Genomic DNA, 1153433 nt, shown 5'->3' with positions numbered 1-1153433 from the left:
TACCTCCACCAAAGTTGGACAGCTCGAAGAGAGGACCGTTGGGTCCACTTCAGTCTACCACCCGTGATGCAGGATCCACGCAGCTCAGCAGGAGAGGGGATCAACCGAACTATTGTGGTTGGGGCCTGCAGAAGCAGGGGAATGACTCCTTCACTCCCAAGGAGGTTCCTTCTTCCTTCTGATGCAGGCTGAAGATGCACAACCGGGGAAATGTTGCATTTGCTGTAAGGAGCCGTGGATACAATGTTGCAGGAGACTTCTTGCTTCTTTGTTGCAGCTTGTCGTGTCCAGATGCAGTTTCTACGGTCAGAAGTTGAAGTGGAGGTTGCAGAGAAATCCTGCTGGAGTCTTGCAATCTGATTCTGAGGATTCACCCAGGAAAGAGACCCTAAATAGCCCTGAAAGGGGGATTGGTCACCTAGCTGGGTGACCACCTATCAGGAGGGGGCTATGACATTACCTGCTAGCACTGCCCACGCAGATGCTTCCAGAGTTCCCTGCCAACCTCAAATCTAAGATGGCAAAACCCAGGGACCCTTTGGAGAAGCTCTGAGCACCACCCCTGGGGTGGTGATGGACAGGGGAGAGGTTACCCCCATTTCTTTGTCCAGTTTCATTCCAGAGCAGGAACTGGGGGTCCCTGAACTGGTGTAGACTGGTTTATGGAAGGAGGGCACCAAATGTGCCCTTCAAAGCATTTCCAGTGGCTTGGGAAGGCCGCTCCTCCCAAGCCTGTAACACCTATTTCAAAAGGGAGAGGGTGTATCACCCCTCTCCCAAAGGAAATCCTTTGTTCTTCCTTCCTGGGCTTGAGCTTCTCAAGCAACAAGAGGGCAGAAATGTGTCGGGCAGCTCGGAAACCATCAGAAGGATGTAATGGCAATACTGGGGGTCCTGTAAGGAGCCCCCAAAGTGCATGGAATCATAAACCAATGCTTACAAAAGCATTGGGGTATGATTCCAACATGTTTGATACCAAACATGCCTATGTTCGGAGATACCATTATGTAGCTGGACATAGTATTGACCTATGTCCAATAAACGTAAAATGACATCCACGCACTCATGCTGTCCGGAAAAATGGGCCTGGAGTTCATGGGGGCACCTCTGCTAGTGCAGGGGTGGCCTCACATACAGGTACTTTGCACCCTGCCCTCTGGGCTTGAAGGCCTGCCTTTGGGGTGGCTTATAAGTGACCTGGTGCAGTGAAAAGTTGCTGTGAAAGGGTGCTTGCATCTTTTCACGCAGGCTGCAATAGCAGTCCTGCAGAACCTTTTGCCTGGATTCCACATTGGTGGCAAAATGTATGCTGCAGCCCATAGGAGTCCTGGAACCCCCAATGCCCTGGGTAGCTAGGTATCATATACCAGGGAGTTATAATGGGGCACAAGTGTGCCTATTGTGGGATGAAATACAGAGTTTTGGGAGAGAGAGCATAATCACAGGTGTCCTGGTTAGCAGGATCCCAGTGAACACAGTCAAACACACTGACATCAGGCAAAATAAAGCGGGTAACCATACCAAGAAAGAGGGTACTTTCCTACACCAATCATCTGCCTGATCAGCAGGTATCACATTTTTCACTACAGCTATCATGTGTGAAGCATTTCCCCCGGACCTGCAAAGTTTTGCACAGCATGAGCCTGTCTTCCACTTCTTTTCTTATATTTTCAAGACCATCATCAATGTTGTTGGCCTCTGTTCGAACTTAAGAGCTTTAGTTTGTAGCAATTTTGCTTTGCTGATATTAAACAATGATGTTAAAAATGTTAAGACAACATCAGGCATTCTTGTTGACTCCCATGCCCTGGGGCTTCACAAAATTGATTGCCACCATTCCACCAGCACCGCAAGGCAGCAAAGACAGCCACAGTCATGAAGCAGCACAAACAGGCCAGGAGAGCCTGTGTTTCTGCTGGACTCATGAGACTACACACCCCCATGTCTCAGCAGGTGGAAACAGACAGTATAAAGGTAGACACTCACTTGCAGGCAGCCTTACACATCGGGTGCCACCATGGAGCTTATCGCACACATCTGGCCGCAGCTGCAGATAATCGAATGTGCACAAAATCCATGCCGCAATGGACTCAACTGACTAAAAGTACACACCTACCTGTGTCATTATGCTCTACAACAAATTGTTGCACCGTCATCCACATGATATGGGGGTCACGTTACGGGCATCGAGTACACATCATTGTGCTCCTGTTCAGAATAATTCACAAAGAAGAACACATTCACAGTCACAAAACACCTTCTTTGGGCAGGTCACTCACATTGCACAGTAACACTACACAAAAACATATGTCTGCTCATCTCAGGCACAGGGACAGTGAAGTGTACACAACAGTATGTCACACAACAGCAAACATAGCAACATCACATCTACGAAAACAACTCTCACAGTCACATTGCACACATGCCATGGACTGCTGTCACATTCAAAACACATATGTATGGATGTATCATGGAACACAAGCACCTCTCCCATAAAACAGCCCTGCAACAGACACACACCTTGCAGCACAATGGAAGGGAAATGGAATGCACAGTAGTCACAGAGACAAATATACAAAGATCACTATGCAAACAATACCTGTACAATAGGATAGGGTACCAGGAGCATTCAAGGAAGGATGCTGCACAGGGACATAGTAAACTTTGCACACGCCCCTAAAAAAGCATTTGCACAGAAACTGGCCCTAAATGTATCTCTGGGACAAATAATAATAGAGTCAAGGGACATGTCAATCTGCAGAATGTGGAAGTTCAAGTCAACAAAGCAAATACAACTCCAACTGCATGGAACATACATCTATATGAAATAGCTGCAAGGTACACACAGCTAAATGGACACATTCGCAGTCAAATGAAAACAAAGGTAGCACAACTGAGTACCCTCTACGTCTGCACTATGAAAACTGAAGCTGCCACACATTAGATTAATCTACAATTCATATCAGGGGGACAAGTCTAATACCGTACATGCTCACATTGGACAACACAAGATGAAATATTTACCATACCAAACAGACCACAGTGCTATGGCACCAAAGTTGCATTTATACAGGCATAGCCATACAATCAACATCTACTTTTGTCTTGGGTGACACCAGCAATACCCAAACAGTCGGATTTTGCAAACAACAGGAAATGGATCAGCAAGCAGGCTGAAACACACACAATGGTAGGCAGGCAACACACATTAAAGAGGAACAACATAAAGGAAGAAAAGGAATTGCAGGACAAATGTGTATCCAAAAAACAGACAAATGTTTGGGTTTATTTTAAACACAATGTAAATTGTTCAAGGACATTGACCAGTCGATATTATAGCTTTCATAGCCCACCATTGATTCTTATTACTGCCAGGGAACCTCCACAAGAAGGGGCATCAAGTGAGCAGGAAGGCTCTTCAGAGATCATCTGTGGGGTGTCAGATTTGGGATGCGTGGGTTTGGGTTTGGGAGGGGGGACTGCTTCTTTGGAGGGGTGGGCTTCCTTTTGGAGGAGAGGTATGGGTGCTTGCAAGGGGGTAGCGTGACAGCAGAGGACTTGGAGGCGAAAGGGAGGGGTTGGGATGTGGTTTGGGGCCTCTTGGGTTTGAGACACTGGAAGTTGGGAACGGGGCAAACAGCAAATGCAAACAAAAAATATTTCTTAGGAATACGGGATGGCCAGAGTAAGGCGGTGGGGATGTGGAGACCGAACGAATGGTTGTCTGTTGTGTCGGTGTGGATGTCTTGGGTGTGTGTGTGAGAGGTATGTTATTGTTTGGGTAGTGCCTGTTGTATGTGTGAATGTGGGTGTTTACATGTCTTGGGGTTGGAAGGTGGAGGTGCTGGGTGATGTGGGAGTGATGGATGTGTGTGTGTCTGTTGATGTGGGTCCTGCAGGTATTGTGGATGTGGTGGAAGTGTGTGTGTCCGTTGGGGTGGTGTCTGCAGGTATGGTGGATGTGGTGGATGTCTGTGTGTCTGTTGGGGTTGTGTCTGCAGGTATGGTGGGTGTGGTGGAAGTATGTGTCTCTTTTGGGGTGGTGTCTACAGGTATGATGGGTGTGTCACTCCCTGTTGTATTGGTGCCTGTGGGTATGCTGGATTTGGTGTGTGGGCCGATGGTGGTGGTGGGATTGTCTGGGGAAGTGGTGGCTGATGCTGTGTGTGTTGGTGTCTGTTGAGTGCTTGCGAGCCGGTTTGTCTTGTGATGTTTGTGTTGTGCTGCTTTTGTGCATTGCAGTGGGTGAATGCGTATTTGTCTCTGTGCTTGGGATAGGTAGGGGAATGGACGATTTGGTTTGGGAAGAGGGAGGTAAAGGGGCAATGGAAAGTGGGTGTAAGAAAAGGCCTCTTTTTGACATGGTTAGCCTCCACTTTTTGCCTGATGTTTGATGCAACCTAGACGTTGAAATGCCCAGAGCCCCTGCCAACCAGGTCCCCTGGGCCAGAGCTCTTTCCATAAACTGTTGTGATGCATTGGCACAATTAGATACACCCTAAACTACCACTATAAGTCCTAGTTAGTGGGTACTTATCTGCCCAGGGCATGAGGCACCGGGGGTAGGTCCCTGAGGGCAGCAGCACTGATTGTGCCATTCTCTAGGGCCCTGCATCCAGATGCACCCAGCACTGCAATTGCAGGCTGAGTGTCCTGGTGCAAAACTAAAACACCAACACCAATCTGTGTCTGTGTGCCAGGTCCATCATACACTGCATTTACTACGGGTAAGACACCCCTCTGGCAAGCCTCACAGCCCTAAGGCAGGGTGCTCCATATTACATGTGAGGGCATATCTGCATGAGCAATACACCCCCATGGGTCCTAGCCAAACCTGGGATATAGAGAGAGAACAGAGCAGCCATTTTAATACATTTGCTGGACACTGGTCAAAACAAGTTTCTCAGCTACATGATGACCACTCTGAACCCTGGGTTGTTTGATATCAAACAACTCAGAATGACAAATCCAAACTGGTACCAGTATTGGACTTATCCCTAAATGTACCCAGGAGTCACCTTAGATATACCCCCTGCAAAATCTAACCATGCTGGCATGGTTGCTGACTGGTTCTATCCAGCATGCCACCTCCAGACAGCCAATATACAAACCTTGGGGGAGAGCCTTGTCTCCCTGGTTTGCAAAACAATGCCCTTCCTGGGTGGAGAAGCTAACACCCCCTCTCTCAGGAATGTGCACTGCCCTGGCGGTGGGCTTCAATGGGATACCACTCTTGAAACTCGACCCCCAGGCCATTGGTGGGACCCCAAAATGTATGATGGCCATCTTCACATTACATCTTCACATTACAGACTTTAGTAAGGCACCAGCACCCGCCATACGCTGAAGACAAGTAGCCTTTGGGTGGCAGATGCCAATATATTAATTTCACCAGACACATGTCTTAGGTCAGTGATCCATCACTACCTTTATACACAGCCATATGTTGGCATTTGAGAGTGAATTGCTTGTGTATTGTACACAGTTGTGTCCTAACTCCTTGGGGGAATAGGAAAGGCACATCAGTATGCAACACATGACATGTCTACACAGACAATCACTCATCTACTGTGTTGCACATGCCTAATTTCTAATCGTCAATGAGAGCTGCCAGACCTAACACATTCACTTGGCAATGTGACGAGCATGAATATGCCCTGTACGCGCCCCTTGTGGCTGCTGTGCTGTCCTCAAAAGTCCATCAAGGTCTGGGTTGGCCACTGCCAGAATGTGGGTCGATAGGGGGGTTATGGTCCGACGTGTGCCCTGTCCACTTTGGGAGGACATTCCCAGCTGGACCTCAGTGACCTTCCGGGCCCAGCATTTCAGATCCTCCTTCCTCTTCTGACAGTGGGTACTCTGTGGGCTGTGGACCCCCAGGGTCTCCATAGCTCCTTCTTCTGATGGGCGTTGGCCTGAATGCATGCAAACGATGAATTGAGAGATTATAATGACAAGTTTTGGCATAAATGGTTGAGTCACATACATGTCAGGAACACCAAGCTAGAACATTTACATTTGTGAACACTCCACAAGTGTGAAGAACATAATCCAATAGGTACAGGGACATGACTACAGACATGTATTTCTATCTGCAGCCTAACCCACTGCCCTGCCCTGGGCCTACAACGACCAAGCAAGCTTACTGAGATCAGGTAGCCCATGCTCCAGCAACCTGTACTGTGATGTGAGCCACATTGAAACACTACACTACTTATGAAGGGTAAACTCCTTAGGCCTGAATGGACCAACACAATCACACTTTCTGAGAAACACTGCATACAGTTCCTACAGGCAACTGCCATAGTACACACTTAAATGCACATATGGACTAGTTTAATTATTTACATCTGTACCCATTCCTTATCTAGGGAAAGGACTATGGGGATCATTCCGATCTCGGTGGGGCAACCTGCCGTGATTGGTGCTGGCGGTCAACAGGAGACCGCCAGCGTGCTGAACCGCCTGCTGGCAACATTAAGAACATCCAGTTGTGCCAGCAGGTGGAGACAGTGTTTCCGCCTGCCGGCCTAGCTGGATGTAGGGCCTGAACATTGACGCTGGCTCCAAATGGAGTTGACAGCAATGTAGTAGTGCGGTGGGAGCAGCAGCACCCGCCGCACATTTCACTGCCAATAAATCAGGCAGTGAAATGCGCGATGGGGATGTGCATGATGGACCCTGCACTCCCCATGCCAATACCATATACCACCAGGGAAAGGCTGGTGGGATCTGACTCATTATCCATTGGGCAGTGCTGCTAGTAGCGCTGCCTCGTCGATTCAGAAACCCCCGCCACCGCCATGCTGCCTGGTGGCGTTTCAAACTTGGCTGTACAGCCACATTCATTATATGGCGGTCTGGACCGCCATGCCATTGGCAGCAATTACCGCCACTGCCCGCATGGTGATCCAGACCGCCATATACATAATGAGGGCCTAAGTCATTCAGGGCAGGTTTTGCCACTAGAGCATCAAATTGCCCACAAGCCAGAATCTGCTGGTCTACAGGAGGTGGGCATAGTGCTACAGTTGCATAGCCATAGTGACTCTCCAATAGCCTGGACTAGGTCCCATACTGGGAAATACATTTGACAGGCCCTGGTCTCTGCAGGCTGAGCAGAAAGAACATACATGACACTCCATTAGCAATTTGGCCTGAAGTTTGTATCTTAAGCTAAAGGGCAGAGTGTCTCATGATATGCCTTCTACACAACAGTTTTGCAAGGCCAGATTTGGCTTGAAAGATCTGTGCCACTATTCACATTGAGCACATGATTTTCAAAGGATTCATACAAGATACATACACAGCTCATGCTGTCATGGACATACATGTTGTCCAACATTTACAACAATCATGAAGAAATAAATATCATTGGATGGCAGTAATGTCTCCTTACCTAGTTATGTGCATCCATCACAAGGAGAGTCTAGGACCCCAAAGACTTTACAAAACACAATGTGACTGAACCTAACATATGGTACTGGCCACCAATACCTGCACATTGTACATCCCACTGATGCTACACAGACTGCAACAACAGGCAGACAAGAAGTCTATCTGGCACACAGGGGCAAAGTGTAGCATGTGAGGAGGAAAAGGATGGTGAAGTACAGAGACAAATGTGCACATGAGGTACTTACCTGCTCCTCTGGTGAGCCATACTTCTGTTCATACAGGGGTAGTACCTCATTAACAAGCCTCTTCAGCTCCTCAGGAGAGAAGGCAGAGGCCCTATCACCTGCTGGATGTTGCGTGATTGATCCCAGAGGCGGCACTCAGCCGCTCAGGGTGTGGATCTGTTGCCGGCAGCAGTGTCAGGTGTCAAGTGAGTGACTCTGCACAACATAGCGGTCATGTCCGCCATGCACAGAGTCATCAGCGCTGGTGGCCACAGTCATTGGGCTGTGACCGCCACTGGCAACAACGTTTGCCTATGCCTGTGTCCACCATGGTTTCAACTGCCTACTGCCATGACAACTTCGACCAGCGGCCACGGGCGGTTCCTATTGTCCAGTAGAGTAGGTCAGGCAACCGCCATTTTGGCAGTCTGGAATTCTCTATTGGGCTTTATAAACTGTGTCACACATACAAAATATATTTGGGTACTCCACAAACATTCTTATACTGTCTTTTTACATAGGGCCTTCTACTCAAACACCATTGTTGTATGTTGCAGGGCAAAGATGGCATGTAACGGTAGTGCACAGTCCGCCCCCGCAGATGATCATTTTGGCAGTCAGACTATACAGACACATTTAAAGGGGCAATTGTGTGGCACGTCTTAGAGTTTGGTACAAATCCATGTTGTGGACACTTTGTTGAAAACCATAGGGGTCACTTGTGACCCATGTGTAGGTACCAGGTGTGATGTTTACTGGGTACCATGTCTATACAGTCATAAATGCTTTTTCACATTATGTCATTGGTATGCATCATGTATGTTGCTGTGGACACACTGACTAACCTTACAAGTCATGTCTTTTTCACACACAGGAATGCAGGGAGAGGGAGTGTGCAACAACCTCCTGTCTACTGTCCACTGCCAGACCTTCAGACCATGGAGCAATGCCACATAATCAAGTACTACCCCCTGGATAGGAAAACAATAATGGACTTATGTTACCACTTGGAGCTAGATATGATGCCAGCTATTAGTTATCCAAACAGCATACCACCCATTCTACAAGTCATGTCATTATTGCACTTTATAACCACAGGGTCCTTCCAACATATAGTGGCCCTATTAACTGGTATATCACAAACTATGTTCAGTCTGGTGTTGAAGGATGTCCTCTCAGCAAAGTTGAAACACTTTGACAGCTATAACTAGATTTAGCCAATGTGAAGGCTGACTTTTAGGGGTTTGCCTTCCTCCCACATTTGGTGGGGGCCATTGATGGCACACATTTTGGCTTTGCGCCACTTCAGACCAATGAACACGTTTATCATAACAGAGAGAACTTCCATTCCATCAACGTGGAAGTTGTCTGTTTTGCGGATCTCTACATATCACGTATGTCCACATTATTCTTCCTCAGCCCATGATTTCTTCATAATGCAGAACATCACCATGCCCCAGCTGATGTCACAACAGTACCCAGAGAGGGCCTGGCTGGTTGGTAAGCCACATCTGTTCTGATTGTGTGTGTGTAATGTCAAGTGCTACAATCAGTAAGTGAGTGACTCGTTGCACATATGTCCCATTTCTTCCCAGGAGATACCGCATATCAAAAATGTCCTTGGTTGTTGACGCCACTTAGAAATAATCCAACTACGCCAGGGGAAGTCTGCTTCAACGAGGCCCATGGGAGAGTACGGCGGATAGTGGAGTGGGCTTTTGGGATCCTGAAGGCCAGATTTAGGTGTCTGGACGGGACTGTTGGAGCACTCCTCTATTCACCCGGGAAAGTGTGTCAAATCACAGTGGCATGCTGCATGTTTCACAACATTGCCCTGCGGAGCACTATCCCCTACGTGCCATAGGAGGTGGAGCCTGTAGTGTCATTGGGTTATACCCCTGAAATGCCAAGTGAGGATGACAGTGGTGAAGATCTCATCAACAGCTACTTTTCACGATTGTAAGTATGTCATGTGATAAGATGACTCTGATTGTACAATGAACTATAGTTGCGAGAATGTGTGGAGTTTATTGTTTTAAAAACAGCTAGGAAGATGATACTTTTCAATATTCAGCCAAAGGCTGCTTGATAAGACAGCTTTTGACACATCTTAACCTTGATGATGTTGTTCTGTTTGTGTCATTTTCTTTGCGAGGTAAATTGTTTTCCAGATGTTTGCCATGTGATTTGTGTCATAGGTATGTTTTCAAGCCTATACTCCTTGTTTTGTTTTTGTACAGGTACCTTCACCATGACATCTTCATGAGGGCATTTCAGAGTTGTGACCGTGGCAGGTATCTGATGCTGTTCTGACATACAAAGTGGACATGGATTGTCCCAGGTAATGTGGAACACAGAGTTTGGGTGTATGAGACCTGTGCCAAGACAGCTTGCAGAGTTTGGGAGGAAGGTCAGACATGCCCATTCGACTTGTTTTGTGTGCTGTGATGGGCTGTTTGCATCATGTGTGTCATCATGTGAGCATGGAATATGTAGTCAAAGATTTCAACCAAGTCATTTTACCTTCACATTGGCTAAACGTTTTTGTATGACTGGCATGTAGCTGAAGATGTGTTTCATCATTGTAGGCCACAGTACCTGTAGCACAACACCAATGTATTTTTGTGTCATACCACCAGATACATGGTCATTGGATTATGATTGGCCTGTGCTCACGGGACTGTTGTACTGCCATCTGTCTGTATTTTGGATTATGTGACTTTGGATTACTTTGGAGTGGCATGTGATAAGGCTCAAGCTGGTGACATCATCCACTTTAATATTTGTCTACTCCACAGGACAATGTCTGGCAAATCCCTACACTCCGTGGTCGGGAGGTCTGTACCTTGCAATATGTACTTTGACTCAGTATGAGTCACACATTCTTGTTTCTAAAAGTCCAGACATATAGACAGCCTATGTGCTGTACCCTGGAATAGAACTTTTGATTTGCCCATACACATGTGCTAATGTGTTTGTGTTTAATGGTTGTGATCCTGACCAGGACATTGTGTACTTGTTACATATCCCTGCTTGCACAAGTAGTTTGTGGCTTCATCATATGGTTAACGTAGCCTTACATCTCAACATAGCAAAATGTGAAAGTTAAGCAAGCAGACAGTGAGTTTCTGATGGATGAATTTACTACAGTGCTAATGCGGAAAATACAATTTCAACAGAAAGGAACAAAAATGATAATTGAAGGTGTCAGGCACGGTGAATGAAATCAATGGAGTAGATGCCACACCAATCGGGGTCCAAAGTCCAGAATACTCCTCCCATGGAGTCAACAGAGTGAATATATGGCACACAAAGGAGGTCCTTTAGGAAGAGGTCACTTGCTGGCAGTGGTAGGTATCTTGCCATTCGCACCTCCTGAATTTTTTGCTGGATGTCCCTGCTTTCATTGGGGAGGGTGGATCTGCTGCTACAGAGGCAGGAGTGTCTGAGTCTGACAGGGCCTTTCTTCCAGTGGCAGGCACTGATGTTGATGTGCCTGCTGTTGATGAGCCAAAGTAAGGGGAATATTGGTTTTGAAAAGCCCTGCTCAGGACTGTGTGTATGTCCTTCATCACCCCTGTTAGGGCAGCCATGTTGGTACTGTGGGTCGCCATCGGTTCTCGCATGTCCCTTGTAGCTGCTTGATTTCCCGGAGTTCGGTCAAGACCTGGCCCATCATGCCTTGGGACTCCTGATAGAGCCCCAAGACATGGTCTGATGGTGTATTGGCAAAGAGCAGCTCAAGTAGGCTCACCACAGTGGCCCAAGGCATCCCTCCCATGCACCCTTTCCCCACAGGCCTGTGTCCTTACCACCAGGTCCCACTGGGTCCTGGTTCTCATTGTCAGAAGTGCTGCGCTGCAACTTAGGATCCATGACTGGGGGGCACAAGATGGTATACACTGTGCTCTGTGCTTGGAACACAGGTTGGGGGGTGAATGGCTGCCTCTGATTTTGAGACTGGGCTGGGAGGTGTGATGTGGTCACAGTGAGACTCACTGTTGGTGTCTGACCAGGTTGCTCAGATAGGCCACAACTGTTCTCCATGTCCAGACATCGAGGAGTGTCTTCTTCACTAAGGGCTTCATCCAGGTGCGTGTTGGCAGTCTCTTCTGTGGCCTCTGTGTGCCCAGTGGCAGCTTGACCTGTTGATATGAATCAAACAATGTTACTGGTTGTGTTGTAACATCTACCTCTAAGTTTAGTGTTACAATATTTGACCTTGTCCAAAGTGAAGTTGCAGTTTATCCAATTGTGGCAAGTGCCCATGGTATTGGTTGTATTGACATGATATTAGTGTAGCATGCCAGATCTGTTTGATTGAAGCAGCTGCGGAAATGTGCAGATCATCAGTACTTGCGAGGATGGGCTTAGAATTACATCTTGTCACCAATGCAGGTAAAACAGTAGCTAGGCATCACATGGCTTTGCCTATTTAAAGGCCTAGTTGAGTGTGATGCAGCCAGGCCCAGGACTTTGTTTTACATGTGACTGGAGTCATCATGTGCATAGTGCATTGTGAATGTGTCTGCTGCCAATACCAATCTGGTGATGCATCTTGAGGCCTTAGAAATACTTGTTATACACACTGGGTAAGGTGTCATTCCTATTCTCAATAGTTTCATCTTGGATAAGCAGGTCAAGATGGAGCTAGGTATTAGACATATCTCTGAGTTGGGCATGATCTGTATCTTGCCTCTCCCAGGTGAGTAAATTTCAATTGAAAGTTAGCAAGCAAGGGTCTTTGGACATGTGAACACTGGTCTGGTGTTTGGATTTAGAGAAACAGTGCCTCTTGGGAGTTGCAGTTATGTCCCTTTCTATACTATACACACTTGACAAATGTTATCCTCACAGGTGAGTAATCCTCATTTCAGAGTTAACTAATAGATGGATTTGAGCAAGGGGACACTGGGCTTGTGGTTGGAGACAGAGAATCAGGGCCTACTGGGCTTTGCACTTTTGGGCTTTGCATTCAGGTCACTCGCTCTACTTCTCACCACTGTACACATAGTACTCTCCCATATGATTAAACTTCAATTGAGAGTTAACATATATGGGTATTTGGGCATGTGAACACTGGGCCTCTGTTTGGATTTACCGAAAGAGAGCCTCCCGGCCTTAGCAGTCCTGTCACTCCCTCTACTTCACACACTTGATGGATGTTAGGCCACCAGGTGAGTACACTTCATTTGTGAGTTTCCAAACAAGGGTTTTTGGAGACGGGAACACTGGACTTGTGGTTAAAGTGACAGTAACAGAGTCTCCTGGGATTTGTAGTCATGTAACTTGCTGTACTGCACACACTATACAAGTAGTATTTCTCCAGGTGAGTAAACTTAATTTGGAACTTGACGAACAGGGAAATATTGGCAAGTGCACACTGGGCTGGTTTTTGGAGTTACAGAGACAGGACCTGCTGGGAGTTGCAGTCAGGTCACGACCTCTACTTCCCAACACTTGACAATTGGTGTAGTCCCAGGTAGGGGAAAAGCATTGGAGAGATTACATACACAATGCCTGCTGGCAGTTGCAGCAATGTTACTCTCTCTAGTACACACACCATACAAATGGTATTCTCCCAGGTGAGTACATTTCAATTGAGAGTTACCAACAAAGGTACTTAGACAAGAGAACACTGAGCTGGTGGTTGGTTTTACAGACACAGTGCCTTCCTGGCCCTAGTAGTCATGTCACTCACTTTACTTCTAACATGTCACAAATGGTATCCTCCAAGCTGAGTACACTTACACTGAAAATTGCCACACAGGGGTCTTTAGACAATTGAACACTGTTCTGGTGTTTGGTGTCAACAAACCAGTGCCTACTGTGAGCTGCAGTCAGGTTATTCCATCTACTTCACACACTTGACCAATGTTATCCGCTAGGAGAGTAAGCATCATTTGGGAGTTGACAAACAGGGGTCTTTGGACAAGAGTATCCTGGGCTAGTGTTTGGAGTTAGTGAAACGTGACCTGCTGGAAGTTGCAGTCATGTCATCCCCTGTACCACACACACTTGACATATGTTATCTCTCCAGGTGTGTACACTTAAACTGATAGGTAACAAACAGGGTTATTTGAACAATTGAACACTGCTCTGGTATTTGGAGTTATACAAACAGTGCCTGCTAGAAGTTGCAGTCATGTCATTCTCTGTACTACACACACTATGCAAATGTTATCTTCCCAGGCGAGTACATGTCAATTGAGAGTTGCCAAATTGAGGTCTTTGGTCTGGGGGACAGACTACCAAACTCATAATGAGGCCCTAAATCTTTCACAGCATCTCTTAAAATGGTTATTACTTCCTGTGATCCTATTATGGCAGCAGGAACATCAGGAGTCAGATCAACTGAGAACACCATAGGTGGCTCATTCTATTTTGTTAGACTGACAAAAACTAATTCTGCCACTGTACATTCTCACCAGAAAAATATTAATTTCATTATTATGGATTGTTAGACCTGGCATCCTTGGTGTGGTCTCCCCTAACTTTTTGCCTCTACTTGCCAAGTTGTTGCTGTGTGCTGGACTCTGTTTTGTTGTTTTTATTTCTCTGGGTACTTCACCACTGCAGTCCAGTGCTAAAGTGCAAGTGCTTCCTATGTAAAATTGTATGTGTAATTGGCTTTTCCATAAATGGCATATTTGATTTACTAGTAAGTCCCTAGTAAAGTGCACTACAGGTGGCCAGGGCCTGTAAATCAAATGCTACTAGTGGGCCTGCAGCACTGGTTGTGCCACCCACATTAGTAGCCCAGTAAACATGGCTCAGACCTGACACTGCAGTGTCTGTGAGTGCACTTTTAAACTACCAATTCGACTTGGCAAGTGTACCCATTTGCCAGGCCTAAACCCTCCTTTATAAATACATGTAAGGCACCCCTAAGGTAGGCCCTAGGTAGCCCCTTGGCCAGGGTGCAATGTTTGTTAAAGATGGGACATGTACTAATGTGTGTTATGTGCCTAGCAGTGAATACTGCTATATTCAGTCTTCACTGTTGCAAGGCCTATCTCTCTCATAGGTTAACATGGGGGCTGCCTTTACATATTAATAAAGTGCAGATTACCTTTGAGAGAAGATAGAAATTTGGAGTTTGGGGTACCTGAACTCACAGTTTAAACATACATCTTTTAGTGAAATTGTTTTTTAGATTGTTTGAAAATGCCACTTTTAGAAAGTAGGCATTTTGTTGCTTAAACCATTCTGTGACTCTGCCCTGTGCCCCCTGAAAGGTGAAGTTGGCAAACAAGAGCTGAAAATTCACGCACAGAACACGGTGCAGGGAAATTTATAACGCACCATCTGCAACCTGGCTAATAAATGACGTGCTGCCGGCTTTGCGGCTAAAATTGACAATCTATCTGCATCTCAGGTGGGAGATTGACGCATCGTGGCTAAAGAAGCGACATGCAACACCTGCTTGTGGCTGCTGATAACAATACAAACCCCACGCAGCACGGTTTTCTGACACTGTGTGACAGGATTTTCCAAGCATCGTCTTTGGGCGTCAAAGTCAACCTGACTCTGCACGGATCTGAGGTGCCCCTACCGTAAATTGACGCATCGCTTTCTTGCAAGGGAGAAAAATTATGCATTGCCGACCCGACTGGAGAAGAAATGGTGCTAGCCCTCCCTTGCGAGGAAGGAAATGACGCATTGCTGCCTTTCCTACGCATGCTCACCTGTGTGGCTTTAATTTTTACAATAACCAGGTACTTTGTACAAAATCATAATTTCCATTGTTTTCTATGGAGAAAGACTCTTATTCTTTTCAAAATTCAAAATTTTTACTTGTGTATGTTGGATTATTGTAGTTTTGGTCTTGTTTGATTTAGATAAATATTTCCTATTTTTCTAAACTGGTGTGGTGTCCATTTGGTATTGTTTTCAGTGTATTACTATGTGTCTTGGTACAAATACTTTACACATTGCTTCTGAGATAAGCCTGACTGTTTGTGCCAAGCTATCAAGGGGGCAAGCAGGGGATATCTAAGTGTGTTTCTCCATTTCCCTGACTAGAGTGTCCTTGCTTTGACAGGGGGCAACCTGACTGCCAACCAAAGACCCCATGTCTAACACTGGCTAATTGTCTGCTGTTTTTATTTTCACATTTAGCCATGTAGCTATATCAGAGCATATGAACCATATGATGGCAATCCAAGCTACTTATTATAAGATAGGATATGTTGCATGTATATAATGTCCAGCTCAGGATTACAACCATTTTACACAAACACATACATACAAGTGTCTGTTCAAAGAAGAACTTTTATTACAGTGTTCAGCACATAGGCTTTCAAGATGTCTGAAACACTGGAAATCATAAGTGATTGAATTGTACTGAGTAAATGAACATTTTACAGGTACAGACCTCCAGATCATGGAAGCAAAGGATGTGTCATACATTGTCCTGTAGAATAGGCAACATTGGGGTGGTTGATATGATCAGCTGGAGCCACATCACGTACCACACCAAAGTAATCCAACATCATAAAATCCAAGACTCATACAGATGGCAATTCAAAGGTTTCGGAACACAGGGCATTATAATCCAGTGCACACGCATCTGGTGGTATGATACAAACATATGTTGGTGATTTAGCACAGGCACTGTGGCCTACAATGATGAAACACATCAACATCTACATACAGGTCATACAAAAAGAGTGTTTACCATTGTGAAGGGTAACTGACATGGTCATATTTTCTGACCACAGTATGACACATTATGCATCGGGCCACCACAGGACATGAAGCAAGTCCAATGGAGTTGTCTAAACTTCCATCCTAAGATTGTGCAGGGTGTCTTGGCACAGGTCTCCTACACCCAAAGTCTGAAACCTACATTGTGTGGAACAATTAATGTTTCACTTCGTATGTCAGAACAGCTCCACATATCTGCCAAAGTCACAATTCTGAAATGCCCACATAAAGATGTCATGGTGAAGGTACCTGTACAAAGAACAAAACAATGGATCTAGGCATGAAACCATACATATTACACAAATCACATAACAAGCATCTGGAAAACAAAATCTGACAAAAACAAAGCAACATTATCAAAGTGGAGATGTGTCAAAAGCTATTTCAACAAACAACCTTTTGCTGTTCTTGACTGAATATCAGCTCCCTAACTATTTACAAAAATAAACTCTACATATTCTCACAGCTACAGTACATTGTACAGTCAATGTCATGTCATCACATGATATACTTCCACTCATGAGAAGAACTGTCAATGAGATCTTGTGGCAAGTCAGCTCCTGCCTCTTCACCACTGTCATCTTCAATTGGCATTTCAAGATTCTCATCTGCTGACACTGCAGGCTCTACCTCATCTGGGATGTACTGGATACTTCTCAGGAGGGCAATGTTGCAGAGCATGCAGCATGCCACAGTGATCTGACACACTTTCCTGGGAGAGTGTAGGAGTGCTCCACCAGCCCTGTCCAGACAACTAAATCTAGCCTTCAGGACCCAAAAGCCTGTTCCACTGCCCATTGTGGTCTTTGATGGGGCTCAGTGAAGCAGACTTCCACTGGTGTAGTTGGATTCCTCAGTGGTGTCAAAAACCAAGGATGGTTTGGATATACTAAGCCTCCTGATAAGGAATGGGATTTAAGTGCAACAATGAGTACTCACTTCATGATTGTAGCACCTGACATTTCTCACACACAATCAGGACAGATGTGACTTACCAACCAGCCAGGCCCTCTCTGGTTGTAGATGTGACATCAGCTGGAGCATGGTGCTGTTCCGCATTGTAAAGGAATCATAGGCTGACCCAGGGAAATGGGCAGATACATTTGAGATGTAGAGATCCACCAAACAGCCAACTTCCGCGATGATGAAATGGACATTTTTTCTGCAATGGCATCAAGCCAACATTTGTGCCATCAATGGCCCGCACATATGGGAGGCGGACAAAACCATAGAAGTTAGCCTTCACATTGGTGAAATCCTCACATCGGGGAACTTGATATGGCTGTCAATGTCTTTCAACATTGCTGAGGTGAAATCTCTCAACCCCATACTGAACATAGATTGGGACACACCACCAGATAGGGCCACTTCATTCTGGAAGGACCAAAAAAGGTCTCCACACCAATTCAGGAAAAAGGTTTATATTTATCTGAATAAAATAGGACCTTACAACAAAAATCCAATCCGCACAAGTCAAGATATTACTTTTTAAAGGTATAAATGAGCCTCAATCCTTAAATATCAGTGGTTGTATCCTTGTAGCACGCACTACCTGGGAAGCACCAAAAATAACGACGCAGGGGGGCTGCAGAAGAGGAGATGCATTGAAAAATAAAGCACTGTATCAGATTTTCTGGTGTGCACAGATGATGCGTTGTTTCTTTCCACGCTGCCAGGTGATGTGTCGATATCCAGGAGCACAGCCTTGGTTCCTCACTGCGATGTGGGGATATTTTGACATCCAAGAACGATGCGTTGAAAATCCTTGATGTGCTTGTAAGAAGGAGCAGGCAATGCATTGATCTGGTAGGCAATGCGATGATTTTTCAGCCACGAGGCAGCGCTTTGGCGATTTTTAAAGTTTTGTGTTGATTTTCCGATGCATGGGGATTTTCTTCTCCTTTGTAAAGTCTTTGTGACCCTGAGACTTCAGAACAGGAAGCAAGCTCAATCCAAGCACCTAGAGAGTACTTTTAGAGATGCAGAATCCTCCCAGTAGAGTCAGGGCCAGCAGGCAGAAAGGCAATATGCAGGGCAGCAGTCCTTCCAGCAAAGCTGTCCAGATGAGTCCTTTGGGCAGCCAGACAGTCCCACTGACAGAGTCCAATTTTAGATCCAGAAGTGTCTGATTTGGTGGGGTGCCAGATCCAATATATATACCCAAAAGTGCCTTTGAAGTGGAGGAAACTTCAAAGAGTGTTTTTGAAGTGTACAAGTTCCCCTTTCAACCCAGCCCTGTCTGCCAGGAGCCTTGTCGGAGGGGGCTATCAGTCCTCTGTGTGAGGGCAGGTACCTGGCCCTTGAAGTGGAAGAGAGAGTCCCCCCACCCTTCCTGCCCAGAGAAACCCATCTTTAGGCAGATGAAGGCATATACAGCTGAGTGTCCTGTGTTTAATGCTGTCTGGGTGGAATACGCAAGGAGAGCTGTCAACCAGCAGAGACTAGACATGGATTGGAATCAGTCTGTAAGGAACAGATGTCGGTAAGTGCACAGAAATGCTTACTTTCTAAACGTGGCATTTCTGAAATAGTAATGCAAAATCTAACTTCACCAGTAAGTAGGATTTAACCCTACTACACCAACCCTACCAAATTTGACAAGTCTGTTCCTCTCAGATCCAAAATTACCACTTGAAAGCATAGAAGGGAATCTCTAGTGATGGCCTATGAGAGGAGCAGGCCTCAAAGTAGTGAAAAACGACTTTGGGAGTTTTTCACTACTAGGATATGTAAAACGTATAAGTATGTATCCTGTCTTTTACTTACATAGCACCCTGCCCTAGGGGTTACCTGGGGCCTACCTTAGGGGTGATGTGTAAAAAAGGGGAATTTAAGGCTTGCCAAATATTTTTGAATGCCAAGTCGAAGTGGCAGGGAAACTGTCACACATGCCTTGCAATGGCAGTCCTGAAACATGGTTAAGGGGCTACATATGTGTGTGGCAGAACCAGTGCTGTAAGCCCACTAGTAGGATTTAAGGGCACATGCAGTGTACTTTACCAGGCCCTTACAAGTAAATTAAATATGCCAATTGGGTATGAGCACATGCACATAGCACTAGTAAGGTGTCCAGAGTCCTAAAGCCAACAAAAATGAGGTCAGAAAAAGAGGAGGAAGGCAAAAAGTTTGGGGTGACCCTTCAGAGAGGGCCATTTCCAGTAGAGGAGGTCCAGCTGGGGCTGTCCTCCCAACATGGGCGGGGTGTACATCGGAACATGACCCCCCTAATGGCCTGCATTCTGCTGGTGGCTTGCCTGGAGGTTGCTGAGCATTTGAGGGGAGCACAGCAGCCACTAGGGGGTGAGTACAGGGCATATTCCTGCTTGTCACATCACCAAGTTGATGTGTTAGGTCCTGGCATCTTCCTCTGGCGATTGGGGGTGGGCCATGTTTGACACACAAGATGAGTAACTGTTTGTGTAGGTATGGAATTTGGTGCATACTGACGTGCCTTGCCTATTCACAAAAAAAAACCTCCAGGGACAATACAGAACTGTGTACATTGATCAATCAAGTAATGTTTCTTGTTGTAATGGATCTCAATTCTATGCAACAAACCACTAATCCTCAGTGTTACAGCCCAAAGAATAAGAAGTGATGGATCACTGTCCTCAGCCATGTGTCTGCTCAAGTGAGTAAATTGGCATCTGCCCTCCCAGAGGCCACTTGTCTTCAGTGTGTGACGAGTGCTGGTGCCTCACTAATGTCTATCATGTGAAGGTGGCCATCTTACAACAGACAGAGCATACATTGTTCTTTGGGGAGAGCTACAGATGTATACTTTCCCTTGATAAGTGAGGAATGTCCATTGACGTGATCTTTGTGCTATCACTATTGGCAACATTCTTTGTGCCTACATGTTAGCATGTATGCCTTTCTCTTTTGGCAAAATGTGCACATTGGTGCTTCAGCCATGGTCTACCTGTGTTCATTGGATAATTATTGTATTGAACATATGTAATGGGGCTACATTTCATGTGGTGTCACAGACAGGAGTGGATCACCATTGATTGTTGGCTCACACATACCTTCACCCGTCATCGCATGTCAATCGGCATGTACAACTGCAGTAGCAATGAGGGACATGACAGGTAGGACTACAGTTTCTACCCACAATATGCATTTCAATGCCATTGATGTGGTGTCATGTAGCAAAGCGCTCTGCACATGTAAAATGTGAAACGCGTGTTACCTGACTGTTGGCATGCATCATGGAGTGACTTGCAGATATGTAAGAATGATATGTGATTGGGTATAACCTTTCATCCACAGGTATTTGGGTTTGCAGGGCCAAAACATGGAGACACTGCTGTAGCTTACCATTGGACAAAACGTTGAGGGGCTTTTACAAGTACCTGAGAATCACTGCAAGGACCCATACCCCTTCCCCAAGGAAGAAGCCCACACCTCTGAAGAAAAAGCCCCCCTCCTAAACCCAAACCCACCCATCCTTAATCCCCCCTCCCCACCCAAGCATGATTCCTGAGGTGCCTAACTGCCCACTTGATGCCACTTTCTGTGGAGGTTCCCCAGCAGTGATTAGAGTCAATGTTGGGCACAGTACTGTGCATGGACTCATATGGACTGGCCAATAGCCTTTGACCTACATCATCTGATGTTGACCCCTTCGCTGCCAGGCCTTTTCATCCTCCTGTGCCAAGCCTTTTTTTGGCTATTTGGGGAAGTTCGCGCTTAGGCCCTTATAACTTTTTGTTCACATAAGCTACCCACGCAAAATTTGTGTCCTTTTTTTCCAACATCCTAGGGATTCTAGAGGGACCCAGACTTTGTGGGTTCCCCAGAAGGATGCCAAGAAATTAGCCTAAATACAGTGAAAATTGTGTTTTTTTTAAAAACAAATTGAAAAAGGGGCTGCAGAAGAAGGCTTGTGGTGTTTTCCCTGAAAATGGCATCAACAAAGGGTTTGCGGTGCTAAAATCACCAGCTTCCCACCTTTCAGGAGCAGGCAGACTTGAATCTGAAAATCTAATTTTTCAACACAATTTTGGCATTTCACTGGGACATACCCCATTTTTAAAAAAATTTAGCCCATATTTATACTTTTTTTAGCGCCGCATTTGTGTCGTTTTTTGACGCAAAATCGGCGCAAACTTACAAAATACATTTGTATTTTGTAAGTTTGCACCGTTTTTGCGTTAAAAAGCGGCGCAAATGCGGCGCTAAAAAAGTATAAATATGGGCCTTTGTGCTTTCAGCCTCCTTCCAGTCAGTGACAGAAATGGGTGTGAAACCAATGCTGGATCCCTGAAACCGAACCATTTCTGAAAAGTAGACAAAATTCTGCATTCAGCAAGGGGTAATTTGTGTAGATCCTACAAGGGTTTCCTACACAAAATAACAACTGAAAAAAGCAATATTGAAATTGAGGTGAAAAAATCTGCAATTTTTCTCTACGTTTTACTCTGTAACTTTTTCCTGCAATATCAGATGTTTTAAAGCAATACACCGTTACGTCTGCTGGACTCTTCTGGTTGCGGGGATATATAGAGCTTGTAGGTTCATCAAGAACTCTAGGTACCCAGAGCCAATAAATGACCTGCACCCTGCAGTGGGTTTTCATTCTATACCGGGTATACAGCAGTTAATTTGCTGAAATATAAAGAGTAAAAAATAGCTATTTCCAAAATGGGCACAAGATAAGGTGTTGAGGAGCAGTGGTTATTTGCACATCTTTGAATTCCGGGGTGCCCATACTAGCATGTGAATTACAGGGCATGTCTCAAATAGATGTCTTTTTTACACACTCTCTTATATTTGGAAGGAAAAAATGTAGAGAAAGACAAGGGGCAATAACACTCGTTTTGCTATTCTATGTTCCCCCAAGTCTCCCGATAAAAATGATACTCACTAGAGACCTAGGGGAATCCAAGATGGGGTGACTTGTGAGGCTCTGACCAGGTTCTGTTACCCAGAATCCTTTGCAAACCTCAAAATTTGGCTAAAAAAAACAAATTTTCCTCAGATTTCGGTGACAGAAAGTTCTGGAAACTGAGAGGAGTCACAAATTTCCTTCCACCCAGCGTTCCCCCAAGTCTCCCGATAAAAATGATACCTCACTTGTGCGGGTAGGCCTAGCGCCTGTGACAGGAAATGCCCCAAAACACAACGTGGACACATCCCATTTTTTGACAGAAAACAGAGGTGTTTTTTGCAAAGTGCCTACCTACAGATGTTGCCCTCTAGCTCAGCCGGCACCTAGGGAAACCTACCAAACCTGTGCATTTTTCAAAACTAGAGACCTAGGGGAATCCAAGACGGGATGACTTGTGGAGCTCTGACCAGGTTCTTTTACCCAGAATCCTTTGCAAACCTCAAAATTTGGCTAAAAAACACATTTTCCTCACATTTCAATGACAGAAAGTTCTGGAATCTGAGAGGAGCCACAAATGTCCTTCTAATCAGTGTTCCCCCAAGTCTCCTGATAAAAATGGTACCTCACTTGTGTGGGTAGGCCTAGCGCCCACGAAAGGAAATGGCCCAAAACACAACTTGGACACATCCCATTTTTTACAGAAAACAGAGGTGTTTGTTGCAAAGTGCCTACCTGTAGATTTTGGCCCCTAGCTCAGCCGGCACCTAGGGAAACCTAACAAACCTGTGCATTTTTTAAAACTAGAGTCCGAGGGGAATCCAAGATGGGGTGGCTTGTGGGGCTCTGACCAGGTTCTGTTACCCAGAATCCTTTGCAAACCTCAAAATTTGGCTAAAAAAACACATTTTCCTCACATTTCGGTGACAGAAAGTTCTGGAATCTGAGAGGAGCACTAATTTCCTTCCACCCAGCGTTCCCCCAAGTCTCTCGATAAAAATGGTATCCACTTGTGTGGGTAGGCCTAGCGCCCACGAAAGGAAACTAACGCCCACGAAAGGAAAGGGCCCAAAACACAACGTGGACACATCCCATATTTTTACAGAAAACAGAGGCGTTTTTTGCAAAGTGCCTACCTGTAGATTTTGGCCCCTAACTCAGCTGGCACCTAGGGAAACCTACCAAACCTGTGCATTTTTGAAAACTAGAGACCTAGGGGAATCCAAGATGGGGTGACTTGTGGGGCTCTGGCCAGGTTCTGTTACCCATAATCTTTTGCAAACCTCAAAATTTGGCTAAAAAACACATTTTCCTCACATTTCGGTGACAGAAAATGGTACCTCACTTGTGTGGGTGGACCTAGCGCCCATGAAAGGAAATGGCCCAAAACACAACGTGGACACTTCAAATTTTTTCACAGAAAACAGAGGTGTTTTTTGCAAAGTGCCTACCTGTGGATTTTGGCCTCTAGCTCAGCCGGCCCCAGGGGGGGCAGAAATGGCCTAAAATAAATTTGCCCCCCCACCCCCCGGGGAGTGAACCTTGCCTACAGGGTCGCTCCCCTTGCTGACGGCGCAAAAAAAAAGATCCCTGGTGCCTAGTGGTTTCTGCCTCCCTTGGGGGCATATTGACCTAAAATCGGCCGATCTGCCACCAAAGCAGGCAGAAATGGCCTAAATACAATTTGCCCCTCCAGGGGAGCAACCCTTGCCTAAGGGGTCGCTCCCCATCTCTAAAAAAAACAACCAAAAAAAAATTTGCCCTGGCGCCTAGAGGTATCTGCCAGGGGGGGCAGAAATGGCCTAAAATAAATTTGCCCCCCACGCCCCCGGGCGGCGACCCTTGCCTACGGGGTCGCTTCCTTGCGTGATTGCGTGACAGCGCAAAAAAAAAAAAGATCCCTGGTGCCTAGTGGTTTCTGCAGCTTTTGGGGGCAGATTGACATAAAATCGGCCGATCTGCCCCGAAAGCGGGCAGAAATGGATGGAATACAATTTGCCCCTCCAGGGGAGTGACCCTTGCCTAAGGGGACGCTCCCCATCTGTAAAACAACAACAACAACAAAATCCCTGGTGCCTAGTGGTTTCTGCCCCTTTGGGGCAGATCGGCCTAATTAAAATAGGCTGATCTGCCCCCCTGGGGGGCAGAAATGGCCTAAAATAAATTTGCCCCAAAGGGGAACGACCCTTGCCTAAGGGGTCACTCCCCTTATGTGAAATTCATGACCAAAAAAAAAAACTCCCTGGTGTCTAGTGGTTTCTGTCCCTCTTGGGGGTAGATTGGCCTCATAAAAATAGGCCAATCTGCCCCCAAGGGGGGCAGAAATGTCCTAAATATAATATGCCCCCTATAGGAGCGACCCTTGCCTAAGATGTCGCTCCCCACCTCTAAAACAAAAAACAAAACAAAAACAAAACAAAAAAATATATATATCCCTGGTGCCTAGAGGTTTCTGCCCCCGGGGGGGGGCAGAAAAGGCATTAAAAAAAATGCCCCCCCCCCCCGGAGCGACGCTTGCCCAAGGGTCACTCCCTTATGCCAATTTCCTTTTTTAAATAAAAACCCTGGTGTCTAGTGGGCGTTTTGAAAGCCGGATTGCTTTCAATCCGGCTGCCAAAACGCAGAGGGAGACTTCAAAGGGAAGGAAATAACTTTCCTTCCCTTTGAAGCCTCTCTCGGCCTCCCCCACGTGATCGGAAGAGAAATGCTTATCGTGCGATCGCGCGCTGACATCACGGGGGTGGGGGGGCTCGGGTTGGAAGGGGAAGGGCTTCCCCTTCCATCCCTGCCTTGTGGGGCTGGGGGGTAACCCCACAGAGGGAGCGCTAGCGCTCCCTCTGGGCTGTGTGCCCAGGACGTAATGGTTACGTCCTGGGCATGGCAGCACTGTGCCACAGGACGTAACCATGACGTCCACAGCACAGAAGGGGTTAATAAATCTAAGTTGTTTTGTTTGATACACATTTGTCCAGCCATTACTACCCTTTGGTTGTTCCTCAGTAACTTGCGTTGTATGCCTACAGTTGTACATGTTTCACCCTGATTGCTGATCCATTTGCAATTGTTTGCAATGTTTGATTTTGTGGGCAGTGCTGGTGTCACCCAAGACAAGGGTAAATGTTTACTATATAGATATGGGTGGTAATCCAACTGGGGTGTCATTGCCTTGTGTTATGTTTGCTATGGTAAATATTTCATCTTGTGTTGGCCAATGTCAGCATGTATGGTGTTAGAATTATCCCCCTGATATAGATTGTACATTTGTCTCATGTGTGGGAGCTAGAGTTTTGTTTTCCACACATGGAGGGTGTTCAATTGTGCTACCTTTCTTTGCATTTGTTTGACCATGCGTACCTTTTGATATGTGTACCGTGCAGCGACTTCATCCAGATGTATGGCCCCTGCTGTTGCTGTTGTATTTGCTTTCTTGACTTCCACTTAATGACACAGGTATGTGCATATTCTTGGCATCGGTTGAGTCCACAGTGAGGTGGATTTTGGACTCCATCTATGAGTAGTGCCAGGACATGGGTGATGGGCTCCATGGCAGCAGAGGACATGCAGTGCTCTCTGCAGGTGAATTGCTTCCTTTATATTCTCTGTTTCCGTCTGCTGGGGCGTGGTGGTTGGACCGCCACAGTCATATTGGTGGTAGGCAAGATCATAATGTGCCCATTAGAAACACTAGTTCTGTCGGCATGTTTGCCTGCCTCGCCACTGCGGTGGCCTGGGCTTCCTGGCTGTGCCAGAGGGACCGCAGCATTCTTTCCTCTATGGGACCACAAGCATCATAATACGATAGTACAACAGTCAAGCCGATGGTGGTCAGACCACCGCCACCACCATGGCAGTCCATGAACCACCAAACTCGTAATCAGGCCCTTTGTGTATTCCTGCAGCCATAACCACTGGGCAAATATACACTACATTCAGCATGAAAGTAGAACTTTACTCACAAAATATTCATTGTATGACTGTTGTAAATTGCATCAGTTGTTGAGATGTTAGCATTTAAAAAATGTGCATGTGCTTTGAAGGGTTAAAACGTTTGTGTGAATCCAGAGGCTCAGAGCTGTCTAGCCGCCAAAGAAAAATGTATCTTGCTGTCACCATTACAGGACACCACCCACAGTCCCTTCATCCAAAAATTAATGAAAGGACCAAATAAAGGGGCAGAGTGAACTCACCCCAATATGGCACCCATAGTCTGCTGGCTTTGTACAATGACCATGGACTAAGATAATCTTGGATCTTTGCTGAGTCTTCTTTCACAGTTGGTGGCCTTGGTGATAAGGCAGTAGACTACAGGAGCGATTTTGGGTATGTCAAGACCACAACATCAAGTAAGCATTAGCAAAGCCAAGAGGTCTCACCTATGGGTGAGCTATTGGCTTTGGCAATCAGATGAGGGTGGTCAATTGGGGGGCAGGTGTTGGTGGGTATGAGATGGTTAAAAAATGTAACATTAAGCAGGCAGCATTGGCCACTTCATAGCTTTTTTTTATTTTTGTCATTGGGAAGGGGAGAAGAGAAATGGACCAGAGGAAAGGTGATAGGGGTGCAGAAATGGGACTGGATGGTGGAAGAGAAACAGGAATTAGAGGGATAAGGAACAAGATGGGGCAGGTGGTGGGGTGACAAAACATAATGGTGGGTGGGGGTGGAAGAAACATAGAAAGTAACAAAAAAGCGCCATGCTGTGGCCAGCATTGACTGCGTCATAGCATTTTAAAAAATGAAATAGTATCTGAATCAAAGCACAAGAAAGGATGGCCCATGGAGGGACACTTATTAAAATCAGTGCTTGGCCCACTCACCACCGACAGAAAAGCAGGTGATGCATGGCAGGCGCTGCCCAATTAGAAGTCAACAAAGAAGAATTGCAATGCTGATAATGAATATTAAACAATGGGCAGGCTTCCAGACAAGAATAAAACACAAAACTCTTGCAAGCGACATTATATGCATTAGACCTAAAAATACTTCACAGTTTACCAATCTATTTAGGGATCATATAAACTTTAAATACTTGGCTTTGGCATCATAAAATTGTCACCCAAGGTGTGCCCTGTCATAAGTTACAATGTTGAGAGAGTTGCCCAGAGTGAACTCAGCTTTTTTTGTTGCATTGAGTCTGAGGTCTCTATTGTGAGACTACAAACTCATCAATCCTAGCAACGAGGGAGGACTTTCTCTGTTGTCCAAAGGCTTTCAGAGTATTTCTCAAAATAAAGAGCATTTCATGCTTTTCAGGTACCCTTCTACCGCATCAAAAATAAACTCTTCTTTGGCAACAGGAGGTGCATCCACCATATTGTGATAAGCTGGAGATTCGAGAGAGACTGCTGTTGTATAGCTGTGAACCACAGCAAACAAGGATATTCCTGCTAAACTGGACTAGGAAAGATGGATCAGCAGAAAGTCCCAGTTCTCCAGGCCCGTCTCTGGCAAATGGCTATGGTAGTAATACAATGACCTTAGAGAAGTGGGGGGAGAAGGGAGAGGATACCAAAGCTGATTGTCAGTGTGTGCTAGTTCAGTCACTTGCTTATCTGGCACAGGGTCCTTAGAATTAGATAGAGCATTGGTGGGGAAAAAGATGCACAGGGTTAGAACCAGCGACAAGTAATAGCAGTATGTCAGTGTATGGTAATTTGAACTTATGATGCACCCTGGTACCATCCAGGACTTGGCAGAGAACCCCAGAATGCCAAGGAGTGGTAAACCAGAAGCTTAATAGTACAGGTTGCAGCAGAGACAAAAGCATAAACAGAAAAGTGGGTGCTGAATGCGAAGCAGGGAAACTGAGCTACCCGAAGAGGCAAATTAAAAAACAACAACATAATATCAGCTAGCTGCGTGGTCTTTCTTTCAAATCCATCCCAGACCATTTCTCCAAGGCTTTTACCTCCTACCCCGGCTTAATGAATGGCACTGAAAAAGATACTGCGATCAGGATGACATATTCTCTAGCACTGCCTGTTCCATGCATGTATTTTCTGAATCCGCTTATGCTACTGATGTGCAGTGTTAGAAATGGGGTCTTTGGTGGGCAGTCAAGCATGGGACATTTGGGATCCCCCCTCACATGACCCATCTGGTCACATGCATAACACTTGTGGGGACCCCCCTCTGCAGGTTTCCCTTTAGAAAACCATGGCTTCTTCTCAACTGGGGGCTGAGAATCCTTACTCTGGGAACTAGGTCAGGGCCCTTTAGAGAACTACTCCTGTATACCCATACCCCCCCACATCTTTTGAGAGGGACCCTGTCCAACCCTGGTGTGGTCTCCCCCATACCTCTTTTGGACCCTGGTGCTCTCCCAACAGTCTGCTTCTTGTGAAAGCTTCCTGGGGGCAGTCAGCTTGCTGTCAATCAGGTGTTGGTGCAGCTCTGGAAAACAAAGACTGTACAAGTGCTCCAAAGCAATTAAGTTGTAAAGCCCCTCATAAGTTGTAACCTTACTGCCCTTCACCCAACCATCCGGTGACCTGCAGTAAGAGTCAAAACATTCTAGCCAAGTTTGGGATTTTTTCTTTTTGTAGGACCTGAACTTATGCTTATACTGCTCATGGGGGAGACCGTACCTTGTGAGTAGGGTGTCTTTCATGATAGAGTAAGTGAGCCCCTGAGGATCCCCTAAGGATGTCAGAGTATCCCTCCCCTCTACCTCAAAGTGCTTCCACAGACCCACTCCCCAATGTGCTTCAGGGACCAAGTTCATGTGGAGAGCAGACTCATACCCCTTGAACCACAAGTATATGTCATCCTCCCTCTTGTAATCCTTAACTAGGTCTTTGGGAATGTGCACTCTCCTCTCAGACTGCACTGCTGTACTGCTGCCACCATCTCTACTAGTCTGGCTCCTCTGATATAGTTCCCTCAAACTAAGCTCATGAGCCAGGAGCATCTTCTTCTCTTCTATGGCCAGCCTCCTCTCCTTCATTTCCTTTTCCATTCTCATCCTCAACCTCTCTAACTTCAACTGGTGAACCTTCTGTGCCTGTCTGTCCTGCAACTCTTCAGGAGTCAGACCCTTGAATGACACACTGCTACCTGCCCTGAAAACCCTCCCCCCAGGCATAACAGGTCCATCCGCTACCACATTATGGACATTTTACACCTCCTCACCCTCATCCTCCCCCTCTAAGTTCCCCTCAGCCTCCTTGGCTGCCACCAAGGCCCTCAGTGCCTTTTGCAGCTCCTCCTTCCTGACGGAGCGCCTAATGGAACAGGCAAGATCCATAATGAACTGCTTCAGTTGAGCAACCGTATAACTCTCCAGATTCTCCAACTCAAAAACAGCTCCAACTGGTGCATCACCAGATTGAAATATGATGACAAATCAAAAAAAGTACAAAGTACCAAGGCAGAACAAAGAGTTCCCAATGAGAAGTTCAAAAATCAAAAGTAATGGAAGCAGATGAAGTCCAAAAAGAGAAAAAGCAAAAACAACAAAAGAAAGATCACCAAAACCAGTGGTATATGGTTACGTAATGGTCTGCACTGGAAATAGTAGTGTACATTTAATCACTTTATGCCAAGTACAAATACAAGTTCAGTCCTCACTGCTGATCACCAATGTTAGAAATGGGGTCTTTGGTTGACAGTAAGATTTCCCCCTGTCCAAGCAAGTATCCTCACTCTAGTCAGGACAAAGGAGAAACACACCTGCTTAACCCTCGCTCACCCCCTTGGTAGATTGTCACAAGCAGAAAGGCATAAACCAGAGGCAATGTGTGAAGTATCTGTACAAGCACACACAGTAATGCAGTGAAAACACTACAAAATGACTCAACACCAGGTTAGAAAAATACCCGTTATTTATCTGAGCAAAACAATACCAAAACTACAAAAGTCCACAATACACAATAAAATATATGACTTTAACAAACAAAAACACAGAAATAGTGGCTAGAGGCACAAATGCTGCAATCTGATGTTAAACCAGCATCGTGATGGAGTTGTTTCCCATAATGTGACGCCACTGGTGCCGTTTACGGAGTCACACGGACCCCTAGGTACAGTACCTTAACAAAACGGGTGGAAAACAGGCCGGTGCACGGAGTTGGGAAGCGAGGCATCACTGGATCCGATGCGGTGTTGGTTTTGGTGCTGTGGGGCGAATGAGCTGAGCCGTCACGAAGAGGCCTCGGGTCCTTGCTGCGGAGCGGAGGAGGTGAGGTAGTGCAGTTGCGAGGAGTCAGCCTCCGGGCACCTCATGAAAAGTCAAAGTACGGCAAAGTCAAGATGCTGCATGACGACCTCACTGGGTCGTGATACGTCACAAGGTCACAGGCGCTACGGTGGAGTCGGGTGTCACAGATGTCGAGTGTACGACACTCCAACTCACGAGTTTGTGTGGATGTCAGTGAGCAGCGACATTTGGCCTACATTGATAGTGAAGGCGTGCCTCGGCGGGGTCCACGGATTCAGGTGTAGGTGTAGGTGGTTGCACGGAGTTGTCCGGCGTGGTTTCACATGATTTTCACCAGAAATTCACCTCCAGGGTCCCAGGAACTGAAATGGCACCCTATGGCAAGCTAGAGTCCACAGCTTGCAGACTCAGAGACTGGTTGGTGAAGGTTTTGCTATCCCTGCTGCTTCAAAAACAGGAGGCAAGCTCAGTCCAAGCCCTTGGAGATACCTCGCAAGCAGGAATGCACAACAAAGTCCAGTCTTTGCCCCCTTTCACAGGCAGAAACAGCAACTGCAGGACAGCCCACCAACGCACAGGTCACAGGCAGCTCCTCAGCTCTTCAGCTCTTCTCCCGGCAGAGGTTCCTCTTGAATCATTGAAGTAATCTAAAGCCTGGGGTTTGGGTCCAATACTTATACCCCTTTCTGCCTTTCAAGTTCCCCAACTTCAAAGAAAAGTCTCTGTTGTTTACAGGATCCTGCCCTGCCCAGGCCTGGCTTCAGGCGCAAACTAGGGGGTTGGAGACAGCTTTGTGTGAGGGCAGGCACAGCCCTTTCATGTGTAAGTGACCACTTCTCCCACCAGCCTAGTCCAGATGGCCCATCAGGATATTCAGGCTACACCCCTGTTCCCTTTGTGCCACTGTCTAGTGGAGATTCACAAACAGCCCAACTGTCAGTCTGACCCAGACAAGGAATCCACAAACAGGCAAAGTCACAGAATGGGTTAAGCAAGAAAATGCCTACTTTCTAGAAGTGGCATTTTCAAACTAACAAAATAAAAACCAACTTCACAAAAAGATGTATTTTTAAATTGTGAGTTCAGAGACCCCAAACTCCAATTTTCTCTCTGCTCTCAAATTGAAACTGCACTTTAAGGATATTTAAAGGCAGTCCCCTTGTTAACCTATGAGAGAGATAGACATTGCAACAGTGAAAAACGAATTTGGCAGTATTTGACTGTTAGGACGTGTAAAAACATACCAGCACATGTCCTACCTTTAACATACACTGTACCCCACTCATGGGGCTACCTAGGTCTACATTAGGGGTGCCTTACATATATAAAAAGGGAAGGTTTGGGCTTGGCAAGTGGGTACACTTGCCAAGTCGAATTGGCAGTTTAAATCTGCACACACAGACACTGCAGTGGCAGGTCTGAACCATGTTTGCAGGGCTACTCATGTAGGTGGCACAATCAGTGCTGCAGGACCACTAGCAGCATTTGATTTACAGGCCTTAGGCACCTCTAGTTCACTTTACGAGGGACTTACTAGTTATGCAAATATGCCAATTATGGAAAAGAAAAGACAATTTCACATAGGGAGCACTTGCACTTTAGCACTGGCTAGCAGTGGTAAAGTACCCAGAGTAACAAAAACAGCAAAACAGAGTCTAGCACATAGGAACAACATGTGAAGTATAGGGAAAAGAGTAGGGGAGACCACGCCAAGGATGCCAGGGCTAACATGCAGCAGTATAGCATCTGAATGGAGCAGATTGAGGCACCAAAAAACATCAACTGTGGTGTACGCTATGGTGTGTGTGCATACCATAACTGGTATACAGAATTTTTGCATCACAATTACATTGTACTTACTTGCCTAATCTGAACCAAACATTGCAAATTAAAATACAGAACACTCAGTTCATAATTCTAAATTTGATATAGATTGTTTGGGAGATTTCTAAGACACAAACTAAGTTAAAGACTCAACAACATCTGAACAAAAATGTTTGAAATGTGAAAAGCCATGCAGGAAAAGGCTTTATTCAGCGTGTTTTCTGTTTAATTTTGAGGAATTTGATTCAGGTGTTCACGGGGCAAAAATAAAAAATGCACCTATGCACAAGTTAAAGATGCGATACTGCTTTGGAATTGGGGCAGCAAAATCAATGGAGAGTCCCGCTGGAGATGATCCCTTGTACCGAAGTTTTCCGTGGAATCTTTCATTACTTAATATACAGCAGACCACAGACCGAGGGCCATATTTACTAATAGTTCACGCAACTTAGCCCAACAAACAAAGTTGCTGTGCTGCATAGCGTGAATGGGCCACAGCTGAACAGCACCATATTTTTCAAGAGATGGAGCTGTTCAACTTCCTCTATTCGCTTGCACATTTGTGGCTGCCTAGCACTAACTAAGGCACCCTTGTGCCATGATGCAAGGGTGGTTGGCTTACGGCATGATGTTTTTTGTGTAGGAATGGATTTCTTCCTACACAAAAACAATCCTTACAGGCATGCATTCTTCTTTCTATGTGCGTTGTAGAATACCAGCACACACGGAAAGGGGAAATAACAAGTAGAAAAGAAGATATTCCTTGTTTAACCTTTGTCTGGGAGGGCCGCCATTTTGGTGCAAACCCTGGTTTATAATTATTTGTAAATACGGGTTTGCATCACAATACTTGGATGGATGTATGCAGGCTTCACCCATGTACCGCTGTTCCAACGCAAAATAACGAAAGGCAGTGCTATAGGTTGTGCTGCTTCACTTTGTATTTACTAAACCATGCAATGCCACCCGCTTTTGCATGGCTTAGTAAATACCAAAGTGGAGTTTGCGTCTGGATGCATCCCAAATGTGAGGCAACCTAGATGCAAAATCTTAGTAAATATGGACCTAGGTGCCTTAGAAATAGAATGTCATTCTTTGTTTCAAACAGTGTGGAAGTCCTTCATTATTGTGACTCAAAAGAAGATGCTTTTAATGACAATAATAAAATATACAGATTTGAAAGTATTTTAAACATGCGTTTTCTGTTGTCTCGCATCTTTTGACACACTCATAGCCCACTCTCACTTCCCTTAGTTATCAGTGAGGACATTCGATGCCTTCCAATGTTCTTTTCATCCAATTCCCGATATAGGTTTGGCTGTCTGACGCTGGACCATTTGTCAGTTGTATTGATGTGATCAATCTGTGGGAAATCTGAATGAGGAAAACGATATGGATTGTACTGAGACTATGGGCCAGATATACAAGAAAGTGGTGCATCAGCTTCGATGCGCCACTTTTGTTGCACCCCCCCAAGAATACCGTGTGTGCACCGTATTTGCAATACAGTGAACCATGGCGCTCGTTTCCACAATAGTGGTGTAATTTATGACGCTATTGTAGCGCTTTGCTGGAATAGTGCCATAAATTATTGCGCACCTGCAGCAAAGCACTAGGGAGGTCCGTAGGCTACTACGGGCCTAGCATTTTATCGCCTGTCCAGAGCAGGCATTAAAAATGATTGAAAAATTGTCATAATGAAATCTTGTAGATTTTACTGCACCATTTTTTGCGGCCACCATGCATGGGAATGCCCCCCTTGCAAACATTATATGTGACGCGGTATAATGTGGCGAAAGGGGTTACAAAGTGGTGCAATGCTAACATTGCTCCACTTTTTAATTATGGTGAAGGAGAATGGCCTCTTTATCGCCACATTAGCATAAACAAATGACGCTAGTGTGGCGCTAAGAGGCGCTATGGCCTTGGAAATCTGGCCATATGAGTCTGAACAAGGCTTCGTTGTTCAAGTAAGATTTCTTTTGAGGAAAACATTTTTTAAATGATTCGGTGCACCTTGTTTGCTTCTGGATAGAAAAAAACGGTGCAGTAGTACTCGAAGTCTTTCACTGTTTTAAGGTACATCTGCATTGCTGAATAAAAGAAAAAGAAGGGCAACTGGCTCAGTCATTAGCTTATACCACCCTCTACTAATGCATGCCTATTTGTGTGATGCATTCGTACGAGGAACAACGTATGGGCTCACCGCACATTTTCCAGGCTGTCAGTTAACCAGAACAATTGTTTGCACAGTAACCCTCCGAAATAGTTTTTTTCTGCGGACTGTCTTAATATAATGTAGTTGATTCCCCTTGCCACCTGCCCTTAAAACACAAGCGGACTTGAGCACTGCCCTCTGCCAGCATTGCTTCAAAACTGGGAGCTTTCCCCTGCCGAGCCATGATTTTCTCCGCGTTACAGCCAGAGTAACTAGATTTTTCCCAGCAACTTCACGGATGACAGCTGACAGCCGGTTTGCTTTGCCTTGACAAGTTGTTCACTAAGTCGGCAAATGCGTCTTCACACATATTTCTGGCCGTGCAGAAGATATACACACATTTCCTCGTCTAGATGTGAAAAATACTGTCTCATTTTTCGTGTTATTTGGGTGTGGGGCACCTGCTGCTGACCTGTGTTGTCTTGGCTTGTGAAGAGTTCGAATCAGTGCAAAGCCAGAACAGTCTTTGCTTATTCTAAGGTTGAATTTGGGAACACAAAGGTAAAATCTCCTATCTTAAACCAAATATAACTCAGTATGAAAGAACTAGTTATTATCAACATTATCCTCACGTGAACATTAATGAAAGTTTCAATATTGGTAAAACATCTCTATTTTGGGACCTCGTTTGACAAGCACTTGAAAATTTCTGATATTACCATGAATCCATAACTGTTACCACAAACGTAGCTTTCAATTAAGAATGTGGCTTATTTTCAAGCCCCGTGGCGCAGGGTAGCTGGCTGCTGCTCTGCGCCACAGGGAAAGGGCAGAAATGTGCTATATATACAAGATACACCGCATATCTGTCCTCTCCCCCTGTGCGCCATCCTCTCCATCTGCACTGCCCCACAATTGGCTGCCTAGCGCTGACAAAGGGCACCCTTGCGCCCTGGGACACCCTCCTGCACAAAAAGTCCATGGAGGCTTTTTCATCTTTTTTTTGTGTCTGCAAAATGCAGCACACATAGAAAGCGGGGAAAATTGAGAAGAAATAAAAACATTTCTCCACATTGTGCCTCCCTTGGGGAAGTAGTAAACTTTAGACTCATTCCCAGATTTACAATGCCCTGTAAATTTGGGAACACTAAACCCATGGGTGTAGATTGGGGAAACCACCGCAATACCCATAGAACAAGTCCCTGATGCAGTGTAAGGCAAGCAGCAATTTGCGCTGTGTTGCCTTACACCACACCTACAAGACCATAAAAAGCCACACAAAGTGGCTTTGCATGGCCTTGTAGATATGGGCCAGCACAATGCGTCTCCAGAGCGTCATGAAGACAAGTGAAGTTACCACATTACAACAATTAAATTTAGAAATAACCACAGAAAAACACAGAAACGAGTTAAACGATCCGTGATCTGATTATTACACATCAGATGAGACTCTTTACCCTTCCGTCGCTCTCTGACTGAGGGATAAATAAAATGAATATGCAGTGAACACTTGGATTCAGAAAGCAGTGATCAAAGGATTAACAAAAACTGTAAAGCTGAAATGTGTTGCTTTTCGCAGTGACCTGTAAAAAACATACTACTTCAGCAAGTGATGACAGACTGTGAATGCCTAGCAGCGGCGTAAACTGAACGGGCAGTCGCCATCTCAAGAGTTGGTTTAATCACTGAAACAGTAGATGACAGAGCCGTTTTCGTTCACTCTCTCCATTCTCACAACTTTCGTCCTTTATCAAATTGTCCAGTTTTTGATTTATTTCACCATTAATTATCATGGAGCAAAGCTAAGCACAAGGTCAAATACAGATTAACAATGTGTAGCCACCATAGCGCTTTGAACTTTCATCGCATTCACGTTTACCCGTCTATTCACCCGTCCCTTCTCTTTCATTAATATGCAGCAGGCTTCCTCAACGAGTAGGTCGTAAGCTCCGGGTAGCCCTCTAGCTACCTGTAAGTAGTTCTCCTGTATGCAGGCCAGTCTACTAAATTAGAAACTTTTGCATAGCTGAGTTAATATATAGATATACCAAAACTAAAAAGTGGGATACAAATGTGTGTTTTTTCAGAACCCGTAAAATGGTTGAATTTCTGAAACATGTTTAAGGTTGAGTGATGAATCCTTTGGCACTGGGTAGTCTTATTGCTAATAATATATATATTTTACTTTAATATGTTTATTTGAGGATACAGGTATGAATGTGATAATCATGCCAAACCACAGAAGAAAAATATTATTGTGTGAAGAGCTCAATTAAAACATAGGAGAAATACAATATGATTGAATCTAGAAGAATGTAGTGCCGGAAAGGAATTCTATGAAGAGTAGATAAGTAGAAGGAAGAAAAAAGACAGAAAGAAAGAGAAAGAGAGGGAGTAACATCAGAGAATAGCCTTCATAAATAAATAACTAAAAATCTAATAGATTATTATAAAAATATCACAGACAAGCAAAACCTGCAGTAACACTATACTAAGGAGGGCTAGAAAATGACTAGTAGAGGTGAAAAGACGTGAGGAATTACAACATTAGAGTGATTATTACTGAGAGGTGATCATACAATACCTCGTTTTAACAGACAATGCAAACAAGTGTAAATTGCATCTATCAATTCTATGATCATGTCATACTAAATTCCAATATTGTTGAATGTTGAGATTGTCTGTAGATTTCCAGTTGGACGTAGTCCACAGTGAACCAATTGCTAATAAAGAATCCACTAATTTATCAATCTAGCTATCATCTAACCATATGAAATGTAATACACTAAAGAAAAGGGTGCAGAACTTCAAGTAATACCCACAATTGCATCCCATACCTGAGACCAGATAATAGATACATTATGGCAATGAAAAAATATATGAACATAGGATCGAGAATGGGAGTTGCAGCACCAACAGGTATCTTGCTTGAGAAGCTTGAGTTTAAACATATGAGCTGGAGTGTAAAATAATCTATTATAGAAGTAGTATAATGTTTGAGTTAAGTTGTCTGCTTGATCAGCGGAGTGAATTTTTATCTAGAGCTAGTCCAAAATAGAGAGAGGCCAATTGTTTTGCGAATCAGCTTCCCACAATGTTTCCTGCTTGGAATGAGGTCTATCATGAATGGGTGTAATGCTTTTTTTGTAGCTAACTGAAGCTGTAGATGCTCGGTTTGGTGAATAAACAGGAGACTGCTTATCATAAGCTCAACCGAAAGAGTGAGAGAAGAGCTTAAGAACATTTAGACAAAGATCTTTCAATAACTTGCTAACGAATGTAGATGGCAGATTAAATGAATGAGAAAGATTCGAAAGGAATAACTGAATTATTTAAGATAAGTTGTGAGATAGTAAAAAGACCTTTATCAATCCAACTTTTCCACATGAGAGGCTTCCTCTTTAATGTGAGTTGCTTATTATACCAGATAGAGTTTTGGAGAAATTGACGAAATGTGGATTTATTTGAAATAATAACTGGTTTATTGAGGAAACAAGAACACAATATTAATGATTTGAACAAAAACCTGCAGGGTTGGGACATGAAAACAATATATTTATGAGAGAAAGTGAATATCATTAAGGATTACAATACGAACCCTGATTTAGAGTTTGTATTACTAGCGTGGAAAAGGAATACTAAATAGTTTGTTTTAGAGAAGGAAGTCTGTAAAAATAACACCACCAGCAGATTTGGGTAGATTAGGTGTATTTCTTGGAATTTGAGATGCTTTTCTATCTATAGGAATTTAGATAAAATGTTATCCCAAAAGTTAAAATATTTCTTGGAGATCTTTATGGGTAATATCTGGAGCAAAAAAATCACAATTAGAAGTAGCATCATCTTGATGGTATCTAAATTACCCTACCAAAACAAGAATAGAGTTGAACAACCCTGGGTGAGATGAGTGATCCCAGAGGTCACACTTTCCATGATGATCTTTTTTTAAAACCTTTAGTTTTGGTTTTCGAATAACAGCAGGCGGCAGTTAGAGAAACACTATACACAGTACAAGATAGTTTATGGTGGTAGGGACCTGACTTCAGCCATTGCACACACTGACGGACAGTCTCCAGCACCCTAGTTTGCATAGTGAAACACCTACCATGAAGGCAATCCACACTGGCACTTCAGCACTTAACCATTTCCTCTATCTGGATTTATACCATCATTCTCACTTTCATTCGAGCCTCATGTATACCTCCTCTGCCAGCACCCATACTTGGACATCCTTGTACCATAGCTCTACTGTGGAGGCTCTCTGTCTGATCCATGTGATGGCGACTGGCCAATACTAACACCAGCTGTTGGAATTTGTAGATCATCCTGCGGCCCTTTGTTTTCTTAACACGAGCCAGTGTGCAGTGTAACAGCGTGCAGTCTATTCGTATAAGTGTAGTCCTGTTTAAATCTGTTGCTACATGTTCCCAGTAGTCCTGCACAGCCCAACATTGCCAGGCTAGGTGCATGAAGTTCGACTGTTGGCATTGCAGTGCAGACAATTATCCTGATCTGCGGGTGTTATCCATTTCACATTATTTGTGGGTCTAGTATGTTCTCTGGAGGACATTGTAGTGTACTAACTTAAAGCGAGCATTACAAGACACTGTGCGCGTGAGCCTACAGATATTGGTCCACTGTCTGTCTCCTACTGGAAATGCTAGATCTGGTGGCATGTGTGTGGATTGGGTGGCCTTTTGCATTGTTTCTTATTGCCCTGTGCAGGAGTATTATTAGGTGTCGACCTGACCCGCAATTCATTAGGATCTGCAATATGTCCATGGTTCATGGCGTGTCTGGGTAGGTAGGCAAGGTCCCTTTGGCCACCTATGTGAGCCCAGCATAGTGCAAGTAGTGCCCTGGTCCTAGTGCAAAGTTTTCACAGGCTTGCTCGTATGTGATAAAACATTTGCCAGGGTGTAGGTCCCTCAATAGGGCGCAGCCGGCCTGCCTCCGGGCCTGAAAGGAAATACACTCCATAATTTTGCATATAATCATCAGTATCCATATCAGGAGTTCTCTGTGAAATAAGGGTCTCTTCAGGGTCACTTCAACAAAGCCTTGCCATATTTTTGCTGTCTGACAGACTACTTAAGGCCGGTCTCTGGATAAACGTGCTCCTTCATTAGTATCACTGGTAGTTGGTCATGGCCATAAAACCTGCCATGAGTCACTTCTCCCAGTTGTCCCCAATGTCTAACCATTTTGCTGCATGTTGTAAGTGTGCGGCACAATAATATAGATCTAACCTCGGCACCTCCTTCGTAATGTCTTGTTAGAGTGGACAAGGCCACTCTACTGCGGCGGCCCACCCACAACAGTGAAGTAAGTATAGAATTTAGCCATTTAAAAACCTGCTTGGGAATAGGGCAAAGCGTGTTCTGTATTGTATACAGACATCTAGGTAGCAAAACCATTTTGGCTATAGCCATTCTACCCATAAATGATAGTGGCAACATGTTCCAAAAGGCTAATGATTTCTGTAGAGCTCCTAGGATATGTTCTATATTGAGACATAGCTGCTGCATCTCAGTGTGAGCCACCAGCATCCCTAAGTATCGAAAGTGCACTGTTTCCAAGCGTAGTCCCAGGGGTGGAAGGCAATCCAGCGTGTACCTGCCAGGGCAGCAAGGGGGAATATCAGAGATTTATTATGGTTGAGGCGGAGCCCAGACTGGTCCCCAAACTTTTCTAGGAGTTGCAAGAGTATGGGCAATGTAAAATAACACATTGTCTGCATATTGGGATATTATATGGTGTGTGGTACCCAGTCGATTGCCCCAGTCTCTAAGTCTAAGGGCCGCCCATATAGCCAAGGGCCCCATAGCTATTGCAACTAGAAGGGGGACAAGGGGCAACCCTGCTGCATCCCACCTTCCAGTACCCATGGTTCTGATCAGGTTTGATTCATGCACACTTTCACGGAGGGATCAGTGTAACACTGCTGTATACATTCCCAATAGTGGGATCCAATTCACATAACCCTGAGCACTTCGAGGAGGAAGCCCCAGTCCACCGTGTTGAAGGCTTTTTCTAAATCTATAAAGACAAGTGCCTGCTCCTCGTCGCTTGACTCCACTTCATGTAGGACATGAGCGAGTTGCTGTAACTTCATGCCAGTGTTCCGACATAAGATAAATCCGAACTGGTCCTCGTGCACCAGTTGAGATATGTTTGGTGCCAGTTGGTTGTCAAGACATATGTAAGGTATTTTTACATCCACATTGATCATGGAGAGCAGTCTATAGGTGGAGAGATGTGATTCATTGCCACCTGGTTTAGTGAACATGCATATTTATCACCCCCTCAGAGTAGAAGGTAGAACCCCGCTTTCGTGTGCCTCCAGGAGACTGCAAAATGAGGCCCTTACACTTGGAACATACATGACAAAATCACAAAATCATAATAACGTACATGAAGATGTACAGAGTAGAAAGTAGAGCAGGAGAGAAGAAGAAAAGAAAGAAAACTATAGGGAGAGAAGAGAAAAGAGGAAAGGAAAGATAAAGTGGTAAGGAAAAGATCACACAGTGGTAATAAGTGGCAATTCTGGAAAATGAGCCTTAATTGTGAATGAAATAGAATGCCTAATGAAGATGAGCCAAACCTGGCTACGAAAAAACAAGAAAATAGATACAGCTGTTATAAGAATGTAATAAAAGAGAGGTAATGGAACTTGGACGAGGAGCAGAAATAAAGTGGTAAATTGGACCATCTAAAACAGGAATATGGCAATCAAAGGAATTGGACTACAGACTTACCAATATTGACAAAGACAATTGGTGGTAAGGGACAAGACTGGCACAGGGATAACGAGGACAGGTGTGGGGTTACCCAATGTTGTCCAGCGCCAAACAGAATGGGAAAAAGAACAGCAAGGGTCAACAATGACAGCCCAGATAATCCAACAAAGGGAAATAAGGCGTTTGGTTAATTAAACAACATGGAGAGAGAGAAAGAAAGAAAGAACATAATCAGGTTTTAGCATTTGTGACAGTCTCCATATCTTCTTGACTGTATTGACGAAGACAATCTTGCAAACAATCTGGGTCTTTGAAAGTATATGGTTTGTCATAAAAAGTAATTTTAAAGAAACACGAATGAACCAAACCATATCTAATGTTCATGGGGTTCAGCTGAGGACGCATCTCAAGGAAACATTTCTTTCTAGTTCCAGTTGTGTTGGGGACATCTTATGAAAAGAAGACTCTGCTTCCTGACTAATGTAAAGTACCACGTTGCATGGTTGCTGACAAAATTTGCATCCAGTCAGCAAACTGTAGAAAAACAATTATGAATGTGAGAAAAGTGTTGGTTTGGCGCCTATCTAATTTACCCCTTGAATGCGACTAGGTGCGTGGGAATGCCAATGAACAATTGAGAGAATGAACTTAGCAAGAAAGCAATTATAATAGAGCCTTCTGAGTTTTCTGGTATGCAATAGATCCTGAGGTTAGTCTGATTCCTATATTCCAAATCCTCTTTGTTTTTTTTAAGTTGTGTAATTTCTTTTACAAAGTGAGAAACATTTCAAATGGAATATTCACCTCACTGACCTGCTGTTCAATGGCAGAAATGTGATGGTCATGAGAAGGCAATTTTTCTTCAATACGCTGCAGCAAAGCACAATTCTCAATTAGAAAGGGCTTTAAGGCACTTGGGGCCAGATGTAGCAAACCGTTTGCGAGTCGCAAACGGCGAAAATCGCCGTTTGCGAGTCGCAAACGTGGGTTTGCCATGCAGAAATGCATATTGCGAGTCATCACCGACTCGCAATATGCATTTCCGACTCGCAAATAGGAAGGGGTGTTCCCTTCATATTTGCGAGTCGCTGTGGGATGCAATACCATTTGCGACCGCGTACGCGGTCGCAAATGGCATCGCAGTTACCATCCACTTCAAGTGGATGGTAACCCACTCGCAAATTGGAAGGGGTCCCCATGGGACCCCTTCCAGTTTGTGACTGGACCCAAAAATATTTTTTCAGGGCAAGGAGTGGTCCAAGGGACCACTCCCTGCCCTGAAAAAATACCGAAACTAAAGGTTTCGGATTTTTTTTAAGTGCAACTCGTTTTCCAGTAAGGAAAACGGGCTACACTTAAAAAAAAAAATCTGCTTTATTTAAAAGCAGGTCACGAACATGGAGGTCTGCTGACGTCAGCAGGCCTCCATGTTAGCGAGTGCCTATACTCGCAATGGGGCCGCAAATTGCGACCCACCTCATGAATATTGATGAGGTGGGTCATTGCGACCCCATTGCGAGTCGCAGTCGGTGTCTGAGACACCGTACTGCATAGCAAATTGCGACTTGCAATTTGCGAGTCGGATGGACTCGCAAATTGCAAGTCGCAATTTTGCTACATCTGGCCCTAATTTCCTGCATAATAGCCCCCAAAGTGAAGGATTAAGGTGACTTAGAGGGAGATTCTACATCTTTTTTGGCCGTTTGACTTATCCAGAGTTTTTTATGGGTGAGTGTAAAGCGCTCCGTCCCATGCTGTAATCACTATTTGGACTTCTAACCACACCTATGTCACGTCAGTCACTTTCATTGGTTCATGGGCTTGCCTTTTAAAATCTGCTAGCTTTCATTTGTGAAAGGCATGCATACGTCATGACTTTTCCAGTGTTTAGCTCACCTACACTGCACCGGTAAACTACTGAAGCCATTCGAGGCTCGATGTTTTCAGCATGGTTTCCGGCCTACTTTATCTTTTTATTTTCCATGCAGTGTGACCGTGCTGGGGTTTAAATAGCGTAATCATGTTAAGTTTTTCCGTTTTCAATTTCAACACGATCACGCTGCATTTCACATAGCGCGATCACGCTGTGTTTTTTTCTTGTAATTTGTGTGGCAAGAAAAGTCCGGTTAGGAGTTTACAACGCTAATAGCTCTAACCCGAGCAAATGTGAGAACCGTTGCATTGCAAATACTCGTTTTAGATTTCTCCTCACACAGAGGTAGGAGAGGACCCTATGTAATAAGAGTCCCCTTCCATGATGGCTGATAGATATTCCGGGAAAGGTTTTTTTGATAATGAGATTTCCTGATTACCGGTTTGGCTGTAGAGAAGTACAGCTTTGTAACACTCTTCAGTCTGTGAGGCTTACCAATGAAGAGCCAAACGACTGTAAAACATTATCAGTACAAACCATAGAAATACTTAATCAGTCGCTGAATGAGAGAAATAGGACTGCCAAAATTGACTGCTATGAAAAAGATGCTGAGAAGAAGTAGGTATGACTGGGAATCTCATCAAAAGCCACTGAGAACAGGACGAGAATGGTAAATTTATTCCGTTAAATCCAAAATAGGGGGCCACCTGTAGTCTGCCTGACTGTAAATCACCTTCCAAGGATGGAAATAAGACAACTCGTAGTGAACTTGTCATTTGATTGAAGCACCCAGGTGAGCAAGTCATTAAAAGCATGGACAAATCACAGCTGTACTTAAAAAAATATTGGCGAGGAATAAAGAAAATATTGGTAAAGTGTGAAGGCGCAGCGTGACAATTACCTCATAAAGAGTGATTGGGCACCAGGCAGGATGTCAGCCACTGCTATGTGGACCTCCATGTGAACCATCCAGGCTCCAATGTTCCTGAAATGAGAGTGGATATCCAGTGATCTAGAGGAGCGTCTGCATGTCCCCGCCAAGTAAATCTCCTTATCCGAGGAGGGTTCCTAGAGCTGTAGCCACCAGAGGAACTCCCTGAGAATCCATAAATTTTAAAACTTGGGGGCCAAATTTACCAGAATTTGGTGCAGTGCAGCAAGTCTACTTGCTGCGCCGTCCTGCGTCAAAAGGAAAGGCAAGAAAGCACTGTGTCTGTGATAGAGCACATTTCTGGCCCTTCCAACTGCACTGGTACACTTTTGGGTGCCTAGTGCCAATGCAGGAACCATTGCACCATGGAGCAAAGGTGTCTGCATTGTCAGCAGGATTGTTGTTATGCAGGAGGTTGCACCTTCTTGCACAAAAACAATCTCAGGAGCCTTTTCCTCTTTCTATGTGTGCTGCAAAATGCAGCACACATAGAAAGAGGAAAAAACAATGAGAAAGGAAGATATTTCTCCTCATTGCGCCTCTCGTGGGAACGCCTAGGCCCATATTTATGGGAAAATTATGGAACACGACACTGTGCCAAAACGGGCAGCACCGTGCTCCATCATTTTCACAATGCAGGGATGCGCTGTATTTAATTGAATACAGTGCACCCCTGTGTTGTCCCGTGCACTGGCGCAAAATTTAGCTGCCAATGCAGGCATCCTTGCACCATCGTGCAAGGATGTCTACGTTGAGGGGTGTGATTGTTTATTTGCGGGAAGGTGTCCCTTCCTGCACATAAACTGTCACTAATGGTGATTTGCCACTTGTGTGTGTCCTGCAGAATGCAGCACACACACAAGTGCCAAAGCGTCATTTTGAAATGATTGTTTATATGTAGGAAGGGACATCTTCCTGCCCATAATCAATCATTTCTGGCATTTTGCTCTTTCTGTGCATGCTGCAGAATGCAGCACGCATTGAAAAAGCAAAAAACGAGGAGAATTAAAAGTATTTCTCCTCGTTGCACCTTGCTAACGCCATTCCCAGGGTGGCGTTAGATTTTGGAGCTGCCTCAGGTTTGCAAAATCTTGTCAATCCAAGGCTGCGTCAAAATGCAATGGGTGTTGCTGTGGTTTACCCACAGCAACACCCATTGCACGCCCCTTTGACTCAGAAAACTGGGTCAGAGAGGCCCATATTTACAAGGAGGTGTAATGCCACAAAAAGTAGCATTACCCCTCCTTGTAAATATGGAGCAGAGGTTAGCGCCATTGAAGTGTCACATAAAGTGACATTCCAGTGGTACTAGGGGCTCTTAAATACGTCCCCTAATGTTTTGGCTCAGTCCCAGGTTTACACTCTTGAAAATCTGCAGATGCGTCAAAATGCAGTGGTGTAGCATGGGAAAACCCACTACAATGCCCATGGAATGCCTTCCTGATGCACAGTAAGGCAACACAGCAATTTGAGCTGGACTCCATATCTATGAGGCCATTCAAAGTCAAGCAAAGTGGCTTTGTGTGGACTCAGAGATTTGGCTGAGACATTTGTGCCACCACTGCATCAGTTTTCTTGATGCAACGGTAGACCAAGCCTCTCATAAACATGGGCCTTTGTCGCTAGTTGGCAGAGGCATACACGTTGTTCAAGTAGGGACCACAATCCTAGTCGGGGTAAGTCAGTTGCACACCATAAATTCAACTGGTCTCACCTTCTGGTAACCTGGCACTGAGCAGGCAGGCTTAACTTAGGAGACAATATGTATAGTATTTGTTCAGCACTTAAGACAGAAAAACAGTGCAAATCCCACACAAAAGGGTCCCACACCCAGTTAGAAAAATAGAGCTTCATTTAATGAACAAAACAAGACCAAAATGACAAGAACCCAATAAGTAGAAGTTGAGATATGAATTTTTAAAGACTACCTGCAAATATAGTGCTTAAAAGCATAAAGCTCGACCTGGGCTATCTGGTCATGCTAGACCAGATGAAACCTGAAAAGTTGGACAGACCACGATGGAGTGTTGGTCAGATACAGGGACCATCCTTGTCCTGCTGAAAAAGTACCTTGTTGCGCCATTGGTGGGGCCCGATGCATGGATTTTGCAGTACTTTATACCGACTTCTCAGGGCCCAGAACTAGATTCACTCACTTGGTAGGGCAAGACTTGCAGCAGGCAAAGTCCAGGTGCTGTTGCAGGATGGAGTGAAACATTTAATGTCCATGACACATTAGAACAGGACACATGTCAGCAAGCTATTGGAGTCACTTTGGTTCTGGGGTGTTTTACCTGACAGCCTTAGGGTGGACACCCCTAACGTTTTGCCTACCTCCCTCCACTTTTTGGACACTGTTTTTGCTGGTTTTCAGTCCCTGCACACTTTTCCACTGCTAACCAGTGCTAAAGTGCATATGCTCCCTGCCTTTAAACATGGTAACAGTGGATCATACCCAATTGGACTATTTAATTTACTTATAAGTCCCGAGTAGAGTGCACTATATGTGCTCAGGGCCTGTAGATTAAATGCTACTAGTGGCCTGTAGCACTGATTGTGCCACCCACTTAAGTAGCCCCTTAACCTTGTCTCAGGACTGCCCTTGCAAGGCCTGTGTGTGCAGTTTCACTACCAATTCGACTTGGCATTTAAAAGTACTTGCCAAGCCTAAAGCTCCCCTTTTTCAACATATTTGTATTATTCTACATATAAGGCACCCCTATTGTATGGCCTAGGTAACCCATAGGGCGGGGTGCTGTGCAGGCAAAAGGCAGGACATGTACCTATGTAGTTTACGTGTCCAGGTAGTGTAAAACTCCTAAATTCTTTTTTACAGTGCTGTGAGGCCTTCTCCCTTCATTGGCTAACATTGGGTCTGCTCTCATACATTGTTTGAGTGGTAGCTGCTGATATGAAAGGAGTAGGAAGGTCATATTTAGTTTGGCCAGAATGGTGATATAAAATCCTGCTGACTGGTGAAGTTGGATTTAATATTACTATTTTAGAAATGCCACTTTTGGAAAGTGAGCATTTTTCTGCACTTAAATGTTTCTGGGGGTCATTCCGACCCCGGCGGTCCTTGACCGCCGGGGCCGGGGTCGGCGGGAGCACCGCCAACAGGCTGGCGGTGCTCCTGAGGGCATTCTGACCGCGGCGGTATGGCCGCGGTCAGAACCGGAAAACTGACGGTGTCCCGCCGGTTTTCCGTTGCCCTGAGGAATCCCCCATGGCGGCGCAGCTTGCTGCGCCGCCATGGGGCATTCCGACCCCCTCACCGCCATCCTGTTCCTGGCGGTTTCGACCGCCAGGAACAGGATGGCGGTGAGGGGTGTTGTGGGGCCCCTGGGGGCCCCTGCAGTGCCCATGCCAATGGCATGGGCACTGCAGGGGCCCCCGTAAGAGGGCCCCACTTTGAATTTCAGTGTCTGCTTAGCAGACACTGAAATTCGCGACGGGTGCTACTGCACCCGTCGCACACCTTCCACTCCGCACGCTCCATTCGGAGCCGGCTTCCTCGTGGAAGGGTGTTTCCAACTGGGCTGGCGGGCGGCCTTTTGGCGGTCGCCCGCCAGCCCAGTGGGAAACCCAGAATGACCGCCGCGGTCTTTTGACCGCGGGACGGTCTTCTGGTGGTCCCAGCCAGGCCGGCGGCTACCTCCGCCGGCCGGGGTCAGAATGACCCCCTCTGTGTCTTAAAATCCACGTCTGGCTGGGTTTAGCTCACAGCACCTTGTTCATTCACTCAGACACACCCCAAACACATGATACTCAGCCTCACTTGCATGCATCTGCATTTTGAATGGGTCTTCCTGGTCTGGAAGGTGGAGGGCTTGCTCTCACACAAAGGACTGCTACACCCCCTAATAGGACCCTGGCAGACCAGATTGAACTGAAAGGGGACCTGGTGCACTTCTAAGCCACTCTTTGAAGTTTTCCTACTTCAAAGGAACATTTGGGTATATAAACAGGGCCTCTGCCCTTTCCAACTCTGACACTGCCTGGAGAAGAAACTTGTAACCAGAACCTGCATCATGCCAAGAAGAACTGCCTGGCTGCCCAAAGGACTCACCTGACTGCTTTCTGTGAAGGACTGCTGCCTTGCTATTGCCCTGCTGCCTTGCTGCTCTCTGGCTGTAGTGAAGAAGTGCTCTCCAAAGGCTTGGATAGAGCTTGCCTCCTGTTCCCTGAAGTCTCAGGACCAAAAAGGCTTCTATCTTGCAAATGGACTCCTTGTGTAGTGAAAATTCGATGCATAGCTTGCTAAGAGCGACACACAGCCTGCCCCGCAGTGAGAAATTTACCGCACATCGACTGGAACGACGAAACGTGACTTTGCAAGGAGAAGATCGAAGCGGCACCTGCGTTGCGACCGGAACTTCGATGCGCGGCCCACCCGATCGATGCACAGCCGACCTGGGATGATGCAGCCCGACTTCCAGAGGGGAATCAACGCAGCGCTTGCCATGTGGGAGAAAATTTCACTCCACTACCACCGGATCGACGCATCGCTTGTGGCTTCGCTCTGCAAGCCCCAGATTCCACGCACAGACACCGGGGCATCTGAAAACCCCGCAACCCAAAGAGGATCATGACGAGCGGCAGAAAATTGACGCACAACCATCCCTGTGTGGAAATTAAACGACGCATCGCTGTGTGTGGCCCGAGTAATCGACGCACACCCCTTTGTTTCCACGCTTCTCCACCTCTGCAGCTCTTTGCGGAGATTTTTCACGCAAACCAGGTACCCTGAGCTTGAAGGAGACTTTATTTGCTTTAAAAAGACTTAAGACACTTTATATCACTTTTCAGTAATATCTCTACCTTTACTTATTGCATCTTTAATCGTTTTGACCTGCAAATATCCCGGTAAATATTATACATTTTTCTAAACACTGTGAGGTGTACTTTTGTGGTGTTATTTTGTGTTATTGTATGATTTATTGCACAAATACTTTACACATTCCCTTCTAAGTTAGGCCTGACTGCTCAGTGCCAAGCTACCAGAGGGTGGGCACAGGATAATTTGGATTGTGTGTGACATACCCTGACAAGAGTAAGGGTCCTTGCTTGGACAGGGTATAACCTAACTGCCAACCAAAGACCTCATTTCTAACATGGGGACATAGAAATGCAGGTCCAGTCATTCCCACTCCCAAGCAAGGAGGGCAGCAGGGCAGGCTCAGCAGAGTCCAGCAAAGTCCAGCACAGTCCAGCACAGTCCAGCAGAGTTACTGTCCTTTTAGCAGCACAGCAGTCCTCGTCCTAAAACTGTTCTTAGGTCCAGAAGTATACTGAGTTGGTGGGGCCTGGGGTCCACTTCATTTACCCAGTAGTACCTTTGAAGTACGGGAGAATTCAATGGGAGGCCTTTGAAGTGCACAGAGCTCCAGGTCTTTCTGTTCTGGCTCCAGACACACTACAGGGATTTATGCAGCCCATTTGTATTGGCTCAGGACACAATCTATTCAGGTGCGTCAGCTTCTCCTTCCCATCCTGCCCAGGATGAGTCATATGGATGTTGATGGTCCACCAGTTACACCTAATCTCCCTTTGTGTGTGGCTGCCTGAAGGGTATGTACAAAAGCCCAGCTGTCACCCAGTCAGATGTGTAGACAGGTAGAAAGCACTAGCTGATTTAAAGTAAGAAAATAGCATCTTTCTAAAAGTAAAAACAACAAGGTAATGGATGGAATGCTTGTATTAATCTCTGCCACTGGCAATTGCTCTGGCCGCATCTCAATCCATTGTTTCTTTGCCTGCCATGCCACCCAAGTTTGTTGCCTGACATATGCAAATCATTCTTGACCCTGCACCACATGGGAACATTCCAGTTCCGACTGGCAGGCCAGGTCGTTCTGGACCACAAGAAGAATCCTGGGACTGTTTTCTGGGTGTCATTCCTCATCAGCCAGACTAGCTGAATCTTTAAGGCACAGTGAATTTAGGACTCGCATCTGGGCATACCTGGTGCACTTAGGGTGGCAAATGCAAGAACAACAAGGTGATGGATGAAATGCTTGAATTAATCTCAGTCATTAGCAATCGCTTGGGCCGCATCCCAATACGTTGGTTTTTTTGCTAACCATGCCACCCCAGTTTGTACCCAGCCACATGCAAATCAGTCTTGACCCTGCTCCCCATGAGAACAGTCCAGCCTGAACTGCCAGGTCAGGTCCTCCCTGGACTAGAAACAAGCATCCTGGGATGGGTTTCTGGGTATCACTCCTCATCAGCAGGCTAGCTTGAATCTAAAGGCACAGTGAACTCAGGACCCACATCTGGGCATACCTGGTGCACTTAGGGTGGCAAATGCAAAAACAACAAGGTGATCGATGGAATGCTTGAATTAATCTCAGTCATTGTCAATCGCTTGGGCCACATCCTAGTCCATCGTTACTTTGCTTACCATGCCACCCAGTTTAGACCAAGCCATATGCAAAGAAGTCTTTACTCTGCTCCTCATGGGAACAGTTCAGCCCGAATTGCCAGACCAGGTCCTCCCTATGCCAGAAACATGCATCCTTGGACCAGTTCCAGGTATCATCCTTCAAAAGTGATTGACCGAAAATACTCCATGAATGTTGTGCCCACCTTCTGTCAAGAGGATCTGATTCAAGTTACTAAAAAAAATATTGACAAAAGGAGCCACCCAGGAGCTTTAGTGAATGGCTGTCATCTTGCGTGGTGTCCGCTCATGTCCTTTTGCTGATATTATTAACTTGGTTCCATGGGCATTGCAGCAATGGCTATTATACATTACCCAGGTAGAGACATACCATAATGACAATGGATTTTTAAAATTAATGCTGGCAATCGTGCTTGATGCACTGAAGTGAGAACTGCTGATAATCTTGCAAAATCTAACCACTAATGTAGTCTTGTCTCATGTGGTAATTGCTACAACTGTCATAACATAAGCAGCTCGGGATGCTTTTTATCTGACATAATGAGGTCCTATTTAGGAAAAGGTTGGGGTCCCATATATACAACACAAAGATGTAGCAGAAGTCTACTGTGCTGTGTAAACTACAGGGAGAGGTTAGTGTTTAGGGCTAAAACATACCAAGCAGGGTAGAGGTGATAGGAGGGTTTGAGACACTTATTTGGCAGTTTAGAGAGCAGTCTGCTTGAAAATGCTTCGAGGGGCTATCAAAAAGATAGTTTAAAACAAATCACGTATCTAAGTAAGTCTGTTACTGTTTTTTTAGTGCATGTATGAAACTGAATTAAATCTATGGGACAGAGAAAACTGGCACAAATTGTTACTTAGCTTCCACAAAGACAGATCAATCACTTTCCCTTGAGGTAACTTAGTTTCTCTAAAGAATTCCTGGCTCACCTTTGATAGGCTAGCATAAGGGAGAAAGGTTTACCTAATTAGGTTCAACAACATCAAAATATTTCTACTCATTCTGACCCTTCTGAAATCTCTAAACGTTCTTAGAGTGGAGACAGAGATAGAGGCAGGAGCTTACTTTTGCTTCTACTAGTGGAGTTTTTTGTGTGGGTCATAGAAAGGGAAATATAGGTCTAATCTTGCTAAATTGATCAAAACAATTAATGAAAACAAGCCCAACAACCAAACAAATCTGGGCACACTGCACCATCAGAGCATAATTCTTTAACACTTTGTTGCACATTGTGTCGGCCCATTTTACATGGCCATGCAAAGCCACCTTACATGGCTTTGCATGGCCTTGTAAATATGGACCCTTTCTCGTGTTACAGTGCGTTAAAGGGGCATTCCATGGGTGTTGCTGTGGGTGTTCTAACACAACACCCAGTGAATCTGATGGAATATGATGCATTCCCAGATTTACAAGTCTGGTAATGCATCAGATTCTTAGGTGCTAAAGTGGTGCAGAAATAACATTATTTCTCACTGTTTTTTCAATTTCTATTTATGATGCATTCTACAGCACACAGGGAAAGAGGAAAACACTATTAATGATTGTTTATGTGCAGTAAGGTGTACATTCCTGCACATAGAGAATCATCCTTGCAATGCAGGCACCACTGCACCAGGGTGTCTGCCTTGGTGCTAGGCAGCAATTTGTACACCAGTGCAGTGGAAAATGACAGGAACGGACTGTATCTTATGGATACAGTACACTCCTGCCCTTTTGTTTTGAAGCAGGGTGGCACAGCAATAAGGCTAGCGGGCTGCTCCCTGCAAAAACGTAGTAAATGATGCCCTCAATGACATATGTGTGTCAAACTAAAAACATAGGGCCTTTCCAGGAAGTGAAAACTATGGGGCATATTCAGAAGGTAAACTTGCATGTGCTGGAATACTCCTGTGTAATCTACTCCTGCAACAAGATGAATGTCTAAACGTTTTCTCTATTTATTATTTCTAAGTGTAGATTTACACCTAGACATAGCCTTATATGCCCCCACCCTCTCATGTAAGGGGGTGGGACCTCGTATAACAGGAGTTATTACTGTAATAACTTTATGACCATAATTCATGTTCCACCTACTTGGCAGACATGTCTGGCCCCTAGGCTCAGGCCTCCACATGTGAGTCAGGACCTCCTCCATCCACAGAAATGGAGACCTCGGAATGGAAGTAAAAAGTCAAATATACGCCTGACCCAAATAACACACATTTTACACTCATTCACTTCGACACACATAAACACAGAGCACATCCTATAATCTGTCTTTTACCTATTGAACTACATGACTCTGCAGCCACTTGGAACCACATCCAGCTTCCAGGATGCAGACCACTCTCAAATTAATGTGGAATTTTACTGATGGTTGGACAGCCCTTGTTGTAAAATGAAATGCTAAAACATTTCATACAACTACATGTGCTACCTCTTTTTTCCCTCAGTGGAGCACAGAATGTAGCCTTGTGGCAGGAGGTCACAAATGTTAACGCATTGAGGCAAGAGCCACACACTCTGGGAGGCATTATGAAAATATGGCAGGATGAGAGAAGGTGGGTCAAGGAGCAGTTCTCAAGGATTCAGCTGACAAAAACTATTACTGTAGGTTCCCTCCAGGATCCCTTCTGTCTCAACCCCTTTGAGGATGAAACCCTTTCCACAATGCACTCTCACATGATTTATTGGCTTCCTGTTTCAGACAACCAACACTAATGTTGTAATCACTCACCCAGCCCTGTCCTTCTCCAAACCTACACATTTAGCACACATCACTTTTATTTCCCTCAACCAAATACCCTTTAAATCAATGTCAGTATTTCCATCATTTTATTTATTCTTCCTTCCTCTCATACACTCACCATTTCAAGTAAACTCATTGCTACAGCTGAGACAAGAGTAATTCCTAGGACGCAATGGCAACACACAGGATGTGTCTCTAAGCCCAATTATCACAGTTATGTCCTTAGGCTGGTAATGTCACTAACACACTTGAGCAGATTTCTATAATTTTGCTTGTTGAACCCTAAGAGTAGTATTGTGTTTTCTTTGTACTAATAACTTAAATCATCTCAGACATCCCATTCACCACATGCATCACCTCTACTTCTGCTTCTAGTGGTGCACCAAAACCTAACCTGGCTACACAGAGTAGATGGATGTTAGAGACTGGTAAGTATTATGTCTGTGCTTTTGAGTTTGGTTCTAAATTATTTGTAAGTGATGAGACCTCCGTAGAAAAATTAGGAAAATAAAAATCATAAATACTAATAAATAATATGAGAATTAACTGCTAGGCCCTCAACTGTTGTTGCTTAAATGTTTAAAATAATGCTCTGAATTTTGCCTAACCCGTGCTGCATGGCTTGAGAAACTTGCTAGGCTGCCACAATTTTTTTAATGTGTCTACTAGAACCCTTTCTTGACTTGTGAACTGATACATATTTTTCTTTAAACAACAGAACCAGCATTGATTATGCTCTTATTTGCTTACTAAACTGCTTTGGAATGTGCTGCTATGTATTTAGAAAAGTAACATTGCATTACGATTGGAAACATTAAGTTACATGAATGGTGTGAATTACGTGGGTGTTATTCCTATGTATTCAAAATTGTTCTTTCAGAAATAGAGCCACATGAAAACATAAGCAAATGTATCCAAACATTGCCATCCAACAAGACGTTGCATTGTCCATTGTTACAACATCTCCTGAATATTTTTCCATTATAAACAAATGAATGAATCAATTAATTGTAAAAAGTGTCCTAGGGAAAGCAGTGTGTGGTTCCAGAATCAGAGACTAGAGAAGACGGAGCCATGCTGTGACTACTGAAGAGAGATTGAGAGACGACCACTGTGCCCCTGGAGCCACTGTTTTTTGCTGCTGCTGTTGCTGAGAGATATAGGTGACTACATAGACTAATGAATTAATGAGAGATTGACGATTTTAGAGATAGATCATACTGATTTGACTAAATTAGTTTAGGGAAATAAAATTGAGCCTGGAGTACATCATTTGAATTTTCCAGTCACTGAGCTATTAGATACAACAGAGTTATTCCCTTGGCTGCAAAGATTGTTTTAGGTCTTAGAGAGAGTTGATCAACTGTTTTGGAATAATAGGATAGCTGTAAGCACATGAGACAGATAAACATGAGAATTGTGTGCAATGTAACAGATTGAACTTTCTTTTCCCATTTTCACAGACTGCGAAACAGTGTTATTCAGACGCATTAGATTTTATGGGACGGAGACGAATACAGTAGGGACAGATTCAGGACACTCTTTGTGTGTGATAGGAATCAAAATTTACTATTGCATTACTAGCATGCGAGTTAACATATGGCAATTTATAAATCTTCCTTTAAAAGCCTAATAGAGAAAATCACAAAAAATTTAAAAACATGCACGTTTGAACTATGCCTGACATTGTGACCTCCATTTGTTTTGGACATCGCGTTTGCCATGAAAAATGTTGTGCATTTATAGTCAAGCGGATTACTGACATGAATTATTAGGCATTATTTTTAGTGAAAGAGTAGAGATGACAAGTATTTTATGAGCATTACATGAACATGAATTAATCATACTTTTATTCATTTTATAAGGTTTTATTAATGCAAGTTACATATGTGCAGCAAAATAAATGCATGTTTAAACTGTTCCTAATGTCGTATATAATGATTGGAATTAAATAACTTGCTTTACATATTTGATTTAAATTGTAAGGTGTGCAGTAGGATTTACGTGTATTAACTACATTCATATGTATTTAGGCTTTCTTAGCTAGACTAGGCCTGAAGATTCACTTTTGAAGCAGTAGAAGAAAAGTACTAAGTTATTCTGTTCCCTTTGACCTGATTTTTCTTTTGGTTGCTGATGTGTTGGTGAATGTAGCATTGTATTAAAGATTGAAAACATGTTTTATTCAGTAACAAATGTAAAAGTATTTGTTCGAGCTGTCAAACAAGACAGAAAGTTTTGTTAAATACACATGAGAACTGTCAGAATCATCCTGTGTACTGTGAGAAAGAATTGTACAATTACAATGGTTGGATAAGTGTCATATTTTGGCGGAACTGATTGAATTCATCAAGATGACTTTGTACCCTCCCCGAGAAAAAACGGAATAGTTGCAAACTTGATGTTGTCAACAATGTTCTAATGGACATTGATCAATTTGTGCAAGATGAGCCCAGATAGTCAACCAAACAGAACTTCATGGACATTTCCAGTTAGGAGAGATGTTTGAAACTTAGAGTGAGTTCTCCTTGAGTGTTTGAGCTGTAATCTTTTGTTCCTCTCCAGGTCTTCTGCCACTTTTAGTCTTTAAGTTATAAGTTTCCCTTTAGCCTATGTTCCACATTTTCTTATGCTGTTCAGTTCTAATATGCTCAATAAACTCTGAACTCGTGTTGTGCACTACCCTTGATGCTGCTGTCTACTGATGCTGAGGAGCTGTGAACGGTATGTATCAACAAATGTTTCCTGTCTGCTGTCCCATAAGGAGAGGTATAACCTGAAATGTGGTTTCTTGTTTCCTTTTGAGCTCAGATGATTAAACCAGTGTATTTTTATATTAAGTTACCCTAGTTAGATGATTTTTTCAAATTAGTTTTGTCTTTTCTTTTGTTTTATCTGCATGTGTTAACCCGCCTCCACACATGCAGGTCCAAATTCATATTAGGGATAAGGATGGCCCAGCCCCGATAACTGATCGTTATGAAGGAGGTGTCTGCACCACCTGCACTGCCACATCAAGAACATCCCGACCGCAAATTACGAATCACAAATCAGCACCTCAGTCTTAGCATGGTGTCATTCCAGGAAAAAAGCACCTCCACCAGAACACTGCACCGCATTGGACAATACCAGTACCCTACACTTGATACACATACACACACCTGACCATAGCACTACAAAACACCCCCCCACACATACCCTGAAGCCTTTGCAGCCAGAAAGATTGACAGAGTGAGGCAATAGCACACTGAAAGAAGGCACTGCACCTAGATATCACAGGCACCATCACACTGAACACGCATCACACCACACTCAAAATCAAGAGAAACACAACACGCACATCACCACATCACCACTGCACACAAACACCACAAACCACATGCACATCCTATTATCCAAACTCACACCAACAAACAGCACACCCAGCATCCCGGAACAACATACACCCCACCACCCACAGCACAACCACCATGGCACCACAAAATAACACGATTCACAGACGAGGAGCTTAGAGTCAGGTCGATGAAATTGTCAGAGTGAAGCTGCAACTGTTTGGAGCACAGGCCCAGCAGACAACCATAGCCTGGAAAAATGACTTATAGCAGAGGATCATCATCAGGGTGAATGCTGTGGGGAACCATCCACGCACAAGGGAGGACATCAGGAAGAGGTGGAATGACCTACGGGGGAAGGTACGGGCCACGGCTTCCAGGCACCAAATCTCCCTCATGAGGACTGGTTGTGTGCCCCCACCAACTCTCCCAGAATTATCATTGTGGGAGAAGAAGTTTTTGGCAATCCTACACCCAGGGGGGAATACATAGTAGTCTGGACACTGGTAAGTTAATTACATTTCTTGGCCATCATGTCCCTGTGCACAGCATGTACCCCAACCACCCTCTCCCACCCTCACACCACCTTAACGTGCACAAACCCACCATGGATCCAATACCCACTCTTGCATGTCACAGGTCCCTACTGATACCATTCCTTCACAGGCCCACCTAGTGCATCAATACCCCACACTGCAGCAAGTACTACAACTACCACAATGCAAGACTCCCTACCATTGCATGACTGCTGCATCCACTTCACATCTCTGCACTTGCACAAGCAGTAGTCTAGTAACTGTCAATGCCATTACTGCCCTGCAAATCCAGTCAATGATGACATACAACCATGTGTATCACTTGTACAATACCATCATGTGACACAATACCTCTTATTCCACAGGTCTCCCAAGTACTGCCACACAGCACATGATGCCAGTGACAGAAAGCCCAGGTCTGGAAGCAGGTCCAATAGTGGAGGAATCCCCAGGATGTCTGGATAAGGATGATGCTTCTGGCCCATCAGGCATGAGTGGTCAGCCACCTCCACCAGACTCACCCTGCCCACAACTGAAACTACCTCCCCTGTGGCATCCATTGCACAGCAGAGTGTCCCAAGGTCACATCAAACATCAATGTGCCCCACAGTCAACAGTGCAATTCCAAGCCAATGACGGTCCTGGTGACCCTGGGAGGGGGCACACTGCCCCAGGAGCACAGGAACAGGGTGCAAGGGCCAGTGGGAGGATAATCGTGGACCAAAGGACAAGGCAGCGACAGGACATGACTGGCCAGGAGGCTGACTCAAGAGTCCTGGGAGCCTACCAGCAATCCCAGGACAAGTTGGCTAGATACTCACCACCTTGCAGGAGACCCAAAGTCTGCAGGGGGAATACCACCAGGAGGTCATGCAACAGTGGCAGGTACCCAATGCCACCATGGTCTCCATGTTAGGGGAGTTCAAGGAACTCAACAATATCCTGTGGACATCCTCCACCCAACAGCAGGCTCTATCCAGTTGTTACACAACACCAATGACCTCTACATCAGCACCTGCTACTGGAATGAAGGCCCAGCAGGAGAACCCACAGGCCACCAGCACCCCTACCCCTGCAGCTGAGGCATAAAAAAGGTCAGCCATCCAGACATCCTGCAGGACCTGAGGCAAAGACCAATCCCCCCCACCAGGAAGTGATCTCTCTCCTGAACTGTCACCCTTGTGTGCCACTGTTACACCGTTGGCTGTCTAATGTCAAGATCCCATCATCCCATGGCTAATGGATACAGGACCTGTGGAACAAGCATTTGTACCAACCACTCTGATCCTCACCTTAACTAAGTCCACTCCTCTAGACTGTGATGTAGTATATTCAATAAACACCAAGTTGTACAAGTAACGGTGCATGTGTCTTCCTTCATTGTTTGAAGTGACAATTCTGTTTACAAGCAACAATCATAAATACATGTCAGCACCACAATAATGTCAAAGTGACAGATGTAGCAGGAATCTGTAGCAGGTGTGTAAGTACATCTATACTGTGGTAACATCCAGTGTCAATGATGCCAACAGGCAAATCAGTAAGCAACTTGCAAACAGACATCTGACCTGAAGAGGGAAAATTACATTAAATTAGGCACAATGTTCTAAGGCATGTTCTCCATAGTCATACATCAACAGCAGTTGAAAACAAACACAGGATGACTGCCCAGGCAGTTATGATACCACATATGTAAGGGTCTGCATTGTCACTCACACACGTATGAAGGTAAGTAAAGATATCACAAAGGTAACATCCTCTACTGTTCACCTCCCAGAGAAGCCAGGAACAGGTAGCTGCCACACAGCAGCTGACAATGCAGCATTATAGGCCTATACAGCAGGACAAGACTGATAAGTCCCCCTTAGATTTACCCAAACAGGCAGACTGACAACCATAAGGATGTTCCGTTATGGCACCAGCATTTCACACATATCATTGGCAGCAATGCATTTCCACTACCCCTCATGGTAAGTCAGCTACACACACCTTGATGCATGCAAAATCTGGGAATAGACTGGTTTTACCAATCTATAGTCCAAGTACAGGTGACATACAAAACACACAACTACCCATTCATCATTGAAAGTAGTGATGAATCATGTTAGTCCTGTTGTCATGTATGTATTGTATGTTTGTACTGGGTATTTTTAGAGCGCATTCCGCAGCTGCATCGAAGCGCTAATCTGAGCAAGAATACTGAATTCCCAAACCTCCCCACCAGAAGAAGAAGCCCCTCTATTGAGCAAAAAGCCAGGTCTTCAATTTTTTCCTGAACATGGCATTTGACTCTATTTGTCATAGCGAATCAGGGAGGGCATTCCATAGTCTGGCCCCTTCCACTGTGATGGCTCGGTCCCTCCATCTGGCCCTATGCCAACGAGGGACAGCAATCAAATATTTAGATGAAGATCTAAGGGATCTAGGGGGCTGATAAAAATAAAATGCCGACTTTAAATATTCACAGCCCTCGTCCTGGAGAGCTTTATGTGTTAGGCACAAGGATTTAAATTTAATTCTCCTCTCAACCGGAAGCCAGTGTAGCCGATTCAGGCAACTACTGGCTGAGGAGTCACGGGGAAGATTCAAAATAAGACGAGCTGCAGTGTTCTGAGCCATTTGGAGTTTGTATATTGCGGTTTTATTCGCTTTTAGCAGCAATGCATTGTAATAATCAAGTCTTGACATGACTAAGGCCAAAACACCTGGAATTCTAAGATCTTCCTCCAAAAGAAGGAGGATTTTCCTAAGGGTTTTCAAAGTCCAAAAACAGCTTTTGACCGTGTTATTAATTTGTGATTCAAAGGAGAGAGCACAGTCAAAAATGATGGCCACATTTTTAACCGAGGGTCTGGGTAGGTTACAACCCCAACATTGTTCCAGCCACCAACTGGCATCCCAGGGGATATTATTGCGACCGAAGCAAAGAATTTCGGTCTTGTCCCCGTTAAGTTTAAGCCAGTTGCTGGCCATCCAGTTGTTAATAGCTTCCATTCACTGCCAAAAATTCTCCCTAGACTCTTCCCAATTGTGGGCTATAGGAACGATAAGCTGAGTATCGTCAGCATAAGAAACAATGTGAACGCCAAAAGATCGTACCAGATTGGCCAAAGGTGCCACATACAATTTAAAAAGGGTGGGACTAAGGGAGGAACCCTGAGGTACTCCGCAGGACAGTTGGAAAGGAGAGGATCGCTGCTCACCACATGACACCGTGCTGGTTCTGTTGGTCAGAAAAGAACTAAGTAATTTTAGAGCTTTGCTCCTGACACCAGCCTGATGCAGACGATGTAACAGGATGTGGTGTGAAATGGTATCAAAGGCAGCGGATAGGTCAAGTAAGACCAGAATGGTGCTTTCTCCTTTATCAACTCTTCTGCGGATCAGATCTGATGTGGATAGTAGAGCAGATTCTGTGCTATGCCCGCTGCGAAAGCCATGTTGGGAAGGGTCTAGCTTTCTGTTAACTTGTAAAAAATCCTCTAGCTCACTATTAAGATGTTTTTCTAAACTTTTAGCCAATGTTGGTAGAAGCGAAATTGGCCGGAGATTAGACAAATCAGCCGCCTCTTTGCTGGGTTTTTTAATAAGGGGGATGACAATAGATTCTTTACAGCTTCCCAGGAAGCAGCCATCTTCCAAAATTTCAGCAAACACAGGTTCTAAAGCGGAAGCAATGAGATTAGGCGCTAGCTTTAGAATACATGGTGGGCAAGGATCATTAGGAGAGCCAGATTTGGTCAGCATTAATAGATCCAAAATTTTGTTAAATGTAAGGAGCTGAAAGCCATGTAAATGCTTACTCTCATCCAAAATCACACTAGGCTCCACCTCGATTTCTTCCAAGTCCGAGGGAGAGGTCCAAAACGTTGCCTTAAGGTTAAGAACCTTACCTTCAAAATGGTCAGCGACCTTTTGACAAAACATAGCCGAGTTCCCCAAGACCGGAGATCCCGTATTAGAGATCAAGGCACGTACTGTCTTAAAAAGTTCTTTAGGAGCATTCATGGCTTCTCTAATAGCCTTGGAAAAGTAATTAGTTTTAGCCAGCCTAATCGCCGTTTTATAATTTTCCAGGGTGGCTATGAGTTTATCCTTTTTTAGCTTTGATTTATTCAATAGCCATTTGCGCTCTTGCCTGCGATATCGTCTTTGAAGATTTTTCAAATCATCGGAGAACCAAGGTGCAGAAGGATGCCGATGGGCCTTCGGGTTTGACCGAGCTGCTGGAGCTAAAAGGTCCATGGCCGTTTTCATCCCTAGATCAAAACTCTCTAATTGTGTTCGGTTCTCTACTTTCACCTGCTCCCAGCCAGCTTTAAGTGCCAAGGGCAAATTGCGCAAATTAATCTTGTGCCACGGTCTCTTTAATTGCGCCTTGTTAACAATTTTAGGAGCTGGGTCTTGGCTGACCAAATTAAAGGACAGTAAGTGGTGATCGCTCCAGATCACAGCCCTATTATCTAAGCAGATAATTTGCCTTGATCTGTGAAAAATACCGTCAAGAGTATGGCCAGCCGTGTGGGAAAGAACTAATGGACCCACTTGTCATTCCAGACATAACATGGAGCTGAGAAAGTCTGCTATTATAGGATTTGATTTGTCTTCCAGATGCAAATTAAAATCCCCTAGGATAATTGCTTTCTGAGACAAAATCAGAGGTTCAAGAATAGTGGGCCAAGCTGACATAAAGTCTTTCGTCGGTCCAGGAGGTCTATAAAGTAACAGACCTTCAAGTACGATAGTGTGTCGGTGATGGATTTAAAAAAAAGCCCCTTCACACACCAACTGCATGATGTTGAGCGTCTCCAGTATGCAGCTAAAATGATTTTTAAAAATAATAGCAAGGCCACCACCTCTCCTCTCTCCCCTGTCCTGTCGTACAGAGGAGAATCCAGGTGGGGTAGCAATTATAAAATCAGGAGTGGAGTCCTCTCTCGCCCAGGTCTACGTAATAAAAAGACCATCAGGATTGGACGCTTTCATTAGTTTTCGAATTTCAAGGGCATGTTTAACTAGGGCATGTAGATCTAGCATTAATAAGCCCCCAATTAGTCCCTTTATTTATCCTGAAATTCGTATCCCTAACCGATACTTTGTTACGGCTAGTAGGGTGGGAGGTGCTTCCCCCTAAGGAGCTATTGTAGCTCTAATTTCAAGCAGCGCAGACGGAGACTTTATTCCCCGATGGCTCTAACCTAATACACTTTTGACTTTGAGTACCACAAGTCAAAGAGAGAAGTTAGTTTTTCGGAAAAGGCATAACACTGGAATAGCCTCTGATTTGGGCAGGGGGTCTTGCCCCGGGCCCCGACCGGTCGCGGATGGGCTTGCCTTAGGCACACCTTCGGCGAGCCATCGGCACGCCAGCTGCGTGCGTCCGTTGCGCGGCCTCGTCTGAGTCCTTATTTAAAGGAAGCAGAAATGGGCTATAATACGACGTCAGCCGACAACTAGACTGCTGACCCTAAGTGTGGCCCCAAAATCCTCATATGTCTCCTCCTCAGTATCAAAGTCACTGGCCCCAGACACTGCTCCAGCATCAATTCCCCCCTCCTCCAACAGTGGAATGTGCCTTCTGAGGGCCAGATTATGGAGCATGCAGAATGTAACAAAGATCTTGCAGACTTTCCCTGCTCGGTATTGTAGGGCATCACCGAACACATGGAGGCAACAAAATCTAACTTTCAAGATGCCGAAAGTCCACTCAATCAATCGCCTCATTCGGCCATGTGCCTCATTGCACCTGTTCTCCCCTCCTGTAACTGGATGTCTAACAGGTGTCAGGAGCCTGGGCAGGTTGGGGTATACAGAGTCACCTGTTTAGAAAAGGAGATATGACCATAGGTAACAATGCTAGGCAGAGTGTAGACTGTGTAGGTAGGGGTATCAAACGTCTGACATGGAGAGCAGTACACATACCTATTAGCCAGGCCCTTTCTCCCTGTAGCTGAAACATCAATGCAGGGACACTGCTGTTCCTCAGGACATAGGAATCATGTACCGATCCAGGTAATGTTACGTTTCCATGTGTTATGTACTCGTCTGCAAGACACACCACTTGTACATTGAGTGAATATGTACTCTTCCGGTTTCTCTAGACCTATTCATTAGCCCTCAGAGGTACCAAGACAATGTGAGTCACATCAGTGGCCCCTATTACATGTGGGACGTGATGTATTGTAGAAGGCTGCTTTAACAGTGGGCAATTCAGCACATTGTGGGAACCTAATGTATCTGTTCACATGCCTGGTTAGGGCATCCAGCCCATCCTGTAACACCTTACTGAACTTGGGCTCTGACATCCCTGCAGCCAGTCCCACAGTCATCTGAAATGAGCCACTCACCACAAAATGAAGGGCTGCCAACACCTGGACTGTTGGAAGGATGGCATGGGATTTCTCAAAGTCGACAGGAGATCTTGCTCCAACTGGGCAACCAGTCCCCTGATGTACACACAGTTCAGTCATTAGGTCAGGATGATGTGGCGCTCTTCCATGGTTTCAAGATCTACTAGGGGCCGGTAAACTGGTGCATTCCTCATTACTCCATTTTGGCAGCATCTAGGCAGGGAAACAAACAACAATCTGGGTACCTCTTACATGGTGTGCACCAAGCATGGCATACGACAATCACAAAGTATTGGTCATGTAAGTTGGCTGTCATGTTGTGGAAAGACACATTACTCCACACTCCATTCCTAGCCAGACAATGCCAGACAATTACTGTGACAAGGAACGTGTACAGGATATGTAAACATACACCTTCCATGTGTTCCACCATACGGATTGTCAATACAAACATATGTAGTGACAAGTGTGGTGATGTCACCTGACACACACTACATATGTGATTATCCACAAAATGTAACCTACATGAATCAATTTGTGACGATATGCAGGTAATGACGCATTGTGAACCCAGGATAGTCATGTAACATACTAAAGTGGTATCCCCATGTCCTGCATGCATTGGACAGGTGGAAGTGACCTCATTCCACCTGCAGCAGTCGTCATGGCGGAAGGCGGCTGGAACCTCTGTGCAACTCCTCATTGGATAACATTGACGTCTACGGGAAACAGGGACCAATGACGATCACCACTAGCGCTGATGGTCATGACCGCTGCGGAATGACCGCCATTTTGTGTGGGCAAGTTCACTTGACTTCTGGCATTCGGGCAAGGAAGACCTCCACTTCATGTGTTACTGTGTCCTGAATCTTGGAGCAACTATGGCACGCCCTGCAGGGGGTAGGGACCCAGCCTTCACAGCTGAGCAGCTGAATAAACTGGTGGAAGGGGTCCTATCCCTGTATGGGCGGTTGTATGGGGCTCCAGGGCAACAGGTCAGTACAGCATCTTTGTCCCACATTTTGGGTGGTGTTTGACGATGAATGTGTGTGCACATGACTGATGACTGATTTGGGGTTTTACATGCACATGATGTGTGTGGTATTATGGCAGTGTGCATGGTCCATGTATGTTGTGTGTCACCAAAGGTTGCAGCTGTATTGGTATCATTTACATCATGTCCCCCATTTTGGAACGTTTCCCATGCAGGTCAGCGCCCACCACAAAAAAGGGTTGTGGAGAGCCATCGCCAAGGAAGTGCTGCCCCTGGGGGTCCATAGTCGGTGGAGCACCCACTGCAGGAAGCAGTGGAAGGACCTGAGATGCTTGGCACGGAAGACCACAGAGGCCCAGCTGGTGACAGCCTCCAAACGTGGAAGGGGCACCCGTCGGACCCTGACCCCAACGAATGGCCCGCATACTGGCAGTGGCCTACCCAGAGCTGGCGCTTCAGGGCAGCACAGCAGTCACAAGGGGTAAGTGTAGACTGTTAGGTGAATTCTGCATGGGTGTGTACTGTGACCTTCACTGGACTTGGGATTTAGGTGGTCAGATGAAATTTGGTGTGTGTACAGTCCTTGTTATCACACCAATCATGTAGGAGTGTGACACATCAGCTATGTAGAGCCATGCGGTAACAGAAGTGGTGGTACTGTAACACACATTCTACTGTATATATGGGTTGCTCAAATGTTCAGGCATTTTACTGGCTGCATACTCCATCTCTGCAGATACTGTAGTAGTACAGGGTGATCTTATTGGCATTGAATTTGAGTAATGACAGGTATGTTTTGTTAACATTAAAGTTGATTCAAATGCAACCTCAATGGACCTCTGAACCAAATGTACTCCACACATTTCTGTAATTTAGTTTGTGAGCACAGTTACTCTGAGGTCAGATTTGTTACATCCTGTCATGACTGTCATTTGGTTGGGTATGTTTATGGGTTGAATTGTTGGATCAGTCATTTAGCCAGTTGACAGTCATGTAGGACTTTTCAGTCAGGTGTAAAGGCTGCAGCGATGAGGTAATAGGTGATGAGTTTGGGTATGGCTTGCAGGACTCTATTGTTCATGACTGCAAAATGGTCTCTTGTTTTCCCGACAGGGGCAAATGTATGTATTATTTGTATGTGAAGTGGATGTGTAGGTTATTACCATTTCCTCCATTTCTTTTTCTCCCACCCTCCTTCTCTCTCCAACTCTGTCTATGTGTGCATTAGCATCATCTGGCGATGGAGGAAGGGCACTGGCGAGTGGGGATGCAGCAGCCCACGGGACCCAGGAGGCTGGCACCAGCAAAGCTGAGGGGACCAGTGGGATGGAAGGCGAGGGGAGCACCACGGGGGAGACTGGAGCTACCACTACATCTGATTTAGATTCCTCTGACGATGGCAGCTCCCTGGTGGTGGCAGACACATCTGGGACCACCCAAGAAACAATCTTGTCCTCCACCCCTCTTACCAGCACCGCCCTCCCTGTAGCTTCCCACCCAGTTACCCGTGCCAGCTCAACCAGGAGGGTGGGCATCTCCTTCGCCACAGGCACCTCTGCCCCTGCCCCAGTGAGCCTTGCTGTCCCCCTGAGGTCCATCTCTGTGGGGCAGACAACCATCATGAATGCCATCCAGGGACTGGGATCCCGGATGCAGCAGTCCAATGCCTACCTGCAAGGCATTCACAGTGCCTTGTCAGGCCTACAGAGACCGTTTCAGGCTCTGGCCTCCTTGTTAAAGGCAGCCAGTGTTCCTTCACGTTTCGTCGCCCCTCCAGATACCTGTTTCTAATCCACAACACCTCACCCTAAACCTGTCCAGGACACACCTACAGACCATCATACACCCACTACAAGCAGGCAAGGTGTGCAAAGACAAACACCACAAACGAACCCACAGGCATGCACACACATAACACACATCAGCATACACAATAACAGACACTTCCAACACCGTCTTCCTTGCAGTCACATCACCACTCACACCTGCCAGCACTGCATCATCACACACTGGTCCTGCTAGCATTCCTGTCATAGCCTCAATCACCACAATAGCAGACTGACAGACACCTGCCCCACACATCACATCTGCACTCACCACAACCACCTTCTCTGCCACCTGCAGCACATCCACTTCACTTGCATGCACCACCCCAAGATTCACTCACATCTCCCATTCCCTCTCTGCATCTCGACCCCCCTCCTTCCAAGATATGTGCACGTACCCACTCACCCACCCAACATACACCCATCAGAGACATGCACACATTGCAAACACCAGCATCCACGTTCAGCACACCAACATGTCGAACAAGCACACCCTCTACCTCCTCTCCCATCATTCATGTGAACACCCTGTGTACCTAAAAAAGTCTTACTTGCTGCCCTCTTCCCTACTCCTATCCCACCTTGTGCTACCCCTAAATGTTGTGTCCCCTGTGCCTCCCAGGCCCTTCCACCTCCCATTCCTTAGGTGCCCCCTCTGGTGTTTCCCATGCTGTTGTCCCTTCAATATTTAGATTCCCTCTGCTCCTCCACCCATCAAAAAATCCATCCCTCCCAGAGCAAAGTACCCCCTCTCAAGCCCAAACAGAGACATCTCCCTTCCAAGTCCAAGCCACCACCACCCCGAACCCCTGAGGTGCTTGCATTACCAATTGATGCCAGTATGACGTGGAGGCCTATTTGCTGTCAGGAGTCAGGTTAGGGCCATGATGTATGGACAATGTGCCCTGCATTTCTGGACATTGGACTTGCCATTGTGCACACTTTGTATATAGTCTTTTTAATTGCATGGTTCCAAATACATCTGCCCACGTTGCTGTGGTTGGCAAGTTGAGATGCTTGTTCTGGTTTCCTTCTACATGGTGGTGTGACATCCGTGTGCAATGGTGTGTGAGGTCTGTGTATGGGTTGTGTTTGTGTTGTTGCATGCGCTGGGTAGATGGGTTGTGTCATGTGCATTTTGTTATGTGTCTGACTGCTTGCTTGTGGGATTGTATGTGGTGTTGTGTGCATCCATGTGTATGGTGCTGCATCTGTGGATTTCCTTATATTTTAGTTGTACGTGATGTGTCATTGTTTGGATGTGTGTTCACTGCTATTGATTGTGTGTCATTCCTACATACAGTTTATATTGTGTGTGGATGTGTGGTGTTTCACAACGTGCCTGTCTATGCCTGCGTTGAGGTGTTTGTGGTCTAGTTGTCGTTGTGTGGTTATGGGGTGTTGTGTATGGATGTGTATGACTGTGTTGGTGGTGTTTGTGTGTGCTGTGCTGTATGGTTGGCACATATCTGCTTGGCTTTTTGTGTGTATTGAGTACTTGGCTTTTTACGTATTTTGTGTGTGCGTGTGTGTGTGTGTGTGTGTGGATGTGTGTGCTGTTATGGTACATTTGTATGAGTGTGTTTGTGGCTTCGCTGTCCATGCCAGGAATGTGTGTTATGTATGGGCATGTATCACTGCCATTTCCTCCACTCTGTGCTAGGTGTACTTACTGTTGTCATCTTCATCGTTGAAAGTATACGGCGAGATACAACGCTGGGAAGACTTGCAGTTCATTTGCCATGATGGCAGCCAACTTGTCTGTGTACCTGGAGGTGAGTGTCTTCTTTTGGACTTTCTATTTCTGCCAAGATTTTCATTGTGACCAGCCCACCCCGGATATCTTGGTGGTCAGGTGACTCATAATATAGTAGGCGGATATTGGTTCCTGCCAGCCTGCAGTTGCCTACTGCTGCTGGATGCCGCTTGGCAGCGGTGGGGGTACTGATAGTAAGTTGGCTGTGTTGCGTTGGGTTCACCGCCTTACTTATTATGTGGTGGTCGGCACAGCCACTCTGGCAGTGGTCCCAATGCCACTGCTGGCGTGGTGGTCAGGTTGCCACCAAACTCGGAATGACTACCTCACTCTCTTACCCAGACACTCTCACACCCACTCTCACAACCAGACACACTCACACCTAGACACACCCTCCCAGAACCTGTCTCAAACCAAAACATGCACTCTCACACTCAGAAAGACACTCTCACACACACTCTCTTACATCAGACAACTGTGCATGGCCTAAGGCCAAAGGCCATGCACAACATGGGATTGGGGGGCTATAGGGGTTGGTTGCAGACCCTGTGGCTATGTGTGATGGTGGCTGGATTAACGTATAGTAATGCAAATTACTTTACATTAAAAAAAAACATAGAAATTCACTGAAAAACACAAAAACTATACCTTGCACACTCAACATGCACTGCTAATTTCCTCACAAAGTACGGCTACTCATGACATCTTTGATAACATCACTGATAATATTAATGTAATATCTGCAGTAAAATTATGGAGGAACAAACTGTGCATGGCAGGGGCACGAGTTATAGTTACTTGCAATAACTCTAAGTATAACAGGTGAATTTCTATGGCTTTGTACATTTAAAATGTGAGGATGTGAACCTAACTATAACATCCCTGTAACCTTTGTGAGCCTAACTATAACATCCCTGTAACCTTTGTTTTTTAAGTGAAATATGTATATTTATATATCCATCAATCTCGCTTTCCTTCAGCATTCACCGATATCGGGGTGTTCCCACAAGGAAAAACAGTTGAGACCACTTCTCCTCTGATGCAACTTGTGTTTATTTTCTTAATGGTGCCGAAACAACCCAACGTGTTTCAAAGAACTCCTCTCCTTAATCCCGGCTAAACTTCTACGTGTGTAACAAATAAATCAAATACCCAATGTGCACTAATAATAACTTACACAAACAAAGGACAGCAATATGCATATGCAAAAACACTCATAGTGGCAGCGCAGTGGCCATCTTTGCCTGGAGAAGCAGAATACTACATCATACTTATTATCATTTTATATACATTACATTGATTGGGTTTACAGTGGTATTTGTCACTTTGAAAATATATATATATAGACCTAATAGCAAAAGACCACACAGTACCACCTGGTTTTGCACATGACATTTTAATCGTGGTGTTCTTTGCACTCTAAATTGATGCTCTAGCCAAGCTCACTGGTATCTGCACATGTCTTTTTGACTCCACCGCAGCTTAGTTCTTTGACTGCTTAATAACTTAATTTGGCAGCATGCCCTTTGAATCAGGCCTGTCTGTGGCTGTCCTGTCTAAAATGCTTTGGTCCACATACTTGTCAGGGTGAACTCCTTCTTACTATATTTTTACCTTGAAAGCACTTGTTTTATTAATTTTCTGTGTTTTGTATTGATTTTAAGTTATTAGGCAATAAAGTGATTCATTCATTCATTCATTTGAATAACTTTCGATTTTATTATGGTTTATTATATATCTCTGGCATATTTCTCTTTACTTTGGCATCATTAGTTTCAAATACCATATATTTATTTTGATTCATAAACCTTTATTTAACAATAAGCATTAATCTTTTCTCCAGCTCTTGAGTCAGGGGTTACTTTATCAAATCCAACTTTAATGAGAGTGGGTAAGCATCTGACATCAAAGGGGATCATTTAGAAAGGAAACAGCTGGAGCCAATGAGTTGGTATTGTACACATGTAATATTTGTATATATGAATTCGTTCTTGTGTTACTAACTTAAATGGGAAATTATTTCTTAATTTACTTTGTTAAAGTACTCTGTAGAAGTATTGCCAAGCAATGTTTTTATGTATTTCAACTTTGTTTTCATTTTAGTTTTTTTAGGTACAAGGGACACTGAACCTTATGAGGATGCTGCACTATCCACCAGTGAAGGCTGATGGGGAAGCTGAAGACAAAAATCCAAACCGCCTCTAAGCACTTAGCTCGGAGACTTATGCTGCCCAAAAGAAGAGGCAGAGGACGATGCAAAGGACATTGTTGCTGTCATGCAGAAACCTCAGGCAAGACCTCTACATGGCAGGGCAGCAGTCTTTCTCCAAGATCGTTTTTGAGGATTGCCAGCTCCCCGCGACCTGCTAAGCAGTCATGTATGCTTGTTCTGCTTACGCAAGACACACCTCAAAACAGTTTCCAATGTGCAAGCCAACACCAGTCTCTATTTCCTGGGTGCACTGATCTACTGGACCAAGAGCGCTGCAGACCCTGGAAGGATTCTGGGGGATCTCTCTGTCTCTCTGTTAAAGGGAAACTCACATAATGCCTTGTCTCAAAGATACATCTCAGGTCTTTATTAAGTATTAATTACTGGAGTTTATAGATGTGCTTAATAATTACACAAATAACAGGGCACAGAAAAGTGATTAATCAATGGTCAGTGTAGTCACTGTGCTAAGCCCAATTACAGAAGAGTTTATAGATGTGCTTAATAATTACACAAAGAACAGGTCACAGAATCATGAACTCAGTAAAGTGTCAATGCAAAACCAACAGAGATTTGTCTTCTAAAGATGGGGAAAGGGTCTCCTCCCCCACACTGTAAATCACACTCTATTTATAGGGTTTCAGACAGACGTTTCAAACATTCATTACATTAGTACATGGTTCTCAAACTTATAACTAATGTGAATCAAGCAAAAAGAAACATTTGCAAATGGTTCTTTATATTCAGAGAGCAAGAATGGTAGGGTGCTCCTTTGGCCTAAATGTGGCCAACTGTGAAACACTCTCCTTCTCACAGTAGGGCTCATTGATAACGAAATGATCTCCAGAAACACCTAAAAACTTGGCTGTTTGACAACTAACCCATTCAGTGCATGAGGGGCAGTCTATGTTGCAGATGCTAGTGCTTGGATGCCCTAGGGTACCCATGCTCTACACAATGTACATAAAATAAAATAGAATAGAACCATACCATGTTCACCACCATCAAGTCAACCATCACCTGCTCTACCATCTCAACCAACACCAACTTGATCACCAACAACTGAAGCACTACTAAAAGCAGACTCACAATAAGATTCCTAGCCAGTATTGCATGTAATACAGATAAAACCCCTGGCAATACATTTTAAATGTACATATCCACTACACTTTTAATAACAACAATCAAACACTCAGTTAAGATACAATTTGTATGCACTCTTCTTCAAGTTAAGTGTGTTTAAATGTCATCTGTACTAACTTTGAAATTAAACATAATAAAAAGTAACCTAAAATAATGTAAGTATTTATTATTTTGTGCCTTTATAAGAGCTGTTAATATAAGTTGGTGTTAAATAAAAGCAAAACACCATCTGGAGAACTAAACATTTCCTAATCATGCAAGAACTTGCATTAAAACTCCATCAAAAAGAAATAAAGACAAAAATCATATTTTAGTTTCTTTATTTTGTATACCCAAAAATAAAATATGTTTTTTAGAAGTAATTGCAAACCAATGAGATGGAGCAAAAGGAAATACTAAGGCCCCCATTATGACCCTGGCGGTCGTGTTAAAGCAGCATTAATACCGCCAACAGGCCGGCGGTAAAAAAAAAGTGATTATGACCACAGCGGTAACTGCCAACACAGACAGCCACTTTAACACACCGACCAACAGGGTGGTAACGGCCGCTGGGCTGGAGACTTCGGTCACACTTTGGAGTCATTCACGCACTCATTCAAGGCGACCCGCATGCACGCATACCGAAACATACACCCCCACACGCACACAGCACCCACCACCCCCTCTCCTGTCAAAGGACCTGACTTACCTGCTTGCAGGGTGTCCTTCAGCTGGAGATGGGACACAGCGCTCCTGTCAGCAGGAGCGTCTGCCAGCAAAACACCACCAGCCCATATCATTTCTCATGATACGGTTGACGGTGTTTTGCTGGCGTGGCAGTGCTTCTGACAGCAGCGCCACCTTACCGCCGTCCGTCGCCATGACCGTCAGCGGTATTCCGCCAGCCCTCTGGCGGAATACTGTGAACGGTCATAAAATGCATGGATGGCTGTTAGCCATGGCGGTGGTATGTTGGCAGCCGTCACCGTGGGGGTAGGCGTCAGTTACCGCCAATGTCATAATGAGGGCCATAGTGTCTTTGAAAGTAGGGCATTGTAACTGTCAGGGACCAAGTTAATGCACACAACAAAAAATTGGGAAAAATATATGTTTAAAACAGTGTGTGCCATAAGTTGTTCATAAAATAATGTAAACATTCAAATGTCAAAAGAAGAAAAAGATCATTCCCCCAAGCCAAAGGATGTATCAGACAACTGGTTCTGGCTTGGGTGCAAAAGTTCCTGGCCGTCCTCAGTCTCACTCTTTATAACCACAATGTTAATATCCTCCTCTGAGGTGGCTGTTAAATGGCTGGGCTGGCCAATGCAGGTCCAGACAACCTTGGGAAATGTGATACACAGAGGTTTTTAGGGAAACGAGTATAATAGATGAACTGGTAGAAGTCACTACAGAAGATGGGGTGGGCTGTGGTGGAAGGCAAGAGGTTATAGCTGCTCTCAATGAGGTCTTGAGCTATGTAGAGGACAATGCTGTTTGGTTAATGTGCCTCTGAGTGTGTTAACTGAACCTATAAACTCTCAGACATCCTGAGAGAGTGAAAGTTGAACAAGACCTATGGGCCTAAGGACCTCTTTGAGAGAAGTCACTGTCATAAGCAGGAGGAAGGGAGTAGGCAGCACATGAGCTCCCAGGGGTGTCATGATCGAAAGTGTCCATCTATTGCTAATGTGCCAGCTACAGGTGTACGCATTGTAATAAGTCTTATTAGAATGGTGAAGCAAGTCACCAATATTAATTGTTTTTAAAGTTACTCCTATCTATGATTAGTCCCTATACACTAAAGAGAACATAGCAGGAGTACCCATGTGCCAGACCTTTTGTAATGATCTAATCCCTTTGCTTTGGTAATCTGTGTCATGAAGCCAGCCTCTGCGCATTAACGATAGCACCCATCTAAGGCTCTAATTATGAGTTTGGCGGGGAAAAGGCCACCCGCCAAACTCTTGCGGTCAGGAGACCGCCAGTGTGGTCTCCTTCCCGTGGCCCATTCTAAGAGTTTTCCGCTGGGCTACCGAGCAGAAACACAGTTTCTGCCCACTGGCCCAGATGGAAACGCACAATAACAATGACGTCGGCTCATAATAGACCCGTCACACAAATCAGTGTCTGCTAAGCAGAAGTGATTTGCACAGCGGGGTTGGCCAAGGGGGGCCCCCGCACTGCTCATGCCAAGTGCCCCTAGCATCCCATCTCCAGTGCTGAGAGGGATCATAACCCCCAGGGCAGTGCTGCTTGGGACCGCCAGGCAGTCGGGTGGCCAAAAAATGGCGGTGCCGGAGGTACGAGTTCCACGGTTGTATTGTCACCATCAGACTGCCGTTTTGGCGCCAGCCTTGTAATGAGGGCCTAATTGTGCAAACCTTCACACCTTTCTTTGCACGGCTATCTTCGTTCATAAGGTGAAGTTCAGAGTTAGCAGGGCTGCACCTCAGTTACCACTAACAGCAGTTCCATGATAACTTCAGCGAGAAGTGCTCCCCTCATCGAACTTAACAGGGATGCTGTTCATATATTAAAATTAAGTATTCTTATCATACTGTCAGAGGTGCAGAACAACATCTTTAATTAGCATAGGGACAGTTGTCTTCCATGAGCACTAAAAATTTAACAAGGTCATCACATTCTGATTGTGTCACCCTGGAACTAATTGTGCAGACTACAGGGTGAAAATGCCTACCAGAAATAAATGTGTATGTAGCACATTCTCATGCTAGGGGAAAACATGTAAAAAAACACCATCAGGAAAAAGGGCAAGTTAAAAAAGAAAGCTAAACTGGAAACTAAACGCTGGCTCTACATCAAAACAAGTGTCCTTACCTGATGTTGCCCTGGCCATGGCTTACTAGCATCCCCTAACATAGAGGGAAACGCACACCATCCAACTGGGGCTGCTACATACTGATGTCACAATGCTGCTATGTATCTGGGAAATGGAGCCCTGTGTACAAGGGGGCTCTTGTTTTTCTCCCCTAGTGACCAAACAAATTGATTATCCAAATTTATACTGAATTTATATCCTTGCTCAGTGGTAAACAACTCATTTTGCTAGGTATCTTTCTTTTTGAAAGTAGAATGTGTTGTTAAAAACATATATTTTATCAATGAAGTAACAAAATATACCTTACCTAAAGCTACTGTTAAGGTAATGTTAAAAGATTGAGAGACAATGTACATGTATTTGGCAGTACAGGCAGAGTCTCCATAAAAGTCTAAAGAAGACTCATTTGTCAGACACATAATACACACACACACACATAATAAATTTGCATGTTGTTTTTGTAACTCAAAAGGTCATCTTCATGTGAAACACAATGTGAGTGCCTACTACCTTGTCGTTATATTGAATCTGAGAAAATGACATCCATGGTATGTCATCATTAAGTTCATATCGGTTAGTGTGCAGGTGTTTAACCCACCTTTGTTCTCTAACAAAAAGTAACTGTGAACATTTAGTTCCTCAATGAACACTTTCAATAATTCATTTTCTGTGCAATTCACGGTTAAATCATAGTCAGTTTGACAGTGCTACGTTTGCATCTTATGTTGCTTCTGTGTTCGCAAGTGCAAACAAGTACCTTGCTAGTCATTGTGCTTACATAGAGCAGGGAGCATGGACAAGTAATTAATGATTTAAATCAGTTCCTCACTATTGCAATAAGTGAAATTCTATAGCTCCCTTGGAGTATTTCGGCTCAGATCGATAGATGTAGGTCTCATAGCAAGATGGCAAACTGGAAATTATCCGCAGGGAAAATGCCAGCATACTTTTAGGAGGCCCCAAGCTTCAGTTTGTGTGGTTACTTGTGTCTTCTCCGGTCATGTGTGGACCAATCGGTCTCGGAAATTGCTACTTCTCTTAAAGGCAAATAAAGGTTTCATAAAGCTATGTTTTTCCATGTACAGGATATGCCAATGTCTATTCAGAGCATCTAGAGTATGTGCTCACCCACACCATTTTGTCTTTAGGAGTTTTGGGAACAGAGTCCTACAAGGCTTCTCTACTAGTGTTCTTTGCACTTATATGTGCCTTGCAAATAATATGTTCTGGATAAGATCTTTGTTGCATTTGTTTGTGTAGAATTTCAGAATGCATGATAAAATATATTTTGACAAGGTTTTTCATTCGATCAAACCTGCTTGTGTATTATTCGTCAGATATGTTGGCAGCTAGTTCTTTTGTGGTATTGTCAGTGGCACATAGGCCTTCATTATGACCCTGGTGGGTCTCATACACGCATTCACCACAACACTCATACTCGCACTCACCACAACACTCATACTAGCACTCACTCCAACATTCATACATGCATACACACTTACATTCATACAAGCACTCACTTCTACATTCATACACACACTCACTTCTACATTACTGCTCATTACATGGCTGGCGGAGTCCTTTTGGCGGGGCAGTGCCGGTGGTGGTACCGCCCCAGCACCTCCGCGTGCCAGCTTGGCCTCTGCTGGATATGCAGCAGTACTCGTAATATGGTGGGCGGAAGACCACCAGCACTGGTGGTCTTCTGGCACCCGTGGCTTTGGCAGTCTTGCAAAAAGACCGCCAAAGTCATAATGAGGGCCATAGTCTTGAAGAGGTGAAAGTGTGCCATCTAGCATAGGGCTTGTATTGGAAGCATACCCTTCCAATATAAATTCTTATGCATTGGCGAACATAGAAGAATCCCTTGAACTGGATGTGTGCTATGCATTTCTGCACACATACAATGTGAGGGACTTTTTGAGAAATGAAAAGATATCTCTGTTAGCATCTGCTTCATGGGAGCATTTGTTTTTTGAACAGGAAGCCTATTTATGCTGTATTAGTAGATTGAATTTTGCATCAGAAACTATGGGTGTTTACACTGTAACAATCATCCTTGGTGCAAAATGAGGCAAAGAAGAGCAAAACTCTGCTTGTCCTGCAAAAGATGGTGCGCACCTTTATGTCAGCATCATAATTCTTCTTCAGTGAACGTGGGGGTCTATCCTCTTATCCCTTAGCCACGTTGGGGGTTTAGACTAGCAAAGGAGCATCCGATTGAAGGAGGATGGTGTTCTACCTACAGGGTGGCTCATAATACCCATAACATAGCTGAATTCCAGTCCTGCATATAGTTTCCTGCTTGAATCAGTAGGAAGAGCTATCCACCCTCAGAACAGAGGCCTCTACCCTGCATGTAAGCGTGGAGACCTCCACAACCCAATAGGAGCTTCCAATGTACAAAACAAACAGTGGGATAAGACATTTAATGATAAAGGGAGTATTTTGGACATGATTTAACAAGAATTGAAGGTGTGAAATGCTATGTTGAAATACTAGTTCAGAACATGTGAGTGATTACATTTTGATATTCCAAGGCAAACGCATTGAATGATTGTGAAAGTGAAGTGTAAGTATAATAATAAATAGAGCATAGCATGTTTGATTGTCACATTATTTTAGTAAAACAGTATTGCCTTATGACATTATAGGTGGACTTTTTACTAGTCCACCACGCATTAAACCCTACACATAGTTAAATTAAGCAACCAAACTAGCTTCTCAAGTTAGAATAAGTTAACTAGGTAATCCTTCACCTTTATACTCTAACCTCTGCTCTATGCACTTACCTGAGAACGTGGATGTGGTTGTATGTTATGTGACGTGTATATGAAAGCTCTGTTGCATGGTGATGTTGCGCATTACTCAACAGGCTCCTGTTTTCTTTCACAGAGCTTCTGGGGAGTACACAGAAAACCTCCCTGTTCCGGCAAGACATCTTAATTGAGACTTAAGGTTGCCAGAAAAGCATTTAATGATGAGTTGTGCACATATGAGTGTTCATTATATCACTGTGTGGTAATGTGGTTAGCCATTTGAAGGGTGAGGAGATTGGTAGGGATAGCTTATCCAGCATCACCTGTAACAAAGACTTTAAAAAAAAAAAAAGGTGTTTGTATTCTAAATGTATTGTTTAATGTGTACATCCATGCATTGGCTTCTCCCAGTCTTCACCCATGTCAAGTATCACTTTAGGCGAGAAGCGGTTTTGGCAATGACTTCTTACATTGCCAAATATGTTGATCATTTTCCTATAAATCCTCTATGCCCTCCTCAACTAGCTGTTCCTCAAATTGAGAGTCAAAGCTATAAAGACATTAATCAGCATACTGAAGGCCAAACAAATAGTGTGCAACTTAATTTCCAAAGTTAACACTTCCTCCTACCTTCCACCACATTTCACAACTGTTGTAAGCCTTATTGTAAACATGTTAAAATAAAAACAAACACAATAAAAAACAAACAAAATAGAAATTTAAACCTTGAAAGGCGAAAGGCAAAAGTTATCATCTTGTTTTAACTTGTTGTTCCCTGTTATTACATTGTACGTCCATCATTTTCAATGGGAGTGTGCTGCTAAACCAGTGAGTGGCTACGCGTGGTGCTTGTACTACTCAAAGGTTTGGTGGGGGTACATTAGAGCATGTATTACCATGTTGCTGACTGTAATAGAAGTGCAGTGTTTAGAAGTGCAGTTTGTGAATAGTGATGGTCAAAATATTTAGTTGGTGTTTCTACTAGCATGTCCATCCCTAAATCCCTCCTTACATTTTCTTAAGTCTCCCTGTGAGAAACTGGGGCTGATTGCAGAGGCCCCCTAACTTTTTGCCCCCATTTTCCACTTTATGCTGGTGTTTTCCTGACTCTGATGGTGCCCTGGGTACTGCTAACCAGTCCCAGGGCCTGTGCTCTGTGTAAAATGGATATGCAAATTAGGCTAATTATAATTGGCTAAGTTAACCTACCTATAAGTCCCTAGTATATGGTAGGGCATGTAGGTTTAGGGACCACAGCATAGGTGGTGCACACCTAGGTGCATTGCTGAGGTGCCCAGTGTCATTTTAAAAGCAAGCCTGCCTTGCTGCCTGCTTTTAAATTAAAGTTATATGCAAATTCGACTTTGGAATTAAAGGTACTTCCAAAGTCTTAAACTACCTTATTTTTACATATAAGTCACCCCTAAGGTGTGCCCTATGTGCCCCTAGGGCTGGGTGCCATGTAACTATAAGCAGGGACTTTATAAAAATAGATTGATAAGCCCTGGTGAGGTAAAAACAGCCAAATTCGTTTTTCCCTCATTGAAGTAAATGGCCTTCATAGGCTAGAATGGGCAGACTTTATTTTAAATTTTAAAGTCTCCTTAAATGTTACATACCAAGAATTTGGTATCAAATTGATTGTTATAATAAATCCCACAACTTCCAGTTGTTGGATTTAATATAACTAGTGCAGGTAAAAAGTTTAGACTTTACCTAAAAAGTTGCCAATTTCAGCTCTGCATTGTTTTTGCTCCTGTGCTCTGATTGGCCAGCCTGCAGCAGCTTCTGCCAGGCTACTTTAATGAGGTGTGAAGTGGCCTGACTTCACACAAAGGAATGTGCTTGGGGGAGAGAATCTCCCCTCAGCAGATGGGGAAGCAGGAAGGGGGAGGGCTGCCAAACTGGTCTTCAAAGGCAGAGAAGGACATCTGGAGCACCCAGCAACACCCCCACATCCTGCAACCCCAGACAGCTAGGTGCCCCCTTGATTAGATTAGGAGAGGGCAGGAGAGGGGTGTGTTTATGATTTTTAGCCACACCAGTGGGTGGGCTCAGCCAGATCTCTCCTCCAAAAATCAGATTCATCCATTTTGGATTTTTAGAGACTATTGCCTTCTGGGATGGATTTTTGCCACACTTCCCAGGAAGTGGTCATCACAGGGGGACGACCCTGTCCCTGATTGGAGGACCAGGACCCCCCTGCTTTTCACCCAGGAGCAAGGATAAAACTGGCAGACCTGCACCCACGCCTCAGATCCCCTCCAGAATTCAACAAGAAAGGAACTAAAGAAGAAGAAGGACTGCCCTGCTGGACCCCTGGCCTGCACCTGGACCCTGCACTCAGAAAGACTGCACCAGCTGCACACTTGGGCTTCACCACAAGAAGGACTTTGCCTGGCTTCCACTGGTTCAAGGAGGGACTCCCTGTTTGCTACAGGTGAAAAATTGCTAACCAGAGTCCCCTGCACCAACTCCTGAAAAAGTGACCAGCTGACCACTGCCCAGTGGCCAAAAAGGAGTTTGCGCCAGGTGCACTCTGGGAGTTGAAGTCCGCACTTCCCAAGGACCATCACAGAACTTCTGGACCCTTGGGGTGAGCTGTGGACCCCAAAAGAACCTTAAAAGAACATCTGGGTGAAGCCCCAGAAGTTTGGAAAAGATTGGAGAAATTTTAGAAAAAAGCTCCATAAAGTGACCGACTCGACGCGGAAATTCTAGCCGGCTTGCCTCAACCGCGACCCGGCCTGACTTCGTGGTTCGTCCCGGTCAAGAAAAACATCCGAAAAAGAGACTAAGTCCGAACGTAAAAAGTTGACCGGGACCTTCCAGCCATCGTATCCGAGAAGGGCTCCACGGACGTCGGATCAAGATCCAGGTTTACCCCGGTCGAAGGATTTTCATCTCGAAAAAACGACTAAGTCCGAAGGTAAAAATCACCACCGAGGAAACCGACTTCGCGTATCCGGACAAGGGCTCCAGGAGGTCGGATTCAACTGACAGGTTCGTCCCGGGGAAGAAAAACATCAAAAAAAGAGACTAAGTCAGAAGGTAACTTTTTAACCGAGGCCTCCCGCGACCTGTAGCCGAGCAGGGCTCCATCGCGGTCGGCCTGAAAGTTTGACTTTGTCCCGGTCCTGGTGCAACCAGATGACCCGATTGGCGCTTTTTGTTTCTATGCGCTAGAAAATAATAATACTTTAAAAATTCATATCTCCGGTTCCCCTGAACCGATTTTAATCGTTTTTGTGTCATTTTAAAGATAAAAATATAAGCTATTTTTATAAATTGGTTTTGGATTTTTAAACTGTTTCCTGTGTTTTATTTAATTACTGTTTTGTGATATTTGAATGCTTTACACTTTGGCCCTCATTCTGACCCTGGCGGTCGGCGGAGAGACGGCGGTCGGACCGCGAACAGACCGGCGGTATTAAAAATGGCATTCTGACCGCGGCGGTCCCCGCCGCGACCGACCGCTACTTCTCCACTCCGACCGCCACGGCGGTCATGACCGCGGGGCTGGAGTTTGCGCACTCCGGCCCGGCGGTCGTCCCAAGACCGCCAAGGGTATTATGACCCTGCCTACCGCCGCGGTTTCTTGCGGGCGGGAACCGCCGTGCGAACCATGGCGGTAAGCACTATCGGGGCCAGGGAATTCCTTCCCTGGCACTGATAGGGGTCTCCCCCACCCCCCACTACCCACCCGAGTCCTCCCCCCACACCCTCCACCCCCCTGCCACCCCCCAGAGGTGGTACGAACCCCCTCCCCACCCCCACCCCGACATGCACATACATGTACCCCGACATGCACACACCCCCAACATGCACATATACACGCCCCCTACACACACATACACAACGGGGACACATACCCGCACACATACATGCCGACATGCGCACCTGCCGAACAGCACACATTACCCATAGACACAGCAGCACCCCCCGCCCGCATACACGCACTCACACACCCACTCTACACACTCACACGCACACCCCCATGCACGCCCACATCACACAACACCCCCCCACCCCCTCCCCTCACGGACGATCAACTTACCTTGTGCGTTGGTCCTCCGGGAGGCGACGGGAGCCATAGGGACGTGACCGCCAACAGAAGACCGCCAACAGAAGACCGCCACACAGAAATGTGGGTCGTAATTCTGTGGGCGGTGTTCTGCTGGCGTGGCGGTGGAGGTTGACCAGTCTCCACTTTCCCGCCGACCGCCAGTGTGGCTGCTGGCGGTTTTCCGGCGGAACGCTCCCAGCGGTCAGAATGCGCACAGTGGCACACCGCCGCGGTCGGCGGTCTTCACCGCGGCGGTAACTCAGCGGTCTTGCGAAAAGACCGCCAAGGTCAGAATGAGGGCCTTTGTCTCCTAAGTTAAGCCTTGACGCTCGATGCTAAGCTACCAAGGGTAGAGCTGGGATTAATTTACTGAGACCTAACTGTACTTTTGTGGAGGTTTGTGGCTTGTTGCTAGGTGTAGGTACCTACCTGCCCTACCAATAACCCATTTTCCAACACTCCCCCATTTACTTGTAAGTATTTACCATTTCCGGACTACTCTGTCTCTCTTTCACCCATTTGCTATGAAAAATGTATATCTAAATGTGTGGAACTACATATGGTATTCACCGATTCTATATATATATATATATATATATGTAAAGGTGGGATGCCGACACACATTGTGTTGGTGTGTCTATGTGACATCCTTATATTCACTACACTATTCATGTAGTATTATACAGCTGGGATATGAGAAATAAAGGTAGTATGGGTTGTATGGTGTGCTTGGTAGGTTGCTACTTTTGGCAGTTATGCATTGCTCGACTGTTCCTACCACTGGATACCTGGATTTCTAATGCTGATTGTTGTTGTCAAAGGCAAACACGGATCATGCATGTATGCCAATCTCAAGGATTGCGGTCATTTTTGGACTGGGAGGGGTACCCAATCTGCTACCTCATTGTGTTGGATGGCTACACCTGCATCAGGAGCTAAGCAGCATGACAGCGAGAGTGGCAGCATCCCTTGTAGTGATTAGTAGGAGAGAAAGGTCCTTTTAAACTGTGTCACTGGAGTGAGGCCTACCGGCTCACTCACTTTTGTAATGTTCTGCTACGGCATGCTTAACACATCTTTGGCCTACATCAGGTTGGTGTGAAGAGCTGTGCAGTGCAGAAGTGTTGTATCTGAACTGGGTGTATGTGTGCCTAGTAATGGTGTAGTATGGAGTAGTTAGTGCATGGTGTATGAATGTGGTGGATTACATATGCCTTTGGGTGGTACCATACCTGAAAGATGTAGTGCTGTACAGTGCTTGCAGGATAAAGGTATTTATTGGATGTATGTGTGCCTGTGAGTGGTACAATATGTGAAGGGTACAGTGCATAATTATTAAATGGATATGCTAGATGTATGAATGCCTATGAGTGCTACAACACATAAGGGATACACTGCTGTTCATTTTTCGCATGTTAGATGCAAGGGCTGGATTTATGTGTCCCTCTGAATGGCACAGTACATGGAGGATACAGTACTGTGCAGTGCATGTATGTTGTATACCTGCACTGGGTTTATGTGTGCCTGTGAACGGTACAATGCGTAGAGGGCCCTGGGTTCAATTTTGGGAGACCCAGCATGCCTGTTGAAGACATGAGGAGTAGAGGAATCCCCCAGATAGATCTGTGTACTGCTGCAGTCCTGTGAGCTGTGTGATACACACTGGAGAAGGAGGGGAGTGAGAGAGACCCCCTGTACACTTCAAATGGTGTTCTTTGATTCAGTGAGAGATCACAAAGAAGGAGGATGTACACATCTCAGAAAGGAGATGGAGGTGATAGGGATATCATAAATAGTAGGGTTGGGGGTCCATGGTGAACCTTTTGATGCACCTATCATTGTGACTGCCTTCCAGGTTATAACTCCCATGACCTGTGTTGTGGGACTACCAGCTCTGGAGACACTCTGCATGTGACAGACTGCTTTTCAAGAAGAAGAGGTAGCAGGCAAGCATGTATTTCAAAAGAAACATAACCCTAACATAAAACTTAAAAGACTCAGACCCTAAATCACATTTGGCATCTGAACTATAAGAAGGAGCGCTTGAGACCCCAAAAAGTTACATCTACCAAGCAGCCTGGGCTGTGTGAGGAGGGGAAGTGCTGCAAAACTTCTGCCTGTGAGCAGCCAGAGGGCCAAGACCTACTAGTCTCCCTGCTGGGTGTGGAGATATCACCCAGGGAACCCAGGACCACCTGCCCTGGTGCCTGGAGCACCACCACCTGCCTGCTTGCTAAGACCTGTGAGGAAGAGAAGAGCACTGGAAGGTGCAAAGTCTTGTGTGGAGCCTTGGTGAGTCGACTCCAGGGTGCAAGGTCTAAGGAAACAGCTGCTACACTGTTTGGGTTATTGCACTTTGCAGGGCTGTGACGGTGACCTCCATATGCAATGAGGGGGCTGCTGCCAAGATAGCCATGTGAAACCCTGCTGTGGAGTAAGTGCTGAAGTCTTGAGCATTAGTGGTGTGATGACCCTGTATTGCAGAGATGGCCACCGAGAAAAGACTGCTGTGCAGAAAGGACTGAAGCTAGTAGTGGTGTGGCCATCCTGGATGCCACGAGAAGCCACTGTGGGTAACTTCACCATGCTGATTGGGCCGGAGCCTGTGGACAGTTAGCTGCTGTGACCCTGTATGTAGAAGGGTGTCAAAGGCAGCTCCAAAAACTGTGATTTGTTCTTTCCACCCTGCCAGAGAAGTGAATACACTGTGGGAGTAACCCTGCACCTTCACTTCGGTGGGGGATGCCAGATAGGATCATAGTAGCTATCCCCTAGGGGAGCCAAAGGAACATTTACACTGCAGAAGGAGCTGCAGAATACCACCAGTCTCTACAATAACATGGGGGAATCTGCATCAGCAGAGTGCAGCCACCTCGGCCGCATATGGCCATCTTACTTGAACTTGGCTGCAACAGCTGTTAGCACCAGAGGATGCGGCACACTCCAGAACTTTGGACATTCCACGCCTGCTGGTGCGTGTAAGACTTGTTTTGGGCCTGATTGCCCTGGGGGAATTTAATGCTATCTTGAGTGGGTTTGCACAGTAAAATTATTGGCTTTACATCAGATTCATAGCAGACTCTTGAGGCTTGGACTACTAGTGCAGCATACCTTGAAAGTCACCAATAGAATGGGGAATAACCACGATCACTAACAGAAGGAGTGATTGGGACAGGGAACTGCTAAGGAAACACTAGTTCCCCAACCTCAAGGGACGGTTGTGTAATGGTTTGTGAATGTTGTATTTTTTGTTGAAAGCAGTAGAAATAAAATACTTCTCTTTTTTCCTACAAGTGAGTACTTGGAAGAAAAATGATTTGTTGCTGCTGCATGCATGTTGAGTTGTGAGCCTGTCTTCACTAATCTGTATGCACCTCCAACCCCCTTAACCTCCCCAAGGGAGTCTTGGACTGCTTCGACCATGCAATCCTGAGAGTCAAATGCAGAAGGGGTACTTGGTTTTATTGCTCAGAGTTCATAGTAAGTCAGACCCCAGGACATCGGGAGAAAAAGGCCTCAACTACTATTGTTGGACCCAGTAATCCCTGGCCCTCTGAAAGGGGTTTTGACACTCCATATAATGGTTGGCCCAGGTTTTAATGTAGCATTGGTTTGGGGAGATTGGTCCTGAATACCTTTGGCTCCTGCAAGTCAAGTATTGTTGCACTGTACACAAAAATGGCAGACTGCAGTTGGCGGTCTATTGGTTACATGACATCAAAACAGAAAGACCAGTGTGTATTGTGTACATGTAATTGATGTTATTTGTAATGATGCATGTTACGTACATTACTAAATAGTAACAATTATGTGTAAATTAATTCAAAAAGTTAAAACATACAAATCTCAATGTACAGAATGTGTGTTTGACTTAAAAATGCTACCTAGAATAAATGCGATTTCTTCATTTATTAAAGAAAGAAGGTTAATCATTATGAAGAATAAGGATATATGTCAAAATTAAGGCATCTTTATTCAAGAATACATTTATTAAAATGAAAAGACAACCTTTGTGCCACAAAATATACTTATAAAATATTAATCTTTTTTTTTTTTTAAACAGATGATTTATAAATATGCATTGCCGAATTCCTGTATGCCATATCCTGTTAGTTCTTGTGGGTTAAACGTGGCTGTGACTGCTGATTTCTCCACCAACATCACCTGCAACAAAGATTTGGAATATTTGTAATTGCTCGGAATGGGCATCTCTGAAGGGACAAAAGAAAGATTTCGAAAACCTACCATTTATGCCTGCACCCTCACTGCCATCCTGACTCACAAAGGATCTGAAACAGACGAAAAAGACAAATGTTAAACATAGTTAAAGCATTAACATGGAAACAAGAATGTGAAAAAAGACTCCTGTTCTTTCCACAGGAGGCGGAACAGGAAGGAGAGGCTAAATTGTGATGGAAGTCAGACAACAGAGATACTTTGGATGACAATGCAACAAATAGAGTGGGATTGTAGACAGGTGGAGAGAATGTGATGAGTAGAACGAGCTTCTGGAGGAAGATCCTAAGGACTGGTTCAAAGAAGCGAGAAGGTGAAGTCCAGCGTCGCTAGGCAATAACTTCAGACAAAGCACCTCCCAGCAGTAAGATTGCCTGGAGGGGTGCCTGGCTATATCCATTCTCTCCATGTTACGTGGCTTATGCTAGTTAGTGCCCATATACATGAGTGGCGAAGGTGGCAGAGTGTAGTGAAGAGTGGGGCAATAGGGCGGAGGTTCAAAGAAGACCTTATCGAATCTATGAAAAGGCTTTAGTTCTAATGAGGAAACTCAGGTTTGTGTTTTTCTTTGAGTTCAATGTGAAGGAAACAATTGATCATCTCTTTAAATAGTTTTTCAGAAAATAGTGTCAGTCAAAACCTCTGAATGAAATAAACGTTTGTGTTGTTGTTTTCTTGTTATTTCATCCAGATTAGGGAGAAGAAAATTGGGTAGCCCAGGACTCTAGTCCAGATGGAGGTCTATCTTAGCTAGGAATCGGTGAAGCCTTCAGTTGACTTAACCCAGGATAAGGAAGATAATGGAAGACTAGAAGCCTGTCACTATAGAAAGAACAAACAATGAATAGCAAAATGTTGACGCTATTGTGCTAACGACTGCTATGGTGCACCGTATTATAAATATGCCGCAACCATGGTGTCGTTAGGTGCCGGTAAGGGGGGGGCGCAAGAAAAGTTGCACATCAAAGTGGCGCATCATAGCTGATGCACCACTTTTTCTTAAATATGGTCCATAGTATTTTTAAACCTGGAATATATATAAAACTTCATCTGCAAGGGGATTTAGCAATGTTTATCAGTAAGACCCTACCATTCAATATGAAACATGAATGTTCATCTACAGAATGCACAATCATGCTCCTTAAGGCTTCAAAAATTACAATTTATTATGGCATAGTAAATGTTCTTTACCCCCTTATGCACATGATTTGACCAGGACTTCACAAATGTCTAGCCATTATTGGCATGTTTTTCCTCAAGATATGATGATTCTGATTTAAATGCCAAATATCTGAATTTTAATTTACATGCTCTTTTTTTATTTATATTTATATTTTTTTATTGAGATTCAAGGCCAGAGCAAGAACAAATTTTAACCAAAGGTTTATATTACACTAAGAAATGGAGAGCATATAGTCAACGGAATATAGCATCCATAAATACATCACAATTCCATATCCAATATACCACTTTACAATGTCATATTTCATTGCCTAATACCATCACTTAGCGGCCAAGACATAAACAATCCATAGTTCTAACAGTACTATTTCTCAGGCACCAACTCCTAAGCTATTTTGATATCCTCTGCTGTCTCTATAAACTCTCCCCAGGTTTGGGAGAATCTCTTGATACCACCACATTTCACTGCATACAACCACTCCTGTTTCCTTACTTGTTTCATTTTCATTACTCATTTGTCAAAAGTAGGAATAGCCGAGGTGCGCCAGTTTTGCAGTAAGAGAGATATAGCCACTGACATAGCAATATATACTAATTTTACAAATCTGGGAGGTAAATTCCTCCCAGTATTGTAGCCCAAAACTAACAGCCAAACACTAGGTGCAATTTCTATCTGTAAGGCTGTGTCTAAAAACCTGAATACCTTGCCCCAGAATTCTTGAATAGGCCCACACCCACCTATAATGTGTGTCCAGTTTGCTATGACCCCCTTGTGACATCGAAAGCAGTGGCTAGGCCAGCTGGGATTAACCTGGGCTAAGAATTGCGGAGTGGGGTAAAGCAGCCATTTGCTAAAATACAGCATTCTGCACCAATTGGCTCCTCTCAATACGTTGAAATTAAACCAATTAATTTCCTCCCTGATTTATTTGGTTAGTTCTAACCCTTCATATTTCTCCCATTTTCTGGCTGCTTTCAGAAAGAGATCTGGGACCTTCCACTCCATAAACTGCCTTTTCCATTCACCTGCTTGTCTGTCGCCCTCAGGGACTACTAGGTCTCTAACTGTAGTTTGGCTGTCCCGTATTTGGCCACAATCCAGTACAGTGAGGCTTGTTCTATAGGATTCCAATTTCCGACAATTTTTTCCACCGGTCACCCACTAACAAATCCCCAACTCTCCGGAATCCGGTGCGCTCCTACTTCAGGATTACATCTAAATTAAGCTGAAAGCCGGAACCCAATGTCAATTCAGACATGGGGTAAAGGTATTAACATAGAGAATCGCATATCTCTGGCAAAAATTTAATCTTTTTCTGAAGAACCACCTCAGCGTCTTGCATCGCACTTTCTTGGGGGATTTTGTTAACTTTGCAGTATCCCTTATGCCATATTCTATAAATATAAATTCCTAAAAGTCTTGCAAAAATGAACTGCCAAAGTGTGGCGCTACACTAAATCTAGCCATGTATTGTGCAAACAATGCAAAATAATAATCTTTGAAATTGGGGAGTGCCAAGCCTCCCATCTCCAAGTCAGCAGATAAAGTGCTTAGTGAAATTCAAGCAGTTTTGTTATGCCAAATAAAATAAATGAATAAGGATTCCAAGTTTTTTTAAAAGGAGGAGGTTAACACACACGGAATGGCTGAGAATAAAAATGTGAATAGCAGCAATATTGATAGGGCAACTTTCCAAAGAATAGTTAAAGGAAGTGATCCCAACCTTTGCTAGTAAAGTTTGAGTATTACGAAACAGGGGAGCAAAATTGAGATCGTATAGATCTTCTATATTTGAGGAAAATCTGAACCCCAAGTACCTTTTAGGTCGAGTATTCAAATAGGAGATCAGTTCCAGAAACAATCCATCAGGGCTGCAACCACAAAGAATAATTTCGTTTTTTTTTTCAAACAACGCAAAAGTCTCAAAGGCTTTTTCTTGAGAGCTTCTGTTGTTGTCAGGAAATAAGACAATATAACCGTATACAGTTTAAACTTCCCCATCTGCTTAATGGGGGGACAGATCTTTAAATTCTATCTAATTGCGATAGCCAATGGCTCAATAAACAAGGCAAAAAGTATAGGTGACAATGGGCATCTGTGCCGGGTGCCCTGACAGACTTGCAGATTACCTACATCTGCAGAATTAATTATTATATTGGCTTCGATATTCTGGTACATCTTTTGCACTAACCCTGTGACCTGGGAGGGAACGCCAGATATTGCTAAAATATCAAACAACATATCCCAAACTACGAGATGAAAGGTTTTTATGCATCCAATAAAAGTATAACGGCAGGGATATTATTAATCGCAAAGTAATCCAATGCTTCAGCCAAATAGTGTGTGTTAGTGGCTGACGTCCAACAATAAATCCATTCTGATCAGGATGAATCAATTTGGCAGCTATTGAATTGAGACGATTAGCCAGGAGCTTCATGACGATTTTATAGTCCATGTTTAAGAGCGTAATTGGTCTATATTAGTTAGGATCTTCTCTGTCTTTATCTTTTTTAAAAAAGCTAACTAAATTTCCTATATGGAATGATGTCCGGCTAGAGCTCCCCTTCAACATATTATTAACTACCAGAAAAAAATAATCTGCCACTACTTCCATGAAGGATTTAAAAGATTCTGCTGGCAATCTAGCGGGGCCACACACCTTTCCATTTGGGAGGTTCTTAATCACCTCTACAAGCTCCGTGTTTTAGTGAGCGGGCAGGAGATGGTTTCCCTGTCTTCCTTGGATAAGGTAGGTATAGTGAGCCTAGCTAAGAATTTCCCAAAGAGGTCAGAATCAACCACTTGACTCTGACTATATATTCATCTATAATATTCTAACATAATTTCTCCCAATTTCCTATGCTCTGTGTATCCTACCCCGAGGTTGGACATTTTAGAGTGTGTATCATATTACTAGCCACCTTCTCGCGTGCTTGCCAAGCTAAAAGCTACCTCTAAAATTGCTTTCCTCATATACTTTTTGCCTCTGAGCCTGATATATCGCCTCAGACCTGCTATAATACTGATCAGTGAATGCCTGTTTAGCCTGATCTAATTGTTCTTTATTCGTTCTTGAGGGATACTTTAGAAATGTATCTAGGCTATTACGAACCCCCTCTTCTAAAGCCTGACTTTGTTGTCTAGAAATACGGCTATTAGCAGCATCCTTTCCAATTACAATCCCTCTCATATAGGCTTTCAATGAGTCCCAAACAATACTGGGAGCGGCTGACCGTGGTTCCTACTGAGAAATTCTCTAATCTCTTTTTCACATATCTGCACCCATCCTTCCTCCTGAAGATTTTGTTTATTAAATATCCACCTCCTAGGACAGAGCATGTCCCTTTCCAGGGACACTTCCAAAATGATGGTTGCATGGTCTGAAAATCCACTATAAAGTGAGAGTTGTCCCTTAAAGGTCAAAGTTTTAGTTGACACTAAACAATCAATCCAAGAGGAGCTATCAAATTAGCCAGAGAAGTATGTATAATATCTCTTAGTTGGGAAAAAGCCCCTCCAGGGATCGGCCAATATCAGCAATTTAAGATAAGTCTGGCAAACACTTGCGACTCTAGGTTTCAGCTGCTTCTTCCTTTTTATTGAAGAGTCCATATGCGGATCTGGAAGAAAATTAAAATCCCCTCCAGTGATGATTTCTCTTGGTTCTGGGGTGTAAAACTTTCAAAAGTAAGTATTTTAGAGAACACAGAGCAGCTCACCCAGCACCAGCATCCAATTTTATGGCTAACAAAGTCTAACACCCAAGCCCCAAACCCTTTAGCCAAAAAAACTGCATTACCCATGTGAGCTGCTGGACCACTGAAAACCCCCTATATTCTGCCCAGTTTTTAAACATGGATAATTCCCCAAGTTTTTTAGCTGACATGTGGGTCTCTTGTAGTAAGACTACCAAGGGATTTTCAGCTTTGCCACACCCTTCAGTTGCGCCTCTTTTTTTCCTATTATTTAGACCATTGACATTCCAGGAGACCACCTTTAAAGTAAAATGTAATCCTGCCATTCAAGTAAGTAGACACTAAAGCATGCTTCAAAGATGATGAAAGCTGGGTTAATCAACAATAGAAGTAGGCCTACAATATCACGCACGTAAGAGAAGCTACAATAACAAGCCAGAGGCAATAACCTAGGGTGTCTTAATTGAGTCCCATGTGCCTCCCCATGAATAGTTTTAGAATCTGGCACGATTTATATTCACCAGCCTCCTCCTCCATGCCACTGTATACTTAGAGTTATTCGTCTCTGGCATATCATTTATTACCCACAACTAATTAGTCTTGTACCAGCACACATTGGACTTATTCATCTTTGGGATCTCACCTCTTTCCCCCAATAATTAATCCCACCCCCTACCACTCCCCCACTCTGTGTGCCCCTATTCCCACCCTCCCCTTATTAACCTCCTCCTGAGGCCCTACTGCCTAGGGACTCTGAGGCCACTCCCCCCTCTAGTGACCCTGCTTCAACCTATCTCCCCCATTGACCCTAAAGAGGTGCCTTGACATGGCACCCTGATCGCCTAGAGCACCAGAGAGGAATTAATATAGTGATTTTTGTGACTCTTTTCACTGTAAGTGAGCCACAGGCGGCCCCCTATATCACCACCTATCATAGTTACTTATTCTGCTGCCCAGCCCCCTCACTGGTATTTCATATTGGATGCAAAAGAGTTTTGGCTGCCTCAACTGCATGTAATATATTTGACCGACCCTTAAAAAAAACTTTACGTTTTGATTGTTGCACGAGACTTGCTGAAAATCAGGAATCAACTCCTTAAGTTTGTGCCTCCTCCATGCTGCAACTGCCGACATATCAGAGACATTTTTAATGTATAGTCACCAGGAATCTGATGTGCCTTAGCTTTAATTGCCTTTGAAAGACTATGCTCCTTAATAGCATAGTCCCCAAAGTTCACCAGGATCACCCAGGATATTTTACTAGGGGCCTGAACTGCAGGAACTCGATGAGCTCGTGTTATAGTAAGGTCCAGGTTTGTATCTGCTGATTTTGGAAGGGCATGCTTACTTATAAGGTCTGAGATGAAGTTAATAACAGATTGCCCTTTTTCACAGCCTTCCGGCACGCCAATAACCCCTTAGTTAGATCTGAGTGATCGATTTTCAGCGTCATCCATTCGGATCTGTAGATCCAGCAGTTCTGATTGACATTTGGAGACTGATGTTTCCAGGTGAGTCCCCCATCCTCTAAGTCTGAATTCCGCTGCTTGACTTCCTTGACACAGGTGCTTAGCTGCTGCATGTTATTGCTTCTATAATTTAGTTGTGCTTCAGTCTTTCGATTTGCCTCTTCCTGTGACAGTTTTAAAGTTTTGTACTCATTCAGAATTTGGACAAGCAAACTCCGCAGGCACGTCAGCATTTTCTTCTTTTTCATTTTCCTTCCGGGTTGAATTACTTGGCGGGGAATGCCCCGAATCCTCACATGGAGAGATAGCCATGTTTCCAACATCCTGCTGTGGCAGCTGACTTCCCGTCGAGGCACTACAGGATATAGTTAGTGCCAAACCAGAGGATCCAGCGGGGTTTGAGCAGCTCTGAGTGTTGGGTTTAGAGCTGTCTACAAGTGGCACTGATTTATGACGATCCAGCCTGTTTTGTACCACCATCTTGCGTGACTGAGTTGTCTTGGCAGTTTCCTTAACCTCTTTACATCCAGCAGCATTAAACAATGGGTAGGTCAGAGAGTGTCCGCTCCCATTCTCCTGGGGATCACTGAGACCGGAGCTGGGCCTGAAGCTTTGCCCCGGGTGCGGGGGGGGGACCTTGCAAAGGGTCAGCAGTCCTATCAAAGTTCATGGCCTCACTCCCCATTCAACTGTCCTCTACCAACTTGCAACCCCCACGATCCTCCAAATCCAGATCCAAAGCTAGTCCATTACTTTGAGAACCATATATCAAAGAGGTAGGGGTGGAGGCCAAAGGAGAGATAGAAGTGATGGGTAGAGCCATCTGGGGGAGATCTCTCACACCTCTACCTAACCCTGAAGATTTATCAAGCATAGTCAGATGCTTACCCCTCAAATTGCATGCAGGTTTGGCAGATTTAACCACAGCGCAGCTCTTGTTCTTTGAATCTCATGGGGACCTTTCTGCTCTGTATGCATTTCAGTCTGGACAACAGACCTACTCAGGTGCCATTGCTATGTGTGACAAAGCCAGAACACTCTGAGATCAAATGTGGCCAGAAACCAGTATTTAGTAGGGTGCCATTTTTCTTATGCTGGGTGGCTCAAATAGCCTCACAGAAGTGTAGGCTACGAGTGTTCATGAAAAAAGGCACTTATTCAATATGCAGTTTAGTGGCACCAATTGTTGCTGCTGCTGAATAAGTGTTTGGATGAATCACTCAGCCGCCAGGCCAGCGATAATGTTGATTAGGAGGGGAGGGAGAGAGAGAGGGTCGCAGGCCAAGGGGTGAGGCACGATAAAAAAAAAAAGGGACAAAAAGAGAAAGTTTTCTGTTTGTGGTGGCGGTTAGAGGAAATGGTGGTACCTTAAAGGAAGGAATTAGGCTTGCATCATCCCTACCATGCCTCTAGCCAATTTTACATGCCGCCGGTCAACTCTCGAACTTCACTGAAGCCCGAACTGAAGCGCAGCGTGTCTTCTCCCTCCTCGCGTCATTATTCTCTGAGCCTTCAGTGTCTCAGCCACGGGGCATGATGGGTGCTCCTACGAGGCCGCTAAGCTCTCTCCAGCAATTTACATACTCTTTTTGCATCTTTTAGTCTGCATTCACAACTGGTTCAATACCAAAATCAATAGGCGAAATCCCGCCTTGATTGCAGTATTGGATTGGGGAAGGGATTTGGCAAAATGTGAATTTGTTCCAATGGGTCAGTGTAGTGTCATAGATTTATCCATAACACATTTCATGTTTGCATCGCTATTAACATGACTTTTGGTTCATCTGAATTCTGGCATAAGGTGTGTTACTCTATATTTGTGAACAGATATTAAAATGACAATCTTCCCCAACATTTGGAATTGGTTTTAGAGGTTAGTCCTCTCCACTAGATTTTGAGACTCGGGCGCAGCTGGCCTTGTTATGAACATTTATCATGGGCACTTTTCTTGATGCCCTCCTGAAAGGGTTAAGGGCTGGCTGCTGAAAGAATTTTACGGTGGCAAACACACTAATTAGGACTTTTTGCTGCACAAATATTTTTTTTCAAATGTACTAATCACATTTTAGGTGTCAAACTTTTTTGACTAAATTTGGATTGCAACCCCTCATACCCAGTTCTTGGAAAGGAGGTGCTGTAGGTGGCTCTTCCAAATACAGAATCGGTATGACATTTATCAATGTTTTGCTGCCGAAATTGAGTTGTTAGAAAAATGTTTAAAAAAACAAATGTTGACTAGGGCTGGTAAGCCATTTGCAAAATATAAATGGCCCTTTGGGGACCGGTTTGCCATTGTGAATGTTAGAAAAAGGGGACGAAAGACAACTCTCAAACAAGCTAAAAAAAGTAAACTTTTTTAAACATAGCTCTGGTTCCTTCAAAAAAGACATTACGCATTTTTTTTTAAAAAGTTCATTAAAAGTTGATCACAGAGTTGGTAATGTGCTGTTCTAGAAGGCCACAATCTCTGAAGTGTCCACTTGTGAGAAAACAGGGCTGACTACAGAGGCCCCTGACTTTTTGCCCAAATTTTTCAATTTTTGCTGGTGTTTTCCTGACTGTGATGGTGCCCTGGGTACTACTAACCAGTTCCAGGGCCTGTGCTCTGTATAAAATGTTTATGCAAATTAGGCTAATTATAATTTGCTAAGTCAACCTACCTATAAGTCCCTGGTATATGGTAGGGCATGAAGGTTTAGGGACCCCAGCATAGGTAGTGCACTCATAGGTGCACTGCTGAGATGCCCATTGTCAATTCAAAGGCAGGCCTGCCTTGCTGGCTGCTTTTAAATTAAACTTACATGTAAATTCGACTTTAAAATTAAAAGTAGTTCCAAAGTCTAAAACTACCTTATTTCTACATATATGTCACCCCTAAGATGTGCCCTATGTGCCCCTAGGGTTCGGTGCCATGTAACTATAAGAAGGGACCTTATAAAAATAGTTTTAGAAGCCCTGGTGAGGTAAAACAGCCACATTTGTTTTTCCTCATTTTAGTGAATGGCCTCCATAGGCAAGAATGGGGTGACTTTATTTTATTTTTTCAAGTCCCCTTAAGTAACAGATACCTCAAGTTTGGTATCAATTTAATTGTTATAATCAATCCCACAACTTCCAGTTGTGGGATTTAATATAACTTGTTCAGGTAAAGAGTTTCAAAATTTACCTAAAAAGTTGCCAACTTCAGCCCTGCGGTGTTTTGCTGCTTTGCTCTGATTGGCCTGCCTCTGGCAGCCTGGCCAGGCTGCTTGATGAGGTGTGAAGTGGCCTGGCTCAACACAAAGATGTGCCTGGTGGAGGAGAGCTTCCATCAGCAGATGGGGAAGCAGGAAGGGGGAGGGCTGCCAAACTGGTCTTCAAAGGCAGGGAAGGACATTTGGAGCAACCCAGCACCTCCCTCACATCCTACAAACCCAGACAATTAGGTGCCCTCCCTCATTAGATTAGAAGAGGGCAGGAGAAGGGTTTGTTTAAGATTTTTAGCCAGACCAGTGGGTGGGCTCAGCCAGATGTAACCTCCAAAAATCAGTTTCAGTCATGATGGATTTTTGAGGAATGGTGCTCCCTGGGATTGATTTTTGCCACACTTCCCAGGAAGTGGTCATCACAGGGGGAAGGACACTGCACCTGACTGGAGAACCAGGACCCCCCTGTTTTTCACCCAGGAGCAAGGATAAAACTGGCAGACCTGCACCCACACCTCAGATCCCCACCAGATTCCAACAAGGAAGAACTACAGATGAAGAAGGAGTGCCCTGCTGGACCCCTGACCTGCACCTGGACACTGCACTCTGGAGGACTGCACCAGCTGCACACTTGGGCTTCAACACAAGAAGGACTTTGCCCGGCTTCAAGTGGTTCAAGGATGGACTCCCTGTTTGCTGCAGGTGAATAAATGCTAACCAGAGTCCCCTGTACCAACTCCTGAAGAAACTGACCAGCTGACCACTGTCCAGTGGCGAAAAAGAGTTTGCACCAGGTGCATACTAGGAGGTGTAGTCCACACCATCAAGGAGCATCTCAAAGCTTCTGGAACCGTGGGGTGAGCTGTGGACCTCACCAGAACCTTAAAGGAACACCTGGAAGAAGATTCAGAAGTTTGGAGAAGTTTGGAGAACTTTGGGAAAAAAGCTCCATAGAGGCACTGACCCGCCGTGGCAACTCTAGCCGGCTTGCCTCAATCGCAACCCGGCCTGACTTGAGGGTTCATCCTGGTGAAGAAAATCTCAGAAAAAGTGACTAAGTCCGAACGTAGGAGGTTGACCGTATCAGAAGAGGGCTCCAAGAACGTCGGATAAAAATTCAGGTTTGCCCCGGTCGAAGGATTTTCTCCTCAAAAAAACGACTTAGTCTGAAGGTAAAAATCTCCACCAAGGGCTCCCGTGATGCATATCCGAGGAAGAGTTCAAGGAGGTCAGATTGGACTGGCAACTTGGTCCCGCTGAAGAAAATCTAAAAAAAACGACTAAGTCTGAAGGTTACCTTCTGACCGAGGCCTTCCGCGTGCTGTAGATGAGCAGGGCTCCATCGTGGTCAGCTTTAAACTTTGACTTTGCCCCAGTCAAGGTGCGACCAAATGACCAGATTGGCGCTATTCGTTTCTAAGCGCTAAAAAGCATTAATTCTTTAAAAATTCATATCTCTGGTTCCCCTTATCAGATTTTATTCGTTTTGGTGTCATTTTAAAGCTAATAATATTTCCTATTTTTATAAATTGTTTTTGAATTTTTTAACTGTTTCCTGTGTTTTATTTAATTACTGTTTTGTGATATTTGAATGCTTTATGCTTTGTCTCCTAAGTTAAGCCTTGTTGCTCGGTGCCAAGGTACCAAGGGTTGAGCTGGGTTTAATTTATTGAGACCTAACTGGACCTACGTGAAGGGTTAGTGGCTTATTGCTAAGTGTAGGTTCTTACCTGCCTTTACCAATAACGAATTTTTCAACATTTGGTGTACAGTGGTGGGATCCTGTACTTGTGTTCAGTATCATGTTACAGTTTAAGTAAAGAAAGTTAAAAATCCTCTAAGTTGACCTAGATGTCAGAGTCACCAGATCCTCGGGGTCTGCGCACGTTCCCAACACGTCCACCACTGAACAGCTCCAAGACTCTGATAGATAAATCACAGAAGCTAAGAGAGTTCAAGAGGGGAAGAGGGGATTAGGAAGGGAACAGCTGGGAAGGAGACCTGTAGTAAGAAAAAGGTTAAAAAACACAATATGAAAATTACATCTCATGAAATCAATACTAGACTATGACTCTAAGCCTAGTCATTCAGAAAACATGAACAACCTAAGAATTAGGCTTAAAATAACTAAGTTTCAAGATGGCCGGATACCTGTAAGGGAATCAAGATGGATTAAATGAAACTTTCAAATTCAAGTACTTTCCTTTACATGAGAATCAGGAAAAAACATTCTGAATAAGTTCTAAACCAGTCATATGAATCCTTTTTTGAGAATGCATACTAGGACCATGCAATATTGCATCTAGAAACTCTGGTCTTCTGTGTTCTCTTGAAATGTTTCAACACGAATTGCGCACATTGCAGGTTTTCATATATATAGTAAACACCATAAAAGGATTGTGCACCATGAATAACACAATATGGATTCAGGAAACAAATCATACAACTTGTCAACTCGAATATTTCCTAATAAATGTCTTAGAATAAATGGCATACAATGAACAACATGAATTAAGCTCGAAGAGAGAATCGTGCGTCTTGCTGATTCGAGTGACACCATGTAAAATGTCAAGAAATGGTAGCACGCAATGAATATCAAGGTTAAATCACCATTAAACGAATCGCGCGTCTTGCCGATTCGTAAGCCACGATGTAAATGCCAAAAAATAATAGCGTGCAATGAATAACAAGATTAAAGCACCATGAAACAAATTGCGCGTCTTTTGCCGATTCTTAAGCCATCATGTAAATGTCAAGAAATGGTAGCGCGCAATGAATAACAAAGTCAAATCATCATGAAACGAATCGCGCGTCTTGCCGAATCGCAAGCCACCATACAAATGTCAAGAAATAGTAGCGCGCAATGAATAACAAGATCAAATCAGCATGAAACTAATTGCGCGTCTTGCCGATTCGCAAGTCACCATGCAAATGTCAAGAAATGGTAGCGCACAAAATAATCTATTAATCATCAAAGAATTAGGCCAAGAATATGAAAGTTCTCGATAACGGCGTCGGGAGGTCAGCCCAACCACCGTTTTACCTCCCAGAACAAGGATCACCAATGAAGATTGAAGGGCAGAGGCCTGGAAGATCAAATAGGACACCGGGACAGGAGCTCAGGAAGTAGCTGCTGCTCTGCACTGGGACCTCTGAATAGTGAGCACTTGGAGCTGGGCTGGCTCCCTTTTATAGAGTCTTGGCCCAGCCCACAACCACACCCAGGCATGCTGCAGGGAAAGTCTCTGGAAGGCCCTGGAAAGGGACCACACCCTAACACACTCTGAAAGCCTGCAGCAATACATTGCAAATGAACAGTATTTGTAAACACATAAAAAATAAGTCTTCAGGATTAAACTCTGCAATGCAAAAGGTTAAACAACAACATATCAGCACAATGCATAAATTACGTTGTTTTGAGAGTGCTGGGTTTTTGCATTCTAATCGCCAATAGAGCACGCACTGCCCTGGTGTTGACAGTAGAGCAAAAGTATTTTTGATTTTTCAAATTTAGACTAATTGTTTTATTACTTCATTTTTTATTTTTCTAAATTGTTCTGATCAATTGGTGCCAACTTTTTTTTTTTAAGTGACACTAAACTTAAGGGAGGGCATGGAGCTTGATCTGGCGAGCCTACCCACATTTACTGCAGCTGAGCTTAGGGTGGTGTGTAGAAAGAGTGGATTACCTGTTACTAACAACCTGAGGAAGGCTGTGATGGTCATGTCCCTTGAAGCCTGGGTAGCGCAGAGAGAGACAGAGAAAGCTCAGAGGTAGGAAGGGAGAGGGAAGATGTCCTCTCTGACCTCCAGGAGGAGGAGGATAATTGCCTCACTGTGATCTCAGCAGCTAGGGCCCCATCCAGAGCTAGTGGGAGGGTCGTGTATGTGGTATCATACAAGGAGGAAGCTTTGGAGGAAGAAAAGTTGGTCCTAGAGAAGGAGAAGTGGGCAAGAATTCAATAGAAAGATGGTGGTAGCAACAGAGAAGTTGGGGTGTCCATGGATGAGAGCTTTTGTCCCGGACTACCCAAGGGGTGGTTCCTGCTTATGTAGAGGGGGATGATATAGACAAGTGGTTGGAGGCCTTTGAGAGGGCACTCTGAATGAGAAGGGTTAAGCCTCAATACTGGGGTTCACTTCTATGGGAGTTGGTCCCCAACTCTGGGAGGGATAGGCTTCTGACCTAAAGTGAGGAGGAGGCAGATTCATATCCTAGTATGAAGAGGTGCTTAACCAAGATGTTTGGGCTCTATTGCGGTCAACCTTAAACTTTAACTTTGCCCCAGGAAAGGTGCGACAAGATAACCAGATTGGCGCCACTCGTTTCTAAGCGCTAACAAGCATTAATTCTTTACAAATTCATATCTCCGGTTCACCTTATCCAATTTTATTCATTTTGGTCTAATTTTAAAGCTAAAAATACTTCCTATTGTTATAAATTAGTTTTGGAGTTTTAAACTGTTTCCTGTGTTGTATTTAATTACTGTTTTGTGATATTTTAATACTTTACGCTGTGTCTCCTGAGTTAAGCTTTGCCGCTCGATGACAAGCTACCAAGGGTTGAGTTGGGTTTAATATATTGAGACCTAACTGGACCTAAGTGGAGGTTAGTGGCATATTGTTAAGCTTGAGGTATGTTAAGAGGTCAAGATAAAAAAAAAAAGATTTTGTACTTAATATCAGAGGACTGATTAGGTAACATTGTGCTTTTTTCAGGGGTGACTTTCATTAGTGGTACTCTTGGCTTGCTCCTGAATTCCGTGAATCAGTCAGAAGGATTTCTGACTTGCTTCTGGACTGCAGGAGTAAGTCAGTAGGAATAGAGGGGAAGTCACAGCAAAATCTTTGTGAATCAGGCCACTTGTCTTCGATTACTACCTTCCTTCTATATTAAACACTAAGGGCCATATTTATACTTTTTGACGCAAAACTGCGCTAACGCAGTTTTGCGTCAAAAAAATTAGAGTCAGCTAACGGCATTCTGAAGCGCCATGCGGGCGCCATATTTATTCAATGACGTTAGCCGGCGTTAGCCGCCGGCGCTGCATGGTGTGCGTGAAAAAAATGACGTACACCAGGCAGCGCCGGCGTAGGGGAATATGGAGCTTGGCCGCCAAAAAATGGGGCAAGTCAGGCTGAGGCAAATTTTTCGCCTCAACCCGATTTGCGCCATTTTGTTCGACTCCCAACCCCCATTGAAATGACTCCTGTCTTAGCAAAGACATGGTCTTTGGGCATAGTGGCATGTAGGGGGGCACAAATCAGGCCCCCCTATGCCACAAAAAAAAAAAATGTATTACTTACCTGAACTTACCTTATGTTCCCTGGGATGGGTCCCTCCATCCTTAGGCGTCCTCCTGGGGTGGGCAAGGGTGACAGGAGGGTCCCTGGGGGCATGGGAGGGCACCTCTGGGCTCCTTCCGAGCCCACAGGTCCCTTAACGCCTGCCCTGACCAGGCGCAAAAAAACGACGCAAAAGCGGCTGGACGTCATTTTTTTTGACCCGCCCACTCCCGGGCGTGAGTTTTGCCTGGGAGTGTAAATACGGCGCACATGCCTCGGAGTCAATTTTTTAGACGGGAACGCCTACCTTGCATATCATTAATGCAAAGTAGGGGTCCACGCTAAAAAATGACGCAAACTCCATGGACTTTGGCGCTAGACGCGTCTAATGCCAAAGTATAAATATGGAGTTAGTTTTGCATCGGAATTGCGTAAAAAAAAACGACGCAATTCCGGCGCAAACAGAGTATAAATATGGCCCTAAAGATCTGGAAGGTAATATTCAAACCACCACCTTTCATTTACAGAAATTATTGTTTAGTGCCAAACCATCTTTAATCTCAGGTCCTGATGGCCCAGGAAAAGTGGGATTTAAAATGAGTACAGATCATGGGTTTGCACTCTTTCCAGGCATTTCAATAACTATGTAGAGTATTTAATTGTCACAGGCTGTAGAATAGGCATTCTTGTAATGCAAGTTTATATTGATGCATAGAGTTATGAACCAGCCTCCCTGCAGAATGACTACTGGCTTAGATACAACATGCACCCTGTTTTTTTAATTTGTTATTGCCCTATTAAGGCTAGGTTATGTAAAACTGCAGGCTGTGGGCCCGATTCACAAAGGTAAACTTACACTTTTGGTCTAAGTTTAGACCAAAAGTGTAAGTTTATGACTGCTAGGTATTCACAAAGGTAAGTTACAAGTAGTATCTTTATGTCCACACTCGGGGGGATCATACGCATTCAGGCCAGGTCATCTGCACTCAGGGTGGATCATCAGCACTCGGGTCGGATCATCTGGACCACAGCCATAATCAATGTAATCAGATGTACATGCACATAATCAAGTTCACCTGTAACCCAGACCCCGAAATAGAGAAAAGCAGCACACAAGCAGGGCTCTGGTTTCCCAAGAACCATGCTGTGCCTGCCTGTGCTGTATATCCTCAAGCCATGCCGCCCACTAGGAGGAGACCACTATCATCGTGAAATTCATTGTGAGGAACTACAAGAGATTGCTTGATCACTCACCTTACAGCAGCAGATCCTCACTGAAGGCAGCTTCAATGCAGCAGTTGGCCATGGCAGTCACTGTATTGGGGGAGGACATCCGGACCATGAATGACATCAAGAAGAGGTGGAAGGATGAGAAGAGGAGGGTGAAGGAGAAGTACACCAGGATAGAGGTAACAAGGGCTCTCCCAGGTGTACAAACTGGACCCGCCTCCAAATCACCCCACTTGAGAGGGATGCCCTCTCTACCATAGACCCCCAGCTGCTTCATGGGCTGCCTTTGACTGATGACGATAATGTGGTGCCAGGTATTTAGCAATGTAACTAACAATGACACCAAGTGACTAATGTTTGTGATACTCATTAAATGTGCCCATGAATGGTGTCCCAAATAAGTGCTATCTGCATGGTGACTCTGCCCCTCATGTATCGCAGCTAGTCCATTACACTTCAAGTACCAGAACCCTTTGTGATGGCAATTGAAATTTACAATAACTCAGTCCCAAACAGTGAGCCATCACTGCTGCCTCATACACTTCACACTGGTGAATGGCAATAGAAAAGGTCCCTCATACTCTCTGCTGTTGTTATGTAGATGCAAATGCGTAGTCATGTCATATGTTGCACATAACCAAATATTTGTCTGTTCTGTTGCCACATACAGTCAGGGAACAATCACATACTGGAACACAGGTCCATGCACCATCAGTGAGGCAACATCATGGAGCCAAACAACCCATATCATCAGTACAAACTGGTATGTAAATATGGCTAGGGGAAGGCATGCTCCAATACACTGTCACCAGCCAATTCATAGTTAATCTACATGGAATGCTTGAACTGTGTCAAAACTGTGAAGTGAACTATGTATGCTTGTGTTTCATGTGCCAACTAACATGTTAACCGAAAACACACATATTATTGTAGGCTATGTGACGTTGTCCAGAAAGGTACAGCCTGCAGTGACCTCTGCAACATATATGATTTTGACTTCTTGCCTGACACCAAAAGCTGGGCAGATGTCAGACACTAGTAAGGATACATGAAAATGGTTTCACAAAAAGCTTTCACTCCTAAACTCTGTTGTAAATGTCAGCAGTACATGGTGTGTGTCTAATGTCACTGGTGTCACTCATCCCCATATGCTCATATATGGCTCATAACAGTATGCCACACACCAGCATGACATGTTGGCCAATGATAAGTCTACCAATTATGTATGTGTATATTACTTACCTTAGGGCCCTCACGTAGGTTTATTTTTGCATGGGTCAGTGTTGGAGGTCTACATGTGGCAAGTCACAATGACTCACCTCATGGGGTGTAAAATGCTCGTGCCCTCCTAGGTATACATGGCTCTGCCACTCTGGGGAACTGTCACAAGTGTTCCCATTCTTCAAGGAATGTCATTCAAGTGGAGAGTGAGGCAACACAGTGATTGGTTCACTCTTGACACACTCCACGCAGGCGACTTCAAGCCATACAAAGGGACCCACTGTGGCTTCATACACATGATTCATTGGCGTGTGCAGCTGGAGCAGTGATCCTCTGGAGACTTGAGGGGCTCATTAATTTGTCCCCAAGTACATCACGGAGAGGTGGTGCCACAACCTGTTCCTAATTTTCTGGCATGGATACTTGATGACAAGATGCCAGGGAGCAACTGCAAAAGTCATGTTGTTGGTGAGGGGTGTACTGATACCAGCACGCTTGCATTTTGGGAGTGTGGTAGGGGTGAGAAGTTGGGTGTAGAGGAAGGGAAGACTAGACATTCCGTGGTTGAACAGCACATCGTGAAATCAGTAAAGCTGGGGAACAGCACAGCTTTTCCACTTGAGCAAGATGTGGGCTCCTTTCAATCTCTCTTTTCCAACAATATCACAAATAATTGAACCTCTGAATAGAGGACCACAGCATGTGTACTGACCATGACTGTATACAGTGTCAGGTAACAGAGAACATGAAGCTAGAAACACAGGCCAAAGAGTAAGTGCACAACAGAGATGGCTGTCCTCACATACATTATTAGCAATGTGGTCCTGTTGGGGGGGGGATTAAACAAATGTCACCCATACGTTGGTTGATAATTTTGTACATCAAACATGTACCTGTCAATGTACTGACAAACTCTGATGTGCAAAATTGCTCAGCTCTGCATGTTCGAGAAGACTCCATTACAAGTTAGCAAATTAGCACATACCACATCATATTTAGGATGCCTAATGCCAATGAAGATGTAGGCATGTCCAAAGGTAGCCAGTGCAGGACACCCAAGTCATCCCTGTCCTATAGCTCTCAGTGACATCCAATTACATGTTTGCCTATAAGTGTTGAAAATGGTTCATCAGGGACTTGGTGTAACTTGTGGATCACTGGCCCAAAGCTCTAACATTTACATGTGGAACCAACATTCTTTGCTATCAGTAATGGATATGTATGTTACATTACAGCTGCCGCCAGGACAATATCAGCGATAAGGATGACACCATCCAGGGGTTTAGCAGACATCCTGGCTGCAGCAGTCAAACCCACTACCATCCATCGTCAGGTAAGCGTGCCATATGGTGTGGTAAACTATTGATACCCCACCCTTGAACAAGAACCAATTCCTTGTGGATGTGGATGAGCAGATATTACCATTTTTTGATCTCTCCTGTAGTTGGTGTGCAAAATGCACTCTAACTGTTTTGTGATGCTTATGTCAGTTGTGCTTAACCACATTTGATACATGGAAAAAAGTAACCATGCTGTCACCTCTCTAAAGCTGCTGGATCACAGACCAGTTCTTCTACTACACACTCAAGGAGCCCGGTCCAGCAGCTGACATCTACGGGGAGCTCAGTGCCACACAGACCTTTAGTTGGAACTGGTAAGTTTACTTATGCACTTCACATCTGCATTGAACATCTCAATGACACAGTGTGAGCTGTCATGTGTATGGGTACACAAACCAGGTCACATGTGGAACATCCATTGAATTGAAGATATTTTTGACCAATCAAAAATTATAGTTGCACTCATCATGTTGTACACCACATACTTAGCCTGTTGCAAACTCTGTCTCATAGGTGGTGACGATGAAGATCTGAGTCCAGATGAGAGAGCAACTACCAGTGCTGAATGCCAGGAAACCCGACTGGCAAACCCACTTCTCTTCCAAGTTGCCTTGTCAGCTTCTAGAACAGCACATGAGGGGGAGAAGGAGGAGGTGGACATAGAGGAGGAGGGAGATCAGGGGTAGAATACAAGTGATGTGAAGGCCAATCCCATGACCACTTCATCTGGCCCATGCAGCTCACACAGAAAGCCTACATCTGCTGTGTATGGCATGGTACCTCCTTCTACAACCCAGAGGATTGCCAATTCCCACCAACACACATTCCCTCTTCACAACCCTCCATATCCAGGTCAGACATGTTGGTTCCCCTACACACTCCTACTCTGACAGTGTCTTCCAGGCATCACCCCACCATCTGCTCATGGACCTGCTGTTGGTATCCAAGGGCTTCCAAGGTGGGGAGGGCTGGCCGATATACATGTCAGAGAGTGAGAGGAAGATGTTTTCCAGCAGCAGTCAGATGTAAGGCAGGATATTTGTGACATGTGGGCTACACCGTCTGACATGTCCTCTTCACTGCAGGACATGTGCCAACTCCCACAGTTGGTGCACAGAATTACCCAGGTGTTGGAGAGGATGGATACATCCTGGCAAGACCTGGGGGAAGAGGCTGAATGACATAATTGCCATACAGAGGGAGGAGAGTGGAAGACACCAAGAATTGGCTATGAAGATGATGGAGAGCATACTCAAAATGATACCAATTCCTTCACAGTAAATGCATGGAGGGGAGCCAACACATCTACCTGCAACATCCTACCTCCAACTCTGGCTAGGCAAACTGCACCAGCTCCCCCCCCCCAATCCACTATGGGTACACTCACCTTTCACACACCCTCTAATGCACTGCAGGTCCCTGTACAGGCTCTAAGTATCCCCAGTCCAGGCAAACCCCCATACTGGACAGGCTCAGACACCCACTGTCAAAGCAGACCCCCACACTGGACAGGCTTAGACACCCAGTATCCAGGCAGACCCCTATACTGGACAGGCTCAGACATCCACTGTCCAAGCAGACCCCTACACTGGACAGGCTCAGACACCTGCTGTCCAAGCAGACCCCCACACCAGAAAGGCTCGGATACCCGCTGTCCAAGCAGACCACCAAAATGGACATGCACCCCTCCCACCTGCAACTAAGTGCTCTAGGAAATGTACAACATTGCAAAGGTTCTCACTACCAAAACTGAGAGGGCACAGCCAAGATCCCCTATGAGCTCTGTAACATATGGGTGCACAGCTCTATGTGAAATAAAAGTTTGCATGTTTGAATTTGTCATTAGTTGATGATGTTCAAAGGCTTGATATGGCTGTAGGCCATGTATGTGTTCATAACTAGTACCATCTGTATACAGTGCCATGTGGAAGGCATAGCTAACCAACTCCAGATGTAGAATTCCATACAGTGGTTTCAGCACAGACAGTGAACTACACAACACACTTTCTCTTTTTTCTTATATGGATAAATGTATTTGAAAAAACACAACCGTCCATTGGTAAAGGGAGAAACGCAAATAATTATTGTTCTTCACAGAGTAAGGCCAGCGGACATGGAGGGAGTCAGGCAAAATTATTAAGCGATGTCAGGAAAAGTAATTGAAAACAGTATATTCACATGGGGGAAAAAGAAATGTCCAGTCCAAATGAAATGTCCAGTCAACAGTAATTCTGGTCATCCTCTTTCTTTTTGAGAATAGGATCCCCTGCCATTGTGGCATCTTCCTGGCTGGCCATAGGAGGACCTGACACCCCATAGGACTGAGACACACGAGAGGTATGAGCGGTATTGGGGAAAGTAGAGTGGGAGGAAGGACGGGGATACATGGACGGTAGTGTGAGAGGGATGCTGAGACAAGTCGGAAATCATGGCTGCATCCAAGGAAGTGAGGGTGGCATTGATGGAATTCAGGGAGCGGGTCAAGCCCTCTTGGGTCCCATGCTATTCTTCTATTAACTGCTGCAGTTGCCAAGATAGGATGACCTGCCCTCCCTTAGATGTCACCACCCCTTTCTGGGATGTGGCCACAGGATTCACAACACAGGGAGGGGTTTGGGTAGCACAAGATGGATGTGGGGTGCCAGGGACAACAGAGCTCCCAGTGGGACTAGAGAAGGCACATGGAAGGGGACTGGTGGCAGGGGTGGTAGCTGGGTGTCCTGTTGGACTGGGGGCCTCATTTTCTAGGTAGGGGACAGAGCCAGCCACAGATGTAGGAGATTGCAGCTCTGGGACTCCTCTGGCTGATCAAGATCTTCAATGTCTGGGGGAGAGTTGACATCCTTCCCCCCCGGCCAGAGGTGTCCATTTTAAGGTCCCCCCTACAATCTACACTGCCTTCACCCAGGCATTGTCCTCAGAGTCCGTCCGGATAGGAGCATTTACTCCATTGATGCTAGAGGTCATGCCCTCTGTCTTCTCCTTGGTCTTCTTGGCCAGCTGGGTCCACTGAAATGGAAGGGATAACATTATGTAGTTGGTGTCCAAATAATGGCAGGGCACATGAGTATCTGAAGCAAAAGCTGACTTTTCCCACCTTTGATCTCACTGACCAATTCAGCTGACTTTGATACTATCACTGAGATGTACAGACATGACTCACACATTGACATCTGTCACAATTGTGGGTGGTATAACCTACTGTAGTGTCAGTGCCTAACGTTATGCAAAACCTAATACTCTTGCCCTGATTCTCAATGGCCATAAAAGCAGTACATGTGAATTATTGAACTGAAGTTCAAGTTACCCAAAGATATTGGGACAAGTGTTTTCAGTCCTTGCCACCTACACTTGTAGACAAGTCAGTCTACAAGTAGAGATCGAAAACAATCTGGATGGAGCTGCCCACCCCAAAATCATGGGCCTGAATCACAAAGGTAAACGTAGAGCAAAAGTCTAAACTCAGACCTGAAGTCTAGGCTTACAAAGAGTAAAGATAGACTTTAGGTATAAACTTAGACTCGTGAGGCCCGATTCACAAAGGTAAACTTAGACTTAAAGTCCAAACTTAGACCAAAAGTCTAGACCTAACATCTAACTTTACTCGTAGTACAGTTTGACTTTTGGTCTAAGTTCACCCATGTGTATTGGGGCCCAAGTGTAAAAAAAATATAAAAGTTTGGTCCAAGTTAACCTTTGTGAATTGGACCCCATTGTCAAGGATCAACCTGCCAAGGGCAAACTTGGTAGCTACAAAATATTGCATGTAATCTGCTGTGAAGCATGGTCTGATTCCATATAAATGCTTGAATGGGTGTACAAGTAAAAGCCAGCCCTTGTCCCTCACCTTTGTTAAGTTGTGAGTACATGCATTGGAGGATGTCTGAAACTATCTGCCAAGCTACATAGCATGTGCCACATTTGGCAGTTCAGGATTGTCTGTTGGTTCTGCACACCAGTTGGCACTGGTGCAAAGTTGGCTCAGCTAGTTAGCTGTGAAATGAAACAGACAAGCCACTGTTGTATGGGCAGGTGCATTCGTTCAACCATGGGAATTCCAGAACATATGAGACAGATATTCCAAAGTCAGCCATTACGCCAGGATAAAAGATTTGATTTTTTACATTGATGATACACACAACCAAGGCATGCATGTCACAGCGTCCAACACAGGAGATGTGACCACTTGACCTCACACTGGACAGAGTCCGGCCCATCCATTTGGCATTGCACCCAGCAGTGATAAGGACCTTGCTTCCCCAGTATTGGTGGAGGCATTGCATGTCTTCACATGAAAGCATGAGTGATGGCTATTTCCCCTATAGTGTCCAGCACACTACAAGTCCCAGCATGGACTGTGGGCAGTGCTCCCTAAGTGATTCCATGGGGCATTGGCCTTATGACTGCTGCTGAAATAGCTGTGATTTTGTGTGAAGAGACATGTGAGGCACAGAAAGTGCATGCATGTCACAGCATTCGACACAAGAAATTGGACCACTTGACCTCTCACTGGACAGTGTCTGGCCCATTCATTTGGCATTGCATCCAGCAGTGACAAGGCCCTTGCTTCCCCAGTCAAGTGGAGGCATTACATTTCTTCACATGAAAGCATGAGTGATGACTATTTCACCTATAGTGTCCAGCTCACTACAAGTCGCAGAATGTACTTTATATTCAGTGCTTCCTAAGTGATCCCATGGGGCATTCGCCTTTTGACTGCTGCCGCAATAGCTGTGATTTTGTACAAAGAGACATGAGAGACACAGAAAGAGCATGCATGTCACAGCATTTGACACAAGAAATGTGACCACTTGACCTCACACTGGACAGTGTCGGGCCCATCCATTTGGCATTGCTCCCAGCAGTGATAAGGCCCTTGCTTCCCCAGTCATGGTGGAGGCATTGCATTTCTTCACATGAAAGCTTCACTGCTTCCAATGTGATCCCATGGGGCATTGGTCCCATGACTACTGCAGCAAATGCCCAGATTCAGCACATGATGACATGTGATACATGTTTATACAGCTCTGTTAACACTCACCCCATGCTACCAGACACAGCATGCAAGCAATACACTCACCAGATCTCTGCTGCTCCAACTCCTGCAGCTGAGCATGGAGGGTCGGCCAGGCTGTACTCATGACCCTCCTGTGCAGTGGCATGAGGCGGGACCGGTGCACGTGGGGCTGGGAGCACTGTCCCAGCAGTTCTTGGGCCCCCAGATGGGCACAACATTTCAGGTCCTCCCATTGCTTGCGGCATGTCTTGGCCCACAGGTGATATACGCCCACTGCACTGCATCACTGCGCAACCTGCTCCCAGATACAGGCAAGCGCTACATTGCTCAAGTGGTCCTCAGGGGCCCCATGTATCTAAGGGTGGTGGTCAAGCACTCCCCTAGCTAAGATGTGCAGGTCCCTTTCACTGAAGGGAGTCGTGTCCTCTCCTCAACTCCCTCAGCCATGTTGGGGGCAGTAAGGATGAATTGAGCAGCAGGATAGCAAAGGATCCTACTTGTTGCAGAGAATAACTCAGAATGACTAGAAAATGGCTGCCTGCAACTTCTTGTAAGGAACTTTCTGCCTTGCATTTCCTCTATGTCACTTTCTGTTCATTATCATTGGGTTCTGGCCTGTCGCTGTATTCTGTGCTCCGAGTGTAGATCATCCGCACCCGGACTGTTCGCTCTGCATACGGAGCATTGGATCTGCTTGGGGGGCATGGCACGGTCATCAGAATAGAAAAATAAATAAAAGAAGTGACAAATGGAAATCAAACGTGACATATGCAAGTGTGTAGGAAGGGCAGGTATAGTGAGAGAGGAATGGAATGTTTTGTGGTTACACTTTGCACTACATAACTTCCCAGCATAGCACACAATCCAGGCTCAGGTTGTGATGTCAATCCCTGGACACATAGGCCCTCATTATGACATTGGTGGTAAATGCTGCTTACCGCCGCGGTGACGGCTGCCAACCCACTGTTGAGGTGGCAAACATCCGTTCGCCATACTATGAGACACACACATCAAACCGACAGAATACTGCCACAAAAAAATGTCTGCTAGCCCAAAGGTCAGTGTTAGAGTGTTGGTACAAATACCCATACCGTTATGGCAACAAAACAACTCCCACCACATTATGATCCATGTATCACCACAGCGGACATTCAATGGCGGTAAACCATTGGCGGTACACACTGGCATGTTCAGAATGGACACCCAAATACAAAACAACACAACATTGGCCAAAACGAAAATCAGACACCTGACATTCATACACACACCACACACACCCACCACAGCACCATAAAACACACACTCTCATTACCCACAACCCTTTGTGAACACTAAAAACTGCCACGAGACAGACACGAAAATCACAGAGACAACTATACACACACACCACAAACACCCATTCATCTGTCACGCACCCCACATCCCACACCCCACCACATTACTCAACACCCTCTGCACAACACACACCACACAACACCCATGTCCCCACTAAGGCACCCCCGTTTCACCGATGAGGAGTTGCAGTCATGGTGGAGGAAGTAGTCAGGGTAGAGACACAGCTGTTTGGAGCACAGCGTCAGCAAATATCCATTGCCAGGAAAGTGGAGCTATGGCGCAGGATCGTGGACAGCGTAAACTCCATGGGGCAGCATCTAAGAACAAGGGACGACATCAGGAAGAGGTAGAACGACCTACGGGGAAGGTACGTTCTGTGGCAGCAAGGCACCAGCTCTTCATCCAGAGGACTGGCGGTGGACCCCCACCTCCTCCCCCACAGCTGACAGCATAGGAGGATCAAGTCTTGACAATCCTGCATCCTGAGGGACTCACTGGAGTAACCGGAGGACTGGACACTGGTGAGTCAATATTTACTACTTATCACCCCCATACCTGCATGACATTTCACCTCCTCACCCTGACTGCCATCACTCCACTAAATCCCACACAGTGCACCTACACATATGACTAACCCCAATGCCAAGCCCTGCATGCCAAACCAATGCATGGACAACCCTCCCATTCCTGCATGTACACCCATCACAAAAGCATGCACAGCATAGAGAACTAACAATCCCACAATACATCACCATACACAAACCAAGGTGGCAGGTCAACAGCAACGATAGAGGGGAAGCTAGGGACGTACAGTATGTCACAGACATGAAGCATAATACATCACTTACACCCCCACAGGTGCCCCAGCCAATCCCAGCGGCGAGGAGGTGCCACAACTATCCAGTCCCTCAACAGAAGACACCCCCAGTGATGACAGTAACTCTGGACTTCAGGATCTGGATGAACTACCTGGCCCATCAGGGACCACTGGTCTGTCTGCCACCCCAGCCCACTCACAGTCCACCACAGAGCCTCCCTGATCAGTATCCAACACCACAGCACCCACCCAACATCCCCACACCTCTGTCCCCAGGACACGTCAATCAGCAGTGTGCCCATCGAAACAGGGATCCTAGTCCACACCTCACCCCAAGACAATCAGGGACCTGGGGTCAGTGGCAGTGGGCACATCATTCAGGATACACAGGCACAAGGGAACAGGGACACTGGGAGGACAGCTGTGCACCAGGAGGAGGACAGGCCCAGGGAACCAGCTCTCCAGGAGACACTCACTAATGTCCTGGAGGCTTACAAACAATCACAGGACAAGATGGGTCAGATCTTTACCAACATGCAGGAGAACAAGCGGCTGCAGGAGATCAGGGGAGACTTGCAGACCCTCTACACCACCATGGTCTCCATAGCAGGGGTGCTGGTAGTTATGACCAACATGATGAGGGAATGGACAGCACACCAGCAGGCACCTACCACTAGCCAGTCTACTGACCAGCCCTCCGCTTCTGCTAAAGCTAGTGGACAGGAGGCCCTGCCACAGGATCCACAGGCCACCAGCACCCCACTCCGTGCAGAAGGTGAACCACCCCGTAAACGTTCCCTTCTACCCAGACAGAAGCCAGAGACACTTGCCAAGACCACCGCCAGGAAATGAGACTTTACTGATTGTCCCCCTTGTGTCCCACTCTGTCACCTTGTCCACTCTGAACTGCTTCCCTTCCTATGGCCCCTTGGACACTGGACCTGTGCTACAAACAGACTGGGCCAATACCCTGGACTTACCTCTACCATCACCCCATTCCAGTGTACCTTACTGTCTATAATTTGCACTACAATAAACACCCTTGAACACAACTTGAGTGATAGTGTTTTATGTTATGAAAATGTGCAATTATGGAAACAGTCACATCTAGTGCAAATGATCTAAACACTGTGATAGCATACACATGAAGACCTGTAGCTGTCTGTAGTCATCACAGTTGTTATAACATCAACATCTGCAAAATTAGAAGGCATAGGTGACAGTCAGTTGAGATGCACAGGAAGTGAATGCAATCCTTCTACAGCCACACAGAAAAACATCAGTAGTCAGAGGAATGGTCACATTCTGTCACAGTCACTCTGTCTCACCTGTGTGTCATTGGAAGTATTGACCTAAAACTTATGTTCTACTGTCCACATGCTCGTCCTCTGCCTCCTCATCCTCGTCGTCCTCACAGTCCACTGCTGCCACAGGGGCATTTCCAATCTCCTCCTCCTGCAGATAAGGCACATGTCGTCTGAGGGCCAAGTTGTGCAACATGCAGCATGCTACTAGTATCTGGCAGACCTTCTTGGGTGGGTAGCACAGGGATCCACCTGTCAGATGGAGGCATCTGAACCTGGCCTTCAGGAGACCGAAGGTCCTTTCAATAATTCTTCTGGTTCGCCCAGGTGCATCATTATACCGATTTTCAGCCCCATTCCTGGCATTCCTCACAGGGGTCAGGAGCCACAATAGGTTTGGGTAGCCAGAGTCACCTGCAAGTATTGAGGGACAAACATTAGCCTTACACAATGATATGGGGTTAACTCCTGAAGACATACACTGACACATTGGGTGGGGACTCAGGCTCCCTTATTGCCCACTCCCTGTGCCCCTGTAAATGTGCCATCACATTTGGGATGCTGCTATTCCTTAGGACGAAGGCGTCATGTACCGACCCAGGATATTTGGCAGTGACGAGGGAGATGTACTGGTCAGCTAGGCACACAATTTGCACATTGAGTGAGTAAAAACTCTTCCAATTTCTGAACTCCTGCTCTTTGTGGCATGGGGGGACAACCGTTCTATGTGTTCTGTCAATCGCCCCAGTAATATTAGGTATGTCCCATTGTATAGAATACTACCTTCACAGTGGCCAAATCTTCCACCTGGAGGAAAGCAATGTAGCTGCACATGTGTCTGTCCAAGGCAGACAAAACCCTTGCCAGCATGATTGAGAACATTGGGTGTGACATTCCTGCTGCCAAGCCCACTGTCACTTGGAAAAAAACAGTTGCCAGTAAATGGAGCACAAATAGAACTTGCACAAGTGGGGGGATCTCAGTGGGATGACGGATATCTGATATCAGATCAGGCTCCAATTGAGCATACAGCTATGTGATTGTGGCCCTGCCCAGTCTATAGGTCAGTATTATGGCCCTCATTACAACCCTGGTGGTAAATGCCACTTACTTCTGTGCTGATGGCAGCCAAGATACCATGAGCATGGCGGTATACCACTACCGGTGTTATGACCCACACAGAGAAATCCGCCACTATACAGACACCCACACAAGTCCGCCAGCCCAAAGGTCAGTGATAAATTGGTGGTACCAAAACCCACACCGTTACGCCAACAGGAATACGCCCACAGTATCAGAACCCACAAATCACCGCAGCGGTCTTTCAACCGCGGTAAACCATTGGCGGTACACACCGCCGCGCTCAAAATACACACACATTTAGAAAACACCACCACATTGGACAATTCACACTACACACACCTGACATAGACACACACACCACACTCAGACCACTATAAAACACACACCCACATTACCCACAACCCTTTCAATGAAAAAAAAAAGATTGGCAACAGAGAGAGATACAAGCCAGGAGCACCCACTCAATCTGAGCCACAGAACACCATCACCCATACACCATCCACACACCTCACAGCACCCACCACATCACCCCACACATCACTGCACACATCCTCACACATATCACTCAAACCACATCCATGGCACCCCAAAGACACCCCAGGTTTTCGGAGGAGGAGCTAACAGTCATGGTGGAGGAAATCATCCGGGTAGAGCCACAGCTATTCGGAGCACAGGTGCAGCAGACGTCCATTGCTAGGAAGATGGAGCTATGGCAGAGAATCGTGGACTGGGTCAACGCCATGGGACAGCACCCCAGAACAAGGGATGACATCAGGAAGAGGTGGAACGACCTACGGGGGAAGGTGCATTCCGTGGTTGCAAGACAACAGGTAGATGTACAGAGGACTGGCAGTGGACCCCCACCTCCTCCCCCGCAACTAACAACATGGGAGGAGCAAGTCTTGGGGATCATGCATCCTGAGGGCCTCGCAGGATTAGCAGGAGGACTGGACTCTGGTAAGTCATATCTTTACTACTATATCCCCCACCCTACCTGCATGCCATCACAAACTCCTACCCCTACCCTCACCCCCATCACTCCACCACCTCACATATACCCCACTATCACAACCCAATCATCCCAAAACCAAGCCCTGCATGCAACACCAATCCATGGACCCCATCACAGATCTGCATGGACACCCATCACACAGCATGCCCATTAGAGAGAATCACCTAGCCCACAAAATCACCATGCACACAAGGCAAAGCTAACAGGGCAATCACAACCAAACAGGGAAACACACCCATGCACAAGATGGCACACGCAGCTACAATAACACTGCATTTTCATCCCCACAGGACCCCTACTCAACGTCACCAGAAAGGAGTTGCCAGCAACATCCAGTCCCCCCAGAGGAGACCCACAGTGATGACAGCAGCTTGGCACGCCTGGATCACGATGACCAACCTGGCCCTACAGGGACGTCTGGACAGTTGGTTACCCTGCCACAGTCCCAAACCACCACAGACCCTCCCCACTCAGGAAATACCGGCACAGCACCCACCCAGCGGGCCCATGCCACTGTCCTCAGGACATGTCAATCAGCAGTGTGTCCACCACTGCAGGGACCCCAGGCAACCCCACAAACATAGGACAATCAGGGACCTGGGGTCAGTGGCAGTAGGCACACGGTTCAGGGGACAGAGGCACAGGACAACAGAGAAGCTGGGAGGACTGCTGTGCAACAGGGGGAAGTCAGGCCCAGGGAACCCACTTTCCAGGAGGCACTCACCAACATCTTGGGAGCATACCACCATTCCCAGGAGATGACGAACCAGATACTGTACAAGTTGCAGGAGACCCAGCGGCTGCCTGGGGATCAAGGAGGACCTACAAAACATCTACACCATCCTGGTCACCATTGCAGGGATGCTGGCTGACATGGGCAACACCATGAGGGAGGCAGTGGCACAACAACGGGCCCCTGACACTAGCCAAACCGATGAACAGCCCTCCACCTACGGCGCTAGTGGACAGGAGGCCCCGCCAAAGGAACAACAGGCCACCAGCACCCCACCCCCTGCAGAAGGAGAACCACCCCGCAAACAGTCCCTGCAATCCTGGCAGAAGCCAGAGAACATTGCCAAGACCCCCGCCAGGAAATATGACTCTCCTGATTGTCACCCTTCTGTTCCACTCTGTCACCCTGTCCACCTTGAACTGCCATTACTCCCCTTCCTATGCCCCATTGGACAATGCACCTGTGATACCAAGAGACTGTACTCTAACTGTACATTCCTCCTCCATCACCCCAGCCCACTGCACCCACCCCCTCTACGTATGAGCACTTAAATAAACACCCTTGGAACAAATACAAATCTTGAGTCTGTCAAATGATTGAAATATGTATTAGTACAACATTCTGAAAACATTTCAAGTCATATGTACAGTTATATGTACATTGGTATGACCTTTAGTGGGCAGCAGTAAACATACCAGGAGCCAGAGTGGGCCACAGAGATCTGAAAATAGAGATGCCAAAGGGTACAGTAAATGGCCATAGACATAGGGAAATCAGGTGTACAATATCCACCACAAAACGTAAAAGTAAAGTTACAGTGTCTTACCTGTGTGTCACTGGAAGTGCTGCTGTATGATAGTACTTCTGTTGTCCACATTTTCTTCCTCTGCCTCCTCTTCCTCACTGTCCACAGGCTGCACCACTGCCACAAGACCATCTCCAGGCTCATCCTCCTGCAGAAAAGGCACATGGAGGGTCATTCTGACCCTGGCGGCCGGTGGCCGCCAGGGCCACCGACCACGGGAGCACCGCCAACAGGCTGGCGGTGCTCCAACGAGCATTCTGACCGCGGCGGTTCAGCCGCGGTCAGAAGCGGAAAGTCAGCGGTCTCCCGCTGACTTTCCGCTGCTCGTGTGAATCCTCCATGGCTGCGGAGCGCGCTCCGCAGCCATGAGGATTCTGACCCCCCCTACCGCCATCCTGTTCATGGCGGGAAAGCCGCCATGAACAGGATGGCGGTAGGGGGGGTCGCGGGGCCCCTGGGGCCCCTGCCGTGCCCATGCCAATGGCATGGGCACGGCAGGGGCCCCCGTAAGAGGGCCCCGCAAAGTATTTCAGTGTCTGCCTTGCAGACACTGAAATACGCGACGGGTGCCACTGCACCTGTTGGAAAATGGGTTATTGGTAGGGCAGGTAGGTACCTACACCTAGCAACAAGCCACAAACCTCCACAAAAGTACAGTTAGGTCTCAGTAAATTAATCCCAGCTCTACCCTTGGTAGCTTGGCATCGAGCGTCAAGGCTTAACTTAGGAGACAAAGTGTAAAGCATTCAAATATCACACAACAGTAATTAAATAAAACACAGGAAACTGTTTAAAAATCCAAAACCAATTTATAAAAATAGCGTATATTTTTATCTTTAAAATGACACAAAAACGATTAAAATCGGTTCAGGGGAACCGGAGATATGAATTTTTCAAGTATTATTATTTTCTAGCGCATAGAAACAAAAAGCGCCAATCGGGTCATCTGGTTGCACCAGGACCGGGACAAAGTCAAACTTTCAGGCCGACCGCGATGGAGCCCTGCTCGGCTACAGGTCGCAGGAAGCCTCGGTTAAAAAGTTACCTTCTGACTTAGTCTTTATTTTGAAGTTTTTCTTCACCGGGACGAACCTGCCAGTTGGATCCGACCTCCTGGAGCCCTTGTCCGGATACGCGAAGTCGGTTTCCTCGGTGGTGATTTTTACCTTCGGACTTAGTCGTTTTTTCGAGATGAAAATCCTTCGACCGGGGTAAACCTGGATCTTGATCCGACGTCCGTGGAGCCCTTCTCGGATACGATGGCTGGAAGGTCCCGGTCAACTTTTTACGTTCGGACTTAGTCTCTTTTTTGGATGTTTTTCTTTACCGGGACGAACCACGAAGTCAGGCCGGGTCGCGGTTGAGGCAAGCCGGCTAGAATTTCCGCGTCGGGTCGGTCACTTTATGGAGCTTTTTTAAAAAAATTCTCCAATCTTTTCCAAACTTCTGGGGCTTCACCCAGATGTTCTTTTAAGGTTCTTTTGGGGTCCACAGCTCACCCCAAGGGTCCAGAAGTTCTGTGATGGTCCTTGGGGGTGCGGACTTCAACTCCCAGAATGCACCTGGCGCAAACTCCTTTTTGGCCACTGGACAGTGGTCAGCTGGTCACTTTTTCAGGAGTTGGTGCAGGGGACTCTGGTTAGCAATTTTTCACCTGTAGCAAACAGGGAGTCCCTCCTTGAACCAGTGGAAGCCAGGCAAAGTCCTTCTTGTGGTGAAGCCCAAGTGTGCAGCTGGTGCAGTCTTTCTGAGTGCAGGGTCCAGGTGCAGGCCAGGGGTCCAGCAGGGCAGTCCTTCTTCTCCTTGTAGTTCTTTCTTCTTGAAATTTGGTGGGGATCTGAGGCGTGGGTGCAGGTCTGCCAGTTTTATCCTTGCTCCTGGGTGAAAAGCAGGGGGGCCCTGGTCCTCCAATCAGGGACAGGGTCGTCCCCCTGTGATGACCACTTCCTGGGAAGTGTGGCAAAAATCCATCCCAGAAGGCAACAGTCTCTAAAAATCCAAAATGGATGAATCTGATTTTTAGAGGAGAGATCTGGCTGAGCCCACCCACTGGTGTGGCTAAAAATCATAAACACACCCCTCTCCTGCCCTCTCCTAATCTAATCAAGGGGGCACCTAGCTGTCTGGGGTTGCAGGATGTGGGGGTGTTGCTGGGTGCTCCAGATGTCCTTCTCTGCCTTTGAAGACCAGTTTGGCAGCCCTCCCCCTTCCTGCTTCCCCATCTGCTGAGGGGAGATTCTCTCCCCCAAGCACATTCCTTTGTGTGAAGCCAGGCCACTTCACACCTCATTAAAGTGGCCTGGCAGAAGCTGCTGCAGGCTGGCCAATCAGAGCACAGCAGCAAAAACAATGCAGAGCTGAAATTGGCAACTTTTTAGGTAAAGTCTAAACTTTTTACCTGCACTAGTTATATTAAATCCAACAACTGGAAGTTGTGGGATTTATTATAACAATCAATTTGATACCAAATTCTTGGTATGTAACATTTAAGGAGACTTTAAAATTTAAAATAAAGTCTGCCCATTCTAGCCTATGAAGGCCATTTACTTCAATGAGGGAAAAACGAATTTGGCTGTTTTTACCTCACCAGGGCTTATAAATCTATTTTTATAAAGTCCCTGCTTATAGTTACATGGCACCCAGCCCTAGGGGCACATAGGGCACACCTTAGGGGTGACTTATATGTAAAAATAAGGTAGTTTAAGACTTTGGAAGTACCTTTAATTCCAAAGTCGAATTTGCATATAACTTTAATTTAAAAGCAGCCAGCAAGGCAGGCTTGCTTTTAAAATGACACTGGGCACCTCAGCAATGCACCTAGGTGTGCACCACCTATGCTGTGGTCCCTAAACCTACATGCCCTACCATATACTAGGGACTTATAGGTAGGTTAACTTAGCCAATTATAATTAGCCTAATTTGCATATCCATTTTACACAGAGCACAGGCCCTGGGACTGGTTAGCAGTACCCAGGGCACCATCAGAGTCAGGAAAACACCAGCATAAAGTGGAAAATGGGGGCAAAAAGTTAGGGGGCCTCTGCAATCAGCCCCAGTTTCTCACACAACCCCCCCAGCCCACACGCCCAGGAGACTCAGCCCAACCCTGGGAGAGTCTTCCTGGCTTGTTAGGCGAGGAAGACAGTGAAGAAAACTGGCTGTCCCTTTGCAGGGCCTACTCTGCCTTATATCCTCCTGTCAGGGTCACTCCCTCTGGGTAGTGAAGCCATCCCAACAGTAAAAGGACCCAACCCAAACTGAAACTTCCCTCTAGGGGGGTCTTCCTCCTCTCTCTCTGCCAACTTGGGTAGTGAGGTGCCCACCTCCCCTACTCCTAACTTTGCTAGGGCAAGACCTAGCTTACCCAAAGAGGTCACCCAACACTTGAGCAACCCCACCATGACCAACAGGGTCAGGGGGCCTACTTTGCTATTGGCCTTGGGGTCTGCCTCCCAGGCCAAGTACAGTGCTGCCAGGAAGGCTAGCACCCAGCAGAGGCTACTGACAGCTGTCAGTACCCAGAACCACACCCTAAGCTCTCCACTGACAGGTGGCTGAGCTGCTTTAGGGGCATCTTTGGGGTCCTGGCACCCCTCTTGCTGTCTAGAGTGGGGGGCTACCACCTCCTGTGGCAGACACCCTCCTTCCACTCTCCCTTCTGTCAGTGCAGGGGCAACACCTTGCATCTGGACAGCTGCCTGACTACTCAGGACTTCCTTGGGGTCAGGTGAGGCCTCACCAGTGCCAACTCTGGGCTCCCCCCCTACTGGGGCAGAAGGCCTTTGGCTCCCTGGAACTCTCTTTAAGAGTGGCCTACCCTTCCTTTTCTTCTTTCCTTTTCTTGGGGACCCCTGTCTCCTAACTGTAGGGACTGACTCCCCAGGACTTTGGGTTGGGGGGGCGCCCTGGGCGACCACCCCATCTGTGACCAGACTCACCTCTGGGAGGTCATTGCCCAGGATACAATCTAGGGGAAGGTCAGCACTGACTACCACCCTAATCCAGTCAAGGATACCCTCCCTCTCTAGGGGCACTATGGCTACAGGTTTGGAGGTGACCTCCCCTGTGGCTATCCTGACTTTCTTTGTCTTTCCTGGGACATACATGTCTGGGGTCACTAACCGGTCACTCACTATAGTGTGACTGGCACAGGTGTCTCTCAGGCCAGTGGTAGGGATCCCATTCACTTGAATGTGGTGGAAGTGCCTACTCCCACCCTCAGGGATCACCAGCTTACCATCTGGTCCTGTCTCCCAGCACAATGCTAGGAGGACTTCATCATCTGAGGAATCCTCCTCTATGGCTACACTGGACAGCCCAGTGCTAACCACCTTCTTTGGACAGGCTGCATCTCCTCTGAAGTGACCTGTCTGCTGACAGTCAAAGCAAGCCCTACTGTCCAAGAGTTATTTTAACCCTGGGTCTCCCTGTCTCTGCTGGTCAGAGTGGGAGTGGGATTTACTCTCCTCCTTTTTAGGGTTCTGGGGTACAGAGGGAGTCTCTGTGGTGTGCTTACCACCTCCCTCCTTAGGTTTTTGGGGACCTGTCCCCCCCTTCTTGGAGTCTCCCCCCTGGGACTTGACAACCACCCTGGTTCTCAACCACTCATCAGGTGCCTCCCCTAGCTCTCTAGGGTTGGTCAGCTTAGAGTCCACTAGATGCTGGCGTAACCTTTCTTGGATACAATTGGTCAAGATGTGCTCTCTCATGATCAGATTGTATAACCCCTCATAAGTATTTACTTTGTTGCCAATAATCCAGCCCTCTAGTGCCTTTAGTGAGGTGTCCACAAAGTCAACCCAAGACTGGGTACTGACCTTCTGGGTGTCCCTGAACTTCATTCTATATTGCTCTGGGGTCAGACCAAACTTCTTGGCTAAGCACCTTTTCATACTAGGGTATGAATCTGCCTCCTCCCCCCTTAAGGTCAGAAGCCTATCCCTCCCTGAGTTGGGGACCAACTCCCACAAAAGGGAACCCCAGTATTGAGGCCTAACCCTTCTCATTTGGAGTGCCCTCTCAAAGGCCTCCAGCCACTTATCTATGTCATCCCCCTCTACATAAGCAGGGACCACCCCCTTGGGTAATCTGGGGCAAACTCCCCCACCCATGGACACCTCAGCTTCTTTATCGCTGCTTCCATCTCTTTTTTCTTTGTATGCCCACTTTTTCTTTTCTAGGGCCAGCTTCTCTGCTTCCAAAGCTATGTAGGCTAGCTGGGCTTCCAGCTCTCTTTCCCTGATGGATGGGTTCTCTCCTCCTGAAAGGACCCTCTTCCTACCACTAGCTTTGGGTCTGCCCCTAGTGACTGTATCCATTGAGGACCGTTCCTCCTCTCCCTCACTTGGGGTCTGATGCCTTCCCTCCCCTGAGTGGTTAGAGTTAGCATCTTGCTCTTTTTCTTCCTCCTCTGGAGCTTCCTCTGTCTCTACCTCTTGGGCCTCAGCCCATGCTGTCAGGGATTTAATCAGGATTTGCTTCCTGAGATCAGGGGTTGCAGGCAACCCCCTCTCAATAAACAACCCCCTAAGCTGGACTACTGTCAGTGTGGGTAGGCTAGCCAGATCAAGCTCCATGGTTCCCTAGTTTTGTGTCAACAAAAACTTTTAGCAAAAATTGGAAACAAGAATTTAGAAAAATTACAAAAATTCAATAATTGAAATTAATCCAAATTAATTTAAAAAAAAAATTTAAAATTAAAAATTAAAAACAATTTTTGCACTAGGACAATTTAAAGGATTTTTAATTTGTTTTATCTAAAACTGTAACGCGATATTGAACACAAGTACAGGATCCCGTCGCTGCTTCCAATTATGTTGGAAAATGGGTTATTGGTAGGGCAGGTAGGTACCTACACCTAGCAACAAGCCACAAACCTCCACAAAAGTACAGTTAGGTCTCAGTAAATTAATCCCAGCTCTACCCTTGGTAGCTTGGCATCGAGCGTCAAGGCTTAACTTAGGAGACAAAGTGTAAAGCATTCAAATATCACACAACAGTAATTAAATAAAACACAGGAAACAGTTTAAAAATCCAAAACCAATTTATAAAAATAGCTTATATTTTTATCTTTAAAATGACACAAAAACGATTAAAATCGGTTCAGGGGAACCGGAGATATGAATTTTTAAAGTATTATTATTTTCTAGCGCATAGAAACAAAAAGCGCCAATCGGGTCATCTGGTTGCACCAGGACCGGGACAAAGTCAAACTTTCAGGCCGACCGCGATGGAGCCCTGCTCGGCTACAGGTCGCAGGAAGCCTCGGTTAAAAAGTTACCTTCTGACTTAGTCTTTATTTTGAAGTTTTTCTTCACCGGGACGAACCTGCCAGTTGGATCCGACCTCCTGGAGCCCTTGTCCGGATACGCGAAGTCGGTTTCCTCGGTGGTGATTTTTACCTTCGGACTTAGTCGTTTTTTCGAGATGAAAATCCTTCGACCGGGGTAAACCTGGATCTTGATCCGACGTCCGTGGAGCCCTTCTCGGATACGATGGCTGGAAGGTCCCGGTCAACTTTTTACGTTCGGACTTAGTCTCTTTTTTGGATGTTTTTCTTTACCGGGACGAACCACGAAGTCAGGCCGGATCGCGGTTGAGGCAAGCCGGCTAGAATTTCCGCGTCGGGTCGGTCACTTTATGGAGCTTTTTTAAAAAAATTCTCCAATCTTTTCCAAACTTCTGGGGCTTCACCCAGATGTTCTTTTAAGGTTCTTTTGGGGTCCACAGCTCACCCCAAGGGTCCAGAAGTTCTGTGATGGTCCTTGGGGGTGCGGACTTCAACTCCCAGAATGCACCTGGCGCAAACTCCTTTTTGGCCACTGGACAGTGGTCAGCTGGTCACTTTTTCAGGAGTTGGTGCAGGGGACTCTGGTTAGCAATTTTTCACCTGTAGCAAACAGGGAGTCCCTCCTTGAACCAGTGGAAGCCAGGCAAAGTCCTTCTTGTGGTGAAGCCCAAGTGTGCAGCTGGTGCAGTCTTTCTGAGTGCAGGGTCCAGGTGCAGGCCAGGGGTCCAGCAGGGCAGTCCTTCTTCTCCTTGTAGTTCTTTCTTCTTGAAATTTGGTGGGGATCTGAGGCGTGGGTGCAGGTCTGCCAGTTTTATCCTTGCTCCTGGGTGAAAAGCAGGGGGGCCCTGGTCCTCCAATCAGGGACAGGGTCGTCCCCCTGTGATGACCACTTCCTGGGAAGTGTGGCAAAAATCCATCCCAGAAGGCAACAGTCTCTAAAAATCCAAAATGGATGAATCTGATTTTTAGAGGAGAGATCTGGCTGAGCCCACCCACTGGTGTGGCTAAAAATCATAAACACACCCCTCTCCTGCCCTCTCCTAATCTAATCAAGGGGGCACCTAGCTGTCTGGGGTTGCAGGATGTGGGGGTGTTGCTGGGTGCTCCAGATGTCCTTCTCTGCCTTTGAAGACCAGTTTGGCAGCCCTCCCCCTTCCTGCTTCCCCATCTGCTGAGGGGAGATTCTCTCCCCCAAGCACATTCCTTTGTGTGAAGCCAGGCCACTTCACACCTCATTAAAGTGGCCTGGCAGAAGCTGCTGCAGGCTGGCCAATCAGAGCACAGCAGCAAAAACAATGCAGAGCTGAAATTGGCAACTTTTTAGGTAAAGTCTAAACTTTTTACCTGCACTAGTTATATTAAATCCAACAACTGGAAGTTGTGGGATTTATTATAACAATCAATTTGATACCAAATTCTTGGTATGTAACATTTAAGGAGACTTTAAAATTTAAAATAAAGTCTGCCCATTCTAGCCTATGAAGGCCATTTACTTCAATGAGGGAAAAACGAATTTGGCTGTTTTTACCTCACCAGGGCTTATAAATCTATTTTTATAAAGTCCCTGCTTATAGTTACATGGCACCCAGCCCTAGGGGCACATAGGGCACACCTTAGGGGTGACTTATATGTAAAAATAAGGTAGTTTAAGACTTTGGAAGTACCTTTAATTCCAAAGTCGAATTTGCATATAACTTTAATTTAAAAGCAGCCAGCAAGGCAGGCTTGCTTTTAAAATGACACTGGGCACCTCAGCAATGCACCTAGGTGTGCACCACCTATGCTGTGGTCCCTAAACCTACATGCCCTACCATATACTAGGGACTTATAGGTAGGTTAACTTAGCCAATTATAATTAGCCTAATTTGCATATCCATTTTACACAGAGCACAGGCCCTGGGACTGGTTAGCAGTACCCAGGGCACCATCAGAGTCAGGAAAACACCAGCATAAAGTGGAAAATGGGGGCAAAAAGTTAGGGGGCCTCTGCAATCAGCCCCAGTTTCTCACACAACCCCCCCCCAGCCCACACGCCCAGGAGACTCAGCCCAACCCTGGGAGAGTCTTCCTGGCTTGTTAGGCGAGGAAGACAGTGAAGAAAACTGGCTGTCCCTTTGCAGGGCCTACTCTGCCTTATATCCTCCTGTCAGGGTCACTCCCTCTGGGTAGTGAAGCCATCCCAACAGTAAAAGGACCCAACCCAAACTGAAACTTCCCTCTAGGGGGGTCTTCCTCCTCTCTCTCTGCCAACTTGGGTAGTGAGGTGCCCACCTCCCCTACTCCTAACTTTGCTAGGGCAAGACCTAGCTTACCCAAAGAGGTCACCCAACACTTGAGCAACCCCACCATGACCAACAGGGTCAGGGGGCCTACTTTGCTATTGGCCTTGGGGTCTGCCTCCCAGGCCAAGTACAGTGCTGCCAGGAAGGCTAGCACCCAGCAGAGGCTACTGACAGCTGTCAGTACCCAGAACCACACCCTAAGCTCTCCACTGACAGGTGGCTGAGCTGCTTTAGGGGCATCTTTGGGGTCCTGGCACCCCTCTTGCTGTCTAGAGTGGGGGGCTACCACCTCCTGTGGCAGACACCCTCCTTCCACTCTCCCTTCTGTCAGTGCAGGGGCAACACCTTGCATCTGGACAGCTGCCTGACTACTCAGGACTTCCTTGGGGTCAGGTGAGGCCTCACCAGTGCCAACTCTGGGCTCCCCCCCTACTGGGGCAGAAGGCCTTTGGCTCCCTGGAACTCTCTTTAAGAGTGGCCTACCCTTCCTTTTCTTCTTTCCTTTTCTTGGGGACCCCTGTCTCCTAACTGTAGGGACTGACTCCCCAGGACTTTGGGTTGGGGGGGCGCCCTGGGCGACCACCCCATCTGTGACCAGACTCACCTCTGGGAGGTCATTGCCCAGGATACAATCTAGAGGAAGGTCAGCACTGACTACCACCCTAATCCAGTCAAGGATACCCTCCCTCTCTAGGGGCACTATGGCTACAGGTTTGGAGGTGACCTCCCCTGTGGCTATCCTGACTTTCTTTGTCTTTCCTGGGACATACATGTCTGGGGTCACTAACCGGTCACTCACTATAGTGTGACTGGCACAAGTGTCTCTCAGGCAAGTGGTAGGGATCCCATTCACTTGAATGTGGTGGAAGTGCCTACTCCCACCCTCAGGGATCACCAGCTTACCATCTGGTCCTGTCTCCCAGCACAATGCTAGGAGGACTTCATCATCTGAGGAATCCTCCTCTATGGCTACACTGGACAGCCCAGTGCTAACCACCTTCTTTGGACAGGCTGCATCTCCTCTGAAGTGACCTGTCTGCTGACAGTCAAAGCAAGCCCTACTGTCCAAGAGTTTTTTTAACCCTGGGTCTCCCTGTCTCTGCTGGTCAGAGTGGGAGTGGGATTTACTCTCCTCCTTTTTAGGGTTCTGGGGTACAGAGGGAGTCTCTGTGGTGGGCTTACCACCTCCCTCCTTAGGTTTTTGGGGACCTGTCCCCCCCTTCTTGGAGTCTCCCCCCTGGGACTTGACAACCACCCTGGTTCTCAACCACTCATCAGCTGCCTCCCCTAGCTCTCTAGGGTTGGTCAGCTTAGAGTCCACTAGATGCTGGCGTAACCTTTCTTGGATACAATTGGTCAAGATGTGCTCTCTCATGATCAGATTGTATAACCCCTCATAAGTATTTACTTTGTTGCCAATAATCCAGCCCTCTAGTGCCTTTAGTGAGGTGTCCACAAAGTCAACCCAAGACTGGGTACTGACCTTCTGGGTGTCCCTGAACTTCATTCTATATTGCTCTGGGGTCAGACCAAACTTCTTGGCTAAGCACCTTTTCATACTAGGGTATGAATCTGCCTCCTCCCCCCTTAAGGTCAGAAGCCTATCCCTCCCTGAGTTGGGGACCAACTCCCACAAAAGGGAACCCCAGTATTGAGGCCTAACCCTTCTCATTTGGAGTGCCCTCTCAAAGGCCTCCAGCCACTTATCTATGTCATCCTCCTCTACATAAGCAGGGACCACCCCCTTGGGTAATCTGGGGCAAACTCCCCCACCCATGGACACCTCAGCTTCTTTATCGCTGCTTCCATCTCTTTTTTCTTTGTATGCCCACTTTTTCTTTTCTAGGGCCAGCTTCTCTGCTTCCAAAGCTATGTAGGCTAGCTGGGCTTCCAGCTCTCTTTCCCTGATGGATGGGTTCTCTCCTCCTGAAAGGACCCTCTTCCTACCACTAGCTTTGGGTCTGCCCCTAGTGACTGTATCCATTGAGGACCGTTCCTCCTCTCCCTCACTTGGGGTCTGATGCCTTCCCTCCCCTGAGTGGTTAGAGTTAGCATCTTGCTCTTTTTCTTCCTCCTCTGGAGCTTCCTCTGTCTCTACCTCTTGGGCCTCAGCCCATGCTGTCAGGGATTTAATCAGGATTTGCTTCCTGAGATCAGGGGTTGCAGGCAACCCCCTCTCAATACACAACCCCCTAAGCTGGACTACTGTCAGTGTGGGTAGGCTAGCCAGATCAAGCTCCATGGTTCCCTAGTTTTGTGTCAACAAAAACTTTTTGCAAAAATTGGAAACAAGAATTTAGAAAAATTACAAAAATTCAATAATTGAAATTAATCCAAATTAATTAAAAAAAAAATTTTAAATTAAAAATTAAAAACAATTTTTGCACTAGGACAATTTAAAGGATTTTTAATTTGTTTTATCTAAAACTGTAACGCGATATTGAACACAAGTACAGGATCCCGTCGCTGCTTCCAATTATGTTGGAAAATGGGTTATTGGTAGGGCAGGTAGGTACCTACACCTAGCAACAAGCCACAAACCTCCACAAAAGTACAGTTAGGTCTCAGTAAATTAATCCCAGCTCTACCCTTGGTAGCTTGGCATCGAGCGTCAAGGCTTAACTTAGGAGACAAAGTGTAAAGCATTCAAATATCACACAACAGTAATTAAATAAAACACAGGAAACAGTTTAAAAATCCAAAACCAATTTATAAAAATAGCTTATATTTTTATCTTTAAAATGACACAAAAACGATTAAAATCGGTTCAGGGGAACCGGAGATATGAATTTTTAAAGTATTATTATTTTCTAGCGCATAGAAACAAAAAGCGCCAATCGGGTCATCTGGTTGCACCAGGACCGGGACAAAGTCAAACTTTCAGGCCGACCGCGATGGAGCCCTGCTCGGCTACAGGTCGCAGGAAGCCTCGGTTAAAAAGTTACCTTCTGACTTAGTCTTTATTTTGAAGTTTTTCTTCACCGGGACGAACCTGCCAGTTGGATCCGACCTCCTGGAGCCCTTGTCCGGATACGCGAAGTCGGTTTCCTCGGTGGTGATTTTTACCTTCGGACTTAGTCGTTTTTTCGAGATGAAAATCCTTCGACCGGGGTAAACCTGGATCTTGATCCGACGTCCGTGGAGCCCTTCTCGGATACGATGGCTGGAAGGTCCCGGTCAACTTTTTACGTTCGGACTTAGTCTCTTTTTTGGATGTTTTTCTTTACCGGGACGAACCACGAAGTCAGGCCGGGTCGCGGTTGAGGCAAGCCGGCTAGAATTTCCGCGTCGGGTCGGTCACTTTATGGAGCTTTTTAAAAAAAATTCTCCAATCTTTTCCAAACTTCTGGGGCTTCACCCAGATGTTCTTTTAAGGTTCTTTTGGGGTCCACAGCTCACCCCAAGGGTCCAGAAGTTCTGTGATGGTCCTTGGGGGTGCGGACTTCAACTCCCAGAATGCACCTGGCGCAAACTCCTTTTTGGCCACTGGACAGTGGTCAGCTGGTCACTTTTTCAGGAGTTGGTGCAGGGGACTCTGGTTAGCAATTTTTCACCTGTAGCAAACAGGGAGTCCCTCCTTGAACCAGTGGAAGCCAGGCAAAGTCCTTCTTGTGGTGAAGCCCAAGTGTGCAGCTGGTGCAGTCTTTCTGAGTGCAGGGTCCAGGTGCAGGCCAGGGGTCCAGCAGGGCAGTCCTTCTTCTCCTTGTAGTTCTTTCTTCTTGAAATTTGGTGGGGATCTGAGGCGTGGGTGCAGGTCTGCCAGTTTTATCCTTGCTCCTGGGTGAAAAGCAGGGGGGCCCTGGTCCTCCAATCAGGGACAGGGTCGTCCCCCTGTGATGACCACTTCCTGGGAAGTGTGGCAAAAATCCATCCCAGAAGGCAACAGTCTCTAAAAATCCAAAATGGATGAATCTGATTTTTAGAGGAGAGATCTGGCTGAGCCCACCCACTGGTGTGGCTAAAAATCATAAACACACCCCTCTCCTGCCCTCTCCTAATCTAATCAAGGGGGCACCTAGCTGTCTGGGGTTGCAGGATGTGGGGGTGTTGCTGGGTGCTCCAGATGTCCTTCTCTGCCTTTGAAGACCAGTTTGGCAGCCCTCCCCCTTCCTGCTTCCCCATCTGCTGAGGGGAGATTCTCTCCCCCAAGCACATTCCTTTGTGTGAAGCCAGGCCACTTCACACCTCATTAAAGTGGCCTGGCAGAAGCTGCTGCAGGCTGGCCAATCAGAGCACAGCAGCAAAAACAATGCAGAGCTGAAATTGGCAACTTTTTAGGTAAAGTCTAAACTTTTTACCTGCACTAGTTATATTAAATCCAACAACTGGAAGTTGTGGGATTTATTATAACAATCAATTTGATACCAAATTCTTGGTATGTAACATTTAAGGAGACTTTAAAATTTAAAATAAAGTCTGCCCATTCTAGCCTATGAAGGCCATTTACTTCAATGAGGGAAAAACGAATTTGGCTGTTTTTACCTCACCAGGGCTTATAAATCTATTTTTATAAAGTCCCTGCTTATAGTTACATGGCACCCAGCCCTAGGGGCACATAGGGCACACCTTAGGGGTGACTTATATGTAAAAATAAGGTAGTTTAAGACTTTGGAAGTACCTTTAATTCCAAAGTCGAATTTGCATATAACTTTAATTTAAAAGCAGCCAGCAAGGCAGGCTTGCTTTTAAAATGACACTGGGCACCTCATCAATGCACCTAGGTGTGCACCACCTATGCTGTGGTCCCTAAACCTACATGCCCTACCATATACTAGGGACTTATAGGTAGGTTAACTTAGCCAATTATAATTAGCCTAATTTGCATATCCATTTTACACAGAGCACAGGCCCTGGGACTGGTTAGCAGTACCCAGGGCACCATCAGAGTCAGGAAAACACCAGCATAAAGTGGAAAATGGGGGCAAAAAGTTAGGGGGCCTCTGCAATCAGCCCCAGTTTCTCACAGCACCCGTCGCACCTTCCCACTCCGCCGGCTCGATTACGAGCCGGCATCCTCGTGGGAAGGTCGTTTTCCCCTGGGCTGGCGGGCGGTTTTTCAGCAACCGCCCGCCAGCCCAGGGGAAAACTTGTAATACCCGCCGCGGTCTTTTGACCGCGGCGCGGTATTTTGGAGGGCGGCATCCTGGCGGGCGGCCTCCGCCGCCCGCCAGGGTCATAATGAGGCCCATGGTGTCTAAAGGCAAGGTTGTGCAACATGCAATGATGATCTGGCACATCTTCTTGGGTGAGTAGTACAGGGGTCCACCTGTCAGATGGAGGCACCGGAACCTGGGCTTCAGGAGGCCAAAGGTCCTCTCAATTATCCTGCTTGTTCGCCCATGTGCCTCATTGTACCGTTCCTCTGCCCTTGTCCTGGCATTCCTCACTGGGGTCAGTAGCCATGAGAGGTTGGGGTAACCAGAGTCACCTGCAAATATCGAGGGACAACTCTCAGACACACACTAACCCTTAGGGACAACCCCATACCCAGACACCAACATATAGTGGATGGGGACCTTGGGCTCACCATTAGCCACACCTGGTGTCTCTGGAGTTGGCCCATCACATATGGGATACTGCTATTCCTCAAGATAAAGGCATCATGCACAGAGCCAGGATATTTGATTAGTGGAGAAGTGTGGCACAATGGTTAGAGTGGCAGACCCTGGTGCAGAGATCTGGTCCAGGACCAAGATTCAATTCCCTCCTTGGCGGGTTTTGGGCTCAATTCCCTTGGACCAGATCATTCTCACCTGGGTGCCTAATCTAATCAATGGGTCCCACTCTGGGCAATAGCTTGCTTAATCTCCACAATGGCCCTCCCAGCACTTGGATGCCTGGCTTCACCCTGGGGCTGTCCAGGAGTGAACGCCTGACAGGGAAAAGCCAGGCGGGGTTCCACAGTGTTTTGCGTACAGTGCCTTGAGACCCTAACGGGTGAGTAGTGCGCTATACAAGTGCGAAGTTTACAGTTTTTACTTGGCATTCACATGGGAGATGTACTGGTCTGCCAAACACACCATCTGCACATTCATAGGGTGATATCCTTTTCTATTCCTGAACACTTGTTCATTACTCCGGGGGGTGGTCAAATGCTACATGTGTACCATCTATTGCACCAATGATGTTTGGGATATGTCCCAGAGCATAAAATACAGCTTTCACTGTGGCCAGATTCTCCACCTGGGGGAATACAATTTAGCTGCGCATGTGTTTAAGCAGGGATGACAACACTCTGGTCAACACATTGGAGAACATTGGCTGAGACATCCCTGATGCCATGGACACTGTTGTTTGAAAGGAACCACTTGCCAGGAAATGGAGCACTGACAGGACCTGCACTAGAGGGGGGATACCTGTAGGCTGGCAGACAGTTGACACCAGGTCTGGTTCCAATTGGGGACACAGTTCTTGGATTGTGGCCCGATCAAGTCTGTATGTTAGTATAATGTGTCTGTCCTCCATTGTCGCAAGGTCCACCAGGGATTTGTACACAGAAGGATGTCTCCATCTCATATTCATCCTCAGCGGTTGAAGCCTAGGGAGGAAAACGGTGAGCAGTGGGTCATAATCACACATCAATTGCAATAATGATGCATTTCTTCCATTACAGAACCAGTATGTGAATCCGAGAGTCAGTAGCTGTACCAATGTCTGCTGTGACACAGTTAGGTGCCATGGCCTGTGCCCCCCTGAAATGGCAGCTGCCTGACCTGTGAGGAGGGACAAGTGGAAATGAGGTAATTCCGCGGGCATTGTGCGCCGTTGCGGTAGGCTGTCGATGACCGCCACGCAACTTCGCATTGGTTATCATTGGGCCCTATGGGTTCCAGGAGCTAATAGCGATGTACGCCGGCGGTGACGGTAGACGTGACCACCATTTTCTATCTATTCACTCACTTGCTACCTGACCTTCAACAGGAGAGGACCTACACTGCAAGTGCTGCTGTGACCTGTGTCTGGAAGCGGCAATGGCTCATGTGTCTGGGGAAAGGGCCCCTGCCTTCACTGCGGAGGAGTTGGAGAGACTGGTGGATGGGGTCCTACCCCAGTACTCCACAGTCCTCCAGACAAGCAGGTGAGTACACTGTGAGGCGTGGGCCACGAATGTATGGAGTGCTGTGTATGTAAGCCACATGTAAGGGGGGCTGAGTGGTCCTGGCCAGAGTGCTGCATGGATGGTGGTCAAGGTATGTGCGTCAGGGCATGTGAGGGATATGGTGGGCCATGAGTGTGACGGTCCGGACGGTTAACTAATTCCCTTTTCTGCTGTCTTTTTCCTGCAGGTCAGCACCCATCAGAAAAAGGGTATTTGGCGTGCCATCTCCAAGGAGGTGTGGACCCTGGGGGTCTTTGACAAGCAGAGCACCCAGTGCCGCAAATGGTGGGAGGACCTGCGCCGCTGGACAAGGAAGACAGCGGAGGCCCAGGTGGGGCTGGCATCCCAACGAGTAAGGGGTGCCCGTCGCACCCTGACCCCCCTGATGTTCCGCATCCTGGCTGTGACCTATCCAGAGTTGGATGGGCGCTTGAGGGCATCACAGCAGCCACAAGGGGGTGAGTACAAATTCTGATTCACTACTTTGCGTGTGTTAAGTTTTTACCTGGGTGGGGAAGTGGACTGTTGGTGCCCCTAGGCCAGGGTGAACATGGCAGGGTAGGTCCCTTGTTGGGTAGGCTCTGAAGCACTTCAACCCCAATAGTGTTAGTGGGCATCTACTACTGGTCAGGGCCCTGTTTGTTTCAGGTGTGCAGCTGATGGTGTTAGGCATTGTACCCCATGGGATGGTGAATGGCATTGTAACTGGTAGTGCATGGAATAGTGCATAGGGCTGTTCCCTGTGAGTTGTGTATGCCAACGGTAGTGTTGTTGCTGGCATTGACCAAGTGTATCCTCTGTCTCCCCCCCTTTTTGTTTTGTCAACCTGTCCTTGTGTGCATTAGCATCATCTGGCGGAGGAGCAGAGGCACCGGCGACGGAGGGAGCTGCATCCCACATGGGCCTGGAGGCCAAATCCACCATCGGCGAGGACACCAGTGGGACAGAGGGTGAGGGGGCACGGGGACACCACAGACAGCGACTCCTCCTCCAATAGAAGCTCCCTGGTGGGGGCAGACACCTCTGTGCCCACCCCAACAACAGGTACAGCCACCCCCACCCCTATCAGCACTGCCCTCCCTGCAGCCCCTTAGCGTGTTTCCCGTGCCCATTCACCCAGGAGGGTGGGCATCTCCTTCGCTCCAGGCACCTCAGGCCCTGCCCCAGTCAGCCCTGCTGCCCTCAGTGACGAGGCTATTGACCAACTGAGATCCCTCACTGTTGGGCAGACAACCATTCTGAATGTCATGCAGGGTGTTGAGAGGCATTTGCAACAAACAAATGCATACCTGAAAGGCATTCACCCTGGTGTGGCGGCCCAACAGAGAGCATTTCAGGCTCTGGCCTCCGCACTGATGGCAGCCATTGTCCCTGTATCCAGCCTCCCCTTCCAACTTCCTCTACCCAGTCCCAATCCCTTCAACCCCAGCCTATCCCAAACACACAAAAGTGGCTCAGGCAAACACAAACACCACACTTCATCTCACAGGCACTCACACAAGCACCATCCCTGTGCAGACACACCAACATCCACTGCCTCCACAGTGTCCCCCTCCTCGTCGTCGTCCACCTCCTTCCTAGTTCGTCTCCACTCACACCTACATGCACTACATCCTCATCCACTACCTCCATCACCAGCACGCCAATCACTACACACCCCTCACTGGCAGTCACCACCCCCACATCCATGCACACATCCCCTGTGTCCTCTCCTAGTCTGTCTGTGACCCCTCCTCCCAAAGTACACAAACGCACGCACCCACCCACCCAATACCCATCCACCTCACAACAGCTTCCAGCCCATGCACCTGCACCCAACCTCAGCAGACAGACACCTTCTACAACCACTCCCTCTTCCTCCACTCCCAGACCTTCTCCATCTTCCTGCCCCATTGTCCCTAAGAAGATTTTCCCTTCAAACATTGACCTCTTCCCTACCCCTACCCCCGTCCTTCCCCTCCGGCCAGGGTGGCCAAAACCCAGCCCAGCACCTCAGCCACCAAGTCCACGTCCGCTGTGGTTCCTGCAGTTGTCAGAGTATCAAAGGCAATACCCGTCCGCCCAGCCAGTGTGCCACCAAACCCTGCCAAGGCAAAATCCATTCTGCCACCTGGGAAGGCGAAGAAGGGGACAGCATCCAGCAAGGGGAAGGAGCCACAACCACCCAGCAAGGCACCTCAAAGACTCCAGCTTCCAAGCCCAAGGTGACACCACCATCTACCAAGGTGAGGAAGGGGCACAAAACAACAGGCAAGGGACTTCAGCCGTCCGAGGCTGCAGGTGAAATGCTGGTGGCTACCAGCACAACCGCCAGCACCACCACCTGCACCGTGGCCAGCACCGCCAGCAGCCCCACCATTAGCACCGCCACAAGCACTGCCACCTGCACTGCCACCTACACCGTCGCAAGCACCAGTACTGTCAGCAGCAGCAGCCCCAGTGGGCAGCCATCCGATGTTGCAGTAGAAGGGCTGGAGCCTCCCCCCACCACTGGCAGCACCTGCACGATGGCCAGCACCACCACCTGCATCGCCACTAGCACCGCCGCAAGCCCAGCCACAAGCCCCGCCACCTACACTGCTGACAGTAGCACCACTGCCAGCAGCAGCAGCCCCAGTGGGCAGCCGTCTGAGGCTGCAGGAGAGGGGCTGGAGACTCCCTCCACCACTGGCAGGACCCCCAGCGGCACCGGCACTTCCACCACAGTGCAGACATAGCTGCCGCCGGATGGACTCTAGCCCTGCCTTCATGGACTATCATGCATCCTGGTCGCTGCAAATCTCGTGGCTCAGACACCCAGGTGAGGGACAATGAACTGCCACTCCCCAAGTGTTGCATCACTGGGCACAGAGCCCCCTCCAGAACCAGTGGAAAAAGGCATCCACTCACCCTATCCTTGGCAGAATGAAGCACACTGGGCACCAAGCCCCCTCCAGAACCAGTGGAAAAAGGCATCCATTCACCCTATCCTTGGCAGGATGAATAACACTGGGCAGCAAGGAAAGGCATCCATTCACACTATCCTTGGCAGGATGAAGCACACTGGGCACAAAGCCCCCTCCAGAACCAGTGGAGAAAGGCATCGACTTGGGAGTCTGTGGCTTTGCACTCCCCAGGAGTAAGCAGTGGGTAAACCACCCACTTGAGAGACTTGGGAGACTGTGGCTTTGCACTCCCCAGGACCAGGTAGTGGGCAAACCACCCACTTGGGGGACTTGAGAGACTGTGGCTTTGCACTTCCCAGGAGCAAGCAGTGGCCAAACCACCCACTTGTGAGACTTGAGAGACTGTGGCTTTGCAGTCCCCAGGAGCAAGCAGTGGGCAAACCACCCACTTGGGAGACTTGAGAGACTGTGGCCTTGCACTCCCCAGGAGCAAGCTGTGGGCAAACCACCCACTTGAGAGACTTGAGAGACTGTGGCTTTGCACTCCCCAGGACATCGCTGTGGGCATGGAGCCCCATCCAGGAGCAATGGCATTGTCCCATCTTCCAGCTGAGGTGCCCCCCACCTTCCCCGTCCCCCTGAGGTGCCTGTGTGTTTTTGACCTGATGCCCTTGCAGCGTTCTCTCCGTATTGTGGCAGGAGTCAAGTGTGGGCTTGGCCTATGAGTTTTGGCCCAGTGGCCCACGGACATTTTGAGTGGACAATGTACCGCCTTATGTACATATTGTACATACTGTTTTTGAGTTTGTAATGTATATCTGACTATTTCTAATATGACACTCATTTGACTCAATTCCTTTTGTCCTTGCATTGTTCCAGAGGGCTACGGGGTGTATATTTAATGTTGATGCATGTATTAGTGTGTATGGTGTTGGGGGTGAGGGTGGAGGTGGGGGTGTTGCATGTGTGTGTCTCTCTCTTTTTCCTCCCCGCCTCCCCTGTGTGCTAGGTACAGTACTCACGTGGTCATCGTCGCCGCTGTTCATACTCCTGGTAGATGAGAAAATACACCAACATTGGTAACACCTGTAGTTTGGGCTCCATGGCGTCCTGGTTCTTCGTTAACTGTCGAGAGGTGAGTGGGTTCCCTTCTGTGTACTGTTTCCGCTGTGCTTTTGATGGCATTGGTACTGCCCCGGAAAAGCTGGCGGATGGGTGGGTTGTAATGTGGTGGGGGGTACACTGACTTCCGCCTGTCTGTTGGCGGTTACCGCCGCGGTGTTTGTTGCTACTGCCGTGGCAGTCAGAGTGTTAAAGTGGCTGTCTGTTTTGGCGGTTTCCGCTGTGGTCGTGATTCAATTTTTTTTACCGCTGGCCTGTTGACGGTATTACTGCTGCTTTAGCACCGACCACCAGGGTTGTAATGAGGGCCTATGTGCCTGTCCTCCAGTGTAGCCAAGTCCACAAGGAGTCTGTACATGGGGTCCTGCCTCCTCCTATTCATCCACAGTGGTAGGTATCTAAGGGACACAAGAGTGAGTAGGGTGTCACAATTTGAACAATGGAACCGTCACCTCAGTGTTCATTGAGCATTAATGTGTTGGCACTATGAGAAAGGCAATGTATGTGCAAATCATAGCAATGATGCAGTTCTTGATTATCTGAATGTTGTCCACCACCATAAAATGGCGAACGCATGTCCTGTATGTAGGGACAGGTGGAAGTGAGTTAACTCTGCCGATGTTGGGTGTCATGACGGAAGGTGGTCTTGCACCACAATGCTATTCCTCATTGGCTAATATGGGGCTGTATGGACTACTGTGGCCAATGGTGATCACCGTCAGCGGTGATGGTGTTCACCGCCGCAGACATGACCGCCATTTTCTATCTATGACCTCACTTGATTCCTGACTTTCCACAGGACAACACCTACACTGCACGTGCTGCTGTGACCTGTGTCTAGATCCTGCCATGGCCAGTGTGACTGGGGAAAGGGCCCCTGCCTTCACTTCGAAGGAGTTGGAGTGCTTGGTGAATGGGGTCTTACCCCAGTAGGGACAGCTGTATGGGCCTCCAGACCAACAGGTGAGTACACCATGGGCATGATGCATGTGACAAGATTGCATGGAGATGTGTGTGCAAGCATCGTGTCATTTGGGGGGTGGTATGTCTGGTGTTAGTGTACATGGTGGGCGACGGGTGATGTGTATGCCAATGGAGATGGGAATGGGATTTGTGGGCCATATGTGTGACAGGCTGGATTGTATGTATAATGGTGTCCTCCTGTCTGTGTTACCACTGCAGGTCAGTGCCCATCAGAAGAAGGCATTGTGGCATGCCATCGCCAAGGACATGCAGACCCTGGCAGGCTACAGCGGGTGGGGCATCCACTGTAGGAAAAGATGGGAGGATCTGAAATGCTGGGCCCGGAAGACCGCAGAAGCCCAGCTGGGGATGCCCTCCCAACGAGGGCAGGGTGCCCATTGGAACCTGACCCCCCTGATGGACTGCATACTGGCGGTGGCCTACCCAGAACTGGATGGGGACTTTAGGGCATCACAGCAGCCACAAGGGGGTGAGTACAATGGGCGTTACAACTATAATTGGTTGGTGGCATAGGATCCTGGTGGTGGGTGTCAGTTAGTGGGTGACCCTTAATGCTGGGTCAGAAATTGCAGCATGATCTAGCTCAAGGGAAATGGGTGTGTTGCAAAATCTGGTAACCTACCTAGGTTGCATTCCATGTCAGACAGGGCTTAGGGGGTCCCAGGAGGGGTCCAGTTGGCGGTGTTTTGCTCTCATCTTGCTGTGGTAACTAGCCAATGGAATGCCAGTGCAATGCATGGTAGTCAATTCTTATCCCTGTGTGTGACGGTAATATGTATGCCATCTGTGGTGTTGGTGCTGTAATTGACCCAGTGCTCCCTTTCACTCTCTCCCCTCTTTTTTCTTCTGTCATCCTGTCCATGTGTGTATAAACATCATCTGGCAGAGAAGCAAGGGTGACAGAGGGAGCTGCATCCCTCAGGACTCAGGAGGCAGAGTCCACCGATGCCACGTGATCCAGTGGGATGGAGGGCGAGGGGAGCACCACGGCGGAGACAGGAGGTGAAAACACTGACTCTGATTTCTCCTCTGATGGAAGCTCCCTGATGGTGGCGGACACCTCTGGGACCACCCCAGCTACAGGTACAGCCGCCATCCCCATACCAGCACCGCCCTACCAGTAGCCCCTCACTGAGTTGCCCGTGCCCGTTCACCCAGGAGGGTGGGTATCTCCTTCACCCCAGGCACCTCAGGCCCTGTCACAGTCAGCCCTCCTGCCCTCAGTGAGGAGGCTATTGCCCTCCTGAGATCCATCTCTGTAGAGCAGTCAACCATTGCGAATGTCATCCAGGAGCTGGCATCACAGATGCAGCAATGCAATGCATTCCTGGAGGGCATCCACAGTGGATTGGCGGCCCAAGAGAGATCGTTTTAGGCTCTGGCCTCCTCTCTGATGGCAGCCATCTTACCTGTTGCAACCGTCCCCCCTCCAACTACCACTTCTCAGTCCCAGTCTCCTCAACCCCCACCCATCCCATGCACACATACAGACAAGCATGCACACAAAACATCACACAAGCGTGGCACAGACAAATACAGACAGCACACTTTAGGCCACAAGCTCACACAAACAACAGACAGTTGCACACACAACAACATCCACTGCCCCACTGTTTCCCCCTTCTCCTCCTCCTCCCTCACAGTCACATCCGTATTCCCACCTGCATGCACTGCATTAATAGCCACCACCACCACCATCACCACACTAAGCACCACACACACCTCACTTTCAGACACCTACACAATATCCATCCACGCGTGCATTAGCCATTACTTTCTGTATTCAGTTTAGCCGCCTATGGGCTTTGACATTGCATTAGCCATTACATTCTGTATTCTGCCTATTGGCTTTGACATGCTGTATCCAGTCTAGCCGCCTATTGGCTTTGACATTGCATGCCTATTGACTTTGACATGACATTGCATTTTGTATTCAGCTCAGCTGCCTATTGGCTTTGACATGATATTATATACATTGCATTTGATATTTAGGTTAGCTGCCTATTGCCTTTAACATGACATTGCATTTGATATTTAGGTTAACTGCCTATTGCCTTTAACGTGGAGTTAGACATTGCAGTTGAGAATCCAAGCTGTATTTTTCCAAGCTGTGTTTTTGCACCAGAGAACCAAGATGTTTTTCTCACAGTAGACTAGACATGATAAGAGAGAGTACATGGGTGTTGTTTTTCTTCGCTTGAGCTTGGGAACAGGAGTAGTCTTGGAGACCTGGCCAGTCTCCAAAAGGCTTGCTCAGTTTCCCAGGTCTGAGAGGAGGGGGCACACCTTTGTAACGAATGTAACAGGCTGCAGAGAGTCAGATTCGAATCTGCCGGACCTCGTGCTGAAGCTTGGCGCCAGCTGCCAGCAATCCCGTGTGGGTAGATGAATCTCTTTCTCGCGGCTGACAGGGGTCATCAGCTTGCAGACCTTAGAAAGATGAAGCTGTAAATAGTTTCCCACACGGTGAAGTATTTGTTTTGCTTTGCATTCAATATCGTAAAATATAACCTGCTGTGTATATTGCAAACTGATATATTTTGTTTGATTAACGCGGGCTTGAAAGCTACTAATTCGTCATTCATAAATATTGTGGTTGGGGAAGAATTAACAACAATAAAAGCCTTCTTTGACCTCAGAAGTGCATTTCTGGTGTTTTATGTATGTGCTTAGAAACTAGATAAGAGGAAAGCACTACAATTGGTACCAGGAGTGGGGTTCGGTCATTAAGAGGTGATTAAGAGGGTGTTGACGAGTTGGTAGATTTCTAAGTGCACACTTTAAAAGTGTAATTGTTTTTGTTGTTTGGAGAATTACAGAAATTGTTATTTTTTTTTTTTGGGAGAATCACAGTAGCACGGCAGACCATGTCTGAGAATGCATGTGTTGTTAAACTGCCCGATGGTGCTAAGAAAAACTGTGAATTGTTTTTTGTCTGGAGAATCACAGTAGCACGGCAGACCATGTCTTAGAATGCATGTGTTGGTAAACTGCCCGATGGTGCTCGGAAAAACTGTGAATTGTTTTCTGTTTGGGGAATTACAGATAGTGTTTTGAGAAATAATTTCTGTTGTACATATGTAGAAAAAGTGTCTTTTGGAAGTAATGATGACAGAAAGGTCTGGATACCTTTATCTGCTTACAGAGAAATGCAGGAGAAATGTAGGAAGTTGGAACATGAAAATAGTAATTTACGTGAGCAAATTAGCCCGACTGAAAGTTATAAAAAGGCTGTTTTAGAAGAATCTTTCTTGTCCCATTCCAGTAATGAGGGGGTTAAGAAAAAGAATAGCCCTCATTTGAGTGAAATCCTAACACTTTTGTATATGGTCAATGTGAAAAATTATATGCAGCTGCGCGCTTGTGATTTGGCAAATGAAATAATGCAGACTTTAGGTTTTTGCGCAGTGCAAGAAGGAAATACTTATGTACATGTAATTCAAGAACAAGGGAAGAAAATAGTGCCCCTAGCTAGAATCATACAATGGATCTGGTACTTGCAAGACAGGGCTAGAGTACCACAGGTAAAAGAGTTATCAATGAAGTTGAGTGCACCATTTGAACTCGTGTCCACTGAAGATAAAAAGCATGTTTGTTTTACTAATGATTCATTGACTGAAATGTTGTTTTCTGGCACAGGAGAAGGAATGGAGTTGTATAATGTGTGTCAGATTTTAAAGCAAGAGCTACGTGAGATGTGTCATTTTTACGCTGATTTTTGGTTCATTGCTAATGTTTTAGCACCTAACTGGTTCAATTACCTTGCAGAGGTTAATGAGAAAAATTCAGAGAGAGAAGTGTTCACCCAGAATTCTGCCTTAGTGCGGATGGCTAAGTGGGTGCCCCAGAAATGTGAACAGCTGAGAGAAAAGGCCACTTACAGGTGGGCAGAGATGAGAGAGATGCACATTCCCCTAGATTTGATAAAAACTGTGCAGCACGCACAAAAGCAATCTGTCATGCAAGCAGTCACAGAGCAGTTGGGGAGAGGAAAGTTACCAGAACAGAAATGGCAAATTGATCAGGTTTTAGGGAGAGTGATTGCTGCAAATTACCAAGGAAAAATCGAAATTATGCTGATACCTAGAAAATAATCTGATTCATTCATACAAATTGGAGACAGAATGGCCCAAATTGACAAAAGTGCAGTGAATGGAGGTTTGGTAAAGAAGGAGTCTGCCCCAGCCCTTCTGACAGTGCAAGAAAAGGGAAGCTGTGGTGCAGCAGATAAAAACCTCAGTGCTGATGTGTGGGCTGAAGCCCCAAGTGATCCTCTAAAACCTGCAGAAATTATAACAAAGGGCCCCAAAAACGTCCTGCTGATTATAAAACAGGGAAAGAAAGAGGAAGGGTGCAGTTTAAATGAAAAATGTTGTTTGCAAGAAAAGTCATACTTGTTTCTTTTGCAGATCCTACCACGTTTCGCCACTGTCCCTGAGTGTGCTGTGTGGTCCCCCTTCCGGTGTGTGCGTGTGGGGTCGGGGAAGGGACCGAATCCCCAACCTGAACCTGGCTGAGTAAAGTGCCAGCACCATGGATCCATTTTGCGCAAACTGCGCCTTCAGTTCAAGTTCAACTTGTTTGATTGCATTCTTCCACTGGAACTAAGCTGTGTTTTTTTTTTTTTTCCCTCTCGTACTTTTGCTTATCTTCCAGAAAACCTTTCAGGTGGACCGTGCATCTTTACATGAGTAGAACTCATGCCACATCAAATTGCTAACACTGTTGAATTAGAGACTCATTCAGAGTACAAATTGCCCAGTCTTTTCTATGTAGATGTATCTGATGTGAAAGGTTATGAGATCAATGTGTTAATTCACTTCTATTGCTTTACAGGGATTGCTTTGATCATTCAAATCTGATTTGCTGATAATGTTTTTTTTTGTGCTGATGTTTTTTTGTTTTTGTTTGAAACAAGAGATATGTGAAACAAAAATTCATTGGTCAAAGGGCGGAATGTACTGCCATTTGATAAGTTTTGTTTTGACCAATGACTTTGTGTTTCACCACTGCGCATATTAGTTGCTCAATGTTCACATTGTATGTTTTGTTCAGTTTAGCCGCCTACGGGCTTTGACATTGCATTAGCCATTACTTTCTGTATTCAGTTTAGCCGCCTATGGGCTTTGACATTGCATTAGCCATTACATTCTGTATTCTGCCTATTGGCTTTGACATGCTGTATCCAGTCTAGCCGCCTATTGGCTTTGACATTGCATGCCTATTGACTTTGACATGACATTGCATTTTGTATTCAGCTCAGCTGCCTATTGGCTTTGACATGATATTATATACATTGCATTTGATATTTAGGTTAGCTGCCTATTGCCTTTAACATGACATTGCATTTGATATTTAGGTTAACTGCCTATTGCCTTTAACGTGGAGTTAGACATTGCAGTTGAGAATCCAAGCTGTATTTTTCCAAGCCGTGTTTTTGCACCAGAGAACCAAGATGTTTTTCTCACAGTAGACTAGACATGATAAGAGAGAGTACATGGGTGTTGTTTTTCTTCGCTTGAGCTTGGGAACAGGAGTAGTCTTGGAGACCTGGCCAGTCTCCAAAAGGCTTGCTCAGTTTCCCAGGTCTGAGAGGAGGGGGCACACCTTTGTAACGAATGTAACAGGCTGCAGAGAGTCAGATTCGAATCTGCCGGACCTCGTGCTGGAGCTTGGCGCCAGCTGCCAGCAATCCCGTGTGGGTAGATGAATCTCTTTCTCGCGGCTGACAGGGGTCATCAGCTTGCAGACCTTAGAAAGATGAAGCTGTAAATAGTTTCCCACACGGTGAAGTATTTGTTTTGCTTTGCATTCAATATCTTATAAATATAACCTGCTGTGTATATTGCAAACTGATATATTTTGTTTGATTAATGCGGGCTTGAAAGCTACTAATTCGTCATTCATAAATATTGTGGTTGGGGAAGAATTAACAACAATAAAAGTCTTCTTTGACCTCAGAAGTGCATTTCTGGTGTTTTATGTATGTGCTTAGAAACTAGATAAGAGGAAAGCACTACACTCCCTCAACCTAAACTCCCATCCCTCCTCCCTCATCCCACGCCACCGTCCCTAAGAAGCTTATCCTTGCCCAACTTGACCTCTTCCCTCCCCTCGACCCTCCCATCCTGCCCGTAAGAGCAGGGTCCCAACGACCCAGCCCAGCACCTCAGCCAAACAGTCCACCCGGACAGTGGAGGCACCTCCTAGTCATGGAGGCAAGAAAAGGAAGGATCCCACTCCACCACCCAAGAAAGTGAAGGATCCCACTCCACCACCCAAGAAAGAAAAGGATCCCATTCCACCACCAGATCCCACACCACCACTCAGGAAAGGGAAGGCCCCCACTCCACCACCCAGGAAAGGGAAGGTTCCCACTCCACCAACTAAGAGACAAGAGGCCCCCTCCAACAGCAGTGAGCAACGAGCCCTCACCTCCAGCAGAAGCTGGCAGGGTTACACCTCCAACAGCAGTGGGCAAGGAGCCCTCACCTCCAGCTGGGACACAGCAGCCATCACCTCCAGCTGGGACACAGCAGCTCTCACCACGAGCGGCAGAGGGCATGTAGCCCACCCTTCAGGGATTGTTGTAGAAGGAGCCCCCTCAAGAAACAGTGAGAAGTTCCCCACCTTAGGGACTGTGACCTTGCACTCCCCAGCAAAGGAAAATGGGCATGGAACCCCCTCCATAACCAGTGGGCAAGTTCCTCACCTCAGAGACTGTGACCTTGCGCTTCCCAGCAAAGGAAAATGGGCATGGAGCCCCCTCCAGAACCAGTGGACAAGTTCACCACTTCAGCTGAGGTGCCCCCAGCCCCCCTCCCACTGAGGTGCCTGCACTTTTCCAACATGATGGCCCTGCACAGTGTAGTGTGGATATTGTCAGGGAACAAGTGGGGGCTTGGAATGTGCCCTGTTGCCATGTGAGCCTTTTGTACTTTGGACTGCCCATTGGCCCTTTCTGAACATTTACTCCAATTTATTTTATCACATGGACAATATAGTGGCTGTTGGCATCAAATTACACTCTTCTTTTACTCCCTCCCTCCCTTGTGTGCTAGGCTGCTGTACTCACCATTGTCATCTTCATCGGCGTTAGTGTTCCAGGTGGAGCATGGCAAAGAACAGCATTGGGAAGTTACAGTACCATGGCGGCGTTGATCTTCTCTGTGTCTCTGATGGTGAGTCTTTTGTCTTCTGTGCAGTGTTTCTGCCAGGCTTCTGGTGGCATTGGTACTGCCCCGGAAATCATGGTGGTTTGCTAAGTCATAATATGGTGGGCAGAACCTTGGCTTCTGCTTGGCTGTTGATGGCTGCTGCCGTAGTCAGTGGTGTTCACATCCTGGCGGTTGGTGTGGTACATTGTCTGTCTATGGGAGTTCTCACCGCCTTGGTCATAATTTGGTGGTAATTACCCCCAGCCTGTTGGCGATATTATCACCACTTTAACAGTCACTGCCATTGTCATAATAACCACCATAGTACCAAGTACACCAAGGACCAGAGGTACAGTGTAAGAGCAGAAAACCATTGCAGCACTGACTAGTTTCTCACACCAGCCACAAACTACAAGTTCAAGTTGTGGATCATGCATGATTGCTGTTTTCTAACTGGTTGCATAGATTGGCAAGCTAGATCTGTAACAATGCACCATGTTGAGACCTGCCCCGTCCCATCCAATGCCCGTGACGAATGCCCAATACCCCCCTGGCTAGTCAGTACATGCCCACGACCTACACACTACTGGCAGTGGCCCCTCAAACACAGGCGTTACAATCACTACACTGCAATATCTCATGGCAGGAAAACCCACCTTGGTTACAAAGATAGACCCCCTGATGTGGCACCTTCACCCTAATGGGCAACCACCGTTGTGACACAGAGGCGTCTTGTGATATAATCTAGGGAAGTCTCACACATGCTGATCTTTGATCCCCAGAGCTAATGAGGCATTAAATGACGTTTGTCACACAAGTCCATGACGTGCACATTATAACATGAACAATCTTTAGACTCCTGGGGACAGATGTTGTACACAGACATCATGTATGAGTCGCAAAGTAGTCTCAGGATGGCATATGCAGACAGTGTTAAATGTTCACCAGTCATAATGACAACAGACTGCAAGCCACATAAGGCCATGACACAACATGTTCCTCAGGTGAAAAAATTGTCAATTGCATTTCCCCTCACGTGGAGGGGGTGAGAGAAGCATGAAAGGAGAGAAAAGGCCTTTCCTCTCCTTCCAAGTCTCTCTCAGCATTTCTGCTGCCCGATCGCGATCAGGCAGCAGAAATGCCACTAGACACCAGGGATTTTCATTTTTTGTTTATGGCATAAGGGGAGCGGCCGTTCCCCAGGGGGGCAATTCATTTTTATGCCATTGTAGATCGGCCTATTCTACTTAGGCCGATCTGCCCCCAGGGGAGCAGAAACCCTAGACACCAGGGATAATTTTTTTGTGTGATTTTTCTTGTTTTATGTATGTGGGAAGTGACCTCTGGGAGCAGATTGGCCAATTTGTATTAGGCTGATCTGCCCCCAAAGTGAGCAGAAACCACTCGGCACCAGGTTTTTTTTTTGTGGCAATTTCACACGAGGGCAGCAACCCCTTAGGCAAGAGTCGCTCCCCTGGAGGGGGCAAAATTATTTTAGGCCATTTCTGCTCCCCTTGGGGGCAGATCACCCTAAACCACGCACCAGGGATTGGTGTGTATGTATGGGCAAGGTTTACTACCCATGGGGGACACATTAATGTTGGCCATATCTGCCCCACCCGGGGCAGATCGGACTATTTTTGGAAGGCCCATCTGCCCCCAAGGGGGGGGGCAGAAAGCCCACCAGAGACCAGGGAAGATATTTTTTCCAAAATAAGAGGGTGGGGTTATGGCCATACCCTCACCCCAAATAAATGGGGCCAAAGTTGTTTTGCCCACCGGTGGGCAGATGGGGCAATTACCCTAGATCCACTCCCCGGGGGGGGGGGCAGAAAGCATTCTGCACTTTTTGGACTTTGGGCCCTGTCATGTAGAAAACGCCACAAGACCTAGACACGTCTGAAAATGAAACATCTGGGTGATTCCAGGGTGGTGTGCTTCACATGCACACCGCACCATTTTCTTAACCACAATGCCCTGCAAACCTCCAACTGCTTGAAATCATACATTTTCCCCACATTTTTGTGATGGAGCCTTCTGGAATCTGCAGAAATCAACTAATTTCCTACCACCCAGCATTGTCTCATCTATACAGATAAACATTCTGCTGCACTTGTCAGCCTACAAATGTTTTTTTTCAAACTGCTCTTTTTGACCCGCTTTGGTTCCCCGTCAATTTCAATATGTTTTGGCTCTTCCCTGTCACAGGCACTTGGCCCACCTACACAAGTGAGGTATCATTTTTACCGGGAGACGGAGGGGAACATTGGGTGGTAGGAAATTTGTCCCGGTGCGGTGATCCCACACAGAAATGTGTGAATTATTATTTTTTTTTAGCTAAATTTGAGGTTTGCTCAGGGTTCTGTGTAGGAAAACATTGGGGGATCCACGCAAGTCATACCTCCCTGGACATTTTCAGAAATGTCTGGGTTTGGTAGGTTTCCCTAGATGGCTGCCGAGCCCAGGACCAAAAACGCAGGTGCCCCCCGCAAACACTGGCAGTTTTGTATTTGATAATTTTGATATGTCCAGATAGTGTTTTTCTTTTGCGGGCACTAGGCCTTCCCACACAAGTGAGGTACCGTTTTTATTGGGAGCCTTGGGGGAATGCTGGGTGGAAGGAAATGTGTGGCTCCTCTCAGATTCCAGAACGTTGTGTCACCAAAATGTGAGATAAAAGTGTTTGTTTTTTGGCTAAATTTTGAGGTTTGCAAAAGATTCTAGGTTTCAGAACCTGGGGAGAACCCCACAAGTCAGCCCCTCTTGGATTTTCCTAGGTGTTTAGTTTTAAAAATGCACAAGTTTGGTAGGTTTCCTTAGATGCTGGCTTAGGTAGACGCCAAAATCCACAGCTAGGCACTTTCCAAACAACAGCTCTGTTTTCTTTGGGAAAATGTGATGTGTCCATGTTCTGTTTTGGGGTATTTCCTGTCATGGGCGCTAGGTCTACCCACACAAGTGAGGTACCATTTTTATTGGGAGACTTGAGGGAAGGCTGGGTGGAGAAAATTTGTGGCTCCTCTCAGATTCCAGAACTTTGTGTCACCAAAATGTGAGGAAAAACTGTTTTTTTGGCCAAATGTTGAGGTTTTCAAAGGATTTTGTGTAGCAGAACCTGGTGAGAGACCCATAAGTCACCCCATCTTGGATTCCCCTAGGTGTTTAGTTTTCAAAAATGCACAGGTTTGGTAGGTTTCCTTAGGTGCAGCTGAGCTAGAGTCCAAAATCCACAGCTAGGCACTTTGCAAAAAATAGGTCTGTTTTCTTTGGGAGAGTGCGATGTGTCCATGTTGTGTTTTGGGGCATTTCCTTTCGCAGGCACTAGGCCTACCCACACAAGTCAGGTACCATTTTTATCGGGAGACCTAGGGAAATGCTGGGTGGAAGGACATTTGTGGTTCCTCTCAGATTCCAGAACTTTGTTTCACCGAAATGTGATCAAAAAGTGTTTTTTAGTCAACTTTTGAGGTTTGCAAAGGATCCTGGGTCCCAGTACCTGGCGAGAGCCCCACAAGTCACCCTATCTTGGATTCTTCTAGGTGTCTAGTTTTCAAATATGCACAGGTTTGGTAGATTTCCCTAGGTGCCGGCTGAGGTAGAGGCCAAAATCCACAGCTAGGCACTTCGCAAAAAACCTGTGTTTTGGGGCATTTCCCTTCGCGGGCACTGGGCCTACCCACAGAAGTGAGGTACCATTTTTATTGGAAGACATGAGGGAACGCAGGGTAAAATGAAATTTGTGGCTCCTCTTAGATTCCAGAACTTTGTGTCACCGAAATGTAAGGAAAAAGTGTTTTTTTAGCCAAATTTTGAGGTTTGCAAAGGATTCTGGGTAACAGAACTTGGTGAGAGCCCCACAAGTCACCCCATCTTAGATTCCCCTAGGTGACTAGTTTTCAATTATGCGCAGGTTTGGTAAGCTTCCCTAGCTCCCGGCTGAGCTAGAGGCCAAAATCCACAGCTAGGCACTTTGCAAAAAATATGTCGGTTTTCTTTGGGAGAATGTGATGTGTCCATGTTGTGTTTTTGGGGCATTTCCTTTCCCGGGCGCTAGGCCTACACACACACAAGTGAGGTACCATTTTTATTAGGAGACTTGGGGGAAGGCTGGGTAGAAGGAAATCTGTGGCTCCTGTCTGATTCCAGAACTTTGTGTCACCGAAATGTGAGGAAAAAGTGTTTTTTTAGCCAGATTTTGAGGTTTGCAAAGGATTCTGGGTCCCAGAACCTGGTGAGAACACCACAAATCACCCCATCTAGGATTCCCCTAGGTGTCTTTTTTCAAATCTGTGCAGGTTTGGTAGATTTCCCTAGGTGCCGGCTGAGCTAGAGGCCAAAATCCACAGCTGGGCACTTTGCAAAAAACAGGTCTGATTTCTTTGGGAGAATGTGATGTGTCCACGCTGTGTTTTGGAGCATTTCCTTTCGAACGCTGGGCCTACCCACACAAGCGAGGCACCATTTTTATTGGAAGACTTGGGGGAACGCAGGGTAAAAGGAAATTGGTGGCTCCTCTCAGATTCCAGAACTTTGTGTCACTGAAATGTGAGGACAAAGTGATTTTTTAGCCAAATTTTTAGTTTTGCAAAGGATTCTGGGTAATAGAACCTGGTGAGAGCCCCACAAGTCACCCCATCTGGGATTCCCCTAAGTGTCTAGTTTTCAAATACGTGCAGGTTTCCCTTGGTGCCGGCTGAGCTAGAGACCAAAATCCACAGCTAGGCACTTTGCAAAAAACAGGTCTGTTTTATTTGGGAGAATGTGATGTGTCCAATGTTGTGTTTTGGGGCATTTCCTTTTGCGGGCACTAGGCCTACCCACAAAAGTGAGGTACCATTTTTATCGGGAGACCTGGGGAAATGCTAGGTGGAAGGAAATTTGTGGTTTCTCTCGGATTACAGAATTTTGTGTTAACGAAATATGAGGAAAAAGTGTTTTTTCAGCAGAATTTTGAGGTTTGCAAAGTATTCTGGGTCACAGAACCTGGTGAGAGCAACACATGTCACCCCATCTTGGATTCCCCTAGGTGTCTCGTTTTCAAATATACACAGGTTTGATAGGTTTCCTAAGGTGCCGGCTCAGCTAGAGGTCAAAATCCACAGCTAGGCACTTTGCAAAAAACAGGTCTGTTTTCTGTGGGATAATGTGATGTGTCCACTTTGTGTTTTGGGGCATTTCCTTTTGCGGGCGCTAGGTCTACCCACAAAAGTGAGGTACCATTTTTATCGGGAGACCTGGGGAAATGCTGGGTGGAAGAAAATTTGTGGTTCCTCTCAGATTACAGAACTTTGTGTCACCGAAATGTGCGGAAAAAGTGTTTTTTTAGCAACATTTTGAGGTTTGCAAAGGATTCTCGGTTGCAGAACCTGGTGAGAGCCCCACTAGTCACCCCATCTTGGATACCCCTAGGTGACTAGTTTTCCATTATGCGCAGGCTTGGTAGGTTTCCCTAGGTGCCGGCTGAGCTAGAGGCCAAAATCCACAGCTAAGCACTTTGCAAAAAATATGTCTGGTTTCTTTGGGAAAATGTGATGTGTCCACGTTGTGTTTTTGGGGCATTTCCTTTCCTGGGCGCTAGGCCTACCCACACAAGTAAGGTACCATTTTTATTAGGAGACTTGGGGGAAGGCTGGGTGGAAGGAAATTTGTGGTTTCTCTTATATTACAGAATTTTGTGTTAACGAAATGTGAGGAAAAAGTGTTTTTTTAGCAAAGTTTTGAGGTTTGCAAAGTATTCTGGGTCACAGAACCTGGTGAGAGCAACACATGTCACCCCATCTTGGATTCCCCTAGGTGTCTAGTTTTCAGCAAAAAGCAAAAATATTTATGGTCTTAAAAAGCACACATTGCCACAGTAGTTCCTGACAGTAACCAAAGCTACATAGTGTGCCAATATGGTCCTTGTGAAACAGCACAATGCTGGCACTCATAGTGAAGCCAGCCAATAGACAGAGACAGAATTGTAATAAAATCAAAAGGTCTTGGTTAATGCTGGGCCCGATCTGGGGACCCAATTCTCAAAAAAGGTCACAAACGTGCATCTATGGTATACATTCTTGCATTAGTGTAGCTTTACGGAAGAAGGCAAAGAAATGGAAATTTCTAAAAAGCTTTGTGAACTGCATTTTAGCTCAGGCAAATATGTGTGTATAGATTTGCTCATGTGAAAATCTTTTGAGCATGTACAAGTTCACTTTTTCTCCAATTACTTTTTCCCCATCTATTAAGAATACATTTCCAAGATTTCTCAGTATGGGAAAAGATTAGAGAAGAGCTGGAAAGCCCCCTAAAACATGCAAGTTTGTAAGTTTGCACAGACTCAAAAGGGTATTCCAACTAAGAAACTACTGCTGCCTAAAGCCTCAGTATGTACATCAGTAGTATTCAAACCCTACTATAGTATGAGCCCTGCCATCATCGGGGAGGCTAATATTAGAGCCCTTACATAATGAGAATGCTGCATAATTTGTTGCCGCTCTACATGGCACCAAAGGGACAGTGGATTTTGTTACAGGACAAGTAGACTTATAAAGCAATCTGCCTCATTGACAAGTAGATATTTTAATAAATTCCACACCCCTGCAAGTATCACCTAAGGTGTATTACTCTTGCTCTTGTTGTTGCTATGTGGATCATAATTGGCACCATTGTTTTATTAGTATTTTTAGTAGTAATAGGAGCAGTGGTACTAATAGTAGTTTTTTAAAAAAGCAGTAGTATTGTATTGTCATTCGTATTCGTATCATTGCTATAGTTGTTATTTTTATTTTTATTGATTCAACAGGCCAGCATGCAATGGAAAAAAAGGTGTTGGAAGTAAACGTTAAAATAATACTGAATTGAAATAGAATGATAAATACGTTTATAAAGTGTAAGTGCTACAAATGTAGGATGTGTATGATTCACACTGAGAACATGTGTGATAAATTCCAGCAGAGGTTCTGGTGCAGTGGCTTGATGAAACATTGGAACTTTACAACAGGAATTATGATGCGAGGTGATAACTTTCCATCGACGTCCTGGAAAGGTGCAAATACATACACACAGCAAGGGAGTGAAAGGTAGCCTCCGGAGGAACATCTGTGCAAAAATACGCGCTGGACATTGCAGTATTCCAACAGGCAGCTGACATTTCACTCTAAAACTTTATAAACCTTTGGTCCTGCTCTTGAGACCATAGGCTATCATACATTCCAACACTTCTACATACGAAGTGACAATCCTTGTTAAAAACTGCAGCTCCGTTTGTGCCTATAATCTTTCAAGTAATTGCACAGTCCTGCCACTGCAGGCCTTCGTCCTCGCGCCATACTATCTGGGTGTCCATTCCAGTTAATGTAACTAGACTGCTTTGCGTGCACATCGAAGAAGATGGCTGCGTGCACAGCCTCTGCTTTGCAGGTGGATGCACTGTGCACTGTGATCTACATATCCCCCTATCTCCTTTCTAGTTTAGGTAAACATACCGCTTGACGTTGCCTTTACAAGTATTTCGAGCTTTAGTCAAAACACATTGAGAGCAAGCAGCAGCCAACTCCTAATTAATATGGATCACATTTCATGGCGCACAGGCCTGCGCAGTGTACCGGCTTAGCCAATCATGTAGAAGTTTAAGAACTGCAATTTATAGTTTGCAGGCGCAACCTTCAGCGTATTAAATTCAGGCGCCGTAAAAATGATTTCCTCTTCTAACAGTGTGATTAATCTCCAACAATCACTGAATATTACAGGGAAATCTATTGAAACAACTAGATTTACAGCGGTGTAGTTTAAGACTATTGAGTGAGGAAAAGAAGTACTTGCATCCTGTGCGAATACAACACTCAAGTGATGTACTCATTGAACACAAGGATGCAAATCTACTAAGACGGCGACAGCGCAAAGTCATACAAAGTCACACAAAGCAGTTCAAAATCAGGGACAGTATTTATTTTCCGGCGCAAAGGATGCACTTTTCTTAGTGCATATTGTGCTATATATGCTGCTTTGTGTCACTTTGCGTCATAAATGCACTTTACATGAGTGGTAATTGAATAGATCAGCACAAGCGTCCAGTTTTTGGTGCAAATCCCAAATTAGTAAAATAGTTGGACTAGGCTTGCTTCAAAAATAACATCTGAAGCAGGAACTAAGTGGAAAAATGTTTGAATTTCTCGAAACAGTAGTGGCACAATGAACGTGTGCTACACCGTGCAGCACACATCCAAAGTGGGGAATGTTAGTAGTAGGAAGGGATACCTTTAATCACCATATTAAAAGTGACAGTTATCCCGCCCCGGATATGACGTCATATCCGGTGGCTGGGACTTCCGTTGTCCCTGAAAGCCCTCCCCGGAAGTGACGTGTGTGCATGGGGGTGTCAATTGGGATGGGCCCTCATGGTGTCACGTGTTAGCCCCCCTTTTTTTTTTAAATGTTGCATATAAGGAGCTGGTTAGAACCGGCTGTCAAACCGCGAACCAGGGCTGAAACAGTTTGGCAAGGTGCCATGAAGAGATACAATCCGATCGCAAGAAAAGCCGCCTCCTCAGGGGCCCTGAACACTATTGGTAGATATTACCGGACCCTAGCCCCTCTTACGATGGATGAGAATGCACAACAGGGTGTCCCTGCCACCCAAGATACCGATGTTACCGGTTTTGAAGAGGAACTTTGCTACCGGCTTGAAAAGCTCAACCTCAAGGCTGTGTCGACCCAGATATCCCCTATTAAGGGGACCGACAGCGACAGCAATGCCTCGAAAGATGAATTAAGTGTTGCATCTAACTTCATAGACATTGAAGATGTTGAAGAATGTGTAGCACCACCGAATTCGCCCATCTATGAAGACATGGGCGTCCAGGAGGCCACTGAGTCAGAGGCCGTTATTGTACAGCCATCAGGTGTAAGCTCCGGCGATGTTTCTGCCCCAATGGACCTCTGCGACTCCCAGGATTTCAGAGGAGCCTCTGAGTGTGATGCGAATATGGAGGTTGGTAATGACAGTTTTGTTATTTTTTTTTATTTTTATTTTTTATGTCTGTATACTCTAATGTCATACATTTAACTAATAATGTGCCTTGTGCTTTCTGTTTGAACCCTAGAACGTAGCTGAAGAAAGTGAGCCTCTAGAAGGGTCAACTCCAAAGGTTAACGCCGTAAATTTTTACTGCTTATGCTGTTCCAGACAGTCTGGAAGTGTTACAAGCCAGAACAAAGAGCCTCGTAAGAAATGTGTCTGCACCTACACTAGCCGCGATTTTGAAAAGGAAGCTCCGGGCGTACCCTGGGCCACCATATGGCCAGTTAAAGGTTTTGCAGCGGCCGCTGTGAACGCTTGTGTTAAACGGGATTATTATGATCTTTGTTACGGGCACAAAATTAATGCGCCTCAACAGGAGGCTCATGAATGTTTATACGATGCATACACAGCAAGAATAATTCGCCACATTTGTTGTCGGATAGACCCTCACCGGGTATATAAGTTGTTAAGGGTTGTGTATGGGCTGTCTGCTGTGAAGAAAGGTGTCCACAGTGATATGATTAAGGTCTTGGCTGCGGCTGTCAATGAGATCCGATACGCTGCTGAGCCCTGCTCAAAACTCGACCGCATGCATGGTATGTGTCCCCACTTTGACATAAGTATGTTAGAACGGGTTATAAAAAGACGAATGTGTGACATTTATTATAAAAACAGAAGAATGAAGTCTTTAGCCCCACGAAAGCTGTTTTAGAAAAATAAAATAAATAAATTAATGTAAAAAAAAAAAAGTAGACCATGAATGTGTTACTTAACGCTCCATACTTACTCACTTTTAGGCGGGGAATCCGGGTATCGAGATGCAAGATGCCTATGAGTTACAACCGGGCTACATCTGTATCGGGAGATTGATTTTTGTGCTGGTTAAAGAAAGAATAGCTGAAATACATCCTATGACTCTGCGGTATCTGAACATTTCGGAACCTTCAGCCTTGTTGCAATGTAGCAGTCATTTGTGTATCGCCAAGTGGTGTATCAATGGGCGGCTAAACGCATCTGTTGAATGCCAGACCTCGGACAAAGACCACATTCGAGAGTTAAGACTTTCACCTGAGACGGGGATACACGAGGCGTTGGTGAACATGACTGAAGATTATGTCACAAATAAAGGTTCGGAATGGTCCTGGTTAGAACTGTATGAACTGTTGAATTCTGTCAGTATCCTGAGTGTTCAGAGTTATAGGCGTGGGGAGCGGGAAGTCCTGTCTAGAGCTATTGAGAGTATAGCTATAAAAATATCAAAGTTTGTGACGCTTAGCGTTTGTGAAAGGCCATACTCTGAGTAACATGTGTAGTGGGTGTTGTACTATGTATACGTTTGTAAAAAGACCACAGCGGTCCAGCGTTATGACATCTATAAACTCAGTAGCACAAAATGTCAAATACACGTTGGTTGTGTAGCCCAGCCGCATTTTTATGTTTTTCATGTTTAATAAAATTACCTTACACAAAACAGGCGTCTTACATTTCGTGGTGTTGGTGGGAGACAACATGACGGATGCGGATTTAAGGAAGCTTTATTACGATAAACATGGGGTTGGAAGTTTCGGAGGCTCCGAAGCTCTATTTAGAAGGGCTCGAGCTGAAAATGAATCTGTAAAACGTGCCAGTGTGAAGACTTGGTTAGCTGGGGAAGAGGCTTATTCGCTGCACAAACCTGCCAGGAGACGCTTTAAGAGGCGGGCCACCGTTGTTAACGCACAGCTCGATTATCAGTGGCAGGCCGACATAATCAGTCTTCAAGATCTAGCAAAACATAACGATGGCGCCATGTATATATTAACCGTCATAGATGTCTTGTCCAAGTACGCCTATGCAGAGGCATTAAACGATAAAAGTGGTACCAGCGTTACAGCTGCTTTTAAAGACATCTTCGCTAGCGGGCGTGTGCCCCAGAAACTACAAACAGACGCCGGAAAGGAATTTTTAAACAAACATTTCCAAAAATTATTAGACCTGCACGCTGTTCAACATTTTGTAACGCACACAGAGGTAAAGGCTGCTGTTGTAGAGCGTTTTAACCGTACTTTAAAGTCGAAGATGTGGCGATATTTCACCGCCAACAACACCTACAGATACGTGGATGTTCTAAAGGCTTTTATAGATGTTTATAACGCCACCTACCACAGGACAATCAAAATGGCCCCTGTTAAGGTAACAAGGGATAATTCGTTAACGGTGTGGAGAACGGTGTACGGTGGGCGTCTCACGCCGAAGGTCAAGAAACCGAATTTAAAAGAAGGGGATCATGTCAGGGTTTCAAAGTTGAAGGGGGTCTTCACCAAAGGCTACCAGCAAACATTCAGCGATGAGATATTCATAGTGGAAAGTGTGCAGCTTAAAGAAGGGATATATATTTACAGGTTAAAAGACTACGCTGGGGAAGAGGTATCGGGTGTCTTTTACACCGAAGAGTTGCAAAAGGTGCCCTACGATCCGAACAGGGTGTACAGGGTTGAAAAGGTTCTGAAAAGGAAAGGGAGCGGTGCCCGGAGCCAGGCGTTGGTCAAATGGCGTGGGTGGCCCGAGAAATTTAACAGTTGGGTCCTGGCCAGCTCATTGCACGGTGTGTGAGGTCAAGCTGTAAGCGCCATGATGGAGAACTCCCCTTTTTATATCACGCTGCCATCCAATGCTTCGAAGGACATGTTCCCAGACAATCAGATTTCGATTTATACGGTGAAACTTGCAAAACCAGTGGATTTGAAAGGTCCGTGGGAGGTGGCACTAACGGAAATACAGTACCCTAGAACATGGAATACCTTTACAAAGGCCGATGTTAAATTTCATATAAAGCGCCCTCAGGATACCCTGACCTATCACCTGTCTTTCCCACACGGCTATTACCCCACCATAGCGGCGGTAGTCGAGGCCATCAACAAAACTATAGGCAGCATCGAGACGTATGCGAATATATATCTGGTGTTGGATTACGTTAGAAGAAAAGTGTTTCTTAAAGCCCCTGAGCTCAGTACTGTGTTTAAATGTAGTGGTAAATTACAGCGGGTTTTAGGGACCGTACAACATCAACAGAGGCAGGTGGATCCAGACCCTACATGTCCCGATATTAACGGAGGCTTTTATACACTCTACATTTATAGCGATATTGTAGAGCCGCAGAGGGTCGGGGACAGTTATTCACCTTTGTTGAGGTGGGTCCCTGTGCAGGGCGAAAATAACACAATGGTTAATATACAACATCACAAACTCGACTATGTTGCAATTTCTAAAAACCATTTTGACACTATAACCATCATGGTGTACAACGATCAGTCGGAGCCGGTTGCCTTTAAATACGGGAAAGTTATTGTCAAGCTTCATTTAAGGCCACGGCGCGAAGGTGACTATTAGACAGCTGCAATGGTCATCATGAAAACCTACGGGGATCCCTCTATGTACAGGGACTATTATAGAGTTCAGGCGGGGTATGGAGGCCCCCAGCCCTACTTTCAAGGGGCTCCGGTTATGTATGGGGCGGGATTGGGTGGTTTCTTCCGGAGCATGTTTAGGAGAGCCATGCCCTTTTTGAGAAGAGGGTTCGAAATTGCAAAACCTCATGTTAAAGCGGCTGCTACAAACATCGCCCAGGATGTCGTGGGTAGTGTAACGTCTGCGGTAGCTGAACGCATGAATAGACAGCCCCAAGAAGGAGCGGGGTTGCTGTATAAAGCGCATGGTGGTGTTAAAAGGAAGCGCAGGGCTTCGAGGCGTAGGGGTCCACCAAGGCCCTATAAGAAGCGCCGGACTACTTCAAAAGGCCCTCACAAAAGAAGAGCCGTAAGACGGAAGAGATCGACCAGGAAGAAGAGAACTCGTTCTAGTGCGAATATTTTTTAAAACATCGATCATGGCCTTCGTACACTGTGCATCGGGTGAATGCGCCAAATCTGAGTTAGATCTGTTTTCTCTCAAACCCACACAGACTAGCATTGAAAACAGTTTTTTCATGGAAGTGTCGCCGATGGCCGCTCTGACACCCCTAGCACGATAGAGTTTTATGTGTCGGGGTCCACGGATATGTACCTTGATCTCAACAACACTCTCCTGCACCTTGTCTGTAAAATAACCAAAGCGAACGGTGACAACATCGAGGATGATGCTAGAGTTGCCCCGATAGCCTATCCCATCGCAACAATGTTTAATCAAGTGGACATTAACCTAGGCGATCGCCTTGTCACACAGAGTGATAACATGTATGCCTACAGGGCATACATAGAGAGTATTCTAAATTATAGTCGCGATGCGCTGGACACACATCTTTCAGCGGGGCTCTTCTACCGAGATACCGAAGCGCATTTGGAGAACACGGCTTTGGACGGTGACAATGAGGGATTTAAAAAAAGAGCCAGCTTCGTCGCCGGCAGTAGGCATTTTGACCTCCTGGGACGCGTACATTCAGACCTTTTCTTCCAAGACAAACTGTTAGTCAACGGTATCGATCTTAAGATCAAACTCAATCGTAACAAAGACGCTTTCTGTCTCATCAGCGGTGATGCAGAGCAGTATAAACTGGTTATATTGTCAGCGAGCCTGTTTGTAAAGAGAGTGAAAGTGTCCCCAAGTGTCAGACTGGCCCATGCTGAAGCTTTACAATTATCGAACGCCAAGTATGCCATTGAAAGAGTTGCTCTGAAGATATTCAGCATCCCCGCCGGAACCCGATTAACGCAGCAGCAGAATCTATTTCTGGGGCAATTACCGAAACTCATCATCATAGGGTTTGTGGACAATACCGCTTTTAGTGGCGCCTACAACTCAAACCCTTTCAACTTCAAACACTATGATATCAACTATGCTGCTCTGGTTCACGAGGGCGCAGTGATCCCCGCAAAACCTTTCACGCCGAATTTTGGAACATCAAATTTTGTCCGGGAATATCTAGGACTGGTCTCGATAACGGGGAAACAGCTGAGGGACTCTGGAGTAGTTGTTTCAAGAGAAGGGTATGCTGCCGGCTACACTCTGTTTGCGTTCGACCTGACGCCGGACATGGAAGACGGCGACCATTACAACCTGATCAAAAACGGAAATCTAAAAGCGGAAATACGTTTTACACAGGCGCTGGCGGCCAATGTGAACATGGTTGTGTTCTCGGTATTCGACAGCGTTATCCAGGTCAACCACGCCCGTCAGCTTATGTTTGACTACCATTGAAAGAGTGTAAAATAAAAAAAAAATATATATATATTTTTTTAAATATATAAAATGGACACTACGGAGATACGGGACTTCTTAAGTAGACATAAACATGCTAAGAAATACTTTCTAGGGGTATACCCTAGCGATGGACTACCTGAAAAGATAGGTCCAGAAAGGCCCCGCACCCTCGTCTTTAACACCGATCCCCATTACAGGGGTGGTGCACATTGGGCGGCTCTGTTTCTGGATGTGGACAAGGTTATAGTGTTTGATAGTTTAGCCGAATTCCCTGAGCATAGTATTTATACAAAGCCGATATTCAAATATGTAAAAAAAGCATCACCCACTGTTGTGTATAATAAACTTCGGGTACAGGATCCTATGGCCATCACATGTGGGGAACATTGTATATACTTTATTAGTAAAATGTCTGAAGGTATAACGTTTAGAAATTTTTTAAATCTGTACTCAGACGATCTAGTAAACAACGATGATGTTGTTATGAAATATGTGAATGAAAACTCCAGGACAATGTCGCACGTTGTTAAAGCAGAATATGGTCTTTGTCAAAAGTGTAAGGTACTGTAAAGCTGTTATTTGTACTTATGTGTGCCTAAAATATAAAAAAAAACATCTTAAACATACTTTCATCCGTGGCATTTTTTTTTTAAGTCACACTGCGCACATTTTCAAAGCATTTATAAACAAAAAGATGGCAGACTCCTGATGAAAATTTAAAAGTGTTTATTACAAGCATGTTTCAACACTAACATTTACAAGGTTAAACATATAAAATGAAGCATAATTTTTCGAACCGTAAAAACTTTTAACAAAAACTGTACAAGTGTGCAAAATTAGAGCGGTAGCCAGGTATTCATTTTGAATAGGCTCTTTTTAGGCTCCATAGGAAGAGCAGCACGGTTCCGAACGGGGGTTAGTTGTGGAAAGAAAGGTGATGTCGATATAGCGGGCTCCTTGTAAAAACAGCTGGGGCCGGATCTTTTAATCTTTCAAGCTTACGGCGATTCTCTGCATTACCGATAATCGTGGAGGGAATGTTGAGTTCCGCAGCTGCACTTAGGAACTGCTCCCAGCCTCTAGGAGCGTCTTGTGTCGATAGGGTTTTACCATGTGTGAGACCCCGGACCAGATCATACATATGGGAACCAGCAATCGGCTGCCCTTTGTAAACAAATTCGCCCCGGTCGTTCCAGGTGGTCAAATCTTTAGTAGTAGTCATTTTACTGAGCAACATTTGAGCAGCCCCTCTATATTTCTGACTGATATTTTTTAAAAGGTCTAAGACAAAGGCATCCGTTGTGGTTGTGTGGCCTATGTCTTGAGACACCATAGAGGGTCCTGGCTGCTGTTCAGCATCTGGGGTATACAGCGTCAGTTTGTTTTTTTCAGAGGTTAGCTGCTTGTAGTATTGTAGAAAGTTTTGAAGGGCTCCTGAGTAAAGCCCTGCTTTGTCGTGGGGTTTTAAATCAGTTCGGTTCAAAATGGCTTTGATTTCAGCATCGAGACGCTGCGTTTCGTTTTTGCGTATGTCCCAGACATCCGTGTTAGAAGGGCCAAGATGTTCCAGTTGTTGCCGTGGTACGAGGTACATTTTGTGGGCGTGCTCCATCAGGACCTCAACAGTAACCCTGTGATTAGGGGTATAGCTATACCTAACAGCGACCCTATAAAGCCTCCTGACTGTTTGAACAGTTTTCTTTTGGAAAGGAGCAATGCCCTCTTATTGCTGAGCTTCTTAATAATGTGGCGCTTCTTCTTCAGAACGCGGAACTGGCTCGTTGATATCGGGACATTACCTTTTAGGGTGTTTAGGGCTATTTCTGAAATGGCGGCCACTAGGTCATCCGAGGCAGCGCAAAGGATTGCTTTTCTTTTAGAGGGGCTGGCTGTGATCAACATTTTTAGAAGGCCTAAATTACGCCGCAACCTCGCAGACATTGTGGTGTCCTTATATTACAAGGTTTAGAGTGTAAATGTTATAAACATCTTTTTACTTGTTCTTTTTATAGGTTTTGGGCATTGTTTTAGGCGTGTAGGCGACTGGGAAGTCAGGTGGTAGTATGCCGGCTCGTAGTCTGTAGTCTTCAAGAGTGTTGGGTTTCAAATCCACCAGTAAGTAACCATGGGGTTTTGCTGTAGCATCGTTAAAGGCCTCCATGAAAAACGGGGTGTTTCCGGGGTACATTTGTTTAGCTATAATGGAGATCTGAAGTTTGTCTCTGGGGTTTTTAAATAAGACCAGGTATGAGGCGTTGAGAGTTATGGATCGGCTGCTCTTGCCCTTGTAAAACAGGTTCTGCACTATATAGCATATGCTCAGATTACAGTGGTGTGAATATTGCGTAAAAGCCCGCTCAATCTCGGGGTGGTCCCCGCCTTCACGCATGAGGTCATCCACCACGACCATGTTTACAAGTTGTTTTGGTAGCAAATCATCGTCGTTGAGATTATCGGGGATACCCTCTATAAACCGAATGTGGGGGAACTTTAGGGTGAGCTCCGTGTAAAGATCCTGCCAGCATGAATAAAGCCACACAATGTTGTTTGGGGTCTGAGATAAAACACCGGGAGCATTTTCTAGCAGTTTCTTTATAAAAAAACTTTTACCGCTGTTGGAGGGACCTGCTAAAACGCAGGAGAATGGGTGTTGTAGTCTAGTGTCCATGTCTGGGTGGAGTTCGCGCCTCTAATGTCATTTAGTAACCGTAAGGCAGTGTTTTGTAGTCAGATGTGGGGACCCGTTTGTCAAACACTACTCTTAAGGTTTTATACATCGGTTGGGTTGTAATTTCCCATTTTTTCTTGGACCTGACAATGCTCGGGTGGTTTACAACAATGGCTTTGCTATTTTTGTGATCGCTCGAGGCAGAGTATTCGTGCACCAGACCCTTCAGACTGTCAAAGTTTATTTTAATCGTATTGTTGACGTTTAAAGTGATACCTTTGACTTTCATGCAAACCTTGTTGTTTGAGGTCTTATTACTGTACGTCTTAGGGCCTGATGAGGTAAATTCCTGTATATACTCCCCCTTTTCGAGCTCGCTGGTCAAATCCCCTAGATAATCACCCAGCGGAGGATCTTCATCACCCTCTTTACTCACAAAGATAACTGAGTCAGTGTCATGGTACAAACACCGTTCCTGAAGCTTGTCCAGCAACCTGTAAAGCTCTAGCCTGGCGTGAGCGGTTGTGAAGCAGGCTATAAAGATGTTTATATTGTTACACGTTGTGGGGTACTCTTTGGCGTATTTCCAGCATAGAACGGCCGTCTCGTCGTCAATAAATTCACAACTGGATATGTCATAAACAGGTGTGAATATGTACTTAAAAAGCTCATCTGGGTCTGTGACGATGGAAGTGTTTGACAAATTGGTATGTTGTGTGAACTTTCCCCACAAGGAATTGAGACAGAGCTTAGCTAGCTGACGGCGGGCGGGGTTAACCTTAATGAACGCCGGTCTCAGTTTAATACCCTCGCGAGCTTTGTAATCAGCGATATACTTTTTCTTTGAGGGCTCATCGACACACCATTCTGGATACCCCGAGGCCTCCTGCTTGTCTCTGAGAAACAAGTTGATGTACTCAGAAAAGAGCTGGGTTGTTGTGTTTGGAAAGTGCCAGACTTCCAGGATTTTACCTAGGCGATACCCTTTCTCTAGGGCCGTTTGCACCTCGATGGTGCACCATGTCCCCTCCAGCACCCTCTGCTCATCACTATGCCGACACTCGCTAAGCTGTTTACTTTCAGCGCGGGTACGGCATAGGGGGAACATTAGCTTACCCTCGACTCTATAAGGGAGCACCGGAAAGTAAAGTTTCCGCGGTGGGTGAATCTGACACTTAATGATTCCAAAGTACTCTTTGAGAGGTTTAAAGTTCTGGTATATGATTGTAGGATGGCCCATAGGGTACAACTTCACCTTGTTCACAAACGGATACAGACTTGTGAAGTCGTAGTAATGTATTTTCTCACCAGGGCCAGCTACACGGTACAATTGAATGGCGTTTGTACGCCCACCGAATAAGGCGTCACGGGGTTCCAGCGGTGAAGGTAACTGCTGGCTCTTAATAAAAGTGCTCAGTTCACCATCTTTCGATAGCTCAGTTACCCAATCATGTTCCCATAGAGTTCTCAAAACAAACCCACAACTCTCAATATACTGCGCCTTCGCCATAGTCCTGCAGTGCAGATGTTCAAACGAGGTTCCCTGCAGTCTATTAAACTCATGGGGCTTGTAACACTGAGGGCAGCCATGGTAAAAACACCCGTTGAACTCAAAGGCCGTTGGTACGCCGTTAATTAATGCATACCCGTCTAGATAGTAGCGACCCAGCCGGTATTCGCCGCCCTGCAGAGCGTGCTGAATGAAGATGCTCTCACTCGCAGAGACGTACATGAGCCACTGAATAGAGGGGGTGGAGTACCGTTTCTGCTTGCCGTTATAGAGGTCGGGTGGTACTAATGCGATAGTTTCAGGCAATAAAAACATGTGTTTATAAATAGACATGCACATTGAAGCCAGAGTAATGTTTTGAAATGGGTCCAGGTATACAGTTATTTTTTTTTTACTCTTGAGTGATTCGGTTTCAACAAACAGGACCCGCTTTGTTATCGCCACCACAACATCTCTGAAAAGGTTGCATGCTTTTCGCAATATCATAACATCCGCCTGACAGTATGCTTTCAATTCAGTTTGAAAATGAAACCATTTTTCACGGTTTTCATCGTACCACTGTAGAAAACTCTCTTTTTCAGAGGGCATCATGTACTCGCAACCATAACTGTCGGGCGGAGGCATAGGGCCGCTGTAATTCTGATTAGCCCAGGTGTTAAAAAAGTGAGGGAAATAACCTTTACAGCCTTCAAACCCAAAGGCTTTTGGCAGTTTTCTCAACTTCATGGGCAGAAAATTCAAGGTGTCTATGAACCTAATGTCAAAAGGTACAACCTTAAGCAGCATTAGTTTGGAACCTTGGGTTATGAGACTAATGGGCAACTTTTCATGTATCAGGTCACGGATAATGAAGAATGAGTCATATGCTTTGGAGTTGTGAGCCAGAAATGTATAATCCTGGTATCGAGGTTGCATGAACGTGATGAGGAAATCATTCACGCATGACCGTCCTTCAAACTCCCAGCTCTCATCACCTGTTAGATGGTGGGCGTAAATATAGTTTGGCTGGTGCACACCCGTCTCTTGCGTACACTCTATATCAAATACGATATAGTCTTCTGTTTTTTTTGGGTAGTGACTTCTGAGCATGTAACACTCATGTGTTGTTCCGGCTATAAAAGCAGCGGTACACCTAGGGCATTCCATGCCTTTTCCATTAATGGGCGACAGGTTTATAGCGACCGCACGCCCCACAGTCGGCTTTAAGAACACATTGGGCTAGGCCGATGTGCGTGATTAAGCAGTCTTGCGACCGACAAAACAGCTTACACTTTGTGCAGTTCACTTTCTGAGCACTGTCAATGACACAACCGTCCCTCTGACACATTTTACAGTGAAATTCACACTGGTGTTTGGTCCGATTGTTGTATATATGATCGCAATGCTCGCACACATACTTGGCCCCTAGAAAACCCTTCAGGTTCAAGACACCGTAAAAGTGGTTTTCATGATGCAACACATACACGGTCTTGTTTTTCACACTTTCATTGGTAGTGAAGTACTTCCAAGAACCGGCATGGTATAGAACTTTAACCGTCACGGCAAAGTGGTTCTCAAAAAGGCCCAGATCCCCAAAACCGACCATTTTGTCAGTCGGTATCTGAAGTGCCTCATGTGCCGCTACAGCCATCGACATAATGACGGCGTCTGGGGTAGAGCGGTCCATCAATAAGCCCGCAATGCTTGCGGCCAGACACATGTTGGTAGCTCCGGTATTAAAATCGAGCAACCACCGAGATTTCTTGCCAATGATTTTACTGTACATAACGCTCTTTAAGGCTCTGGAAGCACCACCCTCGCGACCCCTAACAACGAGGGCGATGATTCTAAAGGACCCGTACGCCAATAATTCAGCCTTGCTCTGTAAAAGTTTAGATAGGTTTTCTAAAAACGTTACAGCGTCAAACACATCCCGAGATGACCGTCTGGTGAACAGGGGACTATTGAGACCCTGTCCCTGAAAACGCATCTGAAAGAAATCATTAGGACCCACATCGTGTAACAATCGTTCGATTAGCGCTTGCACAGCCTGTTGTATAGCTATAATGCCATGATCTGAGGAGTGTAGGCGATCTAGGTTAACAAACCTAAACTCCTCATAGTGCTCTGTAGCGTTAAACCGCTCTACAACTCGACTATACCGTCTCACACTTTCCATAAATACTGGTTCTGAAGCCTCAGTTTGAGAATTACTGGTTGTTGGAGAGCTCACAGGGGTATGGTTAGATGTAGATGTGTTTTTAGACCTTCTGGTAACGCAGAGTCTGGCTTTCTTTAACTTTTTTATTACAGCCTTGCGTTTTCTAGAGCTACCAAGCCACTTTGGCTTCTTATGGGCCCATCTGGTTTTTGGTAACTGTCCCCCGCCGATCTGAACAATATTTGTGTTGTTTACAAATGGTGAGACTGACCCTACACCTACTTCGGATGGGGCTCCTCCAGACTGCTTAAGGCTGAGACGGCTCGGACCGCCACCCCCAGAGGACCTGTAAAGACCATCAGCACCTCCTAACTCTATATTTTGAGGTCTTATGGGTGCTGGTTTTGGGGGTTGACATGACCTCTGACTATTGAGCGCTCGTAAAACTCTTAGAGCTCTACTAAGTAGGTGCTGTGGCTTCTTTTCATATTTAGACCTATGGCCCATTGTACTGGTAAAGGTACCTCTAACATTCCCAGTGTATGTACGCGCGCCTAGTCATGATGGTATGGTACCCATGGCTATAACTGTTGAAGCGCAAGTTTGGGCCATTGTGTTTCTACACCGAGCCATCAGCTGTCCTAAAGCCTTTATGCTAGCTCTGGATGCCGCTATATTACCGCCGTTCTTACACAGTTTTAAAGTTTTTAGACGGAGCTGGCATTTTAATTGTCTGAACGACTGATGGATTTCTTTAATGTAGCTGTCTAGAACTCTAGCACAGTTTGAAAGGTTGGTTTCAAGGCCCGTACTTATGACATTAGAGGTATGATTGCCAACTCCCTGAGCCACCCCGGTTATAGGACAATGGCTGGCGTTATCACCACCACTCACTGTTGCCGGACCAGGGCTGGACTTAAAAACAGGGTTCCAGTGTGAACACCCAGGAGTTTGAGAGTCCTGATCATCGCTCGAGGGTGTTCCAAAACTCTGATTTTGCGTTCCGCTACACCCTATACTGCTGTCGGGGTATATTGATGAGGATGGTGAAGACCACTGCGCACGGGCACTTGGCGCAGGACTGGTGGGGTCGTATGCCCCCGGGGGTGTATCGGGGGACATCAGACATGGGGATGCCGGGGCTTCAGAACTTTGGGTAGTACTAGCTAGAGCCTTAAGAAGCTCTATACAGTGGGAGTAGGGATCCTCTGCAGGGTGATCATTTTCCAAGGAGGGGTCATATAACACAGAGGGGATAGTTGTACACCCTGTAGGGGTTAGGGTGTGGCCAGACACCCCGGTATTAGAACTCTGGGCCCTAGGGGGAGCCGGTTGTACTTTAACAACATTTTTAAAAGACAGGTCTAAAGGTCCAGATTGCAGCTCTGGGGTCTGGAACTTCTTCCTACGACTCTTTAAGGATAACCGATTTATTTTAGGACTGCTGCACTGTTTTGGGGACCCTCCAGAGACCTCACACGGTACAAACAGTTGGGCGTTTGGTGTTGTACGATTGATACTGTCCGTTTGTCCATGCCCCATCCCCGGGATAGCTGTTGCAGAAGTGTTCGCTGTACTAGGCATTCCCTTTATGACGGTTGGTGTGGGGCCGTTAAGAGTTGTACCTGGACCATGATCGGTGGCGGTAGAGAGGTTGCAGGGTGGGTCTTGATGTTCGGGTTGGTTCACGTGTACCGATGACGCGGTGGGGTTTTGAGCAGTCCCAGTGCAGACCTTTAAAGACGACATCCGCTGCTTAGGCTGAGGGCCGACGTCTCCGGAGCTCTGGGGGGATGATTCTAGGATGTAAAGATAGCAAAATACATATTAGGGTTAGTTATAGCTGGTATACCGGTGGGTGTGAAAGACGTTTAGTCACACTAAGGACAGTATACATCAGACTCTACATTTTCTAAAAAATCACCTTTGGTTTTTTGTCTTGAGGGGCCCTTCTTAATGGGCGGGCCGTCCTTAGAACCAGGGGACTTCCTTTTGCGGGGCTGGCTTTTAAGCTTTGCATCCAAATTCCGGATCGCTTCATCCACAGGGACCCCTCGGGATAAAAAACATAAAAAATAATGTTACACATACAAGATAATAAATAGACTATACGAACTCACTATGATGACCAAATATAGGTCTGATTGTAGGGCTTGTTAGGTTTTCAGAGGGGGTTACAAAAAGAACCCTAATATTTACCTGCAGAAACGTTATCCTGTGACAAGGAGTTTGACCCATCTTGAACATGAAGGATTTGTTGGAGAGAGGCAAGCGCACACCTGAGTTCAGCATCATAACCTATGCAAGCACATGGGTTCCCATTAGCAGTAAAATAAAAATAACATTCCTGACAACGTCGTTCAGAACGACCAAGGGCCTGTAACTCACCTTGCTGCACGGTCTCCATTTGCACATGGGGTTCCCCAGACTCTTGACAGTCCTGTGTACAAGAGAGACAGATTTACCTTTAAGCACCCCACAATTCATCTTCTAGGGCAGAACCCTTCATAAAAGCACACCGAGTGTTGAATTTTTATTTTATTTTTTTTAAATTTGAAAACAAAAACAAAAAAAAAAAACAAAAAAATTAAAGAAATTTATATATATATACATATATATATCAAGATTCAAATTGTTGAATCCCTATGTTCTGTAAGTATAAATACATATTGACAACTGTAAAACTTTTCTCAAAAACTATACACGGTTTAATAAACAAATTCCACATGGTGGCGCTCTTGCATAATACGAGCTCAAAGATTGTCTCTATAAGACATAGCCAGGAAACTGGATCCTAGGAGCCATGCCTGGTTTTCACCTTAGCTGAACAAGGCTGTGAACCATGTGTGGGGGCGGAGCTCAGTCTAAACTCCTACCTGAGCCAATTCCAACACCACACAGTCTTTGTTTTAAAAAAAAGAAAATGGCCGGATGTGGATGCAACATGTGTGAGGTCCTGGGTTTTTTCAAGGCAACAAAATCAGATCCAATGCCATCCTGAACTACGGTGAGTGGTGTGGGGTACTTGAGGGGTCTGAGGCTCCCTACCAGGGATAGTTATTTTTTAATCATTATTATTTTTTATTTATTTCAACAGCTTTTTTTTTTTTTTAATTTATGTGATTTTCTATTTTTAAAATGTTCTAGACTTCAGGGTCTCCTAAACCCCTTGTCACACTTGCAACATTTAAAAAAAAAAAAAAAAAAAAAAAAAAAAAAACAGGCCCCCTAGGAGACCTGTGGTCTCTGAACCCTGTGCTCAGGGCCCTCATATTTGTATTTAAAAAAAAAAAAAAAAAATGCTGCCCTAAGGGACCCTGGGAGCCCCAACCCCAAGGCCCCCAAAACGCTATTCATTTTTTTTTAATTTTTAATTTATATATATGTGTATGGGCCTCTAGGGCCCTAGCGCGCGTGGTCAGGGCCCCACAGACCATGGCCACGCGCCATTAATCCTCCTCTTTTAAAAAATAAAAAAAATAAAAAAATGCCGCACCATGGCGGCAAGCGATCGGATCACCGAGGCCTCGGTGAGCCGATCGGATGGTTTAATTACAGAGAATGCCGCTTTGAAACAAACACTGCATTCTCTGTATTTAAACCATCCAGGCGGCTCTCAGAAGCCGCTAGGGAACCCCCAGCGGCTTCTGAGAGCCGCCTTACTCCGGGTAGGCCACATGGGCCCCACCCAGGGACCGGTGTAATTATTCATTAAAGCTGTAATGCTCGCAGGGACCGCGGCGTCCCTGCGAGCATTTTAACATTAGTGAATAATTACAGAGGGTTCCCGGGCGGCCGCGACCGCCCGGGAGACCGGCTGGGATTATTTACTAATGCTCAAACGCTCTCAGGGACCGCGTGGTTCCTGAGAGCGTTTCAACGTTAGTGAATAATTACAACGGGCCCCTGGGAGGCCGCGGGAGCCAGTTGCTTTCAGAGACCATTCACTAATGTTAAAATGCTCTCAGAGACCATGCGGACCCTGAGAGCATTTTAACATTAGTGAATGGTCTCTGAAAGCAGTTTTGTTGAGTTAATAACGCTGGGCCCCAGAGCGCAGTATGGCTCTGGGGACCAGCGTTATTAACAAAACAAAGCTGCTTTCAGAGACCTGGAGGTCTCTGGGAGCAGTTTTGCTGAGTTAATAACTCGGGCCCCAGAGCGCAGTATGGCTCTGGGGCCCTCGTGATTAACTTAACAACGCAGCTTTCAGAGACCTGGTGGCCTCTGAGAGCAGTTTTGCTAAGTTAATCACGAGGGCCCCAGAGCTCAGGCCTGCTCTGGGGGACCCTTGCTATGAACATTTTGGCGAGGCTCTCATGAGGCCTCGCGGTCTCTTGATAGCCGCGCCGAAAAGTTCATAGCATGGGCACCCCAGAGCTATGGTTGACCCCCTTGGAGCGTAGTTATTAATTTTAGAGCTCTACACCCCGGAACTCATTGCGCTGAGCTCTAAAATGAACAACTACGCCACCCCCAAAAGCTCACCACTTAAACACACTATTGCGGCCATTAGTTGTGGGAGCATATAATACTGGCCCATACCATAAAATACACATAAAAAAATACCTAAAGAGCCCCATAACATTTCCTGTACAAATTAAATACAGCCCCACCACTAATACCCTTAGCTACACAACCCCTGAACCACGACGTACACAATAAGCCCACCATACAGCCATCAAAATAAGTGCAACCCCACAAAAATACCGGCCCTGACATAACACAAGACCCCACATGTACTAATTAAGCATGGCCCGCCGCCCCCAAAATAAGTGCAGACCCCCAAAAATACACGCCCATACACAACCCCTGAAACATCAAGTACAATTTAAACCATGGCACCACTCCACAAAACAAGTGTAGCCCTTCAAAACTACATACAAATGCATAACCCCAGAACCCATAAGTACAAATTAAGCATGGTCATCAGCCCCCAAAATAAGTGCATACCCTCAAAAATACATGTCCATACATAGCCCCAGAACCACCATGTACATATTAAGCCGACCCAATACACCCCACACCGCAAGTGCACTAGCGCTGAAATACATGCCTATACATAGCACATAACCCCCACAAGTACCAATTAAACAACCCCGACCCATAAAACAAGTGCAGACTTTAAAACATACCTACAGATACACAACCCCAGAACCAGCCTGTACAAATCAAACAGTACCAACACAATCCCCCAAAATAAGTGCGCCCCCGCAAAAATACCTACAAATACATAGCACAAGCCCCTACAAGTACCAATTAAACAAAACCAACCCATAAAGTAATTACAGTATCTCAAAAATACACTAATAGCTTTTAAATTTGTATTTGTTTTTATTTATTTTTTAAAAGCAGGCATTTTACATATCTATGTATAGTTAAACAGGTTGGGGCTAATGTCATTGTTAAACTTTAGTAAAACACATACACACACCACACTGTTACAGACCTTAAGTAGAAGATGTTCAGCATCACCAGTCTGAGCTCTGCCCTTCATGTTTCCAGCCATGATGTCCTGATACAGCCCTGCTTGCCACAACTGTCAGTATGTAGTTCAGAAAAAAGAGGTCTGTGAAGGTGGGGGGTTCTTATACCATGCTCACTGTGGTAATTATGCCTGTGCTCTATGATTGGTGGGACCTGGAAATAGACATCTGTTATAGGTTAGCAATACTAGGCCTTTGTTGTGTTTCAACTTTTAATTACTGGGTCTGTTTTCTAATTTAACCCCCCTCTGTCACCCCTGGTATGGCTCTGGGGCCCATCTCTGTTTTAGATTAGCCATGCCCCTCAACCTCTGTTGTGTTTCAAACTTTTAATTACCGTGTCAGTTTCTAATTTAACCCCACCTCTGTCACCCCTGGAAAGAATGTAGGCCCATCTCTGTTTTAGATTAGCCATGCCACAACAACCTCTGTTGTGTTTCAAACTTTTAATTACCGGGTCAGTTTCTAATTTAGCCCCCACTGTGTCCCAGGGAAAGAATGTAGGCCCATCTCTGTTTTAGATTAGCCATGCCACAACAACCTCTGTTGTGTTTCAAACTTTTAATTACCTGGTCAGTTTCTAATTTAGCCACCACTGTGTCCCAGGGAAAGAATGTAGACCCACATCTGTTTTAGATTAGCCCTGCCCATCAACCTCTGTTGTGTTTCAAACTTTTAATTACTGGGTCAGTTTCTAATTTAGACACCACTGTGTCCCTGGGAAAGAATGTAGACCCACATCTGTTTTAGATTAGCCATGCCCATCATCCTCTGTTGTGTTTTAAACTTTTAATTACTGGGCCAGTTTCCAATTTAGACCCCACTGTGTCCCTGGGAAAGGCTGTAGGCACACATCTGTTTTAGATTTACCTCTCTAAATTGATAGGCTGGCTCTAACAAAAGCAGCATTTGACCATTCCCACTTTTTTGGATTAGCCAACAGTGTGGAGGTTTGACCAGACCGCCCACTTTGCAGCCCTATGCAGAGGCACCCTAACAGTCACTTGGGCATGAATGTCTGACATGTCCAGACCTGTCCCTCTCAAGCTCTGAAACCACGTGCACATCACTAAGTCATACTTTTTACATATCTCATAGGCCAAAACCCAGGGGCTAGGACCCAGACACAGGGCTAACACGTGACACCATGAGGGCCCATCCCAATTGACACCCCCATGCACACACGTCACTTCCGGGGAGGGCTTTCAGGGACAACGGAAGTCCCAGCCACCGGATATGACGTCATATCCGGGGCGGGATAACTGTCACTTTTAATATGGTGATTAAAGGTATCCCTTCCTACTACTAATGTTATAGAAATTGTCTAGGTATGGGATTTTTGTCTATGCATAGGATTTTAGACTGGAAAGGTGGAAGGGTATACTTTCAGTACAAAATCTATGCTTGATCTCAGGCACTCACATTTCCACCATGGTGCAAAGGTTGTATGTGGTGCTAGGCAGCCCGCTTTTGCGCTAGTACAGACTATCAGAGCAGCACCAGACCATTTGTGATAAATATGGTGTCGCGCTGCTTTCTTCCTCTTGTGCAACACCAACTTTCGTTGCTGTATTGGTTTAAAAATAATTAAATCTATCCCAAAATGTGATACCTTATTACAGTGAGAAGACATTATTATCACCCAATGTCACTGTGGGCAATATTCAGTAGGTGTCAAACTATAGCGATTAGACAAGAATACCCTTATTGTAATTATGAGCCTCACTATTAAAATATTGACTCCCAAGAATAAGCGTGTCACGATTTCCTATGTTGTTTCCTAGTTTGTTAACACAATATAAACATGCCAGCAACAATGATTTCACTGATTTGTCCTGTCAGAAATCTAGCCTTACAGTGCTTGTTAATGTACGCCTTGCTACTAAACATACATTATCCTATCGCGCATATAGTCAGGGCTAACTTGTTTGAAAGAAACCTCGATCTGGAAAATCAGAAATTGAAACCTAAAAATGTACCTTTTCCATTCTCCACTCGCATTGGAGGTATAATCTTGTTTTTTAGTGTATCTGCAGTATAACCAGCACTACATTACAGAAAATCATCCTATAGATTAATGAATTAAGTTTAAAAATTAATAAATCTCTGCTTCTATTCTGATCAGGTTATGGAAACGCTGTGCTAGTTCTAAAATCCAACTGGCTCCTTTCACCTTCCCCCTGCATGCAGCAGCCCTCTGATAACTTGGTTGGCCTTTTTGATCAAAAGTCCTGCAGGCTTGCAGTTGAAGTTAGACTTACCTACAAAATTGCTTTTATAAGCTCATCCCCCTGACGTTCTTATTATGTGGTCAAGAAAGTAAGGGGCATATTTATACTCTGCGCCGGAATTGCGTCGTTTTTTTAACGCAAATCCGACGCAAAGCTAACTCCTTTGGCGTTAGACCCGTCTAGTGCCAAAGATCTTGGAGTTTGCGTCATTTTTTTGCGTGGACACCTACCTTGCGTTAATGATATGCAAGGTAGGCGTTCCCGTCTAAAAAATGACTCCAAGGCATGTGCGCCTTATTTAAACTCCTGTGCAAAAATGACGCACGGGAGTGGGCGGGTCAAAAAAAATGACGTCCAGCCGCTTTTGTGTCATTTTTTAACGCCTGGTCAGGGCAGGCGTTAAGGGACCTGTGGGCTCGGAAGGAGCCCAGAGGTGCCCTCCCATGCCCCCAGGGACACCCCCTGCCACCCTTGCCCACCCCAGGAGGACGCCCAAGGATGGAGGGACCCATCCCAGGGAACTTAAGGTAAGTTCAGGTAAGTATTTTTATTTTTATTTTTTTGTGGCATAGGGGGGCCTGATTTGTGCCCCCCTACATGCCACTATGCCCAATGACCATGCCCAGGGCATGGCCATTGGGCAAGGGGGCATGACTCCTGTCTGTGCTAAGACAGGAGTCATTTCAATGGGGGCTGGGAGACAAAAAAAATGGCGCAAATCGGGTTGAGGCTAATATTTTGCCTCAGACCTGACTTGCCCCATTTTTTGACGCCCAAGCTCCATTTTCCCCTACGCCGGCGCTGCCTGGTGTGGGTCATTTTTTTTGACGCACACCAGTCAGCTGCGCCGGCTAACGTCATTCCATAAATAAGGCGCCCGCACGGTGCTTTGGAATGGCGTTAGCCGGCGTTAACATTTTTGACGCACAACTGCGTTGGCGCAGTTGTGCGTCAAAAAGTATAAATATGGCCCTAAGGGCCTTATTTACAAGCCCTTTGCACCACCGCTGCATCATGTTTTTTTTAATAGTGGTGGCGCTAGCAGTGCACTATAGTGCTCCAAATATACAAACTGACAGATTAGGCCCAGTGTGTCAGTTTGTAAAACTCTGTGTCATATTATACCTGCGCCAGGTATAATGTATGCAGGGCAGGCATTCCCATGGGAAAAGCCACGCATAACGGACACAATGAAATTTACATTATTTCACTCCGTCAGTCTGTCACTTCACTGCATCAAGGTTTTATCTCCTGCTCAGAGCGAGACGTAAAGTTGACAGAGGGCTTTTTCCTATGGGAGACTTCTCGCTTTGCTGTAGTTGCATCAGTTTAACAATGCTACTCCAGCAATGCATCAGTTTAGCACCAGCAGATGCATCAGAATTTCTGATCCATCTGTGAAAATGAGCGACATTGAGCTCTGTATTGTAAACACAATGCATACTTGGTGTTGTTAAGGGAAGTGTGGGAAGCACAAGAAATCAGACACATCGATGGTGATGCATCAGATTCCTGTAAATGAGGCCCAAAATATCTATGATGGTTCTTGTGAACTCCACAGCTCTGTTCTTTTTACTTGTAACTCTGATTTTCAATGACAAAAACACTTCTAATCAATCTTTCACTGGCTGTGTACCAAAACCTGGAATTTCCTCCATCATGTCATGTTCACTAATAAATACATACCTGCTTTAAAAAATTAGCAAAATATTTTGGACTTGTTGCACGAGGCCATTGTGTGGCGATAAAGCCCAAGATTCACAAAATCACAGTGTGTGCGACTGCCAAATGGCTATTTGTTCTGTACTAAACACAGTTTGTGGTTTGGTACCAGGTTACTGAATCACAAAATAGGTTTGGAAATCCACCACCAACCGCTATTTAGGATTTAGGTGGGATGTGTTTAGAGTGTCCCTTCCTGACAACAACTGATGTATCAGTGTTTTGTGAACGTATTCTGATAGCAAAGCATTGAATACGTACGGACTCCCGAATTGGTGTGATAACACATTTGAAAAAGGTAAGTGGTCCCCTTCCCCTTTGTGAATGTGAAAAAAAGCTCGTTGGAAAGTAGGCAGTGGTTAAGGGGACAACTGTCAACTCTCAAATAAACTTTAAAACAATAGTACAGTTTTCTTTTTCAAAACAGTCCTGTTTCCATTAAGGAAAATGGGCAGAATAGAAATTGTTTTCTTTATTAAAATCCAGTCACAGACAAGGTGGTCTCCTGGCCCTACAAGGCCACTGTAGGAGGCTGGCCTGGTTTGTAGTAGGCACCGTGGGTACTTATACATTATACCAGGTCCAGTTAGCCCTTATTAGTGAAATGTAGTAGTGTTCTAGCAGCTTAGGCTGATAGAGGTAGCTATAGCAGAGCAGATTAGGCTGAACTAGGAGACATGCAAAGCTCATGCAATACCAATTATAGTTACACAGTACTTATACACAAGTAAAGACAAAACTCAGTGTTACCAAAAATAAAGGTACGTATTTGGGTGACACAGTACCAAAAATATCTTAGAGACAATACTCCTTCTGGAGGTAAGTATTATACACAATGTATACACTAGACAACAAGCATTTGCAATGCAATAGGCCTCGCATTTGCCAGAGTTAGAGCTATTGGCATTGTAAATGGCAATGTCTTTTACCTATGCGTTTTGGTTTGGAGTTTAGTGGATGTATTTGATGTGGAGTGGAATTATATGGGTTGAATTGGAATTGCTAGTTGTGGAATTGTGTGGGGTGGAATTGCATGGTGTGGAGTACATCTGTGCAGTGGAATAATGTTGCATGGTGAATGCATAGAGGTGAGAGCTGCACAGAATAGATAGGAAGGAAGATAGAGAGGGGTAGGTCGTTTGTGCAGGAAGTGGTGAATGAACACAAGACAGAGGAGCAGAAAGAGTGTGCGAAAGAAGGAGAGTGCAGTTCATAGATGCATAAAGAGGAAGGATTTTTGTACGCAGAAGACACCCTAAGAAGAGGAGGAGAGCGTGGGTTTGAGGGACTGAAACCTCATCATAATTCTTACTCACATGGGTTGCAAATAAAATGAAGTAAGTTCTGTTCTTTTCCCAAAGCTTTCTTTTTATGCACGAATGTTTCACTTGTTGCTTTCAAAGGCAGAACTATTTGGTTGAAATGTTCACACTGCTTCTAGTGTGTCTTTTAAGATTATTGGTAATGGAATAATTGCATAAACTATGAAAGTAAGAAAGTCCACCTTAAATTCTTCAAAGGAACACCAAGGTTTGTTCTTTAAGGATAGATAAACTGAAATATTTTTAGTAGTTTTGTAAGATGAAAAGTCTAGGCTCATGCCAGAGCAAAAAATGATAGGCAAAAGCCCAAGATATATGTGGCGGTATTGCCTGAAGGAATGTGTTACATAGTTTTGGCCCTGGTATTCCATACAACTGCTATGCTCCCACTATAGAAAACAAACATGCTAATGCAAAGTCTCCTGCTGAGCTTAAAAAAAACATATCTTTCTGAAATTCGCTTCAATTTAAGAAGAGTGCTACAACATCATTGATTAAGGACTCTTGGGGAAAAATACAGAGGTTAAAAAAAGAAGAGACAGAGAAGCAATAGGCCAAAAAAGTGTCAATGCTAAGCTGGCACATCTCGTGAGTCCCAGATCTACAAAGCACACATGCAGTCCCCGTATCGTAACAACCTTCCACACACACCACAAAACAGAGCATAGAAATTTAAATTCTGTTGGGAAAATTTCTGAATTTTGCACTACATTAAGTTTGTATTATGTAACATTTCGTAATTTTGACCTGCAGGATACTGGTTTGCACAGCAAATGTTTAACAGAGATATTTTCTACTAAAAGCACTCTCCAGTGTGTATCTCATGTAACTTCTTCATGCAAAGTATGTCATCACATGAGATACTGGCAAATGGCATTTCGTGCTAAAAGTGCAATTTTACAACATTTCCGTTAAATTTCGCATAAAAAAATAAACAATTCCTAACACCCTTATGCTGATGCTGTGCAAAAGCAAACCACTCATCCCACAAAATTTGAGACTTGCTTAATTTATTTAAACACTGTTTGATACTCTGTCCGGCATAAAAAGATAAAAGAGGAATTAAGTGGAAGATAATAAAACAGTTCACCTGAAACTCGTGACAAACTTTTCTATTGCACTATTCCAAAGTTTTATTTGGTTAATTAAAAAAGCATTCCAGTCATTTCTGTAGATAAACGTTTTTTTTTTAATGACCGATTGAAGTGAAGTGCAATGGAGCTAAACTACAAACTCGTCTAAATACAAATCGTGGGTAATAAGAACGGAATAGCGTCTAAAGCGAAACCCTTACAGTCACCGAGGTATGTGTTGTCTACAGCAGAAACTATCTTCTTTCTTTCAGCCAGATACCTCCTTTGTGGCATTAATCCTCTCAATTATATCTTATTTTGTGATAAGAACCCATGCTGTGTACTTTAGACACAAGACAAAAGCTTTTGGCATGCAGGCTGCCAGGTAACGTGGCAACTGGGGCTGCAGACCCTGCCTCTATGCCATTCAGTTTCACTGCCGACCTTCCACAGCGTGCTTGATATTCTTATCGTGCTAGTACTATCTCCTAATATCTCACTGGAAACCAAAAACCTACAGCAAACCAGTCAGCTTCACACCTTTGCCACTCTGATGAGGCCTTGCAGTTGTCTCCGTGTGAACGCGAGGATTGTAGAGAAAAGCAGTCAATTATTTATGACACGCCCATCCCTGACTGAACAGTACCCTGGCGCGAGGCTGAGTAAAGCAGCTCAGAACTGGGGCACCAGGCAAGCAGGGGTTAACAAAACAAGCATTTGGAATGCAATAGTCTCGTGTTTGCTCGAGTTAGAGCACATAGCGTTGTAAATTACTGACTGGACTTTTATTTCCACACAGACTGAAAACAAAACAAGCATTTGAACTGCAATAGCTCTTGTGTTCGCTCGAGTTTCAGCTATTAGCGTTTTCTTGCCACAAACTGAAAATAAAAAGTAAAACAGTTGACATAAGCAGCTGGTTCAAAGCGCTGCTGAGAGCTCGCAGAGACAGACAAAAGGAACAAGCATTTGTAATGCAAGAACAGAAAATGTGCGAGGTAGTGTAATGAATGGAATAAAAAAAGTCACACATCACTGCAGATGAAAAGTAAGTAATAGACTAGAGCCCTGTTAACAGAAACAGACTGGGGCCACTGAAGCATCCAGCGCTCTGGTCAAATGCTATTAGCCTTTGAACAAAGTAATCCCTAAGCACATGCTTCATAGGCACAAGTGAAAGGGTACAAGTACTAGGGCCATGCTCCAGGGGAGTGTACAACTGTGGAAAAGGTGGGACAAAGAGCAAGGATTGACCACTAGCAAGCAAGGATTTTTTAGAAACACTGAAACAAACCAGTGAAAAAGCAGAGACCCACAAAGAAGTATAGAAGTATATACTAAAGTATATACAAGAGGCCTCGAATGCTCGACCTAACAAAATTAGACAAGTAAATAGTCATTGAACAACGCAAACAGTAGGAAATCCTATAGAATGCAATGGGAGAAAATAGGTCTAGGGACAACGCAAACCATACACCAAGAAAGTGGAATGCGAATCAAGAATTCCCCCCTAGACAAGTGTAGTCTGTGCAGAATCACTGGAAGAGTAAGAATACAGTAAAGGTAAATAAATTACCCCACCCTAGAGCTCAAAAAAGCAGGAGTAAAGTACTGCAAGTTTCCTTAGGACACACTACAACTTGTTTTTGGGATTTTGCAGCAGCCAACCAAGTCTGCAAAGAACAACTGCTGGATTATTGGACCTGAAGACCTGCAAAGGAAGGGGACCAAGTCCAGAAGTCAAAAGAAGTTCCAGGAAGGACAGGAACCCCTGACAACCCAGAAGAGGGTGCAAAAGAAGAGTCCCTGGTTAGTCCAAGACTGCAGGAATGCACTTTAGGAAGATGCTAGTGGGTTCCTGCATGATGCAAAAGAAGTCCGACGGCGTGAAGATTGTTGCAGATGGAAGTTGCTAACAAGCCTTGGCTACGACAAAAGTGCATTTTGCATCAAAATGGCGCTGGATGGACCCAGGAGGGACCTGGGGGCCTCAACTCTGTGTGAGGAGGAAGAAGGGGTTCTCAGCACTTTAGAAAGCCCTCAGGATGCCATCCAGAACCCCCAGGAGCTGCATGGTCCAGGAACAAAGGAGATGCAAAATGCGGTTGATGCAGCACAACAACAGAAGGTCCCACGCTGACAGAGAACAACTCACCGAGTTGAGCATCGCAGGATGGAGTGCTTGGGACCTGGGCCAGGCTGTGCATGAAGACATTTTGCAAAGAGTGCACAGAGGCCTCAGGAGGAGAAGAAGTACCATAACTCTTGGGGAAGGCAAGGTCTTACCTCCTCCAAATTGCATCAGCAGGACCTCAGGACAGTCTATGTCGATGATGTCCACCCTCTGTGTCCTTAGGAGCACACTCGTTGCTGTGAGAGGAGTCCCAGGGTACCGGTCGTTATCTTGGAAGGTGCCTGCTTGGAGCAGGGGAGTGACTCTGTCACTCCACAGGAGATTTCTTCGGTCCTTCTGGTGCAGGATGAAGACAGGGAGTCCCCAGAGTGTGCACACAGTGGAAACTGTTGCAGTTGCTGACTTGGAGCTGAGGTTCCTGAAGAAAAGTGTCTCTTGTAGACACTTTGTTGCAGTTACAGCATTTCTTGGAGCAGGCTGCGGTTGATCCGAGGTCAGAAGAGTCTGAAGTTGTAGCAGAGGATTCCTGAAGGAAACTTGCAAGCAGTATCTGTAGAGAACGCACAGGAGAGACCCTAAATAGCCCTAAGAGGGGGATTGGCTACCTTATCAGCTAATGACCTATCAGGAGGGGTGTCTGACGTCACTTGCTGGCACTGGCCACTTAGAGCCCTCCAGAGTGCCTCCACACCTTGCAAAGCAAGATGGCTGAAGTCTGGGACACACTAAAGGAGCTCTGAGCGCCACCCCTGGGGACTTCCCTTTCTTTTGTCCAGTTTCACACCAGAGCAGGGGAGAAGGGGTCCCTGAGCCACTGTAGATTGGGTTATGCAAGGAGGGCACCATCTGTGCCCTTTAAAGCATTCCCAGAGGCTGGGGGAGGCTACCCTTCCCCAGCCTTTAACACCTATTTCCAAAGGGAGAGGGTGTAACACCCTGCTCTCAGAGGAAATGCCTTGTTCTGCCTTCCTGGGACTGGGCTGCCCAGACCCCAGGAGGGCAGAACCCTGTCTGTGACTTGGCAGCAGCTGTAGCTGCAGTGCAAGCCTCAGAGAGCTGGTTTGGCAGCACTGGGGTCCATGGTGGAGGCCCCAGGATGCATGGAATTGGCTCCCCAATACCAGATTTGGAATGGGGGACAATTCCATGATCTTCGACATGTTACATGGCTATATTCGGAGTTATCATTGTGAAGCTACATATAGATATTGACCTATATGTAGTGCACACGTGTAATGGCGTCCCTGCACTCACAAAGTCCAAGGAAATGGCCCTGAACTATGTGGGGGCACCTTTGCTACTGCAAGGGGGCCCTCACACTCAGTAACTTTGCACCTAACCTTCAGCAAGTGAAGGTTCGACATATAGGTGACTTATAAGTTCTTTAAGTGCAGTGAAAATGGCTGTGAAATAGTGTGCACTATTTCATGCAGGCTGCAATGGCAGGCCTGTGTAAGGGATTGTCTGAGCTCCTTATGGGTGGCAAAAGAAATGCTGGAGCCCATATGGATCTCCTGGAACCCCAAATGCCCTGGGTACCTAAGCACCATATTCTAAAGACTTATAATGGGGGTCCAGTATGCCAATTGAAATTGGTAAATGAAGTCACTGGCCTACAGTGACAAATTTAAAAGCAGAGAGAGCATAAGCACTGAGGTTCTGGTTAGCAGAGCCTCAGTGACACTGTTAGGCGCCACACAGGCATACACATTAGGCCATAAAGTATGAGCACTGGGGTCCTGGCTTGCAGGATCCCAGTGAGACAGGCAAAACACACTGACATATAGGTTTTTTTCTATGAGCACTGGGGTCCTGGCTAGAAGGATCCCAGTGACACAGTAAAAACACACTGACACACTCACAAACAGGCCAAGAGTGGGGGAACCATGCTAGAAAGAGGCTACTTTCTGACAGCCACCATCCCTGTATTTCATCAAATCATAGTGAGTCACAATTCATAAGTCATCTCATGAATATTGATGGAGTAGGCTGCATTGCAGCCCGCTACGCTTCAGAATTTTGTGAACAAGCCTATTCATACATTGGCAGACTTAGAAAATGATGTTCTAGTCGCAAAAAGTCAGTGCTCAGTTGGTGCCCATTTTTTGCTAATGGAAATATCACACATCAAGCCTTTTACTCCTAATAATTGCTTCTTGCCTTCCTCGTTCCAGCAGAGTCCCTGTTAATTATTTTATGTACTACACCTTTATGCTTAATTTCTTTATTTAAAGGTCCTATGTTTTAGCTGACCAATACATTGATTGAATGCACCTCTCTTCTAATGCAAATACATTCTACTGACAATCTTGTGTAGGTCTGCCATCACAGAGCTTTTGTTTCAGATAATTTAGAACATGTATATGTTCAGAATAATATATTTCTATGCTTTGATGCCTTAGTGTCAAACACTAACTAACCAGGACTTAGGTTGAAGGCACAGCACAATTTATTACTATTTCGCTGTTCCTGTATATTGGTCTACAGTAGTGCATTTGTTTGCTTGCGCTCACTCTGTGCTATGTAAAGCTCACTGGTGAGCTATATAAAATCTTCAAAGAAATACACATGCATATTTTTCTACTGTCATGTGACTTTACTGGGTGGTCATTAGTGGGTCTTTAATCTATACTGAAACGTCTGAGCAATGCTCCTTGCTTTTATCCCTCACAGAATAACTTGAAATATAAGCGTTTGTTAGTTGTTGTAACTCCTTTCTAAATAAGTACACTGCAGACTCATGTATTCCGTAAACAACGTTTCTTTGTGTTTCTTTTTTAAAGGCCAAGTGGTCAGTCCTTTGAGCTATAATGTTGCTTATTGTAATGCCATCTCAAGTTCAAAATTGAAAATACTTTATTCAATTACGTAACTTTCTATAAAACACGACATTTCATTACAACAAATGCATAAAACATGCAAAAAATACGGATATAAAAAGTATTCATACATAGATTTACGGTAACTTCTTTTTTTAAAAGCTGGAAACAACAGAGCATGTTTTCTGGTCATTAAGAGTTTGTAAGGGAATAACAGCTGGCCTGCACAACCAAAATTGTGCAATTTTGATTAAAAAGGTAAACTGCAGCAAAGTTTGATTTGATAGTTTATCACAAAGACAAGGCAGGTAGCTGTCTTTCCCATAGCAACCATACCGAAAACTAAAGGTGTAAATAGTGCCAGTTCTAAATATCAACAGTTGGGATTTCTCCCACTGATTTAGATTATACAATAAATAAGTAGGCTTCGATTTCTGTCGCTGTTTAAAGAAGGTGGTACTTTTTATTAATTTCCGTAGTGGTTTTCCTGAGATATCTCTGGTGACACCTTTTTAGCCAATTTTATCCAGCTTCAATATGCAGGTAGGGTTTATAAACAGATCCGGCCTACCTATTGGAGAGGAACAATTGTTCACTTATGCTAACCAGGTTATATTCGGCCCCGTTTCCTATTTCAGGCATTCATTAATCAACTGCTGGTTAAATTGGGCACAAGAATTGCTTCACATAGATAGCCAAAGCATTAAGGCGCATATTTATACTTTTTTGCGCCACATTTGCATAAATTTTTGATGCAAAAGTGGTGCAAAGTTACAAAATATAATTGCATTTTGTAAGTTAACACTGCTTTTGTGTAAAAAAATGAGGCAAATGCGGCGCAAAAAAAGTATAAATATGGGCCTAAGAGTGCAAGCTTAATATGGTCTACAGTGTAGGCAAGCCCTAACTCCTCGCAGCAAACAAAACTAGGACAGCTGGGGGCTGAGATAAAAACCTCCTACAAAATCATTTTTCTACTATCTGAAAGCTGTTGACATTGGCATAACCCCAAACGCCTGACTATATGTTGCTGTTAGGACATATTGGTCCTCCTTATGACATTGGCGGTAAGTGCTGACGGCCACCAACTTTCCGCAGCGGATATCCATTCACCATATTATGGCACACACACACACCAATCCAACAGAATTCAGCCACATACTCAAATCCGCTAGCCCAAAGGTCAGTGATAAAGTGGAGGTATCAAAATCCACACTGTTACGCCAACAGAACAACACCCATCACATTATGACCCACAAATCACCACGGTGGACATTCAATGGTGGTAAACCATTGGCGGTACATACCGCCGCGCTCAGACTGGACACCCACATACAAAACAACACCACATTGGACAATTCAAACAACACACACCTGACACCCATACACACACCAGATCCATACACCCACACCACTATAAAACACACACCCACATTACCCACAACCCTTTACGATTACAATTGATTGCCACCAGAGAGACACAAAGACCACTGAGACAACTAGAGCCACACACTACTCACACCTATACACCACTTACACACTCCACATCACACACCCCAACACATTACCCAACACACCCTCACCAACACACCTCACATAACACCCATGGGACCACAAAGACAACCCCGTTTCACAGCGGAGGAGCTAATGGTCATGTTGGAGGAAATTGTCAGGGTAGAGCCACAGCTATTTGGAGCAGAGGTGCAGCAGAAATCAATAGCCAGGAAGATGGAGCTATGGCAGAGAATCGTGGACAGGGTCAACGCCGTGTGACAGCACCCCAGAACTAGGGATGACATCAGGAAGAGGTGGAACGACCTACGGGGGAAGGTAAGTTCCATAGCAGCAAGACTCCAGCTCGCTATCCAGAGGACTGGCGGTGGACCCCCACTTCCTCCCCCACAACACATGACATGGGAGGAGCAAGTCTTGGCGATACTACATCCTGCGGGCCTGGCCGGAGTTGGAGGAGGACTGGACTCTGGTAAGTCAACTTTCAACAATTATCACACCCCTACCTGCCTGCCATGACATACCCTCATCCTCACTCCCATCACTCCACTACATCCCACACTCCACCATCACATCTCACTTATCCCAATGCCAAGCACTGCATGCTGTACCAGTGCGTGGACACCCCCTCACAGTCATGCATGGACACTCATCACTAAAGCATGGACAGCATAGAGAACTGACAATCCCACCACACACTAACATACACAAGTGAAAGCTGGCAGGGCAAATCCATCCATAGAGGGGAAGCCATGGGTGTACAATATGTCATACACATCAACCATAACACATCATTTACATCCCCACAGGTACCGCATCCAATGTCACCGGAGAGTAGGTGCCAGCAATATCCAGTCCCCCAACAGAATAGGCCCACAGTGATGACAGTAACTCTCGTCTTCAGGATCTGGATGATATACCTGGCCCATCAGGGACCACTGGAAAGCCGGTTACCCAAGCCCAATAACACACCATCACAGAGCTTCCCCCATCAGGAAACAATACCGCAGCGTACCCACACCTCTGTCCCCAGGACACATGAATCAGCAGTGTGTCCACCTCTACAGACCCCAGGCCACACCTCACACCCAAGACAATCAGGGACCTGTTGTCAGTGGCAGTGAACACATGGTTGAGGGGACAGAGGCACAGGCCAACAGGGAAATTGGGAGGAGTGCTGTGTGCCAGGGGGAGGACAGATCCAGGGAACTAACTTTCCAGGAGGCACGCTCCCAGATCCTGGTAGCCTACCAACATTCCCAGGACACAATGGGCCAGATCCTTGACTACGTGCAGAGAACAGGTGGCTGCAGGAGGGACAGTACCAGGGGATCAGGGAGGACTTGCAGGCCATCAACGCCACCCTGATCTCCATAGCAGGGGTGCTGGCAGACATGGCCAACATTAGGAAGGAGGCAGTCTCACACCAGCGGGCCCCTGCCCCTAGCCAGGCATCTGAACAGCCTCCAACTTCCGCTGCTGCTAGTGGCAAGGAGGCCCCACTACAGGACTCACAGGCCACCAGCACCCCTCCCCCTGCAGAAGGTGAACCACCCCACAAACATTCCCTGCGATCCATACAGAAGCCAGAGACACATGCCAAGACCTCTGCCAGGAAATTAGTCTCTCCTGATTGTCCCCCTTGTGTCTCACTCAGTCAACCTGTCCCCCTTGAACTGCCATTGCTCCCCTTCCTGTGTCCCTTGGACAATGCACCTGCGCTACAAACAGACTCGAACAATACCCTGGACTTTCCTCCATCATCACCCCATCCAATTGCACTTTCCCTTCATATGCTAGCACTTCAATAAACACCCTTTGAAAAATAAATCCATTTGGAGTATGTCATGTATATCAAATATGTATTTTTTGAAACAGGTACAAACATTGCAAATGAACTGTACATAGAATGAGCATAGATTAATGACCTGTAGCTGGCTGTAGAGATCACACCAGGAGTATTTGTCAAATCACCAACATCTGCAAAATTAATTGCCAGAGGTAACAGTAAGTGGGCATAGAAGTGGGAAAGATCAGCATACCATTGCCACACAGATTACAACCAAAGTCATTGAAATGTAAAGTTAAACTGTCCTACCTGTGTGTCAGTGGAAGTATTGACGGATCACAGATGTTCTGTTGCCTCATCCTCATCCTCTGCTTCCTCATCCTCACTGTCCACAGGATCTACTGCTGCCACAGGGGCATCTCCAGTTTCTTCCTCCTGCAGAAAAGGGACGTGGCGTCTGAGGGCGAGGTTGTGCAACATGCAGCATGCCACTACTATCTGGCAGACCTTCTTGGGTGGGTGACACAGGGATCCACCTGTTAGATAGCGGCACTGGAACCTGGCCTTCAGGAGGCCGAAGGTTCTCTCAATGATCCTTCTGGTTCATCCATATGCCTTCTGCCCTTGTCCTGGCATTCCTCACAGGGGTCCGCAGCCGTTATAGGTTTGGGTAACCATAGTCACCTGCAAATATTGAGGGACAACATTTAGCCACACACTATCCTATATGGCCCACAACATACCCATACACCAACATACACTGGGTGGGAACCAATGCTCACCTATTAGCCACACCCTGTGCCTCTGTAATCGGCCCATCACATTTGGGATGCTGCTATTCCTCAGGACAAAGGTATCATGCATTGACCCAGGATACTTAGCATTGACATGTGAAACGTACTGGTCCACCAAGCACACCATCTGAACATTCATGGAGTGGAAACGATTCCTGAACACCTGTTCATTCTGCTGGGGGGTGGGGGAACAAATGCAATACGTGTACCATCAATCGCCACAATTATGTTGGGGATATGTCCCATTGCATAAAACTCAGCCTTTACTGTGGCCAAATCCTCAACCTGGGGGAAAACAATGTAGCTACACACGTGTTTTATCAGGGCAGACAACACTCTTGTCAGCAAGTTTGAGAACATTGGCTGCGACATTCCTGCTGCCAAGCTCACTGTCATTTGGAAAGAAGCAGTTGCCAGGAAATGAAGTACAGATAGCACTTGCACAAGAGGGGGGATCCCAGTGGGGTGACGGATAGCAGATATCAGGTCAGGCTCCAATTGGGCACACAACTCTGTGATTGTGGCCCTGTCCAGTCTATAGGTGAGTATAATGTGTCTGTCCTCCAGTGTAGCCAAGTCCTCTAGGGGTCTGTACACAGGGGATGTCTCCATCTCCTATTCATCCGCAGCGGTTGCAATCTATGGGGCAAAAGAGTGATGAGCCAGTCATAATCAGTACATTGTAGCCACTGCTGTTCAATGCATGATGTGATTTTATAATGTATTAGTGGCATATGTCTTGAATATACAATTGTGATCTGTGACGCAGTTATGATCCATGGTCTACCCCCCCAACCCCTGAAATGGCGCCTGCCTGTCCTGTATGGCAGGACAGGTGGAAGTGAGGTAATTCCACTGACGCTGTGCGCCGTTGTGGGAGGCGGTCGGGATCCACTGTGTAACTCCTCATTAATTATTATTGGGCCCTATGGGGTACAGTGGCCAATGGTAATGTATGTACCTTCAACAGGAGAGGACCTACAGTGCATGTGCTGCTGTGACCTATGTCTGGAACTTACCATGGCCTGTGTGACTGGGGAAAGGGCCCCCACCTTCACTTCGGCAGGGTTGGAGAGACTAGTGGATGGGGTCCTACCCCAGTACGGACTGCTGTATGGGCCTCCAGACCAACAGGTGAGTACACTGTGAGCACGATGTATGGGGCATGAATACATGGAGTGGTGTGTGTGAAGGCCTCATGTGGGGGGGGTTGGTTGATGGGCCATGGGCAGCGTGCAGCATGTATGCTGGGCCATGCCTGTGCGTAAGGGGATGGCAGGGCTATGGTGGGCCATGAGTGTAACAGGCAGGACGGTCGAAATAATACCTTTCCCTGTGTATATTTATCTGCCGGTCAGAGCCCATCAAAAGAAGGGTATTCGACATGCACTCGCCAAGAACGTGTAGACCCTGGGGGTCTACGGAAGGCGGAGCACCCACTGTCGGAAACAGTGGGAGGACCTGAGACGCTAGGCATGGAAGTTAGCGGAGGCCCAGTTGGGGATGGCCTCCCAACAAGGAAGGGTGCAGCCCAAATGCAACAGTCCAATGCATTTCTGGAGGTATTCACACTGGCTTGGCAGCCCAACACAGACTCTGGCGTCCTCTCTGATGGTAGCCATTGTCCCTGTTTCCACCCTCCCCCATCCTCTACCTAATCACATTCCCCTCAACCCTAACCTATCCCAAACACACAGACAGACGAGCATGCACACAAGACAACACACAAGAGTGGCACAGGCAAACACAGGCACCACACATCATCCCACAGGCACTCACACAAACACCATCCAGATGAAGACATACCAACATCCACTGCCTCCGCTGTGGCCCCCTCCTCCTCCTCCTCCACCTCCTTCCTAGTTGTGTCGACACTCACACCTGCATGCACTACATCCTCATCCACTACCTCCATCACCAGCGCACTTATCAGAACACACACCTCACTGGCAGTCACCACCCCAACAGCAATGCACGCATCCCCGTGTCCTCTCCCACTGTGTCTGTGCCCCCTCCTCCCAAAGTTCACAAACGCAAGCACTCAGACACCCAACTGCCATCGACCTCACAGCAGCATCCAGCCCATGCACCTGCACCCAAACGCAGCAGACAGACACCTCTTACAACCACTCCCTCTTCCTCCACTCCCAGACCTTCACCCTCTTCCCGCCCCAATGTCCCTAAGCAGCTTTTACTCTCTACCATTGACCTCTTCCCTACCCCTCCACCCCCCCATCCTTCACGTCTGGCCATGGTGTGTAAAACCCAGGCAAGCACCTCAGCCACCCAGTCCATGGGCCCATTAGTGTCCCCAGTGACTCGTGGTGGGAGGGATCCCGGGCACCAGGTAGCCGAGCAGAAAGAGTGCCTGCCCCAAGTGCTGCCAGGAAGATCAAGGTGCCACCCCCAGCTGCTACCGTGAAGGTAAATGTGCCACCCCCAGCTGCTACCGTGAAGGTAAAGGTGCCACCCCCAGCTTCTGCCAAGAGGAGCAAGGAGCCATACCCAGCTGCTGCCATGAGGAGCAAAGAGCCATCCCCAGCTGCTGCCAAGAGGAGCAAGGAGCCATCCCCAGCTGCTGCCAAGAGGAGCAAGGAGCCATCACCAGCGCTGCCAGGAATGGCAAGGGGCCTGCACCCACAGGCAGAAAGGGCAAGGGATCTGGTTCTGGGACTCACTCAGTCAGAGCCCCAACCACCAACCATGGTGGTGCACCCGTCCGAGGCTGCAGGGGATAGGCAGGAGCTTCCCCCCACAACCAGCAGCAGCAGGACCACCACCAGCAGTGGGCAGCCATCCGAGGCAGCAGGGGATGGGCAGTAGTTTCCACCCTCCACTAGCGGCAACATCACCATCACCACCACTGAGCAGCCGTCACCGCTGGCGGACAGTGTACAGTCCTGTGTCCATGGACTGTTGTGCGGGCTGCGCCTGCAAATCCTGAGGGATTGACACCCAGCTGAGAGACTGTGACCTTGCACTCCCCAAGACCTGCATCACAGGACACAATGCCCCCTCCAGAACCAGTGGTGAAGCCATCCACTCACTCCATCCTCCCCAGGATGAAGATCACAGGGCATGATGCCCCCTTCAGAACCAGTGGAGAAGACATCCACTCACCCCATCCTCCCCAGGATGTAGATCACAGGGCACGATGCCCCCTCCAGAACCAGTGGAGATGTCATCCACTCACCCCATCCTCCCCAGGATGAGGATCACAGGAAACAATGCCCCCTCCAGAACCAGTGGAGAAGCCATCCACTCACCCCATCCTCCCCAGGATGAAAAGCACAGGGCACGATCCCCCCTCCAGAACCAGTGGAGAAGCCATCCTCTCACCCCATCCTCCCAGGATGAAGATCACCGGGCACAATGCCTCCTCCAGAACCAGTGGAGAAGACATCCACCAGAGAGACTGTGGCCTTGCACTCCCCAGGACCAAGCATAGGGCATGTTGCTCCCTCCAGAGCACGTGGGCAAGTCAACCACTTGAGAGATTGTGGCCTTGCACTCCCCAGGACCAAGCACAGGGCATGTTGCACACTCCAGAGCATGTGGGCAAGTCACCCACTCGAGAAACTGTGGCCTTGCACTCCCCAGGACAGCACACAGGGCATGTTGTCCCCTGCAGGACCAGTGGTGTTATTCCATCTGCCAGCTGAGGTACCCCCATTCCCCGTCCCCCTGAGATATTTTCGAACTGATGCCCCTGCAGTGTTCTCTCCTTGTTGTTGCAGGAGTCAAGTGGGGCCTTGGACTTTGTGATGTGGCCCTGTGACCCACGAACGTTGAAGACTAGGCAGTGTCCCTTAATTTGTAAATCTGTGTATACTTTTAGATTAGATGCATGTATTACTACTTTATTTATCTTATTACAATCACTTTTATCTAGTCGTGTTGTCCTTGCATTTTCCCAGTGGGGTACGGGGTTGTTGGACCTGGCTTTTTGACAGGGTCATCCCCAAACTTTTTGCCTCCTTCCTCCTATTTTTTCTGACCTGTTGTTGTTGGCTTTTGACCTCTGGGCACTTTACCACTGCTAACCAGTGCTAAGGTGCTATGCTCTCTGTGTAAATTGCACTATTGATTGGTTTATCCATGATTGGCTATTTAATTTACTTATAAGTCCCTAGTAGAGTGCACTATATATGCCTGGGGCCTGTAGATTAAATGCTACTAGTGGGCCTGGAGCACTGGTTGTGCCACCCACTTCAGTAGCCCCTTAACCTTGTCTCAGGCCTGCCATTGCAAGGCCTGTGTGTGCAGTTTCACTGCCACTTCGACTTGGAATTTAAAAGTACTTGCCAAGCCTAGAACTCCCCTTTTTCTACATATAAGTCACCCCTAATGTGTGCCCTAGGTAACCGCTAGAGCAGGGTGCTGTGTGGGTAAAAGGCAGGACATGTACCTGTGTAGTTATATGTCCTGATAGTGTAAAACTCCTAAATTTGTTTTTACACTACTGTGAGGCCTGCTCCCTTCATAGGCTAACATTGGGGCTGCCCTCATATTATAAAAGTGGTAGCTGCTGATCTGAAAGGAGTAGGAAGGTCATATTTAGTATGGCCAGAATGGTAATACCAAACCCTGCTGACTGGTGAAGTTGGATTTGATATTACTATTCTAGAAATGCCATTTTTAGAAAGTGAGCATTTCCTTGCACTTAAATCTTTCTGTGCCTTACAATCCACGTCTGGCTGGGCTTGGTTGACAGCTCCTTGTGCATTCACTCAGACACACCCCAAACACAGGGTACTCAGCCTTACTTGCATACATCTGCATTTTGAATGGGTCTTCCTGGGCTGGGAGGGTGGAGGGCCTGCTCTCACACAAAGCACTGCCACACCCCCTACTGGGACCGTGGCAGACGGGATTGAACTGAAAGGGGACCTGGTGCACTTCTTAGCCACTCTTTGAAGTCTCCCCCACTTCAAAGGCACATTTGGGTATAAAACAGGGCCTCTGCCCTACCTCATCAGACACTTGCTGGAGAAGAAACCTGAACCAAAAACTACATCCTGCCAAGAAGAACTGCCTGGCTGCTCAAAGGACTCACCTGTCTGCTTTCTCCAAAGGACTGCTGCCTTGCTGAACTCTTGTCTGGCTGTAAAAGTGCTCTCCAAGGGCTTGGATAGAGCTTGCCTTCTGTTCCCTGAAGTCTCAGGAGCAAAAAGACTTCTCTTTTTCATTTGGATGCTTTGTGCGCCGAAAATTTCGACGCACAGCTTGTTCCGCGGCGAGAAAAACGCCGCACACCGACGCTGATCGACGCAATGCCTTCGGGCGACCGTAACTTCGACACACGGCCTAGCAAGGACAACGCCGCCTGACTTCCAGAGAGGAAATCAACGCAACGCCTGCCGTGAGAGCGAAACTTCGACGCACAGCCCGGCGGAACGACGCGGAGCCGGAAAACAAGCAGGAGAATCCACGCACAGACCCCGGGACATCTGGTAATCCCTGCGACTCACAGAAAGAGACTGTCCGCGTGCCAGAAAACAACGCACGACTTCCCCGCGTGAAAAATAACGGCGCAAGTCGATGTGTGCTGGGGAGAAATCGCCGCACACACCATTTTTTCACGTATCTCTTCTTCTGCGGCCCTTTGCAGAGATTTTCCACTCCAAACCAGGTACTTTGTGCTTGAAAGAGACTTTGTTTGCTTTTTAAAGACTTAAGACACTTTGGCCCTCATTCTGACCTTGGCGGTCTTTTCGCAAGACCGCTGAGTTACCGCCGCGGTGAAGACCGCCGACCGCGGCGGTGTGCCGCTGTGCGCATTCTGACCGCTGGGAGCGTTCCGCCGGAAAACCGCCAGCAGCCACACTGGCGGTCGGCGGGAAAGTGGAGACTGGTCAACCTCCACCGCCACGCCAGTAGAACACCGCCCACAGAATTACGACCCACATTTCTGTGTGGCGGTCTTCTGTTGGCGGTCTTCTGTTGGCGGTCACGTCCCTATGGCTCCCGTCGCCTCCCGGAGGACCAACGCACAAGGTAAGTTGATCGTCCGTGAGGGGAGGGGGTGGGGGGGTGTTGTGTGATGTGGGCGTGCATGGGGGTGTGCGTGTGAGTGTGTAGAGTGGGTGTGTGAGTGCGTGTATGCGGGCGGGGGGTGCTGCTGTGTCTATGGGTAATGTGTGCTGTTCGGCAGGTGCGCATGTCGGCATGTATGTGTGCGGGTATGTGTCCCCGTTGTGTATGTGTGTGTAGGGGGTGTGTATATGTGCATGTTGGGGGTGTGTGCATGTCGGGGTACATGTATGTGCATGTCGGGGTGGGGGTGGGGAGGGGGTTCGTACCACCTCTGGGGTGTGGCAGGGGGGTGGAGGGTGTGGGGGGAGGACTCGGGTGGGTAGTGGGGGGTGGGGGAGACCCCTATCAGTGCCAGGGAAGGAATTCCCTGGCCCCGATAGTGCTTACCGCCATGGTTCGCACGGCGGTTCCCGCCCGCAAGAAACCGCGGCGGTAGGCAGGGTCATAATACCCTTGGCGGTCTTGGGACGACCGCCGGGCCGGAGTGCGCAAACTCCAGCCCCGCGGTCATGACCGCCGTGGCGGTCGGAGTGGAGAAGTAGCGGTCGGTCGCGGCGGGGACCGCCGCGGTCAGAATGCCATTTTTAATACCGCCGGTCTGTTCGCGGTCCGACCGCCGTCTCTCCGCCGACCGCCAGGGTCAGAATGAGGGCCTTTATATCACTTTTCAGTGATATCTTTACAAATTCATATTGCATCTTTGATCGTTTTGACCTGCAAATACCCAGATAAATATTATATATTTTTCTAAACACTGTGTGGTGTATTTTTGTGGTGCTATATTATGGTATTGTATGATTTATTGCACAGATGCTTTACACATTGCCTTCTAAGTGAAGCCTGACTGCTCGTGCCAAGCTACCAGAGGGTGGGCACTGGCTAATTTTGGATTGTGTGTGACTTACCCTGACTAGGGTGAGGGTTCTTGCTTGGACAGAGGGTAACCTGAGTGCCAACCAAAAACCCCATTTCTAACAGGGGTGTATATGTTTAATTTCTGCATCTGCTTGTGTGTATGGTGTGTGTGGGGGGTGTGTGTTGTGCGTGTGTGTCACTCTCTTTTTCCTCCCTCCCTCCCCTGTGTGCTAGGTGGCTGTACTCACTGTGGTCATCTTCACCGTCGTTCTTGTTCGTGGTGGAGCAGGACCTAGAACAGCATTGGAAATATATATATTTCAGGCTCCATGGCAGCGTGGTTCTTCCCTGAGTCTCCAAAGGTGAGTAGTTTCCCTTCTGTGCAGTGTTTCCGCCAGGCTTTTGATGTCGCTGGTACCGCCCCGGAAAAGGTGGTGGTTTCCAGGGTCTTAATATGGTGTGCAGAACACTGACATCCCCCTGGCTGTAGGCGGCTATGACCGTGATGCCTGTTGTTTCCGCCCTGTGCTAAAGTGGCTGTCTGTCTGAGCTGTTTCCGCCATGGTCATAATTTGGAGGTATTTACCGCCAGCCTGTTGGCGGTATTACCACCACTTTATCACCGACCGCCAGGGCTGTAATGAGGGCCTCTATGTTCAAAGTAATTTTATTTGCTGAAACAGGGTGTTAATCCAAATGTTTATTGAGACAATTCACAACCTTATTTTTTATAGTCAGAAGCTGATGAGGTACAGGCCTTCTCACCAGTGTAGCATTGCGTTTTCTGACTTCTGAAGACTGTTGACAGCAAGGGCGGACAGTTGGAGTTCTCGGAGTTGCTGACACGGGTAGTACAGCAATGGGGGTGGAACTAGTTCACCTAGTTACCTCTTCTTGTTTAACTGCTGGCCTCAGGGGAGCTGCCAGTGTAAAATTTGATTTGGCCTGATCTCTAGGAGCAGTTACACTATCAAGAGCTAACTCCAAACGGTCCAGCTGTCCTAGTACTGGTTGGAGGAGCAAATCTAGTAGTAGTAGTTATTCTCTTGAGACGATGATCTTCTATTGACTCTACAACAGCAATGCTGCGGCTCTCAATTTCTCTGATAGAGCCCTTGTCACAGTTAGCAATCAGGTATTTTCCCCATTCTTTCTTTTCACCACTGGTTCATCAATTTGGGGCTGTTTGCTTGGAGTACAACTTGGTAAATTAGGGAGAGTCGTAGATAGGTACTAGTTGATAATGCCACAGTTGTGGAACTGGCTCACTTGGCTGATGCTTCAACCGCTTCCTGAAAAAGGTCCCCAGTAGTAGCTCGCCTTTCAGCTTGTTTAGTCTCCTTGTTTAACACCCACGCTGCATTGTTCTTGGGGGGATGAACATGTATTACTTAATGCCTTCCTCTTACCCTTTTCAACCAGGGACCTTGTCCGCAAGTGTTATGATGCCACTTCCACTACCACAATGACGTTTAGTGAAATTATGCTAATTTTGGTGGTCTTTTCAATGGTCAAGCCTCATCATGATTCTCTTTTTAAGCTCTTATGACGTAATTTACAGGAGGAAATACTAAATCCTTAGGAGAAAACCATGACAGAATTTCCTTCTTAGCCAACTTTTTTAGTGAAAAATTCAGTTGGAGAAGTCTTTTTCCTGTTTAACTCTTCTTCACAGTGTGTTAGCTACGTTGCTACTGGCAGAAGTGCAAGCAAGGTAACTGGGCCCACTCAATAGGGTGTCAACTGCCCCCTACACTTCTAAACCTCCTTTGACAAAGTCTGCATCTGCCATTTGAGAACTACTGTGCTTCACTGCAAGAAGGACTGCTGCTCTGTGTCCCTGCTGCCCTCCTACCTGTGTGAAAAGGACTGGACCTGCATCTTGAACTGAGGACCACCAGAGTGACTTCAAGGGTTAGTTGGCTTGCTTCATGATCAGAACTTCAGGGAAAGCAAATGCTTCAACCACCTTGAATCCAGTGCCTGGACTCAGTCTGCTGTGAGTCCTAACCTCCAAGTTGTGCCACCCCAGTTCTGGACCCTTGGAAGTCAGCTTGAAGGTACTCTGCCAGGGCAACAGTGGTCTTGTGATCTGAATCGATGCAGAGCATCGCGTCTCCTTGCAGCTGCACTGGAATCACTGCTGTGCAATGCATCCCCAATGTAGAACCTATCTTTGCAGCCCACAACTTCATCGGAACCTCAACTGCATGATGCACCTTCGACACATGGCTTTGCATCGCAAGCTTGTCATCAAAGGCAACATCAATGATGGCGCAGGACTTCATATCACAGCCCCACAGCTTCCTCTGAACAGCCTCTACATGAAGCATTCTCAATGCAGGACTTCGCATCTCAAGCTCCGCATCAATGACATGCTCAACTATGATGCAGGACTCTGCATTGCAGCCCTGCAGCTTCATTAAAACGTCTACTGGGCAACACATCTTCAACACGGGATCTCACAAAACTCTGCTACAAGGATTTAAGGTACTTTGTTCAGCAGACCTAGCTTTATCCCAGTATCTGGGCGGTGCTGCATCGTGGCTGGCCTGAACTTGTGAATTTGTTATGCTTCAGTGTGACCAGATACGTGCAGTTGGCTCTTTGTGCTTCTAGGGCCTTTTTTTACTTAAAACTTTAAAATTGGATATCTCCTTTTTTACTGATTGGATCTTGCCCACAAAAAATGTTTTACATGTTACTTTATTTTTCTAAATTGCTGTGTGATTTTTCCTGTGTTGTGTTTTGACTTTATTACTGTTTGAAGTGCTAAATAAAAGTTTTGCACATTGCCTCTAACTTAAACCTGACTTCTATTGTGCCAAGTTAGCAGAAGGGTTAAGCAAAGGTTAATGTGGGGTTTATTTGTGTTTTACTGAAAAAAATAATTGTGATTGCTGCTTGAGTAGAGTTAAACTCTCTTAATCAGTAACACCATTTCCTATTAGCATATTCTAAAATAAAGAAAAAAAAAATGAAAAGTTTGAAAACTAAATTTGAAGGGTATGTACTTCAATACAAAAATTAAAAAGTAACACTTTGCAATGGCTTGCCATATTGGAACATGATAGAGTATATAGAATACTGTGCTAAGTGGTGTTGTATTTTGTAGCTTGCAGCAGTTATGCCTGGTGCTCTGCATAAGAGTGTTATGGTCCAGTAGCAATGACAACAAAGTTGCTAGCATTCCTGTTAATCAGATAGCAATAGTTTGCAGTTGCAGGTTAGCTGCTTCAAGTTAAATTAAAATAAATATCTACAGATGTTGGACTTCTGTCAATGAAGAATAATATAGAGTAAACAAACAAAATACTGTTACTCAGAGTACCTGACATCCTAAAGAAAACTGTTGTCTCCTATACTGAGCCAAACACTTGCAACAAAGCCAGTGATTGAAGCGGGCTGGGCCAATGCCCAATTGTGGGTATGCTGTTCCGAAGCGCTGAATCAATACGTGAATGGCACTCTTTCTAAGAAATAATTAAAGAGGGCTTACCCATTTTCTCATAGTAAGACTATGGCAGTCATTATGAACACGGCAGGAAACACCGCCGACCGACATGGCGCCGGTGAACAGAATCCCGCCATTGGCAGTGAATGGAAACCCGCCATATAATGAACGACAATCCCATCCCCACCAAAAATCACCAAACCACCACTCCCCGCCATGACCTTGTCGGCGAGAATCACGGACCTCCCCACCCCGCCACCACCAAGCACACCCACATCCCGCCTTCCAAATAATGATGCACAAATCACTTTGGCGGACAGTGGAGGCCGGACGACAATTGGCGGCTGCGACTGCCACAGGCGGCAAGTGGACTCAACAACAAGAGGGGCACACGTTGGATAGGCGAATGAGCCACACACCTGACACACATCCACAACACCATAAAACACCCCCAGACATACCCCACAATCTTTTGCAATGAAACCAGGACAAGAAGACGGAGAGCACTAGAGGCAGACAGCAAACGCCAGCATACAGGAGACGTACACTGACCCACAGCAGAGCACCCTCACCTCGTTCCCAGCCCCGACACCAGTCACCACAATAACCATGTCACCCCCCCCAAACATCCACACTTCACCGAAAGGGAGTTAAGGACCATGGTGGACGAGATCTTGAAAGAGGAGCCACAAATATTCGGGGCCGAGGCGCAGCACACACCCATCGCAAGGAAGATGGAGCTATGGCAGACCATTGTGAACAAGGTCAATGTAGTGTGACACCATCCACGCACCAGGGACGACATCCGCAAAAGATGGAACAAGATACGGGGGAAGGTCAGGGGCATGGCATCAAGGCACCACATCGCAGTGCAGAAAACAGGGGGAGGACCACCACCAAGACCTGCAGAATACACCGACTGTGAGGAAAAGGTACTGGCCATCCTGCACCCTGAGGGACTCACTGGACTCACTGGAGGAATGGACTCAGGTAAGTCATCAACATATACCCCATATACACCATACCTGTAATGCATGCACCACCCCACCACACCCTCACCCACCAGGACCTACACCCCACCCAGGCATCAGCCACTAAATCCACCTCCCCTGCATGAACACAACCCCACTAACAGGCCCACATCCCTCCCCCTGTGCACAGGCACCTACCCCTGCACATACCCACAATGGAATGACACCCCCCACCACAATGCAATCCCACACTGGAGCCAAATGCAATGTCAACCTCACAAAGGCACCCTGGGAGGTCACTGAAAGTAACACCAGCATAAAATATCACAGTCCTGTTCACCCCAAATGTTCATGCAGCTGCTACAGACATGTTTATGTCCCCCAACAGGCACCACCACCCATGCACCCCTAACTGACAGGACAAGGACTGCCAGTGCTCCCCAGGGAGACAGAGGCACCGCACAGGACACTGGTGAAGGATCCATGGACACCAATGAGCAGGCAGGCCCCTCACACAGTCCTGGACTCTTATAATGCAGCAGCCCCACCCAGGAAACCACTGCCACCCCTACCACCCAGTCAAGATCAGCAGCCCAGGGCAGGCATCCCCACACCAGTGTATCCAGGCCACAGACTGGTGGAACACAGGTACAGAGGCTAGAGTCTCCCACTCCCAACATGCTGGAAGGCGAGGGCCCCAGTACAAGTGGTACTGTCAAACCTGTGCAGGGGACACAGGCACAGGGGGCTAGGGCAAGTGCAAGGGTGGCAGTGGGCCAGGGGGGAGGCCACAGGATGGATGCAGCAGCCCACGACGTGATATCAGAGGTATTGGGGGCCTACCAGCATACCCATGACAGGTTGTGTCCACCCTGGAGCACAGTCAGAGGATGCGGAACGAACAACACCAACAGGCCATGGAGCAGTGGAAACAGCACAACGCCACAATGGCAACAATAGCAGGAGCACTGCTGCCGCTGGTCAAAAGCCAGTCTGACACCCACACAGGACAAGAAGCCCCCGCACCGGACAACCAGCATCAGCTCATCCCATCAGCAGAAACTTCCCAGGAACTACTCTAGCAGGAAACATAAGGGTCTACCATGTCATCCCCTGAAAACCAACAGCAGGCGCCCAAACGTTCCCTCAGGCCTAGATATGGCACTAGAACCCCAGCAAAGAAAAAGGCCCACTTCAAAAAGTGACTCTGCAACAATATACACGGCAACCATCCCACCCAATCACCAACCACACATTGCTAAGAGGCAATATGAACTACTGTAAGACAAGATGGACCCATCATTAGTACCAACAAGGCTGCCACCATGTTGGTCTTGAGGAACCCCCCCAACCACTTGCCATCACTGTAAATAGTACTATTTACTCACTGCAAATAATAAAACAGAGATCACACCTGTAACACTTCCCCCTGTGTTAAATTGTGAACAAAATGAAGTATGGATGCAACTGGCTGAGAACTACTTTATTGTCAACTCTGTGCATGAAGGGAGTCCTGTGTGCCAAATTGGTGGCAATGAGGAAAAGCATATAATTTCAATCTTTCTCATGCAGACGTGGGCCATGTATCGCATATCATTAGCAACCCCCCCAATATGACTGACCACACTGACAGTCTGTGTCACAAGCCCCAATGTCGGGCCCAAGTTCCACACAGTTACTGGAAGTAGAGTTATATCAGTTGGTTCCTGGAATTGACATATTCCCCTTCCTCATCAACACCATCACTCTCCTCAACTCTCTGAGGTGGCTGATCAGGACCTACATCACCCTCCACCTCCAAGAGGGGGATAGAATGTCTCACTGCCATGTTGTGCAGCATGCAGCAGGCCACCACTATTCTACACACCTTACCAGGCCCATACACCAGGGAACCCCCAGAGATATGTAGACAATGAAATCTAGCCTTCAGGAGACCTATAGTTTGCTCTATCACCCTCCTAGTACGTCCATGGGCCTCATTGTAATTTCTCTCTGCATCCGTCCTGGGATTCCTCACTGTTGTCAGGAGCTAATGCAAGTTTGGATAGCCAGAATCACCTAGAAAATGGTGCAATACAGAGTTGTAATTGTTATGGCCCTTAGTCAGACAGGCTGCTTCTCTGCAATGTGTCAGTTAGTGACAGGCACACTTACCTATGATCCACCCTCTGTCCTCTTGGAGTTGTTCCATCATCTGTGGCACACTACTGTTCCTCAACACAAAGGAATCATGGACTTATCCTAGGAACATGGCATTTACACGTGAGATGTACTGGTCTGCAGTACATACCAATTGAATGTTCATGGAGTGAAACTTCTTTCTCTTTCTGTACACCTGCTCACTCACTCTTGGGGGGATGATCGGTGTGTGGGTGCCATCAATGGCACCTATCACATGGGGTATGTTGGCAAAGGCATAGAATTCAGACTTGATGGCAGGGATGCTAGTACTTTGGGGAAACCTCACATAGGACTGCAGATGTCGTACGAATGCATTCAGAAATCCTGTCAGTACCTGGCTGAACATTGACTGTGAAAATCCAGCACCCATGCCCACTGTCACTTGAAAAGAGCCCGTAGCCAGGAAATGGAGTGCAGAGAGCACCTGCACTTCAGTTGGGATGGCATGTTCATTACGATTTCCCGGAGTTAGTGCAGGATCCAGTAAAGCACAAAGTTCCTGAGTTGTTGCACGTGTGATTCTGTAATGATGATATACGCTCCACCATGGTCCTCATATCCACTAGTGGTCTGTACATCGATGGTGCCCTTCCTCGCCACAAGGCTCGGTACCTATGAGTGGTTTAAAAAAGGTGTGATGAAGACACATACATAGGCACACATTTCATCTTTTGTGCACTGCATTGTTCATTGTAGTGTCTCTACATTAACTGCTACCTGACAGATATATATGTACATCACAAGGAGGGAACAGAGCATTTCATTTGTGCTACAATACTGAATGGACAGAGGCCTAGGTGCTTCATGTGGCTAGTAGGGCCTGCATTGTGAGAAGTGTTTAATTTTCGATTCGCAGGTCACGGCAAAAAGTCTGCCCACTGTAAATCTGCCCTTTCGTTGTGGAAGTGACCTCATACCGCTAGTGGTTGACGTTACAGCGTACGGCACCCTCATTGGTTAACATGGATGCCAATGGGGAATCCTGGCGTATCATGATTGCCGCCGGCAGTGAGGGTGCACACCGCCGCGGAACGTACGTGCGTTCGTCTTAGTTTATTAACTTGACTCCCTGATCTCGTGCGGACAGGTAGTCCACTGTGTGTACTGCTGTGGCCTGCCTCTGGCTATGGATGTGCCTCGTGTCGCAGGGGAAAGGGCCCCAGCCTTCACCCAGGAGGAACTGGAGAAGCTAGTGGATGGAGTCCTGCCCCTGTACGCAAAACTGTACGGACGGCCAGAGGTACAGGTGAGTCTGGGTTTGGGGGGCAGTGTGTGTGTGTAATGGATGGTGTTGATTGGACATATGTGTGGACCTCTGTGCCTGCATGGGCCAAGGGGCATGGCATGCTGCGTGCGTATGTCGTGTATGTCTGACAGTACTGTCTGTCCCATAGTGGACTATTAGCCAGCTGTTCCTATTGTGCAAGTGCCTGACCTCTGTGTTCCATTTCTGTGTCACCCTTTTTGGTCAGCGCCCACCAGTAGAGGGCACTTTGGCATGCCATCGCCAAGGAGGTGCGGACCCTGGGGGTCTATAACCAGAGGAGCACCCACTGTCAAAAGAGGTGGGAGGACCTACGGCGCTGGGCGCGTAAGATCAGTGAAGCCCAGTTGGGCAAGTCCTCCCAACGTGGAAGGGGTGCCCATTGGGCACTGACACCCCTCATGCGATGGATCCTGGTGGTGGCGTACGCAGACCTGGATGGGCGCTTGAGGCCTGCACAGCAGTCACAAGAGGGTGAGTACTCATTTCACATACTTCAGTCTGGAAGGATGTCTGGGTGTACATTAGGGTTCTTGCTGCTTAGAGGAAGGGGCTCTGATTGGTGTCCATCAACTAAATGGTCCCCAAAGGGTGTATGGCTGTCTTTGCCAGGTCGCACATACGTCGCATCCTTAGGTATTCCAGGGGATGGGTGTAGAGCAGTACTCTGGTCAGAAGTCAGAAGCATGGCCATGGGCATAGTGAACGGTGCTGCCTGTTGGGTGTGTCTTCTGGGTGGGTATATGTCTGGCCATTATGTACCTCCATTCAGCTATTTACAAGTGTCTCTCCTGTTTTGTCTCCCCATCCCTGTTGTCTTGTGTTGTTTTGGAACAGCATCAACATCTGGCGAGGGAGCTGAGGCACCGTCAAGTGGGGAGGCAGTGGCCCATGGATCCCTTGAGGCAGAGACAACCGACGCCCAGGGGACCAGTGGGTGGGAGGGCGAGGGGAGTTCCACGGGAGAGGCAACTACCACAGGAGGTAGTGACTCTGAGACCTCCTCCGATGGGGGCTACCCGGCAGTGGCGGACCCTAGTGGCCACACCATTACTGTGACATCTTCCGCCACCCCCCATTCCATCACCGCCCTCCCTTCTGCTCCCCACCGAGTTGCCCGTGCCCGCCCATCCAGAAAGGTGGGCGTCTCCTTGGCCCAAGGCACCTCCTCCTCTGCCCCAGTCAGCCCTGCAGCTCTCACAGAGGAGGCTATTGACCTCCTGAGAACCATCTCTGTAGGGCAGGAAACCATTGTCAATTCCATCCAGGGGGTAGCATCAGAGGTGCAGCAGACAAATGCCTATCTGGATGGCATTCACGGTGCCGTGTCTGCCCTACAGAGATCTTTTCAGGCTCTAGCCTCCTCTCGGATGACAGCCAGTTTCCATGGCCATTCCATCCCCCCTCCAACCTCCTCAACCCTTTCCTACACCCCACTCCCTTCACCCGTCCAAGGCACAAATTCAGACACACAGTCAAGCACATCAACACACAAGAAGCACACTTCTAAACACATGCACCACACCTCCCACCGCAAGCATTCACACAGCCAACAGACACATGCACACACAACAAGATCCACTTTTCCCAGTGTGACCACCTCTTCCGCCTCCCTGTCTCTCCCCTCTACATCCCCACCCTCATGCACTGCATCTTCAGTCACTGTTGCTGCTACTCTTCCTTCACTCACCACAATAGCAGACATCCATACATGCACCCCATACACCACACCTGCACTCACCACCACTACTGTAGTTGACACATGCAGCACACTCACCAGACTTGCAGACACCCACACAACATACATACACACTAGTTGTCTGTCTTCTCCCACTCTGTCCACCCCCTCCAAAAACACACAAACGCACCAAGACACCCACCCATCAGACATCCATCACACCACAGCATACTGTCCAGTTACCTGCACCCCCTACACGCACCCCTACACCACATACATCCACACCCTCTGCCTCCACTCCCACGCCCTCATCCACGACCACCCCAATTGCTCTCCAAAATCTTTTCCTCTCCCGTGCTGACTTTTTCCAACCCACTGGCCCACCCCGTCTTGTCCCCAAACATGCCCACCTCCTTGTCCTTTCCACTCCTTCCACATCACTGCCCAGCCCTGTCTGCCCTTCACATTCCCGTGCCCCTTCCCCAGATAAAATAAGTCCCGGACTGAGCCGAGTCCATCTGGGTCCACCCGATCAAAACAGCCCCCCCTTCAAAGGACAAACCCACCCCCCCTCCACATTCCAAACGAAAGTCCGAGGCCCACCCCCGTTGCAAATCCCCACCACCACCTGCCCCCGTTCCGTGAGGTGCCTGGATGCCCATATGTTGCCCCATTAGGTGGAGTACCATGCACTTGTGGGAGTCAGGGTGGGTCCGTTGTAGCCCATGGCGATTGTAGCCATACAGACTGGCCATTGGCCCTGTTCGGACTGTTTGGCTCTGTGAGCTGCAGCATTACATTTCTGTGTCGCCTGTGTTTTGGCGGCACGCCGTTGAACCCTGGTCTTTTGTTTCATTGTTCATGGGTGTGTGGTATTTGTGTGTACAATGGTCAAGTTGGATTAACCTTGTGTCGGGTAAGTACTTCTTGCTGTGGGGTGTATGACGTGTGCTGATGTGAAGGGTTGGGGGGCGTTGCAGGGTGGGTGGGCATGTGTCTTTGCCCTTTCTTCCCTGGTGTCGTAGGTTGCGGTACTTACCGTAGTCGTCTTCGTCGGCGGTCTCGGTTGTGGAGGTATATGGCAAGGAGCAGGGCTGGCATGATCTGCAGCTCCCTATCCATGTCTGGTTCGGCGCATTGTGATAACCTCCGGTGAGTGTTTCCTTATATTTGGTTCATTTCCGCTTGGCTTTGCGAGGCGGTGGTTCCCGCCCCAGAACTGGGGCCGGACTGGTGGTTCATTATTTGATAGGCGGGTTGGGCCTTTCCGTCGGCCTGTGGGCGGACTCTGCCGTCGGCGGCTGCACTCCTCTACTGGCGGTGCGTGGTTTGCAGGAAGCCTGTGTTTCGTTTGGTTAATTATTTGGCGGTCCAGCCCGCTCCTCTGTTGGTGGTTTCTGCCGCCACCGCCGGCAGCACGGAACAGACCGCCATGTTCATAATGAGGGCCTATGTATTATTTTTGAGCACACAAGAGGATGTTGAGACATGTAAAACAGTCTTTCGGTCACACAAAACCCACAGAAAAATATAAAACACAGGAAGCAGCAGCTCAGCAGGTCCTTATCTCAAATGCATAAGACATGCAGCACAGGTCAAGAGCATTACAATCTTTCCTGAAAGACATCAAAACAAGTGTAGCAGTGCAGAACCAGTGCAAATGTACTTCAAAGACTAGACAAAAGTGTTGTTTTGCAGTGCCAGCCAGAGGACACTTCCTTCAAAGCCATAGAACAAGTGTGGCACTGCAGGATCATTGCAAGTTTCATTCAAAGACATGGAACAAGTGTGGTACTGCAGGGCCTGTGCATGCTCCCTTCAAAGACATAAAACAAGTGTGGCACTGCAAGGGCAATGCGAGCTTCCTTTAAAGACATGGAACAAATGTGGTACTGCAGGGCTACTGCAAGTTTCATTCATAAACATGGAGCAAGTGCATTACCTCAGGGCCCACTGGTGCACACTTCGTTTAAAGACATGGAACAAGTGTCGTACTGTAGGGCCAGCAACTGCAAGCTTCCTTCAAAGACACACAATAAGTATGAACCTAGTCAACACCACTTAATGCCTCCTTTAGATACCATGAATAAACGTCATTTCTGATTTGGTACAAACTTAAAGAACAGCACTGGGTTGTGTGAATGCAGGCTTCACTCAAACGCATAGCAAGATGACTAGGTACAGCACTGGCCAGAAGTATACACTTCCTTCACACTCATATAACATTTACCAATCTGGTCCCAAACAATATAAGCTTCCCTCTTATGCACTGAAAATGGACAGCATCTGCAGCAGCAGTCCAAGTCTCTGTGTAAACACATACACAGGATTTGTTGCATTTGGCAGCAATGTAAGTTCCCCTCATACACAGCACAGGTGCAAAATGGTCAGCAGCTGTGCTAGCTAGGATATCCTCACATACACAGTAGGCATCAATGACACTGTCAGCAGCATCTAAGCCTATTTCAGGCACGGAATACCTAGATTAAAGTATGGAGATGGGTGAGCCACTGAAATCTCTGGACATATGCCAGGCTCTGGTTCAGCTCAAAGTCGTCGTGATCCCCCAAGCCCAAAATGTTCTGGGCTTTCGTGTGGCATCTGTCTGCTGCCCACACTCCAAAATCATGCACCAAGAATGAAAGACAAAGCCTTAAACTTTGATGTCAACCAGGAGCAAGATAAGGATACCAATCTAGTGGCTAAACTAAACAATGTGAAACAAGAAAGCCTGTGATCAATCCCAGCTTTGCAACTTGACTAAATTGCATGATCCTAGGCAATTATTGTATTTTGTTTTATTTTTATTATTGCACATGAGAAAACCTTGAAATACTTAACAATGTGTTCTGTACAAAAATCTCTCTTGTGATTGACCTAGTGGACTAGAATGTTGCTCTGTGTAAAATAAAAATATAGCCCAAATATAGGGTGCATATGCCAACTGACCTGCATCTTTGTTCGCTAATGGTATTGTTACTGTGCTGGTGGGGGGGGCATACATGTTTCTGATTTCATAGTTAAAAGTATCACTATCACTTTTAATAACTGCCTCTCAATGTAGTGATATAATCTGATGTACTAAAGTGAAAGCTTGTGAAAACATTTTGAGGAAACTTCATAATATTTTTACATAATATTTGTTGCATGATTTCCATGTCAAATGTTGCAATGTCTCAGCTCATGCATGGGTTCTTAGAGCCAAGACAGATTCTTAGCTCAGCTCTCCCTGTTAATTTGTCGGCTCACCCATTCCTACTACAGTACTGTTTAAAACAGTTGCTGGAGCACCCACTCCCAGTATCTCGCTCTGGTTGAAGAAAATCATGGTTCTGAGATTCTGGATGGTTTCCATGGTTTTCAGTAGAATAACTATTTATACTTCCAGTTTGATAAGAAAGAATTGCATATTAGTGACCCCAAGCAGTTGTTTTAATGTTACCTGTGCTTTTTAGCATAAGATGAAACAATCAAATAATTATATTTCCCTGTTCCAGCACTTTATCCTAATCATCAATATACTTCTACTAACCAGCATCATCTGCTCCCCTACCGTCAGGCTGAATGCAGTGATTACTGTGACTGTCATGTCTTCAGACTGCTATGCAGCAACATGGGGATAACTCCTTCTCTGACCTCTGCTGGCAGAAGACAGCCATAGTCGAATGGCATGCTTGTCATTTACAAAAGTGAGCATGCGCATTGCTCTGCCATACGGTGTGCGTAATGAAGCCTTCACAGTGCCCCCGCAGGTGCATCAGTGAATGTTACTGCTTGGAGTTTGATTCCTGCATTAGACAGAACTAGCAGCAAGCTCCCAGGGGTGTAAGAACTCCTGTGGCCCTAGTGGTACTGCAATATCTTTGACTGTAGGTGCTGTCATCAGTGTTACATAAATTAACTCATAGGGAGTCTAAAAATACAAGCATTACCCAAAGAGGAAGTGTAACTGTGTATTACGTAGCTTTGGTTACATCTAGGAGCACACTGTCAGATTTATATTACTATTGTAGTACGTTGTTATTTACTGACACCAAATTTCCATTGAAATTGACCCCTACATTTGCACAGGCATGTAGTTTTTCTGATAAAATGATATATTTCACAAAAGATAATGTGTGGCCTTTGGCTTTTAGGAATATTTGTCATTTGCGCATCACCTAGTAAAGTGTCTAGATGTGTTTTGATTCTCGTTTGAACTTTGTTCAGATTTAGAAAAAAGCTCTTCATTTGTGCTTTCCTATCCGTCTATTTATTGTAAAATATTTGACAGCTCTTGTATAGGTAATTACATTTTATTGAGTACTACAGCCTTTCCTTTCACACTAGCAAGATTGTCACATAGTTCAGTTTACAAAATATTCATACTTTGCGGTAAGAGAAAAAACAAGTAAACACGTCTCCCTGTTAAAAGAATAGGCAATAATTTGCTGGATGACTAGACTGACATTTGACACATGCCTTTGAACACACATCAACTGGATTAGATAAAACCAAAATTTTAAGTCTTCTTTGATACTCAGTCACCTTCAGAACCCCAGCATGATTATTTTGGGAGTGCTGTGGTATTCCCACTTTCCAGCGGCTATGGTCCCAGTTGTGCTCTCAGGGCTCAAGGGGCTATTGTAGTTGGGCCTCCTTCTACCTCTGACGCCTGGTGCATTGCACCGGCGGCATCACTGGTAAATACGATTCTTAAGAAATCAGAGGATTTCCACGTTATTACTCATCTTTATATCATTACTTATACTTCAAAGGGTGGAGTAAACATTTGAATTGCATCGCATTTGGACAGCAGAATCGATTGTTATGCTAGGGCTGTTTTTTGAGTGCATAGATTGCCAATGAAGAAGGAGGGGATTAGGATTCGGTGAAGTGGGTGAAGTGGAAATGTGTTTCACACGTAAAACGAACCATTTGACTTAGGCAACAAATGCTTATTTCAATCTACGAAAGCCTTAGGATTAGTCAAGGACGAACACACCGAAGAGCTGTGTAATTATTCTTGACCTCATGTGCATAAACTCCTGGTTCATCCATCCCCAACTAATCTGTTTCCTGGAAGTGGAAGTGTCCCGGCTTGGAAGTGCACAGATTTCAAGCCCTGTGACAAACCAGTGACTGCCACATGAAGTCTCTTGCTTATTTTGTTTTTCAAATGTTTTATTGTTAATCAGATCAATTCCTATGATTCTACTATTTAAATGAGGAGTCATGTTTACCTTAACGCCTGTTACAAAAAAGACATTTTGTTGTAGAACCTAGGACATTCTTCAGCAACGGATCACACCACAGTAGGGGCCTGATTTAAGAGACCCTAGCGCCACCTTAGCGCAACCATGGAGTCATTTTTTTACGCTAAGGCGGCGCAAAAGTGGCTGTTTACACACAAATTTTTTACACAGTGGCTCAATGCATGCATTGCACCACTTTGTAAACCCTTGCGCCACATTAGGCCTGCGCCAGAAATAATGTATTCAAGGGGGGGCCTTTCCCCATTAGGGAGGCTGAAAAAAACGCGCAAGGAAATCAAGAGATTTCCCTGCACCATTTTTTTCCAGCACTTTTAATGCCTGCTTAGAGGAGGAGTTAGAAGTGGGCATGCCATTGAATACAATGGGCCCCTATGTACTTTGCAGGAGTAGCGCCAAAAGTTTGGCGCTACACCTGCAGAGTACATCAATAGCGTCAGGAATTCTGACACTATTGCCCTGTGCCCTGCGCCATCATGTGCCATATTTTAAAAACAGCACATACATTGTGGCGGTAGGGGAGGGCTAAGGGGCGCAAGGAAAGTGCCACTGGGTGCAGCACCACTTTTCTTAAATCAGACCCTAAGCATCTTTATTGCTTTGCTGAAATATCACTATTTTCTCCTTAACAAGTAAAGTTAGTTTAATGTTTGGACCAATGGCAAGTTTTCCTTAAAACTAAAATGAGTAAAAAAATAGATTAGAATGTGAAATTCCTAGCAGAAGGCTATATCACTTGGTAAGAAGACACGAAAGGCAACATTTCACATAAGAAATAGCCCTTGCACATGAGGAAATCTATCTTAGCATGTTTCCCCGATTCTTTGTTTTTTGAACGTTGGAATTTCAATAGCTGTGTGGACACAGGACTTGGTTGACATACTACAGCCTCTCTTCTGAAGGCCTGGTCTGGGTCAATATCAGCATTAGACTATCATTGAAACGTTTCTATTCATGACCAGACGATTATAGGATAACAACAATGGCAGTGGGAAGCCTGTCCTATTACCTATGAGTCTGTTATGGAAACTGGGGAGCAGGGTATTTAATCCCTACACTATGAAAGAACATGGCATTCAGCTAAAGAGATGATGACCTCTGAAAGCAGTGCTGCAGAACTGCATCTCTGTCACATAAATGTTTCCTAAGGTGATTTTTGACGTCAAAGACTTGCCTGCTGTTTGTTGCCTGTATACACGGCCTTCCTGAGTTAGGACTACGCCCCCAGCACACCCTGCACACCCTGCACACCTTGTGATAGAGGAATGGCTGGCTGCACGAAATGCCCTATGAAAGTGCTTGTCAACCCCTGCGGTGCAGGATGTCAAATACTTATCCGTTGTTTGTTGCCTGTATCCATGGCCTTGCTAGGGTGAGACTGCGTCCCCTAGTACACTCTGCACACCTTGTGATAGAGGAGGGGCCGGCTGCACGAAACATGCTATAAAATCATGTGCCAAATCCCGCGGGGCACCAGGGACCCCTCTTAGCTCGTCATAGACCGACAGAGACTGGGGTGGACTGATTCTTTTAGCTCTTTGGTTTTATGTCTCCTTCTGCCTGGAACATCTAATTGCCCATCCCTGGTCAAGTACTGTGAGACTAATGTTATCATTCTTTTTTTGGTTTATGTGTTCTTTTTTCGAGTTATCTTGTGAGAGCTAATATGGGCAAGAGGAAGGCTGTTCCTGGGTCCTCTATGGTCCTTCAGCAGTCCTCATGTATCTCCATAGATAGCATTCTGATGCGGGCAGTGAACTTGGTCTCTAAAGAATTTTAAATGGCAGAGCACTGTCTTTCACTTACGGCAGAGGACCTGGAATTATCATCTCTGCCCGTCACAATTTGTCTCCCACCTCTTTGCGCAGTGATGAGCCCATCATATTGAATTACCCTTCTGCTGCCTTGCCAGTTTCAAACATGCTGGGGTGTGGAAAAGTGAAGGATCTTGTTTGTGTTGGATCAGAATATGGTGCTGTGCTAACCATGGGCTCCAAGATAAATGTTGGTTTGCCTGACCCCGGCACAGTGCCATCAGCTAAATGCAGGAAAAAGACTGAAACAACAAATCGACTGGATGCTAAAGGTAAGTCAATGGCACAAAGGGTGGTTGACACAGGTGTTGTGTTTCCCACAATTGCTGATCCCTGGGGAAATTTGAGCACGCATTAAAGTGACCTATTGGATGTTAAACTGAGCCCAGTTCTTGATCAGCTTGTGCTTTCGAGGGTAAATTGAGCAAATAGTCCAGATTGGGGGTGGGCAGGCTCTGTTTGTCCTTTAAAACCACAGAAACTTCCAACCCTGGACTACATTTTCCGACCACTTCTGTTGTGCCATCAATGCAGCAATCGAAACATAATGAACACATAAGGAGCAGAGGTGAAGTCTTCAACCAATGCAACCAATATAAGACTATTGCCCCTTGAATAGCCCTAATTCTACCTCCTCAGGATGAATGTCCTCATTCTGATTTATTCGTGGCCGCCAGGCCAGATGAAAGAACCTATTCAATCTTGGAGCCTCTCTCTGTGATTGATCCTCCGTCTGTCTCATGCCCTCATGTAATTGTTTGAGCTAATGTTCCTAGCATGACCGCCGGCTCACAGGAATCAACAGAGGCCCTCAGGAATAAAGTAATAAGCTGGTTCAACAGCAATGTGAGTGGCCAGTGGATGGGGAGCGGTCGTCTTTCTGCGATGAGTGGGGGGCATTTTGTTGGATGGGGAAGCAATTTCCTAGTGATATAATAATCATCAATGTCCTCCATCCGATGGTTGCAGGCAATGTTTTGGCTTCAGTCAGAGCCAGTATGGTCAGAAGTAGCTCAATTAAGATCCTGCCTTTGGGCTTCTTCCATGGGAATTTGGCCCTAGTTATTTGAAGCCATAAAGGAGTTCCAGCCCCTACTCAGTTGTCTGACAGGTCACAGTCACATTTGCACCCTCTTCTTGCCATGCAAAATAGATTCAAGGTTTTAGCAGGTCTAGATGGGAATGACTGACATCAAGCAAGGGAGAGTGTGTGTGCTTCTGGTGTTGCGGGTTGTGGGGACTGAATTTGTGTGTCCCATAGCCATTCTGTCTGTCTGACTGCTCTCTCGGTAGTGGTGACTTCTGGTTTGTTGTGTGCTGGCCCTGTTGTTGAACTCTCAGTGTTGCCCGCGATTTCTCAAAGGCGGAGGTCTGTGATGTTATCTCTAGTGAGAGAAATACCAATATTAATTTTCTTAGTTGGAACGTTGCTGGTTAGGCTTCAAAAATTCAGAGTGAGGGCTGGCAATCCTACCACAAACATTACAATATTATATTAATAATATTGCATTCGATGGGTTTATGTGTTTTAATTTCCCTGCTTTGTCTTCTCCTGCAGGTCGCATTAATGCAGGTCTGGTGGCTTTGTTTAAGGTTGACATCAGATGCACAATTTATTCTATTACAACTGACATGGAGGTGGCACAGACCTTTGACCTTCATTGAGGTAACAAATTAAGGTTTATGTGGTGAACATTTACAATGACGATTTTACAACTAAGGGTAATTTACATTTGCAGGCCATTTTTCACTGATTGTCTCTCTGTCTGAGAAGGAGTCATAGGATGGCAGACCACTTAATCTCCTTTTGGCAGGCGACTTTAACGCCAAATTGAGTTCTGTACCATCTCTTTCACCATTATTTTTTTGATCCTCTTGGCTCGGATGTAGATCTTGATGATATGGATGCCAGGGGACGTCAACTGTATTCCTTTTTGGTTACCTATGACCTCATAAATGTGGTCCCTGTTCCATCTGCTATTCCTACTTTTATAGGGAAGGGATACAGGTCTACTAGTGATTATGTTTTTATCTCACGGAGCCTCCATCCTCCAATCTCGGGGGTGAGGTGCTTGCCTCAGTGTATAGCGATCTCCTCTAGTCTTAAAGGAGCCAGGATGCTGGCCATAGACTGGTCTGGCGCAACGCTGACATGAAACAAGTCATGAATAATATATTGAGCAGTTGTATGGATTTAGTGAACCCTTGTGCTTCGGCCGGCCAAGATCCCACTGTAGCCCCAGGCTACTTTGTGGATCTCATGCTTCGTGTCAAAGGCATGCTGAGTAGAATGTGGGTAATGCCCCACCCCATGGTAAATCATGGTTTGATAAAGATTGCAGGGTGGCTAATGTTAGTCTGCGGAAGGCCTTAAAACAAACCCCTAGGGATCAGAATCTGATATCAGCCCCCATAAAGGCCTATGTTTTGGCACTGAGAAATAGGAAGCTGGCCTTCAAGGATGAGAAATGGAAGACCATTGTGACCGCCTGTCAGAACAAAGACTCCCAGGCATTCTGGAAGGTGGTTGAGCTGGTCACCAATTTTGCCTTCTGATAAAGTTCTGAGGTCAGGACCAAGCACTTCTCTGTTGTTTACTCCTTCAATATTGTGGTCTCTGGTGAGTGTCCAAATGAGGAGTCTATTTGCAAGGGTCTTGTTTTTGGGGCAGAGGAAGCTCTCAAAGCTATCTATGATAGTCCCTGTAAAAAAGCGCCAGGTCCTGAAGGGGTGCCTCTGGATTTATTTAATGAGGACCTTGGGTTTTAGGCCCCTTTGATAACCAGCATGTTTAATTCTGCTTGTCGGGAGGGGATTCTACCTTCCTGGCGTATGTCATTTATTGTATCAGTTTTCAGAAAAGGTAATGCCCATGACCCAAGGTATTACTGTCCGATATTGCTGCTTGATTCTACAACTAAAATAATTGGCAGAGCCATATTGGAATTGCTCTCCTCTTGTTTAGGAGAAAGCAACATCTTTTCACAGGTACAATATGGATTTTGGAAGAGGCTTTGGACTATTGAACAGTGCCTTAATCTACATCTTATTATTGGCCAAATATAAACAGGCTAAGGAAACCCCTATCAGCCTTGCTTTTATGGACCTATTGAGTGCTTTGGATTGTGTGAACTGCTCCAAATTGTGGGCTATCCATGTATTCTTGGGGCTCAAGGTGGGCTTGGTTTCCTTTTTAAGACTGCTCCATCAGGATCTCATGGCCTCAGTGAGAAATTGGAAGGCTGGCGATCGCACTGCACTTTTTAAAGTGAGGCATGGAGTGCACCAAGGCTATGTATTAACCCCTATTCTTTTTTTACTTTATGTAAATGATCTGGAGATCATGCTGGTGTCTGCAGGGGTGGTTGTTCTGCGGTATATTTTTTTGCTGATGGCAAAGCGCTTCTTGCTAGAACGTCCAATGGCTTGAAGATTTTGATGTCTAGTTTTGTGTCATTTATGAAAGGTCTTGACCTGGAGACTAATTTCTCCAAAACATTTATATTGGTGTGTGGCCCCAGAAGCACCAAAACCCAAACCCTCAGTATTGAAGGGAAAAAGGTGGATAGGATAAGTTAATTCCAATATCTTGGATTGAAATTTTGATAACACTTGTACCCGGTCCATGTGCCATAGAAACAGAATTACCTGCTTTTGCGGTGCTGTTGGTTTTACTTTTTCCCTTGCTGTCTCTATTGGTAGAAGAATTGTTGCCTCTGTGCTAGAAATTTACAAAAGGAAATTTCTTCCAACTTTGAAGTACGACATGGGGGCATGGGGCTATGTAAATGTTTGGCCTAATCAAGCGGAAGAAAACTAATTTTTCCAATGCCTGTTAGGGGTCCCTCCTTCGACCCCTCACTTTTCCCTGCACAAAGAACTAGGCCTAGAGTATGTTCAAGATCTTATCAATGTTGCCCCTTCAGTCCTCTGGTGTTTGATCTGGGCGAACGAGGAAGCAGAGCTCAGTTGGGTGGTAATAGGAGATGTCTTTTGTGCGAACATGCGCTGAATATTCTGTGGCTAAAGTATATAAGAGACAACAACCTTGGCCTTGGGCTGTGCTAATTGTTTGAGTACCCAGATACTATTACCAAAAAAGATAAATTCTGGGTTTAGGGTTCTTTTTTAAACATAGGCAGGAAACTACGGAGGCAGTAGACATGGTGAAGCAGTTTGTAAGGGACTATTGTATAATCCAGACATCTGCAAGGATCAACCCAAATTTACATTTTGCGCAGAACATGTATGAACACACTTTTGTGACTCATTTTGGTTATGTTGGTTGTTATGTTTTCCACTTAGGCAATACTCTTCTGCTGACATGTATTTGCCCCTGTGATGGGCGCTCGTTGCAGACCCTACTGCATTTTGTTTTCTTCTGCAATTATTATCTTCCCTATACTAGTAGATTTTTACTGCCTTTGGTGCATGTACAGAAGATTACAAAGTGCAAAGCTGCACTGCTTTTCTTAAAGCACCTCAATAATTGTGACACCTGTTACTTTGTTTCTTGAAAAGCATTTTAAGATAGAGAAGAAATATGCTATTTTAAGCTATGGATTTTGATTCCTTCCTGTACTTTATGTCTCTTTTCTAAATTCTCTTTGCATAAAATGTATTTGGAGATTTTATATTTTATGTTTTACTGGTGAAAATGTGTAAACTATGTATTACATTCATGCCATGCCTTTTTAGGATATTTTATATATTGTATTTATTTATTTTTCTTTTTTTTTACATGTGTTATTTTGGAATGTGTTTATCTTTTATGATCAACTTGATATTGACAGGGGCAGTTTCTCTTTTAGGGCCCCTGAAATCCCTACACATTTATAGCAAAACATAATAAATAGATCAATTAGTTCAGAGATGCAATCGTAACAATGGTAACTCTAAACAGATCTATGCATTTATGTCTCGGCTGTCTGTCCCAAGATGCCTAACCTGCCTCGTCTTGAAACAGAAGATGGAAGCCAGGGAGTAAATCAACTTTCTACACTTTATGCACAAAGCAGGGCTGACTGCTATAAAGCCCTTTCTTTCCATTGTGGTCTACGGCATTATTCACTATAGGCCAGCAATGCTTTTTGCATCATGATTTTGGGTGCTCAGGAGCACCAGTCTTCATCCCTGCATGAGGGCAGCCACCTGTCATCCACAGGCATAGATCCCACCCTTTCCCCACTCGTCAGGCAGTAGAAGTGGATGCAAGCATGTGTGATTTAGTGCCTTGTCTTCGGTAAGTTTTATCATGCTAATATTGTGTTATTTGTATTGTACTAAGACCCCCTGTCACAATAACCTCCCCCATGTGACACCCCAGGCCCTAGCTGCAGATCACTGTTGTATTTGCTCCCTCATTAAATTGATCTAAAAGACGAGCAGGGTTCTTGATCCAAATGTCAGACTCAAACACAAAGGGATAAATATGTGTTTACAGTAAAGACACTTATCTGCTGTAAGTTTTAAAACTGGCCCGATCATCATGTCATAATGCCAGAAACTTGGATTGATATGCAAACAATGAATGTTAAAAAAGTGATTTAGTTCCACTCTTATTTCACTTTTTACTTAATGTTGCATTCGCCAAGAGAGTTTGCTGTTTCATCATGCTCTGTTTCTGTATTTTTTTCATGCATTTTATTACTCTTGCATAGTGCACATTTTGACTCATGCTCAGGCGGAAGGTAAAGCAAAGGGCCTGCCACTGTGTTGGCATCTCTGCAGAGCACACATAGCAATGGTCAAGTATTCCAGTTACAATTGAAATTCAGTGTAAATGCGTGTGAAGGGCTGCACACAGGTCAAAATATTTAGAAGGCAAAAGGAAAAGGAAATAAAGTGCTTCAATGTAAATGAGTGCTGTGTAAGTTTGGGGTGGTAAAATAAGGGAGATGCGAGGAAGTGCATTCAGGGTAGAGGGTGCTGAAGAGGAGAGAGGAGGTTGAAAATGTGCAGATGAATGAGATGTGAAGAGAAAAAGGGCAAACCTATGTAACATAAAGCACACATAACTGAAGGCCCTACTCCTTTCACATTCCTCAATATTGTTTAATTCACAGTCTCACAATTTCAGAATTGAAAAATTTCCAATATTAAATAGTTATAACTAATCATTGTTGTTACTAATCTATCTTAAACAATTAACAACCATTGACAAAGCCAACAGTACTGACAGGTTTTAGGTGTTTGTCAGTTGTCATGTTGTATTTCTGGATGCAATAACGTCTCAGAGAGAAACCACACTATGGGAATCAAAGAAATGTATTTAGCATGTTTCCATTTGGAGAGCCCCCACCTTTTTCATCCCACTTAAAGACCTGTCTGCACATATTTCTGTATGACTCATTGCAGCCAGCAGCTGTGGGTGCTTCCTGATGCCTGATTAGAGCATTTTCTTCCAAAGTTGAGGCTGCATGCAGTGCACTGGGTAAGCACACACTTTAAAGGGCCTGAAGGTATAGCAGTGTACAATTCGCACATTAAAGTCAAGGGTAACATAATAATGTAGTACGATATGGGGAAGTTTTTAATGTGGTTAAGATTTAATGACTGTAGGTTCCCACAGCTTCATAAACCTTTATTTCTCACTAAGGACCATATTTATACTTTTTTAGCACTGCATTTGTGTAGCTTTTTGTTTCGCTATTTTGTAAGTTTGCACTGCTTTTGCGTGAAAAAAAGATGCAAATGCAGCGCTAAAAAAGTATAAATATGGGCCTAAATTTCTTTCCTTCCAAATGCACCATTTGTCAATCGTTTTTCATTTTTTTCTTGGGAGGAGGACCCACCCTGGACCCGACGTTTGTCCATTGGGCTTGCTTGCTTCACTTGCTAGATAAAAGTCATACCGGACTTTTACGCCCCACCACTATCAAATATTACCAGTCTCCACTGTGTTTTGATCGAATGAAGATTTGTTGATTTGACTTCTGTCACAACCTTTGAACTCCTTGCTAAATGTCATTTTAATTTTCTTATTTCATTTTTCACTTTTTCCTCTAATGTTCATTAAGATCTCAAGGTTCTTTTTTCATTAGAAATATTGCTTGATTATGGTGGAAGACATAACACCTAGCACATTTTCAATATGGGCTGATTTGCCTCTCAACTCCAAGTACCAAAGGTGAGCCAAATTAACTTTAGTGAAACATATTTACTTCTGTGGATCGGTCTATTAGCAAGTGAGGTACTAGAGTCACAACTCCTATCAAGATTATTACTTCCATTCCCGATTGCTCACCAGGCCCTTTTCTATTCTATGTTTTTCCAGGTCACCATTACCTCAATGTTGATAGAGTATTTGAATCTGAATGCACAATGGAAAATATTTCTAGTGTGCATTTTATTATGTATGTAAAGTTGTGTCACAAAGGAACTGTCCACTTGGCTTCAAATGACAGGCAACGTATCCTGACTGAGATGATTTTTCATCTAGCTATTGTTATTCTTTTTTTCCTGAATGGGAAGGAGGAGAGGTATAACCATGCAGTGGTGGTCAATGGGTTATAAGACCACAGCTGCAAGAGATATCATACACACATTGCTATCTATTGAAGTATGTATTGCTGGCTTCTCATTTTTGAATTATTTTAGCTGTCTCTAGTTTGGCAAAAGTCCCAAACAGACAAGACCAGATGATATATGAGTTAATATGCTAAGTATTCTCAAAGTATCGCTCTATAAGGATGTCATGACCTGTGAGGATCATTGAGAAATCATCCGTATGGGCCCTGATACAAACTGACCATTCTCAACCAGACGATATTTGCAGACTCTGAGGTAAATAAACCAAAGCCAATGGGATCTCATAAGGGCAAGTGGGGTGTGGAGGAGAAAGTAACAAAATGCTGTAGACTTTGGTTCCATCTCTGGGATGTTGCAAACTCATGCTCACTACTTGAACAGGAAAGGGTTGTAGTTGTGTTAATGCTCATGCAGACAGTACCGCAGATATGAACAGTGAAGCAAACACACACACACACAGAGTGATTATACACAGAAGTGCTCCTTTAAAGTGATTATAATGTAAGCCTATTAATCGTTGCAGCTGACCTGATGCTCTGATCTGAAAGCCTGGTAACAAATACAGGGAATATCCAGAGCTCAGAAGCACCAAACACTGTTGTAGTCAGGAGAGTGGTTTTGGTTGAAAACATACTGCTGACTGCCCTATGCAGACACAAGGACCATCGTCAAGGTAAGCAGTGATAAAAGGAGGAAATACAAGACAGGCAAAGAAAACAAAGGTAAAGAAATCCCAAAAAGGTGAAAGAACTGAATAAGCAGTAAACTAATGATATTTTTGTGGATACATTAGACGCCATATTGTTTAGCCTGCTTAGTCCTCCCCTTTTCTGACATTCCCTGCCTCATCTTTCTGCTTGACATGCCAAAACACAAATTCTCAATCTAGCTAGCTCAGCGTGCAAGTTTTTTGTAGTATCTTTTCTCAAGGTCTTTTGCACTCATTCCATTATCTGAAATCATTTTTGGTTTTCAGTCACATGCATCCTCCTGTGACTGCCTATGTGAAGAAAGTGTATGCTGGGGATATGTGGTGTTTGGTTAGCATTAGATGGTCAATGCTTGGAGAGGCAAATCTCTGTCCCTCTGTGCTGGGATAGATTATCGTTGCTTGTTTTGCATATTAAACATTTAGGCCCATATTTATACTTTTTGATGCAAATCAGCGGTAGCGTAGATTTGTGCAAAAAGTTTAACGCCGGGTAACGCCATTCTAAGGTGGCAGCCAATTGCCTTATTTATGGAATGATGGTAACGTTGCAGCCTGGTTAGCTTCAAAATAAATGACGGTAACCGGGCAGCGGAGGCGTTGGGAAGACTAGGGGTTGTGCGCCAAAGAATGGTGCAAGTCAGGTTAGAGTCAAAAATATTGGTTCTAACCTGACTAGCGCCATTTTTTGACACACAACCCCCATGGAAATGACTCCTGTCTTAGCAAAGACAGGAATCATGGCCCCCTGCTCAATGGCCATACCCAGGGGACTTCTGTCCCCTGGGTATGGCCATTGGGCACCGTGGCATGTAGGGTGGCCCAAGTCAGGCCCCTCATGCCACTTAAAAAATGATTACAAAAATACTTACCTGCACTCACCATAGATGGGTCACCCCATCCATGGGTGTCCTCCAGGGGTGGGCAAGGGTGGCAGGGAGTGTCCCTGGGTACAGGGAAGGGCACCTGTGGACTGCTTCCATGGTCTCCCACCATGGAAATGAGCCCACAGGTCCCCTAACTCCTGCCCTGACCCAGGCGTTAAAAAATGGCGCAAATTCGGCTTTGCGCCATGGTTTAAGGCCCACCTCCTCCTGCGCGCCATTTTGACGCCAGAGGATAATTAAGGCGCACATGCCTTAGAGTCATTTTTTGCACGGGAACGCATGTCTTTAGCGCAAGGTAGGTTTTCACATACAAAAAATGGCGCACATTCCAAAACTTTGGCACTAGATGGGTCTAGCGCCAAAACATAAATATGGAGTTAAGTTTGCGCTGAATTTGCACCAAAATAAATTACACAAATCCGGCGCAAACAGAGTATAAATATGGGCCTTAGACTTGTAGCTACTTCTCTTCCACAAAACTTGGGGCCATATTTATACTTTTCGACGCACAACTGCGCCAACGCAGTTGTGCGTTGAAAAAGTTAACGCCGGCTAACGCCATTCTGAAGCACCATGCGGGCGCCGTATTTATACAATGACGTTAGCCGGCGTTAGCCGGCGGAGCTGCCTGGTGTGCGTTAAAAAAAATGACGTGCACCAGGCAGCGCCGGCGTAGGGGAAAATGGAGCTTGGACGTAAAAAAATGGGGCAAGTCAGGCTGAGGCAAAATTTTCGCCTCAACCCGATTTGCGCCATTTATTTTGACTCCCAACCCCCATTGAAATGACTCCTGTCTTAGCAAAGACAGGAGTCATGCCCCCTTGCCCAATGGCCATGCCCAGGGGACTTATGTCCCCTGGGCATGGTCATTGGGCATAGTGGCATGTAGGGGGGCACAAATCAGGCCCCCCTATGCCACAAAAAAATAAAATAAAAAATACTTACCAGCACTTACCTTAATGTCCCAGGGGTGGGTCCCTCCATCCTTGGGTGTCCTCCTGGGGTGGGCAAGGGTGGCAGGGGGTGTCCCTGGAGGCATGGGAGGGCACCTCTGGGCTCCTTCCGAGCCCACAGGTCCCTTAACGCCTGCCCTGACCAGGCGCTAAAAAACGGCGCAAAAGCGGCTGAAAGTAATTTTTTTTTACCCACCCACTCCCGGGCGTCATTTTTGCCCAGGAGTGTAAATACAGCACACATGCCTCGGAGTCAATTTTTTAGACGGGAACTCCTACCTTGCATATCATTAACGCAAAGTAGGTGTCCACGCTAAAAAGTGACGCAAACTCCATGGACTTTGGCGCTAGACGCGTCTAAAGCCAGAGTATAAATATGGAGTTAGTTTTGCGTTGAATTTGCGTAAAAAAAAAACTTCGCAATTCCGGCGCAAACGGAGTATAAATATGCCCCTTGGCACCTTTTGGCAGGAACCACCTAGTCTTGGCCTGAAGGGGGAAGAAAGCTGGCCCAGAATCCACAAGCCAACCCAAAATTAAGAGATGCATTTCTCCATGGGAACTGGGGTGATGTGCATTACATCACTCATCCCACTGATCAGGTTAGACAGCAGAAGTGTGGCTAAATTGAAAATTGTGAAGCCTAAATATGTTTATTTTTATTCTGCTTTGCCCGTTTATCTGGGTGTTTTAAAGGTTGTTCACTGGGTGAGAGACAACTGGTTAAGACTGGTTAAGACTGGATGGGTAGGCAGCAGGGGTCCCTGAAAGAAATACATGGATTAACTCCACTGTATAAAGCAATCTAGCTGTGGAATTTTGTGAAAGGGGAGGATAGGCAGGAGAACCAGTACCCTTGGGAAAACCCTGTACGAAGGCATGTGAGTGCAAAAAAGGCTCACTGATGCAGCATCCACGGCCACTCCAATAGCCTTATGGCATTAATTGGTTACAACCCAAAAACAAGGGGTCAGTGTGCATGAGTTAAAGGTCCTGTCCTTTCTCCCTCCACAGAAACAGAGAAATAACTGCAAGGTACCTATTTTCCTACCTCCTTATTTACCTCCTTGGATCTATTGGATGAGCTGCAGCACAAGACATGCAAAAACCCTAACGGTGTCTAGAAAATATAAACAGCAAGAACCACCTTAAAAGAGAAACCCCACCAGGGGAGGCTCCTCCATTAGGGCGGAGGAGCATCACCCCCACCAGCAGCAGAACCTGCAAACCTTTCACCAAGAAGGTGTAATAAACTAGGTTTATTATCCCTTTGTGGTGAAAGGGACAGGGCCATGCAGGTGACGAGCAGTGAGGGGAGTGCAGAGAGCACTCTCCTCAGAGCGCATGTGTGTGTGGCCAGCCATCTTGAGCCAGTCAAACACACATGCGCAGTAGGGTCTCTCCAGCCTGGCACTGTGTTGCCAGGCTGGATAGAGCCTGCACAGGCTTCCAGCCTGTCTGGGCAGCATCAGGATTGGCTGCAGGGCAGGCTGGGAGCCTGTGCCTGCATGCAGCGATGACGAGGGGTTAGAGGAGCGGCGTGGCAACGGAGGAGGTGAGGGTTTTCTTTTAAAAATTATACCCCCCCAGGCACGTATGGAATAATCACACACAGATATCTAGTGAAGGCAGAAAGAATTCCTTTCCAGAAGAAGGATGATCAAGAATGTTTAAGTAATTTGAGATGATTACTGAAAAACGATAAGAACTAGGTAAAAACGGAATAGAGGCCAGCATTTTTGAATAAGCAAATAAATGGAAACACAAGTCTCAAATCTGTGGGAAGAAGCAGACCCATGAGATACCTGAATACCTATCAAAGAAAAGACCTTTACACAGCTCTTCAGGCAAATACAGAATACAAATTTATTTGGGAAATGCCCAGGTAGTGTGTTAACTGATGGGCAGATTCCAGTCAGTCACCAGAGTACAGCTGAGACTGAAAAATAGATAAATACCTATGGTCAGCATTCATTTGGTTAACTGTAAGTCGAGCCGTGAACAAAGAGAAAGCCTCAGTTACAAGGCACTAGCAACAGACTGCACCACTGGAGCGTCATTTTTTTTAATGCTTTGGCGCTGCAGTATGCTGGCCCATACATACAAAGCCTTGCACAGCCGCCTTGCCAGGATTTTAATGGCCTTGTAAATATGGCCCCCTTTCACGCATAACACTGCATGAAAGGGGCATTGCATGGGTGGTGCTGTACGTCTTCCTCTGCAACACCCATTGAACGTGACAGAATCTGACGCATTCCCATTTTTGCAAGGCTGGGAATGTGTCAGATTCCACGACACCTCAGGGGTGGCATTAAAATGACACAATAGGGAGAAATAACATTAGTTCTCCTCATTTTCCTCTTTCTATGTGTGCTGCATCCTGCAAGTAAGGACCAGGAGGTCTCCCCTTGGAGGAGGAGACAGAGGGGGCACTCAGCAACACGGGGAGGCCATGCAGAAGCAGGCAGCACCCGCAGAAGCACTTGAACAGGCGTTCAGAAGATCTGAGCACAACGGTAAACTCAGCACAACAAAAGAGGGTCCCACGAAGTCGGAGTCCAACTCAGAAAGTTGGGCAATGGAGGACGGAGTGCTGGGGACCTGGGCTAGGCTGTGCACAAAGGAAGTCTTGCTAAAGTGCACAGAGGCCCAGCTGCAGTTAACGCAGTACACAGGATTACTGTCTGGCGTGGGTAGGCAAGGACTTACCTCCACCAAATTTGGACAGAAGGGCCACTGGACTGTTGGGGACACTTGGACCCAGCTTCTGTGTTCCAGGGACCATGCTCATCAAGATGAGAGGGGGCCCAGCGGACCGGTGATGCAGAAGTTTGGTGCCTGCGTTAACAGGGGGAAGATTCTGTTGACCCACAGGAGATTTCTTCTTGGCTTCCAGTGCAGGGTGAAGGCAGACAGCCCTCAGAGCATGCACCACCATAAAACAGTTGAGAAAGCCGGCAGGATGAGGCGCTATGATGTTGCTGGTAGTCTTCTTGCTACTTTGTTGCGGTTTTGCAGGCGTCCTGGAGCAGTCAGCGGTCGATCCTTGGCAGAAGTCAAAGAGGGAAGTGCAGAGGAAATCTGGTGAGCTCTTGCATTCGTTATCTCGTAAGATACCCACATGAGAGACCCTAAATAGCCCACAGAGGAGGATTGGTTACAGAGAAAGGTAAGCACCTACCAGGAGGGGTCTCTGATGTCACCTGCTGGCACTGGCCACTCAGAGCTGTCCATTGTGCCCGCACACCTCTGGGTCTGGGACACACTGGAGGAGCTCTGGGCACCTCCCCTTGGGAGGTGCTGGTCAGGGGAGTGGTCACTCCCCTTTCCTTTGTCCAGTTTCACACCAGAGCAGGGCTGGGGGGATCCCTGAAACGGTATAGACTGGCTTATGCAAGGAGGGCACCATCTGTGCCCTTCAAAGCATTTCCAGAGGCCAGGCAAGGCTACTCCTCTAAGGCCCTTCACACCTATTTCCAAAGGGAGAGGATGTAACACCCTCTCTCAGAGGAAATCCTTTGTTCTGCCTTCCTGGGACTGGGCTGCCCAGGCCCCAGGGGGGCAGAAACTTGACTGAGGGTTGGCAGCAGCGGTAGCTGCAGAGAAAACCCCAGAAACTTAGTTTGGCAGTACCTATGCTGGAGCCCCGGGGATGCATGGAATTGTCCCCCCAATACCAGAATGGTATTGGGGTGACAATTCCATGATCCTAGACATGTTACATGGCCATGTTCGGAGTTACCATTGTGACGCTACATATAGGTATTGACCTATATGTATGGCACGTGTGTAATGGTGTCCCCGCACTCACAAAGTCCAGGGAATCTGCCCTGAACAATGTGGGGGCACCTTGGCCTCACACTAAGTAACTTTGCACCTAACCTTCACTACGTGAGGGTTAGACACATAGGTGACTTATAAGTTACTGAAGTGCAGTGTAAAATGGCTGTGAAATAACTTGGACATTATTTCACTCACGCTGTAGTGGCAGTCCTGTGTAAGAATTGTCTGAGCTCCCTATGGGTGGCAAAAGAAATGCTGCAGCCCATAGGGATCTCCTGGAACCCCAATACCCTGGGTACCTAGGTACCATATACTAGGGAATTATAAGGGTGTTTCAGTGTGCCAATCAGAATTGATAAAATTAGTCACTAGCCTGCAGTGACAATTTTAAAAGCTGAGAGAGCATAAACACTGAGGTTCTGATTAGCAGAGGCTCAGTGATACAGTTAGGCACCACACAGGGAACACATACAGGGCATACTTTATGAACACTGGGTTCCTGGCTAGCAGGATCCCAGTGACACAGGCAAAAACAAACATACATACAGTAACAATGGGGGTAACATGCCAGGCAAGATGGTACTTTGCTACATGCAGACACCCTTGCACCATGGTGCAAGGGTGCCTGCTTTGGCACATGCAGCTCATTGTGCACCAGCGCAGAGGAAGAGGACAGAAATGTGCTGTATCTTTTACATATTGCCTATTCCTGTCCTTTTTCCTTTGATGCAGGACAGCACAGCAAGAATCCTTGCAGTGCTGCCCTGTGCCAAAACCTCATAAATGAGGCCCAGAGTGTTATATGTCTTGACAGGTGAGTGAAATAAGCAAGTCTTCCTTCTATTGGAAACAGTTCCAGCTTCTCAAGATACAATAATTAGCAAGGTGCTTAACTTTAGCCTTCGAGAGTGATACATGACAAGCAAAGAGCAGGGACAGCAGATGTCTCAAAGCAAGAAAGGGCTTGCTTGCATTTTCCAGGGTCCAGAAAGACAGAGAAGTGGCCTGAAAAGATAAATGAGACATGAGTCAGCAGGTCACAGGGCACTAGATTAGATCTGCACATATGTATTTTTCTCACTATGGGCATTGTTGTGTTTTTCACATACCAAACTAGTCCCCTGAGGGACAGGGGTATAGGACTTGTATTTGTACTGCCATGCCTATTTCCAGAAATCATTGAAAGCAGAGAGAAAGTAAAATACAAATAAAAAAAATTCTAGATGTTTTACATTTTCCTATGCCATTTGGAAATCCTGGGGCCACACCTGTGCATGATGCTGGAAATTGGGCAGTGCTGGCTGTACAGCCAATAAGAGGGGCACAAGAAAACAACCCACAAGTGTGATTAGTGAGTGATGGACAGCCAAGTGTTAGAGAATTGTGCAAGGTGCCTAACATGTGAGGCAGATTTCACCACTCAACACCCCCACCACAAGTCTGCTCTATACCCGCTAGGGGATGGACAGGACCGGTCCGTAGCCCATATTTTATCAGAAATACCATGAGAGACACTGTGGGGTGTATAACCAGAGATTTAGCAAGGGACAACCATGACAATCAGTGTATCCTGATGCCAATAATGTGGGGCCTACCTGGTTTTCCCTGTTGGCATTTTCCCTTTCAGAGACTACCCCAACCCCAGAGGTAAAATAACAGACCATGGGCCCGATGTAGCAAAAACCTAATTTGTGACTCTCAAATTGCGAGTCTGAGTGACTCGCAATTTGAGAGTCGCAAAACGGGATGCTGGATGGTGTCCCTGACACCATCTGCGAATCGGAAGGGGGTCGCAAAGACCAACCTCATTAATATAAATGAGGTGGGTCGCAATTTGCTACCCCCTTCCGATTCGCAGCATTCACAGGGATGGTGGCCTGCTGGAGACAGCAGACCACCATGTTTGTGACTGACTTTTAAAAAAACAGTTTTTATTTTTGTATTGCAGCCCGTTTTCCTTAAAGGAAAACGAGTTGCAACACAAAGGAAAAAATGAAACGTTTGTGTTTCATTTTTTCAGAGCAGGCAGTGGTCCACAGGACCACTGCCTGCTCTGAATTTTTTTTTTGCAGGGCCATTCACAAAGGGGAAGGGGTCCCCAGGGGAACCCTTCCCTTTTGCGAATGGGTTAGCACCCATTTCAAATGGGTGCTAACTGCGAATTGCTTTGCGACCACTTTCGCGGTCACAAAACAATTCTACATCGCAATGCGAATCGCAAATAGGAAGGGGAACACCCCTTCCTATTTGCGAGTCCCATTCCCATTGTGCGAGTCGGTAACCAGGTTACTGACTCGCAAAATGGGAATGAGCATCGTGATGTGCTTTTTGCATGGCGCAAATAGCGAATTTCGCTTTTTGCGCCATGCAAAAAGCATTGTACATCTGGCCCCAAATCCCTTAGTCCTCTGTTGACCTGATTACCATAAAGAAACAGTTTTCCAATGAATGTCATAATTCCAAGAATTACTGACGGTATTTGAAGTGATTTACCCGAACTGGGTGTCTAACTATCATAATTGGTTATGATGGCCAATCACTTGGTGACGATGCAAGAAATGAAAAAGGAACTAAAGAATCTAAACTAGTGGCTTCACAGACATGATTGATTTGACAAACCGTCCATGGAAGGGGAGCCCAAAGCCAAGGAGGAGAAGGGGTGGATAGAAGGTGTTCTGACAGTTCAAAATAATAGAGGAGGGAGACATGAGCAAACCCCTCAGCAGGGTCATGTTTAAACTGTGTGTCACACGGGGCATTAGAAAAGAGACTGCCATTACCTAAAGTCAGGAATTCCTTCCAAGTTCGATCCTCCTGGGTTTACTCAGATGACACAAAACCACTATCCAGACTACTAGTACAGTCCAAGAGGTGCTAACTGTTCTGTGATAACCATAATCTTGGTTGATCAAAAAGGCCTTGAACTGAAATTTATAATTGATGGCAAACGTACATCTTGTCTCACTGATACAGGCTAAATACGATTTGGCATGAAAACCCCTGAATTTTCAGTTTTACCTCTCCCAGTCTATTGATGCTGTTGGTATTTAACACAAGTTCCCCACCATATCACTGATGCCAGCTGTGTCACCTCAGTTCCATGAGTAGTAAACATGCCTTTTTGATGAGCCCTACGTCGCCTGAAAATTTGTTGCAAGGAGATTTGATGAGTAAATTGAATTGTATTGTATTGTGTACCAGCAAAGGGGTGTTCCTATACATTCTGCAAACTAATGAAAATATTGGTCCTCCTTATGAGTCTGGCGGACGTCCGAAAGCCACATTATGACGGTGGCGGAACCCCTGCTGTCCGACCTCTGACACTGCCAGTCTCCCACCAGCCTGTAGCCTGGTGGTCCCGGAAGTTTCAATCTACCAGGGCAGTGCTGCAAGCGGCCCTGCCCTTGGGATTATGAGTCCCCATACCGCCAGCCTTTCCATGATGGTTACACTGCCATGGAAAGGCTGGTAGAATGGGGGCGTCAGGGGGCGCCTTGGGGCCCCTGCACTCCTCATCCACAGCTCTGTCGCACATTCCGCTGCCCAAATTACGGGCAGTAAAATGCGCAACGGGTGCTTCTGCACCTGGCACACCATCACATTGCAGCCAGCTGAAGTGTAACGCCCCTGTTTCCCGCTCGCCCGGCAGGGAGAAACACTGTTTCCGCCTGCCGACCAAGTGGGAAACTCAAAATAGGGTCGACGGGGTTTAGCCCACAATGGCGGTCTAGTGGCGAGTTTGGCCGGCGGTCTCCGCCAGCCGCTAAACTCATAATGAGACCAACGTTTTAGCTTTGCTATGTGAATTTGAGAAACAAATTTTTTAATGCAAAATACAACTGTCAAAGTCTAATAAAAAGCTACTTGAGCAAGCCCCTCCTATTGTGTGGTCTGAAGATGCAAAATGACATTGAGTGTATCCTTTCAAAAACACAAGTCACATCAAGGTGAAACAATGTTAGTGTTTTCTTCAGTGTTACCACCATGTCTCCTTATGGACAGTGTGTGTGTGTGTGTGTTTGTCATCGTTCTCCATTTGTCTATGTTTTCCATGCCATGTGGCCACAAGCCATTTTGTGTAGTCTATGTCCATAGGCTTGCATGTGTTCTTTGTTCTCCATGCCCTCTTCCTCCTTGTTGTAGTTGTTTGAACATGTGTTTGTGGCCATTATGTTCACCTATCCAGTATGCCTTTGCCATAGGCTTGCATGTATTCTTTGTTTGCAATGCCTCCTTGTTGTTGTTTGATCATGTGGCTGGCAGCCACTTTGTACATCCATCCAGTGTATCTTTGCCATAGGCGTGCATGAGTTCTTCTTTGTTATCTATGCCTCCTTTCTCCTTGGTATTGTTCCTTGACCATGTGGCCGATGGCCATTTTGTACATCCAGACAGTGTGCCTTTGAAATAGGATTTCATGTTTTCTTTGTTCTCTTTGTTCCTTGTTGCTGTTGTTTGACCATGTGGCTGGCGGCTATTTTGTGCATCCAGCCAGTGCGTCTTTGTCATACGCTTGCATGTGTTCTTGTTCCCTATGCCTCTTTGCTCCTTGCTGTTGTTTGACCATGTGGCTGGCAGCCATTTCGTTCATCCGCCCAGTGTGTCTTTGCCATTGGCTTACATGTGTTCTTTGTTCCCCATGCCTCCTTGCTCCTTATTATTGTTTGACCATGTGGCTGGCAGCCATTTTCTCCATCCAGCCAGTGTGTCCTTGCCATAGGCTTGCATATGTTCTTTGTTACCCACGCCTCCAATGCTCCTTGTTGTTGTTTGACCATGTTTGACCATGTGGCTGGCTCATTTGTTTATTGTAAGTTTATATTGTAATATTTTATTATCATTTTGAATTTGAATTTGTTATCTGATTTTTACATTTGTTTATTTTAATTTTTTTATTTAGCTTTTTATTTGATTTTAATATTTACATTTTAATTTTTTTATAAAATTGTTTTTAATTTCTTGTTTTTATTTTAATTGTTACTTTAGTTTTCTAATTTTTTTCAAATGTTCTTTATTTTTATCTCATTTTTGATTCAATTCTGCATTTTGCCTTTATCCATTCGTCCATCCATCCATCCATCCAACCATCCATCCATCCACCAAAGGCACACAGCTACACTACATCATTCAGTTTCTTTAGGTGTATTCCATTCGCTCCTGGTATCCTGGCTATGGTGCACTGCAGACAAATCAGCATCATAATTCATTTTTTAATGATTATTAAATGTTTTCCTGGACCATTTACCACCATAGGTTTTGTAAGGATTATTCCATTTTTCAATGCATCTTTCTCTTCCTACCACAGGTGTCCCCTTTAAAACAGATGGAGATAAAGCAAAGAGCGATATCTGCATGTTGTGCTGCATGATTTGAAATTAAATTTGATGGTGTGCTTTGACTTTACTATATTTGATTAAATTGGTCTTTATCACATAAGTAACCAACTGCACTAATATTGTATTTGCCTGTACTATTTCAACCTGCAACAATGCCATGTTTCACTAACTACACGTTCTACTTGCTTGGGTGCTTTTATGTGCACAAAAGAAGATATGTCACATCATCCGCTGTACTGCCAAAGAGAAGCCCTGCACAGTTATTCTTCCATTCTATTCAACTTGTGCATCTTAGTGCCACTGCCAAATAGGAGCTTTAAGATGTCCCTAAATAAAGTTGCTCCCAAGTGGTCAGTGAGAAGAAGCATCTTCCCACCAGTGGCATGCCGACTGCAACCTTTTTTGGGAGACGTGTGCCTGCCACACCGGACTCCGGGGAGGAACCTGTGAGCAGCACTCCTTAATCTACAGACACCACCCCAACCTAAGCCCAAGACCATGTCTGTCAGTGAGGCAGCCACTGCAGTCTTGGTGACACCGACAAGCAGTGATGTTGAATTGGATTAGTCCCTTTGGCAAAGTAATAACCATTCATTTCATGAAAGAGAGCTAAGTGAACAGCAACCGCAGCCAGCAATAATAGTTGGGGCCAAACAAGAGGTTGAGCTTCCTGCCAAGCTCAAACCTCCTCTTTTAGAATAAATGGCTCCCAGATCTCCAGCAAGAAAAAGGAAGAGTACTGCTCCACAATCTTTGCCAAGCACCACTTCTGATGACAATGATAGCGACATGGAGGGGATCCCGGCAGAGTCCGGGAGATACCAGAAGAAGCAAGGGAAAAGAAAAGTTCCAGAAAGCCTTAATATCATGGAAGGGGATGATAGTGAGGAGGATAATGACAATGAGTCAGTTATTGTGGAAGCTGGCCCAGAGGAGTCAGACATTGATAAGCAACCTACCCTGAGGGATATGGCACAGGCAAGATCGCCAGCTCCCATATTTGTAAGGCACCAGCAGAGACCTGCACCAACCCATACCTTAGTAGAAGGATGCACTGCAGAGAGGCAATTGACACTCCCACCTACTTCCAGTTCTTCTTCAGGCTTTGGCAGTGGTCCAGTAAGGAAGTACTTCTCCCCAGTTTGGGTCTTTTTTACGATCTGCAAACAGGAGGAGAGCATTGCGATATGCTTCATTTGCCACACAAGTGTTCGTTGAGTTAAACCTGGTTTACATTATGGTACTGGAGGCCAGACGACCCAAATGAAAAACTATTACGCAATCCGGTGGGAGTAGCACCTTAAACAAATTGCTAAATGTAGTTACGGTGGTGATGGTGAGGAGAGCCAGGAAATAGCTACAACTGGTCAAATCATGGTGGAAGGTGAGGAAGAAGAGGGTGACATCCTCATACAAAGCAGCCCTGTTCCCAGCAGTGTGCCAGAATTGTCTGCCTCAGCAACCTCACAATGGCACAGGAAGACTTGGACTCAGATGGAGGCACCACAGCATATGGTGACTACACCACAATGCACATTGAGTTTACCAACACCTACATCTCCAAAGTTATCTGAGTCAGTGGCCCACCAAAGGAAGAAAATCCAGACTACCATTAAGGGCATGTTTAGGCAGGAGGGGCTCTATGATCGCAACCACCCTTTGGCAGGTTTCTACAATGGGAAGCTGGTAAACATTTTAGTGCTGGATCTCCTCCCTTTTTCTTTTGTGGAAGGAGTGGGATTCTTAGAGCTTGTGGCAGCTATTTGGCTGAAATGGAAGGTTCCAAGTTGGACCTATTTTGCCAGAGTTGCTGTTTCAGAGCTGCATCACAATGTGCTGCAATTGGTTGGACAAGCTTTGCAGCAAAGCGTTGTGCAAACTATCTACCTGACAACAGATATGTGCAACAGTTATCAGACTATTGATTACATGTGCATCACTGCACACTGGATCTCTTTTGTGGAGGTAAAGCTAAAGCTATCTACAGGTCTTGGTCCTGAGGACATTTTTAAGAGTGTTTGGTGGCATGCAACAGTAGCCATGTTCACTGTAGAGAAATCACATGCAGCTACAAACATCATAGGCAAATTTAATAGCAAGGAGCAAGGTGTCTGAATGACTGCAACGCAGAGGTCTATGAACTGGATTTGTTCCACGGACAATGGCAGTAACATAGTCAAGGTCACGGCAGGCAGTGGCTATTTCAGAGTCCTTTGTTTGGCACACTGCATCAACCTGGTTGTGCAAGACTTTCTAAAATAGAGACATAGGGGGTCATTACAACCTTGGCGGTCTTTGACCGCCAGGGTTGTTTTGGCGGATTTCACCGCCAGCAGGCTGGCGGTGAAATCCTTGGTATTACTTGCTATGCAGACAGTGAAAAGCGTGACGGGTGCAACTGCACCTGTCGCACGTCCGCAACACCGGAATGGAGCCGGCTCCTGTGTTGCAGCCGAGATCCCCGCTGGGCTGGCGGGCGGAAACCAGGTTTCCGCCCGCCGGCCAAGCTGGGATCTCATAATGGCCGTGGCGCGAGTGCGGCCGCATTGGTGGCCGCCCGCCAAGGTCGTAATGACCCCCATAGTCAGCAATATACTGACCACCTGCAGATGTATTCTGTAGTTATTTCAGCTATTCTTTTAAAACCTGGAAGCCGATACGGTTTATTCAGGGTGGTAACGGAGTACCAGTTAAAGCCCTGATACAGGAGGTGTCAACACATTGGAACTCAACCTATTATACATTGCAACTTCTGTTTGAGCAGTACAGACAGATCAATGTCTATGTCATTCTAAGAGGATGGGATGCAATTGGGAAAACTATGATCATGTGTGTGGACAAATGGGGTCTAGTCAAATGCCTGACACAGATGCTGCTCCCTTCTGAGGTTTTCACACTGGAAGTTAGCAAGGAGGACAACACAATGGGCCAAGCTATTTTGTTGTTTCATCTGCTACAGGAGCAGCTAAAGAAGGTGTCTGAAAGGTTCACACTTGGAGATGTAAATGAAAACTCAGAAGTGCAGTTCTTGGTTGGGAGGCTATGTTATCACTTGACTTGCAATGCAAGGCTGCAAAATGACATTATAAAGTCCAAAGAGTATATCTGTGCCATCCTACTTGATCCACACTACAAAACAATTCTTCCCATGTACCTTTTTCTGAAGGGGAAGTTTCAAAGTACAAGAGGTAGATTGTTGAGCAAGCCGGAGAACTGGGGTAAGAGCGGCTGCAACTTAGAGTCCCACTCCGCTTTTCTCGAGTGCTGCCTTCAATTTCGAGAGAGGGTAGTCTTGTCTCACAGTAGCCCACACCAGCAACATCAACACTGACAATACTAGTGGTGGGTGGCTGCTGCATAACTCAAGGGGAGGGGCAGGTCGTGGAGACGAGGTGAAAATAAAAAAATAAGTAAAAAGCACTTGTCTCTGTCCCTGCCACCTTGCACATCGCTCCTCTTGTGGGATCTCATCATTCACTGCTGGGGAAACCACCACAGGCTCCCCAGCAATCCTGATGCCGCTTTCATGCTAAACTTATCATGCAAGCTGCACCAGGATTGGTCTGAGCAGCTGGGACCTCTGCTCAGACACAGCCCTGGAGTCTAAGTGCGCATGTGTGTCTGGCCAACCTCAGGTAGCTGGCCAAATACACATGTGCACTTAGGTGCACTCTCTTCTCCTCCCCTGTTGTGTAGCTATTTTAGCCATGTTTTAAACATGTTGTTTTAGCTAACTAGGCCTGCAGCTGTGCACATTAACACAGTCACGTTTTTTCAGTGTTGCTTTATTTTTCTAGCAATAGCTACTTTAACGGTGCTGTTTTATTTTCTCTATCTCATTGTTCTTTCACCTAGGAAAGCAAAATATTCTTAGTAGGTCATTTATTTCACTTTCTGCTTTCTTCAAGGCTACAGTCAGATAGAGTTGCCGACAAACGTGGTATGCTATGTCTCCAGCACTCACAGAAAAACACACACTCATATGTGGGGACTATTTCATGGAATGTCAGCTGTTTTATTAGAAAAACACCTCCTTGTCCCAGACATGTTAGAGGGAGATTCCAGCCAGATGACCACGACTGTATGCTGATTGCTGCAAGCTTCACTACAGCTACTCCTTAGATGACCAAGCCCTGATCCAGATGGGGACGGTGTCTTTTTAGACTTCAGGCCTTTTCTTCAGGTATGAGGGATAATGTTGTCACAGGAGGGAAACCCGAAGGGCAGATAAGGCTTAGTATGCTGTGCTCAAACTTAGCGTAGGTCATAGATCCTCTCCCTTGTTTAGACAACATGGTAGGACTGTTTGTGCGTTTTACATTTTTAGTCACATGCCTGCTCCTATTGTTTCTATCATTCTTGTTCTTGCTATGCATAAGCTTCTATCTAGGATACAGATATTATAATAAATGCTTATTTACATATATTCTGCCTCATTTGTCTTTGCCTGAGTGACTTCTTGGTAACTGAGAGAAAGGGATGCACTCGGATGTACCAAGATTCCCTGGGGAGTCTATCTTACCAAGAGCCTGGTTGCCACAATCATCTCGGTCAGAGATGGGGTGTTGCTAGTCAGCCGGAAACCCCAAATTAAACCAATAGGTGTCACCTGGTGTGGAATTTTACCCAGTACCCACAATCCAGGTGATCCTTCCGCCCAAATCCAGTAGCCTCATTAACCTAATGAAAACCTATGTGACATTGTACCCAACGTGGGGCGCCATGTTGCGTAGGTTCACATTAGGGTAATAAGGCTACTGGATTAGGCCAATAGGTGTCACCTGGTGTGGAATTGTACCCAGTACCCACAAGACAGCGATCCTACCGTCCTAATCCAGTAGCCTCATTACCCTAATGAGAACCTATGTGACACCCTCCTCCCACCTTCCATGACCTTGCCCCGCCTCTCCCTGCACTCCTGGCTGTGCCAGAAGCAGAAAAATGGAATGGTAGAAAACTATCATTTTATGTTTTTGCTTCTGGCTCAGCCAGTTGGGCGACACTCCAAAGCAAAGAACACCCCCCTGGACAACACCAGCATCAGAAGACTCGGACCCAACCTCTGCATTGCCTTGGTTTCAAATGGCAGGTCTTAACTCCATTGAGGCTGCAAAGGCAAAAGATGTCGAGCAAGTGGGTGCACCTATGACACTTAGATGTTCCAGGAGTATCTGGATTACCCAAAAGATTTGTATGTGGATCAAAATGCATTATTGTATTGGTATGGGAAGATGCATGAATGGCCAAAGCTCAGCAGGCTGGCGATAAAGTATGTGGCTTGTCCTGTGGCCAATGTGTCTGTTGAACAGCTTGCACAGTTGTTACAGTTAGAATACCATTCTCTCATCTCAAAACGTGGAGAGATTAACCATAATCAAAATGGACCAGCATTTTATACCACCTAATTTCACTGTTCCCAAAACCCCACAGGAAGAGAAAGAAAGTGATTGGTCAGAATCACGTTTGTTTGCTGACCAACTTCTGAGTGAACTACCTGAGTTTGAGGACAAACTCTAGTTCCTCAACTAAGTATGCCTGTGCCACCAACTTTACAATTATTTCTCATTGAACTTCTTTCTTTATTTATTTCTTTGCAAAAAATAAAAAGAACATTGTGTGTGCCCCACCATTTATAGTACTCACATATTTGGCCAGATTGTATTTGGATCCGTGTGCTGTGAAGAATCCCCCACACTCCCTTCAGGACAGTCAAGAGAATACTTGCCTCCCTCACATGCCACTGCCCATCCTTTTTTTATTTTTAAATCATCTAGCCTGCCTGCCTCAGCAGATCATTTACTAAAAGACTACTAGTACCAATGCCAAAATCCAATGTGTTGCTACTATCAAAGAGGAGATAATGCTCTGTGTTACGCCGCAAGCCATGATTCACCCCACGGCTCACCCATCTCATTCCCGCACAGTACGGGGCACTTCACAGCAACCCCGGATTGTCTCCACAGCGTCCCATGTCGTACAGTGGGATGCTCTTTTCTCTCACTTGCAGCCTGAGGAGTTGTGGAGGTGGAGGCGCGAAGGCCCTTTCATGGTTTTGCTGAGCATCTGGCATGGAGGCATTTTACTCCCTGGTGGCCATGTTCCTCTTCCTTGTAGTTCTTCCTCCCACAGTGCATCCCATGCTTTTTTCTTTTGCTTTTGCCTATCCACAATTATAGCTTGTCTTTGGTTATATAAGGACCAAAACGGTCCTTTATCTTTGCATTGCTATACTCTCTTTGCCTGCTGGTGTGTTTTTACTCTTTTGCTGGTTACTCGCTGACTCCTCATTTATGTTGCCTCTGCCCTCTGCCCGGTGGTTCTGATTCCTGTGTCCTGTCCTGATTCTTCCCATGGCCTTTCTTGTCTTCTACTCTTTAGTCTTGATCTAGCATTAGATTCTTCATTAGTTCCAGCCATCTTCAATATCCTGGAGTCTCCAGTTATCATCAGAGATTTTTTCCCTTTGGGGGGTTTCTTCTGGAAGGCATCATTTGCTTAGGTGTTCCATTGTCAGCAACACCGTTGCTACCAGAAAAGGGTCTCCCCTTACCTCAGACTGTCAAGAACCATCAAGATCCAGAACCGTGAACCTTCTTTTCGCACCAAGACCAAATAGAAGAGTCAGTTCACGAAGAACCTGACAGTTTTGTATCAGCCACCATGCTTGGATTGGAAGAGGTAACTACCAACTATTGCACCAATGAGTGGTGATATATTGAGGGATTGTGAGTGATGACTGATGATGTATGTGGTGGCTGACAGTGAGGGAGGGAGTTAACAAATTTGTAAATTTGATTTTGATGATTTGCAAAGTTTGGGGGCTGATGGGTGATCATTTTTAGGTCGAGCATAGCAGAGCGCAAGTGCTGCTTTTCCGATGTCTTGGTATCTATGTGGGCTTTTATTCATGCCCACCTTACGCCCATTACTATCAATCGTTCCTGAGCTTGTCTTTTAAAAATCATTTGCATTGTTGGTAAATGCCTTACGTTTATCCCTCCTTGGGGCGGTTTTGTTACCGCCTTGGAGACCGACCTGATATGTTTGACTGCAAGCGAACTTAGGCCCATATTTATACTCTGTTTGCGCCGGATTTGCGTCATTTCTTTTGACGCAAATCCGGCGCAAACCTAACTCCATATTTATACTGTGGCGCTAGACCCGTGTAGCGCCAAATTTATGGAGTTAGAGTCATTTTTTTACAGTAGAAACCTACCTTGCGTCAATGAGATGCAAGGTAGGTGTTCCCGGGCAAAAAATGACCCAAAGGCAGTTGCGCCTTATTTATACTCCCGTGCAAAAATGAAGCACGGGAGGAGGAGGGCCTTAAAAAATGGCTCTAAGCCTGTTTAGAGTCATTTTCTAATGCCTGGGTCAGGGCAGGCCTCAAAGGACCTGTGGGCTCCGACCATGGAAGCAGGCCACAGGTGCCCTTCCAGGGACACCCCCTGGCACCCTCGCCCACCACTGGATGACACCCATGGATGGGGGACCCATCTACGGTAAGTACAGGTAAGTAGAGGTAAGTATTTTTGTTTTTTTTTAAGTGGCATGGGGGCCTAACTTGGGCCCCCCTACATGCCACTGTGCCCAATGGCCATAACCAGGGGACAGAAGTCCCCTGGGCATGGCTCCTGTCTTTGCTAAGACAGGAGTCATTTCCATGGGGGTTGTGCGTCAACAAATTACACTAGTCAGGTTAGAGTCAATATTTTTTACTCTAACCTGACTTGCACCATTCTTTGATGCATAACCCTCAGTCTTCCCTACGCCTCCGCTGCCCGGTTAGCATCAATTATTTTGACGCTAACCAGGCCGCAGCGCCGGCTGCCGTCATTCATTAAATATGACGCCCAGCTGGCGCATTGGAATGGCAGTAGCCGGCCTTATACTTTCTGACGCAAACCTGTGCTAGCGCAGGTTTGCATCAAAAAGTATGAATATGGGCCTTTTTTTTCCTTTTGTGTGTCTCCCTTGCGCACACGCTCATGGCGGCCGTTTCGCTTTGAATAGGCTCACTTATGTTTGTTATGTTATGTTTTACTTTTGATTTTTTCTTTTGTGTGTCTTTTAGAGTTGCCAGACTGTAAACAGTTGTGCTTTTTGTATGTTTCATTAAGTTATTCACACTAAATTGGCCGGCTAAAATGCTGAACACTGCATATGTTCCATGTGCTTAGTGTAGTCAAGCAGGTTGTAAATAGTGCTCTGTCTGTCTCATAGTTGGTGATGCAAGCCAGCATGAGGGGAAACACTGCCTGTTTGTACAGTGTGTTTAGTGTGGAATGCCACATCACAGGCAGAGACACTGGACTATTGTATGGTGCTTAGTGTAGGCAGGCAGAGACTATAAACACTGGGAAGACACAGACGGGGAAAAGCACTGACCACAAGCTCTTCACGGCTTTTATAGTGTGCTTAGTACTGGCAGACACTCAGAAATGAAGCACTGCACTGTTTGCACCATGTCCTTAACATGGACATGTGCAATGAAAAGCAACATAGGCTGCGCAGCTTGCACCATATTTCTTAGTGTGGACAGGCACACAGGGATGAAACACTACACTATGTGCACTATGTTAATATTGGCAGGTAAAATGGACTGAAGGAGGTAGTGTGAAGGTTACACCAGGGACTTAGTCAAACAGGCAGACAGGGAGGAGACACTGCACTGTGTGCACAGAGCTGTTATCTGCAGATATAATGGACCGGAGGAGGCAGTGCACAGGTTGCACCATGGGATGAAAAATCCATCTTTAGCATGTGCCACATATTTATGGCCATGTGAAGTGTTTCCAAAATATATTTCATGGTTTCCCATAACAGACTATTTTTATGCCAGTTCAGATTTTTCACTTTAGTTTTTCATCTGTACAGTAGCTAAATAAGCCACAGCGTAGGCACATGATGAATGGATGATCAGTGACACCTCTCTATTTTATAGCAAAAGCTGTTCCTACCCACCTAATCCCTCTGCCTGATTTGATTTCAAGTTTTGCATAAGGTATACTTTGTGATGAACATGCCAAATACAATCTATATAGCCAATTCTTTTCCAGCTTGTGCAGTACATCATTTTCCACACTGTCTACTTATGGCAGACAGGATAATATATTCGCATTTTACACGTGATGTGTGTGATGTGGTATCTTTATTATTCATCTGCCTCTCTAGAGTCAGGGTAGAAACTGAAAGAAAGATATTTGGAGAAGAGCAGGGCCATTGGAATTAAAGATAGATAATTGTACCCTACAGCTGCCCCAGCTGAAGACAGTTTCAAAGTACACGAAGCGCTGGCTAGCATGCCTCCATTACTTTGGCACAACAACTTACTCCATAGTGCATAATGCCTCACTTATGAATGACAGGTAATCTATTTTTATTTTTTTACTAAAAGTGTCTGTTTAGTTACTAGAAAAGCCTTCCTAAAAAAAATCACTGTTATTTTAATCTGGTGTTATTCTGCCTTAAATCTTTTCTACCACATTCAGTGCTTTTTTATGTGAGGGTTGGGCTGGGAGAGGGTTGATAAATGATGATGGTCGGGATACATATCTGCCTCACTTAACAAATACAGTATGTCAAGGGATTAGAACACAGATTCAAATACCCCCCACCTTGAACCAGGGCGCTGATAACCATAAAACAAAGTAAGCGAAGAAGGTGAGCAGCATGCCCTCTCCAGAAGAGCTCCCTTGTTTATCAGTCCAAGCAATTATTCCACCATCCTCTCATTCTTAGTACTATATTCACCCACAGTCACCATGATTTAAGCTTTACCTTCTCTCATCCAGTCTTCCATCAAATTTTCAAACCATTATCCATTCATTCAGTATCCACCCTTTCAATCATCTTTTCACTCATCTATCGATTTACCCAATACTCACTCAGGCATCCTGTCACCCACTGAAGCATTCTTTCCTTTCATTCATTTCATCCATTCTTTCTTTTAACCTTCTGTTCTTTTCCATTTCCATGGCACTGGGTAGGGTAAAGAAAACGAAAAGGAACAGGAGAAGGAAGAAGGAAGGAAGGAAGAAAGGACGAAATAAGGAAGCAAATAAGAATACAAAATCATGAAAAAAATGAAAGAACGTAAATACACAGACACAAAAACACACATTGACATAATAAATAAAAATGAGAGGTAGATCAGTGAGGAGGGTGGAGGATTGAAAAGATATAGAAGGTTTAAAAAAAGAGGCCCAGCACCATGAACAGAGTAAGAAAAGCAAGATAGCTGCACCCATGCAGACCGAGTGGTGCTCTTTGCTGTCATTAGATCTGGGCGGATTTTGCAGAGTCATGGGGCCATATTTATACTTTTCGACGCACAACTGCGCCAATGCAGTTGTGCGTCAAAAAATCTAACGCCGGCTAACGCCATTCTGAAGCGCCATGCGGGCGCCGTATTTATACAATGACGTTAGCCGGCGTTAGCCGGCGGAGCTGCCTGGTGTGCGTTAAAAAAAATGACGTACACCAGGCAGCGCCGGCGTAGGGGAATATGGAGCTTGGGCGCCAAAAAATGGGGCAAGTCAGGCTGAGGCAAAATTTTCGCCTCAACCCGATTTGCGCCATTTTTTTTTACTCCCAACCCCCATTTAAATGACTCCTGTCTTAGCAAAGACAGGAGTCATGCCCCCTTGCCCAATGGCCATGTCCAGGGGACTTCTGTCCCCTGGGCATGGTCAATGGGCATAGTGGCATGTAGGGGGCACAAATCAGGCACCCCTATGCCACAGAAAAAAAAAAAAAAATTACTTACCTGAACTTACCTTATGTTCCCTGGGATGGGTCCCTCCATCCTTAGGCGTCCGCCTGGGGTGGGCAAGGGTGACAGGGGGGGTCCCTGGGGGCATGGGAGGGCACCTCTGGGCTCCTTCAGAGCCCACAGGTCCCTTAACGCCTGCCCTGACCAGGCGCTAAAAAACGACGCAAAAGCGGCTGGACGTCATTTTTTTTGACCCGCCCACTCCCGGGCGTCATTTTTGCCCGGGAGTGTAAATACGGCGTACATGCCTCGGAGTCACTTTTTTAGACGGGAACGCCTACCTTGCATATCATTAACGCAAAGTAGGTGTCCACGCTAAAAAATGATGCAAACTCCATGGACTTTCGCGCTAGACGCGTCTAACACCAGAGTATAAATATGGAGTTTGTTTTGCGTCGAATTTGCGTAAAAAAAAACGACGCAAATCCGGCGCAAACGGAGTATAAATATGCCCCTTAGTGTGGTCTTCCCCCACTCTTTTTGCCTGTTTACCTCACCATTTTGCTGTAACATTTTATTGGCCTTAGGACTCTAGGCAGCTTACCACTGCTGACTAGTTCTAAAGTGCATGTGCTTCTCCCCTAAATATTGTAACATTAATGTAACCACAATTGGCATATTTAATTTACTTGTAAGCCCCTTGTAAAGTGGTATACCATATACCCATTGCTTAAACATTAAATGCGACTAGTGGGCCTGCAGCACTGATTTTGCCACCCATTTAAGTAGCCCTCTAAACGTGCCTTAGGTCTGCCACTGCAGAGCCTGTGTATGCAGGTTTACTGCCAGTTTGACTTGTCATTTTAAACTTCTTGCCAAGCCTTATTCTCCTCTTTTATTGCATATATCACTGCTAAGGTAGGCCCTAGGTAGCCCATAGGTCAAAGTGCTATGTAAGAAAAAAAGGAACGACATGTACTTTAAGCTTTACTTTTCCTTGTAATGAAAAACTCCCAAAGTCATTTTTATGACTGTGAGACCTACTACTCTCATAGGCCAGCATTGGGAATACATTAATATACTTTTTAGCTGTAATTATTGGTCAGAAAGGAATAGCCACATCATGTTTCATATCATTGGAATGGTATTGATAAATCCTCTGTAATTATATATTCAGATTCATCATAACTAATTTAGAAAGAGTGCATTTCTCTGCTCTGTGTGGCTTGCAGCCTGTCCCTAATACACATCTGGGCTGGTCACAACTACACTCTGTCAATTGTCCCAAACAAACACAGGAAGTGTGGGTGTGACAAAGGACCCATCTGCATTCATCTACATTTTGATGGGCCTTCCTGGACTTGAAGGGTGACGGAAGCTCACACTCTTCAATAGGGAAGTGCCTGTCCCCACACAAAGGGCTGATTTTACATCCTACTAGTAGTCTGGAGCGCGGGCTGGGATCAAGAGGGTACCTGTGCACTTCAAGGAGGTGCTTTGAAGTTACCTTCACCCTCAAAGGCACTTTTGGGTAGAAGTACTGGGTCTCTGATCCTAGCAAATTAGATCACTCCTGGACTTGGGAAGAACTCTGCTGGAGTAAAGACTGCTGTGCTGTAAGGATTGCCACTCCGCCTGGACTGACTGTTCAAAGGAACTGCTTCCTTGCATTACTGAGCTGCCTGCTGACCTCTGCCCTGCTGATGACAAGTACTGGATCCATCTTGCTGACCTAGCGTGTCTCCAAGTACTCGCTGGCTGGCTTTCCCCTGTCCTTCTGCAGTCTCAGGGACATCAAAGATTGCTTACAACTCTCCTGGTGCTGTTGGACTCTGCTGAACTCTGCTGTCCGTGAGTCCTACCCTTGCCTCAGGTGCCCCATCCAGTCCTTGGCCTCAGAAGTAGGTTCTACAGCTGATCTCTGCAACAACCAACACATCACCTCAAGTGCATGAGAAATTCTGCTGCATCGCTCCTTCGGCGCAGGGACCGATTCACAGCCTGCGCAGCCTGATGACGACGTTCTGCACGGCTCGACCAGAACGCATTGCATTCACTTCAGTGGAGCCCTACGATGACCCAGTGACCTGACTACATGGAAAATACCAACGGATCGTGTCCTTGACGTCACCCAGATGCTCCATCAATGTACTGTTTCAGCAGAGTCTGCGTGTGGTCTGTAGCTGGCCTACCCTCTATTCCGGTCCAGCTGAACTTTAGATTTGCACCGGTCCCTCACAACCTCAAGTAAACTTAAATCACTACTTTTGTTTTAATCTTTAAAAATGTATATGTCAGCTTCTACTGATTGGATTTTTATTGTTTTGGTCTTATACTTGTTTTACTCAGATGAATATTCTCTATGTTTCTAAGCTGGTGTGGAGTTCTTTTTGTGGTGGTTTCATTGTATTACTGTGAGTGTGTGTGTGTTTGTTGCGCAAAGACTTTACACATTGCCTATTAAGTTAAGCCTGCCTGCCGCCTGCTCTATGCCAAGCTACCGGGAGGGAGTACAGTTTAATTTAAAGTGTGTGTCTGATGTACTCTGACCTTGGACAGGGTGCATACCTCTGCCAACTAGAGACCCAATTTCCAACATGCACTTTTTGGGGAATGGTAGGAGATTGTAGACATAAAATTATGAGATTCGCTGCCAGGGTACAACAAATATATCATGAAGGATACCCCAGAACCATTTGTGAAGGTAAAGCAAGCACTAGCTTCTACACCAGCACTTGGGCTTGCCTTTTACAGGAAACCTTTCTCACTGTAATGTCATGAAGGAAAATGGTACACTCTTGGAGTATTGCAGAAAGGTCATAGGGATTCCTCTGTTCTTTACATGTACGATTTTAGCCTTTCTTCTGCTCTGTTATACAGAAGCATACCTTGTACAAACTTCAAAAACTATTGTTTTGAATTCCACTCTTATTTGATGCATTTCCTATTCAGTAGCTGCCCTCTTCCCTACCTAAAAAATGCAAAATCTGTCTCCTGACCTATCCAACTGACCCAATATGGAATTCTGATGTTGTCAGCCTCACATGTCTCCATGACCCAATGTCCTGCATTGAACCTGCCATATTTGCTGCCCACCTCTCAGGAGGGTGGCCCCACTAATTACCTAAGTGTAGGAAGGGACCATCTTCCTTGGCATGTTACCCCCATTTTTACCTGTATGTCAGTATGTTTTTGCCTGTCTCACTGAGATCCTGCTGGTCAGGACCCCAGTGCTCATAGTTTATGGCCTAATGTGTGTGTCTGTATAGTGCTTAACTGTGTCACTGAGACTCTGCTAACCAGAACCTCAGTGCTTATGGTCTCTCTGCTTTTAAATTTGTCACTATAGGCTAGTGACTTCATTTACCAATTTCAATTGGCACACTGGACCCCCCTTATAAGTCCCTAGTATATGGTACCTAGGTACCCAGGGCATTGGGGTTCCAGGAGATCCATATGGGCTGCAGCATTTCTTTTGCCATCCATAGGGAGCTCAGACAAACCCTTGCACAGGCCTGCGTTGCAGCCTGCGTGAAATAGCGCACATGTTATTTCACAGCCATTTTCACTGCACTTAAGTAACTTATAAGTCACCTATATGTCTATCCTTCACTTGCTGAAGGTTAGGTGCAAAGTTACTAAGTGTGAGGTCACCCTTGCACTAGAAAAGGTGCCCCCACATAGTTCAGGGCCATTTCCCGGGACTTTGCGAGTGTGGGAACACCATCACACGTGTGCACTACACATAGGTCAATACCTATATGTAGCTTCACAATGGTAACTCCGAATATGGCCATGTAACATGTCTAAGATTATGGAATTGTTCCCCCATTCCCTATCTGGTATTAGGGAGCCAATTCCATGCATCCTGGGGGCTCCACCATGGACCCCCAGTACTGCCTAACCAGCTCTCTGAGTCTTGCACTGCAACTACAGCTGCTGCCACCTCACAGACAGGGTTATGCCCTACTGGGGTCTGGGCAGCACAGTCCCAGGAAGGCAGAACAAAGCACTTTCCTCTGAGAGCAGGGTGTTACACTCTCTCTCTTTGGAAATAGGTGTTACAGGCTGGGGAGGGGTAGCCTCCCCAAGCCTCTGGAAATGCTTTGAAGGGCACAGATGGTGCCCTCCTTGAATAAGCCAGTCTACACTGGTTCAAGGACCCCTTCTCCCCTGCTCTGGCACGAAACTGGACAAAGGAAAAGGGAGTGACCACTCCCCTGTCCATCACAACCCTAGGTGTGGTGCCCAGAGCTCCTCCAGTGTGTCCCAGACTTCAGCCATATTGCTCTGCAAGGTGTGGGGGCACTCTGGAGGGCTCTGAGTGGCCAGTGCCAGCAGGTGACGTCAGAGATCACTCCTGATAGGTCCATACCTGATAAGGTAGCCAACCCCCCTCTCAGGGCTATTTAGGGTCTCTCCTGTGGGTTCTATTAGGATTCTGCTTGCACGTTTCCTTCAGGAATCCTCTGCAACAACTTAAGCCTCCTCTAACCTCGAATCAACCGCAGCCTGCCCCAAGAAACGCTGTAACTGCAACAAAGTATCCACAAGAGATACTTCTCTTTAGCAACATCAGCTCCAAATCAGCAACTGCAACAGTTTCCACGGTGTGCATGCTCTGAGGACTCCCTGTCTTCATACTACACCAGAAGGACCGAAGAAATCTCCCGTGGGGTGACGGAGTCACTCCCCTGCTCCAACAGGCACCTTCCAAGACGACGACCGGTACCTTTGGACTCCTCTCACAGCGATGAGCGTGCTCCTAAGGACACATAGGGTGGACATCATCGACATAGACTGTCCTGAGGTCCTGCTTTCACAATTTGGAGGAGGTAAGACCTTGCCTTCCCAGAGAGCAACAATACCCCTGTGTACTGCGTCTTCTTCACCTCCTGGGGCTCCTGTGCACTATTTGCAAAATTCCTTCATGTACAGCCTGGCCCAGGTCCCCAGCACTCCATCCTGCGATGCTCAACTCGCTGCGTTGTTCTCCGGGTGGGGTGGGACCTTCTTTGTTGTGCTGCATCAACTGCATTTTGTACCTCCTTTGTCCCCGTGTCCTGGGACCTCTGGGGTGGTAACTGGCAAACTGAGGGCTCTCTAAAGTGCTGAGAGCCTCCTTTTCCTCCTCACACAGAGTAGACGCCCCCAGGTCCCTCCTGGGTCCATCTAGCGCCATTTTGACGCAAAATGCACTTTTGTCGTAGCCAAGGCTTGTTGGTGACTTCCAACACGAAATCATGTCTGCAACAATCTTCACATCGTGGGACATCCTTTGCATCATTCAGGAATCCACTGGCATCTTCCTAAGGTGTATTTCTGCAGTCTTTGACTAACCGGGGACTCTTCTTTTTCACCCTCTTCCAAGTTGGCAGTGGCTCCTGTCCTTCCTGGAACTTCTTTCGACTTCTGGACTTGGTCCCCTTCCTTTGCAGGTCTTCAGGTCCAGGAATCCAGCAGTTGTTCTTTGCAGACTTGGTTGGTTGCTGCAAAGTCCCAATCATGAGGTGTAGTGTATCCTAAGGAGACTTGCAGTACTTTACTACTGCTTTTCAGGGATCTGGGGTGGGGTAATTTCCATACCTTTACTGTATTCCTACTCTCCCAGTGATTCAGCACACACTACACTTGTCTAGGGGGGAATTCATGATTCACATTCCACTTTCTTAGTATATGGTTTGTGTTGCCCCTAGACCCATTTTCTCCCATTGCATTCTATGTTTGCATTGTTCTATGACTATTTACTTGTCTAATTTTGGTGTCTAATGTATATATTGTGTATAATACTTACCTCCAGAAGGAGCACTGTCTCTAAGATATTTTTGGTACTGTGTCACCCAAATAAATACCTTTATTTTTGATAACACTGAGTATTGTCTTTACTTGTGTAAAAGTACTGTGTAACTATCAGTGGTATTGCATGAGCTTTGCATGTCTCCTAATTCAGCCTAAGCTGCTCTGCCATAGCTACTTCTATAAGCCTAAGCTGCTAAAACACTACTACTTCACTAATAAGGGATAACTGGATCGGGTATTAGGTGTAAGTATCCAAGGTACCCACTGCAAACCAGGCCAGCCTCCTACACTAAGGAATTGGGATATTGGTTGAGGGTGATAAAAACAGTACTCAAGCAACCACCATAATCCTTGTCAGATTGAACAATAAAGGCCACTACATTAAAGTGTTCTTAACCCTCTGGTAGCTTGGGTCAGTAGCAGTCAGGCTTAACTTAGAGGCACTGTGTTAAGTATGTATGCAGCAGACAAACAGCTATGAAGTGAAAACATATCGCAAGAAAAACCATCACACAATCTAGAAAAAGAGAGAAAAAAATGACACCAAGATGAATCAAATCTCATCAGTAGAACTAGAATTCAGATTTTTTTAAGTTTTAGTGAACAGTGGTGCTTTAAAGATCAAAGCGCCAGTTGAGGGTATCTGATTGCACGATACGGAGCAAAAAAAAGTTGAGGCTGATCATGATGGAGCACAGTGCGGAAAAAGCTCTAAGTGGGAGAGACGGTTTTCCTGGCCGAGGAGAATGTCATCATTGATGGGGAGCCTATCACCGTTGAGTCCAGTTTAAAAGTTGAAAACCTCTAGCAGAATAATCAAGCCTTAGCCAAAGAGGGCTCTAAGAGGCCAGATGCCATTGCTTGGGGGCCGTCTGAAAAGGATTTGCTGCTGTGGAGAAGAATGTAGTAGGAACTATCAGAAAGTCAGGTCAGACGGTGACAAACCTTGGATGGATTAGCTGGCAGGTCCTGGTGTTCTGTTGGTTATTCTGACACTTTGTGGTGAAAATGTTTCTAACACACAATTTGTTGGGTTAGGCAGTAGCAGCACCTCTAGCACCACTTCAATGGGTCCACGACCTAGGGGGTCCACTTGGAGGGCTGGGTGTAGAAACCACTCCAGCATAGACCAGGTGCAGGGTTCAAGGTCACTGGAGCTCATTATATCCTTTTAGCTTAGACATGAGGTCAGCCATCTAGCCTCTGGAGTCACTCTTGTAGGCCTGGGTTCAAGGAGATGGTCCTCTCTCCTTCAAGCAGCGGAGGAGGGCTCAAGCAACAGGGCAGACCTCTAAAAAACAACTGAGGCAACAAGCTCCATGGCTCACCTCTGGAGGTCAAGGCAGTCATTCGCAAGTCTTCCACAGGGTCCAGAAGAGTACAGACAAGTTATTCTGAGGGTTCAATGCTTATGCTTGGCACCGTACTTTAAAGTGGGGGTAACTGACTGGCTACCCCACATCTAGTTCTGGAAAGTTCTTATCTTTCCCTGCCAAGGCTTCAAGGCGTCTGGCTTGACAAAAGATTAGTGTTGGGTTCCTTTGTGTGTGTTCTGAAGGCAGCTCTTTGAAATGGAAGTGGGACAAATGACAGCTCTACCCCAGCGATCTTTGAATGGCTTTGGCATATATTATATAACATTATGTGCACCAGGTCCTAGAATGGGAATTAGAATGCTGTGAGGTATGCAGCTTTGAACCGCCCGCTTTGTCTTCCTTGTAACGCATGTTTCATGCATTTTAAAGGAGGTGACTGGCTCCTACATGGGTGCCATCTTAGAAAGGATCTATATAATTTTTCAATCATTTTATGAGTTTGTTTTCTCTCCATTATTTTACATTAGTTTAATTTACCAGTATTTATCCTTCCCCTGGGGGACTGGTGAGTGGATAATGGGGTAGCTGGACCATGGTTAATGTATCATTTGTCCCACCTATTTGGAATCGATCGCGCTGCAAAGCGCAGGTATTTTGGCCATGCCCACCTTGTCCAAGGGGATTTCATGAAGCAGGAAGCTGTTCATGCAGCTCTGGTGAGCAGCTTTATACTGCCTACCTTGTTTTCCTTCTAATGCATGTTTCATGCATTTTAAAGGAGGTGCCTGGCTCCTACATGTGTGGCATCTTAAGAAGGGTCTATACACTTTTTTGATCATTTTATCGGTTTGTTTTACCCGTTTTAATTTGCATTAAATTCTTTTACCAGTATTTAACCCTCCCATGGGAGCCTGGTTAGTGGATAACTGGGTAGCTGGACCCTGGTTAATCTATCATTTGTCCCACCTGTTTGGAATTGATCGTGCTGCATAGCACTGGCATTTCGGCCACACCCACCTTCTCCAGAGGGGTTTTCATGAAGCAGGTAGTGCATCCGCACAGCTGTAGTGAGAAGTTTTTAACCAAAGGCTTTGTTTTTGTTGTAACATGTTTTGTGTGTTTTAAAGGAGGTGCCTGGCTCCTACATGGGTGCCATCTTAAGAAGGGTTTATACCCTTTTTTAATAATTTTATGAGCTTGTTTTCTCGCTTTTAATTTATAATAATTTAATGTACCAGTATTTATCCCTCACAGGGAAGCCTGGTGAGTGGATAACAAGGTAGCTGGACCCTGATTAATCTATCACTTGTCCTACCTGTTTGGAATCGATCTGGCTGCAAAGCACAGGCATTTTGGTCATGCCTACCTTGTCACAAGGGGATTTCATGAAGCAGGAAGCATGTCCACGCAGCAGGTGCGCCGCTGGCATGCTGAAGGAGCACCTCATGCAAGCCCTTCAGCACACTGATCGTGCACAGCATGAGCAACCCTGTCTGTTTTAGTCCCCATCTTCCACCAAAGATAGCCTATGCTGGGAATGGTCTTCATGTTCTGAACACCAAAGATAAGTCTCAAGGTTGTCTATGTTTAGACTCTCAAACTAGCCCACAGGAAACTGTCCATGCTTGTCCTAACTGCGATGCCATTTTAAACTGGGTGGTGTCCAAGTGCAATCACAGACAAAGCACTAGTATTAATTCCATTGACTCATTCATTAGTTCCACCGGTAAAATCAGATGCCCCCTTATAAATGCGAGGTCACTGATAAAACATCAGATAGAATTCTCTGACATTATGGATTGTCAGCAACCAAATATTGCACGAGTTACAGACACTTGGGCTGATCGCTGCAGCAACCCCCCTAACTTTAACTTACACTGGGTTGAAGGACCAGTGAAACGAGATGGAGCATTAGCCATGATCCATAGGGATACCTTGACAGCCATTATCAAACCAACATCTTTCCCAGAGTGTGAGGCCTTTAAGTTAAATATTGAACATTGTAAAGCACAATCCTTTAGAGGAGTACTATTTTACTACCCTCCTGGGCCAAGGATTATTTTATACTAAAAACTAGCTGCCCCTCTAAAGGAGGTTTTATGAAGAAAAGACATTACTTTTCTTGAAAATTTAAATTTTCATTTGGGAAACACTCTAGATAGCAACACATGGGCCCTAACCAAGATTCTCAGAGGCTTTGACCTGTCCCAACTCGTTATTGATCCTACCCATTTAGCGGGACACACACTTGATGTGCTTTTTACTAACAACCCTCAAATGATAAGAAAAGACTCCCTTCCAGTAGCCTGGACCGACCATCATGCAGTCATGTTTGACATTATACTAAATCCAAAGGTACTCCTGAAAAGCCTCTCCATCAGTCTTTGAAATCCCATGCCTTGCATAAAGTGCATAAAGGCGTATTAAATCTAACATTAGCAGACACTTTGTCCACACACATTGAAAATGTGGACAACAAATTCTGGAATTTCATTGAATGGCTAAACTCAGTCTTGTCCATTTCTGCCCCATTTAGAGTAGTACACTCACGAAGAAGTAACCTTCAGCCCCTTGTTTTACCGAGCACCTTAGACTACAAAAGCTAGTCTGTAGAAGAAAAAAGTGGAAATGTAGGACAGAATATAATAAAAAGGAAAAAGACAAGTATACAAACTGTATGGAGAACTATAGAGCACTCCTGCTCAAAGAAAAAACACTTATTTTACTAAAAAAATTGAAGTGCCCAAAAATCCCCCAAAATAACTTTTTTTCAGGTTGTGTCCAAATTGGCCTCATTCCTTAGGAATAACATGATCAATAGCAGTCAGGCGTTTTGTGATATACTCACAAATTTCTTTCTGGACAAAGTGGTCCAGATTTTAAACAAATGTGACCAAAATAGTACTACCAAACATAATTCAGCCTGCCTCTCATGAGGGTTTTCCCAAGTTTACAAACATTTCTCCTCTTCTGGTAAAACAAGTAACTTTGTTAAATTAGGGTAGCAAATCTGGCTCTCCTATGGATGCATGCCCTCTGGCAGTCATCAAATTAGCAGCAGAAACAGTGGCTACCTATTTGACTAGCATTTTCAACTCAATGTTTGATTCTGGATGCCTTCTTACCCAATCAATGGAAGCGTCCATTCTACATCTACTATTAAAACCTAATTTAAGTCCCAAGGGCCCTAATAATTTTCGGCCTATCTCTCGACTACCTTTATCAACAAAGATCATTGAAAAGGCTGTCAACCAGTAGTTGCCACTGTTTTTGCTGGTCAACCAATTTGGGTTCAGAAGGGATCATAGTACTGAAACAGAGCTGATAAAGACAACTGACGAGGTTATAACAATAGTAGATGAGGGTGGCAGTGCAGCACTTGTACTCCTTGATTTATCGGCAGCCTTAGACATGGTTGACCACAAGATCTTAATCAACCATCTCTGGGCTTTTAGAATAGAGGGGAAAGCTCTGGCACTGCTAGAATCAATTCTATATGAAAGAAAGCAAGTGGTGACATTGGATCATTTTCTGTCTGAGCCGTTTTCTTTGCCATGTGGGGTTTCTCAGGGATCCTCACTAAGTCCCACCTTGTTTAATGTTTATGTTAAATTACTTTTGGGTTTGATCTCATGTGTTATGCTGAGGACACCCAAATGGTGGTAGCTATGACTTCTTCTGACAATAGTGCAAGTGTGAAATTCAATGACTATGGCAGTAATTGGAAATTGGATGAACCAAAACTGCTTGAAACTGAACTCTGAAAAAACAGTTCATCCTTTTTGGGAATAACCCCAAACTCTGGTCCCCTTCCTGGTGGCTAGAAGAAATACGCACCCTGCCCTCTCCAGTTAGCAATGGGTAAGCAATTTGGGAATAGAAATGGACAATAGCCTGGCATTTGGACAGCAGGCCAATGCAATCATGTCCTCTGCTATGTACACCTTAAGGATGCTGAAAAAGATTCTCCCTTTCATTCTTTTAAAGGCTCAAACAATGGTGGTAACTGCGCAGGGTCTATCTAAGATAGACTACTGCAATGTCCTGTACCACAATATGCAACACTGACAACTCAACAGGCTACAAGTCCAGCAGAATGCTCCTGTTAGTGTGTCTGACCTTTATAAGTAAACTTACAAGGGGACGCAAATAGGTCGTTGAACCTTTTGACTCACAATTAAAATGTTGCCACCATAACTCCAGTACATGCAGATCAATGATCAATAATGAATCAATATCATCAACAATCAATGATATTCAATAGCATTAGTAATCAATGAAGTCAGTAATTGTCACACCCCATGACCTCTAAGTCATGAATAACCACACCCTTTAGTAAAAGTTAGAACATTTATTTCCCTATATTAACAATGCTAATGTCACGTAAGATAATCTCAAATTCAAATGGTACACATAGAGAAACAACACTCACTCTCCAGACCTGCAAAAGAAACGCAATCTAATCAAAGCTTGAACTACTATGCATTCTAAGGTTACAGTGCAAATAATAACAAGAACAACTGTGCAAATGATATCACATACATTTAGATTCAGCAAAGAAATACATCAATGTTATTCCCTATCGCAGACTTTCATTCGCGAGAATTCCTTAACTAACACCAGATTATCATCAGCATGTTGGGCTTCATGCTAAACAATTTAGCAAACACAAACCTGGAAAACATCTAAGTATGGCTCTATCAAAAAGTGCGGTTGGGACCTAGAAAGAAAAAACAAATATGCATAGCAAACACATGGATACAAGAATACCTCTCCTCAACTGGATCGGCAAGCTAAAATAATCTTCATCATCGGGACATTAGTTCGGTGAGCAAGGCATCAGGATTCAGCATCAAAGTTCAGAAAACGCAAAGTCTTTAAGTAACTCGAAAGAATAGAGGTAAACCCTCAAGAAAAGTAGAGAAAATGCTAATGCGCAATGGCAGAATGCACACTGCTGGTTTCTTCTCAGTGCAGTCCTGTTAAGTTAAATTCCATAAACCTACTTCCCAAGGATTGCATGTTCACGATTTGTCCACTAAAACTAAATCTTCAAATCTATGAATTCTACCACTACTCCTTTCACATGTCACTGATTGGCTTCTCTTGTAATGTTTGTAGGAGGCTGGCCTGGCTTGTAGTGGGTATCAATGGTACTTACACCTTATGCCAGGTCCAGTTATCCCGTTATTAGTAGAATATAGTAGTGTTCTAGCAGCTTAGGGTGATAGAGGTAGCTATAACAGTGCAGCCAAGGCTAAACTAGGAGACATGCAACGCTCATGCAATATCACTTATATCACATATGTCCTATATCATAAGAAAAACAATACTCATAGTTACTAAAAATAAAGTTACTTTTTTTAGTGACAATGTGCCAAAAATATCTCAGAGGATATACTCCCTTAGGAGATAAGTAACATACACAAAATACACACAACTAACCAAATCAGGTAACTAAAACAGTCAGAAAGTAGTGCAAACACTGTAAAACAATGGGATGCGATAGACCTGGGGGCAACACAAACCATATAATAGGAAAGTGGAATGCGAACCACGAATGCACCCCTAGGCAAGTGTAATGTGTACAGGGTCGCTGGGATTGTGAGAAAACACTAAGGGTGTAAATGAGACCCCACCGCAAGACCCTGGAAAGTTGGAGTAAAGTACTACTATTTCCCCAAAAACACACTAAAGTCGTGATAAAAGATTTTGCAAGGACCACAACAGACTGCAAAGCACTGAAGATGGATTCCTGTACCTGAAGACCTGCAAAGGAAGGGGACAAGTCCAAGAGTCGCTAAAGTGTCCAGGGGGGGCAGGAGCCCACTAAACCCCGGATGAAGGTGCAAAATGGCTGCCTCCGGTTGGAAGAAGCTGCAGGTTTTGCAACAACAAAAGGAGGTAGGAAGTTCATTTTTGTGCAAAAGATGTCCCATGGCGTGCTGGAGGAGGCAGAGTTGTTTCCTTGGCAAAATACCGCAACACTGCAAAGAGAGGTCCCACGACACCGGAGATCAACTCAGGGTGCTGAGCATCACAGGACGGAGTGCTGGGGACCTAGGCTCAGCTGTGCATGCAGGATTACTTGGAAATGTGTACAAAATCTCTTGTAGCTGCAGATCACATGGTGCAAAGGATTACTGTCTGGGGAGGGGAAACAAGGACTTACCTCCTTCAAATTCAGACAGTTAGACCACTGGACAGTCTGGGTCACTTGGGTCCACCACATGTGTTCCAGGGGCCACGCTCGTCAGGATGAGAGTGGAACCAGAGTACCTGTGAAGCTGAAGTTTGGATGCCTGCTGGAGCAGGGGGAAGATTCCGTCAAGCCAAAGGAGATTTCTTTGTGGCTTCCAGTGCAGGGTGAAGGTAGGCAGCCCTCAGAGCATGCACCACCAAAAAACAGTCAAGAAAGCTGGCAGGATTAGGCGCTACAATGTTGCTGGTAGTCTTCTGGCTATTGTGTTGCAGTTTTTCAGGCGTCCTGGAGAAGTCAGTGGTTGATCCTTGGCAAACGTCGAAGAGAGATGTGCAGAGGAACCCTGATACATTCTTGCAAGTCGTAATCGGAGGAAAAGCCCACTGGAGAGACCCTAAATAGCCCGCAGAGGAGGATTGGCCACCTAGTCAGGTATGCACCTATCAGGAGGGGTCTCTGACATCACTTGCTGGCACTTGCCACTCAGAGGCCTCCAAGGTGGCCCCACACCTCTGAATACAAGATGGCAGGGGTCTGAGATACAGTGGAGGAGCTCTAGGCACCACCCCTGGGGTGGTGATGGACAGGAGAGTGGTCACTCCCCTTTCCTTTGTCCAGTTTCGTGCCAGAGTAGGGACTGGGGGTTCCCTAAACTGGTGTAGACTGGCTTATGCAAGGAGGGCACCATCTATGCCCTTCAAAGCATTTCCAGAGGCTTGGGGAGGCCACCCCTTCCCAGCCTGTAACACCTATTTCCAAAGGGAGAGAGTGTAACACCCTGCTCTCAGAGGAAATGCTTTGTTCTGCCTTTCTGGGACTGGGCTGCCCAGACCCCAGGAGGGAAGAACCCTGTCTGTGGGGTGGCAGCAACTGTAGCTGCAAGGAAAACCCCAGAGAGCTGGTTTGGCAGTAGTGGGGGGCCCATAGTGGAGCCCCAGGATGCATGGAATTGGCTCTCTAATACCAGATTTGGAATGGGGGGACAATTCCATGATCTTAGACATGTTACATGGCCATATTCGGAGTTACCATTGTGAAGCTACATATAGGTATTGACCTATATATAGTGCATGCATATAATGGTGTCCCCACACTCACAAAGTCCGGGGAAATGGCCCTGAACTATGTGGGGGCACTTTGCTTGTGCAAGGGTGCCCTCTCACTTAGTAACTTTGCACCTAACCTTCAGCAAGTGAAGGTTAGACATATAGGTGACTTATACGTTACTTAAGTGCAGTGAAAATGGCTGTGAAATAACATGTGCGTTATTTCACTGAGGCTGCAATGGCAGTCCTGTGTAAAGGTTTGTCTGAGCTCCCTATGGGTGGCAAAAGAAATGCTGCAGCCTATATGGAGCTCCTGGAGCCCCAATACCCTGGACACCTAGGTACCATATACTAGGGAATTATAAGGGTGTTCCAGTGAGCCAATCAGAATTGGTAAAATTAGTCACTAGCTTGCAGTGACAATTTTAAAAACAGAGAGAGCATAAACACTGAGGTTCTGGTTAGCAGAGCCTCAGTGATACAGTTAGGCACCACACAGGGAACACATACAGGGCATACTTTATGAGCACTCTGATCCTGGCTAGCAGGATCCCAGTGACACAGGCAAAAACAAACATACATACAGTAAAAATGGGGGTAACATGCCAGGCAACATGGTACTTTCCTACAGAGTGCTCCTAAGGGAGAGGAATGTTTGAACTATGCTGGGCTAAGCATGGAAGCAGGTGAGCTCACTGAGGGAACTATGGGTATGAACAGGTTAGAATCCTACACAGAAGCAGAGTTGAGATATTTGTGCCTGAAGATTACAAGGGAGGTGAGCAAGGTGAATCAGAAGCTAGCAGACCTGGAAGAGAAGTATGGCATTGAACTAGAGAAAATGAAGCATTTAAAAAGGAGTTACAGATTAGATTTCAAGACTAAAGATTTTGAACACATGAGATCTGCCGGATTGGAGGCACACCTTAGGGAATTGTTGCAAAGTGCCAGACCTGGGGAGCACTAGACAAATGAGAAGGCAGATAGGTAAATAAAAGAGACAAAATAAAAAGGGATTCTGTGGAACTGTCTGCAAATGTGCAGCAAGGCCCAGATCCAGTGAAGATTTTGCCAACTAGAGAGGTTCCAGGAGGGAATTTTATTCATGTACCTTGGAGCAGAAGTGACATTCTGTCATTTATGAATGATTATCTAAAATTGAGAGAGAAGCCAGTGGAGTGGTATCAGCAGACAGACAGGTTTGTGAAACTTGCAAAGTCCTGTGGGAGGACTAGAATACCTTAATAGAGATAGTGATCCCAGCTGATGTATGGATAGAGTGTAAAAGAAGTATAGATTGGCCAACAAATGAACCAGAGAGACATAAATGTACAGGTGCACCGTCTCCTCCTGAGGTAATGACATATTACTATGAGGTGAATGAATTTTTGAAAATGAGAATTTTGCCCAAGAATTTTGATTGACAAAGAATTAACAGCACAGCTCAGGAAGCAAAGGAGTTGATACATGTGTATTATTATGAGAGATTGTTACAGGCGTTCATGCTTTATAGTGGTACAGAGACAATTGAGGCGAAAGACACGATTAATTTTGTGTTCGGATTTGTAAAAGGATTGAGACCTGAAATTAGCCAGATGATTAAGAGTTATTTGATTTGCTGGCAAGCAAAGCTGATTGATGAGGTGTTGCAGTATGCAAAGTACTGTAGTGATTAGATTGAGCTGAAGCAGTGACACAGGACTGCCACTGCAGCCTGAGTGAAATAACGTCCACGTTATTTCACAGCCATTTTACACTGCACTTAAGTAACTTATAAGTCACCTATATGTCTAACCCTCACTTAGTGAAGGTTAAGTGCATAGTTACTTAGTGTGTGGCCACCCTGGCACTAGCCAAGGTGCCCCCACATTGTTCAGGGCAATTTCCCCTGACTTTGTGAGTGCAGGGACACATTACACGCGTGCACTACATAGAGGTCAATACCTATATTTAGAGTCACAAGGATAACTCTGAACATGGCCATGTCTAGGATCATGGAATTGTCATCCCAATACCATTCTGGTATTGGGGGGACATTTCCATGCATACTCGGGTCTCCTGCATAGAGCCCGGGTACTGCCAAACTAACTTTCCGGGGTTTTCACAGCAGTTACCACTGGTGCCAACCCTCAGGCAGGTTTCTGCCTTCCTGGGGCCTGGGCAGCACAGTCCCAGGAAGGCAGAACAAAGGATTTCATCTGAAAGAGGGTGTTACACCCCTCTCCCGTTGGAAATAGGTGTGAAGGGCCTGGGAGGAGTAGATGGTGCCCTCCTTGCATAAGCCAGTCTACACAGGTTCAGGGATCCCCCCAGCCCTGCTCTGGTGCGAAACTGGACAAAGGAAAGGGGAGTGACCGCTCCCCTGACCAGCACCTTCCAAGGGAGGTGCCCAGAGCTCCTCAGTGTGTCTCAGACCTCTGCCATCTTAAACTGCAGAGGTGTGAGGGCACAATGGACAGCTCTGAGTGGCCAGTGCCAGCAGGTGACGTCAGAGACCCCTCCTGATAGGTGCTTACCTTTCTCTGTAGCCAATCCTCCTCTGAGGGATATTTAGGGTCCCTCCTGTGGGTATCTCACCAGTTAACAAATGGAAGAGGTCACAAGAGTTCCTCTGCACTTCCCTTTTCAACTTCTTCCAAGGATCAACCGCTGACTGCTCCAGGACGCCTGCAAAACCACAACAAAGTAGCAAGAAGACTACCTGCAACATTGTAGTGCCTCATCCTGCCAGCTTTCTTGACTGTTTCCTGGTGGTGCATGCTCTGAGGGCTGTCTGCCTTCACTCTGCACTGGAAGCCAAGAAGAAATCTCCCATGGGTCGACGGAATCTTCCCTCTGCCAACGCAGGCACCAAACGTCTGCATCACTGGTCCTCTGGGTCCCCTCTCATCCTGACGAGCGTGGTCCCTGTAACACAGAAGCTGGGTTCCAAGTGTCCCCGACAGTCCAGTGGCCCTTCTGTCCAAATTTGGTGGAGGTAAGTCCTTGCCTCCCCATGCCAGACAGTAATCCTGTGCACTGCGTGAACTGCAGCTACTAGGGCTTCTGTGCACTCTTGCAAGACTTCCTTCGTGCACAGACTAGCCCAGGTCCCCAGCACTCCGTCCTGCATTGCCCAACTCGCTGAGTTGGACTCCGACTTCGTGGGACTCCCTTTTGTTGTGCTGAGTCAACCGCCGTACTCAGATCTTGTAAGTGTGATTAAGATGCTGTTAAGATGCTTCTGCGGGTGCTGCCTGCTTCTGCATGGGCTCTCCGTGTTGCTGAGCGCCCCTTCTGTCTCCTCCTCCAAGGGATGACCTTCTGGTCCTTCCTGGGCCCTGGCAGCACCCAAAACCTTTAACTGTGACTTGCAGCTAGCAAGGCTTGTTTGAAGTCTTTCTGCGTGGAAACAACTCCGCACCTTCCAGCACGCCGTGGGACATCTTCTGACTGAAGGAGAAGTTCCTGGCATCTTCCGTTGTTGCAGAATCTTCAGCTTCTTCCACCCGGAGGCAGCCCTTTTGCACCTTCATCCGGGGTTTAGTGGGCTCCTGCCCCCCTGGACACTTGTGTGACTCTTGGACTTGGTCCCCTTCCTTTACAGGTCCTAAGGTCCAGGAATCCATCTTCAGTGCCTTGCTGTCAGTTGTTGTCTTTGCAAAATCGCCTATCTCGACTTTACTGTCTTTCTGGGGTAGTAGGCTAACTTTACTCCTACTTTTCAGGGTCTTGGGGTGGGGTATATTGGACACCCTTAGTGTTTTCTCACACTCCCAGCGACCCTCTACACACTACACTAGGCCTGGGGTCCATTCGTGGTTTGCATTCCACTTTTGGAGTATATGGTTTGTGCTGCCCCTAGGCCTATTGTGTCCTATTGCATTCTATTGTGTTCTACAGTGTTTGCACTACTTTTCTAACTGTTTACTTAACTGATTTGGTTTGTGTGTGTATATTTTGTGTATATTACTTACCTCCTAAGGGAGTATATCCTCTGAGATACTTTTGTCATCTTGTCACAAAAATAAAGTACCTTTATTTTTAGTAACTCTGAGTATTGTGTTTTCTTATGATATAGTGCTAGTGATATATGTGGTATAGTAGGAGCTTTGCATGTCTCCTAGTTCAGCCTAAGCTGCTCTGCTATAGCTACCTCTATCAGCCTAAGCTGCTAGAACACCTCTAATCTACTAATACGTGATAACTGGACCTGGCACAAGGTGTAAGTACCACAAGGTACCCACTATAAGCCATGCCAGCCTCCTACACTAACCATTCAGCCAACTCCTGAGCTGTCAACCCTTGCCTCGAGATGTTACTGGCTTGGACCGGTGGCACCTGCTGTGCAACTGCATTCGGGATCTGCGGTGTCAACAATTTCAAACTGTGGCTAATATTTGATCCTACCATAGTATGTGGAAATACTCTGAATGGACTAAGGTCCAACAGTGATCTTTATCTGTCAAAAGTCTGTCCCACAGGAAAGACTGCTCGAGTATTTTTGTTATGTCCTGCCCATTACATTCTGTGTCATGGCACCCTGTTCACCTAAACCAGGTTTCTTCTGTGCAAATAGGGGTACAGCTGGACCAACAGTAATAGGTAAAGATATAGCATCTAGGGTTGGTCTGGTACTTAAGTTCTGTGGCAGAGTAACTCCCATGTTCTGATTCATCACTGGAGACATTTCTGACTGTGTCCCTGTTACTGGAGTGAATCTCGGCATGACTTGTGGCTGCACTTGGGGCAGTAAAAGTGGAGTTTGTTCTGTCTGAACCAACATCAGTCTAGGAAAAACCTGTTCATAGGCACTATTAAGTTCGAAGTCGTTTCCATAATGGGCACATCAGGGTAAATTCTCTGAACCGGTGGCGGTTACACCTGCTTAGTAGGAGTAGTAGGTGCGTTAAGCTTACCCCTTATTGGGCTCTGTGTCAGGCTTGTAGTAACCTACACTGGACTCACTATCCCGTTAACCTGTGTTCGAGCTGTAGGATTAGCTCTGGTGCTCGGATCACTCTCACGTGCTGCATATGGTGGTGGGCGATTTGTCAATAACTGTAAAGTTTTGAAGACTTTCTAGCCTCCCTATTTTCAGACGGGCTTCTGTTAGTCTTTCTAGTAGCTTTCCTTCCTTCCTTTTCATTGTCCTGAGTAATCGCTGGAAATAACTCAATTACATGCTAAGTTTCCATCCTCCAAATTCTCTGAGCACTGTCCCATCTAGCCTGTTAAAATCTTTTTAGCATTTCTCATTCTCCTCTTGAATTTCTGTTGCTTTTGCTGTCTGTCTACTAGCTCCCAGATCGCTAATGCCTCGAACTGTGCTGGTCTTGGAAGGGGTTTCGATTCATACAGCACCATCTTTAAATGCTCTAAACCCTCAAATTGAACATCCCATGAAATGCTAAGTTCCCATCTTTCTCTGTCACTTTGCACCATTGTTTTAGCTAAAGACAACACGCAACACCCTTCTCTTCCATTACCATCTAAGCTGGTGTACCTTCTTGCAGTATAGCTTCGCCTATACTTGTTGTAATGTACGTATCTCCCCTTAAAGCACTTTTTAAAGCTTTCAAAAATTTAAGCTTTTCGACCATTTTGTTTTTCAAAATCACATTAGGAGTGACTTTTAATCCCAGAATTCTCTTCACCCACTTTTTAACCTATTGCCCCTCTTGGACAGCTGCCAATCCGTGCGCAACCCTTCTCACTAACCGACCTATCCCAGCATGGGTCCAATGACATCACACTCAGACGTACTGTGGCGGACAAAGTCTTGCGGCTTGTTCTCCTAAACGTCAATCCACACAAAACTAATGCAAAGATTGCGGGCACTTATCAAAACCAAAAACCAAAATCTGCTGGTTTCCTACAGAAAAGGTAACACAATCACTTCAGAAACTTTACGGATTTTTCACTGACGGCTCTTGCTCATGCAGCTAGTCCTTCTTTCCCAGTTTCCCCGATCCGCAAGCCAAATTCGACCTGCAAATTTTACTCTCAAGTGGTCAGTGGGTCTGTCCTGGTGCACATAGGATTCGCCAGATCTCAGTCAAAAATTATTTCAATATAAAAGCAAGTGTCTCATACACTTTTCAATATACTCTGGAGTCTTAGACCACGCAGGGTCCGTACATCAACAACCACATGACAATTTTTTAGCACAAAGCGCCACACACATGTGAAGTTCGATGACTTCCCTACTCACACTGCAGAGTATGCACACTCCTTCTACAACTTCATTTGGAATACGCAAACTCCCTAAACTCTCACAAACCTCACAATTCACCTGCGATTTGCATAGGCTGTGCAAGCACAAAACCCTGCTTCATTCACACTATCCCTAGAATGCCGAGAACATCCTCAAACAACCATTAGCAATATCTGAGATTCTGGGAAAGTCATTTCTGGACTTAGGGGAACGCTTTCTCTCCAATTAGCATCATTGAAAAATAAAATCCAAATTTATGTAATAATGAACTCTCAAAAGACCAAATCATCAAGATACTGCCATCTCTGGGAACACATATGATGGGCTCACAAAGAGACAAACCATCAGTCTCTGCTATCGTCTCTGTTAGTGCCTGTTACTCTGTTCTGGACATCTATGATGGGCTCTTAAGGAGACAAATCATCGGTTTCTGCTACCATCTCAGTGCGTCTGACCCTAATAATTAAACTTACAAGGGGACGCAAATAGGTTGATTAACCTTTTGAGTCACAATTGAGATGTTCCCACCACAACTCCAGTGCATGCAGATCAATGATTAATAATTAATCAATATCATCAATAATTAATGATAATCAATAACATTGTTAATCAATGGAGTCAGTAATTGCCACACCCCATGACCTCTCAGTCATAAATAACCACACTCTTTAGTAGAAATTAGAATATTTATTTCCCTAAATTAACAATGCTAATGTCACGTGAGATAATCTCGAAATTAAATGGTGCACATAAAGAAACAACACTGACTGTCTAAACCTGCAAAAGAAATGCAATCTAATCAAAGCTTGAACTACTACGCATTCTAAGGTTACAGGGCAAATTAATAACAAGAACAATTGCGCAAATGATATCACATACATTTAGATTCAGCAAAGAAATACATCAACGTTATTCCCTATCGCAGACTTTCATTAGTGAGAATTCCTTCACTAACACCAGATTAGCATCAGCATGTTGGGCTTCATGCAAAACAATTTAGCAAACACAAATTTGGAGAACATCTGACTATGGCTCTATCAAACAGTGCGGTCGGTAGCTAGAAAGAAAAAGCAAATAGGCATAACAAACACAAAGGTACAAGAATACCTCTCCTCAATTGGATCAGCCAGTTAAAGCAATCTTCGTCATCAGGACATCAGTTCAGTCAGCAAGGCATTAGGATTCAGCGTCAAAGTTCAGAAAACGCGAAGTCTTTAAGCAACTCAAAAGAATAGAGATAAACCCTCAAGAAAATTAGAGAAAATGCTAATGCGCAATGGCAGAATGCGCAATGCTGTTTTTTTCTCAGTGCAGTCCTGTTAAGTTAAATTCCCTAAAACTATTTCCCAAGTCCCTATTGGTCAAGGGATCGCATGTTCACACTTTGTCCAATAAAACTAAAACTTCAAATCTATGAATTCTACTACTACTCCGTTCACATGTCACTGATTGGCTTCTCTTGTAATGTCCTCATCAGCCGGCTCGTATTGTTATAGTTTATACTCCAGTCAGTGTCTCCATTGTTCTCCTCCTGGGAAAGTCAGTCTCACACACATTACACTCATAATGTTACATTTCAGCAAGAACAGCATCTTCTAGCAATCGGTTCTCATGAGAAAGACTTTCAGCTACGAGCACATTTAGACAATACAATGGAAAATCACAGTTTAACTCTCCGAACAGCCAATTTATTAATCGTTAAGAAATACAGCTTGACATGAGGCCGGGCAACTAGGCCAAGACCTCCGCTAAGTTAAGGCCTACAATTAATATAGCCAATACATAATGTATAATTCTGAATATGACATATTACAACATTAATCTAACATATGTTGAACAATTCATATTAATAAACTATTAATAAGTATACTTCGTGAACATTGGCGGCCATTCATTGTGATCACATTTTCAAATGTGCATGTTATTTTTCTACGGTATTACATTTTCTACACAAATCCATTAATCATAGTACAAGAACACTCATTTAATCATTTTTATTAAAACACCTGCGCTAGCACTCCCACTAGACCATTGGCAGACATTCCCAAACACATGTCCGTTTTGCAAGCCATCAGAAAGCTGGATCCCTGTCACATAGTGCATCAGATTCAAAGCCCTTTGTCTTGCCCACAGATCTCTCCTGGTATATGCTGAAACTGGTGGTTCCCTGGTTCAAACGGACCAATTGGGGATGAAGAAGTTTTTTCACATCGACCACAAATGAATGGAATCAGCTCCTTCTTCGTATTAGAACTATGCCTAACCTACTAGCATCCAGGAAGGAGTTTAAACCCTGATTATCCGCCAGTTTAGGTTGTTTCAATGTTTGTCTCACCAGAGCTAGATCCTTGACATCTCCGGGTACTTTTTTGCTCTTTAAAAGTCTCTTCAACATAACATAGGATAGAGTGGAATGTAGAGGAAGGACAGCTGAAGAAGACTGAGGGCTCGTGGTGGTTGATGAGCCTGGAATAAAGACACTTCTTACCTTGGCCCTGGTTCTTGTCATCTTTATGAAGGAACATGGCATTTTGAAAAGGAGGAGGCCGATAAATGAGCACCAGGCACCTCAACATTGGTGGGAAGCTCTTTGCCCGTGAGCACTAACAGCCACACGAAAGGGTGAATGCAGAGAAGGGTCGTCTGTGATGCAGAGTCGGAATGTGTCAGTGTGGATGGCAGCGCAACGGCAGAGGAGGCTTTGAGGAGTCTGGAGGTTAAAAATAAGTAATGCAAAAGAATTAATCCTGTGTGCGGAAGTATCAGTGGAGGCATTTGTGATGAGGGACAAACACAGATATGGAGTCAAAGTACGAGCATCTCTGCTGAGGGGCACCAATGCACAGAGTCAGAGTGAGCCTGCTAGTAACCAGCAGTCAGTGAAAGCCTGTTAACGCGTACAGATATCGCCTGCACTCATATTGCAAACCAGCGGTAACCAGCTGCGTCTTGATGCAGAGATGTCAGCAGGGGGAATACATTGGGCCACGTTAAATAAGGAGATGGAGTGTGCTTATTTCACAAGTGCATATAGATTAGGAGACGTCGGTGGAATGAAATGTTGTGGCTGTCTTGTTTTAATTCAAGAAATATCAAAAAGAACTATCATGGATATTTTAGTTTTGGAAGAGTGGATGGGTAGACTACTTTATTCTCATTTATCCTGTTTTTTTCAAAAAAGCATTGTATTTAAATTTGCAGTGACACAAACTCCATCTGCAAACAATAGGTCCACTGCCAGTATTGAGGTGTTGCTTTATGTGTAATTATTTATAAACGGAGTAGTGTGAAATGCAGAATGTTACTGCACCACCGTTTATTTTACTCTCTCCTGGGAAACAATTTTCAAATGGAGTAAATGGAAGAAAGTATTTGGAAATTGTTCACAAGTTTGTGAAACAATTATCAGTAATGAAAGAAAGAAAGCCCCTTAGTTACACTGTTTGGGAGCAGAGGGACAAGACGTCTTGTACAATCTACCTGAGCTAACTCTGCATGAAATGAGAGATCTAAATGAATATGAAATATCTATTACTAAACTTGTCTGACATTATTTGCCAAGAGTGAGCACAATACTTGAAAGGTATGCTTGTGGTTTGAGAGGTCAAGGAAAAGATTAATCCATAGTGGAGTTTATCACCAGTCTTATGAAATTAGCCTCGAGCTGTAAATTTGGAAGAACTTCAGAAGAGCGGTTTAGAGACCAATTTGTACTGCATTGCAACAGTGACAAGGTCCGGGAGGAACTCTGGATAAAAGGAGAACCACCATTAGAGGAAGTACTTTTGGTAGCAAAACAAGTGGAATACATGTTAAAATGTGTAGAGGACTCAATGCCAAAAAGGGAGGTAAATCGATCATAGTAAAAGACACACAGTTGAAGTGTGTGTACTGAAAACCAAGGTTCCACAAAAGAATATTGATACAGAGTTCAAACGGACTTGTTTTAAGTGTGGTTTGGGAGGCCATCGTTCCATTGATACATCATGCCTAGCCTGGTTTAAGACATGCAGTGATTGTGGTGGTGAGGACCATTTCAGCAAGTGCTATGATAATTTTGAAAAAAACTAACACACACAAAGGATGGTTTAGGTATGATATGAGGGAAATATCTTGGGATAGGTTTACCAAGGTAGCTTAGGAGTAAGCTTAAACCCTAACAAAGTAAGCAGGCTCAAATTGAGGAAGTTACTTCTGGGGATGACAAGTTTATTAAGGAAATTCTAAGTCTGATTTGGAACCGATTTGGAAGACTGGTTGAGTACAAACACAAATGAACTTAAGGGAGATTGCCCCTGTGGTGGCAAAAGTAAGGCACATTCTGTTGAGCGTACAGGATGCAGTAACAGAACAATTACAGAATTAGTGTGAGACAGAGGTTATTGAACCAGTGTAAATGATGGAGTGGTTGGTTCCCATTGTCTTGGCACACAAGGTGAAATAGAAAAATTTGCCTCAGTGTTCACCTTTGTTACAAGCACTGAACAAAGAAGTGATTGTAGACAGATTTCTGTTGTCAAATGTTGAGGAAATAATTTCAGCCTTTTCAGCAAAAAATTATTTTACAACACAAGATTTGGAATAAACATACTATCAGATAGGGCTTGAAGAGGCATCACAAGATCTCCAAGCTTTTGTGCCACCTATTGTAGTGTGTCAGTTTCAAAAACTGCCTATTGGTTTCACCTCAGCAGCAGCTGTTTTCAATAGGCAAGGATGATAATTCTAAGATATACTGATTTTAAAATGTACTTCTGATGTCAAATATTATGAGGATGACATTTTGATTTTCGTATCAACGATAGAAGAGCATGATGAGATGATCTGAGAAGTGCTGAGCAGATTGCATGGTGCTGGAGCGACTTTAAAGGCTGAAAAGTGCGTTTTTGGTGTCAGAAAAGTAAACTACCTTTGTTATAAGATTTCAGGTGACGGTATCCATTCTCGTAATGAGTTGGTAGACAGAATGATGTTGATGAAGGGAGCAAAGACTAATAAAGAGTTATAATCATTTCTTGGAATGGTTGAATGATACAGAAAAAAATGAGATTTTTTTTAGTAACAAATACAGTACACGAGGAGACTGTTAAAGAAAAAAAGTTAAATTTTTCTGGGGGCGGGAATGAACTGAGGACTTTAAGTGGGTTAAGGAAGAACTGAGCCATGCCCCATCTCCACATGCATATGATTCAAGATGTGACATCAAGGTGGTCTGTGATGGGAGTGAAAAGGACTTACGGGCCCTTTTAATTCACATGTGAAATGGTCAGGAGAAACTCATTTCATATGTTTCTTGAGCCTTAAGAGATACTGAATGTTCTGATTCGGTCATAGAAAGGGAGGCACTTGGATATTTGTGAGCTGTTACCAGATTAAAACAGTTTTGCAGGAAACTAAATTTGCAGTACAAACAGAGCACAAGCCGTTGGTAGATGTTTTCTTGCTTAAGGGTCATGATTGTATTTTCTCCTGCATTGAAGGTGACTTGTGGGTTTACAGGATGCAGTGGAAGGACAGTTAAAGGAGACTGTTGGTTGGTGGTGGCTGAAGTGCCTGGCATAAAGACACCTCTTACCATGGCCCCGGTTCTTGTCATCCATACAGAGGGACATTGCAATGGCCCATCCTGCCAATACCTAGTCCCTTTTTGTCTGACTGTCTAGGAGGAATACACAAAAGCCAACTGCTAAGCTATTCACTGTCATGAGACACAGGACACAGGCAGGAGGCAGCAAATGGCTGGGACAGGAACATTTTAACGTTTTAAAAGTGGAATTTTCAGAATTGTGATTCAAAATCTGACTTTGTCATTAAGGAGAATTTTAAATCACAACTCATTTGAGTCCAAGCATGACGTCCTTATATATTCCTAATCAAAAGGCAGCACTTATTAAATGTGACAGGGTATCCCAGTGTTATCTAATGGGAGCAATAGGCCTTTAGGTGGTGAAAAATGAATTTAGGCGTTTTTCACTACCAGGACATGTACAAATTAAAAACAAATGTCCTATTTGTTAATTACAATTCTCTTTGCCCTATAGGTTTTGAGGGCCTACCTTAAGGGTGACCTATATTTGTTACAAAGAAAGGTTTATGACTGACATAAGGTTTATTTTGCCAAGTCGAATTGGCAGTTTAGAACTGTACAACAGGTGGAAGGCTGGAGACATGTTTTAGGGTGGCTCTTAAGTGGGTGGCATAATAAATGCTTCAGCCCCACTAGTAGTAACAAGGATGACAGATCTAACACCTATCAGTCACCGAATAATTAACCATACCTCCCTTTCATCTGTCAGCTGCACCAATACCCAACAGTTAACTGTTTTATTTTGTAGGTGGATCATACACCAGAATTCATTCTGGAAATCTTATTGCTAGATATGCTGCTTGTACCCTGCATGAAGTTGTGAAGAGTCATTGTTTACCTCAGGTTCACTCAACCTAAAAGGCTCAGTGCATTGCCTTACCCATGCCTATTTAATGGTCAAGAAAAAAGGTTATTATTATGTTCACTGTCTCCCAATACACTTTTGAAGTGGTCCTTGATTTCAGGTTTCTGCTGGGACAGCTTTTAAAATGGCGTGAACTGCCAAAACCTTTTAGATGCATTCATGCTACCATTTCAAGTTGCTATTGTCAAATCTGCTGCCCATCAATCTTGACAATAGAAAGTGTCCCAAGAAATTGTACTTCGGGCCCAAGCCTCTAAGAAAGCTGCCTTCTCTTCTGATGTTAGAATGTATGGTAAGCAAACTGCTGAATTTCTTGCAGCTACTTTGAAGGATTTGTTTATTTTATAGGAAGAGAAAACAAACTTGGTTTAAAGTGAATTGTAAAAGGGTCCTGATGGATTGTGGAAGGACGTATTCCATGTATCATGGGATAGCTCAAGTCGGATGGGAGGGTCTGATTTGTGGTGCGGTGACCCACTGGTCTGCCCCCATCTCTCCTTTTAATAATAAATAACCCCATTAACCCCCTTCCCCACCTCCAGTGGGCCCTTTGTCCATTTTCAGATTGGGATGCCCAAGTATTGCTTCTACTCATTAGTGCTTGTGACTGTCTGCAAGTTCTCAGGGTGGGTCAAAGTTTACCTCTGCTATCCTTCAGATGCTGTTACTTTAGCCAATAATTTATTGAGGGACTTCATTCCCTGGTTCATGATGCTGCTAAGGCTTTCTAGTGACAGGAGCACTAACTTAATTTCTTCTGTTGTCCAAGATGTGTGCTATGCGGTGGGAATCAGTCAACATTTTCACTGGGCTTAATCCTATAATCCTTTGAAAAAGTAGAAAGTACAACCCCACTTTAAAGAATAAGATAGCCAAAATGTATTCAGAGCTCAACTGATATACCTGGTTCTCTGACCTTGCCACACTGGTCAATCTGAGCCACTCCATTGCAAAGGACTAAATGGAGCCCTTATAAAACAATAATGAGCCGAAGGATGGTGCCTCCTTCAAATCCTCCAACTTCACCTGCTACTTTAGAAATGCAACTAAATGATGATGTAGTATTGCAATATTGGAGGCAATTTATTTGCTGCCTCTGCAATTCCATTCTCAGGTTCAAGCTGTCCTACCTCACTGACCCACCAAAGCTGTCCACCTCTTGCAGCCTGCCAGCTGGGTTTTTGTGAAGATTCATCAGGAAAAGCCAGCTATTCAAATCCATTGGAAGTGACCCTATTGCCACCTGCCTCTGCAGTTCCATTCTCAGGTTCAAGCTGTCCTTCCTCACTGACCCACTGCGGCCTACCACCACTTGCAGCCTGCCAACTGGGTTTTTGTGAAGATTCATCAGCAAAAGCCAGCTCTTCAAATCCACTGGAAGTGACCCTATTGACCACCTGCCCTCCCCCCCCCAGCCTGGAGTGGAGCAATATGGCTCCTCTGCACATGCCAGGTGTCCAGCTTCAACTCAGCTATCGGTTTCTGGACCTGCTCCAATGAACCAATATAGTCCAAGGTTTCAGTGAGGAGCTCCAGTACCTATGCCTTCACAGCTTCAACCGAGGCATGATGCTGCTGCTCATTTTCACTATTATGAACTCCATCCACAGCGACTGGCTGATCCCCTGTTGCTGGATCCCGCTGTGGGTCTGTCCATCCATCTTTACCACTAGCTTGATCCTTTGGTTCTCCATATAGTTCCTAGACAAGGTAAGGAGCAAATTGTGTGTCAAAAGTAGCTGCTTCTTGCCTATTGCCCACCAGGGGCCTTAATCACTAACTAAAATGACCACAGCATACTCAATAGTACCAAGGGAGTTAGCACATGGCTGTCTATCGGAGTGCAATAGTACCTAAGGTCCTTAGGTTTCAATGGTAAATATGAGTATACACCATGAGTATTGTCTAGTGCTGTGTGCCCATGAGCCTGAAGAGACAGTTTCGAAGCATGTAACACGTTGTGGAATGTAGAATGATCTAGCACAGAATGTGCTTCCCTTCTATTCTCTAATGAAAGGAAAACTTGTCTGTATTGCTTGAACAGGGTTGGTGCTAGAGTGAATGAACGTGAGGTATAGTGTACAAAGTTTGGTTTTGTGTGATTATCTCCAGTGTGCCCTCTCACCACCTAGGGAATAAAGTAACAATTGCTACTGGTTAGTACAGCCTAATGGATGGTGTACATTTGTAATTCTCCAGCCCTTAGTAATGGGTCTGGTACCTTCCTCTGGAGCTTTGAACAAAGAAGACGAGCTCCCAGTGCTTGTAATGTGGTTGCTGTTAGTTAAGGTTTTGCTTTTGAGCAGCATAAGTCCGTCCGCTGTAGGGAGACAGCATGCAATCTCACATGGACTAGAGTGTTGTAGAACACCTTATTCGTCTTCCCTTCCTTAGTATAAAATTAAAACGTATCCATTAGTTATACAAGGTTTGAACACGGTGAGAACGGCTTGGTGGGTTACGTACTCTGAGTCTTTTTAAAGTAATGCTGTAGGCCGGCCGCACATCAGGACTCGTTTTTAGGCCAATTAATCTTTTGACCCAGTTGAGAGACATCTTAGGACGAGATAGCTAATCAATATGTCAATCAATACGTCAATAATGTCATCAATATTTATTACAACAATACATTTCACTTTAGTCAAAGTCATTAATCAATTCAAACACTCCCATGACCTTGTAGTCATGAATAACCACACCAGTTTAGTAAACGTTTATGAGTTTTATTCCCTATTGTTTACAATTCTAAAAGCAGGTGCGTCAATCTCAAAACCAAGAAACATAATAGCATAGTCACGATATGGCAACTTTGGTAAGATTTCATTAAGGCGAAAATCACCAACATCAGTACATAACATGGTGTTAACATAGATCAATTTAGCAGAGTGTCAATAACGCGTCAGTTCAACAAAGCATTGCTTTGGTCGTTTGTCTATTTACTTCAGTTTAGTTGTCACGTAGGCTCTCATTATCCTAATGAGACTACTGGATTTTTGGGCAGCAAGATCGTTCACAGTGTGGGGGACTAAGTCTAACCCACGGTGATGGACCCTTGTCACCCCAAATCCGGGTTGAGCTCCGTCTAACTAGCAGTGCCTCATCTCTCCCAAGGGGAAGAGACAATTGGGCAGCCGAGCGCATGACATCTAGTGCTTCCCAGGGAAGTCATGGTCACTCAGATCCCAACCAGTTCTCTCATACACAATGTGGTCTCATATATAAATGACAAAGGCAGTTTGAGTTTTAAAGATTGGTTTAATAAAACGACTGCATTTTAGATAACAAGGCGTGAGCCGCAATAACCAGAACCATACAACACAGTAGGATTGAAATAGTGACGAGAAGAGTGAAACATAAGAATAACGGTATCATAGTGCAACTAGATTACGTTCTCTCTTCTAAGGTCTATTTTGAGCATAGCATGTTAAGCTCTAAGCCTGCCTTTCAGGTTCCCCCGGGATGAAATCGACCCTCATACCTGAGCAAAGGCCTGTGATCGGGATCAGCATCTGCAACAGGGCAGTCAGCGTCTAGTTGTGGGTTCCTGGTCGGAATCTCCCTCTCACGTGTACCAGGACTAGGAAGTGTTTTTATAACTAACACGCCGGTGTTCTAAGAAACGTCCCTACGTAAGAATGTGTACTTTCTACGAACCTTAAAGACTAAACTTCTACCACGTCTATCGGCAATGTACCAGACTGTATCATTGACTGAAGCACAGAGCGAGCAAGAATGTATTGTTTGAGAACTTCAGTGCTCAAGTAAGCTAAACAGTGTGATAGAAGAAAAAAAAACAAGACCGCGAAACTGGTTATCGTAGAATAACAGTGCGAGGCTAAATAAAGTGCATCTAGGGCAAAGTGCACAGAGGCACTTTAACTGAAGCTAAAAAATGCCCTAGGCCAAAAGATAATTAAAACCCTGTAGAATTTCAACAAGTCAAGAGGACACCAAAGCACATTAATCCTCAATTTAAAAATAAGCATGCTGCCAAGAGCCAAATTCATGAACAGTGGTCATGGAAAGCAGGAAGTTCTCCACTTCGGCAGATGACAAGACCGGAAACTCCACGCCAAAGACTATCAAGGAGCAGGTGTGTTCCAAAGCCCCAGTGTCAACCAAGGCGGCATCCCATACAGAGTCTGTGAACGAGTTAATATCAACTTCTTCCAGGAAGGGTATCTCGTAATCAGCCTCATGAAGCAAACGCAGCCGCAGTGCGCATGTCTGGTAATGAGCCCTTACCGGGAACATCAACAGCTCAGCATCAACCACTGGGGGGCGTTGCTGTGAGAAACAGACATCCAGTGCAGATTCCAAATCGCACCAACGGCACCGAAACACGGGCTGCACACAATCCAAAACCGGTCTGAATGACAGAGACCAGTCACACCCCAAATGTTCCCTGAGTGTTGCTCCAAAGTGCTGCATCATGCGTTCACAACACAGCTGCGCTGATGGGAGCGCCCACATTCGTCCTTGTTGCAGCAGGACAGCCATTGCAGAAAAACAACAGCAACTGCAAAATGCCGGCTAATAAGGCCAAAGTTATCGGAAATCCCCCAAAACTGCTTCCGAAAATTGAATGAGTAGCCGAAGGTATTCAACCGAAAATGGAAGAGAAGGTGTGAACGAAACCAACACCAACGGCTTTGAAATAATGTGCTAATCCAGCCGTGCTGGATGCATTAAATATACGTCCCACAAGTTCACCAAAGTGGCTCAGAAAGTTGGTATTTAACAGGGACTGTATTTCTGCTGATGACCTTGCCACCTGAAGTGCGCAGGTCTCGCGTGCAGATGTAAGGGCCACATGCTTCTGAAACAATAAAGCCTTTCGTCTACTTAACTTGTCGAAATTCACCTTGGAAGTAGCAATGTGAGGCCAGATATCTGCTACCTCCCTTAACTTAGTGGGGGGAAACAACACACTCCTGCAGCAAGTAATGACCTTAGTGACCGAAACAACGTAAACTATCCCGGCCCGCATGCCACAACAGTCTTCACTATTGAGGAGGACGTAGCTGCCATTTGAAAGCACCTGGAATGTGCGTTTAATCAAGGGGACCGGAACTCCCTTCAGATAGCAAGCCAAGTTCGCACCCGAGGCATTACATGCCCCATGCAAGGACAGCTGCTTACAAATCATCGAATGGCTGACCGAAGTCTCGCATTCACTACCGCTAAGAAAGACCTCATTCATGCTATTCAGACATTTGTACAAGAAGGGAAGCTCCCACACCTCATGGATATAACTATCCCCTAACTTCTCATATCTGCTTATCGGAACATGTTTCAAACAAGAAGTGAATTGTAACGTAGAAATAGGCAGATTAATAACCCCGTGTATCAACCACTCTGCAGACGGGATTTCGGCCACTGTAGAAGGCAATCTTTCTAATTTTTCAATGTTGAACATGACATAAGTCGCCTCCTTCTTAGCCAATAGTTGTTGTTGTTGTGTTAAATTAAAGGAAAAAAATATCTCCCTGGCACTGATGTGCTGCCAAGGAACGCGACCCGCCTTCAATATCTGAAGTGTCCAACCCAACTGCATAATGGACCTGGTCTGACTTTGTCCATGATATAAAGAAGACATATCAGATCGTATAATGTCTATAGCAGAAGAAACAATGTTGTTAATCGTATATATTTGGTCGGACAAGGTGTGAATCCCATTATCCACAACAGCTAATGCCTTTTTCGAAATTTCCTGATCTATCTGCTTTAACCGGGCTGCAGCCTCCTGCTGGGAAAGTTTCCATACAAGAAACGCTTCCTACGTGGTGTCTTCGGGCCTGACAAAAAATCTTGCAAGTCAGTGTTATTAGATAAGAGAGTGAGATGTGTCTTGACTGCATCTAGTGAGGATGATTTTAACCATTGTTGGCACAATTTTCCCACACTATATGTAGTAATTATTTCAGCATGTTCTGGTGATATATATCAAGGGTCTGCCTGACTCGTTCTGAAACCCCCCGAGGAGGTGACAAAACATCGATGACACCCGTTGGTGTCTTTAGGCCACAATAACCACCCGCCCGGACGTGTCAATGAAGTGTTAAATGTACCATTCTGGACCCAGTCTGTAAGCGCACTAAAAGTGGCATTTATGTATTTGTGCCAGTTATTAATTTTTGCAGGGACTGGTATACTAGGCATATGCAATTCTCTAATCGTTTCTAAGCCCAAACAGCTAGTCTGTTGTACTGTTTCATCTCAAAAAATCATTTGGACTGGAATGAGACATGCTCTAAACAATGTTTCTCTACCCTTTGTTTGCCAATGTTTTGTTCCCCAAACACTTTTCAAATCAACATTATTTGACCAATATTCATAACCTTCAATCGACAGTCAGGAAACAAACGAATCTGAATATGTGAATTTCATATTAGTCAACAACATTTGCCTATCTTTAGACGGAGTTAACTTAAAATAATATGACTTAGCATTCATTTGATGATGCCCAGAAAAATACGTAAATTTGTCAGAATAAGTTTTGGAACTCCCTTGCGGGGGAGTTGGGCAATGCTCCCATTGCATATAGTCAAATATCGTTTTTGGACTACTTGCTTTATGTATAAAATGGTGCCCATAATAATTATAACAAAACATGTCACCATAATTGTCCTTAAACTGGTAAACATCTTCATTTTCATAGACAGTATAATATTGTAATTCAGTCAACATAGAATCAACTGTCTTCACATCACAATCATCAGATACAATGCCTGGTACTACGATATCATTCATAGATAACTTTAGGACATACGGTATTTGAATTATCTCAGTGGGACCGTATATATCAAACATTACTTTATCCCACACAATCCCATCCAGAATTGGCACTGCAGAAATGTTCACAAAGAACAAGTCTCTTCGAACCTTATGTGATGAAAAATATGGCTTCAACACCTCCTCCACCTGTTCAACTGCTGATCTCTCAGGAAGAAAATGACCATGTATCAACAGAAAAAAGGTAATGACAAACCCTATCCAGAGAAAAAATGCTGACATAGTCAATAAGAGCCACAGATAGTTCCAAGGCAAAACAAAATACATATCTTTAAGCCAACACATCAGCTTACGTGGACCAGGGTCAGTGGTTGAAGAGGCAAACGAGTCCGATAGACCGTCGTTGTTGTTGGCAAAGTACCCAGAGGCAGTTCATGCAAAAGGTGTCGCCGTATTCAATGGAGGAGTCTGTGTTTCTCGCGGTGGTACACTGTAGATAGCAACATCCGCAACGTCAGTAGTCATGGTGACTCGATCAAATGTTTCTAAGTTATTTGTTGTCAGTGGAACTAAAGCGAGATCATCATCCACCCTCTCCAAGCTCGGAGAGGCAAGAAACAAAGTGATTTTCTTTGGCCCCTGGCAACGGTGGTAAAATAACAGTTCTCGTTCCGTGTATCCCCAACACAGGGACTGGTGCTCGATAAGAAGGGCCAAATTCTTTTTTCACTGTGACCTTCTCACGCAGAAGATCCCCTACTCTGGGAATCCAACCAGTAGGTGTTACTGGCACATCCTTAATTCCTGTGGAGGCAGCACTCTTAGAAGAGTTATCTTCACAGAACTGTTGTAATTCCTGCAAAACAGTGACACAATCATTTGTGTCAAAGGGCGTCTCCGCCGCCTCCACACCAGGACCATCAAGATCCGGAACAAACATTTGTGTTCCGAGCAGGCACTCATATGAAGAACGACCCCCCAGGGACCTTCTAGGCAGGTTATTCAGTGCTCTCTGTACTCCATACAGGTGGGTTAGACAACTACGACCCGTACCTAAGACTCTAGCTGTTAAAGATTGCTTTAAATCGAGGTTTAATCGCTCCACGACAGAATTTCCCTCGGGATGAAATGGAGACGAGAACTGGAGCTGGACCCCCAACGAAGCCATGGTGTCCCTGAATGCCCTTGAGGCAAAAGCAGGGCCCTGGTCCGAATTGAATGCCGCAACTGCATATGTACTGCCAAAGACACGCAAATCTTTAATAACAGTTCGAGCGTCAGCCGCGCGCTGTGGCCACACCCACACAAATCTGGAGCAAGAATCAACAGCGACTAGTATATATTTGTATGCACTATCCGGTGTGAGTGGACCGCAATGATCCAAGTACACACATTGTAATGATCTGTTGGATATTAAGAGGGGTGTCTGCGGCGGGTGCCTGGCAGTTGAAGCTTTAATTTGTTGACAGATGTCACAACAAAGGACATACTGCTTTGTCTCTTTATAGAGACCAGGCCACCAGTAATGGGCCTGTAATAGCAAAATTGTGGCGGCCACGCCAGCATGTGCAGATGCCACTCCCTCATGCGCTGCATTTATCAATTGTGGTCTTACAACTTCATTGGGGATCTCGCGTACGCCTACGCCTGGAATTTTAACCTCAGTGTTCAGCATACTTCCCATAAAGTATTGGTATTTATTAGGAAATGCTTTAGGATAAGGCGTGCCATCAACCGTAGCTTTTATGGCAGCCAGAATCTCTGTGTCTGGTTTGGAACTCGAACGAGTCACTGCAGCTACAGTGGCAACTGCCACTGCCGACTTTGCGGCTTCATCAGCCAAAGTATTCCCAGCAACGTGTAGTCCAACGCGCTGGTGTCCAAGAGTATGTACAACATGGACTTTCAGTAGCGTTTCCTTCAGGTCTGCTACCTTCCCCCACAGCAATCTGTGTTTTATGGTGTTACCTTTTGAATCTCTGAACCCATTCAAGCGCCAGGAATGTAGGAATTCATTAAAAGACTGGACACAATAATACGAATCACAAACAATCAGTGTGAACTGTGTCCAATCCGTATGTTCTAATGCCATTAATAGAGCTTTCAGCTCAGCCAATTGCGCCGTACAATCCCCTAAGGTTTGAGTATAAGTATGTTGGGGGCAGAATTTCTCCCCCTCCATATGACCGATCACTACTGCACATGCAGCAGAATATTGGTGTTTTGTCCCCACCGCCGGTGGCACAGAGCCATCGGTATACATGACTACTTGATATTGATCAATAGGCAGGAACTGAATATTCAACTTCATATTGCAGAAATTCCTGAGTTTGTAACTTTGGGTCAAAAATGTAATCTACATCTGTGGCTGTTAAAGACGTAGCCCATTGTATCCATCACAGGTGTAGTGCTTTTTCGTTAGGAACGCTTGCTTTTGTAACAGCCTCTAGAGTCGGAATAGGGGAAATGACTATAATGCGTTTACCCTTGGCAAGAGGTCGTTCCTTAATAAGTGCCATCTGTACAGCAGTGAGAATTTTCTCTGTTGGTGCGAACCGTTGTTCAGCAGCCAAATACAAGTGGGACTTGTATCCAATCGGGACTGTCTCACTTTTGTTAAATGTGACATACGTAAACCCAATGGCCCCAGCTATCGCCCTGATGACCAAATGCGTCTTATTGTCCTGTGTATGTAAATGTTTTGCAGCTAGGAGATCTGCTTGTAACTCCCGAAGAGTATGTGTATGTTCAATTGTCTAGAATTTGCATGAAAAATCAGGACGTATTAATTCGTATAAAGGTTTTATGCATGTTTCAGGAATGTAGGTTCTGCCAAAATTGAGAAAGCCCAACAATGATTGTAATTTCTTAATGGTATTAGGTGGTTGCAATTGTGCACATTTTCTAGAAATTGTGGCACTAGGCTCTTACCTTCATTCAACAGCTCATATCCCAGGAATATGACGTTGAGTAAGGCAATTTTAGATTTTTTGAAGTTAAATTTGTAGCCAATTTTGGCAAATCCTACAACAATGCGGGCTACCCGTCTTAAATGTTGTAGTAACTCGTCATCCGTGAGATATATATTGTCTACATATGACAATGCTTCAGGGTCCAACTCGTGTAAAATTGCAGTCACACAAGCCGCAAACTGTCCTGGGCTATTCTTATATCCCTGAGGCAAACAACAGAATTTTTTTCTGGGAGCCTAATGCACTACAGCTTGTCAAATCCCTGATTTCGGGTGCTATATTCTGGCAGAAGAATCCATTCAAGATGTCTAAAGTCGTCTTATATTTTTTCCGCACAATGTTGTTCATCAGTGCGGCGCTATGTGAATTTTGAATAGCATATGTACGTGTATGTCCGTTCAAATGTCTGTAGTCTAAGACTATTCTATATGAATGGTCCGGTTTAGCTACAGGGAATAAGGTATTATTCATCGTTGAGACACAGGGTTTAATTACTCCCTGGTATTCTAGTTGTGTAAGTATTTCTCTCACCGGTGCCCTTGCTTCATGTTTTATTGGATACTGCAGTTGTGGCTGAGGTTCACCCTTAATCGGAATTACATGATATGGAGAATCCCTATCCCACCCTACGTGATTTCTATATAGGGCAGGTGCTTGTGCTAGAGCCGATTTGATGCAATAGGACTCTGCGAGTTCCCCTGGAACAAGTGGTGAGAATGAAGGTTTATTAACTTCCTCCCCAACTGGGCAGGTGCGAACAAAGTCAGGCGGCCAATCCTGTTCAGCCAGCAAAGTGTCATATATCTTGACTACACGATCCAAAAAGATTGCGTTTATAGTGCGTTCAATGTCTCCTTCCAATTGTAAAGTCACTGTATACACCCTATCAGGTTCAGAGACACGCATATCTGCTGTTTCAACTTGTATAAAGTCATCAGTTGCTTTCACCTCCAGATGCTCTAGAAGATTCCGGCGAACTATTGTGACCTCTGCCGCGCTGTCTAGGAGTGCTAGTGCCCATGTCTTGTTCTTCAAGAGAACTCTCTTCCTGTGTGGCATGTCTAACTGAAACTGCTGCCACCTTTTTCTTTTTAAACTGTTGTTTTTGTTGTATCGGTTTCTCTTCCTTCTTGACAGAAACCTCAGAAGAGCGTTGTGATTCCTGACTTGGTTTCACGTACTCTGTTCTCCGCTCTGACCGCCCACCTCTCTCATTTCTCTTTTCCGATGAGTCCTGAAAGGAATGAGATTGGCATGTATCAGTGTATTGATATCTATCAGGCGTCTTTAAATTATCCCTATTTCTGAGATTATACCTATTCTGCGGGGTCTCCGTACACGGAGATTCTCCCCTTTCTTTTTTAAGTGTCTGTTGTTTTTTCTCCCAGCGCTTCTTATTACCCTCAGGCTGCTGTTTAGCAGTGTCTTTATTAATTTTTCCTTGAAACTGTAGTTTCTGCGGTCTAGCCCCTAGGCTATCTCGACCGATACTGGAATATGTTTCCGCTATTATTTTAGGCAGTTCCCGTTCCTGATCTAGTTGCGGGACGTCACGAAGACGCATACACACTGCAAGCGCAACTGCCTCCCCTTTAAGATTACATAGTATTATTGAAGAGACCGTGGCAAAATTGCCCATCAGTTGCATTCCTAAATCTAAGGCTGGGGCAGCCCCATATTCATCCTGAATCTGTTTAAGCACTTCCAGTAGGTTGGCCAAGGTCGGTGTACCGTGTGCCGTTGTATAGAGCGCGGCAAACACCATGCCCCATGTATTACAATGTTCCACTGTGGGAACCATGCCAAATGGTAAATACATAGTTAATATTCTATGTTTGTCCTGAGGTCCCGTAAGGGGAAATACCGCCTCCAGCGTATTAATTTTTTGTGCCAGCCAAAATGGAGTCTCCTCCCGTTTTGCTGGAACTTTACCCATGATAGAGTGTACAGTCACCGGGTTTATACCTGGGGCTACTGCATGTGGTTGTGCTGGAGCAGCATGCGCTGGGTTTGTATTTAGTGTCTGCATCACAAATTGTACTAAGCATCTATATGTAGCTGTTAAGTCTGTATATAAACTACGAACTTCAGCCACCGGCATATTTGCAACCACAGGATGTGGTGTATATGTGGTCAATAAAGGCCAGGTCGGACCATCATTACTCAGTGGACCTAACCTTACTGGCTATATAGTATGGGGTAGGGCGCCATCAAGCCAATTATTATGTTCTTGATAAGATAGAGGTATCTCTAGGTATGCGTACGCCCTGTACTGGCCAGGGGCGTTCGCAACCGTATATGTGTGAAATGTATTTGTATTCCCATCAACTGCTGGAAATGTGACCCAGGAGTAAAAAAGTTCTGTTCTATAGGCTGCGTGGGCAGCCACCACAAACGTGACTGGACCACCCTGGAACGTAAGACCATGTGCAAGCAAATGTGCTGTGAGCGGTTGTCTCATATTAAGAGCTATTTGTATTACCCGGGGATTCGTCATTAGAAAAACAGCGTTGGTTCAGAGAAGGCACACCAAAACAGGGTTTTTCCTTTTAAGGTTCAAGCTTGAACAACGATCCACTATATCTAGGGTTACCTATATCACGGTGGTGGAAGTCCTCAGTGCCACGGACGTCTCCGTTAAAGGAACTGAGGGATCATTTTAATATATGAGACCGAAAGAGACTGTTGGACCCGAAAATTAGAGCCAGACCAATCGTTGGCGGCGCCATGTCACGTAGGCTCTCATTATCCTAATGAGACTACTGGATTTTTGGGCGGCAAGATTGTTCACAGTGTGGGGGACTAAGTCTAACCCACGGCAAAGGTCCCTTGTCACCCCAAATCCGGGTTGAGCTCTGGCTAACTAGCAGTGCCTCATCTCTCCCAAGGGGAAGAGACAATTGGGCAGCCGAGCGCATGACATCTTAGTGCTTCCCAGGGAAGTCGTGGTCACTCAGATCCCAACCAGTTCTCTCATACACAATGTGGTCTCATATATAAATGACAAAGGCAGTTTGAGTTTTAAAGATTGGTTTAATAAAACGACTGCATTTTAGATAACAAGGCGTGAGCCGCAATAACCAGAACCATACAACACAGTAGGATTGAAATAGTAACGAGAAGAGTGAAACATAAGAATAACGGTATCATAGTGCAACTAGATTACGTTCTCTCTTCTAAATTCTGTTTTGAGCACAGTATGTTAACCTCTAAGCCTGCCTTTCAGGTTAACCCGGGATGAAATCGACGCTCATACCTGAGCAAAGGCCTGTGATCGGGATCAGCATCTGCAACAGGGCAGTCAGCGTCTAGTTGTGGGTTCCTGGTCGGAATCTCCCTCTCACGTGTACCAAGACTAGGAAGTGTTTTTATAACTAACACGCCGGTGTTCTAAGAAACGTCCCTACGTAAGAATGTGTACTTTCGACGAACCCTAAAGACTAAACTTCTACCACGTCTATCAGCAATGTACCAGACTATATCCTTGACTGAAGCATAGAGCGAGCAAGAATGTATTGTTTGAGAACTTCAGTGCTGAAGTATGCTAAACAGTGTGATAGAAGGAAATAAAACAAGACCGTGAAACTGGTTATCGTAAAATAACAGTGCGAGGCTAAATAAAATGCATCTAGGGCAAAGTGCACAGAGGCCTAATACTTTAAGCAAACGCGCAAAAAGCTACATTAAAAATGGCTACACTACACCCTCCCCTTGTCGGTAGAAAGTGGTTTAAACTGAAGCTAAAAAATGCCCTAGGCCAAAAGATAATTAAAACCGTATAGAATTTCAACAAGTCAAGAGGACACCAAAGCACATTAATCCTCAATTTAAAAATAAGCATGCTGCCAAGAGCCAAATTCATAAACAGTGGTCATGGAAAGCAGGAAGTTCTCCACTTCGGCAGATGACAAGACCGAAAAATCCACGCCAAAGACTCTCAAGGAGAAGGTGTGATCCAAAGCCCCAGTGTCAACCAAGGCGGCATTCCGTACAGAGTTTGTGAACGAGTTAATATCAACTTCTTCCAGGAAGGGTATCTCGTAATCAGCCTCACGAAGCAAACGCAGCAGCAGTGCGCATGCCTGGTAATGAGCCCTTACAGGGAACATCAACAGCTCAGCATCAACCATTTGGGGGCGTTGCTGTGAGAGACAGATGTCCAGTGCATATTCCAAATCACACCAACGGCACCGAAACACGGGCTGCACACAATCCAAAACCGGTCTGAATGACAGAGACCAGTCACACCCCAAATGTTCCAAGAGTGTTGCTCCAAAGTGCTGCATCATGTGTTCATGACACAGCTGCGCTGATGGGAGCACCCACATTCGTCCTTGTTGCGGCGGGACAGCCATTGCGGAAAAACAACAGCAACAGCAAAATGCCGGCTAATGAGGCCAAAGTTATAGGAAATCCCCCAAAAATGCTTCCGAAAATTGAATGAATAGCCGAAGGTATTCAACCGAATATAGAAGAGAAGGTGTGAACGAAACCAACACCAACGGCTTTGCAAAAAATGTGCTAATCCAGCCGTGCTGGACGCATTAAATATACGTCCCACGAGTTCACCAAAGTGGCTCAGAAAGTTGGTATTTAACAGGGACTGTATTTCTGCTGATGACCTTGCCACCTGAAGTGCGTAGGTCTTGCGTGCAGATGTAAGGACCACATGCTTCTGAAACAATAAAGCCTTTAGTCTACTTAACTTGTCGAAATTCACCTTGGAAGTAGCAATGTGAGGCCAGATATCTGCTACCTCCCTTAACTTAGTGGGGGGAAACAACACACTCCCGCAGCAAGTAACAACCTTAGTGACCAAAACAACATAAACTATCCCGTCCCGCATGCCACAACAGTCTTCACTATTGAGTAGGACGTAGCTGCCATTTGAAAGCACCTGGAATGTGCATTTAATCAAGGGGACGAGGATGGTTCTAAGCGAACCAATAAGTCACCAAACAGAGTGACAAAGTTTCTGGATAAAATCAATAGCATTCCTTAACCCACCTAAATGGCTCCCCGTGTCATGGGTTTGTATCCCTTTTTCGTTGTACATTCCCCCAAAATTCTATTGGACATTTGTTATACCCCACTATCTTTAACCTATCAGAAAACACATTAGGTCACCTATCTTTCACCCCATATTATTTTACAATTCTCTGAATGGTTCTCTTGTTCGATATCTTCAGAGGTGGCACGTCCGGTATGATTTCATCTTTCTGTAATTCTTTGCACATCTTTTGGTCAGTAGCTCCATTGTCTTCACCAGTTTGAATGACCTTGTACATTACATTAATCTACACTGTTTCATTTTGTTTTAATATCACCCTACAAGCAATGAAAAATGCACAGTAACAGATCTAGCAAGGTTACATTCGTCTTCATAGACATTTCATGTTAATATAGATTATATAAGATACGCTCTCTCAGTGTACATTTGTAATTCTCCAGCCCTTAGTAATGGGTCTGGTACCTTCCTCTGGAGCTTTGAACAAAGAAGACGAGCTCCCAGTGCTTGTAATGTGGTTGCTGTTAGTTAAGGTTTTGCTTTTGAGCAACATAAGTCCATCCGCTGTAGGGAGACAGCATGCAATCTCACATGGACTAAAGTGTTGTAGTACACCTTATTCGTCTTCCCTTCCTTAGTATAAAATTAAAACGTATCCATTACAAGGTTCGACCACGGTGAGAACGGCTTGGTGGGTTACGTACTCTGAGTCTTTTTAAAGTAATGCTGTAGGCCGGCCGCTGGTGTCTCTACCACCCTGGGAAAACATGATTTATTAGAACTTTGTGGGCAAATGCTCCAGGGTGTTGTCACTGTGTAAAGTTAACATGCAGTCATTGCTTTCTTCACAAATGGGTTGCTATCCAATGGTCTAAGCATTGCATTGGCCTATGATGACGCTGTGTGTGTGTCCCCTGACAGCTTACAAAATTGTCATGTTGCTGCAAATATATGTACAATTTGGACCCTCATGCACACTGAATGATGTGTTTTGGTACTGCATGTTTGACTCAGGTGTATCCTTACCTCCCTATTTACGTATTTTAGTGCTGCCACTTGTAGGGCAAAGGAAAAGTGAACATGTATTTTATGGATTTTGCTGTACACCATTATAAGGTGCAATTATAAGGCATGTTAATTGGCGGGGAGCTGGTTATGGTGCTGAGGGATGAAGCCTTCTAACTCTCCTCTTTAACCTTGCAGACCCTGGACATGCTGTGCACACTTATCATACGGCACACACATTCATGCTTCACAGGTCTTAAAAAAGTCGGACCTATGGATCTGTCAATGCTTATTCTGCTATTGACTGTCCGCTGGGTTGTTGCAATAAACAGAAGAAATATTTTTATTTGGCCATTCACTGTATACTGTGCAGACAGATAGATCATCAAAGGTAAGTCCACTAGGAAACCCACAGTTGTTAAGTATTTTTTACTTCAGAATAGGATACCTTATGTACAGGATATTCCAAGTAACTGAGGCTTTAAAGTTTAAATCAGGATTTACTTTTGCAAGTTTTTTTTATGGAAGTGTAATTTCTTGTGAGTCACTTGCGAGGAAAACCTAACCCAGGAATGCACTCTCTTCTGAGAAGCTCACAGGTTTCCAACGTACCGTGTTTCAGTGCGTGGTTTGGGATGCAAAATACTTTGAGTTGCTGGCTCGACTAACACGCATGAAAGAGAACTACACTAGTGTATAGTGTAGGGAAGCAAGAAACTCTGTCAACTGCGGTTAGCCGAAATTTCAGGAACTCTACGCAACCCTGATGTACCTATGTTCAGAATATCAGAAGAGAAAACGTTACATTACTGAATACAGTTTTGAAGGGCAGAGGGATTTCACATATATTTGCAAACCAGTATTGCAAAACCCCAGGAAGCACACATTTAAGGGAAAGTGTCCTCGACCTCAACAATGTATACCATTGTCACAGTAATTATTTTAAATTCGTTAGCAATTTAGCTGCTCTTTTGTCATGAGTTCTGGTAATAAAATGGTGCCACTACCTCCCTGCACAATGCTGTAAAGGGTGGCTGATACTCCCATACCTCACAAATTATCCCTTAGGTTGAATCGGGGCACTCTGAAGGGTGGGAGCTTCCTGTGCCCCAGGGCCTGCAGAAGCCTGCATCGCCTGTGACATGGCCCTGAACTGTATTATAAATGGTTGTGAGACCTTTGTATGTTTTATGGTATAGCTTGAGAGTGCAGCTGTCACCAGATATTTATGTGAGAATCACCAAGAAAGGGGCTTTGTCTACACATACATGTTGGGAGCCAGGAGTAAGTTTTGATGGAGCAGAAGTTGTATACTTCCACAAAAAAGTTCCTGCCCTCCACACAACTGTGATTATTTTGTTTATTTATCCAGCTGCCTGGGCTTGAACTTTCAGGGGCACACACCCGACACTGTAATGCTGTTAAAGTGTCTTAGATAAATAGATAATGTATGGTGTTTGTCTTTCACAGCAGCATAGATGGAAGGAGGGCAGTCATGAGTAATGTACTGCACTTCCAGCACCCTCCTCCTCCATCATAAATTTTAGATTTCAGAGTGCAGATTTGTGCTGTAGAACAGTATGAGATGCCCAGGACTTCACTAACGTGCATAGGGGCAGATTTAAGAAAAGTGGCAGTACAACCAGTGGAGCACCACTTTCTTGTGCTGCTTAGTTCCCCCCCTTATTGCCACCAGGTGTGTGCCGTATTTAAAATATGTCTACCATGGCGCAGGGTAGAGGGCATTAGCATCAACATTTGTGATGCTATTGATGTACTGTTCAGAGTCAGTGCCAACATTTTGGCACTAACCCTGAACAGTAGACAGGGGCCATTGTAACCAATGGTGTGCCCCCTTTTAAAGTCTGCTCTAAGCAGGCGGAAAAAGTAGCAGCAAAAAATGGCACAGTGGAATCTCTGCGTTAAAGCCTATCTGTAGGTATTTTGTTACTTGAAATTTCACAGATTACCATTGTAGGAAAGTGGTTTGGTATTGAGTATTCACCAGAAAAACTGTGGGACTAGAAAATATGCATTATAATGATCTTTGTTTCAGTAGCATAACACAACTTGAGGGACCTCCCTGCAAACTACATGTAGGGGCCCCCTCCAGACTCAAACAGGAGTTCTCAGGCCAGGATACTGTGCTGAGGGCCCCACCCACACCGTGGGGGCTGCAGCGGCCTATGTTATGCCACTGCCTTGTTGGTCTCTCTTTGGAGAGATAATGCTTTGCCAGCTGTAATTTTATATACATTTATACTTTTGTGACTGTATTCTGGATTCTTGCATTGTAGAAATGTTATACATAGTTCAATGGGATTTAATTGATTTTGGTGATATGCCAATGATAAAGGCCATATACCTGATTGTTTATTATGAAAAGTTACATTAAAGGCAGTAGGCCTAGAATATTGATTGTAAAAAAGCATATGTTGACGTCAATATGCATTTCAGGGTGAATCGGTATAACTGTAAATTAAAACCTACAGACAGATTTTTTCTCTTACAAGGAATGGCAAATCACCAATTAACATGCAAAGAGAATTTTAATATCATTACAGACAATGGAGGCTAACATTATAAAATAACCTTTTATTGCTGTCACAGCATGCAGGCCTTTTAAGAACAGTTATACATCATAAAGCATAGAATGTTCAAAACATATAAGCATCCAGTGCACATAGTCCTCTTCCTCTTTTAGGCTTTGATGAAACAAAATAACAGCTTCTTCTTCTTCAGGTAAAATTCATAAAGCGTTGTTTAGAAGAAAAAATTCTCAAAATTAATACATATATAAGATAAGGATTAACAAACCATTGAATTGAACACTTTACTTTATTAACTACAATACTCTTATAGTTCCAATATATTAAAATATTTTGCCCCTTTTTTTGTTGTTTCCCAACTTTACTTACATGGTGAGGAGGGTGGGATAATGTTATCCTCTGTTGTCTCTAATGAAATCAAGATTCTTTCTACATGGAGAGTCACCATTTCATTACAAGACCGGAGGCTATCATTATGCATGTTTAAAGCTGACAAGGGCTGCACAACTTACATGCTCCACAGGTCTTAGGAAATGAGCAAAAGTATTTTCATTCAACCAGTATAACACTTTTAAAATTCCAGGTACCAAAATACCTGCCCAGTACACCTTGCTAGCCATTATACCTCTGGAAGAGTGGGCACAAAACCTTGAGAGATCCCCACCTGCCTCTTTCATAATAGGGCACACCCTTCTGGCTAAGTGTCGTGGGTACTGCTAATAAAGAAAACATATAGAAAACTTAAATTGTGATGATAGCGTGGTTTCTTTGTATTTTTCTTGAATTGTCTTTTATGAGTTTTTCAACTAAATCATTTCCTTTAACTTGTTTCTCTTTCTCTCTCCTCTGTTCTCTTCTCTCTCTCTCTCTCTAGTTGTCTTCCTCTTTGAGAATTTTTATTATTGTTTTAGTTTTTCTCTTCTTCCTAGGTACATCTCAGGTCCAAGTGTCGACGTTCCCCCAAAAAAGATGTGCAAGATTGAAAATAATGAGCAGAGGGACAAGAGGTAAGTATTTTAGATTTGAGTATTCTCCTTGATATCCTTGCTGGAGGAGAAGGGAGAAAAAAGAAAAAAGAAAAAAGAACCGGGAATAGTGAGGGACAGTGCCTAATAGTGTACACTCAGTGAGTCATTCTTTAATCTTAGTGTAGTGGCAGGGTGTACTGGTGACAATGTGCAGACAACAAGGGAAAAGAAAAGAAGAAATCAAAATGAGTCAGTTTATGACCTGCTTTAAAGTGTCAGTCTACTTCTGTAAGTATTGGAGTGTGTTGTGTTGAAGTTATCCACGTGTACCTCCCTCCTCTCTCACTCCTCTTTCCCCTCCTCCCCCTTCGCTCTTCAAAATTATTTAGTAGGATCCAGTATGCAGGCACGTACCTACATTAGCCTCAACCCTCCTGGGACGTAGGCGGGTGTTTCTCTTCTTCTCAGGGTTTCTTCCTCTCTTGGTTGTGGTCCGGTTTCCCCGACTCATTACGTCTCTCCAGAACCTCTACCACTCGCTTTCTCTGTCCGGGCGTCCTCTCCATACCCCTCTCGACGTCCTCGGCGTCTCTCTGCTTCTTCTCGGATCCGCAGCCTTCCTCCGTAGTCCTTTGCGCAATCTCCTCAGCGTCTTTCTCTCTCCGCGTGCCTCGTCCTCATCTGACCCCACCATTTCCTGGTTAGCGTCTGTGCTCCCAAATGTTTTACTCTACAGAGTGCTCCTGGGGCACTCTCCTGTCGGCCCTACTCCCATAGTGGCACATGACACGATTGTGACTCTGTTACACTAAGATAGCTGTAGATACTGCTTTATAAGGTTTAACATATGACAAAAGCAATTGATGTCCCCCATGTGCTCTAAACTCAAACATTTTTAATCTCATGAATTTCCATATAACTCACCACACAAAGCTTCTTAAATTAATGAAACAAATGATAACAAATTGATTCAGACATTGTTTTTGTTCTCTTCCAAATGTCAAACTGCACTCTTGCTCGTCAACTTAGGAGTCCTTCCCATAAGGACAGCCTTGTGCCTTTCTGAGATAAGATCTGCATTGGCATTGCCCGGCAGACAAGTGGCATGCTGTGCCCAACCCCTCAACAATTCTAAATTTTCCCTGCCATTCTTACTCTTGGCCTCTTTGGCCATGTCAAGAATGTGGGTGAGAGGGACTAAAATCACAAGTACCTTATCTTGACATTGCTTCAGGCACTTTTCAATCCCTTTTCTAGGGTCCCTTCCAAACTTACACAAGAATGTTATAAGTTCCAGGGCCAGGTTAGGAGTACTACAAATCTTCTTGACCATAGAGGGTCTTGGACACTCAGCCCAGAGTAAATTAAGGGTTTCCTTATCTAAGGATTTTCTGACCCAAAGTGTTATATTTTTAAATGGTTGGTGCATAGGCCACCATTCGACAATACATGAACGTTTCATCATAGTGGGATTACACATCTCACCCCAAGTGGATCTTTTATTTCAGTAGAGGTGGAGGTTTGCTCTAGATCATCATCCAAGCTTCCCAAAAGGTCACAGCTTTGTTGCAGGTCAAAGACATATTCATCCCATACCATGACTTATCATCTATATTCTCAGGAGAATTTAAACTGTCCCACAACTCTCTTGTGCCATGAAAGTCAGCCTTTTTGAGATTAGCGCTTAGGCTACCTGCACTGTAGGTGAGGTTTTGTGCCTTCTACAAACGTTTCTTCTTATGAGAAACTTTTTCCCCTTTTTTGGGTTCAAATTTTCTCCTCTGTAGGGTCATCCCTCTTTCTCTTGAATAGTGGGGTGTCCACCGCCTCTCTAACTGAGGGCCTAAGTTCCTCCTCTAAAAACCTCTTAATAGACTCCCCATAAAGTCACCCAAAGAATGAACTTGGGAGTTAGAGTTTTCCAACCTCTGCTAAAGACAAAAGGTTAAAAAAACAGGACAATAATAAAGATAATGCATGTATTATTTTAGAAACCCAAAAAGAAAATTTTCTTAAATAATCAGGGCATAAATCTTTTCCTACCAGAAGGTGGAGCCTCGTACTAGAAAAGGCTGTTGTAGAGATTTAAGCCGTAAATGTTGTCAGTATACAAAGAAACCACTGGTTTGGGGTCTGTTTGAAGGGCAGACAATGTAACTGTGTGAAATGTAGGCAGTTGCTATGTAACGCAGCTCTCCGCAGGCTTCGCACACTGCTTTAATCCAAACCAGAGAGGACTTCATAAAAGTAACACTTGTTGCCCAGCAAGGGCCCGATGTTCAGCATTACTAGGCAACAGGAAATGCCAGAATTTGGTTAGGCATCAACGCCTGACTATGCACTTTATAAATGTAACATCTGTTGCCCAGCAACATGCCCAATGTGTAGCAACACTAGGCAACAGCAAATGCCACAATTTGTTAAAGCCTCAGCTCCCGACTACACCATGTGAAGCGCGATGAGGCTAGGAGAGAGAAAAGGCCCTAAAAATAGGCTTGGTTGGTAAATGCTGCTTTCCACGACTGCACCTAACGAGGGAATCCCCAAGAGTGTGCTCTGAAGAAGGAGCTGCAACTGCACTTAGCTAGGTAATCCACGTGAGTGACCTCCGTACAGGATCCAGTCAAACCAACTAAGTAGAATCAAAATACATGCTAAATAGCCTTTGAAATCCTAAAAATATCACTGAAATAATGTTTGAAAAAAGGAAATATTTAAAACCTGGTTATCATTTAGTTATGATAGTGTTTAACTAACTGAAACAAATAGAAATAATATTTAAATACTATAAAATAAAGAAGAAAGAACATCTAAAAGCAATCCATAGGTTGGAAGTGTAAAGAAACACAATTCCCAACATAGAAAAAGCATAAAGCATTAAAAAGCACAGATGTACACACATATGCTAGAAGAACTTACCTGTAAAGGAACAGTGCATAAAAGAGGAAGAAGACTATGGGGGTCATTCTGACCCCCGCCGGCGGCGGATGCCGCCGGCCTGGCGGGAACCGCCAGAAGACCGTACTGCGGTCAAAAGACCGCGGCGGTCATTCTGAGTTTCCCGCTGGGCTGGCGGGCGACTGCCAGAAGGCCGCCCGCCCGCCCAGCGGGAAACCCCCTTCCACGAGGATGCCGGCTCCGAATGGAGCCTGCGGAGTGGAAGGGGTGCGACGGGTGCAGTTGCACCCGTCGCGATTTTCAGTGTCTGCCACGCAGACACTGAAAATCTATGTGGGGCCCAGTTAGGGGGCCCCTGCAGTGCCCATGCCAATGGCATGGGCACTGCAGGGGCCCCCAGGGGCCCCACGACACCCGTTCCCGCCAGCCAGGTTCTGGCGGTAAAAACAGCCAGAACCAGGCTGGCGGGAAGGGGGTCGGAATCCCCATGGCGGCGCTGCTTGCAGCGCCGCCGTGGAGGATTCCCAGGGGCAGCGGGAAAACGGCGGGACACCGCCGGTTTCCCGTTTCTGACCGCGGCTGTACCGCCGCGGTCAGAATGCCGATGGAAGCACCGCCAGCCTGTTGGCGGTGCTTCCGCGGTCGTTGGCCCTGGCGGTCCATGACCGCCAGTGTCAGAATGACCCCCTATGTCCACTGGATGCTTGTATGTTTTGAACATCCTATGCTTTATGTACATTTCTCTTCTTTAAAGAGCTGCATGTTGGGGCAGCAACAAAAGGTTATTGCATAATGGTAGCCTCCGACCTTGTAATGAAATCTCACATGCTACTTTAGTAGGCAAGAGTTTTAATGTTGGTTACCGCCCCTGGCAAAGCATAGTTATAGAAGATTTGCACTGTGAGAATCCATGTTAAGATTGTTAGAAGAAATAGTATTTTCCCATGCCAACTATGGTAGCATATACATTTATTGACTGCGTGCCTGATGCTTGCCTTGTGGGAATATTTACCATCAGTACAGTAGGCTTGAGTTGGTTTTAGTGACAATACAGAAGTAACAGATATAGGCGGTCATTCTGACCCTGGCGGTCAAAGGCCGCCAGGGCGGAGGACCGCGGGAGCACCGCCGACAGGCCGGCGGTGCTCCAATGGGGATTCCGACCGCGGCGGTAAAGCCGCCTTCGGACCGGCAACACTGGCGGTCTCCCGCCAGTGTACCGCCGCCCCATTGAATCCTCCAAGGATTCCGACCCCCCCTACCGCCATCCAGATCCCGGCGGTCCGACCGCCGGGAACCGGATGGCGGTAGGGGGGGTCGCGGGGCCCCTGGGGGCCCCTGCAGTGCCCATGCCACTGGCATGGGCATTGCAGGGGCCCCCGTAAGAGGGCCCCTACAAGTATTTCACTGTCTGCTTGGCAGACAGTGAAATACGCGACGGGTGCCACTGCACCCGTCGCACAGCTTCCACTCCGCCGGCTCGATTCCGAGCCGGCTTCATCGTGGAAGCATCTTTCCCGCTGGGCTGGCGGGCGGCCTGAAGGCGGCCGCCCGCCAGCCCAGCGGGAAAGTCAGAATTACCGCGGCGGTCTTTTGACCGCGCAGCGGTATTCTGGCGGCCCCTGACAGGCCGGCGGCGACCGCCGCCGGTCAAAGTCGGAATGAGGGCCATAGTCTTGATTTAAGTACAGGGAATTTTTATGTCAAATGCCATATGTCTGACTTATTTACTATGAAAAGTTATACAAAGGCAGTAGGCTTGGCTTATTTATTGTGAAAAGCATATTGTAAAGCCAAATGTTATCAACAATTGGATTGTTATTGTCATAGTTTAACTCTTGCGCTAGGCAAGATTGCTGGTTTAAGGATGACAGTACTTATGTTTGTAGGCCACTATGCCAGTCCTACAATAAGTTGCAACTGTTGTCCCAACCCTCCAGGCTCACAAACAGCAGCTCACCAAAAACCCAAACAGTAAAATGTGATTTGTGGCAGCCTTTACGCATGGACTCAAGAGTGTGACATCTCTGGGAGTGTCGTGGTTAATTGGAGATTACCCCTTTCTCACATGAACAACATGTCTCAATCAAACACAGGCAATGAAGAAGATGCATTAAAGTTTTCAATAGTTTCTTTTTTAACAATATTGCAATCTACGATAAGGTGCATGGGCTGCAGTGATTAGGATAATGAATAATGCAAGAAACAGAATAGGGAAGATGAGGGTCATTAATACAAAGACCCCCACCATCTTGTAATAACATCAAATGACATGAGATATGAAATGTGTTCTAATACCCTGATATGATGAACCTAATCCCTAACCTGAAGAGAGTAGGCATATTAAACGTAAACTGCCAATGCCATGTCTATGAGAAGAGCCCCTCAACCCTCGTTACCTTGGAATGAGGTCTCTAGCTCAGACTCCGTAGGGACACGAAGACAGGGTCAGCGTCAAGGCGACATGCAGCATTGATAGCAGCGTTGGCATCTAGTCGGAACCCCTCTAACTATCTGTCTAAGTGAGGTGCATTTATACAGATCTGCTCGGACCCCTGACGTAGGTCTGTTCCCAAACAATAGATAACAAGACATGCTTGGGACGGCAATTTATGTAAACAACTCCCTCGAAGACGTAAAAAGGGAAAGTACATAATGTGAATACCTACAGTTTGTTTATCGTTGTCACTTGATATTGACGCCTTAGCGCGGTGGCACTGATAACGTGAAACTAAAACACTGACCTAACTAGAAACAATGCAGCCATCTTGGAATAATATAATTAAATAATTGCGCTAAAACAGGGCAAGCTGAGTAAGGTAAAAATCACTAGGTGACGGGTGCACTGGTCCGTAAGCCAGAAGGCTAAGCTAACTCCTGTTTCCCATTTAAACAATATAGGATTCACTTCATTGTCCCATCATGTTACAGGCTGTAGAAAGGTATTTGGCCACATGAAATTTCAGAAATTTCAATAGCAAGCAAGGGTTATGGTATTGGTCACTCACTCACTCTGACAAACACAAGGAGCAGGCTTCCTTTGTGATGAATCCTAATAGGGATATTAATAGAAAGTTTATATTATTTTGGTAATGGTGATTTTGTACTTCTTTGAAATTTTACAACTGGATGAATGATAGGTGCTAGTTAATCACACTTCAGTAGTTCTGTGATGTGTACAGTGTCGAGCCCTTTCTAAAGGCTAGAGCCTTATCAGTACACTGGAAAAAGTTATGTCAGATTTCTTATGTGTGATCTGTTTATAAGGTAATGTTATAACAAAGTAAGTAGGGCTTACTCATTATGAGAAGCATATGTAAAAGGCCATAGGCTTTTAATAGTGAATTGTTATCAGGTGTGTTGTTACACTGAATTTAGCAGATTTCCTTAGTAGGCCAGAGTTTTGATATTTGGGATCTCACAATGGAAGTCGTTTAAGGGTTGCCTGGAGTTGCAGCTATGGTCCCCAGGCTTGCTCCTTGTCACCCATGGCACTGCCTTTGCAACCTGTGGCCTCAGACGTGGCAAAATCAGTGCCAGGAGCAAAGGGGCGGATTGCTCTCACAGTTTTTTAATTATGTTAATTGTGAATAATACTATATTATCCAATATGAGTCTAACAGAAAATGGAGTGCAGTTAGTTGGAATTTGACCCTCCTTGGCAGCTAAGGTAAGTAAAAAACACATTTAAATAAATGTATTTTTGTGCATGATTGTAGGTGAGAGTGTGTTTATGTAAAAAAGTGTGTGTATGAGTAAATGTGTGTGTATGTGTAAGCATGGGTGTGCTATTGAAAGTAAAGATGAAATGGTGTGTGTTGTCACTTCTGCTACCCCTGACAGTTCGGTGAATTGATGTTTATGGAGCCCACACAAACAATGGGGATAGACGATTTGCACTATGGTAATCCTTATTAGGCACTATTAGTAGGGAGTTTATATTACTTTGACAACTGCATTGTGTGAATCGGCATAATTCTATTAAGTTATACCTGAAAGTTGCTTTGGGAAGGCTTATGACCAATACAGAAGGTCTGAATTGGTTATGGTGCTAAGAAAATGATAACAGTCATAGGCTTGATTGACTCACTAAAATATATATTTATAATGCCATAGGTCTGATATGTTCATTATGAATAGCTATGATAAGCACAGTAGTCCTGTTATATAGATTGTAAATACATATGGTAAAGTAAATAGGCATTGAAGAATGGATTGTTATTTTTCTGCATAAAAGCCTACAGATAGGTATTTTGTTACATGAAATGCCAGAGATCACCTTTGTAGAGAAAGATTTTACTGTTGGTTACACCCTCTGGCAAACCCTAGGGGGAGAAAATATGCTCAATACCAATTCATGCTAGAATCTCTTCCTAGCTGTCTCCTAGGGGTCTTGTAACAAAGAAAAAAAACGTGAAATAAAACATGCCTCTCTCTCTCTCTCTCTCTCTCTCTATATATATATATATATATATATATATATATATATAAAAGATTTCCAAGATCCACATCAGCAAAGGAAAAAACGGGCACGCCAACTTCTAGGTACCGTTTAAACTGTAATGACACAGAAACGCATGCCATGTTTAGCCTACGCTGTAGCCTTTGTCAAGTTTAATGGTACTTGCATGCCCATATGTATACACACACACATAGAGGGCCTTTGTTTCAGCTTTTTTCTACCATTGGTCTGTTTGAGTGTCATTTGCACTCTCCTTCCATCCGCAACAGTGTATTGCTTGGGCTAAAGATTCAGTCCAGATCAGTTGTTGGCTCTACTGCATTTTCAATGATGGCATTTTCTGACAAGTGTGTCCTTCCACCTGAAAATGAGTATACTTTAATGTCAGGGCTGGTTGGCCAGTCATATAGTTATCACTTTTCTCCTTTTATAGTTCCCCTTTCTTTTCTTTTTATCTCCTCTTTTTTCCTTTAATATTTCTTAAGACAATACTACACCTCTCCAAGCAATGGCATTGTGCCACTTGTTTGCTGCTCATTTCATCAGCTGCATCCCAAGTGCCCACTTCTTCTAAAACAGGAGACTATTGGGGAATGCTATTGTCCATCATGTATCATTAGGATACTATTTCAAGATGGCCAGCACATTTTAAATGTTGCGATAGACCATTTAGAATACCTCTGTAAGACAGACATCTTCTTTTATGTTTAGTTTCATTATTCCAAGCATATCGTACCTTGTTTCGACGGCATGTTTTCTTTATTCTTCTTCTCATATATACAAATGTTGTAGAGTTTGTGTGTGTTTTATTGCATTTGTGTTAGCAGTTAAATGCAAGATTGATTCAGTGAATAAATGAGTGCAAAGATGAGAGTCAGAGTACATGTATGGTGTTTTATTGATTGGCTAAACATACGAGTGACACCAAAAGCCCTTACTTTCATAAGCAAGACCTATTGGCATTGCCAATGCTTGTTTTATTAGTGAAATGCAGAAGCAAGAGGAAGTATGGCCAGCAATGCGAATGATCCCCTTAAGACTGTGTTGGAAGTGGCATACAGACGTGGTTTGACCGAGCCTTCAAAGCTCAGCTGGGCCTGTCAGGCACCGTATGGAATTGTGTCACGATTTCGTGATATGTTTTTTTTAGACTAACTAGGGCCCTGTAAGCCAAAAGTTGTTCTGCAATTAAGATAACATCTCGGAGCCTTGAAAATCTACCCAACTTTGAAAAGCAGAATGTTTCACTGAAAAATAACTTATGCACTTGATGTTTTTCACAGCACCGATCTTTGGTTTGAAATTGGGAATAGATCACACTTTTTTGTGATGGACACCTTCACACTTGCGAATACAGAAATAAAAAACAGCGAGCTGATAATACAGTCAGCTTGGAAGACACTAAGCGAAAATGACATATGCCATTGTTTATTCATCAGCGCTCCTTGTTTAGTGGATATGAAGCAGGCGGATTGCGGCGCCGCCATGTTATAAACATTCGTTAATGCGTTTGTCAATCACACCTCTGCAGCGTGGTGGAGTCTCACATCATAAGGTATTAATCTCACAGCGGCTGATGCAGAAATGCAGGGCTGCTCGTCCATTAAATCAAAATAGTACTTGGTGCTTCGAAAAAACGCGGTAGGGTTTGGTAATAAGGACCATTGCTTTGAAGCCAATGTACCATAATGTTGATTCCTTCACTTGTGAAATGACCTCGGATCAAAAGAAGCCCACATAAATATGCGACTGTTCTTCACTTTAAAAAATAGCAGGTCTCGTCCGCAATTTAAACCATATCGCGCGACTTTCCATATTTCTGACGTCCATGCTCGGTTTATTTTCTTTATAACATTTCTGAATATGTTTTATCTGAGAAGTGGTCTCAGAGTTCAATGCACAGAGTACTGAGTGGTTGCAATCGATGGACACCTATCTGAAGCAGTTAGAAGATTAATGAGTGACTACAATGTGGCCCCCACCAGCATGTAGAAGAAAGTATCTCAAGTGTCTGCTTTATTTGCCAGGTTCCCTGCCTCTTATTTTTATGAGGCGGGGGCTAAACGTGAAATAATTGGTAGCAGTATTTCTCGGATAAATTATATTCGCATAGGCTGAATGTTAATCAAAAATAATGAGCCATAGTGTAGTGAAGACGCGTTGAAGGCCAAGTAAGGAGTACACATTTATTGTCAAGTAGAAACGTGAAGAACAGGTGCGTTCAGGGAATACACCAGGCTCAAATGACTTCAGGAGACTACAGGTACTAGAACGTGGAATCTCCCTAGGTCAGCATAACGAGCATTCCAGTAAAGAAGCATGACACACTACATATCCCCCTTCCTTTCCTACAACAAGAAAATAAAAATGCGAAAGAAAAAAACAAAGAAAAAAAAATAAAATAAAATAAAAGTGAAAATAATTCAACATGAAAATTAGAGACGTCAGCTAAGTATCCTAACACGTAATCCTTCAACCAACCAGGAGGCGTCACTTTCCTTTTCCTTTCTACAGAGTCACACTGAAGTGCGCACTCAGATAGACTCACATTCCCATTCTCTGACTCGGCACTCGAGTCACTCACACCTACCTCCTCACTCAAAGAACTATCACCAAGAACTTGTGGAGACGGGGCGGCATCGTGACACGTAACCTCATCTTCCAACCATTCAGCCCGTTCCCTTCCCTTCTCACCTCTCTTACTGTTAGTGTGGACTTCACCCCACCCAGGTCTTTGTCCATTCCTAAGTAAAACAATGCGCTTAAGATTCCACACCTTACCATCACTCAGTTTTACGGCATTATGCAAAACTTCCATAACACTTTCAGGCTCAAAGTACTGGCTTTCACCCTTCTTGACTTTATAAGGTTTCTTTACTCCAACCCAATCACCAACATTGATTTCAACAGGCTTAACATGATGGAGCTTGTCATAATAAGACTTCGATTTCTCAAGAGACCTATCCAAACAATCCCTTACACTCTCCACTGACCAATGTTGGATGCCTGTCTTAACCAACCAAGCAGGGTTATGTTTGCTTCTCGGGCTTCTTCCCCTCATAATAATGAATGGGCTGAGTCCAGTAGTCACGTTCTCAGTAATCCTATACGCCCACACAGCTTTAAAAATGGCAATGTGCCAATCCTCTCCCACATTCATAGTACTCTGAATTATACCTTTAATGACTCTATTGAACCTTTCTACAGTGCCATTACCACTGGGATTGTACAGAGATGTGGTTTTATGTTCAATTCCCACCCTCCGAAAATACTTCTTTGCAGCATCCGACATAAACTGCACACCATTATCACTCAGCAACTTAGAAGGAGTGCCTTCTGTAAGGAAAACCTTATCCAAAAACTCCAACACGCTTACAGCGTCTGCTTTATCTAAAATACCAATTTCTGGCCATTTGGAGAACAAATCAATGAGGACTATTACAAATTCTTGAGAGCTATCCACCGGACCTAAGAGATCGATGGCGACATATTCCCATGGTTGCCTGGGAACAAACGCTTGCTGCATAGGTGGTCTAATGTTACACAAACTCTTGTCAGCAGAGGAACATACATGACAAGTTCTGACAAATCTTTCCACCGATTTGTCAACTCCTGGCCACCAAAACAACTCCTCAACCACGGACTTAGTTCTAACGATGCCAAAATGTCCCTCATGACATAATTCTAAGACTGCTTCCCTTATACCCGATGGAGGAATTATTCTATCACCTCTCCAAAGAACATTGTTTACAACAGTGAGTTCATTCCTGACTTCCCAAAAACTTCTGCATTGTTCAGGTAACAGATCCTTCTTAGGCCATCCCTATAACACATATTTTAAAACCGACTGTAAATTAGTGTCTACCTCCATTTCCTTCCTCCAACTATCTTCATTAAGTGCAGGACTACCAGAATCATGTATAAGAGCCACACTCCATTCATACCACGGGTCATCAACACACCTCTCCAACAAATTAGGTAATCTAGAAAGGCAATCAGCCATTATATTACTCTTGCCTGGTACATACACAATGTGATAAATGTAATCCTTTAAGCGCATAGACAACCTTGAAATTCTAGCCAAAGCCAGTACACTCCCTTCACTTGTAAGAAGTTTAATTAAAGGTTTGTGGTCGCAGCAAATGGTTATGTATTTTCCCCACACGAATGCTCGGAAGTGCTCTAAAGCCCAAGCAGAAGCTAAGGCCTCCTTCTCTATAACTGAGTATTTCTCTTCTGGAGGAGACAACGATCTGGAAGCAAAAAGTATAATCTTTTCCTTACCATTACAATCTTTTTGAGACAACACAGCACCTAAGCCTTTATTACTTGCGTCCGTGGTAACAAAAGTATCCAACTTAGGGTCAAAACTTTCCAAACATGCAGCCTTGCTTAACTCCCTTTTCACACTCTCAAACTCATGGTTGCATGCTTCATTCCACATGAATGGAGAGTTCTTTTTGAGCAAAGATCTTAAATTGTAAACCTTACTGGCAAAATTCGGAATAAATTTGGCACAAAACTCCGCCATGCCCAAAAAAGATCTTACTTCATTCTTAGACACAGGAGGAGACACCCCAATTATAGCATTCACCAAAGAAGCTTTAGGTCTAACACCCTCACCACTCATCTCATGTCCTAAATATGCCACACTCCTCTGCGCAAATTTACACTTACTCAGTTCCACAGTCAACCCCTTGTTACCCAACACAACCAACACATGTTCTAACCGCTCATCATCCATGCCCTTATCCTTTCCAAAAATGAAAATGTCGTCTTGGAAGCACATAACTCCTTTGTTTTTCTCGAAAAGTTTGTGCATAAGGCGTTGAAAAACAGCTGCTGCAGACGCAAGTCCGAAGGGCATCCTCTTGTATTGGAAGCATCCAAAGGGTGTTGTAGGAAGTTGGCTCTGTATGTGCTATTTCAAAGTAAGGAATAGCATGCACAGAGTCCAAGGGTTCACCTTAGAGGTAAGATAGTGGCAAAAAGAGATAATACTAATGCTCTATTTTGTGGTAGTGTGGTCGAGCAGTAGGCTTATCAAAGGAGTAGTGTTAAGCATTTGTTGTACATACACACAGGCAATAAATGAGGAACACACACTCAGAGACAAATCCAGCCAATAGGTTTTGTTATAGAAAAATATATTTTCTTAGTTTATTTTAAGAACCACAGGTTCAAATTCTACATGTAATATCTCATTTGAAAGGTATTGCAGGTAAGTACTTTAGGAACTTTGAATCATTACATTAGCATGTATACTTTTTACATAAAACACAATAAGCTGTTTTAGAAGTGGACACAGTGCAATTTTCACAGTTCCTGGGGGAGGTAAAGTATTGTTAGGTTTCACAGGTAAGTAAGTCACTTACAGGTTTCAGTTTTTGGTCCAAGGTAGCCCACTGTTGGGGGTTCAGAGCAACCCCAAAGTTACCACACCAGCAGCTCAGGGCCGGTCAGGTGCAGAGGTCAAAGAGGTGCCCAAAACACATAGGCTTCAATGGAGAGAAGGAGTGCCCCGGTTCCAGTCTGCCAGCAGGTAAGTACCCGCGTCTTCGGAGGGCAGACCAGGAGGGTTTTGTAGGGCACCGGGGGGGACACAAGTCAGCACAAAAAGTACACCCTCAGCAGCGCGGGGGCGGCCGGGTGCAGTGTGCAAACACGCGTCGGGTTTTCAAGGGTTTTCAATGAGAGATCAAGGGATCTCTTCAGCGTTGCAGGCAGGCAAGGGGGGGGCTCCTCGGGGTAGCCTCCACCTGGGCAAGGGAGAGGGCCTCCTGGGGGTCACTCCTGCACAGGAGTTCCGTTCCTTTAGGTGCTGGGGGCTGCGGGTGCAGGGTCTTTTCCAGCCGTCGGGAAATGGAGTTCAGGCAGTCGCGGTCAGGGGGAGCCTCGGGATTCCCTCTGCAGGCGTCGCTGTGGGGGCTCATGGGGGACAACTTTGGTTACTCACGGTCTTGGAGTCGCCGGAGGGTCCTCCCTGAGGGGTTGGTTCTCCACCAGTCGAGTCGGGGTCGCCGGGTGCAGTGTTGCAAGTCTCACGCTTCTTGCGGGGAGTTGCAGGGGTCTTTAAATCTGCTCCTTGAAACAAAGTTGCAGTTCTTTTGGAGCAGTGCCGCTGTCCTCGGGAGTTTCTTGTCTTTCTTGAAGCAGGGCAGTCCTCAGAGGATTCAGAGGTCGCTGGTCCCTTGGAAAGCGTAGCTGGAGCAGGTTTCTTTGGAAGGCAGGAGACAGGCCAGTAAGTCTGGGGCCAAAGCAGTTCGTGTCTTCTGTTCTTCCTCTGCAGGGGTTTTTCAGCTCAGCAGTCCTCTTCTTCTTGTAGTTTCAGGAATCTAAATTCTTAGGTTCAGGGAAGCCCTTAAATACTAAATTTAAGGGCGTGTTTAGGTCTGGGGGGTTAGTAGCCAATGGCTACTAGCCCTGAGGGTGGGTACACCCTTTTTGTGCCTCCTCCCAAGGGGAGGGGGTCACATTCCTATCCCTATTGGGGGAATCCTCCTTCTACAAGATGGAGGATTTCTAAAAGTCAGAGTCACCTCAGCTCAGGACACCTTAGGGGCTGTCCTGACTGGCCAGTGACTCCTCCTTGTTTTTCTCATTATCTCTCCTGGACTTGCCGCCAAAAGTGGGGGGCTGTGTCCAGGGGGCGGGCATCTCCACTAGCTGGAGTGCCCTGGGGCATTGTAACACGAAGCTTGAGCCTTTGAAGCTCACTGCTAGGTGTTACAGTTCCTGCAGGGGGGAGGTGTGAAGCACCTCCACCCAGAGCAGGCTTTGTTTCTGTCCTCAGAGGGCACAAAGGCTCTCACCGCATGAGGTCAGAAATTCGTCTCTCAGCAGCAGGCTGGCACAGACTAGTCAGTCCTGCACTGAACAATTGGGTAAAATACAGGGGGCATCTCTAAGATGCTCTCTGTGTGCATTTTTTAATAAATCCAACACTGGCATCAGTGTGGGTTTATTATTCTGAGAAGTTTGATACTAAACTTCCCAGTATTCAGTGTAGCCATTATGGAGCTGTGGAGTTCGTTTTTGACAGACTCCCAGACCATATACTCTTATGGCTACCCTGCACTTACAGGGGCATATTTATACTACGTTTGCGCCAAATTTGCGTCGTTTTTTTCGACGCAAATTCGGCGCAAAATTAACGCCATATTTATACTCTAGCGCCAAAGTAGGAGTAAAGAGCGTCATTTTTTTGCGTGACCACCTTCCTTGCGTTAATGAGATGCAAGGTAGGCGTTCCCGTCCAAAAAAATGACTGCGACGCAAATGCGTCGTATTTATACTCCCGGGCAAAAATCACGCCCGGGAGTGGGCGGGTCAAAAAAACCGCATTTGCGCCGCTTTTTAACGCCTGGGTCAGGGCAGGCGTTAAGGGACCTGTGGGCTCAAAATGAGCCCACAGCTGCCCTCCCATGCCCCCAGGGACCCCCCCTGCCACCATTGCCCACCCCAGGAGGACACCCAAGGATGGAGGGACCCACCCCAGGGACATTCAGGTAAGTTCAGGTAAGTATAAATATTTTTATTTTTATATTTTTTTTGTGGCATAGGGGGGCCTGATTTGTCCCCCCCTACATGCCTCAATGCCCAATGACCATGCCCAGGGGACATAAGTCCCCTGGGCATGGCCATTGGGCAAGGGGGCATGACTCCTGTCTTTACTAAGACAGGAGTCATGTAAATGGCGTCTGGGCGTCGTTAAAAATGGCGCAAATCGGGTGGAGGTGATTTTTTAGCGTCAAACTGACTTGCACCATTTTTAAGACGCCCTAACGCCATTTTTCCCTACGCCGGCGCTGCCTGGTGTACGTGTTTTTTTTCCACGCCATTCAATAAATACGGCGCCCGCATGGCGCTTCAGAATGGCGTTAGCCGGCGCAAACATTTTTGACGCTAAACTGCGTTAGCGCAGTTTAGCGTCAAAAAGTATAAATACGGGCCACAATGTCTAAGGTTTTGCTTAGACACTGTAGGGGCATAGTGCTCATGCACTGGTGCCCTCACCTATGGTATAGTGCACCCTGCCTTAGGGCTGTAAGGCCTACTAGAGGGATGACTTATCTATACTGCATAGGCAGTGTGAGGTTGGCATGGCACCCTGAGGGGAGTGCCATGTCGACTTACTCGTTTTGTTCTCATCAGAACACACAAACTGGCAAGCAGTGTGTCTGTGCTGAGTGAGTAGTCCCCAGGGTGGCATAAGATATGCTGCAGCCCTTAGAGACCTTCCCTGGCATCAGGGCCCTTGGTACCAGGGGTACCAGTTACAAGGGACTTACCTGGATGCCAGGGTGTGCCAATTGTGGAATCAAAAGTACATTTTAGGTGAAAGAACACTGGTGCTGGGGCCTGGTTAGCAGGGTCCCAGCACACTTCTCAGTCAAGTCAGCATCAGTATCAGGCAAAAAGTGGGGGGTAACTGCAACAGGGAGCCATTTCTTTACAGGTGTGATGAAGGCTGTTAGTCTTTTGGAGTCCTCCGATAAGGAAATCTGATGATACGCAGATGACAAGTCGATTGTAGAAAACCAGCAAGCTCCCTCCAGACTAGAAACCATTTCCGTTATTTTGGGTAGAGGAAACTGATCAATCAGAATATTATTATTTAAATATCTTAAGTCCACACATAAACAAATTTTTCCATTACTACGCCGAGCTATAACTACAGGCGAAATCCATTCCGAACTTTCAATTGGCTCAATCACATCCGTTGAAATTAATTTGTCCAGCTCCTTGGAAACTTCTTCTCTGATCATAATTGGTACAGTTCTGACTTTATGAATTTTTGGTACAGCTTCCCTCTTTAATATAATTCTATGTTTGAAACCGGTAAGTTTCCCCAAGCACTTATTAAACACTTTTGGAAATTTTGTTTCCATCAGGGAGGTCAAAGAGTAGTCTTCGTCGTTCACCATTAAAACCTTTTCTTTACCATTTGGATCTAGAATTATCTGCAACTGTCCTTGATCTTTCCACCCTAGAACAGACGGCCTTTTTTTGGCCACATATAATTTGCCTCTTGCACTCCTGTTCTTGAATAAGAATACCAACCACCTAAAACCTAACAAGTTTATTTTTTCTCCTGTATAACTTTCTGGTTGATTGTCCAGTGAGGCAAGCTGCTTGCCAATTTTATCCACGAAAGACTTGTTCCACACATCCTCATTCACGATTGTGAATGGTGAACCAGAGTCTGCATACATTGTAACAGGTACACCACCAATTTCCATATTACATATGGGTTTTTCCTTAGTGTTAACCTCCATTATATTAAGGATGAAATTCTTATCCTCATCCATCCCTCTGGGATCCGTTTCCTCTGTGTCACATTTTACAACGTTTTCACCTTCATATACATACTTTACTAATTTCTTCTTAGATTTACAGACTTTTGCAAAATGGCCCACCACTCCACATTTGTTACACTTCAATTTTAACGCAGGACACGACTTGGAGTGAGCTAAGTGGTCTTTGTTATCACATCTGAAACACCTTCTTTCAGTTTCCCCACTCTGTAAGGTTTTTCCAGGTTTGCGATTGGTCACTTTATAAACGCCATCCTCATTTTTTCCAGTAGATGTTAGTTCAGATAAACATCTTTCAGAGATCTCTGCTTTCCTTACTGTGGCTAAAATTTCTTCCAGAGGAGAATCGCCATTTATCCAAAGTCTTTCTTGAATAGATTGATTGCTGCAATGCATGACAACTTGATCTCTAATAAGTTCATCATGAATTGTCCCAAATTTGCAGTCAATGGGCAGTTTCTTTAAGTCTGCAACGTAATCATCCACTAGCTCATTTTTTTCTTGTTTCCTTTTCAAAAAACTTATAACGGACGATTCCCATACAGACTTCAGAGCAAAATACTTGTCGAGATCAAGCATTGCGGCATTAAAAGCACAAATATCGCCACTTACAGGGTTTTTGGTCATCTTACTATATGTTTTCAGGCCCATAGGACCCAAGGAATGCAATAGAATCCTCTTTTTCTGTTCTGCAGACATCTTGTTATCAACGTCGATAGCGCCTAAATAATTCAGAAAATAGTCCTTCCATTCGTGCCACTTAATGGGTGGGGAATTACCCATGGCCCAAAATACTTGTGGAGGAACAATTGTAAAGTTGGCTTGTGCCATATCCGAGGGAAATTATAAGGAACACAAATTGCACGTTTATAAATTGTTCTTCCCTTACCGGACCTGTTCAAAATTTATAGATGAAAACCTTCTCAGTAGGAGAACTATTTGTATTTCTTCCTTCTTCACAGTAGATATATATATTTTTTAAATTTATAGATGAAAACCTTCTCAGTAGGAGAACTATTTGTATTTCTTCCTTCTTCACAGTAGATATATATTTTTTTAATTAATCAAGTCCAACTTCTGCTTTATTTCTTTCCTTATATATTAATTTAAGTTTTTTTTTTTTAATAAAAAAAAATAAAAAAAATAGCACTGCAGAAGTAATAACCATGCTGCTGTGTTTCCGTTTCCACTGAAATTTATGCGAGAGCCGCCTACGTGCTCCGCCTATCCTTTTCCTCTTTATATTATTATTTTTTTTTTCCCAAAGGGCTAGCGTCTCCATCACCAGGGAGACGCTAGCAAATGCTGCGTCAGTCTCCTTAGCGTGTTGGTTGCCAAGGAGACGCACAGCAGAAGCGGCGTCAGCTTTCCCTGGGGAATGACGTCCAGGGGAATGCACCCGCTGCGTCTGTTGTTAAGAGACGCTCGCGCTGAACTCGTGCTCCGTCAGCGCCCGACACCAAAGGCCGGTCAAAAAAGGGCTGGAGGCTAAAAAATAAACTGTACTAAAAAAAAACAAGTATATTTACGGAAAAGTCCCACGGTGGCAGTCAGGCGGCACAACACGGCGAGGCAGCAACGTGAGATGAAAGAAAAAAAAAAAAAAAAAGAAACGATCCGGACTGGACAATACAGAAAAGGTTCAATGAAGCCAGCTCCCTTGTCACCAAATTGTAGTGAAGACGCGTTGAAGGCCAAGTAAGGAGTACACATTTATTGTCAAGAAGAAACGTGAAGAACAGGTCCGTTCAGGGAATACACCAGGCTCAACTGACTTCAGGAGACTACACGTACTAGAATGTGGAATCTCCCTAGGTCAGCATAACAAGCATTCCAGTAAAGAAGCATGACACACTACACATAGGTAGGATATGGAGATGCTTTTCGGACGTCATGAAATCATTTTTGGTAAAACTCTTAAATGCCATTACACAAAATGTTGTCAATTATAGAGTATGTGCAGTCCCTTCCTTTTCACTTTTGTCTTCTGTAAGTATGATAAATGATTCCGTCATGTATTACCACCCATCTAACTGGTGGCAGTTCAAATATTTGGAAAGTGGAGACTGTTAGCGCAATGTATCTTTTGACTCGCAATTAAGATGTTCTTACCATAACTCCCGGTACATGCAAATCAAAGATCAATAACCAATACACAATATCAATAATTAACAACAATCAATAACATTAATAATCAATAGAGCCAGTAATTGTCACGCACCATGACCTTTCAGCCATGAATAACCACACCTTTTAGTAAATGTTCGAATTTTTATTTCCCTATATTAACAATCCTAAAGCATTGTAGATTGATCTCCAAATCAAATGAAACACATACAGAAACAATACTGGCTGTCCAAAGCGGCTGAAGAAACCTAATCTATTCAAAGCTTGAACTACAACACATTCTAAGGTTACAGTGCAAATCAATAACAAAGTCAACTGCGTCAGAGTGATTACATACATTCGAGTTCAGCAGAGAAATTCATGAAGCAATTTTCCCTATTATCAGATTTTCATTTGTGAGGATCCTTAACTAACATCAGATAAACATCAGCATATTGGGCTTCATGCAAAACAATTTAGTATCACGAATTTGGAAAAACATCTAACTGTGACTCTATCAAAATAATGTGGTTGGTACCTAGAAAGAAAAAGGAAATAGACATATTAATCTTTAGTCTAATTCATAATACCTGTCCTCAATGTGCTCAGTAAGCAGAGTCAGTCTTCATCCTCAGGACACCAGTCGATCAGCAAGACATCAGGATTCCGCATCAAAGCTCAGAAAGTGCAAAGTCTTTAAGTATTAAAGGTAAGCACATCTATTGTCAAAAAGCATAAGAAAATATTGACCTTTCGGCCAGCAAGAAAATGGGCAATGAACCTATGGCAAATGCTTACGGCGAAAATGCAAAATGCAGAATACTGGGTTCTTCTCAGCGCAGTCCCGTTAAATTAACACCAGTAAAACTATGTCTAAAATCCCTATTGGTCATTGATTTGCATGTTCGCACTTTGTCCAATAAAACTAAAACTCCAAACCTATGAATTCTACTATTAATCAGTTCACATGTTGCTGATTGGTTCTCCTGCAATGTCCTCATCAGCCGGCTCATCAGGTAACAATATTGTTGCAGCTTTTACTCCAGTCAGTATCTCCATTGTTCTTCTCCTCAGAAAGTCAGTCTCACACATTTTACACACAAAATGTTACATTAGCAAGAACAGCATCTTCTAGCAGTCAGTTCTCATGAGAAATTTCTCAGGTATGAGCACATTTACACAATGCAATTGGAAAATCACAGTCTAACTCTCTGGGACAGCCATTTATTAAATGTTAAGAAATACAGCTTTGACATGAGGCCTGGCAACAAGGCCAAGACCTTCGCTAAATTAAGGCCTACAATTAATAAAGCTAATACATAATGCGTAACTCTTAATATGATATATTACCACATTAGTCAAACATATTTTCAACATTTCACAGTATTAGAATATTAATTTCCAAATGTGTGCATTATTTTTCTGTTATTATATTTTCTACACAAATCCATTATTCAGAATACATGAACACTCACTAAACGTTATTTTTTTAAATTAAAACACAAGCGCTAGCAAGACTCTGGAGGAAGTTGGATTATTACTTGAGGTAGTGACTACCCACCTCAAGGAACAATCACAACTCATGTCAAGGTGATTCCTGAAAGTCACTAAAAGAATCTTAATTCAACGCCCTGGTAGCCCCACCCAGAGCAGCCAGCCTTCACTTAGAAGCAGTTTAAAGTATATGTGCAGTTTCTAAACAGGAATAAAGTTGAAATGCAAAAGAAATCCTAATCCCAATTAGAGAAATTTAGTAAAATGCAATTAACAAAATGTCACTAAATTGACAAAAATCTAATAAGGGGAACTGGAGATATTCATTTGTAAAGTTTAAGTAGGAATAGTGCTGAGAAGCATGAAGTGCCAATGATAGTCAAGGATCGCAGTTGACTGGGACCGAGGGGCAATTTGACGCTGACAGCGATGCAGAGTGGGTCGGATACAACAATCAAGATTGGCATGGTCAAAGATTTTACCTTCTGACATTAGTTCTTTAGGTCCCAATCTACTGCAGGAGTCCATTTCTAAAGCCCTGCGGACCTTAAAGAAGACACTTGGGAACTCACAATGTGTAATGCAGAGGCCAAACAGCAGGATCCAGTTCAGGTCCAGTTGCCACTGGTCAGCTGGAAGGTGAAGGAAAAAGCCTCCTGTACCTTGTTGTGTACATGCAGCTTTAACAAGATGTCAGCCTTATGACTTTGTCCTGGGTACAAGAGAGATCAGGTCCCATCCTTTCAGCAAGGTAAGTCCTCCTCTGGTCTTTTCAGGTCCAAGAGTGTTCAAAGTGGGAACCTAGAGATGCCCCATTTATGCCTTGTATGATCTTGTGAATGGGCACGAATCCTGTGCATTCCCTAACCAATGGGATAACATTTCCCGTGCCCATCCCTAACCACTTATGGCATTTTCAGCTTGGCAAATGTCTACAACCATACTTAATGTGGGCTCTGAAGGTTCTGTGTGAGTGTGCTATGTAATCCTATTGTCCTCCCACCTCTAACACCAAAATCAAGTTTGAAGCAGCCATGGTAGCTCTAAAAACCCCAGAGACAGAATCTAGTAGAACAAAGCACGGTGTTCCAGCAACCAGATAGTGGATGTTCAAAAATTGTTGTGGCATCCTGATTTCGTGCTTTGAAGTTGTGAGAAACTAGGGCTGATTGCAAAGGCCCCATAACTTTTTGCCCCCATTTTCCACTTTATGCTGGTGTTTTCCTGACTCTGATGGTGCCCTGGGTACTGCTAACCAGTCCCAGGGCCTGTGCTCTGTGTAAAATGGATATGCAAATTAGGCTAATTATAATTGGCTAAGTTAACCTACCTATAAGTCCCTAGTATATGGTAGGGCATGTAGGTTTAGGGACCACAGCATAGGTGGTGCACACCTAGGTGCATTGCTGAGGTGCCCAGTGTCATTTTAAAAGCAAGCCTGCCTTGCTGGCTGCTTTTAAATTAAAGTTATATGCAAATTCGACTTTGGAATTAAAGGTACTTCCAAAGTCTTAAACTACCTTATTTTTACATATAAGTCACCCCTAAGGTGTGCCCTATGTGCCCCTAGGGCTGGGTGCCATGTAACTATAAGCAGGGATTTTATAAAAATAGATTTATAAGCCCTGGTGAGGTAAAAACAGCCACATTCGTTTTTCCCTCATTGAAGTAAATGGCCTTCATAGGCTAGAATGGGCAGACTCTATTTTAAATTTTAAAGTCTCCTTAAATGTTACATACCAATAATTTGGTATCAAATTGATTGTTGTAATAAATCCCACAACTTCCAGTTGTTGGATTTAATATAACTAGTGCAGGTAAAAAGTTTAGACTTTACCTAAAAAGTTGCCAATTTCAGCTCTGCATTGTTTTTGCTGCTGTGCTCTGATTGGCCAGCCTGCAGCAGCTTCTGCCAGGCTGCCTTGATGAGGTGTGAAGTGGCCAGACTTCACACAAAGGAATGTGCTTGGGGGAGAGAAATCTCCCCTCAGCAGATGGTGAGGCAGGAAGGGGGAGGGCGGCCAAACTGGTCTTCAAAGGCAGAGAAGGACATTTGCAGCACCCAGCAACACCCCCACATCCTGCAACCCCAGACAATTAGGTGCCCCCTTGATTAGATTAGGAGAGGGCAGGAGAGGGGTGTGTTTATGATTTTTAGCCACACCAGTGGGTGGGCTCAGCCAGATGTAACCTCCAAAAATCAGATTCATCCATGTTGGATTTTTAGAGACTGTTGCCTTCTGGGATGGATTTTTGCCACACTTCCCAGGAAGTGGTCATCACAGGGGGACGACCCTGTCCCTGATTGGAGAACCAGGGCCCCCCTGCTTTTCACCCAGGAGCAAGGATAAAACTGTCAGACCTGCACCCACACCTCAGATCCCCTCCAGAATTCAACAAGAAAGGAACTAAAGAAGAAGAAGGACTGCCCTGCTGGACCCCTGGCCTGCACCTGGACCCTGCACTCAGAAGGACTGCACCAGCTGCACACTTGGGCTTCACCACAAGAAGGACTTTGCCTGGCTTCAACTGGTTCAAGGAGGGACTCCCTGTTTGCTACAGGTGAAAAATTGCTAAACCAGAGTCCCCTGCACCAACTCCTGAAGAAAGCGACCAGCTGACCACTGTCCAGTGGCCAAAAAGGAGTTTGCGCCAGGTGCATTCTGGGAGTTGAAGTCCGCACTCCCCAAGGACCATCACAGAACTTCTGGACCCTTGGGGTGAGCTGTGGACCCCAAAAGAACCTTAAAAGAACATCTGGGTGAAGCCCCAGAAGTTTGGAAAAGATTTGAGAATTTTTGGAAAAAAGCTCCAGAGAGGGACCGACCCGCCGCGGAAATTCTAGCCGGCTTGCCTCAACCGCGACCCGGCCTGACTTCGTGGTTCGTCCCGGTAAAGAAAAAAATCCAAAAAAGAGACTAAGTCCGAACGTAAAAAGTTGACCGGGACCTCCCAGCCATCGTATCCGAGAAGGGCTCCATGGATGTCGGATCAAGATCCAGGTTTACCCCGGTCGAAGGATTTTCATCTCGAAAAAACGACTAAGTCCGAAGGTAAAAGTCTCCACCGAGGAAACCCACATCGCGTATCCGGACAAGGGCTCCAGGAGGTCGGATTCAACTGGCAGGTTCGTCCCGGTGAAGAAAAACTTCAAAATAAAGACTAAGTCAGAAGGTAACTTTTTAACCGAGGCCTCCCGCGACCTGTAGCCGAGCAGGGCTCCATCGCGGTCGGCCTGAAAGTTTGACTTTGCCCCGGTCGAGGTGCAACCAGATGACCCGATTGGCGCTTTTTGTTTCTAAGCGCTAGAAAAGTAATAATTCTTTAAAAATTCATATCTCCGGTTCCCCTGAACCGATTTTAATCGTTTTTGTGTCATTTTAAAGATAAAAATATAAACTATTTTTATAAATTGGTTTTGGATTTTTAAACTGTTTCCTGTGTTTTATTTAATTACTGTTTTGTGATATTTGAATGCTTTACACTTTGTCTCCTAAGTTAAGCCTTGACGCTCGTTGCCAAGCTACCAAGGGTTGAGCTGGGATTAATTTACTGAGACCTAACTGTACCTATCTGGAGGTTAGTGGCTTGTTGCTAGGTGTAGGTACCTACCTGCCCTACCAATAACCCATTTTCCAACAGAAGTGCATTCCAAGTGTTATACGTAAAACTCCCTGAGACATGCCAAGCAGGACTTGACACTAGAGTAGACTATGACAATGTCAAAAAGAAGCCTACTTCGACTGCAGCCTGCCTGTCTGGGGGGGGGGTGGGATAAGGGGCCTGCATGTTTGTTAGCTAATTTCTGCCTGTGGGAGGGGAGGCCTCTTTGGAGTTAATCAAGTTCCTGGGCACAGCCCACTAGCCATATTGTCAAGGGAACCACCAACAACTCACCACACACAAGACCTTTGTTCTCTGTTCTGGGAGCAGTTTCCACACCTACTCAAATGCTAGTTACTGGCTGTCAGAAGTGACAGAACAAAATAAAATGCTCATTCACAGGCTTTAGGCAGGGAAAGGTAGTTTATTAGAAGTACCTTTTCAGAAATAATAATTACAAACCTGCCTACACCAATGAATTTTCTTGTAATAAATATTTCAAAACATTCACAAATTAATTGTATAGGTGTTTCCTAGGCAGATCAAACATTACTAAATGTAATATTCCATCTCATGGCTTTCCTGTGGAACAGTCAGCCCTGTGACAGTGAAAATAGTTCCTGGGGCTTTTACACTGTAATGACATGTTTTATGATTACTTTTAAATACCCGACACCCTGCCTTGTGGGCTGTAAGGCCTAATTAGTGGTGACTTATTAATATTTAAACAGAAGGTTTAGACCTGTTGAAGGGGTTGTTGTGACAGGTTGAATTTGGAGTCTGAAGCTGCACAACAAGATCACAAATGATAGGTCTACAGTCATGTTTAATTGTCACTATAGTATATGGCACAATAGGTACTGCAGTCCACTTGTGATATTTAACTTACAGGCACAGGACACACCTTTATACCACATGCTAGGAACTTAAAGGTAAGATAAATAGAATGATTAGAGTAATCTAATTTCATCATGTTAAAAAGGGGAGCACAGGCACATTACCTCTGGCTAGAAGGGGTAAAGTGCACAGAGTTCTAGAAAAAGCAAAACAGTCAAGGCAGAAATCTGATGGTACTCCACACAAAATATGGGCAGTAATTATATGACTCAATTGATGAGTATGTTATTTGTATGAAAATAGAAGAGACTGTGCAAAGGACTGTGCTATTTGCATACTTTTTTTAAAAAAATGCCACTTTCCACAGTAACAATGCACTAAAATCATTTCAATGGAACACTCTACAGTTTTGAAGTGATGCAATTAGAAGGGTTAGAAAATGCTACTGCTCAGTGAAACAACAAGTTGCAACCAACCAATTAAGAATTGAGCCACAATGTGTTTCACAACCGGTAACCTGCACTTGGTCACCGTATTTGTGACAGCCTTGCCCTGCCCCCCTCAAACAATCTATTGAGGGTCACACGCATTTCAGTTTAATCCCTGATCTTCCTTTACAATGTTCAATGATCTTCTAGCCCTATTAGTTGAGAACAAAGGGCATTCTACAGTAAGCAATAGTTATGTAGGCTGAAGGCTCACCATCAGTAAACCTGAATGACTCATTATTCATTGGCTGAAGGGCACCCAGAGTAAAACATGGCATCCGTAAGGGTACTTAGGTCCTTGTCGTTGTGCAGCTCTGTAAATCTTCATTTGGCTTACACCATTTGGTTTTCAACAAACGCTCCAGAAAAGTAAAGCTGCTTGACTCAGCCATTACTTCCTCTGCACCCCCCTCCAAAAGTGAAAGTAATGTGGTGAAAAACATTAAAGCAAGCTCAACCAGACAAAAGGTGATATGTAAAAAACTACGGAAGACCATAGGCATACAGATGCTCTTAACGCTTATTGACTTTTTCAAGACACTGAGGGCTCTCAGGAGAACATGGAAGGGGATGTGGCCCACTTAATCAGTTGAACACTGTAACACGGTTGCTACCTGCTCTACTGCTCCAGTGACTGCTTCAGTGTATGACATCAAGGCTGATGTCGAGGTGTAAAAAACCTATACATTTTGCATTGAAAAAGGACTCCAACTTTCAAGTTAGTGATTTAGGCACACTAATTCTATATTTATTAACTCAGAATAAAAATAGGCCCTAGTCTGGTTAATATCTCTCTGTGTATCTGGCTCATACTGCCCACCCAGATAGTGTGGCTTCTCCATCAAGATCTGCGCTGTTATTCCCAACATCATCAAATCTTTTTTATATCCACAGTACCTATGCTGGCCCAGTTTGGTACATTAGTAACCCCTTCTTGTGGATTGGCCAGACAGTGGAAACAGTGATCACCTTCAAAAGAAAAAAAGAAAAGGAACCAGGCCAACCTTTCCACTTTTTGTCTCTAGTATAGATTATAAATTAGAAAGATTAAATAGATTTCCAGAGCACAACTTACACACAATTCTAATTTTGCCAGATTTCTTTGTTCACCCATCATAGACAAACTGAGTGTCCTATCCAAGGTTCTACATAAGTTGAAGATGGAAAAGAATACAAGTGGGGCTCGAGGGAATCAATCAACACTAGTAAATCTAGCACAGAGCCAGGATGGAACCCTACTAACGCCAGAAAACCATCCCGGGCGAATCCCTTAGTAAGTGCACCCATAGAGCGGTCACTGCACAAGCAGACTTATGTAGAGGTGATGAGAGACGCAGACTCATACCATTCAAGCCCTTCGGCAGGAGGCCACCAGGAAGCACTGTGCAAAATTCACGGATGTCCAAAGGACATAACTACTGTCGAGAAATGCAGCAAAGTTCAAGGTTCACTTGGAATATCCACCATCACAAACATGTGCCTATAAGGGACAGATTGGAAGGCCACACAACACTGCCTGAGACATCCAATGAGCCTTCTTGTGAAGTTACTAAGAATGTCTACTCGTGACATTTCTTTATCAGAGGCCGATGACATTCAAACTGTCCATGTTTCAATAGAGAATACTGCCCTAGTAACCGAAATGGAACCCAATGAAGAGTATAGAAGCAAAGTTCAGTTGTTATGCAACGTAAAAGCTTCCCAGATATCAAGGACAGCCACAAGAAGCTTCCGAAAGGGAGAAAAAATGAGCCTGTAGCTGGCTCTTGGGCAGAAAAACAAACTTTGCAGCAGTATTAAATAAAAAGGCGACTGAGCTGATCAAGGGAAAGGGTAACCCTGGAACTATACCAGATATTCCTCTGCCCGGTTCAACTGATGCCAATTCAGCAGCTGTTGAAACAGCTCAGCTTCAGACAAGCAAATCATGCCTTTTCTGATCATAGCATGCAGTAGCAGCCCATACAACAACCAAGCACCTAGAGCTTTCAAGTGGGGCAGGACCTAAAACAATTGATAACTTAAATCCTCCCAACTCAAAGGAACTGAGTTTAAAGAGTGAAACAATGGATCTTATGACACTGTCACGGCCCCACAGTCACAGCAAGCACCTAGTTCACAGTGTTGAAAATGGGTCTATAACGGCTGTGTTCGCAGCACAGCCATCATAGACCCGCACAATAAGAGACTGCAGATGTGGCAGCCGTGTACAAGATCCATAAAGTGAACACAAATCATATGTTGGCAGTGCCCGGACAGGTATCCAAAAATGGAAGATAAAAAACATGCCCAAATACAAATCCAGAAGATGGCCTGGAAACCTAAATGGGTCTTAAGTACGTGGCAGGGCCTTACATCAGTCGGCGTTTTTGATATTTGCTCTATTGAGTTTCTGCATATCCCATTATGTTGGCAATCGAGGGAGGAGTTTCACTTTAGACATAGACCCTTAAGACAGAGCTCAGGCTAGCAAGTTACAAAACAGACCGAGAAGTCATGCTCAATCTTGCGTAATCCCATTGGTGCCGAATTGTCCAAGACTAAGTGAATTTAAGGAAGCAATGCAAGACACCTTGATCTGCTTTAACACCCATGGTGCCATAAATGGTGGTAACATACAAGACTGGGCTTGGCTGAGTGTCTCTCTTGCTTCTGTGGTACCTCTGACCTTCTCCAAAATTGTAGAGGGCATTGAAGCTCCCATAAAAATGTGTTTTTAGAACTCCAGAAACAATGTAAGGAAGACTTTTGTGCTTATTTTCAGAAATTTCATATTATTATCCTGCAAGAGATGTGGCTGGACATATCAACTCTTTTAGTAGGTTTTTTAGGAATCTTTACTCCTGCTGATGAGCAGCCACAAAATGGAGATTAAAGGGTGGCTTGGTCATTTACATCAGCACTGGTATACTCTTTGATGTCAAGATCTTAAACATTCATGAAATGTGGCTATAGGCTGTGAAGTTTGCTGACTGGAGAGAGAATCACAATTGGCCCCACAGCATCACTAGAAAGAATGCAGGATATTGTGATTGGTCTAAGACTGTCTCACCTAAACAAGCCACTGTTTGTAACCTCATACTTTAACTAGATTGTTTTGCAAAGGGATAATAATGATGAGCATACCAAAGCTCAAGATTATGGGGGTCATTCCAACCCTGGCGGTCGGTGTTAAAGCGGCGGCTAACCTGCCAACAGGCTGGCGGTCCAAAAAATGGAATTCTGACCCTGGCGGGAACCGCCAACACAGCCCGCCAACTTAACACTCCGACGGCCACGGCGGGACAGACAAACAGCGCGGCAGTCACCGCCAACAGGCAGGCGGCAGACAATGTACCGCCCACACTATCACAACTCACCAATCCGCCACCTTTTCCGGGGCGGGAGCCCCGCCGATAAAAACACGGCGGAAACAGACTACGAACGGGAAAACGCTCACCTCTATGCACTCCACGAGGACAGAGAACAGCATGGAACCCGAATTAAACATCCTACCAGCTCTTGTCTACCTGCTCATCTACCACGAGTACGAACTCCGGCGCAGAAGACAACGGTGAGTACTGCACCTACGACACAGGGGAGGGGGGAGGACGAAAGGTTACGGGCACACACATATGCGACCCCCCCCCCCCAAACTATCTACACACCAATGCAGAGCACCAAGTCACAGTGACACCACCCAAACCCACCGGAATGATGCAAAGACATAATTAAAGTGAGAAACAAAATTTATCTATAAAATCGGTTCGTTGACGTCATGGTAAAATAGCAAAAAGAAATGTAACAAAATAAAGTAAGACCATTGCGAAACGATAAATATAGGCAATAAGTCCTGCACAGTCACTTAAATTTCCACTGTCCGTGGGCCAAAGTGTATCAACACACGGGCAAAGCCCACACAGGAGACCTGAGTCCGTTGGAGAGAACACTGCTGGGGCATCAGATGACAAAAATACAGGCACCTCAGGGGGAAGGGGGTCACCTCAGCCACATGAGTCCACGACGCCAGATCCACGAAGGGTCCACCATGCCCACTGTTCCATCCTGGGGAGTGCAAAGCCACAGTCTCTCAAGTCTCTACAGTGGGTGGGCTGCCCACTGTGCCATCCTGGGGAGTGCAAAGCCACAGTCTCTCAAGTCTCTATAGTGGGTGGGGTGCAGACACATAGGCCATCAGGTGGATTACAGACTCCACAGGTATTGGAGGAGGCATCGTGCCCAGAGTGCAGCATGAACACTAGCTCGACACGGATCCGGCACTGTCAATGGGCCAGCGGTGCTTGAGACGGCGGGGCCCAGCGGAGCGGTGCTTGACAGGAAGGGCCCAGCGGAGCAGTGCTTGAGACGGCAGGGCCCAGCGGAGCGGTGCTTGAGACGGCGGCGCCCAGCGGAGCGGTGCTTGACAGGAAGGGCCCAGCGGAGCAGTGCTTGAGACGGCAGGGCCCAGCGGAGCGGTGCTTGAGACGGCGGGCCCAGTGGAGCGGTGCTTGAGACGGCAGGGCCCAGCGGAGCGGTGCTTGAGACGGCGGGGCCCAGCGGAGAGGTGCTTGACAGGAAGGGCCCAGCTGAGCAGTGCTTGAGACGTCAGGGCCCAGCGGAGTGGTGCTTGAGACGGCAGGGCCCAGCGGAGCGGTGCTTGACAGGAAGGGCCCAGCGGAGCAGTGCTTGAGACGGCAGGGCCCAGCTGAGCGGTGCTTGAGATGGCGGGGCCCAGCGGAGCGGTGCTTGAGACGGCGGGGCCCAGCGGAGCGGTGCTTGAGACGGCGGGGCCCAGCGGAGCGGTGCTTGAGACGGCGGGGCCCAGCGGAGCGGTGCTTGAGACGGCGGGGCCCAGCGGAGCGTTGCTTGACAGGAAGGGCCCAGCGGAGCGGTGCTTGAGACGGCAGGGCCCAGCGGAGCGGTGCTTGACAGGAAGGGCCCAGCGGAGCGGTGCTTGAGACGGCAGGGCCCTGTTCAGCGGTGCCTATCTTCACGGCGGGGCCCTCTTCAGCAGTGCCTATCTTCACGGCGGGGCCCTCTTCAGCGGTGCCCTTCTGCACGGCGGGGCCCTCTTCAGCAGTGCCCTTCTGCACGGCGGGGCCCTCTTCAGTGGTGCCCTTCTGCACGGCGGGGCCCTGTTCAGCGGTGCCTATCTTCACGGCGGGGCCCTCTTCAGCGGTGCCTATCTTCACGGCGGGGCCCTCTTCAGCGGTGCCTATCTTCACGGCGGGGCCCTCTTCAGCGGTGCTTGTCATGTCTTTCAAGGGAGCCTGACCTGGCCAGGACTCCCTGCTTAGTCGCCCTCCGACCGTCCAGTTGCTGGACCCTTCTGTGACGGAGTCCTGGGCCCGTGGGTGTCCTCCGTCACACCTGGGATGGGGCTTGTGGGGCCCTCCTGCTCCGCGCCCCTGCTGGCTGACTTCTCCGCCCTGCTGCCCTTGCCCTCCTTAGATGAGGCTCTCTGGCCCTTGCCTCCCCTGGATGTTGTGGCAGGTGACGGCCCAGGACTTTTCTCCTTGGGGGCAGCCGTGTCAGCCTTCTCGCGGCGGCCCTTGACTTTACGGGTCCTCTTACCGGGGGGGGGCTGGCTGTCCCCTTGCTGCTGGCTGAAGTGTCAGTGCTGGGAAAGGGTGGACTCCAAAACCCATGCACAATGTTGAGACTTGAAGCAGGGCTGGTGGTGGCTGAGGTGCTCTTGGGACTCTTCCCAGATGGAGGGGGTGGGTCAGGTGGGGCAAAGAGGTTAACTGTGGAGAGGTAAAGTTTTTTAGGACCAAGGTAAAGGGTAGGTTTAGTGGTTATGGGAGTGGAGGAAGAGGATGTGGTTGTAGGAGAGTCAGGTGTGCTGTCTGTGGATGCAGGTGCTTGTGACGTAGGCTGTGGTGAGGTGGTTGGCTGTTGGGTGGGTGGCTGCCTGCGTTTGTGTGTCTTGGAAGAGGGGGTGACAGACACACTGGGAGAGGACACAGGGGACGTGTAAATGGCAGTGGGGGTGGTGACTGCACGTGTGCGGACTGTACTGGAGGGTGTGCTGGTGGTGGAAGTACTGGCTGATGGTAGTGTGCATGCAGGTGTGAGTGGAGACGTCACAGGGAGGGAGGAGGGAGATGAGGAGGAGGGGGACACAGAGGTGGTAGTGACTGTTGCCATGTCTGCATCTGGGTGTTGCTTGGGTAAATGCTTGTGGGATCTGTGGTGCTTATGTCTGGATGAGCTGCCCTTGGGTGTTGAGGTGTGTGCAGGCTGGTCAGATGGTGTGGATGGGATAGGCTGAGGAACAGGAGACAGAGACAGGGTGGAGGCAGTTAGTAGAGGGAGGCTGGAAACGGGGACAATGGCTGCTGTCAGTGCTGAGGCCAGAGCAGTGAACGATCGTTGATGGGCAGCCTGACCCGCATGAATGCCCTCCAGGTATGCATTGCTCCGATGCACCTCCCTCTCTACCCCCTGGATGGCATTCAACAGGGTAGACTGCCCAACAATGATGGTCCTCAGGAAGTCAATGACCTCCTCACTGAGGGCAGCAGGGGTAACAGGGGCAGGGCCTGAGGTGCCTGGGGCGAAGGAGATGCCCGCCTTCTTGGGCGAGCGGGCACGGAGCGAAGGCTGAGGGGCTGCTGGGAGGGCGGAGCTGGTGCGCTGGGTGGCGGCTGTACCTGTTGAGGTGGGGGGCATGGATTTTGCCGCCACCGCTAGGGAGCTACCATCCGAGGACGTGTCGGTGTCGCTGGTGTCACCACGGGTCCCCGTTGTGGTGCTCCCCTCGCCCTCCGTATCACTGGTGACCTCGGTGTCTGTACCATGGCCCACCGGGGCCTTGTGAGTTGCAGCTCCCTCGTGTTCCGATGCCAATTCTCCTACGCCTGATGATGCTAATGCACACATGCACAAGAAGATAAAGAAAAAGGGTGGGGGGAGACATAAAGACAGGTTGAGTGCATGCATTGTCAACACCATTGGCGGAGAGGACAGATACAGTAGCCTCATGCACTACGCCGCGCAATCGGGGTACACTCCTCAGTACTTGTGACTAGGCCAACAGGTCAATGGACAACAAATGCGCACATGAGTAATGCTGGACCATCGAGTGCTGTACTTGGCACCCTACAGAGGTTGGGGGCGGGGGCACAGGGCCATGCCTAAAGGAGGGGACTACCCTACAGAAAGCGCCCTGGCCTAATGTCACCCACAGCCCTCCTCCCCCACCCAGACGCCTCCACTGCGTGTAAACATAGCTGAATGTACTGGTACTCACCCCCTTGTGTCTGCTGTGATGTCCTCATGCGCCCATCCAAATCGGGGTAGGCCACCGCCAGGATCCGGGACATCAGGGGGGTCAATTGTCTGCTGGCACCCCTCCTACGTTGGGAGGCCATCCCCAGCAGAGACTCGGCGGTCTTCCTGGTCCCGCGACGGATGTCCTCCCACCTCTTTCGGCAGTGGGTGCCCCGTCTGTTGTGGACCCCCAGGTCCCGGACGTCCTTGGCGATGGCACGCCAAATGTCGAGTTTCTGATGGGCGCTGACCTATTTGACATGTACATTGTGGAAAAGTAAATATCATTAATTCTCTGCATGTTAGATTTGATTGCCCCCCCCCCAACCTTGCCATGTGGCACATGCTCTAATCTGTCGTGCCTTGCACTCCTCATTCTCTCCCCACCCCACCATCTTACATCCACCATCCAAAACCCAGGCATAGCCCATTCAACGTGCACCCAGTGTACTTACCTGTTGGTCTGGAGGACCGTAGAGTAGCGCATACTGGGGCAGGACCCCATCCACAAGTTTCTCCAACTCTTCTGAAGTGAAGGCAGGGGCCCTTTCCCCAGTCGCAGCAGCCATTGTCTCTTCCAGACCGAGTTCACAGCAGCACTTGCAGTATAGGTCCTCTCCTGTGGATGATCAGGTCTCGAGTGATTAATCAGATAGAAAATGGCAGTCACGCCCGCGGCGGTGCGTACCGCGGCGGTGCGTACCGCGACCGCCGGCGCACCTCGTCATTGGCTCCTTAAACCCATAGGGTTCAATGTTAACCAATGCGGCTTGGCGCCGCGGTCTTCGACCGCCTACCGCCACGGTGTGCCACGCCAGCGCATTGACCTCACATCCCACTGTCACACTTCTCAGGTCAGGCAGCCGCCATTTCAAGGGCCCACATGGCTTAATTTCTACTGCGTCACACAGGCCTAGGCCTTGCATTGCCACTCATACAAGCCATTAAATGCATAGCGATTTGTGTACTGTGCAAGCTGTAGTTACGTACCTGTGGGTTGCTTGACTCTGTGCTCCATGTTGTCCTTCCTAGGCACCGTCCGCTGGGACTTGCGAGGAGAAGGAGGAATCCTCCCGTGTACCAACCGCTGGTGGACCTGTCGACAATGGAGGAACGTCATATAATACTGCGATACCGACTTGACAGAGCCACTATACATGAACTGTGTGCCCAGCTGGAGCCAGACCTGATGTCCCCCATCCGCCAACCCACAGGGATTCCCCCTCTGGTGCAGGTTCTGTCAGTACTCAATTTTTTGGCAAGTGGGTCTTTTCAGACAACAGTGTCCATGTCATCAGGGATGTCTCAGCCTATGTTTTCCAAGATTTTGTCCAGAGTGTTGTCTGCCCTGACGAAATACATGCGGAGCTACATTGTTTTCCCTGAGGAGGGTGATTTGGCCACTGTGAAGGGTGATTTCTATGCCCTTGGACATATCCCCAACATCATTGGTGCCATTGATGGGACCCATGTGGCCTTAGTCCCCCCAAAAGACGATGAGCAGGTGTACAGAAACAGAAAAAATTACCATTCTATGAATGTGCAGGTGGTCTGTTTGGCAGACCAGTACATCTCCCATGTAAATGCCAAGTTCCCTGGGTCAGTGCATGACGCGTATGTTATGCGAAATAGCAGCATCCCTTATGTGATGGAACAGCTACAGAGACAGCGTGTGTGGCTAATAGGCGACTCTGGTTACCCCAACCTGCCGTGGCTACTGACCCCAGTGAGGAATCCCCGGACCAGGGCAGAGGAACGGTACAATGAGGCCCATGGGCGATCTAGGAGGATCATAGAAAGGACCTTCGGCCTCCTGAAGGCCAGGTTTAGGTGCCTGCATATGACAGGTGGATCCCTAATGTACTCACCAAAGAAGGTGTGCCAGATCATCGTGGCCTGCTGTATGCTTCACAATCTTGCATTGCGATGCCAGGTGCCTTTCCTGCAGGAGGATGGTCCAGATGGTGGTGTTGTAGCAGCTGTGGAGCCTGTGGAGAGTGAAGAGGAGGAAGACGACGGGGACGACACGGACAACAGGGACACAATTATACAACAGTATTTTCAGTAGCACACAGGTAAGAATCCCCCACGCCATTTTACATTTACTTCAGGCCTCCTGCATCTCTACTTTCTGTGTTTCCCCCCAGTTCCTTTACACTTAATTGTGACTTTCCCTTCCCTTTTCAGAGCTGTATGACCCACAGCGTGACTTCTGCTTTGTTTGCCCATGGACTACAGCTTATTGTGATTGGTATGTTGTCATCACAATGTAGCTGAACATCTTTGAACCGTTATGTGTAATACATTTGGTAAGAATACAAGCAGACTCCTGAGTTTTTTAAGTGCAATTAGTGATTTATTTTAAGTGCTACATATAGGTCCATGATAGTAAAACGGTGATGGGTGGGGGTGGAGTAATGTCCATGGCAGAGTCCAGTTCTCAGTCGCACAGGTGCATTGTCCGTATGCCTGTGGAAGGATGGAGCAGGGGCAGTTCAAGGTTGGACAGGGTGACAATGTGGGACAGTGGGATGACATCAGGGGGTATCTTATGCTGGCGGGGGTCTTGGCATCCTACTCTGTCTTCCTTTGTGATCTCAGGTTCCTCTTGCGGGGTGGTTGATCTTCAGCAGGAGGTGGGGTTCTGGTGGCCTGTCGTTGTGTGGGGGCCTCCTGTCCACTTGCGCCAGCGGAGGTGGTAGGCTGTTCCTGGTCCAGGCTGGTAACAGGGGCCCTTTGGGGTGCCACATGGTCCCGCAATGTGGTGACTATTTGGTTGAGGGCCAGGACGATGTTTTTGAGCTCCTCTCTGAACCCCATGTACCGTTCCTCCTGCTGTGCCTGGATCTCCTGGAACCTGGCTAGTACCGTCGCCATCGTCTCCTTGGAGCGGTGGTATGCTCCCATGATGGTGGTGAGGGCCTCTTGGAGAGTCGGTTCCCTGGGCCTGTCCTCCCCCCCCTGTCGCACTGCAGCCCTCCCAGTTGCCCTGTTTCCCCGGGCCTCTGTCCCCTGGACGGTGTGCCCACTACCACTGCCCCCAGGTCCCTGTTGTTGTTGGGGTGTTGGGTCAGCCTGGGTGCCCTGTAGTGGCGGACACACCGCTGCTTGACCTGTCCTGGAGACAGAGGCATGGGCCCGCTGGGTGGGAGCAGTGCTGATATTCCCAGAGGGGGTTAGGTCTGCTGTGGCCTGTGTCTGTGTGTGGGGAACCGACTGTGCAGAGGTCCCCGATGGTCCGGGCTGGTCATCAGGTTCTAGGTCGACAGAGCTGCTGTTCTCACTGGGGGCCTGTTCTGGGGGTGGGATGGACAAATCTGGACCCTCCTGGCCGGTGTGTTGGCGTTCGGGCCCTGCAGGGGTAAAAGAGTATGGTTATTGCTTCTGTGTGTTCCATGGCGTGCGATTTGTGGGTGCCCTTGTCCCCCAGTGCTGGCATTCCCTTGTGGGAGGAGTTGTGAGGGTGGTTTGTGGGGGGGGGATGGGTATGTGCAGTGGTCATGCATAGGTGATGTGTGTCCATGGTTTGTGTTGGCATTCAGGGTTTGGTTTGGGGTTGGGTGGGTTGTGCTGGTGAGACATTGGCAGGGAGGATGTGTGCCGGGGGGTTGGGGGTAAGGGTGGGGGTGTGGGTTGGCATGCTGGTGGTTGGGGGGGGGGTGTTGAGATTAGACTTACCAGAGTCCATTCCTCCGCCTACTCCAGCGAGGCCCGCAGGATGCAGGATGTTCAAGACCTCTTGCTCCCATGCTGTGAATTCGGGTGGAGTGGGTGGGGGTCCGCCGCCAGTCTTCTGCACAGCGATGTTGTGTCTTGAGACCATCGACCGTACCTTCCCCCGTAGGTCGTTCCAGCGCTTTCGGATGTCTTCCCGGTTTCTGGGATGCTGTCCCACAGCGTTGACCCTGTCGACGATCCTTTGCCATAGCTCTGCCTTCCTGGCTATTGTGGTGTGTTGCACCTGTGTGCCGAAGAGCTGGGGCTCTACCCTTATTATTTCCTCCACCATGACCCTGAGTTCTTGGTCCGAAAACCGGGGGTGTCTTGGGGGTGCCATGGGGTGGTGTGGATGAGGTGTGGGGTGGTGTTTGTGGTGATGTGAGTGGTGGTGTGTGGTGATGTGTGCGTAGATGTGGTGTGGTTGATGATGTTGGGTTCCTGTGTGTGTTGTGGTTTGTGTTCCCTGTGCTCTCTATCTGTGTATTGCGCCTTCTCTCAGAATTTTGATATGTGGGGGTTTGTGGGTGACGTGGGTGTGTGTTTTATATTGGATTGGGTGTGTGGGAGTGGTGTGTGTATGTGTATCAGGTGTGTGTATTTCGAATTGTCCAATGTGGCTGTGTTTTGTAAGGGTATGTGTATTTTGACCGCAGCGGTGTGTACCGCCAATGGAATACCGCGGTTGAAAGACCGCCGCGTGGATTCGTGGGTCGTAATGGCATGGGCGTGTTTGTGTTGGCGTGGCGGTGGAGGTTTGGTCATCTCCAGTTTTTCGCTGCCCGCTGATGAGGCGGCCTTCCGTGGATGTCAGGTTTTCGGCAGTTTGGCAGTTGGAGGTCAGAATGACCGTGGCGGTTTACCGCGGCCGCGGCGGTATGATGGCGGTCTTCTGACCGGCGGTAAGGGCCTTTTACCGCCGAGGTCAGAATGACCCCCTATATTTGGGATATTCTGCCCTAGGGGCTCATGTAAACCAGGTTTAGAGATGAAATGGGTGAACAAACGGGCTCTTCTTTATTGACACTTGGACTAACAGACCTTAATGCTTTAGTGTGGAAGTTCCACCAGCGTTGACATATACGTCAGAAAAATATAACTCCATAGTTGACTACACTTTAGGTAGTCTGGTGCTGTTTAACCGGATACCAAATACTTCATTGATCATCACCCCGAGGGCAATCATTACCCACAGATCATAAACCCCACCATTAGCCTGACACAATACCAATGTACCACTAGAGACTAAGGTGACAAGAGGAGCTTGCACCTGAAAAGTAATTGTATACAACTCTGGAAGGAATTAAACCCTGAGAAAGGAAATCCTACTGCTGGTTGGAAATAATTCACTAAAAGGAATATTGCAGCTTGCTCCAATAAACCTAATCAAACACATAGGCCCTCATTAGGACCTTCACAGTCGGTTCAATAGTGGCAGTAGTACTGCCAACAGGCTGGCGGTACATACCGCCATATTATGACATTGGCGGTTTGGCAAAAGCCAAACTGCCAATGTTACACACCGACTGCCACGGCGGTAATGATCGCCGAGCTGGAGACTACAGTCTCCAGCCCAGCAGCCGCTATTAGGCCACCCACGGCAATATGACCCTGCCCACCGCCATGGTTTCCGTAGCTTTCGTACTGCCACAAAAACCATGGCGGTAGGCACTTTCAGTGCCAGAGAATTCCCCCTCCCCAGAGTACGGCAAAACACACACATACCCACATTCACCCACGCATGCATACATCCATGCACACCTCCCCACACACACTGACATACATACATGCACACATGCATTCACACATTACAACATACAAGCACACTCACATTCATTCATGTGCACATGCATCACACACGCCCCACATCCGCATTCACACACGCAGACACAAATACCCCCACCCTCCCAGACACACACACCACCCCCACACCCCTCTTCTGTCGGAGCACCCAACTTATCTGCTTGAAGGGGTTCTCCGGCAGGAGATGGGACGCGGCGCTGCTGCCAGCAGTAGCGTTCACCAGCAGATCACCTCCAGGCTGTATCATGTGTCATGATACAGTCAGCGGCGTTCTACTGGCGTGGCGATTCTGCTGGCAGAAGCTCCACCTTACCGCCGACCGCCTCCATGACCATAGCCGGAATTCCGCCAGCCTTCCGGCGGAATTCCGGCTACGGTCATATTATGGTGGAAGGTAGGTAGCCACGGAAACGGTCTTTTGGGGGCCGGCGCCATGGCAGTAGGCGGGATTTCCCGCCAATGTTATAATGATTCCCATTATCTTTTGGATGCTAAAAAACATGTCCCACGGTTCACATTCAGACTAGGGGCCTGACTGAGAGTTTTGCAGAGGGGTTACCCGGTCACAATGATGGCGGATTTTCTGTCTGCCAAAATATAAATCCCATTATACCCTATTGGATTTATATTTCGGCAAACGGAATGTCTGCCACCGTTGTGATAGAATAACCCCTCTGCCAAATGCTAAATCAGGCCCTAAGGCAACTACAGAAAAATCTTTCCAGACAACTCTTCCACCAAAGTTGGCACCTAATGACTATAGCCAGATAGCCAAAATTAGAAATTCTTGGCAGCAGTATAAATAGCAAATCTGGATGGAAAAGAAATTGCATCAGGAAGATTCATGGGCCGGACTGCTCAATGCTACTAAAAAGAGGAATACACATCTGTTTTAGAAAATCATAAATACACTTGAGAATGGCTTGCAATGCTATATTAAATAGAGTGGCCTGGGTACTGCATTTACAAATTATCTATACACTTGCTAGCCCCAGCTGACCTAACACTCCAATCGGACCTTGAGTAAATAAGGTCGGAACCATAGAAGTGACTGTAGTGTCATGTGAGTTATTAATAACATAACCCTTTTGGCTCCTGATGGACTCTGTAGAACTGTGATGTAAGTGTTAGAATGGGGTGAAGTGAATGCAGGTTTAGAATCTGGAGTTTGCAGTTACATGCGTTCAAATAAAGACGTGTAACACCCAGCTCAATGTGTCATGTCATTGGTGGGACCCAGGCTGGGGAAGATGCTACACCTTGCAACAAGAAAGGGGATAAGTAACCCAAATATCAACAGTGCTCTCCCAGACAGCTTGCTGTGGTCCAAGCAAACTGCTCGTGCATGTCACGCATGACTCTGTTGATGTACGGAATTGGCGTTTGGTGTATGTGGAGTCACAGAGCAACGCCAGCCGGTGTGAAGCTTTGAAGATAAATAAAGCTTCACAGAGAAGTCTACACATTATTGGCCAAGAACCTGCTGACAAAGACCTGCAACGCTATGCAACATAAAGCTATGCATCATATTGAGTGATAACGCTAAAAACTGACAGAAATAGATGCTGGAAAGAAGCACAGAAAACTACCATAGTAAAATGCAAGTAGAATACATAAAAGAGCTAGCTGACAGAGTATTTGATAATAAAGCATACTGTTGTTTCACTTACCAGAGCTTTGATAAGAATAGCTCCATGACCTCAGTAGCGGGTGAAATGACCCAAGGGATTATGTTTACTGCTCTGTCCAATACCTGAAGCAGCATACTACCAAAACTCCAGAGGTCTTCAGAAAAGTGAAAAGTTCCATGGGAGACCAAGAAAGAGGTCACAGTTCCACAGACTGTCCAAGATGACCCAGAAGCCGGCACATCACAGGTTCTTTGATATGGCACTGAGGAAGTGGGTACTAGTAGACAGCAGACAGTATCGGTGAGGACTCCATTCTCCGTGTCAGCCAACCCTGTGAACAGTGATAATGCCATGCCCATCTGAAACCACCACCACCTATTGATCCAGCCAAGAAGCAGAATATTGACAATAGATATACTGCTTGAATAGAGACATTTTATGACTTCACTGATGCACTAGAAGAAACAGATAAGAAGAAGATTATCAAATAACTTAAGAATCTTGCTGGTTAGGATGTAAAAGAAGTCATAAAGAAAAATGCAATGAGCTGATGAAGTTACAAACTGTCAAATTAAAGAAGCATTGAATCTCAAGTTAAATCCCATGTCGAATGTAGAATAGGAAAGGTACATTTTCAGTCAAGAATGACAGAGAGTTGGTGAAACCATATACAAATTTGTTGGCAGACTGGATACTTTTATCAAACACTTTAAGTCCAATGATTTTATTGATGAGGAATCAATACGTTTCAGAGTTATGTACAAATGCCTGTCAGATTCGTTGAGATGATGAATGCTGAGAGAAACTCTGAGTCTGGAGCAAGTTCTCATGGCTGCCAGAGCCATGCCGATCGACAAGCTGTAACATGGAGGCTGGAGGTGCTCAAAATGAGTCAGTCATCAACATGAAAAGCAAGCAGAAGCCCAAGGTGTCTCCACAGACAAAAGTTGTGTTTCAGGTGTACATGGTTGTTTCCACATGGAGGTAATGTCCTGCCATTAGACATATATGTAAGAGCTGTGGTAGGAGAACCATTTTGTAACAAAATTACAAGGCAAAGGAAAACGTGAGTCTGTCGCAGTCAGAAGACAAAATGGCCACCCGAACATTCCAGAAGGGACGGTTGACACATGCCCACAAGGACAAGAAACAGCACCAACTGAGACAAACTGACACAAAACAAGGTTGATCGTCATCTAAATAATGGTCAAAAGGTTCTTCAGTATCAACATCAAGAAAAAGTGAAGAAGATGTTTGTGCAATGTCTATGTTTACCTCAGAAAAATGTGAAAATGTTGGACTGCTGCATGTGAAGAAATATATCAAAGAAAATTTGACATGAAAAAGTCATTAAAAAATTGTTCGAAAATGACAGTGAAAATAAACGACTGGTCAATAAATTTCAATATCGATAGAGGTGTGCCAATAAACATTATGCCTGACAACAAACATAATGAACTATCTCCATTGCCACAAATGAAGCCATTGAAAACGAAAGTATAAACATGGGCTGCATGAACGCCATTGAAAAGTCATGGTTCATTTGTAGCAACGATGACACACAAGAAGACAAAGTGCAAGCAACCATTCATGTGCTTTAAGTTATGGCACCAAGTGCCTGTTTACTCTGTTTCTGCACAACTGCTGATATGAGACTGATCTCAGTGAACAATAACACGAATGTTCATCATGAAATAGTAAGTCAGTTCCATTCATTGTTTCATGCGTTAGGAAAACCTAAGACTATGCAAATACAGTTACAAATTAATACTTCTCAGAGGGACAGATGAATTGCATTTCATTTACAAGAAGCTGTTAAAAAGGAACTCAAATCATTAATTAAACATGGTATCACTGAGAGTTCTACTGGTCGAACTCCAGGGGTTTCTCCCATAGTGGTAGTATAAAAAAAGGACAGTGAAGGTGTCGTAGTTTTGACTCTTGCTCTGAGCAAGACTGCTGGTCTCAGGATGACAGTACTTTCGTTTGTAGGTGACTAAGGGGGTCATTCTAATCTTGGCGGGCGGCAGGAGCCGCCCGCCAAGCGGGAACCGCCAGAAGACCGTACCGCGGTCAAAAGACCGCGGCGGTCATTCTGAGTTTCCCGCTGGGCTGGCGGGCGACCGCCAGAAGGCCGCCCGCCCGCCCAGCGGGAAACCCCCTTCCACGAGGATGCCGGCTCCGAATGGAGCCGGCGGAGTGGAAAGGGTGCGACGGGTCCAGTTGCACCCGACGCGATTTTCAGTGTCTGCTATGTGGGGCCCTGTTATTGGCATGGGCACTGCAGGGGCCCCCAGGGGCCCCACGACACCCGTTCCCGCCAGCCAGGTTCTGGCGGTCAAAACCGCCAGAACCAGGCTGGCGGGAAGGGGGTCGGAATCCCCATGGCTGCGCTGCCTGCAGCGCCGCCATGGAGGATTCTTCAGGCCAGGGGAAAACCAGCAGGAAACCGCCGGTTTCCCTTTTCTGACCGCGGCTTTACCGCCGCGGTCAGAATTGGCCTGGATGCACCGCCATCCTGTTGGCGGTGCATCCGCGGTCCCCGGCCCTGGCGGTCTATGACCGCCAGGGTCGGAATGACCCCCTAAGTCTCTTCCTACAACTATTTGTAACTGTTGTCCAAACCTTACCGGCTTACTAGCAGTACCTCACCAGAAACACAATAGTAAAAGGTGATTTGTAGCAGTCGCTTACGCATGGACTCAAAGTACAATATCTCAGGGTTGTCGTGGTTAAACGGAAATTACCCTTTTCTCACAGATTTATTATGTCTCATACAAACAAAGGCAATAACACAGATGCAGTAAAGTTATAATAGTTTTTATTCAACATAACTGCAATTTGTGATAAGTTGCATGAACTGCAATGATTAGGATAATGAATATACCAAGCAACAGTATTGTAAAGAGGAGAGTCATTGTTATAAAGACCCCCACCATTATGCAATATATGAAAGAAATATATGTATATGTAAAAGATGGAATAAGCCCTAATACCCTAAGGAGAGTAGGTCTAACCTCCTACCTAAAAAAGGAAGAGCTGGGTTCGTTAAACCTAATCTGCCAAAGCCGTGTCCATGAGAGGAGCCCCCAACCCTCGTTACCTTGGAATGAGGTCTCTATCTCAGACTCCGCAGGGACACGAAGACTGGGTCAGTGTCAAGATGACTGCAGCATCGGTATCAGCAATGGTGGCGATGCCCTCTGGTCGGAATCCCTCTGATTATCTGTCTAAAAGTGTGTTGTATTTATACAGATCTACAAGGTCCCCTGACATAAGTGTTATTCATAACAATAGATAACAGGCATGCTTGGGACGGCAATTAATATCAACAATCCCTCGAAAGTATAGAGAGGGAAAATCCCTAAGTGTGAATGCCTACTGTATGTTTGTCTTTCGTGCTTGATCTTAACGCCTTGGCGCAGTGACACTGATAATAGAACCCATAACAAGTGGCCTAACTATAAACAAGGCCGCCATTTTAAAGGAAATAAATAATTAAATGGCCTAAGGCAGAGCAAGCTAAGTAGGTTAAAAGTCACTGGGTGACGGGGGCACGAGTATACAAGCCTACGGCTAAGCTAACTCCTGTTAACCCGTTAAAACAAACTAGGATTCACTACAAAGGAGTTGTATGCATCTGTGTGAATATGCGTCAAGCGAACAAGGCAAATGAAAAAGTATGACGTCCAGGTCCACGCATTGCTGACATGATAGCACAATTGAAAGGTGCGAAAGTCTTCTCTTTAAATAAAGGATATCATCAGTTGGAACTCAAGGAGTAATTACATTACAACCTTTTCTACACATATTTGTCAATTTGGATATAAAAGATTAAGGGTCTGATATAGATCTTGGAGGAGGGGCTGCTTCATTGCAAGGGTGATGGATATCCCATCTGCCAAAATCTAAATACCATTGTGTTCTATGGTATTTAGATTTCGGCAGACAGGATATCCATCACCGTTGCAACAGAGTAACCCCTCCTCCCAGATCAGCTGCAGACATTTTTCAATATGTCATTCGACATATTATACAGCCTGTCATGAATGCTTTCAACTGTAGTGATGAAATATTAGTTTTTGGAGCTGCACAGAAGGAGCACGATAAAGCTCTTGAACAAGTGTGTTGTTTACTAGTTGATGCAGTTTTAACTTTGAATGCTGAGAAATGCGAATTCAAACAAATTCAAATGATGGACGGAATGCAGAACCAATCAAACATTCACCCCAGTCACTAATATGGGTTTAATCCATCAATTATTTTGCTTATCATGCCACCCCAGTTTGGACCCAACAATATGCACATCTGTCTTGACCCTGTTCCCCATGGGAACAGTCCTGCTTGAACTGCCAGGTCAGGTCCTCCCTGGACCAGAAACAAGCATCCTGGGACCCCGGTTTCTTGGTATCACTCTTCATCAGCCAGGCTAGTTTAATTTCATTGACATAGTGAGCCCAAGACCCACATCTGGGCATACCCAGCGCACCTATGGCGACAAAAGCAAACAAACACAAATGATGGCTGGAATGCAGAACCATTCAAATATTCACCCTCAGTCACAGATCTGGGTTTAATCCATCAATTATTTTGCTCACAATGCCACCCCAGTTTGGACCCAGCCATATGCAAATCAGTCTTGACCCTGTTCCCTATGGGAACAGTCCAGCCCGAACTGCCAGGCCAGGTCCTCCCTGGACTGGAAACAAGCATCCTGGGACCGGTGTCTGAGTATCACCACTCATCAGCCAGGCTAGCTTGATTCCAGTGGCATAGTGAGCACAGGACCCACGTCGGGCATACCTGTCGAACTTATGGCGACAAAAGGAAACAAACATAAATGATGGATGGAATCCAGAAGCAATCAAACATTCACCCCCAGTCACAGATCTGGGTTTAATCCATCAATTCTTTTGCTCACCATGCCACCCCAGAAATGTGAAAGCTAAAGTTCTTTGGCCATATCGTTTCTGAAAGGGGTATGACACCCAATCCCGCTATAAGTGCAAATGTTGTCAACTGCCAGACCCCCCAAAAGATGTTTCCATGTTATGTTCATTTCTTGGAATGGACAGTTACTGTTCCAAGTATATGCAAGACTTTGTCACTGTCAATGCTCCTTTAAGAGACTTGATGAAAAAGAATGTTTCATTTAATTGGTCACTTGAATGTCAGCAAAGCTTTAAGAGAATCAAACAAGCTATTGGGAATGCTAGTGAACTGGAATGATTTAATCCAAAGCTCCACACAGATGTCTTTGTTGATGCTAGCCCTGTTGGGTTAGGTGCAATCCTTGCACAGCACAGCGGATACCCAAATGCCCGAAGACATAGGCATTACATCATTGGCGGTAAATCACACTTACCGCCGTGCAGAAGACCACCAACACACCACCACGGCCGTGGAATTCCGCCACAGCCATTACGACCCACAGCTCGGAATCTGCCAAAATCTAGACACCCACACAAGTCCGCCACACCAAAGATCAGTGATAAACTGGTGATAACAAAACCTCCACCGTTACGCCAACAGGGATACACCCACACTATCACGACCCACGAATCCATGCGGCGGTATTTCAACCGCGGTATTCCATTGGTGGTGCACACCGCCGTGCTCAAAATACACACACATTTACAAAACACAACCACATTGGACAATTCGAAATACACACACCTGATACACATACACACACCACTCCCACACACCCATTACAATATAAAACACCAAAAATTTGGAAGAAACAGAGAGACAGAAAAGCAAAGACCACACCAGCATACAGAGGCACACAACACCATTACTCACACACATCTATGCACAAAACACCAAACACCCCTAAACATCACCCCACACATCACAAAACACACCACATCACCCACACCACCCCATGGCACTGCAAAGATACCCCAGGTTTTCTGAGGAGGAACTCAGGGTCATGGTGGAGGAAATCATCCGGGTAGAGCCACAGCTATTCGGATCACAGGTGCAGCACACCTCCATAGCTAGGAAGATGAGATGACATCAGGAAGAGGTGGAACGACCTACGGGGGAAGGTGCGTTCCGTGGTCACCACATTTCAGTTCAGCGGACTGGCGGCGGACCCCCACCTCCTCCCTCACAACTAACAACATGGGAGGAGCAGGTCTTGGCTATACTGCATCCTGAGGGCCTTGCAGGAGTAGCTGGAGGAATGGACACTGGTAAGTCAAATCTTTAACTACCATATCCCCAACCCTACCTGCATGCTCTATCACATACCCCCACCCTCACCCTCACCCCATCACTCCTACTCCTCACATATGTCCCACTATCACAAACCACCCATCCCAACACCAAGCCCTGCATGCAACAACAGAGCATGGACACCCACCGCCAATGCATGTCCACTACACATACCCACACAGATCCCCAAACTAAATATCACACAATGTCCTACACAAGAATGTCAGCAATGGGGTACAGGGGCACCCACCCATTGCACACCATGGCACACACAGATGCACTGATCATGCCTTTACACCCCTGCAGGACCCCTACCCAATGCCAACGGACAGGAGGTTCCAGACATGTCCACTCCCCACACAGAAGATGCCCACAGTGATGACAGCAGCTCTGTCCAACTGGATCTAGATGACCAGCTCGGCCCATTGGGACCTCGGGACAGTCGGTTCCCCTGACACAGTCACAGGCCACCACAGAGCCTCCCCCCTCAGGAAACACCAGCACAGCACCCACCCAGCGGGCCCATACCTCTGTCCCCAGGACAGGTCAAGCAGCAGTGTGTCCACCACTACAGGGAACCCAGGCAAACCCACCACCCCAAGAACAGCAGGGACCTGGGGGCAGTGGCAGTGGGCACACGGTTCAGGGGACAGAGACCTAGGAAAACCGGGGAACTGGGAGGTCTGCTGTGCGACAGGGGGAGGACAGGCCCAGGGAACCCACTCTCCACGAGACTCTCTCCAACATCATGGGAGCGTACCATCATTCTCAGGAGACGATGGCAACGGTCCTGGCCAAATTTCAGGAGACCCAGCGGCTGCAGGAGGAACAGTATTTGGGGTTCAGGGAGGAACTCAAATCCATCAATTCCACTCTGTGCACCATTGTAGGGGTGCTGAAGGACCTTGTGAACACCAGGAGGGACACTATGGCACAAGGGGCCCCTGACACTAGCCTGGACGATGAACTGCCCACCACCTCCACCGGCGCTAGTGGACAGGAGGCACCGCCACAGGACCACGACACCAGCACCCCATCCCCTGCAGATGAAGAAATCACCCTGCAAGCGGTCCCTGAGATCCAAGACAAAGACAGAGAACAATGCCAAGACCCTCGCCAAGAAATGAGACCACCTTGATTGTCATCCTTCTGTCCCACTTTGTCACCCTGTCCATCCTTAAACTGCCCTAACTCCAATTCCTATGCCCCCTTGGACAATGCACCTGTGAGACAAATAGACTGGACTCTGCCATGGACATTCCTCCACCATCACCCCTGACCACTTTAATCCACCAGTTTGGACTTAAATAAACACCCTTGAATCACAAAACAATCTCGAGTCAGTCTGTGCTTTCACAAATGTGTATTTGCAATAACTGAGGAAAATATAATGTCCATTCAATTTATCAACATACCTATGTCACACAGCTCTAGTCCATGAGGTAACATACCAGAGGTCACACAGTGGGACCCACATCTGTGAAATGGAAAGGCAAAATGATAAATCAGGGCCCATACACTGGGTGAAAGTGACAGACAGATGATAGGTCTTACAATTTTATGAGATGTAGGAGGCGGGGATGTCTTCTCACCTGTGTCTCACTGGAAGTATTGCTGGATCACGGTGTTTCTGTTGTCTATGTCCTCCTCTTCTGCCTCCTCTTCTTCACTGTCCACAGGCTCCACAGCTGCCACAAGACCCCTTATGGACCATCCTCCTGCAGAAAAGGCACCTGTCATCGCAAAACTAAGTTGTGCAGCATACAGCAGGCCACAATGATCTGGCACACCTTCTTTGGTGAGTAGTAGAGGGAATCACCTGTCATATGGAGGGACCAGAACCTGGCCTTCAGGAGGCCGAAGGTCCTTTCTATGACTCTCCTAGTTCGCCCATGTGCCTCATTGTAGCGTTCCTCTGCCCTTGTCCTGGGATTTCTCACTGGGGTCAGTAGACATGACAGGTTGGGGTACCCAGAGTCACCTGCAAATGTCGAGGGACAACTGTAAGACACACACTAACCCTTAGGGACAACCCCAGACCCAGACAACTATTCACACGGTATAGGGTCCTTGTCCTCACCTATTAGCCACACACAGTGCCTCTGGAGTTGCCCCATCACATAAGGGATGCTGCTATTTATCTGAATGTAAGCGTGATACACTGAGCATGGAAACTTGGCGTTCACATGGGAGATGTACTGGTCGGCCAAACACACCATCTGCACATTCTTTGAATGATAGCTTTTCCGGTTTCTGTACACCTGTTCACTCCTGCGGGGGGTACTAAGGCCACATGTGTCCCATGAATGGCACCTATGATGTTGGGGATATGTCCCAGGGCATAGAAGTCACATTTCACTCTAGGCAAATCCTCCACCTGAGGGAAAACGATGTAGCTGCGCATGTGTTTAAGCAGGGCAGACAACACTCTGGACAAAACGTTTGAGAACATTGGCTGAGACATCCCTGATGCTATGGCCACTGTAGTTTAAAAAGACCCACTTGCCAGGAAATGTAGTACTGACAGGACCTGCACTGGAGGGGGGATTCATGTGAGATGGCGGATTGCTGACATCAGGTCTGGCTCCAATTGGGCACACAGTTCCTGGATTGTGGCACGATCTAGTCTGTAGGTGACTATTACATCTTGCTCTTCCATTGACGACAGGTCCACCAGTGGTCTGTACACCAGAGGATGCCGCCATCTCCTCACCTGCCCCAGCAGACGTGCCCTATGGATGGGAACAGCGAGCACAGAGTCAGCCAACACTGAGGTAGGAAAAAAACAATAGTATTGCACACATTTGTCAATACGCTATGTGCCTGTCTCTGTGTATATGCAAGGCCGATATATATGTGACGCATTAAAAAATAATGCCATGTGGCCACCTGAAATGGCAGCTGCCTGACCTGTAATGTGGGACAAGGGGATATTAGGTAACTGCGCTGGCGTTGTACACCGTCGCGGTAGGCGGTCAAAGACCGCGGCTCAATCCTGCATTGGTTAACATTGGGCCCTATGGGTCCCAGGAGCCAATGACGAGGTACACCGGCGGTGACGGTACGCACTGCCGTGGACGTGACCGCCATTTTCTCTCTGTTCACTCACTTGATACCTGACAGGAGAGGACCTACACTGCAAGTGCTGCTGTGACCTCAGTCTGGAAGCAACGATGGCTCATGTGTCTGGAGAAAGGGCCCCTGCCATCACATCGGAGGAGTTCTACAAACTAGTGGATGGGGTCCTCCCCCAGTACATGCTACTCTACGGTCCTCCAGACAAACAGGTGAATACACTGTGAGCATTGTGTATGGGCAATGCCTGTTTGGAGTGGTGTGGATGGAAGATACGGGAGGGCAGATGAGGCCTGCATGATCGAATGGTGAATGTATGTGCATCAGGGCAAGGGTGGGAACAGGTGGGCAATGAGTATGACGGTCCGGACAGTAAAAGTGTTAAAGTTTCCCCTGTACAATTCCTCTAGGTCAGCACCCACCAGAAGAAGGATATTTGGTGTGCCATCGCCAAGGACGTCCGGACCCTGGGGCTCCACCACAGATGGAGCACCCACTGCCGTAAAAGATGGGAGGACTTTCGCTGCTGGAGCAAGAAGACGGCGGAGGCCCCGCTGGGGATGGCCTCCCAATGTGGGTGGAGTGCCCTTCGCACCATGACCCCCCTGATGTTCCGGATCCTCGCGGTGGTGTATCCGGAGTTGGATGAGCGCTTGAGGGCATCACAGCAGCCACAAGGGGGTGAGTACACTGACATTCAGCTGATTCTGCGCGCATTGGAGGTGTCTGGGTGGAGGAGGTGGGAAGTGGGTTCCCATAGGCTAAGGCGAGCCTTGTAGGCAAGGACCCTTTGTGAGGCAGGCTAAGTGGCACCCCATCCCCACCAGTGGTAAGAGCCATCTACACCTACTCAGGCTCCTGTGACTTCCATGTGTGCAGCAATCAGGCATAAGCCATGTACCCCATGTCCCTGTGATTAATTAGGGAACTCCAAATGCATGGCGTAGTGCAGAGGGCTGCTGTGTCTGTAGTGTCCGCCAACGGTAGCGGTATTGTATGCACTGAACATGTCTTTCTTCTTTCTCCCCCACCCCTTTTTGTGGTCTCCCTGTTCTTGTGTGCATTAGCATCATCAGGCGGAGGAGCTGTGCCACCAGAGCAGGAGGGAGCTGCATCCCACATGGCCCTGGAGGGCCAGACAATGGAGTCTGAATTCACCAGTGGGACGGAGGGCGAGGGGAGCTCCACGGCGAGGACATGAGCTGAAACCAGCGACACAGACTCTTCATCTGATGGGAGCTCCCTTGTGGTGGTGGGCCCCTCTGTGCCCACCACATCTACAGGTACAGCCTCCATCCCCCCTACCAGCACCACCCTCCCAGCAGCCCCGCGTTGTGTGTCCCGTGGCCGCTCACCCAGGAGGGTGGGCATCTCCTTCGCCCCAGGCACCTCAGGCCCTGCCCCAGTCAGCCATGCTGCCCTCAGTGAGGAGGCTATTGACCTCCTGAGATCCCTCACTGTTGGGCAGTCTACCATTCTAAATGCCATCCAGGGTGTAGAGAAGCAGGTGCAACAGACAAATGCATGCCTGGAGGGCATTCATTCTGGCTAGGCAGCTCAACAGAGAGCATTTCAGGCTCTGGCCTCTGCACTGATGACAGCCATTGTCCCTGTGCCCAGCCTCCCCCTACAACTTCCTCCACCCAGAACCAATCCCCAGTACCTCAGCCTATCCCAAGCACACCATCAGACCAGCATGCACACACCTCAACATACAAGGATGGCTCTGGCAAACATAAGCACCACACATCCCACAAGCACTCACACAAGCATCATACCCATGCACACATACCAACATCCACTGCCTCCACTGTGTGTCCCTCCTCCATGTCTCCCTCCTCCCTCCATGTCATGTCTCCACTCACACCTGCATGCACTACATCTTCAGCCACTACCTCCATCACCATCACGCTCATCACCACACACCGCTCACGTGCACTCACCACCTCCACTACCATTCACACATCCCCTGTGTCCTCTACCAGTGTGTCTGTGAGCCCTCCTCCCAAACTACACAAACGCAGTCACACACCCACCCAACAGCCATCCACCTCACAACAGCCTCCAGCCCATGCACCTTCACCCAAAGTCACCAGACGAACACCTCCTACAACCACTACCTCTTCCTCCACTCCCAAACCCCCTCCATCTACCCGTCCCAGTGTGTCTAAAAAACTTTTCCTCTTAAATGTTCACCTCTTCCCTACACCTCCCCTCCCGTCCGTCCCCTAGGGCCCGCCTTTCCAGGTCCCAACCCAGCACCTCAGCCACCACATCACCGGGCACAGTGGTGCCAGTAATACCTGGTTTTTGGAGTGCACCAAGCAACAGGGCTGCCAGTGTCCCAAGGAGCAAGGCCAAGGACATCCCCCCACATCCAAAACAGAAGAAGTTGCCCACATCCCGGAGGGAGAAGGCCAAAACACCTGCCACCAAGGGCTCAGCAAAGACAAGTGTGGGGAGTGGCAAGACACCCGCGCCAGCATCCAAGGTGGGGAAGGGCCTGAAGCAGAAAGGCAAGTCAACGTCGCCGCCAACCTGCACGGCGGACAAGACCGCCACTGGCACCACTACATGCACCGCCGCCAAGGACACCGCCGCCAATACCCCAGATACAGAGCCCTTCAGCAGCACCGCGGTTAGTGAGCCAGCCACCAGCACCGCCATTACAGATACCGCCGCCAGCACCGCGGTCAGTGAGCCAGCCACCAGCACCGCCATTAAAGACACCGCCGCCAGCACCGCGGTCAGTGAGCCATCCACCAGCACAGCAGTCAGTGAGCCAGCACGGCAGTCAGTGAGCCAGCCACCAGCACCGCCGCCACAATGACCGCCGCAAGCACCGCCGCCACAATGACCGCCGCAAGCACTGCCGCTAATGACACCGCTGCCAGCCCCGCCAGCGGCCCTTTGACAACCTGGGCCACTGGCACCACCGCAGACATGGCTGCCATCCCCAGTGGGCATCCGTATGTGGCTGGTGGTCAGTTCCAGGGGCCTGGGCAGCTTCCATGTTGCCCCACCGTCAGTGGAGTATCACATCCACTACCTCAGTCCTTGGCATAATGAAGCACTCTGGGCACAAAGCCCCCTCCAGAACCAGTGGAGAGATACATCCACTACCAGTGTCCTTGGCAGGATGAAGCACACTGGGCACAAAGCCCCCTCCAGAACCAGTGGAGAAAGGCATCCACTACCTCTGTCCTTGGCAGGATGAAGCACTCTGGGCACAAAGCCCCCTCCAGAACCAGTGGAGACTGTTATCCACTTGAGAGACTGTGGCTTTGCACTCCCCAGGATAAAGCAGTGGGCAAACCACCCACTGGAGAGACTTGATAGACTGTGGCTTTGCACTCCCCAGGATAAAGCAGTGGACAAACTACCCACTGGAGAGACTTGAGAGACTGTGGCTTTGCACTCCCCAGGATAGAGCAGTGGGCAACTCACCCACTGGAGAGACTTGAGAGACTGTGGCTTTGCACTCCCCAGGATAAAGCAGTGGGCAAACCACCCACTGGAGAGACTGTGGCTTTGCACTCCCCAGGATAGAGCAGTGGGCAACCCACTCACTGGAGAGACTTGAGAGGCTGTGACTTTGCACTCCCCAGGATGCATCAATGGGTATGGAGCCCCCTCGTGGAGCTGGCGTCGTGCACTCATCCGGCTGAGGTGCCCCCCCTTCCCTTCCCCCTGAGGTGCCTGTTTTATTTCGATCTGATGCCCCTGCAGTGTTCTCTCCATTTTGATCGGGTATCTTGTGTGGGCCTCGTCCATGCATTTTGGGCCCAGTGGTCCACAAACTACGTAGGTGCAGTACCTGGACTTGAATTCTTGGTGTACATATTTGTTTATAGTGTATATCAATTTTGGACTAATGGATGTTTATTGATTACAATGGTTACAATCATTTCTTTTTGTCCTTGCGTTCTTCCAGGGAGGTTTGGGGGGTGTAAATGTAATGTTTCAGCATGTATTGGTGTGTGTGTTGTTGTAGGTGAGGGTGGGGGTTGGGGTGTTGCGTGTTGTGTGTGTGTGTCACTCTCTTTTCCCTCCCCCCTCCCCTGTGTCATAGGTGCAGTACTCACCGTGGTCGTCGCCGCTGTCGGTCGTGCTCCTGGTAGAGGAGCAGGAAGACAATTGCATGGAGTATTTGGAGTTCAGGCTCCATGGCGTCCTGGTTCCTCATGGAATGTGTAGAGGTGAGTATTTTCCCTTCCAACTCCTGTTTCCGCCGTGTTTTTGTTCACGTTGAATCCGCCCCGGAAAAGGTGGCGGATTGGCCTGTCATAATAGTGTGGGCGGTACATTGTCTTCCGCCTGTCTGTTGGTCGGAGTGTTAAAGTGGCTGTCTATGTTGGCGCTTTCTGCCACGGTCACAATTCCATTTTCTTTACCGCCGGCCTGTTGGTGGTTTTACCGCCGCTTTACCACCGACCTCCAGGGTTGTAATGAGGGCCATAGTGTGGCATATGCAAGCAAATCTTTGTTCCAAACTGAGTATGCTTGTTCAAAACCTGAGAAAGAATGTTAAACAGTGGTGTGGACTTGTAAACATTTCCACTTGTTCTTATGCAGACAGCCATCTATGCTTGTGAGAGATCATCAAACATTACTGAACTTCTTTGGCAATCCAAAGGCCAAGAAGCCACCTTGCACTGAACTCTGGATTGTATGATTACAAGAATACAACTACGCAGTTGTGCCCTGTCTAGGGAAAGATCAAAACCCTGCCAAATACTTCTCCAGAGTGCCTATACAGCATTATGGTACTCCTTCCAAGACGGCTGAAGCCTACGTAAACTTCACACACAAGCTGCCATTTCGTTTGACAAAATTATTACTGCCACAAGTTAAGATAGTAATATGTTAAAACTGAAAGATATTCAGGAGAGCAATGATGACCAAATACCTCAATGGACCTACACAACATCAAGTACTGAGGAAGAAACCTGTGCCAAAGACTTGGATCATAAAATGAAAATGAAGGCCTAGGCAGACAAGTGATGAAATGCAAAAGACATTATTTTCACTACAGGAGATCAAGGGCTTATCCATCAGCCGAGAAAGCATAGGTCTGAATCTTCCTTCGATGCTGAGCCATTCCATGTTGTAACCAGCAATTGACCAATGGTGACTGCCCAGGTCTTGGGAAGTCCATTACACAGAATTCCTCGCCTTTCCTACATGTAGCTCATCACTCGTCAGATACTGATGCCAACGTAGAGAGTGGTTCTGAAAGGACAATTGAAAATCCCCTGACTGCTGTTGCTCTTGCACTGCCAACGCGGATCACGGACACTTCTATTGCCGGTTCCCAGTTTCCAAAGACACAATCGGGACAAGTATTTAGAGAATCAGGAAGGCTCATTGAAGAACTATGATTGTGTACATATTTGTTTAAAAAAAAAAATTAACAAAGGGGAATATGCAGTGCTGTATGAGTGCTTGAGGTGTTTTAGTAAATGCAGGCTAACAATGTTGAGTTCACGGTTACACACAGATGAATAAAGATGTATAATACCCAGCTTTGTGTGTGGCATAGTCATTGGCCCGTACCCAGACTGGGGCAAATGCTACAGTCAGGACTTCATCGAATGAGGAAGTAATAAACATGGCAGTGGAGATGGAACAAGATGACAGGGAAGAATCAGTTACCAATCAAATTAATACAAACGAGCAATTACTGCTGGTTATACAGAAGGCTAAAGCAGCAGGGGCTGCAAGGCTACATTGCTTACACTGGGCCTTTTTTAAAGCCAATATGAACTTTTGGGTATTTGAACTATGGACCAGATTTACAAGGCCCTATCGCCACTGGAGCATCACTTTTGGTGACGCTCGGGTTGTGCTATGCACTGTCCCATATTTACAGCGTGGAGTTAAGGCACTTTTTGCTGCTTAATGCCACCTTGTAAATACAGCCCCTTCACACGCAGCACATTGCGTGGAAGGGGTGTGCAATGGGTGTTGCTGTGGGCATGTCACAGCAACACCCATTGCATTTTGACACCTGAGGCAGTGCCAAAATCTAATGCCACCCCAGGGGTGGCGTTAGCATGGTGCAACGAGGAGAAGTGCTTTCATTTCTCATCGTTTTTTCCTCTTTCTATGTGTGCTGCATTCTGCAGCACACATAGAAAGTGCAAAAGGCCATAGAAGATTGTTTTTGTGTAGGAAGGTGTCAATTCTTGCACAAAAAGAATCTCACGTGCAGTGCAGCCATCCTTGCACCATGTTGCAAGGGTGGCTGCATTGGCGCTCAGCAGCAAATTTAGCATCGGCGCAGGGAGCAACACAGGGGTGTGCTGTATTCTATTAAAGATGGTGCATCCCTGCTTTTTGAAAATGGAGGAGCGCAGCACTGCCAGTTATGGGACAGCGCCACGCTCTGTCATTTTCTCTTAAATCTGTGCCTATGTCATTTGTATAAGGCTGTAGTGAGCTGCGGCGAAGCACCAGTTTCATGGAGGGGTAAAGCATATACCGCATCTATAAGGGAGGAGATAAGAGTTGCCCTGGAAACTACTGCCTAGTAGCTTTATTGGAGAATGAGGCAAAGCATTGTGCTAGGCTTTTATTCCAAGACTTCCAAAAATGGGCAAGTGATAACGATGTGGTTCTATGGAATCAGACAGGCTTCCGTTCTGGAGCAGGAATACTGTGAAACTTGATGGCGCTTCCACATGCACAGAAAACACCTTCATGGCTAAAACCGGATTATACACATGCTTTATTTATTTTAAATCTGCATTTTCCAGAGTGCCAAAGATATTCTCTGGCAGAAACAAGAAGAGGAGGGCATCTCGAAGAAGTTAGTTTGGGCAATGCAGATGTGTTATTCAGGTAAAATAAGCCAAAGGCAACAGGTTATAGAGGAGATTGTACCTGTCATCCAACTGGAAGCAGGGGTGTTTTCTCGTGCCCCACCTTTTTAATCTACACATTGCAGACCTCTCTTGAGAACTGATCTTTGTTTGATGAGAAGGACAACGATGGGACTGCAAAGATGGTTAACAAACTCAACCGTCAATTGCTTGGTCATAAATCGGAATAAAACCAAGGTACTTACAATCGGGAAGAAAATAAAAAAAACTGGCATGTGGAATATAAATGGAAAATGAAACGGAGTATACATATATTGGGGTTCTGTGGGTAACAGAGGCACCTATAATTAACACGAGCATCATTTGAAGGCCAGCTGGCTCTCTCCATTCTGTATTTCTACTACTTTTGATAACGCGTCCCTTTATGAGAATTTATTACACGTCAGGACTCGTTTTAGGCCAATGAATCTTTTGACCCAGTTGAGAAACACCTTAGGATAAGATAGCTAATCAATACGTCAATAATGTCATCAATATTTATCACGACAATACACTTCACTTTAGTCAAAGTCATTAATCAATTCAAGATTCTACCATGACCTTGCAGCCATGAATAACCACACCAGTTTAGTAGAATTTTATGAGTTTTATTCCATATTGATTACAGATCTAAAAGCAGATATGTTAATCTCAACACCAAGAAACATAATAGCATAGTCACAATATGTCAACTTTGGTAAGATTTCATTAATGCGAGAATCACAAACATCAGAACATAACAAGGCGTGAACATAGATCAATTTAGCAGAGTGTCAATAATGCGTCAGTTCAACAAAGCATGGATTCGGTCAATTGTCTATTTGTGTCAGTTTAGTGAACACCTGTCCTAACCACTGATTAGCATTAGCATGTTGGGCTTCATACAAAACAATTTAGAACACCAATTTGGAAAACATCTAACTATAGTCTCTGTCAAAAGTAAGCAGTTGGTACCTAGAAAGGAAAAGCAAACAAACAAATCACAAATGCATTGTCATAATTACCCTCCAAAGTTTAGGTCAGCGCACAGTTTCAGTCTTTGTCTTCAGGACATCAGTCAATTCGCCATCAGTCAGAACTCAGCTCCGGGGCAAAAGGGCACTTCCCTCATAAGGAAGTAAAGTGTAAATGGACAATCTAAGGCCGAGGATGTCTTTAAGTAAACCAACAAGTCACCAAACAGAGTGACAGAGTTTCTGGATAAAATCAATAGCATTCCCTAACCCACCTAAATGACTCCCCGTGACATGGGTTTTTATCCCTTTTTCATTGTATATTCCCCCAAAATGTTATTGGACATTTGTTATACCCCACTATCTTTAACCTATCAGAAAACACATTAGGTCACCTAACTTTCACCCCATATTATTTTACAGACATTTTATTGGTCTCCATAATTGACGTCTTCGGAGGTGGCACGTCCGGTATGATTTCATCTTTCTGTAATTCTTTGCACATCTTTTGGTCAGTAGCTCCATTGTCTTCACCGGTTTGAATGGCCTTGTACATTACATTAATCTACACTGTTTCATTTTGTTTTAACATTATTCTGCAAACAAGGAAAAGTTGTGGGACGGATCTAGCATGGTTACATTCGTCTTCTAGTTTGAAGGAAAAAAAACATACGGGGTCATGTCCTTTTGTGAGTCAGCACACTGCAAGATAGAAAAATACATTTAATATGAGAGCCAAGCAGCTAAGCTTCGGCTCATGCTTCAATAACGTAATCATTTATATATAAACATAATATAAACATTTTAGTTATCATTTTAGTCTACGCATACATTGGTGGCCACTCCCCGTGGTCACATTTCAGATGCACATTTAAGCAAAATTACTATTACAGTTTCTTATGCGGCATTATCACACATTAATTCATAAACATTTCATGTTAATATAGATTATATAAGCTACGCTCTATCACTTTCAAAGACATTGAAAGGTCCACCTTGCAGCTCCTTTTTAAATATTCTCAATACCAAGCTGATTCCCGCTATAGTCTATGCGAGCAAAATAATGAGAGGGAGGGACACTGACCTTTTGGACAGGTTAATAGGCAAGAGTATCTATCATCCTTTTGTCTTCTGAAATTCGCCTCTCAATCGCAATTATGCCTTGAGTTCGGTCTTGATAAACAAAGTCTGGCCAGATGAGATTTCCCCAAAGCTTGTCATCGATTTAAAACTGCTTTGCAAGGAATCTTGGTCTTGATCTGACAAGAGCTAACTTCCCCCTTGGCAGCCTCGCCCTACAGAGACTAAAAGGCTTTCTCCATTTTGATATTACAAGTATCTGACCTACTGGCTCTCTCTTGTTCAGGGAAAGTATTTAAAATGATTATAAATAAACTAATTCGTTGATTTTGATGCTGAAGGACTTTTGTGGATTAGACAAGCCTGTCAATTCCTGGCACATCTTTAACAGTCATTGCTATTTTAGCCTCGAGTCTTCTATGTTTGTTACTCTCAGTTTTTAGAAAGCATGTTTTTACCATATCTTTCGGGTCCCTGCTAACCTTCGGCTCTGCAGGCAGTTTGAATCGTTCAGCCTCAAGGATTTGTCGCAACTGATATCCCCTGTTAAGGGCTCCAGCAGCAGCAGCGAAACCTCGAGTACTGAAACAAGGGCTGAAAGCAATTTAATCGAAATGGAAGATGGTGAAGAATCCATAACAGCTGCTAACTCACCTGTATATGAAGATATGGGTTTTCTAGAGGAGCCAGCTCCGGAGGCTGTCACCTTGCATCAGCTGTGCACAAACTCTGATGCCAGTTATGGCTCGATGGAACTCAGTGACTCTCAGGATTTCAGAGCCGTTGCCAAGTCCGTTGAAAATGACAAGTTTAGTAAAGATCATTATAGATACATACTCACACTGTATATAGGTCATTATGTAAAATTTTAACTAATAGTTTGTCTTTCTTTCACTTTTGAATATTAGAAAGCATCAGCTAAAAGCGATGTGGTAGAGGGGATGCCACCAGCGGTTAATGCAGTAAATTTTGACCTTGATGCATTGTTCAAAGCAGACTCAAATTTCCACAATCCAAAACAAAGAGCCTCTCATTGATATCCTCTTTTATGGCCATAAAATTAATGATACGCAGCAGGAGGCTCATGAGTGTCTATACACTTCATACACGTCAAGAATAATTTGTCATGTATGTAGCTTCCTGGACCCGCATAAAGTGTATAAACTGTTAAGGTTGGAGTATGGTTTGGCAGAGGTAAAAAAAAATGTCCAGCCGATTTTTAAGATCTTGTCGACCATACTCAAAGAGATCCGATGCGTGTGGGAGCCGAGCTCATAACTCGGTCATATGCAAGGCTTGTGAACGTATTTTGTTAGAAGGATGGCAGAAAGGGCTACAGGAAGGTTAATGTGCGATATTTATTTGAAAAATAGACAACGAGTTAGCTCTTTAGCCCCACAAAAACTGTTTTAAAAATAATGAGTCCCAATGGTAGGGTGTCATTAATGTATTATTTAACGTTACGTTCTTACTCACTTTTAGGACAAGCATCAGAATGTAGGAGCGCTAGCTGATTCAGAGTTATGTCTGGGATACATGTGGTTTGTGTTACTTAAAGAAAGAATAGCCAAAATGCAACCTGCAACTCTCCGCTATGTGAAGCTTGGTGCTCCGCCTATGGCACTGGAGTGCGACAGTCCTACATGCATAGCCAACTGGTGTGTCAATTTGTGGCTGTTTACAACGGATGAAAACTGGAGCACGTACAATCAGCTTGTGTGGGAGTTAACACCATCACTGACGACCACCTTACATATCTCCTCGGAACGTTTGACTGAAGATTATTTCAGAATTAAACGTTTTGTATTGTACAACAGAGAACTGTATGATCTTTTTAATGCCGTCAGTATCCTAAGTGTACAAAGTTATAGGAGGAATGACCGTGAAGTCCTATCTAGAGCTGTTGCTTTTATAGCTGTAAAAATTTCAAAACTTGTGACGCTGTGACAAATTATCTGCAGGCCCCCTAGTAATATCTGTACAGTGTGTCATGTCATGTAAACGTAGCGAAAGTCCGCAAGCGCACCACCAACACCGGTAAACTGTGTACCATGAAACTGTGAAGGTTGCCCTGCTTATGTATTGCTAACTGTTACACCTGACAGCCTTAGAGTGGTCATCCCACAACTTTGTGTCTGCCTCCCTCCATTTTTCTGACCCTGTTTTTGCTGGTTTTAGGACTTGGCACACTTTACCACTCCTGTCCAGTGCTAAAGTGCATATTCTCTCTCCCCTAAACATGGTAACATTGGTTCCTACCCAGTGGGCACATTTAATTTTCTTGTAACTCCCTAGCAAAGTGCACTAAATGTGCCCAGGACCTGTAAATTAAATGCTACTAGTGGGTCAGCAGCACCGATTGTGCTACTCACCTAAGTAGCCCTTTACCCATGTCTCAGGCCTGCCAGTGCAAGACCTGTGTGTGCAGTTTCACTGCCACTTCGACTTGGCATGTAAAACCACTTGGCAAGCCTTAAGCTCCCCTTTTTCTACATATGTCACCCCTAGGGTAGGCGAAAGATAACCTATAGGGCAGGGTGCTATGTAAGTAAAAGGCAGGACATGTACCAATGTGTTTTAAATGTCCTGGTAGTGAAAAACTCATATATTTGTTTTCCACTACCGTGAGGCCTGCTCCTCTCAAGGACTATCATTAGAACTGCCTTTATATACTTTGAAGTGGTAGATTCTGATCTTGAAGGAGTAGCCCTGTCATGTTTGGTATTGCCAGAATGTTAATAGAAAATCCTATTAACTGGTGAAATTGTATTTAATATTACTATTTTAGAAATGCCAATTTTCGAAAGTGGGCATTTCTCTGCACTTACTGCCATTTGAGTCTTACAGTCCTTATCTCCAATCCATGTCTGGTCTGTGCAGGTTGACAGCTCCCCTTATGTATTCCACCCAGACAACCATAAACACAGGATACTCAGTCACATCTACATTCACCTGCATACTGAATGGGTCTCCCAGGGCAGGAATGGTGGAGCAGCTATCTCTTACACTTCAAAGGCCTGCCCTCACACAAAGGACTGATAACCCCCTGCAGGGATCCCGCCAGACAGGACTGGGCTGAAAGGGGAACTTGTGCACTTAAAAACTACTCTTTGAAGTTTCCCCCGCTTCAAAAGCATTTTGGGTATATAAACAAGTTCTCTGACCCCATCAAATCAGATACTTCGTGACTTACACCTGGACTCTGTCTGAGAGACTGCCTGGCTGCCCAAAGGACTCATCTAAACTGCTTTACTGAAGGACTACTTTCCTGCTTTTTGCCTTGCTGCCTGGTACTCCTGACTCTGCTGGAAGGACTCTGGCTTCCTCCTAAAGTGCTCTCCAAGGGCTTGGATTGAGCTTGCCTCCTGTTTCTGAAGTCTCAGGGCCAACAAAGACTTCACCTCTTCAAGAAATCCTTCTGTGTCAGAAAATCGACACAACGTGTGCAGAAATTTACAGAGCACCTGCATGGCGGGTGAAATATCACCATACCGCCGACCAGAATGACGCAGCGCCAGCTTCGTAACCAGAAATCCACCACAGCACCTGCCTCGCGGCTGAAATTTCACCGGATAGACGCAGCCCCTGCTACTTTTCCCAGCATGTCAAGGATTTTTAATGCATCATCCCTGGGCCTCAAAACATCCCCACATGGCAGTAAGGAACCAAGGCTGCACTCTGGAAATCAATGCATCACCTTGCAGTGTGGAAAAACATGATGCAACGTCCGTGCCTAGCTAAAAAATTCGATGAAACACCTTATTTTTCCACACATTTCCTTCTCCGTGGTCCTCATGTGTGGTTATTTTTTACGCATCCCAGATACTGTGTGTTGCAGAGAAACAACAACTGATTCTTAAGGATTGAGACTCTTTTAAATCTTTAAAAAGTGATATTTTCATTTACTCTTATTGGATTATTGTTGTGTTGACCTTATTTAATTCAGATAAATATCTATTTTTGATTATTGCATAAACACTTTACACATTTCCTTCTAAGTTAAGCCTGCCTGCTCTGTGCCAAGCTACCAGAGGGAGAGCACAGGATAGTTTGGGCTGTATTGTGACTTAACCTGATTAGGATTGTGGCCCCTCATGGAAAATGGTGTATACTTCTGCCAACTAGAGACCCCATTTCTAACACTAACATTCCTTACTTTTATTAAAATTAACTTGCAAAAAAAAGTTGTCTTTCATTTCATGGGATGGCGGGGCTGACAAACATGCCTGTTGGTGGTTTAAGGAAGTTTTGTTACGATACAAGAGGGGTCAGAAGCTTGGAAGTGCTGAAGCACTGTTTAGAAGGGCTATAGTTAAAAACAAAAGCAGTAAACAGAGAGCAGGTAAGGACGTGGTTATCTAGGGAAGAGGTGTATTCACTCCATAAGCCAGTCAGGAAGCGTTTTAAGAAGAGACCGACTATTGTTAATGTGCAGATAAATTAACAATTTCAGGCGGATATAATCAGTCTTCAAGATCTTGCCAAGAATAATAACGGAGCTTGATATATATTAATAGTTAGAGATGTATTGTCCAAGTACGCCTTTACGGCAGCACTAAGAGATAAAACTGGAACTAGCGTCAGCACAGCCTTTAAAGTCAGCTTCAGGAAAGTGCAAACCCTTCAAAAACTCCAAACAGATGCTGAAAAATAATTTTAAACAAGTTGTTTCAGAAATTATTAAAACACCTCTTTGTTACGTACATGGAGGAAAAAGCGGTTGTGATAGAGTGTATTAGCAGAACTCTAAAATCTAAGATGTGGAGATAACTGATGGCTTACAGCACAACCCACTGTGTGGATGTTCTACAGGTGTTTATAGATGTTTATAACACCAGTTCTCACAAAACCATCAAAATGTCTCCGGTAGAGGCAACGCCTGCTAATTCCTTAGAAGTGTGGAGAGCAGTGTACAGGAGTCATTTTACTGATCATGTGAAGAAGTCTCTTTTAAAAGAAGGACGTGTGAGCATGGTGTGTTTTGAAGGCAACTGGGAGGTAGCCCTAACTGAAATAAAAAACTCGAGAATCTGGAATACATATACTAAGCTGGAGGCCAAATTTACTATAGAGCTTGATCAGTACCCATTGATCATCTATGTGGGCTTTCCTCCCGGCTATTACACAAGCGTTGCAGAGGTGGTTGAGGCCATCAACAAATTTATAGCCAGCATCAAAATGTATTCAAATATTCAGCTGGTATTAGATAACCCCTCATGCCCCAATGTTAATGGGGTGTTCTATACACTCTATGTGTATAGCAGTATTGTAGAGCCACAGAGGGTCTGGATAGTTATTCACCATTAAGATGGGTGTAAGTGAAGGCGGAAAGTAAAAGTGATTAATATTGAATATTTCAAATCAGACTATGTAGCAGTTTCTAAAGGCAATTATGACACTGTGTCAATCATGATCTTTGACGACCAGTTTGAGCCGGTGTCCTTTAAATATGGGAAAGTGATTGTTAAGCTTCATTTAAGGCAGCAACACAACAGCGAATATTAAAAAGTCATCATGGTGATCATGAAAACATTTGGCAACCCTGCTCTGTACAGGGACAAATACAACTAATACAGACACCAGGAAGGGTATGGAAGTCCACCATTCTTTCAAGGGTCCCCTGTTATGTAGGTGCAGGGCTGGGAAGTTTCTTCCGTAGTTTGTTTAGCAGAGCTTTGCCTTTACTGAGAAGAGGCTACAAACTGCAAAACCCCACGATGAAGCGGCAGCCTCAAACACTATATGTGACTCCTGCTGTCACCAAATGCATGAACAAACACCCCCAAGAAGGAACGGGACTTGTGTACAGACCAAGCAGAAGTATTAAAAGGAAGCGAAAGCTTGGAGGCATAGGGGGGTCCCATTGCCCTATAAAACAAGGAGGCACTCTTCAAAAAGGGCTTACAACAGATGATCCGCAAGATGGAAGAGAGCCTCAAAGAAAAAGAGAACACCCACTAATGTAAATATTTTTTAAAACACAATGGCCCTCATTCCGACCCTGGCGGTTTCAAACCGCAAGGGTGGAGGGCAGAGAAAGCACCGCCAACAGGCTGGCGGTGCTTCCCGGGCCATTCTGACCGCGGCGGTAAAGCTGCGGTCAGAAAAGGGGAACCGGCGGTTTCCCGCCGGTTTCCCGCCGGTTTCCCGCCGGTTTCCAGCCGGTTTTCCCCTGGCCCAGGGAATCCTCCATGGCGGCGCTGCTTGCAGCGCCGCCATGGGGATTCCGACCCCCTTCCCGCCAGCCTGTTCCTGGCGGTTTACACCGCCAGGAAGAGGCTGGCGGGAACGGGTGTCGTGGGGCCCCTGGGGGCCCCTGCACTGCCCGTGCCACTGGCATGGGCAGTGCAAGGGCCCCCTAACAGGGCCCCACAAAGATTTTCAGTGTCTGCTTTGCAGACACTGAAAATCGCGACGGGTGCCACTGCTCCCGTCACACCCCTGCAAATCCGCCGGCTCCATTCGGAGCCGGCTTCCTCTTTGCAGGGGCTTTCCCGCTGGGCCGGCGGGCGATCTTTTTCCGTCTGGGTCGGAATGACCCCCTATATCCTGAAACCATGGCAGTCGTGCACTGCGCATCAGGAGAATGTGTCAAATCGGACTTAGATTTGTTTTTTTTCTCTAAAGCCCACCCAGACCAGCATCGAAAACTGTTTTTTCATGAAAGTATCACCTCTAGCCACTTTGATGCCTGTCGCTCTGATAGAGTTTTTTGTTTCAGGTTCCATGCATTCAGGATCTCAACAATACTCTACTGCATCCTGTCTGTAAGTCACAGAAGCGGATAGTACCAACGTACCTGCTGCCGCTAAGGTGGTTATGATTGCTTACCCCATCACAACCATGTTCAATCAGGGTGACATAACCCTCTGCAACCGACTCACCACACCAAGTGATAACATGTATGCCTACAGAGCCTACATTGATAGTATTCTCAATTAGGGACACCCTGACAGACAGCTTTCAGTGGGATTCTTCTACAAGGATACTTTTTCACATTTTGAATACAAGGAGCTGGGTGGCAACAATAAAGGTTTTATAAAAAGAGGGAGCTTTGCCACCAGTAGACAGTTCGACCTCATTGGGCGTACACATTCAGACCTTTTCTTCCAAGATAAACTACTCATCAATGGTATTGATCTTAAAATGTAACTTAACCGCTACAAGGACTCTTTCTGTCTCATCAGTGGGGTCTTACTGCCTGCTAGTTTGTTTGTAAAAAGAGTGAAAGTATCCCCAAATGTCAGACTGACTTACGCCAAAGCTTTACAGCTGTTGAATGCCAAGTACGCTGTTGAGAGAGTACTTCTGAAGATATTCAGCATCCCAGCAGGCACTAGATTAACCCAACAGCAAATTTTATTTTTGGGACAACTGCCGAAACTTATTATCACAGGTTTTGTTGACAACACAAGTTTTAGTGGTCTCTATACCTCAAACTCTTTCAATTTCAAACACAAGGACATCAACAATGCGGCGCTGTTCCACGAGGGGGCTGTGATTTCTGCAAAACCGTACACATGCAGCTTTGGATACGCTAATTTTATTATGGAATATCTGGGTTTGGTTTCGATGACCAGGAAGCACCTGCGTGACTCTGGAGTCGTCGTGTCAAGAGAAAACTTTGGGTCGGACTACACGCTGTTCCTTTTCAATCTGTCTCCTGACAGAGAAGACGGCAACCACTATAACATGATCAAAAATGGAAATCTAAAAGCTGAAGGATGTTTTAGACAACCTCTGCCTGCATATGTGAACATGGTTGTATTCTCTGTATTTGACAACGTCATTCAGATCAATCATCCCTGACAGATTTTGTTTGACTGTCTTTAAAATACTGTAAAATGGACACTTTTCAGATTCAGGATTTCTTAAGCTGCCACCAAAACACCAATAAATACTTTTTAGTTGTTTTTCCAAGTGACTCTGTGGAGAAATAGGGCCCGAAAGACCCTGAACTCTTGACTTTGACACAGATCTGCACTACAAAGAAGAAACTCACTGGGCATCCCTGTTTTCATATATAGCAAGGCTACAGTGTTTGACAGGGCAGCCGTGTACCTCAAACACAGCATTTACACAAGACCTATATTCAAATATGTAAAAAAACCTGCAACAAGAGCACAACAGGAAACAAGTATAGGATTCTCTTACTGTCACATGCGGGGAGCATTGTATACATTTTATTAGTAAAATGTCTGAGGGTAACATTTTGAAATATATATTTGAACAATCTAGTCAACAATGATTGTGTTGTCATCTAATATGTGAAAGAAAACTCTAGGTGTACATCAAACGCTGTTAAACCATATTACACAGTTTGACAAAAGAAGAAAAAACATAAAATGTTAACAATGGCATAACTATGCACACAGACACACATATACACATGTTCAAAAGTCGGAAGGAACACCAGACAATAAACCACATGTTCATTTTGGACAATGTCTTTTTTTAGGTTTCCAAAGTCAGACCCATTGTTCTCCAAGAGGAGGGTAGCTGGGGAAAAAAGGGGCTACTGGCATCGCAGGGCGGGGGTTGAAAACATCAGGTGTTGGAGTAATTGAGGGGCTGTAAGTTGGATTTTTCACATTTTCAAGCAGTCGCCATGTGTTTTTGACATTACCACTGATAGTACAAGGAATGTTGAGTTCCTGAACAGCTTGTAGAAACTGTTCCCAAACTTTAGGTGCTTTCTGGAGCTATAGTGTTTTGAGGTGCGTAGGACCTTTGAACAGGTCGATCATGTGGGAGCTTACAACTGGCCAGGTCTTTAGAAGCTACCATTTTACTTAGAAAATTTTGTGCGGGTCCTCTATACCTTTGACTTATATTTGCAAAAAGGTCTTCAACAAAGGCTCCTGAGGACAAATGTGGTGGTTCTTGAGGCGTTGAAGGGGGTTGTAGATGCTGTTCAGCGTCAGGAGCATATAGAGTCAGCATTCAATTGCCTGTAAGATTTTTAAAGGTTTTGAAGAGGCTTGGAAAAAAACCTGCTTTGTTGTAAGGTTTTAAATCAGTACGGTTCAAAATGTCATAAATCCTGGCATCCAGGCGGTGCATCTCATTTTTCCGCATATCACAGGTGTCTCCCGTAGACTGCCCCAACTGTTCCAGCTGCTGCTTTGGCTTCTAGTACATCTTTTGGGCAATCTCCATCAGGTCCTGTTTAGGAGGCTTGTAATTAGGTATATAGCTATGGCCAACAAAGAACCTATAAAACCTCCAGACTACTTTACCAGTTTCTTCTTAGGAATGAGGGAAGCCCAATTTTTACTGAGCTTTTTCGATAAGGGGACACTTCTACAAAATATGGAACTGTTGCTTTGACATAGGGACATTACCTTTTAGGATGTTTAGGGCGATCTCTGAAATGGCAGCCACTAAATCGTCTGAAGCCGCACACAGGATGGCTTTTCTTTGCTGGGGGTTGGCCATGCGAAGCAATTTTAGGAGAGCTAGATTTCGGCGTAGACGCGCTGACATGGTCAATACCTTGTAGTATAAGGTCTAAAATGTAAATGTTCCTGGAGTCTCTTTAACAATTCCTTTTATAGGCTTTGGACTTACTTTTATACATGTAAGTGACAGAGAGATTAGGTGGGAAAATATCTGCCCTCCGTCTGTTATCTACCAGTAACTAACTGTGGGCTCTGTAGCGTCATAGTAGGCTTCCAAGAAAAACTGTGTTTTTCCAGGGTACATCTGTTTAGCTATAACGGATATCTAGTGTTTGCCATAAAAGTTTTTAAATAAAAACAGGTATGAGTCGTTGAGAGCTATAGACCAACTGCTCTTATTCTTGTAAAACTGATTCTCCACGATGTAACATATGTTTAGATTGTGATGGTGTGAATATTGAGTAAAAGTGTTCTATATCTCAGGTTGATCTCCGCCTACAATTATATTTAGAAGGCCTGTAGATAACAATGCATTGTCGTTGAGACTATTTAGTATGCCTTCCATAAATTTGATGTGTGTAGGGATATTTCTGTATAAAGATCTTGCCAGGACGAATAAAGCCAGACAATATTTTTAGGTGTTTGGGATAAAACATTTCAAGCTTTTTCTAATACTTTCCTTATAAAATAGCTTTTGCCATAATTTGGGGGGTCTGCCAAAACACAGGAGAACAGGTGCTGCAGCTTGATGCCCGCAGTCAGGGGCCGAGACTCTAATGACCCTCCAGTAACAATACAGCAGGGTTTTGTAGTCATCCAACAGGACCCTTTTATAAAACACTACATGCTACATTTTATGCAAAGGCACAGTTTTAATTCTCCACTGTTGTTTGGACCGGACGATGCTGGGTTGTTTTACAACGATCATTTTATCATTTTCATGGTCGGTCGAGGCATAGTAATTGTTTGTCAGATCTTTTAGACTGTCAAAATTGATTTTGACTGTGTTATTATCATCTAGGGTGATGCCTGACTTTCATACTTACTGTATTTTTTGATGTACAATAACTGTAGGTTTTGGGACCAGCAGAGGTAAATTCGATGATGTACTCGTTCCCTAGCTCGCTGGTCAAATCACCTAAATAATCACCGAGCTGAGGCTCTTCATGTCCTAGTTTTCTCACAAAAATAACAGTCTGTATCGTGTTACAGACACCGATCCTGAAGTTTATCCATCACTTTGTAAAGCTCTAAACGGGCGTGAGTGGTTGTAAAACAGGCGATGAAGATGTTTTCATTGTCACAAGTTATGGGGTACTATTTTAAGTATTGCAAACACAGATAGCAGTTTCATTGTTGATAAACTCGCAGCTGGACACCTCATAAGATGCCCGAAAAAGATATTTAAACAGTTCGTCAGGATCTGTGATGATGGTGGTGTTTAACATGTTTGTACGCTGGGCGAATATTCCCAGAAGGAATTGAGGCAGAGCTTCGCTAACTGTCGTCTGGTAGGGTTGACTTTTATGTAGTCAGGTCTCCCTTGTGAGAGTAGTAATCATCTATATATTTCAGCTTCGAGGTATCATTAATACACCATTGTAGAAGCTCTGGTGCCTGCTTATCTCTGAGATATAAGGTAACATACTCAGAAAAGAGTCCGTTCAAAGTGCCAAACTGTGTGTATTTTTCGAAGTTTGTATCCTTTCTCCAAGGCCGCCTGCACCTCAATGGTACACCATGTCCCAGTGATCACCCTTTGCTCTTCAGTCTCAGCACTCGCTAGTCTCTTTACTTCCAGCACATGTTCGACATAAGGGGAACATTAGCTTGCCATTGACTCTGTACAGCAGTATGGGGAAGTAAAGCCGCCAGGGTGGGTAGACATGACATTTAACCAATTGAAAGTAAACATCCAGGGATTTAAAGTCCCTATATATGATGGGTGCCCTAAGGGGTATAACTTCATCTTGTTGACAATTGTATACAGGCTTGTGAAGTCATAGTAATGTATCTTTTCACCCTCTCCCGTGGCCCTGTACAGTTTTATAGTGTTTGTATGCCCCCCAAATAAGGTGTTGCGTGGCTCCAAAGATTCAGGTAACTCTTTGCTCTTAATGAAGGAGCAGAGTTCCGCATCTGATGTTAGCATTCCAAGCCACTCGTGCTCCCAGAGGGTTCTCAGAAGAAAACCGCACAAATGCAGTTTTGCATCAAAAAGTTTAGCGCTGACTAGTGCCATTATTTAACGCCACCCAGGAGTCATATTTATGCAATGACGCTGGGTGGTGCTGAAAATAGTCTAGAGACATTCTCCCCAAAGATTAACCATTGCGCCTTGTTGTAAGGCAAAATTACGTTAAAGGAAGAAAAATGACTCTAGTTCGTTTTACGACGTAAACGAGTTGCAAAATGGAAATGCTTCATTTTTGCCCGCAATAGGGCCAGATACAGAAGCTAACAGAGAAAACAGTGCAAAGGAGAGGCAAAATGGACCAAGGAAACCAGGAGCGGCTCCAGGGAGACCCCAGTCAACCAGGAACCAGCCAGGAGGACACAGACAAGACCAGGGGGAGGGAGAAGAAAGAGAGAAAGTGTTGTTTCAGTGCAGAGGAGCACAAAATACTGGTGAGAGAGGTGACGGAGCATCAACATCAACTTTTCGACACCTCAAAATTGCCAATTGGAAGGAGAGAGGCAATTTGGCAGCAGATAGTAGACAAGAATAACAGTGTGGCAGCGGTCAGGAGAACTGTATCTGAGTGCAAGAAATACTGGCATGACTGCAAGCGAAGGACAAAGGAAACAATGGCAAGGAACAGGAAGGAAGCACTGCAAACTGGAGTATGGAGTCCAGCACCACAAGAGGACTTGGACGAGATGGAGGAGATGGTTGCAGCGGTCATCCCGGAGGAAATCATCACAGAAATCGCAGGACAGGACAGGACAGCACAGACTACCAGCAAACACCACAAATGCAGGGTGAGCTGCATGGGGGAAATTTATGCTAAAATGTCAAATGCAAGAAGGGGGAGGCACGTAGGACTCACAGAATGCATGTCAAAAGAGCGCAGAGGGACACAATGCACATTAAGCAAGTTGCATCATGCTGACGTAAGCTACACATGTACCTACGCCTTGGTAGTGCCATGCACCAGGAAAAGGCCTCCCTCGGGACAGACATGGTTGCCTACCACAGGGATGTTTCTGCTATCCTCAAAAATCAGCAGATCCTCCTTGCTGCAGTGATACTATGTGTAGTTCCACAGATGGCAGCTGCCCGGTTTTGGGAGTCCCCATCTCCAACCACTGAAGTGTGTGTGGCTCCCTCTACCTCTCCACTACCACCATCAGGGGCAGAGGAGACACCACACACATCGGAGGATGAAGATGTAGAACAGATCATCTTAACCTGTAGGAGTTCCTGATAGCACCAGCCCATGCCACACGGGCAGTGTGTTCCTTTGTCCTGTGCTTGACATCATGCCAGTGTTAGGACAGGTGGAGATATGCACTCTTCACCGGCACACTGTTGTCCTTTCTGCTATGGACTGCTATTGTCTCTCACTTTTCAATTGCCAATTTATGTTCCCCTGCACTGAATGACACTTTACCCAAGCATGTCCCATGACATGTCCCTCAACCTTGGACTTGGATTGTGTCACAATTGTATGGACTTCACTAATGGGGTCACAGACCTAGACATTGTAAATATTGCACCACCAGCATGTCTTTGTGTATTGTGACACATCTACTACGTTTAGGAATTGTGATGTGTGTAACATGTCTTTAGTCACAGAGTGTCAGTACAAGAGTGCAGAAATATGGGGCACATGTCTACTCACAAGGTACCTACATGATGAACGTCAATGCTGATCCCATCCCCAACAAGCAAATCACTGAGTATGTCAAAAAGTTTTAACTTATTTATGCTTCACCTACTAACTATGGCAGGAATGGCTGTGAAACAGTTCTCAGGCAATATCGTCAGCTGGGAGTATCCGGCAGAAGACATTGGTGTGAAACAGAGGTACTTTACCTCATCTGTCATTGGAACTGGTCAGTTTAGCAGGATAGATATTAAAAGTAGCCTGTTGTCAGATGTGCCACAGTGCCCTAAATTCCTACATAGGACCCAAACAATGACAGCTGTATTACCACACCTACCTGTCCAATACAAAGTTAACATAGTCTCCTTGAGTGATGGGTACACTGGATGGCAGATGCATAGACAAGTAGACGTGTTGTAGTTGCCAATATGACAGCTCAATTGTAGGAAGGTGATGAGCATGTCAAGAGAGGGATTTGGAGGTAGGACGGAATCCCCAGGCCAAAACACAATTTTCACTGTACACTCATGAGGAGAACCTGAGACCCAAGCATATGACACATGAAGTAAGGGAGTACCCAAAGATTTTTAAACTAAACTAAATAAATGGAGAACACCTATCCTAACTCAACCTATCCTAACTATACATAACCAACAACTGACCCTAACTTACTATACTACCTATATCTAAACAAATATATTTTTGTGAGTATTTAAAAAAAAAAATATATATATATATATATATATATATATTTATATTAATACAACATATAAATGCCCAACATTACCCCCCACCCTCCCACCCACAAAGTAACACGTAACAAGTAGAAGACCTATCCCCCAAACCCACTTATCCTAACTAAAGTACTAACCTAATCTAACTTGACACTAACCCCCTAAAACCCACTATAAAACATTAACACAAATGAGGAGGGATGGGACAGAACTGGGGGTGACAGTAATTAAGCCAACTACAGATTGTCCCTCTTGAGGGTTTTTTTATGAACTTTAGTCTCTTAGTGTTTTTCTCTACCTCCTTCTCCAGACTGTCCAACTTTTTAAGGACTAGTGTTCCATCTCTCTGTAGCTTCTTGAGAACCTTCATATCCATTGCAGCAAACTGGGTGGGCTGTGGCACAGATGTTGATGGTGTGCAGCTGGGGCTGTATTGATGGTGGCAGCTGTGCACCCCTGCACAGCTGTGGAGCTTGCTCCTCTCTGTGTGGCCAGTGTGGGTCCCCCTTGGGTCAATGCCCGCCATTCCCAGGTCGATCGCTCCCTGTGATAGCAGCGTGCCGTCCTCCAGAACCCAGATTCCATTGCGAGGATGTGCCTATGGAGGACTGCCCTCTTCTGAAAAGGCCCGCAGTTCCTCATTGTTCCTGTTGCCAGCTATTAAATTGAGACAGGCAACCATCAGTGTCAGCATTGTGTGAAGTATGTACAGATAATAAGCTTACACTCTACATCTAATTGCACATGCACTCCAACTCACATTCCAGATAAAACAATGGCCCTGATAAATACAATGACAATGCTGCCTTAGCATAATTTCATGGAAACCAAAGCGATGCACAAGATTAGGAACCAAACCAAATTAGGCGTGCATTGATTTTGTGCCATGTGTAACAATGCAAAGGTAGTGTCAACTTCACATAGATCAGGGCCAATATTCCTCATAATCTGTGTCAATTTTCAACCATACATCACCAGTAACTTGAATATGTTATCAGGAGTATGGGATGCAGTTGGCAACCATATGGGGTTAGTGTTGATAGGTACACATGCAAGCCTGATCAATATGAATGTCACCTACACTGTGAACATCACATCTACCTACAAATGTGTTGTTCCTCTCCCCCTGTGCCTCAGGGGGGATAGCCATGCAATCCATCATCTCAACTGTCCTGGTCATCCACCAAGGCATGCCTACTCATACATGGAGTCTGGGAATGGACCATATGGTAGGAGGGCTGCCAACTAGGACCCTGGTATCCATAGGTCTATCACATCTACATTCATGTGTCCAGGTGTAGACACCCATCAATACTTGATATGCCAATACTATTCCTTACGCACCCATATCCATGCCAGTACACTTCTGGCCTTGACCTGCATGCATGCCTATTATATTCCACATAAGTGGAGTCAAAATATGGAGCACCATCCTGGGGGACAATTGCCCACCCAGTCCTACATATACATTACAATACAGGGATGCACCAGATTTTGTTCGAAATTGTGAATCTCTGTGTTGTGAGAATGACAGTGTGTCCCAGTGACAATACTCTCACAGCGGTGCACTTCTCAGTCACATATGGGCATACATGTGTCTTGTCATGACCTTATTTACACAATGCTGCCCATTGAGCACCACAAGCCTCCCAAGATATAACTCTCTGCTTGTGCATGGGGAACCTTTAAATGGGACACAATGTCACCAACCAGCCTACTTTGATATCTGATCATTTGACAGCTTATCACTTCTAGCATTGTGTGCAACACACATCATTCACTCACACTGAACCCTCCATTTCTACACAGGACAGACATTATCACACTTCGCCGATGGTGTAGGGAGCAGGTCCACCTGTAAGATATGGATGGAAAACTATGCTTAGTGTCATATCATGGTCACTACTGGTGGAAAAACAAATTACAGTGTGTACTATTTTAGAGGAGTGAGCTAGTTATCCTGGTGTAAAACAGTGCAACAGACACACCACTGCAAACTCACAATGACACTGACTCTCAGGGGGGTGAGAGCCACTTACACTGTGCCTGAGACTCATGTAGTGCTGCACTCTGCAACAATTATATGTGACCATTCTATAGAAGATGGAACTTCATGGTATGAGGCTGAGTGGGGTGACAAATAGATGGCACTACCCTGGTGCTCTGCAAGACAATTGACTCAGGTATTCTGGCTTGCAATACAAGGTACCCAGAGGCACTTTGTGATGGACATGTGGCTCAAGTATTAGTCTACAATTATCATGCGTTGCGTTGCGTAATCCATGACTGATGTGGCAAAGTCATCTGATGGTTTCAAATGTCCGATTGCCAGTACCTCTAAGACGGGTAAGCCCCCTTTGCTGACATTATGGCAGGGGTCATGTGTGTGAAATGATGACAATGTAGCTCTCTACATAGATTGCCCTACTCTGTTGACACAAACCAGTTAAATATGGTAGGTTGGCGGTGTCTTGCCATATCATGCATGACACTATACTGGGGCACATGTGTTGCCATGGCCCCTGAAATGTGTGATTTAGCGATGGTTGTGCATGACTCACCAAACATCTGACCTGCATTGGTAAAATGGTAGAACATGTGAACTCCATGCCTAGACTGGCGCAGTTACACTTCATCCTGGTTGCATGCAACCTGTCCACAAGTATTGCATGTAGCTCTCCAACATATCTGCTACTGTCATTCAAGAGCAGTGAACAATAAATAGTATGCCAATGGAAGACTCACCAACAGGGCCACTGATCACCACACCAAAATGGTCAAGCAGATCCTGCTCCCTGGCCACCAGATCTGCCCAGCGATGCTTGAGCCGGTGCTTGTTCTGGGTTCTGCAGGTGGTGAAGCACCTTGCCCCACTGCAGCCGTCTCACCTCCGTCCAGTAACCTTGGATTACATGGCCCTCATCTCCAACATTGATGGCAAGTAGTGGGCTACCAGCCACACAAAGCCTCCCAGCTCCTCCTCTCTCATCCTTCTCAACCTCCCCCTACCAGACATATTTACCAGGTACAGGTTGATAAAAAAAAATTAAAAAAAATGAATAGAAAGGAAACTTAAGGCCCCAAAATTAATCCCAACCAACCCATCTTATCAACTTTCCCTGACAGACACCCCACACTACAAGTACAATGACAGACACACAAAAACACACAAATGTACTGACACTGGGACAAAGTATAGAAACAATACAAAAAAAACAGAACAGGAGGGACACCACAAGATACAATACTGATCAATAACACACCACCAACTGCAGAACACAACCACAGAGTCAAAAGAGGCACAGACTGTAAAGAGGAAGTGAAAGTACACCCACTGTACCATGCCTGTACAGGATTTCTTATTACATCACTTCCTGCACCATGGATGTACTTCGCAGGACCAACTTCTTCCATTGCTTGTCATACCTGGGCTAATCATGATGACCACTGTTACCAGTGATGCCCCCCACTTGTCACACATGACCCATGCAGCCATTGCAACTCTCACACTGAGTTGTGACAGTGGTCTGTTCAAACATTTCTGTCTTACTAAATTTTGACATCCACTGCCTCATGTGTGAGGCCCTTGCTTACCTCCTATTTGGACATGTTGTAGGTGTGTGTGATGAGCTATTGTTGTCAAGTAGCCAACGTGGATGTAATTCATATGTTGTGGTCCATAGATTGTGTCCTTCATTTGTCACATTCAGGCGATGAGTCTACTTGTGATGTGAGTAGTGGGAGCAGTACAATTCTACACATCACATGTGATGTACCTACAGTACTTTTCTGATTAGTGTTTGTAACATGCTCCCTGAGGTTATACTCACAATCCTTAGGTATATGTTGTGGAGACTGAAGAGACCAAAGCCGGATTGTGAATAAGTGAGGTGTTTATTGACAAAATATACAGGATGAGTTAAGTGAGTATTAAACGAAGAGGCTCTCAACTATATGCACTCTGTGATGTATCCCAGCAGCTGTGTTGTGCTCTTCCCCCTCATTTTCTTCACCGCCATCCTCCTCCTCCTCAAGCAGTTAATCAACCTGCCCATAAAAGGGGACGTTAATCCACACACATATGTTGTGCAGTATAGCACATCGTTATGATCTTGCAGACAATGTGTGGGCAGATAAGAGGCTGTCTCCTGTGATTTCCAGGCACCTGAATCTTGACTTCAGGGTGCCAAATGTCCTCTCCACAATAGTCCGTGTCCTCCAATGTCCGTCATGATCTGCACGCTCTGCTGCTGTGCTTGGGTTGGGAAATGGGGTCATTATCCATGGCTGTATGCCATAACCTTAATCCACTTCAAAAGATTAAAGGAGTAAGTTGTTGTAAAGGCTTGCAACAGGTTTTTCATGTAGCATGGCAGTTGATATTTTGAGTTGGTTGTGACTCATATATATTTGTGGAATGGTGTGAGTTCCTGGCCTTGTGTAAGGTCTTTTCAGCACTGGGTAGTTGGACATGACAATGATATGTTTGGCTCAAGCACATGGGACATATGATTTGGATTCCTAACTGATGTTCAGTATGTATGTACCATGCGTTGTGTAGTGCACCTTTGTATCAGTGTGCTATCACTAGATGGGACATGACACATCCTCACAACACAATGGGGTCAGAAGTGGTGGAAACACGGTAGCACTACAGAGCCTGGACATTCCAACCATTTTGACATGTGTCATTGCAGATGATGTACGATACTTAGGGCCATTGAAATGGGTAAGTGACAATACACAACACACTTCCAAAATTGGCTGCACTGTCCTGCAACCTTTAGACTATGCAAGAATGCCCCATGTGTGACATCTTACTAGGCAACTCTTTGTTGTCCCTGCGCCAGTTGCTCATATGCAGCCGTGCACCTACACTACCTACCTTGCACTCGGGTACTTGGCTAGCTGCCCTGTGGAGGTGGATGTATCTATGCAGGAAGGGACACTGCCCAATAAATATGCTGTTTTGACGGCCAATTGGCTCTTTCTATGTGTGCAGCAGTATGCAGTATGCATTGGCGGCACAATCATCTGAGTTCAAAGCACAGTCTACTTCATTATTGCAACCTGCAAACAGCACCCCTGGGTTGGTGTTTGTTGTTGGCACTGCCTCAGCTCATAGGTGACACCTCCATCTGAGTCAGCATAATCATGCTATGTATCTTGTGGTGACAGACCTACAGCAACACACATTGTACACCCCTTTCATTCTACATATTGCATGAAAGGGTGGCCTGTTTACAAAGTGGCGTCAAGTCATTAAAAATGGTAATCTGCCAAGTTGTACATACAGTGTACTGTGGGCTTTTACATAGGTCCCTTGGTGATCCAGAGTGGCAGCTAATGTGTGTGGCAGCCATGAGGTGTCCAATGGTGTGTATCCCATTGTTACAGAATGATCAACATAACTACCAGTGTCTCTCCTATCTTCAAACACATTAATCAGCATTTCTACTGTCAAAACGTGCACAGTGCAGGCTATGGGATGGAGCAAGCTACTTAGCAAATATGTCCCTTGCACAGTGCATGTGAGGTCAGTGATGTCCTGTATTCTCCGACAGGGTCCCACTATAGCATCCATGATCTGCACTGTCTTACAGTGACTCTGCCCCATGGGGGGCCATTTATTGTATCTGGTACAGACATGATGGTATTGTGGGTCAGTAAGTGGTGCATGTGAGTTGGTACTACAGTAGATGTGGTCCCACTTCTTGAACATGGTATGTGATGGGCATTGGTTTTGTGTTCCTTTGTGTGTGAGCCAATGTGTCCGGCAGATGTCGCTGCACACTACAGGTAAGTCAGGTATGTGTTGATGAGATGTAATTGGTATAGGCAGTAGTTGTCTGGTATTTGATGTTTGTTCTGGCAGTGATTTGCACGGCATGACTTGAGGGATCTGTACCTCTATGGAACTTACATGGCATGGGCATGGTGTATGCCATTGACATGGCGGTGCTATTCTTTGTTTGGTGTACTGTGTGTGAAGTGTACATAGTAGGCAACCTTTGGGCACTTGTAGTGGTCTGTGTAGTTCTTCTGTTAGCAAAGAGTGTATGTCTGCACCTGTCCTTCATGTGGTGTGCCTGTCAAGTAGTGGGTGTGTTACATACATGTGGGTGTATGTGGTTGTGGTGTGCACTGATTGTGCTGTACTGCAGCATGGTGCATATGTGTTGATATCTGCACATCTGTGTTACCCTGGCCATGTGTTAATGTAGTGGTTTATGTCTTGTATGTCCTACAGGGTTGGTGTGTTCTGTGTATATTGCTAGGTTTGTTGACTTACCTACGAGTAGGCCATATTGTCTGTCCTGGAATTGTTCATTGATCCTGCTGTGCAGGAATATGAAGGTGTCATGGACGCTCACAGGATACTTGGACAACATTTTTATGAATAGTCCCCTGTAGTCCTCTATGGCCTGCACATTAATGGAATGCATGTGCTTGCAATTCCGGTCTAAGTGCTTGCTTGCTGCAGGTGGTAGGAGCTTGAGATGGGTGCATTCAATTGCACCTAGCACTTGTGGGAAGCCATGGATTTGATAGAACCCCTGTTTGGTCTCCTGCTGATTTTGCTGGGTGTTGGGGAAGCTGATGTGGTGGGCGTCAGGGAGATTATGACATCTAACACCTTTGGCAGGAATGCAGAGAATGATGGCTGTGAGACACCAGCAACCAGGGCACCCGTTGTTGGGAATGAGCTACTTGCCAGCATGTGCAAGATAGCTAGCAGCTTTGTCACAGGTGGTATGTTGTGTGGGGTCTGCAGGCTGGCTGTGATTTGTTGCTCAATGTGGTGCAACAGGTGTAGTATGGCTTGCCGGTTCAGTTTGTAGGTCCTAATGATGTCCTGGTCCGTGACGCCAAGGAGGGTTGTCCTGGTTCTGCAGACCCTCTCCTGCTTTCTACATTGCCTTTGTGGGCCGCATTGTAGTGGTGGTGTTTGCTGTAGTTGTTGCTGTCCTCTGGGTCGTCTTGCAAGCTGGATCAGTATCACCTCCATCTTCTCCTGTGGGTTGGTAATTTTGCTTCTGTGTGTTTTCCTTAAGTAGTGATGGGTTTGTATCATTATAGTGCCTGCCCTGACCCAGGCGTTAAATGTTGACACAAATCGAAGTTAACATCATTTTTTGGGTCCACCTCCCACCCGTGCATAATTTTTGCCTGGGTGGAAAATGTGGAGCTAGGGGGTTTGAGTCATTTTTTGGATGGGAACACCTACCTTGCATCTTATTAATGCAAGGAGGTTTCACACATCTGAAAAATTACGTTAAAACCAATATTTTGATGCTAGATGGGTCTAGCGTCAAAATATAAATATGGCGTTGAGTGTGAACTGAATTAGCGTAAATAAATTATGCTAATTCAGTGCAAACAGAGTATAAATATGCCCCTAAGTCTATACAAGTGCTCAAATTTGGTACCCAACAGCTTATTGAACTCGTGGGTTTTGTAGCATTTGGGTCAACCATGATAAAAGCAACCATTGTATTCATAGGCCATTGGCATGCCATTAAATACAGCATATCCATCTAGGAAATATAGACCCACACAGTATTCACCACCCTGCAAATCGTTTTTGATGAAGATGTTTTCTTTTTCAGAGACGTGCATGAGCCATTGAATTGAATAGAGGTTATAGAATAACGGGAAACGTCCTTAACCACACATTGTAAACAACGAGGACATTTCTCACTCAAGCATAACCACGCTTGCCAGAACAACGCATGGCTTTTTCTGTGCCTTAACCATTCATGTGCTAAACTATGCATATGCGTGGTTAAGGCACAGAAAAAGCCATGTTTAGGAGAGGATGCAGAGGACACGATGAGGTAAGTGGGGCTGGGGCAGGGGTTGGGGTGGATTAAGGGATTGGGGTGGGTGGGGGCTGGAGTGGAGGGTCGGGGGAGATTTTTTTATGGCTCAGGGTTTTGGTGATTTAGTTTTTGGGGGCGGACTGAGGGGGTCGGGATACATTTTTTTTAGATCTTAGGGTGGAGGGGTTGGGACAGTTTACTTATTAGGTGGAAGGTTTTAGGACTCAGTGTGGGTGGGGGTAGTTTAATTTTTAAGGGCAGGAGTGGGGGTTTGGGTAGTTTTTTTTAGGGGCTCAGGGTGGTTGGGGGTGTTGGGGTAGTTTAGTTTTATGGGCAGGGTGGGGTTGTCGCGGTAGTTTAGTTTTTAGGGGCAGTGCTGAGGGGTTAGGATACTTTTATTTAGGGCCAAGGGTGCCTGGGGGGGGTGTCAGGTAGTCCAGTTGTATTGGGCAGGGTCAGGGGGCCAGGGGGGGTTACTTTTTGGGGTTCAGTGTGGGAGGGGGATTGCAGTACTTTTAGTTTTTAGGGGTGGGGTTGGAATATGTTTTTTTGGGGCTAAGGGATGGTAGGGGGGTTTGGTAGTTTAGGTATTAGGGATGGTGGTAGATTTGGCCCCCGGTGGGTGCGGGTATTGCATGAAAGAACCACACTTGCCGTTTTGCATGCCGTTCCACATATGCCTTTATTAGGCATGCTTTTACAATGAAATTCATTGTAATGGCATGCTTGGTAAAGGCATGCGTGGAAACAACACAATTTTGGTTCCGACCTCATTGTTAAGCCATGCGCTGTTCCGGCATGTGTGGTTTTCATCATACAACCTAGAATAACGCTTCTGCTTACCGTTACAGAGGTCGTGCGGCACTATAACTATGCTTTCAGTTTGTAAAAACATGTACTTGTAGATAAACATAACCATGGAATCCAACGTTACGTGCTGAAAAAGGTCAATGTACACTATGGATTTTGTCATCTTGGCAATATTGGGTATCAGAATTTTTTTTTGTCATCTCTACAACAACATCTCTTAGGAGATTGCAAGGTTTTCTCAAGATCATTACATCTGCCTGACAGTAAGTTTATAAAATGAAACATCTTTCACGGTTTTCACCATACCACTGCAGAAAACTCTCTTTCTCCTCAAACATCATATAGTCAGTATAGTAGCTGTAGGGCAGAGGCATTGGGCCCCTGTTAGTTCTAATTAGCCCATGTGTTAAAAAGTGCAGGAAATAACCTTTACAGCTTGGAAATCCAAAGGCTTTTGGCAACTGCTCAATTTCATGGGCAGAAAATTGAAAGTATCTATGAACCTTATTTGTAAAGATACAGCTGTTAGTAGCATCATTTTGGAGACACGGGAGATGAGATCTGCAGGCATCTTTTCATGTAACAAATTTTGCAAAATAAATAACGAGTCGTACGCTTTTGATTCATGGGCTATCAGGGTATAATCTTTGACTTTTGTCTGCATGAAGATGTTAAGGAATTTGTTCATGCAAGAAGGGCCTTCAACCTCCCAGCTTTGATCAGAAGTTAGAAACGTGTGTGAAAATATTGGTAGGCTGGTGCACTCTAGTCTCTTGGGTACTCTCTATATCAAACACTATGTAGTCTTCTGTTTTGGTCTGTGGACGGCCTTTAGTTATGTAACACATGTGTTCTGTCCCTGGAGAAAAAGACGCCTTACACCATGGGCATTTCATACCTTTGCCACTGTGGTTGGCGCCTGTGTCGAGCCCGTACCCGGCACAGTCTGTTTTAGGAATGCACTGAATAACCCCAGTGTGTATGCTCAAGCAGTTTTGCAACTGACAGAGTAGATTACATCGAGATCATCTCACCTTCTGATCATCTACTACGATTGGCACATTTTACAATGCACTTCACACTGATAAGCTGTCTGTGTGCTGTAGATAGGATGCCAATGGAGGCACATTTACTTGGCTCCTTGAAAACCCTTCAGGTTCAAGATACCATCAAAGTGGTTTTCATGATGTAGCATGTAAGCCGTCTTACTTTTCACTGGCTCTCCGGATGTGAAGTACTTCCACAATCTGCTGTAGTAAAGATCTTTTACCACAACCTCAAAATAGTTCTCAAACATGCCCAGTTCTATGAAATCTACCAGTCTGTTTGGAGGTATTTTAAGTGCAGCATGGGCTTGAGCCGCTCTAAAAAGCATGACCGCATCACTGATGCTATGATCCGTTAGTAACCATGGGATGCTCGCCACCGGACACATGTTGGTCTCACCAATGTTAAAGTTGAGCAACCACCGTTGTTTTTTTTCAATGAATTTACTGTAAAAGATACTCTTTAAAGTTCTGGACATGCTTCCCTCATGACCCCTAAAAAAAAGGATGACTTCTGAAGGTTCCAAAGGCACTGATTTCTGCTTGATCTTGTAAAGGTTTTCTAAAAAGTCCACTGTGTCAAATACATCACGCACCAAGCGTCTGGTGAATAACAAGGGGGTGTTTATTCCCTGACTGTGCAAACGGAGTTGAAAGAAATCTTTAGGTCCCATTCGTGTAATGAGTGCTGTACGAGAGTTTGTATGACCTGGTGAATAGCTAGGAGACCCTGGTCAGCTGAGTTTATGCATTCTAAGTTAACAAACCTAAATTCTTTGTAATGCTCCATAGCTTTTAATCTCTCTACATTTTGTCGGTACCTTCTGATGCTCTCTAAAAACACCATCTCTGAATCCTCAGATTGGTGATCTGTAGTGGATGCCAATCTCTCCATCCAATCACTTTGGGTGGGCTGACTCTGATTCTGGGGTATTGCATTTTAAAGCCCCCTTGTAGCAAACATTTAGGATTTCTTTAGAATACCAATTGAAAGCCTCCACTGCTTGCTGCTATTAGCCCATTTGTGTCTCTTACCAGCCCACTGGTTTTTAGACAGCTCCTTCAGAACTAGTTTGAATTATCTCTGGTGTGTTTGCTAGAAATGGCCTCCGTGATCCCCCAGCTGGCGCATTTACTTCTAGAACAAATATGTGATCTACATATCTGCATCTTTCAGAGTTGCCCCGTGAACGCTTGGAACCCCTGGAGCGCCTGTGGCAGGCTCCTACATTTGTGTTTGAGGGGAGTCTAACCTTTGCCTTTTTAGGGTGCGCTGGCATGGTATTTTGAACTTTTAGAGCCAGTCTGCAGGGTTCTAACTTCTTTTTGCCCCTGAGCTCTTGAAAGAACCGTTGCATTTTAGTAATGATGTCTCGTACCTTCTTTTTATATTTGAGGCTTAGGACTGGTTTATTAATAGCGCTGGAACCTTGGTATTTTAGGCACCGTCAAAATGAAATAGCCTCCACGTCTGCAATGGCTGATTCGAAAGATTGCAGCACTTCGCTTGTACCCTCTTGTACCCTCTGTCTTAGTGACAACAGTTTAAAAAAAAAAAGCTGTTTTATGATTGCTTTACATTTATTTATTTATAGAACTTTCTAAATGCTGGAGAAAAGCATTGTTTTAGACATATTAACATTGAGGTTCTTAAGGAGCTACATTACATAAAAAATACCTGTTTTGTCCCTTTGAGGAAACTCTTTGTTGGTAGCCGTTCCGGCTATAGGCCCGATGGCTTCCTTTCTTTGAGCGAGTTCACAACCTGTCCAGAGCTCTTTGAGGACTTTTCATTTTTGTTGGGGGGGTCTACCTCTTTCTAAGATTTAGTATACTTCTGAGTTTCCGAGGGAACTGTGAAGATAAGGGATCAATGTCACAATTCCAATATAATACACTGTTTTAGTTTACTCTCTGGGGGTTAGATAACGTCCAGGGGTATGGAAGGTACAACACACCCTATGCACTTGTTGTCTATATTCACAAATCATTTATTCAACATACTCACTCTTTATTCACCTGTAAAAGCAGTATTATGTTGCATGCTGTTTAGTGCATCTTCTTAAGACTCTAAAAATCAGTGCAGCAACAGTCAGCTGCACTTTCACCTTACAACCTTTGAAAACACACAACATGAATACTTTTAAATAAAATACAAGAAAGAGAAAGCTGTTGGTGTTGAGAGAACTTAGAACTATAGCGCTCTAAATATCTGTATCTTGTTGAAAGTCAACAGTTTCTTTGGGGCTCCATGATAATGGAGGGAGATCCTGCAAGCGTGACACACAAAATCTGCTTCAAAAAACAAAAAGTCTCTAACACGCCATAGTTTCTTCCATTAATTTCAAAATGTTTCTAGACATACATACAAAATATATTAAACTCTTTTAAAGGTGCTGTAACTGTCATTCTTATTGACCTGCTTAGCATGAAGGGCTAACCAGCTACAGGCTTTGAACATATCCTAGACAATTCGGACACCTAAGCATAGAAATGCATTAGATCCTTAACCCTTGCTGAACCATGCAAAGACTGTTAGAATCAAAACAGCTGGCTTAAGCAAGAGATTACTTATTCATCTTTTATTGTAAGATGATCCATGAACAATTTGTATTATTAAACAGAAAATTAAACAATTACAAGGAAAAAATGCTTTGGTCTTGGTCAAAAATATAGCCGCACACCACTTTCATTTTGAAATAATGGCTGTTGTTGCTGTTGAGCACAGTACTTGCATGGTCCAGATTCTCAACCGCATTGCTTCAACCCTTTAAGCTATCTTAGCTCTGACTACAGAGCCTGCTCTCCCCACAACCCCTCTGTACCTTTCTCTCCCCTACAGACTCAACATGCATGGCTTGCAATTCAGCGGCAGTGACAGTGAGACTCTTTCCATGTCCCGATGAGCACATCACTAACAAAAAAACAATGGCCAATGAATATTAGATCATACTCCAATGCTTTAAACAAAAGATTTACACAATATTGCAACATCGATTTAGAATGTGTATGCACGGCTCAACAAAGGGGAAGGGAAATTTTCCCTTTCAAAAAGGGGCTGATTGCTACACTGCCACAGTGAAACAATCGCTGAGCTCCAGCTCACACATGATCTGAGAACATTCGCCACGGAGATCTTTGTAAAGGAACTCCACGCATTAAAGCCAGTTCAGTTAAAAAGGCATATAGGGCATAAAACAACAGTTTTTACACATGCATTAATTCATTTGGGGCATTGTACAATGCATAATTCTCCACATTTACGCTTTGTACATGACTTAAAATCAGCTCAGCTTATTAAAAATAACTGCTTTTTTAACCCATTGTTAGTTTCCAGCCACACAGAAACCCTTAACTAACGCTTTTAACATTTAAAACAACACCTAAAACTAAACACATATACTTTTTAATCTGCACAATAAAGCAAAAGGCTTTTGCGGCCTGTGCAACACTTTTGATTTTTTTCACTATTAAGTGCTTAAGCTGACACGTTTTATCAAAAATCTGGTTAAAGATAAAAAAACAGCATTGTTTTACCTGTGAAAAGTCTGGTCCAGTGGCTACGGTTTGCTCATCACTATACATTTCAATGCTTTTCTCACGTTGCTAGAGGAGGCCAGCTGTAGGCAGACTTAAAACAAGCCTTGTGGGTCCGATTTTGGTCGGGGTGTCCCACAGAAGGCTTTTTATACCTAGTAGAGATTGCTAATTATGAGCTGTTTTCCCCAGATCCAACACCTTTGAATGTATCTAAGCATAAACAATGAGTTAATAAAATCAAATGTTGAGTGATGAAGTTGGTTATACTTTGGGGCATATGGTACATCTTCTTTTGGGTTCCTTTTCATATCAGTTTGGATTCGTATACCAATATGCCTGGATGTTTTGTAACAAAACACTTCCTTAAATCAGCTTTTTCCAGACTTCATGATGAGGTGTCGGCTACTTTTGGGAGATAGTGGAGCCTTTTGGTTCCAGATATCTCACCGAGGATTCTTGTGCTCCTAAACCATGTGACAGGAATCCTTGGTTAGGTTAGTCGTAGAGGGGCTCTGGCTTATAAAAGGTGACTCATATGGCTGTAACACACTCTTCACTTCATGCCCCTGCTATACGATAAAGAAACATTTTTTATGTTAATTTCTCTCTTGCTCTCCCTCTCTCATTTTCAGGCCCACACCTCTCCTAACACCCCTCTTTCTGTCACTCTCTATACATCTCTCCACCCACCCCTCCCAGTTCTGTTACTCCCAAAATCTAGGACTGCTGGTTACACTACATAATACAATGCAGCAATTTTGTCTATATTTGTCAAACCCACATCCCAGCACAAAGCTGCATAATACATGGGAGTCTCTAACGAAACATGCCCGGGCCTGTTCACAAACAAGCTGCCTGTGGCTGTCTGAACAGACCTGGGATGGTTTGCTAGAGAAATCCAGCCTGTACACACAGTGAGTGCTGCAATTTTACCTGAGACAGCACCCTAGACATGAGGGCCAAGGCCCATGACGGCTGTCGCTTATCCCTATCCATGTGGTTGGGCTATAAGCACGTGACTAGCATGTGACTAGGGTGATGTCACAACACACGTTACCCAACACGGTCACCTGATCCCACAGATGTGATGTCAGTTCCGGGTTGGGCCACTGAGGGCCCGGAAGTCCCGGTAACAGAAGTTACATCACTTCTGGGGTGGGACAACTGTCACTTTTTGCATGATGGCAAAAGGTATCCCATTATTCTACTAGTGTGATTCTTCATAAGATCAAGGTAGGCTATACATTTTTTTACGTCCTGCCTGTTTGCAGTGAATGTTTGCACTTCATGGCTCGCATTTAGTACAGCACGGTACGCAGTTTATTGCCCGAGGTTGGCATTAGATAAAATTAGATGTATCTAGTTTTATAGCAACCCACTGTTTGTGGTACCTGTGTGGCTTTGTGAGTACTTTATAGCTTGAAGCTGGCTTTGACTGACAGGCACTTTATAGCTATGACATGTAAAAGTTAACATGATATTCCAGGAACACTGACATCACTGAGACAAAGTGCCTTTAAGCCTTATAGAGGTCCTCGCCTGAATGAGCTATGCACATGGGGGAAGTAATCATGTTTCAACTAGAATGATTATTTTTTTGTTTTCCCTGCAGTTTGATTTTTGGGATTTTCTTAGTTTTTAGTTTTGAATTATTTACACATCTGCTCAGGTGTATCTAATGGGAATTCAATAAGATACCTATTCAGTTTAACTTGATTAACCTATGACATGTAATGGTTTAATCTACCTATGCATTTCATTTTTTTTACCACAGGCAGACAGGGTTACTTGTACGTAGGAATTTATGAGTAATGCAGTCAAGCTTGTAAACTGAACTAGCTTCAATGGGAAACTATTAAACTAACTGCAAAACAGGAGTCATATGGCCAATCATTTTGCATCCAGTGACTGTAGTGTCTGCTTTCATGTGTGCTAGGGCCCTCTCGGTCCTGTGGGTGCACTCTAGACAGGAATTACAGAATCAGATGGGTGGTGTTAAGATGCGGTTATAAAAGTTAGGACGCAGTGCACAGAGAGTGCGATAGTATGTAGAAGAATAAAGATGTCTCTTGGAAAACTGCCTCTCTGAAGAGTCACCTCAAACTTTTTGCCTTCCTTCCTTTTTCTGACCTCGTTTTTGTTGGCCTTAGGACTCTGGGCACTCTACCATTGCTATCCAGTGCAAAAGTGCATGTGGCCTCTCCCTAAAACATGGTAACATTAGGTGATACTCAAAGGGCATATTCAATTTACTTGTAAGTCCCTAGTAAAATGCACTACATGTGCCTAAGGCCTGTAAATTAAATGCTACTAGTGGGTCTGCAGCACTAATTGTGCCATCCACATACGTAGCCCCTTAACCATGTCTCACGTCTACTATTGCAAGGGCTGTGTTTGCAGTTTAACTGCTACTTCAACTTGGCATTTAAAACTACTTGCCAAACCTTAAACACCCCCTTTTTACATATGTCACCCCTAAGGTAGGCCCTAGGTTGCCTATAGGGTAGGGTGCTATGTAAGTAAAAGGCAGGAGATGTACTTGCATGTTAAACATTTGCTAGGAGTGAAAAACACCCAAAGTAATTTTTCCTTGTTGTGAAGCCTGCTCTTCCCATAGGACAGCATTGGAAATTCTCTTTTATACTTTTAAGTGGTAATATCTAATCTGAAAGGAGTGGCATTGCCATGTTTGGTATGGTTGGAATGGTATTAAGAAATCCTGCTTACTGGTGAAGATGGATTTAACATTACTATTTCAGAAATGCCACGTTTAGAAAGTAGACTTTTCTCTACACTCAATGCTCTCTGAGACTTACAGCCTATCTCCAATCCACGTCTAGTCTGTGCTGGTTCGGGGGCGTGGCCAAGTAGCCAAGATGGCACACGGGTGATCCCCTTGCTCCGGAGGGGCCCGTGAGTTATCCGAGCATCAGGAACCCAGCCCCGGGGCAGCCTGTGGAAGCACTGCGGGGGGAGTCTGAGGGGACGAGCGGGGGAGCCGCGGAGCCCTTCCGGACCCTTTTGTGCGGGTCCTGACCGCGTCGGCAGTGCGAGGAGCCAGCGGCCCGTCCTGTGGTGAGAAGCCGGGGACTAAAGTAGTGGTGCTTGCCCGCGAGGGGCAAAATCAGGCCGCCGGGCGCGCCGAAGAAATTGGAGGCGGCGCCGGCTGGCCGGGTACAAGAGAGAGAACCCCAGAGCAACGCCCCCCAGCAAGGTAAGCGTTATGTGCTGACCCACGGGCCTGGAGCAGAGGAGGCAGACCGGCGGCCGCCCGTTGTGTGGTGGGGCTGGGTGGCTCAGGGGCTGAGAGGGGCCCGGGGAGCCCAATTAGAGCAGCGCCTCGAGGTCCTGAACTGCGCCACTGCGAGCTTGGGGCGGGGGGCCCCAGGGGACATGCCTACACCCCTACAATAAAGAGGACTCCAGGACAGGCCCGGGAGGGGCGCTCCCGATCTGAGCGAGGAGCTGGGGAGGTGACATCAACAGAGAAAGTGCGGGGGAGCACGCTGTTACCCCCAGCGTTGTGCCTAGAGCCGAGCAGCGCCCCCTGGGGGGCCTCTAAGCGAAGTCAGCGGGAGAAGAACCTTGCACGTTCCCCCGAGCAGGACGAGAGGGGGCGCGGGCGCACTGGCCCTCTACCTGGCATTGGCAAGCGGACACGACCTAAAGGGGGAGAGCCTCCCACTCCTGCTGGGCAAGCAAAGGGTTAGCTGGAAACAGGCGGCTACCGAAGCGACATTTCAATGGACTGGGACGACGTCTACCGGGGGCCAAAACATAGACTGCACCGGGCTAATGGCACAGGACCCAGGTCGAGGAAATACAGCAATAACAGTCTAACCACCACCACGGCCCCTGCGGTGCAACCCCCATATATCCAATGTCCCCCAAGAACCAGCACAAAGTTAAAACCATGGACAGCACAATGACTGCCGAGTGCAGAGGGGGGACTCGCAGGACCCTCCACAAACCAAAGTACAGGACACCCTAGACAAAATTCTGGGTGCAATCGAAGATACCAAGACAACGCTACAGCATGACATCAATCAGGTCGCAGTTGAAGTAGGACTCCTGAGGGCAGACCACCACAAACTGGCGGATAGAGTAAAGGAGACAGAGACCACATTAGCGGAAATTGCACCGAAGCAAAAAGGCCTAATGGTCGAGGTGACGTGTCTCACGGATAGAGTGGCGAGCCTGGAGCAGAGAGCGGAGGACGCGGAAGGGAGAAACCGCAGGAATAATGTGCGAGTAGTTGGCCTCCCAGAGGGGGTGGAAGGTACGAATATGATAGAATTTCTCGAGGAGTGGCTGGGCACAGTCGTGGCGCCGGGCCGCCTGATCCCCTTCTACACTCTGGAACGAACGCACTGGGTGCCCTCGAGGCCCCTCGCCCCGGGCAGGCCTCCCCGAGTAGTGATCGCCAGGTTGCTGCACTACAGAGACAGAGACACTCTCCTACAGAGGGCCAGAGAGGCAGGCCCCTTTAAGGTAGCGAACTGAGAGGTGACACTGTTACCGGATTTTACATTGGACGTCCAGACCAAACGAGCCTCATTCCTGGCAGTTAAGAGGGCTTTAAGGGATGAGGGAATTCAGTACTCGCTTCTCTTTCTGGCCAGACTGAAAGTGATCCTGGATGGCAAGACCACATTCTTCCAGTCCCCCGAGGAGACGTCGGAATGGCAAGAGGTCCGTGGGACCCAACCGGTGAGCCCGGTGAGAGAGGGCCCAGCTGGGAGCAGATCCCGCCGTGAATCGGGAAGACGGCGAAACAGGAATCGCCCCCGCTTGGCACCAACTCAGACGCAGAAGGAAATGGGGAAGAAGGCGGCACTGGAGGCAGCAGCCTTCATGAGCAGAGAGGGATCCCCACTGGAGGGCTCCGGAGGAGAGTCAGATGACACGGCTGTGTCCTCAGCGGGGGGCTCGGGCTGCTCGGCACGGGCCCCGAGGGTAACCCCGCAGACAGCAGATGAACTTGGTTAACTGAGCACATAGGATGGCCCCGAGGTGAGGAGAAGCATGCGATTGTGAGGCCCCTCCGAGCACGGCCCCCCCCAACCTGAATCTCGTCCATTCCGTCAGACTAGTGAGAACTATAATTAAAAGGTTAAATAAGTTGCATTGTTGCACAGTTTTCTGGGCAACCTACTGTTTGAGAGGCGCCCTGGGGATGGGGAGTTGGGTTATGCAGTTGCTAGTTTTGGTGGCGCTTTGGGAGATGTGGTTTGACTGTATCAGATATCCTATAAGACTCAGGGAGACGCCGGCCACTGGGGCGGGTAGGGTAGGCTGTTATGCAAAGGACATACCAACATAGCAGAATATAACCTTCTAACATGGAACAATCGGGGGATGGGGACGCCAATTAAAAGACACAGAATACTGTTCTACTTAAAGAGAAGGGGCATTCAGGTGTCGATGCTGCAAGAGACCCATTTAGCAAAAGGAGAAGTAGAGAAGCTGAGACGCAGATGGAGAGGGCAGGTTTTCGCTACGGAATATTCAGCATACGCCAGGGGGGTGCTGATCTGGGTGCGCGCTGGGGTCCCCTTTGAGGTAGAGACCACTAACATTGATCGCGAAGGCAGGTTTGTGATTGTGGATGGGAAACTACACAGCACTCCGATTGTCCTGAGCTGTATATACGCCCCCAATCAAGATCAGATCCCCTTCATGACACAACTATCTAGTCATCTCACACGCCAGCGGATGGGAGAACTGTTAATTGAGGGAGACTTCAATGGTGTGCTAGACACAGACCTGGACCGATCCACTCCTCCGCTGCCAGGGGCGGTGACATGTAAGATTGCCAAAAAACTTAGAGAATGGTTGGATTCTTGGGGGCTGGTGGACGACTGGCGTGAACAGCACCGTAATGACAAAGAATACTCATACTATTCAGGCCTCCACCGAGTGCACACCAGAATAGATAGAGTGGTTTGCACAGCAACCCTAGTGCAGGGAATGACACACTCCAAATATCTGGGACGTACCCTGTCTGATCACAACCCCTTACTGCTGACGTGGAGGGTGACGGAAGATAGGCCCCCCGTCCCGACGTGGAGGCTGGCCCCAGCTGCCCTGGAAGATCAGGCATACAGAGACGCCCTCCTTCTCCACCTGGCTGATCATATTAAAATCAACAAGGGATCTGCCACCTCCAGATCTGTGGAGTGGGAGACGCTTAAAGTGACGACAAGAGGTTACTGTCTGGGAAAGACGGTAGGGGTGAGACGTACACTCGAGTGGGAACTGATTAGCCTAGAGAAGAGAATATATGAGGGGGAACGGAAACAGGGAACAGACGCACAGGCGAGTGAATGATACGACCAGGCACGGAAATCCCACTCCAAGGTCGAAGAACCACTCCGGTGCCACAATATGCAAAAATACTTTGCTTCATTACAGTCAGAGGAGGGCAGATCAGGTAGAATGCTGGTGTGGTTGGTGAGGCCAGGAGGAGATGATGAGCCCATTACGAGTGTGCTTGACAAAGAGGGGGAGCGAAGACATAGGCCGGGCCCTATAAACGATGCATTCAAATAATACTATACTCATTTGTATAGGAAGCCTGGTGAACTTAGGACAAGTGCACTCAATAGTTTTTTGCAGCGGCTCCCTTTGTCGACATTGACAAATGAGGAGCGGGATGGTCTAGGTGGCCCGGTGACAGCAGAGGAGGTCCATGATGCTATAGCACAACTAGCCCCTGGGAAGACCCCTGGGACGGACGGCCTCCCCATGGACTTTTACAAAAAATTTGGGACACTACTGGTCCCCCAGTTGGTGGAAATACACATGGAAGCATTATACCGCAGTGAGCTACCGGATACATTGAGGGAGGCACTGGTGGTTCCTCTACCCAAGTTGAAATCAAAGGAGGCATTGGTGGCCGACTTTCGCCCCCTGTCAATGTTGAACAGCGATTTTAAAATTCTCAGTAAGATCTTGGCCAACCGTTTGCTTTGCCATATACCCTCACTGGTACACGCAGACCAGAACGGTTTTGTCCCGAACCGAAGTACCTCCCTGAATTTAAGGCGTCTCTTCGCTGTCCTACATATGCCCAGAGAAGAGACACCCTCAGCTGGAGTATTACTTGCAGTGGACTTTGAGAAAGCCTTTGACTCGGTCAGGTGGGACTACCTGGGGGCAGTGATGATACAAATGGGTCTGGGTGAGGGTTGGGTAAAATGGGTGGACTTATTATACGCACCCCCCCGGGCTAGGGTGAGGACGGGCAGGACGGTATCTGACCGCTACCCAGTGTATAGGGGAACTAGGCAGGGATGCCCTCTGTCTCCCAACTGCAGTTGGCGTCCAGGTGGTTTTTTGGAAAAGGACAACTGGACAGGAGTATCGTCCATGGTAAGGTAGGCATAGAGCAGATTATAGCATGTATGATAAATAGGAGGATGACTCTTCAAGCAAACAGCCTGATGATGAGAGTAGCTGTATCATGTTGGAAGAGATGCGCAAGAAGAGTCGGGGTGGACCCGCCCTACTTCCCTGCGTTGCCATTATCCGTCCTGGTGGTGGACGCGGGAGGGAGAAGCCCAGCGGGCACGGGGCTCGGACCCTGGAAGAAAGCGGGGGTGGAGACGGTTGGGGAGCTATTCAGGGAGGGTGTGCTGAGATCCTTTACTGATCTAGCGGACGGGGGAGTCCCTCGGGGACAGTTCCTCTTGTATCGGAAGCTGATACATACCCTAAGAGAACACTGGGAAACGATCAATGCAGAACCTGCCACCCACAGGGTATTACATCTCCTGTTGACATCTGCGGAGGAAACCCACTTCATTGCTAAACTTTACCGGGCCCAAAACGAGGAAGCATTAGACCCACTGCAGTCTCATAGAGAGAGATGGGAAAGGACGGTGGGAAGGGAGTTGACGGACGCTGAGTGGAGTAGGACTCTTTCTTACCCTCGTACGGTCTCCCGAAACACACGACTGAGATATATTCAGTACAACTATATTCATAGGACGTCCCTTACCCCGCGCTGACTGTCGATAATATATGGCAGAGCCCCCAAGACATGCCCCAGATGCGGGGATGTGGACGCGGACTTTGACCACATGGTATGGAGTTGCCCAGACCTCCAGCAAGGCTGGATTGAAGTTCTAGCGGACCTAGCGCTATTTTTTGAGGTGGAATTGGCCCTGGCCCCAACTACATGCCTACTGGGTCTTAAAATGGGTTTCCAACACGGTAAGGTGAAGGGGCGCTTCCTTGACCTTGCTTTGGCCCTCTATAGGAGACGGATCACGATGGGCTGGAAATCTTCCAGAGGCCCTCCACTGAGTGAGTGGAGGCGGGACTTGGTGAAGTGGGCTAGAGCGGAGCTACAAGTCCTGAAGGGTGAAGAGGCGCGGGGCCTCCGTCAATCCCCTATTGCCCCGGCGTGGGAAGGAATACTGACAAGCTGGGACTGCATGGTGAGGGGAAGGGAGACAACATCGGAAGAGTCAGAATGAGCTGTAGGTCAGGGAATGGGGAAAGAAGGAAGGGGGAGTCACAGCGCCTGCCGTCAGAGGGGCCGTGGGGGGGGCCAGGGACCACGTAGGATGGGTGGATGGAGATGGCAGCGGAACCGGACTGAGCGAAACAGCGCGTAGACAGACTTGACCTAGAGGCCCATCTACCCACCAACGAGCGGGTGTAGACTGTGAAATATGAAGGGTACTAACCCACACCCCGGTGGAGAAGATAAGAGGCTTATCCCAGCAATTGGAATTACCAACTCACAACAGCGCCACCATGTTAAAATAATATTTAATATTAGTTAAGACTGTTATGTAGACACAATAACAAAATGGCGTTACAGTGAACACACGGAAGGAATGAATACCCAAGAGGTTTTAGCGAACTAGGCACTGGGAAACATTGATCCTGAGTTACAGACATAAAGAACACTATGATGTAAGCACTAGAACTTGTAGTAGCTTGGTGTGTTATTAAAAATTGTTGACTACGAACAGAACGGTAACCTGTTTATGCCATAATTTGAATTGTACTTATGAGACAGTGAAATGTTAATAAAAAAATATTATAGTCTGTGCTGGTTGACAGCTCCCCTTGTGCATTCCACTGAGACAGCCATAAACACAGGACACGCAGCTCCATCTGCATTAATCTACATGCTGATGGGTCTTCTTAGGCAGGAAGGGTAGAGGGGCTCTCACACTTCCAAGGCTAGTGGCCTGACCTCACACAAAGGACTGATAACCCCCCACTGATCGCCTGGCAGACAGGACTGAGTTGAAAGGGGAACTGGTGTACTTCAAAACCTCCACATCAAATGCACATTTGGGTATATATACTGGGTCTGTGTCCCCCTAAAAATCAGACACTTTTAGACCCACAACTGTACTTCTTCAGAAGGACTGCTGTACAGCCCAAACAACTCATCTGGACTGCTTTCCTGGAAGGGCTGCTCTCCTGCTTGTTGCCCTGCTGCCTTCTGCTCCCTCACTCTGCTGAAAGGAATGTGCCTTCCCCCACAAGTGATCTCCAAGGGCTTGGACTGAGCTTGCCTCCTGTTAAGAAGTCTCAGGGTCAACCAAAACCTCACCAGATAGAGAAAATCGACAGCATCTGAAAATCAACGCAACACTTGCAAAATCCGACACAGAATCTGCCTCACGGCTGAACAATCGCCACATCGCATACCGGATGGATGCAGCACATGTTTCATCCTCCCAGCATATTTGGATTTTCCATGCATCGTCCCTGGGTGCTAAAATATCCCCACAACGCAGTAAGGGGCTGTTGGAAAATAGCACTCTCTGAAGGGTCACCCTAAACGTTTTGCCTTTCCCCTCCTCTTTTCTGACCTCGATTCTGTTGGCTTTTGGAATTTGGGCACTTTACCACTGCTAACCAGTGCTGAAGTGCCCATGCTCTCTCCCTGCAAAATGACTCATTGCCAGTTGGCATACTTAATTTAAGTATAAGTCTGTAGTAGGGGGCCCTAGATGTGCCCAGGGCCTGTAAATTAAATGCTACTAGTGGAGCTGCAGCACTGATTGTGCCACCCACATAAGTAGCCCCTTAACTATGTCTTAGGTCTGCCATTGCCAGGCCTGTGTGTGCAGTTTCACCACCACTTCATCTTTGCATTTAAAACTACTGCCAAGCCTTAAATTCTACTTTTCTTCCACATGTCATCCCTAAAATAGGCCCTAGGCAACCCAAAGGGCAGGGTACTATGTAAGTAAAAAGCATAACATGTACGTACAGGTTTAACATGTCCTGGTAGTGAAAAACTCCCAAAGTCATTTTTCACTACTGTGAAGCCTGCTCCTCTCATAGGCCAGCAATTGAGATTCCCTTATATGCTTTGAAGTGGTAATTGCTACTCTGAGAGGAATAGACTTTTCAAATTTGGTTTGGTTGGTTGGTTAGTGAGAAATCCTACTTACTGATGAAGTTGGATACTACATTAATATTTCAATGATGTCGCTTTTAGAAAGTAGGCATTTCTCTGCACTTACTGCCCTCTGTGCCTTACAGCCTGTCTCCAATCCATGTCTGGTCGGTGCTGGTTGACAGCTCCCCTTGTGCATTCCACCAAGACAGCCATAAAAACAGGAAACTCAGCTCCATCTGCATTCATCTGAATACAGATGGGTTTCACTAGACAGGAATGGTGAATGGGCTCTCTCTTACACTTCAAAGGCCAGTGACTTGCCCTCATACAATGGACTGATAACCCCCCACAAGGGGTTAAAATGGAAACATGTGCACTTCAAAACCACTCTTTGAAGTTTCATTCACTTCAAAAGCACTTTTAGGTAGTTATACTGGGTCTGTGATCCCCCTAAAATCAGACATTTCTGGACCTACAACTGGACTGTGTCAGAGGGACTGCCTGGTTGCCCAAAGGACTCATCTGCACTGCTTTGTTGGAAGAACTGCTGGCCTGCTGTTGCCCTGCTACCTGTTGACCTCTGACTCTGCTGGATGGATTCTGCCTTCCTTCCCAAGTGCTCTATAAGGGCCTGGATTAAGCTTGCCTCCTGTTCTGAGGTCTCAAGGGTATCAAGGACTTCACAGAAGAGAAGAATATCAAGCAGATCGAAAAATAGACGCAAAACCTGCAAAATTTGATGTAATGCTTGCTGAATCGACGTGGCGCCTGCCTTGCGGCTGAAAAATCACTGCAATATCTGCATCGTTATTTTTTATTTATCCCAGATATTGTGTGTTAAAAGGATACAACCACTAATTGTTAAGGATTAAGGCCCATATTTATACTTTTTTAGCGCTGCATTTGTCTAATTTTTTTACGCAAAAGCAGCGCAATCTTTCAAAATACGACTGTATTTTGTAAGTTTGAGACGCTTTTGCGTTAAAAAGCGGCACAAATGCGGCACTAAAAAAGTATAAATATGGGCCTAAGATTCAGTCAAACCTATACAAAGTGATATTGTGACTTTTGCATATTGGATTTTTGTTGTTTTGGTCTTATTTTATTCAGATACATATTATCTATTTTCCTAGCATGGAGTACTTTTTGTGGTGTTTTCACTGGGTTACTATATGAATTATTGCACAAATACTTTATACATTGCCTTCCAAATTAAGCCTGCCTGCTCTGTGTCAAGCTACCAGAGGGGGAGCACAGGATAATTTAGGTAGTGTTGTGACTTACCTTGACTAGGATTGTGGTCGCTGCTTTGGACAGGGTGCATACCTCTGCAAACTAGAGACACGATTTCCACCAATATCTGTGACAGAGCTCTGTGTGTGGCATATTCATTTACCTACTCCTGAGTTTGGGAGGATGCTGCAGGGACAAAATGAGCTGATGCATAAAACATAGGCCCGTATTTATACTTTTTGACGCTAAACTGCGCTAACGCAGTTTAGCGTCAAAAAATTTTGCGCCGGCTAACGCCATTCTGAAGCACCATGCGGGCGCCGTATTTATTGAATGGCGTTAGCCGGCGCAAGCAGACCGGCGCTGCCTGGTGTGCGTGGAAAAAAAACACGTACACCAGGCAGCGCCGGCGTTGGGAAAAATGGCGCTAGGGCGTCTTAAAAAAGGTGCAAGTCAGGTTGATGCAAATAATCGCCTCCACCCGATTTGCGCCATTTTTAACGACGCCCAGACGCCATTTACATGACTCCTGTCTTAGTAAAGACAGGAGTCATGCCCCCTTGCCCAATGGCCATGCCCAGGGGACTTATGTCCCCTGGGCATGGTCATTGGGCATTGAGGCATGTAGGGGGGCACAAATCAGGCCCCCCTATGCCAAAAAAAAATATTAAAAAAAAAAAATTATACTTACCTGAACTTACCTGAATGTCCCTGGGGTGGGTCCCTCCATCCTTGGGTGTCCTCCTGGGGTGGGCAAGGGTGGCAGGGGGGGTCCCTGGGGCATGGGAGGGCAGCTGTGGGCTCATTTTGAGCCCACAGGTCCCTTAACGCCTGCCCTGACCCGGGCGCTAAAATCCGGCGCAAATGCGGGGTTTTTTGCCCCTCCCACTCCCGGGCGTCATTTTTGCCCGGGAGTATAAATACGACGCATTTGCGGCGCAGTCATTTTTTTAGACGGGAACGCCTACCTTGCATCTCATTAACGCAAGGAAGGCGTTCACGCAAAAAAATGACGCTCTTTCCTCATACTTTGGTGCTAAACGCGTCTAACGCCAAAGTATAAATATGGCGTTAGTTTTGCGCCGAATTTGCGTTGAAAAAAACGACGCTAATTCGGCGCAAACGGAGTATAAATATGCCCCATAGTATTCTGAGAGGGGTGAACGGTTAGCAAACTAAATAAGTGATAGGTAACCGAGTCAAGTCTTGAGAGGACAAGAGATTGTACTATCAACTTAAGGCCCTCTTTTGGGATGAACTGTTTGATCCCCCACAATAATCTCAAAATTAATTGAGTGTTCATGGACATTGCATTTGCTATGACGTTGGTGATTCAGCCTCTTCCTTTTCACTCTCATTGATGTCCCTATGTGTGGTAGATAACAGAAAATGTAGAGCTATGTAGGTACAGACTCCACAGATTGACCTATCAACAATCATACTCAAAGATGACCTTGCACCACTTGCCAACAAAGGACCTCTGTCGATTACTTTTTAGGTACCAGAAACATTAGTAGAAGACATGGCTGTAAAAAAATGGGTTATTGGCTCAGGGGGGTGCAAGCTCCAATGAGGCTACAACCACAATCCTTGTCAGAGTGTACCACAAAAGTCACTAAATTAACCTGTGCTTAAACCTCTGGTAGCTTGGCACAAAAGCAGTCAGGCTTGGCACAAAAGCAGTCAGACTCAAAATAGAGGCAATATGTAAAGTATTTAAGTAGCACACAAACAGTACTAAAACAAAACAGTAACACGAGAAAAATCCCATATTAATTTAATAAGTAGAGTACATTTTTATAAATATAATGTCACTAGAATGGCAAAAATACAATCAAGTATTACATTTTATGTAGAAATAGCACCCAAAAGCAAAATATGCCGCTCGTGTTCATCTGGCTGTGCTAGGCTGGGGGAAGCCACATGTTTAGGCTGACCACAATGGAGCATGGGTTGACACAGGGAGCAGCTAAGTCCTGCTGAAAAAAATTACCTTCTCAAAGTCTGGCATGAAGAGTTCCATTACAGTTGAGGAGGGCATGATGAGCATGGGAACAGTTTTCGCTGTAGCGTGAAGAGCAGGCCAGTCATCGCTGGTGGTCATCATTGTAGTGCAGAGATCCAATTGGGCATCGCAGACAGTCAATGTTGGATTTTTGTGTTGGCGATCACCACAAGCTATTGTAGCCGGAAGTGTAGATCTTGCATTGCTGGTCGTCATTGGTGCTTGATGTAGCATGAAGAGTTGACTTCACCTGAGCTTTGTGTTAGCGGTCATCACAGGTGGTAGAGTCCAGGTGTGAGCGGGCTCACTTTGGGCCACAAAGAGCCCAAGGTTCCAGGATTTCACCTTTCTTCACAGGAGGAGGTCAACTATTGCCACCAAGGGTCCAGGATGTTGGGATACACCTTTTGGGAATGAGACACTCACTCCAGCGGAGACCAGCAGGGCTTAGGCAGGTCCAGTTGCAGGACCAGGCAGGTTCAGTGCAGCATTTAAGCTGGAGTTGCAGGGAGGCCTATGGAGCTTGTTGTGTCCCTGCAGCTCAGACAGGAAGCTGGCCAACTAGCCCTTGGAGTCACTTTGGTAGTCCTGGGTTCATGCAGCAAAGCAGGCCTCTTATAGCAAGGCAGCCCTCTTGGGAGCAAGTCAGATGTAAAGCAACAGGGCCGTCCTCTAGTAGCTGTAGGGCAGTTCTTTGGTGGACAAGACAGGCCTCCTGCCATCTTCCAGAGGTCCAGGAGTGTACTGAGGAATTGCTCTGAAGGGACAATAGTTATACCTGATGCCAACCTTCTGGACTGCCTCCACAACACATTCTGGAAAGTTCTTCCCATTCCCTTTCAAGGCTCCAAGAAGTATGGGGTGACAAACATCTAGTGTCAGGTTCCTCTATATGTGTGCTGGGGACAGTCCTTTCAAATGGAAGTGTGTAGGACACATCTCCGCCCCCAGCAATACAGAGAGGAATACCCATCCTTCCTACACAAAGTCCCTTTTTTCTCACTGTTTGGCAGGAAAAGCCAAACCCCAACAGCAGAGCCATTCACAGTCATGGGACCCAAGACACTGCATAGGCACAAAAAGGGCCAGGGATGTAAAATGATAATTTTTTTAAAGTGCCATTTTCAGATATTGTGATTTAAAATCAATCTTTGTCATTGAAGAGGATTTTCAATTACAGTTTGAGTCTAAACTTGACATTTCTGCTCAAATAAAAAAGTAGCACCTATTAAATATAATGAGGTAACCCTATTTTATGATATGGGAGAGGTAGGTGTTGAAGCGGAGACTTGGAATAAATCATTGTTAATTTGTCTCATTTAAAATCCCCACTTATTACTTGACCCCAAAGCAACAAATCTTTGAGGCGAATGAGAAAGGAAAGAGTGCAAATCAAATCATTAATTATTCTCAGTTCCGTAATTACATTTTATTTTTAAGAGCCGATGATGAGATTTTTGAGTTCTACTTTTAATATTTTATTAACTCATTAGTTCTTCAATAGCTTTATTAGCAACTCAATTAACATCAATGCAATTTACAGAACAAATCACATAGGCCCTCATTACAACTTTGGTGGTAATTGCCGCCTACCGCCACGGTGATGGCTGCCAACATACCAATGCCGTGGCTACCAGCCGCCCACCCACATTATGACCGTAGACGGAATTCTGCCAGAATTGCTGGTGCTGCTAGCAGCAGCGCCACGACAGCAAAGCACCACTGACCGTATCATGAGCAATGATACGGCCTGGCAGTGTTTTTCTGGCAGATGCTGCTGCAGCACCGTGTCCCGTCTCCTGCCGGAGGACCCCCTGCAAGCAGGTAAGTCGGGTTCTCCAACAGGAGAGAAGGGTGGGGGTGGGGGGTGCCTATGAGGGGGTGTTGTGTGTGGAGGTGTGTGTGTCTATTTTTGTAGTCATGCATGCGGGTGTGAGTCACGTTGAATGCGTGCATGAATGACTGAATGTGAGTGTACGTGTATATTGTGTGTTGTGAATGTGTGTGTGTGACAATGTATGCTGGGGTGTGTTGCAGTATGTGGGTATGTATGTGTGCATGCGTGGGTGGATGTGGGTATGCGTGTGTGTATGATTGTGTATGTGTGCACGTTTGGGTGTGTAAATGTGCGGGGGGCATGAGAGGGAGGGGGAGGGTGGGGAATGACTCTCAGGAGGGGGAGGGAGCGGGGGAGACCCCTATCAGTGTCAGGGAAAGAATTCCCTGGCACTTATAGTGCCTACTGCCATGGTTTTCGTGGCAGTACATTTGCCACGAAAACCATGGCAGTTGGCAGGGTGATAATACTCAGGGTGGGATTGTGATGGCCGCCTGGCTGAAGACCGAAGTCTCCAGTCCAGCGGGCGTTAGCACCCTGGTGGCCAGAGTGGTACATTGGCGGTTTGGCTTGAGCCAAACCGCCAATGTCATAATTTGGGAAAAGTTACCGCCAGCCTGTTGGCAGGACCATTCCCCAAATTACCGCCCACCACCAGGGTCATAATGAGGGCCATAGTGTGTTCCATAAAGATCTTATCCCTACTCTAATCTACTTTCAGGAAAATAAAGTTCAGCAGAATCCTTAAAGAGTTCTCGTCTCAGATGTTTACTATAATTTCTAGTTAAATATCTCCCTGAGAATTTTAGTAGAGTCTCTCGATAATAGGTTCAAGCAGGATGAAGTCAGTCGCAGAATATATCGAAGGTATCAGCAAAGGGAATAGGACATAAAGTGCAAGAGGGCTCTCAGAGAATCTAGCAAGCTATGCCTGACTAGCGAGAACAGTGAGTCTCAGTGTGTATTTCTCTGAAAAGAATCTATGGCCCTCATTATGACTTTGGCAATCTTTTCCTAAGACCGCCAAAGCCACAGGCACCATATTATCAGTACTGAGGGCTTTCTCACACAATTTGGGTGGAAATCCTTCAGTAGTCGTGCAGGTGGTCAGAGGCACAAAGGCGATTCCACCACCGGCCTCGCTCCCCCACCAGGACTCCACCTGTAATATGTCCTCACGGTGTCCTGATGGTGGGGCGCTGCCGGTGGTGTGAGCGCCATGTCCTGTCCCGTCTCCTCAGGGAGGAGCACCTCATCGGACGAGGTAAGTGTCCTCTGCAATGGGAGAGGGGTGGGGTGTGTGAATGGATGTGTGTGAGTGTGTGTATGTGTGTCATGAATGGGGGAAGGAGGGGGAGTGTTGGTGTGTGCTTGCATATGTGTCAATGTGGTGATGGCGATGCGTGTATGGGTGAATGTGAACGCTCAGGTGTGTGTGTGCATGTATGCAGAAAAGGGGGCGGGTTGTGTGTGTATGTATGTTGAGGAAAGGAGGGGGTGGGGGATGGAGTGTGTATGTGTGTCAATGGGGGTGAATGTAGTGAGTGCGTGTCACTGGGGGTGTTGTGCGTGTGTGCGTGTATGGATTTGGGGGGTGTTGCATGTGTGTGCGTTTATGTGTGTATGGATTGTGGTATTGCATGTGTGTGAGTGCAAGGGTGTTGTGAGTGTGAGTGAGTGAGTGTCAGTGTGTTCGTGTCTGTGGGTGTGTGTGGGTGTGTTTGTGTATGCTGGGGTTGGGAATAAGTACATGGATGGGGTGGGGAGTGAGTACATGTATGCAGGGGGTGGGGGGTCACTACTGGGAGTGGGGGTGGGGAGGTTACTCAGGGGTTCAGGGATGTGGGTGGTAGGAATGTTGTACGGGGTGGGTAGATGGGGGGTTCTTGGGTAGATGGGGGGTGGGGGAGTCATCTCACGGTGACAGGAATGCAAATTCCTGTCATTGGTAGACTTTCTACCACAGAATTTGTGGCGGTACTATTACTACGAAACCGCTGGCGGAAAGGGGGCTCATGATACCGCGGGCAGTCATGGGTGGACCACTGGGTCGGAGATGCTGATCTCCAGCCCTGCTGTCCAACTGCCCTGACGGTACCAGCGGGGATGTGGCGATTAGGCACAGGCCAAACCGTCACACTCATAATGTGGCGGTCTTCACCGCTAGCCTGTCGTACCGCCAGGGTCATAATGAGGGCCTATGTTAGGTCCTGATTTAGATATTGCCGGTCTTAACCACAAGATACATTGGCAGCGAGCCTGAAAAGACCATCACATCAGTGGTCTCCCGCCTGCCATACTTAGATGCATTGAGGCTAGGACAAAGACCGCCACAACGGAGTATACTCCGTCGCCCCAACCGAATCCCGTAGCTGATACGGCAGACTTCAATGACAAGGATTAGCTCTGCATTGCCATCTTGACAATGGCATCCTGCCAAGCCTATTTAGATCACAGAGTTGTGCTGGTGGTGCGTCAGCAGCAGGCCCATGATGGCAGGAGTCTGTTGAGGGACTTGTTCAGTATAGTACCAAGGCTGTGGCCATTGGTTGGATGCTAGTAGCCCACACCTATTTCAAATTAGACAATTGTGAGAACCTGCAAAACACTCTATAAAACACACTTCATTTTAGACCATGATCCTTTGCCATTCCAATGTAGAAGACCAGCCAGACAGCCAAATCCACAACATAGGAAACAGGTTTTTTGATTCTATCTACCTCTCCCTCTGTGTCTTTTTTGTTAAATCTAATTGTTTCACAGTACCCATCATTTTAGCACTAGTTTTGTTAAGATATATTTCCCAATGGCAGGGAGAAGAAATCCCCATTTCACAGCGGGAGAATTGTTTGTCATGGTGGATGAAATCATTAGAGAAGAGCCACATTTTTTGGGAGCATAAGTTCAAAATACTACCATTTCCCAGAAAAGTCAAATGTGGACCAGAATAGTTGACATGGTAAATGCAGCAGCTAATAACCTGTGCACACAGGATGAGATTAGGAAGAGGTGGATGTCAGGAATCCCCAAGGTGCCTCCTGCTTTATCTGTCAGCATCCCCAGGGATTATGGTTAAATCATATCTCTGTTCTTGGTTAAACCTTCATGCTTCTAAGTAACCATAGTGTGCTGTATTACACAATTGGTTTTATCAATGCTTGTTTTACCAATGTTTATTTACTAATGGGAGCAGGTGTAGACATGTGCTTCTAATTGGGTGTGGTGACTCATCCACATGTGGAAATTCAACTGCTTTCCTGATTGGCTATAAATAGCAGAGTGAAGCATGCCTCCCTGCTTGGCTTTGTTTTGCTTCCTGATCTCAGCATCTGATTTGGCAGTCAAGCCCCTGCTGTCATCCTCGTATTCAGGACTTTTGAGGCAATTCTTTTATTCGTTCCTGTATCAGCTGACACCAGACATTCCTCCAGCACTCCGAAAAGACTGCAGCTAAGTGACTAGTATTTTCCAGGGAGTTTGTTCTTTGAGTGCCGCGCTTTCCTAGAACAGCTGATGTATTTCAGACCTCGTATTTTGGCAGAGTGCTTATCTTGAAGAGATAAATGCATTTCTGAACATTCTACATTATTGTAGTTACTTGCCTAAATGTGCTTCAGGAAATCTGCTTGAGCTCAAGTACTACAAAAAGTGACAGTGCAACTTTGAAAGAGCATTTCTGTGACTTTTCTTTCTCTATTAGCATAACTCCTGGATTCAAATTGTGTCATTCATGCCTGTGTTTCAGGTTTGAGCAATTTGCTTTTGAAGGGTTTTTCACACACACAGTGAAATCAAACCAAACTGTGCCACCCTCACTGTTTAAACCCAGAATGGACATTTGCATTTCTTGGATTGTTTTTGTCCTTTTAGTTTAACCCTATGCATGCAGGAAAGTTATACTTGATATAATTAATGCCCTTGTTTGTCTTTCTTGTGCATGATAAGTGCAACCACAGTTCTAATTATAGTGTGCAACAGTGAATCTCTGTGAAGACAGACATACTGTTGCAGTACTTATAGTTATGGTACTCAGTTTGGGTTTTTGGTAATGCAGTGTTAGTAATTGTGCCAACTGTTTTTATTATCCAAGAAAAGTGCTGGATTATCCCGGTGTTCTTCTACCGCTCCCGTGCCCATATCAGAAAGAGAGATTCAGTTTCAAGGAAGTTGAGTGCACTAACTCTACTATCACTCGGTCAACAACGCCCTACCCCCCGAAGATACAGGGTGCCTGGCTGGACCGGCAAGATGTGACAGTATTTTGTCTCTTTCTCTTCCACTCCCCCTTTCCTTTTGGGACACCTACCGGGGTTTCTGTGTCCACCAGGAAGTGCTGAGAGGTGTTCCAGGAGGTCGGGGGCATACCATCGCCCCTGCAGACATCCTGCTTTTCAGGTGAGTGGCCCCGTCTCGACAGTGGAATGACCTGTGGGGGAAGGTTTGCTCACTGGCCTCCAAGAGTCGCCTGGAGGGTCAAAGGACCAGTGGTGGTACTCCTCTCCACTCATTAGAACTCTTTCCCTGGGACTGGAATCCCTAGTGGAGTGCAGACTGGTAAGTCAGACCCATGCATGTCTCCCTATTCACCAGTGGAGTCCAGCCCTTCAGCTAGGCTTTTAGAATGCTGCAACAACCATAGCAACACAGATATTACTACTTTTGACTAAACAAAATCTGTTGTGTCATACAAATTACCAGCAGCATGGGTGTAGCTCTCTTTTTAACATAATGTAACATGGATAGTCAGATTGTGTGTAGTTCCCTATGGATCATCCCTTGCATGGGCTTTGCCCATTACTATTTATCAATGTATGTTGTGCTTCTAAAAACAAGTCCAAAACGACATCCATTTTCAGAGGAGAGTATGGTGTTCCTAAGTTGTAATTTCTCCTAGTCACATTATATCCACATGTGTCCACCAGTTACAGATGTGTTTTTATATCTAAAATACTCTTTAAAAGTAATATGTGTAAATTATTGTTCAGACAAATATTGTCCATGTTGTCAACAGATGACTACAACTACCATGATCCTCTGTGTTTGGATCTGAAAAACAATAGTAAAAATGCAATATTACACTGTCCTTTACTTCCATATGCACACACATTCAAAACACCTGTGCATTTTTCAGTGACCATGTCATGTTATGGATTAAAATATCACTTCTTGTGTATCTCAACCATGTTGACATCTGTTCATAGCTACACTGAATTGATGACAATGCTGACATTATTCATTGTCTGTTGAATCCCAGATATCCCAAAATGTGTTGTGTCATGCTGAACAGAATTAATAGCCATACACAAGTGAAATTTCACTGTCCATATGATGACCAATTACAGTATCATGTGCTTTATGATCCACTTTGTATCCAATGTTTTGCAGCCTGCTAGGCCGTGGAATGGCCCCGTATTCCCATCTATTCACCTCTGGATTGGGTTCAATGTCTGCCACGTGTAACCTTCAAATATGAACTGACACTTTGGCATTTCAGGACATCTCTGAAAGGTCAGCACTGGGGTTTGTCATCTGTGTAAATCAGTCTGCATGGGTAAAACATTGATAGTACAACAAAGGCCTAATCAGTCAATCTCTCTCTTTCTAGGTTTTAGGTTGGGACTTTTGTAGACAAAGACACATTAAAAAACATTAACTATATTTTAAGCACATATCCTGTGTATCCTTCATAGGTCCAACCAACCCAGCCCAGTGCACCATCGTCAGCCAGCCAAGAAACCTCCACTCAAGCACAGAAGCAAGCCGGCAGGGAGGACTCGGATGTTGCAAGTCCAGGATGATGAGGAGCAAGCTGGTCCATTTGGTATGTCTGACTACACAGCTTCTGTGAGTCAAACCCAGTCCACAGCTACCCCTCCCACCACAGCTGCAAGCTTTGGGACATTAAGCAGGTGCAGAGGTAGAACAATGTGGAGATGCAGAACATCAATTCCAATTTGTGCTCCTTGACTGGGGTGATGTATGACGTTTATCACATTATACACAGGGATTTTCCCAGTCTATCTGCTCCTGACGGTGGTTCCTCAACATCTGGCCAAAGTACAACACTGTCAGCCGCAGATAGGTAGGACCTGCCACAGGATGAGCCTGCCCCTTCCACCGAGGCCATACTCTGCACTCCTCCCAAAAGGGGACGGTCATCTGGACCAGCAGCAGAGGATGGAAAGAAAAACACCACCACTTCTAAAAGATGCTGAACCTAATTTCCTCTGTAGACTGTTTCATGAACACACGTACCTTGTTGGACTTGGCCCTTTTACAGGGTCATTCCCCAGACTTTTTGCTTTTTGCCTCCTTATTTTTCTGACCTTTGTTGACTGATGTTTTGCCTCTGAGCACTTTTTCACTGCTAAAGTGCATGTGCTCTCCCTTCTAAAATTGGTATGATTGGCTAATACCTAATTGGCATATTTAATTTACCCATAAGTCCCTTGTAAAGTGGTATCCCTATGCCCAGGGCCTGTAAATTAAATGCTACTAGTGGGCCTGCAGCGCTTCTTGCGCCACCCACTGAGGTAGCCTGTCAAACCTATCTCAGGCCTGCTAAGCGCAGGGCCTGTGTGTGCAGTTTTCTGCCACAGGGACCTGGCATCTAAATTTACTTGCCAGGCCCAGAACTCCCCTTTACAACATGTAAGTCACCCCTAAGGAACGCACTAGCTAGCCCTATGGCCAGGGTGCCATGTATGTAGAAGGCAGGACATGTGCCAGGTTACATGGCCTGTCCTGGTAGTGACAAACAGCCTAAATTGGTGTCTCACTACTGTGAGTGCTGCCTTCTCATAGGATTGCATTAGAAATGTCCTGCCTTATGTGTGAGGGGTATTGTCTGATTAATGAGGGGTAGCATAGGCATGTTTGGTATGGTTGTGATAGTGATGAGAAATGCTGCTGACTGGTGTGGGTGTATTTTTTATTACTATCACAAAAATGCCACTTCTAGAAGGTGCGCATTTATCTGTGCTTATGACTCTGGTGTTTTTGCAGCTTGCCTCCAATCCACTTCTGGGCAGACTGACAGTTGGGGCTTTGTGCATACTTTCCAGACAGCTTGTACACAGGGAGGGTGGAGGTGTCACAGAGGTGCATCGACACATTGTATAGCCTTCCTGGGCTGAGAGAAGGGAGAGGCGGGGCACACCTTCATTTGTAAAGACTGTGCCCTGGCCTCGCACAAGAGGGTCGTTTACCCCCCACTGATGTTTGGAGCCTGGGCTGGAGGAGACAAAAGGGGCACTCCCAGAACCAGTTTTAACTGGTTAGAACCCCCTCTCCTCCCCATTGTAAAACACACTGTAAACTTAGTATAAGTACAGGGGATTTTTCCCCACAATTCGGAAATTTTTTGGACATTCTTGGGGCTCCAGAAACCTTACATGGAGCTGGACAGGACGCTGTTGAGATGACTCACCAGGAACACTTTGAGGTGCTGCTGCTGTGCTGACCTCTGACCTGCTTGGTCACTTGGAGAAACTGCCACTGCTGACATCTCCTTGTGTGCTGACCTGTAGTTGGGTTCACCAGCCCTGTGCCCCTTCTTCACTTTTTGTCTCCAGAGGGAGGGTGCTGTGGCCCCTGACCTCTGTGAAACTTAATCCCACACAAAGAGTGCTGCTTTGCTGAAGTAGCACTGGGAAAGCAGTCCTGGATGCCCTGCATGCTGTTTTTAAGCACTCTTCCTGCCCAAAGTCACCACCGTAGCCTGGGGTCACCGGGGTGCCCCTCGCGCTGTTTGGATCGCTCTTTGTCCCTAAAAATCACCACCGCAGCCCGGGCTTCCTTCTGCTCATGCCCCGGGGGCACCAGTAAAACATAAATGGAGCAAGCGTGCTCATATTGGTACCCCCAGGGCACGTTCCGCTTCTTGGAAGCGCCCCCAGGGCACCAGCCACCCTCCACTTCTGCTAGAATCACTGCGGCGCCCGGGAAAACAAGAGAAACACTCGCGCACCACATCGGGTGTGGGCAAGTGTATCTTCACGGGCTCCAGGAGGGGTCAGATCTCCGGATTTGAGTAGCAGGACTCGGGGGAAGGTGAGGGGAACACCCCATTAACCCCGGTCTCTGCCGTAGGAGCAAGATGCTCTTTTTTAAGCTGGGCAGCATTATTTTCTTTTAAAATGGAGAAGGGAGAACTCGACCAAGGCCCCCTTCCTCTCGCCCCCAGAACTGCTTGTTGGGCCTTGCCTGTCCCCCACCCTGTGCAAAGGGGCGTGCGGAGGCCGAGGGAGGCCCCTACCAAAATTGCAGGCCCCAGGAGTGGCTTGTTTCTCATTTTAGAGAGGGTGCAGACCGCCCCCTCCTCCACCAGCACTGCGTGGCCCCAGTTGTACTCATAGGAGCGCTGGGGGCCCCCAGAGTGCCTCTTCTTCAGAGAATCAGGTACTTTTTAGGAAATATGGGCTCAGTGAGCCTAGTATGAACCTTGGGGGAGAGGGGGCTTTATATGTTCCTACCTGCTTTCATGACTTTACATATGTGCTGATGTTCCTTTTATGGGCATAACATGCTGATGTGTAGTTTTTATGACTTTTGATATATTCTCTAATGTTCCTTTTATGGGTATTTACAAGGTATTCATGACAAGTGCATAGAATTCTTTATTGTAATTTCTGACTGCTGCTTATGTTGCAGAATCCTGAGTACTTACCTGTTCCAATTTGACAACTGCTTATTCTTGCAGAGTATTAGTAACTTGTTTAACGTTCTGACAACTGCTAAGGTAGCACAGTATTACTTACGTGTAAAGTTTGGTCTAATTATGTTTTGTGCAATACAGTTTATTTTTACATTGCTCAGTGTTGTGTTTACTTTGTGATGTACATTTCGCGCCACGTATGTTGTGTGTGTTGTGCAAACGCTGTACACATTGCCTCTGGGATAGGCCTGACTGCTCGTGCCAAGCTACCAAGCGGGCGAGCAGGGGTTATCATGGATGTGTAACTCTCTTGGCCCGACTAGAGTGGGTGGGTTCTGTCTGGCTGAGGTGCATACCCTAGCCAACCAGAAACCCCATTTCTAACGCCCTTTTCAGAGGACAGTAGTATTTTAGACATTGGACTTCAGACTCCATTTGGCTCTAGTAACATATCTTTATCCACTGTGATAGACTCTTTTTAGTATATTTCATCTTATTTTATTTCACCTCACACTTGTTTTTTTATAATAATAAATGTAATGGACACAGAATACAAGACTATTTGTGACATTTCATTTGTCATATCCATCTTCCACCATCATGTTGAGAAAACTATAGAACATCCTTTCAGGAACAAATGCTGCAATTACAAAGAGGAAAAGTGTCAACAAATGTATTTAAAAAAACAAACTACTGAGAATGTATGTGGAACATACAAATGTTAGAAACAGGTCCTTGTAGAAATGGAGTCTTGGTTACAAAAAACACTCCTAACCCAATATCTGTGAGTTATATGCTCCACTACCTTGATATCATGGAGGAAAGGGAACATGCAATTGGAACACATTAAATAGGCAAACTAACATTGATGCATGGCCTCAGTTGGAGCCATACATCCTGCCCTCACAACAGGAATCCTAGATCAATAACATCAATAGTCTACATCATTGAAGTAACAACATTTGAGCCACATGACCAGTATGGGACACTGTGACAATATCTGATGCAGTGGCACATTCAACATTCAGTCATGTGCTAACAAAAGGTTCAGTCACCTATGATGAAACACATCAACAGCTACCTCCACTGTCCACCAATTTAAGATTTTGCCAATGTGAAGGGAGAACAATATGCTAGGGCTTGACATACAGATGTGGTTTGAGCAACTTAAGTAGCACATGTGACCACATAACCCAATGTAAGTAAACTCTGACCCACTAACATCTTTGCCTTGAATTTACCTGCACTGACCATTCCTAACAAATTACAATAGCAGACAGATATGTACTCTAGGGCACAAGTTGTTGGAGCTTAGAATTTGTAAATGTAAACTTACACTCAGGCGAAGAAGTGGGAAATCACATCTTGACGTAAGTCAACTGCTTCTTCTTTACCACTGTCATCTTCATAGGGCATTTCAACATCCTTACCCGGGGGCTTATCAAGGATTCCCTCCTCTGCTATTATAGGGATGTTTCTCCGCAGGGGGATGTTATGGAGAATGCATCAGGCACCCATGATCTGCAACACCTTATTGGGTGAGTAGAAGAAGACCCCCCCAGTCTTGTCTAGGCATCTAAACCTAGCCTTCAGGAGCCTAAATGCCCGCTCCACTGACCTCCGTTTTCTTCCTTGAGCCTCATTGAAGTGGACTTCCCCTGGCATTGTTGATTTCCTCAGTGGTGCCAATAGCCACGGTTGATTAGGATATGCTGCTTCTCCTATACCAGGGTTCTGCAAACTTGGTCCCGGAGAGCCTGGCCCACGCCATATTTTTAGCATAGCCACATTTAGAAAAATGTAGAATTCTGAAACATCTTTTTTTCTAAATGTGGATATGCTAAAAATCTGTCATGGACCTGACTCTCCAGGACTGACTTTGCAGAACCCTGTCCCACACGGAAGCAACACATCAACAGATGATTCACATATCAAACCATTGTCCCCTCCTAAACTAAGATTCAATCAAAAGATCAACAAGTCATGTTGTGCCTAATAACAAGTCAGGCCCTCTCTGCGCTAAGTTCTGGCATCTGCATGGGTATATTGCTGTTCCATAGTATGAGTGAATCATGTGTGGACCCAGAGAAGAGGGCACATGCACTTGAACTGTATAAGTCTGGTGAACAGACAACTTGCACATTGATGGAATGGAAGTTCTTCCGATTGTGGTAGACCTGCTCTCTGTTGTGTGGTGGCACCAAGGCAATATCCATGTCATCTATTGCTCAAACCACATGTGATATTCTACTGAAAGCATACAATTCTCCCCTTGCAGTAGCCGAATCCTGTGGATGAGGGAATTGGATATACCTGTTTTTCATCGGGGAAGCCAGGACGTCTTGTAGCACAACAGTGAATGTTGGCTGGGAAATGCTCCCAGATCTTGCCATAGTGTATTGGAAGGTGGCAGTGGTTACAGAATACAGTACTGCCATTGCGTTTTACTATTGTACTATTAGTATTGTAATAGTGTTGTGGCTGGTGGATTCCTCTTGTGAGGCAGGAAATCAGGCTCCAACGGCTGACTCAAATCCAGAAAAGTTTGCTTATTTATATATTATTGCTTGATGAGGTCCCTTTCCTCCATGGTGACAAGGTGTGGAAAGGGCTGGAACACCTGAGGCTGTCACCTCCTACCCATGCTGAGTTCAAATGTCTGTATGTATGGAATAGAAAAGATCAAGTGAAATGGTCACTCCATAATTTTAATGTCAAGAGATATCTGACTTCTGGGTCACATTAGAAATGTCATTGAGTAGTACATGTACACACATTGACATCATGGCCCTCATTATGACATTGGTGGTAAGTGCCGCTTACCGCCATGCTGACTGCTGCCAACATACCCCGACCGCTGCGGTATACCGCTACGCGTATTATGACTCACACATAGATATCCGCCACTATACAGACACACACACAAGTCCGCCAGCCTAAAGGTCAGTGATAAAATGGCGGTACAAAAACCCACACCATTACGCCAACAGAAATACGCCCACAGCTTTATGACCCTCTATTCACCGCAGCGAACATTCAAACGTGGTAAACCATTGGCGGTACATACCGCCGCACTCAAAATACACACACACTAACAAAACATCACCACATTGGACAATTTAAAATATACACACCTGACACACATACACACACCACACCCACACCACTATAAAACGCACACACACATTACCCACAAACCCTTACCACTACTAACATGTTACAATAGAGAGAGAGACGCACCAGGAGCACCCACAGAATCAGAGCCACAGAACACCATCACCCATACACCATCCACGCATCTCACACCCCATCACATCACCCCATACTCACTCACACACACCACTCACACTACACCCATGGCACCACAAAGTTATCCCAGGTTCTCAGAGGAGGAGCTAAGGGTCATGGTGGAGGAAATCATCCGGGTAGAGCCACAGCTATTCAGATCACAGGTGCAGCATGCGTCCATTGCTAGGAAGATGGCGCTATGGCAGAGAGATGTTGACAGGGCCATTGCCGTGGGATAGTACCCCAGAACAAGGATGATGACATCAGGAAGAGGTGGAACGACTTACGGGGGAAGGTGCGTTCAGTGGTTGCAAGACCCCAGATAGCTGTACAGAGGACTGGCGGTGAACCCCTACCTCCTCCCCCACAACTAGCAACATGGGAGGAGCAAGTCTTGGTGATAAAGCATCCTGAGGGCCTGGCAGGAGTAGCAGGAGGACTGGACTCTGGTAATTCAAATCTTGACTACTTTCACCACCCACTACCTGCATGCCATCACAAACTCCCACCCCTACCCTCACCCTCATCACTTCACCACGTCACATATACCCCATCATCACAACCCATCCATCCCAATATCAAAGCCTGCATGCAACACCAATGCATGGACACCGCTCACAGACCTGCATGGACCCCCATCACCACAGCATGGACACTAGTGACAATCACTTAGCCAACCAAATCACAACTCACACAAGCCAAAACTGCCTTGGTAATAACAACCATGGAGGGGAACATACCCATGCACACGATCTCACACGCACTAACAATAACACTGCATTTACATCCCCACAGGACCCCCACACAATGTCACCGGGGAGGAGGTGCCAGCAACATCCAGTCCCCTCCCCGAAGAGGCCGACACTGATGACAGCAGCTCTGCACACCTGGATCAGGATGACCAACCTGGCCCATCAGGGACCTCTGGACAGTCGGTAACCCAGACACAGTCCCATACCACCACAGAGCCTCCCCCCTCAGGAAACACCAGCACAGCACCCACCCTGCGGGCCCATCCCTCTGTCCCCAGGACACGTCAATCAGCAGTGTGCCCACTGCCTCAGGGACCCCAGGCAACCCCACAAACACAGGACGATCAGGGACCTGGGGTCAGTGGCAGTGGGCACATGGATCAGGGGAGAGAGGAACAGGACTACAGGGAAGCTGGGAGGACTGGTGTGTGACAGAGAGAGGACATGCCCAGGGAACCGACTCTCCACGCGGCACTCACCAACATCCTGGGAGCATACCACCATTCCCAGGAGATGATAGGCCAGATACTGGAGAAGTTGCAGGAGACCCAGCGGCTGCAGGAGAGACAGCACCTGGGGATCAGGGAGGACCTGAGGTACATCCACACCACCCTGGTTACCATTGCAGGGGTGCTGGCAAACATGGCCAACACCATGAGGGAGGCAGTGGCACATCAACGGGCCCCTGACACTAGCCACACCGATGAACAGCCCACCACCTCCGCTGACGCTAGTGGACAGGAGGCCCCGCCACAGGAACAACAGGCCACCAGCAACCCTCCCCTTGCAGATGAGAACCACCACGCAAAAGGTCCCTGTGATCCAGATAGAAGCCAGAGAACATTGCCAAGACCCCCGCCAGGAAGTGAGACTCCCCTGAATGTCACCCTTGTGTCCCACTCTGTCACCCTGTCCACCTTGAACTGCCATTGCCCCACTCCTTATGCCCCCTTGGACAATGCACCTGTGATACCAATAGACTGGACTCTATCCTGGACATTCCTCCATCATCAACCCAGCCCATTGCAATACCCCCTACACTTATTATCACCTAAATAAACACCCTTGGAGCTAATACAAGTATGGAGTCTGTCAATTGATTGAAATATGTATTAGTTTAACAAGTTGTAAAAATTGCAATTCAAATGTACAGTTATATATACATTGGTATGACCTGTAGTGGGCAGCAGTAAACACATAAGGAGCCAGAGTGGGGCACAGATATTTGAAAATAGAGATGGCAAAGGGTACAGTAAGTGGCCATAGAAGTAGGAAATTCAGGCTGCCATGTACAATGTCCAACACAAAACAGCAATGGAAGGTGAGATTACAGTGTCTTACCTGTGTGTCACTGGAAGTACTGTTGAATTATAGTAGTTATGTTGTACACATCCTCTGCCTCCTCTTCATCACTGTCCACAGGCTCCACCGCTGCCACATGACCATCTCCAGTCTTATCCTCCTGCAGAAAAGGCACCTGGAATCTCAAGGCCAGGTTGTGCAACATGCAACATGCAACGATGATTTGGCACACCTTCTTGGGTGAGTAGCACAGGGATCCACCTGCCAGATGGAGGCACCGGAATCTGGTCTTCAGGAGGCCAAAGGTGCGCTCAATGATCCTTCTTGTTTGCCCATGTGTCTCATTGTAACGTTCCTCTGCCCTTGTCCTGGCATTCCTCACTGGGGTCAGTAGCCATGAGAGGCTGGGGTAACCAGAGTCACCTGTAAATATCGAGGGATACCTGTTACCCAGACACTCACCCTTAGGGCCAAACCCACACCAATACACCAACAGACACTGGGTGGAGACCATGGGCTCACCTATTAGCCACACCCTGTGCCTCTGGAGTTGAGACATCACATATGGAATGCTGCTATTCCTCAAAATAAAGGCATCATGCACAGACCCAGGATACTTTGCATTGACATGGGAGATGCACTGGTCCGCCAGGCACACTCAGAGAGTGAAAGCTCTTTCGATTTCTGAACACCTGTTCATTTCTCCATGGGGGGGACAAAGGCAATATGTGTACCATCAATAGCACAGGTGATGTTGTGGATATGTCCCATTGCATAGAAGTCAGCCTTCATTGTGGCCAAATCCTCCACCTGGGGGAAAATGATGTAGCTGCGCATGTGTTTCATCAGGGCAGACAACACTCTGGTTAGCATGTTTGAGAACATAGACTGTGACATCCCTGCTGCCATGGCCACTGTTGCTTGGAAGGACCCACTTGCCAAGAAATGGAGCACTGACAGGACCAGCACAAGAGGGGGGATCCCAGTGGGGTGGCGGATAGCTGAGATCAGGTCTGGCTCCAATTGGGCACACAGCTCATGGATTGTAGCCCTATCAAGTCTCTAGGTTAGGATAATGTGCCTGTCCTCCATTGATGCCAGGTCCACCAGGGGTCTGTACACGGGGGTATGTCTCCATCTCCTATTCATCCTCACCGGTTAAACTTTATGGTGAAAAACGGTGAGCAGATGGTCATATTCAAACATATCCTCAGATTAATATGCTTTGCATTTTTTTTACAGAAACAGTATGTGAACGTGTAGGTCCGTTGATGTGCCTATCTTTGGGGCCTAAAGGTTCCAGGAGCCAATGGTGATGTACGCCAGCGGTGACGGTATGCACCGCCGTGGACGTGACCGCCATTTTCTATCTGTTCACTTACTTGCTACCTGAACTTCAACAGGAGAGGACCTATACCGCAAGTGCTGCTGTGACCTGTGTCTGGAAGCGACCATGGCTCGGGTGTCTGGGGAAAGGGCCCCTGCCTTCACTTCCGAGGTGCTAGAGAGACTATTGGATGGGGTCCTACCCCAGTACCTATTACTTTATGGTCCTTCAGACGAACAGGTGAGTACACTGTGAGCACGATGCATGGGGCATGAATGTATGGAGTGCTGTGTGTGTAAGCCTCGTGTGGGGGGGGCTGAGGGGTCCTGGGCAGAGTGCTGCATGTTTGGTGGGCAATATCTGTGCGTAAGGGGATGGGAGGGATATGGTGGGCCATGAGTGTAACAGTCTGGACGGTATGACTAACATCTTTTCTTATGTATCTTTTTCTGCAGGTCAGTGCCCATCAGAAAAAGGGTATTTGGCATGCCATCGCCAAGGAGGTGCGGACCCTGGGGGTGTTTGACAGGCGGAGCACCCACTGTTGAAAACAGTGGGAGGACCTGCGTCTGTGGGCAAGGAAGACCACGGAGGCCCAGCTGGGGATGGCCTCCGAATGAGGAAGGGGTGCCCGTTGTAACCTGACTCCCCTGATGTTCCACATCCTGGTGGTGGCCTATCCGGAGTTGGCTGGGCACTTGAAGGCATCACAGCAGCCGCAAGAGGTGAGTACAGATTCCGAATCATGAAGTTGCGCGCGCTGAGGTGTAACCTGGGTGGGGGATGTGGGTCTGTGGGTGCCCCTAGGCCAGGACGAACATGGCAGGGTAGGTTCTATGATGGGCAGGCTCAGATGCACTTCAACCCCATTAATGCTAGTGGGCATCTACTACTGGGCAGGGTCCTGTGGGTTTCAGGTGTGCAGCTAATGGCATTAGGCATTGTACCTCATGGCCTGGTGACTGACATTGTAACTGGTATTGCATGGTCTAGTGAATAGGGCTGTTCCCTGTGAGTTGTGTATGCCAACAGTGGTGTTGTTGCTGGCATTGATCAAGTGTATCCTCTGTCTCTTCCCCACCCTTTATGTTTTGTCTCCCTGTCCTTGTTTGCATTAGCATCATCTGGTGGAGGAGCAGAGGCACTGGCGACGGAGGGAGCTTCATCCCACATGGGCCTGGAGGCCAAATCCACAGACGGTGAGGGCACCAGTGGGACAGAGGGCGAGGGGTGCACCACAACCGAAACAAGAGGGGACAGTTCTGACAGCGACACCTCCTCCGATGGAAGCTCCCTGGCGGTGGTGGACACCTCTTTGGCCACCCAACTACAGGTACAGCTGCCACCCTCGTACCAGCACCGCCCTCTCAGCAGCCCCTCAGTGAGTTTCCTGTGCCCGCTCACCCAGGAGGGTTGGCACCTCCTTCGCGCCAGGCACCACAGGCCCTGCCCTAGTCAGCCCTGCTGCCCTCAGTGAGGAGACTATTGACCTCCTGAGATCCCTGTCTGTTGGGACGTCAACCAATCTGAATGCCATCCAGGGTCTAGCAGGACATTTGCAACAAACAAATGCATTCCTGGAGGGCATTCACTCTGGCGTTGCGTCCTTACAGAGATCATTCCAAGCTCTGGCCAACTCACTGATGGCTGCCATTGTCCCTGTCTCTAGCCTCCCACCTCCAGCTTGCTCTACCCAGTCCCATTCCCCTCAACCCCAGCCTAACTCAAGCACACCTTCAGACCTGCATGCACCCAAATCAACACACAGAAGAGGCTCAGGCAAACACAAGCCCCACACATCATCCCACAGGCACTCACACAAGTACCATCCAGATGGAGACACACCAACATCCACTGCATCCACTGTGTACCCCTCCTCCTCGTCCTCCACCTCCCTCCCAGTAGCGTCTCCACTCACACCTGCATGTACTACATCCCCATCCACTATCTCCATCATCAGCACACCCATCACTATATGCCCCTCACTTGCAGTCACCACCTCCACATCCATGCACATGTCCCTTGTGTCCTCTCCCACTGTGTCTGTGCCCCCTCCTCCCAAAGTACAAAAACGCAAGCACTCAGACACCCAACAGCCATCCATCTCACAACAGCATCCAGCCCATGCACCTGCACCCAAACACAGCAGACAGACACCTCCTACAACCACTCCCTCTTCCTCCACTCCCAAACCTTCACCCTCCTCCAGCCCTAGTGTCCCTAAAAGGCTTTTCTTCTCCACCCTTGACCTATTGCCTACCCCTTCCCCCATCCTTCACTTCGAGCCAGAGTAGGCAGAACCCAGGCCAGCACCTCAGCCTCCCAGTCCACGGCCATTGTAGTTTCTGCAGCTACTGCATGTGTGAGAGGCTCCAAGGAGGCAGCCGTCAGCACTGTCAGTGTGCCTGCACCACCTGCCAAGGGCAAGAACTGGGCCGACAGCTAGCAAGAGCAGGAAGGGAACACCAGCCAGCAAGGGGAAGGGGGCACCACCAGCCAGCAAGGGCAAGGAGGCACCACCAGCCCGCATGGGCAAGGAGGCACCACCAGCTAGCAATGGCAAAGAGGCACCACCAGCTGGCAGCAGCAAGGAGGCACCACCAGCTAGCAAGGGCAGGAAGGGAACACCAGCTGGCAGAAGCAAGGAGGCTCCACCAGCTGCCAAGGGCAGGAAGTGAACAACAGCTGCCAAGGCCAATGTAAAAGGAACAGATGCCGCAGGCAGAATGGATCTGGTGCCTTGGGCTGGAGCAGCATCTGGGCAAACACCACAAGCCATGGCACTTCAGCCATCCGGAGCAGCAGGGGAAGGGCTGGAGCCTCCCCCCACCACTGACAGCACCGCCACCTGCACCGCTGCCAGCACCCCCACCTGCACCGCCACCTTCACCGCCACCTGCACCACTGCCAGCAGCCCCAGTGGGAAGCTGTCCGAGGCTGCAGGGGAAGGGCTGGAGCATCCCCCACCACTGACAGCACCGCCACCTGCATTCCCGCCAGGACCCCCACCTGCACCATCACCTGCACTGCCAGCAGCACCACTGCCAGCAGCAGCAGTCCCAGTGGGCAGCCGTCCGAGGCTGCAGAGGAAGGGCTGGAGCCTCCCCCACCACTAACAGCACAGCCACCTGCACCACCACCTGCACCGCCGCCAGCACCACCACCTGCACCACTGCCAGCAGCAGCAGCCCCAGTGGGCAGCCATCCGAGGCTGCAGGGGAAGGGCTGGGCCTCCACCCACCACTGACAGCACAGCCGCCAGCCCCGCAACTGCCATCCACTGAGCAGCCATCACTGCCGGCGAGCAGTGTGTAGTCATGACTACATGGTCTGTAGTGCATCCTGGCTGCTGCAACAACTGTAGGTGAGACACCCAGGTGAGAGACTGTGACCTTGCACCATCCAGGGTCTGCATCACAGGGCACAAGGCCCCCTCCAGAACCAGTGGAAGAAGACATCCACTCACGCCCTCCTTGCCAAGATGAAGCACACTGGGCACACGGCCCCCTCCAGAACCAGTGGAAGAAGGCATCCACTCACCCCCTCCTTGCCAGGATGAAGCACACTGGGCACAAGGCCCCATCCAGAACCAGTGGAAGAAGCCATCCATTCACACCTCCTTGCCAGGATGAAGCTCACTGGGAACAAGGACCACTCCAAAACCAGTGGAAAAAGGCATCAACTCACCCCCTCCTTGCAAGGATGAAGCACACTGGGCACAAGGCCCTCTCCAGAACCAATGGAAGAAGGCATCCGCCTGAGAGACTGTGGCTTTGCACTCCCCAGGACCAAACAGTGGGCAAATCACCCACTTGACAGACTGTGGCCTTGCACTCCCCAGGAGCAAGCAGTGGGCAAACCACCCACTAGAGAGACTGTGGCTTTGCACTCCCCAGTAGTAGGCAGTGGGCAAACAACCCACTTGAGAGACTGTGGCTTTGCACTCCCCAGGACATCGCAGAGGGCATGTAGCCCCCTCCAGGAGCAGTGGCGTTGTACCATCTTCCAGCTGAGGTGCTCCGCCTTCCCCTTCCCCCTGAGGTGCCTGTGTATCTTCAACCTGATGCCCCAGCAGTGTTCTCTCCATATTGAGACAGGAGTCAAGTGTGGCCTTAGCCTATGTGTTACGGCCCTGTGGGCCACTGACATTTTGGAGTGGGCATTGTCCCTCCATTTGCATATATTGTACATACTGTTTTGTGCTTTAAGGATGTATTTATCTAAATTTTTTAAATTACACTCAATTTTTTGATAAACAAATTTTATTGTTTTAAGGGGAAGGCGGAGAAAATTAAAAGGAAACAAAAATAACTTTGGATAGTGCGAAAAAGCAGAGCAGCGGACATTTACAGTGCAATACGTTTTAGCGTCAGTCCACCGTAGACAATAATATTTGGACAGTAGTATGGACCAAAAGGAGACACTCAGTGTAAGTCCTGTTACAACAGCCGTGATCGTGTTCCCTCCCCATTCTATGGTCACATGTCCATCCATCTTCCTCAGATTTTCTCAAATTTCTGCGGGCAACCTCTGGATTCATACACCACTTTCTCCTGGTTTGCGCACCAATCAACACCTTTTCTCCACTTTCGGAATGACTGGCCTTCAGGGGAGTTCCAGGCAGTGGCAATGTCTCTTTTGGCGACCAGCATGGCTGTGGCAGCCAAGGCTCATTTTGCCCGTGATCCTCCCATCTCCTCTATCACCCCTAGCAGGGCCAACTTCGCAGACCCCTGTACCTCCTGTCCCAGGGCATTCCCAACCTCCCCGATCACCCTGCCCCAGTATGTTTGTATCACGTGACAGGTCCAGACCATATGGAAGAAATTGGCAGGCCCGTTTGCGCATCGAGGGCACTGGCCGGAGGGGCGCAGACCCGCTCGGTGTAGTCTGGATAGTGTCAGATAAGCTCCATGTAAGTAATAGAATTGCACTGTACGGAGTCTAACCAATACCGCCAGTTCCTTAGGTGCCATCAGAGCCTCCCTCCATTCCGTTTCCTCCAGGGCCCCCACCCATGACTCCCATCTAGTTCCAATGGAGTTCAGGTCCCCGGGAGCATTGTTAACTAGAATTTTATAGATTTGGGAGACAACTTTCCCCCCCAGGTTCCACCTAAGTAGTTTGGCCTCAAGTGGGCTAAATTCTGGCAGGGGGCCGGCGGTTGGCAGGTGGACCCTCAAGGCATGTCTAAGCTGAAGCTATTTGAAGAACTGTGTCTGGGCTAGTTGGAAATCTATCTGTAGGTCTTGAAATGATTTCATAGCTTCTCCTTTCCACACATCTCCTACCAAGGAGATGTCCAGCAGGTTCCAGTCTGTGAACCCCTCCAGTGCCGCTGTCGCGCTCAGCCATTTCCCTTTCCACAGTGGGGTCTGGTGTGTGATAACGGCATTCCAGCAGGCATGTCTTAAAGCTGTGCGCCATGCCAAGAAGACCGCTCTAGTTATCTCTTCCATATCTCGGGGGAGAGGCTTTCCATACAGTACTCCCAGGATATGCGGGAAACCCAGGATTTCTAGCTCTTCTTGATATGCCGGATCTCCCCATCCCCCATTGAACCAGTCGTGGATCACTATCAACTGGGTGGCCAGATAGTACAAATAAGGGTCCGAGGCACCTAAGCCCCCGTCGTATGTCCTTCTTCAACAGTGTTGAGTCGCAACTCGGTGTCGGGCGCCCCTCCTGAGGAACTGTCCCGTGGCGCTTTCGAGAGCTCTAAACTAGGAGCGAGGGATTGGGAGGGGAAAGTTCTGAAAGATATATAGGAGCCTTGGCAGGATCATCATCTTATAGAGGGCAACTCGCCCATTACATTTAGCGGCAGGGTTTGCCATCTCTGCAGGTCAGTCCTGATGCACGCCAGTAACAGTGACAGGTTTTTGGCCCACGTCAATTCAGGCAGGAGGGACACCCAGACACCCAGGTACTTAAAGCTGAGTCTACATAGCGGTATTGTGTCCTGCCAGTCAAAGCAGTAACGCGAACCAGCCAGCGGGATCAGTATCGATTTGGTAGGGTTCATCTTTAATCCCGATGCCTGTTCATAGCGCCGTAGAAGACAGAGACTACGCAGGCCCGTTGTACTGGGCTCCTCCATGTACAGCAGAACATCGTCGGCGTATAGCACTATCCTATCCTCTTGGGAATGACCCCAGCTCCAGCCACGGTATACCAAATCTGTCATGACCATTTGGGCCAGAGGCTCGATGGCCAGAGTAAACAGAAGGGGGGACAAGGGGCATCCCTGCCGCGTGCCCCGCTGAACCTCGAAAGTTGGGGATAAGGCTCCGTTGACCTGTACGCGGGCTGTAGGATTAGCGTATAGTGCCTGAACCAGACGACAGAACCTTGGACCTAAGCCCGCGCGTTGAAGCACCAAAAAGAGAAACCCCCAGTCAACCGAATCAAAGGCCTTTTCAAAATCTATGAGTAAAAGGGCAAGGTCTCGGTGTAGCCGGTGACGTTCAGCCAACGCCACGTGCAAGCAACGGATACAGTGCTGGGTACTGGGAGTGGCCATGAATCCACATTGATCTGGGTGAATCACTTGTGGCAGAACCTCTTGAGACGGGTAGCGAGGATAGCGGCAAAAATGTTAACTTCGGTGTTGATCAGCGATATCGGTCTATAATCAGCGCAGTGCAGTGCGGGGGTTGGGTTTTGGGGAGCACTACAATGGTGGCGGCGTCTAACTCTCGGGGGAAGGATCTGCCATTCTCCACCTCTGTAAAGAGCATTAGCAAATATGGTCTTATGTCTTCTTTGAATGCTTTGTAGTATTCGGACGGGAACCCATCGGGTCCTGGTTTTTTCCCGGTACCTAATGCTGAAATAGCTGTCCCTATCTCCTCCGCACTAATAGGTTAATCTAATATCCACACTTCTACCGTGGGCAGTCGTGGGAGGGGAACCTCGTCCAGCATGCGGCGGGCCTGACCCAGATCGATCAGCACAGACTTTCGATACAGTGTTTGGTAGAACCTGGCAAAGGCGTTCACTATTTCTGGGTGTTTTACAGCGAGGCTCCCCTCTCCATCGTAGATTTCAGGGACAATCCTGGAGGCATGGTGGCGAGACACCAGCCAATATAGCATTTTCTCCGATTTGTCCCCCCCCCCATAGAATTTCGCTGTGGTGGCTCTCCACAGGTGCTTCGCTGCCTCCAGGGACTGATCCCGGATTAGGATTAGCTGTTGTTCCGTTTTATCATTTGGGTCTGTAGTGTTTTTGTTTTCAAGACCCATCGCCCGGAGCTCCAGCTGTTCGATATGTTGGGCTCGTGCGCATTCTTGTTCCCGTATCAGGTTTTTAGCTGTGCCCCTTAGCACTGCCTTACTCGCCGCCCACAGAGTCCCCACTGAGGCTACCGACCCTTCATTCATTTCGAAGTACTCTGGCTGCGCCTGGTGCAGTTGCTCAATATAGTTCTTATCTTGGAGGTACCACACATTTAATTTCCACATGGGACGGGATTGAGACCGGGTGGGACCCACGACAAACCGAAGTGGGGCGTGGTCAGAGATACCCCTCACTAGTATTTCGATGTGAGAAAGGGCTGTGCAGTCCGTGCTCGGGAGCAGCACCAGGTCGATTCTGGACTGTGAACCATGGGCTGCTGAAGTGTGAGTAAATTGTCACCGTCTTGGGTGCCACACCCGCCAGGCATCGCAGAGCCCTGTTGTGGAGAACCATTCTGTGATTACCGCCGCTGCCGCCTGTCTGTATACAGAGATCGGACCGGCAACATCCAGGGCCGGATCTGGAGTTGCATTGAAGTCCCCTCCCACCATAGTGAGCCCAAGCGGTAGGTCTGAAAGTAAGTTGGTGAGGTCTTCGAGGGTCCTCCAAATCAGTGGAGGAAGGGCATTAACACTGACTATGTTAATTGTAGCTCCCTCGCCGGTGATGGCTACGTAGCATCCCTGTCGGTCCCTCCGCACCTGGATATTTGTCATGGGGAATGTAAGATGCAGCAGTATGGGCACACCCCGGGATCCGCGCATGAACCCGGCATGGTATACCCTATCAAAGCCCCTGCGGATCAAAAAGGGGCAGCTGTCCCCCAAGAGGTGTGTCTCCTGCAGCAGGAGTACTTCCAGCCGATATCGGTGTATGAAGGTGAACACTGCTGTACGTTTAATCTTGTCTAGGAGGCCATTAACATTCCATGATATAACCTGGGTTTGAGTCATGGTGGGCGGGTGTTTGGAAAATTCCCATAGTGACTGCCAACATTCCTTATTTCTGGGCCTAGGGATATCGGAAAGCACCAGTCTCGTCCCTGTCGTCGCGGGGCATAAGCCCCTGCTGTATCGGTTGAGTCCCTACTGTCCCTGCTCTGTGCATTAAATAATTAACCCAAACATGACAATAACATAAGAACCATAACATCTGCCTTTAAAACCAGGCCAAAACTTAATTGCCCCCAACTCCCACCCCACCCCATACTTCCCCCCAGAAGCATCTGTCGCCCATGTGTAGCACCTCGCTTCTGGAACTAGTGAGGTGAAACATCAACTGATAGGGTAGCAGTGGTGGTGTGCCCCTCCATGTTGTCGGATCAAGTTCAAAAGCACAGTAGACGATGTTAGATTATGTTTGATGTAGTTCCCATCAACCCAGCAGATTGGTTCTTTTGTTTGGGGATCTCCTCTGTGAGATCACACTACCGGACAAGTCTGTGTCTTCCAGAGACCCCAAATGGGCCTGCTTTGTCCTCTGCGGGTCTTGGTCTCCGGGGGTGTCCTCAGAGTCCCCCAACGATCGTGGGCTCTGCGGTTCCATCTGGTGTGTCCCAGGGGGAGAGACCGGATGGGATCCGCGACGCACTTTGCGTCGCCTAGAACGGGGGGCGACAGCGTCAATCGGGCTGCTGCCCCCTCTGGTGGTTCGGCATTGCTTCCTGTTGAAGTCGAGGTCCAACTCTGTAGGGACCCAAGGGAACTTTTTCCATCAACCAGGTCCAAGCCGTGGCCGGCCGATCAAAGAAGTAAGTCTTATTATTGTGGACCACCCGGAGTCGCTCCGGAAACAGAAGACGATACTGAATGCTCATTGATCTCAGTTTCTGTTTCACCTCGTTGAATGAGCGGCGTTGTTGTTGTACCTCTCGTGAGTAGTCAGGGAAAAGGAGGATTCTCACACCGTTGCAGAAAAGGTCTCCCTTAGAGCGTGCTTCTTGCAGCATCGCGTCTCTATCTTTAAAGTTGAAGAGATGGAGTATCACTGTTCTGGGTGAGAAGCCCGGTGGGGGTCTCGACGGAAGGGCCCTGTGGGCTCACTCGATCATGAACCATGGTGTAAGGCGATCCGCCGGCATCCAGGATGGGAACCAGTCCTCCAGGTACTTGGCCAGAGATGATTCTTTTATGGGTTCAGGAAGGCCCACCATACGAAGGTTATTACTCCTCGACCTGTTTTCGGTGTCTTCAGCTCTCCGGTGGAGCTCCAGTGTGCGGGCGGTCAGTGCAGAGACCTGAGCCTTGAGAGCGGTCATATCGTCTTCCACCGTGGAAATCCTGGATTCGGCTTCCTGAGGGTGACGGGGTGGATATGTCATGTCTTTGCATCTGTTTGTGTGTATGGTGTTGGGGTGTGAGGGGGGTGGGGGTTTGCGTGTGTGTGTCACTCTCTTTTTCCTCTCCCCCTCCCTTGTGTGCTTGGTGCGTTACTCACCGTGGTCGTCTTCGCCGCTGTTCATTTTCCTGGTGTAGGAGGAGGTAGACCAGCATTGGAAATATGTGCAACTTGGGCTCCATGGCGTCGTGGTTCTTCCTTGAGTGTCGAGAGGTGAGTCATTTTCCTTCTGTGTACTGTTTATGACGTGCTTTTGATGGCGTTGGTACCGCCCCGGAAAAGGTGGCGGATTGGCCTCTCATAATACAGTGGGCACTATATTGTCTTCTGTCTGGCTGTTGTTGGTTACCGATGTGGTGCTTGTTGCTACCGTTGTGGCGGTCGGTGTGTTAAAGTGGCTGTCTGTGATGGCGGTTTCCGCCGTGGTCAAAATTCCATTTGTTTTACCGCCAGCCTGTTGGCGGGATTACTGCCGCTTTATCACGGACCGCAGGTTTGTAATAATGGCCCAAATGTCTTGTCCACCGAGATCTTAAAAAACATATTTAGGATTTTTTTCCTGTCAGGACATTGGCTACACAACGGCTTTCAGTGGGAGTTGTCCGCCTAGTAGGTGGTAACTTCCACGACAGGCCCTGCCATAGGGTAAACATGTGTGACAGCTACATACGAAATACAATGGATGTGTACATCTCTTTCACGGATCATGTCAGTCATGTACTTGTACACCGCTTTGTGAAAAAAAACTAACTTGCCTCCTAACATTGCAACCATTAAGATATCCTCAGTTTTTGCTGTTAATAACCTCTAGGAGCCAGGATGCCAGGCAACGCAGGTGACAAGACCCCTGCCTTCTCCCTTGAGAAGCTGAATCTCCTTGCAAGGACATGTACCTGGTCCTTTTGTCCTGCACAGCCAACTCTGTGGGACCCCAGAGGAACAGGTGCATGTCTGACTGGAGAAAGTATGACTGAGTAACCTCTTCCTTTATGATTCACAGGGTATTTGATTCCATTTGGTAATGTTGGTGGTGGTGTGTTTGGAGTTGACAGATTGATGTAGCTGGGACAGATTTTTGTGACCGTCTGAAATGTCTGTGCAGGACAAAATTAAGTTGTCTGACAGTAGAACCTGTAATGTGTGTCCGTCTAACACACAAATCCTATTTCATCACACAAACTGTGGGCCACTAACTACTAGTGGCCAGTAGACAGTGTACCAGTAGTATGAGTGGCAACATACAGCCAGTGTTGAAATGACAGTGATGTTGAGTGAAAAATGTTGAGGGTCTGGAGTTGTCTGATGCTGTACTGATATTTGGGAATCCAGCACACATTACGTATCAGTTTACTCTGTATGGTTTAAACCTGTCATGGAGCCACATAAAGGTGACCTTATTTTTGGTGCAGCAAGTTCAGATGACACTGGCTCACCATCATCCATCCCAGTCTGTCCTATTAGAAATCACAATTGTTCAAACTACCCACAAATCCCTGCTCTCATTGACACATAGCAGCCCTCATATCTCACCCAGATTCACTGCATGTAATGCAGACTATGGGTTCTGACTCTTGGGAGTTTAGGTAGGAAGCCAATGTAGCTGTGAGTGTGATTATGTGCAATGATTGTAAAGGTGGTTTGGCCTTCAGTGATCAAGGGTGACTCTTAGAATAGGACTAGTTGAATAGTTATGGTCAAGGTGATGTTGCAGACTTGATTAGGGAACATGAGAAGCTAGCAAGTATTGACAGTGCACTGGAAATCAGTATTTCCACTCTACCTAAGACAGTTTTATGGAAAACAATCTAGAAACTGTTTTGCAAATGTACGTGTGCATTTATAAAATGTAATGTCACAGCAGTACTGCCCAACAGTGACACTGAAGTGTTCTTCCTGTTCTTTTATGCCATCTATACAGTCAACGTCCATCAGAATTGGGAAATCTGGAAGGCCAATACGAAGAAGGTGTGCACCGTGGGGGACCAAAAGTGGCGTAGCCTGCACTGTCGGAAGAGGTAGGAGGAGCTTCGTCAGGCCAAGAGCCAAGTCAGCTAAAAGCCAAGTCAGGCAGTACTTCCACAAATCCAGGTGGGTGTGCTGCACCTTAACTCCCCAAATGGATTGCATCCTTGTGATGGCTTTCCGAGAGCTTGATGGGCAGTTGAGGGTTGCAAAGCAGCAACAATTGGGGAAAGTCATAGTCTGTAGATATTGTTGTGGTTTAACTGCTTTACTTTCCAGCTGTGTAGTATGCCATCAGCTTTGACGAAGCCACACATCCTAAGCCCATGATGATTTGTGGAGTTGCAAGTTGACGAGACTTTGACCCTGATTCTGAAAGGAGTCTCGCAGCACAGTGCAGCAGCCAAAATGCTGTTTTGTGTGACAAGGAGAGAGCAGGAAAATGCCATAGTCACATAGAAATGGTACTCTCTCCCCTCTCCCGATAACTGGCACTTATTTCAGCTTTCTGTGTGCCATGCACACACCTTAGCGCCATAGTGCTATGGAGTCTAGCATAGGTTTGGTACACAAAGGGTACCCTTCTAGGACAAAATACTATGCCTAGAGAAGTGGAAATGATTTCCCTACTTTGTATGTGTGCTGTACAGTGCAGAAAAGCAGGGAGAATAAAAACATTTCTTCGTTTATCATCTGCATTTCAGTGGTGTCAATTTTTTCTGATGTTTCAGATTAGAGTTCAGGGCCAAAAAGCATGGGTGGTAGTACAGGGAAACCCATGTACCACCCATGTAATGTCCCCTTGAAGCAAAGTCATGCAAAGCAGCGTATCAGACTGCTTTGCGTTACTTTGCCACACTAACCTACAAAAATATCAATTTGCGTTGGTTTGTGAATACCAAAAAAAGTTCAGAATCAGTTTAGCATTACAAAAGTAATGCTAACCCGATACTAAACCTTTGAAAATCTGGGCCTGAGTCTGATGCTGTGTGTAGTGTATTGAACTGTGCTGAAGCATGCCACTAGATTCCTCCTCACAAGGCAATTACTATTGTGGGCAGACACATGGCTGCATGCAAACATAGGGATTGCCTGCATTTTCACAATGACATGAGGGACAGTTTCACAAAACATGTCCCATGTCATGATTGGGTTAGGTTTGGTAGTATGTCACAAATGTGTGTAGTGAAGGTAGGCTTCATTACAGGTGACTGTGGCAATTATGAGTCAGCTGATATATCAGACTTTACATTGCTATGTTGGTGCTATGACAGTGTAAAAATGTGCATCTACACCAAAAGTTTTGATATTCTTTATACAGTAGCATCATTCCTTATCTGACACGTTTGAAAGCAGCTTCTCCAGCAACCTTATGATACTTTATTTGGACAGTCGCTGGTGAACCTTAATTGTTAGTCCTTCACAAATGTGAATGTAAAAGCCAACATGAATTTCTATGCCAAACTGTATTGTAAGCAACAGAAACTAATGTGTCCCCATTGCTGTTGTGCATCCCACAGACAAGATTTTGGTGTCCTTACTCCTGCCCAGAGATAAGATTGATGTAGAGAGCAATGTGATACAGAAAGGGACATCGCATAAATGTTGTGGTGTCCCATTTTGGGCAGACAATTTCCATCCAAAAATCTAACCCTTTGGGAGAAAGGAACCAATTTCAGCTCTGCACTGCAGGGGTTCAGAGATGTATCCAGGCCTATGTGTTTGCTCATGCTTTTGGATCCCTTTGTTATGGCGTGAACTACAAGTGTATAAGTGACAAAGACATACATGATATGGGAGCTGAGATGAGGATAACTGATGTTGGGTGATGCACATTGATGTCCAATTGTATAACTTTATTTTTTTTTCAGCATCAAGTGGGCAGGTTGAAGTTGACAGCGGCCACATCAATGGGGATGAAGCTGACCACTAGGGATCGGGTGTGAACACCAAGGACACTGAGGGACCCAGTCGCATATAGGTGGAAGAGACTGGCATGGAGGCCACCAGTGACTCAAAATCTTCCTCAGAGTTCTCCAATTAAAACCAGCACCTTGTGCAGGCAGACTCTGGAGACTGGGACACCTGCATCTTTGCCTGCTCCCCATATTCCAATCTCCACCCTCCGTCTTGCCCCCCCTCTTGGCCATTGCCACCCCCCTAAAAGGGGCAGCATCACCTTTGCTGCAGGTACCTCTGCCCTCCCCTGGTGTCTCAGGCTGTGCTCACTGAGTAGACTGTTGATCTTTTAAGGACCATCCCTGTAGGCCAGACCGGACTATTGAATGCCACACCGGGGCTGCCTGGCCAAAATACTCAGATGCTGGCTTACCTGGTTGGCATTCATGGTGCCCCATCTGGCCTACAGCAGTCATTCTAGGGTTTGGCTGTAGATTCCCACTCACCACAGCCTCATGCCCACACTTCCACCCTGTCCCCATTCCAAATCCCTCAACCCAGCCCTGTTCAAAGCACATGTAAACACATATATGTACCCACAGCAACAACCATAGGCAGCACATCCCAACACAAACACATAAGAAAACATAAGCAGAGACAAACACACGCAGACACCACACACACCAACACAGTCACACTCCCCGTGACTACAACCACCACTACGCAAGCACACCCCCACCACCAAAACCCACAGACACAACACCCACCACTACAACGCCCACACATACCACAAGCACTCCCCCTAACATCTCTCACCACTCATATGCATGCACCAGCACACCCACAGATACCACAGCAACAATCACCACAATCACAACAGGCACATCCACGCACACACATACTCAACATAAACACCCACACTCACCCACCCAACAGACAATCAGTTAAATACACAAGACTAAAGATACAGCACATACATTAGACCTTCAGGGACACACCCACAACAGACACAGCCACTCCATCCCAAACCCAAGTCCCTACTGAACACCCTACCCATTTTCCTAAGGAGAGCCTACTTTTTGCCCTGGCCCTGACCCCTTCCAAATCCCAAACCACCCCACCAAACCCACCCCTCCCAAATCCAAACCTATCCCTCCCAACCCCAAAGACACCCATCCCAAACCCAAGGACCCACCCACCCCAGTAACATCATTGAGGTGCCTGCTCTCTGCCCTATAGATGCCCCTTCCAGAGGAGGTTTAGTCTGGCAGTGAATTTAGGAGGCAAGTGATGGGCCTGAAAGCCTTTGTGACCAACATGGGCTGAGAAATTACTAATCTAACTATGATGGATTTATAATATTTATCACTGAGTGACTAAACTTGTCATTTTATCAAGTATTTTATTTTGTCCTAGCCTTATTATTCAATTGTTACTAATTGTTTGCTTATGATGTTATTTCTGCATACACGTGAGCCATGCATTTACTCTCATTTGTGTCACTGACAAACACAGGATGTATGTTTTAGTTGCTTTTTTTAAATGCATACATTAGTGTTGTACATTAGTGATGGATATATTAATTTTGGTGCAAGTATTCATGTTGTTACTGGACACTTACAACAAAATGATATGTTTTTCTGTTTATTTTGACATGATGTACAAATAATATGCACATATGCATGACACAGATGACCTGGCACTTTACAATTGAATGTGATCTCATCTTTGTGACAAATTGCACACGCCAAGGGGACATGTGACATTCATATATCTCTGACATGTTTGCAGGTCACCAGTGAATATTATGTTAAATTCTGTGTACACACACCTTTAGCATGCTGTCATATAATTGCTAAGTTATCATGTGATTGCTTGGTTCAAATTGGGCATACTGTTTCTGTTAATACTTAATATATTTTGGGTGCATTCTTGCACACACACTTATGGACAGATTTCTATCAGTGATTGTTGAGACTTTTGTGCTGGTGTCCATTGCCATGTAGGCAGTGAGTACAAAATAGGTTGATGCTACTTATATCTCAAGGTCTGTTTTGATACATTTTAAGGCTTTAAAATCACACACTTCAGCATTGCACTACAGTATGATGGTGTTTACACAAATTATTGAGCCATGCACAAGTCTGGTGTTACTATACAGCTACAACTCCAACAGAAATAACAGGAATTCCTGTAACTTACCTTCTGTTCTGGTGACGACGTGGTTGATTTCCATCTTGGACTTGGCCAGGAGCAATGGGAGGACTGGTAGCAGTGGGTTCAAAGTAACAGGGTACGTGAAAAGCATTGAAAAGGTGAGTTTTGTGTTGATATAACTGCCAATCTGCCAGGTCAGGTGTGGAGTTTTAGCCGCCACAGTTGGGTTGGCAGCACCGCACATCGTGATTGACTCGGCGGTAAAAAGGCTGGGGTCTTTTCGCCAGCCACTTTTGCCTATGGCTTCATCGACGTGGAAGAAGATTCTTGGCGGTGAGGGCAGACTGCCAGCAGTCTTCTGCCTATGCTCCCGCTGACATCTAAATAGGGCGGGTGGACTGTCACAGCCACAGGTGGGTTTCTTAGCAAAAAATTCAACAGCAGGACCATTGCCGCCAGCATCTAATCAGATCCTTAGTCTGAAAACACATTTTTTTGTATACATTATACATTATACAAGGAAACAAATTACAAATCATGAGTATCTAACATTTTAATATGCAATACATTAAACTATTTTCTAAAGTACAATGAAACACTCACGTTTCTTCCCACTGGTAAAGGTCTATGAGGGAAATAACAGTTATATGAGCACAACGCTTGGAATAATTATTTTGATACATTAAATGGTCATGAAACGAAGCACTGATATTCTCCCTATTCATCCATTTGATAGCATGGGACCTGTGCTTCATGAAATCTTTTACTTATGGCCATCACATAGGTCAAAACTTTAGTTATGGCCATGACATAGGTCAAAACTAACAAAGAGGGAAGAACAAGGAAAAAGAAAGAAATAGGAATATGTCCTGGTTAGCGGTTCAGCCAAGTACATATTGTTGTGCAAACTTTTAAATGCAAAACCATGTTTAAATGCAATGTTTAGTTACGGCGTGCAAAAATCCTTCTCTACAGCTTAACAATAAAATGCATTTTATTCTTATGAAAGGCTCTCTCTCAATCCCCCATCTGATGGTTTGGAACCATCACAAAATCACATTCACTGATGTATTCAGAGTTCACTCTCGTCTTCTGTGGAACTCTCCTTTCTCTTTTTAGATTTTCTTTCTTTTAGTTTTTTTATACTCTTTGTTAATACACTCATCAATTCTAAATCTTCATTCTCCTATTCAGTTCTCTAGGTTTCTTCTGTCTAATAGCATCTTTATTGTCTGGTAAATTGCTAGTGTAGATACAAAACAGACAAATATTATTAGTACAGGAGCTAAAATACCTTTGAGGAGTCTTCCTCCTGCTGCTTTTATCTAGTTGCCTATTGAAGAAATTTCCTTATTAAAGCTTTGTACTATGCTGGTAGTTTCTGAAGGTTCTAAATCAAGCTTTTAATCAATCAATCAATCAATCAATCACACATTTATCATGTGTAGCAACTCACCCATGAAGGCCTTGAGGCCATGGGGAATTTGGTTGATACCTGGTGAGAAATTTCAGTTTAACAGCAAGGTTTGGAGTTCCTTCCTGAAAGTCTGGAGTGAAGGTGCAGTTCTGAGGTGTAAGGTAAGGCTGTTCCATGCCTTGGCTGCAAGGTGTGAGAACCAGCGTCCTCTGCTTTTGGCTCAGTGGATGTGAGGGGTGTCTGCAAGGCTGGGAGGCAGATCGAAGATGTCTGTTTGGTTGGTGGAAGGTCAGGCATTTGTTGATGTGTGCTGGTCCTTTGTTGTGAAGGTCCTTAAGGGTGTAAATCAGCATCTTCAACTCGCATCTTTTTTGGATTGGGAGCCTGTGAAGTTTTTTAAGGTAGGGAGTCATGTGGGTCCTTCTGGGGAGGTCAAGGATGAGTTTTGCTGCTGAGTTCTGTATTCTCTAGAGTCTTTTCAGGAGGCATGTAGTGCTTCCTACATAGAGTGTATTTCCGTAGTCCAGTCTTCTGGTGATGAGAGCATGGGTGACGCTCCTTCAGGTGGTGACTAGGAGCCATATGAAAATCTTGTGGAGCAAGCGGGGAATGTGAAAGCAGGCAGATGAGACTGCATTGACTTGTTTCTTCATCGAAAGTGGGGAGGGCTGAGTTCAGTGGCCACCCTGCGTCGTTCCAAGGTGAGGTGTGGTTTCCAAACATGAGAACTTCTGTCTTGTCTGTGTTGAGTTTGAGAGAGTTGACCTACATCTACTCTGCATCTGTTGAAGGTAGTTATGGTGGTAGAGGGGTCTTCGGTTAGTGAGAGGATGAGCTGGGTTGTTGTCAGTGATGATGTTCAATCCCTGCAATTTGATGGTGAAAGCTAGGGGGGTCATGTGGGTGTCGAAGAGTGTGGGGTACAGGGATGATCCCTGTGGGACTCCGCAGATGATCTTCTTAGACTCAGATGTGAATAGTGGAAGATGGGTACTCTGCTCTCTGCGGTGAGGTATGAGGTGATCCACTTGAGGGTGTCTCCTTCGATTTCTATGTGGTGAAGTCTGTTGCTCAGGATGTGATGGTCGAGGGTGTCGAGCATGGCTGACAAGTCCTGGAGGATGAGGGCTGCCATTTATCCATGGTCCAGGAGACCCCTGATGTCATCTGTAGCTGTGGTCAGGGTGTCTCAGTGCAGTGATTGGCTCTAAATCTGGATTGAGAGAGGTCCAAGAGGTTTTAGTGTTCTAGGTGTCGAGTGAGTTGTTGGTCACTTGCTTTCTTGATGACCTTTGCAGGATAGGGGAGCAGAGATATGGGCTAATAATTCTTAGGTTCAGCTCGGTCAGTAGCTGTATTCACTTCAGCGGGTTTCCAGTCCTCGGGGAAGGAAGCTGCGCTGATGGAACTTCCTGAGTTTGTCACTGATTGTCTTGCTTCCCAAGTTGAAGACGTGGTGGGGGCAGGGGTCCACGGTTGCTCCCTAGTATACGGAGTTCATGATAGCTATAATCTATAGTATCTTGCGTGGTGAGGCAGTCCCAGTGGTTGAGAAGTGGGTGTTTGGGGTTTGTATTTGTGCGTGTGAGCTGGTTGATGCTCTCATCAGCCTGGGGTAGGCATTCAAAGATTTTATAGATGTCCAATATCTTGTTGTGGGAGAAGTCAGCGAAGTTGTCACACAGTTCTTGAGTGGGTGTGATGTTATTCCCGATGGCTGATGGGTTGAACTCCTTTATGGTGGTGAAGAGTTCCTTGTTGTGGTTCATGCTGGCTTCAATTAGGTCTGCCAGGGCATTCTTCTTGGTTTATTTCAGGAGACTGTGGTACTGGTTCTGTATTGTCCTGGAAGCGATGCTGTCTTCTGACTGTTTGCTGAGATGACTTTTTTTCTAGTTGTCGGCAGTTGCATTTGGTGGCTTGCAGTTCCTTGGTGATCCAGCTGGCTCTTTTGGATTGGTCTCTGATCTTGGCTGTCTTGGCAGGGTCAATTCTGTCGGCTCCAATTGTGATCCACTGAGAGAGGTTTTTTCTGCTTGATCTGTGTCGGGTGTCGAGGCTGGGATGCAGGTGCAAAGAGAGTTGCTCCATTGTTCTGATATCTTTTTCTAGTCTCTGTGTGTGGATGTAGGGGGCATGGTATCTGCGTTGGTGGAGCCTGCAAAGTTAAAGTGGATCCTGTAGTGGTCAGCCCAGGTAAGTTGTGTAGTGTGGGTATACCTGACTCTGTCACTGGAGGTAAAGATGGGGTTGAGTAAGTGTCCTGAGATGTGGGTGGGGTCGGTGATAAGTTGCTTGAGGCCGATGTTGTTCAAACTTTCCTGGAAGTCATTGGTGTTGGTGTTGCTGAAGTCATAGAGGAGAAAGTTGAAGTCCCCTAGGGAGATGTAGTACTTGGAGTTGATGGCGATCGGGGCAATGAGGTCTGGGATAGTGTTGCAGAAGCTGGGGTGTGGTCCAGGTGGACTACAGGCAAGGGTGCCTCTGATGGTGTTTATTCCTTCTGTGTGGACTTGGAAGCTGAGCTGTTCCATTAACAGGATTAAGTTGTCTGGGGATGTCGTGCAGTGGATGTTGTCCTTGTACATGATGGCAATACCTCCTCTGTGTTTGTTTGCTGTTTAGAATGAGTGGGGGAGAAATTGGAAAGTGGTATCGGCACAAAACAAAGTCAGACCAAAACAGTCAGAACATAGGCCTAAACACAAAAACAGTGAATAAAAACAGGAGCTTACAACATATCAGGTAATTCAGCAGTGAGAAAAAACAACTGGCTAAAGCAGATAGCAGATGACCAGCAGGGTCATACAACGATACTGAACCTGCAGGCTCAGTGATTGCGGCGTGGTCACCCGGCTTGTGGTGAAATTCAGCTGAATGGAGGCATCAGGGAGTGGTGGGCTAGACCGGGATGCTAAGACTGCTCACAATGGCTGCGCAGCAGCCTTCATAAATAGTCCTGGGCAGTGAGAGGGGCTGTCAGGGAGATTGGAGGGCGGGGAGCAAATGGCAGGAGAAATCGGTGAAGAGGTATCGGTGCAAAACAAAGTAAGATAAACACAGTCAGAATATAAGTTTAAATATAAAAAACAGTGAGTACAAACAGGAGCTTACAACTTATCAGGAATTTTAGCAGGAAAGAAAAACAACTGCCTAAAGCAGATAGGAGATGACCGTCAGGGTCACACAGAACCACTAAACCTGCGGACTCAGGGGTTGTGGTGTGGTCTTCTAGCCTGCGGTGCAAGTCAGAAGAATGGAGGCAGTGGGGAGAGGTGGGCTAGACCCGGGAGATCAATGCTGCTTTAAGTCAGAAATATTCCTTGCATTGTCTATAATCTTCTTTCTTTTATCTGGAATATACATACAGCAATTAAAAATTTTGAGCATCTTGCAGATTCCACCTCTTTTCTGCAAGTAAAATATATAAAGCAGTTTTGAAGTACCATTGATCTAGCTGCTACTAACTGTGTGTTTTAAACTAATAAACATCCTGATGTACTAGTTACTATTTTGTCTATGTTGGATCTGACAGCCTTAGGGTGGTCCTTCCCCAACTTCTTTCCTGCCTCTCTCCTTTTTTCTGACATTGTTTCTGCTGGGGTGGTATGGTGAGCAAAGGAATTGATGGATTAAACCCAGATCCATGACTGGTGGTGAATGTTTGATTGGTTCTGCAATCTGTCCATTATTTGTGTTTGTTTGCTTTTGTTGCCCTAAGTGCAACGGGTATGCCCAGATGTGGGTCCCAGGCTCACTATGCCACTAGATTCAATCTAGCCTGATAAAAGGTGATTTCCTGAAACTGGTCCCAGGATGCTTGTTTTCGGCCCAGGGAGGACCTGGCCTGGCAGTTCGGGCTGGACTGTTCCCATGGGGACCAGGGTCAAGACTGATTTGCGTATGGCTGGGTCCAAACTGGGGTGGCATGTTGAGCAAAATAATTGATGGATTAAACCCAGATCTGTGACTGGGGGTGAAGGTTTGATTGGTTCTTCATTTCGTCCATCATTTGTGTTTGTTTGCTTTTTTCACCGTAAGTGCACCAGGTATACCCAGACATGGGTCCCGGCTCACTATGCCAATGGATTCAAGCTAACCTGGCTGAAGAAGGGTGATACCTTGAAACCGGTCCCAGGATAATTGTTTCTGGTCCCGGGAGAACCTGGCCTGCCAGTTTAGGGTCAAGACTGATTTGCATATGGCTGGGTCAAAACTGGCGTGGCATGGTGAGAAAAATAATTGATGGATTAAACCCAGATGCATGATTGGGGGTGAATGTTTGATTGGTTCTGCATTCCATCCATCATTTGTGTTTGGTGGTTTTGGACTCTGGGCACTTTACTGCTGCTGACCAGTGCTAAAGTGCTTGTGCTCTCTCTCCCCTAAACATGGTAACATTGGCTCATACCCAATTGGCATAATTAATTTACTTTTAAGTCCATTGTAAAGTGGAATGTCATATACCCAGGACCTTAAATATATACTACCAGTGGGCTGCAGCACTTATTGTGCCACCTCAAAAGTAGCCTCTCAAACCTGATTTAGGCCTGTGATTGCAAGGCCTGTTTGTGCAGCTTTATTGCCACTTCGACTTAGCATTTAAAACCCCTTGCCAAGCCTTAAACTCCCTTTTTATTACATATGAGTCACCCCTAATGGTAGTCCCATGTAGCATACATGCAGGGTGCTGTGTAAGTAAAATGCAGGGCATGTACTTTTAAGTTTCACATGTCCTGGTAGCGAAAAACTCCCAAAGTTGTTTTTCAGTACTGTGAGGCCTACTTCTCTCATAGGCCACCATTGGAAATTCCTTAATAAACTTTTAAGCTGTAATTCCTGATTCAGAAAGGAGTTTCTGCATCATGTTTCAAATAATTGGAATGGTAATGATAAATTCTCTTTACTGGTAAAGTTGGATTTAAACATTACTATTTTATCAATGCCACTTTTAGAAAGTGCACCCTGTCTCCAATACGCGCCTGGGGTGGGTGACAGCTATACTTTGTGCATTCCCTCTAGACAGCCACAAACACATGAAGGTTAGGTGTGTCTGAGTACTCATCCACATTCTGATGGCTCTGCCTGGGCAGAAAGGATAGAGGGGAGCTGACACTTACACCTGAATAGGGAGTGCCTGTTCCCACACAAAGGGATGATTACCACCTACTGATAGTCTGGAGCCAGGGGTTGGGAAGAGGCCTCTGTGCACTTCAAATACTCTTCTTCAAAGTCTTCCACACTTCAAAGGTTCAACTTGGTCTCATAACTTGGGCTCCGACCCCCACCAAATGAGACACCTCTGGATCTACAACTGCACTGTGTCAGGATAACTGTTGTGCTGGTCTACTGACCTGGAGGAACTACTTCTTTGTTGCCCTGCTGCTCTCCGACCCTGCTCAGGGATAGTTGAAATCTGCCTTGCACCACAAGTTATTTACAAGGGCTTTTGTGCTTGCCTCCTATTGCTTGAGACTCAGGGATATCAAAGTCTCTACCCCTGCTCCCGTGTCTGGTTCACTAGAAGTGGACCCAAATACCTGCATCCTGGAAATCAACGCATCTCCTCTCCACGTGCAGCAGAACTGGTGCATCAACCCAACTGCAGGAGCAGAATCAGTGCATTGCTCTTGGAACCAACGCATCGCTTTCATAGCCTGATACATCAGAATTGCGCTTTGCCATTGCAGCAGTCTTTGGAGATTGACACATCCCTTGACTGCATGGAGAAACCCTGTGCATCGCACTTCGGAACCAACTCAACTCGGCTCCAGCACTTCTCTTCAGAACTGACGCATCGTCATCACTGTGTGGGAGAGATGGACGCATCTCCACCCATGTCAGGACCAGATGGATGTGTTCTACCATGCGTCTCGCTGTTGCAACCAGAAAAGGTACTTTGTTCCCCGAGTCCTGTGTGAGTTCTGTAGCTAATCCGTGCTCCATAGTGGTCTGCCTAAACTTTAACTTTGTGACAATCCAGCGCGACCCAAGTAACCCCTAAAGCGCTATTTGGTTCTAAGCACTAGTTTGCATTTATTCTTTGAAAATTCATATCTTGAGTTATACACATTGTATTTTTGTCATTCTGGTCTTATTGTAGTTATAAAATCATAATCTATTTTTCGAACCTGCTGTGGAGTCTTTTTGTGGTGTGTTCACTGTGTTACTGTATGCGTTATTGCACAAATACTTTACACATTGCCTTCTAAGTTAGGCTTGCCTGCTCTGTGCCAAGCTACCAGAGGGTGAGCACAGGATAATTTAGCTTACTTTGACTAGGATTGCGCTACCTACATGGACAGGGTGCATACCTCAGCCAATTGGAGACTCAATTTCTAACAGTCTACTGCTGCTGACATTTTTCTAATATTTTCATCATTTCAAATTACTTTTACTGCTGGCATGAAATATGTCTCCCACCAATTGCATTCCCTCATTTACACTGCATGAATATCTATGTGCAGTTGTCATTGTTAATGGGTCTAAACCTTGTATATGATAAATATTTGGAAAAAGCGAACCTAAGTAGCAAATTCACTCCCAAACAGCTGGCGATCTGAAATAAGTATTCTCCCCACAAATAAAATATACTCCAGGTATAGTTGGATCATCCGTCTGCAAAATTTGCCATGTTCCCTCTGATAAGTCAAAAACATGTCCACAATTACTATTCCCTACTGACATCTTTTGCCCATGAATTCTTCATTTAAACACACATACTTTTCCTTTGTGTCTCGTATCTAAATTCAATCTTGGAACAGACATTTTGTAAACTCATCATCTTGCCTTCCCCATACATTTTCTTTAAGACATCTTCCCTTTTGTAAGCCTTTTGAGCAAACCGCATTTCTCTCTTCTAACATTAAAATAAAAGCTTTTACTAATGGGTTTATTAGGAAAGTTTAATTATTTGCATGAGCTTTATAAGTATTCATAGAAATAAAAAGTCTAAAATAATACCAACCTATCTCCATTCTTATTCTTTGCTTGTGGATGTAAATTCATGCTCTGCATTAGGGGATATTTTGAATGAACCATGTTAAAGTTAGAGAAATAGTATTCAGATTGTCTCTGACTATATACTAAACTAAGCAATATACTGCATGAGATAGTATAGGAAAGAGGAATATGATGATATGCTAATTGTTCATCAGCTGAAGAAGGCATGTGCAAGCATACATAGCAGTTGTTTGCATCAATAGCTCTTGTGTATTATTGCACTCATCTAGAATAAACGTTTGTCAAATAATCTTCCTTCATGTAGTGTACGAAGGAAAGCTTTAACTCATCTTCAATAATACCTGGTCTAGAGGTTGTTTTAGTGAATGTATCTACAGATCTCTCTGTCTCTGGTATAATATGTATTAGTAATAATATGGCAACTGCTATTAAAGCTATTAATATAAATATAATACCTATAATACGCCAACATCTATTTCTGGTTAAGGCACACATGTTTATCTAAAGTTGGATTTTAAGAAGTTATATATGTGCAACATCATACTTAGGGCCAGATGTAGGTAGGAAAAAAATAGCGACTCGCAAATTGCGAGCATGTGCGACTCGCAATTTGCGAGTCGCTAACTGCAATTCAGGTAGAAAGTGCGCGGACAATTTGCGACTCGCACCCGGAGTCGCACCGCAGATAGCGAGTCCGCTGTTTGCGAGCTCGCTTTTTGCGACCGCGCAAAAAACGGACTTGCAATTTGCGAGTGGGTGTCGCAAATTGCGACTGTGCTGAAAATTGAAAGCAGGTGCTGCAGAACACTCTAGAAATCACTTCAGAACACTCAGGAAAACACTTCATGGCACATGATGATGACATCACAGCCAGGAAGTTTAGAAATACACCTGGGAGGAGGGAGGACCACACCCTTTTTAACTGCAGCACAGCTAACAGAGCACCAGCAACCATGGCTGACACTCCCAGGAAAAGAAAGCTCAAGTTTGCTGAGAAGGAGTTGGAGGTGCTAACAGATGAGTGCTGTCAGCACCATAATGAGCTGTTTGGCAAGGCAGCCCTCACTGTGCCAGACACAGAAAAAAAACGAATTTGGCAGGATATCCAGGACAAGGTAAACTCCCTGGGGGTCAGCCACCGGAGTTTGGAAGAACTAAAGAAGAGGTGGTACGACCTCCGCTCCCGGACCAAGGAGAGGGTGGCAGAACGTCTCCGGGAGATGAGAGGCACAGGAGGGGGACCATCTTCCATACCACCACCCACACCCCTGGAGGAAAGGGTTGAGGAGACCCTTGAGCCGGAGACGGTCACTGGAATTGGAGAACTGGACACCTCTGAGACCGGACCATCAACCGGTGAGTACCATGTGATATGCTTGTACCCCCATCAATGCCATACCCCCACCCACCATGTACACAGGGGCATGCACAACCAAGATAGCTCCATTTCAGAGTAGCAAACACCAGAATGATGCATTATGGGCAATGTAGTCAAGTAGGCATTTCATAGGCAATTGTTTATTAGGACGTTTTTAACTGATAGTAGACACTGACAGTGTGTTCCCCATGTCCCACAGGTCTCCCACAAGACACCCCCATCAGCCCAAGCAGCCAGGTGCCAATGGTCAGCCAGCACAGAGAGGAGACAACAGGACCAGCCACCACTCCTACCTGCACCACCAACACCATCCCCTCTATGGAAACACCTGTTGCAACAGTGGTGTTGGAGCCTGCACCAGGTACAAGCCAGAGTGCAACATCAGACATTACAGGGCCTCCACCGCTACGCAGGTGACACAGGATGACGACAGCAAAGCAGCAGGCAGAGTCAGGACTTCCCTCCACAACACCAACGGAGGCCCAACTGCTACGGGGTCAGCGCCTGCAAAACCAACAGTTAAGGAGGATTAGTGGGGTATTGCAGCGCTTTGAGAGGAACCATGCCAACAGCATGCAGCAGGTGCATTCAGAACTGCAGGTCATTGGGAACAACACAGGTGACCTTGCACTGGCTATGCGCGAACTGGTGGCTGGACTGCTTACGCAGAGTGACAGTGCACGGCGCAGGGACCGCCAGCTGCTGCAACGCCTGGAGAGGATGGCCTCCTCTATCGTTAGGCTGGCAGTTAACACAACTGGGCTGTCTAGGAGAACAGTCAGCCTCCAGGTTGACATGGGCCACTTTGCGGGTGATGTGGCACGGGGACTGGGCCGGATCACCCATGCAATGGACCTAATGGAGGCACAGCAGGTGTCCAGGGCCACAGGTGACACCCCACAAGACAGTGAGGAGGGCTCCACTGTCAGCAGTGTCTCTGCCGGTGACACCAGGGTGCTACGTAGTGGGAGCACAAGGCAGAGCACTGCTGACCCACCTAGTACCAGCCAGGCTGGCCGAGCCCGCCGTAGGGTGTGAGCTAAACACTGTCCCTGGGGTTGGGGCACATGATGGCAATGTGTCCCATGCCAGGAGGACTATTGAAGGCCCTGAACTGTTTTTTCTTGTATATAGTTTGGTTATTTGCACTTATTAAATCATTAGTTCTTTCCACTTAACACATGGACTGTTTGTTCTATTGGTGAGTATGGTAGAAGTTGGCACGTACCTTCCAAAGTATTGGTTTGCAATGTGTTCCCGTCTCAGTCTGCCTTGATTTGCGATGCTCCTATCCCCATGATGGCGATGTGGTTGCTCTTGCTCTTCATCCTCCGAATCTGGGTCTTCAGGGGTGAGAGGTAGCCCACGTCGGGTGGCAATGTTGTGCAGGATAGCGCATGCGACAACTATTTTGAATGCCGTTATTGGGGAATACTGGAGGGCACCTCCACTTTGGTGGAGGCATCTGAGCCTTGCTTTCAGCAGTCCGAAGGTTCTTTCGATGATGTTCCTGGTTCTCTTATGTGCACTGTTGTATCGCCTCTCGCATTCATTGCTGGGTGTTAAGTACGGAGTCAGTATCCATGGACATAGTGCATATGCAATGTCACCTGTTGGACACAAAACATACACTGTTAGCAAGGCATGGGTGGTTTGCACATTGATCTGTGTGCATGTCTTCAAGGTGTATTCAGCTCTACCTAGGAGGTATCCGTCTCCAAACTCCCCACGTTCCAGGCGTTGGTGTATCCCACTGTGCCTAAAAATGTAGGAGTCATGAGTACTGCCTGGAAACTTAGCAACCATGTCAGTGATGACATAATGGGCGTCACATACCACCTGAATGTTGAGTGAGTGGGTACACTTCCTATTGCGGAACAGATATTCCAGGTTTGCAGGAGGGCATATTTGAATATGTGTCCCGTCTACACACCCTATGACATGGGGGAAGTTGGCAATCCGGTAAAAGTCCAACTTGGTGCTGTTAATTTCTGCCTCATTCCTGGGTAGGTATATGTATCGTGACATGTGTGTGAATATGGCATCTAGGAATGCCCTGAAGAACCTTGATAGTGCACTTTGGGATACCTCACCTGCCACAGCAATGACCCCCTGATAGCTACCCGAGGCCAAGAGGTGCAGTGAGCATAGCACTTGCACATGTGTAGGGATGGCGCAACCGCGCACAGTCTGGCGTTCTAGCTGTGGTTTGAGTAAATCTATTAAATCTAGTATAGCTGCGCTGCTAAGTCTATATTTGTCATATATTTCCTCCTCAGTTTGCTGGAAGAGTGTCTGCCTTGTTCTGTAAATCTTCTCCTGTCTCTGGCTCCTCCTCCTCCTCTGCTGGGCTGCATGGGCTCTCCTCCTCACTGCTATCAGGTATATCTCAGCCATCTTGAGTAACCCAGATGCCTTCTGGGTCTCCTTTTATACTTTGTTAATGGTTACCACCTGCTCTGAGTTAGTGGTAAATTGGAAGTGCAAAATGGGCTTTTTGCGACTAGTCGCAATTTGCGAGTTGCTATTGCATATGGTTTGTGACTCGCAAATTGTGACTTCCTATTTGCGGGTCGCAAATTTTGCGAGTCGGTACCGGCTCCCATCGCATTTTGCGAGTCGGAAATGGGATTTTTGCATCCCATTTCCGATTTTGCGGGGTCGCAAATTACGAATCGGGCCATTTGCGACTCGCAAACGTTTCCTACATCTGGACCTTAATGTCTTTATCTCAATATACCAATTCCTTGATTATTTTCTTCTTGTTAGTCTCTTGCAGCTTTATTTACAGCAGTCTTTGTATAGTATTCCTTAACTCTACTCTGTTTTCTTGGCAAATGTTACCCCCACTCTTCTTCTGCTGCCTCGTGCCTAGGTATCTTTATCAACATCTTTACGTCAAACAATTTATTTAATGAAATTGCACATGACTGATTTTTTTGCTGTGAGCAACTTCAAGGAGGTTCAGGTAACTATTTATTACAGTCAAGCACATCTCTGGTTAGGATGTTTAGCACTTGGCTCACGTAGTATGTCCATTCAGGTGCTGAATATCTTTGACAGGGTACTATATCTCTTTTGGGTCGTCTGAGTGCCCGTTGTTCTCCTTCTGTGTCACTTATACCACTTGGTTCTGCTTATTCATCAGTTGTTGGTGGTATGGATCCAAATGACACACTTGATTTCAACTTCTTTAAATTTATTTTACCATTTAGCATTGTGGGAGTCTTTCATTGTTTTTGATCCAGAACTTGTTCTTTCTCTTGGATTTTCTTATTGTTCTTTGAGTATTTTAACTGCCATATCAGCTTGAGTTTCTGTTTCTCCCCTCTTTATATCAAGAGCTCCAATGCAACTCTCTGAGATGTCCAACAATTGGATTTCTTCACCTGTCTGAAGATCTTCACCCCTTTCTTCTTTCTGACTCTGATCACAAGCTCTTCGTTTCTCTACTCAAGACTGTACAGCTTTGTAGTGGTACATATGTTCCACTGTTCTCCATTCTGGCTCTTAGAATACTATTTCTTCATAAGAATCTCTTGTTCTCTGGGTATGAGAAACATGTACCAAGTTTGGTACTCCAGCTCACATGCCAGCTGTGTTCATGATCAGAATGACTGTATAGGGGCCTTTCCATCTTGGCTCCAGACAGGGCTTTCTCACATGTTTCTTTAAAGAGACCCAGTCACCTAAACTGAGGTCATGGTACTGCTCTTGATGTACATTTACAGTGACAGCTTCAACCTGTTGAGAGACAGAAAGCTCCACATTAGCTAGTTCTTTGAAATAATCGAGTACCATGTCATCTGTTATGTCCACTAATACATTCTAATACATTCTCAGGAACAGCAGGCAATCTCATTGCTTTTCCCATAAGTATCCTAGTCTTTCTATCAGGTGTATTTTGCATACTCACCAACACCAAAGGTAAAGCATCAGGCCACCTCAATATAGTTGAAGTAAAAGCTTTTGAGAATCTTGATTTAAAGGTACCATTGATCTGCTCAATGATCCCGGATGCTTGAGGTCGATAACTGCAGTGTAGCTTCTGTTCAATTTGCAGTGCTGCACACACCATCTTAATGATCTCACTGTTGAAGTTAGTTCCTCAATTTGACTCCAGAGATACTGGACTGCAGTACCTCAGGAGCAACTCCCTCAACAATGGCTTGGCTACAGTGAGGCTGTCATTCCTCCCATTTAGAGAACTTGCACACTATAACCAGGGCATATCTCAGCCCGTTACAAACAGGCATTTTGATAAAGTCTATCTTCATTCTGTTGGAAGGAACTCCTGATCTTCCTAGACGACTTATTGTAAGCACTATTTCTGTTTTCCTACATTCATCTGTTGATATGTTACACTTGGGTGTCACTATTCTTCTGCCTGGGCTCTGAATCTGGGATTAATCCAAATCTGAAAATTACCTGACCCTGGCATCCCTCTCTAAATGCATAGGTCCATGGAAATGCCTTGTCATAGGGGACAATAGACTGTCTGGTAAGACTTGTCTTCCATCTACTGAAACTCAAATGTCATTTTCATCCTTTCCACATCCTGCTATGAACCAACTCTGTTATTCTGCTTCAGACACATTTTCCTGCATGGCTTTCAAATCCTCCCAAGTCTCAGCTATTGTCATTAGCATGGAATAGACAGTGTCCTCTTGAAATTCATCTATAAATATTCCATTAAATGTATAGGCCACAAATGCACAATATTGTGCAACTTCGTCTGCATATCTATTGCTGACAGTGACATAATTATTTTCACTTCTGTGCGCTGCACATTTAACAACTGTAATTTCAGTCTGAAGCTGTAAAGCTTCTAGCAATCGCCAACCTGTTTCTAATCGGGGATCCTGATGAGTTCATGAAGCCTCTTTGGGCCATAACTGACCAAAGTTATGGACCACACTAATACTATGCTGATTATCTGTAAATATAGTCACTCTCATTTTGGGAGTTGAACTGTAAGCTCTAGTAAGAGCAATCAGTAGTGCAGTTTGTGCTGCGGAAACTCCTTGAAGCCATGAAGCTTCTATTTTTCCTTGAATGGTACAAACAGTGTATGCTGCTCCCAGGCAACCTTCATTTGTCCTTAAATATGAGCCATCCACAAAAAGAAATGAATCAGGAATTATCAATGGCCCATCTTTTATATCAGGTCTTGGCTTGGTGCATATGTCTGTGACAGCAAGGCCATCATGTTCAAATTGATCTAAGGCTTCACCTTCAGGCAGAGGCATGAGGGTCGTCAGATTTAAATCTAGCAATGTCTCACAGTGAGTTTATCAGCAGCAAGTATCTGCTGTTCATATTTAGTCAACCGTGTATTGGTCATATGCTGTGTTTTTGTTCTAGTGAACACAACCTCAACAAAATGAGGCACCTTAACAGTTAAAGGATGTCCCATCATTATGCTTTCACATCTCCTGAGACTAGCATTAACAGATGCTACCTCTATAAGACAACCAGGCAATGTAGCAGCAACAGGATCAAGTGTGACCAAAAAATAGCCAATGGGCCCTCTTGCGTCACCATGCATCTCCGTAAGCAATGAGAGAGCGCAGCCCTCCCTCTCACGGCAAAATAATGTAAAACTCTTCGAATCATCAGGCATTCCCAGTGCAGAATAAAAACACTCTTCCAGTTCTAGAGAAGCTTTCATGCATTCATTGTCTCATGAAATTGGCTCAGATACATCTCTGTGTGTCACCCTTAGTGAAGGCTTTGCCACCAAGGAAATGTTGGGTAGCCATGGTCTACAGTAGGCAACCATCCCAAAAAATATCATGACTTCTCTTTGCATCTTTGGAGGACCCAATCATAAAATGCGTCCCACTCTTTCCCTTGACACACTCCTTCTTCCTTTCTCAATAATATGTCCCATGTCTTGGACTTCTTTTTGATAGTATTATAATTTGCTTAGGGACACTTTGGCCTTTATTATGACTTTGGCGGTCTCTCACCAAGATCGCCAAATCCACAGGCGCCAGAAGACCACCAGTGCTGATGGTCTTTTCCCACCACATAATGGGAACTGCCAGATTTCTGCCACACTTTGGGTGGAAATCCGGCAATAGCCATGTTGGCGGACGGCAGCGCACTGACGTTGCTACCACCTGCACTGCCTCACCAGTAGGACGCCACCAGCCGTATCAAGATCATTAATATGGCCTAGCAGTGTCCTGCTGGCGGGTCACTACCGGCAATAGCAGCGCCCCTTCCCAATCCCTGCCAGATGACATCCTCGCCAGACAAGGTAAGTTGGACAGGGAAGGGGAGGTGGCAGGGGGTGGGATGTTGTGTGTAGTGTCTGCGTGTGTGTATGAATGTGTGTGTGTATGTGAATGCTGTGGTTCTAAAAATTCTGGACCCATGTATTTTACTTTGCCACAGCAGTACGATTTTAGTATCAAAAGTCCTGCACTCGTGGCTCCCATTTTATACACGGCAGCCATTTTTAAAAGTTGCCCTCACATAGGCTTATAATACAGTCAGATTTGATTCCAAGGACACGTACACCTTGATTGACTTTTCTCTGACCTGGGCAAGCTGGAACCATTGCCTCAGGCCAAACCTGTTTGGTCAGTCCCTCTCCCAGTGGCCGAATCAGATAGCATCAAGGCACACCATGCCATAAAACCCTTATTATCGCTCACACACCCTGCCTAATCTCGCTCACACCTGCACCTGCTCTTTTCTTCTTCTTACTTTACGAGGGGGAGGTTCCCGTTTTTATTGGGGGTCCACACTTATCTGATGTAAAATACTAGGCCTTGCTGGGTAATTTATTATGGGTTGGATGACATGAAATATGAGGTTTCATCATGACACAGTTTTTTCATTTGTAGTGAAAACATGTGAATGACCAACCAAAATGTCAAGAATGTTTGCCTGAAGCTTAAAAAACTGTATATAAGGAAACCTGACTTTGCATTGACACACAGTCTCCTGAGAACATACAAACCGTGCTGTTGTACTTCTAGGACGCTTGTTACTTGGTTGCAGCCAATAAATTAGATCTTTGACTTCACCTAGAAGACTCTGAGTTTCTGTGGTCTGAATCTGGAAAGTACCCGAGGTCTTTGGGTGTACCCTGGCACCACTGGGTTACTGGATCAGTACCGGTTCTGAAAAACCCAGTACCTCAGTTGGCGCCCAACGTGGGGCGATACCAGCGGTACCGGTCCAAGCCTGAGGTCCGTGAGGACCTTCGTGTGAAAATTCTGGAGGAAGGCCGCCACTTCATCGACCCCTGCATGTCAACGTGGTCCGAAAGTCTTTGCTGCGAGGTTCCCCGCTTCCCGACGGCTACGAAGGACTGCTGCCCTGGCTATCGCCCTGATTTGGACCCTTGATGTTTGGTAGAGCGAAACGATAAGACGAGTCTTCTGGTGAAGTCATCGATATTTTCAGTTAAGTATAAGTGGAGCGTCTCCCAGTCCTTAGTTGGACACTTGGTTTGGTCCTTAGTTGGACATTTGGTTTGGTATCCCTTCGGGATCACTTTGATTTGGAACTTGCAAGTACCAAAGCCGAAGGACTCGTGTATTCACGAGACTATCGTAAACGATAATCCTTTGAAGTTTGAAGCTAGACTAGTGAGCGAAGATGCCTGGTCTTAGCAGACTTGGAAATTTGTTTTGTCTTGGTTGTAAAAGGGACTCCCGGTTGGAGGACTCATGTCCGGTTCCTCCGATTGGAACTCCAACCTATGAACTATATGTGAAGCACGGAGTAGGCCCCATCACATATAATGAAGTATGGATCCGTTACACCAGAAAAGATGGTGTTTTAAAATGGCCCCAAAATGGTAGCTTTGACACAGAAATCTTAGATAACCTCGAAGTTAGACTTTTTAAGAAGAAAGCCCGGCCGGCAATGTTTGATTCTTTCCGCTTATGGCGTAAGGAAGCCAAGCAAAAGGAAATTAAATTAGCTAAGAAAAATAAGAGAGAAAAAGGTATTTCGATTATGCAAGCTGCTATACAGTTTAAAGATAACGAAGTAGAACAGTTGAATGAGCAGTTGCATAGGCGACATAAAATGACAGTAGATAAATGCTATCCAGTTTTGCCGCCTCTTCAGCAAGATGCAGCAAAAGACTCTGAAAAAGATCCCCTAATGTCGCATTTGCTAAGTTCGCCACCACCCTATGCGCAGAATGCCACAGCACCTCCACAACCTCTAGTTGCACAACCAGTGGTTGCATTGCCTCCTGCTCCTCCACAGCACCCACCAGCTATTCTTCAGTTGATTCCTATTCCTCTGGTGCAGCCTCCTCAAGGGCCACCGGCTTTGACATCTGCTCTGCCTTTACTTCCTACAACTTTGACTACTATAGCGACTACCACTCCTGGTATTGTTTCTGACACTGCTTCTGTCTCTGCCTTGTCTCATTCTGTTTTTCCTCCTGTTCATTTGTCAACCTCTCCCTCTATCCATCAGAGAATGACAAACACTGTGACTAGTCTTTTATCCACTCTCTTTGGGTCATTAGCTACGACCCCAGTTTCAGAGCGTAAACAATTGCGTAGCCAATTGCCTGATGGTAGGGAGAAAGAGACACTGAATTATTTGGCGCATAAATGGGTTACTGAACCAGCGAGATATGAACTAGAGTCTGTTATGGATGTCTTCCATCAGTGGGAAGAACCGAAACAGAGATACGTTTTTGAGAAAATGTGTACTTTTCTTTCTGAGGATTTAGAGGAAAATGGTTTGGAGCCCAATCCGCCTAAGTTGTGTCGTGTACGGTTCGATTTTGCGACAGGTTTGATTGTGGGTTCAGATGTCGAGAAAGCAGTTGCGATGTTATTGTCGTTTAGGACTGAAGGTGTTTCCAGGTTATTGTTTAAATATGATTCTTCTGATAAAAAGAAAGGGAAACAGTACCCCATGAGAGAAGTTCCCCCACAATGGAGGGAAGGGGACCCAAATGCTAATCCACCTGTCCTGTCTCATTTCCAGCGTGTATCGGTACACGTTCCATGGAAGCGAGCTGAAGTTTTAGCCCTTAAGCAGACATTGCCTGATCCCCGTAAGAATCCCACAGGGTATTACAAGGAATTGTCACAGACTGCGGGGTCTTGCATTATGAATTTAGCTGACATAGACATGTTGTTTGGGAATGTTGTTCTACAGCCTTTATGGGGAAAGATTCGCCATACAGACCATGCTCAAGAGTTAGGTGACACATGGGCTAATATTGCTGCTGCAGATGCCCGACAAATTGGTGGTGCTAAACCTGAGCCTTTAGTGACAGAGCTTCCTGGTAGGATTATTGATTACATGAAAACTATAATACCTGTGATGCGTGTAAACTGGGATAAATTGTCTGCATGTAAGCAAAAGAAAGAAGAAACGGTATCAGATTTCTTCACCAGGTTTGAAGAAATGTTTGTGGACCACAGTGGTCAAGATATGAGCACGGAAGGTGGTCAATGTTTGTTCGTCGATAAATTTGTGCATAATCTGCTTCCTGAGTTGTGTAAAAAGTTAAAAGATTCAGAAAGTTCTTGGGCAGTTTCCTCTTCAGCGCAGATATTGGCTACTGCACAGTATTACGAAAATAGAGATAAAGATGAGAGAGATAGAGTAGAGAAGAAAACTAAAGAATTGAAAACGAAGGTTCTGTTACAACAAGCGTACCCGCCACGTGGTGGTCAAAATAGTGGTGCACAGAGTAACTATCAGAACAACTATCAGAATAACTATCAGCCCCAACCGTTTCAGAGAAACTCGCAAAGAGACGAGTATGCTCAACCACGTATCCCAGTAGGTCTCAATCAGTGTTCATATGCAAGGAAGCCAAGTATAGTTGCCCTGCTTTGCTACAGCGCGCAAATGGTACTTCTGGTTTAAGAGGTCGAGGTGTTCCACAAGCACCTAGAGGAAGAGGACGTGGATATGTTCCCCAGAGCACGCGCCCATTCCTCCCTCAAAACTCAATGAACAGATTTGATCAACAAGTTAATGCATCTGGTAGGACGGCTCAGTACTATACTGATGATTACTATACAGAGGATGAGCATTTGGACAGTAATGATTGCTAGGACAGCCATAGACAAAGAGAGGGAGTTGTTTCAGTTCCAGTAGATCAGAGTGGGCCTTATGTTAAGGTGATTGCATCAGGTGTGTCAGAACCTTTTCTGTTGGATACTGGTGCTACCAAGAATTCTATTATGCACTCAAAACTCCCTGGCGCACCTTTGTCTGGCGAAACAAATGTATCAGTAGGGTTTTCCGGCGTCCCAGTTAGAAATCCGATTTCTAACCCTATATCTCTTTCTGTTGGACCTTGTAAATTTGAAACACCCCTTATTTTGACGACAGGTTGTGGCGAGAACTTGTTAGGATTAGATCTGTTAAAGAGATTGTATGTGACATTGTATTGCTCTCCTTCTGGAGTGCAACTCACATTGGGTAAGAAAGTGGTTTCACCAATGTATTTGTCAAAGGACAGATTTCCACCAGAATTTTCGACTCTTCCTAATACTCTTTGGGCTACTGGACCTAATGATGTAGGTCTTTTGGAAATTCAGCCATATGTGATAACATTAAAAGCCAATGTTAAAATGCCACATATTCCCCAATACAAGATCTCTAGTGAAGGGGAAAAGCGTTGTTACAATTATTTGTGATCTGATTGAGAAGGATGTAATTGAAGAGACAAGAGGCAACGTTTGCAATAGTCCTATTTTGCCTGTCTTGAAGCATACTGACCCTACTCAGCCACATGTTTATAGGTTTGTAATTGATCTTAGAGAGGTGAACAAAATAGTTGTGCCACAGTTTCCAGTCGTCCCCGATATCACTGCATTGTTGACAATGATTCCAGCTTCAGCCACTTGGTTTTCAGTGATAGACCTGAAAACTGCTTTCTTCAGCATCCCTATTGCAGAAGAGAGCAGGGACATTTTTGGCTTCAATTTGGGAGGACGAAGCTTCAGATTTAAGAGAGCTCCTCAAGGCTATTGTGAAAGTCCATCTATCTATAGTCAGGCTTTGAAAGCACAACTTGACATTCTTATGTTACCTGAAGGCGCCACTCTCATTCAATATGTCGATGATTTGCTAGATGCTGCAGATACTAAGGAGATCTGCAAAGAAGCAACATTGTCATTATTGCGTCATTTGTCTGATTTACACCACAAAGTGTCCCTTTCAAAGTTACAGTATTGTGAAAAAGAAGTGACCTATTTAGGTCATCTCTTTTCGAAGGAGGGAAGGCAACTGACCCCAGAGAGAATCAGGGCTGTTGCAGCAATGAGTGTGTCAAGAACACAGAGAGAAGTGCGTGCTTTCTTGGGTATTACATCATATTGCAGACAATGGATACCTAATTTTTCGTTAATAGCCAAACCCTTGGTGGCATTAACTTGTAAAGATACACCAAATCCCGTCCCATGGTCTGAAGATTGTCAGAAAAGTTTTGTCGAATTACGTGATGCATTATGTTCAGCTCCTGTGTTGGGTACCCCCAACTACAGCAAGCCTTTTACATTGTATGTCCATGAGAAAGAAGGTTGTGCGTTAGCAGTTTTGACACAACAGTTTGGAGACAGGGAGCGTCCATGCGCCTATTTCTCTTCAACCTTAGACCCAGTAGCTAAGGCACTACCAAGCTGCTTAAGAGCCGCAGCGACAACTGCTGTTTCTATCCAATAGTCTGCTGGTTTAGTGATGAATAACACATTAATCGTAATGGTTCCACATGCAGTGGACACGTTGTTAAACAGAACCAAGACACAGCATTTAACTAGTGCTCGATTGTCAGGTTACGAGTTGACATTGTTAGCAAGCCATGTACATATAAAAAGATGCACTACACTTAACCCAGCTACGTTATTGCCAATTGTGACGGAGTTAGATACTTCTGAACAACATGATTGTCTCCATAGAACAAAGGAAGAAACGAAAGGGAGAATAGACCTTCTGGACACTCCCCTTGCAAAGAGTGATGGTACTTTGTGGGTGGATGGTTCATGCTTTAAGCTCACGAATGGTGACACGACTGCGGCGTATGCTGTGACAACTTTGTGTACGATTGTTGAAGCTGCACGTATCCCACACAATTCAGCCTAAGCAGCTGAGTTAATAGCCCTAACAAGAGCATGTACAGTATCAAAAGGAATGAAAGTGACTATCTATACCGATAGCCAATATGCGTTTGGTGTGGCCTATAGTTTTGGGCGTTTGTGGAAGGAACGTGGGTTCCTGACCTCGCATGGAACTAAAATACAGCATGGTCAGTTGGTAAATGAGCTCCTTGATTCACTTACTTTACCGTTGCAAGTTGCGATTGTGAAGTGTAGCGCACATAAAAAGGTGACTGATGATGTTGGTCGTGGGAATGCATTTGCTGACGAGGTCGCAAAAGAAACGGCAAGGAATGTGATGAGCCGAATGTATGTCGCGGGCCCTGCAAGATGGATTGGTGATGTTGGAATGTGTGAAGACACGATAGAAAGCGTGAAATCGATTCAAGCTGAAGCCACAGAGAGAGAATTGAGTGTGTGGAGAGAAAGTACGGGTAAATCGGATGCGAATGGTTGTTGGGTCGAGTTGTCAGAACATCAAAGATGGTTGCTACCCGATGCGTATGTGCTTGCAGTAGTTACAATGGCTCATGGAATGGCTCACATCAGTGTGAAAGGGATTTGTAAGTTGTTGGCCCCAGTATGGCAAAATGCAGGAATTCCCAAGTGCGCAGAAAATGTGGTTAAAAATTGCATGGTATGCCTGAAACACAACCCTGGTAGAGGAACCCCAACTCGAGCTGGTCATTTTGCACCTCCTACGTATCCGTTTGAGGTTTTGCAGCTAGATTTCATCCACATGGAGAGGTGCAACAACTTAAAATACGTACTCGTTGTTGTTTGTGCCTTTTCAAGATATGTGGAAGCCTATCCCCTAAAAGACAATACGGCGCTATCCACAGCCAAAGCCCTTGTGAAAGAGTTCCTCCCTAGATTTGGAATGCCGAGAATGATCGGGAGTGACAATGGAAGCGAATTTGTGGGTCAAGTGATGAAGAAAGTATGCGAAGGGCTAGGCATAAACCAAAAGTTTCACGCTGCAAATCACCCCCAATCAGCTGGATTAGTGGAGTGCTATAATGGCACTCTAAAGCTAAAATTGGCCAAGATACAAGCGAGCTCTGGTCTTAAATGGCCTGACGCTCTACCCTTAGCACTCCTATCAACCAGAATGACTGTGCATTCACAAGTGAAACTTAGTCCTTATGAAATAGTCTTTGGCCGCCCGGCCAATATATGGGGAGTGCCCAGGCCCAAGAAGTTCAGCGAGATAGAGCATCCTGTTTTGCTTGACTATCTGTATGAATTGACGGCTAAATTGCGTGTTTTACATCAACAGGTCCACGACACCCTGCCTCCGGTCTCTGAATCTCCAGGTCATCCCATTGAGCCTGGATCCTGGGTTTTAATAAAGAACTTTCAGCGAACCAAAAACGAGCAGCCCAGGTGGACCGGACCGCACCTCGTTCTTCTCTCCACAAGATCAGCTGTTCGAGTAGAAGGGAAGAAACACTGGATCCATGGGACCCATTGCAAAAGGGTACCCCTACCTCTGCCATATGACCGGTGGGTTCAGGAAGGTGTCGCCGACTCAGAGACTGAAACCGTGCCACATTTTCTGCCTTTCAGCGATGCACGAATAAAAGGAACACTCACTGAGAAAGAAAGTGATGACATTTTACAATCAGCAGTATCACCGTCAGTTCGATTGGACACTACAGAACCTGAACTCCTTTTTCAGGACCACACGATACCTGGGACTAACCGTTATAATCTACGACCAAGAATAAAGGACAAATAAAACAGTTTACTTTTCTTCCCTTTAGCAAAGTTCTCCAAGATGGAAAATTATTTTTGAATGACTTTTTTTTTTTTTTTTTTTTTTTGAACCTCCATCCGGGTTCAGCTGTAGGATCGTGGCTGAAAAGACTTAGGGGGGTAGCCTGTGGACACAAGGTCTACAGGTCTGGTTTGTTCTAGGGCGGCCTGGAACATTCAGAACACTCCTAAGTGAAGTAAACCAACCGCCACGAACGGCAACGGTTAGAGGATGGAATCTTTCCAAAATGGAGAACATGTTGAAAGACTGAGTTTCAAGAAGAGAATATGTGAAACGATAACCAGGAAACGGTTTTTGCTGCTGTGCATTTTTATGTTATTTAGTATACTTATGTTTTTTATAGGATATGTTTTATTCTGTTTTAACGTGATATTGGCACCCACTACCTCGTCTACACCTCCTCCTTCCACTTTTTCCCCACATTCTTTTCAACTCCTCCCTAATCATGAATCTGCTAGGAGACTAGAGTTCATTAATAACTCCTTCATCCAGCTTTTGCACCAACACCAACTAGTGATAAATACAACTAACTGTTGGGTGTGTGGCCTTATGCCTCACACAGCAGATAAAGGTATCCCTTATCTGATCCTGCCTTTCAGCCACAATGGTTCCGTGTGGGCATTCAGAACGATATTCATCTATGCACACTACCCCCTACGTTTTGCGGAAGACAACCCTAAGAAAAATGCTTTAGTTAAAGGTATCATAGACATGATGAAGGACAATATCTTCTACGAGACTATCCCCAGAGATGAGACAATAGCATATATAGGATGGAACATGACCGGATATGAAGCCACAATGAGTGAGAAACAGCAAGCTAAGATATCTTCCCTGATTTGGGTTGTACCCCATCAGGGTCACCTGTGTCTGCAAGGTACTGGCAAGAATCCCAGAGCTCAGCTAGGGGAAAGCGTCTGCACTGAGACATATGTCTTCGCATCTCAGACCTCCCCTCCGCTCTTGGCAGCTAAGGGTACCTATTTCATCTGCCATGATAGAGCCTTTACATGGTTGCCCCCTGACTTTTCGGGCACATGCTTCGTTTCGTTCCTGTTGCCCCCTACCTACACAGCAGCAGCAGATTACCACAAGACAAGGATAGTTAGAGGCGTCTTCAGTGAAGAAGACACTGCAGGACAAGAATTTGGGGACTTCGTAAAGGGTTTTCTGCCGTTCTGGGGACAAATAGGTAACAGCAGGAGCATAAGGTAATTGATAAGAGTGGTTGAATCCACCGTGGCTGAAACCGCTGGTGCCCTTGGTAACTTGACTGCTGAGCTCCAGTCGGATCGTCTTATGACCCTTCAGAACAGGGTCGCATTAGATGTCATACTTGCAGACCGGGGTGGAGTATGTACATTGATCCAATCGAGTTGCTGTGTTTTTGTCCCAGATAACGCTCCAACAGAATACCAGGCCATCTCCAAACTGCATAGAATTTCCGAATCTATTCATTTAGATAGAGGAGATTGGTCATTAATGGGATGGTTCTGGGAACTGATATCAGCATGGGGATGGAAGATACTGATGGTCATTGGAGGGTGGGGGATCAAGTGCTTGCTGGGGTGGATGTTGGGGAGCTGTCTACCGGTAACAGGGAAGGAATTCCCTGTCACTGGTATTCCTACTGCCATGGTTTTCGTGGTAGTGCTACCACCATGGAAACAATAGTGGTAGGCCGGCTCATTATGCCGCCGGCGGTCTTCTGTGGACTGTAAGGTCAGAGATGTACATCTCTGGCCCGTCAGTTCATACCACCATGGAGATGTGGAGATGTGGTGGGTTGGCAGCGGCCAACCTGCCACACTCATAATGTGGCAGTATACACCGCCAGCCTGTTGGCAGTGATACCGCCACATTAACCCTGGTGGTCAAAAGACTGCCAGGGTCCTAATGAGGGCCTTTATGTCCAATCTCAGCCAAATGATTTAGCAAAGCAATGATTTCTTGTTTGTAAGAGTCTCTTGTTTCTGATGCCACTTATGGGTCATCAACACACTGTACAAGAACTGAGTTACAGTTCATGATCGATGTCTCCAATTTTTCTTTGAAATCTGATTTTAAATAGAAGGACATTCAGTATAGCCTTGTGGGACTCAACACCATGCTAATACTCAAAACTTGAAAGAGAATGGATATTAACTGTCCTCATGTAACAGAATTGAAAAGAAAGCTTGGGAAAGATCTACAACAGTGAACCATTCTGTTTTCCCTGGAATCTGGTAAACTATAGTGGCTGGATTCAGTACCACAGGACAAACTGCGATTTGTTAATGTTAAACACCTAAAGCAGGGGATGTTAGATACACAATGAAGGTAACCTGTGCTCACCGTCTGGTAGCATTGTGCAGAGCTTACAGGCTTATCAACAGAGGCAATGTGTGAAGTATTTGTGCAACTCACATATAGTAACCCAATGAATTCACCACAAAAAGACTCCCCACAGGTTTTATAAAAATCGATATTTACTTAGTTTCAAACAATATCAGGACGATAAAAGTATGTGGGATACTTTCCAAATTGTACATGTTTTAAAGATAGTACTCTTTACACTATGGGAAACAAGATCAAAATAATGATGATTCAATCATCAGTTCTCAAGGTATAATGTTTCAAAAAAAGGGATGATAACTGACAGTGCTAGAAATGCATTTAGTAAGATTCCAGTAATGTTCACGGGGAGTGTTGGAAAGTAGCACTAATGATTGCTGCCTTTGTTGTGGCTTCACAAGACCAGGGATCTTGGCCGGTACAGGACCCGCACCATGCAGGTGCCAACTACCCCAGTGAGCAACTGGGCACAGGTCCCTTGGAACCAGTATGCAGTAAAATAGTTGTACGGAAACAGACAAATATGAGCAACTGTGAGCCTCCGTGTGGGTCATATAATCAGAGTGGACCTCCCGGGCCCGACCCAGGGTACAGTACCTTTCATAGTTGGAGCAGTCCTTGTGTCACTGGGGAGCCTACAGGTTGACAAAGTGGTCCAGTACCTGGCCGTGCTGGATTGCCTTTGGCGATTTGGAGTGACTGACTGATGAGGTCAAGCTGATCTCTCCCTGCAGGAGTGCAAAGAGGTCGTGTTGGCAAGAGGAAGCTTGGTTGCTATGGCAATGAGACAGGAGGGCCTCCCTCACTTCTGTGGCATTGGCTCAAGCTTGGTGGCGGTGGGTGTAGTTAGTTCGTGGTACTAAATTTTGCAGGCCTCAGGACTCGAGGGTGTTCCCGGTGTTAGCAAAGTTTGACGCTGGATCTCAGGAGACAAAGGCCCTCATAACAACCCTGGCAGTCAGTGTTAAGGTGGCAGTAATACCACCAACAGGCCAGCGGTAAAAAAAATGGGATCACGACCATGGCAGAAACCTCCAACACAGACAGCCACTTTAATACTCCGACCGCCACGGCGATAGAAACAAACAGCGCAGCGGTAACCACCAACAGACAGGCGGAAGACAATGTACCGCCCACTGTATTACCAGGCACCATCCGCCAGCTTTTCCAGGGCGGTACCAACGCCATCAAAAGCACAGCGGAAACAGTCTGTGGAACGGAAACCTCTCACCTCTCGACACCCAACGAGGAACCAGGATGCCATGGAGCCTGAGTTACAGGTGTTACCAATGTTGGTTTACCTCCTCTTCTACCAGGAACATCAAAGACGGTGGCGACGACCACGGTGAGTACTGCACCTAGCACACAGGGTAGGGAGGAGGAAAAAGAGAGTGACACACACACGCAACACCCCCACCCCCACCCTCACCCACAACACCATACACACAAATACATGCATCAACATTGCATTTACACCCCGTCATCCCCTTGGAAGAAGGCAAGGACCAAATGAAATGATTGTAATGAGTGTAATCATCGAAAATCCAGATAGGGAAACAGGTCTGTAAAAGATCAAAATATACAAATATGTACAGCAACTACACAAGTCCAGATAGTGTTCCATTCATTGTCCGTGGCCCAGTGGTCCCAAAATGCATGGGCGAAGCCCACACATGATACCTGCCTCAAAACGGAGAGAACACTGCAGGGGCATCAGGTCGAAAATAAACAGGTACCTCAGGGGGAAGGGGAGGGGGGGGTCACCTCAGCCGGATGAAGGGACGACGCCACTGCTCCATGAGGGGGCTCCATGCCCACAGATTGGTCCTTGGGAGTGCAAAGCCACAGTCTCACAAGTCTCTCAAGTGGGTGGTTTGCCCACAGATTGGTCCTGGGGAGTGCAAAGCCACAGTCTCACAAGTCTCTCAAGTGGGTGGTTTGCCCACTACAAATTAAATTTAAAAAAAAAAAAAACTAGCCTTCCTTAGTGTCCTGTTTTTGTGATACAAACTGTCTGTTGAAGGCAAAAGCCTTGCACCCCAATTTTTTTTTTTAAATGTGCTCAATTAAAACCACCAAAGACAATAAAAAAGCTCCAGTCCTTATTGGGCATTTAACATTTTGGCAGATCATACATTCCAGATAATGTTCAATGTATTAAACCATTGTATGACTTAATATGTCCGGACTTTACCAGCAAATACTGGACAGTCGAACACACATGCATTCTCAGAGCATTACCAAAAGACATGTTTAAAGCAAAACACCTCCATACAAGGGACAACACAAAACATCTGGTCATCAGATTAATTGCTGGTGCCACTGGTTTCACCTACGTAAAATTCAATGAGGGTAAGACCGTCCCAATTGCATACAAATCTCATTTGTACTCCACAGCTGAATAACACTTTGCTTCCACTGAGACAATTCTCACTGGTGTTCAGATGGCTGTCATCAAAGAGAGAACTCTGGTCCAGGGGAAACATACCGTTGTATCCTCCATTCCAGCCCTCGAGACTGTTACCAAAGCTAGCGTTTCTAATGCTAAGGCATTACACCCACGTTAGATGCAGTGGGCAATGTCTCTGGTGGCCACTGATGTTGATTATATTTTTGACTCAAAATTGAACTTGAATATCCAGTTTCAGCAAAAACTTCTACCATATATCATGCCTCAATACAGCCCCAGTAGTGATACCAGGGGTGGGAAATTGTGTGATTCCCAATAAAGACCAAAGACCAGAATTGATCAAAGTAGGTCATGAGGGAGTTGCTTCTGCCCCTGCTGGTGTGGCAGCTACAATTTCACTATTACAAGCATGTTATTGGTGGCCATGTCTTCATAAACAGACCAAGCAGGATTTCCTTTGTTGTGACATCTGCCAGCAAATTAAAGGATCCACTGTCAAACGCCCACCGCAGACACCTCTCCTTATTTCGAACAAACCATTACAATGTGTGTACTTGGACCATTGTGATCCCCTGACATCTGATAGTGCATACAAATACATCTCAGTCACTGTTGATTCATGGTCCAGATTTCTATGGGTTTGGCCACAACTCTCAGCTTACGCTCGAACTGTTATTAAAGATTTGCAAGACTTTATCGGCACATATGCTGTTGCGGCTTTCGACTCGGACCAGAGCCCTGCTTTTGCCTCAAGGGCTATCAGGATGCCATAGCTTTGTTAGGGGTCCAACTACACCACTCGCCTCGATTTCATCCTGAGGGAAATAGTGCTGTGGAGCACGGAAACCGAGATTTAGAGCAATCCTTAACAGCAAAAGTATTAAGCATGGGTCGTAGTTGGTTTGCACACCTGTATGGAGTCCAGAGAGCACTTAACAATCTGCTGAGAAGGTCCCTGGGGGGGGTCGTTCTTCATACGAATGGCTGTTCGGAACACAAATGTATGTTTCAGATCTTGATGGTGCTGGCGTGGTGGCAGCAGATACACCTTTTGACATAAATTAATGTGTCACTGTCTTGCAGGACTTACAACAGTTCCATGATGACAACCCATCTGCCAGTGCTGCCTACTTGGGTATAAGGGATGTACCAGTAACATCTACCAGCAGGATTCCAAAATTTGGGGATCTAGTGCATGAAAAGATTGCTGTGAAAAAGGAGTTAGGTCGTTTTTATTGTGCACTGGTTCCAGTCCTGGAAATACACGTTATCATAACTGTCATTCATCCACCACTGCCTGGTTCTAAAGAAAATCGCTGTGTCTCCATTGACAATGTCAAGCTACAACATATGGCCATTCCTGCACACCATAACTGGGGAACTCCTGGGTAATACCTGAATCCCTCTTACTACTGACCAGGGCGATCCTCTATAAGTTGTCAGCAGCAATGCTGACACATCTCAGAGCTTGGGGAGGGTGGAAAATGAGTTTTCATTGGTTCCACTAACTTCTACTACTACAAATAACACTAACAATATTGATCAATTTTATTCAAATTCTACACAAACAGATGGCATGGTCTACTATGAACCACCGAGGAAGTCTTCTGAAAGTTCTCCTCTTCCAAACACAGCTCCAGTTTTTGCACAAACTGCACCTGGATATTTTGCCAACATCAATGACACTTTCACTGACCCATCTGCCTGTACTGCAACAGAACTGTCAAGAGCACGTAAGCTGATAATCTGGCTCAGAATTAATTACTTTATTCTACAGTGGAACTACCTATGGTTCTCACTAACTGCACTTGCATTTGTCAATTGGACATTTGGGTTTCTCATTGTTTTCTTTATACTTATATGTGGTCATTACCCTCCTGAACTCTCTGCAGTCAAACTGGTGGATGAGATCTTAAAATCACATTTTTCATCACACAAAGTCCACAGAGACTTGTCCCCAGTGAACATTTCTGCCATACTAGTTCCTAATGGGATTGTTTGAGTTAAAGTATTATTTGATATATATGGCTCAACGTAGGTCATTCAAATTCCATATGTATTCAAACTTTCTATGAATGATGTAATTGCACCCGGGGTAGTTTCTCATGATTGGGATGTGAAAACAGTTGATTCTATGATGTCTGATTTACAGTATTATACAGTATTTGAAAATGAAGATGTCTATCAATCCAATTCAAGTTATGGAGATATGTTCTATTATAGTTAATATGGACATCATTTCATTCACAGAGCAAGTACCCCAAAGTCTATTTTTAATTATACACAGTGGGAACACTGGGCGACTACACCAGTGGGGTGTTCCAAAACAAATACTGAAAAGTTTTCATATTTTTCTGGGCACAACGTTAAAAATGCTGAGTTGTATTATTTCTTATTGCCAGTGATAGAAAGTCAACATATTTTATTGATAGATATGAAATGAATTTATTCTGCTTCTTTTGTTTCCCGGTTGGCTATAGAAGGCTATGAGTACTGGTTGAAGTCAATAGACGTGAAAAGTGTGTGGGGAACTAACAATTGGCAAATACGGGGAAAGGAAGCTTTATTTAGAGCATACCTTATACCTATTCAAATGATATTTTAAATGAAACAGTACCACAGAAAAGTTGTTTAGTCTTAGCAAAAATTAAGGAATTAAACGCGCCCAGTATTCCTACATCTACAAAATTTTACAACTGGCAAAAATATATAAACGCATCTGAAAACCTGCTCGATGAATGGGCAGAAAATGGAACATTTAACACATCACTTTCACATCCAGGTGGGTGTTTATTGTGGCCAGTAGACACCAATGGGTGCCATACACGGTTTGTAAACAGCTGTCCTTACATGGGGCATGTAATGCCTCGGCTGCAAATTTGGCATGTTATCTGAAGGGAGTTCCTGTCCCCTTGATTAGACCTGCGTTCCAGGTGCTCTCAAATGGAAGCTAAGTGCTCCTTAACAGTGAGAGCTGTTGTGGAATGCGAGCCGGAATTGCTTATGTCATTTCGGTCTCCCAAATTATTACATGTTGCGGGAATGTCCTCTTTCCCCCTACACATCAAAGAGGAGTAGCCTAATATTGCTACTTCTTATGTGAATTTTGACAAGTTGAGCAGACTCAAGACTTTATTGTTTCAAAAACATGTGGTGCTTACATCTGCATGGCAGACCTATGCACTTAGGGTTGCGAGGTCATCGGCAGAGATTAAGTCCCTGTTAAGCACAAATTTTCTGAGACACTTTGGTGAACTCATGGGACGAATATTCAACACGTCCAGTACTACTGGAATCATTCATTTCCTTAAGGCTGTTGGTTCTGGTTTCATTCATACCTTCTCCTCTATATGTGGCTTAATGCCTTCAGCCATACACTCAATATTTTTGAGTATTTTCTGGGGATTTCCAATTACTTTGGCTATAATAGGTGGTATTTTGCTGTTGCTACTTTTAATGACTGTCCCTTCACAGCAAGAAGGACTAAAAGTGCTTCCAACAGTGCAACTGTGTTGTGAACGCATGATAAAGTATTTTAGAACACCATTCCTAGAACAACTGGAGTGCAACTGCTCCTTATCATTCCGACCACTTTTGAGTTGTGTTCAGCCTGTGTTTCGATGCCTTTGATGCCTTTTTGAATGTTCACGGAAAGTCTGTCTTTCTACGTGGCGCTTACTTTCATTGGACGCTGATCTGTTGATGTTCTCGATGAGGGCTCATTATCAGACATGTACGTTGATGGTGCGTTTGCTTTGGGAAGCAATCTATGAGCTGCCCTTTGTGGATACTGAGACTCTCAACTCAACATTGGGCACAACACGGAATGCTGCTGCCTCAGCTGGAGCTCAGGATTTGAAACATGAGTGTTCTATGGTTTTCCTTGGAAACGATCTAGATATTTTACCACCTGCCAAAGTAGAAAATTTCCTGGATTCGATTGTCCCCGATATAATTGGCAACTTTAAAAATGACACTGAGCCTTGAATTTGGCTTTCTTTGGCACCACTATTGGCTTTTTAAATTGTCCTTTTTATTCCTGTTCAAGTTTCTTAATTTATCACTATTGACATTTATGTTTATATGCTTTTATTGATAGGATTTTATTAGGCTTTGTTTTATTTTAAACTTTGAATCAACAAGAGAAGTGTGTTGTATAGCTATTTTAGCCATATTTTATACATGTTATTTTAGCAAACTAGGCCTGCCGTTGTGCACTTTAGCCCAGGTACATTTTATTCAGCATCGCTTTATTTTTCTAGTACTGGCTACATTTGCAGTGTTGTTTTATTTCTCTCTATCTAATTGTTCTTTTGCCTAGGAAAGCATTACGTTCTCAGTACGACATTCGTTTCACTTTGTGCTTTATTCAAGGCTGCAGCCAGATAGGGTTGCCGATGCCAGCAAAGTGGTACGCTGTGTCTCCAACATTCAAAGAAACACACACACTCATATGTGGGGACCATTTTATAGAATGTCAACTGTTTTATTATAAAACACTCCTTTGTCCCATACATGTTAGAGGGAGATTCCAGCCAGATGACCACGACTACATGCTGTTTCCTTACTACAGCTCATTGCTTAGACTGCCAAACCCCTAACCTACATTGGAATGGTGTCTTTCTAGACCACAGGCTTTATTACTAAGGTATGAGGGATGATGTTTTCCCAGGGGGAAACCTGAAGGGCGGACTGGGCCTATTATGCTGTGCTCGAACATAGCGTAGGAAGGAAAACTATATATCACTCCAGGTGATAGTATGGTGGGACTGTTTTTGTGTTTCACTCTCCTTGTCACACTCTTGCTTTTATTGTGTTCATCCTAGTTATTGCAATACATGCCATTTTATCTAAGATGCAGTTACTTCAATAAACCCTTATTGAACGATATTCTGCTGCTGTTGTCTTTGCCTATGTGAGACTAGTGTAACTGAGAGAAAATGGATGAGATCTGATCAACCTCAATTTCCCTGAGGATTCATTCATGTCATGCACCTGGTTGCCACAATCATCTCTGCTCGTGGGTGGAGATGAGGTGCTGCTAGTTAGCCGGAAAACCTGGATTAGGCAGACAAGCATCATATGTCGTGGAATTGTAGTAAGTACCCCACAATCTATGCAATTTTGCCACTTGAATCCAGTTGCTTCATTAGGATAATGAGAACCTATGCGACAAAGTGTAATTACTTGTCTCCCAGTGTAAGGCTCTTCCCGCCATGTCCAGCTTGTCAGGCTGAAAAATTAACTATGCAGGAGGCATACACCCCCAAAAATACTAGCGACAACTTTAAGGTGGGCTAGGGAATCTGTACAGCCATGGATGGGTACTGCCAACTTGGCAACCCTTAGGCTTAGTGGATTCTGGGTAGAAAAGTTACCCACTCCCACAGGAGGTTTTTCAGTACAGTGATGGGCTAGCCACAAGGACCATTAGCCCATTTGCCACTGTCCCTCTCACCCTTAACACCCCCCTAAAACCAAGTTTTAAGGGGCTCCCCTGGCACCAGAAAGTTCATTTTAACTTGCACAGAAGAAAAGGTACAAAGAAGATGTTGCCACCGACAACAGGACAAGGACTCACCCCGCAGTGCAAACAGAAGTGGCCTATGGAGACCACCCCTGGAACTGAGAGACCAACATGTGCCAGTGGTGAAAGCTCATTGGTCTCAGCAAAAGTGACTCCAGTTTATACTGAGAAACCTAGAAATACTCTCCTGACTGGGGTTCCAGTCTCCAGGAGCCTGCAAGAGTTATGCTGTGCTGACCTCAAAGAAATGAGACCTGACAGGCTCTGTGTAAGTTAGCCTAAACAAACTTGGGGCCCCATTTACTAGGGAATGGCGCAGCTCGATGCCGCAAACAATTTTGCTGCACCAAACTGCTTCATTTCCAAAATGCAGGGATGCACCATAATTAAAAGAATGCAGCTCATCCCTGTGTACTCTCCTGTGCCGACGCTAAATTAGCTGCCTAACACCAACACAGGCACCCTTGCATCATAGTGCAAGGGTGCCTGCGTTGCAGGGAGTCACTGTTTATGGGCATGAAGGTACACCTTCCGGCACATAAACAATCATTAGTAGTGTTTTGCTCTTTCTGTGCTGCAGAATGCAGCAGACATTGAAAAGGCAAAAAGAAGGAAAAATAAAAGTACCCCTGGGGTGGAATTAGTTTTTGGCGCTGCCTCAGGTTTACAATTTATCGTAAATCTGGGGCAGTGACAAAACAATGGGTGCTGTGTGGAAAAGCCCACAGCAACACTCATTGTACATGCCACGCCCCAAAAAGCTGCGTCATTGGGGCCCATTTACAAAGTGACATTAAACCATGCAAAGTGACTTAACGCCACTTTGTAAATATTGAAAATGGCACAGCGCCACTGGAACATCGCTAAAAGTGAAAAATGTGAAACCAATCAGCAATCCAATTTAGACAGAGAACACTTTCACTTTAGGAACAAGAAGGCAAAATGCTTGGGGATAACCCTGCAAAAGGGACCATTTCAAACAAATAACAACTCAGCACCTTTCAAGTTGGTAACATATATTCACCGAGAAGACAGTAAACAGTGCTACCTTCCCAGATGTAACTTGGGCAATAGGAAAAAGAGAGAGGGCAAGAGAGAGACTGTCAATGCAATACAACCCCATGCAAAAACAATAATATGGCTTTAGCAATGTTTCTTCTAAGAATGTCCTAAGGACTTTAATCCCCATCATAAAAGAGATAAAGACATGAGACCAGTTGTACTGACAGAGGCTGCAGAGCAGTCAAAACCTAAATAGGGTAGTACTGCTCTCACTCCTAATGAGTGGCATGACCTCCTGTAGATACAATCCCTATTCAATATAACTTCCCCAAGCACTTTGGAGAGCTGGTCTTCAGAATTTGCAAGGCCTCGAGCACTGCGGGGATTGTACACTTCATTAAGGCTGTCTGGTTTGGATTTGTTTCCATCTTCCTGGCCGTCTTAGGAGTCATTCCATCAGCTATCCATTTACTCTTTGTGAGTGTGTTTGGCGGCTCTCCTGTGACTTTGGCACTGATTGGTGGGCTACTGCTGCTGCTATTCCTAATACACAGTGCCTGTGCTTTCCCAGCTTAACGGAGTAACATTATGCTACCTTTACTGTTCATTGCAGCTCATGCATTTTACTGTAGATTGCAGTCTTTTCAGTACATTTTTCAAAACTCTCCTACATCTCAGTTATTACTTGCATGTGACTGAGACCTGTTTTTAACATGAGAAAAGGAAAACTTCTGTTCCACCGTTTTGACTTCCCTGAGAGGTCTTATCTAGAGTCCATGGGTAAGAGTGCCAAAACTTACCTTTTACTGTTGGAGTTTTTGGTGAACTACTGCTTGTGAGCTGGGAGGGTTGGGTCAACAGTTGTGACTTGTTGTAGGAGTGGCTTAGTCGCCTACACAAAAAGTTCTGTCATCACTAAACCAGCAGTTGGGCCTAGGAGCGAAGGTCCAACCACGACATGAGCATCCCTGAAGTAATGTAAATGTATACTTTTTCATTAGCTCAAACATGTGTCCTATCAGGTTGCCTCAAAACCACAGCCAATAAACTCTTTATTACAACTAGCAGGTCATGCTTCTGTTGTGGTGTTGCCGGACTCAGCTCCAGAAAGACATGGACCCTAGAGCCATTCCCATGATTTTTCACTTCTTGGCAACCACCTTCAGAGTAATTTCATGTAGTCTGCAGTGAGCTAATTCTGCCATATATCTTTCCTTCTGACTCTCTAGTCAGCTATCGGGCCAGTTTCTGTACCTGAAACATCCAGCCCAAACAACAAATCCTTCCCACTCCTTTGATCCTCTCACCAACCCTCCTGAAGAAGAAACTAAGCAGCACTATTAACACTGCTGATACACTTTTACCTTCCACCCATCACACACAATGTCAATACCCCATCGCTCACAACATGAAGCTGAGAAACTTACACTTCCATTCCTTGATAGGAGCCTCTATTATGAACAAGATACACCTTTCATCAGTGTCATGGTCATTTTCTAGTTTATCACAATCTGAAGCTGAGGTACGCACCATTCCAGGCCATAAATGTAACTGCTAGTAAGAACAAGGAATCTGTCCTGATCAAACCGCCTGGAAGGCAGTCATCTTTAACATGGCAGCTCTACTTGACTACCTCATAAAAATTGAAGTCCCTCTTCTTTGTTCTTAGATTAAGCCATGCCAGTGTATTTTTATCTGAGAACAATGTTAATGTTGAGCTATGTACAAATTCCTTCTAGCAAGAAGAATGAGCTGAATAGGCCACCAAATAACAAAGACCCTCACGCTACCAGAACCACAAAAATGCTCATTGAACTACACATCAGGAAACATTCCACAGGACTTTGACTTAGAATTTAGCTCCATGTGGGCCCCAGAGGTTTCCACCATTCCTACTACTAAGAGTATGAGGATGAAAGGACCAATAAGCAGTAGCTAAGGTTCTAACCTAGACCACCAGACAGAAATAAGAACAACAATGACCACTAAGAACAGTCACAATCATCTACTGTGTTTAGCATACTGCATAACTAGATTGGCTGTGAACACTGCTGAGATTAGGAACCTGATTATATCAAACAATCTTGCCCTACTAATACTTATGGAAGCATGGCTGAATTTATTCTTGCAGATAACATTATGGCCCTCATTTCAACCTCGGTGGTCTTTTCACAAGACCGCTGAGGTTCCACCGGGCCAAAGACCGCCAGTGGTGGCAGTCTTCTGCCAACCATATTGTGACTGCTGGCAACCGTCCACCCTTTTTTGGATGGAGAGCCGCCAGCAGCCATACTGGTGGTTGGCGGTGAAGTGTAGGCTGCTCCACCGTCACTGCCACGTCATCAGAACACCGCCCACAGTAATACGACCCAGTATTCGGCGTGGCAATGTTCTGATGACGGGATGCTGGCGGAGGAGCAGCCCCCATGGATCCCGTTCCCTCCCGTAGGATCACCAGAACAGGTAAGGTGATCGTCCATTAGGGTAAGGGGGTAGGGGGGTCTTGTGTGTTGTGTGCGTGCTTGGGGGTGTGAGCGTGGAGAGGGGTTGTGTGAGTGCGTGTATGAATGCAGGGGTGTAATGTGTGTATGGGATATGTAACGTGTATGTGTGTGTGCATGTATGTGCGCATGTATGTGTGTGAGTGGTGTGAGCATGTGTGTAGGGAGTATGTGTGGGGGTTTCCATAGGGGTGGGGGCGGGGAGGGGGTCTTACCACCTTTGGGAGGTGGTAGGGGGGTCGTGGGTGTTGGGGGAGGACTCAGGGGAGGTGGGAAGGGGAGACCCCAATCAGTGCCAGAGAACGAATTCCCTGGCACTGATGGTACATACCGGCATGGATTTTGTGGCGGTACAAAACCCCACGAAATCCATGGCGGTATGGGGGGTCCTGATACCGCCGGCGGTCTAGTGATGGCCGCCGGGCTGGAGACTGTTGTCTCCAGCCTGGAGGTTGTTACCGCCGTGGCGAACGGTGCAGGATATTGGTGGTTTGGCATATGCCAAACAGCCAATGTCATAATGGGGCGGTAATGACCACCGGCCTGTTTGCGGTCTTTCCGCCCTTTTTCTGCTGTCCACCAGCGTTGTAACGAGGGCCTATATCTCTTTTTGGGGGGCTGGGCCTTTTTTGCTTTATTTTTTAGTTATATTTGGAGAATAACATCCATACAAGGGAACAGGAAAACATGAGATCAATAATCAGAGAACAGAGAGAGCAAAAAAGCAGGGGTAAGCAAAAAGAAAGTACAAAAGAGTACCATCATGACCCATGAAATCGGAGAAGAATCGTGGAAATAACATCAAGTAAAAAAACATAATTTTGGACAGCCAGCATCTCCTCCATCCAGAGCCTAATTGGATCCCAGCTGTTACTCAACCTCCATCTACGAACATCATTCTCTAACATAGTAATTTCCCCAAAATAAGGGGCAGATTTATGGAAAGTGGCCACTTTCCCTGCGCCCCTTGCACCCCCTTACAGCCACCATCTGTGCGCTGTATTTGAAATACGGCACACCATGGTGCAGGGTAGTGGGCAATAGCGTAATTTTTCATGATGCTATTGACGTACTCTGCAGGAGTAGCACCAAAATATTGATGCTAGTCTTGCAGAGCACATAGGACCCCATTCTAAAGAATAGAAGTCCCATTTTAACGCCTGCTCTTAAGCAGGCATTAAAAGTGCCATAAAAATAGGTGCAAGGAAATCTCATAGAACACCCCCTTTGCATACATTATGCCTGGCTCAGTCATAATGTAGCGCAAAGGGTAACAGAGTGGCGCAATGCGTGGATTGCGCCACCCTATAAATACGACGCTGGGATTTCGGCCTCGTTGGGCCACATTAATGTAAAAAATAATTACATTAATGCACCTCAAGGTGGCACTAGAGCATCATAAATATGCCCCTAAGTGTTTAGAAATTCCCACCACCACCTCCGAGGACATGGGATTGAGCTCAGAAGCCATAGAGTGTGCCACCACCAGTCTGGCCAAAGAAATTGAAAAGAAATAAAGACTCACCACATTGTGAGGAATAACAGGTGAATGCCCCAACAGGATCAACCTTGGGTCCCACACTGCTGATATATGCGAGATACTGTTGATTTTTCAGAAGACAAGAGCCAAGTGTTCACATAGGACAAGACAGGTAGCAAAAACATGAACCGAACTGGCCCCCTACTCCCCACATCGAAAGCAGCAGTCATCCACTCTAAGCTTCGTAACCCAGATCTGGTGGAGTGCATAATAAAAATCATTAATACATTTCAATAATGAACCTTAACACGTGATACATTTAGGGCGCTCTGTGCAAGATGTTTACTGAGTCTCATATCCTCAGCCATTACTGCTGTACCCAGGAGCTTGCTCCATTTACCTCCTGTCAGTTGAAAAGGATCAGCCCAATTACCCATTTCAGCTGGAAAGATTAATTAGTAGGCCAGACTGATATTCCCCTTCACAGGAGCACTCACTACCAAAATCTGTGATGGTGCTTTGGGAAGAGCTGATCTCCTCTCTATTGAGACTAGAGATAAAATGAGAGATAAGGAAATATGCCCCTAATATGTCTTTGTAGATTCTAAGACATGGTAAGTGAACAGGGAAGCCATTCTAAATACATGTGCTGGACACTGGTCAATACGAGTTCCCCAACTACATGATGGCTTCACTGAAAATGGGGTTGTTTGGTATCAAACATCTCATATTAATAAATCCTCATTGATTCCAGTGATAAATGTATTAATACATGCACAAGGGGGTTCCTTTGAGGTGCCCCCTGAAAACCTACAAACCACTGGTGGGCTACCTGACTAGTTCTAGCCAGTCTGCCACCAACAGATGAGGTTCTGACCCTCAAGGGTGAGAGCCTTTGCTCTCTGGAGGTCAGAAACAAAGCCTGCTCTGGCAGGGGTGTTATACACCCCTCCCAACAGGATGACCTGCAAATCTGCATTTCAAGGTAGAAAGCTTCAAATGAGCCCACTGCCTTTGGTATGCAGATCTGGCTCTCCTTAAAGTGAGATGCTGACTCCCATATGACACCTGGATGGGGGGGGGGTGGATTAAATGTACAGGAAGTGTGTTGCACTGCCAGGCTTGACACACTCCTAGGGTGACCAGCCTGAAGTGAACACAGCCTTTGGAGTTCTGCCATTTTATGTGTTGTGAAATTAGGAATTCTGGGACAGGATGATGCCCGCTCCCAAAAGGAAGGGGTCATCTAGGGGGTGTCATGATCCCAAGAGTAAGGAACCTATTGGCTACTACCCTTCACTCCCTTAATGCCCCATAAATTGAGTATTTTTTGGACTTCCTGATACCAAGACCTCAGATCTTCACCAGACACAAAAGAAGGAGTGGACAAGAAATTGGCTGCCCAAAGAACAGAGGAGCACAACAAACTTGGTGCCAAACCTGCCAGCCTGCCTGCTGCACATGACCCTTGTGGAGCAGCTGACCTGTCCTGCTACTGCAGCCTCCAAGAAATTGGGAGAGCTGCCAGTGCATCGCAAATCACCAGGAAGAACTCCCTTGGAGAAGAGGAGCTGCTTCCTTGAATCTACAGGCAACCAAAGAAATAACTGTGAGGACTGCGACTGCCAAAACCTGATGCCAGAGAACATCACTGCACCCAACCCTCATAGCCTGAGCTGAAGTGGACCAATGGTGTCATCATGGTCCCCTGACACTCCAGAGATGAATCCCACCTTGAGGTCACCTACCGTGGACTTCCCGACGGCATCTTCAGCCTCTTTCTACAGACCTTTCTTCACAGCGACCGGTGGGGTGAGGTGGGGCTTCCCTTCGCTCTCATAAAATGTTGGATTACTTTATTTATTTCCCTGCCCTTGTACTAGCTGTTTTAAAGAACAACCAGAACAAGGCAGCACTTTCAGAGGCTGCTCCACAGTTGGTGGCTCTTCCCCCTGATGCTAAACCTGGTTCTTCAAAGCTATCGGAGAGCACTCCCTCTGTTCCTTTAGCCCTCAATACAACATTGATAGGGGGGAGGTGTCCTTCACTCTGAGGCTCTCCCACCTTTGTTGACCGGTAGGACTTTGGCCCCACAGGATAAGGACAATGTGGATGATGTTCCAACAAATACGGTCCACCTGCCTGAACTGGGAAACATGCAGGTCCACATCGCACAGCTAGGGCTGGCAGTTACCTCAGAGACATCACTTTTGGATCATGCTGCCCTTGAGTTTGATGGCAAGGAGGTCTTCTTTCCTCTCTTAGACCTAGGTAGCTTGTCTGATAATGATGACAAAGTCGCCCAAGATCATCTGTCCTGCCCAGAGCTTGTAAGGAGATTCCTCCGACCTTCAGGTACTCACAATTCTGCTATTTCATCAGCTGACTTGATCAGCCTGAATGGTATGGGGGATATTCCAGCTTCCCATTTGGAGAACATAGTGACAGCAGCATTTGAACAAGGGGTTTTGGATCCTGTTTTTCCACTAAGAAGGGGCGAGTTGCTTTGGGACACTGATGGAATGGAGTTAGCATCTACCACAATCTTCCGACAAAATGATATCTTATACTTCCGCCAGAATATTCAAGCTTTTGCTTAGATTGGACTCCAAAAATACAGTCTAATAAATGATCAATTCACAGCCTTTCAATATTTCTCAGTAAGAGTAAAACTAATATTCTTTGAGAAAAAAACTTAACTCTTCATTGAAAAACTCATCTCCACAGGTAAACACACAATAACGGGGGACTTCATTTACAATGACAAATCTCCAAGAACCAGTTAGAGCAAAGCTCACCACATTCCTATAAAGTAATAACATCTCCAAACTTTGCACTACGCCCACTCAATCAAGAGGTCTGCATTTATGTGCAACCTTTGAATTCTTGCACAAACACTCAAACATCTCATATCAGTTCCAAGACCACAGACAAGTGTACCTGAAAATTTCATCCCTGAAAAATACTTAGTAACAAGCAAAATTATAGAGGATATCCTGTCTTGGATGACACAACAGCATCACAAGCTCACCCTTCTTATCTTCCCCACCTATTGCTCCATTTCTCTAAAAACCTGTCTCAATCATTGTACAGAATTTTTAATTCTTGTTTGTAGAATAAACAAAACCCATTGGCTAGTATTTTGTCACAGGTGTCTGGCATGCTAAAAAACTGCTGAAAGTATGCCAACATCAGTACTTGCCCTAGGTGTCCCTATAGGACAATAATTACCTTCAGTATGAGATGGCCAACAAGAATTTCACAAGCATCAAATGTTTCCTGCTCATACTCATATTCTCTCACATTAATCATCACACTTGGTCTCAATCTCTTACAGTCTCTTATTTATTCTCACTCACTCACTTGCATTCACACTGGATAAGGACTTGATTATACAAACACACATCAACTCATTGGCCATAAGGTGCACTATCAACTATGGTCCTACATGGTATTAAACCTTTCTTCTGTGAAGATAATTTTGAACAAGACAATTTGATTCCTGGTATTATTTAGCCTGGAATGGGGAAATGTCCTTGTCCTAAACATTTTCAAGCTACATTTTTATCTTATAAAGAAGCACTTCTTACAGTTGCAAGTCTGGTAAGAGGCATGATAATACTTGCTGTTATCCTTGCAGTTTTGATCACACAAAACTGGCTTGCCATTGAGGTAAGAGACATCTATAAAATGGTCTGCATAATCCAAAAAACTCTACACTTTAGAATGGCAAATTATCTGGCACAGAACCGGACCACCTCAGTATGGGTGTTGATTCACCAAATGGCCAAAGGTAGCAGAAGTGACATCACATAACCTTTGACCTTACTGACATCACAGTAAGTGACATCATCTGATCCTTGGCCCTTATTTTTGTCCACGGTTCCAAGAAAGGCATGCCACATGACCCTAACATTGCAACAGTTGGAATCTTGGAAGTTGCAAAATAACTGCCTGATTAGGAAAACAGCATAACACAGACAAATATCTATTTTAGATGCAACCTATATTTTGGTGCTGGCTTGATCTTTGACAGTTCTGGAGCATTATACTTACCCTAAATTGTAATGAATGAGAAAAGCGTGTAAACCAGACCTCTTCTATAGGTTTCTTCTCTAGAGAGAAATTCGAAACAAATGCGGTGATATAGTACATTTTACTACACCATTTTCACATAAATTTACTGAAATGCATAGGTGATGAAAAGGCACTCATGAAATAATCGAATAATTTAATGATGTGAAAAGCCTCTGAAACTAGGCGCATGCCAGGATTGGCCCCATTTTTTTCAAATTGTGGTATTGGTGCCCCCATAGTCTGTGAAGAAATACCTCCATTGTGCCAATGCCAGCATTTTGTAATCGGTCCCCCTATATTGGGTACTCCCTAACATCACTAACTATATAAAATATGCCAGTGCCAGAAATTTGCAATGTATGCGTTCATAAGCCATACTTGACCCTTACATTAACAATTACTTCAGTATGTCAAGGCCAGCATTTTGTCAAGGTTGTCACCCTCCCCCATATTCCAGGTTGTCCACTTATGCTAAGAATTACCTCCATTGTGCTTGTACTAGCATTTTGAAACTAGGGTTCACATGGCAAGAATTTCCTCAAGTATGCCAGTATTTTTCCATGGGTACCATATATGTCACAAATTACCTCTAGTATGCCATTACCAGTATTTTACCACTGGTGCCCTTTTTGCCAAGAATTAATCCAACTGTACCAGTGATAGTATTTTGTCACAGGGGTTTCTCATGCTAAAAACCGCTGAAAGTATGCCAGCACCAGCATTTTACTTTAGGTGTTTCTATAAGATAACAATTACCTTCAGCATGTGAGGGCCAACAAGAATTTCAAAAGCATCATTTCTGCTCATACACACATTTGCTCACACGAATTCTCACACTCGGTCTCACTCTCTTGCACTCTCTTATTTATTCTCACTCACTCACTTGTATTCATCTCTTAACACTCATACTTACTGACACTCAGGCCAGGCGTAGTTATGGTTTTGTCGGACTTGCATCACTATGGTGATGCAAACCCACTGCAAAGTGTTAAGATGGGATTTACTATCCAAAGCATATCAGGATTTGCATTTGATAGTATCACAAACTAATGCTAAGTGACACTATGCTCTGCTTTATATTACTTTGCATTAAAAGGCGTTTCATGGGTGGTACAGAGGCATTCCTAAGCAACCATCCATGAGTTTTGATGTAAATCCCTATCTATAAACATTGGTTACCAAGATTTTGCACCAAAATATTACGCCTACTTGGGACAGGCGTAATGAGGAGAAATGTTTTTATTTCTCCTTGTTTCTCCAACTTTGCATGTGTGCTGCATTGCATAGTACACATACAATGTGAAAAAGCCACAAAATATAGTTGCATACTGGTAGGGGCACCTTCCAGTTCAAAAGTTATGCTTCAAAGAAGACACATAATTTTCAATTCAATTTTATTTATTTCACGATTTGGAACTCTGAAGAGGTTCACATGTAAACAGACTATCTTTAAATACATAATTTCATGTACATTAAATCTATTAAAAAATATATATTTAACAAAGTTATCTTAAAAAGACAATAAAATCAAGTCTCTGCCCATCCGTTGTGTCTTAAAGTACCATTCGATATTTACATTTAGGAGACAATAATGGCAAAAGGAAGTGCAATTGAACCACTTTCGATCTCAACCTCCTCAAACCAATTAAGAAATTTAATCCAATATAAAACGTTATGATATGTAGAAGAAATATTAAAAACCTAACAACATCATACAGAAGAGCAATTCAGTACCATCCTAGAGCAGGTATAGTGCATTAATCCTAAACCAATAGCTTATGGGAGGGGGCAGAACAGCACATCCCAGCCTGTGAGGTAAAATAATGCATTAGTGAAATAGCATCCATTACTTCCACCCAAAGATAATAAAATCAATAAAGATTTAAAAAGGACTTAAAAATGTTTTAAATCCTAAAACAGAATATTTCATTTGGAGGTTTATGTAGAGATTTCAATACCTCTCCAGCTGAGCGCATGTTAAAATTCACAATAAGCGGCTGCCGACATTTTTTTCTCAATTCTAATAAGGTGGAACAAACGAATAGCACATGCTTAAAATTCTGCACCCCCATCTGGCAGAGATCGCAAGTGTTCAAGGATCCATCCCACTTAGAAGTTAAATCTTTAAGGGGTAATTTATCAGATCTCAACAGGATGAAAAAGTGTTGCACTCCATGTGGTAAACTCCAAAATAAATAAGTTTGAGTGTGTTTACAAATCACTGAATTAGTTAATGGCCTAAGCCACCTCTTTTGGCGACAAAACTCCATATCCCATAAATAACTTTTACCCCTTATAGCCTCTTTTAGGCTCTTTTTAAATGGCAAGGGTAGTTGAGATAAAAACTAGTCAACAACTAACTCAAGTAATTGCATAGCAAGGTAGACATTTCTAATAAACTGAGACTTTTCTCTTAGCGTACCAAATATCTCTATATATGCTAGATGTCTTAGGGTAGAATCTGCACTATGAGCTAAACTGAAGGCCCTCCGAATTACTGCAGCGAGGCCCTGTAAATAAACACTCTTAATGCCAAACCGTAAGGCTGCAGTGGATACAGAATAATTACCGGAGACCAGGCGTCTTAAGATCCGTCCTTCTGTCTAAGTTAAAAAATCCCATTTTGAAATTTCAATTCCTTCTATGGCATACAGAAGGGTGGACAGGATTTTTGCTTGATAAACATATAATAGATGAGAAAAATGCCGACAGCCCACAGCATTATAGAAAGCCAATATACTGTGAGCATGAGACAAAGCCTTATTGACATTATTACTGATATGGTCTTGATCACTAAGAGAACTGGATAGGGTTTTTCCCCAAAAACAATAGAAATTCACCCGCTCCAACCACTGCTGACCACCGACCATACAAAATTAATTTTTTTTATGGGATTTATTCCCTAACAAACATACCACTTGGGACTTTGACGCATTGATTTTCAAGTGATGCTGCTTAGAATAATCATTCAAGGCATCCAGACGCCTATTTAGACCTTTCAGCGTTAGATCAAACACCACTATATCATCAGCATAAAGGAGGCAAGGAATCGGAATGCCTCCAGACAAAGAACACGCACAAATGAATGCAATATTGCACAAGTATGTGTGCATTGGCACATGGCTTTTAAGATTGCACCAGTGCGCAGGGATAGAAAAAATTCACTATATTTAGGTAGATATGGCACATTCTTTTTCTTTTTCCCTTTTACACAATGCAGCACAGAACTTTGGTGCGACATTGCCCTACGTCAAAGAATAGCACATCTGGGCCTCAATCTCACACAATCTCACTTACTCACCTTCACTCACACACTCATGCTTACACATACAGACAAATGTTCACACATGCACACACTTTCTCTCACATAAACACACTTTCACCCACAAACAGACACACAAAATACATTTAAAGCCATCTTTACTTACCACAACTGCCAATGACATTTCCACCCAAGCTAAGTGTGCTCCATTTCTTTACTACACTGATAGTGAATACTATTTTCACTATTGGTTAATTGAAAAATGGGGAGAAAATGAGGAATGCGGAGCCACCCCTGTGTTCTAGGCACTGATATTGAGGCCAGGCGGTCACAAAAACAGTGCCAGGGGTTGCAAGGGGCAGTCCAGCCCCAGCTACTGGAGACCTCTGTATGACGTCCATGCACCTTGGTTTGCAACAACAACTCAAGTATACTGAAACTCTGATTCTTTAAATCCCATTGTCAAAAAAAACAAAAACACTAAAGCAATTATTTAGTGGAAGCTCCTCTAGTGTGTCAAGCTCTCTTACTCCTTAACATAGCACACCCACAGGCTACTTTCGGTTTAAAAAAATAACTGACATGCCTACCGCTCGAAAGCCATTTTTCTCCCACCTGCGTCCAGAGTTAGACCAGCCTTGTCATCTATAAACATACCTGAAATACTGCTTTTCTTATCTATATATTATTGCCCATATATTTTTGTTGTCTTTCTCACCATCTCTACTTACTATTTTTATGTACTGATAATCTATTACGTGCAGTGTTTTATCCCATGCGTTTTTATGTTGCTCATGTGACCTGTAAACCTGAAATTTTGTAAAGTCACTGTCGCCTTCCTCGCCGGGTCCAGGCCATAACTCCTTACATAACTGAAATGAATGAACAAATAAATAAACACATAAATAAACAAATTCAAGTTGAATCTTCATAATTGGAAGACCAGGTTGTTCCTGTGGAGAAGTGTGGCTCAATGGTTAGAGCGGCAGACCCTGATGCAGAAATCTGGCCTGGGAACAGGGTTCAATTCCCGCCTCAGTGGGTCTTGGACTTAATTTCCTCAGACCTGATAATTCTTGCATCGGTGCCTAATCTAGTTCATGGGTCCCACTCTGTAACTCTCGGCAATAGTTTGCTTAATCTCCACAACGGCCCCAACAGCGCTGGGATGCCTGGCTTCACCTTGGAGGTTGCCCAGGAGTGGGCACCTCACAGGGAAAAGCCAACGGGTTAGTAGTGCGCTGTACAAAGTCTAAAATGCTGCTTCTGACTTGGATGGTCTCTACAGTGAATCCCTTTACCTTCACGTCAAATCAGGGCTTGATGTACTTTTTCTCCAACGTCAACCCATTAGTAATAATATAGACCGCACCAACAGCTGGAAGTATTTCTTCTGCAATAGAATGTCTTCAGTTTATTGTTGTTTATGTGCAGCCTAATATCTCTGATTTCATGCGATCCTTAATTGCACCAGAATCCTACTAATTCTTCACTGTGTCGTCACCTTATCACTGTACTTGATTGTGTGTCTATGGGAAAATGTGTTTGTACATATGGCCCTATATTCCTTACATATCTTATTCCTATCTTGTTCCTCTTTTTCTCTAAGTTTTCCCAAGTGAAGCAATTGTTTTTATACAGTAATCTTAATAGTGGTATTTAATGAAATGTTTAGATATAAATTTACTTCTAGTCATTGTGTGAATCTCATATTTGTGTTTTGCTGATATTTTAGTGTGTTATATAAAATGCCTTTCTTTGTGGTAGCTCCAGATGTTTAACTTTTCTCCAGACCCTATTTCTGCTGGAACTAGAAGTTGGTTCACTCTACCCCTGCTGACTAGCAGTAAAGTGCACGCACTCTTCCTTTAATGAAGGTGAAATTAGCTTACCCTTGATTAGCACATTTGATTTTCCTGGTGTATGGAGTAGAAAATACTGCTAGAGTCTTGAATGTAAATGTCAGTTGTGGACTGTAGCTCCTGTTGGGGCCACTAACTATAGTGGCATTGCCAACATGACTTCAGGGCTACCCAGTATAGCCTGACTGTTGCAATGTAAAGCCTACAGTTTGTCCTGTCAAAATATCTCTTTTTGGCAAATAAAGCCCTCCCTTTTAAAGATGAGTAAGATACTCCAGTGTAGGCCTTATAACCACACAAGGCAGACTGCATGATATATAAAGGAGGGGCATGTAGAAAATTAATATTGCCAAGTCCTTACAGTGATAAGGCCCAAAAAGCTATATTCCCTGTGGCAAGCCTAGCTGCCTTATGGAGAAAAGCAGAGAACTGATTTAAAAACATAAATAAATCACTATTTTAATAATTATCAATAAACCAATTAAATGGTGGTGTTGGGTATTTACTAAATATTAAGAAAAGGTAACTTTTAGAAAGTTACCTTTACCCTGCCTAGGAACTGGTAGAAGCTAATTTGCATTAAGTCGCTAGTAACTTTCAGCCAGTACATGGCCAAATGAGGTGTGAAATTGCTCTTAGGAGCTACAGAATAGGTTGAGCTGAATAGGTAGGGATGACTCTCCTAAGCCCAGCAGAATATTCAGGAAGGGGGCGCTGCACATCCTATTGGTAAAAAAGTGTAAAATCCTGCCTTACAGGTCTCTCTGAGTCACATGTAAAAATTTGCAAAATGTGAAAGTAAGAAAATATGATGTCAGACAATTCTTTCATGCCACTGTTGGTGCCGCAGGAATCTGCTTTACTTCCTGCCATACTTCTGTTTCCTGATTTGGTACGGGTAAGGGCGTGCTCCAAACTTAGCATTAGATGTATGAGGACATTTGTGATTTCCCTATGACACTCCCTCACACATCCACAGCCACTAGACATTCACCATCCTGAAAATACCCTCACACATGGCATTTTGGTCTGTTTGCAGTAAAGTTAACGGGAACTACTGAGAAAATGTGTAGGGCTGCCCAGGGAGTATTTATCCTATAGGTTAGGTAGTCCCCAAGTTTCATCCGCACCCATTAGCTAGTACTAGGCTTTAACCTGACACCCAAATGTATAATCCTCGGAACACATTCTGGACCTGCAGAAGAATAGAAGAGGGCTTAACCTGCTGTCTGTGGCCCGAGAGGAACACTAAAGAATGGGAACTGCTCCCTTTTGTTCCCAGGACAGAGATGTGGACTCCAGCGGGCAGTTAGCTGACCTTGTGTGGCTACAGAGACACAACAAGCTACAAAAGTCCTGTACCCCCAAGTGCTCAGCTAAGCAGTGACAACTGGCCCTGGACTGGACTTTGCTGTTGGCCTCTGATTGGCTCACTGAGGGTCTCCATATGCCTCTTTTAAGATTCTAGGGGACTTTAAAGGGTACTCCTGTCTTTGTTTGGGTACAGACAGAGTTTAAAAACTTAGAAAAATGTTTCCTCCTGTGCTCTAGAGCTTCAGGACAGGGCCAGCTTTAGTACTGGTGGCACGTGGTGCAACAATCTTTTTTGGCACCCCCTCTAATAACCTCCTCCCCACATTCTCTCAACACCACCCAGAAAAAGTGGCCATTATCTCTCCATGGCCGCTCTCTCTTATACATTTTGTTTGTTTTGAAGGGCTGGTAAAGGCTGGCTTTACGATTCCACTCAGCTATCCACATAAAATAAAGATCTGTTCTTTGCAGCAGGCATTTTATCCCTCTGTGCTACTTATGATGACTCAGAATTGCCACTTGAACAACTCTGTTCTCTCTCTGTAGCGGAAACATTGATCACAAGAGCTATCTTGACATGTTTATTGCTGTCTAAAACCTGAATGCACAAGGAACTCTGCAGCAGGTGCTTTTAAATTGTACATTACTCCTAAACACTGCTCCCCTTGAAATAAGTGCCTTCTCCATTTCAGCAGCCAGTGTGACTGCACTGATCTCACTGCGCTTAAGCAGACCCTGCTTCAGGGGACCTGTGGAGAACACTATTTGACCAGGGGTTCAACAGAGTTGGATTGAGTTTCAGCTTCATCTCTGTGAGGGAGCTTAGCACCTATGAAAAAAACAAGTCAGTCCTTTTCTGCATTGGGACATACAACATATTCAGCAAGAAATCTCCAAAGCTTCATAGCACCAACAGGACCAACCAGCTTCACATATCCAGGCTTCAGTTCAACGGCGGCAGCTACAATTCCAACTGCGACCTGCTTAAGGAGGATTTTTCTTTTCAAAAAGTGAGAAAGAAACTTTTAAGAACTTTTTGACTTCTAGACTTTCACCAGTACCAATCCACTTGTATCTGACCACGGCCCCATCGAGGTCAACCTGAAATGGTGCCTAGGTCCCGGTTTGTCACCCTTATGGACTACCAGTGACACTTTGCATTTTTTAGTGCTATTTCTACTTGAAACTTTAAAAAAACATATTCCTGCTTTTCCTTATTTGATTTTGGTAATTTTTATGTCATGTTTTTTGTTGCATTCTATTCTAGTCTTCTAATTCAGTTTGTGATTTTTATTGCTTGGCGGTTTAAATTTATCATTGTTTTGGTACTGCATAAATATTTTACACATTGCCTTATGTTAAGCCTGTTTGCTCAGTGTCATAGCTACTAGGGGCTTGAGCTTAGGTAATTTAGTGACTTTGAGGGTTCACCTTTAAAAGAGTTGTGATTATTCCTTGAGGTAGGCAGCCCCCCACCCCAAACAATAACCCCATTTCTTACAACTAGCAGAAATATGATTCTAATGTTTATTTATGGCTGATACTCCATTTGAATGTAATACCACTTTGTTTTTCTTTTCTTTTAATCAGATGGTAGGAAAGCATACTGAAAAAAAGATCTGCCCTGGAATGTTCAGAGGTTCTCTTGAAATGCACCTTACTCCTTTCTGACATGGCAGATATTAAAATGCTAAGAAGTGGACCTTTGTACTCACTTGTAATTCCTGAGGTAATGTATGTGATAGTCAACTACCAATAGATATTTGAGTGCACCAGGGTATTGCTCTCTGATTGTAGGCACAAATCAAAACTGAAAGAGTGGTGCTCCCACTGGGCAGGGGCAGTGTCCTGTAAGTGCACTCCACCAAGAAAGGATCAATCTTGGTACACAAGATTGTCCCCGTTTCATGATTGTTCATGCAAGGTGTAATAAATTCTTTACGTCTTGAGTTCTACTACAAAAGTTCTATTTATTCATGAGATTTAATATATAAGAACTTAGGCCCTCATAATGACCTTGGCAGTCAGGTGACTGACACACAAGCGATGGTGGTAGTACTGTCACCAGGCCGGCAGTAATGACGGCCAAATAATGGCCATGGCAGTGATCCCTCCCATAGACAGCCAATCTACCACACCAACCGCAAGTGCGGGATGAACACTGAACACGGCAGTAGCAATCTCCAGGCAGGTGGAAGACAAGAATCTGCCCACCATATTATGAAATAGCACACCACCAGGATTTCCGGGACAGTACCAACGCCACCAAAAGCCTTGTGGAAACACACTTATAAAGGGAGACACTCACTTCCAGGGACACAGAAGAGTCAGCGGCTGCCATGGAACCTGAACTGAAAGTCTTTCCGATGCTGTACCACGCCATGGCCGTCCTGGAGCTCCAGCGCCGAAGAAGATAACAATGGTGAGTACATTCACTTAGCACACAAGGAAGGGAGGGAGGGAGGGAAGGAGGGGAGAGTGACACACACACACATACCACACCCATAACCAGCTGCATAGTAAATCAACAGTAACAGGACCCAGGAGCAAAGAAAGCCAGGACACATACCTTTGTTCCAACCACTGTTATCCATTTGGTTGTAGAGCCCAAATACAAAAAATACAGAATTGCATATTTACATGCAGGCCCAATGGCCAGTTCAAAGTCTGTAATGCTGTAGGGCAAATTCCAAGCCCCAACTTGACTCCTGACAACATCGGGACTCCACTGTGCAGGGGGCATCATGTTAGAAATAGGCAGGCAGCTTAGAGGGTGAGGGGGCGGGGGTGGCGGGTCAAGGGTTTCTCATTGGGAGGGGGCTCCTTGGTTTCTAGTTTGGGAGGGGGCTCTCAGGCTTTTGGTTCGGGAGGGGTCTCCTTGGCTTTTGGTTTGGGAGGGGGCTCCTTGGGTTTGGCTTTGGGAGCTGTCTCCTTGGTTTTGGGCTTTGTTTTAGGAGGGGGCTACACTTTAGTCTTCCGTTTTAGGGCAGAGGAGTGGGCTTGGGGTGGGGGCCAGAATTGCACTCATGTGCCTCTTAGTGGCAGCTGAAGACTTTGGGGGTGGAACAGGGTCAGACTGGGTGCTGGAGGTCCTGGGCTGAGAGGTGGGACCTTTCTCTTATGGCCAGGACAGGGAGAGGGGGATGGAAGTGATCAAGGCAGGAAAAGAAAAGCTTCTTAGGGCCAGTGGGCTAGGATGTGGGAGGAGAGATGGGAGTGCAAGTGTTTGTGTGTCTTTGGAGGGGGCAGACAGGTAGGGGGAGGTCAAACAGGACGTGTGGATGGATGTTGTGGTGGTGTCTGCAAGTGAGGTGGGTGTGCTGCATGAGGTGGTGATGGTGGTGGTGGTGACTGCGCATGTGGTGTGTGGGGTGCATGCCTGCAGGTCTGCTGTTGTGGTGACTGTGGGCAAGGCTGTGCAGGTGGCAGGGTCAGGGACTGTTAATGCAGTGCATGCAGGTGTGAGTGCAGATGTGACTGTGAGGGAGTAGGAGGAGGAGACAGTGAAGACAGTTGATGATGATGTTGTGTGTGCAACTGTGTGTTGGCTGTGTGAGTGCTTGTGGACTGAAGTGTGGTGCCTGCATTTGTCTGTGCGAGTCTTGTCTGTTGTTTTGCGTGCATGCTTATCACAATGTGTGTGTGGGATAGGGTGGGGATAAGGAGACTGGGAAGTAGTAGTTGGAGGGGGGACGGAAGAAACAGGGACACTGGCTGCCGTCAGGGAGGAGGCCAGAGCCTGAAACGATCTCTGAAAGGCCGCCAAGCCACCGTGAATGCCCTCCAGGAAGAAATTGCATTGCTGCATCTGGGATGCCAGCCCCTGGATGGCATTCACTATGGTAAACTGCCCTACAGAGATGGATTTCAGGAGGTCAATAGCCTCCTCACTGAGGGCAGCATGGCTGACTGGGGCAGGGCCTGAGGTGCCTGGGGCAAAGGAGACACCAACCCTCCTGGGTGAGCGGGCACAGGCAACTGGGGGGGGGGGGCTTCTAGGAGGGCGGTGCTGGTACGGTGGGTGGTGGTTAAACCTGTAGCTGGGGTGGTCCCAGAGGGGTCTGCCACCACCCTGGAGCTTCCATCAGAGGAGGTATCAGAGTCACTTGAATCAGCTCCTGTCCCCCGTGGTGCTCCCCTCGCCCTCTGTCCCACTGGTAGCTTGGCATCGGTGGACTGTGCCTCCTGGGTCTCGTGGGCTGCAGCTCCCTCACTCACTGGTGCCCCTGCTCCTTCACCAGATGATGCTAATGCACACATGGACAGGATGACAAAAGGATAGGGAGGGAGAAATGTAGCACAGGGTCAATCACACCAACAACAGCACAGATGGCATACACATCACCATCACACACAGGGACTAAGAATGGGCAGTATGGACCACACTGGCATACCATTGGCTAGGTACTACAGCAGGTAGGAGTCAGACACAGTCATTTGTACATCAATTGGAACCAACTAAGCACTGTCTGACATGGAAGGCCTGCTACCTGGCCATCTAAATAAAAGTATTCCACCCAAAATACCTAAGCTGTACCATGCTGCATTGTCTAAGCCGGGATATTGGGGCATTCACTGACTAGAACCCTGCACCAAAATCCCATGCCAGGCAACATAGATGGTTGTCACACACTGTACTCACCCCCTTGTGGCTGCTGTGATGCCCTCAAGCCACCCATCCAGCTCTGGATAAGCCACCACCAGTATGTGGGCCATTAGGGGGGTATCAGGGTTCTACGGGCACCCCTTCCTCATTGAGAGGCCATCCCCAGATGGGCCTCTGCCGTCTTCCATGCCCAGCATCTCAGGTCCTCCCACCATTTCCGACAGTGGGTGCTCCGCCTGCCGTAGACTCCCAGAGTCCGCACGTCCTTGGCGATGGCACGCCATATACCTTTCTTTTGATGGGCGCTGACCTACAGAGGAAATATACAGAGGGAAAGGTATTCGTTAGACAGCCCTGCCTGTTACAATCATGGCCCACCATGCCTCTTCCCATTCCCCTTATGCACAGACATGGCCCAGCATAAATGCTGCACACTGCCCAGGGCCCATCCACCAATCCCCCCACACGAGGCTTTCACACACACCACTCCATGCAATCATGCCACATGCATCATGCTCACAGTGTACTCACATGTTGGTCTGGAGGCCCATACAGCAGTCCGTATTGGGGTAGGACCCCATCCACCAGTCTCTCCAACTCCGCTGAGGTGAAGGCATGGGCCCTTTCTCCAGTTACACGAGCCATGGTAGGTTCCAGACACAGGTCATAGCAGCACATGTAGTGTAGGTCCTCTCCTGTTCAAGGTCAGGTAGCAAGTGAGTGTACAGATAGAAAATGGCAGCGACGTCCACGGCAGTGCATACTGTCACCGCCGGCATAGATCACCATTGGCCACTGTACCCCATAGGGCCCAATGATAACCAATGAGGAGTTGCACTGTGGTCCCAACCGCCTCCCGCAACGGCGCACAACATCAGCGTAATTACCTCGCTTCCACCTGTACCTCCATAAAGGACAGGCGGACGCCATTTCAGGGAGGGGCAGGCCATAGATCCTAAATGAATTGTACATTCAGGACATATGCCACTAATAAATCATAAAAATCACATCATGCATTGAACTGAAGTGGTTACAATGTACAAATAATGACTGGCTCCTCACTCTTTTGCCCAATAGATTTCAACCGCTGCAGATGAATAGGAGATGGAGACATCCCCAGTGTACAGACCCCTGGTGGACTTGGCAACAATGGAGGACATGCACATTATCCTCACCTATAGACTTGACAGGTCCACAATCACAGAGCTATGTGCCCAATTGAAGCCTGGCCTGATATATGCTATCCGTCACCCCACCGGAATCCCCCCTCTTGTGCAAGTCCTATCTGTGCTCCATTTCTTGGCAACTGGTTCTTTCCAAGTGACAGTGGGCTTGGCAGTAGAAATGTCACAGTCAATGTTCTCAAACTTGCTGACAAGAGTGTTGTCTGCCCTGTTAAAACACGTGTGTAGCTACATTGTTTTCCCCCAGGTTGAGGATTAATAATATTATTCACTTTCAAAATGAAAGTGTCACATAGGTTGTCACTCTACAGCATGACCTATTCTGACATCTCTTTTACATACAGTTCAATCTCATCTTCTACATTGTCTCAAGTATGATTTCAATGTGTCTTTTTTTCTTTCTTCTCCACCCTATCCTGCAAACATAACTCTAGTTTAAACCTTATTATTCAGCCAAAATGTATTCTTTGGAACGCATTTATCTTGTTCTCTTCCCAATTCAAACATAAGGTTATGCAATTTGGCTGACCCTTTTTTCTACCAGAATGCTCCTTCTCCACTAGGGAGCACACTGAAGCCGCAGGGCCACTTGGTTCCGGTCTTGGGAATGGCTGGCGCTGCAGTAAATCTGGACTGCTATAAAGAGCATCATCTATCTTTTTTTTTACAGGCATAAAAGTAGACATTATGAACATAATGCAAGCGCTTGTGACCTCTACATCAAAGAGGGGGCCCTACCCCTCAGATGGCTCCCGATTCCGCATAAGGTCTTGGGACATCTCTAATATATAAAAATCGCAGGTGCCCTCACTGCATTTTGCAGGGAAGCCTCATCCTTTTGCATGATGTCCCTGCTTGGCTCACAATCGTCCTCACATTTTCAGCCTCATTTTAAGGTAAATGTATAACTGGTTTTTACACCTCTGGCTGATGGGATGAAAGGGACACGTGGGGACCCTCGGATGGTAGTAATCCCGATTATGAATACTGTTTGTAATTTGCAGCAAGTACAGGATCCAAAATATACCCTACACTTTAACCGTGCCTCCTTCCCACGTTCTCAACTTCTCAACACCCACACTAACCACTAACAAACTAACATTTCATACCTTTTAGTATTGCCGAAGGGCATTTCTTCCCCCCTTGTGACTAGAATTCGAGGGGATATTAAACACACCCATCCTGAACACTGCCCTTCTAGTCTGTGTTCGAAAGACATTTTCAAGGAAGGAAATGACGCAAATTCCAATAGTTATCTCACTCACGCAGGTTCTTTTCATCTCTGCTTTCTCCTTTGTCACTGTTTTCCTATCTTTCTCTTTCTACGTCTTTAACCCTAAATGTCCTTCTTTTTATTGGTCTGGGCTAAAGTCGCATGATGAAGACATCAGTCCCTGCCCCAAAAAAGGAGTGCTAATGCCAACCACGTGCAACCATTGCCACAAAGTAAGCACTATTTACAGTTGCTAAGGTTTATGTAAAATATTCAATCCTAAAAAGAGGAACATCGTTCTGCAGAAGGTTCTGTTTAAGTCCTTCAAACTATAACAGTCTTGGTACACAAATATTGCTCGTGCATCTGTTGTCATCGTGACAAAACGTGTGCAGTCTACCCTTTAGAAGAGTGCCTTAATTTACAGTAGCACATCATTGTGTGGTGGAAAACATGCTCTAAGTGAGACTTCTGACACACGTTTTATATCGCTTTAATTCAGATTATGTTTGCATTTGGTTGAACAGGTGGAAACTTTTTATATCCCAATGGACACTTTGTTAAACTTCTGCTGGTGGAAAGGCAATTTATGTGATAAACTTTCCCAAATCCGCACTTGCATACCCGGAATGCACTTAAGATGTAATACTTTTCTAAGCGCTCCGACCTGGGACGCGAAAAGCACAAGTCATTATTTTAACATTTCGTCGAGCGCGCGAGGCTCATCAATATTGAATGCTCTTTCTCTTAAGCAGCCCTGTGCGAATATTTAAAAAGGTGCCTAGCGCGCGCACTCTCGGGGCGCATTACTGTCTGGAGACTGATGAAAGTTGCAGTACGTTTGTAGCGAGGTGGTGTTTGCCTTCATAAGCAGTCACACATAATTAAAACTGGCAGAGTATTCTCCCAGCATCTATGTTGTCGCTGGCTGCTGATAGAAGTTGTCAAATGATATTCCTAAGGACTGAATGATTCAACAGTAATTAGAGTTTTGGTGGACATAAACTGTTTGTAATTCTGCAAATAAGCAGACTGTTGCCCCTTCACCTCCTGATCAATAATGTTTCTTGAGCTTGAAAAAATTATTCCGTAAACCCGCCTTGAACCCGCCGTGTTAAGAGATTCACCGCGCTCTGCTGCAGATATTAAATTGGAAAAAGCCATGTCAGTCTAGGGTCACGTCAAATCATTATGTTAATTTATTTCACACATTAAGGGAATATTATTTCGCAGGGCAATCGCTTCTGAACCAGAATGAGGGCAAGCGCAGAAAAAACTATGGACGTGTGTGGCTTGCACAGATAAGCCATGCAGGTCTCTACAATGAAGAACCTATACACATAATTGTTTTACATTACATGTTGATAACACACTTCTCCAAAGTAATTATGGAAAAGTTTACTGTTCGTGATCCTATCACTTCTAGAGAGTAAGAACTGCAAGCATTCTAATGGACTTTGGAAAAAATGGTACTGGAAAAATGGAAAAAAAAGTATCCACCTGCATAGCTGTACCAGGAACATTTACAAAACAACCATCTGAACTAATAGTAAACAGATTTCGAAGTTTCCAACTGTACCGTGAAGTCCTGTCTATGACCAACACAAAGCTTGGAAGTGAATGGCATGATCACTTACCAGTAATTTTCATTAATTCCAGTCAAATTCTTCCTTGTCACAGCCCTTTTGATTGTCCCCAGTGAAGACCATATTGAGATCAGGTCACTGTCTGAGTTCCTGCAGCCATATTTACGAGAGGCTTGCACCACCATTGCATCATACTTCTTAAATCTAAGGATCTTTACTGTCATTCTCAACATTTACTTCTCCATTTTTCTGATTTACCACATCTTGTCTCTATTACAGAACAACTGACGCACAACAGATGTCCCTTCAAACTAAACACGCATTTAATTTGAGACCCTCATCAAGGGTCAGGGCTCCAGGAGGCCATCATCTATAGTTCTCTGCACGTCAGGAGGTAGAAGGATGATCAGCTGCACCGAGCTAGTGCTTAAGAGCAGCCAACAGCTCCAGCAGCATGGGATGTGCATGGGACACGCCTGGTTTCGTGCACAAAATCTGGGCCAAAAGTAGGCCCATTTAGGCCCATCAGATGTTGGTTTGGGCCACCTTATTTGGTCTCGGTATTGAGACACTCTTTTCCAGTCACTAAAATAGGCAACAGGAAGCTGGACATATACTCTGACAGTGTACCAGGTAAAACACAAAACTCTATTACTGCTTATTTAACAAACACAATGGGCGCGATTGAAGGGGAAATGCGTAATGCCGAGGAGAGACTGGCAACTGCACAACAATCAGTGAGAGAAGTGACTGTTTTTCCCCCAAATACCATTGTTGAACCATCCTGAAGTGAGAAGAGGAACTCTGGCAATGCCATTTTAAAACTGTGTGACCCACTAAGTTCAAAGGATTGAAGTTCCTTCAAGAATTGCCTCTGATACCACGCTCCTGCTAAAAACAAAAAGGAAAGCAAATGCTGAAACTTTAAGAGGCTGAAATACAGAGGGAAGACAAGTCTTCACAGTGCATCCAAACTGATAAAAAGAACTCTAAATATGTTCTAAGTAATCCTCGCTCAGATACAAATACATGTATGACTGCCATAAAGGGTGTGGAGGCGTTGCTTGAAAAATTGTTGACCTCATTGCTATCCAGATTATAGGTTGGTGAAACTATTTCTACCAATTGTCTAAATATGATATAGGAAGTGAAAATGTTAATGACCCATCAGGTGAACACCACCCCTATTCGCAAACGATGATTTAGTTGGAGGCCATTTATCTGAGCCCATGGCACAAAGTTGGGGTGAGAGTGTCTGCTGAAGATGGAGGACAAATTGCTGAGTGTGACATACCTGAGGAGTCACTCTAATCCTACGGTGCCTTCATCCCATTCTTCTTAAATTAAGCAGTTTCTTATTAGCCAACAAGTTTACATTTGCCATGCGAGGCCACGCTGTGAGAAAGCCACCCTTTTAGCATCTGTACCCTAATGTTTCTGACTGATACTGATGGTAACTGACACCGACTGTGCCCTGGGCTCTGCTTAGGCCCAGGGCCAGTGCTCTGAATAAAGGGTATATGGTAAAATGCCACAATGTTATAATTCCAATTGGCAAGGACAGAATCTGTAAGTCCCTAGTAGATAATAGGGCTAGGGGAAATCAACTACCAATAAGACCCTAGCATATAGTAGGCAGGGGAGTTTAGAGGCCTAGGAGATTTCCTGCACTGGAGTGTGCACTGCTGTTTGACTGCTGTCTTTTTTAAAGTCATCTCTACCTTGCAGACTGTTTTGAAAATGTAAAATGTATGGAATTAAAAGTACTGCCAATGTAACAATGTACCTTATTTGTACATATAAGTCACCCCTAAGGTCTCCCCTAGATGCCCCATGGGTAGAGTGTCATGTAACTAAAAGCAGGGACTTTATAAAGATGTTTTATATCCCTTGGTGAGGGAAACTGCACCTTTAATTTTCCACTACTGTGAAAGGTGGCTCCATGGGCTGTCATGGAAATATTTTTATAAGTCTAAATATTGCTAAGAAAAAGATGAAAATACCATGAAAGGACTCAAAATGAACAGTAAGGCTAACTATAACAATTTGCAATTGTTGAATTTATCATAACTTATACAGAAAAGAAGGTACAAGACTTTCTTCACAGTAATCCAAATAGTAGGCTGCTAGTGGCCTCTCCTGATTGGTCAGTCCTAACAGGATTAGCCAGTGTAGGAAAGTTCTTCTTTTTTGCCCTAGTCACCCCCAAACCTTTTTGACAGATACCGGTGGTTACTGACTCTTGGCTGTGCTTTGGGTACTTCTTATCAGTCCCAGGGCCAACACTCTGTGTAAAGTGGATATGCAAATTAGGCTAATTATAATTAGCAATATTAACCTACCTAGAAGTCCCTAGTATATGGTAGGGCATGCAAGTTTTAGGGACCCCAGCATATGTAGTGAACCCATAGACTTTATTTTAATTTACAAAGTCCCCATAAGCGTCATGTTCCTCAAGTCTGGTATCAAATTAATTGCTATAATACATCCCACAACTAATAATAGTTTGATTTAATATAACTTGTTTAGGTAAAGAGTTTTAAACTATACCTAAAAAGTTGCCAACTTCAGCCCTGTAGTGCCCTTCTCTGATTGGCCAACCTCTGGCAGCCTGGCCAGGCTGCCTTGATGAGGTGTGAAGTGGCCTGAACAAAAAGAGATGTGCCTGGGGTAAGAGAACCCCTCTCAGCAGAAGCATGAAGGGGGAAGGGCTGCTAAACTGGTCTTCAAAGGCCGGGAAGGACATTTGGAGCAACCCAGCACCTCCCTCACATCCTACAAACCCAGACAATTAGGTGCTCCCTTGATTAGATTAGAAGAGGGGTGTGTTTATGATTTTTAGCCACACCAGTAGTTGGGCTCAACCAGATGTAATCTCCAAAAATCAGTTTCAGCCATGATGGATTTTTGAGGACTGTTGCTCCCTGGGATTGATTTTTGCCACACTTCCCAGGAAGTGGTCATCACAGGGAGAAGGACCCTGCCCCTGATTGGAGAACCAGGACCCCCCTGTGTTTCACCCAGGAGCAAGGATGAAACTGACAGAGTTGCACCCACACCTCAGATCCCTACAAGGAAGAACATCAGAAAAAGAAGGACTGCCCTGCTGGACCTCTGACCTGTACCTGGACACTGCACTCAGAAAGACTGTACCAGCTGCACACTTGGGCTTCACCACAAGAAGGACTTTGCCTGGCTTCAACTGGTTCAAGGAGGGACTCGCTGTTTGCTACAGGTGAAAACTTGATAAATAGAGTCCCCTGCACCAATTCCTGAAGACCAGCAGACCACTGTCAAGTGGCCAATTTGGAGTTTGCGCCATGTGCATTCTGGGAGTTATAGACTGCACCCTGTGGACACCAAAAGAACCTTAAAAGACCTTCTGGAAGATGATCCAGAGGTTTGGAGAAGTTCTGGACATTTTAAAAAAAAGCTCCATAAAGGGACCGACCTGCCACAGCAACTCTAGCTGGCTTGCCTCAGCTGTGATCCGGCCTGACTTGCAGGTTCGTCCTGGTGAAGAAAATCTCAGAACAAGTGACTAAGTCCGAACGTAGAAAGTTGACCTGGACCTTCCAGGCAGTGTATCCGAAGAGGGCTCCATGAATGTCGGATCAATATTCAAGTTTGCCCCGGTTGAAGGATTTTCATTTAAAAAAATCATCTAATTCTGAATGTAGAAATGTTCACTGAGGGCTCCTGCAACGCTTATCTGAAGAAGGGCTCCAGGGGGTTGGATTAGACTGGCGACTTAGTCCTGCTGAAGAAAATCTTCAAGAAAACAACTAAGTCGGAAGGTAAACTTTTGATGGAGGGCTCACGCTTGCTGTAGCTGAGCAGGGCTCCATCGTCGTTGGCCTTAAACTTTGACTTTGCCCAGTCGAGGTGAGACCAGATGACCAGATTGGCGCTATTTATTTCTAAGCAGTAACATTAATTCTTTAAAAAGTCTTATCTCCGATTCCCTTTATCCGATTTTATTGGTTTTTGTGTCATTTTAAAGCTACAAAATATTTCCTATGTTTATAAATTGGCTTTGGATCTTTAAACAGTTTCCAGTGCTTTATTTAATTACTGTTTGTGATACTTGAATGCTTTATGCTTTGACTCCTAAATTAAGCCTGGTCACTTGTTGCCAAGCTACCAAGGGGTGAGCTGGGGTTAATTTATTGAAACCTAACTGAACCTAGTGGGGGTTATTGGCCTATTGTTAAGTGTAGGTATTTACCTACCCTTACCAATAATCCATTTTCCAACAGCCAGGCTGCTTTGATGAGGTGATTAGTGGCCTGCATTGACAGACATTATCTGATGAGGGAGGTAGGCAGATGGTGAAGCCAGGCCAAGAAGGGTTCTGGGTGAATCAAGCTAAGGCTTCCAAAGGGTACCAATCAGAAAGGAATGAAGCCAGGCCTTCCCTCTAACTCCTGTACCCCACAAATTGATAGCAGGCTTAGGAAAGTAATTTTCAGATGTCCAGAGGGGGAGTTCATGGAAATGAGCCACACCAATGGGTTGGTTTAGCCAGATCTTACTCCTCTGGAGGAAAATCATCTATTTTGGAATGTAAAAGTGCAGTGAATTATGGAACAAGAAGATGACACACTTTGGAGGACGTTTTCTTACTTATGGATGGCACCCTTCAGCTCACTGAACAAGGATGACCGTTCCCAACGATGATTGAATAAAAGTGGCTTATCTGCATTGTAATTCTGATCTGCTGCCTCAACCCAAGAAAGGAAGAAGGACTGTCCTGCTGAAACCCTGGTTTGCAACACAGAGGCCTGCACACTTAAGGACTGTGCCTGTTGCACCCTGGAATCACAGCCCAAGGGACTTTGCCTTGCTTCATAAAGACTCAGGAGTAGACTCCCTGAAGCAACAGGTTAACAGAGTTTCCCTGCACCAACTTCCACAAAAGCCCCCAGCCTGGAGTAAGTCCAGTGGACTTGTAAGGATTTGGCCAGGTGCACTGTGAAAATTGTAGTCCCAACATCCCAAGGAGCACCTCAGAGATTCTGAAACCTTTGTTGGAGTTGGGGCCCCTTTCTTGTATCAAGAAACACTTAAGGTAGTAAGTGTGAAAGTATTACAGTGCACACGGCTGGAACTCTTGACTGTGTCCTGGTCCAGTGCAACGTTCCCTTTAAGTGCTATTTGCTTCTAAGCACTAGTTTTACTTTTAATGTTTAAACATTCCTATCTCTGGTTCCCTCTATTGTATTTTTGTTATTTTGGTGACATTTTAAAGATACAAAAATGTATTACTTTTATAAATTGGTGTGGGATTATTATTATGTATTGTACCTCACTTTATTTACTAAATTTGTGTATTTATGTGGTTTACATACCTGTCTCCTCAGTTCAGCCTGCCTGCTTGTTGCCAACCTACCAGGGGTTGAGCCAGGGGCTAATGTTTTGAGACCTTGACTGAGTCTAACACTGTCTTTGGGGGTCATTGCTAGTGGTAGGTGTGTACTTACCTCTCCTAATAGCCAACCTCCAACATAATTGGTGTTCAGCGGTGTGGACGTGGACTTGTGTTTGAATTAGACCATTCAGTAAAGAGAGTTAAGAGCAGTACAAATCTGCTAAATTGAACAAAACTTGTGTTTGTGGATTTGTAAAAATTTAGACTACAACTGATTTTGATCCATTTTTTTTTATTTTTCCAAATTTGTTCTATTTCTGATTGTGAAGTTTGTGTGACCCAAAACTAGGGATACCATAGAGCTTGATCTGGCTAAACTGAACAAACTCAAAGTGACTGAGCTTAGGGGTCAGTGTAGGTCAAGGGGGTAATAACAACAAGATCAGGAAGGCTGAGTTTATTAGGTCCCAGAAAGCCCCTGGGCACAGACTGCTCCAAAGAATGAAGGGCATGGAGAAGGTAACCCCTCCAATGAACTCCACCTGGAGGGGTAGGATGACACCATGTCCACCACTTCTAGTACTATGTACATGCTCTCAGCTGGGGGTGCGGGGCAAGCTCTCCCCTAGGGGAACCCAAACTGTCTCTTGCAGAGAGAAAGTTTCAGGCTAAGTTGGAAGCCTTAGCTCTAGAAAAGGAGAAACTAGAGCTGGAAAAGAAGATGTGGGCAAGGGAAGAAGAGAGAAGGAATGGTGGAAGCAACAATGAAGAAAGTGTTGAGACACCCAAGGGGGGTAGGGGTGCCCTAGGCTCCCCATGGGAATACTTCCAATGTATACTGAGGGGGATGATATTGACAAATGGTTGACTGTATTTGAGAGGCCCCTTGAGATGCAAGAGGTCCACTCAAAGTATTGGGGTTCTCTTCTTTGGGAACTGATTCAAATAGCTGGGAAGGATAGACTCTTGATCCTTCGGGGGATGAGACAAAATATTACTCTCACATAAAAAAATGCTTGGTCAAGAATTTTGGTTTGACCCCAGAACAATACAGGGTAAAGTTCAGGGACACCCAGAAGATGAGCACACAGTCCTGGATATACTTTATAGATGTCTCAGTGAAGGCACTAGATGGCTGGATTAAGAGTAACCAAGTGAGTAGCTATAGGGGCTGTACAAGTTGATTCTACAAATCCTGACCCATTGAGGACTAGAGGATTTATGCCAGTATCTAGTGGACTCAAAGTTGTCTGGTCCCAGGGAACTGGGATAGACAGCTGATGAGTTGGTGAGAACCCGGGTGCCTAATCAACACCATGGAGGTGACCAAAAGGAAGGAAGACAGGGAAAGCCCAAGGGAAAGAAGATCAAAAACAGAAAGAATCATCACAAGGCCCTCAAAAAACCCGCACAAGAGGGTGGGACTTTTAATAAGAAGGGATATTTGGGTACAGATTTTGATTCTACAAAGGCAGGAATGTTTCATGGCCTAATGAAGGCAGGCAAGTGTTTTGACTGCCACCTGCCGGGCCAGAAAAGAGGAGATGCTGTTTGCACATTGGAGCCTCCCACTGGTGGGGAGTCCACAGGGATTACTAATGTAGGTGTGGGTGTGGAGATTATCCCAGAGATGGTAAAGGGGTTAACAGAGGTGTCCTTAGTGTCCATGCATGGGGTGGAAATTACAACCCAGAACAAATTGCCTCCCAGCATGGATAGGTATAGGCAGAGGCCTTGAATCAAAAGAACTGAGGTTGAGGCTCTGGGAAATACAGGAGCCAGTGTGACTATAGTCACAGAGACGCTAGTTTATACAGATCAGATTATACCTGATGTGTACCACCAGGTAACCTATGTAGACAGCAGAACCAAACTCCATCCCATGGCAATAGTGAGTTTGGAATGGGGGTGTGACAGGCCCTAAGTAGGTAGCTGTGTTTCTTGCACTCCCAGTCGAGAGTCTACTGGGATATGATCTTGAAGACTCTTACTGGTCAGAGGTAGAGAGAATGGTCCATGTAAGAATGCTAGATCTCCCTGAGTGGTTATGTGTTGTGACCAGGCCACAGGCTGCTCAGCAGGGAAATGCTAGACACTTGGATTCTGAAATATTTGGCCAGTATCCAATGACAAGAGAAAGAGTACTGGGTCTGGTGAGCCAACCCAGGGAACTCCAGAGGTTCAGGGGGATCTGACCTCTGAGGGTGGTGTTCGCCCCCTGTAAGATCCTGCCCGACTTGGCAGAATTGAAAAGAACATGGGGACCCACCAGAGAGGAGTTTTGTTAGAGATAGAGAGAGTGTACCACTCTTGAGAGCTTGAGGCTGACTGCCTATACGCAAGAAGAGGGTGATGTAAGTGGATCAAAGAAAGTGTACTGGGATGAGGGAGTGCTATCTACTTTGTCTCGAGACCTCAAAGAGGGATCCACCAGGAGGTTGGTGGTACCTCAAAAGTATAGAAAATTCCTCCTTACTGTAAGCCATGACATCCCCTTGGCAGGGAATTTGAGTGAGAATAAGACTTGGAACAGGTCGGTGAACAATTTTTATTCACCCGACATGTCTGCCAAAGTGAATGAGTTTTGCAGATCCTGTGCTACCTGCAAGGCCAGTGGCAAGACAGGTGGCAAACCAAAGGCTCCATTGGTACAACTGCCAGCAGTTGGGACTCACTTTGAAAGGGTGGGGATAGACATTGTTGGTCTCCTAGACCCACCAGTTGCATCTGAGAACAGGTATATCCTGGTGGTAGTGGGCCATGCCACCAGGTACCCCCAAAGCAGTTCCCCTCAGAACAGTCACCGCAACTTCAGTGGCTAGGGCCCTACATGGGGTTTTCACCAGAGTGGGTTTCCTAAAGGAGACTGTTTCAGGTAGGGGCACAAATTTCATGTCCAGCTATCTGAAGGTGATGTGGGATGAATGTGGTGTTACCTACAAGTTCACCACCCCTTATCATCCCCAGACTAATGGTCCGTTTGAAAATTTCAATAACACCCTGACACCCTGAGGGGAATGATCAATAGTTTGTCTGACAAGCTCAGGAGGAGACATGATGTTCTCCTACCATGCTTACTGTTGCCTACAGGAAGATTCCACAAAAAGGAGTTGGCTTCAGTCCCTTTGAACTGTTGTTTGGCATTGACACTGGTGACAGCCTACTTGTCAAAAGTAAGCTGTAAAGGTTGTCTGACCAGGTCAGAGCCAGTATTAAGTATTAAGGCTTAAGTAGCTGAGATGCTAGAATTGGGAGTAATTGAGCCATCTGACAGTCCATGCGCAAGTCCGGCAGTGCTGGTACCCAAACCCAATCCCCAGGGGAAAAGAATGAGTTGAGGTTCTGTGTGGACTACAGAGGACTGAATGCAATCACAAAGAGCTTATTGATAGGTTAGGGGCTGCCAAGTACCTGAGTACCTTTGATTTGACTTCAGGCTAGTCGCAGATTGCCCTAAGTGAAGGAGCAAAGGAGAGGTCAGCATTCTCTGCACCAGAGAGACATTACCAGTTCAAAGTAATGCCCTTTTGCTTCATGAAGGCCCTGTCCTGTCTGGTCTGGAGTGGTTCAGTGCAGCTTATCTGGATGGTATAGTTGTGTACAGTTCCACTTGGGAGGATCACCTGAGCCACCTGAAGGAAGTGCTTTAGGCCTTGCGGCAGGCAGGCCTGGCTATTAAGGTCAGTAAGTATAAAAAAGGCAGAGTTCAGTTGTGTACCTGGGTCAGCTTGTAGGTGGAGGCCATATACAACCTCTCTAGGCTACAATCCAAACCATATTGGATTGGACTGCTCCTACAACCCAGACACAGGTCAGGGTCTTCCTTGGTCTGACTGTGCATTATAGAAGGTTTGTTGAGAATTTTGGGACCATTGTGGATCTCCTAACAGAACTCACTTCTAAAAAGAGGTTAGAGACTCATGTGGACTCCAGACTAAGGAGGCCTTTGACATGCTCAAAAGAGCTGTGTTTAGCACCAGTGTTGCTGCCCCCCGATTACAAAAAGGAGTGACGATAATCATGTTTCAGAGTTTCTACCATGAATGGTTTCTCTGCACTGAGAACAATGGATGAAATGGATTGATTATTGGCTGATAGTACCACTACTGGTTCTACAGTTTCAACTAAGGGATGAAACTAGAAAATGTCCCAGGCTAAATAATCCTCAGTTTTCAAGTCCCAAAGCAGAGCTAGGATTCAGTACTGTTTCACATTTGGACAATTGCAGGAATCATGTTAGCAGTCTTCTTGCAATACAAGGCCTTCTGTCTCAAGTAATCCCAACATTACTCTTAATCAGGTTCATAAGTTTTTGTTGAATATAGCAGGTATCAGGAGCAAGATACATAATAAAGATTGGCTATCTGTCCCCAGGAGACATGGGTCAAAATCTGCTCTAAAGAGATTACAATCGATCCAATACACAGCAGCCAGATTGCTGTTCTCTCTCCCCGAGTTCTGCCCTGCTTTAGGACTGCTTCACAAACTTCATTGGCTCTCTATTGAGAAGCACATCCAATTTAAGGCTCTCACCAAGGCACACAAGATCATGAATACTTCTGGCGCCTCCATTTTGTTTGATCTAATGCAGCACTATCTCCCTAAGAGAGCATTGTGTTCGGCTCAGCTCAAACGAGCAGTCATTCCACGTTCCAGAGGAAAAATCCCAGTGGCCTCTGTTTTCAAGTACTAGCCCCAGCCCACTGAAACAATTTGCCCCTTGAGCTTAAAAATACTCAGAGCCATTTGGAAACAGTTCAAAACCTCACTCTTTCCCTATTAGAGATCCGTTATTCTTTTTACTGTTTTCCAGGCTTGGTCATTGGTTTTGGTGAGTAGCGCTGGTAAGCCCATTTGTTGGGGCAGCTACGTAATTTATAATTCCTATTAAAATTAACCTTGTTCCCATATCACTGCTTATACCACATTCCATGCTCCTGCGTCATCTACTATGGTGGGCAAGGGAAAAGGGGGCCAAGTTACTTTTGTCTCCACTCTAATTCTTGGGAGCGAGCATAGTTAAAAGTTGGACTTTCCTAAGTACCAGGTTATTGGCCTCAAAATGGCGAGGAACACATGCCTTTAAATATTTAATTTTTACACCAACATCTTTACTGGGGAAAAGCTGTCTGTAATTGAAAGCTTGGAAAATGATCTGGAGGCAATGAGTTCTACAAAAGGAGAGGATTATTGTGTGAAATGGAAAAGAGGTGATTTCAATACTCATCTCTGCTTATTCTCAGCAACAGAAGTGTATGGTAATGTGAATCATACTGATTAAGATGTAACTTATTTTGGCCATGATGGGAACAGTGAACGTTTAAATAATCTACTTTTTAATTATAACCAGTTTTTTTGCCAATGAGGTTAGTGTGCCACAAGCTCCTTTCAATTATACCTTTTTGGGTACAGAGTCTAGAAAAACAATAGATTTTATTCTAGCTACAAAAACTTTAAGCTCTCTGATTTTGAATTTTAAAGCATGCCTTAAAGCATGCCTTACTGTCAAGCACTAGCTGTCCATCCCTCGGAGACACAATGCTGACCCAAGTTGCTTGCTCCCAACTCCACCTAAATGTTGCATGCCTCCCACTTACTTGTACGTGATTGGCACAGGAACATTCCAGGAGAAAGAAAATGGATCAGAAAGAAACACGGACATTCCCAGGTAGGATCAGGATGGCTAGTGGTGGTCTTCAATGAGCAGATATCTCCTATGATGAATTAAACATTGGTCAAATAACACTTCATGTAACCAATATACTAAAACTACTCTTCACCCATTTCCACAAACTAGTTACACCTGCTAATGTCCCCTTTACTGCTTTTGATGGCTCTACCCTTTCCCAGGGATCTTCAAGAAGCAGCATGGAACCTGCAACCAGATACAATGTTTCCAATGTATACTATCTACATGTATTTCCACCTTTCTCCCAAGTCAATGTGGCCCCACTGGAAGATCTACCTAAAGTGTTCCAGAAATTCAGTGTACATCTTACTCGTCTTGATGAGACTTTCTAAAACACTGTCACACTCACAAACAAGGACATATAACAGGCAATAAAGAATGAAAATAAATTCTTAAGTATTCATTTTTCAAATATTCAGAAATTAATAAGTGCAGCATGTTAGTATCAGAAAGAGCACAGTTCAGTGTTTTAACCACATTGAGATAATAGGGTTGATATACTAAATATCACTTTCATATGTAATTGGTGTCATCACTGTTACATCACAGCGACAGGTTTTGAAACTTGCATGTGCAAAGCAGTGAGTGTTCTTTATCATAGGCAGCGATTAGTATCACAAAAAAACTACATAAAATTCAACTACAACAAACATGTTCATAGTACATCATTAAAATAACAATTGCTCAACATGCACTCAAATCTGTACTATCATTGCAAGCTAACAACAATGACCGTTATTTTTCGACAAACGGCAAATATTTAAGTAACCAAGCACACTGATAACATGCCCTTCTAGTGCGCCCTGCCCAACTATCAAGGTAACCAGTAAGAAGCCTTTCAAGTGCAAGCAGCGCATTAATGCTTTTTATGATGCTAATCTTCTTGATCTCTTCTTTTCTAGGATTGGCATCCATGATGCTTGGCTGTGGAATAGATGATCCAGTGACCAGTGTGAAGGAGCTGAGAATCCCACTCTGCATCTGAAGACCTCTGACAGCAAGCAATCACCTCAAGACTGGTGTTGCTTTAAATACCTGCTGCACCTGGTCACACTGAGTCTGAGTCATCTGGCCACACGCAGTCTGAATCATGAGGCTGCAGTACCTGACCACACCCAGTATGAGTCATGAGGATGCCACAAGCTCAGTCAACAAGTTAATACGTGCCCCAGATTCCTACAGTAGTTCTAAAGCTAGCATTGGTTCAAGTGAACATTACTCAAAGGCAACAACAATTATTGGCCAATGCTAGGGCAGGTGATTTGCTTGGGGGCACACTTTACTAAATGCCAGACATGGGTTCTGGAGTATATTCAGGTGTGCAGGCCCGACACCTGCTCGGTTAAGTGATCGCAATGCCCAGAGCATAGTAATTATTTGTCCAGGTTTTGATCCAAAGACTAGGGTGGTCATTACAACCCTGGCGGACGGTGTTAAAGTGGCAGTAAGACCGCCAACAGGCCGGCGGTAAAATAAATTGAATTACGACCGTGGCGGAAACCGCCAACCAAGACAGCCACTTTAACACTGCGGCCGCCATGGCGGTACAAACAAACAGCTTGGCGGTCACCACCAACAGACAGGCGGAGGACAATGTACCGCCCACAGTATCACAACCTACCAATCCGCCACCTTTTCCGGGGCGGATTCACTGCGGACAAAAACACGACGGAAACAGGACTCCGAAGGGAAAACGCTCACCTCTACACACCCCACGAGGAATCTGGACGCCTTGGAACCCGAGCTCCACATCCTGCCAGCCCTCATCTTCTTGCTCCTCTACCAGGAGCCGAATGCCGGCGGTGAAGACAATGGTGAGTACTACACCTACGACACAGGGGAGGGGGAGGGAAACAACAGGGACACACACACGCAACACCCCCACCCTCACCCACTACAACACATACACTAATACAGCATGATACATTACAGTTACACCCCCCCCAAACCCCCTGGAAGAATGCAAAGACAAAAGCAAATGAGTGTAACCAGTGTAATCTATTAAAATCCAGGACGCAAAAATATATATACACCATTAACAAATATTTACACCAAGAATAGTAGTCCAGGTAGTGCTCCATTGAAGTCCGTGGAACACTGGGCCCACACGGCATGGGCGAGGCCCACACTCAATCCCCGACCATGATGGAGAGAACACTGCAGGGGCATCAGATAGCAATAAAACAGGCACCTCAGGAGGAAGGGAAAGGGGGGGCACCTCAGCCGGTTGAGTGCACAACACCAATTCCACGAGGGGGCCACATGGCCACTGTTCAATCCTGGAGAGTGCAAAGCCACAGTCTCTCAAGTCTCTTCAGTGGGTGGCTTGCCCACTGCCACATCCTGGGGAGTGCAAAGCCACAGTCGGTCACTTCTCTACAGTGGGTCGATTGCCCACTGCCATATCCTGTGGAGTGCAAAGCCACAGTCTCTCAGATGGATGCCTTACTCCACTGGTTCTGGAGGGGGCTTTGTGCTCAGAGTGCTTCATCCTGCCAAGGACAGAGGTAGTGGATGTATCTCTCCACTGGTTCTGGAGGGGGCTTTGTGCCCAGAGTGCTTCATCCTGCCAAGGACAGAGGTAGTGGATGCCTTTCTCCACGGGTTCTGGAGGGGGCCTTGTGCCCAGAGTGCTTCATCCTGCCAAGGACAGAGGTAGTGGATGCCTTTCTTCACTGGTTCTGGAGGGGGCTTTGTGCCCAGAGTTCTTCATCCTGCCAAGGACAGAGGTAGTGGATGCCTTTCTCCACTGGTTCTGGAGGGGACCTTGTGCCCAGAGTGCTTCATCCTGCCAAGGACAGAGGTAGTGGATGCCTTTCTCCACTGGTTCTGGAGGGGGCTTTGTGCCCAGAGTGCTTCATCCTGCTCGTGACGGACTCAGTAGCGTCAGTGCCCTTGGCGCTTATGGGCCAGCGGTGCTTGTTGCGGCGGTGTCCTTGTCAGCGGTGCTTGTTGCGGCGGTGTCCTGTTCAGCGGTGCTTGTTGCGGCGGTGTCCTGTTCAGCGGTGCTTGTGGCAGCGGTGTCCTGTTCACGGTGCTTGTGGCGGCGGTGTCCTTGCCAGTGACTCAGCTGCTGGCGGTCCTGTCCTATGGTTGACTGTATTTGAGAGGCCCCTCGAGATGCAAGAGGTCCACTCAAAGTATTGGGGTTCTCTTCTGTGGGAACTGATTCAAATAGCTGGGAAGGATAGACTCTTGATCCTTCGGGGGGATGAGACAAAATATTACTCTCACATAAAAAAATGCTTGGTCAAGAATTTTGGTTTGACCCCAGAACAATACAGGGTAAAGTTCAGGGACACCCAGAAGATGAGCACACAGTCCTGGATATACTTCATAGATGTCTCAGTGAAGGCACTAGAGGGCTGGATTAAGAGTAACCAAGTGAGTAGCTATATGGGCTGTACAAGTTGATTCTACACATCCTGATCCATTGAGGACTAGAGGATTTATGCCAGTATCTAGTGGACTCAAAGTTGTCTGGTCCCAGGGAACTGGGATAGACAGCTGATGAGTTGGTGAGAACCTGGGTGCCTAATCAACACCATGGAGGTGACCAAAAGGAAGGAAGACAGGGAAAGCCCAAGGGAAAGAAGCAGAAGATCAAAAACAGAAAGAATCATCACAAGGCCCACAAAAAAACCGCACAAGAGGGTGGGACTTTTAATAAGAAGGGATATTTGGGTACAGATTTTGATCCTACAAAGGCAGGAATGTTTCATGGCCTAATGAAGGCAGGCAAGTGTTTTGACTGCCACCTGCCAGGACAGAAAAGAGGAGATGCTGTTTGCACATTGGAGCCTCCCACTGGTGGGGAGTCCACAGGGATTACTAATGTAGGTGTGGGTGTGGAGATTATCCCAGAGATGGTAAAGGGGTTAACAGAGGTGTCCTTAGTGTCTATGCATGAGGTGGAAATTGCAACCCAGAACAAATTGCTTCCCAGCATGGATAGGTATAGGCAGAGGCCTAGAATCAAAAGAACTGAGGTTGAGGCTCTGGGAAATACAGGAGCCAGTGTGGCTATAGTCACAGAGACGCTAGTTTATACAGATCAGATTATACCTGATGTGTACCACCAGGTAACCTATGTAGACAGCAGAACCAAACTCCATCCCATGGCAATAGTGAGTTTGGAATGGGGGTGTGACAGGCCCTAAGTAGGTAGCTGTGTTTCTTGCACTCCCAGTCGAGTGTCTACTGGGATATGATCTTGAAGACTCTTACTGGTCAGAGGTAGAGAGAATGGTCCATGTAAGAATGCTAGATCTCCCTGAGTGGTTATGTGTTGTGACCAGGCCACAGGCTGCTCAGCAGGGAAATGCTAGACACTTGGATTCTGAAATATTTGGCCAGTATCGAATGACAAGAGAAAGAGTACTGGGTCTGGTGAGCCAACCCAGGGAACTCCAGAGGTTCAGCAGGATCTGACCTCTGAGGGTGGTGTTCGCCCCCTGTAAGATCTGCCCGACTTGGCAGAATTGAAAAGAACATGGGGACCCACCAGAGAGGAGTTTTGTTAGAGATAGAGAGAGTGTACCACTCTTGAGAGCTTGAGGCTGACTGCCTATACGCAAGAAGAGGGTGATGTAAGTGGATCAAAGAAAGTGTACTGGGATGAGGGAGTCCTATCTACTTTGTCTCAAGACCTCAAAGAGGGATCCACCAGGAGGTTGGTGGTACCTCAAAAGTATAGAAAATTCCTCCTTACTGTAAGCCATGACATCCCCTTGGCAGGGAATTTGAGTGAGAATAAGACTTGGAACAGGTCGGTGAACAATTTTTATTCACCCGACATGTCTGCCAAAGTGAATGAGTTTTGCAGATCCTGTGCTACCTGCAAGGCCAGTGGCAAGACAGGTGGCAAACCAAAGGCTCCATTGGTACCACTGCCAGCAGTTGGGACTCACTTTGAAAGGGTGGGGATAGACATTGTTGGTCTCCTAGACCCACCAGTTGCATCTGAGAACAGGTATATCCTGGTGGTAGTGGACCATGCCACCAGGTACCCCCAAAGCAGTTCCCCTCAGAACAGTCACCGCAACTTCAGTGGCTAGGGCCCTACATGGGGTTTTCACCAGAGTGGGTTTCCTAAAGGAGACTGTTTCAGGTAGGGGCACAAATTTCATGTCCAGCTATCTGAAGGTGATGTGGGATGAATGTGGTGTTACCTACAAGTTCACCACCCCTTATCATCCCCAGACTAATGGTCCGGTTGAAAATTTCAATAACACCCTGACACCCTGAGGGGAATGATCAATAGTTTGTCTGACAAGCTCAGGAGGAGACATGATGTTCTCCTACCATGCTTACTGTTGCCTACAGGAAGATTCCACAAAAAGGAGTTGGCTTCAGTCCCTTTGAACTGTTGTTTGGCATTGACATTGGTTGACAGCCTACTTGTCAAAAGTAAGCTGTAAAGGTTGTCTGACCAGGTCAGAGCCAATATTAAGTATTAAGGCTTAAGTAGCTGAGATGCTAGAATTGGGAGTAATTGAGCCATCTGACAGTCCATGCGCAAGTCCGGCAGTGCTGGTACCCAAACCCAATCCCCAGGGGAAAAGAATGAGTTGAGGTTCTGTGTGGACTACAGAGGACTGAATGCAATCACAAAGAGCTTATTGATAGGTTAGGGGCTGCCAAGTGCATGAGTACCTTTGATTTGACTTCAGGCTAGTCGCAGATTGCCCTAAGTGAAGGAGCAAAGGAGAGGTCAGCATTCTCTGCACCAGAGAGACATTACCAGTTCAAAGTAATGCCCTTTTGCTTAATGAATGCCCTGTCCTGTCTGGTCTGGAGTGGTTCAGTGCAGCTTATCTGGATGGTATAGTTGTGTACAGTTCCACTTGGGAGGATCACCTGAGCCACCTGAAGGAAGTGCTTTAGGCCTTGCGGCAGGCAGGCCTGGCTATTAAGGTCAGTAAGTATAAAAAAGGCAGAGTTCAGTTGTGTACCTGGGTCAGCTTGTAGGTGGAGGCCATGTACAACCTCTCTAGGCTACAATCCAAACCATATTGGATTGGACTGCTCCTACAACCCAGACACAGGTCAGGGTCTTCCTTGGTCTGACTGTGCATTATAGAAGGTTTGTTGAGAATTTTGGGACCATTGTGGATCTCCTAACAGAACTCACTTCTAAAAAGAGGTTAGAGACTCATGTGGACTCCAGACTAAGGAGGCCTTTGACATGCTCAAAAGAGCTGTGTTTAGCACCAGTGTTGCTGCCCCCCGATTACAAAAAGGAGTGACGATAATCATGTTTCAGAGTTTCTACTATGAATGGTTTCTCTGCACTGAGAACAATGGATGAGATGGATTGATTATTGGCTGATAGTACCACTACTGGTTCTACAGTTTCAACTAAGGGATGCAACTAGAAAATGTCCCATGCTAAATAATCCTCAGTTTTCAAGTCCCAAAGCAGAGCTAGGATTCAGTACTGTTTCACATTTGGACAATTGCATGAATCATGTTAGCAGTCTTCTTGCAATACAAGGCCTTCTGTCTCAAGTAATCCCAACATTACTCTTAATCAGGTTCATAAGTTTTTGTTGAATATAGCAGGTATCAGGAGCAAGATAAATAATAAAGATTGGCTATCTGTCCCCAGGAGACATGGGTCAAAATCTGCTCTAAAGAGATTACAATCGATCCAATACACAGCAGCCAGATTGCTGTTCTCTCTCCCCGAGTTCTGCCCTGCTTTAGGACTGCTTCACAAACTTCATTGGCTCTCTATTGAGAAGCACATCCAATTTAAGGCTCTCACCAAGGCACACAAGATCATGAATACTTCTGGCGCCTCCATTTTGTTTGATCTAATGCAGCACTATCTCCCTAAGAGAGCATTGTGTTCGGCTCAGTTCAAACGAGTTCAGCTCAGTTCCACGTTCCAGAGGAAAAATCCCAGTGGCCTCTGTTTTCAAGTACTAGCCCCAGCCCACTGAAACAATTTGCCCCTTGAGCTTAAAAATACTCAGAGCCATTTGGCAACAGTTCAAAACCTCACTCTTTCCCTATTAGAGATCCGTTATTCTTTTTACTGTTTTCCAGGCTTGGTCATTGGTTTTGGTGAGTAGCGCTGGTAAGCCCATTTGTTGGGGCAGCTACGTAATTTATAATTCCTATTAAAATTAACCTTGTTCCCATATCACTGCTTATACCACATTCCATGCTCCTGCGTCATCTACTATGGTGGGCAAGGGAAAAGGGGGCCAAGTTACTTTTGTCTCCACTCTAATTCTTGGGAGAGAGCATAGTTAAAAGTTGGACTTTCCTAAGTACCAGGTTATTGGCCTCAAAATGGCGAGGAACACATGCCTTTATATATTTAATTTTTACACCAACATCTTTACTGGGGAAAAGCTGTCTGTAATTGAAAGCTTGGAAAATGATCTGGAGGCAATGAGTTCTACAAAAGGAGAGGATTATTGTGTGAAATGGAAAAGAGGTGATTACAATACTCCACTCTGCTTATTCTCAGCAACAGAAGTGTATGGTAATGTGGATCATACTGATTAAGATGTAACTTATTTTGGCCATGATGGGAATAGTGAACGTTTAAATAATCTACTTTTTAATTATAACCAGTTTTTTTGCCAATGAGGTTAGTGTGCCACAAGCTCCTTTCAATTATACCTTTTTGGGTAGAGAGTCTAGAAAAACAATAGATTTTATTCTAGCTACAAAAACTTTAAGCTCTCTGATTTTGAATTTTAAAGCATGCCTTAAAGCATGCCTTACTGTCAAGCACTAGCTGTCTATCCCTCGGAGACACAATGCTGACCCAAGTTGCTTGCTCCCAACTCCACCTAAATGTTGCATGCCTCCCACTTACTTGTACGTGATTGGCACAGGAACATTCCAGGAGAAAGAAAATGGATCAGAAAGAAACACGGACATTCCCAGGCAGGATCAGGATGGCTAGTGGTGGTCTTCAAAGAGCAGATATCTCCTATGATGAATTAAACATTGGTCAAATAACACTTCATGTAACCAATATACTAAAACTACTCTTCACCCATTTCTACAAACTAGTTACACCTGTTACTGTCCCCTTTACTGCTTTTAATGGCTCTCCCCTTTCCCTAGGGATCTTCAAGAAGCAGCATGGAACCTGCAACCAGATACAATGTTTCCGTTGTATACTATCTACATGTATTTCCACCTTTCTCCCAAGTCAATGTGGCCCCACTGGAAGATCTACCTAAAGTGTTCCAGAAATTCAGTGTACATCTTACTCGTCTTGATGAGACTTTCTAAAACACTGTCACACTCACAAACAAAGACATATAACAGGCAATAAAGAATGAAAATCAATTCTTAAGTATTCATTTTTCAAATATTCAGAAATTAATAAGTGCAGCATGTTAGTATCAGAAAGAGCACAGTTCAGTGTTTTAACCACATTGAGATAATAGGGTTGATATACTAAATATCACTTTCATATGTAATTGGTGTCATCACTGTTACATCACAGCGACAGGTTTTGAAACTTGCATGTGCAAAGCAGTGAGTGTTCTTTATCATAGGCAGCGATTTGTATTAAAAAAAAACTACATAAAATTCAACTACAACAATCATGTTCATAGTACATCATTAAAATAACAATTGCTCAACATGCACTCAAATCTGTACTATCATTGCAAGCTAACAACAATGACCGTTATTTTTCGACAAACGGCAAATATTTAAGTAACCAAGCACACTGATAACATGCCCTTCTAGTGCGCCCTGCCCAACTATCAAGGTAACCAGTAAGAAGCCTTTCAAGTGCAAGCAGCGCATTACCGCTTTTTATGATGCTAATCTTCTTGATCTCTTCTTTTCTAGGATTGGCATCCATGATGCTGGGCTGTGGAATAGATGATCCAGTAACCAGTGTGCAGGAGCTGAGAATCCCACTCTGCATCTGAAGACCTCTGACAGCAAGCAATCACCTCAAGACTGGTGTTGCTTTAAATACCTGCTGCACCTGGTCACACTGAGTCTGAGTCATCTGGCCACACGCAGTCTGAATCATGAGGCTGCAGTACCTGACCACACCCAGTATGAGTCATGAGGATGCCACAAGCTCAGTCAACAAGTTAATACGTGCCCCAGATTCCTACAGAAGTTCTAAAGCAAGCATTGGTTCAAGTGGACATTACTCAAAGGCAACAACAATTATTGGCCAATGCTAGGGCAGGTGATTTGCTTGGGGGCACACTTTACTAAATGCCAGACATGGGTTCTGGAGTATATTCAGGTGTGCAGGCCCGACAGCTGCTCTGTTAAGTGATCACAATGCCCAGAGCATAGTAATTATTTGTCCAGGTTTTGATCCAAAGACTAGGGTGGTCATTACAACCCTGGCGGACGGTGTTAAAGCGGCGGTAAGACCGCCAACAGGCCGGCGGTAAAATAAATTGAATTACGACCGTGGCGGAAACCGCCAACCAAGACAGCCACTTTAACACTGCGGCCGCCATGGCGGTACAAACAAACAGCTTGGCGGTCACCACCAACAGACAGGCGGAGGACAATGTACCGCCCACAGTATCACAACCTACCAATCCGCCACCTTTTCCAAGGCGGATTCACCGCGGACAAAAACACGACGGAAACAGGACTCCGAAGGGAAAACGCTCACCTCTACACACCCCACGAGGAATCTGGACGCCTTGGAACCCGAGCTGCACATCCTGCCAGCGCTCATCTTCTTGCTCCTCTACCAGGAGCCAAATGCCGGCGGCGAAGACAATGGTGAGTAGTACACCTACGACACAGGGGAGGGGGAGGGAAACAACAGGGACACACACACGCAACACCTCCACCCTCACCCACTACAACACACACACTAATACAGCATGATACATTAGAGTTACACCCCCCCAAACCCGCTGGAAGAATGCAAAGACAAAAGCAAATGAGTGTAACCAATGTAATCTATTAAAATCCAGGACGCAAAAATATATATACACCATTAACAAATATTTACACCAAGAATAGTAGTCCAGGTAGTGCTCCATTGAAGTCCGTGGAACACTGGGCCCACACGGCATGGGCGAGGCCCACACTCAATCCCCGACCATGACGGAGAGAACACTGCAGGGGCATCAGATAGCAATAAAACAGGCACCTCAGGAGGAAGAGAAAGGGGGGGCACCTCAGCCGGTTGAGTGCACAACGCCAAATCCACGAGGGGGCCACATGGCCACTGTTCAATCCTGGAGAGTGCAAAGCCACAGTCTCTCAAGTCTCTTCAGTGGGTGGCTTGCCCACTGCCATATCTTGGGGAGTGCAAAGCCACAGTCTCTCAAGTCTATACAGTGGGTGGTTTGCCCACTGTCATATCCTGGGGAGTGCAAAGCCACAGTCGGTCACGTCTCTACAGTGGGTCGATTGCCCACTGCCATATCCTGTGGAGTGCAAAGCCACAGTCTCTCAGGTGGATGCCTTACTCCACTGGTTCTGGAGGGGGCTTTGTGCTCAGAGTGCTTCATCATGCCAAGGACAGAGGTAGTGGATGTATCTCTCCACTGGTTCTGGAGGGGGATTTGTGCCCAGAGTGCTTCATCCTGCCAAGGACAGAGGTAGTGGATGTATCTCTCCACTGGTTCTGGAGGGGGCTTTGTGCCCAGAGTGCTTCATCCTGCCAAGGACAGAGGTAGTGGATGCCTTACTCCACGGATTCTGGAGGGGGCCTTGTGCCCAGAGTGCTTCATCCTGCCAAGGACAGAGGTAGTGGATGCCTTTCTTCACTGGTTCTGGAGGGGGCTTTGTGCCCAGAGTGCTTCATCCTGCCAAGGACAGAGGTAGTGGATGCCTTTCTCCACTGGTTCTGGGGGGACCTTGTGCCCAGAGTGCTTCATCCTGCCAAGGACAGAGGTAGTGGATGCCTTTCTCCACTGGTTCTGGAGGGGGCTTTGTGCCCAGAGTGCTTCATCCTGCTCGTGACGGACTCAGTAGCGTCAGTGCCCTTGGCGCTTATGGGCCAGCGGTGCTTGTTGCGGCGGTGTCCTTGTCAGCGGTGCTTGTTGCGGCGGTGTCCTGTTCAGCGGTGCTTGTGGCAGTGGTGTCCTGTTCACGGTGCTTGTGGCGGCGGTGTCCTTGCCAGTGACTCAGCTGCTGGCGGTCCTGTCTGGCCCAGCGGGGCTGGTGCTGGAGGTCCTGTCTGTCCCAGCGGCGCTGGTGCTGGCGGTCCTGTCTGTCCCAGCGGGGATGGTGCTGGCAGTCCTGTCTGTCCCAGCGGGGCTGGTGGTGGCCTCCTGGGCAGCAGGGCTGGTGCTGGCGGTGGCCTCCTGGGCAGCAAGGCTGGTGCTGGAGGTGGCCTCCTGGGCAGCTGGTCTGGTGGTGGCCTCCTGTGCAGCGGGGATGATGGCGGTGGCCTCCTGGGAAGCGGGTATGATGGCCGTGGCCTCCTGAGCAGCAGGGCTGGTGCTGGAAGTGGCCTCCTGGGCAGCTAGGCTGGTGCTGGCGGTGGCATCCTGGGCAGTGGGGATGATGGCCTCCTGGGCAGCGGGGATGATGGCGGTCTTCTCCGCCGTGCTGCTCTTCCCAGACTTTCAGACTTTCTTGTGGCCCTTCCCCACCTTGGAAGGTGTCGCAGCTGACTCCACACTGTACCCCTGGGAGTGGCTTTGGTGACTGGAGTCTTCCCCCTCTCCCACCGGGCACTGGCCAACTTTTGATGTTTGACAGGTGGGAGACTGTCCGTGCTGTGGCTCTGTGCCACACTGGCTGCCCTGGTGGCCGGTGCACTCCAGATTCCGGTGACTACAGGCACCACAGGTCCCGGAGATGTTGTGGCTGACGTGCTAGGTTGGGACCTGGAGAGTAGGGCACTAGGAGACTGACGGCGTGGGGGAGGTGAGGGAAAGAGGTCAAGGTTGGACAGGAAAAGTTTCTTCGGGACACTGGGACGGGTAGCTGGAGGGGGTTTGGGAGTGGAGGAAGAGGTAGTGGTTGTAGGAGGTGTTCGTTTGGTGACTTTGGGTGAAGGTGCATGCGCTGGAGGCTGTCGTGAGGTGGGTGTGTGCCTGCGTTTGTGTATCTTGGGAGTTGGCGTCACAGGCACACTGGGAGAGGACACAGGGGACGTGTGAATGGTAGTGGGGGTGGTGACTGCACGTGAGCGGGGTGTGGTGGTGTGTGTGCTTGTGATGGAAGTAGGGGCTGTAGATGTAGTGCATGCAGGTGTGAGTGTAGACGAGACTGGGAGGGAGGAGGGAGACGAGGAGGAGGGGCACACAGTTGAGGCAGTGAATGTTGGTGTGTCTGCATGTGTGTGATGCTTGCGTGAGTGCCTGTGGGATGTGTGGTTCTTATGTTTGGCAGAGCTCACTTGTGTGTTGAGGTATGTGCATGCTGGTCTGAAGGTGTGCTTGGGATAGGCTGAGGTAGAGGGGATTGGGTCTGGGTGGAGGAAGTTGGAGGGGGGAGGCTAGAAACAGGGACAATGGCTGCCATCAGTGCTGAGGCCAGAGTCTGAAAAGCGCGCTGAAGGGCCGCCTGACCAGAATGAATGCCCTCCAGAAATGCATTGGTTTATTGCAACTGCCTCTCTACACCCTGGATGGCATTCAAAATGGTACACTGCCCAACAGTGAGGGACCTGAGGAGGTCAATGGCCTCCTCACTGAGGGCAGCAGGGGTGACTGGGGCAGGGCCTGAGGTGCCTGGGGCGAATGTGATGCCCACCCTCCTCGGTGAGCGGGCATGGGGCAAAGGCTGAGGGGCTGCTGGGAGGGTGGTGCTGGTAGGGAGGGTGGCGGCTGTACCTGTAGATGCGGGGGGCACATATGTTGCCGCCACCACAAGGGAGCTCCCATCAGAGGACGAGTCCGTATCACTGGTCTCAGCTCCTGTCCCCGCCATGGAGCTCCCCTCGCCGTCGACAGAAGAAAGACATGTTGAGTGCATGCATTACCGCTACCGTTGGCGGACACGACAGACACAGAAGCCCCCTGCACTACGCCATGCACTTGGAGTCCACTGTTCAATCCCTGGGACATGGCCTACAAGGCTATGGCCGACATCTGCACACATAGATGACACAGGAGCATGATTAGGTGTACTTGGCAGTGTACACAGGTGGGGTGGGGTGCCACAGGGTCTGCCAGAAGAAGGAGACCTAACTAGCACACTCGCCCTGGCCTAGGGAAAGCCACTGCCCCCCTCCCCCACCCAGACACCTCCACTGCGCGCAAAATCAGCAGAATGAGAGTGTACTCACCCCCTTGTGGCTGCTGTGATGCCCTCAAGTGCTCATCCAACTCTGGGTATGCCACCACCAGGATCCTGAACATCAGGGGGATCATGGTGCAACCAGCACCCCTCCCATGTTGGGAGGCCATCCCCAGCTGGGCCTCCGCCGTCTTCTTGCTCCGGCGCGAATGTCCTCCCATCTCTTACGGCAGTGGGTGCTCCGTCTGTGGTAAACCCCCAGGATATGAACGTCCTTGGCGATGCCACGCCATACATCCTTCTTCTGGTGGGCGCTGACCTACATGAATTGTACAGGGAGAAAAGAAAAGTTATTACCAACTGCACCGCCACAGTCATTGGCCCCCATCCCTACCCTTGCCATGTGGCACATGCACTCACCGTCGTTTCATGCACGCCTCAATCTCCCCCCCACCCAACTTTCATCCACCCCAGTCCACACAGGCATAGCCCATACAGCATGCTGCCAGTGTACTTACCTGTTTGTCTGGAGGACCGGAGAGTAGCATGTACTGGGGGAGGACCCCATCCACGAGTTTCTCCAACTCCTCCGATGTGAAGGCAGGGGCCCTTTCCCCAGACGCACAAGCCATTGTCTCTTCCAGACTGAGGTCACAGCAGCACTTGCAGTGTAGGTCCTCTCCTGTCGAAGATCAGGTATCGTGTGATTGAACAGATAGAAAATGGCGGTCACGTCCGCGGCGGTTCGTACTGTCACCGCCGGCGTACATTCTCATTGGCCCCTGCGACCCATAGGGTCCAATGTTAACCAATGCAGAATTGCGCCGCGGTCTTCGACCGCCTACCGCGACAGTGTACAACGCCAGCACAGTTACCTCACATCCCATTGTCCCACTTTACAGGTCAGGCAGCCGCCATTTTAGGGGCCCACATGTCTTAATTTCTAACTGCGTCACACATACCTAGGCCTTGCCTCAACACTCATACAGGGCACATTTCTGATTAGGATTCGTGTTCTGTGTAAGCTGTTGGTACGTACCTCTGAGTTGGTTGACTCTGTGCTCGCTGCTGTCCTTCATAGGCACCGTCCGCTGGGACATATGAGGAGATGGCGGCATCCTCCGGTGTACAGATCGCTGGTGGACCTGTCGACAATGGAGGAAAGACATGTGATCATCACCTACAGGCTTGATCGTGCTACAATCCAGGAATTGTGTGCCCAGCTGGAGGCAGACCTGATGTCAGCTATCCGCCATCCCACAGGAATCCCCCCTCAAGTGCAGGTGCTGTCAGTACTCCATTTCCTTGCAAGTGGGTCATTTCAAACAACAGTCACCATAGCATCAGGGATGTCCCAGCCTATGTTTTCCAATGTGTTGTCCAGAGTGTTGTCTGCCCTGCTGAAACACATGCAGAGCTACATCGTTTTCCCTCAGCTGGAGGATTTGCCTACAGTGAAAGGTGACTTCTATGCCCTGGGACATATCCTCAACATCATAGGTGCCATTGATGGGACACATGTGGCCTTGGTCCCCCCCGCAGGAGTGAACGGGTGTACAGAAACCGGAAGAGTTATCATTCCATGAATGTGCAGATGGTGTGTTTGGCCGACCAGTACATCTCCGATGTGAATGCCAAATTCCCTGGCTCAGTGTATGACGCTTACATCCTCCGGAATAGCAGCATCCCTTATGTGATGGGCCAACTCCAGAGGCACCGTGTGTGGCTATAAGGTGAGCACCTGGAAGCAAGTCATTGGGAATGGTTGTCTGGGGATATCCCTACAGGTTAGTGTGTGTCTAACAGTTGTCCCTCGCCATTTGCAGGTGACTCTGGTTACCCCAACCTGTCATGGCTACTGACCCCAGTGAGGAATGTCAGGACAAGGACAGAGGAACGCTACAATGAGGCCCATGGGCGTACTCAGCGGATTATAGAGCGGACCTTCGGCCTCCTGAACGCCAGGTTCAGGTGCCTCCATATGACAGGTGGATCCCTATTCTACTCACCAAAGAAGGTGTGCCAGATCATTGTGACCTGCTGTATGCTTCACAACTTAGCTTTGTGACGACAGGTGCCTTTTCTGCAGGAGGATGGTCCAGATGGCGGTGTTGTTGCAGCTGTGGAGCCAGTGGACAGTGAAGACGAGGAAGCAGAAGAAGAGGAGATGGACAACAGGAACTCGGTGATCCTGCAATATTTCCAGTCAGACACAGGTAAGAATGCAAACATACCTACTACATGTACTTTAACACTACTACCTCTCTACAGTCTGTCCTTTTCACGCAGTGTATGGTCACTGAGTTTTCACTTTCCCTTACGATTTCACAAATGTGGGTCCCACTGTGTGACATCTGCTTTGTTTCCTCATGGACTAGAGCTGTGTGACATAGGTATGTTGACATTACATTTGAAAGAGCATTTTGACACTGTAATTGCTAATACACTATTTCGAAATCACAGACTGACTCCAGATTGTTTTCTGCTTCAAGGGTGTTTATTTAAGTGCTCAATATTGGATGGGGTTGTAAAATGGTGAGGGGTGATGGTGGAGGAATGTCCATGGCAGAGTCCAGTCTATTAGTCTCACAGGTGCATTGCCCAACTGGGCATAGGAAGTTGAGCTGGGGCAGTTTGAGGATGGACAGGGTGACAAAGTGGGACAGAAGGACGACATTCAGGGTGGTCTAATTTCTTGGCGGGGGTCTTGGCATCATTCTCTGTCTTTGTCCTGGATCTCAGGGACCGTTTGCGGGGTGGTTCACCCTCTGCAGAGGGTGGGGTGCTGGTGTGGTGGTCCTGTGGCGGTGCCTCCTGTCCACTAGCGCCGGCGGAGGTGGTGGGCAGTTCATCATCCAGGCTAGTGTCAGGGGCCCCTTGCTGTGCCACAGTGTCCCTCCTGGTGTTGAGTACTTCCTTCAGCGCCCCTACGATGGTGCCCAGGGTGGAACTGATGGATCTGAGTTACTCCATGGAGCCCAAATACTGTTCCTCCTGCAGGCGCTGGGTCTCCTAGAATTTGGCCAGTACTGTTGCCATCGTCTCCTGGGAATGGTGATAGGCTCCCATGATGTTGGAGAGGGCCTCGTGGAGAGTGGGTTCCCTTTGCCTGTCCTCCCCCTGTCGCACAGCAGCCCTCCCAGTTCCCCTGTGTTCCTGCGCCTCCGTCCCCTGGACCGTGTGCCCACTGCCACTGCCCCCAGGTCCCTGTTGTTGGGCTGGTGGGTTAGCCTGGGTTCCCTGTAGTGGTGGACACACTGCTGATTGACGTGTCCTGGGGACAGAGGTATGGGCCCGCTGGGTGGGTGCTGTGCTGCTGTTTCCAGAGGGGGGAAGCTCTGTGGTGGCCTGTGACTGTGTGAGGGGAACCGACTGTCCCGAGGTCCCCGATGGGCCGGGCCGGTCATCTAGATCCAGTTGGACAGAGCTGCTGTCATCACCGTGGGCCTCTTCTGTTGGTGGTGTGGACATGTGTGGACCCTCCTGTCCGGTGACGTTGGGTAGGGGCCCTGCAGGGGTATAAAAGGATGTTTATTACATCTGTGTGTGGCATGGTGTGCAATGGGTGGGTGACCGTGTACCCCAGTGCTTGCATTCTTGTGTGGGACCTTGTGTGATCATTTTTTAGGGGGGGGTGTGGGTATGTGCAGAGGCCATGCATTGGTGATGGTTGTCCATGCTTTGTAGTTGAATGCAGGGCTTGGTGTTGGGATGGGTGGGTTGTGATATTGGGACATTTGTGAGGAGTTGGAGTGATGGGGGTGGGGGTGAGGGTGAGGGTATGTGATAGCATGCAGGTAGGGTGGTGGATGTAATAGTTAAGATTTGACTTAACAGAGTCCATTCCTCCATCTACTCCTGTGAGGCCCTCAGGATGCAGAATCGCCAAGACCTGCTCCTCCCATGTTGTTAGTTGTGGGGGTGGAGGTGGGTGTCCGCCGCCAGTCCGCTGAACCGCAAGGTGGTGTCTTGAGACCACAGAACGCACCTTCCCCCGTAGGTCGTTCCACCTCTTCCTGATGTCATCCCTATTTCTTGGGTGCTGTCCTACTGCATTGACCCTGTCCACTATTCTTCACCATAGCTCCATCTTCCTATCTATAGAGGTGTGCTGCAGATGTGATCCGAATAGCTGTGGCTCTACCCGGACGATTTCCTCCACCATGACCCTGAGCTCCTCCTCCTAGAACCTGAGGTGTCTTTGCCGTGCCATGGGTGGTGTGGGTGATGTGTGGGGTGGTGTGTGTAGTGACAAGTGGGGTAATATCTATTGGTGTGTTGTGTGAGGTGTGTGGAAGGTATGTGGGTGATGGTATTGTGTGCCTGTGGATGCTCTCGTTCTTTCTGGTGGTGTCTCTCTCTGGCCTTCTGTCACAATTGTTGACGTAAGGGTTTGTGGGTGATGTGGGTGTGTGTTTTATATTGTATTGAGTGTGTGGGTGTGGTGTGTGTATGTGTATCAGGTGTGTGTATTTCAAATTGTCCAATGTGGTGGTGTTTTGGAGATGTATGTGTATTTTGAGCGCGGCGGTGTGTACCGCCAATGGAATACCGCGGTTGAAAGAACCGCCGCGTGGATTCGTGGGTTGTGATAGTGTGGGCATATTTCTGTTGGCGTGATGGTGGAGGTTTTGTTTTCACCAGTTTATCACTGACCTTTGGTGTGGAGGACTTGTGGGTGTCTGAATTTTGGCAGATTCCGAGCAGTGGGTCATAATGACCATGGCGGAATTCCACTGCCGCAGCGGTGTGTTAGCGGTCTTCTGCACGGCGGTAAGCGGCTTTTACCGCCAATGTTGTAATGAGGGCCTAGGTAGGTTGAACACGCATGTGGCAGTGATGTTGCCTCTACAAATGGTATTAGTTTGAGGTGGAGCAGAGTTATTACTGATGCTTTTTTTCAAAACTAGCCCAAGATACCTCTACCTTAGTGAACATTTACCTTGATGATTGTGCAGAGAAAAAGGATATGAAGAATACTTTTTTGTGAATTACTAGATAAGTCAAAGTGAGGCTGACATGTACAACTCCCCAGTCCACTGGGAGACACAAGACTGGTTTGATTCAAAGTTCACCAAAGCCCTTCGCTCATTGAAAGCAGGTTTGAATAGTAGACCAATTAGAGTTAGCAGTGAGGTCACAGACAGATGGGCTTATATGATTACATTGGCTTGTAGGAGGGAGGAATTTAAAGTTGAGGCTTAAACAACACTAATTACTGCTAGAAGATTAAAGGGTAGCGGGGCTTTCTGGCAGACAGTTAAAAATCCTTACATCAGACAGCCATCTCCACCATCGATTGAGGATGTCAATTTTCTAAGATCTATTCAATTCAGGACTCTGTGGCTGTGGTTTTAAGATACCTGGGGCCTCCAAGAATGATAAAGAAATGTTTCCTCTTGTTTTTCCCAAGGTGATGGAAATGCTGCTATAACAGCAGTCATGGAGCTCCAATTGACCTCTTTGAAACCAATTTGGATATTTAAGGTCCACATTTGATCAATGTCCTAAGAGCTGTCTGTAAATTGGGGTCAATAACAACTTGATTTATCTTCCTGATTGTTCACATTTATAAGAAAGAGGTCAGGGCTGACCCAAATTGTTATTGGTGGATCCCACACCTAGAATTACTCCTGAAGCTGAGAGGAGTATTACTCTTTAGACTGAAGACTTGTGCTGAGGGAAACCAAATTGTGTTGAAGACTCAGTATGGATTCAGAAAGGGGTGGAAACTGTCGAACAATGCCTCAATTTTTGTCTTCTTATTGGGAAATATACTTTAGCAGAACAAGGTCCTGTCACTATGGAATTTATGAACCTTTCTAGTGAATTTAACTGTTTAAATCCCAGTAAATTATGGAGTGTGATGAATGAAATGAATGAGATGGATGAGATGAATGGTATGGGATATCTACTCAGGTGCTAATGCCAGAGATAGGTTTGGGATTCATGGTGAGTACCCACAGGAATTCAGAACTGGCTGTGGAGTATGAAGGGGCTGTGCCCCGGTGCCATTCCTGTTTATGCTTTAGCTCAACAATTGAGCAGGTTTTGTGAGGAAGCAATGACGATCCACAAATTGGTCAAAGTAGGAGATGTCAAGCGGGCACTGACACCCACTGTTTTCTACTTTGGCTTGTTGTTCGGGGCACAGTCAGTGAAATGCAGATGAATAAATCAATTGCTGCACAGCTTTCCAGCAGAATTGGAGAGGAAAACACTGAAAGAGTTTTGTATGATATAAAGAACAAAATGTACCTCCTTTGCCCAATATGGGACAGGCATCTGCATTTTTCTTAATTAGAAAAAAACTACAGCATCAGAAAACACTTACCTCAGAAAGTACCTTTTAGTTCAACAAATTTATACATATGTTTGTCATAAGAAGTTGGGTCTTCTCTTACTTGAAGAATATATTAGGATACTCAGGCCCAGTTTTGCATAAAAAATGTTAACGCCAGCTAACGCCATTTCTTTTCACTGCTTGGGCGTCAAATTTATACTTTGATGCTCGGTGGCGCAAACCACTGGTGTGAGTCATTTTTTTTACTCAAACCAATGCGCCACGTCGTTAAGAAAAATGACGTTAATGCGGCAAAAATTACTTTGATCCGGTTTGCGACGTCGTAAACCGGATAGATGCCTTTTTTTGTTACGCAATTGCGTCACAAAGCTGCGCAAACACAGCAAAATGTGCAAAGGAGAGCCAAAATGGATCCCAGAATCTTTGAGAGACCCCAGGAAGATAACAACCGACCAGGAACCAGCCAGGAGGACCCACACCATGCGCAGGAGAGGGAGAAGAAGAAAAGGAAGTGTCGGTTCTGAGCAGAGGAGCAGGAAATACCGGTGAAAGAGGTGATGGAACACCAGCACCAACTTTTGTTACCTCTAAATTGCCAATTAGTAGGAGAGAAGCATTTTGGCAACAAAATGTTGACAAGATAAACAGTGTGGCAGAAGTACGGAGACCAGTCATTGAGTGTAAGAAACACTGGCATGACTGCAAGCGCAGGACCAAGGAAAAGATGGCCAGGAACATGAATGCAGCACTGCAGACTGGAGGTGGGAGTCCAGCACCGCAGGAGGCCCTGGACCACATGGAGGAGATGGTGGCAGCCGTCATCCCTGAGGAGATCATCACAGGGATTCAAGGACAGGACAGCGCAGACTACCAGGAGACAACACAGATGCAGGGTAAGTGGCATGGGGAACTAAAATGCCTAAATGTGAACTGTAAGCGGGGGGGACATACCTACTACAAAATGCATGTAAGTCGTGATATTCAGGGAGTGGAATGGGCAAAGGGGCACGGCACGGGGGCATGGGCTGTTCAGAGGAAACCTGGGGCACAGTACAACACTACACCAACAACCTTTGCATTGGGGTATGCTGCCATTCCATGTATGCTGGAAAGTTAAAGCCAGTCCAGGAGGGTATGGTACAACGTAAAACTGGCCCGACAGCTGGTATTCTCCCTACATGAAGTAGGGCTTAATTCACAGTCTCAGGCCATATCCGCAAGTGGAATTTAACATTGACAGCAGTTGCCACTACCACCTCTGCTGTGTGTGCAGGTCAAGTAGCTAATGGCAGCTACGTGCCCATGGACAAACGCACCCAAATTAGAGGGTTCAGGATGACAACGTTATCAATCCCCTGTAATCAATAAAAATGTGCCAATCCTGTCAAATCTGAATGTCCATAGTCACTAAAAACATCAGCCATTGTCATAAACATTATGAGGTACACAGCAGTAATGCCTTATATCCATGCTGCACATGTTAGGGTCCACCCTGTGCCTGGGTCACAATAGCTACAATGCCATCATGCAACATCCCAAATGTCCTACTGCTCAGACAACAGCATTGAGGGGGAGGACATATGTTTCTGGCTAGTGAAACACACCCGCACAGTCAGAAGAGGAAATTGAAAACTGCTAGGACCATCAGTGCAATCCAATGTAGCACACATTCCCCAACATCAACATTACGCACTACCAATGCTGACATCTGTATTGTGCCATGCCAAAGCTACACATAGTATATGCTAGGTATCAGCAACATATAGCTGGATGTGAAATATCAGAGACTGGGGCAGTTCCAGATTGTTAAGTGTGGTGCAAGTGCAATCAGAACACCCACAGCCAATGCAAGGCCACAACATGAGAATGGAAGTAGACGGAGGGTTGAGTTATACAATAAGGTGGCAACATACAATTTGGGCAGAACCTACACCTAGAGGATGTGATGCAGACAATTCCCCAAACTGCCCACACTACATGTGACATGCAGGTGGGGCGTAGGCCTGGGAGAATGCCAATATTAAAGACAGGAACAATGAACAGGAACCAATATCACAATGTGCAACTAATAGGAAGTCAGGCACGTCACAAATGCCACAACATAGACACACTAATTGTATTATATCTCATAGCAGAGGACAATGGCTCTCCTGTGGATATGCCTGTCCTGGACTTCCCTGATGATATGGATGACGAGCTGACAAACATCAGCCAGCAGACCCTCCAAGATGTCCTTGGAACTCTCCAGACCCTACCTTCAGTTGCAAGGAGGAGCCATCACAGAGGAACCACCCACCACCCTAATTGTACGACCTGCCAGCTCCAACCCAATGGAGGACTCTGACGACACTGGCACCAGCTTTGAGACGACTGTAGTTGGAGTACAGCGGGAGCTGGCCATGGAAGGTGCGTGTGGGGATGCAAAATATGGCAGCCAGCCTAGAGGGGGTGCGTTTGTGCATGATGTCAACTGTAGAACAGGCAGCAGCCATGCAAGGGTGAATATCAATCTTGCAAGAACTTCAACAAAGTGTGAAGGAAATCAGCAGAGCAATAAGGGAGAGGACACAACACCTCCAACAACAAACCTTTCAACGCGTGCACAAATGCAATATTGACCCACTCAGGGCCGACCTGGCTGCCTACCACAGTTATGTAGCTGCTATCCTTAAGAACCAGCAGCTCCTTCTTGCTGCAGTACTGCCCTTAATAGTCCCACAGTTGGCAGCTACCAGTATTTCTGAAAATATATGAAGACGTGGAACAGATCACCTTCACCTGTAAGAGTACCCGGTAGCACTAGTCCCTGCCACATGGGCACTTATAACCAAGGTCCTGTGCTTTGTAACATGCCAGGCTTGCAACAGCTGCTCACAAGCCCTGTTCTCCAGAACACTGCTTACCTTGACACTATGCTCTGTGATTGTCACTCGCTACCTCATTGGCAATTCATGTCCCTCTGCACTGTATGACACTTCACTGCAGCATGTCCAATGACATGTCCTTTTTGCACTTGTGTAGGATCACAATGGAAGGCGTCACACTCATGGACTCACAATCTAGGACTAAGTAAATATAGCACTACAGCACTTTAAAATAAATAGCACTTACACAACCACTTTGTCTCTGTGTAATGTGACACATCAACCGTAAGGAAGATCATTGATGTTTGCCTCATGTCAATGCCCATTGAATGTCAATATAACTGCCCTGGAAGATTGTGGGCTGATAACTATGCACTGGGGTCTGGATTGTACCATCATCTGGCCCTTATGAGAGTTACATCTGGAGCAAATAGAAACATTACAGTATAATGCTGTGTTGGACAGAATAAGGGGGTGATTCTAACTTCGGCGGGCGGCGGAGGCCGCCCGCCGAAGTTCCCCCACCAAAATACCGCTCCGCGGTCAAAAGACCGCTGAGGGTATTTTGGGATTTGCCCTGGGCTGGCGGGCAGCCGCCAAAAGGCCGCCCGCCAGCCCAGGGCAAATCAACCTTCCCACTAAGATGCCGGCTCAGAAATGAGCCGGCGGAGTGGGAAGGTGCGACGGGTGCAGTTGCACCCGTTGCATATTTCAGTGTCTGCTAGGCAGACACTGAAATACTTTGTGGGGCCCTCTTATGGGGGCCCCTGCCGTGCCCATGCCATTGGCATGGGCATGGCAGGGGCCCCCAGGGGCACCGCGGCACCCCCTACCGCCATCCTGTTCCTGGCGGGCGAACCGCCAGGAACAGGATGGCGGTAGGGGGTGTCAGAATCCCCCATGGTGGCGCAGCAAGCTGCGCCGCCATGGGGGATTCTAAGGGCAGCGGTAAACCGGCGGGAGACCGCCGGTTTACCCTTTCTGACCGCGGCCAAACCGCCGCGGTCAGAATGCCCTGCGGGGCACCGCCGGTCTGTCGGCGGTGCTCCCGCCGACCCTGGCCCCGGCGGTCTGAGACCGCCGAGGTTAGAATGAGGGCCTAAGTCTTCTTTGAGGGATGTCTAAGAATAAAATCATTGTCTTCAATTTTTTTCTTCCAGACAATCTTTAAGTATGTGACATTTGATTACAATTTTTCATCACACACACCATACAGCAGGAATGTATGTGTACTAGTATACGTACAAATAAGTAACGTGGCAGTACAATGTAAGAAATTACAGGTGTGAGTTATGTATACTATACTACATGAGATTATTCCATCACTCACCTTATCAGGGTTCACATGAACATCGGGCTGCAGGCAGATGTACCACAGTGTCCCCAATACCAAATCTGGTCTCAAAGTATGACAGATTGAAAACATACATCCAAACTTAACAACACATTTTGAACCATAGTAACCTTGAGTGGTGTGTGCAATGGATGGCAGATTCCTAGCGAAGTAGCTATGGTGTAGCTGCCAATGTGACAGCTCAATTGGGATTTGGATGCAGGATGGAACACAAATGCAAATACTAAATTGACACTGTTCACTCATGCCAAGGCCCTGATCCCCAAGCATATGACACATACTGTAAAGGAGTACCTACGTATTTATTTAACTGTAAAAATAGGATGCTAAAACTAGGGGAAACACCTTAACTAACCTAACATATCCTAACTACACATTACCCACAACTGGCCCTAACTATCCTAAGCTAAACTTACTTATCACATTTAACTAAACACTCTAAACATCAACCCCCCACCCACCTTATATGACGGGACACCTGGAGGACAACATATACTAACCTAAACACATACTATCTTATACTAAACAAACATATATTTTGGGGATTTTTTAAATAAATACATATACTTTTTTAATACACAAAAACCCCAATATCATCCCCCACCCACACACCCACAAAAAAACAAATGTAAAAATATCATACCCTCCACCCCCAACCCACTAATACTAACTAAACTAACAGCCTATTCTAACCTAACACTAAGCCCCCTAAACCTACTAATTAAAAGAACCAGGAAAGAGGAGGGAGGGGAGAGAATCATGGGTGAGGGTATCAAAGTCACAAGTTCGCCCTCCGCAGGGTCTTCTTAATCCCACACACTCTCTTGTTTATCTGGGACACCTCCTGCTGCAGCCTGCCTAGTCTGTGCAACATCTGTTGCATGTCATGTTGCATTGCACGAAATTCAACATTGTCAATGACTGCAGCAGGCGTGGTCTGTGTGCCAGTTGTAGAGGGTTGTCCAGTTGGTGTTGCCATGCTTGGAGAGGGAGGTGCAGAGGTTGCTGTCAGTGGTCCAGGTGTTGAGGATGTTGATGGACCTGCAGTGGTGGCTGTCATCCTTACTGCCACCTGGGTTGGAGTGGTGGTGCTGGTGGTGGCGGCTGTTGTGGACACAGATGGGCCCACTTGGGCAAATGCCCTTCACACCCCTGAGGTTCTTTCATCGCAATAATGCCGTGCCATGTGGCGGAACCCAGACTCTACATCCAGAATGTGGCGGTAACGCATCGCCCTCCTCTGAAATTCACAGATCTGGTTGGCATCCATATTGGCTGCTATTAAAAAAGATAAAGCCAAACATTAGTTACATCATTGTGTGATACAGCTACTGATGAGAATCAGAAAGTGCATCTACTGTAGCTGAAACAGGCCATATCACCGTACATATCACAGATTCTCCGTGAGGAAGTACATGCCAACGCAGCTTACACATGTCCTAGCTAACAGCACAGCAATGCTCAAAAAGATGTGTACATACTTAATTGCTTTAAGTATAATTGTTCTGCCATTAGTCACATAACAAATGCTGAAAGTCCTCCACAGGTGACAGGTCAACTAATGACTGTCTTCTGGATGACAATCAAGGGCCACAATATCTGTGATTTGTAAATGGAATTGCCAGAATTGTATGCAGTTGCTAATCAAGAGTGAGTATCCTAGTGTTGGACAAATAAATTACAGATTTACATGTCTGAGTACTACACTTGGATCCTCACACCTAGGTACACATATTTCATAACCCTAAGCCTGTGCCTCAGGGGACGATGGACAAGCAACACATACTTTCAAACATCAAGGACAGCCAGGAAGCTTTGCACAGCTGTACATGGGTTTAGTCAGTCCACCACAGGTAAGGAGTGTGTCCAACTAGGATAGACACAAACATTGGACAATCCCATCCGCATTTATGTTTGTAATTGCAGACAATTGTCAACATCATTTGATACTATCAATACCTGTCCTACAACAAGCAGATAGATGCAAGCACCCATCTGGGCATGAGCTGCATGCACACCTATGACATTGTACTCAAGTGCCACATACACGTAGCACAACATGTGGAGCTAGATGCTGCTACGAAGTCAAACATACAGTCTAACATGTTCATTAGTGAACAGAGAGGCTCAAGTCTGTGGGTAATACTTTGGCATCCCTATTCTGTTAGATTCAAGTATCACTTGCTGACTGAATCATGAAAATGTCCCTCTCCAAATTTTTCTTTACAAGAAATGTTACAACAAATGTCACCCTATTCACATGGCCATGCCTACAGGGCTGCACTACAATCCCCAAATATGACTCTACGCCACTGATTGTCCAACTCAAATATGGAAGGAAAAGACAAACTCCAGTCAAGTTACATATCAGATAATGTGCCAGCACATCATACCTTGCTATGTGTCCAACACACAGGAGTCAATCACACAACAGCTGCAAACACAACACAGAACTGAAATATCAACACTTGCTGGATATTTCTGGGTCCGCAAATCGAGCCACTTCTCCAATTGTGTAAGGGGCAGGTCCACCTGTAAAGCATGGAAGGGTGAAATGTGCTTAATATCTGTGCACTGTACAACACTTTCAAGTAAAATTGATGTGTGTGGCATTATATCTGAAAGTTCAGCCCCTCAGGCATGATGATACATACCACTGCAAACATGTATAGACCCTGTCACTCCAGTGAGTGATACACACACATATGCACACATGCAGTGGCCCTAACTATCATGTGGTGAAAAACATGATCCCTCAATTGGTTGCACTCATTTATAAAGTGTACTCCATTTCATCATTTGTTGTAATGAGAGACATGCAAAGCCACATTCCTGGTGCGCTGCAATACCAGTCACTCAGGTATTGTGGTTTGTGAATCAAGGGACAATCAGTTACAGTGTGATGCTCATGTGGTTTGAGTTAAGCTAATGATTTAGGATGCCTTCTATGGTCCCTTACATGTGGGCCTGTGTTGTGTGTAGGTTACATATGCCACATTTACAGTGTCCCCAGAGCCACATATGCCCCCTATGACACCATAATGGCAGGGATCCTATGTGTTACTTGATGACAATCTGACGCTAAACGTGGATTGGCCATTTATAAAAATGAATACAACAAATAAATATATGCTGACAATGTATATTTTGTTCATCCATGACAGAATGCATGGGCACAGGTGTAGTCATTGCACCTGAAATGTGTCACTCCTTGCCCTGTGTACCCATATTGGGTATTGGAATTCACAGTTAGCCACATTCATCATCTTACATTTGCCAAGTTCGGAGATCAGCGGGTATACAGCAAACTGACACTGTCCCATTATTGAAACATGGTTTAGCAAATGTCCTACTGTGTCAATCATGATGATGTAGCTTTGAATTTGTATGTACCTTTAGAATGGCAGCAGTCACAGGAATGCTGGTCTTCTGATCTTAGCATACACCCATGTCTGTGATAGCCTTCATACTGGGAAGTTAGCTATTGTGCATATGCTGCACTAGATCAGCAGGGGTGTACCAAACTCAAACTAGCAAAGTATTTGGGAACTTTATATGTATGATGGAATTGCTCAGGGGTCCCTTGCACAGCATCATGCAAGTAATACATTGTGACCGTGCATTCCCCAACTTCAGGTATCACATGATGACCCAATAACTTATGAGAATTGCATGGCTATAAAGTAACACAAATGGCAAATGCATCAGCTCAGTTCCAGCTATTGTGCCCAAGACCAATTTAAAAAACACAGGTACAATGAACAAAGGGCCATGGATATTTGTTATCCCTCAATTTCTATCATTTGCTTCATGTTTTATGCTATAGCTATGGAAAGTAGCACCAAATATTTAGCTATGAACCCGTGTGCATTACTTTGGCATCCATTCCTAATTTAATTGTGGCACAACCAGGTCAAACTATCAGCCTAAGATATTACCTGAGGTTAGGAAGAAATTTGTACGTATGGGCCAGAATACAGTTCAGACATGTATTCAAAATAATTGGGGACCACATGAATTCCTTGTTTTAGCTTGTGAAAAACATCTCTTTTCTGGTACACTCACAGGCCATAGATAAAACATATGTTTGAGCCGCATTACCATCATCTATTGACGTGAAAGCAGCACTAATTTAATAGATCAAGTTGTGTTTTGTAAGTTTGTGCAGCTTTTGCGTCAACAAATTACGGTAATGTGTAGCAATTATTGTATAATTCAGGGCCACTGTGTTTAACTTGCACTCCACATGTCAAAAACATTGCCTGCAGCATATCAACAAATCTGCTACTGTCACTATAGAGCATTTAAATGTGAACATTACTCTGAATTGTACTCACCAACAGGGCCACCAATCACAACACCCAGGTGGTCCATCATGTCTTGCTCTCTGGCAACAAGGTCAGCCTAGCGGTGCTTCAGTTGGTGGTCATTGCGCGGTGTGTTAAAAATGCGACGCAGATGTTACAGCACCTTGGACAACCTGAGCCTCCTCGCCTCCGTGTGATACCCCTGTATCACCCTGCCACCTACTTCAATCATCAGGGGGAGGAAGTGGCACACCAGCCAAATGAATGCCCCCAGCTCCTTCTCACCCATTCTCCCCAGACGTGGCCTACCCAACATGACAGAAATAATAGTACAAATAAGGGGTACAGAGGAAAATAAAGGGAAAGGAGGGAGGAAAATGAAGGTAAAGTAACCCACAAACAGCCCACTTATCCCCAAACTAACAATACCCACTACAGACTCCCAACAGTACAAAGACAAAATTAGACACCAAATAAGACCAATACACACTAACAATGAACAACTGAGACAATTACAAATAAAATAGATGACAAATAGGATGGCACACAGGAGACAAAAGCACAAATTGGACAGACAAAACTCTCAGCACAGCCACACAGTCAAGAATAATCACAGACTGCAAAGTGAAAGTGAAAGTACACCCACTGTACCATTTCTGTAAACAGGATATCCTATTACATCACTTCCTGCCTCAAATACGATGCGTTTTAATATGATGTGTCAACATTTTATGACTCTTACAGTCTGTGTGTCTATTTATTTTAATGCAAATGCTTACAAATTACCCCGCATCTATAGTTCCAAATATTTTGCATTGGTAACCAATTTCATGGGGTACAGTGTAGGAATTACCGCTCAGGGCCAACGGATGTATAATGGCTGTGAGCGTCATTTTTCAACACATATGTGACGATTTTTGACGCATATGCATCTTTTTTGACACGTTTGCATCAAAATATATGTCTTTTACTGTGTTTGTGTCATTTCTCACATTTTTTAAGTACATGACAGCTGTAACTGTACAAAGATAGGCTGTTTGCACATGCATTGTGTATTCCAGTGTTTGGGCCCATGTGGCCGATCACACTACTGCGGACCATGATACTCAAGTTGTTGTACCGGATGAGCATTCTTCACTGACGCAATAGATACCCAAACGTTTTGAAAACAAATTGGTATTACCCAGTTTGAGCAGGTTGTGCGTCAATAGAGGATAGCAAAGCTACGGAACTTAATACATTAACTGATTGCCTGTGTGTCAATGTCTGTGAATTGGCTATTTCAATTTTTGTTGGGCCTCTGTGTGAACGTCACAACACGTGCTTTCATTAATGTGCTTGTATGCATGTGTTGTAAATGTAGATAACCTTCAGGATATGAGACAGGATATGTGTTTGTCATACACGTAGCATCTAATGCTGTGTGAACTGCACTGACTTTTGGGACAATACATCTTCCATGACAAACTATGCACAGGATAGATAGAGGATGATTGATAATTGCAATGAGTAAGCCATCACTTGTACAGGAATGGTGGATACCACATCCTGGTAACTTGTTTGTATACTAGCCATTAGTCAGTCATTTGAAAATGCTATGTAGGTACAGTGTTTGTGGCACAGAGTCGGAAAACAATCTAAAAATGTAATGTCACTCCACAGTTTGAGTCCTATATATGACCTATGTTTCCCGTGTGGCAGTGGAGGACCAGCAGACCAAGCTGCATGTGTTCACATATTTTCAGTGGTTAATTGTACAAAGGTGTCCAATTCAAGTGTGTGTCCATGTGTACCCTGTGTCATTATTGTCCTCCATGTTGTCACTGTTATGTGCATGTCTATTCATGAGTCTGTGGATCCATTTTCTGCATTAACAGAGTATCCTTCAAAGCAGAACTGACCGAAAGCCAAAGGGGAATCGACAACACACATGGGGATATTTGAGCTATTACACTGCAGATGTTTTATGAGGCTGACAACAGAGTAACCTTGGTGTGCTCACAAACGTAATGGATCAGTAAATAGAACCTGCAAGCTTTCATCACAACATTTGTACACAGGGTGGTATTTAAAAATTCCCACTGCAACAGGGAATATTAGTGCCTCTGTGCTGATTAATCTCACAGCTAGTCACCACGCAACCACCATCATTGGGTGGCAGCCAATGTGAATCTGTTTGTGGATCGTGAGGGCACAAACATGTTTTATCCGTTCATGAACATTAGCAAACGTTGTTTTTTGTGCTGGAGGAACCATTCCCAAACCATGCATACAGCCATAGTACACTGTCACTGTTTGTCACTCATGCATACATGAAACACAGGCAAGGTATAGTGCCAGGATTAGGCTATTTGAATACAAGACCCAGACCTTGATACCATATGTAAACTGATTAAACTATACAATATATTTGTGGATTCATCGTAGACCTACCAGACACAATACCCCATGAGGAAAGAGAAGGCATGGAAAGCAACTATGAGAGAAATGTAGCCATAGGGAACCTCTATGGTAACACAAAGACAGGTAACAATCAGGCTAACAGGATGCACGCTCTGTCAGGAACTCACATGAACAAGGCAAATGCACAGTGAGCAGACTCAGACTGGGAAAAGCCTGAACAACACTGTGGAAAATTAAAACTGGATTTGTGCTTTCAGTTATAAAATTACACAATAACCCAAGGGCTGTGTTACACAAGAGGTTTATACGGCAATGCACAACAAGGATATACATAAAATGGCAGCTTCTAAGCAGTTACAGGCAGCAGCAATGGCAGTGCAGATTCAAATGGCTGGTCTGCATGGAAGTGCTCACAGGTGTGTGCAGCTTCAGTCTCTCACAAGTCCTGTAGGTGAGAATCAAGTTCAAAGGGCCAATAGTACATTTCACATGGAAAGCAATGGACAGGTGATTACAGGTCCTACAGACAATGGGGCAGTGCATTTTGAGACCTGCAGTCCATGCAGTCAGATGAACTAGGACTATGGCATGCCATACTAAAGAGGGAAGCACACTGGAGTCAGAATGTGAGTCTCGGTGTGTGTAGATGATGGATTATCAGGGTACAAATAGTCCTGTTACAGGGCCGCCTAGAAAAGGGTGGGGAGAGACTGAATAAATGCCTGTGGCAGAACTTAAAACCTGGGATGGCATGCACAGGGCATGTCTTGTGAGCAATGCTTGTCATACTTGGGGCACGTGTGCTATCCATTTGCAGCTTACATGGACTTCTTGTCACACATGCTCCTTGCAGAGATAGCTGATGTCACACTTACTGCTGTCAAGGGTGTGGTCATACATTCCTGTTACTAATGCAATTGCAAATCCATTGGCTCATGTTTGAAACAGGTTTTTTACTTGTGATTGATGGTGTCTTAGTTGTGTGCCACATGCTGCAATGAACCATGTTGCCAACATGGATATGTCCCATAGTTGTGCTACTCTCACATTGCCCTTCAAATGTGAAATGTACATCATATATATCATTAAAACTGTGTGTGAAGTTGGGTGAACATTCATACCCAACAAATGTGATATGGATTTTTCAGTATCCTAATCTGTATTACTGCACTGCTCCATGATGCTAAACTCAGATTGTGATTCCTAGGGATCATGTGATGCATAAATAATTACCCAGACCATGATTTAGTGATTAGATTAGGTGTTTAATGAGATATGGTAAGAAAATGGTGATGGTGACTATAGTTTAAAGACGTTTTGTACAATGTGTTGTCTCCGACGTAACCCTGCAGAAGTGTATGGATGGTCCCCCTCATGTTGACGGACAGCATCCTCCTCTTCCTCTTCTTCAGGCATTTGTGGGTCTGGCTCATAGAGGGGAATGTTCTTCCTTACACATATATTGTGCAGGATGGCACCGGTCAGAATGATCTTGCAGACCATTTACGGGGAATATAAGAGGTTGCCTCCGGTGATGTTGAGGCACCTGAATCTTGACTTCAGGACGCCAAAGGTCCTCTCTACTATGGTGCGTGTCCTCCGATGTGCCTCATTATAGGCACGCTCTGCTGCAGTGCTTGGGTTTGCGAATGGGGTCATGATCCATGGCTGGATCTCATACCCCTGATCAGCTGAAAGAGGAAATGAGTGAAAAGTTTAGATGGAGCTTGCACCATGGTTATCACTTTGCATGGCAGTTGTTATCTTGTGTTTTCTGTGACTCATCTGTGTTTGTGTTATTGTGTGGAATCCCAGGCTTCTAGGATGTACCATCAGCATTGGGTTGTTTCATTATCTGAACTGGTGTTTGGCTGATTGACCGGATGTCAGCGGAATTTTTGTAGACTTGCATTACATTGTGTACTCCCATGCATTATGTCATGTGAAAGAGGTGTCCATGTGCCTTAACTGGGGGTGACATGATACTTCCATATACACAGAATCAATTCAACAGTGATGGTAACACGGTTGCCTCTAAATGGCCTGGACATCCCATCCAATTAAACATCTGCAATAGAATTTGTTAAACATCAGTGAGGCCCTTTGATTTCACTAGGTGACAATGTTCAACACATCTCCTTAAGTTGGCAGCCCTGAAGTGTTGACAATTAACAATGCACAAATATTCCATGTGTGACACACTCTATGCAAACCTATTTTTCTACCCTCACCGAGTTGGCTCATGTTCAAACGTGTACCTACACTACTGAACTTGGCCCACGTAATGTGGCTAACTTGTTTGTGGGGGTGAAGGTTTAATTCTAAGAATGTCCATATGCCTGTACATCTGTTGTGTATATGTGTAATTGTCTCAATCCGTATGTGTAGCAATGTGCACTTTGCAATATTGTCACATCAATTTGTGTTCTTAGCACAGTCCACTTGCTTATTGGTAGTGGGTAATGTCAGCCCAGGAGTGCTGTGAGATGTTGGTATAGCCTCAATGATTCCATGTCCCATTCATTAGAGTCATCATCATCATGCTATGTGTGTCATGATGTTTGACCTGCAGCAAAACACATTGCATACCCATTACACAGTACATATTGTTTGGAAGGATATGTGATTGAGTGTTATTGATGTGATGTTGGAAGATTAATCTTCCAAGTTCTACTGCCATTTAAGGCCATGCCATTGTTACTGTGTGGTTTTAAATTGGTCCCTTTTGTCTCTAGAGTGGCATCTGTTGTTATTTGCATCTGTCAGTTGTCCATAGGTGTGTATCCCATTGGGTCAGGATATCAAACATGACTAGCAGTGTCACAACCTCACTGTCATCCTGGCCATGTGTCAATGTAGTGGTGTATGTGTTGTGTGTTCTAGAGGGTTGCTGTGCTGTGTGTATAGAACAGGGTTTCTGTACTTACCAACAAGTAGGCCATTTCCATATCCTCCATGTAGGAGGCTGGCCTGGCGTATAGTGGGTACCTTGTGGTACTTACACCTTGTGCCAGGCCCAGTTATCCCTTATTAGTAGATTAGAGGTGTTCTGGCAGCTTATGCTGATAAAGGTAGCTATAGCAGGGCAGCTTAGGCTGAACTAGGAGACATGCAAAGCTCCTACTATACACTTGTATCACTTAGCACTGTATCATAAGAAAACACAATACTCAGAGTCACTAAAACTAAAGGTACTTTATTTAGAAACAATGGGGGTCATTCCGACCCTGGCGGTCCATGACCGCCAGAGCCGGGGACCGTGGAAGCACCGCCAACAGGCTGGCGGTGCTTCCTGGCCAATTCTGACCGCGGCGGTAAAGCCGCGGTCAGAAAAGGGGAACCGGCGGTTTCTCGCCGGTTTTCCCCTGGCCAAAGGAATCCTCCATGGCGGCGCTGCAAGCAGCGCCGCCATGGGGATTCCGACCCCCTTCCCGCCAGCCTCTTCCTGGCGGTTTACACCGCCAGGAAGAGGCTGGCGGGAACGGGTGTTGTGGGGCCCCTGGGGGCCCCTGCACTGCCCATGCCACTGGTATGGGCAGTGCAGGGGCCCCCTAACAGGGCCCCATAAAGATTTTCAGTGTCTGCTTGGCAGACACTGAAAATCGCGACGGGTGCCACTGCACCCGTCGCACCGCAGCAAATCCGCCGGCTCCATTCGGAGCCGGCTTCATCTTTGCTGGGGCTTTCCCGCTGGGCCGGCGGGAAAGTCAGAATGTCCCCCGTGGTCATCTGACCGCGGGGCGGTGTTTGGGCGGTTTCCGCCCGGCGGGCGCCGCCCGCCGGGGTCGGAATGACCCCCAATATGCCTAAAGTATCTCAGAGGATATACTCCCTTAAGAGGTAAGTAATATACACAAAATATACACACACAAACCAAAATCAGGTAAGTAACAGTTAGAAAAGTAGTGCAAACAGTGTAGAACACAATAGAATGTGATAGGGAAAAATAGGCCTAGGGGCAACACAAACCATATACTCCAAAAGTGGAAGGCGAACCAGGAATGGACCCCAGGCCTAGTGTAGTGTGTAGAGGGTCACTGGGAGTGTAAGAAAACACTAAGGGAGTCCAAGATACCCCACCCCAAGACCCTGAAAAGTAGGAGTATAGTTACCCTACTACCCCAGAAAGACAGTAAAGTCGTGATAGGGGATTCTGCAAGGACAACAAGTGACTGCAAAGCACTGAAGTGGGATTCCTGGAGCTGAGGACCTGTAAAGGAAGAGGACCAAGTCCAAGAGTCACGCATGTGTCCGGGGGGGGCAGGAGCCCACTAAATCTCGGATGAAGGTGCAAAAGGGCTGCCTCTGGGTGGAGAAGTTGAAGATTCTGCTACAATGGAAGGTGCCAGGAACTTCTCCTTTGGTCAGAAGAAGTCCCATGGCGTGCTGGAGGATGCAGAGTTGTTTCCAAGCAGAAAGACCACAAACAAGCCTTGCTAGCTGGAAGAGTCGTGGTTGAAGGTTTTGGGTGCTGCCAGGGCCCAGGAAGGACAAGGAGGTCGCCCCTTAGAGGAGGAAACAGAGGGGGTGCTCTGCAACACGGAGAGCCCACACAGAAGCAGGCAGCACCTGCATAAGCACCTGAACAGGCCCTCAGAAGATCTTAGGACAGCAGTTGACTCAGCACAACAAAAGGGAGTCCCACGAAGTCAGAGTCCAACTCAGTGTGTTGGGCAATGCAGGACGGATTGCTGGGGACCTGGGCTAGTCTGTGCATGACGGAAGTCTTGCAAGAGTGCACAGAAGCCCTAGCAGCTGCAGTTCACGCAGTACACAGGATTACTGTCTGGCGTGGGGAGGCAAGGACTTACCTCCACCAAATTTGGACAGAAGGGCCAGTGGACTATCGGGGACACTTGGACCCAGCTCCTGTGTTCCAGGGACCACGCTCGTTAGGATGAGAGGGGACCCAGAGGACCAGTGATGTAGAAGTTTGGTGCCTGCGTTGGCAGGTGGAAGATTCTGTCGCCCCATGGGAGATTTCTTCTTGTCTTCCAGTGCAGGGTGAAGGCAGACAGCCCTCAAAGCATGCATCACCATGAAACAGTTGAGAAAGCCGGCAGGATGAGGCGCTACAACGTTGCTAGTAGTCTCCTGCTACTTTGCTGCAGTTTTGCAGGTGCCCTAGAGCAGTCAGCGGTCAATCCTTGGCAGAAGTCGAAGAGGGAAGTGCATAGGAACTCTGGTGAGCTCTTGCATTCGTTATCTGGTGGGATACCCACAGGAAAGACCCTAAATAGCCCACAGAGGAGGTTTGGCTACAGAGAAAGGTAAGCACATATCAGGAGGGGTCTTTGATGTCACCTGCTGGCACTGGCCACTCAGAGCTGTCCATTGTGCCCTCACACCTCTGCATCCAGGATGGCAGAGGTCTGGGACACGCTGGAGGAGCTCTGGGCACCTCCCCAGGGAGGTGCTGGTCAGGGGAGTGGTCACTCCCCTTTTCTTTGTCCAGTTTTGTGCCAGAGCAGGGCTGGGGGGATCCCTGAACCGGTGTAGACTGGCTTATGCATGAAGGGCACCATCTGTGCCCTTCAACACATTTCTAGAGGCCAGGAGAGGCTACTCCTCCCAGGCCATTCACACATATTTCCAAAGGGAGAGGGTGTAACACCCTTCTCTCAGAGGAAATCCTTTGTTCTGCCTTCCTGGGACTGGGCTGCCCAGGCCCCAGGGGGGCAGAAACCTGTCTGAGGGTTGGCAGCAACGGTAGCTGCAGAGAAAACCCCAGAGAGTTAGTTTTGCAGTACCTGGGCTCTATGCTGAAGCCCCGGGGATGCATGGAATTGTCACCCCAATGCCAGAATGTTATTGGGATGGCAATTCCATGATCCTAGACATGTTACATGGCCATGTTCGGAGTTACCATTGTGACGCTACATATAGATATTGACCTATAGGTAGTGCACCCATGTAATTGTGTCCCCGCACTCACAAAGTCCGGGGAATTGGCCCTGAACAATGTGGGGGCACCATGGCTAGTGCCAGGGTGCCAACACACTAAGGGCCTGATTACAACTTTGTAGGAGGTGTTAATACGTCCCAAATGTGACGGATATACCACCAGCCGTATTACGAGTTCCATAGGATATAATGGACTCGTAATACGGCTGGTGGTATATCCGTCATATTTGGGATGGATTAACACCTTCCTCCAAAGTTGTAATCAGACCCTAAGTAACTTTGCACCTAACCTTCACCAAGTGAGGGTTAGACATATAGGTGACTTATAAGTTACTTAAGTGCAGTGTAAAATGGCAGTGAAATAACGTGGACGTTATTTCACTCAGGCTGCAGTGGCACTCCTGTGTAAGAATTGTCTGAGCTGCCTATGGGTGGCAAAAGAAATGCTGCAGCCCATAGGGATCTCCTGGAACCCCAATACCCTGGGTACCTAGGTACCATATACTAGGGAATTATAAGGGTGTTTCAGTGTGCCAATCAGAATTGGTAACATTAGTCACTAGCCTGCAGTGACAAATTTAAAAGCAGAGAGAGCATAAACACAGAGGTTCTGGTTAGCAGAGTCTCAGTGATACAGTTAGGCACCACACAGGGAACACATATAGGCCACAAACTTATGAGCACTGCGGTCCTGGCTAGCAGGATCCCAGTGACACATATCAAACACACTGACAACATAGGGTTTTCACTATGAGCACTGGGCCCTGGCTAGCAGGATCCCAGTGAGACAGTAAAAACACCCTGACATATACTCCCAAACAGGACAAAAGTGGGGGTAACAAGGGTAGAAAGAGGCTACCTTCCTACAGTCCATCCTGGAAGTGTTGATTGATGGTGCTGTGGCAGAAGATGAATGAATCATGTACACTCCCAGGATACTTTGCCACTATGTTGGTGATCAAACCACGGTGATCCACAATGGCCTGCACATTGATGGAGTGTGTGTGCTTCCTGTTGCGGTATAGATGCTTGGTTGCAGCAGATGACACAATCCGTACATGTGTGCAGTCAATGCCACCAAGCATTTGTGGGAAGCCGTTGATTTGGTAGAAGCCTTGTTTGGTCTCCTGCTACTTCATCTGTATGTTGGGGAAGCTGATGTGGTGTGGTGTGAGGGAGATGATGGCATCCAGTACCTTGGGTAGGAAGGCAGAGAATGAGGGCTGTGAGATCCTGGCAACCAGGGCACCAGTGGTTTGAAAAGAGCCACTTGCCAACATGTGGAGGACAGCTAGCAGCTTGGTGGAATGATGTGGGGTGTCTGTAAGCTGGGTGGCAACTGTGGCTCAATGTGGAGCAGCAGCTGCTGTATGGCTTGCCAGTTTAGTCTGTACCTCTGGATGTTGTCAGGTTCTCTGAGGTCCAGAAGGGTTGTCCTGGTCCGGAATATCCTTTCCTGCCTTCTGCCTTTGGGTTCCCTGTTGGTGTGGTAGAAGCTGATGTTGTTGGTCCTGTGCTCTGCGTCATCGTGCATGCTGGATGAATAGCACCCTCATGTCTTCCTTTTGAAGCTCTGCTGTTGCTTCTGTGTGTTGTACTTAAGTACAGGTGTGTTTGCCCCATTTTAACACCTGCCCTGACCCAGGCATTAATTTTTTACGCAAATCGGGCTTTGTGCCATTTTCCGACTCCACCTCCCAGCCATGCGGGATAAATATGGTGCACGGGTGTATAAAGTCATTTTTTGGATGGGAACTCCTACCTTGCATGTCATTAACGCAAGGCGGTTTCACAAATCCAGAAAATGACGCACACAGTGGAATTTTGGCGTTCGCGGGCTCGGCGTCAAAGTATAAATATGGTCTTAGGTTTGTGCCAAATTTGACTCAAAATGTTTGACGCAAATTCGGCGCAGACAGAGTATAAATATGCCCCTCACTATTTGAGACATGTCTAAATAGGAAATGTATTACTGACTGTCGATCTTTGGATCATGCAGGGAAAATCCCATGCTTTAAATATATCAAAGCCTTTTTTGGAAGACTGGGTAGACGGTAATTTTTAATGACCCCTCCTCTTTACATGGCGTTACAACGGTGAAAATTAAACACATAAATGAATTTGTTGACAGATTAATGTTTTTACAGGGAGTTTGGAAAGTCTAGTGTTTTAAATCATTAAATCATTAACTGTTGTCAACTAATTAGGGCAAACAATTTTATCTGGAAAATGTGCACATTATTTAAAATAGATTTGTCTTAACATGGTTCAGATTTTACATTATTCATGTTTTGTGGACTTCCCTAGAAAAGCCAATAGGTTTTGCCTATGCCAAATCTATTTGTCTTTGTCATTGTTTGTGTCATAGTGTATTTTTAAAATGTAAGTTATATTGCATAGCAACATTGACAAAATTATTAGAATTTGTAAAGGAGAAAATTAAAAAAAAAGAGGTGATGAAAAGCAGTGGCGAATCCTGTTACCCAAGGTAAAGGGTATAAATAAATGCACATTCAAGAGCTGAAAACCAAACGGCTACATGGAGCACAAAAGAAGCTCTATGCAACCCCACAACAATGGAGAAAAGACAAATGCAAATTAGCTTAATTTTACTCAAACTCTCGTCCTAATGTATTTCCTCGTCCACTTTAAACTGCCCTGAATCATGTTTTCTAAACGTCAGGAACACTTTTATTAACTGTTCCCTGTTGTTTTTATTTATCTAACATTTTAATGCCGCGCTTTCACAAAAGCGCATTACATAAATAAAAAAGGTACATAACGCAGAGACAATTTTTGCCGCATGTATTATAATAACAAATAACAACCATACGCATTGTAATGTTATACAAGTTTAGCAACTAGCAATAATGTAAAAGAAAAAAGTAACATATGATAAATAGTAAGGTAAACAAATTGGAAATAAAAGATACAATTTTAAAATATAAGTAAGCACATAGGGCCAGATGTAGCAAAATAAAATTTTGCGAGTTGCAAATTGCGAGTCAGACCGACTCGCAATTTGCAACTCGCAAAATTGTATGCAGAAAGGTGTCTCAGACACCTTCTGCGACTCGCTATGGGGTTGCAAAGACCCACCTCATGAATATTAATGAGGTGGGTCGCATTTTGCTACCCCATAGCGAGTCCATGCATTCACAGGGATGGTGGCCTGCTGAAGACAGCAGACCTCCATGTCTTTGACTGCTTTTTTAATAAAGCAGTATTTTTTTTTAATTGCAGCCCGTTTTCCTTAAAATTATTTTTAGCGACATTCACAAAGGGGAAGGGGTTCCCTGTGGACCCCTTCCCATTTGTGAATGAGTTACCACCCACTTCAAGTGGTTGTTAACTGCTTTCGCGGTCACAAAGCAATTCTGCAATTGTGGTGCGAGTCGCAAATAGGAAGGGAACATCCCTTCCTATTTGCGAGTCAGATTCACATTTTGCGAGTCTGTACCGACTCGCAAAATGTGAATCAGCATCGCGATGGCCGTTTTGCATGGCGCAAACTGCGTTTTTTGCAGTTTGCGACATGCAAACCGGTTCCTACATCTGGCCCATAATTTGTAATCGGATAGTATGCATTTCAGACGAAGTAAAAAATAGTTTGGTAAGTCAACCAACTGAAAAGGCCCAAAACATTGTAAATTGGCCCTCTGCTGCCGAATTTCGGGACCTGGCCCCCAGGAACCAAGATGAAAACTGCTGCATCACCTCTCCCCGGTCCGCGGTTGGACCATTCGCCTGCGACCAATGACACTTCACCTACAACACTGATACCTGCACTGGCCCCCAACTGCTGCCTTCTAACCCTGAGAAACAACTTCACTGCATCATGCTCAGCTCAAGATTGCTTTGGAAACAAGCCACGGAAATATGGGACACCATAACCACCCTCAGCCCAGACCTGATGTACATCACCAAGACTTAGCTCACACCCACTTCGGCCCCTAATATCATTTGCGCTACCCCACAAGGCTACAAGCTGATTCACAAAATCTTCAGCAGCAAGCATGGATGAGGCATTGCCATCATGCAAATAGACAGCCTCCCTTGTCTCACCTTCAAGGAAGAGATGTCTCACCTCATGAAACACCTTAACTTCCTTAACCAAATTGATGCCAGAACATTTGTGTACAGACCCCTGGTGCCCGCCCCACCTTTGCAAGGCCATTGATGACGTCAGTCCACCCCTGGCTATTGACTGGACAGACTACATGTTTTTAGGAAATCTTAATTTCCATCTAGATGACTCCAAAGACCACAACTCTACCAACCTCCTGGACAACCTAAGCAGCACCGAATTCGGACAAATAGTCACCAGCCATACACACACCACAGGACACATCCTGGAGCCTATTTTTACAGCCAGTGATAAAAATTAAGTTCTCCCACACATGAGAGCTCACATGGACCAATCACCACTTGGTACACTTCTCCTTAACCAGCAGACTGGAGCCTTCACCCAATGGACCATCACCCTCTACTCCAGCAAGTCCATCCTCTCTGGCAACCTCAAGCATGATATCTGCAATTGATCAGAATAGATCCTCAATGGCACCACAAAGTCACTCCCACAAGTAACTCCACCTCCAGAAGATCCAGCAAGCCCGCAAGTTGGTTCATCCCGAAACTCCACAAACTAAAGAGAGAATGTAAATGGCTACAAAGATGCTGCTACAGCAGCAGAGACCAAACAGACCGCACCACCCAGTGCGAAGCACTGAATAAAGATAATCTCTGCCTAAGAGAAGCAAAAAAGGTCATCCTACTTAACCACATCGAGGAAAGCACCAACCGCCCGAAAGAACTTTTCCAGATCATCACAGAGTTCCCATGCCCAGCAGCCACCAAAAACACAATCCAACCCTCTCAGATCGTCTGCGACTCACTAGGCAACTACTTCCTTGACAAAATCCCATTCATCTACAGAAACGTTCCCCCCATCCACCAGCATCGAACACCTTCTGACCCTGCAGCCACCTGATCATCAACTGGAAGCCTCTATTCATTCAAAAAACTGCAGCCTTCATGAGTTCATCCCACTCCGGCTCACCCAACGACCCATGCCCCCACTACATCTTTAACCTGAGCCATAAAGGATATCAGCAGAATACTCACTCCCATCCTCAACACCTCCATCAGGACTGTCACCATTCCTGCAGCATGGAAGCAAGCAGAGGTCAGGCTGCTCCTCAAAAACCCATCCGCCGGCTCAAGCAAACTAAAAAATGACCACCCTAATGCACTGGTCCCTCCTCGACCATGAAGAGGAGGCAGCTTTGAACCTCCTCTACCTCTTGCTACATTCAACATCTCCCACTATAACCTCACTTCCAGACTCCACCTCACTAGGATCCAAAGCAACGCCCTCAAATGGATCCACACCTTTCTCACAGGATGCACCCAGAGAGTCCCTTCCCACCTTTTACCTCAGAACCAAAGAGCACCATATGAGACGTCCCCCAGGGATCCTCACTCAGCCCCACCCTTTTTAACACTTGTCTGATGCCTTTTGTCCGAGAGTGTTTATTCTCACAGACTCAACATCATCTCATACGCCAACACTCATCTCATACTCTCCCTCTCCGAAGAAAACGTCATCCCTAGAGACATCTTCGGGAACACAATGATCTACTTTGAAATCCAACTGCTTGAAATGGAACATGGACAAGACAGAGGTGATCATCTCTGGAAACAACAGCTCCCGCTAGGATGACTATTGGTGACCCTCCACCCTCGGACAAACTCTAACCCTGACTGACCACAATCGCAATCTCGGCAGCAAACTCACCTTCAAATGACAGATAAATGTAGTGGACTCCTTCATCTTCCACAACCACCACTTGCTATGGAAGATCTTCAGATGGATCCCCATATGCCAGAAAGAGGGTAACCCAAGCTATCATCGCCACCAGCCTAGACTATGGAAACACCCTTTATGTCAAACTCCCTGCCCAGCTCTCCATCGCCTCCAGACCACCAGACTCATCCTGGACCTCCTTAGGCAGACCCACATTACCCCCCCACCTCAGAGTTCTCCACTGGATGCCTGTGCACAAGAGGTGCAAATTCAAGGTTCTCTCCCTTGCATACAAGCCCTTCACAACATTGGAACAATCTCATCAACCACAGACTCACCATCCGCCGACCCACCAGGGAACCCCATTCTACAACTCTAACCTTCACTCAAGTCCGAGAGTTTAACCCAGCTGCAGTGGAGAGCGATCCTACTCCTACCTTGCAGCCAAGATCTGCAATGACCCCCACTTGCAAACCACTCACACCCTCCTCAACTTCAGGAGGAAGCTCAAAACATGGCTTGATGAGAAATAGCTACCAGTTTGTAGCAACAACCCACAATGCCTGGATACCCGCGTGGGTGATAAACCGCGCTTTATAAATCTAATGATTGATTGATTGATTCAACATATGTGAAAATGGTGCCTAGACTCAAATGGTTGTTTGGACTAGTGAAATCTCCCTGGTCTGTGATAGAATCCAATTTTCTTGAGGAACTCATTTAAAAAATATGGGCTGGATAGTTTTAGTAAACCAAGACCATGTTTTTATAAAGTGCACGCTACAAAAGCACAAAGAGTTATAGAAAACCTCACAACATTGGCAAGAACACATCTGCACATTAGCTTGATTTTAGCAGGCCTCTCATCTTAACACCTTTCCTTGTCCATTTTCAAATGCCCCAGATCATGTTTTGCTAAGGTCAGGACACATACTAACACAACATGAACTAACTCCAGGTCCGAAGTACACAATCCAGGTCCAAAGTACACATGCAGTAAACTCATGATAATAAGGTGGAACAAATGCCCAAACAAGGTTACCAATTATAAAAATTCTGAAATAAAAAAGTAATCCTATTACAAAATATAGTGCATTATTACGCATGATTTGCCTATTCTTGCTGCATAATTTACTAAACTCTGCCACATAATTTGACCCTTTTCTGCTGCATAATTCCGGTGACTTAGGGTATACTGCTTGTGTGACCAGTGAACCGGAAATGACATTTTTTATACCAATGTAAGCAAGAACATATAACTGCTTTATCGAGGTGCTTTGTTAATTTTTTACTCACATTTGCTTATACAGTACATGTATACACAATGGTTACCATTTTCTATCATATGAGAAGGTGAGGTGATGAAAGGCACTAGAAAAAGCTGTGATCTGAGGTCTAGGATATATATAGATTACACATCAACAACTGAAAACCAAGCGGATACAAGGAGCACAAAATAAGCTATAAGCAACCTCACACCAATTGAGACAAAACAACTGCAAATTAGCTTAATTTTACCCAAGCTCTCATCTAATGTCTTTCCTTGTCCACTTTCAACTGCCTCCGAGCATGTTTTCTATAGATAGGAACACTGTTATAAACTATTCCCTGTTGTTTTTATTTATCTAACCATTTTCATGTAGCACTTTAAAGGCCACTGGAATGATGTGATTGTGCAACTGCAGTGAGTTTCGTATAATTATAGATTTGCAGCATTTGCAACATAATCCATCATCTGCCGCACAATCTGCACACAGTTGTTTTTATTTAGCAAATCATTTTTATACAGTGCTTTTACCAAAGCGCTTTACGTAGCAATAATAAACCAAGCAATAGCAATAATTGCCCAAGAAGACCTTTTAGAAACATGTAAGCGAATATACAATAGAATAGAAGCTCACAAAGTAAAGCGCCAAGTACTTTGAGATGGCCATAAAAATTTTAGTAAAAAAAAAAATAACAAAGTGCATTGATAAATTATACCAATAAAGGTGTCAACAGATATGGATTTTATTGAGGTGCTTTGTTAATTTTTTACTCACATTTGCTCATATACTACATGTATACACAATGATTATTACAATTTGATATCATATAAAAAAATGGGATGATGAAAGGCAGTGGTGAACGTAGTGACCTGAGGTCGAGGATATTCACAGATCCAACATCAAGAGCTGAAAACCAAAGAGCTACACAGAGCACAAGAGAAGCTATATGCAACCTCACAACAATGTTGAGAACACAACTGCAAATTAGCTTGATTTTACCCAAGCTCTTGTCCTAATGTGTTTCCTCGTCCACTTTCAACTGCCCCAGATTATGTTTTGTAAAGGCAAAGACAAAAACTAACTCAACACAAACTAACTCCAAGTCTGAAGTACACAATCCAGGTCCGAAGTACACATGCAGTCGACAAGCAAACTGGATTAAAAAGAAAAAATCTAGCTCCTGCAGTGCGGAGGAAATGTGCTAAAGGAAGAAGTATTTGGGCCACGCTCCACACAACAGAAAACCACATAAAAACCACAAGTCAAATAGGGAATCACATGTCAAAACCAATAAAATACAAGAAACAACAGACTGACGGGCAAGAAAACAAATGAAAAGTTAAAACACAGTTGGAGACAGAATCCATACCCCTCTGAAGTATTTATTTCACTCACAAGACTTAGCAAGAGCTGTGCAGGCGAAACCTAGTGACTAGCCACCCACTCTCTAGGTGCCCATGTGACGTGCTAGTGAAAAATGCACATTGCACTTTGTCTTTTATTGTAAATTCTATGAGGTACCTAGACACAAATCCTGAAGCCCTTATTGCAACAGTTTAAATTTAGACAATGCAGTTCTGCTTTCCTTACAGCAATTGCACGCCCAAAAACTCTGTTTAGCTCTGTCCAAATGTTTATGGAGAGCTATAAGGATATGCAAGAATTTGAGGGGGTAACTGATTAAAATGAGTTTTTATGTTTATTTATATATCTGTTTGTAATGATATTTCTTGAACTACATGTTCACATTATCAATATTGTATGCACTTTGTTTAATATAGGATTGATTTGATGTATTTATTTATTTTTTCTGTTTTCTAATGAATTGTCTGTTTTATCGCACTGCTTTTATGGTTTTATGTATAAAACAGAATAAAGTTTGTGAATTGAATTGAATCAAAATTAAACACTTTGGATCTATCTATCCACCTGGACTGAACACTAGAGAGATCGCTGAGTATATTGACCTTACTCCCACGGAGCTCTCTGCTTCCTTGTGGCTATAAAATGTCTTATTTATTTGTTTCAAAATATCAGCCATCTCAGATCCCCTTTACTCACATAGTTCCACAGTACATTTAATGGTTATCACTGAGACTTGGATCGACCCAAAAGACACTTCACTTAATCTATGTCACACTTACTCACATTTATTCACACACCACATTCTAATTTCAAATGTGGTAGTGCTGCCAACATCCTCAACAGAATACAAATGCACCTGCCCAAAACTAACTCTATAAATGTCTTTAGAATTTCACTCAACCACTATCATTGCTCTTTTCTCAATTAACATTTCAGCGTTTCTGTAGCTAACTGGTGGCTATTGATTCTTCAGTTTAGAACCCTTATACTGTCATTGCAATATATGATTCCAGTATCCAAATACAGATTACTCCATTTTGCCCAATTATTATCTGCTCACACACCATTTAGCACTCATTCTTCCTCCATACCCACATTTCTTCCACCTACTATTGATTACTCCCCTTAGACCAAACCATAATCCCCATTGCAGTTTATATTGCTCAGTACCCCAGCCTAACTGCTCGCCGCTGTACCATCTCAAGAAGAACATACTCCAGAATCTATTCCTACTTTCTGTACCATGCTTACAAAGGTCCTACAGCACTTCTCAACTTTACAGCCTTTGGCCAGTTCAACAATGCTCATTTTTTTATTTACACTATCCCTTGTACTCATTCTCTCCAAACTCCTCATATCCACGACACTGGAGCTCATTGGACAGTGGCTCACTGAAAGCTGGGATGACGACACTCCTGCAATTGGCAGAAACCATAGACAATGGTGAGTTTTGCAAGCAGGACTAAAACACACTATTTCTAGATATAAGCAATACAATGTCCACCTACTTTCAAAATATCTTCTCCTCTCATCAATGCCAGAACAAATGTCTGGGAAACACAGTCAATAACCCAAACTCTCACTATGGACAATCATCACTAGCTCTTTACTTTCTGCCAAGACTTTTGTGCTGCACTTCTTCTTCAACTACTTCACCTACAGAACCCATACATGTATCTGCTAACCCTTCAGTTGCCCCTTCTGATTCTGTCAGCCCACAAACCACTAAACCCTTCTCTCTCTTTTCTCAGTTGCTTATATGCCTAGCTTCATCATTCAATCACTCCTCAACTGGTACCATAATCCGTGTAATCTGCTGTTTTACCTCTTTCACTGAAATAACCACAACTGGTCATGCTTGTCCCTCTCTCATCTACTATCCCATCTTTCCTCTCCAAAATACTGGAACACATAGTTTGCAACTGACTTCTACATATTTCTTCTCTAACCACCTTCACAACCTGTTCTAATCTGGCGTCAGAGCCCTTCACTCTAATTCATCTGCACATTCACATTTCCTTTTTTTGTTCCAATTTCATTGTTGGTACTACTTCCAGTTGTGCCCACCGTGCCTACTGTTCAATGGAGACACTGACTGCAGGACTAGTTTGCTTGCACAGAATGCTCTTGGATGCAGCATTGAAATCTAACCCTGGGTGCTACAATGTGATCATTGGGTAAGGTGCCATAGCCTAAAATCTCCCCAAAACATTTCTGGTCACAAATTATGCCCACTTGACCTTCATGGTTCACTGACTTTATCCAGTCACATGCTACTGGGTGATCTTTGGAGACTCATTTTTTACAGATTTTTCTTCTTGCCAATAGGATTAAATAAAACAACATTCTTTGCGAAGGCTTATTCACCAAACAACTGTTTGACGGGGTGATCTCCCTAAGAATTAGATTATGGCTTATCTGTTGCACCTGCTCTGCTCCTTATGCTGAATGAGGCATGGCACAGTAGGCATAAAGCCGCCCTCAACCTGCTTGCCATTCTAGTATTCATGCCTGCAGTATCCTGCCATTGGGGTCAATCACCTACTGCTTCTAGGTCACTGCACACTGTGTTCAGCGTTTTCATCAGTCCTTCATCAACCTTCTCCTGCTTAGCTCCCAAAATTAGACATACAAAGGGACAGAAAGGACAAAACAGAACTTTTAAAAGAATTGTACTCTTCAAGCATTTGATGGTAACGTGCATTGCTCTTCTAAGATTGTTTGATGTATTATATTTATCTGATGTCAGCACCCTGCCTCAGGAATCCTCTTTTGTGACTTGGGGAGATAAAACTATGACAAAAAGTAATAGATATAAGCACTTGTCCTGGAGCTCTAAAGAAATAAGTACTTAGGATTCTTCCCAAGACGCTATAGTTTTCTGTAGTATTGTGTCATTTATATTACCCTGAACAGAAAGTTACAAGTTTTGCTTAACCCTCAAATAGGTATACAGGGAATATTGTTTTCTTTACTTCTGCTACCATATAACTCTTCACTCTCTGTTATATTTCATTAGATTGCATAATACTTATGCAACCATTTGTCTAGCTAACAGAAGAGGGGATTCACTCTGGTATTCTCTCACCAGTAATAATCTATATCTACACACCTTGTGCCGTTTCTATCTTCTTAGCAGATTCACTGATTTCCACTTTCTATACCATTTTACTCAGGAAGACATACAGAACCAAACTAGCTAACAAGTGAATCTCTACACTGACTTGTGGGACTAGTGTATCTTTCTCTTTCTTCCCCTCTTCCCCCACTTAACCTAGATTTGCTTTGACTTGTGTTGGGCTGTCTCAGTGGCGGGTGAAGTTGGGAACTCACCTCATGGAATTCCTATCACTACTGCAGAAACTAAGGTGAGATCTGACAGAAAGCCAGGCCCATGTCAAATTTCTACCTGAGCGATATGGAAGAATGCAGGGTTACTTTACCTGACCTAATGAACATGATAGGCAATTTACAAAAAGAGACACAGCACTTTTAGAGTAGACGCATTACAAGATGGTAGTGCTCCTAACACTTCTCCTGGGACTAGTCAGGGGACATCTGGGAATACCTTATCTCTGGCCACTCCTTTTGGGTCTGCAACTCCAGTAATTCATGTTACTACTCCCCATCAATTCTGTTGGCACCACCTGAAAGGTTCACAAAGGATGCCACAAAATTGGCTACATTTATGAACCAGTGCCACCTGTACTTTCTGTGCAAAGCCTCTTGTTTCCCTGCCGAACAAGTAAAAGTAGCTTTTGTTGTGTCATACTTAGGGGGTACTGTGGCTACATGGTCTACCCCCTCCCCCCCCCCAGTGGGACGTAATGATTCTTTGCTGTACAATTATAATGCCTTTAAACTTGGCTTAAGGAGACTTTGATAGGCATTCATTCTGGCAGTCAGTGGATACCAAGTTGTTGAATTTAAAGCAAGGTACTAAGGGCCTCATTTAGAAGGCCTTTGCACCACAGTTGTTTAATTTTTTTATGCAGAGGTGGCCCTAAGCAGTGCTTTACACTGGTACATATTTACAAACTGATGCATTGGGCTCAATGCATCAGTTTGTAAAGCCTTGCGTCACAATATACCTCCACCAGGTATAATGTATGCAAGATAGTCGTTCACAGGCAAAAAAACAGGCACAACTGACACAATGAAATTTCACTGCATCGACCTGCGAAGTCATTGTATCAGAAATGTAATGCTTGCTCAGAGAAAGCCTTAAATTGATGCAGGGCCTTTTCCTATGGGATCCCTGAACGCAGGGTCCCTTCAGGATAAACAAACTATTGGTCTATTGCAAAGTGTTTGCTGGTGGGGTCCAACAGGAAACTTGCCCGTCTGTCTTGACTCAGGTTTTCCTATGAGATCCTTCCACGCATTGCTGGAGTAGCATAATTTTTTTGATGCAGATCCTTCAATGCGTCAGTTAGTGCCACATATGCATCCAGTGTATGGATCACGGCAGGTGTGACAATACACCCCACAACTGTACCTACCACAGGTATCCACTTGTGAGGGAATCGCCTGTGAAATTATCATATTAAACTAGGGGCATGGAGATGGCCAGCAGGCTCCCACGTTCAGTCTTCAGGACCAAAACCCTTCATGTGAACCAGATATTGGAGTCTACAATACACCCTTCTAGAGTCCACAATCGCTTCTACCTCAAACTCTGGCTAATTATTCAGCATCACAGGCAAAGGTTTAGGGGGCATTGAGTGCCAAATGCAACAGCCTTCAGTAGAGAAACATGAACGACAGGGTGTATTTGGAAAACGGCAGGTAGTTTCAATTTCAGAACAATGAAATTGATATTCTTAATGATTTTATAAGGACCAATGAAACAAGGTTTCAATTTACGTGAGCCTTTCAAGGCAATGTTATGAGTGGACAACCACAACATAACCTCAATGGGGTAATAAGGACTGGAGAGACAATGGAGATCCACATTTCTTTTGTAAATTGCTTTAACTTTGCCTAGATTGACCTTAGTGGTTTTCTGAATGTCATGTATGTGACCTACCAAATCTTGGGCGGAAGGAATAGGTGAGGTAGTAGAGGACTGTATAAGCAGAAGACAAGGATTAAAACCAGAAGTGCTATAGAAAGGGGAAAACATATTAGAAGAGTGCAAGCCATTATTATAAGCAAATTCAGCAGCCCATAGATATGTGTCCCAATCAGAATAGAATGCATTATTTGGCACTGTAGTTAGTGTTCAAGGTATTGGTTTACTCTCTCAGTTTGGCAATTCTGCTTGGGGGTGAGGTCTAGAGGATAAATGATTATCAATCTGTAATATGTTACACAACCCCCTCCAGAACTTGACACAAATTTGGAACCCAGGTTTGAAGCAATGATAGATGGGAGAATAGGTAGACATACAATATGCTTTAAAAACACAGTGGACAGATCTTTAGAAGCAGGCAGACCTTTGACGAGATTAAAGTGGGACATTTTGGCCAACAAATCAGCCACCACCAAAATAGTAATAAACCCCTGTACTGTTTTTGGCAGTTCCACGATAAAGTCCATAGAAATCATGTGCCAAGGGCAGGAGGAGTGGGTAAAGGATTCAGTAACCTTGCAGGTGCCTGGTGTGAATTCTTGCTTTATGAACATGTATTGCAATTTTTGTTTGCATTGTTTAGTGTCTGTGGGAAGAGTGAGCCACTGGAAATGTTGTCTGAGGAAATCTATGGTCTTCTTTTCCCTGGATGTCCAGCTAGCAAATGGGAGTGACACCACTCTAAAGCCTGTTGTTGCATTGGTACAGTGAGAATAAATAAACCACCCTAGATGTATAGTAGATCCTGTACCTTGTAACCATTTTGTTTTCGGGGAGTGCCCTCTGTCTCTTTAGATCGCTAAGCCAAGTAAGACTTACTTCGTGAACTGTTCTTCAGAATATAAGGCCCCCTAAATACACTCCTTGGAAATTATGGGTGGATGTTCAGTAGGTGTTTCAAGTGAGTCATACCCCAATCGTAAGAAAAGATTTGTCTTCCCATGCTGCCTACCCACCTGAAACTGCATAACAAACTAAAAGACACTAAAGAATTGGGTCTAGTTCAACTGACTCATAGACAAGGCACAAGTCGACTTCAAGAACTGCAGATTTCTGTGCTCTGCAAGGACTGTAACAGTATGCAGGGCTCCCAATAGGAACTGCCACCATTCCTCAAAAGTCTTTTTAACTGATAGCAGCTCTCTATCTCAAAATGAATAGCTCTGTTCTGCAGGACTCAATTTGTGGGAAAAGAATGTGACATTGTGCAGATAACCTGACTCCTTGTCTCTTTGTGACAAAACTTACCTCACTGCTACCTGAGATGTATCGGCCTCTACAATAATGGGATGGAAAGGGGATGGGTGTTTCAGTACGGAGGCACTAGTGAAGGTTGCCTTAAGTTGTTGGAAAGGCTGTTCTGCTTCAGGAGTCCAATAAAACTTAATTCCCTGACACAAAAACTTAGTAAAGGGAGAGGCCAAAGCAGAAAAACTGTCAATAAAATGGCTATAAAAGTAAACAAAACCTAGGAAGCTTTGCGCCTCTTGGACTGATTGAGGAGCCCTCCACATTGTGATAACCAATACTTTCTGTGGATCCATGCTTACCCCCTCTGTGGTTAACACACACCGTAAGAAGAAGACAGAAGGTACATGAAATTTGCACTTTTCTAACTTCACATAGAGTTTATTGATCTTTAACCTTTTTAGGATGGCCCTGATGTGTTTCTTATGTCCATCTACAGAAGAGGAGTACATAAGGATCTCATCAATATTAGCAATGGCACAGACATCCAGGTATTCCCTCAGTACTTCATTAATAAAACACTGGAAGATGGCCGGCGCATTGCAAAGACTGAAGGGCATGACAAAGTACTCATACAACCCAAATTTGGTACGAAAGACAGTTTTTCATTCGTCCTCTTGTTGTACTTGTACCAAATGGTATGCTCTTCGTACATCAAATCTGGTAAAAATTAGTAATGTAAGAATCAAGGGCAAAAGATACAGTTTTTTTATTGGAAAATCATTGAGAGCCTTAAATTCAATGCAGGTATGAAGGCCTCCTTCTTTCCTGAGTGCAAAGAATAGAGTTGAGGAGGCTGATAAACAAGAAGGCCTAATAAATCCAATAATGAGCATTTTGTAAAGATCAGCCCTGGGGAGTATGTTTTCTTTTTTCCTCAAAGCATATATCTTAAAACACGAAAGGAAAGCTCCAGGGATGAAGTCAATTCAAGAACTGTAGAGTTGATGGGAAGGAGGAGCGGAGGCCTTGGTAGCATGGTGTCAACATACATGTAGGGAATTCATTTGCAACCATGATCTCACCCTGCTGAGAGACCTCAACTTTCACTTAGAAAACCTACAAGACCCCAACACTGCATCCCTCCTAGGCAACCTCCACAACATAGGACTCCGACTGATTGTAACAGAGCATACACACTCAGCGGATGCACCCTGGATCCCAACTACACAACAGGACCGTCCACCACCGTCAGTCATACCACAGAACTTCCATGGAGAGACCACTGATGCATCCATTTCACCTTTAACACACCCACCATCATCAGACCCAAACACCAACCATCACATAGACACTGGACAAGAATAACTGACGATCAGCTCACCGCAGCCCTCACCACCCCCACCATCGCACACAACATCGACCCAAACATAGCTGCACGCACCTTCCACAAATGGATCACCAACTGTGCCAACACCATACCCCCCTCAAAAACCTCAAAAAGAACTACAGCACCCATGCAGAGAAAGCCAGCTGGTTCACCCCAGAACTCCAAGAATCTAGGTGCACTTCTCGCCACTTTGAGAAAATCTGGAGAAACACCAAATCCACAGAAGCAAATAGCAACTTCAGAGCCATCACCACCGCACACCACCAACTCATCAGAAACACCAAAAAGACAGCTATACAAGACAGAATCTCCTCACACGCACACAACAGCAAGGAACTCTTCAGCATCATCAAGGAGTTCGCCCAACCCAACAGCAAAACAACGGAAATCCCACCCTCATAGGACCTCTGTGACAGACTCAACGCCTACTTCCACCACAAAATCAAGACAATCCACGACTGTTTCAGCAAGGACAACCTACGCGCAGAACGCCCTCCACCAAAACCTGATACCAACAAACCAACAATCACCACCTGGACCCCCCTCACCACCGAAGATACTCTGAGAACAATGAGGTCCATACACTCCGGGGCATCCAAGGACCCATACCCTAACCGCATTTTCAACTGAGCCGCAGACACCATCACCCCCAAGCTCTGCCTCACCATCAACTGCTCACTAGCTAATACCACCTTCCCGACAACTGGAAACACACCAAGATCAACCCTCTCCTCAAGAAACCCTCGGCAGATGCCACCGACCTCAAAAACTTCAGGCCCATCACCCTACTCCCATTCCCTGTGAAAGTCAACGAAAAAGCAGTCAACAGCCAACTCGCCACCTTTATAGAAGACCACAGTATCCTCATGATCTCCGAATCCGGATTCAGGAAAAACCATAGCACCGAAACAGCCCTCCTGACCCCAACAGATGACATCCACTCTATGCCGGACAAGGGAGAGATGACAGCACTCATCCTACTAGACCTCTTAGCGGCCTTCAACACATTCTCCCATCACACCCTGATAAGAAGACTCCACAAAGCTGGCATCAGAAACAAGGTCTTCGACTGGATTAAATCCTTCATCTTTGGCAGAACTCAATGAGTGAGACTTGCCCCCTTCCTCGCAGACCTCACACCCACCACCTGGGGAGTGCCCCAGGGATCCTTCCTCAGCCCCACTTTGTTTAACTTCTACATGGCCCCGCTAGCCACCCTCGTCAGAAGCTACAGAATCAACATAATCTCCTATGCCGAAGACACCCAACTCATCCTCTCCCTCACCAACAAACCGAACAAAGCCAGACACAACTTCTATGAAGGCATGGAAGCAGTCGCCAAATGGATGAGAAACAGTTGCCTTCAACTCAGCGCAAACAAGACAGAAGTACTCATCATGGGCCCTCAACCCAATGTGTGGAATGACTCCTGGTGGCCACCCACCCTTGGAAACCTGCCCACCCCCACCAGCCAAGCCTGCAACCTTGGAATCATCCTGGACTCCAACCTCAGCATGAACCATCAAATCAACTCAATCACCTCCACCTGCTTCCGCACCCTCCGCCTCCTATGCACGTCCTTCAAGTCGATCCCCCTCGAACATAGAAAGACCGTCACACACACCTTCATCACCAGCAGACTAAACTATGGCAACACACTCTACGCTGGAATCAACAAGAAACTCACCTGCAAACTAAAAAACATCCAGAACACTGCTGCCAGACTGGTCCTCGACCTACCTCGATATTGCCACATCTCACAACACCTGCTTCCACTGCTCTGGCTTCCCATAGAGAAAAGAATCACCTTCAAGATCCTCACCCATGCACACAAAGCCCTCCACAACACCGGACCAGCCTACTTGAATCAGTGAATCGACCTTCATGTACCCCACAGGACCCTATGCTCAGCCCAGCTCTCTCTCGCAGAAGTACCCTGCATCAGGAAAACCAGAACAGGAGGACGCTCCTTTTCCTACCTCGCAGCCACCGCCTGGAACGCCCTCCCTCTCCACACCAGACAAACCACCTCCCTTCTCAGCTTCACAAAGGAACTGAAGACATGGCTTTTTTAAAAACCACCTCACTGGTAAATGCTACACTTTACCCCCCCCCAGAGCCTTGAGACCCTAATGGGAGAGTAATTGCATTATACAAGACCTGATTGATTGATTGATCTCTTTTGGGTTACCGTCATCTTAGCAGACTCACTGATTACCACTTTCTTTTTCATTTTACTCAGGAAGATGTATAGAACAAAGCTGGGTAACACGTACATCTCTGTATTGACTCCATGGGACCTTTGTTCCTTTCTTTTCCATACCCTCTTCCCCATTTAACCTAGATTGGCTTAGACTTGTGTTGGGCTGCCTCAGTAGTGGGTGAAGTTGGGAATTTACCTAATAAAATTCCTATTGATCCTGCAGAAGGTGAGATCTGACATTATCTTGCCCTCCCACTGCATCATTTCACTTCAGATTTTATTACTGCCTCCCATTGAGTATGCAGTCCTGGGTGATCCACGAACATATGACGGTCATCTGCTGATGGCAGCTTACACTTCCCATACCTCGGTACCTGCCGATTTAATTGAGCAAGTCTTTGGGGAGACCAGTATACCATGTGAAGAGTGACAAAATGGTTCTTCAATAACAGGACAGCCTTTACTGTAGAACAAAGTAAGCTTAAAGAATGTTAAAGAGTGTTCTGCCCACACTCAATACAGGTCTGCTCAATGCTTGTCTTTTGCTTTGAAGCTTTCCCAAGAGCAGAAGGTTATTTCCTTCTGCTGCTTAACTTTGTTTGTTAGTATATTATTGTGCTTCCGGCTGCCCTCCTCAGTCCCCTTTTGCTCTGACCACCGAGCCCTCATTTGGTAGCATTTGAATCTTGACAACCTTCCTTCTACTGCTATTGAAACCTCCTCCCAATCCACCTAGTTTGATTTCCACGGTTGCTCCAGATATACAGTCCTCTTGTCTATGGACGACACTCAATTTGTCCAGTACACATTCAAGTGTCCTGGGTAAGTCCCATACTGGAGAAAAAGGGGTATAATAATGAATGTTAAATGCGTTTCTCATAAAATACCAGAGCCTCAGAGAAGCTAACAAGATACTAAGACTCACTTTTTTGAAGAACTTCAGATCTCTGAATTTGAATAGGAATGTTTCCTGCCCAAACTCCACCAGCATGGCAGTATAGGCCTTTCTAATATATGAATCATCTGGCTTTACAGTCAACATTCTACAATTCTTACATTGAAAAGCTTGGCAAGCTGCCTAAAATTCTGGGAGTGCACAGCCTCCCTCCTTTAGTTTCTTCCTAAGTTTCTCCCAGAAGAGCCTAACTCCTTTAGAAGCCCATATGAAGCTGCTAACCCTTCCCTGAATCTTCTTGATAGGGTTGTTAGAAAATGTCACGGGTATGAAATTAAAGAGAAAAAACTGCTTTGGGAGAGTTATCCTCTTAATTAAACTAGTTTTTCTGTAAATACTTGAAAGGAAGTTTCTCTAATTTCCTCACGAGAGATGCTATTTCTCCACAAACCTTATCCAAGTTATGATTAGGAAGATGTTCCCATATTCATCTGAGGTGCCCCCCCTTCCTCCTGAGGTGCCTTCCGACTTGCAAAATGATGCCTCTGTGGTGTTCTTTCCGGCTGTGTCATGAAACAGGATGGGCCTTGGACTGTGCCCTGTGGCCTTGTGTGCCCTCATGACTTTGGTTCCATGAGCTCATGATCTAGTAAACAAGCTAGACGTTGCCATATTCCTCAGTACTTTTGATCTCACATCAGGGTACTGGCAGATCACCTTGACTGAGGAGTCTAAAAAGAGATCTGTGTTTTCCACCCCTGAGGGCCATTACCAGTTCAGAGTGATGCCCTTTGGGTTGAAGAATGCACCGGCTACCTTCCAACAGTTGGTTAATGGGGTCCTAATGGGGAAGTATGCGTTCTGCGCAGCCTACCTCGATGACATCGCTGTCTACAGTTCCAGCTGGGAGTAACATCTGCTCCACCTCAAGGAGGTGCTTCAGGCTCTGCAGCAGGCAGGTCTCACCATCAAGGCCTGTAAGTGCCATATTGGCAGGGTTCCCTGGTGTACTTGGAACACCTAGTAGGGTTGGCAAAGTGCAGCCCCTCCAGGCCAAGATTGAGACAAAAAGTGCCTGGCAAACACCTAGAAGCCAAACTGAGGAGAGGGCCTTCCTGGGTCTCACCGGTTACTACCACAGATTTGTGAAGGGCTATGGCACCATAGTGGCCCCCTTAACAGAACTCACATCTAAGACACAACCTAGGTTGGTGAATTGGACAGAGGATTGTCAGAAAGCCTTTGACTCTCTTCAGGAAGCCATGTTCACGGTGCCCGTGCTCAGGACCCCTGACTACTCCAAGGAATTCCTCATGTAGACAGATGCTTCAGAGCATGGCATAGGGGTGGTTATAGCACAGCTGATTAAGGAGTACATCGACCAACCAGTAGTCTCCATTAGCAGAAGGCTATTACCACAGGAACAAAGGTGGAGTGCCTGTCAGAGTCACCAGATCCTCGGGGTCTGTGCACGTTCCCAACACTTCCACCACAAGACAGCTCCAATACTCTGATTAGATTTATCACAGAGTCTAAGAGAGTCCAAGTGGTGGAAAAGGGGATTAGGAAGGGAACAGCTGGGAAGGAGACCTGTAGAAAGCAAGAGGTTAAAACACAACATAAAAATTACATCTCATGAAATCAGTACCATGCTACAACTTTAAGCTTTGTTATTTCTGAAAACATGAACAATCCTAGAATAGTTCTAAAGTTGACTAGACCTTAGATGACGAATACCTGAGGAGGACACACGAAAAGTTAAATAGAACTTTCAGATTCAAGTACTTTCTTTAGCATGAGAATCACGAAAACACTCTGAGCAATTTCTAAACAATCATATGAATCTCCATTTAAGAATACATATCAGGAACACACAGCATTACATCTAGAACTCTGATCTTGTTGTGTTCTTCTCAAAAACATTGGAAAAAGTAAATTGCGCACATTGCAGGTTTTTATATGTGTACTAAACACCATAAAGGATTGTATACCATGAAATCACACAATGTAGATTCAAGGAAATAATCACGCAGCTTGTCAACTTGAAATGCTACCAAGGAAATGTCTCAGAATGGTAGCGCACAGTAATTTTCATTATTTATACACAAGGAAAGAATTGCGCGTCTTGCCGATTCGAACAACACCGTGACACTGCCAAGAAATGGTAGTGCGCAATGAATATTATGAATTAACCACAAAGAAAGAATCGTGCATCTTGCCGATTCGAAGGCCACCATGAAAATGCCAGGAAATGGTAGCGCACAATGAATAACATGAAAAGCACTAAAGGAAAGAATTGCGCGTCTTGCTGATTCGAATGGCACCATTAAAATGCCTCGGAAAATGGTAGCGTACAATGAATAACATGAAAAGCACTCAAGGAAAGAATCGCGCGTCTTGCCGATTCAAATTACCACCATTAAACTGCCAAGAAATGGTAGCGCACAATGAATAACATGAAAAGCACTCAAGGAAAGAATCGCGCGTCTTGCCGATTCGAATGCCACCATTAAACTGCCCAGAAATGGTAGCGTACAGTGAATATCAAGAATTACACGCCAGGAAAGAATCGCGCACATTGCCGATTCAAATGCTACCATGAGACTGTCAAGGAATGGTAGCGCACAATGAATAACATGAATTAATCTCAAGTATAGAATTGCGCGTCTTGCCGATTCGAATGCGTGCACACAAATGCCACGAAAATTCTAAATGCACGATTACACGCACATGACCAAAAGGTTATTAACATCAGAAATTAGGCCCAAGAATTAGAGCGTCATTGAATATGGGGTCGGGGGCCCAGCCCAACCTCCGTCTTACCGCCCTGACTAAGAAACTCCACTGAAGAATGAAGCACAGAGGCCAGGAAGGTCAAGGTATGCCACCGGAACAGGAGCTCAGGAAGTTGCTGGCGCTCTGCACCGGGACCTCTGAATAGTGAGCACGTGGAGCTGGGCTGACTCCCTTTTATAGAGTTTTGGCCCAGCCCACAACCACACCCAGGCATGCTGCAGGGAAAGCTTCTAGAAGGCCCTGGAAAGAGGACCAATGCCTGACTCACTCTGAATGCCTGCAGCAATACACTGCAAATGTACAGTGTTTATAAGCACCTCAAAAATGAATCTTTTGGATTGATTTCTGCAATGCAAAAGTTTAAACAATAACATATCATCACAATGCATAAATTACATTATCTTGAGAGTGTTTGGTTTTTGCATTCTAGACGCCCGTAGAGCACGCACTGTCCTGGTGTTGACAGTACTCCCCTCTCCCAGGTGCGCTCTAGGGGCTGGCTTGTCTGGATTGAGATGATGAAAGCGTCTCACAAGTACTGGAGCATGAACATCAGATGCGGAAACCCATGAATTACTTTCAGGGCCATAACCTTTTCATGAGATTTAGGGCCAGATGTAGCAAACTTCCAAATTGCGACTTGCAATTTGCGAGTCCCAGCAACTCGCAATTTGGAATGCAGAAAGGTGTCTCAGACACCTTCTGCGAGTCGCTATGGGGTCGCAAAGACCCACCTCATTAATATTAATGAGGTGGGTCGCAATTAGCGACCCCATAGCGATTCAGGGCACTCACGGGGATGGTGGCCTGCTGGGAACAGCAGACCACCATGTCCGTGACTGCTTTTAAATAAAGCAGTTTTTTTTTTCAAAGTGCAATCCGTTTTCCTTAAAGGAAAACGAGCTGCACTTTGAAAATAAAACCGAAACCTTTTGTTTCGGTATTTTTCAGGGCAGGTAGTGGTCCATTCGACCACTGCCTGCTCTGAAAAATTATTTTTTGTGCCAGACACAAAGGGGAAGGAGTCCCATGGGGACCCCTTCCCGTTTGCGCCTGGGTTACCATCCACTTCAAGTGGATGGTAACTGCGCTTTCATTTGCGACCACAATCGTGGTCGCAAATGAAAATGCATACCATTGCGACTCGCAAATAGGAAGGGAACACCCCTTCCTATTTGCGACTCGGATATGCATTTTGCGAGTCGGTTCCGACTCGCAAAATACATTTCAACATAGCAAAGACGCATTTGCGACTCGCAAACGGTGATTTTCGCCGTTTGCGAGTCGCAATGTCTTTGCTACATCTGGCACTAAGTACCATAGGTTACGCCCTCTCAGTTTCGAGTCCAACACTTTCTTGACTTCGTATTCTTCTTCCCCCTGTACAAGAACAGGAGCTGGATGAGGGCGGATCTTTTGGACAGCCTTTTTTAAGAGGGAAGTATGGAACACTAGATGAAATTTTAAGGATTTTGGCAATTGCAGTTTATAGGTCACAGGATTGATTTGCTGAAGAACAGTGTAAGGACCTCTAAATTTGGGGTTGAACATGTGCTTCTTCTTGAAGTCTATGGGGGTCATTATGACCCTGGCGGAAGGCGGAGAAGCGGCGGTAAGACCGCCAACAGGCTGGCGGTCTTTTTTTTGTATTATGACCATGGCGGTTACCGCCATGGTCATCCGCCAGTTCTCCGTTCCGCCCGCCAGGGCGGCGACGACAACCGGGCTGGAGACCCTGGCCCGGCGGCCGTCACTATACCACCGGCGGTATTTTGACCCGGCTTACCGCCGTGGATTTCCTGTGGTTGGAACCGCCATGAAATCCATGGTGGTAAGCACTATCAGTGCCAGGGAACTCCTTCCCTGGCACTGATAGGGGTCTCCCCCACCCCCATCCCGACTCCCTCCCCTGCCCCCCCACCACCCCTGCCACCCCGCAAAGGTGGCAGGGCCCCCCTCCCCACCCCGACCCCCAACTTCACAGAACTCACACACACACGACACGCATGCAGGCACCACCAACACACACACGCACACACACCGACATACATGCCTACATCCACACACACAGTCAGACACGCACACCCACATACAAACATAAACGCACACATCCATACAGACATACCCACAGACATATACGCACTCATTCCCAAAACACGCAACACCCCCGCAAGCATATACGCACTCACACACCCCCTCTACATACACACACGCACACCCCAACACACGCACACAACACCCTCTCCCCTCATGGACGATCGACTTACCTGGTCCGACGATCCTCCGGGAGGGGACAGGAGCCATGGGGGCTGCTCTGGTGACACCACACCGCCAACAGAACACCGCCACGCTGAATCACAGGATGTGATTCGCTGGGCGGGGTTCTGTTGGTGTGGTGGTGGAGGTGGAGCAACCTCCACTTCCCTGCCGCCCGCCAGTATGGCTGTTGGTGGCTCTCCGTCCGTAAAAGGACGGAGAGCTGCCAACGGTCATAATAGCCCGAGCGGCAAACCGCCACCACTGGCGGTCATCCACACGCCGGTCCCTCGGCGGTCTTGGGAAAAGACCGCCGAGGTCAAAATGACGCCCTATATGTTTTGTGGAAAGCCACACTTTGTCACCTGGTTGATACTGCGGTCCCTCACAATGTTTCTTGTCATAACGCTTTTTGTATTTTTGTTTGGCTTTTTCCAAATGCTGTTGAATTGATTTCTGAGTTTGATGCAAATGTTGAATTGTTTCTGACACGGCTGGAGTGAGAGAACTTTCTTGAGGAATTGTGATGGGCAAGGTATGAGGATGATAGCCAAACAACCCAAAGAAAGGTGTAACACCAGTAGAAGTGTGGAAGGAATTGTTGTAGGCTAACTCAGCTAACCAGAGCATTGATGTCCAAGAATGAAGTGCTTTTTCAGCGTAAGCACGTAGGTATTGCTTCAAAGTCTGATTTAGTCTCTCCGTTTGACCATCTGTTTGAGGATGATGGCTCGTAGATAGGGTAGATGTCATTTGGAGTGTTTTACACCATGTCTTCCAAAAGTTGGAGGCAAATTGCTACCCCCGATCGGAGAGGATCACTGTAGGCAGTCCATGATAACGAACCACTCTATTCAGTAAGATAGTTGCCAGTTCACTAGAGGTAGGTAATTTCTTGCAGGCAATGAAATGTCCATATTTCGTGAGACTATCTACTACCACCAGAATTACTGAATGCTGTTGAACCATTGGCAAACCTGTAATAAAGTCTAAAGAGATGTGCTCCCACGGACGACTTGGGGTTGGGAGTGGGTGTAACAACCCTTTCGGTTTTGAATGACTTGTTTTAGTGCAGCACAGACTTCGCAATTGTTTACCATTGTTTTTACATCCTTTGTTAAGGTAGGCCACCAAAAATAGTGTTGGATTAATTCAAGAGTTTTAGGAGTACCTGAGTGACCTGCCGTAGGTGTTAAATGCAACCAATGAAACACCATCTTACAAAGTTTGGTTGTGGGCACGAACAAACGGGTGTCATGAAAGGGTAATCCTTGTTTGATCGACCTTTTTTGATCTGCTTAGGCCCATGTTTGCCATTTTTCAACAGTGAACGAATTGTGGATGTCTTCAAAGAAATCTTCTGTTTTTATGATACATAGGACCTTGTCAGGAGCAATGATAGCCCTGGAGGGTTGAACGGCAGGCAATGTGGTAGACTCTTGGCGGGACAAGGCGTCAGCTTTGCGATTATCTTTACCAGGCCTGAAAGTTACCACAAAATCAAACTCGGCAAAAAACAGCATCCAGCGTAATTGCCGAGGGGTCAAAAGTCTGGCAGAACTCATGAATTGAAGATTACGGTGATCAGTATACACTGTGACAGTATATTTGGCTCCCAACAAATGATGTCTCCATTCTTTAAAAGCGTCACGAATTGGCAGAAGCTCTTTTTCAGCAATGACATAGTTCCGTTCAGCTTCGTTTACCTTCCGAGACATGTAAGCTACAGGATGAAGCTGACCAGTGTCTTTGTTTCGTTGTGACAAAACTGTTCCTATTGCCACATCTGAAGCATCAGCTTCCACTATGAAAGGTCGATCCGCATCTGGATGAGTCAAAACTGGGGCAGTAGAAAAAGCTTCTTTTAAAGTTGAAAAGGCTTGGTCGGCTTCTGGGGACCATACAAATTTCTCTTTCTTTCTTAATAACTTAGTAATTGGAGCCACTATCTGGGAGAAATGGTTGATGAACCTCCGGTAAAAATTTGCAAAGCCCAGGAAACATTGTACATCACGAACAGTCTTTGGGATGGGCCACTCAAATACGGCTTTTACTTTCTTTTCTGCCAACACCATACTTTGAGGGGTAAGGATAACCCCTAAAAACTCAACTGTGGTAACATGAAACTCACATTTGGTTAGCTTGCAATATAGATGGTGTTTACGAAGGGCTTCCAAAATTTTCTTGACATGTTGAACATGTTCATTTTCATTGTCTGAGTAGATCAAAATGTCATCAATGTAGACTATGGCAAAGATATTGAGGTACTCTCTAAGGACGTCATTTAAGAAAAATTGAAATGCTGCTGGAGCATTGCACAGACCAAAAGGTATGACAGTGTATTCAAAAAGGCCATATCTTGTTTTGAATGCCATTTTCCATTCGTCACCCTCTCTCATTCTGACCAAATGGTAAGCACCTCGAAGATCAAGCTTCGTGTAGATTTTTGCTTTCTTTACTTATTCCAGTAAGACCAGAATTAGAGGCAAAGGATATTTGTTCTTGATGGTGATTTTGTTCAAGCCCCTATAGTCGATACAAGTTCGAAGCTCTCCATTCGCTTTTGTAACAAAAAACAAAGGAGAAGCTGTGGGAGACTTAGAAGGGCGGATGAAACCATTCTCTAAGAATTGATCCAAGTATTTTCGTAAATGTTGATTTTCATGTTCTGACAGGGCATACACACGACAGTTGGGAAGTATCGCTCCTGGGACTAGATCAATTTGACAGTCATAAGATCTATGAGGAGGTAAGTTCTCTGCTTCCCTCTCATCAAATACATCTTCATAAGATGAATACTGTTTGGGCAACTGAACTTCTTTCTCTGTGGCGGTAGCTATGTAAGAATTGCGAACTTCCGATTCTTGAGTCCTTTGGAGACATTGTTCTTTACATAGCACTGATGAGAACACGATCTTTCGTTCTGCCCAATGAATCTCTGGATTCTGATGAGTTAACCATGGCAAGCCAAGGATGATCCCATACTGGGGAGCATGGATCACGTCAAGGATAAGTTTCTCTTTATGTTTCTTTCTTTGATTTTTACTTTCACAAATAACTGACAAGGGGACAGTCTGAAGAGTTACCGGACCTCCAGTCAAGAGTTTTCCATCAACTGCCTGGATGATTTCTGGGGTCTTCTTTTCAATACATGGGATCCCCCATGCACAAACCAATTGGGCGTCAACAAAGTTCCCAGTAGCCCCAGAATCGACTAGAGCCTTCTTGAAATAAGTCTTTTTCATGACCTGAACTCTTATTCCCAATTTAAGATGTCTGGATTGTGAAGGGTCCAGGTGACACCCAAGAGCAACCCTTCTCTGCATCGTGGGTGTTTTAGTTTTCCGACTCGACTGATGCATTGGCTTCCACCTTCTGAACTGGACCTTATCCATTGTTTCTGCGTAGGTCCTTTTCATTTTGGTCAAAGGTCTCCTGAGGGTTCCTATCTCCATTGGTTCAGGCGTTCTTTCTTTCGAATTTCTTGAGTCTCTGTTCTTGTAAAACGCCAAGAATATTTTTCAGTCTTTTTACGTGTTCCTCTTCGTTCAGTTAAACGATGGTGAAGCCTCAAGACAAGGTTTATTAAATCTGGACAGTCTGTGGGTTGCGGGTCGATTTGCGCCAAGATATCATTTAACTCCTCTTTGAGTCCCTTGTAAAACAAGGCAGCTTGTTTTTCCTCTGGCCAGGATGTCTCAGCCACCAGCTAAATTAGTTGGCTAAATATGACACTAAGGTGGTCATTACAACCCTGGCGGACGGTGTTAAAGCAGCGGTAAAACCGCCAACATACCGGCGGTAAAAAAAGATGGAATTACGACCGTGGCGGAAACCACCAACAAAGACAGCCACTTTAACACTCCGACCGCCACGGCGGTACAAACAAACAGCGCGGCGGTCACCGCCAACAGACAGGCGGAAGACAATGTACCGCCCACAGTATCACAACCTACCAATCCGCCACCTTTTCCGGGGCGGCTTCACCGTGGATAAAGACACGGCGGAAACAGGAATTTTGAAGGGAAAACGCTCACCTCTACACACCCCACGAGGAACGAGGAAACCATGGACCCGGAACTCCAAATTCTCCCTGCGATAGTCTTCCTGCTCCTCTACCAGGAGCACGAACGCAGGCGGCGAAGACCACGGTGAGTACTGCACCTACGACACAGGGGAGGAGGGAGGGAAAAAACAGGGACACACACACGCAACACCCCCACCCTCACCCACTACAACACACACAAATGCATATCAATACATCACAGTTACACCCAAACCCCCTGGAAGAATGCAAAGACAATGGAAAATTAGTGTAACCATTGTAATATATTAAAAACAAGTAGTAGTCCAGGTAGTGCACTAAGATAGTCCGTGGAACACTGGGACCACACTGTATGGGCGAGGCCCACACAAGATCCCGATCATGACGGAGAGAACACTGCAGGGGCATCAGAGAGCAACAAAACAGGCACTTCAGGGGGACGGAAAGGGGGGGCACCTCAGGCGCTTGAGTGCATGCCGCCAAATCCCCGAGGGGGCCATATGCCCACTGTTCCATCCTGGGGAGTGCAAAGCCACAGCCTCTCAAGTCTCACAAGTGGGTGGTCTGCCCACTGTTCAATCCTGGGGAGTGCAAAGCCACAGTCTCTCAAGTCTCTACAGTGGGTGGGTTGCCCACTGTTCCATCCTGAGGAGTGCAAAGCCACAGTCTCACAAGTGGATGACAGTCTCCACTGGTTCTGGAGGGGGCATGGTGCCCAGAGTGCTTCATCCTGCTAAGGACAGAGGTAGTGGATGTCAGTCTCAACTGGTTCTGGAGGGGGCATGGTGCCCAGAGTGCTTCATCCTGTTAAGGACAGAGGTAGTGGATGGCAGTCTCCACTGGTTCTGGAGGGGGCATGGTGCCCAGAGTGCATCATTTACCCCGTGACAGACTCGGTTGCATCAGTGCCCTTGCCGCTCATGGGGCTAGCGGTGCTTGAGATGGCGGTGCCCTGTTCAGCGGTGCTTAAGATGGCGGTGCCCTGTTCAGCGGTGCTTCGGATGGCGGTGGCCTGTTCAGCGGTGCTTGAGATGGCTGTGCCCTGTTCAGCGGTGCTTCAGATGGCGGTCTCCATTGCATGGCAGTCCTCCATGGCCCAGCGCGGCTGGCAGTCCTTCATGGCCCAACGGGCCTTTGCTGGCGGTCCTTCATGGCCCAGCTGGGCTTGTGCTGGCGGTGGCCTCCTGGGCAGCTGGGCTTGTGCTGGTGGTGGCCCCCTGGGCAGCTGTATTTGTGCTGGCGGTGGCCTCCTGGGCAGCTGGGCTGGTGCTGGCGGTGGCCTCCTGGGCAGCTGGGCTTGTGCTGGCGGTGAGATGGGATGTCCTGTTACCTTGCCTCCTTTTTGCTTACAGGGAGGTACACCAAAAAGGAGTGGGCTTTAGCCCGTTTGAATTCCTCTTTGGGCACCCTGTGAGAGGTCCCCTTGCACTTGTTAAGAAGGGTTGGAAACAACTTTAAAACCTCCTAAACAGGACATTGTGGATTATGTACTTGGCCTAAGATCAAGAATGGCTGAGTACATGAAAAAGGCCAGTAAAAACCTTCAGGCCAGCCAGGAGCTGCAAAAGCAGTGGCATGACCAGAAGGCTGTCCTGACCCAGTACCACCCAGGACAGAAGGTGTGGGTATTGGAGCCTGTGGCCCCAAGAGCACTCCAGGACAAATGGAGAGGACCCCATCTAATTGTAGAGAAAAAGGGTGAGGTTACCTACTTGGTAGACCTGGCCATCCCCAGGAGGCCCCTAAGGGTGCTCCATGTCAACCGCCTAAGACCCTACTATGACAGGGCTGATCTCACCCTACTCATGGCAACTGATGAGGGACAGGAAGAAGAGAGTGACCCTCTTCCTGATATCTTCTCCACCACTGAAGCTGATGGGTTAGTGTAGGGAGTATTACTTGCAGATTGTCTTCATGCAAAGTACAAAGATAACTGTGTAAATCTTTTATGTCAGTTTTCTGAACTCTTCTCATTGATACCAGGTACCACTACTTGGTGTGAGCATACAATCGATACTGGAGACACTTTACCTGTCAAGAGTAAGATTTATAGGCAGCCTGACAATGTCAGGGACTGCATTAAACAAGAGGTTCAGAAAACGATAGACTAAGGAGTGATTGAGCCTTCAGAAAGCCCATGGACTAGCCCAGTGGTGCTGGTTCCAAAACCTCACAAAACCCTTGCACAGGACTGCCACTGCAGCCTGCGTGAAATAAAGCACACGTTATTTCACAGCCATTTTACACTGCACTTAAGTAACTTATAAGTCACCTATATGACTAACCTTCACTTGCTGAAGGTTAGGTGCAAAGTTACTAAGTGTGAAGGCACCCTTGCACTAGCAAAGGTGCCCCCACATAGTTCAAGGCCATTTCCCCAGACTTTGTGAGTGCGGGGACGCCATTACACGCATGCACTAAATATAGGTCAATACCTATATGTAACTTCACAATGATAACTCTGAATATGCCATGTAACATGTCTAAGATCATGGAATTGTCCCCCTATGGCAAATCTGGTATTGGGGAGCCAATGCCATGCATCTTGGGGGCTCCACTGTAGAGCCCCAGTACTGCCAAACCAGCTCTCTGAGGCTTGCACTGCAGCTACAGCTGCTGCCACCTCACAGACAGGGTTCTGCCCTCCTAGGGTCTGGGCAGCCCAGTCCCAAGAAGGCAGAACAAAGAATTTCCTCTGCGAGGAGGGTGTTACACCCTCTCTCTTTGGAAATAGGTTTTACAAGCTGGGGAGGGGTAGCCTCCCCCAGCCTCTGGGAAGGCTTTGAAGGGCACCTTGCCCTCCTTGCATAAACTAGTCTACACCAGTTCAGGGACCCCTCCTCCCCTGCTTTGGTGGGAAACTGGACAAAGGAAAGGGGAGTGACCACTCCCCTGTCTATCACCACCCCAGGGGTGGTGCCCAGAGTTCCTCCAGTGTGTCCAAGACTTCAGCCATCTTGCTTTGCAAGGTGTGGTGATACTCTGGAGGCCTCTGAGTGGCCAGTGCCGGCAGGTGACGTCAGAGACACTCCTGATAGGTCCATACCTGATAAGGTGGCCAATCCCCTTCTCAGGGCTATTTAGGGTCTCTCCTGTGGGTTCTCTTCATATTGTGTATAATACTTACCTCCAGAAGGAGTATTGCCTCTAAGATATTTTTGGTACTGTGTCACCCAAATAAATACCTTTATTTTTGGTAACACTGAGTATTGTCTTTACTTGTGTATAAGTACTGTGTAACTGTAAATGGTATTGCACGAGCTTTGCATGTTTCCTAGCTCAGCCTAAGCTGCTCTGCTATAGCTACCTATATCAGCCTAAGCTGCCAGAACACTACTACTTCACTAATAAGGGATAACAGGACCTAGTATAAGGTGTAAGTAGGGAGGAATTCAGTAAGGCACCCTCTTGAGGGTCTAAGGCAACAGGCCACACCAAACCAGGTCAGCCTCCTACTCCTACATACAGGACAGGCGGTCGCCACTTCAGGGGGGGTGTACAGGCCTATCGTTAATTGCTGCGTCACAGGATAAATAGGCACATACTTCACAAATTACACCATCCCATAACATGTTTGCACATTGTGGACTGCTGTTGTGGCTCCATTGTTCGCTTTGTGATAGCCTACTCACTCTTGTGTCCCTTAGATACCTACCACTGTGGATGAATAGGTGATGGAGACATACCCCTGTGTACAGACCTCTGGTGGACTTAGCTGCACTGGAGGACAGGAATATTATACTCATCTATAGTGAGGTACTGGGTTTATCAGAACCGGTACTGATCCGGTAACCCAGCGGTGCCAGGGTACACCCAAAGACCTCGGGTACTTTCCTGATTCAGACCACAGAAACTCAGAGTCTTCTAGGTGAAGTCAAAGATCAAATTTATTGGCTGCAACCAAGTAACAAGCGTCCTAGAAGTACAACAGCACGGATTGTATGTTCTCAGGAGACTGTGTTTCAATGCAAAGTCAGGTTTCCTTATATACAGTTTTTTAAGCTTCAGGCAAACATTCTTGACATTTTGGTTGGTCATTCACATGTTTTCACTACAAAGGAAAAAACAGTGTCATGATGAAACCTCATATTTCATGTCATCCATCCCATAATAAATTACCTGGCAAGGCCTAGTATTTTACATCAGATAAGTGTGGACCCCCAATAAAAACGGGCACCTCCCCCTCGTAAAGTAAGAAGAAGAAAAGAGCAGGTGCAGGTGTGAGCAAGATTAGGCAGGGTGTGTGAGCGATAATAAGGGTTTTATGACATGGTGTGCCTTGATGCTATCTGATTCGGCCACTGGGAGAGGGACTGACCATACAGGTTTGGCCTGAGGCAATGGTTCCAGCTTGCCCAGGTCAGAGAAAAGTCAATCAAGGTGTACGTGTCCTTGGAATCAAATCTGACTGTATTATAAGCCTATGTGAGGTCAACTTTTAAAAATGGGAGCCACGAGTGCAGGACGAAAATGGCGATTTTGAGGTGAAAACGCTGCTGGAATTGAGCGAAAATGCTCATGCTTAGTGTACTAGTCATTATCGGTCTTCTGATACTAAAATCGTACTGCTGTGGCAAAGTAAATTACATGGGTCCAGAATTTTTAGAACCACAAACCCTCCTTTTGTCCTTACATAGGCAATAAACCTATTCTCATGCTAATCTGAGTCCAGGTCTATGTTTCCAAAGTCGTTGAGATGTTGCTGTAACATCATCCTAGTATTTAGCTCGTCTCTTGGTGCAGGTTTCCTTATGCATGATGTAACACAGAAACCACATATCGCAGGAGCACACTGCACGCATAGACAGAACAGGGAAAGAATGGCCAAGATCATCCCAATGACCATCAGAATCTTCCATCCCCATGCTGATATCAGTTCCCAGAACCATCCCATTAATGACCAATCTCCTTTATCTAAATGAATAGATTCGGAAATTCTATGCAGTTTGGAGATGGCCTGGTATACTGTTGGAGCGTTATCTGGGACAAAAACACAGCAACTCGATTGGATCAATGTACATGCTCCACCCCGGTCTGCAAGTATGACATCTAATGCGACCCTGTTCTGAAGGGTCATAAGACGATCGGACTGGAGCTCAGCAGTCAAGTTACCAAGGGCACCAGCGGTTTCAGCCACGGTGGATTCAACCACTCTTATCAATTGCCTTATGCTCCTGCTGTTACTTATTTGTCCCCAGAACGGCAGAAAACCATTTACGAAGTCCCCAAATTCTTGTCCTGCAGTGTCTTCTTCACTGAAGACGCCTCTAACTATCCTTGTCTTGTGGTAATCTGCCGCTGCTGTGTAGGTGTGGGGCAACAGGAACGAAACAAAGCATGTGCCCGAAAAGTCAGGGGGCAACCATGTAAAGGCTCTATCATGGCAGATGAAATAGGTACCCTTAGCTGCCAAGAGCGGAGGGGAGGTCTGAGATGAGAAGACATATGTCTCAGTGCAGACGCTTTCCCCTAGCTGAGCTCTGGGATTCTTGCCAGTACCTTGCAGACACAGGTGACCCTGATGGGGTACAACCCAAATCAGGGAAGATATCTTAGCTTGCTGTTTCTCACTCATTGTGGCTTCATATCCGGTCATGTTCCATCCTATATATGCCATTGTCTCATCTCTGGGGATAGTCTCGTAGAAGATATTGTCCTTCATCATGTCTATGATACCTTTAACTAAAGCATCTTTCTTAGGGTTGTCTTCCGCAAAACGTAGGGGGTAGTGTGCATAGATGAATATCGTTCTGAATGCCCACACGGAACCATTGTGGCTGAAAGGCAGGATCAGATAAGGGATACCTTTATCTGCTGTGTGAGGCATAAGGCCACACACCCAACAGTTAGTTGTATTTATCACTAGTTGGTGTTGGTGCAAAAGCTGGATGAAGGAGTTATTAATGAACTCTAGTCTCCTAGCAGATTCATGTTTAGGGAGGAGTTGAAAAGAATGTGGGGCAACAGTGAAAGGAGGAGGTGTAGACCAGGTAGTGGGTGCCAATGTCACGTTAAAACAGAATAAAATATATCCTATAAAAAACATAAGTATACTAAATAACATAAAAATGCACAGCAGTAAAAACCGTTTCCTGGTTATCGTTTCACATATTCTCTTCTTGAAACTAAGTCTTTCAACATGTTCTCCATTTTGGAAAGATTCCATCCTCTAACCGTTGCTGTTCGTGGCGGTTGGTTTACTTCACTTAGGAGTGTTCTGAATGTTCCAGGCCGCCCTAGAACAAACCAGACCTGTAGACCTTGTGTCCATAGGCTACCCCCCTAAGTCTTTTCAGCCACGATCCTACAGCTGAACCCGGATGGAGGTTCAAAAAACAAAAAAAAAAGCAAAAAGTCATTCAAAAATAATTTTCCATATTGGAGAACTTTGCTAAAGGGAAGAAAAGTAAACTGTTTTATTTGTCCTTTATTCTTGGTCGTAGATTATAACGGTTAGTCCCAGGTATCGTGTGGTCCTGAAAAAGGAGTTCAGGTTCTGTAGTGTCCAATCGAACTGACGGTGATACTGCTGATTGTAAAATGTCATCACTTTCTTTCTCAGTGAGTGTTCCTTTTATTCGTGCATCGCTGAAAGGCAGAAAACGTGGCACGGTTTCAGTCTCTGAGTCGGCGACACCTTCCTGGAACCACCGGTCATATGGCAGAGGTAGGGGTACCCTTTTGCAATGGGTCCCATGGATCCATTGTTTCTTCCCTTCTACTCGAACAGCTGATCTTGTGGAGAGAAGAACGAGGTCCACCTGGGCTGCTCGTTTTTGGTTCGCTGAAAGTTCTTTATTAAAACCCAGGATCCAGGCTCAATGGGATGACCTGGAGATTCAGAGACCGGAGGCAGGGTGTCGTGGACCTGTTGATGTAAGACACGCAATTTAGCCGTCAATTCATACAGATAGTCAAGCAAAACAGGATGCTCTATCTCGCTAAACTTCTTGGGCCTAGGCACTCCCCATATATTGGCCGGGCGGCCGAAGACTATTTCATAAGGACTAAGTTTCACTCGTGAATGCACACTCATTCTGGTTGATAGGAGTGCTAAGGGTAGAGCGTCAGGCCATTTGAGACCAGAGCTCGCTTGTATCTTGGCCAATTTTAGCTTCAGAGTGCCATTATAGCACTCCACTAATCCAGCTGATTGGGGGTGATTTGCAGCGTGAAACTTTTGGTTTATGCCTAGCCCTTCGCATACTTTCTTCATCACTTGACCCACAAATTCCCTTCCATTGTCACTCCAGATCATTCTCGGCATTCCGAATCTAGGGAAGAACTCTTTCACAAGGGCTTTGGCTGTGGATAGCGCAGTATTGTCTTTTAGGGGATAGGCTTCCACCCATCTTGAAAAGGCACAAACAACAACGAGTACGTATTTTAAGTTGTTGCACCTCTCCATGTGGATGAAATCTAGCTGCAAAACCTCAAACGGATACGTAGGAGGTGCAAAATGACCAGCTGGAGTTGGGGTTCCTCTACCAGGGTTGTGTTTCAGGCATACCATGCAATTTTTAACCACATTTTCTGCGCACTTGGGAATTCCTGCATTTTGCCATACTGGGGCCAACAACTTACAAATCCCTTTCACACTGATGTGAGCCATTCCATGAGCCATTGAAACTACTGCAAGCACATACGCATCGGGTAGCAACCATCTTTGATGTTCTAACAACTCGACCCAACAACCATTCGCATCCAATTTACCCGTACTTTCCCTCCACACACTCAATTCTCTCTCTGTGGCTTCAGCTTGAATCGATTTCACGCTTTCTATCGTGTCTTCACACATTCCAACATCACCAATCCATCTTGCAGGGCCCGCGACATACATTCGGCTCATCACATTCCTTGCCGTTTCTTTTGCGACCTCGTCAGCAAATGCATTCCCACGACCAACATCATCAGTCACCTTTTTATGTGCGCTACACTTCACAATCGCAACTTGCAACGGTAAAGTAAGTGAATCAAGGAGCTCATTTACCAACGGACCATGCTGTATTTTAGTTCCATGCGAGGTCAGGAACCCACGTTCCTTCCACAAACGCCCAAAACTATGGGCCACACCAAACGCATATTGGCTATCGGTATAGATAGTCACTTTCATTCCTTTTGATACTGTACATGCTCTTGTTAGGGCTATTAACTCAGCTGCTTGGGCTGAATTATGTGGGATACGTGCAGCTTCAACAATCGTACACAAAGTTGTCACAGCATACGCCGCAGTCGTGTCACCATTCGGGAGCTTAAAGCATGAACCATCCACCCACAAAGTACCATCACTCTTTGCAATGGGAGTGTCCAGAAGGTCTATTCTCCCTTTCGTTTCTTCTTCTCTTCTATGGAGACAATCATGTTGTTCAGAAGTATCTAACTCCGTCACAATTGGCAATAACGTAGCTGGGTTAAGTGTAGTGCATCTTTTTATATGTACATGGCTTGCTAACAATGTCAACTCGTAACCTGACAATCGAGCACTAGTTAAATGCTGTGTCTTGGTTCTGTTTAACAACGTGTCCAATGCATGTGGAACCATTACGATTAATGTGTTATTCATCACTAAACCAGCAGACTGTCGGATAGAAACAGCAGCTGCCGCTGTTAAGCAGCTCGGTAGTGCCTTAGCTACTGGGTCTAAGGTTGAAGAGAAATAGGCGCATGGACGCTCCCTGTCTCCAAACTGTTGTGTCAAAACTGCTAACGCACAACCTTCTTTCTCATGGACATACAATGTAAAAGGCTTGCTGTAGTTGGGGGTACCCAACACAGGAGCTGAACATAATGCATCACGTAATTTGACAAAACTTTTCTGACAATCTTCAGACCATGGGACGGGATTTGGTGTATCTTTACAAGTTAATGCCACCAAGGGTTTGGCTATTAACGAAAAATTAGGTATCCATTGTCTGCAATATGATGTAATACCCAAGAAAGCACGCACTTCTGTTTGTGTTCTTGGAACACTCATTGCTGCAACAGCCCTGATTCTCTCTGGGGTCAGTTGCCTTCCCTCCTTCGAAAAGAGATGACCTAAATAGGTCACTTCTTTTTGACAATACTGTAACTTTGAAAGGGACACTTTGTGGTGTAAATCAGACAAATGACGCAATAATGACAATGTTGCTTCTTTGCAGATCTCCTTAGTATCTGCGGCAACTAGCAAATCATCGACATATTGAATGAGAGTGGCGCCATCAGGTAACATAAGAGTGTCAAGTTGTGCTTTCAAAGCCTGACTATAGATAGATGGACTTTCACAATAGCCTTGAGGAGCTCTCTTAAATCTGAAGCTTCGTCCTCCCAAATTGAAGCCAAAAATGTCCCTGCTCTCTTCTGCAATAGGGATGCTGAAGAAAGCATTTTTCAGGTCTATTACTGAAAACCAAGTGGCTGAAGCTGGAATCATTGTCAACAATGCAGTGATATCGGGGACGACTGGAAACTGTGGCACAACTATTTTGTTCACCTCTCTAAGGTCAATTACAAACCTATAAACAGGTGGCTGAGTAGGGTCAGTATGCTTCAAGACAGGCAAAACAGGACTATTGCAAACGTTGCCTCTTGTCTCTTCAAATACATCCTTCTCAATCAGATCACGAATAATTGCCAACAACGCTTTTTCCCCTTCACTAGAGATCTTGTATTGGGGAATACGTGGCATTTTAACATTGGCTTTTAATGTTATCACATATAGCTGAATTTCCAAAAGACCTACATCATTAGGTCCAGTAGCCCAAAGAGTATTAGGAAGAGACGAAAATTCTGGTGGAAATCTGTCCTTTGACAAATACATTGGTGAAACCACTTTCTTACCCAATGTGAGTTGCACTCCAGAAGGAGAGCAATACCATGTTGCATACAATCTCTTTAACAGATCTAATCCTAACAAGTTCTCGCCACAACCTGTCGTCAAAATAAGGGGTGTTTCAAATTTACAAGGTCCAACAGAAAGAGATATAGGGTTAGAAATCGGATTTCTAACTGGGGCGCCGGAAAACCCTACTGATACATTTGTTTCGCCAGACAAAGGTGCGCCAGGGAGTTTTGAGTGCATAATAGAACTCTTGGTAGCACCAGTATCCAACAGAAAAGGTTCTGACACACCTGATGCAATCACCTTAACATAAGGCCCACTCTGATCTACTAGAACTGAAACAACTCCCTCTCTTTGTCTATGGCTGTCCTAGCAATCATTACTGTCCAAATGCTCATCCTCTGTATAGTAATCATCAGTATAGTACTGAGCCGTCCTACCAGATGCATTAACCTGTTGATCAAATCTGTTCATTGAGTTTTGAGGGAGGAATGGGCGCGCGCTCTGGGGAACATATCCACATCCTCTTCCTCTAGGTGCTTGTGGAACACCTCGACCTCTTAAACCGGAAGTACCATTTGCGCGCTGTAGAAAAGCAGGGCAACTATACTTGAAATGACCCTCTTCCTTGCAATATGAACACTGATTGGGACCTACTGGGATACGTAGTTGAGCATACTCGGCTCTTTGCGAGTTTCTCTGAAACGGTTGGGGCTGATAGTTATTCTGATAGTTGTTCTGTGCACCACTATTCTGACCACCACGTGGCGGGTACGCTTGTTGTAACAGAACCTTCGTTTTCAATTCTTTTGTTTTCTTTTCTACTCTATCTCTCTCATCTTTATCTCTATTTTCGTAGTACTGTGCAGTAGCCAATATCTGTGCTGAAGAGGAAACTGCCCAAGAACTTTCTGAGTCTTTTAACTTTTTACACAACTCAGGAAGCAGATTATGCACAAATTTATCGACGAACAAACGTTGACCACCTTCCGTGCTCATATCTTGACCACTGTGGTCCACAAACGTTTCTTCAAACCTGGTGAAGAAATCTGATACCGTTTCTTCTTTCTTTTGCTTACATGCAGACAATTTATCCCATTTTACACGCATCACAGGCATTATAGTTTTCATGTAATCAATAATCCTACCAGGAAGCTCTGTCACTAAAGGCTCAGGTTTAGCACCACCAATTTGTCGGGCATCTGCAGCAGCAATATTAGCCCATGTGTCACCTAACTCTTGAGCATGGTCTGTATGGCGAATCTTTCCCCATAAAGGCTGTGGAACAACATTCCCAAACAACATGTCTATGTCAGCTAAATTCATAATGCAAGACCCCGCAGTCTGTGACAATTCCTTGTAATACCCTGTAGGATTCTTACGGGGATCAGGCAATGTCTGCTTAAGGGCTAAAACTTCAGCTCGCTTCCATGGAACGTGTACCCATACACGCTGGAAATGAGGCAGGACAGGTGGATTAGCATTTGGATCCCCTTCCCTCCACTGTGGGGGAACTTCTCTCATGGGGTACTGTTTCCCTTTCTTTTTAGCAGAAGAATCATATTTAAACAATAACCTGGAAACACCTTCAGTCCTAAACGACAATAACATCGCAACTGCTTTCTCGACATCTGAACCCACAATCAAACCTGTCGCAAAATCGAACCGTACACGACACAACTTAGGCGGATTGGGCTCCAAACCATTTTCCTCTAAATCCTCAGAAAGAAAAGTACACATTTTCTCAAAAACGTATCTCTGTTTCGGTTCTTCCCACTGATGGAAGACATCCATAACAGACTCTAGTTCATATCTCGCTGGTTCAGTAAACCATTTATGCGCCAAATAATTCAGTGTCTCTTTCTCCATACCATCAGGCAATTGGCTACGCAATTGTTTACGCTCTGAAACTGGGGTCGTAGCTAATGACCCAAAGAGAGGGGATAAAAGACTAGTCACAGTGTTTGTCATTCTCTGACGGATAGAGGGAGAGGTTGACAAATGAACAGGAGGAAAAACAGAATGAGACAAGGCAGAGACAGAAGCAGTGTCAGAAACAATACCAGGAGTGGTAGTCGCCATAGTAGTAAAAGTTGTAGGAAGTAAAGGCAGAGCAGATGTCAAAGCCGGTGGCCCTTGAGGAGGCTGCACCGGAGGAATAGGAACCAACTGAAGAATAGCTGGTGGGTGCTGGGGAGGAGCAGGAGGCAATGCAACCACTGGTTGTGCAACTAGAGGTTGCGGAGGTGCCATTGCATTCTGCACATAGGGTGGTGGCGAACTTAGCAAATGCGACATTAGGGGATCTTTTTCAGAGTCTTTTGCTGCATCTTGCTGAAGAGGCGGCAAAACTGGATAGCATTTATCTACTGTCATTTTATGTCGCCTATGCAACTGCTCATTCAACTGTTCTACTTCATTATCTTTAAACTGTATAGCAGCTTGCATAATCGAAATACCTTTTTCTCTCTTATTTTTCTTAGCTAATTTGATTTCCTTTTGCTTGGCTTCCTTACGCCATAAGCGGAAAGAATCAAACATTGCCGGCCGGGCTTTCTTCTTAAAAAGTCTAACTTCGAGGTTATCTAAGATTTCTGTGTCAAAGCTACCATTTTGGGGCCATTTTAAAACACCATCTTTTCTGGTGTAACGGATCCATACTTCATTATATGTGATGGGGCCTACTCCGTGCTTCACATATAATTCATAGGTTGGAGTTCCAATCGGAGGAACCGGACATGAGTCCTCCAACCGGGAGTCCCTTTTACAACCAAGACAAAACAAATTTCCAAGTCTGCTAAGACCAGGCATCTTCGCTCACTAGTCTAGCTTCAAACTTCAAAGGATTATCGTTTACGATAGTCTCGTGAATACACGAGTCCTTCGGATTTGGTACTTGCAAGTTCCAAATCAAAGTGATCCCGAAGGGATACCAAACCAAATGTCCAACTAAGGACCAAACCAAGTGTCCAACTAAGGACTGGGAGACGCTCCACTGATACTTAACTGAAAATATCGATGACGTCACCAGAAGACTCGTCTTATCGTTTCGCTCTACCAAACATCAAGGGTCCAAATCAGGGCGATAGCCAGGGCAGCAGTCCTTCGTAGCCGTCGGGAAGCGGGGAACCTCGCAGCAAAGACTTTCGGACCACGTCGACATGCAGGGGTTGATGAAGTGGCGGCCTTCCTCCAGAATTTTCACACGAAGCTCCTCACGGACCTCAGGCTTGGACCGGTACCGCTGGTATCGCCCCATGTTGGGCGCCAACTGAGGTACTGGGTTTTTCAGAACCGGTACTGATCCGGTAACCCAGCGGTGCCAGGGTACACCCAAAGACCTCGGGTACTTTCCTGATTCAGACCACAGAAACTCAGAGTCTTCTAGGTGAAGTCAAAGATCGAATTTATTGGCTGCAACCAAGTAACAAGCGTCCTAGAAGTACAACAGCACGGTTTGTATGTTCTCAGGAGACTGTGTTTCAATGCAAAGTCAGGTTTCCTTATATACAGTTTTTTAAGCTTCAGGCAAACATTCTTGACATTTTGGTTGGTCATTCACATGTTTTCACTACAAAGGAAAAAACAGTGTCATGATTAAACCTCATATTTCATGTCATCCAACCCATAATAAATTACCTGGCAAGGCCTAGTATTTTACATCAGATAAGTGTGGACCCCCAATAAAAATGGGCACCTCCCCCTCGTAAAGTAAGAAGAAGAAAAGAGCAGGTGCAGGTGTGAGCAAGATTAGGCAGGGTGTGTGAGCGATAATGAGGGTTTTATGGCATGGTGTGCCTTGATGCTATCTGATTCGGCCACTGGGAGAGGGACTGACCAAACAGGTTTGGCCTGAGTCAATGGTTCCAGCTTACCCAGGTCAGAGAAAAGTCAATCAAGGTGTACGTGTCCTTGGAATCAAATCTGACTGTATTATAAGCCTATGTGAGGGCAACTTTTAAAAATGGGAGCCACGAGTGCAGGACGAAAATGGCGATTTCGAGGTGAAAACGCTGCTGGAATTGAGCGAAAATGCTCATGCTTAGTGTACTAGTCATTATCAGTCTTTTGATACTAAAATCGTACTGCTGTGGCAAAGTAAATTACATGGGTCCAGAATTTTTAGAACCACAATAGAATGGAAAGGGCCACAATCACAGAGCTGTGTGCCCAATTGGAACCTGGCCTGATCTCAGCTATCTGTCATCCCACTGGGATCCCCACTTTTGCACAAGTGCTATCAGTGCTCCATTTCCTGACAACTGGTTCTTTCCAAGTGACAGTGGGCTTGGCAGCAGGAATGTCACAGCCAATGTTCTCAATTGTGCTGGCAAGAGTGTTTTCTGCCCTGATAAATCACATGTGCAGCTACATTGCTTTCCCACCAGGTTGGGGATTTGGCCACTGTGAAGGCCATTTTTTATGCAATGGGACATATCCCCAATATAATAGGGGCGATTGATGGAACACATATTGCATTTGTACCCCCGCCAAAATGAACAGGTGTTCAGGAATCGTAAGAGTTACCACTCCATGAATGTGCAGATGGTGTGCTTGGCAGACCAGTGCATCTCCCACGTCAATGCTAAGTATCCTGGGTCAGTGCATGATTCCTTTGTCCTGAGGAATAGCAGCATCCCAAATGTGATGTCCCAACTACAGAGGCACAGGATGTGGCTAATAGGTGAGCCCAGGTTCCCACCCAGTATATGTTGGTGTATGCCTATGGTGTGGGCAATAAATGATAGTGTGTGGCTAAATGTTGTCCCTCAATATTTGCAGGTGACTCTAGTTACCCAAACCTATCATGGCTGCTGATCCCTGTGAGGAATGCCAGGACAAGGGCAGAAGAACATTATGATGAGGCACATGGGCGAACCAGAAGGATCACTGAGAGGACCTTTGGCCTCTTGAAGGCCAGGTTCAGGTGCCTCCATCTGACAGGTGGTATTCACCCGAGAAGGTCTGCCAGATAGTAGTGGCATGCTGCATGTTGCACAACCTGGCCCTCAGATGCCATGTACCTTTTCTGCAGGAGGAGTAGACTGGAGATGCCCCTGTGGCAGCAGTGGACCCTGAGGACAGTGAGGATGAGGATGCAGAGGATGCGGATGTGGACAACAGAACATCAGTGATACATCAGTACTTCCAATGACACAGAGGTGAGACAGTGCAACTTCAGTTATCTATGACTATTGTTGTATTCTGTGTGGCATTGGCATGCTGGCATTACCCACTTCTTTGCGCTACTTACTGTTACCTATGGATATTGATTTTGCAGAGGTTGGTGACATGACAACATTCTCCAGGTGTGATCACATCAGCCAGCTACATGTCATCAATTCTATGCTCATTCTGTGTACAGTTAATTGCAATGGTTGTAGCAGTTTCAATCAATACAAATGTGCAAGACATGAAATACTAGTAGTCGAGTTTTATCCAAGAGTGTTTATTGTTGTGCTAAAATATAGAGGGGAAAGTGTAATGGAATGGGGTGATGATGGAGGAAAGTCCAGGGTATTGTTCCAGTCTGTGAGTAGCACAGGTGCATTGTCCATGGGGACATAGGAAGGGGAGCAATGGCATTTCAAGGTGGACAAGGTGACTGAGTGGGACACAAGGGGGACAATCAGGAGAGTCTCATTTCCTGGCGGTGGTCTTGGCAAGTGTCTGTGGCTTCTGTCTGGTTCGCAGGGAACGTTGCGGGGTGGTTCACCTTCAGCAGGGGAGGGGTGCCGTGGCCTATTAGTCCTATGCGGGGCCTCCTGGCCACTAGCGGCAGAGGACGTGGAGGGCTGTTCAGATGACTGAATTGTGGCAGGGGCCCGCTGGTGTGCTGTTGCCCCCCTCATGATGTTGGCCATGTCTGCCAGCACCCCTGCAATGGAAATCAGGGCGTTGTTTATAGCCTGCAAGTCCTCCCTGATCCCCTGATACTGTCCCTCCTGCAGCCGCCTATTCTCCTGCACGTTGTCTAGGATCTGTCCTATCGTGTTCTGGGAATGTTAGTAGGCTCCAAGGATCTTGGAGAGCAGTCCTCCCAGTGTCCCTGTTGGCCTGTGCCGCTGTCCTCTGAATGGTGTGCCCACTGCCACTGACCCCAGCTCCCCTGAATGTATGCGAGGTGTATCCTGGAGTCCCTGTACAGGTGGGCACTCTGCTAGTTGACGTGTCCTGGGGACAGAGGTTTGGTTACGCTGGGTGGGTGCTGTGGTGTTGGATCCTGATGGGGGAGGCTCTGTGGTCGTCTGTGACTAGGCTTGGGTGACTGACTGTCCAGTGGTCCCTGATGGGCCAGGTAGCTCATCCAGTTTCAGAAGTCCAGAGTTACTGTCATCACTGTGTGACTTTTCTGTTGGGGGACTGAAAAGTGGTGGCACCTCCTCTCCACTGACATTGGCTGGGGTACCTGTGGGAATGTAAATGTGTATTATGCTTCAGGTGTCTGACATTTGTACTTCTATAACTTCCCCTTTATGGTTGTTGTTGCCCTGCCAGCTTTTGCTTGTGTATTTGGTGTATAGTGGTTATGAGAGTTTCCCTTTGCTGTGCATGCTTTAGTGATGGGTGTCCATGCAGTGCTGGGAGTGGTGTCCATGCATTGGTACAACATGCAGGGCTTTGCATTGAGATTAGTGTGATGTGATGGTAGAGTGTGTGGGATGGGGTCGAGTTGCGGGAGTGAGTGTGAGGGTGTGTGATGGCATGCAGGTATGGGGGTGATAATTATTAAAAATTGACTTACCAGTGACAAGTCCTCCTTCAACTCCAGCCAATTCCTCAGGATGCAGTATTGCCAAGACTTGCTCCTCCCATGCTGTGAGTTGTGGGCGAGAAGGTGGGGGTCCATCTCCAGTCCTCTGTATAGCGAGCTGGTGTCTTGCTGCAATGGAACATACCTTCCCCTGTAGGTCGTTCCACCTCTTCCTGACGTTGTCCCTTGTTCTTGGGTGCTGTCTCATGGCGTTGACTCTGTCAACAATTCTCCGCCATAGCTCCATCTTCCTGGCTATTGATATCTGCTGCACCTGTGCTCCAAAGAGCTGTGGCTCTACCCTGAAAATTTCCTCCACCATGACCCTTAACTCCTCCACAGTGAAACGGGGGTGCCTTTGTGATGCCATGGGTGTTGTATGATGTGTGTTGGTGAGGGTGTGTTGGGAAATTTGGTGGGGTGTGTGATGTGGAATGTGTAAGGGGGTGTATGGGTGTGGGTGCCGTGTGTGTTGAGTTGTCTCTGTGCTCTTCTTCTCAGTCTCTTGGTGGCAATAGTTGTTGGTAAAAGGTTGTGGGTAATGTGGCTGTGTGTTTTATAGTGGTGTGGGTGTGTGGGTGTGGTGTGTGTGTATAGGTGTCAGGTGTGTTGTTCGAATTGGACAATGTGGTGTTGTTTTGTCTGTGGGTGTCCATTGTGAGTGCCGTGGTAAGTACTGCCTATGGTTTACCGCCATTGAATGTCCACCGTGGTGATTCGTGGGTCATAATGTAATGGGCGTTGTTCTGTTGGCGTAACAGTGTGGGTTTTGGGATCGCCAGTTTATCACTGACCTTTGGTCTGGCGGATTTTGTATGTGGCTGTATTCTGTCGGATTGGTGTGTGTTTGTCACAATATGGTGAACGGATATTTGCCAGCGCTGTCAATACGGCAGTAAGCAGCATTTACCACCAATGTCGTAATGAGGGACTAAGGTGATCATTGCAACCCTGGCGGTCGGTGTTAAAGCGGCGGTAAGACCCCCAACAGGCCGGCGGTAAAAAATTTGCAATTACGACCGTGGCGGAAACCGCCAACAAAGACAGCCACTTTAAAACTCTGACCACCACGGCGGTACAAACAAACAGCGCAGCGGTCACCGCCAACAGACAGGGGGGAGACAATGTACCGCCCATACTATTATGACAGGCCAATCCGCCACCGTTTCTGGGGCGGATTCACCGCGGATAAAAACACAGCGGAAACCGGAATACCGAAGGAAAAACGCTCACCTCTACACACCCCACGAGGAACGAGGACGCCATGGATCCGGAACTCCAAATTCTACCTGCAATAGTCTTCCTGCTCCTATACCAGGAGCACGAACGCCGGCAGCGAAGACCACAGTGAGTACTGCACTTACGACACAGGGGAGGGGAAGGGAAAAAACAGGGACACACAACACGCAACACCCCCACCCTCACCCACCACAACACACACACTAATGCATATCAATACATCACAGTTACACCCCCCGAAGCCCCTGTAAGAATGCAAAGACAATAGAAAATGAGTGTAACCATTGTAATATATTAAAAGCAAGTAGGCAGAAACATATATATACACCATGTACAAAATATATACCAAGCATAGTAATCCAGGTAGTGCTCTAATAAAGTCAGTGGAACACTGGGACCACACGGTATGGGTGAGGCCCACAAAAGATCCCCGACCATGACGGAGAGAACACTGCAGGGGCATCAGAGAGCAACTAAACAGGCACCTCAGGGGGAGGGAGTGGGGGGCACCTCAGCCACTTGAGTGCACGCCGCCAAATCCACGAGGGGGCCATATGCCCACTGTTCAATCCTGGGGAGTACAAAGTCACAGTCTCACAAGTCTCTACAGTGGGTGGGTTGCCCACTGTTCAATCCTGGGGAGTGCAAAGCCACAGTCTTTCAAGTCTCAACAGTGGGTGGGTTGCCCACTGTTCAATCCTGGGGAGTGCAAAGCTACAGTCTCACAAGTCTCTCCAGTGGGTGGTTTGCCCACTGTTCAATCCTGGGGAGTGCAAAGCCACAGTCTCACAAGTCTCTCCAGTGGGTAGTTTGCCCACTGTTCAATGCTGGGGAGTGCAAAGCCACAGTCTCTCAAGTGGATGACAGTCTCCACTGGTTCTGGAGGGGGACTTGTGCCCAGAGTGCTTCATCCTGCCAAGGACAGAGGTAGTGGATGTGATACTCCACTGGTTCTGGAGGGGGCTTTGTGCCCAGAGTGCTTCATCCTGCCAAGGACAGAGGTAGTGGATGTGATACTCCACTGGTTCTGGAAGGGGCTTTGTGCCCAGAGTGCTTTATCCTGCTAAGGACAGAGGTAGTGGATGACAGTCTCCACTGGTTCTGGAGGGGGCTTTGTGCCCAGAGTGCTTCATCCTGCTAAGGACAGAGGTAGTGGATGTGAAACTCCACTGGTTCCGGAGGGGGCTTTGTGCCCAGAGTGCTTCATCCTGCTAAGGACAGAGGTAGTGGATGACAGTCTCCACTGGTTCCGGAGGAGGCTTTGTGCCCAGAGTGCTTCATCCTGCTAAGGACAGAGGTAGTGGATGACAGTCTCCACTGGTTCTGAAGGGGGCTTTGTGCCCAGAGTGCTTCATCCTGCTAAAGACAGAGGTAGTGGATGTGAAACTCCACTGGTTCTGGAGGGGGCTTTGTGCCAAGAGTGCTTCATCCTGCTAAGGACAGAGGCAGTGGATGTGAAACTCCACTGGTTTTGGAGGGGGCTTTGTGCCCAGAGTGCTTCATCCTGCTAAGGCCAGAGGTAGTGGATGACAGTCTCCACTGGTTCTGGAGGGGGCTTTGTGCCCAGAGTGCTTCATCCTGCTAAGGACAGAGGTAGTGGATGACAGTCTCCACTGGGTCTGGAGGGGGCTTTGTGCCCAGAGTGCTTCATCCTGCTAAGGACAGAGGTAGTGGATGTGATACTCCACTGGTTCTGGAGGGGGCTTTGTGCCCAGAGTGCTTCATCCTGCCAAGGACAGAGGTAGTGGATGTGATACTCCACTGGTTCTGGAGGGGGCTTTGTGCCCAGAGTGCTTCATCCTGCCAAGGATAGAGGTTGTGGATGTGATACTCCACTGGTTCAGGAGGGGGCTTTGTGCCCAGAGTGTTTCATCCTGCTAAGGACAAAGGTAGTGGATGACAGTCTTCACTGGTTCTGGAGGGGGCTTTGTGACCAGGGTGCTTCACCCTGCTAAGGACAGAGGTAGTGGATGCCTTTCTCCACTGGTTCTGGAGGGGTCATGGTGCCCAGAGTGCATCATTCACCCCGTGACGGACTCAGTTGCGTCAGTGCCCTTGCCGCTCATGGGCCGGCGGTGCTTGAGACGGTGGTGCCCTGTGCAGTGGTGCTTAAGACGGCGGTGCCCTGTTCAGCGGTGCTTGAGACGTCAGTGCTCTGTTCAGCGGTGCTTGAGACGGCGGCGCCCTGTGCAGCGGTGCTTTAGACGGCGGTTGCCCTGTTCAGCGGTGCTTGAGACGGCGGTGCCCTGTGCAGCGGTGCTTGAGACGGCGGTGCCCTGTTCAGCGATGCTTGAAACGGCAGTGCCCTGTTCAGCGGTGCTTGAGATGGCGGCGCCCTGTGCAGAGGTGCTTTAGACGGCGGTTGCCCTGTTCAGCGGTGCTTGAGACGGCGGTGCCCTGTGCAGCGGTGCTTGAGACGGCGGTGCCCTGTTCAGCGATGCTTGAAACGGCAGTGCCCTGTTCAGCGGTGCTTGAGACGGCGGCGCCCTGTGCAGCGGTGCTTTAGACGGCGGTTGCCCTGTTCAGCGGTGCTTGAGACGGCGGTGCCCTGTGCAGCGGTGCTTGAGACGGCGGTGCCCTGTTCAGCGATGCTTGAAACGGCAGTGCCCTGTTCAGCGGTGCTTGAGATGGCAGTGCCCTGTTCAGCGGTGCTTGGGCGGCGGTCTCCATTGCAGGGACTCAGCTGCTGGCAGTCCTTCTTGGCCCAGGGGGGCTTTTGCTGGCGGTGGCCTCCTGGGCAGGTGGGCTTGTGCTGGCGGGCCTGTCCTGGGCAGCTGGGCTTGTCCTGGCGGTCCTGTCTGGGCAGCTGGGCTTGTGCTGGTGGTCCTGTCCTGGGCAGCTGGGCTTGTGCTGGCAGTCCTGTCCTGGGCAGCTGTGCTTGTGCTGGCGGTCCTGTCCTGGGCCGCTGGGCTTGTGCTGGCGGTCCTGTCCTGGGCAGCAGGGCTTGTGCTGGCGGTCCTGTCCTGGGCAGCTGGGCTTGTGCTGGCGGTCCTGTCCTGGGCAGCTGGGCTTGTGCTGGCGGTCCTGTCCTGGGCAGCTGAGCTGGTGCTGGCGGTCCTTTCCTGGGCAGCTGGGCTAGTGCTGGAGGTGGCCTCCTGGGAAGCGGGGATGATGGCGGTCTTCTCCGCCATGCTGCTCTTCCCAGACTTCCTGGTTTCTTGTGGCCCTTCCCCACCTTGGAGGGTGTCACAGCTGAGTCCACACTCCCACCGGGACCCCTGGGAGTGGCTTTGGTGGCTGGTGTCTTTCCCCTCTCCCGCCGGGAACTGGCCAACTTCTGATACTTCACAGGTTGGGAACTGTCTGTGCTGTGGCTCCGTACCACACTGGCTGCCCTGGTGGCCGGTGCACTCCAGATTCCGGTGACTACAGGCACCACAGGTCCCGGAGATGTTGTGGCTGAGGTGCTAGTTCGGGACCTAGGAGACGGATGGGGTGGGGGAGGTGTGGGAAAGAGGTCAAGGTTGGACACGAAAAGTTTTGTGGGCTCACTGGGACGGGTAGCTGGAGGGGGTTTGGGAGTGGAGGAAGAGGTGGTGGTTGTAGGAGGTTTTCGTTTGCTGAGTTTGGGTGAAGGTGCATGTGCTGGAGGCTGTCGTGAGGTGGATGGCTGCTGGGTGGGTGTGTGCCTGCGTTTGTGTATCTTGGGAGGGGGTGTCACAGACACACTGGGAGAGGACAGAGGGGACGTGTGAATGGTAGTGGGGGTGGTGACTGCACGTGAGCGGGGTGTGGTGGTGGGTGTGCTGGAGCGGGACGTAGTGGCTGTAGAGGTAGTGCATGCAGGTGTGAGTGTAGACGAGACTGGGAGGGAGGAGGGATACGAGGAGGAGCGGGACACAGTGGAGGCAGTGGATGTTGGTGTGTCTGCATGTGTGTGATGGTTGCGTGAGTGCCTGTGGGATATGAGGTGCTTATGTTTGCCTGAGCTTCCCTTGTGTGTTGAGGTGTGTGCATGCTGGTCTGTAGGTGTGGTTGGGATAGGCTGAGGTACATGGGATTGGGTTGGGGTGGTGGAAGTTGGAGGGGGGAGGCTAGACACAGGGACAATGGCTGCCATCAGTGCTGAGGCCAGAGTCTGAAAAGCTTGCTGAAGGGCCGTCTGACCAGAATGAATGCCCTCCAGGAATGCATTGGTTTGTTGCAACTGCCTTTCGACACCCTGGATGACATTCAAAATGGTGGACTGCCCAACAGTGAGCGACCTGAGGAGGTCAATGGCCTCCTCACTGAGGGCAGCAGGGGTGACTGGGGCAGGGCCTGAGGTGCCTGGGGTGAAGGTGATGCCCACCCTTTCGGGTGAGCGGGCACGGGGCGAAGGCTGAGGGGCTGCTGGTAGGGCGGTGCAGGAAGGGGGGGTGGCAGCTGTACCTGTAGATGGGGGGGCACAGATGTTGCCGCCACCACAAGGGAGCTCCCATCAGAGGACGAGTCCGTGTCACTGGTCTCAGCTCCTGTCCCCGCCGTGAAGCTCCCCTCGCCCTCCGTCCCACTGGTGAAGTCCGAGTCCATAGTGTGGCCCTCCATGGCCATGTGGGATGCAGCCCCCTGGTGCTCCGGTGCCACTGCACCTCCGCCTGATGATGCTAATGCACAGAAGAACAGGGAGACCACAAAAAGGGGGGGACGACAGAAGAAAGACATGTTGAGTGCATGCATTACCGCTACCGTTGGCAGACACGACAGACGCAGAAGCCCCCTGCACTACGCCGCGCTCTTGGGCTCCACTGTTCAATTCCTGGGAAATGCCCTACAAGGCTATGGATGACATCTGCACACATAGATGACACAGGGGCATGACTAGGTGTAGTTGTCACTTTACAGAGGTGGGGTGGGGTGCCACATGGCCTGCCTTACGGAGGGACCTTGCCTACGGAACTCGCCCTGGCGTAGGGAAATCCACAGCCCACCTCCCCACCCAGACCCCTCCACTGCGCGCAAAGTCAGCAGAATGAGAGTGTACTCACCCCCTTGTGTCTGCTGTGATGCCCTCAAGCGCCCATCCAACTCCGGGTAAGCCACCGCCAGGATCCTGAACATCAGGGGGGTCATGGTGCGAAGGGCACCCCTCCCACGTTGGGAGGCCATCCCCAGCTGAGCCTCCGCCGTCTTCTTGCTCCAGCGGCGAATGTCCTCCCATCTTTTCTGGCAGTGAGTGCTCCATCTGTGGTAGACCCACAGGGTCTGGACGTCCTTGGCGATGGCACGCCAAATATGTTTTTTCTGGTGGGCGCTGACCTACATGAAATGTACAGGGTGAAGAGTAAGTTATTAACAACTGCACCGTCAAAGTGATTGGCCCCCATCCCTACCCTTGCCATGTGGCACATGCATTCACCGTTGTTTCGTGCACGCCACACTCTCCCCACTTCCTTCTTACATCCAGCCCTCTCCACACAGGCATAGCCCATACAGCATGCTCCCAATGTACTTACCTGTTTGTCTGGAGGACCGTAGAGTAGCGTGTACTGGGGGAGGACCCCATCCACGAGTTTCTCCAACTCCTCCGATGTGAAGGCAGGGGCCCTTTCCCCAGACACTCGAGCCATTGTCTCTTCCAGACCGAGGTCACACCAGCACTTGCATTGTAGGTACTCTCCTGTCGAAGATCAGGTATCGAGGGATTGAACAGATAGAAAATGGTGATCACGTACGCGGCGGTGCGTACTGTCACCGCCGGCGTACATCATCATTGGCTCCTGAGACCCATAGGGTCCAATGCTAACCAATGCAGCATTGCACCGCAGTCTTCGACCGCCTACCTCAACGGTGTACAACACCAGCGCAGTTACCTCACATCCCATCGTCCCACTTTAGAGGTCAGGCAGCCGCCATTTCAGGGGCCCACATGGATCAATTTTCAACTGCATCACACATACCTAGGCCTAGACTCAACACACATACAGGCCACCTTTTGTGTATGAATGGTGTTCTGTGTAATCTGTGGGTACGTACCTCTGAGTTGTTTGACTCTGTGCTCGCTGCTGTCCTTCATAGGCACCGTCCGCTGGGACATGTGAGGAGATGGCGGCAGTTGGAGCCAGACCTGATATCAGCAATCCGCCATCCCATAGGAATCCCCCCCCAAGTGCAGGTGCTGTCAGTGCTCCATTTACTTGCAAGTCGGTCATTTCAAACAACAGTGGCCATAGCATCAGGGATGTCCCAGCCTATGTTTTCCAACGTGTTGTCCAGAGTGTTGTCTGCCCTTCTGAAACACATGCGGAGCTACATCGTTTTCCCTCAGGTGGAGGATTTGCCTACAGTGAAAGGTGATTTCTATGCCCTGTGACATATCCCCAACATCATAGGTGCCATTGATGGGACCCATGTGGCTTTGGTCCCTCCCCACAGGAGTGAACATGTGTACAGAAACAGGAAGAGTTATCATTCAATGAATGTACAGATGGTATGTTTGACAGACCAGTACATCTCCCATGTGAAGGCCATGTTCCCTGCCTCAGTGCATGACGCCTACATCCTGCGGAATAGCAGCATGCTTTATGTGATGGGGCAACTCCAGAGGCACCGTGTGTGGCTATTAGGTGAGCACCTGGGAGCAAGACAGTGGGAATTGTTGTCTGAGTCTGGGGATATCCCTAGAGGTTAGTGCGTGTCTAACAGTTGTCCCTCGCCATTTGCAGGTGACTCTGGTTACCCCAACCTGTCATGGCTACTGACCCCAGTGAGGAATCCCAGGACAAGGGCAGAGGAATGCTACAATGAGGCCCATGGGCGAACTAGGAGAGTGATCGAGCGGACCTTCGGCGTCCTGAAGGCCAGGTTCCCGTGCCTCCAAATGACAGGTGGATCTCTATTCTACTCACCAAAGAAGGTGTGCCAGATCATCGTGGCCTGCTGTATGCTTCACAACTTGGCTTTGCGACGACAGGTGCCTTTTCTGCAGGAGGATGGTCCAGATGGTGGTGTTGTGGCAGCTGTGGAGCCTGTGGACAGTGAAGACGAGGAAGCAGAGGAAGAAGACATGAACAACAGGGAGTCAGTGATCCAGCAATAGTTCCAGTGAGACACAGGTAGGAGTACAGACCTGCCTACTACATGTACTTTAACACTACTACCTCTCTACTGTCTGTCCTTTTCACCCAGTGTGTTGGCACTGAGTTGTCACTTTCCCTTACGATTTCACAAATGTGGGTCCCACTGTGTGATATCTGCTTAGATTCCTCATGGACTAGAGCTGTGTGACATAGGTACGTTGACATTACAATTGTAAGAGCATTTTGTCACTGTAATTGCTAATACACTATTTTGAAATCACAGACAGACTCCAGATTGTTTTGAGCTTGAAGTGTGTTTATTTAAGTGCTCAATATTGGAGGGGGTAGTAAAATGGTGAGGGGTGATGGCGGAGGAATGTCCATGGCAGAGTCCAGTCTATTAGTCTCACAGGTGCATTGCCCATATTGGCATAGGAAGTGGAGCTGGGGCAGTTTAAGTATAGACAGGGTGACAAAGTGGGACAGTAGGATGACAATCAGGGTGGTCTCATTTCTTGGCGGGGTCTGTCTTTGTCCTGGATCTCAGGGACCGCTTGCGGGGTGGTTCACCCTCTGCAGGGGGTGGGGTGCTGGTGTGGTGGTCCTGTGGTGGGGCGTCCTGTCCACTAGTGCCGGCGGAGGTGGTGGGCAGTTCATCGTCCATGCTAGTGTCAGGGGCCCCTTATAGTGCCACAGTGTCCCTCCTGGTGTACCGGAGTTCCTTCAGCACCCCTACGATGGTGCCCAGGGTGGAGCTGATGGTTCTGAGTTCCTCCCTGAAGCCCATATACTGTTCCTCATGCAGGTGCTGGGTCTCCTGAAACTTGGCCAGTACCGTTGCCATCGTCTCCTGGGACTGGTGGTAGGCTCCCATGATGGAGGAGAGGGCCTCGTGGAGAGTGGGTTCCCTTGGCCTGTCCGCCCCCTGTCACACAGCAGCCCTCCCAGTTCCCCTGGGTTCCTGGGCCTACGTCCCCTGGACCGTGTGCCCACTGCCACTGGCCCCAGGTCCCTGTTGTTGTTGGTGTGGTGGGTTAGCCTGGGTTCCCTGTAGTGGTGGACACACTGCTGATTGACGTGTCCTGGGGACGGAGGTATGGGCCCGCTGGGTGGGTGCTTTGCTGGTGTTTCCAGAGTGGGGAAGGTCTTTAGTGGCCTGTGACTGTGTCAGGGGAAACGACTGTCCAGAGGTCCCCGATGGTCCGGGCTGGTCATCTAGATCCAGTTGGACAGAGGTGCTGTCATCACTGTGGGCCTCTTCTGTTGGTGGTGTGGACATGTGTGGACCCTCCTGTCCGGTGACGTTGGATAGTGGTCCTGCAGGGGTATAAAAGGATGGTTATTACATCTGTGTGTGCCATGGTGTGCAATGGGTGGGTGACCGTATACCCCAGTGCTTGCATTCCTGTGTGGGACCTTGTGTGATGATGGTTTAGGGGGTTGTATGGATATGTGCAGTGGGCATGCTTTGGTGATGGGTGTCCATGCTTTGTTGTTGCATGCAGGGCTTAGTGTTAGGATATGTGGTTTGTGATGTAGGGACATTTGGAGGAGTTAGAGTGATGGTGGTGAGGGTGGGGGTATGTGCTGGCATGCAGGTAGGGTGGTGGATGTAATAGTTAAGATTTGACTTACCAGAGTCCATTCCTCCACCTAGTCCTGCGAGGCCCTCAGGATGCAGAATCGCCAAAACCTGCTCCTCCCATGTTGTTAGTTGTGGGGGAGGAAGTGGGTGTCCTCCGCCAGTCCGCTGAACCGCCAGGTGGTGTCTTGAGACCACGGAACGCACCTTCCCCCGTAGGTCGTTCCACCTCTTCCTGATGTCCTCCCGATTTCTTGGGTGCTGTCCCACTGCGTTTACCCTGTCCATGATTCTTCGCCATAGCTCCATCTTCCTTGAAATGGAGGTGTGCTGCACCTGTGATCCGAATAGCTGTGGCTCTACCCAGACGATTTCCTCCACCATGACCCTGAGCTCCTCCTCCGAGAACCTGGGTGTCTTTGCCGTGCCATGGGGTGGTGTAGGTGATGTGTGGGGTGGTGTGTGTGGTGATAAGTGTGCTGATATGTATTGGTGTGTTGTGTGAGGTGCGTGTAAGTTCTGTGGGTGATGGTGTTGTGAGCCTGTGGATGCTGTTGTTCTTGCTGGTGCTGTCTCTCTCTGGCCTTCTTTCTGAATTTTTGGTAGTAGGGGCTTGTGGGTGATGTGGGTGTGTGTTTTATATTGTATTGGGTGTGTGGGAGTGGTGTGTGTATGTGTATCAGGTGTGTGTATTTGGAATTCTCCAATGTGGCTGTGTTTTGTAAATGTGTGTGTATTTTGAGTGCATCGGTGTGTACCGTCAATGGAATACCACGGTTGAAAGACCGCCGAAGGGATTCGTGGGTTGCGATAGTGTGGGCTTATTTCTGTTGGCGTGACAGTGGAGGTTTTGTTATCGCCAGTTTATCACTGACCTTTGGTGTGGCGGACTTGTGTGGGTGTCTGAATTTTGCCGGATTACGAACTGTGGGTCATAATGGCTGTGGCGGAATTCCGCGGTGGTGTGTTGGCAGTCTTCGGCACGGCGGTAAGTGGCTTTTACCGCCAATGTTGTAATGAGGGCCTAAGTCTTTTTGGTCCTGAGACTTCAGAAAACAGGAGGCAAGTTCAATACAAGCCCTTGGAGAGCACTTCTCAACAAAGTCAGAGGGCAGCAGGGCAGCAGTCCTTCTCAGCAAAGCCACCCAAATGAGTCCTTTGGACAGTCAGGCAGTTCCTCTTGCAAGGTAGCAGGTTCAGATGCAGAAGTGTCTGAGTTGATGGGGTCAGGGACCCAGTTTGTATACCCATAAATGGCTTTGAAGTGGATGAGACTTCAGAGAGTAGTTTTGAAGTACACAAGGTCCCCTTTCAGTACTGGTCTGTCTGCCAGGGTCCCAGTAAGGGTTTTGCAGTCCATTGTGTGAGGGCAGACCACTAGCCTTCGAAATGTAAGTGTCAGGCCCTCCACCCTCCCAGCCCAGGAAGACCCATTCTGTATGCAGATGAGTGCAGGTGTGACTGAGTATCCTGTGTTTATGGTTGTCTGGGTGAAATTCACAAGGGAGCTGTCAACCAGCCCAGCACAGATGTGGATTGGAGATAGACTGTAAGGCACTGATGCATTTTAAGTGCAGAGAAATGCTCACTTTATAAAAGAGGCATTTCTAAAATAGTAATATGAAATCTAACCTCACCAATAAGCAGGATTTGGTATTACCATTCTGGCCATACTAATTATGACCTGGTTACCCCTTTCTAATCAGAATCTACCACTCAAACAGTTTATGAGGGTAGCCCTAATGCTATCCAATGAAAGGAGCAGGCCTCACAGTAGTGGAAAACCAGTTTAGGAGTTTTTCACTATCAGGACATATAAACCACAATGTACATGTCCTGCCTTTTAACTACATAGCACCCTGCACTATGGGTTACCTAGGGCCTACCTTAGGGGTGGCTTATATGTAGAAAAAGGGGAGTTTAGGGCTTGACAAGTACTTTGAAATGCCAAGGTGAAGTGGCAGTGGAACTGCACACACAGGCGTTGAAATGGCAGGCCTGAGACATGGTTAAGGGGCTACATATGTAGGTGGCACAACCAGTGCTGCAGGCCCACTAGTGCCATTCAATTTACAGGCTCTAGGCACATGTAGTGCACTTTACCAGGGACTTACAAGCAAATCAAACATGCCAATTGGGTATGAACCAATGCTACCATGTTTGTAGGGAGAGAGCACATTCACTTCAGCACTGGTCAGCAGTGGTAAAGTGCACAGAGTCCAAAAACCAGCAAAAACAGTGTCAGAAAAGTGGAGGGAGGCAGGCAAAAAGTTGGGGGATGACCACCCTAAGGCTGTGAAGTCTAACATTTGACAACAAGAAAAGTTCAACAGCTTTCAGCCTTTCACTTAAGGAGTTCCATTCAAAGGTTCCTTCCATTACCCCACCACTTCCACTCCATAAACAAACAAGGTCAAAATAATGTTTAAACACTGTGACAGACTGCCCATTCAATTAATAAATGGAATTTTGTATTGCATCTGGTACAGCTGTAAAAGAGAATCAAATCTGATGCCCTATTTAAATTTTTAGCTCTTCATTGCATAAACATGATGTGAGTGCATTCATGACTGTGATTCCACTGACAAGGGACAACATTAAAACAAGCGTACATTTGTCTAATTTCTCTGCCTCTTGTGATTCTGGCGCAATTCGTAATGTCCTTGTGGGGGCTACAGGGGTGAGGAGGGATGCTAATCTTAATAGGCAATACAAGTCATGAAGTTAACACTTTTCACAGAATCTGTTGTACAATAAACAGCACCACCTATCTGGAAGGCATGATCTAACATTTCCCAATTTTGGGTACAGAACATGACCATTATGTCGTTTCTAGGTCCAGCGCTCAAGTAATCTATGTGTTGGCATTTAACCACACCCACTGCATGCCCATCACCATCACTCATTCATGGGCTTGCCTTTCAAAAATTATTTGTTATCAATGGGTCAGTTTTGTTACAGCCATGGCCATCGACCATGTTACATGAATTTGCAGGTTTGTCGATTCATTTGACTGCAAGCAAACTTCTTCTTTCTTTTGTGACTATCCTTCACACTCATGCTCATGGCTCTGGCGGCCGTGGTGCTTTTAATTGGCTTGCTTATGTCAACTGTTTTACTTTTAATTTGCAATTTATGTGGCAAAAAATGTCCAGTTGGGAATTTACAACGCTAACTCGAGCAAACGCAAGACCCATTGCATTGCAAATGCTTGCTATAATTCTGCTGCTCTTGCTGATGTGTAATATTTAATTATCACGGGAAGGCATTCATCACCAGCAGCACAGATGGACCTCCATTGGCATGAGAAGAATACAGATACACAGGTCTGGAGCCTGTCCAGCGGCATCTGGGCTTCTTTCTTGATTTTTGTAGGCACCCCTTTGTGACCACAATCGCATGGCGGTGGGCTTATCATAGGGCCAGGCTGCTATGAATCTGGTTGTTATGTTCTGGCTAAGTTGACACCACACTCCTAGGGCTTCCCCATCAATTAAGCATTGAAATTAGTACTTTACAATTCTACACTCTGCAGTAGTTTGCAGTGCTACATAATAGTTATCATTTAAACATAAGAGATACTGTTCAAACTGAACACTGGGTACTAGCTTAGAAGAGCAGGTTTTTATAAAATATTGAAGGTTGCACGTGTAACACATTACATTTCTGAAAATAAGAAATTTCCCCAAATACATTGAAGTATGCCATTCTTTTGTAAACCTTGCCTATATGATCTTGTTGCCACTATTTTATTTAACTTTTAATATGTTAAAATTACAGTAAGAATCAAAAATGATAGTCAATAAAAGTGGGAAACGCTGAAATAGAATTGTCTTTATGCCTTAGTAGGGGGATATACTGTCTTGATGACATACTGCAAGATAGGAATTTTCTTCCTTGCAGCTCCCGAGCAGAGCAGAACTTATGAAAGGACCAAAGGGGAATCCTTTCTGGTCTCTTCTCCACATTGACTGAGGACCATTTCTCTAAACAACTGCACTCTCCTCATGCATTTGATGGTTGGGAGAATGTATGTGGAATTTAAGGACGACTCATGACACCACATTATGGAGACTCGTGACAAGACCCTCTGAGAAATGTGCCTCTAAAGTACTACACCAATTGCACTGGTCCCCAGGAGAACTTTCTAAAGAAAAGTCACAAGATTCTGCTTGTTGGATTTTCCACGTACTACTCTGTGTCATTGTTCACTTAGTGTGAGACTGCACCACCTGTACTTTTCAAAGGCTGCTCTTTCATTCAGAAAAGATCACCAGACAGGGGCCTGGGGACATGGCCTGGAAATTAGAAATAGTGGGGCTGAGAGTCTGAGATTAACCTTTTGATGCACATATCACTGGGGCTGACATCCTTGTGTGAACTTTAGTCACTCCCATAGCCTGTGTTGTGGGACTATCAGCTTCGGAGGCTCTCCTGCTGTTTCAAGAGAAAAAGGGAGAGAAGTGTGTTGAATCTGAACCTCAACATGAAACTTCAAAGTCCCAAACCCTATATCACATTGGGTGTCTGGAAACGGAATTTAACAAGGGAAGGTGGAGAGCAACCAGACAGGGTGTGTGAAGAGAGGGGTAGGTGAGTGGTGTATGGCAACTGACTTTCTCTATAGTGGTGCACAGACCGGCTAGAGCCACAATTCTACTTCATGGAAAATGTAAAGAAAGCGCACAGTGCAGCTTTGATGTGAGAGGCTTATAATGTTACAATGAGGAGGGAAATAATGTGAGGAGAAGTAAGAGATAAATGCAAGAGGGAGCAGGGCTATTTGGAAATGAAGATAGAGATCCATATTTCAGAAGATAGTCACATCCTCTCCCCAACAAAAGAGCTATGTCTCCAGTTAGTATGGAAATGGGAAGGATATCGAACAGTGGTGCGAATAAGGTGAGACAGGTGTATTTAACTCAGCACAGATGAATATGTGAAGTGGGCAATAAGACAGACAAGCTCTTGGTGTGGCTAGCAGCGAGAGAACTAGAGAGATGGCACATCAAAAAGTTAGTTGGCCTGACAGGGGGCAGGGTATGAGGCAGCGAAAATATAGCAGGAGTCATTGCAGGCTGCCTAGAGGATTTTTCTTCAGGGACTTCAAAGCGTCAAGAAGGGAAAATTATGGAATTTGTCAGACACTGCACTTGTAGAGCACTTGAGAGAGGGAAGGCACTGAATCTAGAAGAAGATTTGACAGAAGGTGAGATCCAATCAGCGCTTGCACAGCTGCAAACAGAGAAAGTTCCAGGACTGAATGGGCTCTCATTGGAGCTCCTGAGATGACTGCCTGCTAAAAGAGTTCCCTAGCTCCACAAGATGTATGTGAAGGTACATGAGAAGGGTGAACTCCCACAAAACTCGAGTTTAGCAACAGTGGTTCCTATCCTAAAACCAGGAAAACCCCCGGACAGATGTGACTCCTATAGGCCCATCTCCCTCCTAAATGTTGATGGGAAAATTCTAGCCAAGCATTAACAAATAGATTGAGGAAGGTGATTCTGGACCTGGTACACCCAGTCCAGAATGGGTTTATGCCCTAGAGATGTACTAGATTCAGTCTTAGGAGACTGCAGAACAATATTGCAGCAGCTAAAGGGGTTGAAGTGCCACTGGCAGTGACCTACCTCAATGTCCACAAAGCATTAGACTCGGTGGAGTGGCCTTATCTGTTTATGCTTCTGGAAAAGACGGGGCTCAGACCCAAATTTGTGGCCTGGGTCTGTTTTCCTTACACAAAATCTAGAGTGTGTCTTAAAGTGAATGGAGTCCTCTCTCCATATTTCCAATTGGGAAAGGAACGCAGCAGGGCCAGATTCATGGATGGAGATGGGACCCCCTCCATGCCATGGGAGGAACAGATCTCACTCTGCACAGACAATGTGTTACTGTATCTGGCCGGCCCTGATAGGACTCTGAAGGATTGGTGAAATATTGGCAATTTATGGGAAGCACTCAGGACTGCGAATCAACTGGGGGAAGTCCCATGCTCTTCCCAATGGGTACATGGAGAATGAAAAGTCGCCTCCCAATGCCACTCAGGATTGAGAGGAGACTTTTAAATAGTTAGGGTTTTGGATATCCAGGAATGAGACCTCTTGCTATGTGGGTAACCTCGCACGACTTCTTCAGAGTCTGAAGACAGATGTTAGGCACGGGGGGCTCTGTCTTTATCACTGTTGGACAGAGCTGCACTGTTTAAAATGGTGGCCTTTCCAGTACCCTGCTTCACGTCCCTAAAGGGTTCTGTAAGACAGCTGATGTAGTGCTGAGAAAGCTGTTGTGTCAGCAGGGCACCTCAAGGATAGCACTATCCACTCTCCAGTGCTCCACCCTTGAGGGTGATACAGCACTACCTAATGTTAAAGGCTACTATGAGGAGGCCCAGATAAGTGTGGTCAATAAGTATGCATATGCACAGGTAGAGGGTTAAGCTTGGACAGGGATATAATGGGGGAAAAGGATACCTGCATGTCCTCTATGATGGGAGAGTGCCTGGGGCACCTCCCCCCTCAGCAACAGCTGTAGCAATTTGGAATAGGCTCAACAGAGAAATGGGATGGCACAGGTGTCTCCCACCACGGAACCCACTGAGGCTGGGCATGCGACTGGGGGAAGTTTCAAATGTTTGTGGCTTCAAAAAATGGGTCATGATGGGGATCAGTTTCTTGGCAGATCTGTGGAATGTGAATGGAGTTGTACCATTTGACCATCTTAGAGCTCAATATGAGATGCTGCTATTCCAGATGTTAAAGTCCCTTCAGTTGAGACACACGTGGAGAGCAAGGATCTCACCAGATGGGGATGTTATGGAGACCTTGCCTCTGGAGTACAGATTTCTGGATGGGCCAAGGCTTATGAAAAGTATATTTCTCACATAACAGAGTCTGATGATAAATACATATTAGGACTTGGAACCTCTAATGGGGACATTGGCAGAGCGATTTAGGAGGCTTGGAGTATGAGGACTGGGGAGATGCTCTACAACTCCAGAGAATGGTAGTGAGTAAGGCCCGGCACAAGCTGAAGCAGCTCAAGATCTTGCATTAGGTATACTATACTAGGGTCCTCTTGCATAAATTGGGTAGAGTAGCAGATGAGAAGTGTTTGGGAGGGGCTTAACTATTACTGTTGGGGATATGGAGTGACTCTGATGCATACTTCTATCAGCTGCTACTATTCTATCTGGGCTTCCTTCTGGTTAAGAGGGAGGTGGTACTCATACTGGGGCACCTCAGTCGCACTGGAGGTGAAAGATTGGGAAAGAGAAATGAATGTTTGTTACATGCAGGAAAAGGTTTACAAGGGCAGGGGATACCCAAGACGGGAGACAAGATTTGCAGAAGCGAGGCGAGTGATAACTAGAGTAGTCCTGGTCAGTGACATTAAGAGTGGGAGGGTAAAGGGACACTTTTGACTGATTTATTTGAATGCATAAGTATGTTGTACTATGAGAAAACCTATAAAATATGTACAAAAAAGAGTTCTGCCTCTGACCAGGATTAGGGCCAAGGCCTGCTAGTTTCCCTGCTGAGTGAGAAGACATCACCTAAGAAGACCAAGACCACCTGCTCTGGAGCCAAGAGCACAAGCACATTCCTGCTTGCTATGACCAATCTGCCCTGTGAACAAGAGGAAAGTGTTGGAGGGAGCAAGGTCCAATGGAAAGCCCTGTTGAGTGGACACCTGGTGTGAGGTGTGAGGAAATGCCTGCTGCACTGATTGGGTTGTGACCTGTGTGCAGATTCAGGTCAGCAACCCCTTCTGCCAGGAGAGGGCTGCTGTGAAGATAATCATGATGAAAGTGCCATGTGGGGAGAGTAGAGCCTGTGTGACATCGCTGCAGCAACTTCATATTCCAGTGGTGGCTGTCAAGAAAGGTACTGCTGGATAATAGTGCCAAAGCCTGTGTGTCACCTTAGCGGTGACCCTATATGCCAGAATGGGCTACCAGTAAGGACTGGTGCCGTGGTTGGTGGTGTTTTGGCAAAACCGTATGTCAGAAGGGGTTGCCAGTAAAAAAATGAGTACTGTGAGGATTGGGTATCCACCCAATAACTGTGAAGCATTGAGGATTTTAACCGCCCCACCCTAATTAACTATGGGGAACACTGTGGTGCATCTGGGACTCAGATCGTGAGCAATGGAATCCACACCCCCATTCGGGAGTACAGAACTTACCATTCAGGGGGTGCACCTGAGCACCTCTGAATACTGTTGGAGTCAACCGCATAAGCTCAGAGGAGAGCATGCACCTGCTTTAGGGCAGGCTTTAGGACAGTGTGGCTGATGCAGCCACACCTGGCACTGGCTTTCATGGGGTCACTGTTTAAAAATAATTTATAGGTTTAAAAGCAGTGAACTTCCTTGTGTGTCCAATCATTTTCAGGAAACCATACAAATGTCAAGGTAACTCTGGAGAGTAATGCTTGGAATTTAGTTTAGTGGCAGTTTTAAATCATCATAAAGTAGCACAGAGTGTTACTGTGCCTGCTGCACAGAACGTGTGACATGCAGATCACAGAACTGAGTGTAAGTGAAATATTGGTACCACTATTAAAAAATGAAATGTATGTCAGGGAAGGGCTATGGAGAGATGAGGGACACTGTAGGGGAGTGGTAGAGTGGATATTCATGGAGAAGTAGGTCATGTGCGGACACCAAAAAAGACTGTTGCACTAGTCACCACCAGCACTAAAATTGGCCCTGCATGCAGCTGACTCACTGAACAGGACCAGAGACTTGTGAATGCCCACACATGGGGCACAATGTGAGATGCTGCATGCTTTCTCATTGCTAGACTCAGTAAGTCTGGTTACAGGACTACCAGGCCCCATGGAACTCGCTGCTAAGAGTGCTGTGGCACTGAGACTCTTTTGATGATTTGCTATGAGTCAAAGTGTACTCTTGAATAAAGGCCTACTAGTCAGCTCTCCTTGGATGCCACCAGTGAATGGGGAATAACCCCAATCCCATTACAAAGAAGCATTTGTCTGGACATTGATATGTTGACACTACTGTGCACTCTTTGAGTTATTAGTCGTGTTCACTAATCTGTTGTCAAATGTCTACACCAAGTGAGCCTTTGAGTGGTCATCTACAACTACCCCTTAGAATTAAGTGCAGAAGGGGGTAATTGGCCCGGTTGCTCATGATCAATAGTAGACTGGGCACTGAGAAATCAGGCATAAAAGGCCTTGACTGCCACAGTTGGGCCCAATACCTCCTGTGTGCACTGTGGCCTTCTGAAGGGTGTTCTGACAATATCCTTCAAGGCCATGACCATGGTCAGGACTGTCTGTATCAGAATGAGCATAAATGCTAATAAAGAATTGAAACATAACCATGATAGCTAAATAATACAGGTAAACTGTAAGAAAGGGACTTTTGTTTTTGAACCTCTGCTTCTCTGTAGTACCCCAATTTGTTTAACAAGCTTCAAAGTAAGCAACTGTTCTTTGAAATGGAAAATCCTAAATTGGCACAGAAATGTCCTGACTGCAGCAACATTGTCACAATTGCCTAGCAAGGACATTGTGAAATATGAGGGAAGCGATGCCTAATAAACCAAGATGTTTAAGTTTAGAGACACAGTCATGTAATGTCTTCTCTGTGCACATGAAACCTAGACCCAGAGACTTTAAACACTCTTCAGTGACCACCACCCTTTCCTTCTCTAAGATGTTATCTTATCAGTATTTGTAAAGCACATAGTCAGCACTCCCAGTTGTCCCTAGATATTATAACAAAAGTAAGTGGGAATAAAAGCAGCTTAAAAATCATACGGATTATCAATATCTTGCCTAAGCAACCAGGTTTTAAGCTGATGATGAACCTGAAGTAAAGATGTTTCAGTACATAAATTGGGGGGCGGGGAGAGTTACAGAGTTTAGCTGCTTTGATGGAAAATCTAATTTTACAAATTCTGGGCATAGCTATCAAATCAGATGAGGAAGAGCTCAGCCTTCTTTTGTAAACAGTGCTTGTGATTCTTCTCAATTAATGCTAAAGCTTCAGAGATTACATGTTCTGCACAATACTCAAGGGTTTGAAATGTAAGCATTCTCTCACAGTGACAGACTCAGAGATGGTGGGTTTGTGCCAAGCACCAACCAGGTCATGAGCTTCAAACCATATCTCTTGACATGCATCCTGGCAGATAGGCAGTGTGCATCAAAGGATTCTCGGTTCTAGAGCTCTCCATCTTCACTTTTTAAACACTTGCAAAGGGAGACGAGTTGAGAAAAAGAGAGTAAGATATATTAGCATGACTGAAGAGCCACACTCTGGACCAGTCCACTGGCATTTTGTGGACTTGGACTCTGTCATTTAGTGCAGTTAGCACCAGCTCTCTGTCTCCCTCCAAAGTGCAGAAGAAGGTGGTCATATTAGGGACTTCAAGGGATGGTAGTTCCTAATGGACATTTGTAGAATGGTCCTGTTTGCTGCATACATCAGGCTGCTGAACACACAGGCACTCTGCAGGTGACTAAAGGCCTTTCTGCTTGTAGAATTTAGCCAGTAAGAGTGGTTTGCCTTGGAGGTCCTTGGAATGCTGCTCCCGAGAAGATTGCTGGTCAAGAGTACACCAGGACTGTACAGGGGGCACCTAGAGCCATCTGTGGTTCTGGATGATGAATCAGCAGTGAGAAAGGCCTTAAGACTAGCATCAGCGATATTGATACTAAGGGGCAGATTTAAGAAAAGTGGCACTGCACCTATTGCGTCTCTTACGCACCGATATCCCCACCATGTGTGTGCTGTATTTCAAAACCTCTATTGATGTACTCTGCAGAAGTAGCACCAAAATATTCTGCTCTGAGCAGGTGTTAAAAGTGCTTTAAAAATAGCGAACGGAAATCTCTTAAATTTCCTTGCGCCATTTTTTCAGCCCCCCTAATGGGGGAACGGCCCCTTGCATACATTATGCCTGCACAGGAATAATGTGGCACAAAGTTTTACAAAGTGCTGCAATGCATGCATTGCGCCACTTTGTAAATATGGTGCGGGGAAAATGCCACTTTAGCACCGCCTTAGCATCTTAAATGTTATGCTATGGAGGTGCTAAGGTGGCGCTGGGGGCTCTTAAACCTGCCCCTAAATTATTTGGAGGTCAGGAGGCCCCACAAAAACACATCTAGTCGCTGGAGAATGCAAACCAGGTAAAAAACTCTGATATTTTACCAAAAGAGCTGGAGTTAATGCCAAAAAAGGCTAAGCCTGAGTGAAATTTAAATTATGCTGGTGTAGATTGCATTATTTTACAATACTCTTGTTAGGCAGAATTCCTGAAACTATGCCATTATGCCACTTTGCATCACTACATACCATTTACAATACAAATGTCATGCAACAGTACCATTTGCAGTAAACATTTGATGTGAATGTCAAAAATTAAGCATTTGTTGTTCAGGGTGAGTTGTTCAAATGTTCTCATGCCAAAAAATGTCAGGGACACATTTCACACTAAAATGTAACAATCAGTATGAATTAGCATTTCACATAATTAAGCTGAATTTTGCATAAATTTGCTGAGATTTCGTGCAATTACACAAAAGCAAATTATACAAATTTTGCACATCCTTAGAATTTGTTTGTGATATTTCCCTTGTAAGATTGGATTCCCAAAGGTTTAAAATGAAAAACCCAAAGTTGGCCAAGGCAATCATCACTGAGGAGACCGCGGAACCTTGGCTCCCAGTGAGGTGCCTCGAGCCCAACCATGCAAATTTGTATTTTGATTCCCCATTCGAGCTGAACCAAGAAGCACAGTTCCCACTTCCTCCAAAATTCTCTGAACCTCAGAGTGGAGTTTCCCCCAAGGGCACCCGTGGGCATCAGCCTCACCCCATGGATGGTGTATGGAGAGGCACAGGGAGAGTGGAACAGCAACCTCTACTTCCCAGCACCTAACACAGTACGTATAGGAGTTGGACCATATATGCGAGATCCCTCATCTAGGAAATCTTATGTTTCTGTGTTTTTACCTCGTTTGTTTCACCTTTTGATAGGCCCTATATTTTTCTGACTTTATAATGTTGTTCACTTTAGTTCTGCTAACCAGTGGTAAAGTATCTGTGATCTCCCTCCAAACATAGCTGAATTGGCATATTACTAATTGGTATATTTGACTTAACCATAACCTCTTAGTGTATGGTAAAAAGTGAACCCAGAGCCTGGAAGGCACCCCTATGTAGGCGTTGTCACCCACAAGGACGAGTGCATGCTATTTTAATGTAGGACATGTAAACATTTAGGCCCTCATTACAACCAAGTTGTAACCGCTGCGTGGCCGCCAATGCGGCCGCACTTCCGCGGTGGCCATCACAACATCCCCGCAGGACCGGCGGGTGGAAACCGAGTTTGCGCCCGCTGGCCCAGCGGGGATGTCAGCCGCAACACGGGAGCCTGGCTCCAAAAGGAGCCAGCAGTGTCGTGGCGGTGCGACGGGTGCAGTTGCACCCGTCCCGTTTTTCACTGTCTGCTATGCAGACAGTGAAAAGCTCCATGGGGCGGTGGCAGGGGGCCCTGCGACTCCTCTTTCCACCAGCCTTTTCATGGCAGTTCCTACCGCCATGAAAAGGCTGGCGGGAGGGGGACTCGTAATCCCCTGGGCAGCGCTGCAAGCAGCGCTGTCCTGGAGGATTACAGCCGGTGGGACCAATGTGGCGGTAAACCGCCGGTCCCGGCGGTGCGACCGCGGCGCTTCCACCCCGGTCAGAATACACAGGATTGTACCGCCAGCCTGTAATGAGGGCCTTAATGTTAACATGTCCTTGCTTAACACCCAAAGGTGTTTTTCACTGTTGCAGAATTTGCTGTGCTATGTAAGAAATCACAGTACTTATTAAATATCTTGATGCTGTATCTCTGGAATGGGTCTATATAGAAAAAATAATTACACAAGTATTTTCATAGCTAATAAAGATTCAATTCAATGGTGAAGTCCAATTTTAATAAATATTAAGGAAAACTAACTTTTCTACTGTTTCCCATACCAACGTTCCTGGAGGCTCATTTGTATTTGGCCTCAAACATCTGCCAGCCTGGGGTTAGCACTTGAATATGTGTCAAAAAGTGTAAAAGGCTTGCCAAGGACAAACAATAGATGGATTCTGATTGGGAGACGAATCCTCACAACCAACCCAAATATACAGGGTGGGGCTTGAGCATTCTTTTTGACTTTACAATGTCAAAGCCTGCTTGACAGGCCTGCTAGGTTTACATATAACACTTTTGGGGCACACGTGAAAGGTAGAGAACAGGATGCAAAATAATTGTTGTGTATCCACTGTCTGGTAGCTAAAGGACCGGCTTTATCCCACCAGATGCCTGTCTCAATATTTTACATTTAACACTGGGGTACACTTGAAAGGAAGGGAGACAGGATGCAAAATTATTTTTGCATATCCATTGTCTGGTTGCTGGAAAAAAAAACGTTTTTGGGTATCTGGGTTTACTGAGGGTACAGTGACTCCCTTGAGCTGGATTTAAGTGTTAAATGTGGGAGGACACAAGGATTATCAAAGTACTCTCCACACACGCAACCCTATCCTCAGAGCCCAGGTTTACTGTGGCAGAAGGCTTTCAAAATCGTGAAAATGCCCAAAATGGTATGTCCTGAGAACCTTTACTCATTGCCTAGGGATTGCCTGGAAACCATTCCCACCCACAAGCTTGTGCCAGCCATAAATGTGGCATCTCCAGGCACGTCCAGGCACCCACTTCAGAATGCTTCTGGACCCGAACAGGAACAGAAGAGAACTTGACCTGCTGTCTGCAACCTGAGAGGATCCATGAAGAACTGGACTTGCTTCCTTGTGTATCTAGGACAAAGAAGTGGGCTTCAAGGGCTGTGAGACTGACCTCCTGTTCTAGCTACAGGGATACAGCAAGCCAGAAGACACCTTTCTGCTACTGCACAGCTGACCTGTGACAACTAGAACTGGACTAGACTTTGCTATTGTCCTCTGCCTGGCACCTTGTGAGTCTCTATGTGCCTCCCTGCGATCCTGCTGGGCTTTAGAAGTGTACTCGTGCAGAGGATTGGGATTTAAAGGACTAAAGTTAGAAGGTAAAATATTTGACCAGGGCAAACCTGGTAAGTGTTTCCATTGCACATTCCATCATTACCAGGGTCAAATTGCGTCTAGGTCCTGATTGACCGTGGGCATAGATTAACATTAGCAAATTGTGCTGCTTGGCACTATTTCTACTTATAAATTAAACATTCACATCTTTAGTTTCCTTTGTTGACTGTTTGTCATTTTGTCGTCAGTTTTTTATCCAAAGTCTACTCTTTTCCTCTATTCAATTTGGGAGTTTTATTGTTTTGCATTTTTACTTTATTCAAGCTTTGCTACTGCATGAATACTTTACACATTGACTCTCGGTTAAGCCTGTCTGTGCTGTGCCATAGTCAACAGGGGATTAAGGTCAGATTAAGTTAGTTACATTCAGGGGTCACCCTGAAATGTTTTGTAATTATTCCTTGAGGTGGGTATTCACCCACCCCAAAAAAAGATCCACTTTCTTGCACCTCACAAAGAAAGAAGGGCTGCAGGATTACCTGCAAGGCTGAGTGAGCATATCATTCTACAATGAGAACAGAAGTAAAGATTCCCCTGTCTCCTCATCAGAGGTTTTGGAAGAAAACACTTGTTTCCCCCAAAGTCAGGGGCACCACAGAAAACACATGTTGAGGGCTGCCCAGGAGTAATAGTGGGACTAATAACCCTCCACTGGAGGGAAAGGTTAAAGCCACTCTGTTTTTGTGTGAGAGAATTAGTGGTCTCAGGAGGACCTGGGTGTTCCCACATACCTTGGAATGTGGGTGTTATATCAGCCATCATAAATTTGTAAATGCCTCTCCATTCAAGTATTCAATCCCTGATACCCCAAACACTGCCGCACTCAAGTATATCTTTACTCCCACTTAGTAATTTTCCTACATGTGAAGCATTGGATGGTGTTCCCATCGTTTGGGTTCACTCTTGAGAAACCCACACATTCTAGATCAGATCCTATCAGCACCATACTAAGTGAATTCCAATGAGACTCAGCAGCAGCAAAGACCTTGCAAGCCTTCAAAATCTCAGTGGCCATCTTGGGCATGTTCTTAGATGAAGGATGGGCCCAAGTTCAGAACCACAACACCACGTGAAAGTATGGAACTTAGAGGACTTAAGCTTCAGCTCTCCTGGGGCCTCCTTCATGCTTCATCAAGGTGCATCCTGCAGACCCCACATTTTTCAAGCTGCATCTGTTCTAGAACCTGATGGCAGCAATTGAATAACAACAGTTAATGTGGTACTTCTTCAGTGAAGACAGATACCTTTGAGGAAAAAGATCAGTTCCAACTAGTGAATGAACAATATAGCTAAGTTGCTACTGGCCAAAAAACTGTTGCAACTCATGGCTTATGTTTGCGTTACCTAAGGAATTTTTAGTGGCATAGAAGTACTGCAACCACAAACATTACAAATGGAAGGCAGAAGGATAACGTAAGCCTCATGAGACATTTTGCATAATGACCTTAGAAGCATCAGAGTGAGAGTCAATAGACTTGATTAAGAATTGGTTAATAACCTTGAACAATTGATAAAATATTCAAGAACTTCAAATTCTTGTGTGAAAGTGCAGGGTCTTCAGATGCTGAGGAGAGAAGAAAGCTGAGTGGGGACTGGTATTGCTTCTGTGACACTTCAACAGAAGAGAAACAGGTTAGTGGTACTGCCTTCAGCGGTTATAGTATGGTGACCCTTAATTTGTCTTGCTGCATTGCGCTGCATCTAATGTTAGTAAATCTGGGGCCCGGTTTGCTTCTTTATGTGGCTCTCCATTTTCCCCTGGAGAGACTGATACCAATACACATCTGGCTTGCCTTTATAACATTTCCCAACACGAGTTATGAGTGTCTTTTGGCTCACACAATCTATTGTTTGTTTGAAAGTGTTTCTTTCTATATAATTAAACATTTGTCAACTCACTTGTCACCAAAATCAATGAGCTGTAACACTGTTTTCATGTTTTCCTAAATATATATTTGTATTGACCTTTTTTTGTTATTCCATTTTCTCCTTTATCTTCACTGGTGGCTTACCATTTACATTTATAGTTATTTTTATTTTTTATGTTACGTAATGAATGCTGTATTCTTTTCCTTTGAAATAACTTTCTATTTTGCGCCCACGTTAACCACCATTCTTGCTATGATGGGACGATTTATGCATCGCTAACAAACTTAGGGCTTCATTTACCAGGCCCTGGCACCACCGGAGCATCACTTTTAACAACACGCCGGTGACGCTGTGCCCTGCTCCATATCTACGTGGTGGCGTTAAGCCTCTTCAGGTGGCTTAAGGCAGCCTTCTAAATATGGGCCGCCTGATGCCATTTTCTGCAGCAAAGAGGCGTGCAATGGGTGTTGCTGTGGGCGTACCCACACAACATCCATTGCATTTTCACGCTTCCACACTTTTACAAAAAATCCTAAATCTGAGGCAGCGCCAAAAACTAAGACCACCCCAGGGGTGGTGTTAGAGTGGCACAACGAGGAGAGCTACTTTTATTTCTCCTGCACACATAGAAGAAGCAAATGGCCATTCATCATTGTTTATGTGCAGGAAGGTGTCCCTTCCTGCGCATAAACAATCCCCCCCACATTCCAGGAATCCTTGCGCGATGGCACAAAGGTGGCTGCGTTGGTGCTAGGCAGCTGATTTAGTGCCAGAGCAGGGGAAAATATAGGGATGCACCATATTATTGTAAATGTAGCACATCCCATCGTTTTGGAAATGACAAGGCTCAGCGCAGCAATATTGCTTGCAGCACCGCGCTGCACCATGTCCTACTGAATGAGGCCCTTAAAGACTAGTCGTTATAATGGCAAGTGGTTACTAGTTGGTACTTAGACCCAATGCTTCACTTCAGCATGACTAATGTCCCAGGGGAGGGGTGGATCCCACACTGCAGTAAAATCAATGATTTAATTTCTTTCATTAGTGATTGTTATTCAGGCTTCACAACTACCAGCAAGACCCTATTTATCCTATCTGATGTCATCAGAGCAAAATAAAGTAGTTCTTCTAATAATTGCTAGGACCTGGAGACATTACTGAGAATTGTTAAAAGCATAATATAGATCTTGGCAAGAGGCCACACATTTTAAATGTAGCCAGCAAAAATTCCATCCCTAAATTGTGGACCCACTCAGTTGTGGTACTCATCTTTACAAAAGGTGATAGGGGAGAACCATACTGTTACCTCTCAATTTCTTTACTCCACGTTATAGTAAAGATCCTGAGTAGGGTAATCCTACAAAGCATTATTGCTTGGGCTAATGGGAAAGAACTCTTCATAGAGATATAATATGGATATAGAAAGGGTCTCAGTACCATTTTGCTATTCCTTAACTTAAATATTATCACAAACAAGTATACCATTGCTCTTTAGCCTGTCTCCACCTGACCTTTATGGACCTAAGCTCACCTTTTCAGTTAACTGTGTGATCTGTGCCATACTGGCCTCTAGGGGCATTGACAATGACATCTCAGACTTTTTACAGCATTTTTACATTGATTTATCTGTTACAGATACGTTTGGGCAAGGTTGGGAATGCACAAATGAATTCACTCTGTTGCAACAAATATGCAGCACCAGCTTTATTAATTCGATATACAAATGTCCTTCAGAAATATATGATAGATAGGAGACTGGATGTCCCAAGGGAGGGTACACAGCATTTACCATTATTATTTATGCTGACAACAACGTCCTTATGGCTAGAATAGCAAAAGATTATCTAGTTTGACCGAAGGATATGTGTCTTTTATGAGTGAATTAGATTTAAAAATGGTATTATGCCCAAAAGGTACTAATACCAAATGTATGCCATTTACAATCATGAACTCAAGATGTTCTCTAATGGCCTGATTCACAAATGCATCATGCACTTTTGAGTAAGTTTGCCTTTTTGAGTTAGTCTACCACTTTTTGGTATTCAAAAACTCTGACTGCAAGTCAATACTAGAAAAAAAAACTCTAGTAACCTTTAGTAAGTACAGCACTATACATTACCAACCACTGGTAGTGCAACACCCACCCACAGAAAATAATGACAGAATACTCCACTGTGCAACTGCATTGTGGCTGCTCTGCGACATGACTGAAAGTTAAAAGAAACACTACGACTGCATCATAGGGCCTTTTTATTGCTGGTGGGAGCTATTATGGAGGGAGGGAAAGCTACATGGAAGTTGTTGAGATAAAAGCACCATGACACAGCAAGCGATGGTTGCATCATTGCAGTTTTTTTGTTGTTATGGTAGGTGGGTGGGGGCATACAATGACAAGGTGGGCATGGGTTTATTACATGTCTGAAAATGTTTAAAGAGCTCTATGACATGGCCATGTCATAGTGTATTATTTTCTTTTAGTTGGTGGAGGGCAACAGTAAGAGTGAGGGGGGCACAAAACAACCCAGGGGACAAAACGGGGCAAGTAACAACTCAGGGATGGGTGGGGGCAAGCAGAAACATGGAGGAAGAGAGAGATTAATGTGGAGGGAGGGAGTAAGCAACAACACTAAGGGCGAGAGGGGTGCAAGTAGCAACACAGAACAAGAAGGAAGCAGATGTGATGGGAACAAATGGAAATTACATTTTGAAAAGTGCATACATATGAAGGGAGTAATAAGAATGCCTTTTTACTGACTGCGTGTAAAAAGAAGCATGTGGCTTAGACATAGCCACATACAGGACGTGTTTGAATTAAAAGAAAAAAGTAGCTCCCACAAGGCATGAGGTGGAAGGGAAGGTCTAACAGACAAAGACAAAGTGAATCAGACATGTCCTGGCTAAAGAGAATCAAGCAAATGAAAGTGATGGTGAAGCCAACAAATGGTAAGCAATGGGCAAGCTCTTAGCCCACTGTGAGCCAACAAAATGTATTGCAAGTGACACCGCATGCGCTGTCTCAACCGAAACCTAACAAATGATAGGCTTGTTAATAAGTCTAAAGGGAATTATGACCGTGGCGGAGACCGCCAACAAAGACAGCCACTTTAACACTCCAACCGCCACGGCGGTACAGACAAGCAGCGCGGTGGTCACCGCCAACAGACAGGCGGAAGACAAAGTACCGCCCACAGTATTACAACCGGCCAATCCGCCACCTTTTCCGGGGCGGATTCACCGTGGATAAAAACACGGGGGAAACAGCCATTTCAATGGGAAAAGGCTCACCTGAACAAACTCCACGAGGAAGGAGGGCACCATGGAGCCGGAACTCCAAATACTCCCTGCGCTTGTCTTCCTGCTCCTCTACGAACATCAGCAACGGCGGCGCCGAAGACAACAGTGAGTACTGCACCTATGACATAGGGAAGGGGGGAGGCAAAAGTCACGGACACACACATGCAACACCCCCACCCCCAACCCAATCTTCGCCCACTACAACACACACACCAATGCATTTCCCAACATCACAGTAACAACCCCCAACCCCCCCCGGAAGAATGCTAAGACAAAAGGAAATGAGTTCAACCATTGTAATGTATCAAAAATCAGTAAGAACATATATACATCAATATATACACATTCAAAATATATACATCACGATTAGTAGTACAGGTATGCACATTTCAATGTCCGTGGACCACTGGGCCCAAAATGCATGGGCCAGGCCCACACACAATACCTGTCCTGGAACAGAGAGAACACTGCAATGGCATCAGATAGAAATACAACAGGCACCTCAGGGGGAAGGGAAGGGGGGGCACCTCAGCCGGATGACTGCACCACGCCAGATCTACGACGGGGCTCCATGCCCATTGATGTATACTGGGGAGTGCAAAGCCACAGTCTCTCAAGTCTCTACAGTGGATGGGTTGCCCACTGTACCATCCTGGGGAGTGCAAAGCCACAGTCTCTCAAGTCTCTGCAGTGGGTGGGTTGCCCACTGTACCATCCTGGGGAGTGCAAAGCCACAGTCTCTCAAGTCTCTGCAGTGGGTGGGTTGCCCACTGTACCATCCTGGGGAGTGCAAAGCCACAGTCTCTCAAGTCTCTCCAGTGGGTGGTCTGCCCACTGTTCAATCCTGGGGAGTGCAAAGCCACCGTCTCTCAAGTCTCTGCAGTAGGTGGGTTGCCCACTGTACCATCCTGGGGAGTGCAAAGCCACAGTCTCTCAAGTCTCTCCAGTGGGTGGTCTGCCCACTGTTCAATCCTGGGGAGTGCAAAGCCAAAGTCTCTCAAACCTCTACAGTGGGTGGTTTGCCCACTGTACCATCCTGGGGAGTGCAAAGCCACAGTCTCTCAAGTGGATAACAGTCTCCACTGGTTCTGGAGGGGGACTGGTGCCCAGAGTGCTTCATCCTGTGCAGGATAGATGGAGTGGATGCATATCTCCACTGGTTCTGGAGGGGGACTGGTGCCCAGAGTGCTTCATCCTGTGCAGGATAGATGGAGGGAATGCATGTCTCCACTGGTTCTGGAGGGGGACTGGTGCCCAGAGTGCATCACTCACTCCGTGACAGTCCCTGTTGCGTCACTGCCCCTGCCGCTCATGGGCTAGCGGTGCTTGAGTTGGCGGTGCTTGCCCTGTTCAGCGGTGCTTGCCATGGCGGTCTTTGCCCTGTTCAGCGGTCTTTGGCCTGTTCAGCGGTGCTTGCCCTGTTCAGCGGTGCTTGCCATGGTGGTCTTTGCCCTGTTCAGCGGTCTTTGCCCTGTTCAGCGGTGCTTGCCCTGTTCAGAGAGTGCTTGCCATGGCGGTCTTTGCCCTGTTCAGCATTCTTTGCCGTGTTCAGCGGTGCTTGCCCTGTTCAGCGGTGCTTGACTTTGCTGTCTCTGACTTGTGCAGCGGTGTGTGCCATGGCGGTCCCTCATTGCCCAGCGGGGCTGTGGCTGCCGGGGCCCTCCTGAGCACTGACTCCGGTGGTGGTCTCCTGACCAGTGACGATAGTGCTGCCCTCCTGGGCACTGACTCCGGCGGTGGTCTCCTGACCAGTGACGATGGGGCTGGCGGTGGCGTCTTGGGCAGCAGGGAGGATGGCGGCCTTCTCCGCCGTGCTGCCCTTCCCAGACTTTTCGGAGACTTCTTCTGCCCCTTCACCACCTTGGGAGGAGTCACTGCTGACTCGACACTCCCCCCGGGACCCTTGTGGGCGGCTTTGCAGGCAAGTGTCTTCCCCCTCTCCCGTCGGGCACTGTCCAACTTCTGGTGCTTCACAGGGGGTGGACTGGCAGTGCTTTGGCTCCGTGTCACACTGGCTGCCCTGGTGCCTGGTGCACTCCACATACCTCGAACAGGCACCACTGGTACCCGAATCTTTTTAGCTGAGGTGCTACTACGGGACCTATGAATTGGAGGGGGGGGTGATGGGACAGAGGTCAAGGTTGCTCAGGAAAAGTTTCTGACGAACACTGGGACGGGTAGCTGGAGGGGGTCTGGGAGTGGAGGAAGAGGAGGTGGTTGTAGGAGGTGTAACCTTTGGTGATTTGGGTGCAGGTGCATGTTCTGGAGGCTGTCGTGAGGTTGATGGATGTTGGGTGTGCCCGCGTTTGTGTACTTTGGGAGGGGGTGTCACAGACACACTGGGAGAGGACACAGGGGACGTGTAAATGGTAGTGGGGGTGGTGAGTGCAGGTGAGCGGGGTGTGGTGCTGGGTGTTCTGGTGCGAATCCTAGTGGCTGTTGTGGTAGTGCATGCAGGTGAGAGTGTAGGCTATACTGGGAGGGAGGAGGGAGATGACGAGGAGGGGGACACAGTGGAGGCAGTGGATGTTGCTGTGTCTGTATGTGGGTGATGCTTGTGTGAGTGCCTGTGGGATGTGTGGTGCCTATGTTTGCCTGAGCTGCCCTTGTGTGTTGATGTGTGTGCAGGCTGGTCTGATGGTGTGCTTGGGATAGGTTGAGGTACAGGGGATTAGGTCTGGGTGGAGGAAGTTGGAGGGAGGAGGATAGACACAGGGACAATGGCTGCCATCAGTGTTGAGGCCAGAGATTGCATGGTTCGATGATGGGCAGCCTGACCAGAATGAATGCCCTCCAGGAATGCATTGGTGTGTTGCAACTCCCTCTCTACACCCTGGATGGCGTTCACAATGGTAGACTGCCCAACAGTGATTGACCTGAGGAGGTCAATGGCCTCCTCACTGAGGGCAGCAGGGGTGACGGGGCAGGGGCTGAGGTGCCTGGGGCGAAGGTGATGCCCACCCTCCTGGATGAGCGGGCACGGGGCGAAGGCTGAGGGGCTGTTGGGAGGGTGGTGCTGGTAGGGGGGGTTGCGGCTGTACCTGTAGAAGTGGGGGGCACAGATGGTGCCGCCACCACAAGGGAGCTCCCATCGGAGGACGAGTCCATGTCGCTGTTTGCTGATCCGCTGACCGCCGTGAAGCTCCCTTCGCCCTCCGTCCCACTGGTGTATTCGGAGTCCATGGTGTGGCCTCCATGGCCATGTGGGACGCAGACCCCTCGTTCTCCGGTGCCCCTGTACCTCCGTCTGATGATGCTGATGCACAAAAGAACAGGGAGAGCACAAAAAGGGGTGGGGAAGCAGAAGGAAGACAGGTTGAGTGCATGGCTTACCGCTACCGTTGGCGGACAATACAGACACAGCTGCCCCCTGCACTACGCCGTGCTCTTGGCCTCTACAGATGCAGTTCCTGGGATATGGCCTACTTGCCTATGAGTGTCATCTGTCCACATAGATGACACAGGGGCATGTATACCTGTGTTTGGCACTCTACAGAGGTGGGGTGGGGTGGCACATTGCCTGCATTACGGAGGGGCCTAGCCTACGGAACTCGCCCTGGCCTAGGGAAACCCACAGCCCTCCTCCCCCACCCAGACCCCTCCACTGCACGCAAAGTCATGAGAATGTGAGTGTACTCACCCCCTTGTGTCTGCTGTGATGCCCTCATGTGCCCATCCAACTCAGGATAGGCCACCGCCAGGATCCGGAACATCAGGGGGGTCATGGTGCGACGGGCAACCCTCCCACGTTGGGAGGCCATCCCCAGCTGAGCCTCTGCCGTCTTCTTGCTCCAGCGGCGAATGTCCTCCCATCTTTTACGGCAGTGGGTGCTCCGTCTCTGGTGGACCCCCAGGGTCCGGACGTCCTTGGCGATGGCACGCCAAATATCCTCCTTCTGGTGGGCGCTGACCTACATGACATGTTCAGGGGAAGAAGAGAAGTCATTACCAACTACACCATCAAAGTGAGTGGCCCACATCCCTACCCTTGCCATGTGGCACATGTATTCACAGTCCTTCATGCTCGCATAACTCTGCCCCCTTCCTACTTACATCCAGCCCTCCCCACCCAGGAATAGCCCATACAACTTGCACCCTATGTACTCACCTATTGGTCTGGAGGACCGTAGAGTAGCGTGTACTGGGGGAGGACCCCGTCCACGAGCTTCTCCAACTCCTGTGCAGTGAAGGCAGGGGCCCTTTCCCCAGACGCACGTGCCATTGTCTCTTCCAGACCGAGGTCACAGCAGCACTTGCAGTATAGGTCCTCTCCTGTCGAAGATCAGGTATCGAGTGATTGAACAGATAGAAAATGGCGGTCACGTCCGCGGCGGTGACGTCCGCGGCGGTGCATATCATCACCGCCGGCGCACTTCGTCATTGGCTCCTGGGACCCATAGGGTCCAATGTTAACCAATGCAGCATTGCGCCGCGGTCTTCGACGGCCTACCGCGACGGTGTACAACGCCAGCGCAGTTACTTCACATCCCATTGTCCCACTTTAGAGGTCAGACAGCCGCCATTTCAGGGGCCCACATGGCTTCATTTACAAATGCGTCACACATACCTAGGCCTGGACTCAACACACATACAGGAAGATTTTTGTATTTTGTGTCGTGTTCTGTGTAGCTGTGGGTACATACTTCAGAATTGGTTGACTCTGTGGTCGCTGTTGTCCTTCCTAGGCACCGTCAACTGGGACATGTGAGGAGATGGCGGAATCCTCCGGTGTACCGACCGCTGGTGGACCTGTTGACAATGGAGGAGCGACATTTAATCATCACCTACAGGTTTGACTGTGCCACAATCCAGGAACTGTGTACCCAGTTGGAGCCAGATCTGATGTCACCAATCCGCCATCCCACAGGAATCCCCCCTCAAGTGCAGGTGCTGTCAGTACTCCATATCCTAGCAAGTGGGTCATTTCAGACAACAGTGGCCATGGCATCAGGGATGTCCCAGCCTATGTTTTCTAACGTGTTGTCCAGAGTGTTGTCTGCCCTGCTGAAACACTTGAGGAGCTACATCGTTTTCCCTCAGGTGGAGGAGTTGGCTACAGTGAAAGTTGACTTCTATGCCCTGGGACATATCCCTAACATCATAGGTGCCATTGATGGTACCCATGTGTCTTTGGTCCCGCCCCACAGGAGTGAACAGGTGTACAGGAACCGGAAGAGTTATCATTCGATGAATGTACAGATGGTATGTTTGGCAGACCAGTACATCTCGCAGGTAAATGCTATGTTCCCTGGCTCAGTGTATGACACCTACATCCTGCGGAATAGCAGCATCCCTTTTGTGATGGGTCAACTCCAGAGGCACCGGGTGTGGCTATTAGGGGACTCTGGTTACCCCAACCTGTCATGGCTATTGACCCCAGTGAGGAATCCCAGGTCCAGGGCAGAGGAACGCTACAATGAGGCCCATGGGCGGACTAGGAGGGTGATCGAACGCACCTTTGGCCTCCTGAAGGCCAGGTTCAGGTGCCTCCATATGACAGGTGGTTCCCTATTCTACTCACCAAGGAAGGTGTGCCAGATCATCATCACCTGCTGTATGCTGCACAATCTTGCTTTGCGACGCCAGGTGCCTTTTCTGCAGGAGGATGGTCCAGATGACGGTGTTGTGGCAGCTGTGGAGCCTGTGGACAGTGATGAGGAGGAAGCAGAGGAAGAAGACATTGATAACAGGGACTCTGTCATACAGCAATATTTTCAGTGACACACAGGTGAGAACAATTTTTTTACTATTATATTTACTTTCACACTTCTACCTCTATCCTGTCTGTCAATTTGAAGCAGTATTTGCTAACTGAGTGGTACATTTCCATTACAGTTTCACAGGTGTGGTTACCAACGTGTGTCATCTGCTTGCATCCTTCATGGGCTTGTGATGTGTTACATAGGTATGTTGACATTACATTTTCGAACGGATTTTGTCATTGTCATAAATAATACACATTTACAAAATCACAGACTGACTCCAGATTGTTTTGTGGTTCAAGGGTGTTTATTGAAGTGCTAATTATTGGAGGGGGTGGCAAAATGGTGATGGGTGATGGTGGAGGAATGTCCTTGGCAGAGTCCAGTCTATTAGACTCACAAGTGCACTACCCATATGGGCATAGGAAGTGGAGCTGGGGCAGTTCCAATCTGGACAGGGTAACAAAGTGGGACAATGGGATGACAATCAGGGTGGTCAGATTTCCTGGTGGGGGTCTTGCCATCTTGCGCTGTCCTGTTCCTGGATCTCAGGGACCGCTTGCGGGGGTGGTTGTCCGTCTGCAGGGGGTGGGGTGCTGGTGTGGTGGTCCTGTGGTGGGGCGTCCTGTCCACTAGCGCCGGCGGAGGTGGTGGGCAGGTCATCGTCCAGGCTAGTGTCAGGGGCCCCTTGGAGTGCCACGGTGTCCCTCATGGTCTTCTGTATGTCCTTCAGCACCCCTATGATGGTGCCCAGGGCGGAGCTGATGGTTCTGAGCTCCTCCCTGAACCCCAAATACTGTTCGTCCTGCAGGCGCTGGGTCTCCTGAAACTTGGCCAGGACCGTAGCCATCGTCTCCTGGGAGTGGTGGTAGGCTCCCATGATGGAGGAGAGTGCCTCGTGGAGAGTGGGTTCCCTGGGCCCTGTCCGCCCCCTGTCGCACAGCAGCCCTCGCAGTTCCCCTGTGTTCCTGTGCCTCCATCCCCTGGACGTGTGCCCACTGCCACTAGCCCCAGGTCCCTGTTGTTGTTGGGGTGGTGGGTTTTCCTGGGTTCCCTGTAGTGGTGGACACACAGCTGATTGACGTGTCCTGGGCACGGAGATATGGGCCAGCTAGGTGGGTGCAGTGCTGCTGTTACCAGAGGGTGGAAGGTCTGTGGTGGGCTGTGCGTGTGCAAGGGGAACTGACTGTCCCGAGGCCCACGATGGTCCGGGCTGGTCATCTGGATCCAGTTGTCCAGAGCTGCTGTCATCACTGTGGGCCTCTTCTGTGGGTGGGGTGGAGATGTCTGGACCCTCCTGTCTGTTGACGTTAGGTAGTGGTCCTGCAGGGGTGTAAAAGCATGATTATTGCATCTGTGTGTGTCATGGTGTGCAATAGGTGGGTGACCGTGTACCCCAGTGCTAGCATTCCTGTGTGGGGGCTTGTGTGATGATGGTTTGGGGGTTGTTATGGGTATGTGCAGTGGGCATGCTTTATTGAGGGATGTCCATGCTTTGTTTTGTCATGCAGGGCTTGGTGTTGATATGGGTGGTTTGTGTCATTAGTACATTAGTGAGGAGTTGGAGTGATAGGAGAGGGGGTGAGGTTGGGGGAGTGTGATAGCATGCAGGTAGGGGTGGGGATGTGATAGTTAAGATTAGACTTACCAGTGTCCATTCCTCCACCGACTCCTCCGAGGCCCTCTGGATGCATAATGGTCAAGACATGCTCCTCCCATGTTGTTAGTTGTGGGGGAGGAGGTGGGGGTCCGCCGCCAGTCCGCTGAATCGCGATGTTGTGCCTGGAGACCACTGAACGTACCTTCCGCCGTAGGTCGTTCCACCTCTTCCTGATATCCTCCCGATTTCTTGGGTGCTGTCCCACTGCGTTGACCCTGTCGACGATTCTACGCCATAGCTCCATCTTCCTAACTATAGAGGTGTGCTGCACCTGTGATCCAAATAGCTGTGGCTCTACCCGTACGATTTCCTCCACCATAACCCTAAGCTCCTCCTCCGAAAACCTGGGGTGTCTTTAGCGTGCCATGGGGTGGTGTAGGTGATGTGTGTGGGGTGTATGTGGTGATGAGTGTGGTGATGTGTAGTGATGTGTGGTATTTTGTGCGTGGATGTTGTGTGGGTGATGGTGTTGTGTGTCTCTGTGTGGTGGGGTTGCCTATTGCTGTGCTATCTCTCTGTCGCCTTCGTCTCTAATTTTTGGTCGTAGGGGTTTGTGGGTGATGTGGGTATGTGTTTTATATTGTGCTTGGTGTGTGGGTGTGGTGTTTGTATGTGTATCATGTGTGTGTATTTGGAATTGTCCAATGTGGCAGTGTTTTGTAGATGTGTGTGTATTTTGAGCGCAGCAGTTTGTACCGCCAATGGAATACCGCGGTTGAAAGACCGCCGTGTGGATTCGTGTGTCGTGATAGCATGGGTATGTTTCTGTTGGCGTGACGTGGAGGATTTGATTTCGAAAGTTTATCACTGACCTTTGGTGTGGCGGACTTGTGTGGGTGTCTGAGTTTCGGCGGATTCCGAGATGTGGGTCATAATAGCTGTGGCGGAATTCCGCGGCCACGGCGGTGTATTGGCGGTCTTCTGCAGGGCAGTAAGCGGCTTTTACCGCCAATGTTGTAATGACCCCCAGAGTGTTTCTTTCTGTTAGTGGTTTTTTTTGCAAATCTTTACGGCCAAGTGGCAGCCTTGATATTTATCCAGATGTTTAGGGATGTGAGGAACTAAGCCGATTTCCGGCAGATCAGTAGTATGGAGGGATGGAACGAGTGGTTCAGTATGCTACCACAGGCTAGTCACCAATGCACCATTCATGGGTCAGATAATGCTTCCTCCCTTGGATTTGGGAGTTGAACAGAGAGTTTGGCTGCAACAATATTTCCTTGAGTATCATTATCACCCATCAACCAATCTCCATTATAGTCAAATTTCTTGGAGTGGACTGAAGCTCTCTGCCCTAGCTCCCCAAACAACCAAGAATGTAAATTCCTTTGAATCATTAGACTAGTCAACAACGAAGCACTAATCCACATGCTACAAACATTTAAGGGATTCTTTGAGATGGTCCTCCCATGGTTAATTTCTCACTCCCCCAGTGACCAAAGTTCTCTTCCAGATCAGAACCTCAAGATACCAGAAACTACCCATCTCTTATGGCATGATTTTGGTACTTATTCTTCACCCCAGCCCCACTATCTTCATCCTCTACATGGAACTCCTTGTATTCCTAGTATTAAGATCCAGCAATATGCTTAAGGCATGCATCGACTCAAAACTTGAATAAACCCCCCATGTAGAAATTGATGTGCATTGTCTACTATCTAAAACTCAATCCAACAAATCCATTCAACATTAGGAACAATAATCTAAAATGCTACCTAGAACAGATTCATCCCCAGGACACACTAAGCTTGGAATCACCTTGTTTCATCTTTGAGTCCAAACTCTCTTTCAAAAAATAAATTTCCATGGACCCACGAGAGCATGGTACCAAATCTTCTGCTGAAGAAAGGGAAACCCTATCTCGCTGAAACAGATTTCAGAACAACAGAGCAAACCTTATTCCTCTAGCACTTGATGAGTGCAACACCCTTCTTCATGGTCACCCTAACACTATAAATAATCCCCTAAAATCTATTATAGATGTGGCAACATGTTTGATCAAAGGCCTAAAGAAGTTCTAGTGTATTAGCTAAACACTGATGAAAGTCTCAACTCCCAACTCACATCAACTTCAAACTTCCAACTGCTTCACATGCAAGGTCACCCTAAACAGTAAAACTATGTCCCAGACCCCACCAGCCATAACTGGGAAAGAAATTGAGGGGCTTATTCACAAGGAGTTTGCGCCACAGCAGCATCAGTTTTTCTGATGCGGCAGTAATGCTAAAACAAGTCCATATTTACAAAGTGATGCTCGAGGCTTCTAACTTCACTTTTTCTACCCCAACATAATTTTTTAATAGCATTGCATCTGGCTGTGTTAGATACTGACAATGATATGCAAGGTAGGAATCCCCCATAAAAAGTAACGCTGCTTTGACGCAGCTGTATTTACAAGCTTTCCAAAAAATTGTGCACGCTAAAGAAAAGTCACACTAAGCCTGAATATCGTCAAAATGTTAACGCCTGGTCAGATCAGGTGGGAAAATGACCCTTTGGTACAGGTATATAAGGAGAAAACACATAAAAACAGTGGTAACCTGTGGATAACATGGATTTACTCCAACTACAGCTTATGGTACCAAGAAGACCTCTGCAACCCCACCATCACCACCACATCCACCAAAACCACCACAATCACCGCCACAGAGGCAGCGCAGGAGAAAGGAGCGCATCTACCACCAGAGGACATCTCTAATTACCCTCAGGGAGGAAGAGGTCATCTCCTTCATCCGGCTGCACAGGGAATCCATCATCCAACTGCTTCAACTCATTGTGCCCAGACTGCAGGCTACGGTTGACAGGGTGACAAACATACCACACTGACCAAGCTCCTGGCCATGCTACATATGCTTGTATCAGGCTCCTTCCAGACTACTACAATACAAGTGGGAGGCGTTTCACAGCAGGCATATAGGGGGTCATTCCGACCTTGGCGGTCGGTGATAAAGCGGCGGCCAACCCGCCAACAGTCAGGCGGTCAAAAAAATGGAATCCTGACCCTGGCGGGAACTGCCAACACAGCCCGCCACGTTAACACTCCGACCGCCACGGCGGGACAGACAAACAGCGCGGCGGTCACCGCCAACAGGCAGGCGGCAGACAATGTACCGCCCACCCTATCACAACTCACCAATACGCCACCTTTTCCGGGGTGGGAGCCCCGCCGATAAAAACACGGCGGAAACAGACTACGAACGGGAAAACGCTCACCTCTACACACTCCACGAGGAATCTGGACAGCATGGAACCCGAATTAAACATCCTATCAGCTATTGTCTACCTGCTCATCTACCAGGAGTACGAACGCCGGCGCAGACGACAACGGTGAGTACTGCACCTACGACACAGGGGAGGGGGGAGGAGGAAAGCTTATGGGCAAACACATACGCCATACACCCACCCCAAATACCTACACCCCAATGCAGAGCAACAAGTCAGAGTGACACCCCCCAAACCCACCGGAATAATGCAAAGACACAATTAAAATGATCTTTAAAATATATGTATAATATAGCTCCATTGAAGTCAGGGGGATGGGAAGGGGGGCCACCTCAGCCACATGAGTCCACGACGCCAGATCCACGAGGGGCCTCCATGCCCACTGTCCCATCCTGGGGAGTGCAAAGCCACAGTCTCACAAGTCTCTACAGTGGGTGGCTTGCTCACTGTGCCATCCTGGGGAGTGCAAAGCCACAGTCTCTCAAGTCTCTACAGTGGGTGGCTTGCCCACTGTTCCATCCTGGGGAGTGGCAAGCCACAGTCCATAAGATGGATTACCGACTCCACTGTTAATGGAGGAGGCATGGTGCCCAAAGTGCTTCGTGAAGCCCTGCTCGACACAGAACCGGCACTGTCAATGGGCCAGCTGTGCTTGAGAGGGCGTTGTCCAGCGGAGCTGTGCTTGACAGGACGGGCCCAGCGGAGCGGTGCTTGAGACGGCGGTGGCCAGCGGAGCGGTGTTTGAGATGAAGGGCCCAGCGGAGCGGTGCTTGAGATGAAGGGCCCAGCAGAGCGGTGCTTGAGATGAAGGGCCCAGCGGAGCGGTGCTTGACAGGAAGGGCCCAGCGGAGCGGTGCTTGAGATGAAGGGCTCAGCGGAGCGGTGCTTGAGATGAAGGGCCCAGCGTAGCGGTGCTTGAGATGAAGGGCCCAGCGGAGCGGTGCTTGAGATGAAGGGCCCAGCAGAGCGGTGCTTGAGATGAAGGGCCCAGCGGAGCGATGCTTGAGATGAAGGGCCCAGCGGAGCGGTGCTTGAGACGGCGGTGGCCAGGGGACCGGTGGTTGAGATGAAGGGCACAGCGGAGCGGTGGTTGAGATGAAGGGACCAGCGGAGCGGTGCTTGAGATGAAGGGCCCAGCGGAGCGGTGCTTGAGATGAAGGGCCCAGCGGAGCGGTGCTTGAGATGAAGGGCCCAGCGGAGCGATGCTTGAGATGAAGGGCCCAGCGGAGCGGTGCTTGAGATGAAGGGCCCAGCGGAGCGGTGCTTGAGACGGCGGTGGCCAGCGGAGCGGTGTTTGAGATGAAGGGCCCAGCGGAGCGGTGCTTGAGATGAAGGGCCCAGCGGAGCGGTGCTTGACAGGAAGGGCCCAGCGGAGCGGTGCTTGACAGGAAGGGCCCAGCGGAGCGGTGCTTGACAGGAAGGGCCCAGCGGAGCGGTGCTTGAAAGGAAGGGCCCAGCGGAGCGGTGCTTGAGATGAAGGGCCCAGCGGAGCGGTGCTTGACAGGAAGGGCCCAGCGGAGCGGTGCTTGACAGGAAGGGCCCAGCGGAGCGGTGCTTGACAGGAAGGGCCCAGCGGAGCGGTGCTTGAGATGAAGGGCCCAGCGGAGCGGTGCTTGAGATGAAGGGCCCAGCGGAGCAGTGCTTGAGATGAAGGGCCCAGCGGAGCGGTGCTTGAGATGAAGGGCCCAGCGGAGCGGTGCTTGAGACGGCGGTGGCCAGCGGAGCGGTGTTTGAGATGAAGGGCCCAGCGGAGCGGTGTTTGAGATGAAGGGCCCAGCGGAGCGGTGCTTGAGATGAAGGGCCCAGCGGAGCGGTGCTTGAGATGAAGGGCCCAGCGGAGCGGTGCTTGAGATGAAGGGCCCAGCGGAGCGGTGCTTGAGATGAAGGGCCCAGCGGAGCGGTGCTTGAGATGAAGGGCCCAGCGGAGCGGTGCTTGAGATGAAGGGCCCAGCGGAGCGGTGCTTGAGATGAAGGGCCCAGCGGAGCGGTGCTTGAGACGGCGGTGGCCAGCGGAGCGGTGTTTGAGATGAAGGGCCCAGCGGAGCGGTGCTTGAGATGAAGGGCCCAGCGGAGCGGTGTTTGAGATGAAGGGCCCAGCGGAGCGGTGCTTGAGATGAAGGGCCCAGCGGAGCGGTGCTTGAGATGAAGAGCCCAGCAGAGCGGTGCTTGAGATGAAGGGCCCAGCGGAGCGGTGTTTGAGATGAAGGGCCCAGCGGAGCGGTGCTTGAGATGAAGGGCCCAGCGGAGCGGTGTTTGAGATGAAGGGCCCAGCGGAGCGGTGCTTGAGATGAAGGGCCCAGCGGAGCGGTGCTTGAGATGAAGGGCCCAGCGGAGCGGTGCTTGAGACGGCGGTGGCCAGCGAAGCGGTGTTTGAGATGAAGGGCCCAGCGGAGCGGTGCTTCTCACAGCGGGGCCCTGTTCAGCGGTGCTTCTCGCGGCGGGGCCCTGTTCAGCGGTGCTTCTCACGGCGGGGCCCTGTTCAGCGGTTCTGGTCACGGCGGGGCCCTGTTCAACGGTTCTTGTCACGGCGGGGCCCTGTTCAGCTGTGCTTCTCACGGCGGGGCCCTGTTCAGCGGTGCTTCTCATGGCTGGGCCCTGTTCAGCGGTTCTGGTCACGGCGGGGCCCTTATCAGCGGTGCTTCTCACGCCAGTGGTCATGTTCAGCGGTGCTTCTCACGGCGGGGCCCTGTTCAGCGGTTCTGGTCACGGCGGGGCCCTGTTCAGCGGTTCTTGTCATGGCGGGGCCCTGTTCAGCGGTGCTTCTCACGGCGGGGCCCTGTTCAGCGGTGCTTCTCACGGCGGGGCCCTGTTCAGCGGTTCTGGTCACGGCGGGGCCCTGTTCATCGGTTCTGGTCACGACAGGGCCCTGTTCAGCGGTGCTTCTCACGGCGTGGCCCTGTTCAGCGGTTCTGGTCACGGCGGGCCCTGTTCAGCCCTGTTCAGCGGTGCTTCTCACAACGGGCCCTGTTCAGCGGTTCTGGTCACAGCGGGGCCCTGTTTAGCGGTTCTTGTCACGGCAGGGCCCTGTTCAGCGGTGCTTCTCACGGCGGGGCCCTGTTCAGCGGTGCTTCTCACAGCGGGGCCCTGTTCAGCGGTTCTGGTCACGGCGGGCCCTGTTCATCATTTCTGGTCACGGCGGGGCCCTGTTCAGCGGTGCTTCTCACGGCGGGGCCCTGTTCATCGTTTCTGGTCACGGCGGGGCACTGTTCAGCGGTTCTTGTCACGGCGGGGCCCTGTTCAGCGGTGCTTCTCACGGTGGGGCCCTGTTCAGCAGTTCTTGTCACGGCGGGGCCCTGTTCAGCGGTGCTTCTCACGGCGGGCCCTTTTCAGCGGTTCTGGTCACGGTGGGGCCCTGTTCAGCGGTGCTTGAGACGGCGGTGGCCAGCGGAGCGGTGTTTGAGATGAAGGGCCCAGCGGAGCGGTGCTTGAGATGAAGGGCCCAGCGGAACGGTGCTTGAGACGGCGGTGGCCAGCGAAGCGGTGTTTGAGATGAAGGGCCCAGCGGAGCGGTGCTTCTCACAGCGGGGCCCTGTTCAGCGGTGCTTCTCACGGCGGGGCCCTGTTCAGCGGTGCTTTTCACGGCGGGGCCCTGTTCAGCGGTTCTGGTCACGGCGGGGCCCTGTTCAGCGGTGCTTCTCACGGCGGGGCCCTGTTCAGCGGTTCTGGTCACGGCAGGGCCCTGTTCAGTGGTGCTTCTCACGGTGGGGTCCTGTTCAGCGGTGCTTGTCCTGCGTTTTTAGGGAGCTAGACCTGGCCAAGACTTCCCGCTCAGTCGACATCCGACCTTGCGATCGCGGGGCCCTCCTGTGATGGAGTCCTGGGCCCGTGGGTGTCGTCGGTCACAACCGGAATGGGGCTGGTGGGGCCCTCCTGGGCAGCTCGCCTGCTGCCTGACTTCTCCGCCCTGCTGCCCTTGCCCTCCTTCGCTGAAGCTCTGTGGCCCTTGCCTCCCTTTGATGATGTGGCAGGTGACGGGGCAAGGCTACTGTCCTTGGTGGCAGCCGTCTCAGGCTTGTCGCGCCGGCCCTTAGTTTTTTTTGTCCTCTTCCCAGGGGGTGGGCTGGCTGTCCCCTTGCTGCTGGTCGATGTTCCTGCCCTAGGAGCTGGTGGACTCCAATAGCCCTGCACTATGGTCACAGTAGATGCAGGGCTGGTGGTGGCTGAGGTGCTTTTTTTACTCTTACCAGATGGAGGGGGTGGGTCAGTGGTTGGAACGAGTTCAAGGTTGGAAAGGAAAAGCACTTTGGAAGGACAGGGACGGGTAGGTGTAGTGGGTATGGGAGTGGAGGAAGAGGATGTGGTTGTAGGAGAGTCAAGTGTGCTGTCTTTGGGTGCAGGTGCTTGTGACGGAGGCTGTTGTGAGGTGGATGGCTGTTGGGTGGGTGGCTGCCTGCGTTTGTGTGGTTTGGAAGAGGGGGTGACAGACACACTGGGAGAGGAGACAGGGGACGTGTAAATGGCAGTGGGGGTGGTGACTGCACGTGTGCGGACTGTAATGGAGGGTGTGCTGGTGATGGAAGTACTGGCTGATGGTGGTGTGCATGCAGGTGTGAGTGGAGACTTCACAGGGAGGGAGGAGGGAGATGAGGAGGTGGGGGACCCAGAGGTGGTAGTGACTGTTGGCATGTCTGCATCTGGATGTTGCTTGGGTGAATGCTTGTGGGATCTGTGGTGCTTATGTCTGGATGAGCTGCCCTTGGGTGTAGAGGTGTGTGCAGGCTGGTCTGATGGTGTGGATGGGATAGGCAGAGGAACAGGAGACTGGGACTGGGTGGAGGGAGTCAGAAGAGGGAGGCTGGAGACAGGGACAATGGCTGCCGTCAGTGCTGAGGCCAGAGCGTTGAACGATCGCTGATGGGCAGCCTGACCCGAATGAATGCCCTCCAGGTATGCATTGCTCCGATGCACCTCCCTTTCTACACCCTGGATGGCATTCAAAAGGGTAGACTGCCCAACAATGAGCGTCCTGAGGAGGTCAATGACCTCCTGAGGGCAGCAGGGGTAACTGGGGCAGGGCCTGAGGTGCCTGGGGCGAAGGAGATGCCCGCCTTCCTGGGCGAGCGGGCACGTAGCGAAGGCTGAGGGGCTGCTGGGAGGGCAGGGCTGGTGCGCTGGGTGGCGGCTGTACCTGTTGTGGCGGTGGGCACGGATGTTGCTGCCACCGCAAGGGAGCTCCCTTCCGAGGACGTGTCGGTGTCGCTGACGTCTCCACGGGTCCCTGTTGTGGAGCTCCACTCGCCCTCCGTCTCACTGGTGTACTCGGAGTCTGTTGCATGGCCCTCCGGGGCCATGTGAGATGCAGCTCCCTCGTGCGCCGATGCCACTTCTCCTCCGCCTGATGATGCTAATGCACACATGAACAGGAAGACAAAGAAAATGGGGGGGGGAGAAATTAAGACAGGTTGAGTGCATTTATTGGCAACACCGTTGTCGGAGAGGACAGACACAGAAGCCCCCTGCACTAGGCTGCGCAATCGGGGTATACTACTCAGTTATTGTGACTAGGCCTACAGGTCTATGGACGACAAATGCACACATGGGTGAGGCCGGACCATGGATAGCTGTACTTGGCACCCTACAGAGGTGGGGGGCGGGGACACAGGGCCATGCCTAATGGAGGGGCCTAGCCTACAGAATGCGCCCTGGCCTAGAGATAGCCACAGCCCTCCTCCCCACCCAGACACCTTCACTGCGCGCAAAGATAGCAGAATGTGCTGATACTCACCCCCTTGTGTCTGCTGTGATGTCCTCACGCACCCATCCAAATCGGGGTAGGCCACTGCCAGGATCCGGGACATCAGGGGGGTCAATTGGCGGCTGGCACCCCTCCTACGTTGGGAGGCCATCCCCAGCAGAGACTCGGCGGTCTTTCTGGTCCCGCGGCGGATGTCCTCCCACCTCTTTCGGCAGTGGGTGCCCCGTCTGTTGTGGACCCCCAGGGCCCAGACGTCCTTGGCGATGGCACGCCAAATGTCGATCTTCTGATGGGCGCTGACCTATGTGACATGTACAGGGTGGTAAAGGAAATCTCATCACTTTTCTGCCTGGTCAATGTGAGTGGCCCCCCCCAACCTTGCCATGTGGCACATGCTCTCATCTTTCGTGCGTTGAACTCCTCATTCGCACCCCTCCCCACCATCTTACATACACCCCACTCAACACAGGCATAGCCCATTCAATGTTCACCCTGTGTACTAACCTGTTGGTCTGGAGGACCGTAGAGTAGCGCATACTGGGGGAGGACCCCATCAACAAGTTTCTCCAATTCTTCGGAAGTGAAGGCAGGGGCCCTTTCCCCAGTCGCAGCAGCCATTGTATCTCCCAGACCGAGGTCACAGCAGCACTTGCAGTATCGGTCCTCTCCTGTGGATGATCAGGTCTCGAGTGATTAATCAGATAGAAAATGGCGGTCACGCCCGCGGCGGTGCGTACCGCGACCACAGGCGCCCATCCTCATTGGCTACTGAAACCCATAGGGTGCAATGTTAACCAATGCGGCTTAGCACCGCGGTCTTCGACCGCCTACCGCCACGGTGTGCCACACCAGCGCATTGACCTCACATCCCACTGTCACACTTCACAGGTCAGGCAGCCGCCATTTCAGGGGCCCACATTGCATAATTTCTACTGCGTCACACAGGCCTAGGCCTTGCATTGCCACTCATACAAGCCTTTCAATGCATAGCAATTCGTGTACTGTGCAAGCTGTTTGAACGAACCTGTGGGTTGCTTGACTCTGTGCTCCATGTTGTCTTTACTAGGCACCGTCCGCTGGGCCTTGCGAGGAGAAGGACGAATCCTCCCGTGTACCGAACGCTGGTGGACCTGTCGACAATGGAAGAACTACATATCATACTTACATACAGGCTTGACAGAGCAACTATACATGAACTATGTGCCCAGCTGGAGCCAGACCTGATGTCCCCCATCCGCCAACCCACAGGGATTCCCCCTCTGGTGCAGGTTCTGTCAGTACTCCATTTTTTGGCAAGTGGGTCTTTTCAGACAACAGTGGCCATATCATCTGGGATGTCTCAGCCTATGTTTTCTAAGGTTTTGTCCAGAGTGTTGTCTGCCCTGATGAAATACATGCGGAGCTACATTATTTTCCCTGAGGGGGGTGATTTGGCTACAGTGAAGGGTGATTTCTATGCCCTTGGACATATCCCCAACATCATTGGTGCCATTGATGGGACCCATGTGGCTTTGGTTCCCCCCAAAGAAAGTGAGCAGGTGTACAGAAATAGAAAAAGTTATCATTCGATGAATGTCCAGGTGGTCTGTTTGGCTGACCAGTACATCTCCCATGTAAATGCCAAGTTCCCTGGGTCAGTGCATGACGCGTATGTCATGCGAAATAGCAGCATCCCTTATGTGATGGAACAGCTACAGAGACACCGTGTGTGGCTAATTGGTGACTCTGGTTACCCCAACCTGTCGTGGCTACTGACCCAAGTGAGGAATCCCCGGACCAGGGCAGAGGAACGATACAATGAGGCCCATGGGCGAACTAGGAGGATCATAGAAAGGACCTTCGGGGTCCTGAAGGCCAGGTTTAGGTGCCTGCATATGACAGGGGGATCCCTAATGTACTCACCAAAGAAGGTGTGCCATATCATCGTGGCCTGCTGTATGCTTCACAATCTTGCTTTGCGACGCCAGGTGCCTTTTCTGCAGGAGGATGGTCCAGATGGTGGTGTTGTAGCAGCTGTGGAGCCTGTGGAGAGTGAAGAGGAGGAAGACGACACGGACAACAGGGATACAGTCATACAACAATATTTTCAGTAGCACACAGGTAAGAATCACCCACGCCATTTTACATTTACTTAAGGCCTCATGCGTCTCCACTGTCTGTGTTTCCCCCCAGTTCCTGTTAACTGATTAGTGACTTTCCCTTCCCTTTTCAGAGCTGTATGACCCACTGCGTGACTTCTGCTTTGTTTGCCCATGGACTAAAGCTTACTGAAATTGGTATGTTGTCATCACAAAGTAACTGGACATTATTGCACCGTTATGTGTAATACATTTGTTAAGAATACAAGCAGACTCCTGTTATTTTAAGTGCAATAAGTGATTTATTTTAAGTGCTACATATAGGTACATGATTGCAAAACGGTGATGGGTGGGGGTGGAGTAATGTCCATGGCAGAGTCCAGTTCTCAGTCGCACAGGTGCATTGTCCATATGCCTGTGGAAGGATGGAGCAGGGGCAGTTAAAGGTTGGACAGGGTGACAATGTGGGACAGTGGGATGACATCTGGGGGTATCTTATGCTTGCGGGGGTCTTGCAATCCTACTCTGTCTTCTTGTGAGATCTCAGGTTCCGCTTGCGGGGTGGTTCTTCTTCTGCAGGAGGTGGGGTTCTGGTGGCCTGTTGTTGTGTGGGGGCCTCCTGTCCACTAGCGCCGGCGGAGGTGGTAGGCTGTTCCTGGCCTGGGCTAGTGACAGGGGCCCTTTGGGGTGCCACATGGTACCGCAATATGGTGACTATCTGATTAAGGGCCACGACGATGGTCCCCATTGCGGAACCAATGTTCCTCAGTTCCTCTCTGAACCCCATGTACCGTTCCTCCTGCAGTGCCTGGATCTCCTGGAACCTGGCCTGTACCGTCGCCATCGTCTCCTGGGAGTGGTGGTAAGCTCCCATGATGGAGGAGAGGGCCTCTTGGAGAGTCGGTTCCCTGGGCCTGTCCCCCCCCTGTCGCACAGCAGCCCTCCCAGTTCCCCTGTGTTCCTGGGCCTCTGTCCCCTGGACGGTGTGCCCACTACCACTGCCCCCAGGTCCCTGTTGTTGTTGGGGTGGTGGGTCAACCTGGGTGCCCTGTAGTGGTGGACACACCGCTGATTGACGTGTCCTGGAGACAGAGGCATGGTCCCGCTGGGTGGGAACTGTGCTGGTGTTCCCAGAGGGGGTTGGGTCTGGTGTAGCCTGTGGCTGTCTGTGGGGAACCGACTGTCCAGAGGTCCCCGATGGGCCGGGATGGTCATCTGGTTCCAGGGAGACAGAGCTGCTGTCATCGCTGGGGGCCTCTTCTGGGGGTGGGATGGACATCTCTGTACCCTCCGTGGCGGTGTGGTGGCGTTTGGGTCCTGCAGGGGTATAAAGGTATGGTTATTGCTTCTGTGTGTGGTATTTCATGTGACGGGTGGGTGTCCGTGTACCCAAGTGCAGGCATTCCCTTGTGGGGGCTTTTGTGAGGGTGGCTTGTGGGGGTGATGTGTGTGTGCAGTGGGCATGCTTTGGTGATGGGTGTCCATGCTTTGTGGTCGCATGCAGGGCTTGGTGTTGGGATGGGTGGGTTGTGATGGTGAGCCATTTGCAAGGAGTTGGTGTGATGGGGGTGGGGGTGAGTGTGGGGGTATGATTTGGCATGCAGGTGGGGTGGGGGTGGGAAGCAGTAGTGAAGATTTGACTTACCAGAGTCCATTCCTCCGCCTACTCCTGCGAGGCCCTCAGGATGCAGGATGTGCAAGACTTCCTCCTCCCATGCTGTAAATTCTGGGGGAGTAGGTGGGGGTCCGCCGCCAGTCTTCTGCACCGCAATGTTGTGCCTTGATACCATGGAACGCACCTTCCCCCGTAGGTCGTTCCAGCGCTTCCTTATGTCATCCCGATTGCGTGGATGCTGTCCCACCGCGTTGACCCTGTCCACTATCCTTTTCCATAGCTCCATCTTCCTGGCAATTGTGGTGTGCTGCACCTGTGCCCCGAAGAGCTGGGGCTCTACACGGACTATTTCCTCCACCATGACCCTGAGTTCTGTGTCAGTGAACCTGGGGTGTCTTTGGGGTGCCATGGGGTGGTGTGGATGAGGTGTGGGGTGGCGTTTGTGGTGATGAGTGTGGTGCGTGTGGTGGTGTGTGGTGTTTGGTGCGTGGATTCTGTGTGGGTGATGGTGTTGTGTGCCTCTGTGTTGTGGGATTATCTATTCTGTGCTGTCTCTCTAGCCTTCGTCAATAATTTCGGGTCGTAGGGGTTTGTGGGTGATGTGGATGTGTGTTTTATATTGTGTTGGGTGTGTGGGAGTGGTGTTAGTATGTGTATCAGGTGTGTGTGTTTCAAAATGACCAATGTGGCTGAGTTTTCTATGTGTGTGTGTATTTTGAGCGCAGCAGTGTGTACCGCCAATGGAATACCGCGTTTGAAAGACCGCCGCGTGGATTTGTGGGTCGGAATGGTATGGGCGTATTTCTGTTGGCGTGACGGTGGAGGTTTTGTCATCGCCATTTTTTCGCTGACCTTTGGTGTGGCGGACTTTTGTGGATGTCGGGTTTTTGGCGGTTTGCAAGTTGCGGGTCAGAATGACCGTGGCGGTTTACCGTGGCGGTGTTATGGCGGTCTTCTGACCGGCGGTAAGCGCCTTTTACCGCCGAGGTCAGAATGACCCCCATAATGTTGTGAGACATGCCATCTAACTTACAGTCCTTGCTCAGATGACTTTGTTAATTGCCAATGGATCCAAGGGCAATGAGTATGCAGAAGGGACATTGATGAGCAATGCAACATGACAAGTGTGCTATACTATGATCACAAAGCTGCATTTATCATAATCATAGTCAATGATAACATGGTCATTCAAAGATGTTCCAAGACGGGGTATTGCTATTGTGTAACATTCTCTTGGCCTTGATATCTTGACCATTATAAATATGGAGATAATGGATATTGGGCAGATGTCTATCCACTTTGCCCTCCAAGATGTTATTGTGATTTGTGATATGCATCATGTGATGTCTGAAGATAGTATTTAAATGCAATGCTTCATGTTCCTTTGCCAAATCAACCTTTGTTTGACATGTACTCCTTGTGTTTACTCAGGAAACATGACCCATCCCAGAAGAGGAATTTTGCAAAAGGGCCAACCGCTTTTGCCACATCTGTCATGTGCGAATGGCCTTCAAGAGGATGCAGAGGACGTATGACCGGGAGAGAGCATTGGGGTACCAGAATGCCTTTCCTTAAGGGGCTCCAGCAATGGAATCTACCTCCCACCATGGAAAAGGCAAGGCTCAGGCCACAGGCAGGGGTGGGCCTGCAGGGTCAGGTCCATCCACCTCTGCCACCACCACAACTGCCCCATCAACACCACAAGCCCCACCTAATTTACCTGGGACAGAATTTGAGCAGGACATTGTAGGATGCTGGCCTGGCTTATAGTGGGTAACTGATGGTACTTAGACCTTGTGCCAGGACCAGTTATTCCTTATTAGTAGATTAGTAGTGTTCGAGCAGTTTAGGCTGATAGAGGTAGCTATAGCAGAGCAGCTTAGGCTGAACTAGGAGACATGCAAAGCTCCTACTACACCACTTATAACATATAGCACTATATCATAAGAAACACAATACTCAGAGTTACTAAAAATAAAGGTACTTTATTTTAGTGACAATATGCCAAAAATATCACAGAGGATATACTCCCTTAGGAGGTAAGTAAATTACACAAAAATATACACACAAACCAAAATCAGGTAAGTAAACACTTAGAAAAGTAGTGCGAACACTGTAGAATACAATAGGATACAATAGGCCTAGGGGCAACACAAACCATATACTCCAAAAGTGGAATGAGAACCACGAATGGACCTCAGGCCTAGTGTAGTGTGTAGAGGGTCACTGGGAGTGTAAGAAAACACTAAGGGTGTCCAAGATACCCCACCCCAAGACCCTGAAAAGTAGGAGTAAAATTACCCTTCTACCCCAGAAACACACTAAAGTTGTGATAGGAGATTCTGCAAAGGCAACAACTGACTGCAAAGCACTGAAGATGGATTCCTGGACCTGAGGACCTGTAAAGGAAGGGGATCAGTCCAAGAGTCACAAAAGTATCCGGGGGGGGCAGGAGCCAACTAAACCCCGGATGAAGGGGCAAAATGGCTGGCTCTTGGTGGAAAAAGCTGAAGATTCTGCAACAATAGAAGATGCCAGGAACTTCTCCTTTGCATAGAAGATGTCCCACGGCGTGCTGGGGGATGCAGAGTTCTTTCCATGCAGAAAGACCGCAAACAAGCCTTGCTAGCTTCAAGAGTCATGGTTGAAAACAATGGGTACTGCCTGGGCTCAGGAAGGACCAGGAGGTCGTCCCTTGGAGGAGGAGACAGAGGGGCCACTCAGCAGCACAGAGGACCCACCACAGAAGCAGGCAGCACCTGCAGAAGCACTTAAACAGGTGTTTAAGAAATCTGAGCACAGCGGTCATCTCAACACTTCTAAGGAGGGAACCACGAAGTCGGTGGTCAACTCAGCGAGTTGAGCAATGCAGGATGGAGTGCTGGGGACCTGGGCTGTGCTGTGCATGAAGGAGTCCTTGCAAAAGTGCACAGAAGCCCTAGCAGCTGCAGTTCACACAGTACACAGGATTACTATCTGGCATGGGGAGACAAGGACTTACCTCCATCAAATTTGGACAGAAGAACTACTGGACTGTTGGGGCCACTTGGATCCAGCTCCTGTGTTCCAGGGACCACGCTCCTCAAGATGAGAAAGGACCGAGAGGACCGGTGATGCAGAAGTTTGGTGCCTGCATTAGCAGTTGGAAGATTCCGTAGACCCACAGGAGATTTCTTCTTGGCTTCCAGTGCAGGGGGAAGGCAGACAGCCCTCAGAACATGCACCACCAGGAAACAGTCGAGAAAGCCGGCAGGATTAGGCGCTACAATGTTGTTGGTAGTCGTCTTTCTACTTTGTTGCGATTTTGCAGGCTTCCTGGAGCAGTCAGCGGTCGATCCTTGGCAGAAGTCGAAGAGAGAGATGCTGAGGTACTCTGGTGAGCTCTTGCATTTGTTATCTGAAGAGAAACCCACAGGAGAGACCCTAAATAGGCCTCAGAGGAGGATTGGCCACCTAACCAGGTAAGCACCTATTAGAAGGGGTCTCTGACGTCACCTGCTGGCACTGGCCACTCAGAGGCCTCCACTGTGCCCTCACACCTCTGCATTCAAGATGGCAGAGGTCTGGGACACACTGGAGGAGCTCTGGGCACCACCTTTGGGGTGGTGAAGGACAGGGGCGTAGTCACTCCCCTTTCCTTTGTCTAGTTTCGAGTCCAGGACAGGGGCCGGGGGATCCCTGAACCGGTGTAGACTGACTTATGCAAGGAGGGCACCATCTGTGCCCTTCAAAGCATTTCCAGAGGCTGGTGGAGGCTACTCCTCCCCAGCCCTTAACACCTATTTCTAAAGGGAGAGGGTGTAACATCCTCTCTCAGAGGAAATCCTTTGTTCTGCATTCCTGGGACTGGGCTGCCCAGACCCCAGGAGGGCAGAAGCCTGTCTGTGGGTTGGCATCAGCGGTAGCTGCAGTGAAAACCCCAGAGAGCTAGTTTGGCAGTACCCGGGGTCCATGCTGGAGCCCCGGGGATGCATGGGATTGGCACCCCAATACCAGATTTGGCATGGGGTGGACAATTCCATGATCTTAGACATGTATGATCTTAGACATGTTACATGGCCATATTCGGAGTTACCATTGTGAAGCTACATATAGGTATTGACCTATAGGTAGTGCACGCGAGTAATGGTGTCCCCGCACTCACAAAGTCCGGGGAAATTGCCCTGAACAATGTGGGGGCACCTTGGCTAGTGCCAGGGTGCCCTCACACTTGGTAACTTTGCACCTAACCTTCACCAAGTGAGGGTTAGACATATAGGTGACTTATAAGTTACTTAAGTGCAGTGTAAAATGGCTGTGAAATAACATGGACGTTATTTCACTCAGGTTGCAGTGGCAGTCCTGTGTAAGAATTGTCTGAGCTCCCTATGGGTGGCAAAAGAAATGCTGCAGCCCAAAGGGATCTCCTGGAACCCCAATACCCTGGGTACCTAGATACCATATACTAGGGAATTATAAAGGTGTTCCAGTGTGCCAATCAGAATTGGTAAAAATGGTCACTAGCCTGTAGCGACAATTTTAAAAGCAGAGAGAGCATAAGCACTGAGATTCTGGTTAGCAGAGTCTCAGTGACACAGTTAGGCACCACACAGGGAACACATATAGGCCACAAACTATGAGCATGGGGTCCTGGCTAGCAGGATCTCAGTGACACAGGCAAAAACAAACTAACACACAAGTAAAAATGGGGGTAACATACCAGGAAAGATGGCACTTTCCTACAGACATTCACCAGGAAGTGGCAGACATGAATTTGCTTTTGTCCAACCTGGAACACAAGCATGACCAGGTGATCATCATGCGTCTTGGGGAGATCAAGGCAGCCGTGATCATACCATGATGAGCAGGATGGCCCAAATGGATGCTTACCTCCCTTCTCCTTGTATATAGTTTTTTATAGTTGAGATTGATAGATGGTTAGTGTTAGGTAAGCTATCGTACTGTATGTTAGTTTTAGTACATATTCGTTTTTATTGGGGGTGGTTATTTTATTTGAGGTTTCTTATGACTGGGTCTTATGGGGGGTGATTTTTTAGGTCTGTGTACTTAAAAAAAAAAGAAAACAAAATAAAAATAAATAAAAAACACAAAAATATAACATCTTTGTTTAGGCCTAGATGTTTAGTTAGTTTATGTATAGCTGTAGTTACTGTTGTCCTTGTCTACAGATGTGTTGTAAGTGGTGCCGGGGGTTGGTGTTTAACATGTGGCATTAAACATATAGGATAAGTTAAGATAAGTTAAGTTAGTTGTAGTTATAAAGTAGTTTAAGGTAGTGTAGGATAGATAAGATAAGGATAGATAAGGATAGTTAGGTTAGGTTATTTAGGTAGTTTTTAGTGAAAAATGTATAATTTTATAAAATTGTTGTTGTTTCATACATTATGTTCTCCAACATAATTTACTGTCTAGGATATAGCACGTCTGAGAATGTTATGTTAGATGCATACATTGGTCTTGCTAATAGTATTCGGAAATGTGTGACACTGGGTATTCCATATGGGCAGGTAAATGTCAGGTTGGCAAGGGATCCCATCAGTTATCTACAAACATCATTAAGCAATGTATGGGACAATCTGGATGTGAATGGATACACATCCCATAACAGGTATTAGTGTCATTTGCTCTGTGTTGGTAAGGCATGGGACATGCATTTGCGGAATGTTGTTGGTAACACACCCACCTTAAAGCATGGATTTGTTACTCATACACTTTTGTCTGCCCCTCACAGACTTAAACATGCATCATTTGGCTGTCACATCAATTTGAGATTGTTACTTCTGTCCTTGCTTAGACCTGCCACCTGTAGTGTGAGTTACATCACCTGTCACAATGACTGCACGATACATTTTGCATTACAATGCAACATGTTCATATTGTTCCTGCTTCAGACATACATACAACACCAAGGTTGTAATAAGTGATTTTATTTACTTGTGTTAATTTATGTACAGTACTGATGTACATTCATGAGACAACAATCTCAACAGATGTATTTAGCCATTACGTGTCCAGACAAAGTCATGGGAGTGAACATGTCATGAGACATGTGAAGGAGAGGAGTGCTTCAGTGAGGATGAGGACCGCTTTAGAGTTCAACAACAGCGGGAGATTCTAATAAAGGATGGTGCCAGGTGTTTTGACACTGGCATGATCTTACACATAGAGCAAAGGAGAAAGAGGCCATGTGCCACAGAGAAAACCTACCACACATTTTCCTGGTGAGAGCTGTTCCTTCCACATCTTCATCCTCTAATGTATGTGGTGGCAACAGTGACAGGGTGTGTTGTAGGTGCTGAAGTAGAGGGAGGCACACACACACATCAGGGACTGAAGATGTGAATGCCGTGCCCATGGTAGCTCTCATCTGTGGCAACACGTGAGGCAGCTCAACAGCAAGGACGAGGTACAGGGTCTGCAATACTGTATTGAAAGGCACCCAAGTTGGCAATGAAGGAGTCCTGCTTCTGCTCCATGGACCCCAAGACATTTTGGCCCTCATTATGACATTGGTGGTAAGTGCTGCTTACCGCCATGCTGACTGCCGCCGACATACCGCGGCGGTATACCGCTACCCGTATTATGACCCACATATAGAAATCTGCCACTATTCAGACACACACACAAGTCCGCCAGCCCAAATGTCGGTGATAAATTGACGGTAGCAAAACCCACACCATTACACCAACAGAACTACGCCCATAGCATTATGACCCACGAATCACTGCGACGGACATTCAACCGTGGTAAACCATTGACGGTACATATCTCTGCGCTCAAAATACGCATCCTGAGGGCCTGGCAGGAGTGGCAGGAGGACTGGACACTGGTAAGTCAAATCTTTACTACTTTTACCCCCTTACCTGCATGCCATCACATACCCCCACCCCTACCCTCACCCCCATCAGCCCACCACCTCACATACGCCCCCACCATCACAACCCACCCATTCCCAGTACCCAGAACTGCATGCAACAACAATGCATGGACACCACTCACAGCCCTGCTTGGACACCCATCACCACAGCATGCACACTAGTGACAATCACTTAGCCAACCAAATAACTACTCACACAAGCCAAAGCTGCCTTGGTAATAACAACCATAGAAGGAAACACACCCATCCACAAGATATCACATGCAGAAACAATAACACTGCATTTACATCCCCACAGGACCACCACACAACGTCACTGGAGAGGAGGTGCCAGCAACATCCAATCCCCCCACCAGAAGAGGCCCACATTGATGACAACAGCTCTGCACGCCTGGATCAGGATGACCAATCTGGCCCATCCGGCACCCCTGGACAGTAGGTTACCAAGGCACAGTCCCATCCCACCAAAGAGCCTGCCCCCTCAGGAAACACCAGCACAGCACCCACCCAGCAGGCCCATCCCTCTGTTCCCAGGACACGACAAACAACAGTGTGTCCACCACTACAGGGACCCCAGGGAACCCCACAGGATGAGCAGGGACCTGGGGTCAGTGGCAGTGGGCACATGGTTCAGCGGACAGAGGCACAGAACAACAGGGAAGCTGGGAGGACTGCTGCGCGACAGGGGGAAGACAGGCCCAGGTACCCGACTCTCCATGAGGTACTCACCAATATCTTGGGAGCATACCACCATTCCCAGGAGACCATGGGCCAGATACTGGCCAAGTTGCAGGAGACCCAGCGGCTGCAGGAGGGACAATACCTGGGGATCAGGGAGGACCTGAGGGACATCCGCACCACCCTGGTCATCATTGCAGGGGTGCTGGTAGACATGGCCAACACCATGAGGGAGGCAGTGGCACACCAACGGGCCCTGACACTAGCCACACCGATGAACAGCCTTCCACCTCCGCTGACGCTAGTGGACAGGAGAGCCCGCCACAGGAACAACAGGCCACCAGCACCCCACCCTCTGCAGAAGGAGAACCACCCCGAAAACAGTCTCTGCAATCCAGGCAGAAGCCAGAGAACATTGCCAAGGCCCCCGCCATGAAATAAGACTCTCACGATTGTCACCCTTGTGTCCCACTCTGTCACCCTGTCCACCTTGAACTGCCATTGCTCCCCTTCCCATGCCCCCTTGGACAATGCACCTGTGATACCAATAGACTGGACTCTATCCTGGACTTTCCTCCACCATCACCCAAGCCCATTTCACATTCCCATTTACTTCTCAGCACTGAAATAAACACCCTTGGAAAAAAGAAGTATTGAGTATGTCAAATGATTTAAGGATGTAGTTGTTTTACAATCTGTAGAAATTGCAAGTAGACCCTACAGTGATGTATACATAGTTATGACCTGTAATGTGCTGCAGTCAATACACCAGGAGCCACAGGAGGGCACAAATATCTACAAATAGACATGTTAAAGGGTACATAAGTGGCCATAGCAGTGGGAACAGCAGCCAGCCAGAGAAAATTCATTTCACAAATTAGCAATGGAAAGTGAGGTTACAGTGTTTTACCTGTGTGTCACTGGAAGTACTGTTGTATTATGGTTGTTCTGTTGTCCACATCCTCTTCCTCTGCCTCCTCTTTGTCACTGTCCACAGGCCCCATCGCTGCCACACGACGATCTCCAGCCTCATCCTCCTGCAGAAAAGGCACCTGGTGTTTCAAAGCTAGATTGTGCAACATGCAACGATGATCTGGCATACCTTCTTGGCTGAGTAACACAGGGATCCACCTGTCAGAGGGAGGCACCTGAACCTGGCATTCAGGAGGCCAAAGGTGCGCTCAATGATCCTCCTTGTTCACCCATGTGCCTCATTGTAACGTTCCTCTGTCCTTGTCCTGGCATTCCTCACTGGGGTCAGTAGAAAATATCGAAGGATACCTGTTAGCCAGACACTTACCCCAAGGGCCAACCCCACACCAATATACCAACATACACTGGTTGGGGACCATGGGCTAACCTTTCAGCCACACCCAGTGCCTCTGAAGTTGAGCCATCACACATGGGATGCTGCTATTCCTCAGGATAAAGGCATCATGCACAGACCCAGGATACTTTGCATTCATATAGGAGATGTACTGGTCCGCCAGGCACACTTTTTGCACATTCATGGAGTGAAAGCTCTTTTGATTTCTGTACACCTGTTCATTTCTCCGGGGGGAACGAAGGCAATATGTGTACCATCAATAGCACCAATGATGTTGGGGATATGTCTCATTGCATAGAAGTCAGCCTTCACTGTGGCCAAATCCTCCACCTGGGGAAAACAATGTAGCTGCTCATATGTTTCATCAGGGCAGACAACATTCTGGTCAGCACGTTTGAGAACATAGGCTGTGACATCCCTGCTGCCATTGCCACTGTCACTTGGAAGGAGCCACTTGCCAAGAAATGTAGCACTGATAGGACTTGCACAAAAGGGGGGGGTCCCAGTGGGGTGACGGATAGCTGAGATCAGGTCTGGCTCCAATAGGGCACACAGCTATGTGATTGTGGCCCTATCAAATCTGTAGGTAAGGGTAATGTGCCTGTCCTCCATAGTTGCCAGGTCCACTAGGGGTCTGTACACGGCGTATGTCTCCATCTCCTGTTCATCCTCAGCGGTTGAACTCGGGTGAAAAACTTTGAGGAGATGGTCCTCTGAGTAAAATGCCTTGGATGTTGTGACAGAAACAGTATGTTAACATGTAGTCCTGTAAATGTGCCTATGTCTGCTGTGACGCAGTTTGGTACCAAGGCTTTTTCCCCCCTGAAATGGTGGCCGCCTGACCTGTGTTGAGGGACAAGTGGAAATGAGGTAATTCCGCTGACGTGCGTCGTTGTGGGAGGCGGTCGAGGACCGCCGTGCAACACCTCATTGGTTATCATTGGGCCCTATGGGATCCAGTAGCCAATGGTGAAGTACATCGGCAGTGACGGTACGCACTGCCACGGATGTGACCTCCATTTTCTATCTGTTCACTCTCTTGCTACCTGACCTTCAACAGGATAGGACCTACACTGCAAGTATTGCTGTGACCTGTGTCTGGAAGTGACCATGGCTCGAGTGCCTGGGGAAAGGGCCCCTGCCTTCACTTTGGAGGAGTTGGAGAGACTAGTGATGGGGTCCTACCCCAGTACTGTTTACTTTATGGTCCTCCAGACCAACGGGTGAGTACACTGTGAGCACGATGCATGTGGCATGAATGCATGGAGTGCTGTGTGTGTAAGCCTCATGTAAGGGGGGTGGCTGATGGGTCCTGGGCAGAGTGCTGCATGTATGGTGGTCAATGTATGTGCGTAAGGGGATGGGAGGGATTTGGTGGGCCATGAGTGTAACAGGCTGGACAGTATGGCTAAACCCTTTTCTTATGTATCATTGTCTGCAGGTCAGCGCCCATCAGAAAAAGGGTATTTGGCATGCCATCACCAAGGACATCCGGACCCTGGGGACGTGCGGACCCTGGGGGACTTTGACAGGCAGAGCACCCACTGTCGCAAACAGTGGGAGGACCTGTGCCGCTGGGCAAGGAAGATGGAGTAGACCCAGCTGGGGATGGCCTCCCAATGAGGTAGGGGTGCCCGTCGAACCCTGACCCCCCCCTAATGTTCCGCATTCTGGCAGTGGCCTACCCGGAGTTGGATGGGTGCTTAAAGGCATCACAGCAGCCACAAGGGGGTGAGTACAGTTTCAGATTCAGAACACTGCGCGTGGTGAAGTGTTATTTGGTTGAGGGATGTGGGCCTGTGTTTGACCTTAGGCCAGGACCAAGATGGCAGGGTAGGTTCCATGTTGGGCAGGCTCTGAGGCACTCTAGCCCCAAATATGCTAGTGGGCATCTACTACTAGGCAGGGTCCTGTGGGTTTCAGGTGTGCTGCTATTGGCGTTAAGCAATGTACTCCATGGCCTGGTGACTAGCATTGTAACTAGTAGTGCATGGCCTAGTGCATAGGGCTGTTCCCTGTGTGTTGTGTACGCCAACGGTGTTGTTGTTGCTGGCATTGAGTGCATCCTCTGTCTCTTACCCCCCTTTTTGTTTTGTCACCCTCTCCTTGTGGGCATTAGCATCATCTGGTGGAGCAGCAGAGGTACCGGTGATGGAAGGAGCTTCATCCCACATGGGCCTGGAGGCTGAATCCACCGACGGTGAGGGCACTAGTGGGATGGAGGGCGAGGGGAGCACCCCGACAGAGAAAGGAGGGGACAGTTCTGACAGTGACACCTCCTCCGATGGAAGCTCCCTGGCAGTGGCAGACCCCTCTGTGCCCACCCCAATTACAGGTACAGCCGCCACCTCCGTACCAGCACCGCCCTCCCAGCAGCCCCTCAGTGAGTTTCCCGTGCCCGCTTACCTAGGAGGGTGGGCATCTCCTTCGCCTGAGGCACCTCAGGCCCTGCCCCAGTCAACCCTGCTGCCCTCAGTGAGGAGTGTATTGACCTCCTGCGATCCATCTCTGTTGGGTAGTCAACCATAGTGAATGCCATTCAGGGTCCCAGTGGGCAGCCGTCCGAGGCTGCAGGGGAAGGGCTGGAGCCTCCCCCCACCATAGGCAGCACCGCCACCAGCCCTGTCACTGCCACCACTTAGCAGCCATCACCTCCGGGGGTCAGTGTGCAGTTGTGCCTCTTTGGGCTGTAGTGCGTCTTGGCCTCTGCAAAAACTGTAGGTGTGACACCCAGATGAGAGACTGTGACCTTGCACTCCCCAGAATCTGCATCACAGGGCACAAAGCCCCCTCCAAAACCAGTGGAAAAAGGCATCCACTCACCCCCTCCTTGCCAGGATGAAGCAAACTGGGCACAATCCCCCCTCCAGAACCAGGGGAAGAAGGCATCCACTCACCCCTTCCTTGCCAGGATGAAGCACAATTGGCACTAAGCCCCCCTCCAGAACCAGTGGAAGAAGGCATCCACTCACCCCCTCCTTCCCAGGATGAAGCACACTGGGCACTAAGCCCCCTCCAGAACCAGTGGAGAAGCCATCCACTTAAGAGACTGTGGGGGTCATTATGACCCTGGCGGAAGGCGGAGAAGCGGCGGTAAGACCGCCAACAGGCTGGCGGGCTTTTTTTTTGTATTATGACCATGGCGGTTACCGCCATGGTCATCCGCCGGTTCTCCGTTCCGCCCGCCAGGGTGGAGACGACCGCTGGGCTGGAGACCTGGGTCTCCAGCCCGGTGGCCGTCACTATACCGCTGGCGGTATTTTGACCCGGCTTACCGCCGTGGATTTCCTGCGGTTGGAACCGCCATGAAATCCATGGCGGTAAGCACTATCAGTGCCAGGAAATTCCTTCCCTGGCACTGATAGGGGTCTACACCACGCCCCACCCCCACCCCAACTCCCTACCCTACCCCCCACCACCCCTGCCACCCCCCCCAAAGGTGGCAGGACCCCCCTCCCCACCCCGACCCCCAACATAACATCTCTCATACACACATGACACGCACGCAGGCACCACCAATACACATACACGCACACACACACCGACATACATGCAAACATCCACACACACAGTCAGACACGCACATCCACATTCAAACATACACGCACACATCCATACAGACATACCTACAGACATACATGCACTCCTTCCCATACACACAACACCCCCGCAAGCATACACGCACTCACACACCCCCTCTACATACACACACGCACACCCCGCGCGTGCACACAACACACAACACCCCTCTCCCCTTACGGACGATCGACTTACCTGGTCCGATGATCCTCCGGGAGGGGACGGGAGCCATGGGGGCTGCTCCGCCGACACCACACCGCCAACAGAACACCACCACGCTGAATCACAGGACGTGATTCGCTGGGCGGGGTTCTGTTGGCGTGGCGGTGGAGGTGGAGCAACCTCCACTTCCCCGCCGCCCGCCAGTATGGCTGTTGGCGGCTCTCCATCCGTAAAAGGACGAAGAGCTGCCAACAGTCATAATAGGCCGAGCGGCAAACCGCCACCACTGGCGGTCTTCTACACGGCGGTCCCTCGGCGGTCTTGAAAAAAGACCGCCGAGGTCAAAATGACCCCCTGTATCTTTACACTCTCCAGGACCAGGCAGTGGGCAGACCACCCACTAGCGAGACTGTGGCCTTGCAATCCCCAGGACCAAGTAGTGGGCAGACCACCCACTAGAGAGACTTTGGCTTTGCACTCCCCAGGACCAAGTAGTGGGCATGGAGCCCCATCCAGGAGCAGTGGTGTTGTACCATCTTCTGGCTGAGGTGCCCCCGTCCCCCTTCCCCCTGAGGTGCCTGTGTATTTTCGACCTGATGCCCCAGTAGTGATCTCTCCGTATTGAGGCAGGAGTCAAGTGGGGTCTTGGCATATGTGATATGGCCCTGTGGCCCACGGACATTATGGACTGGGCAGTGTCCCTCTATTTGTATATATTGTAGATACTGTTTTGTGCTTTAACCCCTTAGCTGCTGGGCCTTTCCCCCCCCCAGTGCTGAGCCCTTTTTTGGCTATTTGGGGTAGTTCGCGCTTAGGGCTTCATAACTTTTAGTCCACATAAGCTAACCACGCCAAATTTGCGTCCTTTTTTTCCAACATCCTAGGGATTCTAATGGTACCCAGAGTTGGTGGTTTCCCCTGGAGGAGACCAAGAAAATAGCCAAAATACAGTGAAAATTTAGTTTTTTCCAAAAAAATGGGAAAAAAGGGCTGCCGAAGAAGGCTTGTGGTTTTTTCCCTGAAAATGCCATCAACAAAGGGTTTCTGGTGCTGAAATCACTATCTTCCCACCTTTCAGGAACGGGCAGACTTGAATCAGAAAACCAAATTTTTCAACACAAATTTGGCATTTTACTGGGACATACCCCATTTCTACTATATTTGGTGCTTTCAGCCTCCTTCCAGTTAGTGACAGGAATGGGTGTGAAACCAATGCTGGATCCCGGAATGCTAAACATTTCTGAAAACTAGACAAAATTCTGAAATCAGCAAGGGGTCATTTGTGTAGATCCTACAAGGTTTTCCTACAGAAAATAACAGCTGAAATAAAAAAATATTGAAATTGAGCTGAAAACAACAGCCATTTTTCTTTATGTTTTACTCTGTAACTTTTTCCTGCGATGTCAGATTTCTGAAAGCAATATACCGTTTTGTCTGCTGGACTCTTCTGGTTGCGGGGATATAAAGGGCTTGTAGGTTCATCAAGAACCCTAGGTACCCAGAGCCAATAAATGAGCTGCACCCTGCAGTTGGTTTTCATTCTATACTGGGTATACAGCAATTAATTTGCTGAAATATGAAGAGTGAAAAAGAGGTATCAAGAAAACCTTTGCATTTCCAAAATGGGATCAAGATAAGGTTTTGAGGAGCAGTGGTTATTTGCACATCGCTGAATTCCGAGGTGCCCATACTAGCATGTGAATTGCAGGGCATTTCTCAAATAGACGTCTTTTTTACACACTCTCTTATATTTGGAAGGAAAAAATGTCGAGAAAGATAAGGGGCAATAACACTTGTTTTGCTATTCTGTGTTCCCCCAAGTCTCCCGATAAAAATGATACCTCACTTGTGTGGGTAGGCCTAGTGCCCGCGACAGGAAATGCCCCAAAACACAACATGGACACATCCTATTTTTTTTATAGAAAACACAGCTGTTTTTTCCAAAGTGCCTACCTGTAGAGTTTGGCCTCTAGCTCAGCCGGCACATAGGGAAACCTACCAAACCTGTGCATTTCTGAAAACTAGAGACCTAGGGGAATCCAAGGAGGGGTGACTTGCGGGGCTCGGACCAGGTTCTGTTACCCAGAATCCTTTGCAAACCTCAAAAAGTGGCTAAAAAAACAAGTTTTCCTCACATTTCGGTGACAGAAAGTTCTGGAATCTGAGAGGAGCCACACATTTCCTTCAACCTGGCGTTCCCCCAAGTCTCCCGATAAAAATGATACCTCCCTTGTGTGGGTAGGCCTAGCGCCTGCGACAGGAAACGCCCCAAAGCGCAACGTGGACACATCAACATTTTTGGAAGAAAACAGAGGTGTTTTTTGAGAAGTGCCTACCTGTAGATTTTGGCCTCTAGCTCAGCCGGCACCTAGGGAAACCTACCAAACCTGTGCATTTCTGAAAACTAGAGACCTAGGGCAATCCAAGGAGGGGTGAATCGCGGGGCTCGGACCAGGTTCTGTTACCCAGAATCCTTTGCAAACCTCAAAAAGTGGCTAAAAAAACAAGTTTTCCTCACATTTCGGTGACAGAAAGTTCTGGAATCTGAGAGGAGCCACAAATTTCCTTCCACCCGGCGTTTCCCCAAGTCTCCCGATAAAAATGATACCTCACTTGTGTGGGTAGGCCTAGCCCCCGCGACAGGAAACGCTCCAAAGCGCAACGTGGACACATCAAAATTTTTGGAAGAAAACAGAGGTGTTTTTTGAGAAGTGCCTACCTGTAGATTTTGGCCTCTAGCTCAGCCGGCACCTAGGGAAACCTACCAAACCTGTGCATTTCTGAAAACTAGAGACCTAGGGCAATCCAAGGAGGGGTGACTCGCGGGGCTCGGACCAGGTTCTGTTACCCAGAATCCTTTGCAAACCTCAAAAAGTGGCTAAAAAAACAAGTTTTCCTCACATTTTGGTGACAGAAAGTTCTGGAATCTGAGAGGAGCCACAAATTTCCTTCAACCCGGCGTTCCCCCAAGTCTCCCGATAAAAATGATACCTCACTTGTGTGGGTAGGCCTAGCGCCTGCGACAGGAAACGCCCCAAAGCGCAACGTGGACACATCAAAATTTTTGGAAGAAAACAGAGGTGTTTTTTGAGAAGTGCCTACCTGTAGATTTTGGCCTCTAGCTCAGCCGGCACCTAGGGAAACCTACCAAACCTGTGCATTTCTGAAAACTAGAGACCTAGGGCAATCCAAGGAGGGGTGACTCGCGGGGCTCGGACCAGGTTCTGTTACCCAGAATCCTTTGCAAACCTCAAAAAGTGGCTAAAAAAACAAGTTTTCCTCACATTTCGGTGACAGAAAGTTCTGGAATCTGAGAGGAGCCACAAATTTTCTTCCACCCAGTGTTCCCCCAAGTCTCCCGATAAAAATGATACCTCAATTGTGTGGGTAGGCCTAGCGCCCGCGACAGGAAACGCCCCAAAGCGCAACGTGGACACATCCAAATTTTTGGAAGAAAACAGAGGTGTTTTTTGAGAAGTGCCTACCTGTAGATTTTGGCCTCTAGCTCAGCCGGCACATAGGGAAACCTACCAAACCTGTGCATTTCTGAAAACTAGAGACCTAGGGGAATCCAAGGAGGGGTGACTTGCGGGGCTCGGACCAGGTTCTGTTACCCAGAATCCTTTGCAAACCTCAAAAAGTGGCCAAAAAAACAAGTTTTCCTCACATTTCGGTGACAGAAAGTTCTGGAATCTGAGAGGAGCCACAAATTTCCTTCCACCTGGCGTTCCCCTAAGTCTCCCGATAAAAATGATACCTCACTTGTGTGGGTAGGCCTAGCGCCCGCGACAGGAAATGCCCCAAAACAGAACGTGGACACATCAAATTTTTTCATAGAAAACAGTGCCTACCTGTGGATTTTGGCCTCTAGCTCAGCCAGCACCTGGGGAAACCTAGCAAACCAGCACATTTTTGAAAACTAGAAACCCAGGGGAATCCAAGATGAGGTGACTTGTGGGGCTCGGACCAGGTTCTGTTACCCAGAATCCTTTGCAAACCTCAAAATGTGGCTAAAATACCATGTTTTCCACACATTTCGGTGACAGAAAGTTCTGGAATCTGAGGGGAGCCACAAATCTCCTTCCACCCAGCGTTCCCCCAAGTCTCCCGATAAATATGATACCTCACTTGTGTGGTTAGGCCTGGTGCCTGCGACAGGAATAGATCACACAACGGTCAATGTTGGTCCTTGCGTGAGGCAGCTGTTGACCCTGGGGTGATCCATTCCTGACACAGGCACTAGGTGTAGGCACTCAAGTGGGGTAGTGTTTTTATCAGGACAGGTGAGGAGTCACTGGGTGGTAGGAATGTTGTGGATCCCAGCATATTCCTGTAGTTTGTGTGACAGAAATGCGAGAAAAATAGAGTTTTTTTTCAACATTTCAGCTTTGCAGGGTATTCTGGGTAAGAAAACTTTGGGGAATCCACACAAGTCACACCTCTGTGGACTCCCCCGAATGTCTAGTTTCCAGAAATGTTTGGGTTTAGTGTGTTTCTCTATATGGCCGCCGAATCCAGGACCAAAAACACAGGTGCCTGCCTTACAAAACCAGTTTGTTTTGCCATAGACAATTTTGATGTCTCCACAATATGATTTGGGTGGTGGAATTTGGGGCTGAACTAAATTGGTGAGCTCCCAAGAGAGCACTCTCTCTCTGCTTGCCGCCGCATTCACCTGCTCTCTGGGTTGGCCTAACCCACTATTACCCAGTTGCACGAACAGCTTGCGAAAGGACAGCAGGACAGTCCTCATCACCTCCCTTATAATGTACTGGAAGAGGAGTTTTCGAATGGGACTCCTCTGACTGAAAAATCACTCCCAGAGTCTGCGCCATTGTCCTATCCCTCAGATGCTGTCTCAGTATCTGATGTCTCAGTCTCTGATCCTATGTCAGAGCGGTCCTCTATAACCCGAGTGCAGGCAGCAGTCATCCATCAAGATGCCATCTCTGCTATTGGCTAAACTGTTGCTCTAAAACACTAGCCTACGTAGACAGTCACAAAATCGATGGTGTGTGTGAGATACGTGCAACAGTAGAGGCCACCTTACCTGCGCTTCTTCCCTCAATCAGCACGTACTTTCAAGACTCTCAAAAAACACCTTGTCACATACCATTCGTCACAGTCTTTAGCACCTCCTGCGCCCAGTCCAAAAATCATTATTGGTGCTCCCACTCCCTCCTCCTCGGATTCCCTCATTACCACCCAGCAAAAGTGCCCTTCATCTCTCCATAGACTTTACTAATGTACTCAGCTATTTACATAAAATACAGATGTGCTCTTTGCAGTAGGCATATAAACCTTCTGCGCTTCTTTATGGCACTAAAACTGCCACTAGACAAGTCGGACCCTTTTCCCCCCAGGGAAACCACACACATATCGACAAAAGTGATGTATATATGACAGCCAACCACCTGAAACTCAACTCAAGCAAAACTGAAATAATCCTCTTTGGCCCTCACCAAAAAAACTTGGGACCCCCCATGGTGGCCCACCACGCTAGGCCCTGCACCCACCCCCGCCAACTACGCACGCAACCTCAGCATCATCCTAGACTCCTCCCTCTCTATGACCCAACAAATCAACGCTCTTACCTCCTCATGCTTCAACAAACTCCGTATACTGAAAAACATTCAAATGGATCCCCACAGAGACCAGAAAAACTGTCACTCACGCACTCATCAGCAGCAGGCTTGATTACAGAAACGCCCTCTACGCCGGCACCACTCTAAAACTCAAGTGCAAACTACACGCATCCAGAACTCAGCAGCACGACTCATCCTCGACCTCCACCGACACGAACACATCTCTCCACACCTCAAATCCCTCCACTGGCTCCCCATTGACAAAAGGATCACCTTCAAGATCCTCATCCTCACACACAAATCACTCCACAACACAGGCCCTGCCTACCTCAACGAGAGTCACCTTCCACACCCCCACACGAAACGTCCGTTCAGCTGACCTCTCTCTCGCCTCTGACCCCCGCATCAAACACACCACCACCGGGGGCAGATCCTTCTCCTACATTGCACCCAAAACATGGAACGCACTCACAACCCACATTCGCAAGACCCAAAACCTACTTCTTTTCAGGAAGAGCCTCAAAACCTGGCTTTTTGAACAGTGAACCTCCTAGCCCCTTTCCCTCCCCCCCGTCCCCCCCCCCAGCGCCTTGAGACCCTCACAGGTGAGTAGCGCGCTTTATAAATCTCTTTGATACAGATCTACCTATATATATATATATATATATATATATATAAATATATATCTACATAGATATATCTATAGATATATCCATGTACCTAGATATATCTATCTACATAGATATATATATATAGATATATACATATATTTTTTTTTAGTTGTTGTATGGTTTCCTTGGGGGCCAAAATGGCCCCCAGGGAAACCCTACAACATCTAAAAAAAAAATTGCCCCCACAGGGGGTCACCCTGCCCACGGGCGACCCCCTGTCATTTCATTTTTTTTTTTTTTATTTTTTTTTTTGAAGAAAAAAAAAAAATCCCCTGGGGGGGGGGGGGGCCAGAAACAGTTTCAGAACAGTTTCAGAAGGCCTCGTAAGAAAGGGGAGAGTCTCCCCTTTCTTACGAGGCCTTTTCAAAATGTTTCCTGACCGCCCCGATCGCAGCTGTGCTGCGATCGGGGGAGCCAGGAAACCTGAAAGTGTTTCCTGGCCCCCGATCGCAGCACAGCTGCGACCGGGGGCCAGGAAACACTTTCAGGAAGGCCTCGTAAGAAAGGGGAGTGTCTCCCCTTTCTTACGAGGCCTTCCTGAAAGTGTTTCCTGGCCCCCGATTGCAGCTGTGCTGCGATCGGGGGCCAGGAAACACTTCCAGGAAGGCCTCGTAAGAAAGGGGAGACTCTCCCCTTTCTTACGAGGCCTTCCCGAACGTGTAAAAGGCCGTTTTCCCCATGAAAGCAGGAAGCGGCCGCAAGGCTGCTTCCTGCTTTCATGGGGAAAACACCTTTGCAACGTCAGCGCGCCTCGCGGCGCGCTGACGTCACAAAGGGGCGGGTGGGGGGCGGGGGGAGACACGGTAGCTTCCGTGTCTCCCGGGGGGAAAAAAAAAAAAAAAAAAAATCCTCGGGTGCGACGCACCCGAGGATTTATTAATGCCCTTCCTGGTGTCGGCCACTGGTCGTGACCCGCACCAGGGAGGGTGTGTGGGCGTCGGCCAGTGGCCGACGCCCGCACTTAAGAGGTTAAGGACGTCTTTCTAGAACTTTACATTATTACACTGACTTTACTCACTTCCTTTTGTCCTTGTGTTATTCCGGAGGAGTACGTGTGGATGTGTAATGTTTTTGCATCTGTTTGTGTGTATGTTGTTGGGGGTGGGGGTGTTGCATGTTGTGTGTGTGTGTCGCTCTCTTTTCTTTCCCCCCTCCCTTGTGTGCTAGGTGCGGTAGTCACCATGGTTGACTTCACTGCCGTTGGTATTCCTGGTGTAGGAGGAGGTAAACCAGCATGGGTAACACCTGTAGTTTGGGCTCCATGGCGTAGTGGTTCTTCCTTGAGTGTCCAGAGGTGAGCTATTTCCCTTCTGTGTACAGTTTCCACTGTGCTTTTGATGGCGTTGGTACCGCACCGGAAAAGCTGGCAGATTGGCTTGTTGTAATAGGGTGGGCGGTACATTGTCTACCGCCTGTCTGTTGGTGGTTACCGCCGTGGTGTTTGTTGCTACTGCTGTGGCGGTCGATGTGTTAAAGTGGCTATCTGTGTTGGCGGTTTCTGCCATGCCCATAATTCTATTTTTTTTACCGCCGGCCTGTTGGCGGTTGGTGTAACTATGTTTGGGCATTTGCTTGAGCTTCTGCCACATGACACCAGCAATGTCAGCCAGGGACTGATGGAGGCCATGAAGCAGACAGTATGTACCTCAGATGGAAGCTGAGTAGTCCTTATTCAGACAGAGGCACCTCTAGACTGCCTCTGGGGTACCCAACACAGTCTCCATCCCCCTGCTCCATATCTGCTAGCTCCCGCTGGAATCCTACTGCAGTTTTTTGGAATGAAGTCCTCCTCGGTGTCCAGCACTATGGTTGAGCTAGCAGGTGGTATATGTTGGATGTTGGGTGGATTAGCTAGAGAGCCCGCAACACTGTCTAGTCTCCCTGCGATCGGAGATGGTGTCTGCATGGCACCCAGTATTTGCTGGATAGCATCTGGATTATTGGTTTGCAGCTGGTCATTCGCATCATCGGAGAAGTCTAGCACAGGCAGCTGGCCAGGAGGTATGGTGTCATCCTTTGCAATGAAATGGAAGTAAGCTAATGTTGAGCTCTGCTAGATGTTGACATGAGTGAACAGGTTTACAATGAAGGTTTCCATGGCAGCACTTTAAAGTCCTAATTTTCAAAGCCCTAAAAGCACACTGTGCAACTGGAGTGTCATTGAATTTCATGTTCCAGTGGCACAGTGTGCAGGTCCCTTATTTACAAGGCCACACCACACCAACTTGTGTAGCTTGTCATGAACCTGTAATTGTACACCCATTTTTCACACTACATTGCAGAAAAGGTGAGTTCCATGGGTATTGCTGTGGGTGTTCCCCCACAACACCCATTGAATCCAAAGGAATGTGGCACATTCTCAATTTTAGATTTCTGGAAATCGTCAGATTCCTACTCAACCACAGGGACAGCACTGAAGTGGTGCAACAGAGAAAAACTAACTTTTTAGCCCCCATTTTTTCCTATTTCAAATGCATTCTGTAGCACACATAGAACGTGGAAGACAACATTCATGATTGTGCATGTTCAAGAAAGTTTCCCTTTCAGCTTATGAGCAATAATCCCTGCAACACTGGCACCCCTACACAATAGTGCAAGAGTGCCTGTGTTGAAGCTGGGAAGCAATGAGCACACGAGCAATGAGGAAAGTACAAGTATGTGTTGCATTTTGATAAATGCAACGCATCCCTGCACTTTCAAAATGATGCAGCGCATCACAGAAAGCTGGCTTGCAGCACCTCGTTGCATCATTCCATCATACATGAGTCCCTGAGCAGTACAGTGATGTGTAGGACACCTGCTGGTCATGGGTATTGATACCCAGTTTCCCACGTTTTACATTACAAATGGATCGTTCTCATAGGGACTGTGCCTGCTCTGAGGGGATTGGGCCTGTCCTACTGTGTTGTTTAGTTCACTTACATTCCCCCATAACATCCTGATGTAAGCTGTTTATCTGCAGAGTGTCAAATGTCATATGACTCAGGCCCATACCATTGTACGTGTACAGACCTCCTTATATTATCCACTTTTGGGTCCTGGTGCACAGGTGAGTGGCACACAGCGATTCTACCCAGATCATTCATTAATTCACAGACACCTACAACACATCAATCAAGCTTGTCAATATTCTTTGGGACTACATGTTATTTTCTTATAGACAGCAATTGTTGGGGCCTCACCCCACACTGTAGTGGTGATGTGATGGGTGGCAAGTCCCTACATCTGATTCCCACATCAGTGGGCCCACACACTTCAGCCTAATTTCCTCTATGGGTCCCATAATTTGTGGTGGTTAGGTGTTTCTTGATATCCCTTTGTCAAATCCCTGTTTGTACCAAATTATACATGTGGCACCATGAGACATTTTTCCATCATACTCCTTCCTGGCATGTGTCACATGCTATGCCTATTCCACATGACGTATAGGTTGTGGTCCACCAATGGATTTCTCTGCCATCCATTCCCAGGTGTGCCCCAAGTGTTGCTCAGTCAGACCCAGTGGCACATGTGTATTTCTGTAGGCACCATGTAGTACATATGTCCATTCCCACCTCCCAAGTACGTGAAGACTCACCGTTTAAACCAAATGTAATTTTGCCATGAGGAGTCAGTACCTACCATGCAGAGAAGTAGCAGTGTCCCACCATGCCCACACACAATCATTAGTTTGTGCACACATGGTCCAGTGTTGTGCATTTTTCACATCACCCACTCTACAATTGATTATTTGTGATGCGTCCTGTGGTCTCTTCCCTGGCAGCTGACACTTGTGTGCACATCCCTGCTGGCCATGTCAGCCGGGTGCAATTTGGTTTCATGCAGGGTACAATAGACATGTTGCTTACCATGCCCCTATGTGTGTATGCATCCCATCACCCACACCGGACTCCTCTCAGATGAGTTGTTTTTCCTGTTACACAACCATTCGATTTGAGGGTTTACCTCCTAGATTAGTGTGCATAGGCCCAAGTGAGACCAAGTTGCTACATGGTGCAAGGATGCCTGCATTGTAGCTAGGCAGCAGTTTGTGCGCCATTGCTGTGGAAAGTACAAGGATGCCTTGAATTTCAGTGCACACAACACATCCCTGCACTTTCTACATGACACAGCTCAGCACAGCAAGCTGGCTGGCTGCACAGCACTGCGTCATTTCCTTGTACAGGAGGCACAAAGTGAGGTGAATGTGGAATGATGCTGCACTTCACACAATGAAGAAAGTGAGGTGATGGTTCTGGCCTAGGATGGTCTAATTGTGGGAGGTAAGTGTGCATTACATCTCTTTGCTGTTTAACCATAAGTGTGCCAGCATACTACCCTATAACCTGCAGACAGTGCATTTTAGTGATGGGACATGGCTGCCTTCCCCTTTTGACATTGCATAGTTACAACACTGCTCCCTTGCGACACATCCTGTAGTTGTCGCAGTTCATTATATGCTGCTATGTCCTATGCTGAGACTCCTGCCACCAACTCCTTAGGGATGATGGCTGCCACCAGCTCCTCCAACTCAACCAGCTTTTCCTGGGGTGCTGGACTTCCACCTCCAGTGTGCAATGCAGCCTTGAGATTGGTGACCAATTTCTCCTCTGTTTTGCACTTGCAATCATGCTAGCACTTCTTACAGTTGATCACGGTCCTCTTCACCTCTGCCACTCTGTTGACTTTGTCCACTATGGACTGCCAGATTGCTTCTTTCTTCCCTAAAGGCTGAAGATGTTGTTCTCCTCACTGAACCTGCACTACCCCTTCCTCTTCTCCTGGGAGTCTGTCTAAACATCCTGGCTGTTACTGGGGTTGTTCGGGTTGTCCTGGGGTCACTGGTCTCCAAAAGACTCTATTTCTGCTTCTGCAGTGTCTCCTGTTTCTTCCTTATTTGCAAAGCATCATTTTGCGGCTGTTTTTAGGACACTTTTCAGTTTAAACATGATCCTAGGCTGGCTAGCATCAGATTACCTGCCGCTAATCAGGCAAATTCCACTTTCACAGCACAGACGTCATTTTGTTTTTACAACGCTGTGCATAGACTACTGTAATTTCTTTTACACTTCCCCAACCCTAACACCATGATGCACCATTTTGTAAATACGGTGCAAGCATGGCATTAGGATCTGTCGTTACACAAAGTTACATATTTTAATCCGACACTGCACTGTGGCAGCGGTGTGTCATTTTTGTAAATAAGCCCTAAGTACCTCTAGTGGAGAGTGGTACACCAGAAGAAAGGATATCACCAGACAAGAAATAAAGAACTACAAAACAGAGAAGACAGGAAGACAAGTCTACTGTATCTGTTCTATAAAGATCTGAAACAACTTACAATCAATATCAAAAATGGCAAACTGTCACAACCCATCTACAGCTCACACTGGAGCTAATGCCCCACATATTCAGAGAAAATTAATCTTCATATGATAAGACATCTCTGTGCTCTTTACCTAGGCTTGCACTCTACAAATATCTGTACATGCATACAGATATATAAGTTAAGTTTTTTTTGGACGGTGTTTAGGGAATAAAAGGGAAAGTTTAGACAGAGCTTAGTTTAGGAAGGGGTGGTCGGGAAATGATGGCGAAAGCTTCTGAGAAACACAGTTTGGTGACATAGATGGAGTTATTTGTAGAATGTCTAAAGAGTCTGTGGTTTGGCAAAGGAGCTGTTTTGAGAAACCATCTTGGGGAACACCTGGCTGTATTTTGTCACTTTTCCCAATGTATTAGGTTTTTAATTTGGTCCTTTGTCCTACTATGAGGGCTTTTCAGTCTGCCTTAAAAATGTATAAGCAAGTCCCCCAGAAGACACACACATTTACATGATTGTATGTACTAGATCTTCCTGGAAGAAGAAAAGTGACACAAGGTTTACTGCTGCTAATCTTTTCTACTATTATGCCGAGGCATTAGGCCTGGATCTAGTTTGTGCCACCAGCAGGCAGTCCTCACTCATGTGAAGTAGTGAAACGATGTTTAATGTAAAGTGTGTAAGACTGACCTTCCCAGGAGAAGACAATGGATGCACTGAATGGATTATAGGCTGCAACAATATTGATACCTGACGAGCCGAATGACAAGAGCGGGAGAAGAGGAGCTAATATTTGACATGTGAACCATATAGTAGTAAAATTGTAGATTTGAGGGTCTAGCTTTATTGGACTAAGTGCGAACATGTGATCCCCTGACCAATTAGGATGTGAGAATTAGTTTTAGGAACTCTAACTTAGCCAGACTGCACAGAGAGGAGAGACTGACATTATTTTCCTGGCTGTCCAGAGAAGAGACATGCTTAACTTAACAGCTTAGCGAGACTTTGCTTGTTCTGAACTTTGATGCTGAATCTTGATGTCTTGCTGACCGAACTGATATCCTATTGATGAAGACTGTCACAGCTTGTTGAACCATACTGAGGACATGTATACTGACAATGTTACTGATTGTTATGTCTAATTGTTCTGTTTCTAGGTACCAACCGCTATTTTGATAGACCATAGTTAGATGTTCTTCCAAATTTGTGTGTCTAAATTGTTTTGCATGAAGCCAAAACATGCTATCCTAATCTGGTGTTAGTTAGGGTTCTCACTGATGAAGTCCGCTACCAGTAATAACAGCTGATGTCTTTTCTTTGCTGAATCTCAATGTATGCTATATCGTTTGTGCAGTTATTCTTGCTTTTAATTAGCACTGTAACCTTAGAATGTGTAGTAGTTCAAGCTTTGATTAGATTGTAATTATTTCTCCGCTTTGGCCAGCCAGTGTTGTTCCTGTATGTGTATCATTTGATATTGAGATTAAGTTACATGACATAAGCATTGTTATTTTAGGGAAATCAACATTCTAACTTTTACATAGATGTGAGGTTACTCATGAATGCAAGGTCATGGTGTGTGGAAATTACTGACTCCTATTAATTATCGATGTTATTGATTGTTGATGTCATTGATCTGTATTGGTACGGGCTATATGGTGGAAAAGACTTGAAGAACAGTCAAAAGGTCCATCGGCTTATTAGTGTCTCCCTTGTAAGTTTACTTAATAAGGTCTGACGCACTAACAGAGATTGTAGCAGAGATTGATTGTTTGTCTCCTTCAGAGCCCATCATAGAGGCCTTGTACATGTTTTTTCTCCTTAAGAGCCCATCCTAGGAGCCTGGTACATGGTTTGTCTTCTTAAGAGCGGATCATATAGTCTAGAGATAGGTAGTAGAGTGTTTTTTATCAGAGATAGTAAGCGAGAAATAACAGGTGTTCCCAGAGATGGTGGTAGGGTAAGGGTTAATATCCTACAGAGAGTAATTTTGGATTTTTCTGGATTCGATGATACAAAGTGGAAAGAAAATGTGTCCCTAAGTACTTAAAATGACTTTCCCAGAATCTTGGAGCTTGCCAATGAATGTTTCAGGATATTCTCAGCATTCTAGTGATGGTGTGAATGAAGTAGGTTTTGCTCTTGCACAGCTTATGCAAATCACAGGTGGATTGTGAAGCTTGTGAGGGTTTAGGGAGTTTGTGTACTCCAAATTAAGTTATAGAAGGAGTTTGCGTACTCCGAAGTGTGAGAGTAGAGAAGTCAACGAACTGTGGGGTGTGTGGCGCTTTGTGCTAAAAAATTGTCCACATGGTTGTTGGTATACATACCCTGCCTGGTCTAAGACCCTGGCGTGTATTACAAAGTGTATGATACACTTGGGCCCATATTTATACTTTTTTAGAGACGCATTTGCGCCACTTTTGGACACAAAAACGGCACAAACTTACAAAATACAATTGTATTCTGAAAGTTTGCGCCGTTTTAGCATCAAAAAGTGGCGCAAATGTGGCGCTAAAAAAGTATAAATATGGGCCTTGGTTTTTGTTGTAATTTGTCTGGTTTAATAGGTCGGTCGGGCATAGTCGACAAATCAGAGTGTGAGTCAAAGTAATTGAAATACTTTTTCGACTGAGATCTGGTGTGTCCTATGTACACTAGGACAGACCCACTGATCAGTTGAGAGTGAAATTTGCCGGTCAAATTTTGCTTGCGAATCAGGAAAACTAAGAAAGAAGGAGGAGCTGCTAGAGCGAAACGTCGTCGTGAAAAATCAGAAAAGTTTCTGAAGCGATTGTGTTACCCTACCTGTAGTAAATGGACAAATTGGGTTTTGATTTTGTTTAGTGCTCGCAGTAATTTTGCATTAGTTTTGTTTGAATCTGAGTTTAGGAGGACAAGCCGCAAGACTTTGTCAGCCGCAGTACGTGTGAGTGTGACGTCATTGGAGCCACGCTGGGATAGGTTGGTTAGTGAGAAGGGTTGTGCACGGATTGGCAGGGGTCCATGGAGCAATTGGTTGAGAAGGTGGGTGAAGAGAATTCTGGGATTAAAGGTAATTTCCTGATTTGATTTAGAATAACATAAAGGTTGCGAAGATTACATTTTTCAAAGCTTTAACAAGTGCTTTAAGGGGAGATACGTACATTACAACTAGTATAGGGGATAGTGCACTGCCAGAAGGTACACCATTATATTATAATCAAAGAAAAGGGTGTTGCACCATGTCTTTGGCTGAAGCAATGGTGCAAAATGACAGAGAAGGATGGAAGCTTAGCGTTTCCCGCCCACGGAACATTTAATTTGAGGAGCTTAGAGCATGTGAGGAGGGTGCTGCATGACCTGAAATCCCCTCCGAGACCAGCACAGTTCAAGGCATTAGCAATCTGGTAGTTAGTAGCCAGATAGCAACAGCAGCAGAACTTTGAGAGGAGAATGAAAAAGGCAGAAAAGACACTAGCGGAGGCTAGATGGGACAGTCCTAAGAAATTGTGGAGAGCTGAGACTTTACCAGGGATTAAAATGTTTCCAGTGATTACACAAGACAGCAAGGGATAAGGAAGGAAAGTTACCAGAAAAATAAACAGAAACCCTTCTGAGAGTAGGGAGCAGAGAGCAAAGGAGTCTAGAGGATCATTGACATTTGAGGAAGAGTTAAACAATGATGAGTTTATTTTGCAGTTATTTAGAAATCATCCCCCACCATATGCACAACAAGAGAGTGGTCTGGGCACTGGTATAAATCCTTCAGCTCCGACCCAGGTTAACATGACTATAAGTCCAGTGCAGGTTAATCTGAGTATGACACAGAGTCCAATGCAGAGCAGTCTTAATGCACCTGTTACTCTGATAGCACAGAATCAGGTGCCTCAGTCAACTGTCCCAAGAATTTATCCAGATGTACCTGTAGTGGAAACTGCCATAAACCTAATAGTGCTGACAGGACAGGTTTTCCTGAAACCGATGTTAGTTCAGACAGAGCCAACACCACTTTCACTGCCTCAAGTGCCATCACAGGTAATGCCAAACTACACTCCGATGACAGGGACACAGACAGATATGTCTGTATTAATGAGCCAGAATATGGGAACCACACAACCACAGAACTTGAGTATTAGACCAAGTCCAGATGTTGTATCTGTACCTGTTAACATTGGTCCAGTCATGTCCTTCTTTGCACAAGAGAAAAACATTGTAAATGGACAGGGAGTCCTGAGTCGGAATTCAATAAGTGGAGTACTTAATGAGAATAACCGAGTAGTCTCTCCTGTGGGACAGACATTTAATGGATCAAAATCATTGCTAAACCTTAGTCCATTCGGAGTTCCTCCAAATACTGTCATAGGGTCCAATGTTAATCAGAGTCTGAAATTACTGATGCCGCACTCCTCGAATACAGTGGTGCAAGTGCCCAGGCCAATAATATTTTGCTGCAAGGTTTGAATGCCCAACAATTGACTAAATGTTTAGCTGAATACCCTGGAGTGTGCTCCTAATGGAGAGGAGTACTTGAACTATACTAGATTAGGAATGGAAGCGGGTAAGCTCATTGAAGGAACTATGGGTGTGAACAGATTAGAGCCCTACACAGAAGCAGAACTGAGATATCTGTGCCCGAATATTACAAGGGAAGTGAGTAACGTGCATCAAAGGTTAGCAGACATTGCAGAGAAATATGGCATAGAAATAGAGAAAATTAAGCATTTGAAAAGGAGTTACAGGTTAGATTTAGACGCAAAAGACTTTGAACACATGAGATCTGCAGGGATGAAGGCACACCTTAGGGAATTACTCCCAAGTGTCCAAACATGAGGAGCATTAGACAAATTGGAAGGCAGATGGGCAAAGAAAAGAGATAAAAGAAAAGGGATTCTGTGGAGCTGACTGCAAATGTGCAGCAAGGCAAGGATCCAGTGAAAATCTTACCAATGACAGAGATTCTGGGAGAGAATTTTGTTCATGTCCCTTGGAGCAGAAGTGACATTCTGTACTTCACAAATGACTATCCCAGATTGAGAGAGAAGCCAGTAGAATGGTACCAGCAGACAGACAGGTTTGTGAAACTTACAAAGTGCCTATGGGAAGACTTGAACACTCTATTAGAGATAGTAGTTCCGGCTGATCTGTGGATGGAGTGTAAGAGGAGTACAGATTGGCCGACAAAAGAACCAGAGAGAGATCCTGTTACAGCTGCGCTGTCTCCCGAAGTAATCAAATATTACTACAAAGTGATTGAATTTTTGAAGATGAGAAGTCGCCCCAAAACATTGACTGGCAGAGAATAGACAGGACAGCTCAGGAAGCCAAGGAGTCGATACATGCATATTATGAGAGATCGTTGCAGGCATTCAAGCATTACAGTGTTACAGAGGCAATTGAGCCGAAAGAAATGATTAATTTTGTGTTCAGATTTGTGGAATGATGGAGACCTGAAATTAGCTAGATGATTAAGAGTCATTTGATTTACTGACAAGCAAAGCTGATTGATGAGGTGTTGCAGTATGCAAAGTACTGTAGTGATGAAATTGAGTTGAAACAGAGAAAGCTGAAGCAAAAGGCGATGGTGATGCAGAACAAAGTGGCATAAACAGGGATGCAGGGAAATTTTGCACAGCAACAGCAGCAGCAGAGAAATGTGGTGTTTCAGAATCAGATGAGATGTAGATGTCGCAGAGGAATTGGTAATGGAAACCGTAGTCCTGATTTGAATACTGTAGTGGTTCAGAATGATGTGCAGGGAATGAAGAGAGTGTTGCATTGTTACACTTGCAGAGCAGTCGGACATTGGAAGCGGGAGTGTCCGATGATGGTTCAGGAAGGTGTCGTTCAGCAAACAAGTGACATCAATTTGTTTCAAAACATGAGAGGACCGAGAATTAGAAGTAATAATCCGAATTTTCGTAATAATGTGAATCAAATGCTGAATTTTCAACTCATGCAGCAGGTGCAAATGCCACTTGTACAAATGACACAGTTGCGGCTAATGCAACAGCAGGTTCCAATGGTACGTAGGCAGCAAATACATCAAGCCCGAATGGAACAGCAGCATGTGATGCTTCCTCAACAGGTCACAGGTCAGAAGTATAACCAAAGTAATAACACAGTTCACCAATTCCCATTACACAGTAAGAATGGAATAAAAGATGATTGGGTGAGCGAGAGCTTGGAGAAGAAGAATGTGTGCTTGCAGCTTCTTTAGAAGTAGACCAGAAAGGCCCATATTTGAAGGGAAAGGTAATGGGTCACAAGATTTCATTCTTGGTTGACACAGGAGCTACATGCTCTACAGTGAGAACTGTAGAAGTTCCAAATTTACAACTTTAAGGAAAGACAGTCCAGATTGTAGGAGTGGCAAATCAGTATTTAACATTACCAATCACAGAACCAGTTCAGGTTAAAGGATTGCACAAATTTGTAGTCTGTGATTCAAGTCCGGTATCCCTATTGGGAAAAGACTTGGGCGGTCATTCCAACCTCGGCGGTAAAAGGCGCTTACCGCCAGACAGAAGACCGCCATAACACCGCCGCGGTCGCGGTAAACCGCCACGGTCATTCTGACCCACAACAGGCAAACGGCCAAAATACCGACATCCACAAAAGTCCGCCACACCAAAGGTCAGCGATAAACTGGCGATGACCAAACCTCCACCGTCACGCCAACAGAAATACGCCCATGCCATTACGACCCATGAATCCACGCAGCGGTCTTTCAACCGCGGTATTCTATTGGCGGTACACACCGCCGCGGTCGAAATACCCATTGCACGCCATTGGCACACACAGAAGCAATAACCATACTTTTATACCCCTGCAGGACCCGAACGCCAGGTCACCGCGCAGGAAGGTCCACAAATGTCCACTCCACCCCCAGAAGAGGCCCACAGTGATGACAGCAGCTCTGTCTCCCTGGATCTAGATGACCAGCCCGGTCCATCGGGGACCTCGGGACCGTCGGTTCCCCTCAGACAGGCACAGGCCACAGCAGACCTTCCCCCCTCTGGGAACACCAGCACAGCACCCACCCAGCGGGCCCATACCTCTGTCCCCAGGACACGTCAATCAGCGGTGTGTCCACCACTACAGGGAACCCAGGCTAACCCACCACCCCAACAACAACAGGGACCTGGGGGCAGTGGTAGTGGGCACACGGTCCAGGGGACGGAGGCCCAAGGAAATAGGGGAACTGGGAGGGCAGCTGTGCGACAGGGGGAGGACAGGCCAAGGGAACCCACTCTCCACGAGGCTCTCTCCTCAATCATGGGAGCATACCACCGCTCCCAGGAGACGATGGCGACGGTCCTGGCCAGGTTTCAGGAAATCCAGCTTCTGCAGGAGCAACAGTATATGGGGTTCAGGGAGGAACTGAGAAACATCAGTACCGCCATGGGTACCATCGTAGTGGCCCTGAATGAGTTAATCACCACATTGCGGACCACTGTGGCACCTCAAAGGGCCCCTGACACTTCCATGGACCAAGAACTGGCTACCACCTCCGCCGGCGCTAGTGGACAGAAGACCAACAGGCCACCAGAACCCCACCCCCTGCAGAAGGAGAACCACCCCGCAAGCGGCCCCTGAGATCCAGGAAGAAGACAGAGTAACTTGTCAAGACCCCCGCCAGCAAAGGATACCGCCCTGATTGTCATCCCACTGTCCCACATTGTCACCCTGTCCAACCTTAAACTGCCCCTGCTCCACTTCCCACAGGCATTTGGACAATGCACCTGTGAACCTGATAGTCCGGACTCTGCCATGGACAATCCTCCACCATCACCCCTCACCGATTTGCAACCACCCATCCAAATTAGAGCACTTGAATAAACACACTTATTGCACATAAACAATCTGGAGTCTGTCTGTGATTTTAACAAATGTATTAGACATGACAGTGCCAAAACTGTTATTCACATTGTGATGCCAACAAACCGCTGTCACACAGCTGTAGTCCATGGGGAAACAAAGCAGATGTCACGCAGTGGGGCCCACAGCTCTGAAAACGGAAGGGAAAGTCACAACACAGTTACCATACACTGGGGGAAAAAGTCAGACAGTAGAGAGGTAGGAGTCTTTAAGTAAATGTAATATGCCGGTGTGTACTCTTACCTGTGTGTCACTGAAAATATTGCTCTATTACTGTGTTCCTGTTGTCTATGTCGTCCTCTCCGGCTTCCTCTTCTTCACTCTCCAAAGGCTCCACAGCTGCTACAACACCACCATCTGGACCATCCTCCTGCAGAAAAGGCACCTGGCGGCGCAAAGCCAGGCTGTGAAGCATACAGCAGGCCACGATGATCTGGCACACCTTCTTTGGTGAGTACATTAGGGATCCACCTGTCATATGGAGGCACCTGAACCTGGCCTTCAGGAGGCCAAAGGTGCGTTCGATCACCCTCCTAGTCCGACCATGGGCCTCATTGTAGCGTTCCTCTGCCCTGGTCCTGGGATTCCTCACTGGGGTCAGTAGCCAGGACAGGTTGGGGTAACCAGAGTCCCCTAATAACCACACCCGGTGCCTCTGGAGTTGACCCATCACATACGGGATGCTGCTATTCCGCAGGATGTAGGCATCATGCACTGAGCCAGGGAAGTTGGCATTAACATGGGAGATGTACTGGTCTGAAAAACAGACCATCTGTACATTCATCGAATGATAACTTTTCCTGTTCCTGTACACCTGTTCACTCCTGCTGGGGGGTACCAAAGCCACATGTGTCCCATCAATGGCACCTATGATGTTGGCGATATGTCCAAGGGCATACAAATCACCCTTCACTGTAGGCAAATCCCCCACCTCAGGGAAAATGATGTAGCTCCTCATGTGTTTCAGCAGGGCAGACAGCACTCTGGACAACACCTTGGAAAACATAGATTGAGACATCCCTGATGATATGGCCACTGTTGTTTGAAATGACCCTCTTGCTAAGAAATGGAGTACTGACAGCACCTGCACTAGAGGGGGGATCCCTGTGGGTTGGCGGATGGGTGACATCAAGTCTGCCTCCAGCCTGGCACACAGTTCCTGTATATTGGCTCGGTCAAGCCTGTATGTCAGTATGACATGTCTTTCCTCCATTGTCGACAGGTCCACCAGCGGTCTGTACACTGAAAGATTCCTCCATCTCCTCGCATTGCCCAGCGGACGGTGCCTAGGAAGGACAACAGCGAGCACAGAGTCAATCAACCCACAGGTACGTTCCCACAGCTTGCACACAACACAATTCACTATGCATTGAATGGTTTGTATGAGTGTTGAGGAAAGGCCTAGGTATGTGTGACGCAGTAGAAATTAAGCCATGTGGGCCCTTTAAATGGCGGCTGCCTGACCTGTGAAGTGTGACAATGGGATGTGAGGTCAATGCGCTGGCGTGGCACACCGTGGCGGTAGGCAGTCGAAGACCGCGGCGCAAAGCCGCATTGGTTAACATAGAACCCTATGGGTTTCACGAGCCAATGACGATGTGCGCCGGTGGTCGCGGTACGCACCGCCGCGGTACGCACCGCCGCGGGCGTGACCGCCATTTTCAATCTACTTAATCACTCGATACCTGATCTTCCACAGGAGAGGACCTACACTGCAAGTGCTGCTGTGACCTCGGTCTGGAAGAGAAAATGTCTGCTGCGACTGGGGAAAGGGCCCCTGCCTTCACTTCTGAAGAATTGGAGAAACTCGTGGATGGGGTCCTCCCCCAGTATGCGCTACTCTACGGTCCTCCAGACCAACAGGTAAGTACACTGGGACCATGCTTTGTGGGCAATGCCTGGGTTGAGTCGGATGGATGAAAGATGGTGGGGAGGGGAGCGATTGAGGCATGCATCAGACGACAGATGAGAGCATTGGCCACATGGCAAGGGTGGGGATGGGGGGCCACTCACATCAAGCATGCAGAAGGTGATGATTTTTTTTCTCCCCCTGTACATGTCACATAGGTCAGCGCCCACCAGAAAATCGCTATTTGGCGTGCCATCGCCAAGGACGTCCGGACCCTGGGGTCCACAACAGACGGGGCACCCACTGCCGGAAGAGGTGGGAGGACATCCGACGCGGGAGCAGGAAGACAGCGGAAGCTCTGCTGGGGATGGCCTCCCAACGTAGGAGGGGTGCCAGTCGTCAATTGACCCCCCTGATGTCCCGGATCCTGGCGGTGGCCTACCCCGATTTGGATGGGCGCGTGAGGACATCACAGCAGACACAAGGGGGTGAGTACACTCTCATTCTGGTGACTTTGCGCGCAGTGGAGGTGTCTGGGTGGGGGAGGTGGGCTGTGGGTATCTCTAGGCCTGGGCGATTTCTGTAGGCTAGGTCCCTACGTAAGGCATGGCCCTCTGCCCCCGCCCCCCACCTCTGTAGGGTGCCAAGTACAGCTATTCATGGCCCTGTGTCATCTATGTGTGCAGTTGTCGTCCATAGGCTTGTAGGCCATGTCCCACTGATTGAGTAGTGGACCCCAAGTGCACAGCGTAGTGCAGGGGGCTTCTGTGTGTGTCCTCTCTGCCAACGGTAGTGGTAATCCATGCACTCAACATGTCTTTCTTTCTCCCCCCCCCTTTTTTGTGGTCTTCCTGTTTATGTGTGCATTAGCATCATCAGGCGGAGGAGAAGTGGCATCGGAGCACGCGGGAGCTGCATCCCACATGGCCCTGGAGGGCCATGCAACAGACTCTGAGTACACCAGTGGGACGGAGGGCGAGGGGAGCTCCACAGCGGGGACTCGTGCTGATGTCAGTGGCAGCGACTCGTCCTCTGAAGGGAGCTCCCTTGTGGTGGCGGCAACATCCGTGCTCCCCACAACAACAGGTACAGCCGCCACCCAGCTCACCAGCACCGCCCTCCCAGCAGCCCCTCAGCGTTTGCCCTGTGCCCGCTCACCCAGGAAGGGGGGCATCTCCTTCGCCCCAGGCACCTCAGGCCCTGCCCCTGTCACCCCTGCTGCCCTCAGTGAGGAGGTGATTGACCTCCTGAGGACCATCATTGTTGGGCAGTCTACCCTTTTGAATGCCATCCAGGGTGTAGAAAGGGCGGTGCACCGGAGTAATGCATACCTGGAGGGCATTCATTAGGGCCAGGCTGCCCATCAGCGATCGTTCAATGCTCTGGCCTCAGCACTGACGCCATTAATTGTCCCTGTCTCTAGCCTCCCCCCTCCAACTTCCTCCACCCAGACCCAATCCCCTGTACCTCTGCCTATCCCAGACACACCTACAGACCAGCCTGCACACACCTCAACACCCAAGGGAAGCTCATCCAGACATAAGCACCACACATCACACAAGCATTCACACAAGCAACATCCACATGCAGACACACCAACACCCACTGCCTCCACTGTGTCCCCCTCCTCCTTGTCTCCCTCCTCCCTCCCTGTGACATCTCCACTCACACTTGCATGCACAACATCTTCAGCCACTACGTCCATCACCAGCACACCCACCAGAACACTCCGCACACGTGCAGTCACCACCCCCACTACCATTTACATGTCCCCTGTGTCCTCTCCCACTGTGTCTGTCACCCCCTCTTCCAAACCACACAAACGCAGGCAGCCACCCACCCAACAGCCATCCACCTCACGACAGCCTCCAGCCCAAGCACCTGCACCCAAAGACACCAGACTTCACACTCCTACAACCACATCCTCTTCCTCCACTCCCATACCCACTACACCTAGCCGTCCCTCTCTTTCCAAATTGATTTTCCTCTCCAAACTTGACCCTTTTCCAACAACTCCCCCACTCCGTCCATCTCATAAGACTGCAATCAGCACCTCAGCCACCTCCAAACCAGGACCGATCAAGACTGTTGTCCAAGGACTGTGGAGTCCCCCACCCTCAAGGGCAACTAGTTCTGCTAGGAGCCAAGGCACGGCCAGCCCACCCCCGGAAACACACCCAAAGATAACCAGTGCCCGGCGCGAGAGGCCAAGGACATGCAGGGACCAAAATCCCTACCCTGGCTCCGGCTGTAAGTGGGGTGCCACCTGGCACACTGCCAAAGGTGGGAAAGGGCCACAGATGACCAGGGAAGGGTGGGAAGGGCAGCACGCCCGACAAGTCCGGGAGCAGGCCAGCTGGCCAGGAGGGCCCCACCAGCCCCATCCCAGGTGTGCAGGAGGACACCCAGAGGCTCAGAACGGCAGCCCAGGAGGGCCCCGCCAGCCACAGCCCAGCTGCCCAGGAGGGCCCCGCCAGCCACCACCGAGCTGGGCAATGAAGGAGCGCCAGCCACAGCCCAGCTGGGCAATGAAGGAGCGCCAGCCACAGCCCAGCAGGGCAATGAAGGAGCGCCAACTCAAGCACCGCTGAACATGGCAAGGACCGCCAAGGCAAGCACCGCTGAACAGGGCAAGCACCGCTGAACAGGGCAAGGACCGCCAAGGCAAGCACCGCTGAACAGGGCAAGGACCGCCAAGGCAAGCACCGCTGAACAGGGCAAGCACCGCTGAACATGGCAAGGACTGCCAAGGCAAGCACCGCTGAACAGGGCAAGGACCGCCAAGGCAAGCACCGCTGAACAGGGCAAGGACCGCCAAGGCAAGCACCGCTGAACAGGGCAAGGACCGCCAAGGCAAGCACCGCTGAACATGGCAAGGACCGCCAAGGCAAGCACCGCTGAACAGGGCCCTTCATCTCAAACACCGCTGAACAGGGCCCTTCATCTCAAGCACCGCTGGCCCATTGGCTGAAGGGGCAGTGCCGCATCTGTGTTGGGCAGGGCTGCACGAAGCACTCTGGGCACCAGTCACCCTCCAGAACCAGTGGACACTGTCATCCACTTGAGAGACTGTGGCTTTGCACTCCCCAGGATGTAACAGTGGGCAAACCACCCACTGTAGAGACTTGAGAGACTGTGGCTTTGCACTCCCCAGGATGTAACAGTGGGCAAACCACCCACTGTAGAGACTTGAGAGACTGTGGCTTTGCACTCCCCAGGATGGTACAGTGGGCAAACCACCCACTGTATGGACTTGAGAGACTGTGGCTTTGCACTCCCCAGGATGGGACAGTGGCCATGGAGGCCCCTCGTGGATCTGGCATCGTGTACTCATGTGGCTGAGGTGCCCCCCCTTCCCTTCCCCCTGAGGTGCCTGTAGTTTTTCTATCTGATGCCCCTGCAATGTTCTCTCCGTTGGTGTCAGGTATCCTGTGTGGGCCTTGCCCATGTGATTTGGGCCCAGTGGTCCACGGACAATGACTGCTAAGATTATCGGACTATTAATATTTATGTATATATTAGTTTTAAATGTGTGATATTTTTATATGCCGATACTACAATATATTCGACTGTTTATGATCATTTCATTTTGTCTTTGCATTCTTCCAGGGGGTTTAGGGGTTGTAACAGTGATGTATTGCCATGCATTGATGTGTGTGTTGTAGTGGGTGAGGGTGGTGGTGGGTGTGTAGCGTATGTGTGCCCGTAATAATTTCTCCTCCCCCCTCCCCTGTGTCGTAGGTGCAGTACTCACCGTAGTCTTCTGCGACGGCGTTCGTGCTCCTGGTAGAGGAGCAGGAATACAATAGCTGGTAGGATGTGTAGTTCGGGTTCCATGCTGTCCAGATTCCTCGTGGGGTGTATGGAGGTGAGCGTTTTCCATTTGAAATGTCTGTTTCCGCCGTGTTTTTATCGGCGGGGCTACCGCCCCGGAAAAGGTGGCGGATTGGTGGGTTGTGATAGGGTGGGCGGTACATTGACTCCCGCCTGTCTGTTGGCGGTGACCGCCGCGCTGTTTGTTTGTCCCGCCGTGGCGGTCAGAGTGTTAATGTGGCGGTCTCTGTTGGCGGTTTCCGCCAGGGTCAGAATTCCATTTTTTAAACCGCCAGCCTGTTGGCGGGTTAGCCGCCACTTTAACACCGACCGCCAGGGTTGGAATGACCCCCTTGCTGTGTAAAACCAGGTGTTCAATTACATGTTCAAACGATGGAATCGAGATACAGACGAATAGTGATGATGAGGATGACCTAGCTCCAGAAACAGAGTGTGAGACGATAATGAGGAGTACCCCCTGATTAATTTATTTCCTGTGTTCACAGTGAAGGAACTTCCTCCTGATTTACAGGGAACGGTTAAAGCGAAAGTGTGGGATATGACAGGGAAAGAATTAGGTCTGATAAAGGGATTTGAGTTAGGTAAAGATCCTGTAAAGCTGAACAACATTTTTTCTGAGATTCCCCAGTACCACATGCCACAGGATATCCTTATGAAGGTTGCTCACATAGTTGCAGAATTTGTAAAACAAGGGGTCTTGAAAGAAGTGTTGAACAGTCCATGTAATTCACCGATAATGGGATTAAAGAAGACCTGTGGGAAAGTTTGAACTCTCCAGGATTTGAGAAAAATAAATTACATTGTAATCAAATGTTGGCCATTGGTGCCAAATCCAGCTGTGATTTTGTTTCAGATTTCATGTGATACTGAATGGTTCACCGTCATAGACTTGTCACAAACCTTCTTTTCTGTGCCTCTTCATGAGGACAGTCAATTTCTCTTTTGTTTCAATGTTTTGGACCGAGTTTACTGCTTGTGTCGAATTTCTCAAGGGTTTTCAGAGTCACCTTCCATATTCAATCAGATTTTGAAAAATAATTTGGCGGTGTTGGAATTGCCTTTCCAATCGATCTTGGTACAGTACATTGGTGACTTGTTGATTGCGTCCAAAACAAGGGCTGAGTGCAAGTATGACATGATTACCTTACTGGACCATTTGGGAAAGAATGGCCATAAAGTGTCTGCACTTAAATTGCAGTACTGTCAAAAAGAAGTGAAGTACTTGGGTCACCAGATTGAGAAAGGAATAAGGAAAATTTCCAGAGAAAGGGTGACAGCCATATTGCAGATGTGTTCCCCGACCACACAGAGAGATGTCAGGATATTCCTAGGTATGGTAGGCTATTGCCGCCAATGAATTCCCAATTTTCCAGTCATTTCCAAGCCATTGCAGAAGCTGATCCACAAAGAAGTCACCAATCCCTTAGTGTTAGATCAGGCTTGCATGAAAGCATTTTCTGAATTGAGGGGAGTCTGTGCAAAGCTCCGGCTTTGGGTATGCCTGAATACACAAAGTCCTTCATGTTGTTTTGTCATGAGCGTGATGGATGTTCTTTGTCTGTCTTGACTTGGCGTTCGGGTTCCATGCTGTCCAGATTCCTCGTGGGGTGTATGGAGGTGAGCGTCCATGGAGGTGCAAACCCCCCAGTAACACATGTTTCAGCTTCTTTAGACCCAGTTGCAACAGCTCTACCAGACGGTTTGCTTGCAGCTACAGCGGTTGGACAGAGCTTCGCACAGTGTGGAGGCATGGTGATGGGACATCCCCTAACAATAATGGTCCCTCACTCAGTTGAAGTTTTGCTTACAAAAATCAAGACCCTACACCTGGCAGGTGCCAGATTGACTTGTTACGAGGCAAGCATTCTAGGGTCACCAAATGTGTAATTAAAAAGGTGTACAGCGCTGAACCCAGCAACCTTGCTTCCGAATGTTTAAATTGAAAAAGTTGTAAGACATTAAGCATGATTGTCTTGAAGTAACAGATCTGTGTACAAAACGAGACCTGATATTAGAGATACCTGATTGGAAGAAAATTACCAAATTATCTTTGTTGACAGTTATTGTCTAGACAGGAGTACTGAGAGCAGAATATTCTGTGTGCACAATTACTGATATACTTGGCTTTGAGGAGTATTTTCTGCACAAGTACCTGAATTGGAAGCCCTTACAAGAGCGTGCTATGTTTCTGCTAAGCTTAAAGCTACCTATCTATAGATAGTATGGATTTGGAATAGTCCATGACTTTGGCAAATTGTGGTCACAGAGAGGTTTCATGACCTCTTCTGGTTCACCAGTGAGAAATGGTGAGAGAATTAAAGAATTTTTACATGGAATTCAAATGCCTGAAAAGATTGCTATGGTGAAATTCAGTGCACATCTGAAATCGCAGGATTTTGTGTCAATGGGAAATGGATATGCGGATCAACTCGCTAGGTTTTGTGCATTGAACTGTTTGTTGGTCAAGGATAAGTGGGAATTGTGACCTGAAGAAATTGAAACATGTCCAAGTTTTGCATTGCAAGGAATAAATACATTGGAAAAATTGAAAACATTGTAGAGTAATGTTGACAGAGAGGAAAAATGCTCATGGAGCAAAATTAAATGTGCAGAGTGACAGGATGAATTGAGGGTTTCAGAAGAGGGTCCATTGGTTTTGCTCAACAGTCTGTTGTCTCAAATGGCTAGATAATATCAAGGTCAAGCACATGTTGGGAGGGATGCCATGATTCACCTTTTTAAACATAATTGGTTCAATCCAAAGTTTAGCCAAGTTGCTGAAGCAGTTTGCCATCATTTCGTCATTTGTCAGCAAATGAACACGGGGAAAGGGACTGTGGTTAATTTGAGCCACATTGGAAGAGCAGGAGGTCCAATCAGCTGAATGCAGATGGAGTTTTTTGAGATGCCTGTGTGTGGAGGTTTGAGATATGTCCTGGTGATTGTCTGCATCTTCAGTCATTGGATTGAAGCATACTCTACACAGAGAAGTGACAGCCTCACAGTAGCAAAACTACTGCTTAGGGAACTGATGCTACGTTTTGTGTTTCCGATCTCTTTAGAATCAGATAGGGGAAGTCACTTCAACAATGAAGTAATTGAATTGCTATGTGAAACATGAAACATTGAGCAGAGGTGCATTGTAGTTACCGCCTTGAAGCATCAGGACTAGTGGAACAGATGAATGGTACCTTGAAATCAAGAATGGCAAAAATGTGTGCATCCATGAATCTGAAATGGCCTGGCGCACTGCTGTTAGTTCTGATGACAATGAGAAACACACCCATCAGGGAGACAGGACTGTCACCAAATGAAATCCTCATGGGCAGATCAGTGAGGTTGTCAGCGGTTCCTGCGAATGCTCTTGTGAACATTACAGATCACATGGTGTTGGACTAATGCAAAGGTCTGGCTAATGTGGTTCGCTTTTTCTCTCAGCAGGTGGAAGCCACCACACTGCCACTGATTCAAGATCAAGGACACACCCTGAGGGCGGGTGACTGGGTGGTGGTCCGGAAAAAAGTAAGGAAGACGTGTTTTGAGACTCTGTGGAAAGTCCCTTCCCAGGTGGTTCTAACCACTACCACAGCTGTGAAGTGTGCTGGAGTTCCAAACTGGATACATGCAAACCACGCAAGAAAAGTGTCATGTTCTTTGGATGATGAAGAAGAGTTGTTGAGAGTACCAACAATGACAAGGCAAGCCTCAGATCCGGAATGAGAAGAAAGAGGAACTGAGACCGGATTTGAGCACGTTGAGGACAGTTCAGTCTCTCCTGTGAGAGATGAAGGAGAAGACCTCCAGGAGGGTGACAGTGAGCCATTCTCAATTGAGGCAGCAGGAGAGTCTAGTCAGAGGAGGGCTCTCCCAGAAGTATACAAATTTGAGAGACAAGCAGAGCAAACACCACTCCCTAAGGAGGAAGGAGTTGAGGCAGATCAAAGCCGATGTAATCTGACTCCTCCTGACCCAGTTGCAAGTCTGTGAAGAGAAAATCCTGCAAAGCAAGAAGAAGTTTCGAGTTCAACACTGAAAAGAGCATTGACCAAGGGTCCACTGAAAGGAGATATGTACTAGAGTCCCAAGCAAAGAGAAAAGAAGCAATTGTTGTGAGATCAAAAGTTGAAAAGAAAGAGAATTGCAAGTCGAAGGTACGCAGGTCCTGAATGGGCACATGTAACTAAAAGTGAATAGCAAAGATAATTTTTGTCTCTTTGTTTTGATTGAGACATTCCAGGTCAATATTTTGGTATTTCAAGGAAAGTAACAAATTGAACTGATGAGACAAGTTGAGAAAAGGTACAAAGAAAAAGAGACTGTTGAAAGTAACCGGAAAAGAGTTTTTGAAAACCTGATAATACTTTTGATAACCTGATTTGACAAGCTGCTAAACAAATTTTCGACAAATTTACCTATTTTTGAGAAAAAGGATCCTGGAAATGTGACTGAAAGCTGTAAATAATGCTGAATGAAGATTTTTTGGTTTTGATTTTTGCTGCATAATTTCTAAATTTTCTCTTCTACTTTCTGATTCTTTACATATCATGAGTAACATTAGCGAGCAGGGTAGAAAGATACATGAGTATTGGTTTGGCAATTGTGTGTGTGATATTGTGTGTGATATTGATTGTGGGTATGACTGTTCTTCACAAAAGTAAAACCCAACATGCTTCAGCTTTAGAGATGACTACTGCATTAACGGCGATAGAGAAGTTTAGGTTAGATGAAACGTGTCTTCATGTAGATAATGCACAAGGGGAACTTTCTTCTAATGTCTTCTATCGCTTATTGAGTGAGTATGTTGAGATGATGGATGCGAAGAATTGTTATGTGTGTATGCAGATTCCTCCTCAGTCGAAGAAGGAGTTACCTTTCATAGTTTGCCTCTTACTTATGGGATAAACTGTAGTCTGTTACTAACAAGATTCTATAACCAGGATTACATTCAATATTTCTAGTCCAACCACAATGTGGTGTTTTTGTTTGTCCCCATAATTAGGTATCTGAGTAGAGTAGCCAAGGATAATGACATAATATTAGTGAGGGGGTTCTTTGAGCATACATTAACTTTTGGCATGGCTGACGCTCACATGAATAACTTGAAATGCTTGCTTACACCTTCAGAAAAGAGCTTCTTCGATCACACAGATGACAGTAGAAAGGCATTAAAGGAGAAATTAGAAAGGGGCTTAGGGAAAAGGACTTTCAGAAATGATTATGCTTATAGTGCAATAAAGACACAAGGTAAATTAGCTTTAGATGGGCAAGACGTAGGGAATCTTTGTGTATATAGGCCTAGATCTAATATTGACACTTTGTGGGAACGAGTGAATGTAGACATGTGTTTTTGTTTCAGAGTGAATGTACATTTATGTTGAATGGACAGAATCCAGTGATTACTTGCATATATTACATTTGTGGACTTAATGCTCATTACCGTCTTCTAAGAGAATGGCATGGCACATGTTATTTGGGGATAGATTTCCCAAAGATTTTCCAACTGGATGACTTGAAGAGATTACAGGAATTGACTGAATTACATCACATTAGAGAAAGGAGAGTGTCTCCCTCTGGTATAGTGGGAGATATATTTGGAGCAATGATTCCTTCAGCAGGAGTTGTTCTGAATTTTGATTAAGATTCAAAAGTTGTCTGCTATTGTGGATAACAAGTTGAAAAATTTTTCAGTAGCCATGATCCTGATAGGTACATTATTGGCCACGGAAAGAGCTATGACTCTTCAGAACTGCCTTGAGTTAGACATTCTTTTAGCAAAATATGGCAGAGTTTGTGAAATGCATAATTCAAAGCATTGTTGTTCGTTTATTTCTGATAATGATAAATAAATTAATAATCTGACTAATGAGAGTGCTGATTTGAAAGAGTTGAAAGAACTAGGGGGGTTATTCTAACTTTGGAGGAGGTGTTACTCCGTCCCAAAAGTGACAGAAAAGTGACGGATTTACCACCAGCCGTATTACGAGTCCATTATATCCTATGGAACTCGTAATACGGCTGGTGGTATATCCGTCACTTTACCGTCACTTTTGGGACGGATTAACACTCCTCCAAAGTTGGAATAACCCCCTAGGTGTCTGGGAGAAAGTTGGCAAAGGATTTGCTTCAGTGAGAAATTGGCTCCACAGCATTGGGAAAGGGATAGTATTGAAAATAATACAAGGGATATTGATTATTGTGATTTGCATAATTGGAGCATGGAAAATATGCAAATTGTGTAAAAGTATTAAATTAAAGAACATGAAAAATGATCAGAGGAGGGAAGAAATGAAAAGGGAAAATTGGTTTAGGAAAAATTTGAAAAGTGAACGAAGATTTGAAAGGATGGGGATGGCAGAATTTTATCTGAAGCAAAAATTTGTGTGGGAAGATTTGGTGTGATAACATAGTCATCAGAGGAGGGATTGTTAACACTAATTTTATTAATTAATATTCATGTATTTTTAATGTTGGATTTGCGTAGAAAATGTATTAACGTAGAGAAAAATAATGCACACATTTGATGGTGCGCCCACCAGAGTGGCAGTTAATGTTCACGAAGTGCACTTATTAATGGCTTATTAATTTGAAATGTTGAGCTCATGTTTGATTAATGTAGTAATATGTCATATTAAGGGTTATGCATTATGTATTAGCTTTATCAACCGTAGGCCTTAATTTAGCGACGTCTTGGCCTAATTGCACGGCCTCATGTCAAGCTGCATTTTTTAGGCGTTTTATAAAATGAAATTTTAGAGGTTTAAATTGTGATTTTCCACTGTACTGACCATGTGTTCGTAGCTGATGTCCGTTCTCATGAGAAACTGCTTGCTAAAAGATGCTGTACTTGCTAGTGAAACAATTGTAATGTAATGTGTGTAAGACTGACCTTCCCAGGAGAAGACAATGGATGCACTGACTGGAGTATAAGCTGCAAACTATATTGATACCTGATGAGCCGAATGATGAGAGCGGAAGAAGAGGAGCCAATCATTGACATGTGAACCATGTAGTAGTAAAATTGTAGGTCTGAGGTTCTAGTTTCATTGGACTAAGTGTGAACATGCCATCCCCTGACCAATTAGGATGTGAGAAGTAGTTTTAGGAAATCTAGCCAGACTGCACAGAGAGGAGAGACTGACATTACTTTCCTGACCATCCCGAGAAGAGACATGCTTAACTTAAATGTTTAAAGAGACTTTGGTTTTTCTGAACATTGACGCTGAATCCTGATGTCTTGCTGACCGAACTGATATCCTATTGACAAAGACTGTCAAAGTTGCTGAACCATATTGATGATAGGTATACTGACAATATTACTGAGTGTTATGTGTATTTGTTTTGTTTCTAGGTACCAACTGCTATTTTGATAGAGCCATAGTTAGATTTGTTCCAAATTTGTGTGACTAAATTGTTTTGCATGGAGCCCAAACATGCTATTCTAATCTGGTGTGAGAGTAGGGTCACCACTGATGAAGTCCCCTACCAGTAATAACAGTTGATGTATTTTCTCTGCTGAATCTCAATGTATCGTATATCGTTCGCACAGTTATTCTTGCTATTAATTTGCACTGTAACCTTAGAATGTGTAGCAGCTCAAGCTTTGATTAGATTGTGATTCTATTGCCGCTTTGGTCAACCAGTATTGTTCCTGTATGTTTATCATTTGATATTGAGACTAAGTTATGTGACATTAGCATTGTTATTTTACGGAAATAAAAATTCTAACTTTTACATAAAGGTGTGGTTATTCATGACTGCAAGGTCATAGTGTGTGGAAATGACTGACTCCTATTGATTATTGATGTTATTGATTGTTGATGTCATTGATCTGTATTGGTACAGGATATGTGGTGGGAAAAACTTGAAGCGCTGTCAAAACGTACATCGGCCTATTCGCGTCTCCCTTGTAAGCTTGCTTAATAAGGTCTGACGCACTAACAAATATGGACAACACAGTCAAACATGTAGATAACCACCTAACATAAATAACATTTTCCATATTCCTTAGTGTCAAGCAAGCATAATGTGCTGCTCAATGTCCAATTATGTCAGAAGTAGAGATATCTAACATCTTTTGTAATTTGTTGCATGGTGCTGTGGTAGTCAATTATCAGCACATACTTCCTCAAGTGCAGTATAGAAAAAACAATAGTAGAGGTCTTCCCCCGCTTAGATGTTTATCACCAGCCAGCTCCAGAAGTCTTAAAAAAGTGCACACATTTTTCTGGACTTGTGTTGACATATTTGGACTGAAATGGTCTGTAACACATTACTAAGGTATGTTGAATGTCAGTCAAGGTCACATTCTGAATGAAACACAGCTCGTTCAAAGGATTGTTGTTTATGACCTACAAATACCTTTAAACATTGTTCTTGCTCCTGTTCACATGTAATAAGAATCCAATCCTGAAAATACTTATACTAATTCAAACCCTTATTCCTGATAATACCCACAATTTCGCAATGCTTCATTCCTAATTGCAATCATAGTCACTCATCGATTTCTTCTTTGTAAGATAAAAACATTCATGAAGCCATGTTCTAGAAAATATTCAGATTTTGTCACAAGTTTTGCATTACTTTTTTTGGTTTTGCCTAGCACCAACAAGGTGTGTGTTGGCCACATCAGAGGGCTTCTAGGCACTGTAGATATATATAAAAAATACAGATTGAGAAAGGAGCTGTTCACAGACTGAACAGCATACATATTATATATGAACCAGTTCAGCACACTCAGATTGTGCCTCAAGGTGTATTCTGGGGAATTCCCTAATAACATTTACTTAAATAAAGTGGTAGCAATGTTGCAGCCAGGTCCTTTTGGCCGGCCCAGCTGTGGTGGCCTCCGGAATTCCAGTTAAGTATATGGCTTAACCAGGTTGCTACACAATTGCCTGCCCTTTATGAAAGGTAGATTTTGTGTGGTTTATTAGATCGAGGATGTAACAGCGCATCTGATGAATGAGCTCTCACTTGCCAGATTATTGTTTGCAAAAAAGGACTTGGAGGCCGCCCACTGCTTACCGTTTGGTGGCTTCAGTGTCACCATTCTGTGTGGCCAACGCAGGCCAAGCGTCACTTCCGTTCTTTTATGTGGAGCATGGAACAACCACAGATTTATTTAGTGTCTGTCTCCTGATTGTGCTGTGATTGAAGTATTATTACTTCTTTTCCCTTTGGCTCCCCCTACCCCCATTCCTGCTTGGTGCTCCCTCTCTCCTCTCCCACAAAATACATCTAACACATAGGGAGGCCATCATCTACCTGCATTCAAATGGCTGTCTCCTGGTCTTCAATTGTGGTTTGCTTGTCTAATTTTCTGCACTGACTAAACTTTGTTTCTGTTTTACTTCTCAGAAAGCCCCTTGTTGACCGTACTTGTTGACTGATTCATGTTTATTGGAATATCATTCTGTGTTGTTTCTCGGCCAAGAAGGTTTTTGAAGCTTACTCCTGCCACTTCTCATGCGAAAGGTGTTTTTTGACCCCCTGCCTCACCACCTCCACTCTGTTTTCTGTTCTGCTTGGGCTTTTTACATTTGTTTGACAATCGCCACATACCCTAATTTTTTTCAATACACCATCTGTTGGCTCACTGAAGATGCAGGAAAACAATGTATTTTGTAGCAGGCTTGAGTGACTGCTTCCCTTTCTCCATGAGCAAACTGTATGGTGTACATTTCCTTATTCAGTACTAAGATTTAGGTCGCAAAGATGGGGTGATGGGGTCTGACTGCATTCCATGTGAGTGTTCCTTGGAGGGGTGGTAACCCTCTACTCCTTATGAAAATTTGACCATGTATTAAATGTGGATGGAGATAACTCCTGGCTTGCACGATTTCACAATGCCACTGGCATAGGAGTAACAAATTCACAGGTCTTGAAGCACAGCCACCCCAGATGGTGTTCTTTTGTCAGCTATACAAGGACAGTAGCACCAAAGTCCTTTGTGCTGGACTGGAACAAACGCTGATGAGCTTATATGCAACTCAATTTCTCTTTTGCACATTCCTTCCTCTCTTCCATCCTTTTGCTAGAAACTGATACACTTTTATGGGGGTCAACAGAAAAAAGCAAAGATATGAGACTGAACATTGATCCTGCACAGTTTTCCCTCTGTAGCGTTGTTTATGCATCCTTGCAGTATAGTGAAAAACAATGTTTTGTGCTGGTAGCTGCTCAAAACCAATGGAGTCTGTTGTTTGACTCATTGAATTGTTAGGATACTTAAAACAACTGTAAATGAATGGTCTGTTCGTATAATTTCCGGCCATCTGCTAGTGTGAAGTGTCTGTGTGGGACTGCATATGAGTCCAACATAGCGAAAAGGTGATATGCAAATAGCATAAGATTTGGCATTGATATCTATGGCTAAGTACCCTTTAACTATATGGTGTCTAAAGGTTGCCACTTGGCAAACCCTATCCTAAAGCAGCATCAAATCTCTGCCTTTCTGAGTTGATATCGGATTAATTGAAAATCTTCTCTGGGATTGCTTTGCCAAGACTTGTATCAATCCTCGTGTCAATTGCCACATTTCAGTGCTGGTCTCAAACTGACTTTTTGATAGCAACCTCACACCAATAGTGGCCAATAGCAATAACAACTTGATTTTCTTAGAGTGATTTTTCAGGTTGAAATGGAAGATCTTAGTGACATGTTGTGTGCATAGCACATTTTTACAGTGAAAATTTGAAATCTAGCAGAAACACTAAGAAATCTTGTTCCTTGGTCAATTTGGACCATTGGTTATCATGATTTGGTTTTGAGGTCACTCTCATTAGTTAGGTTGTATTCATTGCCTTGTGTGGGCTTCCCTTCCTCTTATGTGTTTTTCCCTTCTCTGGTGCCTAGTCTCTTTACTTCCATTGTTCATGTTGTGGAGAATACAAATCCCATTTTTAAAGCATTCTATGACGGAGGAGAAAGTACACGAGGGTGCAGCACTGTGAGTTGCTCTTTTATCAGTGTGCTTCTCCACTGCCCCTCGGTATTGTTCTCACCCATATGTTCTTCTGCTGCACCCGCATCTCTTTCTTGCTAGAGTGTCTTTTCTTCAAGTGATGCTTTCCCCCCCCACTCTCTTCTTGGGGATGCCCTCTCCGAACCTCCTGCTGCTGTTCCCCCCCACGCTCCACCTCCAGTTGCTGCCCCATTACAGCCTCTGCCTCCTGGTGTTGCCCCCTTGTCCCGCCCACAACCTTATTATAATTTTTTTGTCTAGGATAGACAGCAAATTGCTGCAGGCATATTTTCCTTAAAAGCACTTTTGCACTGTTAGAGCTGAGAGCCTTAGAGTGGTCATCCCCCAAAGTTTTGCCTGCCTCCCTCCTTTTTTCTGACACTGTTTCTTCTGGTTTTCATACTCTGCGCACTTTACCACTGCTGACCAGTGCTAAAGTGCATATGCTTTCTCCCCTAAACATGGCAACATTGTTTCCTACCCAAATGGCATATTTAATTTACCTGTAAGTCCCTAATACAGTGCACCACATGTGCCCAGGGCCTGTAAATTAAATGCTACTAGTGGGCCTGCAGCACTGATTATGCCACCCACATACGTAGCCCCTTAACCATGTATCAGGCCTGCCATTGCAAGGTCTGTGTGTGCACTTCGACCTGGCATTTAAAACTACTTGCCAAGCCCTAATCTCCCCTTTTTCTACATAAGCCCCCACTAAGATAGGTGCTAGGTAGCCAATGGGGCAGGGTGCTATGTAGGCAAAAGACAGGACATGTGTGTTTTACATGTCCTGGTAGTGAAAGACTCTCAAATTCATTTTCCACTACTGTGAAGTCTGCTCCTCTCATAGACTAACATTAAAACAGCCCTCATAGACGTTTGAGTGTTAGATTATGATCTGAAAGTAGTGGCCTTGTCATGGTTAGTATGGCCAGAATGGTAATAGAAAATCCTGCTTACTGGTGAAGTTGGATTTAATATTACTATTTTAGAAATGCTACTTTTAGAAAGTGGGCATTTCTCTTTACTTACCGCCACCTGTGTCTTACAGCCTGTCTCCAATCCACATCTGGTATGTGGTGGTTGGCAACTCCCCTTGTGCAGTCCACCCAGACAGCCATATACAGCATTCATCTGCATACTGAATGGGTATCCTTGGGCAGGAAGGGTGGAGGGGCTCTCTCTTACATTTCAAATCCCAGTGGCCTGCCCTCACACAAAGGACTCATAACCTCCCACAGGCATCCTGGCAGACCGGACTGGGCTTAAAGGGGAACTTGTGGACTTCAAAAGCACTCTTTGAAGTTTCCCCCACTTCAAAGGAATTTTTGGGTATATAAACTGGGTCTCTGCCCCCACCACATCAGACACTTCTGTGCCTCCACCTGGACACCTGTTAGAGATACTGCCTGGACTCATCTTGACTGCTTTAATGAGAAGGACTACTTTCCTGCGTGTTGCCCTGCTGCTTAGTGCTCCTGACTTTGCAGGAAGGACTCTGCCTTCCTCATAAAGTGCTCTCCAAGGGCTTGGATTGAGTTTGCACCCTGTTTCTGAAGTCTCAGGGCCAACAAAGACTTTCCCCCTTCAGGAAATCCTGGTGTGTCAGAAAAACAATGCAACACCTGCAAAAATCAATGCAGCACCTGCATCGGGCTGGAAAATCACTATTCCTCCAACTGGAATGATGCTGTGCTGGACCCGCAACTGGAAATCGATGCATCACCTGCCTTGGGGCTGAAATTTCATCACATCGCCTACCAGATCGATGCAGCGCCTGCTCCTTTTACCAGCACATCAAGGATTTTCAAACCATCGTCCTTGGGCATCAAAATATCCCTGCATCGTAGTGAGGAACCAAGGCTGAGCTCCCGAGAAATGACGCATCACTTTACTGCATTGAAAGAAACAATGCATTGTCTTTCCTGTGCTGAAAATTCCATTGCAACTCTGTATTTTTCCACATATGTCCTCCTCTGTGGTCCCTGTGCTTCGTATTTTTGATGCAACCCAGGTACTGAGTGTTACAAGGCTACAACCACTGCTTCGTAAGAACTAAGGACCTCATTACAACCCTGGCGGTCGGTGTTAAAGCGGCAGTAATATCGCCAACAGGCCGGTGGAAAAAAAAATGGGATTACAACCGTGGCAGAAACCGCCAACATAGACAGCCACTTTAGCACTCCGACCGCCACGGCGATAGAAACAAACAGCGCAGTGGACACCGCCAAGAGACAGATGGGAGACAAAGTACCGCCCACTGTATTACAAGAGGCCTATCCACCACCTTTTCTGGGGCAAAACCAACACAATCAAAAGCATAACGGAAACAGTACACAGAAGGGAAAACACTCACCTCTCGACACCCAACGAGGAACCAGGACACCATGGAGCCCGAAATTCATGTGTTACCCATGTTGGTTTACCTCCTCTTCTACCAGGAGTACGAATGGTGGTGGCGACCACGGTGAGTACTGCACCTACAACACGGGGGAGGGGGGAGGAAAAAGAGTGACACACACAAGCAACACGCAACACCCCCACCCTCACCCTCACACACAACAACATACACACAAATACATGCAGCAACATTACATATACACCGCCCACCCCCTTGAAGAACGCAAGGACAAAAGGAAAAGATTATAACAATTGTAATCATGAAAAATCCATTAGTCAAAAGTAAAAATTCTGTATATAAAAATGTGTACACCAACTACACAAGTCCGGATAGTGTACTAATCATTGTCCATGGACAACTGGGCCCAAAATGCATGGGCGAGGCCCACACATGATACCTTACTGGAAACGGAGAGAACACTGCTGGGGCATCAGCTCGAAAATAAACAGGCACTTCAGGGGGAGGGGGAGGTTGGCACCTCAGCCTGATGAACGCATGACACCACTGCTGCACGAGGGGGCTCCATGCCCATTGATGTATCCTGGGGAGTGCAAAGCCACAGTCTCTTAAGTCTCTCAAGTGGGTGGTGTGCCCACTGCTTTATCCTGGGGAGTGCAAAGCCACAGTCTCTCAAGTCTCTCAAGTGGGTGGTTTGCCCACTGCTTTATCCTCGGGAGTGCAAAGCCACAGTCTCTCAAGACTCTCAAGTAGGTGGTTTGCCCACTGCTTTATCCTGGGGAGTGCAAAGCCACAGTCTCTCAAGTCTCTCAAGTGGGTGGTTTGCCCACTGCTTTACCCTGGGGTGTGCAAAGCCACAGTCTCTCAAGTGGATGCCTTTCTCCACTGGTTCTGGAGGGGGCTTTGTGCCCAGAGTGCTTCATCCTGCCAAGGACTGAGGTAGTGGATGTGATACTCCACTGGTTCTGGAGGGGGCGTTGTGCCCAGAGTGCTTCATCCTGCCAAGGACTGAGGTAGTGGATGCCTTTCTCCACTAGTTCTGGAGGGGGCTTTGTGCCCAGAGTGCTCCACGTGCAGTGTGGCCAGTACAATTCCCTCACTTGGGTGTGCGTGCCATGAGATTTGTGAGGTTCAGGTAGCATGATACGCCATGGAGGCAGCGACATACCCCACAATGCTGCGGCTGCACCTTCCACCTGCAGGTGTAAACAGTGATGTAAAAATGCCTCATGGAAGCTGCCCAGGGTCCAGGAACTCTCCTCCAGCCTCAGACGACTGACCACTGGGGATGGTAGCCATGTCTGCGGTGGTGCCTGTGTTCGAGGACGGCAGGGGCCGGTGGCGTTGCTTGCGACGGTATCTGTTGCGGCGGTGCTGGCGGCGGTGCATGGCTCATTTCAACACCAGAGCAGTACGCACTCTTTTGGCGACAAAAATGCAAAAACCCAGCACTCTCAAAACAACATAATTTATGCATTGTGCTGATATGTTGTAGTTTAATCTTTTGCATTGCAGAGTTCAATCCTAAAAACTTATTTTTAATATGCTTACAAATATTGTTCCTTTGCAATGTATTGCTGCAGGTTTTCAGAGTGTGTTAGGGTGTGGTCCCTTTCCAGGGCCTTTCAGAGACTTTCCCTGCAACATGCCTGGGCGTGGTTCTGGGCTGGGCCAAGACCCTATAAAAGAGAGCTAGCCCAACTCCCAGTGCTCACTATTCAGAGGTCCTGGTGCAGATAAGCAGCTTCTTCCTGAGCTCCTGTCCCGGTGGCCTATTTGGATCTTCCAGTCTTCTGCCCTTCATCCTTCATTGGTGATCATTGTTCCAGGCGGTAAGATGGTGGTTGGACTATCCCGACACCGTTATTTAGAATTTTCGTATTCTTGGTTTAATTCTTAAATGAGTAACAGATTACTTGCGCGCTACCATTTCTTGACATTTATATGGTAGTTTACAAATAGGCAAGACGCGCAATTTGTTTCATAAAGGTCTGACTTTGTTATTCATTGCGTGCTACCATTTCTTGACATTGGCATGGTGGCTTAAGAATCATCAAGACGCGCAATTCGTTTTATGGTGTTTAAACATTGTTGTCCATTGCGCGCTACTATTTCTTGACATTTACATGATGTTTTATGAATTGGCAAGACGCGCAACTCGTTTCATGAGGATTTAACTTTGTTGTTTATTGCGCGCTACCATTTCTTGACATTTACATGGTGGCTTAAGAATCGGCAAAAGAAGAGCGATTTTAATTGTACTTTGATCTTGTTATTTATTGTGAGCTGTTATTTCTTGACATTTACATTGTGTTTTACGAATCGGCAAGACACGCGATTCGATTAATGATGATTTGACTTTGATATTCATTGCGTGCTGCCATTTCTTGGTATTTTACATTGTGACACTCGAAACGGCAAGACGCACGATTCTCTCCTCGAGTTTAATTCATGTTGCTTATTGTATGCCGCTATTCTAATATATTTACTATATAATATTCAAGTTGACAAGTTATGTGATTTGTTTCCTGAATCCATATTGTGTTATTCATGGTGCACAATCCTTTTATGGTGTTTACTATATATATATATATATATATATATATATATATATATATATATATATATATATATATATATCTGCAAAATGCGCAATTTGTGTTGAAACATTTTAAGAGTACACAGACGGCCAGAGTTTCTAGATGCAATATTGTATGGTCCTAGTATACATTCTCAACACAGGATTTATATGACTGGTTTAAAATTTAGTCAGAATGTTTTTCTGATTCTCATGTAAAGGAAAGTATTTTATTTGAATAAGAAAGTTTTCATTTAATTAATCTTGATTCCCCTACAGGTATGCGGCCATCTTGAAACTTAGTCAATTTAAACTGAACTCTTAGATTGTTCATGTTTTCTGAGTGGCTAGGCTTAGAATCATAGTCTAGTATTGATTTCAGGAGTTTTAATTTTCATATTGTGTGTTCTAACCTTTTTCTTACTACAGGTCTCCTTCCCAGCTGTTCCCTTCCTAATCCCCTCTTCCCCTCTTGAACTCTCTCAGTCGCTGTGATCTCAGTCTCTGTGATTTATCTATCAGAGTCTTGGAGCTGTTCAGTGGTGGACGTGTTGGGAACGTGCACAGACCCTGAGGATCTGGTGATTCTGACAGCTCAGTACCTGCTGAGGTTGAGGTTGTAGACGTGTCGGGAGGTGCACGTGGCGGTGCAGGTGGCAGTTGTGGTGGCGGGGCAGCTAGCGTTGTTCGCCGCCGTACAGGTTGGCGTGGTCGTGGACAGAAAGTGTGACACTGGTCTCTCAGTCGGTGCCACCATGCTCTTCAGCTTTTGACCCTTCTCCAGCTTTGATGGTGCCACAGTTGTCTTGCCACTATCCCCTTTGTTTTTTGCTGAGCCCTTGGTGGCTGGTACTTTCGGCTTCTCCCTCCGAGATGTGGACACCTTTTTTTTACCTTGGCAGGTGGCAGAATATCCTTGCCCTTGCTACGTGGCACACTGGCAGCCCTGATGGGTGAGGCACTCGATGACCCCGCAGTTGCTGGCACCACTGTGCCTGGGGATTTGGAGGTGCTGGGCTGGGACCTGGAAAGCCTGGCCCTAGAGGAAGGACGGGGGAGTTGAAGGGAAGAGGTCAAGGTTTGCCAGGAAAGGTTTTTTAGACACACTGGGACGGGAAGATGGAGGGGGTTTGGGAGTGGAGGTAGAGGTAGTGGTTGAAGGAGGTGTACGTCTGCTGAATTTGGGTGAAGGTGCATGGGCCGGACGCTGTTGTGAGGTGGATGGCTGTTGGGTGGGTGCGTGCCCACGTTTGTGTACTTTGGGAGGAGGGCTCACTGACACACTCGCAGAGGACACTGGGGATGTGTGAATGGTGGTGGGGGTGGTGAGTGTACGTGATAGGTGAGTGGTGATGGGCGCGCTGGTGATGGAGCCAGTGGCTGAGGATGTAGTGCATGCAGGTGTGAGTGGAGACGAGACAGGGAGGGAGGAGGAGGACGTGGAGGAGAGGGACACAGTGGAGGCAGTGGATGTTGCTGTGTCTGCATGGGGATGGTGCTTGTGTGAGTGCCTGTGGGATGTGTGGTGCTTATGTTTGCCTGAGCCACTCTTAGGTGTTGATGAGTGTGCATGCTGGTCTGATGGTGTGCTTGGGATAGGCTGAGGTACAGGGGATTGGGTCTGGGTGGAGGAAGTTGGAGGGGGGAGGCTGGACACAGGGACAATGGCTGCCATCAGTGCTGAGGCCAGAGCCTGAAATATTCTCTGTTGGGCTGTCTGCCCAGAATGAATGACCTCCAGGTATGCATTTGTTTATTGCAAATGCCTCTCAACACCCTGGATGGCATTCACAATGGTAGATTGCCCAACAGTGAGGGATTTCAGGAGGTCTCCTCACTGAGGGCAGTAGGGCTGACTGGGGCAGGGCTTGAGGTACCTGGGGCGAAGGAGATGCCCACCCTCCTGGGTGAGCGGGCACGGGACACATGCTGAGGGGCTGCTGGGAGGGTGGTGCTGGTGGGGGGGTGGCGGCTGTACCTGTTGATGCGGTGGGCACAGAGGTGTCCGCCACCACTAGGGAGCTTCCATCAGAGGAGGTATAATTTTCAGAACTGTCCCCTCCTATCTCCTCTGTGGTGCTCCCCTCGTCCTCCGTCCTACTGGTGCTCTCACCGTCAGTGAATTCGGCCTCATGGGACCTGTGGGATGCAGCTCCCTCCATGGCCGGCGCCTCTTCTCCTCCACCAGATGATGCTAATGCACAAAAGGATAGGATGACAAAACAAAAAGGGGGAAAGAGACAGAGGATACACTTGGTCAATGGCAGCAACAACACCACCATTGGCGTACACAACACACAGTGAACAGCCCTACGCACTAGGCAATGCACTATCAGTCACAATGCTAGTCACCATGCCATGGACAGTAATACCTAACACCAATTACAGCATACCTGAGACCCACAGAGCCCTGCCCAGTAGTGGATGCCCACTAGCTTGGTTGGAGGTGGAGTTCATCAGCCCCTGCCCAACAAGGAACCTACCCTGCAATGTCCGGCCTGGCCTAGGGGCACGAATAGGCCCACATCCCCCACCCGGAGACCACCCCACCAAGCGCAAGTAGTATATTGGGAAACTGTACTCACCCCCTTGTGGCTGCTGTAAGGGCCTCAAGTGGCCATCCAGTTCCGGATAGGCTACCACCAGTATGCGGAACATCAGGGGGGTCAGGGTTCGACAGGCACCCCTTCCTCATTGGGAGGCCATCCCCAGCTGGGCCTCCACCGTCTTCCTTGTCCAGCATTTCGGGTCCTCCCACCTTTTTTGACAGTGGGTGCTCCACCTGCCGTAGACCCCCAGGGTCCGCACATCCTTGGTGATGGCATGCCTTATACCCTTTTTCTGATGGGTGCTGACCTGCAGAGGTGATACACATAGAAAAAGGGCATCAGTCATACCGTCTGGCCTGTTACACCAATGGCCCACCATATCCCTCCCATCCCCTTACGCACATACATTGCCCACCATACATGCAGCACGCTGCCCAGGACCCTTCACCAACCCCCCTTACATGAGGCCCTCACATACAGCACTCCATGCATTCATGACCCATGCATCGTGCTCACAGTGTACTCACCTTTTGGTCTGGAGGCACATACAGCATTTGGTACTGGGGTAGGACCCCTTCCACCAGTCTCTCCAACTCTGCAGCGGTCAAGGCAGGGGCCCTTTCCCCAGTGACATGAGCCATGGTCGGTTCCAGACACAGGTCACAGCAGTACATGCAGTGTAGCTCCTCTACTGTTGAAGGTCAGGTAGCAAGTGAGAGAACAGATAGAAAATGGCGGTCACGTCCGCGGCGGTGCGTACCGTCACCACCGGCGTACATCACCATTGGCTACTGTAACCCATAGAGCCCAATGACAACCAATGAGGAGTTGCACAGGTGGTACTCGACTGCCTCCCACAACAGTGCACAATGCCAGCGGCATTACCTCATTTCCACCTGTCTATCCACAGAGGACAGGTGGACGCCATTTGAGGGGGGGGCAGGCCATGGCACCTAACTGCATCACAGCACACATAGGCATCATTTGGGCTTATACAACAACATACTGTTTCTGTCACAACATGCAATGCACTGTACATTTTTTTAAATGTTGAATAATGACCAGATGCTCATCGTTTTGCCCCCTAGATCACAACCGCTGAGGATGAATAGGAGATGGAGACACCCCTCCGTGTAGAGACCCCTGGTGGACTTGGCAACAAGGGAGGACAGGCACATTATCCTCACCTACAGACTTGAGAGAGCCACAATCCAAGAACTGTGTGCCCAATTGGAGCCAGACCTGATCTCTGCTTTTCGTCACCCCACTGGGATCCCCCCTCTTGTGCAAGTTCTATCTGTGCACCATTTCTTGGCAAGTGGCTCCTTCCAAGTGACAGTGGGCTTGGCAGCAGGAATGTCACAGCCAATGTTCTCAATAGTGCTGACCAGAGTGTTGTCTGCCCTGATGAAACACATGCGCAGCTACATTGTTTTCCCCCAGGTGGAAGATTTGGCCACAGTGAAAGCTGACTTCTATGCAATGGGACATCTCTCCAACATCACTGGGTAATTGATGGTACACATATTTCATTTGTCCCACCGAAAAAATGAACAGGTGTTCAGAAATCAAAAGACCTTTCACTCGATGAATGTGCAGATAGTGTGCCTGGCGGACCAGTACATCTCTTATGTCAGTGCCAAGTATCCTGGGTCTGTGCATGATGCCTTTATCCTGAGGAATCGCAGCATCCCATATGTGATGGTTCAACTCCAGAGGCATAGGGTGTGGCTAATAGGTGAGTCCAAGGTTTCCACCCATACACAATGTTAGTGTATGGGTATGGGGTTGGCCCTAAGGGTTAGTGTCTGGCTAACAGGTATCCCTCAGTATTTGCCAGTGACTCTGGTTACCCCAACCTCTCATGGCTACTGACCCCAGTAAGGAATGCCAGGACAAGGGCAGAGGAACGTAACAATGAGGCACATGGGCGAACAAGAAGAATTATAGAGCGAACCTTCACCCTCCTGAAGGCCAAGTTTCGGTGCCTCCATCTAACACAGAGGTCTTCAATATGTGGGTCGCGACCCCCAGGGGGGCCATGGAGCCCTGGAAAGGGGGTCACGCATTCCCCCAGCCGATCGTTAACTTTCATTGATTGAGTCTCCTGTGCTGTGAAAGGAAGCTGCACAGACAGCCAAAGAAGCCATTGAGCCTGCTTCCTGAATGAAATGTAAATGTGAGTTAGGAGTTGATCTGCAAATGTAAATGGTAAAATAAACAAATGTAAAGGATGCTTTGGAGTCGTTTCTGGCTTTAATTGATCGAATCAGTCAAAGCCATGCAATGACAAATATTTGTTCTCTTTGAGTGGTAGTGCGAAGAGTTAACAACTGGGCAGTGAAGTGTGTGCCTTTAATTGTGATTGTAAATACATAGAGCCAGATTTATGCTGGCCTTGCACCATTCCAATGCCACATTAGCGTCATTTTTTTTATGCTAATGTGGCATTGGAAGGGAAAAAAAGCTGCGTCATATTTAGAAAATGGCGCAATGCTTGTATTGCGCCACTTTGTAACCCCTTGTGCCTAATTATGCCTGCGCCTGGCACAATGTATGCAAGGGGCATTCCGGCACTAGGAGGGTCCGTAAAAATGGCGCAAAGGAATCTATGAGATTCCATTACGCCATTGTTATCGGCATTTAACGCCTGCTAAGTGCAGGCATTAAAAAGAGGCTTCCATTGATTACAATGGGCCTCTGGGTGGTTTGCAGGATTAGGGTCATCATTTTTTACGCTAATCCTGCAAAGCGCCAGACTAGCAAAAAAAATTATGACGTTTTAATTTCTCCTAAATTTTTCCTCTTTCCATGTGTGTCGCACTCTGCTGCGCACATGGAACAAGGAAAATACCTTTCAGGATTGTTTTTGTTCAGGAAGGTGCCCCTTCCTCCACCAAAACAATCCTGCCTACATTGGCGCTAGACAGCAATTTGTGCACCAGCGCAGGGGGAAAGGGCGTGAATGCACTGTATTTCATAAATACTGTGCATTCCTGCCCTTTTATATTGGCGTCGGGCAGTGTAGCCAGAAGACTTGCGGCGCTGCCCCACGCCAATTCCTCATAAATGAGGACCTTTGTTTTTTGCGACACCCTTGACCACGCCCACACACTCACTGACCTTTGGTTTGCTAAACACTGTTTCATATTATTTCCTCACCGTAAAAATGATTTGCAGTGGGAATTGGGGATGTTTATGATTGTCGATGATGAGGAGTACCAAGTTCTAGAAATTTTTGTAAGGAGTGGGTCCTTATGCCTAAAAAACTTTTGAGGGGGGTCCCGGTATAAAAAAGTTTGAAGACCTCTGATTCTAACAGGTGGTTCCAGGTGCTACTCACCCAAGAAGGTGTGCCAGATCATTGTGGCATGTTGCACAACCTTGCCTCACGTCGCCAGGTTCCTTTTCTGCAGGAGGATGAGGCTGGAGATGGGCATGTGGCAGCTGTGGAGCCTGTGGACAGTGACGAAGATGAGGCAGTGGATGAGGATGTGGACAATAGAACATCAATCATATGACAGTACTTCCAGTGACACACAGGTAAGACACTGTGAGTTCACCTTCCATTGCAGTTTTGTATTGTAAAATTTCACTGGCAGGCTGATGTTCACACTACTATGGCCACTTACTGTACCCTTTTACATGTCTATTTACAGATATATGTGCCCCTCTCTGGCTCCTGATGTATTGACTGCAGCCAACTACAGGTCATACCTATGTATACATTCCTGTACAGTTGAATTGCAATGTCTACAGATTGTTAAACAAATACATAGTTCAATCACTTGACAGACTCAATACTTGTATTTTTTACAAGGATGTTTATTTATGTGCTAATAAGTGGATGGGGTATTGCTATAGGCTGGAGGGGTGGTGGAGGAGAGTCCAGGTAAGAGTTCCAGTCTATTTGTATCACAGGTGCATTGTCCAAGGGGGCATAGGAAGTGGAGCAATGGCAGTTGAAGGTGGACAGGGCGACAGAGTGGGGCACAAGGGTGACAATCAGGAGAGTCTTATTTCCTGGTGGGGCTCTAGGCAATGTTCTCTGGCTTCTGCCTGGATCGCAGGGACCGTTTGCGGGGTGGTTCTCCTTCTGCAGGGGGTGGGGTGCTGGTGGCCTGTTGTTCCTGTGGCAGGGCCTCCTGTCCACTAGCGTCAGCGGAGGTGTAGGGCTGTTCATCATTTTGGCTGGTGTCAGGGGCCCACTGGTGTGCCACTGCCTCCCTCATGGTGTTGGCCATGACTGCCAGCCCCCCTGCAATAGTGACCAGGGTGGTGTGGATGTTCCTCAGGTCCTCCTGATCCCCAGGTACTGTCCCTCCTGCAGCCGCTGGGTCTCCTGCAACTTTGCCAGTATATGGCCCATAGTCTCATGGGAATGGTGGTGAGCTCCCAGGATGTTGGTGAGTGCCTCGTGGAGAATCGGTTCCCTGGGTCTGTCCTCCCCCTGTCTCACAGCAGACCTCCCAGCTTCCCTGTTGTTCTGTGCCTCTGTCCCCTGAATGGTGTGCCCACCCCAGGTCCCTGATCGTCCTTTGTTTGTGGTGTGGCCTGGGGTCCCTGTAGTGGTTGACACACTGCTGATTGACGTGTCCTGGGGCCAGAGGTATGGACCCGCTGAGTTGGTACTGTGCTGGTGTTTCCTGAGAAGGAGGCTCTGTGGTGGTATGGGACTGTGCCTGGGTAACCGACTGTCCAGAGATCCCTGATGGGCCAGGTTGATCATCCTGATGGGCCAGGTTGATCATCCTGATCCAGGCGCGCAGAGCTGTTGTTGACACTGTGGGCCTCTTCTGTGGGGGGACTGGATGTTGCTGGCACCTCCTCTCCGGTGATGTTGTGTGGGGGACCTGTGAAGATGTAAATGCAGTGTTATTGTTCCTGCGTGTGACTTGTGCATGGGTGTGTTGCCCTGTATGGTTATAATTGCCCTGGCAGCTAAGGCTTGTGTGAGTGGTGATTTGGTTGGATAGGTGATTGTCTCAAGTGTGCATGCTTTGGTGATAGATGCCCATGCAGGTCTGTGATGGGTGTCCATGCATTGGTGTTGCATGCCGGCCTTCGTAGTGGGAGGGGTGGGTTGTGATAGTGGGGTGTATGTGAGGTGGTGAAGTGTGGGAGTGAGGGTGAGGGTGGGGGTATGTGATGTCATGCAGGTAAGGGGGCGATAGTAATAGAGATTTGACTTACCAGTCCTCCTGTTACTTCTGCCAGGCCCTCATGATGCAGTATTGCCAAGACTTGCTCCTCCCATATTCTTAGTTGTGGGGGAGGAGGTGGGGTCCACTGCCAGTCTATTGTACTGCTATCTGGTGTCTTGCAACCACAGAATGCATCTTCCCCCGTAGGTCGTTACACCTCTTCCTGCTGTCCCAAAGCGCTGATCCTGTCCACGAATCTCTGTCATAGCTCCATCTTCCTAGTAATGGATGTCTGCTGCACCTGTGATCCGAATAGCTGTGGTTCTACCCGGATGATTTCCTCCACCATGATCCTTAGGTCCTTCTCTGAGAACCTGGGGTTTCTTTGTGGTGCCATGGGCGTAGTGTGAGCGGTGTGTGTTAAGGTGTGTGGGGTGATGTGTTGGGGTGTGTGCTGTGAGGTGCATGGATGGTGTATGGGTGATGGTGTTCTGTGGCTCTGGTTGTGTGGGTGCTCTTGCTGTATCTCTCTCTAGTGGCAATTTTTTGAGTCGTAAAGGGTTGTGGGTAATGTGTGTGTGTGTTTTATAGTGGTGTGGGTGTGGTGTGTGTATGGGTGTCAGGTGTGTGTTATTCAAATTGTCCAATGTGGTGTTGTTTTGTTAGGTTGTGTCTATTTTGAGCGCAGCAGTATGTACCGTGGTTGAATGTCCGCCATGGTGATTCATGGGCCACAATGCTGTGGGCGTAGTTCTGTTGGCGTAATGGTGTGGGTTTTGATACCGCCAGTTTATCATGGCATTCTCGTGTGTGTGTCTGTATAGTGACGGATTGCTATGTGTGTGTCATAATATGGGTAGCGGTAAACCGCGGCGGCGGCGGTATGTTGGCATCGGTCAGCATGGCATTAAGTGGGACTTACTGCCAATGTCATAATGTGGGCCTATGTTTCTTTTTAATATTGTTTTTCGCCAGCCTGCACAGTATCTTGCCTATGTTATTCAGGATAGCAAAAAACGCATTAACAATGCTGATCTGTCCCAGAGGTAGACCCATTGGCTATGCCAATGTTTATTTTCTATTCGACCTTCACACAGATTGGGCAATGTTCATGTTTTTCACTGCCACACTATCTTTGTATCATAGATGATCATAGGAAAGCTTTCATTTATAACCTGCTGTGATCTTTTGGCAGCTGGTGCCAAAATAGTATGATTGTATAGCATTTGCCTGCACATTCACCTTAAAGCTGGACTCTCTTGACTGAACCCTCCCCAGTTTAAAATGTCTTAGCTGCCTCTCCTGCACTTTAATCAGTTTGTTAATTATAGGAGACTCAAAAGCGATGCACCACCACACTAGTATCAGCAAAAGGGAGTCACAGAATGATATAGTTAAAGCTTTGAAGACCCATAGACACTGAGGACCTAGTTATGAGTTTAACCGGGAGACTGCAATATGTAAAGATCACTGCCTGCCCAACAATGATCTCTGGGCTTCAGAGGAACCGCTGTCACTTTGGTTCTTCTGAAGTTGCAACTGTGCATCAAACGTTTTTGTTTTTCAAAACCAAACTCACATACAGAGAGCTTGTTATTGAAAAACCAAAGTGGATGACTCCCATTCCCTGTGAGTTTTCTGTCCGGATGAGCAGGTAATTTTACCTTTTTTTCCGTTCAGGCAGAAAATTAAACACATCAGACTGCTCGCTCTAAATAAGGCAGGAAGCCTGACATCCTTACTCTGACAGCCACTACTTTGTCGTTGGAAAGCTTACTCTGAAGGTCAGACAGAGCCAGAAGGGGCGCTGACAACGGGAAGATAACACTCGCTAAACATATTCACAATTCACGACCACTTTTTAGGGAGAGTAAATACGTATTGAAGATCACATGGTTGATGCTCAAGTACTGACACTGGGGTCAAAGTTCAGATTTTTCGGTTCCAAAGTCATTAATGTATGCCGTGCTCCGCATATTGTTTTTGATTCAGCAGATTGCCTTTCAAAGTCCTGAGATGGTCCCTGTAAAGCCTCACATTTACTCAGGGTTGACCAATTGCTTTCCCCAGTCATAGTGCTTTACTCATAATCCTCCCCTCATATTCTAGGCCAGAGCTCTGCACGCTCCCTGCAAATGACTCCACTTGTGATCTTTCTATAGTGTAGACTTCAGAGCAGAGCGGTATGGACATATTGGCCCTCATTTTGACTTTGGCGGTCTTTTTCCAAGACCGCCAAAGCCGTGGGTGGCAGAAGACCGCCAGTGCTGGCGGTCTTCTGCCCACCAGATCACAAGTACTGAAGGATTTCTTCCACATTTTTGGTTGAAATCCTCCGGTAGTCGTGCAGGCGGTCGGAGGTGGAGGGGTGGTTCCACCACCAGCCCCACCCCATCCAAAGGACTCAACCAGCTGTATTACTAGCAGTAATACAGTCTGGTGGTGTCCTGATGGCAGGCGCTGCAGCAGTGAAGTGCCTGTTTCTGCTCCCTGCCAGACGATCTCCTCTTCGGACAAGGTAAGTCGGGCATCCGACAGGGGAGGGGGTGGGAGGGTGGGCGGTGTTGTGTGTTCATGTTTGAGTGGGTGTTGTCTGTTTGTGTGCATGTATGTGTGTATGCATGTGGGAATGCATGTGTGTATGTGCGTGTGTGTAAGTGTGTGTGCATGCGTATGTGTATGAGTGTGCATATGCAGTATGCATGGGTGTGTGTATGTGTGTGTGAATGCGTGTGTGAATGTATGCATGTATGCGTGGTTGAATGCGTGTATGACTGTTGAGGTGAGTGTGTGTATGAATGTTGAGGTGAGTGTTTCTATGGATACTTGTCAGTGTATGCGTGTATGGATGCTTGTGGGTATAAGTGGTATGGATGCTTGTGAGTGAATGTGTATACGTCAGTGTTGGTGTGTGAGTGTATGCGAGGTACATGAATGAGTGTATGCAGAGTGTGCATGGGTGCTTATGTGCGTACCTGCGCGGGATGAGGGGCACTGCACTAGAAGGGGGGATGCTGTTCTGGTAGGAGGAGTTTCTGGTATGGTGGAGGTTTTGGGCTTGCAGGAGGGTGGGGGAGTCGTCTGCTGGTGACAGGAAAGACATTTTTTGTCACTGGTATCCTTTCCGTCAGGGTTTTCGTGGCGGTGCTATTGCCGCCGAAACCCTGGTGGAAAGCCAGCTCCAAATACCTCCGGCGGTGTTCATAGGACCACCGGGTCCGAAATGCTGATCTCCGTCCTGGCAGGTCCAACCACCCTGGCAGTACAGGCGGGATGTGGCTGGTTTGCAGATGCCAACCCGCCAGACTCATTATGTGGCGGTCTTCACCGCCAGCCTGTTGGCCATAATGAAGGCCATTGTGTTAAAATTCTCGTCAGAAGTGTGTCAATAATCTTACAGAGACATCTGAAAACAAAGCATGGAGAAAATGTAGTGGTCAGCATGGCTCACACAGAATAACATAACGTTCGATACACGACCAGTAAATGTGGGTAGATTCTGTTGTTGTGGGTTGCTAGTCCAACAAAACTACAATGGTAGTTTGATGACTGCAGTGTTGCATCTTATCTTACTGAACTACAAGTAGAAGAAAATGACACTGGTGGTAAGGATGGCGATATAAATGCTTCAAACAGTATAATCAAAATGATCGCATTGGGCACTTGTGGTTCAGGGTGTTCCACGTTTCTGTTAATAGTGTGGATGTGTGAAATAAATTACTGAAGGAAAAAAAATCCGGAACGTAAGGAACCTTTCTTTAATCTCACTGACATTAATCAACAGTACAGGTGCTTTTATAGTGGTGATAAATGAATGCAACAATTTGCGTCGCTTTGGGGGGGCATGGGGTGGGGGGAAGCGGGAGCCAGAGACAGAGAAGGAGGGAGGGAGAGAGAAAAAAGAGAGAGACTATAATGTATGTAAATGATGAGAGTGCGTTTTAAAAGACCCGCCGACAGAGCGAATAGTCATTAGGCACGGCGGTCGGTTTGTAACATTAATCATGGGGGACATGCAGCCAGCTTTGGAGAGAACCAACAAAGCATGGTTTTGAATAATCATGGCCTCTTAGCATGTGATTTTAGCTCCCTGTGAAGAGAAGTGCACCGCTGGAAAATGTGAACTCACGCCACGCAGATTTTCACAGTAGAAAGTCTGAAATCCCCCACTGTTGCAAGACAGTCTGCAGTCTGCTGCAAAGGGTACGCATTAATATGGTACAAAGAGAAGTTATAGCGACCCTTTAAAAAGTGAGCTATTCTTTCCTGTATCATCTCTGTAATTTCAAGTCTGAATCACAGTGATTTGTGAAGACCCGAGCAGCTGCCATTGTGAGTGGCTGAAAAGAAACAAGAGGCTTTTACAGAAAAGCCAGACATGCGGTGCAAGCAGCTGAGGTTTAGCGTCTGAACTGACCGGTAAAATGTCGCCCTGATCAGTAAAGAGTCGACCTGCACATAGTAAATGGAAGAAAGTGCAGAAAATTGGTTGAAAATCAGGGAATTGTGAAAACAGCATCATTGTATGTTCCAGGAATGCAAGGCGCACAATGTGGGTGATGTTCACCCTCTCCAGCTTTGATAAATCACAGAGGGCGCAGTCTGTGATCGAACTGACCCACTGCAGTGCTGCATGACTTTGAGAGATGCTTTAGGAAAAGAGAAAAGTAGAGTGTGGGGAAAAAGAGGTCCTAGACCTTAAGGAACTGTAGTGAGAGTGAGGGATTTGGAGAGAAAGAAGTCAGAATGTGGAGATGAAGAAAGGGAGTCACAGTATGTTGTACAGTGTGACTGTAGTAGGCTGGAAGATGGTTGAAGTGCAGCGTCGGTGTGAGAATTAAGCATATATGAAGGAGATGGTAGATGGGAATGGGTTTGTAAGTGCTGTAGTATTCACATAGCTAATGGATACACATGGGAAAGAATGCAACTGTTGTGGCTGACCTCTGAAGGACTGAAGTCATCTATTGGCATGTTCCTCAAATTAACTCAGGCATTCATCAGTTTGTAAGAATGACGTAGATGATAGTTATCAGCTTATTGTGTTTTATGTGTCTGCCAGTGCCTCAGTTTGGACACAAAGGGGCTCACGGTCCATGTACATGGTTATCTGTAAGACAGAGAGAGAGAGAGAGAGAGTGGGAGTTGAGCAGTTGTGCTTGGCAGTTGTGTCAGTTGTGCTTGACATCCTACAACTCTTTCTGAAAGTTTTCATAGGGTGAGAAGGATCCTGTTAGCCCATGGCCGAGTCACTGAATCCTTCTCCTAGGGCACTTGCTGGGCATAAATAACGCCCCTTTGGAACTCTGAACCCCAGATCACATCTGGACTGGAGAAAGGACTAAAGAAGGACTTCCCGGCTGACACCTGGTAAGAGAAGCTGTACCAACCGCTGGTCCACCCTTGCTGCTCGTTGGGCTACTAAAGAGAGCACTGTGCCTGTGGTGCCTAGCTCAAGGAAAACTCACTCCCTAGCACCAACCCCCAAAGTAGTGACTCCAGGGGTCAGTCGGCTGAACCCCTGTTCCAGCACCAGGGCCATTAAAGCTGAAGTTGCTGGTCTTCGCAGTCAGTTGCAGTAGCAAGGAATTGCCTTTGATTGCCGATGTGCTGACATAAAAATCTCCACCCCAGACTCAAAAGTTGCACCTGTATCTGCTGGACACGAGCGGGTCAACTGAGTGTGGAATGGTCACCAAATTAGACACTAATCCTAACTAAAGTATGAGGCTGGGCCCTTGTGACCAGAGATTGGCAACCCACTGCTGGGCTCTTACTGGCTCACATAAGACTTTGAGGGACTTCTACCTCTGTGGTCAAAGTTGCCCTACCTTACCCGTGGACAGAGGAATAACCCCAGGGGGAAGGTCCCCATTGACCACACATCACCCAGGGCATCTTTTAGCATCCTCAGCATCATGTTTGTTCCGCATCAGGTCCATTCTATTGAAGTCTATGGTGATCTTGATGTGAAGTGTGGAGCTGGACTCAAGACTGTTTTGGTGACCAAGTCATTGTCCAAATACTCCTTTGGGCCCTCTGACCTTCTCCCTGTTGGAATTGGTTGACCAGTCCAGTTTGGAGTAGACAACCACAACGCTTTCAAACTTTCCAATTTTTTTTTACTTTACATTTAGCAATGCTTGCTTGCACTTTGGACTAAAAAGCTGAGATTTATGTTTTACTAAAACATTCATAGCTCCAGAATCCTCTGGTGGATTTTGCTCACGTTAGTGTCTAAAAATTCATAAAACTATAATCTATTTGTATACATTGGTGTTGGATTTCTTTCATTTTGTGTGACTTTCTTATTTTGTTGTCTGGTGATTCTAAATGCTTTACACTGGTTCATTTGTTTAAGCCCTGCTCATCAAACCTGAACCTACCCAGGGTTGAGCTACAGGTTTTATAAACAAGCTTGACTGGACCCAAAACGTTTTTGTGAGCATATTACAAAGTAATGTTGCACAACCATACCATATAATACACAACAATTCTTACACTGAGTATTGTGGCACTTTTATCAATGGTGGGAATTATTTTGAACTAAAGAAGGCAAGGACATAATGCATGCTCTTTTTTTATGAAGGACCTGCTCCGGTTTTTGCTTTGAAGGACTCGGTCATTTAAATGCTGAAGTAGTCAAAGGCAGCTGGAATGTCAAGCCTTGGGGAGTGTAACAAACTGGTTGGTGACAGTGGGGTATTCTAATACAACGTTGCCTTTTAAGTATTGTTCTTCCTAAAATATTGCATTCAGAATGTCATCTACCACAATACACTGAATGTGTATATATGAAGAAAAATGTAGTTTTACTGTTCCTAAATCTACATCTATGACCCTTTTCTATATGAAGCTTCCTTGACAAATTTTCGTCACTGTGATGTTGGGTTCAACCAATATCTCATTCGATGTTTATTTGTTGCCTCTTCCAGAAATGTCTTTCTTTGAGAGGGGAAGGGATTTATCTTGCGGAAATCCAAGAACGGAAGGAATAATGTTTTTCCACTAGTTTACAAGTGGAGGGTGCATTTGTTGGTTCTATATTGACTAGTCCTTGCCTTTTCGGGTTCGGCTTCATGTAGGATGCTTTAAATTCATTGGAAAATTCCCTGGTGCACAGCAATGTGTTAATACATGCTCTGGAGAGCATGGCTATGTACACTGTAGCCACACAGTAACCAATGCTAATGTGTTTTAGGCTTTAAAAAGTGGCACTCTATGTTTTGGAAAACGTGCCCTAAATAGAGAGGCCAAGAAATGGGGATTCTAATTTATTTTTAAACTGGGTGGTGGTACTTAACACTATTCTCACTGCCTTTTTGGTTCCCTTGTAAATCGATTTCCCTTTTGCAACAATAAGAGTTTAGCACTGACTGTTCATTTTTACTTCTCCCATTTTCCTCTACAAGAACCAGTCCCTGCATTTCAAGGGGTCTCGGACATTTTGCCCTAGGCTCCTCCGTCGTTTTCCCTTCTACTTTGACCTGGTGGATGACTCTCGGCACAACTATTTAACTTCTGTCCTCCAGTGAACTCAACTTGGGTGTCCAAGTAAGGGCAAGGAGGATATTTCTTTTAAAGTATCACATATGCTTATGTTAAGTAATCTAAATGTTAGGCCCTGATTACGAGTTAGGTGGTACTCGGTCATTGGTAAACTTGGATGCAGATTTATCATTACTGTGTTAAATCCACACCTGTAACGCTTAATTATAAGCATGGATGTCATTTAGTGGTCACCAGGGGTCAAAGCTGCGATCCCTGCCTCGTCCTTTGCGACCCCTGGCACTGCCTTGGCGATCCCCGGCTATAGAGATGGCAAATTCAGTGACAGAAACATAGTTGCAGCTCGTCATTATGGACGTCAGTTGGGACGCCACTCTCTTTGTTTTCTGTTATTTATTAGTAAACCAATTAGTGAATATTAACATATTATTCACTGTTAACTGAATATTAACATATGATTCACTATCAGTGTTATAAAATGGGGTACAATTAGCTGGGAATATGCCCTTCCATGACAGCTGAGGTAAGTAAAAATGCTTTTAAATGTGTGTTGTGTGTGTGCTTGCAGGTGAGAGTGTGTTTATGTGAGTGTGTGTAAGTATGTATTTGTGTGTATGTGTAAGTGTGAGTGTGCGAGTGAAAGTGGAGGTCAAATTGCACATGATGTCACTTCCACTACCATTGGCATTTTGGTGAACTGACATCCATGATTATAAGTAAAACACCCTGGCATGGAGAATTACTACGTGGGACTGATTTTTCTAGTCATAAAACCACAAAGAAATCCCAATTCCATGGGATTTAATACATATATCTACCATCTGCTCTGAAAAGGTGATAACTGTAGGTTTGGAGGGTGGAGGTGGCAGGTGGAGCAGCAGGGCTAAAAAGGGATGGATCATTTCTGGGACGGTAATCTCTGGAAGATAGTGTCTGTAAGACAAAACAGGAATGATGCTTAGCTTCTGCTGCAGCCAAGGTCTCATTCAGTTTTTCGGACTGAATTTACAGGCTGGGAAAATCAGGTATTTTTTTCCCTTATTTGGGAAAAACCTACCAATGTGTAAGCAAGTAGAGGGGAATTCCATGCATTAATTTCACTCCATCTGACTTGCAATCATGGCTTTAATTATGAACTTTGTAATATCCTTAGATATACATTTAAACTACATATTGTTGGAGGGCATGCCAAAAACTAAATTTATTGAGACTCACCACAGGGGTCTTAGGAAAAATATATGTTATTTAGCTGATAGATGTTTTGAAACAGTTTTGATGGTGGAATTACAAAACTCACCTTAGGAGAAAAAATAAATCACATAACACACTCAAACTGAAACAATTTTAAGCACTCTGAGGCATATTTATAAGCCCCTAGCGCCACCAGAGCATCAGTTTTTGTGACCTTTCGGTGGCACTGTGCCATATTTACAAAGCAGCGCTAACACTTTCTTCTTAATATGGACCTCTCTGATGCAGTTTTCTGTGGCAGAGGGGCGCGCAATGGGTTTGCTATGGGCGTTCCTCCGCAACACCCATTTCTTTTGATGATGTTCCAGATTTACAAGGATTCCTAAATCTATGGCAGCACCAAAAACTAAAGCCTCCCCGGGGGTGGGGGGATAAGCATGGTGCAAGGAGGATAAATACTTTTATTTCTTCTTGTTTTTGCTTTTTCCATGTGTGCTGCATTCTGTAGCATACACAGAAAGAGCAAAATGCCATGAAATATTGCTCATGTGCATGGAGATTCCCTTTCCTGCACATAAACAATCATTCGATAATGACGATTTGCTACTTCTATGTGTGCTGCATTCTACAGCACACTTAGAAGTGCCAAATCACCATTGTAGATAGTTTATGAAGATGAAGGAACACCTTCCTGCACATAAACAATCATTCCCTTCAATGCAGACACCCTTGCACTTTGGTGCAAGGATGCCTGCATTGGCGCTTGCAGTTGAATTTAGTGCCAGTCTAGGAGAAAAGCAGGGATGCATCGTATTTTTATAAATACAGCACATCCCTGCATTTCAGAACTGATGCAGCACTGCCAATTTTGGCGTAGTGCAGTACCGCACCAGTTCCTTGTAAATCTGTCCCTCTGTTATAACAAACATCTTAAAGTAGAGCGATTTACCACAGAACAGTGATACACACTGCAACAGCCCTGTACATGAACAAACACTGCTAAACGTATTGTTTTTGAACTGCCTAAATCATAATGGATAGGTTATTCATGCATATTATATTTAATTCAGGGTAATTTTCTGTGCAATAAATGTGCACAAAGAACTGAAACCGTATTTATGACCTGGTTTGCATTGCTCTTGCACCAAGCAAAGTGGAGCAAGAGTGGCGCAAACCTTAAGTCAGATTTTTAAGGCACGTAAAGCCACTTTGTATTGCTTTGAATGGCTTAAAAAATCTGGAGTAATATAACGCAGCACAAATTACTGTGTTGCATTACTCTGCAAAAGGGAGGTGGTTCTTGGGCGTTGTGTGGGTGTTCCCATGCAAATCATGTGTTTTTTGGCACAATTCCAGATTTACCAAACCAAAAGCCCTGATTTATACTTGTTTTGTGCCGCATTACCGTCATTTAATGACGCAAAAGCGGCACAAACTTACAAAATACAATTGTGTTTTGTAAGTTTGTGCCACTTTTGCGTCAAAAAATTATTGCAATGCATCACAAAAAAAGTATAAATTAGGGCCCAAGTACATCTGAAAATGTGCCAATAAGCTACGCCTCACCAGAAGAGGAGTAACGAGGAGAAATGTCTTTATTTCTCCTAATTTTCCCTCTTTCTATATGTGTTGCGTCCCGCAGCCCACATAAAAAGAGGAAAAAGCCTCTCAGGAAGTGTAACGGTGCCTGCATTGGTTCTAGGCTGCCAAAATGGAACCAGAGCAAAGGAAAAAGATCTGGAATGCACCATATAATAGAAATTTGGCACATTTCTGCCCTTTCCCTGTGACGCAGGGTAGCACATCAAGGTGACTTGATGTGTTGCCCTATGCCAAAAAAGTCATAAATATGCCCCTAAAAACATTACACAGTGGTTTGCGTTTAGTCATTCAATATAGTGTAAGTCAGACATATATTTGTAAGAGCAAGATGAATACTTCCATTTTTTTTCACTGGAACCATTTGCTTAACCAGTCGTAAATATTCATTGGTACAATTCATTAAGGAGTTCTACAATGTGTCTTACTATCTGCTAAGGTTAAATATCTGTCCTATTGATTTCCCATTCTGCTGTCAGCGACTTACTGCAATTACTTTGAAAAATTCTGGTGTTTAAAGAAATTAGCATTTCACCCGAGATATATTACTTCACCTCATATGAGACCGAGGAGTGAATGGTATGGGGTTTGTCAGTGTCATTTTTATAGGGATCCTTGATGGTGCAAACATTTGATAGACTTTGTTTTGATGATGAGTAAAATCATTAAACCTCACAATGTTCCATTATTACTGTTTTTGCGAGTAATTTTAGACAGAGGTCTCTCGCGTTCGCTACCTGTGTTCAATGTTCAAAACGGGCAAAGACAAAAGTATCTCTTTCTTTAGTGACTCAGTGTTAGAAGCATCATTGACTGTGCAGATTGACAGCATAGAGAGAAATACATGAACATTTTTAGTAAAGATTAATAGTCACAGATTTACACCTATACTTGATAATTCCGTAAAATTCTGATGTAATAAATAGTAAACTGCAAGCCAATGGTCCTCTATACATTGGAACTGTCATTGCATAGCGTTTGTAAAATTAAGAGCACAATTGCTGAGTACATTTTTGAGGGAGTACACACTTTATTTTTTGTGGGCTTGAAATACTTTTTTGGCCGAGCGCTCATATTATTTTTACTTGAAGAGTGGGTGCACTTGTAATTTTGGGTGTGGCCATACACTTACTTATGTTTAGGGGAAAACAGGCATACTTTATTGTTGGGTGGCGGAACACAAATTATTTTTAATGGGGAAGGAGTAGGCACACTTTATATTCTGGACGGTCAGTATTTTGTACTGCTATCGCACACCACATGATGCGTCGACTGCTCTGTAGTATTTTACTGTATGTGCTGCAGTTCAGCTCCACCATTTTGTACATCAAATGAATGCAGCTTCAAGGATATTAGACAACATAACTCACACAAGCCCTTCATGTAATTTGAAAGCATCCAACAATGGAAAGCGAAGGACCTTTAGAAATTAAAAAAACCAAATAATTAATGAGCAGCTGTTATTGATAGTCATGTCTGAAAGTTCCTTTGTATCATTCAGGACTTCACCAGCCTTTGATAAACATATGCCACTTCTGGGGGCTCTTGCGAGTTTTGTACTAACTTGAATGAAGTCATAATCCCGTCAAGATTATGAGGTCCTCATTAAACCTGCTGAGACATTTCTTCCGGACACTTTCAATCTACATTAGCAAAATGTCGTATTTGCACCACACAACGTGGTACATGCGCAACACATCTCTAAAGTGAGATTTATGAAGCCACACAAGGCAACCTTATATGGCCCTGAGTGGCTTCATAAATCTCGAGTGATGCAAAGCAGCGCAAATGGATGCATTGCATTACTCTGCAGTTTGGGCTGGTGTGTTCCCATGAGGAGCGGGGTCAAGGCTGATTCGCAAATGGTGAGGCCCAATCCTAGGTGGTATGGTGAGAAAAAAGAACCATGGATTGGGATACGATTCCTAGTGGCTAGACAAATTGTAAGCATTCCTTCTATCACCTTGTGTACGTTTGATATTTCTGACAATCAAGAGGAATTTCATCACAGACTTTTAGAAGATGTGATGGGACATGATAACTATTTTAAACGTGATATACCTCTCTTCTGAAAGGCACTGGGAGCAGCACAAAACAGTACTAATGTCCTCACAGGACAGGTAGACATTTTGCAAATAATGGAGCGTGGATACAAAATATTTTGGATCATTTGGATAGACCTATACAAGTCCCGTTATACGTTTATCAAGGCAGCAGTCACATAGCATTTTTGGTGATACTGGCATGGCTATCTAATGCATTAATTTAAGGCTTATTGAAAAAACACGGTTTAAAGGAGTGAGGCTACTTTCTTCATCATTGCCTAGTTTGTGAGAGCGGGCGAATGCATCATAGGTCCAATGGGCAACAGTTGGGTAGTTTTACTGACCAAGATAATTTCTTTTTTATTAATAATATCACACTTGCAGTAATTATTGTGCATCCAGTTGCACACCTCGGACAGAACGCTTAGAGTGATGTCTATTTTTGGAGCTGAAGTAATAACCAAAGCAGAATTTACGTTTAATTGGCTTAGCTGACAAAGTAAATCCCAAGATTGAGTTTGGCAAAAGTTTGCACATTTATGTTGGAAAGCAGTGGGCTCAAGGATGGCCCTGGAGATACTCCACAAGCTAGATTGTGGGTATCAGAGAAGAGGGGCTGCATTGCCACCTTGCATTCTTTGAAAGAATTGAGTCTAACCAGGCTAGAACGTGCCAGAATGACCAACATTTAGGGTGCCTCGACTGTATACCATTGCTCAATGACAAATGCTGCTGACAGCACAAGCAGCACCAAGACATTGGCATCATTCTTATTCTTTGTGTGGCAGAGTGGACGAGGTAATGCCAAAATCAGCAAATTGTTAGTGTGATTGGTGTAAAAGGTGTCCTGGGGGGAATGCAGATTCAAACTAATTTGTATAAGCTGCTACAGAAGGACGATAGTAGCTTTTCCTAGAAAAAAAGAACATTTGAGATGGGACAGCAGTATTAAACAACTCTTGTTAAAAAATAGCAGCGTGTATGTGTTTCTCCATTTGAAGCTTCTCCCGTGTCAAAGTGTTTTTTTTATCAATAGCTGAATAAACGGATAAAGGTGAGTTGCTGCCTCTTTCTGGTAGCTCACTGACAGTAGTCATTGGCAGAACCAAAGTTCTTACTGTCTGAGATAATGGCTGTCGCTTTTTCACTAGTTCCAAAGGTATGTTCTGGACTGGAAATTGGGTATCAGTAAGAATCAACGGAGATAGCCATTAATTTAGCAGACTCAATTGCTTTCCTTACATAGTTGGCTTATTATCTTGTTATAATACATGGCATAAGAGACAGTGGATGTGGAGTGCCAGCATTCCTCTGGCTACAGACTGGAGATACAGACACTGACGTGAGGAAAATGGAAACAGGGCTCTCTTTAGAAATTCCATAGTTTGTTAGCTAGTGGCTGCTAGTTAGTTCTTTCTGACCACAACCATTTGGTTGATGGTAGAGGTGACAGTGGGACTAGATTATCGTTGTTGAAGGTGTGGATGTTTCGAGGCCAGATCTGGTCTTTCATCTTTCTTCTGTAGGGCTGATGGCAGCCAGGTGCAGACAATTAACACTCCATTTTGGGAACTCCTTGCTTGGAGCCAGCCCCAGGGTAAACTGCTGTGAAAAGCATTACTTTACACAAATTCTGCACTTGCAGAGCAGCCTTGGAGTAACATTTGAACGAGCACCAATGTTTTGAAGCTTCAAACAGTAGATCCACATCCCATCTCCCGTAAATGTATGTAAAAATTTAATTAAAAACCATCCCACTTTGTTTCAGTTCAAAGAACTTTATCATCAAATAAGGGAGTTAAGTCCAGAGTACTCAAAGGACTGCTGTGTGCTTATGGCTGGTGTCTGCTTTATAGCTAGTCTCTAAGAGGTTAGCGGGCATCAGCTGAAGTCAGCATTTTCTGCTGGAGCAGCTGAGGATCTGCCAAGAATATAGAAAACTGCCTGAAATGGTGTGCCTGGGTTTTTTTAAGGAAGAAGAGCCAGTCCAGGAGGAAAAAACTATCATTTTTGTAGCATGATGAATACCCAGAGAATGTGGAATGCACTGAAAAGTGGTCAGGAGCAACCTGCATCATGAGTGGGTCTTCTAATCTCTCTAAATGATTTCAGCCAAGAACTGCCCCCAAAAGATTTCACAAGTACAACCACCATCATGCCCAATTGCAACCACTGTGTTCTGGGAGGGGCCACCAGCGAGAGAGGAAAAAATTGAATGGCTGCTGATGGGAAAACCCATCAGCCTGGAAAGGCTGCAACAACTGAAGGAACATCATCACTTACGAACCGACCTGAGCGGCCTACAACTGCCTTGCTGTAGGACATGACTGCACACAGCAAGGAGAATCACAACTGCAGAAGATGGAATGTCACTAAGTCAAGACCTTCAGTGCTGAAGTTGTCTGCCAATTCCTGGTCCAAAGTGAGGCCTCAGCAAACTCAGCAAACTCACCACCCCATTATCATCTGCAGCGCCATTAAGCATGTAACATTGGCCTTAGACTGCAGAAGGGACTGAATGGTGGATGAAAAACTACAATGTACACTAAGGTGATGGAGGGCTAGGTCTTGAGGCTTTTTGCCCAAATCAATATCTGGGGTAAGCACTGTTGTCCGGATTTATGCATCTAACGCTGTGGGGGGCAAAGTGAAGTCTCTGCTCCTGTGCTCACTCTATGCCTTTGCCCACAGAGTACAGGGACTGCATTTACTAGAATTACCAAGGCAGGGAGATAATACTAGAAAGAGGGGATGTAGCAGTTACGGGAGGACGTAACCTGCGGTACCATCCTGTGTTGACTAATCACATCGACCCGTGCAGTATTTATTTGATGCAAACTTTAGATAAAACATTTCTGCCAATCTAGTTTAGGGAAAAATATTTGTGCACATCCGGTATCCAAGGAACTTGTCTACACTTTAGCAGACTAGTGAGCAAATGATCACCTACATCCAGTGAAGTATGCCTGCCACTTTCCATCAATGTTAATGAAAGTGTGCCCCATAGACTTCACTTCCACAAATAGGAATTTAAAAAAAAGAACGCTTTTGAAACCGCTGAAATGGCATAAAGAGATATTTAGAAACCGATTGGGTGCAAAAGTACCCATAGACAAATAAAAAACAAACAAAAAAAACAATTAAAAAAAAATAATAATAATCTTACCGACTGTTTCTAACGACGTTGTTTTATCCCATTATGCAGTTTGCTTACTAAAAAAATTGCTTTATATCAGATGTAAAAAAATCCAGCCAGATCCAGGTGTACTAGCAGGGCATCACGTATAGCATCACAAACCATTGCAAACTAGCACAAACAGCAGTGATGAATTAACTTCCATGCACAAAAAAGTATGTTGCTCTGAAGCTAACCCTTACGCTGTGCCCATAAACCTTCGTGACATCCCACATTAATTTATGCAATAGGGGTTTGCTTGGGGTGGGCCAGCTCAACAACTTTGCTAATTGAGTTATCTGGCTTTGCGAGCAAGCAAGAGGTCAGGTACTATATTACTCCTGATATACCTACATGCAACATATGCTCTTTACTATTCAGACATTTTTTATGTCTGACTTCTGTGCTGTTTCTTCACCTAAGAATTTGTACTAGTCGTTGTAGCGCTTGTGGAAATCCTAGTTTATACACTGCTGGTTCTATTTTGTGCAACAACATGATGCTTATGTTCTTTCAGAACAGCCCCATTTTGGGTGAGCGCCCCTGATGATATAATCGACTTGCACTATCACTAAATCTGGTGGTGCCATCTTGTATGACCTTCACACAATGGAGCACTACAATTTTTCATTAAGCATTCTGTTTCTTGAAAGGCTATGTAAAGACTATGGGACCCCATTTAAATCAGTATATGTTACATTTAAGAGTTTATCCACATGATGAGGGAATAGGAAGAGCTAACCTGCACCATGACAATCTAGAACATGGATCAAGTTATGAGCACAGGAGCATACAGCTATGCTATCCTGTGTTACGTTGTCTGTGCAGCCTTCCACTGTGGGAAGCTGAAATTTAGGCCCAGATTTAAAAGAGCCTATCAGCTTTTTTGCGCCACACTAGCGGCATTTTTTTTACACTAATGTGGGCCAACTAGGCCAAATTTGTGGTGCCAGATTTACAGTGTGGCGCAATGCATGCATTGAACCACTTTCTTGCCCCTTGCACCACATTATGCATGCCAAGCATAATGTATGCAAGGGGGAATTTCCTCGTTAAGGGGGCCGAAAACATGGTGCAAAGAAGTCTAAAAGATTTCTTTGCTATATTTTTCTCAGCATTTTTAACGGCCTACTCAGAGCAGGCGTTAAAAGGGGGCACACAATTGATTACAATGGGCCCTATGTACTGTTCAGGGTAAGCGCCAACATTTTTGCGCTAACCCTAAACAGTACATTAATAGCATCAAAAATAATGATGCTATTGCTCCCTACACATGGTGGTGGTGGGGGGCGCTAATGGGCACAAGGAAAGTGGTGCTGCATTAAGTGCAGCTCCACTTTTCTTAAATATGCCCCATAGTTTTTTTCAGTCGATTACTATATTTATACCTTGGTCTATCAAAGATTGTAAAATACAATACAAGATGTAGGATAAAAAAAATGCATCACTTCTGCTTTCAAACTTAATCCAAATATTGATTTGTCAAATAAAATTGCCACAGCAAACGAGTGGAGGAAAGCTCTGAATGCAATATAAACCTCGTGATTTGAATTGCACAAGTATTCTTGAATGTGCCCATTATTTGCTCAAGAGAACAATTTATTTTCAGTTCTTTGAAAGGATTTGGTTTAAGGCTTAAATAACCTTACTGATTTTGTTAAACTACACGTTTTCATTACATAAGGCAAGTTACTGATTAGTAATGCGTTTTAGGAGGAATATCTTTTAAAATATGGTTAGAAGGAAGTGTTGAAAGACTTCATCTCAATTTAAAAAGGAAATGCCCTCAGGGTATTGTTATAAATATATCTGATCTAACACTCTTTAGGCTTCTCAGACAACTGAAATCTTAACATATTTTGCCCCGTGGGTATGGAAGATCGTGCAGCACCTGACAAGTCATATTATCTAAATGAGGGGCCGTGTCCAAACAGAATTTAAAGCTAACATTAAGAAAGATTAGTAAATTGGCTCAATCCGTGGAAGGCTTGATCAGTTACTCCATTTTCTAAAACAAAGAGATGAATCCGTACTGGACAGTGCCTGACTCTTCTGACTCCCATGTGTCAGACAGGAAGCTGGCGCGCGAGTGGAGTGGCGCTTGGCACAGACTGAACTAGATGTCTAGGCTGATATTGTTAACATGCAGGGACCGTCTCTACTAAAATGCAGTTCGCTTAGTAATGTATCTAATCAGGTTACAGTTTTCAGTCGATGCTTTTCTTTAACTAAAGTTTATTTCCTGTAGCCAGTGTCTGCCATAGCTCACACGCTGATCGGATGATGGGGTGGAGGACCGCGTTCTCCACCTCTTAATTAACGTTTTGGTTGTTAAAGGCTTTGCTGCTCGCGATTTGTGGGAGACCTAATCTGATGATGATCAGAAATCATGTGAGCCTTACACAGCGTATCCAGTACATACAGTGAGCTGCTGATGCCAGTGGCTCTCCTATAGTTGTCCCCTCTGCTTCTCTGCTGCCAAGGGCCTCTCACTGCGTTGGATGACATGAGCAACCTAGGCCTGGCTGGTACAGCTGGACTAAATACTGTGATATATACATTCATTCCCTGGACATTATTAAAAGGGATAGCTCTTTAATGGGTCCATTGAGGCACTATTAGAGGCCTGACATTAGGAACAGTATGTTTGAGTTGGAGAAGGGTTCCACTGAGATGGATGCTGTCTTTAAAAAAACTGCTTTATGTGTGTAAGGGGAATATCAAGTGTGAAATCTCGAGTTACCATACCTGCGGCCGAACAAATATACAATGTCAGGAACAAAAGAAGCTGCTGAAAAGAACCCTGCCGAGAAGGGGCCGTTGAGAGATGACACAAGCAGCATTGCCTACTTACTCTTGCACACAGCCTCCATAGAACCACAGTGGACCTGAGAGGACAGGTGGCTGCATTGTCATTGACATTGTAGACTCATGTTTATTCTACTCTGAGAGTAATTATAGTTATAATGTATAACTAATCAATAATTCTCAACACAGTCTTTGAGTCAATTCTGCTAATTACAATCATCAGCCAAATACATCGCTTTGTCATCAGTTCAATACTGTTCATTTCTATCAAGGAGCCAATACTACTATTTCTTTTGTTCTTGGGGAAATTTGTTTTTTTTATTGTTTGGGGGAACGAACAGTAAGGTCCGTTACATTCTAGTGACCAGTACTGCACAAAGTGGGAGGAATGCTTTGCATTACACATACTGTTCATTACAGTTTAGGAGAGGAGTAATACATCTGATTAGAGTCAGGAGCGAATAGTATTCAGAGTCATTTAGGAATTGCCTAAGGGAATACAGCCCATTACGGTTTGGAGCCCTATGCACTCATTGTTTATATTTTCTTGGCCAATACTGTATATATTGTTTGGATTCATTGATGCTCATAATGTCCAATGGGTGTCTTTTGCTGTTGTCACTTTTTTTTTCATACTTAATCTAAACATAAGTATATTTCATGACAGTTTGACTGATGAACTCACTGTCTTTCAAGCTCATAACAGAAATACAATAAGTTCTGTTTCTGCTCACCAAAACGTTCAACAAGCAGATAATCCTCTAGACTATCTGCTGACAAAAACACTGACGAAGAACAGCTAGTTCTATAATAAACTTCACAAAATAATTTCTAGATTTTACGTAATTTCCAAATGGCTGTCTAACTCCAGCTTGGATTCAGACCCATTTATGGCTGTGAAGACACTGAGCTTGGAGATTCTGCTATACGTGTCTCATCTACTTCTGACCCTTTGGCCAGTTCACTGGACTATTGAGAGCTACCATTTGAGCTGGAGCGCCTTGAACTGTTTGATCTTCCATTAACTTATCAGCTATCCATGAGCCAGATGCTTTATTACCATTTGACTCTCATCCTCCTGCCTGCAGTATTGAAGAGGACTCAAATCCTTCAACCTATTAAGTCCCGAAGGCTATGGGGACAATTAGCTCAATCCCTACGAAAATTGCTGATACATTAGTAAATTAGTCAACATTATTATCTGAACAAGTATTGCTTTGGAAAACATAAGTAAACATCTACCACTATTGAAACTAACGTCTAAATCCATAGTGAACGTTGATCAGACTTTAGAGTCTTTTGGTCCAAGCATCACCAATCTGGCCCCTTCGGACGATGTTATTGACAAAATATAACTACTACCAATGACATTCAACTCAATCTTAAATGATTTCAAGACTTATCCAAGCGACAAAAACCTGCATCAGTTCTTACAAGCATAGATATGTCTAGGCCTTTGAATATTAGCAAAGAGACCCAAACTAGTTCTATCATTTTTCAAAAGACTAATGGCCATGCTCAGCCTGAAGGATCTCCAACAGACAATTTTACATCTTGATCGGAAACAGATACCCATGTCCCCATGTTCCAACTGCTTCAGAAACATGGGAAAATGATAATCAGTTTCAACCGTATATGAGCAAACAACTACTAGAAATAAAGGAAGTTTAATAAAAGCTTCATAAGACCATCAGACAACTCTTTGTCCTCAGCCAACCACGCTACAAGCAAGAAAATCTGTCCAAGATTAGCAATGTTCCAACCAAGGGCCTCATTTAGAGTTTGGCGTATGGGCTACTCCATCACCCACGTGACAGATATCCCATCTGCTGAATTAATATGTCCATACAATATCATGAAATCGTAATACGGCAGAAAGGATATCCATCACCTTTGAGACGGAGTAATTTCCTCAGCCAAACTCTAAATCAGACCATAAATCTCCAAATCTACTCCAGGTCCAGCACAGTCTCATTCGGACACCTACATACTCTACAGTTTCAATTTCAAATCATGGTTATAGACATATTGGCCCTCATGCTGCAGTGGAAGTCTTACAGCCGACTGGTCGGTGGTGAAGGCTGCCAAATTATGAGTTTTGCCGAAGCCAAACCGCTGATACTCCGCCTGTCCTGCCGCTTTTCTGTGGTCCGCCGGGCCGGAGGTGAGCACCGCCGGCACAGCATATGCTGTAATACTATTAGCGGTATTACGAAACTGAAGGCTGCCAGCATTTTTCTGGTGGTCACACCATCAGAAAAAGCTGGCAGTCTTGTATCCTGGTGATAGGAATAAGCATTCCTGTCGCCAGGATACACTCACACACGCTTCTACATACCTGCACGCATGCACTTATACACTTCTACACACAAAAACACACCACCACTCACCCACGCAAATGCTACATACACACCAATTCACACTGACATACATACACAAACACCGCTGACACGCACACATTCACTCCTCCGCTCACCCCTCCAGAGGATACCAACATTCATGCCCCCTCCCCCTCACAGGCATGCATCCATTGACGCACCCCTCCACACCTCACACACACACACTCTCCCCATCCATCCGCATTCACCAGCATACACGCACCCACCTCCCCCATTCACGACACTCACACATGCACTCACACACGTACACCTCCCCACTCCCTTCCCATGTCGGACAATCACTTACCTCGTCCATCAAGGAAGTTGTCTGGGAGGGGATAGGTCCCGGCGCTTTCACCACTGGCAGTGCCCCACAATCAGGACACCGCCATGCCATATTACAGGTCCTCCTTTGACATGCAGTGTCCTTTTGGCTTGGCGGTGCCGGCAGTGGAACCGCCTTTTCCATTCCGACCGCCAGCATGACTGCTGTCAAATTTCTACCCAGTTTCAGGTGGAAATCTGATGGCAGTCATAATGTGGCAGTCTTAAGACTGCCAGCACTGATGGTCTTTCGGCGCCCACGGCTTTGGCGGTCTTTAAAAAGACCACCAAAGTCGTAATGAGGGCCAATAGTCTCCAACACCTTAACAGCACCCCTAATTACAGTTGGACCCTCTTATGACAATGACCAGCCCAATTGCTTTAAGCCTTAGCCTTGAAAGAATAACTAAACATGATCATTCTTTGCAGTAAGTAGGCAGGGAATTCCGCAAAGGCAAAAGCTTTTACTGTAGGTCTGGCTTTATTCTTAAAAAATTACTGAAAACTCATACCAACAACAGCCTGCCTCTCCACCATATCCTCAAAATCAATCAGGATGCACTGATCAAGCCATCTTATCTACACCACAAATTCCCAGAGACACCTTTCATGGCTTCCCTGAAACATCTCCCCAAACATCTTGCTCTCTGGTTATTTTTCAATAATCATTACTACCTTGGAATCCGTTTTATGCTTATCATTCCAATCTAATCAATTATATACTTTTACTACTAGATCTATGAGGTTTTCAGGAGACTGTGGTAGGTTAACCACTTAGGCCAAGGGATCTTTGAGAAGGGTTGGGTGTTACTCGTGTAATTCTGTGTAGTACAATGATGCAGAATTGAATAAGAATTCAGTGAGATTATAATTGAAATACACAAGAAGAATAATTCTGCAAAATGGAAGCAAGGGTGCATTTTGAACTAAAGAATAGTGCTAAATGTGACAGGACACAAATAGCTTTCTGTTGGAAATGGGATCTCCCTTTGGCAGTTAGTTTACGCCTTGTCCAAGTAGAAACCCTCACTCTAGTTAGGATAAGGGAGTCACACAGCTAAAATAATCCCTGCTCACCCCTTGGAAGCTTGGCAAAACCAGTCAGGCTTATCTCAAAAGGCAATGTGTAAAGTATTTGTACACACACACACACACACACACATATACACCACCTGCTACAAACAGTGACACAGTGAAAACAACACAAAAGTACTGAACACGAGTTTGGAAAAAATAGTCAATATTTATCTGAGTAAAATAAGACCAAAACAACAAAAAACCAACATACACAAGTAGAGATATCACTTTGTAAAGATTTAAAAGAGTCTGAGGCCCTCATTACGACATTGGCAGTAAATCCCACTTACCGCCATGCTGACGGCTGCCAACTTACCGCCATGGCAGCAGATATCGGTTCACCATATTATGACACACACACACCAATCCGACAGAACTCAGCCACATTCACAAATCCGCCATTCCAAAGGTCAGTGACAAGGTGGTGGTATCAAAACCCACACCGTGACGCCAACAGAACAACGCCTATCATATTCTGACCCATGAATCACCATGGCGGACATTCAATGGCGGTAAACTATTGGCAGTACATACCGCCGCACTCACAATGGACACCCACATGCAAAACAACACAACATTGGACAATTCAAACAACACACACCTGACACCCATACACACGCCACACCCACACCAGTATAAAACACACACCCACATTACCCACAACCTTTTACAAACAACAATTACTGCCAGGAGATTGACACCAAGGCCACTGAGACAACTAGAGCCACACTTACACCTATACACCACTTGCGCACTCCACAGCACACACCCCAACACATTACCCAACAAACCCTCACCAACACACCGCACATAACACCCATGGCACCACAAAGACACCGCTGTTTCACAGAGGAGGAGGTAAGGGTCATCGTGGAGGAAATTATCAGGGTAGAGCCACAGCTATTTGGAGCACAGGTGAAGCAGATATCAATAGCAAGGAAGATGGAGCTTTGGCGGAAACTCGTGGACAGGGTCAATGCCGTGGGACAGCACCCCAGAACTAGGGGTAACATCAGGAAGAGGTGGAAAGACCTACGGGTGAAGGTACGTTCCATAGCAGCAAGACACCAGCTCGCTTTCTAGAGGACTGGTGGTGGACCCCCACCTCCTTCCCCACAACTCACAGCATGGGAGCAGAAAGTATTGACAATACTGCACCCTGAGGGCCTGGCCAGAGTCAGAGGAGGACTGGACTCTGGTAAGTCAACTCTCTACTACTATCACCCCCCTACCTACATGCCATCACATACCCTCACCCTTACTTCCATCACTCCACTCCATCCCACACACTCCACCATCACATCTCACTCATCCCAATGTCAAGCCCTGCATGCTGTACCAATGCATGGACACCCTCACAGCCCTGCATGGACACTCATCACTAAAGCATGAACACCAAGAGAACTAACAATCCCACCATACACAAGTAAAAGTTGGCAGGGCAAATTCAACCATAGAGTGCAAGCCAGGGATGTACAATATGTCATACATATAAACCATAACACATCATTTACATCCCCACAGGTACCCCAGCCAATGTCAGTGGAGAGGAGGTGCCAGCACAATCCAGTCCCCCAACAGAAGAGGCCCACTGTGATGACAGGAACTCTGGTCTTCTGGATCTGGATGATGTACCTGGCCCATCAGGGACCACTGGACAGCCGGTTACCCAAGCCCAGTCACACACCACCACAGAACCTCTGGAAATACCACCACAGCAGCTACCCAGCATACCCAAACCTCTGTCCCCAGGACACGTTAATCAGCAGTGTGTCTACATCTACAGGGACCCCAGGCCATATCCCGGCCTCAAGACAATCAGGGACCTAGAGTCAGTGGCAGTGGGCACATGGTTCAGGGGACAGCGGCACAGGCCAACAGGGAAGCTGGTAGGAGTGCTGTGCACCATGGGGAGGACAGGCACAGGGAACCGACTCTCCAGGAGGCACTCTCCACGATCCCAGGAGCCTATCAACATTCCCAGGACATGATGGGCCAGATCCTGGACAATGTGCAGGAGAACAGGCGGCTGCAGGAGGGACAGTGCCAGGGGATCAGGGAGGACTTTCAGACCATCAACAACATCCTGCTCTCCATAGCAGGGGTGCTGGCAGACATGGCCAACATTAGGAGGGAGGCAGTCTCACACCAGCGTGTCCCTGCCACTAGCCAGACATCTGAACAGCCTTCCACATCCGCTGACGCTAGTGGCCAGGAGGCCCCTCCACAGTACTCACAGGCCACCAGCACCTCTACCCCTGCAGAAGATGAACTACCCCGCAAACGTTCCCTGTGATCCAGACAGAAGCAAAAGACACTTGCCAAGACCCCCACCAGGAAATGAGACTCTCCTGATTGTCACCCTTTGTGTCCCACTCAGTCACCCTGTTCACTTTGAACTGCCATTGCTTCCGTTCCTATGTCCCCTTGGACAATGCACCTGTGCTACACACAAACTGGAACAATACATTGGACTTTCCTCCATCATCACCCCATCCCATTGCACTTTCCCCCTATATGTTAGCACTTCAATAAACACCCTTTGAAAAAAGAAACATTTGGAGTATGTCATGTATATCAAATATGTATTCTTTGAAACAGGTACAAACATTGCAAATTTACTGTACATAGTATGAGCATAGATTAATGACTTGTAGCTGGCTGTACTGATCACACCAGGAGTATTTGTCAAATCACCAACATCTGCAAAATGTATTGCCAGGGTGAACAGTAAGTGGCTATAGAAGTGGGAAAGATCAGCATGGCATTGCCACACAGATTACAACCAAAGTCATTGAATTGTAAAGTTACACTGTCCTTCCTGTGTGTCATTGGAAGTATTGACGGATAACAGATGTTCTATTGTCCTCATCCTCATCCTCTGCCTCCTCATTCTCACTTTCCACAGGGTCTACTGCTGCCACAGGGCATTTCCAGTCTCATCCTCCAGCATAAAAGGGACATGGCATCTGAGGGCGAGGCTGTGCAACATGCAGCATGCCACTAATATCTGTCAGACCTTCTTGGGTGAGTAGCACAGCGATCCACCTGTTAGATGGAGGCACCAGAACCTGGCCTTCAGGAGGCCAAAGGTTTTCTAAATGATCCTTCTGGTTTGCCCATGTGCCTCATAATAACGTTCTTGTGTCCTTGTCCTGGCATTTCTTACAGGGGTGAGCAGCCATGATAGGTTTGGGTAACCAGAGTAACCTGCAAGTATTTAGGGACAACATTTAGTCACACACTATCCTATATGGCCCACACCATACCCATACACCAACATATACTGGGTGGAAACCAGGTCTCACCTATTAGCCACACCCTGTGCCTCTGTAGTTGGCCCATCACAATTGGAATGCTGCTATTCCTCAGGACAAAGGCATCATGCACCGACCCAGGATACTTAGTATTGCTGTGGGAGATGTACTGGTCTGCCAAGAACACCCTCTGAATATTCATGGTGTGGAAACTCTTATGATTCCTGAACACCTGTTCATTCTGCCGGGGGGGACAAATGCAATATGAGGACCATTAATCGCCCCAATTATGTTGGGGATATGTCCCATTGCATAAAACTCGGCCTTCATTGTGGCCAAATCCTCAACCTCGGGGAAAACAATGTAGCTGTTTTTATCAGGGCAGACAACACTCTTGCAAGTAGGATTGAGAACATTGGCTGTGACATTCCTGTTGCAAAGCCCACTGTCACTTGGAAAGAACCAGTTGCCAGGAAATGGAGTACAGATAGCACTTGCACAAGAGGGAGGATCCCAGTTGTGTGACGGATAGCAGATGTGAGGTCAGGCTCCAATTGGGCACACAGCTCTTTGATTGTGGCCCTGTCCAGTCTATAGGTGAGTATAATGTGCCTTTCCTCTAGTGTAGTCAAGTCCACCAGGGGTCTGTACACGGGGGTATGTCTTCACCTCCTATTCATCCACAGTGGTAAGTATCTAAGGGACAAAAGAGTAAGAGGCTGTCACAAACTGAACAATGGAGCCACAACAGTAGTTTGCATTCTGTAACACAAAAGGATGATGGACAGAGTGCTGAACAATGCAAACACTCACCCCCAGTCACAGATCTGGGCAAATCAGTTTTGACCCTGGCTAGCCTGGCTGATGAAGGGTGAAACCCTGAAACTGGTCCCAGGATGCTTGTTTCTGGTCCAGGGAGGACCTGGCTTGGCAGTTCGGGCTGGACTGTTCCCATGAGGAACAGGGTCAAGACTGATTTGCATATGGCTGGGTCCAAACTGGGGTGGCATGGTGAGCAAACGAATGATGGATTAAACCCAGATCTGTGACCGGGGGTTAGTGTTTGCATTGTTCAGCACTCCGTCCATCATCCTTTTGTGTTGCTAAAGTTGCCCTAAGTGGGAAGGGTAACTTTAGTAAATTTGTGTTGTCCTTTCATTATTCAGCCGATTTAGGGGGATTAACTTGTTTTCTTGCGCATCTCGTTGTGTGTATGGTGTGTGTGTATGGGGTGTGTGTTGTGCGTGTGTGTGTTACTCTTGTTTTCCTCCCCTCTCCCTTGTGTGCTATGCAGCTGTACTCACCGTCGTTGTTCGCCGGCGTTGGTGTTCGTGGTGGAGCAGAACATAGAATATCATCAGAAATACATGCAGTTCAGGTACCATGGCGGCGTGGTTCTTCCCTGTGTCTCCAATGCTGATTCCTTTCACTTCTGAGCTCTGTTTCTGCAAGGCTTTTGATGTTGTTGGTACCGCCCCGGAAAAGGTGGCAGATTGTTTGGTCATAATATAGTGGGCAGAACTTTGACTTCCGACTGGCTGTAGGTGGCTACTGCTGTGGTGCCTGTTGTTTTTGCCCTAGCGGTTGGTGTGTTACATTGGCTGTCTTTCAGAGATCTTTCACCATGGTCATAATTTGGTGGGAGTTACCGCCGGCCTGTTGGTGGTATCATCGCCACTTTATCACCATCCACCAGGGTCATAATGAGGGACTTAATCCTGAAAAATCAATGGTTGTATCCTTATAAAACACAATACCTTGGATGTATCAAAACAAAGATGATGCTGGCTGAAAAGGAGGTGATGTATCAGAAAAGCAATAAATGTGTCAATTGTTTTCACGCTGGACAGGAGATGTGTCGATTCTTATCCCGCCAGCTGGAAATGTGTGGATTATTTTCCCACCGGACTAGCGATGTGTTGATTCCTGGTTGTGGAGCAATGTCAATGAAGAAAAATGACACCCAGGGATGTCACATGGAAAATCCAGATGCACAGCAATGATAGATCTGGGGTCAAGCAGGCAGTGAGTCAATTTCGTAGCTGCAAGACAGATACTGCATCAATTTATCGGCCGCTGTGCAGGCGCTGTGTTGATTTTTCTGTTGCAACGTCCTCAGTGCGTGGATTATCGCTCAGGTTACCACCTTCCACTTCTAAGGGCCCAGGAACTGGGTTGGCACCACTTAGCAAGTCAGGACTCTCAGCAGAAGAGCCCAGGCACTGGCAGATTAAGGGCCTTATTATGACCTTGTCGGAGGGGTTTCCTCCATCACAAATGTGACGGATATCCCGTCCGTCGAATTACGATCTCCATTGAATGTAATGGAATCATAATACAGCGTATGGGACAGCTGCCACATTTGTGATGGAGGAAATCCCTCCGTCAAGGTGGTAATAAGGCCCTGAGGGGGTCATTCCGACCCCGGCGGGTGGCGGGTGCCGGCTTTACCGCCGCGGTCAGAATTGCCCGGAAGCACCGCCAGCCTGTTGGCGGTGCTTCCTCTGCCCTCTGCCCTGGCGGTTACAAACCGCCAGGGTCAGAATGAGGGCCTAAGTCTTTGATGTCCCTGAGACTTCACAGCAGGAGGCAATCTCAGTACGAGCCCTTGGAGAACCTTGTAAAGCAAGATGTAGAAAGCAAAGTCCATTCCTTTCACTCCCAGGACAGAAGCAGCAAGCAGCAAGCAGCAGGCAGCAGGCAGCACAGTAAAGCAACAGGCAGAGTGGCAGTTCCTCCAACAGTATGTAGCTCATCTTCCTGGCAGAATGCCCTCAGTCCAGAAGTGTTTTAAAATTGTGGGGTCAGGAGTCCAATACTTATACTCATTTCTGCCTTTGAAGTAGGGAAACTTCAAAGGAAAGCCTTTAAAGACTTTGAAGTGTACAAGACCCTACCTCCTCCTTACCCTGCCCCAGACACACTCTAAGGGTTCAAGACTATATGGGTCATTCCTACCCTGGCGGTCTGAGACCGCCAGGGTAGGGGACAGAGGAAGCAGCGCCAACAGGCTGGCGGTGCTTCTGGGGCTATTCTGACCGCGGCGGTAAAGCCGCGGTCAGAAAAGGGAAGCCGGCGGTTTCCCGCCGGCTTCCCGCTGCCCCTGTGAATCCTCCACGGTGGCGCTGCAAGCAGCGCCGCCATGGGGATTCCGACCCCCTTCCCGCCAGCCTGGTTCTGGCGGTTTTCACCGCCAGAACCTGGCTGGCGGGAACGGGTGTCGTGGGGCCCCCTAACAGGGCCCCATATTGATTTTCAGTGTCTGCTTGGCAGACACTGAAAATCGCGACGGGTGCAACTGCACCCGTCGCACACCAGCAACTCCGCCGGCTCCATTCGGAGCCGGCTTCCTCATTGCTGGTGCTTTCCCGCTGGTCGGGCGGGCGGCCTTTTGGCGGTCACCCGCCAGCCCAGCGGGAAAGTCAGAATGACCGCCGCGGTCTTTTGACCACGGTACGGTCTTCTGGCGGTTCCCGCCAGGCGGGCGGTGACCGCCGCCCGCCAAGGTAGGAATGACCGCCTATATTGTGTGAAGTCAGGCATAGCCTTTTCAAGTGCAGGTGTCAGCTCATCCATTCCACTCTAGCCTAGGAAGACCCATCAGGCTAGGCAAGACACAGCTCAGCTCCCTTTGTGTTACTATCTAGGATGAATTCCCAAACAGCCCAACTGGCAATATGGCACAGATGTGGATTCAGCAGCCAAGCAGAGGCACGGAATGGTTTAGCAAGAAAATGGCATTTTCAAACTTACATTCTAAAAACCAACTTTACCTAAAGATGAATTTTTAAATTGTTAGTTCAGAGCCCCTCTACCCCCCCCCCGCCCTCCACATCTCTATCTACTCCCAATTACAGGGAAATTACAGATAAAAGGTATTTTAAGGCAATCCCCATGTTAACCTATGGGAAAGATAGGCCTTTCAATAGTGAAAAACAAATTTGGCAGTATTTCACTATCAGGACATGTAAAACACACCAGTACATGTCCTGCCTTTGAAATACACTGCACCATCTCCATGAGGCTACCTAGGGCCTACCTTAGGGGTGTCTTACATGTACTAAAAGGGAAGGTTTGGGCCTGGCAAGTGGGTACAGACCGAATTATCAATTTAAAACAGCCCACACAGACACTGCAGTGGCAGGTCTGAGAAATGCTTACTAGGCAGTGGTAAAGTGCCCAGAGTCCTAAAGCTAACTAAAACAGTCCGGCAAAAATAGGAGGAAGGAGAGAAAACATTTGGGGATGACCCTGCAAAAAGGGCCAGGTCCAACACACTCACTAAGGGCCTGATTACAACTTTGGAGGAGGTGTTAATCCGTCCCAAATGTGACGGATATACCACCAGCCGTATTACGAGTTCCATAGGATATAATGGACTCGTAATACGGCTGGTGGTATATCCGTCATTTTACTGTCACTTTTGGGACGGATTAACACCTACTCCAAAGTTGTAATCAGGCCCTAAGTGTGCTCTTGGGGTAGTATTTTTCCCCAACTTACTACTGGCACTTAGCTCCATTTTCTTAGTGCAAATGCAAGGTTGCATTTGAGATAGGAAGCAGCATTAAGCTCAACAGAACATGAATATCGAGCTTGACTACCCATTCATGTTCACTAAATGTGCACTTGTGGTATATTTTTCCCCAACTTTCTCTTAATTATGCAAGGTGTATTTGCACAATTATTAGAGGTAGGCATTACGTGTGTAATTCCATGTAGCATAATCATACGTAGTTACTTAATAATTCTGGGAGACCACCTTTGCAGTAATTCTGCATATAGAGCTAATTATTACCACAACTATCCCCAGTGCAGTGCCACTTTCCTTGCACCCCTTAGTGCCCCCCTACCGCCACAATGTGTGCGCCATATCTAAGATATGGCGCACCATGGCGTAGGGTAGGGGGCAATAGTGTCATTTATATTGACACTATCGATGTACTCTGCAGGAGTAGTGCCAAAATATTGTTGCTTCTCTTGCAGAGTACATAGGGGCCCATTGTATTCAATTGTGTGCACCTTTTAACACCTTCTCTGAGCAGGTGTTAAAAGTGCTCAAATTTGTTTTGTATTTCCTGGCACCATTTTTTCGTCCCCCACTAACAGGGGAACATCCCCTTTGCATTCATTATGCCCGGCAAAGGCATTATATAGCACAAAGGGTTGCAAAGTTGGGCAATGCATGCATTGCGCCACTTTATAAATATGGCACAGGGATTTTGACCATTTAACACAACATTAGCATGAAGAAAATGTCACTAATGTGTCAGTAGATGGCACTAGGGGCTGTCAAATATGCCCCTTAGTTACTGTTGGTATAATTGGATACTACCTCAGGTAAGACTTTAATAATAAACAAACAACTCATTGTGGTTGCTGTTAAAATAGTAGGCTAGGCCACACTCAAAATGCCTGCTGTACTCCAAAATGTTTAAACCTCACAGGAACACAGCATTCTGTTTTCAAAATGTCTGAATAGAGGAGGTAACATTTGCTGGTCACACTCTTCCCATAATGCCTTCATGTTTTTTAGACTTGAGAAGGACCTTGCACACAGGCAATAAATATTCCATGTTGTTGGGCCTGGAAAGAAGATATGGCATTTTTTAAAGGGGGGGTCCTCTGCAACATATTCTCTGCAATGACTGTTGAATGCAATTCCACAGTAAGTTCTAAAAACCTGCCATTGCTTCTACTTTACATTTTAGATCAGCTTTAGGATGGCCCTGTTTCATATTTTGAATCAGTTTAAGTTGGTATTATATGCTTTCTTGGCTTTGGTATGAGAATTATACTGAAATGTCAATTGAGGATAAAACCTAACCATGTAGGGGTTGAGACAATCTTTAGGTCAGTTGGGGAGATATTTTTTGATTATAAGTATGCACCTTTTATCACAAGTATGCTCCTTACTTTAGAGGCCTGATAAATCCCACAGAGAACTATAGGCTAGCCCATCCCCCACCTCATTTTCCTTTTCTGTCTCTTATTCTTATGGATCTGTCCTGACAGAAATACCAGTGAAATACCCTGGCAGTTGTACATTACTGTCTGGACTTGGTATTTGGCTATCAGCCCACATTCTAAGAAGAAGCCAATAAGTGCCCTTCTTGGAAGGGCATCAGGGGAAGAGAAATATGGAACAACCTGGCTGTTTTGATTGCTACCTTTAAGGATGAACTGAAACTTATTCACATTGGGTATGTCTTGAAAATATAAATATTATCCCCCTTTTAGCTTGCTGAACACATTCTACAAGACAAACCCTCATGGGCACATTTGATGCAGCTTCTAGAACATGGCACTGAGTGCTCCTTTTGGCTGTGAATGAGCATGAAGACCATCCTGAAACTTGATTGTCTGCCCAACTGTTACTGCCAGCCTTGCCTGTGTGAAAGCTCCAGCCAGAAAAAGAAGCATACACATGTAGATGTATAGAGTGGAAGCCATCTCACCAGAGACCAGAAGTGAGTGCCTCTTGTAGCCACAGCTAAAAGGTTAGGTAAGATGAGTGGTGACTCTGTCTGGGAGACAGACGTCATGCCTTTACCACCTTTACTAGCTTTTGTTTGCAGGTGTCTATCACTTGGTTGGCCTGCTCCCTACTCTATGCTTTTCTTGCAGGCTTTCTGTAACATTGTTTGTTGCTAAGGTTTTACCTGTTTTCATTGCTGACAATCACCTGGTAAGAAGTATGAAGCCATAGCAAAGTTAACATGTTTTGGTGGGTGTTAGAAATTGGGTGTCTGATTGCCAGTGGTAAGTACTCTATCCAAGCAGGGACCACAGTCCTAGTCAGGGTAAGTCAGATACACACCTTAAATTAACCTGTGTTCCCCCTCTGGTAGCTTGGAACAGAGCAGGTACTCTTAACTCAGGAGGCAATGTGTAAAGTATTTGTGAAACACTTAGAACAATAAAACAGTGAAAACACCACACAAAAATAATCCACACCAAATTAGAAAAATGGATCTTGATTTAATGAACATAACAAGACCAAAACAACAAAAACCCAATAAGTAGATGCTGAGATATGAATTTCTTAATGAGTATCTGCAATTGTAGTGCTTAAAAGCTAAACACACCAACAGGAGCTATCTGGTCACGCTAGACAGAGGTAAATCCAAAGTTAAGGCTGACCGCAATGTAGTGCAGGTTTGCTACAGGGACCAACCTTGTCCCACTGAAGTGTGAAGGGTTGTGTCAATGTTGAGGATCCGATGTGGGGACAAGAGGAGACAACGCTGAGGCAATGCAGTAGTTCCAATCCGCACAGTCAGAGGATGTGTCAACGTCGAGCCACACAGTAATCGATCCTCAAGCAGTGGTGTGATGTCAAAACCCTTTGTATTGAAGGTGATGGGTCATCATCATGCCACGCAGGAAGCAATGCAAATCTGATGCTCCAGCACTGATGGTGATGTGTCGATCTTGAGCCGTGCAATTGGTGAGTTGATGACCTTGTTCTCAGTGACATTGGCTGTGCATCAGTGTAGAGGAGAGATACACTGGTTCTGATCGGCGCAGTGATGGTGATGCATGGATTTTCTTCAATCACAGATGCAGGACCCACTTCCAAGGGCCTAGAACTGGATTGGCATCACTTTGCAGGGTAGAACTCACAGTTGGCAGAGTTCAGAAGCTGCAGCAGAGGTGAGGGAAGTCTTTAATGTCCCTGAGACTTCAGTCCTTCTTCCTGGCAGAGTATCCTCAGGTCCAGTCATATACTGATTTAGTAGGGTCAGAAACCCATTTCTTAACCCCACTGGGGCATTTGCATTGGGGGTGACTTCAAAGAGGGACTTTGAAGTGCACACAGGTCCTTCCTTTCCTGCCCTGGCTCCAGACGCATGAGGGGGTATGCAGCTTTTTGTCTAGGGAAAGGCAAAGCCCTATTCCAGTGCAAGAGTTGCTCCTCTCACCAATTTAGCTCAGAAAAGCCCATCAGTCTGGTGATGATCATCAGGAAGTAAAGGGAATATCTAATCTCCTTTTGATTGTGACTGTCTGGAGAAAGTGCGCAAAGCCCAGCTGTCACCCAACCCAGATGTGTATTGGAAACAGGAAGCTGGCAACAGGTCTTAACAGCAGAATAAATGCCAAGTTTTTAAAAGTAGCTCTTTTAAAGTTGTAATCATATATCCAACTTTACCATTAAGAAGGGTGTATTATTACAAGTCCAAAGGTACCAAACACCAGAGTCATAACCCTTCTCTATCAGGAGTTACATGTAAAAAATGTGTTAAGGAATCCCCAATGTTATCCCATGAGAGGGGTAGGCTTCACAGTAATGAAAAATGAATTTGGGAGTTTTTCACTACAAGACATGTATAACTAAAAATTATGTGTCCTGCCTTTTAGGTACATCGCGCCCTGCCCTCTGGGGTAACTGGCCTACCCTAGGTGTATCTTAGGTCTAATAAAAGGGGAGTTTAAGGCCAGGCAAGGGGCTTTAAATGCCAAGTTGACATTGCAGTGAAAGTGCACATATGTGGTCTGCATTGGCAGGCCCGGGACGTGTTTAAAGGGCTATATAAGTGGGTGTACAGTCATTGCTGCAGGCCCACAAGTAGCATTTAATTTACAGGCCCTGGGCACACAGTGCAATTTACTAGGAACTTAGAAGTAAATTAAATATGCCAATTTTGGATAAACCAATGTTACCATGTTTTAGGGAGTGAGCATAGGCACTTCTGCACTGGTTAGCAGTGGTGAAGTGCCCAGGGTCCTAATGCCAAATAAAAAAAGAATACAGCAAAAAAATGGAGAGAAAAAAGCAAAACATTTGGGACTGCCCCTACAGCGCTGGACTTTCCCAACAGTGGGAATCTAGTGATCCTTCATTTTTCAATTACAACTAGTTTGCTATTGTGAACTTTTCATATTTAGGAACGATATATGAAGTAGTTGAACATTTGAAAGCAACTGTAGTTTTTTTCAGAAGAGTTATGATGTGTATGAGCGTCCATTGATCCTAAACAATAAGTAAACTCCATGTTCAAGGGCCATAATTTTATCACTGCAACGTTCTGTAATGCAATTTTATTGTGTATTTTGTGTTCTATTATAATATGGCTTTCTATTTTACACACACAAACATGCACATACACACACGTCACATATATTCAGCGGTTTTAATTAGAGTTATTTCAACTATTACTCTCACCATAAGGTAACTACAACTCGCACACTCTACATGCACAGTTTTCTTATCAATAATTTTATAGCAAATGTTGCATTAATAATATCAAAGATGCCATAGAAGATGTAATCAATGATACAATATGTGGAGTAATTAGCTGTGTATGATGAAGGCACCAGTTATAGTTACCTTAGGGCACGAGTTATAGTTACTTGAAATAACTCTAACTATAACTGCTAACTTTCTGTGGTTTTGTACGAGTAAATTCAGAACCTAAGCATAATGTACCTGTAATCTTTGTCTTTTCAGTGATTTTTTTTAAATGTGAAGTTAGTTTTAATTACTATAAATTACTCCAACCACCGCCGTGGATGGTCTTTGGCTGTGCGCAGTGGGGGTTGGCCACAGTGCCTGTGCCTCTCAGTGGATCTGTGAGTGGGTGCGTGAGTGTCCGAGAGAGTCTGAAAGTGGGTGTGTGAATCTACGAGTGGGTCTGATTGGGTGTGTCAGTGGGTGCATGAGTCTCTGAGTGCATGTATGAGTGAATGAATAAGTCATTGAATAAGTCTGTGAATTTTTTATTTTTTTTGCATATTCTAGAATATTCTCGAATATCCAAGGATATCTCGAATATCCTCGAGTATTCGAGGATATTTGTGAAAATCATGCATGGTGAAGAAAAAACATTTTAAACCCAAGATTTGACCCTAAAACACCCCTATATCACACCACTGGGGTCCTGGTACCTCCACCCTGACCTCTTATACCACTTACACTTTCTAATTTCAGCCCAGGGACCGTCTCCCATCACATAAAATCACAGCCACACCTTACTAATCAGGTTGTAGCTAGCCAATTGCAGCGCTTTTATTTGCAAATATTTATTTGTGAATATTCGTGGCTAGTGATATACAAACTACTGAACGGATTTACACCAAGTAGCCAAAAGCCCAATTTGCGTACTGAAAGCTACCTTTTAGCCAAATTTGGTGCAATGTTGTACAGTGGTTCAGGCTGTAGTCATACCAAAGGTCCTATAGGAATTAACATGGGAAACATTGACACAACCCTTCATTTTAGTCAGCCCCTGCTTGTCGGAAACCATCCACGCTCAACAAGAATCACTGGGGCACTTTTTGGGGGAAGATTTCATGAAGATTATTCAAACAGTGCCAAAGATATAGGCAAGTCATAAAACACTTCTTCAATGTAAACATGGTCCTAACTATAACTATATCAATATATATATATATATATATATATATATATATATATATATATATATATACTGCACAGTCACTTGCTCTCATATACCACAACTTACACATCCATTCAGTCTCCCATACAGCAAATGATTCAACCACTCATTTACCCATAGACACATTCACAGACCCTCTCACACATTGCTACAATCACACTCACTGGATGATGCCATCAGTGATGTCATATGAGGTGTCATCAGTGATGCTATCAGTGATGTCACTGACCATTTCATGAGTGATGTAATATGTGAGGTCATAAGTAGTGCATTACGAAGTGCAAGTTATAGCTAGCTCAGGTAATCATAACTGCTGAATTTCTATTGTTTTGTACAAGAAATTCAGAACCTCACTATAAAGTGCATGTAGGCTTTTTTTTTCCAGTGAATTTCTAAGGTTTTTTAATGCTATTTCCTAACTATAACGTCCCTGTAACCTTTGGAGTTTTCAGTGAATTTCTAATGTTTTTTTTAATTGTATTTCCTAAGTATAACGTCCCTGTAACCTTTGTATTTTTCAGTGAATAGATCTGTTTTTGTTAATGGGTAGTAATTTTAATTACTATAAGTTAATCCAACCACTGCTGCACACAGCCAGGCCCTGAGGACAAACCCCTATAAACACTCAACTGTGCACTGTGTACTGCCTTCTCCCATGCTCAATAGGGGTTGCCTGCAAGGGCTGACCTGCAGCCAGTGCCTGCAGCCAACCCCCCTAACCACCCAACCCAAGGTTGTGCACGGTCCTTGCACATGCACGGTGGAAGCTAGCCACTGCCTCTGTGGGTGTGAAAATAGGTGTGAGAGGCTGTTTCTGGGGGCAATAGTGGCTATCAGAGTGTCGGTCTTGGTGTGAGAGTGCATACATCAATGTTTTAGTGGATGCGTCAGTGTGTGTGCAGATCTGTGACTGGGTGCATCAGGTTCTCAGTGGGTGTGTGACTGGACAATTCAAACTGCACACTCCTGACACACTTACACACACCATATCCACACACCCAGACCACTATAAAACACCCACCCACATTACCCATAACCCTTTACAACTCAAAAAAATTGACAACTGAGAGAGAGACACACCAACAGCACCCACAGAACCAGAGCCACAGATCACCATCACCCATACACCATCCACGCACCTTACAGCACACACCCCAACACATCACCCCATACACCTTCACACACCAGGCACACTACACCCATGGCACCACAAAGACACGGCAGGTTTTCAGAGGAGGAGCTTTGGGTCATGGTGGAGGAAATCATCCGTGTAGAGCCACAGCTATTCACATCACAGGTGCAGCAGACATCCCTTGCTAGGAAGATGGAGCTATGGCAGAGAATCGTCGTCAGGGTCAACGCCGTGGGACAGCACCCCAGAACAAGGGATGACATCAGGAAGAGGTGGAATGACCTACGGGGGAAGGTACGTTCTGTGGTAGCAAGACACCAGATAGCTGTACAGAGGACTGGCGGTGGACCCCCACATCCTCCCCCACAACTAACAACATGGGAGGAGCAAGTCTTGGCAATACTGCATCCTGAGGGCCTGGCAGGAGTAGCAGGAGGACTGGAGGACTGGAGGAGGACTGGACTCTGGTAAGTCAAATCTCTATTACTATCATTCCCCTACCTGCATGCCATCACATACCCCCAACCCTACCATCACCCCATCACTCCACCACCTCACATACACCCCACCATCACAACCCACCCATCCCAATACAAACCCTGCATGCACCACCAATGCATGGATATCACTCACAGCCCTGGATGGACACCTATCACTAACGCAAGCACATTAGAGAGAATCCCCTAGCCCACAAAATCACTACTCACACAAGGTAAAGCTGACAGGGCAATCATAACCATACAGGGCAACACACCCATGCACAAGATGTCACACCCAGAAACAATAACAATGCCTTTACATCCCCACAGGTCTCCCACCCAATGTCACCGGACAGGAGGTCCCAGCAACATCCAGTCCCCCCAAAGAAGAGGCCCACAGTGATGAGAGCACCTCTGGCCGCCTGGATCTGGATGACCAACCTGGCCCATCAGGGATCTCCAGACAATCGGTTACCCAGGCACAGTCCCATGCCACCACAGAGCCTCCCCCCCTTAGGAAACACCACCACAGCACCCACCCAGTGGGCCCATACCTCTGTCCCCAGGACACATCAATCAGCAGTGTGTCCACAACTACAGGGACCCCAGGCCACCCCACAAACACAGGACAATCAGGGACTTGGGGTCAGTGGCAGTGGGCACACGGTTCAGGGGACAGAGGCACAGGACAACAGGGAAGCTGGGAAGGCTGCTGTGTGACAGGGGGAGGACAGGCCCAGGGAACCAAATTTCCACGAGGCACTCACCAACATCCTGGAAGCATACCACCATTCCCAGGAGACGATGGGCCAGATACTGGACAAGTTGCAAGAGACCCAGCGGCTGCAGGAGGGACAGTACTTGGGGATCAGGGAGGACCAGAAGGACATCCACACCACCCTGGTCACCATTGCAGGGGTGTTGGCAGACATGGCCAACACCATGATGGAGGCAGTGACACACCACCGGGCCCCTGAAACTAGCCACACAGATGAACAGCCCTCCACCTCCGCTGCCACTTGTGGGGAGGGGGCCTGCCACAGGAACAACAGGCCACCAGCACCCCACCCCCTGCAGAAGGAGAACCACCTGAAAATGGACCCTGCGATCCAGGCAGAAGCCAGAGAACATTGCCAAGACCCCCACCAGGAAATAAGACTCTCCTGATTGTCACCCTTGTGTCCCACTCTGTCACCCTGTCTACCTTGAACTGCCATTGCTCCCCTTCCTATGCGCCCATGGACAATGCACCTGTGATACAAATAGACTGGACTCTATCCTGGACTTTCCTCCACCATCACCCCAGCCCATTGCACATACCCCTCTACTTAAAAGCACTTAAATAAACACCCTTTCAAAAAACTACAAGTATGGAATATGTCAAATGGTTGAACTATGTATTAGTTTAACAAGGTTTAAACACTGCAATACAACTGTGCAGTAATGTATACATAGGAATGACCTGTAGTTTGCTGCAGTCAACACACCAGGTGCCAGAGTGGGGCACAAATATCTGAAAATAGAGATGCCAAAGGGCACAGTAAGTGGCCATAGAAGTGGGAGAATCTGCCTGCCATGTACAATGTCAAATATAAAACTGTCAATGCAAAGTGAAGTCACAGTGTCTTACCTGTGTGTCACTAGAAGTACTGTTGTACAATAGCTGTTCTGTTGTCCTCATCCTTATCCTCTGCCTCCTCATCTTCACTGTCCACAGGGTCCACAACTGCCACATGCCCATCTGCAGCCTCATCCTCCTGCAGAAGAGGCACCTGGCGTCTCATGGCAAGGTTATGCAACATGCAGCATGCCATGATTATCTGGCACACTTTCTTGGGTGAATAGTACAGGGATCTACCTGTTAGATGGAGGCAACAAAACCTGGCATCCAGGATGTCGAATGTCATTTATTATTCTCCTTGTTCGTCCATGTGCCTCATTGTAACGTTCCTCTGCCCTTGTCCTGGGATTCCTCACAGTGGTCAGTTGCCATGAGAGGTTGGGGTAACCAGAGTCACCTGCAAATTTCGAGGGACAACTGTTAGCCACACACTAACCATTAGGGCTCACACCATACTCATACACCATGATCCACTGGGTGGGAACCAGGGTCCACCTTTTAGCCGCATCCGGTGCCTCTGGAGTTGAGCCATCACATATGGGATGCTGCTATTCCTCAGGATATAGGCATCATGCACAGTGCCAGGATACTTTGCATTGACATGGGAAATGTACTGGTCCGCCAGGTACACTATCTGCACATTCATCGAGTGAGAGCTCTTTTGATTTCTGAACACCTGTTCATTTCTCCTGGGGGGGGGGAACAAATGCAATATGTGTACCATCAATAGCCCCAGTAATGTTGGGGATATGTCTCATTGCATAAAAGTCAGCTTTCACTGTGGCCAAATCCTCCACCTGGGGGAAAGCAATGTAGCTGCGCATGTGTTTAATCAGGGCAGACAACACTCTGGTCAGCACTATTGAGAACACTGGCTGGGACATTCCTGCTGCCAAGCCCACTGTCACTTAGAAGGAGCCAGTTGCCATGAAATGGATCACAGACAGGGCTTGCACAAGAGGGGGATCCCAGTGGGCTGACCAATAGCAGATATCAGGTCAGGCTCCAATTGGACTCAGCTCAGTGGCCCTGTCCAGTCTATAGGTGAGGATGATGTGCCTGTGCTCCATTGTTGCCAAGTCCACCACGGGTCTGTACACGGGGGATGTCTCCATCTCTTATTCATCCGCAGCGGTTGTAATCTAGGGGGCAAAACGGGGAGCAGCTGGTCAGTATACCACATTTCCAAACATTACACTGCATTGCATCTTGTGACTGTAACAGTATGTTGTTGGATAGGCCCAAATGGTGCCTATGTGTACAGTGACACAGTTAGGTGCCATGGCCTGCCCCCCCCCTGAAATGTCATCTGCCTGTCCTGTGTGGATGGACATGTGGAAATGATGCAATGCCGCAGACATTTTGCACCGATGCAGGAGGCGGCCGAGTACCGCAGTGCAACTCTTAATTAGTTGTCATTGGGCCCTATGGGTTACAGTGGCTAATAGTGATGTATTCCGGCGGTGACGGTACGCACCGCCGCGGACGTGACCGCCATTTTCTATCTGTTCACTCACTTGCTACCTGATCTTCAACAGGAGAGGACCTACACTACAAGTGCTGCTGTGTCTGGAACCGACCATGGCTCGTGTCACTGGGGAAAGGGCCACTGCCTTCACTGCTGTGGAGTTGGAGATACTGGTGGATGGGGTCCTACCCCGGTACCGAATGCTGTATGGGCCTTCAGACCAAAAGGTGAGTATACTGTGAGCATGATGCAAGGGGCATGGATGCATGGAGTGCTGTGTGTGAGGTCTTATGTGGGGGGGTTGGTGGAAGGGTTCTGGGCAGCGTGCTGCATGTATGGTGGGCAATGTCTATGCATTAGGGTATGTGAGGGCTATGGTGGACCATGAGTGTAACAGGCCGGACGGTATGAATGATACCTTTTTCTATGTTTCTTTTTCTGCAGGTCAGTGCCCATCAGAAAAAGTGTATATGGCGTGCCATCGCCAAGGACGTGCAGCCCCCTGGGGGTCTACGGTGGGAGGACCTGAGACGCTGGTCAAGGAAGACGGCGGAGGCCCAGCTGGGCATGGCCTCCCAAAGAGGAAGGGGTGCCCTTCAAACCCTGACCTCCCCTGATGGCCCTCATACTGGCGGTGATCTATCCAGAGCTAGATGGGCACTTGAGGGCATCACAGCAGCCACAAAGGGGTGAGTACAGTTTCCCAATATATTACTTGCACGTGGTGGGGTGGTCTCCGGGTAGGGGATGTGGGCCTGTGGGTGCCCCTAGGCCAGGCCGAACAATGCAGGGTAGGTCCCATGCTGGGCAGGGGCTGATGAACACCACCTCCTACCAAGCTAGTAGGCATCTACTACTGGGCGGGGGTCTGTGAGTGTCAGGTATGCTGCTATTGGTGGTAAGCATTCCTGTCAATGGGCTGGTGACTAGCATTATGACTTGTTGTGCTTTGCCTAGTGCGTAGGGCTGTTCCTTGTGTGTGTCGTGTACACCAACGGTGGTGTTGTTGCTGCCATTTACCAAGTGTATCCTTTGTCTCTTCCCCCTTCCTTTTGTTTTGTCACCCTGTCCTTATGTGCATTAGCATCATCTAGCAGAGGAGCAGAGGCACCGGAGACGGAGGGAGCTGCATCCCACAGGACCCAGGAGGCCGAGTCCACTGACCGTGAGGGCACCACTAGGATGGAGGGTGAGGGACAGTCCCGACAGTGATGCCTCCTCCGAAGGAAGCTCCCTGCTGGTGGCGGACACCTCTGTGGCCACCCCAACTACAGGTACAGCCGCCACCCCCTTACCAGCACCGTCCTCCTAGCAGCCCTTCAGCAAGTTTTCCGTGTCCACTGACCCAGGAGGGTGGGCATCTCCTTCGCCCCATGCACCTCAGGCCCTGCCTCAGTTAGCCCTGCTGCCCTGAGTGAGGAGGCTATTGACCTCCTGCGATCCATCTCTGTTGGGCAGTCAACCATAGTGAATGCCATCGGAGGTTGGCAGCTCATTTGCAAAAAACTAATGCATTCCTGGAGGGCATTCACTCTGGCATGGCGGCCCAACAGAGATCAATGCAGGCTCTGGCCTTCTCCCTGATGACAGCCATTGTCCCTGTCTCTAGCCACCCCCTTCAACTTCCTCTACCCAGTCCCATTCCCCTCAACCCAAACCTATCCCATGCACCCAAGACAACACACCGAAGTGGCTCAGGCAAACACAAGCAACACAGCACTCACACAAACCTCATCCAGATGCAGACATACATTCACTGCCTCCACTGTGTCCCCCTCCTCCTCGTCCACCGCCCTTCCAGTAGCGTCTTCACTCACACCTGCATGCACTACATTCTCATCCACTACCCCATCACCATCACACCTATCACTGCTCACCCCTCACTGGCAGTCAACACCCCTACATCCATGCACACGTCCCCTGTGTCCTCTCCCACTGTGTCGGTGCCCCCTCCTCCCAAAGTACACAAAATGCAAGCACTCAGACACCCAACATCCATCCACCATAAAACAGCATCCAGCCCATTCACCTGCACCCAAACACAGCAGACATACACCTCCAACAACCACTCCCTCTTCCTCCACTCCCAAACCTTCACCCTCTTCCCGCCCCAGTGTCCCTAAGAAGCTTTTCCTCTCTGCCCTTGACCTCTTCCGTACCCCTCCCCCCGTCCTTCATGTCAGGCCAGGGTGGTCAGAACCCAGACGGGCACCTCAGCCACGCAGTACATGGCCACAGTAGTGTCGGAAGCTTCTGCAGGTGGGCAGCATTGACAGAGTGCCTGCACCAGCTGCCAAGTGGAAGGGCAAGGATGCACCACCAGCTGCCAAGGGGAAGGGCAAGGAGGCACCACATCTGCCAAGGGGAAGGGCGAGGAGGCACCATGAGCTGCAAAGGGGAAGGGCAAATGCCTGCACCTGCAGGCAGGATGGACAGGAGACCTGGTGCTTGGACTGATTTTGAGCCCCCACCACCAACCATGGCGGTTTAGCCATCCGAGGCAGCGTGGGAAGGGTTGGAGCCTCCCCCCACCACTGGCATCCCCAACACCAGCACTTCCACCAGCACTGCCACCAGCACCACCACCAGCAACTCCACCAGCACCACTGCCAGCAGCAGCAGCCCCAGTGGGCAGCCGTCTGAGGCTGCAGGGGAAAGGCTGGAGCCTCCCCCACCACTCGCATCTCCGACACAGCACCTCCACTGCCACTACTGAGCAGCCGTCACCGCTGGCGGGCATTGTGTAGTCCTGCCTCCATGGGCTGTAGTGCATCCTGGACCCTGCATATCCTGTAGTTGCAACACCCTGGTGAGTGACTGTGGCCTTGGCCCCCCAAGTGCTGCATCACAGGGTACAAGGCCCCCTCCAGAACCAGTGGAGAAGCCATCCACTCACCCCCTCCTCGTCAGGATGAAGCACACTGGGCACAAGGCCCCCTCAAGAAGCAGTGGAGAAGCCATCCACTCACCCCCTCATTGCCAGGATGAAGCACACTGGGCACAAGGCCCTCTCCAGAACCAGTGGAGAAGCCATCGACTAGAGAGACTGTGGCTTTGCACTCCCCAGGACCAAGCAGTGGGCAAACCACCCATTAGAGAGACTGTGGCCTTACACTCCCCAGGACAGAGTGATGGCCATAGAGCCCCCTCCAGGGGGTTGTACCACCTTTCGGCTGAGGTGCCCCCCGTTCCCTGGCACCCTGAGTTGCCTGTGTATTTTCGACCTGACGCCCCTGCAGTGTTCTCTCTGTGTTGTTGCAGGAGTCAAGTGGGGCCTTGGCCTATGTGATGTGGCCGTGAGGCCCACGGACAGTGAGGACTGGGCAGTGTCCCTCCATTTGTATATATGTATATACCGTTTTGATTTTGAAGCATGATTTTCTAGTATTTTTTCTTATTACACTCACTTTAAATCAATTCCTTTTGTCCTTGTATTATTCCTGGGGGGTACGGGGTGTATATGTAATGTTACGGCATCTGTTTGTGTGTATGGTGTTGGGGGTGGGGGTGGAGGTGTTGCGTGTTGCATGTGTGTGTGTGTCACTCTCTTTTTCCTCCCCCCTCCCTTGGGTGCTAGGTGGCAGTACTCACCGTGGTCGTCTTCGCCGGCGTTGCTGTTTGTAGTGCATGAGGAGGTATACAAGCTTGGGGAAGATGTGCAACTCGGGCTCCATGGCATTGTTGTTCTTCTTTGAGTCTCCAGAGGTGAGTCATTTGCCTTCTGTGTACTGTTTCCGCCGTGCTTTTGATGTTGTTGGTACCGCCACAGAAAAGGTGGCGGATAGGCCTGTTATAATACTGTGGGCGGTACATTGTCTTCCACCTGGCTGTTGGCGGTTACTGCTGCGGTGCTTGTTGCTACTGCTGTGGTGGTCGGTGTGTTAAAGGGGCTGTCTGTGTGGGTGGTTTCCGCCGTGGTCATAATTCCATTTTTTTACCGCTGACCTGTTAGCGGTATTACCGCCGCTTTATCACCGAACGCCAGGGTTGTAATGAAGGCCAGAGTGTTAAGGCTTTGAAGTCTGATATACTTAGAATTCGTTATTTGTCCCAAGTTTAAAATAAAAAAAAAATATATTTGATTTTTTTTAAAATAATATTTTGTTTTTTAGGAAAAAAATGGAAATGAGGCCAGCTGGACTCAAACTCCCCTAGCTCAGTGTGAAGGTCTGTGACCTTCACACTGAGCTCTGGGGGGTTACTTTTTGTATCTTTTTTCCTAGCCCTTTATGGGCTTTCATAATATTTATGTAAAATAAAAATAAATACATAAAAAGCCCTTTATGAGCCCTCAAGGTCTCCCTCCCCGTCTTTACTTTTTAAAAATGTTATTTAGTTTTTTAATAAAAAGTGTGGCTCATCTGTACCCCATCTTGATGGAATCGAAGTGGAAAACTGAAAGCATTTTCTACTGAGGATACTGCAGTAAATGAGGAAATGAAGGAGCTTCATAACAAATGGGTCTCCCAAGTCAGTCACCAGAAAAAAAAAATGTATTACAGATATCACCCAAATGTAGCCCAAGCATAGCCCAATGACAGAAGTGTGCAAAACACGTAAGTCTTTTTGTTTTTTACAGTTTTATATAGTTGCGACTTGACCCGAAGGTATTGGGGTGCTTTACGTGAGCATCAGTTACATTACATAAAGACACTATCATTTTAGTTTTAGGCATTGGGAGATTAAGTGAGAAACACAGGATTGAGCCAAGAATCACAGTATGTCAAGCTGACGCGGAAACTCAAACTTGGTTCCCCAGTCACAAAGTCTGCAGCTGTGGCCGTAACGCCACATCCTCTCCCCTAAGTGCAACATATAATCAAGTGATCAACAGGATTAAAGAACTAAAGATAGCAAATCATTTTAAAAGTGGTTTCTTGCTATTTGAGAACCCATAAAGTATGTCCTCATTTTACATTTTTTGTAGCACTAATCATAATTTCTATGGTAATAAGACTCTCTCATTTCTAAAATTTCCAAAGGAAATGTTTTGGGTTTTACAGTTTTGAATATGATGTCAGGGGACCATGGAGGCAGGGTCAATGGGCAACAAACCAACCATGCAGAACAGCCAAGAGAGGCTGTGTCAATATAACTAGTCAGGGCAGAAGGAAGAGGCAGTAGCAATACAACCTTACATGCCAACAGACCAGATTCTGATAGAGGACGCCTGATGTTTTAAGGGCCAAAATAACTTTGGGGGTCATTACAACATTGGCGGTAAAAGCCGCTTACCTCCGTGCAGAAGACCGCCAATACACCGCGGCGGCGGCGGGAGACCGCCACAGCTATTATGACACACATCACGGATTCCGCCGAAATTCAGACACCCACACAAGTCCGCCACACCAAAGGTCAGCGAAAATATGCAGAAACAAATCCTCCACCTCCACTGCAACAGAAACACGCCCATGCTATTACGACCCACGAATCCACGCGGCGGTCTTTCAACCACGGTATTCCATTGGCGGTATACACCGCCGCGCTCAAAATACACACACAGCTCCAAAACACCGCCACATTGGACAATTACAAATACACACACCTGATACACATACACACACCACTCCCACACACCCAACACAATATAAAACACCCACCCACATCACCCACAAACCCCTACGACCACAAATTAGAGACGAAGGCCAGAGAGAGACAGCACAGAATAGATAACACCATCACACAGAGGCACACTACACCATCACCCACACAACATCCACGCACAAAACACCACATACCACTACACTCACCACACTCATCACACGCCACCCCATGGCACGCCAAAGACACCCCCGCTTCTCCGGGAAGGAGCTCAGGGTCCTGGTCGAGGAAACCATCAGGGTAGAGCCACAGCTATTTGGCGCACAGGTACAGTACACATCCATAGCCAGGAAGATGGAGCTATGGCAAAGAATAGTCGACAGGGTCAACGCTGTGGGGCAGCACCCAAGAAATAGGGAGGACATCAGGAAGAGGTGGAACGACCTAAGGGGGAAGGTGCGTTCCACAGTATCCAGGCACCACATCGCGGTACAGCGGACTGGCGGAGGACCCCCACCTCCTCCCCCACAACTAGCAACATGGGAGGAGCAAGTCTTGTCCATCTTGCATCCTGAGGGCCTCGCAGGAGTCGTTGGAGGAACGGACACTGCTAAGTAAAATCTTCACTATCATATCCCCCACCCTACCTGCATGCTATCACACACCCCCACCCTCACACCCTCCCCTATCACCCTAACTCCTCACCAATCTACCCATAACACCAACCACCCATCCCAACCCCAAGACCTGCATGACACAACTAAGCATAGACACCCATCACTAAAGCATGCCCACTGCACAGACCCACAACACCCCCCAACCATCACCACACAAGCCCCCACACAGGAATGCCTGCACTGGGGTTCACGCACACCCAACCATTGCACACCATGAAACACACACATGCAATAATCGTGTACTTATACCCCCGAAGGAACCCGAAGGAACATCACCACACCAGAGGGTCCAGACAACACCACTCCACCCCCAGAAGAGGCCCACAGTGACGACAGCAGCTCTGCCCTACTGGATCTTGATGACCAGCCCGGACCATCGTGGGCCTCAGGACAGTCGGTTCCCCTTGCCCAGCCACAGCCCAACACCAAGCTTACACCCTCTGATAACCCCAGCACAGCACCCACCCAGCGGGCCCATACCTCCCTACCCAGGACAGGTCAATCAGCGGTGTGTCCACCACTACAGGGCACCCAGGCTAACCCACCACCCCAACAACAACAGGGACCTGGGGGCAGTGGTAGTGGGCACACAGTCCAGGGGACGGAGGAACAGGAACACCGGGGCTGCTGTGCGACAGAGGGAGGACAGGCCAAGGGAACCTACTCTCGACGAGGCCCTATCCTCCATCATGGGAGCATACCACCACTCCCAGGAGACGATGGCAACGGTCCTGGACAAGTTGCAGGAGACCCTGCGTCTGCAGGAGGAGCAGTATTTGGGGTTCAGGGAGGAGCTCAGGACCATCGCCTCCGCCCTGGGCACCATCGTAGGGGTGCTGACGGACATTCAAAAGACCTTGAGGGACACCGTGGCACTCCAAGGGGCCCCTGACACTAGCCAGGATGATGAAATGCCCACCACCTCCGCTGGCGCTAGTGGACAGGACGCCCCGCCACAGGACCACCACACCAGCACCCCACCCCCTGCAGACGAACAACCACCACGAAAGCGGGCCCTGAGATCCAGGAACAGGACAGAGCAAGATGGCAATACCCCCGCCAGGAAATAAGACCACCCTGATTGTCCCCCCACTGTCCCACTTTGTTACCCTGTCCAGATTGGAACTGCCCCAGCTCCACTTCCAATGGCCAGATGTGCAATGTACCTGTGAGACTAATAGACAGGACTCTGCCATGGACATTCTTCCACCATGACCTCTCCCCATTTCACAACCCCCCCTACATTTTTATGCACTTCAATAAACACCCTTGAAATCTCAATAATATTGGAGTCAGTCAATGATTGTGAACTTTGTATTGTCAATTACAGTATTAAAAAAGGTTACCCATTGGAAGGTCAACATACCAATGTCACACATTGCAAGCTGTTGACACGTAGGTTACCACATTACTGAAACTGAAATGGAAGGGGACAACTCAGTTACCAAATAGGGAGTGAAATGTAGGTAAAGGATAGAGGTAGACGTGTGAAATGTAATATAATGTGAAACATGAAATTGTACTCACCTGTGTCTCATTGAAAATATTGCTGTATGACTGACTCCCTGTTGTCGTTTTCATCTTCATCAGCTTCATCCTCATCACTGTCCACAGGCTCCACAGGCTCAACCGCTGCAACAACACCGTCATCTGGATCATCCTCCTGCAGAAAAGGCACCTGACGTCGCAATGCCAAGTTATGGAGCATGGAACAGGCGATGATGATGTCGCACACCTTCTTCGGTGAGTAGAATAGGGACCCACCTGTCATATGGAGGCACCTGAACCTGGCCTTCAGGAGGCCGAAGGTGCGCTCGATCACCCTCCTAGTCCGCCCATGGGCCTCATTGTAGCGTTCCTCTGCCCTGGTCCTGGGATTCCTCACTGGGGTCAGTAGCCAGGACAGGTTGGGGTAACCAGAGTCCCCCAATAGCCATACACGGTGCCTCTGGAGTTCACCCATCATATCAGGGATGCTGCTATTCCGCAGGATGTAGGCGTCATGCACTGAGCCAGGGAACATAGCATTTACCTGCGAGATGTACTGGTCTGCCAAACAGACCATCTGGACATTCATCGAATGATAATTCTTCCTGTTCCTGTACACCTGTTCACTCCTGCGGGGGGACCAGAGCTACATGGGTCCCATCAATGGCACCTATGACGTTGGGGATATGTCCAAGGGCATAGAAGTCACCTTTAACTGTAGGCAAATCCGCCACCTTAGGGAAAATGATGTATCTCCTTATGTGTTTCAGCAGGGCAGACAACACTCTGGACAACACGTTGGAAAACATAGGCTGGGACATCCCTGATGCCATGGCCACTGTTGTCTGAAAAGACCCACTTGCAAGGAAATGGAGCACTGACAGCACCTGCACATCAGGGGGGATTCCAGTCGGATGGCGGATTGGTGACATCAGGTCTGGCTCCAACTGGGTACATAGTTCCTGGATTGTGGCACGGTCAAACCGGTAGGTCACGATGACATGTTGCTCTTCCATTGTCCACAGGTCCACCAGCGGTCGGTACACCGGCGGATTCCGCCATCTTCCAATATGTCCCAACTGACGGTGCCTAAGAAGGACAACAGCGAAGAAACTGTCAGTATTCCTCCAGGTATGTACCCACAGTCACACACAAGACTACACCAGACAATTAACCCATCCGGGAAAGGTTTTGAGTGTAGGCCTCGGTATGTGTGACGCAGTAGTAATTGAAGCCATGTGGGCCCCTGAAATGGCGGCTGCCTGACCTCTAAACTGGGACAATGGAATTGTGGGGTGACTGCGCTGGCGTTGGACACCGTCGCGGTAGGCGGTCGTAGAGCCCGGCGCAATGCTGCATTGGTTAACATTGGACCCTATGGGTCCCAGGAGCCAATGAACAGGTGCGCTGGCGGTGATGATGTACACCGCCAGCGAACGTCACTGCCGCGGACGTCACCACCATTTTCTATCTCTTCAATCACTAGATACCTGACCTTCGACAGGAGAGGACCTACACTTCTAGTGCTGCTGTGACCTCGGTCTGGAAGCGACGATGGCTGCTGCGTCTGGGGAAAGGGCCCCTGCCTTCACTGCACAGGAGTTGGAGAAACTTGTGGATGGGGTCCTCCCCCAGTATACGCTACTCTACGGTCCTCCAGACCAACAGGTTAGTACACAGGGAGCACGTTGTATGGGCTAGGCCTGGGTGGAGAGGGCTGGGGGGATGAGGGAAGGGGGCAGAGTACATAGAACAGTCATGCATGGGGAAGAATGGGCCACAGGGATAGAGTTGGGAGGGGGCCAATTACAACGACGGTGCTGTAGGTAATGACTGTTCCTCTTTCCTTGTGCATGTCATGTAGGTCAGCGCCCACCAGAAGAGGGACATTTGGCGTGCCATCGCCAAGGACGTCCGGACCCTGGGGGCCCACCAGAGACGGGGCACCCACTGCCAGAAGAGATGGGAGGACATTCGCCGCTGCAGCAAGAAGACGGCGGAGGCTCAGCTGGGGATGGCCTCCCAACGTGGGAGGGGTGCCCGTCGCACCATGACCCCCCTGATGTTCCGGATCCTGGCAGTGGCCTACCCGGAGTTGGATGGGCGCTTAAGGACATCACAGCAGACACAAGGGGGTGAGTACAACCTCATCCTATGGACTTTGCGTGCAGTGGAGTTGTCTGGGTGGGGGTGGTGGGCTGTGGGTGTCCCTAGGCCAGGGCGAGTTAGGTATTCAAGGCCCCTCCATTATGTAGGCCATGTGGCACTCTACCCCAGCTAAAAAAAAAGGCAAATTGATGTATAGTTGCCCCTTTGCCATCCATGTGGGCAGATTTCTACCATTGCCATGTAGGCCATATCCCAGAAATTTCATGTGCAGAGGGCAGGAGCACGGCGTAATGCAGGGGGCTGCTGCGTTTGTCTTGACCGCCAACGGTAGCGGTATGCCATGCACTAAAACTCTCTTTCTTCTGTCTCCACCCTTTTTCTGCTCTCCCTGTCCTTCTGTACATCAGCATCAACAGGCGGAGGTGCAGTGGCACCGGAGCACGAGGGAGCTGCATCCCACATGGCCATTGTGGGCCACACCACAGACTCTGAATTCACCAGTGGGACGGAGGGCGAGGGGAGCTTCACGTCGGCCACAGGATCACCAAACAGCGACACGGACTCGTCCGCCGATGTGACCTCCCCTGTGGTGGCAGCACCATCTGTGCGCCCCACTTCTACAGGTACAGCCACCACCTCCCCTACCAGCAACGCCCTCCCAGCAGCCCCTCAGCGTTCGCCCCGTGCCCGCTCACCCAGGAGGGTGGGCATCACCTTCGCCCCAGGCACCTCAGGCCCTGCCCCAGTCACCCCTGCTGCCCTCAGTGAGGAGGCCATTGACCTCCTCAGGTCGCTCACTGTTGGGCAGTCTACCATTGTGAATGCCATCCAGGGTGCAGAACGAGAGTTGAAACACAGTAATGCATTCCTGGAAGGCATTCATTCTGGTCAGGCTGTCCTTCAGCGAACCCTGCAATCTCTGGCCTCAGCACTGATGGCAGCCATTGTCCCTGTGTCCAGCCTCCCCCCTCCAACTTCCTCCACCCAGACCCAATCCCCTGTACCCCAGCCCATCCCAAGAACACCTACAGACCAGCATGCACACAAGCCAACACACACAAGTAGCTCAAGCAAACATAGGCACCACACACACCACAGGCACTCACACAAGCATCAGACCCATACAGACACAGCAACATCCACTGTCTCCACTGTGTCCCCCTCCTCCTCTTCTCCCTCCTCCCTCCCAGTCTCGTCTACACACACACCTGCATGCACCACATCTACAGGCACTAGGACTCGCACCAGGACATCCAGCACCACAAGCCGCTCACCTGTACTCACCACCTCCACTGCCATTTACATGTCCCCTGTGTCCTCTCCCAGTGTGTCTGTGACGCCCCCTCCCAAAGTACACAAACGCCGGCAATCACTCACCCAACATCCATCCACCTCACGACAGCCTCCAGTACCTGCACCTGCACTCAAAACAGCTAAAGTGACACCTCCTACAACCACCTCCTCTTCCTCCACTCCCAGACCCCCTCCAGCTACCCATCCCAGTGTACGTCAGAAACTGTCCCTATGTCAAATTGACCTTTTTGCCCCCACCCCCCCCTCCAATTCATCAGTCCCGTCGTAGCGCCTCAGCCAAAAAGCCTCCAGTACCAGTGGTGCGTGTACCAGGTTTTTGGAGTGCCCCGTCCACCAGGGCAGGCAATAGGACCCGGAGCCAAGGCACTGTCAGCCCACCCCCTGTAAAGGCTCCGAAATTGGAGAGTGGACGACGGGACCGTGTCAAGACTCCTGGTGGGACAAACAGTGAAATGGGATCCAAGGCGATTGGTGAGTCATCTGTAACTCAAAAGAAGGTGGGGAAGGTCCTGAGGAAGTCTGCCCAACCTGTTGTGAGTGTCACGGCGGAGAAGTGCGCCATCATTTCTGGCGGTCCAGACACAACCGCCAGCACCGTCGTTACTGGTCAGGAGACCACCACCAGAGTCACAGCCCAGGAGGGCCCAAGTATCGTCACTGGTCCAGAGACCACTGCCAGAGTCACGGCCCATGAGGGCCCAAGTATCGTTACTGGTCCAGAGACCACCGCCACCACCGGAGTCACAGCCCAGGAGGGCCCAAGTATCGTCACTGGTCCAAAGACCACCGCCAGAGTCATAGCCCAGGAGGGCCCAAGTATCGTTACTGGCCAGGAGACCACCGCCACCGCCGGAGTCACAGCCCATGAGGGTCCAGAATCCCAGAGCCCCGCTGGGCAATGATGGAACGTCAAGCCACACACCACCATCCAGTTTGGAGTTCGTCATGCCACACACCAATGTCCAGTTTGGAGTTCGTCATGCCACACACCAATGTCCATTGTGGAGATCGTCATGCCACACACCAATGTCCAGTGTGGAGTTCGTCATGCCACACACACCAATGTCCAGTGTGGAGTTTGTCATGCCACCCACCAATGTCCAGTGTGGAGATCGTCATGCCACACACCAACGTCCAGTGTGGAGTTCGTCATGCCACACACCAACATCCAGTGTGGAGTTCGTCATGCCACACACCAATGTCCATTGTGGAGATCGTAATGCCACACACCAATATCCGTACCAGAACCGCCATGCCAAAGCACCGCTGAACAGGGCAAAGACCGCCATGGTGAAGACCGCTGAACAGGGCAAAGACCGCCATGGTGAAGACCGCTGAACAGGGCAAAGACCGCCATGGAGAAGACCGCTGAACAGGGCAAAGACTGCCATGGCAAAGCACCGCTGAACAGTCCATAGCCAGCCATGGCAAAGCACCGCTGAACAAGGCCAAGACCGCCGTGGTGAAGACCGCTGAGCAGGGCAAAGACCACCATGGCAAAGCACCGCTGAACAGTCCATAGCCAGCCATGGCAAAGCACCGCTGAACAAGGCCAAGACTGCCATGGTGAAGACCGCTGAAGAGGGCAAAGACCGCCATGGCAAAGTACCACTGAACAGTCCATAGCCAGCCATGGCAAAGCACCGCTGAACAAGGCCAAGACTGCCATGGTGAAGACCGCTGAACAGGGCAAAGACTGCCATGGTGAAGACCGCTGAACAGGGCAAAGACCGCCATGGCAAAGCACCGCTGAACAGTCCATAGCCAGCCAATGCAAAGCGCCGCTGAACAAGGCCAAGACTGCCATGCTGAAGACCGCTGAACAAGGCCAAGACCGCCATGGTGAAGACCGCTGAACAGGGCAAAGACTGCCATGGCAAAGCACCGCTGAATAGGGCAAAGACCGTGTGGGTATGAATAGTCCGGCACATCAGGCATCGTTCTCCCATGTGCAGCTGGGACTGTGACAGGACATGTATTTTCACGGGGAGACTTATCCAGTCTGGCACCAGTCCCACCCAGTACCAGTAGAGAACTGCATCTACTTGCGAAGATGTGTCTTTGCACTCCCCAGGATGGCACAGTGGGTAACCCACCCACTGAAGTGACTTGAGAGACTGTGGCTTTGCACTCCCCAGGATGTAACAGTGGGCAACCCACCCACTTGTTAGACTTGAGAGACTGTGGCTTTGCACTCCCCAGGATGTAACAGTGGGCAAGCCACCCACTGTAGAGACTTGAGAGACTGTGGCTTTGCACACCCCAGGATAGCACAGTGGGCAACCCACCCACTGAAGTGACTTGAGAGACTGTGGCTTTGCACTCCCCAGGATGTAACAGTGGGCAACCCACCCACTTGTTAGACTTGAGAGACTGTGGCTTTGCACTCCCCAGGATGTAACAGTGAGCAACCCACCCACTGTAGAGACTTGAGAGACTGTGGCTTTGCACTCCCCAGGATGGCACAGTGGGCAACCCACCCACTGAAGTGACTTGAGAGACTGTGGCTTTGCACTCCCCAGGATACATCAATGGGCATGGAGCCCCGTCGTGGATCTGGCTTCGCATTCATCTGGCTGAGGTGCCCCCCCTTCCCTTCCCTCTGAGGTGCCTGTATTGTTTCTATCTGATGCCCCAGCAGTGTTCTCTCGGATTTTGGTCAGGTATCTATTGTGGGCGTCGCCCATGCATTTTTGGACTGTTGGTGCACGGACATTGTTGTGTACATATCTGCACTACTTCTTGTATTGTACATTTATTTTTGACAGATTTCGTGATATATATATCCTTATATTTTTTAATGAGCAGTATATTGGCACAATACAAAGTTTGACCGCTATTCGCTTTGTCTTTGCATTCTTCCTGGGGGATTGTGGGTTGTTACTGTGATTTTTGTGAATGCATTGGTGTGTATGTTGTAATATGCGAGGGTGGGAGTGTGGGTGTTTGGTGGGTGTCCCCGTAACTTTTGCCTCCCCCCTCCCCTGTGTCGTAGGTGCTGTACTCACCGGTATGTTCTGCGCCTACGTTGCTGTTAGTCGTAGATGAGCAGGAATGCAAGGGCAGGGAGTATTTGTAGTTCGGGCTCCATGGTGTCCTCGTTCCTCGTGGGATGTGTTCAGGTGAACGTTTTCCCATAGCACAAGCTGTTTCCGCTGTGTTTTTATCCACGGTGAATCCGCCCCGGAAAAGGTGGCGGATTGGTGTGTTGTGATAGTGTGGGCGGTACATTGTCTTCCGCCTGTCTGTTGGCGGTAACCGCCGCGCTGTTTGTCTGTACCGCCGTGGCGGGCGGTGCATTAAAGTGTCTGCCTTAGTTGGCGGTTTCCGCCAGGGTCGTAATTCCCTTTTTTTGTCCGCCGGCCTGTTTGCGGTATTACCGCAGCTTTAACACCCTCCCCCAGGGTTGTAATGACCACCTTTATTTCCTTTCTCTCCTGCTTAAAAACACCTCTTTTTCAATATGTCAATTCCCCAGGTTTGTTTTCAAATTCTCTCTCTTACCAAGTTAAAAATGTTGGCAAGTATGGTACATTGGATCTCAAAGGGCAGGAGAAATGTGGTAGGGACATGGACAACAGAGGGCAGGAGGCAAATCGGCAGGGGCATCAAGCTGACCTTACATGGCAGTTGTCAGGGGTTGCAGCAGTACAATACACCACACAGCGCAAGTGGGATGGCCATGGATAGCCAGGGACAGGCCCATGCACATGGACAACAGAGAGCATAGGGGAAAGAAGCAAGGACAACAAGCTGACCATGCTGCATAGACAGGAGACAGAGTTGCAGCATTTGGGACCATGAAGGGCAGGAGGGAATGGGCAGGGGCAGGGGACCGACAATGGATCAGACAAGGCAGGATAGAGGGAATGGGGGCCTGCACATAGAAAACAGAGGGCAGGAAGTAAGGGGGCAGGACATCAGCAGCAAGATGAGCACCGAGGGCAGGCTGAAGGGCACTGGAAGCACAACACATCATAGAGGGAAACAGTGAGACTATAATGGCATTCACACAGATAACGGAGGGAAACTGGGACGGTGTCAGGAACAGCAAGCTGACTACCACACTGGGTAGGTGGGAGGGGCTGTGGCAGCACAGAAGACCATGCATGGCAAGCAGGAGAGTTAGTGGCAGCACAATCCCTTGGAGGCCAAGAGGGAGGGGGCAGGGCCATGCACAAAGTACCATGGACACATAAAAGAGAGGGCAGGGGAATAACTTCACAACAGACTACAAAAGTCTGGCAGGAGGAGCAGCTTCAGCACAATAGATCATGGCAGGCAGAATGGAATGGCAGAAAAATGGACCATGGAGGACGGGGGGAGGAGATGGGTGATTGGAACTCAGACAGGCAGGGTGGAGGTGGCAGGGACAGACAGCAGACATCAGGGAATGTTGGACAGGTGGGAGGGACAGTGACAGTTCAACAGAACATTCAGAGTAGATAGGCTGGGCAGTGGCAGGTCCATGAAACATGCAGGACAAAAAAGAGGGAGCAGGGGCATGCACACAGACATCTGAGAGCAGTGGGAAGGAGGGTAGGAGCACAAAGCTAATCACAGAGACTAAGTAGGTAGATACAGCATACAATTGGAGAACAGAGGGCAGAAGGAGTGGTCAGGGACATCAATCTAAATGCAGGGCAGTGGCAGCACATCGGACCATGAAAAGCTTGAGGGAGGGGGCTGGTGTATGGACTCGAACAACAGAGGGTAGGGAGGAGGTGGATGAGGCAGCAAGCTAACTTTTCAGGCAGGTGGGAAGGACAGTGGCAGAAAAAAGGCCATACAGGGCTGTAATGAGGGAGCAGAGGCATGGATTTGGGCAATGAATGGCAAAGAGCGGAGAGTCAGGAGCCCCCCGTGTGTTGCGATGTGCATCTTACTTAATGTAAAAAAAAACTCTACAAATTCACTGGAAAAACCAAAGGCTACAGAGACATTATAATTAGGAAATAGCATTAACAAAATCCTTTGAAATTCACTAAAAATTCTAAAAGTTACAGGGAAGTTATTGTTAGGTTCAGATTTTTCACACACAAAACCATAGAAATTCAGCTTTAATAGTTAGAGGTTTTTCAATTTACTGTAACTCATGCCCTAAGGTAACTATAACTTGTGCGCTCACCATGCACCTCAAATAACCCCAGATATTACATCACTCATGACATCTTCTATGACATCATGGAAAATATTACTGTAACATTTGTAGTAAAATTATTGATGAGAAAACTGTGCAAAGCTAACTAAAACGTGTGCCCCTGTCATGCACTGGTTATGAACTCACATATTACATAACTTATGAAATGTTTCATGGCATCATTTATGACTTCTCTATTGACATACCTGAGCCTTCATAGGTCTCAAAGACTTCATCCACTTGTTCCGTATCTCTTTGAAAAGGGGAGAGGGACTGTGTGGCACCCTTCGTGCACCTATGTTGTGTTGGCCCCATGGACTCATCTCCCAAGGCCGGCATCAATTATAGATGTGTATGTCGGTGCCCACCAGGACCACCCACCAGCCAACACGCTGGGGGCTGTAGGGAGAGCCCCACGGCAGCTCAGCCCCAGCTGATTGCCCACATGGTGTGGGAGCCGGCATTGCTTCTGCCAGGAGGAAGCAGTTATTTATGCAGCTCCCACCAGGAAGAAGCAATATGTGTCATGTTCCAGTTTGCATCACTGCGGGCATGTAAACAGAACACAATTTGCTCCTAGCCAGTGGGAACATTTTTAAATCTTCCTCTGGCAGGGATCAGACTTATGGCCTGCACCGCTGGAAGGTCACTTTTTATGATTCTCCACTGGTGCAGACCTCTCAATCATATCTATGAGGTGATGCAAAGCCATTCTGCATGGTTTTGTATGTCCTCATAGAAATGGAGTAAGGCAAGGTAGCACGAAAAACTGTGTTGCCTTACTTTATGTCAAGAAGGTCATCCATGGGTGTTGCAGCAGGCTATCCCATGGAACAGCCATGGGTTTTGACACATTTCCAGATTTACAAGGATCTGTTAACCTCTCCAGGGGAGGTGTAACAAGGAGAAATAACTTTATTTCTCCTGTTTTTCCTCTTTTTATGAGTGCTACATTCTGCAGAAAGAGGAAAACAGCCCCATTGATTGCTTTTGTGCAAGAAGGTGTCCCTTCCTGCACAAAAAAAATGTGCCAATTTAAGTGCTGTGCTGGCAGAAGAGACAGGAATGCACCATAGTTCATTAATTCAGCACATTCCTGCCCTTGCCTTTTGATGCAGGACAACACAGCAACATGACTTGCTGCACTGCCCTGTGGCAAAAACACATAAATGAGGCTCCTAATGTTTGCCTGCATTGAGCAGGAGATTTAAACATGCTCCCACCATACGGGGCAAACACATGTTTATTTGCCTGGGGTAGTGCAGAAAGGGAAATGGCTGTTCCCCAGGGGATGGGGTTTCAGGGGCAATTAGAGGCTCAGACGGGGCGTGATAACCCCCTCACTTGTAATTAGTGTCACGGCCCTGGGGAATGGGGTTCCCAGGGCCTTTTAAGGCTCAAGGAGAGGCCCACTCCCTTTAATTTTTTAATATGGCTCCAGGGATGGGGACCCTGGGGCAACCTTAGGCTCCTAAGGAGAGGGGGCGCACTTCCCCTTCCTTTCAATAACTTTACCTTCACGGGGTGATGTAATGATCCCAGGACAGGGCCCTACTCATGGTCCCCCTCCCTAAATCTCCCCAGAGTATTGTAATGGCTACAAGAAACATTTTTCTCTTGTTGCTAGCAGCCAACCAGAGCTCTCGCTCGTGTGGGTGCAGAGAGGCCCAATGGGGAAAAAGTTCCCTGGTCCAATCAAAATGCTTAATTTTTTGCAAATTGGGTTTGAGGGACTCTCACGAGAGTCCTTTGTACCCAACCATCCAGATACAAAAATATTTTTTAACCTTAATTTATCTCAAACTTCTGACCCAGTTTACACCAAGTCATAAAAAACACATTCTGCGAACCAAGATCTATCCTGCTGCCAAATGTGGCGTAGTTTAATTAAACGTTTTTTGAGGCAGCACTTAGGAAAGAAGTTGATGGAAAATGTGTGGGGACTTTGCTTTTTGGGATCCCCCACAAACTAGGCAAAAGAGCACTTTGTGGCAAGTTTCATGAAACTTCCTCAAATGGTGCCAATGCTATTAGCAACACAAAAAAGCATTTACTATAAAACACTGACTGCCACCTGGTAATATACTGACATATTAATAATGAGTATCATGTTAGGCATTATAATCTTTATTGTAACTGTGATAAATGTATTATACTGTATGATGCACTTTACCGTGACACATGCCTTTGACACCTGCTTTAAAATAAGCATTTATTGCTCATTTATTTCTGCCAAGGGAGATAAAAAAATGTGAGGCCAATATTCCCTTGCAGTCCTCATACCCAGTGCTGGTATTTGAAAGATAAAGAGCTTTCTAATCTCTGGCACTGTTTGGTTGTGCCTATGATTCTTACATGATACTACATGGTTCTGTGCTTACTGTTTTAGTTAAGGCTCCATGTTTAGAGGTAGGCAGATCCAGACCCCAATTAAAAAACATATACCCACTCACAGACCTACTCACACACTCACTCACACACCCATACAACCACTTACACACCCATTCACACATCTATACAGCCTCTCACACAGCCATACAGTCACTGATATATACACATATTTATAGCCCCCTAGTGCCACCCTGTGCCACATTAACGTAATTATTTTTGAAGTTAAGGTGGCCCAACAAGGCTGAAATCCCCGCTCCTACTCACATACCCACACACAGGCAGTGATACATTTATATAAATTGGAATAGGGTATGTTTGTGTATAATGTGTTGTTGTTTTGTACTGAATGTGTGCTTTTAGTCGGATATGGATCCTTGGATCCATTACAGATCAACCTGCAACTAGCTCGCAGACCCCTTATTTGGCTGGGAATCCACGGCAGATCTGCGGATCCATTTGAGAAATGAGAAAAAAGGATTTCAAAACAGAAAGAATTGGCTCTGAAAACAGCTCTAGTGTTTATGGTGTGTAGATGATAATTACATATAGAACTGAATGCAGCTTTTTAAGTTGTTGAGTAACACCATATTGCCTCCATCTGTGAAATAGACTCTGTTTTTTCAATATATTTTATCCATGTCAAAGCGTACGTTTTTATGGTATATGAGCCCATGTTGTAGTCTCCAAGAATGCAGAAACCGCCTGACTGACATATCCCCTGGATTTCTCTGTGGACAAAATTAGGTTGACCACCGCCACTTCTTCTTAGGCAAATGTTGGAGAACACCAAAGCATTATGTGGGAAAAGTGACATTAATTTAGCAAACCTATCCTTCATTAGATTTCCAGTCCCACCCCAGTAATTGTGTCTAGGTCATTGCCACCACTGTGCACAACCATGAGGTCTGGATGTTGTCTGCAATGCTTTCAACCAAAAACCACTATTGATGCCACTTTAAGCCTCTCTTGTCAACCCAAGTAATGTCTACTTTAGGTAAACCTAGGTCCCTGTCAATGTCACTCTTTCTAGCACTCTCTCCGACACAAATTACTAACCTATTTCCCACAATCCACACTCTGGCCATTTTTTAGATAAGCAGGTGAAGCACACAGAAAAAGGTTGCAGCAGAATGAGGCAGTTTTGAAGATGAAAGACAGTTAAAATGGAGGACAGCAAGTAAAATCAAAAGAACGTATTCGATTGGATGGTGGAGATGTGCAGGGAATTAAAATTAGGCACTGACTTTAGAAAAAAGTAACTAACTCTGTGATTGGCTTTGGAAAAACAAACACAGGTTATGTTATTTGGGATATGTTTTGAATTGCAAACAGTTCAGCACTCCTGCTACAGTTAATGTGAATCTAGTATGCTGTTGAAAGAAAGTCTTATAAACTTTTGACCTACTGGTAGGCAGAGACTTTTGGAAACCTGGTTACTATAGAAATTAAGCTAAAAGAGAGTGGGGGAATGGAACAGAAGATACTGTGATGTAAAACTGAAAAGCAGACTGGTGTAGAAGAATTGCTTATCAGGGAGTGCATGCTTTGAAAATAACAATATTTTGCAAAATATAATATAAATTAAAAGCCTTAACAGCAGATTGTTGAATGTTGTTTAGGGCTGTTGTGTGGATCCGTAGATCCACTGCAGACCACACGGGGACCACGCTGAGCCTCGTGATGGATCAGCAAAAAACCTAGCAAATTGGGCTTCTTTACAGGAAACATGGAAAGGGTTAAAACATAGTGACCATTTAGAAGTGATATAACGGAAATAAAAGATTAAACAAAGTCTGTGATTTACTAAGTAGAGGAGTATGAGTGACAGCACAGTGGGAAGGTTAGCTATTATTGTTTTTTTTTGACTGAGAGTGAAGAAGGATAGCCATATTTCTTTGTTTTTTAGTGGAAAACAGATGTTAACAGGTATTTTAAAAGTTGGGCAACAGCAAAGCGTTTTTACAGGTATGTTAATTACCTTCTACTATAAAAAAGTATATTTAAAATAAACATATAAGTGTATATAAGCTGAAAGAAAATGTGTGGCTTGTAGACACTACAGTGAAAGGCAAAATAGAAGGGGGGCTAGATAAGAAAATTCATTAAAATTATAGTGAGTTGCAAAGGAGGAATAGGAATTTTAAAAAAAACATATAAGTGTATATAAGCTGAAAGAAAATGTGGGCTATTTTTTTATTACAGGGCAGGGGTGGGTGGTTTGAGTATTTCTTTAAGGGAATAGGGTTTGCGTCCTGGTATTGTTTTTTTATAGGGGCAGGGTGTGGGGGTTGGGTAATTTTTTTTTATTTAGGGCGTGGGGGTGGGGTAGTTTATTTTTAAAGGAGTGGGGAAGGTTTAAAGAAGAGCGTAAGGAGGGAGGAGTGTAGAGGAGGAAAGATTGGGAGAGGGCATGGTGAGGTAAGTGGGGTTGGAGCAGGGTTGATGGGTAGCTTTTAGCAGTGAGATGGATTTAGGGCTTTGTCAAGGTACTTTAATTTTTAGGGGCAGTGGTGGGGTAGTCCAGGTATTATTTTTTCAGGGCTATTATTGGTTTAGTTCTTTTCTTTTTTAGGGCTCAGGGTGGGTGGGGGTGTTAGGGTAGTTTAGTTTTATGGGACAGGCGTGGGGATTAAGGGTAGATTGTTTTAGGGTTCAGGGTGGGTGAGGGTACTTTAGTTTATAGCTGCAGGGTGGGGGTTAGGATAGTATTTTGTTTAGGGCTCAGAGAGAGTGGGGGCTCGGGGGAGATTAGGTAGTAGGGGTGGGGGTAGTTTTGTGCCTCAGGGCACGTGGCTTTGCATGACAGCACCACACATACCATTTTGCATGTGTTTCCACAAATGCCTTTACTGGGTATGCTTATACAATTACATTAGTTGAAAAGGCATGCATGAAAACAATGCAGTTGTGGTTCCAACTACGTTATTAAGGCATGCGTTGTTCCAGCATGCATGGTTCCATCATACAACCCACTCACATACCTATTTACAAAACCATACAGCCACTCACACCCCCGCCAGACAGCAACAGGGGCATTTATACATCCACTCACACACCCACATAGCACATATGTATCCACAACTAACAGATCTACTTGCACACAGTTACACACCCAAAACCCACTAACACAGCCAGCTGCCAGTCCATACAGCCACTTAAATATCTATTAAGACACCCATGCAGTCAATAATACATCCAGTTTTACACCCACACAGCTACTTACACATCCAGTGACACAACCACAGGGGCATTGATACACTCACTCACATATCCAGTCAACCACTCATATACCCAGTCACTCACCTATACACCCACTCATATACACATTTCTACACCAATGGGCAGACACAAACTGAGCAACAGATTACATTTTTAGTGCAACTGGCATATGACATTTGCCAAAATGACTGATCATGTCTTGAGGTTTTGGTGACACAGCAGGGATGGTAACCATCTGGTCAGATTGTAAGGGTCCCACAGATTGTACAACTGCTGCTGATGATGATGTATCACCTTACCTCTTCCCTCTTTTCCTGTGACACATTCTTTGATGCATGGTTTTCAGGTGTTTCCAAACAGAGGTGCCTTGTGAATACTTCTTCACCATATCCCTTGACATCTTTTGCTTTGTATATTTTATTGGACATATTTTGAAAGAATTTTCTTTTCTCCTGAAGGGATGGAGAAATATTATCAAATGTTATAGGAATTCTTTGAAGGAGGTTAGTTTTCTTCTTTGTCCTGCTCTAGTCATTCCCTTCAGCAGAATACATCTTAACTTTGAAACTTTTTTCTTTGAAAGGAAAGCCAGAAAAACAATGGAGCTATGGTTTTAAGTCTGTCTACAGAGAGATGCGAAACCCACCCAAATAACTGATTTGCTGTGTAGTTTGCAATGTAGGTGGGTAGTGACATGCTGCCCCACTCTACACCACCAGGAAGGGGCAGATATGCACTTTATATACAAGATATAGTAAATTTCTGTCCTCTTCCCATGCACTGGTGCACTAATGGGTGCCATGCGCCAACACAGGCACCCTTGCACCATGGTGGAAGGGTGCCTGCATTGTGGAGATGATTGTTTTTGTGCAGGAAGGGACACCTTCCTGGCCAAAAACAATCACAGGAGGTGTTTTCCTCTTTCTATAGTTGCTGCAGAATGCAGAGTAAACTGAGTAAAATCAAAAGAACATATTTGATTGGATGGTAGAGATATGCAGGGGATTAAAATTAGGCACTGACTTTGGGAAAAAGTATCTAACTCTGTGATTGGCTTTGGAAAAACAAAGACAAGTTATGTTATTAGGGATATGTTTTGAATTGAAAACAATTAAGCACTCCTGCTACAATTAATGTGAATCTAGTATGCTGTTGAAAGAAAGTCTTGTAAACCTTTGACCTACTGGTAGGCAAAGACTTTTGGAAACTGGTTACTAAAGCAATTGAGCTAAAAGAGAGTGGGTGAATGGAACAGAAGATACTGTGATGTAAAACTGAAAAGCAGCCTGGTGTAGAAGAATTACTCATCAGGGAGTGCATGCCTTGAAAATGACAATATTTTGCAAAAAATAATATAAATGAAAAGCATTAAAAGCAGATTGTTGAATGTTGTTTACGGCTGTCGTGTGGATCCGTGAATCCGCTGTAGCCTACAAGGGGACCGCGCTGAGCCTTGTGGTAGATCAGGAAAAAACCTACAAAATTGGGCTTCTTTACAGGAAATATGAAAATGTTAAAAAATAGTGACCATTTAGAAGTGATATAACAGAAATAAAAGATTAAACAAAGTCTGTGATTTATTAAGTACAAGAGTATGAGTGGCAGCACAGTGGAAAGGGAAGCCATTATGTGTACTTTTTGACTGAGAGTGAAGAAGGATTGCCATATTTCTTATTTGTGTTTTTCAGTTGAAAACAGATGTTAACAGGTATTATGAAAGTTGGACAACAGCAAAGAGTTTTTACATGTATTTTAATTAGCTTGTACTATAAAAAAGTATATTTAAAATAAACATATAAGTGTATATAAGCTGAAAGAAATTGTGTGGCTTCTAGACACTACAGTGAAAGGCAAAGTAGAAAGAAGGCTAGATAAGAACATTCATTAAAAATATAGTGAGCTGCAAAGGAGAAATAGGAATTAAAATAAAACATAAAAGTGTATATAAGCTGAAAGAAAATGTGAGCTATTTTTTTATTATGGGCGGGGGTGAGTGGGTTTGAGTATTTTTTGAAGGAAATAGGGTGGGGGTTCGGGTATTGTTTTTTTATAGGGGTGGGGTGGGGAGGTTTGTGTAATTGTTTTTATTTAGGGCTTAGGGCGGGGTGGTGTAGTTTATTTTTAAAGGTGTGGGGGAAGGTTTAAGGAAGAGCGGGAGGAGGGAGGAGAGAAGAGAAGGAAGGATTGGGAGAGGACATGGTGAGGTAAGTGGGTTTGGAGCAGGGTTGATGGGTAGTTTTTAGCGGTGGGGTGGATTTAGGGCTTTATCAAGGTACTTTAGTTTTTAAGGGCAGTCGTGGTGGAATCGGGGTATTTTTTTAGGGCTCATTGTAGGTGGGGGGTCGGTAGAGGTTTATTCTTTTTTTAGGGTTCAGGGCGGGTGGGGGTGTTGGGGTAGTTTAGTTTTATGGGACAGGGGTGGGTTTTTGATTTTATTTTTTTAGGGCTCAGGATGGGTGGGGGGTCGGGGTAGGTTAGGTACTAGGGGTGGGGGTAGTTTTTGGCCTCAGGGTGGGTGGGTTTGCATGACAGAACCACACATGCCATTTTGCATGTGTTTCCACACACACCTTTACTAGGTATGCTTTTACAACGAAATTAGTTGTGAAGGCATGCATGAAAAGAATGCAGTTGTGGTTCTGACTGTCTTGTTAAGGCATGTGTTGTTCCGGCAGGCATGGTTCCACCATACAACCCCCTCACATACCTCTTTACAAAATCATACAACCACTCACACCCCTGTCAGACAGCAACAGGGGCATTTATATATCCACTCACACACCCTCATAGCACACATGTATCCACAACTAACAGAGCCACTTGCACACAGTTACACACCCAAAACCAACTAACACAGCCAGTTGCCAGTTAATACAGCCAATGAAATATCCATTAAGACACCCATGCAGTCAATAACACACACAGTTTTACACCCACACAGCTACTTACACATCCAGTGACTTAACCACAGGGGCATTGATACACTCACTCATATATCCACTCAACCACTCATAATCCGAGTCACTCACCCATACAAGCACTCATATACACATGTATACAGTACACCAATGGGCAGACACAAACTGAGCAACAGATTACATTTTTAGTGCAACTGACATGTGAAATTTGCCAAAATGAGTGACCATGTCTTAAGGTTTTGGTGAAACAGCAGGGATAGTAACCATCTGGTGTTGTAGTTTAGCAGTGATTAGATTAAGCATTAGCAGAAGACATCTTGTATTTGTAACTATTGTGAACATTTCGCGGAATCCATTTTGTATTCATGGCAGCCATTTTCTCTGCCACATGCTGCCATGTGCTCACCATATGCTCTGTCCTACCTTTCTGTTAACTACTCTTGAAATCTGCCTAGTGACAAGTTATATTTAGCATCTCCCACTTTCGTACATGCTCAGTAAGGTCTGCAGCTGTTAGTCCTTGAAAACTGTTAGCTCCTCCTACCTGTCGACTGTGCATTTTCCACATGACCTTACATGTATACAAGTCCTGCTTCTATAATTGTACCACCTCCTTTTAGCCCCTGCGTGGGTATAAAAGGACCATGCTCTCTCAGTTCAGTGTGCTACTTCAGACATTACCTAAGGGTGCTGTTTGAACTGTAGTACCACCTCATGAGGTTAATAAACTTTGTCTTTTATTTCAGTTCCTGTGCCAACTTCTTTCTACGTGGTCTAAGGACTTTGTGCAGAGAAAGGTGAACCCCTTGCACTAGTAGGCCTTGCTGAGGCTTACTTCAACAAATTGGCGTCCGAACAGGGACTCATCGGTGACTCGGATGACCAACGGATTGGTTGCGACGAAGGATTGGGATCTCGCTGCGGACGATCAATGCCTGAGGAGACCCGAGTCTTGGCAACCACTGCGTTTTCCCCTTCTTTCTGATTTGACCATCCAGGTGGCGCGGTCCTCGACTGAGATCCTTTTTGTTCATTCGTCATGCAGTGACCATTTGGTCGATTTTAGAACTTGGCAGTTGGCACCTGGACACCCTGTGATTGGTAAGAGCTGTTTTACGGCACTTGCTGTGGGTTTTGATGCCTTTGTTTGGTAATGTAGTTTAGCACTACTTACTGTGGCTCTCGTGTTTTGGGTGACTAGTCAATTTGTATCCTTTGAATTGATATATAAATTGCAATTTATATAGGCAGGTAATGAGGAGAATTTTCTCCAATTTAATTTTGATTTGAACGGCACCTTAAGTGCTACTTTGATTATAATATTGCATATTTTGCACTATTTTTGGCATGCCTGTTTTTAGCGCACTTCATAGGATGTGTTGCTTTTGTAATGGTACCAATTTGAGACTGGAAGAATCGCAACCGGCACCCCCAGAGGGGACGCCAAATAGAGATATGTATGTTAAACATGGTCTTTCTTCTATAATGTACAGCACATTATGGAATAAATACACTCGTGCGGATCCTGAGTTACGTTGACCTATGCATGGTTCATTTGATTTGCGAAAGATTGAGTATGTGGAACAATGTATGTGTAAGCGAAAGTCTAGGCAAGATATGTTTGACTGTGTACGAATGTGGGAGAAAGAAGTGCGTGGACGAGTGAAGCGTGAGCAAGCCTTGCTTGAGAAAGAGCAGCGGATGAATGTATATGTGAAAGCATTGGAAATGAGAAAGAAATAAATAAATGACTTAAAGGAGCTAGAAGAGAAAGAACGTAAATTACAGGTAACTGGCCAATACACCGTTAGGCATCCTCTTTATCCTATCCTTAATAAACCACATGATGATTTATTGTTACTAGATCGCCCTCCACCTCCGTATGTCGTCCCTTCTGCCCCTCATGAGTTAGCTAAGGTCTCCAGTTCACAGCAACAGAAGATGCGAGACAGTCGCTCTATGTTGCCTGCTGACCGTGCGTCTGAGCTTAGATCTATTGCTCGTAAAACAATTTGTAGCGTTGTCTCTGCTTCTGAACGTTTAGACAACATGAAAGGGTGGATGGAAAAGGAGCAGCTATATTTTACTGAGGCATTTGGCTCAGAAGTTATTGAACTATATCGGAAATATTCTGATGAGTTAGAGCCCGATGATGTAGCAGCTGATCATAAGCAAATGCGTGATGGTCTTTTTGTTTTCTCCCAGGTGGCTGATGCAATCAGGCGTTTAATGAAATTATGTGTTGTGGCAGTCAGTTTGCAAGGGGAGAAAAGGGCTGTGGATGTAGTTGCACGGACATCTCAGACCGACGGGGTGCAAGCTTCCATCTTCGGAACAGATAAGACAATGATAATTCACGCGAAACCAATGCGGGAGGCCGCGCCTTTGTATGTTCCTCCTAAAGGATTGGGTACAAGTGATGATAAAACTTCTGTTGATGCTAAGGGTTATTTTATTTATAATTGGGTGTATACTCCTTGGAATAGGGCAGATGTAATGGCACTTAAAACAGCATTACCTGATCCGCGGAAAAATCCAGCCGCCTTTTATGAGGAGGGTGAGGGAACAATTAGTTCTTGTACTATGACTTTGGCTGACATTGATTTATTTTTCGGATTGGTTTTACCGCCAGATATGTGGAGAACTGTTCGTAAAATTGATGATCGTGCAGTTTTTGGGGCGTCATGGAAAGAAATAGAACAGATGGACTGGGATAGGGAACCTGCGAAAAAGCCATATCAGTTGATTCTGGATCTTCCTGCAGCCATATTAGTGAAGTTAAAGACGATTATTCCCCCTAAAAAGATAGATTGGACTGTTTTAGCGTCTTGTAAGCAAAAGGCAGATGAATCGGTCTCTGATTTCTTTACACGCTTTGAAGAAGCATTTCATGATTTTAGCGGTCAGTTATTGTCAGATGATACGGGCAGACATTTGTTTGTCGATAAATATGTCGCAAATCTGTTACCAGGAATAGCTAGTCGTCTAAAAGCTAGAGAGAAAAGAACCTGGCTGGATCAGAACCCAGGAATTAGGAAATGTGGTAAATGTAAATCCTGTGAGAAGAAGAAAATAATCAAAGGAAATTACCATTGCAAGATAAGATATGCCGTGTATGTCCTACAATGTCCCTGTGTCCATGTGTTGATGTAAATGGATTGGTTATCAAACTTTCTCCTTAATAAACAATAGATACAGGATGCCCATGTAGCATTCTTGTGTTCATTCCAAGCATGGTAGGTTAGGGTAGAGGTAATTTTTGGGGTTTTAGTCCCTTGTTTTTGTCTACTACAAGATGGCTGACAGATTACTGCTAGTAGGTGGGGACTAATGAGGACAAGTGGCGCTAATTCATGCTGCTGTTTTTTGTTCTTTTAACAGGGTTATGACTTCTGCCCACTTTTTCATTTGTCTGGTGTGGTGCGGAGCGGATGAAGTTTTACTGACCTTCAGAGGCACGTATTAAGGTAAGAATGGGTCAGATGACTTTGAGGATATGTGGCTCTTGTCTCTTGAGAAATTATTTGATTTAGCGTTACTGCCTCCTAAATTAGGTCTTATAAGGATCGCGGACCACCCTCAGGTGACGACATTGGGGATTCTGCATTGCTTATGACAAGGAACTTTTCTTTTTTAGTGCATAATGTATGTTATGCACCATATATTGATCCTAGAAATTGAATTGTTATCCATATAGGTTTATTGATCAGTCAGATGCTGGCTGACTCTGGGGAATATAGTTACAAAATCATTTCGATTTCCCTCCTTTTACCACCATTGGCAGGATCAATATATTGGTATCTTACATGTGATAGCATAACATATAGGTGACATTACAAAAATGTAACAGGAATAATTGACAGATTAGACTGGCTATTAGGTCTTCACAATATGTTGTTTACTTTAAAGATATACTGAATAATGGTTTGATGAAATGACAGTCTAGTTACATATTTCAAAACCCCTATTTTGAAGGTTATTTATGTGATATATTAATAGGTGCCATTTTGGGGAGTCCAATGGATTGGGTGTTTTGGTGGTGATTAGAACGAACGCCATGCCCTGCTGCATAGTAAGACTGAACCCAACACTGCGGGAGATGTGATTAGATGTATGTGGTTGAAAATTCAGACTCTAATGGAATAAGGATATGTACACTATTTGAACCAAAACTGGTTGTATTTACAAATATTGTTTGTAATGGGCCTTAGACAGTCCATAAATGAAGATATGGAAATGATACAAGGTTTTGGGGAAACAATTCCATGAAATTTGTATCAATCTGTACCGCTATGGGTTGGTGCCAATCTGTTATAATTTCATTTTATATCTAATTCATTTTTTCATTTTCCAATTTTCCTTTGTATTTCTCATTTTTTGTTATTTTTAATGATCGGTATATTTTGGTGTGTTTATTGTTTATATAAAAAAAGTATTTTTTATCTGGTGCTGTGGCCTGTATGTATATAGATCAAGGTATATTGTTTAATATGGTTTTAATACTTATGGATTACAAGTGTGGGTTTTGTTAATAGCCCTGAAGAAAGTTTACATGTTGTTCAAGAAATGCGCTGGCTAGCTGTGTGTATTCTATATACTCAAAATGCTTTGGAATGAAGAACACTTATCTCCTTGTCTGTGAAGCTTAATTTGTAAAGAATAAAAGCCAAGCAAAGATGAATAATATACATAATAGACATTTTTGAGTAATGGACATTTGTTGATGGTGCATCACTGAGCTATTTTTCACATTGTGGGTGATATACAACATGCACATTTTTCATTAACAAAAATAGTTCTATATTTCTCAATGAACCAGACTCCTATTTGCCCTACTGTTCCACCTATTAAATCTTACATTTATTCTATGCTATCTTGCCATAGATATCTCCGTGCAATAGAAATAAACATAAATAAATCATCGTACCCATCAGGTTCTCACGGATTGTCTAAACCAAAGGAACGACCAGCACAACTATACGTTTAATTGAGCCTTAAGTCTATGTAACTTCAAGGCTAACAAATGATTACAGCACGTCTGTTTGACATGCTAGCAGCCCTGCCTCGTTACACATTAGCCGTGGGTCATTGGCCTTTGCTTAACCTGTAATTTAAATTCAGGTGACTCCCTTAGCTCCAGATTGATGAGACTGGATCACCATGCGCGAATCTATCGCTTTAGTTTCCAGTGGGTGATGATATCTATTTTCCTAACGTTTTGTTAATACTCCTTTAAAAATGCCATTTACTCTTTTTATAGACTGACCCAGTGCATTTGCAAGGAACTCTGCTTATAAGAGCAGGTATTTTCGATCGCATGGTAAGTCTTGAAAGAGTAGCTATTCACCTTCCCGTGCCCTATGCGACAAGAAATACCATTATCATATAATAGCAGAATGGTTTTAAAATTACCTTTGGCAAATAAAAGTGTGGTGAACTTTTAAGAATAAATCAGACACATCCCCAGAATTTCGTTTTAACTGCAAGCCTTCAAAGAAATTATATTTTTACTCCTAGCAAATTACCTCGGAGTAAAAAATGACAAGAGTAATCTATTTTTTTCACAGCTGGTCGGTTGGCCAGAGTTTCTCATCAAGGAGTACATGCTGTTTGCTCCCCAGATGGACAGCCTGGATGAGTAACAAATCCGAAGAGCCTGGGACACAGGGTGGAAATTACACTGCCTGTGCTTTTAATCTTGCACAGCTCTGCACACTGGTAATTGCAAGTGGCCCTATTCCAAATGAGCATCTACTGGGAGGCGATCCTATATCGTGTCAGAATAATTCCTATTAAATCCTCAACTGGAATTATACCAAAAACATGTAATAATCACTGGAAACTTAATCAAAAGTTGAAGCTGCAGACTATGGCACTTAAACACTTGAAAAGGTTGTGCAGCATCATGAAAATATGTTTCCATTTTGCGCCTTTGGGGATATCTTTTTTTCTACTTAGGATGTTCGCTCTAATGAGTTTCTCTCGTTTTGTATCTAGGGGAACGTCTCTTTTGTAAATGTGGCCCCTTATTATATATGGGTTACAGACTAGACTAATTATACAGAGTGCATTTTGCTCTCAGCCACATCTTGCGGTAGCTCGAAGTACCCAGTTTTTGAACCATATATTTTTTCATTTACGTAGACAAATATCAAAGTAACTCTAAAACATAATTTATTCCAATCGATCTTCCTAATAATTACAATTGTTTTTTTGATACAAAAACAGAAAAACAGCTGTTTGCTAAAGTTTGTATTATTATGCCTGGTACTCACACATTTGCGGGTAGTTATGCACCCGGAAATGTCAGCAAATGTATTTCCTTAAAGGGCAAGACTGTGTTTTCAGAGTGATAATAGTGAGGTTACACTGCCAAATGTGATAGGGCTGATAAAGAAGAAAAAATCCCTAGTGGAAAAATTAAAAATCTTACAAGTACTTTAACATCACATCTCTGCATGGGTAAGTGTTTGCAGTGCTAGCCTACCCCTTTCCAGAGAAATCATTATCCCACCCATCCTCCAGTATGATACCCACTTTACTACCAAATTCAGGGGTCCATTCATTCTAATTACTAGCAATTTCAGAGAATCAGCTTTCGTGAACAATGTTCTTATTTCTCTCGTGTGCAAATTGGGTTCCCAAAATGTTCACCAAGGTTTTGATACTGCTGTCGGAAATCATGCACTGTAGAGGGCTACACACCTTGTCATCTTCAATTTTATTGCAAATGTAGGCCTGGGTAAATAAAATCAAATGCGCCTGAGAGAGAAAAACCTGAGTACAATGAAAATTAGTTTGGGGTGACTGTAAGACTGAAATGTAGGGAACACATTTGTAATTATAATCAAGTTTTCCTTCTTTGCTATATGGATCAATGTATTGAGTGTCACTCAAGTAGTTTATTATGGGAACACTTTAAAATTAATAATTTGTTATCCTAACGAGAATGCGTTTTGTGAATTGTTACATCATGACATGGTTATTTTGAGAATGTGTTCATATTAGTAAAAATGGGTATGCATAATACTGACTTCATCTGTGTTTTATTGGGTTTGTAGTGGTGTATGAAATGAGTGTACGATATGTATGGAGGTTGTAAGTGTGAGAAGCAGATTTTCTTAAACAAACTTTTGTTCGGGGAGGATTAGGCAGTCTAAAATGTGTTAATTTTTCAATCAATTTTTCAAAATGTGCAAATAAACAAAAGAAATAATTTTGTTGTTGTCATTATACACTTATTTAGTTCTTAATAGTGATTTACTACTCTTGCTGAGAGCGTATTGGTAAGGTGGGTTGTTTTACTTACGTTTTACCTGTATCATGACACAGAAGAGATGGTAAAACCTTATCACTCACCATCACCAAAAAAGCCAAAATAACCGCAACTTCAGTCCCCACTTACACATATACTGCTAATTTGTCTCTTTCTTAAGCATGTTGTCCGTCAATGTCTGCTTAAGGGGCGACCTTGACTTTTCCCTGTCTCCAAATTTTTGAAGCGAGTCTACCATCTGCTGAAGAGTTGATCTGTGGTGTTGTGACTGGTGTCAGAATGGCACTGGGGAGGTTAATGGTCCTGTGGTGGAAGGAGAATTGTGCGAGTCTTGTGAGGTGATAGTGTCCGCGTTTGCCTCCTACATCTTATCCCAGAAGGATTCCCGTTCATCCATCTCAGGGAAGTCTTTGGGTTTGCTGTCCATAGTCACCAACATACATGCAAGAACTAAGAGGCTATACTTAAGGTCTCAGCTCCAGAGTTGGGGTCTATGTGCAAGCAATTTCTTCTGCTTAATGCTGATTATTGATAAGTAATCCTCAATGAAGGAGATAAAGCATTCCTTGAATAGTAGAAGGCCCTTGGATTTTCACATTGCTGAAAGGATTGATCTGGTGTGTTGGTTACATAGGGCAAAACGATCAGGTGTGGTGATAATTTTTGTGAAGCTGAGCAAGCCTGAATGCAATGGATCCTTTGACATTTTAATGGTTCAGAAAGATGGCAGTCTAGAAGCTTTGGGAGGCATTCTTGGAGGAAGGACAACAAGTCTCTGCATCCTCAGGAATGCTATTGAGGTGAAAGTTGTTATGTTGTGCTCCATCTGCTAGGTCAGTGTAGGAAGGTAGCCTCTTTCTAGCATTGTTACCCCCACTTTTGGCCTGTTTGTGAGTATATGTCAGGGTGTTTTTACTGTCTCACTGGGATCCTGCTAGCCAGGACCCCAGTGCTCATAGTGAAAACCCTATTTGTCAGTGTGTTTTATCTGTCTCACTGGGACCCTGCTGGCAATGGCCCCAGTGCTTATAGTTTGTGGTCTGTATGTGCATCCCTGTGCAGTGACTAACTGTGTCACTGAGGCTCTGCTAATCAGAACCTCAGTGCTTATGCTCTCTCTGCCTTTAAAATTGTCACTGGAGACTAGTGACTAATTTTACCAATTCTGATTAGCACACTGGAACACCCTTGTAATAACCTAGTATATGGTACCTAGGTACCAAGGGTAGTGGGTTTCAAGGGGATCCCTATGGGCTGCAGCATTTATTTTGCCACACATAGGGAGCTCAGACTATTCTTACACAGGACTGCCACTGCAGCCTGAGTGAAATAATGTCCATGTTATTTCACAGCCATTTTACACTGTACTTAAGTAACTTATAAGTCGCCTATATGTCTAACCCTCACATATGAAGGTTAGGTGCAAAGTTATTAAGTGTGAGGGCACCCTGGCACTAGCCAAGGTGCCCCAAATAGTTCAGGGCAATTTCCCCGGACTTTGTGAGTGCGGGGACACCATTACATGCATGCAGTACATATAGGTCAATACCTATATGTAGCTTCACAATGGTAACTCTGAATATGGCCATGTAACATGTCTAAGATCATGGAATTGTCCCCCCATGCCAAATCTGATATTGGGGTGCCAATCCCATGCATCACCGGAGCTCCAGCATGGACCCCGGGCACTTCCAAACTAGTTCTCATGCCAACCCACAGACAGGCTTCTGCCCTAATGGGGTCTGGGCAGCCCAGTCCCAGGAAGGCAGAACAAAGAATTTCCTCTGAGAGAGGATGTTACACCCTCTCCCTTTGGAAATAGGTGATAAAGGCTGGGGTGGGGTAGCCCAGCCTCTGGAAATGCTTTGAAGGGCACAGATTGTGCCCTCTTTGCATAAGCCAGTCTACACCGGTTCAGGGATCCCCCAGCCCCTGCTCTGGTGCGAAACTGGACAAAGGAAAGGGGAGTGACCAATCCCTTGTCCATCATCACCCCAGGGGTGGTGCCCAGAGCTCCTCCAGTGTGTCCCAGACCTCTGCCATCTTGAATGCAGAGGTGTGAGGGCACAATGGAGGCGTCTGAGTGGCCAGTGCCAGCAGGTGATGTCAGAGACCCCTCCTGATCAGTGCTTATCTGACTAGGTGGCCAATCCTCCTCTGAGGGCTATATAGGGTCTCTCCTGTGGGCTTCTCTTCAGATAATGAATGCAAGAGCTCACCAGAGTTCCTCTGCATCTTCCTATTTGACTTCTGCCAAGGATCGACTGCTGACTGCTCCAGGACGACAGCAAAACTGCTACAAAGTAGCAAGAAGACTACCAGCGACATTGTAGCACCTAATCTTGCCGGCTTTCTTGACTGTTCCTGTTGCTGCATGCTCTGGGGGCTGTCTGCCTTCACCTTGCACTGGAAGCCAAGAAGAAACCTCCTGTGGGTCGATGGAATCTTCCCCCTGCTAACGCAGGCACCAAATTTCTTCTTCACCGGTCCTCTGGGTCCCCTCTCATTGTGACGAGTGTAGTCCCTGGAACACAGAAGCTGGATCCAAGTGACCCTGACAGTCCAGTGGTCCATCTGTCCAAATTTGGTGGAGGTAAGTCCTTGCCTTCCCATGCCAGACAGTAATATTGTGTACTGTATGAACTGCAGCTGCTAGGGCTTCTGTGCACTTTTGCAAGGAATCCTTCATACACAGCACAGCCAACGTACCCAGCACCTCCTCCTGCATTGCTCAACTCGCTGAGTTGACCACCGGCTTCGTGGGATCCTCCTTTGTAGTATTGAGACGACCGCCATGCTCAGTTTTTTTAACCCATTTCCAAGTACTTCTGCGGGTGCTGCCTGCTTCTACATGGACTCCTTGTCTTGCTGAGCGCCTCCTCTGTCTCCTCCTTCAAGGGGCCACCTCCTGGTCCTTTGTGGGCTCGGGGAGCATCCATTTTCTTCAACTACAACCTTTGCAGCTAGCAAGGCTTGTTTGTGGTCTTTCTGTGTGATACACCTCTGCATTCTCCAGCACACCGTGTGACATATTCTGTGCAAAGGAGAAGTTCCTGGCATCTTCCGTTGTTGCAGAATCTTCAGCTTCTTCTACCCAGAGGCAGCCATTTTGCACCTTCATCTAGGGTTTAGTGGCTCCTGCCCCCCTGGACACTTTTGTGACTCTTGGACTTGGTCCCCTTCCTTTACAGGTCCTCAGGTCCAGGAATCCATCTTCAGTGCTTTGCAGTCAGTTGTGGTCTTTGCAGAATCTCCTATCACAACTTTAGTGTGTTTCTGGGGAAGTAGGGTAACTTTAGTCCTACTTTTCAGGGTCTTGGGGTGGGGTACCTTCAACACCCTTACTGTTTTCTTACACTCCCAGCGACCATCTGCTCACTACACTAGGCCTGGGGTCCCTAAGTGGTTTGCATTCCACGTTCTTAGTATATGGTTTGTGTTGCCCCTAGGCCTCTTGCATCCTATTGTATTCTACAGTGTTTGCACTACTTTTCTAACGGATTTTGGTTTGTGTGTATATTTTGTGTATTTTACTTACCTCCTAAGGGAGTTTATCCTCTGAGATATTTTTGGCACATTGTCACTAAAATAAAGTACCTTTATTTTTAGTAACTCTGAGTATTGTGATTCTCATGATATAGTGCTACATGATATAAGTGGTATAGTAGGAGCTTTGCATGTCTCCTAGTTCAGCCTAAACTGCTCTGCTATAGCTACCTGTATCTGCCTAAGCTGCTAGAACACTACTAATCTACTAATAAGGGATAACGGGACCTGGTGATCCAGTCAATATCTCTACCCCAATCAGGGAGAGACTCATATCGAACCACCATGTCATCAGTAATCTGATCAACTTTGTCTAATCGTCTTTGAAGGTGGATACTTCCTTCCTCATCAATTTCACTTCTACTGTGAGAACAGACAATGTGGAAGGCTGGTGGCTGACAAAGGGAGAAGTCGCATAACTGACAGGGCCCACTCCAAGATGGTAGCTGGTATGTAGGTTTATGTGCGGTCTTTGAACAGCAGAAGCCACCATTCTAGGAGAGTAATTCAGAGCCTGTAGGCATCAGGACATTGTGGGTCACCTCAGCCACTAAAGAGTAAGGTTGACCCGGCCCAGTATGCAGCAGCAGGGCAAAGGTGAGTGGCACTGCAGTGGAGCTTTAGTGGAGAGTGGCCCTTACAGTCAGATCTTAGCTCAGCCTCCTAGTTATTTATTTTAGAGCATGACATTCCTGCATAGGAATCGTGGCAGTAAAGCAAGGACACTAAAAATGGGAAGGAAAGAAAAGACAGGGTTTAACAGTGAAATACAATAAGGTTAACAGAAAAGAGTAGTTTTCAATGTTATACAAAATAAATTAAAATGTGTGGCCTCTTGGAGGTCAATTGGGAATTTGTTCTGAAGTTTAGGTTCTAGGATCTGAAAGGATCTTCATTGACTGATTTCTTTCTTGATGAAAAGCATTTTCTGGAGAGTTAGGGTATTTGATTTAAGGGGTTTGGTGTAGACACACATCGTCAAGAGCCAAAATAGCATCTTGGGTCCTGTCGCGTGGGATTTCATTATCCAAATTAGACCACTGGCTTCGGGCAGCAGTATCACATGAATTGTGGGGAACTAAGTCCAAACCCCCACCATGTGACAACTGTCGGCCTAATCCGTTTCTGGCCAACTAGCAGCACCTCATCTCTGCCCAAGAGCAGGGATGACTCAATGACTTCTTAAGGAAATCGTGGTGTATCAGATCTCATCCTTTTTTTCTCTGGTACATTAGTCTCACACATGCAAAGATAAACAGAGGCAGAAAATGGTTCAATTGTATTTATTGAATCAGCTATGTCTTAGATAAAATGGCATGTATTACATTAATTAGAGTGATGAAACATGCTAAAAGCAAAATGCTGATGAGGAAAGTGAAACACAGGAAACGTCCCACCATAGTGTCACTATGCATGCAATACGTCCGGTTCCTACTGGCTCCTAAGCTAGGTTAGAGCATGGCATGATATAGGAGACACCATCCCCATAAAGGCCAGGGAACCGGTAGTCTCAGCAAGCAGCTATGGCAAAGTCAATCAGCATGCGGTGGTAGTCACCTGGCTGGAATCCCCCTCTAACATGCATGGCACAGAGAAGTGGTTTTATAATTAAACAGCTGATGTTCTGAGAAAATGTCCCCACATAAGGATGTGTGTGTTTCTGTGAATGTTGGAGATGCAGTGTACCACTTTGCCCGGCAAACTTACCTCGCTGAAGCCTTGAGGAAAGCACAAAGTGAAAAGAACTTCTTGATTCCTAGCCAATAGAACACCTTGATAAAGAAAATAAAACAGCACCGCAAACATTGCTGATTCTGAAATAATAAATATTAAGCAGAATAAAATGTAACTAGGACAAAGGGCACAAGCAGCAGGCCTAGATGCTAAAATAACGTGCCCAAAGACAGCGGTAAAATAGCTATACAGCAGTCCCTTGTTATACAAGTCAGGATGAACCAAACACAGGACCTTAAAATTGATGCTATGTTCGACTGGAAGCAAGTGCAGTGTGCAGTAGGCCACGGACATGTAATGAAACGTATACAGGCTAAATGGCAGCTCAATCACTATATTCAGAATCCACTGCAGCTTATTGATCTGTCCCTCTGTGAGTTGTAAATTGATAGTATTGGCATAATCATGAGAGAAGATCAGAGAGCCAGCAATAATGGCATATAACTCTGATGCAAGAAAGGTAATCTTTTTCAGAGACTGGAGAGGCTGGAAATAAGGTGACCATTGTTTTCTTTATTAAAATTTGAAAGTCAAACTGTCAGAATCCCTTTCAGAGGGCCATGGGGCAAGCAGGAATTACTAGGCCTAGACATGACGGACAAGGGCTTTTACTCTTGATGTCCCAGGCCATGGCCTGCAATTGATTCTGAGTAAGTGGGCCAAGCACCCCTTCAGCACTTACCGGTAAGTAGTAGTGTGGTTCGAGCAGTCTAAGGCTTCCTTGGGGGAAGGTAGATACACAGGTCAAACGCAGGCTCACAACTCAAAACACATGCAGGACCAGCAATAGACTATTAGCCAGCCCATTACCAAATTTTATGAAAAAAGAGAAGTATTTTCTTTTACTTCTATTAACACAAAGGGAAATATGACATTCAAAAACAGCTACACAGTCACCCTGAGGTTGGGATTCTAGGGTTTCTTAGGCAGTTCCATGTGTCCCACTCTCTCCTTCCCTAGCAATAGTGAGGATAAGCCTCACTAGTAGTCTGATTCTCAAGAGTTCACTCTGACTCTGTATTAAAGTCAAAAGAGTTCTAGTACTGAAGCGTTATCTAGCAAGTATGTTCACCTGGGGTGACTGACCTGAAATGTCTTACCTTCACTGGCAGGATTGGAGGGACTGGCATTCTTGGCAGTACCTTTGCCACGGGCGCTGTATTGGCAGCAGCTTTTTTAAGGTGAGTTCACAGCATGCAGCCAAGCTGGGCTGCGCTTGGTGGTTCTCAAGTTCCTCACACTGAGTTGTGTAACCGCAGTGACCAGAGGTTCTTTGTGAATTCTCTTGGCAGGGTAAGTATTTGGTCTGTCACAATGGGGGGAGGGAGTAGTGTAAAAATAAAGATGCTGATCCTTTGTATCAGAGTAGATGTGTAGGGCACCCCATGACAGTCGCACTCCTCAGCCACCAATCACGATTAGGTGACACTCTTAGCAGGTCCCATGAGTTCTCTGGCATATAGGCTCACTGTGCCTCCACTACACACAGGCTTTGACCCCATCAGCACAGCATATACCTTCATGGCAACCCCTCCTGGCATAGGAGATCGCCGGCTCTCCACCACACAAGTGGTTCAACCACATCACATGGCAATCTATCCACAGTGACCCCCTCCTGGCATATGGGGTTGCCAATCCCTCACTACACTCGGACTCTGGCCCGATCAGCACATCGACGATTACAGTTCACTTCATGGCAGTCACTCCTGGAAGATGGGGGCATCGACTATTTACTGCACACGAGTGATGACTCGTTCAGCAGAACAATGTCCATGGCTCACTTCACAGCATCCCTCCTCTGGCATACAAGGGTCACCAACTTTTTCCTGTACAGAGGCAACTAACCGATAGATGCAGCCCAGCTTCCAGGAATTCAGCAATCCCTAAATCTGTCTAGAGGATTCCTCTACTTCCCTTTCTCATGTTTCATCATGCAGACCTTGTCTCCCAAAATGAAATCAAGAATACTCCATGTATTGCACCCTTTACAGGCACATCTATAGCCAGCTCACATATTCAACATACATGCACTGCACAGAAAGGCTTCCTCCATGTTTTGTACGCCTTACAGGCACACTTACATAGGTAAAAAGGACATGTTCACTCCTACTGATCACTACACAGTATGCTACCACCACTGCACTCCTGCAGCTTAACTCCTGGTAACGGCAGTAGCCTTTCACCACTATGAGGTTAGCACTTTGGGTGCACTCCAAGTCCAACATTACAGCAATCCATGAGAAAAGCCAATGTCATAGCACAAAATCATTATCTGTGTTTGCCTATTGCAGTAATCAGCATTATGGATCCAGACATCCTTACAGTTGGGGCACTCAGTGCAGGGGTGCATGTCCATTATGATGGAGAGTACTTTTCTGTCCCAACACACACTAGAGAGCCTTATCAAAACAGGCTCTTTGATTCTTTATCCTTCTAGGCTGGGACAGGCAAGATAGCCATGGATTTTGGCCTCAGGTTCCTAGACCATGTCTAGAGATCTTGGTTGATGATGCGTTTTTCTGTTTTACTGTTGTTAAATTTTAGAAAGTTGGAATTCACTCATCCCTGAATTGCAAGGAGGCACAGTTTTAATTGGATAAAACTTAACACCTAGAGGCGCTGAAGAATCAACAGCAATTGGGCATCATCTGCTTTGGGGAATACCTGAAACCCACATTCCTTCTTAAGTGTTCCCCTAAAGGGTGAACATATATATTCATATACAATATAAAAAAGGGGTAGAGAAACCACTTGGTGACAGCATGTGAAAAAGGTATTAACCAATTTATTCAAATCTAGCCCCACCAGATTGTGCTAGATGGCGCTCCAATATTTTGGCAAGTTCAGGAAGAACAGTGATGGGCTTGTCGTTGGTTAGGGTCACCAGGGTCCAGATCTGCCTTTTCCAGGAGATGAAAGATAACCTAACAACCAAACCATATTGGTGCTTGTCCATTTTCTAAGAATATTTCAAGAGATTAAGCCTACCTAATCTAATTTTATCACATATGCCATTGATTCTATTAGAAAAGAAAGAGGCCAGATAATGACAGAGTGACTGCAGGGTTTTGATAGCTTTCAGCATCTGGGAATAAATACATTCCATCTTTCTGTCAGTCTGCATGGTGACCAGATGGGTTTTCCTCACTTCTGGAGTGAACCAATGGCTTTCATAACTAGATAAAGTGGAAGTTCAGAAGCCATTGAGGCAATGCTTTCTACTAGCTGTTCCATTTTGTCATGCATTTAAGTTTGGGGGGCAGAGGATTCTTCATCCTGAGTAAGAAAGGTAAAAATATGTAGATCTTCTAATCAGGCAGGAGTCTTTAATTCTCTCCATGGAAAGTTTGTTTTTTCAATGAGCCTGGATACCTGGTTTTATTGGTTGGTAACCCTTGACAGACAATAAGGTGGTGATCTGACCAATCCAGTAAGATTAATCTTGGTGGATGAATATTCCTGGCTGGTGCAGAAATAAAGTCAAGAGTGTGTCTCCTTCATGGGGGTGTACTTCTGTCTGTCACTCACTTCTAGGAGTCCAGTAGGACATCCCTCCCATCCTCAGGAAAATAACTCCCCATGCCAGTTCCCCAATCCTCCTCTGGGATCCTACTTACTGCCAGACCTCTCTCATTCTCCTGCATCCACTGACGTCTGCGGGGTCCTCTCTCTCTATTGGTGTTCCTGCCAGTCATTTTCTCCCTCCTCCTCAACTCCTCAGGCTCATTGCCCTCTTCGGGTTTGAATTGGTGACCCTCCCACTCGGACTCCTCATTCAGAGTCTTCCCTTAAAACCACCACCCTCATGGTCCTCTCTTGCTGCTGCCTTCCTGTGTTGGAGCTCAAATGCAGGGAGGTCTAACCTGAGGTCCAAGCTATCTGAACTTCTCTTCACAGGTAGCCCCCTCTCCTCACAGAGCCTTCTCAGTACCTTCATACTAGAAGAGGACAGGCAACTGAGATCTAATTCCATTCTTCCCAGGCGATTGCAACAATAAAACAAAGTTCCAAGTTGTAAGAGCTGAAACAGGAATAACATTAAATATTACCACTGAGAGAACAGGAGAAAACAAAATACATTTTGGTCTAAGTACAGATTTGTAGTGCAAAAATGAGTTACTGTGGTATCATGCAATCGGAAGTCCTACCCTCACCACTCATGACCAATGTTAGAAATGGAGTTTGTGGTTGGCTAGGGTATGCATCTAAGCCAGGCAGAACCCACCACTCCTGTCAGGGCAATTAAGTCACACACTAAGGATGACATGTGCTCATCCTCTGGTAGCTTGATGCAAAGCGGGCAGTCTCATCATGAGATGCAATGTGTAAAGCACTTGCGCAACACACTCACACAGAAACACAATAAATACACCACAAAAGAGACTCCTCACAGGATTAAATAAAAATATATATTATATATTATGTATAAAACAAGACCAAAAATGACATGAATCACAAATACTGTGCATATTATACAAATAATGAGATAGTACTTGTTATCCTGGGCAATGCAAGGTAAAAACACATATATCACACAGTAATGCATGTATTGCCAGTACGTTTACAGAAAATCACATGAATCAGCAATAATCACCATTAGTTCCTAGATGCCAACATGCTACTGAACTTTGTATGGTAATCAGGCTTTCCAATGTAGGGCAGAAAAGCAGCTGTGTGGCTACTACCTGTGATACAATAATCCAGAGTCTTCCTAACTGAGGCAAGTTCCTAGCATCAGTTTCACGCCGCACTCGGAGGCCTTATCTGAGTTTTCACCCAATGATGGTCAAAGAAACAATGCTGATACAAGATCAAGTGCCCCCAAGCTACATTCCTCAGAGAAATGGGGGGCACCAACACAAGGATCATGTGGGGACACCTAGGGCCATATGTACAAACACTTTTTCCCATAGACACAGAATGGGTAAAAACCTTTGCTACATCTGGCCCCTAGTCGGGTCGCCGTCAATCAGCTCTCAAAACGAAGCTGCCCACTAGCGAACGCTGCAGCTGTAACAGCCCACTACCGGCTCCGACTGGCTTTATTGGATCCAGATGGGCTGCAGGCATCAGAGGTCAAAAGTGGTGGTCTCTGTACCAAGGCTGCACTGCTCCACTGGACTGTAGGTGTGCAGGCAGTGTCAGCGGAGGTGGCATCTGATATTGCTCAACAATGGCACAGCATCTCCCATCGGGAGAGAGTTCTCTCAGGTGCCATGGCACAGCACCTTTCTTCTGAACTGCTGCATGTCACTGGTTCCTGATTAAAAGAGCCAAACTGGCCCTTGTCAGTGAGTTCAGATGCTCTTGATACGCAATCTCTGCTGACATAAGGGTAATGCACAGCACTCACTACGCGCTGGTATTAGAAAGATGAAGCGCTCACCACATGCTATTTTTGTAGAGGCAAGGAGCCAACACCAGCACAATCTAGTGTTGAAGGGCCCACGAATAGCATGTAATGTACAGGCCCTGGGTATATGGTATACCACTTTACAAGGGACTTGCAAGTAAATCAAATATGCCAAACAGTTGTAAATTAATTGTACCATGTTTAGAGCAGAGAGCACATGCACATTAGCACTGTTTAGCGGTGGTAAAGTGCCCAGAGTCCTAAAGCCAACAAAAAGAAGGACAGAAAAATAGGAGGAGAAAGGCAACAAGTTTGGAGTAATCCAGCAAAAAAGGCCAGGTCTGACATTGGGTTTGTGAGGGGTTCCTGAAATACGCTGTGACAGTCTTAGTGAAGATAAGTTTGTCACACATCTGCTACATATAATGTCCAGGAGATCCTCAGCATAGAAGTTAAAATCCCCAAGAATGATTATGGAGGTAAAAAACAGAGACCTCCCAATCAAGCTCAGTTGCTGCACTGATGGGGAGGTGTAGAAGGAGAACTTGAAGGTGAAAACCCGTAGCAGGGATGAGGGACAACTTGCATTTGATTGCAATTAATCCCTGATTGTAAGCTTATGGTCACACGTAAATCTGAAGGTGACTCCCCAGTCTTGTTTCCCCCTCTCTGCCTTTCCGCTGAATGCTAAAGGCAGGTCTGCCAGCCAGGTCTCTGTAACTAATAACGTGTTTGAAAGGTTATTGACCAGCAGCATGCTTTCCCCATGAACAGGCTGCAGAGGGGACATGTGGCTTTGCCATTGGCGTGTCTCTGGCTCACTCATGCCAAAGATGCTTTTCAACTATTAGACATGGGGTCTCTGGCTGGCAGTCAGTTCACACTGTTGTAAAGCTATTTTAACCATGTTTTAGACATGTTGTGTGATGCTAAATAGGCCTTCCGCTGTGCACTTTAACCCTGTTACATTTTATTCAACATTGCTTTATTTTTCTAGCAATAGCAACATTTGCGGTGCTGTTTTATTTTCTTTATCTTATTGTACTTTCACCTAGGAAAGCATTACGTTCTTATTAGGACATTTATTTTACTCTGTGCTTTGTCTAAGGCTACAGTCAGATAGGGTTGCCAACAAACGTGGTATGCTGTGTCTCCAAAATTAACAGAAAACAAACACTTGTTCGTGGGGACCATTTCTTAGAATGTCAGCTGTTTTATTAAAAGAACACCCCTTTGTCCCAGACACGATAAAGGGAGATTCCAGCCAGATGACCACCACTGCATGCTGATTGCTGATTGCTTCGCTGCAGCTACTTGCTTAGACGGCTGGACCCCTGATCCACATGGGGATGGTGTCTCTCTAGACTACAGGCTTCTTCTTCCAGGTATGAGGGATGGTGTACCCCCAGGTGGAAAACCCAAAGGGCAGATTAGGCTTATTACGCTGTGCTCAGACATAGTGTAGGTAGGAGAAATACATACCTATATCATTCTTAGTGACAGTATGGTAGGACTATTCTTGTATTTTACTTTCATAGTCACCTGTTTGCTTTTATTGTGTTTTATAATCCTAGTTATTGTAATACATGCCTATTTATCTAAGATGCAGTTACTTTAATAAATCCTTACTGAACTATATTGTGCCTCTGTTGTCTTTGCCTGTATGAGATGTTTTGGTAACTGAGAGAAAGGGATGGGATCTAATCGACCATGATTCCCCTGAGGAGTCTTCTTGTCATACGCCTGGTTGCCACAATCATTTCGGCCACAGATGAGGCGCTGCTAGTTAGCCGGAGAACACGGATTAGGCCGACAGGCATCATTTGGGATTCTACTTAGTAGCCACAATCCATGTGATCTTGTCTCCCAAATCCAGTAGCCTCATTAGTATAATGAGAATCTATGTGACATGGCGCCACCAACGTTTGGTCAGGCACTAATATTCAGACCCTCCCCACCCCAGTGCAACATCATGCAGTCACACCAGGTATTAACCCTGCAACTGTACATTTGATCATGGGTAGGTTACCCACTAAGCGAGAGGAAATTCCGTTTTGGTTAGCTCAAAAAATAAATGCACTGGAAGCAGTTTTTCCACATACAGGACCTTAGGATAAACATAGAATTCTCACTATGTGCTTGCCATTCGGGATGGTTCCCACTGTTGATAACTGCAATACATGGGGGCACGGTATTTGCCACGCTCAATACTACCGCACACAGTACACCAACACTTGCCAATCTTCCGGAGGTGTTAAAACAAATTCAAGATGAATAGGGGGCTGCCCTGGATTTGGGGATGCAATTAATGGGCAATTTCTCCACAGTATCTTCAATCATATTAGTAATCTTAAAGGGGAAGTGTTGTATCCTAGTAACCATTGCAGGTCTGTTAAGAATGTGGGGTGTGAATGTTATTGCTTGAAGGATGACGTTGAGAGAAGACGGAGCGGTCTGTGGAGCTGGGTGCTTTCTGTGAACCCTGGCAGGGGTTGTTCCTGCATACTTAATAAAAGAAGACTTTTTCTACACATGGTTGGCATCGCCTTTGTATCTTAACATGAAGCAGTTGCACTAGCCGTGTGCATGCAACTTTGTGATGTGCCTCCACAGGATCAAGGACGGGAGCTACCAAAGATTAGGGCAGAGACCTATTCTAGTATTGGTCGAGATAGTCTGGGGGCCAGACTGAATAAACCACAATTTCAAGGCAGATCTTATACAAAATACTACCAAGCAAGCTGCTGAAGGTTCCAAAAAACACTGGGATAAAAAGCAACAAACACCAAAAAAAGAAAGGGGAGAATCTTCGCATGCGAGACCCCACAAAATAGGTATAACCTTAGAAATAGGGATAATATCAAAAACTTTTGGTAGATATCAATATACTGATACACGCCAATCTCGTTCCTTTCAGGACTCACCGGAAAAATACAGTGAGAGAGGTGGGCTGTCAGAGCAGCAAACTGAGTACATGAAACCGAGAAAGGACTCACAGCGCTCGTCTGAAGTTTAAGTTAAAAAAGAAGAGAAACTTCCCTAACAAAATCTCCAATTTAAAAAGAAAAAAATGGCAGCAGTTACAATTCGGCAATGCCACTCAAGAAGAGCGCTTTACTGAAGAACAAGGAGTAGGCACTGCTCAACAGTGCAACAGAGGTCACAATAGTTCGCCAGGACCTTCAAGAGCATCTGGAGGTGAAAGCAACTGATGACTTCTTACAAGTTGAGACTGTGGGCATGAGTGTCTCCACACCTGATAGGGTGTACAGAGTAACTATTCAGTTAGAAGGGGACAATGAATGCATAATTGACGCTATCTTTTGGGATTGCATCGTCTCTATTTATGATATTTTTCTGGCTGAAAAAGATTGGTCGCCAGAATTCATCGGCAATCTCCCTTATGGAGAGGATGTGATTGAGAAATATTTCTCGCCCCTTGTTCCCAGAAAGTTCATTGAAATGCATGGCATTGATTGGGCATTGGCACAGGCCCTTGCGTTATATCGCAACCACGTAGGATGGGACAAAGAATCCCCCTACCACGTAATACCAATAAAATCCCAAGCCCAACCGCAACATCAGTATCCTATAAAATATGATGCTAAAGCACCTGTGAGGGAAATCCTCAGTCAATTGGAGTACCAGGGTGTCATAGAACCCTCAGACTCATCCATGAATAATCCATTATATCCAGTCGCTAAACCTGACCATTCATACATAATAGTCTTAGACTACAGACATTTAGATAGTCGCTCAAAAACATTTGCTATTCAAAATGCACACAGCACAGCACATATGAATCAAGACAAAGTAGGGACCTAACAAGTTATAGCACCTTGGCTCTCAGAAAAATTCTGCTGACTCCCACAGGGGTACAAGAACAGCCCAGGACTGTTTTCAGCTCGTGTAACATATATTTTACATGACATTGACTCTGAGGCGTTGTCATATGTGGATGACATTTATCTCACAGAAGATGACCTCCTGCAACATTTAAGACGGGTAGCCTGCATTGTTATAGGATTTGCCAAAATCGGCTATAAATTAAACTTCAAGAAAACGAAAATAGCTTTCCTCAGTGTCCTGTTTCTGTGATACGAATTGTCGGATGGAGGCAGGAGCCTGGCACCCCAATTTTTTGAAAAATGCACACAACTACAACCTCCAAACACAATACAAAAGCTCCAGTCAACTTTGGAAGAACATACATTCCAGATTATGCACAACGCATCAAACCATTGAACAAATTAATACGTCGTGATTTTACTGGTAAAGTCTGGACAGTCAAACACACATGCATTTTAAAAGCTTTGCAAGAAGACATGCTAGAAGCAAAACACTTGCATACAATAAAAAACATCTGGTCAACAGAGTAATTGCTGGTGCCAATGGTTTCACCTATGTGCCTTTCAATGAGGATGAGACCGTCCCAATTGCATACAAATCACACTTATATTCCACAGCTGAACAACACTTTGCTCCCACTGAGAAAATCCTCGCTGCTGTCCAGACGGCGGTCCTTAAAGAGAGACCTCTGGCCCAGGGGAAGCATATTCTTGTTGTTTCCCCCATTCCAGCCCTAGAGGCTGTTACTAAAGCAAGCGTTCCTAATGCTAAAGCACTACATCCACATTAGATTCAATAGCCAACGTCTCTGACAGCCACTGACGTTGATTACGTCTTTGACTCCAAATTACAGACCCAAGAATTCTTACAATATGAACTTGAGTATCCTGTTCCAGCAAATACATTGCCTATCAAACAATATCACAACATTTTTTGATGGTTAACCATATACTTAAGGTTAACCATAAACTGATGGTTAATCTTAACCAGCGATAGGAACAAAACATTAATACTCCACTGCTTGCGTAGAAATGAGTGGTTACATGAAGGATGGCAAGTTCCATCCACAAAATACTTACACGCAGACTCTAGGAGATTTCACTGCACTACTTGCAGAGCTCAAGGATCTGCTAATGGTACTGGAACACATGGACCCTGAGCAGATGATGTTGATTGTCCGTGATTCGTACTACTGTGTCCAGTCCTTCAATGAATATCTGCATTACTGGGGCCAACATGGGTTCAGAGATTCAAAAGGCGACATCGTTAAACACAGACTTCTGTGGGGGAAAGTAGTGGATCTGAAGGAAACGCTACCCAACATTCATGTTGTACATATACTAGGACATCAGCGTGCTGGAATACACATTGAAGGCAATACTCTAGCTGATGAAGCAGCCAAATCAGCAGCAGCATGTTAACCTATGGGAGCGATAGGCCTTGCAATAGTAAAAAACGAACCTGGCAGTATTTCACTATCAGGACATGTAAACCACACCAGTACATGTCCTAACTTTTAAATACACTGAACCCTGCCCATGGGGCTAACTAGAGCCTACCTTAGGGGTGACTTACATGTTGTAAAAGGGAAGGTTTGGGCCTGGTAAGTGAGTACACTTGCCAGGTCGAAGTGGCAGCACAAAACTCCACACACAGACACTGCAGTGGCAGGTGTGAGACACGTTTACAGGGCTACTTATGTGGGTGGCACAATCAGTGCTGCAGGAACACTAGTAGCATTTGATTTACAGGCCCAGGGACCCCAAAGTGCACTTTACTAGGGACTTACTAGTAAATCGAATGTACCAATCATGGAAAACCAAATACTAATATCTTTAGACCAAGATCACTTGCACTTTAGCACTGGTTAGCAGTTGTAAAGTGCCCAGAGTATCAAAACCAGCAAAAACGAACTACAGCAGAGGGTTCAAAGACAGAGGGTCAGAAACAAAAAGTACAGGGAAACCATGCCAAGAGCTGCCAGGTCTAATATCAACCATGTCTTTCTAGGCCCTGGTAGCTCTGCACATTGGCAAGCTCTGAAACACTGACCATTGAACAGCCCAAGTTGTCTTCTGTCACAGAAAGACGCAGGGGTAGATGTGCATGAGGCAAAGGAAACACTTTGTTGGGGTGAAAAACTACTAAATATCCAAAGTGCCTGGGTCTGTATTGAAATGTAGGCGAAGCAGCCGAGCATGCCACCGCACTGCCAACTAAGAGCTTAATAGATTCGGAGCACTAAGGCATCTGCCGAAAATTGAGGATGGCCTGTTCCCCCACCTCTTGAAATGAACGCCAATTCATGGCAAAATGCCAGGGGTAGCAGAAGTGACATCATATACCATCTAACCTTTACTTTCACTCACACACGCATGCATATTTACACAAACACACATATTAACACAGACACACACACTCTCTCTCAAACACGCTCTAACCCGCCGGCTCTCATCCCAACATATATTTAAAAGCATTTTTACTTTCCTTAGCTGCCAGGGAGAGTCATATTCCAGCTAATTTTAATATATTCTTTATTACAGTGATAGTGAATATTAATTCTGAATATTCTATAATATAATTCACTATTACTGTAATAGAAAACATGACAGATAACAAGCATAGTGGAGCCGCAACCGTCGCCCAAAAGGACGAACCTGCCCTTGTATTCCTGGCAGTGATTTTGCTACCTCTGAGGCATGGGGTCACAAAGACAGTGCCAGGGGTTCCAAGGGATATGCCAGGAGTCGCAGCTGCCACCTCTGGCGACCCCTAAATGACGTCCATGCCTCTTGCATTACCTGTCTCAGTTATATCAAAGTGCCTGACAGTATTCCTGAAGAAAGCTGCTACTGACTCTGCTATAATAAAAACCTCTCCTGTGATCCGAAAACCAGTGGTAATGGCACTGGAAGGCCCGCCCTTTTTTCGATGAGCCTTCCGATGACCTAGCTGTTGCTTATTTACTCTCCGTACCTCCATGAGGAAAATGATCATTCCAGAGAACAAAAGTGTAAAAATATTCCTCATGCACTCGGAGAATAATGTCAGTGTCGGGGATGCTAGTTTTACATTTTATGGACGTCTGTCCTCAGAAAATGTAAATAGCACAACCTGCCTGAATGTCAGTGTGTTTTTCTGAAGTGGAGTTCCGACATGAATCACTGAGCTAAGCAGCAGGCTCAGGGACAAACTCAAAATATGGTGGGCGGGCCATGAATTAATTTAGACCCTATGGGGCATATTTATACTCCGTTTGCGCCGAATGTGCGTCAAAAATTTTGACGCACATTCAGCGCAAACGTTGCCCCATATTTAAACACTGACGCCCGAGCCGGCGCAAAGGAAAATTCCGCTATGTGCGTCAGTTTCTGGAAGCGGCACCCCGCCCTGCGTTAATGACATGCAGGGTAGGTGTTCCCGTCCAAAAACCGACGCACACAGCCGTGCGTCGTATTTATGCTTCCGGGCAAAAATGACTCCCGGCCGGTAGGCGGAGCTAAAAAATGACGCAAAGCACGAATAGCGTCAAAATTTAACGCCTGGGTCAGGGCAGGCGTTAAAATGGGGCAAACACACCTGTATTTAATCAGAACACACAGAACAAACAACAGAGCAGCAGAGCAGCAGAGCAGCAACAGGGAGACATGGAGGTGATTTTGATTCAGCGTGCACGTAGACGCAGAGCCCTGCAGCAACAACAGCAGCTACAACAACAACAGCAGGGACCCCAAAGGCAGCGCAGAAGGCAGGAGAGGATATTCCGCCCAAGAACAACCCTGCATGGCCTCAGGGAACGGGACATCATCCAGAGGTACCGGTTGAACTGGCAGGCCATTCAGTAGCTGCTGAGAAATATTGAACAGCAGTTGGCCCCCACTTTAGTGACTCCCCGCACTATCCCAACAGAAACAAAGCTGCTTGCCGTACTTCACCTGCTGGCAAGTGGCTCGTTTCAGACAACTGGTGCCCTGGTTGGTGGAATATCCCAACCATCATTCTCTGCATTCCTGCCAAAAGTACTGGATGCCATCATTCGACTGACACCCCTCCACATCTGCTTCCCTAACACACTGCAGAAGCAGCAGGAAACTAAACAGGGGTTCTACGCCATCAGTGGCTTCCCGCACGTCCTTGGTGCAATCGACTGCACACACGTACGCCTTGTGCCACCTGCTGCGACTGAACACCTCTACCGCAACAGGAAGCACACACATTCCATCAACGTGCAGGCCATAGTCGATCACCAAGGATTGATCAGCAACATTGTGGCTAAAGATCCTGGGAGTGTACATGAAGCATTCATCTTCCGTCACAGCACCATCAACCAACACTTCCAGGATGGACGGTATGGCAATGGACTACTTGTTGGTAAGGACAAAAATCCTACTTATATACACACTGCACAGCAAACCTCTAGGACAAACAACACATACACCACAATAGCAACACCTAGACAGGAACACACTGAGGTACTCACATCACTAGCCATGTTTCAGAAGTCACCATTGAACCTGTCACACATTTGGGGGCATATTTATACTCCGTTTGCGCCGGAATTGCGTTGTTTTTTTTTACGCAATTTCGACGCAAAACTAACTCCATATTTATATTTGGCGTTAGACGCATCTAGCGCCAAAGTCCATGGAGTTAGCGTCATTTTTTAGCGTGGACACCTACTTTGCATTAATTATATGCAAGGTAGGCGTTCCCGTCTAAAAAATCGACTCCGAGGCATGTGCGTCGGATTTATACTCCCGGGCAAAATTTACGCGGGTCAAAATAAATGACGTACGGCCGCTTTTGTGCCGTTTTTTAGCGCCTGCAAAAAAAGGCAGACGTTAAGGGACCTGTGGGCTCTGAAGGAGCCCAGAGGTGCCTTCCCATGCCCCCAGGGACACCCCCTGTCACCCTAGCCCACCCCAGGAGGACACCCAAGGCTGGAGGGACCTATCCCAGGGACATTAAGGTAAGTTCAGGTAGGTATTTTTTTTTTTTTTTTTTGGTGGCATAGGGGGGCTTGATTGGTGCCCCCCTACATGCCACTATGCCCAATGGCCATGCCCAGGAGACAGAAGTCCCCTGGGCATGGCCATTGGGCAAGGGGGCATGACTCCTGTCTTTGCTAAGACAGGAGTCATTTCTATGGGGGTTGGGAGTGAAAAAAAATGGCGCAAATCGGGTTGAGGCGAAAGAATTCCCTCAACCTGACTTGCCCCATTTCTTGACGCCCAAGCCCCATATCCCCCTACGCCGGCGCTGCCTGGTGTACGTCGTTTTTTTTAACGCACACCAGACGGCGCCGGCGGCTAACGCCGGCTAACGTCATTCAATAAATACGGCGCCCGCATGGCGCTTCAGAATGGCGTTAGCCGGCGCTAATTTTTTGGACGCAAAACTGCGTTAGCGCAGTTTTGCGTCAAAAAGTATAAATATGGGCCTTGATTTTACTGTACAGCTTAATGTGAAGACATTAATGAGTGTGGTTGCCTAAATGTCACCTTGCAAATTGGAAGTCTCACAATAACCTGTACACTAATACATTGCATAAGTTTTAAGGTATGGGATGGCCTGGGTACTTTCACATGAACGTGTTAACTACACTTTCATGTTTCAACTCTGCATGGAACTATCATCTCACCCCCAGTGAAGACACACGGACACCTGTATGACAAGTCACAATGCTAGGGAGGGCACACTGTACTGAAAAAACAAATACATACTGCTGACAAACGGTTAGCCAACAAACACTTGCTCAGCCAAGGCAAAAAACTCAATGCCAAAGTTTTGACCAACAACTATAGGTTGTCACATTAGTACACAAAAGAGTCACAGACAACACAAGACAACTACTGCCATCAAAGATCTGTACAACAGTGCCTCCTACATCTAATTGATCCCATTCTGTGTTTTTCTTTCAGCTGATCAGGGGTATGGCATCCAGCCTTGGATAATGACACCATTTGGGAACCCAAATACTGCTACAGAGCGGGCATACAATGACGCCCACAAGAGGACACGTAGCATTGTGGAGCGGACCTTTGGCATCCTAAAGTCAAGGTTCCGCTGCCTTGACATAACTGGCGGTAGCCTACTCTATTCCCCAGAGATGGTCTGTAAGATCATACTCAGTTGTGCCATATTGCACAATATTTGTGTAAAAAGGAACATTCCCCTCCTTGAACCGGACCCAGACATGCCTGAGGATGACGAAGAGGAGGATGCTGCCCTGCAACAGGAGGGGGAACAACCTAACACGGCAGCAGGAGTGCGTAGGCGCCAACAGCTTGTCACTAATTTTTTTTCATAATTTCTTATAACAACTCGTATTGCACAATTGTAAATAAACACAGATAACAAACACCACATCATGCTTTGGCCTATGCATTTCTGACCACCTTTAGTTTGAAATTGCTGAAGAAGAATGTCGTCTCATTGAGCAAGAATGCTATACCAATCATCACACCAAAAATAAACATCACAAATGTATGCACAGAGGGTAGGATGTGACATGATACATTACCATACACAGAGGCCAACAGGAGTACAAATGTGGCAATTAGACATGCCTGATCCAGACACCTGAGACAGTCTCTCACCCAGGCCAAAAATGTAGATCATTTGAAAGTCTCATCACACGTGTTCAGAGACATGGTGGGACCATCCATGTGTACGTGACCATGTCATCAATAGCTTCTCTCAAGTGTGTGATATGAGCAATACCCAATTGGAACAACATTAGCTGCCACTAACTCATGAGGAGAGCTTGAAGTTACAGTGACAACATACACCCAGACAGGTGATAGTGGATCCACATTCCCACACACATGTACACATATGTCATCCAATCAACCAAATATTTGAAAGCAGCCCATCACAGTAGTGTCCCAGTTTGAACCTAGCAGGAAGAATGTAACATGCCACTAAACCAGGCAATGCCGAAAGGGCCACAGACATCAACTAAATATTTGTCATCAGCACATGAGGAACGCTGAGATTTTGCAAACATAGTCATTGGAAAATGGTATGCCAGATTGCTCCAACTCATCAATAGTGCAAACGTCAAATGGGCTAATGGGATGAATGAATGGTTCACAGTGATTCATACCATATGGCCTTACATTAGCCTGCTGCTGCAGGTTTTGCATAACAGAACAAATAAAAGCCATGGATACATTAGCTAATCTGGATGGGCAAATCCTAGGGTGCTGGGGGCCTAAGTCCACCTCTACCGCCCCACAAATATACAAGAATCTTGTGCTTGTGAACTAAACACATGCATAAGGCACATGTGTGGGCTACATGTCAAAAGTAAAACAAAAATCATAAACACAAATTCATAATGGGACATGGTTAGCCCCATAAAAACTGTAAGTGACTATTGCACTCCCTGTTCGGACTATAGATAAAAGCATCACCATCATAATTGTGGACACATTTTGGAGAAGGAATACATCATGGTATCCCATCCATCATTCCAAAATAGCCATCAGCAATTACCCAAAATATGTGGACAAATATGGTTAATACATTATTTAACGTATCATAAATATTACAGTGAATGCCTTCTATACATACAACAACGAACATGTGTCATAGCTAACCACAAATGTGTATCACATAGCACCGTTTGGCCATGACAAATCACCTTCCCCAAGTTAAAAAAATGAAGACATAATTTAAAAATTGCTCCAATATCTACGCATACAGAATGGGCGACATAATTTTTTCACATACAGGAGTGCACAGAATGCAGAGTCAAATATAAATTTTCATAAATGTTTCTCATATTTAGCCATGAAATTATAATTTTCATATCATATTTTTTGACTCTGCATAATGTGCACTCCTGTACGTGGAAAAAATTTGACGCCCATGATGTATGCGTGGTAAATTTGACGCAACATGGACAATATGTTGGACATCTCATGTACCTTATTAAGTTATTAATTTTCATATCATATTTTTTGACTCTGCATTATGTGCACTCCTGTACGTGGAAAAAATATGACGCCCATGATGTATGCGTGTTAAATTTTACGCAACATGGACAATATGTTGGACATCTCATGTACCTTATTAAGTTATTAATTTTCCTATCATATTTTTTGACTCTGCATTATGTGCACTCCTGTACGTGGAAAAAATATGACGCCCATGATGTATGCGTGGTTAATTTGACGCAACATGGACAATATGTTGGACATCTCATGTACCTTATTAAATTATTAATTTTCACATCATATTTTTTGACTCTGCATTATGTGCACTCCTGTACGTGGAAAAAATATGATGCCCATGATTTATGCGTGGTAAATTTGACGCAACATGGACAATATGTTGGACATCTCATGTACCTTATTAAATTATTAATTTTCATATCATATTTTTTGACTCTGCATTATGTGCACTCCTGTACGTGGAAAAAATATGACGCCCATGATGTATGCGTGGTAAATATGACGCAACATGGACAATATCTTGGAAATCTCATGTACCTTATTAAGTTATTAATTTTCATATCATATTTTTTGACTCTGCATTATGTGCAATGTTATGCGTAAAAAAAAATGACGCACATTGTGTATGCGTGAAAATATGACGCATAACGGGAAAATTAAAACGGCGGCCATTTTATGCAGGAAGTGATGTAATAGGATATCCTGTTTACTAAATCTGTACTGGGAGTTAACTTTCACTTTCACTTTGCAGTCTCAGATTTATCTAGACTGTGTGGTTGTGTGAAAGGTGTTGTCCTGTGTTTAACTGCTTTTGTGTCCTGTGTACCTTGTATTTTGTCTTTTTGTGATGCTAGTCTTGTTGCATAATATTGTCTCAGTCTGTTTAGTCTAGTTTTGTCTAATCCTGTTTTTGTTTGTATTGTCTGTGGGAGTCTGTTCTGGGTGGCATAATTTTGGGGTTAGTTGGGCTATTTTTCTCATTTTTCTTTTTCCTTCACAACTCTACCTTTCCCCATTTCCCACTTTTACTTTATTATTTAATTTGTCTAATTTTTTCTGTAAATATGTCAGGTAGGCCTCGCCTTTCCAGGATGGGTGAGGATGAATTGGGGGGATTCATTTGGCTAGTTTGCCATTTCCTCCCACTGATGCTGGAGGCTGGGGGCCGTGTGATACAGGGGTATCACACGGAGGCACGGAAAGTCCGGTGGGTGAAGGTGCGCCATCACCTGGTCCGTGTGCTTTGTGAGCATGCGGAATGACCATCAATTAAAGCACCGCTGGGCAGATCTGATATCCAGGGAACAGGACCTGCTGGACCACCTTGGAATCTGGATTGGTGGCCATGTTGGTGAGTACAAATCAATTACATGGGAATAATAGAAATCTGTGTGGGGACATGTGATGATGGTTACCCAATCTGCTAGATAAGTAGCTGACTGTGTGTAATGCTAGGGAAACCTAGGCCCATGTTTATACATTTCTATCCCCGATTTTGCGCCACATTTTCATGCAAAAACGGCGCCATCTTACAAAATATATTTGTATTTTGCTAGTTTGCCCCGTCTCTGCGTCAAAAAATAATGAAAATGCTGCGCTACAAAAGTATAAATATGTGCCCTAATGTGTATTTGTTGCACAATGTGTAGGAAGACCAATGCTAGCAGTCAGATGGCTCATGTTTTCAACACATACCAGATGCCAGTAGCTGTATGTAATGTAGTGTTGCATTTGTGTGAGACAAGCGACACATTAATGCCTCTATTTGTACTTTACAGGTCATATTGGCCAGTGAGTAAGTCATGTAGAAACAACATACCTACATATGTTGACGCCATAGCTAGACAGAAAATTTGTAACCCATGATGATGCTATAAATGTGTGTTGCCTTCACCTAACATGAAGTTAGATATGTTGGCCACACATATGTCACATGTGTGTCTGGTTGCTGTGTGTTGAACATGTCCACCTAGCCTGTTTGATTGTGAGGGGTCATGCAGTCCTCAAGTAACCAGCTTTTGGATGTCTCTCTCGGATGCACATGCTGAGATGTATGGAAGACATTATTGTTGGGGCATACTAATGGAGGGGTATCTTTGACAACACCTGACTGTCCTGGCCACTGCATGTGTGTAGTAGGGTGTGTAACTGTAGCAGGAGACTCATCCAATGTTAATGTTGAATACAAATTCATCCATGCAGTATGAGCATGTGGGAAAGTGTATCATTACCATGTCATATTCACACAGTGTCATTGTAACTGCAATTATTTGTCAGTGCACCCAGTCTGAGTATATTCTTCCTTTCATGCTTTACAGGTGGACCAGCCCCGTACACCGTGGGAGAGGTGGCACATTTTGAGGACCCAGATACCTACAGTGAGTGTGGCCTGAGTGCTATTTTTATTGTTTGCTAGTGATGCATGATGGACTACTGTGTGTTCAACAGAATTCATGATTTGATGCGCTGGCCGTTCATTGGCATTGTTGCTTTAGTGGGATATCAAATAGCACTTCTGTTTCTGTAAACCAATACCTAGCCATCTTTCAGATTTAGGGGCTGTAGGTCATTCCAGTTGGGCCGCAATGGGAAATGGGATGAGTCATTTGGAATACACTGGTCAATGTAAGACTTGGTCGGGGACTTGGCATGAACTGAGTCTGCATATCAGACTGACATTCTCCCATATAGCTTTGGCAAATGGCTTTGATGAAAAGTGCATCTTCCTAGTTGAGGATGGACTGTGTACACTGTAGGTTGGATCTTCTGGGGGCATGTACTGCCACAAGGTGAACTAGAAGTGTGTGTGACTTGAGTGCATTGGCCTAGGTGTTCTGTAGACTCATGATAATGGGTGTTCTTGCTCCTCTGTGTGTGTTGTAAAACATGCCTCACTGATAGTATGTGATGTTGGCCTAAGTCATGGCATTTTGACATGTGTGGACCTTGGATGTGACAATGTTTGGCTGACTCCAACGTGTTGCTAGCCCTTCATAGGTGTTGTGTGTGAAGGCACATACTTGTGGAACTTTCTATACACTCCTGGGTGTGCATTGAACATGGGATTGTTGCTTGTTATTCCCACACCACCCTCAAAGACTGCCATGTTAATGTGAAACAGGGTACCTAGGACTGTAGCAACCAGTATGTTACACGTACTTGCGACCTTTTGCGACTTGATTTAGAACCTACGGCCAGATGTAGCAAACTGTTTACAAGTTGCAAATGTCATAAATTGCTCTTTGTGATTTGCAAACGTCTGTTTGCTATTCAGAAATGTATTTTGTGATTCTGAACATACTTGCAAAATGCTTTTCCAAATCGCAAATAGGAAGGTGTTTTCCCCTCCTATTTGCGACTCGCAGTGGTATGCAATTCCATTTGCAACCGAGTAAGTGGTCGCAAAGGGAGTCGCAGTTATCATCCACTTGAAGTGGATGGTAACCCACTTGCTAACTGGAAGGGGTCCCCATAGGAACCCTTCCCCTTTGTGAGTGGACCTAAATAATCATGTACAAAACAGCCAGTGGTCCAAGGGACCACTAACTGCCCTGAAATAATCCAAGATTGAAGATTTTGTATTTTTTTCTAAGTGCAGCTTGTTTTCCTTTCAGGTAAACGGCCTACACTTGGGAAAAAATAACCTGCTTTATTTAAAAGCAGTCACGGCCATGGAGGTCTGCTGTTCCCAGCAGGCCTCCATCCCCGTGAGTGCCCATAGTCGCTAAGGGGGCGCAACTTGGAACCCACCTCATTGATGTTAATGAGGTGGGTCTTAGCGACCCCATAGCGACTCGCAGACGGTGTCGGAGACACCGTTCTGCATTGCAAATTGCTAGGCGCAATTTTCCATCTTCCTACATCTGGCCCCTAGTGTACACATTCGGTTATGGCCCATGGGTTCAATATTAGCACACAACTAATTACAAATGGCATTGAGTGAGGATTGTGATAGTTATCACATAGAGTGACATATCTAGTGAAGTCAGTATGCGGAAGAGGTGCAGCCATAACGTCAGATGCCTTAGGTATAATTTGGATGAGTAGTTTAGGGCGATGTCATCCATCACGTGGAGACATGGATATGCTAGGTGTGATATGGCCTTATGTATGCATGCTTCACATGTAGTTCCTCTGAGCCTTTCAGTGAACTATGTTGTGACAATTGCTGCAACCAATACATTTCTAGTAATGTACAAATAACCCATTGTGCTATTCCACCCAATGCAATTCCAAAGGTAAATATTTGCCTTTTCTCTTCACAGCTGCAAACATGAGTGCCGCAGATCGCAACCATTTTGAGAGGCGTGCCATGAGATACAGGCACATCCTGCAGGTGCAGTGTGGGTACCGGAGGGTGGCCCGCAAATATCATTCGGATCGGGCCTCCGGGGCGTGGTGGGCCACACCACAGGCTCCCTCTACATTGCCACCAACAGCCACCAACACCCAATCCACCAGGTCTCCCAAGTGGCCCCAGCAACGTCGGGAACAATAGACCCTGGCTCTTCCTCCAGACCTGGACCCAGCCGTGTTGTGATACCAGGACAGTCCAGTGGGCAACCAACTCCTGCCACAACCTCAACCTCCGCCGGCACACAAACAACCTCAGCCCCTCCTGTGGACCCAGCTGCCTTCCTGGCATTAAGTAGAAAAATGGACAAGCTTGTCAAGAAGGTGGACAACCTGAGCCAGGATATGGGCTATATTGAAAAAAAGGGTCCGCTCCATCAGGCGGACACTACGGAGGGTGAACCTGTAGGACTTTTGCCCTGTAGAACTTTTACCCCTCCCCTCTCTCCTCTTACCTATTTTCTACTGTTAGTTGGGTTTTGGGGATTAGTATTAGGTAAGTATAGGTAATTAGCTCAGTTAGTGTTAGGGAAGAGGGTGGGGGGTCCTTATTCTTTCTATCTGTATTTTTTGTGTGGGTGGGGGGCAATGTTGGGATTCCTGTTAAATTTTTTTTTTTAAAAAAAATAAAAAAAAAAAATCAAAAAATTACAAAAAAATATATGTTTGTTTAGGATAGCATAGTATGTGTGTAGGTTAGTAAGTGTTGTCCTGCATGTGTCCTGTCTCATAATGGTGGGTGGGGGGTTGATGTTTAGATCGTTTCGTTACATGTGTAGAGTAAGTTTAGCTTAGGTTAGTTAGGGACAGTTGTGGGTTAGTAGTAGTCAGGTTAGATTAGTGTAGGTTTACCTTTCCCTTAGTTGCCTCTTGTGTTACTCAATAGAAATAAATATATAGTTAACCCTTTACATGATGCGTTAGGTGCTACTTTATCATGGCCTTGACATCAGTGTAGCTGAATGTTTTAGTATGATATTTGTGTCCTATGCTCGCCATCCCCAGGAAATTGAGGTTTAACATGCCAGCTACCCGTGTGCTAACTTGGTAAGTATCCACCATTTGGGAGACCCACCATTGGTAGTGTGCATTGATCACCAAGGTTTTGTGTTGGTATGTATCTTACTTCACAAAGAGTGCTTCCAGACTTGTTATTGAGGGTAAATTGATAGGTCGGACAGCAGTGTGAAGTTCAGGGAGATCTTTGTAGATGTTCACACTCTTGTCTTGTTGCTTTCATTGCTGACCTACATCATGTGTGTAGTGATTCTGCATGACTTTCCTTCATGGAAGTATACTCCGTAAGGGTGAATGATGCTGTGTAATTTGTTAATGTTTCCTTACATTTTGCGGCATTATTTCTTATTTTAGTATTGCATGGTGCCTACATTTCTCAGCCACCATTAGTTGTCTAGAATAGCTATAGATGGTGCATCATTCTGTCCAACACAGCATGATTGTGTGGGGTTAGTCCCTTCATCAGTTATTTTCCTAAGTATGGTAAGGCTATGATGCAATCCTGGCCACTGCACAGATGTTTCAGAATACATGAAATCAGGACAGTAGTATTGAGAATCTACATGGTTGCCACACAGGCACTTTGGAGTTAGGTACTGCACAGTTGAAGTGTGAAATAACACAGAGACATAATAGTTGTGCAAGTGCTATTTATTTATAGGTGCTGTAGTGCAAAATGTCCATTCACCATGTTTGCTGAGTCCGTTCTGGTGCATTCTTACATGGTGATCCTACAGAAGGGGTGTGGATGATGCTCCTGACATGCTGGGGTAATGTTACAGACAGTGCAGAGGGACAGGAATTGGCAAATAGTAGGAGAGAGACATTCACTGGCAATGGAGACAAGTCATACAGTGGATTGCCGAACAGTCATTGAGTGTAGTTGTAGTGAGACTGGCATTTGACAAAACGTAGGACTTTGGTCAAAGTAGGCCATGGTGCAGGGACTAGTGCTTCCGGGTACTCTTCCATGAGAATGTTATCTGTTCCATGTCTTCTTCTTCTGATGTGTATGTTGCCTGGTTTGTCCTTGTTGTTGTTGGTTGTGAAGGGGCAACACACACCTCAGTGTTAGAAGACATGGAGGCAGACATCCCGGGGGCTGCTCCCTGTGGAGTTTTGAAGGGCAGTACTGCAGCAAGGAGGGCCTGCTGGTTTTTGAGAATGGCAGCCACATCACGATGGTAGGCAGCCAGGTTGGCCCTGAGGGGGTTCTATGTTGCATTCGTGCACACATTGACTGGATTGCAGTTGTAGTTGTTGTGTCAACTGGATGACAGCTGTGCAGATTTCCTTCTGTGTTTTGGCAAGTTCCTGCAAGAGAGATGTTCGGCCTTGCATAGCAGCTGCCTGATCAGCAGAAGACATCATGCACGAACGCACCCCCTCAAGGCTGGCTGCCATAGTTTGCATCCCCACCCGCACCTCCTTGGCCAGCTCCCGCTGTACCCCGACGACGGTTCTTTCGAAGCTGGTGCCAGTGTCGTCAGAGTCCTCAGCTGTGTTGGAGCTGGCAGGTCTTACAATTGGGGTGGCGGGTGGTTCTCCTGTGGTGGCTGCTTCTTCTGTGCTCCTCATTGTGACTGAAGGTGGGGTTTGGAGGCTTTCAAGGACCATTTGGATGGTCTCCTGTGGAATGTTTATGGGCTCGTCATCCATGTCATCAGGGAAATCAGGGACAGGCATATCGGCAGGAGATCCATGTTCCTCTGCAATGAAACAGGGTACAATTAGTGTGTCTGTGTTGTGACAATTTTGCACTAAGATACAAGCCTTTGGATGCCTTAACTTTGTGCTCTGTTTTTGTCTTGCTATCTGCTGTCCTTCATATGGGCATTGTTGTAGGCCTATGGCCCACCTGTGTGTCACATGTATGATATGAAGCTATCAGACTTGTCTGCCTGATCGCCTCTAGGTGTTGCTTTGTCAAAATTTAGGAATAGGCATGTTTTTGTCCTACTCCTCCCTCCGTGTTTAACTATTCTTATGGAGGGACATTTTGTTGGGTGGGCTCTCATTATCCTACATGAGATTACTGGCTTTCTAGGCAGCAGGATAGCTAATGGTGTGGGGGACTAAGTCTGACAAACTTGTAGTTAACTCTGTCACCCTGATTCTTTCTTTTTGCTCTGGCTAACTAGCAGTGCCTCTGGTCTCCCACAGCAAAGGAATGTTTAGACATCCGAGCGCATGACATCTTTGGAACTTCTCAGGGAAGTCGTGGTCACTCAGATCCTACACAATTCTCTCTTTTCCAGTATGTTCTCATACACAAATGACAAAGACAGTATTTGTTTAATATGATGATTTCATTGTACAACTGACTTGTACATATTTAGGTGTGAGCCACAATAACCCAAACAATACAAACTGTTAGAATTGAAATAGTCAGCAGGAGAGTAAAACATTTGTACAAAGCTATCATGCAGCCTAACTGTTTCTACTATCCCTCTGCTTGTTCTATTATAGCACAGCATGTTAAGCTTGGAGCTTGCCTGTCTGAATCACTGGGGAGACATCATCCCTCATATCAGAGCAATGGTCTGTGATCTGGTTCTGCATCTGCAGCAAGGCAGGCAGCGTCTAGTTGTGGTTCTCTGTTTGGAAACTCCCTCTTGCGTGTCTTGGGACAAGGAAGTGATTTTATAAGTCATATGTCATCGTGATGACAAAGTGTCCCTACGCAGGAATGCCAAATCTTAACCCCTACCACGTCTATCGGCAATGTACCAGACTGTATCCTTGACTGGGGCACAGAGTGAATATGTTCTGGCAAACTCCAGTGCAGAAGTAGGCAAAACAGTGTGATTTGACTAATTAACAACACCGTAGGACTGGCTATTTGCTAAATTAACTGATAGGAAGGCCAATAAAAAGCATTTAGTGCAAAGTGCTCTGAGGCTCTTAGATGTGAGCAAATGAGTAAAAGTACATTCAGGGCAAGGTGCACAAAGGCCTAAAGCCTGAAGCTAATGCGCAAAGTATACGTTACAGTTACAACACTACACTTTGACTGACTGTGGGTGTTGTGAATGTCCTGGCAGCACACTTGCCTCTCAGGACCTGCCCCAAACACTTTTTATTCACATTGCCCGAAATGTACATGTGACGTGGCATATCCTATGCATGTCAATGTTAGGATGTGGTATGGATGTAAACATTGTTGATGTTTGAAGATGATGTTGGGTCATGCGTGTTTAATTGGATTGGCCTGTTTATCGTATGAAGGTTCGATTTGGTTGTCAGACTGTGCAGGTGTGTTTCAGTGACCAGTTGCCTGTGTCCCCTCCTCAATGTTGTTGTCTGAGCAGTATGACATTAGTGATGTAGCCTTGTTAGCCAGGCACGTGAGAGACCCTGACGTATGCAGCATGTGTGTGTCCTTAGTGCTGTGTGGCTCCTATTGCTGTTTACTTTGGCTTATGTATGTGTCAAGTATGGACATTCGGCATTTGAGTGTACTGGTGCCTTTGTTTTATTTCTATGAATAGTTGCAGATGTCATCCTCACCCCCTAATTTAGGTATGTATGTTCCATGGGGAGGTTCCTGCCATTTGGTACTATAGCTGCACAGAGATGAGAGGTGTTATTGTAAACTGTTGTGGCAGTTACATTGCAGTTGTTGTTTTGGCTACTGCATTACTGATAGGGACCTAGTTGATGTAGGATAGATTTTGCAAGACAAGTGCCTGGATGTGAGTTTGACATAGTGGCCTTCCCACCTGTCGCTGCTTTCCCTTGGCTCTATTGTTGTACTTACAGGATGGCCCCATGGGACTGTTGGTGCTGTATTTTGTCGTGCCCCAGATTCAGTCTGTGCTGGCCATGCCCCCCTGCCGTGCCCCTTTACCCATGCCACTTCATATATGTGCTGACTTACATGCATTGTGTAGTAGATATCCCCCCCCCTGCTTACAGTCCCCATTATTGTATTTTAATTCCCAATGCGACTTACCCTGCATGTGCGTTGTGTCGTGGTAGTCTGCGCTGTCCTGTCCTTGAATCCCTGTGACGATCTCCTCCGGGATGACGGGATGACGGGATGACGGCTGCGACCATCTCCTCCATGTGGTCCAGGGCCTCCTGTTGTGCTTGACTCCCCCCTCCAGTCTGCATTGCTGCCTTCCTGTTCCTGGCCATTTTTTCTTTTGTCCTACGTTTGCAGTCATGCCAGCGTTTCTTACACTCGGTGACTGTGCGGCGTTCTTCAGCCACACTGTTGATCTTGTCCACAATTTGTTTCCATATGGCCTCTCTCCTACTGAGTGGCAATTTAGAGGTGATGAACAATTGGTGCTGGTGTTCCGTCACCTCTTTCACCAGGATTTCCTGCTCCTCTGCACTGAAGCGACACTTTCTTTTTTTTCTAAAAATTTCCTGGTTCCGGTATGGATCCTCCTGGCTGGTTCCTGGTCTGCTGTCATCCTCCTGGGGTCTGTACTGGCATCTGGGATCCATTTTGGCTCTCCTCTGCTGAAAGGGCAGTTTTCGCGCTAAAATTTGACGCAATAGCGTCAAGAAAAACACCGCTTTCCGGTTTGCGCTGTCGTAAATCGACCCACAGTGATTTGCGTCGCGTTAACGTTGGTTTCCTTTACGACGTAACGCCGCTGTGTGCGTCACGAAATAATGACTCCCACCTGTTGGTTGCGCCGCCGTACGTCAAAGTATAAATTTGACGCCCGCACGGCGCATCGAAATGGCGTTAGCCGGTGCTAATTTTTTTGACGCAAAACTGCGTTAGCGCAGTTTTGCGTCAAAAAGTATAAATATGGCCCTATGTCTTTCAAGATTACACCACACTAGACCTTATTAAAATATTGGCCACGTACATGAGCACAGAGTATTATAGTAAAGTATATGTGCACAAATGTAAAATGTAAACTGAGGTGCCTCAGTGTATGTAATACGTAAGTGCTAACTAATACTTTAAGAATGAATTAATAGAATAGTCTCACAAATGGGTTTAGTCTCACAAATGGGTTGAAACTAGGGTTTCAAATTGTGATGATCACCAAAGGAGAGAAAGAGGAAAACATCGAACTTCATCCTCCTTCTCAAATACTGCTTTCACAACTGGTCCTCAAGCGAAAATACCTTCAGGACTAGCACAAGGAGAAAGGAACACTCCAGGATTCTTGGCGTGGTTCGGTATTTCCACTTGAGCACCAGTTGTAAAAACACAGGTATTCACAGTATAATTGCAGTTTAGCCCCCCAATGCACCCCTTAATTAAGGTAAGACAGTTGCTACAACTGCATCAACATTATTTTGCCTCTCACTTTGGAAATTGAAAATCACATCCTCACACAGCGATCAATATGTCTTAAAGGCTAACACAAATATTGTATAAAGTTCTAAACTAGGGCAAAACACTTCTAAAAAAAACACAGAAATTCAGCATGATCCTATAATCTGGCCTATCAATCTGAGTTGATACCAAAAGCATGGGTAGCGTGAATGAAATTGTTTCTTGTTGGACTTGGCCCTTTCTGCAGAGTCACTACAAAACATTTTGCCTTCACTCCTCCTTCTTTGCTTAATTTGTTTTTGTTAGAGTCAACAAGTGAATCCGAGGAACACTGGGGACCTTGGGTAAGTAGAAACGCTGGTCTGGCAGTTCAAGATATCACAATTGAAGCAAATAAACTAGATAGTTGTGTTATTCATTAGTTATAATAAATAATATATATTAAAACAACTTTTATGGAGGAAACTGTGGTTTGTTACAGTGCAGGGGGTGTGCAGTGGGAAATATGCTTGGTGCTCTCATCAAGTGATACAGACATGTGAACAATTTCAGTGATCAGAGTTGTGTATCTTGAAAACAAGAACACTATCCATTACTTATATATATTTATATATATAGGGTCCTTGAATAGTAGTCAACGTTTCGATCCCTCATAAGGATGGGGGACCTTCATCATAACTCGTAAGAAAAGGAGAAGCCAGAGACAGAAGAACAAGGACTGAAAGGAAGAAGGATAAATATCCATAATTCACAAAAAGTAGTGTTAAAGTGTGAAGTACAATCTTGTACCTGGTAATGTGGATACTCACAAAACAAGGATCAAAAGCTTCTAAAAAGAAGAGAAAATGTGGTTGTCTCTTAAATGAAAAGTGAGAGTTCAAGATGTGGTCGGCAGAGTGACCGATGATTACAAAAATTCAAATATAGGGAGAAGAAACTCTACCTGAATCCTGGTTGGTAGGAAGACAAGATAAAAATATTATGGTGACGATGTGTGTCCTGCTGAAGTATAGCTGAAAATACACTTGTGAAGAGAGAGAGAAAAATATTCACGTGCCCAGAGGGAATGTATGTGAAAAATTTGTTATACAAATTATGCTAGTCATACCTTGCTAGCTTTCGAAAAGAAAAATAGAATGGGAAGGAAATACTGCTGAGTGCTGGGTTCCAGATGAGATGGGGAGTTATTCAGGGGTTTCAGAGTATAGGCGAGCTCAAATAATCCTCCTTGCAAGTGACTTCCAGGAAGAAAAAGACACCGAAAACTAGCATGCATGAGCACAAAAGTTGTGCTCATTATATCTCAGTGCATGCGAGTCCAGAGTGCTTCACATGTTAAAAAAATAGAAGGGGATTGCCAAAGATTAGGCAGTGGTCAGCGGTCTGCATGCCAGTCAGGCACTTTCTAAAGACGGGACACTGTCCTGGCATATAAACAGAAGTGTCACTTACTGTACATGTTCATTGGAGAAAACACTTGCTACAATGGGAGAGTAGAGGTAAGCGAAAAAGGGCTTAATAACAAAGGGAGTTAATTGACCACCATGTTGGGAGAACAAAATTTGTATATTCTTGGGAAAGAAGAAGGAAACGGAGGGGTATGATGAGAAGAAGGTTGGTTAGAAATACATAGCTGAATCAAAACAGTAGAAACTGTTATTTTATGAGACAAGAAATCAACAGCGGCCACATGTAACCATATAGTATACATGAAAATGGAGGAAATTGTCATTTTTTGCCTTAGATGTTTGGTACCTGTTGCCAGTGTCCTGGCTCACATGACTGTGATTAACTTAGCTGTTGAACTTTGTGTTTTCCTTGCAGGCAGTGAGACAAAACAGGTGTAGGCAGGATGGACTATCCTGCCTGGATTGTTTGGGGACCGAGCTGTTCTCTGCTCCCCTTAAATTTTAAAGGGCTCCCGCCAGCCCACTCAAAAATGAACTTGATGCTAGTCTTTTGTCACCCTAGATTACTTGGAGCCAGGGCAGGGGAAGGAAGGAACTTTCCAGAACCAGATGTGGGGGTGACCTAGAAGTGTCCCTCATTTCGAAGGCTTGCACCATCTATAAATATTGGACTCCCTTGCCACTCTTCAGTACACTCCTGGACCTGCAGATATTACAGAAGAAGGACTGCCTTGTTTTCCAGAGGACTGCTTGAGGCCTGCCTTGTGTCCGGGGAGGGATGCCCAGCTGCTTGAGGCCTGCCTTGTTCCACTACCCTACTGCTACCAGAGAACTGCCTTGCTGTTTAGGTATGGCAAGTATTTGTGTGAGAATTTTATTGTCTACTGCTACCAGAGATAGCTGGTTTGTTGGGCTTATGCATCGTAATTAAGAGTTTCTCCCTCAGTGAGGGAGGAGTGCACCTTTCTCAAGAGAGTTTCCGTACATAGCCCAGAGGTGCGATGCCAGTAGTGAAGCGTATTCTTTATAGAAGGTGGTAGTTAGGCACCATCCAAGCCCAGTGCCTTTCCCCTCTAAAGATTCTGAATGGTCTGAATAATCTTATCTGTTGTGATAGGCGAGTCATGGTATATGCTGTGTGCTCTGTCTAGCCATATCAGTTGAATAGCGCCTAGGTACTCAGCAAAGTTATATGCCATTGAATCTCTATTTGAGGAGTATAGATCGGAATGGAAAGTGACTGTCACATTGAGCAGCTCCATAGGGGTAGAGTCCCGTCCAGAGTGCCCATCATCTAATTCCATGATGTGTGAGGAGGTGCGCGGTGCCAGGAGCAGTCTAGCGAGCGTCCTGCCCAGGCGGTCTCCCTCCCTGTACCGTCTGGCCTGTGCATCTCACTGCAAGGGAGCAACTTCTCTACTTGCCTCCTCTGTATAATCTGAGATCTTATTGCGGATGACAGCCAGTATTGCCTTTTCTCCCTGGTGGAAATATTCCACTTCCAGCATATGAATATCCTGCTTTAGTCGTGAAAACCTCCCACACCACAGACTGCTTACCCATGCAGGCTCCCTGTATGACCACCTTGAAGGCCTCGCAGAGCATTGAGGGTGATTGTACAGAGCCTACATTACGTGGAAATTGTAAACTATCTCTTTACGGATATCGTCACAGAACACTGTGTCGCAGAGCGCTTCTGGTGGTAAGTGCCAAGAGAAGGCCCTGGATATGGGGAGGGTATGGAAAACACTAAGCACACAGATGCATGGTAGGAAAGTGTGTGGAGTAGACATGAGACTTCTGCGAGGAGATCAGCCAGTGGTCAATTTTAGACCAGGAGTTATGGTGTGGCGTAAAGCATGTATCCTCTTGTGTAGCGTGCATGTGTCGCAAACATCTATCAGGCTTTGATCCAGGAGGATCGTGGAGAGAGTCAGTGCCATGCTTGAACGGGCCCTTCTGGATAATCCTGACCTCCGTAGTTCATCATGTGAGTGCATGCTAAAGTCCAACCCCCCCAGATCAACACACCTGGGCACAGCCTCATGATCAGCCTCCAGGTCTCTGAGAAAAAGGCTGGATTGTCTGAGTTTGGACCATAAATGGCAGCAAAGGTCAATGACTGATTATGTAGTGTACCTGCAACTATGACATATTGGCCCCCTGTGCCAGTGATGGTGTTTCCACACTTCCACTGTAGCCCTCTATGCATTAGGATGACAACCCCCTGACATAGTTTGAGTAGCGTGATGCATATGTCTTGCTGCACCAGTGGGCACACAACCATTAGGCAGTGCCTAGCATGAAATGCATCTCCTGCAGGAAGCATATGTCTATCTATTGACTTTTGAGATAGGCATGGATTTTTCTGCAATCATTCATCCTGTGTGTGTTTCAGGTAAGGAACGTCATGGAGGTCATAGTGGTAGAGTGTTGGGGAAGGAGGCAGTGTGTGTGTGTAGTTGTGAAGTATGAAGCCACAGTACCTTCAGGGATAAAAAGGTAAAAAAAGTTTACAAACAAACAGAAAAAAACAACCCCAACTCACCCACCTTCCACACCAACCCAAGAACTTAGTTGAGGTGAAAGATACACACCCCCACATTTCCCCCCACAGTGAAAGAAAAAGCACAGATGTAAAAAATCCCTAAAGGTGGAAGGAGAGCCGTGCAAATACCCCAGACTACCCTGGCTGGGTGGCCGAAGGGGAGAGACACTGGTTCAAGGCACAAAGCTGGAGGAAGGGGCCAAGACTGATAGGGTAAGGCAAGCAAATTATAGTAAGGATTGAGGACCTGCCCATGGTTAACCTCTGTGTTGAGGGATCAAAGGGCCCTAGGCATATGATATAGGGTATTGTAACCGGAGGGGCCCTCTGTTAGTGGAAATTGCAATCATTGTCACTTGGAGCACCAGACTCAGGGGCACAAAAGGCTGTCATCAGCAATTGCTTACATTTGGTGATGTGCTAGGCAGGTTTCAGAGCCAATTTAGTGTCTGTGAAAAAATGGGGCTTGCTGTCGAAAGATATTTGCAGTTGAACCGGGTACAGCATGGCGTGTGGGATGTTGTCCTCCCGTAATAGCCACTTAGCGGACTGGAATTCTTGGTGAGTGGCCTGCACCAACCTAGTAAAGTCTGGGTGAGGGAGAGGGCATTGCCATGATGCTGGATTCACTGCCTTTCATATTCGAGTCTTAGAATGGTGTTGAGGTCATGGAAGTTTAGTAGGCATGCAATGAAGGGATGGGATGGTGCTCCAGGTGGGGGCCTCACTCTTAAAGAACGATGGGAGCTCTTCACTATAAATGCAGGGGACAAGTCTTTTTGAACAGGTTTCTAAGCAGTGTTTCTACATAATCTTTCATTTTTGGCTGCCTCTGTGGATTCCAGGATCCCCACAATTCTGAGATTGTTGCGTCTGGACCTTGCTTCTAAGTCCTCGTTTTTCATTTTGACTGGATCCAGAATCTTGTCCATTTTCAGGAGGTGTTCTTTAGATCCAGTTTTGGGCATTGCCTGCGTCAGACACACAGTTTTTGTGGAGGTCCAAGCTTAGCCTGGCCTAGTCACTTGGTAAGAATACCTATTTTCACAGCAATAGATTTGAGGCTGGATTTAACTTCGATCAGTAGTTTCTTGAGGTCAGCATCCTGTGGCATCATGCTTTTGGCACCCTCTGGGGAGGTCTTGGGTGGTGAACTGTGGTCCATTTGGCATGATGGGCGTTTGTTCCTAAAACTCAGCTTAGCTTGTCGAGCCTAGTCTTTTTCCATGACTGAAGGTTGAAAGGTCAGTGCACCGACAGAAAGAGTTACCACAGTATAGGATGGGTGTCATCTGGAGGCATTCAGAGGGGATCAAAAGGCCATCCACTGACCCGCACGATCAGTGGGCAGATGAAGAGATTCACAAAGCCCCGCCACACTCCGGATGGACACTGTCTGCAGGGTGCAAGAGAAGGCTAATCTAGCTAGTAGCATTGATAAAAGTGGTGCAGGCACGGCAACAAGGTACAACAGCACAGCGCACCCCACAAGTTTGGTGCAGCAAAGGCCCTCCCGTGCAGCAATCAATGGGGTGAGTGGAGCAAGACAATGGAGCCCTTTTGCTCACTCAGTTTTCCAGCAGGCAGGCAGCTGTCAGCAGCATCAATACAGTGAAGGTGGCCCCCCGCGGCTGCCAGGCACATGCGCAGTCTGCCGAACACCCTGGAATCAGCCCACATCAGTGGGAAGTCCCTTGGTGGTTCAATGAGCATGACAGCTGTATGGCCCTGCAAGGGTAGCAGTGGTATGAATTGTGGACTAGGCAGAAGCCAGTCAATATGTAGTCTGAGGCAAAGATGCAGGCACAGGGCGCCAGTAGCAAATTTAACAGCCTCCCACCACAAAGCAGGGCGGTTGCCCACATGCACTAGTGCCAGCATGCACCCACCTCCAGTCACGGACGGCCCGGGGTGTCCAAGGTTGGGTGGAAGCAGGTCTCCAGCAAGGTCTAGCGGTACTCTGCGTTGCCACCTATGTGAGCACCTGTCTGTGTCCAGGTGGCAATGCAGCTTCTGTTGGCCTGTGGCGGGAGAGGGATGCATCTGCTCCATTGCCAAGGGTACATAAGACACTCGGCTGGCCTGGGGGCAATTAGCAGCAGCTGCGGCAGCTACACACTCACTAGAGGCATGGCAAATGCATGAGTGGCATACCGTCTTGTACGGCCCAGACCACAAGTTACACTGAAGTAGTCACAGCTGACGGCCCTTGTTCTCCCTACAGGGCTCCCCAGTCTCGGTGCTCAGTTCCTCTTGGGGTCACATGGATATCTACAGTTTCCTCTGCCTCAAAGCTGCCCCTAGGCTTGCTTGTCTGATCAATGGCCTCACTGTGGACTTGCACCCGTACAGGTCCAGACACTTTTAGGTGACAGCAGGGGGCCCTGAATGGTTGTCACAGTCATTGGGGGAATAGCTGCAGGCCCAATGACCTCTCTAGGAGTGCTGTGTGCCGGATTCATTGCGAATGGTGGCTTCAGCAGGCGGAGCTGCCCTAAGGAGCAGCCATCTTGCTGAATGGCTAGCCTCTGCCCCTGGAAAGGGTTTTTAAATGCAAATTCGACATGGCAGTGAAATTGCACATACAGGAAATCACCAGCAACTATAGACTCTACTGGTACGGTGGTGAATACTAATACAGAATGATTTACATGAGCCTGCATTGAAAATATTAAGCAGGTCAGGTATAAGCATTCCCACCTGAGCCACAGTTAACATTCAACTGCCACAACTCAGAACTCCCCAGTTTCTTTCTAGAAGGTTCAACATCAAAACCTTGACAGTGTTTAGCTCTGTGACACAAAAAGTCCCAAAACATCTTTCTTCATTACAAAGAAACAAAGGAATTAAGCATCAACTAACAATGGTGAGAATCTCAAACAAACATGGAGAAGACAAAAGCAAGCAAACAAGAATAAGTATTCAGTGGTCTCCAAAGTAAGACAATGTTCAACAGGAACCTAACTATAAACTTGCAAACCTTATGGGAACATATACATAGGAAAGTATCAAAGTCAATAGATGAAGCAGAACAAGAAACTTAGCTCACCATATAGTTCTTCAGATAATATGGTTTTTCCAGGATATGTCCACAACTTCATGGACTAGAAGAATGGATTTTATCCTCGCCCATTGTTTTTGGAACTTTCAGGTGAGAGTTTTCTTTCACAATTCCATCAAAACGTCCTTCAATTGCACTTCCCTTCACATACACACCACAACTCTGCTCATATTCCAGATTTTACCATCTTCTAAGTTTACCACATTGTGAAACAACTTCTTAAAAATAACAGCTTGGCAAACTTGGACCACCACTTTGCTTTTACTGGTGCATGTACTCTCACCTGGTCACCCACCTACACCAAAATATTGTACACTTTCCTCCTATCATAATTCTCAGTCTTTCTTTCTTCCTTCAACTGTATCTTTCTTTTCTTTCAACCATCACCCTCCACAGTGTCACTCCATCCCTTGGCCAGCACATCTACCAAGTAGTCAGCCTTTTGATTGGTTGGGTAAATGCCTTACACCAAGTTCTCTTCATATTCTATATCAACCTTATCCCCACAGTCTGAGTGAATTGATGTCAACTAGCAATCCTGAGATTTGTTTTATACTCCAGGGGCAGTATTATACATTGTGCCCCAGGGGTGCTGTGGGCTTGGTGTGCCGTGAGGCACAATGGTATTAAAGAGGGAGGCACAGGTGCTTGTGCTCTACCTTCTGAAATACAGATACCAATGGCACACATGTTGCACTAACGCTATCATCAGAGGGTGTTCCCTGATTTGCATGGTGAGTGGCTCATGCAGATGAGGAAGTCAGTTTACCTCTGCACTATTCCATATTATAGATGTAGGAGCAGATGCAAACATGGCTTTAGGAGGTGCACTGAAAGATCCCCCAGACATACCCAATAGGCAGGTGCAGCCACTCATTGTTCCTGCCTGCAAGGGGATCTCTCTCCCCTTTGACAGTGTAAGCACGAGTTTTGAGGCTGCCCCAAGGGCAGCACAGTCTTTCTAAAATGGTGCACATTCCCTATTTGTACACACCAAGGCACTGAAAGGGAAAGTGTGCCATATTCATAATATGGCCCTGAATGTACCCTGCACAGCTTTTAAAAGGTACACCATGGCTCAAACAGGGAAAGTGTGCCATGTTCATAATATGGACGCTAGTGTGCAACCAATCAAGACTGAACTAACTAGTTTCCACTTGTTTGTGGACCCAAAATACAGTCATACAAAGACACACAGAAGGTCCCTAAGACTTGTCTGTCCAAGTCTGTGGAATTTACTTCCTCAAAAACTAAACACACATTGTTCGAGCATTCTTTTTAGACAAGCTTGTAAAGCCTACCTTTTCTGATAAGTTCTCTCCTTTTTCTATTCAGGCTATTCTGTCTTTTTCTTTTTTCCACTGTTTTTTAGTGCAAGATACCATGGCTGGGTGAATGATTTGCAGTCTATAAATGTTTTTCTAGTGACTTACTTATTTAATAGAACTGATTTCTTTTAAATTCAGTGTTATTTGGGAAGGTAAATGTTACCATGGGCCAATTAACAGTCTGATCCCACCACTTGCCTTCTTTGCTACATCAACGGGCATCAACCACTCTGTGGCTTTCACAGGTGCAAACAAACCCTGGCAACATACCTTTTTAACTCAGCTTCTACTTGATGTATTTATATATAGATAGGTACTTCTATAGTGCAAACTTAGCCAAAAGGCTGTGGAGGTCAAAGACAAACATAACATCAAGGAGTGTTAGGAGAGACTGCACCTTTAATGGATTGTGTTGCAGAGTGCAAGACATGAGTTTGCAACTCTTTCAATAATTTGAGCAATGCTAGGGTAGTATAGATAGCTATTGGAATGTTGTTCCAGACCCTGGATGCATAGATGGGAAATTCCTACTTTATTGCTTTTGTTTATTGTACAGTTCTCAGTCCACCACTGGATTGTGTTCTGGCTGTGTGTGTTCCAAGAACTGTCAGACGTGGCGGACATATGCTAAATAAGCATAGACACTGACAGTGGTTGTTCACATACTGCAACTGACATTATTCTGACCCTCAGATGACTGATTTGGCTTCAGTTCCAACCATGATTCTATTAACAAACCACTACAATGTGTGTACCTGGACCATTGTGGTCCCTTACAACATGATGGTGCATGCAAATACATCTTAGTCACTGTTGATTTCTGTTCTAGATTCCTGTGAGTATGGCCACAATGGTTGGCTGACGTTTGGACTGTTATTAAAGATTTGCAAGTGTTTATGAGTATATATGCAATTGCAGCATTTCACTTAGACCAGGGCCCTGTCTTTGACTCTAGGGCATTCAGGGACTCTATGGGAATTATGGGTGTTCAGCTCCAATATTCTTCACCCTATCATCCTGAGGGAAATAGCATAGTTGAGAGAAGGAACTAAGGGCCTCATTCTGACTTTGGCGGGCGGCGGAGGCCGCCCGCCAAAGTACCGCCGTCAGAATACCGCTGCGCGGTCAAAAGACCGCTGTGGTAATTCTGAGTTTCCCGCTGGGCTGGCGGGCGACCGCCAGAAGGCCGCCTGCCAGCCCAGCGGGAAACCCCCTTCCACGAGGATGCCGGCTCCGAATGGAGCCGGCGGAGTGGAAAGGGTGCGACGGGTGCAGTTGCACCCGTCGCGATTTTCAATGTCTGCTATGCAGACACTGAAAATCTTGGTGGGGCCCTGTTAGGGGGCCCCTGCAGTGCCCATGCCATTGGCATGGGCACTGCAGGGGCCCCCAGGGGCCCCACGACACCCGTTACCGCCAACCAGGTTCTGGCGGTCAAAACCGCCAGAACCAGGCTGGTGGTAAGGGGGTCGGAATCCCCATGGTGGCGCTGCCTGCAGCGCCGCCATGGAGGATTCCTCAGGCCAGGGGAAAACCGTCGAGAAACCGCCGGTTTCCCTTTTCTGACCGCGGCTTTACCGCTGCGGTCAGAATTGGCCTGGATGCACCGCCAGCCTGTTGGCGGTGCATCCGCGGTCCCCGGCCCTGGCGGTCCATGACCGCTAGGGTCGTAATGACCCCCTAAGACTTAAAGCAATCTTTAATAGCAAGAATTTTAGGTTCAGGACATGGTTGGCTTCATCATCTATATGGGGTCCAGAGAGCACTGAGCAATCTGCCCAGAAGGTCCTTAGGAGGTCACACCTCATATGAGATGCTCTTCAGAATACCTATGTATATTCGTGATCATGATAGTCCTGGCCCGGTGGTGGCAGACACAACGTTTGACATCAATGAATATGTTGCTGTTTTACAGGAGCTACAACAATTCCATGATTAGAATTCATCTGCTTGTGCTGCCACCTTGGGAATAAGGAATTTCCCAACATCTACAGGCTGGATTCCTAAAGTTGGGGATCTAGTGCGTGAAAGGATTGCTGTGAAAAAGTTTTGCCCATGCTACAGAGCACGGGTTCCAGTCCTGGGAATACATGGTACTGCAACTGTCATCATGCCGACGCTGTTCCGGAGGGTAGGTCCGGAATTTTGGACCAGAACCAGACTTACACAGTGTTGTACTGAGTCCTTGGAACACGCCTACCAAGGAGCCTGTTTTCAATTTGGGGATGGGCGACTTGACTTTGACCTAGCCAGTTTACTTCAATGTAAGTGACCGGTATATGTATTTTAATGTTAAGACTTTTTCTTGAATTGGAGAAGAACTAAATGTTGGTCCTGATGAAGCGTCATTGGATCCTCTTGGACCACACGACGCGAAACATGTTGACCTATGTCTAGAGGTACGATAATAATTGTAGACCCTTACACATTTGTTGTTTGTTTGAGAGTAATTGAGCATAATATACTCAAATCGTTACTCTCCTTCCTGCTTTTAATCTTGATCTTCATCTACCCACATTGATTAAAATTATGATATTTGTGGTGATGAATAACCAATTTTAGATTCTTATTTTTTCTGTTCTCTCCTATGTGTGCTGGTGCCAGAATTTAGGCATTTCTGTCCAGATAGTTTGAACCCACCAGTCACTATCAGAACAGCACGGCTTAGAGCCCCCTCACGGGGAGCCCGTCAGGCGTTGCAGCGCCGGCCTGGCAAGGAGCATTTCCCGAGGATGAAACTGACCATCCATTGTGATGCTTGAGGGCTCTTGCTCCTGTGACTACGTGGAACAGTGTACCTTTATTTGTAACATAATCATGCCGCCGCTGCCTGGTTCCAGAGAGAACAGATTTATTTGCATTGATATTTTTCATTCGCACTATGTGGGTGATACTGCACAGTAGACCAATAGGTCTTTTGGGTAGCACCCGTTCGCCTCTCACTACCTCACAGGATATGCCTCTACAAGCAGTAAACAACATTTCTGCAAGTACCAGTGCTACAATTACCTCCTCGAGCATGGGGAGGGTGGAGAATGATCTTCTGCTGATTCCTGTTACCACTTCATTGACAAGAAACATCAGAGATTTGGAACTCTACTGTTCCAACTCGACACAGACAGATGACATCATCCACTATGGACCACTACAAATAAGTCCATCCTCCAGCTCTGCACCAGCTGCTTTGTTTGCACAGACTGCTTCTGGTTATTTCATCGACATTGATGACATTTCTTCCAGTTCATCTGCTTCTGCAACTGAAACTGTATCAAAGACACGCTTAAAAACAATTACTTAATTTATCCATGGTATTATCGGTGAATACTGTTGACATTGCTTGCCTTTCTGTTTTGGATAGGTTTCGTTATTGTTTTCTTTCTCTTGATAAATAGTCATTATGTTACTGAATGCGCTGCTTTTGAGCCGGTGGATGAGGTTTTGACACCTTATCTATCTTCCCATAAGATCTGAAGAGACTTGTCCCCAGTGAACTTTTCAGCAATTCAGATTCCGGATAGTATTGTGTGGGACAAAGCACAATTTGATATATACAGTCCTACTGTGGTCATTCAAATTCCATATGTGTTTAAAATGTCAATGACTGATGTTATTACACCTGGTATTGTTGCTGATGACTTGGATGTTAAAACAGTTAGTTCCATGCTTTCAGAGCTTGAATATTATACTGTATTTGAAAGTGAAGATGTGTAAATGAACACAGCAAATTATGGGGAAATGTTCTATTGTAACCATTACGGACATCACTTTCTGCTCTGAGCTAGTACTCCAAGATTAGTTTACAATTCCCCACAATGAGAACATTGTTCAACTCCACATGTGGGGAGTTCCCAAAGTTATGTAGATAAGTCTGCATATTTTATTTAGCATGACACTAGAAATGCTGAATCATACTATTTCAAATTGCCGCCTTCTACAATAAGGAAAATATTGCTAACCAACAGAAAATTAATCTACACAGACTCCTTTGTTTCCTGGCTTGCTGTTGAAGGCTATGAGTATTGGTAAAGCACTAATGATTAGAAGAGTGAATGGGGAACAAAAGACTGGAATTAGAGTCTTTTTTTTTTTAGCTAATTCAGCGCAAACCTAACTCCATATTCATACTTTGGCGCTAGACACGTTTAGCGCCAAAGTTATGGAGTTTACATCATTTTCTGGACGTGGAAACCTACCTGTGTCAATGAGATGCAAGGTAGGCGTTCCTGTGCAGAAAACAACGATATAGCCTTTGCGCAATATTTATCCCCCATGCTAAAAACTAGCACAGGGGATGTGGGCCTTAAATGATGAGGCTAAGCTTGCTGGGTATGGGCAGGCTTTAGGGGACCTTTGGACATTTTTCCATGGTCAGAAACCATGGAACGAGCCCACATATTCCCTTCCCTGGCCCCAGGATCACCCCCACCCAAACCAGAGGGACACCACAGGATGGGGGACCGATTCCAGGTAAGTCCCGGTAAGTAAGACAAGGCAGCAATGTGTCTATTCCTTCCTCGCAAGAGAGGCTGTGCTTCGTTTCTTCTCCGGTCGGGTGGACGATGCATCGTTTTTCTCCCTCGCAACAGAGCGATGCGTCGATTTCTGGACGGGGCACCTCAGATCCACGCAGATCGGGTTGACTTTGAAAGCCCAGGGACAATGCTTGGAAAATCTGGTTGCACAGTGTTGAAAACCGCGCGGCCTGGTATTTGCGTTATTATCAGCAGTCACAAGCGGGTGTTGCGCGTCATTTCTCCAGCCACGATGCATCAAGCTCCAAGCTGTGATGCAGATGGAGCGTCTATTTTAGCCATGAAACGGGCAGCGCATCGTTTGTCAGCCGCGTTGCAGATGGTGTGTGGGCATGGATTTTCATCTCTTGTTCTGCCAATTTCACCTATCACAGGTCCAGGGACTAGATAGCACACCACTTGGCAGGGCAGGAGGCTCAGCAGAAAGTCCAGGTGTTAGCAGAAGTAGTCTTTCATGGCTCTGAGACTTTAGAACAGGAGGCAAGCTCAGTTCAAGCCTTCGGAGATTCTTTACAAGCAGGAATATACCACAAAGTCCAGTCTTTGTTCCCTTTCACAGGCAGAAGCAGCAACTGCAGGATAGCCCCACAGAGCACAGTCACAAGCAGCCAAGGGCAGCACTCCTCCTCAGGTCTTCAGTTCTTCTCCTTGGCAGAGGTTCCTCTTGATTCCAGAATTGATCTAATTTTCAGGGGGGTTAGGTCCAATACTTATACCCCTTTCTGTCTTTGAAGTAGCCATACTTCAAAGGAAAGTCTGTGTTGTTCACAATATCCTGCATTGCCCAGGTGAGGCCCCAGACACATACCAAGGGTTGGAAACTGCATTGTGAGAGGGCAGGTACAGCCCATTCAGGTGTAAGTGACCACTCCTTCCTCCACTCTAGCACAGATGGCTCATCAGGATATGCAGGCTACACCCCAGCTCCCTTTGTCTCACTGTCTAGAGGCGATTCTTCACAAATGGCCCAACTGTCAAACTGACCCAGGCATGGAGTCCACAAACAGGCAGAGTCACTGAATGGTGTAAGCAAGAAAATGCCCAAAACCAACTTCACTGTAAGATGTATTTTTAAATTGTGAGTTTAGAGATATCAAACTCCAAATTTCTATCTGCTGTCAAAGGGAATCTGCACTTTAAAAGCAGCCCTCATGTTAACCTAAGAGAGAGATAGGCCTTGTAATAGTAGAATACACTTTTTGGCAGTATTTCACTGTTTGGGCATGTAAAACACACCAGTACATGTCCCACTTTTAGCATACATGGCACCCTGCCCATGGGGCTAACTAGGGCCTACCTTAGGTGTGCCTTGCATGTATAAAAAGGGAAGGTTTAGGCCTGCTAAGTGGGTACACTTGCCAAGTTGAATTGGCAGTTTAAAACTGTGCACATAGACTCTGCAGTGGTAGGCCTGAGCCATGCTTACAGGGCCACTAATGTGAGTGGCAAAATCAGTGCTGCAGGGCCACTAGTAGAATTAGATTTACAGGCTCTGGGCACCTCTAGTTCACTCCAGTAGGGAATTACAAGTAAATCAAACATGTCAATCATGGATAGCCAATTACATATGCATTTTACACAGGGGCACCTGCACTTTAGCACTGGTTAGCAGTGGTAAAGTGCAGGGAATATCAAAATCAGCAAAAGTAGAGTCCAGCACCTATCAACAACCAAGGAAGCAGATGAAAACAGTAAGGGGAGACCACGCCAAGGATGCCAAGTTTAACACATAGAGTAATACATTTGCCCATTTCCACCTTTCATTTTATGAAATGCTGACAGCATGTTGCAGTAGGCAGGCTTGAGTGGCTGGGAGACAGTCACATACACGAAGTGTGGGAGTTGCCTTTGGTTACAAATGTATGGATGGTGCAACAGAGGTCTTTCTTATCAGAAGCAAATGTGAGACTACTATGATTTGTAAGCAGGTGTCCTTGCACAGCCTTTGCAACATGGAGGTTGCAAATTTGACATGATATCTGAAGGGTACTCACGTTTCTTTGATTCATCCATCATTTCAGATACTTTCTAATGGAAGTTATGTGGTTCTGAATGATCAAAGCTGCTGTGGAATGAAGCCAGGAATCGTTTAAGTGATTTCAGTTACTCAAATGATAACTTGTTGCAGCCATGCTTCATAGGCTCAACTGGGTAAAAGTACTGCACCTCAGCAACCATCACCTCAGTACACCTCTAGATGTGTGGATACTGTCAGGATGAAGGACTGCTGTGCTACTGCAAGGACTGCTTTGCTACTGCAAGGACTGACACTCTGATGGACTGCTACTCCTGTCATGCTGACCTGCGTCCTGCTGCCCTCCTCTCCTAGAAGGGGGAAAGACTGGACATGCGTCTCTCCAACTCAGAACCAAAGTGACTCCAAGTGCTTGCTGGCTTGCCTTCTGTTCTCTGAAGATTCAAGGACATAAACGACATCCAACTCACTTGCTACAGCACCTGTACTCTGCCATCTGAGTCTCCTCCTGCCAGGTGGTGCCAATCCAGTCCTGGGCCATTGGAATTGGTACAAAGTGCTGCTCCAGTCCAAATCAATGCATTGCCACTGCTGCACATGTCGGGAGAAGCACATCACCCCTCAGAACCGGTGCATCGGCCCCATTGTGTGGATCGGAGTTGAAGTATCACCATTCCAGAGCGAATGGGCCTCGGTGCATCACCATTGGAACCGCTGCTTCTTGGACCTGCCACATTGCCATTGTTGCATGGAGAGTTGATGCATCTGTGCTACTGTATGGAAAGGATCAACGCGTGGCCTCCACTGCATAGATTGTCACCAACACATCACTTTAGTCTGTTTCCCACATCAATAACGTTGAAACAACTGGGATTAAGGTACTTTTGTTTAGCAGACCTCACTGAGTTCCTGCAGCTGGCCCACCATCGCGGTCAGCATGAACTTTTGACTTTGTCCAGTCTTGCACAATCACATATCCTTGGTTGGCTCTTCTTGTTTCTAAGCATTATTTCACAGTTTATTCTTTAAAAATTCTTATTTCAAGTTCTACTAATTGGATGTTTATAATTTTGTTCTTGTTCTGTTTATTAAAATAAGCTCTTTTTAAGTAGGTGTGGTATCTTTTTGTGTGGTGTTTCTAGTGTTCTACTGTTTGATGTGTTGCCCAAATACTTACTACATTGCCTCTTAAGTTAAGCCTGACTGCTCTGTGTCAAGCTACCAGAGGGTGAGAACAGGTTAACATAGGGTGTGTTTGTGACTTGCCCTGACTAGGATTGCAGTTCCTTCTTGCACAGGGTGCATACCTCTGCCAACCAGAAATCCAATTTTCTAACAACTCTGCCATCACTCATAACCTTTTTGGCTTATACATCAGTTTACTTCTAGAGCTCATTGGTTCATTCACACTGACCTGCGACAATCAGGTAGGCAATACCAATGACATTCGAAAGCTGTTAAAATCTTCTGACCTTGACAATTGTGCCCTTGGCCAGTATTTCAGAGCAATTGACCACTGCACTCTGCAGGAATATCTGAAGTTCAATTCCTCTTTCAAAGAGACTTTCATGTACAGACCCTGAATTAATTATGACCTTACCACATTTTGACTTCAAGGTCTTAGACCACCTCCAAATCCTTCGCCCATGGGCCTCATTGTGGCATTCCACTGCCCTTGTCCTGGTATTCCTCACTGGGTTCAATAGCCATGACAGGTTGGAGTAGCCAGAGTCACCTGCAAATGTCAAGGGACAATTGTTAGACACACACTAACTCTTAGGGACATCCCCAGACGCAGAAACCTAGTCACACTGTATTGGGTCCATGTCCTCACCTAATAGCCACACACAGTGCCTCTGGAGTTGCCCCATCACAAAAGGGATGTTGCTATTCCACAGAATGTAAGCGTCATGCACTGAGCCAGGAAACCTGGCGTTCACACCATCTGCACATTCATAGAATGGACACCAGTTGCCTCCTGCGGGGGACCAATGCCACATGTGTCCCATCAATGGCACCTATGATGTTGGGGATATGTCCCAGGGCATAGAAGTCACCTTTCACTGTATGCAAATCCTCCACCTGAGGGAACACGATGTAGCTGCGCATGTGTTTCAGCAGGGCAGATAACACTCTGGACAACACGTTGGAGAACATAGGCTGGGACATCCCTGATCCAATGGCCACTGTTGTTTGAAAAGACCCACTTGCCAGGAAATGGAGTACTGACAGGACCTGCACTAGAGGGGGGATTCCTGTGGGATGGTGGATAGCTGACATCAGGTCTGGCTCCAACTGGGCACACAGTTCCTAGATTGTGGTACGATCAAGTCTGTATGTGACAATTACATGTCGCTCCTCCATTGTCGACAGGTCCACCAGCGGTCTGTACACCTGAAGATGCCGCCATCTCCTCACCTGCCCCAGCGGACGTGCTCTATGTAGGAGAACAGCGAGCAGAGAGTCAACCAACACTGAGGTACGTAAACACAACTTTATTCCATAATTTCTGTAAATCGATATATGCCTGTATTAGTATTTATGCAAGGCCTAGATGTGTGTGACGCAGTGTCGAAGACCGCGGCGCAATCCTGCATTGGTTAACATTGGACCCTATGGATTCCAGGAGCCAATTGCGATGTACGCCGGCGGTGACGGTACGCACCGCCGCGGATGTCACTGCCATTTTCTGTCTGTTCAATCACTTGATATTTGATCTTTGACAGGAGAGGACCTACACTGCAAGTGCTGCTGTGACCTCAGTCTGGAAGAGACAATGGCTCATGTGTCTGGGGAAGGGAGTTGGACAAACTAGTGGATGGGGTCCTCCCCCAGTACACGCTACTCTACGGTCCTCCAGACAAACAGGTAAGTTGACTGTGAGCATGCCGAATGGGCAATGCCTGTGTGGAGTGGTGTGGATGAAAGATAGTGGGGGTAGAATGAGGCGTGCATGAAACAACGGTGAGTGCATGTGCGTCATGGCAAGGGTAGGGATGCGGGCCAATGACTGTGACGGTGCGGACGATTATATCTTCTCCTTTTTCCCTGTACTATTCGTGTAGGTCAGCCCCCACCAGAAGAAGAATATTTGGCATGCCATCGCCAAGGAAGTCCGGACCCTTGGGGTCCACCACAGACGGAGCACCCACTGCTGTAAAAGATAGGAGGACATTCGCCGCTAGAGCAAGAAAACGGCGGAGGCCCAGCTGGGGATGGCCTCCCAACGTGGGAGAGGTGCCCGTCGCACCATGACCCCCCTGATGTTCCGGATCCTGGCGGTGGCGTATCCGGAGTTGGATGGGCACTTGAGGGCATCACAGCAGCCACAAGGGGGTGAGTAAACTCTCATTCTACTGATTCAGCGCATTGTAGGTGTCTGGGTGGGGGAGGTGGGCTGTGGGTTTCCCTAGGCCAGGGCGAGTTTAGTAGGCAAGGTCCCTTCTTAAGGCAGGCCATGTGGCATCCCACCCCACCTGTGTACAGAGGCAACTACACCTAGTCAGGCTCCTGTGACTTCCATGTGTGCAGCAATCGGGGATAGGCCTTGTACCCCATGTCCCTGTGATTAATTAGGGAACTCAAAGTGCACGGACAAGTGCAGGGGGCTTCTGTGTCTGTAGTGTCCGCCAACGGTAGCGGTATTGCATGCACTGAACATGTCTTTCTTCTGTCTCCCCCACCCTTTTGTGGTCTCCCTGTTCTTGTGTGCATTAGCATCATCAGGCGGAGGAGCAGTGGCACCGGAGCAGGAGGGAGCTGCATTCCAAATGGCCCTGGAGGGCGACACAACAGAGTCAGATGCCACCAGTGGGACGGAGGGCGAGGGGAGCTCCACGGCAGGGACAGGAGCTGAAACCAGTGACACGGACAACTCCTCTGATGGGAGCACCATTGCGGTGGTGGGCCCCTCTGTGCCCCCGCATCTACAGGTACAGATGTCACCCCCCGTACCAGCACCGCCCTCCCAGCAGCCCCTCAGCGTGAGACCCGTGGCCGCTCACCCAGGAGGGTGGGCATCTCCTTCGCCCCAGGCACCCCAGCCCCTGCCAGCCCTGCTGCCTTCAGTGAGGAGGCCATTGACCTCCTCAGGTCCCTCACTATTGGCCAGTCTACCATTTTGAATGCCATCCAAGGTGTAGAGAGGCAGTTGCAACAGACAAATGCATACCTGGAGGGCATTAATTTTGGTCAGGTCACCCAACAGCGAGCTTTTCAGACTCTGGCCTCAGCACTGATGGCAGCCATTGTCCCTGTGTCCAGCCTCCCCCCTCCAACTTCCTCCACCCAGACCCAAACACCTGTACCTCAGCCTGTCCCAAGCACACCATCAGACCAGCATACACATACCTCAACACACAAGGGAAGCTCAGGCAAACATAAGCACCACACATCCCACAGGCACTCACGCAAACATCATACCCATGCAGACATAGCAACATCCACTGCCTCCACTGTGTCCCCCTACTCCTCGTCTCCCTCCTCCCTCCTAGTCTCGTCTCCACTCACACCTGCATGCACCACATCTTCAGCCACTACCTCCATCACCAGCACACCCAACACCACACCCCGCTCACTTGCACTCACCACCCCCACTATCATTCACAGATCCCCTGTGTCCTCTCCCGGTGGGTCTGTGAGCCCACCTCCCAAGGTACACAAACGCAGACACACACCCACCCAACAGCCATCTACCTCACGACAGCCTCCAGCCCATGCACCTTCACCCAAAGTCAGCAAACATACACCTCCTACAACCACTACCTCTTCCTCCACTCCAAAACCCCCTCCATCTACCCGTCCCAGTGTGTCCAAAAAACGTTTCCTGTCCAACCTTGACCTCTTCCCCTCACCTCCCCCACCCCTTCAGTCCCCTAGGGCCCGCCTTTCCAGGTCCCAACCCAGCACCTCAGCCACAACTTCTGCGGGAACAGTGGTGCCAGTAGTAACTGACTTCTGGAGTGCGCCAGGCAGCAGGGCAGCCAGTGTGCCAAGGAGCCAGACCACGGACAGTCCCCCACCTCAAAAGCACAAAAAGTTGGCCACTGCCTGGGGGGGGGGGGGGAGAGAGGCAAAACATCTATCACCAAAGTCTCTCCCAGGAGTACAGTTGGGAGTGGGAAGACAGCTGCGCCACCATCTAAGGTGGGGAAGGGGCACAGAAAAACAGGCAAGTTGCCGAAAACCTGCACGCCGGACAAGACCTCCGCCAGCACCGCTGAACAGGACACCGCCGCTAAAAGCACTGCTGCCAAGGACACCGCTGCCACCAGCACCGCTGAACAGGCCACCGCCGCCACCAGCACCGCTGAACAGGACACCGCCGCCACCAGCACCCTAGGCCAAAGAGCGCCAAAAGCTCCAACGCTACTGAGGCCGCCACGAGCAGGATGAAGCACTCTGGGCACAAGCCCCCTCCAGAACCAGTGCAGATTGACATTCACTACCTCAGTCCTTGGCAGGATGAAGCACTCTGGGCACCAAGCCCCCTCCAGAACCAGTGGGGAAAGGCATCCATTACCTCAGTCCTTGGCAGGATGAAGCACTCTAGGCACCAAGCCCCCTCCAGAACCAGTGGAGATTGACATCCACTACCTCAGTCCTTGGCAGGATGAAGCACTCTGGGCACCAAGCCCCCTCCAGACCTTGGCAGGATGAAGCACTCTGGGCACCAAGCCCCCTCCAGAACCAGTGGAGATTGACATTCACTACCTCAGTCCTTGGCAGGATGAAGCACTCTGGGCACCAAGCTCCCTCCAGAACCAGTGGAGACTGTTATCCACTTGTGAGACTGTGGCTTTGCACTCCCCATGATGCAGCAGTGGGCAAACCACCCACTTGAGAGACTTGTGAGACTGTGGCTTTGCACTCCCCAGGATGCTGCAGTGGGCAAACCACCCACTTGAGAGACTTGTGAGACTGTGGCTTTGCACTCCCCAGGATGCAGCAGTGGGCAAACCACCTACTGTAAAGACTTGTGAGACTGTGGCTTTGTACTCCCCAGGATGCAGCAGTGGGCAAACCACCCACTGGAGAGACTTGTGAGACTTTGGCTTTGCACTCCCCCAGGATGCAGCAGTGGGCAAACCAACCACTGTAAAGACTTGTGAGACTGTGGCTTTGCACTCCCTATGATGCAACAGGGGGCAAACCACCCACTGTAAAGACTGTGGCTTTGCACTCTCCAGGATGCAGCAGTGGGCAAACCACCCACTTGAGAGACTTGTGAGACTGTGGCTTTGCACTCCCCAGGATACAGCAGTGGGCAAACCACCCACTATAAAGACTTGTGAGACTGTGGCTTTGCACTCCCCAGAATGCAGCAGTGGGCAAAGCACCCACTGTAAAGACCTGTGAGACTCTGGCTTTGCACTCCCCAGGATGCAGCAGTGGGCAAACCACCCTCTTGAGAGACTTGTGAGACTGTGGCTTTCCACTCCCCAGGATGCAGCAGTGGGCAAAGCACCCACTGTAAAGACTTGTGAGACTGTGGCTTTGCACTCCTCAGGATGCAACAGTGGGCAAACCACCCACTGTAAAGACTTGTGAGACTGTACCTTTGCACTCCCCAGGATGCAGCAGTGGGCAAACCACCCACTGGAATGACTTGTGAGACTGTGGCTTTGCACTCCCCAGGATACATCAATGGGCATGGAGCCCCCTCGTGGATCTGGCATCGTGCACTCATCTGGCTGAGGTGCCCCCCCTTTCCTCCCCCCTGAGGTGCCTGTTGTATTTCTATGTGATGCCCCAGCAGTTTTCTCTCCGTTTTGATCGGGTATCTTGTGTGGGCCTCGCCCATGCATTTTGGGCCCAGTGGTCCACAGACTTTAATGGTTGAATACCTTGGACTTGTATTCTTGGTGAATATATTTGTTTATAGTGTAAATATATATACATATATTTTTGATTAATGTATTTTCAACTCATTTACTTTTGTCCTTGCATTCTTCCAGGGGGGTTTGGGGGTTGTAAATGTGATGTATCAACATGTACTTGTGTGTGTGTTGTAGTGGGTGAGGGTGGGGACGTGTTTGTTGCGTGTTGCGTGTGTGTGTCACTCTTTTTTCCCTCCCCCTCCCCTGTGTCGTAGGTGCAGTACTCACCGTGGTCTTCGCCATCGTCTTTGATGTTCCTGGTAGAGGAGCAGGAAGAGAAAGGCTGGGAGTATCTGGAGCTCGGGTTCCATGGCGTCCTGATTACTCGTGGGGTGTGTAGAGGTGAGCGTTTTCCCTTCCAAGTCCTGCTTCCGCCGTGTTTTTGTTTGCTGTGAATCCGCCCCGGAAAAGATGGTGGATTGCACTGTTGTAATACATTGGGCTGAACCTTGTCTTCCGCCTGTCTGTTGGCCGTTACCGCTGCGGTGTTTGTTTGTACCGCCGTGGCAGTCGGAGTGTTAAAGTGGCTGTCTATGTTGGCGGTTTCCCCCACGGTCATAATTCCATTTTTTTTACCGCTGGCCTGTTGGCGGTTTTACCACTGCGTTAACATCGAACGCCAGGGTTGTAATGACCACCTTAGTGTTTTTATGATATCAAGGAAAAGGGGAGTGTACTTAGTGCTAAGACATTTGATGCTTTTGATGCTCGGGTGCAATTTCAAAAACTAAAACATGAGTTGCAAATGCACTAGCCCTGTCCTCAAGGGATGAACCCCCAGGCATTCCGCACACACGGACCAGCAGTCTTGGAACTTGGGGGCGCTGAGATGAAAGCGCTTCCACAAAGAGGTCATTTTTGAGAGACCTGCATCAAGTAGAAATGCAGATGTGCTTCCCACGGTGACAGCATTCAGTGCTTTGGGGCAGTTTTGGAAAACTGGGTGAAGTGCAACTGCAGTTGAGTGTTTCCCTCGATGGTGGCATTCAATGCTTAGGGACATTTTAAGACGCTGAAATCATACAATGCAAGTGCCTTGGTCCTACCCTCAGGGGTTTACCTCTTTCTGAAACAGAAAGAGGTGAAGCTTTTGAATTCTAGGAGGGTTAAAACAGCCAGCCAGGGGTGTGCATCCAGTTTCTCGAACAAAGCTGTAATGGAAACCATTAATAAACCAATTTACTTTCAGGAAGAACACCATACTATTTTCTTGAGTTACTTTAAAACTACAATGTATACATTCTACTTTATTCAATTAGTTTTTAAAACCAAGTGAGAACTAAGTTGCATTCACCTCTTTACTTTTTTCTCAAGCCAGGATAAAGTGATTTTATTCATAAGTAGGCATCTCCATGGAAAACAAAACTTTACCTACTTGGTGACAAACACTTATTTGTAACTGTCCAATTAACAATCATGCTCCACTCACATGTATTAAGCAATGCGAGCTTACAAGACATATATTAAGAGTAATCTAGCTACTCTATGCATATGTTTTTGCACAAGGCATTTTTCATTGCCGTCTGTCACTGATGTACTATTAAACTGCAGTCTGGCCAGAAAACAATTGCGCTCTCTAGGACCACACCGTTTGTCCTTAATGTGGATGGTGTAGACACACAATGCAGTCTTCAGATCTTATTCATCTTCCATGTCACCGGTGCATTTCCAGTGCCATCTCCCGTGGCCTTACTTAAAGGTTAAATAAGCCAATTAGGTGAAATCGATTCACAGTTTTATGTGAAGAATGGATACTGTGGCGTACTGTTTATCAGTGCTAGAGAGAAACCTAGAAAGTTGAGGAAATACAGTAGATAACCTTAGTTTATAATAAATTGTGTGCATTACGACCAGATTTTCATAATCCATTTGGAGTGAAACATATCATGTTTGGCCTACTCATTATTAAATGTATCTTATATTGAATAAAGAAACTCTTTGTGAGTTAAGATGTTGTGGCTGAACATCCATCTAGTTACAATAAGTTATCTCGAAAAGTAGTGTTTTTAATACAACATAGAGAGTAGCAATATTTATTTTTTATTATAATCTATATATTTGTTTGCCACCCAGGTCACTGAATCCTTCAAATCATTAAATGAGATTCAAAAGAATATTCACTTTGAATACCGAGGAGCATATTTAAGATCCCCTCACTCCATGAACTGACACATTAGCGTCATTTTTTTACGCTGATGGCCAAAATCCCTGTCCCATATTTACAAAGTGGCGAAATGCATGCATTGACCCACATTGTAACCCTCTGTGCTACATTATGCCTCAGTCAGGCATAATGTATGTAAATGGGGAGTTCCTCCTTTAGGGGCAGATTTCCTTCCATCATTTTTTTCAACATATTTAACGACTTGCTGAGGGCAGGCGTTAAAAGGGGCACACCATTGTGTACTATGGTCTCTGTGAAGTCTGCGGTTGTAGCGCCAAAATTTTGGAGCTACTCTTGCAGAGTACATCAATAGCATCATAAAACATGACGCTATTGTCCCCTATCCTGTGCCACGGTGCAATGTATTTTAAATATGGCACACACATGGTGGCAGTAGGGGGATGGTAAAGGGCGCAAGAAATGTGGCGCTGCACCATGTGCAGCACCACCTTTCTAAAATATGCTGCTATATGTGTTAAGGCCAGTGTAAAGAATAGAAATACACGCTCCAGGCCTTCTTGGACCACAACCTCAAATGAGAGAACTGTATGTGAAATGATTGAACATGAACAAGAATACGTCCTTCACTGCTATGTACTCTGGGCTAGTCACAACCGGCAAGATGCAGCATCTTTCTATTTTTTCATTTCTCTGTCCTGCAGGAATTGCATGGCAGTTTGAAAGGATTCTATGAAATGCACCATCTGTGCTTAGCAGAACTCCACCTCCCTCCCACTTCACCTTGGCACAATTTCCTCTGTATGAGCTACCATCTTCCTCTGTTTTCTAATTTAGCAGTGGAAAACTGAATTTGAGATAACCTAATGTTTGCCACCCACCGATCACGATGAATTGGCTAATGGTTGCATTTTCGCAGTGGCCTAATTTAGTTAGGTTTTGACTCTAGGGGATTTTCCTCTAGCTGAGATTTTTCATTATACCTGGATAAAAGCCAAAGCTTTACCTTATGTGTTTTTTCCAGTTTTCCTTCAACATCCAGATTTTTGTTTTATGTTTATAACCTTAACCATTGATTGTTCTAGTGTCCAAATGATGTATTTCACACCTATCAATACTCTTGCACACAAGTGAGTTTACATTAGTTCAGTATTGTTTCAGCATGTTTAGTGATATGGTGGAAATAAAAAATGAATTAGAGTTACTAACCTCTCTTGCAGATATAATGTACCGCTAACAGCCAGAGAATACTTCTTGGACTCATTGAGGAATACACAGCTTTCATTAGCTCATGGCTACATGCTCGATGCTTTGCAAGAATCACTATTCAGCTGAGTGTGCATCCGCAAAACAATTTTCTTCAGTGTGTCACCCACATGGGAAGGGCAACAAGCAAAACAGGACAAGGCCATATATATTTATATAGGTCTGGCATTACCAAAGACCTTTGATTTACCCATAAAAATATGTAGACTATACTTTTCAAAGGTGATTTCAGCCACCTCTCTTCACCCATTGGTCTGTTGTGCAATTTCCATTTTGATTATGCCTACTACAGCAGTCAGCATGGGGTGATGGGTCAGCCTAATTAAGCATGTGGTAAAATCACTTTGAGTGACTGCATTTTCCCCTTTCACATGGTGGATATCCGCACACAAGGTAGATCCCTTTAGTGCTCGTGTTGTCTGACGTGATAGAAGGACGCATTTGAATTGAGTGCTGGGCACTTTTCAACTTTGTCAGTTCCTGTCTCCTTATAAAAGGTGTTGTTAAATTCCTTTTCAAGTGGGCTGCTGCTGTTTCACAGCATACCATATTGTGTTCCTGGGCTGTTTCACCAATTGTTCTTTGATAAACTTTGCCCAAACCAAAACTTTATGGTGTTGAATTTGCAGTACACTTGTAACAGGTTTGTTTAAACACAGGAAGGGTGTAATCTGGGTTTTGGTATACGGTAGTTTACAGTGTGAACCCTCTTTCCTTCGTTCTTTCAATCTTCTTTCTTTCCTTTTTTCGTTTTTTCTTTCATTGTTCCTTTTTCTTTCCTTCTTTCTTTCTTTTTGCTTTTTTCTTCTTTCGTTTTGCCCTCTTTTGTTACTTCTTTCTTTCTTTTACCTTCTTTTTCCTTTTGTTCCTTCATTCATTCTTTCTCTTTGCCTTCTTCCTTTTTCTTTTCTCTTTCTTTCATTTAATCTTTTTTCTCTCTTACCTTCTTTTCATTCTTTCTTTTTCTTTTTTGCCTTCTTTTCTTTTTCTTTCCCTTATTTCTCTTTTCTTGAATTCTTTCCTGGTATGACTGCAGGAGAAGGACCAAGGAAAAAATGGCACAGAACAGGAAGGGAGCACTGCAAACTGGAGGTGGGAATCCAGCACCGCAAGAGGACTTGGATGAGATGGAGGAGATGGTTGCAGCAGTCATCCTGGAGGAAATCGTCACAGTGATACAAGGACAGGACAGCGCAGAATACCAGGAAACACCACAAATGTAGGGTAAGTTGCATGGGGGAAATATATGCTCAAATGTCAAGTGCAAGAAGGGGAGGCACATAGGACTCACACAATGAATGTCAAAGGAGCGCAGAGGGATACAATGCACATTAAGCAAGTTGCAGCATGCCAGCGTAAGCTACACATGTACCCACGCCTTGGGAGTGCCGTGGACTGTTGACACATACACAACCTGGACTTATTTAGAACACTAGGCCTAAATACCTACATGTACAATTGCAACACATGGGATGGATAGCATGTATAATCACTGGCCCCTGGTTGTGACATCACAATATCCCTTGCATGTAGTCCCATCAACACCACTAACACGACAAAAACCTCAGAAACCATGTAGTCAGTCAACACAATTCCTGGAGTTACTTCATAGTGGTGTCCCTTGCAGTAACACTTTACAACTGTCTTGCCTCGTTGCCCAAACGCATGTGTGCTGCATCTCACAGCACACAAGTCATTGCAACTGTCCCAACAGTACCCAGGCATGTGCCAGTAGCACCACCACACCGCACATAGACAACACATGCACATGAGGCAGCCATCCCTACACCACACAGTCAGGGTATCCCCCGGGTGCATGGAAAGATTAACTTAACAGGTGCTGGGAAGAATAGCAGGCTGGACCGGTATCATTGGTAACATGCCACTTCCCAGTCCAATTAAACTGAAGTTGGGTTCAACCACACATATTTATGCTGAACTGAAATGTGCCACTACAGAAAATATGTACCACAGGTATCAAACAGTAGGTCACAACAGTCACAGATTGAGTCAACAACTATTTGGAGACAACCATGCCAGACACATGAGAATGGGGAAATAAACACACACACATTTAACACCTCGGGTATGCCTGTGACATAATAGCGGTTAATTTCACATCAATGGGCGGGTGATGGTGCATGGGGAAAGTCCGGTGTTGGTAAGACTGCCAGTGCAGTGTACCATTTCCACTCGGCAGTATGAGTCACACGTTGGGATGACGGCTGGAAATAAGTCTGCACATGGTAGCTTTGTGGGGCACGTACTAAACATTATTGATGGTTCAAATAGAGACAGTGACAGTTTTGGCCTGCATTGGATTTAAGAGGACATGCTGCACTCAGTCCTGTAAATCAAGCAGTCAAAAGGGCAACGCAGCAAGGTATGGGACAGCCTGCACTGCCCATGCCAAGTGCATGGGCTGTGCAGGGGCCCCCAGGGGCACTCCACACCACATCACCAACAACCATATCATAGGGGTTACACCGCCATACAACGGCTGGAGGGAATGTGGAAACATGGCTAGAAGGTAGTGTTGAACGTATCACTGGTCTGCTGTCACAGGACAGATGCCATAGCCAGTCTGTAAGCTGCTGGTAACCTGCCATTGGCCCATGGGGCATTCCACATTGACAACAGTTGCCACTACAACCTGTGCTGTTGGGGGTGGTCAATTACAGAGTAGCAGTCAGGTGCCCCTTGGACTGATGCACATGAAATATGAACTTGCCTCAGTCCCTGACCTAAGTACAACTCCTGTGAATTGGCTAATCCATAGACACATTTACCATCAGACACTGTCACATACAGAATGATGTACAAAACAGAAACTTCATACCTATACTGCCCATCCCTGGGTTCAACCCTGTGCTTTTGTCATATGAGCTGTACTGTCACCAAGCTGCACTCATGTATCATAGTGCAAGGAGGGCTGCATTGAGAGGGAGGATATAGGTGTTTAGTAAGGCAAACAACGTACACAGACATGAGTGCTATGCAATGTAACACACAAACACAAACGCAACATGAGGAGCCATCAATGGCAACAAGAGCACAGTGTCCCGATAATGCCATCCCTGGGATGGTGCAAGGTCTCAGCACAGCATGGGTGTATGTGAAACATGTAAGACTGTGACAGGTGAAAATAGACAAGTGTGGTGCTGTGGCATGAGCACAGCAACACACATAACAAGGCCTCACCATGCAAATGGATGCAAAGGGAGGGTAGAACAATATAAGAGGTCTTCAAGCCACAATAAGGATAGACAACCCACTTAGAAGATATGACGGAGCCAATAGTGGCAACTGAGCTTCCATTCATGTGACATGAAGGTGGGGCATAGGGCTGTAGACTGCAGCCATGAAGTACTGGAACAATCCTTTGGAACTAAGGGGTGCATCATGGGCCCAAAGCACCACAGGAGCGTCACTTTTGGAGACGCTCCTGTGGCGCTAATCACAGCGCTGCATTGACAAGGTAGTGTTAAGCCACTGTTTGTGGCATTATGTCACCTTGTAAATACATACCCTCCTGATCATGACGGTGCTTAGAAGGTGGTGCAATGGGTGTTGCTGTGAGCGTGAGCTGTGAGCGAATACATTTATACCGCCTCCTTTTCTGCTTTTCCAATGTGTGCTGCCTTCTGCAGCATGCATAGGAAGAGCAAAATGCCAGAAATGATTGTTTCTGAGCATGAAGGTGTTCCTTCATGCACATAAACAATCATATTTAAATGACAATTTTGCTCTTCTGTGTATGCTGTATTCTAAAGCTCACACAGAAGTTCCAAAGCACCATTAGTGATTGTTAATGTGCAGGAAGGGACACCTTCACACACATAAACAGTCACACCCCTCACACATACATCCTTGCACGATGGTGCAAGGATGCCTGCGATGACACTGGCAGCTGAATCTTGCACCAGCGCTGGGGACAACACAGGGGTGCCCCGTATTCACTTACCTATGTTGCATCCATGTGTTACCAAAGTGACACAGCACGGTGATGATTATTTTTGCACAGCACCGTGCTGCACCACATTTACATAAACATGGGCCTAATATGACAACTAGCCTTAAATATCAAGTCAGTAACGTGACTTGTCAACTGCCACAACGCAGATAGACTGATGTTACACCATCTCATTGCAGAGGTTGAGGGCTCTCCTGCACATCTGCCTTTCATGGAGTACCCTGATGACCTGGATGACCAGATGGCAACTAGCAGCCAAGAGACCCTCCAAGAAGTCCTTGTAAACCTGCAGACACCACTTCCAGTCACAAGGAGTATTGAAGTAGCAGACATCCTACAGGCCCCACTTAGCACCCCAATAGTATGACCTGCCAGCCCGACACAGCAGAGGACTCCGAGGACCCAGGCAGTAGCTTTGAGAGGACAGTGGTAGGAGTACAGCAGGAGCTCGCCAAGGGGTTGCGGGTGGAGATGCAAACTATGGCAACCAGCCTTGAGGGGATGCGGACGTGCATGGTCACGGCAACAGAACAGACTGCAGCCAACCGACGCACACACTCCCCAGTGCGTGGAGTCCAGGAGTGTCTGAGGGACATAGCTGCTGCCATGAGGGAGAGGCAACAACAACTGACTCCCAAACTGGCAGCAGAATGCTTGAGGACAAAATGGACTCCATACACCGGGAACTGGCCCCCCTGAGGGCAGTCGTTGCTGCCTTCCACAGGCATGTTCCAGCTATATTTAAAAACCAGCAGCTCCTCCTTGCTGCAGTGATGCCAAATGTAGTTCCACCGATGGCAACTGCCAGGGATTGGGAGTCCACATCTGCAACCACTCAAGCGTGTGTGACCTCCTCTACCTCCCCACTACCACCATCAAGTGTAGAGGAGGCACCACACACATTGGAGGATGAAGATGTGGAACAGATCATCTTTACCTGTAGGAGTTCCCGGTAGCACCAGCCCATGCCACATGGGCAGTGTTTTCCTTAGTCCTGTGCTTGACATCATGCCAGTGTTAGCACTGTTACAAATATGCACTCTTCCTCAACACACTGTTGACCTTTCTGCTATGGACTGCTATTGTCTCTAACTTTTCAATTGGCAACTTATGTTCCCCTGCACTGAAAGACACTTTACCCAAACATGCCCTATGACATGTCCCTCAACCCTGGACTTGCGTGGCGTCACAATTGGATGGATTCCACGAATGGGGTCACAGACCTGGACATTGTATGTATTTATCACTATTACACTTGTTAGTAAACACCACCTACACAACCAGCATGTTTATATGTGTTGTGTCACATCTACTATGCCTAGGATTTCTGATGTGTGTAACATATCTCAAGTCACAGAGTGTCAGTACAAGAGTGCATGAATATTTGGGCACATATCTATGCATATGGCACCTACATGTTGTACGTCGATGTTGGCCTCATCCCCTACAAGCAATTCACTGAATATGTGAAACATGTTGAATACATGCAGGCTACACCCACTACATACTGCAGGAATGGGTGCATACCAGCAGCAATATCGTCAGCTGGGAATACCAGTAGAACACATTGGTGTGAAACAGAGGGACTCAACCTCATCTATTATTGCCACTGGTCGGTTTAGCAGGATAAGAATGAAATGTAGGCTGTTGACAAATGTCCCACAGTGCCCAACATTCTAAAACAAAACCCATACAATGTCAATTGAATTCCCACACCTACCTGTCCTATACATGGTCAACATGGTCACCTTGAGTGGTGGGTACACCGGATGGCAGGTGCACAGGTAAGTAGATGTATTTTAGCTGCCATTGTGAGAGCTCAGTTATAAGGTGGTGTTGAACATGTCAAGAGAGGAATGTGGATGTAGGAAGGAGTCCTCAGGACAACACACAATGTTCACTGTACACCCATGGGAAGACTCTGAGACCCAAGCATATGACACATGAAGAAAGGGGCAACCCAATATTATTTATTATGATAATGAAATAAGTAAAATAAATTATTAACACCTATCCTAATCTAACCTACCCTAACTATACATAACCCACAACAGACCCTAACTACTCTGTGCTACACTTACCTAACACATTCAATGACACACTCTAAACATTCGCCCCCCCAACCCCCTTATTTCATAGGACACATGCAGGACAACATACACTAAACTACACATTTACTAAAAATGACTAAACAAATATATATTTTTAGGTATTTTCGTTTTTTTAATGTTTTTGTATTTTTTTTATTATTAATAAACACAAAAAAGCCCCAACATCACCCCCACCAACATAGTAAAACATGAGAAGTAGAAAACCCACCCCCAAACCTACTTATCCTAACTAACCCACTAACCTATTCCAACCTACAACTAACCCCCTGGTACCCACAAAAAACCCTGAAAAAAAGAGGAGGGAAGGGAGTGAACTTGGGAGCAGTGACATCATGCCACTCAGAGGTTGGCCCTTTTCAGTCTTCCCTTAATGTTCTTGAGGGCCTTAGTATTTTCTACAACCTCCTTTTCAATGGAGTCCAACTTTTTGAGGACCTGTTGTACATCCCTCCGTAAATCAGTGATGGCACTCATGTCCATGGCAGCAGGTGTGGGTGGCTGTGGGATGGTAGTTGAGGGTGCAGCAGCTGGAGCAATACGTATGTTGGCAGCTGTAGGCCCCTGAACAGGTGTGGTGCTTGGCCCAGCTGTGTGGGCAGTGCGTGTCCACCTTGGCTGAATGCCCACTACTCACAAGTGGATTGCTCCAAGCGATAGCGGTTTGCCATCCACCTGAACCCAGATTCCACTGCCAATATGTGCCTATAGTGCACTGTCCTCTTCTGAAAGGCATGGAGGTGGTCGTTTTTCATGTTGGCAGGTGTTAAAATGAGACAGACACCATCATTGTCAGCATTGTGTAGAGTATATACAGTAAATTGTCTCACTATCTACACTCCTACTCACATTCCAGATGATACAATGGCCCTGATGGATGAAACAACAATGCTGCCTTAGCACCATTTCCTTGACACCATAGCCACCCACAACAAGATAATGAATCAAACCATGTTAGATCTGCTTAGATTTTGTACCATGTGTGACAATGCTCAGGCAGCATCAAATTAACATTGATCAGGGCCACTATTCCTCATCATCTGTGTCAAAATTTCTAAACTACATCACCAGAAACTTACATCTGTTATTGGGAGTATGGGATGCTGTTGGTAAAAATAAGGGTTCAGTGTTGATAGGTACACATGCAAGCCTGATCAAAATGACTGTTACCTACAATGTGAGCATCACATCTAACTCAAATTTGTTGTTCCCACCCCCTGTGTCTCAGGGGGTATGGCGATGTAGATCAACATCTCAACTATCCAGGTCATCCACCAATCCATGCCCACTCATACATGGAGTAAGGGAGTGGAACATACATTAAGTGATGACAAAAATGGAGTTGGTATCCATAGATCTATCACTTCTACATTTATGTGTCCAGGTGTAGACACCCATCAATACCTGATAAGCCAATACCATTCCTCACACATCCATTTCCATGCCAGCAAACAATTCGACTTGACCTGCATGCACGCCTATTACATTCCATTTAAGTGTCACGTAAGCGGAGTAAAAAATGTGTTGCACCATGCTGGGGGACAATTGGTCACCCAGACCCACATGTACATTACAATCCATGGATGCACCAATTTGTCTACAAAATGGTGCATCACTGTGTTGTGGGATTGACGTTGTGTTCCAGTGCCATCTATGACACACATGAAGCAACATGTAGCTTGTCATCACCGTGTCTACACAATGCTAGCTGTTCAGTGCCACAAGCCTCACAAGATATGACTGTCTGCACGTGCATGGGGAACCACTTAAATGTGACACAGTGTTACAATACAGCCTACTTTGATTTCTGATTATTTTACACCTCATCAATTCTAGCATTGGATGCAACACTCATGACTCACTCACACAAAACACTTCAACACTACACAGGACAGACAAAATCACACTCACTGGATACATCTGGCCCCTCAAATCTTTCCACTTCACCTATGGTGTAGGGGGCAGGTCCACCTGAAAGATACAGATGGAAACCTATGGTTAGTATCACATCACTGTCACTACTAGGGGACAACATATGGCAGTATGTACTATTTCAGAGGAGTGAGGTAATTATTCAGGTTGTGGACAGTGCAACAGAAACACCACTGTAAACTCACAATGAGTCTGACACTCAGGTGAGTGAGGTGCCATACTTCTGCACTCTTACACTGCACCTGAGACTCATGTAGTGCTACACCCTGCAACAACAATTTGTGGGCAATCTGAAGAAGATGGAACTCCATGGGATGAGGGGGAGATGGGTGACAGATAAGTGACACTGTCCTTGTGCTCTGCAAGACAACCAACCCAGGTATTCTGGCTTGTCCTGCAAGGCACATAGAGGCACTTTGTGGAGGACAAGCATTTTCATGCATTGAGTAATCCATCACCAATGGGTGATGGCATCAAATGCCCCACTGCCAGTGCACCCTAAGGCAGGTATGCCCTTTTTGTAAACATAATGACAGGAATGATATTTGCGAAAATCTGACAATGTTGCGCCATTCATGGATTGTCGTACTTTGTTATCACAATCCACTTACATAGGGTATGCTGGCGGTGTCTTGGCTTATCATACATGACACAATGCTGGGGCACAGATGTTGCCATGGCCCCTGAAATGTGTGACTTAGTGATAGATGTGCATGACTCACCTAACACCTGATTTGCATTGGTAAAATGGTAGGATATGTGAAGCCCATGTCTATATAGGCACAGTGACACTTCATTCAGGTTGCATGCAACCTGTCCACAAGCATTGCATACAGCACACCAACACATCTGCTACTGTCATTCAAGTGCGGTGAACAGTAATTAGTTTGCCAATGGGGAACTCACCAACAGGGTCACCAATCACCACACCAAGATGGTCCAGAAGATCCTGCTTCCTGGCCCCCAGATCAGCCCAGCGATGCTTGAGCTGGTGGTAGTTGCGACTGCTGTTGGACACCCTCTTCAGGTGGTGGAGCGTCTGGCCCCACTGCAGCTGCCTCACCTCCATATGGTAGCCCTGGATCACACGGCCACCCGTCTCCTTCATTAATGGGAGGTAGTGAGCTAACAGCCACACAAAGCATCACAGCTCCTCCTCCCCCATTCTGGTCTGCCACCCCCTGCCAAACACTGCACTGGGGTACAGCTTGAAAAGTAACATTTTGTAGTAATAAACAGATATAAGGAAAGAAAAATTAACACCCACAAAATAACTAACCCAACTAATCCACCTTTACAGCTAACCCAGACAGACACCCCACAGCACAGGTACAAGGTAAAAAACAGTTGACACACAAATTCACAGACACTGGGACAAATAACAATCAAATACAACAGAAAACACAACAGGAGGGACACCACAAGATACAAAAAAGAGCAAGAAGACACCACCAACTCCAAGACACAACCACACAGTCAAAAGAGGCACATACTGTAAAGAGAAAGTGAAAGTACACCCACTGTACCATGCTTGTAAACAGGCTATCTTATTGCATCACTTCCTGTGCCATTGCATCACATTTTCTGTTATGCTTGAATTTTTGTTGGCGTATCTGATATTTGCATTCATTTTTTCAGACACATTAATTACGTGCTTCTTTTTATAATGACTCATTACCTACATGGTAGATTTTACAGTAAATCACCATTGAAATGTGTGTGAAGGTGTAAATCACGCTAAGGGCCATTGGGCCATGTTATTTGCGCTTGCGGATGTTATCGACGCATTTGCGTCATTTTTTTTTACTCTATTCCTGATTGCGTGATTTTGTCAATTGTTAATGGATGCACCAAGTATCAACATAATAATTGAATGGGCAGGGATGCAGTTTGGCTTTTTGTGTATGGCCACATGTGGTAGTCCATTTAACAATGTGATTTGTGTGTGATTGGTCTGTTACACCAATGTGTGTGTTACAGAATAAACAGCATGCAAATGTGTACACGTCATGCAGTTGCATGTATGTGTGATAACAGTGTATCCACATATGTATGGCAGTCAGTACTATGCAAGAGTCATGGTATGTGACTGTGAATTGTGTTCACTTACGTGCTGTGTGTTGTTGTCTTACACAGCATCACATTTCAGATGACATGCACAGCTCAGGCTTTGTTGATGATGGCTGATGAATGCAATCTGGCAACTGTTACCCTACAAATGTCTCCATATGTTGCTCTTGAGTGTATGGATGACCTTTGTGTGTACTACAAATATGTTGGACATGTGTACATATTTGTTGCATACTGTGATTGACACACCCCGCCTACATTCCAAACATATAATGTATTTAACACAATAGACAGTTGAAATTCATGACATTTTGCGTTGCAATAAAAATTTATTTGTGGTGGACCTGCAGCCCTAGCTGCATATGTTCTCATCCATTCTGATGTGCATTCCACAGACGTGTCCGTCCAAAGTGTGAGGTATTGTGTACCCTGTGACAGGATTGGGCCCCAAGGCAATGGTAGGAGTGATTTCCATGGATGTACTGCGCAGGATCCATTGCTCCCATTGCTTGTCATACCTGGCTTATCTTGAGCATTGTCACCAATGAGGTACAACCCTTGTCACACAAACTCAATGCAGCCATTGTAATTTTCACACTAAGTTATGTTAGTGCCCTCTTCAAACATTACAGTCTCACCATATTTTGACATCCACTGCCTCATGTGTGGCTTCCCTGTTTACCTCCTATGTGGACATGTTGTTGTTGTGTGTGATGAGCTTTTGTTGGCAACGTGGATGTTATGAATATGTTGTGGTCCATAGACTGTGTCCTTCAGTTGTCACGTTCAAGTGATTAGGCTAATTGTGATGTGTGTGATGGTAGCACTTCACTCTAACGTTTCACATGTGATGTTGTTACAGAACTCTTCAGATTAGTGTTTATGACATGCTCTTTGAGGTTAGACTCAGAATCCTAAGGTATATGTTTAAGAGATTGAAGACACCAAAGCCGGAATGTGTGAATACGTGAGGTGTTTATTGACAAAATCTACAAGATGAGGTATGTGATTTTTTGAGTGAAGAATACGTTGTGTAGTGTACCTTTGTATCAGTGTGCTCTCACTAGAGGGGGCATGACACATCCGCACAACACAATGTGGTCAGATGTGATGGCATCATGGTAGCACTACAGAGCTTGGACATCCCAACCCTTTTGACATGTGTCCTTCAACATGAGGTGTGACACTATGGGCCTTTGAAATTGGTTAGTGAGAATGCACTACATGTCCCCAAAATTGCCTGCACTGTCCTGCAACATTTCACCTTTGCAAGAATATTCCATGTGTGACATGTTACTTGTCAACCCTTTGTTGTCTCCTGCTCCAGTTGGTTATGTGCAGCCATGCACCAACACTACCTAGCCTGCAACAGGGTACTTGGCTAGCTGCCTTGTGGAGGTGATTGTATCTGTGCAGAATGGTACACCGCCCTGTACATATACTTTTTGGATGGCCAGTTGGCTCTTTCTGTGTGTGCAGGAGTGTGCAGCATGCATTTGTGCCACATGCAGCTGATCTCTTAGCACAGTCTACTTCCTTTTTGCAACCTGCATACAGCAACCCTGGGGTGGTATTTGTTGTTGGCACTTCCTCAGGTTTTGGGGGCAGCTGCATGTGAGTCTGCATCACCATACTATGTATCTTGTGGTGACACACCTGCAGCCAGAAACATTGCACACCCCTTTCACGCTACATACAGCATGGAAGGGTGGCCAATTTACAATGTGGCTTGAAGTCATTATGAAATGGTAATCTGCCAAGCTGTACATGCAGTGCTGGCCATAAATATGGAACTGTGGGCTATTACATTGTTCCCTTGGTGTTCCTGAGTGGCAGCTAATGTTTGTGTCAGCCATGAGGTGTCCATGGGTGTGTATCCCTTTGTCACAGGATGATCAACATAACTAGCAGTGCCTCTTCTATCTTCCTATATATAAATGTGCATTTATTCTGTTGACACATGCACAGTGCAGGCTCTGGAATGGAGCTCAGCTACTTGGCAAATGTGTCCCTTAGCACAGTACATGTGAGGTCAGTGATGTCCTATTTTCTCCTCCTGGGTCCCACTACGACAGCGGTGATCTGCACTGTCTGACTGTATCTCTGCCCCATGTTAGGCCATTTATTGTATCTGGTACAGACATGATAGTATTGTGAGTCAGTGAGTGTTGCATGTGAGGTTGCACAACAGTAGGTGTGGTACCACTTCTGACACATCTGGCACATGGTATGTGATGGTCATTGATCTTGTATTCCTATGTGTGTGAGTCAATGTGTCAGGCAGATGTCTCTGCACACTACAGGTAAGTTAGGTTTGTTTTGAGGAGATGCAGTTGTTATAGGCACAAACTGTGTGGGGTTTGATATTTGTTCTGGCAGTAATTTGCATGGCATACCTTGAGTCATCTGTGCCTATTTGGAAGTTATATGACATGGGCATGGTGTATGCCTTTGACATTTCTTTGTTATTCTTTGTTTGGTGTAGTGTGTGTGATGTGTACATAGTGGGGACACTGAGGGCACTTCTATTGGTCTGTGTAGTTCTTTTGTTGTCTAAGGGTACATATCTGTGCCTGTCAAGTGTTGGATGTTTTACGAACATGTGAGTATATGTATTAGTGTTGTGCACTGATTGTGCTGTACTGCAGCATGGTGCATATGTGTTCTCACCTGCACATGTGTGTTACCCTGGTCATATGTTACTGTAGTGGTGTATGTCTTGTGTGTCCGACAAGGTTGGTGTGTTGTGTGTACATTACTAGATTTTCTGACTTAACTACAAGTAGGCCATTTCCAAATTGTCCATACTGGAATTGTTCATTGATTCTGCTGTGCCGGAATATGAAGGCGTCATAGACACTCCCAGGATACTTGGCCAAAATGTTTATGAATATTCTGCGGTGGTCCACTATGCCCTGCACATTAATGGAACCCGTGTGCTTGCGATTCCGGTATAAGTGCTCTGTTGCTGCAGGTGGTACGAGCCGGACATGGGTGCAGTCAATTGCACCTAGCACATGCTGAAAGCCATAGATTTGATAGAACCTGTGTTGTTCTCCTGGTGCTTTTGCTGGGTATTGGGGAAGCTGATGTGACGGGGTGTAAGGAAGATGATGAAGTCTAACACCTTTGGCATGAATGCAGAGAATGACAGCTGTGAGACACCAGCAACCAGGGCACCCATTGTTTGGAATGAGCCACTTGCCAGCATGTGCAGGACAGCGAGCAGCTTTGTCATAGGATGTATGTTTGTATGGGCTCTGCAGGCTGGCTTCAATTTGTGGCTCAGTGAGGTGCAGCAGGTTTAGTTTGGCTGGCCGGTTGAGTCTGTAGGTCCTAAAAATGTCTAGGTGCCTGAGGCAAAGGAGGATTGTCCTGGTTTGTCCTGGTCCTGCCTTATGCGTTGCCTTTGTGGGCTGCGTTGTTGTGGTAGTGTGTGCAGAAGTTGTTGCTGTCCTTTGTGTCTAGCAAGCTGTATCAGTATCACCTCCATCTTCTCCTGTGCGTTGTAATTTTGATTCTGTGTGTTCTCCTTTAGTAGTGGTGTGTTTGCCTCATTTTAACACCTGCCCTGACCCAGGTGTTAAATTTTGACACCAGAGTTAACATACTTTTTTGGGTCTGCCTCTTACCTGTGCATCATTTTTGCCTGAGTTGTTAAATACATCGCTAGGGTGTTTGAGTCATTTTTTGGACAGGAATGCCAACCTTGCATCTCATTGATGCAAGGAGCATTCACGCATACGAAAAATTACATTAACACCAAAATTTTGACACTAGATGGGTCTAGTGTCAAAATATAAATATGGCGCTGGATTGGCGCTGAATTAGCGTCAAAATAAATTATGCTATTTCAGCGCAAAGCAAGTATAAATATGCCCCAAAGCTTTTCTGGTACATTTAGAATACAAGTATGAGTGCAAGCTAGGGCACAAGCATCTATTTGTGCTATACCAATCAACTGTCTCATAGTGAGTATTGCTCCTCATGTTAAAATCTTTGGTTCCTATTCACAAACTGCTTTTCTGTACCACATTTAGTAGAACTATAATAGTGCCATGTGTGAGGCTGGATTTACTCTAGCTCTCAGCTGAAGAACATTTACTACTGTTTTGTATCCGTTTTGGCTATAGTAACTTTGGAAATGCAATTTGTGAATAACAATAGGCTTACTCTTCTGAGGCTGTGTGCATGTTCCACCATATACCCCTTTTTAATCCTCCCTTAACGCCCTTCTTCCTCCTTCCTAAGCTCCTCCATTTAGTAATAAATGTGCCTCTTTTTTTTAGCCACTTCTCTAGGTCTGCCCCACATTTACTTGTAATTAGTAAACTTAAATGTGCTAAGATCTCCTAGGAAAGATAGAGGAGTTGGAGGTAGTACTACTTTATCTACTACAAAATGCAGTTTGTGAATCACACACATAGATTTACCGTTGTGTATAGATCACAAGATTAAATTTATCGTATAAAATCTACATGTGCAGATTTACATTTGTGAATAGTACCCAATGTCTTTCAGAAATATATAGGCAACAAAAAGTGTTCCTGGGCTTTCAGAATACAAAACAACATTGCCTTGAGGAGCCTGAAACAACTTTGAAGAAAAATAAGAAACAACAAAGCAGTACCCTATTGAGACATACTCTACCCAGCAGGGTTCTAAAACAGACTATAGTAAATTATACAGCAGTAAAAAGGCCTTTGTTATCCCAAGATGGGGAGTTAGAAGCGTGCACTGCCCTCTGGGGCTGTTCTCTCCTGCAGGGCTTTGCAAGGAATGTACACCTAGTAAGGGCCACTCTCCATTACAAAGCTATAAAAAAAAAAAAAAAAAAGTAACATCTGTCCTCACTTGCAGTGCAAAAAAGTGCTACACTCCCTTGCTGATTCCTGTGATGACAATAAAAAACCGTTGAAGTGCCTAGAAGTATATTTACTCTTCTGCAGCATTAGTTTCTATGTAAAATAATGAAATGCTGTTTTTTGGTATTTGTCCATGCATGCATGTTTGTGTGCATGTGTCTATATGCACGAGTGTATTCTTTGTTACAACACACAGGTAATGGAAACCAGATTCACCACTGTTAATAATACTAGTAATTATTAGTTGACTATTATTAGATTAGGTGAAATTTTTAAAACAATCCCTTAGAGCAACTCATTTAAAAAATAGCCTATGAACAAGTCACAATGCAAAGCAAAGTATATTGGGAAACGCACACACGCACGCATACACACACGCACACTCAAAAACCATCAGACAGCTAATATGATTCATGTGGAAACATGACAGGAATGGCATATTTTGTAAATATGAGTTGTTTTCTCAGCTGTCAAGATCTCAAAAAGCTTCAGAAACAAATCCTTAAATATCTGAAGCAAGGTGATAATTTCCTCTACAAGGCTACTCCAGGCTGAGATTCCTCTCGTGTAGATCCTTCTCTGGATTTAGCACTTTCTCTGGAAATTTGTAACCCAAAGGTAAAGCCGGTTATGTCCGTCCTCTTCTACTCAGTAGTTTATTGTCATTGGCCGCCCACTTATTGTCACAGACTCGTTACAAGACATTCTGTGATATCAAACCATCAGCTGTCCAATTTCCTACTGCTTTTATCTGAACCATGGGTTACATCTATATAGAAATGTTTATGGCCGGACAGAGGCGCAGGCACCGCACCGCACCGCAGATCTTGATCAATGTTAAAACAGCATGTATGCTTCTCTATTTCAAATAAGGGACAGGCTACCACTATACAGAATGAACTGCATTTTTATTGTGTATTACAAGAATGTAAATCCACTTTCGTAAATACTCCATGTTTTGAAATGTACAGACCGACACAACTTAACTATAGTGATTATGTAAATAAATGACAGCACAATGAGATGTGGCAGATCTTGTGAGATTGTATAACTTTCGCTGGAGTGACGATTCCTGAAATCAATTATGAAGCTTGCAGCAAAAACCTGGCAGAGAAAAATGAATTGTTCTGAAATGAGACACATCTATTTTGTCTTTTTTGCCCCCATTTTTTGTATGACTACGATGAAGCTTTGTAATTCCTAAATGACACACATTTGTTATGTATGACACTGTGATGATCACATTCTGGGTGGCCCAGTGGATGACATTCTTCAATATTTTAAATGCCCACTGATAATAAGAAACTTAATAATGCCAGGTGTAAAGACAATCAATCAATTTATATCCAGATCTAGATTCAATGACAAAAACTCTTCAGTTAGAAAGGTTCTCTACTGTTCCAAAAAAAAAAAAAAAAAATTCAGGAAGATGTTTTCAACCTGATTATTTATCACCAAAGAATATCCACCAGAATTCTATGGAATTATGATTTTAATCCTAACGTCTGCCTTCCCCATCCCCCTTTTGTTATTACCCCCCCCCTGTTGCTTCCTCATCTCCATCGTCCCATGGCTGCTCTGTCCTGATCTCCTTCCTTAATGCAACCTCTTAATTTAACTGACCCACTTCGATAAATTCTCGAGCCTCTTTGAAATTAATTATGTACATTATTCTGGTGTATGAAGTTGCTCTATTGTTTAGCAGTTCGCCTGTACTAGCCGTATTTCCTCCTCACACTCATCAATCCATTTGAGGCCAGTCAAATGAAGCCAGTCAGCAATTTTTCTATTGACGTAGGTTAAATAACACCAACCTTTTAGCGAAAGAGGTTATCTACTAATGCACAGGATAAAACAATTTCAAGAAAATGCTGTCAACTTGATAATGCATCTACAAGTATGTCCACCAAAATTCAATAATTTTGGAATTTCAACCCAAGAATGGTTCCTGAACCTAGTAAGAAAGCATTTTAAAACAACCTCTCCTATCACCCTCTTCCCACAAACACACCTACCATATTGGGAATGATACCATTTAAATGCGGAGAACAATGGGGAAATGGTATTGCCTAGCAAGGCCCGGGCCAGAACCAGGCATGCTAATGAAATTCGCTGGAATATGGACATTGAAATAGAAAGTCCCAAAGACAAACTGCTTTCAGAATGCAAAGAGCATGCCATATGCATCCTCTGCAGTGGAATAAAAACAATATGAAGTCAGAAGACTTGCAGATGTAGGCAATAAAATAGTCTAATCTTTCAAAATAATGGCACACAGTGCTTAAATTAAAAAATGATTTCGTTAGGACGTGAATACGTTTTATCACAGCACCATTTGCAAAGTAGAACCATTGCACAAAGAACCACATGTACACAAACCATCCCATGGCACCAGAGATCCAAGTATATTTACCGTGTTCTTCACTATACACTTCTTGCCTGACTGTTTTTACAGAGACCACATACCAAACTTAGCCATTTCTCATCACAGTGACTAAAACATCAGTGCCCAAAGGAAAGGTCCTATTTAAAATTAAGTAAGCATGACTGAATCCAAAAATTGTTAAGAACCCTCAAGATGTACATCTCAATATTGCCCCCAAGTTAATTATATCCCTTATTAGAGAAGCACTTCAGAGGGTAGGGATCGAGGCAACAGTTGTACCACCACACAGAAAATCAATGACTAGCAACCATGATTTTGATTTGGCTGAAAGGTAAGCATGCTCTTCAAACCTTCTTCTACTATTAGAAAGCTATGCAAGGCTGTATTGTGATGCTGCTTTCTACACTGTTCCGTCTCAGAAGGGGACGGTGCACTTCTTTTTGTAAATTTCAGTGCATGCATTTACTTGCAAAATCTACAAGATAATGCATGTTTTGCTGACAGCCTAACTGGGATACACAAAAAGAGAATTAATGTCCTGTGTTTCCGAACAAGGACGTCAACGAAAACATGCATTATCTCAGAGATTTTTAAAGCTAATGTATGAGCCACCAAACTCCAAAAAGAAGTGCATAGGTAGCAGAAACGCTGAGCAGCGCAAGCACAACTACAAACAAGGGTCAGTTGTTCATGACAAACAGACCCCTGCCCCCGCCTTCAACTAGGAAACAATTATTAAGAAAAGATAACTTTAACTTCTGGATACCTGCAAGGCTCTCACTCTCAATGCATATTATCTATATGTATGCTCACTAGTAAACGTCTTTGAACCCTAAAATTAAATCTCCAAAATAATGAAAACCAAATCCACTTCAAATGATGCTACAAAACAGGACACACTTAATTATTACTAATGTGAGATTGCCACCTCAAAATCCTTTGATGGATGCATGGGTGGTTTTGAGCTGCTAATGCCTGAAGGGGGCTGCAACAGTGATAACCGTATTTGGTAATTACCCAATTAACAGAAGACCATTCTACGTTACATAATCTGCGGTTGATCGTCATGCTATTGTTATGAACTAACGTACTGGAACTTGAAAGATGGTCTTCAAGACTTTGCCATGGCATAAGACGTCTACACGTGACTTGTCCAGAAGTCTGCAATGCTCTAGCTCATGCACTCAGATAACAAACGAACCGTGGTAAGCTCTTCTAGGAGACAGCAACTTATTACTGTAGCAAATATGCGACTAAATACATAACCGATCAATAAATGCACCCTACTTACCCACCGACATACCAGGGTGTATTTCCTATAACCTGTGAATTTTTCATTAGCTCTTTCCAAATTCTCACAAACTAAATAGCTGCTAAGAGTGTTTTATACATATTCTTAAAAGAAGTATACATCTAAAACATTATGTGGGTCATTACAACATTGGCGGTAAAAGCCACTTACTGCCGTGCAGAAGACCGCCAACACACCGCCGCGGCCGCGGAATACCGCCATGGTCGCTATGACCCACAGCTCAGAATCCGCCAAAATCCAGACACCCTCACAAGTCCGCCATACCAAAGGTCAGTGATAAACTGGCAATAACAAAACCGACACCGTCACGCCAACAGGAATACGCCCACACTATCACGACCCACAAATCCATGCGGCGGTCTTTCAACCGCGGTATTCCATTGGCAGTACACACCGCCGCGCTCAAAATACACACACATTTACAAAACACTACCACATTGGACAATTCCAAATACACACACCTGATACACATACACACACCACTTCCACACACTCAATACAATATAAAACATACACCCACATCACCACAAACCCTTACGTCAACAATTGCGACAGAAGGCCAGAGAGAGACACCACCAGAAAGAACAATAGCATCCACAGGCACCCTACACCATCACTCACACAACATCCAAGCACCTCACACAACACACCTCTAAATGTCACCCCACACATCACAACACACACCACCTCACACATCACCCACACCACCCCATTGCCCTGCATAGACACCCCTGGTTCTCTGAGGAGGAGCTCTGGGTCATGGTGGAGGAAATCATCTGGGTAGAGCCACAGTTATTCGGATCACAGGTGCAACACACCACCATAGCTAGGAAGATGGAGCTATGGCGAAGAATCGTGGACAGGGTCAACGCAGTGGGACAGCACCCAAGAACACGGGATGACATCAGGAAGAGCTGGAACGACCTACGGGGGAAGGTGCGTTCTGTGGTCTCAAGACATTACCTTGCGGTTCAGAGGACTGGCGGAGGACCCCCACCTCCTCCCCAGAACTCACTACATGGAAGGAGCAGGTCTTGGCTATACTGCATCCTGAGGGCCTCACAGGAGTAGCTGGAGGAATGGACTCTGGTAAGGCAAATCTTTCACTACTTCATCCCCCACCCACCTGCATGCTATCACATACCCCACCCTCGCCCTCACCCCCATCACTCCAACTCCTCACGGATGTCCCAATATCACAAACCACACATCCCAAACCCAAGCCCTGCATGTAACACCAAAGCATGGACACCCATCACCAATGCATGTCCACTGCACATACCCATGCACCCCCCTAAACCATTATCACACAAGGTCCTACACAGGAATGCAAGCACTAGGGTACAGGGTCACCCAACCATTGCACACCATGGCACACACAGATACAATTATCATGCCTTTACACCCCTGCAGGACCCCTACCCAACGTCACCGGACAGTAGGGTCCAGACATGTCCACTCCACCCACAGAAGAGGCCCACAGTGATGACAGCAGCTCTGGATCTAGATGACCAGCCCAGCCCATCTGGGACCTCGGGACAGCCGGTTCCCCTCACACAGTCACAGGCCATCACAGAGCCTCCCCCCTCTGGAAACACCAGCACAGCACCCACCCAGCGGGCCCATCCCTCTGTCCCCAGGACACGTCAATCAGCAGTGTGTCCACCACTACAGGGAACCCAGGCTAACCCATCACCCCAACAGCACCAGGGGCCTGGGGGCAGTGGCAGTGGGCACACGGTTCAGGGGACAGAGGCCCAGGAACACACGGGAACTGGGAGGGCTGCTGTGCGACAGGGGGAGGACAGGCCCAGGGAACCCACTCTCCACGAGGCCCTCTCCAACATCATGGGAGCCTACCACCATTCCCAGGAGACAATGGCAACGGTACTGGCCAAGTTTCAGGAGACCCAGCGCCTGCAGGAGGAACAGTATTTGGTGTTCAGGGAGGAACTAAAATCCATCAATTCCACCCTGGGCACCATTGTAAGGGTGCTGAAGGAACTCGTCAACACCAGGAGGGACACTGTGGCACAACAAGTGGCCCCTGACACTAGCCTGGATGATGAACTGCCCACCACCTCCGCCGGCACTAGTGGACAGGAGGCACCGCCACAGGACCACGACACCAGCACCCCACCCCCTGCAGATGGAGAACCACCCCGCAAGCGGTCCCTGAGATCCAGGAGAAAGACAGAGAACAATGCCAAGACGCCCACCAAGAAATGAGACCACCCTGAATGTCATCCTTCTGTCCCACTTTGTCACCCTGTCCATCCTTAAACCGCCCCAGCTCCACTTCCTATGCCACTTTGGACAATGCACCTGTGAGACTAATAGACTGAACTCTGCCATGGACATTCCTCCACCATCACCCCTGACCATTTTACAACACCCTCCACTATTTAGCCCTTAAATAAACACCCTTAAATCACAAAACAATCTGGAGTCAGTCTGTGCTTTCGAAAATGTGTATTAGCAATAACTGTGGAAAAATGCTATATCCAATGTAATGTCAACATACCTATGTCACACAGCTCTAGTCCATGCGGAAACAAAGCAGATGTCACACAGTGGGACCAACATCTGTGAAATCGTAAGGAAAAGTGACAACTCAGTGACCATACACTGGGTGAAAATGACAGACAGATGAGAGGTATTAGAATTAAATCAGATGTAGCAGGCAGTGTTGTCTTCTTACCTGTGTCTCACTGGAAGTATTGGTGGATCACCGTGTTCCTGTTGTCTATGGCCTCTTCTTCTGCTTCTTCGTCTTCACTGTCCACAGGCTCCACAGCTGCCACAACACCTCCATCTGGACCATCCTCCTGCAGAAAAGGCACCTGTCATCGCAAAGCCAAGTTGTGAAGCATGCAGCAGGCCACGATGATCTGGCATACCTTGTTTGGTCAGTAGAATAGTGAACCACCTGTCATATGGAGGCACCGGAACCTGGCCATCAGGAGGCCGAAGGTCCGCTCTATAATCCTCCTAGTTCACCCATGGGCCTCATTGTAGGGTTCCTCTGCCCTTGTCCTGGGATTCCTCACAGGGGTCAGTAGCCATGACAGGTTGGGGTAACAAGAGTCACCTGCAAATGGCGAGGGACAACTTTTAGACATACACTAACTCATAGGGGCATCCCCAGACCCAGACACCTATTCACACTGTATAGGGTCCATGCCCTCACCTAATAGCCACACACGGTGCTTCTGGAGTTGCCCCATCACATAAGGGATGCTGCCATTCCTCAGAATGTAAGCGTCATGCACTGAGCCATGAAATTTGGCATTCACATGGGAGATGTACTGGTCGACCAAACACACCATCTGCACATTCATCAAATGGTAACTCTTCTGGTTTCTGTACGCCTGTTCACTCCTGCGTGGGGGGACCAAGGCCACATGTGCCCCATCAATGGCACCTATGATGTTGGGGATATGTCCCAGGGCATAGAAGTCACCTTTCACTGTAGGCAAATCCTCCACCTGAGGGAAAACGATGTAGCTCTGCATGTGTTTCAGCAGGGCAGCAAACACTCTGGACAACACGTTGGAAAACATAGGCTGGGACATCCCTGATGTTATTGCCACTGTTGTTTGAAAAGACCCACTTGCTAGGAAATGGAGTACTGACAGCACCTGCCCTTGAGGGGGGATTCCTGTGGGATTGCGGATAGCTGACATCAGGTCTGTAGGTGATGATCACATGTCGCTCCTCCATTGCTGACAGGTCCACCAGCGGTCTGTACACCGGAGGATGCCGCCATCTCCTCCCCTGCCACAGCGGACGTTGCCTATGGAGGAGAACAGCGAGCAGAGAGTCAACCAACTCTGAGGTACGTAAACACAATTTAATTGGAAAATGTTTGCAAATCGACATATGGCTGTATTAGTGTTTAGGCGAGGCCTAGATATGTGTGACACAGTCAAAAATAATGCCATGTGGGCCCCCTGAAATGGCAGCTGCCTGACCTGTAATGTGGGACAATGGGATATGAGGTAACTGCGCTGGCGTTGTACACCGTCGCGGTAGGCAGTCAAAGACCGCGGCGCAATCCTGCATTGGTTAACATTGGACCCTATGGGTCCCAGGAGCCAATGACGATGTATGCCGACGGTGACGGTACGCACTGCCGCGGACCTGACTTCCATCTTCTGTCTGTTCAATCACTTGATACCTGATCTTCGACAGGAGAGGACCTACACTGCAAGTGCTGGTGTGACCTCAGTCTGGAAGAGACAATGGCTCGTGTGTCTGGGGAAAGGGCCCCTGCCTTCACCACAGAGGAGTTGGACAAACTAGTGGATGGGGTCCTCCCCCAGTACACTCTACTCTACGGTCCTCCAGACAAAAAGGTGAGTACACTGTGAGCATGCTGTATGGCCAAAGGCTGTTTAGAGTGGTGTGGATGAAAGATAGGGGGGGAGAATGAGGCGTGCATGAAACGACGGTGAGTGCATGTGCGTCATGGCAAGGGTAGGGATGCGGACCAATGACTGTGACGGTGCAGACGGTTATATCTTCTCCTTTTCCCCTGTACTATTCCTGTAGGTCAGCGCCCACCAGAAGAAGGATATTTGGCATGCCATCGCCAAGGAAGTCCGGACCCTGGGGGTCAACCATAGACGGAGCACCCACTGCCGGAAAAGATGGGAGGGCATTCGCCGCTGGAGCAAGAAGACAGTGGAGGCCCAACTGGGGATGGCCTCCCAATGTGGGAGGGGTGCCCGTCGCACCATGACCCCCCTGATGTTCTGGATCCTGGTGTTGGCATATCCGGAGTTGGATGGGCGCTTGAGTGCATCACAGCAGCCACAAGGGGGTGAGTACACTCTAATTCAGCTGATTCAGTGCGCATTGTAGGTGTCTGGGTGGGGGAGGTGGGCTGTGGGTTCCCCTAGGCCAGGGCAAGTTTAGTAGGCAAGGTCCCTTCTTAAGGAAGGCCCTGTGGCACCCCACCCCACCTGTGTACAGAGCCAACTATACCTAGTCAGCCTCCAGTGATATCCATGTGTGCAGCAATCGGGCATAGCCTTGTAACCCATGTCCCTGTGATTGATTAGGGAATTCCAAGTGCACGGCGTAGTGCAGGGGGCTTCTGTGTCTGTAGTGTCCGCCAACTGTAGCGGTATTGCATACACTCAACATGTCTTTCTTCTGTCTCCCTGTTCTTGTGTGCATTAGAATCATCAGGCAGAGGAGCAGTGGCACCGGAGCAGGAGGGAGCTGCATCCCACATGGCCCTGGAGGGTGACACAACGGAGTCTGAATTCACCAGTGGGACGGAGGACGAGGGGAACTTCACGGCAGGGACAGGAGCTGAGACCAGCGATACAGACTCCTCCTCTGATGGGAGCTCCCTTGCGGTGGCAGGCCCATCTGTGTCCCCCGCATCTACAGGTACAGCCGCTACCCCCCCTACCAGCACCGCCCTCCCAGCAGCCCCTCAGCGTTTGCCCCGTGGCCGCTCACCCAGGAGGGTGGGCATCTCCTTTGCCCCAAGCATATCAGGCCCTGCCCCTGTCGCCCCTGCTGCCCTCAGTGAGGAGGCCATTGACCTCCTCAGGTCCCTCACTGTTGGGCAGTCTACCATTTTGAATGCCATCTAGGGTGTAGAGAGGCAGTTGCAACAAACCAATGCATAGCTGGAGGGCACTCATTCTGGTCAGGTAGCCCAACAGCGAGCTTTTCAGACTCTGGCCTCAGCACTGATGGCAGCCATTGTCCCTGCCTCTAGCCCCCCCCTCCAAGTTCCTCCACCCAGACCCAAACCCCTGTATCTCAGCCTATCCCAAGCACACCCTCAGACCAGCATTCACACACGTCAACACACAAGGGAAGCTCTGGCAAACATAAGCACCACACATCCCACAGGCACTCAAGCAAGCATCATACACATACAGACATACCAACAGTCACTGCCTCTACTGTGTCCCCCTCCTCCTTGTCTCCCTCTTCCCTTCCTGTCTCGTCTCCACTCACACCTGCATGCACTACACCGTCAGCCACTACCTCCATCACCTGCACACCCACCACCACACCCCTCTCACGTGCACTCACCACCCCCACTACCATTCACGCATCCCCTGTGTCCTCTCCCAGTGTGTCTGTGAGCCCACCTCCCAAGGTACACAAACGCAGCCACACACCCACCCAACAGCCATCCACCTCACGACAACCTCCAGCCCATGCACCTTCAACCAAAGTCAGCAAACGTACGCCTCCTACAACCACAACCTCTTCCTCCACTCCCAAACCCCCTCCATCTACCCTTCCCAGTGTGCCCAAAAAACTTTTCCTGTCCAACCTTGACCTTTTTCCCTCACCTCCCCCACCCCTTCAGTCTCCTAGGGCCCACCTCTCCAGGTCCCAACCCAGCACCTCAGCCACAATATCTGCGGGAACAGTGGTGCCAGTAGTAACAGGCTTCTGGAGTGCGCCAGGCAGCAGGGCAGCCAGTGTGGCAAGGAGCCAGAGCACGGACAGTCCCCCACCTCAAAAGCACAAAAAGTTGGCCAGTGCCCGGCGGGAGAGAGGAAACAAATCTGCCACCAAAGCCGCTCCGAGGGGTACAGTTGGAGACAGCTGCGCCACCATCCAAGGTGGGGAAAGGGCACAAGTAAAACCGGCATGGCTGGGAAAACCTGCACGTCGGACAAGACCGCCACCAGCACCACTGTCAAGGACACCGCCACCACCAGCACCGCTGAATAGGACACCGCTGCCACCAGCACCGCTGAACAGGACACCACCAGCACCACTGCACAGGACACCACCGCCACCAGCACCGCTGAACAGGACACCGCCGCAACAAGCACCGTTGAACAGGACACCGCCGCAACAAGCACCGCAGGCCAGTGAGCGCCAAAGATTCCAACGCTACTGAGATCGCCATGAGCAGGATGAAACACTCTGGGCACAAATCCCCCTCCAGAACCAGTGGAGAGATCCATCCACTACCTCAGTCCTTGGCAGGAGGAAGCACTCTGGGCACAAAGCCCCCTCCATAACCAGTGGAGAGATCCATCCACTACCTCAGTCTTTGGCAGGATGATGCACTCTGGGCACAAAGCCCGCTCCAGAACCAGTGGAGAATGACATCCACTACCTCAGTCCTTGGCAGGATGAAGCACTCTGGGCACAAAGCCCCCTCCAGAACCAGTGGAGAGATCTATCCACTACCTCAGTCCTTGGCAGGATGAAGCACTCTGGGCACAAAGCCCCCTCCAGAACCAGTGGAGAATGACATCCACTACCTCAGTCCTTGACAGGATGAAGCACTCTGGGCACAAAGCCCCCTCCAGAACCAGTGGAGACTGTTACCACTTGAGAGACTTGGCTTTGCACTCCCGAGGATAAAGCAGTGGGCAACCCACCCACTGGAGAGACTTGAGAGACTCTGGCTTTGCACTCCCCAGGATAAAGCAGTGGGCAACCCACCCACTGGAGCGACTTGAGAGACTGTGGCTTTACACTCCCCAGGATAAAGCAGTGGGCAACCCACCCACTGGAGAGACTTGAAAGACTGTGGCTTTGCACTCCCCAGGATAAAGCAGTGGCCACGGAGCTCCCTCGTGGATCTGGCGTCGTGCACTCATCCGGCTGAAGTGCCCCCTCTTCCCTTCCCCCTGAGGTGCCTGTTTAATTTCTTTCTGATGCCCCAGCAGTGTTCTCTCCATCTTGTTCGGGTATTGAGTGTGGGCCTCACCCATGCATTTTGGGCCCAGTGGTCCACGGACTATGATGGTGGAATCCCTTGGACTTGTATTCTTGGTGTATATATTTGTTTATAGTGTGAATATCTTTATATATGTATATATTTTTGATTCATGTATTTGAATATATTACAATCATTCGACTCATTTCCTTTTGTCCTTGCATTCTTCCAGGGTGGGTTGGGGGGGTATAACTGTAATGTTTCATGATATATTAGTGTGTGTGTTGTCGTGGGTGAGGGTGGGGGTTGGGGTGTTGCGTGTTGCGTGTGTGTGTCAATCTCTTTTCCCTCCCCCTCACCTGTGTCATAGGTGCAGTACTCACCATGGTCTTCGCCACCGGCGTTCGTTCTCCTGGTAGAGGAGCAGGAAGATAAAGGCTGGAAGAATCTGGAGCTCGGGTTCCATGGCATCCTGATTCCTCGTGGGGTGTGTAGAGGTGAGCGTTTTCCCTTCCAAGTCCTGTTTCCGCTGTGTTTTTGTTCGCAGTGAATCCGCCACAGAAAAGGTGGCAGATTGGACTGTTGTAATTCTGTGGGCGATACATTGTCCTCCATCTGTCTGTTGGCGGTTACCGCCATGGTGTTTGTTTGTACCGCCTTGGCGGTCGGAGTGTTAAAGTGGCTGTCTATGTTGGCGGTTTCCGCAACGGTCGTGATTCTAATTTTTTTTCCGCCGGCCTGTTGGCGGTTTTACCGCCGCTTTAACACCGACCGCCAGGGTTGTAATGACCACCTAAGTGCGCTAAAGACAGCATCATTAAAAAGCCTGATGGTTGCAGGTGATATAACCCTTGCAGAGAACTCTTGTATTCTTCTTTTATTTTATTCAATCCGATATTTTCTCAAAGATTGTCACAAAATTGCAAAGTTCATGCATTTGCAAGATGTTCATGGTATTCTCAATACCGAGTTGTGTGCATTGTGCAATTGACCTTTATCATAAAAAAGGTTGTTCTGCCACACAAATTAGAGCCTTGTAGTTTGCATATTCTTTCATGTTTTCCATATAGAGTTTTGAATAATGTATTCAAGAGTCAAAAGGCTTACTTTGCCATCATTGTTAAGGACAAGGTTATAGTAAACATGCAGGCCTTGAAGGACATACATCAATTGCTTGAGAAGGAAGTAAATCATTGAGAAGTACTTGTGTGTTTACAATAGAACTCCTGTTTAACAAATAGAGAAATGGAGCTCTGCACATTCTGGCAGAACTTACTGTGTCCATGCACATCACCCTGCTTTCCTTGCACTTTTACACTCTTATATCCTCTACAGGTTGTAAACTTACAAGGGAGACGCATATAGGCCGATGGACCTTTTGACTGCCTTCGAGTCCTTCCCACCATATAACCCCCTACCAATACAGATCAATAACAACAACAATCAATGACATCAAATCAATAGGAGTCAGTAATTTACACACACACCATGACCTCTCGGCCACGAATAACCACACCTTTATGTAAAAGTTAGAATGTTTATTTCCCTATATTAACAATGCTAATGTCATGTAACTTAGGGCCATATGTACGAACACTTTTCCCCATAGACACCGAATGGGTAAAAACCTTTGCTACATCTGGCCCTTAGTCTCAAAATCAAATGATAAACATACAAAAACAATACTGGCTGACAAAAACGATATAAGAATCGCAATCTTATCAAAGCTTGAGCTACCACACATTCTAGAGTTACAGTACAAATTATTAGCATGAATAACCGAGCAAACAATATCGCATACATTTAGATTTAGCAGAAAAAGACATATAGGCGGTCATTCTGACCGCGGCGGGCGGCGGTCGCCGCCCGCCATGCGGTCACTGGCGAATGACCGCCCGCGGTCAAAAGACCGCAGCGGCCATTCCAACTTTCCCGCTGGGCCGGCGGGCGAACGCCAAAAGGCCACCCGCCGGCCCAGCGGGAAATCCCCTGCAACGAGGAAGCTGGCTCCGAATGGAGCCGGTGGAGTTGCAGGGGTGCGACGGGTGCAGTGGCACCCGTCGCGATTTTCACTGTCTGCTAAGCAGACAGTGAAAATCTTTGTGGGGCCCTGTTAGGGGGCCCCTGCACTGCCCATGCCAGTGGCATAGGCAGTGCAGGGGCCCCCAGGGGCCCCACGACACCCGTTCCCGCCATCCTGGTTCTGGCGGTGAAAACCGCCAGAAACAGGGTGGCGGGAAGGGGGTCGGAATCCCCATGGTGGCGCTGCAAGCAGCGCCGCCATGGAGGATTCCCTGGGCCAGGGGAAACCGGCGGGAAACCGCCGGTTCCCCTTTTCTGACGCGGCTTTACCGCCGCGGTCAGAATAGCCCTGGAAGCACCGCCAGCCTGTTGGCGGTGCTTCCGTGGTCCCCGGCCCTGGCGGTCATGGACCTCCATAATGTTATTACATGTAGCGGTCTTCATCAGTGAGAACCTTAACTAACTTCTGAATAGAATAGCATGTTCGGACTTCATGCAAAACAATTTTAGTCACACAAATTTGGAAACCATCTAACTATGACAACATGGGAGTACTGCACAAGCAGTTGGAGTCTCTGAATGAAAATGTGTGCAAGCTGCATGGAGGACAGCAAACAGCAGCAGAAAACACAAAGGAGAAGACAAACCTCATTAGGGAACTCTGCACTGTGATTCAGCAGGAGCGTGTCAGCCACCTTAGGCGCCATCACCAATTTGCGGGCAGGTTGGATAGGTTCTGCAGACTGGTCAATTGGCTTGCTACCTCAACAGCCTTGATATCACGACGTGCTGTGGGCATACAGGTGGATATGGCACATTGCAGTCGGGACGTTGCACAGGGATTGGTGCAAATCACCAATGTTCTGGATACAATGCAGACAGCATGGAGTGCTACAAACAGCAAACTGGGTGGTGGGGATAGTGAGGAGCTCTCTAGCCTCAGAAGTCTCACAGCCCCTCTGATGGATCCTAGGCGTCGCAGTACCAGACATAGTACTGTCTTGGAACCGCTACAAGAGGTGCCGGCGAGGCCACTGAGCACTCAAGTGGAGTGCATGGACATAAGAAGTGATGATGAGGGGTGCAGGGGATTAGCTTAACATGTAGCAATACAGTTATACTATGATGCTAATAGTATGACGATGTTACTCACACCTGTTTGTCTATAGTGCATAACTATGTCCTCTTCACACATGTTTCCTGAAGTCAAGGTAATAAAGATTCTTCCTACAGCAATACATATAATTGAAGTAGTATTGTCATTACTTACATCAGAAATGATTGCACGTGATGTCAGCATGTCTTTGTCTGCCCTCTGCTGCACTGCTTCTATCTACTGGGTGAAGGGGTGGCAAGGGAACACCATCCTCATCTGAGTCCGCGCCGGTGGGTTCCACAGGTATGCCCCTTGTTGTTGCAATGTTGTGCAACATCGAACATGTAGCCACAATTTAGCATTTTGTTTTAGGGCTGTATTGTAGTGCACCACTACTCTTGTGGATGCATCTGAAGCAGCTATTCAGCAGTCCGAAGGTCCTCTCCACAACACTGCGGGTTGTCCTGTGAGCAGCATTGTACATCCTCTCGGCTGGCATTGCAGGACTCAGGTAGTGCGTCAGTATGAAGGACCGTACGGCATATACACTGTCTCCTGGAATGACATGAGAGTAAAATGAGTACTTGCTATATGTTAAGTCACATTTACATCAATGCAACATTGTCAACTATTACATTACCCAGTAGATATCCTTCGCCAAACTCCCCAGCTAGTAGTCTTGTGTAAATTCCACTGTGGCGAAAGATGTAGGAGTCATGTGTGCTACCTGGTTATCTGGCCATGAGATCGGTTATGTTGTTGGAGGCATTGCTAATTACTTGTATGTTCATGGAATGTGAATTTTTACAGTTCTGATAAACTTACTCTGTGGCCGATGGTGGACAGATAGCTATACGTGTCCCATCGATGGTGCCTATGACATGTGGGAATCTGGCAATCTGGTAGAAATCACATTTTGTCTGTAGTGATTCCTGTGGGGTGTTGGGGAATCTTATGTGCTATTGAATTTTGCTCAGCATGGCATTGAGAAATGCATTGAAAAATCACGAGAGGGCACTCTGTGAGACCCCTCCTGCTGCTGCTATAACCCCTTGATAGCTCACTGAAGCTAATAGGTGCAGGGAGCATAATACCTGCACATGGGTGGGTATACTATTTGTCCTGTGTGTGGTGGACTGCAAAATGGGTTGTAGATCAGCTATCAGGTCAAGTATCATGGATGAGCTTAACCTGTACTTCTCATTTATCTCCTCCTCTGTCTGGTCAAAAAGGGTTATGCGCACTCTGAAAATGCACTACTGTCTCTTCCTCCCTCTCCTCAAACCTGCCAGGATCCTCATCCTCCTCGCCATGACGTAGAGTGCGGCCATTGTGGAAAAAGGGGTTAGTCATTCTGGGCCTCTTTATATAGGTTGCACCTGGTTACCACCTGATTTTAATTTGTGCTAAATTGGATGTGCAAAAGGCCATTCTGCGAATATTCGCAATTTGCGATTTTTTGATGCATAGCATTTTGAGACGGAATTTGCGTGTCGCAATCTGCGTATCACAAATAGCAACATGATTTTGCAGATCGCTATATGCGAATCACAAATCTAGGTTACAATTTGCGTTACGCAGATAGCGATTTGCTTCATCATGTCGCTATTTGCGATACGCAGATGGCGACACGCAGATTCATGTCGCAGTCGCACGGAATCGCTATTGTAGCGATTCCTTATATTTTCACTGCGAATGCCTTTCATACATTGTGAAAGGCATTTTTGCATCCACAAACAGCCGAATTTTGCGATTCGCACCATTTGCGAATGCAAAAAGGTTTGATACATCTGACCTCTGGTTCTTTCAACTCCTTCAAATCAGCACTCTCATTAGTCAGATTAGTAAATAAGCTTCTAATTTCTTGACTATTATCAGGAATATATGAGCAGCAATGCCTCCAATTAAGCATTTTACCAACTCCGCCATCCTTTGCTAAAAGAATGTCTCACAGAAGGCTGTTCTGAAGAGACATAGGGCCAGATGTAGCAAGCAGTTTTGCCCATTCTGTGTCTATGGGAAAATGTGTTCGTACATATGGCCCATAGATCTTACTGCAGCCATTTCTGTATCCATTAGAATCACGGCTCCTTAAAAATTTGTCAAAATGTTATCCACAATAGTAGACAACTTTCGAACCGTTATAGAATTCAGAACGACTCCTACTGAAGGTATTATTGCCCCAAATATATCTCCTACTATACCAGAAGGAGACTCTCTCTTTCGTTTAATGTGATGTAATTTAGTCAATTTCGGTAATCTTTTCATGTCATCAAGTCGGAATTTCTTTGGGAATACTATCCCCAAGTAACATGTGCCATACCATCCTCTTGGAAGACGGTAATAAGCATTAGGTCCACAAATGTAATATATGCCAGGAATCACTGGATCCTGTCCATTCAACATAAATGTCCATTTACTCTGGAACAAAAACATATGCTCACATTCACTCGTTCCCACAAATAAAATGTCAGTGCGAGATTTTGGTCTATACACACAAAGCTTCCCTACATGTTGTGCTTCTAGAGCTAATTTCCCTTGTGTTTTTATTTCACTAAAAGCATAATCATTTCTAAAAGTCCTTTTCTAACTTCTGATTTAGGCGGTCATTACAACAATGGCGGTATAAGGCGCTTACCGCCGTGCAGAAGACTGCCAATACACCGCCGCGGCCGCGGTAGACCGCCACAGCTATTATGACACACATCACGGAATCCGCCGAAATTCAGACACCCACACAACACCGCCACACCAAAGGTCAGCGATAAACTGGCGGAAACAAATCCTCCACCTCCACGCCAACAGAAACACGCCCATGCTATTACGACCCACGAATCCACGCGGCGGTCTTTCAACCGCGGTATTCCATTGGCGGTACACACCGCCGCGCTCAAAATACACACACATATACAAAACACCGCCACATTGGACATTTCGAAATACACACACCTGATACACATACAAACAACACTCCCACACACCCAACACAATATAAAACACACACCCACATCACCCACAAACCCCTACAACCAGAATTTCTGAGAGAAGGCCAGAGAGACAGCACAGCTATTGACAACCCCATCACACAGAGGCACACAACACCATCACCCACACTACATCCACGCACAAAACACCACATACCACTACACTCACCACACTCATCACCACATACACCACCCCACACATCACACACACCACCCCATGGGACGCCAAAGACACCCCCGCTTCTCCGAGGAGGAGCTCAGGGTCATGGTGGAGGAAATCGTATGGGTAGAGCCACAGCTATTTGGCTCACAGGTACAGCACACATCAATAGCCAGGAAGATGGAGTCATGGCGCAGAATAGTCGACAGGGTCAACGCCGTGGGACAGCACCCAAGAAATAGGGAGGACATCAGGAAGAGGTGGAACGACCTACGGGGGAAGGTGCGTTCCACAGTCTCCAGGCACAACATTGTAGTGCAGCAGACTGGCGGCTGACCCCCACCTCCTCCCCCACAACTAACAACATGGGAGGAGCAAGTCCTGACCATCTTGCATCCTGAGGGCCTCGCAGGAGTCGGTGGAGGATGAGACACTGGTAAGTCAATTCTTAACTATCACATCCCCCACCCTACCTGCATGCTATCACACCCCCCCACCCTCACACCCTCCCCTATCACCCCGAATCCTCACTAATCTACCCATGACACCAACCACCCATCCCAACACCAAGCCCTGCATGACAAAACTAAGCATGGGCACCCCTCACTAAAGCATGCCCACTGCACATACCCAGAACACCCCCCCAACCATCACCACACAAGCCCCCACACAGGAATGCCTGCACTGGGGTACACAAACACCCACCCATTGCACACCATTACACACACACATGCAATAATCATGTTCTAATACCCCTGCAGGAACCCGAAGGAACGTCACTACACCAGAGGGTCCAGACAACACCACACCACTCCCAGAAGAGGCCCACAGTGACGACAGCAGCTCCGCCCTACTGGATCCTGATGACCAGCCCGGACCATCGTGGGCCTCAGGACAGTCGGTTCCCCTTGCCCAGCCACAGCCCAACACCGAGCTGCCGCCCTCTGGTAACACCAGCACAGCACCCACCCAGCGGGCCCAAACCTCCCTACCCAGGACAGGTCAATCAGTTGTGTGTCCACCACTACAAGGCACACAGGGTAACCCACCACCCCAACAACAACAGAGACCTGGGGGCAGTGGTAGTGGGCACACGGTCCAGGGGACGGAGGCACAGGAACATAGGGGAACTGGGAGGACTGCTGTGCGACAGAGGGAGGACAGGCCAAGGGAACCAACTCTCCACGAGGCCCTCTCCTCCATCATGGGAGCATACCACCACTTCCAGGAGACGATGGCGACGGTCCTGGACAAGTTGCAGGAGACCCTGCGTCTGCAGGACGAACTGTATTTGGGGTTCAGGGAGGAGCTCAGGACCATCAGCTCTGCCCGGGGCACCATCGTAGGGGTGCTGACGGACATTCAAAAGACCTTGAGGGACACCATGGCACTCCAAGGGGCCCCTGACACTAGCCAGGACGACGAACTGCCCACCACCTCCGCCAGCGCTAGTGGACAGGACGCCCTGCCACAGGACCAACACACCAGCACCCCATCCCCTGCAGACGGACAACAACCACGCAAGCGGGCCCTGAGATCCAGGAACAGGACAGAGCAAGATGGCAAGACAAACGCCAGGAAATAAGACCACCCTGATTGTCCCCCCACTGTCCCACTTTGTCACCCTGTCCAGTTTGGAACTGCCCCAGCTCCACTTCCTATGCCCATATGGGCAGTGCACCTGTGAGACTAATAGACTGGACTCTGCCATGGACATTCCTCCCCCATCACCCATCCCCATTTTACAACCTTCCTTGATTTTTTTAGCACTTAAATAAACACCCTTGAAAGCCAAAAAAATCTGGAGTCAGTCTATGATTTGGAACTTTGTATTATCAATTACAGTGTCATAATGGGTTACCCATTGTAAGGCTAACATACCAATGTCACACATCACAAGCCCTTCAAGGATGCAAGCAGTTGACACGTAGGTAACCACACCTGTGAAACTGAAATGGAAGGGTACAATTCAATTAACAAATAGTGAGTGAAATGGAGGTACAGGATAGAGGTAGACGTGTGAAAGTTAATGTAATGTTAAACCAGAAAATGTTTTCACCTGTGTGTCACTGGAAATATTGCTGTATGACTGACTCCCTGTTGTCGTTTTCTTCATCCTGAGCTTCATCCTCATCACTGTCCACTCGCTCCCCAGGCTCCACAGCTGCCACACCACCGTCATCTGGATCATCCTCCTGCAGAAAAGGCACCTGGCGTCGCAATGCTAAATTATGGAGCATTGAGCAGGCGATGATGAGTAGAATAGGGATCCACCTGTCATATGGAGGCACCTGAACCTGGCCTTAAGTAGGTCGAAGGTGCATTAGATCACCCTCCTAGTCCGCCCATGGGCCTCATTGTAGCGTTCCTCTGCCCTGGTCCTGGGATTCCTCACTGGGGTCAGTAGCCATGACAGGTTGGGGTAACCAGAGTCCCCTAATAGCCACACCCGGTGCCTCTGGAGTTGACCCATCACATAAGGGATGCTGCTATTCCACAGGATGTAGGCGTCATGCACAGAGCCAGGGAACATAGCATTTACATGGGAGATGTACTGGTCTGCCAAACATACCATCTGCACATTCATGGAATGATAACTCTTCTGGTTCCTGTACACCTGTTCACTCCTGTGGGGGGGGACCAGAGCTACATGGGTCCCATCAATGGCACCTATGATGTTGGGGATATGTCCAAGGGAATAGAAGTCACCTTTAACTGTAGCCAAATCCTCCACCTGAGGGAAAACGATGTAGCTCTGCATGTGTTTCAGAAGGGCAGACAACACTCTGGACAACACATTAGAAAACATAGGCTGGGACATCCCAGATGCCATGGCCACTGTAGTTTGAAATGACCCACTTGCACGGAAATGGAGCACTGATAGCACCTGCACTTGAGGGGGGATCCCTGTGGGATGGTGGATTGCTGACATCAGGTCTGGCCCCAACTGGGTTCACAGTTCCTGGATTGTGGCACGGTCAAACCTGTAGGTGATGATCAAATGTCGCTCCTCTATTGTCAACAGGTCCACCATCGGTCGGTACACCGGAGGATTCTGCCATCTCCTCACATGTCCCAGCGGACGGTGCCTAGGAAGGACAACAGCGACCACAGAGTCAAACAACTCAGAGCTATGTACCCACAGTCTACATAGAACACCATTCATACACAGAATCTGGCCTTTATTTGTGTTGTGCGACAAGGCCTAGGTCTGTGTGACGCAGTTGTGAATCAGGCCATGTGGGCCCCTGAAATGGCGGCTGCCTGACCTCTAAAGTGGGACAATGGGATGTGAGGTAACTGCGCTGGCGTTGTACACTGTCGCGGTAGGCGGTCAGAGACTGCGGCGCAATGCTGCATTGGTTAACATTGGACCCTATGGGTCCCAGGAGCCAATGACGATGTACGCCGGCGGTGATGGTACGCACAGCCGCGGACGTGACCGTTGCGGATGTGACTGCCATTTTCTAGCTGTTCAATCACTCAATACCTGATCTTCAAGAGAAGAGGACCTACACCGCAAGTGCTGCTGTGACCTCGGTCTGGAAGAGACAATGGCTCGTGCGTCTTGGGAAAGGGCCCCTGCCTTCACTGCAGAGGAGTTGGAGAAGCTCGTGGATGGGGTCCTCCCCCAGTACACGCTACTCTACGGTCCTCCAGACCAACAGGTAAGTACACAGGGAGCACGTTGTACGGACTATACCTGTGTGGAGAGGGCTGGTTGTAAGAAGGAAGGGGGCACAGTTCTGCATGTATGGAGGACTGTGAATGCATGTGCCACATGTCAAGGCTAGGGATGTGGGCCACTCACTTCGACGGTGCAGTTGGTAATGACTTCTCTTCTTCCCCTGTACATTTCATGTAGGTCAGCGCCCACCCGAAGAAGGATATTTGGTGTGCCATCGCCAAGGACGTCCGGACCCTGGGGGTCCACCACAGACGGAGCACCCACTGCCGGAAAAGATGGGAGGACATTCGCCGCTGGAGCAAGAAGACGGTGGAGGCTCAGCTGGGGATGGCCTCCCAACGTGGGAGGGGTGCCCGTCGAACCATGACACCCCTGATGTTCCGGATCCTGGCGGTGGCCTACCCTGAGTTGGATGGGCGCTTGAGGGCATCACAGCAGACACAAGGGGGTGAGTACAACAACACTCAGCGGACTTTGCGCGCAGTGAAGGTATCTGGGTAGGGGAGGAGGGCTGTGGGTTTCCCTAGGCCAGGGCTAGTTCCGTAGGCTAGGCCCCTCCGTAATGCAGGCCATGTGGCACCCCACCCCACCTCTGTAGACTGTCAACTACAGGTATACATGCCCCTGTGTCATCTATGTGTGCAGATGTCGACTATAGCAATGTAGGATATATCCCAGGAATTGCATCTGTAGAGGCCAACAGCGTGGCATAGTGCAATTGGCTTCTGTGTCTGTATTGTCAGCCAACGGTAGCGGTAAGCCATGCACTCAACCTGTCTTTCTTCTGTCGTCCCCCCTTTTTGTGGTCTCCCTGTTGTTGTGTGCATCAGCATCATCAGGCGGAGGTACAGTGGCACCGGAGCACGAGGGAGCTGCATCCCACATGGCAATGGAGGGCCACACCACGGACTCGGAATACACCAGTGGGACGGAGGGCGAGGGGAGCTTCACGGCGGTCACAGGATCAGCAACCAGCGACACAGACTTGTCCTCTGATGGGAGCTCCCTTGTGGTGGTGGCAAAATCTGTGCCCCCCACTTCTACAGGTACAGCCGCCACCCCCCTACCAGCTCCGCCCTCCCAGCAGCCCCTCAGCCTTCACCCCGAGCCCGCTCACCCAGTAGGGTGGGCATCACCTTCGTACCAGGCACCTCAGCCCCTGTCACCTCTGCTGCCCTCAGGGAGGAGGCCATTGACCTCCTCGGGACACTCACTGTTGGGCAGTCTACCATTTTGAATGCCATCCAGGGTGTATAAAGGGAATTGCAACACACAAATGCATTCCTGGAGGGCATTCATTCTGGTCAGGCTGCCCTTCATCAAACCCTGCAAAGTCTGGCCTCAGCACTGATGGCAGCCATTGTCCCTGTCTCTAGCCTTCCCCCTCCAACTTCCTCCACCCAGACCCAATCCCCTGTACCCCAGCCTATCCCAAGCACACCATCAGACCAGCATGCACACACGTCAACACACAAGGGAAGCTCAGGCAAACATAAGCACCACACATCCCACAGGCACTCATGCAAGCATCACACACATGCAGACACAGCAACATCCACTGCCTCCACTGTGTCCCCCTCCTCGTCGTCTCCCTCCTCCCTCCCAGTCTCATCTACACTCTCACCTGCATGCACTACCACTACAGCCACTACGTCCCGCACCAGCACACCCACCACCACACCACGCTCACCTACACTCACCTCCCCCACTCCCATTTACACGTCCCCTGTCCTCTCCCAGTGTGTCTGTGACGCCCCCTCCCAAGATACACAAACGCAGGTACACACCCACCCAACAGCCATCCACCTCACGACAGCCTCCAGCGCATGCACCTTCACCCAAAGTCACCAAACGTACACCTCCTACAACCACTACCTCTTCCTCCACTCCCAAACCTCCTCCACCTACCCTTCCCAGTGTTCCTAAGAAACTTTTCCTGACCAAGCTTGACCTTTTTCCCACCCCCCCCTCCAAATCATAGGTCCCGTACTAGCACCTCAGCCAAAAAATCTCCGGGACCAGTGGTGCCTGTTGTTACAGGTATGTGGAGTGCACCGGCCACCAGGACAGCCAGTGTGACACGGAGCCACAACACAGCCAGTCCCCCCCCCCTGTGAAGCACCAGAAGTTGGACAGTGCCCGGCAGGAGAGGGTGAAGACTCCAGCCAGCAAAGCCGCTCACAAGGGTCCCGGGGGAGTGTCGACTCAGCTGTGACTCCTCCCAAGGTGGGGAATTGGCAGAAGACCGCCATCATCCCCGCTGCCTAGGAGGCCACCGCCAGCCCAATCGTCACTGCCCAGGAGGCCACCGCTAGTGTCAGTGCCCAGGAGGGCATCACGATCGTCACTGGCCAGGAGGCCACCGCCAGAGTCAGTGCCCAGGAGGGCAACCCGATCGTCAAGAGGCCACCGCCAGAGTCTGTGCCCAGGAGGGCAGCCCGCTCGTCACTGGCCAGGAGGCCACCGCCAGAGTCTGTGCCCAGGAGGGCAGCCTGCTCGTCACTGGCCACTGGCCAGGAGGCCACCGTCAGAGTCTGTGCCCGGGAGGGCAGCCCGATCGTCACTGGCCAGGAGGCCACCGCCAGAGTCAGTGCTCAGGAGGCCACCGCCAGCCACAGCCCAGCTGCCCAGGAGGGCCCTGGCAGGCACAGCCCAGCTGCCCAATGAAGGACCGCCAGCCCCAGCCCAGCTGGGCAATGAAGGACCGCCATGGCAAGCTCCACTAAACAGGGCAAGCACCGCTGAACAGGTCAGAAACTGCAAACTCAAGCACTGCTGAACAGGGCAAAGACCGCCATGGCAAGCACCACTGAACAGGGCAAGCCCTGCTGAACAGGTCAGAAACTGCAAACTCAAGCACCGCTGAACAGGGCAAAGACCGCCATGGCAAGCACCGCTGAACAGGTCAGAAACTGCAAACTCAAGCACTGCTGAACAGGGCAAGCACCCCTGAACAGGGCAAAGACCGCCATGGCAAGCTCCGCTGAACAGGGCAAGCAGCGCTGAACAGGGAAAAGACCGCCATGGCAAGCCCCGCTACCCCATGGGCGGCAGGGGCAGAGACGCAACTGGGACCGTCACGGGGTGAGTGATACACTCTGGGCACCAGTCCCACTCCAGAACAAGTGGAGAACAGCATCCACTCCGTCTGTCCTTCACAGGATGAAGCACTCTGGGCACCAGTCCCCCTCCTGAACCAGTGGAGAACAGCATCCACTCCGTCAGTCCTTCACAGGATGAAGCACTCTGGGCACCAGTCCCCCTCCAGAACCAGTGGAGAACAGCATCCACTCCGTCTGTCCTTAACAGGATGAAGCACTCTGGGCACAAGTCCCCCTCCAGAACCAGTGGAGAACAGCATCCACTCCATCTGTCCTTAACAGGATGAAGCACTCTGGGCACCAGTCCCCCTCCAGAACCAGTGGAGAACAGCGTCCACTCTGTCTGTCCTTCACTGTATGAAGCACTCTGGGCACCAGTCCCCCTCCAGAACCTGTGGAGACTGTTATCCACTTGAGAGACTGTGGCTTTGCACTCCCCAGGATGGTACAGTGGGCAAACCACCCACTGTAGAGACTTGAGAGACTGTGGCTTTGCACTCCCCAGGATGGTCCAGTGGGCAAACCGCCCACTGTAGAGACTTGAGAGACTGTGGCTTTGCACTCCCCAGGATGGTACAGTGGGCAACCCACCCACTGTAGAGACTTGAGAGACTGTTGCTTTGCACTCCCCAGGATGGTACAGTGGGCAACCCACCCACTGTAGAGACTTGAGAGACTGTGGCTTTGCACTTCCCAGGATGGTACAGTGGGCAACCCACCCACTGTAGAGACTTGAGAGACTGTGGCTTTGCACTCCCCAGGATGGTACAGTGGGCAAACCACCCACAGTAGAGACTTGAGAGACTGTGGCTTTGCACTCCCCAGGATACATCAATGGGCATAGAGCCCCCTCGTGGATCTGGCGTGGTGCACTCATCCGGCTGAGGTGCACCCCCTTCCCTTCCCCCTGAGGTGCCTGTTGTATTTCGATCTGATGCCCCGGCAGTGTTCTCTCCGTTTTGATCAGGTATCTGATGTGGGCCTCCCTCATACATTTTGGGCCCAGTGGTCCACGGACAATGAATGGTACATTACCTGCACTACTAACCGTGATGTATATTTTGTTGAATGTGTATATATATCTGTATATATTTGGTTACTGTATTTTGATATATTACAATGGTTGAACTCATTTCCTTTTGTCTTTGCATTCTTCCGGGGGGGTTGTTACTGTAATGTTTGGATATGCATTGGTGTGTGTGTTGTAGTGGGTTAGGGTCGGGGTGGGGGTGTTGCGTGTGTGTGTCCCTGACTTTTACCTCCCCCTCCCCTATGTCGTAGGTGCAGTATTCACCGTTGTCTTTGGCGCCGGCGTTGATGATCGTCGTATAGGAGCAGGAAGACTATCGCAGGGAGAATTTGGAGTTCCAGTTCCATGGTGTCCCCGTTCCTCGTGGAGTGTGTAGAGGTAAGCGTTTTCCCTTTGAAATGGCTGTTTCTACCGTGTTTTTATCCGCGGTGAATCTGCCCCGGAAAAGGTGGCGGATTGGTAGGTTGTGATACTGTGGGCGGTACATTGTCTCCCGCCTGTCTGTTGGCAGTGACCGCCGCGCTGTTTGTATGTACCGCTGTGGCGGTTGGAGTGTTAAACTGGCTGTCTTTGTTGGCGGTTTCCGACACGTTCATAATTCCCATTTTTTTACCGCCAGCCTGTTGGCGGTCTTACCGCCGCTTCAACACCATCCGCCAGGGTTGTAATGACCCCCTTTATGACCATTCTTTTCCAAATGGTTCTACAAGGCAATTGTGTCATACTTGCACTCTTCCTTTGTTTTGGATGCAATCAACAAATCATCAGTGTACTGTACCAATGCCGATTGGAAAGGCAATTCCAACGACTCCAAATTCTTTTTCAAGATCTGATTGAATATGGAAGGTGACTTTAAAAACCCTTGAGGAATTTGAAACAAAAGAGAAATTGACTATCCTCTTGAAGAGGCACAGAAAAGAAGGCTTGTGACAAGTCTATAACAGTGAACCATTCAGCATGACATGGGATCTGGAACTGAATCATAGCTGGATTTGGCACTACAGGGCAACATTTGATCACAATGTCATTTAATTTTCTCAAATCCTGGACAATTCGAACTTTCCCACAGGGCTTTTTCAATCCCTTTATCAGTGAATTACATGGGCTGCTCAACACTTCTTTCAAGACCCCTTGGTTTACAAATTCTGCAATTATGTGAACAACCTTCATAAGGATGTCCTGTGGTATGTGGTACTGGGGAATCAGAGAAAAAATTGTGTTCAGCTTTACAGGAGCTATACCTGGCTCAGCTCCCTTTACCAGGCCAATCTCTTTCCCTGTCAAATCCCACACCTTTTAATTAACAGTTCTCTGTAAATCACATTGGATACTGGAAATAAATGAATGAAGGGGGTACTCCTCATTTATGGTCTCACACTATGTCGCTGAAGCTGTGTGATCCTCATCATCACTATTTGTCTGTATCTCAATTCCATCGTTCGAACAACTAATCGACCACCTAGTCTCTCCCAAATAGGGATACTGAACTTGAGTCACAGGCTATGAATTTGTGCAACCCCTTAAAGTTGCCAACTTTAACCTGAACTGGTTCTGTAATTGGGTTGGTCAAATATTGATTTGCTCCTGCTACAATCTGGACTGTCTTTCCTGAAAGGGGCAAGTCTGGAACTTTTGCAATTCTCACTGTAGAGCGTGTAACTCCTGTGTCAACCAAGCATTTAACCTTGTGTCCCATTACCTTTCCCTTCAAATACATGCCTTTCTGATCTATTTCTAAGGAAGTTGCAAGCACATATTCCTCTTCATCCAAATTCTCGCTCACCCAATCATCTTTTATTCAATTCTCACTGTGTAACGGGAATTGGTGAACTGTGTATATTACTCTGGTTAAACTTCTAAACCATGACCTGTTGAGGAAGCATCACCTGCTGCTGTTCCATTGGGGCTTGAGGTATTTGAATTTGCTGTCTAGGTACCATTTGAACCTGCTGTTGCATTGGCTGCAATTGTGTCATTTTTACACGTGGCATTTGCACCTGTTGCATGGGTTGAAAATTCTACATTTGATTCACATTATTATGAAAATTTAGTTTATGACCTCTCATTCTTTGTTCGCTCATGTTTTGGAATGAGCTGACGTCACTTGTTTGCTGAATGACACATTCCTGCACCAGCATAGGACACTCCCTCTTCCAATGTTCGACAGCTCCGCAAGCGTGACAAGGCAACACTCTCTTCATTCCCTGCACATCTTCCTGGACCAATAAAGTACTTAAATTGGGACTAAAATTTCCATTACCAATTCCTCTCCGACCTCTACCTCTCATCTGATTTTGAGACAACACATTTCCCTGCTGCTACTGCTGCTGCTGTGGAATATTTCCCTAAATCCCTGTTTGTGCCGCTTTCATCTGCGTCACCGTCACCTTTTCTTTCAACTTTCTCTGCTTCAACTCAGTCTCGTCACTACAGTACTTTTCATACAGCAACACCTCATCAATCGGCTTTGCTTGCCAGCAAACCAAATGACTCTTAATTATCTTGCTAATTTCAGATCTCAATCCTTCCACAAATCTGAAAACAAAATGAATCATGTCTTTTGGCTCAATTGCCTCTGTAACACTGTGATGCTTGAATGCCTGCAACAATCTCTCATAAGACACATGTATTGATTCCTTTGCTTCCTGAGATGTCCTGTCTCTACTCTGCCAGTTAATGTTTTTGGCTGAAATTCTTGTCTTCATAAATGTAATCACTTTATAGTAATATTTCATTACTTCGGCAGATGGCGCACCCGTATTCGGATCTGTCTCTGGTTCTTTTGACAGCCAATCTGTACTCCTCTTACACTCCATCCATAAATCAGCTGGAACTACTATCTCTAACAGAGTGTTCAAGTCTTCTTACAGGCACTTTGCAAGTTTCACAAACCTCTCTGTCTGCTAGTACCATTCTACTGGCGTCTCTCTCAACCTGGGATAGTCATTTGTAAAAGACAGAATGTCACTTCTGCTGCAAGGGACATGAACACAATTCCCTCCTGAAATCTCTCCCATTGGTAACATTTTCACTGGATCCTTGCCCTGCTGCACATTTGAGGTCAGCTCTGCAGAATCCCTTTTTCTTTTATCTCATTTCTACACCCATCTGCCTTCCCATTTGTTTAATGCTTCCCATGTCTGGACACTTTGGAGTAACTCCCTAAGACGTGCCTTAATTCCTGCAGATCTCATGTGTTTGAAGTATTTTGTGTCAAAATCTAACCTGTAACTCCTTTTGAAATGCTTTGTTTTCTCTATTTCTATGCAATACTTCTCTCCCAGGTCTGCTAACCTTTGATGCACGTTGCAAACCTCCTTTGTAATTTTTCAGCACAGATATCTCAGTTCTTCTTCTGTGTAGGACTCTAGGCTATTCACACCCATAGTTACCTCAATGAGCTCACCCACTTCCATTTCTAGTCTCATATAGTCCAACTACTCCTTCTGCCTAGGAGTGTGCGGAGTGTTAAGTTTGTCTAACCATTCAGTCAATTGTTGGGCAGTCAAACCTTGCAGTGAAATATTGTTAGCCTGGGTATGTGGCACTTGTTGCACCACTGTATTCGGGGACTGTGGTGTCAGTAATTTCAGACTCTGTCTAACCTTCAACCCTATAACAGTATCCAGAGGAACTCTGAATGGGCTAAGGTCTAGCAATGATCTTGATCCGCCAAAGATTCCCTGGTAGCTTTCCTTCATTCTCTCTCGCTGTCTTGGGTAATTGCTGGAAACAGTTCAATCCCCTGTAAAGTCTCTGTTCACCACAATTTCTGATCACTGTCCTATCTAGCCTCAGCTAGTGTCTTTTCTGCTTTTCTCATCCTCCTTTCAAATTTCCGTTGCTGTTGCTGTATGGTTACTAACTCCCAGATTGCTAATGCCTCGAACTGTGCTGGTCTGGGTGGGGGTTTCAGATCATACAGTACCTTCCTCAGATTCTCTAAGCTCCTCAAATTAAATTTTCTGTGGGCAGGAAACGCTAAATTCCTGTCACTTTGCACCATTGTTTCATCCAAAGACGTGGTGTGACACCCTTCTTTTCACTCACTTTGACTCACACTCTGACTTGTTGACCTCCCCCAATCAACCTATTAAACCAGAAATATTACAACAAAAACCAAGTGCCTCATACACTTTGTCAATATACTCCGGAGTTTGAGACCACCCAGGGTCCGTATACCAACAACCATGTGGACAATTTTTTAGCACAAAGTGCCACACACATGTGAAGTTCGATGGCTTCCCTACTCTCACACTTCGGAGCATGCACACTCCTACAACTTCATTTGGAGTACGCAAACTCCTTCCTCAAACTTCATTTGGAGTATGCAAACTCATTTGGAGTACATCACAATTCACATGTGATTTGCATAAGCTGTGCAAGCGTAAACCCTACTTTATTTACACCATCACTAGAACGCCGAGAACATCCTAAAACAATCATTGGCAAGCTCCAAGATTCTGGGAAAGTCCTTTTAAGTATTTAGAGGCGCATTTCGTTTCAACTTTGCAGTCCTGCTAAGTTAGATTTCCTAAAACTACTTCCCACGTCCTTATTGGTCAAAGAATCACATGTTTACACTTAGTCCAATGAAAATAAAACCCCAAAATCTAAAGTTTTACTGGAACACTTTTCACATGTTGATGATTGGCTCCTCTTCTCCGGTTCCCATCATTCGGCTTGTCAGACATCAATATTGTTGCAGCTTATACTCCAGTCAGTGCATCCTTTGTCTTCTCTTGGGAAGGTCAGTCTTACACATACTACGATATATAATGTATCCCTAGCTAGTACAGCATCTTCTAGCAAGCAGTTTCTTATGAGAACGAACTTCGGCTATGAGCACATGGTCAGTACAATGGAAAATCACAATTTAATTCTCTAAGCAGCCAATTTATAAAATGCCTAAGAAAATGCAGCTTGATATGAGGCCATGCAACTAGACCAAGACCTCGCTAAGTTAAGTCCTACGATTAATAAAGCTAATACATAATGCATAACCCTGAATATGACATATTACTACATTAATCATATATAAGCTCAATGTTTTACATTAAGAAGCCATTAATAAGTGCACTTCGTGAACACTGGCAGCCACTCAGGTGGGCGCAGCTTCAAATGCATGCATTATTTTTCTCTAAGTTAATACATTTTATACACAATTCAACACTCAAAATACATTAATATTTATTAGTAAAATTCAGCATTAACAAGGTCACAGTGCCTTTTAATTTGTTTATTAATCCCCCATACCTGTGCTAAGAATAACCTTTATATATTATCTTCACTATCATGAAAACCATATTTCATAATGTTTATCCCAAGTATCCACTTCTCCCCTTCCATAAGGCTAACTCTAGTTTTAGGAGTGCATGATCTCTGATAAAGGTGAGACACTTTCATTTTCCATTTCTCTTGGTGAAAGTTAATCTCTCTGCCATTCTCAAATTAGCTAGGTTACATACATTTTCTAATTAGATTTTCTTCCTGGAACTTGGGTTTTAAACTACTTTCTGTGTTGGTCTCATGTCTCTTAACTCATCTAAATATCTCCAAAGGTCTGTTAACCTGAATTGTCCCTTGTGTTGATCGTGGTAGCACTATAAACCTGTTTTGTACTGTCACTAGCGGTTGACCCCATTAGCTAGCCACTTTGGCCCAGATTTACAAATGATTTGCCTTTGTTTTTGCTAACAGAAAACCAGGGCAAAGTGTTCCAGTGAGATTTACTATCCAAAGTAAACTATGATTTCCTTTGGATAGTAACCCAAAATAAGGCAATGTTGTGCAGTGCGCTGACTTGTGTTGCTTTTTGTCAAGGCGCATTCCATTGGTGCTGCATGGATGTTTCCATTCAACCATTCTTGGGTTTTGATACAAAATAGTAGCCAGGGATTTATGCCAAAATCCTACACCTCATTCAGGCAGGAGCAATGAGCAGAAATTGTTTCATTTCTCCTTGTTTTTCCTACTTTGCAAGTGTTCTGCATTGTGCAGCATGCACACACAGTTGTAAGCCTTAAAGCATAGTTTTTATACTTGAAAGAACCTCTTCCAGTACAAAACCTATGCTTTAGACAATGCAGACACCCTTGCCCTATGGTGCAAGGGGGTCTGTGATGACGCATGGCTGCCTAAAGTGTGCCAGCACAGGGAGAGTGCAGAACAGTGCCACATTTGAATAGATATTAATTTGTTCTGTTCTGTCTATTTCACGCAATGCAGTGCAACCTATTTACTTGCCGCATTTTGCTCCATGACTTCTTAATAAATCTGGGCCTTTGAAATCAAATCAGAATACTGCTCATATTTCATGAGCGCTAAGGGCTCCCCTAACATCATGCTCTACTGTATGTTGTATGTATATTATCTGCTTGACACTGAACTATGCTGCATTGAAACCAAGCTACCATTTTGTAAACCACCTGCAAACTTTCCACAATATTTGTGTGTAAAATTCACAACGATAAATGCCTGCGAATTTTAATCCAGGTTGGCAAATAGCATTACACATACCGGTAAATCCTGCTTAGATAATTGCACTAAAACAAATAAACTTGTGGGGTAGACTTTCTCAAATAGTGGCCCTTGAGCATTCCAAGGTGGGAATATCTGCAAAAGGTGCAAACCTGCAGGTTTGTCATTATTCAGAAACCTCATTCAAGTAGTATTCTACCTGAAAAATGTTCAGCACCATCAGGGTAAGGAATAGATCTGCTTTCAGTGTATTTAATTGTTGTTTGTGTTATTGTAGCGCCTTTAAACAATGGCCCTTTTCTAGCAAGTAACGAATGGTAACATTCAAAAGTAAAAAATAGGAATCTGTATAGATAAAATAAGTTCCCCCTGACTCTGCTACAGTCAGCTGATGTCCCCTCAGTATCTTCAAGCAAACAAGAGTAGGAGCAAAATGGACATAAGAAGGAGGAGGCAGGAAAAGTGCAAAAAAGTACGTGGTGATCAGAAGAGAGAAAGAAGAAATTGTGAATTACAAAGAAGAGAACAAGCTGTACTATATAGAGAGATCAGAGAACATATATAAGGGGATCGTGTGATTGTAGGCATTTAAAACCAACACAAAGATGAAAAAATATACAAGGTGAAATGTGTTCATGTGCCATGAAACTGAGGATGATATGGAGAATGAGCATGAGTTTGGAGAGAAATATGAAGTGGGATGCAAGAGCTTTGGACAGATTGAAGCAGAGTGAGGAGACATTTTGGAAAACAAATACAAAGCTATAGTTGAACCAAGACAAAAACACACATTTAAGACGTTTGAGTGAGGAAAAAGTCAGGAAACATTTTTCAGATATTATAAAGATGCATGCAGTAGTGTTTGAAAACTGATGAACGTTGTTTAGAAAAAAATAAAACATGAATTAAAGGGGTTTCTGAGTTTGCGATCTGAGGATACAAGCATAGTAGGAATTGAAGAAACGTGAATAGGGAGTGAAGTCATTATGGGCCTCATTATGACCCTGGCGGGCGGCGGAGGCCGCCCGCCAGGATCCCGCCCTCCAAATTACCGCGCCGCGGTCAAAAGACCGCGGCGGGTATTACGAGTTTTCCCCTGGGCTGGCGGGCGGTTCCAGTTAAACCGCCCGCCAGCCCAGGGGAAAACGACCTTCCCACGAGGATGCCGGCTCGTAATCGAGCCGGCGGAGTGGGAAGGTGCGACGGGTGCTACTGCACCCGTCGCGTATTTCACTGTCTGCAAGGCAGACAGTGAAATACATTTTGGGGCCCTCTTACGGGGGCCCCTGCCGTGCCCATGCCATTGGCATGGGCACGGCAGGGGCCCCCAGGGGCCCCGCGACCCCCCCTACCGCCATCCTGTTCATGGCGGCTTTCCCGCCATGAACTGGATGGCGGTAGGGGGGGTCAGAATCCTCATGGCTGCGGAGCGCGCTCCGCAGCCATGGAGGATTCCAATGAGCAGCGGAAAGTCAGCGGGAGACCGCTGACTTTCCGCTTCTGACCGCGGCTGAACCGCCGCGGTCAGAATGCTCATTGGAGCACCGCCAGCCTGTCGGCGGTGCTCCCGTGGTCGGTGGCCCTGGCGGCCACCGGCCGCCAGGGTCAGAATGACCCTCTATATTCGGTGAAGAACGGAAAAAGGGTATCTCTGTTTTGGGTGAAACTTAGTAAACACAATGATATCCGATTTCTATTCGCTGCCATGGCATACAGTGATGTGTTTACGCAGAGTCAGTAAAGGAAGAAATTGATCGTGAACGTGTGAATTAAAATGAAAGAGGATATACTATAAGCTAGAATACACGGAGGTGTTCCTCAAGCATTGACCCTTGAGGGACACTATAGAAAGAACAGGGTAAGAAGAGGACACAACCTCTTTCAAGGAAACTGAGAAATAGAGATCCGTGAGATGAGTGGACTCAATTAAGAACTTCTCAAGAAATACGTCGTTTAGAGAGAGAGATTGAATAAGAACGCAGTAGAAAACCCCCAAAGTTAATTTCCTCAACAGCCCAAACGACTCTCCCCATGAAGAAGCATGCACAATTATTTATGCTTTACATTTTGCTGTATGGAATTCGTAACCTGCAATAGTTCTGTATTGGGAAATGCTTACACTTCTTAGTACTACTGAAATTCTTTGAGAATACCAAGAAAGTCAAATTTTACTCCAAGTGTAGGAGTAACCCTTTGATAGTAAACTTATGGTCTCAGTAGAATACAGCCCCACTCCGATCAACTGCTCTGCCCCTGTGCATCAGCTTTCAAAGTAATAGCGAAGTGACTGTCCTGGCAACCTAGGTGTAGTTTCCCCCATCTTTTTTTGCCTTCAATCCTCCTGTTTTTGCTGACATTGTTTTTTCTGGCCTTGGGACCCTGCAATCTTTACCACTGCCAACCAGTGCTAACATGCCTGTGCTGTCTCCTTTAAACATGGTAACCACCCAAATGGCATATATAATTTACTTGTTAATTCATAGTAGAGTGGCACCACCTGTACCTAGGGCCTATTATGTAAATGAAACTAGAGGGCCTGCAGTACTTGTTGTGCTACCCTCTTAAGGAACACTTTAAATATATCCCATGTCCGCCACTGGAGTGTAGTTGTAAACAGCCATTTCAACCTGGCAAAAACAACCTTTTGCTAGACCTAAATCTTGCTTTTTAATACATATAAGTCATCCTTAGGATAGGCCTTAGCCCATAGGGCAGGGTGCAGTGTATTTCAAAATATGAACATGTACTTTTAAATGTTACATGTCCTGGTAGCTAAAACATGCTTGCACTTGTTTTTCACTACTGCAAGGTCTGCCTCTCCTATAGGATAACATTGGGTTACCTTATTATAATTAATAAGTGATATCTTTCAATTGGGAGCAGGTAGGAATGTTTAGTGAGATTTCTACAGAATTGTAATAAAAAAATATCTTTCATGGTAAAGTTGAATTTTAAACCATAATTCTAAAAAAGGCCATTTTTAGAAAGTTGGCATTTTCTTGGCCCACAAGTTTGGTGCCTGGCATTTTCTTGTCCCAACAATTCAGTGACTAAAGCCTGTATCCTGGGTTACATGGTTAAGTTTAGCTGGGAGTTGGTATTTGTGTATTGCCCCTGATAGTGAGTCAAAGGGAGAATAGGTGTTGATAGGATGGCATATCTCGGACTTGATGAGCGGGGAGTTGTCACCTGTCACACTTGCATATCATAAAGGCTCTGCGTCAGCACAATCACAAACAGTTTTGCTCTAGTTTGTTGTACCCACAGACAAGCTAGGGCCAAGGCAAATAGGCAAGAAATTCAAGACATTTCTGAAGGCAGAGGAATCTAGAAATGTCTTCTACTCCAAAGCTGGCACCAAGGATAAATATTGGACCCTCATACTAAACTCTTCAGACTAGAAGAACTGCTGTGCCGCAGTGCTTCAAGAAGGGCTGCTGCTACACTGCCCTGCTACTCTGCTTATCCTCTGCCTGAGTGAGAAGTACTGGACCTGCATCTTGAACTCAGGACCACCAGAGTGACTCCAAGGCTAGTCGACTGGCCCCTTGGAAGTGGGTCCCAAGGTGCTTTGCCAGCCCAGAGGTGGCCCTAGCAGAACCGATGCAGCGCAACGCATTGCCCCTCAGCTCCTTATCGGCACCTGCTGCGCAATGCATTCCCAACATAGTGTCTCGCAGCTCTTCGGAGGTGCCATTGTGTTACACACCATCATAACCAGACCTCACATCCCAGCCCCACAACTCCTCGGAACTGCCCCTGTACAATGTATCCTTGACACAGGACATTGCTTCCCAGCCCGCAGCTATTTGGAACTGCACCAGGGTGATGCCTCCTTAAGTGGAGTAACTCGCATTGAAGTCTGCAGCTCATCGGAACTGCCACAGCGTGACACATCCTCAATTCAGGATGTGGCAATTCTCTGCAACCAGGATTTTACGGTACTTTGTTCAACGGGTCTTACTTGCTCCCTGTATCCGGCCAGTGCTCCATTGCGGTCGGCCTGAACATGTGACTTTGTCCCGGTCAGGTGTGACCAGACAACCACAGGTGGCACATTGTGCTTTTAAGCACTATTTTTATTTAAGCTTTCAAAATTGCACATCTCAGGTTGTACTAACAGGATTTTTGTTGATCTGGTGTTATATAATTTATTACATTTTACTATGTCTTTCTAAATTTGTGCAGGATTGTTGTGTTCTTGTGTTGTGTTTTCACTTTATCATGGCTTAAATGCTTCATAAATACTTTACACATTGCCTGCAAGCTAAGCCTGACTACTTTTGTTCCAAGCTACCAGAGCTTTGAGTACAGGTTAATTTGGGATTTGCTTGTGTTTCACCCTGACAAGAACAACACAACCAGCTCACAATATGACAAAAAAGCCCATGTAAACCTTTTCTGCTAACCCTTCTGGCTCTGCCCTGTAGTTGGACAGGCAAGCATGAGCCTCTCAACACCTACACCCAGGCCACCCATCAGGTGCAGAAAGTTTATTGCAAACTGTTTCCTTTAACTCATTTGCACAAAGGTCGATCATTTTGGGTTTGGGGAGAACATAGGAACAGTCAAAATACAGCCTTGGTGGCTGAGCGCAGAAAGTGATATTAAGGGGATTTTCCAATGGTTAAAAGGATCTTGGAAAGAGGGAAGTGTACGTGAATGCCCTCGAGCAAAGGCAGTATTAATTGCACCCAATAAAATATAACTAATTAGTGCTTTAATGCCTCATCAGGATTAATGAGCACTTTATAAATACACTTTACAATTAAAATTTCCTGGCTGCAAAATGTATTGAGTACTATACCTTGCACCTAATCCATGATTTTGGGAAACAACATGCACATTTTGGTGCTTACTGCAACAAAATCCATATGCTCTGGTAAATACAATGACCATTCCCCTGGTAAATTCCAGAAAGTTTTAACAAATGGTGCCATCTTTATTGCGCCCAGTAATTACTGTGAGCAGTGACTCTAGACAACTTGAAATTCTAACTGCACACAGCAATTAGAGCAGGGGTCTATAAATTCTGCTCGTAATGGTGGCCTTGGATGGATGATGGTAGAAATGGGGTCTTTGGTTTGCAGTCAGGTTATCCCCTGTCCATGCAAGGACCCTCTCTCTAGTCAGGATAAAGGAGAATCACCCTCAGTTAACCCCCGCTCACCACCTTGGTAGCTTGGCATGAGCAGGCAGGCTTAACTACAGAAGCAATGTAAAGTATTTCAGTCAATCAATCAGGAATTTGTAAAGCGCACTACTCACCTTTGAGGGTCTCAAGGCGCTGAGGAGGGGAGGGAGGAGATGGGAGGAGATGGGAGGGGGATGGTGCTGCTACTGCTCAAACAGCCAGGTCTTGAGAAGTTTCCTGAAGGTAAGGAGGCCTTTGGTCTAGCGCAGGAAGGTGGGAAGAGTGTTCCCCGTTTTGGCGGTGAGGTGCGAGAATAATCTACCAGCGGTTGTAGTTCTGTGGACGTGTGGGATGGTTGCAAGGGTGAGGTCGTCGGAGCGGAGATGATGGGTCCGGGTGTAGAAGGAGAGTCATCTGTTGAGGTATTCTGGTCCGGTGTTGGGCAGTGCTTTGTGAGCGTGGGTGAGGAGTTAAAAGGTGTTTTTCTTGTTGACTGGGAGCCAGTGCAGGTTTTTCAGGTGGTCTGTTATGGGGCAGTGGTGGGTTTATTTTGCGTATAAAATCTGAATATACCAACTGTATGACCAGTGATTCTGTTCCTACTGCTTTCTTAGAGTATTTTTATGTATTATCTACATTAAATCTGTAAGTATGCTCCACTGTTGTGGATAGGATTAATAATGGTTGAATCTCCATTTTATTTCTTGCCTCGTATGCTACAGATGAACAGTTTTCGTTCACCTGTTTATTTTATGGAGCACTCGTGTGCATCACTTTTGGTGCTTCTCTAGCGTACATATTATCCTCTATGTTAAAGATGGCTGCCATCGAGTACAGGTTTCAGGATGTGATGTGTACATCCTTTCTCTATATCGATTCAACTCTTCTCAGCCACAGTCTTTCAGCGCATTTCAAGTATGGAGAAACACGGCGTGTCAGTTTCATGGTTGCCGAACTGTCTATTTCATTTGGCTTGGCCCCGCTATCAGAATGAGCAGGTATGAGATAGTATTTGAGGTATTCTATTAGAAACGACGATATAAATTGTAAAACGCTCGTCAACACTGTGCAATTCGGGTTAACTACAGCGTTTTCAATTCTGTTTGCCTTATTCCCTTCATGAACAGCAGTAGCCGCGTTAAATCAAATAGTGGAAGAGTTGATACTTGAACAGAATTGAGTGAAAGTTTTCTTTTGGGTAAGGAGTTGATTAAGGTTTAACACGTGTGGTTATCTTTTGTTTCTTCTTTTCGGGGTATGAAACTCTCCTTGAAAACACTTGAGCTTTGCGGTGACCTGCACCTTGGGTTGCATGGGCTCACATTCTCACTGATGTCGATCGGTAATATGGGTGAACAGACACACTATGTATGTTTTGGTATCTTTTCAAAGTGTTTGATATAGGTTTATTTTTATTATTTTAATTAGATATTCAATGTGAAGAGGATATTTTGTGCACCACTACGTTAGGATTGCCCTGATGAAGGTGGTTGTGAATAAGGGGTATTGACCCCGATGTAGAACTCCACCGAAACGTGCATCTGCAATTTCAGTTGCGCAAGATTGAAGTGAATGACCAATGGATTATATTCCAGAGATGGACTGGATGGAGTAGCGTCAGTGAACACTTGAACTGACTCCAACAGCATCAATCTCTGTGACATGCACTTTGATAAGGAATTCTTGGATCTCTCTATAAACATTTGAAGATCAGTCTGATTTCATTCAGTTATAGTTGTATTTATATATGGACAATATTAGCAATTTGAGTGTGAATTGATTTGATGTTCAATGTCGTATGTACTTGTGGGTATGTGGTGTTGTGTTCCGTGAATTGTCTTTTGATTTTCTTTGTTTGTATGGCTTTATTAGTTGTGGGAAGGTTTTTTTTTTTTGATTAAGCATCAAAATAATATATTAGTTTTTTAGAACTATATTGATATTGTTAATAAATGTTTGATTATTATCAAAGAAAGTCATTTTTCAGTGTCTGTCCTTCCTGGACTGAACTGACTGTATATTAGCTTTCGGAGAGTGATTCTTTGTTTTACTGGTGTACTTTTCCCTAATCTCGCTGCGTATTTGCTGAGGGACCCTGGTGATTACTGGGCAGGGGTGGGGATATCCAGGATGAGGCATGCGGAGGTGTTCTGGATGCGTTGCAGCCTCTTCTAGAGTTTGGCTGTGGTTCCTGCATAGAGGGCATTGCCGTAGTCCAGTCTGCTGCTTACAAGGGCTTGGGTGACTGTTCTTCTGGTTTCGGTGGGTATCCATTTGTAGATCTTTCTGAGCATGCAGAGGGTGTTGAAGCAGGAGTAGGAGATGGCGTTGACTTGCTGGGTCATGTATAGTGAGGGGTTCAAGATAAATCCTAGGTTGCATGTGTGGTCGGTGGGAGTTGGAGTGGTTCTGAGAGTGGCAGGCCACCAGGAGTCATCCCATGCGGACGGGATGGAGCGGAAGATGAGGACTTCCGTCTTGTTGGAATTGAGTTTGATTGAGGCAGCTGCTCCTCATCCATTCAGCGATGGCCTTCACTCCTTCGTGGAGGTTGGTCTCGGCGGAGTCCTTGGTGAGGGAAAGGATCATCTGGGTGTCGTCAGCAAATGAGATGAGGTTGAGGTTGTGCGAGTGGGCGGGGCCATGTAGGCATTGAAGTGGGTGAGGCTGAGAACAAACCCTGGGGTACGCCGCAGATGATTTTGGTGGCCTCCTAGCAGAATGGGGGGAGTCGGACTCTCTCGGTTCTTCCGGTGAGAAAGGAGGTGACCCAGTTCAAGGCTCTGTTGTGGATTCAAGCATTACTGAGGCGTGAGTGTAAGGTGTGGTGGCAGACGGTGTTGAATGCGACAGAGAGGTCCAGGAGGGCAGTGGTTTTGCTGTTGTTCAGTATGGTTCTGATGTAATCGGTGGCGGCGATGAGGGTGGTTTCGGTGCTGTGGTTGCTGCGGACTCCGGATTGGGAAGGGTCCAGGGTGCGGTTCTCCTCAAGGAAGCGGGTTAGTTGTCTGTTGACAGCCTTCTCAATGACTTTTGCCGGAAAGGGGAGCAGAGGGATAGGCTGGAAGTTCTTGAGGTCCTTTGGGTCCACCTTGGGTTTTTTGAGGAGGGCGTTGATGTGGGCGTGTTTCCAGCTCTCTGGGAAGGTGGCAGACTTGAAGGAGCTGTTGATGATCTGACGTAGTTGGGGTGCGATGACAGAGTTTGCTTTGTTGAGGATATGGTCAGGGCAGGGGTCAGATGGAGAGCCGGAGTGGATGGTGTTCATGATTTCGATGATGTAGTTGTCGTTGATGGGGGTCCAGGAGAGCAGGAGGTTGGTCGGAGGTAAATCTGTGGTGTTGGTTGTTGTCAGTAGGGTCTGGGTGCTGAAGCTGTTGTAGATGTCTGCAATCTTGAGGTGGAAGTAGGAGGCTAGGGAGTTGGCAGAGGTCTTGGGATGGCAGGATATCATTGGCGTTGGAGCTGGGGTTGGAAAGTTCCTTCACAACGTTGAAGAGCTCCTTGTGGTTGTGTGCGCTGTTGTTGATTCGGTCTTTGAAGGCGGTTCTCTTGGCGGCTTGGATGAGTTGGTGCTGTCTGCGGATGGTGTTTTTGAAGGCTGTGAGGTTGTCCAGAGTCTGATCTTAGTGCCACTGTCTTTCGAGTCTTCGACAGCTTTGCTTAGATTCGTGGAGGTCGGCGGTAAACCAGAAGGCCTTTCTGTTGGTGCATCTGTTGGAGGGATTCTTGATTGGGGCAAGAGTTTTGGCACAGGTGTTGACCTATTGCCTGAAGTTGTGGGCAGCTGCATCAGTATCAGTGGTGTCGATGGGTGGCTTCTGGACGAGGGTCGTGAGAAGTTGGTCTTCGGTGACCTTGTTCCAACTGAGGCGGGGGATCCGTTGTGGGTGGTGGTGTGTTGTGGGTTTCTTGAAGGAGAAGTGGACGCAATGGTGGTCTGTCCAGTGAGGTTTGGTGGTTTGGCTGAAAGAGACATGATTGCTGGCAGAGAAAATAGGGTTGAGTGTGTGTCCTGCGGAGTGGGTTGGTGTTGTCCAGCAGGGTGGCAGTGTTTTTGTTGTTGATGTTCTTGGGGTGGAAATTTAAGTCCCCGAGGAGTATGTAGTCAGTGGATGCGAGAACGTGGGTGATGATGATGTCGGTAATGGAGTCGCTGAACTGCGGTCATGGGCTAGGGAGCCTATAGACGAGCGTCCCTCGAAGGGTGGTGTTTGGGTCAGTGTGGATTTGGAAGTGCAGGTGTTCGATGGTGCTGAGGGTGTCTTAGGTGTTGGTCATGATCCTGAGGGCGTTCTTGGGGATGATGGCGATGCCTCCTCTTGGTTTTGGGTTTGCTCGAGCGGTCCCTGCGGGTGATGTACCAACAAACACAGTAATACAGTGAAAACACTACAAAACACTACAAAAGGGACACCACACCAGTTTATAAAAATAGTAAATATTTACCTAAGTCAAACAAGACCAAAATGACAAAAATCCAACATACATAAGTCCAGATATGAATTTTCAAAAGAATAAGAGTCTTAGGCTCTCATTACGACCCTGGCGGTGGGTGATAAAGTGGCGGTAATACTGCCAAATTATGACCATAGCAGTGATATCTCCCATAGACTGCCAATGTACCACACCAACTGCCAGGGAAGAAACATCAGCCACCACGACGGCAGCCGCCAACAGCCAGGCGGAAGACAAAGGGGGCATTACGGTGGAATAGTGGCGGTAGCACCGCCAACAGGCTGGCGGTACATACCACCACTATTATGACATTGGTGGTTTGGCCAAAGCCAAACTGCCAAGTTAACACGCTGACTGCCATGGCGGTAAAGACTGTAGTCTCCAGCCAGACGGCAGCCCCTATTCTGCCCATGGCATTTTGACCCCACCCCACGCCATGGTTTCCATGGTTTCTGTACCGCCACGAAAACCATTGCGGTAGGCACTATCAGTGCCAGGGAATTCCTTCCCTGGCACTGATAGGGGTCTCCCCCGCCCCCTCTCCCACCCCAGAGTATTCCCCACCATCATCCTCCTGAACCTCCAGACATATACACCCATCCATGCACATACACATACCCATACACACACACATTCCCACATGCATGCATACATTCATACACACTCACACCAACACTCACCAACATACATCCAGGCACACACGCAATCACACGACACAACATGCACGTACACACACACCCATTCATGCACACACGTATTACACACGCATGCACTCATTCAAACACAGTCACACACACCCCCTTACATGCACACAGCACTCCCAACCCCCTCTCCTGTTGGAGAACCCTACTTACCTGCTTATAGGGGTCCTCCGGCAGGAGATGGGACGCAACACTGGTGCCAGCAGCAGCGTCTGCCAGCAAAACACCACCAGGCTGTATCATGGTTCATAATACAGTCGGCGGCATTTTGCTGGGGTGGCGCTGCTGCTGGCAGCAACGCCACCTTACTGCTGTCCACTCCCATGACCGTAGCCGGAATTCTGGCAGAATTCTGGCTACGGTCATAATTCGGTGGACGGTCGGTAGCCACGGCAATGGTATGTGGCGCCAATCTCATAATGAGGACCGAAGTACCGCCGACCATATTGTGATACCGGAAACCGCCACGTTTTCCGGGGTGGTACCAAAGCCAACAAAAGCCTGACAGAAACAGAGCTAAGAAGTGAAAGGACTCACCATTGGAGACACAGGGAAGAACCACGCCACCATGGAACCCAAACTGCAAGTTTTCCCAATGATCTTCTATGTCATGCTCCACCATGGAACCCAAACTGCAAGTTTTCACAATGATCTTCTATGTCATGCTCCACCTGGAACACCAACGCCGACGAAGAAGACGACGGTGAGTACAGCTGCCTAGCACACAAGGAAGGGTGGGAGGAAAACAAGAGTGACGCACGCACGCAAGTCACACACACCATAAAGACAACCAGCTGCACTACAAAAACAATTTGTCCCCGAAAATCGGCAGAATAATGCAAGGACAACAGAAATTGACTAAAGTGATTGTAATCAGATCAACATCTAAAATAATATTTTGATTTGGCAATGAAACAGATGTGTACACATGTACAAAGAAGGGACACTGCCCAGTCCCAAGTTCAAAGGACCCACATGGCCACAGGGCACAGTCTAAGGCCCAACTCGAATCCTGACCACATCCGGATAGAACACTGCAGGGGCATCAGTTTGCAAATAGGCAGGCACCTCAGGGGGAGAGGTGGGCACCTCAGCCGGATGCGGGAACAAGCCCACTGGCTCTGGAGAGGGCAACATGCCCATTGCTTTGTCCTGGGGAGTGCAATGCCACAGTCTCTGGAGTGGGTGACATACCCACTGGTTCTGGAGGGGGAAACATGCCCATTGTTTTGTCCTGGGGAGTGCAAGGACACAGTCTCTGGAATGGGCGACTTGCCCACTGGTTCTGGAGGGAGCAACATGCCCATTGCTGTGTCCTTGGGAGTGCAAGGCCACAGTCCCTCAAGTGGGTGACTTAACACTGGTTCTGGAGGGGACACCATGCCAATTGCTTTGTCCTAGGGGGTGCAAGGCCACAGTCTCTCAAGTGGGTGACTTGCCCTCTGGTTCTGGAGGGGGCAGCCTGCACAGTAGCCCCTGGAGGGTGGCTACATGGCGTCCACTGGCTGGGATTTCTGCATGGTGGTGGTGGTTGGGGCAAGCTCCTGGGCAGTCCCTGCACTCACTGATGACTGGATGGTGGTGGTAGTTGGGGGAGGCTCCTGGACAGCCCCTACACTCACTGATGGCTGCACATCCACAGCTGGCATGGGGGCCCTATAACAGCTGGTGGTGGTGGTTGTGGTGGTGGTGTTAGCCTGACACTTTCCGCTGGCATACAGTGTCTCTTTTCCTCCTGTTCATGGGTCGGGAATCTGTTACTCTTCCTGGCAGGGGTGGATGGGCTCTTCCCCTCTCGACCTGGTGGTGCAGGCTCCTTCCCCTTCCTCACAGCTGGTGTGGGCTCCTTCCCCTTCCTCACAGCTGGTGTGGGCTCCTTCCCCTTCTTCACAGCTGGTGTAGACTCCTTCCCCTTCATCAGAGCTGGTCAGGACTCTTCCCTTTCATCCCTGGTGGTGCTGGCAATTTCCCCTTCAGTGACGTAGGTCTTGTATCCTTACCACCACAAGTAGGTGGTGCTACCACTGTCCCCGTGGACTGTATGGCTGAGGTGCTGGGCTGTGTCCTTGGAACCCTGCCCATATGTGCAGGAGGGGGGGGATGGGTAAGGAAGAGGTCAAGTTGGGCAAGTAAAAGCTTTGTATGGACGTTGGGGCGGGAGGAGGGAGGAGTGTTGGGAGTGGAGGATGAGGAAGTGGCTGTTGGAGGTGTATATCTGCTGGATTTTGGTGCAGGTGCATGGGCTGTATGCTGATGTGAGGTGGATGGCTGTTGGGTGTCTGAGTGCTTGCGTTTGTGTCCTTGAGGAGGGAGAGACAGACACAGTGGGAGAGGACATAGGGGATGCATGCATGGATGTTGTGGAGGTGTCTGCCAGTGAGGTGTGGTGATGCTGGTAGTAGATGATGAAGTAGTGCATGCAGGTTTGAGTGTGGACGTAACAGGAAAAGAGGTGGAGGAGGAGGAGGAGGGGGAGCCAGTGGAGGCTGCGGATGCTGTCATGTTTGCACCAGTATGGTGTTTGTGTGAGTGCCTGTGGGATGAAGTGTGGCGCTTGTGTTTGCCTGTGCCACTCTTAGGTGTTGCCTTGTGTGCATGTTCATCTGTTTGTGTGCTTGGGATGGGTTGGGATTGAGGAGAATAGGACTGGGAATTGGGAGTTTGAGGGGGACGGTTGAAACAGGGACAATGGCTGCCATCAGGGAGGAGGCCGGAACCTGAATCGATCTCTGTTGGTCCGCATATTCACCATGAACGCCCTTCAGAAATGAATTGCTGCATCTGGGATGCCAGCCCCTGGATGGCATTCAAAATGGTTGACTGCCCTACAGGGATGGATTTCAGGAGGTCAAAAGCCTCCTCTCTCAGGGCAGCAGGGCTCGCTGGGCAGGGCCTGAGGTGCCTGGGTCGAAGGAGATGCCCGACCTCCTGGGTGAGTGGGCATGGGCAACTTGCTGAGGGGCTACTGGGAGGACGGTGCCTGTACAGGGGATGGCGGCTGTACCTGCAGCTGGAGTGGTCACAGAGGTGTCTGCCACCACCAGGGAGCTCCCATCGGAAGAGGTATCAGAGTCTGTGTTGTCCCCTCCAGTCTTCACCGTGGTGCTCCCCTCACCCTCCATCCCACTGGCTGCCTCGGTGTCTGTGGACTCTGCCTCCAGGGTCCTTTAGGATGCAGCTCCCTCTGTCGCCGGTGCCTCTGCTCCTCCGCCAGATGATGCTAATGCACATAAGGACAGGATGACAAAACAAGAAAGGGGGGTGAGAGACAAAGGATACACTGTATCAATGACCGCACCAACACCACCTTTGGCGTACACAGCACCCTCACACACAGGGAACAGGCCTACGCACTATGCATTGCACTACCAGTGAAATGGCTAGTCACCAAAGCATGAGGAGGAGCACACACCACCAACTGCAGCACCCCGGGGACCCACGCAGCCCTGCCCAGAAGTGAATACTAACAAGCTAGGTTACCTGTATTTGCCAAGCAACCATTACCCTTGAGAGGACCTACGCTGCTATGTCTGCCCTGGCCTTAGGGGCACCCACTAACGCACAACTGCAAACCGAATACCAGCCCACTAGCCATAAGTTGTAATTATACCCACTGTACTCACCCCCTTGTGGCTGCTATGATACCCTCAAGCGCCCATCCAGCTCAGGGTAGGCCACCGCCAGTATGCGGAACATCAGGGGGCTCAGGGTCTGACGGGCACCCCTTCCTCGTTGGGAGGCCATCCCCAGCTGGGCCTCCGCGGCCTTCCATGCCCAGCATCTCAGGTCCACCCACTGTTTCAGACAGTGGGTGCTGCGCTTGCCATAGACCCCAGGGTCTGCACCTCCTTGGCGATGGCACAGCATAATTCCTTCTTTTGATGGGCGCTGACCTGCAGAGGTAATACATACAGGAGAAATCCATTAAATAAACAGTCCAGCCTGTCACACATATGGCCCACCATACCCAATCCCATCACCACTGCAATACACATAGGCTAGCTCACAACATGTACACCGCCAAGAGAAAATCCCCCCCACCCACCCTGATACAATGCCTTTACACATATCTCCATTCATTCATGCCACATGCATTGTGCCCACAGTGTCCTCACCTGTTGGTCTGGAGGCCCATACAGCAGTCCGTACTGGGGTAGGATCCCATCCACCAGTCGCTCCAACTCCTCAGAATTGAAGGCTGGGGTCCTTTCCCTGGTCACACGGGCCATGGTAGGTTCCAGACACAGGTCCCAGCAGCACATGGAGTGTAGGTCTTCTCCTGTTGAAGGTCAAGAAACAAGTGATGATTGAGAAATGAAATGGCGGTCACGTCCACAGCGGTGTATACCGTCACCGCCGGCTCACAAACCCAGATTATGAGTATGATTGAGGAGGCTTGTAAAAATGCATGGATCTCCCCAAGAGAAGCCGAATTCCTTGATACCGCTCACCCGCGGGCTCCTTATTTCTACTGCCTTCCCGAGATACATAAGGGCAAATTTCCCGCTCCTGGGCGCCCTATTGTATCAGGAATTGGCTCAGTCCTAGAACCACTCTCCATTTTTTGTGACCATTTTCTTCAACCCTTGGTGAAGAATTCCAGCACTTTTTTAAAAGACACCAAAGAAGTTCTCAATTTGATCGAATCTATAAATGTAACCACTGAGGTCCAGGCTTTGGTTACTTTGGATGTAGAAGCTACCCTACGAGTTGTGGAGTCTGCTCTTCTCCAAAGCTCATTGACCTCTCCTACTCCAATACATTTCATTATGCAATGTGCCACACTAGCTTTGACCAGGAATTTTTTCCAGTTTGAGGATTCCCTGTACCACCTAGTCTGAGGTACATCCATGGGCAGCACATTTGCACCAAGTTTAGCCTGCCTCTACATGTATGAGTTCGAGAAAATGTTTATTCCACCGTCATCTAATCCCTTTTATGATAGGATTAATTTGTGGCGGAGATACATTGACGATATTCTGATTGTATGGCAGGGAACTCTTGAGGATGTGGATATTTTCACCAATTGGGTCAACACTCTGCACCCCTTCTTGAGATTCACTGCTCACACTTCTTCCAATCAGGTCTCCTTCTTGGACTTATTGATTAAAATTGACAACAGTAAGCTCATTACAGATACGTAAGAAAAGTGTACCGACCGCAATAGCTTGCTACTTTATGACAGTCACCACCCGAAGGCCCTCCATGACAATCTTCATTTTGGCCAGTTCTTAAGACTACGTCGTAATTGTAGCTCGGTTCAACTATTTGATATTCAGGCCCATGACCTCAAGCACAAACTTCACAATAGACACTATCCCCTGAGCGTTATTAACCCAGCCTATAAGAGGGCTTGCAATAACCACAGGGATGCATTATTGGTACCAGTGGTCAAGGAACAAGACACTCGTCTGACATGTGTATCTACGTACACTCCCTTGTCCAATACCGTTAAAAAATTCATTAATAAACGTTGGACCATTTTACAGAGCGGTGGCACACAGATCCCCAGGCCCCCGTTTGCTTTCAAAATGACTGCCAATATTAAGGATCTGGTGGCTCAAACACATCCTCGCCAGAAACAGGACCTGTCATTGCAGACCACCCTATGGAATCTTCCCCAGTCACTGGTCACTATCCTTGTGGCTCCTCCAATGTCTGCCCCCTGTCTAAATGACTAGATAGTTTGGACTTGGAATACGTTGGTACTTGGCATATTAATAGACATACCAACTGTAACACACGACACTGCATATATATATGATTACCTGTCCCTGTGATCTACGCTATATTGGCATGACAACAAGGCCCGTAAAACAGAGGATCAATGAACATCGGAACAACATTAGGTGTTCTCGTATCACCACTAAATTGAGTTCCCATTTTTTGGAAGCAAATCATGGTCCTGATGACTTATGGTGGATTGTCCTAGAAGTGCCAAGGCAGACTAACATTGACCCCAAAGCCCTGTTTAGAACTGACTAACGTTGTGTGTTCAGATTGAAGACATCTAGCAAGGGTCTGAATGACGACAATCCCTGGTGTACTTTGACACCTTAAACGCACTTGCGACATGAAATGAACCATGACTACTATTACCTGACTTTTTTCGAATTTCATTTTTTACAGTCTATTCCACTGATGCTGTAATCTTCTTGACTGTATTTCTGGCAAGAAGTTGTTCTTTCATCATTAGACTCAAGCCCACACCTTCCTACAGTCTAATTTTGATGGAAGTACACCAATTCTGTCCTTTTTGACTTCATACCTGACATACCTCCTGTTTCATAGACCCTTTGTGTGCTTTTTAATGTATTTTTGCTCTGATTATACTTTCAAGATGGCCGCCGCGTAGTTTCTTCATGCGGGTCGTTTTTCTCTTTTTACTGTTTTCTAACTGCTAGATGATGGGGCCTCGTCATACTGACGTTAGGCCAACTCAGCACCAGTAACCACTTCCTGGTTCGACGCACCCTCTCGCGTCTCTATGCTCTCCTTTATTTACACCGGGACCGCGCTCCCTCATTGTTAACAGGAGCGTGGCCCAGGGTAGGTCGGCACCGCACGCCAGGGACGACGATATGTGAGTACCGTTGACCATATAAATAGCGCCGATTGTAATGAACATTTTTACTCTGGATGAGCATGCTTTCAACTGTATTCCCTGTATTCTCACTCGATTTGACTAACAAACTGCTATTTCATTATCTTGACTGTTGGGCTTATAGTTGCTTGCCAGATTCACTCCCATTGCTCATGATTGGGTATGGGATTACGAGTACTGCCCCTCACCACAGCAACTTGCATTTGTATGAGGATGACTACAGTGATTTTCCTGAGATTAAATTATGGCTAGTTTACCATGACACCTTTTGGTGGCAGTTTTTGTATATCCTATACTTGTGTTTTCCTAATGTTTTTGTGCCTAGTATTTCTCCCTTGGTTTGAGGCTTGCGCATTCCTATGAAGTCCATACTCTGTAATGGGATGGTAAGCCAATTTTGTTATTTCCTATTTGACACTCCTGGGACTGGTTTATTATCGTTTGATCACTGTTTTCAATCTTTATTTCTCACCATACACTTAATCTCGTTTATCGCCTTATTTTTCTTCTTTCACCTTTTACGCAGAGCTACTGGCTGACCAACTGACTATGACGGGCGGTCCATATTGAGTAAGTGACTATTCAGCACTTATTTTTTCACTCTAGTATAGGAGAAGTAGGAGCATTGGTCCTGAAGAAGCGTCACGGGATCATAGTGACGACTTAGACGCGAAACATGTTGACCATTTTTTAGGATTTGGGACACTACCTCTTTCCCTTGTGTGGAGTGCAGCGGGACATTATTTCCATCAGCACTCTCCCTTTTTACTTTTAATCTTGGCCTGAACCTATTCCTGAATTATTAAATGTGATGCCTATGGTTCTGAGCCAATTTTAACTTTTCACCTTTCCTTCTCTCCTACGCATTCTGATAGCCCGTATTCATCCTGGGTCTGACCAAGTTTGATAGATTATATCCGGCTCAGTACCACCACCTTAACAGGGGTGGCCCGTCAGGCATTGCAGTGCCGGCTTGATGAGGAGATTGCCCAGTGATGAAGCTTGAAATCCTATTGGGTGTATGAGGGCTCTCCTTAATTACTGACTATCACTACCCCTAATTTATCTAGCTTCTCCATTTATGGAACAGTGTACTGTGTATATTTCATTCATTGTATTTGGGAGAATGTACACTGGACCAATAAACTCCCAGTTCCCTCTTTTCTTGTGATACATTTCCATTCGCCACTGTACCCCATAGGGCCCAATATTGTCCAACGATGAATTGCACGGCGGTTCAAGACCGCCTAACACCACGGCAGACAACGTCGGCGGATTTACCTCACTTCCACCTGTCCCTCCACACAGGACAGGCGGTCTCTGTTTCGGGGGGGGTGAACAGGCCTATCGATAATTGCTGCCTCACAGGATAAATAGGCACATTGTCAGAGTCACCAGATCCTCGGGGGTCTGTGCACGTTCCCAACACTTCCACCACAAGACAGCTCCAATCCTCTGATTAGATTTATCACAAAGTCTAAGACAGTCCAAGTGGGGAAAAGGGGATTAGGAAGGGAACAGCTGGGAAGGAGACCTGTAGGAAGCAAGAGGTTAAAACAAAACATCAAAATTGCATCTCATGAAATTAGAACCGTGCTACAACTCTAAGCTTTGTAATTTCTGAAAACATGAACAATCCTAGAATAGTTCTAAAGATGACTAGATCTTAGAAGACCAAATACCTAAGGAGGTAAAAAGAAAAGTTAAATAGAACCTTCCAATTCAAGTACTTTCTTTAGCATGAGAGTCATGAAAACACTCTGAACAATTTCTAAAAACAATCTGTGAATCTCCTTTTAAGAATACATATCAGGAACACACAGCATTACATCTAGAACTCTGATCTTGTTGTGTTCTTCTAAAAAAAAACATTGGAAACTAAATTGCGCACATTGCAGGCTTTTATCTGTGTACTAAACACCATAAAGGATTGTGAACCATGAAATCACACAGTGTAGATTCAAGGAAATAATCACGCAACTTGTCAACTCAAAATGCTACCAAGGAAATGTCTCAGAATGGTAGCTCACAGTAATTTTCATTATGTATACACAAGGAAAAGAATTGCGCGTCTTGCCGATTCGAACAATACCGTGACACTGCCAAGGAATGATAATGCGCAATGAATATCATGAATTAACCACAAAGAAAGAATCGCTCATCTTGCCGATTCAAAGGCCACCATGAAAATGCCAAGAAATGGTAGCGCACAATGAATAACATGAGAAGCACTCTAGGAAAGAATCACGCGCTTTGCCGATTCGAATGCCACCATTAAAGTGCCTTGAAATGGTAGCGCACAATGAATAACATGAAAAGCACTCAAGGAAAGAATCGCGCACCTTGCCGATTCGAATGCCACCATTAAAATGCCTCAAAAATGGTAGCGTACAATGAATACCAAGAATTTCACACATGGGTAGTGTGAGAAAACAGGGCTGATTGCAGAGGCCCCATAACTTTTTGCCCCCATTTTCCTCTTTTTGCTGGTGTTTTCCTGACTTTAAAGGTGCCCTGGGTACTGCTAACCATTCCCAGGGCCTGTGCCCTGTGTAAAATGGATATGCAAATTAGGCTAATTATAATTGGCTAAGTTAACCTACCTATAAGTCCCTAGTATATGGTAGGGCATGTAGGTTTAGGGACCACAGCATAGGTGGTGCACACCTAGGTGCATTGCTGAGGTGCCCAGTGTCATTTTAAAAGCAAGCCTGCCTTGCTGGCTGCTTTTAAATTAAAGTTATATGCAAATTAGACTTTGGAATTAAAGGTACTTCCAAAGTCTTAAACTACCTTATTTTTACATATAAGTCACCCCTAAGGTGTGCCCTATGTGCCCCTAGGGCTGGGTGCCATGTAACTATAAGCAGGGACTTTATAAAAATAGATTTATAAGCCCTGGTGAGGTAAAAACAGCCAAATTCGTTTTTCCCTCATTGAAGTAAATGGCCTTCATAGGCTAGAATGGGCAGACTTTATTTTAAATTTTAAAGTCTCCTTAAATGTTACATACCAAGAATTTGGTATCAAATTAATTGTTGTAATAAATCCCACTACTTCCAGTTGTTGGATTTAATATAACCTGTTCAGGTAAAAAGTTTAGACTTTACCTAAAAAGTTGCCAATTTCAGCTCTGCATTGTTTTTGCTGCTGTGCTCTGATTGGCCAGCCTGCAGCAGCTTCTGCCAGGCTACCTTGATGAGGTGTGAAGTGGCCTGACTTCACACAAAGGAATGTGCTTGGGGGAGAGAAATCTCCCCTCAGCAGATGGTGAGGCAGGAAGGGGGAGGGCGGCCAAACTGGTCTTCAAAGGCAGAGAAGGACATTTGAAGCACCCAGCAACACCCCCACATCCTGCAACCCCAGACAATTAGGTGCCCCCTTGATTAGATTAGGAGAGGGCAGGAGAGGGGTGTGTTTATGATTTTTAGCCACACCAGTGGGTGGGCTCAGCCAGATGTAACCTCCAAAAATCAGATTCATCCATGTTGGATTTTTAGAGAATGTTGCCTTCTGGGATGGATTTTTGCCACACTTCCCAGGAAGTGGTCATCACAGGGGGACGACCCTGTTCCTGATTGGAGAACCAGGGCCCCCCTGCTTTTCACCCAGAAGCAAGGATAAAACTGGCAGACCTGCACCCACGCCTCAGATCCCCTCCAGAATTCAACAAGAAAGGAACTAAAGAAGAAGAAGGACTGCCCTGCTGGACCCCTGGCCTGCACCTGGACCCTGCACTCAGAAGGACTGCACCAGCTGCACACTTGGGCTTCACCACAAGAAGGACTTTGCCTGGCTTCAACTGGTTCAAGGAGGGACTCACTGTTTGCTACAGGTGAAAAATTGCTAAACCAGAGTCCCCTGCACCAACTCCTGAAGAAAGCGACCAGCTGACCACTGTCCAGTGGCCAAAAAGGAGTTTGCGCCAGGTGCATTCTGGGAGTTGAAGTCCGCACCCCCCAAGGACCATCACAGAACTTCTGGACCCTTGGGGTGAGCTGTGGACCCCAAAAGAACCTTAAAAGAACATCTGGGTGAAGCCCCAGAAGTTTGGAAAAGATTTGAGAATTTTTGGAAAAAAGCTCCAGAGAGGGACCGACCCGCCGCGGAAATTCTAGCCGGCTTGCCTCAACCGCGACCCGGCCTGACTTCGTGGTTCGTCCCGGTAAAGAAAAACATCCAAAAAAGAGACTAAGTCCGAACGTAAAAAGTTGACCGGGACCTCCCAGCCATCGTATCCGAGAAGGGCTCCATGGACGTCGGATCAAGATCCAGGTTTACCCCGGTCGAAGGATTTTCATCCCGAAAAAACGACTAAGTCCGAAGGTAAAAGTCTCCACCGAGGAAACCCACATCGCGTATCCGGACAAGGGCTCCAGGAGGTCGGATTCAACTGGCAGGTTCGTCCCGGTGAAGAAAAACTTCAAAATAAAGACTAAGTCAGAAGGTAACTTTTTAACCGAGGCCTCCCGCGACCTGTAGCCGAGCAGGGCTCCATCGCGGTCGGCCTGAAAGTTTGACTTTGCCCCGGTCGAGGTGCAACCAGATGACCCGATTGGCGCTTTTTGTTTCTAAGCGCTAGAAAAGTAATAATTCTTTAAAAATTCATATCTCCGGTTCCCCTGAACCGATTTTAATCGTTTTTGTGTCATTTTAAAGATAACAATATAAACTATTTTTATAAATTGGTTTTGGATTTTTAAACTGTTTCCTGTGTTTTATTTAATTACTGTTTTGTGATATTTGAATGCTCTACACTTTGAGGGTCATTCTGACCCTGGCGGCCGGTGGCCGCCAGGGCCACCGACCACGGGAGCACCGCCAACAGGCTGGCGGTGCTCCAATGAGCATTCTGACCGCGGCGGTTCAGCCGCGGTCAGAAGCGGAAAGTCAGCGGTCTCCCGCTGACTTTCCGCTGCTCATTGGAATCCTCCATGGCTGCGGAGCGCGCTCCGCAGCCATGAGGATTCTGACCCCCCCTACCGCCATCCAGTTCATGGCGGGAAAGCCGCCATGAACAGGATGGCGGTAGGGGGGGTCGCGGGGCCCCTGGGGGCCCCTGCCGTGCCCATGCCAATGGCATGGGCACGGCAGGGGCCCCCGTAAGAGGGCCCCAAAATGTATTTCACTGTCTGCCTTGCAGACAGTGAAATACGCGATGGGTGCAGTAGCACCCGTCGCACCTTCCCACTCCGCCGGCTCGATTACGAGCCGGCATCCTCGTGGGAAGGTCGTTTTCCCCTGGGCTGGCGGGCGGTTTAACTGGAACCGCCCGCCAGCCCAGGGGAAAACTCGTAATACCCGCCGCGGTCTTTTGACCGCGGCGCGGTAATTTGGAGGGCGGGATCCTGGCGGGCGGCCTCCGCCGCCCGCCAGGGTCATAATGAGGCCCTTTGTCTCCTAAGTTAAGCCTTGACGCTCGTTGCCAAGCTACCAAGGGTTGAGCTGGGATTAATTTACTGAGACCTAACTGTACCTATGTGGAGGTTAGTGGCTTGTTGCTAGGTGTAGGTACCTACCTGCCCTACCAATAACCCATTTTCCAACAGGTAGAATCGCACATCTTGTCGGATGTCACCATGAAACTGCCAATAAAATGGTAGTGTACAGTGAATATCAAGAATTACACGCTGAGAAAGAATTGCATGCGTTGCCGATTCAAAAGCTACCATGAGACTTTCAAAGAATGGTAGCGCACAATGAATAACATTAATTAATCTTGAGGATAGAATCGCACGTCTTGCCGATTCGAATGCGTGCACATAAATGCCCTGAAAATTCCAAATGCTCAATTATACGCACATGAGCAAAATGTTAATAACATCAGAAATTAAGCCCAAGAGTTCGAGCGTCACCGAATACGGGGTCGGGGGCCCAGCCCAACCTCCGTCTTACTGCCCTGACTACGAATCACCACTGAAGAATAAAGCACAGAGGCCAGGAAGGTCAAGGTAGGCCACTGGAACAGGAGCTCAGGAAGTTGCTGCTGCTCTGCACCGGGACCTCTGAATAGTGAGCACGTGAAGCTGGGCTGACTCCCTTTTATAGAGTTTTGGCCCAGCCCACAACCACACCCAGGCATGCTGCAGGGAAAGCTTCTCGAAGGCCCTGGAAAGGGACCACACCCTGACTCACTCTGAATGCTTTCAGCAATACATTGCAAATGTACAGTATTTATAAGCACCTTAAAAATGAATCTTTTGGATTGAATTCTGCAATGCAAAAGGTTAAGCAAAAACATATCATCACAATGCATGAATTACATTATCTTGAGGGTGTTGGGTTTTTGCATTCTATACGCCCGTAGAGCGCGCACTTTCCTGGTGTTGACACAGTTACTTTTAAATTCCACTGTCCAAAAACATGATTGCACAATGTGGACTGCTGTTTTTGTATAGTTGTTCAAATTACTCTTGTGTCCCTTAGATACTTACCACTGTGGATAAATAGGAGATGGAGACATACCCCTGTGTACAGACCCCTGGTGGACATAGCTACACTGGAGGACAGGTACATAATATTCACCTGTAGACTGGACAGTGCCACAATCACAGAGCAATGTGCCCAGTTGGAGACTGACCTGATATCAGCTATCCGTCATGCCACTGGGTTCCCCCCTCTTGTGCAGGTTCTATCAATGCTCCATTTTCTGGCAACTGGGTCTTTCCAAGTGACAGTGGGCTTGGCAGCAGGAATGTCACAGCCAATGTTCTCAATAGTGCTGGCAAGAGTCTTGTATGCCCTGGTAAAACACATGTGCAGCTACATTGTTTTCCCACAAGTGGAAGGTTTGGCCACTGTGAAGGCCGGATTATATGCAGTGGGACATATCCCCAATATAATTGGGGCGATTGACAGTACACATGTTGATTTTGTCCCCTTCCGGCAGAATGAACAGGTGTACAGGAATCATAAGGGTTTCCACTCCATGAATCTGCAGATGGTGTGCCTGGCGGAGCAGTACATAGCCCATGTCAATGCTAAGTATCCTGTGTCTGTGCATGATGCATGATGCCTTTGTCCTGAGGAATAGCAGCATCCCAAATGTGATGGCACATACAGAGGCATAGGGTGTAGCTTATAGGTGAGCCTTGGTCCCCACCCAGTGTATGTTGATATATGGCTATGCTGTTGACCTTATAGGATAGTGTGTGGCTAAATGTTGTCTCTCAATATTTGCAGGTGACTCTGGTTACCCAAACCTATTGTGGCTGCTGATCCATGTGAGGAATGCCAGGACAAGGGCAGAAGAACATTATAATGAGGCACACCGGCGAACTAGAAGGATAATTGAGAGAACCTTCGGCCTCCTGAAGGCCAGGTTCAGGTGCCTCCATCTGACAGGTGGATCCCTGTGCCACTCACCCAGGAAGGTCTGCCAGATACTAGTGGCAGGCTGCATGTTGCACAACCCGGCCTTCAGATGCCATGTACCTTTTCTGTAGGAAGAGGAGACTGGAGATGCCCCTGTGGCAGCAGTGGACCCTGAGGAGGGTGAGGATGAGGAGGCAGAGGATGAGGACAACAGAACATTAGTGTTCCGTCAGTACTTCCAATGAAAGGTCAGACAGTGAAACTTCACATTTTTATGGATATTGTTGTATTCTGTGTGGCATTGGCATGCTGGTATTACCCACTTGTTTCCTCTACTTACTGTCACCTATGGATTGTCATTTTACAGATGTTGGTGATACAACAACAATGTCGTGATGTGATCACAACAGGTGATTAATTCTATGCTCTCACTCTGTACAGTGCATTTGCAATGGATGTAGCTTTTTCAATGAACACAAATTTGCAATACATGAAATACTATTAGGCAAAGTTTGTCCAAGGGTGTTTATTGTAGTACTAAGATAATGAGGGGGAAAGTGCAATGAAATGTGGTGAAGATGGAGGAATGTCCAGGGTATTGTTCCAGTCTGTTTGTAGCACAGGTGCAGTGTCCAAGGGGGACATAGGAAGGGGAGTAATGGCAGTTCAAGGTGGACAAGGCAACAGAGTGGGACACAGGGGGAACAATCAGGAGAGTCTAATTTCCTGGCATTGGTCTTGCAAGTGTCTCTGGCTTCTGTCTGGGTCACAGGGAATGTTTGTGGGGTGGTTCTCCTTCTGCAGGGAGAGGGGTGTTGATGGCTTGTGGGTCCTGTGGCGGGGCTTCCTAGTCACTAGTGGCAGCGGAAGTGGAGGGCTGTTCAGTTGACTGGCTAGTGGTAGGGTCCCGCTGGTGTGCTGTTGCCTTCCTCATGATGCTGGCCATGTCTGCCAGCACCCCTGCTATGGAGATCAGGGTGCTGTTAACGGCCTGCAAGTCCTCCCTGATCCCCTGATTCTGTTCCTCCTGAACCCGCCTGTTCTCCTGCACATTGTCAAGGATCTGGCCCATCGTGTCCTGGGAATGTTGGTAGGCTCCCAGGATCTCCGAGAGTGCCTCCGGAGAGTCGGTTCCCTGGTCCTGTCCTCCCCCTGGCGCACAGCAGTCCTCCCAGTGTCCCTGTTGGCCTGTGCCTCTGTCCCCTGAACGGTGTGCCCAAAGCCACTGACCCCAGGTTCCTGATTGTCTTGTGGGCGAGGTGTGGCCTGGGGTCCCTGTACAGATGGGCACACTGCTGATTGACATGTCCTGTGGACAGAGGTGTGGGTGCACTGTGTGGGTACAGTCAGGTTGGTTCCTGATGGGGGAGACTCTGTGGTGGTCTGTGATTGGGCTTGGGTGATCTACTGTCCAGAATTACTGTCATCACTGGGGTCTCTTCTGTTAGGGGACTGGATAGTGGTGACACTTCCTCTTTACTGACATTGGCTAGGGTATCTGTGGGGATCTAAATGATGTATTATGCTTCAAGTGTATGACATTTGTACTTCCCTAGCTTCCCCTCTATGGTTGGTGTTACCCTGCCAGCCTTTGGTTGTGTATTGTGATGTATTGTGGAATTGTTAGTTTCCCTATGCTGTGCATGCTTTAGTGATGGGTGTCCATGCAGGGCTGGGGGGTTGTCCATGTATTGGTTTTGCATGCAGGCCTTGGTATTGTGGTTAGTCATATGTGTAGGTGCAGTGTGTGGGGTGGAGTGGAGTGATGAGAGTGAGGGTGAGGGGGTGTGATAGCATGCAGGCATGGGGGGTGATAAGTGGTAAATGTTGACTTACCAGTGTCTAGTCCTCCGGCTACTCCAGCAAGTCCCCGAGGATGCAGTATTGCCAGTACCTGCTCCTCCCATACTGTGAGCTGTGGGGGAGAAGGTGGGGGTCCACCGCCAGTCCTCTGGATGGCGAGCTGGTGTCTTGCCTGCTATGGAACTTACCTTCCCCCGTAGGTCCACCTCTTCCTGATGTTCTCCCTTGTTCTTCGGTGCTGTCCCACGGGGTTCGCCCTGTTCACGATTCTCCGTCATAACTCCATCTTCCTTGCTAAGGATATTTGTTGTACCTGTGCCCCAAAGAGCTGTGGCTCTACCCTGACAATTTCCTTCACCATGACCCTTAACTCCTCCTCAGTGAAATGGGGGTGCCTTTGTGGTGCCATGGGTGTTGTGTGATGTGTGTTGGTGAGGGTGTGTTTGGTAATGTGGGGTGTGTGATGTGGAGTGCGTGAGGGGTGTATTGGTGTAAGTGCTGTGTGTCTTTAGTTGTCTGTGTGCTCTTCTTCTCAATCTCCTGTCAACAATTGTTGTTCGTAAGGGGTTGTGGGTAGTGGGGGTGTGTGTTTTACAGTGGTGTGGGTGTGTTGTGTGTATGGGTGTCATGTGTTTGTTTTTAGTATTGGCCAATGCAGTGTTGTTTTGTATGTGGGTGTTTATTCTGAGCACGGCGGTATGTACCACCAATGGTTTACTGACGTTGAATGTCCACCGTGGTGATTCGTGGGTCATAATGTGATGGTCGTTGTTTTGTTGGCTTAACGGTATGTGTTTTGGGACCGCCACTTTTGCACTGACCTTTGGTCTGGCGGATTTGTGTATGTGGCTGATTTCTGTAGATTGGGGGGTGTGTCATAATATGGTGAACGGATATCTGCCACTGCGGTGCTAAATTGGCGACTGTCAGCATGGTGGTAAGCGGGATTTACCGCCAATGTCATAATGAGGGCCTTAATCCTTAGAAAACAGTGAGAATGATGTTGTCACACATAGTATGTGGTTCGCGTAAAAAATAAAGCTGCACAGGCGAGCATGCAATGGAAAAGTCAGCGATGCGTTGATTCCTTACTCACAAGTGAGGCTGTGTGTCGTTTCCTTCTCCGGTCGGGTCAGCAATGCGTCATTTTTCTCCCATGCAAGAGAGTGGCACCTCGGATCTGCACAGTCAGGTTGACTTGGACGCCCAAGGACGATGCATGCAAAATCTGGTCGCACGGTATCAGAAAACCTCCTTGTATGGGGTTTGCATCGTTATCAGCCTCCGTTTGTGGGTGTTGCATTTTGTTTCTCCAGCCACCAAGCAAGTGACACGATGTTTATCAGCCGCGTTGCAGAAGGTGCATCGAAAATGTCCCCGTACACCAGTCTGTGTGTGGATTTTCAGTTCTTCGTCTGCCAACTTCACCTTTCAAAGGCCCAGGGACTGGATAAGACACCACTTGGCAGGGCAGGAGTCTCAGCAGAGAGTCCCGATGCTGGCAGGGGAAGTCTTTGATGGCCCTGAGACTTCATAAACAGGACAAGACAGGGAATCCACAAACAGGCAGAGTCACAGAATGGTTTAAGCAAGAAAATGCCTACTTTCCAAAAGTGGCATTTTCAAACACACAATCTAAAAACAAACTTTACTAAAAGATGTATTTTTATATTTTTAGCTCAGAGGCACTGAACTCCTTTTGCATTTTGCTCCCAAAGGGATTCTGCACTTTAATTGTATTTAAAAGCAGCCCCCATTTTGACTTGAGAGGGATAGGCCTTGCACAGTGAAAAACGATTTTGGCAATATTTCACATAAGTACATGTCCTACCTTAAACATGCACTGCACCCTGCCCATGGGGCTACCTAAGGCATACCTTAGGGGTGCCTTAAATGTAAGAAAAGGGAAGGTTTAGTCCTGGCAAGTGGGTACACTTGCCAAGTCAAATTGGCAGTTTAAAACTACACACACAGACACTGCAATGGCAAGTCTGAGCCATGTTTACAGGGCTGCGCATGTGGGTGGCACAACTAGTGCTGCAGGCCCACTAGCATTTGACTTACATGTCCTGGGTACTCCTAGTGCAATTTAATAGGTACTTACTAGTAAATCAAATATGTCAATCATGGAAAACCAATTACACATACATTTTACATAAGAGAACTTGCACTTTAGCACTGATTAGCAGTTTTAAAGTGCCCAAAGTATCAAAAACAGCAAAAACAGAGTCCAGCACACATCAACAACCTGCTACACAGAGTCAAAAAGTTAGGGGAGACAACATCAAGGATGCCAAGTCTAACAGATGAATTCTCATTAATTTTGTTTTTTAGGAACCATTAAAATTACTCCTCCACACCCTCCTTTCCCCACTGTACTTTGAGTCATGTGGACCATACATTTTTCAATGGCGGTGCAACCACTGTCTTTGTAATTGAAAAATATATTATGCTCATCCACACGAGTAAGGGCCATTGGTGCAAGGGCATATGACCACCCCCTATATTAAGACCAGATGATCTGGTGTCATTTTGTCTGTCTGTCATCTCTAACACACAAATACAGCACGGTTGGAGAAACTGCACAGGCTCCAGTGTACTCCCTGAGCAGCAGCACAAGCCTCTCAGACCAACCCTGGCATTGCTCTCATGCTAGGTTTATCATAGGAGCAGCACCAGGATTGCTGGGCAGCCTGTGATGGTGATCCAAGGAATGCTGGGACACCAGAAGAAGTGCAGATGAGCGAGGCGGCAGCTGGCGGCGATGGGAACAGATCCATTTTTGTTTTATTATTATTTTTTTTTCTCAGATTGCAGCATGCTATCCTGGATAATGGGTAATCTTTGAGGTGTTTGTGGAGACACAAAAGGTCTAGTGGTCTTTGTTGTGTGGAGCTAGTCCTTTATCATGTTCATGGCTCCCCCATTGGTTTTAAATGGTAAGGGTTTTACTAAGTGGGACATCTGTCTGGTTCCTTGCCCTTCCTCAATATTATACATCTTCCTCAGGATCTACTTGACATTAGCAATGAAGGCTTATGGGTTACACTAGTTAAGGTCTGTAGCAAAAACACCGAGGCAGACCTTGATCCAGTTCAACCTAATTTCTTTGCTATTGTAGTGTCCTGAGACTAGGCACTTCAAGATCCTTTGTAGTTCTGGGCGGACTTAAGAGAGAGGTCACATAACTTGCTGGGAGGTGTTAAGGTGTGATTATTAACGGTTATGACATAATGAATGAATAGTGTGGAATCGTATGTTGAGAAATTAAGACATCTAATCTAGAGATCTGTGTATGGCATGTTCATTTGCACGCTCCCGGGCTGAGGAGGATGCTACAACTAATGACGAGTAGGGGATACATGCCCAAAGAAACAATACTGTTCTTCCTGAGAGTTTGCAACAATAGCAAACTGTTTGTGAGTACCACATGTGCTCAACTAGATGAGAAGCAGTTTGATGTTGGCGTGCGTGGAGTTGAAGTCCTGCTCCAGCCCAAAACAGCCCTCAAAGAAGTTGAAGGTCCTGCAGAGGACAGCTTTTCAAAGGCCCACCAGAATCCATTGGTAAGGCTGACAGATCAAAACTGTGTAGCACCATAACACAGATCCATCATTGAAACAAAGCAAAATGCTAAAGGAAGAGACAACCAGGTATGATCCCAAAAGCTAAACACAACAACGATCAAGTGCACAAAATGGAATCATTACTCCGTGTCAAGGAAGAGGAGGATGATCTCCAACTGCAGCTTGGGTGGGATGACCAAAGAATGAGCAAGCAGCCTGTGATTGCAGAAGCTGCAACTGAACAGCGGCCTCCATTGGAACAGCATGTTCTCTCGACGGCGGAAGAAAAGAGCACGGATCCAGACGTTCAATGATGTCACAGATGCCCTAGCAGAAGTAAATTATAAGAAAATCATTAAGGCCCATATTTATACTTTTTTAGCGCCTCATTTGCGTTGGTTTTTTATGCAAAATCGGCGCAAACTTCCAAAATACAGATGTATTTTGGAAGTTTGCGCTGATTTTGCATCAATAAATTACGCAAATGCGGCACTAAAAAAGTATAAATATGGGCCTGAGTATTTAAAGTGAAAGAAATATTGTAGAAAATCTCACAGATTGATTCAATATTGTACCGTCAGATCAAAGAAGCATTGAATATCAAGTTCAATCCGATGCTGAATTTCGACTGTGAAAGGTACATTTTCAATCAAAGTGAGGCAGCAACCTGATGAATGAGTTTGTTGAAACACTAGATGTGTGAAACAAACACTGAAAATTTGGTGAATTTAATGATGGATAAGCCATATGCCTTAGAGTTATCAAGGCTGCCCGTCAGACACTTTGAGAAGATACATGTTGAGACAAATGCTCAGTTTACAAAAAATACTAATGTCTGCAAATGCGATGAAAGAGCAGACTTACAAGCTGCTGATATGGAAGTGGGAATGATGAAAAATGAATCAGCACTGGTCATGAACAGCAAGCATAAGGACCGAGCAGATGCACACATCGTTTTCAAAGAAGGAAAAATTGTGATTCCGATGTGGGCTTTCATAGCCCCACAAAGGTAAATAGGCAGCCATAGGACAGGTGTGCAAAGGTTGCGGGAAAGAAAACCATTTCATAATGGTTTACAAAATAAAACAAAATACGTCACAGTGAGAAGAGAAAATGGACACCAGAAAGTTCCAAAAGCATTCTCGCTACCTCCATAAGGCCAAAAAGCAACACAAGTTACAAGTGGAAACCAGACCAAGTCGATCGTTATCAAGCTCATCCTGCAAAGGTTTTTCAATGTCATCATCAAGTGCCAGTGAAGAAGAAGCTTGAAGTGATTATGTGGCCCAAAGGACACCAGGTGCATGTTGGTTTAGCACCGTGCAAGGAAGAGCACAATACAAAGATAGATTATCAAATGAAACAAACAAGTTCATTTGGACACTGCCCCAAGATTGCAATAAAAGTCAACGGTTGCCACACAGCCTTCATCATAGACAGTGGTGCATTGATCAATATCATGAACACAGTTTCCGTCATTGTTGTGTGGCCCAGGAAGACACAAAACAATGAAAGAGCAACCTCACAGTCACAAGGACATTCGCCATGTTCCCAAGCGGCAATGTAGAATTGCCTTTCATTTGCAAGAAGCTGTTGAGAGAGAGAACTAAAATTGTTGTTGATCAACATCATGCAGGTCGAGACTTTTAATAACCTGTCTCCTGTGCCATGCATCAACCTGTCAAACATGAAGATATACAGGTGGGCTGCCTCTAAACTGTTGCAAATTCAAAGGTCATTCACAAAAACTATCCAATACAAAGCAGTGTCTGTGCAAGAGGCAATTCACATACTTCAAGGAACTTTGACCAGTGAGTGGCTGCTCAGTTTTGCCACTGCTGCTGACATGGGACTGATATCTCTTCCATTACAATCTACATTCTTAGTCCAAAATTGTGAAACAGTTTCCATCATTGTTGTGTGGCCCAGGAAGACACAAAACAATGAAAGAGCAACTTCACAGTCACAAGGACATTCGCCATGTTCCCAAGCGGCAATGCAGAATTGCCTTTCATTTGCAAGAAGCTGTTGAGAGAAAACAAAAATTGTTGTTGAAGCATGACATCACTGAACACTCCACTAGTCCTAGACCATGGGTTTCACCCATAGTGGTGGTGCAAAAAAAGGACTGTGTAGGTCCGTGTTGATATGTACCGGGCCAACATGCAATTGACAGAGAAAGACATCCTGGTCCACACATGGCGGACATGATCATGCAACTGAATGGTGCCAAAGTATTTTCTTGACTTTACCTGAACAAGTGATATCACCAACTCAAGCTGGATGAGAACTGCTGGTACATCACTACTTTTTGACTCATGTTGCTTTGTTCAGATATAAAAGGTTGAGGTTTGGAATGTTGTCAGATGCAGAAATAATTTGGGATGTCACATGTCAAATAATTCAAAACATGTCATGTGTGCTTTTAATTACAGTGTACTGTGGCATACTGGTGTTTGGAGCAACATGAGAATATCATGATAAATCTCTCACACAAGTATGCCAATTGCTTGGTGATGCAGGGATCAATCTGAATGCAACAATGTGTGAGTTTCACAAGAACAAGCTTACATTCTTTTGGCCTATATTATCTGATGGTGGTTGACTCCTGACCCACATAGAGCGCAAGCACTGTCAGCTATTCTCCTCACTCCACAATATGTCCCCATGCTGCCATCCCTCACAGGGAGCTGACAAGACAGAATGTCTCTTTTCAGGGGTTTGCTGAATGTGATCAAGTTAACAAAAATGTAACATGCAAATGAAAATGCAACCAAGATGTCCTATTTTTGCCCCGAATTACATACTGAGATCACTGTGGAAGCAAGCCCAGTGGGGCTGGGATTAATTCTTGCCCAACAGAACTGACACTTAAATGCTCCAAGACTCATTGTGGCCTATGCCAGTTAAAGTCTGTCTGACACAGAAATCACCTATGCTCAGCTTTAGAAGAAGAGTCTGGCTGCATTGTGGGCCAGCAAACCTGTTCATGTGTTTCTATACAGAAAGAGTTTCACTATAATTACAGACTGCTGAACGCTGCTCACTATTTTTAGGAACCTGAAAGCCAAGATTCCCCTTCGCTTTGAGAGGTGAGTGCTGCAACTGCAAGAGTGCTATGTGATTGTACACAAGCCAGGTAAAGATCAGAACCCTACTGATTACTTTTCACAAGTACCTCCACGCAGAAACAGTTCGACATCCAAAATAGCTGAAGAGTACATTAACTTCATTGTGAGGCATAGCATACCTGCAGCCTTGTGTAGCTAACAGATTATTGTTGCTAGTAATCCTGATAAGAACATGCTCGTTCTTAAAGACATTATTTCATATCAATCCTGGGCGAAGAGTGTTTGACCTCTTGCTGACGATACAGAGTTTCAGAAATTCAGAAATGTACAGGACAAACTTTCTGTGACCAAGGAACGCATTATGTTGAGAAGCTAAAAATTCGAGTCTTATTCAGCAAACATTGAACTTGCCCATGAAGGAATTTGTGGCATTGTATCCACCAAGAAAGCCCTAAGGGACTGAGGCCCTGATTTATAAAATAATTTGCACCGCATTACCGTAATTTTTTGACGCAAAAGTAGCGCAAACTTACAAAATACAATTGTATTTTGTAAATTTGCGCTGCTTTTGCGTCAATAAATGACGGTAATGCAGCACAAAAAAAGCATAAATCAGGGCCAGAGTGTGGTTCCTGCACCTAGACAACCAAGTTGAGAGAGAACTAAAGGAGTGCCTTCTTTGCAACTGCCTTTCCCCTATAGTAAGGTAACACCCAATGACAATGTCCGACCTTCCCACACAGGCTTGGGAAAGAGTTGCAGTTGATTTCTTTGCACCCTTAGGAAATGAACATTATCTCACGGTGGTCATTGATGAGTATTCATGCGTTAGAGGAGGAGCTGTCATCAACCACCCATGACAAGGTCGTCGAGCTGCTGGATGACATATTTGCAGCATGGGGTGTCCTCATCATTCTCAAATCTGACAATTGGCCACAGTTCAGTAGTTGAGAATTCAAGGAGTTTCTAGTCAAACTAAGGGGCTTATATACAAGCCCCTGTGCGCTGCTGGAACATCACTTTTATGATGGTCCGGCAGCTCACACTGCAGATCTTTATCTATGAGGCCACCTAAAGCAACCTTGCATGGCAAGTTGCTGCATTGCCTTACACTGCGACAGGAAGGTGTGTCATGGGTGTCAGGTGCAAGGGTGCCTGCGTTGAAACATGGCAGCCCATTATGCGCCAGCACAGGGGGAAAGGACAGGATTGTGCTGTATCTCATAGATAGATGATAGACAAGAACCTCCACTGGCTATTGATTATAACTTTTCTTAAAGAAAACTCAACAACAGTACATTAATACTGCATGACAATTTTTACTTCATTTATCAATTTGTTGTTTCATTTTGTAAGGTTCCCATGCCACAACAAAGCCACCAACAGGCTGACGTGACACCAAGTGTATCTGATGCATATCTGATGCGAGCAAAACACACCAGCATCCAACACAAGGGCATTCGCACCCTTGATCAGCCGAGGACCAAGGATAAATTGTGGAGTGCGCATTATGATGATTACTAATTTATAAGCCCTGGCAATGACCTCACCTGAACGTTTTTTGCCCAGCACATACAGAGATAGAAACACATTGGCTAATGTATACAAGAGGGTTGCTTAATGATTCCACTGACAGGCATTAATTGTATTTCAAATAGACTAAAGAAACATAATTTAGAAACTTAAAGAAGAGGTTATGCATTTGGAACTACACTCCTCCTGTACGAATGGGCAGAGGAGTCAGGAGCTAATCCCAAAACTTGGGCACGGATAGCTCACTATTGAAGTAATTGATGGAACTCTTACAGGACCACACTTGTCTTTTGCTTAGAGTATCTCATAGATATGGCACATTCCTACCCTTTTCTTTTGATGCAGGGCAGCACAGCAAGAAGGCTTGCGGTTCTGCCTTGAGCCAAAAGATTGTAAATGAGGTTCAAAATGTCAAGCATCAATAGAGTACACCTTTGTGGCCCCAAGCCAATGGCATTGTTGAATGATTCATGGGTATCCTCAAGACGGTAATGAGGAGAGCATCGATGGAGAGAATCAAGCTGAATCAAGCCCGTGTCAAGCCCTCCATGCATATTACCCAAATCCTCAGTCCACAACTGGTGAGAGTCCTCCCACCTTGCTTTTTTGGCAGAACCATCAGAACCAAATTGCCACAGTGGTCAGTGGACCAATCCTTAAATGATGATAAGGTCAGTGTACCGGACACTTCTTGAAAGTGCAAGATGAAAACATATGATGATCGGCATTAACAAGCCCAGGAAACAGTCTTCAATGTAGGTGACTGGGTCCTGTTCAAGTTGAAGAAAAATTGGAAAATCGGAAAACGGACAAATCCTTTTGTTGTCAATCCTCTGAGAGTGGCGATGTGCAAAGAATACATGATGACAGAACATTGTGCCGGAAAGTCCATCACACAGGACTCTCCACATTTTAAGCAACTACCTTGACATTTGTCAGCTTCTGCAATTATACGTGAGGTGATTCCGACTGACAGTCCAGATCAAGCCTCAGAACCTGTGCCATCGGTGCCATCGGTGCACGACCAGAGTGCAACTCAACTCAACTACCTCATACCACTCGATCTAGCCAACAAGTGTGACTGCCTCAGCAGCTTATTGAAGAGATGTGATATAACTACTTTTTGTACTTTTTATTGAAAAATGGGACAAATGTAGTGTTGTGAGACTAGGTGCGCTAGTACCCTTGCGGTTCTGATCTCGTAACTTGCTGGGAGATGTTAAGGTGTGGTTATTAACAGTTATGACATAATCAGTGAATAGTGTGTGATCATACACTGAGGAATGGCGATGTCTAAACTAGAGCTCCCTGTGTGGCATGTTCTTTTGCATGCTCCAGGGCTGGGGAGGATGCTACAGCTATGACCTACTTAAAGCTTAAAGGAACTTATGGCCTGATATACCAAGGGTATTTCCAAACCAGCATGTGCAAACTACACACCACCTGCTTTGCAAAGTGCCCATCATGTTACAATGTGACTGATGTACTACTAAGTTGCATAGGCAAATTAATTTTTGCAGGTATGTTGGCACACGCCTCATTTTGGAGGCCTGTGCAGACAACACATTCCTGCATAAACATTCCATAGATGTCAACTGCTTAAAGAAAAAGTTAACATCCATGGAAGACATTGAAGTTTGCATGCAGTGGTCCCCTGGGCCACTGTCTGTTCTCTCTGATATCACTTGTAATGACTTTCATTTCAGGTGTTGCAAACGATCAATGGTATGTGACTACAATTGTGGTGACAAGCCATTTAGTGCTATTGCATTCTATATTGCAGCTGCAACATATTTATTTACACAGAGCCCCAAATCCTTGATGCTTCATCTTTTGCCCCTCAAGTAAGATATGTTTATCTGAAGAAGGCCATATGTGAACACATTACTCAGGGTGAGATGTCATTCATATTGATTCTTGAGGGATATCTATAGTGTAACCTATTGACCAATATATCTACTGAGACAAATAGGCTTCTCAGTGGACTGACAATAATAAATAAAAACATAGCTCTCAGTTGATCAAACTCTTATGTGTGTATTGTGTAAAATTACTAGTAGTACTTTTTAAGAACATGTACTCCCTTGAACTGTTTGGTTGTTGTATTCCCATGGTATTGAGATACCAATACGATTTAATAAGGACTATTACTATGGGTTTGTGCAATTTATGTAGAGTGTTCCTGTGATAGAAAATTAATGCTAACCTGTGGAAATATTCCCATATTCCTTTTGACACCTGCCTGTGGACTGTCACATGTAGGAATATCTTCCCAATAAAACTAGTGAGTGCAGCCCACCCATGGGAGAGGTGGAAATCATAACCTCTGTCCTTGGACAGCATTTTAAAGAGATCATGCAGAAGATTCACATTTTTCACTAAAATGGTAAAAAAATACAAAAAGGAGTCTTGATTGTTATGAAGAGACAGAAGTGTAAATTTTGAGTTAAAGTTACACACAATAAACCTCATTGCTGTAGGTTTAATCCAAGAAAGAACTGCCTTGTGCAATCACTGAACTCAGAAAAGCCCAACTGGAATTGAATGAGAGTAAATACAAAAAATGAACTGACAATTGACTGAAGTGACAATTATCTTCTCATAATTCCCTTTGTGAGATGAAGTACTAAAAGTGTGTGATCACCAGATGCAGTCTGCTCAAGTTTTTTTTTTTTTTTTTAAATGTTATCTCCATTTAAATTTAAGAAGGAAGAATGGGCTACGGACCAACAGAAGTTTATATTGCCTGTCCATGTAAACGGCCCAGGTGTTCAGTCATCAATGTCTTGTGGGTATCCTATTCCCGGAACAGACTCTTTCACTGAGGTGTTATAGGAGGTTAATTTTATCAGTTTATCAAATCTTTCACTTTCCCTTTTCACAATGAATGATTTTAGTCAGAAATAAGATAAGGTTTCAAAATCCATAGCTGGTACAAAGTTAGTGGACCCCAGCTAGGGACAATGGCTTAGTACTGGTGTGATTCTTAAGTCCAAAATAAATAAATGCTAGACCTTTGTTAACCTAACCTAACCTATACCCATAAATACTGCAAAATGATCCAACCAAAAGCTTAGAGATTCAGGTTCAGTTTCTTGAAATTCCTTAGCTTAGATTTCTGGGATTCAAAATGGCAGATGACTTTACTTGAGGGCAAAGCCACAAAATGTCTTTGGTATTTCCTATCTACTACGTTCCAGGAGAACCATGTGGTGGGTTAGAACAGAGGGAGGAACTCTCTTACAAGGCTTGCTGTCAGTATTCAGGAAAATAGAACCAGAAGCTTTCCTGTACTTGCTGAGGTTAAAAACGCCCAATTAATTCACCCAAAAAATCAAAGTCCTAAACTTAAATACAGAATCACAAGCTTACTTTATTAACTATCGTTATCTATTCTTAACACCAATCTTAAATTTCAAAGTTCCATAGTACATCAATAGTTCTGCGCTCTGACAGTGGTCACTGACTGCCACATATTTCTTTGCATTTCCCAAGATCTTTTCAAATTCATCCTACAGTAAACATAGCATAGAACAATCTCTGTCTGAAAGGATTGCTACTGTACCTGATTTTGATACAGTTCCTAGAATACCACATCTTCCTCTCCGAGGTGTTCAGAATGCTATGCTCAAAATGCTGTGGGTACAAGTCCACCAGTCTTATAAAAAAGTGCTATGCTGAAACAGCCACTACGTATTGCAAGAAGTAAAAAGCACTGGTCATGAAATGTGCTCTTTTCCAGCAGTCAAAAAGTGATACTCATTCACAAAATTAATTTCGGTTTCCAAGGTGATATAATCGCTGGAGGAAAGAAGTATGTAGGAGCTACCATACACTTATGTCTACACAAAAATAAGGTAGCCCATAAATCAAACTCACATTTTTTAAGAAGGGAATTCCATGGGAAAGATGGGGAAGGTGAATCGGTGCCCTCATTAATACATTTGAAAATACAGGATTTAACACTCATATGGTGGCACAAGTCATCCAGAGGCTCTCCATTTAGTACTGAGTGCCTTTGTGACATACAGTTGTGGCTCCTCTGCTGAGCTACACAGTTCTACCCCTGTCACCATTGAGTCAAACATGTTGAACTACACAGATGAAAATCCCAATAAAGATCCTAATACAGATAATGATCCCAGTTATGTAGCACAAAGCAAGTGATGATCTACATTAAGAGCCCATACAGTGTTATGAGAAATCAACATACACGTTTATAGGATGCTCAATCATGTGATTCCCATCAGTAATGCAGTGTGGTCGGTCTCTGTTGTAGGAAATTAGGTTACTGGTTGAGGTAGTAAAATCCTACTTCAGCAGCAACCACAATCATTATCAGGGTGAAATACAAACAAACCCCTAATTAAACTGTACTTAACTCTGTGGTAGCTTGGCACAAAAGCAGCCAGACTTAACGTGCAAAGTATTAATAGCGAACACCAACAGTAATAAAGTGAAAACGCAACACAAGAAAATCCCACACCAATTTAGAAAAATAGAGTAAAATTTATAAATGACAAAAATCTAATCAGCAGAACCAGAGATATGCCATTTTAAAGGTTTAGATAAAAATAGTACCTAGTAGCATACAGCACAAACTATGATTATCTGGTCACGCTGGACCGGAACAAAATCACAAGTACAGGCTGACCGTGATGGAGCACAGGCCAAATACAGCCACCAAGTTAGGCCAACTGGACAAAGTATTTTAAATCCTAATTGCAGAACATTATGAATTCCAGTGTTAAGGATGCATTGTGCAGTTCCATTGAGCTACGGGCTCAATGCGAGGTCCTGCGTCAGAGATGCGTCCCTCAGTGGCGGTTCTGATTAAGCCTTCAACAGGGCTTGCAATGTGAGGTTCTGCATCATTATTGATGTTGTCATCAACAAGGCATACCAAGTCATGTGTCAGTGATGCATTGAGCAGCTGTAGTTGTGAGGGGCAGCGGGCTGTGATGTAAGGTCTTGCATTAGAGATGTGTAGCACAGCAGCAGTTCTGATGCAGTGCTGGGAGGAGATGTGTTGTGCTCCGTTGGTTCTGCCCTTACAGACCACAGTTGGGCTGGCAGAGCACCGTCAACCTCACCTCCAAGGGTAAAGGACTGGGGTAGCACCACTTAGGGGCAAGACTCGGAGCAGACAGAGTACGGGTGCTGGGTTCAAGTTGGGTGGAGCCTTTTCTGTTCCTAAGGATCTGATCAGGAGGCCATCCTGCTAGCTCTTTGAGTGACTCTGGTGGTCCTGGATTCAAGATGCCGGTCCAGTCCTTCGCACACATGCAGCAAGGCAGCAGAGTAACAGGGCAGTAGAGTAGCAGTCTTTGTGGTAGAACAGCACAGCAGTCCTGAGACTTCCACAGGTACATAGGTGTACTGAAGAGTTGGATGTAATGGTCCAATATTTATATTTGGTGCCAGCTTTGAAGTAGGAGAAGGTTGTAGAGGTTTTCACCCTCAGAGGTGTATAAAAGCTTTCTGCCTCCCCTGCCCTGCCCAGAGCTTTTCTGAGGGCACACAAGACTAGTGTGAAACCATCTATGAGTGTGCTAAGGCTGAACCACTGTGATGTATAAGTGTGATAGGTAACAGCTCCTATCAATTCAGAGATGTCCCATCCTGCAAACACCCATTATTCTTTGTCTCATTGTCTGGGAACTTTACACAAAAACCAACGGCCAGCTCTTTCTAGTCATCTGACCCGGTTACAGATTGCAGGCACTAAATGGTTGAGACAAGAAAATGGCAAGTTTCTAAAGGTGGCATATTCAGAATTGTGACTTAAAATCTGACTTTATCTTTAAATAAGGTTATAAATTACTCTTCTTCAGACACTAAATGTGACATTCCTACCTGCTCTCAATTGGAAGTTATCACTTAATAAATGTAATAAGATAGACCAATGTTATCCTCTTGGAGAGGCAGACTTTGCAGTAGTAAAATACGTATTTAAGAGTTTTTGACTACAAGGACATGTAAAAGCTGAAAGTACATGCTAAACCTTATAAATACTCTGCACCCTGCCCTGTTGGTTGTTTAGGGCCTACCCTATGGATGAATGTTTTGCATTGAATAGGGAGGTTTGGGCCTGGCAAAAAGTTTACTGTGCCAGGTCAAAATGGCAATTTACAAGTGCGTACACAGGCCACAATGACGGGCCTAGATATATATTTAAAGGACTACTTAAGTGGATGGCACAATGAGTGCTGCAGGCCCACTAGCTACATTTTATTTACAAGCCCTGGGTTGATGTAGTTTCACTTTACTAAGGACTTATAAGTAAACTAAATATGGCAATTGGGTGAAAGCCATTTTTACCATGTTTAATTAGCGAGCACACGCACTTTAGCACAGGCTAGCAGTGGTAAAGTGTGCAGGGACCTCAGACTAACAAAAACAAATTCAGCATAAACAGGAGTAATGCAAAACTTTTGGGGAAGACCACTGTTAGACCTGACATCCTTGACATGGTTTTCCCCTAAGTTTTTTGCCTTCATACCTCCTGTTTTGCTGACCTAGTTTTTGCTAGCTTTAGGACTCTGGGCCCCATCCACTGCTAACCAGTGCTAAAATCCATGTGCTATCTGCTTAAAACATGATAGCATTGGCTTATCCACAATTGACATATTCAATTTACTTATATGATACTAGTTGGCCTGCATCACTGATGGTGCCACCCACTTAATTAGGCCTTCAACATCTCAGGCCTGCCACTGCAGAGCCTATGTGTGCAGTTTTAAGCTGCCATGTCGACCTGGCAAGTTCTCTTGCCAGGCCCAATTCTTCAGTTTTAATATACATATCACAACTTATTGGAAGTCAGATTTAAAATTTTATTTCTGAAAATGCCACATTTAAGAAGTTGGCATTTTCATATGTTAGCCACCTAGTGCTTACTGTTTGTTTCCAATACACGTTTGGGGTGAGGTGACAGATAGGCTTGTGCATTCCCTCTAGAAAGCCACACACAAAGGGAGCATAGGTGTGACTGATGGGCCATTCACAGCCTGATTGGTCATTCCAGGCAGGATAGGAGGGACAAGCTGGCGCTTACACCTGAGTAAGCAGTATCATGTTCCCACACAAAGGGCTGAATACCCCGTGGGGGTGGTCTGGAGCCAGGGCAAGAAAGGCAGGGACTTGGTGCACTTCAAAGGTGTCTTTTTTATGTATCCCCCAATTCAAAGGCACAACTGGGTATACGTACTGGACCTCAGACACCACCACTTCAGTACATTTATGGACCTATGTATACTCTGCCAGGAAGAAGGACTACTGTGCTGCTGAAAGGACTGTTTCTCTGCTGAACTCTGCTGGACTCCTGCTCTGCTTTGCTGACCTGCTACCTGCTACTCTCCTTGCTTGGTAGTGAGAAAACCTGGACCTGAATCTCTCCAACCCAGGTCAAACATGATTCCAAATACTTGCTGGATTGCCTCCTGTTCTTCTGAAGTCTCAGGGACACAAACAACTTCCAAATCATCACCTACAGCACCTAGACTCTGCCATCTGAGAGTCTTGCCCTGTGAAGTGGTGGCAGTCCAGTGCTGGGCTCTTGGAAGTGGGTATAAAGTGCTGCTCCAGTCCAAAATCCATGCATCAACACCGTTACATCGCTTAGAACGTGAGCATCTCCATTAATGCTTATGCATCATCTCTGCTGCGAGCATCGAGGATGCTGCCTCGCTGTCAATGCAGGTGCATTGCTGCTGCTGCGATGATCAGAAACCCTGCTTTCCTGACTGCATTTCCTTCATTCCCAGCGCATCCCCAACTTAACACAGCATCACCCATATCTTTGGGATCGACACCAAAACATCACCTCCTCACATATTGTTCTCGATGTCGATACAACTTCAAACCAAGGTACTGTTACAAAGAACCAAGACTAATCACTGTATTTGACCCCGGCTCCATCACAATCAGCCTGACTTTTCAGATTTGAGCCAGTCCAGCGTGACCAGAAAGCTCTGGTTGGCATTTTATGTTTCTAAGCACTACAACTAGGGAACATATTTATACTTGTTTTGCACTGAATTTGCGTCATTTTCTTTTCAACAAATTTGGTGCAAAACTAACTCCATATTTATACTTTGGCTCTAGACCCATCTAGCGCCAAAGTTATGGAGTTAAAGTCATTTTTTGGATGTGGAAACCTACCTTGCATCAATGAGTTGCAAGGTAGACGTTCCCATGCAAAACATGACTCTATGGCCTTAGCACCATACTTATCCCCCCATGCTAAAGTCACCCATGGGGAGGAGGGGTCAAATAATGATGCAAAGCTTGCTTCGCACCATTATTTAACACCTGGGTCAGGGCAGGCGTTAGGGGACCTGAGGGCCTATTTCCATGGTGGAACACCAGGCCCCAGGGACACTCCCACCCACACCGGAGGGACAGCGGAGGATGGGGGACCTCATCCCAGGAAAGTATAGGTAAGTACTAGTACGTTTTGTTCTTTTGAAAGTGCCATTGGGGGCCCTGAAATGGGCTCTCATACATGGCACTGGGTACAGTGGCCATTGGGGTGGTGGGCATGACTCCTGTCTTTTCTAAGACAGGAGTCCGGTGGTATGGATGGTTTTGCATCAGAAAATTACGCTAGGCTGGTTAGAGTAATTTTTTTTAATGCTAACTTGCCTAAAGTCATTTATTGGTGAAAAAAAACCTTCTCCCATACCACCACCCCCCACCCAGCTAATGTCATTTCTTTTTATGCTAGCCTACCCTTTGCGCCGGCTTGCACCATTCCATAAATATGGTTCCCAGCTGGAGCTCAAGAATGGTGCAAGCCGGTGTAAAACTTTTTGATGCAAATCTGCGTTAGTGCAGTTTTGCACCAAAAAGTATAAATATGCCCCTAAGTGCAAGACGAAAACATATGACGATTCATTTTTCAACTTCTACTTGTTGGATGTTTGTCATTTTGATCTTGTTTTGTTCATTAAATTAAGCTCTATGTTTCTAATCAGGTGTGGAATCTTTTAGGATGTTGTTTTCATTGTTGTACTGTCTGATGTGTTGCACACATACTTTACACATTGCCTCTTAAGTTAAGCCTGCCTTCTCTTTGCCAAGATACCAGAGGGTGAGCACAGTTTAATTTATGGTGTATGTCTGACCTACCCTGTCTAGGATTATCGTTCTTGCTTGGGCAGAGTGCATACCTCCACCAGACAGAAGCCCAATTTCTAACATTGATGATCAGTGGTGAGGATAGGATTTGTGTTTGTGCGGTGCCTTACAGTAACTGAGCTCCTCATTATGAGTCTGGCAGTCCTGGTACTGCCAGACTCGGGGTGGAGGTCGGACCACCAACAAATCAGCCGTCCAGCCTCCCCATTACGACCCTGGTGGAGCTGCCACAGTCTGACCTACGGCACCGCCAGGTTTCTGCCAGTCGGCAGCTTGGTGGTGCTGGCAGTCTTAAACCACCAGAGCAGTGCTGCCAGCAGCGCTGCCCTTGGGATTACGAGTCCCCTCTCTGCCGGCTTTTGCATGGCGGTCCCCCCACCATGCAAAGGCTGGCAAAGACGGGTGCTGGGGGCACCATGGGGGCCCCTGCACTGCCCATGCACTGGGCATGGGCAGTGGAAGGGCCCCCATTGAGATCTCTGTCACGCTTGTAACTGCCTATATTATGGGGAGTGAAAAGCGCAACGGGTCCTGTTGCACCCAATGCACCACAACATTGCCACCAGTGTGTCAATGGTGTGGGCTGTTTCCACCCACCGGCCCAGCAGGAAACTTGTAATAGGGCCAGCAGGTGGAAAACCGGACCTAAAGAGTGTGGCTGGAAGCCACTGCCACCTGCCAAAGTTAAAATGAGGCCCTCGGTGTACACTACCAGGCCACACTAAGACCACTCATGCTTTAATTCACCCTGATTGCCCTTTTTGATTTTTTTCTAAATTTGTTTCTTACCCTGCCTGATTGTTCTTGGAACCTCACCTGCAAAGATAGAATTTGAGCCCTTCAACCTGAAGGGGTACACTGTGGCTGAGCTCAATGAGTTTTGTGAGGAGAGGGGATTGCCCACTCAGAAAGGAATCAAGGAAGATTAGCTCCAAAAACCTTTGAGAGCATGGGCAGAGGCCCATCCATTGCCAGGCACAAAGAGTGACCAGGGTCAAGAGGAGGAGGAGACGTCTCAGGCTGAATCAGAGCCAGGCCTATAGGAGGGTCTGGTGCTGCAACCTGTGGAAGGAAGAGTAAACTACTCCCAAAGATGGGGGTATCTTCCCAGGCAGGGAGCAGTATCTTCTCTTGCAACCTATCCCCAGAAGAGCTAGAGTCAGGTGGGAAGAGAAAACGTTCAAGTTGGATCTGGAAAAATTTAAATTGGATAAAGAGAAGGCTGAGAGAGCCTTAGAGGAGAAGAGATTAGCCATGGAGGAATTGTGAAGGACCCATGAGCTAAGTCAGAAGGAACTTGACATCAGAGGTAAGCAAGTAGAGTCCAGTGGTGGCAGCATTACCCCAGTGACCTCAGGAGACAAGATGTTCCACATTCCAAAGGTTCTGGTACCTGACTTTGTGGCGGGAGACAATATAGATAGAAGGCTTAAGGCTTATGAGATTGCCCTACAGATATACAAATACCCTGAGGGGGATTAGGAGGCTAGTCTGTGGACGCACATCCCTAGATGAGGGGAGGGACACTATCCTGGTCCTAGATGAGCATGACCGGATGATCTATCTCCCCATGAAAGAAGCCCGGATCAGGAAATTTGTTTAACCCCAGAGAAGTATAGGCAGGAGCTCAGGTAAAGTCAGAAGCTATCCCAACTGACCTGGATGGACTGTGTTGATTCCTTTTGCAAGACACTGAATGGTTGGGTGAGGCTGGGAAGTAAAAGATTATCAAGGGTTGTATAACTTGATTGCACAGGAGCACATACATGTTCCGCCTTTGCTTTCCAGATCTGCGCCAACAGCCTGTTGACAGTAAGCTCACTGACCCCAGTGAGCTTGCCAAGGAGACGAACTGCTGGATCAGCACCAGGGTCCACAAGAAGGTACCTGGGAGGGATCACCACAAGGGTGGGCAGGGTCCTCATCAGAAGTATGATGGGGAGACAAAAACAAGTAGTTCTCTAAAGGGCCCCCAAATAGTTCTTCAGGTCAAGGCTTTCATTCCCCTAAAGAAAAGAAAAAGAGATGATTCTCTGACTGTAGGGCTGCAGGGAAAGCACCCCCTAAAGGCTTTGAATGGCAACAGGTAGGGCACTTCAAGGGAGATGCCAAGTGTCCCAAGTGGGCATAGCCTATCAGTGGGCAGTTACATGGGTTAGCTAGTGTTTCGCTTGGGAAGGATATTGTCCCAAATAATGTAGAGGACAGGGTAGAGGTTAACCTAGTTTCCCTGGGTGATGTAGAAATGGTGCAACCCACATGCCTATTAATACCAGGAGATAAGGACAGTGGTTCACCATTAATGGGCAGAGGGTGGAGGCTCTGAGAGACACTGGAGCCATTTGGTGTCAACTGGCATCCTCAGAGCAGGTAGTTCCTAATGTCTCCCACCAAGTTGTGTAGCTAACAACAGTGAGAGTCACTACTCAGTGTCTCTGTTTACCTTTGAAGGAAGGGGATCTCTGGTTCCCCGAAGGTATCTTTGAGTCTGTCCATGCCTTTGGATTGTCGGCTTGGCAATGACCTGGAGCATTCCACTTGGAAGGAGATGGAGCTGAGGTCCCAATTGGAGATGTTAGGGTTGCCTGAATGGGTGTGCCTGACCACATGGTGCATGGCAGCCCGAGAGGGTGGTCAGAAGGACTGAAGCCTGGAGAATGGCCCAGGATTCGGCCAAAAAACAAAGGGAAAGGGTGCCAGAAACACACTCCTGAAACTCACACAGTCCATGTGGAGGCTGACCTTAAGTGGGACGCCTCAGAACCTACTAGGGAGAATGTTGCCAAAGTGGGGAACCTGCTTAAGCTGGCCAACTGGCACTCGGAAGCTGGCCCCTTTAGAGAGGAGTTCTGCATGGTGCAGAGGGAATGCCCTGCTCATGTTGGTTTGAGGCAGCAGGCTGAGACTCAGGCAGCTGGTGATTGGCAATGACCTGGAGCATTCCACCTGGAAGGAGGTGGAGCTCAGGTCCCAATTGGAGATGTTAGGGTTGCCTGAATGGGTGTTCCTGACCACATGGTGCATGGCAGCCCGTGAGGGTGGTCAGAAGGACCTGAAGCCTGGAGAATGGCCCAGGGGTCTGCCAAAAAATGAAGGGAAAGGGTGCCAGAAACACGCTCCTGAAACTCGCACAGTCCATGTGGAGGCTGACCCTGAGTGGGACGCCTCGGAACCTACTAGGGAGAATGTTACCAAAGTGGGGAACCTGCTTAAGCTGGCCAACTGGCACTGGGAAGGTGGTCCCATTGGAGAGGAGTTCTGCATGGTGCAGAGGGAATTCCCTGCTCATGTTGGTTTGAGGCAGCAGGCTGACACTTAGGCAGCTGGTGATTTCTTTGGCAAACACCTAATTTACTGGGCAAATGATCTCCTGTATAGTGAGCCTAGGTCTCCTAAGCCTCATACAATCCATCTGCTGGTGCTCCCCCAGTGCTACACGTTCTTCCTACTGGGGCTGGCTCATGATGTACCCCTGGCAGGCCATTTGGGGCAGGACAAGACCTTTGAAAGGCTTGTCACCCACTTTTACTGCCCTCAATTGACAAAGGCCTCAGATGCGTTCTGTAGGTCCTGTCTTACCTGCCCAGCAATTAGCAAGACCGGGGGAAGTGAAAGGCCCCACTGCAAAAAATTTCTGTCATTGGCACCCTCTTTGAATGGGTGGACCTCAACATCTTTGGTCCCCTGGACGCCAAAACAGCAATGGGCAGCAGATTTTTTATGGCCCTTGTGGACCATGACACACGGTACTCAATGGCTATGCCTCTAAGGACTGTGAGTGCACACCTCTGTGGCCAAGGCACTGATGGGTATCTTTACCCACGTGGGTTTTCCTAAGGAGGTGCTATCTGACCAGGGTCCCAACTTTATATCAGGGTACATGAAGGCCATGTGGAACGAGTGTGGGATAACCTACAAGTTCTCCACTATTTTCCATCCCCAAACCAATGGGCTTGTTGAAAGGTGCAAGAGACACCTAAGAGGCATGATTATGGGTCTGTCAGAAACCATGAGGCATAAGTGTGACGTCCTACTGTCATGCCTTTTTTTTGCGAATAGGTAGGTAACGTCAAAGGGGGTTGGCCTCTCTGAACCTCTGTATGGGCACCCTGTGAGAGGACCTCAGTATGGTGAAGGAGGCCTGGGAGCAAGTTCCCCAGAAGGCCCCTCAGGACATGGTCAGCTACATTCTGTCTCTCCGCAACCAGATAGCTCGCATCCCGAAACTCGCCCAGGAGAATCTAGAAACCAGCCAGGAGGACATGAAACTCTAGTATGATCAGAATGCAACTCTGGTTGAGTTTTAGCCTGGCAAGAAGGCATGGATGATGGAGTCCATAGAGTCCAGGGGCCTACAATACCACTGATTTGGGCCTTATGAGGTAAAGGAGTGCAAGAAAGATGCCACCTCTATGGTGGACCTCAAGATTCCCAGGAATCTTTTGAGGGTCCTTCATGTCAATTGCCTCAAGCCCCACTTCGAAAGGTCTGAGCTTACCATGCTCCTGGTACTGATGATGAGGTGGAAGAGGAGACCGGTGTCAGCCTCTCCTCTACACTGACTCTAAACCAACAAAGACTGCTGCCAGTTGCTGGAAAGTTTGCTTTTTTATTCTCAATTACCACAGGACTCGCTACAAGGTATACCCTGGATATTGATACTAGGGACAACACACCTGTAAAAAAAAAATGTATTGGTGGTCTAACAAAGTAAGGGCCAACACTAAGGATGAGGTCTCCTAGATGCTGGCATTTTGGGTTATTGAGCGCTCAAACAGCCCTCACACAGTGGTGCTGTTCCCAAGGCTGTTCCTCCAGGTGTCCCACGCAAACTTAGATTCTTTGTGGGCTACCGTGGGCTCAATGTGGTCACCAAGACTGAGGCGCACCTCATCCACTGAGCTGATGAGCTCATAAATCAGCTTGAAGCTGCCAAGTTCCTCAGCTTCCAGTCTGAAATTATGCCCTTTGGGTTGAAGAACACCCCCGCCACCTTTCAGAGGATGGTCAACTGTGTCCTGGATGGGTTGGAGAACATCAGTGGCGTCTACCTAGATTACCTTGCAGTCATCGGTTCTATCTGGGAGGACCACGTGTGTAATCTCAAGGAAGTGCTTCAGCCTCTACAGACTGCATCCCTGTCTATCAAGGCCAGTAAATGCCAGTTTGGGCAGGGTCCAGTGGTCTAAACCCTGAGTAGGAGGTGGCAAGGTGGAGCCCTTCCAGGCCAAAATTGAAACCATTCTGACTTGGGAACCCCCGAGACTCAGACAGAGGTAAGAGCCTTCCTAAGCCTCACTCGCTACCACAGGAGATTCATCAAGGGATATAGGAAGCTGGCTCTCAATATGGTGCACAACAATAAAGCACACCATGCAGAGAGTCCAGTGGATCCCCAAAGGTTTGCAGAGGCAGATATAGATAGGTCTAATGCTCTATTTGTGGAAGTGTGGGTGAGCAATTAGGCTCATCAAGGAGACTTGCAGTGCAATTGTTGTACTCACAGAGGCAATCAATGAGACACACACTCAAACAATAAATCCAAACCAAATAAAAATAAAATTGCTTTTATATATGATTTGAACCAAAGAGCTTCATTATAAGGTGAGCAGTTTTTAAATGAAAAATACTTTTCACTTTCAAAAATCAACACAGCGCAATTTTAAATTTTCAGTTTTCAGAGTCCTCAATGTTAACCTATGGGAGGAAAACAAGAATGTAGTTTTGCAGGTAAGTACTGGGCTTACAAATCCAGCCTCTGGGATTTTAGGTCAATACCAGGCAGGGCAAAGTTCAAATCAGCACCTAGAGTGCATCTGCAGTGGAACAGGGGCAGCTGGGTGCAGACATCAAATTTGTGATCAGGTGCCCAACGTTAACCAATGCAGAATGGCGGTGAATGATGACGTGCTGTTCACAGGTGATTAAAGCAATGTCAGGGATCGATCTCCTGTGGTTGAGGTAAGTACAAGAGGGGCCACAAGGCACCACCAAACTTACATCCTAAGCAGCATAGAAGTGACCAGGTACAGAGTACCAGCACAGCGTCAGGTGTTTAATGTTAACTAATGGAGACTAGTGGTGACCAAAGATGCGCTGCTACTAAGTGAGTAAAGCGGTGTCAAGGGTTGACCTCCTGGGGTTGAGAGAAGCACGGGGCCACAAGGCAGCACCAGACTTATACCCTCAGCAGCACAGGGAAGGCCGGGTGCAGAGTGCCCACATAGCATTGGAAGCCCAATGCAAGTCAAAGGAGGAGTTCGGTTATGGAAAAAGGCTGCATGCTTGGGCCAGGAGACTGAATTAAGAAATTCCCCAGCTGCACAGGTAAATTTGGATGTTGAAGGACTCAGGAACACTGTCGGTCCAGCTCCCAAAGGCCCAGGGTCTCCCGATGCAGGGGTGTCCTTTGACATCACAAAACAGCGTACTGGGCGGTCAAGGTCAGGGGGAGTCTTCGGATTGAGGCTGCAGGCTTTGAGGCAGAGGCCAGCAGGGGTCAAGCCACGGTGGCCTCAGGCTCCGAATCGCTGGCAAGCCCTCACAGGACTGCTGGACCACTGTGACTGGGGCCGTGGGCATTGGATGAAGAGGTGGGTCCAGGTGCGGTTTTGAGGTTCCTCAGGGCAGAGTTCTTTTTCTTTAAAGTTGGTTTCTTTTGAGCAGGTCTGCTGTCCACGGGGGACCTTAGTCTTTGTTGAAGGCAGGCAGTCCTCCCAGGGCTTACAAGGTCACTGGACTGCAGGACAAGTCATCTTTTGATGCAGAATCGATGAGGAATGCAGAGAGGCTGGTAGGGCTGGGGTCAAGTCAGTTGGTGTCTGCAGTCTTCTCTGCTGGTGTAACGCTGTAGTGTTCGGTTCTTCTTAGGTCATCGGGTATCTGAGTTCTAGGGCTCAGAGGTGCCACCTAAATACCAAACTTAGGGGAATTACAGGGAGTGCCAGGTGGTAGCCAATGGGCTACACAGCTTTAGGGTGACTAACATTTTTTATGACCACTTCTGCTGAGAAGTGGCCATAACACTAACTCTAGTGGCCTAATTCCTTACAAAACAAGAGGGAGGAATTTAAAAAGCAGGGTCCAGTTTAGCTCATCCACCTTAGGGAGGGGACTGGCACGAAGTGGGCACTCCCCGTAATTTGACTCATTTTCCCACCTGTGCTGCTGCCAAAAGTGGGGTCAGGACAGGGTGGATGGTCATCTCCATCATCTGGAGAGACCTGGGTTGCATTACAAAGGAGACAAGGCCTTTGAAGCACCCTGCTCTTGAATTTCCATCCTGCCTGGGAGAGGAGGTAACACCTCTTCCTAGTGCAGGCTTTTGTCTCAGGCCCTCAAGAGTGCTGGCTCTCACCGTGGGGGCCATTAACATGTCTGTGGTGGCTGAACTGGTCAGGACCAGTCAGTCAGCACACTAGTAGTTAGTATATTTTCAGGGCGTACCTCTAAGGTGACCTCTGTGTGCATTTTTTAATAAATCCCTCACTGGGAATCAGTGAGGGTTTATTATTCTGAGTTGTTTGATACCAAACATCCCAGGATTCTGAGAAGCCATGATGTAGCTTGGGAACTTGCATTGACCAGTGTCCAGTACATGCATTTAAAATGGCTCACTATATCTGAGAATCAACAAAGACATAGCAGGGGCATAGCTGCTCATGCAGGATATGCCCTCACATGTAATATAATGCACCACGCTTTAGGGCTGTAAGGCCTGCTAGAGGAGTGGCTTACATATATTTCATGAAGTGTTTAGGGGACATGGCGCACAGGTTGTGTGCCATGTATTATTTTCAAATTTGGAAGCACCTTGTCATGCAGCCTGCAATGGCAGTTTGCATACAGTTGGTGCTGGGTCCCTCCGAGTGGCACAAGTTGTTCTGCAGCTCTGAGGGGCCTTCTTCAGTACCCATGCCCTAGGTATCATTACAAAGGGCACATATGGGTCTGAAGGGCTTGGTCACTTGTGGATCAAGTAACCAGGTGTCTTGTTTTAGGAAAAGAACACTGGCACTGGGGATATGGTTAGCAGGAGCCCAGTGCACTTCCCTCAAAGTTGCATTTATAAACCAGGCAACATGTGTGGGGTAGTGCAACCAGAATCCAGCTCCATACAAGGGATATGGCACTCATTGACAGAGCGGACTTCCAGGAAGCAGCCACACCTGGTGATCTGTACACAGGTGTGCCAGAAAGCTTTTGACACTTTGAAGGAGGGGATGTGTGTAGCACCTGTGCACAAGTCCCCTGATGTCTCCAATTAATCCATTGTGCAGACAAACACCTCAGATCATGGTGTAGGGGCCGTGCTTGCACAGATAAGTGAAGAAGGCCTGGATCAGCATGGAGCCTTCATCAGTAGAAGGCTACTACCCAGGGAAATTAAGTATAACTCATAGAAAGGGAAGCCTTTGCTGTGGCTTGGGCTCTGAAGAAGCTGAGCTCATACCAGTTTGGTACTCACTTCTGGGTTCAGACACAAAGACCCATCTGATGGTTAACTGAGTTGAGCAGTGAGAATCCCAATCTGTTAAGGTGGTCCATCTCCCTACAGGGAATGAACTTTAGAATGGAACACCTTCTTCGAACAGACCATGCCAATGCTGATGGTCTCTCCAGGATATTCTGCCTTAGTACAGAGAACTCCCAAGGGTTTTGGTAGCTCTCCAACATTTTCAGTGGTGGGACACGTGTTAGACCTAGCATCCTTGGCGTGGTTTCCCCTAATGTTTTTCCCTTCATACCTCCTCTTTTGCTGACCTCATTTTTGCTGGCTATTGGAGTCTGGGCACTTAACCACTGCTAACCAGTGCTAAAGGCATGTGCTCGCTGCTTAAAACTTGGTAACATTGGCTTATCTACAACTGGCATATTTAATCTACTTATAAGTCCCTAGTAAAGTTCACTACCTGTTCCCTGGGCCTGTTAATTAAATGACACTAGTGGGCCTGCAGCACTGATGGTGAACCCACTTAAGTAGCCCTTCCACATGTCACAGGCCCATATTGCAGAGCCTATGTGTGCGGCCATAATCTGTCATGTTGACCTGGCAAGTTAACCCTCTTGCCAGGTCCAGACCTTCAGTTTTAATACATATGACACCCTAAGGCCAACCTTAGTCAGTCCAATGGCAGGATGCAACATATTTAAAAATGTTACTTTTACATTTTACGTGTCCAGTAATGAAAAACTCTTGAATTTGTTTCTCATTCCTACAAGGCCTATCTTTCATGTCCTGAGAGTAAAAGGAACTGAACTTGGCTTCCAGAAGTCTTCAAGGGCTTGGGTAGAGCTTGCCTTCTGTTAAAACGTCTCAGATGCATCAAAGACGTTATCTGCCATTGCCTGGGCTCTTCTGTTGAGAGTCCTAACTTGCCAAGGGGTGCCAACTCCAGTCCCTGGGCCCTTGGAAGTGCAAACTGGTGATCTGAAGGAGGTAATCCATGTATCAATGTGTTGAAAGAATCAATGCAGTGTCTCTCTCACGGCTGAAGAATCGACACAGAGCCTGTCTCACAGCTGGAGAATCACGCAGTGCCTGTTTCACGATGGTCCCATCAACACAGTGCATCTGGATTTTCAATGCTTCGTCCCGGGGGTGCAAATTTGACATTGACCCCGCACTGCAGTAAGGAACCTTGTCCTGTTGTTGATTCATAACCTTTCCTGCAAGGAAAGAATTGACATGTCATCTCCCCTGCCAGAAAGGAACTGACGTATTGTCTCAAATCACCTCCCTTGCGCAGTAAGGAACCAGTTCATCGATTCGCTTTTCTGGCATCTCTCCTCCTCTGTTGCCCCCATCATCTTTGTCTTTGTTTTTGACGCATCTCAGGTACTTTGTGCTAAAGAGATACATCCATTGATTGCTATAGATAAAGTGCTGTTTCTATCTGATATGGCAGCCTTGAAGGCTCGCTAAACAGGCCACATAAACAAAGTGGCCATGCAAAGGAATGTTTCTTTCAGCCTCCAGTGGGCTGATGTTAAAGTGGTTTGGTTTATGAAACTCCTGGTGACATTGTTGTAACTAGGGTTGTTAGATTAGGCCTCCTAGCTTCTTACATTTCAGGATTTTCTGGAAGATTGAATGTCTTAGGCTTCACAGCCTCCAGGCCACTTGTACAGTGCCTTTGTGTCCAGCAAGATTCAGGGATACCCTCTCTCAAGGTACCCTCTACAAGACCAGTCCATAACAGTTCCAGGGAATCCATTTGCTTCAGAACCTCCAGCAAATCCATCATCTACTGTTCCTCATGGAGAAGTGGGAGGCCATTGCCACTTGACCTGAAGACACGGTTACATCAGAGTGCAAGTCAGTATAAGTCAAGAATGTTTTTTTATTCCAGACTGGGGTTCACCCATAAGGGCATATTCCATCCTTGTTCTCTGTAGGTTTGAGTGTATCTCAGAAATATTTCTTTCTAGCATTTGGAAAATGCATAAGTACACAGAAGTGTGACTGTATGGTGTGAGGGTATGTCACTTTTCATGTTCTGGCACGCACACCATGGGGAGCATGCTACACAGTTAAGTTGGCTCTGTGACATACATGCATGGATCACAAGAGTTTATACTCACAGGCATGTTTCCTTATGCGAAGAGGTTTTGAATTTGAACTCGTCTGGAAATTATTTGTTCAGCCCACAGTTGCATGTAATTTCCACAATATCACAAGTTTGGTTGGAATTGGAAGGTGCTAATCAATGTTGCATCAGTACTTGGGCATTAGAATAATGTGATTAATGTTCCTTCTTGTTTTCCTCTCTTGCATTTCAGTGACCCCGGAAGAAGGGATGCCACGGTCCCAAAATGCATTGGGTTTTTATGTAACTCTTGAAGTGAATGGATTCCAAGAATTCTGCATCCATCACACTTGTTGAATGTGAACTACCCTGCTTATATCATGACTACTCCATGATTTGCCTAGAGGGCAATTTCATAATGGTTTTGAGAGAACTAATTTAATAACAAAAAAGATGTGTGGTCATTTGTAATAATAAAGGTGTGAATTTTCACTTCTGGCAATGCACACTGACCCCGAGCCACTCTTGTGGTTCGGCTTTGGTTAATTTTCAATTTGGGTCACTGGCGGGGCCCAGTCCAGTGGAGCACACCTTAATTTTGATGAATTCAGAATCAACATCGTTTATAGGCTTAGTTGGCAGATTTGCAGGAGTGCACTATACTTCTATTTCACTATTGATGCTGCTGTTAGCCATATTTCACTGAGGAACAGGGTGGTTTCATCCTGCAAGACCTGGATCTCTGTTCCATGTTTGCTGAGGAAGCTGGTGTTAAGGAGCATGCATGATATCGGCATGTGGGTAGCAGATGAGTGTTTGTTGGAAGGTGTTCGAGTGGGTGAGTTGTTGGAGGTTTCAAGGGTGTTCTTAGTAGGTGATGAAGCTGTGTGTAAGGTGGTGCAGGTGAAGTGGTAGGAGGTGCACATGAAAGATGAGATGAAGGTGGTCCCTTCCCTCCAAACTCTCAAAGAAGAGCCCCTCTTAGGAGTAGTGCCAGACGGCTAGCTGCCTACTTTTTCTTCTCTGTGGCACAATACCTAGGCTTGTCAACAGTAGTGGGTGAACTAGCCCATGCAAATGATTGCATATTGTTATGTATATTTGTAAAGTGCACTATCACCCAAAAGGGCCTGGCCCTGCCTTTGGTAGGTTGGTTAATATAAACGCCAGGTGTTCAGCTTCCTGTGGAATTCAAGTAGTCCAACTTGCTGATGATTAGAGCATAAGTGACCATTCTCCTAGTGCAGCCTGGGAGCCATTTGAAAATATTCCTCAGAATTGTCAGGGTGTGGAAGCAGGATGCAGTGACGGCTTTGACTTGTGTGTTCATGTCCAATTTACTGTTGAGGATTATTCCAAGGTTCCTGGCATGGATTCTAGATGTGGGTGTCAAGAAGGGGCAACTCACCTGAAAAGCAGGATGTCTGCAGGGGCGATGGTATGTCCCCGACCTCCTGGAACAACTCTCTGCACTTCCTGGTGGACACAGAAACCCCGGCAGGTGTCCCAAAAGGAAAGGGGGAGTGGAAGAAAAAGAGACAAAACACTGCCATGTCTTGCCGGTCCAGCCAGGCACCCTGTATCTTCGAGGGGGCAGGTCTTTGTTGACAGAGTGATAGTAGAGTTAGTGCACTCAACTTCCTTGAAACTGAATCTCTCTTTCTGATATGGGCACGGGAGCGGTAGTAGAACACCGGGATGCTCCAGCACTTTTCTTGGATAATATGCATAGGGTTAAACTAAAAGGAACAAAAACAATCCAAGAAATACAAATGTCCACTCTGGGTTTAAACAGTTCGGTTGGCACAGTTTGGTTTGGTTTCACTGTGTGTGAAAAACCCTTCAAAAGCAAATTCCTCAAACCTGAAACACAGGCGTGAATGACATAATTTAAATCCAAGAGTTATGCTATTAGAAAAAAAAAAGTCACGTAAATGCTCTTTTAAACTTGCACTGTCACTATTTGTAGTACTTGAGCTCAAGCAGATTTCAAGGAGCACATTTTGGCAAGTAACTACAATAATAATGTAGAATGTTCAGAAATGCATTTGTCTCTTCAAAAGCACTCTACCAAAATACGAGGCCTGAAATACACTAGCTGTTCTATGAAAGCACAGCACTCAAATAACAAACTCCCGGGAGAATACTAGTCACTTAGCTGCAGTCTTTCCTGGAGTGCTGGAGGAATGCCTGGTGTCAGCTGGTACAGGAATGAAGAAAAGAATTGCCTCAAAAATCCTGAATATGAGGATGATAGCAGGGGCTGGACCATTAAATCAGATGCTGAGATCAGGAAGCAAAACAAAGCCAAGCAGGGAGGCATGTTTCACTCTGCTATTTATAGCCTATCAGGAAAGCTGTTGAGTTTCCACATGTGGATGAGTCACCACACCCAATTAGAAGCACATGGCTACACTACACCCAAGTAAAAGCACATGTCTACACCTGCTCACATTAGCAAACAAGCATTGGTAAAACAAGCATTGATAAAACCAATTGTGTAACACAGCACATTATGTTTACTTAAAACATGAAGGTTTAACCAGGAACAGAGATATAATTTAACCCTAATCCCCGGGAATGCTGACAGATAATGCAGGAGGCACCTTGGGGATTCCTGACAGGTGTGGGTCTGAATTTGTTTGGCCACCCTTCAGAGTGCCATGGTGATATATTCTTGCTGAAGATCGGTACTTCTGACTTGTGGGTTTTAATTTCTCCCCACATAATTCCTTTCCCAAGAACAGGTTTAATCTCCTCAAAATGGGACTATTGTGTGAAGCAGGTTGTGAATGACCTGCTGACTAGCAGAGTAATTGACAAGGTCTAGGAAGGTTAGTTCAATGCGCAGATCTCAGTAGAGGCTGAATCAAGAAAACACTTGAACATACCTAGTACATAAAGCAGTGGAAATATGGTCAATTTAATATTATATTTCCACGCTGATCTTGTGTTTGCCTCGCTAAATTGAGCCAATGCCAAGTTAGGATTTTGCAGCAGGTTTCACCTACAGTGTGAAAGAAGTAATGCACCTCCAACTTACAGTAAAGCACTATAGACACACACCAGAGTAAAAAAGAAATGGGGATATTTGGTCTTGGATGCCCATTATATGGCCTGTCCCAGCCACAATCAATCCAGTAAAGATCCCATGCAGCAGGCTAAGTGCAATACTAGGCTGAGTTAAATAGTAGTTCCACTCACTCAGTTCACACATGGGTGCACATTCATATCCACACATGATCATGTGTGATCACTGCAGAGCCTCTTACCCCAGGAGTACAGCAGCTGACCTTTTTTTTAAAGTAGGCTATAGGTGGTTAGCACTCAAATCTGTTTTTGCAGAGCTCACTGTGAGACTCAGTTAGTGAGACTCACAGATGAGATCGAAAAATTGGGTGCTCCAAAAGTAGAAAATATAGGGAGGTCAAAATGAGTTAAAACTCTGTTCATTACACTGTTTAGTTGTACATGTCATCTTTCGGAGCTATATGTATAGTAAGCAGAGTGGAAGATGCACAGTAATCCACAAACACATGTGATTTGCACAGAGGTGCATTCACCAGCTACTCACGTTCCAAAAGGGTCATCTATAAAAATGGGCACATCTTTAAATGCTCTATCGCAGCACCTATTTTGTGCCCAACACAAACTATATTGAGATCACTGTTAAGATAGCACCACAGACACCATAACTTCCTATTTAGTACAATTCTAGGCATAGTAGGGTGTTGGGGTGTGTGACAGTAAAGATATCATTCACTTCAACATTTAAAGTGACAGGACTAAGTGGCCAATAAAAAAAATAAGCAATGTAATGGCACACAGTAATCCAATGTTAAATGTAGAACCCTAAGACAAAACTCTGTATAATGTGTTTGTGAGGGCTTATATACTAAGGGTCATATTTATGACTCAGTTTGTGTTGCGTTTGCACCATGCAATGTTGTACATGTTCAACACAAACTTTGAGTGAGATTTAAGAACCGACGCAAGACCACTTTGCGTGACCATGATTGGCTCCATGCAAATTGCTGGGTTGCCTTACTCTGAGCTAGGGAGGAATTCTATTGGCGTTGTGTCGGGGTTCCCAGGCAACTTCCATTGTTTTGACACCCCTTCCTGCACAAAAGCAATCTGGCATGCAACAGAGACACCCTTGCACCGTGGTGCCATGGTTCCTGGGTTGGCGCTAGGCAGCCAAAAGGGCGCAGGGGAAAAGACAGGGATGTCCTGTATTCTTTTAAATACAGCACATTCCTGCTCTTTCCCTGTCATGCAGTGGGCAGCAGCAAGGTGACTTGCAGTGCTGCACTGCATGACTATTCCCATAATTATGCCACTATGGCCCTCATTATGACATCGACTGTCTTTTCCCAAAACCGCCGTTGCCATGGGTAACAGAAGACCGCCAGTGCTGGAAGTCTTCCGCCCACCATAATATGGAGACTGCTGGATTTTCACCACAATTAGGCTAGAAATCTGGCAGTAGCCCTGGGTGGTCCTACCACCTGCACCGCCCGTCAGAAGGATGCCGCCAGCCATATTATGGCCATTCATATGGCCTGGCAGTGTCCTGCTGGCGGGGTGGTGTTGGCCATAGCAGTGCCCCTTCCGTTCCCTGACGGACGACCTCCTCGCCATACAAGGTAAGTCGGGCGTCCGTCATGGGAGGCGGGTGGAGGGTGGGGGTGTTGTGTATGAATGTGTGTGTGTATGTGTCTGTGAGTGTTGTGGGGTATGCGTGGTTGTATGCATGTGAGTGAATGCATGTATGAATGTTACAGCAGGGAGTGCATGTCTGCATGTCAGTGTGTATGTGTGAGTGAATGTGTGTATGGAGGAGAGTGAGTGAATGTGTGTATGGAAGTGGTGGTGCATGGGTACATGCATTGTGCTTGAGGGTGTGTGCATGATTGCAGGGGGGCTGGGTCACTGTAATTCCAGGGGGGTGGTGGTTTGGGGGTGGGGGCATTTGTGTTGTAATTCTAGAGGGTGAGATGTTGGGGTGCTGTAATTCTAGGGGGTTAGCGGGTTAGGCGATTGCTGGGGGGTGGGGAGCCTTCTATTGGTGACAGGGAAGGAATTCCCTGTCACTGGTAGCCCTACCGCCTTGGTTTTCGTGGCAGTGGTACCACCGCGAAAACCATGGTGGTAGGTCGGCTCATTATACCGCTGGCGGTCATCTGTGGACCGCTAGGTTGGAGATGCACAGCTCCGGTGTGGCGGTTCATACCGCCATGGGTGTATGAATGGTGATTTGGTGGGTTGGCTGCGGCCAACCCGCCACACCCATAGTGTGGCAGTATACACCGCCAGCTTGATGGCGGTGATACCATCACACTAATCCTGGCGGTCAGAAGGTCTGCCAGGGTTAAAATGAGGGCCTATGTGTTTAGATTTATAGGTTAGGAGACTGACTCATTTATCCATTACTTTAACATTTGCTAGTTTGAAAATTGAGATCACCTAATTTTTTTGTTGACATACTTGGGTCCCAAGGTGCCTGACATTCCTCCGTTCAAGTCTCCTTACCATTGGCCTTTACAGGGAGTTTGCATTCTGCTGATCTTTAGGAAAACCAATAGGAGGTAAATGGAGTGTAGTGCGTGAGGCAAAGGATGAGAAATGGGGTCTAGAAAACTATCAAAATAAAATAAGAAGTGTGGCTTCTTTCTACATTCATGACACAAAATGCAGCCTTTCAGTGCTGTTAAATCCTTCTTAGTTGAGTATTTGGAACGCCCAACATCTGTCTTCTTTAAAAGTCAAATTAACTTTTGGGGATGTAAGATTTACCAAGTCAGATGTTCAAACAAGTTGCAGTGTTTGTAAGGAGTGCCTTTCAAGCTGAGCTATTAGACCATTAGTGACATGGTCAGACATGGCATTTTGCTGCCAAAAATACTTTACTATTTTTCACTTATGCCCTTGTAATATGGTAATCTGTGTACACAGAGCCGAGTTCTCACGCAAGGACCTCCAGGTCACAGGTTAAAAATTGGAAGGGTCTATGCAGTCTTTTCTAATTTAGCAAAAGTCAATAACACTTAACAAGCTTATAGTTGTATATCTTATTGAAGGATTCACTTCCTAAAAGGAGCTAAATAAATATTTATATAAAATCTAAACATTTTAGATTGAAAATTCAGCGGAACTTTAGAGACATTCAATAATATAAATGTAATATATAAAATGAAATATGGTACATTTAATCAATTTGTTACTAACACTTTAAATGCATAAATGAGTTCAGCTTATTCAGTCATATCTGTGTGTGGACGAGAAACAAAACACTGTGTGGAAGCAGAGCCATCTCGAATTAGACTTGCAAATCATTTTTATCTTTCCTTGAAAGAATTGATCCAAGGTAATTTAGATTAAGCATCTGCTTACTTGTTTGCATCCTCAAGATCAATATTGAACTATTTAACTTTAATTAAGTGACCTTGTTATATAAAACATACAAGGCATCACTGGTCTTGATTGCCAGATTGGTTTTGCGCAGGACAAACGTTGTCTTTTGCATGTACAATATGAACACTTAATAGTTACATTGCATTTTAACCACCTAATTACCATAATAACACAAAACTCACAAACTGTTCTTTTGTTTAAAAATGGCATATCAAGTATTTTGGAATGCACTGCTTATGACCTTACATATTACATCACTCATGATATGGTCTGTGATACCACTGATGGCATCTCAAATGACATCACTGATGACATCATTCGGTAAGTGTAAGTATATGGATGTGTGAGTGGGTGTGTGAGTGGCTGTATTCGTTGTGCGAGCAGGTGTGTGAATGGCTGTACAGGTGAGGGAGTGGGTGTGCGCATGCTTGCATGGGTGAGTGACTGGGGTGAAAGTGACTGTATCTGTAAGTGGATGAGTCAGTGAGTGTATGGGTGAGTGGGTGTATGAGTGGCTCCATGATTAAGTGAGTGGCTGTGTCGGTGACTATGGGATAGTAGTAAATGTGTGAGTAGCTGTATCGTTGAGTGAATAGGTATGTATATAGCAGTATGGGTGATTGGTTGCATCAGTTCCTGTATAGTAGACAAAGTGGATGTGTAAGCATCTGTATCGGTGAGCAAGTGGGTTTCTGACTGGCTGCATTGGTTGTGTGAGTTGGTGTTTGAGTGGCTGTACAGGTGAGGGAGAGGGTGTGTGAGTGCTTGTATGGGTGAGTGACTGAGCGTGTTAGTGACTGTATTGGTGAGTGAGTGGGTGAGTCAGTGAGTGTATGGGTGAGTGAGTGGTTGTATGCATAAGTGAGTGGCTGTGTCAGTGATTGTTTGGGATAGTGAGTGGATGTGTGAGTAGGTGTATCAGTGCATGAGTGACTGTATGGGTGAGTGCATGGGTGTGTGAGTGTATGAGTGAGTAACTGGGTGTACAACTGACTGTATCAGTGAGTGGGTGAGTCAGTGACTGTACAGGTGTGTGTGGGGGGTGTGAGTGGTTGTAGGGGTGAATGAGTGGGTGTGTCAGTGTCTGTGTCAGTCTGTAAGTGGGTATGTGAGTGATTGTATGGGTGTATGAGTGGGTTTTTGAGTCGCTGTATGGGTCTGTTAGTGAGTGTGTGAGTATCTGTATAGGTTTCTGAATAGATGAGTGAGTGCCGTATAGGTGAGTAAGTGGTTGTGTCAGTGCTGTGTTAATGAGTGCCTGGGTGGGTGTCAGTACTTTTATGGATGTGTGAATGGGTATGTGAACATTTGTGTGTGAGTGGATGTATGTGAGCTTGTATGTGTGCGTGGGTGTGTGGGTGGTTGTATGGATGATGTCATGATGTCATGAGTGATGTCATCTGAGATGTCATGAGTGATGTCACCGACCATGTCATGAGTGATGTAATATGTGAGGTCATAAGCAGTGCATTATGTGGGTACAAGTTATAGTTAGCTCAGGTAACTATAACTGCTGAGTTTCACTGGTTTTGTATGAGTGAAATGTGAGCCTAACTATAACGTTCCTTTAGTTTTGTTTTTTCAGTGAAATTATAAGGTTTTGCTTATTTTATTTCGGAACTATAATGTCCCTTTACCTTTAGTTTTTCAGTGAATTTATAAGGTTTTTCAAATTATATTTCCTAACTTTAACATCTCTATAATCATTGTTTTTTCAGTGAATTTCTATGGTACTTTAAATTCTATTTTGTAACTATGATGCCCTTGTAACTTTAAGTTTTTTGAGAATATTTAACTAATATTTTCTGCACAGCTCCCCTTTCCTTGTAAATGTGGGCCGTGCTCTAGGGTTCCCTAGGGACAAAATCATCTTGGGGAGAGAGGCCACGTGCACCTCCTCACCCATTCAATATAAAGTACACCCCCTCCCCCAGAACCTGGCCCGAGAGGAAAAAAAAAAACAAGCGATGGAAAATGTGTTTGATTCTTTTTCTTCAAATTTTGTTGTGGATTCTCTGTGCATTTGTGCAAAATTAAATAACATGTTTTTGGCCCTGGATGGGAGTCTTTGTGTGGCCTCACCTCCAGACTTAGGGGGTCAGGGTATTTCTACCCTTCTCCCCTCTGTTTTTTTATTAGCATTTTTTGGGGAATTCAGGCTGTGGCCCGAATCCATAGACGGCTGCCAGCAATTTGTGGTTGTGGTGCTGGCAGCCAATCAGATCTCACAGAGAGAGCTGTCGGATTTGCAGACCATCTGCATACCAAGATATATATAAATCTTTTTTCTTTAAGAATTCCAAAACTACTGACTGGATCTACAGAAAATTACAAAAAGCACTTTTTCGGGACCAAGAGCTTGCATCTGCCAAATTTGGTGTATGTCGTGCTGTATGGCCTTATATGTCTTGGTGTAAATCTGTTGAATAGTTTTTAGCAATTAATGCTACAAATTGTTTATATCTATGGATATGGCACCCCTGCAGATCCAACAGCCCTCCTGATAAGATCTGATTGACTGTTGGCTCTTTAACCAGGAAGTGACAGCAGCCATCTTAGGACTCAGGACTTGTTCCTTAGTTATAAAAAAGAGTTTAAAAAAAAAGACATAAAGGGGCAGGGTACAGATACCCTGACCATCTAGGCTTGGTGTTGGGGTTCCTCCTAGAACTCACCTGGGGTCAAAAACCTTTTTTTTTTAAATGCCAAATTTGCGTAGGACCTACGAATCTGCATCAAATTTAAAGAGTGAAAACAATGGCAGGCTTCCACATTTGTTTTATCCCCCCCCCCCCCGGGGTAGGCCAGTGGGGTGTTTATTAACTGGGGGTGCATCTGGCCCCCTTTCCCAGGCCAAATTTGGACCAGGGACCCCCATCCTCGCATCCTGACATGCATGCAGACCCCCTCCACATTCCCCAGGCCCACGTATTTTTTTAAGGTGTGGTGGACTGCAGGCCCTCTCCCTGAGCCAGTAATGGCCCTGAGGACACCATCACCTGGGGCTAGCTCACTAGTCCACCCCGGGGACATAGCGGTTTCCCTGCCTGCACCAGCATGGGTGGGAGACCTGTATTTCCTCTTACTTAGAGGGAGCATTTTCAAAACTCCTATCATGTTGGAGCAAACACAAAGGGCCTCATTACGAGTTTGGCAGTCTTTTGCCCAGAGCATTGCAGTGCTGGCTGCCAAAGGACCACCATGTTGGTGGTAATCCGACTGCCATATGAAGTGTCACACTGTGAAGACTGCCAAACAGCAGACAAGATTCCAAAACCATCAGGACACTGGAGGGCGGGGAAGAGGCAGTCCCACCACCAGCACCGCCAGCACGACAAAAATCCACCCACCAGATTACAAGCCATAAATCACCACAGCAGTCCTTCCATGGTGGAAAACCATTGGTGGTACAAACCGCTGAGGTCAGAACTCACTGTTGTCAGAACACAACACCACATTGGATAGTTTGAATACCCCCATACCTGACACACATCCACACACTGACACACCTACTCACTGCACAATATAACACACCCCTACACAACCCACAATCCTTTGCATCTGAAACACCATGCAGAGACACAAAGAGCATGCAAATATGTAGATATAGCACCTTTACAGCATAGGCACATATACACATCACACTCAGCACACACCACACATACCAGCACAACTAATACATTACACATATCACGACCACACACAATCCAAGACAACCGTCTCACAGGGTCAATTCAGAAGACAGCCATCCATGCACAAGGGATGACATAAAAAAGAGGTGGAATGATCTATGGGGGAAGGTCTATTTCCATGGCCTCATGCCACCAGATCGCTGTGCAGAAGACTGGCGGTGGGCCCCCACCACCTCCCCCACAGTTCACATCTTGGTAGGAGAAGGTCTTGGATATACTGCATTCAGAGGGCCTGACTGGAATACCTGGGGGACTGGAGTCTGGTAAGTACCCACAACATCCATGTCACACATTTGTCTTGTCCTGCATGCTTCCTACCCCACCCAAATACTCCCTAATTAACTGAATGTCCCACTACACCTACCACCTAATCACCTAATGCACCTGTCCTGCATGCCACCACCTCACTCAGCCCAACTGCCCACACAGCCCTTGGCAAAGGCACGTCAACTACTGGTTAATCATATTACTGCGACTCCCAGAATGCACTAACCCATCAATGTGAAAACCTGGCATGTGCATAACACATCACATGTAATACATGTACTACTAAAGTACAAGCCACACCATCTAGATTGTACTAGTGAGGACCAGTACATGGCAATGACAGCAATGCAATGGCACACTCACAATAGCAACCAAAGCAAAACCCAACTACAGCTCAGTGACCATTCCTAATGGCCACAGATCCATATCCGCAAGCCTGAAATAGACTGGCCTGGTTTGGAAAGTAAGATGGCTGACTCCACGCACATGCACAACATCTAGAGACAGGACTATTATCCTTGCATACTCACATACTGTGTTCCTACTAGGACACCATTTTGCAATGTTCAGCTATAATCTGTGACTTCTAGCATGCCTGACTATTAACTAGGTAACAGAGCAGAACAGTCATGTCAATTATCAGTCAAAACTAGAACCCATCTGCAGTGCAATATGCACTAAATATGTATGACAGCTCCCAAAATGGAGAATGGAAATCAAGTCACAGAGCTGTATGCACAACAAAGGTATGCCGTGCAGCATCTGTCAATGTCATTGCAGGGAATCATGCTAAGCCACTTCCTGCATCTCTCAAATAGGTAACCAAGCACACTTTCTAACCTGAACTCTGTGTCTCACTCCCTCCACAGTTAACCCTGCCATTGCCGCCATGGAGATGATACCAGAGACTGCCTGTCCCCCTCAGGATGAAGGCCCTAGTGAGACAACAAGCATGGATGTCTGGACATTGACAAACAACCTGGCCCATCTGGGACACCTTGCCAATCAATGACTTCCAGCCTCGCCCATCCCACTTCAACCCCTCCCACTTCTGGGGCATCCACATCACAGACAACGATTTGTCCCCAAACATGTGTCCCAGTGACAGTTCAATCAATTGTGTGCCCCACAGTACAGGGACTTGAGTCACAGCTTGACACCCCAGACAATGATGGTCCTGCTACCACTGTGAGTGGGCACACCATGGCAGGGACACAAGCACCTGGGGGCAGGGTGCGTGGGAGGGATGCTGTAGGCCAGAGGATGGGGCCTCTAAGGGACTCCACTAACCAGAAAACCATCTCCCAAGTCTTGGGAGCATACCACAGTTCCCAGGACAGGATGGGCCAAATAATCACCATGTTGGTGGAAAATCAAAGACTGCAGAGGGAATACCACCAGGAAGTTACACAGCAATGGCTTGCAAATAATGCCACCATGGCGTTTGTTGCAGGGGTCCTCAGGGACATCAGCACCACTCTGAGTAGTTTCTCAACACACCATCAGACCCCTTCCACTAGCAACGTAAAATCTGCCCCATCAACATCAGCGGTACCTAGTGGAATGGAGGCCCTGCCAGAGGAACCACATGCCTCAGACAACCCTCCCTCTACGGCTGAAGATACCCCCACAAACATGGACATCCACCCAGACTTCCAGCTGGAGCAGATGCCAAGACCAAACACACTGCCAATAAGTGAACCTCCCCTGATGTGCCACTGAAACACCCTGTTGACTGTTCTGAGACATAACTTCATTTCCCCATGGTACAAGGACACTGGACCTGTGTAACCAACTATTGAAGCAGCTACTGCGATGAATCCATCTACCATGACTTCACTCATCATCTTTTTGTTTATTTATGCACATTTATTTTGACTTATACTATACAGAAATGCACAATAAATCACATTTGAACACAGCTACTGTAAATGTGTTTTTAGTAATACAATAACAATTGTCATGCTTGCCAACTGTGGTCTGGTAATGCCCCCCTGAATCGAACAGGCAGTGTAATGGCCATCTAACGGAGGCACCCTCAGCAGAAGACACATGACAAAAGAAATGTCACAGGATAGATGTCAGAGAGGTAGAAATCCAGAGAAACACCAAGGTATAGTCAGTATTCCGATCTGCAATTCGAGCATGACAGAGAGTACCATCAGGATGAAAGGCATGGTGGCATACTAGGCACATTTACAGATAATAGAAGTCAAGCCCATGGTAGACTACCTACAAAGCAGGGTCATCTAGATTGTACCCATACATCACCAGGTACAGGCTTCATATAACCATACCATAGATACATATTCACATATCCCATGGAACACACAAATATCACCACAGAGGAACACAGTACTTAAACCATACACTAACAGGCCCCATAACTGTAGGTTTGTCACACACCTTTGTCAGTATACAGTTACCGGCACCTTGGACAGCATGTCAGTATACGAACACAGCTAGGTCCCAAGCTCATCATTAAGCACTCCACCCATTGTGAAGCCACAGGCCATGATACAAACATCACAATATGGCCACTAACCACAACTGACACATAATAGACCATCTCACATCCCCTTCAACCCCCCTGGTAAAAGGAAAGGATTAAGCAGTCACAATCCCACTTGTATAAAGGAAGTACAAACAAGGTACCACCCACTGTACCTACATCCATATTATCACCTATCTGTCTGTATATCTCTCATGTCTGTCAGCAATTAACATTGCCTAATGACAATGAATACCTCATGCCTAGTTTGCAGAACCAAACAGGAAATGGCTATATCAGTAAGTGGAAGGAATAGAGAATAGGAGAATGCATGAAACATACCGCAATAATAAGTAGGCCATTACCGAAGTGTATGTTAGGATCCCCTGTAACTTATACATGACATGGCAGAACATAATGTACTCTACACTTTACAGTCTATCGGTCTGCATCCACAACTCACACATAGGGCCTGATTCTAACTTTGGAGGACGGTGTTAAACCGTCCAAAAAGTGGCGGATATACCACCTACCGTATTACGAGTCCATTATATCCTATGGAACTCGTAATACGGTAGTTGGTATATCCGCCACTTTTGGGACGGTTTAACACCGTCCTCCAAAGTTAGAATCAGGCCCATAGTCATTTGAGCTCATGACTCCCCCACTGATGAAGCACGTCAGGAGGTGTAGTGGCAGCCATCTACTTCAAGTTGTGCACATTCAACGCATCAAAGGGTTCACTTCACACACCTGTATGTCAGTTGAAGTACTGATTGATTAGATCTGTCCTAGAGTCACCTGCTCCTTCTTCCTCTGACTCTTCATCACTTGCCACATCAGCATTTCCACCCACAGGTTCAGCTGCCTCCCCCTCATCTGCAATCAATGGTAGAGGAGGGCTCCTCCAGATCCGTCCAGTCACCTCAACCTTGCCTTTAGGAGCCCAAATGTTAGTTCAATTACATGCCTGGTTCTCCTGTGGGCCACATTGGAACAGAGTTCCCCTGGCGTGGTTGAGTACCTCACTGGTGTCAACAGCCAAGGACGATTTGGATAGCTGGAGTCACCTGTGTACACTAAGGTCGAACAACTCAAATGTTGTATGCGGGACTGGATGGATAGTGATGACAGGAGACATAACTCACAGACACACTCTACAATTCAAACTTACCAAGCAGCCAGGCCCTCGCTGTACCTGCGACATTAGATGTGGGGCATTGCTGTTTCACATGATGTAAGAATCATGCACAGATCCTGTAAACTTGGCTGTGACTTGTGAGATATACTAGTCTGCCAGACACATCACCTGCACATTGTTTGAGTGGTAGTTCATCCTGGTCCTGTAAACCTGTTCATTGGCACTGGAGGGCCCAGGGCTACATAGGTAAGATCAATGGCTCCTACCACATGAGAAATGTGTCCCATATAATAAAGGACTGCCTTCACAATGTCCAAATCCACACGTTGGAGGGAAACTTATATAGCTGTCCAGGTGTTTCAACAATGTACACAGTACATCCTTCAACACCAGACTGAACATGGGCTGAGACATCCTTGCTGTTAAGGTGACAGTATTGTGAAAGGACCCTGTGGTCAGGAAGTGTAGCACTGACAAGACTTGAACAATGGGCGGTATGCCAGAGGGGTTGCAAATAGCAGGCATCAGATCTGGCTCCAACCATGTACAAAGATCCATGATGGTATGACGATTCAGATGATATGTCTGGATGACATGCCTGGCCTCCATGATTTCTAGGTCTACTAGTGGATGGTACACTGCAGGTTGTTTCACTCTCCTCATGGCAGCATTACTATGTAGAGAGAGGTGAATACACTATGAGTTATGCAGTATGCATACATCACTTACACACTGTATTTTAGCTGACACCTAATACCTGTAGAGGATGCGTAGCATCTCTGACATATACAGTACAGCCCATAGATATGCAACGATTCCAGCCTCATTGCTGCACATTGGCTAACATGTGCATGGGAATGTCTATATGTAATTAATGTTTGTGTACATGTGTGTAAGATTTAGCTGTCCTACTCTATTCACCCATATGTCTTGTAACCTACCAACATCTGCCCATGGCGTATGTATCTAAGGGTAGCTTTACATATTTGTTACCATATATACTTCCTCATCACGTCCTTTAGTAGATATATGACCATTATGTTGCACATACATGATAGCACTATATACGTATTCAGCTGTTTTGGTGGAATAGGTGAATGACACAGATTAATGAACACATCGATGAAATATGCCCAGAATGGCAGGTGCCTGACCTGCTGTACTGGACGGTTGGAAGTGACCTAAGTCCGCCTGCGGAAGTCGTCATAGCAGTAGGCAGTCACAACAGCCGTGCAACTTGCCATTGGGGAACATTGCTTCCCTTGGCGGACTTGGGCCAATAGTGATGACCGCTGGCGGTGACAATCCTGTACGTGGCGGCTGTGACTCCCATTTTCTGCAGTATTGTTCTCTTGACTCCTGACACTGTTGCCAGCAAGATTTCCACAACGTGAGCTACTGTGTACTGCCTCTGGGAGCCATCATGCCACCTCATGCAGGTGATAGGACCCTTGCCTTCACCCGGGAAGAAATTGAGAGGGTTGTGGAGGAGGTCCTATCCCTGTATGGACAGCTATATGGGGCACCAGAGAAGCAGATGAGTCATTTGCCTTAGCCATGTGTGATAGATGTTGTGTGTGACATTTCACTGGGTATGTGCACTAATGAGGGTGTACCTGCATGAAGATGGCATGATGTGTAGGCCTGTGTGCTGAGAGGATGGGAATGTGTGCCAACTTGCTGTGACTACTGTGCACTGATCACTCCAATTGGTAGGGTGTCACTGTACATGACTTTCTTCCTCTGTCTGTGTCATCGATGCAGGTGACAGTCATCCGAAGAAGGGGATCTAGCGCACCATTGTCAAACAACCGCAGACCCTCGGGGTCCATAGCCGATGGAGCACCCATTGCAGAAAGCGGTGGGAGGACCTGAGACACTGGGCCTGGAACCACAGACCCCCAGCTGGTGATGTCCTGCCAATGAACCCACCTCTGCTCCTGTCAGCCCTGCTGCCCTCAGTGAGGAGGCAATTGACCTCCTGAGGTCAATCTCTGTGGGTCAGTCGACCATTGTGAATGCCATCCAGGGACTGATAACTCAAGTCCAGAAAAGTAATACGTTCCTGGAGTGCATTCACAGTGCACTGGCTGGCCTACAGAGATCCTTTGAGGCTCTGGCCTCCACACTGATGGCAAACAATAACCCTTTGTCTTCCATCTCCCCTCCACCTTCCTCTTCCCAATCTCAAACCCCTCTTTCCTGACCCAGCAAAAGCACACAGACAGACAAGCATGCTTCTACCTCAACATCCAAGGGGAGCGCTGACAAACACAGGCACCACAAGACCCACCACCGGCATGCACACAAACAACACCCACGTGCAGACACTGCAACATTCACTACCTGCTCATGACACCCCCACCATCCCCAGCACTACAAACACTACACCTGACATAGCTGCAGTCACCACACCAACATTTACGGACACAGCCACAACACCTATCTTACCCACAGTCCTCACAACAGCAGACCATCAGACATCCACCCCTGTCACCACATCCGCAGCCACCACAACTACTGACACACCTTCATGCAGCACATCCACCATGCCTGCAGTAACCACCCCAACATCTCCCTGCACCTCTACCCTCCTCTCAAGATACAAAAAACACCCACACTCACTCACCCAACAGACACCCACAAGCATACCTCACACACACATGCACACAAGACATCCACCAAGACACCTATTACAACCACTACCTCTCCCACCACTCCTAAACCCTTTGCCATGACCGTACCTGTGTGGGTAAGGTGTTTTTCCTCTCTGACTTGTGTCTTTTCCCTACTCCTCTCACACCCAGTGATACACCTAGACGGTCTGTGTCCCTCCCCAAGTCCAGCCCTTCCACCTCCAACACCTCCCCTGCCACGCCTGCACATTCCCATGCCCCTGCCAAGACGTTGACCCCTCCAAAAGGTTCCCAGCACTCCCCTAAGCCTTGACCTAAGCCCCCTCCCAATCCCAAGCCCAAGGATCACCCACCCAAGCCTAAGTCCAAACCACCCCCTTTGGCCCCCCATCGCTGAGGTACCTGACTGTCCTATTGATGCCCCAACCTGTGGAGGTTACATGGCAGTCAGGAGTCAAGTTGGGGCACACACATGTTCATATTGTGCATGTTTCAGCTTGTAAATATTGGACTGGCCTCTGGCCTTGGACATTTATTTGTATTTATTTAAAAACCAGTATATCACAGGATCAACCTGTTGTTGGTTTCAAGGTTACATCTTTGGCCTGCATTTCTTTACGTAGGGAAGTTTTGGTCTTGGCTGACATTGTTTGTGTGTAAGCATTTGTGTGTGAGTGGTGGTTGTGCTACCAGTTGTGTCTGAGCTGCATGTGTGGTTATGTGCATATGTTTCTCCCCGAGCAATGGGTGTGTTGTGTGATGGGCATGTGTATGTTGGGGACAAGTTGTTGTGTTGGTATTGTGTGGTGTTTGTATTGACGTGTGTGTGTGGGGATTGGTATGTCAGATCCGTTGTGATGTGTGTTTGTGGGGTATGTGGTATGGCTTGTTGTTTGGATGTGTGATTCTGTGTATTTGTGCTCTGGTGTTGTTACGTTGTGCTGTATGCATGATTTGTCAAGTGGAGGTGTATATTATGGGTGCTTAACAATGTTTTCTGGTCTTGCCGTTATGGTGTAGTTTTGTTATTTGGTGGGATTGTGTGTTGTTGTATGTGAGCGTGCCAATGCTATGTATCTGTGGATTGGTGTGTTTTTGGTGTGTGTGTGTGATGGACGTATTGTGTGTGTACTGTGTAGGTATGTGTATATACCTTTGTGTATTTGGCTCTGTGTGTGTGTGTGTGTGTGTGTGTGTGTGTGTGTGTGTGTAAGTGTGAGGGTACATGTGTGTGTTGTCCTCACCAACCATCCTGGATGTGTATGTTGTGTGTGCGTATGTACATTGGCATTTTTCAACAGTGGCAGGTAGGTGTGTGTTGCTGGTTCTGGAGTCATTGGGTGAGCAGGAGCAGAGGGAAGGTGTACAGTTTAGGTTCCATGGCAGCTTCAGAATGAAATGTATTCCTGAGGGTGGGTGTCTCCGTTTATAGAGTTGGTTTCCACCATGGTTTCTGTGGTGGTGTGACTGCGGCTGAAATCTTGGCGGTGTGCTGCCTCGTAATCTGTCCAGCGAAAACTGCCGGCCTGAAGGTGACTGCTGTCATCCACGGTATTCTGTTGGGAAGACTGCCATGCTCATAATTTGGTGGTCTTCTCTGCCAGCCTATTGGTGGTATGACTGCCACTGCCAACATGGCAGTCCTGCAGCCGCCAAACTCGTAATGACCCCCAAAGTCTTCTTCTAGCTGGTGAGCACTTTGAAAATGTTCCTCCCTGGCCGGCTAGTACCAGGCTTTTGATCGTTTCCCTGCTTGCATTGATGCAGGCAGGGCAACAGATCAAAATATTGCTCTGGTCTGGAGGGAGCAACGGTTCATCATGCATGGCATCTTCTATGATATCATTGATAATATCACTACAACATTTGCAGTAAAATTATTGATGAGAAAACTCTGCATGGCAGGGCATGAATTATAGTTGCATTAGGGGATTGAACACTGATGAAGAAATGCATATACATTTAGGCTTCTAATGACATGATGGATATTTCCAGGCATTATTATTTGTATTTAGTACGCCCATCCCTGCAGAAAATCAGTAACCTGATTTATAGGGTGCTGTTCTTCTGTAAAATACAAGGCTGATTCTTTTGTTTCGTTAAGTACTGCTTGTTTAGGGTTGAGTGCTCAAGCACTCTGGCCCCTATTGTAATCTCCCTGTGGGCTTTTAACCACGCTCATGTCACACCCATCACTATCTTTGGTTCGTGGGTTTGCCTTTTCAAATTCGCTTGATTTGATTTGTGGAAGACATGCATACGTCATGGATTTTTCAGTGTTTAGCCCTCCTCGAGAGCACCGGTAAACTACTGAAAACATATGAGGCTCCATGTTTTCTGTATGGCTTGTGGACTTCTTTTTCTTTTAGTTTCCTAGACAACGTGATCTCGCTGGGCAGTAGTCGAGCATTTTCCCTGACATCAACCCTGTTACATGAACAATATGGACAATTGCACTGCTATGTTTGACTGCGACCAAACTTCTGTTTCCTTGCATTTGACTTAAAAAAAAAATAATAATCACACATTTTCTATCTATTAATATGTAATTTTGCATAAAAATGATCAACTTTTTTAACTTGTACTGTGCTCATCAATATCTTTTTTAAACAATTTGTCCTGCCATGTAAAATAATCCAGCACACTGAATTTAAGAGTTAATAGTTTGCTGTTATGTATCCTTGTGAAGGACTTTCGCCATCTACAAAGTGCTAAATTATGACATTCACGAAGGAAGCCACTAACTCTTGCACTCAAGGTCATGGCAGCTGTAGCTCTTTGAACTGACATAAGTCGGATTTCATTTAGATGATGTAACGGTCAGTATGGGCCGTGGTTTTGCTATAGACTAAGGGTGTTTTTTTTAGTGACAGTTCACTTGGGCAGGATTATATATAATTTAATAACTGAGTATGATGAGACAAATACTATTATTTGGTCCCATTATATATGATGATGGCTTTACCTGGCATTCATGGTTTTGCACGCCTTCATATTTGAATATATAGATAAGTAATATGGTTTCTCGCATTATTTTCATCATTTAATTTTGAGTTGCATATTGACCGTAAAATGTACAAGAATAAAATGTATGTCATGCCCAGAGTATACTTATGAGCAAGATAGCCCACTTGGGCAGGATTATGTAATTTAATAGGAAGATAAAATGAGGCGAATATGATTGTTTTGTCCCTATTATAGGTGCTGATGGCTGCGCATAGCATTTATGAGTTTGCAATCTTTCATATTCCAACATATAGATTAGAAATATGCTTTTTTTCACTATTTTTATCTCAGAGTTTTGATTGCTATATTGGCCATACCATGAACAAGGAATAGTACTTAAGCAGAATGTTACATTTTGTGGCAACAGCATATTTATGTGTTTTATTACTGTGCTATAATTGTATTCATTGTCATATATCACACTCCGTGATTGATATTGTTGATTTCATAAGACCATATACAAATTATGACCTATGTACTAACTATTATGACTTTGTTTAATAATTTGACTTAAAAGGGCTCTGTATGTATTAAGCAAAGTGCAGTTCAGTATAAACTTACCTGTGCATTGATTAGCTTCAAAACAGCCTTCATAGTCATTCATTGGTGCTTCAAGCACCCTTACGCTTTGTTTATGATGATTACTACACAAAAACAATAAGGGGAAGATTTAAGAGCCCTGTTGCAGGATTGGCGCACGTAATTACGCAAGACTCGTCGCATAAAGAGGTAAGTGTTATTTTATTGGTTGAGTATAGCAGTATTTTGTATTGGATGGCTTTCTTGAGCTGTTTTTCACTCTCCGGGTATGTGCTACAGGCAGTGGTTCATGGTCTCTTCCTCCTTTCTGTCTGTTCTTTCAGGTCTCTCGGGAAGCACATGTGGGAAGAAGAACAGCAGTCTCGGTAAGTGTTTGGGTTTTTCCTTTTTTTTTTTTTCTTCCTGTATCTGCCTTTCCCTTTTTTTTTCAGCTGTTGTCTCTTCCTTGTCTTTGGAATTTGTATCACTCTCTCTCTGCACCTCTCCCATCCTTTCCCTTTCTGTTCTTAGGTGTTTTTTCTTTTGTCTTTCTGGTTTCTATTCTTTTCTTTACATCTGGTTGTTTCTCCTATGTTTTCTGGCGTACTGTCACTGCATCGCTTATTTCTCGTTATCTTTTCCTATTTAGTATTATAGCTCCTGTTGAATTTCCATCACACCCCTCTCTTGTAATCCCGCTCACCCTCCCTCATGACTTTGTACTTGAAATACGTGCCATCCAATTCTCGCACTATAGTTCCCCTCCCGTCCTCCCTACCCCTGCCCAGGCCACTTCCACGCACCTGACTCTGCCACGCTTCTTCCGAAGCGTGGAGGGCAATCACACTCTGCTTCCCTGAGTCTTCTCCTTCTGTCCCCAATTGGGACCACCGACTTCCTGGTCTCTTCCCTCCTCCTGTCCCCGAGTGGGAAGGACTGCTCCGTGATCTCCCTGCGTCCTCTGCTCGCATCTTCGGTTGCTCCTTCTTCCTCCTCCTTGTTCGCCTTCCTCTCCCGATAACCTGATGCTGAGCTATTTAAATTCCCATTTTCCCATTTTCAAACACTTCCGGGTCAGCAGGGGAAGCACCAGCACAAGCAGGGGAAAAGTGCGGGCCGACTCAGTCCGGCCCGTCACAAGCCCCTTGCGCCATATATCGCCACATTAGCATAATTTTTGTTTAAGCTAATGTGGAGAAATTATGGCAAAAACGCTGTGCCATATTTATAAAGTGGCACAATGCATGCATTGAGCCACTCTGTTATCCCTTGCATCACAATATGCGTGCACCACGCATAATGTATGGAAGGGTGGTGTTCCCCCAATAGGGGGGGTCGTAAAAGTGGTGCAAAGGAATGTAATGGATTTCTTTGCACCATTGTTTGGCATTTTTAATGGCTGCTGAGAGCAGGCGCTAAAAGGGGGCACACCATTGGTTACAATGGGCCCCTAAGTACTGTTCAGGCGAGCGCCAAAGTTTTGGCACTAACCCTGAACAGTACATAAATAGCGTAAATAATTCTGATGTTATCGCCCCCTACCCTGCACCATGGTGCGCCATATTTTTAATACGGTGCACACATGTTGGCGGTAGGGTGGTGTTAAGGGATGCAAGGAAAGTGACACTGCACTGGGTGCCACGCCACTTTTGATAAATCTGCTCCTAAGTTTTTTAAACACTTCCATGCGTTGGGCAGCTGGGAGCCCCCCACACCATAGTGCTCATGTACGTCAGACGGCTCTCGTTCGTCCCCAGATTTCCTTCTGCCAAAAACAGCCTCAGGAGCTGGGGAAGAGATTCTCCAGCACTCTAGGCTGTTTTGGGCTTTTCAGTGAAATGTTGATCAGGCACACACTGACGTCTTTTCACTGAAAAAAAAGTAAAATGAGCTGATTTCACTTTCACTGCCTGCAGGGCTATCTCAGCCCACTGAGCACTGAGGCAGACAGTAGACGTATAATTGGAAAGGGGAGGATCTCCCCTTTCCAATAGTACCCTTCCCTTGTGGATCCCTGCTTGAAGGTCACCGTATGAGGGTGATCCTCAATCAGGGATCCACCACTAGATACCAGGCAGGGGGGAGCAGACCCCTGGGCCATGGCTGTTGCTCCCCCTTTATTTGTTTCGGCCATATTCAGTCTTTCTGCTCCCCATGGAGGACAGGTGGGGGCAATAACCTCCGATCTGTCAACCGGGGAAGAGAAAGCCCACTAGGCACCAGGAATTATTTTTTTATTCATGTAGGGGTGGGGGCTGCCTAGAATGGGAATTGCAATGCCCCTATCCTTGCCCAAAAATGGGCACAGTCTTTCTGCCCCTTGGAGGCAATATGGGGCTACTATCCCCGATCTGCCCCCAGGGGAGCAGAAATCCCACTATAAAACAGGGACTATTTTTTTGTTACTGTAGGGTTGGGGACTGCCCAGAATGGACCCTCACCCCACAAATAAAATGGGCAGAGTCTTTCTGCTCCCCTGTGGGCATAAGGGAATTATTACTCCAAGCCTCATTAGACACCAGGAAAGATTTATTTTTTTTAATACAGAGGGGTGGGACCCGCACACTGAGGACATGGGCATGACCATGCCCCTACCCCAAATAAATGGGGACACATCTTTCTGTCCCCCTGGGCAGGGGATGAAGGTAATTACCCCTGATCTGCCACCCAGGGCACAGACAGCCCATTAGATGGCAGGGAGTACTTATAAAAAAAAAAGAGGGGCCGGAGCTACCCACCATCGTTATGCCCCAACCCCAACTAAATGGGGCAACAGTCTTTCTGCTCCCCCTATGGACTAAAGCATTTCATCCTAATGACAAGCAAGATAACATTCAGCTCTTTTTGGTGTTGATTTTACATTTGAGTCAAGAGAGCTTGGCTAACTCCCAGTATCGTCCCACTTACAATGGTGAATGGCTGCATTTTTTGGGCTTGAGTAGGCTGCCACCTGGAAATACCTACCAGACCCAGGCACCTCTGAAACTATACATATGGGGGAGTCCAGGGTGGTGTGCTTGACATGCACTCTACACTATTTTCTTACTCACAATGCCCTGCAAACCTCCAACTTTGCCTGAAGTCACACATTTTCCCTACATTTCTGTGATATAAATGCCTAGAATCCACAGGAATTCACATAATTCCTACCACCCAGCATTACCCCACTTGTCCTGATAAGATCTCTGCCACACTTGTGTGGCTGGGCCTAGTGCCAGAGACAGGAATGAAACCAACCAAGGTCAATAGGAGTCTTCACATAAGGGCTCCTATTGTCCTTGGTTTGATCGTTCTGTATATACATCTCTATCTATATCCTTCTCTCTCTCTCTATCTCTCTATATATAGAGAGAGATACACACAAATGCCTGTGTATCCACTGTGACAAAAAGGATGATGCCTGCTGAGTTTTATCTCACTAAGCGCTTTGATTTAAATCTTTGCTGCTGCCAAATGAATTTCCGATGCATCTGTGACCTTGAGAACTGAGAAGCATTGTTTCCTACACGTATTTACACCAAACATAGCATGTGACATCATGATTGACACTGAAAACAGACTCTCTTAAAAACATATTGCAAGTCAAAGTTAATAAATAACGCTTTTGTGCAAACTAAACAATATATCGAGAATCATTAAAAACGCTCGTATCATTAAATCATGTGTAATATGTCAAACAATTCTGTATTGTGGGAGATGAAAATGATCATTTAGCATATAATAATGTATTACTTAGTAGATCTTTGTCAATTGCAATCTGCATTCATAGATTATGGCCATCATTCGGTATAACTACACAGGGATTAGTAACAATATCAATTGAGCTCAAGTGGACAAACATTCATAACTTATATATGACTTGCAAGTGTAGTAGCTTTCTTTACCAATTTGTTTTCTAAATAGTTAAAGTTCACCTAGCAACAATTCAAATACTCATATCCAATGTATCCAAAAAAAAGTAAAATAAGGAAAATACATTTATAAAAAAAAATGTTACACCACCCACCACTGTGAATTTACAAAAATAAACAATCATTGAGTTTTTATGGTCGTGGAGAGCTCTCATATTGTTATTGTGCCTATAAATGTGTATATATGTCTTATTCACTTCTAGTATGAAGCTCAATACTGTATCTAGACTTGAGTCTCCTTAAGGTTCCCTCTCTATGTCCGCCTCTGATGGTTAGTAGTGATTGCATCTATAACAAAGTAAACTAAACCATTCATATTACTTCAATGCTGTTCCTCCAAGTGTCTGGCGACAGGATAGGCCTGATCCCTATTTTTAATGGCCCTCAAGCTTTGTAATATCCTTTTATGGACAGGGAGGGGGGTACTTCCAATGTAAAGAAGATCACATGGGCATTTTAAGGCGTGCACAGCATACCTTGTTTTACAATGATTATTCATTTTGACCCAGTCATATGCAAATCAGTCTTGACCCTGTTCCCCATGGGAAAAGTCCAACCCGAACTGCTAGGCCAGGTCCTCCCTGGACAGGAAACAAGCATCCTGGAACCAGTTTCAGGGTATCACCCTTCATCAACCAGGCTAGCTTGAATCCAGTGGCACAGCAATAATGCCATTGTAAATCTTACAAACACTACTTTGACTAGTGAAGAAGACAGAATTATGATTTTGGGCTTATCACATTATCCTGTAGAGAGTATGGATTATACTCAAACAAGAATTGATTTGTTGAGATTTACAAGAGCAATCAAATTGAAAAATCGTTTTATTTTACAGCCGGAAAAAGCACTCCACACCTCGACTCATAACAGAAACCAACATTCTTTAAAGGTAGTGGATATGACTTTACTTACAACACTTCAGGAGTTGAAGAATGAAACTCTAGGTATCAACGAGCCAGTTACAGTGGAAGCACTGAGAAATATTCATGACATTGACATGTACAGAGAAGTGCCAACGCATTTTAGACCAAAATCTAATTTCACACCCAATATGCTAAGCGATGCAATTAATATTTACAATGATTTGGTAACTCAAGATTTAACAGAATGTTATGTCACGTTAAGCAAAAAACAGCCCATCACAGGGAATCACCGTACATACATAGCTTTTGTGAATAAACTAAAGACACAGTCAGACTGCATTGTCCGTAACTCCGGCAAAGGTGGCAATCTCGTTTTGTGGTCCAAAGGCAAATATATGAGTGAAGCTTATAAATGACTCAATAATGAACAATGCTACCTTTGACATACAAGGGAAAGGATGAAGGGAAGCCATGCTAAATACAACGTAGAGCTACTTGATTAGGGAGATCAGGGCCTTCTTTCAAATGATGAGTGTCAGTTTTAGAAAATTGACCATCCACAGACACCTGTGCTGCACTTAATATCAAAGGTGCATAAAGATGAGAGCAACATACCATGGTGCCCAATTATATCAGCTATAGCCAGTGCTTTTGAAAACACCTTTAAATATGTGGACTATTTTTACACTATTTTGTCAATGCCCTACCTTCTTCAATACGGGACACTGGTGATTTTCTAAAAAAGATATATGATCTTCCATTGGAGGATAATTATTTGCTAATGATCATTGATGTAATGACCCTGTATACTAGCATAAATCATACAGATGGGATAAGAGCAGTGCAGCATTATTTGGGTTGAAGACTGGTCAGGCTTTGGAAGCATAGACAGATGTTATTAAGAATGATTCAAAGATTTTTAGGATGCAATATTTTGTCTGTTTAACAATTAATTCATTCACCAAATTTGGGGAACAGCAATGGGCAGCTCCTTCGCCCCCAGCTATGCGAACTAGCACATGGGCTCGCTGGAGAAGCAGGTGGTCTGGTGTGAATATCACTGATCAAGAATCATCTGAGAACATTGTACACTGGAGTATTTACAGAGACAACTTATTCATTGTGTGGAAAGACACTTATGAGAGTGCAGAGAAACGTTTGAGGGAAATATGGCTGAATGATCTCAATCTGCATTTTACAAGTAACATTCATCACACAGAGGTGAATTATTTAGATTGAACTGTGTACATCACAAACAGGCCACAAACCAAATATTAAGGAACACTCTTACCTGAGAAGAGGAGCAGTTCCTTTCGGGTTGTAGGGATGATAGAGACTCACCTCTTATCTCCTTGTTCTTTAGTTGGCTGTGTATCCAGCTGAAGATTTTATTGTAGAGGGTGATGGAAATTTGCTGGATATTGTGGGAGTGATAGGAAGAGTTGTGTGGTAGTTGTGAGTTTTTTTGTTCTAGGGACAGATACAGAGTTCTGGTTTAGTACAAGAACTTATTATTCAAAGCGAGTCTCAGTAAACTGTCTACGCTTGCAAGAACATTTGCCCACTACTAACTTACTGGTACGCTATGAAAAGAATCTCACCCTTTTTCTTGAAGTGCCTTCTGATTTAACATGTATTCGTAAATTGTGACTGAGTCAGCAATCTTAAGTATATTACAGGATACCCTTGTGTTTACACAGACACAAGTAATCTAAAGACTGCTAATGATGTGTGGCATAGGCTAGCGACGAGAGTGAGATGTGACTTGTTATACTCTCCAACATTCCTCCTTCAAAATAATCCTACTCCTATTCTGACATTTGAAAGGACAGTATAAATCCACTTGGTGCGAGAAAAGTGAACAAAATAGGACAGTTATATGAGCTGGGAAAATTTCTGTCTAATGAATAACTTACAGATGAAGGCCCATATTTATCATGTTTTCACGCAGGTCAGCAAGCCACCTTGGGGCACTGCGCTGCATGAAAGAAAAGGGCAGGAATGTGCTGTATTAACACCCTTTCCTAGTGCTGAAGCACTTTTGGCTTCCTAATGCCAACGCAGGCACCATTGCTTCCTGGGGAAAGGGTGCCTGCATTGTAGGCAGGATTATTTTTGTGCAGGAATAGACACTTTCCTGCACAAAAACAATCCTCGGAGGATATTCCTCTTTATTTGCGTACTGCATAATGCAGTACATGTGGAACTTTAAAAAATAATCTGATTCTTGTAGTTGATTTTGAAGCAATCCCTGATCTACCACTAATGGTAACACTCACGCTCCACCCATGGAACGCATCCCTGGGGCAGAGTAATGTAAGGCAGCATTTTGTGGTGCTTTGCATTACTCCAGATTTATCAAGTCATGCAGGGCCACTCAAGGTGGCCTTGTGTGTCTTGACAAATCTCACTTATGTTTTGTGTCGCCCTTTCGCCCTCTTTTGGGGCAGAGCAGTGACACAACACCCTAATAATCTGGCCCCTGAGGTATTGACTCTGCACTAAGGGCTCGATTCCCAAAGGTAAACTTAGATCAAAAGTCTAAACTTAGACCTAAAGTTTCACTTTACTCGTAGTAAAGTGACGCTTTTTATCTAAGTTTAGACCAAAAGTCTAACTTTATTCATAATAATGTACAAATACCTCACTCCACCAAATAGCGCTGCTGAGATACATAGCAGATACAACCAAGAAAGCTAAGTAGGTCATAGCGTTGCTCCTGATGGTAGCTAAGAGACAAGGCAGCATAGAACAGAAGCGAAACCATGCTTCTCGAACAAAAGACGACAATAAGACATAGTTGTATGTAACAGAAAGCTGAGACACATGCACCTCTTTTGCCACTGAAAGCCAGACCTCAAGATCTCTGCTGGGAAATGACTAGTGTTGTACTTCATTAATGAATAAAAAGAGAGTTGTTTGCTTTGCTGATAAAAATATAACAGTCATGGTCTGGGTGACATAAATCATCCATTTGGTATATCCTGTTGAACTACATCACTCCATTTGCTTTTGTGGCTAATTGTGTAGCTTTTTGACACCAATGGCAGTGTTAATTGTTAGACCCAATGCAGAAAATATGAGGATCATCAATTTGTAAAACGGTGCTACATTTAACCAGTCTTCAAATTCGACCAATCTGGGCAGTTTTGATAGCCAGGCTTGAATGCATGTAAAGATGCATGATCCTGTAGTTCAAAATAACTTCATTGGGAGAAGTAAAATCCCTCAGTCTGTTCACACAATTCATAGAACACTGTGTATCTTCTAAAGATAACAATGCTGAATTTAGTTTACATCTTTAGAAGAATAACCCCATCCAGTTTAGCATCAATAGCTCACCATAGATATCACACCAGCATATGCACCTCCTACACCTGGGATATGCTGTGTTGATTTGCCCTATAAACACAATCAAATTCCCCAACAAATACAATGTTTTTTTACTAGCGGTCCTAAAATGGGTAGCAGTTAAAGATGATATTGTTTCAACATTGTGTTAAATTGCAGTTATATTTAGGCTGTAGCCTGCACCTAAGGGATACATGTAAAAGTTTACTGAACTATAACGTATCAAACCAAGACATATGTGCAAAAGGGAGTTATTTAGAAGATGGCTTATCCCATCTTAATTATAAGAGACTCATCCTCTATTAAAGCACTTTCGTAAGATCAACAGTATACATACAAGATTTCAAGGTATATATATTTTGGGTCATATCTATGAGTTGGGTTGCATCACTGTTGCACAACACAATGTGGTGCATGCATGACGCAAGCATAAAATGCGAATTTCCTAGCCACGCAAGGCCACCATGCTTGGCACTCAGTGGCTTGATAAATTCAGAGTAGTGCAACACAGCACAAATCACTACATTGCATTACTCTGCCCCAGGGAGTCGTTTCATGGTGTAGCATGGGTGTTTCAATGCAACACCCATGGATTTTGACACGTTCCCATATCTATCAAAAGTGGTAGACCTGGGAATGCACCAAAATCCTACACCTTCCCAGGTGAGGTGTAACAAGGAGCACTATCATTATCTATACTTGTAACTTCCTCTTTCTATGGGTGCATGCTGCATTCAGAAGCACACATATAAAGAGGGAAATTCCTCTTGGGATTTTTTATGTGGAGGAAGGAGCTCTCTCCAGCACTAAAAGGATCCTTATAATGCAGGCACCCTTGCACCATGGTGCTAGGGTGCCTGCATTGGCGCAAGACAGACAAAATGATTCCAGTGCGGGACCCAGTAATGCTCCATATTCTTTTGCCCTTTCCCTGTCATGCAGCGCAGCACAGCAAGGTCACATACCTTGCTGCGTCACTTTCTTGAAAATATGGTCCTTCATATCTTAAAGTTCAATTTTGATCATAATTCACTTCTAAGACTAGAAATGCCTGGAAACAGAAAATTCACTGCCAGTGCCTAATGTGTGACGACTGTGTAAGAGGGGTATTTGCAATAACTCTTAATTACTACATCTTTTCCATGCACCTTTCTTTTTCTGCGTAAAAAAATCATTTGAGCTGAAGTCTTGCTTATGATTATTATCATTTACTGTTCTTCTGCAATAACCTTGACACTGTTCATGTTCAAGAAAGACTTTTTCTCCGTATGAGGTCAAGGTCTGTGATTTTTGCTTGGCTTTAAACTTTATCACATGGATTAGGATATTACCAGATGACCAAGTCCTCCATCTTCTGGAAGGTTATACCTCAAAGATAGTTTTTTAAATAATGAATAAAGAAATAAAAAGTGATCCAAATATCACAAAGCACTGTTTTCTTGAGAGAGACATTAATTGTGAAGAATAGGTGTGCACCCTGTACAAGTACATCCAGCTGAGAAAAAAGAACTACAATAGAGATTTTCCGATAATGGGGACATCATTAAACCATAAATTACAAATGTATTAAGTATCTTAAAGATACAACACTATTACTAAACAAAAGACAAAATGAATTAGGAAACTATAGTAAACATCCCTGAACGGAATCCCAAATGCCCTTCTTAGAGGAGACCCTCCATTCTGGGCTCATTATCTGGCACTGCTTTTTAATGACCTCCAGGGCACCATGGGGCTACCAGACGTATGGAAAGGCAGCATTATTCACCCAATATACAAAACAGGAAATCCTGCCAGTCCTTCAAACTACAGGCTAATAGCCTTGATAGATGAGGAAACAAAACTCTATGCAGCCTGTCTACTGCAAGAACTAGCAGAATGGATCCATTACAGGCATCAGATTCCACAATGCCAGACAGGCTTCAGAGCTGGTATGGGAGCCTCTACCAACCTGGCAGTCCTGGCCCTGCTGGGAAATAAAGCTAGGCTTAAGATGAAAAGGCTATTTGCATGCTTTATTGACCTAAAGGCAGCTTTTGATTGTGTACTAAGAACCTGCCCATGGGAGAAACTAGAAGGTTGGGGCTTACCCTGCAGCCTTCCTAATGCAATGATGGACCTGTACACACGCACTTGGGTGCAAGTAAAAATCTGAGAGGGTGGCCACCTCTCCAACAGAATATCAACAGCAAAAGGATTAAAAAAAGGGTGTGTATTAGCTCCCACGTTTTTCAATTTATATATTGCAGATGTAGCCGAGGCTCTTGCACCTGTAAATAGCCACCCACCAGTATTGGCTAGGAAAGGAATAGCATGGCTACAGTATGCAGATGACATAGTTTTACTGACCCAAACACCTGTCGGACTGCAGCATAGCATTGACTCGCTTTATACATACATAACAATGCAAGGTCTGGAATTGAACTTGAGTAAAACTAAGGTTGTCCGTCTAGTCGATAAGAAGTTTAAATCTGCTTAATGGTTCATAAATGGTACCCAGGTTGAGGCTGCCCCCACATACAAATATTTGTGATTTACTATAGATCGCCTCTTGACTTTCAAGCCACAGCTGGCTGTTGCTCAAGCCAAAGACATCTCATTGACCTATGGCTTTAAAGTACTGAAACAAACATTTAGCTGCCCGTCGCACACTCACTTGCTTTCTGTCATGGCAGCACGGCTAATGCCCACCACCAATTATGAAGCCGAAATCATGTTGGGGAAGGAGGCAGTTTTTTTCAACCAAGTCCAGACGAAGGCTTACAAAATGGTTTTTCGGATACCACGACCAGCATCTCCAGCTCAGGTCTGCCTAGAATTGGGTCTGAAAAACTAAGAATTTCTGAGTAAATGTGCATTCACCAAGTTATGCTGGAGAATGCGTGCAGCAGAGATCGGTACCTTAAATAACCTATGTTGGATGGAAATCGAGGAGCAACAGCGTCACAACGACAAAGGGGTCATCATTTAAACAACTGTATTAAAGCGCTAAATTTTCTAGAAGCCGGTGAGCGGAACCGGGCAAAACTGAGTTTTATCAGAAGGCAAATGCTGTCACTAAGATGAAATCCTTAATATCTGACAAACATAAACTGGCAAGAAGACAGCATGCCTGGACTGTAATAACATCATACAAACATTAAAGGCCCATGAATATCTAGCAGCATCCTTCAACCAGTCGCTGAAACATCAGTTCATGCTTTTTCGATTTGGGCTGATGGAAACGAAAGACATGGGGCCAGATGTAGCAACCCTTTTGCGAGTTGCAAACGGCGAAAATCGCCGTTTGCGACTCGCAAACGTGGGTTTGCAATGCACAAATGCATATTGCGAGTCGTTACCGACTCGCAATATGCATTTGCGACTCGCAAATAGGAAGGGGTGTTCCCTTCCTATTTGCGAGTCGGAGTGGTATGCAACTCCATTTGCGACCGCGTACGCGGTCGCAAATGGAGTCGCAGTTACCATCCACTTGAAGTGGATGGTAACCCACTCGCAAACGGGAAGGGGTCCCCATGGGACCCCTTCCCCTTTGTGACTGGACCCCATATTAATTTTTCAGGGCAGGGAGTGATCCAAGGGACCACTCCCTGCCCTGAAAAATCCAAAACTAAAGGTTTCGGATTTTTTTGAAATGCAGCTCGTTTTCCTGTGAGGAAAACGGGCTGCACTTCAAAAAAAAAAAAAATGCTTTATTTAAAAGGCAGGTCGCTAACATGGAGGCCTGCTGACGTCAGCTGGCCTCCATGTTGGCGAGTGCCTATACTCGCAATGGGGCCGCAATTTGCGACCCACCTCATGAATATTCATGAGGTGGGTCATTGCGACCCCATTGCGAGTTGCAGTCGGTGTCTCAGACACCGTACTGCATAGCAATTTACGACTTGCAAATTGCGAGTCGCAGGGACTCGCAATTTGCAAGTCGTAAATTGCTTTTTTTGTACATCTGGCCCATGGTCCCTTCATGGAGACAGCAAGATCCGACACATTTCTGTCGACTGTGTGGGTACAGACAGGAGTCATTATAACACATCTTTTGCGTGTGCCCGGCATTGCCAGGCCTCAGGACATTGTATCTGAAAAACATCTTTAGGACATTGAATATACGCTCATGTAGGCCAGCCGTCATCAGTTGGCTTAGTGGTCTCTCAATTCTGTTTTCTTGATGAGGGACCAAATTCATGGTACAGGCTCAGAAAGAATTAAAGAATAAAGTCTAGCAAGCCGAGAGTGCATGGTTTACCAATTTATGTCATAAAAGCTCCCAAATGGTTATCTCCAGCCAGAAATAAGTCACAGGTAACACCTAGTGTTAATTACTTTAGGATATTCCCTGAGCCTCACTTTCAGCAACCAGGACGCAATGTAGTTTTAACATGGGAGTAAGAAAATCCTAAATTTAATATCAAGAGCAAGGTTGAAATCAGTGGAGTAAGTTTTAGTCACGCACAGTTTATTACCATGACAAGATTTAGTTTTAAACAAGTAATGTATGTTTTTATGAGTTTCTATTTAATATAGTGAGTATGCTAAGTATTTATGTATGCCTGAATTTCGATGGTTTTAACTAACTGTGTCAATAAACTTAAACTAAATCTAAAACCAAAACATGTACTGAAAATGACATATAAAAAAGAAAAATGCTATTAAACTTTGCTGAGATCAGAGCAACAAAGAAAGAAGACGTGCTTTTACGAACTGATGATCTAGACTATACACAGCACAATTAGCAGTTATATTCAACTGATAGTCGTCAAGAAGTTGAGTTTCTTTGCCTTGCTTCTATCATTTATAAAGAAACTATTTTGTATAAAGGCAAGTCTCTGCGTATCAGATCAAATATGTTCATGTCTGTCTGTGTTCTCAAGCATTTCCTCTTTGCATAACCAATCAGTCGTGATAAACTTTTAACATCATATGTGAGCCTATGGAGCCAAGTACTCCGCCATTACCGTTAAAATCCAGAAATTATATAGATCAAAGTCCTAAACTTTTTTTAGACTACTGTTCAATTGTTTACCATGGTCTCCTCTTACTTTTATTTTTTGTTCTGAATGTTACCAAACTAAAATTCTTTCAAGATAGTCTATAACCGTCTCAGCTTAATTAACTACTTCCTAAATACATTTACAATATTATTTAAAACATATTCTCTTTCAAACTAAATGTATTAACTTTCAAAAAGTGATACAGTTATGAAATGCGAATGATGCCAAAAGCGCTTTACTACCCCAACTGCCCAAACAGACATTACAGTATCAGCAGCGGCCCGTGCTTGAGGGCACTGGGGCTCCGCCCACCAAGTGTATTCTGGCATAAATAAAGTTAGTTACTTAAACATGGTAAATGTAGGTCATGCCTGACTGCTTCGCTCTGAGACAGAGAGATCAGCAGTCATGCACTTTGAGCAGCTGCGCTCACTGCACCTCTGAATGCATTTTCATATCAAAAACAGGGCGTATGCACAGTCAGCCCTTGTGTTGCCTCGGATTCCAGGCGATGTTGTTTCCCAGTCTCCTCCTCTTTCTGGAGGCGCTGTAGAAATTAGCATTGGGCGTTTCACTCTTCAGCTCAGGCTCCAGGAGGCTGAACGTCAATCAAGAACACTTTCCACACCCTTCTCCATTTTGTCAAATGGTCAATCAATCAATCAATCAATCAATCACTGCATTTGTAAACCGCGCTACATACCCGCGAGGGTCTCAAGGCGCTGGGGAGGGGGGGTGATACTGGTCGAAGAGCCAGGTCTTGAGGAGTCTTCTGAAGGCCAGCAGGTCCTGGGTCTGTCGTAGGATGGTGGGGAGAGTGTTCCAGGTCTTGGCGGCGAGGTAGGAGAAGGATCTGCCGCCGGCGGTGGTTTTTCAGATGCGGGGGACTGTGGCGAGGGCGAGGTTGGCTGAGCGGAGGCTTCAGGTGGGGGTGTGGAAGCTGAGTCGGTTGTTGAGGTAGGTGGGTCCTGTGTTGTGCAGTGCTTTGTGTGCGTGGATCAGGAGCTTGAAGGTGATCCTTTTGTTGACGGGGAGCCAGTGCAGGCCTCTCAGGTGGAGTGTGATGTGGCTGCGGCGGGGGACATCGAGGATGAGTCGGGCCAAGGCGTTCTGGATGCGTCAGGAGCTTGTTTGTAATTCCTGAGTAGAGGGCGTTCCCATAGTCGAGTCTGTTGGTGATGAGGGCCTGGGTATCGGTTTTTCTTGTGTCGAAGGGGATCCATTTGAAGATCCTGCGGAGCATACGGAGGGTGTTGAAGCAGGACGCGGAGACGGCGTTGACTTGCCTGGTCATGGAGAAAGTGGAGTCGAGGATGACCCCCAGGTTGCGTGCGTGGTCTGTGGGTTCCGGGGCTGTGCCTAGTGACGTGGGCCACCAAGATTCGTCCCAGGCAGATGCGGTGGGTCCGAGAATGAGGACCTCCGTCTTGTCTGAGTTCAGCTTCAGTCTGCTGTCCTTCATCCAGTCGGCTACGGCCTTCATTCCTCGGTGGAGGTTAGCTTTGGCGGTGTGGGAATCTTCGGTGAGGGATATGATCAGCTGGGTGTCGTCGGCGTAGGAGATGATGTTGAGGTTGTGTTGTCGTGTGACGTGGGCGAGGGGGGCCATGTAGATATTGAACAGTGTCGGACTGAGGGAGGATCCCTGTGGGACGCGCAGATGATCTCGGTGGTTTTGGAGTGGAAGGGTGGGAGGCGGACGCTCTGGGTTCTGCCGGAGAGGAAGGATGTGGTCCAGGCCAGGGCCTTCTCTTGGATACCAGCGTCATGGAGGCGTGCTGATAGGGTGCGGTGGCAGACCGTGTCAAAGGCTGCTGATAGGTCCAGGAGGATGGGTGCGGCTGTTTCTCCTTTGTCCATCAGGGTCCGGATGTCGTCAGTGGCGGCGATGAGGGCGGTCTCGGTGCTGTGGTTACTGCGAAAACCGGATTGGGAAGGGTCCAGGATGTTGTTGACTTTGAGGTAGCGGGTCAGCTGTTTGTTGACAATCTTCTCGGTCACTTTTTCCGGGAAAAGGAGCAGGGAGATGGGCCGGAAGTTTTTGAGTTCCTTGGGGTCCGCCTTGGGCTTCTTCAGAAAGGCGTTGATCTCGGCGGGCTTCCAGCTTTTTGGGAAGGTTGCTGTCTCGAAGGAACAGTTGATTGTTTTCCGGAGGTGGGGCGCGATGGCTGCGCTGGCTTTGTTGAAGACGTGGTGAGGGCAGGGGTCCGATGGGGATCCGGAGTGGATGGAGTTCATGGTTTTGATGGTGTCTTCGTCGCTGACACTGGACCAGACGGTCAGGCGACTGGTGCGAGTGGTAGTCGCAGGGGTGGTGGACTCGGTGGTGGGTGCGGGGGGGTCGGGGTTGAAGCTGTCGTAGATGTCGGTGATCTTGCGGTGTAAGAAGGTAGCCAGGGAGTCGCACAGGTCTTGAGATGGCGGGATGTCGTTGGTGATGGAGCTGGGGTTGGAGAGTTCTTTCACGATGCTGAAGAGCTCTTTGGTGTTGTGTGCGTTGTTGTCTAGGCAGTCCTTGAAGGCGGTCTTCTTGGCGGTCCTGATGAGTTGGTGATGTCTGCGGGTGGCGCTCTTGAGGGCTGTGTGGTTGTCTGGTGTTCGGTCGTGGAGCCATTTCTTCTCCAGCTTCCGACAGGGGCGCTTGGAGATCCGGAGGTCCTCAGTGAACCAGGCGGCTTTCTTGTTGGTGTGGTTGGTTGTAAAGGTCTTGAGAGGGGCGAGGGTGTTGGCGCAGTTGTTGATCCACCGTGTGAGGTTGGTCGCGGCGGTGTCCGGGTCGGTGGGTGGTCTCAGGGCGAGGGCGGTAGTCAGTTGGTCCTCGGTGACCTTGCCCCAGCAGCGGCGTGGTAGCTGTTGGGTGTGGTGGTGTGTGGTGGGTTTTCTGAAGGTGAAGTGGATGCATCTGTGGTCGGTCCAGTGTGGTTCGGTGGTGTGGTTGAAGGAGACGTGGGGGCTTGCGGAGAAGATGGGGTCGAGCATGTGTCAAGCGGCGCGAGTGGGTGTCGTTACGAGCTGTTTTGCCTAGGTTGGCGAGGTTGTCGATCAGGGAGGTGGAGTTGGCGTCTTTGTTGTTCTTGAGGTGGAAGTTCAGGTCCCCGATGAGGATGTAGTCCGTGGAAGCGAGGGCGTGGGTGCTGATGAGGTCGGCGATGGTGTCACTGAACTGTGGGCAGGGTCCAGGAGGTCTGTAGATGAGAGTTCCTCTGAGGGTGTTGTTGGGGTCGGTGTGGATCTAGAAGTGCATGTGCTCGGCGGTGGTGAGGGTGTCATCGGTGTTCGTTGAGATTTTGATGGAGTCTTTGTGGATGATGGCGATTCCTCCTCCCACTCCGTTGGTGCGGTCTCTGTGGGAGATCTTGTAGCCCTGTGGGATGGCTATTGCGATGTCTGGTGCTGAGGTGGCGTTCAGCCAGGTCTCCGTCAGGAAGGCGACGTCGGGGGCGGTGCGGGTGTTGAGGAGGATGCAGCGGAGGTGGTTGGGTTCTCTGGCTGGTGGTGTGGAGGGTTGGATGCTGGTGAATCTGCAGTTCCGGCAGGTGAAAGGCCCCTGGGTGCGTTTCGGGGTGGCCCGGTAGCAGGGGTGGTCTCGTCTGGTGTTGAGTGCGTGGAGGGTGCTTGCGTCGTAGTGCAGTCTGGCGTTGCGGGGGTGCAGGTTCCAGGGGTTCTGGCGCTGGGTGCGGTCCAGGCACGGACGGGCGCAGACGGGAGCAGACGGGCTTGCCTTAGGCCCGGGGAAAAACCTGGGGGAAAACCCGGGGAAAAAACGGCGGGAAAAGACGCCGGGAGAGGGACAACAGAGCACAGGGGTACAGAAAGCAAAACACAGGGGCACAGAATGAAAAAACGAAGTGGCACAGAAGCCAAGCGCAGGGGTACAGAAAAAAGGGAGAGAGTAGTCAGGCGGCAAAAGCGGCAACGGAGGTTCAACCCACTAGGGGCTGCGTGGCAGATGGGGGGAGCGACCTCCCTGGTGACAGGGACAAAGGTTGCTGGTCTGGTGGTGGTGGTGGTGTCTGTGAAATCAGGAAGTGGAATCGATAACCATAACCCACCTTGTGACGAAATGGAAGGGGTGAGATTAAAAACAGTGTGAAATACTGCATACTTTTTATTCTCTAATGTCAGGCCGAATCTGCTTTTATTTTTTATTTTGTACATATGACTGGACGAAATGCTTATCAGGATCTCAGCATGTCAGGCCTGCCATCAGTGCAAGGTAAGTGTCACAGCTGTGAAAGTGTCCCCCTGGCATGCCCCACGATAGAAGCGCACTGGGTCACTAAATAAGTCCAAATCCAGTGCCTGCAAAGCGAAGATAAAAACCTCTTCAAGTTTTCCCTTTACTTCCCCCATCTCACTAAGGAATGTATTCATTGGAAGGATCTGTGTTTGACTCTATAGTACACTTTCAAATTATTCCTGGTAAGTTCAGTCAACAGTTCATCCTGCTGAGGTCGATAAAATGAATACCACTGACTTTGGCTTTACATGATGTAATTCCATGTATTGACTTAAGCCCCACCACTTTTTGCAATCACCAGTCGCCACTGTACAGTATGCAAACTAAGGGCCAGATGTAGGAAGGCATTAGCCCCTCGCAAACAGCAAAAAACGCCGTTTGCGAGGCGCTAATGCCCTCACGCGATGCTGAAACACATATTGCGAGTCGGTAAGGACTCGCAAAATGTGTTTCAGACTCGCAAATAGGAAGGGGCGTTCCCTACCTATTTGCGAGTCGCACCGCGATGTAGGGTTGATTTGTGACCGTGAAAGCAGTCGCAAATCAACCTGCAGTTACCATCCACTTGAAGTGGATGGTAACTCATTTGCAAACGGGAAGGGGTCCCCATGGGACCCCTTCCCCTTTGTGAATGCTCCCAGTAATATTTTTTCAGAGCAGGCAGTGGTCCTATGGACCACTGCCTGCTATGAAAAAAACCGAAACAAAAAGGTTTCTGTATTTGTTTCTATTTTCAGCTCGTTTTCCTTTAAGGAAAACAGGCTGCAAAGAGAAAAAAACAGCTTTATTTAAAAGCAGTCACAGACATGGTGGTCTGCTGTCTCAAGCAGGCCACCATCCCAGTGAGTGCCTAGACTCGCTATGGGGTCGCAAACTGCGGCCCACCTCATAAATATTTATGAGGTGGGTCTTTGCGACCCATATAGAGTTGCAGAAGGTGTCTGAGACACCTTTCTGCATACCAATTTGCGAGTTACAAATTGCGAGTCGGAAGGATTTGCAATTTGCAACTCGCAAATTGGTTTCTACCTACATCTGGCCCTAAAGTCTTGATGCTATTAAATAGACTGATAAAGCAAGTGTGTTTCACCCACATAGTCCTTTAAGGACATCTTCTTTGATCTACAGAACTATAAACAGCATATCTGTGATATATGGACCAAACAAAGTTATGAAGAATCTGTCCAATCAAAGTTGTGTACTCAGAAAATTACTTCAGATTGCACGTTCATTGCTCAGTCTAAAGAAATGGCCAAACAATGACACCTCTGTCAGGGTCAACACTACAGAACCTGCTTCTGAATGTATTTGGGGTAGACACCAATATTCATAATTTTGTTAAATTGGCTGACAAGGTGTCTATTCCTGAAGACATACTTATTGTAATGTTACTACACTCTCTTTTGAATGTTCTGTTTTAGGATTCTGCCTTTCTCTCCTTGCATGACCATCTTTGACATTTGACCTCTCATTATCGCATTATAGTGCATCCTGCAGCTTTTTACAGGTTAGCAGGCCCTTTTATTAAATCTAACCTCCCTTTGTCAAGTCATAACGATTTATGGCCTCAAATGCATTAATTAAATGTTAGACTCTCTTGGATCACTTTAGATATTCTCCTACAAACATGATCATACTAACATTTATTATTTATTTAGTTATTACTAAGCATTTATAACAAAAAAAATCCAAAGTTATCTGAGCATGTAATGCCTATTCTAAGAAGAGCAGTGGAGAGGAAAACATGAGCAGACGTCGGAGGGAAAATAGAAGAGGAGACTAGAACTGTCAGAATAGACCAGAATCCGAAAACATTGTAACACATTTCATCACAGAGGACACAATAACGTAGGGCCCTTAATCTGCATTTGTGTGAGTGATGACCTCATGTTTGACACGGGGACATGTATCACACAATGCATGTTTTTTTCCCATTTGCCTCTTTCCATGATCTCACTATGGAACATGAACTGAGCTAGTTGTCACCCAAGGTAGACATTTTACCCCCAGGGTTGGGAAGTTTAATTCTGAGAGATAATGAGTGAGTATGGTACCGAGGTCTCTCTAGGGTGTCCTTCACATATTAATTCTGTGAGCTTTTTTCTGCTGAGATGGTGGGCCCCTTTCAAAGCCAGTCAGGACATTCCTTAGTGTACAGCCAGGTGAAGCAAACAGTGGTGTAAATTCCTCTACTGAACCAGTTTAATTAGTATTTGCCCTTCTTGAGGAAGTGCAAATGAAGAATGTTGCAGCAGTAACTATGCCCACCCTTGTATATACATTCAGTCACCCACACTCTACCAGTGGATGGGGTCCTAACTTGCAGAGCTTGAAAGAACAGAAGGAACACAGAAGTCATGTTATGATACACTGCTGTTTATTTCAGTCAAATGGACACCTGTATCAGAAGGAGGTATAAGGCGGTCTAGGAAGGCTGCATAGTGCAGGATTTCCCAATATGACCTCAAAGTTGCAATCATATTTACTGTTTTCTAAATCTCTAATGTTAGTGCATTTAATTGATCTAGAGTTTGAAAGATCCTTTAGTGAGTCACCAGTACCAAGCTCTTATCTGCTGAATTAGATTTTGTTGTTGGCGTGATGTTTAGAAGAAGGTAGGCTTGTTAAATAATATTGAAGTACAATGGTCTTTCTTGACAGTAGCACTGTCATCGAATGTGGTATTTTCACTATTGACCAGGCACAGCAATGACTCATTAAAACTGTCACCAAAGTAATGCAATGATTAGTGCTCTAGCAAAGGTATCACTTTTTCATTGCTAGAATTACCTCGTACAGTTAGGAAATGTATTATTTGAACCCATTGCTCCAATGTTTATAGGAAGCTGAACATGCATTTTTGTATTAGTGCTAGCCCATACCAGGTATCAGCTCAATCTAAGATGAGGTGCTGATACCCAATGATGAAGCATGCTACTCTGATAGTGTTTATAACAGAGAGGGTGGTGGTATTTATAAGACACTCCTCTCACTTCTTTTGTTTCAATTGTCTTTATAAAACATTTTATCAAGTTTCCGTGTTCAGTAACTCATTATCCACAAAGCTTTATCATAGGATCCAGATCTTTCCACTCCCTGCGCCAGCCCTCGTGCCACAATGAATTACATTGTAAAGCACTAAGGGCTTTAACCATATTCTCTGTCTTCAATAGTGTCTATGTACATCCATGATGTACCTCACACTTCTCGGTAGACCTGCAGCCTCGCCCATATTCCAGTCCATATTCTATGACAACCTCTACCTTCATAGACTCTCCTTTCAGCTGACATTCACCAATCCATGTCCTTTTTCCACTTATTCTTATGAACCCCTGTGCAACAAAATGAAAAATTGCCCTCGCAGTGAGCCACACAAACTACTATTTAGAGGACATGATAACTGGTCAGTAGGAAAAAAATAATATCTCAGTTATTATAACAACAGCAATGATCACGTTTCATTCACCTTGGCCTTCATATATAGCGCCATCTTCTAAAAGTACCAAGTAAGCCAAAGGAATAAACTAGACTGCATTTGTATAAACAAATATCAAACAAACAGAACACATCTTAATCTACACACGTTTTCTTTGTATGTTCGCTGGCACACTAAAAAAACTGTGCCCTGCAAGCCAAACGAAAATCATCTTCCTGCCCTAGCAGTGAGCTACACAAACTACTGAATGGAGGTCATGATAAAGGACCAGAAGGAAAACAATAATAATTCTAGGGGCAGCGTCAGGCCCTCTGACTAGGCTCTGACCTGCCTCCCTGCCATGTCTGCTGCCCAGATTCTGAACCCCACAGCACCAAGGTCTCCTGTCCCCAGGAGCCATGTCAGCTGCAGTGCCCTCGAGGTCCCGCACCTCCATGCTCCTCCCTTTCCTGCTTCTGGTTTCCTGCTCATTTCACACCCTTTCACCTGCCAGCACCCCCTTGGACCTATTTAATGGATGCCACAGCATGGCCGCACAGGGGACGCGTGCAGTGGGTGCACTGCTGGTGCACCAAAGGCAAGCCAATCTAGATCTCCGGACCCCTGCAGATGCTCTGCCACTGATCTTTGCTCCCTAGACCCTGGTCGCAACAACTGTTACCTGGCATCGTCCTACTTCACAGTGGGGCCATTCAGCTGCCGCCACTGCCACTTCACCTTCACGCCATGGCCGAGTATTCCCGTAGCATCCCTTATTTGGCTGTCAGCAGCAACCAAGACCACACAGGGCCAACTTAATTGCATCTGACTCAATGCCAGATCCCTCAGCAAGCCCGCCTCCAAAATCTAGGACACCTTCTCCAGCCTCACCCCCGACATAACCTTCATCACTGAAACCTGGATCACCCTAGCTTCCACACCAGACAAGATGAAACCCCGTGATTGCACCAACAAACATGGACGGGTAGCGCCATCATACACAAGAAGTCGATCTACACAGTCACCGACGCCCAGACCACCCCAATCATGAAACACATGAATTTCCAGCTCCAAACTGACAATAACACCACCATCAAAGGCACGCTTACCTATAGACCAACAGGACCACAGACCGGAATCAGCCACGCAATCGCTGGATTCATCACTCCTCATGCCATTGAATCTGAACACTACATCTTCCTGGGAGACCTCAGCTTCCACTTGCACAACCCCATGGACACCAACTGAACCAAACTTCTGGAAAGACTGAACAACATTGGCCTCAAGCAACTAGTCACCGATCCCACGCAAATCACAGGACACATGCTGGATCCCTTTTTCTCATCTAGCAACAGAATTAAGTACAGTCACACCTCGGACCTCACTTAGTCGAACAACTCCATCATACACTTCACCATCTTTGGACACACCCACACCATCCCCAATCTCTACAGTGCACCCTTCAACAACTTGACCCAGGTCTCTCAGCAACAATGGACCAACACCCTCAGCCCCTGGCCCATGCTGTACAGAATTTCAACGACTGGATCACCAATACCGCTGACCAAGTCACTCCCACCAAACCAGCTAAAGCTCGGAGGCCAGTAAAGCAAGCCATTTGTACACCCCGGAACTTAGACCAAATGCAGATGTAAACATCTTGAGAGAAGATGGCTCTCCAGTAAGAACGAAATAGACAGAGCCACTTACAAATCAGCCCTCAAACGTCTACCACTGACAGATCAGAGCAGCAAAGAGGGAGGCCCTGACCTTCTGGATCATATTAGTGCCAACCAAACCAAGTAACTATTCACCATTGTTAGAGAGTTCATTCAATCCCCACATCGCAGAAGCTCTTCGATGACCTTGCAGACCATATCCACAACAAAATAGCAACTATCTAGATCCCCAAACCTCCAACTCTCTCAGCGTTCAATCAACCACCACAAACGACCACCTGCTCAATGCCTGGAAACAACTCAGTGATGCAGACATAATCACCCTTGTGTGCTCCATCTATTCCAGAGCATCCACCAACTCCTGACCCCACCAACTCTTCAACCTCGGAAGGGACGAGATAAGCCACCAACTCACCACGATCATCAATGCTTCACTTACCTCGGCCACCTTTCCCGATGCCTTGAAACACGTCGAGGTCAGGCCCCTCCTCAAGAAACCCTAAACAGATCCCAACAAACCTCAAAACTATCAACTCCTCTTGTTGCTCTCTTTCCCCATCAAAGTCCTGGAGAAGGCCATCAATCTCCAACTCACCAAACACCTGGGGAGAAACAACCTACTAGACTCTGCATACTTGCCCCTCACACAGATTCCTCTCACGAGCTGCTGCTGCGCTGGAAGTCACTCCTTATTCCATCTCACTGCCAAGGCCTGGAATGTCCTCGACCATCTTTGTATCTCCCCTACTCTGACCGAATTCAGAAAAGGGCTCAAAACCTGGCTTTTTGATTGAGACCTGCTCCAAACACCTGGATTCCCTCATGGGTGACAAGTCGCATCCTACAAATACCTGGTTGATCGATTTATTAAAGAGCTGCATTGCTTTCGGATCACACAATGGGACACAAAAGCAATGCACACCTAAAGATTGATTTAGCAAGCCATGAAAGGCTACCTTTCGTGACCCTGAGTGGCTTGATAATTCCAGAGTAAGGCACGGCAGCACAAATCACTGTGTTGCATTGCTCTGCTCCAGGGAGTCATTCCATGGTGTTGTGTGGGTGTTCCAATGCAACACCCATAGATTTTGACACACTTGTATATGTACCAAAAGCGGTAGACCTGGGAATGCGCCAAAATGCTACAACTTTCCAGGTTTGGCGTAACGAGGAGAAATATCTTTATTCCTCCTCATTGTTTCCTATTTCTATGTGTGCTTCATTCTTCACACATATAATTATGCATTCTACAGCACAAACAGAAAGAGGAAAATGCCTCTGAGGATTGTTTTTGTGACAGAAAGTGCCCCTTCCTTTATGCAAACAACCCTGCTTACAACACAAGCTCTAGACAGCACATTCTGTATCAAAACTGTGAAAAGAAGGGGATATGAAGTGCAATTTTAAGTACTGTGCATTCCTGCCCTTTCCCCATCATGCAGCACAGCACAGCAAGGTGAGCTACTGAATTCCACTGCATGATTTATTTAGTATATTTGCCCCTTAGTTTATATAACAACAATGATTGGCTTTCATTCACTTTGGGCTGCATATGTAGCACAATCCTACTAAAAGTAGCAAGGAAGCCCCAAAAATAAACTGGACTGCATATGTAAAGTTTCAGAATTACTACATAAACAACTGAAAGACGCATTTATGGTCACATGATTACGCAAACCGTTAAACAAGTACATACAAAAAACAGTAGATAAAAAGAATGAAATCACATTAAGGGCCTCATTCTGACCCTGGCGGTTTCTAAACGCCAGGGCAGAGTGCCGCGGAAGCACCGCCAACAGGCTGGCGGTGCTTCGTGGGCAATTCTGACCGCGGCGGTAAAGCCGCGGTCAGAAAAGGGCAACCGGCGTTTTCCCGACGGTTTACCCCTGCCCCAAAGAATCCTCCATGGCGGCGCTGCTCGCAGCACCGCCATGGGGATTCCGACCCCCTTCCCGCCATCCTGGTCCTGGCGGTAAAAACCGCCAGGAACAGGATGGCGGGAACGGGTGTCGTGGGGCCCCAGGGGGCTCCTGCAGTGCCCATGCAACTGGCATGGGCACTGCAGGGGCCCCCTAACACCCGTTGCACTCCACTGCACCCGTCGCACACCAGCAACTCCGCCGGCTCCATTCGGAGCCGGCTTCATCGTTGCTGGGGCTTTCCCGCTGGGGGGGCGGGCGGCCTTTTGGCGGTCGCCCGCCCGCCCAGCGGGAAAGTCAAAATGACCGCTGCGGTCATTTGACCGCGGTGCGGTCTTCTGGCGGTCTCTGCCCGGCGGGCGGCGCCCGCCGCCCGCCGGGATCGGAATGACCCCCTAAATCTTACTGCCACTCTGAAGTTATTGTTAGAATTCCCAAAGATAGGAATTCCTCAGATATTACCTTTCGAATAACTGTCCACCTGTTTGATGAAATACCACAAAACTTTCCAGACCAATAGCATTTTCCACATTTTGAGAAGATGTGAATTTTTGTGGTATATTGTTAGAGCATGTACAGATAGAAGAGGTCCCAAAATGCATTTATCCACCAATGCATTTTCCATAGACTATTGCATTTGACGTAGCGAAAAAACAACTGAATGGATTTACATAAAACTCAGCAGGATTATATATTATGGTGCAGAAGCAATGATTTTGGGATAAGTATTTGTAAGTTATAGGGCATTTAACCATAGTGACATGTATCACTGCAGTACTTTTGTACAATTTCGCTACATTTTGTGAAACTACCATGGCACATGGTCTTAAACATTCATATTAATATATAAAAAATGACTACATTTCCCTACCTATTACCACTTAAGTTGAATGGTACTAGATACAGATCTACTACTTACCTTTAGCCAAGGCTGTAACACTGAACACAGCCAAAGTGTAGTATAGTAAAATAGTATGGCTGCCTCTTCACTCTAAAAAAATAGCCATTACACAATTATATACTGTTTTTTTATTCACCATTTACCATGGTATACTGCAAAGTTATCACGGTGTACCATGGTTCAAAATATAGATAAGGCCTAGCTGTAATTCTGGATTGTGGTACCCTTGTGTCACTCATGGTACAATGGCCAATGCAATACTTAAGTCATATTTACAAAAGAATGTAAGGCCACCATGCATGACCCTGCCTTGATTGGTAAATCTAGAGAAACGCAAGACAGCACAATTTGCGGTTTTGCATTACTCTGCACACCATAATCTACATTGCTACTAAATTTCACATACATCCATGCCACGCCACTGTTGATACACAGCTATACGCCATTCCACTATCTGCTCTGTCTAAACACTTAAACTGTACACAAGACTACAGTATGCTACTCCAGTCTACATCGCTGCACTGTATGCAACTCAATTTGACACTACCCAACTATATGCTATTCCACTCTATGCCATTTGACTGTACGTCACTCCACTGTATTCTGCTCTATGCCCCTCTGATCTACAACATTCAACTGTATGCTATTCCACTTATGGCACTCCACTCTACGCAACTTCATTCTACGCTTTTGATTGGACCTCACTCATGTATGCCACTCCACTGTATGCTATTACCCTCTACTCCATGCCACTGCACGGCATTCCATTCTGCACCACTCCATTATATGCCACTCCAGTGTGCGCTACTCCACTATTACCCTCTATGCCACTCCACTGTAGAATACTCCACTCTACGTCAGTTCACTCTACACTATTACATTGTCCATAGCTCCACTCTCTGCCCGTCCACTCTGTGCTATTACACTGCCTGCAACTCCACTTTATGCCTCTTCATTATACACCACATCAGTGAATGCCACTTCATTATATGCTACTCCAGTATATGTTATTCAGCAGTTATAGAGCTGAATTTCTAAAGTTTTGTATGGGTAAAACGTAAACATAACTATAACGTCCCTGCAACCTTTGTTTTTTTTCAGTGAATTACTATGTCTTTTTTTAAGCAAATGTTAATATTTGTGTCAGGTTGCGGCAAGCCAAGCAGGGCCTTGCTTTTCCCCAGGGTCCGAGGAGGATCCGTGGAGAATTCTGGAATCCACAGATAGGCCGAAAAAAGGGCAATTATTTGCCCATGGGGGGTCCCTAAGGGACCCCTACATGTGTCCTTTGGGGTCAGGATACCTTAATCCCAACGCCTTATATGTTTTTTCACAGTTTTTTCACACCCCAGGCAATGCAATAAACAAAACGGTGCTACAACCTTTCTGTCAGGTTGAGGTCTTGCTTTTCCTCCAAATCCGTAGTTTTCATTTAATAACTAGAAAACTACTGAACAAATTTACACCAAGAGCCTGTTTTCTGCCATATTTAATATAAATCTGTCCAGTGGTTCGGCTGCTATGCCTTTTTAAAATGATATAATTTCAGTGGTAGGCTCATCTTCACATACTTCTGAAGCTTCTCTATTCAATGTTAAAACAAACAACTATTTTATTGAATTTCCTGTCATGGATCATTTATTGTCCAGTGATCAGCTCAACAAAGTTAAAGAAATGTAAATCAATACATGTACCCTTAAGGAAGGCATGGTTAGGACAGAAATAGCTAAATGAACAATGAGGAAAAATACATTGTGTTCATGTAGGATGTGTTGGATGTTGAGGGAGTTAGGGAAGTAGAAAAGATCACCTTTTGTTTAGTCACTGCTGGAGTCATGGGAAACATCGGAAGTCTGTTTAACAGGAAGAAAACTAACATTTTGTTCAGCAGGTTTTCCTGTGATGGTAATTGAAGGGGAACACGTGAAAGGATGTTTAGCTAACGTGCAGTAGTTTGGTTGCAAGTCTGACTACTAAGAGAGATCAAATTTTACTGATAAATTAGTGGCATTGAAGTTAGCTTAAGGTGATTAATTAATTTACATTTAAAGGCCTGTCAGAGAAAGTAAGATGAGTTGTAAAATGTGCACGTTTGAATGATAGTGAACCATGTGGCCTCCATTTGTATTGTGCACTATGTTTTAACATGAGAAATGTTTGCATTCATATTAGATGAAGTACTAATGTGAATTGTTCTTGAAAGTATTAAATTAATATAAATTAATCATACTTATATTTAATTAAATGAATTTTATTACTATGAGTTACATGTGTGCAGAGAAAATATACGTTTAAAATTAGTTCTAACATGGTTTGAAAAAGTTTGCAATTAAATCATTTGCTTTGCATATATGAATCATAGTGTGCGCAATAGGTTTATTAATGTGTAAGTGTATTAAGGCTTTTTAGCTTGACTAGGTCTGTGATTCATTTTGCAGCAGTAATGGAAAATCACTTGTTTATTTTGTCCCCTCTGACCTGAATTGTTTTCCTAGTTGCAAATGTAAATGTTGAATGTCCTATTGTATGGTAGGCAAGATATATGTTTCAGAAGCAACAAAGTAACACTATTTGTTCTAGTTGTGGAACAGGACAGGAAATCTGCAGTTTTCATCTGAAAAGTATTGGTTTAGTTGATTGTGTGTTTTGAGAAAGAATCTCAAAATAACTATTTGCTAGTAACGTATAAATCATCTGCTGATAATGTATTTTGCTGGGAATATTCAGAAAAGTAACATAATTTGATGTTGCCATCTCAGGGATGTGGAATTCCTATCGCCCGACACGTCTTGTTTGCGGTCAAGGGCAACAAGTTTTTATGTTTACTTTGTCCTTGGGACAAGTAGGCCCAACCCCCTGCAGCACAAACCCTTTGGCTGCCTGTTTACAGAGAGTGGAATTCTCTGCAGTTGAGGTAATGTGATTCCAAAAGGGAATGCTGTTCGAACTTGTATTTATTTTTCATTATTTGAAAGCCTTCATTATTAGGGTGAGTGCTGTAAATAAATGTTTTAAGGTCACACTTCACTACTGACGTTGGTTCCAGTACAAAAAAAAAAAACGTGTACACACATGTTTGAAAAGTTTAGGCTAAGAGGCTAAGTATAATGCTCCCAGAATGCTCTCTGATTATATGCAAATGAAGTGTCATTTAGTAAAATGTGTTGATGCATGCTAGTATTTCCCAAAAATATTTCTAATGGAAAATCAGTGTAACCATTTTCAACACGATTATGGGAAGCATGAAAATAAACAAACACTGACAAAGCCAACTGATCTGACATATTTTTATAAGTCTTTTAGTTTCATCAATGCGTGTCTTGTTTTGACATGGCTTTTGTAACACTTTATTGTTGTGGGAGCTACCAGGCCCTCAACATTGTAACAAACATTGGCAAAACTCCCCCCTAAAGTTTTTGAACTCTTAAAGCACACGTTGCCATCAGCCGCATAACAAAGGCCCCGCAGCCGCTCTCCAGGGGGCCCCTTCAGCACAGCACCTGCCCTGAGTGAGTCTGGAGAGGGGACTCCTCCATGTTCTTTGCAAAGGGGCACCCTCCAGTTTTGTTACGTCACTGATTGCCACTGTAGTTCCTGACACTGAACAAAACTACTTTGTGTGGCAATATGCTCCTTGTGGAAGAGCAGAATGCGATCACTCACATTAAAGCCAGCTGAAAGAGAGAGAAATAGAAGTTTAATAAAAACAAAATGTCTTTGTTAACACCAGACCTAATTAGGGACCAAGACCCACATGTAGGTAGCTTTTTGCATGTCGCAAACAGCGACTTCCGCTGTTTGCGACGTGCAAAAAGCACATTGCGATGCACAAACCCAGTTCTGCGATTCAGTAACCTGGTTACCGAATCACAAAACGGGTTTGCGACTTTCAATTAGTAAGGGGGGTTCCCTTCCTAATTGCAACTCGCATTGCAATGTAGGATTGTTTTGTGACCGAGAACGCGGGAGCAAACCAATCGCAGTTTGCACCCATTTCAAATGGGTGCTAACACTTTTGCAAAAGGGAAGGGATCCCCATGGGACCCCTTCCCCATTGTGAATGTCACTGTAAACATTTTTTCAGAGCAGGCAGTGGTCCTGCGGACCACTGCCTGCTCTGAAAAAATGAAACGAAAACGTTTAATTTTTCGTTTTTGTTATGCATCTCATTTTCCTTTAAGGAAAACGGGCTGCATTACAAAAAAAAATAAAAAAAACTGCTTTATTGAAAAGCAGTCACAGACATGGTGGTCTGCTGTCTTCAGCCGGCCACCATTCGCGAGGGGGTCGCAAATTGCGACCCACCTCATGATTATTCATGAGGTGGGCATTTGCGAAGCCCTTGCGAATCACAGATGGTGTCAAGGACACCATCCTACATTCGTATTTGCGACTCGCAATTTGCAGGTCACAAATCTGAACCTACCTACATGTGGCCCCAAATTCTAAAAGAAAGTCACAAAAGTGCACCCATGGTATATGTCGTACCCCTATAAAATATTTGTGAACTGTATTTTAGCATGGGTAAATACGATGTGTAGATTTGCTCATGTGAAAATCTATTGAGCATTTGCAAGTTCATTTTCCCTCCAGCCACTTTCTTCCCAACCCTGGAAGAAGTTCTAACTCTGCCATTGTCAGGAGTAAATGTCCAACATTTCTTATTATGGGAAAATATTAGAGAGAAGCTGGTAAAAATCTTTAAAACATGCAGGTTAGTAGGTTTGCGGACTCAAAGGCATTCCAGCCCTGGAACTATTGCTTACTGCTTCCTCCAGCCCCAGTATGCAGATCTGCAGAAAGGTGGCAAAATAAGGAAATTGCTACAGTAGGGATTGAAACTCCAAGTATTCAAGCCCTACTATGGTAGTAGCCCTGGCATAATCAGAGAGGCTATTAATTGCTGCCATAATTTGTCGCCACACTACATGGCACCAAAGGGACAAGTAGATCTTTTTACAGGACAAGTAGATTTGAGAAGCAACCTGTCCCCTGGACAAGTAGATATTTTAATAAATTCCACACCCCTGCATCTGCGGTGTTTGGATGCTGAATCTGACGTTCAAAGTGCACCAACCTGAAGGTCCAATGAATGGATCATGCCTACTTTGAATTAGTGAAGAACTTTGGAAAAAGTTTGCAATTCTTGTTAGGTCTTGTCAAAGTCAATCTTCTTCAGTTCGCCTTGTCCCCAACTTCAATGCTGTTTAGAACTCTGTCGGAGTCTGTTTGAATCTGCGGTTGTTCCCCATTTCTTCAAAGCCCTGATGAGTTTTGTCATCATAGTCTTAACTGCTCTAGTCTGTTATGTGGTTCAGAACTAATAAGGCCAATTCATTTTGAACAGCTGATCTGTCCTATGTGCAGCCCATGTTCTGCAATGTTCTTATGCTGCTGTTAACTGATGCAGGGAGAAAGGGGCCGTCCTGCCTGACACACTATTACTGTTTGCTGTTCCATGAGGAGAGGTATAACTAAATGTGGTTTATTGTTTCTTTTTCAGTTAGTAACTTACACCAGCATATTTTTACAATGCGTTTTTATAGTTAGATTTTTTGTTGTTATTTTTGACATTATTTTTATTTTTGCTTTTGCCCACATGTGTTATCCTGCTCCCAAACATGCAACTCCAATTTGTGTTGGTGATAGGAATGGCCCATCTCTGAAACCTGAAATCTGAAATTGATTGAGAAAATTGTATTTTGATGATTTACTGATGTCACCATAATCTGCTTTGAATTCTCAAATCAAATCAAATCATTAACATTTATAAAGTGCGCTACTCACCCGTGCGAGTCTCAAGGCGCTAGGGGAAAAAGGGGGTTTATCGCTGCTCGAACAGCCAGGTCTTTAGGAGTCTCCGGAAAGCGGAGTGGTCCTGGGTGGTCCTGAGGCTGGTGGGGAGGGAGTTCCAGGTCTTGGCCGCCAGGAAGGAGAAAGATCTCCCACCCGCCGTGGAGCGGCGGATGCGAGGGACAGCAGCGAGTGCGAGGCCAGAGGAGCGGAGGAGGCAGGTGGGGATGTAGAAGCTGAGGCGTCTGTTGAGGTATTCCGGTCCCTTGTCGTGGAGGGCTTTGTGTGCGTGGGTGAGAAGTCGGAAGGTGATCCTTTTGCTGACTGGGAGCCAATGCAGGTGTCTCAGGTGTGCGGAGATGTGGCTGCTGCGGGGTATGTCGAGGATGAGGCGGGCCGAGGCGTTTTGAATGCGTTGCAGGCGATTTTGGGGTTTGGCTGTGGTCCTGGCATAGAGGGTGTTGCCGTAGTCCAGGCGGCTCGTGACGAGGGCGTGGGTCACGGTTTTTCTGGTGTCGGCGGGGATCCAGCGGAAGATCTTGCGGAGCATGCGGAGGGTGAGGAAGCAGGCGGAGGACACGGCGTTGACTTGCTTGGTCATGATGAGAAGGGGGTCCAAGATGAAGCCGAGGTTGCGGGCGTGGTCTGTGGGGGTCGGTGCGGTGCCGAGGGCCGTGGGCCACCAGGAGTCGTCCCAGGCGGACGCAGTGTTGCCGAGGATGAGGACTTCCGTTTTTTCAGAGTTCAGCTTTAGGCGGCTGAGCCTCATCCAATCTGCGACGTCCTTCATACCCTCTTGTAGGTTGGTCTTGGCGCTGGCGGGGTCCTTGGTGAGGGAGAGTATAAGTTGGGTGTCGTCGGCGTAGGAGGTGATGATGATGTCGTGCTTGCGTACGATGTTGGCGAGGGGGCTCATGTAGACATTGAAGAGTGTCGGGCTGAGTGATGAGCCTTGGGGTACGCCGCAGATGATCTCGGTGGGTTCTGAGCGAAACGGAGGGAGGTAAACTCTTTGGGAATGGTTTGAGAGGAAGGAGGCGATCCAGTCCAGGGCCTGGCCTTGGATTCCGGTGGAGCGGAGGCGGGTGATTAGGGTGCGGTGACAGACGGTGTCAAAGGCAGCCGAGAGGTCGAGCAGAATGAGGGCGACTGTTTCACCGTTGTCCATCAGGGTTCTGATGTCGTCAGTGACTGAGATGAGGGCGGTTTCAGTGCTGTGGTTGGTTCGGAATCCGGTTTGTGAGGGGTTGAGCAGGTTGTTGTCTTCCAGGAAGGTGGTCAGCTATTTGTTGACGGTCTTCTCTATTACTTTGGCTGGGAAAGGCAGAAGATAGATGGGGCGGAAGTTTTTCAGGTCGCTCGGGTCAGCCGTAGGTTTCTTTAGTAGGGCGTTGACTTCGGCGTGTTTCCAGCATTCGGGGAAGGTAGCAGAAGAAAAAGAAGAGTTGATGAAGGTCTGGAGGTGCGGGGCGATGATGTCGTCGGCTTTGTTAAAGATGAAGTGCGGGCAGGTGTACGAAGGGGCGCCGGAGTGGATAGAGTTCATGATGGATTTGGTTTCTTCCGTGTTGATGTGGGACCAGTTGTTGAGGGTGATGGCCGTGGATGCCGGTTCGGTGGTGTTGGGTTGGGTCTGGTGTCCGAAGCTGTCGTGGAGGTCGCTAATCTTGCGATGGAAGAAAGTGGCGAGGGATTCGCACAGATCCTGTGAGGGCGTGACGGCGTTGGCGCTGGGGTTGGAGAACTCCTTGACGATGCTGAAGAGTTCTCTGCTGTTGTGTCTGTTTTTGTCCAGTCTGTCGGTGAAAAAGTTCCTTTTGGCAGCGCGGATCAGGTGGTGGTGTTCGCGGGTAGCGTTCTTGAGGGCGGTCATGTTGTCAGCGGTGCGGTCCGTGCGCCAGGCTTTCTCAATGGCGCGACAAGTTTTCTTTGATTCTTTGAGGGTGTCAGAGAACCAGAGAGGTTTTTTGGTGTTGGTCTGTCGATGCGTGCGTTTGAGGGGAGCAAGAATGTCTGCGCAGTTGGAGATCCAGTTTGTGAGGTTGAGGGCTGCATCGTTGGGGTCGTTGGTGAGGGTGGGTTGGTTGGCGGCGAGTGCGGAGAAGAGTTGCTCTTCGGGGATCTTGTTCCACTGTCGACGAGGGATGGGTTGGGTGCGGAGGTGGCGGGTCTCGCGTCGGAATGTGAAGTTGACGCAGCTGTGGTCGTTCAAGTGTAGGGCGGAGGCGTGGCTGAAGAAGACGTGTTTGCTGGCGGAGAAGATGGGGTCAAGCGTGTGTCCGGCAATGTGGGTGGCGGTGTTCACCAGTTGTTTGAGGCCGAGGTTGGCGAGGTTGTCGAGCAGGGTGGTGGTGTTGGGGTCGTTGTTTTGTTCCAGATGGAAGTTGAGGTCACCTAGGAGGATGTAGTCCGGCGAGGCGAGGGCGTGCTCGGAGATGAAGTCGGCGATGGAGTCGCTGAAAGGGGCGCGTGGCCCGGGAGGACGGTAGATGAGGGATCCTCTGAGGGTGGTCCTCGGATCGGTGCAAATCTGAAAATGCAGGTGTTCAGCGGCGAGAGGGGTTTCTTCGGTGGAGGTGGTGATGCTGATGGAGTCTTTGAAGACGATGGCAATACCTCCTCCTACCTGGTTGGTGCGGTCTTTTCTGGAGATCTTGTAGCCTTCGGGGATGGCAGTGGCGATGTCAGGGGCCGAGGAGGCGTTCATCCAGGTCTCCGTGATGAAGGCGACGTCCGGTGCTATGGAGTCCAGGAGGTCCCAGAGTTCAACGGCATGTTTGTGGACGGAGCGAGCGTTGACTAGGATGCACTTGAGGTGGTTGATGGCGCGTGGGCTTGTGGTTGTGGTTGTTGCGTGGTGGAAGGTGCGTTTGCAGGATTTGCAGGCGAAGGGTTCATGGGTGCGTTTGGGGTGAGCTTGGAAGCAAGTGTTGGAGCGTCCTGGGTTGAGGGCGTGGAGGGTGGTGGGGTCGTAGCGGGTCAGCGGGGCTTGGGAGAGCTGGGGACCAGGGGTCGTGGCGCTGGGCGCGGGACAGGTGCAGACGGGCGCAGACGGGCTTGCCTCTGGCGCGCCAGCGGCGCTGTCGCGCAGCGGCCGCCATATGAGGTGGGGGGGAGGGGTCAGGTGGGGGCGAATGGGAGCTGGGGGGCGGGGGCGTGCAGGAGGTCGCGGTGGGAAAGCGCGAGGGAGGGGGGACAGGTAGAGTGAGAAGAGCTGGTGGAGGGGGGTTTAAGGGAGGAGGGGGTGAGTGTTAGGAGGTTTAGGAGATAAGGGAGAAAGATAGGAGTAGGGTTGAGAAGATAGGGGAGGGGGGGTTGTAGAGGTGGGTGAGGGTGAGAGGTAGAGTGAGAGGATAGGACGATAGGTAATAGAGGGGGTGAGGGAGGGGGGAGAGATAGAGAAATAGATAGAGAAAATGGATAGATAGGAAAATCGATAGATAGGGAAATAGATAGAGAGATAGGAAGATAGGAGGAGGTGGAGAGTGAGGGAGTTAGATAGTGGGATAGAGAGATAGAGAGATAGGTAGATAGGAGGAGTGAGGGAGGTAGATAGTGAACGGGTTAGATAGGGGAGATAGAGAGGGGGATGCGAGTGGGGGAGGGGGATGAGGCAGGAGCAGGAGGGCAGGCGCGGGGAGAAGAGGACGGAGGAGGCAGAAGAGCCGAAGGCAGAAGACAAGAAGAACAGAAGACAAGAAGAACAGAAGACCGGAAGGAGAGAAGAAAGGAAGATCAGAAGACCGGAAGGAGAGAAGAAAGGAAGACCGGAAGAACACAGAAGAACACAGAAGAACACAGAAGAAGATACAGAAAACGAAGAACAGAGGGCAGAAGACCACAGAAGAAGATGAGGAAGAAGAGAAGAAGAGTGAAGACGGGGGAAAGAAGAGTACAGAAGAAGATTACAGACGAGGAGCGAGGAGGAAGAACAGAAGAACAGAGAAGAAGAAAAGAAGAAAAGAAGCAGGAGCAGGAGAGAGGGTGAGTAGCGCGGGGCAGAGCGAGGGGCTGGGGGGGGGGGTACTTACTGTGAGGTGGGTCTCAGGAACTCAGGAACCTGGAGGAGCTGCAGCGGCAGGGGGAGCGACCTACCCTTGGGTCAAGGGTCGTTACCACTGTCGCGCAGCGGCCGCCATATGAGGTAGGAGGGGGGGAGGGGTCAGTTGGGGGCGAATGGGAGCTGGGGGGCGGGGGCGTGCAGGAGGTCGCGGCGGGAAAGCGCGAGGGAGGGGGGGACAGGTAGAGTGAGAAGAGCTGGGGGAGGGGGGTTTAAGGGTGGAGGGGGTGAGTGTTAGGAGGTTTAGGAGATGAGGGAGAAAGATAGGAGTAGGGTTGAGAAGATAGGGGAGGGGGGGTTGTAGAGGTGGGTGAGGGTGAGAGGTAGAGTGAGAGGATAGGAAGATAGGTAATAGAGGGGGTGAGGGAGGGGGGAGAGATAGAGAAATAGATAGAGAAAATGGATAGATAGGGAAATCGATAGATAGGGAAATAGATAGAGAGATAGGAAGATAGGAGGCGGTGGAGAGTGAGGGAGTTAGATAGTGGGATAGAGAGATAGAGAGATAGGTAGATAGGAGGAGTGAGGGAGGTAGATAGTGAACGGGTTAGATAGGGGAGATAGAGAGGGGGATGCGAGTGGGGGAGGGGGATGAGGCAGGAGCAGGAGGGCAGGCGCGGGGAGAAGAGGACGGAGGAGGCAGAAGAGCCGAAGGCAGAAGACAAGAAGAACAGAAGACAAGAAGAACAGAAGAACAGAAGACCGGAAGGAGAGAAGAAAGGAAGATCAGAAGACCGGAAGGAGAGAAGAAAGGAAGACCGGAAGAACACAGAAGAACACAGAAGAACACAGAAGAAGATACAGAAAACGAAGAACAGAGGGCAGAAGACCACAGAAGAAGATGAGGAAGAAGAGAAGAAGAGTGAAGACGGGGGAAAGAAGAGTACAGAAGAAGATTACAGACCAGGAGCGAGGAGGAAGAACAGAAGAACAGAGAAGAAGAAAAGAAGAAAAGAAGCAGGAGCAGGAGAGAGGGTGAGTAGCGCGGGGCAGAGCGAGGGGCTGGGGGGGGTACTTACTGTGAGGTGGGTCTCAGGAACTCAGGAACCTGGAGGAGCTGCAGCGGCAGGGGGAGCGACCTACCCTTGGGTATTCTAACAATAATGTTCACTTTGTGTTGTTGTTAATCTACATTATTTGGCTAAATCTTTTCGGTCAGCCTATGGTTTTCATATATATTTATAATTTAGTTTTCTGCACTGTTTATCTGACATTGACTTTGTGATTGTAATAAAGCTTTGAAACATTATCCAGTTTGGAGTTGAATTGAGTGTTAAATCTTTAATAGTGTTTAGTATTGTTTGTAATGTCATTGATTTGTGATGGAATGATTCTGACTTACTACACTCTTTGTCAAGTCCAAAGATTCAGTTGACCTCTATAGGTGAGAATAGTGATGGTGTCCATCTGCACTGGTGGTTGTTGAACCTGGGACAGGAGACGGGCTCCAGGAGAGTGCTAAAACTACCATAGTCAGAAACATTGTTAAGTGTAGTTGTCATTTACGAAAATATCGTCTCATTGGGTGCACATTTTCTATTATTAACTGCATTTGGTGATATGCTTGTAAAAGATGCTTATTTTTTTTATAACTTTTTTATTAAAGTTTGCAGACAAAAAAACAGCAGATTAGAAGCAATCTGAGCAATACGACAATGAGACCATATTATGAAAACAAAATAATTAATTCAACACCATTCAAATCAACAGTTACCATGGAGAAATGATACCCAAGATTATTGAGTTTCAATACAGATATAAAGTGCACACAGTGTTTGACATCTCTAGGAAAAGCACACCACTATTTCCGTACTACACAAAGGAGTCTGGGCTGAAAGAAAAGCAGAAAAAGCTCAGAAATACAAACTGAGATTTCAACACAGAAATCATTTCACCCTCCACCTTTACACACAGAGATCAATGTCCACAATGACACTGAACTCGGACAGTTACTGAACATGTGTATGGCATCTGCTTTTGAAAGATGGCAGGTGGGACATGTAGTACCGGCTGTCCCTCTCCAGCTGGCAATTTTATGGGGTGTATAATACAAATTATAGATGGTTTTATAATGTTGTTCCTGTAGATTTGCTGATAGCAGTATATCCAGGCAAAATAATCAACCAACCGTTGCATGCCCTGCAGGCACCAGTCCTTCATAGTAGATTTTTCTGCAAACAAGTATAATAATGCAAACATCCGAAACCCAATTTATTTTGGAGTGAGAGTCTAATCCTGTATGCACTGAGTATAGTCTTAAACTAAGCTTTTTTAAAGTAACCAGGTTCCACTTGCAGAAGAATGCTGCTCCTGGATGTTTTCCCCATCAAAACCTCACATGGGGATGGAATTCCACCCACCATATCGGCCACCACCCGGTTCCCTAACAGTGGAGGCATATATCTGAGAGCCGCAGCCCAGTAATACAATTTAACTTCTGCACTGCCCAGCCACCTCTCTCCCTAGGAAGAGCTAAATATTTCAATGCTTTTCTAGTCTTAGCATATGCCAAGATAAACTGTATCACTTTGTTATTCCTAAGTTTAAACCAACAGTTATTAAATTCGAGGGGAATAGCACAAAAACAATACAAACTTTTCAGCAAAAAGATCATCTTTATGATATTGCTGTGCACTACTATTGTAAGGTGAGGGTTGTGCAGTCTATGCAGATCTTTATTTGTTTTCGCAATGACAGGAGCCAGAGTGCCCTCCACCAACTGGCCATGCTCTGCTATCATGGTGATCCCTAAATACACTGCACTTTCCACAACCCTACCATTGTTAATCCCTACAAACTGGTTTACAACTATTTGAGTTTAAATTTGGTTGAGAAACTCCCAAAATCCCATGCAATGCTTTATATCTCTCTTAAAGCCTCTGTTGGACACAGTGTTACAACTGCAACATCGTCTGCATAAGCAAGCACTTTGGTGTCCCAACCCTAAAAATGCATTGGTGGAATGAAGAGATTTTGCTTAAATTCAAGATAAGGGGATTGATATACAGTGCAAATAATAAAGGGGAGTAGGGGCCTCCATGCCTGGTACCTCGTTGTATATGAAATGAAAAGTCTAGCAATTGTCTATGATATAGCGCTCTTACAGCTTTTATGAAACCTGTTCTGATTCAATAGCGGCCCAACATTGACCAAAGAAAGTCCCAGGAAACCCTATCAAAAGCTTTTTCTGCATCTAGAACTATCAACGCTATACGGTTTACAGAGACTGCAGCTGCATCAAAAAGTGCAATAACACGCCGGGTGACATCCGCAGTACCCTTCCTAGGGATAAACCCATGCTGCCATGGGGATACTAATTTGCTAATAACCTGACTCAAACGTGATGCTAGGATTTTTACAGAATTTTTTGCATCGCTAATAATAAGGGGTATGGGCCTGTATGACCCTGGGTCATGTGTGGACTTATCGTTTTTTGGAAACATTATATTATTAGCCAGATACCATGTACCTGGAGCAGGCTGGCCCTTCTGAATCTGCTCCAGAGTAAAGAGTAGATTGTGTCCCGAAAATAAAAATAAAAACTTTATAGATCTCTAGAACAATCCTATCCCTACCTACTGCTTTGCCAGACTGCAAATGCCTAATAGTGTTTTCCAGTTCCTCCAATGTAAAGGGAGCATCCAACCAGTCTCAGTCTTCCACAGATAGGGGGTGATTCTGACCCCGGCGGTCAGAGACACCAGGGTCGGCGGGAGCACGCCGACAGGCCGGCGGTGCCCCGCAGGGCATTCTGACCGCGGCGGTTCGGCCGCGGTCAGATGCGGAAAACCGGCGGTCTCCCGCCGGTTTTCCGCTGCCCATGTGAATCCTCCATGGCGGCGGAGCGCGACCGCCGCCATGGGGATTCTGACACCCCCTACCGCCATCCTGTTGGAACAGGATGGCGGTAGGGGGTGCTGCGGGGCCCCTGGGGGCCCCACTTTGTATTTCAGTGTCTGCTATGCAGACACTGAAATACGCGACGGGTGCCACTGCACCCGTCGCACCTTCCCACTCCGCCGGCTCAATTCTGAGCCGGCGTCCTCGTGGGAAGGATGATTTGCCCTGGGCTGGCAGGCGGCCTTTTGGCGGTCGCCCGCCAGCCCAGGGCAAATCCCAAAATACCCTCAGCGGTCTTTCGACCTCGGAGCTGTATTTTGGTGGGGGAAGTCTGGCCAGACTTAGAATGACCCCCATAGTCTCTGAAAGTGAACCGAGTCTAAGAAAAACCGTATTGTATGTCCTCCTCCATTTTATCCGATCCCCCCCTTCCTTATATAAGTTCTCATAGAATCTCCTAAAAACCTTGCAAATTCCATCAACATCTAAAACCAGCTTGCCGCAGGAGTCCAGGAATGCCTTTATTTCAAACTGGGTATTTTTTTGTATAGCACAGATCACCAGCTGGTGGCCCACACATTCACTGTATTCGTAACTTTCCCATTTTCCATAACATACATGTCTTGGCTGCCTTTTTACTCAAAATATCTGCTATAGCCGTCCTTACAAGGGCTTCCTTGACTTGCACATCATCAACATCTGCCTGAGGATAAGCAGCTGCAACTAACTGGGATTCTGACCACTCAAGAGCTGTATAAATCTCAGCAAGTTGCTGCTTTTCCTACTATTGGTGGTTAAGTACAAAACTAAGGGCCAGATTTAAGAAACGTGGCACTCCACTCAGTGCAGTGTCATTTTTCTTGCGCCCCTTAGCGCCCCCTAACGACAAAGGGGTGTGCCATATCTAAGATACGGCGCACCAGGGCGGTAGTTAGGGAACTAGCGTCAACATTTTTTGATGCTTGTTTGGAGCTTCACAGGATTAGCATAAAAAATGTTGACGCAAATCTGCAAAGCCCATTAAGATCCATTATGAATGATGGTGTGCCTCCTTTTAATGCCTGCTCTGAGCAGGAGTAAAAAAAGTGCCAAAAAAATCTATTAGATTTCTTTGTGCCATTTTTTCAGCACCCCCCTAATGGGTGAATGCCCCCTTTGCATAGATTATGCATAATGCATGCATGATGTAGCACATTGCACCACTTTGTAAATCTGACAAGGCGTTTTTGGCCATCTAATGCCACATTAACATAAAAAAATGATGCTAATGTGTTGTTAGATGGAGCAAGGGGCTCTTAAATTAGCACGTAAGAGTTTCCCGGTGATCACCAGCCTTAAAGGCATTTCACATCGCAACAACCAAAGCAGATCCTCGATTAAACCCCAACATTTCTGGAATTCAGCAGCTTATATGAAGTTTATATTCATTGTTAAGTAGCAACACCCTATCAAAGGTACAATCCGGGACCAAAGGCTTGAAACTGATCCCAGGTAACCCTAATACGAATGGATTATGATTGAACATGACTGTAGGAAATATTTTGATCTTGGCCCCTTGCAAGAGAGTACACCAGCATGTGGTCCAAGTGTGCATGGGATCTATGTGGTGCAAAATAATAGTTACACCCAAGATTTTTTTGTCTTTTTATGAGTTTGTACCAGACATCAGCTAGCCCATTGGTATTGCCCAAGTGACTTAAAGACTCAAGAACGTTTGGCTTGTGGCCTGAGTATGACCATATACGCTTCTCTAACAACCCCCGCACCAGTAAAATTAAAGTCCCTGCAAAGAATGAGTAAGGTGGACCAAAGGGCCAATTTGTTGTTAAACCAGACCATCCAGCACTGACCCATAAACTGTTGCTACAGTAAAATGACCATCCCCATTAAGGCATTTCTAACATTGGTGGAAGCAGTGGGATACAACTGTGTTTGTGTAGTGTCATACAGTGATTTGATGTTCACTACCATCCCAAATCTAAGACTAATTAGAATTTTAACTTCTCCTTGATTGACTTTTTTGATTTTACTAAATTATTTCCTACTCTACTCTCTACATGACTGATTGTGTCAGTTACCTGACCTGCAAAAATTGAATTTGAGCTTGTCAACCTGGAGGGCTACAGTGAGCCTGAGCTGAAGGCCTTTTGCCAGGAGAGAGGTATGCCCACCAAAAAGGGTATCAAGAAAGTGGAACTCCAAAAGGCCTTGAGGGCTTCAGTAGAGGCCCAACATTTTCCAACCACAAAGATGACCAGGAGGATGAGGAAGGGTGAGAACAAGCCCCACAGGAGGGTCTTGGAATATAGGTTGGTGAGGTGGGGGCAACCTACTTCCAAGAAGGGAAATTTCCTCTTGTGCAGGGAGCAGTGTGTCCTCTCACAATCCTACCCCTACGCAGCTGTCCAAAATGAAGGTAGAGGGCAGTACAGGTTGGAGATTGCTAGGCTCAATATGGAGGAAAAGAGGTTAACCATGAAGGCAGAGCAAGGGAAACTGGCCATGGAGGAAACAGAACTGGCCATGTAGGTGATAATTGCATCTGAACATTTGGCTCATGAAAGGAGCTCTTAAGGAGCTGGGCATCAAGGCCACACAGGCATAGTCCATTAGTGATGGAGGCAGCATTTCCTCAGTGCCCTCTAGAGACAAGAGGGTCCATATTCCCTAAGGTCTAGTGCATGACTTTGTTGTGGGAGACAATATCAACAAGTGGTTCCAGGTTTATGAGGTTGCCTTACAGATGCACAAGATCCCAGAGGAGGATTGTGGGGCTAGTCTGTGGGGGTGTGTCCCTGATACAGTTGGGATCTGTGTATTTCTTCTCAAAAGCCACACAGAATGGGAACTTAAATGTGCCTGGTTGGGTCATCACTGGCAGGATGGGAGGGTAGAGCTGGACCCAGCCTCACTTCCACCCGAATAGTCTGTGCCCTGTCCACTACAAAGGGCCTAAGGACCCTGCATTGTCATTCCAGCCAGCTTGGACCCAGGCAGGGGAGTCAGGGAATATCTTGTGCTACACAACCACTGTATAGAAACTTCTCCCACCTATCGGAACCAATACCACAGGGTATAAAAGATAGACCCCAGACACCACCTCTCTGGACACTTCTAGACCTTTGGATACTATGCCAGGAAGAATGACTGTGTGCTGCTGAAGGATTGCAGCTGTTACTCTGCTGGACTCCTGCTTTGCTGTTCTGACTTGCTGTCCTCTTACCTGGGTGAGAAGGACTAGGCATTCTTTGTCCCCAAATCCAGAGTGACTACAAGGGCTAGTTGGCTGGGCACCTGATATGAAGCCTCGGGGGCATAACAGTTTTCCAGTGACCTTGCATCTGCACCTGGATTCTGCTAATTATGAATCTGCCCTCCCAATGGTGCCACTGCCAGCCTGTTGATCCAGTGAAAGTGACGCATCTCTGGTGCTGCATGGCGCAAACCTGAGCAGAACTGACGTATTGCCATCGCTGCGTGGATTGGACCCATCTCATTTTCACAGCAACCCGTATTGCCTTAGGTACTGCTCCTGTGCGACGATTCCCCGGTACAGGCCCTCACATCTCTCATTGATAGCAGCTTCCATGACAAACCCAGGCTCCGCATTAGAGCCTTGCAGTTCATCAGGGCTGGCACATCACATCAACTGCGCATTGCACCCCCACATCGAATTTTGCATGAGAAGCCCAACTGATGGGATCCTCAATGGCGACACAGCAGGATCTCACACTGCAGCCTCGATGCTTCTCAGAACTGATGCATAACCTTAGCTGAGTGCCCCATCTTTGACACAGATCCACACAATGCTCCGCAGACTGGGATTGAAGGTATTTTTGTTTGACTGGTCTAACTGGGTCCCCGTAGCCAGCCCTTGTTCAATGACCCCTAAACGTGTGACTTTGTCCCAGTATGCTTCAACCAGATGTCCACAGATTGACACTTCATGCCGTTGGCGCTATTTTCCTTAAAAACTTTAACATTTATTATCTCAGGTTCTACAAATTGGATTTTTATCATATTGGCCTTGTTTTACTTATTAAAAATACTCTATTTTTAAACGTTGTTGTGGGCCCCTTTTTTGGTGTGTCTTCACTATGTTATGTTTGAAGTGTTGCACAAATACTTTGCACTTTACCCTCAATTACGCCTGACTGCTCTGTCCCAAGCTACTAGGGTATGAGCACAGGTTAATGTGGGGTTTGGCTTGTGCCTTACCCTGACAAAGATTGTGGTTGCTGCTTGAACAGGGCTCATATCTCAGTCAATCAACAACTCAATTTCTTACATATCCCTACCCTTTTTACCCTATAAATCCAAAATCCCACTACTACAAACAAATAAATACTATGCAAATTACTTTTCCTATTTGTTAAAATCACTTTTTGAAAAAATGTAAAGCAAACCTCTTCGATAATTAAAAACATAGCCATTAAATTAAATATTAAATACTCCAACATGAAGCTTTTAAACAATAAATAATACTTATAACATTAACCAATAAATAATACCTACACGATTACAAAATTATCAAAAAAAGAACATTATCAATAAAAATATTTTTTAACAACAACATATTTACCAGCAGTTTAAAAAACAAGCCTAGAAACAATATTCTTACCTGTGATATTCATGTCAACGATATTGGCTATGTTACAAAATTCTTGCAACAATATTCTAGAATCACAATATTTAAAACTCAATAATTTGTCCCAACACCCAGGGTGCTTCAGTGTCTTGTGTTGCTTCCATTAGCTGCCTCAGTATAAATTAACCAGCCTGGTTTGATTTTTTATTTGTGTAATTATACCTAGTGCCTGTAGCATAGGGCCCTGAAAAGTGGGGGCCCAGTGCCAAGAGCCACCTCTAGCCCTCTCCTATCATTCCCTGCCTGAGGAGTTTCACATAGTTCAAACTCATCTCCCACTCAATTTTCTATAACCCAGAAAGAGACCTTTCATCAGCCTTATTAAAACCTATCCACTAAAAAAGTGAATTATTCTTCTTCTATCCTATACAAAGACATTTGTAATCATGTTTTATTGAAACGTAAGTAGGGCACATATTAATAAATGTAACACCTAAGGCACAGTATGAATCTCAATCACATACCGCTTCCAATTGTGCATGCAGACCATACTTTGTCACACATCGATTATTCTAGTGATAGTAAAAAATGGATTCATCCACGTAAAACAAATCAGAATAGTACCAACAGATCAGAAGACATTTTACTAACAGAGTTCTGAATCGCCGGGCATTCTGTCGATTCTGGAGAGGTTTTTGAAAGATATTTTGGATGGCCTTAGGGTGAATAGCTGCAGCATATATTTCAATTTGATCGCTTCTGTATAGCATGCCATTGTTCATTTGTGGATGCTTGGCCTTCCATTGTACCATGGCTACACATCTTTTGGCAAGATTCAAAACTATAGGTACAAAGTGATGGATTACTGGTGGAAGCTCATCTATAGCCCCAGCAGTGCTACCACTGTGGATGGGGATTGGGACTCTCATCCATATTGCTTATCAGTTCAAACACACTGGTCCAATAGATGAGGACTTTATGACAGGACAAAGTCATGTACATAAAAGGTGCATTAATAATTGTGCATATTTTGCATTTAATCTTGTTATTTGTAGACGATTTTACAATGCATTGTGGTTTAAAATAACAGTGATTCAAAACCTGAAAGGGAATCCATGTATGCATCTTTAACCTGGCTGCATTAATATAGCCAAAGTTATTTAAGAGTTGCTATCCTAGTTCCGATTCCAAAACCCCTCTAACCTTCACATGGGCTTTAAGACTTTACAAATAATCTCAGCCCATAGAAAGGAGATTGATTTCCCCATGTTAGCACGTTGATAGGTTACTCCGTCACAAACGTGATGGATTTCCCATCCATTATATTACGATTTCCAAAGGATAGAATGAAATAGTTATACAGACGATGGGATATCCGTCACATTTGTGACAGTGTAAACCCATCGCCAAACTCTAAATCAGGCCGTTAGAGCCTGATTTAGTTCTTGGTGGACTGAGTACTCTGTAACAACGGTGATGGATTTCCTGTCTGCCGAAATATAAATCCCATTATATCCTATGGGATTTATATTTCGGTGGATGGGATTTCTGTTTCAATTATGACGGAGTAACCTATCCACCAAGAACTAAATTACGATCCTTAGGGGCGTATTTACAAGGAGTTTGTGCTGCTGCTACATCATTTTTCTTGACACAGCGGTGGCACTAAAACAACTCCATATTTACAAAGTGACGCTAGAGGTCTCTAGCATCACTTTTTCCACCGTAGTATAATTTTTCAATAGTGTTGGATCTGGCTAATGTGCAAGGCATGCTTACCCCCTTAAAAGTTTATGCTGCTGTGATGCAACGTATTTCCAAGCTTTCCAAAAAATAATCCACACTATGGAAAAATCGCGCTAAGTCTGACTAGTGTCACAATTTTAACACCTGGTCAGACTAGGTGTTAAAATGACTCTTTGGAACAGGTACATAGGAGAACACACACAAAACACCCTAGCAACCTAGATCTACTCCAGCTACAGCTTAGGGCACCAAGAAGACCACCCCAACCCCAATCCCACTATCACCACCACATCCACCAACACCACCACAACCAGCACCACCCACACCATAGAGGCAGCGCAGGAGAAAGGAGTGCATCTACTGCTAGCAGACATCCTGATCTCCGTCAGTGAGGAAGAGGTCATCACCCTCTACGGCTGAGCAGGGTTTTCCATCATCCAACTGCTCCATCTCATTGCGCCCAAACTGCAAGCTACAGTCGACATGGTCATCAACATACCACAACTGACAAAGCTCATGGTCGTCCTACCTATGCTTGCATCAGACTCCTTCCAGACCACTGCAGCATAAGTGGGAGGAGTATCACAACCATCCCTGTCAGAATTACTTTCCTCTTTCTTGGATGATCCTCATCCACCACAACCCCACCAAATCCTCTTCCCGAAAACCCAGCTACTGCAACAGGAAATAAAACAAGGTTCCATGCCATTGCAGATTTCCGCATGTGCTGGGTGCCATGGACTTCACATGTGCAACTCAGTCCTTCTGCCACAACTGAACACTCATACATGAACCAGAAACATACCCACTCAATAAATGTACAATCCATCGTTGACCATGGTGGGTTGATCCTGAATGTGGAGGACAAATACCCAGGCAGTGTACATGATGCCTACATCTCCTGGCAATTCATCATTAACCATAGATTCCAGGATGGCCAATATGGAAATGGCCTGCTTGTAGGTAAGCAAACAGTAAATACCTAACAGACACATTCACAAATAGATATGGGAACAAAATACACAGATAACTGTCTGCCTGCACAGATAGGGACTGCAGGATGAGGCCTCTGACACATATATGCACCATGCTCCGGTACTGATATACAGGTAAAGACATCTCAATGCAATTTTGCACATGTCGCATGATGTAAAGGTGCACAGCCATGTGTGGCAGCTAGGAAATCTGTGTGCAAGGAAGGCGTACCATGTACACTAGGGGATGGTCACTTGCAGCATACATGGGCCATCAAATGTGTCCTGGCTCGAACATCAGGAACTAGGGGCCTCATGTACAAGGCCCTACAGGTAGAATGCACCACTGCAGTGACATTTTACTCACACTCTGGTGGCACAGTGTGCCAGTCCATATTTACAAGGCCATGCAAAGCCACCTTGTGTGGCTTTTCATGGCCACGTAAATATGGACACCTTTCATGCATAACACTACGTGAAATGGACATTCCATGGGTTTTGCTTGGGTGTACCCAAGCAACACCCATGGTAGCTGAAGGTATCTGATGCATTTCCAGATTTACAAGGCTGGGAATGCAGAAAAATGTTGCCTTAAAAGTGATGAAATGGGGAGAAATATATTTATTTCTCCTTGTATCATCCTCCTACTATGTGTGCTGCATTTTGCAGCACACATAGAAAGAGGGAAACACCTCTTATTATTGTTTTTGGCCAGGAAGGTGACCCACCTGCCACAAAAAACATTATCTACACAATACAGGTACCCATATCCTATGGTGCAAGAATTCCTGCGTCTGGGCATGGCAAAAATTTGTGCGACACTGCAGCGGGCAAGGACAGAAAGGCACCATATTTTGTAGGTACGGAGCATTTATGTCCTTTCCCAGTGGTGCATGGCACCACAGCAAGGTATTCGCTGCACCATCCTGTTCAAGTGGCCTTGTAAATCAGGCCCTAGGTGCCAGATAACAAAACATGGCCCCTGGGCAAGTAACATTTAACTGTACAAATGTATGATGGTATGTGAAATAACTCCCATCACACATGTGAGAAGTGTAATGCTACACACAGACATCACTTACCATGCTTCTAAGGCAGCAGCCTTGGCTGGAAGTTGCACCCACATACATAAATTCTATCCTGGAAGTAAAGGAGACCACCTAAAACCTCTGATGCAAGTGTGAATGTGTACTTCCTAGACAACTTGAATGTATGTCTAGTGGTATGGACCCCAAAGTCTGCAGGAGGCCCCAAGCATTGTGTACCAGTTCCCCATCTTAGAGACATAGCACAGCGTAGAAAGTCTTGTCATTTTGGTCTTGTTCGATTTAGATCAATATTACCTATTTTTCTAAACTGGTGGGGTGTCTATTTTGTTGTATTTTCACTGTATTACTGTGTGTGTGTTGGTACAAATACTTTACAGATTGCTTCTGAATTAAGCATGCCTGCTCATGCCAAGCTACCAAAGGGTAAGTAGGGGTTAACCAGGTGTGTTTCTCCTTTGTCCTAACTAGAGTTACTTGGACAGGGGGCAACCTAACTGCCAACCAAAGACCCCATTTCTAACAGCAGGACTGCAAATCATATTGCTGCACCAAACAACATTCACGACAATTACAGCAATGTGGTGTAAATATGACATATGGCACATTCCTGTACTTGTCCCCTTTGCTAACTCACAAATTGATGATGTGTACCAACGCAGGCACCCTTTTGTTATGTTGCAAGGGTAAATGGTTGTCGGGGACAAGTGTGCATGTTCATGAAGGGACGTCTTTCTGCCCATAAAAAATCATCACTGGGGTTGTGCTTTGTCTATGTGTGTGGTACCTAGCAGCACACATAGGAAGCAGGAAAATGTGGATAAATAAGGTATTCTCTTCCTATAAGGCCACTGAGATGCTACCCCTGAGGAGACTTATGCCTCTGATTCATTACCAGCCTTGGGCCCAATTCACAAAGGTAAACTTAGATGTTTGGTCTAAGTTTAGACCAAACGTCCAAGTTCACAATTTTTGGGAATTCACAAAGGGCATTTAGGAGTACTATCTTTACATTTGCATTAGTGACGTAGATCAGCCCCAGGTGCAGATCTATAAATACTATATGTAAATGCCCTTTGTGAATTCCCAAAAATCATAAACTTAGACACTTGGTCTAAACTTAGACCAAATGTTTACCTTTATAAATCGGGCCCCTTGTGCCAATGGCCAAGAACACTGTGCCACATGAACTCACCCGACATGTTGCTCTGGTAATGCAGGATGAAACTTAGGCTGGTAACTGTGGCCCATTGTGTCAGTGGTTGATATATCTCAGGGCTCAAATGCCATCACACCCCAAAAATTCATTTCAGAGATAAAGCATAATACACACATTTACAAAAACTGGGCTGTTATGCCCCCGCACTGAGCACTGTGCGTGGAATACCTGTCAGACACTTTCCTGTTAGCACCAGGGTACACATGTCACCAGGTGTGCTGTAGGCAGCCTGAGGAAATGTGCACAATTCCTGTATTTTGCCTGCTGCCTGGACATACATGCCGCCCCGGGAGCTGTCCCTTAGCACTAGAGATCCAAATTTGAGACACTTGAGTGGATCATGTCTCATGCAAAATGCCATTTCAGAATGTATGAAATACATTCTGAACACAATTTTGAGGAATCGCTAAAATAGTGATTCCTTAAAATTGCGAAACTGTTTAGAGAGTCGCAAATTGTGACTCTTTAAATTAGAAATCGCAAATAAGGATTCCTTTTTTGCGTTTTCTTAGCACATGTATGAAGCAATTCCTAAATGCGATTTTGGCATTTAGGAATCGCTAATTACCACCAAGTTGAACTTGGTGGTAACCATGTGCAAAATTTAAAATGCATTTTTAAACACATGTAAACACAGGCATGTGTGCACCTTACATGTCCCCAAAAAGAATGTTGGCGTGCAGCAGAGGGGGCCTTAGCCCCCCAGCACCCTGGGGTTTTGCATTTCCAAAATTGAGATTTCTGGTTCAGAAATCGCAAATTTGGAAATGCAAAAAATTTGCAGATATGGGCCAACAGGCCCATAGCTGCGAATGGGGCCGGTATTGCAATTTGCGATTCGGTAATAGCATTTGCGATTTTTGAGAAATCACTATTACCGATTCGCAAATGTGATACATGGCACTTTGCGAGTCGGAAATAGTGATTTCTTAAACATCGCTATTTCCGAATCGCAAAGGGCCGTGATGATACATCTGGCCCCATGTTCTTACAACAGTGTCATATGACATGCCAATACCAAATTCAGCTTCAGATAGTGCTGGCCCTGATAGTCTACAGGGTGTAATGCAAACAGGTACTTACAATGAACTGCATTAGCCATTGCTGTTCCAAGATCCCTTTGCAGATGAGATGTAGGGCAACCATGTACCCACCTATTAAATGTCTGTGCTGTGTGCTGGTAGGCAGCAAGATGACATAAATTGTGCCACTATATGTACAGGCAATGGGCTACATAGTGGGACACATCCAGTTACTCCGGGAGTATGCTAGAATCAAGGATGGCACTGCCCTCCTTGTATATACATGAGTGGATATGGGAGTAGTTTCATGTATCGCTGTGTGATGTTAGTGAGCTACCCACCCTCCATTCTCACATATGATACCTGGCACATGTATGTAGCAATGTGTCCAGATATGTGTTCTTGCGATATCAGGCACATAGGTGGTCATTACGACCCTGGCGGTCGGTGGAAAAGCGGCGGCAAGACCATAAACAGGCCGGCGGAAAAAAAATGTAATTATGACCGCGGCGGTATCCGCCACTTCACCATTCCGACTGCCATGGCGGTGAAGACTGCTGGGCTGGAGATTGCGGTCTCCAGCCCGGCGGTCGTCACTAGACCGCCATGGATCTCAGGTGGTTGGGAACCACCATGAAATCCATAGCGGTAGGCACTATCAGTGCCAGGGAAGGAATTCCCTGGCACTGATGGGGGTCTCCCCCACCCCCGTTACCCCCCACGAATCCTCCCCCCACACCCCCCACCCCCCTGCTACCCCCCAAAGGTGGCACAACCCGCCTCCCCACCTCGACCCCGAACATGCACATATACACACCCCTACACGCACACACCCCAAACATGCACATATACACACCCTTACACGCACACATACACCCCAACACATACCCGCACACATACAAACAGACATGCACACTGTCCAACCCGCACACATTTCCCATACACACAGCACCCCCCCACACGCATACACTAACTCACCCCCTCTACACTCTCACACGCACACCCCCATGCACACACACAACAGACAGAGTCCATGGGGGTGAACATGTCATGGGACATGTGTAGGAGAGGAGTGCTTTAGTGAGGAGTAGGACCACATTGCCACTAGGGAGGGAAGATTGGCCACAGTGACAGTCCACATATGTGAGAGGTGAGCAGTGGGTGATTTCATTTGATGATAGTGCCATGTGTTTTGACACAGGCATGATCTTAAGCACAGAGCAAAGGTGAAAGGGGGCTTGTGTCACAGAGATACGCTACAAGGCAGTTTTCCTGCTGAAATGTGTTCCTTCCACATCTTCATCCACTGATGTATGTGGTGCCTCCCGTGACAGGGGTCTTGTAGGTACTGAAGCAGAGAGAGGCACACACACAGCAGGGGCTGAAGATGTGGATGCCTTGTCCATAACAGCTCTCGTTTGTGGGAGCACATGAGGCAGCACAGCAGCAAGGAGGAGCTTCATGGTCTGCAGCACTGCAGCAACATGACGGTGAAGGGCACCTAAGATAGCACTAAGAATCCTGCTTCTGCCCACGGACTCCAAGATATTTTGTATTGCCCCCTGCCTGTTAGCAAACTCGCTGTTGGTACTTGGGCTGGGAATTTGCTTGTACCTCTGCCTCATGACACCAGTGATCTCAGCCAGGGATTGCTGGAGACCACCAAGCGGAGAGGAGGTGCCTTGTATGGAAGCTGAGTTGTCTTTATTGGGACTGAGGCACCTGCGGACTCCCTGTAGGGTATCCAGTCTCCATCCCCACCCTTACAATATCTGCCAGCTCTCACTGGATTGCTACTGTTGTTTTTTGGAATGTAAGTGTTGGGTCCTGGGAGTCCAATTCTGTGGCTGAGCTATTAGGTGGTGTATGTTGAATTTTGAGTGGATCATCTGCAGCCACACCAATGATGTCTAACCACCTTATGACCAGAGATGGTGTCTGTATGGCACCCAGGATTTTATGGAGGGTATCCAGATTAATGGTTTGCCGCTGGTCATCCACATCATCGGAGAAGTCCAGGATAGGCAGCTGGCAAGGAAGTATGGTGGCTGCAATGAAATTAGGTAAGTTAATGTTGAGCTCTGATAGATGTTGACATGAGTGATCAGGTTTACAATCAAGGTTTCCAAGGGAGCATTTTAAAGGCCTCATTTCCAAGGTGCTAGTAGCATACTGCACAACTGGAGTGTCAGTGAATTTGATGCTCCAGTGGTCCTGTGTCAGGGCCCTAATTTACAAGGCCACACTGTGTCAACTTGTGAAGCTTGTCATGGCCCTGTGATTGTGTACTCCTTTCACACATTACACTGCATTAAAGGTGAGTCCCATGGGTGTTGTTGTGGGTGTTGCCCCATCACAACCATGGAATCTAAATAGAATGTGACACAGTCCCAGATTTAGATACCTGGAAATTATATCAGATTCCTACACAACCTCAAGTGGTGCAACAGAGAGAATTAACATTTTAGTACCCATTTTTTCCTATTTCAACGTGTATTGCATTTTGCAGCACACATAGAAAGTGGAAGACACAATCATGATTGTTCAAGTTCAGGAAAGAGTCCCTTTCAGCACATGAGCAATCATCCCTGCAACTCAGGCACCCCTACATCATGGTGCAAGGGTGCCTGTGTTGGCACTAGGTAGCAGTGAGTACACCATCATGGAGGAAAGTACAGGTATGTGTTGCATTTTGGTAAACACAAGATATCCCTCACTTTCAAAATGATGCAGCAGAGTAAGTTGGCTTGCAGCACCACACTGCATCATTTACTCATACATGGGTGCCTGAGTTGGGCAGTGATGAGCAGTACACCTGTTGGGTCTGGGTATTGATGCATAGTCTCTAAAGAATTATATTACAAATGGATTGTTCTCACATGCATTTGTTGCCTGCTCTGAGGGGATGCGCTCTGTCCTACTGGGTAGTTTAGCTCACTCACATTCCCCCATTACATCCTGATGTGAGTTGATTATCAGCAGGCTGGCACATGTCTTCTGACTCAGGCCAACGCCACTGTATGTGTTCAGACCCCGACGATTACCCACTTTGAGTACTGGTACACAGGCAAATGGCACACAGTGATCCTACTCAATTCATACATTCATTCTCACATGCCTAGAACACGTTGATCACGCATGTCCATATCCAGTGGGACTACATGTGCTTTTGTCATAGACAGCAATTCTTAGGGCCTCAATCCAAACTGCAGTGGTGTTGTGATTAGTGGCAAGCCGCTACATATGACTCCCACATCAATGGGCCCACCCACTTCAGCCAAAGTTCCTCCATGGGTCCCATGATTTGTGGTGGTTAGGTGTTTCTTAGTATCCCTTTGTCAAATCCCTGTTTGACATCCTCCAAATTGTATTTGTGGCACCATGAGACATTGTTGCATCATACTCCTTCCTGGCATGCGCCAGATGATCCCCCAGTCAACATGACATGTAGTTTGTGGTGTCCCAGTAAGTTTTTCTCGTACATTCTTTCCCAGGTGTACTGCAAGCATTGCCCAGTCAGAACCAGTGGTGCACGTGTATATGTGTAAGTACCATGCAGTATACATGTCCATTTCCACCTCTCCAGTATGTAGGGACTCCACGCTCAAACCAAATGTAATTTTGCAGTGAGGAGTAAGCTCCTACCACACACAGCAGTAGCAGTGTCCACACATAATCATTAGTTTGTGCACACATGGCACAGTGTTGTACATTTTTTACATCACCCATCCTCCAATTGATCATTTTTTATGATTCCTGTGGTCCCTTCCATGTCGGCTTACACCTCTGTGCACTCCCCTGCCCAAATGTCACCTGGGTGCAATTTAGTTTTATGCAGTGTACAACATACATGTCTCTTGAAATGTCCCTTTGTGTGAATGCCTCCGATTGCCCACACATGATCCCTTTCAGATGAGTTGTTTGTCATGTGACGCAACCATTCCATTCAGTGGATTCAGATCCTAAACTAGTGTGCATAGGACCAAGTGAGACTGAGTAGCTACATCATGCACGGATGCTTGCATTGGAGCTAGGCAGCAGTTTGTGTGCTATTGCTGAGGACAGTATTGGGATGCAATGAATTTCTGCGCATACAACGCATCTCTACACTTTCTATATGACACAGTGCAGCACAGGAAGCTGGCTGGTTGTGCTGCACTGCGTCATTTCCTCATACATGAGGCACAAAGATCCTCATTTATGTGGCCGGTGGTACAGGATGGCTTAGCAAGTACCTTGCTGCACCACTCTGCACCACCAGGAAAGAGCAGAAATGCACTGTATCTAAAACATACAATACAGTGCATTTCTGTCCTCTCTCACTGCGATTGTGCATTAATTAACGCCTAGTGCCAATGCAGGCACCATGCACCATGGTGAAAGAATGCTTGTGTGTGGGGATGATTGTTTTTGTGCAGGAAGGGAGACCTTCTTGCACAAATACAATCACAAGAGGTGTTTTCATCTTTCTATGTGTGCTTCATTCTGCAGCACACATAGAAATAGGAACAATAGGGTAGGAATGAAGATATTTCTCCCCGTTGGGTCATTCTCATGGGAATGTGACACATTCCCAGCCTTGTAAATCTGTGTGCATCAGGTTTCTTCGGGTTCCATGGGTGTTGCCTGGGAACGCCCAAAGCAACACCCATAGAATGCCGCTTTCATGCGTGTTATGAGTGAAAGGTGTCTGTATTTACAAAGCCATGAAAAGTCATGCAAGGTGTGTGAGAAAACAGGGCTGATTGCAGAGGCCCCCTATCTTTTTGCCGCCATTTTCCACTTTTTGCTAGTGTTTTCCTGACTCTGATGGTGCCCTGGGTACTGCTAACCAGTCCCAGGGCCTGTGCTCTGTGTAAAATCAATATGCAAACTAGGCTAATTATAATTGGTTAAGTTAACCTACCTATAAGTCCCTAGTATATGGTAGGGCATGTAGGTTTAGGGACCACAGCATAGGTAGTGCACTGCTGAGGTGCCCAGTGTCATTTTAAAGGCAGGCCTGCCTTGCTGGCTGCTTTTAAATTAAAGTTATATGCAAATTCGACTTTGGAAATAAAAGTAGTTCCAAAGTCTTAAACTACCTTATTTTTACATATAAGCCACCCCTAAGGTGTGGCCTATGTGCCCCTAGGGCTGGGTTCCATGTAACTATAAGCAGGGACCTTATAAAAATAGTTTTGTAAGCCCTGGTGAGGTAAAAACAGCCAAATTCGTTTTTCCCTCATAGTAGTAAATGGCCTTCATAGGCTAGAATGGGGAGACTTTATTTTATTTTGTAACGTCCCCTTAAATGATGGCTACCAAGAGTTTCGTATCAAATTAATTGTTATAATAAATCCCACAACTTCCAGTTGTTGGATTTAATATAACTTGTTCAGGTAAAGAGTTTTATACTTTACCTGAAAAGTTGCCAATTTCAGCCTTGCATTGTTTTTGCTGCTGTGCTCTGATTGGCCAGCCTCTAGCAGCCTGGCCAGGCTGTATTGATGAGGTGTGAAGTGGCCTGGCTTCACACAAAGGAATGTGCCTGTGGGGGAATCTCCCCTCAGCAGATGGTGAGGCAGGAAGGGGGAGGGCTGCCAAACTGGTCTTCAAAGGCAGAGAAGGACATTTGGAGCAACCATCAACACCCCCACATCCTGCAACCCCAGACAACTAGGTGCCCCCTTGATAAGATTAGGAGAGGGCAGGAGACTGGTGTGTTTATGATTGTTAGCCACACCAGTTGGTGGGCTCAGCCAGATGTAACCTTCAAAAATTAGATTCAGCCATGATGGATTTTTGGAGAATGTTGCCTCCTGGGATTGATTTTTGCCACACTTCCCAGGGAATGGCCATCACAGGGGGAAGGACCCTGCACCTGATTGGAGAACCAGGACCCCCCTGCTGCTTTTAACCCAAGTACAAGGATAAAACTGGCAGACCTGCACCCACACCTCAGTTCCCTACCACATCCAACAAGGAAGAACTACAGAAGAAGAAGGACTGCCCTGCTGGACCCCTGGCCTGCACCTGGAACCTGCACTCAGAAGGACTGCACCAGCTGCACACCTGGGCTTCACCACAAGAAGGACTTTGCCTGGCTTCAACTGGTTCAAGGAGGGACTCCCTGTTTGCTACAGGTGAAAAATTGCTAACCAGAGTCTCCTGCACCAACTCCTGAAGAAAGCGACCAGCTGACCACTGTCCAGTGGCCAGAAAGGAGTTTGCGCCAGGTGCATTCTGGGAGTTGCAGTTCCAAGGACCATCTCAGAACTTCTGGACCCTTGGGGTGAGCTGTGGACCTCAAAAGAACCTTAAAAGGACATCTAGGAGAAGCCCCAGAAGTTTGGAGAAGTTTGGAGAACTTTTGAAAAAAAGCTCCATAGAGGGACCGACCCGCCGCAGCAACTCTAGCCGGTTTGCCTCAACCGCGACCCGGCCTGATTTGCTGGTTCGTCCCGGTAAAGAAAATCTCAGAAAAAGAGACTAAGGGGGGTCATTACAACCCTGGCGGTCGGTGTTAAACCTGCGGCCAAACCGCAAACAGGCTGGCGGGGAAAAAAATGGAATTCCGACCCTGGCGGAAACCGCCAACAGAGACCGCCACATTACCACACCGCCCTCCACGGCGGCACAAACAAACAGCGCGGCGGTCACCGCCAACAGACAGGCGGGAGACAATGTACCGCCCACTGTATCACAACCTACCAATCCGCCACCTTTTCCGGGGCAGTAGCCCCGCCGATAAAAACACAGCGGAAACAGCCATTTCGAAGGGAAAACGCTCACCTCCATACACCCCACGAGGAATCAGGACAGCATGGAACCCGAACTCCACATACTCCCAGCGATAGTGTTCCTTCCTACTCCTCTACCAGGAGCACGAACGCCGGCGCAGAAGACAACGGTGAGTACTGCACCAACGACACAGGGGAGGGGGGAGGAGAAAATATTACGGGTACACACATACGCGACACACCCACCCCCACCCTCACCCACTACAACACACACATCAATGCATAGCAACACATCAGAGTGACACCCTCCAAACCCCCCGGAAGAATGCAAATACAAAAGTAGATGATTCTAAACATTGGAATATATTGTATTACTGGCTTAAAAATATATATACACATCAAAAACTCCTATATACATAAATGTACAAGTCCGAGCATAGTAGCAGGCATTGTCCGTGGACCACTGGGCCCAAATCACATGGGCAAAGCCCACACAGGATACCTGACTCCAACGGAGAGAACACTGCAGGGGCATCAGATAGCAAAACTACAGGCACCTCAGGGGGAAGGGAAGGGGGGCACCTCAGCCAGATGAGTGTACGACGCCAGATCCACGAGGGGCCTCCATGGCCACTGTCCAATCCTGGGGAGTGCAAAGCCACAGTCTCACAAGTCCAGACAGTGGGTGGTTTGCCCACTGTACCATCCTGGGGAGTGCAAAGCCACAGTCTCACAAGTCCAGACAGTGGTTGCTTTGCCCACTGTACCATCCTGGGGAGTGCAAAGCCACAGTCTCACAAGTCCAGACAGTGGGTGGTTTGCCCACTGTACCATCCTGGGGAGTGCAAAGCCACAGTCTCTCAAGTCTCTACAGTGGGTGGGTTGCCCACTGTACCATCCTGGGGAGTGCAAAGCCACAGTCTCTCAAGTCTCTACAGTGGGTGGGTTGCCCACTGTTCAATCCTGGGGAGTGCAAAGCCACAGTCTCACAAGTGGATAACAGTCTCCACTAGTTCTGGAGGGGGACTGGTGCCCAGAGTGCTTTGTGCAGCCCTGCCCGACACAGATGCGGGCCAGCCCCTGCCACTCATGGGTCAGCGGTACTTGAGATGAAGGGCCCAGTTCAGCGGTGCTTGAGATGAAGGGCCCAGGTCAGCGGTGCTTGAGACGGCGGTACCCAGTTCAGCGGTGCTTGAGATGAAGGGCCCAGTTCAGCGGTGCTTGAGATGGCGGTGCCCAGTGCAGCGGTGCTTGAGACGGCGGTGCCCAGTTCAGCGGTGCTTGAGACGGCGGTGCCCAGTTCAGCGGTGCTTGAGACGGCGGTGCCCAGTTCAGCGGTGCTTGAGATGAAGGGCCCAATTCAGCGGTGCTTGAGACGGCGGTCCCAGTTCAGCGGTGCTTGAGATGGCGGTGCCCAGTTCAGCGGTGCTTGAGATGAAGGGCCCAGTTCAGCGGTGCTTGAGACGGCGGTCCCAGTTCAGCGGTGCTTGAGACGGCGGTGCCCAGTTCAGCGGTGCTTGAGATGAAGGGCCCAGTTCAGCGGTGCTTGAGACGGCGGTCCCAGTTCAGCGGTGCTTGAGACGGCGGTGCCCAGTTCAGCGGTGCTTTAGATGAAGGTCCCAGTTCAGCGGTGCTTGAGACGGCGGTCCCAGTTCAGCGGTGCTTGAGACGGCGGTGCCCAGTTCAGCGGTGCTTTAGATGAAGGTCCCAGTTCAGCGGTGCTTGAGACGGCGGTCCCAGTTCAGCGGTGCTTGAGACGGCGGTGGCCAGTTCAGCGGTGCTTGAGATGAAGGGCCCAGTTCAGCGGTGCTTGAGACGGCGGTGCCCAGTGCAGCGGTGCTTGAGACGGCGGTGCCCAGTTCAGCGGTGCTTGAGACGGCGGTCCCAGTTCAGCGGTGCTTGAGACGGCGGTGCCCAGTTCAGCGGTGCTTGAGATGAAGGGCCCAGTTCAGCGGTGCTTGAGACAGCGGTGCCCAGTGCAGCGGTGCTTGAGACGGCGGTGCCCAGTGCAGCGGTGCTTGAGACGGCGGTGCCCAGTTCAGCGGTGCTTGAGATGAAGGGCCCAGTTCAGCGTTGCTTGAGATGGCGGTCCCAGTTCAGCGGTGCTTGAGACGGCGGTGATGAGTTCAGCGGTGCTTGAGACGGCGGTGCCCAGTTCAGCGGTGCTTAGGATGTAGGGCCCAGTGCAGCGGATCTGGCCATGGCGTGGAGGTCATTTGCCACCTGTCCTGTGGCTGGCGGGGCCTTCCTGCCCATCTGTCCTGTGGCTGGCGGGGCCCTCCTGGCCAGCAGCACCGGGCCTGTTGGTGGCCTCCTGCCCACCTGGGATGGGGCTGGCGGGGCCCTCCTGGCCAGCTGGGCTGATGACGGTGTTGTCGGGCGTGCTGCCCTTCCCAGCCTTCCCTGATCGCCTGTGGCCCTTCCCCACCTTGGGCTGTGTGCCAGCTGTCTCCACACTTCCTGCCGGAGCCATGGTAGGGGTTTTAGTCCCCGGTGTTTTCACCCTCTCGCGCCGGCCACTGCCTATCTTGGGATGTTTCTCCGGGGGTGGGCTGCCCGTGCCTTAGTTCCGTACTGAACTGGCTGCCCTGGAGGGTGGGGGACTCCACAGTCCATGGCAGACTGTCATGACAGGGCCCGGTTTTGTCGTGGCTGAGGTGCTGACTGTAGTCCTATGACATGGACGGGGTGGGGGAGTTGGTGGAAAGTGGTTAAGTTTGGACAGGAAAAGCTTTTTAGGAGCAGTGGGACTGGTAGGTGTAGTGGGTATGGGAGTGGAGGAAGAGGTTGTGGTTGTAGGAGTTTTAAGTCCGGTGTCTTTGGGTGCAGGTGCTTGGGCTGGAGGCTGTCGTGAGGTGGATGGCTGTTGGGTGGGTGGCTGCCTGCGTTTGTGTATCTTGGAAGAGGGGGTCACAGACACACTGGGAGAGGACACAGGGGATGTGTAAATGGTAGTAGGGGTGGTGACTGCACGTGTGCGGGGGGTTCTGGTGTGTGTGCTGGTGATGGACGTAGTGGCTGAAGATGTTGTGCATGCAGGTGTGAGTGGAGACGTGACAGGGAGGGAGGAGGGAGACGAGGAGGAGGGGGACACAGTGGAGGCAGTGGGTGTTGGTATGTCTGTATGTGGATGTTGCTTGTGTGAATGCCTTTGTGATGTGTGGTGCTTATGTCTGGCTGAGCTTCCCTTGGGTGTTGAGGTGTGTGCAGGCTGGTCTGATGGTGTGACTGGGATAGGCAGAGGTACAGGTGATAGTGTATGGGTGGAGGAAGTTGGAGGGGGGAGGCTAGAGACAGGGACAATGGCTGACATCAGTGCTGAGGCCAGAGTGTTGAACGATCGCTGAAGGGCAGCCTGACCAGAATGAATGCCCTGCAGGTATGCATTACTTTGGTGCACCTCTCTTTCGACACCCTGGATGGCATTCAAAATGGTAGACTGCCCAACAGTGAGCGTCCTCAGGAGGTCAATGACCTCCTCACTGAGGGCAGCAGGGGTGACTGGGGCAGGGCCTGAGGTGCCTGGGGCGAAGGAGATGCCCACCTTCCTGGGTGAGCGGGCACGGGGCAAATGCTGAGGGGCTGCTGGGAGGGCGGTGCTGGTGCGGTGGGTGGCGGCTGTACCTGTAGTTGCGGGGGGCACAGATGTTGCCGCCACCACAAGGGAGCTCCCTTCAGAGGACGAGTCCGTGTCACTGATGTCTGCCCGAGTCCCCGCTGTGGAGCTCCGCTCGCCCTCTGTCCCACTGGTGAATTCGGAGTCCGTTGCATGGCCCTCCATGGCCATGTGGGATGCAGCTCCCTCGTGCTCCGATGCCACTTCTCCTCCACCTGATGATGCTAATGCACACATGAACAGGAACACCACAAAAAAAGGGGGATGGGAAATAAAGACATGTTGAGTGCATGCATTGGCGACACCGTTGGCGGACAGGACAGACACAGAAGCCCCCTGCACTACGCCGCGCACTTGGGGTCCACTACTCAATCCGTGGGACATGGCCTACAAGCCTATGGACGACATCTGCACACATAGATGACACAGGGCCATAAATAGCTTTACTTGGCACCCTACAGAGGTAGGGGGCGGGGGCACAGGGCCATGCCTTACGGAGGGGCCTAGCCTACAGAAATCGCCCTGGCCTAGGGATACCCACAGCCCTCCTCCCCCACCCAGACACCTCCACTGCACGCAAAGTCACCAGGATTAGAGTGTACTCACCCCCTTGTGTCTGCTGTGATGTCCTCACGCGCCCATCCAAATCTGGGTAGGCCACCGCCAGGATCCGGGACATCAGGGGGGTCAAAGTCCGACTGGCACCCCTCCCACGCTGGGAGGCCATCCCTAGCTGAGCCTCCGCCGTCTTCCTGCTCCAGCAGCGGATGTCCTCCCATCTCTTCCAGCAGTGGGTGCCCCGTCTGTGGTGGACCCCCAGGGTCCGGACGTCCTTGGCGATGGCACACCAAATATCGATCTTCTGGTGGGTGCTGACCTATGTGAAATGTACAGGGGGAGAAAAATAGTCATCACCTTCTGCATGCTCAATGTGAGTGGCCCCCCATCCCTACCCTTGCCATGTGGCACATGCTCTCCTCCGTCGTTTGATGCATGCCTCAATCGCTCCCCTCCCCACCATCTTTCATCCACCCCACTCAACACAGGCATTGCCCACAAAGCATGGTCCCAGTGTGCTTACCTGTTGGTCTGGAGGACCGTAGAGTAGCGCATACTGGGGGAGGACCCCATCCATAAGTTTCTCCAATTCCTGAGCAGTGAAGGCAGGGGCCCTTTCCCCAGTCGCATGAGCCATTGCCTCTTCCAGACCGAGGTCGCAGCAGCACTTACAGTGTAGGTCCTCTCCTACCTCTTCGACCGCCTACTGCAATGGTGTACAACGCCAGCGCAGTTACCTCACATCCCATTGTCCCACTTTAGAGGTCAGGCAGCCGCCATTTCAGGGGCCCACGTGGCTTCATTTTCAACTGTGTTACACAGACCTAGGCCTAGACTCAACACACATACAGGCCACCTTTTGTGTATGAATGGTGTTCTGTGTAAACTGTGGGTACGTACCTCTGAGTTGATTGACTCTGTGCTCGCTGTTGTCCTTCATAGGCACTGTCCGCTGGGATATGTGAGGAGATGGCGGCATCCTCCGGTGTACCGACCGTTGGTGGACCTGTCGTCAATGGAGGAGCGATATTTGATTATCACCTACAGGCTTGACCGTGCCACAATCCAGGAACTGTGTACCCAGTTGGAGCCAGACCTGATGTCAGCAATCCGCCATCCCACAGGAATCCCCCCTCAAGTGCAGGTGCTGTCAGTGCTCCATTTCCTTGCAAGTGGCTCATTTCAAACAACTGTGGACATGGCATCAGGGATGTCCCAGCCTATGTTTTCCAACGTATTGTCCAGAGTGTTGTCTGCCCTTCTGAAACACATGCGGAGCTACATCGTTTTCTCTGAGGTGGAGGATTTGCCTACAGTGAAAGGTGACTTCTATGCCCTGGGACATATCCCCAACATCATAGGTGACATTGATGGGACACATGTAGCTTTGGTCCCCCCCCCACAGGAGTGAACAGGTGTACAGAAACCGGAAGAGTTATCATTCTGTTGTAGTTTAGCAGCGATTAGATTAAGCATTAGCAGAAGACATCTGTATTTGTAACTATTGTGAACATTTCGCGGAATCCATTTTGTAATCATGGCAGCCATTTTCTCTGCCACATGCTGCCATGTGCTCACCATGTGCTCTGTCCTACCTTTCTGTTAACTACTCTTGAAATCTGCCTAGTGACAAGTTATATTTAGCATCTCCCACTTTCGCACATGCTCAGTAAGGTCTGCAGCTGTTAGTCCTTGAAAACTGTTAGCTCCTCCTACCTGTCGACTGTGCATTTTCCACATGACCTTACATGTATACAAGTCTTGCTTCTATAATTGTACCACCTCCTTTTAGCCCCCGCGTGGGTATAAAAGGACCATGCTCTCTCAGTTCAGTGTGCTACTTCAAACATTACCAAAGGGTGCTGTTTGAACTGTAGTACCAACTCATGAGGTTTAATAAACTTTGTCTTTTATTTCAGTTCCTGTGCCAACTTCTTCCTATATGGTCTGAGGACTTTGTGCAGAGAAGGGTGAACCCCTTGCACTAGTAGGCCTTGCTGAGGGTTACTTCAACAAATTGGCACCCGAACAGGGACTCATCGGCGACTCGGACGCCCAACGGATTGGTCGCGACGAAGGATTGGGATCTCGCTGCGGACGATCAATGCCTGAGGAGACCCGAGTCTTGGCAACCACGGCGTTTTCCCCTTCTTTCTGATTTGACCATCCAGGTGGCGTCGGTCCTCGACTGAGATCCTTTTTGTTCATTCATCATGCAGTGACCATTTGGTCGATTTTAGAACTTGGCAGTTTGAACCTGGACACCCTGTGATTGGTAAGAGCCATTTTACGGAACTTGCTGTGGGTTTTGATGCCTTTGTTTGGTAATGAAGTTTAGCACTACTTACTGTGGCTCTCGTGTTTTGGGTGACTAGTCAATTTGTGTCCTTTGAATTGATATATAAATTGCAATTTATATAGGCAGGTAATGAGGAGAATTTTCTCCAATTTAATTTTTATTTGAATGGCACCTTAAGTGCTACTTTGATTATAATATTGCATATTTTGCACTATTTTTGGCATGCCTGGTTTTAGCGCACTTCGTAGGATGTGTTGCTTTTGTAATGGTACCAATTTGAGACTGGAAGAATCTCAACCGGCAATCTCCAGAGGGGACGCCCAATAGAGATATGTATGTTAAACATGGTCTTTCTTCTATAATGTACAGCACATTATGGAATAAATACACTCGTGCGGATCCTGAGTTACGTTGGCCTATGCATGGGTCATTTGATTTGCGAAAGATTGAATATGTGGAACAATGTATATGTAAACAAAAGTCTAGGCAACATATGTTTGACTGTGTACGAATGTGGGAGAAAGAAGTGCGTGGACGAGTGAAGCGTAAGCAAGCCTTGCTTGAGAAAGAGCTTCGGAAGAATGTATATGTGAAAGCATTGGAAATGAGAAAGAAAGAAATAAATGACTTAAAGGAGCTAGAAGATAAAGAACGTAAATTACAGGTAACTGGCTAATACGCCGTTAGGCAACCTCTCTATCCTATCCTTAATAAACCACACAATGATTTTTTGTAATTAGATCACCCTCCACCTCCGTATGTCGTTCCTTCTGCCCCTCATGAGTTAGCTAAGTTCTCCAGTTCGGAGCAACAGAAGATGCGAGACAGTCGCTCTATGTTGCCTGCTGACCGTGCATCTGAGCTTAGATCTATTGCTCGTAAAACAATTTGTAGCGGTCTCTGTTTCTGTACTTTTTGACAACATGAAAGGGTGGACGAAAAAGGAGCAGCTATATTTTACTGAGGCATTTGGCTCAGATGTTATTGAACTATATCGGAAATATTCTGATGAGTTAGAGCCCGATGATGTAGCAGCTGATCATAAGCAAATGCGTGATGGTCTTTTTGTTTTCTCCCAAGTGGCTGATGTAATCAGGCAATGGTGAAATTATGTGTTGTGGCAGTCCGTTTGCAAGAGGAGAAAAGGGCTGTGGATGTAGTTGCACGGACATCTCAGACCGGCGGGGTGCAAGCTTCCATCTTCGGAACAGATAAGACTATGATAGTTCACGCGAAACCAATGTGGGAGGATGCGTTTTTGTATGCTCCTCCTAAAGGATTGGGTACAAGTGATGAGAAAACTTCTGTTGATGCTAAGGGTTATTTTATTTATAATTGGGTGTATACTCCTTGGAATAGGGCAGATGTAATGGCACTTAAAACAGCATTACCTGACCCGCGGAAAAATCCAGCCGACTTTTATGAGGAAGTTGAGGGAGCAATTAGTTCTTATACTATGACTTTGGCTGACATTGATTTATTTTTCGGATTGATATTACCGCCAGATATGTGGAGAACTGTTCGTAAAATTGATGATTGTGCAGTTTTTGGGGCGTCATGGAAAGAATTAGAACAGATGGACGGGGATAGGGAACCTGCGAAAAAGCCATATCAGTTGATTCGAGATCTTCCTGCAGCCATATTAGTTAAGTTAAAAAAACGATTATTCCCCCTAAAAAGATAGATTGGACTGTTTTAGCGTCTTGTAAGCAAAAGGCAGATGAATTGGTCTCTGACTTCTTTACACGCTTTGAAGAAGCATTTCATGATTTTAGCGGCCAGTTATTGTCAGATGATACGGGCAGACATTTGTTTGTCGATAAATATGTTGCAAATCTGTTACCAGGAATAGCTAGTTGTCTAAAAGCTAGTGAAAATTCATGGACTACCTCTACTCCGGTTTCTCTTTTGACTATGGCTCAGTATTATGAACGTCAGGAATTAGAAGCAAAAGGTAGTGAGGACAAAAAGATTAAAGAATTAAAGACGAAGGTTATGTTGGCTCAAGCTTATGGTCCGTCTTTTAGAGGTAGTGATAGAGGTGGACGTGGATCTTATGGTTCTTCTTACACTCGTTCGAATTTGTCTGTTGATCAGTGTGCGTATTGTAAGAAATTTGGGCATTGGGCTGCCAATTGTCCAGCACTACTTGTTCAGCAGTGTTCACATGGTCGGGGACAAGTGAGAAATCGCTCAGGATATTCAGGGCCTAGAAGAAGCACGAATGATCATGCTAGGGTTGATGCTAATGTACGAGGGCAGGATGGGTTTAACACTTTTGATAGACGGAACCAATAACGGATGTCTGACCATGTGCAGCCTGATTTCCAAGATTCTGCTTATGCATAGGATTGCCTAGGATGGGGTAAAGAATCAGTTGAAGTTCCAGTAGATCAGAAGGGTCCCTATGTTACAGCACATGTTTTGGGTTCTACTGATCAGTTTTTGGTTGATACGGGAGCTACTCGTAGCGCCTTGTCTAAACAATTGATTCCAAGGGCTCCCCTGTCTGGCTTAACCATTACATTGATAGGTTTCGATGGAACACCTTCCCCTAGCCCATTGTCACAACCACTTGTATTCCATGTTCATAAATTTACTGCTCCATGTCCATTTTTGCTTTCTCCAAATACACCAGACAATATTGTGGGTCTTGATAAGCTCAAGTATTTCAGGGCTACAATACGATGCTCTCCTGAAGGGGTGCGTGTTATTTTAAATGATAATCATCCTGTGATGGAAAGAGTTTGTCTTGTTAAAGAGGATATTGCATTAGCTTCACTCCCTAGCACTTTGTGGGCTACTTCAGATACTGATGTGGGACAAATGATTATTCCACCGGTACATATTAGTGTCAAGGATGGAGCTGTATTGCCACGTTTGCCTCAATACAAAATTTCACAGGAGGGCGAAGAAGCACTCACACAAATTGTGCATGATCTTATTGCAGTTGGAGTTGTTGAGGAAGTTCTGTATAATGTTTGTAACAGTCCGATTCTTCCTATTCTGAAAAAGGATACTGATACTAGGATTTACCGATTCATTATTGATTTACGAGAAGTCAATAAGATTGTGAGACCACAATATCCTGTGGTATCTGACATCACAACACTTCTTACTTTGGTTCCCCCAACAGCAACTATGTTCTCTGTGATAGACTTGAAGAATGCTTTCTTTTCGATCCCTATTCATCCTGACAGCCGATATTGGTTTGGTTTTACTTTGAATAAACGATCACATAGATTTTGCAGAGTTCCTCAAGGCTATACGGAGAGTCCAAGTATTTATAGTCAAGCGTTAAAATTACAACTTGATTCTTTTGTTTTGCCTGAAGGTGTGGCTCTCATACAATATGTCGATGATATTTTGTTGGCGGCTGATACCCCTGAGCAATGTGAAAAGTGCTCTTTGTCCTTACTTTCTTTTCTTGCTTCACACCATCATAAAGTGTCCCGAAAGAAATTGCAATATTGTAGACCAAAGGTAGCCTATTTATCTCACCTTTTGTCTAAGGAGGGCCGTGCACTTACATCAGATCGTATTCAAGCAATTTTAGACACACCAGTACCCTCTACTCAGAAAGATGTTCGGGCATTCCTTGGTCTTACTTCTTTTTGTAGGCAATGGATATTAGGGTTTTCACACATTGTCAAACCTTTGCTAGCACTTTTGACTAAAGATACTCCAATGCCCCTCCCATGGACAGATGAATGTGAGACTGCTTTCAGGCAGCTGCGACAAGCCCTTTGTTCCGCACCAGTGTTAGGTACTCCAGATTACATGAAGCCTTTTGCACTTTACTTACATGAGAAAGATGGATGTGCATTGTCAGTTTTAGTACAGACACATGGCGATAAGCAGCGTCCCTGTGCATATTTTTCAGCAGTACTTGATCCTATCGCTAGAGTGTTGCCTGGGTCTTTTCGTTCAGTTGCCTCAACAGCTGTGTCAATACGTCAGAGTGAAGGGATGGTTTTGCCACATAAGCTGTTGGTGTTAGTACCCCATGCGGTTGATGCTCTTTTAAATCAAACAAAGACACAACATTTAAGTAGCGCCCGTATAACGGGATATGAGTTGACATTGTTGGCTCCTCACATTACACTGAAGAGATGTGCAACACTTAATCCAGCCACTTTGTTGCCATATCCGGTGACTCAGCTTCAGTCACAAGAAACACATGATTGTATATTCCTTACCGAAGAACAGACAAAGGGTCGTATTGATTTACAAGATACGCCCCTTTTAGATGTAGACGGGGAATTGTGGGTTGATGGGTCTTGTTTGAAGTTGCCAGACGGTACGACCTCAGCTGCATATGCAATCACCACAATACACACGGTAGTGGAGACAGCTCGTATACCACAGAAGTCAGCTCAAGCAGCTGAACTCATAGCTTTGACACGAGCATGTGAGCTTAGTACTGACTTAAGTGTGAACATTTATACAGACAGCCGCTATGCTTTTGGAGTGGCTCATGATTTTGGTTTTCTTTGGAAGGAGAGAGGCTTTCTCACATCCCACGGGATGCAGATAATGCACAGAGAATTAGTGCATAACCTCTTGACTGCATTGACATATCCAAAGAAACTAGCTATTGTGACATGTAGTGCACACAAGAAAGTGACTGATAAGATAGGGCAAGGTAATGCTCTTGCAGACCGCGTAGCACGTGAGACTGCGATGCAGCAAAGTATTACTTCTATGTATGTAGTGAAGTCACAAGCTGAACGTTAGCATAATGCTAGACAAGACGTATTAGATATACAGAAATCTGCTTCTGTGAAAGAACGTGAGCAATGGTCTGAAGAAGGAGAATTGGATGATGAGGGCTGTTGGTGGAGTAAGCAGATGGATAAATGGAAATTGCCTATAGCTTTTGTACAACCTATGGTTCAGATGGCACATGGGCTGGCACATGTTGGAGCTTCAACAATAACGAAGTTGCTTACACAAGTTTGGGAGCATCCAGAAATTTCCAGTACAGCTAAGAGAGTAGTACAGTCTTGTTTGATCTGTTTACCATACAATCCTGGAAAAGGGACACAAATTCCTGCGGGAGGGTTTGCTACACCAACTCACCTTTCAAAGTTCTACAAATGGATTATATTCAGCTTGAACGCTGCAACAATTTAAAGTATGTCTTGGTGGTGGTTTGTGCCTTCAGTAAATGGATAGAGGCGTACCCCACAAAGGATAATACTGCCATTACCACAGCGAAGGTGCTTTTTAAAGAATTTTTCCCTAGGTTTGGTGTTTGCAGACTTTTATGGAATGATAACGGACCTCATTTTGTTGGGGAAGTTATTAAGTATGTCCTGAAAGGACTAGGGATCAAACAGAAGTTCCATGCGGTTTTCCACGCACAATCAGCAGGGTTGGTGGAAAGGCATAATGCTACTTTGAAGCTGAAGTTAGCGAAGATACAGGCTTCCACATCCTTAACTTGGCCGGATGCATTACCGTTGGCATTATTGTCTATTAGGTCAGTGCCACACTCTTGAACAGGCCTGACCCCCTATGAAATTGTATTCGGGAGGCCAATGAATATTTGGGGAGTTCCTAAGCCAAAATCTGTATATGATGTACCTTGTGTCCTGATGAACAATTATTTGGCACAGTTAACCAACAATTTGGTTTCTGTTCATCAACATGTTCGAGAAGCACTTCCTGACAGATCTACAGGTGAAGGCCATGAACTCCGACCTGGTGACCAGGTGATGATTAAGTCCTTTGAAAGATCAAGCAGCTTGGAACCAAGGTGGCGAGGCCCAGAACAGGTGCTCCTTGCGACAAGGACAGCAGTTCGAGTGACGAACCAAAAGAATTGGGTCCATAGTACTCACTGCAAGAGAGTGCTACCTACCTTGGTGGAACCTGCTGTGCTGACCGATCATCAAGAGATTTTGACTACGGAGAAAGGCCGTGCTATATCACCTGACGAATCTACAGAGGTCTTCCGGGACCATACGACTTCTGGAGTGTTGCGATATGATTCGAGACCGAGGAAAGAATCTGAATTCTTTTTTAAACAAACTGGTTGAGCTACCGCCCTGGGTTAGTGAAACGGAGAGCCAATGTGGCAAGTGGGGGGGATCAGCCATGCATTAGAGTAGTGACACTCGTCTTGGCCCGTGGTGAAGAAATCAGCGGCTGCCCAGGGATAAGAGCTCCAACAATTGTTTTTAATTAATTTCTGAAAGGGTCGATTATCACTGTTGCTAAAATGAATAACAAACTGATCATTAGTAGTATGGGGTTTGTTGTTGTTTTGGTGGTTATAGCAATAATCACCTGGTTTGTTAAAAAGAAGGCTCCTGCTCGTGAGTTTTTTGTTGCCACTACTCCAGTACCAGAGGATCACTATTACTTTATGCTTCCCTATCAGGAGCAGAAGCACCGTCAATCGTACTTCAATAATACTTTCATTCAGATGTTGCATCATACTCATAATGCTACAAATACTACTAACTGTTGGGTATGTGGAATGATACCTGCGCATCAAAAGAAAGGAGGAACACCTTTCATTCCTCTTCCTTTTTCACACAATGGTTCTTGTCAAGCTTGGTACACACTTTTGTTTGCATCTGGAAAAGGTACAGAGGGCAGACTTCTTTTTCGCCTTAATAAAGTATGCTACCAAGACAAAGATGGGCATCCCCCAGCCAAAGGAAATAAATGGGAATGGGAAGAGTATCAACCGGACAATGTTTCAATACCATATGTCTTCACAAATATAAGAGACTCTGACAAGAAAGAACAATTTGTGATTTCTGTTACAAAAACTAAAGCAGATTTATGTATACATATCATTGGGCGAATTCCAGTAGGGATAAGAGATTGTACCTTGATTTTAACTATTGAGGGTGTAAATAATAGTAGTTTTACAGCTTCACATAATACATATTTTGTTTGTGGTAACTATGGATATTACCAACTACCTGTTGGGTGGTCAGGTGTGTGTTATGTATCTTTTCTATTACCCCCTGTGTTTTTGGCCCCTGCATCATATCACCGAGATTGAAAACTGTTCAATGACATCATTAACAATAGATATAAAAGGGAAATAAGTACAAATGAGGTAGACCAAACGGATACTAGCCTGCAACAATATGTTGATTTTGATTTAGGATTGTTCCCCTTTGTGGGTGCTGCGTTAAACAGTAGGAAAGTGAGACGATTGACTAGGGTTGTGGAAGCTGTTACCAATCAGGCAGCTCTGGCACTTGGGAATATTACTGAGGAGCTCCAAATTGCGAGGATTGTAGCGCTCCAAAATCGTATGGTACTAGATGTGATATTAGCTGACCGAGGTGGTGTATGTCGCATCATCGGTAGTAGTTGCTGTGTTTTCATTCCCGATCACTCACCTTCAGTATATGATGCAATATCTAAATTGCATAAAATTGCTGCAGAAATCCACACAGAGACTGGTACTTGGACTTTTTCTGGATGGTTTTGGGCTTCTTGTTTCCGCCTGGGGCTGGAAACTACTGACTATCATGTGTGTAATGATTGCAAGATTTTCCACATGCTGTATCTGTATTAAGTGTGGTCCAATGTTCTGCTCCATGTGTATTACTACTTGTATGCCTACCAAAAGAAATATTACAGAAATGAAAGCACAACATATGTTAGAGAAGGAAATAGCTGAAATGATGAACATAAATATACAAGATTAATATTTAGATTATCCCAGAAAGACGAATGTCTTCAGCTAATGCTGAAAGGGTCGTCTGTTGTAGTTTAGCAGTGATTAGATTAAGCATTAGCAGAAGACATCTGTATTTGTTACTATTGTGAACATTTCGCGGAATGCATTTTGTATTCATGGCAGCCATTTTCTCTGCCACATGCTGCCATGTGCTCACCATGTGCTCTGTCCTACCTTTCTGTTAACTACTCTTGAAATCTGCCTAGTGACAAGTTATATTTAGCATCTCCCACTTTCACACATGCTCAGTAAGGTCTGCAGCTGTTAGTCCTTGAAAACTGTTAGCTCCTCCTACCTGTCGACTGTGCATTTTCCACATGACCTTACATGTATACAAGTCTTGCTTCTATAATTGTACCACCTCCTTTTAGCCCCTGCGTGGGTATAAAAGGACCATGCTCTCTGAGTTCAGTGTGCTACTTCAAACATTACCTAAGGGTGCTGTTTGAACTGTAGTACCACCTCATGAGGTTTAATAAACTTTGTCTTTTATTTCAGTTCCTGTGCCAACTTCTTCCTCTATGGTCTGAGGATTTTGTGCAGAGAAGGGTGAACCCCTTGCACTAGTAGGCCTTGCTGAGGCTTACTTCAACAAATCGATGAATGTACAGATGGTATGTTTGGCAGACCAGTACATCTCCCATGTGAATGCCATGTTCCCTGGCTCAGTGCATGATGCCTACATCCTGCAGAATAGCAGCATCCCTTATGTGATGGGTCAACTCCAGAGGCACCGTGTGTGGCTATTAGGTGAGCACCTGGAAGCAAGTCATTGGGAATGGTTGTCTTGGTCTGGGGTTATCCCTACAGATTAGTGTGTGTCTAACAGTTGTCCCTCTTCATTTGCAGGTGACTCTGGTTACCCCAACCTGTCATGGCTACTGACCCCAGTGAGGAATCCCAGGACAAGGGCAGAGGAATGCTACAATGAGGCCCATGGGCGAACTAGGAGGGTGATCAAGCGAACCTTCGGGCTCCTGAAGGCCAGGTTCAGGTGCCTCCATATGACAGGTGGATCCCTATTCTTCTCACCAAAGAAGGTGTGCCAGATCATCGTGGCTTGCTGTATGATTCACAACTCGGCTTTGCAACGCCAGGTGCCTTTTCTGCAGGAGGATGGTCCAGATGGCGGTGTTGTGGCAGCTGTGGAGCCTGTGGACAGTGAAGAGGAGGAAGCAGAGGAAGAAGACATGCACAACAGGGACTCAGTGATCCTGCAATATTTCCAGTGAGACACAGGTAAGAATACAAACCTGCCTACTACATGTACTTTAATACTACTACCTCTCTACTGTCTGTCATTTTCACCCAGTGTATGGTCACTGAGTTGTCACTTTCCCTTATGATTTCACAGATGTGGGTCCCACTGTGTGACATCTGCTTAGATTCCTCATGGACTAGAGCTGTGTGACATAGGTATGTTGACATTACTATTTAAAAAGCATTTTGTCACTGTAATTGCTAATACACTATTTCGAAATCACAGACAGACTCCAGATCATTTTGTGCTTTTAGTGTGTTTATTTAAGTGCTCAATATTGGAGGGGGGTTGTAAAATGGTGAGGGGTGATGGTGGAGGAGTGTCCATGGCAGAGCCCAGTCTATTAGTCTCACAGGTGCATTGTCCATATGGGCATAGGAAGTGGAGCTGGGGCAGTTTAAGTATGGACAGGGTGAAAAAGTGTGGACAGTTGGATGACAATCAGGGTGGTCTCATTTCTTGGCGGGGGTCTTGGCATCATGCTTTGTCTATGTCCTGGATCTCAGGGACTGTTTGCGGGGTGGTTCTCCCTCTGCAGGGGATGGGGTGCTGGTGTGGTGGTCCTGTGGCGGGGTGTCCTGTCCACTAGCGCCGGCGGAGGTGGTGGGCAGTTCATCATCCATGCTAGTGTCAGGGGCCCCTTGTAGTGCCACAGTGTCCCTCCTGGTGTTGAGTACTTCCTTCAGCACCCCTACGATGGTGCCCAGGGTTGACTTATGGTTCTGAGTTCCTCCCTGAAGCCCATATACTGTTCCTCCTGCATGCCCTGGGTCTCCTGAAACTTGTCCAGTACCGTTGCCATCGTCTCCTGGGAGTGGTGGTAGGCTCCCATGATGGAGGAGAGGGCCTCGTGGAGAGTGGGTTCCCTTGGCCTGTCCGCCCCCGTCGCACAGCAGCCCTCCCAGTTCCCCTGTGTTCCTGGGCCTCTGCCCCCTGGACCGTGTGCCCACTACCACTGCCCCCAGGTCCCTGTTGTTGGGATGGTGGGTTATCCTGGGTTCCCTGTAGTGGTGGACACACTGCTGATTGACGTGTCCTGGGGACGGAGGTATTGGCCCGCTGGGTGGGTGCTGTGCTGGTGTTTCCAGAGGGGGGAAGGTCTGTGGTTGCCTGTATGAGGGGAACCGACTGTCCCGAGGACCCCGATGGTCCGGGCTGGTCATCTAGATCCAGTTGGACAGAGGTGCTGTCATCACTGTGGGTCTCTTCTGTTGCTGGTGTGAACATGTGAGTACCCTCCTGTCCGATGACGTTGGGTAGGGGTCCTGCAGGGGTATAAAAGGATGTTTATTAAAACTGTGTGTGTAATGGTGTGCGATGGGTGGGTGACTGTGTACCCCAGTGCTGGCATTCCTGTGTGGGACCTTGTGTGATGATGGTTTAGGGGTGGTGTATGGGTATGTGCAGTGGGCATGCTTTGGTGATGGGTGTCCATGCTTTGTTGTTGCATGCAGGGCTTGGTGTTGAGATGGGTGGTTTGTGATGTTGGGACACATTTGAGGAGTTGGGGTGCTGGGGGTGGGGGTATGTGATAGCATGCAGGTAGGGTGGGGGATGTAATAGTAAAGCTTTGACTTACCAGAGTGCATTCCTCCACCTACTCCTGCGAGGCCCTCAGGATGCAGAATCGCCAAGACCTGCTCCTCCCATGTTGTTAGTTGTGGAGGAGGAGGTGGGGGTCCGCCGCCAGCCCGCTGAACCACCAGGTGGTGTCTTGAGACCACGGAACGCACCTTCCCCCGTAGGTCGTTCCACTTCTTTCTGAGGTCCTCCCGATTTCTTGGGTGCTGTCCCACTGCGTTGACCCTGTCCACTATTCTTCGCCATAGCTCCATCTTCCTTGCAATTGAGGTGTGCTGCACCTGTGCTCCGAATAGCTGTGGCTCTACCCAGATGATTTCCTCCACCATGACCCTGAGCTCCTCCTCCGAGAACCTGGGGTGTCTTTGCCGTGCCATGGGGTGGTGTAGGTGATGTGTGGGGTGGAGTGTGTGGTGATATGTAGTGGTGTGTGGTGTTTTGTTCGTGGGTGTTGTGTGGGTGATGGTGTAGTGTGCCTCTGTGTGATGAGGTTCTCTATTCTGTGCTGTCTCTCTCTGGCCTTGTCTCAGAAATTCTGGTCGTTGGGGTTTTTGTGTGATGTGGTGTGTGTTTTATATTGTAATGGGTGTGTGGGAGTGGTGTGTGTATGTGTATCAGGTGTGTGTATTTCGAAATGTCCAATGTGGCTGTGTTTTGTAAGTGTGTGTGTATTTTGAGCGCGGCGGTGTGTACCGCCAATGGAATACCGCGGTTGAAAGACCGCCGCGTGGATTCGTTGGTCGTAATAGCATGGGCGTGTTTCTGTTGGCGTGGAGGATTTGTTTCCGCATGTTTCTTGCTGACCTTTGGTGTGGCGGACTTGTGTGGGTGTCTGAATTTCGGCGGATTCCGAGATGTGTGTCATAATAGCTGTGGCGGTCTACCGCGGCCGCGGCGGTGTATTGGCGGTCTTCTGCACGGCGGTAAGCGCCTTATACCGCCAAGGTCGTAATGACCACCTAAGTCCGAAGGTAAAACGTTGACTAGGTCCTCCCAGCCAGCGTATCCGATTAGGGCTCCAGGGACGTCGGATCAAGATCCAGGTTTACCCCAGTCAAAGGATTTTCACCTCGAAAAAACGACTAAGTCCGAAGGTAAAAATCTCTACCAAGGATTCCTGCGACGCGTATCCGGAGTAGGGCTCCAGGAGGTCAGATTGGACTGGCAGGTTCATCCTGCTTAAGAAAATCTTCGAAAAAGAGACTAAGGGGGTCATTACAACCCTGGCGGACGGTGTTAAAGCGGCGGTAAGACCGCCAACAGGCTGGCGGTCTTTTTTTGAGGATTATGACCATGGCGGTTACTGCCATGGTCATCTGCCGCTTCTCCGTACTGCCCGCCAGGGCGGAGACGACCGCTGGGCTGTAGACCTGGGTCTCCAGCCCAGCGGCCGTGACAATACCGCTGCCGGTATTTTCACCCGGCTTACCGCTGTGGATTTCCAGTGGTAGGAACCGCCATGAAATCCATGGCGGTAAGCACTATCAGTGCCAGGGAATTCCTTCCCTGGCACTGATAGTGGTCTCCCCCACCCCCCACCCCCACCCCGACTCCCTCCCCTACATCCCCCACCACCCCTGCCACCCCCCAAAGGTGGCAGGGCCCCCCTCCACACCCCAACCCCGACATTACCTTACACATACACACCCGACACGCACGCAGGCACCACCAACACACATACACGCACACACACCGACATACATGCCAACATCCACACACACAGTCAGACACGCACACCCACATTCAAACATACACGCGCACATCCATACAGACATACCCACAGACATACATGCACTCATTCCCAAAACACGCAACATCCCCGCAAGCATACTCGCACTCACACACCCCCTCTACATACATCCACGCACACCCCCATGCACCCACACAACACAACATACCCCCCCACCCCCTCCCCTAATGGACGATCAACTTACCTGTTCCGTCGGAGCCATGGGGGCAGCTCCGGCGACACCACAACGCCAACAGAACACCGCTGCGCCGAATCACAGGACGTGATTCGCTGGGCGGTGTTCTGTTGGCGTGGCGGTGGAGGTGGAGCAACCTCCACTTCCCCGCCACCCGTCACTATGGCTGTTGGCGGCTCTCCGTCGGAAAAACGATGTAGAGCTGCCAACAGTCATAATACGCCGAGCGGAAAACCGCCACCACTGGCGGTCTTCAGCACGGCGGTCCCTTGGAGGTCTTGTAGAAAGACCGCCGAGGTTGTAATGACCCCCTAAGTGTGAAGGTAAACTTTTAACCGAGGCCTCCTGCGGCCTGTAACCGAGCAGGGCTCCATCGCGGTCGGCCTGAAACTTTGACTTTGACCCAGTTGAGGTGCAACCAGATGACCCGATTGGCGCTTTTTGTTTCTAGGAGCTAAAAAAAGAATAATTCTTTGCAAAATTCATATCTCCGGTTCCCCTTATCCGATTCAATTCGTTTGGTGTCATTTTAAAGATAAAAATATAATCTATTTTCATAAATTGTTTTGGGATTTTTAAACTGTTTCCTGTGTTTTATTTAAATACTCTTTGTGGTATTTGAATGCTTTACACTCCTAAGTTAAGCCTTGACGCTCGTTGCCAAGCTACCAAGGGTTGAGTTGGGGTTAATTTACTGATACCTAACTGGACCTTAGTGGAGGTTAGTGGCCTATTGCTAAGTGTAGGTACGTACCTGCCCTTACCAATAACCCATTTTCCAACAAGGTGGCTTTGTTTGGCCTTATAAATATGGCACACTGCGACACCAGAGTGTCGATAAAAATGATGCTTGTTAGACTTTTCATCCTGGACGTGGTCTCCCTTAACTTTTTGCCTCTGTTTCCCAGGTCGTTGATGTATGCTGGACAATGATTTTATTGTTTTTGTTACTCTGAGCACTTTATCACTGCAAACCAGTGCTAAAGTGCAAGGGCTCCTTTACAAAATGTGTATGTAATTGGCTTATCCATGATTGGCATATTTGATTTATTAGAAAGTCCCTAGTACAGTGCACTAGAGGTGCCAAGTGTCTGTAAATTAAATGCGACTAGTGAGCCTGCAGCACTGGTTGTGCCACCCACATAAGTAGCTCTGTAATCATGCCTCAGACCTGCTACTGCAGTGTCTGCAGTTTTAACTTGCCCACTTACTAGACCTAAAGCTTCCCTTTTCTTACATGTAAGACACCCCTAAGGTAGTCCCTAGGTAGCTCCAAGGGCAGGGTGCAGTGTATGGGTAAAGTAGGACATATAATAATGTGTTTTATATGTCCTAGCAGTGAAATAATGCTAAATCTGTTTTTCACTGTTGCGAGGCCTGTCCCTCTCATAGGTTAACATAGGGGCTACCTTTAAATCTGATAAAAGAGTAGATTCCCTTTGGGAGTGGATGGACATTTGGAGTTTGGGGTCTCTGAGCTCAAAATTAAAAAATACATCTTTTAATAAAGTTGATTTTAAGATTGTATGTTGGAAATGCCACTTTTAGAAAGTGGGCATTTTCTTGCTTATTCCATATCTGTGACTGCCTGTTTGTGGATTCCCTGTCTGGGTCCGTTTGACAGTTGGGTTGGTTGCACCTCATATTAGATAGTGACACAAAGGGAGCTGGGGTGTAGCCTGCATATCCTGATGAGCCATCTGTGCTAGGAGGGAGGGGAAGAGTGGTCACTCACACCTGAAAGGGCTGTGCCCACCCTCACTCAATGCAGTCTCCAACCCCCTGGTTAGTGTCTGGGGCCTGGCCTGGGCAAGGCAGGATTTCACATTCAAGAAACTTTGCTTTGAAGTAGGCCTACTTCAAAGGAGAAATTGGGTATAAGAAGGGCACCCAAAACCACAGACTTTAGAACACTTCTGGAGACCAAGAGGAACCTCTGCCTGGAGAAGAGCTGAAGAGCTGAGGTAGAAGAGCTGCCCTGCCTGTGACTGTGCTCTGTGGAGCTATCCTGTAGTTGGTGCTTCTATCAGAGTAAGAGGGCAACGACTGGACTTTGTGGGCCTTCCATCTTGTGAAGATTTCCAAGAGCTTGATTTAGAGCTTGCCACCTGTTGTTTGTAGTCTCAGGGACAGCAAAGACTTCTCTCTGCCAGCACCTGGAGACTCTGGAGAGACTACTATTCTGCCAAGTGGTGCCCATCCAGTTCCTGGGACCCTGAAAGGAGAAGCTGGCAGCCTAAGAGGAAGAAATCCACGCACAGAACGCCATGTGTGGAAAAGATCAATGCGACTCTGATCTGTGGCTGGAAAATCGACGCACCACTGGCTTCGTGGATGAAAATCTCTGACGGAGGCTGGTGAGATCGTAACCCATGCTGCGTAGTTTTTGGATCATCATGCAACTGGATTTCTGAATCAAACACCGCTGGGCGTGTAAAAACAATGCAAGGCCTGCCTGGACCCTAGAATGCATCGCTCTCCTGCAGATAGAAGAAAAGGCGCACCCGACACGACGAACAGAGAAACGACACAAGGTGTCGTTTGTGAGTGAAATTGGCGCATCGCAAGCCCTTTTTTATGCACACTCGCCCATGCAGGGTTATTTTTGACGCACCCAAGGTACATTCTCATGCTAACCGTGTTAGTGTGTGTTTAAAACTACATGAAGACTCGTTTTTTTTTTTTAATTGATAACCTGACTTTTGTATTGTGGATTTTTGACATTTTGGTCTTATTTTGTTTAGATAAATATTTCCTATTGTTCTAAACCTGTGCTGTGTCATTTTGTAGTGTTTTCATTAAGTTACTGTGTGCACTGGTACAAATACTTCACACCTAGCACTCTGAAGTTAAGCCTACTGCTCGTGCCGAGGTAACAAGGGGGTAAGCAGGGATTAGCTGAGGGTGATTCTCTTTTACTGACTAGAGTGAGGGTCCTTGCTTGAGCAATGGGTAACCTGACTGTCAACCAAAGACCCCATTTCTAACAATGCTCCAGTGGTGAAGTGAGGTAAACGTGGAATGATGCTGCACTTCACACAATGTAGGAAGTGTGGTAATGTTTCTGGCCTGGGATGTGCTAATTGTGGAAGGTCAGTGCACATTACATCTCCTAACTGTTTAACCATAAGTGTGCCAGCATACTACACTATAGCCTGCAGACAGTGTATTTTGGCGCTTGGATGTGGCTCCCTCCCCCTTTTTACATTGCCTAGTTACCACAATGCCCCCCACTGCAACATACCCTATGGTTGATGTAGTTCATATGCTGCACTGTTTTGTCCTTGGACTCCTGTCACCAACTCCTCATGGATGAAAGCTGCCCCCATTTCCTCAAAGTTACCTAGCTCCTCCTGTGGTGCTGGACTTGCACCTCTGTCCGCACTGCTGCTTTGCGGTTGCTGGCCAGTTTCTCCTTTGTTCTGCTCTTGAAATGGTGCCATCGCTTTTTACAGTCAATGGCTGTCCTCTTCATCTCTGCCACACTGCTGACTTTGTCCACTATGTACTGCCATAATTTGTTCTTTATTCCCTAACGGCAATTTGGAGGTGACAAAGAGCTGATGTTGATGCTGCGTCACCTCACTGATCAAGATGTTGTTCTCCTCCTCACTGAACCTGGACTTCCTCTTATTCTTCCCCCTCTCCTGGGAGTCTGTTTGGACATCCTGGCTAGTACTGAGGTTGTTAGAGTTGTTCTGGGGTCTCTGGTCTCCAGGTGTCTCCATTTCTGCTTCTGCAGAGTCTCCTGCTTGTTTGTTTTTATAAAGCAGTGTTTTGCGGCTGTATTTTTTACACTTTTAGGTGCAAAAGTGACACTAGCATCAGAATATGTGCTGCTCATGAGGCTAATATCAATATTTCAGCACTAGCTTCATTTTGGTATATGACACGGCACATAGGCTAGCGTCTTTATTTTATGCTGCCCTGATCCTACAGTGTTAAAAATGTTCACAGAATGCTGTGGTGTGGCAGAGGTGCATCATTTTTTATAAATAAGGCCCTTAGTTACCACGTGGAACTCCCCAGACGGTTTTGGAAACACTGTCCTTGCAGCAGATCTGAGCCGAAAACCTAACAATTTGTGTAGGAGGCTGGCCTGGCTTATAGTGGGTACCTGATGGTACTTACACCTTGTGCCAGGTCCAGTTATCCCCTATTAGTAGATTAGTAGTGTTCTAACAGGTTAGGCAGAGAAAGGTAGCTATAGCAGAGCAGCTTAGGCTGAACTAGGAGACATGCAAAGCTCCTACTGTACCTCTTACATCATGTAGCACTATATCATAAGACACACAATACTCAGAGTTACTAAAAATAAAGGTACTTTATTTTAGTGACAATATGCCAAAAGTATCTCAGAGGATATACTCCATTAGGAGGTAAGTAAAATACCCAAAATATTGGAGGAGGCGACAGAGGGGGCACTCAGCAACAGAGAGAGCCCATGCAGAAGCAGGCAGCACCCACAGAAGTACCTGAACAGGCATTCAAGAAATCTGAGCACAGCAGTCGTCTCAGCACAACAAAAAAGGGTCCCATGAAGTCGGAGGTCAACTCAGAGAGTTGGGTAATGCAGGACGGAGTGCTGGGGACCTGGGCTGTGCTGTGCACGAAGGAAGTCTTGCAAAAGTGCACAGAAGCCCCAGATCACACAATACACAGGATTACTGTCTGGCGTGGGGAGGCAAGGACTTACCTCCACCAAATTTGGACAGAAGGGCCACTGGAATTTCGGGGTCACTTGGATCCAGCTACTGTATTCCAGGGACCACGCTCGTCAAGATGAGAAGGGACCCAGAGGACCGGTGATGCAGAAGTTTGGTGCCTGCGTTGGCAGGGGGAAGATTCCGTTCACCCACAGGAGATTTCCTCTTGGCTTCCAGTGCAGGGTGGAGGCAGACAGCCCTCAGAGCATGCACCACCAGGAAACAGTTGAGAAAGCCAGCAGGATTAGGCGCTACAATATTGCTGGTGGTCTTCTTGCTACTTTATTGCAGTTTTGCAGGCATCCTGGAGCAGTCAGCAGTCGATCTTAGGCAGAATTCGAAGAGAGAAGTGCAGAGGAACTCTGGTGAGCTCTTGCATTTGTTATCTGACAAGAAACCCACAGGAGAGACCCTAAATAGCCCTCAGAGGAGGATTGGCTACCTAACCAGGTAAGAGCCTATCAGGAGGGGTCTCTGACGTCACCTGCTGCCCCTGGCCACTCAGAGGTCTCCATTGTGCCCTCACACCTCTGCATTCAAGATGGCAGAGGTCTGGGGCACCCTGGAGGAGCTCTGGGCACCACCTCTGGGGTGGTGATGGACAGGGGAGTGGTCACTCCCCTTTCCTTTGTCCAGTTTCGTGCCAGAGCAGGGGCTGGGGGATCCCTAAACCGGTGTAGACTGGTTTATGCAAGGAGGGCGCCATCTGTGCCCTTCAAAGCATTTCCAGAGGCCAGGAGAGGCTACTCCTCTCAGGCCCTTATCACCTATTTCCAAAGGGAGAGGGTGCAACACCCTCTCTCAGAGGAAATCCTTTGTTCGGCCTTCCTGGGATTGGGCTGTCCAGACCCCAGGGGGCCGAAACCTGTCTGAGGGTTGGCAGCAGCAGTAGCTGCAGAGAAAACCCCAAAGAGCTAATTTGGCAGTACCCGGGATCTATGCTGGAGCCCCGGGGATGCATGGAATTGTCCCCCCAATACCAAAATGGTATTGGGGTGACAATTCCATGATCCTAGACATGCCACATGGCCATGTTTGGAGTTACCATTGCAAAGCTACACATAGGTATTGAGCTATATGTAGTTCACGCGTGTAATGGTGTGCCCGCACTCACAAAGTCTGGGGAATTTCCCCTGAACAATGTGGGTGCACCTTGGCTAGTGCCAGGGTGCCCTCATACTAAGTAACTTTGCACCTAACCTTCACTAAGTGAGGGTTATTCATATAGGTGACTTATAAGTTACTTAAAGTGCAGTGTAAAATGGCTGTGAAATAACGTGGATGTTATTTCACTCAGGCTGCAGTAGCAGTCCTGTGTAAGAATTGTCTGAGCTCCCTATGGGTGGCATAAGAAATGCTGCAGCCCATAGGGATCTCCTGGAACCCCAATACCTAGGTACCATATACTAGGAAATTATAAGGGTGTTCCATTGTGCCAATCAGAATTGGTAAAATTAGTCACTAGCCTGCAGTGACAATTTTAAAAGCAGAGAGATCATAAACACTGAGGTTCTGATTAGCGGAGCCTCAGTGATACAGTTAGGCACGACACAGGGAACACATACAGGGCACACTTTATGAGAACTGGGGTCCAGGCTAGCAGGAGCCCAGTGACACAGGCAAAAACAATGGGGGTAACATGCTAGGCAAGATGGTACTTTCCTACACAACCCCCCAAACATGGGACAATAAGGCTAACCTTGCCCAGATGAGTCTTTATTGTCTAAGTGGAAGTATCTGGAGAGTCCATCTGCATTGGAGTAGGTACTCCCAGGTCTATGTTCCACTATATAGTCCATTCCCTGTAAGGATATGGACCACCTCAACAATGCATTTGTTTTAGCCAAAGTAGAGGTTTGTGGTCTGTCTGAACAAGAAAGTGAGTACCAAACAGGTATGGTCTCAACTTTTTCAGTGCCCAGACCACAGGAAAGGCCTCCCTCTCTATGGCAGACCAACGCTTTTCTCTAGGGGTCAACATCCTGCTGATAAAAGCAACAGGTTGATCCTGGCCCTTAGTATTAAGCTGTGATAGCACTGCCCCAGCCCCCAATTCAGAAGCATCAGTCTGGACTATGAACTTTTCGGAGTAGCAAGGGCTTTTTAGGACAGGTGCAGAGCACATGGCCTGTTTGAGCTCATCAAAAGCTTTTTGACAGTTAGCTGTCCACAATACCTTTCTAGGCATCTTTTTACTAGTGAGGTAATTAAGAGGAGCTGCAATGGAGCCATAATTCTTAATAAACCTCCTATAGTACCCTGTGAGGCCCAGAAAGGCTCTCACCTGGGTTTGAGTTGTAGGGGGATCCCATTCCATAATGGTCTGGATCGTCCCCTGCAGTGGTGCAATCTGCTCTCCACCTAGCAGGTGGCCCAGATAAACCACTTTCCCCTGCCCTATCTGGCACTTTGAGGCCTTGATAGTGAGGCCTGCATTTTGCAGGGCCTCCAAAACTTTTCTCAGCTCTACCAGGTGATCATCCCAGGAGGAGCTAAAGACAGCTATATCATCTAGATATGCTCCACTAAAAGCTTCCAACTCCTGCAGGACTGTGTTCACCAACCTTTGAAAAGTGGAAGGTGCATTTATCAAACCAAAGGGCATCACAGTGCATTGATAGTGCCCTCTAATGGTTGAAAATGCAGTTTTGGGCTTAGCATCTTCTGATAATTTAATCTGCCAATACCCTGCAGTTAAATCAAAAGTGCTCAGATACTTGGCAGAAGCCAGTGTATCAATCAGCTTATCTGCCCTTGGTATAAGGTGAGCATCTGTCTTGGTTACTTGGTTGAGCCCTCTATAGTCAACACAAAACCTCATCTCTCTTTTACCATCCTTAATGTGAGGTTTTGGGACAAGCACCACTGGGCTAGCCCATGGGCTTTCTGAAGGCTCAATCACTCCTAAGTCTAACATCTTCTGAACCTCTTATTTAATGCAGTCCCTGACATGGTCAGGCTGCCTATAAATCTTACTTTTGACAGGTAAACTGTCTCCAGTATTGATTGTATGCTCACACCAAGTAGTGGTACCTGGTATCAGTGAGAAGTGTTCAGAAAACTGACTTAAAAGATTTACATAGTTATTTTTCTGCTCACCAGTAAGACAATCTGCAAGTACTACTCCCTCCACTAAGCCATCAGCTTCAGTGGTGGAGAAGAGATCAGGGAGAGGGTCACTCTCTTCTACCTGTCCCTCATTAGTTGCCATGAGCAGGGTGAGATCAGCCCTGTCATAGTAGAGTTTTAGGCGGTTGACATGGAACACCCTAAGGGGACTCCTGGCAGTGCCCAGGTCTACCAAGTAGGTAACCTCACCCTTTTTCTCTACAATTAGATGGGGTCCACTCTGTTTGTCCTGGAGTGCTTTTGGGGCCACAGGCTCCAATCCCCACACCTTCTGTCCTTGGTGGTACTGGGTCAGGACAGCCTTCTGGTCATGCCATTGCTTTTGAAGCTCCTGGCTGGCCTGAAGGTTTCTACTGGCCTTTTTCATGTACTCAGCCATTCTTGATCTTATGCCAAGTACATAATCCACAATGTCTTGTTTAGGAGCTTTAAAGGTTGTTCCCAACCCTCCTTAACAAGTGCAATGGGACCTCTCACAGGGTGCCCAAAGAGGAGTTCAAAGGGGCTAAATCCCACTCCTTTTTGAGGTACCTCCCTGTAAGCAAAAAGGAGACAAGGTAACAGGACGTCCCATCTCCTTCTGAGTTTTTCAGTGAGTCCCATTATCATACCTTTGAGAGTTTTATTAAACCTCTCAACCAGCCCATTTGTTTGTGGATGATAAGGAGTAGTGAACTTGTATGTTACACCACACTCCTTCCACATTGCTTTGAGGTATGCAGACATGACATTACTACCTCTGTCTAACACCACTTCCTTAGGGAAACCCACCCTGGAAAAGATTCCCAGGAGGGCCTTTGCCACTGCAGGAGCTGTAGTGGTCCTTAAGGGGATGGCTTCAGGATACCTAGTGGCGGAAGCTGTTGGAGGGTCAAGGGGGCCAACTATGTCAACCCCTACCCTTTCAAAGGGCACCCCAACCACAGGAAGTGGGATTAAGGGGGCCTTTGGTGTGCCACCAGTTTTGCCACTGGCTTGGCAGGTCACACAAGAGCGACAAAACTCTTTGGTGTCCTCTGACGTATGAGGCCAGTGAAACAGGGGAACAAGCCTGTCCCAAGTTTTACTTTGGCCCAAATTCCCAGCCAAAGGAATGTCATGTGCCAAGGTAAGGAGAAACTCTCTGTATTGCAAAAGGATGACCATCTCCTGGCAGCTCCAGGTTTAGGGTCCCTTGATTCAGTGTACAGGAGGTTGTCTTCCCAATACACCTTATGGCTATCACTGACATCCCCATTCTGCTGTTTGACAGCTTGCTGTCTCAATCCCTCTAGTGTGGGACAGGTCTGCTGTGCCACACTCAGCTCTTCCCTGCACCCAAAAGCTCAGCAGTGTCTGCTGCCAGCTCATCTGGTGTAGGTTCTGCACAGGAAGAGGATTCCTCTTCCTCAAAAGGGGAATCTTGTGGTGAGGGAGGGATAGTGGGCAATGATTTACCGTTCCCACCCCTAGCTTTTGGGAGCACTTGGTCCATTGTTAAAGGATCCAAGTTTCCCTGTCCTTTTAGCTTTTTGGCCTGACCCCTTGCTAAAGCAAAAATATGCCCAAAATATGCTTAAAAATCGCTATTTCCGATTCGCAAAATGCATTCTTGATACATCTGGCCCTAGGTGTGTTATTGTGAGCATCAGTCACTTGTTACTGCTGACCAAGTAGGTGTTGATCAGGGTGAACCAGTTTCTCTATAACCATAGTTACACTGGTTCCTGTGTCCCTGTAGGCCTCAACCTCAACACCATTGATTAGGGGTAGTTGCTTGTACTTACCTATATTAAGGTGACAAGCAACCAATGTGGCAAAGTCAATGCCACCATCAGAGACTAAAACAGCCTCTGTTGTCACCCTAACAAGACCAACCCCAACTACACTGCCAATAGTGAGCCCAGCTACACCCATGGATTGGCTATTTGTAGTAGACTTCCCACCACCACTGCTATTACTAGGGGCACTAGAGGTTGCAGTTGGGGTTGTGGTAGTGGGAGCCTTGGTGTTTTTCTTTGGACAAGTGGCATCACTTGCCCAATGGCCTTTTACTTTACATAAATAACACCAAGGCTTTTTCTGATTGTGAGAAGAGAATTTGGACCCACCACCCCCAGAGGATCTTTGTGGGCCTAATGAAGACCCAGAATGTTTTTTATCTTTGTCCCCACCCTTGTCAGAGACTTACCATCCTTCTCCTTGCCATCCTTGTCGCCACATGTATGAACCTTTCAGTTCATTCTTGTTCTGACCCATTTGTCTACCTTCTTTCCCAATTCTTGGGGAGAGGTCAGATCTGAGTCTACCAATTACTGGTGCAACAAATCAGACACACAATTGTTCAAAACATGCTCTCTCAGGATTAGATTATACAGGCTTTCATAGCCAGTCACCTTACTGCCATGTAACCAACCATCCAAGGCCTTCACTGAACAGTCTACAAAGTCTGTCCAGTCTTCGCTGCGAGTGTAAGAAAACACTAAGGGTGTCCAAGGTACCCCAACCCAAGACCCTGAAAAGTAGGAGTAAAGTTACCCTACTACCTCAGAAAGACAGTAAAGTCGAGATAGGGGATTCTGCAAAGACAACAACTGACTGCAAAGCACTGAATACAGATTCCTGGACTAGAGCACCTGCAAAGGAAGGGGACAAGAGTCACACAAGTGTCCAGAGGGGGCAGGAGCCCACTAAACCCCGGATGAAGTGGCAAAAGGGTTGCCTCCGGGTGGAAGAAGCCGAAGATTCTGCAACAAGGTGCCAGGAACTTCTCCTTTGGTCAGAAGATGTCCCACAGCGTGCTAGAGGACGCGGAGTTGTTTCCACGCAGAAAAACTGCAAACAAGCCTTGCTATCTGCAAGAGTTGCAGTTGAAGTTTTGGATGCTGCCAGGGCCCAGGAAGGACCAGGAGGTCTCCCCTTGGAGGAGGAGACAGAGGGGGCGCTCAGCAACAGAGAGAGCCCATGCAAAAGCAGGCAGCATCCACAGAAGCACCTGAACAGGCATTCAGAAGATCTGAGCACAGCCGTCGTCTCAGCACAACAAAAGAGGGTCCCACGAAGTCTGAGTCCAACTCAGCGAGTTGGGCAATGCAGGACGGAGTGCTGTGGATCTGGGCTGTGCTGTGCATGAAGGAAGTCTTGCAAGAGTGCACAGGAGCCCTTGCAGCTGCAGTTCACGCAGTACACATGATTACTGTCTGGCCAAATTTGGACAGAAGGGCCACTGGACTGTCGGGGACACTTAGATACAGCTCCTGTGTTTCAGGGACCATGCTCGTCAAGAAGAGAGGGGACCCAGAGGACCGGGGGATGATTCTGTTGACCCACAGGAGATTTCTTCTTGGCTTCCAGTGCAGGGTGAATGCAGACAGCTCTCAGAGCATGCACCATCAGGAAACAGTCAAGAAAGCCGTCAGGATGAGGCGCTAAAACGTTGCTGGTAGTCTTCTTGCTACTTTGTTGCGGTTTTGCAGGTGTCCTGGAGCAGTCAGCGGTCAATCCTTGGCAGAAGTCGAAGAGAGAAGTGCAGAGGAACTCTGGTGAGCTCTTGCATTCGTTACGTTACGAGAAACCCACAGGAGAGACCCTAAATAGCCCTCAGAGGAGGATTGGCTACCTAGCCATGTAAGAGCCTATCAGGAGGGGTCTCTGACATCACCTGCTGGCACTGGCCACTCAGAGGTCTCCATTGTGCCCTCACACCTCTGCATTCAAGATGGCAGAGGTCTGGTACACACTGGAAGAGCTCTGGGCACCACCCCTGGGGTGGTGATGGACAGGGGAGTGGTCACTCCCCTTTCCTTTGTCCAGTTTCGTGCCAGAGCAGGGGCTGGGAAATCCTTAAACAGGTGTAGACTGGTTTATGCAAGGAGGGCACCATCTGTGCCCTTTAAAGCATTTCCGGAGGCCATGAGAGGCTACTCCTCTCAGGCCCTTAACACCGATTTCCAAAGGGAGAGGGTGTAACACCCTCTCTCAGAGGAAATACTTTGTTCTGCCTTCCTGGGACTGGGCTGCCAAGGCCCCAGGGGGGGCAGAAACCTGTCTGAGGGTTGGCAGCAGCGGTAGCTGCAGAGAAAACCCCAAAGAGCTAGTTTGGCAGTACCCGGCCTCTATGCTGGAGCCCCGGGGATTCATTGAATTGTCCCCCCAATACCAGAATGGTATTGGGGTGACAATTCCATGATCCTAGACATGTTACATGGTCATGTTTGGAGTTAACATTGTGAAGCTACACATATGTAGTTCACACGTGTAATGGTGTCCCCGCACTCACAATTTCCGGGGAATTTGCCCTGAACAATGTAGGGGCACCTTGGCCAGTGCCAGGGTGCCCTCACACTAAGTAACTTTGCACCTAACCTTCACTAAGTGAGGGTTAGACATATAGGTGACTTATAAGTTACTTAAGTGCAGTGTAAAATGGCTGTGAAATAAAGTGGACGTTATTTCACTCAGGCTGCAGTGGCAGTCCTGTGTAAGAATTGTCTGAGCTCCCTATGGGTGGCAAAAGAAATGCTGCAGCCCATAGGGATCTCCTGGAACCCCAATACCCTGGGTACCTAGGTACCATGTACTAGGGAATTATAAGGGTGTTCCAGTGTGCCAATCAGAATTGGTAAAATTAGTCACTAGCCTGCAGTGAAAATTTTAAAAGCAGAGAGAGCATAAACACTCAGGTTCTGGTTAGCGGAGCCTCAGTGATGCAGTTAGGCACCACACAGGGAACACATACAGGACTCACTTTATGAGCACTGGGGTCCTGGCTAGCAGGATCCCAGTGGCACAGGCAAAAACAAACATACATACAAGTAAAAAATGGGGGTAACATGCTAGGCAAGATGGCACTTTCCTACAAGTTGCCAAAGAAGCTTTTCTGCTCTTCAGTTTAAAGTCAGGATAACTCATAAAAGACACATTGTAAAAAAGTAGACCAGTATTGCTGTTCCTAGAGAACACACATTTCTTAAAGCAAGATTTTCTATTGTGGATGGAATCAGTGGATTACTCAACGCATGGAGAATTGGAGTATAAGGCATTGCGTTAACACTGTGGTGACCCAGTTCCCACCATGAATGACCTGCCATACCGACAACATTGATATCATCATGGTTAACAGAAGGCTGCATTCAAATTGTGCCAAGTAGAGATTTAGGCCATACTAGTGTACATTGAACATTAGTGTGCATTAGAATTTGTGTATGGAGCTAATACTTCAATAATGCACTTGTGTGACGAGAAATAGAGAAATCTGGGACACTTTTTCATATCGCGTGTCACTGTTACCAAATTTGGTCGAGGTTGTCCCTTCCCCCCTTTTATGTTCTTTACATTGGCTATTAGTACAGGCACACATGAGTTCAAGATATGTTCCTTCACTTACAAAGGGGCCCATTGACTTGCCTGCATAATGTAGAGTGATGTGCGTGGCATTTACCACTAGCTATTTCACACTTTTGTGAGTTCCACACCTCACAATGTGTAAGAAAATGCATATGTCCCTTTTCCAAAGTGCACTGTCTTAAAGTTTGCACGGTTACCTGCACAATTTGAACCCGGTTTTACTCAGCACAGACATTAGGGTCAGAGGCCCATGGGCATCACAAATGCCGCTCCTTTATGGTCACAGTTCAGATACAAATGGGATGTTGGCCCTGAGTCGTACAGAGCGATTGGGATGTGGGAAAAAGCATTTTTTCTCCAGCAGTCCTGTTATGTCTTCCACATTACAAGCTTTAGGCTGTCTAGAAGCTCTTCTCTGTTTCCAACCTGGCGTTCCAAAGGTGGGTAAGTCTAAAACTCTTAATCAAGCCTCCTTTTATGCGTCATATCTACAGCATGGATACGTTTTCTTCTTTCTGCATCTCTGAGTCTCTTGACTTTCAATAATACATTTAAAAAAAACTATTCAACCAATCTTTTATTACTGGTTTTAGATAAAGTACTCAGCTGCTCTCAGATCTAAGCTGGAAAATAGAAAACACACCAGAAATATGACTACAAGAACCTTGTGCGAAATGAAATGCTGTACTATACAATAGTATAGCTCTAAAGGATGCATCCTGGTAATGTAACAGTTTTCATTAAACCAGAACTATGATTGTCACCCTTTCAAAAACCATCTAGTTCAGTGATCTAGACTCATCTATTGCTTTCTTTATTTCATTTTCTAATGCTCCAATCTACCAAGTGATGTCAGTGTGTTTTACATTGAAAATCGCTGTAGAACTGGATGTCTCGGATGAAAATCAAACTGAAACTGTATTAGAGGTGTTACAGGTGACTATAAGCAATGGGCATACAATAATCGTGAATTCGAGCAAATGTGGTGCAAATGAGGTGCAAACTGTGTATGTATGAGGCAGACATGAGCGCAGGGAGGATCTACAAAAAATGTTCTTATGCTCAGGGCGAGCACGTTTCTTGCCTTGAGCCTAACGCTAGCTGAACTTGCCAACTAGGACCCACCCCTACTCTCAGTGAGTAACAATTCTGATAGGTAATCTCAGATAATGAGAGGGAAAAGCGGGATTCTACTGGGAAGAAGGGATGTGTACTTCCTCGCTTCGCCATTAATGCTACTCTCTACTATCTGTTTCATTTTGGATCAGAGGCCTATATTAGTAACCCAACAAAACATCCTGAATGCCCAATGATCTCGCCCCCTAAACCCGCATGATCTCCCTTCTCTCCTCGTTATAACCTCACAAGATCCTGTGATCTCCCCTCAAGTGTCTGGCATATTCCAATAACCCCCGTCTGTTCCTCCCAGCCCCCTCACCTCCTCAATCTCCACGCACATTCTCTTTCCTTATCTTGGACACATGTCCTACTCCCTGTCAGCACCTGGAGTCAGCGGGTCTAGGAAGTATATGGATAGGTTGGTCTGCAAGTCCATCCTTCTGTCAGCAACTGCAGCCCATGGGACACACCCACTGCAGTCGTGAGCCACTGATGCGAGAAAGATAGGCTGTAGGTAGAGTTAAGGAGTGACAGAATTACTCTGCATATGTGAATGTGTGTGAGTGAGAGGTAGCATGCATGAATTGCATTATGCATATGACTGTAAATGTTAGGAGTCGGCCACACAACGAGAAAAATACTAAACCAAATGTATTCCCACTCCACCAACAACCAAACATTGCTCTTCAGGGACAGGCAGTGCTCAGGAGTTAAAGTATTTGCGCCCTTTTACTTAAAACACTTGACAGCTGTCACTAGGGCAGGGATAAGGAACATGGGGCCAGATGTAGCAAAAGTTTACGAGTCGCAAATAGCTCGAATCGCAATTTGCGACCCCGCAAAATCGGAAATGGGATGCAAGACCCCCATTTCTGAATCGCAAATTGCGACGCGAGCAATTACCGACTCGCAAATTTAGCGACCCCATTGTGTGACTCGCAAATAGGGAGACGCAATTTGCGAGTCACAAACCATATGAAAAAGCCACTCGCAAATTGCGACTAGTTGAAAAAAGCCCATTTTGCACACCCAATTTACCACTAACTCAGAACAGGTGGTAACCATAACCAAAGTATAAAAGGAGACCCAGAAGGCATCTGGGTTACTCAAGATGGCTGAGATATATGTGATAGCAAGGAGGAGGAGAGTCCACGCCGCACAGCAGAGGAGGAGGAGGAGCCAGAGACAGGAGAGGATATACAGAACCAGGCAGACACTTTTCCAACGAACTGTGGAGGAGATATATGATAAATACAGACTCAGCAGTGCAGCAATATTAGCATTAATTGATCTACTCAATCCGCAGCTGCAACGCCAGACTGTGCGCGGCAGCGCCATCCCCACACATGTGCAAGTGCTATGCTCAATGCACCTCTTGGCCTCATGTAGCTATCAGGGGGTCATTGCTGTGGCAAATGGGGTATCCCAAAGTGCACTCTCCCGGTTCTTCAGATGTTTCTTAGATGCCATACTCACACACATGTCCAGATACATATACCTACCCAGGAAAGAGGCAGAAATCAACAGCACCAAGTTGGAATTCTACAGAATTGCCAACTTCCCTCATGTGATAGGGTGTGTAGACAGGACACATATACAAATATGCCCTCTGCAAATCTGGAATATCTGTTCCGCAACCGGAAGTGTACCCACTCACTGAACATCCAGGTGGTATGTGACGCCCATTATGTTATCACTGACATGGTAGCCAAATTTCCAGGAAGTACACATGACTCTTACATTTTCAGGCACAGTGGGACACACCAACGCCTAGAACGTGGGGAGTTTGGAGACGGATATCTCTTAGGTATTGCTGAATACACCCTGAAGCCATACACACAGGTCACTGTAGAAACCATCCATGCCCTGCTAACATTGTCCATTTATGCCAAACAGGTGACAGTGCATATGCGCTACGACCATGGATACTTACCCCGTACCTAACACCCAGCAATGAGAATGAGAGGAGATATAACAGTGCACATAGGAGGACCAGAAATGTCATAGAGAGGACCTTTGGACTGTTAAAAGCAAGATTCCGATGCCTCCACAGAAGTGGAGGTGCGCTCCAGTATGCCCCAATAACAGCATTCAAGATAGATGGTGCATGCGCTATACTGCACAACATTGCCACCAGACGTGGGCTACATCTCACCCCTGAAGACCCAGATTCGGAGGATGACGAGCAAGAGCTACCACATCGCCATCATGGGGATAGAAGCATTGCAAATCAAGGCAGACAGAGACGGGACCACATTGCAAACAAATACTTTGGAAGGTACGTGCTAATTGTCACCACACACACTAATGTCACACACAAAGAGCCCAGTTGTGAAGTGGAACAAACAAGAACTTTTATTAAGTGAACCTAAGTAATGATAAACTGAACTTTTGTGAAGGGGCTGTAAATGTCCACCTGCACTGAGGACACATTCACTTCATGTACCTCAAGAGTCCTGCAGTGCATGGGCTCATCACCTCCGCCTTGGACGCCCAGCATGGCTAGTGCTTGGTGTGTCAGCAGACCCCTGACGTGCACTGTCACTCCTCAAGACGTGTGTCCGTGGCAGATGCGCTGCTGACGGTGGACCCCTCCTCACTATACTGAGGTGTCTCTGCCGTGCCCCTAGCCACCTGTCTATCCTCCATCATGTCCACAGCGTGGCTGATGCGACCCAGTCCCCGAGCCACATCCCCTGCAAAGTGGCCCAAGTCACCTGCAAACTAACTTTACGGCGTGACAGCCCTGTGGTGTTGACTGCCAGGCGGACAATGGATGCAGGCATGCGGTCCAGTCTGTGTACCAGTTGCCGCTCACGGTTCCTTGCACTCTGTCTCTCAGACACTAGTTCTGTGACTAGTTGACGTATGGAGAGTGCAAGGTCACCAACATTATCGTTCAGTTGTGTGAACTGTGTGTTCACCTGTGCCAGCCCAGTGGTGAAATTATGCTCCATCCGTCGCATTGCCCAGATATGACTCTCATCTGCCTTGTTTGCAGGTGCTGACCAGATATGAGTGCTGCCTCCGCTGCGGACATAGATGAGTCACCTACATCCTGCTGGGACACTGCTGGGACATGGAGTCTGCGTCTGCGACGTGGTGGAGCTTCAGGGTCCTGCTGTATGACACTGTGGCTGGGACCAGGTGCTGTGTCGATATCCACAATGCCCATTGGTGCAGCTGGAGGGGACTGTGGTGGTGTGGTGCTGGGCCTGTAGTGGCTGCTCCGGACTCCTGTGCTGCCTGTTAGCTGCTCTCTGCACCCTGGACGGACTGGCTGGTGGGGGTGTCCTGTGGGAGACCTGTGGGACATTGGGAACACACTGTCAGTATCTAACATCTGTTGTATGCCTCCTAATAAACTGTTGCCTATCAGCTGACTACTGAACTACATTGCCCATAATGCACCATTCTGGTGGTTGCAAGTCTGGAATGGAGCTAGTTTGGTTGTGCATACTGCTGTGTACTGGGTGGGTGGGGGTATGGCAGTTATGGGTGTATGTGCATGTTTCATGGTACTCACTTGTTGATGTCCCTGGCACTGACGTTTCCAGCACTCCCATTCCAGCCACTGCCTCAGGCTCAAGGGTCTGTTCCACTAGTTCCTCCATAGGTGTGGGTGGTGGGACGGTGGATGGGCCTCCTCCTGTGCCCCGCATCTCTCTGAGGCGCTATGCCACCCTCTCCTTGGTCCTGGAGCCAATACCATCTCTTTTTTATCTCCTCTATACTCCTGTGGATCACCCCTATGGCGTTGACCCTCTCCTGGATGTAATTCCAGATCCTCCTTTTTTCCGTGTCTGGAACACTCAGGGCAGCCCTTCCGAAAAGCTGGTCATGGTGCTGGCAGCAATGCTCTGTCAACACCTCAAGTTCCTTTTCAGAAAACTTCAGTTTTCTCTTCCTGCCTGCACTGCCAGAGTCATCCATTCTTGCTGCTGTTCCTCCAGGTTCCTCAGCAGTTAGAAAAGGGTGTGGTCCTCCCTCCTCCCAGGTGTATTTGTTAACTTCCTGGCTGTGATGCCATCAGCAAGAGCCAGGAAGTATTTTTCAAACTGTTATGCTGCACCTGGATGCAATTTGCGGCACAGTCGCAATTTGCGACACCCACTCGCAATTTGCAAGTCCGTTTTTAGCAAGGTCGCAAAAAGCGACCTCGCAAAAAGCGGACTCGCAATCTGCGGTGCGACTTCATTTGCGAGTCGCAAAATTAAGTCGTTTTTTCTTGTTGGATACCGTTTTGCGAGTCGGAAATTGCGAGTCGCAACGACTCGCAATTTCCGACTCGCAATTTTTTAGCTACCTACATCTGGCCCATGGAGTGGAGAGGCAGTATAGAAAATATATGAGCTTGTGACATATTAATTGCCTTTGTTTCAAGTACAAAATATGTTTTGGTCTTGCTTTAATTATTAAAGGAGGACAAACTAATGAGTCTAGCTACCGTGTATAATAAAACCATATCTTTCTTTCATGACAGATACAAAAATAATGAACATTCCCAACATGGAAATTATCATCCCTGAAGCTTCAGATTGCAATTTAGATACATATAGTCCCTGATTTAAGAGGGCTTAGCACCAGTTAACGCTGCCTTAGCATCATTTTTGTGAGGCTAAGGAGGCGCTAAGGTGGCCTTTTCCCTGCGCCATATTTACAAAGTGGTGCAATGCAGGCATTGCGCATGCCTGCTTTGTGCCACTTTGTAACCCTTTGTGCTAAAAAATGCCTTTGCCAGCCTTAATGTATACAAAGTTAGGGGGCCGAAAAAAATGGTGCAAATAAATCTAAGAGATTTCTTTGTGTCATTTTTTAGGCATGTTTACTGCCTGCTCAAAGCAGGCTTTAAATAGGGGTTTTACAATGGGCCCTTATGTACTGTTCAGGACTAGTGCCAAAATTGTGGCACTAAACCTGAACAATACATCAATATCATCAGGAATTCTGACACTATTGCCCCCTTCCCTGCGCCTGGTGCACCGTATTTTAAATTTGGTGCACACATAGAGGCGGTAGGGGGGCGCAAGGGGCCGCAAGAAAAGTGGCGTTACATATAATGTAGTTCCACTTTTCATAAATCTGCCCCATAATGTCATGGGTCTTTGTTACCAACGGCAAGCATAGAGGTGGCAATTGCATTACTTTAATACGTTTTACAAAATAAAGCTAGGACGTCAAATCAAATGCATGAAAAAACTGGGCATTAAGGGAAATGCTAAATTAAAAAATTGCTATAATATTTGAAGAGAAGTGTCTATTGGTTCAAATGACTTAAATTGTTATTTAAACATTGGCGGATGTGGGACTTAAAAAATGGTGGATGTCCCGATCTCCTTATGTATAATGAATGCACACTAAGGGCCAGGTTTACACACATTTTGTGCTGTGTTCACATCAAAAAAAGTGATGCAAACCAGAGCAAAAGTGTTTTTGTTATTTAGTTTCTATTCTATTCCATTCTATTCTTGAGGCCTTTTATAGCGTATGGCTATCTCGGAGGCCTTCCAGCACTGCCATGTACACTGTGAATGGTCAGAATAGTGCTGATGCCAAAATGCCAGGTCTTCAAAGCCTTGTGGAAAGAAAGCTCACACTCTAGAAGATGCAATTTGCAAAGGTAAAGTGTTCCAGATTCTGGGGGCCAGGAATGAAGTGGACAGCCACCATAGCAGGATCTGCGAATCCTCAGGACCTTCAATAAATGGGCTGACGAAGATCGAAGAGCTCTCCCAGGAAGATAAGAGGAGGCTAAAGATCTTACCAGAGTCAGACTCTTATTATTGTTACCCTATGCATGATGCAAAGAGACTTCACTCTGCATTCCACAGGAAGCCAATGTAGGTATCTCAAAGCCTTGGTGGGTAAAAATTGTTTAGGTACGTTCCTCAAGAGGCATGCAGCAGCATTCTGTACAATCAGTAGCCTTCTGACAACATAGCGAGGGGAGCCTAAGAACAGGGCATTCCCATAGTTAATGTGAGATAACACAAGGGCTTGAATAATCGCTCTTTTGGCGGTAAAGGGAAGGAGGTGGAAAACCTTCTGCAGCAATTTCAAAATACCATAACTGCTGGCGGCAATTTGTTTTGCTTGAAGTTCCATAGTTAGGCCAGAATCAAGCCAGATCCTATATGGAATTTTTAGGAGTGGGTAGTTTAATCAGACCACCTCATAGATGTCTCAGAACCGGATTACTGAGATTATTGCCCAACAACACGACTTCTGTTTTTTCTTCATTGAAGTGTTTTGCGTTGGAAAGGTGCCTAGAAGTAAAGGTGCCTAAAGTAAAGCAAAGCAGCACAAAGAAATGACTTGTGTTTCTTAGCGCCCAGGGATCGTTCTAGGGGTGGTGAATGGGCGTTTCCATGCAACCTCCTGTGATCTTTGGTGCGAACCCTATATACTAACAATAGTAGACAAGGTTTTACATAAAAAAAGTAACACCACTTGAAAGCAGGTGTTAAAGGGAGAAATGTTTTTATTTCTCCTTTTTTCCAACTTTGCAGAGACATACTGTACAGCACACATACAATGTAGGAAACATTTTATAAGTTGAGTAGGTATAGTACCCTTCCAGAACAAAACCTATTCTACACTCATGCATACACCTTTGCTCTATGACACGAAGGTATGTGCCTGATGTGTAGCAGCAAAATTATTCACCAGTGCTAGGGAGATTGGATGCGCGTTCCAGATCTCTGTCGATATAGTGCTCTCCTGCTCTCTCCCTGTCAAGCAGAGTAATACAGCCTTTTTAGCTGCTGCATTAGTAACACTTTGGTAAATCTGGTCCTGTATAGGTGGGGCATCTTCTTTGGCACATCAGACAAACCCTAAAAAAACCTCTTAATTGCGTCTCATCATGTTACATACATTTCTCAGTCAATAATGCAGCCTTATGATTATAAGACTCGCCTTGTGACTTTTACATGTCATTGAATGAATGTAATGCCCATAGTATTTATTGAATGATGCATATTAACTTGACATTCATTTTCTAGAATTCTATTAGTCGCTGTTTGCACAGCAACAGGTTGCCATTCCAGGCAAGCCAACACAGTGTCTGACCTATATGAAAATAGCCTGCTCAAATTACATTTCAAAGCCTTTAATTCCATCATTGGCATTTTTGTTTGTGTTTTCTATGCAAACGTGTAATTAGGCACAGGAAGAAAATATTAATGTTCTTTCAGTCTGGATCAACTAATCCCTTGGACAAACGTTAATTTTGTTTACATATCAATGACATTTATGGTATACATCTACTCGCCTTCAAATTATGAAGGGTTCTAAGTGACACCTCAAGAATTTAAACAAGTAATTGGTTAAATACAGTGCGAGAATATATTACAAATCAGATATCATTATGTTTTTACAAGATCAGTTATAATCCAATTATTGTTGCATAATTACTTAAATTATACAGTGGCAAACTAGACCCATTTGCATGATTTACTCTGATGCAGCAGACTCGGAAATTATAAAAGCATTTGATGAAGATATCTTTAATATGAATCAAATTAATTACATTGTGAGTAAAGACACTCAACATCTTGCACATATTTTTCATTTGCTCGTGGAAACTGCTTCTGGCTCTGAGGTTTCTCGGGATTTGCCAATGGATAAAGAGAGTCTTTCACACAGTGGGTGCTGCTTCAAAACTATCAGTGTGTGATAATGGCCAGAGAGACCTCTTAATTCCAGTGGCAACTGCTGCCACTAAGGCTTGGTGGGGCAGCCCATGGAGCAGGGGGGAGGGTGGGGAAATAATAATAATAAAAAAAAGACTTACCTGCTGCCTCAGTGTTCCTTTGCTACCACTGCTTCGGTGCTTTTGTGCTTGCTCCCCTCCCCACCCAATCCAGATGCTTCTCACATGCTCTTACCCAGCATGAGAGAAGGGCTGGGATTGGTCTGAGGGGGCTGAAATGCATAACAGTTAGGGACTGGGAGCCTGTGATGGTTATCCACCCAGCTCTTCAACACAACTCGAGTGGAGAGTTCTAGGTGTGCATGTCGGTTTGCTTGGCCTTAGGTGGGCGGCCAAACCGACATGTGCATTTAGAGTGCAATAACTCCTCCTCCCCCCAGCCCAGGTGACGCAGAGGATGACCCCGCCCCTCCCACCACTCGGCGGACAGGCTGTGGAAGTGAAAAATAAATGGTAATAAAACAGTTTTATTACTATTTTATTTGTCTCCTTTCTGCTGCCTTTCAGTAGAGGAGCAACGCTCCTCTACCATAATGGAGGGGCCGCCCCTGCTTTAATCTACAAAAAAGCACTATGGGCATGATCCTCAGAAAACCTAGGGCAGTTGCATAACCCAAAAAGTGGCGTAGCTCTCCAGGGGCTGCAGTGGGTTGTGGTACGCCCCTGTTCCAGGGTGCAACTGAAGGTGCAACTAACATCATTAATATGTAAAAAATCACTCACTTGTTAAGAGTCACAAGGTCATGTATTACAATTAAGATTTGCAGGCGTACACTTAGGCACCTTGTTGTATGGAAAGTCCTTATTTCAAACAACCCATAGAGGTATGGTTAGGATACACAATATTTTCACCTGTCATTTTTCTCCACATAGAAACATATTTTCTATGTGGAAAAATACCTTTCTATACATTGCCTGAAAATAAAGGGGGTGAGGAGGAACTGTTTACACATTAGTTGCAAGCCTTCCCGTCCTTTTGAAAAACAAAGTTATGCATATAATTACATATTAACCACCTCCGAAAATCTTTGGAGATCTTTGGGAATGTTCACAAATGTTATGGCCGTTCCCACCATTCATTGTCACCCCTTGGCAGCTTCCACTTTCCCAACCTAAATTTATAGAGAATATAGCTACCTGGTATATCATCTGCTAGGAGGGCAAAATGTTATTTGAATTGGACCCTATTAACCTATTACCCTTATCACATATGTTGGTGAACTCTCCTTTTGTAATAGAATGAATATTGAACTGCCTCTTATCAACTGAACACATTCTCAGAAAATAAATGATGAACAATTTCACCTAAACACATTCTCAGTGCATAAATGGTAAACAGCTTAAACTGCTTTACATCTGCCTTCTTTAAAAGCACCACGGGTGCCCAGGATTATATGTGGTTCTACAGTGTTTTAATACAAATATGAGCAGCCTTAATAATGTCTTATAATTTATTATGAATGTTTGGTTATGCTCTGGTTACTTATCTGTATTCTACGTTACACGGAGTTGTAGCTTTTCTCATCACAGACATCTACTCCTTTGACGAGCTTCATCACTTTGAGATAGGCAGACTACCAAACAGCTCATCTTGTTTGCAATGTTTTAATACCTGGGAGCTCCTAATTCCATAAAAGCCATGCAGGACTAGACTGGAGATATGCTGTCCGGAAAAGGAAGGGAGTGTATGTCTTATGGTATTTATTGTCTGATAGTTTTGTGTAAGATAAGAATGCAATGCTGCTGCTATATTCATATACTTACTAGGTTTTCCTCCACAAAGCCTTGATGACCAGTTAGACTTAGGCATCAAAACAGTTGGCTCATTGGGTGCGGCTGTCTTGTCTGACAAATTTGTATTGTGAAGAATTATCATTAAACACCAAAGGAATAACACTCTTTACAAGAATGTGTCCATTATCAGGACAACTAGTTTTTGAGCCACTGTATTCAGTGCTGAAACAGCACCAATATGAAAGTAATAAAGTAATACCTTTTCGTTCAGCTCAAACAAAGGGATTTTGAGAAAGCTACATGTGTTCCAAATCTCAGTAACCAGTGCAGTTGTGGCACTGCTGGTGGTAGCAGTGCCAGCTTACCACCATCCAGCACCATGAGCACTGCCAGATTTCGCCCCTATTGTGGCGGAAGTCAGGATGTGCTCATAATATGGTGGACGGATGTTAGCTGCCCTGGCGGTATGTTGGCGGCCGTCACCGCGGCGGTAGGCAGTATGTACCTCCAATGTTAAAATGAGGGCCCTAATTTTTAACAACCTGTCATGGTCTGGATTGTCCTGGGACAATGTAGCAGAATTATCACTGAAATGCAGCATACAGTGCATTAGCAAAAAAAGATCTCTGCTCATGTACTGTGTGAAGATGGGGGTTACCCAAACGGTGCAATTAGTCTAGTAGGACTCCAAGGTTGGTTTGTGCACTAACCCAAATCTGAGTGTAAGGCCCAAAAACATCTTCACCTTCTCAAGTGAAGCAGACATCCACTGTGGCGCCCTAAACTGAGGCCACCGAGTGCCCCAATGAGCCCTCTGAAATTGTTCGGCACGCCCATATGTTTTCTATACAATTTGCTCATAGAAGTCAACATAGAAAAAGAGATCAGTACAGTCAATTGTCAAAAAAATTGGCCGTATCAACTTTACATCGGACATCGCCAGTGAAAGGCAGAATTTAGGGCTGGCCTAAATAAGGGGGCTGCCAATAGAGTACTCTGTCTGTGCTTTCCGCCACATGTGCTTGCTCTCTAGGTTGATCTAACCTCCTACAGTCGCTTTGCTGCACAGACTGTGTTTGCAAAAGGAGAGGAGGACTGCCATCATCATGAATCGCTGGAAGACGAGTCAATGGATGGAACTTTGCAGAGTGAAAAATCACTCCCAGATTCTGCTGCATTTTCATCTCCCTCAAATGCTGCCTCAGTATCTGCTGTTTCAGTCTTTGATCCTGCCTCAGAGCTGTCCTCCATAACCTGAATTAGGGCCTGAGCAGATTCATCCACTCAGATAAAACCATCTTTCCAAAACACTCTCCTACATAGAGGGCAGAAGTATTCTTCTAAATTAGTAGGTGTATGTGTGCATGAGAGATGTGTGCAACAGTAAATATACACAGAGACCGAGATTTACAAAAAAGTGATACAGAGCCACAACAATATTTGCAGTGCCACGCCACTTTTGAAACACAGGGATGCGCTGTATTTACAAAAATACGGCACACCCCTGTTTTTCCCCTTGCACCTGCACTAAATTTAGCTGCCACCACAGGCATCTTTGCACCAAAGTGCAAGGGTGTCTGCGTTCAGGGGCGTGATTGTTTATGTGAAGGAAGGTGTATCTTCCTGCACATAAACAATCTTCAATGGTAATTTGGCACTTCTATGCGTGTTGCAGGATGCAGCACTCATAGAACTTCCAAATCATCATTTTTTAATGTGTCAATTTTTCATAAATCTGGGACAGCGTCAAAAGCAAAAAGTGGCTTAACGTCTCCTTGTAAATATGGTGCATAATGCCACTGGAGCGTCACTAAAAGTGACGCTCCAGTGGCGTTAGTGCGTTGTAAATCTGGCCCAAAGTTACTTATCTGTTTTTCTTGGAGCTGCAGGTTCTGCAAAGACACTAAACAAAAGACAAAAAAAGACACTTTATTGCTTTACTTTTCCACATACACAATACTACAGCATATTTTTGTCATGGCTTATGCAAAACTGTATTGTTGGTGCAGCTGCTGGGCCTTTGCCCGTATAAAACTAATGTCCTAAAGCCAAACAACACCCTTTGTACTCAAGAGGCACACATTCACATAATAGCCACTGCAACTTTGTACACAGGTGTGCTCCTTGTGAGTACACACAGTGCTATCCCCACAGTCACTGGAATTATGTGGTAAGAGAGGACCCAATTATGCAACAGTGTTCACTGCATTATGAGAAAATAAAAGGCAAATTATGCAGTATAATGCAACACTTTTTTGATAGTATTACTTTTCATTATTGTGTGTTTTTCCATGGGGGACTGCACATTCATTCCACCAGTGGAAAATACACATTTATTTAAAACAAGGTCTCAAAAGGCTGACCACCTACTGTATCTATTTCATATATCTTGTTTGGAAATGTGTCTTTTATCCTAGGGGCAACAATTGGCCTCCATTGAAATACATATTTCCACAAAAATGCAGGCTCACAGGGAGCCAGCCCATATGCCAGGAGGACTGTCCACCTGACAGAGTTTCACATTATTTTTTTTAAAACAATATTTTCTTTTACTACACCAAGGTGTGTGATCGTGCCTCCCAGGGAGAAAAGCACTTCTTTTTCCTATTTATATTGTTCCATGGGAGGTCAGCCCGTTCACCTTGAGGGCTGATGCCCCTAATCAGCATTTCTGGTGGTCCAGTGGGTTCCCTGGCTGTGGATTATAGGGCGCCCATGATCCACTGCCAGGAAACCCTTTCAGGAAGTCCTCATTAGAAAGTGACAAGTCTCCCCTTTCTAACGAGGCCTCCCTGTAATGTGGGGAGACCTTTTAAGGTTTTTTTCTCCCACCCAAGTGGGGAGAGCACTTACCTTGCTGCTGTTGTCGCACTTGTGGGGAATCTGTGACATCAGCACACCTTGCGGCATGCTAGTGTCACAGATGGGAATGATGGAGGGAGGGGGTTAGAGGCAGGCACGGACATGATTCTGCAACTGCCTCATCATTCAAAAAAATGAATAATTCGGTGCAAGCACTGAAAAGGTTGTCTCTCTGTGGCCAGATAGTTCTAACTAAATTTAACTCCATTAACAACAAAGGAGAACCAGCATATAAATTCTGCATTGTGACCTAAACAACCGAAACAACCTACAAGACATCCTACTTTAAGCAAGGAGGGGTAATAACGGGCTTTACGAGGTAAAGAAATGCTTGTTCTTACCTTCCACATAATAGGAAAGAAAGGGATGAGTCACAAAGCATTCTGGTACTACCTACTCCCCTAGCCACCCATTCTATCAGACAGCAGTGTACAATTCGGTATATTAATAGTTATGTAGTCTATCTTCAATGTATGATACAAATTCCACAGTAGAAGGGTCGGGAGCAGAATGAGATCCTCCCAACAAATAGGGAGCTCACTATTATCACAATACAGCCCAAAGGCAACCCCAGGCCAAGCCAAGCCAAGACAAACGTCAATCAATGCATAGTTAAATAAAGTAGCAGCATTATAAGGTGTCTTGTCAACTGATACAGTACTACATTCAACCAAAGTATGGTGTTCAGAAGACACTCAAGCCATATTTTTATCTCTGTCTAATTTCTCAACATTGTGGAGCTCTAGTTTTATTCCATTGCTGTTCAGAACAAGTTGTATCAGTACTAATGGTAGCAGGAGATGATGAGAGCAAAGAATTTGCTAGGCTGTCTAAATGCTAAGCTGTCCAAAGAATCCATTCTAGTGAGCACCATTTGAAAGTCTCTGTGGGGCTTGGTTTTGTAGCACCACTAGAGATGTGGAGGAGTTGCAAGAAAACTCTGCAAATCCTTTATCTCAAAGCTGGTTTGATAAAAGATGCATGTCTTGCCACCGGTCTCCAAAGGGTTCAAGGACAGTGTGACCATCTACTGGTAGATGACAAGAGGGCCTATCCCTGGGCACTTAAGTAGAACCTCCAAGTGGGACAATTTCTTCGCATAAGGAGAAATAGCTTACTTTCACAAAGAAGCAGAGTTCCTTACTAAAAAACTCAGGGAAAAACAATACCCAGGCAAAATAATCACAAAAGTTAGAAAACAAGAAAGTAATATCTCCAGAGAGGCCCTGCTAGAGACAAATAGAAAGGAGGGCACTGAGGCCCAGATGTACATTGAAATGGCCTTGCGAATCGCAAATAGCGATTTTTAAGAAATCGCTATTTCCGAGTGGCAATAGGCCATGTATCATAATTGCGAATCGGAATTAGCGATTTCTAAAAAATTGCTATTTGTGGTTTGTGAGGCCCAAATACCGAATCGCAATTTGCATTTTTGCAAATTGCGATTCAGTAATTGAAAATCGCAAATTGCGACAACGCACACCTGGAGAAGCCTGATGACATCACAAGCAGGAAGTGAGTCATCCCAGGCAGTTTGCGGGTGCCACACCCAAACCAGCACTCAGAGAGAGTCAGCCCCGCCACACTGAGCAAGTCTCTGAAGAAGGCAGCACAGCAGAACAAACATGGACACCTCTGCCCAGGGAAAGGAGAAGGAAGTGCAAGCTGAAGTTTAGTGAGCAAGAGCTGGAGGTGCTCACAGAGGAGGTGGTCAGGAGCCATGACCGGTTGTTCGGCAAAAGCTCACTCCAGGTGCCTGACAGTGAAAAACGCAGACTCTGGGCAGATATCTTGACAAAGATCTGCGCTGTTGGAGTGGCGCAGTGCTCTGTTGAAGAAATCAAGAAGAGGTGGTACGACCTGCAGTCCCGTGCCGAGAGGGTGGCAAGACGACTGCAGGAAGCCAGAAGCACAGGAGGCGGACCACCCACAGAGACACCCTCCACCCCGATAGAAGACCTAGTGGAGTCCACACTCCTCCTGGAAGCAGTCAGTGGGGTCACTGACATTGACACATCCGGCACACCAAGTGCAAGTAAAGGTAAGTGCAATATTGAAATGTAACCCCATATGTGTATGCACAAAAGCCCCGTAGGAATTAGCAAGTAATGTACAACATTGTGAGAAGTAGTCCATTCCACATCTTAGAAGCAGTACAACAATGCCTTATGGGAGTGGTAGTCCACAACCCAGAGCTGAAAGTAGCACATACAATGTAATAGGCAGAGCGACACACAAAATAACACAACACCCACAAAATAGTGATGAGAAGTAACTGTACCTCTATTACCATTGTGTGACCTTTATTGTAATATACATAACTGACATGCTGCATATTGTCGTTGCAGGTGGCCCAGGCCCAGCAGCCACAGCATGTGCCAGTGCAGGGGAGACAGACACCCATCCTGCTTCTGACTCCAATACGAGTGAGTCACAGAACATTGTGCTACTCCGACGCAGGCCTAGGGCACTGCCACTGCCAAAACTGAGTCAGGACTCTGATGAGCAGCAGTAAGACTCACAAACACTGTCCCCAACTGCCAGATGCACTCGGATGGAGGAGCCCCGTTCGCAGCTGAGCACAGCACCCCTCAGGATGCCTACATATGCAGGTGCACAGGCTTTTGAGGCAGGTGAGGGAACATCGTTATTTGGTGGCCTGGAATCCGCTATGTTACAGCAGCAGCGCCTGCAAAATAAAAAAATAACGGCATTACAGTGGCAGATGCAGCAACATAATGCAAACATGGGGGGCCTGCATCGCCAGCTGGAGTGCCTCAATGCCAACATTGAACAGCTGCATGAGGGACAGGTCCAGGCATCGCAGGATATGAGGGAGCTTAGTACTGCTGTGAAGGAACTGTGTCAGGAGCTGCGCCATGACAGGGTAAGCCACCGCAGGCAGGAGCGAAGCTTCATGAGCATGTTTGGAGGTTTTTGTCGCTCTGTGACTAGGCTGGCTAATTCTACATCCCTAATATCATGTCGTGCTGTGGCTGCACAGGTTGAGGCAGCACACAGCAGCAGGGATGTGGCTCAAAGACTTGTACAGATCACTAATATGATAGACAATTTAATGGGTAACTGGTCAGCCAAACCTAGTGAACTTGGACTGGGGGACACGGAGGACACCTCGAGCCTCAGCAGCCTAGCTGTGCCCGCAATGGACACCAGACGTCGCAGTGCCAGGCACAGCACTGCCACAGAGACAGACACTTGAGGTGCCAGTGAGGCAACTGCACACTCGAGTGGCGTGCGTGGCAGAAAGAAGTGAGTGTAGTGGCCACAGGGGACTGTATATATTTCTGGCATGAGGACACTATGAAGGAATAGTGCTTTACTGTTAACTGCTTTTGTTTTTTTTCACAATTACTTTTGTTGGTACTCGTGGAACTTATATTACCTGACATTAAGGTAATAAATTTACTCACTACAGGTACATTTGTCAGTGGTTTCTTGTTTTCATACTTACATCTGAAATGGTTGTGTGTGATGTCAGCATGCCTTTGCCTTCCCTCTGCTGCACTGGTCCTGTCTGCTGGCTGTAGGGGTGGTATGGGATCATCATCCTCATTTGATTCAGAATCAGATATTTCCACAGGTATGCCCCTGCTGGTAGCTATATTGTGCAAGATTTCACAAGTAGCCACTATTCTACATGTTGTCTCTGGGCTGTACTGTAGTTCACCTCCACTTTTGTGGAGGCACTGGAAGCGACTCTTCAGCAGGCCAAAGGTGCGCTCCACCAGGGTGCGGGTCGCCCTGTGTGCTGCATTGTATCTCCGTTCTGCAGGTGTTGTAGGATTGAGGTAGGGCGTCATCATGTAGGTGCGCACTGCGTAGGCACTGTCTCCTGGATGGACAGAGGGTGTAATGAGTAACTGAGCCATCTGACGTCACACTGCCATCAATGCACCGGTGTACAGAGGGACAATACCTAGTAGATATCCTTCACCAAACTCCCCAGCTAGCAGTCTTGTGTGAATGCCGCTGTGGCGAAAGATGTATGAGTCATGGGTGCTCATACATCTGGTACCTGGCCACAAGATCAGTTATGATGTATGAGGCATTGCATATCACCTTTACATTAATAGAATGTTGGTATTTACGTTTGCGGTACACATACTCTGTGGCTGATGTTGGACAGATTGCAACATGTGTCCCATCTATGACATCTAGGACGTGGGGGAACGGTGCTATCTGGTAGAAATCAATTTGTGTCTGCTTTATTTCCTGGGGGTGTGGGGGAATCGGATGTACTGGTGTATTCTGCTCAGCATGGTGTTAATACATACATTGAAAAATCTAGAGAGGGTACTCTGTGAGACCCCTCCAGCTGCTGCTAAGACCCCTTGATAGCTCCCTGAGGCAGGTAGGTGGAGGGAGCATAATACCTGCACATGGGTGGGTATGCTATGAGTCCTATGTGTTCTGCGCTGTAGTATGGGTTGTAGCTCAGCTATCAGATTGAGCATCATGGCAGAGCTCAACTTATACCTCTCAAATATTTCCTCCTCTGTCTGGTCAAAAAGTGTAATGCGCACTCTGAAAATGTGCCCCTGTCTCCTCCTCCCTCTCCTCAAACCTGCCAAGATCCTCATCCTCCTCGCCATGACGTAGAGTGCAGCCATTGTGGAAAAGAGTCTGAGGCATTCTGGGCCTCTTTATATAGGTTGCACCTGGTTACCACCTGGTTTCACTTAGTGGTTGGTATTTTGCATGTGCAAAATGCCATTCTGCGAAAAATCGCAATTTGCGATTTTTTGATGCATCGAAATTGTGACTTGGTTTTGCGATTTGCATTTTGTGCCTTGCGATTTCCTACTTGAAATCCTGAATCACAAAATGTGACTCGCAAAACCAGGTCGCAACGCAAAAAATCGCACTTTTTTGGTCTGCGAATGCCTTTCATGCATCGCAGACCACGTGTTTGCATTCGCAAACAGCCAAATTTTGCGATTTGCACCGTTTGCGAATGCAAAAACTTTTGATACATCTGGCCCTGAGTCCTTAATCTTTGTCATTAAGTCCAACACCTCTTTAAATGATGTTAAGTGGATTATTAACAAACATTGGAGGATCCTTATATCCAACTAATTGACATTTTCCAAACCTCTTTTTGATTCAGAAAGAAGAAGAGCATTTGTGATACATTAGTCTGCATGATAACATGGAAACAGAATTCTGGGGGGCCCAAAGCCCTTTGGGGGTTACCATCAGCAAGTGGTCATTACCCTTGTAGTAACTGAGCAGTATTCTCCTTAACCAAACACTCAAAGACCCTAGACCTTTGTCTCCCTACACATTGGGAACAGCAGGTACATACCAGCTGTAACAGCAAGAATGTGGTATATTTGATCAAATGTCCATGTGGTTTGCGTTACATCAGGATGACCACTAGAAAGGTCAGAATCAGAATAGGAGAAGACAAAAGCACCATTTGGTGCAAGAGAGCATCCACTAAACAAACCTCTTACTTCCTTGAAAAAAATATTGGCATGTATTGGACAGTGACTGAGAAGACGGGCCAACAGACGCAAGCCGCATCAAGAGCAGAGGTGGATGGATAGACTTTGCACCAATAAAATAGGACTCAATTATGACATACCTTGGAACTTGCTTAACATCATTTGAAGTGTGAGCTCCACTGCTCACAGTATATTTATACTTACATGAGATAATGGACTAGTAAGCTATATGAATTAACTTTCCTCAGCAGCTCGGGTATGGAGTTCTCCTTCTGAGGATAGTCTCTTTTATCAGTAGGTTATCTTTTTTTCATTAGTACTTCAGTATTTTCATGCATTATTCTTTGATGTTTTCGATAATGGTAGACCCCTTTAAAGAACATGGCTCCCGTAGGACAGCGGTATATGAGTCTGTCTCTCTGCAATTTGCACTCAAATTATCATATTGGGCCCAAATGGCCCAGATCAACATCTCATGAAAAGATCATTGACATTCTGAGTTAAATCCTTCTATAACCACAAATATATATGGCCCACAAAGGAAAGCAGTGTATGAGCCCTTCGCTCCGTTATCTACATTTTCACACTCTTAATATCATATTGGTCCCTAATGTCTCACATCAACATCTCATAAAGAGAGTATGGACATTTTCAGTTAAGTCTCTCAATAACATGAGCAGGCATCATCCTCTCCAAGGTGAGCAGTGTCAGAGCCCGTCTCTCAGATAAATTGTTTATTCTTATTCTTACTTTTGTTTTTATTTTTACTGCCATTTCACAACAAGAATTGTCACAAGGAACTTAAATATTCCAATCAGTCAGTCTTTAAATAAAGAGTGTATTAGGACATTAACATTTTAATTCCAACCGGAGTTAATACAATCATTCCTTTAATTGATTGGATTTGAAGGTTTGCTAGTTCAATTGAGAATTCCTCACCTTCAAATATGGTCTTGAATGGATTGTTTAGGCTCTCCATAATTTTTGACATTATGGGCGGACACAAGGCAGGAATGGAACATATTTCCCACCATTCCTTGAGGCTGTGCATGACATGGGAGATGTGCAATGCGTCAGTCCATGTGAGGGATCCTGCTTCAGCTGGGCATAGCGAGGCTGCTTAAACGCCAATCATGATCCTCTTCTCTCAGCATGAAGAGTTAGGTGATGCAGGGGCCTAGAAGGTATACAGGCAGTTTGTGGACCCATGACAACATAAGCAAAGCGACCTATAACAGTGGGCAAGATGTTTGTTAATGTACCAGTTGTTCCCGGCAAGAATCTCATAAATGTGTTTGTTTGTGTTTGTTGGGGTCTGTATTTGGCACAATACAGAATGGTTGCCAACTCCACAGAAGTATATACTTGTGGGTAAGTCACATTGACATTTTTTAATGTTGTTTTAATGTTGTTTACCATGCCATTTTGTTCATTTTGCAAAAGCGCTACCTTGGCTCACACAATGCAGGGATTATAGCTTGCATGGGTGATGGTAAGTACTTAGGTCATGGTAGCTACAGAGAGATTGTGTTCTCTTCACTGGGCTCTTCTTACTGCACTGAACCACAGGTTGTGATGCCCAGGCTTAAGACAATACACCAGCCTGAAGCCCAGGATCAAGAAAATATAATTGGCCTGGAATAGTATGGATGAGTCCATTCAGAGAAACACAAAGCTTTTGGTGTATTGTTTTCACTAATGTACTCTTATCAGTTGGTTTTTAACTTACAGGCCCCACTAGTCATTAATTTGGGTACCATACATTATTCAGGTGAGTATAGCACCCACCTTGCATCCTAAAAAGTTGCATGTGGCTGTGAAAACTAATTCACAGGGGTATGTAACAGCATTTGGAACCCCTCATGATGACTGTCCTGGACCATTATTTGGCCATAGAGTAGGGCAGAAACATGATTATGTAGAAATGGTCATAGAACCACTAATATCCTTTATTGGCTTGTGTTATTGATTTTAGGTTATGTCCAGCCACCATGCTAATAAAGGGTTACCTGGGTGTGGCTGAGACATTTGTATTACACTTAGCTTCCCCCTGACACCGTGATTTACAAAGAGCTCCCTCGAATACGGTGGAGCTCACCCTGGATTTTATGGGCCAGGGTGGACCCAGTTAGGAAGCATGTCACTACGAGAGTGAGTGAGGGTTATAAATAAAAAAAGAGTATGATTGTTCATTGGCCGCTTACCCCTTCATTACACCTCCAGTCCATCCAAGGGTTTAGTGTCACATGCAGGTCCTTGGACATGCTGGCTCACCACTTCAATCAGGGTCCTCTTTTAATGTCTCTCCCTCTTTGATGGATCTGTGATGACCTTCACCCTTCACACTGAGTGATCCAAGTCCCAGTGCAGCCCTCAGGTGTCACATCTGGCCCACAAGTGCCACCGACCAGGGTTGCTTACTATAGGATTCACTGCTCTTCCTGAACCCCCATCTTAACCTCCACTACACAAGGCTCTGCTAACAAGGACACAAGATTGCAGGGACATGTGGCAGGCCTCTCTGCTCTTTTGAACTTATTGGCTACCATGACAGTTGTTATGCCTCAGAGAGCTTTCCAGCTGGCAAAGGTCTCACCCTCTCAGGTGTCTGGAGCATTTATGGGGGTTTCCACCCAATGAACAAGTTCTCCGCTTATACTGACCTCAAGGCACGTGGCTAGCCGACTGTTTGTTATCAGAAACAGAAGGACTGAATAGGAGTGAGCAAGACTCATCCATACAGGTCACCACCTTTGCCCCTCCCCCATGTCCAACATTTAAATATCATGCACTCTACCTTGTGGGCTACAAGGACTACATTTTATGTTATGTTATTTTATGTTATGTTATATAGATTTGTAGAGCACATTATCACCTGGAAGGGTGTCCTGGTGAGGAGCAGGTTTATGTCTAGGCACACTTAGGGCCTAAGGGGAGTACTCAAAAAGCCAGGTCTTCAGCTTTTTTGCTAAATTCAAGAAGTGAGAAGGAGGCTACGATGTGAAGCAGTAGGTTGTCTCATGCTTTAAGAGTGACGTAGAAGAAGGCACAACCACAAGATTTAGTTTCCATGTGGGTGGAATTTGTGTAATTTGGAGCCCTGATGTGGAGGTGTCAGGAAGGATTGGGAAAGAAGATGAGATTGTTGATGTGTGCTGGGCCAGTTTTATGTATTTTCTTGTAAGGGGGGAGGTGAGGAGTTTGAATTATTCTTGTTTGTAAATGGGGAGCCAGATGAGATCCTTAAGGTGTGGGGTGATGAGTGCAACGCTGGAGGATGAGAGTGATTCTGGCCACCAAGTTATGACTGGTCTGCTGCCTTCTGATGAGTTCATGATGATCCCAGCATAGTGGGTATTTCCTTAGTCCAGCTTGCTTATGACCAGGGTATGAATGATGTATTTGGGTGGCTGACTGGGAGCCATTTGAAAATCTTCCTCATCATCTTCAAGGTATGAAAGCATGAGGCACTGACGACAATTGACTTGGGCGGTCATATCGAGTTTGCTCTCAGTGATGATCATAAGGGTTCTTTGGGTGGCTGTTAGTCCTAGGTCTGTTGGCCACCAAGTGGTGTCCCACAGTGATGTGCTTTTCCCAAACATCACAATTTCACGGTTTGTCAATGTGCAGCTTTGGAGAGTTGGTCTCCATCCAGTCGGTGAGTTTAGTCATGCAAGCACTAACCCTAATCCAGGTATCTTTTTGTGAGGGAGAGAATGAATTGTGTGATATTGGCATAGGAGAGGACATTTATAGCATTAGAGTGGATGATGCTGGCTAGAGGGATCATATATGCTTTGAAAAGGGTTGGCCTCAGGGAGGATCCATGTGGAACTCCACAGATGAGATTGTGCATGTCTAAGTTGTACAGTGCCAAGGTGACTGACTAGGTCATTCCATTCAGGAAGGACCAGATCCATCAGAGTTGGTGTCCTTGGATTCTGATGTAGGCTTTGGATGAGTGTGGGGTCGGAGACTATGTCAAATGCAGTAGTGAGAACCAGGAGAATGAGGGCTGCTGTGCCAGTTTAGGTGCTGTAGCTGTGTCGGAAAACAGTCTGAGTAGTGGGGATGAATTTATCTAGGGAACTGGTATAGGCACCTTGCAGTGACTATTCGTGCTACTATTCATGTTCTGTGGCCTTTAGTACTATTTCTAAAGATAAAATGCATCCTTGCATCCAATGTTGACACATGGGAGCATTGGTGCACTGAGGAAATAGGGCTAAATGCAGAATTACTCTTTTCAAATAATTGCCTGTAAGCACATCACATTTGAGGTAATACTGCACGATTATGCTACATGGAACTACATAAGTTATACCCATGCCTACTTGTGACCTTGCACCTTACCCAAGCCACGTCTGGTTGATGAATAAATCTATTCAGACATTTTTGAGTCAATGGTGAAATGTGGAAAATACTTAATTCCACACATATCAGCACAAGACTAGTTCATGGTGTAATTTTGATTCCGCCAACATAATATTGTGTAATTTTCACCATTTCTTGTTATATTTATTAAGTGAGATGTCTGAAGTCATGTGATTATGTCTCACAGTGTAACCGAGCTTCCATTTGGGTAAAAATCTAGCAACAAGAGCAGGGGAGTAATTTAGATGAACAAAACACAAACAGATGTTGTTCACATCAGGCATAATTTTGTACTATTTTGTAGCACACTATTTTGTAGCACAGCCATTCCACAAATTAATGTGATTTACAATGAAAAAACAAATGCTGGATCACTGTTTCGCTTATTTTCACTTACGTTGTTGTCAATTTCATATACCCCTACAAAGGTACCATTGTCTGAATCATGCTAAGGCATTTTAAGGACGTATTGGTTTTATGAGGGGAACCCCACATTTCTAGGAAACACCAGGCGGTATTATAATCTACTTTAAGTGAGCATTCTACCTTTCACCTGTGTACACTGAGGGGCATATTTAAGGAATTGTCATCCAGCTTAGCAAGTCAGCTTGCTGCACTTCACTGCGTGACAGGGAAAGGGCAGAAATGTGCCATATTGAAGTCAACATGGCATATTCCTGCCTTTTCCCCTGCGTTGGCATCCTTTTGCAGCCTAGCTCCAATACAGGCACATTTGCCCAAAAACAATTCCTTGAGGCTTTTTCCTCTCTCTATGTGTGTTGCAGAAAGAGGAAAAACAAGGAGAAATGAAGATACTTCTCCTTGTTTCACCTCATCTAGTGAAGTGCAGGTTTTTGGCACATTCCCAGGTCTACTGCTTCTGGTAAATCTAGGAATCCATCAAAATCCATAAATCCATAAATATTGTGTGGGAACACCCACGCAACACCTATGGAAATATATCCCTAGCCCAGAGTAATCCAACACAGCAATTTGTGCTGTGTTGCATTATTTGACATTTATGAAGCCACTCAGGGCCATGCAAGGTGGACATGCGTGGCTTCATAAATCTCATTTTTAGTTGCTTGAGTCTCGCACCACATTGCATGGTGCAAGAGCAACTCATTGGTGCATGTAAATATGCTCCTGAGTGTGGATCCTAAATGCCTCTACTCTTTTTACGAATCTCTCGTCTTCAGGAACATTATTCGCAAATGGACAGTATAACAGACCTGGAACTGCCTCTTACTTTTACCTGTTCCTGTTCTCAAGAAAAGATAGGTTATTTACTTTTCATCACAATTCAATTATTTCAAATAAACAATTGCATAATACATTGTATCTACAAATATCTAATAGTTCTAGCCTTTGGTTCTAACAAACTCACATTTATCTATCTCTATTCACACAATCCACATTTGCAGCACACTCATTCAACCAGATCTAAAAGCCACATTGTTCTAAATACTGTGTTCGTTCTGCCATCTCTGGATGACTTCAGCTCCTCTAGCTGGACTAATATTCATATATCGGGATAATGCTTAGGTGGCAAGGAGGTGTTATGCTTATTATTTCTGTGCTCCGAATTGTCGGAATTGTATTTTTTTGTGTTTGCACCATTATGAATTTGCCCTTTCAATGTTATTCTAAGAGATGATTTCCTACATAAACTCGCAAATTTAGGAATGAGTCAGAGAATTATTGATGACTTTCCTTTGTTACTAGAGATGCTGTCCGATTTCGTGTTCCTTATGCTACTCATTTGGGAATTAGATTCATTCTTGACTTTGCCAATATTTTTGTATTGCCCCATTAGTGAAAGCCTTCAGGTCAATGACTTTATGCATCGGCATTTGCAATTTCTGTATTGTAAACTTATAATTCTGCCAAAGAACAATTATTGAGTCTGCTCGTGCCTAATTGAATGTATTTTGATTTTCTGTGCGGTGCTTTACCTTGAGGACACACTCCTCCCTGTAATTAGGTTTACCACCGTCACCGATTCATCCACCTATGCGTGCGTTGTTGAGGTGTCTTTTTGGGGTGTACTATTTTAGGGATTTAACATAACCACAGCTTTATATGACAGATTCCACCTTTAGCAAGCACTTTACAGCAGCAATAGAAATATGTTGTGCTTTAAATAGTAAAATTGATTGTCTTTTTAGAAGAAGAATGCCTCCATCCTGACATCTGTTAAAAAATGGCGGCTCAGCCTTAGGAATGTTGTGAAACTGTATATTTTTAGCATCATGTAAAGCATTTTATCACATTAACACGTAATTAGACATGTAATTAGAACTTGAAGTGCAACAAATGTAACTATACACTTTTGGTCTCAAAATTGTAATAACCGGAAACCTGGGGGGCGAATTATATTACTGTTAACATAAGGAGACATCACTTCTACCTTGTACCTTCACCAAACCCTGTATTACTTTAAAGATATTTGTTGACGAAATTAACAAAAGGATTCCTAGCAGGTGTAAATCCATTTAAGGGCTGTAGATCTCTGCAACAAGTACAAACATATTCGGAGTCATAAATCACGTGCAATGGATGTGAAAGAGGAATTCCAAGGGATGGATTGCCTCAGACATTTAGGAACGTCCACAAACAAACCTGTAGGTTTATTGGCATTCCCAAACTTTGATCCTTTAATTTCCCGCCCTGGAAAGGGTTAGATTTTACTCCACCGAAGGACTGAAGAAACTCCCCTTCCAAGGTTGCATGGGGAATGAACCTTGTCACATTTGGTGGGGCTAGGGAAGGAGGCCTTTCTCATGCATAGAAAGTCACATGACCCAGTAAGATGCAGGGAAATCTGTGCCAGAGCAGCTTCTAGATGCACTTCTGAAAAGGCTGATGAATAGGAAAAAATAGGAAAAATGTGTTCAGGCACAGATTCCCGCCTGTATCTTTCCTACGTTTTCAAGTAATAGCCCAGCTGTTCCTCCACTAGACTCTGATTTCTACAATCCTACAAAATCAGCTATAATCATTTTTTCCATCTTCAATCAGTTTATAGATGATGATAAATTAAACACAGTCTGTCTTTTCTCGTGGCACCCATTACTTTTCACTACTGCAATTCTCAATTTACTGTCTCCCGTACACGACTAATTCCATTTGTATGTTGAGAAAGGACACCAGTTGACAACAGGAATCACTTTAAAACGAAGTTAACATCACGTTCTTACTCTCTCGATTTTTCTTCCAGTAAGTTTTGGTCCTACGTATTAAACAGGAGAATGACCTTTCATCTGCTCTGTAATAACATCCTGATGAGTCTTACTTATATTTCCTGTGTCTCAAAGAATGGCTTCCTTATCTGGTGACCAAACATCTGCCACTTATTAGATGTAAAAACATGGATGGCTTAATACGTATTTGAGGGAGGTAGAAAAGGTGGAAAACCTTGTAGAAAAATGTTATCTTTCCTCTGCTGATATAAGTATGGTATATTAGGTAAGGGTGATAACAAACATATCACTCCTGACTTGACCATGGTCTGAGAGAGAACATTGAAAAACAAGCATTTACAATGCAACGGGTCTCGCATTTAGTCGAGTTAGAGCTATTAGTGTTGTAAACTCCTAACCGGACTTTTCTTGACACATTAATTGGAGAACAAAAAAACAAGTGCAATCGCACTGTGTAAAACCCAGCGCAATCGAGCACCAAAATAAAGAGAAAAAGTAGTCCAGAAACCATACAGAAAACACAGAGCCGCGTATGTTTCTAGTAGTTGGTCAGTGCCCTTGAGGCGGGCTAAACACGGAAAAGGCATGAGGTATGCATGCTTTTCACTAATGAAAGCAAGTGGATTTTTAAAAGGCAAGTCCACAAACCAATGAAAGGGGCTGAGGTAACATGGGTGTGGTTAGAAGCCCAAAGAGAGATTACAGCAGGATCGGAGCACTTTGCACTCGACCCTAACAGTGATCACAACTAGGTATTTGATTCATCAAGCAGAGTGAGGAGACATGTAGTAGACATCCAGAACAGGGAGAATAGGCTGAGTTAGGTTTTGACATCCTGGGATGTACTTCTAGTGAGTGGAAGCTGTGCATGATGGACAGAAGTGGGTCATGATTTGGCAAAGATGTAGATATTTGTACACTCTAGAATTGCAAATTGACATAAACAGTTGCTAAAGATTTCTCAATGCAACTATGATTTTAGCAATTTTTGACAATGTGCCTAGGACAATTAGTGTTTCAACATTTCGATGTTTGAATTAAAATTGGAAACTCTATACCATTGAATTTATTTTCATATCAGCTATCATGTTGGAATCTGTTGTTACCACTAGAACCTTGATCTTGTCAGAGAGAAATATGCTAGTGCCATCCACTCCGAGCAGGAAATGGCAAAAGCTCTTTACCACTCCAGGCACAGTATTACTGCTTTGAATTGGTAAAACACATTTTTAGTACATATCCCCATTTCTTAGTGCTAACGTTACGTGTTATATGTAAATAACAGATTGTATGACCACTGTGTTCCCTGTACTCATTTAATGGGGCTGATAATGACCAGAAACCACTGCCTGTGCAGGTTTCCCCAGTTGGTTTGTGTTAGATGCAGTCCAACTGTTTTTCCAATTCAAAGTTGGTGCATTGAACTCAGTTCTTGCATCAGAGGGTTAGAAATTCAACCCTTATGGCAGCACTCTGGATGGTGGAAAGGGGTTCTATGGATCTCCCAGACATCCCCTTGCAGGTAGGTGAAGTCAATCACTGCACCCACCTGCATGAGGTTCTCTAATCCCCCCTAAAAGTGCAGATGGGTTGCTGCCTGTTTAGTGTATTGGAGAGTGGCTTTGAAGCAGCCGTTCCACTTTTCGCTTGAATGTGCTGCCCCCAGGACAGCACGAGTTCACAGCTGCACTGGGGGCAGCACATTCAATGTGGGAGGGTGCACTTTTTCTGTGTGCACCTGGAGCACAAGTTTTAAGGTGAGCCATGGTGCAAACAGAGAAACTGAGTCCTATCTGTAATAGGGCCCCAGATGCTCAAATTACTTATCAAAGATAGTGGGTAGTAAAATGGGTCCTGAGGTACATCACAGTCTACACCGCTATGGCGGAGGATGTGTCCCCCCGCCACCTGCCAGCAGCAACAGCTGCAAAACTTGAAAAATAAAACAATAATTTTTCAAGGGGTGGGGCCATGGGAGATGACAAGCAGGGAGGGGTAGTGATGTGCACTCCCCTCAGTATGCATGTGTATTTGGCCACACACATGTGCACTGAGCTCTCTCCAGCCCGAGCTGCATTGCCGAGTTGGAGACAGCAGGCACAGGGTCCCAGTCTGTCTTGGAGTGTAAAGTGAGGACGTTCTGGCAAATCCGAATGATGCTGTAATTCTGCCACCAGCATGAGAGCAGTGTTAGGATTGGCCTCAGGGCAGTCTGGGAGCCTGTGCTTTGTGGAGCCAGAAGACCAGTGATGTGTATATGGTGAGATCCAAGTAAGTTAACTTTTTTAATATTTTTGTTTTGTTATCCCATCTCCAACCCCTCCCTGGACCGCACCACCACTATACCCACCACCAGCCACATCTGTGGCTTTCATTATTCTATGAACATTCTTCATTTTAAATATACTTGTTTTCACATTAAATCTCAACGCAATATCTACATTATTCTGTGTTTTGTGACATACAAAGTAACCCATAAAGGGTTCCTCACTTCAATCTAAGAGGATGCCAACTTTTTGTGTACAATCAACTGTTGCCTGCCATAGGCTTTTGACACAAACTAGCTACTGATTTACCCTGCACAATTTTCACTGTCAGAATGTTTAACTTAATGTTTGTCAATTTCAAATTGGAATTGCTAAACTAAATCATTCTTGTTAAGAATTATCAAGAACTCTTCCACTATACCAAGATCACCTTTACATATCACACAAAGGTTGTCAGTGCACCTTAGCCATGTCAATATACTTGGTCATTTTCTCTGTCCAGTCTACCTGCTCCTCTTATTGGATCTCAAAAAGGTTAGCATGCATCTGCCTCCCACAATTTTGTCAGCATGAGGCATCCTTCCATTTTCCATCCTGACATATCCATGTTACTTTCGCTTATGGCATGCATTTACCACATCGTCCTCTAAATCTTCTCCAAACCACGCCATGTCTTTCTCCATGCGGGGGTTGTCATCAAGGGCATGCATTTCCATGAATAGTGTTTTGGGCAACTATTCTCTATCAACAAATCCCTCGAACAGTTCCCCATTCATATTTTAATCAGGATTAAACTAGCCAAACAAATATTATTGTTGAGCTGTCAGGCATTAAGACTCCTTATCAGGGACACACAAATATCCATCTTCATGAGCACATGTGAGAGTATCCATCTTAACTCTACTCCATGTCTTCCCCCATATTAGTGTTTAAGAGGGATCACATTTGTTTAATATGCTTCTGGGACACCCCATGTATGCTGCATTGAAACAATTACAAGGCATGTGGGTAACAAACTCAATTTAACTACAGTATCCAACAAAGGAAACAAGGTCCAGAGTGATCCCTGTATACCTTGAATTACTTGTGTTAGTGTGTGCCATTGTCTTTCTGAGGTTGTTATCATTAATCCTAAGTATCTGAAGGCCTCCATTTTCTATCTCTAAAGTCGACAAGTTTTGTCTTGATATTCCAGATAAACTTGCTATTGAGTATATACGTGATTTTTGTGTATTACTCTGCAGGCCTGTTTGCTTTCCAAAACTGCCCAGAATTTCTAGTAGGACTGGCAGTGCCCCCACTGTCCTATTTAAGTAAAGTAGTAAATCATCTGCATACAAAGAGACTATGGCCCTCATTACGACTTCGGCGGTCTTTTTTCAAGACTGCCAAAGCCTCTGCCACCAGCAGACCACCATTGCTGTTAGTCCGAAGACCGCCATATTTTGAGTTAGGTAGGATTTCCACCCATTTACGGGTGGAAATCCAACCCCGTTGGCCTGGCTGACAGAGGAAAAGAGGCAGTTTCGCCACCAGCACCAACACTCCAACAAGACTCCACCTGCCATATTGTGATACATTATACAGCGTGGCGGAGTCCTGTCGGTGGTGTGGTGCTGGTGGTGGAGAATGCCAGGACCCATCCCCTCCCAGATGACCACCTCACCGGAAAAGGTAAGTTGATCATCCGTAAGGGGAGGTGGGGGTGTTGAGTGCATGTGTGTGGTGTGTGTGTATATGTGTGCGAATGGGGGTGTCTGGGAGCGTGAATGGATGCGTTGTCTGGGTGTGTGCATGAATGTGGAGGGGGAGTGCATATGCATGAATGCGGAGAGGGAGAGTGCATGTGCATGATTGCGGAGGGGGTGCATATGTGTGAGTGCAAGTGAGGGTGTGTGTATGGTTGTGTGTGGTTGGTTGGGGAGGGTGCATGCATGTGTGTGGAGGTAGAGGAGGGTGTTTGCATGTGCATGGAAGTGGGGAGGAGGGTGTATGCATGTGCGTGGAAGTGGGGGGAGGTTGTTTGCATGTGTGGTGGAAGTGGGGGGAAGGGTGCGTGCATGTGTGTGGATGTGGGGGGGTGCCATTGACAGGAATGAAGATTCCTGTTGCCGGGTGTGTTACCACCAGGGTTTTCATGGTGGTGCAACTGTCACGCAAAGCCTGGCGGTCTGCCATGACATAATACCGCTGGCGGTCTCATGGCTGCTGCGAGGCTGGAGGTGCTTACCTCTGGCTGGGTGGTCAGACTGCCCTGACGCTACTGGTGGCATTTTTGCGGTTTTGCTGCGGCCAAACCACCAGTCTCATAATATGGCCATCTTTACTGCCGGCCCTGCGGCAGTAGGACCGCCACCGAGAGTCTTCAGATCGCCATACTCATAATGAGGGCCTAAATGTTTGCTTCCTCCTACACATATTGCCCAGTCAGCCAATGAGGCCCTGACTTGGCATGCCACTCTGAATAAAGTAGAGGGGACAATGGACGCCTTTTGCATGTACATCACTCCAGTTCCCATTCTGACGATATTATCCTATTTGTCTTTACCTTTGCAATTTTGCTTCTGCATCCTGATGTCACTCTACTTTCCAAATGTTTAAGTTCACTTCCAGCCCTGTGTTGAATGCAGTGGATTTCTATGAACCACCTTCATGGTACACTTCCTTGATGTTAAGACCATTAGTTTAAATTTTTCCACTCTTCCACCAAGTCTCTTTGGACTTGTAAAGACTTATCTTTTGCACCAATGAAACTTCCAATTTCATTTCAGTAGGTTTGTCTATAGTAGTTGAGTCATTGCAAAGAAAGCCTGGCAAACTTCATATCCTCTAACGTTGCATATATAATTTGGCAGGATACACTATTAAAGGCTCTTTTTTCCTCTAGTACATTTAGTACATGTGCAGGGGCCAGATTTAAATCTTGGCCAATGGGGAACTCCATTGCAACAGCAATGGATTTTCCTCCCTGACAATACTATGGTCCCCTGTATGGTTCAAGTGCAGGCAGACTAAAGCTTGACCGCTACTCAGTGTATGCTGTGGTCAAACTCAGCAGCCCCATGGAGTATGGACAATTCAAGGTTTGGCTGTATGTCCACCTGTCAAATTTAGATGGCTAACATATAGCCATTTTTTAATGCCTGTGACAGCCTGGAAAAACCTGTCAGTAAGGGGCATAAAAAGTGCTCAATGCTCCTCTCACCATGGAAGAGGCTCTATTGTGAAGGACCAATTGTGTTTTTGTTTTTCAAAATGAAAATACCACTTTGCGATTTTCTTTTTGAAAATAGAAATGCTTGTAACTTTGATGTATGCTCCATCTTGTTTGACGGAGTCACCTGGTGAAGTTAGAATGCATTGGCAGGAACTGCCTCAATGGTCCCTGTCAGTGCTTGAAATGTCTGTAAAGACGGTGGAGATTTCAAAACTTTTTGGACAGCACCTTCATCAGGGCTAATGAGTAACTTACTTTGTCACCCTGGCAGAGGTTGAGCTGTCCACTAATATATTAATGGGAACCTTACTCTTCTAATATTAGGTGCCATCCGTCTACCAAGTATGAAGTCGCACTAATCTTTGGATAAGTTGCTCACTATTTTTCTTAACCTGTGAGCTGGAACTTTCCACAGCACCTCATTATCAATGTAAAGCAGCAAGAGTTGGCTATAAACTCTGTAAACCATTTGGTCATTTCCCAGTTCTATTATGACTATATTTAGAACCTATCTGATGAAACGTGATTAGGTACCTTTTTCTATTGCTTTCTGATGCATCTGTAACAAATTGACAATTCTATATCTGATACCGTTCTGCTGAGAATGCATACAGGCCCAGGGTTTTCTTAGGATTCAACTCTTAGCTTCTTTAATTTCTTCCAATACAATTGATGCTTCAATTTTCTCCCTATGTTCTTGTGTTAGTTTACACAGGTGGTGCACTGATAGCATTAGATGGGTCACTGCATCGTCCACGATATGCAAGTTTTAGTATAACTGTTTATAATATATGTAGAAGACATCAATGATACCTACCTGTATGTATATGATAGTACTCTATCTGTTTCTAAAGGTTGCAAAATTTGTGGATGCATGTTCTCTTTTCAAAAGCCAAGCTAGTAGCCTCCCCCCTCAGTCTCCTTTCCTGTGGGGTACTTGACAGAATGAAGGGTTCAGTTCATTCTTGACTGTTCTTCGCAAGGGTGTGCCTCAAGTCTGGGTTCAGCTTGGGCATCTCCCTTGGCAATGTTTTGCTGCCCTGCCCATTCTCTATCTTTGCCCAGCAACTCTGTCTCCAGAGTTTTGATAATGCATGTAACTCAGGAGCTTGCAAAGCACCTCATGACTACCTTGAGTGCATCCCATCTAATACACCAATGCTAGCTGTGTTCTCATTCATGGTGATATATTCTGTTATTTCCATGTACATGGTCCCCCAAACTTCTATGTTGTACAAAGTATACACTGGCAGTCTCAACATATGTATAAGTTTTCTATACTTGACTATAGTGTATTCCTTGTACACCGGGGAGTGTTCTGATAATGACCTCCCCATGTGCTTCTCATTTGGCGTATATTGCAAGTTTAATCTATCTATTAGTATATTGTCTATAATAGAATATGTTTCTCTAGGTCATGCATAATGAGTGTTTTTTCTGTAGATATGGGTTATTCTACCTCCGTACATCCAGAACATCTAACTCATCCATCACTTACAACAATGACACAATGGGGGTCATTCCGACCCTGGCCGTCATGGACCGCCAGGGCCGGGGACGGAGGAAGCACCGCCAACAGGCTGGCGGTGCTTCTGGGGCAATTCTGACCGCGGTGGTAAAGCCGCGGTCAGAAAAGGGGAACCGGCGGTTTTCCCCTGCCCCAGGGAATCCTCCACGGCGGCGCTGCAAGCAGCGCCGCCATGGGGATTCCGACCCCCTTCCCGCCAGCCTGTTCCTGGCGGTGTAGCTGGCGGGAATGGGTGGTCCCTGCAGTGCCCATGCCACTGGCATGGGCACTGCAGGGGCCCCCTAACAGGGCCCCATTCAGATTTTCAGTGTCTGCAAAGCAGATACTGAAAATCGCGACGGGTGCCACTGCACCCGTCGCACACCAGCAACTCCGCCGGCTCCATTCGGAGCCGGCTTCATCATTGCTGGGGCTTTCCCGCTGGGCGGGCGGGCGGCCGTTTGGCAGTCGCCCGCCCGCCCAGCGGGAAAGTCAGAATGACCGCCGCGGTCATTTGACCGCAGTGCGGTCTTCTGGCGGTCTCCGCCCGGCGGGCGGCGCCCGCCACCCGCCGGAGTCGGAATGACCCCCAATGTGTGCTTATACATGGGTTTGGTGGTGTGAGATCTTTCTCTACACTCAATACAGAATTGAAATCTCCCAACCATATGTGTGGTGTTCCGAGATAGTGAGATAAAATGTTTTTAGATTGGGAAAAACAAGCATTGTTATCTATGTTCAGAGGATACACTCCCACTAGAGTGATTTCCCTACTGTTTAGTTTCCCCTGTAGTACATGATATATCCTATCTTTGCCCAGTTGTATCTTTTTTTCTGTAAATGGGATGCATGGAGATAACCATATGCCCACCCCTCTTGTATGTGAACTGTAGCCTCTGTGATAAAAGTGGCCTTTCCATTTGTGCTTTATCTTGATGGCCTCCATTGCTCATAAATGGGTTACTTGTAAATAATCCAATTATATCCCAGGTCTGTGTATACATGCCCTTTCTTACACCCTCTTCATGTAATTAGTTAGTCCCACCACATTCTACATTAGTAGTTTGGTTGTATTCATAATTGGTACTTGCGTGTGTGTATTTGTCATCAACAAGCAACCTGTCTACTTCTCTTTGCTTTGCAGTGTCATGTTGCTTTGTGTTTGTGTGTGCACTCAAAATTGTAGTAACTGCCACAGGTGGATGCGCCAGCAGGTTTCCAAGCTTTTATATTTCTTGACTATAAATATTGCCTGTAGATACTAATGTGGCATAAGTAGTAATCAACGTACACAGTAACAAAACACAAAATACAACAAATAATACAAATATAGAACCAACTGCAACAAACAATAATTAATCAATTTAGGTATCTTACATGTTTAAAATGACCCACCCTATTGAAATGTGTGGGTATCAACCTCTATCCCAAAAGCAAACGGTATGCTCCAAATCATTTGAGGGGGAGTGTATCAACCCAGCCGCTTATTTGGTTGTATTGAGTATAACTCACCAAGCACCTGCCAAACCTAGTTAAATAAAATAATTTGTCCATCGTAGAGGTTTGTACGATTACATTTAAATACTCTTCTATGTTTTGGAGTGTCTCCATATTGTGTGTGCTGTTTCCTCAATGTGTGCATCAATTGCCTCCTGGTCATTGGATTCACCATTCCTTAATGCCCCAAAGGCTTCCAGCAAAACCAACACATGTGCTGGTTCAGTGACGAAAAGTGCTCTGCCCTCATTCAGGATTTTATGCTTCACAGGATAAAACATCATGTATTTGTCTTTGAATATTTTTATAAGCTGTCAAGCACTTTTTCACCACCACAAAAATATGCAGAACACATGCAAATAATCGTCCTACTGCTAGTGTTCTACATAGAAAACACTGAAAAAGTTGCCAGAGGTCACACAGACTAGAAACCAAATAAAAGGTACTTTTTGTGAAAAGCTTATAATTTCTGCCATGAGAAATAATCCTATACCAGTGGCTCAGAGTGCTGAGTTGGCGATTTGTTGTTTTCCTTCTCAATGCCTGTGCTCAGAAGGTCTGTAGATTGTGTGTCCTCAGGTGTGAACACCATATCATACAATGTAAGCCCCTGAAACCTTCCCAATTTGTTTCAGCTGGTTGTTCAGCTTACATAACAAGTAATCATGAGAAGCAAACATTGCCATAGTATCATTTCATTCTTTTGCAAAAGGAGGTCTAGGGGTATTCCAGTGTGGTATATCTGAAACTGCTTCTAGCCATGCCTTTTTGTGGATAATAATGCATACAATGCTCTGCTTGTTATGTAAACAACCAAGTTCCATGATGGGTGAGATATACAAATCGCATGTCAATTGTAGGTGCCTCCAGCTCTGGGTCCGAAAATATTGTGCAAGTTTGAGGAAGTTGGCCAAAATCTGTATAAGTGTTTGTAGGAAAACATGTAGAATGGAGTACCTCCTATGAATTCTCAATGATATCTGCAGACTGCAATTTGTTGTTATGGAGAGGGAACCATATCTATACTTACTAACACCTCCTGTTGCTCCTGTACAGAGCCACAGGGACACAAAAGGATTCTGTCATCTTCCCACCATCTTGAACCTGCACCTAGACCCAGGCCTTCGGGAGTCCTGAACCCCCCAAGTGGTGTACCAGCCGTCTTGGACCCTTTTGGTGTTAAAGTTTCCCAGATGGCAAATCCCAAAACTGAGGACTTAAAAGGTTATTGGCCAAAAATTGCTCTGAGAACCAGGAGGAGATCAGAACAAACCTGCTTGCCTAACCGACGGAGGTGCATTGCTGGTTGAATCGACTTTGCAGCTTCTCCTGCTATGTTATTCGCTGCAGCAGCAAAACCTTTTCAGCGGTCATTCGTCAAAGGAGTATTCAGCCTTGTGAAACTGTCTTCCACTACAGCTCTCTGTCTCGTCCAGCTGGAGTTTTCTGACTTCCAAAAAAGAGACTAAGGGCCTGGTTATGACTTTTGTGGTCGGACTTCCAGATCGCCATGTTGGCAGTCCTGAAAAGACCACCATGCCAGCAGTCTTCCTGACTGTTCTATTATCAGTTACACAGGCAGGACCGATGACTGCCAAGCAAAAATGGCTGCCAGTAGTTAGGTGGGCTGGAAACAGAGAGGTGTCAGCACCATGACCAACCACCAAGCATAGTACAATCACAGTCGCCGTAGAGGTCCTCTTGTGGTGGTCAGCCAATGATGGTCTGGACCAAGTTGGTTTGTGGTCAGCAAAGTTACAGACAACAGCACATTGGATGGATTTGAAAACAACACAGCTGACACACATTGGCCAAGTTGACACACCTGCAAATGACCTTATAAAACACACCCCTTCATTGACCACAATCCTTTTCATTTCCACTGCAAGACACAGATGCCCAAGCACTTTATTTTCCATAGACTTCATAGATTAGGCACACCTTTTTTCACCTTCCCATTGAACACCCTGCACACAGCTTTGTCTATTCACACCCTATTGCACCTTCCCTGTTAAGTAAGTCCCTGTTACTCATGGTTTTCTCCCATCATGTCACATTAAAAAAAATCCTGTTTTTCCAAAGACGAGTTGAGTCATGCCGGATCAAATCATAAGAGTAGAGCCATAATTGTTTGGAGCACAAGCCCTGCATACTCTTCTCAGTAGGAAAATGGAAATGTGGGACAGGAATGCCGACAGAGTAAATGCTATAGTCACCACCCTGCGCACAAAGGAGGACAGAAAGAAGAGGTGGAATGACCTCAGGGGCAAGGTCTGTTCCCTGGTCTTCAGGTACCATCTGGCCCTCCTACTACCCCATTAAGACTCTTTCCCCAGGTGGAGAAGCTGTTGGCCATCCTGCTTCCTGAGGGCTTGAGAGGAATATCTGGGGGAGTAAAGTGTGATAAGTCACAACACAAATAATGTCACCAAAATGCAATGTCATGCATACTCACAGCTCACCTTTACCCACTGTCCTGTACATGTACCCCACCAACATTCAATACCCAGAGTATCAGAGTTTTAACACTGTTAGGGGGTTACTACAACTTTGGAGGAGGTGTTAATCTGTCCCAATAGTGACAGTAAAGTGACGGATATACCACCAGCCGTATTACGAGTCCATTATATCCTATGGAACTCGTAATACGGTTGGTGGTATATCCGTCACATTTGGGACGGATTAACACCTCCTCCAAAGTTGTAATAACCCCCTTAATCTGTATTGTTGGACCCGGAATCACAACTACCAAGGCCCATTACATGCCATTTGTCCAAATGGGGCCTGTAAGTCTTTCAATTTAAAAAAATCATCCCAGGACTAATGTCATGTCTCAACATGTAAATGAATGCCCAAAGCTAAAGCAGTTTGCATACCTGTGTATGATACACAATATATGTATAGTGTGTGTAGTACAGTGGGTGACCTGACTGCAACTCCCAACATGCCCTGTTTCTGTAACCACAAATGCCAGGAAGGTGTTCACTTGTCCCAATACCCCTATTTGTCTACTCAGAAATGAAGTTTACCCACCTGGGGGAATAACATTTGTATAGTACTAAGAGAATGAAATGACTTCAACTCCCAGCAGATAATGGGTCTCTAACTCCAAACACCAGCACAGTGTGCATTTATCCAAATACCCCTGATGTCAACTAAGAAATGAAGGTTACTCACCTGGGGATAACATTTGTCAGGTGTGTGTAGTAGAGAGAGTGACCTGGCTACAACTCCGAGCAGACCCTGTTTCTCTAACTCCAAACAACAGCACAGTATGCACTTTCCCCAACACTGCTGTTTGTGAACTTCTAAATGAACTGTACTCAGCTGGGGAATAACATTTGTCAAGTGTGGGTAGCAGAGAGTGTGACCTGACTGCAACTTCCAGCAGTCCCTGTTTCTCTAACCATGAACACCAGCACAGTGTCCACTTGTCCAAATACCCATGTTTGTCAACTTCCAGAGGAAGTGTAGTTACCTGGCGGGGGGGGGAAGGGTAACATTTGTATTGTGTGTGTAGTAAAGGGATTGACCTGACTGCAAATCCCAGCAGGCTTTGTGTTTTTAGCTCCAAACACCAGCCCAGTGTCCACTTGTCCAAATACCAATAATTGCAACTGAGAAATAAAGGTTACTCACCTGGGGGGATGACACTTGTCAAGAGTGTAGAGCAGAGAGAGAGACCTGACTCCCACTCCCAGCATGCCCTGTTGCTGTAACTCCAAACACCGGCACAGTGTTCACTTGCCCCAATACCCCTGTTTGCCAACTCAGAAATGACATTTACTCACCTGGGGGGATAGCATTTGTCAAGTGTGTGTAGTATAGTGAGGGACCTGACTGCAACTCCCAGCAGGCTCTGTTTCTTTAACTCTAAACACGTTAATAAGCCACCGGTTGGGGATGTTGAAATACCAAAAGAAGATGATAGGGTTGAAGAGAAAGGAATAGATTTACTTCAAGATGTCATTGACAAATGCTTTTCATGAGTGTAAGTATATATTTACTTATTATTACATTGAATGTTAAACCAACTTTTAATATAATGAGGATAAATGTCTGTGCTGGAAAAAATTTCGAAAGGGAAAGTTAAAGAAATTCCAGAGTAAAGATGTTTGTTGAGCAAAGTTTTCATAAATTGAATAATGTGTTCATTTACATTGTTTATCTATGATTGTTCTTAGAAATTGGGTCCTACAATTTAATTATTTGTAATGTGTCTACTTTGTAATGTAATTTCTTTTTGTTTTAATCTGTTTTAGGTTCCTTCCACAAGTCACCTTCATTTGGACATTTCAGAGTTGTGACATTTGCATTTATATGCTGCTGTTCCAAAGTTAAAGGGAGCATGGGTTGTTCCTGTGAAAGACGCACACATACGCATCTTGGGTGTACATAACTTGTACAAACACAACTTACACAGTGATTGGATTACAGTTTTTTAAGATTGCATTACACTTGTTTTCTGTTGAATTTTGCAAAGAAACCAAAATGTGCTGTTTAAATTGCTCTACCCACGTGTAGTATTCGACCCAAGGCATACTAATCTCCCTTTACATCGTCAAAATCCTCATTTTGTGGTAAGTGTAAGAAGCTGTTAATATGGCTCATCGTTGTAGAAATAACTTCTTGAAGAACACCACTTAAAGCTGGCTGTGACATTCCACCTGTGTCTGCAACAGTGTATTTGAATGAACCCATGACCACAAAATAGAATACTGCCATGTTTTTTACTATTGGTGTTATGTATGTGGGATTCCTATGGTGAGGCAGAAGATCTGGATCCAGCTGATGGCATTAATCAATAATAATTAGCTTATTTAATCTGATAATTTTTTATTACATCCCATTCTTCCATGGTGGCAAGGTCTGGAACCGTAAATAAAAAAATGCTGCTAAGTATTTGGATTATGCATGGCTTTCCACAGTAGAGAGGAGGAAAATTAAATAAACCATTCCAAGGCATAGCAGGTTAAAATTCTTACATTTTAACAATTTAGAAGAATAAATAGAATTTGACATCATATCCACATTGCAAAGTACATTTCTAATCAATGCAACTCGTATTCAACATATAACATGACATACATTACATTTGTTTGGGCAACATACTTTGATTTGTGAACCAAATTACATCCACTCAACACAATAACAAGAAAGTGACAACATACAACAATAAACTAAACATTAAAGTAAAGAATGACATTTTTTAACATAGCATAAAAAAGAGATTGAAAAAGCCATAACATATTAACATTAGTGAAAATATGAGAGAAAAGAGAGACTGACCAAAATCACATTGCAATATTCTTTCCACGAAACAAAAACAAGGCATCATAGTAGTTGTTGTCATTACAATTTGACATTAACAGCACTTGCAAAATGATAAGTTGAACAAAGTAAAAAAGTATGCAGTGGAAATTAACAGACATTTACAATATAAACACATATATGTAATATGTTATTAAGTGAAACACTTAGGAGATTGAAACCTGTAACCCTAAATACGACAAAATAGCATTCACACAAAGCATACATGGTAAATACAACAACTTGTGTATGCAGGTTGTTTGCTAAAGCATTCACTTTGGCAACTATTCTGCACCACATTTGTCTTTTCTGAGCTATAGTTATATTTGTACTTGTGCTCCAGACACTTATGGCTCTACTTTAATAATTTCATCCACCATGACTGACAGTTCTCCCTCTGTGTAACATGGATTTCCCCTCCCTGCTATTAAATGGAAATTAAATAAATTATTTTGGGTACCAACATGCAAAAGGAAAAATGAAATGTTAAATGAACAGGAAACAGAGGGAGCCAAAAAAGACCTGTATTCTCTGACAAACTTCTCCAGAAAAATGTTGGTGCTGCAGTGGAATAGCAACGGATCATGGTCTAAAAAGGAATGTGTTTATATTGTGCTCTGGAGGTAGAAAGAATTAGCCCAGACTCATCAGGTATGTGCTGCTAGCATCCATCCAAAAGCCACAGGCATAGTGCAATGTTAAACAATCCCCACAACAGAATCCCACTATTGGGCATCCGCCAGCACAACCGTCAATTCTAAAGTCAATGCGGTCAGAGGTTCAGATGGAAAATATCTAAATATGGCGGGGGAAATCTGTCAGTTTGATGGAGTACTTGTAAACTCCACCACAGAGGGATGACAGGAGTCCCGCCTAGATCTAAATCAGGCCCTTAGATATGCTGGAGAATTGAAACTCTGGAAGACTGGGAAATAGCATTCACTAAACAGCTAACCACCTAAGATGTCGGAATATCTTAGCTTCTGCTTCCAATTTTGGGGCAGTACTGATGGAGCATATTAAACTGCAGTGCATGCATGGCTCCTTGCCTGAAAATGATTCACAGTGGTATTGGTTCATTGCTTCTGCTTTGTTCATCCATCCAAAACTTGCATTACAAAACACCTTTCTTATATTATTCTCTTTTCAGTTCGCCTTGCATTTGTGCTTCTGCTGTGTGTCAAACCTGATGTCATTTCTCAATATATCAGTGCTCCTTGGAATCCTGGAGATAGGGCTAGTATCCTGGCTGAAGTCTAATATCAACTTTTATTTTGACCTCGAGCAGGGTAAGAGATTCATCCAGACAGAAAGATATGTTCTGCTGTGCAAGTTTATATTTTATCCTTCATGTCTATTGACCTTTTATGGTACTTACATCTCCATCCAGAACTCTGGGGAGAGGTCAAAACCTGGGGCGTTACTTTGGATTTAGTGGATAGACACACTTTCCAAACAGTTGTGAATGTACCATCCATCCTATTTAAAGTGGATAGAGGCTCTATGTGCTCTAAATTGGTTGGATGGGACAATTATCCCTTTTTGTAGGATTTCAAGGAAAACCCAAACTCATTAGTTTGTTTTCTTAATGCAAAATATTTACATTTATATTTGCTAATTTGAAACCATACAAATATTGCCAGCATGCATCCATTGTAAATGTGCCAGGTTATAAACAATTGCACTAACAGTAAATAAAATAAAAAAAATGTATATATACTAAAAGAGAGCAGCAGGTGACCTGAAATTTAAACAAATATAACACTGAAGTACCAATAATCAATTGGAGGTATGGATTACAGATAACCTTGTAAGATCAGTAGATTTAATTGATCTGAAGGAAGAATAAGCAAGACATAGTAAGCATTTTTATGGTGGCATATCTTGACAGCTGTTCCTGTCAATGTTGTAAATGTTTGATGGACATCTCCATTAAACTAGTACAAAGTTTTAGATATTTCAAAAGCACATTCCCAAAGCATGATTTTCTTATTGAAAAATATAAAATTGATGACCCCCCACACCATGGGAGTTTTCTCCCATGGTGTGGATGACATTATGGGGGTCATTACAACATTGGCGGTAAATGCCGCTTACCGCGTGCAGAAGACCGCCAACACACCTCCGTGGCAGCAGAATTCCGCCACAGCTATTACGACTCACAGCTCAGAATCCGCCAAAATCCAGACACCCACACAAGTCCGCCACACCAAAGGTCAGTGATAAACTGTCGATAACAAAACCTCCACCGTCACGCCAACAGGAATACGCCCACACTATCACGACCCACAAATCCATGCAGCGGTCTTTCAACCACGATATTCCATTGGCGGTACACACCACTGCGCTCAAAATACACACACATTTACAAAACACTACCACATTGGACAAATCGAAATACACACACCTGATACACATACACACACCACACCCACACACTCAATACAATATAAAACACTCACCCACATCACCCAAAAACCCTTACGACCAGAAATTTAGACAAAGGCCAGAGAGACAGCACAGCAAAGACAACCCCACCATACAAAGGCACACAACACCGTCACACATACACATCCACGCTCAAAACACCACACACCCCTAAACATCACCCCACACATCACAACACACACCGCCTCACACATCACCCACACCACCCCAAGGCACTGCAAAGACACCCCAGGTTTTCTGAGGAGGAGCTCAGGGTCATGGTGGAAGAAATCATCCGGGTAGATTCACAGCTATTCGGATCACAGGTGCAGCACACCACCATAGCTTGGATGATGGAGCTATGCCGCAGAATCATGGACAGGGTCAACGCAGTGGGACAGCACCCAAGAACTAGGGATGACATCAGGAAGAGGTTGAATGACCTACATGGGAAGGTATGTTCCGTGATCTCAAGACACCACATCGCGGTTCAGAGGACTGGCGGCAGACCCCCACCACCTCCCCCACAACTAACAACATGGGAGGAGCAGGTCTTGGCTATACTGCATCCTTGGGGCCTCGCAGGAGTAGCTGGAGGAATGGACTCTGGTAAGTAAAATCTTTCACTACTTCATCCCCCACCATACCTGCATGCTATCACATACCCCTACCCTCACCCTCACAACCATCACTCCACTCCTCACATATGTCACACAAGGTCCTACACAAGAATGCAAGCACTGTGGTACAGGGTCACCCACCCATTGCACACCATGGCACACACGGTTGCAATAATTATGCCTTTACACCCCTGCAGGAGCCCTACCCAAAGTCACCGGACAGGAGGTTCCAGACATGTCCACTCCCCCCACAGAAGAGGCCCACAGTGAATACAGCATCTCTGTCCAACTGGATCTAGATGACCAGCCCGGCCCATCTGGGACCTCGGGACAGTCGGTTCCCCTCACACTGGCACAAGCCACAAAAGAGCCTCCCCCTCAGGAAACACCAGCACAACACCCACCCAGCAGGCCCATACCTCTGTCCCCAGGACACGTCAAGCAGCAGTGTGTCCACCACTACAGGGAAACCAGGCTAACCCAACAACAGCAGGGACCTGAGGGCAGTGGCAGTGGGCACACAGTTCAGGGGACAGAGGCCCAGGAACACAGGGGAACTGGGAGGGCTGGTGTGCGACAGGGGGAGGACAGACCCAGGGAACCTACTCTCCATGAGGCCCTCTCCAACATCATGGGAGCCTACCACCATTCCCAGGAGACGATGGCAATGGTACTGGCCAAGTTTAGGAGACCCAGCGGCTGCAGGAGGAACTGTATTTGGGGTTCAGGGAGGAACTCTAATCCATCAATACCACCCTGGGCACCATTGTAGGGGTCCTGAAGGAACTCGTGAACACCAGGAGGGACACTATGGCACAACAAGGGGCCCCTGACACTAGCCTGGACGATGAACTGCCCACCACCTCTGCCGGCGCTAGTGGACAGGAGGCACCGCCACAGGACCACGACACCAGCACCCCACCCCCTGCAGATGGAGAACGACCCCGCCAAGGGTCACTGAGATCGAGGACAAAGACAGAGAACAATGCCAAGACCCCTGCCAGGAAATGAGACCACCCTGATTGTCATCCTTTTGTCCCACTTTGTCACCCTGTCCATCCATCAACTGCCCCAGCTCCACTGCCTATGCCCCTTTGGACAATGCACCTGTGAGACTAATAGACTGGACTCTGCAATGGACATTCCTCCACCATCACCCCTGACCATTTTACAACCCCCTCCACTATTTAGCACTTAAATAAACACCCTTAAAACGCAAAACTATCTGGAGTCAGTCTGCTTTCAAAAATGTGTATTTGCAATAGCTGAGGAAAAATGATATATCCATTGTATTGTCAACATACCTATGTCACACAGCTCTAGTCCATGAGGAAACAAAGCAGATGTCACACAGTGGGACCCACATCTGTGAAATCGAAAGGGAAAGTGACAACTCAGGTTCCATACACTGGGTGAAAGTGACAGACAGATGAGAGGTAGAACAAGTGTATAAGATGTAGCAGCAGTGATGTCTTCTTACCTGTGTCTCACTGGAAGTATGGATGAATCACTGTGTTTCTGTTTTCGATATCCTCTTCTTCTGCTTCCTCGTCTTCACTGTCCACAGGCTCCACAGCTGCACAAGACCTCCTTCAGGACCATCCTCCTGCAGAAAAGGCACCTGTCGTCGCAAAGCCAAGTTGTGAAGCATACAGCAGGCCGCGATGATCTGGCACACCTTCTTTGCTGAGTAGAATAGGGAACCACCTATCATATGGAGGCACCTGAACCTGGCCTTCAGGAGGCTGAAGACCCTCTCTATAACCCTCCTAGTTTGCCCACGGGCCTCATTGTAGCGTTCTTCTGCCCTTGTCCTGGGATTTCTCACTGGGGTCAGTAGCCATGACAGGTTGGGGTACCCAGAGTCACCTGCAAATGTCGAGGGACAACTGTTAGACACACACTAACCCTTAGGGACAACCCCAGACACCTAGTCACACTGTATGGATGCTGCTATTCCTCAGAATGTAAGCGTCATGCACTGAGCCAGGAAATTTGGCATTCACATAGGCGATGTACTGGTCGGCCAAACACACCATCTGCACATTCATAGAACGTTAACTCTTCCGGTTTCTGTACACCTGTTCACTCCTGCGGGGGACCAAGGCCACATGTGTCCCATCAATGGCACCTATGATGTTGGGGATATGTCCCAAGGCAAAGAAATCACCTTTCACTGTAGGCAAATCCTCCACCTGAGGGAAAACGATATAGCTGCGCATGTGTTTCAGCAGGGCAGACAACACTCTGGACAACACATTGGACAACATAGGCTGGGACATCCCTGATGCTATGGCCACTGTTGTCTGAAAAGAAATGGAGTACTGACAGCACCTGCACTAGAGGGGGATACCTGTGGGATGGCGGATAGCTGACATCAGGTCCGGCTCCAACTGGGCACACAGTTCCTAGATTGTGGCACGGTCTAGTCTATAGGTGACAATTACATGTCGCTCTTCCATTGTCGACAGGTCCACCAGCGGTCTGTACACCGGTGGATGCCGCCATCTCTTCACCTGCCCCAGCGGACGTGCTCTATGGAGGAGAGCATCGAACAGAGGGTCAGCCAGCACTGAGGTACGAAAACACCACTTTATTGCACACATTTTTCAATCCGCTATGTCCCTGTCTTAGTGTGTATGCAAGGCCTAGATATGTGTGACGCATTTAAAATTAATGCCATGTGGCCCCCTGAAATGGCGGCTGCCTGACCTGTAATGTGGGACAAGGGGCTATGAGGTAACTGCGCTGGTGTTGTATATCGTCGCGGTAGGCGGTCGAAGACCAAGGCGCAATCCTGCATTGGTTAACATTGGACCCTATGGGTCCCAGGAGCCAATGACGATGTACGCCTGCAGTGACGGTACGCACCGCCGCAGACGTGACTGCCATTTTCAATCTGTTCACTCACTTGATACCTGATCTTCAACAGGAGAGGACCTACACTGCAAGTGCTACTGTTACCTCAGTCTGGAAGAGACCATGGCTCAAGTGTCTGGGGAAAGGGCCCCTGCCTTCACCACAGAGGAGTTGGAGAAACTAGTGGATGGGGTCCTCCGCCAGTACACGCTACTCTACGGTCCTCCAGACAAAACAGGTAAGTACACTGTGAGCATGCTTTATGGGCAATTCCTGTGTGGAGTGGGGTGGATGGAAGAGAGGGGGGGAATGAGGCGTGCATGAAATGACGGTGAGTGAATGTGCGTCATGGCAAGGGTAGGAACGCGGGCCAGTGACTTTGACGGTCCGGACGGTTATATCTTCTCCTTTTCCCCTGTACTATTACTGTAGGTCAGCGCCCACCAGAAGAAGGATATTTGGCGTGCCATCGCCAAGGAAGTCTGGACCCTGGGAGTCCACCACAGACGGAGCACCCACTGCCGGAAAAGATGGGAGGACATTCGCCGCTGGAGCAAGAAGACGGCGGAGGCCCAGCTGGGGATGGCCTCCCAATTTTGGAGGGGTGCCCATCGCTCCATGACCCCTCTGATGTATCGGATCCTGGCGGTGGCATATCCGCAGTTGGATGGGTGCTTGAGAGCATCACAGCAGCCACAAGGTGGTGAGTACACTCTCATTCAGCTGATTCAGCGCGCATTATGAGGTGTCTGGGTCAGGGAGGTGGGCTGTGGGTTCCCCTAGGTCAGGGCAAGTTTAGTAGGCAAGGTCCCTTCGTAAGGCAGGCCATGTGGCACCCATCCCACCAGTGTTCAGAGCCAACTACACCTAGTCAGGCTCGTGTGACTTCCATGTGTGCATCAATTGGGCATAGGCCTTGTACCCCGTGTCCCTGTGATTAATTAGGGAACTCTAAGTGCACGGCGTAGTGCAGAGGTCTTGTGTGTCTGTAGTGTCCGCCAACTGTAGCGGTATTGCATGCACTCAACATGTCTTTCTTCTGTCTTCCCCCCCTTTTTTTTGGTCTTTCTGTTCTTGTGTGCAATAGCATCATCATGCGGAGGAGCAGTGGCACCGTGGCAGGAGGGAGCTGCATCCCACATGGCCCTGGAGGGCGAGACAACGGAGTCTGAAGGCACCAGTGGGACGGAGGGCGAGGGGAGCTCCACGGCGGGGACAGGAGCTGAGACCAGCGACACAGACTCCTCCTCTGATGGGAGCTCCCTTGCAGTGTGCCCCCGCATCTACAGGTAGAGCCACCACCTCCCCTACCAGCACCGCCCTCCCAGCAGCCCCTCAGCGTGTGCCCCGGGGCCGCTCACTCAGGAGGGTGGGCATCTCCTTCGCTCCAGGCACACAGCCCCTGCCCCTGTCAGCCCTGCTGCCCTCAGTGAGGAGGCCATTGACCTCCTCAGATCCCCCACTGTTGGGCAGTCTACCATTCTGAATGCCATCCAGGGCGTAGAGAGGCAGTTGCAACAGACCAATGCATACCTGGAGGGCATTCATTCTGGTCAGGCAGCCCAACAGCGAGCTTTTCAGACTCTGGCCTCAGCACTGATGGCAGTCATTGTCCCTGTGTCCAGCCTCCCCCCTCCAACTTCCTCCACCCAGACCCAAACCCCTGTACCTCAGCCTATCCCAAGCACACCATCAGACCAGCATGCACACACCTCAACACACAAGGGAAGCTCTGGCAAACATAAGCACCAGACATCCCACAGGCACTCACACAAGCATCATACCCATGCAGACATACCAACAGCCACTGCCTCCACTGTGTCCCCCTCCTCCTCGTCTCCCTCCTCCCTCCCTGTCACGTCTCCACTCACATCTGCATGCACTACATCTTCATCCACTACGTCCGTCACCAGCACACCCATCACCACACACCGCTCACGTGCACTCACCACCCCCACTACCATTCACACATCCCCTGTGTTCTCTCCCAGTGTGTCTGTGAGCTCACCTCCCAAGGTACACAAACACAGTCACACACCCACCCAACAGCCATCCACCTCACGACAGCCTCCAGCCCATACACCTTCACCCAAAGTCAGTAAACGTACACCTCCTACAACCACTACCTCTTCCTCCTCTCCCAAACCCCCTCCATCTACCCATCCCAGTGTGTCTAAAAAACTTTTCATGTCCAACCTTGACCTCTTCCCCTCACCTCCCCCACCCCTTCAGTCCCCTAGGGCACACCTTTCCAGGTCCCAACCCAGCACCTCAGCCACCACATCAGCGGGAACAGTGGTGCCAGCAGTAACTGACTTCTGGAGTGCGCCAGGCAGCAGGGCAGCCAGTGTGCCAAGGAGCCAGACCACGGACATTCCCCCACCTCAGAAGCATAAGAAGTTGGCCACTGCCTGGAGGGAGGAGGGTAAAACACCTGCCACCAAGGGCCCTCCCAGGACTACAGTTGGGAGTTGGAAGAAAGCTGAGCCACCATCCAAGGTGGGGAAGGGGCACAGAAAGAAAGGGAAGTCGCCGCCAACATGCACGGCGGGCAAGACCGCTACCAGCACCGCTGTCCAAGACACCGCCGCCAGCAGCACCGCTGCCCGGACACCTCCGCCAGCAGCACCGATGCCCAGGACACCGCCACCAGCAGCACCGCTGCCCGAACACCGCTGCCAGCAGCACCGCTGCCCGGACACCTCCGCCAGCAGCACCGCTGCCCAGGACACCACCGACACCAGCACTGAGGACACCGCCGCCACCAGCACTGCTGCCCAGGACACCGCCGCCAGCAGCACCCTCACTGAGCCACCCACCAGCACCACAGGCCAATGAGCGCCGCAAGCACCGCCGCTACTGAGGCCGCCACGAGCAGGATGAAGCACTCTGGGCACAAAGCCCCCTCCAGAACCAGTGGAGAAAGGCATCCACTACCTCTGTCCTTGGCAGGATGAAGCACTCTGGGCACAAAGCCCCCTCCAGAACCAGTGGAGACTTTTGTCCACTTGAGAGACTGTGGCTTTGCACTCCCCAGGATAAAGCAGTGGGCAAACCACCCACTTGAGAGACTTGAGGGACTGTGGCTTTGCACTCCCCAGGATAAAGCAGTGGGCAAACCAACCACTGGAGAAACTTGAGAAACTGTGGCTTTGCACTACCCAGGATAAAGCAGTGGGCAAACCAACCACTGGAGAAACTTGAGAACTGTGGCTTTGCACTACCCAGGATAAAGCAGTGAGCAAACCACCCACTTGAGAAACTTGAGAGACTGTGGCTTATCACTCCCCAGGATAAACTTGAGAAACTTGGAGAAACCTGGAGAGACTTGAGAGACTGTGCCTTTGCACTCCCCAAGATACAGCAGTGGGCATGGAGCCCCCTCGTGGATCTGGCACTGTGCACTTATCCGGCTGAGGTGCCCCCTCTTCCCTTCCCCCTGAGGTGCCTGTTGTATTTCTATCTGATGCCCCTGCAGTGTTCTCTCCATTTTGATAGGGTATCTTGTGTTTGCTTCGCCCATACATTTTGGACCCAATGGTCCACAGACTATGAATGGTGCAATACCTGGACTATTATTGGTGTATATATTTGTTTATAGTGTATATATATTTTTGAGTACTGGATTTTAATTGATTACAATCGTTACAATCATTTCCTTTTGTCTTTGCATTCTTCCGGGGGGATTGGAGGGTGTAGCTGTAATCTATCAACATGTATTAGTGTGTGTGTTGTAGTGGGTGAGGGTGGGGGTGGGGGTGTTCCGTGTTGCATGTGTGTGTCACTCTCTTTTTCCTCCCCCCTCCCCTGTGTTGTAGGTGCAGTACTCACCGTGGTCTTCGCCGCCAGCTTCATGCTCCTGGTAGAGGAGCAGGAAGACAAAGGCAGGTAGAATATGGAGTTCTGGCTTCATGGCGTCCTGGTTCCTCGTGGGGTGTGTAGAGGTGAGCGTTTTGCCTTCCAAGTCCTGTTTCCGCCGTGTTTTTGTTCGCGGTGAAACCACCCCGGAAAAGGTGGCGGATTGGCCTGTTGTAATACTGTGGGTTGTACATTGTCTCTCGCCTGTCTGTTGGCGGTTTCCGCCATGGTCGTGATTCCATTTTTATTTTCGCCGGCCTGTTGGCAGTTTTACCGCTGCTTTAACACTGACCGCCAGGGTTGTAATGAGGGCCTATATTTTTTACTGTCCCTCACCAGCAGACAGACTGCAAGAAACAAGGTGTATGCCATCAAGCCATTGAAGGAGTATGCCAACCGTAGAACCAGAGTTTACTTCATCATCAACATATTATTGGTTCATCTGCCGTTCATGAGGCAGGTGGACTGCTACACCCTTGTGATGCAGCACATTCTTGTAAAAGTCTAAATCAGAGCCTCAATCTTGCCAAGAAGGAGAACTTTTATTTTCCCTTATTGTAGACAGATATAAATATTTGTAATCTCAACACCAATATCTGAGTATGATCATTACCTGTGAAGCTGCAAACCCTGGGCTATTATGATCGAAGAAAAGCACCCGTTTAGGAGTGTTTTACATTTTAAAGAAATTCGAAAGATTTAGAGGCATTTTCCGAAGCATTTTCAACCATCAATTTTGAATTATCCCTCTTATTGGTTCATTTAATTTAATCTATGTGTTTTTCTGCTTTAAAATCCTCCTCTACAGATCATGTATGTGTGTTTCTTTCAACTGCATGTTTTCTAATTGCAAACTCATGTTTGTATGGTTTGCACAAGTATGTAGCTTTATTTGTGCTTTAGTATGATTTGATAGTTCAAAAATGACTTGCTAGGCGCAGCTGTGTCTCTGCATCTTCATATTGTTTAATGTTGAATGCTCCACTGTTCACATCTACCTTTCAACATATAACAATATGATGCAGAGCCAATGAATAGGTGAGAGGTCATGATGATTGTTGTTCTCAGTAACGTTTACTAAAAGATAATGGCCCTCACTTTTAACATCAGCAGTACATACCACCTACCGCCTCTGTGACGGCTGCCAACATACTGCCACCACAGCTACCATCCATCCACCATATTATGAGCACTGCCTGACTTCCGCCACAATAAGGGTGGAAATCCGGCAGTGCTCATGGTAGTGGACGGTGGTAAGCTGGCACTGCTACCACCAGCAGCGCCATGCCAGTAGGGCACCGCCAGCCATATTATGACCAGTAATATGGCCTGGTGTTGTTACGCTGGCCGGGCGCTGCTGGCGTTAGCAGCGCCCCATCCCTGCCAGACGGACTCCTTACCCAAGGTAACTCAGGCTTCCGATGGGGAGAGGGGTCAGAGGGTGGGCAGTTTTGTGTGTGTGTGTGTGTGAGTGTGTGCATGAATGTCTGAATGTGTGAATAAATGTGTCTGTGTGTGTAAGAATGGTGAAGTGAGTACGTGTCTGCATGTCAGTGTGATTGTGTGTAGGAATGTGTGTGAGCATGTCTGGAAGTATGCGTGAATGCATGCTTGTATGTCAGTGTGGGAATGAATGCGTGTATGTCAGTGTGTGAATGAATGCGTGTATATCAGTGTAAGTGAATGGGTGCATGCCTGGTGCTTGTGGGTGTCCGTGTGCATGTATGCAGGGAGGGGGGTTTAGAGGGAGGGGTGCTGTGACTGTTGTGGGGGTGGAGGGATAATGTGTGAGTGTGTGGCTGTGGGGGGAGTGGCCAGTTGTGTGCTGTGTGCATGTATGGGGTGAGTGAGTGGATCGAAAGGTGGTGGGGGTAAGTATGTGTATTGGGTGGTTGGGGAGATGAGTTTGGATGGAGGAGGGTGGGGCTAATGCCACGAAAACCATGGTGGTAGGCTGGCTCATAATGCCATGGGAGGGACTATGCCAGCTACCTGGCTGGGGATAGACATTTCCGGCCCAATGGCTCATACTGCCATGGCAGTATGAGTGGAGAAGTGCCAACCCACCAATCTCATAATGTGGCAGTATGTACAGCCAGGGACATAATGAGGGCCAATATATTGCTTGTTACTGTAAACCTCCACATGCCCTGAAGTCCACATAGGAGCCCCAGTGGAGTGACCCACTGTAATGGGCACTATGTAACTAGTTATGGTATCTGGTTCTGAAGAGTTCATTCAGGAACATTCAGAAGCAACACGTTCAAAAAAGAAATTATGCAACCAGCCATAGTATGTGGTTAGGTGGATCCATCTAGGAGCAACAGGGAAACAGCTATTTTATGTGCAACCACAGTAGATGCCTGAGGAGTTCATTGTAGAGTAGAAAACAGAAACCTTAGTAATTGGCCTAATTCAACAAGACATGGTAATTATGCTGACACTTTCAATCAGGAATGGATAGAAGCAATTCATATGACTAGAAATTGCAACCAGTCATAGTATATGCTCTGATGGGACCACCTTGGGGTGCCAAAGAGTCAACCATAATAGGATGGTGTTAGAAAATCTCCTTTTATACATGGTCACTCTGGATTTTTAGCCTTTTGTTGGACCGTATACTTTTTTGGATTTTAGAACTCTATGCACTTTAAACCCTGATAATCAGTCTAGTTTGCCTTTACATCCCTACTATATGGTACAAAATGTACCCAAGGGCGTGGAAGCTAAATGCTACTAGTGGACTGCCTATTATGCTATTCACTACAATGGTAGTGGAAACATGGCTTCAGACCTACCACTGTAGTTTAACTGTAACAGTGCAAACCATGCATTGTGACCTGCCAAAATAAAACATTTTGACTGGTAAATACATTCCTTTCGAATGCTAATTGCAACCCCTGGATAGGACATATAGGGCCAAATGTACAAATATATGGATTTCCGGTTTCCTAATTGCGATTCCATGCAAATCGCAATTCCAAATGTAAGAAACTCCATTGAGTTTCTTTTGTGATTACCGGTGGGTTACAAATAGACCTGGCTCATTAATATTAATGAGGTAGGTCGCAATTTGCAACCCACCGGGAATTTAAAAAATCACAGGGATGGTGGCCTGCTGGTGTCAGTAGACCATCATGTCTGTAATTGCTTTTAAATAAAGCAATCTTTTTATTTTTAAACACAGCTTGTTTTCCTTAAAGGAAAACATGCTGCGTTTAAAAAGAAAGAAAATGAAACCACTACCTGCTCTCCAAAAACATTTTTGCATACATTCACAAAGGGGAAAGGGTCGTTTGCGGACCCCTTCCCCTCTGCAAATGTTTTAGCACCACTTGGAAACTGGTGCTAACTGCAATTGTTTTGCGACCGCATTCACGGTCACAAAGCAATCATGCATACCACTTAGATTCGGTATTAGGAAGAGATGCCCTGAACACGCCCCTTCCTAATACTAAATCGCAAAACCCGAATTGCAGTTCGGTAACAAGTTACCGAATCACAGTTTGGGCCTTGTTCATCCCAAATAGAATTTTTCAAGTCGCAAACGGGCCGATTCTGCGAATCGGCCCATTTGCAACTAGAAAAAGTCTTTGTACATGTGACGCTTAGTCTTTAAAGCACGGTACTTGGTCTTTAAAAGTAGTACAAGTAGAAATGTAATTCGTCCCTGGAGTGATCAGCACCTAAAAGTAATTTTCACTATATCAAGCCTAGCTACCCTAAGTAGAAAACCAGAGCACAGATTAAAATACTAATACAGCATCTCAGGTAAGTTAATAAAATGTATGAAACAACTATTTTCCATAGCAAATAAAACTGCACTTTATTGATGAAGTCGATGTTTTAATGAATATAAAGGAAAACTAACTTTTACAAAGTTACATGTTCCCTGTCTGACATTCCTGAAGACTAATTTGCATTGGTGCCTCAGCTTCTCCCAGTAAATATTTTGCCGTGAACAGGTGTGAAAAGGGCGTGAAATGCCTCCAAGGAGCAAACATTAGGCTGAACTGAATGAGCAGAGATGCATCCTTTGAACTCCACAGAATGCAGGTTGCGGGGTATGGGCATCTTGTTTGACACTACAGTGTCAAATTCTTCTTGAGTGTCAAATCTTGCTTGACAGGTCTGCTTGCTTCACATATAACACTTTGGACACATTTGAATAGAAGAGACAAGGGGGCCAGGACATTTCTTGTGTATCCGCTATCCCAGCCATGTATTGCTAAGTACCCCACATGTTACATCAGTTGTGACATCTTCTATGACATCATTGATCATATTACTTCAACATGTGCAGTGAAATTGTTGATGAGAAAGCTGTGCATGAGGGGTGTGAGATATAGTTACCTTAGGGTAAAGGTTATAGTCACTTAAGATAACTATAATGATAACTGCCTAATTTCTGGGGTTTTGTGTGTGCAAAATCTGAACTTAACCATGACATCTGTTAGAAATGGGGTCTTTGCTTGGCAGTCAGGTTACTCCCTGTCCAAGCAAGGACCCTCACTCTAGTCAGGGCAAAGTAGAAACACACGTGGTTAACCTCCACTCAACCCCTTGGTAGCTTGACACAAGCAGGCAGGCTTAACTCAGAAGCAATGTGCAAAGTATGTGTACCAACACACACAGTAATACATTAAAAACACTACAAAATGGACACAGAAAAATAGGCAATATGTATCAAAATCAAACTAGATCAAAACAACAAAATGCCAACAAACACAAGTCAAAATATGAATTTTCAAAAGAATAAGGCGGTCATTCTGACCGCGCTGCCCGCCATGCGGTCACCGCCGAATGACCGCCCCGCGGTCAAAAGACCGCGGCGGCCATTCCAACTTTCCCACTGGGCCGGCAAGCGCCCTCCAAAAGAGCGCCCGCCGGCCCAGCGGGAAAGCCCCTGCAACAATGGAGCCGGCGGAGATGCAGGGGTGCGACGGGTGTAGTGGCACCCGTCGCGATTTTCACTGTCTGCTAAGCAGACAGTGAAAATCTTTGTGGGGCCCTGTTAGGGGGCCCCTGCACTGCCCATGCCAGTGGCATGGGCAGTGCAGGGGCCCCCAGGGGCCCCACGACACCCGTTCCCGCCATCCTGTTCCTGGCGGTAAGAACCGGCAGAAACAGGGTGGCGGGAAGGGGGTAGGAATCCCCATGGCGGCGCTGCAAGCACCGCCGCCGTGGAGGATTCCCTGGGCCAGGGGAAAACCGGCGGGAAACCGCCGGTTCCCCTTTTCTGACTGCGGCTTTACCGCCGCGGTCAGAATAGCCCTGGAAGCACCGCCAGCTTGTTGGCGGTGCTTTCGCGGTCCCCGGCAGTGACCCCCTAAGAGTCTTACTCCATATAAAACAATGGAAATGTTGGTTTTGCACAAAGTACCTGGTTTGCATCAAAAATAAAGCTGCATGGGTGAGCGTGCGTCAGAAAAGTCAGCGAAGCATCGATTCCTTACTCACAAGTCAGGCCGTCTGTCGTTTCTTCTCCAGTCGGGTTGGAGATGTGTCCCTTGCAAGAGAGAGATGCGTCGATTTCCGGACGGGGCACCTCGGATCCGCACGTGGTTGGGCTGACTTTCACACCCAGGTATGATACGTAAGAAATCTGGTTGCATGGTGTTACAAACACCGCGCTACCTGGGGTTTTGGGTCATTATCAGTAGCTGCAAGAGGGTGTTGCGTGTTGTTTCTCCCAGCTGCGATGAAGGTGGAGCATCGATTTGAGCCACGAAGCTGGCGGTGCTTCGATTATCAGCCGCGTTGCAGATGGTGCATCAAAACTTTCCCCACACGGCATTCTGTGCATGGATATTATCTCTTGTTCTTACAACTTCATCTTTCAAGGGCCCATGGACTGGATAGGATACCACTTGGCAGGGCAGGAGTTTCAGCAGAGAGTCCTTTTGTTGGCAGAGGAAGTCTTTGATGGCCCTGAGACTTCAAAACAGGAGGCAAGCTCAGTCCAAATCCTTGGGGATTCTTCTCAAGCAGTAATGCACAACAAAGTCCAGTCTTTGTCCCCTTTCACAGGCAGAAGCAGCAACTGCAGGACAGCCCAACAAAGCACAGTCCCAGGCAGGGGCAGCACTTCCCCATAGCTCTTCAGCTCTTTTCCTTGGCAGAGGTTCCTATTCAATCCAGAAGTAATCTAAAAGTCTGGGATTTTGGGTCCAAGACATACCCCTTTCTGCCTTTGAAATAGGCAAACTTCAAAGGAAAGTCTCTCTTGTTTACCAGATCCCGCCTTGCCCAGGCCAGGCCCCAGAGACACACTAGGGGGTTGGAGACTGCATTGTGAGAGGGCAGGCATAGCCCATTCAGATTTAAGTGACCACTCCTCCCTCAACTCTAGCTCAGATGGCTCATCAGGATGTGCAGGCCACACCCAGCTTCATCTGTGTCATTCTCTAGAGGGGGTTCACAAACAGCTCATTGTCAGTCTGACCCAGACAGGGAATCCACAGACAGACAGAGTCATAGATTGGTTTAAGCAAGAAAATGCCCACTTTCTAAAAGTGGCATTTTTAAACTAACAATCCAAAAAACAACTTCACTAAATTATGTTTTTTTAAATTAAGTTCAGAGACACCAAATTCCAAATTTCTATCTGCTCCCAAAGGGAATCTGCACTTTAAAGTTATTTAAAGAAATCCCCCATGTTAACCTATGAGAGAGATAGGCCTTGCAATAAGCCCACCTTTAACATACACTGCACCCTGACCATGGGGCTACCTAGGGCCTACCTTAGGGGTGCCTTACATGTATAAAAAGGGAAGGTTTAGGCCTGGCAAGTGGGTACACTTGCCAAGTCGATTTGGCAGTTAAAACTGCACACACAGACACTGCAGTGGCAGGTCTGAACCATGTTGACAGGGCTACTAATGTGGGTGGCACAACCAGTGCTGCAAGCCCACTAGTAGCATTTGATTTACAGTCCCAGGGCACTTCTAGTGCGCTTTACTAGGGACTTACTAGTAAATCAGTTATGCCAATCATAAATAAGCCAATCACCAATACAATTTTACAGAGGAGCACTTGCACTTTTACACTAGTCAGCAGTGGTAAAGTGCCCAGAGGTCCAAAACCAGCAAAAAAACAGTCAAGCACACAGTCAAAACATGGGAAGCAGAGGCAAAAAAGACAGGGGGACTTTCAGAGACCAGCTCGGGGGGGCACACTACCCCGACCACATCAGTGTGGCAAAGGGAGATGCCGAGTCATTCTCGCACCCGGAGGTGCTAATAATCAATACTGCACTCCCGCTGCGTAGGACTTTCAGAGATCAGCTTGTAGGGGCCACACTACCCCAACCACAAGTCAGTGAGGTAAGGGGAGACGCCCACTGTCATTCTCACACCCAGAGGAGCTCATAACCAATGCTGCACTCCTGCTGCGCGGGACTTTCAGAGACCAGCTCAGGGGAGGCCACACTATCCCAATCACAAGTCTTTGCAGCACTCATAACCAGTGCTGCACTCCCGCTGTGTAGGAATTTCAGAGACCAGCTCATGGGGAAAAACACTACCCCGACCACAAGTCAGTGTGGCAAAGGGAGATGCCCACTTTCGTTTCCGCACCCGGAGGCGCTCATAACCAATGCTGCACTCCTACGGCGTGGGATGTGCCTGGGCGCGTGCCCGGGCCAAGGTGGGCCAAGACGGGCCCCATTTTCGCACTTCCGCAGACGTGCGAGGCTGGGCCGGGCCTATTCCCTTAATCCTTTGGCTTAAGGTCTAGGATACTTTCACTTGGTTGTGTGGCTAACTTTGAACTCCAAGGGGGAGTGCCTGAATTTAATTCATTATCTCAGCAATTAGAGTCCTCGGGCCATGAGGTGGTTGTAAGGCTTTAAGGCTACTTTACAAGGTAGCAATCTGTGCAATAGCTGAGTTGTATGAGCGTGGGGTCGTAACCATGGGTAAAAGCAAGGCTGGGGATACAGAGCCACCAGGGAATAGTGCTAAAAAATCTAAGAACCTAGCATGGCTTAAAACACGGGGGCCTTCCTTGAGTGCAGACGTAGGCACCGTTTTAGATATTGACAACCTTATTGGGGAGGTTGAATCACTGTTAAATGGCAAATTGACCAAAGGGATAAGGAGTGGGGCACGAAGCAAGGTCCCTGATATGTTCATTAAATCAAGGAACTCTGCAAGGTGTACTTTAAATGGTGCTGAAGCCCCATTGCTGCCCAGCGCCAATATCTCTTGTGATCTGACCGAAGTAATTGAAGTAATCGAAGTTCCTAACATAGATAAAGCCCAACTGTGACAATTAACAAAATAATACCTTCCGCAAACTGGTTTTCAGCTTTAGCTGTACCTGCTAGTATCAACACACCCCTTAGTGATGAGGTTGGACCCCATAAAGCAGCAAAAGATTCCATTATGGACTGTGCAGTGCTGCAGTATGAGTTAAATGAACTTAAATCACTGGTCGCCATACTTGCTAAAAAGAAGCACAATTTAACAGCAAAACTGGAAGAGTGCAAATGGCCATGTTGGGGTAGCTGCAATGATTATAATAGCAAGGCATTAGCCCGGAGGAGAACTCAAGAGGCCCTCCCCCTGGGCACCAGCCATATCCCTGGAAGGGCTCCTGCGACATTAAAAAAATCAGACAATCTGAAGTCTAACCCACATCTTATTGAGAGGGCTAAAGCTCGTACTAATCCCAGTGGTAATCTAAGTACCAATGGTTATCAAGAGAATAAGAATTTCTCAGACCTTTCAAATTTAAAATAAAATTTAGACCCGCAATATTTTTATCCAGAGGGACTGCATGCTTTGATCGGAAGACCCTTTCAAAGGCCAACCAACAATCATGTATACTCTAGCGATTTGATCTATTTAACCTAGGTGCCCAAGACAAAAAAGGGCTCTTATGAGAACACTGAGGCCCTCATTACAACCCTGGCGGTGAATCCTGCTTACCGCCGTGCCGATGGCCACCAAGATACCGTGCCCACAGCGGTAATCCGCCACGGGTATTATGACTCACACAGAGAATACCGCCACAATACAGACACCCACACAAATCTGCCACACCATAGGTCAGTGATAAACTGGTGATAGCAAAACCCACACTGTCACGCCATCGGGTATACACCCACAGTATCACGACCCACGAATCAAAGCAGCGGTCTTTCAACTGCGGTAAACCATTGGCGGTACACACCGCTGCACTCAAAATACACACACATTTACAAAACAACACCACATTGGACAATTCAAAATACACACACCTGACACACATACACACACCACACACCCACACCACTATCAAACACACACTACCCACAACCCCTTACAACCAAAAAAAGAGACCAAGCACAGAGAGAGAAGCAAAGAGCACACACCCAATCAGAGGCACAGAACACCATCACCCATACACCATCCACGCACATAACAGTATACATCCCAACACATCACCCCACACATCACCTCACACATATCACTCGCACCACATCCATGGCACCTCAAAGACACCCCAGGTTTTCTGAGGAGGCGCTAAAGGTCATGGTAGAGAAAATCATCCGGGTAGACCCACAGCTATTCGGATCACAGGTGCAGCAGATGTCCATTGCTTGTAAGATGGAGCTATGGCAGAGGATTGTGGACAGAGTCAATACCGTGGGACAGCATCCAAGAACCAGGGATGACATCAGGAAGAGGTGGAACGACCTACGGGGGAAGGTGCGTTCCGTGGTTTCAAGACACCAGATTGCTGTACAGAGGGCTGGTGGTGGGCCCCCACCTCCTCCCCCACAACTAACAACATGGTAGGAGCAAGTCTTGGCGATCACGCATCCTGAGGGCCTCGCAGGAGTAGCTGGAGGACTGGATTCTGGTAAGTCAATTTTTTTACTACTTTATCTCCCCCTACCTGCATGGCATCACATACCCCCACCAGTACCCTCACTCCCATCACTCCATCACCTCACATCTATCCCACCATCACAGCCCACACATCCCAATACCAAGCCCTGCATGCAACCACAATGCATGGACACCCATCACCACAGCATGCCCAGTAGAGCGACTCACCCAGCCGACACAATCAGCAATCACACAAGGCCAATGCGACAGGGAAACCACAATCAAATAAGAGAAACACACCCATTGCACAAGATGGCACACACAGATACAATAACAATGCATTTGCATCCCAACAGGACCCCTACCCAACGTCACCGGAGAGGAGGTGCCAGCTACATCCAGTCCCCCCACAGAAGAGGCCCACAGTGATGACAGCATCTCTGCACACCTGGATCACGATGACCAACCTGGCACATCAGGGACCACTGGACAGTCGGTTCCCCTACCACAGTCCCAACCCATCACAGAGCCTCTCCCCTCAGGAAACACCACCACAGCACCCACCCAGCGGGCCCATTCCACTGTCCCCAGGACACGTCAATAAGCAGTGTGTCTACCACTACAGGGCCCACAGGCATCCCCACAAACACATGACGATCAGGGAGCTGGGGTCAGTGGCAGTGGGTACACAGTTCAGGGGACAGAGCCACAGGACAACAGGGAAGCTGGGAGGGCTGCTGTGTGACAGGGGGAGGGCAGGCTAAGGGAACCGACCCTCCACGAGGCACTCTTAAACATCATGGGAGCATACCACCATTCCCAGGAGACCATGGGCACGGTCCTGGCCAAGTTACAGGAGACCCGGCGGCTGCAGGAGGGACAGTACCTGGGGATCAGGGAGGACCTCACAAAAATCTACACCATCCTGGTCACCATAGCAGGGGTGCTGGCTGACATGGGCAAGACCATGAGGGAGGCAGTGGCACAGCAAAGGGCCCCTGACACTAGCCAAACCGATGAACATCCTTCCACCTCCGCTGGCGCTAGTGGACAGGAAGCCCCACCACAGGACCAAAAAGGCCACCAGCACCCCACCCCCTGCAGAATGAGAACAAGCCCACAAACAGTCCCTGCGATCCAGGCAGAAGACAGAGAACATTGCCAAGACCCCTGCCAAGAAATAGGACTCTCCTGATTGTCACCCTTCTGTCCCACTCTGTCACCCTGTCCACCTTGAACTGCCATTACTCCCCTTCCTGTGCCCCATTGGACAATGCACCTGTGATACCAAGAGACTGGACTCTACCATGGACCTTCCTCCACCATCACCCCAGCCCCTTGCACGTTCCCCCATAATATTTACCACAAAAAATAAACACATTTGATATATAAACCATACTGGAGTCAGTGTAATGACGTATTCTTACTACATTCACAAAGCATTGCAACGTCTATGTTCATTGAATTATACCAATATATGACAGTTGGTGGGCAGCAGTACACATAGCAGAAGCCAGAATGGGGTACACAGCTCTGAAAAAAGGAAACCCAAAGGAACAGTCAGTGCCATACACAGAGGGTAAGAGGCTGTCATGTGCAATGTCCTAAAACATACTGAAATGTGAAGAGGAGTTACAGTCTCTTACCTGTGTGTCACTGGAAGTACTGCTGGATTATGTTTGTTCTGTTGTCCACATCTTCTTCATCTGCCTCCTCTTCCTCATTGTCCACAGGCTCCACCGCTGCCACAAGACCATCACCAGGCTCATCCTCATGCAGAAAAGGCACCTGGCATCTCAATGCCAGGTTGTGCAACATACAGCATGCTGCGATGATCTGGCACACCTTTTTGGGTGAGTAGTACAGGGATCCACCAGTCAGATGGAGGCACCGGAACCTGGCCTTCAGGAGGCTGAAGGTCCTCTCAATATTCCTCCTTGTTCATCCATGTGCCTCATGGTAACATTCATCTGCCCTTGTCCTGGGATTCCTTACTGGGGTCAGTAGCCATGACAGGTTGGGGTAACCAGAGTCACCTGTAAATATTGAGGGACAATTGTGAGACACACACTAACCCTTAGGTTCATCCCCATACCCAGACACCTATATATACTGTGTGGGGACCTTTGGCTCACCTATTAGCCACACCCGGTGCCTCTGGAGTTGGCCAATCACATTAGGGATGCTGCTATTTCTCACGAAATAGGCATCATGCACAGAACCAGGATACTTGGCATTCACATGGGAGATGTACTGGTCCGCCAAACACACCATTTGCACATTCATCGAATGATAGCTTTTTCTATTCCTGTACACCTGTTCATTTCAGCAGGGGGGGACAAATGCCACACGTGTACAATCAATGGCACCAATGATGTTGGGGATATGTTCCAGGGCATAGAAGTCAGCTTTCACTGTGGCCAAATCCTCCACCTGGTGGAACATAATGTAGCTGCGCATGTGTTTCAGCAGGGCAGACAACACTCTGGTCAAATCAACACGTTGGAGAACATTGGCTGAGACATCCCTGATGCCATGGCCACTGTAGTTTGAAAGGAGCCACTTGCCAGGAAATGGAGCACTGAGAGAACCTGCACAAGAGGGGGTATTCCTGTGGGCTGACGGATAGCTGACATCAGGTCTGGCTCCAAGTGGCCACACAGTTCTTTGACTGTGGCACAATCAAGTCTGTATGTGACTATAATGTGTCTGTCCTCCATTGTCAACAGGTCCACCAGGGGTCTGTACACCGGAGGATGCCGCCATCTCATATGCTGCCTCAGCGGTTGTACCCTATGGAGGAGAACAGTGAGCAAAAGGTCATTTACCACATAGATAGCACAACTGTGTTTGAATTAATGTCACAGAAGCAGTGTGTGAAATCGAGAATCAGTATATGTGCCAATATGTGCTGTGACGCAGTTAGGTGCCGTGCCATGTGCCCCCCTGAAATGGCATCTGCCTGACCTGTGAGGAGGGACAAGGGGAAATGAGGTAACTGCGCTGGCGTTGTGAAGCTTCGAGGTAGGTGGTCGAAGACCGCCTTGCAACTCCGCATTGGTTATCATTGGGCACTATGGGTTCCAGGAGCCAATGGCAATGTACGCCGGCGGCGACGGTAGGCACCGCCTCAGACGTCACCACCATTTTCTAGCTATTCACTCACTTGCTACCTGACCATCAGCAGGAGAGGAACTACACTGCAAGTGTTGCTGTGACCTGAGTCTGGAAGCAACAATGGCTAGAGTGTCTGGGGAAAGGGCCACTGCCTTCACTGTAGAGGAGTTGGAGAAACTGGTGGATGGGGTCCTCCCCCAGCACACGTTACTCTACAGTCCTCCAGACAAACAGGTGAGTACACTGTGAGCATGATGCGTGGGCAATGCCTGTTTGGAGTGGTGTGGATGTAAGCCACATGTTGGGGGGTGCTAAGGCGTCCTTGCATGAATGTTGCATGAGAGCTGGTCAGTGTATGTGCGTTAGGGCATGGATGTGAACTGGTGGGCAATAAGTATGACGTTCCGGACGGATGACTAATTTCTATTTCCACTGTCTTTTCCCTCTAGGTCAGCGCCCACCAGAAGAAGGGTATTTGGCCTGCCATCGCCAAGGAGGTACGGACCCTGGGGGTCTATCACAGGCAGAGCACTGACAAGAGATGGGAGGACCTGTGCTGCTGGACCAAAAAGACGGCGGAGGCCCAGCTGGGACTGGCCTCCCAATGTGGAAGGGGTGCCCGTCGCACCATGACCCCCCTGATGTTCTGCATCCTGGCAGTGGCCTATCCAGAGTTGAATGGGCGCTTGAGCACATCACAGCAGCCACAAGGGGGTGAGTACAGTTTCAGAAAGCTGACTTTGAGCGCTTTAGGAACTAGCTGGGTAGGGGATGTGGGCTGTGGGTGCCCCTAGGCCAGGGCAATCATGCCAGGGTGGGTCCCTTGTCTGCAGGCTCTAGAGCACTCCTACCCCAATGGTACAAGTGGCCAACTACTACTGGGCAGGGTCCTGTGGTTGTTAGGTGTGCAGGTGCTGGCGTTAGGCATTGTACTCCATGAGCTGGTGACTACCTTAGTGAGTGGTTAAGAATGGCCTAGTGCATAGGGCTGCTCCCTGTGTGTTGTGTACGCCAACGGTAGTGGTAGTGGTGTTGCTGGCATTGTTTTGTCACCCTGTCCTTGTGTGCATTAGCATCATCTGGCGGACGAGCAGAGGCACCGGTGACAGAGGGAGCTGCATCCCACATGGCCCATGAGGGTGACTCCACTCAGAGTGAAAGCACCAGTGGGACGGAGGGGGAGGGGAGCTCCATGACGGGGTCAAGAGGGGATACCAGTGACAGTGACTCCTCCTCCGATGGAAGAACCCTGGTGGTGGCGGACACCTCTTTGCCCACCCCAACAACAGGTACAGCCACCCCCCCTACCAACACCGCCCTCCCAGCAGCCCCTCAGCGTGTTTCTTGTGCGCGTTCACTCAGGAGGGTGGGCATCTCCTTCGCCCCAGGCACCTAAGGCCCTGCCCCAGTCAGCTCTGCTGCCCTCAGTGAGGAGGCTATTGACCTCCTGAGATCCCTCACTGTTGGGCAGTCAACCTTTCTGAACGCCATCCAGGGTGTCGAGAGGCATTTGCAACAAACAAATGCATACCTGGAGGGCATTCATTCTGGCGTGGCAGCCCAACAGAGAGCATTTCAGGCTCTGGCCTCAGCACTGATGGCAGCCATTGTCCTTGTGTCCAGCCTCTCCCCTCCAACTTATACTACACAGGCCCAATCCCCTCTACCTCAGCCTATCCCAAGCACACCTTCAGACCTGCAGGCACACACATCAACACACAAAATTGGCTCAGGAAAACAAAAGCACCACAAATCATCATACAGACACTCACACAAGCACCATACCCATGCACACTTGCCAACATCCACTTCCTCCACTGTGTCCCCCTCCTCCTCATCGTCATCCTCCCTCCCAGTATCATCTCCACTCACACCTGCATGCACTACATCATCAGCCACTGCCTCCACCACCAGCACGCCCATCACAACACACCCCTCACGAGCAATCACCACCCCCACATCCCCTGTGTCCTCTCCCAGTGTGTCTGTGAGCCCTCCTCCCAAAATACACAAACGCAGGCACACACCCACTCAACAGCCATCCACCTCACAACAGCCTCCAGCCCATGCACCATCACCCAAACTCAGCAGACGTACACCTCCTACAACCACTGCCTCTTCCTCTACTCCCATACCCCCTCCATCTTCCCAGTGTGTCAAAGAAACATTTCCTGGCTAACATTGACCTCTTCCCTACACCTCCCCATGCCCCGTCATTCCCCTAGGGCCAGGATGTCTAGATCCCAGGCCAGCACCTCAGCTACCAAATCGGCGTCCCTGCAAGTCCGAGAGGATAGAAGGGGGCACCCATCAGGGCTGCCAGTGTGCCACCTACTGAAGCTAAGGACCACCCAATTACACCACCTGCCAAGGTTAAGAAGGGGCCGGCATGCAGCAGGGAAAAGACGCACCACCCATCCAGCAAGGCCTCATTCAAAACCAATAAAGGACAGTCCCAATGTCCCAGCAGTGACCACCAAGGTGGGGAAGGGACACAAAAGCAAGGGCAAGCCACATCAGGGCATGGAGCCCCCTGGTGAGGGACTGGTGACCACCATTTCTCTTGACAGGCCAGCAACCTGTACCACAGTAAGCACCGCCACAATGACCGCCACCTACATCGCCACCTGCACCGCCACCTACCCCGCCATCTCCACCCCCCCGCACCGCCGCTGCAACAATGACAGTCACCAGCATCATCCCCAGAGGGCAGCCATCCGAGCCTGCAGGAGACGTCCTGGACCCTGCACACACCACATGAGGCACAACCACCAGTACTGGCACTACCAGCAGTTTGCAGCCTAAGTCGCCGCAGGGTGGAGTGTGGCTCTGCCCCCATGGATTATCATGCTACCTGTTCCCTGCACATCTTGTGCTTCAGACACCCAGGTGAGGGAATGGGAACTGCCACACCCCAGGTGCAGCATCACTGGGCACAAGGCCCCCTCCAGAACCAGTGTAGAAAGGAATCCACTCACCCAATCCTTGGCAGGATGAAGAACTCTGGGCACAAAGCCCCCTCCAGAACCAGTGGAGAAGCCATCCACTTGAGAGACTGTAGCCTTACACTCCCCAGGACCAGGCAGTGAGCAAACCACCCACTTGAGAGACTGTGGCCTTGCACTCACCAGGAGCAAGCAGTGGGCACACCACCCACTTGAGAGACTGTGGCTTTGCACTCCCCAGGACATTGCTTTGGGCATGTGGCCCCCTCCAGGAGCAGTGGCGTAGTACCATCTTCCGGCTGAGGTGCCCCCCCTCCTCTTCCCCCTGAGGTGCCTGTGTTTTCTCGACCTGATGCCCCTGCAGTGTTCTCTCTGTTTTGAGGCAGGAGTCAAGTGTGGGCGTCGCCCCTGGTTTTTGGACCCACTGGTCCACGGACATATACAGGGGACAGTGTACAGCCTTCTGTACATAATGGAAATATTTGTATATACTGATTTTTTAAACATTGTTTGCTATATCTGCATGTTCCAAAATATCACTGATTGAACTCAATTCCTTTTGTCCTTGCGTTCTTCCAGGGGGTAACGGGGTGTATCTGTAATGTTGTTGGATGTGTTAGTGTGTATGGTGTTGTGGGTGAGGGTGGGGGGGTTGCGTGTCGCGTGTGTGTGTCTCTCTCTTTTACCTTCCCCCTCCCCTGTGTGCTAGGTGCAGTACTCACCGTCCTCGTCACTGCCGCCTTCTTTCTAATTCCTGGTGTATTAGTAGATACAACAACATGGGGAGGACCTGAGGTTCAGGCTCCATGGAGTTTTTGTTCTTCATTGAGTGTCGAAAGGTGAGTGGGTACCCTTCAGTGTACTGTTTCTGCTGTGCTTTTGATGTCGTTGGTACCGCCCCGGAAAAGCTGGCAGTTTGGCCTTTCATAATACAGTGGGCTGTATATTGTCTTCCGCCTGTCTGTTGGCGGTGACCGCGGCGGTGTTTGTTGCTACAGCCCTGGCGGTCGGAGTGTTAAAGTGGCTGTCTATGTTGGTGGTTTCTGCTGTGGTCGTGATCCCATTTTTTTTACAGCAGGCCTGTTGGTGGTGTTACCGCTGCTTTAACACCGACTCCCAGGGTTGTGATGAAGGCCAGAGTCCCTGATTAATAAAGTTACATATTTTGGCTTAGGAACCAATGTAGTTGCTTATCTGTAATTAGGCCGGATATTGTACATGCAAAGAGATTTTCACTAAAACAGGCTACTAAGGATTACATCACAGAGCAGCTGAGATCCAGCACTCTGGTCAACAATCTCATAGGTTTTGAGCAAGTACTTGCCATCTTAGGAAAAGCAAATTGTCAACAATTGGTCTAAAATTATTCCCTCCGGAGATTGGGCCAGGAGAAAAATGCGAAGGGGCTATTATATCGTGTTCACAACAGGAACAGACTACCTATGATTCAATCACTCTTCCTCATGAATCTGCTTTCCATGATAAAGTGGATTGACTGTGTACAGGGGCTGACCCAGAAGCCATTCCCTGTCTACCTAGCCTTATGATAATAGGGAATAACATTAAGAACCTGTTTGGGGAAGGATTTGATTCTGTTGGTTGCCCCAGTGACTGCTTTGGCATTATTGATAGTGATCCGATAGTAGATACAGGAGCACTAGCACTTTTTGAGGACCACAAGGGTGGGGGTCTACCATGAATCCTACACTCGTACTACATGGGGCTATCTCAAAAAGCACTATTGACAGCTCCACTCGACTAGAAGAGTCTAAGAAGTTACAATCACAACAGGCTGTTTTTAACTTGGGAAGCATTTTCAGAAGTGGAGTCATCTCCAACAGCCAGCTTATATTGATGACATGGAATTTAGCTGGAATTTGACACAAATTACTTGATGTTGAATGGCTATTTTATATAGAGAACTGTGACATCTGTATGTTCCAAGAGACCTGGGCCACAGAAAAAGAACTAATTGATGGCTTCACATCTTATAGTATAGAGGCTAGGCCACCCCATATATTTGGGAGGGCACGTGGGGGTCTGATGATATTGATAAAGAATGATTTACCCAGCCTTTGTGAGATTGTGCAAGTAGATTCACCTGATATTTTGGGGGTTATTTTAACTTTTCCCTCTGGCACACAAATCGCTTTTATTAATATCTATGTACAACAGGGAAATGGGAACAATGAGGCCTCTACTCTACTCCTATTAGAGGAGTTATTAGGGAAGATTAACATTGATGTAAAGATCATATTGGCGGGGGATTTTTACATTACTTTTGAGCCGTCCAAACTTTTGAAAGAGGTCACTGAGGATGAATTGTGGAATATTCCCCCAATAAATGGGAAGTATTGCGGAAATTATTCGGCTACTGCCCTCAAAATAGTGTCCCTGATGGTTAGCTGGGGTTTGAGAAATGTAAATGGGCGCACAGTATCTGATTCTGGGATGGCCAAAACTTTTAAGAGGGGTAAATATTTGAGCGTTATTGACTACATTTTACTGGATGTGAGATTGTGGGGCCTTTCAGGAGATATGTTAGTCGACAATCATTTGGATAGTGACCATAATCCTTTAGTTTTAATGTTATCTGGTGATACATTGAAGAAAGCAACTAACTTCTTTAAAATGTCGGGCTCTGAGCCCATAGTGGCCGGCAATGGCCGCTATCTATCCTGGCCTGCTATGACATCTGATCAGAGCACATATCCAAAGATTTATGATTTCTTTGTATCCCATCTTTCCGGATACGAGTGATATCAACCCTCAGAGATTCCAATTTTAAATGTGAACAACCAGTTGATTAGCAAATTGAAAGAACTGTTTAACAGGGATAATAGTGGGAAGGAGGGAAAGGGTAAAACTGCCAGTTGGTTTAACACAGACTGAAAAAATGCAAAAGCCCATTCAATAAAGGTTTTAAAAGAAGGAGATAGAGCGGGAATAAGGGAAGCTAAACAATGATATGACAGAATTCTCCATACTGCAAAAAAAGAGAGGAAATGAAGGACACAAGGGCCTTTTTGAAGCTGGTAGCTACTCCAGGGTCAGATGACATAAACCCTCTTCATTATCATATAAACCCTGATATCTGGGTTTCTTACTTTACCACTCTCTATGTTCCTGAGGTTACTCTCAAGAGTGAATGTAATAAAAGTGAGGTACTGAAGGGGTTTGGTGGTGAGGGGAGAGATGGACCCAGTAGTGTTTAGCATAGCAGACACAGTGAGAGCAATAAATGCCCTGAAGTGTGCTAAAGCACCTGGTCCAGATAAAATACCAGGCAACCTATATAAATCTGAGATTCTAGTCTGGAGTAGTTACATAAATGTATTATCAAATGCAATCTTTAGGGGTGCGGATATGCTTGAGTCTTGGAGAGGTGCTGAGTTCATCACAATTTTAAAAAAAAGGTGATGCCAGCTGCCTCTCCAGCTATAGACTAATAAGTCTAATCGACAATCTCCCGAATTTCTTTTCCAGACAAATCCTAGAGAAATTGCTACTGTGGGTCGCAGATGAAAAAATGTTGACTCCATGACAGGCAGGCTTTCTTCCAAAAACTGATACTACGGATCATGTCTTTAGGCTGGTGGGTCTGTACTGGAAATATTTGCTAATAGCAAGACAGTCACTTTATATAGCTTTTGTAGATCTTTAGGATGCTTTAGATTCTATCCCACGCACTACGCTGTGGCAGGTATTGTTGCATACGGGAGACCCTCCAAATGTGCTTACATTTATTATCAAATTACATTCGAAGAACTATGCACAGGTGCGATAGGGCAAAGGGGGAGAACTGACTGATAGGTTCGCCATAGGTCGTGGTGTACACCAGGGGTGTGTACTTACCCCAACATTATTTACGCTCTATATGAACAATGTGGCGAAGGAACTCCTTGATTGCGAAAATGATTCCCCTTCGTTGAGCTATGTAAAAATCCCCATATTACTTTTTTCCAATGACTCCCTAGTAAAATCAAAATTGCCAATGGGACTCCAGGCCCACATTAACAAATTTATGAGCTTTTGCAATTGAGGACTAGAGCTGAATGTAAGGAAGACTAAATACTGATTTTTGGGTAAAAGAGAACTAGGTCTAGGCCAATTATATTGGGCAAGGAATCATTGGAGAGGGTTCAATCCTTTGATTATCCTGGGGTCAAATTAACCAGCAAATTAAAATGGCAGCTCCATCTAACAAAGTCCTCACTAGCAATTGAGCACAGTTCTAATGCCATTATGAGGACCTAATACACTACTACCTGACAATCTGTTTCTCCTGCCCTTGCCATTTACCAGGCTAAGGCACAAGGATCCACCTTATTTGGTGCTCAATTGTGGGGACATAAAAACATGGACTGTTTAACTATGGTTGAAAATACATTTATTAGGAAACTTTTAAAACTACCTGTAAAAATCCCTTTGACCCCGTTTTTTTTTTTTTTAAATGAAACTTACATAGAATAGCGAACCTGCCAGCTTTAATGAATGGAGCCTCTATAGGGACTCCCTAAGGGATTTGATTGCTCCAGCTAATGTTAATCGTATTTCCTGGGTGAAGTCTTTGCGCAACTGGTTTAGTGGACTGAAACTGGAGAGGTTCTGAGAAGAACCTGACTGCTTGTGCAATTCTGACATCTTGGTTTTAAAAAATCGATATTGGGAGTATGTGAATGAGAAAAGAGCTTTGTCAGATACCCATGGCCTATGGCATGCAAGTTCCTGGAGATAAAGTTGTACCTATGCTTCAAATCATTTTTTGATAAGATCACTCCTGCCCTTGCTAAAAGCTTGTATATCCAATTTAGGATTTGTACACTTCTTCTATGTTCCCTTACTAGTAGGTGGCACAGAGGCACCATAATGAGCTTGTGCCCTGCATGTGGCTTAGTTTACGAGACTGAAGCCCATGTTTTATTTGCATGCCTAGAGTATAGTGAGCTGCATAGGAGATGGATCCGTCCGATATGTTGCACCTTGGGATAACACACTAATTGCAGGCCTTAAGAATCAGTTGATTTTTATTGCCATTTTTGAGTAGACGTAACACATTTTTAGAATCAAAAGTTTAATTTTAAAGCAGAATTTTTAATGTATTTATTTGTAAAGTGTTGATTATTCTTGCATAATCTACTGCCCTTTTATTGTATCTTAGGTAGTGAGGAAAATAGTTTTCTTATCAGACACAGGGGCAGGGGTATTTTAATTTGAGATAATTAAGAAAGTGAACAAGCAAAATCATCTGCCTCCATAGGAGCACTCTATTTTCAAACTGTTTTTTCTTTATTTTTACTGTAACTTCTTTGAAGTAATATCTGCAATTTGCACTCTCATGGTCAACAATGACCGAATAAAGTATTTATGAATAAATGATTGAGAATGAGACAGGGGAGACCACGCCAAGGATGCCATGTCTGACATGTGCCCTCCCCAGCTGAAACTGGGGAGAAATACCCTACCTCATCGGAGTTCTCATCACCAAGGCGGAAGAATCTGGACAGACCATCAGCACTGGCGTGTTCTGTGCCAAGCTGGTGTTCCCTGTAGGGATATGGACCACCTCAACAATTTTTGATTCTCACCCCTCATCTTCATTAACCATCTGAGGGGCCTGTGGTCAGTCTGAAACCGGAAGTGAGTTCCAAACAAGTAGGGCCTTTGCTTCGAGACCAAAGCAAATGCTTCAGCTTAATTGCACTTCTCCTATGTTCACTGGGGAGTCACCTCCTACTAATGAAGGCTACAGGCTGGTCTAGGCCCTCTCCATTTAGCTGTGACAACACTGCTTCTACACCATGCTCTGAAGCATCAGTCTGCACAACAAACTCCTTGGAGAAGTCAGGAGCCCTCAGCACGGGTTCCGTGCACATAGATGCCTTCAGGGCATCAAAAGCTATCTGGCAAGCTTCAGTCCAGATCACCTTTCTGGGCTGCTTTTTGGAGGTTAACTCAGTCAAGGAAGCAACAATAGCACCATACTCCTTGACAACCCTCCTGTAATATCCTGTCACACCTAAAAAGGTTCTCACTTCAGTCTGGGTCTTGGGAGGCTCCCAAGCCAGAATGGTGTCTGTAGGGGTGCCACCTGGCCACTCCCCACCTGGTGTCCCAAGTACACCACAGAACCCTGCCTTACTTGGCACTTGCTTGCCTTAATAGCGAGGCCGGCCTTTTACAGGGCCTCCAACACGTTACAGAGGTGCTGTAAGTGTCCCTCCCAGGATGAACTGAACACAGCAATGTCATCCAGGTAGGCTGCACTAAAATCATCCAGTCCAGCCAACACCTGGTTAACCAACCTCTGAAAGGTGGCAGGGGCATTCTTCATCCCAAAGGGCATCACCCTAAACTGTTAGTGCCCTTCGGGAGTGGAAAATGCAGACCTCTCCTTACCCCCCTCAGTCAGAGCAATCTGACAATATCCAGAGGTCAAGCCAAAAGTACTTCAATATTTGGCAGCCCCTTACCGGTCAATGAGCACATCAGCTTGGTGGATGGGGTGTGCGTCAGTTTTAGTGACCATGTTAAGTCACTGGTAATCCACACAGAACCTGAGTTCTGGAGTGGCACCAGGAGCAGCAGCTTTTGGGACCAAGACCACAGGGCTGGCCCAAGGGCTACTGTAGAACTCAATACCCCCGAAAGCTAACAATTAATTAATGCTGACCCTAACCTTGTCAGTCACTCTCTAAACCGTATGCACAACAGGAGGACTGTCTCCAGTGTCCACGTCATGTGTACAAAAATGAGTGACCCCTGTGATCAGGGAAAATAGAGGGGCAAACTGTCCCAACACTTGCCGACAGTCCCTCTGTTGCTCTGTGGTCAGGTAGGTGAAGAGGTTCACACCCTCCACTGAACCATCTTTCTCTTTGGCAGATAGGAGGTCTGGAAAAAGGCTCACTCTCTTCCTCCACCCCATCATCTGCTGCCAAGAGCATTGATACCTCTGTCCTCTCAAAACGAAGTTTGAGGCAATTGACAAGTAGGACCCTCAAAGGGTTCCTAGGAGTCCGCAAGTTCACCAGATAAGTGACATCGCTCTTGTGCTCCAATACCTCAAATGGTCCAGTCCACTTATCTTGAAGAGCCCTGGGCTCCACCCACAAACTTTTTGGCCAGGCTGGAACTCAACCAGAGTGGCATTCTGGTCATACCAATGCTTCACATCTACTTGGCTTGCTTCCAGGTTCTCTTGGGTGAGCTTACTGGAGTGAGCTGCCTGGTTCCTAAAAGCCAGCATGTAACTGAATGCATTTTGGGGGGCTTGCTGGAGGCTTTCTCCAAGCTTTCCCTAACCAGACTAAAGGGTCCCCTGACAGGGTGGCCATACAGTAACTCAAAGGAGCTAAATCCAAGATCCTTTTTGAGACATCTGCCTGTAGGCGAACAGAAGGCATGGCAAAAGGATGTCCCACTTATGTCTCAAGGGCTCTGACAGGCCCATGATCATGACTTTCAAGGTGCAGTTGAATCTCTCAACCAGACTGTTTCTTTGGGAGTGTTAAGGAGTGGTGAACTTTTATGTCACCCCACACTCGTTCCACAGAGACTTCATATATGTTGATGTGAAGGTGGTACCCGTATCAGAACCCCCATCAAAGCACGTCCCACAACAGGGGAGATGATTGACCTCAAAGGAATGGCTTCTGGGTACCGGGTGGCATGGTTCATCAAGACCAGGATGAACCTGTTGCTTATGGGTGTCTTGGGATTCAGAGGCCCCACAATGTCAATACCTACCCTTTCAAAGGGGTGCAGACTACAGGGAAAGGTTGGAGGGGAGCCTTCCATTTCCCTCCACTTTTGCTACTTGCATGACAAGTTTGGCAAGACCTACAACGTGCATCTGAGTGCCTGCGTATTTGAGGCCAGTAAAAGTGGGTGACAAGCCTCTGAAAAGTCTTGTCCTGCCCCAAATGTTCAGCTAAAGGCACATTATGAGCCAGACCCAGGAGGAAGGCTCTCATGCACTGGGGTACCAGCTGTACACAGGCTGACCCAGGCTTCGGAACCTTAGGCTTGCTATATAGGAGGCCATCCTGCCAATGTGATCCAGACTCCTTAACAGGCACCTGGTCTGAAGCCTGCTGCAGCAAACCCTCCAGATTAGGGCATGTCTTCTGTGCTTCACAGAATGCTTCCCTGGTGGACCACCCCTTCCTGCTGCCACTTCAGCAGCTCAGGGACCTCCCCCAACTCAGCCACTTGTTCCCCTGTAGGCTTCAGGGCTTCCTCCTCAGGTTCAGCCTCCTCCTGGACTGTGGGAACTCCTGGAGCAGGTTTCCCACACACATTGACCTTCCTCCTTCTGGCAGACACCTGGGCCACTCTTTCAGGCTCCAGAGTCTCCCGATCACCCTGACAGGCTGCCATTGACTGGGTGGACACACACACCCACCCAGGCAGACCCAACATTTCCAAGTGAGACCAGTGTTCCCCCTCCTTCCAACACAGAATCCTCCAGGTCATTGCCAAGCAGACAATCTACAGGCATGGTTGCACTCACAGCTACTCCCAAGGCACCTGAGGCCCCCACTTTCAAAGGAAACCTGCGCCACTCTGCACAGGTGTTCTGAGTTGTCTACCACACCTATGTGGTAAAGTACATGGGGATCTATCTGCTCTTCAGACTCCTGGTGACTTCTCACAGTAGTCACACTGGCTCCTGTGTCTCTCATATCAGAGCCTCTACCCTCTATCCATTGATGGTTACCCACTGCCTCTACTTCTTAGTGTTCTCAGGCACAAGGGTTCCCTGGACCACCTCACTCTTCCCTAGTGAGACAAGGGTCATCTCTCCTGGCTCCTCCCACTTGGAACCAACTGCTCCCCAAGCACTACACTGGCCTAACCCTGTGCTTGAGCACCAGTGGGTGCCTGTGTCCCCGTGGGGCATTTTGGGTCCCCCTTCACATGACCCACCTGGTCACATGCATAACACTTGCGAGGACCCCTCCTCTGCAGGTTTCCCTTTAGAAAACCATGGCTTCTTCTTAACTTGGGGCTGGGAATCCTTACCCTGGGAACTAGGTTGTGGCCTTTTAGAGAACTCACCCTGTTTACCCTTGCCCCCCTCCTTTCTTCTGGGAGGGACCATGCCCACCCTTGGCATGGTCTCACCCATACCTCTTCTGGGCCGTGGTACTCTCCAAAAGGTCCGCTTCCTGCGCAAGCTTCCTGGGGTCAGTCAGCTTGATGTCAATCAGGTGCTGGTGCAGCGCTGGAAAACAAAGACTATTCAAATGCTCCCAAGAAATCAAATTGTACAGCCCCTCAAATGTTGTTACCTTACTTACCTTCACTGAACCATCCAGTGACCTGCAAAAATAGTCAACACATTCCAACCATGTTTGGGATTCATTCTTTTTGTAGGACCAAAACCTGTCCTTACACTGCTCAGGTGTGAGGTCATACCTTGTGAATAGGGCATCCTTCATGATAGAGTAAGTGAGCCCCTGAGGATCCCCTGAGAATGTCAAAGTATCCCTCTCCTCTACCTCAAAGTGCTTCCCCTGACCCGCCCCTCCCCCCCCTCAATGTGCTTCAGGGACCAGATTCATGTGGAGAGCAGACTTATAACCCTTAAACCACAAGTATATGTCATCCTCCCTCTTGTAAACCTTCACTAGGTCTTTAGGAATGTGTACCCTCCTCTCAGGCTGCACTGTGGTACTGCTGCCACCATCTCTACTAGACTGGCTCCTCTGATGCAGTTCCCTCAAACTAAGCTCATGAGCCAGTAGAATCTTCTTCTCTTCTATGGCCATCCTCAGCTTCACTAACTCCAACTGGTGAGCCTTCTCTGCCTGTCTGTCCTGCAACTCTTTAGGAGTCAGACCCTTTGATGACACACTGCTACCTGCCCTGTAGACCCTCCCCCCAGGCAGAACATGTACGTCCATTATAGACACTCTGCGCATACCCATCCTCATCCTCCTCCTCTTTGTGCCCCCAGCCTCTTTGGCTGTCACCCATGCCCTCAGTGCCTTTTGCAGCTCCTCCTTCCTGATGGAGATCTTAATGGGACAGGCAAGATCCTCACAGAACTGTTTCAATTGATCAACTGTGTAACTTTCCAGTTTTCCTAACTCAAAAACAGCTCCAGCTGGTGCATCTCCAGTTTGAGACATGATGGCAAATCAAAAATGCAAAGTTCTAAGGCAGACAAAATTGTTCCCAATGAGAGTTCAAGAATCAATAAAAAGATCACCAAAAATATGGAAGCAGGAAAAAGTCCAAAAAGAAAAAAAGAAAAATCTAGTAGTATCTGGACACATACTGGTCTGCACTGAAAATAGCAGTGTACACTTAGGCGGTCATTCTGACCCTGGCGGTCAAAGACCGCCAGGGCGGAGGACCGCGGGAGCACCGCCGACAGGCCGGCGGTGCTCCAATGGGGATTCCGACCGTGGCGGTAAAGCCGCGGTCGGACCGGCAACACTGGCGGGCTCCCGCCAGTGTACCGCCGCCCCATTGAATCCTCCAAGGCGGCGCAGCTTGCTGCGCCGCCGATGGGATTCCGACCCCCCCTACCGCCATCCAGATCCCGGCGGTCCGACCGCCGGGATCCGGATGGCGGTAGGGGGGGTCGCGGGGCTCCTGGGGGCCCCTGCAGTGCCCATGCCACTGGCCTGGGCATTGCAGGGGCCCCCGTAAGAGGGCCCCTAAATGTAGTTCACTGTCTGCTGCGCAGACAGTGAAATACGCGACGGGTGCAACTGCACCCGTCGCACAGCTTCCACTCCGCCGGCTCGATTCCGAGCCGGCTTCATCGTGGAAGCCTCTTTCCCGCTGGGCTGGCGGGCGGCCTGAAGGCGACCGCCCGCCAGCCCAGCGGGAAAGTCAGAATTACCGCCGCGGTCTTTCGACCGCGGAACGGTAACCTGACGGCGGGACTTTGGCGGGCGGCCTCCGCCGCCCGCCAAGGTCAGAATGAGGGCCTTAATCACTGTGAGGGTCCTTACGACCCCGGCGGATGGAGGTATTTTGGGGAAAGGTACTGCCAACAGGCTGGTGGTACCTTTCCCCAAAATATGACATTGGCGATTCGGCTCAAGCCAAACCGCCAATGTACCACTCCGTCAGCCAGGGCAGACGGCTGTCACAATCCCACCCTCTGGATTATGACCCTGCCTACCAACATGGTTTTCGTGGCAATCGTACTGCCACGAAAACCATGGTGGTAGGCACTATCAGTGCCAGGGAATCCATTCCCTGGCACTGATAGGGGTCTACCCTGCCCCCCCATCCCCGAGTCTTCCCCCTCCCTCTTCCTCCGCCTTCTGCCCGACATACAAACACCTACACACGCACACATACATACTCATACACACACGCATACCCACATCCACCTATGCATGCATACATACATACACACATACCGCAACACACACTAACATACATTGAAGCACACACGCATCCACAACACACAACATATACATACACTCACATCCATTCATTCACACAAGCATTCCACATGACTCACACCTACATGCATGTATACAAAAACAAACACACACCACCACGCAGAGACACACAACACCCCCCACCCCCTCCCCTGTTGGAGATCTCGACTTTCCTGCTTGCAGGGGTTCCTTTGGCAGTAGACGGGATGCGGCGCTGCTGCCAACAGCAGCGTCCACCAGCAGAACACCTCCAGGATGTATCATGGGTGAGGATACGGTCGGCAGCGTTCTCCTAGCGTGGTGAGGCTGCCGTCAGCAGCGCCACCTTACCGCCGTCTGCCACCATGACCGTAGCCAGAATTCTGCCAGCCTTCTGGCGGAATTCCGGCTACGGTCATATTATGGCGGATGGTAGATAGCCACGGCGATGGTCTTTTGGAGGCTGTCGCTGTGGCGGTAGGTGGATTTTTCACCAATTTAAAATGATGGCATGTAAGTCAAGAACAAATACACGTCCAATCCTCACTGCTGACCACCAATTTAGAAATTGGGTCTTTGGTTGGCAGTCAGGTTACCCCCTGTCTAAGCAAGGACCCTCACTATAGTCAGGGCAAAGGAGAAATACACCTGTTTAACCTCCAGTCACCCGCTTGGTAGCTTGGCACAAGCTGGAAGGCTTAACTCAGAAGCAGTGTGTAAAGTATTTGTACCCACACACACAGTAATACAGTGAAAACACTACAAAATGGACACCACACCAATTTAGAAAAATGAGTAATATTTGTCTAAATCAAACTAGATCAAAATTACAAAAATCCAACATACACAAGTCAAAATATGAGTTTTCAAAAGATTAAGGCCCTCATTATGACATTGGCAGTGACTGTTAAAGTGGCAGTAATACCGCCAACAGGCTGGCGGTAATACTGCCAAATTTTGATCATTGCGGTGAAAATTCCCATAGACAGCCAGTGTACCACACCAACTGCCAGAGCATTAACAACACTCACCACGGTGGTAGCCGTCAACAGCCAGACGAAAGACAAAGTACCGCCCACCATATCATGCCAAAGGAAACTGCCACGATTTCCGGGGCGGTACCACAACCATCAAAAGCCTGTCAGAAACAGAACACAGAAGAACAAAGACTCACCATCAGAGACACAGAGAAGGACAAAGCTGCCATGGAACCAGAACTGCAAGTCTTCCCCATGCTCATCTACGCCATGCTCCACCTGGAACAAAAACACCGATGAAGACGACAACGGTGAGTACAGCCACTAAGCACACAAGGGAGGGAGGGAGGAAAAGGAGAGTGACACACATACGCATGACACACATCTGACACACACACACCATACACACAACCAGCTGCAGATGAAAAACAATGGCACACGACACATGGCATAATAATGCAAGGACAACAAGAATGCAGTAATGAGAATATACTGAATGTGAAAAGCCACCAAATGAACCAATTGGACAAAAAACAGATATGTACAAATGTATATAAAGGGCCAATGCCCAGTCCAAAGTATTAAGGGCCCACATGGCCACAGGGCACAGTCCAAGGCCCAACTCGACTCCTGACATCATCCGGATAGAACTCTGCAGAAGCATCAGTTTGCAAGTGGGCAGGCACCTCAGGGGGATGGGGGTGGGTGGCACCTCAGCTGAACATGGGAACATGCCCACTGGTTCTGGAGGGGGCTCCATGCCCATTTCTGTCTGCTGGGGAGTGCAAGGTCACAGTCTCTCAGGTGGGGAACATGGCCACTGTTTCTGAAGGGGGCTCCATGCCCATTTCTCTCTGCTGGGGAGTGCAAGATCACAGTCTCTCAGGTGGGTGACTTGCCCACTGTTTCTGCAGGGGGCCCCTTGTACAGCAGTCCCTGGAGGGTGGCCTACATGCTCTCCGCTGGTGGTGAGGGCTGCACTGTCTCAGCAGGTGAAGGTGCCTCCTGGGCAGCCTCAGCTGGCGGTGAGGGCTCTGTGATCACTGGTGGTGGTGTCACCCTGACTGCCTCTACTGGAGGTGAGTGCTGCACTGTGTCAGCAAGAGAAGGTACCTCCTGGGCAGCCTCTGCTGGAGGTGAGGGCTGCATGTCTCAGCAGGTGACGGTGCCTCCTGGGCAGCCTCTGCAGGAGGAGTGGGCTGCACTGGCTCAGCTGGCAGTGAGGGATTCGTGACCACCGGTGGTGGTGTCACCCTGACAGTCTCTGCTGGAGTCGAGGGCTTCTTCCCCTTCATGGCAAGACGTGTGAGATCCTTCCCCTTCATGGCAGGAGTTGAGGGCTCCTTCCCCTTCATGACAGGAGTTGATGGCTTCTTCCACTTCATGGCAGGAAGTGTGGGATCCTTACCCTTTCTCGCTGGTGAAGTAGGATCCTTCACTGTCTTGCCTCCACGACTAGGAGATGCCTCCACTGTCAACGTGGACTGTTTGGCTGAGGTGCTGGGCTGGGTCATTGGGACCCTGCTCTTACGGGCAGGATGGGGAGAGGGGAAGGGAAGAGGTCAAGTTGGGCAAGGAAAAGCTTCTTAGGGACGGTGGGGCGGGATGAGGGAGGAGGGATGGGAGTGGAGGTTGACGGAGTGGTTGTTGGAGGTGTATGGTGCAGGTGCATGGGGAGTGTGATGATGTGAGGTAGATGGCTATTGGGTGTGCGAGTGCTTGCGCTTGTGTCCCTTAGGAGGGGGACAGACAGGGTGGGAGAGGACACAGGGGACGTGTGCATGGATGTTGTTGAGGTGTCTGCTAGTGAGATGTGTGTGCTCCTTGGTGTGGTGATGCTGGTGGTGGATGTTGATACAGTACATGCAAGTGTGAGTGTGGACGTGACTGTGAGGGATGTGGAGGAGGAGGAGGAGGAGGAAACAACAGTGGAGACAGTTGATGTGGTAGTGCCTGCAAATGTCTGGTGTGTGCGTGTGTGCTTGTGGGATGAAATATGGTTCCTGTGTTTGACTGTGCCATTCATGTGTGTTGTCTTGTGTGCATCCTTGTCTGTATGTGTGCATGGGATGGGATGGGGTTGAGGAGACTGGGACTGGGAAGTGGTAGTTGGAGGGTCGACGGTAGGAACAGGGACAATGTCTGCCATCAGAGAGGAGGCCAGAGCTTGAAACGATCTCTGTTGGGCCGGCAATCCACTGTGGATGCCCTCCAGGAAAGCATTGCATTGCTGCATCTGGGAGGCCAGCTCCTGGATGCCATTCACAATGGTTGACAGCCCTACAGAGATGGATCTCAGGAGGTCAACAGACTCCTCACTCAGGGCAGCAGGGCTCACTGGGACAGAGTCTGAGGTGTCTGGGACGAAGGAGATGCCCACCCTCCTGGGTGAGCGGGCATGGACAACTCGCTGAGGGGCTACTGGGAGGGCAGTGCTGGAGGGGGAGTGGCGGCTGTACCTGCAGCTGGGGTGGTCACAGAGGTGTCCGCCACCACCAGGGAGCTTCTGTAGGAGGAGGTATCTGAGTCTGTGTTGTCACCTCCTGTCTCCGCCGTGGTGGTCCCCTCACCCTCTGTCCCACTGGTTCCCTTGGCATCGGTGGACTCTGCCTCAGTTGGTCCTGTGGGATGCAGCTCCCTCTGTCGCCGGTGCCCCTGCTTCTCTGCCAGATGATGCTAATGCACACATGGACAGAATGACAGGTGAAAAAAGGGGGGATATAGAGAAAGGAAACACTGGGTCAATTACTGCACCAATACCACAGTTGGCATACACAGCACCGTCACACACAGGGATCAGGATTGACCACTATGCATTGCACTGCCATTGATTTGGCTAGATGCCACGTCAAGATGAGGGCCAAACACCGCCAACTGCACCCCTCCTGGGACACACAAAGCCCTGACTGACATGGAATGCTAACAAGCTAGATTACCTGCGTTTTCCATACACCTATTACCCCTGAGCTGGATCACTCAGCAATGTCTGCCCTGGCATTAAGGGACACCCACTAACTCACAACCAGCACCTGGATCCCATGCCACCTCAAGCACCCATCCAGCTCTGGGTTGGCCACTGTCAGCATGCGGGCCATCAGGGGGGTCAGGTTCCGACGAGCACCCCTCCCTCGTTGGGAAGCCATCCCCAGCTGGGCCTCCACGGTCTTCCGTGCCCAGCGTCTCAGGTCCTCCCACCGTTTCCAGCAGTGGGTGCTCTGCCTGCCATAGACCCCCAGGGCCCGCATGTCCTTGGCGATGGCACGCCATAATCCCTTCTTTTGATGGGTGCTGACCTGCAGAGGAAATACAGACAGGAGGACACCATTACACATACAATCCAGCCTGTCACACATATGGCCCACCAATCCCAAATCCATCACCACTGGCACACACATCGCCCAGCACACACCATGTACACCACCACAAGACATCCCCCCGATGACACGATGCTTGCACACACATCTGCATGCATCTTTCCCACATTCATCGTGACCAAGGTGTACTCACCTGTTGGTCTGAAGGCCCATACAGCAGTCCGTACTGAGGTAGGACCCCATCCACCAATCGCTCCAACTCCTCCGCAGTGAAGGCAGGGGCCCTTTCCCCGCTCACACGAGCCATGGTAGGTTCCAGGCACAGATCACAACAGCACACGCAGTATAGGTGTTCTCCTGTTGAAGGTCAGGAAACAGGTGAGGGATGTGATGGAAAACAGCGATGATGTCCGCGGCTCTGTACACGGTCACCTCCGATGCTGATCCACATTGGCCACTGTACTCCATAGAGCCCCATATTATCCAATGAGGAATTTCATGGCGGTGAAAGACAGCCTTCCGCCATGACGCCCAGCATCGGAGGAGTTACCTCACTTCCACCTGTCCCTACATACAGGACAGGCGGTCGCCAGTTCATGGTGGTGGACAACGATCAAATCAACCTTAACTGCGTCACTGCCTAGATTTGCACATACCTCGCCAATTCCCACTGTCCCATCACATAAATGCACTATGTGCACTCTTGTGTCCCTTAGATACCTACCGCTGTGGATGAATAGGAGATGGAGACAACCCCCTGTGTACAGACCCCTTGTGGACTTGGCTACACTGGAGGACAGGCACATTATACTCACCTATAGACTGGACAGGGCCACAATCACAGAGCTCTGTGCCCAATTGGAGCCTGACCTGATTTCAGCCTTCCGTCATCCGACTGAGATCCCCCCCTTGTGCAAGTGCTACGAGTGCTTCATTTCCTGGCAACTGGTTCTTTCCAAGTGACAGTGGGCTTGGCAGCAAGAATGTCACAGCCAATGTTTTCAATCGTGCTGGCAAGAGTTTTGTCTGCCCTAGTGAAACACATGTGCAGCTACATAGCTTTCCCCCAGGTGGAAGATTTGGCCACTGTGAAGGCCGGATTCTCTGCTATTGGACAAATCCCCAATATTGTTGGGGTGATTGACGGGACACATATAGCATTTGTTCGCCCCTCGACAGAATGAACAGGTGTTCAGGAATCGTAAGAATTTCCACTCAATGAAAGTGCAAATGGTGTGCCTGGTGGACCAGTACATCTCCCACGTCACTGCCACGTATCCTGGGTTGGTGCATGATGCCTTTGTCCTGAGGAATTATAAACAAAAAAAGCGTCAGGAAGGGATAAATAGCCTTATTATTTTAAGAGAACAATGTTCAATTCTGGTCTCTTGAGTCAATTTCTTTCCCTTATTTATTTAAATTAAAAGGTCAGCAGTAGTTATTCGGTGTCACATTCTATCACAAAAATCATATATATACATAACAAAAATATAAACAAAACATTACAACAAGTATACCAAAAACCTAAATATTAAAGAAGAAGGGTTATGCCCCACATATTTTCTTTACAATGTGGTCAATAACATAACTTTCACGTTGTAATCCACAGTAAACGCAATGGTTGTGGGTCTTTGCTGCACACAGCTGTCTAATACCTATATATTTATTTCCCAAAGGTATTGTGTAGTGCATATCAAATTTCTTATTATTGGTTGACCCAAGGCAGGATAGGGTTATAGGGTTCCCTCTTTGCAAGTATTTGTCCTGAGGAATAGCAGCATCCTGAATGTGATGGCCTAACTACAGAGGCACAAGATGTGGCTAATAGGTGAGCCAGGGTCCCCACCCACTGTATGTTAGTGTATGCCTTCAGGTGTCATCCCCATAGCATTGTGTGAGGATAAATGTTGTCCCTCAATACTTGCAGGTGACTCTGGCTACCCAAACCTATTGTAGCTCCTGACTCCTGTGAGGAATGCCAGGACAGAGTCTGTCAGCACCCCTGCTATGCAGATCAAGGTGGTGTTGATGGCCTGTAAGTCCTCCCTGATCCCCTGATACTTTTCCTCCTGCAGCCACCTGTTCTCCTGCACATTGTCAAGGATTGTGCCCATCATGTCCTGGGAATGTTGGTAGGCTCCCAGGATCTCGGTGAGTGCCTCCTGGATAGTCGGTACTCCAGGCCTGTCCTCCCCCTGACGTACAACGGTCCTCCCAGTGTGCCTGTTGCCCTGTGCCTCTGTCCCCTGAACGGTATGCCCACTGCCACTGATCCCAGGTCCCTGATTGTCTTGGGGCGAGGTGTGGACTGGGGCCTCTGTACAGGTGGCCACACTGCTGATTGATGTGTCCTGGTGACAAAGGTGTGGGGATGCTGGGTGGGTGCTGTGGTGTTGGATACTGAAGGGGGAGGCTCTGTGGTGGACTGTGAGTGGGCTGGGGTGACCGACTGTCCAGTGGTCCGTGATGGGCCAGGTTGTTGATCCAGATCCTGAAGTTCAGAGTTACTGTCATCACTGGGGGCACCTTCTGTTGGGGGACTGGATAGTCATGACCCCTCCTCTCCGCTGTCATTGGCTGGAGCACCTGTGGGGATGTAAGTGATGTATTATGCTTCATGTCTGTGACATATTGTACATCCCTGGCTTCCCCTCTATCTTTGCTGTTGCCCTGCCACCTTTGTTGGTGTATGGTGATGTATTGTGGGATTATTAGTTTCCCTATGCTGTGCTTGCTTTAGTGATGGGTGTTCATGCAGGGCTGGGAGGGCTGTCCATGCATTGGTAATGCATGCAGGGCTTGGCATTCGAGTTAGTCAGATGTGAAGGTGCAGTACGTGGGATGGAGTGTGGTGATGGGAGTGCGGGTGAGGGGGTGCGATGGCATACAGGTTTGGGGGGGTGATAAGTGGTAAATGTTGACTTACCAGTGTCCAGTCTTCCGGCTACTCCAGCGTAACCCTTAGGATCCAGTAATGACAAGAATTGCTCCTCCCATACTGTGAGCTGTGGGGGAAAGGGGGGTCTACCACCAGTCCTCTGTATGGTGAGCTGATGCCTTGCTGCCACAGAACGCACCTTCTACAATAGGTCATTCCACCTCTTCCTGATGTCATCCCTTGTTCTTGGGTGCTGTCCCACAGCATTCACCCTGTCCATGATTCTCCACCATAGCTCCATCTTCCTGGCAATAGATATCTGCTGTACCTGTGCTCTAAACAGCTGTGGCTCTATCCTGACTATTTCCTCCACCATGACCTGTAACTCCTCATCAGTGAAACAGGGTTGCCTTAGTGGAGACATGGGTGTTGTGTGGTGTGTGTTGGTGAGACTGTGTTCAGTGATGTGGTGGGGTGTGTGATATGGGGTGCGTGAGGAATGTATGGGTGTTGTGGTGTGTGTGTCTAGTTGTCTCTTTGCTCTTCATGTCAATCTCCTGGCAGTAATTGTTGTTCATGAAGGGTTGTGGGTTATGTGGGTGTGTGTTTTATGGTGCTGTGGGTGGGTGGGTGTGGTGTCAGGTGTGTGTTTTTGGTATTGGCCAATGTAGTGTTGTTTTTTATTTGGGTGCCCATTCTGAACGCGGCTGTATGTACCGCCAATGGTTTACCGCCATTGAATCCGCCAGGGTGATTCGTGGGTCATGATGTGGTGGGCATTGTTTTGCTGGCGTAACATTATGGGTGTTGGTACTGACAGTTAACACTGTCCTTTGGGCTGGCGGATCTGTGTGTGTGGCAGTATTCTGTCGGATTTTTGTGTGTGTCTCATACTATGAGGAACAGATATTCGCCTCTGTAGCGGTATGTTGGTGGCCCTCACTGTGGCGGTAATCAGGATTTACCACCAATGTTAAAATGAGGGCCTAAGAGTCTTAATCCAGAAAAAAACAAAGGAAACATTTTACCCAAAGTACCTTGTTTGCGTCAACGGGCGAGCGTGCATCAGAAAAGTTAATGAGGTGTTGATTTCTTACTCTCAAGTGAGGCCATGCGTCGTTTCTTCTCCAGTCGGGTCGACTATGCATTGTTTTTCTCCCTCGCAAGAGAGCAATGCGTCGGTTTCCGGACGGGGCACCTGAGATCTGCGCAGGGTCGGGATGACTTTGACACCCAGGAACGATGTGTGAGAAATCCAGTCGCACGGTGTTAGTATATCATGCTGCGTGGGATTTGTGTCATTCTAAGCAGCCGCAAGCGGGTGTTTTGCGCGTCATTTCTCCCACCGCAATGAGTCGATCTCCTAGCCCTGATGCAGGTGGAGCATCGATTTCAGCCACGAAGCCAGCGGCGTGTTGTTTAGCAACCACGTTGCAGATGGTACGTTGAAAATTTCACAGCACGATGTTCTGTGCATGGATTTCAGCTCTTGTTCAGCCAACTTCACCTTTAACCGGTTCGGTGCCTTGGACGAGATGATCTCGTCCAAGGCTACAGTTCCCCTGTGCCTTGGACGAGATGATCTCGTCCATGGCACAGGGGAACTTGGGGGCGCGCTAGCGCACCCCCGTGCACCCCCCTCCCCCCCCAAGTCGGGGATGGAAGGGGAAGACCTTCCCCTTCTACCCCCACCCCCCCTGTGACGTCAGCGCGCACTTATTTGTCACAGGGGCCTCCCTCGTCGCGCTGGAAGCATTGAAAGAGAAATGCAAAAGCATTTCTCTTTCAATCACTGGGGAGGCCCGGAGGGGCTTCAAAGGAAAGGAACAGTATTTCCTTCCCTTTGAAGTCTCTCCGAGGGTTTCAAAAGCCGGATTGCTTGCAATCCGGCTTTTGAAACCCCACTAGACACCAGGGATTATTTTTTTTTTACTAAAATTCACATAAGGGAGCGACCCCTTGGGCAAGGGTCGCTCCCATGGGGGGCATTTTTTCTGGAAGGCCTTTTCTGCCCCCCCTGGGGGCAGATCGGCCTATTATTAGGCCGATCTGCCCCCAGGTGGGGCAGAAACCTCTAGGCACCAGGGACCATTTTTAAAAAAAAAAAAATTATGTTTCATTTTATTTTTTTTGGTGGGGAGCGACCCCTTAGGCAAGGGTCGCTCCCCTTGGGGGAAAATTATATTTTGGCCATTTCTGCCCCCCTTGGGGGCAGATTGGCCTATTTTGACGAGGCCAATCTGCCCCCAAGGGGGGTAGAAACCACTAGAAACCAGGGAGTTTTTTCTTTGCGTGAATTTCACACAAAGGGAGCGACCCCTTAGGCAAGGGTCGCTCCCTGGGGGGGAGGGCAATTTATTTTAGGCCATTTCTGCCTCCCCTGGGGGCAGATCAGCCTATTATTAAGCCGATCTGCCCCCAGGGGGGGCAGAAACCTCTAGGCGCCAGGGCAATTTTTTTTTGTGTATTTTTTTTTTGTTGTTTCTTTTTTTAGAGATGGGGAGCGACCCATCAGACAAGGGTCGCTCCCCTGGGGGGCAAATTGTATTTAGACCATTTCTGCCCCCCTGGGGGCAGATTGGCCGATTTTAGGTCAATCTGCCCCCAAGGGGGCAGAAACCACTAGGCACCGGGGATTTGTTTTTTGGCGCCAATGTCACGCAGGGGGAGCGACCCCATAGGCAAGGGTCGCTCCCGGGGGGGGGGGGGGTTGGGGGGGCAAATTTATTTTAGGCCATTTCTCCCCCCCGGGGGCAGATCGGCTTATTATTAGGCCGATATGCCCCCAGGGGGGGGCAGAAACCTCTAGGCGCCAGGGCAAATTTTTTTTTTTTTTTTTTTTTGTTTGTTTGTTTTTTAGAGATGGGGAGCAACCCATCAGGCAAGGGTCGCTCCCCTGGGGGGCAAATTGTATTTAGGCCATTTCTGCCCCCCTTGGGGGCAGATTGGCCGATTTTGGGTCAATCTGCCCCCAAGGGGGCAGAAACCACTAGGCACCTGGGATTTGTTTTTTGGCGCCAATGTCACGCAGGGGGGAGTAACCCCGTAGGCAAGGGTCGCTCCCGGGGGGGGTGGGGGGGCAAATTTATTTTAGACTATTTCTGCCCCCCCTGGGGGCAGATCGGCCTATTATTAGGCCGAACTGCCCCCAGGGGGGGGCAGAACCCTCTAGGCACCAGAGCAAGTTTTTTTTGTGTGTTTTTTTTTTTTTGTTTGTTTTTTTAGAGATGGGGAGCGACCCATCAGGCAAGGGTCGCTCCCCTGGGGGGCGAATTGTATTTAGGCCATTTCTGTCCCCCTTGGGGGCAGATAGGCCGATTTTAGGAAACCACTAGGAACCTGGGATTTGTTTTTTGGCGCCAATGTCACGCAGGGGGAGCGACCCTGTAGGCAAGGGTAGCTCCCGGGGAGGGGGGTTGGGGGGGCAAATTTATTTTAGGCCATTTCTGCCCCCCCTGGGGGCAGATCGGCCTATTATTAGGCCGAACTGCCCCCAGGGGGGAGCAGAACCCTCAGGGCACCAGGGCAAATTTTTTTGTTGTGTTTTTTTTTTTGTTTGTTTGTTTTTTTAGAGATGGGGAGCGACCCATCAGGCAAGGGTCGCTCCCCTGGGGGGCAAATTGTATTTAGGCCATTTCTGCCCCCCTTGGGGGCAGATTTGCCGATTTTAGGTCAATCTGCCCCCAAGGGGGCAGAAACCACTAGGCACCTGGGATTTGTTTTTTGGCGCCAATGTCACGCAGTGGGAGCGACCCCGTAGGCAAGGGTCGCTCCGGGGGGGGTGGGGGCTGGGGGGCAAATTTAATTTAGGCCATTTCTGCCCCCCCTGGGGGCAGATCGGCCTATTATTAGGCCGAACTGTCCCCAGGGGGGAGCAGAACCCTCAGGGCACCAGGGCAAATTTTTTTGTTGTGTTTTTTTTTTTGTTTGTTTGTTTTTTTAGAGATGGAGAGCGACCCATCAGGCAAGGGTCACTCCCCTGTGGGACAAATTGTATTTAGGCCATTTCTGCCCCCCTTGGGGGCAGATTGGCCGATTTTAGGTGAATCTGCCCCCAAGGGGGCAGAAACCACTAGGCACCTGGGATTTGTTTTTTGGCGCCAATGTCACGCAGGGGGAGCGACCCCGTAGGCAAGGGTTGCTCCCGGGGTGGGGGTGAGGGCTGGGGGGGCAAATTTATTTTGGGCCATTTCTGTCCCCCCTGGGGGCAGATCGGCCTATTATTAGGCCGAACTGCCCCCCGGGGGGGCAGAACCCTCTAGGCACCAGGGCAAAATGTTTTTTTGTGTTTTTTTTTTGTTTGTTTGTTTTTTTAGAGACGGGGAGCGACCCATAAGGCAAGGGTCGCTCCCCTGGGGGGCAAATTGTATTTTGGCCATTTCTGCCCCCCTTGGGGGCAGATTGGCTGATTTTAGGTCAATCTGCCTCCAAGGGGGCAGAAACCACTAGGCACCTGGGATTTGTTTTTTGCCGCCAATGTCACGCAGGGGGAGCGACCCCGTAGGCAAGGGTCGCTCCCGGGGGGTGGGGCTGGGTGGCAAATTTATTTTAGGCCATTTCTGCCCCCCCTGGGGGCAGATCGGCCTATTATTAGGCCGAACTGCCCCCAGGGGGGGGCAGAACCCTCAGGGCACCAGGGCCAATTTTTTTGTTGTGTTTTTTTTTGTTTGTTTGTTTTTTTAGAGATGGGGAGCGACCCATCAGGCAAGAGTCGCTCCCCTGGGGGGCAAATTGTATTTAGGCCATTTCTGCCCCCCTTGGGGGCAGATTGGCCGATTTTAGGTCAATCTGTCCCCAAGGGGGCAGAAACCACTAGGCACCTGGGATTTGTTTTTTGGCGCCAATGTCACGCAGGGGGAGCGACCCCGTAGGCAAGGGTCGTTCCCGGACAGGGGGGGCTTGGGGGGGGGTGGGGGGTCAAATTTATTTTAGGGCATTTCTGCCCCCCCCTCCCGGGGCCGGCTGAGCTAGAGGTCAAACTCCACAGGTTTTGCAAAAAACACCTCTGTTTTCTGTGAAAAAATGTGTTGTGTCCACTTGTGTTTTGGGCCATTTACTTTAGTGGACGCTAGGCCTACCCACAGAAGTGAGGTACCATTGCTATCGAGAGACTTAGGGGAACGCTGGGTGGAAGGAAATTTGTGGCTCCTCTCAGATTCCAGAACTTTCTGCCACAGAAATATGAGGAACATGTGTTTTTTTAGCCAAATTTTGAGGTTTGCAAAGGATTCTGGGTAACAGAACCTGGTCCGAGCACCACAAGTCACCCCATCTTGGATTCCCCTAGGTCTCTAGTTTTCACAAATGCACAGGGTTGGTAGGTTTCCCTAGGTGCCGGCTGAGCTAGAGGCCAAAATCCACAGGTAGGCACTGTTTTCTTTCAAAAATTTGGATGTGTCCACGTTGCGCTTTGGGGCGTTTCCTGTCGCGGGCGCTAGGCCTACCCACACAAGTGAGGTATCATTTTTATCGGGAGACTTGGGGGAACGCTGGGTGGAAGGAAATTTGTGCCTCCTCTCAGATTCCCGAACTTTCTGCCACAGAAATGTGAGGAACATGTGTTTTTTTAGCCAAATTTTGAGGTTTGCAAAGGATTCTGGGTAACAGAACCTGGTCCGAGCCCCGCAAGTCACCCCTCCTTAGATTCCCCTAGGTCTCTAGTTTTCAGAAATGCACAGGTTTGGTAGGTTTCCCTCGGTGCCGGCTGAGCTAGAGGCCAAAATCTACAGGTAGGCACTTCGCAAAAAACACCTCTGTTTTCTTCCAAAAATTTGGATGTGTCCACGTTGCGCTTTGGGGCGTTTCCTGTTGCGGGCGCTAGGCCTACCCACACAAGTGAGGTATCATTTTTATCGGGAGACTTGGGGGAACATAGATTAGCAAAACAAGTGTTATTGCCCCTTGTCTTTTTCTACATTTTTTCCTTTCAAATATAGGAGAGTGTGTAAAAAAGACATCTATTTGAGAAATGCCCTGTAATTCACATGCTAGTATGGTCACCCCGGAATTCATAGATGTGCAAATAACCACTGCTCCTCAACACCTTATCTTGTGCCCTTTTTGGAAATACAAAGGTTTTCTTGATAGCAATTTTTTACTCTTTATATTTCAGCAAATGAATTGCTGTATACCCGGTATAGAATGAAAACGCACTGCAGGGTGCAGCTCATTTATTGGCTCTGGGTTCCTCGGGTTCTTGATGAACCTACAAGCCCTATATATCCCCGCAACCAGAGGAGTCCAGCAGACGTAACGGTATATTGCTTTCGATAATCTGACATTGCAGGGAAAAGTTACAGAGTAAAACGTAGAGAAAAATTGATGTTTTTTTCACCTCAATTTCAATATTTTTCTTTTTCAGTTGTTATTTTCTGTAGGAAACCCTTGTAGGATCTACACAAATGACCCCTTGCTGAATTCAGAATTTTGTCTACTTTTCAGAAATGTTTAGGTTTCTGGGATCCAGCATTGGTTTCATGCCCATTTCTGTCACTGACTGGAAGGAGGCTGAAAGCACAAAAAATGTCCCAGTAAAATGCCAAAATTGTGTTGAAAAATTGGGTTTTCTGATTCAAGTCTGCCTGTTCCTGAAAGCTGGGAAGCTGTTGAGTTTAGCACCGCAAACCCTTTGTTGATGCCATTTTCAGGGGAAAAACCACAACCCTTCTTCTGCAGCCACTTTTTCCAATTTTTTTGATAATAACGAAATTTTCCCTGTATTTTGGCCAATTTCTTGGCCTCCTTCAGGGGAACCCACAACGTCTGGGTACCTCTAGAATCCCTAGGATGTTGGAAAAAAAGGACGCAAATTTGGCTTGGTTAGCTTATATGGACAAAAAGTTATGAGGGCCTAAGCGCGAACTGCCCCAAATAGGCAAAAAAAGGCCTGCCACAGGAGGGGGAAAAGGCCTGGCAGCGAAGGGGTTAAAGGGCCCAGGGACTGGATAGGACACCACTTGGCAGGACAGGAGTCTCAGCCGAGAGTCCAGGTGATGGCAGAGGAAGTCTTTGATGGTCCTGAGACTTAAAAACAGGAGGCAAGCTCAGTCCAAGCCCTTGGAGATTCTTGTTGGAAAATGAGTTATTGGTAAGGGCAGGTAGGTACCTACACCTAGCAACAAGCCACCAACCTCCACTTAGGTACAGTTAGGTCTCAGTAAATTAATCCCAGCTCAACCCTTGGTAGCTTGGCAACGAGCGTCAAGGCTTAACTTAGGAGACAGTGTGTAAAGCATTCAAATATCACAAAACAGTAAAAAATAAAACAAAGGAAACAGTTTAAAAATCCAAAACCAATTTATAAAAATAGTTTATATTTTTATCTTTAAAATGACACAAAAACGAATAAAATCGGAGAAAGGGAACCGGAGATATGAATTTTTAAAGAATTATTATTTTTCTAGCGCTTAGAAACAAAAAGCGCCAATCGGGTCATCTGGTTGCACCACGACCGGGGCAAAGTCAAAGTTTCAGGCCGACCGCGATGGAGCCCTGCTCGGCTACAAGTCGCGGGAGGCCTCGGTTAAAAAGTTACCTTCTGACTTAGTCTTTATTTTGAAGATTTTCTTCAGCGGGACGAACCTGCCAGTCGAATCCGACCTCCTGGAGCCCTTGTCCGGATACGCGATGCTGGATTCATCAGTGGAGATTTTTACCTTCAGACTTAGTCGTTTTTTCGAGGTGAAAATCCTTCGATCGGGGTAAACCTGGATCTTGATCCGACGTCCGTGGAGCCCTTCTCGGATACGATGGCTGGGAGGTCCCGGTCAACTTTTTACCTTCGGACTTAGTCTCTTTTTCGGAGATTTTCCTTTACCTGGACGAACCACCAAGTCAGGCCGGGTCGCGGTTGAGGCAAGCCGGCTAGAATTTCCGCGGCGGGTCGGTCCCTCTCTGGAGCTTTTTTACAAAAATTCTCAAATCTTCTCCAAACTTCTGGGGCTTCACCCAGATGTTCTTTTAAGGTTCTTTTGGGGTCCACAGCTCACCCCAAGGGTCCAGAAGTTCTGAGATGGTCCTTGGGGGGTGCGGACTTCAACTCCCAGAATGCACCTGGCGCAAACTCCTTTTTGGCCACTGGACAGTGGTCAGCTGGTCACTTTTCAGGAGTTGGTGCAGGGGGACTCTGGATAGCAATTTTTCACCTGTAGCAAACAGGGAGTCCCTCCTTGAACCAGTTGAAGCCAGGCAAAGTCCTTCTTGTGGTGAAGCCCAAGTGTGCAGCTGGTGCAGTCCTTCTGAGTGCAGGTTCCAGGTGCAGGCCAGGGGTCCAGCAGGGCAGTCCTTCTTCTCCTTTAGTTCTTTTCTTCTTGAAATCTGGCGGGGATCTGAGGTGTGGGTGCAGGTCTGACAGTTTTATCCTTGCTCCTGGGTGAAAAGCAGGGGGGTCCTGGTTCTCCAATCAGGTACAGGGTCATCCCCCTGTGATGACCACTTCCTGGGAAGTGTGGCAAAAATCCATCCCAGAAGGCAACATTCTCTAAAAATCCAACATGGCTGAATCTGATTTTTGGAGGTTACATCTGGCTGAGCCCACCCACTGGTGTGGCTAAAAATCATAAACACACCCCTCTCCTGCCCTCTCCTAATCTAATCAAGGGGGCACCTAGTTGTCTGGGGTTGCAGGATGTGGGGGTGTTGCTGGTTGCTCCAAATGTCCTTCTCTGCCTTTGAAGACCAGTTTGGCAGCCCTCCCCCTTCCTGCCTCACCATCTGCTGAGGGGAGATTCTCTCCCACAAGCACATTCCTTTGTGTGAAGCCAGGCCACCTCACACCTCATTAAGGCAGCTTGACTAAGCTGCTGCAGGCTGGCCAATCAGAGCACAGCAGCAAAAACAATGCAGGGCTGAAATTGGCAACTTTTTAGGTAAAGTCTAAAACTCTTTACCTGAACAAGTTATATTAAATCCAACAACTGGAAGTTGTGGGATTTATTACAACAATTAATTTGATACCAAATTCTTGGTATGCAACATTTAAGGAGACTTTAAAATTTAAAATAAAGTCTCCCCATTCTAGCCTATGAAGGCCATTTACTTCAATGAGGGAAAAACGAATTTGGCTGTTTTTACCTCACCAGGGTTTATAAATCTATTTTTAAAAAGTCCCTGCTTATAGTTACATGGCACCCAGCCCTAGGGGCACATAGGGCACACCTTAGGGGTGACTTATATGTAAAAATAAGGTAGTTTAAGACTTTGGAACTACTTTTAATTCCAAAGTCGAATTTGCATATAACTTTAATTTAAATGCAGCCAGCAAGGCAGGCCTGCCTTTAAAATGACACTGGGCACCTCAGCAGTGCGCCTAGGTGTGCACCACCTATGCTGTGGTCCCTAAACCTACATGCCCTACCATATACTAGGGAGTTATAGGTAGGTTAACTTAGCCAATTGTAATTAGCCTAATTTGCATATCCATTTTACACAGAGCACTGGCCCTGGGACTGGTAAGCAGTACCCAGGGCACAGCCAAGAGTCAGTAACCACCAGTACCTGTCTAGAAAGTGTGGGGGTGATCAGGGCAAAAAAGGAGGACTTTCCTACACTGCCCCCCCCCCCCCCAGATGAAAGGTGATGGGTACTAACCTACACCCTGGTAGTCCTCATCAGCTAAGTGGAAAAACCTGGAAAGGCCATCTGCATTGGCATGGGCAGTCCCTGGTCTGTGCTCCACTGTGAAGTCCATCCCCTGTAGGGAAATGGACCACCTTAACAGTTTTGGGTTCTCCCCCCTCATCTGCATCAACCATCTGAGAGGTCTGTGGTCAGTTTGTACACGGAAGTGAGTGCCAAACAAGTAAGGCCTCAACTTCTTCAGGGACCAGACCACAGCAAAGGCCTCCCTCTCAATGGCACTCCATTTTTTCTCTCTGGGGAGTAGTCGCCTGCTGATGAAGGCAACTGGGTGATCTTGGCCCTCTTCATTAACTTGAGCTAACACTGCCCCAATCCCTTCCTCTGAAGCATCTGTTTGCACTATAAACTCCTTGCTATAGTCAGGGGTCAGTAACACTGGTGCTGAACACATAACCTGTTTTAGGGTGTCAAAAGCTTTCTGACACTCTGGGGTCCAAATGACCTTCTTGGGCTGTTTCTTGGAGGTAAGCTCAGTCAGAGGGGCCACTATGGTCCCAAACTTCTGAACAAACCTCCGGTAGTACCCAGTCAGGCCAAGAAAGGCCTGGCCTGAGTCTGGGTTTTAGGAGCCTCCCAATCCAGGATAGTCTGGATCTTGGGCTGGAGAGGTTGTACATGGCCTCCACCAACAAGGTGGCCCAGGTACACAACTGAGCTTTGCCCTATCTGGCACTTGCTTGCCTTTATAGTCAGGCCTGCTTGAAGCAGGGCCTGAAGCACTTCCTTCAGGTGGACCAGGTGGTCCTTCCAGGTGGAACTAAATACAGCTATATCATCCAGATAAGCTGCACTGAAAGATTCCAACCCAGACAGGACTCTATTCACCAACCGTTGGAAGGTGGCAGGAGCATTTTTCATACCAAAGGGCATCACCTTGAACTGAAAGTGGCCCTCTGGTGTGGAAAATGCTGACCTCTCCTTAGCTCCTGGACTTAAGGCAATCTGCCAATATCCTGAGGTCAGATCAAATGTGCTCAGGAATTTGGCAGCCCCCAACCTGTCAATGAGCTCATCAGCTCTAGGTATGGGGTGAGCATCAGTCCTAGTGACTGCGTTTAGACCTTTGTAGTCCACACAAAATCTCAATTCTTTCTTCCCACCTTGGGGATTAGGTTTGGGCACCAGTACCACTGGACTGGGCCAAGGACTATCAGAGGGCTCAATTACCTTGAGTTCCAACATCTTAGCCACTTCAGCTTTGATGTTGGCCTTGACCTGGTCAGGCAGCCTGTACAGCTTATTCTTGACAGGCAAGCTGTCACCAGTGTCAACATCATAGACACACCAATTGGTGAGTCCAGGGGTCAGGGAGAACAGACTAGCAAACTGTTTCAAAACTTGTTTGCAATCTTTTTGTTGCTGATCTGTCAATTTGGGAGAGAGTACCACTCCCTCCACGGACCCATCTTGTGCCTTTGAGGACAGGAGGTCTGGCAGAGGTTCACCCTCCTCCTCCTTCCCTTCATCAGTGACCATCAGCATGGTCATGTCTGCCCTGTCCTGGTGGGGTTTCATCCTGTTCACATGCAGGATCCTGTGAGGATTCCTGGGGGTGCCAAGGTCCACCAAGTAGGTGACCTCACCTTTTTTCTCCAGAATTGGATAGGGCCCAGTCCATTTGGCCTGAAGTGCCCTAGGAGCCATGGGCTCCAAAACCCACACCAGCTGTCCTGGGTGATACTCAGGCATGGTAGCCTTTTGATCATGCCAGAGCTTCATGAGCTCCTGGCTGGCCTCCAGGTTTCTGCTTGCCTTCTTCATGTACTCAGCCATGCGTGACCGCAGGCCCAGCACATAATCCAGCACATTCTCCTTGGACTCTTTGAGAGGCTTTTCCCAAGACTCTATCACCAAGCACAATGGGCCTCTTACAGGGTGCCCAAACAGTAACTCAAAGGGGCTGAATCCAACCCCCTTCTGTGGCACCTCTCTGTAGGCAAACAGCAGGCATGGGAGGAGGACATCCCATCTCCTCCTGAGTTTGTCAGACAAACCCATGATCATGCCCTTCAGGGTCTTATTAAATCTTTCCACCAGACCATTGGTCTGTGGATGATAGGGGGTGGTGAACTTATAAGTAACACCACACTCATCCCACGTGGCTTTCAGATAGGCTGACATAAAGTTTGTGCCCTATCTGAGACCACCTCCTTTGGGAACCCCACTCTGGTGAACACACCAAGTAGGGCCCTAGCCACTGTGGGAGCAGTGACTGTCCGGAGGGGTATTGCCTCAGGGTACCTGGTGGCATGGTCCACAACCACCACAATGTACCTGTTACCTGAGGCAGTTGGTGGGTCTAGGGGACCAACAATGTCAATCCCCACCCGCTCAAAGGGAGTCCCAACCACTGGCAGTGGTATCAAGGGAGCCTTTGGCTTGCCCCCTGTCTTGCCACTGGCTTGGCAGGTGACACAGGAGCTGCAAAACTCCTTGACTTTTTCTGACATTTGGGGCCAATAAAAATGGTTGACCAGCCTGTTCCAGGTCTTGGTCTGTCCCAAATGTCCAGCTAAGGGAATATCATGGCTTAAGGTAAGGAGGAATTCTCTATACTTCTGGGGGACCACTACTCTCCTAGTAGCCCCTGGTTTGAGGGCCCTTGCCTCAGTGTAGAGAACTCCATCCTCCCAGTAAACCTTGTGGGTCCCACTGGTATCCCCTTGTTCTTGCCTGGCAGCAGTCTGCCTCAGGCCCTCAAGAGTGGGACACTCTCTTTGTCCCTGGCACAAATCTTCTCTGGTGGGCCCACCTGCCCCTTGCAGTTCTGCCAAGTCAGGCAGAGCTTGCAGGGGAGGTGTCCCTCCCTCAGAGGTCAGATCCTCCCCCTCAGGGTTGGATTCCTGCTGACCCTCTGTACTTGTAGGGGCTGGCAAGCCAGACCCAGTGCCCTTTCTCTTCTTCTTGGAGGCTTGACCCATTGTTCCAGGGTACAAGTGTCCAGCACTTCCCTGTTGTGCTGCCTGTGACCTTGTCACAGCACACACCCATTCAGGGAGGTCCAGCATCTGTGCATGGACCCTTCTCTCCACCTCTGACCATTCAGATGCTTCAAGATCATTTCCCAGCAGACACTCTACTGGGAGGGCAGGAGCTACAGCTACCTTCTTAGGGCCAGTCACACCTCCCCATTCCAGACTCACCATGGCCATGGGATGGAGTTTGGTTCTGCTATCTGCATAAGTCACCTGGTGGAAGACACCAGGTAAGACCTGCTCTGGAGAAACCAGCTTCTCTGTGACCATTGTCACACTGGCTCCTGTATCTCTCAGAGCTTCCACCTCAGTCCCATTGACTTTAGGCCTCTGCCTATACCTCTCCATGATGGGAGGTAAGGTGGCCATAGTTGCAATGTCCACCCTACCCACGGATACTAAGGTGACCTCTGTGTACCCTGATTCCAGCCCTGGGCCAACTTCCACCCCCAACCCTACACTAGCAATCCCCTGGGATTGCCCACAGTGGGGGGCTTCTTGGAGCAGATAGCATCTCTTCTTTTATGTCCAGGTTGATGACAGTCAAAACACTTGCCGGCCTTAGCAAGCTCCTGAAACCTTCCTGCTTTAGCAGGATCATAATTCTTTCCCTGATACCCTTTCCCCTTAAAAGTGGAATGGCTCGGGGCTCCCCCACCCTGAGAAGTTTTTGGGGACTCTTGTGAGGACTCTTTGGGCTTTTTATCATCTTTCCCTTGGTTCTTCCCCTGAGAAGAACCATGTCCTCCCTTTTTCTGATCACCCCCTGGGGGTTTCTGGTTAACCCTAGTTCTTAACCAGTCATCTGCTGCCTCCCCCAGCTCTCTGGGGTTGGTCAACCTAGAGTCAACTAGATACTGGCGGAGCTTCTCTTGGACACAATTGGTTAGAAGGTGCTCCCTCATAATCAAATTGTACAGCCCCTCAAAGGTACTTACCTTGTTGCCCTGTATCCAGCCCTCCAGTGCCTTTACTGAAATGTCCACAAAGTCCACCCAGGACTGGCTGCTTGTCTTTTGGGTGTCCCTAAACTTGAGCCTATACTGCTCTGGGGTCAGACCAAACTTTTTAGTCAAGCAACTCTTCATTCTGGGGTATGAGTCTGCATCCTCCCCACTCATGGTTAGGAGCCTATCCCTCCCAGAGTTGGGAACTAACTCCCAAAGAAGTGAACCCCAGTACTGAGGCTTGACTCTCCTCATCTGGAGGGCCCTCTCAAAGGCCCCCAGCCACTTATCTATGTCATCCCCCTCTACATAGGCAGGAACTACCCCCTTGGGTAATCTGGGGGAAAAACCCCCACCCAGGGACACCTCAGCTTCTTTATCGCTGCCACCATCTCTTTTCTCCTTGTTTGCCCACTTTTTCTTTTCTATGGCCAGCTTGTCTGCTTCCAAAGCTATATATGCTAGCTGGGCCTCCAGCTCTCTTTCTCTGATGGATGGGTTCTCTCCTCCTGAAGTGACCCCCTTCCCACCACTAGCTTTGGGTCTGCCCCTAGTGACTGTATGTACTGAGGACCGTTCTTCCTCATCCTCACTTAGGCTCAGATGCCCTCCCTCCCCTGAGTGGTTAGAGCTAGCACCCTCCCCTGTTTCTTCCTCCTCTGGAGCTTCCTCTGGGTCTACCTCTTGGGCCTCAGCCCATGCTGTCAGGGATTTGATCAGGACTTGCTTCCTGAGGTCAGTGGTTGCAGGCAACCCTCTTTCAGTACACAACCCCCTAAGCTGGACTACTGTCAGTGTGGGTAGGCTAGCCAGATCAAGCTCCATGGTTCCCTAGTTTTGTGTCAACAAAAACTTTTTGCAAAAATTGGAAACAATAATTTAGAAAAATTACAAAAATTCAATAATAGAAATTGATCCAAATTAAAAATAATTTTTAAAAAAAAGTTTTTGCACTAAGACAATTTAAAGGATTTTTTTTTTGTTTTACTTAAAACTGTAACGTGATACTGAACACAAGTACAGGATCCCACCGCTGCCACCAAAAATGTTGGAAAATGGGTTATTGGTAAGGGCAGGTAGGTACCTACACCTTGCAACAAGCCACCAACCTCCACTTAGGTACAGTTAGGTCTCAGTAAATTAATCCCAGCTCAACCCTTGGTAGCTTGGCAACGAGCGTCAAGGCTTAACTTAGGAGACAGTGTGTAAAGCATTCAAATATCACAAAACAGTAATTAAATAAAACACAGGAAACAGTTTAAAAATCCAAAACCAATTTATAAAAATAATTTATATTTTTATCTTTAAAATGACACAAAAACGAATAAATTCAGATAAAGGGAACCGGAGATATGAATTTTTTAAGAATTATTATTTTTCTAGCGCTTAGAAACAAAAAGCGCCAATCGGGTCATCTGGTTGCACCACGACCGGGGCATAGTCAAAGTTTCAGGCCGACCGCGATGGAGCCCTGCTCGGCTACAAGTCGCGGGAGGCCTCGGTTAAAAAGTTACCTTCTGACTTAGGGGGTCATTCTAAGTCCGGCGGGCGGCGGAGGCCGCCCGCCAGACTTCCCCCTCCGAAATACCGCTCCGCGGTCGAAAGACCGCGGAGGGTATTCTAAGTTTTTCCCTGGGCTGGCGGGCGGTCGCCAAAAGACCGCCCGCCAGCCCAGGGAAAAACTCCCTTCCCACAAGGATGCCGGCTCGTAATCGAGCCGGCGGAGTGGGAAGGTGCGACGGGTGCTGTTGCACCCGTCGCGTATTTCACTGTCTGCCAAGCAGACAGTGAAATACTTGTAGGGGCCCTCTTACGGGGGCCCCTGCAGTGCCCATGCCAGTGGCATGGGCACTGCAGGGGCCCCCAGGGGCCCCGCGACCCCCCCTACCGCCATCCGGTTCCCGGCGGGCAGACCGCCGGGAACTGGATGGCGGTAGGGGGGGTCGGAATCCCCTCGGCGGCGCAGCTAGCTGCGCCGCCTTGGAGGATTCAATAGGGCGGCGGTACACTGGCGGGAGACCGCCAGTGTTGCCGGTCTGACCGCGGCTTTACCGCCGCGGTCAGAATGCCCTGCGGGGCACCGCTGGCCTGTCGGCGGTGCTCCCGCCGACCCTGGCCCCGGCGGTCTAAGACCGCCGGGGTCAGAATCACCCCCTTAGTCTTTATTTTGAAGATTTTCTTCAGCGGGACAAACCTGCCAGTCGAATCCGACCTCCTGGAGCCCTTGTCCGGATACGCGATGCTGGATTCCTCGGTGGAGATTTTTACCTTCGGACTTAGTCGTTTTTTCGAGGTGAAAATCCTTCGACCGGGGTAAACCTGGATCTTGATCCGACGTCCGTGGAGCCCTTCTCGGATACGATGGCTGGTAGGTCCCGGTCAACTTTTTACCTTCGGACTTAGTCTCTTTTTGAGATTTTTCTTTACCGGGACGAACCACCAAGTCAGGCCGGGTCGCGGTTGAGGCAAGCCGGCTAGAATTTCCGCGGCGGGTCAGTCCCTCTCTGGAGCTTTTTTACAAAAATTCTCAAATCTTCTCCAAACTTCTGGGGCTTCACCCAGATGTTCTTTTAAGGTTCTTTTGGGGTCCACAGCTCACCCCAAGGGTCCAGAAGTTCTGAGATGGTCCTTGGGGGGTGCAGACTTCAACTCCCAGAATGCACCTGGCGCAAACTCCTTTTTGGCCACTGGACAGTGGTCAGCTGGTCACTTTTCAGGAGTTGGTGCAGGGGGACTCTGGATAGCAATTTTTCACCTGTAGCAAACAGGGAGTCCCTCCTTGAACCAGTTGAAGCCAGGCAAAGTCCTTCTTGTGGTGAAGCCCAAGTGTGCAGCTGGTGCAGTCCTTCTGAGTGCAGGTTCCAGGTGCATGCCAGGGGTCCAGCAAGGCAGTCCTTCTTCTCCTTTAGTTCTTTTCTTCTTGAAATCTGGCGGGGATCTGAGGTGTGGATGCAGGTCTGCCAGTTTTATTCTTGCTCCTGGGTGAAAAGCAGGGGGGTCCTGGTTCTCCAATCAGGTACAGGGTCGTCCCCCTGTGATGACCACTTCCTGGGAAGTGTGGCAAAAATCCATCCCAGAAGGCAACATTCTCTAAAAATCCAACATGGCTGAATCTGATTTTTGGAGGTTACATCTGGCTGAGCCCACCCACTGATGTGGCTAAAAATCATAAACACCCCCCTCTCCTGCCCTCTCCTAATCTAATCAAGGGGGCACCTAGTTGTCTGGGGTTGCAGGATGTGGGGGTGTTGCTGGTTGCTCCAAATGTCCTTCTCTGTCTTTGAAGACCAGTTTGGCAGCCCTCCCCCTTCCTGCCTCACCATCTGCTGAGGGGAGATTCTCTCCCACAAGCACATTCCTTTGTGTGAAGCCAGACCACTTCACACCTCATCAAGGCAGCGTGACTAAGCTGCTGCAGGCTGGCCAATCAGAGCACAGCAGCAAAAACAATGCAGGGCTGAAATTGGCAACTTTTTAGGTAAAGTCTAAAACTCTTTACCTGAACAAGTTATATTAAATCCAACAACTGGAAGTTGTGGGATTTATTACAACAATAAATTTGATACCATATTCTTGGTATGCAACATTTAAGGAGACTTTAAAATTTAAAATAAAGTCTCCCCATTCTAGCCTATGAAGGCCATTTATTTCAATGAGGGAAAAACAAATTTGGCTGTTTTTACCTCACCAGGGTTTATAAATCTATTTTTATAAAGTTCCTGCTTATAGTTACATGGCACCCAGCCCTAGGGGCACATAGGGCACACCTTAGGGGTGACTTATATGTAAAAATAAGGTAGTTTAAGACTTTGGAACTACTTTTAATTCCAAAGTCGAATTTGCATATAACTTTAATTTAAAAGCAGCCAACAAGGCAGGCCTGCCTTTAAAATGACACTGGGCACCTCAGCAGTGCACCTAGGTGTGCACCACCTATGCTGTGGTCCCTAAACCTACATGCCCTACCATATACTAGGGACTTATAGGTAGGTTAACTTAGCCAATTATAATTAGCCTAATTTGCATATCCATTTTACACAGAGCACTGGCCCTGGGACTGGTAAGCAGTACCCAGGGCACAGCCAAGAGTCAGTAACCACCAGTACCTGTCTAGAAAGTGTGGGGGTGATCAGGGCAAAAAAGGAGGAATTTCCTACAATTCTTCTCAAGCAGGAATGCACAGCAAAGCCCAGTCTTTGTCCTCTTTCACAGGCAGAAGCAGCAACTGCAGAATAGCCCAACAAAGCACAGTCCCAGGCAGGGGCAGCACTTCTCCTCAGCTCTTCTCCTTGGCAGAGGTTTCTCCTGAAACCAGAAGTGATCTAAAAGTCTGGGGTTTTGGGTCCAATACTTATTCCCCTTTCTGCCTTTGAAGTAGGCAAACTTCAAAGTAAAGTCTCTCTTGTTTACCAGATCCTGCCTTGCCCAGGACAGGCCCCAGAAACACACCAGGAGGTTGGACACTGCATTGTGAGAGGGAAGGCACAGCCCATTCAGGAGTAAATGACCACTCCTCCCTCCATTCTTTCTCAGATGGCTCATCACGACATGCAAACTACACCCCAGCTCCCTTTGTATTACTGTCTAGAGGGGATTCACAAATTACACAACTATGAGTCTGACCCAGACAGGGAATCCACAAACAGGCAGAGTCACAGAATGGTTTAAGCAAGAAAATGCTGACTTTCTGAAAGTGGCATTTTCAAACTAACAATCTCAAAACCAGCTTCACTAAAAGAAGTATTTTTAAATTGTGTTTGAGACGCCACATTTCTATCTGCTCCCAAAGAGAATCTGGATTTTAAAGTTATTTAAAGGCAGCCCACATGTTAACTTATGAGAGAAATAGGCCTTGCAGCAGTGAAAACTGGATTCAACAGTATTTCACTGTTAGGACATGTAAAACACGTCACTACACGTCTCACCTTTAACATACACTGCACCCTGCCCATGGGGCTAACCTAGGGCCTACTGTAGCGGTGCCTTCCATTTATAATAAGGGAATGTTTAGGACTGGAGAGTGGGTACACTTGCCAAGTCTAATTGGCTGTTTAAAACCTCACACACAGACACTGCACTGGCAAGTCTGAGCCATGTTTACCAGGCTACTAATGCGGGTGGCACAACCAGTGCTAAAGGCCCACTAGTAGCAATTGATTTACAGGCCCAGGGAACCTCTAGTGCACTTTACTAGGGACTTACTACTAAATCAAATATGCCAATCATGAAGAAGCCAATCACTTTTACACAGGAGCACTCGCACTTTAGCACTGGTCAGCAGTAGTAAAGTGCCCACAGTACCAAAAGCATCAAAAACAGAATCCAGCACACAGTTAAAACATGGAAAGCAGAGGCAAAAAAGAAAGAGGACACCATGCCAAGGATGCTAGATCTAACAATGTCTCTGTAACCTTTGATTTTTAGTGAATTTTTAACCTTTTTAATTCTTATTCCCAACTATTAAGTTCCTGTAACCTTTGTTTTTTTTCAGTTAATTTCTCTGGTTTTTAATGCAATTTCATAACAATAACAACCTTGTAACCATTGTTGTTTCTCAGTGAATACATATATATATATATATATATATATATATATATATATATATATATATATATATATATAAATGTATATATATATATAAAATTTATATATATATATATATACTCATCAGCCCAGCTCTTCATATATATATATATATATATATATATGTATATATATATATATATATATATATATATATGTGCTCTTCAGATATATATATATACCTGCAGAAGAGCTGGGCTGAGGAGTCTTTTCAAGGCTGTCAGAGGAACAACCTATAAGAATAGGAGTTATATATGTCTAAGGAGTCCAGACAGGTGTGACAGGAAGCAACCCATAGGAATTGGCATTTTACAACTCTGTCCTTGCTCTGAACAGTGGACCAGCAAGCGTCAGACCGCAACGTCTAGGAATTTGCATTATTCTTACAGCTGTGGTGTATTTTTTGAGTAGTCTATCAAGCAGCAGCAAAAGAGTGGTCATTATGCATTATGCCTTATGATGGTCCACCCAGGAGAGATAGAATTACAAACCAAGCAATCAACAATCACCATTCATACATGAGTGATAGTGATAATACACTCTAACAACATGGGTGATATTAGAGAACCAAGACTGTGTTTGTCAATGAGTATTTTTGTGAAACAAAAGCAATTAGGAAAAGCGAACAGGAGTAGCACAGGCTTCCTTCATTAAAAGGAGTTCTGGATCAAGATCCATTCCAGGTCAGAACAGGACAAACCAGGGAAGGCAGCACAGGAATATGTCCTTAATCTCTCTGCCTTTCACTTGGATGGCCGTACTCGATATCTTTGGAAGAGAGGTTAAAAAGGCAGAGGAACAGGATAGTCCAGAGGAGAGGATCACAGGTCACGATGAGTGGGCGAGGAAATATGCATCATTGGGATGGTGTGGTAGAACCCAATGGGAGTGGATCCCGTACTTGCATGAGGGGAAGGAGGGCTAACTTGGTTGCTATATGCCACCTTGCTGAGGTGGTACATAGTGGCATTCATGTTAGTAACTCTTGTTTGAGGGTCGAGTGCAGAAGCGCTGTTAGAAATGGGGTCTTTGGTTGTCAGTCAGGTTACCCCCTGTCCAAGCAAGGATCCTCACTCTAGTCAGGGTAAGTCACATACAATCCAAATTATCCTGTGCCCACCCTCTGGTAGCTTGGCACTGAGCAGTCAGGCGTAACGTAGAAGGCAATGTGTAAAATATTTGTGCAATAAATCATACAATAACACCATATAGCACCGCAAAAATACACCACACAGTGTTTAGAAAAAAATATATAATATTTAACTGATATATTCGGGTCAAAAATGATTTACCGCCACCCATATTATGACCCACACATAGCAATCCCTCACTATAGAGCCACACACACAAGTCCGCCAGACCAAAGGTCAGTGAAAAACTGGCGGTAGCAAAACCCACACCGTTATGCCAACAGTACTACGCCCAAAACATTATGACCCATGAGTCACTACGGCAGACATTCAATTGCGCTAAACCATTGGCGGTACATACCGCTGCGCTCAAAATACACACACACAAACAAAACTACACCACATTGGACAAATCAAACTATACACACCTGACACACATACACCCACCACACCCACCACACCCACACCACTATAAAACACACACCCACATTACCCACAACCCTTCACCAATACAAACAAGTGCCACAAGAGAGATAGCAAGACCACAGACAAGACCACAGACACACAACACCATCACCTATACACCATCCACACGCCCTACATCACACACCCCAAAACAGCACCCCACACACCCTCATCCACACCACTCACACTACACCCATGGCACTGCAACGACTCCCCAGGTTCTCTGAGGAGGAGGTAAGGGTAATGGTGGAGGAAATAATCCGGGTAGAGTCACAGCTATTCACAGAACTGCATGGACACTAAAACATGCACATTAGAGAGAATCACCTAGCCCACAAAATAACTACTCACACAAGGCAAAGCTGCCAGGGCAATAACAATCATAGAGGGCAACACAACCATGCCCAAGATGACACACACAGAAACAATAACACTGCATTTACATCCCCACAGGTCCCCCACCCAACGTCACTGGAGAGGAGGTGCCAGCAACTTCCAGTACACCCCCAGAAGAGGCCCACAGTGATGACAGCAGCTCTGGACGCCGGGATCTGGATGACCAACCTGGCCCATCAGGGATCTCAGGACAGTCGGTAACACAGGCACATTCCCATCCCACCACAGAGTATCCCCCTCAGGAAACACCAGCACAGTACCCACCCAGCGGCCCATACCTCTATCCCCAAGACACATCAATCAGCAGTGTGTCCACCACTACAGGGACCCCAGGCCACCCCACAAACACAGGATGATCAGGGACCTGGGGTCAGTGGCAGTGGGCACACATTTTAGGGAACAGAGGCACAGTACAACAGGGAAGCTGGGAGGACTGCTGTGCGACAGGGGGAGGGCAGGCCCATGGAACCGACTCTCTGGGAGGCACTCACCAACGTCCTGGGAGCATACCACCATTCCCAGGAGACGATGGGCCAGATACTGGACAATTTACAGGAGACCCAGCGGCTGCATGAGGGACAGTACCTGGGATCAGGGAGGACTTGAAGGACATCAACACCACCCTGGTCACCATTGCAGGGGTGCTGGCAGACATGGCCAACACCATGAGGGAGGCAGTGGTACACCAGCGGGCCCCTGTCACTAGCCAAACCGACGAACAGCCTTCCACCTCCTCTGCCGCTAGTGGACAGGAGGTGCCGCCTCCGGAACAACAGGCCACCAGCACCCCACCCCCTGCAGAAGGAGAACCACCCGCAAACGGTCCCTGCGATCCAGGCAGAAGCCAGAGAACATTGCCAAGACTCCCGCCAGGAAATAAGACTCTCCTGAATGTCACCCTGGTGTCCCACTCTGTCACCCTGTCCACCTTGAACTGCCATTGCTCCCTTTCCTATGCCCCCTTGGATACTGCACCTGTGATACAAATAGACTGGACTCTATCCTGGACATTCCTCCATCATCACCCCCGCCCATTGCACATCCCCCTCTAATCATTAGCACTTAAAAACCATTTGAATAAATACAAGTATGGAGTCTGTCAAATCATTCAACCATGTATTCGTTTAACAAGCTTTAAACACTGTAATATAACTGTACAGTAATGTATACATAGTAATGACCTGTAGTTGGCTGCAGTCAACACACCAGGAGTGACAGTGGGGCACAAATATCTCAAAATAGAGATGCCAAAGGGTACAGTAAGTGGCAATAGAAGTGGGAAAATCAGCCTGCCGGTGACAATGTCAAACATAAAAATGTTAATGTAAAGTGTAATTACAGTGTCTTCCCTGTGTGTCATTGGAAGTACTGTCGTGTTATAGCACTTCTGTTGTCCTCATCCTCTGCCTCCTCATCTTCAATGTCCACAGGATCCACTGCTGCCACGCGCCCATCTCCAGCCTCATCTTCCTGCAGAAAAGGCACCTTGCGACATAAGGCAAGGTTGTGCAATATACAGCGTGCCACGATGGTCTGGCACATCTTCTTGGGTGAGTAGTACAGGGATCCACCTGTTAAATGGAGGCAAGGAAACCTGGCCTTCAGGAGGCCGAATGTCCTTTCTATTATTCTTCTTGGTCGCCCACATGCCTCATTGTAACGTTCCTCTGCCCTTGTCCTGGGATTCCTCAGAGGGGTCAGTAGCCATGAGAGGTTGAGTTAACCAGAGTCACCTGCAAATATCGAGGGACAATTGTTAGACACACACTAACCCTTAGGGCCCACACCATACCCATACACCAACAACCCCTGGGTGGGAACCAGGGCTCATCTATTAGCCACATCCAGTGCCTCTGGAGTTGAGCCATCACATATGGGATGCTGCTATTCCTCAGGATAAAGGCATCAAGCGCAGACCCAGGAAACTTTGCATTGACATGGGAGATGTACTGCTCCACCAGGCACACTATCTGCACATTCATGGAGTGAAAGCTCTTTCGATTTCTGAACACATGTTCATTTCTCCGGGGAGGGGGGGCAAATGCAATATGTGTACCATCAATAGCCCCAATTATGTTGGGGATATGTCTCATTGCATAGAAATCAGCTTTCACTGCGGCCAAATCCTCCACCTGGGGGAAAACAATGTAGCTGCATATGTTTTTAATCAGGGCAGACAATACTCTGGTCAGCACTATTGAGAACATTGACTGAAACATTCCTGCTGCCAAGCCCACGGTCACTTGGAAGGAGCCACTTGCCAGGAAATGGAGCACAGATACAACTTGCACAAGAGGGGGGATCCCAGTGGGCTGACGGATAGCAGATATCAGGTCAGGTTCCAATTGGGCACACAGCTCTGTGATTGTGGCCCTGTCCAGTCTGTAGGTGAGGATAATGTGCCTGTCCTCCATTGTTACGAAGTCCACCAGGGGCCTGTACATGGGGAGATGTCTCCATCTCCTATTCATCTACAGCGGTTGCAATTAAGGGGGCAAACGGTGAGTCGCTGGTGAGTATTCCATATTTCCGAACACCACACTGCATTGCATGTTGTGACTGTAACACAATATTGTTGTATAGGCCCAAATGGTGCCTATGTGTACTGTGACGTAGTTAGGTGCCATGGCCTGCCCCCCACTGAAATGGCATCCGCCGGTCCTGTATGGAGGGACAGGTGGAAATTAGGTAATTCCGCTGACGTTGTGCACCATTGCGGGAGGCGGGTGAAAACCGCTGTGCAACTCCTCATTGGATACCATTGGGCCCTATTGGTTACAGTGGGCAATGGTGACGTACGCCGGCGGTGATGGTACGCGCTGCCGCAGGTGTGACTGCCATTTTCTATCTGTTCACTCACTTTCTACCTGACCTTCAACAAGAGAGGACCTACACTGCAAGTGCTACAGTGACATGTGTCTGGAACCGACCATAGCTCATGTCACTGGGGAAAGGGCCCCTGCCTTCACCGCTGCGGAGTTGGAGAGACTGGTGGATGGGTTCCTACCCCAGTACCGAATGCTGAATGGGCCTCCAGACCAACAGGTCATAGACTGTGAGCACGATAAATGGGGCATGCATGCATGCAGTTCTGTGTGTGAGGGCCTCGTGTAGGAGGGGTTGGGGTAAGGGCCCTGGGCAGTGTGCTGCATGTATGGTGGACAATGTCTGTGCGTAAGGAGATTTGAGAGCTATGGTGGGCCATTTGTGTAACAGGCAGGATGGTCTGACTGATACCTTTTCCTACGTGTATTTCTCTGCAGGTCCGCGCCCATCAAAAAAAGGGTATATGGCGAGCCATCGCCAAGGACGTGCAGACCATGGGGGTCTACGGCAGGTGGAGCACCCACTGTTGCAAACGGTGGGAGGACATGAGATGCTGGGCACAGATGATGGCGGAGGCCCAGCTGGGGATGGCCTCCCAACGAGGAAGGGGCACCCGTCGAACCCTGACCCCCTGATGGCCCGCATACTGGCAGTGGCCTATCCAGAGATGGATGGGCTCTTGGGCGCATCACAGCAGCCACATGGGGGTGAGTACAGTGCCCCAATATACTAGTTGTGCATGGTGGGGTGGCATCTGGGTAGAGGATGTGGGCCTGTGGGTGCCCCTAGGCCAGGCCGGCCAGTGCAGGGTAGGGCCCATGTGGGGCAGGGTCTGATGTCAACCTCCTCCAAACAAGCTAGTAGGCCTCTACTACTGGGCAGGGGTCTGTGGGTCTCAGGTAGGCTGCAATTGACGCTAGGTATCCCTGTCCATGGGCTGGTGACTAGCATTATGACTGGTAGTGAATTGCCTAGTGTGTAGGGCTGTACCTTGTGTGTGAGTGTGTTGTGTACGCCAACGGTGGTGTTGTTGCCACCATTGACCAAGGGAATCCTGTGTCTCACACCACCCCTTTTGTTTCGTCATCCTGTCCTTATGTGCATTAGCATCATCTGCGGAGGAGCAGAGGCACCGGCGATGGGGAGAGCTGCATCCCGCATGGCCCGGGAGGCCGAATCCACCGACGGTGAGGGCACCAGTGGGAAAGGAGGGCGAGGGGAGCACCACGGCAGAGACTGGAGGGGACAGTTACACAGTGATACCTCCTCCGATGGAAGTTCCCTGGTGGTGGCGGACACCTCTGTACCCACCCTAACTACAGGTACATCCACCACCCCCATACCAGCACCGCCCTCCCAGCAGCCCCTCAGCATGCTTTCCATGCCTGCTCAGCCAGGAGGGTGGGCATCTCCTTCGCCCCAGGCACCTCAGACCCTGTCCCAGTTAGCCCAGCTGCCCTGAGTGAGGAGGCTGTTGACCTCCTGCGATCCATCTCTGTTGGGCAGTCAACCATTGTGAATGCCATCCAGGGGCTGGCAACCCATTTGCAACAAACAAATGCATTCCTGGAGGGCATTCACTCTGGCATGGCGGCCCAACAGAGATCGACGAGGCTCTGGCCGCCTCCCTGATGGCAGCCAATGTCCCTGTTTCTACCATCCCCTCTCCAACCTCCTCTGCCCAATCCCATTCCCCTCAACCCCAACCTATCCCAAGCACACAGGCAGATCAGCATGTATCCAGGACAATACACAGGAGTGGTTCAGGCAAACAGAAGCACCACACATCATCCCACAGGCACTCACACAAACACCATCCAGATGCAGACATACCAACATCCACTGCCTCCACTGTGTTCCCCTCCTCCTCCTCGTCCACCTCCCTCCCAGTAGCCTCTACACTCACACCTGCAAGCACTACATCCTCATCCACTACCACCATCACGCCTCTCACTACATGCCCCTCACTGGCAGTCACTACCCCACTTCCATGCATACGTCCCCTTTGTCCTCTCCCACTGTGTCTGTGCCCCCTCCTCCCAAGGTACCTAAATGCAAGCACTCGGACACCCAACAGCCAGCCACCTCACAACAGCATCCAGCCCATGCACCTGCACCCAAACACAGCAGACACCTTTATTTCCACTTACTCCACTCCCAAACCTTCACCCTCTTCCCACCCAAATGTCCTTAAGAAGCTTTTCCTCTCCACCATTGACATCTTCCCTACCCCTTCTCCCCCCATCTTTCACATCAGGCCAGGGTGAAGAAAACCCAGGCAAACACCTCAGCCACCCAGTCCAGGGGCACAGTATTGTCGACAGCTACTGCAGGTGAGAGAGGATCCCGGGCACCAGGCAGCAACACTGACAGGGTGCCTGCACCAGCTGCGACTAGGAAGGGCAAGGAGGCACCACCAGCTGTGACCAGGAAGGGCAAGGAAGAACCACCATCTCTAGGTGCGAAGGGCAAGGGTCAAGCCCCGGCTGCTGACAGGAAGTGCAAGGGGCCTGCACCATCAGGCAGGAAGGACAAGAGGCCTGATGCTGGGACTCATTCTGAGCCCCCATCACCAACCGTGGTGGTTCAGCCATCCGAGGCTGCAGGGGATGGGTTGGAGACTCCTGACACCACTACTAGCACCGCCACCAGCACCGCCAACAGCACCGCCACCAAGACCACCACCAGCACTACTGCCAGCAGCAACAGCCCCAGTGGGCAGCCATTCGAGGTTGCAGGGGATGGGCTAGAGCTCCTCCCACCGCTGCCAGCACCGCCACCAGCACCACCACCAGTAGCAGCAGCCCTAGTGGGCAGCCGTCCGAGGCTACAGGGGATGGTCTGGAGCCTCCCCCCACCACTGCCAGCCCCGCCACCAGCCCCGCCACCACTTAGCAGCCGTCACCACCGGCAGACAGTGTGTAGTCCTGCAGCCATGGGCTGTTGTGCATTCTGGACCCTGCAAATCCAGTGGGTCTGACACCCAAGTGAGAGACTGTGACCTCGCACTCCCCAAGATCTGCATCACAGGGCACAGTGCTCCCTCAAGCCCCAGTGGAAGAAGCCATCCACTCGCCCCATTCTTTCCAGGATTAAGCACACTGGGCACAAGGCCCCCTCCAGAACCAGTGGAGAAGCCATCCACTCACCTCATCCTTCCCAGGATGAAGCACACTTGGCACAAGGCCCCCTCCAGAACCAGTGGAGAAGCCATTCATTCACTCCATCCTTCCCAGGATGTAGCACACTGGGCACAAGGCCCCCTCCAGAACCAGTGGAAGAAGCCATCCACTCACCCCATCCTTCCCAGGATGAAGATCACTGGCCACTATGCCCCCTCCTGAACCAGTGGGCAAATCACTGACTTGAGAGACTGTGGCCTTGCACTCCCCAGGACCAAGCACAGGGTATGTTGCCCACTCCAGAGCACGTGGGCAAACCAACCAATAGAGAGACTGTGGCCTTGCACTCCCCAGGACATCACACAGGGCATGTAGCCCCCTCCAGGACCAGTGGTTTTGTATCATCTTCCGGCTGAGGTGCCCCCCGTTCCCCATCCCACTGAGGTGCCTGTGTATTTTCGACCTGATGCCCCTGCAGTGTTCTCTCCGTGTTGTTGCAGGAGTGAGGTGGGGCCTTGGCCCATGTGTTGTGGCCCTGTGGCCCACGGACATTGAGGACCGGGCAGTGTCCCTCCATTTGTAAACATGTATATACGTTTGTAATTTAATGCACTTATTCATGTTCTTTAATCGTATTACACTCACTTTCTTCAAATCATTTTGTCCTTGCATTATTCCTGAGGGGTACGGGGTGGATATGTAATGTTAGTGCATCTGGTTGCGTGTATGGTATTGGGGGTGGGGGTGTTGCGTGTGTGTGTCATTCTCTTTTTCCTCCCTCCTCCCTTGTGTGCTAGGTGGCAGTACTCACCGTGGTCATCTTTGCCGGCGTTGGTGTTCGTAATGCAGGAAAAGGTAGACGAGCAAGGGAAATATGTGCAACTCTGGCTCCATGGTGGCGTGGTTGTTCCCTGAGTCTCCAGAGGTGAGTCCTTTGACTTCTGAGTTCTGTTTCCGCCATGCTTTTGATGTTGTTTGTACCGCCCCGGAAAAGCTGGCGGATAGGCTGGTCATAATGCTGTGGACGGTACATTGTCTCCGCCTGGCTGTTGGCGGTTACCGCCTTTGTGCTTGTTGCTACTGCCGTGGAGGTCGGTGTGTTAAAGTTGCTGTCTGTCTGAGCGGTTTCCGCCGTCATAATTCCATTTTTGTTACCGCCGGCCTGTTGGCGGTACTACCGTCGATTTATTAACGACTGCGGTGTGGAAGCATTTCTTCACCACAGCCAGAGACCAGCAAGGCAGCAGGGCAACAACAAGGCAGCAGTCCTTCACAGACAGCAGACAGGTGACTCCTTTGGGCAGCCAGGCAGTTCTTCTTGGCAGGATACAGGTTCGGGTTCCAGTTTCTTCTCCAGGAAGTGTCTGAGTTGGTAGGGGCAGAGGCCCTGTTTATATACCCAAATGTGCCTTTGAAGTGGGGGAGACTTCAAAGAGTGACTTAGAAATGCACTAGGTCCCCTTTCAGTTCAATCCTGTCTGCCAGGGTCCCGCTAGGGGGTGTGGCAGTCCTTTGTGTGAGGGCAGGCCCTCCACCCTCCCAGCCCAGGAAGACCCATTCAAAATGCAGATGTATACAAGTGAGGCTGAATATTCTGTGTTTGGGGTGTGTCTGAGTGAATGCACAAGGAGCTGTCAACTAAACCCAGCCAGTCGTGGATTGTAAGGTACAGATAGATTTAAGTGCTGAGAAATGCTCACTTTCTAAAAGTGGCATTTCTAAAATAGCAATATTAAATCCAACTTCACCAGTGAGCAGGATTTTATACACCCACTGGCCATACTAAATATAACCATCCTACTCCTTTCAGATCAGCAGCTACCACTCAAACAATGTATGAGGGCAGCCCCAGTGTTAGCCTATGAAGATGGCAGGCCTCACAGCAGTGTGAAAACAAATTTAGGAGTTTTACACTGCCAGGACATGTAAACTACACAGGTACATGTCCTGCCTTTTGCCTACACAGCACCCTGTCCTATGGGTTAACTAGGGCATACCTTAGAGGTGTCTTATATGTAGAAAAAGGGGAGTTTTAGGCAAGTACTTTTAAATGCCAAGTTGAATTGGCAGTGAAACTGCGCACACAGGCCTTGCAATGGCAGGCCTGAGACAAGGTTAAGGGGCTACTTATGTGGGTGGCACAATCGGTGCTGCAGGCCCACTAGTAGCATTTAATCTACAGGCCCTAGGCACATATAGTGCACTCTACTAGGGACTTATAAGTAAATTAAATAGTCCAATTGGGTAAGAAGCAATGTTACCATGTTTAAAGGGAGAGAGCATATACACCTTAGCACTGGTTATCAGTGTTAAAGTGCACAGAGTCGAAAAACCAGCAAAAACAGTATCTAAAAAGTGGAGGGAGGCAGGCAAAAAGTTAGGGGTGACCACCCTAAGTCTGTCAGGTCTAACATGCTCTATGTCCCTGTTGTAATCGCTCTGTGTCATGCCTGTCACTTTCATTGGTTTGTGGGCTTGCCTTTCAAAATACGCTTGATTTCATTAGTGAAAGGCATGCATACGTCATGCCTTTTCTGGTGTTTAGCCCCCCTCGAGCGCACCGGCCAACTACTGAAAACTTACGAGGCATGATGATTTCAGCCTGGTTTCAGCACTACTTTATCTTTTTATTTTCCACGCAGTGCAATTGCGCTGCATTTTACATAACGCAATCATGCTGTTTTTTTTCTTTTAATTTATGTTGCCAGAAAAGTCGGGTTAGGAGTTTATAACGCTAATAGCTCTAACTCGAGCAAATGCGAGACCCGTTTCATTGCAAATGCTTGTTATTATTGGTATAATGTGAATTTTTCGGTCGTAGAATTTGGAAAAATGGTACGTGTGAATAGTTTCAGTGATGTTTTGAAATCTGTCCAATTACATGTTTTTCATATCACATAGCTCTGCAATGGTATACACACTCCCTTCACGTATCATGTCAGGGATAGTCTGAGTTTCCTGAACTTATTGGTTGTTTTGGAGAGCAGAGGTTTGTGGCATTCGCAGCCAGCTAAAACGTTCTGTAAGCTCGTCTGAGCACTTCATAGCTCTAGCTATTCTATGGTCAATCAGCTTGTTTTAATTTTCAGGCATGAAAGAAAGTGTTTGTAGTAAGTGATCCCATTTTTCAGCCCCTCCAAATTTGTAATATTATGTAAGCATATGAGTGAAGAGATCTTCACCCCCTAGGTGGATATTTCTGCAAAGATAAGGTGAGATAGTGTCAGTAGATTCTGCCTGTAGATTTTTGGTCAGCATTTTGTTGAATGTGAGTAGTACTAATGTAGAACTTCCTCTTGTACTAAAATGAAGTTTGTGATTAGGCTGCAATGATTTGCATGAAAAGGTGATTCTGTTCTAGAGATATTTGCTTCAATTGGGGAACTGGTTGGTCTTTCTCATAAATATATTGTCAGCTTGTTCTCTTACTCACTATTAAAAATGTCAAAGTAAACAAGCAAGGAGTAGAAAATAGTCACTTAATCCTGTGCTTCTGGGAAAACGTTTGAGGTAATCTTAATGTGTTTCAATGTCATGGGACTTCTCAGTACTTTGTATTGAACATTCCTGCAGACCCTTTTTTGCCCATGCTTCCTCTGTAACTGTACTAGCATGTCTGAAACCACGTTTACTGCAAAATGTGCTTCGATGATGTATGATCTGTGTACAGAAACCAGAGACACATTTTTTCTTTTGGAGCTTTTAATTTAAAGCTAAGTAACTATTTTTGCATTAAAACATACACATTTATTTGAGGTGCACTTTGTAAGCACCTTCACCACTTTTATGTACTACAGTGCCAGTGTTAGAAATTTGGTTTTTGGTTGGCAGAGGTATGCACTGTGTCCAAGCAGAAACCACAATCTTAGTCCGGGTAAGTCACATATACAATAAACATTAACCTGTGCTCAACCTGTGGTAGTTTGGCACAGAGCAGTCAGGCTTAATTTAAGAGGCAGTGTGTAAAGTATTTGTGTAACACTTCAAAATGTAAAACAGAGAAAACACCACACAAAAATAAAACACACCAGGTTAGACAAATAGAACTTAATCTAATGAACAAAACATGACTAAACCAACAAAAATCCAATAAATAGCAGTTGAGTATGACTTTTTAAAGATTAATTGTAAAATAGCATTTAGAAGCAATAGGTGCTTAAATGGGATATGGCCCATTAGGATGTTGATGGATTATCAGTCACACCTATGCACCCTTTGTGTGTGGCTGTCTAGTGGGTATGCACAATCCCAGCTGTCAGCCCATCCCAGACATGTATTGAGGACAGACAGTAGGCACCAAATGGCTTGTTTTGTAGACATTTTAGTTATAGCTCCATGCACGTTATTTTACCATAATAGGCCTCCCGTTGTGCATTTTAACCTAGATATATTTTATTCAGCTTCATTTAGTATTTCAACAATAGCCGCTTTTGCGGTCTTGTTTTATTTCTCTCTATCTAGCTGTTTTTGCTTAGGCCAGCACTAAGTTCTCAAACATGACCTACTTGTTCACTCTGTGTTTCTTTCAAGGCTACAGTAAGATAGGTTGCCGATGAACATAGTAAATGTTTTGTCTCTGGTATGCATAGAAAAACACACACCCTTGCATGGGGACATTTTCTTAAAACATCAACTGTTTTATTATAAAAACACTTTCCTGTCCCTTACACATTAGAGGGAATATTCCAGCCAGAGGACCTCAACTGTATGCCGATTGCTGAGCGCTTTGCTACAGCTGATCATGCAGACTTCAGGCCTCTGCTCAGGTATGTGGGATGATGTCTTCCCAAAGGAACCTGAAGGGCAGAATTAGAGCTTAACATGCTGTGCTCTATTACAGCCTAGGTAGGAATTAGTCCATTGAGTCTAGTGACAATATGGTAGCGTTATTTCTATCCTTTACTCTCCTTGTCACAATTCTAATCTTGTGATGCTGTATTGTCCTGGTTATTGCAGTACATGCTTTGCTATCTAAGATGCAGTCGCTTCATCAAAACCTTATTGAAACATATACTGCTTCTGTTTGTCATTGTGTATGTGAGACTAATGTAACTGAGAGAAACGGATGAAACCTGAGTCACCACGATTTCCCTGAGAAATCAACTATGGGCCTGTTTACAACTTTGGCGTGTTACGAGTTCCATAGGATATAATGAACTCGTAATACGACGGGCAGGATATCCGTCACATTTGGGACGGATTAACCCCCTCCGCCAAAGTTGTATTCAGGCCCTATGTCATACACTTGGCTGCCCAATGATCCCTGCTCTTGGGCAGAGATGAGGCACTGATAGTTAGCCAGAACAAACCCCAGATTAGGCCAACAGGCATTACCTGTAGTGAGTAAGACTCAGCCTCCCACACCGCAGGCGATTCTGCCGCTCAACATCCAGTAGTCTCATTAGAAGAATGAGAGCCTACGCAACAGGCTAAAGTAAGACATTGCTGACTTCCTAAAAGTGGTCTTTCAGAGCTGCTATTTAAAATCTGACTTCACCATAAGTTGCAATTTTAAATTGAGAGCCCAGAGACACCAAACTTGACAAACTCATCTCTTCCAGATTGGGAATTACACTTAAAAGGTGTAATAAGGCAATCCCAATGTAATTCTATTGGAGAGATAGCCCTTGGCGTAGTGAAATATGAATTTGGGAGTGTTTCATCATTAGAGCATGTAAAACCTAAAAGTACATGGCCTGCATTTTAAATACATTGCACCTTAGGTTACAGTGGAGGCAAAACATGTTAGGCTGTTTACGTACTGCTACAGTGATTACTGATCAGAGAAATCTGAAATTCCAGAAGACTGCTAGCGCCCTGTCAACGTGGCAGGTACGGTGGACTCAGTTTTTCTCTGATTATGATTAAGTAATACAGTTCCATACAGGTTGCCAGCACAATAAAGCTGATGCCTTGTCACGTTTGGGCTATTGTGAGAAAGGCCCTCTGGTGACATGATAACCCCCACCTTTTGCCTGGAAAAGTATGAGGTTTCAAACTGTAAGTGCCCAGGGCCCATGCTAAACAGGCTCCCAGGGCAAGGTCTCTTTTCCAAAAATTGTACTATGTTTCGCACTTCAGCCACCCTTGCAAGTCCCTAGTAAATGGTACCCCTGGTACCTAGGGCATAGGTCCTGAAGAGGGCCTCCCCCACAGCTGCAGCACCAATCGTGCCACTCTGAGAGGACCCACACCAGCCTCATGCAGACTGACATTGCAAGTGCATGGCAAGGTGTATGTAAAAGGTGCACACTCAACATGGCACTCCCCAAGAATGCCATGCCCTCTAACACTGCTTGCAATATAAGTGAGTCACCCGTCAGGCAGGCCCTACAACCCTATAGCAGGGTGCACTATAATGCATGTGAGGGGATATGTGTGCATGCTCAAATACCCCTACTGTGTCTTTGCAAAACCTTAATACATAGTAAGTGAACAGGGAAGCCCTAGCAAATGCATGTGCTAAACACTGGTTGTTACGATTTCCTCAGCTCTATTATGGCCTCTCTGAATACTGGGTTGATTGCTATCAAACAACTCAGAATAATAAACCCACAGTGATGCCAGTGTTGGAGTTATTATAACATGTAATCAGAGGACACCTTAGAGGTGCCACCCTGCAAAACCTAACATCTCTGGCATGGTTGCTGACTAGTCTTAGCCAGCCTGCTACCACCAGACAGATGTCTGGACTCCTGGAGTGAGGACCTCTGATCTCAGGAGTCAGAAAACAAAGCCTTTCCTGGGTGGAGGCAGGCAGGCACCACACATCAGTTGTCGATTTTTTATGCCTTTGAAATCTGACCCCTGTCTCTCCTGATAGTAGCAGATGGTCTCCCAATGATTTTCCCCCACTTTGAGGAGGAAAACCAGTGGGACAACTTAGCCAGAGTAGTAGGAGCGGCCACCCTCAGCCTGCACCACTCCACAGGTGTGGAAGGCAAGTTGACCACTCCATGTCATTTTCCTCCATTTGGGATGGTAGGAAAGCAGCCAACCAGGGTTAGGGATGTGACCCCTTCCCACTGAAAGAGGTCACTTAGTGGGTGTTGCCGCCCACGGACCATTACCAGGCACTCCCCATAACGCCCACTAAATGCACCATATAGTGGACATCCCTAGACCTTCAAATCGGATCCGATGGACACAAGAAGATCAGTAACAAAAAGGACCAGAGGCACGAGAACAGAAGCCCTGCTACAAGAACAGAAAGGCGTTAAACCCTGCCTGCTGCACCCAGGACTCAACAATCACTTCTGAGGGGTCATCTGGACAGCTGAAGGACTCTAAAAAACCCCAGCCTTCTAAAAATCACCCAAAGTCTCCCTCTGAATGAAGGCATCACTCACCTACAACCTGCAAGCAAGAAACCAGTGAAGTCCAGTTCACTGACTGGCCACTGACCAATGAACTGGACAAAGGATTCTGACCCAAATCCATCCGATAGATTCAAAGGGCAAGATCTACCAGTGTGTCATGTTTGGTGGCACTGCGACTTTCAGGGCCAGAAACGTGCCAATATCCAGGGTACTGGACCCCCAATGTCAGACACTCAGAAGGAAAGTGCACTCCAGACTCTCAAAAGCCCAGAAGAAAGACCCATTCAACGGACATCAGGACACCCAAGATCCACCCACTAGAGTGGCCCTGCTGACCTGCAAGCAACCCTCCAAGTGACCTCCTCATGGTCCAAGAACTCCCTGACTCATGGCTCTTGCCTGAACTCTCTGCACTGCACCCGGCCTCTCTGGCCCCTGCATCAGAAAACCAACTGTGCTCTAGGAGTTCCTTAACCCTTGCAACCGCTACACTCCAAGGGGATCCACCAGAATTACCTTTAAGCCAACCTGTTCAGTGTGTTTTCAAGTGGTCCCCTTCTCTGTTTTGCACCAGCTGCAAGACTTTCAGCCATGGCTGTTGCTTGAACTGGGAACTACCTAAAACTTTCTGGCTAGCCCACAGGACATCTTGGCAACCTTGACCTAAAAATAGAAGGTGACACTTGTGAGAACATTGCCTTATTTTATATGCAATTTTAAAGCTGATCCCATTCATTCCTTTGGGGCGTAATTACACACAAAAACATATATTCTCTACACTTTGAAAAATCATAACTTAAAAGGTACTTACTCGATTTTGATGATCTTGGTCTCAAACATTTTATAAAAATCGAAAGCATTTTTGTAAATTGATGTTGAGTTATTCTTCCGAGTGTGTGTCCACATCTATTGATACGGTGAGTACAACACATGCTTAGTACATCTCCAAGATAAGCCTAACTGCTCGCCCACACTACCACAAAACCAGAGCATTAGGTGGTTTGTTTTTTTAGCTCTGGAAACCAAGCTGGAGTTGCTTGGACTCTCTACACAGTGTACATCATTTATGTTCACTATATAGAGAGCCATCCTCACACAGCTATGAAATTTCAGATCAAGAAAAAGATCATCCCAATATAATGCCTACAGAGCGAATTTCGAGGACCTTATTCTCGGAAGATGTTTTCATGACAGAGGGGCCTAAGGCACAAAAGACTAAAGAAGCAGAAGACATAATTTACAGTAACAACAGTCATAGGGTGAATCACTTCTATTACATTCAAAGACAGTTGTTTGTTCCCACCAATACCTTGCAGCAACAGGCCTTACACACAGGCTCTTGCAGGTCAGCCCAGGGAAAAAAAAATACATTTTTGGTGGCCCACACTAACCCATAACACTAAACAGTTTGTGCAAAAATGTAGCATATGTGCTCAGAGAAAAGATATACATTCAGCCCCTATAGGTTTACTAATCCTGCTACCTACTCCTCCCACTCCTTGGCATATACTTTCTATGGACTTTATAGTATCACTTTCTAAGAAGGATCAGGGAAATACTGTAGTCTTGGTCATTGTTGATCTGTTAACTAAAATTGTTCATTTCTCTCCTTTACAAGGTTCATCAGTATCCAAGGAACATGCAGACACCTTTTTTACAAACTATTGTACAGTTAAATGGACTTCTGCCCATTGTGGTTTCTGAGAGAGGTCCGCAGTTTGTCTCTAGATGGACAGAAAGAGTGAACCATTATTTAGAACAATACATAATGGGTCAAGTGTTAAATAGCTCTAAGGACTGGGATAATATTATCTGGGCAGCAGAGTTTGCTTATGATAACGAGGTGCTAAGTCTCGCCCTTCCAATGTAAATATGGGTTTCATCCGAGATTCATGTTGCTTCCATCTTTACCTGCTTCTGAGGCACTAATAGTACAACACTATGTTGAAAAGAGAAAAGAATTACAAGAGAACTCAAAACTATTTGGAACACGCAAAAGCAGTATACAAAAGGAATGATGATCAACATTGCAGACCTAGTCCGGATTATCAAATATGGGATGAGGTGCGGTTGTCGAATTGATATTTGAACTTAAAGGGGACTCGCAAATTTTAGCCAAAATGTTTTGGTCCCTATCAGATAATCTAATTGATTAACAACATAGCTATGAAACTGGATTTACCCTCTAACATGCAAATGCATCCAGTAATCCATGCATCGTTGTTGAAGCCAGTTGCGGCAGGAAATGTTATACCGCCAAAACCTAGAGCCCTTGGATCAACAATGAAGCCGAAATCAAACTGATTTTGGGCTCAAAAAGGATATGATATAGACTGTATTACTTAAATCACTGGAAATGATACAGTAGGGAGGACTAAACATGGAAACCCTCAGGTCATACTCATGCTCTTTGCTTGTTACGTCTTTTTCATTGTCAAAATTCAGATGTTATACTTATTACTATTGAGGGGTATACTGTAGGGCCTGTCTAAATGCCGGCCCAGAATACTGCAGCTCCGTTAAGCGTAGGAGAGCGCAGCCTTTAACCCCTTCACTGTCAGGCCTTTTCCCCCTCCTGTGCCGAGCCTTTTTTTGGCTATTTGGAGCAGTTCGCGCTTAGGCCCTCATAACTTTTTGTTCACATAAGCTACCCACGCCAAATTTGCGTCCTTGTTTTCCAACATCCTTGGGATTCTAGAGGTACCCAGACTTTGTGGGTTCCCCAGAAGGAGGCTAAGAAATTAGCCAAAATACAGTGAAAATTTCGTTTTTTTTTTAAAAAATGGGAAAAAGGGGCTGCAGAAGAAGGCTTGTGGTTTTTTCCCTGAAAAGGGCATCAACAAAGGGATCCAAGATGGGGTGACTGTGGGGCTCTGACCAGGTTCTGTTACCCAGAATCCTTTGCAAACCTCAATTTTTGGCTAAAAAAACGCATTTTCCTCACATTTCGGTGACAGAAAGTTCTGGAATCTGAGAGGAGCCACAAATTTCCTTCAACCCAGCGTTCCCCCAAGTCTCCCAATAAAAATGATACCTCACTTGTGTGGGTAGGCCTAGTGCCTGCGACAGGAAACGCCCCAAAACGCAACGTGGACACATCAAATTTTTTCATTGAAAACAGTGCCTACCTGTAGATTTTGGCCTCTAGCTCAGCCGGCACCTAGGGAAACCTACCAAACCTGTGCATTTTTTAAAACTAGAGACCAAGTGGAATCCAAGATGGGGTGACTTGCGGGGCTCTGACCAGGTTCTGTTACCCAGAATCCTTTGCAAACCTCAAATTGTGGCTAAAAAAATGCATTTTCCACACATTTCGGTGACAGAAAGTTCTGGAATCTGAGAGGAGCCACAAATTTCCTTCCACCCAGCGTTCCCCCAAGTCTCCCGATAAAAATTATACCTCACTTGTGTGGGTGGGCCAGGTGCCTGCAACAGAATAAGGCCCAAAACTTGTAGAGATAGAGGGGATAGCACAGCGAGTTTATAAGGACATATTCTTTTATACATCTTTAGACTGACTCTGCTTTGGGGACCCACATAAGTGAGGTGTCATTTTACTTGGGAGGCTGAGGGGAACACTGGGGAGTAGGAATTTTGTGCTGGAGTGGTGATCCTATGAAGAAAAGTCAGGAAAGTATGCTTTTTTAAGCACAATTTTGAGGTTTACAGAGGAGTCTGGGTAAGAAAATGTTGGGGGATCCACGCAAGCCACACCTCCCTGGACTCCTTGGGGTGTCTAGTTTTAAAAAATGTCTGGGTTTGGTAGGTTTCCCTAGATGAAGGCCGCACCGAGGACCAAAAACATAGGTGCCCTCTCCCCCCAAACACAGGTAGTTTTGTAATATATCGTTTTGATGTGTCCACATACGTCCGTGATGTGCCAAACATTAAAATTTTGAAAAGAAACGCACTTAGGTTATGTGAAAAAGACCCCTCACCCACCAACCAAGTTGGTGGCATGCTTTATCATCGGGGTCCCACCTGAGGCACCTAGCGTGTCACAGGTGTGCTGCGACGCCTGATTACAGCGGAGCAGGTTTTGTCATTTTTACCACACATACTGGTTGGATTTGGCACGAGGGTGAGTGATGGTTCAGTGGATCAAATTTTACTAACAAGAGCTTTCACAAAAATGAAATGCACTGTTAATAACTGAAAGGCATAAAACTGAACCAATGACTCACAGCTCGTGAGCTGTAAAGCCGCGACAAGGCACCTACCGCTTTACAGTCCATTCACACAACTTTCATACATGACACACACAAGACCATTCACACCACCAGCCACGGGCCCAGCACATTACAACACTCACATCGACAGACAGCGCCACTCAAGGGCCCATCACTTACATACGCCCACATGCCTGATACAACAATCACACCAGCTGATGGGAGTGTGTGGACTGGTGTTTGGCTGGTAGTGTGTTGCAGTAGCCAACAGCAAGTCAATATGTACACTCTCAGCCAAGCCCCACTCCACACACAATGGCGTCATTTTTTTTTTTTTTTAAACAGAGGAACCCCTAACTAAGTAGAATGAATTACAAAACTACAAACACAAAAGCTCTAAGTACATGACAGAAATGCTAACCATGAAACTGAACACATGAAAATACAAAACAGACATGAGTTTACACTCATGGTTGATCCCAGAAATTCTTCTGGGTGTGGTAATTCTTAAAACAACCACCCACACACAGCCCAGGCTTTGAAGGACAATCTGGGCAGTACATTCGAGTCTCCCTCCGGATACCTCTTCAAAAACACACTCTACATTTCTTAGCAGGAAAGTCTTTTTTGGGTGTGGGAGGAATGTGCTCAGCAAAGTGGCGATCTTTCAATCTAGCCACATCCTCCACCACTGCTTCTCTAGGAATTCTGGGCTGTTCCACCACAATAAGGCTCTTTATCACTGACTCCTGAAATTTCACAAATGTCATCTTTGACTCTGGAGACCTATCCCTAAACACAATAAAAGCATTGAAGGTTGCTAAGTGGAAGAGGTGAATTGCTAACTTCTTATACCAAACGTAAGACTTACGAATAGCAGTATAAGGTTCCAACCTCTGGTCAACTCTATCTACACCTCCCATGTGCTTATTATAATCTAAAATGCACACAGGTTTGCGCACTTCAGCAACCTGGCCCCAAACAGTCACGGGGGAAGTACTCTCATCATGGATGGTACTTAGCATGTAGACATCCCTCTTGTCTGAAAATTTCAAAGCTAGCAGCTCCTCATTCCGCAAGGCACAGCACTGTCCCCTCTCAAGTTTTTTACAGAGAAGCTCCCTTGGATAGCCTTTCCGGTTAGAACGGATTGTGCCACAAGCAACTGTGTCCACTCTAAACAATTCCTTGAACAACTGCACACCAGTGTAGAAGTTATCTACATACAAATGGTGACCTTTGTTGAACAGTCGTCTACCAAGATCCCACACAATTTTCTCAGTAACTCCAAAAGTGGGAGGACAACCAGGGGAGTCAATATTGGAATCCCTACCAGTGTAGACACGGAAACTATACACATATCCTGTCCTACTTTCAGACAGCATATACAATTTAATTCCATATCGTGCCCTTTTGCTAGGAATGTACTGCCTAAAAACCAAATGACCCTTGAAGAGGACCAAAGACTCGTCCACACTTATCTCTTTGTCTGGAACATAGACCTCCGAAAACCGATCTACAAAATGATGAAGGACAGGCCTAATCTTAAAAAGACGGTCAGAATCTGGGTGATCTCGTGGCAAGGCTAACACATTGTCAACAAAATGCAGCATCCTAAGAAGAAGCAAATACCGATTACGACTCATGGTCGCAGAAAATATAGCTGTTGCCATCAAGGGACTAGTAGACCAATAAGAAGCCAGTGACGGCTTCCTTATCAACCCCATCAAAAAAGTCAAACCCAAAAACTTTTTTATCTCCTCCAAATTTGTGGGAATCGACTGGGCAGCTCTAGAGTGTGGCCTAAGTCTTGCAGCGTTGTCCCTCAAATGCTGCTCCGCATACAAATTAGTCTGCTCAACAATCACTTCCAAAAACACATCATCCATGAATAACTCAAAGAAATTGATAGGCAAAAAGTTATCTGTATTGGTGTTACACCCCGGGAGACCAGTAAAGGCAGGCAACTCTGGCTGCTCTATGTTTGGGGCAACCCAGACATCAGGTCTTATAACGAGAAACCTTTCAGCCCCAGGTTGCTGCACTATTGGCACATCAGTGTCCTCCTCTAAAACAGGCCCTTCATCTGCACTGAGTGTGGCTTCATCATGAGAAGATTCCCCGCCAACAGAAACATTACTGCCAGAATCTCTCACTTCCTCCTCTGCCTCAGATGCAGACTCCGTCTCATAATCATGATCAGACTGTGACTCAAAAAGCATACCAACCACCTGCTGAGCGGTCATCCTGCGGCTAGCCATGATCTCTCCTACTAAAATTAACTGGACAAATTCACCACCAACAACCAGCACTGTGTAAGACAAGTAACATAGTGTAGCTTTGTTAGTAAGAGTTATAAACTCAAAAACGATACCGCTCACTTGCCTGAAAAAGCTTGATTCACCAGCAACTACTCTGCACAGACACAGCAATCACCAATAATATCCCACTAAAAAGAAAGAAAGAAAGGCAAATTAGAAATAAGACAAAACAAATATCATTGTGCACAAATCTAAGGACAATTTCACACACAATCCTGCATTTAGTACACCCCCTACAAACATGTCATTCATGCATGGCAACAATACTCCTTTGGAGTAAATTGTTTTTACTTACCTAAAACATGCAACTGTGCAAACTGCAGGTCAACCACCGCCAAAACCGCAAGGAGCCACAGCAAATAAAGCGAAAGCTTTGAACTAGAACAAAAAGGAGGAAAATATTTTTTATCACAAATGCAAATACTTCATCAGTTGACAAACACCCCACCATCAAACATTTCGAAATTGGTGCCTAAGTGGATTCTGCCATAGGGGCAGATGGGCCTACTAAAAAAATAGGCCTGTCTGCCCCAAGGAGGCCAGAAAATACCTTTAGTAGTGTGTCCCCATGGAGAGCGACCCTTGCCAAAGGGGACAGCCCTCAAACAAAAAAAAACAAAAAAACACACACAACACTATCCCTGGTGCCTAAGTGGCTTCTGCCCCCCTTGGGGGCAGATCAGCCTAAAAATAATAGGCTGATCTGTCTCCAAGGGGTGCAGAAATGGCCTCGGTACATGTGCCCCCAAAGTGGGGGGCGACCCTTGCCCAAGGCCCCCCCCATCCACTAACACACACACACACACACACTATCCCTGGTGTCTAAGTGGCTTCTACCCCCCTTGGGGGCAGGTGGACCTAAAAAAATAGGCCCATCTGCCCCCAGGGGGTGCAGAAATGGCCAACAGGTCAATGCCCCCCTTGGGGGGGCGCCCAGTGCCCAAGGGGATGCCCCCCCACAAAAATAAACACATAAAAAAAAATCCCTGGCGTTCTAGTGGTTTCTGCCCCCCTTGGGGCAGATCAGCCTAAAAATAAAAGGCTGATCTGCCCCCAAGGGGGGCAGAAATGGCCCTAAAAGACATCCCCCCAAAGGGGAGCGACCCTTGCCCAAGGGGCCGCCTCCCCATCCACTACACACACAATCCCTGGTGCCTAAGTGGCTCTGCCCCCCTTGGGGGCAGATGGACCTAAAGAAAATGGGCCGATCTGCCCCCAAGGGGAGCAGAAAAGCCCAACAGTTCTATGCCCCCTTGGGGGGGGGGCGCCCCTTTCCCAAGGGGGCACCCCCCACATAAATACACAAATAAATAAACATCCCTGGTGATCCAGTGTTTTCTGCCCCCCTTGGGGGCAGATCCGCCTAAAAAGTAGGCCAATCTGCCCCCAAGTGGGGCAGAAATGGCCGTAACTAATTGCCCCCACAAGGGGAGCGACCCTTGCTCCCCGCAAGTCAAAATCACTAAATAAATAAAAAAAATATATATCCCTGGTGTCTAGTGGGCATTCCTGCTGCCCGATCGCAATGCGATTGGGCAGCAGGAATGCTCAAAGAGACACCGGGGGAAAGGAAAAGCCTTTCCTTTCCCCCGCCTTTCCTTTCCCCTGGTGCCTCTTTGGCCCATACCCCCCACCCGCCGGGAAGAGGAACTCATCTCTTCTTCTCTCGCCGCACAGGAAGCAAATGGCTTCCTGTGCGGCGAGAACCCCATAATGAAGTCAGCACGCGAACGCGCGCTGACGTCATTATGGGGGGGCGGGGGGGATGGGGGCCCGGGGTGGAAGGGGAAGGGCTTCCCCTTCCATCCCTGACTTTGGTTGGGTGGGGGGAAGCACACAGAGGGAGCGAGAGCGCTCCCTCTGGGCTGTGTGCCGAGGAAGTAATGGTTACGTCCTTGGCACAGCAGCACTGTGTCGCAGGACGTAACCATTACGTCCGCGGCACAGAACGGGTTAAGACTGTATGCCTCTCCACAGGAAGATGCTTGTCATCAGAGTGACTTCCGGTGGATACTTACCTTTTGTGGCGTCCTCTACTCTTATCTTGCTGTTTTCCAGGATTCCTTGTGTCTTTGGTGCTCCTGCTTGGTTGAGTCCTCTCAGAGCGCTGCATCTCTTCTGGATGGGCTCTCATAATGTTTCTTTCTCCCTGGAGGACATTTTCCTCCCGGCAACCTGAAAAATACAAAAGAAAGCGGCAATTGATTATCTCCTATGGGGAACACGCTGCATACGCTCCAAAAACATTTTATAGACACTTATCTGATTTACTCTTGGGTGCGCATTTTCTGTATCACAGGCAACCTGTAAGAGGAAAAACAAGGACAAAGAGTGGTGGCATAATACTGGGGACATTATTACTGAAATCAAGCAACAATAAGAAAAAGCATTAAGTCAGAGTCAAATGTATTCTATATATGTTTTTTGTATGATAGTAGTGAAGTTGGATTCTGCCTACGTTATTGTGATAAGCAGGCACTGTTAATGATTGGATCTAGGCATGAGGGAAAGCATAGGGGGTGATTCTCACCCTGGCGGGCGGCGGAGGCCGCCCGCCAGAGTTCCCCCCTCCAGAATACCTCACCGCGGTCATTAGACCGCTGCGGGTATTCTGGGTTTTACACTGGGCTGGCGGGCGACCGACAAAAGGCCGCCCGCCAGCCCAGTGTAAAACAACCTTCCCACGAGGACGCCGGCTCCGAATGCAGACAGTGAAATTCTTTGTGGGGCCCTCTTACGGGGGCCAGGGGCCCCCAGGGGCCCCACAACAACCCATACCGCCATCCTGTTCCTGGCGGACGAACCGCCAGGAACAGGATGGCGGTATGGGCTGTCAGAATCCCCCATGGCGGCGCAGCGAGCTGCGCCGCCATGGGGATTCAAATGGGCAGCGGAAAACCGGCGGGAGACCGCCGGTTTTCCACTTCTGACCGCGGTCAAACCGCCGCGGTCAGAATGCCCAGCGGGGCACCGCCAGCCTGTTGGCGGTGCCCCCGTCATTTTAGCCCTGGCGGTCTTGGACCGCCAGGGTTAGAATGACCCTCATAATGTCTACTGTTGTTTTTCATATGGTACCTGCAATTTCTGCATATTTTCCTGAATCTCAACAGACTACAGCATAGTTACGCCAATTTCAAAGTAATCTAATATTTCATTATGAGTTCAGTTGAATATGGAGTATCACAGTTATATTCTTTTTTTATAGATAGGAAGACTAAGGGGGTTATTCCAACTTTGGAGGAAGTGGTAATCCGTCCCAAAAGTGACGGTAAAGTGACGGATATACCACCAGACGTATTATGAGTCCATTATATCCTATGGAACTCGTAATACGGCTGGTGGTAAATCCGTCACATTTGGGACGGATTACCACCTCCTCCAAAGTTGGAATAACCCCCTAAGTAGGGAGTGATCAGGTATTCACACTACATACACCTGGGTTCTGCTTAGTGTAGGATAAAGTAATGTTTCTTCAGTACTCAGCTCTACTATTTGTGTCATTACAGGAGGAGATAGAGGGAAACTCAGAAATTGAACTCATTTCTCTTTCATCCCTTCATTCAGGCTGAGCAGGGCAGGCTTTGACACTGTTGGGTCTTCTTGCTTGACATGGAGGTTGGGAATATTCCTCATGGCTCCCCATTTCATTCTGGCGAAAAAATAACCAGGTGACACCCTAACACAGACCCAAGTCTCACTTCGAGAGGTCTGAAGTGAGCATGCCCTTGTGAAAGATGAGGAAGTGGAAGAGGAGAGTGAACCTCTCCCTGACCTCCTCTCTGCACAAGAACACAATGGCTCTTTGGGGGGTGTCAACCTCTCTAATGCCCTGACCTCAGAACAGTGGGGTGACTGTTAACAGGTGCTGGGCAGTTTGCCTCACTGTTGGCACTCACCTCTGGACTCAGACATCTATGCATCCATGATATTGACATGGGAGAGAACACTCTTTACAGGTTGTCAGACAAGGTGAGAGCCATCATCAAAGAAGAAGTTTCCAAGATGGTAGCCTTAGGGGTGATTGAGCCCTCAAATAGTTCCTGGTCCAGCCCTGTGGTGTTGGTACAAAAGGCTGCCCCACAAGGTACCACCCCAGAACTCTTGTGTGGACTAGAGAGGTCTCAACCAGGACTGATGCGCACCCCATCCCTCGAGCTGATGAGCTCACTGACAGGCTAGGTGACGCCAAATTCTGCATTACCCTTGATTTGATATCAGGGCACTGGCAGATCGTCTTGACTGAGGGAGCTAATGAGAGGTCTGCATTTTCAATACCGGAGGGCCATTCCCAGTGATGCCCTTTGGATTGGAAAATGCCCTGCTCCCTGTTATAGGTTAGTTAACAGAGTCCTTGCTGATAACGAGGTTTTTTGTGCCACCTACCTAGATGACAGTCAGGCCTGACCATCAAGGCCAATAAGTGCCAGATTGGGCTTGGGTCTGTAGTGTATTTAGGACACCCAGTAATTGGAGGCAATGTGTAGCCTCTCCTGGCCAAGATTGAAACTATCATGCCCCTCTATGCACTCTATGCCAGCACCACAACAACGAACATCAGGAAAATACAATGCCGCAGCAAGACTCGTCCTAAACCTCCCCCACCAAGAACACATCTCCCAAAGCCTTATGACTCTCCATTGGCTCCCAGTAGAGAAGTGAATCAATTTCAAACTAGTCACCCACACCTACAAGGCCCTGCATAACATCGACTGGCATACCTGAACCATCACGTCTCCTTCAATAACCACGCCACACCAGTCCACTCCACCCAGCAGGCGCTAGCTACCATCCCACGCATCAGGAAAACCACAGTCAGAGGAAGATCTTTTGCATACTTCACAGCTGGGAGCTGGAACAACCTGCTGTAGGGTGCTGTCCTGGTTTGTAGTGGGTACCAAATGTACTTACACCTTATACCAGGTCCAGCTATCCCTTATTAGTGAAATGTAGTCAGTGTCTTGAAGCCAGGCTGTCTAGGGGTAGCTGTAGCTGAGCAGCCAAGACTTATCTAGGAGACATGCAAAGCACATGCAATACCACTGTAGTCACACAGTACTTCCACACACGAAAGAAAATATTCAGTGTTACGAAAATAAAGGTACTTTATTTTGGTGACACAAATGCCAAAAGTACCTTAGAGACCATACTCCCTTAGGAGGTAAGTAATATACACTAGAATGCAGAAATAGCTGTAAAAACAGTTAGAAAACAGTGAAAATAATGAAAATCCCAATAGATAGCAATGGGCCTGGGGGAACACAAACCATATACTAAAATAGTGGAATGCAAAAGTCGGTTTCCCACCTAGGGATATGTAGTGTGTAGAGGGGCGCTGGGAGTGTAAGAAAACACCAAAGGTAAGTAATAGAACCCACTCCAGAGCCCAGGAAAGACAGGAGTGAATCACAGTAAGTTTCCTAGAACACACAATAAGTCATGATAGAAGATTATGCAGGAACCAGAAGAGACTGCAAGACACCAACATTGGATTCCTGGACCTGAGGACCTGTGGAAGAAGGGGACCAAGTCCAAGAAGTACTAAAGATTCCAGGGAGAACAGGAGCCCCTGCTAACCCGGATGAAGGTGCAAAAGAACCACTGGTGAAGAACAACAGTCAGTATTGCATCCAAGAAGATGGCTGCGGGTTCCTGGTTGGTGCAGATGATGTCCCACTCCGGATGGAAGATTGCATTCTGGTTTGCATTGCTGCATTCTGCCAACAAGCCTTGACAAATGCAAAGCTTGTGGTTTGCAGAAAATGGTGCTTCCCAGGACCAGGAGGGACCTGGTGGTCTCTATGCAGGAGGGGGAGACAGAGGGAGATCTCAGCAACTCAGAGAGCCCTCAGAAGACCAGGCATCACATACAGGAGTCCCACAGCCTTTGGACAAAGAATGTGCAAATGGAGGGCCACGCAGCACAACACAAAGGGATCCTTTGCCGCCGGAGAACCACTCAGGAAACTGTGCATCACAGGAAGGAATGCATGGGGGCTGGAGCTGTGCTGTGCATGAATAACTTTGTGGGAGGACGCACACAAGCCCTGGCAACTGCAAATCATGCAGTGCATGGGTGTACTGTGTCTTACCACCACCAAAGTTAGACAGCTGGACCTTAGGACTGCCAGGACAACTTCAGTACACCACCCATGTTGCTGGATCCATGCACTTCATCAGGAAGGGGACCCACACCAACGTATGTTGCTGCAGAGGGTGCCTGCTGAAGCAGGGAAGTGACTCCTTCACTTCAAGGGTGATTCCTTCATTCTTCTGGTGCAGGCTGAAGACAGGCAGTCCTTGGAGGATGCACAACCTAGAAACAGTTGTAGTTGTTGGTAGGAGCTGAAGCTACAATGCTGCAGAAGTCCTCTTTGCTTTTTTGTTGCAGTTTGTAGAGTTCCTGGAGGGTCTAGATCCAGTTTCGTCAGTAGAAGGTGAAGTAAAGGATGCAGAGGATTCCTGCTGGAGTCTTGCAATCCAAATCTGAGGACACACCCACAGGAGAGACTCTGTCAGGGAAATAGCCCTGAAATGGGGATTGGTCATCCACACAGGTAAGCACCTATCAGGGGAGGTCTCTGATGCCACCTGCTGGCACTGCCCACTCAGATGCTCCCAGAGTGCCCCACCACCTTAGAATCCAAGATGGCAAAACCCAGGGTCACTCTGGAGGAGCTCTGGGCACCACCCCTGGGTGGGGATGGACAGGGGAGTGGGCACTCCCATGTCCTTTGTCCAGTTTCATGCCAGAGCATGGACTGGGGTCCCTGAACCATTGTAGACTGGTTTATGCAAGGAGGGCACCATCTGTGCCCGTCAAAGCATTTCCAGAGGCTCTGGGAGGCTGCTCCTCCTATGCCTGTAACACCTATTTCCAAAGGAAGAGGGTGTGACACCCCTCTCCAAAAGGAAATACTTTGTTCTGCCTTCCTGGGCTTGAGCTGCTCAAGCAACAGGAGGGCAGAAACCTGTCTGTGAGGTGGCAGCAGTTGGGGCTGCCGGGAAAACCTCAGAAGGCTGGTATGGCAGTGCTGGGGTCCCCTGTGAAGCCCCCAGAGTGCATGCAATTGTAAAACCAATACTAGAATCAGTACTGGGGTACAATTCACAGATGTTAGACACTTTACATGGCCATATTCGGTGTTACCATTGTGAAGCTGGACATGGTATTGACCTATGTCCAGTGCGCGCGTAAAATGGCATCCCTGCACTTACGAAGTCCGGGAAAATGGTCCTGGACGATGTGGGGGCACCTCTGCTAGTGCAGGGGTGCCCTAACACACAGGATCTTTGCACCCATTCTTCAGGGGTGGAAGGCCTGACATGTAGGTGACTTATAAGTGACCTTGTGCAGTGTAAATGGCTGTGAAATGGTGCATGCAGCATTTCACACAGGCTGCAATGGCAGTCCAGTAGAAGCCTTTGCATGGGCTCCGTATGGGTGGCAAAAGTAATGCTGCAGCCCATAGGGATCCCCTGGAACCCCAATGCCCTGGATACCTAGGTACCATATACTAGGGACTTATAAGGGGGAACTAGTATGCCAATTTCGGATGAAATACTGGGTTACCAGTATGTAGTGATATATTTGAGAGGAGAGAGAGCATAAGCACTGGGGTCCTGGCTAGCAGGACTCCAGTGGCACAGTCAAACACACTGACATCTGCCAGAAATTGTTGGTAACATGCCAAAAAGAGGGTACTTTCCTACACCTGCCCACACACCTCATACAAATCCCATCTCTCACCATCTTCAGGAAAAACGTCAAAACATGGCTCTTCGAATGAGGCCCAGAACCACCAACAGCACCTTGAGGCCTCTCAGTGGTGAGTAGTTGCACTTTACAAAAACTGATTGATTGATTGATTGATTGACCTGGCAATCACCTATAACCTAAACAGAGGTCACAGCCTTTCTAGGCCTCACAGACTAATACAGAAGATTTGTTAAGGGCAATGGAATCATTGTTGACGATTAAATGAGCTGAGATTGGTGGCCTGGACAGAGGCTTGTCAGAAAGCCTTTGACACCATCAAAGAAGCCATGCACACAGCACTTGTTCTCAAGGCACTGGATTTCTCCAAGTAATTCATTGTGCAAAAAAGCCACGGTATAGGGGCAGTTTTAGCACAGCTACATGATGAGGGACTATACCAACTAGAAGCCTTCTTCAGTAGGAGGTTACTTCCATGGGAAAAGAAGTGGAGTACATTGAAAAAGAAGCTTTTGCAGTGATCTGGGCCCTGAAGAAGTTGAGACCATACCTGTTTGGGACTCATTTCCTGGTTCAGACAGACCACCAGCCTCTCAAATTGCTCATGCAGATGAGGGGTGAAAATACCAAACTGTTGAGGTGGTGCATCTTCCTACAGGGCATATACTTTATGGTTGAACATCGTCCTGGGTCATATCATGCCAATGCTGATGATATGTCACAGTTTTTCCACCTTAGTGAAGATAACTCCCAAGGGATTGGGGAACTCCCACGTGGTAGACCCAATGTGAGTCACATAGGGCCTAACTTAGGGGTGGCTTTTGTGTATAAAAAAGGAAGATTAAGGCCCAGCAGTAGGTTTAACTTGCCAGGTGGACAGGGCAAACTGCACACACAGACTCTTCTATGGCAGGCCAGAGACATGGTTAAGGGGCTACTTAGGAGGGTGGCACAATCAGTGGATTAAACTCAGATCTCTGTGACTGGAGGTGAAAGTTTGCATTGTTCAGCATCCCGTCAATCATCTGTTCTTTTTGCCTTTGTTACCCTAAGTGGGAAGGGTGTGCCCAGACATGTTCCCATGCTCACTGCACCACTGCATTTAAGATAGCCTGGCTAATGAGGGGTGATATCCCAAAACTTGCCCTAGCAGGTCCAAGGAGGACCTGGCCTGGCATTTGAGGCTGGACTGTTCCCATGGGGAGCGGGGTCAAGGCTGATTTGCGTATAGCTGGTTCCAAACTGGGGTGGCGTGGTGTGCAAAAATACAATAGATTAAACCCAGATCTTTGTGCATGGGAGTGGATGTTTGCATTAATCAGCATTCCATCTATCATCTACTCTTTGCATTTGTTGCCCTAAGTGGACAGGGTATGCCCAGAAGTGGGTCCAATGCTCACTGCGTCACTGGATTCAAGCTAGCCTGGCTGATAAAGAGTTGTAACCCAGAACCGGACCCAGGACGCTTGTTTCCAGTCCATGGAGGACATGGCCTGGCAGGTCAGGATAGACTGTTCCCATGGAGAGCGGGGTGAAGACTGGACTGATTTGCATATGGCTGGGGTGGCGTGGCAGGCAAAAAACAGTGGATTAAACCCAGATCTTTTTAACTGGGGGTGAATCTGTGCATTGTTCAGTATTCCGTCCATCATCTGTTCTTTGTACCAGACCCACAAGTAGTATTTAATTTACAGGCCTTGGGTACATGTAGTGCACTTTACTGGGGACTTATAAGTACATTAACCATGCCAATTGGGTAATAGCCAATGTTGCAACGATTTAGGGGAGAAAACACAGGTACTTTAGCACTGGTTAGAAGTAGTAAAGTGCACAGAGTTCTAAAACCAGAACAAATGAGGTTAGAAAATGGAGGGAGGCAGGCAAATATTTGGAGGAAGACCAGCCTAAAGTTGTCAGGTCTAACAGAGGCATATTCTTCAGAATGAAATAAGTTTTTCTTGTGCTTTGAAGACAAAATGTTCTACACTTGTTTATGGTGCTACTGAATTGGTAAAGATTATTCGGTTCCTCAAATGACAGAACATTTGTCAGAGAATTAATCCCTATAATTATGTAACAGACTGCCAACATTTCATAGAAAATGTAATGCTTTTCAAATGTTATCATAAATGACAGTATAAGTGTTCACTTAAGTCAGATCGAAAATGCCAATGGATGCCTTAGCGATTTACAGGAAGAGGTTAAACATTCCTTTCGTAGTCTGTATTTTTCTTCTTGGACTTCAATTTTGTTTTTGAATGCTAAATGAGTAGAACCTGTAATTACTAACCATTGCTCAAAAGATAAAACGATTTGCATTTGGTGAAAATTGGTAATCACATGGTGCAATGGACGCTTTGATTATACGGCTTCTACACCTGTGTAATTCTCCGTGCGCTGAAGCTTTTAAATAGTCTAAGAGAAAACATAAAAGAATTATCAGCGCAACACAGCACATCCCGTTTGGTGATTTTGAAATCCAGCCGCTTTTATGAATTATGTTATGAGTAGTTGTTATGAGCACAACCAGTTTGAATGTGTCAATGTATGTATATCTTTGATCTTGGATAACTATTAAGGCTTGTGCATGCACAAACATGTAGTATACATTATTGAAGCTTCAACACTGTAGAAACTTGTGATACATTTAAGATCCTCTGCCGAAATATATCTCTATTTTTCTTTACTATTTAGCTGCAACAACACTAAACACCTCTAACAAGAAAACAGCCAGCTACTCCATTGTTATATATGGATAATGTACACTGTAAAGATTTTTCAGCAAATACGACAGACGTAGCATCATTTGCAAGAATATCATCCTTAGTAATTTTTTAAGATGATATCTGAAACAGTGAGTCTTATTCACAAAGGTAAACTTACCCTTCTTTCAAAGTGTACTCCTTTTCGGTATAGCAAGCTATGCTTTAATTAATAGTAACAGTACAACTGTGGAGAACTCTGTACACAGCCCTGTCCTATCTTTTTATGTGCAGAGTTCTCCGCTCCGACTGCGGAATCTCCCCTGTCATAAACTTGCTATCACGTTTGTGAATATCGAAACAGCAAGGACACACAAAAATGTAACTTTTGTGCAGCAGCCCCATACTTTGTAAAATTTATGAACATTCACTTTGCAAATTTATATGATCTAACTAGCTCCCTTGACGTATCTTTGCATTTTTGTCCGAATATGTGTGTTTTGTCCTGTCTTATACTAAAGGGTGTAACCAATTTAGCAATATGTTTCTGGTAAGAATTATTGTCTTTTACTTGTCCTCTTATTATGTCTGATATTAGTTCTTCAGCCCATGGACACAACTTCTTTTAAATTGATATGCCTAAACTACTTCCACTGACTTAGCTGTCAGCTGTTAAGGTTGAGTTGGTGTGTTTATCATTACCCTCAACACGCCCTTCCTTGGGGCTTTACAGACACTGTAGGGTTTCCTCTTTTTAAAGAAGATATTAGATGTTTGAGTTTTGGCCTGATTTTGGGTGGGCCAGGCAGTTGCTTGGTTCCACAACAGAAGGACCTAGGGAGGTATGCAATGCCACTCCATTTATGTGGTTACTGTGATTCCCTGCACTGATGATTAATTGCTACTGTCATGTGGAAGTATACTAAGGGGCACATTTAAGAAAAGTGATGCTGCACGCAATCCAGCACCAGTTTTCTTGCACCCCTTAGCACCACCATGTGTGTGCCATATTTAAAATATGGTGCACCATTGTGCAGAGTAGGTGGAATAGTGTCATTTTATTTACACTATTGATGAAGTCTGCAGCAGTAATGCCAA

This window comes from Pleurodeles waltl, chromosome 9, assembly GCF_031143425.1.
Source record: "Pleurodeles waltl isolate 20211129_DDA chromosome 9, aPleWal1.hap1.20221129, whole genome shotgun sequence".
In the NCBI taxonomy this organism is placed as follows: Eukaryota; Metazoa; Chordata; class Amphibia; order Caudata; family Salamandridae; genus Pleurodeles; species Pleurodeles waltl.
The sequence above is the reverse complement of the archived record's forward strand: the minus strand, read 5'-3'. Positions refer to the sequence as shown.